The 1,098,364-nt window shown below is 43.3% G+C and overlaps 4 protein-coding genes and 1 long non-coding RNA gene across 21 annotated transcripts; 2 read left to right on the top strand and 3 right to left on the bottom strand.

Moving 5' to 3' along the window:
* Positions 1-13,279: 13,279 nt before the first annotated feature.
* Positions 13,280-677,884, bottom strand: CALN1 (calneuron 1). 12 transcript variants are annotated; one of them, XM_045389747.2, is made up of 7 exons: positions 677,783-677,884; positions 632,948-633,139; positions 507,555-507,679; positions 348,917-349,060; positions 265,759-265,871; positions 46,953-47,109; positions 13,280-21,731 (listed from the first exon to the last, which is right to left on the bottom strand). In XM_045389747.2, exons 2-7 carry the CDS (start codon positions 633,064-633,066, stop codon positions 21,604-21,606), a joined length of 786 nt encoding a protein of 261 aa, XP_045245682.1. In that variant the 5' UTR covers positions 633,067-633,139; positions 677,783-677,884; the 3' UTR covers positions 13,280-21,603. The 12 variants fall into 12 exon arrangements, with proteins under 12 accessions (XP_045245682.1, XP_045245685.1, XP_045245684.1 ...); XM_045389750.2 differs by lacking the exon at positions 632,948-633,139; XM_045389749.2 differs by lacking the exons at positions 632,948-633,139; positions 677,783-677,884 and adding an exon at positions 565,005-565,684.
* LOC123572469 (small ribosomal subunit protein eS28-like) lies at positions 179,934-180,335 on the top strand. The gene has a single exon (XM_074034854.1). It carries the CDS (start codon positions 180,040-180,042, stop codon positions 180,247-180,249), a length of 210 nt encoding a protein of 69 aa, XP_073890955.1. The 5' UTR covers positions 179,934-180,039; the 3' UTR covers positions 180,250-180,335.
* A 128,071-nt stretch (positions 677,885-805,955) lies between the features above and the next one.
* LOC102133005 (S-adenosyl-L-methionine-dependent tRNA 4-demethylwyosine synthase TYW1) lies at positions 805,956-1,060,136 on the bottom strand. 6 transcript variants are annotated; one of them, XM_005549423.4, is made up of 16 exons: positions 1,059,992-1,060,136; positions 1,058,732-1,058,862; positions 1,057,982-1,058,119; positions 1,047,683-1,047,784; positions 1,044,988-1,045,182; positions 1,040,322-1,040,612; positions 1,028,945-1,029,067; positions 1,008,713-1,008,830; positions 1,002,938-1,002,990; positions 979,552-979,670; positions 962,128-962,237; positions 946,816-946,993; positions 927,384-927,519; positions 862,463-862,573; positions 849,703-849,870; positions 805,956-807,157 (listed from the first exon to the last, which is right to left on the bottom strand). In XM_005549423.4, the coding sequence occupies exons 1-16, from the start codon at positions 1,059,993-1,059,995 to the stop codon at positions 806,936-806,938; spliced, it is 2,199 nt and encodes a 732-aa protein (XP_005549480.3). In that variant the 5' UTR covers positions 1,059,996-1,060,136; the 3' UTR covers positions 805,956-806,935. The 6 variants fall into 6 exon arrangements, 5 of the variants coding, with proteins under 5 accessions (XP_005549480.3, XP_065397906.1, XP_065397904.1 ...); XM_065541832.2 differs by lacking the exon at positions 805,956-807,157 and adding an exon at positions 813,487-813,796; XM_045389754.2 differs by lacking the exon at positions 805,956-807,157 and adding an exon at positions 841,294-841,411.
* Positions 1,060,137-1,061,378: 1,242 nt separating this feature from the next.
* On the top strand, positions 1,061,379-1,069,287 carry SBDS (SBDS ribosome maturation factor). The gene is made up of 5 exons (XM_005549424.4): positions 1,061,379-1,061,677; positions 1,062,626-1,062,755; positions 1,063,516-1,063,716; positions 1,065,963-1,066,127; positions 1,068,499-1,069,287. The coding sequence occupies exons 1-5, from the start codon at positions 1,061,550-1,061,552 to the stop codon at positions 1,068,625-1,068,627; spliced, it is 753 nt and encodes a 250-aa protein (XP_005549481.1). The 5' UTR covers positions 1,061,379-1,061,549; the 3' UTR covers positions 1,068,628-1,069,287.
* A 9,756-nt stretch (positions 1,069,288-1,079,043) lies between these two features.
* LOC141409842 (uncharacterized) lies at positions 1,079,044-1,080,289 on the bottom strand. Its single transcript, XR_012432334.1, has 2 exons — positions 1,080,168-1,080,289; positions 1,079,044-1,079,337 (listed from the first exon to the last, which is right to left on the bottom strand). It is a non-coding gene; the product is annotated as an uncharacterized lncRNA (long non-coding RNA).
* Positions 1,080,290-1,098,364: the final 18,075 nt, after the last annotated feature.

A 1,098,364-nucleotide genomic window follows, 5' to 3' on the forward strand; every position in this document is an offset into this window, starting at 1 on the left:
TCCTGACCTCGTGATCCGCCCGTCTCGACCTCCCAAAGTGCTGGGATTACAGGCTTGAGCCACCGCGCCCGGCCGGGTTTTATATTTTCTTATGTTTTCATGTTACTAGTTAGCTTTTTTAAATTTCAAGTTGAAGAATTCCCTTTAATATTATTTTGTAAGGCAGATAGAGTGGCAATTAACTTCCTCACCTTCAGTTTGTCTAGGAAAGTATCTCTGGGTATAGTATTCTTGGTTGACAGATTTTTTTTTTTTTCCTTTCAGCACTTTAAAATGTTATCCCACTCTCTCCAAGCCTGCAAGATTTCTGCTGAGAAATTGACTAATAGCCTTATGGAGGTTCTCCTTCTATGTGATCATTTGCTTTTCTCTTGCTGGCTACATTCAAAATTCTGTCTTTGACTTTTGGTAATTTAATTATTATGTGCCTCAGTAAATATTCTTTGTGTTGATATAGTTTGGCAGCTTTGAACTTCATGAGGCTGAATGTCTATATCCCTCTCAAGATTTGGGAAGTGTTCAGTCACTATTTCTTTAAATAAGTTTTCTGCCCCTACCTCTTCTTCTTAGGTTTCTGCAATATATATATTATATATATATATATATATTATATATATATATATTATATATTATATATATAATATATATATATTCTTATATATATATATTCTGCAATATATACAACTATATATATACTGCAATATATATATAGCTATATATATACTGTAATATGTAGCTCTCTCTATATATATGTTTGCTTGATGGTGTCTCTTAAATCTCATAGGCTTTCCTCATTCTTTTTTATTCTTTTTTTTCTTTTGTCATCTCTGACTGGATAATTTCAAATTATCTGGCTTTGAATTCATGGATTCTTTCTTTTACTTGGTGGAATCTGCTGTTGAAGTTCTCTATTGCATTTTTCATTTCTCCTATTGTATTCTTCTCCTCTAGATTTTGTGTTTGGTTCTCTTTAATAATTTTTCTTTGCTGAACTTATTTTGTTTATGTATTGATTTCCTGATTTCATTAAGTTGTTTATCTGTGTTCTTTTGTAGCTCACTGAGCCCTTTAAAACAATTATTTTAAATTCTTTGTCAGACAGTTTTGAGATATCCATTTCTATAGGCTCAGTTAATGGACTATTATTGAGTTTCTTTGGTGATGATTTCGTTCACTGATTTTTTCATGTTTCTTGAAGTCTTGCATTGCTGTATTCACATATGAAGAAGAAGTAACCTCATCCAGTCTTTAATGACTGGCTTTAGAAGAGAAAAACCTTCACCAGTCAGCCCGACTTGTAATTTGGGGGTCTCTCAGACATTTTCATTGATATACTCTAGTCCTCTTGCTGTCTCTTGAGGAGAAGGTCTTAGGATTGTATGCCTTCTTTCAATTATGCAAAGGCAGGCTGGGTGCTGAGAGTGTCCTGTTTATTTTTCCCTGGGCAGTTCTCAAAAGTATCCAAGGTTAAATGCCTTTTCGCAATCTAGCAGGGCTGAGACAGTTGTCTATCTGTGCTTGTGCATGACCTGCAGATGCTTGAGTGTGCTATCAGTGGGAATGCACTCAGGGTATCAGCTGTGGGAAAAGAAGGGTACATGAAATACTGGGTGAGTGCATGAGTTAGTTGGGGAAATCTCCAGGTGCTGTGTCCCAGCTATGTTCATGGGTGGGCCTCTTGCTGGAGAAAAATGTGAGGTAGTTAGCAGAAACAACAGCCTTTTGTTGAGTTCTGTGTCCCAGATGCTTTGAGCCCCTGTCTCTTATTATTGCTCTTATCTGGTCCCAGACTATTTGGCTGTGCCAATCCCCTTCATGTTCTGGATGAGACAAAAAAGAAGTGGACATCTTGGACAGCATCCCACATGGTTGGGGAAAACAGACACTCACTATGTTTTTGCTTTCCCCTGTGGGAGAAACTAGAGGCCAAGGAGTTCTTTGGCACTGAACTGTGCTGCCTTGGGGGTGTGGTGACGTGAGTAAAGTGAAATTGTTCTTCTTACCCTTTTCGGTGCATCTATTTTCAGTTTTTTTGCTCCAGTGAGGTGCTGGGACCTCTCTGCTGGACTCCCAGGCTCTCACAAATGGACTCTCATCTGTGGGTGGTTGTCAAAATCAGTGTTCCTGTGGGTGAATGAGAGCTGAAAACTCCTATTCTGCCATCGTGCTTGTGTCACTCCCCATCACCTTTTTTTTTTTTTTAAGACTTATTACTTTAGAGCAGTTTTAAGTTCACAGCAAAACTGAGTGAAAGGTACAAAGATTTTCTATTTATCCCCTGCCCTCACACATGCACAGAATTTCCCATTATCAACATCCCTAAAAGAGTGACATATTTCTTACACTTGATGAACTTACATGGACACATCATTATCACCCAAAGTCCATAGCGTATATGAGGATTCATTCTTGGTGTTGTATAATCTATGGTTTTGGATGTTTGCCCTAAAAATCCTCTATGCCTTCCCTATTCATTGCTATCTTCTCTTTAATTCCTGGCAACTACTGATCTTTTTATGGTTTCCATAGTTTTGCCTTGTTTTAGATTGTCATATAATTGCAATAATACAGTATATAGTCTTTCCAGTTTTGCTTCTTTCATTTACTATAGTAACATGCACGTGAGGTGTCTTCGTATCTTTTTATGGCTTGCTAACTCATTTTTTAAAATACTGAATAATATTCCATTGCCTGGATGTACCACAGTTTATTTATTCACTCACCTATTGAAGGAGATCGTGGCTGCTTCCATGTCTTTCCAACTATGAATGAAGCTGCTATAAACCCTCATATGCAGGTTTTTGAGTGGACATAAATTTACACCTCCTTTGGTTAAATTCGAAGAAACAAGATTCCTGAATCATATGGCAAGAGTATGTTTAGTTTTGTAAAAAACTGCCTAACTGCCTTCCAAAGTGATTGTACCATTTTTCATTCCTCCCAGCAATGAATGAAAATTTTTTTCCTTCACATTCTTGATGTTGTCAATATTCTGGATTGGAGCTATTCTTATAGGTTAGTGGTATCTCATTATTTTAATTTGCATTTCCATGATGACATACGATGTGAACATCTTTTCATATCCTTATTTTCCATCTGTATATTTGTTTTTGGGAGGTATCTTTTGAGGTATTTGTCTCTTTTTTAATTGGGTTGTTTGTTTTCTTATTGTTGCATTTAAAAATTCTTTGTATGCTTTGGATAATAGTCCTTTATTAAATGTCTTTTGCAAATATTTTCTTCTAGTCTGTGACTTCTTTCATTCTTTTGACAGTGCCTTTCACAGAGTATAAATTTTAATTTTAATGAAGTTCAGCTTATCATTTCTTTCTTTTATGGATTGTGCCTTTGATATTGTATGTAAAAAGTCACTGCTAAACCCAAGGTCATCTAGATTTTCTCATATGTTTTCTCCTTGAATTTTATAGTTTTGTCTTTCACATTTAGGCCTGTGATCCATTTGAAGTTAGTTTTTGTGAATAGTGTAAAGTCTGTGACTAGATTCTTTTTTGTTGTTTTTGCATGTAGGTGTCCTGTTGTTCTAGCACCACTTGCTGAAAGACTATTTTTTTCCTCCATGTTAATTGTTTTTGCTCCTTTTTAAAAGAAAGGTTGACTATATTTATGTGGGTCTATTTATGAGCTCTCTATTATGTTCTAGAAATCTATTTGTCTTTTTTTTAGTTAATACCATACAATCTTGATTATTGTAGCTAGGTACTGCCAGTCCTCCAACTTTTTCTCAATTCATAATGTGGTGGCCACTATGAGTTTTTTGCTTCTTCATAATAAATTGTAAAACCAGTTTGTCAACATCACAACATAATTGGCTGTGATTTTGATTGGAATTGCATTGATGCTATAGATCAAGTTGGGAAGAACTGACATCTTGACAGTATTTAATCTTTCTGTCTATGAACATGGAATGACTCTCCATTTATTTAGCTATTATTTGATTTCTTTCATTAGAGTTTTGTAGTTTTCCTCACATTGATCCTATACATACTTTGCTGTATATTATTTTGGGGGGTAATAATGAAAGTGGCATTGTGTTTTTAATACCAGTTTCCACTTGTTTATTGCTGGTATGTAGGAAAGTGATTGATATTTTGTATATTAATCTTGTATCCTGCACCCTTGCTATAATCATTTATTAGCTCCAAGAGTTGTTTTTGTCAGTTATTTCAGATTTTCTTCTTAGACTATCATGCCATCTGTGAATAAAGACAGTTTCATTTCTTTCTTACCAATCAGTATACCTTTTATTTCCTTTTTATGCTTTATTACATTAGGTACGATTTGTAGTATGATGTTGAAAAGCAGTGGTGGGAAGGGGTATCCTTGCCTTGTTCCTGATCTTAGTGGGAAAGCCTCATGTGTCTCATCAGTAAGTATGATGTTAGATGTAGGTGTTTTGTAGGTAGTATTTATCACATTGAGGAAATTCCTTTTTATTTCTAGTTTACTGAGAGTTTTTATGATCAATAGATATTGGATTTTGTCAAATGCTTTCTCTACATCTACTGATATAAACTTGTAATTTTCTTTTTTTAACATTTAGAATGTAGTTTATTTAAACACTATAAATAGCGCCTATAGTAAAAATATTTTATTTAATAATAATAAACTAGTTGTTACCAAATGGATTTTATTGCTATCTATGAAACTCGAACTAATAGTTATCGTAATGCTGCCTCCCCCAGACAAAAACCCCACATACTAAAAATAATTCATGTTGTGAGGCTGAGGATCTGGTGGATGTTGAGAAATTAGAAATGCTTTGACCACACTGGATCTCCTAATAGCTGGCCATGTACAGGAATAGGTCTTCATCTATAGGTGAAAGGTAATTCAATCTCCTGGTTTGATTTATTTTGTTTTATCATTATTGTTTTATAATTTAAACTTTTATTTTAGGTTCAGAAGGTACATGTGCCGGTTTGTTACATGGGTATATTTCATGAAGCTAATGTTTGGGGTATGAACGAGCTTATCACCCAGGTAGTGAGCATAGTACCCAATAGGTAGATTTTCAGCCGTGTCCCCCTCCAGTAGTCCCCAGTGTCTACTGTTCCCACATTTATCTCCATGTGTACCCAATGTTTTGGCTCCTACTTATAATTGAGAATACGTGGTATTTGGTTTTCTGTTCCTGCATTAATTCACTTAAGATGATGGCCTCCAGCTGCATCCATGTGGCTACAAAGGACATAATTTCATTCTTTAATGCAGCATAGTATTCCGTGATGTATATATATCACATTTTCTTTATCCAGTTCACCACTGACAGGCACCTAGGTTGATTCCATGTCTTTGCTATTGTGAATAGTGCTGTGATGAACATACGGGCGCAGATGTCTTTCTGGTAGAATGATTTATTTTCCTTTAGGTATACACCCAGTTATGGGATTGCTGGGTTGAATGGTAGTTCATTTTAAGTTATTTGAGAAATCTCCAAAGTGCTTTCCACAGTGGCTGAAGTAATTTACTTTCCCACCAATAGTGTATAAGAATTAGCTTTTCTCTGCAACCTTGCCAACATCTGTTTTATTTTAACTTTTTCTTCTTTAGAAAGTGATGTGATGGATTACATTAGCTGATTTTTCAAATACTGAGCCAGCTTTGCGTAACTTGGATAAATTCCACTTGATTGTGGTGTATAATTCTTTTTACACATTGGTGGATTACACTGGCTAATTATTTTGAGAATTTCTGCATCTATCTTCATGAAAGTTATGAGTTGGTCTTTTTGATTGTAATATCTTTGCTTTGTTTTGATATTAGGGTGATGCTGGTCCTATAGAATGAGTTAGGAAGTATTCCCTCTGCTTCTGCCTTCTGAAAGAGATGGCAGAGAATTGTTAGAATTTTTACCTTAAATATTGGTAGAACTAACCTGTAAACAAATCCATCTAAGTCTGGTCCATTTCCTCTATGCTGTTATTTTCACAGATTACACCTTTATATTTTATGTGCCCATTTAACATAGATTTATAATTCTTACTTTATGAGTTGTGTTTTTGATCAGACAGAAAAAAGAGTTACAAACAAAACATGCATTTATATTGACTTTAGTTTTGCTTGATATAAAATTCTTGGTTCACAGTGTTTTATTTCCTTTCAGCATGTTGAGTATGTCATCCTAACAGCTTTTGACCTTCTTGGTATTGATGAGAAATTAGCTGTTAGGCCCTAGGCTGTGTTCCTCAGATGAAGTCAAGGAAAGAATAGCGGATATCTCTAGGATAGAGGGCTTCTGATTTTCCAAAAACCACAGACATGGGCAGTAAAGGAAAGGAAAGGGCACTTACTATGTCAGAAAGGAAAGATGTAGGCTGTTCTATTTTAAGCTGGCTGTAGACTCCCCATTGGTTGTTGTAGCTTGGCAGAATTACTATGGTTCAGAAGGTAGCATTTAAGTTAATCATCCGTTGAATTTCTTTCTGGTTCTGTGGTTATCAGAAATTTTCTTCTAAACTTTTATCTTTGGTTTCCAGTGTTGAATTTTGTCCCTTTATTTGTACATCTTCAAGATCATTTTAATGGAAACATAGGAAAGAAAAATAATATATAATAATAATATAATGAAGCATTATATTTTAACTTCATTTAGTTATTTTGCAGACAGGGTTTTGCTCTGTCACTCAGGCTGGAGTGCAGTGGTACAATCACAGCTCATTGCAAGCCCTAACACCTGGGCTCAAGCAAACCTCCTGCCCAGTCTCCCAAATAACTGGAACTACAGGTGCACACCACCATGCCCAGCTAATTATAAAGAATTTGTTTTGCAGAGACGGAGCCTCACTATGTTGCGCAGGCTGGTCTTGAATTCCTAGCCTCAAACAATCCTCTCACCTTGGCTTTCCGTATTACAGGTATGAGCCACCATGCCCAACCTGCTTATACCTTCTTGAATGGCCTTTACACCACAAATAAATGATAAAGTAAGGAAGAGCACAGAGAAAATTACCACTGATGGAAAAATAGAAGATATTTCCTGAGAATAGCTGTCCCTCTTTGCTTCATGGAGTGGCAGGCAAGAACGGGCTTGTCAGGAAGAGCCAGGTTCTAATCCCTGTGGGTATATAAATCTCTGTGGTTCTGCTAAAATATATTTGGAAACTAATCAAGTTGTGTTGTGAGGCTCTCTCATATGTCTCATCAGTTTTTACACTAAAGGTTTCCGTCCTGACAAGTGAGTATAAACTGATTCTCAGGTATTTCAATATGGTGACAGGTGTTAATACGTAGTTACACTTGGAAAATAGCTCAATGCTGAGACACTCTCATAAAAATTCTGAAGCCTCCAAGCTTGCTGAGAGAAGGCTGGGGCAGTGGTTTTTCCAAAGTGATTCAACTGAAGACATTTTGCTTTTATTTTTATTTATTTTTTATTTCCTCCAGTAAAGGAGTTCAAAGCATATTTTATTCTGAAAGCCAAGCAAAGAAGATTCCCTCCATTGACATGGATATTTGATTTTATACTTCTCAGGCAAGATAAACTATTCTTTGCTTGGGGCTGATGCTAAAACTCTTGCCAACATTCTATTTGGGTTTAATAGGATAGATTACCTTAAAGTTTCCTAGAATCAAAATAAGCAACCAGCAGAGATTGCTGAAGACAGAGCTATAAGGTCTTCCAGAAATCTTAGAGAAAACTCAAGTTAAGGAGCAAAACCACATGAGTTCAACTTGGAGAGATTCTCTTGCCTCAGCCTCCCGAGTAGCTGAGATTAGAGGTGCCCGCCACCATGTCAAGCTAATTTTTGTATTTTTAGTAGAGATGGGGTTTCACCATGTTGGTGAAGCTGGTCTTGAACTCCTGACCTAGTGATCCACCTGCCTCGGTCTCCCAAAGTGCTGGAATTACAGGCATGAGCCATTGCACCCGGCCCCATATTCAGTTTTCTAGACTGGACACTTCATCCTCAGAGGAGAAGGCTAGTGGAGGGACCAGAGACTGGCACTGGAGAGACACCAACCAAGAAGAAGCCATTCCATGGGGTTATCGGTGCATAGAGGCTTATACAGAGGGAGGAGCAAATGCACAAACCATTCCATGTGGTTCCTGTACGTCAGAGGTTCAAATACATGGAGGGTCAAGTTGGGTCCTCTTTATTCCAGAAGGCTGGGAAGAGTTGAGGCTGAAGGAGACACATACTGAGCCCTTCTCTGGGACGGTGCACTCATGCCTGGTCTGACACTGCCTTCTGGAATGCTGGACTTTCTGCCCAAGACACCTGGGGAATAGCAGGGCTCTGCCAGCTGCCCCATCGAGGTTCACATATGCACAGGAGGCTCAGCATCTCCATCCCTCCACCTCTTGGGGAATCTTGCTGCTTTTCCTTTGCTTTTTGAGGCTGCTCTTTGTGTTTTCTTTTCTTTCTTTCTTTTTTTTTTTTTCTCTTTTTTCAGATGGGGCCTAGGTCTGTCACCTAAGCTGGAGGGCAGTGGTGTGATAGAAGCTCATTGCAGCGTCAAACTCCTGGGCTCAAGCAATTCTCCTGCCTCAGCCTCTCAGGTAGCGGGGACTATAAGGGTGTGCCAATACAACTTTATTTTAATTTTATTTTTTTGAGACGGAGTCTTGCTCTGTCCCCCAGGCTGGAGTGCAGTGGTGCAATCTCGGCTCACTGTAACCTCTACCTCCCAGGTTCAAGAGATTCTCCTGCCTCAACTTCCTGAGTAGCTGGGACTACAGGCATAAGCTACCATGGCTATTTTTTATTTTTTGAAGACAGGGTCTCACTATGTTGACCAGGCTGGTCTTGAACTCCTGACCTCAAGTAATTGTCCCACCTTGGCCTCCTAAAGTGTTGGGATTACAGGTGTGAGCCACCATGCCAGGCTATGCCTCCTTTCTTTTTCTTTTTCTTTTTCTTTTTTTTTTTGAGACGGAGTCTCGCTCTTTTTTTTTGAGACAGAGTCTCGCTCTGTAGGCTGGAGTGCAGTGGCATGATCTCGGCTCACTGCAAACTCCGCTTCCCAGGTTCACACCATTCTCCATTCAAATTCAGTAGGTTTGAGGTGAGCTCTAGACATCTTTACATGTATAAGGCACTTGGTGATTCTTATAATAATTGCAGTTATGTATTGATCTCAATGTCCATCACTCTGAAAAAGTGTTACTAAGACAATGGTCCCTAAACTTGAGGAGCATCAGAATTACCATGGACTTGTGGCTTTGGGCATCTCCAGAGTTTCTGATTGCATAGGCTGTGATGTGGCCTGAGAAGATTAATTTCTAACAAGTTCCAGGTTCTGCTTCCCTGGAAAGCACAAGAATCAGAAAGAGTAGGAGGAACTCACTGCCCTAGTTCTTTTTTTTTTTTTTTATGAGATGGAGTCTCACTTTGTTGCCCAGGCTGGAGTGCAGTGGCGAGATCTCGGCTCACTGCAAGCTCCGCCTCCTGGGTTCACGCCATTCTCCTGCCTCAGCCTCCAAGTAGCTGGGACTACAGGCGCCCGCCACCGCGCCCGGCTAATTTTTTGTATTTTTAGTTGAGACGGGGTTCTCTGTGCAGTTAGAATCTCCAGGTGAGCTTCTAAAATCCGTGAGGTCCAGGCTGCATCCCAGAACAATGAAGTCACCCAGAACAACGGAATATCTGGGGGTGAGGCTAAGACAATTCAGTATTTTATTTTATTTTACTTTACTTTATTTTATTTTATTTTATTTTATTTTATTTTATTTTATTTTATTTTATTTTATTGAAAGAGTCTTATTTCATTACCCAGGCTGGAGTGCAGTGCTGCAATCATAGCTCACTACAGCCTGGAACTCCTGGGCTCAGAGATCCTCCTGCCTCAGCCTACAGAGTAGCTGTGACTACAGGTGCATGCCTGTACATTTTTTTTTTTTTTTTGAGATGGAGTCTTGCTCTGTTGCCAGACTAGAGTGCAGTGGCGTGATCTCATCTCGCTACAACCTCCGCCTCCTGGGTTCAAGCAATTCTCCTGCCTCAGCCTCCTGAGTAGCTGGGACTACAGGCGCACGCCACCACGCTGGCTAATTTTTTTATTTTTAGGAGAGACAGGGTTTCACCATGTTGGCCAGGATGGTCTCGATCTCTTGACCTTGTGATCTGCCCGCCTTGGCCTCCCAAAGTGCTGGGATTACAGGTGTGAGCCACCGCACCTGGCCTACTATTTTAAAAACATTTTTGGAGGAAGGAGGAGGTCTTGCTGTATTGCCCAGGCTGATCTTGAACTCCTGGGCTCAAGAGATCTTCCCGTCTCAGCGTCCCAGAGTGCTGGGATTACAGGCATGAGGCAGTGCGCCTGGCCAACAGTGATCTTTTTTTAAAAAACTCCCCAGGCAACTGTATGTGTAAGCATGGTTGAGAACCACTGCCTGGAAGAGGTCTTTGAAGCTCAGCTAACTTCGAGATACCCCGAGAGCAGAGAAGAAAGATGGGGAAAGATTGAGAGGCCGAAGTCCCAAGAGCCAAAGTGGGACTATGAATCCCAGAGAATCAGAGACAGCATGTCATCTTAATGCGGCTCTGGAGATTCCTGGTGGTTGGTACCTGCGTCTTTCTTCTTGGTCCTAGGAAACTCAAAAATGAGAGCAGGGTTCTTGCCTGGTGCAGGCAGGCAGATCCGAGCACAGCTGCAGGACGGATTACCAAAGACCACTGAAGCCACAGGGGCCCTCTGGCCACACACTGACCTATGCTTGGGATCTGGAGCATTGCCCCAGGTGCAGAGCACCAGGAGCTACAGGTGTGTACTTAGGAGGCTGGAACATAGCTGTTTCCTCTGCTCAGGGCACTGCCTGGTGATGAAACCCAGGTGTCCTGGGCCGGGTATGGTGGCTCATGCCTGTAATCTCAGCACTTTGGGAGGCCGAGGTGGGTGGATCACCTGAGGTCAGGAGTTCAGGACCAGCCTGGACAATATGGCGAAACTCCGTCTCTACAAAAAACACAAAAATATTAGCCAGGCAGTGGTGGTGTGCACCTGAAATCCCAGCTACTGGGGAGGCTGAGGCACAAGAATCACTTGAACCCAGGAGGCAGAGGTTGCAGTGAGCCGAGATCACGCCACTTGCACTCCAGCCTGGGTGACAGAGCAAGACTCTGTATTTAAAAAAAAAAAAAAAGGGAAAAAAAAAAAGAAAGAAAGAAAAGGAAAAGAAACCCAGGCGTCCTGTATCATAAAACCAGGGAGTGCAAGACAGAACTTGGCCTCAGGTCTGCAGCAGTCAAGGTACTGATCCTTTGTCACTCAAAACAAAGCCCCTTGCTACAGGCAGACCTTCCAGATTCAGCAGAGCATCCACGCATTTCTAACCGCGAACATGGCTGAACCATAAACCTTTATGTGAAAGAAAAGCCTTTGAAGTTCATTTTGCTATGAAATCATGGAAAAATTTTGGCCGGGCATGGTGGCTCACATCTGTAATCCCCGCACTTTGGGAGGCCAAGGCAGGTGGATCACCTGAGGTCAGGAGTTCGAGACCAGTCTGACCAACATGGAGAAACCCCGTCTCTACTAAAAATACAAAATTAGCCAGGCATGGTGGCGCATGCCTGTTAACCCCAGCTGCTCGGGGGGCTGAGGGAGGAGAATCGCTTGAACCTGGGAGGTGGAGGTTGCAGTGAGCTGAGATTGCGCCCTTGTATTCCAGCCTGGGCAACATGACTGAAACGGTGTCTCAAAAAACAAAAAAGAAAAATTTCAGTGGGATTGAAAGGTAGGTTCACATCTTAAGGGAAAATTTTGTTTTACTTTGGACATTATCCAGTTGGGGCCCACATTGGACAATGAGTCTTTGGGGTTCATTGTCCTCAGCTCAGTGTGTCAGGACTCGGAGACACTGAGTTCTGTGGTCAGAGCTCTGGTGAGCAGTTTGTTATACAGGAAACTCCTGGGGTGAGTTGCCCGGAAAAAAAGAATATTCATAACTAGGTGCTAGATTATAATAACAAAAATGAAAAACGACAGATCAGAGAGGATAACCTCTAAGTATCATCTCGCTGGAATTTTCCAGAGGCCTCTTTAATGGGGTGAAAAGCATAAAGAAAAGTGTGCTTTGTGCCTGAAACATTCTATTTTTAGGATTTTTAAAACAATAACAGATGCTTAGTGAATTCACCTCATAAGCTACCCCTGAGAAGGTATATAAAATGGAGTATTTAAAACAGGGTGCCCGAGAGAATCCTGGAAGATCCAAAACCCAATTGGAAACTCAGTTTTTTTTGGCTAAAAACAAGGCATCTGGAAAAATGTGAGATAACATTTTTGAGAAGAGAAAAAAGTGTGAGATGCTCCATGGTTCTTGGAAACAGGAGGCCAAGTTCTGGTCCAAATTTGGGCAGTGAATCTGTAGTCCCAGCTAGCCAGGAGACTGAGGTGGGAAGATCACTGGAGCCCAGGAGTTTGACACCAGTCTGGGCAATAGAGTGAGACCCTGTCTCTGCCAAAATTAAAAATAAATATAAGCTGCGTGCTATGGGACGAGCCTGCAGTCCCAGCTATTCAGAAGGCCAAGGCAGGAGGATCACTTGAGCCCAGGAGTTCAAGACCAGCCTGGACAACATACTGAGACCCCATCTCTAAAAAAATTTTTTAAAATTAGCCATTCATCATGGTGCCCACCTGTAGTTTCAGCTACTCAGGAAGCCGAGGTGGGAGGATCTCTTGAACCCAGGTGTTTGAGGCTGCAGCGAGCTATGATTACTCCACTGTACTCCAGCCTGGGTGACCCTGTCTCTAAAAAAAGAAAAGAAAAGAAAAAGAAAGAAAAATAAAAAGAAAAAAAAGAAAAGAAAAGAAATTTTGGGCATGATCTCAGTTAGTGCCCTTAATCAAGTCACTTAACTTTTTCATACCCTGCGTTTCCTTATTTAAGGAAATAGGTGTCTTTTTCTATTTCTAAGAAGCTCAAATAACATTAAAACTTGCAAAAGCTAAAGTAAAAGCTATACAATGCCTTAAAGTAATGTTAAGAAGAATTTGGCAAACGGAATCCCAAAAGGATGACACCATTAGCTTGGGTGTCTGCAAAGTTTTTAAAATTATAATGTCTGCTCCCTAGCCAGAAGATGCTTCATAATTCTCACCATATGTTCCACAGTCCACTTACTTGCCCTAACGCCAGTCATCTCTCTTTAGCATCCCAGCAGACAGCGAGATCCCGCAGCAGCTTTCTCACCTGTGGCTTCTTGGTGATGCCAGGCTGTCATTGAACAGACTGGTTGCCCTTTGGGGTCCCAGGAATAAGTCTCCTGACCCATTTGCAAATCAAACCACACATAATGAATGGAATCTCTCGTCAAAAGAAAAAAAACTTTTATTTTTTCTATTGCATAAATAATGGTAAATTAGACTCTTTTTATACAGATTATATATTTACAGACAAGTTTGGTTAAAGAAAACATCTGGTAAATATGGCAGTTTTCCTTTATACACTAAGATAACATATTAATAATATATACTTCATTTGATTGGTAAGTTGCATGCTAAGTTAATTTATATTAATATGTACATTTTATATAAAGATTCTTTTTTGACTAGTCTGCTGACTTTCTCATCACTTAATAGCAGAAATCGTCAACTAATACTGAATGAGAGAAAATGGGATGCTAATGAGGTAAATGGGAAGATGGTGATTGATGAGCTCCATCTTAGTGGCTTATTCTGGATATGAGAGCTGCCAAGCTCCAATCGTCCTGGCCGTGATCAATCCCCAGCTGTGCTTCTATTTACACACAACATATTGGGGGCAATATACAAAATACAGTCATTTACTACTGTGCTTTGAGAGACAGCTCATGTCCCAAGTCTAATGACTGCTACAATCACAGCAACCCTCCTCCCCACCCAACAGATGACAGTTCACCAACCCAATGCCTGGACAGACTTTCTGAGTCTAATTTTTCTCCAAAGTCATTGTTTTTGGTTAGTCCTTGGAGAAATAGCTTCTTCCTGGAATCAGAACTGGGGAAGAAAATCAGACCCCACTAAGAAGCCACTCGAGGACCCCTGAAAGCTGATTTTGAGCTAAGAAAGAGAAAATATGCTTTAATTTTCCTTGGAGAGAGTTGAGAGGCACTGGCTTGTGCAACTCTCCACCAGGAGCTGAGAGGATCCTTTCTTGGCCAATCTAGGTCTTTCCCAGGGAGAACAACAGGGTTTGTTAGAAAAACAATTACTGGGATGTCAGTCTACTTTAGGAAGAGGGAAAAAGAAGGAGAATCTAGGGTTTTATGTTGCCTGGGGCAGAAGGGTTAGAGACTTGTGGATCCTGCAGTTGCTCTCTTCCTGCCCTCTCTCCCTGCTCATGGGTGGGCCACATCAAAAGCAGGCACCGCTCAGCACTCAGCATCCCTCATTAGCCGTTTACAGAAATATCGCAGGTGGCCTGTGCCCCGGGACTCTTAATCTAATTCCTCACAATCACCAGAGATCACGACCACCTTCTTTCTGCGGTATTAGGAATAATTACAAGCCACTATCAACATATGCTGGAAGTGCTGTTGTAGTGGCCAGAAAAAAAAAAAAAAAAAAAAAAAAAAAACAAGGAAAGAAAGAAATAACTGGAAATTGTGCTCTTTATTCAGTAGCTTTCAGTAAGGCTTTCTCAGATGGAGAAATACCCAACTCTTCTTGGAATCTGCCATTGTTTCCTCCAACTTCCTCCTGATTCACGTAGCCTTTGGGGAGGTGACTGACTCCCTTTATTTTCACACTTGCCAAGACAAAGACAGAAAGCTCATCTTTGATGCTCCCTCCAGTCAGCAAGTCCTTAGGGAATAAACAAAACCTCTTGCCTGCAAGATATGACACACTTGACATACACCAATTTGCATTGTTTCATTTACAGACAGCGGACACCAAAAGAGAGACTTTATCACAACTGCCTCTTGGGACTTGTGTTCAAAAAGGAGCTGCCAGTTCCTAGTGCAATTCATGGGGGAAATCCAGATCCTCTCAGTAGGGAGTATTCACTCCATCTTGTTTCAGACAAAACAGATGGGAGGGCTTGTCTGGTTGACTTTTCCTCTGGCTTTAGAGAAACCTGAAGTCAGGGAGGAATGTCACTCAACATAACCTAGATAGTGGGTGGAAGAGTCCTAACTCCTGGGCTTTCTCCAGCTGGTAGTACCAACCACAGTTTGAGTTCTTTCCTCTGCTCTCCTGGCCTCAGTTTAACAGGTCTGAGCGCCCTGGGAGAGGCATTCTGGGCTTGACAGATGTCAGCATCCTCCCAGGACTGGCGAGCTACCAGCCTGCTCTTGAAATCCACAGAGCCTGTCATGTGGATCAGACTGATGGGCAACCCCTTGACACTCAATGCTCTGCATGTTTCCAAAGTAGGCCAGCAATCCGGAGAAGAACTTCAGAGGACAGCATCTGCAGCCCTTTAAGAACTTTCTTTGTCTCTCTCAGGTCCAGGGATGGAGCAAAAATCACAGTTGCACCTTGCATTCCCTGGAATATTTCTTCCTAATTAGCCTGCTCTTCTATCCCACCGGAAAATTCCAGCCTCTGTATCCTTTCCACTTGGACAGTAACTTCTAACAGTGTGAGAAGCACTAGTTTGAAAGCCAACCCATCACACCTGAGGAAAAGAGATGGGTGAGTCTATGCCTGGCATGGGGGGTGTGCTCAACTGATGAACTACCCCAAGGTCAGGGTAAGGACAGGTGACTGGGCGAGCGTTTCCACTTTCAGAGGACTGTCTTGTGGGTGGGGCTGGAAAAACCTCATTCTTTGTGATATATTTCCAGTCAATGAAATGAAATTAATTTTGCCTTGGAGACATTTTGAACAATATCATCATGTCTCTCGAGACCCTATAAAGAGTCCCAAATGAATATGAAGGAGAAACCACAGCTGTCAAAGTGACCATATGCATTACCAATGACCATAGGATACTAAGAGAAATGCTTGGCTTGTTGGCATAATTGATCTCATTCCTCCAAACCAATCATACACTTTGGATATTTGTTCCCTCCAAATTTCATGTTGATCTCCAATGCTGGAGGTGGGGCCTGCTAGCAGGTATTTGGGACATAGGGACAGATTCCTCATGAATGACTCGGTGCCCTCCCCGTAGTAATGAGTGAATTCTCACTTTATTAGTTCATGCAGTTGCTGGTTGTTAAGGAGACTGGCACCTCCTCTCCTCTCTCTTGCTCCTGTTCTTGCCATGTGACGTGCCTGCTATCCCTTCACCTCCCACCATTAGTCAAAGCTTTCTGAGGCTTCACCAGAAGCCAAGTAGATGTTGATACCTTGTTCATACAGCCTGCAGAACCATGCACCAAATAAACCTCTTTTCTTTATAAATTACCCAGTGTTATAAATTATCCTTTATAGCAATGCAAAATGTACTAACATACACCTATTTATGCCAGGGCCAAAAAGGGCCAAAAAATTGAGGACAGTCCCCTGAGTGACTTAGTCAAAGCAAGTATGAAGTGAGGCTGAATAGTTGTGGCACTCAAATTATCATGGAGACAGAATCAGTAAGAGGCAGCCCTCATTCTCCTCTATGTTGCCATCACTTTAAATAATTTAAATGGAAAAGTCTTAGCTGGTGAATGCTTCTTTTTTTAACTTACTTTTTGAGATGAAGTTTTGCTCTGTTGCCGAGGTTGGGGTGCAGTGGCGCGATCTCGGCTCACTGCAGCCTCTGCCTCCAGGGTTCAAGTGATTCTCCTGCCTCAGCCCTCCAGAGTAGCTGGGATTACAGGTGCCCGACACCATGCTCGGCTAATTTTTGTTTTTTATTTTTTAGTAGAGATGGGGTTTCACCATGTTGGTCAGGCTGGTCTTGAACTCCTGGTCTCAAGTGATCCACCTGCCTAGGCCTCCCAAAGCGCTGGGATTACAGGTGTGAACCACCGCACCTGGCCCTTAATGCTTCTTTTCTATTTCAGACAGATTCTCCCCTTCTAGGGCAGTTGAGCAATCAGGTGTGGAGGGAAGATGGCTATGGTAAGGCCTTTAGGTTGCGGACTCTTAGCTCCATGGGGATCACTGAAGAGGCCAATGAGAATGTTCTGATTTGAGGTCTTTTAAGACAGATGTTCTTCAGGTCGCAGCTCTGCAGACCTCCTGGTTATACAACCAGGATGTGCGATGTGCTGAAGTCTAAAAGTTTAATCTCAGTTCATCTGTATCATCACGGTGATATAGGAAAAGGGGCCCTTCCTAGCAGGGGAATTCCAGACCCTCCCTGTATCTTGGTGACACGGTGAAAAATGTAATGACTAGGGCCTTTGGAGAAATAGTGTGGCAAAATGACCCAACAGGGGTTGAGACCTGCAGTTAGGAGGAGCAGAGCTTAGCGGCTTCTGCAAGGAAGGAGAGCAAGGACACAGTAAACATGGATCCCAGGACATGCGACCACACAAGGCCAGGTCAGCCCAAACCGGGGAGCTGTCCTGGGTGGTTGCACCCTTCATTTTCTGTCCATGCCCTCACAGGGCCTCAGGGAAACTGCTAGATTTAGGTGAAGAGCAATGTGCAAAACTGTCTTTGATTTATGACCTGAGTCTGGACTTAAGCCTTGTAGGAGGCATTTGGAATAAAAGGTAAATGTTTCCCTCTCAGTTCTGAAACATACCACTTTATGATTCTATGAATGGGAAGTTGGGAGGGGCATTACTGTCAAAAGCAGCTGTTCATTTTTCATAGGCTCTTTGGGATAACTGCAAGATCGTAGACCATTTGTCAAGTGAAATTTGAGACAGGGCAGGTATCGAAAAAGGAGACTCGTAAGACACATCTTGTTCTCTGCAAATAAAACACCCAGACATTTCTGAAACCACTGGGTTTGCCTAAGACCACATGTAAACCTCAGTTCACCAAAGTTCACACGTCTGGCTTGCGAGAGTGTGTCTCAACAGGCAAACCGTTACTTTTAAAGACTGGAGGCTTAAAATCTTGTTTGCCTTCCAAGATGATATTTCTGCCTGTTTACCTAGATTAAGGGGTCCTGGCTCTGGACCCTGGGAGAAGGGGCTGGGAGTAGGGATGGGGAGATACCAGAGCTTACAGGTAGCTCCTGTTCTCTTGAGTAAATAGAAGGACAAGTTCAAATGCAAGACAAAAAGGCAGAGAAACCACCCAGATTCTTTAAGGGTAATTGCCTCTCCCAGCAGGATACAGATGCAGAGAGTCAGGTTGCACTCAGGCTGAACTGGGAGTGTTCTTCAAGAAAATGTTCCCTATTTTTGTGTGCCTTGGCAAATTCAGGGTGGAATGCAAGGGTTGCCATGGTAATATCCCTCTTTTTTTTGTCAGATCAGTCACGTGGGACCCATGCACATTCTGGAAGCCACTGCTAATAGTTCCGATGCTACATTCTGTTTGGGGGCTTTGTTGGTATCTGGAACGGTGGGGCACAGCTTCTTTGGGGATCAAGGGAGTCAGGGTCCATTTCCCCTTCTCTCCCAAGGAAACTGCCTTCTTGATCATCACTTGTATTTTCTGGGGGGGTGGGTATCTGCTCTTGCAGCAAGAATGAGCCAACCTGCATTTGTCAATCCCTCAGTCTCCCCACAGTTGGGCAGCCAAGGTCACTGGTTCCTAAGTCTATTAGCTGGAGGACAGAGCGAGGGGTGGGCTCTTCCCTCTCAATTCCTGCAGAAGTCACCTCCAGCTGGGGCTACATGGCATCCCTTGGGAATGGGAGACCAGGACCTTCTGGAACCTTCAGCCATTAGCTTCATAGCCACCATGATGGGGACACTGACTGGCATGGGGCCCTGGCATAAAATTTGTGTGAATGGGGCTGGGAGTTGGCTGCCTGACAAAGAAGCCTTCCTTATACCCAAGACAAAACTGTCCAAGAAAAGCAATCAGGGTGCAAGTCACCGGGACAAACTCTGAGCTCCTGAAGTCTAAGGAATGCTGCTAGCTCAGGGCCGTCTCCACCCACTGTGTCCTGGGTGCCACGTGGGGGGTCACCACGGTGGGAAGTTAACTCCTAAGTTGTCAGAAAGAATTCCGCATCTTCCTTCTTGCCGTCTTTCTCTAGCAGTCCACAGAGGAATGCCTTCTCTTAGATTTTCTCCTGGGGAGGGTGGGCTTGCTTCCAGGTCACTGGGAGTGAGAAGAAGGGTCACTGTTAGGGAAGGAATCCTGCAGGCTTTGTAGAAAACAGGATGATGGCGCCTCTCCAGAACTCCTTTTCCTCCCTACTCCTGCACAGTGGCTAATCTCTCTGCTGATGAAATCTAACCCCCACCTCCTGAAGGGTCTCTGTTCTCCAGCGGGAGGCAGAAGAACTTGCAGAAAAGCCACCTTCGAAGAAGTACTCATTTTCTGCCCTGAAGACCAGCCTCAGCTGCGGCATTTCAGGCCCCTCTCATGGGGGAGGGGGCTTTGAAGAATCATCCCTGGGGTTTCTACCCAGTCTACTTAGGGTCCTGCACCCCTATCCCCAGGAGGACGTGGTTTGGTGGTTCAGGGGTCAGGGAAAGATAGGAAAGTATATCCCTTCAAGATCTGCTCTGCCCTCCCATCCAAATCCAGCTGGGAGAGGGCAAACTGCCCAGGGCAGATATTAAGGATGAGGTTGATCGATGTGTTAGTATTCTGCATTTGGACCTGTTCTAGTTCAGAATTCCAATCCTAAGGGGACAGTAGTGAGTCAGCCAATGGGAGCGACAGAAGGGGCAGGCATGCAGTGTGCAGGCAGCAGGGCAGGTAAGGGGGAAAGGCAGGTTGCTGCCTCCTTGGTCTGGCCTTGCTGGGCTGAACTCCAGGAAGTTTTACAGAGGGACCTGCAATCCCCCAGGCTCTTGGGAGCTTACATCTCCTCCCTCCTCTATACTATGGCTCAAACCCTAGTTTTACTTGTGCTCATCAGGAATATTCACACTCTCCCACAAAGGGAAAGTTTCTACAGCTGCCCCCAGGCTGTTGCCAGGAGCACTTGCAGAGGTGAATGAGAAAACTCTCATCGGAGACCTTGGGTGCTCCAAGTCTGAGAAGGCAGTAGGGAGGAAGCTGAGCGGGAAGACAGGGAGGGAGATCAGGAACACACAATGCACCAAAAACCCTACCCACTGCACTGAGACAAGAAAGCTTCTGGTGGCTCGATACTGGAAGAAAGTGGGGAAGCATGTAGGTTTAGGATGTAATCAAAAGAAGTAGGAGCAAGGTAATTCCATTACAAAATAAAGACCTGAGCTTGGAAAAGTACAAAGGGAACTATTACATCTAGAGATTACTGGCTAATCTGACTACACAAGCTTGAATTCGTAGTAGTGGCTGACATCTAGGAAAAGTCAGGAAATTACAGACTTGGAATGGAGTTGAAAACAGATCCTTGGTTCAGGTTCAGTTACCTTCCCCAACGAAAGTATTCTGCAGGCAGGAGTAAATTACCTGTTCTGTTGGCTAAACTCATAAACATCTTTTCCCCCCACCTCCTGAAAATAAGTCAGTTGCAGAATCTGAAGGCCAGAAGATCTTATGTAAAATACAGTTGTTTGATCTCTCCATCTTTCCATTTTGGATTGCATTTCTCTTTTTAGCTGGGGAAGACTAACTAACAAAGCAAACTCCAAGGTAAGGGAAAGGTAAGATGCACAAGGACCTTAACTTACAAAGGTCATCTGGCATAGAGACATGGTGGGTCTCCATGACTCCAGATGGCTGGGTGTGGGTGTCAAAACCTCACCACCAGTCTCAGTCCCCTCCCCCTCAACCTGCCTCACCCCTGCCCCAAAGAAGCAGGGATGAGTGTGGGAGGGAGGACAAGCTTATATTAGGTGTAAGCGATTAGGGAAGAATGACATCACACACGAAGAAGCCAAATATATATATCTGTCTATGTTATAGAGATGCCCACGATTACGCTTCTTTTTTTTTTCTCTAATGGCAGCACAGGCGGCAAAGCTGGGAGAAAGGCTCTCTGCAGGTTCCAAAATGCTGGTGCGGGATGGGCTCTAGGAACAGAAAGCCAAGTGCCAACGGAAACTGAGAGCACCCCAGCTCTACCAATGGCAGTCCTCTAGAAAAGGCAGTAAGAACGGAAGCGGTGAGGGGTGCAGCTAAAGACCGCCAGGGGCTGCACCTCACTTAATGGCTTTCCCCTCATGCCTTGGGGGGGTCTCCACTGGATGGAGGAAGGAAGCCAGGGTGGGATGGAAAGCCCTCTCTTCTGTGGCAACCCAGAAGTCAGCCTCTTGGAACTGAGGGTTGACCTCAGCAGAGAGTCTCCTGTTGACCCTTGGGTTGAAAGAATGGGGAGTGGAGGTGACTGTGTGTTCATGCCTCTCTCTTGCTCTCTCACCATTATACCTGGATGGCCGCTGGAATTCCGAGATGAAGATGAAGTTTTTCTCTAGAGTTATGACTGATGGTTGAAGCAGTAATTCGGAAATCCTGGCTATTTATTGCATTAGAAAACAAAACCATTAAAGCACTGAAGACAGCCCTTTAGTGTCCCTGCCAAGGAGATGAAGCTGAAGTGCAACCCCAGTTGCACTCAACCTTGGGTTCTTTACTGAACGGTTCCATCGTCCGCATCCATCCATAGTCCAAAGGTCCATGTCTGCTGTGTGGAGGAAGAGTCTGCCCGCAGGCATGCACATGCGCGGTGAGCTGCAACACAGTGTGGCTGGCGGGAGGCTGCTACTCCATGCCACTCCGGAGTATCTGGTTGGCTGCAATCAGCATGACGCTGATGATGAAGGCCATAGCAAAGGCGCATATGAGGCTCTTCCGGACGCAGGTCTGTCTGTTCTGCTTCTGGGAATGCACTGGTGGTGGGAGGAGCAGGTGTGGGAGGAAGGAAGAGGGGTTGGGAGAAGACAGAAGAGAGAAATAACACAGTGAGATAGGTTGCAACTCTTCCTCAACAGGCCAGCAGTGAGTCCTATAGGATGAGACTGGTCAAATCAAGTTGACAGGCACTTATGGGACTGTTACCATGGAGACTGCATAATATAAAACACCTTCTGGTGAAAGGTATGAAATGAGAAAACTTCTATAACAAGAACCACGATGGATGTGATGTTCAGCTTTCTGATAGAATAGAGCTAGAATGACTTTCAGAGCCAGGAAATATGGGACATTTCAGAGTCAGTTTCATAAAAGGCATCATCCGGTGATTGCTGTATCCATGTCTGCAGCCGATAGGAACAGAGCAGAAGTTCAGATGCTTCCCTACATCTCTGTGATCAGCTGAGTGCTACTTACCTTTCCTGGACGTTTTTTTGGGTTCTGCTAGTCAAATCACTGTAAGTGACTTCTTGCATTATTTCAGACACACACATAGTGGTTCTACGGTGGGGTCGTTGGACAAGCAGCGTCCCCATTGCTGAGAGCTTGACAGCTTTTTTGTTTTTTTTTTTTTTGAGACAGTGTATTGCTCTGTCTCCCAGGCTGGAGTGCGGTGGTACTATCGTAGCTCACTGCAGCCTTAACCTCCTGGGCTCAAGGTGTCCTCCCACTTCAGCCTCCTGAGTAGCTGGAACTACAAGTGTGCACCACTGTGCCTGACTAATTTTTTAAATTTTCATTTTTGTAGAGATGGGGTCTTGCTATGTTGCCCAGTACAATCTCAAACTCCCCTGGGCTCAAGCCACCCTCCTGCCTCTGCCTCCCAGAGTGTTGGGATTACAGGCATGAGCCACCATGCTTGGCCACTGAGAGGTTTTTGAAAATGCAGATTCTTGACTGGGTTTGGTGGCTCTCACGCCTGTAATCCCAGCACTTTGGGAGGCTGGGGTGGGCAGATCACCTGAGGTCAGGAGTTTGAGACCAGCCTGGTCGACATGGTGAAACCCTATCTCTACTAAAAATACAAAAATTAGCCAGGTATGGTGGCACACGCCTGTAATCCCAGCTACCTGGAAGGCTGAGGCAGGAGAATCACTTGAACCTGGGAGACAGAGGTTACAGTGAGCTGAGATCATGCTACTGCACTCCAGCCTGGGCGTCAGAGCAAGACTCTGTCTCAAAAAAACAGGCAGATTCTTGTCCAGCCCCCACCCCAGATCTGCTGAATCAGAGGCTCTGGGAGTGGGGGCCCCATCTGTGTTTAACAAGCCCTCCATTAGAGCTGGGATGCTGCTGACGTTGGGGAAGTGGGGATTGCGCAAGGCTGTGGTGAGCTATGGTCACACCACTGTATTCCAGCCTGGGCCACAGAGGGGTGAGACCCTGCAGAAGAGAGAGAGAGAGAGAGAGAGAGAGAAAGGAAGGAAGGAAGGAGAAAGAAAAAAGAAAGAGAAAGAGAAAGAAAAACAAAGAAAAAAGAAAGAGAAAGAAAGAAACAAAGAAAGAAAGAGAAAGAGAAAGAGAGAAAGAAACAAAGAAAGGAGAAAGAAAAAAAGAAAAAAAGAAGAAAGAAAGAGAAAGAAAGAGAGAAAAAAAGGAACACTCACTCCAGAGTTTTTCATTCAGTAGGCCCGGAGTAGGATGGAGTTGCTGGGGACAGGAGGGGTGTGTGTGTGTGTGTGTGTGTGTACGTGTGTGTACGTGTGTGTGTTGTTGGGGACATTAAATCAGGGGTGTTGAAGAAGATGGCTCTTTACATTCAGCTGTTAAAGAAGACTGCATAGCAAAAGAAAAAGGTCAAGGTTGTATCCACATGCCTTTAAAGAATGTAAAAATCACTCAAGCTCAAAAGGAGAAAGAGAGAGAGAGAGAAAGAAAGAAAGAAAGAAAGAAAGAAAGAAAGGAAGGAAGGAAGGAAGGGAGGGAGGGAGGGAGGGAAGAGAAAGAACAAAAGAAAGAAAGAAGAAAGAAATAAAGAAAGAGAAAGAAAGAGAAAGAGAGAAAGAAAAAGTAAGAAAAGAGAGAAAGAAAGAACAAAGAAAGAGAAAGTGAGAAAGAAAAAGAAAGAAAAGAGAGAAAGAAAGAACAAAGAAAGAAGAAATAAGGAAAGAAAGGAGAAAGAAAGAGAAAGAGAGAAATAAGAAAGAAGGAATGAAAGGAGAAAGAAAGAGAAGGAAAGAAAGAAGAAAGAAGAGAAAGAAGGAAAGAAAGGAGAAAGAGAAAGAAAGAGAAGGAAGGAAGAAAGAAAGAAGAAAAGAAAGAGAAAGAAAGAAATGAAAGAAAGGGAGGGAGGAGAAAGAACAAAAGAAAGAAGAAAGAAATAAAAATGAAAGAAAGAAAAAGAAAGAGAAAGAGAGAAAGAAAAAGAAAGAAAAGAAAGAAGAAGGAAAGTAGAAAGAGAGACAGAAAGAAGTAAAGAAAAAAGGAGAAAGAAAGAAAGAGAAAGAGAGAGAAAGAAAGAAGAAAGAAGGAAAGAAAGGAGAAAGAGAAAGAAGGAAAGAAAGGAGAAAGAAAGAGAAACAAAGAAAGAAGAAAGAAAGAAGAGAAAGAAGAAAGGAGAAAAAGAAAGAAGGAGGGAAGAAAGAAAGAAGACAAGAAAGAAAGAAAGAAAGAGAGAAAAAGAAAGAAAGAAAGAAAGGGAAGGAAGGAAGGAAGGAAGAGCGGGCTTTGATGAAGTGCATCGGGGATCCTAGGCATTGCATTACCTCAGGGAAACTAAGTGGATGTCAGAATGTCTTTCCCGTCTCCTTCTTTTCCTCTACACTTTCTCCCTTGCCCTCTGTCCTGCAGTGGTGCACGGTTCCCCAGTTAGCTGAGAGGACACATCTGTGCCCTGGAGGTCGGCAGGAAGCCACCTACTCCAGAGCAATTGGCTGAAACAGCAGCACCAGTGCCAGCTGAGAGTTTGATACAAATGAGATTCTCAGCCCTATTGCAGAATTACTGAATCAGACGAGGTTGGGAATTTGTGTTTTAATAAGCTCTCCAGGCAATTAAGCAATTGCTAGACACCCACTCTGGAGTTTTTTGATTCAGTAGGCCCGGAGTAGGATGGAGTTGCTGGAGACAGGAGGGGTGTGTGTGTGTGTGTGTGTGTGTGTGTGTGTGTGTGTGTTGTTGCTGACGTTAAATCAGGGGTGTTGAAGAAGATGGCTCTTTACATTCAGCTGTTAAAGAAGACTGCATAGCAAAAGAAAAAGGTCAAGGTTGTATCCACATGCCTTTAAAGAATGTAAAAATCACTCAAGCTCAAAAGGAGAAAGAGAGAGAGAGAGAAAGAAAGAAAGAAAGAAAGAAAGAAAGAAAGAAAGAAAGAAAGGAAGGAAGGGAGGGAGGGAGGGAGGGAAGAGAAAGAACAAAAGAAAGAAAGAAGAAAGAAATAAAGAAAGAGAAAGAAAGAGAAAGAGAGAAAGAAAAAGTAAGAAAAGAGAGAAAGAAAGAACAAAGAAAGAGAAAGTGAGAAAGAAAAAGAAAGAAAAGAGAGAAAGAAAGAACAAAGAAAGAAGAAATAAGGAAAGAAAGGAGAAAGAAAGAGAAAGAGAGAAATAAGAAAGAAGGAATGAAAGGAGAAAGAAAGAGAAGGAAAGAAAGAAGAAAGAAGAGAAAGAAGGAAAGAAAGGAGAAAGAGAAAGAAAGAGAAGGAAGGAAGAAAGAAAGAAGAAAAGAAAGAGAAAGAAAGAAATGAAAGAAAGGGAGGGAGGAGAAAGAACAAAAGAAAGAAGAAAGAAATAAAAATGAAAGAAAGAAAAAGAAAGAGAAAGAGAGAAAGAAAAAGAAAGAAAAGAAGAAGGAAAGTAGAAAGAGAGACAGAAAGAAGTAAAGAAAAAAGGAGAAAGAAAGAAAGAGAAAGAGAGAGAAAGAAAGAAGAAAGAAGGAAAGAAAGGAGAAAGAGAAAGAAGGAAAGAAAGGAGAAAGAAAGAGAAACAAAGAAAGAAGAAAGAAAGAAGAGAAAGAAGAAAGGAGAAAAAGAAAGAAGGAGGGAAGAAAGAAAGAAGACAAGAAAGAAAGAAAGAAAGAGAGAAAAAGAAAGAAAGAAAGAAAGGGAAGGAAGGAAGGAAGGAAGAGCGGGCTTTGATGAAGTGCATCGGGGATCCTAGGCATTGCATTACCTCAGGGAAACTAAGTGGATGTCAGAATGTCTTTCCCGTCTCCTTCTTTTCCTCTACACTTTCTCCCTTGCCCTCTGTCCTGCAGTGGTGCACGGTTCCCCAGTTAGCTGAGAGGACACATCTGTGCCCTGGAGGTCGGCAGGAAGCCACCTACTCCAGAGCAATTGGCTGAAACAGCAGCACCAGTGCCAGCTGAGAGTTTGATACAAATGAGATTCTCAGCCCTATTGCAGAATTACTGAATCAGACGAGGTTGGGAATTTGTGTTTTAATAAGCTCTCCAGGCAATTAAGCAATTGCTAGACACCCACTCTGGAGTTTTTTGATTCAGTAGGCCCGGAGTAGGATGGAGTTGCTGGAGACAGGAGGGGTGTGTGTGTGTGTGTGTGTGTGTGTGTGTGTGTGTGTTGTTGCTGACGTTAAATCAGGGGTGTTGAAGAAGATGGCTCTTTACATTCAGCTGTTAAAGAAGACTGCGTAGCAAAAGAAAAAGGTCAAGGTGGTATCCACATGCCTGTAAAGAATGTAAAAATCACTCAAGCTCAAATAGCTCTCTCCCTTGATGTTAGTGGCTCATCCAAATTCCTGGTAATATTAATAACAGGGAAGAAGTAGGAAGCTGGCCATATTTCCAAAGGCAAACAGAACTTTCTTCAAGAGAAAGGGTCCCAAGGGCTTGTCAAAGGATCTCTAAAAATGGCATTGATCTTTTTTATGGCTGCGTAGTATTCCGTGATGTTTATGTACCACATTTTCTTTATCCAATCTACCATTGATGGCCATTTAGGTTGATTTAGTGTCTTTGCTATTGTGAATAGTGGTGCAATGAACATACACATGCATGTGTCTTTATGGTAGAACAATTTATATTCCTCTGGATATATACCCAATGATCGGATTGCTGGATCGAACGGCAGTTCTGTTTCTAGCTCTTTGAGGAATCCTCACACTGCTTTCTACATCCTTTACAGGAACATTGATGGGGCTGGAGGCCACGATCCTTGGCAAACCAACACAGGAAGAGAAAATCAAATACCGTATGTTCTCACTTACAAGTGGGAGCTGAATGATGAGAATACATGGAGGCAAAGAGGGGAACCACAGACACTGGGGCCTACTTGAGGATGGAGGGTGGGAGGAGGGAGAGCAGCAGAAAAAAATCACTATTGGGTTCTAGGCTTAGTGCCTGGGTGGCGAAATAATCTGTACAACAAACGTCGGTGACACGAGTTTACCTATAGAACAAACTGCACATGTACCCCTGAACCTAAAATAAAAGTTAAAAAAATGGCATTGAGCAGGAAGGTGTCTCCAGAAAGCCAGGCTTCAAGAAAATGCACTTCAAACGCTGGGTGTGGTGGACAGAACTGCGACCTGGCACTAATTCATGCGTTTCTTGATAATTATTGAAGATTACAATGCATTTGCATTGTACCATATTTTTGTGTATTTATTTACTCTTGCTTCTTGCTGTCTATCATTTAGAAGTCTGTAATAGAAGACTATAGGTGAGCCTGGGACAAACTGTAAGTCTAAGGTCTGACTTACTGTGACCCAGCCGCAGCCCCCAGCCCCCTCACCAATGTGATGCTTGTGAATTCTTTCGCCATCGTCTCTTAGGTCTCATCTTGTTATCTTTATTCCTTCTGAATCCACTGATTCTGCTTCCCTGGGGTGATTTAAAGTATCTGCGGCTCAGCTTTCTTCTTGCCGAGTCAAGCTTCCACCTTTTGCTACTAAGAACAATGCTGTCTAGGTGTGGGTCTCAGAATCTTACAAGTTCTCACCTGGAGGAAGACAATATCCCTGGGGTAGAGATGGGCTTCATCCCATCAGTAGGCAAACGTACAAAGATGCCAAGTCCCAGGAAGGAAAAAGGAGGTGGCATTTAAGAAGGAAAGGGCCAAAGCAGAAAATAAGACGAGAATGTGGAAGTAGCATATCCCTAACGCTTTCTGGCTAATTTATTCTGAGCAGCTTCTTCGCCTGGAAATGTTTCTGAAGGCAGCCCTTTTCCATTCCATCTTGAGGGCCCGTGAAAGCTTTAGGAAGAGAAACATTGCATGACTGGCCTGAGGGAGGAAATTTTTGCTGAAGCCCTTCTTTGTGAAGGTCACCAGGAAACAAGGTTACCAGCAACAGGATTATCCCCCAGGAGAGGGGAGCTGCAACTTCCATCTAAAAATCCATCCAAGCAGTAGGAGGGGAGAGATAAGGACCGAGCAACTGCCTGGAGAATTTAGACCAATGTCCTATAAGCAGAGAGGAGCAGAGCCAGGTGCAGTGGCTCATGCCTGTAATCCCAGCACTTGGGGAGGCTGAGGTGGGCGGATCACCTGAGACCACGAGTTTGAGACCAGCTTGGCCAACATAGTGAAACCCTGTCTTGACTAAAAATACAGAAAAATAGCTGGGCATGGTGGTGGGCACCTGTAATCCCAGCTACTAGGGAGGCTGAGGCAGGAGAATTGCTTGAACCCAAGAGGCGGAGGATGCAGTGAGCCGAAATTGCGCCATTGCACTGCAGCCTGGGCAACAAGAGTGAAACTCCATCTCAAAAAAAAAAGCAGAGAGGAGCTTCTAGATCATTAGTGGATCGTGGCAGCTCTGAAATAGACCGTAGTCTGAGTCAGTACCCTGTGCTTTGATGAAAATCATCTTATACTGCATTCTGACATCATCATAAATTGTGTGGCTAAGCAAAGAGGAATGACTTTGGAGCCAGACCAATATCTGGATCATGATTCTCTGTGTGACCTTGAGCAAGTAAATTTCCCTAGGCCCCAATCTTCTCATCCATAAAATGGGATAATAAGATCTATCTTATTGGGCCGGGTGTGGTGGCTCACACCTGTAATCCCAGCACTTTGGGAGGCTGAAGCGGGTGGATCACGTGAGGTCAGGAGTTTGAGACCAGCCTGGCCAACATGGTGAAACCCCATCTCTACTAAAAATACAAAAAAAAAAAAAAAAAAGAAAAAAAAAGAATTAACCGAGCATAGTGTGGTGTGCCCGTAATCCCAGCTACTTGGGAGGCTGAGGCAGGAGAATCACTTGAACCCAGGAAGCAGAGGTTGATCGCGCCACTGCATTCCAGCCTGGGCGACAGAACAAGCCTCTGTCTAAAACAAACAAACAAACCCAAAAACAAACAAACAAAAGATCTATCTTCTTGTGGAGATTATGCATATAGGAAGAAACTGGAAAATTGTGCCTGATGAATGTGAGCTCCCTTGTATATGCCTTTTAAATGTTCCTATTTCCTAATTGAACACCAGCCTCAATGGGCTGGGTACCGTGTTAAGAGCTTTGTTGGTTCTATGTACAGAGGTCACAGAGCAGCAGATCTCATGTGCAATGGGTGTGTTGTCTTCATTTACTGCGTGAGGAGCCTGAATTCCAATAAGTGAAGTTCAAGGTCATTTGGGAAAGGGTAGATGTGGGATTTGAGCCAAGAGCTTACTGTAATACCCAGGTTCAAAACTTGTGTACAAATTCTTCTTGGTTTCCTGCATAGCAATAAACAGGTCCAAAGAAAATGCACTTCAAACGCCGGGTGTGATGGACAGAACACGGCACTAATTTATGTATTTCTTGGTAATTATTGAAGCTTATCATACATTTGCATTGTACTATATTTTTGCGTATTTATTTACACTAGCTGTCTATTATTTAGAAGTCTGTAATAGAAGACTATAGGTCAGTCTGGGAAAAACCGTGAGTCCAAGATCTGACTTCTTCCCCTAATTGCCGCTTAGGAGCCCTGGACAAGTGAAGGAACTTCTGCCAGCGTCAGTTTCTCTCTCTGTAAAAGGAGCTAATAATTGCTCTGCTCATCTCAAGAATTATTTCAAAGATCAATGAGCTAATCAAAGTGAAAGCTACATCCAACTATAAATTGCCAGAGAAATACAAGATTTCATTCTTGCATCCCCCGAGGACAGGAGGAAACCCCTGCTGGGTTTTCAGCCTATTCCCTGCAACCTACAGCACAAGGCTGAGACTACCTCAGATGCTCCCAATCTTTGTTTTCATCTCTTCCTTCATTAAGTCATTCAGAACTGCAGCTAGACTCACCTTTCCCTGCAGGCTTCCTGCAAAGGCCCCCGTTGATGGGAGAAGCCTGTTCCATCCTCTAAGCTCAGCACAGAAGACCACAGCTCACTCTTCCCCACTTCCCGGCTCTATTCCTAGACCACCCTCCTCCCCTTCCCTCCCCATGGCCACCTCTGTTCAGCCAAGCAGGTCTCTCGTTTTCTTCAGTGCAGATCAGTGGTGCCTTCTGATCTTGCCTCTTTTCCTTTTCTTTTCTTTTTTGAGATGGAGTTTTACTCTGTTGCCAGACTGGAGTGCAGTGGCACGATATTGGCTCACTGCAACCTCCAACTCCCTAGCGATTCTCCTGCCTCAGCCTCCCAAGTAGCAGGGAGGGGATTACAGGCACACACCACCACATTCAGCTAATTTTTGTATTTTTAGCAGAGACAGGGTTTCACCATGTTGGCCAGGATGGTCTCGATCTCTCGACCTTGTGATCTACCCGCCTCGGCCTCCCAAAGTGCTGGGATTACGGGCATGAACCATCATGCCCGACCATCTTCCCTCTTTTTCTCTGGGGCCCAGCCCAAACTTTTCTTTCCTCTGAGGTTTCTTCTGAACACCCTGCTCTATAAAAGGGCCTGCTCCTTGTATTTATTCGTTGTAATGATCTAGCTTTCAAGATTTATTTATTTTTAATCAAGATATAGTTCACATACCATAAAATTGGCCCTTGTTCGAAAATTATGTCCAATTCAGCAGCGTTTAACATATTCGCAAGATTGTGCAACCGTCACCACTACCTAATTCCAGAGCATTTTATCACCCTAAAAAGAAATCCCAGGCATCTTAACAGTCACTGCTCATTCCACTCGCTCTGCAGCCCCAGGCAAACGCTAATCTACTGTCTGTCTCTAGGGATTTGCCTACTCTCAATCTTTCAAATAAATAGGATCATACGGTAGGTGACCTTTTGTGTCTGACTTCTTTTAGCATAATTTTTCAAGGTTCCTCCAGCTGTATGTAGCATTTATCAGTACTTCATTCCTTTTTATGACCGGATAATCGTTTATTGTATGAATATATCACTCTTTGTTTATCTATTCATAAGCTATAAACATTTGGGTTCCTTTCACCTTTTGGTTACTATGAATCATGCTGCTATGAACATCCATACACATGTTTACATGTCAACATATGTCTTAAATTCTCTTGGGTGCAAACCTAGAAGTTGAATTACTGGGTTATATAGTCTCCCCTCCACTCCATTTTTTTTTTTTGAGATGGAGTCTCGCACTGTTGCCCGGGCTGGTGTGCAGTGGCGTGTTCTTGGCACACTGCAACCTCCACCTCCCGGACTCAAGTGATTCTCCTGCCTCAGGCTCCCGAGTAGCTGGGATTACAGTCTCCTGCCACCACGCCCGGCTAATTTTTTTGTATTTTTAGTACAGATGGGTTCTACTACATTGGCCAGGCTGATCTTGAACTCCTGACCTCATGATCCACTGGCCTTGGACTCCCAAAGTGCTGAGATTACAGGCGTGAGCTACTGCGTCCAGCCTATGTTTCTTTCTTTCTTTCTTTTTTTTTTTTTTGAGACGGAGTCTCACTCTATCGCCTAGCCTGGAGTGCAGTGGCACGATCTCAGGTCACTGCAAGCTCCACCTCCTGGGTTCACGCCATTCTCCTGCCTCAGCCTCCCGAGTAGCTGGGACTACAGGTGCCCGCCACCATGCCTGGCTAGTGTTTTTTTTGCATTTTTAGTAGAGACGGGGTTTCACTGTGTTAGCCAGGATGGTCTTGATCTCCTGACCTCGTGATCCACCCGCCTTGGCCTCCCAAAGTGCTGGGATTACAGGCTTGAGCCACCGCACCCGGCCTATGTTTCATTTTTTTAAGGAACTGACCTTTTTGTCTCTTACTGAATATATCATGCTGCTGGTGATCTTTTCTATCTTCCCACTAAATCTTGGGCTCTTTTTCAGCACAATACTTGGCACAGTGGAAGCTCCGAAAGTATTTGGGAATGAAATGTGAGCTGAGGAGGCTGCCGCAGGAGGACACAGAGGCAGAGTTTCCTGTTTTCCTGCAAGCTTGTTCACAGGCTCCATGCACGACAGACTGGTGGCTGCCTCAGCGAGACCTGGGTGTGCAAGCTCTAGCGACAGACTGCTGGAGTGTTGCTTTTCCTCTCTTATTTTAACAGCCATTCACACTGCTCCACTCGGCAAATGACAGGCAGTGGTTCTTGGCTTTTCTCCTGGAGACGGTCATCTGCAGAGACTCTGCCACTCATCAGCCCGTGGCCCTGGAGACAATAGGTTCATAATCCCTCTGGCTTCAATCTCCACGTTTGGGAGCTGCGCTGCACGTCTTCAGAGACACCGGCTTCCAAATGAGGCAAATCAGAGCCATGAAAATTCTGATTCCTTGCTCCGTGACAGACCAACAGAAGTCATATTATTTTTGGCAGGGAGCTGAGGGTGCAGGGAAGTTAAAAAACAAAACAGTAGCCATCCCAGCTCAGGTGATTCTTAGGATAACCAGAGCCACCAGGCCTAGGAGCTATTTTTGCTCTGCGATCCTTCCAGTTCTGATATTTTATGATTCTACAAAATTGGCTACTTATGCACCCTAAAACGGAACTAATTCAGAGCTTTTGAAAGAGAATTTTGTATACACCAGTGATATCAGAAATGCCCAGGCACCCAAACAAAACCCAAAGGAAGAGATGGAGGATGCGGCTTCTATGGAATAAGAGTGAGGTTGGTATGTTTCATGACGCTTTTCTTAAGAGGAAGATAAATCATGCTGACTTGTGGGGCTGGGAGCTGGTCTCTTCTCCCCTACAAAATCTCATGCCCCGTATCTCAGGTTTGCTAGACCCCAGACAGCTGTGTTTTGCTTTGAGGGTCCTACAATGGACTCTGGTGCAGTAGCCAGGCATTGTTTTTGTCTCTCTGGAAGCCCTACCCCTTGTTCTAATAACAAAATTCACCTTTTGTGCTTGGGACCTGCACCACTACATCTAGTGGAACTTAGTTCCTGACTTCACCTTTTCCACCATCACAAACCAGGTTGCCCGGGTGTCGTACCCAAAGATTGTTCTACAGTAGGCACCTGAGTTAAACAGGTTTGACTGGTGCTCCTTTTTGGATGAAGACAGATCCTGAGAGATAACATCTTGAGACCTTGTGAAGACAGAGTCTGCCCAAGAGTGGAGCTAACAGGGAGTTAAAAAGGACAGAGAGAGGGAGAGGCAGACAGCAGGCAAGAGAGAGAGAGACAGAGACACAGAGAGAGAGAGAGAGAGGAGAGAGATGTTGCTTGAACTCTTTGAGTCCAGGCCACCCAAAGTTCACGCGCTTGACTTCCCCCATTATTTGAGCCAGTGATTTTTTTTTTTTTTTTTTTTTTGAGATGGAGTCTTACTCTGTCGCCCAGGCTGGAGTGCAGTGGCATGATCTCGGCTCACTGCAAGCTCTGCCTCCCGGGTTCACGCCATTCTCCTGCCTCAGCCTCCCGAGCAGCTGGGATTACAGGCGCCCACCACACACCCGGCTAGTTTTTTGTATTTTTAGTAGAGACGGGGTTTCACTGTGTTAGCCAGGATGGTCTCGATCTCCTGACCTCATGATCCGCCCGCCTCGGCCTCCCAAAGTGCTGGGATTACAGGCGTGAGCCACTGCGCCTGGCCAAGCCAGTGATTTTTAGTTTAAAAGAATCTCAGTTGGCTTTCTTTTATTTGCAACTGAAACTATCTTTTATTTATTTATTTATTTTTAGAAACTGGGTTTCACTCTGTCGCCCAGGGGGAATGCAGTGGCATGATCATAGCTCACTGCAGCCTCGATTTCTTGGGCTCAAGGAATCCTCCTGTCTCAGTCTCCTGAGTAGCTGGGACTGCACCATGCTTAACTAATTTTTAAAAAAATTTTTTTGTAAACATGGGTCTCACTATGCTGCCCAGGCTGGTCTCAAACTCCTGGGCTCAAGTGATCCTTCCACCTTTGCCTCCCAAAGTGTTTGGATTACAGGTGTGAGCCACCATGCCTGGCCGATAAGAGTCTTTTTATTTTTATTTTCTTTTTCTGAGACGGAGTTTTGCTCTGTCACCCAGGCTTGAGTGCAGTGGTGTGATCTCGGCTCACTGCAACCTCTGCCTCCGGGGTTCAAGCAATTCTCCTGCCTCGGCCTCCCAAGTAGCTGGGATTACAGGCGCCCACCACCATGACCAACTAACTTTTTTTTTTCTTTGTATTTTTAGTAGAGATGGGATTTCACCATGTTGGCCAGGCTGGTCTTGAACTCCTGACCTCGTGATCCATCCGCCTCAGCCTCCCAAAGTGTTGGGATTACAGGGCCAAGAGTCTTGATGGATACTCTTGATATCCCCAATGTGGGTAGTGATTTGAGTCTAGGAATGAGTGTGTCAACAGCAAGACTCCCACCCCCTGCATTTGGTTCTTGCTTCATGAAGATGTGGCGCTCCAGCAGCAGCACATACTCAGCAATGTCTCCAGGTAAAAAAAATAACCAGAAGATAACTGAAGCTAGGAACTGGTTAGCCTTGTGTTTCATTCATTCACTTCCAGTGCTTACTAATGTGTTGAGTTTTGTACTGCATATTGTCATGGATGACGTTGTTTAATCCTCATAACAACTATATGAGGTAGATTGTATCATGATTCCCCTTTCACAGATGGAGAAAATGAGGTTCTCTATATTTACTCAAGTGCCTCACTCAAGTGAGTGCATGCTGGGGAAGGATTTTAAGCCAGGCTTGTCTCGGGTGCAGAGCTGGAGCTCTTAACCAGCTCTGTTTTAGTGTGTTTATACAAAACAGCTCTCTGGGTCTCTATTTTTTTTGTTGAGACAGAGTCTCGCTCTGTTGCCCAGGCTGGAGTGTAATGGTACGATCTCAGCTCACTGCAACCTCCGCCTCCTGGGTTCAAGTGATTCTCCTGCCTCAGCCTCCCAAGTAGCTGGGATTACAGGTGCCCGCCACTGCGCCCAGCTAATTTTTTTTTTTATTTTTGTATTTTTAGTAGAGACGAGGTTTCACCATGTTGGCCAGGCTGGTCTTGAACTCCTGACCTCAAGTGATCCACCCACCTCAACCTCCCAAAGTGCTGGGACAACAGGCATGAGCCACTGTGCCCAGCTGGGTCTCTATTTTGTGTTTCAGAATCTCATTGCTTCCTACAGGTTTCCTGCGAAGGGTCCCCAAACAGAAGAAAAATTCCTTTTTGTCTGAAGTTCCAAATCTCTTTGAAAACTGTCCTCTGTCTCACCACTGGCTACTGACCGCAGCTCCTTAACCTCCTATGTCTACCCAAGGAGAAAGGTTTTATTTCAGGAAATTCACCGCACAGGAGGACTGGGAACAGATGGCGTTGATGACATATTGTACCTTTTTCATTTAGATGGGCAGGAGAGAACCATCGTGCGCGGCCAGGTGATGGGGCAGCTCTCCCCATCCATGTGTGCACTTAATGGCCCGACAGGAACGCTGTGACTTCAGCGGGGAGGACTGCACTGGGAACCTTGGATTTGGCTGCAAAATTCCTTCTGACCTTCCACTGAGCCCAGAAGTTTCTGTATCTAAATATGACCATCATCATCCAGCCTTTTCATGGGATGGATGAGGAAAATAAGGCTCAGAGAGGTTAACCAACTTTCCCGGGGTCACACAGCTAGTTGGCACAGAATCCACACCTCTTCCCCAGGGGGCTTCCTGGGGCTGCCTGGCTTGTGTCACCATCCTTGCCACTTGTTTCTTTTGTCCATCATATGGAAGTGCTGAGTGATTCAGAGGAGCTCTGCCTTGTCTTTCACAGAAACTATTTATTCCCCAGTTGGTGATTTCGCTTTACTTGCCTCTCCCGTGCCTGTTGTCAGAATGTCTAGAAAAATCTGACAGCTGGTATTCCATTTAGGGACAACACTTGGGGGATGTGTCTTGATAGGGCGCACACACAGATCTTGCTGCGCTTCTACTCAACTTCCAAATATAATATGCTTTTGTCGGTGATGAAATGGAAAATGAGTATGGGTGATGAAACACCATTTTGTATGAAGACTTGGAAATGCCTAAGCCCACGTGAATGACCCAGGGTGACCAATGAAGACGCCAGGGCAGGGCATTGACAGGTAGACCCAGGTTACAATTCTTTTTCTTTTGTTTTGATTCAGCAATTAAAAAAAATTAGTATTTTAAGTTCCATGATACATATGCAGAATGTGCAGGTTTGTTACATAGGTAAACGTGTGCCATGGTGGTTTGCTGCACTTATCAACCCATTACCTAGGTATTAAGCCCCGCATGCATTAGCTATTTATCATGATGCTCTCCCTCCCATTGCCCCCTGACAGGCCCTGGTGTGTGATGTTCCCCTCCCTGTGTCCATCTGTTCTCATTGTTCAACTCCCACTTATAAGTGAGAACATGTGGTGTTTGGTTTGCTGTTCCTGTGTTAGTTTGCTGAGGATGATGGCTTCCAGCTTCATCTATGCCCCTGCAAAAGACATGATCTCATTCCTTTTTATGGCTGCATAGTATTCCATGGTGTATATGTACCACATTTTCTTTATCCAGTTGAAATTCTTTTCATAAGAACCTTGAGACAGGATCTCCCTCTGTCACTCAGGCTGGAATGAAGTGGCATGATTGTGGCTTACTGCAGCCTCAACCTCCCAGGCTCAAGTGATCCTCTCACCTCAGTCTCCTGAGTAGCTGGGACTACAGGTGCCTGCCACCACGCCTGGTTATCTATCTATCTATCTATCTATCTATCTATCTATCTATCTATCTAATCTGTCATTTATCTATTATCTATCATTTATCTATCATCTATTATCTATCTATCATCTATCTATCATCTATCTATGTATCTATCTATCTATCATCTATCTACCTATCAATTATCTATCTATCTATCTATCTATCATCTACCTGTCAATTATCTATCTATCTATCTATCTATCTATCTATCTATCTATCTATCTATCTATCTACCTACCTACCTACCTACCTACCTACCTACCTACCTATCTATCTAGACAGGGTTTTGCCAGGTTGCCCAGGTTGCAGGTTAAAATTCTTAGCCACTATTTGACTTGGGAAAAATGACTTCACTTTGTGGAGCCTCAGTTTCCTCATTTACACGAAAATGGCAACAGAACTTGTCTCTCAGGGCCATGCAGAGGGGTCAATGCAATGTGTTAATATTAGGTTGGTGCAAAAGTAATTGTGGTTTTTGCCATTAAAACTCTTGCCATTGCTGGGCATGGTGGCTCACGCCTGTAATCCCAGCACTTTGGGAGACTGAGGCAGGCAGATCACCTGAGGTCAGGAGTTTGAGACCAGCCTGGCCAACATGGTGAAACCCCGTCTCTACTAAAAATACAAAAATTAGCTGGGTGTGGTGGCGGGCGCCTGTAATCCCAGATACTCAGGAGGCGGAGGCATGAGAATTGCTTGAACCCAGGAGATTGAGGTTGCAGTGAATTGAGATCACACCACTTCACTCCAGCCTGGGCGACAGAGCAAGACTGTGTCTAAAAAAAAAAAAAAGAAAGAAAAAGAAAAAAATTGCCATTCCTTTTAATGGCAAAAATCGCAATTACTTGTGCACCAACCTAATAAATGACCAGCACTTGGCAGGCATGCGTGACAGTTCTCTTCCACCCTCTTCCTCCTGGACTGCATCCATATGGATTAAACAGTAAACATCCTGGAAGCAAGCATTATCAACCTTAATAGATAGTATAATGTGTCATGGGAATACTTAATAAGAATCTGGTGACCGGCAAATAGATGATTCAATCACAAAGACCACTGAATTCCATAGATGCCAGCAACTGGAACCAAATAATAAGATATAAATTCGTCTCAGTGTCATTGAGCTTATGATCTCTAAAATCGAGAATGTCTGGTGCCTAAAATGGGTGGAACTGAGGCAAAACATCTTTAAAAACTCCCTTATTCAGCATGAATGGTGAATAAGTACTTTCAGTAAACACATACTTAAATGTCCAACCTGTTATGCGGATATGGGCTTGGTAAGTTCTTTATTCAGAGTTGGGGTCTTGCTCTGCTGCCCAGGCTGAAGTGCATTGGTGAAATCATAGCTCACTGCAGCTTCGAACACCTGAGCTCAGGTGATCCCTCCACCTCATCCTCCCGAATAGCTGAGACTACAGGCATGCGCCACCATGCCTGGCTAATTTAAAAATTTTTCTTTTTGTAAGGAAGAGGTCTTGCTATGTTGCCAGGCTATGGTAATTTTTCCAAAAAATTAAGACACAAAGATTGACAAGTAACACAAAAGTATATCAAGCTGGGCACGGGGGCTCATGCCTGTAATCTCAGCAATTTGGGAGGCCGAGGATGGGAAATCACTTGAGGTCAGGAGTTTGAGACCAGCCTGGCCAACATGGTGAAATCTTGTCTGTACTAAAACACAGAAATTGGCTGGGCATGGTGGCACATGCCTGTAAGTCCAGCTACTCAGGAGCCTGAGGCAGGAGAATTGCTTGAACCCAGGAGATGGAGGTTGCAGTGAGCTGAGATCGCGCCACTGCATTCCAGCCTGGGTGACAGAGCAAGACCCTGTCTCAAAATAAAGGAAGGACGGAAGGAAAGGAAGGAAGGAAGGAAGGAAGGAAAAAAAGAGAGAAAGAAAAAAGTATATCAAGTATATTTTATCGTAATTAGGGGATTCAGAGATCTGAGAGACTGGGAGTGCATGAAAGTCATGCTTTTTTTTTTTTTAAATTTATTTATTATTATTATACTCTAAGTTGTAGGGTACATGTGCATAACGTGCAGGTTTGTTACATATGTATACTTGTGCCATGTTGGTGTGCTGCACCCATCAACTCGTCATTTACATCAGGTATAACTCCCAATGCAATCCCTCCCCCCTCCCCCCTCCCCATGATAGGCCCCGGTGTGTGATGTTCCCCTTCCTGAGTCCAAGTGATCTCATTGTTCAGTTCCCACCTATGAGTGAGAACATGCGGTGTTTGGTTTTCTGTTCTTGTGATAGTTTGCTAAGAATGATGGTTTCCAGCTGCATCCATGTCCCTACAAAGGACACAAACTCATCCTTTTTGATGGCTGCATAGTATTCCATGGTGTATATGTGCCACATTTTCTTAATCCAATCTGTCACTGATGGACATTTGGGTTGATTCCAAGTCTTTGCTATTGTGAATAGTGCTGCAATAAACATACGTGTGCATGTGTCTTTATAGCAGCATAATTTATAATCCTTTGGGTATATACCCAGTAATGGGATGGCTGGGTCATATGGTACATCTAGTTCTAGATCCTTGAGGAATCGCCATACTGTTTTCCATAATGGTTGAACTAGTTTACAATCCCACCAACAGTGTAAAAGTGTTCCTATTTCTCCACATCCTCTCCAGCACCTGTTGTTTCCTGACTTTTTAATGATCGCCATTCTAACTGCTGTAAGATGGTATCTCATTGTGGTTTTGATTTGCATTTCTCTGATGGCCAGTGATGATGAGCATTTTTTCATGTGTCTGTTGGCTGTATGAATGTCTTCTTTTGAGAAATGGGAAAGCCATGCTTTTAACCAAATATTCTCATGAGTCTGGGGACATATAAAGTTCCAATAGTATGTAATGCCAGAGAGTTCCTGAATCCAGAGGGGCAAAAGGAATTCATACGCACAAAGCACCCAGCACCACGGATGGAATGTGGTCAGCACCTAACTCAGTTTGAGTGATTTTCCATCTGGAAGCCGGGTGTGATTGATGGAAAGGTCGACAGCAGACCCCTGAGCTAAGGTCTTCTAGCCTCCTCCCTGCCTTCAAAAGGGTTTCTGTAGGGAACTCCTTTTGGTGCTCTAGGAAAATTAGTTCTATATGCAATGTGAGCCCCTCACACAGGGTTTTTGGAGAGGTCAGGAAGACTTCCCTTCTTTTTTTTGGACAGTCTTACTCTGTTGCCCAGGCGGGAATGCAGTGGCACGATCTCGGCTCACTGTAACCTCTGCCTCCCGGGTTCAAGCTATTCTCCTGCCTCCGCCTCCTGAGTAGCTGGGATTACAGGCACCTGCCACCACACCCAGCTAATTTTTGTATTTTTAGTAGAGACAGGGTTTTGCCGTGTTAGCCAGGCTGGCCTTGAACTCCTGACCTCAGGTGATCCTCCCACCTCAGCCTCCCAAAGTGCTGGGATTACAGGAAGGAACCACTGCACCCAGTCAGGCTTGCCCACTATCTAGCTTGGAGTTTCATCCCATTTCTTCTTGTCCCTTCCTTGGGAGACAATGAAAAAGTTGTTGCTTCCGTGTGACTGCAGGGTTCTCACACCACAAAGATAAGGCAGACTGGCTTATTGGAGGGGCTGTGTATTTGTGTATATGTGTGTGTGTGTGTTGTTTGTGTTGACCTAAAAATTAAACAAGTAAAGATAACAAAATCAAACCAAAACTAAAACCTTTCCCATCAAAAGTGCCACAATCTTTGGGGTCTTATCTTTTTCTTTATTCTTTATTCTTCCATTCATGTAGAAGGAATAGTCAATATTGCTGACTTAATGAAGACCATCTGAGCACCTTAGTAAAATTATCAGACCCAAAATTCAGACAAATGAAAAATAGAATCATTGCTATAACATGGGCCAGCCACCGTGGCTCACACCTATAATCTCAGTCCTTTGGGAGGCTGAGGTGGGATGATCACTTGAAGCCATGAGTTCAAGAACAGGCTGGGTGACACAGCAAGACCCTGTTTCTACAAAAGTAAAAAAATTAGCCTGGCATGGTGGCACACGACTGTAGTCCCAGCTACTCAGCAGGCTGAAGCAGGAGGACTGTGTGAACCTGTGAATTCCAGGCTCTAGTGAGCTGTGGTTGTGCCACTGCATTCCAGCCTGGGTGACAGAGCAGGACTCTCTTTATTTTATTTAAATAAATAAATAAATAGGCCGGGTGCGGTGGCTCATGCCTGTAATCCTAGCATTTTGGGAGGCCGAGGTGGGCAGATCACGAGGTCAGGAGATGAAGACCATTCTGGCTAACACGGTGAAACCCCGTCTCCACTAAAAATACAAAAAATTAGCTGGGCATGGTGGTGGACGCCTGTAGTCCCAGATACTCGGGAAGCTGAGGCAGGAGAATGGCGTGAACCGAGGAGGTGGAGCTTGCAGTGAGCCGAGATCACGCCACTGCACTCCAGCCTGGGTGACAGAGCGAAACTCTGTCTCAAAAATAAAACAAAAACAAAAACAAACAAACAAACAAACAAACAAACTGACTGGGTGCAGTGGCTCATGCCTGTATTTCCAGCACTTTGGGAGGCCAGGGTGGGAGGATCTCTTGATGTCAGGAGTTCGAGACCAACCTGGCCAACATGGCAAAACCACCGTCTCTACTAAAAATACAAAAATTAGCTGGGTGTGGTGGCACATTTCTGTAATCCCAGCACTTTGGGAGGCTGAGGTGGGAGGATCACTTGAGGTAAGGAGTTCAAGACCAGCCTGGCCAACATGGCAAAACCCCGTCTCTACTAAAAATACAAAAATTAGCAGGACGTGGTGGTACATGCCTGTAATCCCAGCTACTCAGAAGGCTGAGGCAGGAGAATCGCTTTAACCCAGGAGGCAGAGGTTGCAGTGAGCCAAGACCGTGCCATTGCACTGGGCAACAAGAGCAAAACTCCGTATCAAAAAAATATATAAATAAAATAAAAAATAAAAGGATGCTGATGGCATTTTCAAGTCCTCCTATTAATTTCGAATCGAGTCCTTGTCCCTTGTGCTGCCCGCAGCAGCATTTTGAAACCTTTTCCACGCTCCAGATCTCAATCCCACCTCCAACTCTGCTGAGCTCCCAGCCCTCTGATGTGGGATTCTTTAAATTCCATCTCTGCCACAAAATGTCTGTTTCTTTGCCCATCTCCCAGTTTCTGGTGAAGAGGCAGATGTGCTCTTCCACCTTCTGATGGCAAAGACCTTCCTAATTGGTGTGATTACCTGTTAGATCTAATGAGAGCAGCAGGAAAAAACTTCCTAGGGATGAGGGGTTAGCAAGAGTAGAGAAGACCTGAGTGGGTGCACTCTGGGGCAGAGGGAAGAGGCCCAGCCCATTCCTTTCCCTCTCATTGGCCGTGTGGGGTTGCAAGGAGGATTCAGTTTAATGACAGAAGAATTTCATCACTTGGAAGAAATAAAGGAAACCATCTTGACCCTTCACAGTTAGGTGCTAGATTGATCGAGACTTGGGATGGAGGGAGCAGACAGAGTGAGTCAGGGATCTGAGATTGAACCGTTCTGCCCCTATAAACCTTAGGAAATTAATCAAGGAAGAAGGGCAGGAGAGAAACAAAAATAAACCAAATTTGCCGCACACTCAGCGTTGATCATGAGGTCAGCTTCTTTTCCAACTCGCTTCCTCATAGGCATTTGTTGCCTATTGCCCCAGAATCACATAGACCCTATTATAAGATTATAGTTCTTTATAATGTAATGATTTATATTCCTTTGGGAATATACCTAGTAATGGGATTTCTGGGTTGAATGGTATTTCTGGTCCTAGATTTTTGAGGAATTGTCACACCATCTTCTGATAGATTGAATAAAGAAAATGTGGTACATATACACCATGGAATACTATGCAGCCATAACAAGGAACGAGATCATGTCCTTGCAGGGACATGGATGGAGCTGGAACCCATCATCCTCAGCAAACTAACACAGGAACAGAAAACCAAACACTGAATGTTCTCACTCATAAGTGGGAACTGAACAATGAGAACATATGTTGGGGGTGGGGGATGGGGAGGAGAGCATCAGGAAAAATAACTAATGCATGCTGGCTTAATGCCCAGGTAATGGGTTGATAGGTGCTGCAAACCACCATGGCACACATTTAAATGTAACAAACCTGCACATCCTGCACATGTACCCCAGAACTTAAAAAATTAAAATTAATGAAAAAGTAAGCGAGGCGTGCGCACACTACACACACATGATTATAGTTCCTCCCTTTTTTGAGACAGAGTTTTCACTCTTGTTGCCTAGGCTGGAGTGCAATGGCACGATGTTGGCTCACTACAACCTCCGCCTCTGGGGCTCAAGCAGTTCTCCTGTCTCAGCCTCCCAAGTAGCTGGGATTCCACGCACATGCCACCACGCCTGGCTAATTTTTGTATTTTTAGTAGAGATGGGGTTTCATCATATTGGTCAGGCTGGTCTCGAACTCCTGACCTCAGTTTATCCACCTGCCTTGGCCTCCCAAAGGGCTGGGATTACAGACGTGAGCCACTATAGTTACCCTTAATTGCCCTATTGATAACAACTTGAACAGTATAGAACATTAAGTTTTCCCTTTGAGATATTCTTTAGGTTCTGCATATCAATGAGACTACTGATGTCAGCTGGTCTGAAGGACCCCATAGGGAGCTGACTTACCAAAGAATGCAGTTTCCACATCCTGATGGTTTCATCAAATCAACAACCCCAATTTTTCAGTCTCTTGCCCTTCACAATCCCCTTAAAAACCCTAGCTCAACACTCCTCAAGGAATGGATTTGAGGGTTCCTCCTGTCTCCTTGCTCAGCTACCCTACTGTCATTAAACTGTTTCTCTGCTGCAAACCCTGCTGTCTCAGTGTATTGGTCTATTACTGAACAGTGGGCATAAGAACCTGGTGGTCCTGTAACAAGATGTCAGCAAGGGCATGGTTGACATAGCTGGATAAAAGGCATGCAGGTTAGGCTAAGGGCAAAAGAGGATAGGGAGGAGTTGACAGTTTGGGAGAGATGGGGAGGCCCCAAAGGGCTCAAGGCTGGGCAGAGGAGAGGGAGATTTAGGAGGTGGAAGTAATGCAACTGTGCAATCAGGTCTTGATAGAAGAAGGGAAAGGTTCAAAATGCCAACAGGCCCCTGTTTGTGGATATGGAAGCAATATGGAAGTGAAGGGTCTCAGGTGAGTCACAGGGTCTCAGACAAACTCCTCTAGTCCTAGGATGCTAAGCAGGCACACTCAGGGCTTCAATATTCTCTTCCTAGACACCTCTGCCCAAAATGCAATCAAGGAGGCTCTTTCTTGCATGTAGAAAGGCCTATGAGCATTAAATATATTCACCCATGACTTTGATCATGCTTGATTCTTAAAACTAAACATAAATCAATGAGCTTGTGTCTGGGGGACAAAAAACCCTGACATAATGTTTTAAAGAAGTTTCTCTGGGATAAAAATATGCAAAAGGGATTATGTAATGAAGGTCCCAGAGGTCATACAAGAATGTGCAAATTACAAAATAATAGCTTTTTAAAATGAAATAAGATAATGAATTTTAAACCACTTAGTGCAGTACCTGGACTAACAGGCTCACGCCTGTAATCCCAGCACTTTGGGAGGCTGAGGAGGGGGAATCACTTGAGGTCAGGAGTTCAAGACCAGCCTGGCCAACATGGTGAAACCCCGTCTCTACTAAAAATACAAAAATTAGTCTGAGCGTGGTGGCTCATGCCTGTAATCCCAGTATTTTGGGAGGCCGAGGCGGGTGGATCATGAGGTCAGGAGATTGTGACCATCCTGGCTAACATGGTGAAAATCTGTCTCTACTAAAAATACAAAAATTAGCCGGGCGTGGTGGCGGGCGCCTGTAGTCCCATCTACTCAGGAGGCTGAGGCAGGAAGATTGCTTGAACCCAGGAAGTAGAGGTTGCAGTGAGCCAAGATCGTGCTGCTGCACTCCAGCCTGGGTGACAGGTAAGATTCTGTCTCAAAAACAAACGAAACTAAACGAACAAAAATATTACCATAGTTATTGGTTAGGTGATGGTTAGGTACCTAACCATGGTTAGATAATACCATAATTATTACCATAATTATTATTATGTTTATTAAATATTATGGTAATAATTATTACCATAATGGTTAATTAACAATGTTAAGCCACTTAGTGCAGTACCTGGGCTAATAGTTATTAATGGCAATTAATAATGATAATAATTATTAGTATAGGCACTGCACTAAGTGGCTTAACATTATTAATTAACCATTATGGTAATAATTATTAATAAACATTAATAATTATTTTATAACAACCAATAGCATTATTAATAAACATAATTATTAATAATTGCATTATTATTGATAAATATTATAATTGCTATTAATGATCATTCATTATATAGTAATCATATTACATTAATTATAAATAAGCTATTGACAAATCATTAAAGGAAACCCAGCAAGGCTTCTGCTTGGTAGCCCCTTTGTCAGGCATTTATTTTATTAATGTATAAGGTTTTGAGAAATAAACAGGCCTTACTTAGAATTTAGATTATTTCCCAGTATAGCCTGACCTTTCCCAAATTACTAAGATCTATGACATTTCCCTGAACAAAACACTGATCCACCAACAAAGGCTGTTGTGGAAAATGAGATGATACCCAAAAATACCCTTCTCCACCCATCTCAAGAGTGCTCACTAGCAGTAGAGGGCTTGAGTCCCATATACTTTCATTGTGTGGGGCTCACATCATCTGTCAGCCCTGAGCGAGATGGATTGGGAAGGCCAGGTCTGCTGTTTTCCCGTTTCAGTTCCCAATCTCTTCCCTCCTCATCCCTCCTAACCCTCGCAAGACCCCTGCATGTCCTGCTGGAAATGGCCTTGGCTGTGACCACCCCATCCTAGCCTTATAAGATCAGTGTGACTCCCACTCCAAATACAGTTGTTGATGCTATCACCCCATTGTCACAGCAAGGAGACCAAGGCAGCTTCAGGACCACAGCTGGGTTTTGTTTGATGCACGTGGCATTTTTGCAGTGTTTGAATTTGAGTGACTCCGGAAGCGATCATCGCTTTCTGCTTTGCAGCAGTCTCCACTGCTCCCTCTCTCCCACTGTTTGCAACCTTGGAGTATAGGCCATCTCCTTTTCCCTCCTGTCGTGGCATTTAACGCTGGCTCCATGATGCAGCAGTTCAGCCAAGACAGGACTGTTGGGAGCCTGGGTTTGCATGGACAGTTCTGGTGCCTGGGACCAGCTCAGCCCCAAGCACACTAGCCTCACTCCATAGCCCTCACTGGCTCTAAGGGAGACAGCTACAAGACCAGGCAACCAAGTATATCCTTCTGGCGTCTATGTGACAGCTTCCAAACTATGTATACTGGCTTATTTAAATGTTAAAAAAAATAATAAAAGAGAAAACAATTTGACCTCCTTAAGAAATGTCAGCATTGAAGAGAAAAGTCGCTGACAGCCTGCTATATGTTTTAATGTAATTAAAAATTTTTTTCTATACATCAGGGCTATTAAAGCCACTCTGATTTTCAAAATTGAAAAGAAGGATTAAATCCTTTAGCTTCTCAGGAGTTCTCTACCGATTAGGAGATTCAGTAGGCTCTTTTTTTTTTCTTTAAATTTGCTTTCATGAATAAAAAAATATATAACCTTTCATGGGTCTCTTTTTTGGCCTCCAGAGAACCTTATTTCTTCTGTAACTACTTGGTTAAGTTCATGAGAGGACTCTGTCCCTGCTGGTTTTTTCTTTTTTTTCTTTTTTTTGGCCAGTGCATTTGGGAACATACAGGTCATCCATTCCTAAGAATTCTGCGAAGTAGGTGTAATCACCCTGATGTTTATAGATGGGGAAACACAGAGAAGGTCCATCCTTTGCCTGAGCTCACACAACGGACTCTACCCAAGTTTGCCGGACAGCCAAAATAGGCTCTTTACACCGCCCCATACAGCCACCACCAAGAAAAGGCAAACAGCACAAAACCACACATCCACTCACACACAGACCTCAGAGAGCCTTGAGAGAAAGGACAGGGTCAGGGGAGATTCTCCAAAAAATGCAGAATTTGGAGGAAAAAGGCAGAGAAAATGAAGCCCACCACATCTTAGCAAAAAAGATCTTTAACCTGTCCTGAATTTTTGGCTTCGGTACAAGGCCACATCAGCCCAGGAGCCTGTGTGTAAACACATTTTTCATATAGAGAATGTGGTGCATTGGCCTGTCCCGGACTGGGCAGGGGACGGCAGCAGGGGCACCTACCTCCTTCGAACTCTGTTTGGCAGTTCCCCGAGGTCTCATTCAGGCTCTCTTCCTCGTTGATGATGATGTTCTCAATGTCCTTCATCGTTAGGTGGTCTCGGAAGGCATGATAGAGAATGTGCTTCAACTCTTCCAGAGTTATCCTTTGCATGTCAAACTGTGGAGATAAAGAGTAGTGAGATGGTCAGAGCATGCGGAGATGGGAAGTCGGCTTGGGCCATGACAGGCAAGACCCACAGGCTGCTCTGCAGAAGCTTGTCTCAGCGTTTCAGGATATCAGGTGAACAGTTTTCCATCCTGTTCAGCTCCAAGTATACTCGTGAACTTGCAGGGACTTATTGGGATGGTAGAGAGTGGAACATATTCCCTTCACTTTAGATTCTTGGAGGAAAAAAAAAGCCACCCGCCGGTCTGGTTTCCCATTCACCCAATCATCTGCTGCCAACCCGGCGTATCTCGTGTACTTTAGAATGGTGAAACCATTCACATAATGCATACGTCTCTAAACATTTTATAATTTACCAATACTCTGGCAATTCCCATACTGGTTTAAGTATGTATCTTTTTTTTTTTTTTTTTGAGATGGAACCTTGCTCTGTCGCCCAGGCAGGAGTACAGTGGCGAGATCTCGGCTCACTACAACCTCCGCCTCCTGGGTTCAAGCAATTCTCCTGCCTCAGCCTCCCTAGTAGCTGGAATTACTGGCACCCGCCACCACACCCAGCCAATTTTTTTTGTATTTTTAGTAGAGACGAGGTTTCACCATGTTGGCCATGCTGGTTTTGAACTCCTGACCTCAAGTGATCCGGCCGCCTCGGCCTCCCAAAGTGCTAGGATTACAGGCCTGAGCCACCACACCTGGCCTAATTATGTATCTTTTTTTAAAAAAAATTAGAGACAGAGTCTTGCCCTGTCACCCAGGCTGGAGTCCAGTGGCGTGATCACTGCTCATTGCAGGCTTGAACTCCTGGGCTGAAGCCATTCTCCTGCCTCAGCCTCCCAAGTAGCTGGGATTACAGGCATGAGCCACTGTGCCTGTCTAATATTTATAATTTTTTTGTAGGGACAAGGTCTTGCTATGTTTCCCAGGCTGGTCTCAAACTCCTAGCCTAAAGTACTACTCCTGTCTTGGCCTCCTGAAAGTGCTGGGATTACAGGTGTAAGCCACTGTGCCTAGCCACGAATCTTGTTCTAACAAGATAAAAACACAAGTTCAAAGTCATGTTCATGAAGAAAAGCTGCTGAAGGAGAGGTGCAGAATTCCTGATTACATCCTGCCACTCCCCGAGAAAGGACTGTACTCTTCCACTCCATTTATATTAGGTTTGATAGTGTCACTTTCTTTCTTTCTTTTTTTTTTTTTTCCGAGACGGAGTCTCGCTCCCATCTTGCAGGCTGGAGTCCAGTGGCATGATCTCGGCTCACTGCAACCTCTACTTTCCAGGTTCAAGCAATTCTCCTTCCTCAGCCTCCCGAGTAGCTGGGATTACAGGTGTGCACCACCACACCCAGCTAATTTTTGTATTTTTAGTAGAGATGGGGTTTTGCCGTGTTGGCCAAACTGGTCTCGAACTCCTGACCTCAGATGATCCACCTGCCTCGGCCTCCCAAAGTGCTGGGATTACAGGCGTGGGCCACTGCGCCTGGCTGGTAGTGTCACTTTCTTGGCCAATGCAATGTGAGTAGAAGTCACATCTACCACATCTAATTCACAGCTTTATGAATCATTGTGTGGTTCTAACATTTGTTGTTTTCCTCTGCTATGAGAATTGCACGCCCCAGATAGGGGCTGTTCCTTCGGGCTGGGTCTCAGAATGAGGATAAAGTGGGGAACACCTGCAGCTGAATCACAATGGACAGCTCATGTCAGGAATACCCTGTGTTGTTATGAGCCGTTGAGATGTGGGGCTTGTTTGCTACCGCGGCGTAACTTAGACCGTTGTTGGTCTATGTCAAAAATAGAGAAATCGGTACATAAAACCAAGAGGCTACCATAACCAGAATTCTAGAATACAATGTACTGGTTCCAGAGCCAGGCAGTGAAAAATAAGAAAACCGTGACTGGAGGCTGGAAAGACAGAGATCCCTGTTATACAATAGCCAAACATTTGGTAAAACTGTTGCCTGTGATACCTTGGATGACAGGTAGATAATGAATTCAAGTTCTGTGGCTTTAGGTAAAAAGTCTGCGAAACAGAATGCCGTGACTCACGATTGAAATTAGTTGCATCCAACAGAGCACTGCAAGAAAGAGATGAGCTCGGGAAAGAATTGGTTGATTTGCAAACCAAAAATAAAAACAACCCAGAAATTCCTGGTGTTGCAGCATTGAAAGAAGCAATTGTTTCTTTTTTTCTCGTAATGATCTGTTATCTTCCTATCCCCACATTTCTCAAAGCCCCCTTTTCTATTGCTATTTCTTTTCTATTTCTAGTTCTATTTTTTTAGAGACAAGGTGTCGCTCTGTGGTCCAGGCTGATTTGCGGTGGTGTGATCATAGCTCACTGCAACTTCAAACTTCTGGGCTTAAGTGATCCTCCTGCCTCAGCCTCCTGAGTAGTTAGGACTACAGACATGCACCACCATGTCCAGCTATTTAATTTACTATTATTATTATTATTATTATTTGAGATGGAGTCTTGCTCTGTCACCCAGGCTGGAGTACAGTGGTGCAATCTTGGCTCACTGCAACCTCCACCTCCCAGGTTCAAGTGATCCTCCTGCCTCAGCCTCCCAAGAATTACAGGGATTACAGGCACACACCACCACACCCAGCTAATTTTTGTATTTTTAGTAGAGACAGGGTCTCGCTATGTTGCCCGCCTCAGACTCCCAAGAAACTGGGATTATAGATGTGTGACACCACACCTGGCTAATTTTTGTATTTTTGGTGGAGACAGGGTTTCACCATGTTGGCCAGGCTGGTCTCAGACTCTTGGCCTCAAGCAATACTCTGACTTCAGCCCCCGAAGTGCTGAGATTACAGGCGCTGCACCAGGAACAATTGTTTCTCATTTCCAACTAGTAAGAGATAAAATAAAGAAATGCTTTAAGTAATAATACAGCCCTATTAAATCAATGCCTCTTTAAAAAATCTCTGGATGTGTTAAGTGACTCTCCTAGGAAGCCTGTTATTAAGTTTAGAGAGAGGTATGTCTCAAAAATAATTGTGGATGTGTTTATTAGCATAAACTGATTGGAGCCAGATAAAAATATAACTAAGTCCTTGAGAGCTGTACTGGCCAAGAGCCAACACTCTTGGATTAAAAGACATATAACTGTTCTAAAACTTTAAAAGATCTTTGGGCTTCCCAACCTATGGGTCCAAGCGATTATGAGGATGAGCTACACGGGTCCCAGGAAGGGTGTACTGCCCAACGCCCTCATAGAATCAGTACAAGAACAGTGGAAAAGGACAGCTTCCCTGGGAATCTGGGAGAACAATGTCATCCAGGGTCACTTCTAGGAAGCAGAAGCATCTAATTGAAGGAAAACTCCTCACCCCAAGGTTTTTGTCCGCCAGGATTTCAGAATTGCTCTGAGCTTTTGACCGCTATGGGTATCCCCTGTTTTGCTTTCCAGATGGGAATGTTTTTGGTGGTTGGCTTGACCCCGGTCCACCACCTTATGTCATGTGTGTGTCTGTGCCGGGCGAGGGTGAGGGGTAATTTGTCTTTTTAGTTTTTATGCTTCCAGACCAAGGAGAGCCACATCCAGATTTGATGAGCATCATGAGATTCTAGAGCTTGAGTCTGGTGTTATAACTGGATGGGACTTTGGGGGTATCTCCCTTGGGGAGGGGAGGAGTATATTTTGCAGCTGAAGAGAGGCAAAATATTGATGAGCAAGAGTATGGACTGTAACACAGTCTATTATTTCCAACTATAATTGAGCCTTGAAAAACATGAGTTTGAACTGTGTAGGTCCACTCGTATGTGGATTTCCTTCTGCATCTGCCACTCCTGAGACAGCAAGACCAACCCCTCCTCTTCCTCCTCCTCCTCCTCCACCTGCTCAAGGTGAAGACCATGAGGATGAAGATCTTTATGATGATCCGTTTAACTTACTTCCTCCTCTTTATGATTTTCTTTTTTTTTTTTTTGCTTTTTTTTTTTTTGAGACGGAATCTTGCTCTGTCGCCCAGGCTGGTGTGCAGTGGCCGGATCTCAGCTCACTGCAAGCTCCACCTCCCGGGTTTACACCATTCTCCTGCCTCAGCCTCCCGAGTAGCTGGGACTACAGGCGCCTGCCACCTTGCCCGGCTAGTTTTTTGTATTTTTTAGTAGAGACGGGGTTTCACCGTGTTAGCCAGGATGGTCTCGATCTCCTGACCTCGTGATCCGCCCGCCTCGGCCTCCCAAAGTGCTGGGATTACAGGCTGGAGCCACCGCGCTCGGCCCTCTTTATGATTTTCATAATAGCTTTTTTCTTCTCCCTAGCTTACTTTATTGTAAGAATGCAGTGTATAATACATGTAACATACAACATATGTGTTAATCAGCTTTTTTTTTTTCTTTTTTTTTGAGACGGAGTCTTGCTCTGTCCCCCAGGCTCTGGAGTGCAGTGATGCAATCTCGGCTCACTGCAAGCTCCCTCTCCCGGGTTCACGCCGTTCTCCTGCGTCAGCCTCCCGAGTGGCTGGGACTACAGGCGCCCGCCACCACACCCGGCTAGTTTTTTGTATTTTTAGTAGAGATGGAGTTTCATCGAGTTAGCCAGGATGGTCTCTATCTCCTGACCTCGTGATCCACCCACCTCGGCCTCCCAGAGTGCTGGGATTACAGGCGTGAGGCACCGCGCCCGGCCTTGAGTTAATCAACTTTTTATATTATTGGTAAGGCTTCCAGTCAACAGTAGGCTATTAGCAATGAAGGTTTTGGGGATTCAAAAATTAAACTTGGATTTTTGACTGCACGTGGGTCAGTGCCCTCATCTCTGCTTTGCCTAAGGGCCTACTGTATTTGTTTCCCCTTGTAGGAGAGGATGATATCTCCTTGCCTGTTGATGTCAGGCTTTGGCCAATCAACTGAGAGCGAAAGTGATAGAAGAAAAGTATGATAGTCCAAGGAGAAGCTTCAAAGCCATTGTGTTTTCTGCCATTTCTCTTTCTCTTCTTTCACAAAACATTTACACCAAAGAGGGGCTGCTGCTTCATTCTAGGTTCTGGAATGACCTAGGAATTCAACCTGAGCAGATCCTCAACCAACCCAAAAAAGACGTGGGATCTGAGTGAGAAATACATGCTTGCTGCTAACTGCTAAGACTCTGTGGTTTCTGCAGTGTAACTGAGTCAGGGATGAACACAAAAATCAGTGTTTTCAGTTACTCTGGACCATGAGGAAGGAACATTTTAGACTTTTCCCTCCCTCCCTCCCTCCTTTCCTTCCTTCCTTCCTTCCTTCCTTCCTTCCTTCCTTCCTTCCTTTCTTCCTTCCTTCCTTCCATTCCCTTCCTCCTTCTTTCTTTCCCTCCCTCTCTCTCCCCCTCCCCCTTTCCTCCCCTCTCTCCCTCCCTCCCTCCCTCCCTCCCTTCCTTCCTTCCTTTTACTTTGTTGTTTCTTGCTTTGTCACCCAGGCTGGAGTGCAATAGCACGATCATAGCTTCCTGCAGCCTCAAACTCCTGGGCTTAAGCAATCTTCTAGCTGGAACTACAGGTGCGTGACACCAGACCTGGCTAATTTTTTATTTTATTTTATTTTATTTTTTCTTTATAGAGAGAGTCTTGCTATGTTGTCCAAGTTGGTCTCAAACTCCTGGCCCCAAGCCATCCTCCTGCCTTACTTGCTTGTTAAACAATTTGTACCTTGCTTTAACTATGTACCCCTGTTCTAACATTAAATTGGGGTACTGAATCTTGCTGTAAAATCTAAATGATTCAAGTTCAAAGCCATTTATACACTTCAGAGCAACTGAAGGAGAGATGTAAAGCGAACTTGTTTTCTGCATTAGAGTTTAACGATCCTAGACAGGAATTTTGACATACACTCAGGGAAAACTCATGGGAACCTGTCTCTTTATATTGGGTAAGGGAGCAAGGTATTGTTCATTTGGCTTTGGGGAGAAGCCTGGCAGAAAGCATGAAGAGGATGATTTACAGATGAGAACACCAAGACCCCCTGCCATGATCAGAGATGAAGAGTGGCAACATCAAGGTCAACAAGGCTCAGAAAATGAGTAATGCTTGAAGAGTGTGGTGCCTGGAAAACCTCTAACCTGTTGAGAGGTTGCTGTTGTTCAGAAATCAGGCCAAAAGATTGGCCAGGAGCAATGAGAAGATAAGGAAAGATACAGATTCTAAAATCTATAGTTCTGGGCCAGGCGTGGTGGCTCACGCCTGTAATCCCAGCACTTTAGGAGGCTGAGGTGGGCAGATCACGAGGTCAGGAGTTCAAGACTAGTCTGACCAACATGGGGAAATCCGTCTCTATTAAAAATACAAAAATTAGCTGGGTGTGGTGATGCGCGTCTGTAATCCCAGCTACTCAGGAGGCTGAGGCAGGAGAATTGCTTGAACCTGGGAGGCAGAGCTTGCAGTAAGCCGAGATTACACCATTGCATTCCAGCCTGGGCGACAGAGTGAGACTCTGTCTCAAAAGAAAAAAAAAAACAAAAAACCCAACAACTATAGTTTTGGAGATCTGGGTCATGTTTTAGTATTAGGGTAAATATTTAGTATTAGGACATCTAAACAAAATAAGTTGAGTAGCATTCCATGTATCTCCTATATTGTCAGCACCTGTCTTTCAAAAGTTTGAAAAAAATCACTGTAAAACAATGTGGGCCCCATTGTCAACAAGCCTTTCTTCCATGATTGTGAGTCCGTTTTACTTTTCAGTTTTTCTTCAATTTTGGAATGTTGTAGCTTTTTGGAAAGCTACAGACAGAAATTTTTCGTTACTATTAGTATGCAACTATGGACCCTAGTCCTGTAATTTTAAATTTCTTTACATCATTATTACATCCCATTTCTCCTTTGTACTTTTATTGGTTTCTCTCTTCTAGTTATGGTTTTCATCACCTTTTTCTCTCTTTTTTTTTTTTTTTGAGACGGAGTCTCGCTCTGTCCCCCAGGCTGGAGTGCAGTGGCGCAATCTCGGCTCACTGCAAGCTCCGCCTCCAGGGTTCACGCCATTCTCCTGCCTCAGCCTGCCAAGTAGCTGGGACTACAGGCACCTGCCACCACGCCCGGCTAATTTTTTATATTTTTTGTAGAGACGGGGTTTCACCGTGTCAGCCAGGATGGTCTCGATCTCCTGACCTTGTGATCCACCTGCCTCGGCCTCCCAAAGTGCTGGGATTACAGGCGTGAGCCACCACGCCTGGCCAACTTTTTCTCTTTTTAATGGATCATAGTTAGAGAAGAGAATGTGGCCTATACATCTGCTATTTTTGGAAACCTAACGAATTTTCCAGTATAGTAGAATCTCTGTGAGGTCAGTTATACAAATATATTTATTTATATTTATTTATTTATTTTTTATTTTTTATTTTTATTGTTTGAGATGGAGTTTCGCTCTGTCGCCCAGGCTGGAGTACAGCAGTGCAATCTTGGCTCACTACAACCTCCGCCTCCCGGGTTCATGCCATTCTCCTGCCTCAGTCTCCCGAGTAGCTGGGATTACAAGTGCCCACCACCATGCCCAGCTAATTTTTGTACTTTTAGTAGAGACGGGGTTTCACCATGTTGGCCAGGATGGTCTCGATCTCCTGAGCTTGTGATCCACCCACCTTGGCCTCTCAAAGTGCTGGGATTACAGGTGTGAACCACCGCGCCTGGCCATATTTATATTTATTAATTACATTATGTAAGCTTATAATTATAATCTTTTTCTATAAACTTACCTGTTTTTTTTTTTTTTTTTTTGGACGACTGGATGTGTCAAGGACCATGAGTAGCATATTGAAGTCTGTGAAGAAAACTTGTTCTCCATAAATTATTCTTATAGTTCAAATATTTGTTAAATGAGGCTATTCTTTAGTGCAAAAAGATTTATATAGTAATCCAACAAATGGTTATTGGGAATGACTCTGCCAGATGCTGTGATGGGAATACAAAAGCGAACAAGACATAAATCCTGTTCTTGAAACCAAGCAAATTAGGCATTTGAATTCCATGTGATACACGCTGTGGGAGGGAAACCAGGACGTCTTGGCACCACCTGGTGGGGGAAGGGGGATGGGTCAGAGGGGGCTTTCTGGAGAACATGGCTGCTATCAAAGACCTAAAGGAAAAAGAGGCTGACTTTGCCAGGTGAGGGAGGGGAGGGTGGGGAAAGGATAAGGAGGGAAGAGGAGAAGGTCAGGTACGGTAGGGGGCAGCCGTACCAAGGCGTAGAGTTGCAAAAGCTTGACATGTTCATTGACTGACAATGTGTTGAGTTATTCTGAGCTTTCGAGTAGCCAGGAGAAGGTGGGAAGGAATAAGGTGAGGGATACGGATGGGGCACTAGTCAGTAAAGGCCTTGTATGATATGGTGAAGAGCTTAATTGTTTTTTGTTTTTATTTTTACATTTTTATTCATTTTGTAGAGATGGGGTCTCACTACGTTGCCCAGGCTGGACTTGAATTCCTATGCTCAAGCGATCCTTGAGCTTCAACTTCCCAAAATGCTGAGATTACAGGCACTTGCCACCATGACAAGCTTATTTTATTTATTTATTTATTTATATATTTATTTATTTATTTTGAGTTGGAGTCTCACTCTGTTGCCCAGGCTGGAGTGCAGTGGCACGGTCTCAGCTTACTGCAACCTCCACCTCCCGGGTTGAAGTAATTCTCCTGCCTCAGCCTCCCGAGTAGTTGGCATTACAGGTGTGCACCACCATGTCTGGCTAATTTTTGTATTTTCAGTAGAGAAGGGGTTTCACCATATTGGCCAGGCTGGTCTCGAACTCCTGACCTCATGATCCACCCACCTTAGCCTCCCAAAGTGCTGGGATTACAGGCATGAGCCACAGCACCCAGCTGACCAGCTTATTTTTAAAAAATATTTTTGTAAAGACAGGGTCTTGCTATGGCGCCCAGGCTGGTCTCAGACTCCCAGGCTCAAGCAATCCTACTTCTTCAGCCTCCTGAGTAGCTGGGACTACAGACATGCACCACCACTTGTTTTTATGTATTTATTTTTATTGCGGTAAAATGTAATAACTAAAATTTTGAGATGGAGTCTTGCTCTGTCACCCAGGCTGGAGTGCAGTGGCAGGATCTCGGCTCACTGCAAGCTCCGCCTTCCGGGTTCACACCATTCTCCTGCCTCAGCCTCCCGAGTAGCTGGGACTACAGGTGCCCGCCACCACGCCTGGCTAATTTTTTTTGTATCCCTAGTACAGACGGGGTTTCACCATGTTAGCTAGGATGGAATCAATCTCCTGACCTCGTGATCTGCCCACCTCGGCCTCCCAAAGTACTGGGATTACAGGCGTGAGCCACCGCGCCCGGCCCTATTTTATATTTTTTTGAGACAGGCTTTCACTCTTGCTCCCCAGCTGGAGTGTAGTGGCATGATCTTGGCTCACTGCAACCTCCACTTTCCAGTTTCAAGTGATTCTCCTGCCTCAGCCTCCTGAGTAGCTGAGATTACAGGCATCTGTCACCACGTCCAGCTAATTCTTGTATTTTTAGTAGAGACAGGGTTTCACCATGTTGGCCAGGCTGGTCTCGAACTCCTGACCTCAAGTGATCTGCACGCCTTGGCCTCCCAAAGTGTTGGGACTGTAGGCATGAGCCACCATGCCCGGCCCATTTTATTCATTTTGAGTGTACAGTTCTGTGGCATTAAGTACTTTCACATTGTCATACAACCATCACCATTATTTCTCTCTAGAAGTCCTTTGTCTTCCCAGACTGAAACTTTGTACACTATTATTAATTATCATTAAACACTATCTCCCCATTCCTCCCTCACTACAAACCCAACAACCACCATTCTATTTTTTTTTCTCTGTGTCTTTGACTTTTTTAGGTACCTTATATAAGTGGAATCATTTGATATTTGTCTTTTTTTTTTTTGAGACAGAGTCTTGCTATGTCACCCAGGCTGGAGTGCAGTGGCGCAATCTCGGCTCACTGCAAGCTCCGCCTCCCGGGTTCATGCCATTCTCCTGCCTCAGCCTCCTGAGTAGCTGGGACTACAGGCGCCTACCACCATGCCCAGCTAATTTTTTGTATTTTTAGTAGAGACGGGGTTTCACCATGTTAGCCAGGATGGTCTCAATCTCCTGACCTCATGATGTGCCTGCCTTGGCCTCCCAAAGTGCTGGGATTACAAGTGTGAGCCACCGTGCCTGGCTGATATTTGTCTTTTTGTGATTGGTTTATTTCACTTAGATAACGCCCTCAAGGTTCATCCATGTTGTGTCATGTGTCAGAATTCCCTTCCCTTTTAAGGCTGGACCATTTTCTGTAAACCAAAAATAGAATTCTAAGCCCCACAACTGTGTGAATGGACCCCACTTCTCAGCCAAGGGCATTCCAAAGTTAACCTGAAAAATGACTTCAGGCTGTGATGGGAAGGAGGAATTGAACATGACTCATTATACCCTCCTCCCTTTTTGAATTCAGGCCCAAACATTAACCTTAATTAATGTTTCAATTAACTAACATTAAATAAAACAGAGTAAGACTGATAGAACAAGGAACACTTATAATCTATTCTCTCTGCAGCCTGCTACCTGGAGGCTTCCTCTGCATAATAAAACCTTGGTCTCTACAACCTCTTATCATAAGCCAGACATTCTTTTCTATTGATTCCAAGTCTTTAGATAATACCTCAACCAACTGCCAATCAGAACCCACCAATGACCGATCCACCTATGACCTGGAAGCTCCCCACCCACCAACCTCCAGTTGTCCCACCTTTTTGGACTGAACCACTATACATCTTATGTGTATTAATTGACATCTTACATCTCCTTAGAATATGTAAAACTCAGGTGTAGCCTGACCACCGTGGGCACATATTCGCAGGATCTCCTGAGGGCTGTGTCATAGGCCGTTGGTCATTAGTATTTGGCTTAGAATAAATATCTTCAAATATTGATCAGAGCCTGAGCCTTTCATTGGCCATTCCGTTGCATGGACATACCACATTCACAATAGACACAAAGTAGAAGCAGCCCAAGTGTCTGCTATGGATGTAGGTGTACAAGTATCTGTTCCAGTCACTACTTTTAACTCTTTGGGGTATATACCTAGAAGCAGAATTGCTGAATCATATGGTAATTCTATGTTTAATTTTTTCAGGAACAGGGCTTGGTTTTATCTTTTGGGTATCTTTGAGTTGTATTTTTATCCACTAAAACATTTTCATCAGAGAAATTACTTGATCAGGTTTGAGCTTGAGAAAAATTACCCTTTGCTGATACAAGGGTCCCAACAACCAGAGAGGAGGCTATTGAAGTAACAGATTCTGAGACTGAAGTAGGCTATGGAGATAGAGAGAATTCAAGAGCCATGTAAAAGAGAGGTTGATAAGACTTGATGTATCACTGTGTGTGGCGTGTGAAGGAGAATGGGCCATCCAGGAAGACACCTGGGTTTTACGTTCAGCTGAATGGATAGGCTTAGAAAGAAAGGCTACATGATAAATTTTGGATGCATTCTTTGAAGGTTCCTGAGGGACAGCCCAGTAGAACATCCTAGGAGGTAGTAGAATGTATAGATACAGGTTAATGATACATATTTAGCATTCATTTGCATACAGATGATAATAAAGTCATAAGAAAGATGACACCACTCGAGAAGAGTGTGTGGGGTATGAAAGCCCTGAGGGATGCATTCAGAGGACTTCAAGATGAACAGGTGGGTGGCCCTCATTACTGAATGCACAGTGTGACTTTTATCATCGTATTAGTCTGTTTTCATATTCTTCCAATGAAGACGTACCTGAGACTGGGTAATTTAAAGCAGAAGTTTAATGGACTCACAGTACCACATGGCTGGGGAGGGCTCACAGTCATGGTGGAAGGTGAAAGGTACGTCTTACATGGCAGCAGGCAAAAAAGAATGAGGACCAAGCAAAAGGGGGAAACCCCTTATAAAACCATCAGATCTCATGAAACTTATTCACAACCACCAGAACAGTATGGGGGAAACGGCCTCCATGATTCAATTATCTCCCACTGGGTCCCTCCTACAACACGTGGGAACTATGGGAGCTACAATTCAAGATGAGATTTGGGTGGGGACACAGACAAACCATACCAATCATTACACACAGTCTTTAAAAAATATTTTAGTGCTTTGTTAATGCCTTTTGGAAAAAAGTCTATTTTTATATCAGTACAGCTATGCTTATTTCCTTTGGTGTGAATTGTGCTAAATGTTTGTTTCTCCCCCCTTTTTTTTTTTTTTTTTTTGCTGTTGTTGGTTTTTTATTTTTTTAAATTTTTATTTATTTACTTATTTATTTATTTTGAGTCAGGGTCTCACTGTGTCACCCAGGCTGGAGTGCAGTGGTGTGAACATGGCTTGCTACAGCCTCGACCTCCTGGGCTCAAGCAATTCTCCCATCTCAGCCTCCTGAGTAGCTGGGACTACAACTAATTTTTGTATTTTTTGTAAAGATGGGGTCTGGCCATGTTGCCCAGGCTGGTCTTGAACTCTCGAGCTCAAGTGATCGGCCCGCCTCAACCTCCCAAAGTTCTGTGACCCCAGGTGTGAGCTACCACACGTGGCCTTTCTCTTGGTTTTTAAACTTTTTAATGTTATGTTTTAGAGGTATGTCTCTTACAAGGAGGCTAGAATTAGATTCTAAAGACATCTAATTTGAGATTCTTTGCTTTCCAATGGTAGAGTCTAATTCCATTTTTATGTATTGTAATAAACATATTTGGCTGTACTTTTGTTATTTTATTTCCTGCTTCTGGTTCTTTTGAGATGGCATTTCACTCTTGTTGCCCAGGCTGGAGTGCAATGACACGATCTCAGCTCACTGCAACCTCTGCCTCCCGGGTTCAAGAGATTCTCCAGCCTCGGCCTCCCAAGTAGCTGGGATTACAGGCGTGCGCCATCATCCTCCAGCCTCAGCCTCCCGAGTAGCTGGGATTACAGGCGTGCGCCATCATGCCCGGCTAATTTTGTATTTTTAGTAGAGATGGGGTTTCTCCATGTTGGTCAGGCTGGTCTCGAACTCCCGACCTCAGGGGATCTGCCCGCCTTGGCCTCCCAAAGTGCTGGGGTTACAGGTGTGAGTCACCGCACCCAGCCAGCTTCTGGTTCTTATGGTTTGTTTTCTCTTTTACATAAGAAACCTATGGATGTTTTAGTTTTGGTTATACTGCTGGACCTTTCTCCATTTGTGAAATGAATGACTTAAGCCACCGTTTCTTAAATTATCAGATTCAAGAAACTAAATTGCATCCTGTCATTTTTTCTTGTACGTAATAAGAAGATTCATAGACCCTTTATTTTCCTACCTCTTGCTGCATGCTTTTCAGTCTTTGTAAATTTAATTTGAGATTTATGATGACACATTTTCTACTATTTGTATCTTTTTCTAGAATAGTATTCGGTGTCTGCATTTAATTTTGTAACAAAATTTATAACAGTTCCCGCTACTTCATTATATTTAATTGATTCCAATGCTCGCTTCCATTTTTTAATAACTGTCCCTACCCCAAAAGCCTAATTGTCATCCAAATATCTGCTAGAGAACACTTAAAACTAGTTGACATGAAACATTTGTGAATATTACATTTTCTGCATTCTTAGAATTCTGATAATACCTTTCTCCCCTTCTCTCATGACAGACAATTTATTTGGACATAAAATTCGAGAATCATACAAATCTCCCCCACAAAGTTGTTGAAGCTTCTCCAGTTTCTTCTCTCTCTCTCTCTCCCTCTCTTCTTTTTTTTCTTTTTTTTTTTAGACAGGGTCTCACTCTGGCCCAGGCTGCAGTAGTAAGATCAGAGCTCACTGTAGCCTTGACCTCCTGGGTTAAAGCGATCCTCCTGCGTAGCTGGGATTACAGGTGTATGTCACCAGGCCTGGATAATTTTTTATATTTTTTGTAGAGATGGGGTGTATGAGTCTGTTCTTTCGCTGCAAATAAAGACATACCCGAGCCTGGGCAATTTATAAAGAAATAGAAGCTTGGGCCAGGGGCGGTGGCTCACGTCTGTAATCCCAGCACTTTGGGTGGCCAAGGCAGGCGGATCACGAGGTCAGGAGTTCAAGACTAGTCTGGCCAACATGGTGAAACCCCGTCTCTACCAAAAATACAAAAATTAGCCAGGTGTGGTGGTGTGCGCCTGTAGTCCCACCTACTTGGGAGACTGAGGCAGAAGAATCGCTTGAACCTGGGAGGCGAAGGTGGCAGTGAGCGGAGATTGCACCACAGGACTCCAACCTAGGTGACAGAGTGAGACTCCGTTTCCAAAAAAAAAAAAGAAAAAGAAAAGAGGCTTAATGGACTCGCAGTTCCACATGGCTGGAAAGGCCTCACAATCGTGGCAGAAGGCGAAGGAAGAACAGAGGGACTTCTTATGTGGTGGCGGGTAAGAGAGAACTTGTGCAAAGGGACTCCTCTTTATAAATCCATCAGATCTTGTGAGACTTATTCACTAGCATGAGACTAGTACAGGAAAGACCCGCCTTCATGATTCAATTACCTCCCATCAGCTCCCTCCCATGACAGGTGGGAATTGTGGGAGCTACAATTCAACATGAGATGTGGGTGGGGACACAGCCACACCATATCATGGGTGTCTCACTATGTTACCCAGGCTGATCTCGAACTCCTGGACTCAAGCAATCCTCCTGCCCAGGTGCCAGGCCCCTCTGTTGTTTAGAGCGGGGAAGGAGCCAAGAGGCTGGATAATGTATGCAGAATACATGTTTTCTGAATGACTAAACCTAATCTTCTATTTCCTTTGCAGCCCAGTCTTTCCTGCCTGTTTCCCCTTCCTCATTCAGTGTCCCCCCAAAATCCAGGAGAAGGCCAGGAGGAGCCCTCTCTGGAGCTGGACTTCTCACGTTCAGCCTCTCTACTGTGTCGCATGGAAAGAGCAGAGTAACTGAACTTGTTTTCCTGCTGTGATAGGAACCCCAGGGGTGCCTGAGTCCCCAGTGAAGTCTGAATTCCCGATAAGATGAAATGCCAGGCTGCCGAAAGGCCAGAGCTCGCTGCTGGCTGCTGGCTGCCTTGTGAGGCCTTTGCTCTATTTTTCGTCCCTGACTCATACAGGGACCTGCACAGCTGGGGGCCAACATCTTTCCTGCCCAGATTTGTGAGCGAGTCCAATCTCATGTCAGCTTTCACAGAAGGTCTGGAATGAGTTTGATGACAGTTCTTTCTCCTCTGGAGAAAAAGACAGGCGGGATAAACTCCAAAATATTTCACACCTCTATTCCTTTCTCTGCCTATCTGCAAAAGGCATTTTCCTGCCAAGAGAGAGCTGCCTGGACCATCAATGGGTCAGAACTTCTTAACCAGGGAGCAGAATTGGTTGCAGTTCACCACAATAGTAACTCCTGTTGTCTGGGGTATCCTGATGGGATCTTGACCAGCTAGAGTCCTACCTACACAGTTGAGTGATCTCACCCATTTATCTTGGTACACAGTATAAAAATACAGTTATGTTTTAAGTCTGCCTTGAGTGCTAACGTGACCAGGCCAACCGAGGTCGGTAGATCTGCATAACTTCCTTCCAGAGCCTTCTCCTTCCTCCTTGGTCCCCACACCGCAAACAATGCAGTCTCTTCTATCAAATAAGCAGACCGCCTTCCCAAAGGGTGAGTCCAACCATCTACCTCCTAGGGGGTCCAGATGTGAAGGGCAGGAGACGCCAATGCAACCAGAGAGACGTCTAGAGTCTGATTGGTATGGTTTGACTGTGTCCCCACCCAAATCTCATCTTGAATTGTAGCTCCCATCATTCCCATGTGTTGTAGGAGGAGCCCAGTGGGAAGATCACTGAATCATGGGGGCCGTTTCTCCCATACTGTTCTCGTGGTAGTGAATAAGTCTCACGAGATCTGACAGTTTTATAAGGGGTTTCCCCCTTTTGCTTAGCTCTCATTCTTTTTTGCCTGAATGCACAGAGTGTGGCTTTTATCATTGTATTAGTCTGTTTTCATGTTCTTCTAATGAAGACGTACCTGAGACTGGGTAATTATAAAGAAGAGGTTTAATGGGTTCACGGTTTCACATGGCTGGGAGGCCTCTGAGAATTTTCCCCATATGAGGAATTAAACAGCAGGACTGAAATGAAAGGTATCCTGAGACAGACAGACCCCTCCCTGCCAAGAAAAAAGAGACAGACATACCTTGGACAAGACTGCTTGGGAAGATGAGTAGTTTGGGCAAAGAAGTGGAAGACTGGTAAAGGTATTGAGAAAATGCAACATTTAAAGCAGAAAACAGGGCTGGGCGTAGTGGCTCACATCTATAATCCCATCACTTTGGGAGGCCGAGGCAGGCTGATCACTCGAGGTCAGGAGTTCGAGACCAGCCTGGCCAACATGGTGAAACCCTGTTTCCACTAAAAATACAAAAATTAGCCGGGAATGGTGGCAGGCGCCTGTGAGCTATTTGGGAGGCTCAGGCAGGAGAATCACTTGAACCTGAGTGGTGGAGGTTGCAGTGAACCAAGACAGTACCACTGCACTCCAGCCTAGGGGACAGAGCGAGACTCTGTTTCAAAAAAAAAAAAAAAAAAAAAAGGCAGAAAATAAACAACAAAAACCCCAAAACAGTAGGTGCCGGGCTATGGATAAATCCATTTGGACTCCTGCACATCTTTCCTCTTTTGTATGGGGAGACAGGAGGATAGAGAGAAAAGTGACTCCCTGCCTTCTTTGGCCCAGCAAGGAATCAGCTCAGGGGAGCAAGGGGATGGGGCCAGGGCACGTGACTAAGCCTCTGCAGTCTACTCCCAGAATGCACTGGCGGCTTAGAGAAAGATGAAAATGCCCAGTAACACCCAAACGAAGATTGAACACCTATTGACTCCCACAGTCTACAAGAAATTTTCCACTAACAGCAAGATCTATGGAGCAGACATGTGACTCAGACATCTTGGCTGACTTTGAAAAGCTTTGCTCTCTGAAAAAGAGCACAAGATCATTCTGAGTGAAGGCAGGAAGGTGCTTTGACCTGCCCTTGAATACCTCGGGCTGGGGTGCCCCCAGTCTCTGCTCCTGAAGTAGCTCTGACCCCAACTCTAGCCTCTTGTACCAGCAGTCCTCCCTCTGCTCCTCTTCAAAGGCAATCAACCATAGACCAGGTTGGAGGGGACCTTGACATAGCCTTGCTGCGTGCCTGCCCAGCATGGGATGAAGTGAGGTGTGAATCTGTTGTTCCCACCTCAGATCTCATTTCCTGCAGGTCTCGCCCAGTGTGCGGTTTCATCATTGCAACCTCTGCCTCCCAGGCTCTAGTGACCCCCAATCTCAGCCTTCCGAGTAGCTGGGACTGCAGGTGCATGCTGCCACCATGTCCACGTAATTTTTGCATTTTTTATAGAGACAGGTGGTCTTCCTATGTTGCCCAGGCTGGTCTCCAACTAGGTTGCTATGGTGCCTGGAGATGTCTATTTCTTATAAAGCACAGCCCTGAACACAAGTTAACATCAACAAGTGCTCAGATGAAGAAATTGATCTCTTACAGCCCGGAGGAAATGCCGGCCAGATGCACGTACGGATAGGGTGCAGCCAGAGTCGAGGTCACATCGACCATCTGTGGCTTTTGCCTTGTCACAGAGCCTGGGCTCTGTGGAAGATGGTGTTCCCCTACATCATGGGTGAAAGGGGGCTGCATTTCAACTTGGCGTATCACTTAAATGAAGACCTGTGAATACAGACAACTTGTCTGGGAGCTGAGCCCGTTGGTGGGTCCTCTGGCGGCAAATCCGAGAAGGGATGGCCACGGGACTGGGTTGTCTGGATGCCAAGTGTCTGGTCCCCACCTAGGCTGTGTCATGGCAGGTCAGAGAGGCTAGACGCAGGGAGAGCTTCCTCTGAGCCAGGAGCATGGCAGACGTGGTCTCATTTAAGTCTCACAGAGGAAGCAAAGGCTACATGATGCCCATTTTACAGATAAATGCATTGGAGCTCAAAGAGGTTAAATAACATAGGTAAAGATAAGAAATGAAAGAGTGAGGCCGGGCATGGTGGGCTCACGCCTGTAATCTCAGCACTTGGGGAGGCCGAGGTAGGCAGATCACTTGAGGTTGGGAGTTCGAGACCAGCCTGGCCAACATAGTGAAACCCCATCTCTACTAAAAATACAAAAAATTAGCTGTGCATGGTGGTGGGTGCCTGTAGTTCCAGCTACTCGGGAGGCTGAGGCAGGAGAATCACTTGAACCTGGGAGGAGGAGGTTGCAGTGAACTGAGATCACACCACTGAACTCCAGCCTGGGTGACACAGTGAGACTCCATCTTAAAAAATAAATAAAACATAAAAATAAATAAATAATAAATAAATAAATAAATACTTCCGGGAAAGTCACATTGAGAAGGTGACATTTGAGGAGGGACATAGAGGAGGCAAGGGTGGGTTCATGTGGATATTTGGGGGAAGGGCATTCCAGGTACAGGGACCAGCAAGAGCAAAGTCCATGAGGCTAGAGCCAGCTCTGTGTGCTGGGGCTGGAAGGGAGATGAAGGCATGTGTTTTCACAATGAATATGTATCACCGGGAGAGCCAGATAAACGTTTCTCCTTTTAAAATGGAGATAATCACCATGCTGAAGTGCATTTCCTCGGGTAAAATTATAGGTATGGTTTTGGAGGACAGGTCAAAGGAGAAGCCCATTAGTGGTTCTCTGCTCCCAATTTCTACCACTATCCTGATGGGAGCCTTGGCCCCAAATAATAATTCACTGGTGTCTCAGCCCTTCACGCTGGCTTGATCTGACCTGCTGGAGTGCAGAATGTGTGAGAACTCCAGAGAACAGAGTTCATTCTGCCCTCAAATAAATGGGTTTTGTGATAAGCCAACTGGTGGCCCCAAAGATATCCACATCCTAATCCCAAGAACGTACAAATGGGTGACTTTACATGGTAGAAGGGCCTTTACAGGTGCAAAGATTCACCTGGATTATGCGGATAGACCCTGTGAAAGGAAAATACCTTGGGACCCCAAAATTATTGAGCTAAAGGGAAAATTCAAGCTTGGAACTGGTCAGAGCAAATCTGCCTCCCATTCTATTTTGGAAAGACTTACCAGAAACTCAAAAGAATGCAACCATCTGTCTCTCACCTTCCGGTGACCTGGAAGCCCCATCCCGGCTTTGAGTTGTCCCCCGCTTTCTGAACAGAACCAATGAACTTCCTACATATATATACAAAATATACATATACATATATATTATATAAATATATATAATATATAACATATATACACTATATACTATATGTATATTTATATATATTTGTAATTTGGGGTTTTGTGTGTTTTTCTGAGATGGAGTCTCACTCTGTCACCCAGGCTAGCGTGCAGTGGCACGATCTCGGCTCATGGCAACCTTTGCCTTCAGGTTCAAGTGATTCTCCTGCCTCAGCCTCCCGAGTAGCTGGGATTACCGGCATGCACCACCACACCCAGCTAATTTTTGTATTTTTAGTAGAGACAGGGTTTCACCATGTTGGCCAGGCTGGTCTAGAACTCCTGACCTCAGGTGATCCTCCCGTCTCGGCCTCCCCAAGTGCTGGGATTACAGGTGTGAGCCACCGCTCCCGGCCACACATATTGATTGATATCTCACCTCCCTAAAGTGTATAAAACCAGGCTGTGCCCCAACCACCTTGGGCACATGTCAGGACTCCCTGAGGCTGTGTCACAGGTGCACGTTCTTAACCTTGGCAAAATAAACTTTCTAAATTAACTGAGACCTGTCTCAAATGTTCGGGGTTCACAACCCTAAATGTAATCACGTAAGACTAGGGGAGAAAGATTTCACTAAAGAGGAAAAGGCCCTGTGGGGAAGGAAGGAGGCCCTGGGAGAAACGAAGATGGGGCAAGCGGCCACCCGCCTTGTCACCAAAAGCCGCCAAAGGGCAAGGAAATGGATTCTTCCCTTGGAGCCTCCAGGAAGACACCTTGGTGTCAGCCCAAGGGAATTGATTACAGACTTCTGACCTCCAGAAATGTAGAATACATTCGTGTTGCTTTAAGCCACAAAGTGTATGGTAATTTTAGAAGAGCAACAGGGAATAAACAGAGATTTATTTTGGTTGTTGTCTGTAAAGTAAAGGGCTTTTATGTCAAGAGCTCACTCTGTCTGGAAGTAACTCATCATCAGAAGTCTGGACACAGGGTAGGCTGTGGTTTACTAGGGGTGGCCGCACAGCTATTGGACTGCCTGGTTCGGGCCCTGAGGGTAAGATGTGAATGCGCCTCTAGAGTAAAGTGGGAATCAGGCGGAGTTCTCAACAGGGAGCCCACTCTATTCAATACCTGGGAGCCGTTTGCAGTCTGCACTGTCTGGGGATGACGAAATGGGAAACAAACAAGGCAAAGGAAAAGTACTCATATCCTCACAGCACTCCTGAGAATAAACAACAGAGAAAATTCCCCATTGCATATCGAGGAGGATGTGCCAGTGTTCTCAAGTGGTTCATTTTATGTGAAACAGACAAGCATGTATTATAGATCTGAGCAAAGATGCAGACTTACTGAAGAAGCCATTGTCTGTCTGTCTGTCTCTCTCTCCGTCTTTTTCTATGTATGTATTTGTGCATGAGTAAGTTCCTTTTTTTTTTTTTTTTGAGATGGAGTTTCGCTCTTGTTGCCCAGGCTGGAATCCAATCGCACAATCTCAGCTTACTGCACCTCTGCCTCCCAGGTTCAAGTGATTCTCCTGCCTCAGCCTCCCGAGTAGCGGGGATTACAGGCGTAAGCCACCGTGCCAGCCATAAATTCTTTTTTTTTTTTTTTTTTGAGATGGAGTCTGGTTCTGTTGCCCAGGCTGGAGTGCAGTGGTACAATCTCAGCTCACTGCAACCTCCACCTCCCAGGTTCAAGTGATTCTCCTGCCTCAGCCTCCTGAATGGCTGGGATTACAGGTGCCTACCACCATGCCTGGCTAATTTTTGTATTTTTAGTAGAGATAGGGTTTCACTATGTTGTCCAGGCTGGTCTTGAACTCCTGACCTCAAGTGATCCACCAGCCTCGGCCTCCCAAAGTGTTGGCATTACAAGTGTGAGCCGCCATGCCTGGCCAATGAGTAAGTTCTTAGTAGGAACAAACTGAGAAAAAGTCCATGAACTTGGTTCTTGTTCAGATATCATCACATAGTGGCTGTGTGACTGAATGAAAGTTACTAAACTTCTCTGTTCCTTAGCTTCCCTGTGAAAAATAGAGATGATGTTACTTATAACATGTGGTTGTTATGTGGATAGAACTCTTTTTATTCCCAAATCACACGTCTTCCTTTTGCTGTGGCCCACACATAAAAAGTGAAGGAGAAACAGTCATTCAGTTTGTTACCACAGAGGTAAGAACTCATCCACACCCTGATTCCCCATCCAAAGCTCCTTTTTGTCACTTTTATTGGCAGCTGCAGCTGTCCCAGAAAAAGAAATGAATCAGCTAAGTCCTCTGCCTCCTCATGCACATAAATGCAGACCCTGAGTTAGGAGCTAATGGACTCATAATCCAGGATGGATTCTGCCACTAACTAGTTGCGTAGCCTGAGGCAGGTCATTTAATGACTTGGAATCTGTTTCCTAGTTCATTTAATAGATAATCCTAGTGATAAAAAGAATAGGGCCAGCCACAGTGGCTCAGTCCTGTAATCCCAGCACTTTGGAAAGCCAAGGCAGGTGGATCATGAGGTCAGGATTTCAAGATCAGTCTAACCAAGATGGTGAAACCCCATCTCTACTAAAAAAATACAAAAAAATTAGCTGGGCGCAGTGGCGTGCACCTGTAATCACAGCTATTCAGGAGGCTGAGGCAGCAGAATCGCTTAAACCCAGGAGGCAGACATTGCAGTGAGCCAAGATTGTCCCACTGCACTCCAGCCTGGGTGACAGAGCAAGACTCTGTTTCAAAATAATTAATTAATTAAAAGAATAATATAAATAGCAATAATATGATAAGAATAACCATAATAATGAAAATCCCTTTCCTTATCCACCTTATAAAGTGTTTTTGTGAAGATCAAATAAAGTAAGAGGCGGGGTGTTGTGGCTGGCATCTGTAAGCCCAGCACTTTGGGAGGAGGAGGTGGGCGGATCACTTGAGCTCAGGAGTTCCAGACCAGCCTGGGCAACCTGGCAAAACCCCATCTCTACAAAAGAATACCAAAATGAGCCAGGTGCAGTGTGGCGGCATGCGCCTGTAGTCACAGCTACTCGGGAAGCTGAGTCAGGAGAATCGCATGAGCCCTGGAGGTGGAGTTTGCAGTGAGCCGAGATCCCGCCATTGCACTCCAGTGTGGGTGAAGGGAGTGAAACCCTGTCTCAAAGAGAAAAAGTAAATAAACAAATAAGAAATGTAAATTTTCTTCCATAAAAAAATGCAAAGTAATAAAAATATAACACCTATTGTTGATAGGCCCGTTAATGATGTGATTGCCAATTTCATCTCTGTATTTAGGCTCAGAATGTCCATCTCTGCTCCAGGCGGGAGGCTGGCACTGCCCAGTTCATAATTCTCCCTGAGAACAGTGAAATGTAAGTTCCTCGTGGCTGCTTTTTTTTTTTTTTTTTCTCATTTAAAGAATGTCATGTAGGCTTTTAGGCTTCCCTGGACAGCTTCCATCTGGCATTCAGCAAAGCAAGAGGATGAGATGTCACTGCTATGACTTGTCTCATTCTGGACAGTTCCTTTTACCACACCAGTGACCCTAGGCAAGTAATTCTTATTGAGTATCTTCAGATAGAGAAGAAAGCCATTTCTGATGGGGGATTGAAGGGGAGGGAAAAGAGTCAAACAGCAACAAATTGCAATTTAAATAAGGAAATGCATATTTGTTTGTGCTGAGCACATGAATGAAGTGTGGATTTACCTTGATTCTGTGTGCAGGGACTGTGACTTTTGTAAATATGGGCACTTATTCAGAAACAAGGTCCCTAGAAGCCAAGGTGACCGCTGAAAACCCTTCAATGACTCTTAGTTCTTTCATCGAGTCCAAGTTCCAAAACACAGCTCCTAAGTGTTTCTTTGTTTGTTTTTTGAGATGGAGTCTCGCTCTGTCACCCAGGCTGAGTGCAGTGGCACAATCTCGGCTCACTGCAACCTCCGCTTCCCAGGCTTAAGCGGTCCTCCCACCTCAGCCTCCTGAGTAGCTGAGACTACAGGCATCTTACTCCGTCACCCAGGCTGCAGTACATTGGCTCGTACACAGCTCACGGCAGCCTCAAACTCCTGTGTTCAGGCAATCCTCCCAACTCAGCCTTTTGAGTAGCTGGGACCATGGGTGCACATCACCACGCCCAGCTAATTAAAAAAAAATTTGTCATAGGGACGAGGTCTCACTATGTTGTCCAGGCTGGTCTCAAACTCCTGGCTTCAAGGGATCCTCCTGCCTCGGTCTCCCAATGTGCTGGGATTACAGGCATGAGCCACTGTGCCCGGCCAAGACTTTGTTTTCATAACCAGCTCACAAACACGGCACTTGCCTAAGCCCCTGGCCTTTTGTTTTGGTAACTGATCACAAAGGCAACATGGCTGAGCTTATAATCCTCCGGTAACCAGATCACTAATATGGCACTTGGGTAAGTCACACTTCCTTCTGTCTGTCTTACCAAAGCATGCATAAGGCACGCGGTTAGGAATTACAACCCTCTGTTTTAGTAACCACAGGGAAACATGGAGGCACAGGGGTAAGTGGTAGAAATTTCTATTATATTTAGGAACCAGATCATAAACTTAGCCTGTGTTTAAGCCATAACCTCTCCCTTTTAATAAACAGATCACAAATATGGCAAGTGGCATTCGCTCTCAGATCACAAATTGAGCACACAGCTAAGCTGTGCAATGTGACGTTTATTAGACTCAATTATACATCCTGGCCTCATCTTTTTAAATTTATTTGTTGCTTATGAAATTTTAATTAGCTAAAGAAAAACAAACACTTTATAGAAACAAGGTAACGGAGGCCATAAAGCACATAAACCACCAGCCCCGTAGAATCACTTAAAAAGATAGGTAGAGATCACCTCTAGGAAGTCAGGGAGTCAAGGCAGAGAAAATTGTAGAAGAAACACACCAACCCCATTAGAGACGGCACCGTGAGGGCATCCGAGCAGCCATGGGGTAGACCGAGGACCTTTCCTTGTGAAGCTCTTTTGTCATGGTGGATCATCATATTCGGGGACAGCTGGGAGTTATAATTTGGAATATTGCAAAGCAAATATATACTTCTCTCACTTTGGGGTATATTCCTGCCCGTTGGTGTTAGGCTCGGCCAGGTGATTTGCTTTGGGTAATGAGGTGTTAGCAGTTGTGGAATGAACAGAGGCAATCGGTCATGACCTCTTGTACCAGACATTTCAATGAGAAAAACTTGCCTGCGTTTCTGCTGCCTGGGCCCTGAATGAGTACATGAGACAGAACTGAAGCAACTTTCTCTAGAAGCAGAGCCTCCCAGCTGAGCCCAGCCTGGATCAACCGGGTCTCTGCCCACCTGCGGATCCTGGAACATCAGGGTCAACGCTTCTGGTGATATGACTTAATTTGGGGGTGGCTGCAATCTCACTGTGCAACATTAACTGTTACCCTTGCAATTTCCAAGGGCAACAGTAACAACACGATGGGGGCAGGGAGCAGCTCCAGGGAAAAGGCTGCACAGGTGCACAGGTGGACCTGGATCTGAAGTGGAGGTCAGGTCCAATGAGTAAAAGGGAGGAAACGACCTCTCGTTTCTGCAGTGGTGCTGACCCAGGTTCCGTGGCTTTCACTTTCATAGAGAAACAGCCATGCAGAGATGAACCGCCCTTAAGGGACTTATCTGTATTCCATGCTGTCTGCACATTGAGGAACTGTTTCTGGTTCACTGAGACTCATTCTATTTTATGGCAAATTCTGCCACATTATTTCTCTCTCTCTCTCTCTCTCTCTCTCTCTCTCTCTCTCTCTCTCTTTTTCTGAGACAGAGTTCTGTTGCCAGGCTGGAGTGCAGTGGCAGATCTTGGCTCACTGCAACCTCCGCCTCCCAGGTTCAAGCGATTCTTGTGCCTCAGCCTCCCGAGTAGCTGGGACTACAGGCATGCACCACCACATCCAGCTAATTTTAGTATTTTTAGTAGAGATGGGGTTTCACTATGTTGGCCAGGCTGGTCTCAAACTCCCAACCTCAAGTAATCTGCCCACCTAGGCCTCCAAAAGTGCTGGGATTACAGGCATGAGCCACCGTGCCCAGTCAGAAAATGGTTATTTCTAAATAAGAGTCACTGGGCAGGCAAGGTGGCTCATGCCTGTAATCAGAGCACTTTGGGAGGCTGATGTGGACGAATCACTTAAGGTCAAGAGTTCGAGTTCCACCTGGCCAACATGGCGAAAACCCGTCTCTACTAAAATTACAAAAGTTAGCCGGGCATGGTAGCACAGACCTGTAATCCCAGCTACTCAGGAGGCTGAGGCACAAGAACCACTTAACTCCAGAAGGTGGAGGTTGCAGTGAGCCGAGATCACACCACTGTACTCCAGCCTGGGTGACAGAGTGAAACTCTGTCTCAAAAAAAAAGACAGGCTGGGTGAGGTGGCTCATGCCTGTAATCCCAGCACTTTGGGAGGCCAAGGTGGGCGGATCACAAGGTCAGGAGATCAAGGCCATCCTGGCTAACATGGTGAAACCCCATCTCTAGTAAAAATACAAAAAATTTAGCCAGGAGTGGTGGCCGGTACCTGTAGTCCCAGCTACTCGGGAGGTTGAGGCAGGAGAATGGCGTGAACCCGGGAGGTGGAGCTTGCAGTGAGCCAAGATCGCACCACTGCACTCCAGCCTGGGAGACAGAGCAAGACTGTGTCTCAAAAAAAAAAAAAAAAAAAAAAAAGCCACAAAGTTAGCTCTCCAGATCTGTTGGGCTTATTGTTAACCAGGTAACATAATTAATAGATGTCTAGCCTTAGACGTACGTACCTTGATGGCTGATGTATTTGAAATGCAAGAATAAAGAAAACATTGTGCAAATATCTTGCCATAAAACATGAGTTAACTATAAGGGAAGAAAAGCCTTCTGGGACAATCCTTGGATACAACAGAGAGAGACTCTAAGACACAATGGAGAGAAATCACTGAGTTTTTAGGAGAAAAGGCTTTTACTTAAGAATTTGACACCTGGTAAGGTTATGATTCATCTACATGGTAACAGAATATAAATCAGTTAGGTGAGAGCTCAAGAGCATAAAATCTACCACCCTTCCTAAAGAAATATTGAAAGTGCACATAGGCCCACTGAGACATGAATCAAAATAAGGGGTTCAAGAATGGGGGGAAAACAGGGTCTTAAGGGACTGTTTCTGAGAACTGAAACCATCCACATCTGAAATTTAATTTAAAATAAAGGCCGTAAACACGGCTATAGAACAAAATGGAAATGACGTGGTGATGGGTTGAAAGGGAAAACGTAATATGAAAAACCAATAATTTTACCATAATAAATTGGATCTAAATCCCATATTACATAAGCAAAGATCAAAACGCCAGAACAGGAGGGATGAAAAGGAGGGGGGTGGGGGAAGTACTAATTTGATTATTTAAAAGGGGGCAGAGTTCTTATTTAATTACACTGATTAGTAGATTTATGTTAAGTGGTAGTTGTGGTAACAGGCATACTTATCCTGTTTCAGATTTTAATGGACATGACTTTAGAGGCTGTATAAAATTGCCGTGTATTTTTCCAGATTTTGCTCTGTGGAAAAGAGTTCCAGGAAGTAAAGTGCTCTTCGAAAAAAGGAAAAACTCCTCCATGGTTAATATGAATGGAAATGCAGCATAGGATTTCCCCAACTGGAAATGAAAAAATGAAAAATGCCTGTTAGTGTAAATCTTTTTAAGCAGGCTTGTAGCTAAGAGATCGTTTTTTAAGTCTAGTGTTTGCCAGTAATTAAAGCAAGAAAATCTTTTCTCATGAACTACTGTGGTAAACATGTGGCACTGTCCTCTAACATCCATTCTGTCCCAGATGAGCATGTGACCCAATTTTGACCAAAGATTTTTGGTGCCTGATCGCCAAGAATCACTTAAATCCAGAAGGTGGAGGTTGCAGTGAGCCGAGATCACACCACTGTACTCCAGCCTGGGTGACAGAGTGAAACTCTGTCTCAAAAAAAAAAAAAAAGACAGGCTGGGCGAGGTGGCTCATGCCTGTAATCTTTGATGCCTGCTTTATAGACACAGGGTCTCGGTCTGTCCCCCAGGCTGGAGTGCAGTGGCGCAATCACAGCTAGAGCCCAGTCTCAGCCTCCTGAGTAGCTGGGGCTACAGGCATGTCCCACCACACCTGTGGTATGGTTTGACTGTGTCCCCATCCAATTCTCATCATGAATTATAGTTCCCACAATCCCCATGTGTTGTGGGAGGAACCCACTGGGAGGTAATTGAATCATGGGGGAGGTTACCCCCAGGCTGCTGTTCTGGTGATCGTGAGTGAGTTCTCAGGGAATCTGATGGTTTTATAAGGGGCTTTTCCCTCTTTTGCTTGGCACTTCTCTTTGCTGCTGCCATGTGAAGAAGGACATGTTTTCTTCTCCTTCTGCCATGATTGTAAGTTTCCTGAGGCCTCCGCAGCCATGCTGAACTGTGAGTCAATTCAACCTCTTTCCTTTATAAGTTACCCAGTCTTGGGTATGTCTTTGTTAGCAGCATGAGAACTATACAACCTGCCTGATTCTTAAAATTTTCTTTAGAGAGAGGGTCTAACCATGTTGCTTAGGCTGGTCTCAAACTCGCGGCATCAAGCATTCTTCCCACCTTGACCTCCTAAAGTGCTGGGATTACAGACATGAGCCACTGAACCTGGCCCATTTTATCATTCTTGAGAGAGACAGAAAGGGAGACCCGTAAAAGAGATACTCCCTCTTTAAACTCTAGGTATTGTCATGTCTAGATGCGATGTCTGCAACTGCTGCAACCATCTTGTAACCGTCATAAAAATGACACTTTTGGGCCAGGTGCTCACACCTGTAATCCCAGCACTTTGGGAGTTGAGGCAGGCAGATCACTTGAGGTCAGGAGTTCAAGACCAGCCTGGCCAACATGGTGAAACCTCGTCTCTACTATAAATACAAAAAGTAGCGGGGCATGGTGGCACATGCCTGTAATCCCAGCTAGTCAGGAGGCTGAGGCAGGGAATTCACTTGAACCCAGGAGGTGGTGGCTACAGTGAGCCAAGATCGCACCATTGCACTCCGGCCTGGGTGACAGAGTGAAACTAAGAAAATGATACTTTTCTGGTTATCACCGCTGTGTAACAACTTAACCATTTTATGGATTCTGTGGGTCAGGAAAAACTCAAATGCTGGACTGGATTATCTGAATGAAGCCTTGTTCATGGCGCCAGAGCCGGAAGGAGTCTGAGGCCAGAGGTGCCAACTCAGCCCCTCTCCATGGCCTCTCCAAATGACTCAGTTTCTTCATAGCATGGCAGTCTCAGGCTGGCTGGACTTCTTATGCCGGCATCTCAGGGCTCTAATTACAAATGATCCAGGATATAAGGCAGATACTGCATTCCCTTCCCTGACCTAGGATCACTCTTGCTGCGTTCTCTGGGTTACACAAAAGTCACGTGCCCACCCAGATTCAAAGAGTGGGAAGATGGACTCCTCTCTCTATGGAGGGCTGCCAGGTCACATGCACTGCCGTGGCTGTCTTAGGAGAATGCAATCTGCATGGAAGTCAGCACTAAGGCAGGGAGAGGGGGGCTCAAAGAATCTGGGTTACTGTTGGGCCACAGATTCAACCAACCCTGAAGTTTCCCTGACTCTGTTTTTCTGTTTTCTGAGATATTTTCCTATCCTTTGAGCCATTTAGAATTGGTGTGTTTCGTTTTTGTTTTTGACTTGTTGCAAAAGTGTTCTAACAGAAGCAAACAGGCCAGTGGCAGTGGTTCACACCTGTGATCCCAACACTTTGGGAGGCTGAAGTGGGAGGATTGCTTGAGCCCCAGGAGTTCAATGCTGCAATGAGTTATGGCTGCATCATGGCACTCCAGCCTGGGTGACATCACAAGACCCCTGTCTCCATAAAAAATTTAAAAATTAGCCAAGCACGGTGGTGTGCACCTGTAGTCCCAGCTACTTGGGAAGCTGAGTCGGGAGGATCGTTTGAGCCCAGGAAGTTAAAGCTGCAATGAGCCACGATTATACCACTGAACTCTAGCCTAGGTGACAGAGTAAGATGCTCTCTCTCTTAAAAAAAAAAAAAAAAAAAGAGAAAGAAAAAGGAAAAGAAGCAAACCCCTTATTAACATCCTGCAGGGCTAAGGTGTATGGAGGAAATTGTCCAGACAGTGCTTCTCTTTAGACATTAAAGTCAGAGAGACCTGTGACTGCACGGCTGGGCTCTCTTAGGCATTGATTGAACCTCTCAGAACAAAACCTCAGTTTCCTTATATATAAAATGGGGATAATACTACTAATGAATAGGACAGTTGTGAGGCTGAAATGAAGCAGCACTCATGAAATTTTTATTGTTGGCACAGAGGAAACAGTCAATAAATGGTAGCCTTCGTTAGCACTGTTTGACCGTGACTATTTCGTGGCAATATATGATAGCATTTTGGAGGGAAAACCACATTTTGGATATATCCTCTCTATATTTCACTAAGATATGCGTGTGTGTGTTTTAAGAATGTATTGAAGTCATTTTCCCTTCTTCTTTGAAAAAAAAAATACCCTTTTAAAGGCAAAGAGTCAGGGAAGCATCTGTCACAGAAGGATAGCCTAGAGCTCTTCACTGTCTTAGTGGAGACATATTGCAAACAACCGGAAATCCTTCCAACCTGAGTTAGGCAACAAAAAGGGGCTATGTTGGAAGGACAATAGGAGGTACCACAGAACCCTAGGAGAGGAGATGAAGGATGCAATGACGGTTCTCCAAGGGTAACAAGCGTAGCTGTATTCCATAGGATCATTGATTCAATGACAGTTCTCCGAGGGTAACAAAGGTGGGGTAACAAGGGTAGCTGTGTTCCATAGGATCATCGATTCAATGACAGTTCTCCAAGAGTAACAAGGGTAGCTGTGTTCCATAGGATCACTGATTCAGTGACTGCTCCAAGGGTAACAAGGGTAGCTGTGTTCCATAGGATCACTGATTCAATGACAGTTCTCCAAGAGTAACAAGGGTAGCTGTGTTCCATAGGATCACTGATTCAGTGACCGTTCTCCAAGGGTAACAAGGGTAGCTGTGTTCCATAGGATCACTGATTCAGTGACTGTTCTCCAAGGGTAACAAGGGTAGCTGTGTTCCATAGGATAATTGAAAGTAGAACGCACAACCCTCCCCAGACTCTCACCCCGGAAGGCAGGCTGCTGCCTCTCTGCCCTCCCTCTCTCTGGGACTGTAAGACCCTCAGCTCTTTCTTCTTCTGTGTTCATGTGGCAGGAAGGAGCCTGCATGACTGTATGATGGTTCCGTCCGTTCATGCCTGCAAAGACGGGATGGAATCATCATGGGCCAATTCCAACAAGATCAACAAATCTCAAAGCAGTTTGGAGATTTCTCAAAGAATTTAAAACAGAACTACCACTCAGACCAGCAATCTGATTTTTACTGGAGATCTACACAAAGGAAAATAAATCATTCTACCAAAGACACCCACACATGTATGTTCATTGTAGCACTATTCACAACACCAAAGACATGGAATCAACCTAGGTACCCATCGATGGTGGACTGGATAAAGAAAATGTGGTAGACATACACCGTGGAATACCATGCAGCCATAAAAAGAGTGCAATCATGGCCTCTGCAGCCACATGGATGCAGCTGGAGGTCATTATTTTAGGTGAATTAACACGGAAACAGAAAGCCAAACACTGCATGATTTCACTTAAGTGGGAGCTAAACATTGGGTCCATATGGATGTAAAAATGCCAACAATAAACACTAGGGACTACTAGATTAGGGACGGAGGGAGGGGAACAAGGGCTTAAAGACTAACTATTGAGTATTATATTCACCATTTGGGTGATGGGTTCAACAGATGCCCAAACCCCAGCATTGTATAATATATCCATGTAACAAACCTGTACATGTACCTCCTGAATCTAAAAAAAAAAAGACCAAAACAAATCTCCCAGCCCATCTTGGTCAAGTGTCCGTGTCAGTTTATTACAGGTTAGGAGAAAGAGATGAATGGCTCATATCTCACATAGGGAGACTGGAGATAGCTAGATACTAGGCAGCAATTCATGTGTCTGCCTCTGTCCCAAAAACAAAGTCTCGTCCCAAGAAAACTCTTTGACAAGCAGGATTCACCCAGTGTGACAATGGAGAATTGTGGCTTGAGTGTGAGTCCTCGAATGACTGAAGCAAGCAATACCATCCTGCCCTGTGGGCGCATACAAATGAGGACCCTGCTTTGTCCTGAGAGCTTACTCCGATTCCACTGGATGCTCCTCTCAAATTTCTCCCTGATGTTGATCGCTGCCGTTTTGTCTGAGTTCTCAGAGACAGAATCCATTCTCACCTAAGATCAAGGGATGAGTCTGAGCTATTGGGATTTTGCCCCTGTGGCTTAGCTGATTTCTTCCTGGGATTCTGGCAGCAGGGTTGGTGGCACAAGAGCAAGACATCCACGTTTATAGTCAATTCTGAATTAAGAAAACCTCAGCGCAGCCTGGAATCCAGCCAGAGAAATACACCGGTACATTAGCTTCTCCGCTTCCATTTGCAGTGTTCACTGATGCCTGCAAGCTGTGCTTGTTAGAGTACTTTGATAACATGGTAATACACTTAGTGAGGCAAAAATAAATAATATGGCCTCTTCGAGCTTGCCTGGCTTTGAACCCCATAATTATTAGTACTTCCGTAAGTAATTATCCCCAAAAGCTGACAGGTCCGTTCCTGTACCCTCAGCACTGCCTAACTTCAGGGTTATACCTCCTGTAACTATGTTTAGACTGTAACATAACTACATTAGACTGTCATATTGCATTTTATCCTAACAATACTCTAAATACTTTACTGTAAATTTGATTTACAAGGATTCTTGGAAAATCAGTGAAGGAAAATCCTAGACCTCCAGCGTCCCATGGTAGTGAGAGGCTGTTATTTCATTTTTTTTCTCTGCTAGGCATTAACTACTAAAGGAAGAAATGTGAGGATGGGTATCGGACGGTCTCAAAATAAGAAATGTAGGTGAAATACATAATTTATAGAGAAGCTGGATCTACCATAATTTCTACATCTTCTTATTCTCCCTAAGAAGACACTTCTCCTTTCCCCTCTTTAAATTTCTTTCCTATGAGTCCTGAAGACCTCTCAGAAGCTGGGCTGGCCCATGAATGCAATGGAGCACCATCTTGAATTCACAAATAAAGAACGAACCAGCCAACTACATCAATGCACTCATTGTGATTAAGAGTAAAAAATTGTAGGCCAGGCATGGGGCCTCATGCCTGTAATCCTAGCACCTTGGGAGGCTGAGGTGGGTGAATTGCTTGAGCTCAGGAGTTCAAGACCAGCCTAGGCAACATAGTGAGACCCTGTCTCTATAAAAATATTTTAGAAAACTAGCCAGGCACGATGGTGTGCACCTGGAGTCCCAGCTACTTAGGAGGCTGTAGCAGGAGGATTTCTTGAGCCCAGGAAATCGAGGCTGCAGTGAGCTATGATTGTACCACTGCACCCCAGCCTGGGTGACAGGGCAAGACACTGTCTATAAAAACCAACCAACCCACTATTCACAATAGCAAAGACTTGGAATCAACCCAAATGTCCATCAGTGACAGACTGGATTAAGAAAATGTGGCACATATACACCATGGAATGCTATGCAGCCATAAAAAAGGATGAGTTTGTGTCCTTTGTAGGGGCATGGATACAGCTGGAAATCATCATTCTCAGCAAACTATCGCAAGAACAGAAAACCAAACACCGCGTGTTCTCACTCATAGGTGGGAATTGAACAATGAGATCACCTGGACACGGGAAGGGGAACATCACACACCGGGGCCTATTATGGGGAGGGGGAAGGGGGGAGGGATGGCATTGGGAGTTATACCTGATGTAAATGACGAGTTGATGGGTGCTGACGAGTTAATGGGTGCAGCACACCAACATGGCACATATATACATATGTAACAAACCTGCACGTTGTGCACATGTACCTTAGAACTTAAAGTATAATAAAAAATAATAATAAAATAAAATAAAGAAAAAAATAAAAAATAAAAACCAACCAACCAAACAACTAAACAAACAAAGAAACAAACAAACAAAACCAAAGAGCTAAGCTAAACTCCTCATGGCAAAGCTAACCTTCAGTTTCCTCATTTGTAAAATGGGACTAGAAGGGATCTAATACATTATACTTACACCATACTTATTATGCTCATGGGCACGTATGAAGTATGCTAAATGCCAGCAGCCACAGGCCCTCTATAAATGTTAATTTCCTCCCCTGCGTCCTCTTTCTTCTCTGACAGCGACTGAAATCTGCACACAGATGGCGTTAGAGAATCCAGGAAAGTGTGCTTGCTTTCCTGGATTGCTATTTAAGGGAGGAGAAGTGGGGTAACAGCATCAGAGAAGCAGCTAAATGCACGTTACTCAGGAATTGCCCCCAGTGACTTTTTGGTTGATTTGATGCACTGGGCATTCTGGCATTTATAGAGATGGACCCTGGAGTTGGGACAGTCGTGTCACTTTTGCACAAGGAACACATTGCGGTATGATTTCCCTTTCTCCATAGAGCGGACTACAGAGAGAGGAGGGCTGATTGTCACAGGGTGGCAAAGCGATCTTTCTGAAGCCTCATTCTTGGGAATTCCTTTTATGATAGTGATCTATGTCATCCCTTCAGATGACCCTGCCATCACCCCAGCTGGTATTCGCTCCTCCCAGAAATAGCTTTGAGCAAGGCCCAATTTTTTCTGATTTAATCTTACCTGCCTCCTTTATAATGACTCAAAAATGTGTTGCTACAGGATAAAACCAAAGTTCTAAGTTTATGTGACACTCACCCTGGAAAAACAACAGCTTTATGCATAGCCAGTTTCTTGAGCATAAATTTGGCATCAAGCATTACAATATCCTTAAACAGATAAATAACAAATGGGGACGTAATTTAGTCATTTCAATTGGAACAAATTCCCAAAATATCTTCTTGTTATCACTTTGATGAATCAGACTCCAGAGTTCTTAGGGAACATATCACAATAACTAATTAAAGCTTTTAAGATGATGGAAAGGAATTAATATTAAATGGGTTGGACCAACAGAGGGAACTGTAACACTTAGTGGAAAGGGCGGAAGAGGAAAGGAAGAAATCCTGGCTAAACTAAGAAATGATTGTGAAATGGACTCACCCCTGAGACAAATGTCCAAACAGGGAAGAAATCGCATCTTCTACTGAATTCTGCCTTAACCTAAGGATCTGTAATTTATTGGAAACATCACATGTTTTAAGTTGAAAACAACATACTCCTCCATTGGAGTTCTTTAATGTCTTATTTTTAAAATTTTTAAATATTTTTTGAGACAGAATCTTGCTCTGTTTCCCAGGCTGGAGTACAGTGGCATGAACTTGGCTCACTGCAACCTCTGCCACCCGGGTTCAAGCAGTACCTCAGCCTCCTGACTAGCTGGGATTACAGGCATGTGCCACCACACCAGGCTAATTTTTGTATTTTTAGTACAGACAGGGTTTCACCATATTGGCCAGGCTGGCCTCGAACTCCTGACCTTAAGTGATCCTCCTGCCTCGGCCTCCCAAAGTGCTGGAATTACAGGTGTGAGCCACTGCACCTGGCAGAATGTGTCTTACCTGTTCAATTTCACCTGGTTCCTGTCTCTTGATAAAACAAACTAAGTCCGAAAAACAATGTCAGGTAAGAATTTCATATGGAACATCTATATTGACTAATTCCATTCATCTTTCCAGTTTGGTAAACACTCTGCCAGAAAGCAGGAACCGAGGAGGAGGCCTAGGCAGGGTTTCGTTCATGCCTGTGTTTAGTTTAGGTATGGTCTGTGTGTTTCAATAACTCACCCCACCTCCACTTCTAGAGGCTGGCTCTAAGGCCAACAGCTCCTGGAAGCTTGGCTTTGTGCATGGCCCAAGCCCTGGTCTCTCCTCTTCCACTTTGCCCTTTGCTGTTTGGCCTCATTGCAAGGGTCCTTACTTCCTGCTTTATGATTTTCTGCCTCTAGCCCTTTTCCCATAGCCCTGAACCCTAACGCAGAGGTTCGTCAGCATGGCTGGGGAACTTGTTAGAAACAGATGCACACAGGCCCTGTCCAGAGACTCTGGGGTGGCACCTAGCACCCTGAATCCAGGTGATTCTGGTCATCACTTCTAGGGCTGATCTGGGATTTCCTGCTGGGTTAAGATTAACACACTCAGCCAGGGGCGGTGGCTCATGCCTGTATCCCAGCACTTTGGGAGGCTGAGGCAGGCGGATGACTTGAGGTCAGGAGTTCGAGATCAGCCTGGCCAACATGGTGAAACCCGCTTTTACTAAAAATACAAAAATTAGCTGGTAAGGGGTGCACACCTGTAATCCCAGCTAGTTGGGAGGCTGAGGCAGGAGAATCACTTGAACCTGGGAGGCGGAGGCTGCAGTGAGCCGAGATTGCACTACTGCACTCCAGCCTGGGGGACAGAGCGAAACTCGGTCTCAAAAAAAAAAAAAAAAAAAAAAAGATTAACATTCTCCTCCTGGATTCCATCTTCTTCTGCCCACTCTGCATAATAAAGCCACACAGAAGGAGGGTTGAACATCCAGCACCTGGCTGACTGCAGCATTTAAGCTACACCAATGAAGAATCGCCCTGTGAGGCGAAACACGCTTCTCATTGAATATATATTGATGCCAAGGTTTGGGAAAGCTGAAACCCCTTAAGTGACGTAACTTTTGCAGTTCTGATTCTCTTATTTTACAGAGATCAGCAGAGACTTGGGAGATGCCAGGCAGAGGTTATGTCAGGCTAAGGCGCTGTCCACGGTCATGAAACAATGACACGGATTCTTCAGGAGGGAGAAAGGAGCCTGCAGTTTTCTGCTGAGCACCAAACACTGCTCCTTGGGAAGCTGTACTAGTCAGGCTCCCCAGAGAAACAGAACTAATAGGCTAAAAATATGTGTGTGTATGTGTGTGTGTGTGTGTGTGTGCACGCGCGTAGATACATACAGATATGTATATATATTAAGTTTTTTGTTTTCCCCCATTTACAGGGCTATTCTTTACTTCTCCAGAGTACCCCTCCTTCTATTGTGCAGAAATTTTCTGTGCAATATTCTGTGGGGTTTTATTTATCTACCTATCTACTTGGAGGCTGTATATATATATATATATATATATATAGACAGAGAGAGAGAGAGAGAGCCTACTAGGGACAGTAGTAAACAAAATTCATACATATATTTATATAAATATATACATCTATATACATATATGGGCAACATATACATAAATATGTGTATATACATATATTGTGTATAATATATACATATAATATACATATATACTATATATAATATACATATATACTATATATAATATACATATATACATATATACACACACATATATATATTGCTTATGTGATTATGGAGGCTAATAAGCCCCAAGATCCACAGGGTGAGGTGACAAGCTGGAGACCCAGGAGAGCTGATGGTGTAGTTCCAGCCCAAAGGGTGGCAGGCTCAAGACCAGGAAGAGCCCATGTTTCAGTCTCTTCTCTTGGTGAATTCCCTTTAAAGGGAGAGAAAGCCTGAAGGCAGGTGATATGGTATGGCTGTGTCCCCCACTCAAATCTCATCTTGAATTGTAGCTCCCATAATTCCCACGTGTTGTGGGAGGGACCTGGTGAGAGATAATTGAATCATGGGAGTGGTTTCCCCCATACTGTTCTTGTGGTAGTGAATAAGTCTCATGAGACCTGATGGTTATATAAAGGGGTTCCCGGTTGGGTGCAGTGGCTCACGCTTGTAATCCTAGCAGTTTGGGAAGCCAAGGTGGATGGATCACCTGAGGTCAGGAGTTCAAGACCAGCCTGGCCAACATGGCGAAAACCCATGTCTACTAAAAAACAAACAAACAAACAAAACAAAAATTAGCCAGGTGTGGTGGTGCATGCCTGTAATCCCAGCTACTCAGGTGACTGAGGCAGAAGAATCTCTTGAACCCAGGGGTGGGAGGTTGCAGTGAGCTGAGATCGCACCACTGCACGCCAGCCTGGTCAACAGAGTAAGACTCTGTCAAAAAGAAGAAGAAAGAGAGAAAGAAGAAAAAAGAAGAAGAAGAAAGAAGAAGAAAGAGGAAGGGTTTCCCTTTTTGCTTGGCTCTCTCATTCTGTCTTGCTACCACCATGTAAGAAGTGCCTTTTGTCTTCTGCCATGATTGTGAGGCCTCCCCAGCCATGTGGAACTGTGAGTCCATTAAATCTCTTTTTCTTTATAAATTACCCAGTCTTGGGTATGTCTTTATCAGCAGCATGAAGAGGGACTAACACAGCTGGAAAACACAGAGGTCCCAGTTGCAAGGCAGTCAGGCAGGTGGAGTTCTCTTTTGCCCAGGGAAGGGCCAGTCAGCCTTTGTGTTCTATCAGGCATTCCAGTGATTGCGTGAGGCCCACCCAGATTAGGAAGGACCAGCTGTGTTACTCAGTCTATTGATGTAAACATTAATCTCATCCAAAAACACCCTCACAGAAATACCCGCAATAGTGTTAGACTAAGTATCTGGGCACCCTGTGGTCTAGTCAAGGTAACACATAAAATTCACCATTGCAGAAGTGAAACTTGTGTCCCGAAAGCACCATGGGAGAATGTTACTTTGAGAATGTCCATTTTAAAGAATTATAAAGAACTGTTCAGACTGTGTCAGATTAGCCAGATGTGAGCAACACTCCCATAGTCAGAAGATGGGTTGATAAAGTATTCCCTTCAGAACTGCATCGCATCTGTGTTTGCTAATCAAATGTGATGCTCCCACCCATATTTATACCGAATGGCCCCTTCTGTTCAAGAACCAAGTTTAGAATTCTATTGACATCCAGAAGACCAAAGAGGAAGACCAAGAAGCACCAGCCATTCTGTGTGCTGGTATTTGTAAACTAGGGTAGACCTTTCTTCTTTGAAGGATAAACAGGAAAATAAAACCCCAAAGAATATTGCAAGGAAAATGTCTGCACTGTAAAAGAAGGGATACTCTGTAGATGTACAGAATAACACTAAAAAGGAGTTATTACAGAAAAAAAGCTTAAAAGCCATTTGTTTTGTGTTGTTAATGAAACACACACACACATACACAGAATATTACCTATGAAACAAGAGCTATGATAATTGAAGACTGGGATAGAATTTTTTCAAGTTGAGGAGAAAAGGGAATTCACCAAGAAAAGAAAAAAATTAATAATATTAAAACATAACAGAAAAAAAAATGACATTGAAAGTTACAAAGTCCAATATCGATGATGCTGAAACTCTAATTCAGGTTGCAGAAAACAAACTTGGAAAGCTCATCAATCAACTACTCAGTTTATCCTTGGGTTGTCCATCTTTTCTTTTAAATTTTTACTCCTTTTATATATTTTGCATGCTAATCCTTTGTTTATGATGAATGCTGCAAACATTTTCTCCTGGTCTGTAGCTTGTTTTTTAATTTTTTATGGCGGCTTTCCCCATGAGGGGGTTTTAAATTTGCATTTAGTCAAAGCTGTTTGTTTTTTCCTTCTGGCTATGGGTGCCTTAAGGTGTTTAACTCAATGGTATAAATATAGTCCACTCTCTATACATCTAACCATTTTAGAATTCTTACGTGTGTTTAATCTATGTGTGGCTTATTTTTATAAGTGCTGCTGGGTGAGCACATAGCTTTTTTACATCTCCAATTGATAGGCAGTTGCCCCAATTGTATTGAATATGCCACCCTTAACCCAAGTGATTTAGCATATAGACCCGGGCATATATATGGACTCCCGGTCCATTCCATTGATCTAGACTCTATTCTATTTATGGCTAGTACTGCACAGGTATATGTATGTCTTGATATTTGGTAACTCTTTGTTCTTTTTTTTCAATCTTGGATCTTCCTACCTATTTTTTTTTTTTTTTTTTTTTTGGTCACATACATTTTAGGATCAATTTAGCGATTCCATGAGAATCTTGTTAGGATTTGTTTAACTTTATTAGGAATCAGGGAAATGTAACTTAAAACTACAGGGTGTTATTTTTAATCTATCAACTTGGCAAAACATTCACATTTGATGGTATTGAGGATTGGAGAGAATTTAGTAAGAAAAGGTCTTCTATATCGTTATAGTAACTTCTTTTTTAAAGACAGGATGTCATTCAGTTGCCCAGGCTGGAGTACAGTGGTGCAATCATAGCTTACTGCATCCTTGAACTCCTAGGCTCAATGGATCCTCCCACCTCAGCCTCTCAAGTGGTTGGGGCTATAGGCACACACCATCATGCTTTGGTCATTGTTTTGTAGAGATGGGGTCTATGATGCCCAGGTTAGTCTCAGACTCCTAGCCTCAAACAATTCTCCCGCCCAGGCCTTCCAAAGCGCTGGGATTACAGGATTGAGTCATTGCATTCAGCCTGTACTAGCAACTTTTAAAGGTGATATGACAATGTCTATTAAAGCTGAAAATGTGCACGGCCTACAACTTGGCAATTCTGCTTCCTGGAATCTCTCCTAGAAAAATCCTCACACCTGTGTGCATGGAGGCAAGAACAGGCATGTTGCCTGAAGGATTCTTGTGAAGGGAAGTATTGGAATCAAGTGTCCATCATCAGAAAAACTAAGTAAAATATCCTTACACAGAATCTATGCCATATATCAAGAGATCTGAGTGCTTACTATACTGATATACTATTTTTGTTGTTGTTGTTGCTGTTGTTTTTGTTTTGGAGATGGAGCCTCGCTCTGTCACCCAGGCTGGAGTGCAGTGACGTGATCTCGGCCTCACTGCAACCTCCGTCTCCCAGGTTCAAGCGATTCTCCTGCCTCAGCCTCAAGAGTAGCTGGGATTACACGCACATACCACCATACCCAGCTAATTTTTGTATTTTTTTAGTACATGTTTTTTTTTGTGCTGTTGCCCATGCTGGTCTCGAACTCCTGACCTCAGATGATTCACCTGCCTTGGCCTCCCAAGCGTTGGGATTACAGGCATGGGCCACTGCACTGGCCTGACATTCTCTTCAGTGAAATGAAAAGCAAGAATGCTAAATGACTATGATATTACTTGTGGAAAAAGAAAAAAATCCAACAAAATAGTATATTTTTTGTAGGGGGAAGGTTATAGATTCTGGAAGGATCTATACTAAAGTAATAACAGTGGTTAGTTAGCTCTGTAAAGTTCAATATTTGGCAGGCAGGTAGTAGTAATGAGGTGAATGCACACAGAACAATACAATTAGCTTTTTTTTTTTTTTTTTTTTGAGACGGAGTCTCGCTCTGCTGCCCAGGCTGGAGTGCAGTGGCGCCATCTCGGCTCACTGCAAGCTTCGCCTCCTGGGTTCACGCCATTCTCCTGCCTCAGCCTCCGGAGGGGCTGGGACTACAGGTGCCCCTCGCCACGCCCGGCTAATTTTTTTTTTAATTTTTAGTAAGAGACGGGGTTTCACCATGTTAGCCAAAAAGGTCTCGATCTTCTGACCTCGTGATCCGCCTGCCTCTGCCTCCCAAAGTGCTGGGATTACAGGGGTGAGCCACTGTGCCCGGCCACAATTAGCTCTTAAAAGCATAGATTAGTGAACAAAATAACAGAATAAAATATATGTTATGAATTTTGTTTACTACTATCCCTAGGCAGAAAGCAGTGGTTGGCACATGGTGAATACTCAATACATATTTGATAAATGAATGAAAAACCAGAATACCATTTATGTACATTAAATATGCATGCAATATTGGCCTGGTGCAGTGGTTCATGCCTCCAATCCCAGAGCACTGGGAGACTAAGGCGGGAGGATTGCTTGAAGCCAGGAGGTCAAGCCCAGCCTGGGCAACACAGCCAGACCTCTTTTCTATAAAAATTAAAACATGGATTAGCTAGGCACGGTGGTGCACACCTGTAGTCCTAGCTGTTTGGTAGGCTAAGGTGTGAGGGTTGCATGAACCCAAGTTACAGTGAGCTGTGACTGCATCACTGCACCCAGCCTTGGCGACAGAGAGAGACCTTGTCTAAATACACACACACACACACACACACATCATACATATACAGCTGGGTGCAGTGGGAGGCCGAGATGACCACTTGAGGTTAGGAGTTCCAGATCAACTTGGTCAACATGGCGAAACCCCATCTCTACTAAAAAAAAAAACAAAAATTAGCCAGGCGTGGTGGCGGGTGCTTGTGATCCCAGCTATTCGAGAGGCTGAGGCACCAGAATTGCTTGAATCTAGGAGTCGGAGGTTGTATTGCGCTTTGATCATGTCACTGCACTCCAGCCTGGGAGACAGGCAAGGCCGTGTCTCAAAAAAGAAAAAAAAAAAAAATATATATATATATATACACACACACACACATATATATGAATATACACACACACACATATATATGTTCACTAAAAGCAAAAATGCAAATTTTGCACCAACAGCCACAAATTAAAATCCTTTGGATAATTGCCCCTAGGAATAGAGGTGGAATAGGAGTGGGAAACAGAGAGAAAAGGAAATAAACAAATGAGCAAACAAAGAAAGTAAGAGAAAGGCTTTGCATGGATCTAAGATGGCATCCTACCCTACATGGAGAAATATAATAGATGCAACTCTCTGTCCCTGATGCAGAAAAGTGCGCAAACAAACAAATGTGTCTGTGAACTGACAAGAAAAGAAGAAAACTCCAGAGGGCAGACATTAAGAACAAGCAGGAATCCAGTTAATTAAGGGAGACCTCAGAGCTGGCTTTTTTCCTGAGAGGATCTGCCCAAGCCTGGTGCCTGGAAGCTGTGGTTTAATGACCCTGCGGAACCCGAGGGACAGGAAGCAGAGTCTATGGACCACACAAGAGGAGGATCTAAATGAGGTTCTCCAAGAAGGCAGAATCCTCAGAGCCAGGTGGAATGGTTTCGATAGTCATCCATGTCATTAGAACATGATTAGTTCATTCCATTTTGTCATCGAACAGCATTTCATTGCATACATTTACCACAATTTTGTTTATCTGTTTTCTGGTTGATTGACATTTAGTTGTGTCTAGTTTGTGGCTATTATGATCAAGACTGCCATGAACAATCTTGTACACATCATTTTACGGACATATGTTTTCACTTCTCTTGGGAAAATACCTAGGAGAAGAATGTTTGGGTTGAAGAACAAATATGTGTTTAGCTTTATAAGAAACTGCTGACTGGGCACAGTGACTCACACCTGTAATCCTAGCACTTCTGGGAGCTAACTGGGGAAGATAGATTGAGCTCAAGAGTTTGAGGCCAGCCTGGGCATTATAGTGAGATCTCTTAAAAAAAAAAAAATTAAAACTTGGCTGGGTCTGGTGGCATGCGCCTGTAGTTCCAGCCATTCAGGAGGCTGAAGTGGGAGGATCCCTTGAGCTCAGGAGTTTGAGGCTGCAGTGAACCATGATTGTACCACTGCACTCCAGCCTGGGTGACAGAGCAAGAGACTCTGCCTCAAAAAAAAAAAAAAAAAGAATACAGAAACTGCCAAACAGTTTTCCAAAGTGATCGTAACATTTTACACTCCTTTCAGTAATGTCTGAGAATCTCATTTACTCCACATCCTTGCCAAATTTGGTATTTTCAGCCTTTTAAACTTAACTTTTTTTCTGGGCAAGAAGCAGGTAACTCATGGCTGTTTTAATTTGTAATTTATCTAAGACAAATGACATTGTACATCTTTATACTGATTGTGCTTATTAGCCATTTGTATATTTTCTCTTGTGAAATAACTAGATGTTGGGCACAATCTTTACAGGATTGTTTGCCTTTTTAGTATTGAATTGTGAGACTTTTAAAATATATTTAATATATTCTGCTTACAACTCTTTTCTCAGATAGATACGTTGAAAATATTATTTTCCTAATCTGTGCCTTGCCTGTTCCTGTTAAAGAGCTGAAGTTTAAACACTTATTATTATTATTTGCTTTGTTTTTGAGACAGTATCTCACTCTGTCACCCAGGCTGGAGTGCAGTGGTGCAGTCATAGCTCACTGCAGCTTCTAATTTCTGGGCTCAAGCGATCCTCCTGCCTGGGCCTCCCAAAGTGCTGGGATTAAAGGCATGAGCTACTACATTCAGTCGAAAAAGTTATTTTTAAAATTGGATTTTAAAATAAATTTGAAAATATTTTCTAAAATTTTATTTATATAATTGGCGATTAAAAATTGTATATATTATTTATGGTATCTAATGTGATGTTTTGATATATGTATACATTATGCAATGGCTAAATCAATCTATTTAACATATACATTATCTCATATGCTTATCAGTTTTTGTGATGAGAACATTTAAAATCTACTCTCAGCAATTTTGAAGTATACAATATATCTTTATTGAGAGTCATCACAATGTATGATAGATCTTTTGAAATTATTTTTCCTGTTTAACTGAAATCTTCTTGCATTTTGAAGTTTTAATTTTTTTTTTTTTTAGTTTGAGACAGGGTCTCACTCTGTCAGCCATGCTGGAGTGCAGTGGCACGATCTTGGCTCACTGCAACCTCTGCCTCCCGGACTCAAGCAATTCTCCTGCCTCAGCCTCCCGAGTAGCTGGGATTACAGGCGTGTGCCACCACACCCGGCTAATTTTTGTAATTTTAGTAGAGACGGGGTTTCACCATGTTGGCCAGGCTGGTCTCGAACTCCTGACCTCAGGTAATCCGCCTGCCTTGGCCTCCCAAAGTATTGGGATTACAGGAGTGAGCAACCGTGCACGGCCTGAAGTTTTAAATTTTGATTAAGTCCATGAGTCCATTTTATAATGGTTTGTGTTTTCATGTTCTGTCCAGGAAACCTTTGTCTACATACAATTGTGAAGATATTATGTTTTCTTCTACAATCCACATATTTCTAGGCTTTTGGGTCTATGATCAGTCTAAATTAATTTGTGTGTGCATGTAGGGTTTGAGGTAGAGGCCAAACAGATGGTAGAATTTTAACTTAAATTTGGATCTTGATATTTGCTTTAAAAAGTCTTTACAGGTCGGGCGTGGTGGCTCACGCCTGTAATTCCAGCACTTTGGGAGGCCGAGGTGGGCGGATCATGAGGTCAGGAGATCGAGACCATCCTGGCTAACAAGGTGAAACCCCGTCTCTACTAAAAATACAAAAATTAGCTGGGCATGGTGGCGGGCGCTTGTAGTCCCAGCTACTCGGGAGGCTGAGGCAGGAGAATGGCGTGAACCCAGGAGGCGGAGCTTGCAGTAAGCTGAGATTGTGCCACTGCATTCCAGCCTGGGCAACAGAGCAAGACTCCGTCTCAGAAAAAAAAAAAAAAAAGTCTTTACAAAACATGGGCTAGAAGAAGACACCCAAAACCTTGACAGTGTTTTTTTCTGAAAATGAATAGAGAGAAGGAAACAGGCCGGGCACAGTGGCTTGCGCCTGTAATCCCAGCACTGTGGGAGGCCAAGGCGGGAGGATCACCTGAGGTCAAGAGTTCAAGATCAGTCTGGCCAATATGGTGAAACCCGCCTTTACTAAAAATACAAAAATTAGCAGGGCATGGTGGCAGACGCCTGTAATCCCAGCTACTTGGTAGGCTGAGGCAGGAGAATCTCTTGAACCTGGGAGGCAGAGGTTGCAGTGGGCTGAGACCATGCCACTGCACTCTGGCCTGAGGAACAGAGCAAGACTCTGTCTCAAAAAATAATAAAGAAAGAAAGAAAGAAACCGAAATGGCATATAAAAGAGATATCAGTGAAATCAGTAATGTGCTATGTATTTTAAGAGGAAAGAACAGGTAGAAGCAATTATAGCAAGTTGGTGAAGCTTGTTCATTCTGCATTGTGGTTATATCCGTGTTTGTTGTAAAGACCCTGTTCTTTTTCCTATTTCAAATAATTTTCCTAAGTAAAACCAAGAAAAAGTGTACACTACAAAGTAGCAATAAAAAGTTACTTTGAAGATTGGCAGTTTTATGCTAGACAGTGCAATTAGAGGCAGTTGAAGTTGCCAAACTCTCTCGAAAGATCACAAAAATTTTCGGATTTGGAGAAGTCACGTAGCTGATTCATTCACTGTGAATGTCTGTCACTCAGTGGGTGATAACTGTCAGAAGCTTCGGGCTCATTTCCCAAGAAAAACTATATAATGTGAAGCCAAGTTTAATTCAATTAAACAAAGAAAATAAATCACGGCTTCCCTTAAACATTAAGAAGCAGAAAATCTCACAGTTCTTTGATACATCTCAAAATTATGCTGCAATTCAAAACGATGCTAACACTGTCTGGACAAGGGCTATGAATTGTGGAAAGCTCTGTGCTATTCTGAGGTTCTGTGTAAAGAACTGCCAATGGCTGAAAGTGATTTAGAACATGCTTCATACTAACTGTGAACACAGCTTAAACTCAAACTTTGAGCTAATAAAGAAGAAAGGGATATGGAATTGTATGCATCAATGCATGCTAAGGTGAATTGAAAATAAATATCCATTCTAGGGTCGTTCTCCAAGCGTGGTCGATGGGCTGGCAGCATCACCCGAGTGCTGATTATAGATGTAAACTTGCAGATCTCAAGCCTGACTTACTAAATCAAGGGGAGTAGCTCAGGAGTCCGTGTTTCGTGATGCTCTCCAGGGGATGCTTTGGCTGATGCTGGACAATGACTGCTCTAGTGGAAATGTGACATTCAGTTTTAGACACACAGCACCCAAACTTCCTTTCTACATTGGGCGATGCTTCACCTTAGGAGCCTTGGTAAGTATCCCCCACCTCAACTTAGAAGTCCCAAAGGCCATAAATGTCACCATCCCCCATGCAACTGAGATTTGGGCATGTGACCCAGGCTTGGCCATTCAAATGCAGCACCCCAGCCTTTCAATCTGGAGCCAGGGCTGCAAAGAAGCATTTTGGAGGTTCCGACTGACCCTAGGTAGCACCCAAAGTGTTGTGGTCCCGAGTAGGCACTCTCAGTCCTCCAGTGGCCGTGAGGGTCTTGCTGTAGCTGTTGGTGATGGCATTGGGACTGTGGTGCTGGCTACCCTACCTCACTTAATTTCCTATGCCTTCTCCAAGCCTGACCTACCAGCCTTCCTATCAACTCTGTGAACTACCCCAGTGCTTTAGAATACATTTCTTTTCAGCTTCAATTGGCCAGAGTTTATTTCTGTAGCGGGCATTAAGAGTCCTGACTACATGTGCGTTGAATGCAGTGCTTTTTCATCTATTTTATTTTGGTTTTGCTCCAAAGGCACTTTTTCAACTGATATGTGTGTGTGTGCACATTATATACACACACACATATATATACACTGAGACAGGGTCTCTATGTAGGTATGTATTTTGTATATATATATATATGTATATATTTGAGAGTTTCAAATATATATTTGAATATATTAAAGATATGCATGTATATATTTGAGAGTTTTCATATATATATTTGGAACTCTCAAATATATACATGCATATAAAAATATACAGAGTCCTTGCCTGGGGTGTTATACATGTAAATATACATATATATTTAAACTCCTGAGCTGTTCATTCTGCAATCCTTCATTAATTTTAATGTAAATATTTTGTATTTATATATTTTGAGACAGGGTCTTACTCTGTGGCCCAGGCTGGAGTGCAGTACAATCACAGCTCACTGGAGTCTTGACCTCCAGGGCGCAAGCAATCCTTCTGCCACAGCCTCTCCAGTAGCTGGGACTACAGGTGTGCACCACCACACCTGGTTAACATCTTTGATGTTATATTTTAGAGTCAAAGATATTTTTAGAATTTAAAAACATTACTTAAAATGTGTATGTATATATATGAACATATACATCTGGATGTGGAGGTCAAACATCTGGAAAAACAGATCATACTGTTTAACTGCTTCATTTTCCATTGTTCTGTATTTTTATATTTGTTTCCCAAGAATGTACATGTATGTCCAATTAAAAAATAGTAACTGTGGCCAGGTGTGGTGGCTCATGCCTATAATCCCAGCACTTTGCGAAGCTGAGGTGGGCAGATCACTCGAGGTCAGGAGTTCAAGACCAGGCTGGCCAATGTGGTGAAACCCCATCTCTACTAAAAATACAAAACTTAGCTGGGTTTGGTGGCGCATGCCTATAATCCCAGCTACTCAGGAGGCTGAGGTGGAAGTTTCGTTTCAACCTGGGAGGCGGAGGTTGCAGTGAGCTGAGATCGTGCCATTGCACTCCAGCCTGGGTGACACAGCGAGACTTTGTCTCAAAAATAAAATAAAATGAAATAATAATAACTGTAGACAACCTCATGACGTGTGTGTATGTGTGTGTGTGTGTGTGTGTGCGTGTGTGTGTGTTGTGCAAACTGTAAATCTGTCCAGGCCTAAGTGTAGAAACTATGTGTTATTCAAATGGACCATGCTTCTTTTAAAAAAGAATCAGAAATTCAAACACAGATGTAGGTCAAAAATATCTATCACAATTATTTGTAATTAATACAAAGGACATGAGTTAAATAATCTCACAAATGGGCTCAGTGAATTTTGGTGCCGCCATATTCTGGAATCTTATGTGGCTATTAAATATTAGATTTTTGAAGAAAGGTTCATTATGCATCTTCCTGCCTCTGGCACTGTCAAAGGAAATGCCATATTGCTCAGAGTTAAGAATTCAATATAGGGAATGTGTCAGACCCTTGTGAAATGGGAATTCACCCTGTAAGTCAAAGGAGTTTAAATGGAGGGGCTGGAAGTGCTGTCAGGGCTCTCACCCATTTTGGCTGAGAACTGCTGCCTTGGGCATTTCAAAGGATTGCTCCTTTAGAAAATCATCAGGGGAGGTTTACCCACATCCATCCTTCAACCTGTCTCCAGCCAACTGGCTGTCTCACAGACTCCTCTTCCCTCTCCTCCCCCTGTTCTCATGGTGGAGTTACCCACGCTCACTTAATCATGCCAGCGCTGAGGCTGCAGAGTTGGCATTGGCCAATCGCCCCAGGCAAGGGCTCTGTGATCCTTCATTAATTTTAGTGTAAATTAAATTGCTTAATTTACTCCTTCCATGGGAGAGGGCCCAAGGACCAAAGTATCTTAAACCAAGATGTCTGATGAAAATGTAAAACAATAATTAGAAAAGGAAAAAGGCATAATGAGAAATAGCTGAGTTCCTTATGGTTCAGAGACTCCAAAGAGCACATCACGTTCCTGGGAATGCTGTATGTTCTGTATTTCTATTATCCAGGAAGTGGGCCAAAGAATTGCAGAATCTTGACACTTAAGAAATCAGGCGATGATAAAAATGTTACAAAAGATGTGCAAAAGGCAAATAAATCTCAGGACCCCTGATATGGTTTGGCTGTGTCCCCACCCAAACGTTGCATTGTAGTTCCCATAATCCTCATGTGTCGTGGGAGGGACCCTGTGGGAGGTAATTGAATCATGGAGGTGGTTACCTCCATGCTGTTCTCATGATAGTGAGTTCTCATGAGATAGGATGGTTTTATAAGTGGCTTTCCCCCCACTTCACTCATTCTTCTCCTTCCTGCCGTCATGTGAAGAAGGACGTGCTTGCTTCAACTCCCGCCATGATTGTAAGTTTTCTGAGGCCTCTGCAGCCATGTTGAACCGTGAGTCAATTAAACCTCTTTCCTTTATTAGCAGTGTGAGAACAGACTAATGCAACCCCCAAATCACTAAGTAAAAGGGAAGAGTTGAGCTGGGAACTGTGTCAGGCAAACCTACCTCCCATTCTGTTCCTACGCAAGATAGCTACAAAGATTTAAAAAAAAAAAAAAAAAAAAAGCTGCAGACCTCCCTCACAATTTGCCCACAAGAAAATTCCTTATGGACAAAGGACCGACGGAACTCAAAGTCATCCTTCTGCTTATGTGGGACAAATATATATCTGATTGCTTCCCCTGCCCTATTATTTTACTAAGCCAGATCACGAGATAAGTGACTCTACCCTCCTCTCACATGTAAATTGTGTATTCAGTGAAAGGCTAATCAGAGACTCAAAAGAATGAATCTACCTATGACCTGGAAGCTCCCTCCCCGCCTCAAGTTGTCCTGCCTTTCTCGACCTAACCAATGTACATTTTACACATACTGATTGATGTCTTGTGTCTCCCTAAAACGTATAAAACCAAGCTATGCCCCGACCACTTTGGGCACATGTCATCATCAGGACCTGCTGAGGCTGTGTCACGGGCACATCCTTAACCTTGGCAAAATAAACTTCCTAAATTGACTGAGACCTGTCTCAGAATTTTGAGTTCACAGATGTAAACTGAACAAGTCCAGAGTAGAAGGGGTCCTCTGCTGGGTAATCATTTTTCTTTTTTTCTTTTTTCTTTTTTTGTTTTTTTCTTTGTTTGTTTGTTTTTGGAGACAGAGTTTTGCTCCATCTCCCAGGCTGGAGTGCAGTGGCATGATCTCAGCTCACTGCAACCTCCGCCTCCTGGGTTCAAGCAATTCTCAGGCCTCAGCCTCCCAAGCAGCTGGGATTACAGGCATGCACCAGCACATCTGGCTAACTTTTGTATTTTCAGTAGAGACGAAGTTTCATCATGTTGGCCAGGCTGGTCTCGAACTCCTGACCTCAAGCAATCTGCCTGCCTCAGCCTCCCAAAGTGCTGGGATTACAACCACTGTGGGGCATCATTTTTTATTTGTCCATTGACCTCCAGACACCAAGTCAGGCTAAGCCACACTTCACATTGATGTGTTTCTATCACTCCATGCCGTCTTTGAAAGGAACGTTTATGGGTTGTTCCTGTCAGAGGCCTCTAGGAACTTTGGTTTCTCCTTCAACCTCTAGTTCACATCATGACCCTTGGCTATATGAGTTTGAGACTGTAAGTGTGGACTCCTGTATCTAGGTAACTCCAAATTAATTTGATCTCCTCTCTCCTCTGCTCATTCCAAACTTGAAAGAATCTACAGCAATAAAGGATATCAAACCAGAAACTAAATAAAAAGTTGCCCTTCCTGGCAATGTGGCCCTGCTGCATGGTGTATGTGAATAAGCTGTAGGATGGAAAATCCATCCATTGTTAGTTTTTTTTTAACTGAGCCGATGCGGACACGGTGTCAGAGGTGTGTGAATCAGAGTGACTCCATCTTGAATAGGGGCTGGGTAAAATAAGGTTGAGACCTACTGGGCCACATTCCCAAGAGATTAGGTATTCTTAGCCTCTAGATGTTTATGATTAAGGGAACAGATTGAGAACATTTACTAAACAGACCCAGACTCAGGAATGTCCTGATATCCCGATATCTTGAGAACAGGAGCGTTCCTAGTCTTGCTTTAAAGATAATAATACCAATTTTTGCAAATATAGTAATTAAGAAAATTAACCCTTTATCACAAACCCTTGTAGTAGAGCACATCTCCCCATGATATTTTTGTTACCCTGTATAAACAAGCAGTACCTAGGGTGGGTGCATTCCTTTCAGGAAAGCCCTGCTCTGCCTTTATTGAGCATTCTTTATTTTTATTTTTAATTTTTTTGAGAAGGAGTCTCGCTCTGTCACCCAGGTTGGAGTGCAGTGGAGCGATCTCAGCTCACTGCAACCTCTGCCTCCCGGGTTCAAATGATTCTCCTGCCTCAGCCTCCCGAGTAGCCAGGACTATAGGCATGTGCCACCATGCCTGGCTAATTTTTGTATTTTTAGTAGAAATGGGGTTTCACCATGTTGGCCAGGCTGGTCTTGAACTCTTGACCTCGTGATCCTCCCACCTCGGCTTCCCAAAGTGCTGGGATTACAGGCATGAGCTACCACACCCCGCCTTGAGCATTCTTTTATTCTTTTACTTTCTTAATCAACTTTATTTCACTCTACCTCTATAAACTTGCCCTGAATTCTTTCTTGGGCGAGATCCAAGAACTCTCTCGGGGGCTGAATCAGGACCATTTTGCAGTAACAACAACACTAATAGTTACGACATGCCCCATAAAAAAAAGACATGACATTGTTACATAGCAATGGACCACCAGGTCAATGTCACATTGCAAGCCTTTAAGGCCACCTACCACTGCCAGGAGAGGTTGAAAGGGAAAGACAGAAAACGGGCAGCAAGGAAGAGTCTTCAGAGTAAACTTCCAGGGAGCACTCTGCCAAGGGTGATTAATGTCTGAATCCTCCCTGGGTGGTGCTCCTCTCACCAAAGCTACAGAGAGCATTTGCTGAGGGGACATGCTCTCTGTAGCTTTGGAGGGGACAGAGGATGATTCCACGGAGAACTCTCTGTGATCACAAGACCAACAATGACAAAGAGAACCTTCTAGTTAAAGTAGCCCACATTATTAACTCAACATGTGTGGATCTTCAAAGAGGACCATTTAGGTCAGATAGAGAGAGGCAGAACAAGGAAAGAAGAGAAGACACTCCTTCCTCATTTGCCCAAGAGATGCATGGAGACATGCACGCTTAACACTGAACCCTGAATGCATTTTGCATCTGTAAAGCAAACTGGTGGTGGTGGTGGTGGTGGTGGTGGGGTGTGTGTGTGTGTGTGTATGTGTGTGTGTTATGCTTATGCAAGTATAAGCTAACAGACAAATATTAATTGAGCATCTACTTCTTTGGGCACCAAACTGAGTATGCAAACAAGAGAGACACCTTCCCTGACTTCAAGAAATGTATTGCTCTACCCATGATGTGGAATTGGTCTCTTCACTTAATTTTCTTGTCCTGATAAAATCTCTTTTTTAATCCCTTCTGATGCTATTTATTATTTTTATTTTTTTTAATTTTTTTTTTGGAGACGGAGTCTCGCGCTGTTGCCCAGGCTGGAGTGCAGTGGCCGGATCTCAGCTCACTGCAAGCTCCGCCTCCTGGGTTTACGCCATTCTCCTGCCTCAGCCTCCTGAGTAACTGGGACTACAGGCGCCGCCACCTCGCCCGGCTAGTTTTGTATTTTTTTAGTAGAGACAGGGTTTCACCGTGTTCGCCAGGATGGTCTCGATCTCCTGACCTCGTGATCCACCCGCTTCGGCCTCCCAAAGTGCTGGGATTACAGGCTTGAGCCACCGCGCCCGGCCTTCTGATGCTATTTAATAGTGTCAGGGGAAACTCAGATTTGGACCCCACCCTCAGAAAGATCTCATAGGTTATCAAATCTGTGTTCAAGAGTAATGCCCAGGCAAGATGTGGTGGCTCACGCCTGTAGTCCCAACACTTTGGGTGGCCGAGGCAAGGGGATCCCTTGAGACCAAGAATTCAAGACCAGCATGGTAACATAGTGAGACCCTGTGTCTACAAAAAGAAAAAATTACAAAAATTAGCCCGGCATTGTGGTGTGCACGTGTAGTCCCAGCTACTTGGGAGGCTGAGGTGGGAGGATTGCTGGACCCTGAAAGGTTGAAGCTGCAGAGAGCCCAGATCACACCACTGCACTCCAGCCTGGGTGAAAGAGTGAAACTCTATCAAAAAAAAAAAAAAAAAAGAGAGAGAGAAAGAAATGTCTAAAAACATGTTGGTTGGGTTTCCTGCTTTAAAGACGTTACTTTAACCTGGTGTAGACGTTTTCAGGTCCTTTTCAGTCTCCTTAGAGAATTCCAGGGCTGCCTGTCTACTTAGATGAAAATCCTTGACCATCCAAGACAGGCAGAAGCAGGGAATGGGAAGCTTAACCTTAAGCTGCTAGCTTGTGAGCTGTGCCTGGTTCCTCAAAGGTTAGCAGCTAACTTTCTCTAAGATGTGGCCATCTGATCTCTCCTTGACCTTTTTGGGCTGGACAGAGAATCCTGAGCCTAATTCTCAGGAGCAACTAGCCTCTCATAAATCTGCAAAGGCACCTGCTGTAAGCAGCTTGTGACTCAAGGTTTAGTCCCCTTTGAAAAATCCAGGGTGTGGCAGAAATAAGATCAGCACATGCTGGAGACACTAGCATATGCTGTTAAGGCCCAAGAACGCTGATAGGGTTTGACTGTGTCCCTACCCAAATCTCATCTTGAATTGTAGCTCCCATAATTCCCATGTGTCATAGGAGGGACCCAGTGGGTGGTAAATCATGGAGGCAGGTCTTTCCTGTGCTGTTCTCGTGACAGTGAATAAATCTCACGAGATCTGATGGTTTTATAAAAGGGGCCCCTGCACACACCCTCTTGCCTGCTGCCATGTAAGACGTGAGTTTGCTTCTCCTTTGCCTTCTGCCATAATCGTGAGGCCTCCCCAGTCATGTGGAACTGTGAGTCTATTACACCTCTTTCCTTTATGAATTACCCAGTCTCGGGTATGTCTTTGTTAGCAGCATGAGAACAGCCTAATACACATGCTGAGTTAGAATGGATAGACAAAACTACTCCAGGTTCTAGATCTGTAATTGTAAAAAGATTCAAGCAATCTTGACAAACTCACATCTTTAGATACATTATCCTGACCAGGATTTAAATTCCCAGATTTTGTTCAATGTTTCTTCTAAGAAACGGACTATGGTTACTTATTATTCCAGTGGATCAGCTCAAGATGACAACCTACTAAAGGGCAGAAATTCAGGAGATAGGGAGCCCTCCAGTTCCAGCAAGTGGACAGAAAAGAGGAAATCTCATGTAATGACAAGATAATCCAAGTTAGTTGAATGTGGCAAGAACGACCTTCAATAGGGGAACTATTACGAAACAACAGCGGCTGGGCATGGTGGCTCACGCCTATAATCCCAGCCCTTTGGGAGGCCGAAGTGAGTGGATCACTTGAGGCCAGGAGTTTGAGACCAGCCTGAGCAACATAGGGAGATCCCTACATCTACAAAAATTGAAAAAATTAGCCAGGCATAGTGGTGAACACCTGTTTCTCAGCTACTTGGGAGGCTGAGGTGGGGAGATTGCTTGGGCCTGGGAGATGGAGGGTGCGGTGAGCCATGATCGCACCACTGCATTCCAGCCTGGGAAACTGAGTGAGACCCTCTCTCTCTCTGAGAAAAAAAGGCCAGGCGCAGTGGCTCACATCTGTAACCCCAGCACTTTGGGAGGCTGAGGCGGGTGGATCACCTGAGGTCAGGAGTTCAAGACCAGCCTGGCCAACATGGTGAAACACCGTCTCTACTAAAAATACAAAAATTAGCAGGGCATGGTGGCACATGCCTATAGTCCCAGCTACTCAGGAGGCTGAGTCAGGAGAATTGCTTGAACCTGGGAGGCAGAGGTTGCGGTGAGCCGAGATCATGCCACTGCACTCCAGCCTGGGCAACAGAACTAGACTCCATCTCAAAAAACAAAACAAACAAACAAACAAAAAACAAAACAAAAAAACAAAAAAGAAAGAAAGAAAGAAATAGTAACAAAACACCCACACAAGCAACTAGCTTGATGCCATAGAAAGCACACCGCAAAACAATGGAATTACTATTGGGAAGGCTCCATGCAGGAGTCTGTCGACACAACTGACTGTAAGATTAAGAATTATAAGGCCAGCAATCATGGCACCCGCAGCAATCCTCTAGCCTGTCTACATCTCTTCCCTGGGTTCTCATGAAGTCTGGGAAGTTGACATTCCATCCTGACTGATGAGTCCTCAATCTGTGTTTCCAGCTCTCTCTCTTTCTTGAGCTCCGTGCATGCATAGCTAACTGTGAATTCTCCACTGGATGTCTGCATCGAACAGGAATCTAAAAGTTATCACGGCCCAAGTTGAACGTTTTAATTCCACTTCTGCTAATTACTAAAGTCAAAGTCCTATTCCCCTATTCTCTGCAAAGCATCCAGTTAGCTTTGTTCTTTACAGATTCTCTATTGAGGTTAGTGATTTTTAGTGTTGAAATAAGATCCTCCCTCCCTGATTACAATTCTTCAAATAGCTTCTTATTGCAAATAGAAAAAAATATGTATGTTTCCTTCCCTCTCTGGTAGAATTTTGAGATAATCTCCAATTACCCACAGTCTTCTATAACCTCCTTCACTTGAGGATGGGATATCACTCCCATGATTAGCTTAAAAGTCAGTTGACTTTGAGTTGATGAAAATGGATAGTACACTGGGTGGGCTCGCCCTAATCAGGTGAAGTCTGTGACCCGGGCTCTGGTTGGCCTGGAAGAAAGCAAACGTGCACGCTGTGAAATGCCTGTGTGAACCACACAGCAAGGATCCATGGGCAGCCTCTAAGAGCTAAGAAGAGTTCCTGGCCCAGAGCTAGCACAAAACAGGGACTTCCATCCTGGAGCCACAGGAACTGAATTCTGACCGCAAATTAGAATGAACTTGGACTAGAATCCTGAGCTCCAAATAAGCATCCCAGTGTAGCTGACACCTTGACTGCAGCCTTCAAATAGCTTCCCAGGCAGAGGACCCACCTAAGCCTCCTGACCCATGGAGACTGAGAGATGATATATTTGTGTTGTTTTAAATCACTAAGTTTATGGCAATCTATTATACAACAATAGAAAATAAATGCACTGGCTGGGTGTGGTGGCTCATGCCTGTAATCCCAGAAATTTGGGAGGCTGAGGCAGGCAGATCACTTGAAGTCAGGAGTTTAAGACCAGCCTGGCTAACCTGGTGAAATTCTGTCTCTACAAAAAATATAAAAAGTAGCCAGACATGGTGGCACACACCTGTAGTACTAGTTACTCGGGAGGTTGAGGTGGGAGAATCTCTTGAGACTGGGAGGTGGATGTTGCAGTGAGCTGAGATCACGCCACTGTACTCCAGCCTGGATGACAGAGTGAGATCCTGTCTCAAAAAAAGAAAAAAATAGAAAAAAAAAAAAAAAAAGCAAGCAACACAGAAAGCAAGAAATAAAGCAAGCAAGCAAGAAAATAAATGCACCAATACATTTTGATTTTTGATATGGTTTGGCTCTGTGTCCCTGTCCAATTCTCATGGTGAATTATAATCCCCAGTGTTGGAGGTGGGGTCTGGAGGAGATGATTGGATCATGGGGGCGGTTTCTCACGGCTTAATATCATCCCTTTGGTGCTGCCCTGGCCAGAGTGAGTTATTGCAATATCCCATTGTTTAACAATGTGTGACACCACTCCCCTCTCTCTATTCCTCCAGCTCTGGCCACGTAAGAAGTGCCTGCTTCTCCTTCGCCTTCCGCCATTATTGTAAGTTTCCTGAGGCCTCCCCAGAAGGTGATGCCGCCATGCTTCCCATACAGCCTGCAGAACCATGAGCCAATGAAACCTCTTTTCTTTATAAATTACCCAGTCTCAGGTATTTCCTTATAGCAATGTGAGAACAGACTAATACAGTTCTCAAATCCTTATCTGGTTCTTCCCTGCCTCATTGGCTTTATTTGCTATTCATCTTCCCCTTCACTCATCATGGAGCATTAAAACATAGCTTTGTCAGAATGGCTGACCTTGGAGGGGGTTGTTAATAGGGAGGACACGTGGTGGCTTCTGGACTATTGGTAATATTTCACATGTCATCTAGGTACTGTTTAGTCAAGGGTATTGAGTTTATAGTTAAAATTCATTTAACTATACATTTGGGTTTGTGCATTTTTATTTATGTATTATACATTAGAGTCAATAAAAAGTTTAAAGTTAGTTTTGCAGAAAAATGTTTAATGATGTAACAAATGCTCATAAGTTAATATTTATGTGAAAAAAGTCAAATAAAAATGATCAATTTTAGAAAGAGTAGCAAATAAAACACAAAAGTATATGAATAGCAGCTTTCCGAGAAATGCAAAAATTGTTTAATATCATGCAATTTTTTTTCTTTTTTTTTTTCTTTTTTGAGGTGGAGTCTCACTCTGTAGCCCAGGCTGGAGGGCAGTGGCGTGATCTCGGCTCACTGCAAGCTCTACCTCCTGGGTTCACACCATTCTCCTACTTCAGCCTCCCAAGTAGCTGGGACTACAGGCACCTGCCACCATGCCCAGCTAATTTTTTTTGTATTTTTAGTAGAGACGGGGTTTCACCATGTTAGCCAGGATGGTCTCAATCTCCTAACCTCGTGATCCACCTGCATCAGCCTCCCAAAGTGCCGGGATTACAGGCGTGAGCCACCATGCCTGGCCAATATCAGGCAATTTTTATATGTTTATTATATATTACATATGCAATATTAATTATATATTATCTGTTCCATATGCTATATTATGTATATTATGCAATATACATATTATATATGTAATAAATCTTATAGACATTTCCCCATTTTTGCTACTTATTTTACATGGAACTGTAAAGTAAGTAGCATATGATCTATATGTTATTGGTAAAAAACATAGATATTGGAAAGAGATTTTATAAAATGCAATATTTGGTTTTGAATTGTAAGCCTTTTAGCAATAATAATGGAATGAATTGAGTACTCAACATGCTTGAGAACATTTAACTGAAACTACCGGTCAACATCCTACTAACCCTCAAACCTAGAGATGGTCTAGGTAAACTCAGGGATGATACAGGATGCTTTTCAACTTCGAAATAATTTAGCATGATTCTAGAATTTCAAACCAATATAGTAGAGGTATGAAGCAGGGGGAAAAAGGTTTGTTATTTGAAAAAGGAGAAAATTTGGCAGATAATTTGTCTACTAGAAAATTTGGCAGATAATTTGTCTACTAGAAAATCTAAGTGCGGTGGTTCACGCCTGTAATCCCAGCACTTTGGGAGGCCAAGGCGGGTGAATCACTTGAGGTCTGGAATTCGAGACCAGCCTGGCCAACATAGGGAAACCCCATCTCTACTAAAAATACAAAAAGTAGCCAGTGATGCTGGTGCATGCTTATAATCCCAGCTACTCAGGAGGCGGAGGCAGGGGGATCACTTGAATCTGGGAGGCAGAGGTTGCAGTGAGCCAAGGTCACACCACTGCACTCCAGCCTGGGTGACAGAGCGAGACTCCGTCTCAAAAAACAAACAAACAAAACAAAACAAAACAAAAAAAACACAACTAAGGACATTTACAGTAGCATTACTCAGATTGATAGAGTATGATCTGAAATGCAAATAAACATACAAAATCAACAGCTATCTTACACACCAGAAGGAGTCTGTCAAGAAACATGAGGGAAAAAAGAGGCCAGTCACAATAGCCTATAAACTACAAAATACATCAAAATGTCCTTAGGGGAATGAAAGGAACATCAACCTACCAGAATCTGACCACATGTGGGTTTGAATGCATTTGGTGGTGTGTTGTGGGAGAGATGGGGACTGTCTTTTTTTTTTTTTCAGGATGGAGTCTAGCTCTGTCTCCAGGCTGGAGTGCAGTGGCACAATCTCGGCTCATTGCAACCTCCACCTCCTGGGTTCAAGTGATTCTCCTGCCTCAGCCTCCTGAGTAGCTGGGATTACAGGCACGTGCCACCACGCCCAGCTAATTTTTGTATTTTTAGTAGAGACGGGGTTTCACCACGTTGGCCAGGATGGTCTCGATCTCCTGACTTCATGATCCGCCCGCCTTGGCCTCCCAAAGTGCTGGGATTGCAGGCGTGAGCCACCATGCCCAGCTGGGGAATGCCTCTTAGAATACTCCTTTTGTTCATTTGTTTGTTTGGTTTTCTTTTTAACCATCAAAGACCCACAGTATTTGTTGACAACTATGTCAGGGCTGTGAGAGTGAACAGAGCCACGCCAAAGGCAGGCTTGCTGGTTACAGGTAGCTGAAGGCGTCTCTGATTCAGCTTTTACTGATTTGTGAGGGCTATTTACATATTAAAAACAGTCCACTTATGTTTTTAAACATCTACAATAGACATTTCTCCTTTTTCATTATTTATTGTAATGTATGGTCTTTTCATGTATAAAAGTATTTTTTTTTGTTTTCAAATCTATTACCATTTATTTTTTGCTTTATTTATGCTTTCAAATATTTATGCTTACAAAGTCTATCCCCATCCTAGAATCAGTGTAAGTCGGAAGAGGGGGACTGTATTAGTCTATTCTCACATGGCTATAAAGAAATACCTGAGACTGGGTAATTTATAAAGAAAAGAGCTTTCATTGGCTCACAGTTCCTCAGGCTATATAGGAAGCAAGGAAGCGTCTGCTTCTGGGGAGGCCTCAGAAAGCTTCCAATCATGGCGGAAGGCAAAGGGCAAGTGAAATGTCTCACATGGCAGGAACAGCCAGAGGGGAGGAGGCGCGACACACTTTTTGTTTTGTTTTGTTTTTGAGATGGAGTTTCGCTCTGTCACCCAGGCTGGAGGGTAGTGGCGCGATCTCGGCCGACTGCAACCTCCGCCTCCCAGGTTCCAGCAATTCTCCTGCCTCAGCCTCCTAAGTAGCTGGGACTACAGACATCCGCCACCACGCCCGGCTAATTTTTGTATTTTTAGTAGAGATAGGGTTTCGCCATGTTAGCCAGGTTGGTCTCGAACTCCTGACCTCAGGTTATCCACCTGCCTCAGCCTCCCAAAGTGCTGGGATAAGAACTCATTCACTCACTATCTCAAGACTAGCACTAAGGAGATGGGGCTAAAGCATTCATAAAGGACCACCCCCATGATCCAATCACCTCCCCCCAGGCCCTATCTCCAACATCGGGGATGACAGTTCAATATGAGATTTGTACAGTATGAGAATTCAATATGAGGACACAGATTGAAACCATATCTGGGAAGGATCTGTTTGCCCTATTAATAGTAAAAGAGGATATAAAGTGATAAGAGTTCAATCACTGTGTTTGTAGCCTAAGAATAGAGGTTCCTGTTGAAATGTACGCTGACTCTAGGAAGGAGACCAGGAGAGGCTGGCTCAGCTGACCAAACTGTCATCTGACTCATTTCCTCTTAGCTTCCACGATCTCCTTTTTAAGAACAAATTGGGTGAAGTAGCTAAGTTCACTTTAACAACCTCAGTGAGTCACTCCCACAATGGGGGCAGGGATAGAGTGCTGCTCCTCTCCTAAAATGGGAGATGAGAAACTCTCCCATAAGGGTTTATTATATGTACAGCTGCTGGGGATCTGTATAGCAGAGAATACATTCGACTTTTTCAAGACCTGGGAAAAACATTCTTTTTTTTTTTTTTTTTTTTTGAGACAGAGTTTTTCTCTTGTTGCCCAAGCTGGAGGGCAATGGCGCAATCTCGGCTCATTGCAACCTCCGCCTCCCGGGTTCAAGCAATTCTCCTGCCTCAGCCTCCCGAGTAGCTAGGATTACAAGCGTGCACCACCATGCCTGGATAATTGTTTGTATTTTTAGTAGAAACAGGGTTTCACCACATTAGCCAGGCTGGTCTCGAACTCCTGACCTCAGGAGATCTGCCTGCCTCAGCCTCCTAAAGTGTTGGGATTATAGGTGTGAGCCACCGCGCCTGGCCAAACACTCCTTTAAATACTGGCTTATGGTCAGCTTTCAGCCTTGGTTTCTAATACTGTTATATTTGCCATTTGGTATTTCTTCATGTAAAATCTAACAGGTAATCTATATTTTTTAATGTGAATTTGAAGTCTAGAGTGGGCAAACGGTACTACTTTGCCACCCTCTTAACCTGGGACTAATTTCATTCTTGGAACATAATGTATATATGTGAATATGCATGAAGTAGTACGTTGTGCGCTCTACTCTTCAGGTTGATCGGGTTGTTTGAAGGAGAAAATGAAATCGTGTAATACAGTTGGAAGATGCCCCAGAAAGGTGAGTGAGACTGCAGGTTGCTGCAGGATCACATTTTGGGAGTAGAGCAGAGGGGTCGCCACCTCCTTGGAGTGGGCCTCAGCTTTGCAGACCAGATTCCTCAGGTTTCCTGGAATTACCAAAACCAAGACACCAACCCAGGTGGGCACTGATTAGCTCATAGCAGGAAATCCCCAATGTCAGTAGTTACCTCTGGGGAGAAAAGGAACGATGAGGAGTGGGGATGGGCTTTACCTGCACCTATAATATTTTATTTGTTAAGAAACAAAGAGTGGCGGACGCGGTGGCTCACGCCTGTAATTCCAACATTTTGGGAGTCCGAGGCGGGTGGATCACCTGAGGTCAGGAGTTCGACACCAACCTGGCCAACATGGTGAAACCCCGGCTCTACTAAGAATAAAGAAATTAGCTGGGCATGGTGGCGTGTGCTTGTAATCTCAGCTACTAGGGGGGCTGAGGCAGGAGAATTCCTTGAACCCAGGAGGTGGAGGTTGCAGTGAAGCAAGATGGCACCCTTGCACTCCAGCTGGGTAACAACAGAGAAACTCCATCTCAAAATAAATAAATAAATAAATAAATAAATAAAGGCGGGGGGGGGGCTCCAAAGCACATACGGCCACATGTGGGTTGTTTGTAAATTATTTTTTATACCTGTCTGTATGTTTGAAATGACTCATAACTGAAGATTAATTTTTAAGAGAAAAGACTAAAAAGAAAGACAATATATTACAATTAGTGGCTGTCTTTCAGTAGTAGAATTGTTTTTCCCTCCTTCCAAATTTTCAATATTTTCCAAAATTTTGATATTGAGTCTTTGTTACTTTTACAATTAGAACAACAAGCTCCATTTGAAATAGGCATATAACCAATCAACCGAGATCAGTAGAAACGTACTGAGGAGGAAAATGGATCAAGGATGACGCTGATAAAATGGCAAATGACGAAGCATAAAATGTGGTTAAGTCTCATTAATTTGTACTTTACTTATTCTGAATTAATTAGTGGGGAATTGGGTTGGGCCTTGCATGATTGGTGGAGAGAAAAGACTGCTTAGCCCTAGGTGGAATTCTATTTTTAATGCTTATTCTATTCTGGAGTTCCACCATACACTTCCTATAGGCAAGGGATGTGTTTTCTACGTATTCGGTTTCTCCTTCCATTCTGGGGATTTCTGGGCCCTCAACTGTCTGACAATACACACCTGTTAAAGGAACGATTAAGCAAAAAAAAAAAAAAGGTAAACAAAATTGCGGAGGAGGCAGGGAGATTCTCAATCTACTTAAGAGAGCAAATTCTTTTAACAGCTGTTAACTCATTAAGTGTGGAAATGTAAATATTGTAGCTAATTAAATACAGCTTTATGTATTCGTTTTAGCAAGACCCAGTGAATATCAATTATACAGGACAAATTTTTAATGAATAAAAGAGCTTTGAAAAAAACCTATGTTGGCCGGGCGCGGTGGCTCAAGCCTGTAATCCCAGCACTTTGGGAGGCTGAGACGGGCGGATCACAAGGTCAGGAAATCGAGACCATCCTGGCTAACATGGTGAAACCCCGTCTCTACTAAAAATACAAAAAACTAGCCGGGCGAGGTGGCGGGCGCCTGTAGTCCCAGCTATTCGGGAGGCTTAGGCAGGAGAATGGCGTGAACCCGGGAGGCGGAGCTTGCAGTGAGCTGAGATCCGGCCACTGCACTCCAGCCTGGGCGACAGAGCGAGACTCCATCTCAAAAAAAAAAAAAAAAAAAAAGAAAAAAACCTATGTTTTCGCTAACACTGGCTGACCTCTTTTTCCAATGACTGAATTATCATCAAGCCTCATTTCCCTGGTATCTGTAGCCTGTACGGCTTTCTCAAACAAAAACTGGACACAACCAGCCCTCCACCTACTCCGGACCTGCAACCACACAGCTGAATGTGACTGGCAAAAAGCATCAAGTTGCCATCTCCAGGCCGGGCACCATGGCTCATTCTTGTCATCCCAGTGCTTTGGGAGGCTGAGTCAGGAGGATCATTTGAGGCCAGGAGAGTTTGTGACCAGCCTGGACAACCTAGTGAGACCCCATCTCTACAAAAAATAAAAACTCCTCGCTGTTCCTGGACGGCCTCCTGCTTGCCCCCCACCCCCACCACCAGATGGCTCCTCCTCAGGACGTCCGCACCTTCTGTTCCCACTCCCAGAATGCTCTTCCATCATTTACTCTTCTCTGGTTTCCCATCGCTCACTCTCCTCTCTTATGTTTTTTCTCAAATATCACCTTTTCAGAGACATTCTCAGATTTATGTAAATGTCAGCTCCCCTGTTCCCCACATGGCCTGTTGTCCTTCCCAGATCTGCTTTTTACCATAGTACATTTCATCTTCTACCATAGTCTCAATCAGGACCATCCACAGAACTTTCTGCCATGATGGAAATGACCATTTTGTACTGTACAACATGGTAGCCACTAGCTACTAGGCACTTGAAAGTGGCGAACGCAATAAGAGAACTTAACTTTTCATATTATTTAGCTTTAATGAATTTAAGTTCAGTTTCAATAACCATACGTAGCTCAGGGTCACTGTGTTGGACATAGTAGGTCTGTCATTGATTTATCCCCCTGCTAATTTATTCAGAGGGTGGTTGGTTGCACATTTGATCTTCCTGAAAATAATACCGATGACTGACTTATCCCATCACTAGCATGCACCCTCCATGAGGGCAGATGCTTTTCCTGCACCTGACACATAGTAGGTGTTCAGTAAGTGAATCAATGCCCTTTACCTCAAGTTTATCATTTTAAGAGCCAAAGTTTGTTTTCATTCTAAGCATTTTCAGAAATTATTGTAAGCTCTGCAGAATCTGTCCTTATTTTAACTTAGTACCAGAATGTATTGTTTCCTTGCAATTTCAACGTCGCTTTTCTGTACATAACTTGTTATGTTGTAATAAATTGTGTCCTCAGAGACAGTTAATGGCATTTCTTCAATAACTGCACAGATTGCTGAGTTTTTATTGTCCACTAAATGACTGTTTATCATTAACTTTTTCTTGTGTCTGTCTCTACTATATGCTTTATTTACTTTTTTTTTTTTTTTGAGGTAGAGTCTCATTCTGTTGCCCAGGTTTGAGTGCAGTGGTGTGATCTCAGGTCACTGCAACCTCTGCCTCCGGGTTCAAGCGATTCTCCTACCTCAGCCTCCCGAGTAGCTGGGACTACAGGCATGTGCCACCATGCCCAGTTAATTTTAGTATTTTTAGTAGAGATGGGGTTTCACCATGTTGGCCAGGCTGACCTTGAACTCCTGAGCTCAAGTGATCCTCCTGCCTCAGCCTCCCAAAGTGCTGAGATTACAGGCGTGAGCCACGGCGCCTGGCTGTGCTTTATTATTTTTCAATGGAAATGACTGTGTAAGGTTTGAAGTACTTCCATTCTCCCACATAGTTAAATGCACAAAGTTCGTGACAATTTTTTCTTTTTTTTTGAGATGGAGTCTCACTCTGTCGCCCAGGCTGGAATGCAGTGGTGTGATCTCGGCTCACTGCAAGCTCTGCCTCCTGGATTCAAGTGATTCTCCTGCCTCAGCCTCTTGAGTAGCTGGGATTACAGGTACCCACCACCACACCCGGCTAATTTTTGTATTTTTAGTAGAGACAGGGTTTCACCATGTTGGCCAGCCAGGCAGGTCTTGAACTCCTGACCTCAGGTAACCCACCTGCCTCGGCCTCCCAAAGTGCTGAGATTACAGGTGTGAGTCACCACGTCCAGCTGACAATTTTTTTTTGTGGACACATTCATGGTCTGTTCAGAGAGACTGCTTGCCTATACATCATGAAAATAATCATGAAAATAATATCAGAAATAATAAAGAAGGCAGTCTTTATAAACTTATAACTTATCATAAACTTGTAACAATTTCCCTTTATAAATTGGACCACGAACATAAAAGGTTTGAAACCTAAAGCCATTGAGCTAGAAGTAAAACCCAGTGTTTTCCTCTGAGTCCAATGTTCTCATCTAACCCAGTTCTTCTCAAAGGTGTAGTCCATGAATCATTTCCTAAAAATCATCTGCTTTCAACTCAAAGTTGCTCAAGAAAAAAATAAAAATAAAAACAAAAAAATCACCTGCAGTGCTTGTTTAAAACGAGCTTCCCTGGGCAACCCACTAGACCTACATGGGCAGAATCTTGGGGCCAGGTCCCCAAAATCTGTAGTTTTAATGCACAGCAGAGTTTGAGACCCACTGGGTGTTAAGTTCACTTTCTGAAGAGAAGTATAATATTACCTTGAGCTTTTATTCTACAGGGGAAAAATGACACTATTTTTATTGGCTCCCAAATCATAAACTTATAACAACTATTCTGTTGCAAACCAAATGAGGATTTTAAGCCTTGATATATACATTCACCTAACCTGACCCTAAGTAGAGATAAGATCAGTAAAAAATGTATTTCAGTAATAGATTATAGGTCGAAAAATACTTCCAGATTTGGCCAGGTGCAGTGGCTCATGCCTGTAATCCCAGCACTTTGGGAGGCGGAGGCCGGTGGATCGCTTGAGGTCAGGAGTTTGAGAACAGCCCGGCCAACATGGTGACATCCCATCTCTACTAAAAATACAAAAATTAGCTAGGGTGGTGGGTGCCTGTAGTACCAGCTATTTGGAAGGCTGAAATATGAGAATTGCTTGAACCTGGGAGGTGGAGGTTGCAGTGAGCTGAGATCACACCACTGCACTCCAGCCTGGGTGACAGTGAGGTTCTGTCTCAAAAAAAAAAAGAAAAGAAAAAAGAAAAAAAAAAGAAAAAGAAATACTTCTAGATTCCTTCACTGTCTCTTAGGAACAGAAAGATTCATCCATCAAGTATTACGACCTAAGAGGATACCATTGCTACAATGTAGGGCTAATCACAGAAAATCTAAAAGCTGATTATTCTATGCGATAAAGAAGGTCATTTGCAGCAAAAGCAAATGCACGTGTCCTTTTGCTAGGTTCACATTCTTCATTCTCCAGTTTGGGTTCCAGAGCACGGAACGACTTGGTGATTTAAAGCCATAGTTGCTGTGTGGACTGGGACTGGCTTTGATATTAGTGTTGTGTATACTCACCAGCCACTACAGTAATTGGGTCTGGAACACAAGAGAACAACTCTATTTTTCTGTGATTCCCCAAGGCTAGTTCTGGCAAGAAGAGATTCTGGCAGAGCTTTTGTTTCTGCAGTGATTTCAGAGACTTCGAGTGAGACAAGACAGGTCTAGGGTAATCAAGGGTACAAAGGGGAGGCCAAGAAGAGAAACGGCCAGAGTGGGAACTCAGGAGCCGAGTCCGGCAGGGCGGGGCACATAGTTGGGAGGGCTTTGTGTGTCTTGGGGTGGGTAAAGGATCAGTAAAATGGCTGGGTACTGTGATTCATGCCTGTAATCCCAGCACTTTGGGAGGCCAAGGTGGGCAGATCACTTGAGGTCAAGAGTTCAAGACCAGCCTGGCCAACATGGCAAAACCCTAATTCTACTAAAAATACAAAAGTTAGCTGGGGTGTGGTGGTGCATGCCTGTAATCCCAGCTCCTCAGTGGGCTGAGGCACGAGAATCACTTGAGCCTGGGAGGCAGAGGTTCAGTGAGCTGAGATCATACCACTTCACTCCGGCCTGGGTAAAGGAGACTCTGTCTCAAAAAAAAAAAAAAAAAAAAAAAAAAAGAATCAGTAAGATGAGCTCCCTAGCGAATGGTGTCACCAGCTGTGTCAGCAGATGGGAAAATGCAAGGAGCCATGCAGGAGACCAGAGACCTGACAGAACTAGGACAAACAACCCTGAAGTGTGGGTCACGTCCAAATTTGCTACTAGGTACTAGAGATCAGTTTACAGGGAAACCTGGATTTCTAGGCAGGATCTGCAGTCCAGGAAAGCCCTGGGGTGAAGAGCAGTAAATCATTTTGCAGATTGGGCAAACACCGTAGAATGCCAAATTTGATGGCATTGTGTGTGCTAAACTGTGATATAATGAAGCCAGTAATTGAGGGTCTGGGTCACAGGACATACTCATCAATTATGAGTCTGTGGCAGGAAGTCATGGCAGGAAGCCAGACCCTAGGATCCTGATAGTGGGGACTGTGGTAGAATAACACGCCCCAGATCCTCTGCTCAGTCATCATCTACCATCAGGAGCTACGTATCTGGAGAACAGATAAATAAGAAGCCACCTGTAACTGTCTTTCTAAAGTGAAAAAGAGGTGGGGCAAGGGGGCCCAGCTAGGTTCTTATACTACATACTAGACAGACTCAAATTCCAGGAACTCCATATTGGTCTCTGTTATTGGGAGACTCCATGGGGAGAACGTGGTCTGTTGGCACTTTTGTTATTTCCTGCTCAGTCCACCATGGTGAGAAAAAGGTAGTGCTCCCAGACCACGGTCAGTAGCAAAGTGTCCCTGACCATGAGCACAGGCTCAAGGCCAGCAGTCAAGAGGAGACCTCATCCCAACCTGCATAGAAACCTGTTTATCAGATGAGAGGTTTGGAGCATTTGGCCAAGAAACCACACAAGTGACTCTCTCTGCTTCATGGTAGGTTAGGTTTTGACAGTTAACAGCGGGTGGGGGGTGGGGGGAAAAGAGTCTTGCTATGGTATGAAAATGGTTTGTCTCCACCAAAACTCATGTTAAAATTTGATTCCTAAAGTAATGCTGTTGAGAGGTAGTAGAATCTTTAAGAGATGTTTGGGTCACGAGGGTGCCATTGTGAAAGGCATATGCCACTCTTGTGACACTGGGTTCTTGTCGGAGTGAGCAAGTTCTTGCTCTTGCAGGATTGGATTAGTTGCCATGAGAGTGGGTTGTTATAAAGCAAGGTCACTCCTCGTGTTGGCCCTTTCACATGTACTCACTTGTACTTTTCCATCATGTTACAAAAGTTTGTGCCAGAAGCTGCCACCAAGCCTTTGGACTTCCCAGCCTCCAGAACCATAAGCTAAATAAATTTCTTTTCTTGATAAATTATCCAGTCTCAGCTATTCTGTTATAGCAACAGAAAACAGACTAGGACAAGTCTTTTTATAAAAAATTCCATAAATGAGGGTATAGAGCTAAGTTTTATTAATTCTTTGTGATACTTATTACAACAACCCTCTGTGCAAAGCATATACAATGATCTCTTACTTGGGAGAATGTGATTTAGAGAGGAATGACCCCTGGTGTCCTCCCCTGCACTCCAACTAACCTAAATGAATCTACATAACGTGTTTAGAAAAACACAGTAAAAGTTCAATACATGTTAGCCATTTTTCTTACCCAAAGTTGCCCAGGTTGCAAGTGGCAGAACAAATATTGGGACCCAAACTTCTCTGAGACAGAAACTCAGGCTCCAATCCACAACATTATTTCTGTTATCAATGATTACTTTTTATTTGTTGTTTGGCTTAGTTGGGATGGTGAAAGATGAAAGAGCTCCAATAATTAGGTGTGCAGGCATTTGTGTTTTAGCTTACCAGACTTATGTTGTCTTATACCCTAGCCTTGTAAGTTCAGATAACTTACCTAAGCAATCAATTAGAACTCTTGTATCTTTGGTTTTGTTTTTTAAAGAAAACTGATGAAAGACGAAAACTGATTGCGATAGTAATTTGTGTTTCTTCTTGCTACAGAATAACAGTAACACATTAAAGAAAAAAGAACCATATAAATATTAATAGATGCTGGAAAGACATTTGGTAAAAATCAACAGCCATTCCTAACAAAAATCTTAATTAAAATAGGGCTAGAAGGAAACCACTTAAATGTTTTGAAGACCACCAAGCCCAATAGTAAATGTTATTCTAAATGTTGAAAAAGTAAAGCTGTTTTGAATTGAGTCAGGAACTAGACCGGTGCATTTGCTTTTGCTATTAATTTTCCACATTGTTTGCAGGTTCTAGTGAATGCAGCAAAACAAAAGAGACTATAAACATAGAAAAAAGAAATAAAATTATCTTCTTATTAAAAATGTCACTGCAAAAAATTACAAACCACTTGAATAAATAAGATAATTTAATAAAGTGACTACATATAAGATAAATATTTAGTTTATGTGCTAGCTTTTTTCTTTAATCTGGTAATAAAAATCTAGGAATGGAATAGAGAAAGTACTTAATATAATGACCTCAAACTATACATTATTTATGAATACATTTGGCAAGAAAGTCAGAAGACCTTTATAAAAAAAACAATAAAATCAAATTTATGGAGAAATAAAAAGACATTTTGTATTCTCAGATATAAACACTTAATGTCACAAACATGCCAATTATCCTAATGTTAATATATAATTTATTGCAATGCCCCATTGGAACCACAGACTGTTTTAATGGAATGGAATTAATGTTCATTTGAAAGAACAAATAAATGCCCATGAATAGACAAGGAAGTCTGAAACAAAACACTGATGAGAGGCATTGATTTTATGAGTCAGTCAATATACAAGCATCTACTAGAAAGCCATTTTGCCATAGTGGTTGTCAAATGTCAGCATGCATCAGAATTTGCTGGGGGACTTGTTAAAATATGGCAGGCCAGGCCTCACCCAGAGTTTCTGTTTCAGTAGGTCTGGAGTGGAGCCCAAGATTTTGCATTTCTAACAAGTTCCCAGGTGATGCTGATGGTGGCTGCTGGGCTAAGGAATACTCTTTGGGAAGCATTACTATCACAAATCAATATAGAGTTGACCAAAAAGAAGACAAACCAGTAGAATAGACTAGGAAAGCCAGCAATTAACCTAATATAAGTAAGTATTTAAGAAATGACAAAGGATGTCCATGAGGTGCCATTGGGTAAGAAAGTAAGATGTATAAAAGTTTGTATAATGTGGGCCAGGCACGGTGGTGCACGCCTGTAATCCCAGCTACCCGGGAGGTGGAGGGAGGAGAATTGCTTGAACCCAGGAGGCAGAGGTTGCATGAGCTGAGATCACGCCACTGCACTCCAGCCTGGGTGACAGAGTGAGACCCCGTCTCAAAAAATAAATAAATAAATAAATAAGTATAATGTGGTCTCAAAGGAAATGCAAACTGAGTTTCTCATGGACCAGCTGGACCCTGTGAGACAGCTGGTACAGGGCTGTCTGAAGGACCATTGAAGAGGGAACAACAGACCAGACCCAGTGCAAAGGAGCTACAGGTATGACAGAATCCCTAGAAGCTGGAGGAGAAGGAAATGAATAGCTGAAATGGAAGTAGATTTTACCTGACATGAACACCACAGGAGAGTGATATTGACCAATGTAGAGTGTGGGAGGTCCTTGAAAACACAAAAATGCCCACGAAATGTGAGAAAGAGGTGTCTTTGACCATCTGCCAAGTCCACACAGCTGAGATACTAGATCATCACAATAGTAATGATTACAACTGTGCCAGTCAAAAGGAATGACCCCTGCTGTCCTTCCCTCAGGTCAAGCTCGAATTCCTGATGACCCAGAGACCACAGCTGTGCAGCTCCAAGAGGAGCAGAAGAACCAGGTGAGAAGAGAGAACCAAGTCAACCAAGACCCTTCTCACAACCTGGGTCAGGGATGGGGTGCTGGAACAGTGGCTTCCAATGGAACATGCCGTTTCGGCGATGGCACGTTAATGAGTGAACTGAGGACTTATGGGACCTGCAGTGACCAGAGCACAGAACATTTTTATTGTCTAAGAGTGAGTAGAAAAGTCTGCCTGTGTTTTTACCTGATGGCAGAGAAAGAATAAAATTAAGGGCATGGAGAGATAAAAACAGTTGCTTTATTGCAAGACTGTATTTCTTCAATTTAAGAGTTACATAAGATCATAACATATTTAAATGAATTGCCATTGAAAAACAATTGAGATGTGGTTTTTTTTTTCTCCCCATTAGAAGATGATTATCTCTGTCCTCTGAGTAGGGAACTCCAGATTTTGGGGGTTATTAACAGCCTAGATAGAATGATCTGGTACCCAGAAGATAAGCCCACTCACATCTCCCTCCAAAAGATTTTGTGCAAGAGGCCAAGGCTTGTTTAGAGTAGGGGAGATAAACTCTTGCTGAGAGTGGAAAGGCAGAAATGGTCTCCTGTGAGGTGGAGGCTTCCCTTCCAGAGGCTGAGAAAGCAGAGGTTGTGGGATTTCTGAAAGTCGTAGAGACCTGTTCCCTCCTGTTGCTACTTCCCCAGGTGGGCTGAGTGCAGGATAGCTGTCTGGCAGACCAGTCTTTTCTCAGGCTTAGAGACTAAATGGAAAAGATACTCTGAAGAGCTCCAGGGTCCAAGGGATGGCAGAGAGGAAAACTACCAGCATCTTTCTACAGCCAAGGGCAAGAGGGTAAACATGGCAACCTCCACAGAAGGACCGAAAGGACCCTCCTGGGCTCCAGGTACCACTCTGATTCTTACATGCCTCACAGAGATGCAAAGAGGCTCCTCAAACATGACTGAGAAGGAGTTTCTCACCACTGTGGTGAGGGAGATTGTGAGCTAGATTAACTCTGAATTAATAAGCCACTCTGGAACACAAAATATTTGGAGTATATCCATCTATGCTCTGGACAGACATCTATGTACTGTAAGCCAAATCCTTGAAAAAACAGAGGTTAGGCTGGGCATGGTGGCTCATGCCTGTAATCCCAGCAGCTTTCAGAGGCTGAGGCAGGAAGATCATTAAAGCTTGGGAGTTTGAGGCTACAGTAAGCTATGATTGTGCCACTACCCTCCAGCCTGGGTGATGGAGCATGATACTGTCTCGAAAAACAAAAACAAAAACAAAAATGGAGGTTAGAGACTTTCACATTCCCTAACAATTGCTCAAGGTTGATTAGTTTGATCCTTCAATTGAGCTCATCAACCTAAGGTGAAAGAGGGAAAGAAATTAACTTGACACAGTGCTAATTCTCCATGTGATAGCATTCTCCCAGGGTTGAAGCTCTGTCCTCTCCCAGCTTGCATTTCGCTTCAGGAAGACTATAATTACAACATCACTACTCTTGCATCAACTTTCCCTTGCTCTCTGTGGCTGTGTGTCGCAGACTGCCCTCGAAATCCAAGAATTGCCCAAGGCTTAGCCCACCTCTACAGGCTTCCTTCCCTTCCCCTCTCTTGCCTTTTCTCTCCCCCTTCTCTTTTCTTCTATGTTTAGGGGATCCTATCTGGTTCTATGTTGATGACCTTTGCATTTATTTCTTTAATCCAACCTCTCCCCCGAATTCTAGACATTTACATACAACTGTTCATGAAACATCTCCATTTGGGCATCTAAGGACCATTTCAAACTGAAGTTCAAAATATAATTCTTAAGCCCTCTCCCTCTTTAAAAATAGAAAAATCAATAAATTAAATAACTAACAGTAAAATCCCCAGACTCTTCCCTCTCTTCATATTTCAGTAATGGGAATTCCACAGTTGTTCAAGTTACTTGCTATTTGCTAGGAGTTATCTTCCCTACCTCTTTTCCTCGTGTTCCTTCCATCTAGTTGTGATGGTGAATACTGAGTGCCAACTTGACTGGACTGAAGAATGCAAAGTACTATTCCTGGCTGTGTCTGTGAGGATGTTGCCAAAGGAGATTAACATTTGAGTCAGTGGACTGGGAGAGGCAGACCCACCCTCCGTATGGGTGGACACCATCTAATCAGCTACCTGCATAGCTAGAATAAAACAGGTAGAAGAACATGGAAGGACTTGACTTGCTGAGTCTTCTAGCCTTCATCTTTCTCCCGTGCTGGATGCTTCCTGTCCTTGAACATCAGACTCCGAATTCTTCAGCTTTTGGACTCTTGACTTACACCAGTGATTTGCTAGGGGCTCTCCAGCCTTTTAGCCACAGACTGAAGGCTGCACTGTTGACTTCTCTACTTTTGAGGTTTTGAGACTGGGACTGGCTTCCTTGCTCCTCAGCTTACAGATGGCCTATTGTGGGACTTCACCTCGTGATCTTGTGGGTCAGTTCTCCTTAGTAAGCTCCCCTTCATGTATACATCTATCCTATTAGTTCTGTCCCTCTAGAGAACCCCAACATATACACTAGTTTATCAGCAAGTTCTATGGTCTTCATCTTTGAAACAGCCCAGTCCTGACACCTTCTCATTGCAATCAAATACACTTATTATTGACCTATTGTAATATTTGTGCATTTTTCCTCCATCACATGAAATACTATGAGGATAGTGAGATATATATCTATATCTATATATCTATATCAATCTATCCATCTATACACATATACACACATGCACACACATAAATTTTGTTTGTTCACTATTGTTTCATCAGTATCTAGAAGACTTTGTGGCACAAAATAGGTACTCAGAAGTATTTGGTGCTGTATGAATAACTGAATGAATAATTATTCATTATTCTAGCTTTGGAAGGCCTCGGTGGGAGGATCGCTTGAGGCCAGGAGTTTGAGACTAGTGTAAACAACATAATGAGATCCCATCTTTACCAAAACCAAAAATGGCTGGGGGTGTCTTCAGAGCCTCAGAACTCAGTAGCATTTTAAGTTCCTAAGTTGTAAGTCATTCTGTTTCTCTTCTTCCCATTTGTTGTTAGGAACATAATGAGCAGGAGGTAATAATGAACAGGAATAAGGAGTTAGGAACATAATGAGCAGGAAGTGTGGAGGAGAAGGGCAACTCCACCTTGCATGCTAATCCACCATATTGACTTATGGTTAACCCTGTTCCTGGAATGCCTCTAAGACTTCCCGTGTATCTACTGTTCCTTATGTAAGAGCAGGTGCTTACTGTAAATCCCGCACCTTAGGTCAAACAACCTTGATGTGATCGTATTTCAGTTACCTTACCCATCCCTTCTGAATTGTCCTTTCCCTGTGGTATATAATCCCTGGGTCTTGAGGGTATTGGCATGAGATTTACCACCTTGTTTCACTGCTGCCCAAGACACACACATGGCTTCTATTTATATGTTCCCCATTAAATGTTTCTTTCTGAGAAACTGGATATATAAGCCTCTTTCTTTCTTTCTTTCTTTTTTTTTTTTTTTGATAGAGTCTCGCTGTGTCGCCCAGGCTGGAGTGCAGTGGCGTGATCTTGGCTCACTGCAAGCTCTGCCTCCTGGGTTCACGCCATTCTCCTGCCTCAGCCTCCCGAGTAGCTGGGACTACAGGCGCCCACCACCATGCCCGGCTAATTCTTTTGTATTTTTAGTAGAGACGGGGTTTCACTGTGTTAGCCAGGAAGGGTCTTGATCTCCTGACCTCATGATCCACCCGCCTAGGCCTCCCAAAGTGCTGGGATTACAGGTGTGAGCCACCACACTTGGCCTTTTTCTTCTTTTCTTTTTGATGGAGTCTCTCTGTGGCCAGGCTGGAGTGCAGTGGCGCAATCTCGGCTCACTGCAATCTCCATCTCCTGAGTTCAAGTGATTCTCCTGCCTCAGCCAAGTAGCTGGGACTACAGGTGTGTGACACCATGCCCAGCTAATTTTTTGTATTTTTAATAAAGATGAGGTTTTACCATGTTGGCCAGGATAGTCTCAATCTCCTGACCTTGTAATCCGCCCACCTCAGCCTCCCAAAGTGCTGGGATTACAGGTGTGAGCCATTGCGTCCGGTGGCCTCTTTCGTTAGCCTGTCATATCAGCCTCTTTCGTTAGCCTCTCAGCTTCCCGGGACTTCTGGAGATGGGTTTGCATAGACCTGCCCATCTTGAAACATATACCTTAAGCAACTTCCACATGCAGTCATGGAGGAGGTCCAGAATCTTGGGGAGAATAAGCTGCCTGCTTCCCTTCCCTCCATCAAAACACTGAACAGGGCAGACACATCATCCTATCTGAATATTATGAAAATTAATGGAATGAGAAACCCAACAGGAGCCACAGGCCCTGAGGCTGGGGGGCGATGATCACTGAACCATGAGGTCACCATGTTCCAGCTTGGGCCAGATCGATCTCTCGGTGGTGGTGATGGTTTACACTGGGAAAGTCACCTTTTAAGAATAATACTGAGGACTAAACTCTGATTCTTTTAAATCTTGTACAAATTCCTAGTTAAGGGGTCTGGGGAGTCAGGTCCTACAAATCATAAATTCTCATCAGATGGGTTTTATTTAACCTTATATATTGTGACTTACTTTCCAACCTAACTCTGGTATAACATTATAAGACAAGGAATCAAAATATTTTACCCCGAAACATGTTTCTTTGCCCTATTTTGAAATGGTCCTGCAAAGTTCTTCTTTGTGTGGGGAAATCTGCATCTATAATAATCTCTATTAACATAGCTAGATATTTTTCTTCCAGACCCTTCCAATCCTAAAAAGGCTAAGATCTAAATAGGAAACTTTGTCATCTATTGTCTCTAAGGGCAGCCACTGTAAGACTTCAAAAGAAGTTTGGTCTCCACAATCTTTACCTTAACCGGAATATTCTCTTTCTATCAATCCCAGGTCTTTAGACAAACTCAACCAATTGTCGACCAGAAAAATGTTTAAATTCACCAATAGCCTGGAAGTCCCCCACCCCGTCCACTTTGAGTTGTCCTGCCTTTCTGGACCAAACCAATGCTATTTCTTTTTTTTTTTTTTTTTGAGATGGAGTCTCGCTCTGTCACCCAGGCTGGAGTGCAGTGGCGCGATCTCGGCTCACTGCAAGCTCCACCTCCCAGGTTCACGCCATTCTCCTGCCTCAGCCTCCAGAGTAGCTGGGACTACAGGCGCCCACCACCACGCCCGGCTAATTTTTTTTTTGTATTTTTAGTAGAGACGGGGTTTCACCGTGTTAGCCAGGATGGTCTCGATCTCCCGACCTCGTGATCCGCCTGCCTCAGCCTCCCAAAGTGCTGGGATTACAGGTGTGAGCCACTGCGCCCACCCACCAATGCCATTTCTTAAATGTATTTGATTGATGTCTCCTGCCCCTCTAAAATGTATAAAACAAAGCTGTACCCGGACTGCCTTGGGCACATGTTCTCAGGACCTCCTGAAGGCTGTGTTCACTCCTACTTGCCTCAGAATAAATCTCTTCAAATATTTTACAGAGTTTGACTCTTTTCATCCACAATAATTGTCTTTCTTTTGGGAGTGAGTTCTGTTGGGACAGAATGAGCAAACAGAGAAGTCCTGAGATTAGCACATAAACTACAAACCAAACAAACAAACAAGAGTGAGACACGCTGACCACGAGCACACAGATTTGCCAAATGTTTTTGACTATTACACATCCCCGGCTCTCTCTTCCTGTGGTTCTATTTTCATCCTTTCCTCTCTTTGGGGAGAAATTCACAGGAGCTTTGCAAACCTTGCTGTACAGCCTGCAAATCAGGAAGGAATCACAAAAGTAACAAATTCATTTCCGTAGTAACAGGCTCAGGACCATTCCGGCTGCCAGTACGATGAGTTGATTTAATTCCTTCCCAACAAACATATCCACAATTTTAACATGTGAATGGCAGAAAAAAGTTAATCTGAGGGGTCTAGACAAGATAGCTGGCTGAGAAATTCAGGGTGGATTCCAAGTCTCAGCAAAGAATCCAGCACACTGTTAACACAAATCCAAAAGAAAGTTGTAAGTTTTCTCTGCTTTGAAAGGAGTGATTCATCATTTCACAGTGACCTACAAAGCCCTTTCCCACCCCTCCCAAGGCGAACTTCTCCTTTGAAAGCTTCATTATTAAATCCAGCAGGGTCCTCAGGACAGCTCAAAGTCACAGCAGCCCAAGTTGGAATAGGCTGGCCTGAAGTGCCCTGGAAGGGAATTTTGGCAGATCCTGCCTTTCCCTTCAGTGTCCAGCGCTTCAACCACTGCCACGCCCCCTTAGCATGTCACGTCTTTGTGTTGAAAGGAATCAGGATAAGGCTTCACATGCTCTTTCATTCATGCAAGAAGTCTGCAGTCAATTATTGCAAGCCTTCTGGCTGGGTGCGGTGGCTCACACCTGTAATCCCAGCACTTTGGGAGGCCAAGATGGGCAGATCACCTGAGGTCAGGAGTTCGAGACCAGCCTGGCCAACATGATGAAATCCTGTCTCTACTAGAAATATAAAAATTAGCCAGGCTTGGTGGTGGGCGCCTGTAATCCCAGCTACTTGGGAGGCTGAGGCACAAGAATCACTTGAATCCGGGAGGCAGAGGTTGCAGTGAGCAGAGATCACACCACTGCACTCCAGCCTGGATGACAAAAGTGAGACTCCATCTCAAAAAAAAAAAAAAAAAATTATTGCATGCCTTCTGTGTTATGGGGTAGCTTTCTGCAATGAGGATCCAAGCTGAGAAATGGTGTCTGCTGCTGGAGAATTCATATTCTACTGGGGCACAGAGACATGTCCTGAAACCAAAAATTGTGGACGTAGCAAAATAGGATTAGGTACAAAGTGCCGTGAGAACTTAGGAGAGAGGGTGCCTGCCTTAGTTGAAGGAACTGTAAGCTGCATCGTAGAGGGTGAGTGAGATTTTGCTAAGGGAAAATTCTGAACGGAGGAAATTCTAAATAGTGTTGAGAATATGTGAAGGTGTAAGAAGGATGGCATGGTTGGGGAGCATCAAGGGATTTTATGTGGTGGGGTGGGGGTGTCAGGAGGAGATCTGTGAGGTTGGCAAGATGGATACAGTTCTGCTCATCAGGATCTTGAAACTCTACTCAAGTGTTTGGGCTAGATCTGTAAAGCCAAGTGCACCAGGCACACACCACGGATGGTTTTAGCTGGCAAGTCCACAATTACAATTTTGTTCTTGAGATGGAGTTTCACTCTTGTTGCCCAGGCTGGTGTGCAATGGTGTGATCTCGGCTCACCGCAACCTCCATTTCCTGGGTTCAAGCAATTCTCCTGCCTCAGCCTCCAGAGTAGCTGGGATTACACGCATGTGTCACCACGCCCGGCTCATTTTATATTTTTAGTAGAGATAGAGTTTCTCCATGTTGGTCAGGCTGGTCTCTAACGCCCCACCTCAGGTGATCCACTCACCTCGGCCTCCCAAAGTGCTGGGATTACAGGCATGAGTCACTATGCCCAGCCCATGATTATGTTTATAGTTTTGGAAAAGAGCTCTGCTAGCAAACGTGGGGGGAGGGAGATTAGAGCAGGGGGTCTCTGCAAAAGTCAAAGCAAGAGGTAATCAAGGTATGAACTGAGGCAGCCACAGTGCAGGAGAGAGGAGGCGATGTGAGTAAAACGCGCTCAGGGATTTAGAGTTAGCAGAGTCTGGCGAAGGCTGGAGATGGAGGGTGAGCAGGAGGACAGCAGGTGGACAAGGCTTACCTTGAAGTACACAGTGAATGCTGCTACCGTGAATGTGTGTGCGAAACGTGTTGCAGTAAGTGATGGCAGAGTGTGTGGTGTGGGCTTGGAAGGCATGATTCGTTCAACTTGGGACCCGTGGAGTTTGACGTGTCTGTAGGGCAACTGGTGGATATGTGCATTAAACTTGCAACCATGGCACTGAAGTATTGAAGTGAGGATCATAGGGAAGTCTGGGATAAAAGCATAGGCTGGAATAAGACCTCCCAGAGTTCAGGGGCAATGTAATATAAGAAAAGGGCTAAGGAGTAGGGTCTGGGGAACAAAAATGCTTAAGATGCTGGAAGAAGAAGAGAAGGCTGAGAAAGAACGGTCAAACAATTTTGGCTAACTGGGAACAAAAAGCATCTTAAAAACCAACGGGCTGCTAATGGGCATGGGTTTATTTTGGGGGGAGACAAAAATGTTCTAAAATTGACTGTAGGGATGAGTGCAGAACTCTATGAATATACTGAAAACTGCTGACTTGTGCACTAAAAATGGGGGATTGTATGGTTTGTGGATTGTATCTCAATGAAGCCATTATCAAGAGAAAGAGAGAGAGAGAGAGAGAGAGGCATTAAAAAAAACCAAAAAAACAAAAAAACAGTGAATACCTATGTCCAATACAGCCAAAGGTCAATAAAGAAAGGGCTGAAAAGTAGTCTTTGATGTTGCTAATTAGGATAGTAGTGTCGATCTCAGGGAAGGAGGCATCAATAAAGTGAAGGGGACAGAAACCATATGGCAATAGGTTGGGTGAGAAGGGAGTTAGTTGTTTCTAGGGTAGGTCAGTGGCTAACAAGTTTGCAGGCAGAGTTCGGAGCTGGTAGTGAGGAAGTGGAAAGGAGGTGGTGGCAAGAGGGGTGATGTGATGGGGCCCATTCCTACAGGAGAAAGGGGAGGAGGACAGGGGACCCAGAGCTTGGGGTGGGGTGCTTTGGGCAGAAGGAGACACCATGATGCCACTGAGTTCGACAAATGAGACAAAAGAATTAACAATGTTCACCTTCAATGTTCCCATTTGTTCATAATGTAGGAATCTAGGCCACTGCTGAGGAGGAGGGAAGCCGCAGTGTGGTTGGGAGATCAGGGAAGGTAGGAAAAACTTGGGGTACCAGCTACACACAATAGAGAAAGTACAGGCAGGGGACAGGTGCAGGAACTGCACCACAGTGCCCAGGACCCAGGTGCGATGTGAGATCAGGTGTCTTAGTTACTTCTGGCTGCTACAACAAAATATCATAAACTGGGTAGATTCTAAACAACTGACATTTACTTCTCACAGCTCTGGAGGCTGGGAAGTCCAAGACCAAGGCATCAGCAGATTTGGTGTGTGATGACCTGGTTCCTAGATGGCACCTTCTTCCTGCGTCCTCATGTGGTGGAAGGCAAGCTCCCTTGGGGCTCTTTTATTTATTTATTTTGAGAAACATAACATTTTAATAGATGAAATAAATACTCCAGCACATGCAAGGTAAAAACTTGATGCTGGGGGAAAAAATCACTCTGTAGTGTAAATTAGGAAATAGAACACATGCTCACAGTAGCTTCCCCCCATTTGCAAATCACTGGGGCTCTTTTATAAAAACACCAGTCTCATTCAAGAGGACTCCACCTTTGTGACCTAATCACCTCCCCAAAGTCCCCACCTCCAAATACCATGACCTTGGAGGTTAGGGTCTCCACCTATGAATAAGGGGGGGACACAGACATTCCGACTCCACACCATGGATTTGTGATTGTGTTGAAAAGAATTTGAGTCACTTGGCTGGGCACGGTGGCTCAAGCCTGTAATCCCAGCACTTTGAGAGGCTGAGGTGGGCAGATCACCTGAGGTCAGGAGTTCAAGACCAGCCTGGCCAACATGGAGAAACCCTATCTCTACTAAAAATACAAAACTTAGCCATGCATGGTAGCATGCGCCTGTAATCCTAGCTACTTGGGAGGCTAAGGCAGGAGAATCATTTGAACCTGGGAGGCAGAGGGTGCAGTGAGCCGAGATTGCACCACTGCACTCCAGCCTGGGTGACAGATCTAGACTCCATCTCCGAAAAAAAAAAAAAAGGAATTTGAGTCACTTTGGAGTGTAAATTCTCAGAGAAACACAACAGTGGTTGATTCTGAGGTTATTTGAGTTGAATCCCCTTCCATTCCCTGAATGAGAGGGATGAGAATGAGAACAGAACGTTTGTTTTTTTGGAGACAAGGTCTCACTATGTCACCCAGGCTGAAGTGCAGTGGTACAATCACAGCTCTCTGCAGCCTCAAACTCCTGGGCTCAGGCAATCCTCCTGCCTCAGCCTCCCAAGTAGCTGGGACTACAGGTGTGCTACTGCACCCAGCTGAGAACAGAATTTTTAGGAACAGAACCCAAGATGGGCACATCAGCCATGACAAATGGTGCCTTAGAAGTTGCTATGCTCTGGAGCCATTATTTGTTTATAAGGGGTGGGACTGGTCCATGTTCTGCCTTCTCCAACCAGATTGTGACATAGAACACTCACCTTCCCTTCCCTCCTTTCCACATGCTTCCTGAGCTTCTGATTCTCTCTCTCTCTCCATACTGTGTTCCTCCTTTATTCTAGCAATACTTTGTTAAAGTCTTTAAAGATCTTTCATTACAGTAGCAACACATGCTCATATAAAATAGAAACAATTATTATGAAGAAAAAAAATTATCCATAATATTTTATCCAGACATAACTACTGACAGTATTTGGTATATCTCTTTCCAATATCCTTCTATGCAGCTATACCCATATACCTACACCTACAGGCACCTATGTTTTAACATTGTAAGGTCAAATGTACAATTTTGTTTCCTAGCTTTTCTTTTTTTTGAGATGGTGTCTCATTCTGTTGCCCAGACTGGAGTGCAGTGGTGCAGTTATGGCTCACTGCAGCCTGAACCTCCCCAGGTTCAGATGATCCTCCCACTTCAGCCTCCTGAGTAGCTGAGACTACAGGCATGCACCACCATGCCCAGCTCATTTTTGTATGTTTGGTAGACACAGGGCTTTGCTATTTTGCTCAGGCTAGTTGCGAACTCCTGGGCTCAAGCAATCCACCCACTTCAGCCTCCCAAAGTGCTGGGATTACAGGTGTGAGCCACCATGCCTGGCCTTGTTTCCTAGCTTTCAACCTAAATGTCTACCCTTTAATAACCTTCTCCTAGTTATTAAATCTAATTGTAAACACAATTTTCATGGCTGTGTAATATTCCACATATAGATATACCATAACATAGGAACATTCTTGGGTTCTTAGTTTGTTTTGATTTTTATTTTATTAAAAATGCAACAAAAGTGAAGGAACTCTAATTTTTGTCCACAGATCTTGCTTCCTAGGAATGGAACTATTAGTTCAAGTCACCATAAATATTTTAAAGATTCTTTTTTTTTTTTTTTTTTTTTTTTTTGAGACGGAGTCTGGCTCTGTCGCCCGAGCTGGAGTGCAGTGGCCGGATCTCAGCTCACTGCAAGCTCCGCCCCCCGGGTTTTACGCCATTCTCCTGCCTCAGCCTCCCAAGTAGCTGGGACTACAGGCACCCACCGCCTCGCCCGGCTAGTTTTTTGTATTTTTTAGTAGAGAAGGGGTTTCACCGTGTTCGCCAGGATGGTCTCGATCTCCTGACCTCGTGATCCGCCTGTCTCGGCCTCCCAAAGTGCTGGGATTACAGGCTTGAGCCACCGCGCCCGGCTAATATTTTAAAGATTCTTGATACCTGCTTCCCAATTGCTTTTCAGAAGGCTCATTATTCTTCTGGACTTACTTGACACAAGTCACATCCAAGGCAGCCCTGTCCCAACTTCCACGGTGCTTTCTCCAGAAGTTGCCTAGCAAACTGGTTAAGATTAGGGACTCTGGAGCAAAATGATTTATCCTAGACTCCCACCTCTACCAAAGCTGTTTGTCTTTGGGGAAGCTACTTAGCTTCTTGGTGACTCCATTTTCCCATCAATAAAATGGGAGGGTAATGACAGTGCCTATTGCGTAGGGTTCTTAAGAGAACAAAAAGTATCAGAATTTATAAAGTGCTTTCCTAGCATATAACAAGTGCTATATGCCGGGAGTGATGGTTCACACCCGTAATCCCAGCACTTTGGGAAGCCGAGGTGGGCAGATCACTTGAAGTCAGGAGTTTGAGACCAGCCTGGCTAACATGGTGAAGCCCCATCTCTAGTAAAAATACAAAAATTAGCTGAGCGTGGTGGCTCACGCCTGTAATCCCAGCTACTCTGGAGGCTGAGGCAAAAGAAATGCTTGAACCCAGGAGGCAGGGGTTGCAGTGAACCAAGATTGCCCCACCACATTCCAGCCTGGGTGACAGAGTGAGACTCTGTTTCAAAAATAAATAAATAACAATAACAAGTGCTATATATGTGTCTATTAAATTAAATTGATTATGTAGACTAGAAGCTTGAGGTCAGAGACTATATCACGCCTATCTCAGGATTCAGAGCTCCCAGCTTGGTGACTGGCACACAGGTACTCAATAAATAAATGCTTATTGAAGATTGAAGTGCACAGAACCTTGGCCACATTGAATATTTTCATCACTATTTAATATTTGCTGATTTGATAGTCTGACATTGTATCTTGTGCTAATTTTTATTTCTTTTATCATGAATGAAGTTTGATAGATTTTTTAAAAATGATTATTGGCCATCTATTTTTCTGCTTTCATTCATCTGTTCTGGCTTCTTGCTTACTTAACTATTATGATTCTAGTATTTTTCTCAAAAAATAAAGATCCAGGGCTAAGCGCAGTGGCTCACGCCTATAATCCCAGCACTTTGGGAGGCCGAGGTGGGTGGATTACTTGAGACCGGGAGTTCGAGACCAGCCTTGGGCAACATGGTGAAACCCCATCTCTACTAAAAATGCAAAAATTAGCCAGGCATGATGGTGCCCACCTGTAACCCCCACTACTCAGGAGAATCGCTGGAGCCTGGGAGGCAGAGGTTTCAGTGAGCCGAGATCGTGCCATTGCATTCCTGGGCGACAGAGTGAGACTCCATTTCAAAAAAAAAAAAAATCCAAATTATTTTTTATAATTATTATAGGTATTTTTCCTGGTTTCTTGTGTGACTCGCAATTTCACGTATGCTGGGCTTTGACTGCAGAGTAAGCAGAGGGGCTTACAAAGCCCTTCTCATTCTTGAGAAATATCTACTTGTCTCCTTTCACGTTTTGTATGTTTTGAGTTTGCATGTTTCTGAGTTTTGTTAATTCTCGAACTATTAGTTAGGGAACTATGTCATTTTTTTTTTTTTTTTTTTTTTTGGAGACAAGTTTATTTTTGTCTCAATTTCCTAGCTTTTAGGAAGATTAAAATGATCATTGGCGTGTGATGTGCCCAAGTAAATTACAACTTGCAAGGCTTTGATATTGACTCTGAAAAGCCAATAAAAAGGTTCTGTTTAATAACTCCTTTTTTTTCATTTTCTTTTCCTGGTTCATTACTTTAGGATATCACTGTTAACAGCCCACATTTTCTCGATAAGCTATCTTATCCTGGTGGTTCACCACTGGGAAGATCCTGCATCCTCAGGGGACACTTAGCAATGTCTAGAGATATTTTTGATTGTTTACAACTTGGCTGGGCAAGGGTCGGGGGAGATCCTACTGGCATTTAGTGGGTAGAGGCCAGGGATGCTGTTAAACATCCTATGATGTACAAGAAGGCCTCCTACTACAAAGAACCGTCTGGCCCAAAATGTCAATGATGCTGAGGTGGAGAAACCCTATTTTAAACTGAAGAGTACAATCTAGTTGAAATAAGGTGTTTCTGGCCGGGCGTGGAGGCTCATGCCTGTAATCCCAGCACTTTGGGAGGCCAAGGCGAGTAGATCACTTGAGCCCAGGAGTTTGAGACCAGCCTGGCCAACATGGCAAAACCCTGTCTCTACTAAAAATAGAAAAATTAGCTGGGTGTGGTGGCGTGCACTTGTAATCCCAGCTACTTGGGAGGCTGAGGATGGAGATTCACTTGAACCTGAGAGGTAGAGGTTGCAGTGAGCTGAGATCGCATCGCTGCACTCTAGCCTGCGTGACAGAGCAAGTCTCCGTCTTGAATACAAAGAAGAAAAAAAAAAGAATAAAGTGCTTCTGCAAACTCTGAGGCTATTCTTGGAATGTCAAGAAGAAAATACTGTGAGATGAACCACTAAGGTTTCCTCTGAGCCTCTTTGATTCTGCTCATTGCAAGATTTAGTCCTCTCTGGGAACAGAGGAGCCGACATGAGGGCTAAGGAAATAATATTGGCCCAAAGATCATCTCTTAGGGATCCGTGTATGTTTTCTCTGTGAATCAGGCTTGTACTCTTTCCCATGACGCTGCCCAGCTAGACATCACACAAGCTGATAAAATCTCTCAGGATTTAAAAAGCTTGGCGAGACTAGTTTCTTATATTCTGTCACATTCTTCAGGACTCAAACTCCTATAGCTACTGAAACTGGGTTCTGATGCCTCGTGCCTGATATCCTAGCATAGCCAGAGCCCTACCTGTGGAGTACCCCTTACTGATTTTTAGTGCTTCCTTAGTCAGATCTGATGTCTTTATTTATAAACGGGTTTAATTCTGGACCTATTATACTGTTGATTTCACTGATTTCTATACTGTAACTTTATACTATGTTTTAATATGCCATTGGCCAACTATCACTTATTCCTTCCATCCTCACTCAACCAGAAAGACAGGATCTTGCTCTGTTGCCTAGGCTGGAGTGCAGTGGCATGATCACACCAACCAGGCTCTCACCTCAACTTTCTGAATAGCTGAGAGTACAGGCACATGCTACTATGCCTGGCTAATTTTTAGATATTTTCGGAGAGATGGAGTCTCACCATGTTGCCCAGGTTGGTCTCAAACTCCTGGCCTCAAGTGATCCTCCCACCTTGGCCTCCCAGAGTGGTGGGATTACAGGCATGAGCCACCGTACCCAGCTCAATCAATTATCTTCTTCATGGTCTCAAGTTTTTATTCTGTATTCCAGATGAGATTAGAATATATCTGTCATTTCAATAAAAGTTCCACTGGAATTTTGATTCAAAGCACAATGATCTATGCATTAATCTGAAGGAAATAAAAGAAAAACCGATATCTTTATTTATTTTACTTTCTGAGAGCATGGTCTATTTTTTCATTTAATCAACTCTTAGTTTAGTTTTCAGTAATTTAATTTATATCAATTCTGTATATTTCTTATTAAGGTTATTCCTGTGTGCTTCATATTCTTATTGTTACTAGAAATGACGTCTTTTTCCGTATTTCTGACTGGTTATTGATAAGAAAAACAGACTCTGTAATGTTTATGTTGCATTCAGCTACGTTGAATTTCATTTTCTTTTTTGGAGAAGGGGGCTTGCTCTATTGCCCAGTCTGGAGTGCCGTGGTGCAATCATGGCTCACTGCAACCTCTGCCTCCTGGGCTCAAGCCATCCTCCCATCTCTGCCTCCCCAGTAGCTGAGACCACAGGTGCACATCACCACTCCCAGCTAATATTTGTATTTTTTGTACAGATGAGGTTTTCCTATATTGCCCAGGCTGGTCTCAAACTCCTGGGCTCAAGCAATCCACCCTCCTTGACTTCCCAAAGGGTTGGGATTACAGACATGAACGACTGTGCCTGGCCTTGAATTTCATTTTCAATTTGTGTGTAAATTTGAGTGATTCTCTTGACAATTTTATCTCTTTTCTTTTCTGTTTTTGAGACAGAGTCTCGCTCTGTTGCTCAGGCTGGAGTGCAGTGACATGATAACTTTATCTCATTTTAATTGTTCCTCTTGTTTTGATTTCATAGAATTGTCTACAACTTTCAGAAAATGTTAAATAAGATGATTATAGTTCTCATTCATTCGACAAGAATGGCATGACTCATTTTGTTTCTGCTTTTGGTGGAAGCACCTCTTGTGCATCACCTTTGGCTGGGCTGACTTTCCCCCACTCCATGGTGAAATTTCCAATTCTCTATCATGGAGTCTAAATTCTGATACAAATACTACATTCATGCCAGGTGCCCAATAAAATTCTCTCTAAGAGTTATGGTAGAATGACAAGGTAATATACAGAAGAACAAAAACGACCTTTTAAGGAAGAAATCTGAGAAGAAAAATTGCACCTTCTAGAGATATACCTACTAAAGCATAGATTCCTTCTAGTCATTCATTAGAGTTTGTGCTTGACTCTAGCTGAGAATGGAAGTAATGTGGAAACATCACTTTTAATGGCAAAATCTGCAGTGACTTTTACATCAATCTAATAGTTCCATCCCATCATTACCTTAGATTCTAAACTAATAGGAGGGATGCTCCAAATGTCAATTGCTAAAAAACTTGGAACCACACTGGCCACAGAAATATCTTAATGTGCTTATTTCCTGAAAATAATGATCTCAGTAGGCTCCCTAAAATAGGAGTGGGCTGCCCTGTATAGCGCCTGCTGTGCCCAGAAGCCAACTGAATTCTACAAAGGGCACCAATTATTCTGAAAATGACACTCACCATACCTTTCCCTTTTAATAATATATGCCTTAATTTTTTTTAACAGTCCATTCATTTGCAATTGTTGCCCAGATGTGAGGAGGGATGTGACTTGATTGGTAATGTCACACTTTTTTTGCAGGGCACCAAGCCTCATACATAATACAAATATCTGACAATCCATGGCTACATAAACTCAACAACTGAGGGCTGATTTGTCACCAAATATCATCTCTCTTTACTAATTCAATGTGTCTCTAGAGAACTTCTTTCTTTCTTACAAGCTCAGCACTTCCTCATGTTTAATAAAAGATGAGATTTCCCCAAAAATAGCTGAGCAGGTTAAAATGGAATCAGGCTTACAAGTCCTGATGCAACAGTTCCCAAGTTCTCACTAAAACACTTGCGAAAGAACAAAAAACAATAAACACCAAAATTAGACGAGAATCTTACAGGAATTCACAATGAAAGGCCTGGGATGCTGGATTCACAGATAGGAGAGGAGGCCTTGTGTAGGTCCATCAAGCTTCCTGCTCTTGAGTATGAAAGGAAGGAGGACCAGGCTTTGAGAAACCCTCAGTGTGTCTGTCTCACATAGGACCTGGGAGCCTCAGACTGAACTAACAGCAAAGCTGGGCACACGTCTTTGTTTTGAGGCAGCCAGAGAATTCGTAGCTCCTCTCCACCTCCACTCTCATTTTAACTCCTTTCTCTGTCCATGCAGAGCTGCAGTTCCCTGATAGCGTTCTGCTCCCAAACAGAGGAGAATGGCGAGCTTCCTAGGAGGAGGGTTCTCTCCTGCAGAGCATTGCATGTGTGCCAAAGAGGAAAAAGAAGTGTGCTGTGGCAGAGGTTTTCCCTGTATTCTACATTTTTGTGTTTCAACCAGCCAGGAAATAAGGCTATGAGAAGACCCCCATCTCAGTCTAGCAGAACCTTATTGGAGGATCATTTGCTAAAAAGAAAACAAAACAAAAATCCCTGGAAACTTGCAAGCAGCCTCGAAATGTGTTCATCTACCAACAGAAGAGAAAGTTACTATGTTACTATGCCTGGCTAATTTTTAGATATTTTTGGAGAGATGGAGTCTCACCATGTTGCCCAGGTTGGTCTCAAACTCCTGGCCTCAAGTGATCCTCCCACCTCGGCCTGCACAAGGGACCTGCACAAGGCCTCTTGTAATATCTATGAGTCCAGCATCACAGGCCTTTTGTGGTGAATTCCTGTAAGATTCTCATTGAATTTTGGTGTTTACTGTTTTTTGTTATTTCAAAAGTATTTTAGTGAGAATTTGGGAACTGTTGCACCAGGACTTGTAAACATAATTCCATTTTAACCTGCTCAGCTATTTCTTGGAAATGTAATCTTTTATTAAACATTACTAAGTGCTAAGCTTGTAAGAGGGAAAGAAGGGAGATTCTACCAAAAGGCTGGTAGAAAGAACCAAGGACTTGCTATTTATCTGTTGGTAAACACCAGCTCAGCACACATTTCTTCCTGTCCAAGGATAAAAGAATAGAAAACAAAAATTTAACCTTGAGCCTCTGGAAAATTACTCTAATACAAGGTAATGGGAAGATAATTGTGACTGCTCAGATTAAATATACCATCTTTGAAATTTATTTCCTAATGAAAAGGAAGGAAATTGAGCATTTCCTTCTTATTAACAGGATGCGGAAAGATCCTGCACTGGGAAATGAGGGAGGGGCTGGGGGAAGATAATATCATCCCAGGTCTCAAAATATTTCTATTAGGGTTCAAATCTAGTATCCCACAAACAATAAAGAATAGTGTGGCCTATGAAGAGACAACACACTATGAGCCCAAACCAACAAAAACAACAGAGAACAGAAAAAGACTTGGAGGGACTTCCAATATTGAGGCTATCAGACACAGACTGTAAAGCAATGTGGTTTACAATGTTCATGGAAGAAAAAACCAAGTTTGAGAATGTTGCCAATCTAGCCAAGGAATAGTGTTGGGAAAAAAAAGAGAGAGAGAGAGAGAGAGAGAGAGAGAGAGAGAGAGAGAGAGAAAGTTGGCAATCAATTGGAAACTATCAGAAAGAACACAGGCATTGCAAATAAAAAGAAAACAGCAGTTGGATTACCTGAGGTCAGGAGTTCAAGACAATCTTGGCCAACATGGTGAAACCCTGTCTCTACTAAAAACACAAAAATTAGCTGGGCACGGTGGCACATGCCTGTAGTCCCAGCTACTTAGGAGGCTGAGGCAGGAGAATCGCTTGAACCCAGGAGGCAGAGGTTGCAGTGTGCCAAGATTGCACTACTGCACTCCAGCCTGGGGGAGAGAGTGAGACACTGTCTCAAAAAAAAAAAAAAAAAAAAAAAAAAAAAAAAAAAAAAAAAAAAAAAAAAGAAATGAAATGATAGAGCTGAAAAATAAAATAACCCAAAATTTAAAACTCAATAGTTGGGAGTAACAGCAGATTGGACATGGCTGATAAAAGGATTTAGGAACTGAAATGTAGGTCAAAAGGAATACTCCTGAATGATACAGGTAGAGGACAGAGAGTATAAGAGACATAAAGCACACTATGAGAAGATCTGACATAAAGTTTATTCCAGAGTTTCACAAGGAGAGGAGACAAAGAATGAGGCAGAAGCAATATGTGAGGGCTTACAGGCTAAAATATGCAAGCCATGGTTTGAAGAAGCCTGACAAAGCCCAAGGAAGACACATAAAATGAAATCCACAACTGGACACATCATAGTAAAACTGAAAAATGCAAAGACATAGCAAAAACCTCCAAAGGGGCTACAGCAAAAATAAGAAATTACCCTTAAAGAAGCAATAGAGAGACTGATGGCTGACAGATCGCTCTCAAGAAATAGCATCCAGATAGAGAAGACTCAACTGAACAAGAACAGATGCAAGAAGACATTGGAATAATATTATCTCATTTGAATGAGAAAGTGACTGCTTGCTTAGAAATGTATTCCAGAAATAAGGAGCATAACTTAGAAATTAGAAGACAAAATTACAGTTGCTGAACTGTATAGAATCATATATCCATAGAATCTAAGAGACTAAGGTTCAATAGGGTGAATAAAATTCAGCAAAACCCAATGGCTCCTATAAGCCAAAATACTAAAATCTAAAGAAGAAATTCCACTCACAACAAATACACAACTTCTCTCTCTCTCACTCTCCCTCCCAGGCCCCCTGCAGAGACACCTTCTTTTTTTTTTTTTTTTTTTTTTTTTTTTTTTTTTTGAGGCGGAGTCTGGCTCTCTTGCCCAGGCTGGAGTGCAGTGGCCGGATCTCAGCTCACTGCAAGCTCCGCCTCCTGGGTTCACGCCATTTTCCTGCCTCAGCCTCCCGAGTAGCTGGGACTACAGGCGCCCGCCACCTTGCCCGGCTAGTTTTTTGTATTTTTTTTAGTAGAGACGGGGTTTCATTGTGTTAGCCAGGATGGTCTCGATCTCCTGACCTCGTGATCCGCCCGTCTCGGCCTCCCAAAGTGCTGGGATTACAGGCTTGAGCCACCGCGCCCGGCCTCTTTTTTTTTTTTGATATGGAGTTTCACTCTTGTTGCCCAGGCTGGAGTGCAATGGCATGATCTCGGCTTACTGCAACCTCTGCCTCCTGGGTTCAAGCAATTCTCCTGCCTCAGCCTCCTGAATAGCTGGGATTACAGGCATGCGCCACCACGCCCAGCTAATTTTGTATTTTTAGTAGAGACAGAGTTTCTCCATGTTGGTCAGGCTGGTCTCGAACTCCCGACCTCAGGTGATCCGCCCACCTCGGCCTCCCAAAGTGCTGGGATTACAGGCGTGAGCCACCGTGCCCAGCTGAGACAACTTCTACAAAATCCCAAGAAATAATACTAACAAGAAATGTATGGGATGCTTAGGAAAAACAGCATCGCCACTCTGAAATTTATAAAGGAAAAATAAATATTTAGGTAGTCATTTCATGTTCCTGAATGGCAACAGCCTATATCTCAAAAGTCCTTAAAGTAATTTAATAAACATCTCGGTGATATTTGTTTTGGAATTAGAAAAAAAATCACCCTAAAGTTCATATGAATAAATAAACGGGAAAGAATAATGTGAGAGGGCCAGATCTCCAGATATTAAAGCATATAACATACTTCAGAATAACTGATACCATGTCGTAACAACAAAATGTCACCATATGGATGCATGGCATAGAATATGCCCATACATATATTAGGCACATTAAGACATTTGATTCTCTGGAAAAAAAAAAATCAGGTGAAATTCTTATCACATAAATAAATGTAAGTTCTAGAAGGATTGAAGAATTTAATGTTACTAAATCAAATTATAAGCCATAAAATTTAGAAGAATAGGTAACTCTTTAACTCATCACTATAAGGGCAAAACCTTTGTAATCATAAAACCCATGGAGTAAATAAAATAAGAACTTGCTAGACTTGTCCACTTTAAATTTTTTAAACTTTATCATGTCCAAAATAGGAGAATGAAGGTGAAAATACAAAGGAAAACTTGCAAAATAATATCCGTGATTGTGACAGACAAATTTTTAACCTCCTGAATATTATGGCTTTTATAGATCAATAAGAAAAGCAGTTAAGGTCCTAGAAAAAGAAAACGCAAATAACTATGGTTATTTTTTTTAAATGGCTAATTTAAGACAAAGATGTCCACTTTCACCACTCCTATTCAACACGGTACTGGAGGTCCTAGCCAGAGCAATCTAGCAAGAGCAAGAAAGACACTCAAACTGGAAAAGACAAAGTCAAATTATCTCTGTTTGCTGATGATATGATCTTATACCTAGAACACCCTAAAGACTCTACCAAAAGACTCCTAGATTTGATAAATGAATTCAGTAAAGTTTCAGGATACAGAGTCGATGTAGAAAAATTAGTAGTATTTCCATACACCAGTAACAATCAAGCTGAGAACCAAATCAAGAAGTCATCCCATTAAGGCAGGCAGTTAGTGAAGGAATGGGGCATGATTACTTGCAGGTGGCTAAGAGCAATATAAATGGGGCCAAATAGGTTAGCACAAGGACTCCAGTCCAAAACAGATGTTCCAGAAACAGGCTAGGGCAGATGTCTGTGGTCACCTGCGGTTGGCAGCTTCCTTGCTAAAGGAGGAATGACTGTTGGAGGGAAAGTCCCAAAGGTGAGCATGCATACTAGCAAAGGACTGTGTCCTTATGCTGAACTTTGCTCATTATAATAGTAAAAAAACACACCCCTGGGTGGAGATTTAAAATGCTAATGAGATACCCAATGTTTGTACTGGCATGTACAACAACTGTGCATGTGGGCCCAAGAGACCACCCACAACATGCTGAGCAACAATGCCCATTCCAGCCATGAATAATCATGTAAGACTCCCATAAAAGGACTTTCCCCAGTGCCAGTGAGCACTGTCTCATTCTTGAGCAGCACACTCTGACCCAGTTATCAGAGTGTACTTTTGCTTCGCAATAAACTTCTTTGCCTACTCTTACTCTGGACTTGCTCTCAAATTCTTTTGTGTGGTGAAGTCAAGACCCTGAACCAGTCCACTAACACTATAACTACAAAAATAATAACAAAAAGATACCTAGAAATGCATTTAACAAAGGAGATGGAAGATCCTTACAAGAAAAACACTAATAAAAGAAATTTTAGATAACACCAACAAATAGAAAAATAGTCTATGCTCATGGATCAAAAGAATCTGTATCATTAGAGTGCTGCCCAAAGCAATCTACAGATTCAACACAATCCCTATCAAAGTACTAATATCATTTTTCACAGAATTAAGAAAAAACAATCCTAAAATTCATATGGAACCAAAAACAAAAACAAAAAAAAAAAAAAAAAAAAAGAGAGCCAGAACAGCCAAAGCAATTCTAAGTAAAACAAACAAAGCTAAAGGCATCAACATTACCTAACTTCAAATTATAGTACAAGGCTGCAGTAACCAAAACAGAATGGTACTGGTATAAAAATAGATACATAGACCAATGGAACAAAATAGAGAACCCATAAATAAAGTAATATACCTAATGCCAACTGATCTTTGACAAAGTCAACAAAAACATACACTAGGGAAGGGACACCCCATTCAATAGGCGATTCTGGAAAAACTGGAGAGCCATATGCAGAAGAATGAAATAACCCCATCTCTCACCATATACAAAAATTAACTCAAGATAGATTAAAGACTTAAATATAAGACCAAAAACTATTTAAATATTAGAAGAAAACCTTCAAAAACCTCTTCTGGACATTGACTTTGGCAAAGAATTCATGACTAAGACCTCAAATGCAAATGCAACAAAAACAAAAACCAACAAATGGGACAATAGGACTTAATTATTACTAAAGAGCTTATGCACAGCAAAAGAAATAATCAACAGAGTGAAGAGGCAGCCTGAAGAGTGGGAGAAAATAACTGTATCCAACAAAGGCCTAATATCCAGAATCTACAGGAAGATAACAACAAGAAGATAACTCAACAAGAAGATAACAAGTAACCCTATTAAAAAGTTGGCAAAGGACATGAACAGGCTGAGGCAGGAGAATGGCGTGAACCCAGGAGGCAGAGCTTGCAGTGAGCCAAGATCGTGCCCCTGCACTCCAGCCTGGGTGACAGTGCGAGACTCCGTCTCAAAAAAAAAAAGATACATAAATGGCCAAAAAAATGTTCATCACTAATCATCGAGAAATGCAAATTATAACTACAATAAGATACCATGTTACACCAGAGTAGCTATTATTAGTAATAAATAATAACAGTAAAAAAAAAAAAACAGGTATTGGAAGAGGATATGAAGAAAAGCAAATAGACGGATAGATCAATGAAACAGAATAGAGAATCCAAAAATACAGCAACATACCTAAAGTCAATTGAGCTTTGACTGTTGGTGGGAATCTAAATTCATACAACCTTTACGGAAAACAGTATGGAGATTTATCAAATAACTAAAAATAGAACTACCATTCAATCCAGCAATCCTACTACTGGGTATCTACCCAAAGGAAAATAAATCATTATATCAAAAGATATGTATAAGTTACATTCTTGTACGTTTATTGCAGGTCTATTCACAATAACAAAAATGTGGAATTCATAAAGAAGTACTGCATAAAGAAAATGTGCTCTCTCTCTCTCTCTCTCTCTATACACACACACACACACACACACACACACACACACACACACACGCAGCCATAAAAAAGAATGAAATAATGTCTTTTACAGTCATATGGGTGGAACTGGAGGCCATTATCCTAAGTGAAATAACTCAGAAAGTCAAATACTACATATTCAAACTTATAAGTAAGAGCTAAATAGTGTATACACATGGACATACAGAGTAGTAGTCATTGGAAGCTTGGAAGGGTGGGAGGGTGAGGGGAAGGTGGGGGATGAAAAATTGCTTAATGGGTACAACATACACTCTTCAGGTGATTGCTACACTAAAAAGCTCCAACTTCACCACTATACAATAAAACTGCACTTTTACCCTCTAGATCTATAATAAAAAATAAAAAAGGGCTCACTTAAATGAGAAACCATTTTTTGAAATCATTCAATTGGCAAGATTTAAAATAAATTCTAGTGTTTAAAGTTGCAGGCAGCTGGACGCGGTGGCTCACGTCTGTAATCCCAGCACTTTGGGAGGCCGAGACCGGCGGATCACGAGGTCAGGAGATCGAGACCATCTTGGCTAATACGGTGAAACCCCGTCTCTACTAAAAATACAAAACAACTAGCTGGGTGTAGTGGCGGGCGCCTGTAGTCCCAGCTACTCGGGAGGCTGAGGCAGGAGACTGGCGTGAACCCAGGAGGTGGAGCTCACAGTGAGCCAAGATCGCGCCACTGCACTCCAGCCTGGGCGACTGAGCAAGACTCCATCTCAAAAAATAAATAAATAAATAAATAAATAAATAAATAAATAAAGTTGCAGGCATAACACTACCTAACTTCAAAAAAATACTATGAAGCTACAGTAAACAAAGCAGTATGGTATTGGCATAAAAACAGACACATAGACCCAAGGAACAGAATAAAAAGCCCAGAAATAAACCCACATATTTACAGCCAACTGATTTTTGACAAGGTGCCAAGAACACACGATGGAGAAAGAAGAGTCCCTACAATGAATGGTGTTGGGAAAACTGGATATCTAAATGCAGAAGAATGAAATTAGAACTTTATTTCATATCTTATACAAAAATCAACCCAAAATGGATTAGAGACTTAAATGTAAGACCCAAAACTATGAAATTACTACATGCAAACATAAGTGAAAAGCTTCATGACATTGGTCTGGGCAAAGACTTCAAAAGCACAGGCAACAAAAGCAAAAATAGACAAATGGGATTATATCAAACTAAAAAGTTTTACACAGGAGAGGAAACAACAGAATGAAGAGACAACCTACAGAATGGAGGAAAATATTTGCAAACTATGCATCTGATAAGGGGTTAATATCCAAAATATATAAGGAATTTAACTCAATTGGAAGAAAACAAATAACTGAATTCAAAAATAGGCAAAATACCTCAATAGATGATTTTTTTCAAAATAAGGCATACGAATAGCCAACAGGTATATGAAAAAATGCTCAACATCCCTTCTCATCAGGGACATGCAAATCAAAAGTGTAATGAGTTATCTTCTCACCCCAGTTAGAATGCCTATGATCAAAAGGACAAAAGATAACAAATGTTGGGAAGATGGGGAAAAAAAGGAAACCCTTATAAACTGTGGGAATGTACATTAGTGCAGCCATTATGATAAACATTATGGAGGTTCCTCAACAAAAAACAACAAAAAATACATCTACCCTAAGATCCAGCAATCCCACTACTGGGTACATGTCCAGAGGAAATGAAATCAGTACTCCCATGTTTGAAGAGAATCTGCACTCCCATGTTTGTTACAGTAGTATTCACAATTGCCAAAATGTAGAATTAATCTAAGTGTCTATCAAAGGATGAATGGATAAAGAAAATGTGGTATCTATTCCCAATAGAATACTATTCAGCCATGAAAAAGAATAAAATCTTGTTATTTGCAACAACATGGATGGAACTGGAGGACATTATGTTAAGGGAAATAAGCCAGGCATAGAAAGACAAATACCAAATAATCTCACTTACATGTGAAATCTAAAAAAGTTGATCTTATACGAGTTGGGAGTAGAATGGTGGTTATCAGAGACTGGGGTGGGTAGTGGGGAGAAGGGGATGGAGAGACACTGGTGAAAGAACACATAATTACAGTTAGAAAGGAGAAATAAACTCAAGAGCTCTATTGTACAGCAAGCTGACTATAGTCAGTGATGATAGATAGTATTCTCAAAAAATGCAGAGAGTGGACAAATGCATTCATCACAAAAATGATAACTATTTGAGGTCATGCATTGGTTAATTGGCTACATTTAATTATCCCACAATATATGCATACTTCAAAACATTATGTTGCACATGGTAAATACATACAATGTTACTTGCCACTTTTTTTAATGTAAAAATTTAAAAAGTTCACATTTCTGTGGAATGTGTAACAATATACATTTATGGTTTTGGCTTAGAATTTTATTTTGTTGTTTTTGTTCTTAATTTCTTTATTTCACTTATTTATTTATTGAGACGGAGTCTTGCTCTTTCTCCCAGGCTGGGTGCAATGACACGATCTCAGTTCACTGTAACCTCCGCCTCCCGGGTTCAAGCGATTCTCCTGCCTCAGCCTCCTGAGTAGCTGGGATTACAGGTGCCTGCGACCATGCCCAGCTAATTTTTGTATTTTCAGTAGAGACAGGGTTTTAGCATGTTGGCCAGGCTGGTCTTGAACTCCTGACTTCAGGTGATCAGCCTGCCTCTGGCTCCCAGCGTGCTAGGATTACAGGTGTGAGCCATCGTGCCTGGCCTATTTATTTATTTTTTAAAATTATATTTCAATAGCTTTTGGGGTACAAGTGGCTTTTTGTTACATGGATGAATTATACAGGGGTGAATTCTGAGACTTTAGTGTACCCATCACCTGAGTAGTGTACATTGTACCTAATGTGTAGCCTTTTTTTTTTTTTTAAATCTCTAGCCCCCCTTCTACCCTCTAAAGTCTCTAAAGTCCATTATATCACTCAACTCAGGATTACATTAACTTTTCTGCCTTGTGTCATAAATGTAGTCCAAAAAGATCAGGCCTTTTTGGACATCCTATGGAACATCTCATTGATCCTCTACATCAGTCGCATGCTGAGCTTACTGAGCTGGATAAGCAAGAAATAGATTAGTCATCTGGAAACCCTGGCCAGACATATGCACTCCATAGAGTGGGAGATAAACTCTGTAAAGATTCCAGGGCCTGACATGTCAGTAAAACGTTTAGGAATCCAGTCACCAGAGGTACCTGGAATATTTCCTCTAAAGTGAAAAACGCATCATTATAAAAAAAAAACAAAAAAACAAAAAAAAAACCTAGGGTTTAACACTGTGAAGTTGTATTAGTCTGTTCTCACACTGCTATAAAGATACTACCCAAGACTGGGTAATTTATAAAGGAAAGATATTTAATTGACTCACAGTTCCACATGGCTGGGGAGGCCTCAGGAAACTTACAATTATGGAGGAAGGTGAAGCAGAAGCACCTTCTTCACATAGTGGCAGGAGAGAGAAGAAGAAGCAAAAGAGGAACTTGCCAAACACTTATAAAACCATTCGATCTCATGAGAACGAACTCACTATCACAAGAACAGCATGGGGAAATTGACCCCATGATTGAGTCACCTCCCACCAAGTTCCTCCCTCAGTATCTGGGGATTACAATTCAAGATGAGATTTGGGTAGGGACACAAGCCTAACCATGTAATAAATGGACACTCCCAATCATTGCTGGAAGCAGTGTGCTTGGTGCCATCTTTCTGGCATGCTCTGGCGATCATTCCTATAAATGTGAGATGTTGTGGAATCTGGCAGCAGTTGTGCGGAACTTTCCATTTTCCAGACTTTGGGAAGTGCAATTTAGAGGTAGACCACGTATTTCCCAGGCCATGAGCCAGCAGGCAGTGAGGAGGAGCTTAGATATTGATCCAGAGACTCTGAATGGGTCGGGAGATGCAGACGGAATTCAGAATTCAGGGAGGAATACAGGAGTCACTAGAGTTGCAAAGTCCAGGGCAATAGGGACAGGTAAAAGTCAGGTCAGAAACCTTGGTTAGGAGCCAGGCAGAAAGCTTGGATGGGCTCATTCATTGACAAAAATGGAGCAGGCATGACAGACCAGGCACTGGGTATCACTGATAGTGATACCACTTGTTACTGATGGTGACAAGCTTGATGTAGTCCAGCACCAACAAGCTTATAGTGTAGCGGGGCAAATTGGACAACCAGATTTTAAAAACCAAGCAAATGAGCAAACTTCAACATAATGCAAGTTTTCCTGAGAATGATGAAGGAAATAGATCTGGCATCCAGACGGAGTTAGGATAGGGACCCTCATTTCCAGAACAAAACAGAAAGCAAGGAGGTAAGACTGGCAGCAGCCAAGGGTTGCAGTTGGGTTGCCCAGGTGGCAAATAGGTTTACGATGTCTGTTTTTGCAAAATTAATAACAAAAAGGCTGCATGTAATGTTCAGGTCTGCAGCTCTGTTTTACTTGCTACCTTTGTGCATCTGGGCATCTAGATGAGGAGGTTTCCCCACCCGGTTCAGGTGACAGAGGCAGGGGGCAGGGCCTGGTGCCATCCTGCCTTTTTGCAGCTTGCTTGCATCCACCCTGGGCCAGGCGCAGCTGACTGAGCAGCGGGGAGTCATTCTCTGGGTGTGGTTTATGTGTGCTTCCTCTGGCCTTTTCAGCTTTGGATAATTGAACATTTAAGTGATTGTTCCACTTCATAAAGTATGGTCCAGGGAGGCACTGTGCAAATTGCTAAATCAATTTACTTTTAAACAGAAATGAGGTTTCAACACACACACACACCCCCACAACTTAATGAAGGCTTGATGTGTTCCATCGCAAGGGTCTCCAGAATGCTGCACTGCTCTCCCTGTGAAGTCAATATGACATAGGCCTGGGCTGCAAACCAGAAGGACAAATTGGGGGCAATGTGCACAGCCGCATTATTTTTCTCGTTTGCAAAGGTCAGTGATTCTCCATGCATCAACTATGAAGCACACCACACAGTACCTCAGCATCAGCAGAATAAAGCTGTGAGTCAGAACCGGGTTTGGAGCTAGAAAAAGACCTGGACTCCAATTTCAGTCCTTCCCCTAGGTGAGTTTGGAGCAAATTATTTAACTTCTGGGGGCCCTCAAGTCTATTCGTGGTTTAAAAGTGATAATACCTACTTTGCTAGGTCTTGCTGAGAATTAAATGACTTTATAATAACAATAGTTGCCAACCTGTATGGAGTACTTATTATGTTCCAGGAACAATGCATACTGTCCTACCTGTGAATTCTCAGATGTAGATATCCTTAGGAGATGAAAACAATTCAGTTCCCATTATGCAGCTGGTATTTGTAACGTGCAGAGCACACACTTCCAGTTCTTCCACCAGTCTATAAAATGACTTGTCATGTGCTTATTTTGTATTCAAACGTGTTAGATTTGATGATATCCTGTCCCCAGGGACAAAGGATTAATAAAACATGTGTATGTGCATGCGTGTGTGTGCGTGTGGACGTGGGGTCAATGTTGAAACAACTGCTCTTTTGAATCAGAAATGTTTCATATACCAGATAATTGTGGATTTCAGGTCTAGCTTTCGGGTTATTGCTCCAGTCATTTTTACTTTGCTCTGTTACCCTTCAGATGAATGATTTTTTCTTTTTTTCTAGGCTTCTCACTTCATGCCTCCAGTGAACTCAGATCAAATCCTGTTTTCTCTGTCTGACCTCCTGAAACCTTTGGTGGCCTCCTTTGTCTCAGGCCTCCACCCAAAGTCATCCAATTTTTGGTCCTCGTCTCTCAAAAATCTGAACTCCAGGTACTGCAAAACTTGACTTTTCCCCTATGCTTATACCATATAATTCTTTTTAAAATCATGGGCTTTTAAAAAAATTTTGGAATTATTTTTCTTCCAATTTAGGCTCAGTTGCAAAACCTGGGGTTTGATCAAGGAAAGCTACTTTCAATGCAAAGTGAAGACAGAACATAAATCACAAAGTTAACATCGAAAGGTTTCTGAGAAGCCTGGAAAAAGATCAAACCTAAAGGTGACCCTGGAAGTCTGGCTGGGAATAGAAGATAAAAATTCCTTTCTTTAATTTCCAAAGTTTGCTGATTTATGAGAAAAGTAGATATCTTAAAAAGGACACAGAAATGCACCAAAAAAATAAACACAACAATGCATAACTAGCTGTTTTAATTCAAAACCTTCTCTCCTGTGCCTGACATGGTATCTCTACCATATCCTCCAAAAAGTAAGGACGAGCAAGGACTGAAGTGTCCTCCTTATTGTGAAAGGGAACTGAGGCAGAGGCTCCCACAGTGGTGAACCCACTAACAGCTTAACTTGGACAAAGCCAAGTCAATGCGTCCACCCCCAGTTCCAATGAGTCAATTTGGTCTGTTGATTCAGGGCAAATCAGGGTGTTCTTAACCTTCTATCTAGGGATGTCCTTTCAGGGATCCAGCAATGTCTAATTGGGCACTTCGATGTTTGTTCATGTTTCATTTCTGGAAATATAACCTTAATGACTTCTCTGTGACATTTTATTGATTGATTGATTGATTGACAGGCAGACAAAGTCTTGCTCTGTCACCCAGGCTGGAGTGCAGTGGTGCAGTCATAGCTCACTGCAGCCTCAACCTCCTAGGCTCAAGCGATCCTCCCACCCCAGCCTCCTGAGTAGCTGGGACAACAGGCAGGCACCAACACGCCCAGCTAATTTTTATTTTTTAGAGATAGGGTCTTGCTGTGTTGCCCAGGTTGGCCTTGAACTTCTAGGCTCAAGTGATCCTTTCACCCCTACGGAAGTGCTGGTATTACAGGCATGAGCCACTGTGCCCAGCCTGTATGACTTTTAATTTTGAGTTTCTCATTGTGGCAAGCCATCTTTATTTGTCAAACGTAATTTCCTTGAGATAAAATCAGATATGCAAGAATTCACATATGTTTCTCATGCAAGCACACCATTTGTTCCTCCTTATACAAACACTTACTGGTTAAAAAAAGCAGATTGCTAATAAAGGCTTTCTGTACTTCACATGGATTCCAATGGATTTGAAGCTAATGAGCCTTGGAATATTAGATTATTATCCAATAATAATATTCTAAGTCTGGGCATCTCAGATTGACACCATGAAATTAGGCAGACACTCATCTGAACAGGTCTGGTGTACAATGACAGGCCTCCACACCTTTTTGTCATATTTATGGTGTTTCAAGTTGCAAGGCAGATTTCTCCCCAAGTTACACAGGGGACATTTGTTACCACTTGGTTTCCATTCTCTGAATACTCTATAGAACACTGTACAAAGGGGATGCATTTGTCAGGACTGTTGAGTTATGCCATTAGTTCTAACTACCCCGAAGTCTCAGGTGATGATAAACGCTTAGAGACCCAGTGTATTAGTTAGTTCTCACATTGCTGCAAAGATACTTTATAAAGGTAATTTATAAAGGAAATAAGTTTAATGGTAATTTATAAAGGAAATAAGTTTAATGGACTCACAGTTCAGCATGGCTGGGGAGGCCTCCCAATCATGGTGTAAGGCAAAGGAGAAGTAAAGGCACGTCTTACAAGGCAGCAGGCAAGAGAGCTTGTGCAGGGGAACTCCCATTTATAAAACCATCAGATCTCACGAGACTTATTCACTATCACAAGAACAGTATGATTCAGTTATTTCCACCTGGTCCCACCCTTGACACATGGGAATTATTACAATTCAAGGTGAGATTTGGATGGGGACACAGCCAAACTGTATCACCCAGGATGACAGAGGTTCGACCATCTTATGATGCTGCCATGTCAACACCAGACCTGAGAGTTTGCCATAGTGGGGAAAGATATGGAGAACCACACAGCAGCTCTTAAAGGCTTCCATCCCCAAACCAACCCATATCACTTTTGCCCAAGTTTCATTAGCCAAATCAAGCCACACAGCTACATCTAACTTCCAAGGGTTGGGGAGGACATTCCTCTTATGTGCCAGAGGCCAGGAGATCAGGAAATACTGGTGAACACCAGTAACGTCCATGCACTGAACGTTTGTTGGTTCTGGCTGTCCTGCATCCACACTTAACAGACAGATGACCCAAGCTGGGCCAACTGCACCATCTCTCCAGGGTATCAAAGCCACTGAAGGCATGTTCATTTGCCTGCAATACCAAGAAACTAACTGGGTCTAGAGATGAAAGTCTCTCTAGAGACTTTTGTTCTTGAGTGGAGTTATGTAAGAACAGAGAAAAAAAGGGCTCACTCATTCTAGCAGATTCTAGCAGCCTCACCTTGCTAATACTGTCAGTAATTTCCTCGTCTAGTCCCCCTGAAGCTACCCTTGTTTCCTGCACCTTTTTTTCTCAGCTTGTTTCTTGAACTGTCCTATGAACCTGAGCACGACCAATACCCTCCCAATGTATTGCTTTTGTGCTTAGTGTAAGACTCAGTTTCTGTTATTTGCACCAAACATTTTCCCAAACAGACAGCAAAAGCCAAAAAGAAAATAAATGCCCAACAGAAGTGATTTGCTAGGTGCTCTGAGATATACACTCGGGTATGAACTTGGAGGAGGAGGTGGGAAAATTGGGTTCCTGTCTCAGGTCTGTCACCCATCTTGCTGTGTGAACTTCAACAAATCCCCAAATTCATCTGTAAAATGAAAGTCTGGGACTAGTTGATCTTCAAAGTCCTTACTGGCGCCAGCAGACAATGACTGTGCCATTTTGGGATTGCTGAAACAAGCACAAACCCTGTATTTTGGTAGCTGATTGAAACCCAAACCAAGCCCCACACTTTGACAAATAACCTGTCAAGTCTCCACATTGGCTGAGAATCACATTAGCCTAGGAAATCATGGATTGCTTATATTTTACATTTCAAATGTGCAGGGATCTTGGCATTGATCTGAGGGTATGCCATCACCCTGGGGATTCGTCTCAGCAGCAGCGCTGGTATTCAGTACAAGCAATCAGGCTCAGTACTCATCGGATGCCTATTTACTGTGTAGTACGTCCTTTAGTTTGTTTGAGAACAGTTGGGGTCTTTTATTTGCCCGTCAGCTTAGTACCCGAGAGGCAGAAGAACCTGACATTCCCAGAACATTGTGATGTATTAATATCAATAAAAGTAAATTATTATTATAAAACCTCAGCTCTCCATCTCTGATTAGAACTTCAGGAGCTGGGCAGAGAGAAAAATCTTAAGTATGTCTGTGCAGGTGGGTGTACAGATGAAAAATGAGATGACTTTCCCTGTGAATAAGTTTCACCTCTGATTAAAATTCTGCCTAGAATGAAAGGACGATGTGCTAAGATGTGAATGACTCACTAAATCAGAAGGGCCTCTCTGTACACATTTTTCTTCCTGCCTTTAGCTGCAATAAACTCTCTCTCACTCTTACATTGATAAAAATGGAGGTTTTCAGGATATCCTGCCCTGATAAAGTAACGATGAAGATGAGTTTCCATCAGAAGAATCGTGATCCTTGTCTTTCATACACATGAAGGGGCTTCACCAAATCCCAGAACACCACGGTCAGGGGAATTGCAGGGGTCATTGATTCCATAGGCTATGGTCAGGGGGCAGTCTCTGCTTGTGGATTATTTTTTTCCTCGCTGCAAAGCTCACTGGGTGAACAGGGCTCAATCCTAAGATCTGGGCCTCTTCACTCCAGGACTAACTAAGTAGGACCATGCTTTAAAGTGGACCTCAGTGAACGTTAGTCCTCTGGGTGAGATGAGAAGAGAAAGGCTTCAGTGGCCGGCCAAACAGAAGGGAGGTCCAGCTGCCTAGTGATTTCAGAAGATCCTGACAAGCTACGTCTTATGGAACCTGAGACTTTCTGCTGCGCCAGAGCCCTCTTCAGTTCCCTCAGCAAATTCTCATTGGTCCCAGTTGATGATAACAGACACAGTGCCCTGCCAAACCAAAGTTCCTGGCAATTGGAAGGTGTAGTTGCTCTAAGATCTCAAGTGTTTCCAAGGCAGTTTTCCTGTTGAACACAGTTGCAACTGTGATACTTGCAGCAATTTAAAACCACAGAAACCAGCCACACATGATGGTGCATGTTTGCGTTTAGTACCAGCAATGTGGCTTGGAACTTTTTTGTCTTTAATGCAAGGTAGGGAATTTTTAAAACAATCCACTGCTTCCAGCTTTGGCTCTTTCTCAGGTAGGACTCACCCGGCAGATATAACTGAGTTCCCGCTGAACTTGGCAGGAGAGAGCGAACCCAGGAATTTGGCAGGAAGTAAGTTATGTCTGCACAACCTAAGAAGCTACACATCCGACTCAGGATGCCATGGGTTTGGGGGTTGGGATTATTCTCCAGATCCCAGGAATCCATGTCCAATGATTCCGTTATGGCCTGAACTATCGATCTGGCAGCCCTGAGTTTGGTTTTCAGAATTCAGTTCCAGGGCATCCACTTGTAAAAACAATCCACAAATGAGATTGGCAGACTCAGCAGTTTCTGCCGCTACCGACTTGACGGACTGAGCCAGGGCTATGATTGAGCCAGAATTCCTTGGAGGGGAAGCTTGGGGTGCTAAGCTGATTGCAAAGCAGCACCCATCAAGCAGAGGCTGAGAAGAGCATCCAGGATAAGCACATGAAGGTGGCGAGCTGCGAGTGTTTATCTACTTAGTCAACTTTAACAGGCAAAGAACAAGACCAGGATGTGCATGATCCACTCGGGGTTACCTCGTCCCATCTGGTTGCAGCTGATAACTTTCACCAGAAAGAGGAAGAGTGAAAAGTAAAAAGAGAAATGAGGAGCTGACCAGGCCGGGGCATGGAAGGCGGCCTTCATCAATTCCAAATTCCAGCAGTAAGTCACTTCCACTGTGCATTAGGTGAGTTCTCTGCACTTTTCCACAGAAAGCCTTATAGCCATTCTTAGGATGGTATGAGCTGGCTTCTGAAACCTCCTTTAGTGGGGAATTCTTCAAAAGGTCAGAGAGGCAGCAACCCCCTGGGGATGACATTTCAGCCCAGGAGATCAACAGCGCTCACTGTAGGTACTAACTGTAGAATTCAGGGCCAGGCTTCTCTTTAAGTATAAGAAAGAAGGATGTTGGTGGCAAAAGCCTTCCCACTCCCATAGTACAATACAAGTTGCAAAAGGTTTTATTGTTTTTAAACATGTACTTAATATTTTAGAGACAGGCTCTCCCTCTGTTGCCCAGGCTGGAATGCAGTGGTGCAATCACAGCTCACTGCAGCCTCAAACTCCCGGGCTCAAGTGATCCTCCTGCCTCAGCCTCCTGAGTAGCTTGGACTACAGGCATGCACCATCACACCCAGCTAAGGGGTACAGCCCCTGGTATTCACAGGTGCTCTCCCATCCATGCACCAACCAGGTCTGACCCTGCTTAGCTTCTGAGATCAGAAAAGATCAGTCATGTTCACAGTGGTACATCTGTACATGCTACAAAAGGTTTAATACACATTATCCATTCGAGCTTCCTCACAAGCCTGTACAAGGGGTGGGTTAGGAATTATTGCCCCTGGTTTACGGATGACAGAAATGAAGGACTGAGGTTAAGCAGCCAGCCCAAGTTTATGAGCTAGTAAGCAGCAGAATTGAAATTCTTTAATTTTTCACACCATTTCTCCAAAAGCAAAGGTTTTGTTTTTTAACATTTAAATTCAAGGGTAAAAAACACAGGTTTGTTACATAGGTAAACTTGTGTCATGGGGGTCTGTTGTAAAGATTATTTCATCACCCAGATATTAAGCATGGTACCCACTAATTATTTTTCCTGATCCTCTCCCCTCCTCCCACCTTCCACCCTCCAAAAGGCCCCAGTGTGTATTGTTCCCCTCTATGTGTCCATGTGTTCTCATCATTTAGCTCCCACTTATAAGGAAGAACATGCAGTATTTGTTTTCTGTTCCTGCATTAGTTAGCTAAGGATAATGACCTCCAACTCCATCCTTGTCCTTGCAAAAGACATGATCTCATTCCTTTTAATGGCTGCATAGTATTCCATGGTGTATATGTACCACATTTTCTTTATCCAGTCTGTCATCGATGAACATTTAGATTGATTCTGTGTCTTGACCATTGTGAATAGTGCTGCAGTCAACATATTCATGCATGTGTCTTTATAATAGAATGATTTATATTCCTTTGGGTATATACCCAGTAATGGGATTGCTGGGTCGAATGATATGTCGATATGTCTGTCTTTAGGTCTTTGAGGAATCACCACACTGTCTTCCACAATGATTGAACTAATTTATATTCCCACCAAGTATAAATGTCCCTTTTACTATACAAACTTGCCAGCATCTGCTACTTTTTGGCTTTTTAGTAATAGCCATTCTGACTGGTTTGAGATGGTATCTCATTGTGGTTTTGATTTGCATTTCTCTAATGATCAGTGATGCTGAGCTTTTTTTTCCTATGATTGTTGGCCGCATGTATGTCTTCTCTTGAAAAGTGTCTGTTCGTGTCGTTTGCCCACTTTTTTAATTACGCATCTGACAAAAGTCTAATATCCAGTATCTATAAGGAACTTAAACAAGTTTACAAGAAAAAACTTAGTTTACAAGAAAAAAATAAAGTTTGCAAAATGTTTTTAACTCTTACTGAAGGATATACACCCTACAACTAAATAATGGTGGCAATAGGACGCTGGTACACAAACACTTCCTGTGTGTTACTTAAGGCAACGTCGCAAAGGGATTAGTCTCTACTGCCCTGGGTCTCTCCAGGTCAACGTTCAAGGAGGCTAAATTTTCTCCTTTTGCAACCTTAATTCTCTGTTACAGGCCTAATCTCACCCACTTAGGGGGCCAAGCTCTTCAGTGCAACAAAAGCCCAAGGGAGGATTAACTCTCAACCACACTTGTAATGACTGCCTTAGAAATGAGAAAAGCAATGAGGCCATCTCAGTGGGGCTTTCTTTTGAAGACAGGTGAACCAAGTAGGTTTCTGACAACCCCTTTCTTCTTTCTCACTTCTTCCTCTCAAAGCAATCACATTAGGCTCTGAAACCAAATGTCTAGGAATGAAGACATGGCCTGCTGGATGTCAAGCAACTATGTATTAAAATACCAATCTGGGCCAGGCACGGTAGCTCATGCCTGTAATCCCAGCACTTTGGGAGGCCAAGGCGGGCAGATCACAAGGTCAAGAGATGGAGACCCCTTCCCGAGTCCAGGTGATCTCATTGTTCAGTTCCCACCTATGAGTGAGAACATGTGGTGTTTGGTTTTCTGTTCTTGTGATAGTTTGCTAAGAATGATGGTTTCCAGCTGCATCCATGTCCCTACAAAGGACACGGGGCCTATCATGGGGAGGGGGGAGGGGGGAGGGATTGCATTGGGAGTTATACCTGATGTAAATGACGAGTTGATGGGTGCTGACGAGTTGATGGGTGCAGCACACCAACATGGCACAAGTATACATATGTAACAAACCTGCACATTATGCACATGTACCCTAGAACTTAAAGTATAATAATAATAATAAATTAATTAATTAAAAAAAAAAAAGAGAGATGGAGACCATCCTGGCCAGCATGGTGAAACCTTGCCTCTACTAAAAATACAAAAAAATTAGTTGCACATGGTGGTGCATGCCTGTAGTTCCCGCTACTCAGGAGGCTGAGGCAGGAGAATCGCTTGAACTGGGGAGGCGGAGGTTGCAGTGAGCCAAGATCAAGCCACTGCACCCCAGTCTGGCGACAGAGAAAGACTCTGTCTCAAAAAAAAAAAAGAAAAAAAACCCAAAAACCAAAAAACAAAACCAATCTGCCCGAGAGGTAGAGCCTGAGGATAAGAAACTACCTTTAGTGGACCCAGCTTGCAATTTCTTGAGAAAGAAAACCCATCCTTCCAACCCATCCTTCCAACTCCCAGGATTAGGGGGCACCACTGTCACTGCACATCTGCAGCAACATGTATCTAGTACCTAAAATGTCACAACTCCAGCCTCACCATTTCTGGAAATGAATTAAAGCAATAGGGCAATAAGACAATAGGATTCTTCCTCCCTGACCTGTCCCTCCACTTCTACCTCCAGCCCAGCAAATCTTAAAAGAGTGAATTTCCCTAGAAATCAATGGTAAGGATTATTTGTTTTTAATGTGGGATGCAACACTTCAGCCAAGCTTGGAGGTGGGTTCTAGAAACACAAAGGGATGTTCCCATCAAGCTTGCCTAGGACAGTAGTATAAGAAAGAGGATCTTGAGCATATACTAGTGATATAAACATATCTGTTAGTCAATCAAACATTCTTAGTCCAGGAAGAGAGAGATGACTTGGGAGGTAAAATGTAGACTCCTTCCTCATAGAAGATGGTGAATCAATCGCCTGAAACCAAGCAGAGGACAGGTTTGACACAAATGTGAATTTTTTTTAATGAAGAGAAGAGTCAGGCACAGAGTGGGCAGAGGAGAAGAAAGGCATCAGTGATTTTCTGGATAAAGAAAATGTGGTACATATACACCATAGAATACTATGCAGCCATAAAAAGGAATGAGATCATGTCCTTGGCCGGAACATGGATGGAGCCGGACGCCATTATCCTCAGCAAACTAATGCAGGAACAGAAAGCCAAATACCACATGTTCTCACTTATAAGTGGGAGCTGAACGATAAGAACACTTGGACACAGGGAGGGGAACAACACACACTGGGCACCTATGCTGGGGGAGGAGGGAGAACATCAGGAAGAATAGCTAATGGATGCTAGGATGATCTGTGCAGCAAACCACCATGGCACACGTTTACCTATGTAATGAACCTGCACATCCGCACATGTACCCTAGAACTTAAAAGTTGAAGAAGCAGAAAAAAAAAAAAAAAAAAAAAAAAAAAAAAAAAAAAAAAAGCCTTGCCATATAAATAGCATGGGTTCTGAACATCCATTGAGTTTCTTTCCCTGGGCCCACAGAGAGTCTTCTGACGTTGTAGCATCATGTTGTCTGAGGACAGCTGGGGTTTTTATCAGACTGTGAGGGCTTCCCACAGAGAGTCAGGGACAAAAGGTCCCATTTTCCACCTTATACCTCGCAGAGAAGACAAACACCAATCAACATATTTCCTCTAAAGACAGTGGATGTAACAGCCTAAGAAATGGTAATGAGCTAGTTGAGAAGGTGTTTTTCTGAGATGTGGAAACCTTCAGCTCAGAGCAGCAAAAGCACAGTGCTGCTTCTTCCAGGAGATTTCACTGGAATTGTCACATGGTCCAATGATACATTTGGAAATGCAATCAAAGGCTGAGGAACTTTCAGAAACCCCAGGATGAGGCAGGTTGCCAGAGGTTGGAGGGTGGTAGAAATAGGGAGATAGATGTGGGTCAAAAGATACAAATGTTCAGTTGCAAGATGAATATGTTCTAGAGATCTAATGTACAGAATGGCGATTATTGTTAATAACACTATTATATACTTGAAACTTGATGAGAGCAGATTGTAAGTATCCTTGCCCTACATGCATACAAAATGGTAACTATAAATGGTGATGAATATGCTAATTAATTGATTGCTGTATTAGTCCATTCTCACAGTGCTATAAAGAAATACCTGAGACTGGGTAATTTATAAATAAAAGAGGTTTAATTGACTCACAGTTCTGCATGGCTGGGGAGGCCTCAGGAAACTTACAATCATGGCAGAAGGCACCTCTTCACAGGGCGGCAGGAGAGAGAATGAGTGCAAGCGGTGGGGAGGAAATGCCAGATGCTTAAAAAACCATCGGATCATGAGACTCATTCATTTTTATGAGAACAACATAGGGATGATTCAATTACCTCCACCTGGTCCCTCCCTTGAATTGTGGGGATTATTAAAATTCAAGGTAAGATTTAGGTGGGGGACACAGAACCAAACCATATCAATTGTGATTATTCTTACACAAAGTATGTGCATATCAAATCATCACATTGTACACCTTGAATATGCACAATTTTTATTTGTTAACTATGTCTCAGTGAAACTGGAAAAAGAAAGAAACCTCAGATATGAAAATCCAGACTCAGGACCAAATGCATTTAGGGTCGAAGGTATGCATTATAAAATGATTCTCTTCAGTTTTTTATTTTGCTCCAGTTTCCTCAGCTATAAAATGTGGATAATAACCCCTGACTTGCCTAGAAGATAGGAATTGCATAAGGATCAAATTAAATCATGCACAAATGAGTGCTTTGTAAAACACAAATCTATACTTGCTTATCACCTTTCTTATGAACATTAAGACACTGTACACACACGTGTGTGCTGCCTGGCTGAATTATTTTTATGAGGACCTGAGAACAATGTGTCTCTTGCCATCTTTATCCACCTGAAGACTCTCAAAGAGTCATGAGGCAGGTTACTGATAAAATTGCTTCCTTTGAAACAATGCATCTGCGTGAATCAGGATTTCTCAATAATGAGCTGATCTAAGACTGAAATTCAGCAAATATGCTAACAGCTCTGGGCCTCAACTTATTCCAACGGTAAAATGGAAACAATAACTCAGCCCTTGTAGGGTTTCTGATGATTTAGGAGGTGGGGTATGTAGACTGCTTTCCTACTGGGAGAACTGAGGCATGCCAAGGTTTTTGCTTGTTTGTTTTTGCATACAAGCACAAGAATGAGAAAATCTGGAAGGAGAAATTGTTCTTCAAGTATTTCAATACTTGAAGACAGCGTGGGAAACAAAGACTCCCCCTTCACCTTCTCAGGCACAAAATGCATGTTCCCAGAAGGAAGAAAGTCAACCTAAACCACCCTAGACCAAGGACATTTGCTGAGAGTCACTAGGGAAAGGTCATTCCTACTGTCCACCAAATGCCTAATCGAGCCCTCAGCTCCTTGGAATTCTATCCATCTCTTAAAGCCATGTTCCAAGTCTTCCTTCTTTTGTGAGACACTCCCAGACTACTCATTTGGAATTTCCATTGTTTTCCTAGTTCTACTTTCTTTGGTTGCATTATAAAACACGCTTATAGTTTGCCATATTTTATTATTTGTGGGCATCTTGAATTGATCTTTTTAAGAGACTTTGGAGAGCAAGGAGCATGCATTTTTCATCTTTATGTCCCTTATACTGCTCCATAATGATGTCTGCTTTTGAATGAAATGTGTTTGAAATGCTCACCTCATCTTTCATTTAAAGCCAATTCTATACATAAGCAATGAGGGCTGTCTTTGCCATCACCACCTAATGTCCGATGCTGCCACGCTTCTTAACAGGCATCTTGTCTTCAGACTGGCCTCCCAGATTCATCATCTTTAAATGCCATTTTAAAATTCCTCATTCAAATTTCCCACTCAAAATCTTTTAAAGGCTTCACACTGCCTACGTGATAAGGTACAAACGTCAAAGCCTTGAATGTAAGACTCTCCACCAGCTGGCTCGAATCCAGCTATTTAAATTCATTTAACCCACACATTCCCAAAGTAGTGAGGCTGACTTCATTCATTCATTCATTCATTCATTCATTCATTCATTCAGCATGGACTGAATGTCCCAGTCATTTTGAGAGTCATTGTCTTAGGTGGTAGAGATATCTACAGAAAAAGACACAGTCCCTGATCTCAATGCAGTTATCATCCATGGGTTGGCAGGAAGTAAAGAGAATATTACAATTGTAAGTGATAAAAGCTATAGTAGAACAATGTGCAAGAGACACTGTGAGTATGGAAAAGGTGGGGCCCAAACTGGCCTAAGGGAGTCAGGGGAGGGTTAGTAAAAGAAGCAGCAAAGGAAGACTGGTTTTCCAGGAAGACACTATGGTAGAGTAAAGAGAGTGCATTTGAAACAGAGAGAAAATAATATGCCCCCGACACATACACACCCACACACAAAACCCTACAATGATGCTGTGAGAACCTGGCATAAAGTTACTAGTGGCTCAGGAGGACCTAGTTGAAGCTGAACTCAAACTAAAAGGGATTTCTTAGGTCTGTAAGTGGTATTTATTATCTAATGCCAATATTTCCCGACGTGTTCTGAGCCTGGTTCTGAGAGGCACGGTGAGTAGCTCACCATGAGGGAAAGAAAAAAAAGAGATCATTCTGTGGTCATAAAAAGTCTGCAGAGTAAACACATGCTTTTCTTCTTCTTGGGAAGGCACAATGTTCAAAAGCATATGAAAGCTTCTGCTAAGTCTTGCAATAAAACAAGTTGTTTAAAGTATCGCAGACAAGTTTATCCAAAAAGTATCATGCCACTATGTACTTCCTGCAGAATGAGATCCAAGGAAGACGGTTTTGGAAACACTGGTCTGTATCTGTACCCTGCTCTTTAGGTGTACCTGTACTGGCCTGTAAATAGTTTATGAAGGCACAGGCTTCAAGGACAAACACGCTTGCTTTTAAATCTTGTCTCCATCACTTGGTTACTGTTTGACCTGGGATGAATTTTTTTTTTTTTTTTTGAGATGGAGTCTCGCTCTGTCACCCAGGCTGGAGCATAGTGGCGCGATCTCAGCTCACTGCAAGCTCCACCTCTTGGATTCATGCCATTCTCTCACCTCAGCCTCCCGAGTAGCTGAAACTACAGGTGCCTGCCGCCACGCCCGGCTAATTTTTTGTATTTTTAGTAGAGATGGGGTTTCACCGTGTTAGCCAGGATAGTCTCGATCTCCTGACCTTATGATCCGCCTGCCTCGGCCTCCCAAAGTGCTGAGATTACAGGCATGAGCCACCGCTCCTGGATGACAAATTAGTTTTTTGATGGACAGTTTCCTCATCTGTAAAATGGGCATAATACATACTTTCTCCATGTATAGTTTTATTGAGCACATATGCCTGACACATACCTGATTAAAGAATTTCTCTTCATTATTAGCGGCAAACATACAAGCTGAACTAGGTGTAAGAACCTTGTGGCAATTTCTCAAGGATCTAGAACTAGAAATACCATTTGACCCAGCAATCCCATTACTGGTATATACCCAAAAGATTATAAATCATTCTACTATAAATACACATGCACATGTATGTTTATTGCGGCACTGTTCACAACAGCAAAGACTTGGAACCAACCCAAATGCCTATCAATGATAGACTGGATAAAGAAAATGTGGCACATATACACCATGGAATACTATGCAACCATAAAAAAGGATGAGTTCACGTCCTTTGCAGGGACATGGATGAAGCTGGAAACCATCATTCTAGCAAACTAACACAAGAACAGAAGACCAAACGCCACATGTTCTCACTCATAAATGGGAGTTGAACAATGAGAACACATGGACACAGGGAGGGATACGTCACACAGCAGGGCCTGTTGGGGAGTGGGGAGCTAGGGGAGGGAGAGCATTAGGAGAAATACCTAATGCAGATGACAGGTTGATGGGTGCAGCAAACCACCATGGCACGTGTATACCTATGTAACAAACCTGCATGTTCTGCACATGCACCACACCCCAGGACTTAAAGTATAATAATTAAAAAAAAAACCTTATAAGTAAGTTATACAGATTTGTTCCTCTTTTAGCATTCTAGTAGAATTTCTTTCCAATGGCTCAACAATGATTCTTATTTACTGATACTTAAACCTTAGCACAAAAGCATTCCCTGAAACATTGCAATTATATAAATGAGAAGAGAAAGAAGATGACAAAAAACAACCTTAATACATATATTTTCAGAATGGACTGATTTTCCTAAGTGAGGTGCTATAATATTCAGAATAACCCCAATGTCCCTTAGAGGTTGAAAAATAAACTATATAAAGAAGAAATATCTTCCATGTTAGGATTAAAATTAGGGCATTTAGTGTGTAAGAAATCTTAATCTGCAGATTTTTAAAAGTAGATGAGGAGGTGCTCTCTTCCATGTCTAGCCTGGGACACACAATCTGTCCTTGGTCCTTGGCTTTGAAAACCCTTTCTCACTGTACCACCGCACTGCCCCTCTGCTGCCATCCTACCCTCTTCCCAGACACATCCTGGCCAACTCAACTCAGCCATTATTTTCTTTGTAAAGTTGTCTTTGACTCCCCAAGTTAAGGCAGGTAACCTTTGGTTCCTATAGCCTCCTGTGCACATTTCCATTAGGCAACAATGAGTGCATTCTTACTGAGTGGCTGTTATCGCCAGGGGGCTGGAGATGCAATTGTTGGCCAAACAGAGGTGGGCCTGCCCTCAGGGAGCTTAGTGTCTGATGCAGGCAGCATACACCAAGCAGGTAAACAGGGGAGTCAGGTATGGTCACAAATGGAGACAAGCACTATGAGCAAATAAAAGAGATGTTATAATTGAAAGTTAAATGGATTCTCTTTTATTTATTTATCTTGTCTCTTCGGGAGGCTGTGAAGGATTTGAGTGTAATGTCTGGTTCACATTTGCATAACTTGGCAAGGCAATGTACCTGTATACATTGAGCATGCATTAACTGCCTCATGAATAAATGAAAGAATGAATTCAACAAGAAAGCTGAGACCCATAGGACTAGCCTACAGTGACAACTAGTTAGTGACAGTTTAAAGTGGGACAGTTTAAAGTCCCCTTCATTTAAAGTGGGAGTGCACTTGTAAATATATAAATATAAACATATATTTATATATTAACATATATTAATATATATTTTTATTTTAAATATATAATCATATTATTCATTATTTTATTTTATTATAATTATAATATATCTTTAATATAAATAATATAAATATAAATAATATATTAACACAAATTTATATTTATATATTAATATATAGTATACATAGTATACATTAACAATAAACATATATAATATGCATAATATATACATAATAAACATATATGATAAATATATTAATATAAATATATAAACGTGTGTATATTTGTATATAAGCATATACAATGTGTGCTTATAGATATATGATATACATATATAGATCTATGTATCTATGTATCCATCTATGTATCTAACTATACGATACGATACAATATGATACGATACAGCCAGCACATCCAAACAACCTCTTAATTTCCAGGTCTGAGAAATGGGTAATTTTGGGTACTCAAGAAAATTTATTTTTGGCCCAGCCCTGGCTGCTGTTCTTTGTGGGCAAACAAGTGAGTAGCTTCAAAGTGGACTTTATGCCACGCAACGTAGAGAAGGCGCCCTCTATGCCCATCTGTTCTTTCTGACAGAAAAAGCCTACAGCCAACCTCAGAACAATTACTTCTGTGCTCTGTTGACGCTTGCTTTTATTTGGCTGTCTGGTTCTGCCAGGCCCTATAAAAACACAGATATAATCAAGGGCTTCAAAGGAGAACTAGCTAGCTTGAAGGAAGAATGCATTTTATTTGGGAAATGGTGGCTCCCCTATGCACTTGTGATTAAAGGGGGAAGAAAACATTTGCGATTCATCCAATTCACCTCAATGGTATGTCATTCAAGCATAGGTCCAGACAGGAGTCTCACTCTATTATTCCAAATCTTTCATTAAACCAATTCCATCTGCAGCCTGCACTTTCCTGTTTTTCTGGTGCATTCTTGTGATTACCTAACTTAAATAAAGAGCTAGTTTATGGTTCTTCCTGGGTGCCAGGAAGATTTAGAGCAATGACCTGGATCACGGATAACATTCTCCTGTAATTTTCAGAATCTACAAAAAGTTAGAAAGTACACTTAAGGATGCTCACATCCTTCCTGGAGACAGCTAGACACAGATGCACTTGTTTTTAGAGTATTACAATAGACCACAGTGTCCCCTCCCTGTGGCCCCCACTAACATTTGATTTTTGAAATGTCACCCATGTTAGCACGGCCTTTGAAGGGTCTGCAACCATAAGTTTGCAGTTCAAGATTAGGATTTCAGGGATGGGCATGGTGGCTCACACCTGTAATCCCAGCACTTTGGAGGGCCAATGTGGGTGGATCACTTGAGGTCAGGAGTTCGAGACTATCCTGGCCAACATGGTGAAATCCCGTCTGTACTAAAAATACAAAAATTAGCCAGGCATGGTGGTGGCCACCTGTAACCCCAGCTACTCAGGAGGCTGAGGCAGGAGAATCGCTTGAACCCAAGAGGTGAGAGTTGCAGTGAGCCGAGATTGTGCCATTTCACTCTAGCCTGGGCAACAAGAGTGAAATTCCATCTCAAAAAAAAAAAAAAAAAGATAAGGATTTCAGGTCTGGAACCCACCTCTGCACTTCAGACCAGCCTTTCCAGATACAGAATATATTTCCTTGGTGAGAGGTATAAAATTAACCTTTAAAATTTTAATATAATACTTAATATATACAAAAGAATGTTTATATATTGCTTTCAAGGCCATGATGCATAATAAATGAAACACCTATGAACCCCTTATCCATCTGAGGAACCAGAACACACCCGATACTCTTGAAGTTATAGATGGGGTCTTTCCAATCCATACTATCTCAGATAAAATAATTTCTGAGGTTTGTATTCCTAATTCCTTGTTTTTAAATAGCTCTACCTTAATCTGTTTTTCTCTGTATTTTTTTTTTACTCTATCTGCCTTCACGATACCTCTTTACCTTTGGTTTTCAGTGGTTTGACTATGATGTCTATCTTCAAATAATACAGTGCTCATTACACGTAAGAATACTGAAAACAGTATTCTCCTGATTTTGTTCTCTCCAATCTGTTGTTCCATTGCTGTCAATCATTTAACTTTGACATATGCTACAAATACATTATGTCTTAAAACTATTAATTGCTTTAAATAATTCCTTTGAAGGATCAATCATTTTTAGGGTAAATCAATAGAAATTGATTTAAAATAAAATCAACCTTTAGATTTAAAATGAAATAAATTTGGCCGGGTGCAGTGGCTCACGCCTTTAATCCCGGCACTTTGGGAGGCTGAGATGGGCAGACTACTTGAGGTCAGGAGTTCAAGACCAGCCTGTCCAACATGGTGAAACCCTGTCTCTACTAAAAATACAAAAATTAGCTGGGCGTGGTGGCACATGCTTGTAATCCTAGCTACTCAGGAAGCTGAAGCAGGAGGATCGCTCAAACCTGGAAGGTGGAGGCTGCAGTGAGCTGAGATGGTGCCACTGTACTCCAGCCTGGGCAACAGAGTGAGACTCTGAGAAAGGAAAGGGAGGAGGGGGAGGGGAAGGGAGGAGAGGAGAATGGAAGGGAGGGGAGGGGAGGGGAGGGGAAGGGAGGGGGAAAGAAAGATTGATTTATATTGACTTGCTTTCGACTATTCCTAGAAATTCTCATTCTTTATGTAGATGTAAATTTCTCCCATTATGATAATTGTTCTGCTTTAAGAATGTCCTTCACTATTTTTTATAGTAAAGGTCTGCTGGTAATGTGTTCTCAAAGCCCCCCTCCTCCCATTTTTTGTTTGTTTTTTTGGTTGTTGTTTGATCTGGAGAGTCATTATTTGTCTTTAGTTTTAAAAATATTTTCTTTTAATTTTAAAAATAATTTCTTTAAAAAATATTTTCCTTTAATTTAAAAAATATAGACTTCTGGGTTGACAGATTGGGTTTGCACCAGTTACCCATTTATTGCCTCTCAGCTCTGAATGCATCTTCAAATACAGGCTGTGTGAGAAGCAGCGGAATCCCTTTGAGCATTTCTCCTTTGAAGTCAGTACAATGTTGAGCTTTCTCGGTAGAGGGTGCTGAAGCCAAACTGGAGAAAGAGGCGTTCTGCAACTCCTGGTGTCATCCAAGAGAGGCTAGTGGTGTAGTTTGTTGCTGTTGTTTGAAATGGAGTCTCTCTCTGTCACCCAGGCTGGAGTGCAATGGCGAGATCTCAGCTCCCGGGTTTAAGTGATTCTCCTGCCTCAGCCTCCCGAGTCGCTGGGATTATAGGCACCCGCCGCCACACCTGGCTAAGGCGATGTAGTTTTGAGGACAACTGTCACAACTCAGATCGTGGTCCCCCTGTGTCCTTGAAGCCTCCATTTGGCAATAATCTTTCTGCAGCCCTCTCAACACAGAAGCTAACTCCCCACATGCTCGGGCTCCCTAAGCAAGCTTCCTCCTCTCCCCAAACCCCCAACCGCCACAGCCTGCACACAGCTCCATGTGTTCCCGATAAGCATTTTGCAAGTCTCCAGACACCCAAGCTTGCCCCTTCAGCACTGAAAGCCTTTGGCCCCTGCCATCACCCAGATTCCCACTGTATGCTGCTTCACAGCTGGCACTCCAGAAAGTTACCTACTGTTTGCCCAGCAACTCCAGACCAGATCTTTTCTGGCCAAACCAATGAGCTTCTCCACTACCCAGTCATCGGAACATACCATCTCCAATAGGCCTATTGGATAGCAAACCTTATCCGTGCTTGTTCTGCTGATTAGACCCATTCTGTTACAGGGCTCTCTGATCATCTTGGATCTGTGATTTGATGTCTTACGTTATTTTTAGATAGTGCTCTGCTATTATCTCTTCAAGTAGGTTGTCTGTCCCTCTCTCTTTCTAATCCTTCTGGCATTCCAATTGTACACATTTCAGACTGTCTAATATTAGCATGTTGATCTTGGATGCTCTATTTTTTAAAAAAATTTATTCTTTTTACCTCTTTGTGTTGCATTCGGTCAATTTCTATTGATTCACCTTTAAGTTCATAAATTTTTTCCTTGGCCGTGTTAAGTCCACTGATAAGTCCATCAAAGTCATTTTTCATCTCTATCATTATATCTTTTATTTCTAAGATTTTCATTAGACTCTTTCTTATAGCTTCTCTCTGTTGAAATTCTCCACCATGCATATTGTCTACTTTTTCCATGACAGCCTTTAATCTATCAATCATAGTTATTTTAAATTTCCCGAGAGTTCCAACATCTTTGTCATCTTTGAGTCTGGTTCTGTTGATTACTTTGACTCCTGACAGTGAGTTGTTCTGTCTTGCATTTTTGTCTTGGAACTTTTTATTGTACATGAACACTGTGAGGTATGATAGTAGAGAATAAACAGTACTTTTGCTTGGTCTGCCAACATAAAGAAGAGTCTACTGGAATTGATCTGGGTTTAGATCACTGAAGGTATACCTTCAGTGTACCACAAGTCTCAAATTTCTTGTATGTGTTTTTTTTGAGACAGAGTCTCACTCTGTTGCCCAGGCTGGGGTGCACTGGTGCGATCTCGGCTCACTGCAACCTCTGCCTCCTAGACTCAAGTGATTCTCCTGCCTCAGCCTCCTGAGTAGCTGAGACTACAGGTGTGCCCCACCAAGCCTGGCTAATTTTTGTATTTTCAGTACAGATGGGGTTTCACCATGTTGGCCAGGCTGGTCTCGAACTACTGACCTCAGGTGATCCACCCGCCTCAGTCTCCCAAAGTGCTGGGATTACAAGCATGAGCCACCGCGCCCAGCCTCAAATGTTTTTAATGTAATCTAGTTCTTTGGATGGGGTATGTGTTGCATGAAAGCTGTTTCTAATATTCCTGTTTAACCCTTAGCTTTTGTCTTTCTCTGTGTGTCTGTACCTTAGAGAAGGTCCCTTTTTTATGCTCTTCCTCTTCTCTCAGTGATAGATTGCTACTGTTACTTGGTGCCTGCAGGTCTAGTAGTGGTGTATAGGAGGGGTCAGGTCTCTGTTTTCTTAGTCCAGCCTCGGTCCTAGGAAGGCCCTGTGTCCCTAAGTCTTGCAGATCGGGCTTTCTCTGTAATTCTGACCCTCCTCCTTGTAGCAGCCAAATGATGTCTTGAATCTTTGGTGGCCCTTGTGAATGGGAGAGTTTCTTGCTCTTTCCCCAGGGGTAGGAGATCTTTAATGGCCTGGGTCCAACCCTCTGGAATGGAAGACTCTTCCCTTTTCTTTCTGCTTCCTTACTGCAATGGTCTTTACCTGTATCCTAGTGACCACAAGGTTTGCTACCCTTCTCCAGCATCCTAAGCCTTTTGATCCTTAGAGGAACAACCTTGGTGAGAATCTGTGCTTTGCCACAGAAGTGACACTCATCTCCTCTCTGTCTTCCATGTGGAGGAAGGCTTTCTCTCACCTCCTGCCCTATCACCAATCTTTCTTGTGAGTGCACCACAGAGGTCCATGGAGAAGACCCTGTAAGTGGGTACAAGCGTATATTCTCACGCAAGTCCACCCCACGACTTTAGAAATTTGTTTAAAAATTTCACTGAATGATTCTCTCCCACTGTATGGCACCTGGCCTCTCTTCCTCTTTGGTCTCCCATAGATGACTCAATGGTTGTGTCCAATCTCTCCTTGGGAATGCCTGTCTTTCCATTGATTTCAGGCCACCCAATTGCCCTGGGGCTTCAATTCTCTGAGAGGTGCAAGAAAAGTTTGCCATTACTTTTAATGGCCAAAAAAAAAAAAAAAGGTGTGTACATGTTTTGTACAGACACAAGTTCTTCCCTGAATACTTTTGATCCATGGTTACTTGAATCCATGGATGCAGAATCTGTGGATACAGAGTGCCATTACTTTTAATGGCAAAAAACACAATTACTTTTGCACCAGTGTAATAGTTCACACACTGTATCTTTTGCTTAAAGTATACAAGTCAATGGTTTTTTGTATAGAGTTACGCCATCATCACAACAACAGATTCTATAACTGATCTTAGAACACTTTTATTGCCGCAAAAAAATATTCTAGGCCTGGCACGGCGGCTCACACCTATAATATCAACATTTTGGGAGGCCGAGGTGGGTGGATCACTTGAGGTCAGGAGCTCCAGACCAACCAACATGGCGAAATCCCATCTCTACTAAAAATACAAAAGAAAAGAAATATTCTTGATCTGCACCTTGATCTACCCCCCCACCCCGCTGCCCACGCAAACCCGCCAGCAACCCCTACTGCTCTCCCACCAGGGACCCACTCCCCTGCTTTCTGATTCAATGGATTCACCGATTTTGGATGTGTCATGTAAATGGAATCATATGATATGTGACCTTTTGTGTCTGGTTACTTCCACTTAGCATAATGTTTTATTCACATGGTAGCATGTACAAGAATTTCATTTTTAAAAATATTTATTCATTTTCCCAACTTTTAAGTTCAGGGGTACATGCGCAGGATGTGCAGGTTGGTTACACAGTTGAACATGTGCCATGGTGGTTTGCCTCACAGATCATCCCATCACCTAGATATTCAGCCCAGAATCCATTAGCTGTTCTTCCTGATGCCCTCCCTCTTCCCATTCCCCACCCTCTGACAGGCCCCAGTGTGTGTTGCTCCCCTTGATGGATCCATGTGTTCTCATCATTCAGCTCCTACTTACAAGTGAGAACATGCAGTATTGGTACTTGGTTTTCTGTTCTTATGTTAGTTTGCTGAGGATAATGGCTTCCAGCTCCATCCATGCCTCTGCAAAGGACATGATCTCATTCCTTTTTACGGCTGCATCGTATTCCATTGAATGTATGTACTACATGTTTTTTATCCAGTCTATCATTGATGGGCATGTAGGTTGATTCCATGTCCTTGCTATTGTGAATCATTTCTTTTTATTGATAAATAATATTCCATTGTATGGATATGCCACTTTTGTTTATCCATTCATCAGCTGAAGGACATCTGGGTTATGTCCACTTTTTGGCTATTGTGAACAACACAGCTATGAATTTCCTTGTAATACAGTTTTTGTGGATGTATGTTTTTATTTCTCAGTATCACCCAGGAGTGGAATTGATGGATTATACGGTAATTGTTCAGCTGTTTGAGGGATGCCAGACTGTCCTCCCAATTGGCTGCACAATTTGCATTCACAGCAGCAGTGGATGAGGGTTCCAATTTTTCCACATCCTTTCTAGTACGGTTGTCCCTCGGTATCTGCGAGGATTGGTTCCAGGACATCTCATGGATACCAAAATCCACGGATGCTCAAGTATCTTAAATAAAATGATGTCATATTTGCATATAACCTATGCACATGTTCCTGTATACTTTAAATCATCTCTAGATTACTTATAATACCTAATGCAATGTAAATGCTATATACATAGTTGTATTGTTTAGGGAATAGTGACTAAAGGAAAAAAATCTGCACATGTTCTGGACAGACTCAGTTTTTTTCCTGGAATATTTTTGATCTATAGTTATTTGAATCCACAGATGCAGAACCCACGGATACAGAGTGCCAACTGTACTTAACTGCTATCTGTCTTTTTCAATATAGCCATCCTAGCAGGATGGCGTGGTGACTCATTATGGCTTCGATTTGCATTTCCCTAAGGACATAATGTCGAACACCTTTTCATGTGATGACTGGCCTTTTGTATATCTTCTTCGGAAAAGTGTCTTTTTTAGATCGTTTGTCCATCCTTTCTGTGTGTTGCCTTTTTATCATTGAGTTGAAAGAGTTCTTTATACATTCGAGACACAAGTCCCTTATAAAGCTGTATGATTTGCAAATATATGCACCCCGTGGTGTGGGTTGTCTTTTTAGTTTCTTGATGGTGTCTCTTTTATTTTTAATACACTTTTTAATTTTGATGAAGCCCATTTTGCCTATTTTATCTTGGGTCCCTGGTGCTTTACGAACATTTGCTCGTGTATTTACTTCTAAGAGTTTTATCGTTTCAGATCTTGAATTTAGGTCTTTGATCCATTTTGAGTTAATTGTTGTGTTTGGTGTAACAAAGCGGTCCAACTCCGCTCTCTTGCGTGTGTATATTCTGGTGTCCCAGTTCCAGAAACTCTTCTGCGCTTCTCACATGCTGTTTTCTGGGTCTTGAAACTCCTTCCCTTCTCTTCTCCATCTTTAAAATGCTTAATTGCTTTTCAAGTTCAGCATAACCCATGCCAAAGTTTTCTCTGACCTCTTTGTCTAATTTAGATGTCCCTTTTTGTACTTTTATAACACTGTACATGCTTCTAGACGAGAGGTCTGCAAACTTTTTTTTCTGGCAAAGGGACAGATTACAAATATTTTAGGCTTTGTGTGCCAGAAGGATAAATCAAGGAAACTGTGAAGGTATTTAATAAGAGAGAAAACAAATGTCCAAAAATACCTGTATTGATGAAATTAAGAAATAATGATAGAGGTGTTTTTTTTTTTTTTTTTTTTTTTTTTGAAATGTGGGTGCATGAATGAGAAAAATTGAATTCTTTTTTTAGAGGGGATAACATTTTGCTTAATTGGGATTCAAAGTTAATTCTTCCTATAATCAAATTGGTAGCATATGTTCATCTGTGAAAACCATTCTTTTTGTTGTTGTTGTTTGAGATGGAGTTTCACTCTGTTAACCAGCCTGGAGTGCAGTGGAGCGATCTCAGCTCACTGCAACCTCCGTCTCCTGGCTTCAAGCGATTCTCTTGCCTTAGCCTCTGGAGTAGCTGGGATTACAGGCATGCACCACAACACTTGGCTAATTTTTGTATTTTTAGCAGAGACGAGGTTTCACCATGTTCCCCAGGCTGTTCTTGAACTCCTGAACTCAAGTGATCCACCTGCCTTGTCGTCCCAAAGTGCTGGAATTACAGGCGTGAGCCACCGCGCCCAGCCGAAAACCATTCTTAAGAATGGTTTTCTTGGGCCCTATGAAAATAGGTGGTGAGTCAGATTTGGCTGATGGACTGTAATTTCCTGACATGGTAGTAGATCAGTAGTTCTAACCCTTTTTTTCCAAAGCCGTTGCTACTGACGGATACAGTGTAATCCCAATCATAATTGTGGATGGTTAGATAGGGATTCTCTTTGAGGAGGGTGATGACGGGAGGCTTACGGTGGCAGGAATTATAGATTAGCTTAATCGATAATCATTCTTCTTATCTGTCTTCCCAAAGTATAGAGGAGCCCAAAACTCATTTCCTAAACTTCTTTGCAGCAAGGGGTCTGCCAGCCCTAGCACACTTTACATCAAAACTTGATTTGGAAGTGAGACACATGAGGAGAGAATCAGGGCACTTGGCATGCAGTTTGCCAGTGTGAATGATGACACTGCTGGTGTGATTCTGGATCTGGCAATTAGGGTGGTAGCTTCTGGATTTAGCAAATGGCTCCCTGAATCACCAGCTTCTCTGTTGTGCCACTGGAGGTAGCTGCCTTGGAGTCCCAGGTTGTCAGTGTGCTTTGGAGAGTGGTTCTGGGAAGCTAAGACTTTCCAACAATGCTGTGACCCGAGTCCCCTAATAAATGTTTCATTTATTTATTTCATTTCTCTGTCACCCAGGCTGGAGTACAGTGGCATGATCATAGCTCACTGCAACCCCCAACTCTTGTGCTCAAGCGATCTTCCCACCTCAACCTCCTGAGTAGCTGGGACTACAGGCACACACCACCACGCCCAGCTATTTTTCATAGAGATGAGGTCTCACTGTGTTGTCCAGGCTGGTCTTGAACTCTTGGCCTCAAGTGATCCTGCTGCCTCGACCTCTCAAAGTGCTGAGGTTAGAAGCATGAGTCATCATGCCTGGCGATAAAATATCTCAAACGATATTGACTTGAATCTTTTGTCTACAACCTGACTATAAGAAGTATATGTTAGAATCTAGAGAGCTTTGGGAAGATTTTTATTCTGATATGCTTCTCCCCATTCATAATCACTACTTTTGATAATTCCAGATATTGCACATGTCACATTGATGTAGGAGTTAAGAAGAAACTACTTAGGCAGATAGTGAGGGTACGGGAGTCCTTGGTAAGGTTGCCATTTTTAACAAAAAGCAGCCCCCAAATCATATTCTAACAAAGAGCAGCCTGCAAAATCGAGCTACAGACATAGACACACAAGCTAGAAGCTTGCATAGATGAATGCCATCAAGAAAAAAGCTACCTGGGACTAGGCATGTCCAAAATGGTGGCCCCATCTTCCCTCCTCTTTGCCAGCCACGTGTACCATAGGAAGACATGATGGCGCCAGTCAAGTGGGAAACTCATTTGCATAATAAGATTAGGGTGAGGTGGCCAGCCTTCCTGGCGTGGTATGTAAATGTCACACCTGATGGAACCAATCTGTGGGTCCTGTGTAAATCAGACACTGCCTCCTCAAGCCTGCTTACAAAATCTGGTGAACTCCGCTGCCGGCCGGTCTTCCTTTTGGGAAGCCCCTCTCACTAGATAGGGGAGCTGTTCTCTTTTCTCTTTCTTTTGCCTAATAAACCTCCGCTCCTAAACTCCTCATGCGTGTCCACGTCCTAAATTTTCTTGGCGCAAGATGATGAGCCCTGGGTGTTTACCCTAGACAACCACACCGCTTCAACATCATAAAAGAAATTGTTGCTTTGCTTAACAGCCATCAGGTCACAATTTTTTTGTGGGCAGGTGCTTTGTCTTAATACACCTCTGAATCCTTGGTGCCAGGCAGTCAGTAGAAGCTCAACAAAATGTGCATTTCTAGGTTTTTATGCTCTAGAATTAATTCTCTATATAAATCTTAGCTTATCTCCCAGTGAGAATGTAAGTTATTTTATGCAGAGAGACTTTAAAATAAGGTATTCTAAGTCACACAGTCCTGCTGTTAGGTTCAGAGCAGTATTGACAATTATTGGCCTTAGTAGGGTTTATCAACATCAGGGATTATCAACACCAGGGCCAGGCAGGTGATGTAAGTGAGTGACATGGGATGATTGCAACACAAAAGGGTTGGCAAGGATCAAGGAAACCCCAAATGTATGTCTGTGCAAAGGTAGCAGCTTCAGTCGGGGGCTGCCATATGGGAATGTAGGTTCACTCTTTACAGAACAGCCAATCTGAGTTTTTGCACTGAATCTCCATATTTGAAAATGCTGATATCAATTTTTTTAAAAAATGTGACTTGTATTTGCCAGACAAAAGAGGGTTGCAGGCTGGAACTGGCTCATGCTAAAATAGTTCTCCCGACACCTCAAAAGATTGTGAATTACCAAAGAAAGATAATATTCAATGAGAATTGTTCTTTCTTAGATCCTGTATCTGAAGGTGTCTGTTAAGTGGAATAGAGGAAACTGTGGAAGATTGTTAGTACTTACGGGATGTGTGAAGTCACTGGTATAGTCACTGATTATCTCAGTCTATTTTGCATTGTCTAAGGAATACCTGAGGCTGGGTCATTTATAAAGAAAAGAGGTTTACTTGGTTCACGGTTCTGCAGGATGTACAAGCAGGGTGCCTGCATCTACTTGGCTTCTGGTGAGACCTCAGGAAGCTTTTACTTATGGTAGAAGGCAAAGGGGGAACAGGTGTGCCACATGACAAGAGAGGGAGCAAGAGAGATACCAGGATCTTTTAAAGCAACCAGCTCTTGCATGAACTAACAGAACGAGAGCTCACTCATTACTACAGGAAGGGCACCAAGCCACTCATGAGGGATCTGCCCCCATGACCCAAACACCTCCCACCACCTCCAACACTGAGGGTTGTATTAGTCTGTTCTCATGTTGCCAATAAAGACATACCCAAGACTGGGTAATTCATAAAGAAAAAGAGGTTTAATGGACTCCCAGTTCCACATGGCTGGGGAGACCTTGCAATCATGGTGGAAGGCAAGGAGGAGCAAGTCACATCTTACATGGTGGCAGAGAAGGGAGAGAACTTGTACAGGGGAACTCCTGTTTATAAAACCATCACATCTTGTGGCACTTATTCACTAACACGAGAACAGCACAGGAAAGACCCGCCCCCATGATTCAACTACCTCCCACCTGGTCCCTCCCACAATACATGGGAATTATGGGAGCTAGAATTCAAGATGAGATTTGGGTGGGGAAACAGCCAAACCATATCAGGGTCACCTTTCCACATGAGATTTGGAGGGGACACACAGGATCTAGAGTAGATGAAAAAGCTTGAGGGGTCCAGGCCAAGGCAATGATGAGGATTTACTGAGGACCAACTAGACAGAAGGCTGCTAACATTGGTGTGAGTCTGACAAAGGAGTTGTGTCAGCTGTTCCCAGACCCGAGGGCGAGCAGGATACAGGATAGCAGTGAGTTAAACAAATCAAAGAAGGAAAAAGTGTTTCTGGCCCTAGAAAGGAAAAAGTGGGAAGTCTTTCTGCCAGGAATGAGACTGTCTGCAGAGTGAATCAGCAGTAGTAGATGGATTCATTAAAAGGCATCCCTCTCTGCTAGGCACAGTGTTTCACGCCTGTAACCTCAGCACTTTGGGAGGTCGAGGCGGGCGGATCACCTGAGGTCAGGCAGGCAGATCACCTGAGGTCAGGAGTTCGAGACCAGCCTGGCCAACATGGTGAAACCCTGTCTCTACTGAAAATACCAAATTCGCTGGGTGTGGTATCGCATACCTGTAATCCCAGCTACTCTGGAGGCTCAGGCAGGAGAATTGGTTGAACCCGGGAGGCAGAAGTTGCGGTGAGTAGAGATCATACCCTTGCACTCTAGCCTGGGCAACAAGAGCGAAACTCCATCTCAAAAAACAAAAACAAAAAACATCCCTTCTCCTGTAGGGGGCACTGCTTTTCATTTTCCATCTTTCAGCTGTGAGTGAAATGAAGATACGCATCTGCCCACCGGTAATTGAGGTTGTGGGATGCTTGACCACAAAACGCAATCTACAGGTTACATGTACCTTCTGCAGCTTTTGCTTTTAGCTAAAGCTTTTTTTGTAACCTCGTTTTGACAGTGCAGGCAAAGAGGGAGTGTTGACCTGTCAGTGTAATAGAAATTCCCAGGTGTGCTGGGTGAAGGTGGTGCAGAGCATTTGGGACGTTCTTAAAATAATACCCTGGAAGTTCTTCTCTGCATGACCAGAAGCCATGTCAGGACTCTAATGGCATCACCTGCTGAGTTAGAAAAAAGTTTCCAGAAACCACAGGTTTAATTTGATAATAAACAGCTTCTCAGGCCTCTTCGGCATGGCTGCACAAATCTGACTGCTTAAAAATAGATGAGTGTAGAGCCTTGCTTCACTCCTTGGGCATTGTACACCAAGCTGGAAGGGCCACTGATGATACTGGAACTGTCTTCTAGGTCCCTGGGAAACGCTGGGGGAGGTCAACATGGACACTGGGCTCTGGGGCATGAAGATTACATGTGTCCAGTATGGGGCTGCAGCAAAGGCTGGAAGGTGGGTATTTGGGTCTCGTCTGCTGAACCGCCCTTGTTTCTAAGGTATTCTTCCCCAACCCCTGTTATCTACCTTCCTGAAAGCTTTTTTCAATTTGACCCCCACTTTCAAACTCCATTAGTGATATGGTCTGGCTGTGTGTCCCCACTCAAATTTCATCTTGAATTGTAGCTCCCATAATTCCCATGTGTTGTGGGAGAGCCTGGAGGGAGACAATTTGAATCATGGAGGCGGTTTCCCCCAGACTGTTCTCATGGTAATGAATAAGTCTCACGAGATCTGATGGTTTTATCAGGGGTTTCTGCTTTTGTATCTCCCTCATTTTCTCTTGCTGCCACCATATAAGAAGAGCCTTTCACCTCCAGCCATGATTCGGAGGCCTCCTCAGCCATATGGAACTGTAACCCCAATTAAACCTCTTTTTCTTCCCAGTCTCAGGTATGTCTGTATCTGCAGCATTAAAATGGACTAATACAATTAGGCAGCTCTTTAAATACCTATCTTTCTAATCTATATATCAGACATAGGAAACCCTGTCTCTACTAAAAATACAAAAGTAGCCGGGCATGGTGGTGCATGCCTGTAATCCCAGCTACTCGGGAGGCTGAGACAGGAGAATTGCTTGAACCTGGGAAACAGAGGTTGCAGTGAGCTGAGATCGTACCATTGCACTCCAACCTGGGCAACAAGAGTGAAACTTCGTCTCAAAACAAAACAAAACAAAATAACAACAAAAAAACCCCATACATATTTATATGCGTATGTATCTACATATATACACACATATAAATATATATATGTGTATTTACATATACAGACACACATATAAATATGTACATATAATATATGTATATGCATGTAATATGTATAGATGCATAATTTCACGTGTAGATATGCAGGTATATATATATAAAACTTTCCCTGTGAACCAGACTGGAGTCCAGTGGTGCAATCATAGCTCAGTGAAGCCTCACATTCCTAGGCTCAAGGGATCCTCCCACCTCAGCCTCTTAAGCTGTTAGGCCTACAAGTGTGTACCATAACGTCCAGCTAATTTTAAAATGTTTTTGTAGAGACAGGGTCTCGCTGTGTTGCCAGACTGATCACAAACTCCTGGGCTCAAGCAATCCTCCCACCTCAGCCTCCCAAACTGATGGGATTACAGGCATGAGCCACGGAGCCTGTCAACTCTTTAAATATTTGAAGGCTATAGCCATACCTTCTTCCTACCTGGTCTAATTTTAAGGAAAAAAAAAAAAAATCTAGGTTCCATCACCCAGCACCCAAGTGAAATGCAGCCTGTGCTTTCACCAATCTGACTGCCCTTTTTCAGAACCACATCATTTTTATCTCTGTCTCTATTTATTCAATACAGATTTATGCAGCACTCAGGGAGGTCCCTTGGGAGGGTTAGGGAACGACTGAGGTTTTAGGCAACATCTGGGTTGGGGCTTGTAGAAAGAGAAAGAGTTTACCAGACAAAGAATGGGTAGTGTTCCCAAGAGTATTACAGAGATTTGCACAGAGATAATCAGGAAATATCATAGAGATGGGGGCTGCCTTCTTCCCTGGGGTAGAACCTTCATTCCATAGCCATCATTTCCAGATAGGGATACATAGCTGTGCCTACCCTGCCCTGAAAGAGAGTGAGAAAGCTGTGATACAATGACGACAGGAACATGTTTTGCTTATTTGGTGCTCTATTCCCAGTGACTGAAATCATACCTGGAACACAGAAGGTACTCAAAAAACACTGGGCAAATAAATCAACAAATGAATAAAGTGAAGTCAGTAAGAAAATCAGGGAAGGGTCCATTATTGGGGCTTCCAAGAGATTCCCATAATTACAGCCATAATGTGTGTCTGAGAGAGGTGGGGAAAGAAGAACCGAGAGGAGCATTACATTAAAGTACATAAGGCCGGGTGTGGTGGCTCAGCCTGTAATCCCAGCGCTCTGGGAGGCCGAGGCGGGTGGATCATGAGGTCAGGAGTTCAAGACAAGCCTGGCCAACACAGTGAAACCCTGTCTCTACTAAAAATACAAAAATTAGCCAGGCGTGGTGACGGACACCTGTAATCCCAGCTACTCGGGAGCCTGAGGCAGGAGAATCACTTGAAACCAGAAGGCAGAGGTTGCAGCGAGCCGAGATGGCGCCACTCCAGCCTGGGCGATAGAATGAAACTCTGTCTCAAAAAGCAAACAAACAAACGAACAAAAATACCATACACAGACCCCACAGACCCAATGAGAATAGAGAGAGCCATGGTGGGATAGCAGTAGGGGGCCATGAGGCTTGCAAGAGCAGGAGATGGACAAACATCTGCACTAAATCAATGCTTGTCAATGCTTTCATTGTCAATTCAATGCATTCAGTCATCAGGATGATTGAGTGAATGAACGAACGAATGAATGAATGAATCTAAAATGGAATGCTGGAAGAAAACAAGGCGCAAGGAAACCAAAGCTTTTCAGCAACGTTCTAATAAAAGAATAAGAGGGCAGACTAGTGACAGCATGCATTTGAAGCTTCTTGCAACACAAATGATAGGCAAGGGAAAATCAGGTCAGGAATTAGGAATATTAGGTCATATCTTTTGTGATACTGGATACTACTTAGTCCATGTTTAACATGTGCCAAAGGTGATGCTAGGTGTCAGGGATACAGCAGTGACCACAGTCTCAATACACTTAATGTTTATGGATGTGGCCGGGCGTGGTGGCTCATGCCTGTAATCCCAGCACTTTGGGAGGCCATGGTGGATGGATCACTCGATACTAGGAGTTCCAGACCAGCCTGGGCAACATGGTGAAACCCCATCTCTACTAAAAATACAAAAAAAAAAAAAAAAAAAATTAGCCAGGCATGGTGGTGGACATCTGTAATCCCAGCTACTTGGGAGACTGAGGCAGGAGAATGACTTGAACCTGGGAGGCAGAGGTTGCAGCGAGCCGAGATCTTGTCATCGCCCTCCAGCCTGGGCAATAGAGCAAGACACTGTCTCAAAAAAAAAAAAGTTTATGGATTGTAGTTATGATAATCCTGTCCACCCCACATTTCCTAGACAAGAAAATTAGGCAAGAAAAGGAGGTAATTTGCCTAAATACACTGCTCCGAAGTGTTGGAGCTGAGACTGGGATTCACACTGTGATCTGAGACACTCCCTTATATCAACTAAGACAGACCCTAACATTAAGGACGCAAAAGATACCTAGGGATAGAGGTCAGGGCCTGGCTGGCATGGCACATTTCTAAATTCCTCAGGCCACTAGGAAATCCATACTCTTGCCAAACTCCCTAACAATGGCAGCTACCAGGGAAATTATCAGCTGATTTACAACCCAAACCACTTCAACTCCAATGGACAGAGGATACGCCTTACAAACAACGTAGGCAACTGCGGACCTTGAGCCAGTTTCAGCCAGCTTATAGAGGCTGCACAAACACTTTGTGTCCTCTTAAACCTTTGTTGTTTTTGCTGTACTTCTGCAGTTTTTCCTCTCTTCAAGGGTATATCCCTTCGAGGGTCTCTACTGGAAACCTGGATATTCACCAGGGTTCCTCCTTTTTTCCAGGCTCTGATCTCCACTTTTTTTTCTCCTCAGCACTGTGAAACTGACAAAAATCTCTGATTAATTTTTTATCCTTTGAGCACCTGGAAACAAAGATGTATTAAACTTGTATTTTATAGTTTATGAGTTGGTGAATGCCTTGAGGTGGAATTTCATGCAATCTGTTTTTTTGGGATGGAGCCCTTCCCATTCAGGCTGACTTAGTAGCCATTAACTCCAATTCTGTAGACTCATCCCAGCCAGTACCACGATCTCAGTGCCACTGCTTTCTCTTCCACCGTTATACTCGTTATAGCAAATTTCCTGAGAGTAAAATGCTGTGGAAATCATCAGGCTTCCATCAATGCGCTCTTCTCTGACTTTTTGGACCCTCAAGTCTTAGTTGTCTTCTTTACTTCCCAATACCATGAAACAACCGTTTTGTTGTTAGCTATTCAGTTTTTATAGTTCTTCTTCTGTTTTTGTTTTTGTTTTTTTCCAGAGGGGGCCTCAATCTGTCACCCAGGCCAGGGTGGTGTAGTGGCACGATCTCAGCTCACTGCAACCTCCACCTCCAGGGCTCAAGCGATCTTCCCACCTCAGCCTCCCAAGTAGCTGAAACCACAGACAAGGACCACCACGCCTCACTAATTTTTTGTAATTTTGGTAGAGACAGGATTTTGCCATGGTGCAGTCTAGTCTCAAACTTCTGAGCCAGGCAATCCACCCGCCTCGGCCTCCCAAAGTGCTGGAATTACAGGCATGAGCCACCGCACCCAGCCTATAGTTCTTCTTTATAGAAGTTTAGTGCATATAAATTACTCCACTATATCCAGTCGATGTCTAAGGAAATTATTTTCCAAACAAGACTCCAAGGTTTAATAAACGCCCCCCAAAATCAGTGGATATAATTATATCAATATTATGAATTTCTGGCCAGGCATGGTGGCTCACGACTGTAATCTCAGCACTTTGGGGGCAGGTGGGCAGATCACCTGAGGTCAAGAGTTCAAAACCGGCCTGGCCAACATGGTGAAACCCTGTCTCTACTAAAAAATACAAAAATTAGCCCGGCGTGGTGGTGGGCACCTGTAACCAGCTACTTGGGAGGCTGAGGCAGGGAGAATTGCTTGAGCCCCAGAGGCAGAGGTTGCAGTGAGCCAAGATCACGTCACTGCACTCCAGCCTGCGTGACAGAGACTCTGTCTCAAAAAAAAAAAAAAAAAAAAGAAAAATTATGAACTTTTGTTCAACAAGGACACCATAATTGAAGTTAACTGATGGGAGGGAAGACTGAAAGGCAATATTTGAAACCTCTAAAACTGATAGTACCTAGATAACAAGACAGCAGACCCAGTATAAAAAATGAACAAAAGAGATGAATAAGAAATTCACAGAAAAGTAAACCCAAAGCCTCCAAGTTTATGAACAGAGGTTCAATTTCATTTGTGATTAGAGAAGTGCAAATGAAAAACAACAAAGGTATACCACTCGACAGCCATCAAATTGGTAAAAACTATAAAGTCAGATGAATGTTCATGAGAAATTAGAGAAGAAAGAATCTTCTGTGCTGCTGGGAAGAGGGTTAGCAACACCATGTCAGAAATCAGTCTAAAGAGCAGTGTGTGCTTTGTATGCCAGCAGTCTCATTCCAAATGATATATTCCACAGAAATTCACACAGGTATGTAAGGGGCCATGAGTGAGAATGTTTATTAGAATGTTTGGGGATTAGGGATTGGGAGACATTCTGTCTGCCCCTCGTTAGGGACATAACAGAGTCAACTGGGCCGGGCACGGTGGCTCACGCCTGTAATCCCAGCACTTCGGGAGGCCGAGGCGGGCAGATCATTTGAGGTCAGGAGTTCCAGACCAGCCTGGCCAACATGGTGAAACCCTGTGCCTACTAAAAATATGAAAAGTAGCCGGGCGTGGTGGTGCACACCTGTAGTCTCAGCTACACGGGAGGCTGAGGCAGGAGAATTGCTTGAACCCAGGAGGCCAAGGTTGTAGTGAGCCCAGATCGCATCACTGTACTCCAGCCTGGGAGACAGAGCAAGTCTCTGTCTCAGAAAAAAACCAAACAAAAAAACAAAACAAAACAAAACAAAAACAGTCAACTGACTCCGCCAGACTGCCATGCTGCCGTCATGGACACCAGCCATGTGCAGCCTATCAAGCTGGCCAGGGTCATCAAGGTCCTGCACGGGACCGGCTCTCAGGGACAGTGCACGCCGGTGCATGTGGAATTTATGGACAACATGAGCCGCTCCAGCATCCGCAATGTAAAAGGCCCCGTGTGCGATGGGGACGTGCTCACCCTGTTGGAGTCAGAGCGAGATGCCTGGAAGTTGCGCTGAGCTTGGCTGCTCACTGGGTCTTGGATGTGGGGTTTGACCATTTGACTCATGGGAATGGTGTGCCACGATCTGCTCCTTTATTTTATTTTTTGCCCGCCACACAGGAACTGAGATGTGCCTTTAAATAAAGCATTTGTGCTTCAAGTTAAAAAAAAAAAAAAGAGTGAGCTGAGATGGATGGATGTGATGGAATGCGCTGTGGCGATCAACTAGTGATATCTTTAGCAGGTGATTGGATCTTAAAAGCATAATGTAGAATGAAGAAAGTAAGATATAGAAGGATACCTGTAGTATGAAAGGAAAATATCTTGGGCCCCCAATATCAGTAAGGAAAACTAAAGATGGGAACTGCTTAGGGCAAACCTGCCTCCCATTCTATTCAAAGTCACCCCTCTGCCCACTTAAGATAGACGCATATCTGATTTGCTTCCTTTGGAAGGGCTAATCAGAAACTCAAAAGAATGTAACCATTTGTGTATCACCTGTCTGTGACCTGGAAGTCCCTTCCCCCATTCCAATCTTCTGCCTGTGATTCAAGTTGTCCCACCTTTCCAGACCGAACCAATGTACTCCTTACATATATTGATAGATGTCTCCTATCTCCCTAAATGGATAAAAGCAAGCTATGGCCCACCCACTTCGGGCACAGGTCAGCAGGACCTCCTGAGGCTGTGTCATGGGCGAGTCCTCAACCTTGGCAAAATAAACTTTCTAAATTTACTGAGACCTGTCTCACACTTTCTGGTTTCACAGTAGTTGCACGATAACATTCAAATATATTTTAAAACACACACACAAAATCACACACTATATTTAAAAATGCAGAGTAGATAGAGTACTGCAGAGTGATAGAGCTCAGGCTTTACGTATAGGGTGCCTGGATTCGAGTCCTCACGCTGACATATGCTAATGCGTGATCTTGGAAAAATTACTTCATGTATCCACGCCTCTGTTTCCTCTTCTGTTAAATGGGAACAACAAAAGAATTTTTCTTCCTTTTTTTGAGACAGGATCTTGCTCTGTCACCCAGGCTGGAGCACAGTGGCACGATATCAGCTCACGGCAACCTCTGCCTCTGGGGTTCAGGCGATTCTTGTGCCTCAGCCTCCTGAGTAGCTGGGACTACAGGCATGTGTCATCACACTGGCTAATTTTTTTATTTTTAATGGAGACGGGGCCTCACCATGTTGGCCGGGCTGGTCTCAAACTCATGAACTCAGGTGATCCACCCACCTCGGCCTCCCAAAGTGTTGGGATTCCAGGAGTGAGCCACCATGCCAAGCCAAAGCAGTGTTTCTCATAGTGCTGTTGGGAGGATGAAAGAAGACAATGCGTATAAAAGTGCTTGGAACAGGACCTTGGAAAATTAAATTGGGGTTGGCAATAATATTTATTTTCAAAGACACATATGTATAGGCAGGATGAAAATGGGGAGTGAGCATGGAGATAAAGAAAAAATAATAAAATAACTCAACAGGGTGCCTTTCATGGGCTTATGGTAAGGGTGTGCCCTGAATTGACAGGAATAATGAACTCAAGTTTTAGAACCTGACATTCCCCAAATCTGCAAGAATTAAGCCTAAAACAAACAGACCAAAGCCCCGGGTTATGAATCGAGTCACTGCTGAGCAGTGAGCTTTCGCCATCTTCCTTCTGAGAAGGAGCTCAGTGGTTATATGATGTTTTTGTGGTGTTAAACAATGCCGCTAAGCCGGGTGCAGTGGCTCACGCCTGTAATCCCAGCACTTTGGGAGGCCAAGGCAGGTGGATCACTTGAGTCCAGCAGTTCAGGATCAACCTGGGCAACATGATGGGACCCCATCTCTGTTTTAAAAAATAAAAAATAAGAACACATTGGCTGGGCGCAGTGGCTCACACCTGTAATCCCAGCACTTTGGGAGGCCGAGGCAGGTGGATCACCTGAGGTCAGGGATTTGAAACCAACCTGGCCAGCATAGTGAAGCCCTGTCTTTACTAAAAACGCAAAATTAGCCGGGCATGGTGGCACATGCCTATAATCCCAGCTACTTGGGAGGCTGAGGCAGGAGAATCGCTTGAACCTGGGAGGTAGAGGCTACAGCGAGCTGAAATCCCACCATTGCACTCCAGTCTGGGCAACAAGAGTAAAACTCCATCTCAAAAAAAAAAAAAATTCTGATTGAATTTATGTCATAATTTACCTATTGTGTCTAAGCTGTTCTTTAAAAAACTAATTGCCATCAAAATGCTTAATGATCAATTACTAATTATAAATTAGTGAGTTAATTAATAAGTCCCAAGTCAAGAATCTGTTATGTTTACAAACAATTGCTACCCTCTCTCTAATCTTTGAATTTGTGCTCATGAAGGAATTGGCTACCAATGTGGTATCAGTCTCCCAGCACCCTGGAAAAAGAGTGAGGAGGGAGGGGAAAACACATTTACGTCTTTCCCTAGAGGTGACTACACTGAAATCTAGCTAAGTGATATAGTTTGGGTGTTTGTGCCCTCCAAATCTCGTACTGAAATGTGATCCCCAGGACTGGAGGTGGGGTCTGGTGGGAGGGGCATGGGTCATAGGGGAGGATCCCTTACAAATGTCTTGAGGCCCTCCCCATGGTAATAAGTAGCTTCTCACTCTATTAGCTCACAGGAGATCTGGCTGTTTAAAAGAGCATGGCCTCTCTTTCCTGCTTTCTCTCTCACCCTGTCATGTACCTGCCCCCCTTCCCTTCCACCATGAATAAAAGCTTCCTGAGGCCTCACCAGAAGCCAATCAGATGTGGGCTCCATGCTTCTTATACAGCCTGCAGAACCATGAGCCAAATAAACCTCTTTTCTTTCTAAAAATTACCCAGTCTTGGATATTCCTTTATAGCAACACAAAATGGACTAAGACATTAAGTCAACAAGTTATACAAAATAACACAGTTAAGCACCAACACGAGGCACAACCTAATGAGAATGAAACAGGCATTGCAGAGTGCCAGTGCTCTGAAGCTGGGCTCCCCAGCCCCTGGGCCGTGGACCAGCACCAGTCTGTGGCCTGTCAGGAACCAGGCGACACAGCAGGGGGTGAGTGGCAGGTGAGCAAGCATTGCTGCCTGAACTCTCCCTCCTGTCAGATCTGCGGCAGCATTAGATTCTCACAGGTGCTCAAACCCTATTGCAAACTGCACGTGCGAGGGATCTAGGTCGAGGACTTCTTGTGAGAATCTAATGCCTGATGATCTGTCACAGTCTCTCATCATCACCAGATGAGACCATCAAGCTGCAGGAAAACAAGCTCAGGGCTTCCACTCATTCTACATGATGGTGCGTTATATAATTATTTCATTATATATTACAATGCAATAATAATAGAATCAAAGTACATAATAAACATAATGTGGTTGCATTATATGGAAACCATCCCTCCACATCGGTCTGTGGAAAAATTATCTTCCATAAAACTGGTCCCTGGTGTCCAAAAGGTTGGGGATCGCTGCTCTAGAGTTCAGAGAAGGTAGGGCAGAGACTCCTTGGGCAGGCTTCTGAAGGACTCCCCATGAACGGAATTCTGCTCAGCAGAGGCTTGGGGTGAGGGCCGCTGTAGGGATCGCATTTGGTGGAAGCTCAAATGCAGACTTTGTGGAGTAGCCAGGCAATTCGAGTTCCAAAAGGATTTTCGGAAATTGTGGACCTTAGAGAAATGGTAGATTTTGGGCTCGTTTTGTTTTCATTAGCTGAAGAAATAACAAGAAAAAAAAGTTCTTCTAAAGGAGGAAAATCAGAATATCTTCATACATTTCTATTTTTGTCTGTTTCCCAAGACCTTGAGTAACAAAATCTAATTCTTATAAAAATAATGACAATGATAAAGGTAGCCTGAATTTATGTTGCCTTACACCTAGAGGGTTCCTTTTTTTTTTTCTTTTCTTTTTCTTTTTCTTTTTTTTTTTTGAGACAAGGTCTTGCTCTGTCACCTAGGCTGGAGTGCAGTGATGCAATCATCGCTCAGTGCCGCTTTGGCCTCCTGGGCTCAAGTGATCCTCCTGCCTCAGCCTCTCGAGTAGCTAGGACTACAGGTGCACACCAACAGACTCAGCTAATTTCTTAAGAGACGAAGTCTTGCTATGTTGCCTAAGCTGGTCTTGAACTCCTGGTCTCAAGCAATCCTCCTGCATTGGCCTCCCAAAATGCTCGGATTATAGGTGTGAGCCACCGTGCCTAGACAGCCAAGAACGTTGCATCACATACATCATTTTCCCACATCTGTCATGAGGCAAGCATGACAAGGCCTTTTTTCCTCCGAGATGGAAAATAAGCTGTAAGGCATTGGATGGTACCTGACATGGTCTAGAATCAGGATTTCCTGACTTTGAATTCGGTGCCACGAGTGATGGCGAGGAAACTGCTGTTTTTCAGTCACCTGAAACCTTAGGTGAGTTGCTGTGTTCCGCAGGCTTGTCATGAACTCCTGGGCTCAAGCAATCCTCCCACCTTGACCCAAAGCGCTGGGATTATAGGCATGAACCACCATGCAGGAGACACATTTGGTGGGAATTGTGTTTTTGTTGTTGTTGTTGTTGTTTGTTTGTTTGTTTGTGACAGTCTTGCTCTGCCACCCAGGCTGGAATGCAGTGGCATGATTTCGGCTCACTGCAACCTCCGACTCCCAGGTTCAAGCCATTCCCATGCCTCAGCCTCCGAGTAGCTGGGATTACAGGCGCCCACCACCACGCCTGGCTAATTTTTGTATTTTTAGTAGAGACAGAGTTTCACCATGTTGCCTAGGCTGGTCTCAAACTCCTGACCTCAGGCGATCCACCCACCTCAGCCTCCCGAACCACTGAGATTACAGGCTTGAGCCACCATGCCCAGCCAATGGGAGTTTTTTGTACATTATCTCAGGCAATGCAACCACATCATGAACTAAGGCAATTTTACAGAAATGGACAGAAAATCAGAGGACATCTTTCAGTTTCAGTTAAAATCCAGTACAATGAAGATATGATACTGACAGTGAAAATGAGATCAGACATGGAAGCCGGAGACTCTCTCAACACACACTTTTCCTATGCTATGGTATGTCTTGAATTTCTGAAAATATCACTGGGCTTAAAAGTGAAGAAAATTATACTGGAGATTTTTTTTTTCTTCTAAAAATCTCTGCATAAATGGGTCACCTTGAAATACTGTTCTCATAATGCAGTTAGGATTTTTAAAAATTGCTGCCGGGCACGGTGGCTCACACCTATAATCGCAGCACTTTGGGAGCCCGAGATAGGTGGATCACCTGAGGTCAGGAGTTCGAGACCAGCCTGGTCAACATGGCGAAACCCTGTCTCTACTAAAAATACAAAATTAGCCGGTTGTGGGGGTGGGTTCCTGTAATCCAAGCTACTTGGGAGGCTGAGGCAGGAGCACTGCTTGAACCCAAGAGGCAGAGGCTGCAGTGAGCCAAGATCGGGCCACTGTACTCCAGCCTGGGCGAGAGAGAGAGAGGCTCCATCTCAAAAAATAAATAAATAAAATAAAATAAAAATTGCAAGATGTAAACCACTCCTAACCATTCCGATTTACCTCTTTTGTGACTTGTGATATTACCAGTATCTTGCTGTTGAAATGTCATTTGTTCTAAGGACCACTATTTAGACAAAGTTGGCTTTTCCCAATGACTCTTGGCAGTTTCTAGAACCCACTACTGCAGTCACTTTTTTTTTTAGAGAGAGACTTGCTCTGTCGCCCAGGCTATAGTGCAGTGTTGCAATCTCAGCTTACTGCAACCTCTGCCTCACGGGTTCAAGAGATTCTCCTGCCTCAGCTTCCCAAGTAGCTGGAATTACAGGCACACGCCACCACGCCCGGCTAAGTTTTGTATTTGTAGTAGAGATAGGGTTTCACCATATTGGCCAGGCTGGTCTTGAACTCCTGACCTCACACCTCAAGTGATCTACCTGTCTTGGCCTCCTAAAGTGCTGGAATTACAAGCTAGAGCCACTGCGCCTGGCTGACACATCTTATACTTTCTCTGCTCCCTCAGTACCTCTGAATCTCCCCATCCTCAGGTTTGGGCTAACGTAACCCCTCTTCTAACCCCTCTTCTAAGGAAGGGTACCTGGTCACCCACAGGATTCTTGTCTTCCTCTCTAGGACTGGTTCATAAGGAAGAAAGAAAGGGGTAGATAAGTGGATGAGTTTAACAGATCTATTCCCAAAGCAAAAAGACGCCTGAACCCATGAAAGGAAGGCCAAAGGAATTAGCAACAAAAGAGACTGGAAAAGCTGTATAAACAGCCACTTCTTTTTTTTTTTGAGACGGAGTCTCGTTCTGTCATCCAGGCTGGAGTGCAGTGGCGCGACCTCGGCTCACTGCAAGCTCCGCTTCCCGGGTTCACGCCATTCTCCTGCCTCAGCCTCCAGAGTAGCTGGGACTATAGGCGCCCGCCACCACGCCCGGCTAATTTTTTGTATTTTTAGTAGAGACGGGGTTTCACCATGTTAGCCAGGATGGTCTCGATCTCCTGACCTCGTGATCCGCCCACCTCAGCCTCCCAAAGTGCTGGGATTACAGGTGTGAGCCACTGCGCCCGGCCAACAGCCACTTCTTAAGAAAGATGTGAGGGCCGGGCGCAGTGGCTCACACCTGTAATCCAAGCACTTTGAGAGGCTGAGGCAGGCTGATCACTTGAGGTCAGGAGTTCGAGACCAGCCTGACCAACATGGTAAAGCCCCAAAAATACAAAAATTAGCTGGGTGTGCTGGCACGCACCTGTAATCCAAGCTACTCGGGAGGCTGAGGAAGGAGAATTGCTTGAACCCGGGAGGCAGAGGCTGCAGTGAGCTGGTTGCATTGCACTCCAACCTGGGCGACAGAGAAAGATTCTGTCTGAAGGAAAGGAAAGGAAAAGGAAAGGAAAGGGAAAAGGAAAAGGAAAAGAAAGATGTGGACGTGCTTTTTTCTTCTCTTTTCTGGGGAGCTGGGTATGTAGGAAGATCCACGGGGGGCAGTGCATTTTGGGGGTACTGATGCCCATATTTTGTTCAAGTGATAATTATGCTGCCAGACTTCTCATTGAAAGGGCGATGGTGCATGCAGGGAAAGAGTACCTTGAGCCAGCACCCCTGAGGAAGATGCCTGTATCATGAGGACTCAGCAGGCGGTCCGGGGAAGATGTGGATATCAGCAGAGAAGGAGCTGCCCTGCCACAAGGACTCTGTTCTGAGTGTGGGGAAGAGGACCACATAGTCTCTTCCCTTGCCCAGGCAGCAATGGCCCCTTTTTGATCAGCAAATCGAATCAGCAAATAAAAGCTGATTTGATGGGTCTTCCAAATGCTTAGTCTCTCTATTACTCCCACGACCCAAGGAAGCCATGGCTTTCTAAGAGAGAGTCATCATACATGTGACACTGAGTTCCATTAGAATTTGGTTTCAGGCTGGGTGTGACAGCTTATGCCTGTAATCCCAGCACTTTGGGAGGCTGAGGCAGGTGGATCACCTGAGGTCAGGAATTCCAGACAAGCCTGGCCAATATGGTGAGATCCCCATCTCTACTGAAAATAAAAAATTAGCCAGGCATGGTGGTGCGTGCCTGTAATCCTAGCTACTTGGGAGGCTGAGGCATGAGAATCACTTGAATCCAGGAGGTGGAGGTTGCAGTGAGCCAAGATCATGCCCACGCCACTGCACTTCAGCCTCGGTGACAGAGAGAGACTCTGTCTAAAACAAAAAAAAGAAATTTGTTTTCAGCCAGGTGCAGTGGCTCATGCCTGCAATCCCAATGTTTTGGAAGGCCGAGATGGGAGCGCTGCTTGAGCCCAGGAGGTCCAGGCTGCAGTGAGCTGTGACGGCACCACTACACTCCAGCCTGAGTGACACAGTAAGACCCTGTCTCTTCAAAAAAAAAAAGAATTAAAGAATTTGTTTTCCATGCTGCCAGTTTGTCATTATGACAGTGTGGTCTGGACTGAAGGACTGGTCATAAATATTGTGGACATTCAGAGGAAGGAAGTGAATCCCTGACAGGCTGTGAGGCAGGAGAACAGGGTTTGGAGACAGGGAACATAAGGACTTCCTAGAGCTAAATCAAATGGAAACACTTCAGCGATGGCAGGAAATATCCTCTCCATTTACATAGGGTGTACGTCGAGTAAATGACTGTAACTTTACTTCATCCTCTTCATTTACATAAGGCGTATACCAAGGAACCAATGGAAACATCAAGAGGGTTTTTGTTTGTTTGTTTGTTTGAGATGGAGTCTTGCTCTGTTGCCCAGCCTGGAGGGCAGTGGTGCGATCTTGGCTCACTGCAACCTCTCCCTCTGAGGTTCAAGGGATTCTCCTGCCTCAGCCTCCTGAGTAGCTGGGATTACAGGCATGCATCACTGTGCCTGGCTAATTTTTGTTTGTAGTAGAGATGAAGTTTCACCGTATTGGCCAGGCTGGTCTGGAACTCCCGACCTCAAGTGATTCACCCACCCCGGCCTCCCAAAGTGCTGGAATTACAGGTATGAGCCACCAAACCCAGCCTTAGAGGGTATATAAACCCTAAAAACTTCTGTAACAGGGCTCTTGAGCCCCTATGCCTGGCCCTGCTCCCAACCTGTGGAGTGTACTTTCATTTTTAATAAATCTCTGCTTTTGTTGCTTCATTCTTTGCCTGCTTTGTTTGTGCATTTTGTCCAATTCCTTGTTCGAGATGCCAAGAACCTGAACACCCTCCCCCGGTAACACCTGGAGAGCGAGCCCCTTATGGGAGGAGAATTGCTCGCAGTTGTTTCAGCCACAGCACAAGTGTGGGCAGGGTGCAAAGGGGTCTTCCATGTAATCTCTTCCAACTCCATCATTTTACAGGTGAGGAAACTGAGGCACAGGGACTCATTCAAGGTCACCCATAGATACCTGGAAGGGTTGAAGATAGGATCTAGGTCTCCGACAATCACTACCATGCATTTTTGGATACTGTAGAGTACTTGCCAAAAAACCTAGGCATCATCTTTGATTCTGTGTCTTCCTTCAACACGCCATCCCTATGACCAATCCAATCCAAAGAGTATATTTAGAGATGCTATAACAGACCAGACTCCTCACTGAGTTCTTGCAGAAGCTGGAAAAACTTATGTCTGTTATTAGTTTTTTTTGTTTTGTTTTGTTTTGTTTTTTTTGAGCTGGAGTACTGCTCTGTTGCCCAGGTGCAGGTCTGTAATTCTAGCTACTTAGGAGGCTGAGGCAAGAGAATCACTTGAACCCAGGAGGCGGAGGTTGCAGTGAGCCAAGATCATGCCACTGTACTCCAGCCTGGGTGACAGAACAGCACTCCATCTCAAAACAAAAACAAAAACAAAAACAAACAAACAAAACCCCCCAAAAAATCAACTAATAACAGAAATAAGGTTTTCCAGCTTCTGCGAGAACTCAGTGAAGAGTCTGGTCTGTTATAGCATCTCTAAATATACTTTTGGATTGGCAGATGTCACATACCCTACTAAGACAAAACTGACCACAGCCGGACCACGGTCCTCTTAAAGACTTGCAAGCATAGCCCAAATTGATCCTCTCCCCACCACTCTGGCCCAAATCAGCTCATGCTGGGTTACTCCCTGACCTGGAGTAGTCAAGTCTTTCTTTGGTCCCTAACACCCCCGATCCACCGAGCCACCCGAGTCAGACTTTGACACTGTAAATCCAGTCGGAACACACCTGTTTAAACTCAAAGCTGCTTCAGACCACACGGGAAATCACATCCAGACTCCTACCTGATCAGCCCTGCCCACTGTGCATCTGGCACCAGCCAGCCTCCCTCAGTCTGCTCCAGCCAGACTGGCTTTCTTTCTGCTCTGGGAACATGCCAAGCTGCTCCCACCTTAGGACTTTGTACCTGCTGTTCCTTCTGCACAGAACGCGATTCCCAGAGTTCTTCATAAAGCCGGCTCCACCTTGTCATTCCTTTCCTAGCCATTTCACCCTCTCTGAGAATCATTCCTAAGTAGGCCCCGTCTATCCCCCTGTTTTATTTCTAACATAACACTTATCCATAAATGGCATTTCCTTGTTTATTTGTTCATCTATTATCTGTTTCCCCCTCTGCCTCTCTCATTCACGGCCAGTGCCTGAAACCTGCTGGGCACACAGTAGGCTCTTAGTAAATATCAGTTTAATTACTCAGTCAAAAGATGACAGCCGTAGCTGTCTCTAGGGCACAACATCTTTTTCTTTTTGTATGGCATAAGGGATTTTGATCAAAGAGCTCTCTAGCACCATGTAGTCTCCAGAAAACACTCTCAGTAAAGAAATGCTTTTACTTCCACTAAAGAATAACAGAAACGGCTGGGCGCGTGGCTTATGCCTGTAATTCCAGCACTTTGGGAGGCTGAGGCAGCTGCATCACCTGAGGTCAGGAGTTCAAGACCACCCTGGCCAACACGGTGAACCCCGTCTCTACTAAAAATACAAAAATTAGCTGGGCATGATGGTGCGTGCCTGTAATCCCAGCTACTTGGGAGGCTGAGGCAAGAGAATCGCTTGAACCCAGGAGGCGGAGGTTGCAGTGAGCCGAGATCATGACCTGCACTCCAGCCTGGGCGACAGAGCAATATTCCATCTCCAAAAAAAAAGAAAAAAAAAAGAACACAAATAACAGAAACACGTTTTTCCAGCTTCTGCAAGAACTCAGTGAGGAGTCTGGTCTGTTATAGCATCTCTAAATATACTCTTTGGATTGGCAGATGTCACACACCCTACTAAAACAAAACTGATCACAGCCAGAGAAGCTGGTATCTGTGGCTCACTGGCTGGTTCCAATTGGCTCGCCCCTCGCCAGGATTTGAAATCAAAGTCTTTGACTTTGAAATGCATGCAAGTGACCTGCAGAATGGTGGATCTTCTTACGTCTTGGGCTTTTTCTGTGCTCTAGTTTGTCAAACTGCTGCCGCCTTTTTTTTTTCTATTCCCCTCCTGGGAGGCAGACCCAACGAATCCATCACTTGCCCAAACCAACAGATGCGGCTGCTGATGGTGGAGGGACACCCAGGCAGGACCACCCCAGGACGTGAGTGAGTCTGCTTTCTGGGACATCTTCAAGAGAAACAGTTGCTAGCTGAAGTATGAAAAATGAAGAGTCTGCCCCAGCAGCTTCCTTCTTGCATCTCTATCAAATCACTGATCTGTTGAATTGGATATGCCACCTGCAACTGCTAAATTGAAGATACCACAGGTCACCCGGCAGGATCTTCCTGAATCATGGAACTTTCTTGCTCAGGGTCCTCCCACTCTTGGCTCCACCCTGACGCCTCAACAGGGGCTCTGTGGCTCCCAGTCATCTCTTCCTTTGCCAAGTGCACCCCCCTCACCTCCTTGCCTGAGGAAGACGTTGGTATTAATATGATAATGACTCTACAGTTGGTCCAGGGAAGGCGTGCATGTCAGCAGAGAAGGAGCTGCTCTGCCACAAGGACTCGGCTCTGGGTGAGGGGAGGGGGCCCATATAGGCTTGTCCTTTGGCCAGGCAGCAATGCTCCCTTTTTGAGGCTAGTGGCAAATGCAAGCTGATTTGATGGGTCCTTCAAACGCTCAATCTCTGCATCACTTCCGTGACCCAAGGAAGCCATGGCTGCATTACTTCCATGACCCAAGAAAGCTAGTGTAGATCACTACACTAGCGATCTCAGCTCATTCCTGGACTACTACAGGTACAGCCGTACAGATGCCCCAGGTGCTGGGCTATTCCCCCTTGCACAATCTGCTAGATTCTTCTTTCTAAAACCAAGTCCCACCATGCTCTTGTCAGCTTGGCCCCTGTAGGATCCCTGCATCCTTCCTGCTTTCACATTCAAAGCTCATCAAGACCTGTCCAGCTTCTTCTAATCCCCAGAAAGTCTTCTTTGATTCCTCTAATGGGAGAAAGTGTCTTCCTCTTTAGCTTGTCATAAATGCCTTTTGCATGGCTTTCGTGACTCAGTCCTCTATAATTTATTTATTTTTTGTAGATAAGGTCTTGCCCTGTCATCCAGGTTAGAGTGTAGTGGTGTGACCATAGCTCACTGCAGCCTCAAACTCCTGGGCTCAAGCAATTCTCCTTCCTCAGCCTCCTGAGTAGCCGGGACTACAGGCATGCACCACTACACCCAGCTGATATTTTTAATTTTTTGCAGGAACGGGGTCTCGTTATGTTGCCCAGGGTGGTCTTGAACTCCTGGCTTCAAGCAAGACTTCCACTTCGGCCTCCCAAGTAGCTGGGACTACAGGCACGAGCCACCGCACCTGCCTCAGTCGTCCACACTTTATAATCTGTTGGTGCCCGTGGCTTCTCTTCTCCATCCTGTTCTTCATCTTAATATTTTCCACATAGCCTTGTTCCCTACACTATTTAAGTAGATGTGATCAACACACACTTGTGTTAAAAGAATTAATTTATCATCTTAAATGACCACTCCAGGCCACTAAAATTGCTGTATCATTGGCAGGATAAAGATATAGTTACCTCTTTTTCTCCTTTATATACTGTCAAAGCTTTGGAGAAAAGTCAATTTCCTGTTTTAATATATATATTCTCTTTCTGGTGTTTTCTGCATTCTAAGGTGCTTTCACGCCTATTACAGCATTTTATCTTCATAATAGCTCTTTTGAGATGTGTGCAAAACTGTTTTGAATGATTGTTGATAAAGTTTCCTGAGAAATAAACATTTACTGAGTGCAATTTATGTGTTAGGCATTGTGCTGGGAGTGGGGACCCAATGGCCGGCAGGGCTTTGCAGAGACTGACAAGTAGAGGATCAATTTCCATGTCATGGGGCAGATCCTCTGATGGGACTGGGCTGATGTTTCTACAGGGGAACATAGGAGGCACCTGACTCCTGGGGGGTGAGGGAGGCAGCTAGGAAATGTTTTCATAGACAGGGAGAGCTAGCCCGGCAAGGTGCGGTTGGTGGTTGGCGATGTGGACAAAAAAACATCATCTCAGTCTCTCAAAGAAAAGAGAACCTGAGAATCTGGCTTACTGGAACAACTGCAGTGAATTCACCATTGCTAGAGAATCAGGGGTAAAGGCTGGGCACGGTGGCCCACGCCTGTAATCCCAGCACTTTGGGAGGCTGAGGCGGGAGGACTGCTTGAGGCTAGGAATTTGAGGCCAATGTGGGCAACACAGCAAGACATCATCTCTATGGAAAATGTAAAAATGGGGCCAGGCGCTATGGCTCATGCCTGTAATCACAGTACTTTGGTAGGCCAAGGGGCCGATCATTTGAGGTCAGGAGTTCAAGACCAGCCTGGCTAACATCTTGAAACCCCATATCTACTAAAAATACAAAAAAATTGGCTGGTTGTGGTGACACATACCTGTACTCCCAGCTGCTAGGGAGGCTGAGGCAGGAGAATCATTTGAACCAGGGAGACAGAGGTTGCAGTGAGCCAAGATCGTGCCACTGCACTCCAGCCTAGGCAATAGAGTGAGACTCCATCTCAAAAACATAAAATTTAAAAAAAATTAAAAAATAAAAATAAAAATTAGCTGGGCATAGTGGTATGCATCTGTAGTCCCAGCTTCTCAGGAGGCTGAGGCAGGAGGATCGCATGAGCCTGGGAGGCCATGGCTGCAGTGAGCTGTGATCATGCCACTGTACTCCAGCTTGGGTGACAGAATAAGACCCTGTCTCAGACATTAAAAAGAAGATATGGATTGAGAATTGACTGTTGGATTTAGCAACATGGTGGTCATCAGTGACCTCCACTAGAGCTGTTTTATTTTATGGAATGGTAAGAATGAAAATCCAGACAGAGTAGATTCAGGAGTCAATGGGAGAAGAGAATTGGCAGCAGTGAGTATAGACTATTATTTGGGGTGTTGATTCAGAGCAGAGAAGAGGAGGGAATGAGGTTTAACTCTTCTTTACAGGGGAACAAAGAGTTTCATTTGATTATTATTATTATTATTATTAATTTTGCCCACATCTTACAAGGCATGCAATGTTGTTTTTTAGGATGAGGGTTGCCTAAGTATGTTTTTATCTGTATTAGTTCCTTCTCATACTGCTAATAAAGATATACCCAATCTAGGTAATTTGTAAAGGAAAGAGGTTTAATGGATTCACAGTCCCGCATGGCTGGGGAGACCCCACAATCGTGGCAGAAAACGAAGGAGAAGTAAAGGCACGTCTTACATGGTGGCAGGCAGGAGAGAGTGAGAGCCAAGTGGAAGGGGAAACCCCTAATAAAACCATCAGATCTCGTGAGATGTATTCACTACTATGAGAACAGTATGGAGGACACTGCCTCCATGATTCAGTGATCTCCCACCAGGTCCCTCCCACAACATGTGGGAATTATGGGAGCTACAATTCAAGATGAGATTTGGGTGGGGACACAGCCAAACTGTATCAGTATTCTAATGGGAATGACACAGTGGAGAGGATGAAAAGCTGATCAACTTTTTACATACATTCCATTATTTAAATCTCAAAATGCTCTTTGAGGTCAACATGACCCCTACTCCATAAGTGAGGACTGCAGGAATCAGTAAATTTAGAGATTCCATACTTAGTCAGTGGCACAGCAGGGGTTCAAATCCAGGTCTGTTGAACCCCAAAATGAGCGCTTTCCCCACTGGTCTAAGTGGAAAATAATACAGAACATGCTGCATTGCTTTCCTTAGATTAAAAAACGAATCAACATAGAGGTAATATAGGGCACAGACCATAAGTTTTGAGCATGCCCTGGCTCAATAAGCCCCTGATGTTCTGGAACTCAGGAGATCCATCCAGGAAGGAGTCAGATTCCAACGTGACCTGACAATGATGCACTTATTTCAGACCAAGCAGATGGACAACCTCCTCGGGGAGGAAAGTCAGAAGTAGAATGTACTCTAGGAGGGCTTGGGGGCTCAAGAGTGAAAAGCTATTCAGTCTGGCACCTGGGTGATACCTGGTGATTTCAGAGCTGGCAGTTTCACTGAAAGTCCCCAACTGAAATAGTATAGACTGGGCCATCTACACATGAATTTTTTTTTTTTTGAGATGGAGTCTCGCTCTGTCACCCAGGCTGGAGAGCGATGGTGCAATCTAGGCTCACTGCAACCTCTGCCTCCCGGGTTCAAGCAATTCTCCTGCCTCAGCCTCCTAAGTAGCTGGGATTACAGGCATGTGCCACCATGTCTGGCTGATTTTTGTATTTTGTATTATATATTTTGTATTTTATATTTGTATTTGTATTTTGTATTATAATTCTGTATTTTTAGTATCATCATGTTGGCCAGGCTGGTCTTGAATTCCTGACCTCAAGCGATCCTCACTCCTCAGCCTCCCAAAGTACTGGGATTATAGGCATGAACCACTGTGCCCAGACAGTTCTGGAATTTTAATAGCAGAAAGGAACTTTCTTTTGTTTCCTTTTGTGATGAGTGGGATGATTGAGGGCACATATATATGCTATAGGGGAGGACTTTGGAGACTGCAGATATGAGTGCCTGGAAATTTTACTATTGGGCATTATTTCAATTTAAAGTATTTTTTTAAAATTATTATTATTTTTGTTTTGATAACTTTTTTTTTTTAAACAGAGGTAGGGTCTTGCTATGTTGCCCAGGCTGATCTCAAACTCCTGGCCCCAAGTTATCCTCTAGCCTCAGCCTCCCAAAGTGCTGGGATTACAGGGGCTCACTGTGTCCAGTCCCAATTTAAAGTTTTGATTATATGTAGCAGTGTAGGTACACAGCAAGCCAGGAACATTTATATTTTATTTTATTATTTTATTTTATTTTTTGAGACAGAGTCTTACTCTGTCACCCAAGTTGGAGTGCAGTGGCACGATCTCAGTTCACTGCAATCTCTGCCTCCCAGCTTCAAGTGATTCTCCTGCCTCAGCCTCCTGAGAATCTGGAATTACAGGCACCCACCATCATGCCTGGCTAATTTTTGTATTTTTAGTGGGGGGAGGTTTTACCATGTTGGCCAGGCTGGTCAAACTCAAGACCTCAGGTGATCCACCCACCTTGGCCTCCCAAAGTGCTGGGATTACAGGTGTGAGCCACTGCACCCGGCCCTATACTTTATTTTTTTTTGATAGTCAATCCCTGCATCTCCGTTCCTGGGAGCTTTATGAATTGGTGGGGAGGTGGTGAGTAGCTTTGAAATTAATCATCTTGTTTCTATCTCAACCGAAGACATGGTCTGGACGCCAAAGTAATCAAGCAGCCACTCTTAGCTTTGATGGACTTTCATTTTCTTTCACTTTCATTTTCTGTGAAAGAATTTTGATTTACTTCTTTCAGAAAGATTGATAGGAGGTGGGTGGGACTGTGACTTTTTAATTCATGGTTAAATCTAATATTTTTCTTGACTGTAAGAATTTATCATTAATGATGCTGGAAAGACAAAAACATGGTGAAATCAGATACAAAAGCCTAAAAAGGAAAATAAAGAGGTTTAAAAAATAAAACAAAGACATTCTTTTTTGTAGTAAAAAACTCAGGGATGAAATATTTCACCCTGCAAAAAATCAAACCCCAAAAAAGACACCACTCTCAAACCTTGACACTGTTTCTCTTCCCCATTATGATCTGTCGCCTGTACTGATCACTGCAAACCTAAAATGCCTTCCTCAACTTATAAATGGCAAACCTCTTAAGGAAATTCAGTTCTCAGACAGATTAATGCAGTTTTCTGGTGAGTTAGACAGAAATGAAGTGAGTTGATTCTCTGGATTTTTTGTTGCGTTTTGTTTTTGAAGAAGGAGAAGAAACTAGGAGTGTTCTCATTTTAAGACTGAAAAATTTAGGCTGGGTGCTGCGGCTCACACCTCGCACTAAGAAAGTGCAAGTTTCTGCCAGGTGCAGTGGCTCACGCCTCTAATCCCAGCACTTTGGGAGGCCAAAGCAGGCAGATCACCTGAGGTCAGGAGTTCAAGACCAACCTGGCCAACATGATGAAACCCCATCTCTACTAAAAGCACAAAAATTAGCAGGGCGTGGTGGCACGCACCTGTAATTCCAGCTACTTGGGAGGCTGAGGCAGGAGAATCTCTTGAACCTGGGAGGCAGAGATTGCAGTGAGCCCAGATTGTGTGCCATTGCACCAGCCTGGGTGATAAGAGTGAAATTCCATCAAAAAAAAGAAAAAAAGAAAAAAAAGTGCAGTAATTACCAATCTCTTACATGATATATTCCATCATGGTGAAGTCTGAGATTTTAATGACTCCATCATCTTAATAGCATACATTGTACCCAATAGGTAGTTTTTCAAATCTCACCTCCCTCCCAACCTCTCCCTTTATGGAGTCCCCAGTATCTACTGTTCCCCTGTTTGTCAGGTTTCTTGCCCTGTTCTCATACTGGTCTTGTTAAAATGAGCTTATTATTAGTTTGATCCATTATCCAACTCAAGAGACTCTTGGCTTCCTCCAGTTCCCTATCTTCATTGTAGAGACACAACAGACAACTCAGGGAGGCCCCTTTGTGTAGTCTTCCTATCTGTCAAAGACCTTATTGGTCCTTGACAAAGCACCAACAGACTACCAAGTTTGCCCAGGCACATGTGGTGTATACAGTTCCGGGAGAAGGGGAAGCCCATTGTCTTTTCCTCAAAAGGACTTGCCCCTCCACCCATCTTAGGAAAGTTTTCCAAATATATAAAAATAACGAAGTCTGGATTCTCCAATCCTATGCTTGTGATCTCGAAGAAAGAACAGAACACACTTCTGGACAACTTGGCCAATCTTCAGAGCTGATCACAATGGTGCTAACCACATTATGTAGTCTCTTCCATTAGATTTCATGTTAGCTTGTCATTCAACACCAGGCAGAAAGGCAGCTCCTCCTGCACCGTGAGACCTGACCCGTCACTGCTACCTTAACAGACGGAGTCTCCCACCCAGCCTCACAATAGACATTGCCCAGAGTTCTTTCCTGACTGACAGATCAGACCCTCAGATCACTTTCCACCACGTTGTCTGACTTCTCCGAGTGGCCTTCCTTATGATGGGAGACCTGGCGTATCATCAGGCTTTCACATGCCTCTACTTTGGGTCACTTGTTAGTCATAAAAGATAGGCATAGGTTGCTCAATTAAAGCAAGAATGTTCTGGAAGCTGTGGTACTATCAGAGGCTAGGAGAGAAAGCAACCTGAATGGCTTGCCCCTCTCCTTTTCATCAGATTGAGTAGCAGCGAAGTGCCTGTCAAGGTAGGCAGTGATTGGTCAGGTCTCATGGTTGGGAGGAACTTCCTTTCTGCCAGGTCTTAAATGACAAGCTAACACGAAATCTAACATCCACATAATGTGGCCAGCACTGTTGGGATCTTTCTGAAGGTTGGACAAGTTGTCCAGAGGCGTGTTCTATTCTTTCTTGGAGATCACAAACATAGGACTGGAGAATCCAGACTTTGTTTTTTTTTTATATTTGGAAAACTTTCCTAAGATGGGTGGAGAGTCCTTCTGGGGAAAGGAAAATGGGTTTCCCCTTCTCCTAGGAACATCTACCAAACGACTATGCTCCTTTCCCGGAGGACAGAGCATGGGGGTATACCAGTTCTCCTGAGGAGTTTTAACATGATATAGATAGAAGAGACTTGGAGTTTAGGACATCTCTACATATTCCAGGGTTTTGACTTTTTACCTTTCCAGCTTTTTTTTTTTTTTAAGTGGGGGAAGGGTATGTGTGGTGAATACTTTCAGCAAAGGTGAGAGATGACCGTCACCCACTCCCAACTCCATCAGCACAAGAGGACCGTGGTCAGACTCCATGGTGCTCATAGGACCAGAATCCATTTCTAGTTGTAGTCTCTTTCAATTCCTGGGCAAATCAAGTGACGTCTCTTCAGAGTTGTATTCTTTAAAAAAAAAAAATGCATATTTAGGCTGGGTGCAGTGGCTCAGGCCTGTAATCCCAGCACTTTGGGAGGCCGAGGTGGGCAGATCACCTGAGATCAGGAGTTCGAGATCAGCCTGGTCAATGTGGTGAAACCCCGTATCTACTAAAAATACAAAAATTAGCTGGGTGTGGTGGCAGGCGCCTGCAATCCCAGCTACTCGGGAGGCTGAGACAGGAACCCAGGAGACAGAGGTTGCAGTGAGCCAAGATGGCGCCACTGCACTCCAGCCTGGGCAACAGAGAGAGATTCTGTCTAAAAAAAAAAAAAAAGAATAAGATAAAATAAATAATAAAATAAAAGCATATTTAGAGGATACAAATCCAGGTTTCTTATATGTATATACTGCATCATGAACCCAATGTCTGGACAGTCTACATTGCACCCAATAGGAAATTTTTCAAACCTCACCTCCATGCCAGTCTCCCTCTTTATGGAGTCCCCAATATCTATCATTCCCTCTGTACATCCATCCATACCCATTGTTTAGCTCTCATTTATAAGTGAGAACATGCAGTATTTGACTTTCTGTTTCTGAGCTATTTCACTGAGGTTAGTAGCTTCCGCTTCCATCCGTGTTGCTGCAGAAGATATGATTTCATTCTTTTTATGGCTGAGTAGTATTCCATGGCGTCTATGTGCCACATTTTCTCTATCCATTCCTCCATTGATGGATACGTAGGTTGATTCCATATCTTTGCTATTGTGAATAGTGCTGCAACAAACATATCAGTGCAAGTATCTTTTTGATATAATTATTTCTTTTCTGGTAGTGGGACTGCTGGATTGAATGGCAGTTCTAATTTTAGATCTTTGTTAATAGTTATATTCTTCCACTCTACCTCCATGCAGGTGCAAACTCCTACACCATTACCTGGTCGTGATATTAGGACTTTTTATTTTATTCTAATTTAATTTTTTTTTGAGACAGAGTCTCACTCTGTTGCCCAGGTGGGGCACAGTGGCTCAATCTCAGCTCACTGCAACTTCCACCTCCCAGGTTCAAGCGATTCTCGTGCCTCAGCCTCCTGAGTAGCTAGGATCACAGGCTTGTGCCACCACGCCCAGCTTAGTTTTGTATTTTTAGTAGAGATGGGTTTCACCATGTTGCGCAGGCTGGTCTTGACCCTCTTTCCTCAGGTAGATCTGTTCGCCTTGGCCTCCCAAAATGCTGGGATTACAGGTGTGATCCACTGCACCCAGCCTAAGACTTATTATTTTAAATGAATTTCACATAATCAGCAAAGTCACTACTCCTTGTCAGTTACTATTCATTGTCAGTCCAATAAGTAGTATAGATGTGGAATCACTGGACTGACAATGACAATAACACAAAAGGTACCTGAAAGATTACTTCTCATTCATTTATTCACAATGCCAGAAACTGTGCCAGATGCTGGGTATACAACAGTAAACAAGATAGACAAGGAATCAGAAACCGAGCTTACATCCCCACTTCTAAAGACAGATGTTTACATCTTAATAGAAAATTCCCTATCAAATGTATTTATACATAGAACCCAGTTCTGTTTCAATGTTAGCACGTGAGATCTAGCTGATGAAAATATTACCTGTATTTCCCCCTTGGGAGTCAGCCCCATAGACCAGTAATTACCAATCTCTTTTCTGCCATAAAACCCATGACAGATTACGTTCACATGTGTACTGTACTCCCATGGGTACTGTTACATGAAATTTGCAAACTTCTCTCTCTCATTATTAAACAAACAAAAAGGAGTAAGAAAATGTGTGCAGGCAATTATCCATTTGCTGTCTCCACAAGCCACTCCCTGCACCTCTCTGCCCTGGGCCCTTGGAAACTGATCCCTGTAGATTTCATCTCCTAGATAAACTTGCTGCTGGCTTCTGTTTGGGTTAGGCCAATTCAGACAATGGCAAGAAATCCAAGGGCAGCAGAAGAGAGAGGGCAAGGACCTCCTCCCCTGCGTACTTTCTGACAAAACTCTGCTACTCTGGCAGTAGCTATGTCTCTTCAAAGCCCATTTCCCGCTGAGCGGCACCTCTTCCAGCCCTCCTGAGGTTCCAGTAACCCTTTCCCTTCAGCCCTTGGAGTGGGAACATTTTCCAGCTATTGTAGCCTCAGGGAACCCGATCATATCTTGTTTGTTCCTTTCACCTGCCTACCCTATGTCCATCATCTCTTCATTTGTATCTGTGTGTTCCGTTTTCTCATAAAACAAGATGAAAGTGAATGAGAGGAAAGTTACTATAAGAATAACCTGGAGGCCAGGCACAGTAGCTCACACCTACAATCCCAGCATTTTGAGGCCAAAGCAGGAGGATCACTTGAGGCCAGGAGTTTGAGACCGGCCGGAGCCAACATAGCAAGATCCCATCGCTACAAAAAAGTTTTAAAAAATCAGTCACGCATCATAGCATGCACCTGTTGTTCCAGCTACTTGAGAGGCTGAGGCAGGAAGATCACTTGAACCCAGGAGTTTGAGGCTGCAGTGAGCTATGATGGCACCACTGTACTGCAGCCTGGGTGACAGAGCAAGACCCAGCCTCCAAGAAATTAATTAATGTGAGTAGAAGCCAGTTACTTGTAACAAATACCAATACTGAGTCCACGCTGGGAACTGCTGGCAGAAGCCATGCCGTATTGGAGCCCTCTGCATTTGCTACCATTTGAATGGACATTCTGGATTATATAAAGAGTGAATATTTCCCCTGATCTCAACCTTTCACACTGGTGAGCTCAGGGGGCTAGAAACTGTGAGACTGACTAAGAAAATTTCAAATTCCCCTAGAAACCTTTCACTCTCCAATACCTTTTAAAATTCCACTTTGGGTGCTGTGAGGAGAAGATTTCTCTTCCACATCTTTTCTACAAATTGCTGAAAGCTTTAAACCAGTTTTATCTGTAGTATGTCACAGCAATGTGGGTCTTTTTTCCTTCTAGTGCCTGGTCTGCCAGGAATTGCCAGGACAAAAAGAAAAAAGACAAACCCTGGTGAGATGAACAAAGTAACAAGGAAAAATGAAATCAGAAGAGATCAGCAGGATCTCATCAATTCAAAGCTTACTCAAATTCTAGTAACCTTGAAAGATTCAAGTATAATAAATTCTCATATAAGGATCTGAGGTTGGCCTTCAAATACTACAAAGAGGACAGGTTTAAACAAAAGTATCCAAGATTTGAAACTGGTATTTAAGTTTTGGAATCTCAATTACCAGGTAAGCCTGGATAGTTTACCCTTGCTAGTGTCACAAATGAGGGTCACCTGTACTAAACAGTAAGTTCTAAGAAACCGTATTATTATTATTATTTTGAGACAGAGTCTCGCTCTGTCACCCAGGCTGGAGTGCAGTGGCACAATCTCGGCTCACTGCAACCTCTGACTCCCTGGTTCAAGCGATTCTCCTGCCTCAGCCTCCAGAGTAGCTGGGATTACAGGCATGAGCCACCATGCCCAGCTGACTTTTGTATTTTTAGTAGAGACAGGGTTTCACCATGTTGGCCAGGATGGTCTTGATCTCCTGACCTCATGATCCGCTCACCTTGGCCTCCCAAAGTGCTGGGATTACAGGTGTGAGCCACCATGCCCAGCCCACACGGCTAATGTTTGTATTTTTAGTAGAGACGGGGTTTCACCATGTTGGCCAGGCTGGTCTTGAACTCCTGACCTCAAATGATCTGCCCACCTTGGCCTCCCAAAGTACTGGGATTACAGGCATGAGCCAATGTGCCCAGCCTAGGAAACTTTTTCTCTTCTTTTTTTCGTATCCTCTCTCCTTCATCTCCAAATTCCACTTTTTTTCCCCCTTACCCCCTTGGTCACCACTTTATATGTTTTATATGTAATATTGATACATACACTGTAATAATAGATTACACTTATGAGCACTTATTCTGTATTTTAAATGCTACACGTATATTAACTCATCGAACCTGGATAGCAGTGCAATGAGATTATCACCATTTTGCAAATGGGAAAACTGAGGCACAAAAATTAAGTAACTCACCTAACGTAAGAGGTAAATAGTGGGGCTGGGACTAGGACCTATGAAGTTTGGCTGAAGAATTCATGTTCTTATCCCCTCTGATACACTGCCCCCAAAATACGTGTTGTTTTCAACGTCCATGTATTTTAACATAAATGTCTCCTGCTATGACTCTCATTCTGTTTCTTTTTTGACTAAAGAGAACACTATTAAGGTTTATCCACATTACTATGTATGTACGTCTGGATTGTTGCTGAGTATGTCATGTTATACACTTTGGCCTACCCATTCCCCTAGGGATGGACACTGAAATGGGAGTGTTCCCTTATCCCCCCTCGCAGGATGTGCGACAGGGTTGTGGCTCACTTCTTTGGTGCCCTGCTGCTCAGACTCCTAAGGAAGCATGCAGATGGGCAGGTGCAGAGGTCGTGGGGAGTATTTCTGGGCTCCGATCCCATAGCAGTGACTAAGGGTGTGTGTTTGCAGCTCCTGAGGCCTCGGTGGGCATGTGTTACATTGTGCTGCAGATAGCTTGTGTTAATCAGCTCAATTAGACCCTCTGCCTTATCATAAGGACAGAGGGCTTTCTGTATCCTGGGTTCTTGCCCTAGTGTACTGGAAAAAGTGGATCACATGTGGGGCTTGGAGAATGAGTGTCAGGTTTTATTGAGTGGTGGAGATAGCTCTCAGCAAGATCATTAACTCTATTTTTGAAAGAACAACCGGCTGGGCGCAGTGGCTCATGCCGAGATTGCGCCACTGCACTCTAGCCTGGCAATAGGGTGAGATTGAGACTCTGTCTCAAAAAAAAAAAAAAAAAAAAAAAAAAAACCGAAAAAGAACAACCCTTTATTCCATTCCAAAGTATAGATATATTTAACTTATTGAACACTTCATTAAAAATGCATGCCTGTTTCCCTCTGTATAAATAAGTTTGGGCTTTGCAAGAAACGTTAGGAATGAGATGGGCTTTGGGTATGAGTCTTCCAATATTGATCAATGTCATGTTCTATCAGTCCATGAAGAAATCTGCAAGGAATAGATGGTTTCACTGAATTGGGTTGAGCTCAGAATCAGCACCTTAAAAACACTGCCACACTTTGAGTTAGGAGAGACTGTCTTTGAGGATTCAGGGGAAAATAAGAATGTTTTCCGGCTCACGTTTTATTATTTTCTTAATGATTATTATTATTTTTTGAGACGGAGTCTCACTCAGTTGCCCAGGCTGGAGTGCAGTGGGGTGCGATCTCGGTTCACTGCAAGCTCCGCCTTCCAGGTTCACACCATTCTCCTGCCTCAGCCTCCCAAGTAGCTGGGACTACACGTGCCCGCTGCCACGCCCAGATAATATTTTGCATTTTTAGTAGAGACAGGGTTTCACCGTGTTAGCCAGGATGGTCTCGATCTCCTGACCTCGTGATCCGCCTGCCTCAGCCTCCCAAAGTGCTGGGATTACAGGCGTGAGCCACCCCGCCTGACCTATTTTCTTAATTTTTAAGACAGGGTCTCACTCTGTTGCCCAGGCTGGAGTGCAGTGGTGCCACTGTAGCTCACTGTAGCCTCTACCTCTTGTGTTCAAGTCATCCTCCTGTCTTTTCCTTCCAAGTAGCTGAGAACACAGTCACATGCCACCCCACCCAGCTAAATGTTTTATTATTCCTTATAGAAACAGTGTCTCGTTATGTTGCCCAGGCTGGTCTCAAAGTCCTGGGCTCAGGTGATCCTCCTGCCTCAGCCTCTCGAAGTACTAGGATTACAGGTGTGAGCCACCATGCCCAGCCTCACTTTTTAAAAAGTATCCCTTTAATTGTTTAGATACCAAGATACTACTTTTGGAAAAGCACAATCCTTTGTGTGAGCCCTAGAAAGAAGGTGCCAACCTCCTATAAGGAAAACCAAAGCTTCCTTTCACTGGGAGAGGACATGATTTTATACTCACGAGCCAGGAGGAACTTTAATAGACATCTCATTCATTCTACAAACAAGGGCTTCAGAGCTGCTATTTGAAAAACAATGATAATAAACAAACATTAAATGCACTTAAATGGCTTATAGCTAACTTCCTATGTAGGGACTTACCTCATTTATTTAAAAGAGATCCATTTTTCCTAGGTTTTCTAGGCAATATCATTCAGGACATAGGCATGGGCAAGGACTTCATGTCTAAAACACCAAAGTCAATGGCAACAAAAGCCAAAATTGACAAATGGGATCTAATTAAACTAAAGAGCTTCTGCACAGCAAAAGAAACTACCATCAGAGTAAACAGGCAACCTATAGAATGGGAGAAAATTTTTGCAATCTATTCATCTGACAAAGGGCTAATATCCAGAACCTACAAAGAACTCAAACAAATTTACAAGAAAAAAACAAGCAACCCCATCAAAAAGTGGGCAAAGGATATGAACAGACACTTCTCAAAAGAAGACATTTATGCAGCCAACAGATACATGAAAAAATGCTCATCATCACTTGCCATCAGAGAAATGCAAATCAAAACCACAATGAGATACCATCTCACACCAGTTAGAATGGCAATCATAAAAAGTCAGGAAACAACAGGTGCTGGAGAGGATGTGGAGAAATAGGAACACTTTTACACTGTTGGTGGGACTGTAAACTAGTTCAACCATTGTGGAAGACAGTGTGGCAATTCCTCAAGGATCTAGAACTAGAAATACCATTTGACCCAGCCATCCCATTACTGGGGATATACCCAAAGGATTATAAATCATGCTGCTATAAAGACACATGCACATGTATGTTTATTGTGGCACTATTCACAATAGCAAAGACTTGGAATCAACCCAAATGTCCCTCAATGACAGACTGGATTAAGAAAATGTGGCACATATACACCATGGAATACTATGCAGCTATTAACAAGGATGAGTTCGTGTCCTTTGTAGGGACATGGATGCAGCTGGAAACCACCATTCTCAGCAAACTATCACAAGAACAGAAAACCAAACACCGCATGTTCTCACTCATAGGTGGGAATTGAACAATGAGATCACTTGGACACAGGAAGGGGAACATCACACACTGGGGCCTGTAGTGGGGTTGTGGGAGAGGGGAGGGAAAGCATTAGGAGATATACCTAAAGTAAATGATGAGTTAATGGGTGCAGCACACCAACATGGCACATGTATACATATGTAAGAAACCTGCAGGATGTGCACATGTACGCTAGAACATAAAGTATATATATATATATATATGTGTGTGTGTGTGTATATATATATAAGTTATTCCCTGAGAAAAACAAACAACAACAACAAAAAAGAGATCCATTTTTTTACTGATACAGTATATGCACAACCAAAAGATATATTGTTGAAAGTTCAAAGTTTTAGGCATATGGTAGTGACCACTTAAAATATTTCACAATTTAAAATTATTGCAGCTATGTTCTGGGGCATAAAAAGATGCCCCAGTGTCACTCAATTGAGTGATCTCTAAATAATTTACAAAGATGACTTAGTATTTAAAAGCCTACAGGATCTTGGCTGGGCACGGTGGCTCACACATGTAATCCCAGCACTTTGGGATTACAAGCCGAGGTGGGCAGATCACGAGGTCAGGAGATCGAGACCATCCTGGCTAACACGGTGAAACCCCATCTCTACTAAAAATACAAAAAATTAGCCGGGCGTGGTAGTGGGCACTTGTAGTCCCAGCTACTCGGGAGTCTGAGGCAGGAAAATGGCATGAACCTGGGAGGTGGAGCTTGCAGTGAGCTGAGATCGCACCACTGCACTCCAGCCTGGGCAACAGAGCGAGACTCCGTCTCAAACAAAACAAACAAACAAACAAACAAACAAACAACCGATCTTTCTTGGTCTTCTTCCTGCAGAAAAGGACAGTAGCAATGCTTCTTCGAGCTTTTCACTGTTGAAATATGGAGTTTTGCAAAACCATCAACACCACACTTCTGCCCTCCAAGGACAACCAGGGTGTATCATCTTGCATTCAATCTACACAATACTCAATAGAAAAATCAGCTGAGACAATTTCTATTTTGCAGGTTAACCTGAAGGATATGCAGTCTGTCTATGCTCCTGTGTAAGACCAGATAACAAAGAGTTCTGGTGCTCCTTGTAGTTTTGATCCGAACAATTTAACTCTTACAGTCAACTCTGTTGTCATAAAGCAAGCAGTCACGGATAATACAAATTAGTGTGACTATGTTGCCATAAAACTTGACTTGCAAAATAGGTGGCCAGCTGGACATGGCCTGTGAACCTTGGTCTGTGGAATCCTGCCCTAGGTCAATGGTTGATATGGTTTGGATTTGTGTCCCCACCCAAGTCTCATGTTCAATTGTAATCCTCAATGATGGAGGTGGGGTGGTGGGAAGTGGTTGGATCAGGGGGGCAGATTTCTTCTGAATGATTTAGCACCATCCTTCTGGTACTGTCCTCTTGATAGTGAGTGAGTTCTCACAAGATCTGGTTATTTAAAAGTGTGTGGCACCTCCCTCCTCTCTCTCTCCCTCCTGCTCCTGCTATGTAAGACGCACCTGCTTCCTCTTTGCCTTCTACCATTATTGTAAGTTTCCTGAGGCTTTTTCAGAAGCCTAGCAGATTCCAGCATCATGCTTCCCATAGAGCCTGCAGAATCATGAGCCAATTAAACCTCTCTTCTTTATACATTACCCAGCCTCAGGTATTTACAGCAATACAAGAACAGACTAATACCATGGTTCTTAATATTTTGGGGAGCAAGTGGTGGTCACTGACCCCTTTGAAAGCCTAAGGAAAATTATAGTTCTTCTCTTCCAAAAAATGTAAAGCTAGATTAATTTTTCATGCAACTTTGTAAGATGTAAATGTCCCAAGTGATGAGGCTTTCTCTAGACACTCTAAAATTCATCACTGCATTCTGTCAGGACAACAGAAAGATATGTCCTTGGTTCAACTTCCCCAGTAGAAGCTGTTTCTAGAATATTCTTTGCCATGATGCCATTGATTTTTATTGAGAACTGTTTAGGGAACATATCTTTGAAACCCATTCACTTGTTTATTCCAATAATGTAGTGGATAAACAGTTCAAAATGGAAACAACTTAAATATTAACCCTAAAACTATAAAATATATAGAAGAAAACAGAGGAAGCCTTGATCTAGACAAAGATTTCTTTTTTTTTTTTTTTTTTGAGACGGAGTCTTGCTCTGTCACCCAGGCTGGAGTGCAGTGGCCGGATGTTAGCTCACTGCAAGCTCTGCCTCCTGGATTTATGCCATTCTCCTGCCTCAGCCTCCCGAGTAGCTGGGACTACAGGCGCCCGCCACCTCGCCCGGCTAATTTTTTTGTATTTTTTAGTAGAGACGGGGTTTCACCGTGTTAGCCAGGATGGTCTCGATCTCCTGACCTCGTGATCCGCCCGTCTCGGCCTCCCAAAGTGCTGGGATTACAGGCTTGAGCCACCGCGCCCGGCCTAGACAAAGATTTCTTAGATAAGATGCATAAAGCATGAATAATGAAGGAGAAAAATGGCAAACTGAACTTCACAATAACTGAAAACTTCTATTTTCAAAAAATCACTGCTAAGATAATGAAAACACAAGATATAACACGCAGAAGACATCGCAAAACAAATACCTGTCAAAGAAACTTGACTAGGTGTGGTGACTCATGTCTGTAATCCTAGGGCTTTGGGAAGCCAAGTCAGGATGGCTTGAACTCAGGAGTTCCAGACCAGCCTGGGCAACAGAGCAAGACTTTGTCTCTACTAAAAATCAAACAAATTAACTGAGCTCAGTGGTGCATGTTAGGAGGCTGAGGTGGAAAAATTGCTTGAGCCCGAGTCAAGGCTGCAGTGACCCGTGATTGTGTCACTGCACTCCAGCCTGGGTGACAGAGTGAGACCCTGTCTCAAAAAAAAAAAAAAAAAAGAAAAAGAAAAATCTATGCCCAGAAAATAAATATAAAGAACTTTCAAACTCAATAATAAGAAAGCAATCAATACAATTTAAAAGGGGAAGATTTGAGCATACATATTACTAAAGAATTTACTGAAGTAAATGAAAAGAAAGCAAATACAAACCACAATGAGACACAACTGTAGACTTATTAAAGGGGCTAAAATTTAAAATAGAACAAAAAAAGCTGAGAATATCTATTGCTAGCAAAGATGTAAAGCAACTGGAACTCTCATATATTGCTGGTAGGAATTAAAAATGGTATCACCACTTTGGAAAACATTTTGGCATCTCCGTATAAAGTTAAACATACATTTCCCATTTTATTCAGTAATCCCACACCTAGGTATTTACTTGAGAGAAATGAAAATATATGCCCACACAAATGCCTGTACATGAATATTTATAGCGACTCTATTCATAGTTACTCCAAACTGGAAACAAGTCAAATGTCTACTAACTAGTGAAGGGATAAATGCACACGGTGTAAGCTATGGCAGGACATTGGCGTTCTCCTGAACAATAAAAATAAATAAATTCGTAACACACACATCCACACTGATGAATCTTGAAAGTATTATACTGAATGAAAAGAAGCCAGGCCAAAAGATTATATACTGTTTCATTCTATTTCTGTGGCCTTTTGAAAAATGCAAAACTATAAGAAGTGAGATCAGACCAGCAGTTCCTAAGGGTTGGGACTAGGGCTACTGACTCCAAAGGTACATGAGGCCTTCTTTGGGGTGATAGAAATATTTTCTTTTATTTTTGAGATGAAGTCTCGCTCTGTCCCCCAGCCTGGAGTGCAATGGTGCAATCTTGGCTCACTGCAACCTCCGCCTCCCGGTTTCCAGCAATTCTCTTGCCTCAGTCTCCCGAGAGGCTGGGATTACAGGTTTCACCATGCTGGCCAGGCTGGTATCGAACCCCTGACCTCAAGTGATCCACCCACCTCTGCCTCCCAAAGTGCTGGAATTACAGGTGTGAGCCACTGTGCTGGGACCCGGGGTGATGGAAATATTCTCTATCTTTAATGTAGTGCTAGTTACAGGAGTGCATACGTTTATCAAAATTCAAAGAACTGGCTGGCTGTGGTGGCTCACACCTGTAATCCCAGCACTTTGGGAAGCTGAGGTGAGAGGATTGCTTGAGTCCAGGAGTTCAAGACCAGCCGAGGCAACATAGCAAGACCACACCTCTACAATTTTTTTTTTTTTTTCCTGAGGCGGAGTCTCGCTGTGTCACCCAGGCTGGAGTGCAGTGGCACGATCTCGGCTCACTGCAAGCTCTGCCTCCTGGGTTCAAGCCATTCTCCTGCCACAGCCTCCCAAGTAGCTGGGACTACAGGTGCCAGCCACCACACCCGGCTAAGTTTTTGTATTTTTAGTAGAGATGGGGTTTCACCGTGTTAGCCAGGATGGTCTCGATCTCCTGACCTCATGATCCGCCCACCTTGGCCTCCCAAAGTGTTGGGATTACAGGCATGAGCCACCACACCCGGCTACAATTTTTTTTTTTTTAATTAGCCAGTTACAGTGGCACACACCTGTAGTCCCAGCTACTTGGGAGGCTAAGGCAGGGGGATTGCTTGAGCCCAGGAGGTTGAGGCTGCAGTGAGCTATGATTGGACCATTACATTCCAGTCTGGGTGACAGAGCAAACCTCTATCTCAAAAGTAAAAAAAAAAAAAAAAAAAGAAAGAAAGAAAAAGAAAAAAGAAAAAAAAAATCATAGAACTGCACACATAAAGGATGAATTTTGGAAATTATATCTCCAAATACTTCATTCAGTCTCCCCTCCATGTGGAGTCAAAGAGGAAACGTTTCAGCATCGGAAATGGTTATACAGCACTTCTCTTGAGCACTGGAGTTATTTTTATCTTTTGCAGCCTGTGAACCCTGTAACTAATTAGGGTTACCCTTTGCCTGGGCTCTTAGCAAGCAGGGCACTGGGAGTCTGACATGCATTCTGGATATTAACCTTCTCCTCAGCATCATCTTACTTGCCTACTTTCATTTGCCTTTTGTCCTGATTGCTTTCTGACAAACTGTTTTTATCTTAATGTGGTATAGATACTTGTCGGAGACTAAATATTTTTTTAATCAATGTACAGTGTACATAACTGAATGAATACATACATAAATAAATCATGATGGTGTCTCCTCCTGACACATATTAATAAACGTTCAAGCCATAAAAACATAATTCATTAAGGCTTACTATCATGCAGAATGTACCAAGCTTTATTCATTTTGGGATGTTTCTTTTTATGAGGAATAAGGATCTAAACATAGCATTATCAGAAAAAGGTAAACAGGATGGTACTTAGGGAACAGGGGAACAGGAAAGTTTATCCTGGAGAAGAGAAAGAGAAAGACAGTGAAAACATGATAGCTGTCTTTAAATATTTTATGAGTTGTCAGGTAGAAGTGAAGTAAATTAATTCTGACCTGTCCCATTGAATTAGATGTGGGGCCAATGGGTGCAGGCTATTGTAGGATCATTTGGAGAAATCCCTTTTTTTTTTTTTTTTGAGACAGGGTCTCAGTCTGTCACCCAGGCTGGAGCGCAGTGGTACGATCTAGGCTCACTGCAACCTCTGCCTCCTGGGCTCAAGTGATCCTCCCACCTCAGCCTTCCAAGTAGCTGAGATGACAGGTTCATGTCACCACCCCCAGCTAATTTTTTGATTTTTGGTAGAGACAGGGTCTCACCATCTTGCCTAGGCTGGTCTCGAACTCTTGGAATCAAGTGATCCTCCTGCCTCCACCTCCGAAAGTGCTGGGATTACAGGCATGAGCCACCACGCCTGGCCCAGGAACCCATTTCAAATGGGGCACAGAACAGATGCAATGTACTGTCCGAGAAAAGACAGAGTCTCTAGGCAGTGGTTGTCACTATACACAGGTTGGATAGTCACTTGAGAAGGCTCTCCTATAAAGATTGATTTAGATAAATGATTGCTTCCTTCCAATCCCAAGACTTAATAGTTATATAATCCTGTGAGAAAACAGTACCGTTCCAATATGAAACTAACTTATTTTGACTAAGCAAACACCCTTATTTTCTTACTTATCAACTTATGTTATCATATTAAGTTATATCACAATCCCGGCATATTTGAACAAGTAGCAATGAAAAGGCTATACCAAGAAGACGTTCTTATACTCATTTTAGGTTTTGGCCCTTAAGAAATCCAATGCAGAATTGCAACTAGGCTTTTTGGGACTTGTATTTGCAAAATATACCTTTTTTGTGCAGGCAGCTGCCCTTTTATGCCCTCCAGAAATAGGCAGGCAATACAACATTCTCTGAATGGAAGTTAAAGTGATTTCCCACTTACTCCCTGCGCTTTTAACACTTAGGCAATAAAGCTCATGACATTTTCAATAAGGAGCAAAGAAGGGAAGTGCTCCTTATTCACGAAAGGGCTCAAGTCATCACCATCCCAGCGTTTTCCTATTTGACAAGGCCCAGTTACTGCCAAATGGCAAGACGTACAATTTAAAAACCACTTCGATCGGCACCAGGGATCTGAGGCTGATAGGTTCAGCAAAATTGAGAGCCAATTTCAGGCTGGCTTGAACACCTAGATTCCAAGGCTGTGCGGGTTCACTCGGCATTCCCAGTAGAGGCAAGAAAGACCCTGAAGGCATGTTAGGTGTGATTATGACACTAGGAACTAGTAAAGGAAAGAGCAAAACCAGTACTGCAGTATGACTGAGAATTACAGACACACAGCTACAAAAGAGGACTGGTAAATAGGGAGTAATGAGTGTGTCTGCTGGAAGACACACTACAAAAGAGGCCGAAGAAAGGAGATGAGGCTGGGCGCGGTGGCTCACGCCTGTAATCCCAGCACTTTGGGAGGACAAGGCGGGCAAATCACCTGAGGTCAAGAGTTCAAGAGCAGCCTGCCCAACATGGTGAAACCCCGTCTCTACTAAAAATACAAAAAATTAGCTGGACATGGTGGCAGGTACCTGTAATCCCAGCTACTTGGGAGGCTGAGGCAGGAGAAATGCTTGAACCTGGGAGGCGGAGGTTGAAGTGAGCCAAGATTGTGCCACTGCACTCCAGCCTGGGCAACAAGAGTGAAATCACCTCAAAACAAAACAAAACAAAACAAAACGAATATTTACTGAGCCCCTTGTATGTGCTAAGTACGAAACTAAGTATTCTATATGCATTATCTCATTTGATTGTCACATCTGCAAGAAGCAAGGTCATATTATTATTCTCATTATACAGGGGAAGAAATACAGGGCCGCGTACGATGGCTCACACCTGTAATCTCACCATTTTGAGAGGCCAAGGCGGGTGGATCGCTTGAGCCCAGGTCTTTGAGAACAGCCTGGGCAACATGGTAAAACCCCGTCTCTACAAAAAAGTAAAAAATTAGCCAGGTATGGTAGCGTACACCTCTGGTCCCAGCTACTCAGGAGGCTGAGATGGGAGGATCACTAGAGCCCAGGAAGTTGAGACTACATTGGGCTGTGATTGCTCATAGCTCTATTCATAGTCACTCCACTTCAAACTGGAACCACTGCACTGCACTCCAGCCTGGGCAACAGAGTGAGACTCTGTCAAAAAAAAAAAAAAAAAAAAAAGAAAGAAAGAAAGAAAGAAAGAAAGAAAGAAAGAAAGAAAGAAAGAAAGAAAGAAATAAATACAGGCTCTGAGAGGTGATGCTATTTGCCCAAGTTCGACCCAACTAAAAAGAGGTGAATATGGACTTAGTACTCACAAATAGACCAGCAAATGAATCCACAATACCCTCCAGACATGTGGACCCTGATATGTTTAAATTTTCATCTGACCTGCCTGACAATTCCTGGGGCTCAGTGAGCCGAGATCATGCCACTGCACTCCAGCCAGGGCAACAGAGTAAGACTCTGTCTTAAGAAAAAGGAAAATATAATGTAGAAACCTTCAGCCTTCTAGGGGTTCACAGGTCCAAAGCTTAATGATGACATTCAATTCGTTCTGAACACCCCACAGGCCATTTCAATAGTGGGTGTTTGCATTTTGTTGCACGCTCAGAGAAAAGAAACTTCATGTATATCTGATTCAAAAATTGTGTTGGCCAAATGACATCTGGTTATAGAATGGTGGCCTTTGTGAGAAATGATCCTTTGGAAGTCTGATCCATTTTTTGTTTTAGTTTATATCTGAAAGGAGAATATTTTTGCCTTCTATGTTCATCTGCTAAGAGAGAGTGCAACACTTCCACACATGCAGAAGGAACAGACCTAAAGTGGGATAATTTGGCCAAAGGTGTGTCCTCTTTTCCTTTGGTATTTTGTCACAAGTGATAAATGATGTCAGACAAAGCTGTCAGATGAGATTTAGAAGGTGTACAGAGAGAGAGCAATCAATTTCCAACTTAGGAAATTTAATGGATTTTAATGAGCCACTCTCTGTTGATTACCATGCAGCTTTCGGCTTCGTGCGTGCTTCATTCACACGTGTGGTTGGCAGTGATTGATGAGCCGTTAAGCTCCCCTAATTTGATTCCTATATAGCAATCAAGGCTGTCTCAGCTGTAACCAAGAAAAGCTGATGTTGAGACCTGCAAGGCATGTGGGCAGAGTGTGATCTCTTGCGATCTTTTGTTTGTTCCCCAGATTTTGCAGCTTGGAACAGTCATCTGATGTTCACTCATGAAAAGAGGGACAGTTCTATCAACATTGAGCTCCAGGAATTGTCAGGCAGGTCAGAGAACTGTCCTCCAAAGCCCTCACATCATCCCCTAACTGGAGGGTGGGTTCTTTGAAGGCAAACGCTGATCTATTCCAGTTGATGGTCTCATAACAGCAACACAAGTAGGTGCTCTCTCTCTATTTTTGAAAAAATAATCTTGCACTGCATTTCCTGAAAATGGAACTCTGTTTTATTTTTGTTTTTTTTTCCCCCTTTTTTTAAGACAAAGTCTCACTCCAACTGGAGTGCAGTGGCATGATCTTGGCTCACTGCAACCTCTGCCTCCCAGGTTCAAGCGATTCTCCTGCCTCAACCTCTCGAGTAGCTGGGATTACATGTGTGCACCATCACGCCCGGCTAATTTTTGTATTTTTAGTAGAGATAGGGTTTTGCCATGTTGGCCAGGCTGGTCTCGAACTCCTGACCTCAGGTGTTCCACCCATCTCGGCCTCCCAAAGTGCTGGGATTAGAGGCGTGAACCACCTTGCCCAGCCTGAATTCTGGTTTGAGTATTCCTTGCTTCTGATGTTTGCACCATAGAAATAATGGCTAAGCCAGAAGATACGTATCTGCGAGCCAATATACAGCTGTCTCACTGCGTGGTGAGAGCAGAAATGCATCTTCTCCTTGCGGAAGATGAGGCTTTTAAACCCAGAGACGTGTTTATGAACTGTAAACCCTCATTAAGAATTTTAGATTTGGCACATTTAAGATGTATGATAATTTGATGAGGGGAGGGCCTAAGTCTTCGTCTCCATTATTACTGAAAATGAGCTCCCTGGGCAAACAAAGGGTAAATAAAATGACAGACCTTGTTTAAGTGACTTAAGTAAAAAAGAAAACTGCCAGAGACTTTGGCGTTTTAATTGAGGGTATAAAAGGATGCTCTAATTATCAATGGATCTCAGAGCTTCCATTTAAAAATACTTTTTAAAAGTAGCAGTTCCAATTACCTTCGATATACAAAAACGTGGGGATGAGCTGTAATAAAGCTGCATTTCTTCAAAATGCCTAAATAATGAGATTTAGGCATCTAAGCAGTCCAGGCTGGCCTTCAATGCATAGTCTGAATTGATGTAATTCAACCAAATATATGGTAAACAAAATGATGATCTTTATTAACTTGGATCATCCTTGCAATAAAGACGCAGCTTGGCCGGGCATGGTGGTTCACGCCTGTAATACCAGCACTTTGGGAGGCCAAGGCGAGGGGGATCATCTGAGGTCAGGAGTTCGAGACCAGCCTGGCCAACATGGCAAAACCCCTCTTTACTAAAACTACAAAACTTAGCTGGGCCTGGTGGTGCGCACCTGTGATCCCAGCTACTCAGGAGGCTGAGGCAGGAGAATTGCTTGAACCCGGGAGGCGGAAGTTGCAGTAAGCTGAGATCATGCCACTGCACTCCAGCTTGGGTGACAGAGCAAGACTCCATCTCAAAAAAAAAAAAAAACAGGAAAAAGAAAAAAAAAAAAAAAAACCACAGCTTATACTGCTATCTAGTCCTTTATAGAAAAGAATACACGGGCTAGGTGCCTGTTCCACCACCCCTTGGGATGTTTTCTTCTGCTACGATGCTTACCCATCATTCTGTCCTTGAAGGTTCTGGGCAGGATGCAGTGGACTCTAGTGACAATCTGTGACCTGGATGAATTGACAAGCATAAGTGGGCAGGTACCAGCAAGTTCTAGGGAACAAACCATCTGCAGAGACATCTGTGACTTGGAAAGTGCAGCCACAGATGTTCTTTTCCCCTGGCCCTGCTGTCAGTTGGAACAAACTTTCTGGCACTCTGGGAAGGAAGACGGTCACCACCTGGCCCACGGCTCTGCAGCTCCGGGGTTGGGCCAGTGCAATTCCGCTCGGATTAGTAATTAGGTTGGAAGCCAGCATAGGTTCCATTTGGGCAATAGTTCTGGGAGCTGAGATGAAGGCCCCTGAGATGTTTTGCTCTCTGTTCTCATTAACCTTCTGTCTGGGGAAAGAAGGTCCTGTCCTTATGCCAGGAACCCACAGCAGGGCGGCACATCAGTCACCAGATCCCGCCCAGCCAGCTGGGGCCTTCACCAAATCCAATTAGTCACAGGCTGTGTTTCTTCTCATCAGCAAGAAGGGTGCTGTGCAGGGATAGATACTCTGCTCTGGGCAAACCCATCCCAACAAACAATCCCAGAGACAGGTCCTGCAACAGAGGCACATTCAGGGAAGGATGTGAGCCCTGTGCTAGCTTCTTGTTCCACCAATTTGACATTCACTCCTCTGGTGGGTGGCATCCGTGTCCTCAGTCATAAAAAACAATAAAGTTTAAATCCAATGGCAGAATCAATATTTGTAGTCTCTATCCCATCCACCACCTCCCCTGTTAATTTTCCTGGCACAATCCACACCCGGTATCTTCCATGCGCTGCCTGGAACACACCTGTGCTCTTTTATTTTTTTTATTTTTATTTTTTTTAGAGAAAGGGTCTCGCTCTGTTGCCTGGGCTAGAGTGCAGTGGTGCAATCACAGCTCACTGCAGCCTCCAACTCCTGGGCTCAGGCAATCCTCCTGCCTCAGCCTCCACAGTAGCTGGGACTACAGACATGCACCACCACAACCAGCTAATTTTTTATTTTTATTTTTCTAGAGATAGGATCTTGCTTTGTGACCCAGGCTGGTCTTGATTTCTGGCCTCAAGCGATCCTCCTGCTTCAGCTTCTCAAAGCGCTCAGATGACATGCATGAGCCACCACACCTGGCCTCTTTTTTATTTAGTTTTTTAATGAGATCATACCAATAATTATTTTTAACCATGAAGACCCATGCCCTTAATCCTACCCCTAGTCACTAACTTTCACTCTCTTGCTCTTCCATCCTCTTTTCATGATAGCAGTTCCAGTACAAAACACATCAGGTTAGGTTGGTGCCAAAGGAATGGCGGCTTCTGCCATTACTTCTGATGGCAAAAAGTGCAATTACTTTTGCACCAACTTAATAGTATTACCAGCTATATTAAGGCTTTTAAAATTTGAGATCTCAAGTACACTCTAATTATGCCAGACTCTGGTCTCCACAAGAGACAATTTCCAACCACTCGCACCAGACTGAGAGAATTCTCAAGACAAATATTTATTTCCCGTCGCTGGTCTCGTGTCCACCATTGACTTTATTTGAACAATGATTTCGGTCAAGAACCAAAGAGCTTCAGAGGATACACTGGTGTAAAACACATGGGGGTAGATCACAAGGCTGGCCATCTGGTCATGGCAATGACTGAAAGGTGACGAATAACGTAACATTCCCAAGCAGGGTGGACTGAGAACCAGAGAGAAAGGCAAATATGGTAGCCGGATGTGACCTTCCAGGGGCCCTTCCTTTGTGGAGCTAGGTCATGGGGATGGTCTTGGACCACACATTCCCAGCACTGAGCTTGGCTCCTTCTCCCAGAGATTCTCCCTCCCCAAGTGCAGAAATAGCAGCAGCCTGTGTCCTGGAGCATAGACGGCCTCTACAGACTCCTGCATGGAACCGGAGCCTAGGTTCTGTCCAGAGACAGGAGTGCTGGGCACAGGGAGGGCTGAGATGTTCCCAGAGATGTGAAATGAACCAGGTCCTCCCTTTGATCCTTATCCTACTGAAAATGTGAGAGGCTGCGTGCAGTGACTCACACTGAAACTGTGCCCCCAAAGAGTTAAAAGAAACCAAAGGTGAATGGGAATTCTTGAGTCTGCAGGATGGCTAGTAGAAAAAGAAACAACTGGCTGAAACTCCCTCTGCTTATGAGATAAGAGAACTGACTGAAATCCATCGGAACCAAGATGGCTGGCTGGAGTCTGCACAGAAGGAGCCTGCTGATGTTACAACCTGAGTTTCCCCTGCCTGTTTCAGACTAACTCCCCCTGAAATTTGCACATGCAACCCGTAAGCTAACATGAAGAGATAACTGTGCATGCCCAAAGATGTTCCAGACCACCCCTTTCTTTCCACCAGTCACCTAATCTCAAAATCCACCCCAAACCTTTTCTAATAAAATACTGCCTTGAAGCAACACAAACGAATTTTATCTTGACACTTCTGTCTGCTTATGAGTTGATTTTCCATATAAAGCTTTTCTTTTCTAAAAAACCTGATGTCACAGAATTGGCTTCTAGTGCACTGGGCAGCAAGCCCCTCTTGCTTGATAACAATGCCTCTAATCCCAGTGCTTTGGGAGGCCAAGGGAGGAGTCTGAAACCAGCCTCGGCAACATAGCGAGACCCTATCTCTACCAAGAAAAAGAAAAAAATTAGCTGGCATAGCGGCGTGCACCTGTATGGTCCCAGGAACTTGGGAGGCTGAGGTGGGAGGATCACTTAAGCCAAGGAGTTCAAGGCTACAGTGAGCTTTGATGGCACCACTGCACTCCAGTCTGGGCAACACAGCAAGACCCTGCTTCAAAATTTTTAAGTAAATAAAAATGAAAACGTGAGCTTGACGAGAGTTCAGACCAGACAGTGTTGCACCTGCTTCCTCCCATCAGATTTTACAATCAGAGGGGCTGGTACCTGGAGTTCAGCCAGATAGGTCTGTCTCATGGGCTATGGACACCTGTTGGGAGCTTACCTGAGATGCATATGTCTCCACAGTGCTTACAAAAAGCAATGCAAAGAGCCAGATGCAGTGGCTCACGCCTGTAATCTCAGCACTTTGAGAGACCAAGGCGGGTGGATCACCTAAGGTCAGGAGTTCAAGACCAGCCTGGCCAACATGGTGAAACCCCATCACTACTAAAAATATAAAAATTAACCATGCGTGGGGGCGGGTGCCTGTAATCCCAGCAAGTCGGGAGGTTGAGGAAGGAGAATCACTTGAATCTGGGAAGCGGAGGTTGCAGTGAGCTGAGACTGCACCACTGCACTCCAGCCTGGGCAACAGAGTGAGACTCTGTCTCAAAAAAAAAAAAAAAAAAAAAAAAAAAAAAAAAAAGCAATGCAAAGAAAACCAAAATCATCCGTCCCTCTTCATGCCCACCAGCTCCTGAAGCAAAACCAGACTAACGCACATCTTAGCAGCTGCTAAAGATATGTATCCAAGCAAAGTGTAGGCTCAAGATCTACTTTCCTTTCTTACATCTGGAAGCTTCCCCACCATAAGAGTCTTGGTGGGAATTTGAGCTCCTGAGAATAAACTCTCAAACAAGTCAGCTTCTATGCCTAAGGATCGTCCAACCTGATGCATTCAATCGGGATGCTAAATCTTGAGCCAGTATTGCAAAACCTCAGGGACTCTAGAGAATTCTTTATCGTGCTGGCAGAAGGATAGTAGCAGCCTTAGCAATGAAGGCAAAGGCAGCGCCAGCTGTGGCTCCAGGTGTTGTCACAAGACTATTGCTGACAGGCCTTTGCCTGGCCCTACTGCCTCCCATCGTGCATAGAGAGAGAGACCAAGCTTCCCTGAGTTGATGGCAGTTTATTCCCAGAGTCATAGGCAACACTAGAGATCCATCCTCCATCTCTGGTGACTACTATGCTTTCACTATATCCTATCACTGTAATACATTTATGCACACAATGGAACTGCAGAAGAGACTTTATTGAGCAACTATTTGTTGGGAGACAATTCTCTGTGGATCTCTTACATTTCTGCATGTCTTATAAGCACAGGCACCAAATGCTTTTGTTCAGCACTGTCTTTTCAAGGATGTTTGCAGAGAGAACTGCCTTTGAAGATACAGTGTCTCCCTCCAGAGAAAGTGCAAATTTAATTACTGCCCAGTATGGTAGAGATGACGTGCCCCTCCAGGACTGAGGTCAGGCAAGCCTACTACCCCTTAGCTAAGGGGTCCTCCCCTATAATTTTATGCAGGTGACAATGTGTCCTGTGAGCATCACTCTATGGTAGTGGTCCCCAACTTTTGTGACACCAGGGACTGGTTTCATGGAAGACAATTTTTCCAAGGACCGGGGAGAGGGGATGGTTTGGGGGATGATTCAAGCACATTACACGTATTGTGCACTTTACTTCTATTATTATTAGATTGTAATATATAATGAAACAATTATGCATCTCATCATAGTGTAAAATCAGTGGGAGCCCTGGGCTTGTTTTCCTGTAACTAGACAGTCTCATCTGGGGGTGATGGGAGACAGTGACAGATCATCAGGTATTAGATTCTCATAAGGTGCGCACAACTTAGATCCTGCGCATGCGCAGTTCACAATAGGGTTTATGCTCCCATGAGAATCTAAGGCTGCCGCTGATCTGACAGGAGGCAGAGCTCAGGTGGGAATGTGAGTGATAGGGAACGGCTGTAAATACAGATGAATCTTGGCTGGCTCACCCGCCTCTCACCTCTTGCTGTGCAACCCGCTTCCTAACAGGTCATGGACCAGTATCGCTCCATGGCCCGGAGGTTGGGGACCCCTGCTCTATGGGAACTGGGGCTCAGGGGACCCACTAAACATAACGATACTCTGTCCACTGCTATGGCTTGAGGAATAAAGTTCTTTCTATAATTTAGGTGTCTCGTGTCTTCTGTTGGCATCCAGAAAAGCATGGCAAGTCACTGGTTAGTATGCAAGTAGTATAAAATCTCAGACACATCAGGATTCTTCTTCTTCTTTTTCTTTCTTTTTTTTTTTTTGAGACAGAGTCTCACTCTGTTGCCCAGGCTGGAGTACAGTGGTACGATCTCTGTTCACCGAAAACTGCACCTCCCAGGTTCAAGTGATTCTTCTGCCTCAGCCTCCCATGTAGCTGGGATTACAGTGTGCGCCACCACGTCTGGCTAATTTTTGTATTTTTAGTAGAGACAGGGTTTTGCCATGTTGGCCAGGCTGGTCTCAAACTCCTGACCTCAGGTGATTCTCCTGTCTTGGAATCTCAAAGTGCTGGGATTACAGATGTGAGCCACCACGCCCAGCCGACACATCAGAATTCTTGACACCACTTTACAATGGCATAGTGTTCCTCATAGGGATATACAAATGAAATACTTTAACTGGTTATCATCCTCAAATAACTCAGGATCTAGCAGCAGTGCACCAGTCCAGTGGGCAATAGAAGGGCCTGCTTTGAGTACCACTTCCACTCCCTCTGCAACATAAATAAGGGAAAGGAAAAACACTGTCTATCTAAAGAACAAAGTAATCATTTCTACGGGCCAAAAACGGAACCCAAATGTAATGCAGAAAATTGCCCTGAAACTGAAGGCCTGCTGACTTCCGGTACGGAAACAGACAGAGGTAGCAGGGCACTCCTCCCCTCCTGTGGAAAGAGGTCTAAAATTGCCCCCTACAAAATGAGACACCTGGGCTCAGCTCACTCCTTGAAAGCAGGTGCTGAGAGCAGGCTCCTCAATTCAGGAAAAGAGGCCACAGGGTTCTTTCTAACCCTGGGGCTGACATGGAGCTGATCTCAAGAGGGCCACAGGAAGCAGAAAAACCACACACCAGGACGCCGGCCACACTGTCCCTGGCTCCCTGGCTAAGACTACAGGAGTCTACAGTGGGAATGTGGACATTGGGAATCATTCACCGTGGTGCTATGAGATATATATATATATATATTTTTATTTATTTATTTATTGTGCTTTAAGTACTAGGGTACATGTGCACAACGTGCAGGTTTGTTACATATGTATACATGTGCCATGTTGGTGTGCTGCACCCATTAACTCATCATTTACATTATGTATATCTCCTAATGCTATCCCTCCCCCCTCCCCGCTCCCCACAATAGGCCTGGGTGTGTGATGTTCCCCTTCCTATGTCCAAGTGATCTCATTGTTCAATTCCCACCTATGAGTGAGAACATGTGGTGCTTGGTTTTCTGTTCTTGTGACAGTTTGCTGAGAACGATGGTGTCCAGCTGCATCCATGTCCCTACAAAGGACACAAACTCATCCTTTTTTATGGCTGCATAATATTCCATGGTGTATATGTGCCACATTTTCTTAATCCAGTCTATCACTGACGGACATTTGGGTTGATTCCAAGTCTTTGCTATTGTGAATAGTGCTGCAATAACATACGTGTGCATGTGTCTTTATAGCAGCATGATTTATAATCCTTTGGGTATATCCCCAGTAATGGGATGGCTGGCTCAAATGGTATTTCTAGTCCTAGATTATTGGTTTTTGTGTATGGTTCCTGGTTCGTAACTCCCTCAGCCCTCGTCACTGTCTTTCGTTATAATATTTAGTGTGCTAGATCTTAGGAACAAGTCTCAGGAGACAGAATCTCTCTGATTTTCCTCTGCCCTCCTTTTACCTGCCCAAAGGCAGGACTCTAATCTTCCCCTGCCTTTCTGATTGTGGGTCTTAAGACCCTTTCCAGAGAGGGTCCTCCCCTAAACCCTGGGGGACGAAATGCCGACATCATGAGGCATCCATAAAAACCCAAGAGGGGCTGGGCGTGGTGGTTCATGCCTGCAATCCCAGCACTTTGGGAGGCTGAGGCGGGAGGATCACCTGAGGTCGAGTTCGAAACCAGCATTGTGAAACCCCGCCTCTACTAAAAATACAAAAATCAGCCAGGCATGGTGCCACACACCTATAGTCATCCTCAGGAGGATGAGGCACGAGAATCACTTGAACCTGGGAGGCGGAGGAGGTTGCAGTGAGCAGAGATCACACAACTGCACTCCAGCTTGGGTGACACAACGACACCCTGTCTCAAAAAACAAACAAAACAAACAAACAAACAAAAAGAGGACAGGATTCAGTCTGGGGAACTTCTGGATCACTGAACACGTGGAAGTTTCTGGAGAGTGGAACTACCGACCTATCTCTAGGTAGATAGTGTCAGAATGGGATTGAAGGACACACGGCTTGTGTCTGTTGCTTGGTGTGGGAGGAAAAACCCCTGCGCATTTGGTCACAGAAGTCTTCTTCCGTGTTGACAGTTGTTGTGGTGGTCGTATGAGAGTCGAGGAAAAACACAGTTGAAGAGTTTTTCTGAAACACTCACCCTTTTCCTGCAAAGGGAAGCACGGCAGGCTCCCAGTTTATCCCAGCCAGCAGGCTGCCTGGCTTCCCTCGCCTTGCTTAGGTGTTTCTTGTCACTTTTTGGTTGACTTCTAGCTTTCTCTCTTGGGTGATCTATTCAATGTGTGATTATCGACTGGCTGTTTTGGTTCTTGTGAATGAGGTGAGTACCAGACACCTCTGGTCAGCCAATGTGAAGACCGTCTGTCTCCCTGCCTCTGTGATATTATCAAGGTCACCCAAAAAATCAAGAAAAAATGAAGGTGGCAGTGGCCACAGAGATGCTGAATAATTAATTCTGAATGTCATTAAAAAATTTTAAAAGATATTAAAATGCAAGGGTTGGCCAGGCACAGTGGCTCATGCCTGCAATCCCAGCAATTTGGGAGGCGGAGGTGGATGGATCACCTGAGGTTAGGAGTTCGAGACCAGCCTGGCCAACATGGCAAAACCCCATCTCTACTAAAAATACAAGATTAGCTGGGCATGGTGGCACATGCCTGTAATCCCAGCTACTCCAGAGGCTGAGGCAGGAGAATCACTTGAACCCGGGAGGCAGAGGTTGCAGTGAGTCGAGATCATGCTGTTGCACTCCAGCCTGGGCCACAGGAGTGAAACTGTGTCTCAAAACAAAACAAAACAAAACAAAACAAAAAAAAAATGCAAGGGTAACCTCTAAATTAACAGAAAATAATTTATAGCTTCCAAACCAAGGAAGTGAAATAGGAGTTAAGAAGAAATGATCTGGGCAGATAGTGAGGGTAAGGAAGTCCTCAGTAAGGTTTTCCTTTCAATGGAAAGCAGCCCCCAAATCATTTCCTTTTCTAACAGCAGCCTATAAAATTGAGCTGCAGACATAGAAAGGCAGGCCAGAAGCTTGCATGGGTGAATGCAGTTGTACCAGCAGGAAAGGGGCTACCTGGGACTAGGCATGTCCAACATGGCGGCTCTATCTTCCCTTCTCTTTGTCAACCACGTGTGCAGTAAGGAGCAGACAACCTGGTGCAGGCCAAGTGAAAGCCCATTTGCATAATGAGATTAGGGTGGGGCAGCCAGCTTCCCCTCACACTATGTAAACATCACACCTGGTCCAACCAATCTGAGGGCCCTATGTAAATCAGGCCCCACCTCCTCAAGCCTGTCTATAAAATCCAGTGCACTCTGCTGCCGGCTGGAGTCCCACTCAGGCACCCCTCTCCTCACGAAGAGCAAGCTATTCTCCTTTCTTTCTTTTGCCTATTAAACCTTCACTCACTCACTTCTTGTGTGTGTCTGTGTCCTTGATTTCCTCGGCCTGAGGCATGAACCTCAGGTATTTACCTCAGACAATGATGCCAATTCAGAAGGAAACAAAATGAGAAGAGGGTTAATTTACTCATAGATTGCATAAATAATGCAATCTATCCAATTATACAGAAAATGCAAAATAAGGATAGTACAAATGAGTCCAACAGTGTCTCTAATCACACATACACACACCCACACACGTGCACACACATACACACAGAGGAAGAAGATTAAACTTATTTCTTTAAAGACAAAGACTATCTGATTTTATGCTTTTTTTTTGTCCCTTTTTTGAGATGGAATTTCACTAGTGTTGCCCAGGCTAGAGTGCAATGGGGCGATCTTGGCTCACTGCAGCCTCTGCCTCCTGGGTTCAAGTGATTCTCCAGCCTCAGCCTCCCAAGTAGCTGGGATTACAGGCGCCCGCCACCATGCCTGGCCGAGTTTTGTATTTTTATAGTGACGGGGTTTTGCCATGTTGGCCAGACTGGTCTTGAACTCCTGACCTCAGGTGATCTGCCCACGTCAGCCTCCAAAAATGCTGGGATTACAGGCATAAGCCACTGCACCCGGTCAACTGGATGCTTTTAAATCCAGCTATATGCTACTTACAAAGACAAACCCAAGTAAAAACACACAGAAATGCTGAAAATAAATAGAATCAAACTATATTAAAGAGGAGACGTTAATAAATTATGACCTAAAAAACAGAGGAGATGATAACCATGCCAAAAGATAATAGTTTGTAAAGACTAATAACATAGATGGGCGTCTAGTTAATCTAAAAAAATTTATATAAACTCTTAAGTGTATATAATTAATCAAAAGAATATTCTCTTGCAAAGGAGGAAAGAAAAGATGATGGCTATCTAGCTGGTGAGGTTAATTCAGGCGAAACAGCATAGATCAGCCAAATAAACACTCTTTCTCTTTGCATAGTGGAGGGTGGAAGAGAGAGAGTGAGAGGGGGAACAGGCAGAAGTGTGAAATGACTGGGAGCCTTTGACTATTTAAATGAGAAGGCCAAGAGAGTAGTAGGAATACAGCCAAGTAGAATGAAATGCTTGATCAAGGTTGCAAGGTGTGTAAGCCACTCCTGGTTGCTCTAGAATCAGAATCCACTCATCTCATGAAATAAATGGTAATTTGAAGAGAGATGTAGTGGATCGTCCTTCAAAGTCACAATAACCAAAATAGCAAGAATGATGTCATCCAGGGGAAGAATCTGAGTGATGTATAGAAGGGTTAACTTGCCCCCACGCACTGCAGAGAACATTTCGATCATGCTGACTGGTTCCAGCCTCCAGTGACTCATGAACTTGTGGAGGTGCATACTTTCTCCCTCTTCAATCCTGCCCCACCATGTGAACATCACTGGAGGGGTACAGGAGACCCATGGCAGGGGCTGGTAACCTTCTGGAGGGATATGGGAGACCTATGGCAGGAGTTGGGTCTTGCCACACAAGGCCATCCCAGACCAGCTGTGGGGTAAATGCAGCTGACAGCAATAACTTTAGCATACCGTTAGAGTAACCTGTATGGCAAACACACCTGAGTGACTCTGGCTAAGCTTATGTAGGAAATGAACCACGGAGTTGCAGATTCACGGAATTACATATCCACACATGGTTGGCTGTTTTCCTCATTCATTACTGCCCAGATTCTTCTACTTGGGAAAGATGGAAGTTCTTTGTCTCTCCTGGGGATGTGGAAAGTTGGCTTGAGTTTGGAGCCGTCCAGGCGGACTGCAGCTTGAGTTATTATTTCTCTGCTTGCTACTGCCCAGGAGCACTGAGTTACTCCAAGTAGGAGTAGAACAATGAATCAAAACAAAGGAGGAAAAGACACCGCCAAATTGTAAAACTTGGCAAAGACGAAGAAAAGGCAAGCTACGAAAGAGAGAACCCAACTGGCCAATAAAGATGGGGAAATGGTCAGCCTCTCTGAGGTTAAAAGCAGAACAAATCAAAACAGCTATGAAATATCATTTCACACTCTGCGTATTGGCAAAGATTAAGTTACCAAGGATGCAGGTAAGTGGGAGCTTTTATAAGGTATTGCTGAGATTGTGCATTGAAACAAATCTATAAAAAGCAACGCAGCAGGCTGGGTGCAGTAGTTCATGCCTGTAATCCCAGTACTTTGGGAAGCCGAGGTGGAAGGACTGCACAAGCCCAGGAGTTCAAGACCAGCCTGGGCAACATAGCAAGACCCCATCTCTACTTTAAAAACAAAGAGAGAGCAACTTATCAATTCTTAATGGAACTAAAGATATGTATTCCCAGTAACACCGTCCTAAGGAAACTCATGCTGTACAGGTAGTTAAGATTTCTTTCTTCTTCTTCTTCTTCTTTGAGATGGAGTATTGCTCTGTTGCCCAGGCTGGAGTCCAGCAGCACGATCTCGGCTCACTGTAACCCCTGCCTCCCAGGTTCAAGCGATTCTCCTGCCTCAGCCTCCTGAGTAGCTGGGATTACAGGTGTGCACCACTATGCCCTGCTAATTTTTGTAGTTTTGGTAGAGACAGGATTTCTCTATGTTGGCCAGGCTGGTCTCAAACTCCCCATCTCAGATGATCCACCCACCTTGGCCTCCCAAAGTGCTGGGATTACAGGTGTGAGCCACTAGACTCGGCCAGTAGTTAAAATTTCAATAGCAGCACGACTTGTAATAATAAAAATTTGGGAGCAATCTAAATGATCCATGGTAGGAGACTGGATGTATCGATGATGGCATAATGAAATATTTTGCAGCATTTAAAATAGTCTATACTGACACACATCAACATGGATAAATCTTTTTTTTTTTTTTTTGAGACGGAGTCTTGCTTTGCACCTAGGCTGGAGTGCAGTGGCACTATCTCAGCTCACTGCAACCTCCTCCTCCCTGGTTCAAGCAATTCTCCTGCCTCAGTCTCCCGAGCAGTTTGGACTACAGGCATTTGCCACCTCGCCCAACTAATTTTTGTATTTTTAGTAGCGATGGGGTTTCACCACGTTGGTCAGGCTGGTCTCGAACTCCTGATCTCAGGTGATCCACCTGCCTTGGCCTCCCAAAGTGCAAGGATTACGGTGTGAGCCACTGCGCCTGGCCAGATAAATCTTAAAAAACATCTAGATGCTTAAAAATATAAAACCAGCTCATTGCAGTCTTACACCATTTAGATAAAATTATACAAGATATTCTCAACACGCACAGTGTGGGTGAACAGAAACTGGCTGAGCAGAATAAAGGTCCTGATCTTCAGCTGCAGACATCACCTTTCATTGATGCCTTTTATGTAAAGCACATTACTGTTTACACTACATACCTACATCGTAAAAACAGAAAAATGTGATTAGAAAAGATAACAGCCAATGTAGCCCAGTGGGAAAAAGAGAACTTAAAACCGGGAAGAAAGCTAAGAGGACACAGATGTACAATATGTCACTTCTTTAGAAATTCTGAAGCAAATACTGCATAGTTTAACATTTGTTCAGTACAGGTGATTTGTTATATAACATGGTGTTTCTTATATTTGCTCTGTACTTTGCTGTAGGAGTAAAATATTTAATTCTTAAAAGTCTTGTGGAGCCAGGCACGATGGCCCATGCCTGTAATCCCAGCACTTTGGGAGACTGAGGCGGGCAGATCACTTGAGACCAGGGATTTGAGACCAGCCTGGCCAACATAACGAAAACCCATCTGTATTAAAGTTACAAAAATTAGCCGGGTGGTAGTACACGCCTGTAATCCCAGCTACTCGGGAGGTGGAGGTAGGAGAATCACTTGAACCTGGGAGGCAGAGGTTGCAGTGAGCCGAGATCCGGCTACTGCACTCCAGCCTGGGTGACAGAGTGAGGCTTCGTGTCAAAAAAAAAAAAAAAATCTCCTCCACACGCAAGTCACAGGCCTGCCAGAGTTTTCACCTAGGGACAAAGTGACATTCCTCTGATAGGGTACATTTTAAAGGGGCAACAGAGGACAAAAATAAAAGTTGTGTTTTGATTATGTCACGAGTTGTGCTTATTCAGCGTCTGTGAACACGAGAAACCACCGGCTTCAGGACAGGGGCCCACGTGCTATTGCGTAAGTCCACGCGGGAGGCTGTGAGGACACGGGAGCAGGGTCCCCAGGGGCGGGCCAGGCAGTCTGCTTCCCCAGTGAGCCCTGACGACTAAGCAGCCTATGAACGCGTGATGGGGGCATTAGCTTCAGGGAGGAGAGCAGAAAGGGACGGGCCCATGGGCACAGGGAAGAGCCACCGGGCAAGTGTGGAGATGTGCTGGGACCATGAGTAATTTGGGAAGTCTCAGGGTAGGCTTGTGAAAGTGTTAACACAACGCCCGTGAGAGGGAACTGGGCTTAGGAGGCAGATCACAAAGGGTTTTGGAATTTGGACTGTCCTGAGGGAGAAGTGGAATCTTTGAAAGATTTTGAGCAGAGTCATGACCTTGAAGGATCGTCCAGTTCAGTCTCTTGCCTGCAGGCAGATAAATGTCTAAATCTTTCCGGATAGCAGGCTCGTCTCTTTTGTATTGTCTCTAAGGACAGCCTCTAGAGTCTCCGTCCTTTACCTTTTCTAGTGTTGGGCACATAGAGCTGGGAGTGGAGAAGGTGACTGGGCAGGGCAGGACAGATGGGGAAGAGAATGAGACCTCACTCCTGGAATCCAGCGGGTCTGGGGACACAGACTGGAGAGCAGTGGGGGAAGGGAGGCCGCGTCAGGCAGCAGGGCACAGCGTGCCCAGGTGTGACAACAGGCGTCAGCAAACAGTCTGCAACAGGAGACAATGTCTGATGACAATGACAAGGATGGCCGTCTTCATCATCATCATCATCATCACAGCAGACACTGATATCAGTACTTGTCATGTGTCAGGAAGTGTTTGATGCTTTACACAGTTACATTAACCCTAGGAGGTGGGTAAATCATATCCCCACTTTAAAGGTGAAGGAAATGAAGCAGAAATAAGGAGAAGGACTGTGCTTCCACAGCTTGTGAGGGGCAGGTCTGGCACTCAGAAGCAGCCAGTTGGCTCCAGCGTCTATGAGCCTAACCACAACACCATATTGTGTCTCCAAAGGTGTGTGCGCGTGCATCCTGCCAGGCAGAGACACTGCGGCAGCGGAGGCTCTCAGGAAGGCATAGTCAGTGCTCCTAGTCCACAGTCCACATGGAATAGACGCAGAGAGCATACTTGGTGGTTTCTTTCTACATCCTTTCTCAGACACATGGCTGAATTAGTGGAAACTCCTCCCAGATAAAGGCCTGTGGTTATCTTTTGTCTTCGGTTCACTGTCGGCACTATCTTTTTAATTTATTTCTGTGTGTATTCTTCTGGGAAATCAGCAGAAGTCTCTGCATACGAGGCGCTAATAGCAGGGCCCTAGCTATAAGAATGAGATCCAGGCACAGACCTCTGACCTGGGCCATCGACGACAGCTGGTTCACAAGAAGTCTGATGTTCGCCGTTTCCACGTAGAGCATTGGGAATAGGACGGAGGGGACTGGACACGCAGTGAGTGACAGTGTGTCCAGCATCTCAGATGTGGTCTCCCATTTCATCCTCACAATGACCTTGTCATGCAGACATTCCTATGAGAGCCGAGGAAGCAGAGGCGCAGAGGGGCACAGTAACAGGCTCACAGTCCCACAGCAAACAAGAGGCACAGCTGGGAATAAGATTATTTACCTCAAATCCCTGTGCTTTTTTCTATTACTCCTCACTGAGAATTTTGCAAGTATCAGCCAACTGCATGCTGGCCCAGAGTCAAACCAAATTTCCTTGCTAATTTCCCAGAAGAATACACAAAGAAATAAATAAAAAAGATAGTGCCGACTGTGAATTGTACAAAAGAGATGACTGGCCAGGCACAGCGGCTCACACCTCTACTCCCAACACTTTGGGAGGCTGAGGCAGGCAGATCACCTGAGGTCAGGAGTTCGAGAGGAGCCTGGCCAACATGGTGAAACCCCATCTCTACTAAAAACATAGAAATTAGCTGGGCATGGTGGCATGTACCTGTAGTCCCAGCTACTGTAGTCCCAGCTACTTGGGAGGCTGAGGCAGGAGAATTGCCTGAACCTGGGAGGTGGAGGTTTGCAGTGAGCGGAGGTCATACCACTGTACTCCAGCCTGGGTGACGGAGTAAGATTCCATCTATTAAAAAAAAAAAGATGATCACAAGGCCAATATCTGAGAGGAATTTCCACTAATTCAACTATGTGTCTAATTCAGCCATGTGTCTGCGAAACAATGTAGAAAGAAACCACCAACTACACTCTCTGAACCACAAGAAGACAAACAGCCCCATAGAAATTGGGAAACCAGGATAAATAGCCTTTGCACTTTGTGACAAACCCCAGGATAGTGGGAAAATGTGGATCCAGGGTGAGGGGCTGGAGGGGAGTTAACATAACACTTTTGAAAAGGTAATGAAGGAAAATAAACATCCTGATTACAGGAGAAAAACAACTCCAAAAATCACTGTTAGCAAACAAAGATGGTGCTTTAACACAGTTTAGTGTCTTAAAAAAAAAAATTCAGGCACACTCTAGAACAGAAGCAGGAGAAGAAATTGAAAAGGGGACGGAGCCGAAAGGGACTGAAATAAGACAGAAGAGGATGTTAGGAAAATAACGAAGAGCAAAATGAAAATTACGTTGTAGGTTGTGCAGGCTTTGAAACCAGGGTGACTCCATCTTGAAGAGGGGCTGGATAAAATGAGGCTGAGACCTACTGGGCTGCATTCCCAGGAGGTTAAGGTATTCTAAGTCACAGGATGAGATTGGAGTTTGGCACAAAATACATGTCACCAAGATGTTGCTGATAAAACAGGAAAGCCAGAAAGAAGCTGGTCAACACCCACTAAACCCAAAATGGCGATGAAAGTGACCCCTGGTCGTCCTCACTGCTCATCATATGCTAATTATCATAGATTAGCATATGCTAAACAACACTCCCACCAGCACCAGCACCATGACAGTTTACAAATGCCATGGCAATGTCATATGGCCTAAAAAGGGGAGGAACCCTCAGCTCCAGGAATTGCCCACCCCTTTCCTGGAAAACTCATGAATAATCCACCCCTCGTTTAGCATATCATCAAGAAATAACTATAAGAATACTCAGTCAAGCAGCCCATGTCACTGTTCTGCCTGTGGTGTAGCCTTTTTTTTATTCATTTACTTTCTTTTTTTTTTTTTCTTTCGCCCAGGCTGGAGTCCAGTGGCGTAATCTCGGCTCACTACAACCTCTGCCTCCCAGGTTCAAGCAATCCTCCTGCCTCAGCCTCCCGAGTAGCTGTGATTACAGGCATGCACCACCACACCCGGCTAAGTTTTGTATTTTTAGTAGAGATGGGGTTTCACCATGTTGGCCAGGCTGGTCTCAAACTCCTGACCTCAAGTGATCCACCAGTCTCGGCCTCCCAAAGTGATGGGATTACAGGCGTGAGCCACTGCACACAGTCTATTCCTTTACTTTCTTAATAACATTCTTTTACTTTGTTAATAAACTTGCTCTTACTTTAAGGACTCGCCCCAAATTCTTTCTTGTGCGAGGTCCAAGAACCCTCTCTTTGGGGTCTGGATCGGGACCCGTTTCTGGTAACAGTTTCATACAGCACAACATACACTCCAGAAATCAGGAGTATTAACGCAGAGGACCAACATTAGAACTTCTCTGAGTTCAGATGGAAAAGGTATGAAACAGTGAGAGAGAGAGGGGTCGACAAATATGAAGGAACAGAAGTAAGAATTCGATGTGCCACACAGGAGACAACCATAAGGCTGAATAAGAACAAAATGAGAGTATAAGCAAGAATTAAAAAAGAAAATTATAGGCCGGGCAAGGTGGCTCACACCCGTAATCCCAGCAATTTGGGAGGCCAAGGTGGGTGGATCATCTGTAGTCAGGAGTTTGAGACCAGCTTGGCCAACATGGTGAAACCCCGTCTCTACTAAAAATACAAAAATTAGCCAGGTGTGGTGGTGGGTGCCTGTAATCCCACCTACTCAGGAGGCTGTGACAGGAGAATCGCTTGAACCCATGAGGCAGAGGTTTCAATGAGCTAAGATCATCCTACTGCACTGCAGTCTGGGCAACAGAGTGAGATTCCATCTCAAAAAAAAAAAAAAAAAAAAAAGAATAACAGAAAACTGCACTGGATGGAAGACCTGTGCCTACATTTTAGAAGTGCTCTCTGAGATCCAGGCAAAGTAATAAAGATGAACCATTCTGACCAATCTATAACATGATTTTAAACAAATAAGAAAAAAAATCATAAGCACCAGGCAGGTTGTACAAAACAGATTCTCTACAAGGAATATAATCGAGCCACGTCCAAACTTATTTTCTACAAAGAACAAGAAAACAAGGGACAGATACTTAAAAGTATTTCCAGTGAGGCATTCTGCCTACAATTTTACTTAGAGGAAGGTTGTGGCTGGTGCCATTTGTGGCATGGCCAGAAGTCACTCACTTCCCCTCCTCCTTTCTTAAAAACAAAAACAAAAAACTGATTTGATTTGATAATAATGAGTTGCAAAAATAAGTAATTCCAAATCTAAGCTGTTGAAACTTTAAAATACTTTGACCCTTAAGGGTATGTGATTATGGGAACTGAGTCACATAAACAGGCAGCTATAACCTTTGTTTGTCTGATTCTAGATTATTCTTCTTCCTTACCTGTTAATACACTGTTTTAGAAATTGTAAATGATGAAAGCACACCAGGGAAGACCCTTCTCTGCTCACTGTTTATCTTCATTATAGATTAACTTCCCACTTACCTTTGTAAGACGAAGACATTGTGACTATCAGATTGTCTAAGATGGAATGTTAAATACACTTTTAAATTGGAAAGGAAATAAATACGAGCTGCATAGAAAAGAAAATAAACTGTAACTAACTAAATTGCTGTAGCTCATACACTAGCCTTGTATAAGAAAATGTTATAATTCTACTAAATTCCTTCGTTTGCTGCCTATATAAGCAAGACTTTAACATTTTTTTACTATTATTTTTCTTAGAGACAGAGCCTCATTGTTGCCCAGGCTGCGGTGCAGTGGTGCAATCATGGCTCACTGCAGCCTCAAACTCCTTGGTTTGAGCAATCCTCCCACCTCAGCCTCCTGAGTAGATGGGACTACAGGTGCACACCACCATGCCCAGCTAAGTTTTAATTTTTTTTTTTTTTTGGAGAGATGGGGTCCCCCTATGTTGCCCAGGCTGGTCTCAAACTCCTGGCTTCAAGCAATCCTCCAGCCTTGACCTTCCAAAGCAATGGGATTATACATGTAAGCCATCGCACCCCGCAAAGACCTTAACTTTTAACTTGAGAGCACTGACCCCATTTATCTGGAGTTTGTGTTTCCTGAATGGCTATTCTTAGCTTTGGGCTGCAATAAACTCTATACTTAATCATATTTTCTAAATCTCGTTACTTAAGGTTGACAGACTCTAGCTCCAAGGGTGGATAATAGCAGATCTAAGCCAATCATGCTATCGTGTGCCTCTTTTCCTATTTTCTCAGCCTCTCTTGCCGCCAGGAGTAGGCATACCATTCTGATCTTGCTGATGAAACTGACAGGGAAAAGCTGCTAGGAGATTTCTGAGAAAGAGTTCCCTTCACTCATAAGAAAGAGAACCACTGGAGAAAAAAGGATTTTTTTGCTACCACCCCCACCCCATTCCAAATATAGTTCTGGTGTCTGAGGCTGTAGCAGCCCTTTTGTAGCCAGAAGGCCACATGGATGAGGATGTACTTCCTACAGACTGAGGGTGTAAAGTGGAAGACCGAGGTGCACAGACCCAGGAAGACATCACCAGCCTCTGTTGCCACCTTGACCGCCCATTTTTGTTAGGTCTGTGTCTTTAGTATTTACGTCATTGTTGGGTTCTTTTTCAGATATAGGTAAGTGCCCACTTATATCTCTTAGTGGATGGTGTGTGCCCGTAGTCCTAGCTACTTGGGAGGCTGAGGTGGGAGGATCACTCAAGCCCAGGAGTTTGAGGCTGCAGTGAGCTATGAATGTACTGCTGCAATCCAGCCTGGGCAACAATGAGGTTCTGAGGATATAATTTTTTTTTTTTTTTTTTTTGAGGTGGAGTCTCACTCTGTCGCCCAGGCTGGAGTGCAGTGGCGTGATCTCAGCTCACTGCAACCTCTGCCTCCCGGGTTCAAGCGATTCTCCTGCCTCAGCCTCCTGGGTAGCTGGGATTACAGGCGTGTGCCACCACGCCCAGCTAATTTTTGTATTTTTAGTAGAGATGGGGTTTGGCCATGTTGGGCAGGCTGGTCTCCAACTCCTGGGCTCAAGTGATCCACCTGCCTTGGCCTCCCAAAGTGCTGGGATTACAGGCATGAGCCACTGCGCCCGGTCTGAGGATATAAATATTAACAGGAAAAGCACATCACACAAAAATTCCAATATCATCATTTTATCAATTGAGACATGATACGCTAAACAAAATTAAGCTTCTCAAATGAGGCCTTAATTAAACTAATGTACATTATGAACCTGCAAGAGATGAATTAATATGAAGCATTTTTACTACAAAAAATGTTGAATTTTAAGAGTGAAATTTAAATTTTGTGACCCCCAAACTCTATATTCAGTCTTATTTTAATTTTGTCAGTAAAGTTAATAGAATCATATTTTCAGATCTGCAAAGGCCTGAAAAAATATGTCTCTTGAGTAATACCCAACCCCTACTATGAAAATTTTTAAGAAATGTTTAAATTTTCAAAAATGTTATGAGATGAATTATAATTAAAATTCAGATATAAGAAATTTAAAGTACAAAGGAATGACAATGTAAGTAAAAACTGTTTACAGATAGTAAAATTGGGCCAGGTGCAGTGGCTCATGCCTGTAATCCCAGCACTTTGGGAGACTGAGGCAGGTGGATCAACTGAGGACAGGAGTTCAAGGCCAGCCTGGCCAACATGGCAAAACTCCGTCTCTACTAAAAATAAAAAATTAGCCGGGCATGGTGGTGGACACCTGTAATCCCAGCTACTCGGGAGGCTGAGGCAGGAGAATCACTTGAACCTCGGAGGCAGAGGTTGCTGTGAGGCGAGATCGTGCCACTGCACTCCAGCCTGGGTGACAGAGCGAGACTTCCTCTAAAAAAAAAAAAAAAAAAGAGAGAGAGATAGTAAAATTGAAGTGCTGTTGTTTGTCTGGAGTAATTAATGAGATTCATTGCCTCATGCCAAGGAAATTAAGGATACCAACACACCAGAGTGAGGTTAAGAACAGAAGTTTAATAGGAGAAAGAAAGAGGAGAGCCCGCTGTGCAGAGAGGGTTCCTGGAGAAAAATGGGTTGCCAGTTCTGTGTGAAATGCAGAAGGTTTCATAGAGGAGCTTGAGGAGGCAGTGTCTGATTTACATAGGGGACGAAAGATTGGTTGGACCAGGTGTGCCATTTGCATAGCTCACGAAGAAGCTGGCTGCCCCATCCTAATTTTTTATTATGCACATGGGTTCTCTACCTGGCCAGGGCCATGTTACCTGGTCCTTACTGTACACGTGATGAAGAGAGAAGGGAAGACGGAGCCTCCCTGCTGACCACACCTGGCTTCCAGGTAGCCCTCCATTATTAGCCCGCCGTCATTCACCTGTGCAAGCTTTAGCCTCCTTATTTATGTTTGCAGCTAGATTTTTTAGGCTGCTCTTTGTTAGAAGAGAAATTATTTTGGGGGTGCTTTTTGTTAAAAGGGAAGCCTTGCCTAGGATTCCTTTAGCCTCACTATCTGCCTAAGTAATTTCTTTCTAGCTCCTGTATCAAAATTAACTATTGTAAATATGATACAAAACTAAACACAAGGCCGCGCGTGGTGACTCACGCCTGTAATTCCAGTGCTTTGAGAGGCCGAGGTGGGTGAATCACCTGAGGTCAGGAGTTCGAGACCAGCCTGGCCAACATGGTGAAACCCCGTTTCTACTAAAAATACAAAAATCAGCCGGGTGTGGTGGTGGGCACCTGTAATTCCAGCTACTCAGGAGGCTGAGGCAGGAGAATCGCTTGAACTTAGGAGGCAGAGGTTGCAACGAGCCGAGATCACTTTACTGCACTCCAGCCTGGGCAACAAAAGCAAAACTCCATGTCAAAAAAACAAAAACAAAAACAAAAAACTAAACACAAAGACCAAAATATGATGGAAAAAGAACATTTAATGGTTAAAACTCAGCTACTCAGGAGGCTGAGGCAGGAGAATCGCTTGAATCCGGGAGGCGGAGGTTGCAGTGAGCCAAGATCGCGCCATAGTGCTCCAGCCTAGGCGACAGAGTAAGACTCCATCTCAAAAAAAAACAAAAAACAAAAAACAAAAAAAAACCTGTTTAATGATAATGGAACTTCTGATCCAGAGAAAATGGAAGATGGTGTGGACTCATTTCTCTCTGCTAAGTGCAACAATAAGCCGGAAATAATGTAAGAGGTAATCAAAGGACAGCTCCCAACGGTGCTAAGAGGGGGGAGAACTAGGCAAACTAGAAAGGAGTTTGAGGACCTGGCTCTGGAGGAACTAGACCCAACAAAAGAAGGCAATCAACAGCTGATGTGTGCTGTCCCCCACGTAACAACAGAAGGGAGCCCAAGTAGGCTCATTTTTTTCCAAGATTGAACTGAAGTCCCTCAGACAGCCCCAGACCAACCCCACATGATAGGCAAGGAGGATCTACTGGAACGCCACTAACAGTAAAAAGCTAAGGGAGGTGATTTCCTTCCCTGGCAGGCCTGAAATCTCCCTCTCCAACCAGAATATAACACGGCAGCCCCAGCAAGGTGGATCTCCACCAAAACAAACAGCCTGATCCTGTGGGTCAGAGCCTTTACACCCCACCCAGAGATCGGAGGCAACAGTATAGTGGACTCAACCACAAGTGCCTGGCCTGGGGAGTGCTCTCTGTACCCCACCACAGAGGAGAATCTCATCATAAAAGGCACTTGGCTTAGGAAGCCTCCTTGTTCCTGCCTGAGAATCTCCTCCCGCAGAGACTCACCTGCCATCTTGGCCTAAGAAAATCTTTTCTGCTCCGTCAAGCAGCACCAGGAGGAAGCAGTGGGACCCCAGCAGCCCTGTAGAAACCAGGCTGGCTAACACAGCACCATAAAGGTTCTGCAAACAAGTTCTCATTGCAACCGTGGTCTGCAAAAGTATACCAGAATCTAAACCTAAACGAGGTGACTAAACCTAAACATGACTAAACCTAAACAAGGTAACTGCCGGCTAAAATAAAAGATTTAAATAGAATCCAGAGTCCACTAAGCTACTAGATGAAGTATGTGCGATAATAATAGAAAATCACTCATCACATCAAGAACCAAGAAACTCACAACTTGAAAGAGAAAAGACACTTAACTGACATCAATAATGAGATGAATCAGACATTGAAATCATCCATAAAGGATTTTAAAGAAACCATCATGCCCCAGTGACTGTTGTTCCCCTCCCTGTGTCCATGTGTTCTCATTCTTCAGCTCCCACCTATAAGTGAGAACATGCAGTGTTTGGTTTTCTGATCCTGGGTTAGTTTGCTGAGGATGGTGGCTTCCAGCTCCATCTATGTCCCTGCAAAGGACATAATCTCATTCCTTTTTATGGCTGCATAGTATTCCATGGTGTATATGTACCACTTTCTTTATCTAGTCTGTCAGCGGGGTAAGGGGAAGGGAGAGCATCAGGATAAATAGCTAATGCATGCAGGGCTTAAAACCCTAGATGACGGGTTGATATAGCTACCATGGCACACGTTTACCTATGTAACAAACCTGCACTGTCCTACACATGTATCCTTAAAATAAAATTAAATTAAATTAAAAAAAGAAGGTCATCATGATGTTTCAACAATCAACTAAAAAGTCTACTGAAACAAATGAAACATAAGAAAATCTCAACAAGCAAATAAGAGTTATAAAAAAGAACAAGCTGGACTTGGTGGTTCAAGTAAATAGGAGTTATAAAAAAGAACCAGCTGGGCTTGGTGGTTCACATCTATAATCCCAGCACTTTGGGGAGGCCAAGGTGGGAGGATTGCTTGAGGCCAGGAGTTCAAGACCAGCCTGGAAAATACAGTAAGATTCTATTTCTACAAAAAAAAAAAAAAAGAAAGAAAGAAAAAGAAAAACAAAAAAAAATGTGTGTGTGCGTGTGTATATATATATGTATATGTATATGTATATGTATATTTAAATTAGCTGGTTGTGGTGGCATGCACTGATAGTCCCAGCTACTCACTCAAGTGACTGAGGCAGGAGGATGGCTTGAGCCCAGGATTTGGGGGTTGCAGTGAACTATGATTGCACCACTGCTCTCCAGCCTGGGCACTGCTCTCCAGCCTGGGCTACAGAGCAAGATCCTGTCCCTAAAAAAAAAAAAAAAAAAAAAAAAAAAAAAGAAGAAGAAGAAAGAAAGAATCAAATGGAACAAAATGGAAATTACAAAACTGAAAAAAATCAAAATGTACTGGATAGGAGAGTAGAGGACAGATGACAGATGTCAAAATCAGTGATTGTGAGGACAGATCAGTAAAATTCACTCATTATGAATACCAGAAAGAAAATAGACGAAATGGTATTTAACAGATCCTCAGGCGCAATTAAAAACTCCAATGCTCATCAGAGTCCCAGAAGGAGAAGAGCCACAAAATAGTGCTAAAGAGTATTCAAATAAGTAACAGCCAAAATTTTCCAAATTTGGTGAAAAACACAAACCAAAGATGTAACAAACTGATCAAACTTCATACAGAAAAAAATCCAAATAATCCCATGCAAAAACATGTTACAACTGAACTCCTGGTAACTAAAAACTCAGAAAAATTCTAGAAAGCATCCAGAAAGAAATGATGTATTACCTACAGGCAAAAAACAATTCAAATGACAACAATGTCCCCATCTGAAATCATAGAGGCCAGAAGTAAGTGGCACAACATTCTTCAAGTTCTGAAAAATAAAAAGAATTTTTATTTATGAATTTAAGTTTATTACTTATTTAGTTTTGAGATGCAGTTTCGCTCTTGTCCCCCTGGCTGGAGTGCAATGGCGTGATCTCAGCTCACTGCAAACTCTGCTTCCAGGGTTCAAGTGATTCAGCTGGAATTACAGGTGTGCACCACCATGCTCAGCCAATTTTTGTATTTTTAGTAAGGATGGAGTTTCACCATCTTGGTCAGGCTGGTCTCAAACTCCTGACCTCAGGTGATCCACTTGCCTCAGCCTCCCAAAGTGCTGGGATTATGGGCATGAGCCACAGGGCCCAGCCCATCTATGAATTTTACATGTGGCAAAATTATTCTCTAGAAATGAGGGGAAATAAAAACATTCTTGGATAAAGAAAAACAAAAAATTTACCATGATCAGATTTACCTTTAAAAACTGCCCTAAAAGAAGTTCTTCAAACAGAAAAGAAATGGGAAGAGAATCAAGCTTGGGGCATCAAGAAGGAGGAAGAAATAAGAGAAACGGTAGCAATCTGGGTACATACAATAGACTATCCTTCTCCTTCTAAGTTGTGTAAATTATATATAACGATTGAGACACAAATTATAACAACATCTTGTACTCAAGACAATGATATTTAAGAGCAGGGAAAGTAATGGTTCTAAAAGGAAACGCTGTTTTCATGTTCCACTTGAAGAGGCAAAATGTTGATACCAGTCAAGTGTGATGTCACAGAGCAAACAAAGAGATATACTCATTTTTTGGGGGACAGTCTCACTCTGTTCCCCAGGCTGGAATGCAGTGGCAAGATGTTGGCTCACTGCAACCTCCACCTCCCTGGTTCAAGCAATTGTCATGCCTCAGCCTCCTGAGTAGCGTACACCATCATGGCCAGCTAATTTTTGTATTTTTGGTAGAGACGAGGTTTCACCATATTGCACAGGCTGGTCTTGAGCTCCTGGACTCAAGCAATCACCTGCCTTGGTCTCCCACAGTGTTGGGATTACGGGTGTGAGTCACTGCACCCAGCCAAAAAGATATACTTTAAAATGTGATGAAAAATCAAGATGGCATCCTAAAAACTGTTCAAGTACCCTACACGAAAAGAAAAACAGAGGAACAAGAACCCGAGGGACCAAACAGAAAAAAATTAATAAAATGGTAGACTTACATAGACAATTTTAATAAAATGGTAGACTTACATAGATAATTAACTTAAATGTCAGTGGTCTAAGTACACCAATAAAAAACAGATTGGCGAAGTAGACAGAGACAAAATCCAATTTTATGCTGTTTACCAGAAAGTGACTTCAAATTCAACAACATAGGAAGGATGGAAAATTATATAACCTGAAGGTATTAATTTTAAGAAGCAACAGTGGCTACATTAATACCAATAAAGTCAACTTCAGAGCAAAGAAAATTACTATTTAATAGAAGCAAAGAGGGACATTATATAATAGTCAAAGGATCAATCCACCAGGATGATATGCAATCTTAAATACGGACACATCGAAAAGCTTCAAAATACATGAAGCAAAAACAGAGTTAACAGGAAAAACAGACAAATCCACAATTATAGTTGGAAACCTGAACAGCCTCCTCTCAGCAAAGGACAGAACTGCTAGAGAGAACCATCAGTATGTATACAGAGAACTACACAGCAGAATCAACCAGTAGGATCTAACTGATATACACAGAACACTACATCCAACAGCAGCATATGCAATTTTTTTTTTTTTTTTTTTTTTTTGAGTTGGAGTCTCACTCTGTCGCCCAGGCTGGAGCACAGTGGCACAATCTCGGCTCACTGCAACCTCCACCTCCTGGGTTCAAGTGACTCTCCTGCCTCAGCCTCCCAAGTAGCTGGGATTACAGGCATGCACCACCACGCCCTGCTAATTTTTCTATTTTTAGTAGAGACGGGTTTTGGCGTGTTGGCCAGGCTGGTCTCAAACTCCTGACCTCAAGTGATCCACCAGCCTCAGCCTCCCAAAGTGCTGGGATTACAGGCATGAGCCACTGTGCCCGGCCATATGCATTTTTTTTTTTTAAATGACTATGGAACATTCGCCAAGACAGATAACATAAAGGCTATAAAACAAACCACAAAGATATAAATAACTGAAATCACACAGAATATGTTATCTGGCTATACTGAAATGAAACTAGAAACTAGCAACAGAAAGACACCAGGAAAACCTCTAAATACCTGGAAAATTAACAACACGCTGCTAAACTCAAGGTTCAAAGAAGTCTCAAAGTAAATAAAATTACAGAGAACTGAAAGAAAGTAAGTGTGGAATGTCAATCAATAATCGAAGTTCCTATCTCAAGAAACTAAAAAAAGAACAATACATAACGAAAAACTACAAAGCAAGCAGAAAGAAGAAAATAGTAAGCTAAGAGCAGAAAACAATGAAATTGGATATAGAAAATAAGAGAGAAAAATCAATGAAACAAAAGCATATTTTTAAAAAAAAATTAATAAATTTGACACACCTCTAGCAAGAGTGACAGAAAACAGCCAGAGAAAACACAAATCACCAATATCAGAAACGAAACAGGTAATATTATTATATATCCTGCAACCATTAAAAAGAGAATAGGAGAATACTATGAATAACTTTACGCTCACAAATTCAACAACTTAGAAGAATTGGACCAATTCCTGGAAAACCACAAACCCCTAAAACAGACGAAATAGATAATTTGAATGATGCTACAACCATTAAAGAAATTGTTTTCATAATTTAAAAGCTTTTGAGAAAAAGAAAAAATCTCCAAGCCTAAATAGTTTCATTGGAAAATTCTACCATTTAAATATGAATTAAAAGCCATTTTATACCATCTCTCCCATAAACAGTTTTACACAACTCCCCACAAAATAAAAGAAATAGGAACACTTACTAATTCATTTTACAAGGCCTCACAACAAAACCAGACAGCACAAAACAAACAAACAAACAAATAAAACTGCAGACCGCATCTCTCATGAGCTTAGATGTGAGAATCCTAACAAAATACTAGCAAACTGAATCCAGTAATGTATAAAAAGAATCATGCACCATGACTGTTACAGTAGGTAGTCAGGCAGACATCAACAGGGCAGGAGAGGGTTCACCTCTCCCCCAGGAATGTCAGACGACCATCAGGTGATGGGCAGGTAGTTGTTAAGCTGTCTCTCTAAAATAGTAATTGGTCATAGCCAGCACCAGGGAAAGGCAGTCTCCCTATAGGTAGAAAACCTGAAACTGGTGATCAGTTTCTCAATAAGATCTCAGGAGTTGGGCAAATGGGCTCAAGTACATGCACTCAGTAACAGTAATTGGTTTCCCGAGCGGCAGGGAAAGGCAGTCTCTCAACAGGTAGAAAAACCCAAAACTGGTGATCAGCTTCTCAATAAGATCTCAGGAGTTGGGTGAATGGGCTCACGTATGTGCACTAATAGCAAAGTGGCAGAGTTTAACAGGTACATGACTTTCTAGGAACATCCAACTCAAAAAAGCATGAGTGCAACTCCAGTACACACACTGTATACACATGTGGCCTCTCCTAGGTGCTGGCAGGCCACTGTACATGTGGACAGCCCAACCCAAGGGAAGAATAAGGAGAGAAAGGACACAAGACCCCAGAAATATGCCACCATATAAAACCCTAAGTCAAAGGTCAAACCATGCACTTGAGAGCTCACACTGCCCACTTGGCCTTCTTCCAAGTGTACTTTACTTCCTTTTCTTCCTGTTCCAAAGCTGTTTAATAAACTTTCACTCCTGCCTTAAAATTTGCCTCAGTCTCTCACTCTGCCTTATGCCCCTTGGTTGAATTCTTTCTTCTGAGAAGGCAAGAATTGTGGTTGCCGCAGAGCCATACAGATTGGCCACTGGTAACATGACCAAGTCAGATTCATGTCAGGTGAACATGTCTGGTTCAACAACCCAAAATCAATCGAGTCGTGTTTAATATTTTAAACATCAATCAACATAATCCACCATATCAACAAACTAAGGAAGAAAATCATATAACCATACCAAGTGAAACAGAAAAAACATTTGACAAAATCCAACACCCATTCATGATAAAAACTTTCAGAAATTCAAGAGGAGAAGAATCAACTGAACTTGGTAAAGAACTACAAAAATTCTATAGCTAATGTGAAGGACTGAAAACACTGAATGCTTTCCCTATAAGATTGGGAATGAGCCAAGAATATTTACTCCCACCACTGCTAGTCAATATAATACGAATGCTCCTTGAGTTATGATGGGATTTGATCCTGATAAACCATTGTAAATTGCAAATATGGTTAAGTGGAAAATGCATTTAATACACCTAATATACTAAACATCCTGTTTAGCCTAACCTACCTTAAACATGCTCAGAACATTTATGTTAGCACACATTTGGACAAAAATCATCTAACACAAAGCCTGTTTTATAATAAAATGCTGACTATCTTATGTAATTTATTAAACACTATACTGAAAGTAAAAAACAAAGTAGATATATGGGTAACTGAAGTACAGTTTCTAGTGAATACATATCACTTTGCATCATCATAAAGTTGAAAAATTGTTAAGCTGAACCACCATAAGTCAGGGAATGTTTGTACCAGAACTGCTAGTCAGTTCAATAAGATAAGAAAAATAAAATAAAAGGAATACAGATTGGAAAAGAAGGAATTAAACTGTCTTTATTTGAAGATGACATCAACTTCGATGTAGAAAATCCCAAGAAATCTATAAAGGAATCCCGCCTAGAACAATTAAGTGAGATCGCAAGGTTGTAAGACATATTATATTCAGCCTTTAAAAAGAAGGAAATCCTGTCATCTGTGACAATAAGGATGAACTTGGAGGATGTTATGCTAAATGAAAAATAAACCAGGCAAGCACTTCATGATCTCACTTATATGTAGAATCTAAAAAAGTTGAAATCACAGAAACAGAGAATAAAATTACGGTTGTCAGGGACTGAGGAGTTGTGAGGTGGTGAGATAGTGATGAAAGGATACAAAATTTCAGTTATGCAGTAGGAGAAACAGTCTATTGTATATTTGAAATTCCTAAGAGATTAGATTTTAAATGATCTCAGTAAGTATGTGAAGTAATTGATATGTTAGCTTGATTTAGCCGTTCCACAATGTATACAGATATCAAAATATCATGTACACCATAAATCTATATAATTTTTATTTGCCTACCTGAAAAATTAATTTAAAAAATTTAAAAAGATTAACACAAAAAAATCACATTTCTATTTACTAACAATAAACATGTTACATTCACTCCAAAGAAGATGAAATACTTAGGTATACCCTTGTCAAGACAAGTATAGGATCTTTATTCTTAAAATTACAAAATGTGGATGAAAGAAATCAGTTACTTAATTAAAGGACACACATGTTGCTTTCATGAACTAGAACAGGTGCCCCCAATCCCCAGGCCATGGACCAGTACCAGATAGCAGGAGGTGAGCGATGCTTAGGAACTGGACTTCACAGTAGGAGATGAACGGCAGGCCAGTGAGAGAAGCTTAAGCTGTGTTTACAACCACTCTCCATTGCTTGCATTACCCCCTGAGTTCTGCCTCCTGTCAGATCAGCAGTGGCATTAGATTCTCACAGGACCGTGAACCCTATTGTGAATTGCACAAGCAAGGGATCTAGGTTGTGTGCTCCTTAGGAGAATGTAGTACCTGATGATCTGTCACTGTCTCCCATCACCCTTAGATAGGACCGTCTAGTTGCAGGAAAACAAGCTCAGGGCTCCCACTGATTCCAAATTATGGTGAGTTGTATAATTATTTCACTATACATTACAATGTAATAATAATAGAAATAAAGTGCATAATCAATGTAATGTGCTTAAATGATCCCAAAACCATCCCCCACCTTGGTCTATGGAAAAACTGTCTTCCACGAAACCAGTCTCTGGTGCCAAAAAGGTTGATGATGCTATCCCTAGACCGCTGGACTAGAAGACTCAACATAATAAAGATGACAGTTCTCCCAAGTTGACTTACAGATTTAACGCAATTCTTATCAATACACTGGTGAAATTTTAGTAGGCACAGACAAGCTTATTCTATAATTTATATGGAAATACACAGATCTTAGCAGAGCTAAAACAATCCTGACAGGAAAGAACAAAGTACAAGAAATCACTTACCTGATATTGTCTTATGATATAGTTACAGTAATCAAAATAGTGTAGAATTGGCAGCAGGACAGACACATGGATCAATGAAACAGAATAGAGAACCCAGAAATAGACCCACATAGATATACTCAATTGATTTTTGGCAAAGTCATCAAAGTAATTCAATGGAGAAAGGACAGCCCTTTCAACAAATGATGCTGGAGTAAGTGGATATTTGTAGGCAATAAAATGAATCTTGACCTAAAGGTGTAATAAGGTGTGAACCTTATCCAAAAATTAACTAAATTCTGGATCATGGACTTAAATGTAAAACATAAAAATATAATACTTTTAGAAGAAAAAAATAGGAGAAAATCTTCAGTATCCAGGGCTAGGCAGAGTTCTTAGACTTGACACCAAAATCACGGTCCACAGTGGGAAAAACTGAAAAGCTAGACCACATCAAAATTAAAAGCTTTTGTTCTTCTAAAGGTTATAAGAAGATAATGAAAAGATAAACACTTGCAGAAGACATTTGCAAACAATATATCTGATTAAGGAGTAGTATACAAAATATATAAAGACTTCTCAAAACTCAAGAGCAAAACAAAACAAAACAAAAAACAAAAACAACTAACCAATTAGAATATGGGCAAAAGACATCAACAGACATTTCACAGAAGAGGATATGCAGATGGTAAATGATCACTGTTAAAGATTAGCCATCAGAGAAATGCAAAATCACAGTTGAGACATCACTTCACACCTACCAGAATGGCTAAAATATAAAATAGTGACATACCAAAGCTGGTGAGAATACGGAAAAACTGAATCACTCATACATTGCTGGTGAAAATGTAAAATGTTACCATTGCTGTGGAAGAAAAAAATAGCAGTTTCTTATAAAACAAAACATGCAGTTATGATACCACCCTGCAAGGGCATCTGAGCTATTTTATCCTGGAAAAATGAAAACATGTTTACACAAAAACCTGCATACATATGGTAGTAGCAACTTTATTCATAAAAGCCAAAAGCTTGAGACAGCCTAGGTGTCCATCAACATGTGAATGGGTTAAATAAATTTCATACCATGAAATATTTCATTCTGTAAAATACTACTCAGCAATAACAACAAGCAAACTCCTTTTTTTTTTGAGACAGGGGCTTGCTCTTTCACCCAGGCTGGAGTTCAGTGGCGCGATCACGGCTCACTACAGCCTGGAACTTCCAGGCTGAAGCCACCTTCCCACCTCAGCTTCTCACATAGCTGGGACTACAGGTACATGCCAACATGCCCAGCTAACTTATGCATTTTTTATAGAGATGGGGTTTCCACCATGTTGCTCAGGCTAGTCTTGAACTCCTGGGCTCAAACAATCCTCCCACCTCAGCCTCCCAAGTGCGAGGCTTATGGGCATGAGCCACAATGCCTGGCCCAGAGCAAATTATTGATACAACAATTTGAATGAATCTCAAGCATATTATGATGGGGAAAAAAAGCCCACTCCAAAATTACATAGTATATGACTCCATTTATATACAATTTTTAAAATGGCAAAATTTTAGACTTAGAAAACCAAGCCCTTGTTGACAGAGTTAGGGGTGGGGTAGGGATGTGGGGATGTTGTCCTTAAAGGGCAGCAGAGGTGATAGAATTGTTCAATAGCTTCATTGTGGTGGTAGACACAGAAAGCTACACACGTGTGATAAAATTGTATAGAAGTCAACACACTTTCACATGTGAGTACAAGCAAAACTGGGGAACTCCGAAGACTATTAGCAGTTTGTATCACTATCAAAATCTCAGTTATGATATTGTATTATGGTTTTGGAAAATGTTACCATTAGGAGAAAATTGGGTGGAGTGTACATGGAATCTTTCTGAATGATTTCCTACAACTGCATGTGAATCTACAGCCATTTCAATAACTTAAAAAAATCAAGATTGCATAGTGCAAGATTAATTTAACAGACATTGGGAAGTAAATGAGGAATGTAAATATAAGCCAAATTTTCTTCCAAGAAAAGTAAGAGGTTAGTTTTTCCTTTGAACTTAATATTCAGACAAATATAATTTTAAATACATATTTCATGAAGGTAAAGAAAATCAGTAAAAGGCTTCTAACAAGAAGAGCTATTGTTCTATTTAATTTAGGAGATAAAATATACAAAACAATCAGTAGAGCAAAAGATGGAAAATAAAATAGCTTAAAAGCAAAAAGAATAATATGGGGCCAATGAACTGCGAACAAGCAACAGTTATAACAGGATTGGCAATGGATTAAACCACTCTATTAAAAGACAAATTCTCTCAGACCGGCTTATGAAAATGAATGTGACACCATGATTTTTATAAAGAGAGGGGCACCTAGCAGATTTTTTTAAAAGAAAAAGAATGAATGAAGTTATGCCCAGTCAAAACAAATCAAAAGAAAATGAGATTAGGTTAGTATTAATATTAGAAAAGGAGGATTCAAGACAGAAATAATGATTGGACCACAAATGCTATTTATAGGTATAAATGGTAATCATGGATGCATAATGGAAATGCCATATATTAATTTAATGAATAGGCTGTAATTCCAATATAAAGCTCATGTCTGTTCCTTACACACCATCTCAGCTCCTCCAACCCTAGTCCAAGCCATCCACATGCCTCCCAGACTCCTAAAATAACTTCATAACTTGGTCCCCATTTCCACTCTAGCCCGTACACTCCTTCACACAGCAACAAATGATGTACTTTGCATATAAATTAAATCAATCCACTCAAGTTCTTAAAACACTCCAATGAGTACTGCTTGTACAAGAAATCATATCCAAACTCCACACCTTGACGAGATGAGAGACAGTTCTTCCTCAAGTGTCAATTCACCCTTTCTTAACAGCAACGAAATCCCCAATTTTGAAAATTCTTGAACCAGAAGTGTTCAGAATAAAGATGACATTTCCCAGCTTCCCTTGCTGCCACGTATGGCCACGTGACTGACTTCCACCAACCATGTGACTGACATCTGGTGGGGAACATACATAGAAGTGATATTTGCAACTTCTTAAAGGACTTGTGGCCAGGTGAAGTGGCTCGCATCTGCAATCACAGCACTTTGGAACGCTGAAGTGGGCAGATCACCTGAGGTCAGGAGTTTAAGGCTAGCCTGGTCAACATAGAGAAACCCTGTCTCTACTAAAAATACAAAAATTAGCCGGGTATGGTGGCACACACCTGTAGTCCCAGATACTTGGCAGGCTGAAGCAGGAGAATTGCTTGAACCCAGGAGGCAGAGATTGCAATGAGCCTAGATCGCACCACTGCACTCTAGCCTGGACAAGAGAGTGAGACTCCGTCTCAAAACACAAAACAAAACGAACAAAACAACTTAATATTATCTGAAATTTCCTTATTCATTATTCATTTATTTAATGCCTTTCTCCTACCCCTTACACTAAAATGTAAATTCCATGAGCACGAGAGCCTTGTTTATTGATCACCACAACATCTGTGCTCTATCCAAGAGACTTTTAAAAATTATTTTATTAAACAACAATAGAGATGAGGTTTTGCTATGTTGCCCAAGCTAGTCTTGAACTCCTGGCCTCAAGCGATCCTATTGCCTGAGCCTCCCAAAGTGCTGGGATTACAGCCATGAGTCACTGGGCCCAATCTCAAAAGATTTTCAATAAGCCTCTGTTGAATGAATGAATCAATCAATCAAATAATGGCTGGCAATATCAAATACACACAGACACACACAAAGAGAAAGTGTCAGAAACAGAATTGAGACAAATGTTAATACTATCAGTCTAAGTCAGTGAGTAGATAAAAAATAAATGGGGACATTCATGATTTTAATGTAATTTTTAGTGGAAAGGAGTCATGGATCAATAGCTCTATTTCTTATACATTGTGCAAGCAGTCTATTCAATTACCATATTACATTTGCAGAAATCAAACACATATTGAGACACAATAAATGGATACAATAAGTAGTATGAAGAAGATATTATATATCTGATATTCTATGATTATTATGCAAAAACATGAGAAATCAATAACAAGTATTTAAACAAGGTATTTAGTAATATTCTCCCAAATAACTATTGAGTGAACAAAAATATTATCTACAATCATAGACCATATAATAAGGGATCACAATACATATAAAAATCTCCAGAATGGTGACAAAGCTATACTAAGAAGAAAATTCATATCTAAATTATTTCATTAATAAAAAGGAAAAAACTAAATAAAATAATTTACACAAATTATTATTATAAATGATAACAAATGATCAGAACAAGAAGAAAGCAAGAGAAAGAAAGAGAAAAACTGAAAATACCAGAATGAAAACAGAGAAAAAAGGATTATTCATTAAATAGAAGCATAGATTTTCCCCAAAATCACTAAAACAGAAAATCATCTGGCATATCAAATTAATAAAAAATGAGAAAAATAAAAATTATAATTAAGAGAAGCTAAAACAATGGTATGAGCATACTTTCAATTTTTTTTTTTTTTTTTTGAGACGGAGTTTCACTCTTTTGCCCAGGTTGGAGTGAGGCAGTGTGATCTTGGCTCACTGCAACCTCCGCCTCCTGGGTTCAAGTGATTCTCCTACCTCAGCCTCCTATGTAGCTGGGATTACAGATGCCTGCCACCACACCTGTCTGATTTTTGTTTTGTTTTTTTTTTTTTTTTTTTGAGACGGAGTCTTGCTCTGTCCCCAGGCTGGAGTGCAGTGGCCGGATCTCAGCTCACTGCAAGCTCTGCCTCCCGGGTTTAGGCCATTCTCCTGCCTCAGCCTCCCGAGTAGCTGGGACTACAGGCGCCCGCCACCTCGCCCGGCTAATTTTTTGTATTTTTTAGTAGAGACGGGGTTTCACCGTGTTAGCCAGGATGGTCTCGATCTCCTGACCTTGTGATCCGCCCGTCTCAGCCTCCCAAAGTGCTGGGATTACAGGCTTGAGCCACCGCGCCCAGCCGATTTTTGTATTTTTAGTGAAGACGGGGTTTCACCATTTGGCCAGGCTGGTCTCAAACTACTGACCTCAGGTGATCCACCCATCTCTGCCTCCCAGCATGCTAGGATTACAGGTGTGAGCCACTGCACCCGGCCTCAAATAAATTTCTAAACAATGTTATATGTAAGTAAATGCTAACAAACTAAGTAGTTTTGAGGAATTGGTAACCTGAAGATAATATTAACTTTTCAAAATAGACTGAAGAACAATTAACTTCTAATGTTTATCAAATAATCATCTCAAAAAAATGAAAACAAAACAAAAAAGCAGTTTATGAACTAGCAAGCCTAAAGTCAAAATTATAAATTGATTCCATACTGTATAGAATTAATTGTAGATCACAGAAAATAACAGAAAGCAAACAAATGAATTTTATCATGCTAGGTTAACTATGTTTCAAGACCTAACAACGATCCTTGTAGTTTTGTATAAACTATAGGGCACTTTTATTTATAAATATGAATGAAGAAAATAAAAATGGCAAATCAAATTCAAAACTTACATTACAAATTCAAATTGCATTAAGAAAATGGCCTACCATGACAACTAATATTAACTCTAAGAATACAAAAATGATTTAATAATAGGAAATTTATTGATTATCATATCATGTCCAAACAAGAATAATCACATGATCCTATTATGAGAGATTCAAAGGACATTTGAGAAAAAGCTATCATATATTCATGGTTTTAAAAAACTGTTGGTAAGTTAGATATGGTTTGGCTGTGTCCCCACCCAAATCTCATCTTGAATTGAAGCTCCCATCATTCCCACGTGTTGTGGGAGGGGCCATCCCAGGGGGAGATCATTGAATCATAGGGGTGGTTTCCCCCATACTGTTCTCATGATAGTGAACAAGTCTCCAAGAACTGATGGTTTTATAAGGGGTTTCTCTTTCCTTTGGCTCTCATTCTCTCTTGTCTGCCGCCATGTAAAACATGCCTTTCACCTTCTGCCACGATTGTGAGGCCTCCCCAGTCACGTGGAACTGTAAGTCCTTTAAACCTCTTTTACTTTATATATTACCCAGTCTCAGGAATGTCTTTATCAGCAGTGTGAAAACAGACTAATACAGTAAGAAAGAGGTTAATTTCCTAAAATCAACTATCACCCTTATGGTTTATTAGTAGTAAATAGTTTTCAGTCAATACAAATGGGATAAAATATACACTGCCAAAAAGAAGGAAACAAAATTGCTGCAATTTGTAGACAAAGTCATTGCAGGGATAAAGAACCTAAGAAAATCACTGGAAAAATCCATGACCACTGTTTGTGTTTTTCCAAAATTCATATACTGAAATCCTAACCCACATTGTGATGGTATTAGGAAGTGGGCCCTTTGGGAGGTGATTAGATCATGAAGGTAGAGACTCATAAAAAGGATTACTCCCTTCTCCCAAGGGATGAAGGGATAAAAGGACCCAAGGAAATCAGTTGATACTCTGCAATCTGGCAGAGGGCCTTCACCAGAACCTTCTAGAACTGTAAGCAATACATTTCTGTTGTTTATAAAAGCTACCTGGTCTGTAGTATTTAGTTATTGCAGCCTAAACCACCTAGACTCTTGCTAATGAGAGAATTCAGTAAGGTGGCCAGATGAAGCCCAAAATTCCAAAGCCATTTTTCACCATACTGACAAAAAGGGGTTAGAAACATTTAACGAAAAATTAAAATCAGGCGTGGTGGCTCACATCTGTAATCTCAGCACTTTGGGAGGCCGAGATGGGCTAATCACCTGCGTTCAGGAGTTCAAGACCAGCCTGACCAACATGGTGAAATTCCATCTCTACCAAAAATACAAAAATTAGCCAGCATATGGTGGTACGTGTCTGCAATCCCAGCTACTCAGGAAGCTGAGGCGGAAAAATCGCTTGAACCTGGGAGGCAGAGGTTGCAGTGAGCCAAGATTGTGTCACTGCACTCCAGCCACAAAGGAGACTTTGTCTCAAAAAAAAAAAAAAAAAGAAAAGAAAAGAAAAAGGAAAATTAGCCAGGCACAGTGGCTAATGCCTAATGCCTGTAATCCCAGCACTTTGGGAAGCTGAAGTGGGCGGATCATGGGGTCAAGAGATCAAGACCTTCCTGGCCAACACGGTGAAACCCTGTCTCTACTAAAAATACAAAAATTAGCTTGGCGTGGTGGCATGCACCTATAGTCTCAGCTACTTGGGAGGCTGAGGCAGGAGAATCGCCTGAACCCAGGAGGTGGAGGTTGCAGTGAGTTGAGATGGCGCCACTGCACTCCAGCCTGGCGACAGAGTGAGACTCCGGCAAAAAAAAAAAAAAAAAAGGAAAATTAAAATCCTATCCACCATGGCAAATATAGGAAAAAAACAAAAACAAACAAACAAAAAAACAGCAGTACCTCAACAAGACACTGTAGGGTCTGCTCCCCCATGTCTGGGAGGGGGTCAGGAGTGTGGGGATCAGGGCCCACTGACCAGAGAGTCAGGTGGCTGTAACCACCTCCCTGGTGTCTTGGCTGCACCCTTGAACCTCAGAACGCCATCTCGTGGGTCAAGAGCATTAGAGCCGTGGTCAGAGGCTCCTCCAGGACACCATCCCTGAAGCAAAGGAAGACCCTTGTTCCCTCTCCTGAACCTGCCTTTGGTTACTTCTTATTTGGGGTTTAAAGGGATTTACCTGACTGACCCCAGGAGGTCCCCATCAGCTTCCATGCCTGTCTCGCTCCTTTCTCTACTTCCTCTGAAATTTAACAAATTCAGGGCCAAGATTCTACTTCTGATAGCGTCCATCCTAATCATCTTTCCTTTCTCTCCTGTTTGCTTCATTTAGAGAGAGTCTCACTCTGACACCCAGGCTGGAGTGCAGTGGCACGATCCTAGCTCACTGCAGCCTCAAACTCCTGAGCTCAAGTGATCCTCCCACCTCAGCTTCCCAAGTAGCTGGGACCACAGGTATGCACCCCCCGACCCAGCTAATGTTTAGATTTTTTGTAGAGACAGGGTCTCTGTATGTTGCCCAGGCTGGTCTTGAACTCTTGAACTTAAGCAGTCCTCAGTCTCTCAAAGTGCTGGGATGACAGGCATGAGCCACCATACTCAGCCCATTTAGATAACTTTCAATGAAAATTCTGCACCTTCCTGGGTGTCTACAGTTCACATCATATCCTATGGGTTAAACACTTGAGGATAAGTAGATTGAATTACAAAATATATGTTTAAATATAATTTGGGAAGGGTCTACGGAATAGAGATATGAAACCACTGGTGCCAGGACCTTCCTGATGAAGTGACCAGTGATTTTTCTCCTCTCCCCACCTATAGCCGCTGGTCAGCTCATCTCAGCTACAGGCTGAAGTACCAGCCATGAGGATATTTTGAAGGGATTTTAAAAAATTACTTTTAATCGGCCGGGCACGGTGGCTCATACATATAATCCCAACACTTTGGGAGGCCGAGGCAGGCGGATCACGAGGTCCTCTTGAGACCATCCTGGCCAACATGGTGAAATCCCGTTTCTACAAAAAATACAAAAATTAGCTGGGTGTGGTGGTGGGCGCCTGTAGTCCCAGCTACTCAGGAGGCTGAGGCAGGAGAATCCCTTGACCCAAGAGGCGGAGGCTGCGGTGAGCCGAGATCATGCCACTGCACTCCAGCCTGGCAACAGAGCGAGACTCTGTCTCAAAACAAAACAAAACAAAACAAAAATTACATTTAATCAATTTATTTTTTGTGATCATAAAATCATTTCAGATTTTCTCCCAAAAGATGAGTTTTCAGCATACTAACTAGACATAAGGCTGATATGTGGAGAGCAGCATCTGTGACAGTCCTGCCTTGGGTCTCCTGCAGCCTCTGCAGCAGAGGGTCATACAGCGGCTTTAGGTGACAGCTGCCACTCAGTGGTCTCCAATGAGTTCTTTTCCTCCTGGCAGTTGGCAGCTGCATTAATTTTGATTTTAGGCTTTATTGATTGATTGATTGATTTTGAGAAAGAGTCCTGCTCCATCACCCAGGCTGGAGTGCAATGGCATGATCTTGGCTCACGGTAACCTCTGCCTCCTGGGTTCAAGCGATCCTCCTGTCTCAGGCTCCTGAGTTGCTTGGATTACAGGTGCACGCCACAACACTTGGCTAATTGTTTTTTTTTTTTTTTGTATTTTTAGTAGAGACGGGGTTTCACCTTATTGGTCAGGCTGGTTTCTAACTCCTGACCTCAGGTGATCCACCTGCCTCAGCCTCCCAAAGTACTGGGATTACAGGCATGAGTCACTGTGCCCAGCCAGCTTTTATACTCTCATATCAACTTTGTGCTCTGTTTACCGCAACCATGGGCATGTGAACTAGAAATGCTTTAAATTCCAATCACTTCTCTCCTTTTTGTTTTTGCCACTGAAAACAATTGTTGGATAATGTAATTTTGCTAATTTGAGATTTTTTTTTTTTTTTTTTTTTTTTTTTTTTTTTTGAGATAGGATCTGGCTGTCACCCAGGCTGGAGTGCAGTGACGTGATCATGGCTCACTGTAGCCTCAACCTCCTGGGCTCAAGTGATCCTCCTGCCTCAGCCTCCCCAGTAGTTGAGACCACAGGTGCATGTCACCACACCCAGCTAATTTTTTGACTTTTGGCAGAGACAGAGTCTCACCATGTCGCCTAGCCTCCTGTCAAACTCCTGGGCTCAAGTGATCCTCCTGCCTCAGCCTCTCAAAGTGTTGGAATTACAGACATGAGCTACCACGCCCAGACTAATTTGAGATTTTGTTAACTTTACTGAATAACAGAATAGACCATATAGCCTAATACAAACAAGTATAAAGAAAAAATTGCATTCACTTTTCTGCCAGTCAAAATAAGTACAATCAGAATTTTTTCCATTTTTTTCTCTCTGACTATAAATGGATGCATAATAGATGAATATAAATGGGCATATAATAGATGTAGGATGGTAATGTAATTACACTGTAAATTCCATCTCTATCTTGGCTTTTTCTTTTAGTATAAAGTGAAAATATTATTTCTAATAATTATATAATATTGTATCTTTATAATTGCATTTTCCTACATCTCTGACTGATTTTATATGATAGATTACTAAACATAGAATTACTTTAAATCACAGGGTTTGAACATATTTTAAATTATAGGGCTTTGAAAATTATGGCTAAGTATCACCAAATAGTTTTCTGAAAAGTTGTACAATTTACAAATTTACATTTCTACAAATAAACTGTAAATACATTTCTTTCTATTTACATTTCTATCAGTGTTATATGAGTTTGCCCCCTTTTTTATTTTTTATTTTTTTAGATGGAGTTTCACTCTGTTGCCCAGGCTGGAGAACAGTGGCTTGGTCTCGGCTCACTGCAGCCTCCGTCCCCCGGGCTCCAGCAATTCCCCTGCCTCAGCCTCCCAGGTAGCTGGAACTACAGGTGCGCGCCACCATGCCCAGCTAATTTTTGTATTTTTAGTAGAGACAGGGTTTCACCATGTTGGCCAGGCTGGTCTCAAACTCCTGACCTCAGGTGATCCGCCCACCTCAGACTCCCAAAGTGCTGGGATCACAGGTGTGAGCCACTGCACCCAACTGAGTTTGCCTATTTTATCTTGCTCTTGACAACTTTTGAGGATTACATGATTTAGTTTACATTCTGAGAAGACAACTGTTAACCAATCCCTATTTTAATTAACACTTCTAAGATTTCTGGTGAGGTCAAGCTGTTTTAATGTTTATTTCAAATGTCTATCAGTTGTCTATTTCTCTTTATCCCACTTACTGTCAAGAGGTTTCACATCGCTTTAGAAATGTTTTGTACATGTGCTTTATTCTATAAACTGCCATATTTATGCCAGTTTGTTAGCTTTTTTGTTTGTTTGCTTTTTGAGACAGGGTCTTGCTCTGTTGTCTAGTCTGGAGTGCAGTGGCATGATCGTGGCTCCCTGTAGCCTCGTCCTCCCAGGCTAAATTGATGCTCCCACCTCAGCCTCCCCAGTAGCTGGGACTACAGGCATGCAGCACCATGTCTGGCTAATTTTTGTATTTGTTTGTAGAGTCAGGGTCTTGCTTTGTGACCCAGGCTGGTCTCAAACTCCTGGGCTGAAGCGATCCTCCGCCTCAGCCTCCCAAAGTGCTGGGATTACAGGCGTGAGACACTGAGTCCAGCCTTTGTTATCTTTTTAAATATTCTTATAATTTAATAGTATAAGTTAGTAGTATTATTTGATTCTTCCATTGCTTCCAATGCTTAGAAAGTTATTTCTTACTTAGAAATTAGCTACACATTGATAGGTAATTTCTCTACCTTTTCAAAACAGTTTAAAATGATCGTGTTAAATAGACTGAAGATCAATTACACTTATGAATAAGGATAACTAAAAGAAACACCCAAATTACCAAACCTAGAAGGAAGCCAGGGTCAGAACCAGATCAGTAAACCTAACTCACTGCCCTGTCCTAAATGTCAGGCTCATTAAAATGCTGTAACTAAGTGGCTCTCAAACTCAAGTGAGCGTGGACATCACCCGGAGGGTTTATAGAAACAGACTGCTGGGCCACAGGCCTGGAGTTTCTGATTCAACAGGTCAGTATTGAATATTGAATTCAATAGGTGGGGCCCAGGAGTTTCCATTGCTTTTTTTTTTTTTTTTTTCTTTTTGAGACAGGGTCTTACTCTGTTGCCCAGGCTGGAGTGAAGTGGTGCAATCATGGCTCACTGCAGCCTCAACTGCCTGGATTCTGGCAATTTCCTCGCCTCAGCCTCCAGAATAACTGGAACTACAGGCATGTGCCACCACGCCAGGCTAATTTTTTTAGTATTATTTGTAGAGATGGAGTTTCGCTATGTCGCCCATACTGGTCTTGAACCCCTGTGCTCAAGAGAGCTTCCCACCTCGGCCTCCTAAAGTGCTGGGATTATAGGTGTGAGCCACTTGCCAGGACGGAATTCCCATTTCTAACAAGCTCCAGGTATTACTAATGTTGCTGGTCCAGGAACCACACTTTGAGAACCACTGTTGGCATGAATGTTTTCCATATTCCATTTTTCCACAGTTGGTAAGATCCCTATGGGGAGTGAAGGCTTGCTGTCAGTCTAGCAGGCCTTGATATGGGCAGCACTGCTGAAAACTATTAAGGTTCCATGAGATGATTAAGAATGGAAGAGAGGCCGGGCACGGTAGCTCATGCCTGTAATCCCAGCGCTTTGGGAGGCTGAGGTGGGCAGATCACCTGAGGTCAGGAGTTCCAGACCAGCGTGGCCAACAAGGTGAAACCCCATCTCTAATAAAAACACAAAAATCAGCTGGGCACGGTGGTGGGTGCCTTTAATCCCAGCTACTTGGGAGGTTGAGGCAGGAGAATTGCTTGAACCCGGGAAGTGGAGGTTGCAGCGAGCTGAGATTGTACCCCTGCACTCCAGCCTGGGCAACAGAGTGAGGATCTGTCTCAAACAAACAAAAAAAAAGTCACTGTCAGTGGTTGGATATATTTCCTTCCAGTCTTTTTACGCATAACAGATTTGGAGTCACATTGTATTGTAGCTTTTTGTATGTAACATTTCCTTCACATGTCACAACCATGAAATGCAAACGCTCTCAACTGTCCATGGGTCAAGAATTTTATTTATTTTATTATTATTTTTTGAAACAGAATCTTCCTTTGTTGACCAGGCAGGAGTGCAGTGGCATGATTATAGCTCACAACAGCCTCAACGCCCTGGCCTCAGGCATTCCTCCTGCCTCAGTCTCCCAAGTAGCTGAAACTACAGGTGTGTACCACCACGCCTGGCTAATTTTTAAATTTTTTGTACAGAAGGCGTGTTACTCATTACCTAGGCTGCTCTCAAACTCCTGCCTTAGCCTCCTTAAGGGCTGAGATTATAGGCATGAGCCACTGTGCCTGGCCTAAAGTCAATAATTTTTAAACCAAACCACCTGCCCATCTCTGCCATCACCCTGGGACCAGCTTATAAAATGTCCCAGACAAAGACCTGGGCCCTGGGCTGGGAAGAACTAGGTTTTGGATCAGAACCTGAGACAGAGATCAAGATTCCTGGACCAGGCTGGGCACGGTGGCTCATGCCTGTAATCCCAGCACTTTGGGAGGCCGAGATGAGTGGATCACTTGAGGCCAGGAGCTTGAGACCAGCCTGGCCAAAGTGGCAAAACCCCATGTTTACTAAAATTACGAAAAAAAAAAAAAAAAAAGTAGCTGGGTATGGTAGCACACACCTGTAGTCTCAGCTACTTGGGAGGCCGAAGCATGAGAATCACTTGAACCTGGGAGGTGGAGGCTGCAGTGAGCTGAGATGGTGCCACTGCACTCCAGCCTGGGCAATAGAGGGAGACTCTGTCTCAAAAATTTAAAAAAAAAAAAAAAAAAAAAAAAAGTCCAGGACCAAAGCAGAAATGGAAAGCCACAGGAGACATGTGACCACAGCAAGAACTGGGATGGAGAGATAAAAGGTAAAGCCTTTCCGGAAAAGGTTTCTGGGGAGCAGATGCAGGCGTTTTACTGCACCTGCTGCATACTCTCCCACCAGATGAGTGAGGATTGGACAGCAGCAGACCCGTGATTGATAACCAGGGAGGGGCAAAGCAAGTCAGCGTGGCAAACTGACTTTGATCCCTACCAAATCGAGGGGAGTGCCCTATGCACTATTAGGCTAGGGTAATTTACAATGTCTTGCACATTGCACACAGCTGTGGGATAAGCAAGCTATTCTAAAGACCAGCTTGCAGAATGGCTCGCTGGACTTCGTGTGTGCTCGGGAGTATTGCCCAAAAGTCCTGAGCATGCAGAAAGACCAGGGAGCTATTACGGGCTTCTTGTCTCCCGACCTTTAGCCCCGGACTCATTCCAACACGACCAGCACCATCCAGTGAGCAGATCTATTGGCTCACCAACTATGAATGTTTCATTTCTTAAAACAGAAACTCTAAATTAGTGAAGTCTTCATGAATAAGGTTTGATTGTGAATAAGATAAAAATGTGAGCAAAGGAACCCAGTTTTACATGAGATGTTTTCGGCATCACTCTGGCCAAGGTGTTCTTGAACCTCATGGTGGCAAAAGTAAGACATGCAAACAGCTCGGCTTTCCTCACCAAATGTAGGACTCATTTCTCTGTTTCTGCGGAGGGAAAAGAGTGTAACGGAAGTGTTGGCTGGCCCCTGGGACTGGCAGACCTGTTTAATCTCCCATGATCCTTTCATGTATGCTCGCTACAGCTTGCTGTCTGCAAACTCGCGGCAGAACACTGTTGCACGGGGCTTGAGGTCAAGGAGGAGAAAATGAAAAAGGCTGCTGGGGTGAATTCATGAAAACACGGTGATAAAATAGCAGAGCTCTTTCCTCTGCCACTTGGGGACATCTACTGTATCATAAGCCTCTTATTCTTGGATACAAGTAGGCACATGATGTGTGATGTAAATAAATAGTGGAAAAGCAGGGACCCTGAGGACCACACTTGACTTCTCGGCAGTTGCAATTAACCTGCAGCATTGAGCAGGAAGGCCACCCCCTAGTCCCGAGTCTCAGCCCCGCTCTGTCCCTTCTTCCCCTCCTCTCTGCCGTTCCCGTATACCATATCCTAAGGCTGACTCCAAACACAGCTTCACCTTTCCTCAGCAAATATATCACTGCAGTAACAGCAAACACACAGAAGCTTGATGGACAGAGACTAAGGACACAATCACAGCTTTACAAATTATTCACAGGAAAGTGGTTCTGAACAGGCTGGCAAGAGTCTCATACCTAGAGGGCTGAGCGTATCCCGGGAGGACTAGATACCCTGGGGCATGACTCTCAGACCATCCTCCCTGGGAAGGAAGCTGCATTCGTAGCCAACTGTATTCCCCCTTCACTGATAACCAATTTCCTGAAAAGAGCCAGGGGCTCATAAATTTGTGACTAGTGCCAACCAATAAACAGTTGTTTTTGCTGAATCCCATTTGATTTTATTCTACCCTTGGCAGTATAGGCTAGAACGCCAGTAAGGAAAGCACTGAAAAAAATTTAATTAATTAATTAATTTATGTATGTATTTATTTATTTTTGAGACAGGGTCTTGCTCTGTTACCCAGGCTGGAGTGACTGCTCGATCTCAGCTCACTGCAACCTCCACCTCCCAGGATCAGACAATTCTCATGCTTCAGCCTCCTGAGTAGCTGGGATTACAGGTGCTTGCCACCACATCCAGCTAATTTTTTTTTTCTTTTGTATTTTTTTCAGTAGAGATGAGGTTTCACCACGTTGGCCAGGCTGGTCTCAAACTCCTGGCCTCAAGTGATCCGCCCATCTCGGCCTTCCTAAGTGCTGGGATTACAGGCATAAGCCACTCTGTCCGACCTGGAGAAAGGATTTCATTAGGAAAAGGCACCTAGTGCTTGATAGGATTGCTTCTCAGTGATACAGAGAATAGCCTTGGTTATAGGTTTCCTCTAAGATAGGAAGAAACCAAAGCCTGGGGAAAATGGAAGGCTTGGGGCAGCAATGTCAGATCAGAAGTTGAAGTCCAATGACAGAATCTTTACCCTTTGTGGTAGCTGACCTCCACAGTGATCCACAACAGCTCCTGACTCCTGACATTCACCAGGAGGCTGTTCTCTCCCACACTGAATAGGGATGACCTGTGTAACCAAGACAATATTGTAGAAATGATGGTGTTCAACTTCCATAGCTAGGGCATCAAAGATATCATTGATCTTGCCTAGCACTGTCCTGGATCACTGGCTTTGAGGGAAACTGGCTGCCATGTCAGGAGGACACTCAAGCAGCACTGTGGTGAGGTCCGTGTAGTAGGGACCTGAGAGCTCCTGTCAACCACCAGCATTACCTTGCCAGCCAGGTGAGTGAGCCACCAGGAAGCACATCTTCTAGTCCAGTCAAGCCCACGACTGGTCACAGCTCCAGCCAGCATCTTGGCTGCAACTGAATTAGAGACTCTGAGCTAGAACCACCCAGTTTAGCCAGCTTTTCAAATTCCCAACCCACAGAAACTAAGTGAGATAGGAAATATTTGGTGTTATTTTCTGTCCCTAGATTTTGGTGTAATGTATTATGCAGCCATAGATCACAGATATATACCCTTCCAGAGGTAGTCTCATGTCTGTTTCCATGGGAAACTGACTTAGTTACGGAGGGGAAGCCTTGCTAGAGTCTAAGATCAATATCTTCTGCCTGGATATCTGGAGGTGAAAAGCTACCTTTCTTATTTATTTATTTATTTTTGAGACAGAGTCTCACTCTGTCACCCAGGATGGAGTCCAGTGGCACAGCCACAGCTCGCTGCAGCCTCAAACTCCTGGCCTCAAGCGATCCTCCTGCCTCAGCTCCAGAGTAGCTGGGACTACAGGTGCATACCACCATGCCCAACTAATTTTTCAACTTGCTTGTAGAGACAGGGTCTCACCGTGTTGGGAAAGCAACTTTTCTGCTTCTTTTTTTGTACATTATCTTCAATCACTTCAAGGAAGGAAACACACACATGTATATATATGTGCACACACATGTACATATATGGGCACACACACAGGCACACACTCAGCTTTCTTCTAAACCTGAAAAACTGCTCAAGCACTGGGAACCTGAACTCTTTTCCAGAAACAAGCCAATGCTGTAGACGTTTTAAATACCATTTTTTCACGCTGTCTCTGAAGGGGCAGGCAGTCACAGGGGGAAAAGGGGGAGGCTGATTACTGAGAATTGATGGATGTTTTTGTTCTCGCTTGCTAGTCGTAAAATTCTGAGCTGGGTGAGCACCAGCAGGAGAGGAAAGCCACAGCCACTAAGTCTGTGCCTTCCAGCACTGATTTAAATATTTCAAGATGGAATTTTCCCCTTTTACTCTCCTTTCTCCAACCTGTCTTTTCACCCTGAGTGTGGAAGAAAATCTTGTGTAAGACAAAAACACGGAGACTTTGTGAGCATTATAGCATGCCTGTATTAAGCTTCAGGCAGTCCATATATTGTAAGAGAAATAGTTCCTTGCAGTGCACATGCTCTACTGTGATGAACCTGGAAGACAAGAGGCCTCTGCTTAAGTGTAGATTAAGCAGCCATAGCTCCTTCCCATCCAGATGAGGGCCAGAAAGAAGAATGCTTAGAGCTTACAAGCCCTTGGAACATTCTCCTAGGCTGGAGTGGGCCCTAAGGATGGAGGTAAAGAGTAGAAAGCATTCAGGGGCTCAGGTGCCATGGCTCACTCCTGTAAACTCAGCACTTTAGGAGGCAAGGCAGGAGGATTGCTTGAGGCTATCAGTTTGAGACCAGCCTGGGCAACATAGCAAGATGCCATCTCTACCAAAAAACACAAAAAAACAGCAGGGTTTGGTGGCTTGCACCTGTGGTTCCAGCCACTTGGAAGGCTGAAGTGGGAGGATCACTTGAGCCCAGGAGTTCAAGGCTACAGTGAGCTATGGTTGCATCATTATACTCCAGCCTGGGTGACGGGATGAGACCCTGTCTTTAAAATACACAAAAGACAAACACACAAAAAGGCATTCAGGACAACAGATGGAGAATGAGAGAATGAAGGAGAAAGACCCAGGGGAGAAGCAACTCGCCAAGGCCCATCAGAGTAAACCTCCATGGGCCAAACGATGGCCAGGTGGGAAATGATGTTCCTTCATCTTCTGAACTCTGGGTCATTTCCTGTTTCCACCAGGGGACTCTACCTGTCTGTCCTTGCAAGTGGCAAGTCATAACTGAAGGTTCCATGAGCACTGCAATATTCTTCTTGCGTGGTGAGTCAGGTCCTGGAGATCTTCTGGATCCTAACATCAGTTCAGGGAGATGGCGTTTTCCTATCGGCAGTGGGGACTTCAAGAGCCCCTGTCTCACTCTCCCCTGACCCTGGATGTCCTCTCGGACCACGTCCCGTCTCTCTGCTCATCCTCATTTATGCGCTTTCCCTCCGTGAGCTCATCCTTGCCTACAATTTTACCCACCAGCTCTCATGAATCTCAATCCGGTGTTCATAGACTGATTTCAGCTGTGCATAGACTTCCTCCCTTTGCTTGGCCACTTGACCCTCACCTTCCACTCAGCACGTTCAATTGAGGATTCAACCCTACAAGACTTCTCTGTTGCTCCATGATCTGACCCCTGCCAATAACAGCAAGTTGGGAACTTTGGAGTCAGCCTCACCTCTTCCCTTTCTTCAGGCCCTAAATCCATTCTGCCAGTGGGTCCTGAGGTCTTGCCCTTCAAATGGTATCTTAGTCGTGGTCGATGACTTCCCCATGCCCACCCCTTTTCAAACTCTCATCACAGCAGGCCTGGAATGCCCTCTTTTCTTTCTTTGCATTTAATTCCACCCATATTTCAAGGTTCAAAGCAAGTGTCACATTCCCTAAATTCTTTTCTGACCCTTCAAGACCTTTCCTCCTTTCTTGCCCTTCCATTCATCTATTGAAACAAATAGTTATTGACGGCTTGCTGTGTACAGCATGCACCGAGTGAGCTACAACTCTGAAGCCCTGTGCTTCAAGGAGTTACAGTCTAGTGACCATCACACTAATTAATCACTTGTTTGTTTTCCCTTTCTTAATTGTGTTTCCCGAGCCAAATTATTATTTTTGTTTGTTTGAGACAGGGTCTTGCTCTGTTGCCCAGGCTAGAGTGCAGTGGTGTGATCATAGCTCACTGTAGCTTTGAACTCCTGGGCTCAAGCCATCTTCCTGCCTCAGCCTCAAGACTAGATGGGACTACAGGCATGCATCATCACATATGGTTAATTTTTAAAATTGCTTGTAGAGGCAGGATCTTGCTATGTTGCCCAGCCTGGTCTTGAACTCCTGGCCTCAAGCGATCCTCCTGCCTCAGCCTCCCAAAGTGCTGGAACTACAGGCATGAGCCACCAAATTCAGCTTCCCCAGTCAAATTCTTAAATAGCTAGGTCTGAGTCTCAAATGCCTTTTGTAAAACCCACAAAGACTGACAGATTATAGCATACATAAGTTCTTACTAAATACTTGTTGGTTCTATGCAATATGGGTACCTGAATAAGAGTAGAAAGACCTGTCAACTGCAACCCTTAGCTAGGTTAGAGAAATCTCTCAGCGAAGGGAAAAAACAGTATCAAGAAATTTTCAAAACACCATGCTGTGTCTGAATGGCGTTTTACGTATCTAACCAGTAATTTAATTTAATTTGACAGACAACGGACTTGATTCAAATTTTTTAAAATAATGATTGATAACCCACTCCCTAAATTTTATAATCATAAAATAATTGTCACATTTTAAGAGTAGAGAAGTAATATAAAAATGATTTCATTATACTTTAATAATTAGAATGTTAGATGTTTGGAATTTCCTAAGAGATTTTACAAGATAGAAATAGGAGCTAACTGAGAAGCACTGAATATACATTCTTAGACAAAACCATGCTCTCTCATTAAGTACAAGGATATTGATGGGATCCAAATGTACCAGGCAACCATGCCGTTCTCTCAGCAAAGATATCCCGGAACTGGGGTCAAAGACAGAACCGGTTCAGATAATATCCGTGTGCCCCTTTGCAGTGTCCCCAGGAAAAAGACTTTTGTGAATGAGCAGTAGAATAACTTCACTTTTCCCAAATGAAAAAAAAAAAAAATCCTATGAGAAAAAAATGGGAAGATATTTCACTCCTCCAAACCCTAAAAAAGTAATAGTTTTGATTCTTTGTTCGGGAACATATGTCGCTCAGCCCAGAAGAGATCTTCATGTGCCAAACAGAAGCTCAAGAATTCAGAGGCAAAAGTTACTCTCAGACATGTTTACTGTCAAACTCAGTCTGGGAAAAAAAAAAAAAATTCTTACTCACCTGCCAGAATATGCTGTCTATCGTGTTTCCAAGAAAACCATCGCGACCTTCTGAAGACACCAGTTTGGGGCCAAGGATGGTCATGAATTCATCAAAATCCACCTGGCCATCCCCTGCAAGGAGAAGATGTAAATATGAGTTGCAAACAAGCTGAACTTGACCTACTGTCCCCGAGGCAACAAACACCTCTATGCTTTTCTTCTTGGCGTGACCTCAGTCAGTGAAGAAGAGCTGGTAACCTTACTTAAAACTGTTCAATGTTCTTCAGTGACTGAAAGTACCACAAGAAACTGGCAATTATTAGTACATCCACGTATTCCTAAACATTTGACGGTATTTCTAGCTAAATGTCCAACCACCACTTCCCACTTAACACGGCTATACCTCACCCCTACTTCTCCTTTTACTCCGAATTGCCCAGTTGGACATGATGGAAGTGGCAGTTTCACCCCATCTCTTCCACCATCCTTGTCACCCACATATACATTTAGTCATCAAGCCTTCTTGATTCCACCTCTTAAGTATCTGTGGCTGCTGTGTCTTCCTCATTACTCAATGGCTAGTTCTCTTTTCAACAACGAAGGTGAGAAAATCCTTCCAAGATTTAATGTTCGTAGCTACAATTCTGTTATGAGCAGCATGGCTTTTACACTCTTACCTTCATAGCCTCTTCTATGCAGTTCTCAGTTTAATTCCCCCAAACCAAATCTGATCATGCTTTCCACATTTGAACAAACTTTTTTTTTTTTGTTTTTTGAGATGGTGTCTTGCTCTGTTGCCCAGGCTGGAGTGCAGTGGTGCAATCTCGGCTCACTGCAACCTCCACCTTCCAGGTTCAAGCGATTCTCATGCCTCAGCCTCTTGAGTAGCTGCGATTACAGGAGCGAGCCACTAAGCCCAACTAATTATTGTATTTTTAGTAGAAGATGGGGTTTCACCATGTTGCCCAGGCTGGCCTCTAACTCCTGACCTCAAGTGATCCACTTGCGTTGGCCTCCCAAAGTGCTGAGATTACAGGCATGAGCCACTGCACCTGGCCTGAACAGCACCTTTGATTGAAAATAGGGATACCACCTCAGCATAGCGTTCAAGCCTCACTATCTCTTTTGCATCCATTTGTCCCCAACCTTTGCATAAGATGCAAGTTCCTTCACACCTCTGCGTGCATGTGTATGCTGGTCCCTCCGTCCGAGATGCTTTCTCTCACTTGTCTCTCTGGTGAATATCTCTTTCTCTAAGACAGAGCTGAAATGCCATGTTCTCTTTTTGTTTTATTCCTGATCTCATTAGGCAGAACTGGTCGAACTTTTTTTCTCTCTCTCCTACTAACTCCATGTGTACCTACTGTAGAATTTAAAACCATGTAACCCGGCCAGGCACAGTGGCTCATGCCTGTAATCCCAGCACTTTGGAAGGCCGAGGTGGGTGGATCACCTGAGGTCAGGAGTTCGAGACCAGCCTGACCAACATGGTGAAATCCTGTCTCTACTAAAAGTACAAAATTAGCTGGGTGTGGTGGCCCACAACTGTAATCCCAGCTACTTGGGAGGCTGAGGCAGGAGAATCGCTTGAATCTGGGAGGCGGAGGTTGCAGTGAGCCAAGATCGCATCACTGCACTCCAGCCTGGGCAACAAGAGCGAGACTCCATCTCAAAAAATAATAATAATAAAACAATACCATAAAAGAAAACCTTATATCCCAGTCACTGATTTGCATGCCTATCTCACAAGTGAAAGATTGTGAGTTCTGCAAGGTCAAGGACTTGGTCTGAAACATCTTTGTATATGGAACACCAAAGCAGGCCTTCAGTATGTACTTGTACAACGAATGAATGATGTCTCTTGCTCATTCTTTCTTTGTTCAATTCAGCATCTGTTGGATCTTTCATGCTAGAGCTGACAGTAACCAGAAGGTGGACTTGAGCCAACTCAACAGACAAAAGCGAACCTGCAAGGCATTATTGGATCCTCCAGGAGTCATCAGTGTAGCATTCTGCACCCTTAGAACTGCTCAAAAGGGCAACTCCATCAAAAGTTCACCACATCCCTATCTTGGCTGCAGCCAGCACAGACAGCCAGGTGTCTGCACACAAGAGTTTGCCCGAATGCCCACACATAAATCAATGCCCTCTCAGAGTGCATTCACCTTCAAAGAATATTCATTCAAAACCTATCTCACCATGCCAAGCAGATGTGAGCATCAAGATGCCAATAATTCAGAACAGATTGTCCAGGAACAGATCCCAGCAGAGGTCAAACTTCCTAAAGGATTAGGGAGGCGTGGCAAGTCAATGGGAAAGGGAGGATTTAACCACCAAGTGACGAGGGGCCCTCAGTGGCCTCTGGAGAAGAAATCGATTTACCTCATCATTCAACAAGATACTTCTAAAATTTCACTCTTGCTGATAATCATAAGAAAGCGAATTCAAGCAACAATGAGTTACCATCTTGCCTTCAAAATTAGCAAATACTTCCAAAAGCACACTAGTCGACGCTGCCAGAAATACCAAGAGATCGCCTCTATAATGCATTCCTGGTATATTTGTCCCAGGTATAGACAGGAAGTACCAATCAAGATCCTGTAAAGTGCTGTTTCCTTTGGATCTAACAACTCACCTAAAAAAATAGAGGGGGGCTGGGTGAGGTGGCTCATGCCTGTAATCCCAGCACTTTGGGAGGCCGAGGTGGGCAGATCATTAGGTCAGGAGTTCGAGACCAGCCTGGCCAACATGGTGAAACGCTGTCTCTACTAAAAATACAAAAATTAGCTGGGCCTAGTGGCAGGCGACTGTAATCCCAGCTATTTGGGAGGCTGAGGCAAGAGAATCGCTGAACCCGGGAGGCAGAAGTTACAGTGAGCCGAGATAAGACCATCGCACTCCCACCTGGGCGACAGAGCAAGACTCCGTCTGGGGAAAAAAAAAATAGAGAGGGGGGTCTTGCTATGTTGCCCAGGCTGGTCTTGATCTCCTGGGTTCAAGTGATCCTCCATCCTCAGCCTCCCAAAGTGCTGGGATTACAGGCATGAGCCACCATACCTGACCTTAATAACTTCATTTTTAAAGAAAAAACAAAACAACATTATCTCGAATACAGAACAAGATATTTGCCTACAGATAGATACTCAACCAGTGTTTGTAAAAGTGAAAAGTAGAAAGCTAGAGGGAAAAGAGAATGGCCCAGTCTACTAGAATTTGACACCTCTGAAAGCTAACTCCATGTGGCTCCACGTCTTGGACAGACATGCTTGTTACACACGTGCAGGAACTCTCTGCTCAGCCCAAATCACCTCCCCTGGTTATAGGTGGGGCTGGATGACCAGTCTCAGACTAAATTATGCATTCTCAAGAGAGACAGTATCACCAACAATGGGGTTAAAATGGATTCTTAGGGAACAAAATAACATTAGCCAATGTTAGATATTACAAAGGCTTGTGGCTCTCCTAGGGCACAGTACATAATACACAGTGTATCTGTATAAAATTTCAAGGGGGTGGGACACTGGAAAAATGCCTATCTGAAAAGGCTCTTGGGTGGTGCTTATTTAAAGAAAGAAGAGGAAGGTTAAGAAGCACTGGACTAGCAGATGCCCCAAGTACTGTGGTTCTTTTTCCTAGGTACTCCCTCTGGAATGCGGGTCTATCAGCAGTGGGCATCATCCCACTATCTGCACCCACAGTGAGGTCCAACTGTTCATACAGGCTTAGAAGCTCAAGGACGTGGATCTAAATTTTTGCAAAGATGTCATGAGGGCCGGATGCGGTGGCTCATGCCTGTAATCCCAGCGCTTTGGGAAGTTGAGGAGGGTGGATCACTTAAGGCCAGGAGTTTGAGACCAGCTTGGGCAACATGGTGAAACCCATCTCTACTAAAAATACAAAAATTAGCCAGGTGTGGTGGTAGGCACCTGTAGTCCCAGCTACGTGGGATGCAGAGGCAGAAGAATCGCTTGAGCCTGGGAGGCGAGGGTTGCATTGAGCCAAGATGGCACCACTGCACTCCAGCCTGGGTGACAGAGTGAGACCCTGTCTCAAAACAAAACAAAAAAACAACAAAAAACAAATAAACAAACAAAAAAACACATGAGACCTGATCTAAGATATGTCCGCCAGGCTACTTAAGCTCCTGACCGTGATATAACGGGCACCATTCCCTCCCACTTGGGAATCTCACAGTTTACAGGATGTGGCAAAACCCATGCTTGCCAGCACCAGGAGAATGAGGCCGTCTTTGAACACTGCACCTTCAAGGTAGGAGAAGGAGCGAGACCACCCACCTCTCTGAAACCTTGCCTTAGGGTGCAGGGAGCGCAGCAGTTTGGAACTGGTGCATTTCACAGGTCCACATGGAGCTCTGGACCAAATCATCACAGCACCAGGCAGAGCTCACAGATGGTGCACTTGGCTGGGAACTACAGACCAAAAGCTGACAAGCAGAAACGATGCTTCTGAAACACATCCTGGTCCTGGCAAAGGGAGCAGCTCATTTGCTATTCCAAATTGTTGGCCAGAGAAGAAGCGACGGGGAAGGGCACTCAGGATCCTACGGGCAGGGCCAACTATGGCGTGGAGTACACGTGACTTGGCAGAAGAGGTCCAGATCATGGAAGTATTTGCTTCCAGTCATTTAGGAGAGGACATTTGGAATCCCAGATTGGTCGATACGTGTTTTTTGCTTGTGATACTGTGATTTATAATAAGAAATGCATATTGGCCAGTCACAGTGGCTCATGCCTGTAATCCCGACACTTTGGGAGGCCGAGACAGGTGGGTCACTTGAGGTCAGGAGTTTGAGACCAGCCTGGTCAACATGGTGAAACCCCGTGTCTACTAAAAATACAAAAATTAGCTGGGTGTGGTGGTGCACACCTGTCATCCCAGCTACTCAGGAGGCTGAGGCAGGAGAATCGCTTGAGTCTGGGAGGTGGAGGTTGCAGTGAGCTGAGGTCATGCCACTGGCCTCCAGCCCGGGTGAAAGCGCAACACTCCATCTCGAATACATACATATAGATAGACAGACAGATAATAGATATAGATATAGAAATCTTTGTCTCTGTTTCCTGGCACACAGTTCATAAAACACTTATAATTCTGTAAGTGATAGGGGTGCAAGGAGCATCTTTTGTTCTAATATTTGGTCTTTGACCCCAGTTCCTGGCCAGAACTCCTAAATGCTTTGGAACTTCCTGGGTGACAGGAATGTCTTTTATTCTAATGAAGCACTTCCTGGTGGGCTTCCAGTGGGAGATGATCACCAGAAACACCAAACCATGATTAGAACCTTGGAAATTTCAGCCCCATCTCCCCAACCTCCAGAGAGGAAAGATGAGCTGAAGATTGGGTTAATAATCAATCATGCCTACACGATGAAACCTCCATAAAGGTCCCTAATGTATGAGGTTCAGAGAGTTTTCAGGTTGGTGAACACACAGAGTTGCTGGGAGGATGGTGCTCCCAGAGAGGGCATGGAAGCTGCATGTACCACTCCTATTACCTTATGCCTCTCTGGCTTTCTCTGAGTTGTATTCTTTTCTAATAAATGGGTAATAATCAGTAAAGTGCTTTCCTGAATTCTGTGAACTGCTCCACTAAATGAATGAACCCAAGGAGGAAACCTGTGATTTGTGGTCAGAAGCACAGGTGGCCACGTGGACTTTGAAATGGTGTCCTAAGTGGGAGCAATCTTGTGGGACTGAGCCCTTGACCCGAGGGACCTAATGTAAATGGCAATTGTCTAAACAGGTGCTCCTCAAATAATGCCAACTTCAGGTAGATAGTAACAGATAGTAACAGAATTCAATTTAATTGTAGGACATCCAGTCCAGTGTTTGCAGATAACTGGGGAATTGCTTGGTGAGGGAGAAAAACCCACACTTTGGTCTATTTGGTCTTGAGCATGAGAGTATCGGGAAAACAGTCTTCTTTTCTTATACAATCTCTTTGTTACTCAATGAGGAAATGGGGGTTTCTCCAGGCCCACGGTTGGAGGAGTAATCAGGGTAGGTCTCCCATATCTCTAGCTGTCTCCTGATATTTCTCAGCTCTGGTTCCTAAGTATGTAAGGACACAGCACATTTTCTGCAGACCTTCAGTAAATGAAGACTCTTCCTTCTAATCCACAATTCTGTGCCAACCCTACTGGTAAACATGAAGTTTCTATTCCGATTTAGACTATGGAAATGACCTCTTTAGCAGATTTTAATTTAACAGACAAACAGGGCTGGGAATATGCCCCAAAAGTTATCAGCATTGTACCCAGAAGTCTGATCTGTATTCCCCCACAACCTCAGTCTCAGGGGAACGGAGACAAATAGAATCTCAGAGGCAGGTTTTACACTAAGTCCCTAAAAACCATTCCCAAGCTGCCAGGCTGAAGCAAGGTCCAGGAAACCTGATAATCATAATACTATCTAACATTTACTGGGCACACACAATGCAGTGGACATGGTTTTTTAAAATACCCACATATGATTTTTTTTTTTTTTTTTTTTTTTTTAGAGACAGGGTCTTGCTCTGCCACCTAGGCTGGAGGGCAGTGGCGCCATCATAGCTCACTGCAGCCCCAAACTCCTGGGCTCAAGCGATCCTCCTGCCTCAGCTTATGGAGTACCTGGAACCACAAGAGCATGCCAACACTCTTGGCCAATCTTTTAAAATTTTTTCAGAGACGAGGTCTTGCTATGTTGCCCAGGCTGGCCTCAAGCAATCTACCTGCCACAGCCTCCCAAAGTGCTGGGACCTCTGCTAACTCATTTACATCTTCCTGCTGCCCATTTGACAAATGAGAAAACTGAGGCCCAAAGAGGTTCAGTAGCTTGCAGAAACTTACGCAGGGAGTAGAGCCAAGATTCCAGCCCCAGCAGTCTGCCTGTGCTTTTTATGGCCTTTCAAAAGGTCACTCATTGACATGGTCTGTCTGGATCACTGTCTCCTGATCCCGGCTTTTCTTACCAAGGGAGTGCTACGGCACCAGGTACACAGAGTCAAACTGAAATCTAAATGGCTCCCTGTGGTCTAGCTCTTGCATCTCAGGTCAGCCACCAGAGGCTATTCTTCATCATTTCAGAGAGTGATAACAAGTAATAGGAACCACTTATTTAATACTTGCTATGTGCCAGGCACTGAGCTCAGGGCTTTACATGTATTACCTTGTTTAATTCTATGCCAACACTATAAATAGGTTCTCCCCTTCCACATTTTATCAATGAGAAAACTTAGAAAAGAAGAGGTTAAAAATAACTATATCAAAGCCATGCAGCTACCATGAGGCAGAGTGGGGGCTCAGCTCAGAACCATAATTGCTTTGTTTTTTGTTTTTCTAGAGACAGGATCTCACTCTCTCACTCAGAAGTGCAGTGGTGCAGTCATAGCTCACTGCAGCTTTGAACTCCTGGGTTCGAGTGATCCTCCCACCTCAGGCTCATGAGTAGCTAGGACCACCACTATTTGCCACCACGCCTGGCTAATTTTTTTTTTTTTTTGAAACAGAATCTCACTCTGTCATCCAGGCTGGAGTGCAATGGCACTATCTCGGCTGACCACAACCTCCACCTTCCGGGTTCAAGTGATTCTCCTGCCTCAGCCTCCTGAGTAGTTGGGATTATAGGCACCCGCCACCATGGCCGGCTCATTTTTATATTTTTAGTAGAGATGCGGTTTCACCATGTTGGCCAGGCTGGTCTCAAACTCCTGACCTCAGGTGATCCGCCTGCCTTGGCCTCCCAAAGTGCTGGGATTACAAGCGTGAGCCACTGCACCCGGCTCCTGACTAATTTTTAATTTTTTGTAGAGACAGGGTCTCACTATGTTGCCCAGGCTAGACTTGAACTCCTGGCCTCAAGTGATCCTCCCACCTCAGCTTCCCAAAGCACTGGGATTACGAGCGTGATCCACTGCACCCGATCAGAACCCTGGTATTAACCCCAATATTGTACTGCCTTCCCTTGACATCAGAGACCCCAGCTCTTGGTCCTGGCATAGGATCACAGGATCTCAAGCTCTTTTCAAAGCTTGAGAGTTATAGTGTGTTTTCCTATCTGGGCGTTTAGGAAGGAAGTTAGTGGGAAATTGGGAGAGATGGCTATCAAGGGCTTTAATGCAAATGGCAATTGTCTAAACAGATGCTCCTCAAATCTCCTCTTTGACTGCAGTCAGGATCTTAGTAATTCTCTATGGGTGCTCCATTGTCAGGGAGGGGATTCAGGTCTTTCACATAGAACCCTGCACACGTCTGAAACCTCCTCCACCGGAAAAGAACTGGTCTGATGAACAAAACCTGTCCAGGCCCTGCAGGGTCCCATCAAACTGCCATTACAGAATCACATAACCCCAAAAGACAAAGGTAACCCTCTTCCCAGATCTGCAATCTTTCATGGAATTCAGGAGGTTCTAAATGCAAAAACTTTGATTAACTTCTTTTATGACTCTTGAACAAGCAAGTAGCTGCAGAAAGAAAGAATGTAATTCACTCCGACCAGGCCTCATTTTCCCTTCTCCAGCTTCCAAATATCATGATCCACTTAGCAAGAAGCACAGAAAGCTAACCTGCCAAGGACTGCGTCTCGTGGTTTCCCACTGCTATGTGAGTCAAAGTAATGAACTTGAACTAGGGCAGGAAGCTGCAGGAGTGCCAGGACTGTACAACATTCATTAAGACCAACCAGGCGAAATTCTCACAAGGAGGTAAAATAATCCTAAAAAAAAAATCACTGCAAAATAAAAGGGAGGAGAGGAATATACAGGAAAAATCGGTGGGCTTCAAAGGGTAACAAGGAGACAAGAAAAAATGTCTATCTGAGACTCCATTCAAATTAGTTGACTAAATCCCCAAAGCATAAGGCACAGCTTAGCTTCCAGGGGCTTGCAATCCATTACCCAAGGCAGAATCAAGGGAGTGCTGTAATTGACCTCAAAGCATTGTGCTAAGGCAGGACAAAGTCAGGAACGCAGGGTCCAGAGAGGTCACTCTCCACGGTTTTGCAGTGAGCCTTTAAAAGAGGGAAGGATTCTAATGAACTGCAAAGGGAGATGAGCTGAGTGGCCTGAGCAAGGGTGAGGATGCTAGGAAGGAGGGAAGGTGACCGATCACCCTTCAAGCTGGATAGAGGATCCCCATAGGAAGACAGCAGGACCAGCTGGGCCCAGAAGGTTAAGGCAGGCTGAGGGGCTCATCTTCGACGCAGAGTCAGTAGGACCTGCCCAGGCTTGGGTATGAAAGCGCCAGACCTTTGCTCACCAAAGATCAATCTGGGGACAGTATGAAGGTTGGACTGGATGGGGCAGAGCTGACTGGGGAAGGGGTCTTAGTTAAGACAATAGGGAAGGCAGCCAGTGTGGAGGATGGGGATTGGAGAAGACTGGATACAAGAAAAGGGCATTTCAGATGGAACTGACGAGACATGGCAACTGACTGGAAGGGTAGGAAGAGCAGGAGGCAAGAGTGACGCTGAGGTGTCTGGTTTGCAACACCGAAGGGACAATGAAACTAATTAGGAATAACAAAGATGTCAGGAGGAGGACGTGCTGGGGAAATGCTGGTTTTGAGGTGCAGTCAGGGAGTCAGGGAGTGCCTGGTGTCAGGGAGTGCCTGACAGCTAAAAAATGTGGATTTAAAAGTCTCCAGGATGTGCCCAGGAACGGTGGCTCACGCCTTAATGTCAACACTTTGGGAGGCCGATCAGACAGATCACTTGAGGCTAGGAGTTGGAGGCCAGCCTGGTCAAGACGGCAAACCCCATCTCTACTAAAATACAAAAATTAGCCAGGCATGGTGGTGCATGCCTGTAATTCCAGCTACTCACAAGGCTAAGGCATGAGAATTGCTTGAACTTGGGAGGCGGAGATTGTGGTGAGCTGTGATCATGCCACTGCACTTCAGCCTGGGCAACAGAATGACAGAGTGAGATTCTGTCTCAAAAAAAAAAAAAAGTCTCCAGGATCTATGGGAAGATCTCTCAGATCTTCAAGATAGCTTCTCAAGTTGAAGAAGCAAGGTATAGAACTGTATTTTAGTATGCTACAATTTGGTTAAAAAAAAAAAACACAGGGAGGTCGGCCGGGCACGGTGGCTTACGCCTATAATCCCAGCACTTTGGGAGGCTGAGGTGGGTGGATCACGAGGTCAGGAGATCGAGACCATCCTGGCTAACAGGATGGTGAAACCCCGTCTCTACTAAAAATACAAAAAAATTAGCCAGGCGTGGTGGCGGGGGCCTGTATCCCAGCTACTGGGGAGGCTGAGGCAGGAGAATGGCGTGAGCCCAGGAGGCGGAGCTTGCAGTGAGCCAATATCACGCCACTGTACTCCAGCCTGAGCAACAGGGCCAGACTCCATCTCAAATTGCGCCACTGTATTCCAACCTGGGCGACAGGGCGAGACTCCCTCTCAAAACAAAAACAAACAAACAAAAAAACCAAACCAAACAAACAAACAAAAAAATGGGGAGGTCAAGGAGAATATATAGTCTGATTTCTCTGCATAAGTATTTATGTAAAAATATCCAGACACATACCCACTCCCCAAAAACTAATAATAGCAATTTATTCATCGGCACGTCTGGCAGGTGGGGCACAGGAATAGTAGAGCGTGTTCTCATGACAGCTCCTTTTCTTTTTTTCTTGTAGTAAAATAGACATAATAATATAAAATTAACTATCACAATTATTTTTAGGGGTACAGGTCTAGTATTAAATGCATTCATAATGTTGTGTAACCATTACCACCACCGTCCATCCTCTGAATCCTTTTCTTCTTGCAAAACTGAAACCCCCACCCATGAAACCATAGCTCCTCATTGCTCCTACCCTCCAGCCCCCGATGACCACCATTCTACTTTCTCTCTTGGATTTTGACTACTCCAACTATCTCATGCAAGTAGAATCATGTCTTTTTGGTGTCTGGCTTATTTCAAGTAGCATAAAGTCTTCAAGGTTCATCCATGTTGTAGCCTATGCCAGCATTTCCTTCCTTTTTTAGGCTAATAAGGAGGAACTTACTTCTGTCATTTTCCTATTTGTTTCCCATATGCCTTAAAGTTTTTAGTCCCTTATTTCCTGCATTGCTGTCTTCTTTTGTGTGTAGTTGATCTTTTTGTAGTGAAACATTTAAATTCCTTTCTCATCTCCTTTTTGTGTATATGTCTATTTTCTTTGTAGTTGCCATGGGGATTACATTTAATATACCAAAGTTATACACTCTAATTTGGATTTATACCAGCTTAACTGCAATAACATACAAAAATACTACTCCTTTACATTTCCATTCCCACTCCTTTCAATTGTTGATGTCACAAAATTACCTCTTTATACATTACATGGCCAAAACCATAAACTAGTAATTTTTGAAAATGCATTAGTCTTAAATTATGTAGAAAACAAAATGTAGAGTTAAAAACCAATGTTACAATAATATTAGCTTTTATAATTGCCCACATAATTGTACCTTTATTGTGATCTTTATTGCTTCGCACAGCTTCAAGTTACTGTCTAGTGTCCATAAATTTCAGCCTGAAGGACTCCCCTTAGCATCTGTTGCAGGGCAAATCTAGTCATAACAACCTCCCTCATATTTTGTTTATCTAAGAATGTCTTAATTTCTCCCTCACCTTTGAAGGACAGTTTTGCTAGATATTGGATTCTTGATTGACCGGGATGTTTTTTCTTTTATCATTTTGAATATATCAGCCCATTGCCTTCTTGCATCCAAAGTTTCTGGTGAGAAACACGCTGACAATCTTACTGACAATCTCATATGTGATGAGGTGCCTCTCTCTTACTGCTACAAAGATTCTCTCTTTGTCTTTGTCTTTTGAAAGTTTGATTATAATGTGTCTTGCTGTGGGACTCTTTGAGTTCATCTTACTTGGAGATTGTCAAGCTCCTTGAATGTTTATATTAATGTTTTTCATCAAATTGAGGAAGTTTACAACCATTCTTTCTTCAAATATTCCCTCTATCCCCTCCTCTATGATCTCTTCCTCCAGGACTCCCACAATAGGTCAATTGGCCCACATGATGGTATCCTACAGATTCCTTAGGTTTTGTTCATGTTCCTTCAATCTATTTTTTTCCAGTCTTGGTAATTTCCTTTGTCCTATCTTCAAGTTTACTGATTCTTCCTTCTGCCTGTTTGAACCCCTCTAGTGAATTTTTCATTTCCATTATTATACTTTTCGGCTTTAGAATTTCTCTTACGTTTCATTTTAGGTTTTCTGTCTCTTTACAGATATTTCAACTTACTTCAAAATTATTTTCTTGACTTTCTTAATGTCTTTCTTTATTCTTTGTGTAGTAGATCTGCCATCAGGTCTTTTTCAGGAACAGCTTCTGTTTATTTTTTTCCCTTTGAATGGGCCATTCTTTCTTGTTTCTTTTATGCTTTGTGATTTTGTTTTGCTGAAAACTGGATATGTTAATGTAACAAGTGGTATCTCTGGAAATCAGATTCTCCCTTCTCCCAAGGATTTATTTTTTGTTATTACTTTGTCATTTTTTATTTGTTTTGATTTACTTGTATTGTTTTAGTTTTTGTTTACTCTTTTGGTTGTCACCCTGGCTGGAGTGCAGTGGTGTGATCACAGCTCACTGTAACCTCAAACTCCTGGCCTCAAGCCATCCTCCCACCTCGGCCTCCCAAAGTGCTAGGAGCTAGGACTACAGGTGTGAGCCACCCTGCCTAGCCTTAAATATCTTTTCATAACTTTTGGTATTTGAACCATATCATTTATTAACTCTTCAAAAAATAAATAAAATGTAAAGACTAAATAATGAATTCAGTTGTTTGTATCCAGTCAGATGAACTCATCAAGGTTCAGAGGAAGCAAACACTGCATTGATCAGTGATCAAAACACAGATCCCTGATATTTGGAGGACAGGATGTTTTTATTTAACCTAGTTCTCGGAAACTGTGTGCAAGCTACTCCTGGAATTCATACACAGTTTCCTGAAGCACTAGTACAGGGTTGTAGGTGGGGAATGGGGAGCTGCCTTCACCACCCAAGCCTGAATATCTTGTCTCTATGCCAGTGATCAATCTGACTAAACTGAATGTCTTCTCAGGTCTTTTCTGTGCCTGTACCTTTCCCTGGGCCTGTGTAGTCACTTTCTAGTGTTCCTTGTAGAGGCAATTGCTTTTGAATGTCCTGCTACTTAATGTCTGGCTCCCCAAAGAGGGAAAATAAAAGTGGGGAAGTGGGGGGAGGGGGGTAGAGGGACAGGACACTGAACCTTAAAATCTCCTGAAAGCAACTTCAATCAGAGGGGGAGGGGCTTGCAACAGGGGGCCAGGTGCACCAGCAATGGCTTCCAGCCTCTTTGTCTGCACCTCTGTAATCAGAACCACTGATCAGTGATCAGAACACAGGTCCCTGGTATTTGGAGGACAGGATGTTTTTATTTAACCGAGTTCTCACAAATTGTGTGCACGCTGCTCCTGGAATGCATACACAGCTTCCTGGAACACAAGTACAGTGCTGTAGGTGAGGAATGGGGAGGTACTTTTACACCACCCCCAAGCCTTCTCCTGGAAGTTTCAAGCCTTCCATGGACTCCAGAATTCCCATTCCATCAGCATGGCAAAAACTGAAATTACTTTTGCATCAACCTAGCATCTATTTTTTTTTTCTTGTTTGAGATAGGGCCTTGCTCTGTCACCCAGGCTGGAGTGCAGTGGTGTGATCACAGCTCACTGTAACTTTGAACTCCTGACCTCAAGCCACCCTCCCACCTCGGCCTCCCAGAGTGCGAGTGTCAGAGGCGTTTGAACTAGAGCAACTCCATCTTGAATAGGAGCTGGGTAAAATAAGGCTGAAATCCTCTGTACTGCATTCCCAGAAGGTTAGGCATTCTAAGTCACAGGATGAGATAGGAGGTCAGCACAAGATACAGGTCATAAAGAACTTGCTCATAAAACAGATTGCTGTAAAGAAGCTGGCCAAAACCCACCAAAACCAAGATGGCAACGAGAGTGACCTCTGGTCCTCCTCACTGCTACACTCCCACCAGCACCATGACAGTTTACAAATGCCATGGCAACATCAAGAAGTTACCCTATATGGTCTAAAAGGGGGAGGCATAAATAATCCACCCCTGGTTTAGCATATCATCAAGAAATAATCATAAAAATGGGCAACCAGCAGCCCTCATGGCTGCTGTGTCTATGGAGTAGCCATTCTTTTATTCCTTTACTTTCCTAATAAACTTGCTTCCACTTTACTCTACGGACTCACCCCACAATCTTTCTTGCATGAGATCCAAGAACTGTCTCTTGGGGTCTGGATCAGGACCCCTTTCCTGTAACACTAGGAGCTAGAACTACAGGTGTGAGCCACCCTGCCTAACCTTAAATATCTTTTCATAATTTTTTATATTTGAACCATATGACTGTTCAAAACCATTTACCTGTTCAGAAAAGGTTCAGAACCATTTACTGTTCAAAAGGTAAATAAAATTTAAAAACTCAACAGTGAATTCAGTTGTTTGTATCCAGCCAGATGAACTCATCAAGAGCAAAGGAAGGAAAGGAGCAAGGCAGGAAAGAGAAGAGGACTATGAGGAGCAGCTGTGTAGGTGGCGTGTTGGATGAGCTAGACTCCACAGGGTGCAAGCAGAAACACTTTGCTCTTTCTCACAACTCCCTGTTCAAGCTTCCCTGTCTCAAATCCTTCCCTGAAGAGAGCACTGGGCTGTCCCATGGCTTTGTTATAGACTCTTAAGGAATCAAAAGTCATCCAGTAACTTTTAGATAATAAAAGATCCCGTGCAGGCTACTAACCACATAACCACAGACTTCCCTCCATTGAAAGAAAACACCTTCCCTCTTTTGACTTGGGCTTGACCCAGGCTAGTAAACCTAGAGTGAGGAAGAGGAATAGATCAAGGTCTCCCCCACCACCACCACTCTTATTGAGTCCACCTTCTTCCCCACTGTGCAGCTATGGTTTCTAGCCACACCATAGTTGGATAGACTTGGAAGAGTAAAGGAAAAGGGGGGCCCGGGCCTCTCCCACTTTGGGCTACTGAAAATGTCCTTCCAAACCTCTGGGCTTCTGAAGGTCTCTCCCTCCTCTGAGGCAATATTAGCACTCTAGGAGGTCCTCAAAACATCCCCAAGCAGGCTCCTCCATTGTCCCATGTATCATTGAGATGGCAGCTCTTCCAAAGGCAACCCTCTCCTGTTCTGCTTGGTTACTAAACTCAACAGCAGCTCCAGCCCCAGCCCGGGCCTTTAAACTTTTTGCAGATGGCTCAAACATAAGCTGCTGTATGCTTCATGCTGCAGCAATCAGAAGTCAATCTCTACAAATGGCGCTTAGGAAACATCTTTAGCTCAAATGGAATGAGAAAACACCCCTTCCCCACCCTGAGAATTCTTTTGCCTAATCCTTTAATGTCAACCTCTTAAAAAGTGTTAGGAAGCTGGGCATGGTTGTAATCCCATGCCCATGAATCCCTGGTTCATGCTTGTAATCCCAGCACTTTCGGAGGCTGGGGCAGAAGGATCACTTGAGCCCAGGAATGTTGTGCCTGGGCAACATAGTGAGAGCTCATCCCTACAAAAATTACAGTAAAAAAAAAAAAAAAAATAGCCAGCTGTGATAGTATGTGCTTTTAGTCCCAGCTACTCAGAAGGCTAAGACAGGAAGATGGCTTGACCCTGGGAAGTCATGGCTGTAGTGAGTTATGATCATGCCACTGCACCCCAGCCTGGGCAACAAAGCAAGACTGTCTCAAAAACTAAATTAATTGAATACAGTTGAATTAAATTTAAAAAGTGTTATGGACTGAATTGGGTCCCATCAAATTCATAGGTTAATTCCCAATATGGTTGTATTTGGAGACAGGGCCTTTAATGAAGAAATTAAGGTTAAATTGCCTCATAACTATGGAACCTTAATCCATATGCACATACGCACAGAGAAAATGTCCAAGTGAGGACACTGAGAAAACGTGGCCATGTGCAAACCATGGAGAGAGGCTTCAGTAGAAACCAACCCAACCAGCATCTTCAGGTTGGGCTTTCAGCCTTCAGAACTACCAAAAAATAAATAAATAAATAAATTTCTGTTGACGAAGCCACCAGGTCTGTGGTATCTTGCTGTAGCAGCCCAAGCACACTGATACACAAAGATGAGGAAGAACAATAGGAAAATGGCAGCAGAGCTGATGCCATCTTAGCTTGGGGGTGGTCTAGCATGTACTTCTAGGAGGAAAAGTTGGCATCTACTGTATTATTCTTCAGCTTTAGGGCCTGAAATTGAGGCAACAGAGTGCCCTTTTGATATCCTATTACACTCAATGTTAAGAGGCGGGAGATGAAGGACAATGGGAACAAAATAGTCTGAGAAGAGAACCAAGAGAAAGGCAGGTGCCTGAGAGATCAAGGGAGACCTCCAATCAAGGGCAGGTGGTTAGTCTCTAGTAATGTTCAATGCCACAGAGGGCCAAGTAGGATGAAGACCGAGAAAGGGACATTGTGGGGCTGATTACCGGAGTGAGGGGATCGGGGTGTGATATGTTTTGGCTGTGTCCCCAACCCAATTTTTTTTTTTTTTTTTTTTGAGACAGCATCTGGCTCTGTCACTTAGGCTGGAGTGCAGTGGTGCAATCTCGGCTCACTGCAACCTCTGCCTCCTGGGTTCAAGCAATTCTCCCATCTCAGCCTCCCAAGTAGCTGGGATTACAGGTGCACACCACCATACTCAGTTAATTTTTGTATTTTTAGTAGAGACAGGGTTTCACCATGTTGGCCAGGCTGGTCTCGAACTCCTGACCTCAGGTGATCTGCCCACCTCAGCCTCCCAAAGTGCTAGGATTACAGGTATGAGCCACCACACCTGGTGCAAACCTCATCTTGAATTGTAGCTCCCATAATTCCCACGTGTCATGGGAGGGACCCAGTGGGAGGCAATTGGATCATGGGGGTGGGTCTTTCCTGTGCTTTTCTCTAGACAGTGAATAAGTCTCATGAGATCTGACAGTTTGATAAAGGGGAATTCTCCTGCACATGGCCTCTCCTTCTTTGCCTGCCACCATGTAAGACGTGGCTTTGCTCCTCCTTGCCTTTTGCCATGATTGCGAGGCCTCCCCAGCCATGTGGAACTATGAGTCCATTAAACCTATTTCCTTTATAAATTATCTGGTCTCGGGTAAGTCTTTATTAGCAGCCTGAGAACGGACTAACACAGAATAGTAAGATGGCAAAAACCATGTTCTTGCCCTGACAGCAGCACCAGAATTTTTACAAAAGGGACTTAGGAGTAGCAACTTGGTTCAAAGGGGGCTGCAGGCTTTCAGACGGGTTATGCATTGGAGGTATCTCACGTTAGGTGGGTGGGCCATGTGTCGGAGGGACACCCAAGACCCATTACCATGTTCAACAGTTTGGTACAAGTCCTCCCAAGGCTGAGCATACAGTTGTATGTGTAGCTATAATTTATTACGAAGAAAGAATACAACACACAATCATCTAAAAGATCCAGAGTGTGGGGCAAAAATCTAGAGGAAACCAGACTCAAGATTTCAGAATCCTCTCCCAGTGGCATCCACAGGACAGGCATCACTCCCCTAACGACGAGTAGTGTCAATAGATGTGAAATGCTGCCCGCCAGGAAAGTTCACTAGAGAATAAATGTCCAGGGTTTTCACCGGGGGCTGGTCATGCTGGCACTCTCTGCCTGGCATGTACTCAAATTCAAGACTCAAACAGGGGCAGGAGCAGTGGATCACACGTATACTCCCAGCACTTTGGGAGGCTGAGGCTGCAGGATTGCTTGAGGCCAGCAGGTTGAGGCTGCAGTGAACTCTGACTGTGTCATTGCGCTCCAGCCTGGGCAACAGAGTGAGACTTTACCTCTTAAAAATAAATAAATAAGACTCCCAAAAGGAAAATGGTGCTTAGCATAAACCATATTGTTTGAACAAACAGGCCATGATGAACCACTCTTAAGAGTTTTAGGAATGGTGGGACCCCTCCAAAACTCCAATTTTCCAGAAAGCAGCTAAGGGCCAGCCTTGCAAATGTGCCATCCTAAGGATATCTTGCTAGGCCAACACTTCTGCACACACCCCCACTCTCGTTCTGAGTTCCTGAGTCATTGAGCCAAGGCCACAAAAATTTATAGAAATAAACATTTCGACCTAGAGCAGGAATAGATGCATGGCTTCTCGTGGTTCAGAGGCCCTAATATAGATCTTGCAGCTGCTGGTGACACAAGGTAGGGTCCTTCCAGATTTGGGATGTTTAACTCTGTGCAGTGCAAGGGTGCTGCTGTTATTCTGAAAGAACTAGCACAGTCTCGTCATTCTCGGCTTCTGTTCATGGAATTTTACATTCAGCAGGCTCTCCTAGTTCCTGAACTACCTTATCCCCACACAGCTGGTCAAAGTTAAATAAAGGTCTGGACAACCCAGAGAGGTTCATTGCCTTCACCAGTCCAGCACCCCCAGGAAGCCCATTTCCCAGGGGAGTGGAACAATAAGCACAAAGTTTTTATATGTATTACATAATGCAGAACAATAAAAATAGAAAAAAATGCTTTTATGTACACTTTAGATTAGAATGAAAAATATCAGTTAACCATAGCAGAGTAGGAAAATCAAGCCAGGCATGGTGGCTCATGCCTAGAATCCCAATAGTTTGGGAGGCTGACCCGGGAGGATAGCTTGAGGCCAGGAGTTTGAAACCAGCTTGGACAACATAGCCAGATCCCATCTTTACAAAAAATTTTAAAAACACTTAGCCAGGTGTGATGGTCCTATGCTTTGGTCCCAGCCACTCTGGAGGTCGAGGCAGAAGGATCGCTTGAGCCCAGGAGTTTGAGGCTGCAGTTGTCCAGTTTGGACAAGAGTGAGACCCTGTCTCTTAAATAAAAAAGAGGTAATGGGGTTGTATTAGTTCGTTTTCATGCTGCTGATAAAGACATACCTGACACTGGGCAATTTAAAAAAGAAAGAAGTTTAGTTGGACTTACAGTTCCACATGGCTGGGGAGGCCTCACAATCATGGCGGAAGGCAAAGGAGGAGCAAGTCACATGGATGGTAGCAGGCAAAGAGAGAGAGCTTGTGCAGGGGAACATCTCTTTTTAAAACCATCAGGTCTTGTAGACTTATTCACTATCACAAGAACAGCACGAGTAAGTCCCCCCACCCCCACCATGATTCAATTACCTCCCATCAGGTCCCTCCCACAACACGCGGGAGTTCAAGATGAGATTTGGGTGGGGACACAACCAAACCATATCAGGGGTGAATACAAGAGTTGGGGCAGCACTTCCTAGTGCTGCTATTGTCCCCTCTCTCTCCTCTCCTCCAAAGAGCAGAACAGCAGGAGCAAATCAGATGGGGTTGGCTCCTAGGATGTGCTAAAAGTTTGTGCTCAGAGCTGAAGCCCATTTCTGGTCGTGTTTCTCACCTATGTGGTAGGTTCATCCAGAGCCAGCCTCCTCAGAGTAGGACAAGCCACCTTACCCCTGTCTTCTTTTCTGCATGGGGAGATGGTGGCTGAGCAAGGCAGATATAAAGGGGAGCTTTATTTGCCATTCCAACTTCTCCTATACACATGCCTCCCTCAGGGATCCATATGGAAGAGAAAGTATCCAGGCAAGACAGAAAAAGGCCTCTCAATTGCATCAAACCTCACCTTCTATCTACTCCGATGGTTGCAGGGTATTTTTTAACCTTCAGAGAATAATTGCAGCTTAAATTTATTTATTTATTTATTTATTTATTTATTTTTTAGGCAGAGTCTTGTTCTGTCACCCAGGCTAGAGTGCCGTGGTACAATCACAGCTCACTGCAGGCTCAAACTACTGGGTTCAAGCGAACCTCCTGCTTCAAGTTCCTGAGTAGCCAGGACTACAGGTGTGCACCACCATGCCTGGCTAATTTTTTACTTATTTAATTATTTGAAGAGATGGGGTCTCGCTATGTTTCCCAGGCCGATCTCCAACTCTTGGCCTCAAGCAATCCTCCCACCTCAGCCTCCCAAAGCAATGGGATTAGAGGCGTGAACCACTGCACCCAGCCACAGCCTAAAACTTCTGATCTGAAATATGTTAGGTGTTTTGAGAATATGGATGCAATGACTGCAGAATAATCTTGACTTCAGGATTAAGAGGCACGGAGATACCAATTTCCGACGTTTTTGCTCAACTTCTCATGGAAGTCTCCATGAAACTAGAAAAAGACACAAAGTCACAGTGGTCCTAGAAGCTGAAGATAGTCATCCAGTTGAACGAATCTGGGGAACGTACACTCAGCATGGCTCCAGTGAAGCGGATGGAGAAGTGAAGCTGGTGGTCTCTGCAAGCACTACTAGAAAGCACCTGCCAGGAAAGGGTAGGAAGTGGCGTGAACAGCATACGCTGCCTGCCCCAAGCTGGGAGACCCAGGTCTGCAAAATCAAGGCACCCAGACAGCCAGCTCCTGACTATGTGTGCTTGGATTACCAGGAAGTCTGGCATCTTGTCCCCCTTCTGTTTTATCCATTTCCTCTCCCTTCTTGGTGCCTCTGTTTTGACCCTGAGTTGCAGGAACAACCCCAGCATATTACATGGGGAGAAGTTCCAGCACCAGAAAGTAATGCAGTGAGTGGGAGCCATAGGCTCCACAGGCTCCAGTTTTCTTCCTCCTTTTTCTTTAATTTTCTTTTCTTTTTTTTTTTTTTTTTTTTTTTGAGACAGGGTCTCTTTCTGTTGCCCAGGCTGGAGTGCAGTGACACAATCACAGCTGACTGCACTTCCAATTCTGAGGCTAAGGCAATTCTCCTGCCTCAGCCTCCCTGAGTAGCTGGGACTACAGGCACACACCACCATGCCTGATTCATTTTTAAATTTTTTTGTAGAGAGGCGGGATGTGGTGGCTCATGCCTGTAATCCCAACACTTTGGGAGGTGGAGGCGGGTGGATCACCTGAGGTCAGGAGTTTGAGACCAGCCTGGCCAACATGGTGAAACCCTGTCTCTACAAAAAATACAAAAATCAGCTAGGTGTGGTGGCAGGTGCCTGTAATCCTAGCTACTCTGGAGTCTGAGGCAGAAGAATCACTCGAACCTGGGAGGCAGAGGTTGAGTGAGCCGAGATCGTGCCATTGCACTCTAGTCTGGGCAACAGAGCGAGACTCCCTCTTAAAAAAAACAAAACAAAAAAAAGGATTGAAAACTAAGGCCAGGTGCAGTAGCTCACCCCTATAATCCTAGCACTTTGGGAGGCCGAGGCAGGAGAATTGGTTGAGCCCAAGAGTTTGAGACAAGCCTGGGCAATCTAGCAAAACCCTGTCTCTATAAGAAATACAAAAATTAGCTGGGCATGGTGGCATGCGCCTATAGTCACAGGTACTCATAAAGCTGAGGTGGGAGAATCACCGGAACCCGGGGAAGTCGAGGCTGCAGTGAGCCAAGATTGTGTCGCTGCACTCTAGCCTGGACAACAGAGTGAAACTGTCTCAGAATAAATAAAATAAAATAAAATAAAATAAAATAAAATAAAATTGAAAACTAGTGGGGAATCATAAGGTTTAATCCAGCAGAGAAGGCAAGCATTGCCCTTCAATGTACAAAGACAAAATTAACCCCTCCAAATTATTCACTATCAGAGAGAAGAAAGGGGAAGAAACACCTGCTTCATGTTAGATATGGCCAGTGAAAGCCTTCCACAAATAAGAGTCTGTATAGACATACTAAGATGAAATGAAAATACAAGAGGCTGAAACAGGAGTGGAAGGAGGCCGAGAGTCGTGGCTACCTGTAATTTCAGCACTTTGGGAGATTGAGGTGAGAGGCTGGGAGTCTGAGACCAGCCTGGACAACATAGCAAGATGTCATCTCTACAAAAGAAATAAAAAATTAGCTGAGTGTGGTGGTGAGCACCTGTAGTTCCAGCTACTTGGGAGGCTGAGGCACGAGGATTGCTTGAGCCCAGGACTTAAAGCCTGCAGTGAGCTATGATGGCACCACTGCACTGCAGTCAGAGTAACAGAGCAGAACCTTGTCTCAATAAGATGAAAGAGAAAAAAGAAAATAGAGTCTGGCTTCAGTGAGGAGGAAAAGCAAGAACAATAACAATGCACCAGCAAAGTCAAAGCCTACCTGGGATGCTTTGGCAGGAAACTGCAACTTCTAACTCACGTCAATAAATATTTACCCAAACCCCTGATGTGGCAGCCATCGTGCTCGGCCTTGGGGATACTGCAGTGAACAGGGGCCACGTGGATACTGTCTTCTAGGAAATTAGAGTTCAGCTGGGAGCACAGACAACCAAGGACTCACAAGGGTGTGTGTGTTAAAAAGGGGAAAATGCTGCAGAAGGAAAATGCAGGGAAATTGGATATTGTCTGGGGCAGTGGTCTCCACGATGTGAGCAAAGTAAGAGATGCTCATAAGCATCTATCACAGTGTGGGCACAGATATCGGAGGCTTCATTCATTCATATTGCTGCTTTTTTTTTTTTTTTTTTTTTTTTTTGTGAGACAGAGTCTTGCTCTGTTGCCCAGGCTGGAGTGCAGAGGCATGAACTTGGCTCACTGCAACCTCTGCATCCCAGGTTCAAGTGATTCTCCTGCCTCAACCTCCCACGTAGCTGGGACTACAGGTACGTGCCACCACACCTGGCTAATTTTTGTATTTTAGTAGAGACTGGGTTTCACCATGTTAGCCAGGCGGGGCTTGAACTCTTGAGCTCAAGTGATCCACCCGCCTCAGACTCCCAAAGTGCTGGGATTACAGGCGTGAGCCACCCCACCCAGCCCATATCTCTTTTTAATCATCGTTTTCAATTTCTGTTTTTGGGGTATGCGTTTTAAGGGCCACCATGTATGAGTAGAGTAGCGCCTGCAGGTGACTTGATAAGGAAAAAACAGGGACGGGGTAGGACACAGGAGCTGGGAAGGGCAGAAAGGGAAGCCACTGTGTAATGGAAAAGTTGAAATCTGCATGATATGAACTTTTTACTTATACACTTCAACTTCGTATACTCCTCATGTTGCTTAAAATAGCGTATTAGTATATTAATTTTATAGAGGTAAACATAAGTGCTTTTTGAAAAATATAATTTCTTTCCTTTTCATTCCCTCCCTCCCTCCCTCCCTCCCTTCCTTCCTTCCTCCCTCCCTCACTTCCCTCCTTTCTTCTCTGCCTCCCTTTTTCCTCCCTCCCTCCTTCTCTTCTTTCCTTCCTTTCTTCTCTGCCTCCCTCCTTACTTTCCTTCCTTCTTTCCTTCTCTGCCTTCTTTCCTCCCTTCCTTCCTTCCTCCCTTCTTTCCTCCTTCCTCCCTTCCTTCCTCTTCCTTTCTTCCTTCCTTCCTTCTCTCTCTTTCGACAGGGTCTCGCTGTGTTGCCCAGGCTGGAGTGCAGTGCCATGGTTATAGCACTCTGTAGCCTCAACCTTCTGGGCCCAAGCAATCTTCCCACTTCAGCCTCCCAAGTAGCTAGAACTACAGGCGCACACCACCATGCCCAGCTACTTTTATTTTATTAGTATTTTTGGTAGAGACAAGGTCTTGCTATGTTGTTCAGGCTGCTCTAGAACTTCCAGCTTCAACCAATCCTCCCACCTTGGCCTCCCAAAGTGCTGGGATTACCGGTGTGAGCCACCGCACCCAGTCAGAAAATATGATATCATATTATCTGGGGTAGGAAAAGAACAACTCCCATAGCAGAATAAATAGCAACAGCAGCAGCACAGATAATCATATCAATAACCTACAGCCCTGACCTAGTCTAGACAGGGAAAATAAAAAAGAAGTAAAATGATGAGAGAGAAAGATAACACATGAAACACAGAAATTGGAGACTTGAACTTTACGAGAGGGAAAGACACAAGGATCCGAGAATACTAGAAGGTATAGTAATGAGACAATTTTTCTGAGCTAAGAAAGGGAAGACTTTCACGTGCTATCAATCAATAGCAGATCAAATAAGCAAATACTAATAACATCACTCACCGTGATGAACTACAGGGCAAGCATATTGTTAAGCTATTTTACTTTATATGACAGCAATGAAAGGTAGGTATTATTTATTTATTTCGAGATGAAAGTTCTCTCTTGTTGCCCAAGCTGGAGTGCAGTGGCACTATCTTGGCTCACTGCAACCCCTGCCTCCTGGGTTCAAGCAATTCTCCTGCCTCAGCCTCCCAAGTAGCTGGGATTACAGGCATGTGCCACCACACCTGGCTATTTTTTGTATTTTTAGTAGAGATGGGATTTCACTATGTTGGTCAGGCTGGTCTTGAACTCCTGACCTCATGTAATCCACCTGCCTCAGCCTTCCAAAGTGCTAGGATTACAGGCGTTAGCCCCGGCGCCTACTCCTTTTTATTTTTTTATTTTTTATTTTTGAGATGGAGTCTCACTCTGTCACCCAGACTGGAGTGCAGGGCACAATCTCGGCTCACTGCAACCTCCGCCTCCCAAGTTCAAGTGATTCTCCTGCCTCAGCCTCCCGAGTAGCTGGGACTAGAGGCTTGTGCCACCACTCCTGGCTATACCTTCTTTGTGTGTGTGTGTGTATTTTTAGTAGAGACGGGGATTTCACCATGCTGGTCAGGCTGGTCTTGAACTCCCGACCACAAATGATCCGCCTGCCTCGGCCTCCCAAAGTGCTGGGATTTCAGGAGTGAGCCCCCTCACCCGGCCGAAAGTAGGTATTAATTGATGTTCCTGTTTTAATAAGGCATAAGGGAGGTTCAGATATTAGGTGACCTGTACAAGATTATGCCACTAATTGTAATAAAATTCAGATTTGAACCCTGATTTACCTTCACTCTAAAACATTCTTTTCTTCCCATTATGCCATGTTCTCTTTCAAGATAAGAATTTCAGCAGTACAATGGCAATTATTAGATTATTAGCTATACACATGGTAAAATAAGAGGTAATATACAGAATGCTGTAGGAAAAAAAGGCTATACCTCTTAAAACATTCATGAAACACTTATAAAAACAGGATTATACGCTAGATCACACAAAAAAACAACTAATTTTTCAAAGCTGAAATATACAAACCTCATTCTCCTACTCAAAACCAAATAAACTAGGATTTAATATTACAGTAAACATTCAAGCAGAGAGCCCTAGATCACTCTGAAATGGAAAGCACTCTCCTGATCAATGAAGAATACAAATGCAAGACAACAACTTTTAAAGAAAACGACAGTGAGAAAATTACATAACTCAAATATGTAGGTATTAATCAAAGTTATTCTCAGAGGTAATTCATAGCGTTAAGATAATTCCATTATTTTGGGCTGGGTTTGGTGGCTCACGCCTGTAATCCCAGCACTTTGGGAGGCCAAGGTGGGAGGAACATTTGAGGTCAGGAGTTCGAGACCAGCTGGGCCAACATGGTGAAACCTTGTTTCTACTAAAAAAATACAAAAATTAGCCAAGCAGGGTGTAATCTCAGCTACTTGGGAGGCTGAGACAGGAGAATCGCATGAACCCGGGAGGTGGAGGTTGCAGTGAGCCGAGATTGTGCCACTGCATCCCAGCCTGGGTGACAGAGCAAGACTCCACCACAATAAATAAATAAATAAATAAATAAATAATATTTTATTATTTGTAAAGAAAACTCTTTTAAAAATTTAGAAAACTTAGACACAAAGATAATGGGGTGATGATATAATTATGGGGATGGTAGAATTCGTTAATTAGGAACTTCACAAATAATATATATGCGTTTTATCAAAAAACAGAATTATTTGAGAAAACTATAAAATATATGAATGATTGACAAATCTAACCCAGAAAGAAGAAAATATAATTACAACTGAGAAAAGCTATGCAGCCACAAATATAGAAGAGATAAAATACTGTACTTTGTATAACTAAAAGCTAATCTATTTTAGATTTTTTGTGAAACCAATGACTTTATTTAAAAAAGATTCATTAGTATTGATTTAAGAAAATGCAGAAAAACAATGAAATCAGATTTCTAAAACTGATAAACTATTTTTTAAAAATACCTGAAAAGTTTCTCAAATTAGGAAAAACTATATCTGAGTTTTTTCCTGTTGTTAAGAAGTAGATACTCCTCATGTTAAATTAACTGTTCGGGGATGAAGAAAAAGTGGAAAAGTTAACATAACTCTCATACAAAAATACGCAAAAGAAAACCAACCAACACATCTCACATGCAAAAACCCTAAAGCTGGAACTGGAAAATCTAATTTAAAATATGCTCCAAACATAGCTGACCATGGCCAAGTACAGATCATTCCAGGACTTGAGTACAATTTAACACTAGAAAAATCAATCCATATATGAAATCAAATCAATAACATAATAAAAAGTTTGGTGATCTCTATGGAAGCTGCAAACAGTGCTGGGGAAAATATAAGATTCCTTCAGGACTTTTTAGAACGAGGACAAGAATAATCCGTTCTCGACAAAGTAAGAGTGATCTATCTCAAGGCAGAAGCATATTCTCCCACACCAGAGGAATTTCCATTAAAATAAGCAATGCCCCAAGGACGCTCGCTATCATTTTTATTCAATGTTGCTCGCCGTGTTCTGGCCAATATTATGACTTGAGATACAAGTGAGAAAGATGACTGAAGGAATTCGTGGGACAAGATGATCACTAGTCAGGGGATAGTATGATTGTCTATCTAGAAAAAAAGAAATGACTCCATTGTAATTCCGGGAGTTTACTAACAGTGGCTGGGTCCTGGACAAACATTTAAAAAAATCAATTGTTTTCTTGTGTGGCAGCAATAACCATTTAGAAAATGGAGCAAATGCGGAGTTTAGGGGCTGTGAGTATACAATAGCGAGAACTCCCGATCTGCTGTCCCGGCAAGTCGCCTCTGGAGTGGACGCCGGCCAGGGCAGGCAGGTCTCTGGAGGGAAAGTAGAGAGAGGATACAGAGGATCTACACCTTCCCCAGGAAGCTCCCCGAGGAAGGACCACACCTGTTTACTCCAGCAGGCTCTGGGGGGATTGGGGGCTTGGGGGTGATGATCTTGACCTCACTGACTACTGACTACCCAAAGAAAAACTGCTCTATAGCCCGTGTCTCCTGCTCCTGGGTGGGATGTTCCCTAAAGAGAGGGGGCTTCCTCCTTGACCTCAGGAAGGAGGCACCCTTGTTTCTGGTCAGGTGGACACAAAAACCACCGAACTTCCCCCAACCCGTTGGTGTGCCTTTGCCCTGACTTGGCAGAGAAGGCGGATGGAAATCTACAGCCAGGAAGAGAAATGACAACTCACTTCAGTCTCAGAAATGACAACTCACCCTGTCTCAGTGACCAGAGACAGGGTGACCCAATGAGCCTTCGAAGCACTTGGTTCCCACTGGCTACAACTAAAGAAAGAAGATGTCGGTAAGAACTTAGAGGGTGGCCAGGTGCAGTGGCTCACGCCTGTAATCCCAGCACTCTGGGAGGCTGAGGCGGGAGGATCACCTGAGGATAGGAGTTTGAGACCAGTCTGGCCAGTATGGTGAAACCCAGTCTCTACTAAAAACACAAAAATTAGCCAGATGTGGTGGTGGGCACCTGTAATCCCAGCCACTTGGGAGGCTGAGGCAGGAGAATCGTTTGAACCCGGGAGGTGGAGTTTGCAGTGAGCCAAGATCTTGCTACTGCGCTCCAGCCTGAGCAACAGAGAGAGACTCTATGTCAAAAAACAAACAAACAAAAGGAATATGTGCTCCCAAAGAGTGGAACCAGAGTACACCAAAGACTCCCAGAAACTAAAAAGCATGATTTTCAAATATGCAGATTCACAGACACTCTGAAATTACCAGCTGGTCTGCACAGAACAAAAACTCAGAGTATACACCCAGTAATGGGAGTGGTGGGTTGAATGGCAGTTCTGTTTGTAGCTCTTTGAGGAATGGCCACACTGCCTTCCACAAGGGTTGAACTAATTTACACTCTCGCCGGGCAGAGTGGCTCACGCCTGTAATCCCAGCACTTTGGGAGGCCAAAGCGGGCGGATCACAAGGTCAGGAGATTGAGACCATCCTGGCTAACACGGTGAAACCCCGTCTCTACTAAAAATACAAAAAAATTAGCTGGGCATGGTGGCGAGTGCCTGTAGTCCCAGCTACTTGGGAGGCTGAGGCAGGAGAATGGCGTGAACCCGGGAGGCGGAGCTTGCAGTGAGCCAAGATCGCACCACTGCACTCCAGCCTGGGTGACAGAGCGAGACTCCGTCTCAAAAAAAAAAAAAAAAAAAAAAGTTTACACTCTCACCAACAGCATAGGAGTGTTCCCTTTACTCCCCAACCTTACCAGCATCTGTCATTTTTTTTTTTTAGATCTACGTAGCAACTTCAGTTTTCTTTTGCAACCTTTATCAAAGTTTATTTATTTTTTTGATTTTATTTTTCTGTAAGTTATTGGGGTACAGGTGGTATTTGATTACATGAGTACGTTTTTTAGTGGAGATTTGTGAGATTATGGTGCACCCATCACCTCAGCAGTATACACTGCACCATATTTGTTGTCTTTTATCCCTTGCCCCCCTCCCACCTTTTTCACCAGGTCCCCAAAGTCCATCATATCATTCTTACGCCATTGTGTCCTCATAGCTTAGCTCTTACATATCGGTGAGAAGATACGATGTTTAGTTTTCCATTCCTGAGTTACTTCACTTAGAATAATAGTCTCTAATCTCGTCCAGGTCATTGCAAATGCTGCTAATTCATTCCTTTTTATGGTTGAGTAGTATTCCATCATATATACAGGTATATACCACATTTTCTTTATCCACTCTTTGATGGGCATTTGGGTTGGTGCCATGATTTTGCTATTGTGAATTGTGCTGCTATAAACATGCGTGTGCAAGTATCTTTTTCATATAATGACTTCTTTTCCTCTGGATAGATACCCAGTAGTGGGATTGCTGGATCAAATGGTAGTTCTACTTTTAGTTCTTTAAGGAATCTCCACACTGTTTTCCATAGTGGCTGTACCAGTTTACATTCCCACCAGCAGTGTAGTTATTTTTGACTTTTCATAACAGCCATTCTGACTGGTATGAGATGGTATCTCATTGTGGTTTTGATTTACATTTTTCTAATGGTCAGTGATACTGAGCTTTTTCTATATGCTTGTTGGCTGCATGTATGTACATATATATATATCATGGAATACTATGCAGCCATAAAAAAAGAATGAGATCATGGCTTTTGCAGGAACATGAATGGAGCTGGAAGCTATTATCCTTAGCAAACTAATGCAGGAATAGAAAACCAAATACTGCATGTTCTTACTTAAAAGTGGGAGCTAAATGATGAGAACACATGGACACAAAGAGGGGAACAACAGATGCTGGGGCCTACTCGAAGATGAAGGAGAGACAGTACCGCAAATAACTATTGGGTACTAGGTTTACTACATGGGTGACAAAATAATCTGTACAACAAACCCCTGTGATACGACTTTACCTATCATAACAAACCTGCACATGTACTCTGGAACCTAAAATAAAAATTAAACAAAACCAAACAGAAACCACAGAGCTAGAGACTGGGAGGTAAAAGCTGAGAGACCTGGAGACTAAGATCCCTGAGATCTAACCTGATGAGGACAGGAATTCCAAAGAAACAACGAAAGAACAGATGGAGGAGAAATGCTGTTTATGATCGCTGACATCCACGGAGCATTTTCTGTCTGCCAGGCATCATAGTACATGAGTTAACTCATTTAATCCTCACACCACACTAACGAGGTAGATATTATTATTATTTCATGTCCTAAAACAGGAAGTGGAAATCAGAAGATCTTATGCTCAGTTTGCACGGGCCAGGCCTGGGGCTGGGTGGGGCAGGGTGAGGTAGGGGTTCCGAATTTGGCAGTCGAACTGCAGGATCCATCATTTTAACCAGGCTGGTAAAGATTAACAGAGGCTGATTAAACAACAGAAAAAGTAACCCCAATGCAAATAAAGACATAAATAACCAGGAAATTAAAGCTTTAGAAAAGTTAAACATAAATATGGTAATGGGGTAATGACAGAATTAAGGGAATGGCAGAATTAGTTAATTGGGAAATACACAAATAGATATGGTCATCACCGTTGCAAAAAAAGAGGATTCTTTGAGAAAACTATAAAACATATGAATAATTAACAAATCTAATCTAGAAACATTCAAATAAAAATGCAACTGAGAAAAACTATGTAGCAACAAATACAGAGGAGATAACAATTGTGAAATACTGTCCTTTATATAACTGAAAGCAAATACATTTTAAAACTTTTGTGAAATGACTAATTTTATTGAAAAATTACTAGTTTATGACATTTAGCACTAAGCTCAGCGGCTCACACCTGTAATGCTAATGCTTTGGGGGGCCAAGGCAGGAGGATTGCTTGAGGCTAGGAGTTTGAAACCAGCCTAGGCAACATAGCAAGACCTCATTTCCACAAAAAATAAAAAAATAAAAAAAAGTAGCCAGTCTTGGTGGCACACACCCATAGTCCTAACTACTCAGGAGGCTGAGGCAGGAGGATTGCTTGAGCTCAGGAGCTGAGGCTGCAGTGAGCTATGATCGCACCACTGCAATCCAGCCTGGGCAACACAGCAAGACCCTGTCTCTATTTAAAAAAAAAAAATGACATTTAGGACCCATATGAAGAAATCTATACAACTTCAGTTAGATAGTTTTAAAGCCTTTAAAAGAAAACATAAAAGAATACCATGCATCCTGGGAGAAGGATTATTCTAACAATTTTTTTTCTTCCTAAATTAATGGATATGTTTAATGCAATTTCAGGAAAAATCCCTATGGAATTGTTTTGAAAATGTCCCAGTGAATTGGTCATTTGGAAGAATGAGCAGGAAAGAAAACCTCTAAAAGTAATTAAGGACCATAATGCTACATCAGTAATAAAATCTATTATAAAACTACAATAAAAAAATACTGATGAGGGCTGAGTAGGAGATAAAAAAACAAGACAATTCAGAAATAAGCCCTAGTAAATAAAGATAATAAACGGAAATAATCGAATGGAAAAAATGAGACTTAGTTAACAAATGGTGCTGAAAAGATAGGTTAAGAATTTGAAATGAAAAATTGATTTTATTCCTCACTTGGCATTTTACTCTAGAACACAAATTAGAGGATAAAAAATTAGAGAAATATATAGGTAAAATGAAGAAAATCTTATCTAAGCTTAAAATCAATAAAGGAATAACAAAAAAATAAAGATTCACAGACTTGCTAACATACTCTGCATGTTAAAAACATTAGAGACTAAATTAGATACTTAGCAATAATCTCAGAAAACTCTATGCGATGAATACGGCAAAAGAATAGCATTCTTCAAATATGAAGAAATTCATTGAAAGATGAATACTAAAAGATACAAACAGATAATCCACAAAAGACAAATACAAATATTAAACATGTAGAAAATGTTCAACTTCAATAATATGAAAATAAATGCAAATTAAAGCAATAATGAGCTAGCATGATCTATATCCTCAGTATGCAACGTTATTTCGTTTTTGTCATTGTTGTTTTGTTTGTTTTAAAAACAAGGTCCCACTCTGTCACCTTGGCCGGAGTGCAGTGGCGTGATTATAGATCATTACAGTCTCAAATTCCTGGCCTCAAGTGCCCCTCCTGCCTCAGCCTCCCCAGTAGCTGGGATTACAAGCACATGCCACCAAGCCCAGCTGTTTTTAAAAAATGTTTGTAGAGAAAAAAAAAAAAAAAAACTAGCCAGGCGTGGTGGTGGGTGCCTGTAGTCCCAGCTACTCGGAGGCTGAGGCGGGAGAATGGCGTGAACCCGGGAGGTGGAGCTTGCAGTGAGCCGAGATCGCGCCACTGCACTCCAGCCTGGGCGACAGAGCGAGACTCCGTCTCAAAAAAAAAAAAAAAAAAAATGTTTGTAGAGATGGGGTCTCACTGTGTTGCCCAGACTGGTCTTGAAGGCCTGGCCTGAAGTAATCCTCCCATTTTGGCCTCCCAAAATGCTGGTATTACAAGCTTGAGCCATGGAGCCTGGCCAGATTTTATTTTTAAGTGAAAATACTGAGAGTACACAGTTTGCTGAGTCTTCTCACTAATACTGATGGTAACAAACATGGGTATGGACTTTCTGGATACTAATTTGGCAATGGCATTTAGATAAAAGTTCCTTTTTTTTTTTTTTTGATTCAATAATTCCTTTTCTGGAATCTGTCCCGATGAAGTGTTCAGAAATTTGGACAAATATTTCTGCATCATGCTGTTTATCGTAACACTATTTGTAACAGTGAAAAATGGAAAAGAATAAGGAATATAAATAGGAAAAGAAAAATCAACCCACTGCCCAGAAATAACATATGTGCATTTTCTCCTCATTTTCTTCTAAGCAAATAAACAAAGTAATTAAAATTATGTTTTCCAGTCCTTTTTACTTGATATTGTATTGTGAAGATTACACATGTTATTAAAACTCTTTACAATAATGAGTGCAAAAGGCTTAGTGGGAAAAACAAAAACAAAAACAAAAAAACCTCTTCATAATAAAATTGGTTCTATGACATCTTACAGAAAGCCATATATTTCTCCATTGATCTCCTATTTTGGTGTGGTCTTATCGTTTCTGTATTGGCATGAAATATGTTTGTAATAGAACAGGAAGTTATTTCTCTTTTTCATGCCTTCGAGTGTCTACATGAAAGCGTTCTTGAGGGGTAATGGTTCTGGCAAGCAAATACGGCTGCTGAATGCTGATAATTTCCTCTATAGAACACGCAGCACAGTTTTCCAAGTTGTGCAGAAGTTAAGATGTCACTTGGCACCAACCCATATTATCCAGAATGTTATACAACCACCATCCGGATCATTTCATGCAAAATTAGAATTGTATAGAAAATTGCTCTTCTGGGGCCGCACCACTACACCACATATTAAATAATCACACCACATTAAATACCTGTATGTGCTACCAGTCTTATCCAGATAGACCCTGGATGATTTTAAGTGCAATTGTTTCACCTCTAGAAATTAACTCGCTTGAGTAAAAAGTGGGAGTAAATATTTCTTAGTGGCTGCTGGGGGTGGCTAGAAGCTGCAACAAGCTGGAATCTTTTTTTTTTTTTTTTTGAGATGGAGTCTCGCAGTGTCGCCCAGGCTGGAGTGCAGTGGCGTGATCTTGGCTCACTGCAACCTCCACCTCCCGGGTTCAAGAGATTCTCCTGCCTTAGCCTCCCAAGTAGCTAGGATTACAGGTGCCCACCACCTTACCCAGCTATTTTTTTGTATTTTTAGTAGAGACGGGGTTTCACCATGTTGGTCAGACTGGTCTCAAACTCCTGACCTCAGGTGATCTGCCCACCTCGGCCTCCCAAAGTGCTGGGATTACAGGCATGAGCAACCACACTCAGCCAACAAGCTGGAGTCTTTAGGGAACACCCAAGTGTGTCTGTCCACACCCTGGGCAGAGGGCCGAGGGGGCAGGACTTTGGAAGACGGTAAGCTCTGAACTGAAATAGTGGAGAAGAATAACTTCACAAGCTCTCTTTGAAAAGTATGCCTTTGCCCCTATAGATCATAGGCACAAGGGATGCTGAGTTGCAATGCAGTGCAAAAGGACAGTGACGCGCAAAAGAAGCCACAGCATTCTGCATTAAAAAAACAAAAGTCCAAAACGAAGAACGCTGTCTGGCTTTAAAACCCAGCTGTCAACAGGGGGAAGTGTAATCATTTTGACATGTTTCCATTTCGTTGAAGATTCAAGGTTTTAAACTTGGACTTAAACCTAAATGTTATGCTTCCTGGATTGTGAATATCCACTTTCAATTATATTTTTAAACTAAAACTTTAGAAATGGATTAAGCAGTTGAAAACTTCTGGGATTCACAAGAGATGTGCAGAACGGATTCCTTTTAAATGGTCACTTTCAAAAACCTTTATCAAGGAAAATGAACAAACCACTCTTAGGAACGTCATTCCATCTACGGTCTTCACAAATCTTTCTCCATTCATCTCTTTCCAAGCTCTAGACCTCCTAAAATAGATCAGAGGATTACTTTCTCCTGCCACTTACCTGGTCTTCATTAGCAATGGTATGATAGGGATGGTATACAAAAGGAATGCTCAAATGACAGCTGTAGGGATGAAGATTCCTTCAATAACCCATGTCAAGAAAATATGGGCAAACTGAACCAAACCCTGAGAATCCCTAATACTTAGGAACTCCCAATCCTCATTCTTGCCTTGGCAAAAGTTTTCTGAAAGAAAAAGCCAATATGTCAATACTTCAGGCTAAATTTAAAGGAAACTACTTGGAAATTACCTTGCTCTCAAATCTTATTAGAAGCACAATATTTCCAAAAGGAAATTGAACTATAATAGGTTTCAGAGCTTAGCTTTCAAGGTTGCAAATGATTGCCAATTGTGAACTCCGGGTACCCACAGCAAAAGACTCATGATAGCTGACATCCCAATTTTTGGTGAGTTCTTGTGGCATTCACTCGGTGTTTTACAATCCCAGTCCTCCCGTAATTTCATAACTTGGTTATAGTGACCTCATTTATGATAAAACATTCAACTAACTACTTAGGTTGAAAAAAACCTATGAAAAATTTCTAAGAGTTTCTGATGATGGATAGAGGAAGCAACACTGTACCCTGCTTCTTTCCACTGATGGCAGCTGTGGAACATGCAGAGAACGCATGGAACAGCTATTTGGAGATTCTGAGAAGTAAGTCGTAGTAGCAGGTGATTTGGAGAAGAAGATCTGAATTTAAAGTAACACCAAACCAGCAAAGAGTTTACTATACTTTTTCCTTGAGTACCCCCCCCCACCCCGCCCAGCTAGATGCAATGCTAAAGACTCCTGGCAGTGGGCATGGGTGTGGATCGTGAGAGCTCCAGGAAGCCTCCAGTTCTGGCTTGAGGGGTAGGAAAAGGGTCTGAAGGAGAACCTTTCCTTCTGATCAGGAAACCATTGTCTCGAGCAGGAACAAATGCCTGATGCCGTTTTCTCTTTCTGTTCTCTTGTAGCTGGATCAGGAAACTGATACAGCCAAGGAAAGTATGCATAAGAGTAGGACAAATAAAGCCTCAGCCTGCTGGACATAGGAATGAAAAGTAGAGTCCTAAAGAAATGGATAGTACCAAGGAGGTCTTGGAGAGTGAAGAGTTTGGCAAAGCTACCCCGTCATTTTGTGTATGAAATCCTGGGCTCACCTGTAAGTTGTTCATACCTGTCTAATCCTAAACAGCATGCCCTAGACTCTGAAAACTACAAAACATGTGAGATGGTTTGGACATTTGTCCCCTTCAAATCTCATGTTGGAATGTGACCCCCAATGTTGAACTTGGGGCCTGTGGGAGATGTTGGACCATGGTGATAGATCCTTTGTAAATGACTTGGTGCCCTACTCACCATGATGCGTGGTGGTGAGTCACGTAAGATCTGGCTGTTTAGAAGAGTCTGGGATCTCCCCCTTCTCTCTTGCTCCCTTCTCTTGGTTTGGGACACACCAGCTCTCCTTCCCTTCTGCCATGACTGAAAGCTTCCTGAGGCCTCACCAGAAGCCAAGCAGATGTGGTGCCATGCTTCTTGTACAGCCTACAGAACTGTGAGCCAAATAAATCTGTTTTCTTTATAAATTACTCAGTTTCAGGCATTTCTCCTTAGCAAGGCAAACTCCTCTATAGCAACAACTAACTCAGCGGAACAAAGTACTATACAACTCCCAGAATGGCCAATGAGCAGAAGAGATCTGAATAGCCTTGCAAAGCCCTGGAAAACTGAACAGACCACAATCCTAAGAAAGCTGGTCAGAATTTTCAGCCTACACCCAACCAACTCAATTTGCCTGCTTAAACAAAAACATCAACGTTCTCTGGAGGATTTAAAGAAGAGTCAGGGTATCACAACATAATATTCAAAATGTCCAGACTATAATACATGATTAATAAGCATATGAAGAAGCAGGAAATTTTGACCTGTATAAGAAAACACAATCACCAGATGCTACTGACACAGTTGTTGGAATTATCTGAAAAAGATGTTAATGAAACCGTTAACACTGTGTTCTTATTTATATAACTTATTTCTTTATTGAGGGGTCTTTATCTTTTTCTATCTTTCCACTCCTCTCATTTGCAAATCGTCTTGAGAGGAATGGGAAAATAGAAAGTCTTGACAAATAAATAAATGATATAAACAAGACTACAATGAAAATTTCAGAACTAAAACAAAAACAAAAACAAAAAAAAACCAGTAACAGCAAAGACGCTCGGCTCAATGTAGAAATGGAGGTGACAGAAGAGCTAGTGAATTTGAAGACAGATCAATAAAAGGTGTGAGTCTTTCTCCTCTTATTCTGTGATTAACGTTGCTACTATCAGAGTCACAAAAGGAGATAAGAAAGGCTGCGGAGAAGAAAAAATGTTTAAAGAAATAATAGCCAAAAACTTTCTAAATTTCTCAATAGAAATAAACCAACAGATTCACCAAGCCCTTAAAACCCCAAATGGGATAAATCTAAAATAATGAAATCCTCAGACATATGATAATCAAATTGCTGAAGAATAAAGACAAAGAAAAACATCTTGCAATCAGTTAGAAATAAATGACGCATTACCAACCGAAAGCAATGATTCCAATGATACAGATTTCTCATCATAAAACACTGAGACCAGAAGGAAGTGGAACAACATTGTTAAAGAGCCAAGAGATAAAAACCATCAACTCAGAATTCTACATCCAGTGGAAACAACCTTCAGGAATGCAGTCAAAATGGAGACATTTTCCAATGAAGAAAAGAAAAGGAATTCATTGTCAGCACACCTGCTCTAAAAAAAAATTTTAAAGGATGTTCTCCAGAAAGAAATAAAATGATACTAGGGCTGGTCACAGTGGCTCACGCCTGTGATCCCAGCACTTTGGCCAAGGTGGGTGGATCACTTGAGGTCCGGAGTTTGAGACCAGCCTGGCCAACATGGTGAAACCTCATCTCTACTAAAAAATACAAAAATTAGCTGGGTATGGTGGTGTATGCCTGTAGTCCCAGTTACTTGGGAGGCTGAGGCAGGAGAGAACCAGGGAGATGGAGGTTGCAGTGAGCCAAGATGGTGCCACTGCACTCAATCTGGGTGACAGAGTGAGACTCCATCTCAAAAAAAAAAGAAAAGAAAAAAGAAAAAGAAATAAAATGATACCAGAAAGGAACTTAGAACGTAAGAAATGGCAAATATATGGGTAAATATAAGATTATTCTTACCCTGTTTGGTTCTTTAAAAATGTTCTATGGTTGAAACCAAAATTATAACGTTGTCTGGTGTGGTTTTCAATGTAGGTTGATATAATATCTAAACCTTTAGCGAGAATGACAAAGGAAATGGATCGATTCTTCAGATAACACAAAATTCACCAACAAAGAGAGACACATCCTAAATAGTCCTATTAAAGACATTGCATTCATAGTTTAAAACTTTCCAAAAAAGAAATCTACAGGTCCAGACGGCTTCCTTGGCAAATTCTACCAAAACATTTAAAGAATTTTTTTCTTTATGGATAAATAATGCCAATTCTACACAATCCCTTCCAGAAAATAAAAGAGAGAGGAACACGTCTCAGTTTATTTGATAAAGCTAACATTGCCCTAATACCAAAACCAAAGACATTACAAAAACAAACAAACAAACAAAAAACACCTAGAGTCCAATATCTCTCATGAACTTAGACACAAAGACATAACATAAGGTTTGTTTTGGTGTCAAAACCTGATCAAAACAAGGATCAAGCTGTTCTTGAGCGGTATCTTGAATGTGTTGATCTGTACATGTGTATGAATCTACACATGTTAAAATTCACAGAATGGTACACCCCCAAATGTCAACTCTATATTAATTCAAAATTTAAATTTTTTTTTTTTTTGAGATGGAGTCTTGCTCTGTTGCCCAGGCTGGAGTGCAGTGGCCGGATCTCGGCTCACTGCAAGCTCCGCCTCCCAGGTTCACACCATTCTCCTGCCTCAGCCTCCCGAGTAGCTGGGACTACAGGCGCCCGCCACCTCGCCCGGCTAGTTTTTTTGTACTTTTTAGTAGAGACAGGGTTTCACCGTGTTCGCCAGGATGGTCTCGATCTCCTGACCTCGTGATCCGCCCGTCTCGGCCTCCCAAAGTGCTGGGATTACAGGCTTGAGCCACCGCGCCCGCCCCAAAATTTAAATTTTAAAAATAAAAATGTTTTAGGGCCATAACTCTCAGATTGCGTTAAGAAGCCAGTTTCAACATCTGCAAAGCCATACAATAATTTTTCAAGATGGTATGACATGCAATGTCATAAGTCTCTTGGGAAAGTTTTCCTGTCTCTTAAAAGGGGACAGCGCTGGCTTTGCATATTGTCCTGTGAAGATGTAATATGTAGCAGCTATCCTGTATCCACAAGGAGAAGCCAAGAGAACTGCAGAGTTGCTGAGCTAGATAGAGGCCTGGCATCTTGAGTGGCTACATTCACCAGCCAAGAGCTCATCTTATCTCCAGACTTGCCATGAGAGCCAACGAAACCAAATCATTTCATGTACTGGCAGTTGAAAAAAGCATAACTTGGATAGTATACCTGAATATATATTTGAATTACTTTATACAGGTTGAGTATCCCTAATCCTAAAGTCTGAAATCAGAAATGCTAAAAAATCTGAAACATTTTGAGTGACAACCTGACGTGGAAAGGAAATCCTCATTGGGGCATTCAGATTTTGGATTTTGGGATTATGGATGCCCAATCAGTAAGTATAAAGCAAATACTCTCAAATCCATCCCCCCGCCCCACAAAAAAAATTCAAAATCCGAAATACTTCTAGTCCCAGGAATTTCAGATAAGGAATACTCAACCTGCATAGCTTTTATGGATGAACTGGACATATGCCTTCTTGTAATAGCATTTTTAAAAACTTCTTTTTCTGGCCGGGCATGGTGGTTCATGCCTATAATCGCAGCACTTTGGGAGGCCAAGGCAGGAGGATCATCTGAGGTCAGGAGTTTGAGACCAGCCTGGCCAACATGGTGAAATCTCATCTCTATTAAAAACACAAAAATTAGTCGGGCGTGGTGGTATGCTCCTGTAATCCCAGCTACTCAGGAGGCTGAGGCAGAAGAATCACTTGAACCCAGGAGGCAGAAGTTGCAGTGAGCCAAGTTTGTGCCACTGCACTCCAGCCTGTGCGACAGAGTAAGATTCCATCCATCTCAAAAAAAAAAAAAAAAAAAAAAAAAAAAAAAAAAAAAAAAAAAAAAATTAATTAAAAATAAGTAAAAATAAAAATGAAAACTTGTTTTTCTCTATGAAGATTCTATAACCCCTCAAGGTGCAATTGAACTTTCTGAGGACAAAATTACTCAAAATCAATTACGGTAATGCAAAACTAATCACTTTTGGCAGGTACTTTTTGTTAGCCAGATGGACAATTCTAAACAGCTCTATTAGATTCGGTAACTGATCCAGTTAGGTGGGGAAGGGTTTTGTAGCCAGCAAATCCTGACAAGTTATCCTGATACAACCCCAGTAAAAATCATATATTTTGCAACAACTATTATTTTAACATAGACAGGGATCGTTGTTAAATCCTGACATAGAATCTTCTAACTCAAGGTCATTTCTTTCATGATCCGTGATGCAAGACTTCTAGCCTTCCAGATTTCTGATTTTGGGTTTTTGGATTAGGGATGCACAACCAGTAAGTATAATACAAATATTCCAAAATCCATCCCCCCATCAAAAATCCAAAATACTTCTGGTCCCAGGCATTTCAGATAAGGGATACTCAACCTGCATAGCTTTTATGGACGTTTGGTGCTTGCTCAGGCATTTAAGCTGATCCTGGGTTTCAAAAAAAAAAAAAAAAAATCTGAGCTCTGTTATTATGTGGCTCTAAGACCACTTCTGTGCAGAAACATAGCTGCAGTGCACTTGGGCACAAACAGACATCAGGCTGTCTGTAAAATATATTAATATTTAAAAATATTCATATATGTAAAATATATTTATATGTGTTAATATTGATATATGTAAAATATATTGATTTTTTAAAATATTAACATTAAAATATTAATATGTTAATGACCTTTGTCACCCAGACAATTGAAATCTCACAGAACATGGGCTACCTTTAAATCAACAACACACCATGGCCAGCAATCTCAACTATTAGTTTTACTGTTTGTTCATACTACAGCCCAATCTGTTGACTGCTGGAAGTTTCAGTAGCCACATAACTCTACTTTGCATCAAACTCTGCCTTCACAGTAGTGGCTTCCCCGACCCCCCCACACTCCCCCCCACCCCAGCTGGTCCCTGTTATAGTCTTGAGAGTCACCCCAGAAACAGATTCCTTCTTCTTTGCACGACAACCCTTCTAATATCAAGTGGCAACCTAAACTATTTAAAGACAACTACCATATCTTCACCTATTCTTCTCTGTAAAGCAAGCATTCCCAATCCCATCTCGGATTCATTACAGAACGTATTCTGGAGTCCCATCGAGATCCCAGTTCTTGCCTCCACATGTCGTCTGTGTGATCTCAAGGTGAGGAAAGCAGGACTGAACCCCACACTTCATGTGTGTGGAAGTCAGGAGTTCGAGACCAGCCTGGCCAATGTGGTGAAATCCCGTCTCTACTAAAAATACAAAAAATTAGCCAGGCGTGGAGGCGGGTGCCTGTAATCCCAGCTACTCAGGAGGCTGAGGCAGGAGAATCGCTTGAACCTGGGAGGCGGAGTTTGCAGTGAGCCGAGATTGCACCATTGCACTCCAACCTGGGCAACAAGAGTGAAACTCCATCTCAAAAAAAAAAAAAAAAAAAAAAACAGCAAGGATAGGAGGATAATTACTTATCCTGATGTGATGCAATATGTCTAACAGTGCAGCCTCCAAGTAAAATTTGCAAGGATAGGAGGATAATTACTTATCTTGATGTAATGCAATACGTCTAACAGTGCAGCCTCCAAGTAAAATCCGCATTGTTGATAGTCCCGTTATTCTGTGGATCCACATCTGAGCTCAAGCCCGTCACCTGCACCTGTGCTGGAAACCGGTCCCGCTCTTGTCACACTTTTCTCCTCGTTTTTGTATAGTTGGTTGTTTGGAAGCAAATGCAGGACCTTACAATTGTTTCTGCTAAATCTCATTGTGTTGGATTCGGCCTAATTGTCCCAGCCTGTCAAGACCTTCTCGGATCTTAATTCCATCAGGCACTGGCTTCAGGGAATCACTGCTAAAATTTTTCAACGCAATAAAGCGGGAGACAGAGCCCTGGGGCATGTTATACTGGGAGTCTTCCTTTGGGCATAATTATTCACCCAGTTCTAATTCTACCTAATTGCAGTAGTATCCAGCTCATAATTTTCTATCTTAACCACACACATACTAAATTCATCAATGTAAACTTGTCAAATGCTTTGGTGAAATCCAGATTCACTCTGTCTAAAACACTCATTTTCCTTATTTTCAGTACTTTTTTTTTTTTTCGATAAAAGTGGATGTTTCCGGGAACCAACTGTCCCTTTCTGCTTACTGCTTTACAACCAAATGCAACCATACCTGCTTCAATCTGCCTTTGCAAATGGCTACTATATGTATGATTTTTTTTTAAGAGACGGGGTGTCTTTCTGTCAGTCAGGCTGGAGTGCAGTGGCGCCATCACGGCTCACTGCAGCCTTGAACTCCTTGACTCAAGTGATCCTCCTGCCGCAGATCCTCCTGCCTCAGCCTCCGAGCAGCTGAGACTGCAGGCACGCACCACCAGGCCCAGCTACTTTATTTATTTATTTATTTATTTATTTATTTATTTATTTATTTATTTTGAGACAGAGTCTCACTCTGTTGCCCAAGCTGGAATACAGTGACACGACCTTGGCTCACTGCAACCTCTGCCTCCTGGGCTCAAGATACTCTCTCGCCTCAGCCTCCCTAGTAGCTGGGATCACAGGCATGTGCCACCATGCCCAGCTAATTTTTTAAAAATTTTAGTAGAGACAGGATTTTACCATGTTTCCCAGGATGGTTTTGAACTCCTGAGCTCAGGCAACCCACCCACCTCAGCCTTCCAAAGTACTGAGATTACAGGCATGAGCCACCGCACCCAGCCGGAACTATAATTCTCAGGTATTTACTCCCCAAGTAAGACGGGTCTGAAATCAGAGGAGAGGCTTCTTCCGTCTTTTGGTCAAGTGATGCAGAGATGGGAAGAGGCAGAAATTTAGGTAGAGCCTGACATCTACAGAGCCAAAATGGGTCTCTCCATACCTCTTCTTAGACACAAGGTCTCTCTCTTTCACCCAAGCTGGAGTGCAGTGGTGTGATCATGGCTCACTGCAGCCTCTACCTTCCAGGCTCAAGCTATCCTCCTGCTTCAGCCTCCAGAGCAACTGGGACTACAGGAGTTAATTACATGCCCAGTCAATTTTTTTCTATTATTATTTTTAATACAGATGTGGTCTTGCTATGTTGCCCAGGCTGGTTTCAAACTCCTGACCTCAAACGATCCTCCTGCCCCAGCCTCCAGAAGTGTTGGAATTACAGGCATAAGCCACCACTCTCAGCCACGCCATAATTTTTCTATGACTCTCTCAAGCCTCCAGAGCACTCTGGAAAGCGGTATCTTATAAAGAAAAATAAACAATTGTATCAGATATCTCTCAATAAAAGCGTATAGGGGAATCAGTCAATAAGTTACAATGAATCGCTTTGCTAAGGAGGAGTCCAGTGAGCTGACTGCTGATCCACCAAATGGCATGCCTCTGTCATGTACCTGGGCAGTGGCACTCAGTATGCTTGGGTCCCGGGTCCAGGAAGGGCTGACCTCAGACCACCTTCTGCTGTCTTCTTCATCTGCATTTAGTGGCAGATACAGACCAGGAAGGAGTCATAGACAAGCAAAGTCAGCTGATTCTACACTGCCTTGCAACTTTGCAGAATGTTTTAATTTTTCCAAAGTTATTCCCTCTGTCTCTGCTTCTGTGTACTTTGTATCTTAGTCATTATTTACAAGTCTGGCTTGCCTACCAGATAATGGGTAAACTAAACTAATTCAGTAATCTCATTATCACCAACCAATTTGCATCCACATGTTCATGCATAAATATCATCCTCAATTAAAGCTTAAATCATCAGTCTTGGCTAAAACGAACAACGATGGGGCAGGGTTGGGGGAGAGCAATTTCCCTACTTTTTAAATGCATGCACCTCCACCAGCAAAAGATTCAAAAATATACGTGACATTCATTTATTCGCAAATTATATACATACACTATTTACTCATCAAATATTAACAGAGATCAATTCTTCTTAATTTTAGATGAGAAATAGATATGAGAAGGTTCTAATATTTTCTTTTTATTCCCCAATGGATTTTTCCCGCAACCCTTTAACTACACACACACCACTTTGAATCCCAGTGGTATCAACCATGAGGAAGTTAAACAAATCCTGGATTGTAATCATGGCTTGTTGACCTAAACCAAGTCGTTCCTCCTCTTTGGGCCTCTTTTTTTGGGCCTCGTGTGTGTGTGTGTGTGTGTGTGTCTGTGTGTGTGTGTGTGTTTGACGGAGTCTTACTCTGTTACCCAAGCTGGAGTGCAGTGGCGCGATCTCAGCTCACTGCAACCTCCACTTCCTGGTTTCAAGCAATTCTCCTGCTTCAGCCTCTCAAGTAGCTGGGATAACAGATGCCCGCCACCATGCCCACCTAATTTTTTGGGGGGAGTTTTAGTAGACATGGGGTTTCACCACGTTAGCCAGGTTGGTCTCGAACTCCTGTCCTCAAGTGATCTGCCTGCCTCAGCCTCCCAAAGTGCTGGGATTACAGGTGTGAGCCACCACACTGGGTCTGGGCCTCATTTTGTATATATATATATTTTTTGTTGGATTAATAATACTCACTTAGCTACCTCACATAAGATGGTTAAAGAAAAAAATCTCCCAAATGGTTAAACCATCACATAGATGCAAAATAATGCTATTTTTATTATCGTGACTATCTTATTGATTGAAGACGGTGGAAAAGCTGGAGGAAACAGGTACACTGAAAACACCTGGAAGTAGATGTGGACTGATTCTAAGTTGCAGGAGAGTTCAGAACTGCTTTAGAGTACGATGAAAATTGTTTTCCCATCAAGAACAATTTGGCTGGTCAACCAGAGGGGCAGATGTCAGTGCACACAGAGAGCACAAGTGACGCTGCAGAGTGGCTGGAGACGTCCGTGTGGAATCACAGACTTCAGGAGAACCACTGCGACCGTCAGAACTCTGACCTCAGGATGAGCTGTCACAGCCAGGTAATGGGTCTCCGCTGCTCATGCAGACACCTGTCAGGGACCAACCTAATGGGACATTGTCCTCGGTGGATAGGTGTAATGAGGTGACATCTTGGATTAGTTTCCTGAGGCAGCTGTAGCCAAGTATGACCCACCTGGCAGCTGAAAAAAACAAAACACGACCTAAATGAATGATCTCACAGTTCTGGAGGCCAGAAGTCTGAAATTAGTATCACTGGGGCCAAATCAAAAGCACTCCCTCTGGAGGCTCTAGGGAGCATCCATTCCTTGCCTCTTCTGGTTTGTGGTGCCTCCAGTATCCTTTGGTTTGTGGCTACACTGCTCCAATCTCTGCTCCATCTTCACAAGGCCTTTTTTTCTCTGCATGTCAAATCTCCCTGTGCCTCCCTTGCAGAGGGATACATGTGATGGCAATTAGAACCCACCCTGATTATTCAGGATAATCTCCCCCCAAATCCTTAACTTACAAAGGATTGCAAAGACCTCTTTTCCAAATAAGGTAAAGTTTACAGGTTCAAAGAGGGAGAACGTGGTATCTTTGGGAGGCCATTTTTCAGCCTACCATACCCCTCCCAATCTCCCTCTATCCTGAGATACTAGGATTCTATGATTTATGCATAAGCAACAGTATTCGGTACAAATAAAGTAAGGTGTTACATAAGTGGCATAATGAGTGCAAAAGCAGTCAGAAAAGGGAGGGCGAGTGCAACTATGACCTCTTGGGTATGTCCCGAGGTCCTCACCAGGAGTGTCCCTTCCCAAGAACAACATCTGTCCCCAAACCCTATGGGGCACAGAAGAGAGACAGTCCCAGAACCTGACAGTCTCCAGGCAACTCCCTCTAGCCATGATCCATCCTATTCTCTCTTCTACCTGATATTTTCTAATTGCCTTAGGAAAAATCCTTGTCCCTGCAAAGAAAACAGCCTCTCTGTCAAAACTAGTTTGGTCAGTCAACTATAACAACACATATGAAAGGGAGGGCAGAGGAAGGCGAAATGCCTTTGGGAATGCAGAATCGTTATGGCATTCTCATCTTTCTCTCTCCCAAAATGTAAAAACTTGCACTAGAAGAAAACTTGGACTAGGTCCTCGCTTTTACATTGCTTCCTCAGGAGCCCGGGGCAAAATATATGAGGTATGTCCTGAGACAGAGAATTTGTCTAACTGCTGCAGGTCTATGAGGCTCTGCCTGGCCCAGCGTTCTGTTGGTTACAGAAACCTCAGAGACTCAGCTAGGTTCTCCTTCCTGATGGCAACCTCAAATATTAAATGTATTCCACCTGCTCTTCATAATTATTGGTGTTTCGTGATTCTGCTTGGATCCTTTTGGAAGTTATTTATTTCTCCTACTTCTTTCTTCTTCAAGGGATATGAAGAGTTCTCTGAGTTTATTGTGGCACTATGAATTAGGATTTAATTTTGTATCCAAAACTTCTCATTCAAGGCAAAAGGGACCACAAGGTATCAATTTCCAAATCCGACATATGATTCTGGGCCGATGCTCTATAGTTACATTATAGATTTTAATCTTGTCCCCCGTTAGACTTTGCCACTTCAGTCTGAAGGGACCAAACGTTGAGTTTTTATAAGGTCTCCTCCCCTGTCTATGATTCAATTTCTTAAGTCCTATTGAACATTTGGCTCATGAAGCCTGCTGTGAAATAAAATAGAAAAGCTTCCAATGCAAAGGCTTAATGGAGTTCACCCAGAAAGTCAAAACAAAACTGGATGGAGAAGATGGCAAAGCAGAGAGCACTAGGAATCCGTCTCCCCACCCGGACAACAACCACTCTGGCAGAATTTGTCCTGTGTGACTATTTTGAAACTCCAGGCTATTGAAGGCTTACAACTTCCAGGGGAAGGCTTGGCTGGTAAATTGCAGTTAATTTCCATCGATTTCAGCTCTTAGCACAGTAGCTGCTAGCCATCCCCTACTCCCAATCCCATGGCAGGGAGCTGTGCACATGTTCCTGGAGCAGCTTGCATGCATCTAGCAGGAATCAGATTGGGCAAAAAAAAAAACCACCCTGTCCTCCAAATAGAGGGGTCCTGTGCTCTGATCAGAGAGGTGCAGACAAAGAGGCAGGGGCCCCTGTTGCTACACCTCCACCCACTGTGTAAGCTCCACCCAACCCCCAACCCTGCCTTGCAGCAGAAATGATTTCCAGAGGATTTAGAGTCAGCACTATTTTACCCCCTTTCATTTTTCTCTTTCCCTCTTTTGGAAGTCAGATATCAAAGACAAAGATATTTAAAAACAATCATACATACAGGAGAAATAAGAAAAAAATAATCATGTATACACATGAAAAGGTGCAGGTTCAGAAAAGACCTGAGAAGATCTTACATTTACACCTCACACTGATCATTGGCCCAGAAATAGCCCATGACAATTAAAAACCAAAGAGAAACAATAACAAAAAAACCCAGCAAACGCTGGAGAACGGAGAGAATTGAATTTCCAGAGGTACTACATTATTAGATTCAAATGTCCAGTTTTCTAACAAAAAGTCACAAGACATGCAAAGAAACAGGAAAATATGGTCCATTCAAAGGAAAAAAAGAATAAATCAACAAACATTTTCTTTCAAAAAGACCTACTGGTAGAATTAATAGACAAATACTTTAAAACAACTGTCTTAAACATGCTCAAAGAAGGAAGACAGAGAGAAAGTCAAGAAAACAATGTATAAACAAGGTGGGTGATTTGAGCAGTCAGAAGAAAAAAAAATCAGTGAACTTGAAGCTAGCATAAAGGAAATGATCACTTCTTCAGAGCAGAAGGAAAAGAAGATTGAAGAAAAGCAAACAGAACATAAAGTATGTGTGGGACAACATCAAGTGAACCAACATACACATCATGGAAATCTGAGAAAGAGAAAGGGGTAGGGGAATATCTGAAGATGTAATGGCTGGCAACTCCTCCAATCTGATGAAAGATATTGATATCAACATCCAAGAAGCTCAGTGAACTTTATCTAAGATGAATTCAAAGAGACCTACATCAAGACATACTATAGTCAAACTTTCAAAAGACAAAGACAAAGAGAAAATCTTGAAAGTGGTGAGAGAGAAGTTAATTTCCCCACAAATTCCCCAATATGAGCATGAGCAGATTTCTCACCAAAAACTTCAGAGGCCAGAAGGCAGTGGGCTGATATAGCCAAAGTGCTGAAAGAAAAAAAGCCTGTCAGCTAAGAATCCAATACCCAGCAAAACTGTCCTTCAAAAGTGAGGGAGAAATTAAGACATTCCTAGATAATCAAAAGCTGAAGCAGTTTGTTATCACTAGACTTGCCCTGCAACAGATAGTGTAGGGAGTCCTTCAGGGTGAAATTTAAGGACACTAGACAGTAACTTGAAGCTATATGAAGAAATAAAGATCACAAAAAATGGTGCAATTATGTGGGCAATTATATAATCTAGTATTATGGTAACATTGGCTTGTAACTGTACATTTTGTTTTCTACACAATTTAAGAGGTTAATATATTTTTTAAAAACTATCAATTTATTATTTTGCCCATATAATATATAAAGAGGTATTTCTATGACATCAACAAGTAAAAGAAGTGGGGATGTAGTTATAAAGCAGGATTTTTTATATGCTATTGGAGTTAAGCTGGTATAAATCCAAATTAGAATGTATAACTTTAGTATATTAAATGTAATCCCCATGGTAACTACAAAGAAAATAGACATAAGATATATACAAAAGGGAAATGAGAAAGTAATTTAAATATTTCACTACAAAAAGATCACTACACGCAAAAGAAGAGAGCGATTCAGGAAATGATGGACAAAAAGCTTTAAGGTACATAGGAAACAAATAGGTGAATGACAGAAGTAATTACCTACTTACCAGTCAATCTAAAAGAAGGAAGGAAATTCTGACATGTGCTACAATATGGGAGAAACTTGAGGATTTTATAAGTGAAATAAGCCAGTCATAAAAAGACAAATATTGCATGATTCCATTTATATGAGATACTTATAGAGTAGTCAAATGCATAGAGACAGAAAGTGTCTATGGTTGACAGGAACTGGGGGAAAGGGAGAATGGGGAGTTGTTGCTTAATGAATACAGTTTCAATTTTCCAAGAAGAAAAACGTTACAAAAATGGACAGTAGTGGTACTTATTAAACAATATTTGCTTGCTTATTTCCACTGAACTATACACTTCAAAATGGTTACAATGGTAAAATTTATATTGTTTATTTTACACAATAAAAAAATGGAAAACAAAAACAGATGCAGCACCTCCGATAAGATCTACTTTCTTTCTGCTTTTCTGTGGCTTCAAAAACCCACAATTTCAGACTACAAGTGTGGTTATTAAACACCAGCCTGGAGAAGGAGGGGAGTGGAATAATTATCTGTGTGGAATTAGGGCTGCATTTAGTCCTTCCTTCCTTCCTTCCTTCCTTCCTTCCTTCCTTCCTTCCTTCCTTCCTTTCTCTCTTTTTCCCTCCTTCCTTCCTTCCTTCCTTCCTTCCTTCCTTCCTTCCTTCCTTCCTTCCTTCCTTCCTTCCTTCCTCCCTCCCACCCTCCCTGCCTCCATACCTTCCTTCTTGCCTTCTTTTCTTTTCCCTTCCCTTTCCCTTTCCTCTTCCCCTTCCCCTTCCCCTTCCTCTTCCCCTTCCCTTCCCTTTCTTTCCTTTTTGGGACAGGATCTCATTCTGTCACCTAGGCTGGAGTGCAGTGGCACAAACACTGCTCACTGCAGTCTCAGCTTCCTGGACTCAAGTTATCCTCTCACCTCAACCTCCTGGGTAGCTGGGACTACCTGTGTATGCCATCATGTCTGGCTAATTTTTTGATTTTTTTCTAGAAATTAGGTCTTGCCATGTTGTCCAGTTCAGTCTTGAATTCTCCAGCTCAAGCAATCCTCCTGCCTTGGCCTCACAAAGTGCTGGGATTACAGACAAAAGCCACCATGCCTGGCCTGGTACCTCTTTCAATAAATATCTGATCAGCACCTACTAGGTGCAAGGAATTGGTTAAGCACTGGGGAGAATCAAGTGTCAGGTCCCTGCCCTGAAGAAACTAACCATTGCAGAGCAGGTTAAAACTTGAACACAACTACTGTATTAGTCTTTCTAGATGAGACAGTCAAAACCAGCCTTTGGTTAACTGAGAAAGCGAACCAGTGAGGAGATATAAAAGATCATGCTGTGGGTTCAGAGAAGAAAAATATCATCACCCATGAACGAAAATGTTTCCAGAGAGAAGATGCAGTCTGATGTAGGTCTCAGAGGAAACACAGTGCCCTAGTCATAGGGGCAGGACCTCTCAGGGCCACCTCAATGACTCTTTGTGACCAGTTCCCCTCTGTCAATAACAGATTAGCAAATATACCTTTTTTTTTTTTTTTTTTTTGGAGACAGAGTCTCACTCTGTCAACCAGGCTGGAGCACAGTGGCACAATCTTGGCTCACTGCAACCTCTGCCTCCCAGGTTCAAGCGATTCTCCTGCCTCAGCCTCCCAAGCAGCTGGGATTACAGGTGCCCACCACCACTCCAGGCTAATTTTTGTATTTTTAGTAGAGATTAGTAGATTTTGTATTTTTAGTTTTGCCCAGGCTGGTTTCGAATTCCTGACCTTAGGTGATCCACCCACCTCGGCCTCCCAAATTGTTGGGATTACAGGAGTGAGCCACTGCACATGGCCCCAAATCTACCCCTTTTACAGGAAACCTGGCATCAGATTCAGTGCCCTGACAACCTACTTGCCACGCCCACAAACATTCACTTACTCCACTAATCAACAAATACTCATGAGATGTCCACCATGTGTAGGACATTAGGCTGGGAGCCTGGGGAGCCAAACATAAATCAGAGTAGATCATACCTCAAAGAAGTTAATAGTCTCACGAGGTAAGATCTATAAATAAACAGAAGTCAAAAATGTATTAATTAAACGGTATGAAAATGAAGAATGGAAGCGTTACTTCCAGCCACATTGGAGACCCAGGGGAGCTGATGGTGTCATTCCAGTCCAAAAGTCTCAGGACGGTTGAGGCCCAAGAAAAGCCAGTATTTCAGCTTGAGTCCAAAGTCAAGAAAAGACTGAGGTCCCAGCTCAAGCAATCAGGCAGGAGGAGCTCTCTCTAAGTCAGGGGACGGTCAGCCCTTTGTTCAATTCAGATCTTCAACTGATCAGATGAGGCCTACCCACTGGTGGGAAGATAATCTGCTTTACACAATCTACCTATTGAACTGTTAATCTCATCGGAAAGCACCCTCACAGCAATACCTAGAAGAATGTTTGACCAAATATCTGGGAACCCTGTGGCCCAGTCAAGTTGACACATAAGATTAATTGCCTCAAGCAGGAATAAAGACCATCAGGCCGAAAGTCAGAATGCAGAGGCTGGAACATCTCACCTTTTAGTTCAGCTGAAACAAAGTCTCTATCTTTAGAGAATTTTGGAGCTTACCTAGTTTACTGTAGTTTTCTGTCTACCGGTTGAGCCTGTGCCTTACTCTACAGCCTACCTTGAAAGGTGATATCTACAAAGAAAGCACTCAGTAAACATTTGGTGGAAAATTAGCGCTCCTCTTCCAGCCTGTGTTGACCAGCTTTGTCCCTGTCTTGGCCTGGGTGACAATGCTCAAGCCCAACCCTGGCCCTGCCCAGCTCCATCCCTGCACCAACGTATTCGGATTCCCTGTGACACTGGTGGCTTCTCACTGTCAAGTTTGCTCCTTTTGTCTGATAGTTGTATCCAGCCCCCTGTCCTATCTTCACAACCCTCAGGCTGTGGGAGGTTAGGTTTCAACAAATAGAGACATCTGGGTGTTAGGGGAAGCTAAATAGCAGAGAGAACAAACGTGCTGGGGAGGAAGGGTAAAAGTTCTCAAGGATCTGAGAGCAGATGTGTCTCTGGGGCACAGGGCATAGGTACTTATGGGCATGGGGGAGAGGGAATGTCAGGAGGAGAGGAAGGATAAAATCCAGCACAGATGAGGTCAATTCATTCATTCCATAAATACTTCTTGAGCACCTATGAAATGCCAAGCTCTGTTCTAGGCTAATAGAGAAGCAAACTCAGTGAAAATTTTCAGGGGTGCAAAGCTCACAGTGGCCGAGGACCTCATTTCAAAATGTGAAACTGCAACAGCTGAAAAGAGCTAATGCATGCTGGGCTTAATACCTAGATGATGGGTTATCAGGTGCAGGAAACAACCATGGCACACGTTTACTTAGGTAACAAACCTGCACATCCTGCACATGTACCCCGGCACTTAAAATATTAAAAATTAAAAAAAAAAAAAAAAAGCAGGCCGGGTGTGGTGGCTCACTCTTGTAATCCCAGCACTTTGGGAGGCCGAGGCGGACAGATCCCCTGAGGTCGGGAGTTCGAGACCAGCCTGACCAACATGGAGAAACCCCGTCTCTATTAAAATATGAAATTAGCCATGCATGGTGGCGCGTGCTTGTAATCCCAGTTACTCAGGAGGCTGAGGCAGGAGAATGGTGTGAACCCAAGAGGCGGAGCTTGCAGTGAGCCAAGATCGCGCCACTGCACTCCAGCCTGGGCAACAGAGCAAGACTCTGTCTCAAAAAAAAAAAAAAAAAAAAGGCAAAGACATTTCCTCCTGCTGCCTGTCCAGTTGAAACCCACTTCTCCAGAATGAAAGCAGCAGTGGGCAGTGGCTCCTCAGAGACTATCTCGTATCCCTTGGAAAATTCTCATTTGCAAATCTGAAACCAATTCCAGGTTGGGTGAAGGGAGCTTTGAGAAGGTTACTGGATTGGGCCAGCATACTAGACCAGCAAGTAACAGAAACAAGTTGAAAACACATCTTTCTAAGTGTCTCTGGTATCCTTTCTCTCTTTTTCTTTTATCCTTTTTTTTTCTTTGAGACAGAGTCTTGCTCTGTCACCCTGGCTGGAGTGTAGTGCTGCGGTCTCAGCTCACTGCAACCTCTGCCTCCCGGGTTCAAGTGATTCTCCTGCCTCAGCCTCCTGAATAGCTGGGATGACAGGCACACGCCATCACGCCCAGCTAATTTTCGTATTTTTAGTAGAGACAGGGTTTCTCCATGTTGGCCAGGCTGGTCTCAAACTTCTGACCTCAAGTGATCTGCCCGCCTCGGCCTCCCAAAGTGCTGAGATTACAGGCGTGAACAAACTGTGCCTGGCCTTTTTTTCTCTTTTTCTTTTCCCAACCCCTGTCTTTCTTCAAAGGAGTCTTGTTTTCCCTGGACAGATCTATAGGGATGTGTGTATATGTGTTTGCAAACCAGGATCTCACACAGATGGGGGTGTGTCCAAGGGGACAAATGACACTGGTGAAATAAGACCACATCCATGGTGTTTGCATTTGTTCATCGTGCTCCCAGGGACAGAGAGGCGGTCAGGAAACCAAAGCCGTCACTTTGCAGACTGCTTTCCAGCAAGATGCTTTCCTTCCTTTCTATGCCAGTCTGTAAGTGATAATTGTCACTTACAGACTGTTGGAAACATCGAGACTCCTCCTGCCCCCTGAAACTCTCCTCACCTGTCAAACGCTGAGAGAGGAGCACAAGGCATCTAGACAGTTTCCAAAATGAAGTTGTGCTGGGCCCACAGGTCTGTGTCTGGAAGGTAGAGTTACCATGGCAATCCCGGCTAATGACTAGGTATGTAAATGAGGGAAGAATCTATTCATCGTTTGCCAGTCGTTCTAAGTGTTTGCCCTTTTGGAAGCTTAGGGGAGTGAGGAGTGATGTGTTAGAAAAGCATATGCTTGGTAAAATTTTTGGATAAATGTTCGCTTTCAGAGCTCCCCATGAGAAATGGTTATATGGGGTGTTCTCCTCATAGAGTGGTTTACTCTGCAGCTACCCTGAGAAGGGAGCGAGGATTAACCAAAAACACATGCGACGATCCCACCTGTACTCTGGGTCCCTCTGGGAAAACTGCAGCCATCACTTCTATCACAAGCAGTGGATTCTGTGGCCTCTTGGGTAGTTGGAGTCTCAAGTAAGGCCTCAGAGACTCCCAAGCGGTCCCTGGCAGCAGATGAGCAGTATCTGACTTCTCCTCCCCTGATTCCTAATTAAAATGCCCATGAAAACCCATAAACAGACAAAAACTGGCAACAGTAACTGATACTGGAGACAAGCAAAAACTGGAGCCCAGATTCCCAGATTGTCGAGCAACTCCATTGCCCAGGAGAGGAACTGAGACGGGCCCCTCCGCCCTCTGAGTAAGAACACTGTCATGGAGGGCCGGGTGCAGGGGCTCATGCCTGTAATCTCCGCACTTTGGGAGGCCAAGGCAGGCAGATCACCTGAGGAGATGGAGACCAGCCTGACCAACATGGTGAAACCCCGCCTCTACTAAAAATACAAAAATTAGCTGGGTGTGGTGGTGGGTGCCTGTAATCCCAGCTACTTGGGAGGCTAAAGCAGGAGAATTGCTTGAACCTGGGAGATGGAGGTTGCCGAGATCACGCCATTGAACTCCAGCCTGGGTGATAAGAGTGAGATCCCGTCTCAAAAAACAAAACAAACCAACCAACAAAAAAGTTGCCAGGGAGACGAAGACGAGAAAGGAAGCTGCCCGCCTGTACTGAAAGTCAGTCCTGTTGAGCACTTATGCTTCACTCGGCTGCCGCAGTATCGCATTTTGAAATGAAGTCCTCAGCCACTGTGAGCTGTGCATCCTTGAAGAATTCACTGAGCTTGGTTCTCTATTAGCCTAGAACAGAGCCTGGTATTTCATAAGGACCTCATTTCAAAATGTGAAACTGCAGCAGCCAAGTGAAGCATAAGTTCTCAACAGGACTGACTTCCAATACAGACGGGCAGCTTCCTTTCTCATCTTCATCTCCCTGGCAGTTTTTTGTTTGTTTGTTTGTTTGTTTTGTTTTTTGAGACGGAGTCTCACTCTATCACCCAGGCTGGAGTTCAATGGCGTGATCTCGGCAGCCTTATGAAATGCCAGCTCTGTTCTAGGCTAATAGAAAACCAAGCTCAGTGAATTCTTCAAGGATGCAAAGCTCACAATGGCTGAGGACCTTCAAGGATGAAAAGTCAAGTAAAGCAAAAAGACATCATTGTTTCGATCATGCTGGAAGACCTCGGGCAATCGACTTAACTTCTCTGTGCTTCCATGTTCTCATCTGGAAAATGAGAACAATGAAAGAACCTACTTCCTAGGGTTACTGTGTGGATAACACCGAGTTAAGACAGGTAAGAGGAGTATATTCCCACTAGAATATAAACTCGTATAAAACCAAGCTGTTAATTTGGCCAGGTCTTCCTGACCTGCTTGCTTTTGGCCACTTGCTTTTTGTTATTTTTGTTACTTTTCCTTTTGGCATGTAGCTCATGGCCACACAGCTATTAGGTTGGTGCAAGAGCAATTGGTGTTTGCCATTTTGAAAGTAATGGCAAAAACCACAATTACTCTTGCACCAACCTAATAAATCCTGAAACTTAACGAAGGTTAAATGAAGACTGGCTACTTTATAGATAGCATTTCTAGGTCACCGTGGTCAGAGTCGCTTCTGTTGTTTTTTAGGAACTTGGGCCCGCTCCTGACCAGTTCAGACTCACTGAGACCACTGGCCCTTCAACTAGGCCTGTGCAAGTGCCCGAGAGGTTGTCTTTTTTCTTTTCTTTTCTTTTCTTTTTCGAGACGAGGCCTCACTCTGTCGCCCAAGCTGGAGTGCAGTGGCATGATCTTGGCTCACTGCAGTCTCCCCCTCCCGGGTTCAAATGATTCTCCTGCCTCAGCCTCCCAAGGAGCTGGGATTACATGGCATCTGCCACCACGCCCAGCTAATTTTTGTATTTTTAGTAGAGATGGGGTTTCGCCGTGTTGGCCAGGCTGGTCTCAAACTCCTAACCACATGTGTTCTGCCCTCCTCCGCCTCCAACAGTGCTAGGATTACAGGTGTGAGCCACCGCGCCTGGCCCAAGAGGTTGCCTTTGGATATCGGTGGGTGAAAAACCCCACCCTCAGATCATACTAATGCCACATTTTCTGTACACGTCCTATGGAACGCCATGAACCCAACTATACCTGTGCAGAATGAACCTGTTACTTCATTTTTTTCCCTACTGCTAATCACCTTTCCCTATGCCTTAAACCACCCCACTTGCCTAACTCACAAATAATCCCTTAGCCTTATCTCTGGGGAGGTGGATTTGAGAGCTGTTCTCCTGCCTCCTCGCTCAGTGCCCTTGCAAATAAATCTTTTCTCTTTTACAAAACCCGTGTCACAGGGATTGATTTACTGCGTGCTGGCAGAACAGACCTGGACCTGGCAGGTAACACACAGAGGCAGGGATTTTGTTTGTTTGTTTCATTTTGGATCTATGCCAAGTGCCTGGAATGGCACATAGAGGGTGTTCAATTAATGTCTGTGGAATGAACAAGCTGGTTGTTAATTGGGAATGTGGGGTGTAGAGGGTGGAAGCAGGATAAGAGAGTCCCTGGTGTACTGTGCCGTGGGGTATTAGATACAAAAGGAAAGCTGTCAGCACAAGAATGAGGAAGTGCCTGCTGAACAAGGCGTGCTAGGAGGGGTGGGTTTTCACACAGACTCCAGGCAGGGAGGCACCACGCACCCTGTATGCTCTGATGGGTCAGAGAACTGGGCAGAGGTATCTGGAATGGGAAAGATGCCCACTAAAATCAGCAAACCACTCTCTTACTAGCCCAGGGGGAGCTGATAGCTGTTCTCAGCAGGTTTGATATCATATTAGTGTGTGCATTACAGAGAAAGGATACAGGAGACAGGTGCGTTTTCAACTTGTCCCTGTTTGTTGCTGGTCTAGTATCCTGGCCCAATCCAGTGGCCTTCTCAAAGCCCCCTTCACCTAATCTGGAATTGTTTTCAGATTTGCAAATGAGAACTTTCTGAGGGACAGCTGAGGACAATGCGCCCACCCTCACTTTTGGCAATTGATCAGGTCAGGCCTGGTCATTTGTTCCTCATTTAAGGACTGATGCACAGCAGTGAGAGCGTCCTATCCGTAGGGTGTGTGAAGGATTTTGCTATGGAAAAAACCATCTTCAGAAACAGCATACTATTGACACAAACTGTACCATAGAAATCAAAAGAAACAGCAGAAAGGGTCTAGGTTATGTTAGCAGAAACTTCTAGAAAACATGAACTGTGAAACACAAGCCTAAAGAAACTAGGGGAAATTCAATTATGGTTAGAATTGCAGAAAGTCACAAGACCCCATCTCCTTCACCCCAACAATGAGAACAGTTGGCATAAGACACAAAATCATAGTTTTTTTGTTTTTGGTTTTTTTTTTTTTTTGGTTGGGTTTTTTTGGTGTATGTGGTTTTTTTTCCCTTTGAGACAGAGTTTTGCTCTGTTGCCCAAGTGCAATCATAGCTCACTGCGGCCTCCAACTCCTGGAATCAAGCAATCCTCTCGCCTCAACCTCCCAAGTAGCTGGGACTACCGGAGTACACCACCACGCCCAGCTAGTTTTTTAAATCTTCTTGTAGAGACGAGGTCTCACCATGTTGCCCAGGCTGGTCTCAAATTCCTAGGCTCAAGTGATCCTCCTGCCTCAGCCTCCTAAAGTGCTGGGATTACAGCTGTGAGCCCTGCTAAGAAACCTCCTGAGAACAGCTGTCAGCTCCTTCCTGGACTAGCCAGAACTTATCCAGATGTCTTCGTAATTGGAGTGGGTATCTCTCCTACCCCAGATACCTCTGCCCAGCCTCCTTTATCTTTCTAATCCATCAAAGAGCTAAGAAATAAAGAAATCTAAAAGAGATAAATTCTACAAAGTAATGAGGCCTTCCTAGGAGAGAAGAGGCTCCCAGAGGTTATCATTCAGAGTAGACATGGGCTTCAGGAGGAGGCTGCCTAACTTGGAACAAACTTTTTTTTTGTCTTTTGAGACAGAGTCTCACTCTGTTGCCCAGGCTGGAGGGCAGTGGTGCAATCTCGGCTCACTGCAACCTCCACCTCCTGGGTTCAAGAGATTCTCCAGCCTCAGCCTCCTGAGTAGCTGGGATTATAGGCATGTGCCAACAGGCCGGCTAATTTTTGTATTTTTAGTAGAGACAGAGTTTCACCGTGTTGGCCAGGCTGGTCTCGAACTCCTGACCTCAGGTGATCTGCCCACCTCACCCTCTCAGAGTGCTGGGATTACAGGCGTGAGCCACCGCGCCCAGCCGGAACAAACTTTTAACAGCTGCTGTGACAGATTCACATTCCAAAAAGCCCCAGCTGAAGAGCACGTTGCACCCGCCACTTCTTTAGTCCTTAGACCTTAACTGGGTGTAGGCAGTTAGTACGGCGAAGGTAGGATAGGGCAGGAAGCTGAGGGAAGTCCCTCTGAGACCCTCCCTCCATGGCTGAGGTCCCTTCTGCACCTGCTCTTTGAGGACTAGAAACAGAATGGAAGGAGACCTCCTGAAAACCCAGAAAACCAGGATGGAACTGGACAGAAAAAGACAGTAAGCAAAAAGTCAGCGTGGTTCAGAAAGCTTGGCAGCTCCACTATAAAGCATAAAGACATCTGCAGAGTCTTCCCATTGCTCCCATCACAAGCTCTGCAAAACAGAAAGTCCTGATGCTACCCTCGAAATCTTTGAAGTGGCTGTGAACCAACTTCAACTAAAGCTGTAACAGAACTCCTATCCAGCTCAACTACAGATTACATCGCGTGAAAGCCTGACTCTAGTGCCTGGCAGGAGGGTCCTGCTATTTGGTGCGTACATTTTATTTATCTTAGACTTGCGGGGTTTTTTTTTTTTACATGCAGTATCTGGCATTCAATCAGGAATTATGAGAAGATGCAAGAAAGCAGGCCAGGTGTGGTGGCTCATGCCTGTAATCCCAGCACTTTGAGAGGCTGAGGAGGGCAGATCACCTGAGGTCAGGAATTCGAGACCAGCCTGGCCAACATGGCAAAACCCTGTCTCTACTAAAAATACAAAAAATTAGCCAGGTGTGGTGGTAGGCGCCTATAATCCCAGCTACTTGGGAGACTGAGGTGGGAGAATCGCTTGAGCCTGGGAGACAGAGGTTGCAGTGAGCCAAGATCGCGCCCCTGCACTCCAGCCTGAGAAACAGACAGAGACTCTGTCTCAAAAAAAGATGCAAGAAAGTGTGACTGATACGCAAGAGAAAATTTCACAGAAGCAGACTTAAAAGATGGTCCAGATGTTGTAATGATCAGAATTTAAAATAAGTATGATAAATGTGCCAAAGGATCTCATGGTGAAATAGAAAATATGAACAAATTGGTGGTTTGAGCAGAGATATGGAAATTATTTCAAAAGAAATAGTGAGACCCCCATCTCTACAAAAATTGTGTTTAAAAATCAGCCAGGTGAGGTGGCATGTGCCTGTAATCCTAGAGTTTTGTAAGGCGGAGACAGGAGGATCACTTGAGCCCAGGAGTTTGAGGCTGCATCGAGCTATGATCATGCCACTGTACTTCAGCCTGGGCGGCTGAGCAAGACGTCATCTCTAAAAAAATAAAATAAAATAAAAATAAATGAAAATGCAAGGAATGAAAAAATACATACAGGCCAGACACAGTGGCTCATGCCTGTAATCCCAGCACTTTGAGAGGCCAAGGCAGGCAGTTCACGAGGTCAAGAGATTGAGACCATCCTGGCCAACATGGTGAAATCCCCTCTCTACTAAAAATACAAAAATTAGCTGGGCATGGTGGCTTGCGCCTGTAGTCCCAGCTACTTGGGAGGCTGAGGCAGGAGAATCACTTGAACCATGCCTAGGTACAGCACAGACTGCCAAAAACTTGCAAAAAAAGCTTAAAGACAGTCAATGGGAAAGACATACTACATAATAATCGCTGGGTGCGGTGGCTCACGCCTGTAATCCCAGCACTTTGGGAGACCAAGGTGGGTGGATCACTTGAGGTCTGGAGTTTGAGACCAGCCTGGCCAACATGGTGAAACGCCATCTCTACTAAAAATACAAAAATTAGCTGGGTGTGGTGGTGTGCATCTGTAGTCTCAGCTACTCAGGAGGCTGAGGCAGGAGAATCCTTTGAACTTGAGAGGCAGAGGTTGCAGTGGGCCAAGATCATGCCACTGCACTCCAGTCTGGGCAACAGAGTAAGACTCAGTCTAAAAAATAAATAAATAAATAAATAAAATTTAAAAAATCAAAAGACGTACTATATAATTAAAAATAACACTAAAAATATTTGTGAATGTCTCATCAGAACTAATGAAGGCCAGAAGATAAAATATCTTTATGTTACACAAAGAAAAATCTATTACCTAGAATCTTCCATCTGCACCTTAAGGTCTTCCATCTGCACCATAAGGGCAAAATAAAGACATTTTCTTTAAGAGATACATGGATACCCATGTTCATTCTACAGTTATTCACAATTTTGAAATTAACAAAATTTCGGGACCTATACTGCTTAACTTCAAGACTTAGCATAAAAGTACTATCTTCAAGACAGTGTGCTATTAGTGTACAAAAGAGAGCAAAGAGATCCAAAACACAGAATAGAGAATCCAAAAATGACCTGTACATTTATGGTCAATTGATGTCCAATCAAGCTTCTAAGTCAATTCAGTGAGGAAAGAAAAGTAGTTTTAACAGATTACACTGGCTGGGCGCAGTGGCTCACGCCTGTAATCCCAGCACTTTGGGAGGCCGAGGTGGGCGGATCACGAGGTCAGGAGATGGAGACCATCCTGGCTAACATGGTGAAACCCCATCTGTACTAAAAATGCAAAAAATTAGCTGGGCGTGGTGGCACATGCCTGTAGTCCCAGCTACTCAGGAGGCTGAGGCAGGAGAATCGCTTGAACCTGGGAGGCGGAGGTTGCAGTGAGCTAAAATCGCGCCACTGCACTCCAGCCTGGGTGACACAGCGAGACTCCGTCTCAAAAAAAAAAAAAAAAAAAAAAAAAAAAAAAAAAAAACAGATTACACTTACAATAACCAAAACTTTGTACAGGGCAAACCAAACCTCAACTTCTACCACACTCCACATAGGAAAACTAATTTCTCATGGCTCATAGACCTAAAAGTAAAAGCTAAAACCATAAACCTTCCAGAAAAAAATGTAGTAAAATTTTTTTTTCTTCTTTTTTTCTGGAATGCAGTGGGCTGATCTTGGCTCACTACAACCTCCACCTCCCGGGTTCAAGCAATTCTCCTGCCTCAGTCTCCCGAGTAGCTGGGATTACAGGCACCCACCAGTAGGCCCAGCTCATTGTTTTTTGTATTTTTAGTAGAGGTGAGGTTTCACCATGTTGGCCAGGCTGGTCTCAAACTTCTGACCTCAAGTGATCCACCCGCCTCGGCTTCCCAATGCGCTGGGATTACGATATTTTTATAACATTGATGCAGGCAGAGATTTTTTTCGACAGGAACCAAAGAGCACCGAACATGAAAGAAAAAAGTGATAAACTGGATTTAATCAAAGTTTCAAATGTCTGCTCATCAAAAGATACTACAGTAGTTCCCCCCTACCTGTGGTTTCACTTTCTGTGGCTTCAGTTACCCTTGGTTAACTGGTCAATGCGGTTGGAAAATATTAAATGGAAAATTCCAGATATAAACAATTCATAAGTCTCCAATTGCACACTGTTCTGAGTAGCGTGATAAAATCTCATGCTATCCCACTCCAACTTGCCAGAGACGTGAATCACTCCTTTGTCCAGCATATCCAAGCTGCCTATACTACCTGCCTGTTAGTCACTGCTGCCATCTACTTTTGACATTGTCATGGCTCCACAATGACCAGGATCACCTGAAGCACATGATCCTCTTTCTGACTTATGGTCAGAAGGTCAATAGCAGCCAAATGCTATGTCATTATGCCCATGCCATTCACCCCATCTCATCACAGCAGCATTTTATCATCTGACATGATCACAAGAAGAACATGGCCGCTCAAGCCTGTCATCCCAGTACTTTGGGAGGCTGAGGTGCGAGGATTGCTTGAGACCAGGAGTTTGAGACCAGCCTGGGCAACACTGCAAGACCCCATCTCTACAAATTTTTTAAAAATGTTTTACAAGGGAGAGTACAGTAGAATAAGATACATTGACAGAAAGGGAAATCACATTCACTTAAATTGTTTTAGAGTATATTGTTAAGATTGTTCTATTTTATCATTAGTTATTGTAATCTCTCACTGGACCTAATTTATAAATTTAACTTTATTGTAACTATGCATACGAAAAAGCATAGTATATACAGGGTTTGGTACTATGTACAGTTTGAGGCATCTACTGAAGGTCACAGGACGTATGTCCCTTGGATAAGGAGGGGTTATTATATTAAGAAATGAAATGTAAGCCACAGAATGGGAAAAATTATTTGTCAAGGGACTACTTGGGGTAATAGAAATGTTTTATACTTTGTATTGGAGTATGCGTTTTACTGCTGTTTATAATTGTCAAAATTCATCAAACTGAACTCAAGAGCTTTACATTTTAGAGTATTTGAATTACGTCTCACTTAAAAAGTAAAAAATCAGGTGGTGCAGGCTGAGATGAAAAGGAGGCTGAAGAAAACAAAGCAAAAATACAACAAACTAAAATAACTCCTAGCAGAATTAAAATCCACAATGTAAATCTTCCCTCCAAAAACTGACCTAATACCACTATTAATCAAGACAGTGATATAATTCTCTGGGTAAAAACAAATGTATAAGAAAAATCATCTGAAAGTCGGGTTAAGAAAAAAGAGATTAAACAAAAATATATAAAGTTAGAAATTGCAAAGATGGTGTATTTACAGAATTAAAAGGCACTAAAATATAAAAGAATGGCAAGTATACATTTATGTTAATACATTTGAAATCCAAAAGAAATTAGTGATTTCTGAAATGAATAGATAATTGGATTCACTAAAGAAAATGATCACTTGTGTAAATTAATGAACATGATATAAACTAAACATTGTTAAAGAATTGCCCTAAACTGTTTTAAGTTTTATGTGATTTCACAGAAATATGTGTTCAAATACTCAAAAATGGTTATTATGTAATCTTTTCCAGTGCAAAAAAGACGGAAAAGTCCCAAATATCCTATACATTTAGCCTAACTCTGGTATTAAAACTCTGAAAATGGAAAGAAAACGAAATGGATCAATTATTGTTATTATTATTATTTTCATTGAGAGGAGCCTCGCTCTGTAGCCCAGGCTGGAGTACAACGGCACGATCTCAGCTCACTGCAACTTCTACCTCCGGAGTTCAAGCAATTCTCCCACCTCTGCCTCCCAAGTAGCTGGGACTACAGGGGCACACCACCATGCCTGGCTACGTTGTAGTTTTAGGTAGAGATGAGGTTTCACCACATTGATCAGGCTGGTCTCAAACTCCTGACCTCAAGTGATCCGCCTGCCTCAGCCTCCCAAAGTGCTGGGATTATAGGGGTGAGCCTCTGTGGCCGGTCCAATTATTTTTATGGATATATTTGCAAAACCTAAATTAAAAAATAAAACAATAGTCAAACACAACAGGATATAGAGAGAGAAACTCAGCTAAAGAGAAGTAATCCATAAACTGCGGCAGTTTTTCGATTATTGTAAATCTACTTAAATAAGGGTCAAATAACAAAAGTCAAATAATAAAAAGACCTGATTTTATCACAAAGTCAAATAATAAAAACTACATGATTATCTCAATAGATGTCAAAAAGTTATTCAAAGTTGTTATTGATTTAAAAAGAAAAAAGGGGTAAACCACAAGTAAGATATTACCCTAACCATAATAAATAGTGTCCATCTCAGACAACAATCGATGTAAATTTCAAGTTTAAACTCAGAACTCTGGGGATCAGTATCATTAAAGTCAGAAACAAAAGAGTGTCTGAAATAACAGTTATTACTATTATTTTGATCCAAAAGTTCCACCCACTGAAATAAGGCAGAAATGAAAAATAAGAAGTACCTCTCATAGCACAGACACAAAACCTCAGGGAGCATTTTGTTACAAGAAACGCCTTTGGGAAGCCGAGGCGGGTGGATCAAGATGTCAGGAGTTTTCAACTAGACTGGCCAACATGGTGAAACCCTGTCTCTACCAAAAATACAAAACTTAGCTGGGCGTGGTGATGTGCTCCTGTAATCCCAGCTATTTGGGAGGCTGAGACAGCCACCACCAATCAATTGTCTGACTCAGCAACTGCCCAGCACTAAAACAGATCCACCAAAGAGTGTTAGAAAAGTATCTAGTTTATGTCCTCGACAACACTGAAAAGATGTCACAACCAGATTAGAAAAAGAACGAGAGAGAATTTCACAGAGAGGAGAAAGCATTGTTACAAAAATGAAATCCAGTGATCAGTAGACTAGTCACCGGAAAACCTCCAAGTAGTGAAGCAGAAAATATATGTATGAGAATATAAAAGGATGAGCAAAAACAGAGAGAAAGAACAGCTATGAGGGGTATTGGAAGGCCATAGCTCAGGATCTAAGCTGTGGATATGGCTAGTAAGAGAGATTGAAATACACGGAGCAAAAGCAGAAAACAAAAAAGGGTTGAACAAATGTTTTCCAGAAAGAAAACTCGGTCTAAAAATTGAGAGGGTAGGCTGGGCGTGATGGTATCCCAGCACTTTGGGAGGCAGAGACAGGAGGATCACTTGAAACTAGGAGTTTGGAAACAGCCTGGACAACACAGTGAGACTCCGCCTCTACAAAAAAAATGGAAAAGAATTGCCAGTTGTGGTTGCACGTGTTTGTAGTCCCAGCTACTCTGGAGGATGAGGCAGGAAGATCGCTTGAGCCCAGGAGTTTGAGGTTACAGTGAGCTTTGATTGCACCACTGCACTCTAGCCTGGGACACAGAGTTAGACCCTGTCTCTAAAAATAAATAAGTAAATAAATAAAAACTGAGAGTGTGAATCATATTCCAAGGAACCACAACAACAACACAAAACCAAGGACCACCACTACTAGAACACAGAGATGAATATGAACTGGTGACATTTTCAAACCTCCTGGAAAATGATTACATCCTACGCCAAATTAGATTACTCACAAGGAAGGAAAAACAGGTTATCACAAACTTAACAATATTTAAACCCTAACGATAATGAAGAAGCACTCATAGACCTTTAAAAGAAAAGGGTTATAGGCCGGGCGTGGTGGCTCACGCCTGTAATCCCAGCACTTAGGGAGGCCCAGGCAGGCGGATCACCTGAGGTCAGGAGTTGGAGACCAGCCTGGTCAACATGTTGAAACCCTGTCTCTACTAAGAATACAAAAATTAGCCAGGTGTGGTGACGTACGCCTGTAATCTGAGCCACTTGGGAGGTTGAGGAACAAGAATCACTTGAACCCAGGAGGTGAAGTTTGCAGTGAGCCAAGATCACACCACTGCACTCCAGCCTGGGAGACAGAGTGAGACTCCATCTCAAGAGAAAGAAAAAAGAAAAGAGAAGAGAAGAGAAAAAAGAAAAGCGAAAGAAAGGAGATAGAAGGAAGGGAAGGAAATGAAGGAAGGGAAGGAAGGGAAGGAAGGAAGAGAAGGAAGGGAAGGAAGGAAGAGAAGGAAGAGAAGGAAGGAAGGAGGTTATAGCTCAAGAATTTTATATCTAACCCAGTTGTTTATGTGTGTTAAGATATTCTCAGATTTGTGTGAATATGTGTGAAAGATATTCTCAGATTTATAAAACTAAGAGAATTAATGCTTAAAGTAAACTTCCTGAAAAAAAAAAAAAGAAATTTGGGAAAGTTTATGCCGGAACAAATATATATTAATTAAAAATAAGAAACAGAAAAAGAGTTAAGTATGGCTGGGAGTAAGCACTAAAGACAGTTAAATATACAGACAAGATAAATGTTTCTAATATTATTATAAAACTGATAATATATTATTTAAATTGAAAATAATAAAATTTATAAAAAATGGGAGGAACATATTTATAACCACCATATATTAAAATTAACAAAGAACAGAAAAGAGATAACATTTAATTTCTTATCTTCCATAAAAAAGGTATTACTCATTTGTAACTGATGTTAGCTGTTAGAGATAAGCTCACAAAAAACTTTACAGCCATCACTAAAGAGAGTAAAAGTAAGATATCTACCTTCCACACAGTTGAGTGGATAATATAAAAAACAAAAACACAACCATAGTCACAAACTAATAACTTCATAGTAGGTGCACAGGAGAACCCCCACAAAACAAAATGACAGAATTAAGACTCAGCCTTAATGTGAAATAAATATAAAAGACTAAGTGTACCAATAAAAAGGCTCTCAGAATAATTAAAAATTACAACACAATCATGTATATTGGGTAAAGGTTTCACCCCTAACAAAATCACAGAAAAAGGTAAGGCATCGTGTACCGTATTCTTGGAAGGAGAAGAAACTGCGTAATTGTGAATGGCCCCAGTGACCACTGCACATAATGATAAATGTTATACAAACACAAGCAAAAAGGTTATGTGGCAAAAATCAACAGGACTCAAAAGCATAACTCAAAAGCATTTAAAGAACATTTGCACTGATGAAAGGTGAAATCCACTATGAGGGCAGAGCGCTGAAAATTAAAATAAAAACCGTTGGAAGTAAATCCAGGAAGTAACATAGCATCAGTACATCACAATAATTTATCTTGGACAAAATAACCAAAAATAGGGCTACAGGGCACATGGGTAATGTGAAGATAACTTCTATGCACATACAAAAAGCCTTGTAGCATAGAGCCAATACCTTCACAAAAGTTCATCTTATTCTTGGTTACAGAGAAAAATCTTAGCAAATATCAGGTTATACTTACTTTGCACAATGCAATGAAAATAGAAAATTGGCTCACGCCTGTAATCCCAGCACTTTGGGAGGCTGAGGTGGGCAGATCGCTTGAGGACAGGAGCTCGAGACCAGCCCGGCCAACATGGTGAAACCCCGTGTCTACTAAAAAAAAATACAAAAATTAGCCAGATGTGGTGGTGTGTGCCTGTAATCCCAGCTACTTGGGAGACTGAGGCAGAAGAATTGCTTGAACCTGGGAGGCAAAGGTTGCAGTAAGCTGACATTGCGCCACTGCACTCCAGCCTGGGTGACAGAGCTCCATCCAAAAAAGAAACAAAAAAATTAAAATGTAAACTAGGAACTTCAAAATCCAGTGACTCAGAAATTAAATTGTAAGATAGTTTTCTATAAAATTTACAAAGAAAAGAAACAAAAAGAAAAGAAAAGAAAAGAGAAAAAAGAAAAGAGAAAGAAAGGAGATAGAAGGAAGGGAAGGAAGGGAAGGAAGGGAAGGAAATGAAGGAAGGGAAGGAAGGGAAGGAAGGAAGAGAAGGAAGGGAAGGAAGGAAGAGAAGGAAGAGAAGGAAGGAAGGAGGTTATAGCCCAATTTTAAAATACAATAAAACATTATAATGAAAACATCAAAACCATCTATCAAAATTTGAGAGATATCACTGAGGCTTTTCTCAGTGTCCAATTTCCCATCCTAGTTGCCTTAATTATTAAATAATAAAGAATTAAAATAAAATAAGTAATCTATTGAAGTAGCTAGAAATGGTAACAGATACACAACAAAAACCCACAAAAACATCAATTCCCTTATTTGCACTTTCATGTTTACAACAGCATTATTCACAATAGCTAAGATATGGAATCTATCCAAGTGTCCATCAATGGATGAATGAATTTTTAAAATGTGGCACATTTACGCAGTGGAATATTAGCCATAAAAGGAAGGAAATGCTTTTACTTACAACAACATGGGTTGAACTGGAGGACATTACGTTAAGTGGAATAAGCCAGATGCGGAAAGAAAATATCACATGTTCTTACTGATCTACAGGAGCTTAAAAAAACATACTGAACTCATGCAGAAAGAGAGTAGAATGATGGTTACAGGGGCTGGGATGGGTAGTGGGTGTGGGGGATAAAAGGAGACGGTTAATGGGTACAAAAATACAGTTATTTAGAAGGAATGAGACCTAGTGATCAGGAGCACAATAGGTGATTATTATTAACAGTAATTTATTGGCCGGGTGTAGTGGCTCATGCCTGTAATCCCAGCACTTTGGGAGGCAGAGGTGGGCGGATTACCTGAGGTCCAGAATTTGAGACCAGACTGGCCAACATGGTGAGACTCCATTTCGACTAAAAACACAAAACTTAGCCAGGCCTGCTGGTGCACACCTGTAATCCCTGCTACTTGGGAGGCTGAGGCAGGAGAATCGCTGGAACCAGTAGGCAGAGGTAGCAGTGAGCTGAGATCTCGCCATTGCACTCCAGCCTGGGCGACAGAGTGAGACTCCGTCTCAAACAGACAAACACACAGCCCAGTAATTTATTGCGTATTTCAAAATAACTAAGTGTGCAACTGCTATGTTCCTAACACGAAGAAATCATGAATGCTTTAGGTGATGGATACCTGAATTACCCCGATTTGATCATCACACATCGTATGCTTGTATCAAAATATCACATGTACCCCACAAATATGTATAACTAATATATATCCATAATAAATAAAAATTAAAAACTAGAAAAATTAATTCCCTATAATTAAGGGAAGTGAGGAATGAAAATAGAATAGTAAAATATGCCCTTATTGCTGGTCGGTACAGGTAGGGTCGCAAACTCCAAAGCCTATAGAGACCAAGCCAGTCCATCAAAACGGGAGTAGGCAGGCATAAAACACTAATGAATAATGGAGACTGTGGCAGATGCCCTACCCAGAGGGGATGGCCACTCAACTTCACCAAATTATTGCAATGAAGGAATGCAGGTCTAGTCTTGCCAAATTCTCCAATATTTTAACAGGAGGAATGTATATTTTTAATGTGAGATTTTCTGCTTTATAAAATGGTGTACAGGCCAAATATAACATGGCTATGAGCTGTATTTGGCTGGTAGGCCGCAAGTATGCAACTTCTGATTTAGACTATTGACTTCAGCTTGAACCAATTTCAATAATTTACATTTTTCCAGAAAAATCTCCATTTCATGTAGATATTTAAGTGCACTAATATGAAGCTGTATCAAGTATTCTTTTTAAAAATCTCCCATATTTACTTTTCACATCTAGTTTATTTTAGTGATAATGCTTTCCTTCTTAATTAAATATGCTTTGTGAATTTGTTTCTTTTCTTTTTCAAAGAATCAGTGCTTGGATCTGTTCATGAGATTGAAAGGTTTTTGGTTTTTAATTTTTAAATTTCCAAGTGGGTGGGATTCTTATTCAAACTTGTGTTATTAATTTCTGGTTTATTATATTGTAGTCAAAGAATGTGCCTATATTACTTGTTCTTTGGGATTTAATTAGTTTGCCTTTGTAGCCTAATACATAGTCATGTTTTACTTAATGTTCCAGAATCACTTAAAAAGAAAGCTATTCTCTTTTTAAGGGTATAAAATTTATATCTCTCTCTCACACACACACACACACACACACACTAATACACACACATTCCATGTCATTCAAATTGTGTTACTTCGTTTTGTCCACTTGATCAAATGGAAAGGCATGTGTAAAGTCTCCCATAATAATTGTGTTTCTCCCCTTTTCATGGTACTTCTAAGAACTTGCCCTGCGATAAAACTTTTGCAATGAATATGGTATTCTAGTAAAAAAAAAAAAAAAAAAAAAGGAGAAGCCTAACATTCTAAAGTTATCATTGGTGTTGTTCACCAAATATTTCCAGTTCATTCCCTCCAGGGCATAGAGTTGGGTTGTACTCCTCAACATCCTTTGATATTAGTCATGGCCATGTGACTTGCTTTAACCAGTGAAATGTGAATAGAAGTGACAAAACCCTTAAGAATCACTGTGTGATTCCTGGGTCTCTTTCCCCTGCCTTAGCGAACATGGAAGGAGAGACAGGCTGGAGTCTTTCTGCCAGAACTCTTGAGTGAGGATGACATGGAGAAAAGACCCAACCACCTCACAGTGAACACACAGTCTGAGTGACAGCTTTAATTTTGTGGTTTTAAGCCACTGCTATTTGGGGGTATATTTATTGCTGCAGCATAACTTAGCCTATCCTTACTGAAACGGATCTGAAAACAAAGTAGGCAGCCTGCAAAGGGGAAAAAATGGAGAACCAATCAATATATTTTAAAAATTGTTCCTCTCACATACTAGTTAAAGCAAAATGAATTGCCACTTTTCACCATCATGTTACTCGTGATTTTTAATAATTATAATACTCAATATTAGTTAAAACATTCTAAGACAGGCATTCTCATACATTCCTTTTGGTAAACATTGCCTAAGAAAATATTATTTAGCATGAAGAATTTTAGCAACTTCCTATATTTCACATAGTAATCTCACTTGTAGGAATCCAGCATGGTTTTTGCATTCAAGATGGCACCGTACATTCGTACCAGGGAGAAAACAAACTTCCAAAGTGAGATTCTGAGATTGGTTTGCTTGCCTTTAACCACTGACCTCCTTGCCCACTGAAAAGGGGATACGAGTATCTACCGCATGCATTAGCATTATGATTAATTAACTGTCATCTGTGGTTTCTTGGGATACGATAATTATTGAAAGTAAGGCTTTGGAAGACCTAAGTGGCTCCAAGGTTTGACCTTTATGGTAACGATGATGACTACCAGGACTGCCAGCTGGGATGGCTGCTTCTGAACACCCTTGTAAGAGCAAACAAGCTCAGACCTTTAGACTCTCAGCTCAAGTCACAGAGAACTAGCGTGCTTCTATGGAGGTCCTAAAATAATCTCTTATTTCTTATAACCCTTCAGGGAAGATGCCAAATGTAACTGTGCACTCTGTAGAATTATAGGTTGAAATCACAGACTCATCAAATCTCTTATGTGAAATTTCAGGTCCCGATGGAAAAGGAGTGGGACCTGAGATTCAGAACAGGAATTGTTAGGTGGGTTTAGAAAACTGATTCCCGAAGTCTCCCTTACGTCCTCTCTTACAGCTCAGAGAAGATCAACTCGAAGACCATGAAGACCTGTAATAAACACAGCTAAGGCAGTTGCCTTGATAGGGGATGCCTATTTCTTCAAGGTTTACCCCTACCAGGTTTCCTTGTCTCCAAGCCCATGGCTAGAATCAGACTGGCATATCCCAAGAGGGAACGTTCTAGGTCTGATGTGAATGAACAGAGAATTGCAATCAGCTTACGTCTGGGGAATAGGTGTAACAATGAACTCTAGGTGTTAAATCAAAGAAGACAGACTGTAAAATTGGATGAGGCTGCTCTTATTGGAATAGGCGCACATACCAGAATTTTTTTTTTTTTTAACTCTTGCAGCCCAGGCGGGAGTGCAATGGCGCGATCTCGGCTCACTGCAACCTCTGCCTTCCGAGTTCAAGTGATTCTCCTGCCTCAGCCTCCCGAGTAGCTGGGATTATTGGCACACACCACAATGCCCAGCTAATTTTGTATTTTTAGTAGAGACGAGGTTTCTCCATGTTGGTCAGGCTGGTCTCGAACTCCTGACCTCAGGTGATCCGCCCGCCTCAGTATCCCAAAGTGCTGGGATTACAGGTGTGAGCCACCATGCCTGGCCCAGAATTTTTTTTTAATATATTGGCTTGAATAGCTAGAAGTGACTCAAACAGTCTAGTTAGTCATCGGCTGAAACTTGAATTCAACATGGTCAATGTTAGTAAGATGGAGATGGCATACCTTTCTGGGCATGCTATAGAGGATGGACTTGCTTAGGGAGATAGGAACGTTGGAGAGGAAATGTCATGATCATCCAGTACCATTCCATGTCCCAAGCAAGTCTGAAGAATTCTCCCTTCACCAAAACAATGAGAAACCTAAAGACTGTCTTCAATTCACATCCTCTGCTCTCATACAAGGACATTTTGGGGAGTGGCTAGGGTCTTTTGCCCAACCAAAGGTAACCTCATGAGAACCCCATGTTTCTAGAGACTATTTTGGAAAGCAATTGGAAGCCAAAACGTTCACATATAGGTTTGAAATACCAAGGTATTTCAAGGGTGTGTGTGTGTGTATGTGTGTGTTCAGTTAAGAGTTTCAATGTCCTGTTGTCACCCTCAGTGACCTATATCCACTAAAATTACAAAAAGAGTACTATATCTAAAAGCTATCTGGTTAAGATCTTAGAGTCACATGGCTCTTACTAGTGGCATGACCTGTGCAAGTTTCTAGAAACCTCGGTACTTCATTTTTCTCATCCACAAAACGAGAATCATAATAGTTAAGTAAGTTAATAAATCAAGTGCTTAGAACAGTCTTTGGCCCATGATGAAAACTCTGCATGCATTAGCTAGTATTATTGTTATCCAGTGTTATCACTGGGGTCCTGGTGAGCATTACATAAGTGTTATTTATCATTAATTATCCAGTTAAAACTTGCTACAGTAAGATCAAAAGCATACAAGCCATAATTCACTAACACAGAGTGAAATACAAAAGAGTTTAATACCAATTATGCTTATTCACAAATGCAAGCATTTGCAGAGACATTTTTCTTTAGTTGTTCTTCACCAACACTAGTGGCTTTGTGAATTATGTCATTCGTAGACGTACAAATCTCCAGGCACTGAGTTCCCTGTAGGAGACTAGGGAGGGGCTTCACTCCCTAGAGAGACCCTCAAAAAAGGAAACATAATTGGGTTTGCTTTCCATCTGTCAAAGTGTGCCCCAGACTAGGGTATCTCCGACTTCAATGTGCATATGAAACATCTGGGAATCTCGGTAAAAGGAAAATTCTGGGCCAAGCATGGTAACTCACGCCTGTAACCCCAGCACTTAGGGAGGCCAAGGTGGGAGACTGCTTGAAGCCAGGAGTTCTACACCAGCCTGGGCAACATGGCAAAACTTCATTGCTACAAATAATAAAAAATAAAAATTAGCCAGGCGTGGTGACGACGCACGCCTGTAGTACCAGTGACGAGGGAGGAGGATGGCTTGAGCCCAGGAGACAAGGCTGCAGTGAGCTATGATGATACCACTGCATTCCAGCCTGGGCAACAGAGAGAGACCTTATCTCTAAAAGATAGATAGATGATAGAAAGAAAGAAAGAAAGAAAGAAAGAAAGAAAGAAAGAAAGAAAGAAAGAAAGAAAGAAAGAAAGAAAGAAAGAAAGATAGACAGACAAAAGAAAAATTCTGATTCAGCAAGTCAGGGGTAGGGCCTGAGATGGAGCATCTTAAACATGCTTCCAGGTGATGCTGACTCTGACTGTCCTCAGACCACACGTGGAGGAGGGAGGACACCAGGTCTCTGCACATGCAAGTACTTTGAGGGCCACCTGCATTCAGACAGGGGTGACTGAACCCCTAAGGACGGACTTTACTTCCTTCATCAGGTTCCCAAAGGAAAAACTCCTTATCACCTCACATTTACCTTCCACACAGACCTTCTTGCTCATGCAAATATCCGCAAGCTCGATGACTACTCTGTAGCCAAAGAGTTTTCTTTTAACCCAGGGTCCCCCCCGCCCAATTGTGTCAATGGACATATGGCTGCACGATAACCTGATGTGATGTTAAAGGATCAGGCTCATGGCCGGGCATGATGGCTCACACCTGTAATCCCAGTCCTTTGGGAGGCCGAGGCGGGAGGATCACTTGAGGCCAGGAGTTCAAGGCCAAGCTGACCAATATGGAGAAACCCCATCTCTACTAAAAATACAAAAATTAGCCAGGCATGGTGGCGTGCACCTGTAATTCCAGCTACTCGTAATCCCGGCACTTTGGGAGGCCAAGCAGGAGGATCACGTGAGGCCAGGAGTTCAAGGCCAACCTGGTCAACATGGAGAAACCTCGTCTCTACTAAAAATACCAAAATTAGCTGGGCATGGTGGCATGCACATGCAATTCCAGCTACTCGGGAGGCTGAGGCACAAGAATCCCTTGAGCCGGGGAGACAGAGGTTGCACAGTGGGCAGAGATTGTGCCACTGTACTCCAATCTGGGCAACAGAGCAAGACTCTGTCTCAAAAAAAAAAAAAAAAAAGCGGGGGGGGGGGGGGTGGGCTACAGGCTCCTGGGCTCTACGCTTGGGGATTCTGATTCTATCAATCTGTTTTATTTTTTTTTTCTTTTGTAGAGACAGAGTCTTGTGCTGTTGCCCAGGCTGAAGTACAATGATACAATCATATCTCACTGCAGCCTCTACCTCCCAGACTCAAGCAATCCTCCTTCCTCAGCCTCCTAAGTATCTGGGATCCTAGGTGCAAGTCACCACACCCAGCTATTTTGTGTGGTGTGTGTGTGTGAGTGTGTGTGGTGTGTGTGTGTGTCTTTTGGTAGAAACGGGAGTCTCACTGTGTTGTCCAGGCTGGTCTCGAACTCCTGGCCTCTCAAAGTGCTGGGACTGCAGACGTAAGCCACTGCACCTGGCCCTGTTTTTGGGTTTAACACACTCCCCATGTGCTTCTGATGTGTAATCAGGTTTGGGAACCTCTGCTTTAGGCTAAAATCTCCACCCGCTTTCCCCTTTCGCCAGGTAGTTCCACTTCCTGCAGTCTGTGGGTGAGCTTCTGGCCTCACGCACAGGAAAGAAGTGTGTGTTCTATCTCACCAAAGAGACCGAATGCAAGTTCTGGAGCATTCTGACCAGCACACTGACATGTCTGAAGGTGAAATGGAAATGAGCACTGCTTGGCATTATATATACTATATACCCTTTCTGTCTTCTACGAGATTGGAAATGAAAACAGAAAAGTCATATTAATGTGACTTATCAGCACAGGATAAATACTCTTAATGAATGGGCAATTGAAAAGGGGATGATGGGGACAGGAGGGCTGACATTGGGGACACCACCAATATCTTTCATGTGACTCAGGCCATGATTTTGTTCTTAGGCAGCTCAGCAGTTTGTCTCAAAACACACCATGAGTGAATCCTGCCAACCATAAAAATAAGAAAGTTCACACATAAGGGCCCGAAATAAATCCTTTTTAAATTTAACTGAACTGAATAAAATTCACCTATCCAGGCAGTGGCAAACCTTGAAAACAAATTACAACTAAGTTGAGAAATGAGAATGAATTTCCAAACTCCAACACACATGCTAGAATTGCATGATATTCTACATCTTTGAGGAACAGAAGGTAAATCAAGGAGGAAGAGGGCAAGATCTTCAACTGTTTGAAAGAAGGACCTTTGTTCTCCTCGCAGAGTAGAGGCGGGCGCGGGTTGGAAGAAGAGAGAATTGCATTAGGAAATGTGAGCGGGGCTAGTGCAAGGGCCCTTGCGCTGCTGAGAATGTTTCCTGGTTCGATTGTTTCAGGAAAGCATTTGCAAAGTTAGCTGGATTCACTCCAGATGACCCAGTAGTGTGGTTTTGAAAGTACTGAGAATGCAGAAATCAATTGAAGACATCCCTTAGGTCTTGAGGATACCAAGCCTTTATTCCCCAGTGAATGTTGCAGGAAGCTCTGGGATCAGCCAAACAGCTGCTTGTGCGGATCACAGAACTAAGGCGAACACATAGGGTGTAGCCCAGCCCACAGCGACTTCAAGAAGCCATTTTTCTCAACTTGCTTCTATAATTCAGCTTTGGCTGGGTGTGGTGGCTCATGCCTATAATCCCAGCACTTTGGGAAGCAGACGTAGGAGAATCACCTGAAGCTGGAAGTTCAAGACAGCCTGGGCAACAAAGTGAGACCCCCTGTGTCTACCAATAAAAATAAAAATAAAATAAACAGAATACAGCTTTGGAGACAATTTTTTGAGTGACTTTTGTTTTTCTTTTTCTTTTTTTGTTTTTGAGGCAGTCTCGCCGGGACACCCTGGCTGGAGTGCAATGGCATAATCTCGGCTCACTGCAACCTCTGACTCCCAGGTTCAAGCAATTCTCCCGCCTCAACCAGCTGAGCAGCTGGGATTACAGGAGCCCGCCACCACGCCCAGCTAATTTTTGTATTTTTAGTAGAGACGGGGTTTCACCATATTGGCCAGGCTGGTCTCAAACTCCTGACCTCAAGTGATCCACCTGCCTCGGCCTCACAAAGTGCTGGGATTACAGGCATGAGCCACCGTGCCAGGGCTTTGAGTGACTATTTTGTCAGCCAATCCAAGGATGATACATAACTAATATGATGCATAGGAAGAAAGTTGACCCCTGACATGCAAAGGACACCTTGGGAATTGGGCTTAAAGGGCTCAAGGAGCCTGGTGGAAAAGAACTGCAGGTTTCCAGAATCAGGGCTGATGGAGAGATCCTGGCCCCCAAAAATAGGCATCCAGGAAAGGCGGATCTTGGTCCTCAACTGGTGCTTGGTAAAAGTCACCTTAGCTGCAGAGGCTGATGGAAGAGAAATGGAACAGTGACCACAAGAGAACAAAGAACTGAGTTAAAGTTCCAAGAAATAACTTTTGCAGTGACGAGCCAAAGAGGAGACCCCAGGCACTAGGCAGAAGTTTGGGCTTTTTGTGTATTTAACTCTGAATAGTTCAGGCTGGGCCCAGTGGCTCACATCTGTAATCCTGGCTCTTTGCGACACTAAGGCGGGAGGATCCCTTGAGGCCAGGAACTTGAGAGCAACCTGGGCAACAGAGTGAGACTTCATCTCTGCAAAGAATAATAAAAAACTTAGCTGGGTGGGGCAGCCTGTAGTCCCAGTCATTTGGGAGGCTGACGTGGGAGGATAGCTTGAAACCAGGAGTTTGAGGCTGCACTGAGCAATTACTGCATACTGCTGCACTCCAGCTTGGGCAACAGAGCAAGACCCTGTCTCTACAAAAAATAAAATAAAATAAAATAACTCTGAGCAGTTCAGCCCATTTGGCACACACATGTGCATGCAGGCACACGCACACACAGACACACACACATACACACACAGCCAGTCCCACCACTGAGGGCAAACTGGCTACAGGCCAGGTGAGCAATCCCAGACCCTCCTGCCTGCCTTCCATTCTGTCCCCTGGAAATGTCTGGCTGGATCCGTGTCCAGGAAATCCAGGCGAGATCCCTAATCCAGGGAGATGACTGTTCCATGTGCAGCCGGCAAGGCACCCCCCTCCCAAGGAGTCACCTAATGAAAACCTCATGTGTCAACTTGGGTTGCACAGACAAACCCAGGCTAATTCCAGCCGGGCCTCGTGCCGAAGGTATGACCTCACTGTCGGGCAAAGCGGCAGGGACCCCAGAGAAAGAAAGATTGGTGTGTGGGCCAGACCTGCTTCTAATCACAGCCAGCTGGATGGATAGAGGCACCGTTGCCATCCCGCCTGCCCAATACCAGGGTGTACAGAACAGGAGGCATGATCATCCTATAGCAAAGAATCCTAAGCTTTGCCCCAAACACTCCTTTTTCTTTTTCTTTCTTTTTTTTTTTTTTTTTTGGCATCATCCACATACTAGGCTGGTGCGATTACTTTGCACCAACCTAATAAAAATCTCTGCCGTTCCACATGTTCCACACCAAAGAGAAACTTAATTAGGTAGGCTCGAATCTCCGGAGGATTCCCAGTTACAGAAGCGAGGAAGGAAGGATATAATTAGAACCTAATTTTTTTTTTTTTTTTCTTAACAGAACAGCTCAAAAGGTCCCACTAAGAGAAGGACAACTAAATGCAGTCATTCCATCCATATCCAGAACCTGGTACCTGAGAAGTTTCACTCATTGGCAAAGTGAAATTGGCAAAATACCTTCAAGACATGCACTTCAACCTCAGACTGGGCATTTTTCATTTAGCTCTTTTCACACTTAGGGATTGTATAAATTTTGTGGCGGCAATGCCTGTAGCCTACACTGCTGCGTATTTTCATGGATTTTGTACTAAATCTTTTGTAGGCAACAAAACAAAACTTCAAGGAAGCTGAGCTTCAAAAATAAATAAATGCACTTTTACCTGATGGGTCACCGTGAAATAGTTGATGACTTGGGTTTTTGTTAAAGGAATGAATAGAAATCCGCTGTGAGATTTGCTCAGAAGTTCTGCTTTCAGCGTTGGTAGCTGAGTATGATGAGTTGCAAATAAATTGGTGAAACTTGAAGTCTCTTAAATCGCATCCCAGATGCCTGAGCCCTGATGAGCTCTTTGAACAATATCATCACATAAAGCCCTAAGGGACTCCAAGCTCTCATGAAATCAGGGAAAATTTGCAGTAATCTAAAAATTTCCCCACAAGCTGGGGTCCAATGAAAGAATATACAAACAAGCATGAACTTGGGGCTGAAGACGCTTAAATCTTTTTTTATTTTTTTTGTTTTTGGGGTTTGTTTAGAGACAAGGGTCTAGCTCTATTACCCAGGTGGGAGTACAGTGGCGTAATTATAGCTTACCACAGTCTTGAACTCCTAGGCTCTAGCAATCCTCCTGCATCAGCCTCAACAATCCTCCTGCCTCAGTCTCCCAGCTAGCTGGGATTACGGATGTGCACCACTATGCCCAGCTATTTTTTTCTATTTTTGCAGAGACGGGTTTTCACTATGCTGCCCAGACTGGTCTCAAATTCCTGGCCTTAAGCAGTCATCCTACCTTGGCCTCCCAAAGTGCTGGGATTACAAAATGTGAGCCACGGTACCCAGCAAGATACTTAAATCTTATAGGAATAACTCTCCCACAATTATAGGAATAACTTCCAGACATAACTAGGAATAACACTACAAGAAAAATAAGCCCTTCCTGTGTGTAAAGAAGTTGCTAATTGCTAATTCCATTCACATTTAGTCGATTTGACTAGGATTTTTGTTTGTTCGTTTGTTTCTTTAGACGGGGTCTTGCCTTGTCGCCCAGGCTGGAGTGTAGTGGCGCAATCTCAGCTCACTGCAATCTCTGCCTCCTGGGTTCAAGCGATTCTCGTGCCTTAGCCTCCTGAGTAGCTGAGATTACAGGCACGTGCAACCATACCTGGCTAATTGTTTTGTATTTTTAGTAGAGACGGAATTTCACCATGTCGGTGAGGCTGGTCTTGAACTCCTGACCTCAGATGATCTGCCCGCCTCAGCCTCCGATTACAGGTGCGATTGACTAGGTTTTATTACAAGAGTTGTGTGAGCAGAATCAAAGACCCAAAGCCTTCTTAGTTCCAGAAACAGAGGTACAGGTTAAGACTTTTCTCATTTTAAGGAGGAAACTTGTTTTCCTCTAAATGTATCTCTGAGATAATGATGGAAGTCACTGGAAGTAAGATCTTGCTGGAAAAGGTGTGCTTTGCTCCAGCTTTTCAGAAATATCTCTAAAATATAAAGCAAGGTCGAATCAGGCCTACAAAGACATGGTGAGTCACCAGCAATCAGAATTGGGAGAACAAGCTGGGAACCACTCATACAACTGAATACCCTGGATAAAACATCTCTATCCTGAACCAGAAAATAAATGTCTACAGCTGCACTTGGCGGTTGGCCCTAGGGTCCATTCACCATATGGTCACCCTTATTATCATCCTCCCAACAAGTCCAGCAAGATAACAGGCGAGAACCATGCTCTTGCAACTAGCCTGCAGGCCGAGCAAACATCTCCTTATCATAACCTTGGTCTGTTCTTCCAAAGAGACTTCCTGCCCATCTCCTCTGTCCTTGCTTCTTGGTGTATATCTCATGCTCAACCCAGGGATGCCAAAAGCCCAATCCTCTGGTGCCCAATGCCTAGAATTAAGCTGCTTTTCAGAGGGGAACGGTGTGTGTTAACAAAACAAAACAAAGAGGCCTCCTTCCTAGACCTTTATCTAAGGCAAGATCTAGCTGGTTTGGGATAAAACTTAGGGTTCTAGAGTAGGGAAGAACCTTAAAGATGATCAAATCTAGTCATTTTTCAAAGCTTATTTTATTTTATTTTACTTTATTTTTGAGATGGAGTTTTGCTCTGTCACCCAGGTTGGAGTACAATGGCACAATCTCGGCTCACCGCAACCTCCGCCTCCTGGGTTCAAGGGATTCTCCTGCCTCAGCCTCCTGAGTAGCTGGGATTACAGACATGTGCCACCATGCCCGGCTAATTTTGTATTTTTGTTAGAGACAGGGTTTCTCTATGTTGATCAGGCTGGTCTTGAACTCCCGACCTCAGGTGATCTGCCCGCCTCGGCCTCCCAAAGTGCTAGGATACAGGTGTGAGCCACTGTGCCCAGCCCATTTCTCAGAGCTTTTTAAACATTATGAGGGCTGGGTGCGATGGCTCACACCTGTAATCCCAGCACTTTGGGAGGCTGAGGCGGGTGGATCACTTGAGCTCAGGAATTCGAGACCAGCCTGGCCAACATGGTGAAACCCCATCTCTACTAAAATACAAAAATTAGCCAGGCATGGCAGCGCACGTCTGTAACCCCAGCTACTCAGGAGGCTGAGGCAGGAGAATCGCTTCAATCTGGGAGATGGAGGTTGCAGTGAGCCAAGATCATGCCACTGAATTCCAGCCTGGGCATAAGACAGAGTGAGACTCTGTCACAAATTAAAGAAACACTACAAGGTTCTATTTTTTCCAGCGAGGTTGTATGCGGAAACTCAGTAAATAGAAAACAGACATAAAACAAGCTGTTTTGTTCATACAGTGGAATAGGAATATGGCCATCAAAAGAAATGAAGTCATGATAAATGCTACCACACAGGTGAACCTTGGAAACACTATAGTAAGTGCGAGAAGCTACTCACAAAGGAAGGCAAATTACATGATTCCATTTATAGAAAATGTCCAGCAGAAGCAACCACAGAGACGGAAAGTAGAGAAGTGCTTGCGTAGGGCTTGGGGAAATACAGGGATTGAGAGGTGACGGCTAAGAGGTGCAAGGTTTTGTCCGGATGCAGTGGCTCACACCTGTAATTCCAGCACTTTGGGAGGCCAAGGCGGGCGGATCACATTGTCAAGAGATCGAGACCATCCTGGCCACCATGGTGAAACCCCATCTCTACTAAAAATACAAAAATTAGCTGGGTGTGGTGGTAGGTGCCTGTAGTCCCAGCTACCCAGGAGGCTGAGGCAGGAGAACCGCTTAAACCCGGGAGGCGCAGGTTGCAGTGAGCAGAGATGGCGCCACTGCACTCCAGCCTGGTGACAGAGTGAGACTCCGTCAAAAAAAAAAAAAAAAGTGAGATGCAAGGTTTCTTTTTGGAGCAATGAAAATGTTCTAAAATCGACTGTGGCATGTGTTGCACAAATCTGTGCATCTAGCCTGGCCTGGCTGGCCTGGCAGAACCCCTACATGCTCCTCCTGGATGAGCCCACCAATCACCTGGATATTGAGACCATCGATGCCCTGGCAGACGCCATCAATGAGTTTGAGGGTGGTATGAAGCCAGTCAGTTCTGACTTTGGACTCATTCACCAAGTGAGGTCCTGGCCGGGTGTGAGGCACAGCAGAGAGTGTCTAGGTGGTTGGGTGGAGCAGTCATGGCGTATGAAGGGGCATAGTACTTGCTTACTGAATTAAGACAAGGGGCTCAGGGTGTAGACACAGGTGGCGAGGACCAGATCTTATGGCTCTGCCTATGGGGCTACTTTGAAAGCCTTAACTGAAACACTTCATGTCTTCAGTAGCTACTTGGAGATATTAACCAACTTGGGATTACTGAGCCAAATGGGGCAGAGAGTTGGGTAGAAAACAGGGTGCTTTTGCTACTGGTCCCAAGATCCTTCAATCCAAAAACATGATTCTACTAAGAAGGGTGTGGACTAGATAGGGGACTGCCACAGTCATCAGAGAATAAGCTGCAGGTCATTTCTCGGAAGCTTTGGAGAAGATGGAAGTTGGGTAAAAAAGAAAAAAAAAAAAAGGAGGCTAAGAGGGAAGCCTCTGAACAGATCTGGACAATGGGAACGTCCAGACCGAAGGACGTGACAATGGGAATGACACAGTAGCTCCAGCTCAGAAGGCTCCAAAGCCTGCGGGTTATGGTGTCCTTGGGACAGACCATCCCAAAGAACTTAGAGGCAAGGAGGCAGTCTGCAGACATCGGCGTGCGGGGTAGGGCGGGAAGATAATGCAGTTTTCTTCCTAGAAGCCCCTTCCATCAGTCTGCTGGGCAGGAATGGGGACAGTGACTGGCCCAGGATTAAGTCTAGGATTTGTTTTCCAGGTTGCACAGGAAATGCGGGTCTGTGGGAAGCAGAGACACTGACTGGCCTGGAGACATCCTGGCCAACAGAGAACACCTCAAGTCGAAGCTGGTACATGGGAATCCCCAGCTCACCATAAGGACGCACAACATGTGAGCCCTCTGGTCTTGGGTTAGGACCTCTGTCTGGAGACCAACAGCTGCTTCCCACTGACCAGTCTCTCGGACAACATAGAGAAGTGGTTGCCTAGGGCTTGCGGGGACAGGGGGATTGGGAGGTGATGGCTAAGAGACGTGAGAATCCTTTTTGGAGTGATGAAGGTGTTATTTTATTTTCCTTCAACTTTTATTTTAAGTTCCGGGGTCTGTGTGCAGGATGTGCAGGTTTGTTACATAGGTAAACGTGTGCTGTGGTGGTTTGCTGCACAGATCAACCCATCACCTTGGTATTAAGCCCAGCACCCATTAGCTATTCTTCCTGATGCTCTCCCTCCCCACCCCCAACAGGCCCCAGTGTGTGTTGTTCCCCACTATGTTCTCATCATTCAACTCCCACTTATAAGTGAGGAAAAGCACAGGTATCTTGGAACCTAAAATAATATACAATTTAGGCCAGGCACGCTGGCTCACACCTGTAATCCCAGCACTTTGGGAGGCCAAGGTGAGATCAGGAGATCAAGACCATCCTGGCCAACATGGTGAAACTCCATCTCTACTAAAAACACAAAAATTAGTCAGTTGTGGTGGCGGGCACCTGTAGTCCCAGCTACTCTGGAGGCTGAGGCAGGAGAATCGCTTGAACCCGGGAGGTGGAGGTTGCAGTGAGTCGAGACTGTGTCACTGCAATCCAGCCTGGGCGACAGAGCGAGACTCCATCTCAAAAATAAATAAATAAATAAAATACAATTAAAAATAAAAATTAAATTAAAATAAGATAAAAATGTTAAAATAGACTTGTCATGAGAAAAGAAAAAAGGTGAGAACATGTGGTGCTTGGCTTTCTGTACCTGTGTTAGTTTGCTGAGGATAATGGCTTCCAACTAAAATCCGTTGTGGCATTGGTTTTACAAAGCTGTGACTCTCCTCTGGCTACACTAGGACTACACTCCCGCAGTGCGGCAGCACTGCTCCCACGGCCCCTCCCCTGCCCCTCCACCTGCGTTAGCTGCACTCTTAACTACAGCGGGACAGTTACCTGTCTGTTTCATATCCTCCTTCCAGTTACATTTGTCCATGTCTGGACTTTACTGGCTGTTCCCTGCAGCCTGTTGCTGGTGAACTTTTCCTGCCTGTGATGCAGCCAGAAACACTGAGGATTAGCCCAAGAGCCCAAGCCCAGGCTCTAGCCCATGCAGGAGCTTAGGATTCTTGTTTGAGGGGTTTTGGTGATGTTGGAGGAAGATCCCGCCATCTCCATTCCTTTTTGCTTCTAGCTTGGAGCTCTGGACCAAGACCAGTTTTTAAATAATTCCTCAACAATGTAACTTTTAGATCTGCGTGACATCTACAAAGCATCCAATAAAGAAAGAGGACACAAACAAAAAAAAAAACCCTGTGCATCCACTAAGCACCCCTGAATTGTACACTTTAAATGTGTGAATATTAGAGTGTGTGAATTCTATCTCAATAAAGCTGTTATTTAGAAGAGGAGGAGGAAGAAGAGGGGGAGGGAGAAGAAGAAGAAGAAGAGGAAGAGGAAGAAGAAGGAGGAGGAGGAAGGGGAGGAGGGAGGAGGAATGGGGAGGGAGAGGAAGATGGGGAGGGGGAGAGGGATGGGGAGGGGGGAGGGGAGGAGAAGGAGGAGAAGGGAAATAAGAAGGTGCTATAACTGCTCCACCAGCCAGGCTTCTTTCCTTGCCCCATCCTATAGTGGCCCTAAAACAATCTCTACAGGGCCCTAGAACTCTATGGAAAGTTACCAAAAAAGCCTGTTCTAGTCCAGGTTTCTGTTTCTCAAATGTAAACCGAGTCTTTGGAATTAAAAGTGCGAGGCCCTGCATAAATCCGACGTCTCACTGATGAGACCAGGGCACGTCTCAGGGGAGAAGCTGCTTGTACGGGTCTTACCGTCCATGTCCAAGCGCTGCATGATGATGGCCAGCTCCACCTCACTTGGCATGTACCCCAAAGAGCGCATGGCCATGCCCAGCTCCTGCTTGGAGATGAAGCCGTTCCCATCCCGGTCCAGAACCCGAAAGGCCTCTCGGATTTCTACAATGGAAAAGCAAAGAAAGTCCAGTGGTCACATGGTTGGCTTTATTGCACTGCAGTCATTGGTGATTGTCTACCGAGAACTCCTAACTGCTTTACAAACAGTGATTTGTTAAAACTCTTTAATCAGATAAAAGGGAAGACAGAAGAAGAACATAAGAAAAGAAACAAAGAAAAGAAAAAGGAAAGAGAAAAAAGGAAATGGAAGGGAGGAGAGGAGAAGAGAAAATGAGAAAGAAGAGAAAGAAAAGGAAAGGGAGAAAGGGAGAGAGAAAAAGAGAAAGGTGGAAGGGAGAGTGGAAGAGAAGAATGGAGGGAGGAAAAAAGAGAAAGGAAAAGAAAGGAATGGAGGGAGGGGGAAAAAGGGAAGAAGGGAGGGAGAAAGGAAGGAAGAAAGCAAGGGAGGGAGGGAGGAAGGAGGGAAGTAAGGAGGAAGGAAGGAAGGAAAAAGGAAAGAAGAAAGAAAAAGAAAGGGAGGGAGGAGGGACGGAAGGAAGGCAGTCAGACAAAAGAAGGAAAAAAGAAAAAGAAAGGAGGAAAGGAAGAAAAGAAAGAAAAAGAAAAGAAAGAAAAAGAAAAAGAAAGAAAGAAAAAAAAGAAAATGAAAAGGAAGGAAGGAAGTAGGGAAGGAAGGAAGGAGGGGAGGGGAGGGGGAGGGGAGGAGGGGGAAGGGGAGGAGGGGGAGGGGGGAGGGGAGGAGGGGGAGAGGAGATGGGGGAGGGGAGGAGGGGGAGGGGAGGAGGGGGATAGGAAATGGGGGAGGGGAGGAAGGAAGAAAGGAGACAGCTGGACCTGAGCATCCTCCAACTCTGTAGGAGGCACACGATTAGATGGTGGTCCCAGCAGAGAATCATGTTAACCAAGGACACTTTCTGAGCAAAGGTGAGGATTTGGTTTCAGCTGTGAGGAGAAAGCTGCCTCTTAACTGCAGTCCTCAGGAGGAAAGGAGAATGCAGTTCCCCTCTGCAGGCATATTTCAGATCCCTGCAGCTGTAGGAGCTGTGCAGAAAGCTCTTTCAGCCTCATAGGAGGAGAAGGGTTAAGTATCCTGCTGTTTGTATCTCATTCTCCTAATTTACAGGTGTTTTGTAGCTATAAACAACCTCAGATCAATAAGAGCATCATGAAAACTCAAAAGAGGCCTTTAATCACTTTGTCCCTGGGCTAGCAGAGAACTCGACTCTGCTGTCAGTAAGGGCTGTTTCACCTGGCAGACAATCTCCCCTCCTCTTCCCCTAAACCAGAGTTGCTCTAAATTCCACCCAAAGTCCCCTTCTCCAGAGCCACTGCAGCTGTCAGTCCTGGATTGGATGTACAACACAAGGAACTGGAGGTCACAGTGTGAAGATGAAAGGTTCATTAATTGTTTCTGAGCACACCAGACCTAGAGCAGCTTTGACTTTTCATCAATAAACGAAGTGCAAGCCCAGACATGTCAGCTGTCATTATTCACCATGCCACGCAACTAGTATTGACTTTCTATCATGTGAGAAGCACAGTATTAATAAATACTGAGAAATAAAAATGATCCACCAGGCATTGGGGTTCTCCCACTCAGCCTGACTCCACTCAGGATGGTAAGATGCATGCAGAAACTTTCTATCGCTCTTCAAATGCATACAAGCCCCTTGACTCTGACTCATTTACTTATTACCTCACTGAATATCTCGCCATGCCCTGGCATGGTCATTACCACAAACTTGGTGACTTAAGACAACAGAAATCTATTCTTTCATAGTCTGGAGGCCAGAATTCCAAAATCAGCAACATTAGATCACAATCCTGATGTCAGCAGAGCTGTGCTCCCCGTGAAGGCTCTAAGGGAAAATCTATTTGTCTCTTCCAGCTGCCAGAGGCTCCAGCATTCCTTGGCTTGTAGCCCCATCACTCCAATCTCCACCTTCTCCTCTTCTGTCTATAAATCTCCCTCTGCCCTGCTCTTATAAGGACACTTGTGTTTGCTTTTAGGGACCACTCAGATAATCCAAGATAATCTCCCCATCTCAAGATTCTTAACTTCATCACATCTTCAAAGACTTTTCTGTAAGGTAACATTTATAAATCTCAGAGATTAGGATTTGAAATCTTTGGAGGCTGCTTTTCAGATTGCCACACTATTGCTTCCAGTGTTTTTGCCCGAAACATCTTCCCTTTTTCTTTCCTTGCCCAAAATTATATCCATCCTTCAAGGTCAAGTGTGGATGCTAAAGTGACTCCATCTTGGATGCTAATCTGCCCTGTTGACTTCTGATAAACTCTAATTCTGGGAATGCCTTTTCTATTTTATCTACGGTTCCTTGTGTAAGACCGTGTACTTACCATACATCCTGCCCTTAGGCAGACTCCTGCCTCTCCCTACAATTGTCCTACACATTCCTTCCCTATGGTATGTAAGTCCTGGGTCTGGTAGGTGATAGGCCAGGGGGATCCACCATCTTGTCTCACCAACCCGCAAGACACAGGCATAGGGTAAGTCCCTATTAAATGTTTCTTTCTGAGAAGCTAGACATGCCAGCCTCTTTCTTCAGCCTCTCAGCTTCCTCGGACTTTGGGAGTAAGTTTTCATGGACTTGCCCACTGCCAAACACCAAAGCAGGGGTCATGGATTCCACAAAACTGTCTTTGCTCACCATAGCCAAGTTATCTCCCTTTCTGCTGACTGTTCACAGCAGGTCATTCATTCCTTTCTTGTGACATCCGGCATACTCCATCTAGAAATACTACAGTTGGCTTCTTTTCTGAGCAGTAAGCACCTCCTACCCTTCTTTCATCTTAATGCGTTCCCTGCCCACACTGTAGGAGGCGCTAGACAGATAGCTGTTCAACGGATGATGAGTCTGAATGGATAAGAATCATATATTAGTAGTAAATTCATTATCAATACTAATGCAGCATGTTGAATTCTTTCTGTGATGAACTGTGGGCTCCAGCAGAGAGGAGACCAGCCTGTGCACCAGGACCCTAGGCTTCCAGCCAGGCGTATTAGCTAATTAGGTCTGCGGCCAAACCCTGGAGGCCTCAGTTTGTTCATGCGTAAAATGAGCTGTGCTGGCTGCAAGGATCCCCCAGGTCCTCCAGCCCTTCTTTCTATGAATCTGTGGACATCGTTAAAGTGGTTAAGCGAAGAACAGGAAGCCTGTGTTCTCTTACATACCCTATTAATCTGCTATTCAACACCTCCTCCCCTTTCTTTCCATCAATGGTATAGAAACAAATTTTAGTCCAACCCAAATTCTGAATCAAGGCATTTGTCTGCATTTTGAGCTTTTCCCATCAATGAAATATGCTCAAGGTGACCTAGAACAGCCATATGTTTTCCTACCAAGTCTCGACGGGTCTGGAAGGAGCTTGGAGCCACTGCTCAGTTTGAGGTCATGGCGCACTGTGCTCAAGGACACTGGAGTGGAGGACATAGCCTCATGTGGCCTGAGCTCGGATCCCAATTGCCAAGGATGGGAAGATGCAGAGACCAGGCCTCCCAAAGTGAGAGTCAGCCCATGAGGCAGCCAGCACCAGCGCTGCCCTTCAAGCTGGTGCAGGCTTCCCCCTCAGCCTCAATTTCCCCATCAGAAAAATTGGGCTAGGTCTGATCTCCTTCCAGCCCCTATAGCAGGGTTTTACATGGGAGCCAGGACATACGAGACAACAGTAGGAAATGTCAGAGGATGGCAAGGTCTGCGGCTACAGTCACTGGATAGCCAGTTGTAAGTTAGCCTTGCTCTTAGTTCTCTGGACCGCTCCTTCCCAAGGCATCTCCCCTTCCCTTTCCTTCTGACTCAATCCTGAACTCGCTGGGCTGCTGATATGGCTGGACAGGGTGGGTTCCTTTCATTGGCAGGCCTTGCTCCTGCGGTCTCCCTGTATGCCCTAGACCTTACGGGTGAACATCAACCTACATCCTTACACTGGACGACACCCCACCGGGCCCTAGCTGGTGGTGTTTGAGAACATGGCCTGGAAATGAGGACCTGGACAGCTGAGCCTTTGGACTTCCAGGTTGCCCCACCTTTGGGGCTACTGGATTTAGCAAGTCACACTATAGATGGAGGTCACTCCAGAACTTCCCTCCGCTAAAGGGACCTGCTCCTTTGAAGCCTTGAATGCCTACGGCTTACTCTGTAGTCTGGAGCAAGGCTGGCCTCTTCCAACCAAGCCCAGGACAGGGCAGGCCACACATCAGCTCAGGCTTCTATTTTCTGTGGCATGCAGGTAAGTAAGACAAATCTGTCCTTCTTTATTCTCTATTTGCATAGGGAGCTCCTGGCTCCCAGGTAGAGAACTCGTGTGTGTGTCTGTGTGCGTGTGTGTGTGTGTCTGTCTGTCTGTCTGCAGAAGCAGACAAACCTCACTAACTTTTTTTTTTTTTTTTCAAAATAGCAGAAAGAGGAAAAAAAATACAAAACTAGAAATCCATAATAGGCACCTCTAGAGATTTAATGTTTCTAGGGTAAGGAAAGCCCAGGCGAACCAGAGGCTTATTAGAAGGAAATGGGTCTTGCAGTCTGGGAGAGACATGTGATGTGTGCCTCATTTTATTTTTAATAGCAGAACAGGGTGTGAAAAATATGCCCATAAAACCCGCGGACACATTGGAACAGGCAGGATCCCTCTGGCTCTAGGAGGACGGCTCCCAGCATTGAGTGGGCTTTGGCCACTTTCCCATCCTTGGGAACTGGGGACCACAGATCAAGTTTTCAAGAACAGCCAGTAATGTTGCGTGCTTTTCACTGAAACGTACTCCTTTTCTTTGGGCCAAAGTCTCTGGTGCTTCAGGGCTACGTGAGCATGCTGTATCTTTGGTCTTTAATTAAATTTTACTCCTCCATCTCATGCAACACGTGCACGTTAGACAGTAGTATGCCAATTTTAGCCACCTCCAAGACGTCTTTGTGGGCCACAGAAGTGCTGTCTGCAATGGTGATAGGAACCCGTCCAACTGTCATTGTGTGCTGTATGAAAGGACACGTGGCAAGACGCATCATCTCAAAGAAGGACTCCAGTCTCCACACGCATATGGAGTCGCCAGAATCGAAGTCGGCGTTCCCACAGGGATCTGAGCCCCTCCTCCCTAAAGGAAAGCAGAGAATCTTGAGCCAAGCAAGGACTTGGAAAGAAATAATCCTGTTATTCAGCCCAAGAGATTTACTTCTCATTATGCTGGGAACTTTTTTTTTTTTTTTTTCCTGAGACAGTCTTGCTCTGTTGCCCAGGCTGAAGTGCAGTGGTGCCATGATAGCTCACCGCAGCCTTGAGCTCCTGGACTCAAGGGATCTTCCTGCCTTGGCCTCTTGAGTACACACCACTATGCTTGACTAATTTTTTATTTTTAATTTTTTTGTAGAGACAGGGTCTCACTGTATTGCCCAGGCTGGTCTTGAACTCCCAGCCTCAAGCAATCCTTCTGCCTCAGCCTCCCAAAGCGCTGGGATTACAGGCATGAGCTGGTAACTCTTTTTTCTTTCTTTCTTTCTTTCTTTTTTTGTTGGAGATATGATCTCGCTGTGTCACCCAGGCTGGAGTGCAGTGGCATGAGCTCGGCTCACTGCAACCTCTGCCTCCCTGGTTCAAGTGATTTTCCTGCCTCAGCCTCATGAGTAGCTGAGATTACAGACACTCACCACCATCATGGCTAATTTTTGTAGTTTCAGTAGAGACGGGGTTTCACTATGTCAGCCAGGCTGGTCTCGAACTCCTGACCTCAGGTGATCCACCTGCCTCAGCCTCCCAAAGTGCTGGGATAACAGGCACGAGCCACTGTGCCAGGCTTTCTTTTTTCTTTAAAAAAAAAAAAAAAAATGTCTGCATTGAGACCTAGCGCCCTCTGACAATCAGGCCTCAGCTCCACGATGCTTCCTAATGACACAGCCCATTCCAGGCAGGAACAACGGCAAAAGCACAGCTACCGCGGGGCGCAGACTCATTTCTCAGGCAACAGATAAAGTCCAGACAGCAGCCAGCATCGATATTAGCTGGCTGATGTTTGGCTTTGAAGAATCAGGTGAAATTTACAGTACTAATTTGCCACCTCACACTGGTAATGAAGACAACAGTTTTTCCTATCTCAGTACGTGCACGATGCAAAAGCTGCTTGTTCTCCACAGAAATATATCTTCAGGAAGATTGTGGGTCTTCACTGCATGAAGTGATGGCTCTACTAACAAAGAAGATGCTTTGTGAGGATACATGGCACTGAGACATTGCAAGACTGGAGAAAGATGCGGTTCAGCAAGGCTAGGCAAGACAATTATTTAAAAGCAATGGAAATGCACCAGAAAATGTAAGATATAAAACTAGAGTTATTTATGCAAAGAAAGAAATTGGGCAGAGACTGAGCCTATGACAAAGAGATTTAGAAGGGGTTTTCACCTTCTCGAAGAAAGGTAAAAAATGAATAATTACAGATGATTAATAAGCCATTCATTCTGCAAAGAGTTGCTATTTAGTTATATGTCAGTTGCTGTGCTAGGATAGATAAGTAGCAAAAGAAACTTTCCAGGCTGCAAGAAATCTGTATTACAGTTGAAGAGACAGAGAGGTGACCAGATGTTCATAAGCAAGAATGACAAGTGCTATAATCCAAGTCTGCACAAAATCCCACGGAAGTCATGTGGAAGGGACAACTCTGAGGAAGGGTTGTTGGGGTTATGCTTGAATCTTTTAAATCTCAAGTCTATCAAGAGAAGGGCAAACGGGCAGGGGTGGGAAAATGCGGCAAGACACGAGCATGTCTACAATTCTGGCTGCCTGGTGGGTGGAGAAACCGGAAACACTGAGAAATGAGAGTGGAGAATTGCACTAGGGTGATGCTATACTTTGGATGTTTCCACTGTTGAAATTTGATCTCCACTGTTGGAAGTGGAGCCTAATAGGAGGCCTGTGAGCCACGGGGGCAGATCCTTCATGAATAGATCAATACCATCTCTGGGAGGAGCGGGAGGGGTCGCATGAGTCCTCAATTAGTTCCTGCAAGAGTTGGTTAAAAGAACCTGGCACCTCCCTCTCTCTCTCTTGCTTCCTCTCTTACTATGGGATCTTTGCATACACTGGCTCCCCTTTGCCTTTCTCCATGGGTGGAAGCATCCTGAGGTCCTCACCAGCACTCGAGCAATTGCTGGTGCCATGCTTCTTATACAGGCTGCAAAATCATGAGCCAAATAAGCCTCTTTTCTATATAAAGTATCTAGCTTCAGGTATTCCTTTATAGCAATGCAAAACAGACTAAGACAGGCAGTATTGCAACAGGCCTTCAGAGTCATCTGGGCTCCACCCTGCAGGCCAGGGGTTGGCAAAGGATGGCCTGTAGCCAAGCCTAGCTCACCACCTTTTTTCACAAATAAAGTTTTATCGGAACACAACCATGCTCATTTGTTTCTATATGTCTCCACCGGTTGTCTATTATCTCCTGATTTTGTGCTACACCAGCAGGATGGAATAATTGTGATAGGAACTGTGTGGCCCACAAACACTAAAATATTTATACTCTGGACTTCTCTTTTTAAAGTGTGTGACCCTTTCATGTAGGCCACAGGGAGCTCCCAGTGGTTTTAAAATATATGTTTTTAAGGGTGAGATTTTTAGACTAAGAGCTCAGGCATCAGGGCGGCTACTGCTGGAGTAACAAGAGATAAGAAGCTGTCACAGAGTCTGAGGGGAAGATGATGAGCTCAGAGCTAAGCCAGCATGGTGGCAGAGGACACTATGGAAAGAAGGGCTTGAGAGACTTTTCAGAGAGAGAGTGGATGGTGCTCAGGGAGAGCTCAGATGTCAGAGTCTGGGAGAGGGACGATTTGAAAGACAACGCTGGAGGGCCGGGCACAGCGGCTCACGCCTGTAATCCCAGCATTTTGGGAGGCTGAGGCGGGTGGATCACTTGAGGTCAGGAGTTTGAGACCAGCTTGGCCAACATGGTAAAACCTAAGAAAGAAGTACAGTAAAAGTAAAAATGAAAGTAAAATAAAAGTAAAAGTAAAGACAAGACAAGAAAAGAAAAGAGAAGGAAAGGATAGAAAAGGACAGGAGAGGAGAGGAGAGAGGAGAGGAGAGGAGAGGAGAGGAGAAGAGAAGAGAGGAGAGGAGAGAGGAGATAAGAGGAGAGGAGAGAACACTGTAGTTTATGTGACAGCATTAACAACACACAGTTCAGGAGGGACTGCAGGCTGTCTTGGAGGGAGGAGCAGTTTGGCCACACTGAGGACAGGTGTCTGACTGATACCCTGGTGGTTGCTTCTAGTGAGCAGCTGCAAATATTTGACAAGAGTTTGGAGACAGGTGATGCTGAAAATATGACAAGAATGGAAAACGGGGATAGAATGATGATCACTGCATAGAAAATGCTGGTTTAATCCCAGGGAGGGCTTTGGTGTGAATGAGTTCTAATTTAATTATAACCTATCAGTCTGCAAATATGACCAATTGACTTCAGTAGTTAGGAGACACAGAGGTGAAAGGGACAGAGCTCTGAAGGCAGAAGGAAGTGTGCTAGAAAAAGGAGATTGGGGCCGGGCACGGCGGCTCATGCCTGTAATCCCCGCACTTTGGGAGGCTGAGGCGGGCACATCACCTGAGGTCAGGAGTTCAACACCAGCCTGGCCAACATGGCAAAACCCCATGTCTACTGAAAATACAAAAATTTGCTGCGCATAGTGGTACATGCCTGTAATCCCAGCTACTCGGGAGGCTGAGACAGGAGAATCACTTGAACCTGGGAGGCAGGGGTTGTAGTGAGCCAAGATCGCACCATTGCACTCCAGCCTGAGCGACAAGAGAAAAAGGAGGCTGGGCATGCAACAGGAGCTCAGAAGCGTTCCCATTTTTAGTAATGTGGGACATTTTGGACATTACATTATATATGGTCATTATACTACATATATAGTATTATGTGTATAGTATAATATATATAGTATAATATAAATATATGGTATAATGTCCATAATGTCCTACATTATTATATACTGCATAGTATATATTATACATAATATACAATTATATAGGATATATTAATGTATAGTGCATAATATATACTATATAATATACAGTGTATAATAATAACATGGGACACAGAAACAAGCCACTTAGATGGAAGGGTAGATACACTGCTGCTTTGTATAATTCACTTTTTTTTAGCATCATCATCTCCACCGGGAATTTTTTTTTTTTTTTTTTTTTACTTTTTCATGGAAAGATCTATTTTAATTTATTTTTTAATATTTTTAATTGAGGTCAAAAATATAATTTACCATCTTTACCACTGTTAAGTGTTCAGTTCACTGATGATAAATACATTATACATATACATTATTTATTTATTTATTTATTTTTTGAGACAGAGTGACTGCCGTACAGGCTGGAGTGCAGTGGCGCCATCTTGGCTCACTCCAACCTCCATCTCCTGGCTTCAAGCAATTCTCGCGCCTCAGCCTCCCAAGTAGCTGGGATTACAGGTCTGTGCCACCGCACCAGGCTGATTTTTGTGTTTTTAGTAGAGCCGGGTTTCGCCATGTTGGCCAGGCTGGTCTCAAACTCCTGGCCTCGTGACCTGCCTGCCTCAGCCTCCCAAAGTGCTGGGATTACAGGCGTGAGCCACCGTGCCCGGCCATATACATTCTTTTTTATTTCCATCCCCCACCTTCTCTCCCCTCCTTCCTTACTTCTGGTAACCAGCAACCTACTCTCTATTTTCATGAGATTTTCTTTTTTTAGCTCCCATATATGAATGAGAACATGCAATATTTTTCTGTCTGTGCTTTACTTATTTCACTTAACATAATGACCTCCAGTTCCATCCATGGTGCTCAAAATGACAGGATCTCATTCTCTTTTATGGCTGAATAATAGTCCATTGTGTATATGGACTACAACCTGGTTTTTATTTTTCGGGGCACATTTTAAAAAGGGATTATGACTCCTTAGGTGATTTGTTATTTGAGATATGACTGCATCCATTTCAATAAATAGTCTTTGAACGTGCCTCTATTCCAGGCTCAGACTTGAGAAGAAGGCTCAAGTGAGACATGGCAGAGGCACGCCTGAGCCGAGCCCAGTCCTGAAGACACTTCCCGCTTTTGTTTGCTGAAATGGAATCTTATTTCCCAAAGCATTTTAGGCAGTTTCAAGGACTTCAATGAGACTAGCCTGGACAACATAGCAAGACCCTGTCCCTGTTTTTTAAAAAAGGCTTAAATTTTACCTAAGGGAAAAACACGCACAGGAGTTGGAGGAGAGAAAGATGAAGTCGAAATCTGTGAGGAAACACACAGGGAGGAGGTGAGACTCGGAGGCTGAGAGAGGCTGAGGCTTGGAGGAAGCATGGCGGAGAGGCCCTTCAAAGAGGGCACAACAGGGTAGGGAAGCAGAAGGAGACTGAGTTGGAGCTCTGGGATTCTGCTGGGTGGCGCCCTGCAAAAGGGCACAGCTAGCACTAGTGGCCAGCCATACTTCCAAGTTAGCTGCAGGTATTAATCTGGAACTAGTCACTGCATCTGTGCTGTAAGATGAGAATCCAGCGTTGAACAGGACTCCTGTAAATCTGTAAATTCTCCAGCCCAGATTCACGTTGGCCAGCTACCACCCAGCTGTTGACCAAAAGAGCCAAACTCTGTGAAATATTTAAAGAGGTTTATTGTGAGCCAATATGAATGATCACGGCTGGGGTACAGTCTCAAGAGGTCCTGCGAAAGTGCCCAAGGTGGTCAAGTTATAGTTAATTTTATAATTTTAGGGAGATAGAAATTATAAGCAAAGACATAAATCAATACATGGAAGGGGAACAGTGGGGGTACTGACAGGTCATAGGAGGATTCAAAGATTTTTGAGGCTGAGTGCAGTGACTCATGCCTGTAATCCTAGCACTTCGGGAGGCCAAGACAGGAGGATCATTTGAGACCAGCAATTCAAGACTAACCTGGGCAACATAGTGAGACCCCATCTCTACAAAAAATTAAAAACCAAATTAACCAGGAGTATTGGCGCATACCTGTAGTCCCAGCTACTAAGGAGGGATGGGAGGATTGCTTGAACCCAAGAGTTTGAAGCTAAAGTGAGCTATAATCATGCCACACCTAAGAAGTCAGAAGAAAGGAATGCTCGAGTTAAAATAAGGGGATTGTGGAAGCCAAGGTTTTTGTTAAGTAGATGAAGTCTCATAGGTGGCAGCCCTCAGAGAGCATGTGATGCTATACCCATCAGGCTGGATTTGGTATTTTATTACCTTAAGATACTGTTTGGTCAGTCTTACAATCTGCATTTTAATCTTAATGCAGGTCAGTTATGCCTAAACTCTGACAGGGAGGGGACATAACAAGGTGTGTCTGACCTCCCTTCCCATCATGGCCAGAATTCAGTTTTTCAGAGTGCTCTGGGGTCCCCTTGGCCCAAACTGGGGTCTGTTCAGTTGGTTGGGGGCCTAGGATTTTATTTTTGGTTTACATTGCTTAAGAATGAGTCACTGTTGCCAGGCATGGTGGCTCCCACCTGTAATCTCAGCACTTTGGCAGGCCAAGCTGGGCAGATAACCTGAGGTCAGGAGTTTGAGACCAGCCCGACCAACATGGTAAAACTCCATCTTTACTGAAAATACAAAAATTAGCTGAGCGCCAGTAATCCCAGATACTCAGGAGGTTAAGGCAGGAGAATTGCTTGAACCCAGGAGGCGGAGGTTGCAGTGAGCTGAGGTCGCACCACTGTACTCCAGCAACAGTGCAACACGCAGTCTCAAAAAAAAAAAAAAAAAAAGAAAAGAAAAAAAAGAATCACTGTTGACCCTGGGAACAGGCAGGAGGCAGTGTTGGGGAAAAACGTGCACAGGCCCAGTGCTCAGGGCTAGTGGGGCACTGATAGGATGAACCTACTGTGCATCTCAGATGTCCCCGCATGCCACACTCCTGGCCTTTCTCATTACCTCATGGCCAAAACCACATTTTTTAATTAAAATGTGAATCTGACTCCTTCCCTAGCTGTCATTCTGAAAGAAGGGCATTTTTGTAACTTATTAAGTGGTGAAATTATACCAACAAAGACTATCTCAGGTTATGAAAAATAATTTCTTTCGTGGCCAAAATCACATCTTTAATTGAAAAATTAAGTCAACTACTTCTCTATCTAGCATTCTGAAAGCAGAGCATTTTGGTAACTTTATGAGATGGTGAAATTCTACTGACTAACTAAAGAATCCCAGGTCATGAAAAGTAATTCCTTTCTTCAGCTAGAATGGCACAAGATAGTCAGAAAGCTAGGGGCATTTCTAAGGGTTTAAGAACTAGAGCATAAAGTTAATCTGTCCCCAAACGTTACACCTGGACAGATTAAGCTGAATCGATTTTAGCATGCCAGATAGGTTAAAACTAATGGAAAATTCCCCAACAGTGAAAGAACAAAGCAAATTAGAACAGAAACAAACAAGGAAGCCCAGCCCGGCCAGAGATACTGAATGCTCCAGGCAGGGCCGAAAGGAAAATGAGTGGATGAGATTTAAATATGTATGAGAGTGATAATCACTGGAGGGTCTCCATACAAAATGACAAATGAGAAAATTCTCAGGGCTGACCCCTCTGGGCAGATGACGAGTGAAGTCAGAAGGAAGGGATCTCACATTGCTGGAACACATCAGTTCCATTTGTCTGGAGTGGTTCTAGACTCCACTGCTAGGTCATCAACAGCTGCAACTCCAGAGGATCAGTAAGGCAACTGCTCCTCCAAAAAAGCTTGAAAAACTGTTCAGAATGGGTTTTAAAAGTCAAAAGACATATTTCAAGCAGTATCTATGTTGTGATCTTATTTTAATAAAATAAAAATGATACATATTTTGGAAGACTGCAAGAACGGACCTCAAAATATTAACAGTGAATTTTCTGTGTGGTGAGATTACAGCTGATGTTTATTTTCTTTGCTCATCGGTATTTTAAAAGTCTCTGTTATAAACTTGCTGTATTAGTCCATTTTTACACTGCTGATAAAGACATACCCAAAACTGTGCAGTTTACAAAAGAAAGAGGTTTAATGGACTTACAGTTCCACATGGCTGGGGAAGCCTCGCAATCATGGTAGAAGGTGAAAAGCATGTCTTACATGGTGGCAGAAAACAGAAGAGCGAGGACTTGTGCAGGGAAACTGTCCATTTAAGAACCATCAGATCTCACGAGACATATTAACTATCACAAGAACAGCACAGAAAAGACCTGACCCCATAATTCATTAACCTCCCAGTGGGTCCCTCCCATAACATGTGGGAATTCAAGATGAGATTTGAGTGAGGACAAAACCAAACCATATCACTTGCATTATATGTTAAAAGAAAGGAAAAAAAAAAAAAAAAAACAGAGCTAACCCTACATAGAATATTGTATTAGTCTGTTTTCACACTGCTGATAAAGACATACCTGAAACTGGGTAATTTATAAAGGAAAAGAGGTTTAATGAACTCACAGATCCACATGGCTGGGCAGGCCTTACAGTCATGGTGGAAGGGGAAAGGCATGTCTTACATGGTGGCGGCAGGCAAGAGAGAACTTGTGTAGGGAAACTCCCCTTTATAAAGCCATAAAATCTTGTAAGACTTGTTCACTACCACAAGAACAGCGTGGGAAAGACTCATCCCTATGATTCAATTACTTCTCACTGGGTCCCTCCCATGACACGTGGGAATTGTGGGAGCTAAAATTCAAGATGAGATTTGGGTGAGGACACAGCCAAATCATATGAGATAGGCTACATTTTCCAGATTACACATAACTTTTAAAAAATAATTTCAACTTTTACTTTAGATTCAGAGGGGCACATGTGCAGGTTCATTCCATGGGTATATTGTGCGATGCTGAGGTTTGGGGCAAGAATGACGCTGTCACCCAGGTAGAGAGCATAGTGACTAATAGGTAGTTTTTCAGCCCTTGCCTCCCTAGTAGTCCCCAGGGTCTATTGTTCCCATCTTTATGTCCAACACATGTTTTTTAATGAAAAAATGTCCCCAAAATGTATATAGAAAAAAAAATTATTTATATTTCATTGTCAGCAATAACCATTACTAACATATTAGCACATTTCATTCTATACTTTTTAATATGCAAACGTTCTTAATTCAACTAGGATCATGCTCTCTCTATAGCTTTATATCTTTTTTTCACTTAACATACTCAATTTTCAATCTTCCATATTGGTAATTAGTCTGCAAAACACCATTTTTAATGGTTGATTTAGTATTCCATCCTATGGCCATAGCAAAACTGATTTCACCAAACTCCTATTGTGCGATAGTTAGATAATTTCCAATTTTACATAATGTTGCAATGGAAATCTTTGTACACAAATTGTCATGTATTTTCATGGCCATTTCCTAAAGATGACTTCCTGGGAATGGAATAACTGGTCCAAGGGCAAGAACACTTTTCAGGCACTTAATACACATTGCCAAGTTGCCCTCAAAAAGGCAGTATCAATTACACCACCCTCTGCTTCCCATCAATTTCAGGCACAGAAATACAGTCCCCTTGGAAATACACCTTTCATCCAGCTATCTCTTAGGTTTTAGTTCTTGACGTTCAAGATCCATAGGATTTCAAGCCTACACTTCAAGGAAAAGGAGGTAATTCAGATTATGTCTAAAAAAGGCCTGCAGGGTGATTGTGGGATGGTGAGTGAACCCCACATGCAGCACAGGGCCTGGCCCTAAGGAGGTCCCCAAGAAAGACACATGAGCATCTGAATCCAGGTGAGGGGGCCAGGACTCACTGAGGGGAAAAGGGCTCCCCTGAAAAGGGAGAAGGAGAGGTTTGAGTGGGGAGAAAGCTACTGTCCTAACTCGAGAGCCAGGACTGTTTTAGGGGTGGAATGCTTTATATAATATAATATATATATTATATATTATTTATCTATATTATATATAATTATCAATTATATATTATCTATATGTCTATATGATATATAATTGATATATATGAATTATATATAATTATATAATCTGTAATATATCTACATTATATAATTATATATTATCTATTATATATCTATATTATATATACTTGATATATAAATTATACGTTACATAATTATGTATTATATAGTATAAATATATAAATTATATATTATATAATTATGTATTCTATACAATATAGATATATAAATTGTATATTATACAATTATGTGTTATATATAATGTAGATATATAAATTATATATTGTACAATTATGTATTATATACAATATAGATATATAATTATGTCATATATAATATACGAAAATCAAAAATCAACACAGACATGAGTCCCTCAGCTTCCTCCTGGACTCTAAGCCAGGTCACTGTCTTTTTACAGGAAATATGACATGATTTGCATGTGTGTGCACACGTGTTCTGCAATAGTTGGCCTGTGATTTGCTTAGGATTACATTTCTGGGTAGACAGAATTATCTATCTACCCAGAAACATGTTTGATTATTATAGACATCAAATGTTTATTATAATAAAAATGTTTTGATTATTATAAAGGTTTTATCATAATTATTATAAACAAGTATATTATAATAAATATGTGTTTTGATTATTATAAACATGGTTGATTATAACATGTTTATTATAATTATAATATATATTATATAATTACATATTCATTATAAATTATATATAATATATATTATATTACATGTAATATATAATAGTTTGTTCTACAAAAAGATCGACCTTTTCCCACCTTCCAGCAAACTCCACAGTGTCAGGCGAGAAGCCTGGCACCCCCTCCACAAAATAGTCATTTGTCACACGGCCACAGGCATCTTCTCAGGGAAAATTAGGCCAACTGCCTGCCGAAGTCAGACAGTAGAAACTGCATCATTTGGCAATATTGGATGTGTCTGCAAGTGGCAAATTGAGTGGAATGTATCCGTGAACAACATGGTAATAATCAATACAGTTAATTTGTCATTAGATCAGACTGTTCCTAAGCTACAAATGTTAATATCCCGAGATTAGAGACTCCCTGGCAGCTGAGGAAACAAAATCATTTTGTGGATTTAGCATAGAGATGCAGGCCAGAAGAACAAAATCCAAGTTCCAGAAAGAAACCAGAGAAAAAGTGAATGGAGAGAAGGGAGAAGTTCCCTCAGGAATGGCACCACCTCCCCTGCCCCCAGGGTCTTGGGAATCCTTTCAAGAAGCTAAATTTAGCTGGGCAGGTGGCTCACACCTGTAATCCCAGTGCTTTGGGAGGCCGAGGTGCAAGGATGACTTGAGGCCAGGAGTTTGAGATTAGCCAGGGCAACATAGCCAGATCCCATTTCTATGAGAAATTTAAAACATTAGTTGTGCATGGTGGCACATGCCTATAGTCCAAGCTACTGGGGAGACTGAGGTGGGAGGATCACTGGAACCCAGAAGTTAGAGGCTGCAGTGAACTGTGATCATTGCCACTGCACTCCAGGCTGGATGACAGAGCAAGACCCTGTCTCTAAGAAACAAACAAACAAAGCTAAGTTTATCTTTGGATCATTCAATTCAACTCAATTCAACAAATATTTCTTAGGCACCTACTATATGTCAGGCAGCAATCTAGGTGCTAGGACCAAGTCCCAGGAGACCAAGGTATAAATAGCAACAAGACATCTAAGCGGTGCTGAAGAAAATAATTGTTCAATGATACTTGTAAAGCACACTAAGGCAGCCTCTAACCAGCACCACTGCAATAGCTATATTGACCACGGCAATGGGATTTTGCTATGGGGGAGAGAGACTGGGCTCAACTCTGAATACTGCATGGCCAAGGGGGAATTCAGAGCCGGGGAGTGGGCTGCAGGTCCCGGCTATTTACCACTGTTGCAGTGACCCCGACAGAACGAGAGGACAGTGATGGTCACACATTCGCTTGACTTCTCACGCCTAATTCATCCATCTTGTAGCGTCTTAGACCAAGACAGCTCAGATGCCTACAACAGGGTCCAAAGACTTTTAGCTGCCTGCTAGAAGTGAGCAGAAAACTTTCTGCTTGTGTAGCTCAGCCCATGAAACAAAAAATTCTCCTAAAGCCATCTGTCAATTAACTCATGGCACTGAAGCGTGGAACAAAATGACAAATGGTGGGAGTTGGAGGAACTGGTTCTAATCGAAACAAGAATTCCTCTTCTGTTGTGTGATTTTTTTCCCATTTTAACTCGTATCAACTTTGTCCTTCCTGTCGTCGTATGCAAGGGCACACTTAAACACCGAGCAATGTCTTGTTTCTAATTTTCTTGCAAATACGAGAGGCCCTGGAGTCACTATCTGTAAAAAGGTAGCCAGAGAGAATGCGAGACCACTTGAGGGTAAATCGTGGAAAGGATTGAGACTGGCTCAGGGAAGCTCAGGGGAAGCCCAGGGAACCGCTCCCCTCTGTAGCTCATCAAATCCCTGCACACCAGCACTCGCATTTGTTCTCTGCCGCATTATTTCTCAGTCCATTTGGTCTTCCTGATAATTGATAAAGGGCTGGCTATGAAGGAAATTGTTCTCCACTGCAGGGTGCATAAATATCCCATTATCAATAGGAAGCAATTTACTTGCTTAAAATTGCCAACTCTCTCATTTTGTTTTAACACGCTGTTTCTCTATCGAAATAAGTCTACACCTTTGAAAAGGCTATCTCCAAAGCCTCACACTGGCTCTGGCTTGAAAAATAAATCTGAAATCAGCTGAGGCAGAATGACCTCATCCCAGCCCTCTGATATTAAAAGGGCAGCTCAGAAATGTGGAAAAATTGCTCTAGGAATTCCATCTGCCAGAAATGTAATCCTAAGCAAGATACAGGAGAGTTAGCTAACTATTTCAGAACACACGTGCACACGCACACACAAATCATTCCATATTTCCCCTAAAGAGACAGTGACCTGGCTCAGAGTCCAGGAGGAAGCTGAGGGACTCATGTCCGTGTGGATTTGGGGATTCTGAAGGTAAATAGTGTGGTAAAGGTAACATTGCAATTTATTGGAGAAAACAAGAATTACTCAATACGTAGACTACAATGAACAGTTAAGAACTTGGAAAAAATTAAGTTACAACTGTGCATCACACCATAGACCCAAATTCACTTTTGGAAAATTAAAAAGCAGAGGGAATTAAAACGATAATAATTAGATGACACTTCAGAGGCCAAGGGGGGAGAATCACTTAGAGGCCAGGAGTTTGAGACCAGCCTGGGTAACACAGCCAGACCCTGTTTCTATAAAAAACTTTAAAAATTAACTGGGCGTACTACAGGCACATAACTGCGTGCCTTTGCATCCTCATAGCTTAACTCACACTTATAAGTGAGAACATATGATATTTGGTTTTCCATTCCTGAGTTGCTTCACTTAGAATACTGGTCTCCGACTCCATCCAATTTGCTGCAAAGGCCGTTATTTCATTCTCTTTTATGACTGGGAGGGTGTGAGGGGTTGAGGGATGAAAGAATATAATACATATTGGGTGAAATGTACACTGCTTGGGTGACAGGTGCACCAAAATCTCAGAAACCACCCATAAAGAATTAAATCACCACTAAAGAATTTGTCCATGTAACCCAAAACCACCTGTTCCCCAAGAACTATTGAAATAAATATATAAATAAAAATTTTTTTAAAAATCGTAACCTGTTCCTTGGGACTCCAAGGGTAAAAACCCAAAGGACAGTACCATTCTATCCAGCAATCATTCCATCCAGTAGATTGCTGGATGGAATGGTACCATTTAAATACAGAGGTTAGGGCACAGAGGGGATATTTGAGCAAAGACTTGAGGTAAGGGTGGTAGCCATGGGATGTCTAGAGAAGAGTGTTCCAGACAGAGGAAACAGTCAGTGCTAAATCCCTAGGTGGATGTGTGCCCGATGTGTTGGAGGAACAGCAAGGATACTGAGTCACTGAGTAGGGGTGAAGTGAGTGGGGCAGGAAGAGAAAAATAGGTGAGAAGACCCAAGAGGGAATGGGTGGGAAGGCAGATTATGCATATTTTGTGTTTTTACTGTGAATGAGGTGGGAGCTCTGGCAGGTTACAGAGCAGAGGAGTCACGGGATCTGACTTGTGTATTTAAAAGATGCCTCTGGCTACTGGAATATCCTGAGAGCAGAGAGAAGCTGCTTCTGTGGTCCAGGGGACAGAGGATGACAGCAGTGGAGGAGGGAAAAGTGGTCAACATATGCATGTGTTTTAAGGTAAAGCCAGCAGGGTGTTCTGAAAACTGGGGTGTGGGATGAAAGAAAAGGAGGGACGTCAGGAAGGCTCCAAGGTTTCTGACTCCAGCAACTGGAAGAAAAATCCAGAAGGCTTGTTTGATGATGTGCCTGGTATGGTGTAGGGTGATGGCAACATTAGCACTGTGCTGGTGGGAGTGTAAATTGGTACAATTGAACAGTAAGTAGCAAGAGCCCTCAAAAATACAGACCTTGTTTGATCAGAGCAAATCTTAAATGGACATTTTTGAGATAACTAGAGAAATTTAATTAAGAGAAGTATGCCAATTTAAGCTACAGAGACAGACTGATGTGATTATAAATGAAATGATATGATATCTGGGTTTTCTTCACAATATTCCTGGAAAAAAAATGGTGGGGGCAGGAGTGATCGATGAAATATAATTCATAAAATGTTGAAAATTGTTGAAACTCAGTCTTTGGGTATGTTTGACAATATTGGTAATAAAAATATTTCTTAAGTGTGCATACCCTGCACCCAGCAATTCCATTGTAGGAATTTATCCTAAAAAATAAGAGATATATATTAAGAGATATTTATTACAGCCTCATTTGTAATAATGAAAATAGGAAACCACAAGCAATAGGTGATCAGCTAAATGAATAATATGAAGTCATTTAGTTGAATATAGTATTAAGTTTAGAAATTGGTCTGTATGCGTGCAGAAATTTAGTATATAACAAGAGTGACACTTCAAATAATGAGGAAAGATGAATCCAAAAAATAATGTGGGGACAACTAAGTAGATATCTGGAAAAAAATAAAAATGAAACTGTACTCCACAATTTATACCAAAATACATCCCAAAATAATCAAAGATTAAGTGCATTAAAACAAACTTATAATTGTTATTACAAAAACATGAGAATTTTAAAATAATTTTAAGAGTGAATAAGGGAGGAAACAAGAACCAAAAGCCATAAAATAAAAGACCAATAAGTTCTATATAAATCCCAAAACGGGCCAGGCGCAGTGACTCACGCCTGTAATCCCAGCACTTTGGAATGCCGAGGTGGGTGGATCACCTGAGGTCAGGAGTTCGAGACCAGCCTGCCCAACATGGCGAAGCCCCACCTCTACTAAAAATACAAAAAATTAGCCGGATGTGGTGGTGGACATCTGTAATCCCAGCTACTCAGGAGGCTGAGGCAGGAGAATCACTTGAACGCAGGAGGCAGAGGTTGCAGTGAGCCGAGATCGGGCCACTGAGCAACAAGAGCGAAACTCTGTCTCAAAAACAAAAAATTAATTAATTAATTAATTAATTATTTTTAAAAAATGTTTTTCAGGGCAAAAATCAGGATAAGCTAAGTGAAAAATCAAAAACAAAGTAAAAGTGTTTGCAATTTTTATTACAAAAGAGGAGCTAATTTCCCTCACATTAAAAAATTTATATATACAGGATCAATAAGAAAAAAGGCCAACAAGCCAAAATAAAAATGTTGAAAGAACAAGAGCAGATAGTTCCCAAGGCCAGGATTACAAATGGCTTTTAAACATATAACACCAAGTTCAGCCCAACTCATAATCAGAGAAATGCAAATTAAAAGTACATTTGTATACTTACATTTCACCTAGGAGGCAGATAAAGATCAAATGGTTTGATAGCACACAGTGTGGATAAGACTGTGTGAAAACAGGCCCTCTCAAACATTAGTGCTGGGAGTGTGTGTTACTATAAACTCTTTGATTTATAATTTGGCAATTCATACTGGTTATAAATGCATACTTTAACTCAATGATTCCACCTCTAGAAATGTATTCTTCAGGCATACACACACATAGAATAATGTATGAACCAGGCAGTGGTTGTAATACCGTGTGGTGTGTGTGTGTGTTATAGATAGACAGATACATTTTAAAGATCATATTTAATGATACTAAGGAATTATTGTTACACTTGTTAGGAGTGATATTAGTTTTGTGGGGTTTCTTAAGTCCTCATATTTTTGGAGATATATGCTAAAATAATTACAGATGAAATGATATAATGTCTGGGATTTGCTTTTAAATAATATAGGAAGAAGGAGGATTGGTAAATGGAAGTGTAAATAAAAATGCTTGGTTCAAGTTAAAGCTCAGTGATGGCCCCCTTAGCACTCATGACACTCAAATTTTCCATAACAAAACCTCAAATATTAAAAAGCTCCGAATCAACTCAAATAGCCATTAATAGAAAAGTTAAATAAACTATGATACACCCAAACAGTGGAAGAGTATTGCTATGGTTTGGACATGGTTTACAATTTGTCTCCTCCAAACCTCACGTTGAAATTTTATACCCAATGTGTCAATATTGGAAGGTGGAGTCTGGTGGGAGGGGTCTGAGTCATGAGGGCAGATCCCTCATGAACAGACTAATGCCCTCCCTCAGGGGTGAGTGAGTTCTTGCTTTATTAGTTCCCTCAACAGCTGGTTGTTAAAAAGAACCTGGCATCAACCCCCACCAGGCTTCCTCTCTCACCGTGATATCTTTGCACACATCCGCTCCCCTTCTGCTTCTTGCCCTGATTTGACACAGCCTGAGGCTCTCACCAGAGGCAGATGCCCAATTTTGAACTTTACAGCCACCAGAATCATGAGCCATATAAACCCGTTTTCTTTATAAGCTACCCAGTCTCAGGTATTTTGCTATAGCCACACAAAATGGACTAAGACAAGTATATAGCTGTTAAAAGACTAAGCTTATTTTATATCCTGATGTGGAATGACCTGCAAGATGTATTGTTAAATGAAGAAGCCAGATGCAAACAGTGTGCATTCAAATGTTTACCATTTACTTATGAAAAAAAGAAGAAAGACTAGACCAATGTGCTTGTAAGATGCATCAGTGATATAGTGGGGAGCATAGCTGCCTTCCAATGTGCTTGTAAATATTAGATTGGTGCAAAAGTAATTGTGGTTTTTGCCATTAAAAGTACGGGCAAAACCACAATTGCTTTTGCACCAACCTAACGTGTAGAGTTTGTCTGGATAATACATAAGAAACAGATATTCCTGGTTGCCTCTGCAGGGGGATACCAGGTGATGGTGATAAAATGGAAGAGGGATAGGTGTTATGAGGGACACTTTCAGTATATGCTTTTCTACCTGTTGAAATGTGTACCATTATCTATCCAAACAAGTAAAATTTGTGATTGTAAAAATACATACTAAATCATTAACAGTGGTTATTGCTGAAGGATGGGATTGTGGGTGATTCTTATTATTTTCCCAATATTCTACAAAGAATGTATTTTTTCTTAGGTAATTTGAATAAACGGAAGGTTATTTTTGAAAAGGCAAAAATCAGGAAATGACTTAATCAAAGAGCTTATCTCAATCAGCAAACAGAAGGTAACCCACTAATTCCCAGTTACAGGACATTGCCACAGCCCTCTTCTTCGAGAATCATACTTCTTGGTGTACTAAGCACCCATGGGTCATCAGAGATGGCACAGGGTAAGGACATGATACTGAGTGAGATCTGTTTCTGCCCTTAAAGCACTCATGAAGGGGCAGAGTGGAGAGAGAGGCAGAGAAGCCAGCAGGCCATTACAGCACGAGGAGATAAGTGCTATAATATCCACAACTGAAGAAATCTGAAGAGGGAGGTGGGAGGGGGTCATGGGAGGAAACTGATTTTTCAGCAGGGATGTACATGATCCTTAAAGATGAATGGTAATTGGATTCAAGATGCTCTATGGTGATGATTCCGTTTAGTGTCAATGATAAAATGGCAGACTCCATTTGTTAATTGACCTCCCCTGATGATTCAGCACTGAAACGATGCCTAATAATTTGCATGGTCCTCCAGTGGGGAGCTGAGCTAAATTTACCTATCGCTGCTCCTCATGCTTTTAAACTTTTACCAGATATCAGAACAAAAACCTTGCTCCATTCCCAGATTTCAGTTACTATTCTAAGTGAATTCAATACCCGAACTGCTTCTCTAACAGCTTTACCTCCACTCCATTCAAGAAACCTGACACATGTGCAAATTCTGGATCTTGCCCTGACCTAACATTGTTCACACTCTAACATTTTTAACTCTAAAATTTCACTCTCATTCCATGACCTCATATTTGCCCAACTCTGCCACTCCCATCATCTGCTCATCAACAATCCAAGACTGACTCTTCAGCATTTCTCTGGATTGTCAGCCTTCATTGACCCTTCCCACTCAACCCAACTAGTGAAGTTGCCTGGAACCACTCTCTTTCCAAAACCCCATCTCTGTTACCTCCCAGCTCTCTGTGACTCTGTTCTGCACCTCTAAGGAGTCTTTCCACTCCTGTGGCCAGACACAATTCTTCACCCATCCCACATTATTGTCGTTCAAGATCTGCATTATCCTCTTCAAGCCCTCAATCCCACTTCCCAAATCCATCCCCAAACTCTCAGTGAATAATGAAGTCCTCCAGTGGCTCAATGTACATGCAATATATATTTATCGATATACACAAATAACTCAATCCACACAAATACATATTGATCAATATAGCTCTATAGATGCTCAACTTATAAGGTTGTGTCTCAGCAAACCCATTATAAGTTGAAAACATCGCAAGTCCAAAATGCATTTAATACACCTAACCTACTGAACATCATCGCTTAGTCTAGCCTCTCTTAAACATGCTTAGAACACTTCCATCAGCCTACCGTTGGGCAAAACCATCTAACATAAAGCCAATTTTATGATAAAGGGTTGAATGTCTCATGTAATTTCTTGAATATTGTACTGAAAGTGAAAAACAGAATAGTTCTATGGGTACTCAAAGTATGGTTTCTACTGTATGTGTGTTGCTTTCACACCATCATAGTCAAAAATTCATAAGTCAAGCCATCGGGGACCATTTGAAGTTAGTTTTCATCACTACAGAACATTCCATCTCCAGTTAATTGATATATAGGTTGCTGAAAAAAATTATATGAAGGATGCCACCACAATAAATATATGTTTGCATCTTGCATAGGCAGTGTTTCTCTCCAGCAGCTGCACAGCCAGTCTACCGGGTGGGGGCCCAGAAAAAATTATGTCAACATATGCTGAATTTGCACTTGTGTGCTACTGGAGTGTGTTAACTCCATTTCTGACAATATTGTATGTCCTTGGCTAATGAAGTGAGTGTATTAGCATGCGAGAGGGTTCTCTCCAAGACAATGTTGCCCATCAGAAAAGTTAAAGTGGGAGTCCCCAGCCCCCAGGCTACAGACCAATTTCGGTCTGTGGCCTGTTAGGAACTGGGCTGCAGAGCAGGAGATGAGCAGTGGGCTAGTGAGCATTACTGCCTGAGCTCCATCTCCTAACAGATCAGCAGCAGCATCAGATTCTCATAGGAACGGGAACCCTGTTGTCAACCGCACATGCTAAGGATCTAGGTTGGGCACTCCTTATGAGAATCTGAAGCCTGATGATCTGAGGTGGAACAGTTTCATTCTGAAACCATCCACCCCCAACTATCCATGGAAAAAATGCTCTTCCATGACACCGGACCCTGGTGCCAAAAAGGGTGAGGACCACTGAGTTCAAGCATTAAGTTCATTTGATGGACACTACACAATGACTAGAAATAATGCTTAGACTCCTAATGACATGAGAAATGTTCATAATTTATTGTCAAGTGGGAAATATAGAGTCATGTGACCATCATTTTGAATGATGAGATTATGCCAAAAGGATTTAAGAACCAGCTTGAAGAGGCCACTACTATATTAAAATAAACAATAACAGCAGTAGCTTATAATCTGTTGAATAAAATAGGAATTGAAGAGTCCATACAATATAAATGAATGAATGAGGATAAGAAAAGGCTCGTACAGAATAATGACAAAAAGTGTTGCAAAGATGATGGACTTAGAAAAACCACTGTATGATTATCATATGGTTACATATGGTAACCACTTTAGTAATAATTGATTCAGGCAAAAATCACTAATGGATGCTAAACCTAGTGGGTAAAAGTTTGATGATTATGGATATTCACACAGTTTCAAAGTATTTTCCCACTGAATACTAATTACAAAGGGGGAAAGAGCCACTTTAGAGTGGAAAAGCCTGACAGACTCCACCTGAATTCAACGATCAAAGTCAACATGACCAGTAATGGGTCAAATCACCCCTACATATCTCCTGATTGGGTGCCAGGACAAGGATACATCATTATCACTTCTGTGATATTTCTGCAAAAGCTGCATAACTTAATATAACTATGAAGGAACATCAGACAAATCCACAATGAGGAATACGTTACAAAATAACTGGCTTGTAACCTTAAAAACTATCCAAGTGGTGAAAATGAAAAGCTAAATGCTATGGTTTGAGTATGTTCTCTTCAAAATTCTTCAAAATTCATGTTGAAACTTAATCCCTATTGTAGTGGTATTAAAAGGTATTAAAAGGCCTTTGGGGAAGCGGTTAAGTGATGAGGGCTCTGCCCTCATGAATGGATTAGTGCCTCCTGAGAAGGCTGGAGGGACCTAGCTTAGGCCCTTTTTGCTCTTCTGTTCTTCTGCCCTGTGAGGACATGGCATTCCTTCCCTCCACAGAATGCAGCAACAGGGCGCCATCTTGGAAGCAGAGAACAGCCCTTGCCAGAAACCATTCCTGCTGGCACCCTGATCTTAGACTTCTCGGCTTCTAGAATTGTGGGAAATACATTTCTGTTCTTTATAAATTACCCAGTAATCCAAGGTATTTTGTTATAGCAGCTCCAGTAGATGGAGACACTAAACAAAACACAAAACCTAAGGAACCTTTTCAGATTGGAGAAAACAGAAGGGACACCACAGATGGATGCTAAATTCAGACATGCCTCAAAGATATTGCAGGTTTGGTTCTGGACTACCACAATAAAGCAAGTCACACCAATTTATTGGTTTCCCAGTGCATATAAAAGTTAAATTTACATTATTACTTTTGTCTATTATGTATGCAGTAGCATTATATCTTTTAAAATGTACTGACTTTTATTTAAACATATTTTATTGCTAAACTATATAAACAATCATCTGAGCATTCAGCAGTTCATAATCTTTTACTGGTAGAAGGTCTTGTCTAAATGCTGATGGCTGCTGACTGATCAAGGTGGTGGCTGCTGAAAGTTGAGGTGCCTGTGGCAATTTCTTAAAATAAGACAACAATGAATTTGGCTGCATAGATGGACTCTTCATTTCATAAAAATTTAATCTGTAGCATGCAATGCTGTTTGACAGCATTTTACCCAAGTAGAACTTATTTCAGAATTGGAGTCAATCCTCTTAAGCCTTGCCACTGTTTTATTATGTAAAGGATATGCTGATGGAATATTCTGCAATGTTCACAATGCCATTTCAACAATGTTTACAAAGCATCTTCACCAGGAGTAGATTCTATTTCAAGAAACTACTTTCTTAGCTCATCCATAAGAAGCAACTCTGCATCCATTCAAGTTTGATCATGAGATTGCAGAAATTCAGTTCCATCTTTAGGATCCACTTTTAACTCTCCTTCCCTTGCTATTTCTACCACATCTGCAGTGACTTCCTCCACTGAAGTCTTGAACCTCTCAACATTATCCATGAGGGCCGGAATCTACTTCTTCCAAATTCCTTTTAATGTTGATATTTTGGCCTCCTTCCATGAATCACAAATGTTCTTAATGGTATCGAGAATAGTGAATCCTTTCCAGAAGGTTTTAAATTTACTTTGTCCAGATCTATCAGAGGAATCACTACGTACAGCAGCTATAGCCTTAATTTCATACACGTTTCTTAAATAATAAGACTTGAAAGTTTAAAGTTTAACTCCTTGATCTATGGGCTGCAGAATGGGTGTTGTGTTAGAATGCATGAAAACAACATTGATCTCCTTGTACATCTCCATCAGAGCTCTTGGGTAACCAGGTGCATTGTCAATAGCAGGAATATTTTGAAAGGAGTCTTTTCTTCTGAGCAGTATTTCTCAACAGTGAGCTTAAAATATTCAATAAACCATGCTATAAACAGATGTGTTGTCATCCAGGCTTTGTTGTTTCATGTCTAGAGCATCAGCAGAATAGATTTACCATCATTGTGAAGGTCCTTAAGATTTGCGGGATGATAAATGAACACTGGCTTCAGCTTACAGTCACCAGCTGGATTGGCCCCTCACAAGAGTCAATCTATCCTTTGAAGCTTTGAAGCCAGGCATTGACTTCTCCTCCCCAGCTATGAAAGTCCTAGATGGCATCTTATTCCAACAGACGGTTGTTTTAGGCTGGGCGCAGTGGCTCATGCCTGTAATCCCAGCACTTTGGGAGGCTGAGATGGGCGGATCACCTGATGTCAGGATTTTGAGACCAGCCTAGCTAACAAGGTGAAACCCCATCTCTACTAAAACTACAAAAATAAGCCAGGCATGGTGGTAGGTACCTGTAATCCCAGCTACTCGGGAGGCTGAGGCAGGAAGAATTGCTTGAACTCAGAAGGTGGAGGTTACAGTGAGCCAAGATCGCACCACTGCACTCCAGCCTGGGTGACAAAGCAAGACTCTGTCTCAAAAAAAAAAAAAAAAGGCTGGTTTTTTTCTGCACAGAAAAAAATCTATTGTTGAGTTGAATGTAGTCACCTTCATCAATTTTATTAACTGGATCTTCATGATAACTTGCTGCAGCCTCTACATGAGCACTTGTTGCTTCACCTTGTGCTTTTACATTATGTAGATGACTTCTTAAACCTCATGAACCAACCTTTGCTAGCATCAAATGTTTTTTTCTGCAGCTTCCTTGCCTCTCTCAGCCTTTATAGAACTGAAAAGAGTTGAAGCCTTGCTCACTCTGGATTAGGTTTTGGCTTAAAGTAATGTTGTGGATATTTAGGGTCGATCCAGAACCCTAAAACTTTCTGCATATGAGCAATAAGGCTGCTTTGTTTTCTTATCATTTATGTGTCCTCCGGAGTGCCACTTTTAATTTCTTTCAAGAACTTTTCCTTTGCATTCAAAACTTGGCTAACTCTTTGGCTCAGGAGGCTAGCTTTCAGCTTATCTCAGCTTCTGTCATGCCTTGCTCGCTATGCTTAATCATTTCCAGTTTGTAATTTAAAGTGAGAGACATGAGACCCTTCCTTTCACCTGAACACTTAGAGGCCATTGTAACATTACTAATTGGCCTAATTTTGATGCTGTTTCTCAGGGAATAGGGATCCCCAAGGAGAGGGAGAGAGATAGGGAAGGGCTGCTCAGTGGAGCAGTGAGAACACACACAACATTTATTAAGTTCACCATTTTATATAGATGTAGTTTGTGGCCTCAAAATAATCACAATAGTAACATCAAAGATCACTGATCACAATGTAAGAATTAAAGAAAGGAAAGAAACATGAAATGTGGCTCAACAGTTAAGGACAGGTTTATTTTAGAGAAAACAAACCTGAGAGGGGCTTCTGGCCAAGTTATTTCAGAGAGCCCTTCTCTCTTACAGACTAAGGATATTTAAGGGTTTTGGAAAGTGGGGCTTGTCATAGGTTCAGAATGTTTCTATGTGAATGAAAGTTTATTGCAGGGTTGGACCGTCTCTGGTCGGAGAAGAGGCTATCTCAGGGTTGGTATGTTTCTGGTCAGAGAGGGGTTTATCTTTGGGTTGGAATGTTTCTGGTTATGCTGACATTAGCCATTAGGCTGATGCTCTGGGGCTGGATTTAGCTGGGTTTTAATCAAAGAGAACTTTGGTGGTGTTTGTTCAAGATGGTGACGCTCCTGCTCTGTAACACAGATCGTCCTAACTGATATAATAATGAAAAAGATTGAATAATTTGTAGGGGAATCACCAAAATGTGACCCAGAGGCACAAAGTGAGCACATGCTCTTGCAAAAATGATGCTGACAGACTTGCCCAACCATGGGGTTGCCACAAACTTTTAATTTGTAAAAAAATATATATATATTATATTATATATTATATAATATATTACATATATAATATATATATCTGCAAGGTGCAAGGTGCAATAAAGTGAAGTATAAGACGTGGTATGCCAGTATGATCCTGGATTGAATGATTTAGCTGTAAAAGAAGTTATTTGGATAACTGGGGAAATTTGAATAGAGTCTGTGGATTAGGTGGTGGTATATGATATTAGTTTTCTTATTCTGATGGTTATAGTATGCTTATGCTGTAGCATCTTTGTGAAAAATATACTGTAGCATATTCAACAGTGGAGGACAGCACATCTGCTGCTTACTGTACAAAAGTTTAGAAAAAGAACAAATTTTAGTATAAATGATATAAATATAGCATATATCAAATAGATTTGAGAGAGAGAGAAAGAGAGAATGATACAGAAATGTGCTCAAATGTCTACAATCAGGAAATCTGGGTGAAAGATATATAGGATTTCTTTGTACTGTTCATGCAACTTTCTGCTATTTTTGAAATTATTTAAAGTAAAATAGTAAAACCAAAATAGACGATGTGATGGCAACTTAATTATATCCGTGTGGTGAAATATTACACACATTCAAAAACCACATTTAGTAAATGACATCAGCAAATACGTTTTCTTAAGAAATCAATATATAAAACTATATGTGTAATATGGCTTAACCTATGAAAACATGTGCCTAAGGAAAAAAGACATAAAGGAAATAAATGACATGTAAAGATGGAATTATCATCAAGTGGTGATAATTCTAGATGATCATGGGAAGTTCTTGGTGGTGGCTTTATTTTTATTTTGGATTTTTTCTTTTTTTTTAATAAACGTCTCCAGGTATCTGGCTCTTTTGAGAAGAACAAAATGTTATTCTACAAAATGAAACCAACAATGAGTAAACTGAAGGCTTGACTACAAGTGTTCTCTCCATGCTGGGGAGCATTTTATTGATGCCATCTGAAGCCTCAGAGTGGAAATCCTGTTTCACAAAATTCAAAGCTTCTGCTCTTACACCTGATTCCTTGGGAGACTCTTTTCTCCTACTTGTATTAACCAATTCAGCTGTGAGGAGCAAAGGAGCTGGGGACTATGCCCTTAGCTGGGCTCTGAAGGTGCATATTTTAGCACCGGCTGAGAACTGAGTTAGCTAATCTTCAAAGAGGCTGCCTACCATCCCATTCAACAACATAAAAAGCAATTTGTTTAGGGGGAGAAAAGCCATTTCAACATGAAAATTGGTTTCACGACAATATGCCTGATAAAACAGCACATGAAGGAACCACTGGCTGGCCTCTCTCCCCTGGGTCCCCCCAGCCCCCACCCTTACCCTTTCTTTCGGAACTGTCACCATAATGGAAAAGGAAGTTCTCTCAATGGAAAAACATGCTGGAACACATTTTACCTCTGGAATAATGGACCAGGACTGCCCACACGTTCTATGAAAAACAAAATATTTGGTCATTCTGCTCCTTCTACCTGAATGCGTTCTAAAGATTGCAATGCCATCATCTAGAGTTCAACCTCAAAAATTCATCCTTGACTCCTCCCCTTCTTGTCGACGGTACCTCCAGCATCCAGAGTGGTGTGTCAAAGACATCACGTCTAATCATGCTTCGCTTCAGCTTCAAATTTCTCACTGGCTCCCATTCACTCATTCATTCAACAAGCAGGTATAGGGCTGCTATTCCACACCAGGCCAGAGCCCATGGATATGGGGCAAGGTCAGATCCATCCCCTCTTTGATGTCCCAGGCCCTTCCAGAACTGGGCCATGTACATCTTCTTCTAAGCACCTCAGCCCCACGCCTACCATCTTCTAAGCACCTTGGCCACGCCCACCCTCTTCTACCCCCCCCAGCCACGCCCACCCTCTTCTGCCCACCTCCATCATGCCCACCCTGGGTCTTCTACCCACCTCAGCCACACCTACCCTCTTCTAAGCACCTCAGCCACGCCCACCCTCTTCTACTAACTTCAGCCACACCCACCCTCTTCTACCTACCTCAGCCATGCCCACCCTCATCTAAGCACCTTGGCCATGACCACCCCTCAGCCATGCCCCCCCTCCTCTACCCACATCGGCCATGCCCTCTTCTTAGCACCTCAGTCAAGTCCACCCTCTTCTAAGCCTCTCAGCCACGCCCACCTTCTTCTAAGTACCTTGGCCACGCCCATCCTCTTCTAAGCACCTCGGCCACGTCCACCCTCTAGGCACCTCAGTGCTCTGCCCCTCCTTAACCCACCCTACAGAGCTGATGGCTGTATTTGGAGAAGGTCTTCACTTTCAGGACTATATACTATGTTACTACTTCCCTTCTCTCTCGTTGCAAATGACAAACACCTTTTTATTCGTTCAGATTTACCGAGTCTGGTCTCCTACTAAGCCCTCTTTAGGAAGAGGGAGAAGAGGCCCCTCTTCTCTGTAATCTCGTTGGAATATTTCACCACTGCTGGGGGAGGTCAGGAAAGCATGCTCAGAAGTAGAAGATTCTGTAATCTCAGCAATTTGGGAGGCTGAGGTGGGAGGACTGCTTCAGGCCAGGAGTTTGAAACCAGCTTGGGCAACAAAGCAAGACCCTGTCTCTGCAATAAATTTAAAAATTAGCTGGGAGTAGTGCTGAACACCTGTAGTCCCAGCTACTAGGGAGACTGAGGTGGGAGGATCGCTTGAGCCCAGGAGTTCAAGGCTGCAGTGAGTTATGACTGCACCACTGCACTCCAGCCTGGGTGACGGAGTGAGATCTAGTCTCAAACTAAGAAAGAAGAGAGAGGGGGAAGAAAAAGAGAGAGGGGGAAGGGAGGGAGAGAGGGAGGGAGAGAGGGAGGGAGACAGGGAGGGAAGGAAGGAAGGAAGGAAGGAAGGAAGGAAGGAAGGAAGGAAGGAAGGAAGGAAGGAAGGGAGGGAGGGAGGGAGGGAGGGAGGGAGGGAGGGAGGGAGGGCTTCAACTCCTAGAAAGACAAAATCATGACCTAGGGCCACACAAACTGCTTCTTTTACTAGGGAGGGAAGAAAAATTTAAAAAAAGAGAGATGGGGGCCTACTACAGGATTGTTGACACCTTGTCCAGCACCACGCAAAATGCCTTGGCCAAGACTAACTTGAACTTGAACTTGAAAACTCTCCAAGCTTGCCATCTACATGCCTGACGACTGGCCCAGAAGAATTCATTTGCCATCAGTGAAGGATTGGCCAAACGCGCTTGATGAAAAATCCTCAAATATCCCAAATTAGCCTCTGAAGCTCTGGATTATAGAAGCAGAAGGTAAACTCGTATGGGTCCCGTGTGGAGGAGACCAGTGTGCTAGCAATGTCCCTACACACCACTCTTGTTTGCAAAGGGCACTGAACTCCCGAGATGTAAATGGCCTGAGAAACCTTTACCCACTTTCGCCCTGATATAACCACAGAGGGCCTCTGTTATAGACTGATTGTGTCCCCCTCTACTAAAACTCAGATGTTGAAGTCCTAACCTCCAGGTAGGGCTTTTAAGGAGGTTATGGGGTTAACTAGGGTCATAGGGTAAGGCTTAATCCAGTAAGGCTGGGGTCCTTATAAGAAGAGGAAGAGAACCAGGCCCAGTGTCTTATGCCTATAATCCCAATGCTTTGGGAGGCTGAGAAGAGAGGAGGATTACTTGAGTCCAGGAGTTTGAGACCAACTCAACATAATGAGGGCAACATAATGAGATCCCATCTCTACAATTTTTTTTTTAAATTAGCTGGTGGTGTGTGCTTTTAGTCCCAGCTACTTGAGAGGCTGAGGTGGGAGGATTGCTTGAGCCCAGGAGTTGGAGGCTGCAGGGAGCTATGATCGCACCACTGTACTCCAGTTTGGACAACAGGACATGATCATGTCTCTAAAGAAAATAATGATAATTAATTAATTTTTAAAAAGAAAAGGAAGAAACACCAGGGTTCTCACTCTCTCTCTGTGCATTCCCAGAGGGAAGGACATTTGAGGGCACAGTGAGAAATTGACCATCTGCAAGCCAGAAAGAGAGGCTTCACCAGAAACCAATCTTGCAACACCTTGGACTTCCAGCCTCCAGAACAGTTAGAAAATATGTGTTGTTTAACGAGGTCAGGAGATGGAGACCATCCTGGCTAACACGGTGAAACACCATCTCTACTAAAAATACAAAAAATGAGCCAGGTGTGGTGGCGGGCGCCTGTAATCCCAGCTATTTGGGAGGCTGAGGAAGGAGAATGGCGTGAACCTGGGAGGCAGAGCTTGCAGTGAGCTGAGATCGCACCACTGCACTCCAGCCTGGGCGACAGAGTAAGACTCTGTCTTAAACAAAGAGAAAAAAGAAAAAGAAAATGTGTGTTGTTTAAGCCACCCATTCTGTGATACTTCATTATGGCAGCCTGAGCAGACGAACAGAGTTTCATTTGGGGTTCAAAAAGTGAGTGATCCTATTTGGCCAGACAGAGACCCTTTGTACTAGGGAGGGCTGGAATGCCAACCTAGGGGCAATATATTAGTTTCCCATTTCTGCTGTAACAAATTACCCTAACTCTATGGCTTAAAAACCACACAAATTTATTATCCTATAGCTCTGGATGTCAGAGGGCCAAAGTGAGTCTTACGGGGCTAAAGTCAAGGTGGTAGCCAGGATGGTTCCCTCTGGAAGCTCAGCAAATAATCCATTCCTTGCCTCTTCCAGCTTCCAGACACCAACCACGGCTCCCTCCTCCACCTTCAATGCCAGCTGAATAGCATTTTCTCCTCTCTCTAACCTCCTGCCTTGCTCTTGCAAGGACCCTTGTGGCTACATTAACCTACTCAGATGCTCCAGGAGAATCTCTTAATCACTTCTGCAAACTCCCTTTTGCCACATAAGGTAACATATTCAGAGGTTCCAAGGTTAGGACATGAACATCTTTGCAGAGGCCATCATTCAGCTAACACAGGCAACTAGTGGTCCAAAGTCACCCACTGAGATTCTCCAGAAGAGGACAAACCAAGGAGAACCTGGAAGGCCATCGGGGTCCAGCAATGGGCTTCCACGTTTAAGCAAAAAGAATGGCATGGGCTTACCAAATAATGGAAGATTGTTTTCCTAAGGAAACCAAGGAACAGAAGGATTATAGGCAAAACCGCTTGGATAGGACAGGACCAGCTGCTCAGAGAGGACTCCTGAATACAGAACGCTGGGAAGAGCCCCCTGTATCTTCAGATCATGATGCCAAGAGGCACTCTCCAGCAGCATCTTCCCAAATGTGGACAGCCTGATGGCGAGTAGGCAGTTGGGCCCACAACACTAGGACCCAAGCCACAAAGCTTGGCTAATGCTCACACTAACTGGCCCGGAGGCAAGACTCCATCACTGTCTCTGCGCCTGGAAGCCAGCACAGAGCCATCCCTCGGGGAAGGGCCCCATGAGTCCCCATGTCACCACCGTAGCCACCTACAGGCAGAGCTTGGTGCAGCTCAGGTTGGGCATCCAAACACATTGGGCCATGCTCACCACCATCCAGACCTGAGTGCCCTACTGGGACAAAGTGTTCTGTTTGTATCATGATCTCCTCATTCTGAGGGACGGACCTCCCGTGGTGGGAGTGCTCTGGGGGAAAGAGACGCAGAAGCCACCAGTTCCTTCTAAGCTGCTTCAGGATGATGGGGCTGAACATCACAATCCCACCTGCAAAAACCTCAGAGGCACAGACTTCAAATCACAAAGCACTTCACGCACTTGTAAGTCTCTGTGAGTGGTGATGCTGGGTGTTAAGGGGATGCCAAAATTATTACCAAGATATAACCTCTGCCTACAGAGAGCTGTAATCCCCATGGATGAGACAGAGGTTCACGAAATGACACAAACACCAGTCAAACTGATGGAAGTATAAAAGAATGTACTGATTATTAACAAATACCAGCAGAATGTACAAACAAATCGGTTGAGCCCATCTGTCCTAGTGGGAGATCTTGATTGATGACAGGGGAACTACTAGTCAGAGCTCATTCATTCATTCATTCATTCACCTATTTGGCAAATATTTGTTGAATGTGTTGCATGCCAAGTACTGCACACAACAAAGATATGCAAAGATGAAGAAGACATGGTCCATGTCCTCAAAAACTCCTGATCTAGGAAGACAGACAAGTACCTTAAAATACATTGGCTGGGTGCAGCGGCTCACACCTGTAATCCCAGCACTTTAAGAGGCCAAGACAGGAGGAGCACTTGAACCCAAGAGTTTGAGACCAACCTGTGCTATGGGGGGACTCAGGGGCTTCTAACAATGCCTAGTGAGAGAAAGGTCTGGAAAGTTTCCCAAAGAAGGTGACATTTCCACTGAAATGTGCTTCCAGAGAAGGACTTAATCACGTAAAGTGAGAAACGAAAAGTTTTAGGCAGACAGAGGGGAAAAAAAACACAGGGTATTTTTGAAAAACTGAAGAAAGTTCCAGAAAACTGGAGAAGAGAGGAAGAAGGACAAGTGGAAATGGAGGGACAGACAATTTCAATTGGCTTTCCAATTTCCAGAAGATACAAATTCACCTCAGGGGCAAAGGAAACTATTTGAAAGTTTGTTGGTTTGTTTTTGAAAGAGTTTCGCTCTTGTTACCCAGGCTGGAGTGCAGTGGTATGATCTCAGTTCATTGCAACCTCTGCCTCCCCTGTTCAAGAGATTCTCCTGCCTCAGCCTCCAGAGTAGCTGGGGTTACAGGCGCCTGATACCATGCCCGGCTAATTTTTTGTATTTTTAGTAGAGACAGGGTTTCACAATGTTGGCCAGGCTGGTCTCGAACTCCTGAGCTTACTTAGGTGATCCACCCACCTCGGCCTCCCAAAGTGCTGGGATTACAGGTGTGAGCCACTGCACCCAGCCCATTTGAAGGTTTTAAGAGAGGATTCACAGAATCAGATTTACATTTCACTCATTCGGCCAGCCAAGACCTATTTAGTAAATACCTTTGATGTGAGAGGCCCTGCTCTAGGGGATAAAAGCAGGAACAGAACAGACAAGGTCCCTTCCTTTGTGTAGTTTACATTATCGTAAGAGACGCTGACAATAAACAACTAAGCACATAAATTAATACGATAATTAAACACTTTGAAAACATCCCCCTGGCAGCAGCAATGCGGGGAGAATGGATTGAAAGGAAGCAAGACCAGAAACAAGGAGAAAGAGTAGGAGGCCCTGGCCGTAGTCCAGGCAGGAGATGAGTTGGCATGAGGCAGATCATATTGAATACCTCCTCCAAAATACTCCTTCCCCACTCCACCTCTCCAGCCCAACCTTCATCCTGGCCAGCAGAACCTGCTTCCCACACCAACAGCTGAAAATGCCAGAGACTCACTTTCACTGCCTCGTTTAGCTACAGCCTAAACAAGTGACCCAATCATGGCCACTGAGACCTGAGAGTAAGGCTACAGAGGGGCCTCGTGGGTAGGTTTCCCTTCCCCGTAAAGAGTGACACAGCAAGATGCGTCCCTCTTCTTTGCTCGATGTGTTTGTATCTGCAAGTTGTGCTGAGAACTGTTGCAGGCATCTTGTGACTCTAAGGACTGAGGCATTAAGGGTAGCGGAGTGAGTAGTTTGAAAGTACCTGAGTCTTGATGCCATTCTTGACTCACTGAATCAGCCCTGTAGCTGCCCTATCTCTTACCTCTTATTACGTGAGATTTATTTATTTGTTTATTTATTTATGTATTTATTTTATTTATTTATTTATTTATTTATTTATTTATTTATTTATTTTTGAGATGGAGCCTGTTGCCCAGGCTCAAGTGCACTGGTGCAATCTCAGTTCAACCACAACCTCCGCCTCCTAGGTTCAAGCAATTCTCCTGCCTCAGCCTCCTGAGTAGCTGGGATTACAGGCATGAGCCACCACACCCGGCTAATTTTTGTATTTTTAGTAGAGATGGGGTTTCTCCATGTCGGCCAGGCTGGTCTCAAACTCCCGACCTCAGATTTCTACCCGCCTCAGCCTCCCAAAGTGCTGGGATTACACGCATGAGCCACTGAGCCTGGCTGTTATTATGTGAGATTTTTAAAGAAACAAACAAAAAGCCTCTCACTGATGAAGCCACTTTTGGTTTGGTATTCTGTTTATTGCAATCAAAAATCGCTTCAGTGATATGCTGTGCAATGCTAGGACACTTGCGATAGAGATTTAAAGAACTAGAGCCTGGGCAATATAGCAAGACCCCATCTCAAAAACATTTTTTAAAAATTAGCCAGGCATGTGGTACGTGCCTGCAGTCCAGCTACTTGGGAGGCTGAGGCAGGGAGGATCACTTGAACCCAGGAGGCTGAGGCTGCAGAGAACTATGACCACGCCACTGTATTCCAGCCTGGGCAACAGAATGAGACCCTGTCTCTGAAATAAAATAACATAGCCAGGCATAGTGGGTTATGCCTGTAATCCCAGCATTTTGGGAGGTCAAGGCAGGTAGATCACCTGAGGTCAGGAGTTCGAGAACAACGTGGCCAACATGGTGAAACCCCGCTTTTACTAAAAATACAAAAATTAGCTGGACATGGTGGTGGGCACCTGTGATCCCAGTTACTAGGGAGGCTGAGGCAGGAGGATGGCTTGAATCTGGGAGGCAAAAGTTGCAGTGAACCAAGATCACACCACCGCACTCCAGCCTGGGTGGCAGAGTGAGACTTCATTTTTAAAAAATAAAATAAAAAGTGGGTAGGTGCAAAAACTATTTAGAAAGAAGAATTGACAGAGTGGAGTGATTGTCACTGAAGGTGAAAGAAATAGATATCTCTGAAGTCTGTGACCAGCAGCCCAACAGATAGACCATTTATCACTGTGTCAGGGAACACAGAAAGAAGAGCAGACGTGGACAACTTGGAGGTTCCCTTGCGACTTCCAAAGTGAAAGCAGGTGAGAACAGACAGAAAGGCAAGGGCTGGTCTGGGCAACCAACCCAAACAAGTCCAACTGGCATTTCCCTATCCCGTGGGTCTGCACATTAGGTTACGTGGTAACACAGAGAATAACATGGTTATTTTACTGAGATGCTAAGGAGAGATTAGGTCACCATAAAATATGACTCCCTGATGAGTTCTCATGATGGTCACAGGAAGGAAGAGACATTCGTCACAATCATCAGCAGTAAAAAAACACTTTATTTTCTTTTAAGTTGTTTGTTTGTTTGTTTTTTACAGAGTCTTGCTCTGCCGCCCAGGCTGGAGTGCAGTGGTACGATCTGGTGCCACTGCAACCTCCGCCTCCCGAGTTCAAGCGATTCTCCTGCCTCAGCCTCCTGAGTAGCTGGGATTACAGGCATGCGCCGCCATGCCCAGCTAACTTTTGTATTTTTAGTAGTAGAGATGGGGTTTCACCATGTTGGCCAGGCTGGTCTCAAACTCTTGACCTCTAATGATCTGCCCACCTCGACCCCTCAAAGTGCTGGGATTACAGGCATGAGCCACCATGCCTAGCCAGAACACTTTATTTTTATGCAACACTAGAGTAAGCCTCTGACGCTTAATAGTTGCACAATATGGACATTTGTGGATCCATTGCAACCCAGATAAATAACAGTGGGTTCATGAATTCAAAGCTCTGCTATAATAAGCAGCTACTTATTATCTCAGCTTATCTTAGAATCTCAGCTCCCTCCAGCCTGAGATTCTGAGGCCTGGGAGGGGCACGCTACTGATGGCAAGACCCTGCATGGAGAAAAGTTACCAGCACCATGGCTGCTGCAGCACTGTCCCCAAGCTAGCCCTGCAACCATTCCCAACATCTTCCTTCCATACTTGATAGAAAGCTAGAAGAAGTCTAGCCTCCTTTGTTTGAAGGGATAACCATGGAACTCAATCTTGGTCAATGAAACCTAACCAAGTTAAACAGAAGCTGGCAGGGAGCTTCTGGGATACCTTGTGCTTTTCTGATGAAAAGGGCAGACAGAGCTGGGTCCCTCCGTGTCTCTTCTCCCTCCCCTTTCTACAGAGTCAGGTGACCATGGCAGGAGCTTCAACAGCCATTTTGTGACCGTGAGGAAAAAAGCAAACAAACTAACTCAATAAATAAAAGGATGACATAAGGAGGATTCCCCGCCTTCACTTGGGAAATCTCAAGGGAACCTCCAAATTGTCCACATCTGTCCTTCTTTCTGTATTCCCCGACACAGTGATTACTGGTCTACCTGTTGAGCTGGTTGTCAGGGACTTCAGAAATACCTATCTCTTTCACCTTCGGTGATAATCACCCAGTCCTGTCAATTCTCCTTTCTAAAGAAGAATACGGTGGAGAAGGATGGAAATAGGCCTAAATGGTGTCATGAATCAGCTTAATCCAAGGTAGTGACTTTCTGCCTCAGATTTCTCATATAAAACAATGACAAAAAAAAATTATATTTGCTTAAGGCACTTGATTTGTTTACTTACAGCTAAATATATCCTAAATTATCTAGAATTTGGTACCTAAAATGGTGGCTGGAGGCAACAGACCCTAAAATGTGGAACTCTCTGCTTGAAGGAGGTAGAATGCTGGGCAAAGAAGACTCAGCTATTCTGAGCTAGAAAGTTGGCGGTTCTTGTACCGCACGTTCTCACTTGTAAGTGGGAGCCAAATGATGAGAACACAGGGACCCATGGAGGAGAGCAACACACACTGGGGCCTGTAGGGGGCAGTGGCGGGTGGGAAGAGGGAGAGCATCAGGAAGAATAGCCAATGGATGCTGGGCTTAATATCTAGGTGCAGCAAACCACCATAACACACGCTCACCTATGCAACAAACCTGCATATCCTGCACATGTAGCCCAGAGCTTCAAACAAAACTTGAAGAAAAAAAGAAAAAAAGTTGGTGATTCTTGTAATGTCACGGAGACAAATCTAGGAAGTGGAATGATATAATATTATATATATATTTTATATGCATATTAGGATTTTGGTATAGGTCAGTTCCTTCTAGAAGTTTTCAACAACATTCTATAAGACAGAAACACTTAGACTAGAGGTAACTGATGTTATAGCAGAGAAAGAATAAATTACGTCTTTGCTACTAGAGGCTCTCTCTGCCTTCCACTTGGAAATAAAATTCACTGAGAGTCACATAATCTATTACCTTGAGCTTTAAGAGCCAATTTCTGTGCCCTAAGTTAAATATATAAAAACAGTTGGCAGAAGGTATTGGTTTCAGTAAGGGCAGAGTAGCTTTTATCATACTAATCCTCCTACAGATAACAGCAATAAATTCTGAACAAAATATGGAAAATAAATATTTGAAGGCATAGGATGGTGGCCAAAAGCAGATAGAAAGTGAAGGGGATCAGAATCTTCGGGGTTTAAAAAAAAGAGGATATATGGGCCAGGCATGGTGGCTCACAGCCGTGGTCCTGGCACTTTGGGAGGCCAAGGTGGGCAGATCACTTGAGGACAGGAGTTCGAGATCTGCCTGGGCAACATGGTGAAATCCCGTCTCTACTAAAAATACAAAAAAAAAAAAAATTAGCCAGTTATGGTGGTGCATGCCGGTAATCCCAGCTACTCAGGAGGCTGAGGCAAGAGAATCACTTGAGGCTGGGAGGCAGAGATTGATTGCAGTGAGCCAAGAACACGCCACTATACACCACCTTGGGCAACAGAACAAGACTCTGTCTCAAAACAAAAAAACAAACAAACAAATAAACAAAGAGGATACATACATGTTTATATGGCTTTTCTTCTGAAGGTACTCCTCCGTCTGTGTGAGTCATGAGGTGGTTCGAACTTAAGGATAACTTAAAGTCTTAATGGATCAAGGTGTCAGATACAAAGTTTGGGGCTGCCAGAAGAGTTAAAAATAGAAAGGAAATATTCCAGAAAGGAGAGAGCTGCACAGGGCAAAGCCTTTCAAATCCACAGCTGACCTCTGAACTGCTCAGGCACAGGAGCACAAAAGGACAGAATTGCCAGAATGCTGAAAGTGCTGAGCAGAGATTTCAGCTGCCGCCCTCCATAGAGGCTGGAGAGACAGAGCATGGAGTTCAAATCTTGTCAAATTACAGAGATTGGTAAAACGTTTGGAATTTCCATTGAAACTAGAAGGGCTAGTCCCTTGAAATTAAAACTAAGTCCCAAAACTGAGGGGTTCATTCTGGCATGAAGGACAAAATTGAAAAATGCCATAAAAGAGCATAAAAACAAATTTCTATAAAGTCAAGGTGATTGAACAATAATTTAACTGCTTTTGAGAATAAAAACATTATTCAAGAAAAAGAGCATAATTAAGATTCTTTACAAGGCATTATCCACAATGCACTACAACAAAAAAATTTATTGGAGATGAGAAAAAAAAAAAAAAAAACAGAAAAACATGTCACATAGTGGAAAACACAGTCAATAGAAACAGACCCCAAGATAACCCAATATTGAAACTGGCAGATAAGTACTTTAAAAGAGCAATTAAAATGAACTTCAAAGACTCAGAGGAAAATATGTCCTAGTGAGTGACTAGATGGAGAACCTCTGCCAGGAAACAAAAACTATTACAATGAACCAAATAAAAATTCTAGAACTAAAGAGTATGATATCAGTAATGTAAAGTTCACTAGATGGGCTTAACAGAAGATTAGAGATGGCAGAAGAATCAATGAATTTGAAGACAGATGAATAGAAATCATCCAATCTGAAGAACAGAAAGAAAAAGATACAGAAAAATACTGATGGAGATTCAGTGACCTGTGAGACGATGAGAGATTTAACATATCTGTAATGAAAATCCAGAAGGGGAGACAACATAAAACAAGAAATATTTGAATATGTAACAAGTGAAGATTTCCCAGGCTTCCTGATGAATCCATGATCAGACTACCACAAACAAGATAAAGGTAAAAAGAAAGAAGAAAGAAGGAAAAAAATGTAAAGAAAGGAGATAAAAGATCAAGAAAGAAGAAACCTGTACACATCAAAGAGAGAGAAAAAATGGGGTAGGATGGGCTTCTAATTCAACATGACTGGTATCCTTTTAAGAAGATGGCCATACAGACCGGGCGCAGTGGCTCACTCCTGCAATCCCAGCACTTAGGGAGGCCGAGTCGGGCAGGTCACCCGAGGTGAGGAGTTCGAGACCAGCTTGGTCAACATGGCAAAACCTCGTCTCTACTAAAAATGCAAAAAATTAGCCAGGCATGGTGGCACATGCCTATAATCCTAGCCGCTCTAGAGGCTGGGACAGGAGAATCACTTGAACCTGGGAGCCAAGATCGCACCATTACACTCCAGCCAGGGTGACAAGAGCAAAACTCCATCTCAAAATATAAAAATTAAAAAAAGAAGATGGCCATATGAAGACAGAGACACATACGAAGAATGCCACGTGATAATAAGGGCAGAAATCAGAATTCTACTCTCATAGGCCAATGAGCGGCAAAGATTGCTGGAAACCACTAGAAGACAGAAAGAGGCAAGAAACGGCTCTCCCTACAGGTGTCAGAGGGACCACAGCCCAGCTGACACCTTCATTCCAAACACCCATCCTTTAGCACTATGAGGAAATAAATTAACACTGTTTTAAGCCACTCAGTTCATAGTACACTTTGTGATGGCAGCCCAGAAACATGGTTACATGAGTATATACATTTTTTGTTTATTTGTTTCAGAGATAGGGTCTCCCTCTGTCACCCAGGCTGGAGGGCAGTGGCATGATCATAGTTCACTGTAACCTTGAATTTCTCCTCCCACCTCAGCCTCCTAACTAGCTAGGAATACAGGTGCATACCACCACACCTGGCTAATTTTTTAATTCGGGGTTTATTTAGGGTTTTTATTTGTTTTTTTTTGTAGAGACAGAGTCTCGCTATGTTGCCCAAACTGACCTCAGACTCCTGGCGTCAAGGGATCCTCCTGCCTGAGTCTTCCAAAGTCCTGGGATTACAGGCATAGGCCACTGCACCCAGCCAAGTATATACTTTTAAGTGGTTGAATAGGCATATACATTTACCAAATTCATCAAATTGTGCGTCAAAGCCCTACGCATTTCACTGTTTCTAAATTGTAAATGTTATAGTATAAACAAGGAAGCAGATGTTTTGTCAAGATATAAGGTTAAAGACCCTGGTAGCAAAGAACAAGTTCAGCATGGTATCTGCCCACCAGAACCCAGAACCTACTGTTTCAAATTTCTTCAAGGCAACTGCCCATACATTTAGGTGTAAGAAGGATGGCAGAAACTAGAAGTGGCAGCCAGGCATGGTGACTCGCTTCTGTAATCTCAGCACTTTGAGAGGCCAAGGCAGGCAGATCACTTGAGGTCACAAGTTTGAGACCAGCCTGGCCAACATGGTGAAACTGCGTTCCTACTAAAAATACAATAAATTAGCCAGGCATGGTGGCGCACGCCTCTAATCCCAGCACCCTAGATACTCAGGAGGCTCAGACAGGAGAATTGCTTAAACCCAGGAAGCAGAGGATGCAGCATGTCGAGATCATGCCACTGCACTCCAGCCTGGCCAACAGAGTCAAACTCTGTCTCCAACAAAAAAAAGAAAAAGAGAAAAAAGAAAAAAAAAAAAAAAGAAAAGAAAAGAAACCAAAAATGGGAAGGGAAAAAAATTATCAAATTTTAAAAATGGAGCCTAAATAATATCTTCATCCATGGTAGTAGCATTTAAAATTGCCCAGAAATAAATAAAACTTAAGCCATGAGGACTGTCTCCTTGAGGAAGGTTGAGCGTATACTAGATAAAATGCAGGGAAGAAGGAAATGAATTGTGTGTGTAATGCCAGGTAGCCGGGTTAAACAACTTACATGCATTGCATTGCATTTTATCAATTCAGATGGCAACCCTTGAACCATGATGTTGCCAAGAAACCGCACCCATAGGCATGTTAGGATCAACCAAGTATGTGAGGCTGCTACCCAAATTGTGTAACAGACCTGGTGGCTGACCCAGCAATTTTCCGAACCTCCTTCTCCTTTCTCATGCTTTGCTGCAGACGCTAGAAAACTAAACATTCACTGTTCCAGCCTCACCTGCAGTGAGCACTGGCCATATATTACAGTCCTGGCTAAGAAAAACATTAGAAGAAAGGTTGTATTTTCAGACAAAGAGCGTCTCAGGAGGTGAAGGTCTTTTGCCCTGGTCTTTTCTTTGATGCCTGAGATGCTTGTGTGATGCCTAGAGGCAAGGAAGCCCTCCTGACACCATGAAACCAATAAACATGAGGACCGAAATCCACAGCTATCTGTGGTAGCACAGAAAGCTGGAAAGAGCCTGAATACCTGAGGATATCAACGTATTGCTGTGTCTGCCATGACCTGTCCACTTTCAGGTTTCCATTTTGTTATTTCTATTTTTTGAGACAGGTTCTCGCTGTTATCCAAGTTGGAGTACAGTGGCATGATCATAGCTCACTGCAGCCTCTAACTCCTAGGCGCAAGCAATCCTCCCACTTCAGCCTCTGGAGTATCTGGGACTACAAGTATGAGCCACCACGCCTATCCCGGTCTTGCCGTGTCTTGCAACAGTGTTTCCCGGGCTGGTCTTGAACTCCTGGTCTCCTATGAGCCACCATGCCTATCACAGTCTTGCATGTATCTTGCAACGGTGTTGCCCAGGTTGGTCTTGAACTCCTGGTCTCAAGTGATCCTTCCACCTTAGCCCCCCAAAGTGCTGGGATCACAGGCATGAGCCAACACACCCAGGTGAAATTTCTTAAGTAAGCAATCATTGTCTTTGTGACAAGCCACTATTCATCCATATTTCTATTACTTGCTACAAAATGCATTCCTAATTGATAAAACTAACAACTATATCCCTCCTACCTAAAAGTCCTAACAAACAATAGCAAAAGATGGGAAACAGAGTGGAGTGGCAAACAGATTATGTAAATGTACGAAGCATTCTTCAAAGGCTGTGAATGGATCAGAGTTTACTTGTTGGCTACCTCTAGCATCAAAATACCAAGGTAGGCCAGGTGTGGCGGTGGCTCACGCCAGTAATCCCAGCACTTTGGGAGGCCGAGGTGAGTGGATCATTTGATGCCAGGAGTTCAAGACCAGCTTGGGCAACATGGTGAAACCCCATCTCTACTACAAATACAAAAATTAACCTGGCGTGGTGGTGGCATGCACCTGTAGCCTCAGCTACTTTGGAAGCTGAGGAATTAGAATTGCTTGAACTGGGAAGGTGAAGGTTGCAGTGAGCCGAGATCATGCCACTGTACTCCAGCCTGGGTGACAGAGCAACACCTATCTCAAAGAAAAAAAAAAAGAAAGAAAAGACCAAGGTAAAAATAAAGCAGTTAATAATAAAAGAAGGAGAAGAAGTAAAATAAGAATTGTTAACATTTATTGATGTTAACATTTATTGATGGCTTTCTAGGTTCTAAGTAATTGACATGCATTGTGTTACTAATTCAGATGGAAACCCTTGGACCACGATGCTGCTGAGAAACAACAGCAGTAGGCATGCTGGGTCAACCAAGTATGTGGGGCTGCTACCCAGTTGTGTAATGCGAAAATAGTAGTAGACTGAGAATCAGTAGACTAACATTCTACTTTCTTTTTGTTTGTTTGTTTGTTTTTTCTTTTTTCTTTTTTTTTTTTTTTTTTTTTTTGAGACAGAGTCTTTCTCTGTCACTCAGCTTGGCATACAGTGGTGCAATCTTGGCTCACTGCAACCTCTGCCTCCCGGGTTCAAGCAATTATCCTGCCTCAGCCTCCCCAGTAGCTGGGACCACAGGGGCCCGCCACCATGTTTTTGTTTGTTTGTTTGTTTGTTTGTTTGTCTTCTTTCATTTTTTTCTTGAGACGGAATCTCGCTCTGTCGCCCAGGCTGGAGTGCAGTGGCACCATCTCAGCTCACTGCAACCTCCACCTCCCAGTTCAAGGGATTTTCCTGCCTCAGCCTCCTGAGTAACTGGGATTACAGGCATGCATCACCACGCCCAGCTAATTTTTTGCATTTTTAGTAGAGACAGGGTTTCACCATGTTGGCCAGGCTGGTCCTGAACTCCTGACCTCAAGTGATCCACCCTCCTCAGCCTCCCAATGTGCTGGGATTACAGGCATGAGCCACCGTGCCTGGCTGCATCCTAGTTTTCACACTGCTAGTCACATGCTCTGTGAATCCAAAGAATCATTTAATATCTCTGAGATGGTTTTTCTTCCCTTAAAGGCAGACGTTGGATAAAATTATTTGTAGGGTGCACTTGACATCGAACATCCTAATTTCCAACCTATTTAGTTTGGCTGAAGTAATTTGGCTGGATTTGTAACAATTCATGGAGTATTTATGAAACATCACAGTCATGTCAAGAGAGCGACAGCAATTGTTTATCCCAGGCTCCAAAGACTTGGCGGAAATAGTCAAAGCAGGATACAGAAGATAGAATTCTGTTAATAAAGATAACTCCCTAAGCACTCTCAACAAGCTTATACAGTAGCTGTGAACTTAACAAAGGAATTATTGCCTGGGCAAGATGTGAATTGTTGTCAAATTTATGCAATCTATGTTAATGGCCAGAAACTATGTTTAACTGGCTCAGGGATACAGTGATGGCTTGTTTTGGGTTTTCTCTAATAGAAAAATTTCCCTTCAAAATTATTTCTCCCCTGAAGCTAGCATTAAAATTCATTTACATTTTCTCAACACATACTTATTTTTGCAAAGAAGCAAAAAAAATACATAAAATAAACAACTTGGGAAGAGGATCTTAGCTTGAAATATTCACATAGACAATTCAAAGATCTATAATCTGTAGGGTGGAGAATCAAAGGTTGATTATTTGTGAACTAGACTGTGAATAAATTTTTTAAAAGTTATTCAAGACGCAGAAAATTGCATGGATACATATTTATGTTTGGCATCAGTAGTAAAATTATATTTTCTAATGAATCTACAGCTCAGGGCTTTAAAATGTGGATCTTTTAAAATGCACCAAGCAAAGTTCCAAGCATTACAAGAAATGTTTTATTTATAATGTTTGTGTGAAGCTAGACATGGCACCCATCTGTCTCTTCCAATATATTTTCACAACTGGATTTATAGACTGCAACTAAAAAAGTAAAAGAGACAGTGTTCTGACTCCTGTGTAGTCTAATTCAGTCTATTATCATAATTTGATTTGTTATAAGCTGTCAATACAATATGCCACACTACCCTTCCTCTTCCAGTTTCATGGCAGTAAGTTTTGTGTCCCCTTTCTGAGAAATACTTCAAGGATGCCTGCTTATTCTTTTTTTCTTCTTCCTCTTCTTTTTTTTTTTTTTTTTTTTTTTTTTTGAGACGGAGTTTCACTCTTGTCGCCCAGGCTGGAGTGCAGTGACGACATTGCAGCCCACTGCAACCTCCGCCTCCCAGATTCAAGCGATTCTCCTGCCTCAGCCTCCCGAGTAGCTGGGATTATAGATGCCCCCGACCAGGCCCAGCTAATTTTTGTATTTTTAGTACAGACAGGATTTTACCATGTTGACCAGGCTGGTCTGGAACTCCTGACCTCAGGTGATCTGCCCGCCTCGGCCTCCCAAAGTGCTGGGACTTCAGGCATGAGCCACCACACCTAGCCCTATTTCTTTCTTTATCGCCTTCTTCCCCACATTTATGCATACTTGATGTGGCAGGAGATAAATAAGTATTGAATGAAGGCCCAGAACTCTCATTGTACCATATGAAAAGAACTTAAAAGAGAAAAAAAAAATGCTCCAAAAAAGTAAAATTTTTCATGCACTCTCCTTGGCCCTCACTTGTCTCTTGTTTTTATCTGTTTGCTTTGTTAGTTTTTATGGTTTTGTCTTTGGTTTGGAGACAGTCTCACTCTATCACCCAGGCTGGAGTACAGTGGTATGATCACACCTCACTGTAGCCTCGAGCTCCTGGGCTCAAGTGATTCTCCTGTCTCAGCTTCCCAAGTAGCTAGCACTACAGGTGCATGCCACCACACCCAGCTCATCTCTTAATTTTTTTTTTTTTTTTAGATACAGAGTCTTTCTATGTTGCCCAGGCTGGTCTTGAACTCCTAACTTCAGGTGATTTTTTTGCCTCAGCCTCTCAAAGTGCTGGGGTTACAGGCTTGAGCCACCATGCAGCCTTGCCTCTTGCTTATATCCTCATTCTCCCTCTAATTCTTTAATTTTTATTGTTATTTTCTTTTTCTTTTTTCTTTTTCTTTTTCTTTTTTCCCAAGACAAAGTCTCGCTGTGTCACCCAGTCTGGAGTACAATGGCGCGATCTCAGTTCACTGCAACTTCCACCTATCGGGTTCAAGCAATTCTTTCTGCCTCAGCCTCCCTAGTAGCTAGGATTATAGGTGCCCTGCACCACACCCAGCTAGTTTTTGTATTTTTTTTTACTAGAGACAGGGTTTTGCCCTGTTGGCCAGGCTGGTCTTGAACTCCTGACCTCAGGTGATCCACCTGCCTCGGCCTCCCAAAGTGCTGGGATTACAGGTGTGAGACACTGCAGCCGGCCAATTTTTATTGTTAGTTTCTTAGAGACAGGATCACACTCTGTCACCCAGGCTGGAGTACAATGGTGCACAATTATAGCTCACTGTAGCTTAGAACTCCTAGGCTCAAGCATCCTCCCTCCCAAGTAACTAGGACATGCCTCAGCTAATTTTTTTTTTTCTTTTTACATTTTGTAGAGACAGGATCTCGCTGTGTTGTCCAGGCTGATCTCGAGCTCCTAGCCTCACGTGATCCTGCTCAATCCTTCGAGCAGCTGGGACTACAGGTGTGTACTATCATGCCTGGCTACCCCTCTAACTCTTTCTTTTGCTGGCATTTAGTTCTACTCTCTTGTCTATTTATGGCCTTAATGACTCTAATGCTACTTTAGAAAGCATTTCCTATTCACGTTTAGCAATCACCATTCAGTCTTCGATCGTGACAAGGTCCTCTATAAGCCAACCAGATGAGCAGCACCCGCAACAACTTGCAAAACAATCTTGAAAAAGATAAAAAAGAAGTGAATGACCATTTTTACATAACTTGGTTAAAGTCGCAGGAATTTCAAGCTGGATGTTAGGGCGAGTGGCATTCCCCCTACCTTCTTCCAGAGAACAGAGAACATCAGGCACACACATAAAGAGAGTCCTACATCCTAAGCTCCGAGATGGGTGTTCCTGAGTCATTCTCTGCCTAATTTAAGTCATCTGTCACTGTCATGTCTTTATCAAGGTTTCAAAACAACTAAGAAACCAGATTTTTTCAGGAAAATCTTTCAGAGAGAGAGACGAGTTATTTGGTATATTCTACCAAAGATTTGAGATGAACTGAATTAAGCACTAGAAACTCATACTTGTGGGGACTTTGAAATAGGATGCTGAACAACGAATATGATTTCACAGAGTCAGCCAGGCATGGTGGCTCACGCCTGTAATTCCAGCAGTTTGGGAGGCCAAGGCGGGTGGATCGCACGAGTCCAGGAGTTTAAGACCAGCATGGGCAACATAGCAAGAGTCTGTCTTACAAAATATACAAAAACTAGCTGGGCATGGTGGTGTATGCCTGTAGTCCCAACTACTCCGGGGGCTGAGGTGGGAGGATAGCTTGAGCCCTTGAGAGTTCAAAGTTGCAGTGAGCTAGATTGCACCACTGTACGCCAGCCTGGTGACAGAGTGAGATCCAGTCTCAAAACAAACAAAAAGATTTCACAGAGTCAAAATTAGCTATTGGCCGGTTTGAACTTTTCACCCCTAAAAGATAAGCTGACTTCCAATCAAATCCAACTTGAATGTCAAGGAATTGGATGCTAACTAGAGCTCTACGCCTCCAAATAATCAAAGTCTTTTAAAATACATTCCTAAAATGTGTAGCCAGGCGTGGTGGCACACACCTATAATTCCAGTGACTTGAGAGGCTCAGAGAGGAGGACTGCTTGAGGCAGGAGTTTGAGACCAGCCTGGCCAACATAGTGAGACCCCAATTTTCTTAAAAAATAAAAATAAAAAATTCTTAAAATGCATGGTGACTGATATAGAGATGATTTGTAATAAATGGCTGACAAATGAACAAATAAATCAATGAAGGAAAAACATCTGAAAACCTGTATTATTTAGCCTTGTATGTTCTCAGTACAAATTTGTTGACCTGCAAAAAAGAGGCCCACATCCAGGACTAAAATGTCAAGTAGGAGAGGAGAGAAAAAAAATAGGCTTTTGAAGATCTACTTTGTACTAGGTCCTGTTAATTTATTTTTAGTTTGAAAATAATACTGGGGGATCCTCCTCATTTTACGTATTATTATATTTATTTTAGTGATCAGTAAACTAAGGATCAGAGTGTTTAAATATTGAAATAGTAATAATGTTGACCATTTACACACACACACAGGTCCACACGCACACCCATCTTTGATTCTTACAACCTTTCAAGGAATGTGTCGTCATCCCATTTTAAAGGCAAAGAAACTGGGGTCCAGAAAGATCACAGCCCATGTAGTGATAAATAGCAGAGCCAAAACCATACTGAGAATTGATGAAAGCAGGAAACATCCCAGCAGCATCTCTATCCGCTGGTCCTTTTGCAATTATCCCTCTTTGCCATTGCCACAAACAGGTTCATCAGCAAAAGAGTAATCCGCCAGGGAACAGACCCATGGGGTCCAGCCTGATTGTGACTAAGTAAGGGCCATGGAACCTGTGGAAAAGTTGAACCAGAGTCTGAGTTTTTAACAGTCATTGTTCAGACTCCCTGTCCACCTCTTAGTTTTCAAGGCTTTCCACGAGTAAAAACGAAGTCATCCTTGCCTAAGAAGATGTCATAACGATGCATGAGATGTCTACCAGGGAAGTGCTTTGATACCTTCTCAATCACATTCAGACCATTTGTCCCTCCTTCACAGCAACCAGTGATGGAGAAGACTTAGGGCCAGAAGCCTCACTAGTCAGTCTTACACAGCCCTGGTGCTTTGTGTTCAAGAGTGAAATGGACCAAAAAGCAGACAAAGCAATTATAAGAAAACTCCAGACCAATAACTCTAGTGAACAAAGATGCCAAAATCCTTATCACAGTATTAGCAAATTAAACCAGTGATCTACAGAAACTTATTAAAAGGTATATAATACATCATGACTAAGTAAGGTTTATTCCAGGAATGCAAGCCTGGTTCAACATTTTTTTAAAGAGATAATTCACTATTTCAACTGAATGAAGCAGAAAATACTTATGACTATTTCAATGACTGCAGAAAAAAGTAATTGACAAAATTTAACAACTATTCATGATAAAATCACTCAGCAAATTAGAAATAGTGGGTAATTTCCTCAGTCTGATAAAATCTGTTATATATGAAAGACCTATATATCACATCATCCTTGACAGTGAAAGACTGAAGACTTCCCCCCAAAACTGGGGACAAAGATGCCCACTGTTACCATTTCTATTTACCACTGTACTGTAGGTCTTAGCCATTGCGGTAAGGCAAGAAAAAAAGAGGTAAATATCTTTTTTAAAAAAGAACTTAAAATAAGTAAAATGATCCCTTATTTGCAGATGAATGTTTGTATAGAAATTTACAAGATATCTACAAAACAATTTCTAAAAGGAATAAATAAATTTCACAAGGTCATAGGATACAAGGTTTATATGAAAAAAATCACTGTATTTCTATATAGGAGCATAACAAAATGAAGCTATAAAAATCAATTCCATCTTCAGTAGTATTAAAAAAAGAAAAATAAAGTACATATGAAGAAAACTAATCAAAAGTTATACAAAATCTCGAAGTTGAAAGTTATAATTTAACATTATTTGGGCCTTAAGGAAGACCTAAATGAATATATATATATATATCATGTTTATGGGTTAAAATATTCCATATTGTTAAGAGATTAATTTCTCCAATTGATTATAGAGTTAATGCAATTACTATCAAAATTTAACCAGACTTATGCAGACATTGACAATTTGGATTCTAAAATTTACATACAAAGGCTAAATGCTATAAAAAGCCAAAGCAATGTTTTTAAAAGAACAAAGTTAAAGGACTTAACTGCAGCGGATCTCAAGACTTATTTTGAAAGCCCAGTCAAAAGGATAGACTTCTAGATAATGGAACAGAATATAGAGTCAAGAAATAGAGACACATATACATGGATATTTTACAAAGGTGCTAAGGTAAATCAGTGGCAAAAGAAAGGTAGTTTTGTTTTGTTTGTTTTTAATAAATGATGCTGGAATGCCTAAATAACCACAAGAAAAAATAAACAACAATTTTCTCATCTTGTACATAAAAATGAACTCAAAATTGATAATATACCTAAATAGAAAAACAAAAACTGTAAAACGTCGGAAGCAAAAGAGAAATCTCTGTGACCATGAAATAAAGATTATCTAGATAGCACACAAAAAGCATGAATCACAACATGAAATATTGATACATCTAACTTTATAAAAAATAAAAATGGTCTTTAAAGGCCACTGTTGAGAAAATAAAAAGGCAAACCACAGACTGGGAGAATGTATTTGCAACATGCATGCAAACAAAGGACTTATATCTAGTATATGTAAAGAACTTATATAGCTAAAAAATACAAGAGGCTTCAAAAATGAAGAAATACAAACAGCCAATAAACACAGGAAAGGATACACATCATTAGCCACTAGGAAAAGACAAATAAAAACACAATTATATACCACCACAGTTCAGTAGAATGGTTAAAATTAGACATAGTATCAGGATTGGCAAGGATGTGGAGCAACTGGAAGTCTCATACACCAATGGTGGGAACGTAAAATGGTACAACTACTTTGAAACACAGTTTGGCAATTTCTTAAAAAGTCAAATATCCATCTCTCATGCAACCCACCCATTCCACTCTTAGCTATTTACCCAAGAGAAATGGAAACATATGTCTACAAAAACACTCGTATAAAAACATTCAAAGAAGCTTTATTACATTTTTGACTATTATAAATCACATCAAACTTCACAGCAAACTTCATCTGAGGATAGAGAACAATTTCCTATTATTTATAATAGTCAAAAACTAGCTAAACAACAAACACAAACGTCCATCAACAGGTGGATGGATAAACTGTGGAATATTCACACAACAGAATACCACCCAACAATAAAAAACAAACTACAAATACATAACAACACAGATGAATCTCAAAATAATATGCTAAGAGAAAGAAGCCAGACACAAGAGTATATATTGTATTATCACATTTCTATAAAATTCTATAAAATTCTATAAAAACAAAAACTGAACTGTAGTGATAGAATGCAGATCAGTTTGGGACAGGGAGGTGAGAGCATGGAGGAAGGGATGACTTGCAAGGACCATCATGGAATTTTGGGGTGTGATGTAAATCTTTGGTCTCTTTATTGGGTGGCAGTATTATTGGTATACACTTAGTCAAAACTCAACGAACTGCACACTTTAAATATGTGCAGTGTATTGTATGTAAGCTATACTTCAATATCATTTTTTTTTTGAGATGGGGTCTCACTCTATTGCCCAGGCTGGAGTGCAGTGGCACAATCTCGGCTCACTGCAAGCTCCGCCTCCCGGGTTCACACCATTCTCCTGCCTCAGCCTCCCAAGTAGCTGGGACTACAGGCACCTGCCACCATGCTCAGCTAATTCTTTGTATTTTTAGTAGAGATGAGGTTTCACCATGTTAGCCAGGATGGTCTCAATTTCCTGACCTCGTGATCCGCCCACCTCAGCCTCCCAAAGTGCTGGGATTACAGGAGTGAGCCAAATCATTTTTTAAAATAAGAATAAACCAGAGCAAATTCAGAATACAGTAAGTGGGGTGGGAAAGCATGCAATCTGAGACACGAGTGAAGATTCTTGAGGAGCATCATGACTGTCCTCAGATGTCCATCAGATACAAGAGTCAGCTTCTGGACAACCTCATTGCAAGAACCAGGATAGACTGGTGGAATTTGGAGACAGCAAACTTCATCTGAGGACAGAGAACAATTTCCTAACCAGGAAGAATAATCCACAGCTAAAACTGGCTGCCATGCTGGAGAGGGTGTTCCTTGGTACTGGAGGTATTCATGGAGAAGTAGGCAGACCAGGGCTTTGGAGGAACTTTGTGAGAACAAACACCACCACTTTTAAGTTCCAGCTCCCTTTCTAACCTCAAGCATTTCAAGGAAATCACTTCTCTTCTAATAACAAGCAGTCTGAAATAACAGACAATAAATCAGAAATAAAACAGCTCAGGCACAGACGAAGAGGGGAAAGTGTCTTAGGTAACCACCAAACTTCACAATCATACAATGGGCCCCAGTAAAATAGTGGGCCCTAATAAGCATATTCCTTTCCCTTTAAGTGCACTAAAATAAAAAAAACTAAAAGCAAACTCAGAGGGTATGCCTGCAACTGCAAAAAAAATGTATGGGAACAGACACAAAACTCCCCCTCCCAGATAAGCAAGACAAAGAGACACAGAAACGTTCTGAGCCTGTGATAAGCTCTTCCACCCTGAACTCTTAAAAACTCTTAGTCTGTAAGAGAGAGCACCTCCGACCTAGCTTGGCCCGAAGCTCCTCTCAGGGTTATTCTCCAAAATAAACCTGTCTTTGACTGTTAAGCCACTTTTCGTGTTTCTTTCCTCTTTCTTCTTTCTTTAATTCTTACAGGCAGACCAGGGATTTGGAGGAACTTTGTGAGAAAGGTGGAGACCAACCCATAAGGCCTCTTCCAACCTGAAGATGCTAGAATTCTGCAAGACTAGGCATTCTCTGCTGTTTGCTGTTGGCATATGATAGAGTTTGGACGTTTGTCCCCTCCAAATCTCTTGCTGAAATATGATTCCCAGTATTGGAGGTGAGGCCTGCTTGGAGGTGTTTGGGTCATGGGGGCGGATCCCTCATGAATGTCCTAGTGCTGGCCTTCATAGTGAGACCTGGTTATTGAAAACTCTGTGGCACCTCCTCCCTCTCTCTCTTTCTCCCACTCTCACCATGTGACATGCTGGCTCCTCATCACCTTCCCACCATGATTGGAAGCTTCCTGAGGCCTCACCAGAAGCAGATGCAGGCATCACACTTCATGTACAGCCTGCAGAACCATAAGCCAATTAAACTTCTTTATAAATTACCCAACTTCAGGTCTTTCTTCCTAGTGATGCAGGAACAGCCTACTACAGCAGAGGAAAGCCCAAAGTTCAATAGAGTCTCCCTTTCCCAGACAATTTTCTCTAAAGAAAATTAAAATGTCAGGATGGAAATGAAGAGGAATTTTCCACCCTGTCTATTTGGTGCCAGATCCCCTTCTTTCTGTTGGCCCAAGAACACTTACACTGAAGATGGATGATTTTGAGGCTTGCTCCCTTCCAAAAGCTCATCTTGTAATGACTAATTAGTCTGAAGTTAGCACAAACAGTAGCGGCTGAGTGGAAACACCTATTGTAATTTCTGGTGTGCTGGCTCCCAAAGCCATCCTCGTATGATATCTAACTCAAAGCCTTCGTCTCCTGCCGAAATGGTGAGGAGGAGCGATGCGTGGGTGTAATCCTTAAGCGTGATCACAAACCAGTTGAGCTACAAGAGCTCATTCACTCATTCATGTGTGTATTCATTCAATGAGCACATGAGCATTCTGATGCACCAGAACACCCTGCTTTGACTGTGTGGCCCCTTCTCACTGTTATTTCAAGTGCTTACCCTGACTTAGAGAAGAGGACACTTGGAGGAGGAGACAGACTTAAGGAAGGTAAACAGAAATAAGACATCCCAGGCTATGTCATGTCTCTTAAGCAGGCCTGGCCAGAGGATCAATGTGAGACTGATCAACAGCTCAGGGTTTTTGTTATTAATTTTTGATTATTCTCAAAGAGCTCAGGGTTCTTATTTTCTACACCAAGTTTTATATTAAAATAGGACATTTGGGCGGGGCAGTGTGGTTCATGCCTGTAATCCCCGCACTTGAGGAGGCTGAGAAGGGTGGATCACTTGAAGTCAGGAGTTCGAGACCAGCCTGGCCAACATAGTGAAACCTCATCTCTACCAAAAATACAAAAATTAACTGGGCGTGGTGATGCATGACTGTAATCCCAGCTACTTGGGAGGCTGAGGCAGGAGGATCACTTGAACCTGGGAGGCAGAGGCTGCAGTGAGCTGAGATTGCACCACTTCACTCCAGCCTGGGTGACAGAGGAAGACTCTATTTCAAAAAAAAAAAAAAAGACATTTGGTGGAGATTTGGCCCTTCTGAAGAGTCATTCTGCAGGGCTCCAGGGACCATGGCAACCAAGCTATTTGCTCTTTCTTATTTCTCTTCTAGCATTCTCCTTTGTAACAGGTTCATGTCCCTTAGCACCTCCACCCAGTGCTGATCCAGGGCAACAAAAAAGAACTCACTCTGGTCCAACCACCTGTTTTCCAGCCAAGGGCTCTTGCTCAGAGAGCCAAGGCAGAAGCTCCCATTTGGTAGAAGTTGAATCTAAGGCTTTTTATTATCATTAATCTAACCTGCCCCAATTTGAAAGGATGAGGAAGGTGTGTTTGCATTTAGCTCAAATCACATCCTGAAAAACGGGAAAAAGATTCGTAAGCAATTCAGAGGGAGAATAAGGCCCAGTGTGTATTGCACAAAGGAATGAAACTCGGAACAACAGTGTTGTCAGAAACAGGAAGGAAGACTTCTTCTTCCCACAAATCTAGATGAGACTGATTCAGCATGGAGAATTATTTCAGCTTGACATTAAAAGGAAATTCTGAGAAAGAAAAGGCAATGGGAAGTGTGACTGTTGGGAAAGGCTGCACTTGTGCAAGAGGTCAAATTGAGTAACATCCCATACATAATCACTGGGATTGCTAACTTAAAAATGGGTTCTTTGGGTCGGGAGCGGTGGCTCATGCCTGTAATCCCAACGCTTTGGGAGGCCCAGGTGGGCAGATCACGAGATCAGGAGTTCGAGACCAGTCTGACCAACATGGTGAAACCCCATCTCTACTAAAAATACAAAAATTAGCCAGGCGTGGTGGCGCACACCTGTAATCCCAGCTACTCAGGAGGCTGACACAGGAGAATCGCTTGAACGCGGGAGGCGGAGGTTGCAGTGAGTCGAGATTGTACTACTGTACTCCAGCCCGGGCGACAAAGCGAGACTCTGTGTCAAAAAAAAAAAAAAAAAAAGAAGAAGAAGAAGAGGTTCTTTGACAAAGTCCCGCTTTATTTTTCACTTGGGTAATATGTTGATGCGTATTGCAGATGTCTATTTCAATTAGGGACTATAAACGTCATTTTGTCAGATTTAGACTCCATTGAAAAATAAACAGCAAATTTTGAAATGCTTTGTTCTTGTATTTTATATGAAGTTTATTTGATAAAGTCTGAAGTCTGGGTTTTCCATGTTTTCAATATTTTTGGTCTTTAGGCATCACGGCTTACTTTAAAAGCTAACCCCCAAATAATATTTGGTTTCCTTTATAAGTGAGATATTAAATGAAAACTGGTGATTTTTTTGGACTAAAATTAGCAAAGGTAAAACTTAGATATTTTCTCACGTGCAAGCAAGTTTTTAGTTGAACTCATATCTCACACTAATTGGGTGAAAAGTCGATCTGAATTAGAGAAACTTTAAATTCAGTATTATGACTTTCAAGGGCATTCAGTAACAAAAGGAAGTAGATAAGAAAAACATTCTATTTATACATCTAACCAGGACAGCTCTGAGAGGCTAAATAAGTTTCACGGGTAATTAACATCATTTGCATGAGGACTAATATGCTTGAGATTAAAAGTTCTTTTTTAAATGTCATACAATTTTTTTGACTGTTCCCATCGTGACTTAAGAGTAATGGCTGGCGCTGGCGAATACATCTGTCCCCAAAGACCAAACAGGTTAAGGCAAGTGTCACCAAACACTTAGGTCTGCCCCAGAGTTTCCATCAGCCAAAACCAGCAAGTTTTCTCTGATGAAGAATCTTGTCTCATTATACACTGGTAGACTATTTAACTTATCATCATGAAAATTAAAACTGAAGAAGAAAATAAGTAAATAAATATGAATATATGCATGTGTGTAATATATATGTATAACTTTATATATCCACATAATTTTCAAACTTGCTCAAAATGACAGAAAATAATGAAATGAATCAACACATAACCATAACTCAGATTCAACAATTAGCAATATTTTACCACATTTGCTTCATCTTTTCCCCCTTTCTTGCTAAAATATTTTAAAGCACTTCTCAGACATCATGTCATTTCACCCCTACGCACTGCAATGCACGCCTATTAAAAAAAAATACAAACATTTTCTTAAGTAAAAAACTTATATACTGACTCATATTAACAAAAGACATAATAATTCTCAGGATGAAAAAAACTCATCCGACACTCATCCATGATCCCACCTCCCCAATTGTCTCACAAAGGTCATTTTACATGATCTGTTCGCATCAGGATACAAACAAGGCACACATGCTGCTTGTCTCTAATGCGCTCCACCCTCCCTGGCTTCTCATTCTTTTCAAGTCATTGACTTGTTGCAGAAACCATGTCAGCTGTCCTGAAGACTGTCCCACATTCCGGAAGCCCTTGTGGTATCATTTAGTTTGTTCCTCTGTCTCTCATATTTCCTGTAAATGGAAGTTGGCCCTAGAGCTTTGAATAGATTCATATTCAGCTTTTCCTGAAGACAACTTCATATGGATGCTGTGAGCTTCAGGTTGTACTACACTGGGACTCCACCCTACCTGATATGCCAACTGTAGTGACAACCAGCAGGTTCAGGGGGTGACAGCCCTAAGTGTGCATTGTCAAGTTCTCCATAAACCTCTCATCTCATGGTTTCTTTCATCACAGTGCCTTGCTTGATGCAAACACCGTATTTCATTCTTGGTAGCAAACTGGTGATTTCCAAGTACAATACCTTCTTCCACAATTATTCATTGACATCTTCATAAAGAAGGTGTCCTTTTTTTTTTTTTTATCAACTTGGGCTACTTGGTTACTGTTACTTGGGCTATGTGAAATATTGTTTATGCTTTTTTTCCTTTTTTTTTTTTTTAGAGACAGGATCTCACAGTGTGGGTCATGCTGGAGTGCAGTGGCACCATCATAGCTCACTGCAATCTCAAACTCCCAGGCTCAAGTGATCCTCCAGCCTCAGCCTCCCACGTAGCTGAAGGCTACCACCTACCCCCTACCACGACTGGATTGTTTATGCTTTTTAAGTGCCAATCTTTGGAGTAAAGATTTGGTACCCAGCCAGGCATGGTGGCTCACGCCTATAATCCCAGCACTTTGGGAGGCCAAGGGGGGCGATCACCTGAGGTCAGGCATTCAAGATCAGCCTGGCCAACATGGTGAAACCCCATCTCTTCTAAAAATACAAAAATTAGCCAGACGTGGTGCAGGTGCCTGTAATCCCAGCTACTTGGGAGGCAGGGGCAGGAGACTCACTTGAACCCGGGAGGCAGAGGTTGCAGTGAGCCAAGATCAAGTCATTGCACTCCAGCCTAGGTGACACAGTGAAACTCCATCTCCAAAAAAAAAAGTTTGGTACCATATAAGCTTTTACCCCTACCATATTAAAGTACCATGGAAATAAGTCTATATATGTATGTGTTGGTAGAAACACATTGGAATACATATATAGTATATAAAATGTACATCATAAACATATAGTTTATGGTATATATTACAAATACACAGTATATAAAATATGTAAAATGTTTATGTATGTTTATATATTTTCAATGTGTTGCTACCTGTTGCATTTGTCATTTCTTTTACTGCTTCAATTATTCCATTTTGGGCAGTGGATGTCCTTTCAGCAGCCTCCAGTTCTTAGGTAACCTATTAGTTTTTGGACTTAGCACACACTGCCTAGCTCATAGTAAGGACTTCCATAACTTTTATTTATGTTATGTTATGTTATGTTATGTTATCTTATCTTATCTTATTTTATTTTATTTTATGACAGAGTCTTGCTCTGTCGCCCAGGCTAGAGTGCAATGGCATAGTCTTGGCTTACTGCAACCTCTGCCTCCTGGGTTCAAGAGATTCTCCTGCCTCAGCCTCCCCAGTAGCTAGGATTACAGGTGTGCACCACCACATCCGGCTAATTTTTGTATTTTTAGTAGAGATGGGGTTTCGCCGTACTGGCCAGGCTGGTCTCAAACTCCTGACCTCGTGATCCACCCACCTTGACCTCCCAAAGTGCTAGGATTATAGGCATGAGCCATCGCACCCAGCCGACTTCCATAACTTTTATCTATGACTGTATGAAAGCAAACTTATTTCCACATAACAATGACCATAAGAACACAAGTATTCAGCCTATTCAACATGTCTCTATCACGAGAATGTATTAGGTTCATATTATGTACCAGCACCATCCAAAGTGACTGGATTACAAAGACAGGTATAGCATGTTCAGTTCTTACGGGATTACAGACTCGAGCAGCTGTTTATAAACATAGCATTCTAGTGCACCTGCACTTCAGGTGAGAAGTTGGTCATGAATCATTTATAGCTTGCCTTAGAGAAGAGTAGGGATAATTGCAAATGACAGGCCTCTTCAAGAAATAAATGAGAAGAGATTCAAGGTGAGCCCTAGAATGCCACTGGTCTCAATGTGTCTCAATATGCAGAAAACCAGGGAGCAGACGCAGCTGGATCGCTCAGCATTGCACATGGCAGTGTGTCCTATATCTGTGCATCATTGATCAAGTGTGTCATGCTCTGAAAAAAAAAGCTGGTCTAGGAAGAGCAATGTGTTACCAGACAACTATAACACAGTGGGATGTGTTCTCACAATGCCATCAGAATAGCGATGAGCATGTGGTCTAAAAAATCTGTAGGAAAGGAAATATCAGTTGGGCTTTTAAAAAATGACTGAAATTTATTTTTCCAGATGCAGTGGTTCAAACCTGTAATCCAACCACTTTAGGAGGCCGAGGAGGGCAGATTACTCGAGGCCAGGAGTTCGAGACCAGCCTGGGCAACATGGTGAAACCCTGTCTCTACAAAAAATACAAAAATTAGTTAGACGTGGTGGCGCACACCTGTAGTCCCAGCTACTTGGGAGGTTGAGGCGGGAGAACAGCTTGAACCTGGGAGGTGGAGGATGCAGTGAGCCAAGATTGTGCCACTGCACTCCAGCCTGAACTAAAGAGTGAGACTCTGTCTCCAACAAAACAAAAAATGAAAAAAAAAAAAAATGACGAAAATTCTACCAATGTTGTAAAAACAAACAAACAAAAAAAAAACAGAAAAGACGTTCTAGATAGGAAGACCAGCTTCTGCAAAGGCACAAAGTTGTGACAATTATATGGACAACAGTGACAGGTTTTGTGTGGCCAGAAGACAGAGTATGCTCGAGAGGTAGCAGAGGAAGGTTTAACGGGACCAGGTGGTGAAGGCATTGAATGCTATGAAAAGGAGTCTATGTGTTATCATTACACTGAAGGGAACCATCCAGTTGTCAAGCAAGAGTAATATGGTCAGCTCTATGGGGTTTTTTGTTTGCTTTTGGGGTGTTCGTTGTTTGTTTTTGAGACAGAGCCTCACTCTATCACCCAGGCTGGAGTGCAGTGGCACGATCTCGGCTCACTGCAACCTCCACCTCACTGGTTCAAGCGATTTTCATGCCTCAGTCTCCCAAGTAGCTGGGATTACAGGCGTGCGCCACCACGCCCAGCTAATTTTTTGTGTTTTTAGTAGAGACGGGGTTTCACCACGTTGGCCAGGCTGGAGATCTATGTTTTTTAAAAGATAACACAAGAAGGCAAGGAGGGGGAGAGGGTAGATGGACCAAAAGAGAGAAAAAGTCAAAACAAAAAGATGAGTTAGAAATCTACAGTGGCCCAGATGAAAAATTATGAGGGTCTAGAAGTATCCCTTAAATCTGCCAGGTAGAAAAAAAGGAGGCAGAAATTCATTCGAGAAGCTTTTCACAGGTGAAATTTACAGGACTTGGTGACTGCCAAAATGCGAGAAGTCATGAAGAAGAGGAATGAAGGATGACTCTGAGCTTTCTGAGTGTAAACAGGAAGTCGCTGAAATGCAATTCCATTTGCTAACTAGCCAAATCACAGTGCAAATTGATTAAGAATTAATACGTGACGGAGTGTATTTGCAAAACAGACAAGTTGCAAAAGACATCTCAGAGAAATAAACTCATCAGGATTTCCATTTTAAAAACACATGCAGGGCAACTCACATTTATAGCCTCTCCATTTTTAAATGTTAATGTTCTCTGGGAAGTAAATTATGAACGTCCAGTATGCCAGGATGCCGTCCTTAGCGTCAAAGATGAGTCCCAAATTTGAGGTATAGGTTGCCTAGCAACCAAAGTCCCCTCGAGCAGAGAAAAACTGACTTTTTTTTTTTCTAGTAAAGTCCCTTCATGGATCCAAAGCAGGAGGACGGGGAAATGATCATTAAAAATTGACCTTATGACAACGGTTCAGTTACGAAAATTGAATTTACTCGACCAGCAGGGGGCATCCCACCTTCTCCAAGAACCTTTCTAAAGTTCTCCATACAGGTCACTGGCTAGCAAATGCTCATCTCTCCCTCCTCTAAACTCTTACTTCACTGGGATAACCCTGGAGGCACAGCCTGGCATGAAGGTTAATTTTTCAATCGTCGTCTTCAAATACATTGACATATCCGGAGCCATTATGTTTTACGTCATTTATTGACTGTGGCCCCGGACGGCCTAAGTTGGAATCCTGACTCTAGCCCTTACTACCTCTGTGGCCTTGAGCAATTGTGTAATGCCTCCATGCCTCAGTTTCCCCACCTTTAAATGCAGACAGTAATACTACCCTCTCTTATGTTGTGGGCATTCTGTGTGTGATACACGAGTTTATATTTTCATATTTATTATTTATGAGTTTATGTTTTTATGTGTTTAATTTATGGCATGTGAGCAATATAGGAGTTAACATAGGTTAACGTAGTTAAGGTGTTTGACACAGTTCTGGCACATAGGAAGCACTCAGCAGTGGCTGACTCTGATTAGTATTACATCATGTTACCTTGTGTCCTCTGCTGTAGCTGGGAAGGTAAACACATAGCATTTATTGTAAAAGTGATGGGTGATTTTCTGGTTCTTTTTCCACCGCTTCCTACTTTAATGTTCCACTTTGCAGGAAAACACTCGAATTTATCTCAGAGCTCCAAACGGGCCTCAGGAATCATCTGAGTATTCTGCAGATACTTAGGGAGGAATCAGCCCACCCAAGACATCTTTTTTTTTTTTTAGGGATAGCCTTACTCTGTCACCCAGGCTGGAATGCAGTGGTGCAATCATAGCTCACTGCAGCCTTGAACTCCTGGGCTCAAGTGATCCCCCATCTCAGCCTCTTGAGTAGCTGGGACTACAGGTGCACATCACCAAGCCCGGCTAATATTTATTTATTTATTTTGTAGAGATGAAGGTCTCACTGTGTTGTCCAGGCTGGTCTCAAATTCCTGGGCTCAAGCTATCATCCCGCCTTGGCCTCCCAAAGTGCTGGGATTACAGGCTTGAGCCACCACACCGAGCTGAGGCATCTCTGTTTAATGAGAGTGAGAAGTTTGCAATTTGTGTGCAGTTGGCTTGAAAGTCCTTCCTCTGGGCCAATCAGCTCACCCAAAGAGTCCAAGCATAGACTTTTATCTCTGGAAAAACGTACATGGGAAAGAGATCCCATCTCTTTCCCATGTACATCCCATGAAAGGAAGGAGCATTTGCTGGGAGATGCTGAAGACAGCCTTAAGAAGAAAGGAAAAGAAAAAGAGGAATGAGCTTATTAACAAACAGGTAGGTGGAGAAAACCCAGAGATAGAGCTGAAAACACAGATTGCTCAGGCAGCTTTCCTGGACAGGCCCTGGGATTCCCAGAGGAAGGCAGAGAACTTCGCTTCTCAAGGCCAGCAAACCAGGTTGCGGTAAGCAGAGTAACGGCCCTCCAAAGATGTCCGTGTCTATGAATACATCACCTTACATAACAAATGGGACTTTGCAGGTGTGTGATCAAGTTAAGGATTTTGAGATAGAGGGTGATATGGTTTGGCTCTGTGTACCCACCCAAATCTCATCTTGAATTGTACTCCCATAATTCCCCCCTGTTGTGGGAGGGACCTGGTGGGAGATAATTGAATCATAGGGGCGGTTTCCCCACGCTGTTCTTGTGGTAGTGAATAAGTCTCACAAGACCTGATGGTTTTATCAGCGGTTCCCGCTTTTGCATCTTCCTCATTCTCTCTTTGCCTGCTGCCAAGCACGGAAGACATGACTTGCTCCTCTTTGCCTTCCCCCAAGATTGCGAGGCTTTCCCAGCCATGTGGAACTGTAAGTTCAATTAAACCTCTTTCTTTTGTAAATTGCCCAGTCTCAGGTGTGTCTTTATCAGCAGCGTGAAAACAAACTAATGCGGAGGGATTATCCTGAATTATCTGGGTGGGTGCAATGTCATTACAAGAGTCCCTACTGAAAGGAAGGCAGGAGGGTCAGAGAAGGAGAGGTGAGGGCCGAGGCATAGCCACAGTGATGCACGGCCACGAGCCATGGAGTGCTAGTCACCTCCAAAAGCAGGAGAAGGCAAGGAAAGGATTCTCTACTAGAGCTTCCAGAGGGAATGCAGCCCTGCTGCCCCACCCATCACTTCTGACCTTCAGAACTAGAAGATAATGAATTCCTGTTGTTTTAAGCCACTCAAATGGTGATTGTGGTTACAGCAGCAGTAGGAACCGAAAGGACAGGTGGGAAAAGGGAGGAGTCTGGGAGAAAATCCACGTGCACTCGCTCGGGTAGGTAAGGAGAAGACAGCAAGAGTGGAAGTGGCAAAGCAAACAAATTAGTGCCTATATCAGCATTTTCTTTTAAATGTTTGTAAATTGTAGATTCAGGGGTACATGTGCAGGTTTGTTACCTGATGATATCACATGATGCTGAGATTTGGTGTACAATTGAACCCCTTACCCAAGTAGTGAACACAGGAGCTGACAGGTAGTTTTTCAGCCCTTGCCTCCTTCCTCCTTCCTCACTCTGGTAGTCTCCAGTGTCCCCATCTTTATGTCCATGAGTACCCAATGTTTAGCTCTTGCAAGTGAGAACATCCAGTATTTGGTTTTCTGTTTCTGTGTTACTTAGGATAACGGCCTCCAGGTGCATTTGTGTGGCTGCAAAGGACGTGATTTTGTCCTTTTTTGTAGTTGCGTAGTATTCTATGGTGTACATGTACCACCTTTTCTTTTTGCAGTCCACCACTGATGGACACCTGTGTTGATTCTCTGACTTTGCTATTGTGAATAGTGCTGCAATAAACGTATGAGTGCAGGGTTTTTGTTTTTTGTTGTCGTTGTTTTTTGTTTTTGTTTTTTTGTTTTTTTTGATAGAATGATTTCTTTTCCTTTGGGTTATATCAGCATTTTCTAAACTGTTCTATAAAGTGATATTATGAGTCCCCAGAAAGGGACAGGGCAAGTAGGGGAGTTCGGAAGAAGATGAAAGTGGAACCAATTTGACAATTTGAGACTGATGAGAATTTGGTAAAAGAATGTGATTGCTTTAGCCACTTAAAAGTTGCAAGAAGGGTATTATCATTATTATTATTGTAACCATTACTATTATTATGACTCTTCTGTGTTTTGTGGGAAAAAATTGTGAGATTGAAAATGGATGAAAAAGATTCCTGGGTGTCTTGTCTGACACCTTTTTCCAGGTTATCTCAGCCTTTCATCCTATTACATAATCTGTAAGTGGTAGAAAACCACTAAGAATGCAAGGAATTCTTGTCCATAGAGATGTAGATTAGTAGCATCTGGTGGAATGCAATCACTGTCTAGGACAGATGATCTAAGACAGGTGCAGGTCCGTAGCCTGTTAGGAACCGGGCCACACAGCAGGAGGTGAAGGAACATTACCTCCTGAGCTCTGCCTTCTGTAAGATCAGTGGTGGCATTAGATTCTCATAGGAGCATAAGCCACATGCAAGGGATCTAGGTTGTGTGCTCCTTATGAGAATCTAATGCCTAATGATCTGAGGTGGAATAGTTTTATCCCAAAACCATCCCCACCCCAAGTCTATGGAAAAATTGTCTTCCACGAAACTGGTCCCTGCTGCCAAAAAAGTTTGGGGACTGCTGGTCTAGGTGACAGACCCATTTTGCATCCACTTGTAAATCAATTTCAGCATTCACTCTTTTCAGGGATACCTGTGGTTCTTGGACTTTTCCTTGGAACAAGTCATATCACCTTACTGGCTCTCTCAGTGAATGCCTTATATAAAATGTGTGATATATGTTCATCCTATATCTGTATGGGAATCACGATTTCTCATTTTCAAAAATTTATTCTGCAGGAATTGCAAATCAAAACCACAATGCAATACCACCTCACTCCCTCAAGAATGGCCATTATCAAAAACTCAAAAAAAAAAAATCGATGTTGGTGAGGATGCTGTGAAAAGGGAACACTTCTGCACCGCTGGTGGAAATGTAAACTAGTACGGCCACTATGGAAAACAGTGTGGAGATTTCTTAAGGAACTCAAAGTAGAACTATCATTTGATCCAGCAATCTCACTACTGGGTATCTACCCAGAGGAAAGAAGTCATTATACAAAAAGGATACTGGTACACACATGTTTATAGCAGCACGATTTGCAATTACAAAAATGTGGAACCAGCCCAAATGCCCATCAATCAACGAGTGGATAAAGAAACTGACATATGATGGAATACTACTCAGCCATAAAAAGGAATGAACTAATAGCATTTGCAGCAACATGGATGGAACTGGAGACTACTAGTCTAAGTGAAGTAACTCAGGATGGGAAACCAAACATCATATGTTCTCACTCATAAGTGGGAGCTAAGCTATGAGGATGCAAAGGCATAAGAATGATACAGTAAACTCTGGGGACTTGGGGGAAAAGGTGGGAGGGGGGTGAGGAATAAAAGATTACAAAGTGGGTTCAGTGTACACGTCTCAGGTGATGGGTGCACCAAAATCCCACAGATCACCACTAAAGAACTTCCTCATGTAACCAAATACCATCCATTCCCCAAAAACGTATGGAAATAGAACATTTAAAAATAATAATCATATAAATTAAAAAGCAAAAAAAAAAAAAAACCCCATCATGCAATATTGTATTAGGATAGAGCTGTTGTGTAGCTAATACAGCCTGAAGGTGTGTGTGTCAGTCCTTCTCCCATCTTCTCGGGAGCTGACTCAGGTACCACAGTGATGCAGCAAGACCAGGTATCCCCAGAGTTATCTCCAGGCCCCCACTCCCTACCACCACCACACACACACACAAAGCTCGCCCCATCTTGGTCTAGGAGGAACAACTAAGCATTCCTCCTACCAGGACTCTCCCTGCCTTCAGAACTGTGGCTCCTCCAGTGAGGAAAAAGAAAAGAGAGAAGCAGAAAGAACTAACCTTTAGATGCTGCTACCCAAAATCAGAGCCAAAATTAAGAGAATCTTAAACCCCCGATATTGTCCACGTTAAAGGCATACATGAGCTTCAGAAAGGGTGAACATCGCTGAGAATCGTCGTGGATTATCATGATGGAAATTGACATGCTTATGGGTGTTCTGTCCTTTGGGGTTGATGTCAGGGAGCCAAGTGGTTGTACTATTTCTGCTGTGTGTCAGAATTTCTAAAGTAATATTTGTGTATTGATGGGAGAGTGAACTGTTTTTGCTTCACTCCTACTTTTACAGAAACGGATTTTGTTTCTGAAGCAACAAAACATTTGGTCTCTGGTGTCAAAGAGGACTTTATTATATTAGAATTATAAAGCTTAATTGGGAATAAGTGTTGGACATTATTAAATCAAGTTACTACAGGCCAGGCATGGTGACTCATGCTTGTAATCCCAGAACTTTGGGAGGCCAAGGCAGGTGGATCTCTTGAGGCCATGAGTTCAAGACCAGTCTGGCCATTGTGGTGAAACCCCATCTCTACTAAAGATATAAAAATGAGTATGGTGGCCTGCACCTATAATCCCAGCTACTCTGGAGGCTGAAGCAGGAGAATCCCTTGAACCTGGAAGGCAGAGGTCGCAGAGAGCCAAGATCCTGCCACTGCACTCCAATCTGGGTGACAGTGCCAGACTTCGTCTCAAAAAAAAAAAAAAAAAAAATTACTATGTACGGAGATGATTTTTCATCTTTTCCTTAAACTAGTCATACGATGTACCATGGTAATGAATTCTTTCCCTAGCTTCTCTACTGGGGCGTGGGATACAATACTTTGAATGCATATAGCCAAATTCTGTCTGCTAGTAGATTATTTTAGACTTTTGTGCCTATATCAGCATTTTTTACTGTCCAGCAAGATGTTAGTATATACCGATTTTTTAAAAAGGGCTTATTCTCCAACTTGAAAAGTAAATGGTGGGTAAACAAACAAACAAACAAAACAAAACAAAAAAATGGCTGGATGCCATGGCTCACGCCTATAATCCCAGCACTTTGGGAGGCCGAGGTGGGCAGATCACCTGAGGTCAGGAGTTAGAGATCAGCCTGGCCAACATGGCAAAACCCTGTCTCTCTTAAAAACACAAAAATTAGCTGGGCACGGTGGCACATCCAGCTACTCAGGAGGCTGAGCCAGGAGAATCGCTTGAACCCAGGAGGCACAGGTTGCAGTGAGCTGAGCCAAGATTGCGCCACTGCACTCTAGCCTGGGTGACAGAGCAAGACTCTGTCTCAAAAAACAACAACAACAACGAAAACACTTCAGCAGGTCTCTGCTACATGAACACTGAGAAGCTGTAACCACTGGTGTGCATTGTAAATCTCAAGATGAGGGAAGTGACAGCAGCATTTCCCACACTTATTTGACTACAGGCCTTTCCCCCCGGCACATCTAGTCACATTTTCCAGCGCACCATTCTGCAAATCACCAGTTTCCAAATGCTAGTTAATGAAAAACTGAGTCTTGTTTATTTCTGAAATACCTTGATTGAGGTTTGAGTTCAAGATCATGATTGCCTGGTAGAACAAATTTAATACATTACAGTGTCCATGTTTCAGAACAATTATTTTTTTAATGCAAGAGTTCTTTGTACCTAGAATATTTGAAAGACGTAGCTGTCATTTTATCCCATGCCTCCTGGGAGAGGTTAGCATCGGATACATTTTGTAAATTCTTTCTCAGTCCCAACTTGCTCTGCCCTACTCAAGTGCCTACATCTGTACATTGATTTATTTTTTTCTTTCAGTTAAAAAATGTGTTTCTTTATTTAAAGCTCAAAACCTGATTAGCATTCAATGGTATGTTTTCATGTTTACATTTCCTTCATGGCTATTATCAAATACACATTCCCATTTCTAATTCTGTTACATCTTTGGCATTCATTCATTGACCAAGAAACTCAAAGCGACTATTGCACAGCAGGAACCAGGAATGAAACATGGCCAAGACATAGTTACTGCTTTTGTGCAAGTCATGGTCTAGTGTGAGAGACAGATGCATCAACAAATAATTACAATCTGCTGTAATGAAGGATGGAACAAAGTCACGCAAGCAGGCTGGGAAGACAAGAAGAATGCGATTGACAGCCTAGAGGAACTGGCAACTTCAAAGCCTTTGGATCCTACAAGATGAATAGAGAACCATATAGCAATTTAGGTGGAAGCTACAGACTGTGCAAGAGGAAAGAGGAATGAAGAATGGCAGAGGAGGCCAGGCACGGTGGCTTAACGCCTGTAATTGCCGCACTTTGGGAGGCCGCCGCGGGTAGATCACTTGAGGTCAGGAGTGCGAGACCAGCCTGGCCAACACAGTGAAAGCCAGTCTCTAGTAAAAATACAAAAGTTAGCTGGGTGTGGTGGCGCATGCCTATAATCTCAACTACACGGGAGGCTGACGCAGGAGAATCGCGGGTATCCGGGAGGCAGAGGTGAGACTCTGTCTCAAAACACAAAACAAAACAAAACAAAAAACGGCAGAGGAGGAAAGGAGAAAGACTATGCAGCGAGAACATGGAACGGAGGAAAGCAGGACGTGAGGCTGGTCAAATCAGGTTGAACCACAGGTTTGAGTCTGTGTGAAGTTCCCAGGGCTGCCATCACAAATTCCTGCAGACCTAGTGGCTTAAAACAACACAAGTTCATTATCCGACCGTTCTAGAAGTCAAAGTCTGAAATGGGTTTCGTTATCTGGCTGTTCTAGAAGTTGAAGTCGGAAGTGGGTTTCACTGGATGAAATTAAGGTGTCAGCAGAGCCGCATGCTCTCTGCTAGGCAAGCACCTGTTTCCTTGCCTTTTCTGTTAAGTTGATGCAAAAGTAACTGCATTTTTTTGCCATTACCTTTAATGGCAAAAACCACAGTTACTTTTGCACCAATCTGAGAGCTTCCAGAGTGCACCTGAATTCCTCGGTGTATGGCCCCTTCCTCCACATTCAAAGCCAGTCGTGTTGCATCTTCTCTTTCCTCTGACCTCTGCAGAAGCTCGAACATCATAGAGTGTATTTACATAAACCTAGATGGTCTAGCCCACTACACGTCTAGGCTACAGAGTATATGCTATTGCTCCTAGGGTACAAACCTATACAACATGTTACTGGACTGAATACTGTAGGCACCTGTAACACAATGGTAAGCGTCTGTGTATTTCTGCTTCCATCATCACGTTTCCTTCTCTCACTCTGACCCTCCTGCCTCGGTCTTAGAAGACTTGTCAAAACAGAGTATTATATTCACAGGTTCTGTTCTGAGAATTAGGACGTGGGAATCTGTGGATAGGGGTGGGCATTGTTCTGTCAATCTGTCTAGAGTCTGGGTTTTATACCGCAGGCAATAAGGAACAGTGAAAGATGTTTACGCAGGAAAGTTATCACAATAGATGGTGATAGGGAACTCTGACAGGAATGCAGAGAACAGCCTGGAGCAAGGGCAGACTGGTGGTTTTAGGATCTGCTAAAATACCCTGGGCAACATAGGGAGACCCCATTTCTACCAAAAACTTTTTAAAAAATTTCGCCAGGGCCAGGAACAGTGACTCACACCTGTAATCACAGCACTCTGGGATGCTGAGGCAGGCGGATCACTTGAGGTGAGGAGTTCGAGACCAGTCTGGCCAACATGGCGAAATCCCATCTCTGCTAAAAATACAAAAATTAGCCGGGAGTGGTTAGCACATGCCTGTAGTCCCAGCTACTCGGAAGGCTAAAGCAGGAGAATCACTTGAACACAGGAAGCAGAGGTTGCAGTGAGTCAGGATTGTGCCACTGCACTCCAGCCTGGGTGACAGAGTAAAACTCCATCTCAAAAAAAAAAAAATAGCCAGGTGCGGTGGTACATAACTATGGTCCCAGCTACTTGGGTGGTCCCAGCTACTTGGGAGGCTGAGGTGGGAGGATTGTTTAAGCCTGGGAGATTGAGGCTGCAGTGAGCCATGATTGTACCACTGCACTCCAGCCTGGGCAACAGAGAGAGGTAGAAGAAGACTCAGATATTTCTGTAGAAAATTAAGCCATTATCCAAGCTTGAAAATAACAAAGAATTCACTAGGGAACCCATCAGGTCCAGATGCCATTGTAGGAAGACACAGACATGCATCACTTAACAATGGGGACATGTCCTGAGAAATGTGTCATTAGGGGATTTTGTGGTCATGCAAATATCATAGTCTACTTACAGAAACCTAGATGGCCTAGCCCACTACACATCTACGCTAGATGGTATGTGCTGTTGCTCCTAGGTTACAAACCTGTTCAACATGCTACTGTACTGAATACAGTAGGCAATTGTAGCACAGTGGTAAGCATCTATGTATCTCAATACATCTAAATAGACAAAAGGTTCAGTACAAATATTTTATCAATCAATGAGTGGATAAAGAAATTGTCTATACTATTCAGCCATAAAAAGGAACAAAATAATGGCATTTGCAGCAACCTGGATGGAACTGGAGACCATTATTCTAAGTGAAGTGACTCAGAGAGGGAAAATGATACATTGTATGTTCTTTCTCATAAGTTAAAGCTAAGCTATGAGGATGCAAAGGCATAAGAATAATACAATAGACTGAGGACTTGGGGAAAAGGGTAGGAGAGGGTGAGAGATGAAAGACTACACACTGGGTACAGTGTACACTGCTCAGGTGATGGGTGCACCAAAATCTCAGAAATCACCACTAAAGAACTTACTCATCTAACCAAAACCCACCTGTTCCCCGAAAACCTATTGAAATAAATAAAAAGTATTATAATCTTGCCGAATCACTATTGTTTATGCAGTCTATCCCTAACTAAAATGTCATTATGCAGTGTATGACGGCATCTCTTTGACTAGGTAGATGGCCATGCCATTAACCAAGGCTAAAACTCAGTGGGGCGTGGTAGCTCATGCCTACAATCCCAGCACTTCAGGAGGCCGAGGCGGTGGATCATCTGAGGCCAGGAGGTCGAGGTCAGCCTGGCCAACATGGTGAAACCTTGTCTCTACTAAAAATACAAAAATTAGCCAGGTGTGGTGGTGCGTGCCTGTAATCCCAGCTACTCGGGAGGCTGAGGCAGGAGAATCACTTGAGCCTGGGACAGGGGAGGTTGCAGTAAGCCAGGATTTCACCATTGCACTCTAGCCTTGGCGACAGAGTAAGACCCTGTCTCAAACAAAAACAAAAACAAACCAGGTTGGGGCAGGAGGGGATCTTCTAACTGGCCTCTTGCCTCTTTTTTTTTTTTTTTTTTTTTTTTTTTTGACAGAGTCTTGCTCTGTCGCCAGGCTGCAGTACAGTGGCACAATCTTGGCTCACTGCAACCTCTGCCTCCTGGGTTCAAGTGATTCTCCTGCCTCAGCCTCCCAAGTAGCTGGGATTACAGGTGCCAGCCACCACACCCAGCTAATTTTTGTATTTTTAGTAGAGACAGGATTTGACCATGTTGGCTAGGATGGTCTCAATCTCCTGACCTCGTGATGCACCCGCCTCAGCCTCGCAAAGTGCTGGGATTACAGGCATGAGCCTCTTGCCTTTTATTCCTCCCCTCTATTGTGTCCTCCACAATTCTCCCTCACTCTACCATGGTCCCATATGGTTTAGGTTAAGGTCAACTCCTCATTGTAACTTACAAGACACTTTATGGTCTGACCCCTCCCCCTGTCTCCAGCTATATTCCTTGCCACTCATCCCATCCGCAATCCTCAACATCAGGCAGGTCGAGTCACTTCACAGTTCCTGTTATGTGAAGCAGCACATTGCCAAGGGCCTTCATGCCTCAGCTCAGACTGACACCACTGCCTGTGTAATATCTGTGCATACACACTCATCTTTTGAGCCCTTGCTCCTCTGCGCATTCTTTGATGTCCCTACCAGACAGAATAACCACTGTCTTCTCCTCCCAGTGAACAGGTATGGGCTTCCATTATCTAAATTCAGGCACATATTTCAGTGCATAACTTTCCCACAGCTGGAAAATAAGTATTCTGAAGTCAATAACAATCTCTCTCTCTCTTTTTTTGTTTTAAGAAACTAGATCTTGCTGTGCCACCCTGGCTGGAGTGCGTGATGCAGTAATAGTTCACTGTAGCCTCGACTTCCTTTGCTCAAGCTATCCTCCTGCCTCAGCCTCCAGAGTAGCTGGGACTACAGGCAAGTGCTACCATTCCTGGCTAATTTTAAAAAATTTTTGTAGGGATGGGGTCTCGCTATGTTGTCCACATTGCTCTCTAACTCCTGACCTCAGGCGATCCTCCCAACTTAGCCTCCCAAAGCACTGGGATTACAGGCATGAGCCATTGTGCCCAGTCAAGAACAATACTTTATTCATCAACCCATTCTTGGTGGCTAACACAGCACTTAACATTTTCTAGCTTCTAAATAAATGTTTGGTGAAGGAATTAATCAATCAGTGGAGAAAGATGAAAAATAAAACAAAGTCACTAGAAGTTACAAGGTGTCATATTTAGTTCAAGAATTGAAAAACGATAAACAAAATATTGGTATATCTATTCAACGGAATATGATTCAGTCATAAAAAGAAATGAAGTACTGATACATGCTACAACATGAAGGAAACTTGAAAACATTACACTCAATGAAAGAATATTTGATATTATTCCATTTATATGAAATTGTCCAAAATAAGCAAACAGAGAGAGACAGAAAGTAGATTTGTGGCTGCCTAGGGTTGGAGATATGGGGAGACTGGAGGAGTGAATGCTACAGGGTATTAAGTTTCTTTTTCTTTTCTTTTCTTTTTGTTTTAGACAGGGTCTTGCTTTGTCAGCCAGGCTGCAGTGGAGTGCAGTGGTGAGATCTCGGCTCACCGTGACCTCTGCCTCCTGGGCTCAAGCGGTTCTCCTGTCTTAGCCCCCCCAGGTAGCTGAGACTACAGGCGCACACCGCCATGCCTGGGTAGTAATTTTTTTGTATTTTTGATAGAGATGCGGTTTCGCCATGTTGCCCGGGCTGGTCTCAAACTCCTGAGCTCAAGCAACCCACCCTCTTCCCCTCCCAAAGTAAACTAGAATTACAGGCATAAGCCACCGCTCCTGCCCTTGAGTTTCTTTATGGAGCAATAAAAATGTTCTGAAAGTGATTACACTGATTACACTGACGGACACACAGCTACGCGATTGTACAAAAAGTCATGGGATTGCACACATTAAGTGGGTGAATTGTACAGTATGTGAACAGCTCAATCAAGCTGTTACCCAAAAAGAAAAAGACGTCATATTTAGATTCAAATATAATTCTCTAACGAAGAAAAAGAAAGAACTAGAGGAGCACACTGGGAGACAGGCCCAACTCACGGTGGACATTCATCCAAGGCAGCATGAAGAAATCGGAATGCAAATATGTGTTCACATATATTAAATTCTTCCTGTGTGCTCGCCACTATATCAAACACCTTACCTATGTAATTATTTCATCCCCATGAGTTACGTATTCTTATTCCTATTTACCGAGGAGAAAACGGAGTCATTTGCTCAGCAGCACACAGTTAGTATCATGAAACCAGGACATGAACCGAAGATAACTAGCTCCAAATCTACACTCTTGACCTCTTGGTTTTGCTTATGAAATTGGAGGGTACGTTAAGATTTTTCCTTTCTTGTTTCTTTAAATGAGGGACAGTCTTTGAAAAGCTCTCTAGAGGAATGAGTTTATTTTCTTTAAGAATGGATGCACTTAAAACTATGAAATTTTACCTCTGGGTAATTTTGAGTAAATTTGGCCAGAAGTCATTTGGATTGCCCTAATTTTGTATTGCTTATATAATTTGTTTTCCTATATTTAATTTCCTGTTGTTTGGTTTTCATTGTGAAATGGAAGGTTTGTTTTTTTTTGGAGACTGGAGACGAAGTCTCATTGTCGCCCAGACTGGAGTGCAGTGGCACAATCTCTGGCTCACTGCAACCTCTGCCTCCCAAATTCAAGCGATTCTCCTGCCTCAGCCTCCTGAGTAGCTGGGATTACAGGGGAACACCACCACACATGGCTAATTTTTGTATTTTTTGCAGAGACGGGGTTTTGCCATGTTTATCAGGCTGGTCTCGAACTCCTGACCTTGTGATCCACCCGCCTTGGCCTCCCAAAGTGCTGGGATTACAGTCGTGAGCCACTGCACCTGGCCGGTTTGCTTCTTTAGACTTGTGTTACATTATGGCCAAAGAATGTGGCCTGACTGGACATAGTGGCTCATGCCTGTAATCGAGCACTTTGGGAGGCTGAGGCAGGAGGATCACTTGAAGCCAGGAGTTCGAGACCTGCCTGGTCAACAATGCGAGACCTTGTCTCTGCAAAAAAAAAAGTAAACAAATAAAGATAGAAAATTAGCCTGGCAAGATGGTGCACACCTGTAGTTTTGGCTGCCCGGGAGGCTGAGGCAGGAGGATCACCCAGGACTTCAGCACTGCAGTGAGGTATGATCATGCCACTGCCCTCCAGCCTGGACAATACAGGAAGACCCTGTCTCCGAAAAACAGATACATAAAAATTAAAAATAAATAAAAATCAATGTAAAAAAGAACGTGGCCTGCAGAATTTCTTCATTGAGGGATTTAAGACACTTTTCTTCGTGGTCTAATGTAGAATCAGGTTTTGTAAAACTTCAGAACTCCTGAAAAAAAGGTTCATTCCCTCTTTGGAGGGGAAGTGCCTAGCGCTCCCTGATATATTAAATATAAGACTTTCATAAAAGGAAATTCCAGTCTCTTCTTAAATGATTTTAAAAATAGAATGGCCTTCTCAATAGTAGATGTTTAATGCAAGCAACATGCTTAGAAGGTAGAGGAGGAAGAATACATCTGAGTAATTCAAAAGGCCAGAAGGAGCTCAGTCATTTGTAATCAGATATTTCAATACTTGCAAGGCTTTTACTTTGGCATGATGAATGGCCATAAAAAAATATAAACCTTCATGTAAAAAACGTTGGCTTCTTCTGCTTTTTACATAATCAATTTGACATTTGAATTTTGGCAAAGGATTGCAGGTACCTTGCTTTATTTATTACCTGAGATTAGATAAAAACATCACTGTTATCAAGCCATACCAGGTTTCTTCCTCAAATAATGTGCAGTTTTTCAAGTAAGGATCACTTTGTCCTGACATCAAAGTCTTCCAAACAGGATTTCCAAGTATATTACACATAGAAGCCATTCTCCTCCCTCCCTTCCCTTTCCCGTCTGCTATAACCACCCCCAACCCTTTAAAATAACCCACTCCCAGCAATTCTACCTTCTACCGACTGTGATATCTATAGCATGGGACCAACCTCGAAAAGAAAAAGGGATTACTAAAGGATTCATCATCAAAACTGGGCCAGAAAAGAGAAGCGCTCTCAGGCACCAACTCTGTCACTTTGCACTCTAGATGATCAATACTGAAAGGCAGACGGGTACTCTAGGACCACAGGCTTGCTTTCATTTGGGATGGGAAGATTTTTAACACTGGGGAAAGGCTAAGAGGGCTACAGCTGGAGAAAGGCACTGAGGAGGTCATCAAGCTCTCACTAATCCCTACAGTTATCTCTGTGCTCTCAAAGGCACCCCCTGAAAGGATCTGTCCAGAACCATCTGAAGAATGAGTAGAGGTTTAAAATGGTAAATTCTGGCTGGGCGCAGTGGCTCATGCCTGCAATCCCAGCACTTTGGGAGGCAGAGGCGGGCAGATCACTTGAGGTCAGGAGTTCGAGATTAGCTTGGCCAACATGGTGAAAGCCCATCTCTACTAAAAATACAAAAACTAGCTAGCTGGGCATGGTGGTGGGCGCCTGTAATCCAAGCTACTCGGGAGGCTGAAGCAGGAGAATTGTTTGAACCTGAGAGGCGAAGGTTGCAGTGAGCTAAGATTGCACCACCACACTCCAGCCTGGACGATAGAGCAAGACCCTGTCTCAAACAACACAACAATAAATAAACAAACAAACAAATCCTAATGCCCACTCTCCCAGTTTCCCATGAAAGGCTAAAATCCAAAAATACAGAAACTCAGCTCTCTCTCCAAAACTAAGCCAATGGTCAAACCACAGCCTAAATCTAGAAGGAATTGGCCAAGCACAGCGGCTCACATCTATAATTCCAGTGCTTTGGCAGGCTGAGCTGGGGCGCACTGCTTGAGACCAGGAGTTCAAGACCAGCTTGAGCAACATAGTGAGACCCCATCTCTACAATTAAAAAGTTAGCACAGGCCGGGCGCGGTGGCTCAAGCCTGTAATCCCAGCACTTTGGGAGGCCGAGACGGGCGGATCACGAGGTCAGGAGATCGAGACCATCCTGGCTAACACGGTGAAACCCTGTCTCTACTAAAAAAATACAAAAAACTAGCTGGGCGAGGTGGCGGGCGCCTGTAGTCCCAGCTACTCGGGAGGCTGAGGCAGGAGAATGGCGTAAAAACCCAGGAGGCGGAGCTTGCAGTGAGCTGAGATCCGGCCACTGCACTCCAGCCCGGGTGACACAGCGAGACTCCATCTCAAAAAAAAAAAAAAAAAAAAAAAGTTAGCACAGTGGTACCTGCCTATAAGCCCAGCTATTCAGGAGGCTGAGGCAGAAGGATCACTTGAGCCCAGGAGTTTGAGCCTGGGCAACATGGCAAGATGCTATCTCTACAAAATATTTTCAAAAGTAGCCAGGCGCAGTGGCACAAAACCTGTAGTCCTAGCTACTTGGGAGGATCTCTTGAGCCCGGGAGGTCAAGATCACAGCCGCAGTGAGCTATGATTGCGCCACTGCACTCCAGCCTGGGAGACAGAGTCCCAACAAACAAAACAACAACAACAACAAAATCCACAGCTGAGCCAATGGTCAAACTACAGCCTAACTCTAGATGGAATCCCTATACCGCAGCCCAAACTATAAGGCTTGTCCTGGTTCTACCTCATGAAACAATGACAGGCAGCCTGCAAGGTTAGCTGAATTCTCAGGCGACCTCTACTATGTCCCCCTAAGTCTTCATATAATAAGAAATGAACTTTGCATCTTGTATGGCACTTTGCAATTCCCCTTATCCTACCCCCTCTCCACTATATCTCACCTTTCTTCATAAATGTTGATGTCCCGACAAATCAACTCAAAAAAGCCAAATTAATATGAAATTGGGAGGAGTGGAGAGAGTGACAGTGACACATTTTTGAGACAGCATGTATGGTGACATGATGGTTAAGAGCCCAGTCTCTGAAGTCGGACAGCCAGGGGCAAATCCCAGCATTATCACCTACTGGCTGTGCAACGATGGGCAAATACCTTAACCTCTCCAAGCCTCCTTCCTCTCTGTGAACTAGAAATGTTAATAGTGCCTACCTCATATTTTAAGACACATGAAGTCCTTGGAAGAATGCTTAACCATAGTGAGCACTCAGTTTATTATTTCTAGGTTTCAAGCACCTTACAAATAGTGTCTCGTATTATCTCATTTAATCATCCCAAAGATGCTTTGAGCTCCACTGTATGGATGAACAAACTGAGACTTACAGTAGCTCCATAACTAGCTCAAGGAAATGGAGCTGGTGGGGCGGAGCCGGGGCTTGAGCTGAGATCTGCCATCAAAGCCCAGGTTCTACCAGCGTACCATGCTATGCCCCTGAGGGATGCAGTCTCCATGAGTAAAAAAACTACACACGGAGAATAAGAAAACACCAACGCTGGCGGCAGCAAACACTGATGATGGCTGTTTTTCAAGTGCTCTGTTGGTTTAAAGCAAGGAAGAACCAGACAGTGGGAAAAGAACAGGATGTCACATGGCAAAGCTGTAGCTATATTATACACTGGGCTTGTGAATTTGTTTCTCCCTGAGGAAAGCAATTTGGAGATTTCTCAAAGAGCTAAAATTACAATTATCATTCCATCCAGCAATCCCATTACTGGGATATACCCAAAGGAAAATAAATCATTCTACCAAAAAGACACCTGTTACTCACATGTTTATTGCAGCACGATTCACAATAGCAAAGACACGGAATCAACCTAGGTGCCCATCAACAGTGGATTGGATAATATGATATATATACACCATGAAATACTATGCAGCTGTAAAGAAGAATGAAATCATGTCCTTTGCAGCAACATGGAAGCAGCTGGAGGCCATTATCCTAAGTGAATGGACTCAGGAACAAAAAATCAAATGCTGCATATTCTCACTTATAAGTGAGAAGTAAACATTAGGTACTCACAGACACAAAGATGGGAACAAGAGATACTAGAGACTACTGGAGGAGTTGGGGGAAGGGTTGAAAAACTATCTATTGTGCCGGGCACGGCGGCTCACGTCTGCAGTCCCAGCACTTTGAGAGGCTGAGGCGGGTGGATCATTTGGGGTCAGACATTCAAGACCAGCCTGGCCAACATGGTGAAACCCCGTCTCTACTTAAAATACAAAACTTAGCCAGGCGTGGTGGTGCGCACCCGTAATCTCCAGCTACTCGGGATGCTGAGGCAGGAGAATCGCTTGAACCTAGGAGGTGAAGGCTGCAGTGAGCCAAGATTGTGCCACTGCACTATAGCCTGGGTGACAGAGTGAGACTCCATTTCAAAAAAAGAAAAAAGAGAAAAAGAAAAAAAAAAGAAAAACTATTTATTGGGTACTATGCTCACTACTTGGATGACAGATCAATCGTACCCCAAACCTCAGCATCATTTAATATATCCATATAACAAGCATACCCATGTATCCCCTTGAATCTGATTTAAAAAAAAAAAAAAAAAGGCAGTAACTGTAGTAAGTGAAAGCCAGCTAGAACCTGGAACCTAAATTTGAAACATTATCCATCAAACTTCCCTCTAGCCTTAGAAGTGGAACTCACCACACATCACCCAAGAGGACAGAAGACGCAGCCTGGAGCAACCCACATCCCTATCTGTTGGCAAGAGCTACGTCCGGACAAACCTTGCTTTGAAATAAAGTGGGAAACCGACAAGGAGATGCCTAAAACCCTTTCAGAACCATATCCCAAAGTCTCAAGGGGAGGAGCAGGCCTCAAAACAATTCAAGGACATGTGGGCTTCATGAAATGGGAGTAAAAATCTGTAGTGAGAGAACCTCCTAAAGGAAAAATGAAATGGAAAGAGATGAAAAGGGATATATGTAACATAACATTTGCAAGAAATCAAAAAGCACTTAAATATCCACATGGAGATATTTATCAGCAAGACCGATACCACAGGAAAATCAAATCAGCGATATTAAGAATACACCTGAGAAGTTCTCCAAGAATGTAGAGGAAAAGGATAAAGGAATGAAAGTAATGAGAATGATAGCTCTGTGAAACGCAATTGTAAAACTCCAATATAAATATAATAAATTTTTCAGAATAGAGTAGAACAAAAACAACAAACTAATGAAAAAAAGAAATAGAAAACATCTTTTCTTGACCTTTAGAAAAATCATGTTCTATAAAAAGAGATCCTCACATAGACATATCCTGGCAGAATATATATTGAAATGCTGGAAAACTTTAAACCATATCAGGATCTGAGAAAAGTACTTAGAACTGAATGAAAATCAGACTGACCCTGGCTTTTCCCTGCGATAGAAAGTTCAGGAAAACACCAGAATACTATCTACACAGTTAAGGGGAAGGGTTAGAAAACCAAGGAGTAACCAGAGATTTTGGAAACACACTTGTGTAGTCTGACATCTGTGAAAATAACATGCTTGGCTGTTTTTGCTTTGAGAGTACATACACCAGTAAGCAGCTTAAGAAAAATATCACCTAAGTTCAACCATTATGGAAGACAGGGTGGCGATTCCTCAAGGATCTAGAACCAGAAATACTATTTGATCCAGCTATCCCATTACTAAGTATATACCCAAAGGATTATAAATCATTTTACCATAAAGACACATGCACACACACATATGTTTATTGCAGCACTATTTACAACAGCAAAGACTTGGAGCCAACCCAAATGCCCATCGATGACAGACTTTTGGATAAAGAAAATGTGGCACATACACGCCATGGAATACTATGCAGCTATAAAAAAGAATAAGTTCATGTCCTTTGCAGGGACATGGATAAAGCTGGAAATTATCATTCTCAGCAAACTAACACAGGAACAGAAAACCAAACACCACACGTTCTCACTCATAAGTGGGAGTTGAACAATGAGAACACATGGACATAGGAAGGGGAACATCACACACCCTGTTGCGGGGTGGGGGGCAAGGGAAGGGAGAGCATTAGGACAAATACCTAATGCATGTGGGGCTTAAAACCTAGATGATGGGTTGATAGGTGCAGCAAACCACCATGGCACATATATACCTATGTAACAAACCTGTACGTTCTGCACATGTATCCCAGAACTTAAAGCACAATTAACAAAAAAACACCTTACATTTATGCCAAACAATGAGTAGGTCACAGTCATGCTATTTGTGGGTTTTCCTTAAAAAATTTAATCCCCAAACTCCGGCGGGTTTAGGGTGGGTTAAGGACTGTGAGGATGTTTCTGGGAACCTACAATACTTCTCTTGATAATTCCCCTTCTCCCTGGTTTCTGTCAACTCCCAGAAACCAGGAACTGTGCTCCCTGGATCACATCCTGACTACTACAGTCCACACCAAGTTTTCCAACCAGTTAAAACAATCTCTGGTGCTTCTCTGTTTCACAAAAGTTAGCAAGTGCTAAATTATATACACTGCTGGGTGCTGTATGAAAATTAATACAAAGAACCTCCTTCCCAAACAGGGCAACATCATTTAAAAGCTGCCTTTGTTGCCAAGTAATTTGAGGTCTGATTTTTCTGTTTCTTTATTATTTAATAACTTTTTTTTTTCTAAGTCCAAAAGTAATACTAACTCAATGCAGAAGATACAGAAAAGCACCAAGGGGTAAAATACACCCATTATCCTAAAGTAAAACATTGTTAACTTTCGTTATGTTCTTGCAGCATTTCCCATGCATAGCCTTCATATAGGAGGCCTCTTTTTTTGGGGGCGGGAAGGGGACGGAGTCTCACTCTGTCGCCCAGGCCGGAGTGCAGTGGCACGATCTCAGCTCACTGCAAGCTCCGCCTCCTAGGTCCACGCCATCCTCCTGCCTCAGCCTCCCGAGCAGCTGGGACTACAGGTGCCCGCCACCATGCCTGGCTAATTGTGTGTGTGTGTGTGTGTGTGTGTGTGTGTGTATTTTTATTAGAGACGGGGTTTCACCATGTTAACCAGGATGGTCTCCATCTCCTGACCTCGGGATCCGCCCACCTTGGCCTCCCAAAGTGCTGGGATTACAGGCTTGAGCCACCGCGCCCTGCCAAGGCCAAGAGGACTCTTTTTTTAATGTTAACTGTATTCAACTATACGGTTTGTTGTTGCCTTTGTTCATAATGTAACAAATTCCCATGTGAAAAAAAAATCTTCAACAATATTATTTTCAATGGCTATACTGCATTCCATTCCATGAATAATTGACTCATAATTAACACAACCAACCCCTGATCATTGGATAATTATTTTTAACATTATAGAAATTATACTACACATTATACAATATACTATGTAATGTGGCAATTAAAAACTTAGTTCACAAGGTAAAATTTCCTGAGATCAAATCGCTTTTCCACCATTTATTAGTCATGCAGTGTTGAGTAAATTAAACCATCTGTGCCTGTTTCCTCATGAGCATAATGGGAATTACAACAGTACTTAACTCACAGAGCTGTGTGGATTAAATGAATTATACGTGTAAAGGCTTTAGAACGCTCCTTTAGAACGTTTCCTAATACTATATGTGACTTGCAATTGCATGATTTGCTGCTTCTACTCTTTGATATTTTGCCAAAATCATTTTCATCTTAGTCAGTGCCTTATTCTATAAGCTTACCTTTTTTTGTATTTTGCTCTTTTGTTTTAGAGTCTGTTTCCCTTTATCGTGTTTATTCTTTTATGGTAAACAGCATATATTTAGCTTGTTTCCAGTTCTTTGCTACAGTGTGGAATGAGCATCTTTCTACATGTGGTTTTTTAAACTAATACAATTATTTTAAATATAAAATTCTTAAAAATGAAAGCGACTCCCAAGGCAATTCACATTTTTCAACTGCTATACATATTGTCTAAATTCCATACCAGAAAATTCTACAATTTTATAATCCCAACAATAAAAAATGAAAATGCCCATTTTCACACAGCATTGCCAACACTGGATATCTACTTTTTCTGCCCAACTCTGCTAAGATAGTGGATAGAAATTGACATTTTGTTACTTTATTTTCAATTTCTATTACTAAAAGTTGGCGATTCTTCTCCATAGGCTTATTGATCAATCTGATTTTTTTTCCTTTTGTGCAAAACCTGTTCACATTCTTTCCCCAGTTTTTATTTTTGTTTTTATTTTTGTTTTTGTTTTGTTTTGTTTTTGAGACAGTCTTGCTCTGTCACCCAGGCTGGAGTGCAGTGGTGTGATCTCAGCTCACTGCAACCTCCGCCTCCCAGGCTCAAGCATCTTCTGCCTCAGCCTCCCTAGTAGCTGGGATTACAGGCATGTACCACCACACATGGCTAATTTTTTGTATTTTTAGTAGAGACAGGGTTTCACCATGTTAACCAGGCTGGTCTCTAACTCCTGACCTCAAGTTGATCCACCCACCTCGGCCTTTCAAACTGCTGGGATTACAGGCATGAGCCACCACACCCAGCCTTTCCCCAGTTTCTGTCAGAAGTATTTTTCTCCCGACTGAAAAAACAAACAAGACAAAAAAAAACTTAATATATTCAGGATAAACATTTATAATATATAGGAAATATTTTATCTCAATTTGTCAGACTTGTTTGTTTTTTTTAACGCTTTAAATTTTATAACATCAAATTTACCAATTTTTCCTTTATACCTTATGACTTCGGGGTTAAACTTGAAAAAGAATTCCCAAATTCAAGTTTATGTGTATTTAACCTACAGTGCAATCTCTAACAGTTATTTGTGATTTCATATTATGTATTTAACTCCTTAATCCAAATCAAATTAATTTTATGCTTTAGCATAAGGAAAGAACCCAACAATTTTCCTTCCAAATATTAATAAATTTTCCCAACATGTTTACTGAATCTTCTCCTCGCTGATTTTGGATTTTTGCTACATACTAGCCAAATAAACTCAAATACATCACCAGCTTCTCTACTATCCTTTACTGGTCTCCCTGCTTTAATAGCAGCACCACTTTTCATTATTAGAGTTTTTAAAGTGAATCCTCATATCTGGAAGATCAAGGGCTCACTCACCATTTTGTTTTTGTTTTTTGAATAACTTAATTGGCTCTTCACAGCCATTTATTCTTCAGAGGAATTTTAGAATCATTTTGTCACATTCCCCAAAAAATGTCTGGTAGGAATTTTGTTATTGTTATATTTGAAATGCAGCATCTGTCATTGGATTTGTTTTGGCCTCATCTTCGAAAATACAAATGATCCCTCTGTTGGATCTTTGCTGTCTGTTCTCTGTACTTATGATGTCTCAAATAACTTTTAGTTTCTTGTCCTCATCCTATACATTCTAGAGTTTCTCTCAAACTCCTCTTCCTTATGACTGCATAGATTCACTGTAATATTACTTCTGCCTCTTACTACTTCTAATACTACATGTGACTTGCAATTGCATGATTTGCCTCTTCTACTCTGAAATTTTGCCAAATTCATTTCATCTTAGTGCCTTATCCTATAAGCCTATCTTTTTTTGTATTTTGCTCTTTTGTTTTAGAGTCTGTTTCCCTTTATTGTGTTTATTCTTTTATTTATTTCTTTTCTTGTTTCATTTCCTAAAATCCCTTAAGACTAGAACAGAGGCAGGCTAAAATTTGTTCCTGTTTTCAAAGAAAAAAATCTTTTTTTAACTATGCCCTTTCTTTACTTCTTGAGGAATATGTTTATCTCCTTTCACACTGCAGATTTGTTTGTATATCCCATATTGAAGATTTGGTTTTTCCTGCTTATTCAGCCTTTAATAAGAATGGATTTATCCCTTGATGAGATTTGTCCCACCTGGCCACCTGGAAGCTGGGACAGCTGCAACATGGGAATCTTGTTGAATGAGCTAGGTCCCTGTATTTTTATAAGAACCAAAGACTAGTAATCTTCCCAAATATAGACATTATCTGTCACTGAGCTCCTCTTTCTATCTTTGCTGTAAAGCTGTTGAAACAGTCTCTATATCATCTCTATCTAACATCAATATAAATGATAAAATATCAACTATTACAATTTGCCAAAAAGAAAAAGATGCTAATGAACTACTCAAAATGCTGGTAAAATCTGCATTTCATGCCATGACTAGCAAGGGCTCATTTGAGCTGGTCTTTCTACATTTATGCCTCCTCCCACTCTCTCCCCGATTCACTACTCTCCAACCACTACGGCCCTCTGTCTCTTTGTCGGGGTGAGGGAAAAACTTATTCTTACCTTGAGCTTTGGGTTGAAGGGAATGCTCTGCCTCTGGATATTCCAGTGGCAAACAACTTTTTATTTTTCAAGTATCCCTTCAAATGTCCCTCCCTTGAACACTCTCATTGGCCAACTCCTATGTGGTTCCCAACCTGCCAGCCTGTTTTATTTGCTTGAGAGCACTTACAAGTAGTGAAATTCAGCTAGTTTGTTTATTTAGTAGTAGTAGTAGTAGTAGTAGTAGTAGTAGTAGTAGTAGTAGTAGTAGTATTTGAGACGGAGTCTCGCTCTGTCGCCCAGGCTGGAGTGCAGTAGCGCAATCTTGGCTCACTGCAAGCTCCGCCTCCTAGTAGTGCTGGGATTACAGGCATGAGCCACCGCACCTGTCCTGTTTACTTTCTTATATGAGTGTCTCCCCCTACCAAAAATATAAGCCTTGTAAGAAGGACATTCTCTGTCTTTACATTGCTATAACCCCATAATTTAGAAGAGTTTCGTATAATTAACAGACACACAATGCATGTCTGTTACGTGGATAATGATTATATACGACAGGTGGAACTCTGGGCGACTTTTATTTCCTCTTGTTATTTTTCTTTATTCTTCATACTTTACAATGCATATATATTACTTTTATAGTAAAAAATACATTTTAAGACAAAAAATCTATACAATTTTATCTATAGCATTGGTTTTCAAAGTTTTTAGCAGCAAATCTTCTTTACAAAATCTTTGTGAAACTCCAGTATAGCAGACATAAAGGCAGTATTTTCTTATCAATGTATCGTTAAACTCAGATTATGACAGTTGCCTCTTATACAATCAACCCATAAAACAAAGAGGCTTTTTAAATGAAAAGTTTACATTTTAAATTGAGAAATAGGGAGGAAAGTTGTTATTTAATAAAAGCCTCAGATGGCATTCACTTATTTTAATTTAGCTGTTTAATATTGAGGAAGATCCTGATTCATATAGACGGGTAGGTGCAAATGTAGCAGTTTTAATAAGTCACCTGGTTTTACAATATTCTTACACTGAATAGGATTTATAAGAGAACAGTTATTTTTAAGTTTACACAGTTGCAAGTTAACCAAGCTACACAAATTTTCACACTGGTGGTTTCTAATAAGTTTGGTTTCTAATACATTTGGGTGTCATTTTTATCATAGCTCTAAATAGAACAGAATGTATTTAAAATACTAAATATGAATAAAACACTTGCACGACCACTCAGGCATGTCCATGGGAAACTGCAGTTCCGCGGATGATATTTTGAAAACCACAGGGACATGCCTGCAACTGCAACAGTTTAACACGAGGCAGAGAAAAAGAGTCAAAAAATATACCAATATGTTAACGGTGGTTCCACCTGGGTGGCAGAATGCCTGGAGACTTTTATTCCCTCTTTTTGCTTTTCTGTATTTTCCAGGGATTTTTAAAAATGGGTGTATATTAATTTGTAATGGGAAAACAACTATTTTTTTAAAAGCCAGCAAGCCATGTTTGATACACAGGAATGTCACAAACGATGTTGAGCTAAAGAGGTCAGACACAATAGACCATTTTGTTCCTTTTACCTAAAATGCAAAAGCAGGAGAAGGGAATACAGTGTTAGAAGTAAAGGTAGTGGCTGCTCTCCAGGAAGGCTGGGATTTGAAAGACATCACCACTTCCAGGGCTCAGAAATTCTGGTCATGTTCTGTTTCTTTCTTTCTTCCTCCCTCCCTCCCTTTCCTTCCTTTCCCTGCTTCCTTCCTTCCTTCCTTCCTTCCTTCCGTCCTTCCTTCTTTCCTTCCCTCCCTCTTTTCTCCTTCCCTCCTTCCTTCCATCCTGTCCTCTCTCCTTCCATCCTGTCCTCTCTCCTTCCTTCCCTCCTTTCTTGCGTCATTTCTCTCTTCCTTTTTTATTCCTTCCTTCTCTCCCTCTTTCATTCCTTCTCCCCTTCTCCCTTGACTTCTTCCTTCCCTCCTTCCCTCTTTCCTTCCCTCCTTCCTTCCCTCCTTCTCTCCTTCCTTCCTTCCATCCTTTCTTCCTCCCTTCCTCCCTTCCCTTCTCCCTTCCTTTCTTCTCTGCTTCCTTGCTTTTTTCCCTTCCCTTTCTTCCTTCCCTCCCTCTCTCTGCCCTCCCTTCCTCCCTCTCTCACTCCCTTTCTCTTTGCAAACAATCAATCAATGGTTTTTAGTATGTTCACAGACATATGCATCACTACAGTCAATATTAGAACATTTTCACCACCTCAAAAAAAAAGAAAACAAAAAATCCTCTACACTTTGGCTATCAGGCTCTTTATTCCCCAGCCCTAAGCAGCCATTACTCTACCAGCCATCTGTATAGACTTGTCTATTCTGGGCAGTTCATAGAAATGGAATCCTACATGGCCTTTTGTCTCTGGATTCTCTCTCAAGCAAGCACGTTTTCAAGGCTCAGGTTCTGTTTCTTGACCTAAGGGCTGGTCACCCCACTTGGTGAAAATTCTCTGAGCTGTACAATATCCTTGATATACTTTTCTGTACCAATGGGATACTTCAATCAAAAGTTCTAGAGAATAAAAATTAAAACAAAGTCAAAAGAAGGTGTTCCAGCAGCGTCCCCCGCAGCCCTCATTTCTGAAGGTAGTCTCCCTTCTCTACCCTTCCAGGTTCTTCCCAGGCTTCCCACCACCTATCCCCTTTCGTCCTACTGAGAAGGACAACTGCAGGGACACATAGTTTGCTTTTCTCATCTTCTTCTCTCTCCTCCTTCCAACCGTCCACCTCCCATCTCCTACCAGGCTGCTAGGGCTTCTCCAGAACGGCCTCCCCTTGGGGTGTGCCTGCAGTTCCATTTTTCCTGTTCTTCCCCACCCCAGCCTAATCAAGCTTCTCTTTGGTGTACTCCATCCCTTGGGAGTGCTGGTGAATGTGAAGAATAAATTATTTTATGCTAAGATTTTGTGCTGTCAGAGTAATCTTTCTGAAGTGAAAATTTACGCTGGGTGTGGTGGTTCACACCTGTAATGCCAGCACTTTGGGAGGCTGTATTGGTTTGTTTTCATACTGCTATAAAGAACTGCCCAAGACTGGTAATTTATAAAGGAAACAGGTTTCATTGCCTCACAGTTCAGCATGACTGGGGAGGCCTCAGGAAACTTACAATCATAGGAGAAGGCAAAGGGGGAGCAGGCACCTTATTCACAAGGAGGCAGGAAGGAGAGTGAACACAGAAGGAACTACCAGACACTTACAAAACCAGCAGATCTCATAAGAACTCACTATCACAAGAAAGGTATGGAGGAAACCACCCTCGTGATTCATTATTTAATACCTCCACCTGGTCTCTCCCTTCGCACGTGGGGATTATGGGGATTACGATTCAAGATGAGATTTTGGGTAGGGACACAGCCAAACCATATCAGATGCTGAGGTGGGAGGATCCCTTGAGCCCAGGAGGTCAAGACCAGCCTGGGCAAGATGATGAGCCCTTGTCTCTACAAAAAAAAATAAATAATTTTTTTAATTAGCTGGGCTGGGTGGTACATGCTTGTGGTCCCAGCTACTTGGGAGGCTGAGGCAGGAGGATACCTTAGCCCAGGAGTTCAAGGCTGTAGTGAGCTGTGATAGCACCATTGCATTCCAGCCTAGGTGACAAAGCAAGACCCTGTCTCTAAAAAAATAAACAAAATGAAGTGAAATTAAGATTTTATTGTGACACCCCTAATGAAATCATTCAAAGGGTTCGTATTGCCAACAAAATTAACTTAGGCTCCCTGTAGCCTAATTCTCCAGGCTGGCCCCAACCTGACCCTTTCCCACCTCTCCAGACCTCAGTCTCTGCATCTCTTTTCCCTTCCTCTCCAGGCTCCAGAGAAGCTGGGCCAGGTAGAGTTGCTCAGACCCATTACTCTGTTGCACACACCATTGCTTTTGCTGTAACTCCTCCTTCTGCCTAAAACACTTTTCCCGCCCATTCCCTTCCTATTAACTATGTGTGACTCAGCTAAAATACATACTGCTGACTCTCAGATGGAGCCCCATTTTGCCTTTTATTTCAGCAAGAAAGGAGAGACCACATGCAAAGCATCTCTCCTGTGTCTCCTGACTTTGGGCCAATGAACTGACTCCTACCGTAGTTCAGTGTACCCATCCGTAAAACGATGACGATCCAAGAAACGACTCGATAGATCTGTAGCAAGAATTAAATTAGATAACACACCTACAGCACGAGAAACAAGGCCCGGTACATCACAAATGTTCGATGAATGTTAGCTATCACTGCAAAATATCATTGTATCTTCTTGTTTCTATTGACGGTCCCTGCTGCTAAAATAGGAGTCCGTGAGCTCTGGCTTATTCATCTAACTTGTCGGCAGATGAGGTGACAGCCCGTGATGGGGTCAGGCCAGGGTTTGAATTAACATTCTTCCACCTATTAGCTGGGCCAGTTTCTCCATCTCTCAAATGGAAATATGACAGTGTTGTGCAGAGGATTAAAGATGATGATGATAGAGAGCTTTTGGCATGTTTTCTGGCCCGCATTAAACTGTTTCATATAAGACTTAAGACCTGACTCGTAATAGATGCTTGACAAATAACTTTTTTTGTGGCTCCTGGATATCTGATTATTTTGTACTTCAAATCCATGTTTCCTTTGCTTTTAAATACCAGAGAAGGGCCGGGCACAATGGCTCACGCCTGTAATCCCAGCACTTTGGGAGGCCGAGGCGGGCGGATCACGAGGTCAGGAGATGGAGATTATCCTGGCTAACACGGTGAAACTCCATCTCTACTAAAAACACAAAAAATTAGCCAGGCGTGGTGGCAGGTGCCTATAATCCCAGCTACTCGGAAGGCTGAGGCAGGGGAATCACCTGAACCCGGGAGGTGGAGGTTGCAGTGAGCCGAGATCGCGCCACTGCACTCCAGCCTGGGCAACAGAGCAAGATTCCATCTCAAAAAAAAAAAAAAAAAAAATACCAGAGAGGGGATGAATCTACCCAATAGATATGACACGGGAGAACTGAAGGGCTATGACTAAGAAGTGCCCCAGCCCCCATTGAAACTATTCCAAAATATCTTCTTCATCTTCAGTCATGCATGGGGGATACCATAGAAAAAGACCTATCTTATTATTCAGATATTTCCAGGCCTGGCATAGTAGCTCTCGCCTGTAATCCCAGTGCTTTAGGAGGCTGACAGGAGGAGTGCTTGAGGCCAGGAACTCAAGACCAGTTGGGATAGCAAAGTGAGATTCCATCATTACAAAGAATGAAAAATGAGCCAGGCCTGGTGGTACACACCTGTAGTCCCAGCTACTCAGGAAGCTGAGGCTGGAGGATCACTTGAGCCCAAGAGTTGGCGGCCGCAGTGAGTTACAATTGTACCACTGCACTCCAGCCTGGGCAACACAGCAAGACTCTCACTCCTAAGAAAAATAAAAATTTTTTTAAAAAGGTGTTTCTAAATAACCAATGTATCAACCAGTCAACAGTAATGATGCAAAATACCTTAACTGTTTGTGGGTTGCCTTCCACATGGAGAAAATCCTTGAGAGAAACTTTTGATTGTGGAGTCAACAAAACAAAAACGCTCGAGAAAGCCTCGTCCTCAGGACCCTCCTTGCTGTGGGCTCTGCCCGATTTCACAGGGCTTGTGATCAACCTGCTGATGAATTTCTGCTCAGAATGAAAATCACTCTGAAGACATGGGTCCGTTCTGGTAGTTACGCTGCTACCACTAAGAGGCATTCCATCCTGCCTCTTATAATTGTTAACGCATCGTGTGTCCTAATTAAAAATAACCAAACATTTGTCCAGACTTTATCCTTGTTCTCCACTCTAGCAAGATGTCCAGGACGGTCCACTCTGGCCTCAAAGTCGGAGAGAGCAAGTGGCAGTTCTCGGACATCACGGAATTTTCTGAGTTACCTGCTATGTGTCTTAACCTGGGTTCCCTAAACAAAGAAGCCTCGGGCAAAACTTTATGGGTCAAAGAAGGCAAATCTACAGAAGCAGAAAATAGATTAGTGGTTGCCTGGGGCTGGGAGTGAGAACGGGAAATGACTGCAAATGGGCTTAAGGAGTGTTTTGGGGTGATGGAAATCTACTCAAATTGGATTTCGGTAAGGGTTGCGCATTGCTGTAGATTTTATGGTATGTAAATTACACTTAATAAATTACACTTCAATAAAGCTGTTGGGGGGAAGAAAAGCATATGAGCTAATGTTTATTTGGGGAATAGCATTGCAGAAAGGCAAAAGTGATGGTAAAGGGTTGAGTTGGGGACAGGGGGATGGCAGCTCTGAGAAGTGTTGCCACAAGGCTCTGTGACCAGCTGTGTCTACTCAACAATGCACTCCACTCCAGCGCTGTGTGCTCCAAACAGGGAGGGAGAAGGATGCACCCACCACCCACAGTTCCCCCTGCATTGTTGGGTTATGCATGAGCCCAGAGAGAGAGCCCTGTAGCTTCTTGAATTTCAGGGGCAATCTTAAAGTGAGAGACCAGGGCTACGAGGCAAAGGCGCTGTTGTGATATTTGCTCAGCAAGCTGAGGGTGGAGGAGAGGCCCCTGCAGTGAGCCCTTGGTCTAGGCAGAGGGTACCCAACACAATAGCCACAGGAGGAGCACAGGCCTCGCTAGCTCCACCCCAGCAAGTGCACGAATCTGGGCAGATGACCCAGCTCAACCCCCTCCGCTATGCAATGAACGATCCACAAAGTTTTGTGCTAAGGTGTTTAGCACCATAACTATTGACTAGTTAATGTGCTACCTTCTTTATAAATATTTGGGTATTAGGCAAGGCACGGTGGCTCATGCCTGTAATCCCAGCACTTTGGGAGGCTTAGGCAGATGGATTGCCTGAGATCAGGAGTTTGAGACCAGCCTGGCCAACATGGTGAAACCCCGTCTCTACTAAAAATACAAGAATTAGCTGGGTGTAGTGGCACATGCCTGTAGTTCCAGCTACTTGGGAGGCTGAGGCAGCAGAATCACTTCAACCAGAGAGGCGGAGGTTGCAGTGAGCCAAGATCACGCCACTGCACTCCAGCCTGGGCGACAGAGCAAGACAAGAAAGAAAGAAAAGAAAGAAAGAAGGAAGAAAGGAAAGGAAAGGAAAAAGAAAGAAAGAAAGAGAAAGAGAGAAAGAAAGAAAGAGAGAAGGAAGGAAGGAAGGAAGGAAAGAAGGAAGGAAGGAAGGAAGAAAGGAAGAAAGGAAGAAAGGAAGAAAGAAAGAAAGAAAGAAAGAAAGAAAGAAAGAAAGAAAGAAAGAAAGAAAGAAAGAAAGAAAGAAAGAAAGAAAGAAAGAAAGAAAGAAAAAGAAAGAAAGAGAAAGAAAAATATTTGCATATTAAGATAGGTCTTTTGAGGACTTTGAGGCTGCAGTGAGCTATGATTGCACCACTGCACTCCAGCCTGGGTGACAGAGCGAGATCTTGTCTCAAGAAAAAGAAAAAAAAAAATAGGTCTTCTACATCAGGGGTCCCCAACCACTAGGCAGTGGCCTATTAGGAGCCGGGTCGCACAGCAGGAGGTGAGTGACGGGTGCACATGTGAAGCTTCATCTGTATTTACAGTCACTCCCCGTCGCTCGCATTCCCACTGAGCTCCGCCTCCTGTCAGATCAGCAGCGGCATTAGATTCTCACAGAAGCACAAATCCTATGGTGAACTGTGCATAGGAGGGATCTAGGTTGTGTGCTCCTTATTACAATCCAATGCCTGATGGTCTGTCACTGTCTCCCATCACCCCCAGATGGGACCGTCTAGTTGCAGGAAAACAAGCTCAGGACTCCCACTCATTCTACATTATGGTGAGTTATACAATTATTTCATTATCTACTACAATGTAATAATAATAGAAATAAAGTGCTAAATAAATGGAATGCACATGAATCATCCCAAAACCATCCCGCATCCCCCACTGCTCCGTGGGAAAAAAGTGTCTTCCATGAAACCAGTCCCTGGTGCCAAAAAGGCTGGGGACCACTGGTCTACATGCTAACATCAATGCATGATTGAAGATGAGGATTGCAGATGTGGCTACATCAACACACCATGTCACCTCTCCAGAAGCCTGACCCAGGCAGAGATGCAAACTTGCGTCACCACCTCTGTTGAATATTAAAGACAAAGGAGAGGCCAGGCGCAGTGGCTCACGCCTGTAATCCCAGAACTTTGGGAGGCTGAGGCGGGCGGATCACCTGAGGTCAGGAGTTCGAGACCAGCCTAGCCAACATGGTGAAACCCCATCTCTACCAAAAATACAAAAATTAGCCTGGTGTGGTGGCACACACCTTTAATCCCAGCTACTCGGGAGGCTGAGGCAGGAGAATGGCTTGAATCCAGGAGGCGGAGGTTGCAGTGAGCCGAGATCATGCCACTGCACTCCAGCCTAGGTGACAAGAGTGAAACTCAGTCTCAAAAAAAAAAAAAAAAAGAAGACAAAGGAGAAAAAAGGCAGTGAAGCCCCAATTTTAATCATTTCTATCCCATAATACTGCAAAAGACCTGAAATCAAGACAGCCCCACACAGAGCTACTGCCTTCGTACAGCAGCTGTGGATGGACCCAGCCAGGATCTCCCTGCAAAAAAGAATTCCCTGCCATACGAGGTCTTCCGGATTCACTTAGTGTTGAGCCACAGCCACGCCCTCCCCGGGCAGTCCCCAGCCAGTGACTGGGCTGGCCATGGGACTTGGTCCTGGCCATTTCTACCCAACACAGGGTTCCTCTAATGGTCAGTCTTTGCTGCAGAGGTGAGCACGGGTCGGACCAAGACTGTCATATCTACATGGGAGTCTGAGACTCCTCCTGTTCGGTTCTACTTCCAGGCCTTTCAATTTCACAGCCATTATTATAATACTTCCTCCCTCCCCACCAATAAACCTTGCACACTTGATCTCAACATGTGCCTCTAGAAAGACCCAAATAACAAACTCGTTGACCTTAAATATCACTGGGGCTGGGCGGGGTAGCTCACAGCTATAATCTTAACGCATTAAGAGGCTGAGGGGGGAGGATTGCTTGTGGCCAGGAGTTCGAAACCAGCTTGGGCAATACAGTGAGACCTGACTCTACAAAAAAAAAATTTTTTTTAACATAACTGGGAGTAGTAGTATGCACCTGTAGTCCTAAATACTCGGGAGGCCTAAGCAGGAGGATCGCTGGAGCCCAGGTGTTTGAGCTATGATTGCACCACTGCACTCCAGCCTGGATGACACAAGACCCTATGTCTAAAAATAAACACTAAAGATAAATAAATACATATAATTTTCACAGGTCTGGGGATTAGGAGGTGGCATCTTTGGAGAAGCCATAATTCTGCATATCATCGGGCGCATCTGAAGCAGAAAGTACCCTGACCCTAGGGAGGGGGAGAAGAGTCGGCATGGGGCCAGTGGCCCTCTAAGCTCTTGTCACTTTCTGTCCCCTTCACCTGCCTTCTCGCTCCTGAGGTCTAGATGTAGAGATCAGTTATTGGACCAGACGTACCTCTGATCCCAAAATAAAGCAGGGGACAGTGCAGCTGACTGGTACCCTGAGCTCTTTCTCCAAAAGAGGCAACTTCACAGCATTGTTTTTTGGTGGGGGAGACAGGGTCTTGCTCTGTCAGCCAGGCTGGAGTGCAGTAGCACAATCGTGGCTCACAGCAGACTCAACTTATCCACCTGAAGTGATCCTCCTGCCTCAGCCTCCTGAGTAGTTGGGAGTACAGGCACACGCCACCATATCCACTGACATATTTTTTTTTAAAGAGACGGGGTCTTGCTATGTTGCCCAGACAGGTCTCAAACTCCTGGGCTCAGATGATCCTCCCACCTCCCAAAATGCTGGGATTACAGGTGTAAGCCATTACATCCGGCCTTCACCATTTTTAAGCCCATGTGTGAATGTGACAGGATGTTAGAGGCAATAGAGAGAATGTAAGAAAAGATTAAGGAAAGGGCCTTTTTGGGGGTTTGCTTCCCCACGGACCAAGGTGCAGGCGCTATACCACCCCCAAACTCCCCCTAAAGGGCTCTACTCTCTGTTGGGGGACGTAGCTAAATGGACAAGAGAGTTCCTGGAGACAGAGCATACCCCAGCCACTCCCCTGTCCCAGGCAGCACAGCCCTGTGACCCAGTGAGTAACAGGACTCAGGAGTCTCGGGTGGAGGCAGGTCTGGGCCTGGGCATCTTGCCTCTCGGAGTATGACTAACACCAGCCCCAAACATTATTGTAGAGAACAACTCTATAAAGCGCTGGTCCACACCAATAAACCTCTCTCCCTGGTCCTGACATCACTGATTCTATAGCAACCAGTTCCTCTTCAAAGAGCAAAATGTGGGAGACTGAAAAACACAGTCAAAACTGAAGACACTAAGTCGTGCCAGATGAAGAAATGGGCCAGAAAGCTACATCGGAGTTCAGAGGTCGTCATCAGAGAAGGTCTAGGGGAAGAAGGAGGATTTCACAGGCATCTGTAGGGTCCAAACCAGAAAGACCCAACTGACAAACTTGGTGACCTTAAATATCACTGGGGCTGGGCGTGGTGGCTCACACTTATAATCCTAATGCTATGGGAGGCTGAGGCAGGAGGACTGCTTGAGGCCAGGAGTTCGAGATCAGCTTGGGCAATATAGTGAGACCACCCACCTCTACGAAAAAAAATTTTTTTAAATAACTGTGCAAGCCAGGCGCAGGGGCTCATGCTTGTAATCCCAGCACTTTGAGAGGATGAGGCGGGTGGATCACAAGGTCAGGAGATCAAGACCATCCTGGCTAACGTGGTGAAACCTCATCTCTACTAAAAATACAAAAATTATCCGGGCATGATGGCATGCACCTGTAGTCCCAGCTATTCAGGAAGCTAAGGCAGGAGAATCACTTGAACCCAGGAGGAGGAGGTTGCAGTGAGCTGAGATCACGCCACTGCACTCCAGCCTGGGCAACAGCGCAACACTCAGTCTCAAAAAATAAAATAAAATGACTGTGCATTGTTGCTTTGGTATCCCAAAGAAATAATGAAGAGCCCAGCTCAGTAGCCTGTTGTTATTGTGATTTGCTGGTTTTTCTGTTGTGTGGGGTGAGGAATTGAGTGAGAATCCCTAACCTGACCATGTAGAGGACACCATACTTGAAGAAGTTTCCAAAAGCGAAACATCACTTTGCTTTAGTGTACAATGTCTAAGTAAACATAATTGTCCTTCAAAGAAGAGAAAACCATTAATCCACTCAAGGGGAACCCTGGGAGAGTAGGGACTGGGTGATCATTAAGTCCCTCTTATGGACATTAATGAATATGACCCTATAAAACAATGACTGGTAAAGCACTATGTCCAACATCGATTTTCCTCTGCAGGAGAAGTGTCTCATTATCCATTCTATAGCACTTGGGCTACCTTCATCTAATCTGATCTGGCCCACAGGTAAAAAGTCATGGAGTTCAGGAAGGGGATGGGTAGGGGAGATGCAAATTGTGTAGTCCCAAGAGCAACAGAGTGCAGGGAACTGCAGATGCCGTGAGAAGCACACCCCTGAAATAGTAAACTGCAACCTATCTGAATTACCCCACTCGACTCTGACAACTAACGACATGCGTTTTTGGGGAATATGTATTCATTAAATAAGCACTCAGCCATTCTATTTCTCAATTACCTCTAGTGACCCTAAGATATGACCATGAGCACAGAAGAGGAAAAATTCCTCCCTAGCAACAGCCAGCTGTAACTGAGTCAAATACCCTTCATTTTTTCTTCATTTTCTTAAGAGACAGGGTCTTGCTCTGTCGCCCAAGGCTGGAGTGCAGTGGCGTGATCATAACTCACTGTAACCTTGAAATCCTGGGCTAAAGTGATCCTCCAACTTCAGCCTAAGGAGCAGCTAGGACTACAGGTGCATTCCACCACAACTGGCCAATTTTTCTTTTTCTTTTTTGTAGAGATGGGATCTTGCTCTATTGCCCAGGCTGATCTCAAACTCCTGGCCTCAAGTGATCCTCCTGCCTCAGCCTCCCAAAGTGCTGGGATTGCAGGCATGAGCCACTGCACCTGGTGAGACGCTGTTCATTTAAGAGTCAACTGAACTTCAGAATCCAAGGTGCAACACACAGTACTCCCTGATACAATTTCCCATTAAAATCCATGAAGATACACATGCATGCACATACACATACACACATACATATACAAGCACACACACAGGCACACATACAAGCACACACACACATGCACACATGCAATGCACACACGCACACACATACATGCAGGCACACACACACATGCACACACGCACACACGCACACTCACACACAGAGGCAGTAGAATAGGAAACTGCATATAATAGGATTTCCTATGCGAATGGGAGACATTTCAGTGGCTGAACTGTCAATAGGCTCAGTTCGAGAGAGAAAATCCTAGAATGAACAAGAGCTACCTTCTAAACCAGAACTGCATCGATGATATCAAAGGATGCAGAAAAACGCATTGATTAGCCTCCTCATAAAAAAAAATTCCACCTCACTAGTAGTTAAAGTAAAACAAAACTCCAGTCTTATTTGAAGCCACTAAATTGGCAACAATTTCTAAAACTATAAACATGATGTTGACAAAAGGGTGGTGAAAGGGGAGGTTTTGTTGGTTTTTTTTTTTTCACACACGGTTAGTAGGAGTGGAAACAGAACTGACCTATCAGGGAAGCAATTGGACAATCTGTAATAAGAGCCCTGAAAACATAGAGACACAATGCCCCAGTGTTTTCACTTGCACAAGTCTTGGCTTTTTTTTTTTTTTTTTTTTTTGAGACAAAGTATCTTTCTGTTGCCCAGGCTGGAGTGCAGTGTCCTGATCTCGGCTCACTGCAATCTCCATCTCCCGTCTCCTGGGTTCAAGCAACTCTCCTGCCTCAGCCTCCACAGTAGTTGGGATTACAGGCACCCGCCATCACGCCTGGCTAATTTTTTTGTGTTAGGTCGCAGCTTTAAAAAACAATCACAAAGACAAGCAAAGATTTGTTTTTCCATAGTTCACTACAGCGCTACTTAGGACCGGGAAAAACTGGAAATAAAGCTGAGTGGCTGAGGCTGGGCACAGTGGCTCATGCCTGTAATCGCAGTACTTTGGAAGGCAAGGAGGGCAGATCAGCTGAGGTCAGGAGTTCGAGACCTGCCTGGCCAACATGGTGAAACCCCATCTCTACTAAAAATACAAAAAAATTAGCCTAGTGTGGTGGCGTGTCTCTGTAATCCCAGCTACTCGGGAGGCTGAGGCAGGAGAATCGCTTGAACCCGGGAGGCGGAGGTTGCAGTGAGCCAAGATTGCACCGGTGTACTCCAGCCTGGGGAACAGAGCAAGACTCTATCTACAAAAAAAGAAAAAAAAAAGGCTGAGTGGCTGACAACAGGAGAAAGACTAAGTAAATGAAGGGGAAGATGTTTCTCCAGGAGCTGGTGTTTTCAGAGTGAGTTCTCCTCCACTTAGACCTGCCATTAACCCGTGCCTGCCCCACTAAGCAGAACCTGACCCAAATCATCTTCCTGCGTCTTCTGCTCAGTCCTGCAGCGAGTCCAACCAGGACAAGGAGTTTATTTTCTGAACATAATAGGAATTATGTAACCTGGAGCGAAATATCCAAGGAGAAATGAAGATAGGAGAGAACATAAGGAAGTGGGCTATTGAGTTGGCCAATACTTTTTATTTATTTAAGATTTCTACCTTTATGTCCTTCCCAAAGCCTAGATTTCCCCCTGCAAGATAAACCCACAAAAAAGGAGAACAGAAAATCACAATGGAAGTGGGGAAGGGAGAAAAGGGAAAGAAAAACAGTTGCCACCGGCTGCCAGACAGGAATTTAATTATTATAACCGAGGATTGAATTCAGCAATACAATTCATGACAGCTTCAGCAACACAGGAAACGCTTGGGTTATAAAGTCCTTATTGTCTAATTGTTAAAAAACAGAAGAATAGGTCTGTTGGAGAGATTGATTATTATCCAGTATGGAAATAAAATAGTGATTTCATGCTTCTGTCATACATGGTTTTATTTTTTGTTTTGTTGAGACAGGGTCTTGCTCTGTTGCCCAGGCTGGAGTGCAGTGGCGCGATCATAGCTCACTGCAGCCTCAGATTCCTAGACTCAAGCAGCCTTCTGCCTCAGCCTCCTGAGTAGATGGGAATACAGGTGCACACCACTTGCCCTGCTAATTTTTTAAAACTTTTTGTTGAGATGTGGTTTAGCTATGTTACCCATGCTAATTTCAAACTCCTGGCCTCAGGTGATCCTTCCACCTCAGAGACAGAAACGCAATGAGCCAAGCACTGTCTGAGCCTCCTCTGACATGAGGACTCATGCCTTGTACCTTCTTAGTGTTCATGTATCTCTTCTATTAAACAGAAAGTCCTCAGAGGGTAGGAACTGTCTGAGTGCCCTTCTCATCCCTGTGCCTTCTCTCTCTCTCTTTTTTTTTTGGTGGGGGGATGCAGTCTCGCTCTGTCACCCAGGCTGGAGTGCAGTGGTGTGATCTCGGCTCATGCAACCTCCGCCTCCTGGGTTCAACTGATTTTCCTGCCTCAACCTCTCAAGTAGCTGGGACTACAGCCACACACCACCACACCCGGCTAATTTTTGTATTTTTTTTTTGTTATACTTTATGTTCTAGGGTACATGTGCACAACATGCAGGTTTGTTACATATGTATACATGTGCCATGTTGATGTCCTGCACCCATTAACTCGTCATTTACATTAGGTATATCTCCTAATGCTATCCCTCCCCCTGCGACAATAGGACCCGGTGTGTGATGATCCCCTTCCTGTGTCCAAGTGATCTTTCTATTTTTAGTACAGATGGGGTTTCACCATGTTGGCCAGGCTGATCTCGAACTCCTGACCTCAAGTGATCTGCCCACCTTGGCCTCCCAAGGTACTGGGATTACAGGCATGAGCCACCGCGCCCAGCTCCCTGTGCCTTCTCAATCCCATCCTACACCTCCTGCCTAAAAGCACAGTTGAGGAACTCCAGGCACATACTGGTCCTCAATGCAAGTTTGTTCCAAGTTAAAATGGAACCTCGTTACTGCTCCTGAGACAACATCTCTCGACTTCCCACGAGGTGCTAATAGAGAAACAATCAAAGACCAAGGTTCCCAGCTGGGTGTGGCGGCTCACGCCTATAATCCCAGCACTTTGGGAGGTGGAGGCAGGCAGACTACCTGAGGTCAGGAGTTTGAGACCAGCCTGGCCAACATGGTAAAACCTCACCTCAACTAAAAATACAAAAATTAGCCAGATGTGGTGGCAGGTGCCTGTAATCCCAGCTACTTGGGAGGCTGAGGCATGAGAATCACTTGAACCAGGGAGATGGAGGTTGCAGTGAACTGAGATCACACCACTGCACTCCAGCCTGAGCAACAAAGCAAAACTCCATCTCAAAAAACAACAACAACAACAAAAAACAAAGACCAAGGCTCCTAGGAAACAGGAATTTCTGCTTCCTTCATGTCAGGTAGACATAGATTGAAAGACAGAGCTGGGGCACAATGGTGCCAGAATGACAAACAGGACCTCCATTAGGGTCACTTCCACCAAACTCTCCCTAATGACACCTTCATCTCCACCCCTCCCCACATTTGCCACAGTGAGGAACCATTACCACCTGATATGGTTTGGCTCTGTCCCCACCCAAATCTCATCTTGAATTGTACTTCCCACAATTCCCATATGTCGTGGGAGGGACCCAGTGGGAGGTAATTGAATCATGGGGGCGAGTCTTTCCCATGCTGTTCTCATGAAACTGAATAAGTCTCGGGAGATCTGATGGTTTTATAAATGGGAGTTCCCCTGCACAAGCTCTTTTTTCTTTGCCTGCCACCATGTAACATGTGCCTTTCCCCTTCTGCTATGATTGTGAGGCCTCCCCAGCCACATGGAACTGGGAGTCTATTAAACCTTTTTCTTTATAAATGACCCAGTCTCATGTATGTCTTTATCAGCAGCGTGAGAGCAGATTGATATACCACCGTACCCAAAAAACTGCCAAGCAGGCCTTTCTGAAGAATAATGCTTCATTACCAAAGTGCAAAGGAAACTTTTTGTTTGGCTGGTTATCTGTCTGTGTGTAGACTTTATGCCCATTCCTATGCTTCTGCTTCATCAGAGACTCTGAATCAAGATGTTAGACATGCAGCCAGGCCCTCAGATTAGGAAATGCTCCCCCAGGTAATGCTGTAGTGCCCTTCACTTAAGAAGCTATGCTCTAGCACAGGGGTGCTGTATTAGTCCATTCCAGTATTGCTATAAAGAAATAACCTGACACTTTGGGAGGCTGAGGTGGGTGGATCATGAGGTCAGGAGCTCAAGACCAGCCTGGCCAACATGTGAAACCCCATCTCTACTAAAACTACAAAAATTAGCTAAGCATGGTGGCACACGCCTGTAATCCCAGCAACTCGGAAGGCTGAGGCAGAGAATTGCTTAAAACCTGGAGGTGAAGGTTGCAGTGAGCCGAGATCGTGCCACTGCACTCCAGCCTGGGTGACAGAGCGAGACTTCATCTCAAAAAAAGAAATAAAAAGAAAAGAAAAAAAAAAAGAAAGAAATACCTGGGGCTAGATAATCTATAAAGAAAAGAGTAAAGTTTAGGCCAGGCACGGTGGCTCATGCCTGTAATCCCAGCACTTTGGGAGGCCAAGACAGGCAGATCATTTGGGCTCAGGTGTTTGAGACCAGCCTGGCCAACATGGTGAAACCCCGTCTCTACTAAAAATGCAAAAATCAGCCAGATGTGGTGGCACAAGCCTGTAGTCCCAGCTACTTGGGAGGCTGAGGCAGGAGAATCGCTTAAACCTGGGAGGCAGAAATTGCAGTGAGCCGAGACCACGCCCCTGCACTCCAATCTGGGTAACAGAGCAAGACTCCATCTCAAAAAAAAAAAAAAAAAAGAAAGAAAGAAAAGAAAGAAAGAAAAGAGAAAGGAAAGAAGGTTTAATTGGCTGGCAATACAAGAAGCGCGATGCTGGCATCTGCTTGGCTTCTGGGCTGGCCTCAGGAAACTTGCAATCATGGCAGAAGGTAAAGGGGAAAGCTGTTATGTCACATGGCAAAACCAGGAGCAAGAGAAAGGGGAGGTACCACACACTTTTAAACTACCAGATCTCACGAGGACTTACTCACTGTCATAAGGACAGTACCAAGGAGGATGATGCTAAACCATTCACAAGAAGTTTGCCCCCATGATCCAATCACGTCCCACCAGGGCGCCCTCCAACACTGGGGATTACAACTGAACATGAGATTTGGGTGGGGGACACAGATCCAAACCCTATCAGGTGCCTCGTTTGGAAGCGTCAGTGCTGGTTTCTCACCCACCTCTCAGGATCTTGCTTGACACAAGAGACCCCCATGGCCAGAAATCACAGGGTAAAAAGAAAAGGAGAAGGCCAGGTGTGGTGGCTCATACCTGTAATCCCAGTGCTTTAGGAGGCCAAAAGTGCAAGGACTGCTTAAGCCCAGGAGTTCAAGACCAGCCTGAGCAACATAGTGAGATCCCATCACGATCAAAAAATATGCAAATTAATCAGACATGGTGGCATGCACCTGTAGTCCCAGCTACTCAAGAGGTTGAGGCAGCAGGATCGCTTGAGCCCAGGAGTTAGAGGCTGCAGTGAGCTATGATTGCACCACTGCAATCCAGTCTGGGCGACAAAGCAAGACCTTGTCTCTAAAGAACAATGGAAAAAGAAAATGAGAGGGTAGCCCCTGCTTAGGGTGAGCTACAGGCTCCCGGTAAAGCAGTTGGCTCACTGCTCAAAATAGAATTAGAATGATGGGCTTTCCTTGCTGCTATTTATTTAATGGGCTGCAGTCAGGCAGAGGAGAAGAGGAGTTCCCATTCTCCTGACAACAGAGCTGAGCTTAATCTGAAATTGAGGCTGGAGCTGGGCACATTGGAGAAATAAAATCTCCCAGGAGAATTAAAATCTGAAGGAATGACTTCTAAGTCACTGGAGGAGGGAGAATACAAAGGAAACATCATCTCTAAACCAAAAACAGGGCCAAACCAGCATGAGGAAACCGTGCTCCTTCAACTTGTAACTAGTAGGGAAGGTGATTCGTTTTTGGATGGATATTGCTTACGGGTAAAAAAGGAACCAAGTGACTTCTCTCAATGCTAGTGAACTGCAGGAAGACCCAGCAGCCACTGCTTAAAAAGAGCAAGACATTCCCTGCACTTCCCCTGAACTTGGTCTCTCATAGGCCTGATGTGGTCCCTCAAAGGCCCCCACAAAAGGAAGTCATTACCAGGTAAAGCAGAACTACCATTTGATCCAGCAAAAAAATAAATAAATAAATTGTTCTACCCAATTATTCTACTGAAAAGCCACGCGCATTCACATGTTTGTTGCAGCACTATTCACGGTAGCAAGCACATGAAATCCACACAGATGCCTATCAACAGTGGATTGGATGAAGAAAATGTAGTGCATAGACACCACGGAATACTATGCAGCCATAAAAAAGACGGAAGTCGTGTCCTCTGCAGCAACATGCAAGCAGCTGGAGGCTATCAACCTAAGCAAGTTAATGCAGAAACAGAAAACCAAATGCTGCATGTTCTGACGTCTACATGGAGCTTCAGTACCGGGTACACACAGACATAAGGATGGAAACAAAAGATACTGAGGACTACTAGAGGGAGGGTGTAGGGAGAAGGGCAAGGACTGAAAAACTACCTACTGGGTGCTATGCTCATTAGCTGGGTGACAGGATCAATTGTACCCCAATATCACACAATATACCCTTGCAATATATACTCATCATCACACAATATACCCTTGTAACAAACCGGCACATGTACCCCCTTGAATCTAAAACAAAAGTTGAAATTATTTTTTAAATTAAAAAATAAAATCTTCTAGGGAATTAAAATTGGAAGAAGTGATTTTTTCAATCACTAGAGGAGGTAAAACGCAAAGGAAACATCATCTGTATACCAAAGACGGTGCAAAGCCAGCACAAGGAAATAGCGTTCCTTCAGTTTCTAAGTCATATGGAAGACAAATTTTTGGGGGGACGGATATTACAGGGTCAAAAAAGAAACAAGTGACTTCTTTTAATGCTGTTACTCATGTTCAGAATTAAAACCCAATGAACTAAATAAGACCCAGCTTTGCTGTTTAAAAAGAGCAGGATATGGCTGGGAATGGTGGCTCACCTGTAATCTCAGCACTTTGGGGGGCCAAGGCAGGTGGATCACTTTAGATCAGGAGTTCGAGACCAGCCTCGCCAACAAGGTGTAACCTGTCTTTACTAAAAATACAAAATTAGCCGGGCGTGGTGGCTGGCGCCCGTAATCCCAGCTACTCGGGAGACTGAGACACGAGAATCGCTTGAACCCAGGAGGCACAGGTTGCAGTGAGCCGAGATTGCGCCACTGTACTCCAGCCTGGGCAACACAGCCAGACCCTGTCAAAAAGCAAACAAACAAAAAGAGCAGGATAAGGCCGGGCGCGGTGGCTCACGCCTGTAATCCCAGTACTTTGGGAGGCCGAGGCGGGTGGATCACGAGGTCAAGAGATCGAGGCCATCCTGGCTAACACGGTGAAATCCCGTCTCTAGTAAAAATCCAAAAAACTAGCCGGGCGAGGTGGCGGGCGCCTGTAGTCCCAGCTACTCGGGAGGCTGAGGCAGGAGAATGGCGTGAACCCGGGAGGCAGAGCTTGCGGCAAGCAGAGATCATACCACTGCACTCCAGCCTGGGCGACAGAGTGAGCCTCCGTCTCAAAAAAAAAAAAAAAAAAAAAAAGAGCAGGATATTCCAGCATTTTCTATGCACTTGGTCTCTTATAGGCCCAATGTGGTGCCTCACAGGGCCCCGGGAACGAAGTTGTTTTACCAAAAGAGGCCGGGCCGGGCTTTCACGTCTCTTTCTCGGGGAAGCTTCCTTCACCGAGCACCAGGTTCTGAGACAGCAGCACAGACCTTAGCAGGGTGTCTTCCTGTGTGTCCCCAATTCTGTAAGCACCCTGCTTCGGTTCTTTTTCCAACTGACTCGATCCTTAGGTGCCAATTACCATTCCCCGGCATGGGGGTGGGGCAACGACACCCCAAAAAGGGCCATTTACAAAGAAGTGAGCAGGGCTTTCCGCCGTGTTGGTCAAGCTTCAAAAGGAGCGGCCAGTCGGGAAAAGAGGTCATTTTCAGTTTTCTGTGCCAAAGACAAGCGGCTGGACGGGAAGATCAGACAGAGCTCGGTCTCTGAAGATTGATAATTCCACGTGTATTCTATTTTAAAGCGAAGCCCTCGGCGCTACCTTGATGATTTTGTAGAATTTACACTGAAAGGGCATAAAATGTCACACCATCTTGTGTGTTCCTCACTTCCATGTGCTCTTTGCAAGAAAATCAAACTCGGCTGTTTCTGAGCTCCTAGCGAGTACCCACAATGTCTGAGGCTTGCAATTTCAACTGTGCATATCTTCTGCAAGGCAAAAGGGTGCAGGGAAAGAAATAGCAGCGGATCAGGCCTGTAATCCCGGCACTTTGGGAGGCCGAGGCGGGTGGATCATGAGGTCAAGAGATCAATACCATCCTGGCCAACATGGTGAAACTCCATCTCTACTAAAAATACAAAAAGTAGCCAGGTGTGGTGGCGCATGTCTGTAGTCCCAGCTACTAGGGAGGATGAGGCGGGACAATCACTTGAACCCGGGAGGCAGGGGTTGCAGTGAGCCGAGATTGCGCCACTGCACTCCAGCCTGGCGACAGAGCGAGACTCTATCCAAAAAAAAAAATTAGCCGGGCATGGTGGTGCACGCTACTAAGAAGGCTGAGGTAGGAGAATCGCTTAAACCCGGGAGATGGAGGTTGCAGTGAGCTAAGATCACACCATTGCACTCCAACCTGGGTGACAAGAGTGAAACTCCGTCTCAAAATAATTTTAAAAGGAAAGAAAGAAATAGCAATGGAAAACTGCTCATGCCACCGAGATGCTTCTCTGAACCATGATTTCCCCAACTGTAAAATGAGGCTAACTCTGCCTACCTGGCAGGGGTGACATCATGACCCAATGCATAGTCTAGCCCATAGGAGTCCTTTCTCTTCCCCTCTTTGGGCCTCAGTTTCCTCACCTATAAAGCTGCAAGGAAGGGGCAAGAAAGTAGGCAACTTCATAAGATGACCCAGCTTTAATACCTTATATCGTTAGGACTTCCTCTAAGACATATCACTGAAGGTCAGCTTTCACTATCCCAGTGCTTTCGAGGGTTACATGGACAGGATGAAAGTTATGATCCCCAAACACATCTTCCTCCACTGTAGAGATAAGAAAGAAGGCTGACATTATCCTAGGCAAACTAATGCAGAAACAAAATCAAATACCGCACGTTCTCATTTACAGATGGGAGCATTGGGTTCACATGGACAGGAAAATGGGAACCATAAGGCCAGCCACGGTGGCTCACACCTGTAATTCCAGCACTTTGGGAGGCCAAGGCGGGCAGATTCCTTGAGGTCAGGAGTTCAAGACCAGCCTGGCCAACATGGTGACACCCATCTCTACTGAAAAAAAAAAAAAAAAAAAAAAAACATTAGCCAGGCCTGATGGCGCATGTCTGTAGTTCCGGCTACCTGGGAGGTGAGGCAGGAGAATCACTTGAACCCAGAAGACGGAGACTGCAGTGAGCTGAGATTGCACCACTGCACTCCAGCCTAGGCCACAGAGCGAGACTCCATCTCAAAAAAAAAAAAAAAAAAAGACATTGGGGAACCAGGGATGGAGGGCAAGGGTTGAAAACTTACCTGTTGGGTACTGTGCTTGCTACCTGAGTGACAGGTTCAATCATATCCCAAACTTCAGCATCATGCAGTATACCTTTGTAACAAATCTGCACAGGCACGCTCTGAATCTAAAATTAAAAGCTTAAAAAAAAAAAAAAAAAAGAGGGCAGCCAGGAGTGGTGGCCCACATCTATAATCTCAGCACTTTGAGAGACCAAGGTAGGCAGATCACTAGAGGTCAGGAGTTCGAGACCAGCCTGGCCAACATGGCAAAACCCTGTCTCTACTAAAAATACAAAAATTAGCTGAGAATGGTGGTGGGCACCTGTAATCCCAACTACTCAGCAGGCTGAGGCAGGAGAATTGCTTGAACCTGGGAGGTAAAGATTGCAGTGAGCCAAGACGGTACCAGTACACTCAGGCCTGGGTGACAGAGAAAGACTCTGTCTCAAAAAAAAAACAAACACAAAGATGGGAACAGCAGACATTGGGTTGTGGGGGGCGGGCAAAGGTTGAAAAACTACCCGTTGGGTACTATGCTCACTACTATGCTCACTACCTGAGTGACAGGTTCAATCACATCCCAAACCTCAACATCATGCAATACACCTTTGCAACAAATCTGCACAAGTACTCTCTGAACCTAAAATAAAAAGTAAAAAAAAAAAAGCGGGAATCACTTGAACCCAGGCGGCGGGGGTTGCAGTGAGCCGAGATTGCGCCACTGCACTCTGAATCGTTGTGCAGATGAGAAGTAGAGGCACCAGAAAGCCAGAGAGCTTTCCCCGGGCTGCACTGTGGACACCATCCCGAAAGTCTTCCGCCAGCTAGTAAGTACTCTGTCCCAGGACCCTCACCTTCTCCGAGTGACTTCCAGTTCCACCATCCCTACTCTCATTTCTGCTAAGCTCCTCCAATGTCAGATTTCAGGTTCACGGCAAAGCAGAAGGGTTCTGAACAGGTATGGAAATATCGAACCAAGCCCTGCTGTCTGTGCCTATCAACGCGGCTCTTCTTTCTCTGTCATGGGAACTTCCATCCACACAGCTGCTTAATGGGGACGGGGCTTGTCAGTGAGATGCCTGTGATCCCAATGTCTGTTTCTCTCATCTAATTAGTTTGGTCAAAGACAGAACGCAGTGTTTCCAGGGACTAGCAGGCTTACCTTAATCTTCCCTTCACCCAACATTCTGTCCTCTGCGTGCCTAGAATGCGTGTAACTCCACTCCTGAGCTTAGCATATCACATAACAATTAGTTTAAATGTCTGGCTTCCCCACTGGGTTGAGAGCTTCTCGCCGGGTCTCTCTGGGGTGATAAAATGTGTTCTAAAACTGAATTATGGCGATGTGCACACAGCTCCATAAGATTATGAAACATCATTGAACTGCACACTTAATGCAGGTAATTTGATGGTATACAAACAATACTTCGATAAACGTTATTTTTAAAAATACTCCAGCATTCATTGGTGCATGGCTGTGGGCAAATTACTCTCTGAGCCTCAGTTTCCTCATCTGTAAACTGGGACAATAATAACTGATGTTCAGTTGTCACGAGGTTTAAATAAAGGTGATGATAGAGAGAAGATGCTTAATGCAGGGCCTGGAATATAGCAAGCACTCCACAAGTGTTGGCTGTCTTATTTCTTTTCTTTCTTTTTCCTCTTCCTTTCCTTTCCTTTCCTTTTCTATTTCTTTCTTTCCTCCTTTTTTGAGACAGGGTCTTGCTCTGTAGTCCAGGCTGCAGTGCACTGGTGCGATCATAGCTCACTGCAGCCTCAACCTCCTGGGTTTACATGATCCTCCCACCTCAGTCTCCTGAGGAGCTGGGACTACAGGCACATGCCACCATCCCTGGCAATTTTTTTTTATTTGTAGAGATGTTGTGGGGGATCTCACGATGTTGTCCAGGCTGGTCTTGAACTCCTGAGCTCAAGTGATCCTCCTGAAGTGCTAGAATTACAGGTATGGGCCACTACATCCAGCCCATGTGTTATTATTATTATTTGTCCAGCACTAAAGATACAATCAGGGAAAAAGGAAAAACTAACATGGAAGAAAGGCTGGGTGCTGTGGGAGGCAGAAAGCCTTTCCAAAGATGACCATGTCCTGGTCACCAGAACCTGTGAATCTGTTACCTCGGATGACAAAGGGACTTTGCATATGTGATTAAAAAGAGATCTTGAGATGGGGGTATTATCCTGTTTTATCTGGGTGAACCCCATGTAATCACAAAGGTTCTTAAAAAGATGAAAGGGGAAGGCCAGGCACAGTGGCTCACGTCTATAGTCCCAGCACTTGGGAGGCTGAGGCCAGAGGATCACTTACCATTTGACCCAGCAATCCTATTACTGGGTGTGTACCCAAAGGATTAAAAATCGTTCTACTATGAAGACATATGCACATGTATGTTTAGTTCAGCACTATTTACAATGTGAAAGACTTGGAACCAACCCAAATGCTCATCAATGATAAACTGGATAAAGAAAATATGGCACATATACACCATGGAATACTATGCAGCCATAAAGAAGAATGCATTTATGTGCTTTGCAGGGACACAGATGAAGCTGGAAACCATTATTCTCAGCAAACTAACACAGGAACAGAAAACCAAACACCACATCTTCTCACTCATAAGTGGGAGTTGAACAAGGAGAACACATGGACACAGGGAGGGGAACATCACACACCGGGGCCTGTCGGGAGTTTAGGGGGCAAGGGAAAGAAGAGCATTAGGACAAATACCTAATGCATGTGGGGCTTAAAATCTAGATGGCAGGTTGATAGGTGCAGCAAACCACCATGGCACACGTATACCTGTGTAACAAACCTGCACGTTCTGCACATGTATATTTTAAGTAAAATTTTAAAAATATTTTTAAAAAAGATCAGCCTGGGCAACATGGCAAAACTCTAAAATAGATACCAAAAAAAAAAAAAATTATCTGGGTGTGGTAGCACACACCTGTAGTTCCACCTACTTAGGAGGCTAAAGTGGGAGGATCACCTGAGCCCAGGTAGGTCAAGGCTGCAGTGAGCCATGATTACACCATTGCACCCCAGACTGGGCAAAAGAATGAGGCCCTGTCTTGAGAAAAAAAAAAAAAATGGTGGAATAGGACAGTAGGAGAGTCAGAGACAGAGATCTGAAGATGCTCCACTGCTGCCTTTGAAGATGGAAGAGGGGATATGAGCTAAGGAATGCAGGCAGCCTCTATAGAAGATGGACAAAGCAAGGAAACAGATTCTCCCCCAGCATCTCCAAAGGAACGTAGCCCTGATAATATCCCAATTTTATCCCAGTAAGACGCATTTCAAACTCCGACCTCCAGAACTGAAAGATAATAAATTCGTATTCTGTTAAGCGCTAAGTTAGCGATAATTGGTTACAGCAACTATAGAAAGCGAACATAGGCACAGTCGTTTCCCATCACCCACAGCGTCACTTTCTGCAGTTGCAGTTACCTGAGTTCAACTACATTCCAAAAATATCAGATGGAAAATTCCAGAAATAAAAAAATTCATCAGTTTTCATGTGCATGCCATTCCAAGGAGCGTGATGAAACCTTATACCATCCCAAACTACCCCGCCTGGGGACATGAATCGTGCCTTTGTGTAGCCTAGCCACACTGTCTACACTGCCAGACTGTCAGTCACTCAGTAGCTGACTCAGCTATCAGATCGACTGTTGCAGTACCTGCTATTTTTTTATTTTATTTTAGGTTCTGGGGTACGTGTGCAGGATGTGCAGGTTTGTTACACAAGTAAACATGTGCCATGGTGGTTTGCTGCATCCATCAACCCATCACTTAGATATTAAGCCCAACAGGCATTAGCTATTTTTCCTAATGCTCTCCCTCCCCCAATGCCCCTGTCCAACAGGCCCCAGTGTGTGTTGTTCCCCTTCCTGTGTCCATGTGTTCTCATTGTTCAGCTTCCACTTATAAGTGAGAGCATGCAGTGTTTGGTTTTCTGTTCCTGTGTTAGATTGCTGAGGATAACGACTTCCAGCTCCATCCATGTCTCTGCAAAGGACATGATCTCATTCTTTTTTATGGCCGCATAGTATTCCATGGTACATGAACCCACATTTTCTTTATCTAGTCTATTATGGATGGGCATTTGGGTTGATTCCGTGTCTTTGCTATTGTGAATAGTGCTGCAATGAACATACACGTGCATGTATCTTTGTAATAGAATGATATTTTATTATTAGTTATTGTTGTTAGTCTCTTACTGTGCCTAATTTATAAATGAAATGACTTTCTCGTAGGTAGGTACCTATAGGAAAAGACGTACTATGTACAGAGTTCAGTGCTATGTGCGATTTCAGGCATCTACTGAGGGCTTTGGAACCCCTCCCTTGCTGATAACCCCTCCCTTACTGTACCACGCTGTGGAACGCCTGGACTGTCAGGGTAAGAGTAGACTTTAAGGAAAAGAGTGATCAACTAGAGCTATATTTTTATAAAATTAATTTGTTTAGTAGCATGTAAGTTGCACTGGGGGGCAGGAGGGAGGCAGCAAGTGTCAGAAAAGACACCGTTGTCTTGGACAAGACAGCACATTGACAACGAGCCTGACAGGTGTGAAATGTGTGTTGGGATATTGGATGCATAAAACATACACGACTTGGAGATCTCCTGCAGGCTGGGGTTAAAGGAGTAGGGTCACAGAAGACAAAAGGCTGGCTCATGGGAATCCCAGGGACATCATTCTAGTGGTCAGAAGAAACTGCTTCAGCAGGGGGAGCAGAGAGGAGGTAGAAGCACGCATCAGCTCCAGCAAGGGGTTTAGATTTGGGGCCAAGAGCTTAGAATTGCAGTCAGAACTAAAGATACCATTGTAGAACCCTGAGGGGAGAGGCAAAAGCCAAAAGTAACCAGGGTCCAGGAAGGAGACAACTAATCGAATGACTGCATTGTACATGATAGTACTGTTTACAATAGCCAAGCGTTAGAGAAAAACAAAAATCCAAAAAAGAGGAGATGGTTAAATAAGTCATGGTAACTTCATGCAACGGACTTGTAGAAAGCTTTCAAAAAACAAATTTTTTAGATTTATTTTTTGAGACATAGTCTCACTCTGTCGCCCAGGTTGGAGTGCAGTGGCGCAATCTTGGCTCACTGCATCCCCCGCTTCCTGGGTTCAAGCGATTGTCCTGCCTCACCCTCCCAAGTAGCTGAGATTACAGGCAGGCGCCACCAGGCCCGGTTAATTTTGTATTTTTAGTAGAGACGGGGTTTCACCATGTTGGCCAGGCTGGTCTCGAACTCCTGGCCTCAGGGGATTCGCCCGCCTCGGCCTCCCAAAGTGCTGGGATTACAGGCATGAACCACCACATCTGACTTAAAAAATATTTTTTAAAGAACAGTTAATGGTTTAGAAAACACATGATATATTGAAAATTTTTAATACAACATAAAAAGCCAAATTTCTTTAAAAGACTGGAAGGAAACAACAGACTTTAACACTATCTATATTGGATATAGTGATGATAGTGACACTTTCTTCTTCATAATTTGCTATTTTTTTAATTTAGCATAAATTAGCATGCTTAGTATGTAACATGTTTAGCATGTTTCCATAACATGGAAACACGGTTTTCAATACTGTATATGCATATAATTTTATTGTACCTGTTTAAAAGCTTTGGCTTTATTAAGTTCTTTCTCTGATTGTTGATGAAAAAGTTTAGTTCATTTATTTTGGACACAAGCAACTGTTTTTCATCACTGCTTTTACTGCTTGACTTCTTGATACAATAAAGATCATTCTGTAAAAAGGATAAAAAAGAAGGCACTGTGGAGAAAGGCATGGAGGAGATCATTTGAGTAACGGACCCATTGCGGGGCTGGAAGATGGAAAAAAAGCAAGCCCAAGAACAGAATAAGAGCCAACGGAGAAGACGGTCTCGAGGAGTCGCCTGTGACCCTCACTGGGATGGAGAGTTAAGGGGCTAGGAGGAGAAGAGAAGGCAGTGTTCACAAAGAGAGGAGATGTTTCCTTTCAAGAGCTAGAAAAGGCTGGGTGCAATGGCTCATGCCTGGAATCCCAATAACTCAGGAGGCCAAGGCAGGAGGGTCACTTGAAGCCAGGAGTTTGAGACCAGCATGGGCAACACAGTGAGACCCCACTTCTAAAAAGAAAACAGAAACATTAGCCAGGAGTGGTGGTGAGCACTTACAGTGTCAGCTACTTGGGGGGCTGAGGCAGGAGGATCGTTTGAGCCCAGCAGTTGGAGGCTGTGGTGAGCTATGGTCACACCAGTGGGCAATACAGCAAGGCCCTTTCTTTTAAAAACTCAATGAGGCCGGGCATGGTGGCTCACACCTGTAATCTCAGCACTTTGAAAGGTCGAGGCAGGCGGATCACCTGAGGTCAGGAGTTCGAGACCAGCCTGGGCAACATGGCAAAACCACATTTCCACTAAAAATACAAAAATTAGCCGGGCACAGTGGCGCACAACTGTAGTGCCAGCTATTCGGGAGGCTGAGACAGGAGAATCGCTTGAGCCTGGGAGGCAGAGGCTGCAGTGAGTCGAGATCCCGCCATTGCACTCCAGCTTGGGCAACAGAGCAAGATGTTGTCTCAAAAATAAATAAACAAATAAACTAAATTAAGTTAGAAAAAGATAGAAAGAAAGAGGGAACATAATAATAGAAAGAGACACTGATATTTACAAGGAAACAGTAAGGTTGAGAAGAGTTTGCCATGGACAGTTTCAATCTTTTACCACAAAGATAGGCAGTTAGCAGGGAATTACAAGGTAAAGCAGGATTAGAACCTTACAGACCTTACAGAGCACAGAGAAAAGCTGCGATCTCTGCTTTGGATATCAACAAGAGAAGACAAGAAACTTCCCCGGGAGCCCAGCCAAGATTAGACTCTGCCTAGATTCCTCCAGCCAGCAAACTACCTCCCACAGTCTAGCACGTATGAGGCCATTAGTCAGGGTGGCCTCTGACATCTCCTGAATGTTGATGGCTTTGTTATTTGAAGTCCACTTGCCTTTTTATTTTTTATTTTTATTTTTTTTTTGAGATGGAGTCTCGCTCTGTCACCCAGGCTGGAATGCCATGGCACACTCTCGGCTCACGGCAACCTCTGCCTCCCAGGTTCAAGTGATTCTCCTACCTCAGCCTGTAGCTGGGATTACAGGTGTGTGCCACCACACCAGCTAATTTTTGTATTTTAGTAGAGATGGGGTTTTACTATGTTGGCCAGGCTAGTCTCGAACTCCAGACCGCAAGTGATCCACCTGCCTCGGCCTCCCAAAGTGGTGGGATTACAGGCGTGAGCCACCATGTCCGGGTATGAAGTCCACTTGTCTTATCTTCCTAACTTCTGGAGAACAGAGGCCATTTCTAATTTAATTTTGTATATGCTCCAGATGCTGGATCTCAGGAGATACCCACTAAGTACTTAATTATGGGTGGAAAGCAACGGAAGAGAAGCAGTAACAGCAAATGCTTCTGGTTGCTATTGCTAAAATTTCCCAACATACTGGTTAAAACTTGCTTTAAAGAAACACAACAGATAAAAACTTATAAAACAGGCCTGGCGCAGTGGCTCATGCCTGTAATCCCAGCACTCTGGGAGGCCAAGGTGAGAGAATCACTTCTGGAAGTTCAAAAGTTTGAGACCACCCTAGGCAATATAGCAAGACCTTGTCTCTGAAAAATAAAAATAAAAATTAGCCACGCATGGTAGCGTGCTCCTGTAGTCCCTGCTGCCAGGGAGGCTGAGGTGGGAGGATCACTTGAGCCCAGGAGTTGGAGGCCATGGTGAGCTATGATCACATCACCGCACTCCAACCGGGGTGGCACAGTGAAACTCTGTCTCAAAAATAAATAAATACATAAATAAATAAATAAATAAATAAGAAAAGTAAATTAATAATTTTTCAAAAAGTTCAAGCAGATCAATTACAGTGTGTCCACGTCTTATAGAATTCCTTTAAATCCTGCGTTAGCATTGTCCTAGGTGCATTTGAAAAAGAATTTGCTACAGGGAAATCTACACTGAAGGCAACTCCTAAAGCAATAGCTCCACAGTGTAAAAATCATTTAACATTAGCACAGACAGGCTTGCAAATGAAATCCTTCACAGCCGCAGCAGCAAGAGTCCCACACACTGTGCTGTGAAGCAGAGAAGGATGTCAAAGCAGCCCTTGTTGATTAGACTGTAAAGGGCTCAGAATTTCACTCCGGGAACCTGGCACATTTCTAAACATGTGGGAAAACTCACCAGCATCCCCCATCCCCGCTCCCCTAACCTTGGACTCCATGACATCTCTCCCTCTGCTGTCTTACGTTGTTATTAAGCCTGTCAATCAAATCTCTGCCCCATCACCCCTTGGCCATGTAACCCTGGAAGGCCAAGTTACAATCACTATCCCTCTGATTCTCGCCTACCCAGTACCCGATCCTTATACACCTCTACTTGCACCCTCTGCAAAGCAAACATCCCAAGCTCCAAGGTAGCATAGAACTGCTGCCTGACCAAGAACCAGCCCTGGAGTCCAAATAACCTGATTTCACATCCTGGGTCAGGCACAGTGGCTCACACCTGGAATCCCAGCTCTTAGGAAGGCAGAGGCGGGAGGATAGTTTGAGCCCAGGAGTTCGAGACCTGCCTGGGCAATACAACGAGAACCCATTCTCCACAAAAAGCAAGCAAGAAAGAAAAAGAACCTGATTGCACATTCCAGCCCCATTTCTTACAAGCTGCAAACCCTCAGAAAAATCACCTAATCATTGGGATAGTGGCCATCCCAACCTTGAAAGGTTGTTATGTACACAGTGTCTCTCACTTACGTCAAGGCTCATTGAGGTTGGGAATTATCATTAAGTGCTTAAGGAAGAGTTGCTTTGGCTTATATGGCTGAAAGAGAACATATAAAATACTCAAAGTCAAAATTCTCAGTGTTCAAAGCCAATCATCAAGCCCACCCGCCCTCCGAATTAACTGCAGAAGAAACCAATGAAATGGAATGGCTCTACTGACAACACTCAATATGGAGGCTCAAATATGTTGATTAAACCAGGAAATCAGTGAGAAAAACCTGCCCATAGAGATAGTAGCAAAGCCACAACAAGAAACTCAAGTCCTGCCATTCATCGGCATGCATGAAAAAGTTCAGGGTTGCAGAATATTTTTCCTCTTGCATCGTGGTGGAAAACGCCAGTCTCATCGCAAAAATCAAATTATCCCTAAAATATGTGATAATTAATGGTTGGATTATCTGAACCAAATGATGTCCCAGAGCAAACTGTGCTAACTGTTGGGAGGAGGAAATAAAGGTGTCATTGGTTTTCAGCTTTAATGACATAGTACAGGTACTTGTAACTATCTGTCACATGGAAAAGACTCAAGACATGTTCGTTATTATTATTTCATAAGCAATGTTCACGGTTTTTGTCCAAGGGATAGATTTGTGTCCTAGGACACCTCCCCATACTGGGAGTCTGCAGAATTTAATTGATGTGTTGAAGGAGCCTGCAGTGGGGGGTGAAGTCTGACTTAGCTGGGGAATTTTTTTTTTTTTTTTTTCTGAGATGGAGTTTCCTTCTTGTTGCCCAGGTTGGAAAGCAATGGTGCAATCTCGGCTCACTGCAACCTCCACCTCCCGTGTTCAAACGATTCTCCTGCCTCAGCCTCCCGAGTAGCTGAGATTACAGGCGTGCGCCACCATGCCCGGCTAATTTTGTATTTTTAGTAGAGACGGGGTTTCACCATGTTGGCCAGGCTGGTCTCAAACTCCTGACCTCAGGTGATCCGTCCACCTCGGCCTCCCAAAGTGCTGGGATTACAGGCGTGAGCCACCGCACCCAGCCCTGGGGAATTCTTATTACACTGGTAAGAGAAGATCAAATGGATTTAAGGTATCACTAAAATGGAACATCACAAACATCTGCTGCTCTGAATCCCACCTCCCTGGCCAGAAGCTGAAATTGGGAGGTCTTTATTCCAGATAAGGGAGACAGGGAGAAAGGACAGGACCAAAGAAGCAGACTGCACCTATCACTGAGCAGAGGACTAGAGAGAGCAGCAGACCAGGAGAGGCAGAAACAGGCATAGAAGCCACAGCGAGGACCAGGCGACAGAAGCAGAAAAATGCATTAGACCAAGGAGAGTCTTCGCTGCCTGTTAGAGCATTTCAGATGGGCTTTTTTAGGTTCTTGGGGCTGAGTCCTGGGAGGGCTGGTTTCACTCAAGAACCACCAGCCCTTAACTGGGTCCTCCCTCTCTTAGGAGTTCCCCAAAACGACCGACACAAAAGCAAGACAGAGAGGAACGCTTCCTTCTTCTAGATCCTTCAGAAATTGAGTTTCTCTGGCTACTCACGAGGAAATCTATAAGGTGAGATTGCAGACATCAAGAGAATGAGGAATGTTTAACAAGGAGTGCCCCAGAAATGTTACCATGAAAAATGGAAGTGCCTGCAACATCAGGGCTCTTTCTGCCTGGCATTGTTGGCAGCAAACGCATAAAGGACAAGGCTTTTGCCAAGTTGATGTGTGAATCTAGCATCTTAAAGGACTCCAAGAACAGAGGTGGCATTCAGAAGCTTGTGAAAGGAACGACCCACAAAAGAAGGAAGCCCTACAGAAGACAGCTGTTTCACCAAAGCTCCAGGTGAGAGCTAATTGTTTACGGTCTGCAGGTGTTGACCTTGGGAAACTGAAATTGTTGCTCAGGAATAATACTCTTAAATGAAAAATTCACAAAAGGAAATCAGTATTTTATGATAGTTATAAGAGCACATCAAAGTTGAGTTTTAATATTTCCATTTCTTTTATTTTTAAATTTTAAGTGGAGTCTGCTCCATCCAGAGAAACAAATGTCTACGAGAATAAGTTGCAAAGAGACTGAGCTGCTGGCTTTATTCCCTAGAAATGTATTCCCTAGAAATTCATGGTATAATGAATTTATTTCCTAGAAATTTATTGAATGAATTATTTATTTAATAAGTATAATTTATTATTTAATGAATTTTTTATTTAATGAATTTATTCCCTAGCAACACTGAATTCCCTGGAAATTCATGGTATAATGAGTGTCTGATATGGTTTTGTTGTGTCCCCACCCAAATCTCATCTTGAACTGTAGTTCTTGTAATCCCTACGTGTCATGGGAGGGACCCAGTGGGAGGTAATTGAATCATGGGGGAGGTTAGCTCCATGTTGTTCTCAAGATAGTCAGTGAGTTCTCACAAGTTCTGATGTTTTTTTAAGGGGCTTTTCCCCTCTTTGCTCTGCACCTCTATTTGCTGCCGCCATGTGAAGAAGGACATGTTTGCTTCCCCTTCCACCATGATTGTAAATTTCCTGAGACCTCCCCAGCCCTGTAGAACTGTAAGTCAATTAAACCTCTTTCCTTTGTAAATTACCCAGTCTCCAGTATGTCTTTATTAGCAGCATGAAAACAGGCTAATACAGTGTGATAGGAAAAAAAAAAAAAGATACACAGACCCCTCACGATCAGACATCCCCCCACTAATGCGGACAAGGCTAGGAAGCAGGAGACAGGGCCCTCAGACTCTTGCCCCACACTGAACAGCCTAAGTCTTCACACTTATCTGTACCTTTACAGCCAGTAAGATGTTGCACTCTGTGATTTCTAAAATACCTCCTGGTGCTTTCTATTCAAAGATTCTGTGATGGCTGGGAACAGTGGCTCACGCCTGTAATCCCAACAATTTGGGAGGCCAAGACAGGAGGATCACTAGGGCCCAGGAACTTGAGACGAGCCTGGGATGCACACCAAGACCCCACCTTTCCCAAAAAAAAATAAAATAAAATAGCCAGGAGTGGTGGCATGTCCTTGTATTCTCAGCTACTCGGGAGGTTGAAGCAGGAGGATCACTTGAGCTCAGGTGTGAGGCTATAATCAGCTATGATCGCACCACTGCACTCCAGCCTGGACAACAGAACAAGAGCTTGTCCCTAAAAAAAGTGAATAAATAAACCAAAGATTCTATGACGCTCTGCTCTCTTAGCTTCCAAACCCTCTTGACGTGCAGGGATTTTTGTTTGTTTGTTTCTATTGTATTCTGCACACCTGACACAGTAGAAATACCAGCATATAATAAAAGTTTAGTATACTCCTGTATTTAAATGTAAACAGCAAAATCTTTCTAAATTCTCTGGGTATAACTTTTCTAAGGTGTTAATTTCCTAAATCCCCAAGGTGCATATAGGTTTGTAGATCAAGTTAACTCAATAGAATAACATGGATGCTAAAGAAAAAAAAAATGTGGCTTTTCTAATGACACAGAATGCCCAGTCTTGGCCAGGTAGCTCCTAGAGGTGGCCTCGATCCCAATAGGGTTCAGAAGAGAGAATGTGCACCACTTAGTACACATTGCACAGCTTCAAGTGTGCATTGCCCTAATTAAAACCAACGGAACCACTGTCAAAGTGCCCCTCCTCCTGAAGGTAGGATCGTCTTGTACATTGCAGGCCAGCAGAGACAGAGAAGTGCAAACTGAAGCCAAAGGTAGAAGGGCTTGAGGATTTCTATTCGACCATGCTGAAACCAAGCTTTAAGTTTAAATATGAGTGACATTCTTACAACCAGCTCATTTTGCTGTGTAAATAACTAAACAATCCTGGAGTGAATCCTAGCCTCAAGTTCTAGCTGTAATAACTTGAGACTAATGTTTTTAGCAGAGACTCCAGGAGTGCGGGGGTTACTTCGGGAAGTTTCATAGGATCCGCTAGTCCTACAGTTCTCGAAACACTTGGGGAAATTTCTTTTTTTTTTTTTTTTTAATAAAGATGGGGTCTTGCTTTTTTAGCCCAAGCTGGAGCATAGTAGAGCGATCACAGCTCACTACACCCTTGAATTCCTGGGCTCAAGCTATCCTCCCACCTCAGCCTTCTGAGTATCTGGGATTATAAGGACATGCCACCATGCCAGGCTAGTGTTTTAACTTTTTGTAGACTTGCAGTCTTGCTCTGTTGTCCAGGCTGATCTTGAACTCTGGACCTCAAGCAATTCTCCAGCCTTGGCCTCCCAAAGGTTACAGGTATGAGCTGCTGCGCCTGGGGAACATTGCTGAATAGCTTCCAAAGCCAGTGTCTAAGGAACACAGATCAACTTGTTACTGCGTGTTCATACAAACATTATTGCCAGCTTGATCAATCAACTGCTCCACATGATTTGACTCTAAACTGCCATTCTCTGTTGCTAAAACTACCCTCATCTTTAGAAGAGAGAGATTCGTTGCTGGTGAGTTTATTCCTGAGGATGTCTTAAGGGCCTATAGTCAGCTAGCAAAGAAATCAAGTCATTCACTGAGTGTGGGCAGCTTTCTTGGAGAAAGAATCACTAATGTGTAGGGTCCATCACTTCCACTGGTCTGAACTGTTTCTGAGTGACCTGTACAAACCAGAGTGTATCATGCTTTCCTGCTGTTCTCTCTACCTGGAAGGCCAGTCCCATGCCTGTTTACACTGGACAAATATTTGGTCTTTTAAAAGCATTATTGGGCCTTCTGGAACCTTCCTTGAGTGCTCCCGGCCACCTCCTCTAAAAGCATTACTTACTCCCCACATTATCTGAGTCTATATCTGCCCCTCTCAACAGACTGGAGTGGAATCAAACTATCTTTGAACCATTTTGATTCCAATCTAGCATTTACTACATTCTCCGGCACACGGTAGATTCTTAGTTAATATTTGCTGAATTTGAATAGTTTAGTTCAAGTAAGCTGGCTTGAGAATCCCTCATGCTAGAGTCTGCTTTGCACAGTGAAAGTATTCACCATTCACCAGGCATTCATTGGGCACTAAACTTATGCCAGCCATGGACTAGGGGAAGGGAGAGTCATTTCTTGGTGTCTTTTCTCAGTCTTGTGCATTGCATTTTTGGAGTGTCTTTATTTTGTTCTGTTTTTAATAATTTTCAAAAGTCAAGAACGGTATGAGCACATCCTGTTTTCCCCCCACACATTTACTTAAACAAAAAAGGTTCAGGCCGGGCGCAGTGGCTCACGCCTGTAATCCCAGCACTTTGGGAGGCCAAGGCGGGCAGATCACCTGAGGTCAGGAGTTCGAGACCAGCCTGATGCACATAGAGAAACCCCGTCTCTACTAAAAATACAAAATTAGCTGGCACGGTGGCGCATGCCTGTAATCCCAGCTACTCGGGAGGCTGAGGCAGGAGAATCACTTGAATCCAGGAGGCAGAGGTTGCGGTGAGCCGAGATCACACCATTGTACTCCAGCCTGGGCAACAGGAGTGAAACTTCGTTTCAAAAAAAAAAAAGAAAAAAAGGTTCAAATATATCTGACACAACACACTCATGTCTAAAACAACAGATACCATAACTCAGCCCTCAGCCGTGCCTCTTTAGTTTGTCTCCAAACAAAAGCCGCCCATGCTATCTAAAAAGTATAGGCCACTGGGATGAAAGTTTATGTATTTAAAATCTCTCTCTCTCTCTCTCTTTTTAACCATTTAAGCTTTTGAGTATACAGTTCAGTGGCATTAAGTGCATTCTCATTATTGGGCAACCACCACCATCCATCCTCAGGACTTTTTCATTATCCCAAAGTGAAACTCTACCTATTAAATTACTCTGTACTTGTTAAACAACCCTATTCCTCCTCCTCTGAGTCCCTGGCGACCACCCTTCTACTTTCTATGAATTTAGCTATTCCAGGGACCTCAAAGAAATAGAGTCATACAGTATTTTTGCTTTTGTGTCTGGCTTATTTCACTTACCATGCTATCTTCAAGGTGCACCCACACCGTACTGTGTGTCAGAATTTCCTTCCTTTTTAAGGCTGAATAATATTCCATTCCATGGATATACCACATTCTTTCCACCTTTTGGCTATTATGAATAATGCTGCTATGGACAGAGATGTGCATATATCTTTCTGAGTCCCTGCTTTCCATCCTTTGAGGCATAGGCATGAAATTGATGGATAATATGGTAACTTTATGTTTAGGTTTTAAAATCTTAAATTATTTTTAACCTTTGGGAGAAAGAACAACTCATTATTTTTTGTACACAGTTGGGAAAATAAAATCCACTCTAGTGGAAGATTTGGAAATGTCAGATTTTTACCTATTCATGAACAATTCAAAAATAGTAAATGATCATACCTTTAGGGACTTCTAAAAGCATTGGCTAAATATGGTTGAAATATTAAAATTAAGGCCAAGTGTAGTGGCTCACACCTGTAATCCTAACACTTTAGGAGGCTGAGGTGGGCAGATCACTTGAGGTCAGGAGTTAGAGACCAGCCTGTCCAACATGGTAAAACCCCATTTCTGCTAAAAATACAAAAATTATATGAGCATGGTGGCATGCGCCTGTAATCCCAGCTACTCAGGAGGCTGAGGCAGAAGAATTGCTTCAACCTGGGGGGCAGAGGTTGCAGTAAGCCAATATCACACCACTGCACTTCGGCCTGGGTGACAGCGCAAGACTCCAACTTAAAAATAAAATTAAAATTAAAAAAATAAAAATTAACTGGCTTTCAATTATTTCCAGAAAAATGATACTAAAGTTAGCAAAGACATTTGATATTAATAGATATGAAGGTAGATATTCCCAAAACCCAATTTCACTCAATGATCTGAGCCTAACCAGTAATCCAGATAAAGGAAAATAATGTGGACTGAATGTGTGAAGCCCTAATTCCCAATGTGATGATATTTGGAAGTAGACCTTTGAGAGGTAATTAAGTTTAGATGAGGTCATGAGGGAGGAGCCCCCATGATGGTATCAGTGCCCTTATTAGGAGAAGAAAGGACTGAGTTCTCTCTCTTTCCACATGAGTACACAGCAAGAAGGCGGCCATCTGCAAACCAGGAAGAGAGCCCTCAAGAAGAACTGAATCAGCAGCCATCTTTATTCCAGAGTTCCTAGCCCTTCAGAACTACGAAAAACAAACTTTTGTTATTTAAGTCAACCAATTGATGGCATTTCTATAGCAGCCCAAACTGACTATGATAAGAAGTAATCTTGATTTCATTTTCCTACTCCCAACTGTCTAACGTCTGTTCGTTTTTAAAATCAGTGAGCTTTTTTTTTTTTAATTTATTTATTATTATTATACTTTAAGTTCTAGGGTACATGTGCATAATGTGCAGGTTTGTTACATATATATACTTGTGCCATGTTGGTGTGCTGCACCCATCAACTCGTCAGCACCCATCAACTCGTCATTTACATCAGGTATAACTCCCAGTGCAATCCCTCCCCCCTCCCCCCTCCCCATGATAGGCCCCGGTGTGTGATGTTCCCCTTCCTGAGTCCAAGTGATCTCATTGTTCAGTTCCCACCTATGAGTGAGAACATGCGGTGTTTGGTTTTCTGTTCTTGTGATAGTTTGCTAAGAATGATGGTTTCCAGCTGCATCCATGTCCCTCAAGGATCTAGAACTAGATGTACCATATGACCCAGGCATCCCATTTCTGGGTATATACCCAAAGAATTATAAATTATGCTGCTATAAAGACACATGCACACGTATGTTTATTGCGGCACTATTCACAATAGCAAAGACTTGGAATCAACCCAAATGTCCATCAGTGACAGATTGGATTAAGAAAATGTGGCACATATACACCATGGAATACTATCAGTGAGCTTCTTTCGGTACTAAGTGCTGACCCTAGCAAACCTTAGCTGCATCTGGGGATGCAGTGTTGGGGACTCAGAGAAACAGCTCCAGGCACAGGAAGGCAGAAAGAGCACATGAATCAGCGCTCACCCCTCCTCCGCCCCTGCCCCCAGCACTCACTGTCAGGACTTAGTGGTTCTCCTGGCTGGCGTGAGTGACCTTAGACAGAACCCCTGGCCCTTCTGAGCCAATCAAGCTGCTAGACTGATCTAATGAGATTCTGTATGTGGACAACAAAGTGGGCCATAGAACTGTGAGTCCTCACTGGCCCGAAGGAAAGAACTCATTCTACCTAAGTGAATTTCTCTGCCTAACTGAAGTCCGGAGACAAAGTCCAGTTTGAATGGAAATATTGCTGAGACATATGGCATACCTCTATTCCTTCTTTTTAGTCTTTATTTGCTAGCTCAAGGTCACCATGAATGCCGACTGTTCTACCTCTATCTACTGTACAATAGTCTTTCTAAGAGCTACTGTCAAGTCTGTATATTGAATTCTCCCATCCTGTTGAATGGAATGAGGACTTTTCTGAAGGCTAAATCTCCTTGTTCAAGACCATACACATAGAAGGTGCAGTGCATGGCCTGACCCTGCAAGGAACTCCAGAAAAGAACCTAAAGTTATGTTTTTGAAGAAATCTCTGATTTTCGGCACACAGACCTCGACTTTTTCATGACTGCATTCACAGTGCCTGGCATATAGTAGATGTTCAGTAAACCTTTACTAGATTCCAATAAAATGATAGGGTAAAGATCCCTCAAACTCTGATTATTTCAGAATTCTGGGTATTTGGTTTCAATTATTTCAATGCAAAGCTATTCAACAAGTCCATAAATACCATATTAAGTCCCTACAATGCATAAGACTGTTGTAAACAGGATTCAAAAAGAAGCATGTTCCCGCTCTCTAGGATATAATCCAGTAGAGGAACTAAAATACAAAAAAAGAAAAAAGAAAAGCTCTACAATTTATTATTGGGATATAAATGAGGAATAAGCCAAGTTAAAGCATAGAGAATGAATTCCTCTTTTTTAAAAAATCAGCTTTCTCAGGTTGAAAAGAATGAATTTCATCTAGCTGTAGGGTGATTTTAGAAGGTTCCATAAAGGATGTGGCAATTAAAATGGGGGTTGAGTAGGAACTCAGCAGGTGAAGAACAAGCAGAAAGGGCTTCCCAGACAGAGAAAATATATTTATAAGTAGCTTGCAGGCAGAAAAATTTGGTTTTATGGCACTATCAATGGATAGAAAGAATGACTATTCCCTTTCTCAACGCCATAGTTAGCAATAACTTACATAACTTGGTGCTTAACTTCAGAGAGAGAGGAAAAGCAAATTCCAATTACCTAAATTGTACCAAATACTAAGACGTCGCTACCCTCTGACTCCCTCTGACTTTTATTCCAGCTCCTCTAGTCGTGGTGTGGAGAGATGGGTGACATCACCCGGCATCCTACATTTCACACGAGGAAAACAGAACAGGACATTATTCAGCATCCTCATCACCTTGCTCCATCCCAAAACATCATCGGTGATGAGTTCTCTTGGAGGAAAATACTCAAGTGAGGTGATGTAAACAGAGCAATCCCCGCTTGAGGTGCTATGTGGGGTTTTCCCTCCTCCCTCTGAACTGTTCAAGCTTTCATGCATCCTCTGTGCAGGCAGCCCAGCCCAACCCTGGTAAGGACAATATCATCTTAGCCACCAATTCCTAGGCACCAGCAACATGCTGACTTCTCCTGCAGCCCTATGTGCAGTACTGTATTGTGACTCATTTTAAAGCTGTGTAAAGTGGGGCCAGGCACAGTGGCTCATGCCTATAATCCCAGCACTTTGGGAGGCTGAGGCGGGCAGAGCACCTGAGGTCAGTAGTTCGAGACCAGCCTGACCAACATGGTGAAATCCCCGTCTCTACTAAAAATACAAAATGAGCCAGGTGTGCTGGTGGGCACCTGTAATCCCAGCTACTCAGGAGGTTAAAGCATGAGAATCACTTGACCTGGGAGGCAGAGGTTGCAGTGAGCCAAGATTGCAGCACTGCACCTCAGCCTGGGCAACAAGAATGAAACTCTGTCTCTAAATAAATAAATAAATAAATAAAGTTGAGTAAAGCAAGATCAGAGACAGAATTTACTTCCCAGACATCACACCACTGGCTAGAGTCCAAGCTGGGATTTTCATCTAGGTGTCTGTGACTCCAAAGCCCGTGGTCTTTCTTTGCTAGGCTGACGCCTCAGCAAAACCCAAAAGACCAGTTCTTCTTTCAACAGCGACTGTGCACCAGTGTTCTTCTAGCCACCGTTTCTAGATGTGTTTCTGTTCTACCAGCAAAGAAATGCAGCTGGTCACAAGCTCTCACTGCCCTGGCAGCAATGCTTATACTGCAAGGCGTTCTCCACATTTTTGAATTAAAAAAGGGTCACTATGAAACAAAACACAGACCTAAGATGTACCCAGCCTCCTTTCTTTTCTCCCTATGGGATTCCCTCTCTCTTCTCTAGTTCCAGAGTGCCCTCTTATCTAACAAAAGTAATTTCCAGACACTTTATTATGGTAACATCTTTCCAGTTCCATTTCCTGTCTGGGTCTTGGGATGAAGGAATCAACTCCTTATGCAATGGGACCTCTGGACCGTCAAACCCTTACCTCAGAAACATTCCCTTTCCTCTCTCAGAGAGACCTGAGGTTTCTTTCTTTGGCAGAGGATAAAAGCTCTCATTTCAAATTTAGGGACTGGCCTTAAAACGCTGACACCATTGTGAGGGGTGAGGGCTCCTGCAGACAGCTCTGGACTGACTCCAATTCAGAAGACTCGGGCTCTGCGGTCAAAGTGACACACCATGGCTTGGCAATGTCCCTTGAAGAGTGGTGTCCTCCCTGGGAAGCCCCAGAAGCTGCCCTGTCCTGCCCCCAGTGTCATTTGCCAGGCTAACTTTCAGTGACTCAGTAATTCCACGATCAAAACTCATCCAAGGTATACATTACTATTACCAGATTCTCTTTTGAGAGAATGTTTTGATAAGAAAGTGATGAAAAAAAGGAGAATAATACTAAATGCCTCAAAGTGGACAGAAGAGAAAAAGACAGAAAAAAAGACATAGAATAAGGACACGGTCCTTTGACCAACTTTTTGTTTTGCCCAGGACTATCCGATGCCCCATCCTCACAGTTAGGCCAATGATCCTCATTCCTACCAGAACAATTTTTTTTCTTTTTTTTGAAACAGAGTTTTGCTCTTGTTGCCCAGGCTGGAGTACAATGGCACAATCTTGGCTCACCACAACCTCCGCCTCCCAGGTTCAACCGGTTCTCATGCCTCAGCCTCCCAAGTAGCTGGAATTACAGGCATGCACCACCACGCCCAGCTAATTTTATATTTTTAGTAGAGACAGGGTATATTTTAGTAGAGACAGGATTTCTCCATGTTGGTCAGGCTAGTCTCGAACTCCCGATCTCAGGTGATCTGCCCGCCTCGGCCTCCCAAAGTGCTGGGATTACAGGTATGAGCCACTGCACCCGACCAGCCCTACCAGAACAATTTCTATATAATCATAGACAGCCCAGTGTATGCCCTGTGGCCATCTTCTTCTACTCACCCTATCCCCACCCAGATAGTCACGGAGAAAGCCACAAGGTATTTCATGAACTTTGTAGGTCCTTGGGCTGGCAAGGGTTTTCAACAGGCCATTTCTTTTATTTTCATTTTTTTTTTTTTTTTGAGATGGAGTCTTGCTCTGTCACCCAGGCTGGAGTGCAGTAGCGCAATCTCGGCTCACTACAAGCTCCACCTCCCGGTTCACACCATTCTCCTGCCTCAGCCTCCGGAGTAACTGGAACTACAGGCGCCCGCCACCATGCCCGACTTAATTTTTTGTATTTTTAGTACAGACAAGGTTTCACCATGTTAGCCAGGATGGTCTCGATCTCCTGACCGCGTGATCCACCCAGCTCGGCCTCCCAAAGTGCTGGGATTACAGGTGTGAGCCACTGTGCCCGGCCTCAATAGACCATTTTCTTATTAAAGATAAATTATGATTATCATGCCCACTTTACAGAAGTGGTAACATAGTCAGTCCCCTGGCAGACATCTGTGTTTGTTTCCTGTGGTTGCTGCAACCAATGATCACAAAGTTAGTGGCTTAGAACTATACAAATTTGGCCAAGCCACATGGTGACTCATGCCTGGATTCCCAACACTTTGAGAAGCCAAGGCAGCAGGATCGCTAGAGGCCTGGAGTTGGAGACGACCAGCCTGGGCAATATAGCCAAGACCACATCTCTACAAAACATTTAGAAATTAGCCAGGTATGGTAGGTAATGCATACCTGTAGTCCCAGCTACTTGGGAGGCTGAGACAGGAGGATGGCTTGAGCCGGGAGTTCCAGGTTGCAGTGAGCTACAATCACACTACTGCACTCCAGCCTGAGCAACAGAGTGAGGCTTTGTCTTTAAACAACAATAAAGAAAAACACAAATGTATTATCTTATAGTTCTGGAAGTCAGAAGTCCTGAAGTCAAGATACTGGGAAGGCTGTATTCCTTCTGCAGGCTCTAGTGGATAATTTATTTGCTTTTTTTTTTTTTTTTTTTTTTTTTGAGATGGAGTTTCGCTCTTGTCACCCAGACTAGAGTGCAATGGCACGATCTTGGCTCACTGCAACTTCCACCTCCCGGGTTCAAGCAATTCTCCTGCCTCAGCCTCCCAAGTAGCTGGGATTACAGGTGCCTGCCACCACACCCAGTTAATTTTTGTATTTTTAGTAGCAATGGGGTTTCACCATGTTGGCCCAGCTGGTCTAGAACTCCACCCACCTTGGCCTCCCAAAGTGCTGGAATTACAGTTGTGAACCACCACGACCGGCCTCTTTGCCTTTTCTCACTTCCAGAGGTTGCCTTCATTCCTTGGCTCATGGCCCCTTCCACCATCTTCAAAGTCAGCAATGCAGCAACTTCCAGCTAATCGCTCTCTCTCTCTCTCTCCCCTTCTTTCTCTCTTCCTTTCTCTCTCTTCTTCCATCATCACATGGCTTTCTGACTCTGACCCTCCAGCCTCCCTCTAACAAGGACATTTATCGTTACATTATTATTCCCACCCAGGTAACCCCAAATAATCTATCTCAACATCCTAATGTAGTCACATCTGCATTTACTTTTTGCCATACAAAGTAACATATTCACAAGTGTCAGGAATTAGGACATGCACATCTTTAGGAGGATATCTTTGGGGGCACGTCTTTCGGGGGACATTGTTCAGCCAACCACAGCATCTATTAAATCTCTATCTAAATTTTTTTTTCAAACATATAATCTCAATCCCATTTTGAGAATCAGGATAGTCTATAATCGATCATGTTTTGTTGCTATGGGAAACATTTCAGAAGGACATTTTAAGTTCTAGAACGTTCCAAAATATAAGAGAAAGGCTTAAAAGAAGTTTATTTTTAATCAAGAAGACAAAAGGAAAGTGAGGCAAATTAATTTTAAAAATCACATAAGCAGTGATGGATCACGAATTCCTTCATTAAAGAAACACTGAAAAACCACATGGGTTGTGCTAAAAAGCAACTAGACATCACAGAGTTCCGACTGACCTGATTAGACACAGACATGCAGATTCATCATTCTGCCCTGAGTGAGGACAAGCTCAGGCCACCCCTGCCTGACTCAGTATCATGATGGAAAAAATTACAGATTCACCAGCCCCTCCACTCCAGCCATGAGCAACAGAGGTGTCATCTTCCTGTACAAAGCACCGGACAGCTGCCCATACACAGCTCATGAAACCATCATCGCAAGACCACCAGGAAGCCAGGGAAGCATTTCCACCCTCCTGTGTCGGGTCAAGAAATCAAGGCTCAAGGAAGTCAAGAGATTTGCCCAAGATCACATGGTTAATGGCTGGTGGAGGCAGGACTAGCCCAGGCAAGAAGGCACACTTTTCCCCCAGATCTATCCACAGGATCTTCAACAAGAAATAGACCTTCAGCAGGGCACAGTGGCTCATGCCTGTAATCCCAGCACTTTGGGAGGCTGAGGCAGATCACTTGAGGTCAGGAGTTTGAGACCAGCCTTGCCAACATGGCAAAACCCTGTCTCTACAAAAAAATACAAAAATTAGCTGGGTGTGGTGGTGGGTGCCTGTAATTCCAATTACTTGGGAGGCTGAGGCAGGCAGATCACTTGAGGTCAGGAGTTTGAGACCAGCCTTGCCAATGTGGCTAAACCCTGTCTCTACAAAAAATACAAAAATTAGCTGGGTGGAGTGGCAGGCTACTGTAATCCCAGCTACTCAGGAGGCTGAGGCAGGCAGATCACTTGAGGTCAGGAGATCGAGACCAGCCTTGCCAACATGGCAAAACGCTGTCTCTACAAAAAATACAAAAATTAGCTGGGTGTGGTGGCAGGCATCTGTAATCCCAGCTACTTGGGAGGCTGAGGCAGGAGAATCACTTGAACCCGGGAGGTGGAGGTTGCAGTGAGCTGAGATCACACCACTGCACTCCTGCCTGGGTGACAGAGTGAGACCCTGTCTTAAAACAAACCAAAAAAAAAAGAAAAACAGACCCTCAGTGAACCATGCTGATCCTGCTATAACCTCTCCTTTAACTCAAATGGGCTTTTTCATAATTCCACAATTCCCTGCAGTCTTCATTCCAAATCTTTACTATCCGTCTTCACCCAACACCACTCTTTCTCAGACCGTCTCTCCCCAAACGTATTTGAAAAATTCGATCTTAATGCAGTGTTCATCTTTTCTTGCCACTGGCTCTTCCCCTTAAAAAATAAGCCTGGCATCCAAATAAGATGATTAGGAGAGGCTGAACTGTGAGAGGTTCAAACAAGGAGCCTGGAAATCAGACAGCCTGGGTGGGCCACCTGGCTTTGCCTTGCTAGCTGTGTGGCCTTGAGGCAGTAACAACCTCTCTGTGCCTCAGCATTCTCATCTGGAAATCAGAATAATGACAGCATAGGACCTGGCAGAGCAGTTGTGAATACTGAATGAGAGTGATGTCAGGCACATGAATAGCCTTGGCTCTTGTACACGTAACGTACTCTTAACCACTCGCATGTGGTACAGACTCATTTTGGGGGCCATCTGACATAGAGTTCAGATGTTTGTCCCCTCCAAATCGCATGTTGAAATGTGATCCCCCTGGATTAAGAAAATGCGGCACATATACACCATGGAATATATGCAGCCATAAAAAAGGATGAGTTTGTGTCCTTTGTAGGGACATGGATGCAGCTGGAAACCATCATTCTCAGCAAACTATCGCAAGAACAGAAAACCAAATACCGCATGCTCTCACCCATAGGTGGGAATTGAACAATGAGATCACTTGAGCACAGGAAGGGGAGCATCACACACCGGGGCCTATTGTGGGGAGTGGGGAGGGGGAGGGATAGCATTAGGAGATATACCTAATGTAAATGATGAGTTAATAGGTGCAGCACACCAACATGGCACATGTATATATATATATGTAACAAACCTGCACGTTGTGCACATGTACCCTAGAACTTAAAGTATAATTTAAAAAAAGAAAAGAAAAGAAAAGAAATGTGATCCCTGGTGTTGGAGGGTAGGTCTGGTGGGAAGTGTTTGGGTCATGGGGCGGATCCCTCATGAATGGTTTGGTGCCCTCCCAGCGGTAATGAGTGAGTTCTTGCTCTATTAGTTCACGTGGGAGCTGGTTGTTTAAAAGAGGCTGGCATCTTGCTTACTCTCCCTCTTGCGATGTGATGCCCACTCCCCTTTCTCTTCCCACCATGAGTAAAAGCTCCCTGAGGCCTCACCAGAAGTCAAGCAGATGCAGGTACCACACTCGTACAGCCTGCAGAACCGTGAGCCACATAAACCTCTTTTCTTTGTAAATTACCCAGTCTCAGGTATCCCTATATAGCAATGCAAAACGATCTCATACACTATCCTTTTCCATCCTCTATGAGGTTAAGGGCCTGGCTTTCCTTTATCCTTGGCTGTTGGGCAGGGTCTCTCCGGTCACCCCAGTGTTCCCCCTGCTCCATCCTACTAAAGACATAGAGACCAGACCAATCCTCTTGGAGCTAAGGCTGCATCATTTCAAGCTCAGAAATCTTCCAAGATCCCCCGGCTACCTCCCTACTACAGTCCCACCTTTTGACCTGGTCCCCTAAGTCCCCAGACCTAACCAGCCCTTCAATCCTGCTTCTGATGTGCCCACCTCTCACCTTCTACTCTGGTCAAAGCCCAACAGCCTCCAAGGCCCAGCACACACCAAATTTCCACATCACAGGATTTTTTTCATTCTGCCCTTTATTATACTATCTATCCCAATTGTTCTCTTCCTTCAGGGCCCATCTCAAGTGCCTCCCTCTGCTGGAAGGCTTGTCTGAGCAGTTACACCAGGACATTCTTTCTCTTTCCTCTGAACTACTTTTTTCCCCCTTTTTTCTAGAAACAGAGTGTTGCTCTGTTGCCCAGATCAGAGTGCAGTGGTGTGATCATAGCTCACTGCAGCCTCAACCTCCCTGGGCTTAAGCGATCCTCCCACCTCAGCCTTCCAAGTAGCTAAGACTATAGGTACACATCACCATGCCCAGCTCATTCTGTTTATTTTTTGTAGCGACAAGGCCTCACTCTGTTGTCCAGGCTAGTCTCAAACTTCTGAGCTCAAGCAATCCTCCTGCCTCAGCCTCCCAAAGTGCAAGGATTACAGGCCACCATGCCATAGCTTACTTTCTGTAGTGTTTATGGCATCTAATAGATTATGTGAATATGGGTGAGTTATGGTGATGGAAAGGTTCTATATATTAACTGTATCAACGTCAATATCCTAGTTGTAATATAGTACCATAGATTTGCAAGACATTACCACTGGGGGACACTGGACAAAGGGTATAGGCACCTTCCTGCATTATCTCTTACAATTGCATGTGATTCTACACACATTTCACGATTGGAAGTTTAATTTTAAAAATATAGATTAATAATTATTCATAATTAATTGATCAATAATTAAGGTTATTCAGCACCCAATTTTGTCACACAACACACAAGATATTTTAGTTATGTAAATCTTAATGCTTCCCCAAAGTCCAGACTCAGTTTTGTAATGGCCTATTCGGAATCTCCACCTGGATAGCTAATAAGTATTGGACTCAACACGTTCAATACTGAGTTCCTGGACTTTCTTTCTCCCCTCTCAGTTAATCTCACCTCTATTCTTCTAGTTGATTGAGCCAGCAATCTTGCTAGTCATCCCTCACTTCTCTCTTCCTCTTATACTCCACACCTACCCCATCAGCAAATCTTGGTAAGTCCACCTTTGAAACAGATCCAGAATCTGTCCAGGCATATTGACTCAGGCCTATATTCCCAGCACTTAGGGAGGCCAAGGCAGGCGGATCGCTTGAGCTCAGGAGTTTAAGACCAACCTGGGCAACATGTCAAGACCTCCTCTCTACTAAAAGTACAATAAAAAATTAGCCATGTGTGGTGGTGCATGCCTGTGGTCCCAGCTACTACTCAAGAGGCTGAAGTGGGAGGACTGCTTGAGCCTAGGGTGGGTGGAGGTTGCAGTGAGCTGTGATCACACCACTGCGCTCCAGCCTGGATGACAGAGCAAGACCTTGGCTCAAAAAAAAAAAAAAAAAAGAAAGAGAGAAAGAGGAAAGAAGGAGGGAGGAAGGGAGGAAGGGAAGGAGGGAGATCCAGAATCCCACTGATCCTTCCAACCTCCAGGGCCACCACCCTAGTCCCAGCCACCACTATATCTCATCTAGATTATTACAAAGCCTCCACGCTACTCCTACTCCTGTTCCTGCTTATTTTATTTTCTGTAATTCTTACAATATAATATACTATGCCTCCTGCCACAAGAGCAGAAGCTCTATGGGAGTTCTACTTTGCTTATTGCTGCACCCTGGAGCTTAAAACAGTGCCTGAAACACTGTAGGCACTCAATCAACATTTGTGAATGAATGAGCAAATCAATGAATATTATGCCTTCGGTATTTAAAAAACTTCACAAAGTTACTTATTATTATTGTCCCATTTTTACAAGTGGGGAAATTGAGGTTCAGAGAAAGTCAAGGCTCTGGAATGGATGAGAGCTGAAGTTCCCCTATTCTGAGACTGACATTCCATCCACCCTGTTCTACCTGGACTTAGTCTCTTGGCTGGGTCCTCACAGACTGGACCTGTGTCTGATTGATCATTTTGGTTTTCAGCATCTGGAGGTACTGCTTAGATATTGCAGAGATGCAATTAAAAACTTGAAGAATGAATGCAAATTTTTGATCATGTTATGAAAATGTACCAAATTCAGTTATGAGTTTATTTCTCATTTATTTATGACCTCTATGGAACTGGTGCCTTCATCCTTACAACTTTCTTCTGTGAGTCAAGGTGTGATTCTAAGATAACAATTCCCGTTTGTGTTAGTTTGTTTTAAGGACTGCTATAAAGACATACCTGAGACTGGGTAATTTGTAAAGGTGCTTTGACTCACAGTTCTGCATGGCTGAGGAGGCCTCAGGAAACTTACAATCACGGCTGAAGTTGAAAGGGAAACAAGTACATCTTACCATGGTGAAGCAGGAGAAGCAGAGCATGTGCAGGAGAAACTGTCATTTACAAAACCATCAGATCTCATGAGAACTCACTATCATAAGAACAGCATGGCGGAACCACCCCCATGATCCAGTCATCTCCCACCAGGTCTCTGCCTGGACATGCGGGGATTACAATTCAAGATGAGATTTGGGTGGAGATACAAAGCCAAACCATATCCCCTCTTTTTTTTTCAGACAAAGTCTCACTCTGTTGCCCAGGCTGGAGTGCAGTAGCGCGATCTCAGTTCACTGCAACCTCCGCCTCCCAGGTTCAAGTGATTCTCCTGCCTATGCCTCCAGAGTAGCTGGGAGTACAGCGGTTCGCCACCACGCCTGGCTAATTTTTATATTTTTAATAGAGATGGGGTTTCACCATGTTGGCTAGGCTGGCCTCGAACTCCTGGCCTCAAGTGATCTGCCCGCCTCAGCCTCCCAAAGTGCTGAGATTACAGGCATGAGCAACTGTGCCCAGCCTCATATCCCCATTTTACTGGGAGGCAAACTGAGGCTCCATTTCTGCTCTTCTTGGTGGCTCTGACCATTGGGTAGCACTACCTGTCAGCAAACTAGACCAACTACTGTACAGAATACACAAGAACCTTTCTCAGTGCTGTGCTGTCTTTCTTGTGCAGTGCCCTATAGAATCTTGTGATGAAGTCTGTCCCATTGGATTTCCTTAGGCTGGCAATGAACAATCTTATAGCTGCCTTCTCTACAGATGCCCTGGTTTTGTTGCACAGAATTTGCTCAGGACTGCATCGAATTTGGGGAGAATGCAGAGAACATGATTGTTTGAGTGTACTTGATTTGTCTCTGCCTGGTAATTTGTTAAGGCCATGAAGGAACAACGTGATGCATGAGTCCCCTGCCTGGATCCATCGTCGGCTGTCCCCACTCATCAGCCTCCCAAGTGACTTGTAGCTATCTCAAGCACACACACAGAGCCACTGTCTCTACGAAGACAAATGTGTTTTACTGTGAGGGGGCAATGCTTTAGGGAAAAAAACACATTATAATCAAAAACAGTGATCAGAGGCTCAGAGGGTACTTCCTCGCTCTGTTTTGTTTGTTTGTTTTGTTTTTTTGCTGAGGGGACAGAATCTGTTTATGAGCTCTCAGTCATAACACGCAGCACAAGTGAACCTGAAGCCATTAGCACATACCTTGACGTCTTAGCTCACTTAAATAAATATTCTTTTTTTTTTTTTTTTTCCTGACACAAAGTCTTTCTTGCCCTGTCGCCCAGATTGGAGTGCAGTGGTGCCACCGTGGCTTACTGCAACCTCTGCCTCCCAGATTCAACCAATTCGCCTGCCTCAGCCTCCCAAGTAGCTGGGATTAAGGGCTTGCATCACCATGCCTGGCCAATTATTTATTTGTTTGTTTGTTTGTTTATTTATTGTATTTTTAGTAGAGATGGGGTTTCACCATGTTGGCCAGGCTGGTCTTGAACCCTTGACCTCGTGATCCACCCGCTTTGGCCTCCCAAAGTGCTGGAATTACAGGCATAAGCCACCATGCCTGGCCTTTCTTTACTTTTCTTTTTTTGAGAAGGAATCTCTCTCTGTCACCCAAGCTGGAGTGCAGTGGCACGATCTCAGCTCACTGCAACCTCTGCCTCCTGGGTTCAAGCGATTCTCATGCTTCAACTTCCCCAGTAGCTGGAGTTATGGGTGCCCACCACCACACCCTGCTAATTCTGTTTGTTTGTTTATATTTTTAGTAGAGACAGGGTTTCACCATGTTAGCAAGGCTGGTCTCGAACTCCTGATCTCATGATTCGCCTCAGCCTCCCAAAGTGCTGGGATTATAGGGGTAATCTACCACACCCAGACTTTTTTTCCTTTTTTTCTGAGCCTGTCACCCAGGCTTGGGTGCAGTGGCATGATCTCAGCTCACTGCAACCTCTGCTTCCTGGGTTCAAGCAATTCTCATACTTCAGCTTCCCAAGTAGCTGGGACTACAGGTGCCCCTACCACACTTGGCTAATATTTTTATATTTTTAGTAGAAACAGGGTTTTGCCATGTAGGCCAGGCTGGTCTCGAACTCCTGACCTCAAGTGACCCGCCAGCCTCAGCCTCAGCCTCCCAAAGTGCTGGGATTACAGGTGCGAGCTGCCATGCCCAGTCTAGTACACTTAAATAATTTTTTTTTTTTTTTTGAGACAAAGTCTCACTCTGTCACCCAGGCTGGAGTGCAGTCGTGCGATCTCGGCTCACTGCAACCTCCATCTCCCGGGTTCAAGCCATTCTCCTGCCTCACCTCCTGAGTAGCTGCGATTACAGATGCACGCCACCATGCCTGGCCAATTTTTGTATTTTTAGTAGAGACGGGGTTTCACCATGTTGGTCAGGCTGGTCTCAAACTCCTGACCTCATGATCCACCCGCCTCGGCCTCCCAAGGTGCTGGGATTACAAGCATGAGCCACCGCGCCTGGCCTAAATAAATATTCTTTAAGGAGAGATATACTGAAGTGATGGGCACTTTTTAAGATTTCACAACTTGTGGGGACATTATTAGTGTCCTGTTAGATGGCGGGTTTTGTTGCTCTTATCATTCAAGAAATTTCATCTCGAAGAATTCTTGCCTGGCATGACACAGTGGCTCACACCTATAATCCCAGCTCTTTAGGAGACCTATGTGGGAGGGTCGCTTGAGGTCAGGAGTCTGAGACAAGCCTGAGCAATAGAGTTAGACCTCATCTCTACAAAAAGTATTAAAAATTAGCCGGGCGAGGTGGTGGGTGCCTGTGGTCCCAGCTACTCGGGAGGCTGAGGCAGGAGAATGGTGTGAACCTGGGAGGCGGGGGTTACAGTGAGCTGGGATCGTGCCACTGCACTCCAGCCTGGGCAACAGAGTAAGACTCTGTCTCAAAAAAAAAAAAAAAGGCTGGGCGCGGTGGCTCAAGCCTGTAATCCCAGCACTTTGGGAGGCCGAGACGGGCGGATCACGAGGTCAGGAGATCGAGACCATCCTGGCTAACACGGTGAAACCCCGTCTCTACTAAAAAATACAAAAAACTAGCCGGGCGAGGTGGCGGGCGCCTGTAGTCCCAGCTACTCGGGAGGCTGAGGCAGGAGAATGGCGTAAACCCGGGAGGCGGAGCTTGCAGTGAGCCGAGATCGCACCACTGCACTCCAGCCTGGGTGACAGAGCCAGACTCCGTCTCAAAAAAAAAAAAAGGATCCATGTAACCAAAACCCACCTGTACCTGAAAAACTAATGAAATGAAATTTTTTTTAAAAAAACTTGCCCAAGAACACAGAGATCATAAACAATACATCCAGTATTTGACCCAAATTCAGTCTGATTTCACAATCCCTGGAATTTGCTCCTTCACCGGCAAGAAGGCAAGCTCCTTATCCACGGGGCAGCCCAAATTATATGCAGGCAATCTTTGATTTCCTGCAGTCTCTTTATGATTCCATTTAGCAGAGGAAACTGCAGCATATTTCTATGATACCCTGAAAAAGAGATTTGTGTGGCCAGGAGCCAGAGTGAGCTTCCTTTAAAATCGGAGACAGCTACTGGGTTTAGACCAGTTTCTTATTCAAACAAGTAGTTTGAAAGAGGAGAACTCCATCAATCAATAACCCAAGGCCACTGTCAATCAATAAACCAGAATAATTGAGCACAAATAGGTGACTTTTTGAACTCAACGTGTTCATCTTTCTGATAGGGGATTTTGGCTTTGAGAATACTATGGAAAACTAGGGGACTAAGCATGGCATGTTAAACACAGCCAAAAGATATGAAGAAGCCAGCCAGGTGCGGTGGCTCACGCCTATAATCGCAGCACTTTGAGAGGCTGAGGTTGGCAGATCACCCGAAGTGAGGAGTTCAAGACCAGCCTGGCCAACATGGTGAAACCCTGTCTCTACTAAAAATACAAAAATTAGCTGGGTGTGGTGGTGGGCGCCTATAATCCCAGCACTTTGGGAGGCTGAGACACGCAGATCACCCAAGGTCAGGAGTTCGAGACCAGCCTGGGCAATATGGCGAAACCCTGTCTCTACTAAAAATTTAAAAAAAAAAAAAAAATTAGCCAGGCACAGTGGCACACACCTATGAATAATTCCAGTTACTAGGGAGGCTGAGGCAGGAGAATTGCTTGAACCTGAGAGACGGAAGTTGCAGTGAGCTGAGATCACATCACTGCACTCCAGACTGGGCAACAGAGCGAAACTCCATTTCAATTTAAAATATATATACATCAAAAATAGATATGAAGAAGTTTAGCTGGAGAAGCAGTGACTCCCAGTTCTCCAGCCACCACTGACCAGCTTGTGATCAAGCATGATTAAGACTGCTGGGTCTTGGGGATGGGTCTTTGGCTGTCTTCCCATTATCATCACTTCAGTATAATGAAGACCCCAATATCTGTATATCTGGGATAAAGACTTTGAGTCCGAGAAATCAACATGCAAGAACCCACCGGACATCTCCAGTAAGATGACCTTCAGTTCTCATCACCATCCCACCCTCTCCAGACTCCCTGTCCCTGGTCTCAGTGGCTGTCACCACCTGCACCTCATTACCTAGTTAAGTGGCCACACACCTCACCCCCACATCCATATCTCATCAAGATGCATTACAGTAGAGACAATTTAACATGGTAGTTAGTTAAGAGCATGGGCTTTGGAGTCCGATTAAGCTGAGCGGAAATCTCACTCCCATGAGTTGTGTGACTCAGTATGTGTGACTCGGGCAACTGACTTAATCCCTTTCACATTAATTTCCCTCATCTGTATAATGGAGACACCAATGTCTCCCAGTTATTGCAAACATCAAATGGAATAACATAAACACAGCAAGGGTCTGTATTGTTAAATTCCCATGCCAACTTCTCCCCAACTCATTGCTCCTTCCTCAGTCTAAGCCCTTTCCTTTCTCCCCTAACTATGCAACAGGGCTTCTGGTTGTTGCCCCAGCCTCAAGGCCCACTTCTCTCAAATCCATTCTGCAAACCACAACCAATGCAACCTTTTAAAATGCAAAAAGGATCTCATCCGCAAGCATCAATATACCTTGTCCAGTCTTCCCACCAAAAGCAAAACAGTCCAGTGCTTTGGGAAGCCAAGGTGAAAGGACAGCTTGAAGCCTTGGGTTTGAGGCCAGCCTGGACAACATAGTGAGATCCCATCTCTACAAAAAATGTAAAAATTAGCCGAGTGTGATGGCACACACCTATAGTTCTAGAGGCCAGGAATTTGAGGCTGCAGTGAACTATGATTGCACCACTGCACTCCAGCCTGGGAGACAGAGCAAAACCCTGTCTCTGGAAAAAATAAAATAAATACAAAGCAAAACAGAGCAAAAGCCCTGTGTAGTGATAAGAATAAGAGAAGTCTAGTTCATGGAGTGTGGATTAGCAATTGATGTTTCCCTTTTTGTTGAACTCCTTTTACAAACTCCTTTTGTTGAACTCCATATGACAAAACTTACAGATCTGTCTTCGCTCCAGAAAAAAAAAAAATCATCACTACTCATAAACACACACAAGATTGTTAAGCTCCACAGGGGCACAGACCCCAGGTTAAAAACTTCAGACTTAAGCTGCTGGGCTGATCAACCACAGTCATGGAAGATTCAAAATTTGAAACAACATTTTTCTTAACTTGCATACTGGGGATCTTCAAAATCTGGCAAGAGGCTTCAGCAGCAGCTCAGGGCACTTTTCCCAGAAAGAGTGGCACCTCTGAAGGGATCTTAAAGGGGGTAGCATCAAACCACGATCAATCATGAACCGGAAACTCTCAGAAGTTTTACACCCCCAATAGGTGCTGGCTAAGCCATTGCACTTACTATCTGAGGAGCCCCCCACACAGGTGTAAAGAACACTTAAGTTCTCAGGTGTGTCTCCATAACACCCTGTTCCCCACTTCCCCCCCACCACAGCACCAGATGGCAGAGAAACCAAGCTCTCCAAAGTCCCCTACAAATTACGCAGGGGTACCAGACCAAAAATTGTATGATCTATCATCCCTACGGTGCTTCTAGGCTCAGAGATGTTAAATCGTCCCCCAGATAGTTGAGGTCTGCAACATACCCCGAGGCTCATTTCACTGGATGCGAGCAGAGTAACAGCAGCAAAGCCCACACCAACTGGCACCAGCTTAAAAATGATCAGTAGGCTGGGCGCAGTGGCTCACGCCTGTAATCCCAGCACTTTGAGAGGCCGAGGTGGGCAGATCACCTGAGGTCAGGAGTTCGAGACCAGCTTGGCCAACATGGTGAAACCCAACTCTACTAAAAATACAAAAATTCACCGGGCGTGGTGGCACGCACCTGTAATCTCAGCTACTCTGGAGGCTGAGGCAGGAGAATTGCTTGAACCTGGGAGGCAGATGTTGCAGCGAGCCGAGATCACGCGACTGCACTCCAGCCTGGGTGACAGAGCGAGACTCTGTTTCAAAAAACCAAAAACGAGAACAAAAACACAAAAAAACTAGCCGTACATGTGAGCATGTAAATGGTGGCACACTGCTGAGGCCAGCATCACCTGCAGTCCTGAAACCATTTATTTTAGCAACTTTTTTTTATTCTTAGGGTATCACTCTGTTGCCAAGGCTGGAGTACAGTGGCTGGAGTGCGATCATAGCTCACTACAGCCTCAACATCCTAGGCTCAAGCGATCCTTCTGCCTCAGCATCCCAAATAGCTGGGACTACAGGTATGCACATCACGCTTGGATAATTTTTTCAATAATTTTTTGTAGACATGGGATCTTCCTATGTTGCCCAGCAAGTCTCAAATTCCTGGGCTCAAGCAATCCTCCTGCCTCGGCCTCCAGAAGTGCCGGGATAAAGGCATGAGTCACCGCACCCAGGCTATTTTAGCAGCTTTACAGGAAACAACAATAACACAATACTTTTTTCACCATCACCATAAATCTTCAGTGTAACAAACAAACTCTTTCTTCCTTTTTTTTTTTTTTTTTTTTGAGAAGGAGTCTCACTCTGTTGCCCAGGCTGGAGTGCAGTGGCGCAATCTCGGCTCACTGCAAGCTCTGCCTCCTGGGTTCACACCATTCTCCTGCCTCAGCCTCCCGAGTAGCTGGGACTACAGGCGCCCACCACCACGCCCGGCTAATTTTTTGTATTTTTAGTAGAGACGGGGTTTCACCGTGTTAGCCAGGATGGTCTCCATCTCCTGACCTCGTGATCCACCCGTCTCGGCCTCCCAAAGTGCTGAGATTACAGGCGTGAGCCACCGAGCCCAGCCACAAACTCTTAATATTGAAGTTGATGAGTAGAGTTTGGAAGCACCATTGAAACAAAAATGGCCTTGTATTTTAACCAGATGAGGTTAGGGAAACCGCAAGAGGAGTGAGAATAGTCAGGGAAAAGGAACACTCCTGAATATAGCGATGCTAACATCCATCACCAGCAAGATGGATGGTTGGGCTCTTCCATTTCAGAAAGCTTCGCTCTTCAAACACCACCTCCTGCTTTAGAGAGGAAGGCAGAGAAATATTTCCGTGTGTTGAACTCAAAGAGCCTCCAGTGTCCCCTTCCATAGAGGAGTGAGTGCTGGTCAACCAGCCTTGATTTCAGCCTCCCCATCTCCCATCACCACCGCAGCTCCAACCCAGGGAATAAGTATTGCGGGACACATCCATTAACTTTAAAAGGAGATCTATGGACACATTCCCTCCTGATCCTTGGAAGCCTCACACGGAGGATTTGGAAGGCCTGGATTTGCAGCCATCTGCACTGTTTCCCACGTCAAAACCCAGGTCTTAGAGGATCCTTGGCCTTTTTTGTTTCTTTTTTCTTTTTAGATTCAGGGGGTAACCTGTGCAGGTTAGTTACATGGATATATTGCATGATGCTGAGGTTTGGGCTTTGATGGAACCCATCACCCAAATAGTTAACCTAGTACTATTCAAATAGGTAGTTTTTCAATGCGCCCTTTTCCTCTCTCCTCTGTTTTGAAGTCCCCGGCATCTATTGTTTCCATTATTATGTCCACGTGTACCCAATGTTTATGTCTCACTTACAAGTGAAAACACGGAGTATTGGTTTTCTGTTTCTGCATTAATTCGCTTAGGATAATGGCCTCCAGCAGCATCCATGTTGCTGCAAAGGACATGATTTTACTCTTTTTTATGGCTGCATAGTATTCCATATGTAGTATATGTACTACATATATGTATATGTACTACATTTTCTTTAAGAGGATCCTGGTTCTATCCCTCAGGAGAATTCAAGGTTTGGAAACTATTATTGGTTCCTCTTCCCTCTCCTCTCACTGGCAATTTAGTCTCTCACCTCCAAACCAGTGAGGACAGCCATTGGGATACAAAGTGCTGAAGTCGAGATGGGGGAGTAGGAAAGGTATCCTTGTGCGCTTAGAGCTAAGACACAAAGAATCACAATGGGTTGACCAGATTCTTCCATTTATTGACAGGCCTCTCCAGTTAGAGGCATTCACATTGTGAAGTGGGCCTGTCCTGGCAGAACAATTGGCACTGGACCCTGTCCAGTGTTTTGCTTCTCCTCTAAAGAGCTACTACTTGTCCCAGTGTTGGGATGGTGGTCCTTTGCCTGGGTTTGTTCCATCAAAATAATAAGCATCATCATAACAATAACAACAATTTACTATTCCTGCTATTGTTCCCATACGGTGTGTATTTGGCATGCAGTACGTGCCCAATAGATAGGAACAATAGTAGGAATAGTAATTCCTCACTTTGCATGTATTACCTCTTATTATCCCTATAAAGTATATACTATTATCCACATGGTACAGGTGAGAAAATCAAAACTTGTGGGGTGGTGAAGTAGGTCAAATGCCATGCATCTTCAACCATGCTTTTAATTTATTTTTTTTATTTTTTTTATTTTTTTTTTAAGCAGGGACTCACTCTTTCATCCAGGCTAGAGTTCAATGACATGATCAGGGTTCTCTGCAGCCTCAAATTCCTGGGCTCTCACAATCCTTCTCCCTCAGCTTCCTGAGTAACTGGGACTATAGGTACCCACCACCATACCTGGGTAACTTTTTAACTTTTTGTACAGGCTGGTTGCCCAGCCTGTGCTATGTTGCCCACTATATTGCCCAGGCTGGTCTTGAACTCCCGGCCTCAAACAATCCTCCCTCCTCCGCCTCCCACAGTGTTGGGATTACAGGCGCCAGCCACCACGCCCAGCCTAATGAGCTCATTTTTTGACAAAGTTCTCTTATCAGAGGAACTAGTGTTCATTTATTCAACAAGTATTTTTGAGCAGTCACTACATGCCTATCATTTCACTATGTTTGTTCCCAGGGATGAACGTGATATATTTAGGCACTGCCTTAAGGATGAAACAAATTCTCCCCAAATTAATGTCGTCCTGCAGGCTTCAAGGGTCTAGGCCATCCAGCCTTCCCTGTTCACTCCCCTTTTACCTTGCTGAACTGCTTTGCATAAATATTAAGTGAAATTGATGGGAGGCCATTGGTTTGGACTGAGCTCCTGCACACAGCCCAATAAACCAAACCAAACCAAAATGGAGTTCCTCGTGCTAAAAGTTCCACACGACCAAGCCAAAACTAAGTGGTTTATATGACCTTCAGAGAAGTCAGGAGACTGAGAGCTGGTAGCCAAATCCCTAAGCAAGCCGTTTTAGCCAGCATGAGAAGGAAGTCCCTCTGCTCTAACCTTTACAAGGAAAGTCACTCTGAAACAATCAATCTGCTTTTTTTGTTTTCTGGTTCTGCTTTCCTCAGCCCTTTTCTGTCTATAAAACCAAACTTCTCTGCTCAGCTCATAAGAACACTCACTTTATAGAATGAAGTGTTGCCCAATTCCAGAATTGCATATAAAAACCAGTTAAGATCTTTGAACAAAATATATCTTCAAAAAAGGAAAAACCTCCAACGCTTTAAAATTACAGATCTGTCTGTAGATCCTAATCTGCTACAACACTTCCTCCTCAAAAAGAATAAGCAGGATAATCTTTTTTTTTTTTTTTTTTTTTTTTTTTTTTTTGAGACAGGGTCTCACTCTGTTGCCCTGGCTGGAGTGCAGTGGCGCAATCATAGCTCGCTGCAGTCTGGAACCTGGAACTCTTGGGCTCAAGCAATTCTCCGGTCTCAGCCTCCTGAGTATCCAGGACCATAGGCATGCACCACCACACCTGGCTAATTTTTTTGTTGTTGTTGTTATTAACAGCTTTTAAGTTTAGGGGTACACATGCAGGTTTGTTCCATAGGTAAACTTGTGTCATAGGGGTTTGCTGTACAGATTATTTTGTCACCCAGGTATTAAGCCTACTACTCATTAGTTATTTTTTCCTGATCCTCTCCCTCCTCCTACCTGCCCTACACCATCTGACAGGCCCCAGTGTGTGCTGTTCCCCTCTATGTGACCATGTGTTCTCATCATTTAGCTCCGGATTACAAGTGAGAACATGCAGCATTTGGTTTCCTGTTCCTGCGTTAGTTTGCTAAGGATAACAGCCTTCAGCTCCATCCATGTAACTACTGGCTAATTTTTGTGGTATTTGTAGAGACAGGGTTTGTCATGTTGCCCGGGTTAGTCTCGAACTCCTGGCCTCAAGTTATCCTCCTGCCTCACCTCCCAAAGTGCTAGGATTACAGGCATGAGCCACCATGCCCAAGCTAAACCAGGAAGTGTTTGAGTCATTTGTTATACAGTAATATGGCAATACAGACCTGGATGTAAATTCCACACTCTTCCTGCTTAAGAAGTAAATATTAATGACCATGTTGATAGAGCAAATTTGTATTTTAAATGGGTGTGTCCTAACTCATCACCTGCAATGAGTGGAGCAAAATTTAGATGCCCTGGATGCCACTGTGAAGAGAGAAGACCAGTGAGTCACTGCTGCTAGGACATGTTGCTAATATCACATTCTTGAGTAGTCACAGGGAACAGCTGAACCTGCTGCTGGCCAATTACTGCAAGGAGAAACAGCTCAGTGTCAGTGAAGCCAACGTCGGAAAGATGGGTTTTGGCAAACTCCCTTCAGCATCCAGATGGATAATGTTGAACAACTCTACTCAACAGGTTAACTCATTTAGTTATCTGGGGAAGCATGATGGGGCTTAATTACCTTACTAGATCTATTATGATGCATTTCTGTTGAGAGTGAAAGATTCCCCAGGAACAAGATAAAGGTGATTTTATGATTGAGATAAACACTTGGTTACTCCTGTTCCTCAACTAGCTCAAGTCAAGGTTATGCTTTAAGATGCAGCAAGTTCTTTTGCATAACAAGATACCACCCTCTGCTTGCTATCTCATGCAGGGTTCCTAGAAATAAGAACCCAGGAAACATTTTCTAAAGCTAGTATTTAGATCACCTGTTGGGAAGGCTTTCTAAACTACAATGGCTGGGCACAGTGGTTCATACCTGTAATCCCAGCGTTTTGGGAGGCCAAGGAGGGAGGATCATTTGAGCCTAGGAGTTCCAGACCAGCCTGGGAAACACAGTGAGACCCTATATCTCCAAAAATAAAAAACAAAACAGAATTAGCCAGGTGTAGTGGCACGCACCTCTGCTCCCAGCTACTTGAGAGGCTGCAGTGGGAGGATCACTTGAAACTGAGAGGTTAAAGCTGCAGTGAGCAGTGATGGCACCAGTGCAGTCCAGCCTGGACAACAGACTAAGATCCTATCTCAGAAAAAAAAAAAAAAAAAAAGCCACACACACACAAAACTAAACTACAATGCACCCCTATCTCCTTGCATCTAGAAAGTCTAGTATGAGCACCTCTTTCCTCATTGAGAATCGCCACCATGATAGGTTACTATCACTAGAAGAAATATGTATTGAAAAAGTCCACAGAAATTTGATAGTGAGATAAGGTTGAAAGCCACCAATGTGTCTGAAATAATATAAAATACCTGTATATTAGATAATCTGAATATGCGGCAAAGAGTTCCTGTTTAAAATATAATTGAGAAAACCATTCTTCCAATAGACACTTTAAGGCCATCATTGGAATCAGGTAACTGGTGTTTAACTTTTTGCCTGAACCAATTGGAAGTTTGCAGCTAATGTCATGCACATTCCGAGCCAATGTGTTTCTTTAAGGGGCTGCCATATTTTTTTTTCTTTCTCCTTGTGTGTGGATTTCTACTTTCTATTTCTATTCTGACAGCCTTTGCAGTTGTGTTTTTCTTTTATCTTATGATGTCTCGATCGCTTTTGGAAACAGGCAGAATATAAATTACAAATTAACAGCACGAAGCTGGCGGGGAAGGTAGGTGCTCGGGTTTCTTTCTTGGTCACAGCTATCAAAATGCATTTTCAGAACAACATGCGGGAAACTACTAGAAGACTTAGCAAGTGTCCCTTTAAGGAATGGGCCCTTGGAAGCAGCTACCCTCAGAGAAATCCCTGCTCTCCCCTGCTAACAAAGCCTCACAACTCTCCACAGAAGATTTTTCTCTCGAGGCTCAAAGGCAGGTCAAGCCTCCAGGAGGAAGGTACCCAGGTAGATAAAAGATGTAAGTTGTAAAGCTAATTCCCAGCTCAGGGCAGAGCTCTATATCTGACACTCCCCCTCTTATTGGGATGATGATGTGGTTCATGCATTGCGTAGGTTTTAGGCTTCCTCTGGAGGAGAGAACTTTGAGCCATCAGATAAGAGTTGCGAGCTTCTCTTCTTGTAACAGGAATGTTTCTGCCTCCTTCAAACCCCCTCTTAGAAAGCCTGTAGAGAGAAGTGTCTCCAAAAAAGGCAAGTTGAGTTTGCCTCTGGGATCCTGAAATCAACCGGCAAAAGCAGGGGAGAAAACAGTAGGGGATGGGGGGACCTTCATTACAAGAAAACGTAGGATGGACCAGATGGGTGGCGGGTGGAGAGGGCCCTCCAGAGCTTACTGCACAGAAACCAGCCCCCCTCCTGGCATAAAATCATGCTCATGGCCAGCCTTTCCTGGGCTGCAGGGCACCTCCCCTCTCAGTAAGGAGCACTCTGGGCTCACACAGAACTTTAAAAATATCTCTCCACCCACTGAAATTTGATTAATCAGCCAAGTGCTCACCCATGTGTCACAGTGGTGGCAGAGATGCATGTGATGGTGATGTGACGGGTACAAGGGAAGCACACAGGGTCTCATCTCACAGGGAGCAGGATTCAGTACATAAAAATGAATGGCTCTTAGGTTCAACAGATGCTGGTTATGTGACCTTGGACAAGGTTATTTAACTTCTGGATTTTTCACATTTGCAAAAATGTAGTTAATAACAGTACCTGGGCCGGGTGTGTTGGCTCACATCTGTAATCCCAGCACTTTGGCAGGCTGAGGAAGGAGGATTGGTCGAGGCCAGGAGTTTGAGATCAGCCTGGGCAACACAGCAAGACCTTGTCTTTGCTAAAAATTTAAAAATTAGCTAGGCGTGGTGTTGTGCACCTGTAGTCTCAGCTACTCAGGAGGCTGAGAGGGGAGGCTTGCTTGAGCCCAGAAGTTTGAGGCTGCAGTGAGCTATGATCATGCCACTGCACTCCAGCCTGGGCAACAGAATGACAGCCTGTCTTTAAAATTTTAAAAATAAATAAATACAAATTACAATAATAGTACATGCATAATAAGATGATTGAAAGGGTTAAATGAGTTAATGCACATAAAGCACTTTGAACAATGCCTAGCACATAGCAAGCACTCAATAAGCTTTAAATATGATTATTATGATGATGACAACAGTGACAATATTGAAACTAAAAAGTTGAATGAATAGGTAGGGATTTCCCAGGCAGACAAAGAATATGTCTGGCCCAAGCAGCTTAAACAAAAGCGGAGGAGGAGGGAGCCCAAGGTAGCAGGGGACCGTGTGGAGGGTAAGCAGGGAGTTGAAGCAGACCAAAAAAAGAAGGGATTCAGCCACACAGGACTTCATGCACTTTGTCACCAAGTCTAGATACCGGTAACATGGCTGTAGGCTGTGGAGAGCTATTTAAGAATGATAAGCAGAAGCAAAATGTTAAAAGGTAAAGTGCTATAATGGTTGACAATTTTAACTAATTCAGATGAACAAAATAAAATTAAATTAATTGTAACAGGCTGAGCATGGTGGCTCATGCCTATAATCCCAACACTTTGGGAGGACAAGGCAGGCAGATCCCTTGAGCCCAGGAGTTCAAGACCAGCATGGGCAACATGGCAAACCCTGTCTCTACAAAAAATACAAAAATTATTCAGGCATGGTGATGTGCACCTGTAGTCCCAGCTACTCAGGAGGCTGAGGCAGGAGAATCACTTGAGCCCAGAAGGAGGAGGATAAAGTAAGCTGGAGCTGTACTCCAGCCTGGGCAACAGAGGGAGACCCTGCCTCACACACACATACACACACACGCACGCGCGCACAAAACTGTAACAGACTTCTGGGTATGACAAAGAAACGTGCGCAAGAATAACCCTCCCACCATGTGCCATAAGCCAGGCACAATAAAACTGAACCAAGTATATGAGGCAACTGTTTCAGGCAAATAACAACAGGCAGCACAAGATTACAATTGCAAGGAGAAGGGAAATTCACATGGTGAGCCCTATGCTTACCCTGGCTCTCTGCCTGGGGACAATTTCCCAACCGTAATTCATGTAGTAGCTGCAGGAACTAGAATCTGCAGGGTAGGACAGCAGAGAGAAGAACACTATGCAAAGAATGAACATCAGAAGCCCGTGTGTGGGTTCCCCATGAACATTTGGTTGAAACCTATGTTATCCAGATGCAAGGTGAGATTAAATAAGACTTACCAGGAAGCAGCTGCTATGAGGTAGAAAACAAACACTATAACTGAAGCAGCAGATAGTGGAAAAACCTCATTAGTACTGCAGGCATCCAGCTAAGACACTAGAAAGACCACCTCTTAAGAGATGGTTAGTTTCCACTGATTTGCCCTAACAGAGCATAAAAATAAATCTACACAAGTTCAACGTGGTCAGCCAGTAATTGAATTACCTACTACAACAAAAATTAGTACTCTTCAGAGAAAGATAACAGAACATGTAGTCACTCTAATATAGGATTCACAATGTTCAGTGTATAGTCAAATATTCACAGGCATGCAAAGAAACAAGAAAATCTGACCACAGTATTTTTAAAAAGTCCATAAAAACCAATCCCAGGATGGCCTAGAGCCTTGGTGTTGGATTTAGCACACAGAACTTTAAAGAGCTACTATAAACATAGGAAAGTATATTCAAAGAATTAAAGAAAACTATTGTTTTAATGATTAAACAGATGGGGTATCTCACCAAAGAAATGGAAACTGTAAAAAAGAACCAAATAAAAATTCCAGATTTGAAAAAAAATTGTGTGTGTTTCCATGTGTGTGTGTGTGTGTGTGTGTGTGTGTCTGTGTGTGTGTTGAGAGAGAGAAAAAAAAAAAAAAACTAAATGCTGAAAAATGTTAAAAAGTAAGCCAGGCACAATGCTTCATGCCTACAATCCCAACTACTTGGGAGGCTGAGGCAGGAGGATCACTTGAGCCCAGGAGATCAAGACTGCAGTGAGCTTTGATGGCACCACTGAACTCACCAGGGTGACAATGCGAGACCCTGCCTGAAAAACCTAAATAAATAAATTCTAAAAAATAATAAATAAGTGAAGGATATACAAATACTCACTGTACTTTCCAAAAACCTCTGTGGATTTGAATTTTTTAAAACTAAAGAGATATTAAAAAAATATATATATGTATATATATACAAAAAAAGAAGATAAAAGTTATAAGCCAAGGCTGGGTGTGGTGGCTCATGCCTATAATCCCAGCACTTTGGGAGAATGAGGTGGGAGGATTACATTAGCCCTGGAGTTCAAGACCAGCCTGGGCAACATAGTGAGACCCCATCTCTAAAAAAAAATTTTTTTTTAATTTAGCAGGTGTGGTGACCCACACCTGTAGTCCCATCTATTTGGGAGGCTGAGGCAGGAGGATCGCTTGAGATCAGGAGGTCGATGCTACAGTGAGCCATGTTTGTGCCTCTGCACGCCAGCCTGGGCAACAGAGCAAGACACTGTCTTATAAAACAAACAAAACAAGAAGTTCTAAGCCAAGGAACAACCTAACTAGGTGTGCATTTGAGTAGCATCCCTCCAACGATATCGAACTGAACTGACATGTAGGTGGATCACAGATGAAACCCAACAAGATCAGTTCTAGTGAATGCTGTTGTCTAGGAAGTGGAAACCTGACCTGAGGCAATACCAGTGTGATCAGAGAGGAAGGAAGAGTTATACAATATGTAGAGAGGTCAAGATATGTGGGGCTCACAATTGTATGTAAGGACCAAGAGATAACAAAGATGATTCCCAGATGACTGCTGTGGCTGACTGGCAATATAATTTCCTGGGAAAAATCCCAGACAAGGGGCAGTTTTCAAGAATAAAGAAAATCCATTTTGGCTTTAGATATTTGGAGTTTAAGGGACTTGTGAGACACCTGCACAGGACTACAGGTACTAGGTCTAAAATCCAAGAGAGAAGCAGGACTGGAGATAATAGATCTTGAGGTCATCAGCATGTAGATGCCCAGGCAGACGGCAACAAAAACCAACCCCAGGAGACAAGAGTGTGCCTCATATTTCTTTAATCTTTTTTAAAAATTTCAAATCTATAGAGGTTTAGGAATGCATGGCAAATATCTGTTTTCCATTCTTTTTTTAAAAAATTATTTTTGTTTTCTTTTTTCTGAGGGAGTGCAGTAGCACGATCATAGCTCACTACAGCCTTACTTCCTTGGCTCAAGCAATCCTCCCTCCTCGACCTCGTGAGTAGTTAGGATTATAAGCATGAGCCACTGTGCCTGCCTTTTTAAAAAAAAAAAAAAAAAAAACCTTTTTCAGCAGGCAGGGGATGAGCGGTACACAATGAATGCGGAGATGACAAATACGTAGAAACAAGGAAGGAGGGGATCTAGGTAATGACATGAGTACCAAGGCAGTGATGGACTGCAAAAACAAAGGTGTGAACAACAGTGCCAGAGGCTGAAGAAAGTCCTGAATAAACATTAAAAGTCATCTAGACCAGTCATGGTGGTTCACGCCTATAATCCCAGCACTTTGGAGGCTGAAGTAGGCAGATAACCTGAGGTCAGGAATTCAAAACTAGCCTGGCCAACATGGTGAAACCCCGTTTCTACTAAAAATACAAAATTTAGCTGGGCATGATGGCAGGCGCCTGTAACCCCAGCTACTTGGGAGGCTGAGGCAGAAGAATCGCTTGAACCCAGGAGGCAGAGGTTGCAGTGAGCTGAGATCATGCCACTGCACTCCACCCTGGGTGACACAGCGAGATTCTGTCAAAAATTTTTTTTTTAAAAAGTCATCTAGAGGAGGCAAATAGGGGCTCCTAGAGAAAACTGAGCTGCAGGAGAGCAGTGACTCTGGAATAGTCGAAGTGACACTGGTCAACTACTAAAATGGAACCCCAGGTTCCAAGGATGGCAGTCTGGTATGTCTGTTCCCATACTCAAATGAAAATACCCCCTACAATACGCAGAAGAGTGTATCAGTATAAATATTAAGTTTGAGGCCAGCTGTGTTGGCTCATGCCTGTAATTTCAGCACTTTGGGAGGCCGAGGCAAGTGGACCACCTGAGGTCAGAAGTTCGAGACCAGCCTGGCCAACATGGCAAAACTCCATCTCTACTAAAAATACAATAATTAGCTGGGTGTGGTGGTGCACGCCTGTAGTACCAGCTACTTGGGAGGCTAGAGTCAGAGAATCGCTTGAACCCAGGAGGTGGAGGTTGCAGTGAGCCAAGAGCACACCACTGCACTCCAACCTGGGCGACAGAGCCAGACTCTGTCTCAAGAAAAAGAGAAAAAAAGAAGGAAGGAAGGAGGAATGGAGGAAAGGGAGAGGGTGGGGGGGAGAGAGAGAGAGAGAAAGAGAGAGAGAGAAAGAAAGAGAAATATTAATTTTGAGACATGCACACATGTGAGAGGCTGAGAATTTTTGCTAATTGCCCCACCAATGAAATTGGAGAGACACCATTTCCACCCACACTTGGAACTACAGTGGCACATAAGGAAGGAAGACTGACTCACCACAATACATTGACAGCAAATCATGCAGTCACTCCCTACTTCACAGCAGCTGTTTTCCATGGGAGTCTATTCCTCAACCCAAGCCCACTTCAGCAGCACCCTTTTTTAAGCTCATTTCGGGAACACAACTTAACTGCAGCCATGGGTTGGTATGTCGCATCCTGGGTTATCTATACAGCACAGGTGAAAGCCAAAATATTCCTAGGATGACTGAATGTACAAGAGTAGTTTGGAGAGAAGGAGAGAAGGAGAGGGGAAGAACAAACAACAGAGATGGGGAATTCTGTAGCATAGGGAGCAAAGACAGCAGGAAAGACCATTGAGACCCCCGCCTCTGCCCAGAGCCATGGGCTACATGAATGTCTTCTGGAAACTGGAGACGGCATGCATATCAATCTCTCACCAGACTAAGGATAAAAAGGGGAGGCCAGGCGCAGTGGCTCACACCTGTAATCCCAGCACTTTGGGAGGCCAAGGCAGGTGGATCACGAGGTCAGGAGTTCGAGACCAGCCTGACTAACATGGTGAAACCCCATCTCTACTAAAAAATACAAAAATTAGCTGGGCGTGGTGGCACGCACCTGTAATCCCAGCTACTCAGGAGGCTGAGGCAGGAGAATCGCTTGAACCCAGGAGGCGGAGGTTGCAGTGAACCAAGATTGCACCATCGCACTCCAGCCTGGGCGACAGAGCGAGACTCCGTTTCAAAAAAAAAAAAGGCGGGGTGGGGGTGGGGAATATTATCTCAGGTTTGGGATAAAGTGAAGAAGGCAAGATTCTTTTTTTTTTTTTTTCCCCCTAGAGACAGGGTCTTTCTTTGTCACCAAGGCTCAAGTGCAAGTGCAGTGGTACAATCATAGCCCACAGTAGCCTCAAACTCCTGGGCTCAGGCAATCCTCAGCCTCCCAAGTGGCAGGGACTATAGGCATGCACCACCACATCCAGCTAATTTTTTGTAGAGACAGGGTCTCCCTATGTTGCCCAGGCTGGTCTCCAACTCCTGGCCTCACGTGATCTTCCTGCCTCAGCCTCCCAAAGTGCTGGGATTACAGGCATGAGCCACTGTGCCTGGCCAAAGCTAGACTCTTTATACACCTTGTTTACTGACAAATACTGAGCCTACAAAAAAAGTCATAGTGTTGAGTTACAAAACGCAATAGAAAAAAGCAATATAAATTATACACAAAAAAATTTCATGCAAAAGAAAGGTACTGTCATCTGGAAGACTTGGAGAAAAAGACTTTTATTATGAATATATATATAAATAATTTATGACCGGAAACAGAAGAGATTTTCACAAACTGGAAGATGGCTAATAGCTATTTCCTAATACAAACTGGAAACAACCCAAATGTCCATTGAGAATAAAATAGGAAAATAAATTAAGATATATTTATATACAATGGAAATTATATATTAAAGGAAACAGGTAAACTTCAGATAGAGGTGAATTTAGTTTAAGATTAAGATAGCATTACAAGGCCAAGCACAGAGGCTCCCAACTGTAATTCCAGCACTTTGGGAGGCCAAGGTGGGTGGATCACTTGAGGTCAGGAGTTCAATACCAGCCTGGCCAACCTGGTGAAACCCTGTCGCTACTAAAAATACAAAAATTAGTCAGGTGTGGCGGTACATGCCTGTAATCCCAGCTACTTGGGGGGCTGAGGCAGGAGAATAGCTTGAACCTGGGAGATGGAGGTTGCAGTGAGCAAAGATCGTGCCACTGCACTCCAGCTTGGGTGACAGAGTGAGACTCTGTTGTCTCAAAAAAAAAAAAAAAAAAGCATCATGAGATTATTCAATAAATAGCATTAAGAAAACTATTCAACAATCACACTGCATATATCTAATAGAATTCCTTATAATGCACTCTAAAAGTATAAGATGTTGCTAATAAATCTGGTATATGCATAAACTTCCTGGATAGATGTAAGCTCCTTGGAAAGAGGCAATGAATATTATGCTTATTTGATTTTCCTCTACTACCTAGAAGGCATTTCCTCCTCCACCTACTAAACATCCTTTTAACGAATGAATAAAAATGGATGAATGAATGAATGACTCTCCATCAATCCACCTTCAGTGAGTTTGGTTGGGTGATTCCCAACTTTGATCATTTTGATTCAGCTTTGCATGTTTCCCTCCTGAGCTTTGTTTAAAGAGAAGAAATAGAAACTTTCCAGAAGGGAACTGCAGTTGAAAATGACCTGCATGGCAAGTGGTCCTTTTCATGCCTGTTTTCAGAGGATAACCATTCATGAAGTGCATGCCTTTGGCCCTTACACTGGAGGAAAGGGATTTTCCATCATTGGTGATAAACACGAACAGGTGGGGAAAGTGTAGCCATTCACAAGCAGAAGGCTGCAGTGACTACAGGGTGGAGAGGTAGAGAGCAGATAAGGATAGCACCCAACTAATGCCTATGCTCAAGGCGGCCAGACCACAAAGGATGCTGCGATGTTCATCAGTGTCCAACACATCAACCTCCCAGCGCAGCACCACCTGTCTTCTGAGGGTAAATGAGTGCCCCCAACCAGCAGAACTTTAGGGTCACCATGCCATGAAGCAGCCTGAGAGAACAGCAAGCAAACTGCCCTGGAAACTGACTTCCCCAAGACCAATCTATAGTCATCTGAATTGATTCAAGCCAGTTGGTTTCCAGACCCTGCGTGCCTGCTCTAAACTCCAAACACATCTGCACTGTACTGCCCAGAGCCCCGAGATACTTGTAATAAACCAGGAGCAGTCATAACTCAGTGTTCACCTTGGCAAAAACTAAATAAATAAGTGGAATGAATCTTCCGTCAGAAAATAAATGGCCCTTCCCCAGGTTGAGAGCCTGGATTACCCTCCTGAAGGACAAACACAGCATCTTCACCCAGCCAATCTCAGGCCTTTACAAAGCCCCCACTTCACTCAATAAAATACCCCAAGGTTGCCAATGCTCAGGCTGCCAGCCTGGGCTTGCAGGGTTCTTAGAATTACTCCTACTAATCTACATACTGAAAAAGTACATTTCAGTCCTTCTCAAGCTGCCTTTGCCTGATTAAAATAGCAAGTTTATATGCTTTTCTGTTTGGCCAAGAAAGTGGAGGGCAATTTCAGCAGGGCACCCAAGTAGGGAGAGGAGGATTGAAATCCAGCCAGCAGCCCTCTTGAAAAGCCATGCACCTCCACAGTGGCCCTGAACAGTTGCCTTAGCAGAGATTGAATTTAACAGTGAAAAAAAGCCATTGCGCTGAGAAGTCACAGAGAAATCATCTCCTAATCATTCATGGCAAAGTTGGGAAGCAGGAAGTGGGGAGAATATGGGAAGCCATGTTCCATATTCCAAAATCCAAATGGAGATTTCCAAACTCCATTTGGTTAGTGATTTTTAACCTCTTAAAGAATTCTCCAAAACATATAGATAGCGTTACCCAGTTCTCAGCCAGGGCCACTCAGTGGGTCCTGCATGCATGGGGGACTCCCAGTCCCTCCTGCTAACTGATGACTGAGCCTCAGGGATCTACTCAAATAAACACAAGCAAACATCCACCCCACATTAATGCACCACCTGCCCTAATATCCATTCACATTGAAGACTCCCATAGGTAGGAAAAGCCAGGGCCTCACTTCACCTCCCAAACACACCTCCTATGAGCTGAATGTTTGGGTCCCCCCAAAATGCATATGTGGAAACCTAATCAACAACGTGATGTCATTAAGAAATGAGGTCTTTCAGGAGGTGATTAGGAGGGAAAAGCCCTCATGAATGGGATTAGTGCCTGCTATGGTTTGAATGTCCCTTCCAAATCTCACATTGACATTTAATTGGCATTGACAGTGCTAAGAGGTGAGATGGTTAAGATGTGATTAGACTATGAAAGATCTGTCCTCATGAATGGATTAATGTCATTATCTCAGGGGGAAGTTCATTATCCAGAGCATGGATTATTATAAAAGTGAGTTTAGTCCTCTCTGGCTTTCTTGTTCTTACCCTCTCTAGCCTTTCTACCTTCTGTCACGGGATGAAACAGCATGAAGGCCCTCACAAGATACCGGTGCTATGCACTTGGACTTCCCAGTCTTCAGAACCATCAGCCAAATATACTTCTTTTCTGTATAAATTACCCAGAACGTACTATGTTGTTATAGCAACACAAAGCAGACTAAGACAGTGCCCTTATATACTCAAGGCCCAAAAGAACTTATTCACTCTCTCCACCATCTGAGGACATAGCAAGAAGGTGACATCTATGAATCAGAAAGTGGCCCTCCCCAGACATCAAATCTACTGGCACCTTGATCTTAGACTTCCAAGCCTCCCAAACTGCGAAAAATAAATTTCTGTTCTTTATGAGCCACCTAGTCTATGGTGTCTTGTTAAAGCAGCCTGAACAGACCAAGATACCACCCAAGGGCAACCTCAGCCTGATCTGCGGTTGCCTTTATGGGCTCACTCTGGAGGAGGTCAGAGCTCAATTTCCCACTTCTGTGTCCTATATCAGCATACCTTTTGCTCAACTGAAGACCAGAAGATGTAAGGGTCCCTGATCTCCTCTCAGACCACCAGTCTTTGTCCAGACCACACTAAGCAGCTGCTATCCCTAGGAATCTTGACTCTGCCCCCATCACTACACTTCTTCAAACATCCCCCAGACTCTCCTTGGACCCAGCCTACCAGGGCCACATCCTCTGCTGCCTCCCTCCTCATTTATGTAAATAAGCAAGCATTTAAATAAGCACACAAGCAAAATGATGACAGAAAGAGAAGCTATTCAATGGCCTCTCCCCTTCACCTCCCTCACCTCCTGCCTGTTGTGAAGCAAGTTTGGCTTCACTGCCTCAGAGTTAAATGTCCTCCACCTGCCTTCTGGGAGAAATGAGGCTCCCTAATGTGCACATACAAAGCACATTGATTTGAACCATTACACTTAAAAGCAAATATGTGGGCCATCTGGGGTAATTTTTACTTCTCTACTTGAGAAAGTAAATTTAAACCTTGTGCTTTAAAATGGTATTATTACAAGCAACAAAGTATTCAAAAACACTGGGGAAAACTGATTCTGGTTTGACCTCAGCAGATGCAGTACCTAGGTAAAAACATCAGGCTAAATCAACCTAATTCTCTATTCCAGGAAGAAAAAAAAAAAAAAAAAACTTGTTTTTCCTATTTTTAATTTTTTTTAATTAGAGGATTGGTTTATCCAAGATACACTGAGACACAGTCCTAGGATGAATTTAGTCGTCACGTTCCCAGGTTTATGTCCATCCCTAACTCCTGCCTTGAGCAGTTAGGGCTGTACTGTGTTACAAAGAAACAGAGGCAATTAAAATAATTGCTATCCATTGCCACCTAGACAGAGCTTCCAGATGATTCCGATTCAGGCAGGATTCAAAGCACCATGGCCAGAAGTCAAGAGACAGCCATTAACAGGGCTTAAACCTCCCCTGCAGATGGACTCTATTGTTGGAGACAACATAGAAACAAGACAATTCCATTGGTGATAAAGACTCCGGAAATTGGAAAACACATTTTAAGAGAGGTGAAGGCTATCCCCCTAGTCAATATCCAAGAAAACCGAAATATCCACCATAGATTGTTCAGGCTATCAGATCTGTCCCACACACACACACAAAAGTCACTTGGGTAAAATTTTGTCTCTGAACTCTTTCCCATCACGCCATGGTTACACTTGGCCACAACTGCCAAAGAGTAGCCAAAGTCCAGGGCATTCAATTGAGCTTCAGAATAGCCACAAACACCTCCCTGGGAGGGGGGACAACCCCCCAAACAGGGTAGGCTCCTTACCATCGAGCTCCTCCACGGAGATATTAGCCAGCTGTTCGCTGTCACTGCCAGCAGAGAGTGATCGGTTGAGGTAATTCCCCTTGTACAACAAGCCAGCGGTCACATGGTGGAACGGCATCTTTTCCCTGCCCAAAAGAGAACAGGGGAGGGGAAAAGAAAGACATCATCATTCATTCTTCCTTTCCTTTCTTAAAGGACCATCTGATTTTCAGATGGCTGGTGTCATTGTAAAAATAACAATATTTCTAGTGGGAAAGTCAGGATATTTCCAGGGTCCCAATGACCTGAGCAATTTCCAAAGGAACTCAGGTTCTTCCCATTTCTTCACTGTGCATCTTACTTCATTTTCCCCATTTAATTATGAATTTGAACCATGTTGTCCTTGTTAATCATGGCACACCACATTACCATGAAACTATCTCTTTATGCAAATGGCAACACCCTTGACTCCTTTCCTTGGCCTGATAAATTCTCACTTGATGCTTGTAAGAAAGGACTGAGAATCCCAGAAGTGTTGGCATGCCCAGGGACTACATGTCTTGGCTGTGATCAAGCAGAGATCCAAGTGTCTCATTTCTCCCAGATAATACAGACGTTGCACTCACACAGCACTCAAAACAGGTAGGAAATGCCCAAGCTCTAAGTAAGTACATGCAATGGTCTGCATCTCAAGAAGCAGCTGCCAAGCCTGGTTAAGATGCAGATGCTGCTTACATGAGTGGTGTGTGAGCACACACATTCTAAAATGCTAATCACACACATTCTGAAATGCTAATCACACCTGCCCTGCTGCAAAGGGGCGTGGCAGCCTTCAGGTGTCCCACAATGAAGCTGCTTCCAGCACTCTCACACAAATTTAAAGCATCCTTTTAGACCAATAGAAAAAAGCTCCTGCACCCAGATGGTCATCAGTGGGGCTTAGAAGTTTCCACTAATGCAAGACTGACTGGAGGGTCAAGGCTATGAAAAAAGAGATGTGAGATAAAAGGACAGCAAAGACAATGGAAGAGAATGGAAGAACAAGCAAAGACAAGAAAGAGGAAAGGCAGCTGGGAAGATGATCATCTCTAAAGCAGAAAGAGCACAGCTCCTGGCCCAACTTGTCCAATGATGCTCTCCATGACTTTGAACAAGATGCCAAATGCTTCATATTCTGCTTCCCCATCTAGCAAGGGGGATTAAGAGTATGGATAAACCTCTGAGCAGAATTAGGGCCAACAGGCAGGAAGCACAGGGAGTCAATCACAAGGAGTGGGTAGAGAACACCTTTGTATCAGAGCTTCTGGAAGGTAAACTGGGCAGCACTCAACCTGTGAAACCCCTGAAAATTAAAAGGTTTAACCAGGAGCACAAAGCCAGTTAGTGACAGAAGTTGTTCTAGAACTCCAGCATCCTACATGCTATTTCCATTAAGCAGCCCCAGCTAAGCGCCAGACATTTCCACCCGGATGTCAAACCCTCATTTCAAACTCAAAACGTCTAAAATTGAATTAATTATCTTCCTACAAAGTAGGCTACACTTCCTGGTTTCTCTATTTCTATCAAAGGTGCTTTTTGCTCATCACAACAACTGGGACAACTCTCCCAAATGCTCGGGGCCCCAAAAAGTAAAACAGACACATGGCTGAGGCAAGAACCAACTGTCAGCTTGCAACCCATCCCTTCGCCCTTAACTCTTTCCATGGCTAACAACATGTACATCCACAGGACAATCGCAAATGGCATGATACTGATTACAAAGGGCACATGCATTTGCCAATTATAAGGGGTACATCTTCAGCTAGTTACAAGTCAGATGTTCCCAAATCTATCCTTATATTTAAACAGAATACAAGAATCTTTCTCTGGAAGAACACTTTGATGACCACCTCCTTTCTTCTCCAAGTTAATTTTCAGACGAAAAAGCTTTAAAAGGGAAAATCGCATATATGAATTAAGACTACTCTATCTTTTCCTTAAGGCCAATCCTGATTTCTTGGGACTGTGTGTCATGGTCATTTGAGTATGGACTGATACCCACTGCCATAATGTGAATGTCTCCCCCAAATTTTATGTGTCAGAAACTTAATCCCCAATGCTACAGTGTCGAGAGGTGGGACCTCTGAGAGGTGAGTAGGTCATGAGGGCAGAATGAATGCTGTTATTGCAGGTGTAGGTTACCTATCACAGGAGTGAGTTCCTGATAAAGGGATGAGTTCAGTTGGCTGCAGTGGCTCATGCCTGTAATCCCAGCACTTTAGGAGACCTAGGCAGGTAGATCACCTGAGGTCAGAAGTTCGAGACCAGCCTAGCCAACATGGTGAAACCCCATCTCTACCAAAAATACAAAAAATTAGCTGGGCGTGGTAGTGCACACCTGTAATCCCAGCTACTCGGGAGGCTGAGGCAGAAGAACTGCTTGAACCCAGGAAGCAGAGGTTGCAGTGAGCTGAAACCGCACCATTGCTCTCCAGCCTGGGCAACAAGAGTGTCTCAAAAAAAAAAAAAAAAAAAAATGAATTCAGCCTCTTTCCCTTCTCTGTCTCTTTCATTCTCTAATAACACTCATGCTCTCTTCCTCTTGTGCTACAGGACAACACAGCAAGAAGCCCCCTGAAAGATGGAGGACTCTTGCCCTTGGACTTCCCAGCCTGCAGAGCTGTAAGAAACAAATCTTTGCTCTTTGTAAACAACCCAGTCTCAGGTACTCTGTTATAGCAGCACAAAACAGACTGAGACATTCATGGTCCAGAAAATGAGATGTCAACCCTGGCTAACACTTCTTGTGTGATTTCAACTTCACCCTCAGCACCAGTCCTACATGCAGTGAGCCTCACCAGCTGTTATCTTAACATGTTTAAGTCTTCATAAACATGGGAAGACACCTGCTCTGATATTATCTAATTTGTTAGCTAAGCCTCACTAGATGAGCCTCACCAGCTGCTATCTTAACCAATGTTTAAGTCTTCAGAAGCATGGAAAGACACCTGCTGTGTTCTTATCTAATTTGCTACCTGGAACAAGACCCACTAAGGTCGGTACAAAAAGCATTCCTTCCATTCCACCATGCATCACTCTAGTTTCTCAGCATTTTATAAATATCTTCCTATTGTCACCTTTTACCTGGTTGTCTGCAGCTTTGGATTCGTTACACAAAATTTTACAGTCATAATAAGGATGTTATATTCAAGCAAACATACCCAACCCACGCCCCAGTTCAGCCACAGAATAAATGTTGAGTACTTTGCAAAGAAAACTGGTCACAACTGAATCCCACTTGATACACCAACATAATTTGCTTCTGAAAAAAAAAAGGCAGCTTACAAAATTAGGTACACATTCAGTTCATTTAGTCTCTGAATTCAAAAAGCTCAAAGTCTAGTGGGAAAGAAAACGTGCAATTGAACCATCCATATAGATATATAAAGTCATGTTCAAGAAAGGGAAGAACATTATCCTAAATAAGCTAAAAACAGCTGCTGCGATTAAGGACTAAATTTCACTCCAAGCTGCCTAGGGAAACCCAAGCTTTAAGATTCTCTCATTGGCTAAGGGGAGAGAAATATATAAGTTCAAGCAAAGACAAATCTTGTCCTGAAACTAAAACCTGAAGACGGATCCTTCTATACAGGGCAACAAACAAAAATAAATAAATATTTGCAACAGCAGTTTCACTCATTGTGAAATATTTAAGCGACTGTCATGAAAACAATCTTTCTGTATTTTATGTAAGCCAGTGATATGGTCTGACTGAATGTGACCCCCAATAATTCATACACTGGAACCTAAGACTCTAATGTGATAGTATTAAGAGATGGAGCCTTTAGAAGCTGATTAGGTCCATGAGCATTCCTCCCCTCATGGATGGGATTAATACCATTATAAAAGGGCTGGAAGGAACTAGCAAGGCCCTTTTGTCTTTCTGCCTTCCACCATGTGAAAATGCAGCAACAAAGCAGCATATTGGAAGCCAAGAGCAGCCCTCGCCAGAGGCAAAATCTATAGGTGTCTTGATCTTGGACTTCCCAACTTCTAGAACTGTAGGAAATGAATTTCTGTTGTTTATAAATTAGCTAATCTAAGGTATTTGTTACAGCAGTAGAAACTAAGACAGGCAGAGTGGTTTCATGGTTAAGAACTGGCTGGGTGCAGTGGCTCATGCCTGTAATCCCAGCACTTTGGGAGGTGAAGGCAGCAGTTGGAAACCAGCCTAGACAACATGGTGAAACCCCATCTTTACTAAAAATACAAATATTAGCCAGGTGCGGTGGCAGGTGCCTGTAATCCCAGCTACTTGGGAGGCTGAGGTATAAGGATCACTTGAACCCGGGAGTGGAGGTTGCAATGAGCTGAGATTGTGTCACCACACTCCAGCCTGGGTCATAGAGGGAAACTCCACCTCCAAAAAAAAAAAAAACCCAGCACTTTCTAGTCAAAAACAGTGTTAGATTTTAATCCTACCTCTGCCCTTATTAGCTAGGTAAATAAGTTGCTTGACCTCTGTCAGCCTGTCTCCTCTTCTGTAAAACTAGGGTTTTAATACATACTGAAGAGAACAGTACTGTTGTAAATATTAAATAAGATAAACAGCCAGGCATGGTGGCTCACATCTGTAATCCCAGCACTTTGGGAGGCCAAGGTGGGAGGATCACTTGATGTCAAGATTTCCAGACCAGCCTAGACAACAGAGCAAGACCCTGTCTCTACCCAGACAAAAATAATAATAATAATAATTAAGTAATTAATTAATTAGCTGGGCACAGTGGTACACACATGCAGTCATAGCTACTTGGGAGGCTGAAGTGGGAGGATCATTTGGGTACAGTAATTTGAGACTTCAGGGAGCTATGATCACAGCACTGTACTCCAGCCTGAGTAACAGAGCAAGACTCTGACTCTAAAAAGATACGATACGGAAAGCACTGTACTTAGCACCAGGCATCTGCTCAGTGAGTATCACCAGTAATTATTTGCTAAGGATTATATGAAGCAGGATGCAGGGGCAACAAGAAGTCATGGACGAATTAGATTGATGCCTGGATTACATACTGGATTACAAAGGAGGGTCAGTGAGACCTGACAAAGGGCAAGCTTCAGGGAGAGGCTGGCATGTAAACCACTGTGCTGAGGGATCAGGTGTGAGCAGCAAAGCACCAGCGGGTTCCAGTGCTGAATGGTGTCAGCAAGCTCTGGCAGTATCATGCAGAAGGGGCTACTTGAATGGAAACTGCCAGAGCCAAAGAAGAGTCCATTTTCTGGGTGCCAGGAAGGCTGGCTAAATGGTCATATCAAAGAAAAGATATTGAGAGGTTAAAACCAAAAGGGATGGTTCCTGTTAATGGGGTCAAGGAACTGGTACATTTCTTGACAGAGTAATATACTAAGGAGGCCATGTATGGTGGCTAACACCTGTAATCTCAGCATTTTGGGAGGCTGATGCTGGAAGATCACTTGAGGCTAGGAGTTCAAGACTAGTCTGGGCAATATGGTAAGACTGTATCTCTAGAAAAAAATTTGAAAAATTAGTCAAGCATGGTGGTGTATGCCTGTAGTCCCTGCTACTCAGTAGGCTGAGATATGAAGATCACTTGAGCCCAGGAGCTTGAGGCTGCAGTGAACTATGATCTTGCCACTGCCCCCCAGCCTGGGCAACAGAGGGAGACCTTGTCTATAAAAAAATTAATTAAATAACTAAAGAGTGTCATTCACATTAACTTGAAATGATGCCCTTTTGTGATGGTCAATTTTATGTGTCAACTTGACTGGGCCATGGGTTGCCCAGATATTTGGTTGAACATTATTCTGGAAGTGTCTGTGAGGGTGTTGCTGGATTAGGTTAACTTTTGAACTGGTAGCCTGAGTAAAGCAGATTCTCCTCTCCAGTGTGGGTGGGTCTCATCCAGTAATGAATAGAATGAATAGGCTTACATGGAATGAACACACTGAGTAAGAAAGAATTTGTTCTTCAAACTGTCTTCAAGCTGGGACATCCGTCTTATTCTGCCCTTGAACTCAGACTTGGACTGGAGCATTTCACTATCTGATTCTCAGGTCTTCAAACCAGACTAGAACTATACCATCAGCTCTCTTGGGTCTTCAGCTTGCTGACAGCTGACTGTGGAATTTTCAGAGTCTGTAGCTGCATGAGCTAATTCCTTACAATAAATCTCTTTAAAGTGATACACATAGATAGATAGATAGATAGATAGATAGATAGATAGATAGATAGATAGATAGATAGAAAAATAGAGATACATGATAGATGATTGATGGATGATTGATAGATAGAAAAATAGAGATACGTGATAGATGATTGATGGATGATAGATAGATAGATAGATAGATAGATAGATAGATAGATAGATAGATTCTGTATCTTTGGAGAACCCACATTAATATACCTTCTTTTTTTTTTCCTCTACAGTACCAAAGACCCAGGCACATTGCAGGAGGGTAGTATATTATTCTGAGCAAAGCCCTGAGTGTTCTGCAGGGCTTCTAAAGCAGTACTACTCAAAGTGTGGTCTATAGACCACTGCCAATTGCACACCATTTGTTGCTGGTCTGCAGTGAGATAAGTACAAGAATTGAGAGAAAGCATTGAAATACCAATTTAGAGCATTGCCCCAATTTCTAAGCACATGACCAGTGGACTTGATTTTTGTATATTTTCGCTTCTTTTATTTTTCCTGGTAATTCTTTCTTACTGTACTTTTTTAAAGTATCAGTCTACACAAGACTGAAACTAAAAAAAAAAAAAAATTAAAACTGGTCCTTCCTCACAAATAGTTTGAGAAGCACAGCTCTAAAGTATTTAATTTACGTTGTATAGATTTGTGATAATGAACCACAGAGAAAGGAAGAAAACCACTTGGAGAAATGCATCTTAACTTGTCCCTGAAACTTTTTCAAAGAGCTTAAGACTTCTTAAAAGTCTTAGATGGACTTCTGAAAGAAGTTGAAAGACTTCAGTTGATTCCTGAGCTCTCTATAGGGTGCTGGAGAAGTACATGGCATCTCTTGCAGACTTGACGGCAATCCATGTCCTACAATTACCAGACATACAAGGGGCAATATTGATCTTGCATGCTAAAGGTTAAAGAGCCTAACCAGCCCTGATAGAGCCTTTGCCAAATTCCTGTAAAAACAACCATGAAAGCACACCAAAATAGTGATATTCTCAACGACACCAACGCCAGGGTATGGAAGAAGCTTCCATAAAATCAGTACAGTTAGGATTAGAATAACGAATAATCAGTGGTGCAGCCTTGAAGTCAGAGAGGGAATAATAGAGTCAGATAGTACAGGGATAAGAAGAGATTTTTATCTACCCAAATTCTCTTCTATTTCAGGGACTTAGGGATGACCAATGAGAACAGCAGGCAATCACCCTTCTGACTGTGTTGGAATTGCTTTATTCAAGCAGCCAAGGTCAAATCCCACCACTGACCTTTCCGCCACTGTGAAGCAACAACCTTTTTCCTCTAGCTACTCATGGATCATAACTCCCAGTATGCAAGGTGGCTAGAAATGGAAGGTCTGAGACATGAACCCTGTACATGAAGATGAGAAATTGGCTGCAAGGCACAGGTGTTGGTGAGAAGTACCCCAGGAGTAACGACCTATGGGGATCATGATTTTTCAAGCATTGCTTCAGAAAGGAAAAAAACTGCAGAAGGCCTCGAATAACCCAGAAATATATATCTCCTCCTCTCAGTTCAAGAGCTACGTGGTGGGGACAAGAAGATCTCATCTTACTCCAGCAAAGATGCTCTCGACAAAGGCCAGCTAGACCCTGGACATTTGGCTAAGCGCTTATAAAACAGTTTTATTCCCTTGCTAAAATCCTGCAGGGGCATGCCAGTTGGCAAACACTGGGTTTGGACAGATCTCAAATCAGACAAGAATGAGTAAGCAAAAACACTAACGTAGTAGTTCTGTGTAAAAATTCTGCATCATTAGAGAAGGAAGAACTTTCAAGAAGAAGTAGAGCAAAAGCCTATTGGCAACAATGATATAATACAAGAAAGGACAATTTTACAAACTTTCTGTTTTATGCCCTAAACTTTTCAGCAAGATGTCTATGACATAGGGATGCAAATTCATAAAGAAATATCAGAGTGAGAAGAAGAGATGTCAAGACAAAAAGAAAAGGCAATAAGCTGAGAGGTAAGCCAGTTTGGAAAAGGTGCAGACATTTGCAAACAAAGGAGAAATCCAAAAACAGTAACAGAATGAAAATCTGCATTAATGGCAATGAAGAATATTTCAAAGAAACAGAAATTTTAGCACATACCATAATGCACCCATGTACCCACCACCCAGATTTAATGATATTTTGCCTTCTTTGCTTAGATTTTTTTTTAAAGAGATAACATACTACACTGAAACCCTTACCACCTACTCTATTCCTTCACTTCCCTCCCTCCACAGTGACAACTCTATTCTGGAGATGGAACATATCCTTCCTGTCCATGCTTTTAAATTTGTCCACATTTTGATGTAACTATATAGAATATATTGTATTATTGCTGTGTCTATCTTTAAATTTACGTAAATGATATTACACCTTCCATACGCTTTTGCAACCTGCATGGTTCACTCTATATTGGCTTTCTGGGATCTATCTAAATCCATACACATACACCTAGTTAATTAATTTTTAACTGCTCAACAGTTTTCCATTGTACAAATACCCAATTGTATAAATTACACAATTGATGGAAAAGTGTGCTGCAATGAATATCCCCATGTGTCTCTTCATAGTTCTCTGAACTGCATACCTAAATAAAATACTACCTGCTTGTTGAGTATGCAAATCTTTACCTTTATTTGATTTAGTGAAATTGCACTCCAAAGTGATTGGGTTATTTAATAGTATATAATAGTTATTTATTGATATATAATAAATTACCCCTGAACTTTGTGGCTTAAAATAAATATTTATTAGCTCAGGTTCTGTGGGTCAGATTCAGGAGCTGCTTAGCTGGGTGGTTCTGGCTCAAGGAGTCTTCTCTGATTGCAGTCAAGACACTGACTGGGGCCACCATCATCAGAAGGCCTGACCGGGGCTGGAGGATCCATTTCCAAGATGGCGCACTCACATAGCTCTTTGTTCATGTAAGTTGGGAGCACTCACATGGTTGCCAACATGATGCCACTAAACATGGATTTGGAAAGAGATGTTCACAAAAGGTCTCACTTTCTTGTGGGTCTCTCCATAGGGGAGCTGGATCACCCCAAGCAAGTGATCAAAGAGACAGGGTCAGGGACTCTTATGACTTGGTCTTGGAAATCACACACCGTCACTTCTGCCACATTATTTTCATTAGAACTGTGTCACTGAATACAGCCAACACTTAGGGGGAAAGGAATTAGACTCCACCTTTTGAAAAATGGAGTATCAGAGAATGTTTAGATGTGTTTTAAAACCACCTTAGTGATTGTGACAATTTACAGATCCACCATTAGTCTAGGAGTGTGTCAATTTCCCCGATAGCCTTGCCAAAACTTGGTATTAGCAGACTGTTTCATTTTTAATTGGATTTCCTTGACTGCTAGCTTAAGCATCTTTTTGTATGGCTTTTGCCCATTCAATTTCTTCTGCTACAAGTGTGCTTTTCATCTTTATGTATTGGATTGTTTATAATTTTTGCACTGCTTTGTCCTTCTATGTTATTGTCCAGTGTCTAATTTCAATCTTATTTTTAACTCCTTTTCCCCCAAAATTAGTCAGTATTATTGTTTCTTACAACCGATGCTTATCTAAACTTTTCCACAAGTTTGCCAATTTTCTGCTCATCACTCGTTCTTGCAGGCTACTCTTTCCTTCCAGATTCAATTTATTTTTCAGTGACGTGTAAATGTAAATAAGGGGCTATAAATGGCAAGCTTTCTAAGTCTTTGTCTTAAAAAGTCTTTATTTCAACTTCATTTGAATTACAAAGGTTAACCTAGTAGAGAATTATAAATTAATGATTTCCTTAGCACTTAGAAAATGTTTTGTTTCTGATGAGAAATCTATAGGTATACTTGCTGTTCACCTATTCATACTCATTCTGGACAATTCTAAGTCATTATGTTTTCAGATATAGGCACTCTCCAAATCTCTTCATTTTCTTTTTCATAAGCTCTTATTAGATGTACGTTAGACCTCTCTGTTCAAGCTAGATTCTCTTGACTGGTTCACCCAAAAGCTATTCATAGTTCATCTGACCAAGGAAGCTGGGAAGCCAATAACTATTTTCCAGACTCTCTTGCTACTAAGGTTCAGGATGAAAGTTAGTTCTAATATTCAAAAGCTCTTACACAAAATTTGCAATATAGACATGAGGTGAAGGCAGCGGTATACTGGTAAATGTTTAGCACTCGCTCTCAAAAAGAAGCACTCTTGATGTGTAGCGTTTTCCATTTTCATGGTGTAAATATTCCCACAAGGGCCAATTCCAAGCTCCCAACATGTGCCACTAAACATGGATTTGGAAAGAGATGTATAGCAGTATACCAGCATACCGCCACGCAGCATCTCCGCCACACACACACACACACACACACACACACACTAGACTACATTAACCACAAAATCACAAATAATAGTAAAATGTAGCAAAACGATTAGGAAGTGATGAATTTTAAATATTTATTACCTTGATTTTTTAATTTATTTCATGGTAAGTTTATATTCCATTTTTAAGAATGAACACATAGGCTGAGTGTGGTGGCTCACACCTGTAATCCCAGCACTTTGGGATGCCAAGGTGGGAGCCAGGAGTTCAAGACCAGACTGGGCAACATAGCAAAACCTCATCTCTACAAAAAATAAAACAATTAGCCGGGCATGGTGGTATGTGCCTGTAGTCCTAGCTACTCGGGAGGCTGAGGTAGGAGGATTGCTTGAGCCCAGAAGTTTAAGGCTGCAGTGAGCTAAGATTAAACCTCTGTACTCCAGCCTGGGTAACAGAGAATGAGACCCTGTCTCAAAAAAAAAAAAAAAAAAAAGAAAAAGATGCATTTAAAAATCACCTCACAAAATCCTTCAGAATGTAAAAGTGGGTTCTCACAAGCCAGTATGAGCTGGCTCCAGCATGTCACTGTCTCCTTGCCATGTTGTGACTTTCTACAGAAAAGAAGACATAAAAACATGACATTTTCCTGCAGCAACATTCCATTGTTCACACTCCAGTTTCTTGGCTGTGGCAAAGCAGCTATGGGGGTGGTAGCAATGGCTTCTGAGTCCCCAGATCACAGCTCTAGGGGACCATTCTCCAAATGTTGGGAAGTCAAGAGAATGTTGCAGGGACAACATACTGCAGTGGCAGCCTCAGTGGTAGTAACTCTCCTGGAGAGTTGGCTTTGAATTATTCTGGAAGTCATGCTGGACAACCACCTAAAATCCGCTCCTTCAACCCTTGAACAATTATGCAAGCATCAAATCCCTCATATTAAATCCCTGCCTGCTTAAAATACCCAGAGTGGTTACTGGTTCTTGAACTAAATCTTGACTGATACCTCATAGTATTGACCATGTTCCTTAAACTCTTCTAATTGTTCACATTTTTACCTCTCTGTGTATCTCAGAAGTAATCTCCTCAAATTATTTGCAAATTTACAATTTCTCTTTTCAGTTTTTACTGAATTGTGGTTGAACCTGTCTACTGAATTTTTTATTTAAATGACTATATTTTCCATTTCCAAAAGTTTACTTTGGTTCTTTTATAAACACACCTCTTATTTTTCACTGAGTATGAATCTTTCATTATGATTCTTATACTTTCTTTCACCTTTTAACCATTTTTTTTTATTTTTTTTTTTGAGACAGAGTCTCGCTCTGTCACCCAGGCTGGAGTGCAGTGGTGCAATGTGAGCTCACTGCAAGCTCCGCCTCCCAGATTCAAGCAATTCTCCTGCTTCAGCATCCCAAGTAGCTAAGATTACAGATGTGCACCACCATGCCTGGCTAATTTTTGTATTTTTAGTAGAGACAGGATTTCACCATGTTGTCCAGGCTGGTCTCGAACTCCTGCCTCAAGTGATCTGCCCACCTTAGCATCCCAAAGTGCTGGGATTACAGGTGTGAGCCACCGCGCCTGGCCCTTTTAACCATTTCTAACTGACTTATTTCATATTTTTCTTCAGAATATCATTCTATAATTTCCATTTCTGAAGGCACTAATCCTCTTTTTGTACTACCCTGATTTTCCTAGGTGACAAACTGTTTCCCAGTGCGGCCTGTCATTTGTTGAGGGGAGGAACCCCAGTAGCCTTTACAACAGGTGACGCTTTCCCATTGGAGTTCCAAGTTCACAGAGATCCCCGTCCATCACACAGGGCGTCTCACCAGTTTGGAAGCAGTAATTAGATAAATTCCCTAACTTAGAAGCCTGCACCACACAGGTAGTGTACATTTGGACAGCGCATCCCCTGGAACACTGGCTTAGAGTTTTGATTTGTCACTGTAGCATATGTCTTTGGCAGCCATTGCTCTGGGAAGAAATAAGCATCACTGCTACTTTGCTGGGCCAGTGGTGAGACTGAATCTAGCTCCCACTTGTAAGTGAAAACTGTAACCTCCACCTCCCAGATTCAAATGATTCTCTTGCCTCAGCCTCCCAAGTTGCTGGGATGACAGGCATGCACTACCATGCCTGGCTAATTTTTGTATTTTTAGTAGAGACAGAATTTCACCATGTTGGCCAGGCTGGTCTTGAACTCCTGACCTCAAGTGATCCACCTGCCTTGGCCTCCCAAAGTGCTGGGATTACAGGCATGAGCCACCGTGCCCGACCACGTGTTGAAATTCTTATTGCCAATGTGACAGTATTAGCAGATGGGGCCACTGCACTCCAGCCTGGGCAACAGAGCAATACTTATGACTTTTGGGGAAACACAAACATTTCATCCATGAATAGTAAGTTGCTATTAGGTTGTGTGAGAGTAATAGCAGTTATTGCCATTACTCTTGCACCAACCATTACTCTTTGCCATTACTCTTAATGGCAAAAACCGCAATTACTCTTGCACCAACCTAATAAAACAGAATATGTGGCTTAAACAACAAACATTTGTTTCTGATGGTTCTCAAGCCTGGAAGGCCAAAATCAGGGTGCCAGCTTGATCAAATTCTTGATGAAGACCCTCTTCCTGGTCTATAGGTGGCCCTCACTGTGTCCCCATGAGGTGGATGGCAAAGAGAGCTCTGGTCTCTTTGTCCCCTTATAAGGGGACATTCATGAGGATTCCACCTCATTAGCGAACGAGGCCTCCACCTCCCGCTCATTAGCAGATAGGGCCTTTGAGAGATGAGTGGCTCACTATATCATGACCTAATCCCTCTCAAGGGCCCTATCTGCTAATACCATCACATTGGCAATAAGAATTTCAACATATGGTCGGGTGCGGTGGCTCGTGTCTGTAATCCCAGCACTTTGGGAGGCCAAGGCAGGTGGATCACTTGTGGTCAGGAGTTCGAGACCAGCCTGGCCAACATGGTGAAATTATGTCTCTACTAAAAATACAAAAATTAGCCGGGCATGATGGTGCATGCCTGTCATCCCAGCTACTTGGGGGGCTGAGGCAGGAGAATCACTTGAACCCGGGAGGTGGAGGTTACAGTGACCCACAATCGCGCCCCTACACTCCAGCTTGGGCAACAGAGCAATACACCATCTCAAAAAAAGAAAAAAAAATTCAACATATGACTTTTGGGGAAACATAAATATTTAGTCCATGAATTCCAGGGGGCTGGGAAACCGGAGTCTCATTTCTTGTTTCCTGCCTGTGCCATTCCAAGACCACATCTTTTGTCTCTGCATGAACATTAAAACCCCATCACCAGAGCTTTCTGGGTGGCAGGGAGGTTCCTGCTGTTGAGTGGTACCCACTCCTATGCTTATCTCCCTGGGCTCTGAGTTTCCCCTTCCTTCCTTTCTTTCCAAACTAACTGATTTTATTCATCAGAGCTTAGCCAGGAAAACAGAGCCTATATCAGGCCGTTCAACAGGAGGATTTAAAACAGCCATCTACTAAGTTGTTGGAAGGGTGGAAAAGCCAAACAGAGATACTTAGCAGAGATTAGAGATGGCAGCAACGTATTCCCACCCCCAACCTAGAAGGACGTAGGGAGAGGGTGGTACTATCAGAGCCTCAAAGTTGAGTTTCCCAAAAGGATCTAGCACCGTGGTAGGGGCTGCCCAATAGGAACTCAAAGGAGAGATGGAAAGGCTTTGCTCTGCCAAGATTCAAAGCAAGAACCACTGAAAAGACATAGCCACTGCTGGAGACATTCGTCAAAAGCAGATCGAGATGGGGAAAATACCCCAGCCTATCTCTTTTTCCCGCCTTTTCATTTCCTGCTGGTGCCTCCCTTTGGCCAAATCAGTCAGCAGCCTATTGCCAGGGAATCTGGAAATGTAGTTTGCAAACATCAAGCCCTACCATGCCCAGTAGGAGAAAAAGGCAGATAAATCCATAAGAAAGCAGGCAGATGACCAGCACAGTGACACGTTTAATTTTATTACTATTTTATTCTGCATTTCTATGTTGATAGCAGAAAAAGCACCCATGTTAGCTTAAGACACTGACAGAGGTAGATCTCCAGGTGACAATTTCGAACTTCAAGGATAAGGAGAAATGCTCCAAGCATTCAGGTAGAAAATACAGGTTACCGGTCAGGCACAGTGGCTCATACCTGTAATCCCAGCACTTTGGGAGGCCAAGGCAGGCAGATCCCTTGAGATCTGGAGTTTGAGACCAGCCTGGCCAACATGGCAAAACCCCATCTCTACTTAAAAATACAAAAATTAGCCAGGCATCATGGTGTGCACCTGTAATCCTAGCTACTCGGGAGGCTGAGGCAGGAGGATCACTTGAACCTGGGAGGTGGAGGCTGCAGTGAGCCGAGACCACACCACTGCACTCCAGCCTAGGCGACAGAGCACCTCACAAAAAAACAAAATGAGATTCAGTTTCCTTCAGAGTAATAACGGCTTCTGAAGGTTCCTCTAGAAGCAGCCACAAATCTCCACCTCCTGCCACCTTGAAAGGATCACTTAAAATAAGTAGAGAAGTTTACGAAGTAAATCATGAGGCAATATTTTAAATCAAATGTAACAGGAAATAAAGTTCTCACTTCAAACAATTCATACTAAAAAACACTGAAGTACAGTGAAGTACAAGTGAAGGATGATGGTCATTTTATGTTTGAGGGTAAAATTCAAAATGATAGCATATGAGTCATAAACTTCTATGTACCGTATCATAGCACTGTAAAGTAAAAATGATTTAAATATAAAGAAAAACTGGCTGGGCACAGTGGCTCACACCCATAATCTCCACACTTTGGGAGGTTGAGGCAGGAGGATAACTTGAGGCCAGGAGTTCCAAACCAGCCTGGGCAACACGGCAAAACCTCATCTCTATGAAAAATTTAGAAATAGCCTGGCATGGTGGTGCGCACCTGTAGCCTCAGCTACTTGGGAGACTGAGGTGGGAGGATCGTTTGAGCCCAGGAAGTCAAGGCTGCAGTGAGCATGATGTTGCCACTGCACTCCAGCCGGGACGACAAAGCAAGACTCTGTCTCTAAAAAAGTAATATATACATACATACATACATACATACATACATACATACATACGTACATACTTTTTAAAAATTGTTGAAGTTGGCCGGGCGCGGTGGCTTAAGCCTGTAATCCCAGCACTTTGGGAGGCCGAGACGGGTGGATCACGAGGTCAGGAGATCGAGACCATCCTGGCTAACACGGTGAAACCTCGTCTCTACTAAAAAATACAAAAAACTAGCCGGGCGAGGTGGCGGGCGCCTGTAGTCCCAGCTACTCGGGAGGCTGAGGCAGGAGAATGGCGTGAACCCGGGAGGCGGAGCTTGCAGTGAGCTGAGATCCCGCCACTGCACTACAGCCTGGGCGGCAGAGCCAGGCTCCCTCTCAAAAAAAAAAAATTGTTGAAGTCTTTAAAGACACCCTCTAAGCCTCTGATAAATTACCTGGATAAAAAATAGAAACAAAAAGGATATGAAGAAAAGTGAGTATTGTGCTATGAAGGCTAATTTAATGTGTGCATTTGTGTGTGTGTGTCCCCCAGAGATCCGTCAAATTATCAGATATAAGACCACAGAGCAAACTTCAGCATAGGTATTTCAAAAGTTGGTCTACCAGAGTTGAATATAAGTAGAGACAATAATAAAAGTCAATACTTTCCGTGTATACTGCTCGGGTGATGCGTGCACCCAAATCTCACAAATCACCACTAAAGAATTTATGTAACCAAACACCACCTCTTCCCTAAAAACCTATGGAAATAAAAAAAAATTTAAAAATAAAATAGAAGCTAAAATTGAAAATTTTATTACATTCCCCAAAATATCTCCTAGGTCAATGTTTAAATTAAAGTTATAATTACAGGCTATCTTTAAAGTAAAGAAAATGGCAACAACACTTATTATTTAAAATAACAAAAATAATACTTATTTTTAAAAATCAGAGTGTAGCAAAGGAGCATTCAGAAAGAAAGTTTTATTTAAACGTTCTCTTTATCTTAAAGAGGAAAAAAACTAAGTCCTCAATGCTAACTTCTTAGTTAAAAAATAACAACAAAATAAATTAAGAAAATGGAAAAAAACAGGAAATAATGAAAGCAGTGAATTAGAAAACAGATAACTTGAAAGAGCTAGTTCTCCAAAACAAAAGCAATAAACAACAAATCTCTGACAAGTTTATTAAAACAAATATAGAAAGCATAAATAGATAACATCCTGAAATATAGGAATTCTACATGCAACTCCAAACTAATAAATTTTAAAACACTAGTTAAATGAATAACTTTGCTCTCAAGATACAGAAATTGAATTTTTTTTCTTTTTTCGCAAAAACAAGATGATTTAATATTATTCACAGTTATTGAAAACCTTGACATAACACTTTGTTATACAGTGATTTGAAGATCTGGTTTTGGATTGAGCTTATTTCCAGACTTTACTTTCATGTCTGCCATAACCAAAAATACACCTCCGTAAGAGACACAGATTCGAATGGAAGAAAAATGTCATTGGCAGTATTTACGAAGTCATAATATTCATTCTTCAATTCCATCTGACAAGCATGCCAAGGTTTTTGCTGACATTTGGCTGGTAAAGTTTCATCTTCCCTAACGTCAACGGATGATTTTGCAAACTGAAAGCAGTTGCATGTTCATATTTTTAACAAATGAGTCTGAAACTCCCTTGATCTCTTCATTTGGAAGTTTCTCACACAGCTGACAAAGTTTTGTTTCCAGATTTTTGAACTTTACGGAGTAGAGTTTGTAGATAATGCACTCACCATCATTTTTTTTTTAAGCTACAAAATCACATAATAGTTGAAACATTTCCAAAAACATCTATTTTAAAAAATGTTCTTTCCATAGCATAAGGTTCCTTTGAGAAGCAGTGATTTCCTCAATCTTTGTTAAAATGTCATCTTTAACTGTGTATGGCCAACAACATCCTGCCATCTCAGAAAAGACCAGAAAATGTGGATCATTTGACTGTTTATGACAAAAAGCATGCCACTCTTATTTGTGTTTGACAATTCTTTTGAGAACTTTGCCCCAAAATAAGATGCACACTTTACTGTGGCACAAAAGCCACCTGCAGCCGTCTTCCATCTCATTTCAAAGATGTAGGCCAGTGAGAGTCAATAGAGATTTCCATCTTAAATTGTCTTTTGGAAGTTTGTTCGTCATTTTGACCAACTTCTGTCCAATCTGATGAACTCCTCAGTGTTCTAACTCATAGAGTAACTAATGAAGGCTCCTTTTGCAAGCAAAGGAAATGTCAACTTGATCACTGTCCGGGGGTCTACTTGGGCCTGCTAGATCAGCATGATCAAAAGCTGAGGTTTCTTGGTAGGTGTTTTATAAAGCGTCTTGCCCATTATCTATTAGTCTAGTTGAAGCAAATTAATATAATCTGTCAATTCCTGATATGGTTTGGCTGCAACCCCACCCAAATCTCATCTTGAATTCCCACATGTTGTGGGAGGGATCTGGTGGGAGGTGACTGAATTATGGGGGCGAGTCCTTCCTGCACTGTTCTTGTGATAGTGAATGAGTCTCAAGAGATCTGATGGTTTAAAAAAAAAAAAAAAAAAAAAAAGGACAGGGTGGGAGGAGTTTCCCTGCACAAACCCTCTTTTTGCCTGCCGCCATCCATGTAAGACGTGACTTGCTCCTCCTTGCTTTCCTCCATGATTGTGAGTCCTCCCCAGCCATGTGGAACTGTAAGTCCAATTAAACCTCTTTCTTTTGCACATTGCCCAGTCTCAGATATGTCTTTATCAGCAGCTTGAAAACGGACTAACACAATCCCCCTAACCAGGCACTTGTGTCACAAGTCACTGGAAAGCACCACTGTCAATACCTCCCAGTGTGAGACGCTCTCCTTTTCCTAAACACTTCACACCAGACCAGAGGGCACATGGGCAATTGAAGGCGCCAGTGTCATTCTCTACTGCAGATAATCAGTAAAGTATAATTTCCTCCTTTTATTCTTACATCCCAAAAAATCACCTTACATGCCCTCCCCTTTGAAAATCAGGCAGAGACATTACCATGAAACAAGGAAAAAGACAAGAAGCCCATTATGTCTACTATTAAATAACACTATCCCTGAAATTCTACTTAATGCAGTGAGACATGAACAAAATAAGAGACTATTTAAGAGGAGAAAACTAAAAAATAAAAATGAAAAGCCTAGAGTGAAATACATGTAAATACTTAACTCATCTTTCATAGTTAAGAGACACTCAGAGTTTAAGTAAAACAAAAGAAATTACAAAGGAAAAGATGAATAGCCTTGCCAGTATAAAAATATAAACTTCTAAACATTATAAACAGCATAAATAAAGGTAATAGGAAAACAGGGAACTCAAAGACTCTATGATCAGATAATTCACAAAACTGGAAACACAAAGAATAAAGTATGCAAAAACAATAGTTGATCTCACAAGTAACCAAAGAAATACAATTTTTTAAAAGATGCTCTTTTCTGCTTATTTTTTACCAAAAATAAAGGAGGGGGGAGTGAGACTGAGGTTGTGCTGTGTTGCCCAGACTGGTTTCAAACTCCTGGGTTCAAGGGATCCTCCTGCCTCGACCTCCCAAAGTGCTAGAATTACAGGCCTGAGCCACCATGCCTGACCATGTTATCTGCTTTTTCAATGGGGGATGGTTTTTGTTTCAAGTTTTTGTTTTGTTTTGTTTTATTTTTGCTGTTTTTTTTCTGAGACAGAGTCTTGCTCTGTCGCCCAGGCTGGAGTGCAGTGGCACGATCTCGGCTCACTGCAATCTCCGCCTCCCAGGTTCACGCCATTCTCCTGTCTCAGCCTCTGAAGTAGCTGGGATTACAGGCGCACGCCACCATGCCCAGCTAATTTTTTGTATTTTCAGTAGAGACAGGGTTTCTCCATGTTGGCCAGGCTGATCTTGAACTCCTGACCTCATGATCTGCCCACCTCGGCCTCCCAAAATGCTGGAATGACTGGTGTGAGCCACTGCGCCCAGCCCTGTTTCAAGTTGTTTTTGACATGCTGGTGAGAATGTAATGGGACTGATACTTCACAGTAATTGAAACAACAGTTCAGAGGAAATAATTTGGCCATTTTGCATCACAAGTCTGAAAAAAATAGTTCTGGCTCTTTGATCCTGTAATTCTATTTTTTTTTTAATCTGTCCTCAGATGTAGCCAAAGATTTGTGTACCAAGAAAAGGCATTGCATTGTATTTTTAATGACCAAAAAAAAAAAAAAAAAAAAAAGATGATGAAAACAAGAAAAAAAGAACAGCTAAAAATACAGCAATCAATAAGCAAAGTACATACATATAAGAGTATGTTGTGGATCAATGAGGCTTACTAAAATTTTAATGACGTCCAAAAATCTTTATAATATACCACTAACTCTAAAAAGTATTTCAAGTGAGTAAAATGAACACATTTCTCTCTCCTAAAATTCCATTACAGTCATGATGTAGGGAACAAAATGGAATAAATGCATAAACACAGATGTATATTATTTTTAAGTATAAATTGTATTTGTTTAATTATATTTATAGCCGGGCATGGTGGCTAATGCCTGTAATCCCAGCACTTTGGGAGGTCAAGGCGGGGGCGGATCACGTGAGGTCAGGAGTTTGAGACCAGCCTGGCCAACATGGTGAAACCCCATCTCTACCAAAAATACAAAAATTAGCTGGGCATGGTGGCACGCGCCTGTAATCCCAGCTACTCGGGAGGCTGAGGCAGGAGGATCGTTTGAACCCGGGAGGTGGGAGGTTGGAGGTTGCAGTGAACCGAGATCATGCCATTGCACTCCAGCCTGGATGACAGAGTGAGACTCTGTCTCAAATAAATGAATAAATAAATAAATACATGTGCATACAATATCAGGGAAAGACCATCATCGGCCCAAAAACTTTAGCAGATCCCTGGAGGGCAGGATGAATTCATCCATCTTTACAGATGTAATTGGGCAGAGGGAAGCCAGGCTGAAAAAGCAGGCAAACTGGAAAGAAAGTGGTGGAGGGAGAAGCTCTGAGAGCCCACAGAGAGTAGTCTCAGTCGGCAGGTGCTAGGATCTGGACTGGAGACAGGGTGGACCAGGGGTGACTAATTTAAGTCCTTCATTTGGATCAGCTTGCTGGGTTTCCCACCCCTAGAAAAAGATCCTCTTAAAAGCAAGCAGGCCAAGCATCGTGGCTCACACCTGTAATCCCAACACTTTGGGAGACCGAGGCAGGTGTATCACTTGAGGTCAGGAGTTCAAGACCAGCCTAGCCAACATGGTGAAACCCTGTCTCTACTAAAAATACAAAAATTAGCCTGGCACAGTGACACGTGCCTGTAGTCCCAACTACTCGGGAGACTGAGGCAGGAGAATCACCCTAACCCAGGAGGCGGAGGTTGCAGTGAGCTGAGATCACACCACTGTACTCCAGCCTGGGCGACAGAGCAAAGACTCTGTCTCTCATAAAAAAAAAAAAAAAAAAAAAAAAAAAAGCAAGCAGTGATCTGCCTGAGAAGATCTGAGGTTGATCCCCCAGGACAAGGCCTTCCTCCCCTGGCATTTACATGGGGCATCCTGTTCACCCCTTCCCAGTCTCGAACCCTAAAATGAAGCCTGCTGGTCAGCATGCTCCACTGCTATAAAAGGGTTTGCAGCCATTGGTCCCATTCAGGGAGAGAGGCTGCTTCTAAAACCTGCCTCTTATCACAGCCCGTCCCGTTCAGAAACGCAGGAACGGCAATGACCAAACAAGGACTGCCAGACACTTGAAGAAAACCAGCATCACCCACAGCAGGACAGAAAAGGTGACCCTAGTCACAACAAGGATGATTCTGGAAAAAAGAAGAGACCTTGGAAGAATTTTAATGTAATGCTTCAGGGAGAGCTGAGAGGCTGCTTTAAAAAAAAAAAAGTCTCAGATGAGGAATTTAAGAGAGTTTAAAAAACTGATGAAATAAGAAAGCAAATTCAAACTGTATACACAGCAAATTATTGCAGATGCATTTCAGAACAAGAGAACAGAGACCACGGAGAGGAAACAGTAGAAGAGAAATTCCCAGAACGGATGAGATGAAGGTTGAAACTGAAAATGCCTGTCAGCTGCTATATGGGATAAATTAAAAGACTCACAAGGAGCCAAAACCTCATAAAATTTCAGAACATCAGAATTCAAGAAAGCACTCAAAGCCCTAGAGGAAAGGACGGACAACGTTCTAATGAAGGTGATCATGCTGACATTAAACCACACGTCAGCATCATCAGACACGAGATGACAGTGGAGCAAGCGGCCTGAACCTCACAGGAAAAATTAATTTACACCCAGTCAAAATCCAATCAAGATAGGGGCTTAGAAAGTTTACAATTTGGCTGGGTGTGGTGGCAAAGGCCCGTAATCCCAGTACTTTGGGAGGCGCAGGCATTCCAGAACAGCCAGCATACCAAGTCCCCATCTCTACAAAAAAATACGAAAACAGGCCGAGCGCAGTGGCTCATACCTGTCATCTCAGCGCTTTGGGAGGCTGAGGTGGGTGGATCACTTGAGGTCAGGAGTTCAAGACCAGCCTGGCCAACATGGTAAAACTCCATCTCTACGAAAAATACAAAAAATTAGCCAGGCATGATGGTGAGCACCTGTAGTCCCAGCTACTTGGGAGACGGAGGCACGAGAATTGCTTGAGCCCAGGAGGCGGCAGATGTTGCAGTGAGCCGAGATCGCGCCACTGCACTCCAGCCTTAGAGACAGAGTGAGACTCAGTCTCAAAAAAAAAAAAAAAGAAAAGAATCTGGGCCTCGTGCCATGCGTCTGTAGTACCAGCTATCAGAGAGACTGAGGCAGAAGGATCCCTTGAGCCCAGGGTTTCAAGAATGCAGTGAGCTATGATTGTGCCATTGCACTCTAACCTGGAGACAGAGCGAGACCTTGTCTCAAAAATAATAAATAAAAGGAAGTTTACAATTCATAGACATCACCTAAAAAGAATCACTCAGTGAATTATTTCAGCAACATGCAAAAGGAATCCAAGAAATGAGAGAAAATGAGATCCAATTCATGAGATGGATTCTAACAATGGGTGAGAGCCCAGAAGACCACGGTGGGAGCAGGTGTTGTAAATCAGTGCCAAGGAGGACCAGTGAGTTAAAGAAATTGCATACCAGGCGGGCAGATCACCTGAGGTCGGGAGTTCGAGACCAGCCTGACCAACATGGAGAAACCCCGTCTCTACTGAAAATACAAGCCAGGCATGGTGGCACATGCCTGTAATCCCAGCTATTTGGGAGGCTGAGGCAGGAGAATCACTTGAACCCGGGAGGCAGAAACTGCATACACTTAGTGAGAAGGAGAAGCCAGCATCAATATCAAATATCAAATAAATACAATGAGAGTGGGCTCACCCTCCCTCCTTCAGTCTTCTTTCCAATTTATTTATTATTTTCTCCTATAAATGTTACCGCACTAGGTGGGGTGTACTGGCTCACATCTGTAATCCCAATACTTTGAGAGGCTGATGAGGCAGGAGGATCCCTTGAGCCCAGGAGTTTGAGACTACAGTGAGCTATGATCATGCCACTGTACTCCCACCTGGGCGACAGAGCAAGACCCTGTCTGGAGAAAACAAAAAGTAAATGTTATGGGATTAATTATATAATATTTGTTTCTGCAGTGAGTAATATTTATATAATCATAGTAATCATATTCACAAAATCTTTGGTTTTGAATTTGAAATTAATAGGAGAATCATGGAAATTTCATACAGAGAACAAATGTAAGTGCCTGTCACTCTATGAGTCAGTAATACAGAAGACAAGTTGCAAAAAAGAAGAAAGAAATGAAGAGGTGCTAAGCCCTCCCCTCAAACCACCATCTTTCAGACTGGGAGGTCCAAAGGTATGGTTTCAAGTTAATAAAGAAAGGCTTAAGCTTATGAGCGAAAGCAATAAAGCTATTCAATTCAGATTGGAAAAATTAAAAATGTGATTGGCAGAGCCTGGGATGGGAAAGGGGAAACACTCCACGTTCTTCCTGTCTTTCAAAGGAGAGGATGGGGAGATCCCATTTCAAGCGGATGCTCAAAACCACGTAAGGTCGGGCACAGTGGCTCATGCCTGTAATCCCCGTACTTTGGGAGGCCAAAGTGTTCGGGGGCCAGGGGGAAGAGGGGATTGCTTGAGCCCAGGAGTTTCAGGTCAGCCCGGGCAACAATAGCAAGACCTCATCTCTACAAAATTAAAAGGAATTAAAAAAAAAAAAAAAAGTAAGCACTTTACTTGGAGTGATTTCATCCACCAGAATCACTGGGATGAAAAATGGCTTAAAATGCTTGCCTCTGACATGGAGGGTCCAGCTACCAGCGTCTCTTTTACGTGTATCTACTTATATTGCTTTTTATTATCCTATTCTTATATTACTTTTATTAAGTCAGGCCAGAAAATCCTATGTAGGGCATAATCACAACTATATAAATATAATGACCTGGCCTACCTAGCCACATACATGTATATTTATATAGATATATAAAGTTCTTCAAAGGATATAAACTGAAATGTAAATACTAGTTATTGCTGAGTGATGAATTTACTGTCATTGTATACTTAGTTGTTTAAACTCTCCACACTTAGTGCCATGGGTCTATTTCATTTTTACAGCTAGAGAGAAATTAAAATGATTTTACAAATGAAAGAGCCTGGCTGGAATTTCCTCCATGTGGGAGTAAGTCCCCAGGAAGCCCTCAGACAAGACCAAGGCTGTCTCATGGCCACGGCTGGAGTGACCTGCAACCTCGCATGTGAGCTGCTATCTGCAGCTCAGGCCTCCAAAAAGAGAAAGCCTGGGCCGGAGCCCTTTAAGGACCCATGTTAACAACCGGCTGTGTCAGCCAGGACAGACATGTGCCTGCCATCCCAATTTTGATTTTGATTGGGACTGGCCCCCAGAGAATTGCCGAGACTTGCAAACCTTCAGGTAATTAGATGAACGCTCCTGCTCGAAGAAATTCTACACCAGTCTCACAAGGATGCCGGCGCTGGCCTGCCAACAGGAATGCTTTTGGCAGATGATTTCGAGCTGTTCTTTCCGAAAGTAATTACACAAAAAGTTCCACTGCTTGTTAAGGCTCCTCCTTAAGGCTGTTTTGATCTCTTTTAATTAATAAGTTGAATATGGAAGGATTTAATTGTGATGAATTTCTATGTAACTTCCTTCAAGATCCCCATGTAAAGTGGCCTGCTAAGTCCACCACACATTTCTAGCTGCTCAGACACCTGTATCAAACTGAGAGCTTTCTGCAAAGTTTGGGAGAATCCTGTTGGCTGAGGCCTCTCCCAAGGCAGTGAGAGGTCAGGGATTATTCAATCTACAGGAAATAACTGCACAATGTACCCAACATTGATTGTTGAGAGTTCTCTAGAACAGCACTTTTAAGACTTCAGTAGCTTAGTTTGCTCAGGTTACCATAACAAAAGACTACAGACTGTGTGGCTTAAACAACAGAAATTAATTTTCTCATTGCCTGAAGGCTGGAAGTCTAAGATCAAGAGGTCAACATGGTCAGGTTCTGATGAGGGCTCTCTTCCTGGCTTACAAACGGCCACCTTCTTGCTGTGTCCTCACATGGCAGGGGAGAGACAGAAAGAGGGAGAGAGAGCAAGCTCTCTGGTATCTCTATTTGTAAGGGCACTAAATTCCATCATGAGGGCCCCACCTTCATGACATCATCTAAACCTAATTACCTCCTGAGGACTAAAGTTACCTTGCCCAAATTCCTATCTAAGGGGTCTAGGGAGGGAGTCATGCCCTACAAACCATAAATACTCATCAGATGGGTTTTATTTAACCTTGAATATCATGACTTACTTTCCAACCTGACACTGGCATAACATTACAAGACAAGGAAGAAAATCAAAAAAATTTATCCCAAAACATGTTTCTTTGCCATATTTTGAAATGGTCCTGCAGAGCTGTCCTTTGTGGGGAAAATGTGCATCTGTAAAGAATGTCTATTCACATAGCTAGATCTTTTTCTTCCAGGCCTTCCCAATCCTGAAGAGATTAAATAAGAGTCTAGCACTTTTTTAAAGGTCTAAATAGAAAGCATTTGTCATCTATCTATCTGTCTCTAAGGGCAGCCACTATAAGACTTCAGAAGAACCTTGGTCTCCACAATCTTTTATCTTAACCTAAACATTTCCTTTCTATGGATCCCAGGTCTTTAAGACAAACTCAACCGTCAATCAGAAGATGTTTAAATTTATGGTGTACCTGGTTTCTCCAGTTGCCCACCTGGCCTTCCCATCTGTGCCTTCCTTCTTTTCTTTCCCTAATGTTCTAAAGCTTTTAAATAAACTTTCATTCCTGCTCTGAAAGAAAGAAAGAAAGAAAGAAAGAAAGAAAGAAAGAAAGAAAGAAAGAAAGAAAGAAAGAAAGAAAGAAAGAAAGAAAGAAAGAAAGAAAAGAAAAGAAAGAAAGAGCAAGCAAGAAAGAAAGGATGTTTAAATTTACCTATAGCCTGGAAGCCCCCACTTTGAGTTACCCCATCTTTCTGGACCAAACTATTGTATTTCTTAAATGTATTTGATTGATGTCTCATCCCTCCCTAAAATGAATAAAACTAAGCTGTGTCCCGACTGCTGCGGGCACCTGTTCTCAGGACCTCCTGAGGGCTGTGTCTCGGGCCATGGTCACTCCAGTTGGCTCAGAATAAATCTCTTCAGGTATTTTACAGAGTCTGACTCTTTTCGTTGACACTCCCAAAACCCCATCTCCAGATAGCATCACATAGAGGAGAGGTGGAGCTTCAAAATGTGAATTTGGGGTTGGGGGACACAGTTCAGTCGACAGCACTAACCAGGTTGACAGCAAATATGATTGAAGACAGACAAAGTCAAGCAGGGGCCCTAGTCAGGCTTCTGTTTTTGGTTTTTGCTCTTTGTAAATTTTTTTAAAACTCAAATTAGCCCTATCTCAGCAGAAGAGGCTTTTAAGAGATTCATGCAGAAAGGTACAGGACCTCTGGAGATTAGCTTCATTTTGGCCAATTAACATAAAATGAATAGCATGTAAATTAGATTCATTCAATCCATCATTCAGGTGGAAAGCGTTTGAAACTTACTTGTTATTTTTGAGTTGACAGCATGAGAATGTTTGGAAATAAGACTACAGCACTGAGGACAAAGATTGCATGACTTTTTCCTGAGGTTTCTTCTCATTCTGCCATAAAACCGAGGGCATGCCCTACAAAGGCTGAAGCTCGTCTGGCCGCAAGAGAGGTCAGTTCATTCATTCAGTCGCTCGTGCGGTGGGCATTTAATGCATCTAATGGGCTGTGATCCCCGGATGGTATCACAGCAGAAGTCACAACCTGTGTCCTCGCAAAGCTTGCAGAATAGCTGTGATATGATATTATCTGGGCAATGTGACTGCCTGAGAACTAGGCATATTCAAAGAGAACAGAGTGGGGACTAGAAGCAACCTCCTGGCTGAGCCTCTGGTGCAGGTGCCGTGGGGAGGTGATGCTGGGCACAGACTTCCCAATGCAGACCCAGACACCAGTGCCCTGCAGACAGCAGCCGGCAACAGGGATGTCACCAGTAGGACACAAGATCATCCCAACAGCCCGGCAAAGGACAATGAATGAAAGACGGCTGTTGCCTCAGGACATTTGCTGGCAAGAGGAGGGTCCCAGCTGACAGGAGAAGCAAAAGGCAGAGACAAAAAAAATGAACACAACCTAACCCAAGAAGGTGAGTTCACCAGAAGGACATTTCATGAGTCCTCTCACTCACTAACCTTCACAAAGACACAGTGATGGACAGAAGTCTGCTACAAGAAATCAGAGCTTTTCTTTGCTCAAGATGTAAAATAAAACGACAGAAATCCACAAAGTAGGGCTGGGTGCAGTGGCTCACACCTGTAATCCCAGGACTTTGGGAGGCCAAGGCAGGTGGATCGCTTGAGGTCAGGAGTTTGAGGCCATCCTGGCCAACATGGCAAAACCCCATCTCTACTAAAAATACAAAAATTAGCCAGGCATGGTGGTGCATACCTGTAATGCAGAAAGATCATTTGAACCAGGGAGGAGGAGGTTGCAGTGGGCTGAGATCATACCACTGCACTCCAGCCTGGGCCACAGAGTGAGACTCTGTCTCAGAGATAAAGAAAAGAAAAGGAAAGAGGAGGAGGAGGAGAAGGAAGAGGGAGGCAAGGAGGGAGGGAGGGAGAGAGGGAGGGAGGGAGGGAGGGAGGAAGAAAGAAAGGAAGGAAGGAAGGAAGGAAGGGAGGGAGGGAGGGAGGGAGGGAGGGAGGGAGGGAGGGAGGGAGGGAGGGAAGAAGGAAGGAAGGAAGGAAGGAAGGAAGGAAGGAAGGAAGGAAGGAAGGAAGGAAGGAAGGAAGGAAGGGGAAATCCACAAAGTACCACCAAACCTCGAGCTGCTTGGATGCAATGCCCTCCCAGTGTCAAGCCCAACGTCAGATATAGAAGGAATATTTGAAAATGTTTGCTGAATGCACGAATGAATGAAGGAATTAATGATATGAAGGATCCTGTCCCCCTGAGAACTGCAATGAAAACACTGCAGATGACATAAAATGATCAGTCCCCCAGAGTTACCATCCTCCCATGTCCTTCTGGTGAACTCGCCCTCTTGGGTTAGGTTGTGTTCATTTTTTTTTTTTTTTTTTTTTTGTCTCTGCCTTTTGCTTCTCCTGTCAGTTGGGACCTTCCTCTTTGTTCCTTCCTGGAACAAAATACAACCTTGAAGTTGGTGGGGGCAGAAAAATAAAAACTTGGGTGAAGAACTTTCATGGAGTCACAATGATTCTAGAAGCTTCCCTGGGGATCATTCCCATCTGGCATGTATGCAAGTACCAAAGGAAAATTTTGCATGAAATTTCATGCAACTAACTCATGCATGAAAATGGTAAACATTTTTAGAGGGCTCACTATGTGCTAGGCAATTCTAGGCAATGTTAAGTAGTGTCTCAGTTACAGCTTATCCCCATTTTATAGATGGGGAAATGGAGCATAGGCCAATTAAATAACTGGTTCAAAACTGCAGTTAGTAAGTAGACCAGGCAGTTTAGCTCCAGAGGCAACAGCTTGCACAACATCTATAGCCTGCCTTTTTCATTTTCTCACCTAAGCCAGGAACCTGGAGGGAGGCTCTACGGGAGGAAAACTATTCAGAACTCATCCTGAGCCAGATGGAGAAGACACAACTAAAGGCATTCATTTATCCTAGAAATCCATGCTGGTCCTATTCATCTTTCTGAAGTCACATTCTGAAGCAGGACCACCACTCTTTGAAACATACACATCAGTCTGTGTGCAAATAAATCCACTGGCACCCAAGAAGGGACTCAAAAGGGTCCCAAGGAACTCGGGAATGGACCCGTCTCTTCTGATGTCCCGTGCAAGATCCTGTGGCCTGGAAACACAGCCCTAGCAGGTGTCAAAGGTGCCACAGAAAAGAATAGGGGAGGGGGGCTCACATGGGTTACAAGGGACTCAAGGAACGGCAATGTGCATGACCAAGGGAGGGAAGCCACCTTCAAGAGCCCTTGGCGGAGGGCATGGGAGGGAAGCTGATGAATCAGAAGTGGCAAGCAGGGAAGGGCAGGGAGAGGCAAAACAAGCACAAGCGCAAGGTCCCCCGCTATGCACTGTCGTCTCCTGTCCCACAGCCGGCCAAGAAACACAGCACTGGACCGCTTCCCACACTCTGCTCCAAGCCAAAGAGGTCCAAAAGCCAACCTCATTTAGTCATCTTCTCTCTACTCTCTCCTGAGATGACCTTCCTTCATCACCAGGTCCAGGGAGATTTGCTGACTTTGAATGAGAAACTTTACCTGTGCTTCCCGCTTCAAGGCTATCCAGGGCCAGGGGCAAGCCTGGACAAACTCCGATGCCCTCCAAGAGGCTCCTGCCAGCACGCTCTTCCCTAAGCACTGCGCCCTGTCACATCAGTCTGCCAGCATCCCCCAGGGATGCTCCCACACTGCTCTCCATGTCTTCAGTCTCTGACTACTCGTGGCTACCAGCTGACTGTTATAACGTCCTGCTCACGGACTTGCTCAGGAAGGAGGCTTTCTGCAACGCTTAGGTCTCTAGATACACAACAAGAGGCAGCCTAGTAGATTTGCCTGGTTTTCAAGCCAAACAGCCCCCGGACCCAGTCCTGGCTCTGAAAAACCCTAGACGGTGCAATGCTTCTCCGTCTTGGTTTTGCCTTGGATCAAATGGGAGTTGTAAGGTATCTACCTCATTGAGCCATTGTGAGGGTTAATCGAAATGATCCAGAAGATACTTATCACAGAGGCGGGTATGTGGTAAGAAGATAATGCATCCAGCTCTTGGCATTCGACCTACTACCCAGTAACAATGACTGCTTAATAACAACGGCAATGGCCTAGATGCAGCAGTGCTAATGTCAGTAGACAAGAAACAAAGGGCAGAACAAAAGGAATCTTGGCTTCCATGGTTATAATATTGACATCACCCTAGTGCCATTTAGACAACACTTTGGGTAGTGCCAGCTCTCAGCCATGTGCTGGCATGGTGTGGCGGTGGACATCTGATGCATCTGGTGACATCTACATCAAAACACAAGAGCAGGCCAGGCATGGTGGCTCATGCCTATAATTCCAGCACTTTGGGAGGCTGAGACGAGTGGATCACCTGAGGCCAGGAGTTCGAGACCAGCCTGGCCAACATGGTGAAACCCTATCTCTACTAAATATACAAAATTAGTCGGGCATGGTGGTGGGCATCTGTAATCACAGCAACTTGGGAGGCTGAGGCAGGAGAATCGCTTGAACCCGGGAGGTGGAGGTTGCAGTGAGCCAAGATCACCCCACTGCACTCCAGCCTGGCGACAGAACAAGACTCCGTCTCAAAAAAAAAAAAAAAGGAGAAAATGTATATATACAGTGGATCTTTAAACATGACATTGAACGGCACGGGTCTGCTTATGCATGGATTTTTTTCAAAAGTTACAGCAAGTGTGCCTTTCTCTCCTGCCTCCCCTCCCACCTCCTCCCCCTCTTCCGACTCTGCCACCCCTTGGGGAACAAGACCAAACTCTCCTCCTCCTCTTCCTCCTCGTCTTCAGTCTACTTGATGCAAATAGGATGAGGATGAAGACCTCTATGATGACCCAATTCCATTTAATGAATAGTAATAAATAGATTTTCTTTTCTATATGGTTTCCCTAATAACATTTTCTTTTACTAATAACATTTCATTTACTTTACTGTGAGAACACAATACGTAATATATGAAATATACAAAATATGTGTTAATTGCCTGTTTATATTATTGGTAAGGCTTCCAGTCATCAGTAGGCTATTAGTAGTTAAGTTCTGGGGGGAGTCAAAAGTTATGCGAATTTTTTACTGTGCAGAAGGTCAGTACTCCAACCTTGCATTGTCAAAGAATCAACTGTATTTCTTTTTTTTTTCCTTTTTTTTTTTTTTTTTTTTGAGACAAGGTCTCACTCTGTTGCCCCAGGCTAGAGTCCAGTGGCTTGATCTCAGCTCACTGCAGCCTCGACCTCCCAGGCTCAAGCAATCCTCCCACCTTAGCCTCCCAAGTAGCTGGGACTACAGGCACATGCCACCACACCCGGCTAATTTTTTTTTTTTTTTTAAGAGATGGGGTTTTGTATCAAACTCCTGAGCTCAAGCGATCCTCCTACCTCAGCCTCCCAAAGTGCTGAGATTACAGCCATGAGCCACCACCGCACCTGGCCATTACCTGTATTTCAAGCAGAGTAAAGTGATCTGTGAAGGGTTTGAATGCCATAGCAAGGCTCAGACTTTGAAGAAAAACAGGAATGATCCAAAGAAACATGAAAGATCCAAGAAATGAGCATAGAAAAGTGATGGGAAAGAAGGAAGAGGAAAACAACAGTGGCTTCCAAGACCCAGCAGCAGAAGCGACCTGCCACAGGTGCCATTTCCAGCTGTGTAAGATTCACGTCCCCAGGGGATACTGTCGACATTTCTGGACATTGCTAAAAGCCACCTGCCCTAGACTACAAGAAGCATTCTGGTTTCAACAAGTCACTCCCAGGCTGGGCTCAGTGGCTCACACCTGTAATCCCAACACTTTGGGAGGCTGAGGCCAGAGTATCACTTGAGGTCAGGAGTTCAAGACCAGCCCGGCCAACGTGGTGAAACCCCGTCTCTACTAAAAATACAAAAATTAGCAGGGTGTGGTGGTGCATATCTGTAATCCCAGCAACTCGGGAGGCTGGGGCAGGAGAATCGCTTGAACCCAGCAGGCAGAGATTGCAGTGAGTCGAGATCATGCCATTGCAATCCAGCCTAGACAACAGGTGAGACTTCATCAAAAAAAAAAAAAAAAAGCAAGTCACTTCCCTGTAATATTTTGGATTTTGTTGTTCACCCCATGTTATAACTATAAGCCATGTGCCCCAGGACAGACAGTGCTGTGCCACTTTGCAGTTGAGGGGACAGAAAATTGGGTTGCAGGTGAGCCATGTATACCAAGAGATCCTCGTGCTAGGAGATACTTTTTCTTTTGCAAATACAAAATGTAACTTTGGAAAAGACGCCTCAGGTTTAGAAAATTCAGAAAGGACAAGTAAGTCAAAGAAAGAAGGACAAGGGCATCATTTAAAAGGAAAACAAACAGTTATGACAAGTTGAAAGATTTGGGACAACTGGAAAAATAGTGACCATAAAGATCATGATTATTTTCCTATTGAAAAAAAATATGGATAATTTTAAAATAGAAGAGAGAATAAGGGAACATTTGCCCTATCATAATTTTTTTTTCTTTTTTTGAAATACAGTCTCATTCTCTCTCCCAGACTGGAGTGCAGTGGTGTAATCTCGGCTCTGCAACCTCCACCTCCCAGATTCTAATGATTCTCCTGCCTCAGCCTCCCAAGTACCTGGGACTACAGGCATGCGCCACCACACCTGGCTAATTTTTGTGTTTTTAGTAGACACAGGGTTTCACCATGTTGGCCAGGTTGGTGTCGAACTCCTGACCTCAGGTGATGGCCCACCTCAGACTCCCAAAGTGCTGGGATTACAGGCACGAGCCACTGCACCCAGCCAATCATAAACTTTAAAGTTACTAAAATTAAACCAGGGTGGCACTGGCAAAAGAATGGATGGGAGAATGGAGAAGAAACAAGATTGAGAGGTCAACCCAGATGAGTAAGGTAATTTGGCACATAACAAAAATGGCATTTCTAAATCAGTGGATGGATTATTTAGTAAGCACTATTGGGAAAAATGAAAAACATTTGGAAACAAATAACAGTAAAGTTATATCCCTATATCCTACCATAGCCAAATGAATACTAGTTGTATTAAGAAAAAAAATTCTTTGAGACAGAGTATCACTGTGTCACCCGGGCTGAATTGGAGTGATACAATCTCAGCTCACTACAACCTATGGCTCCTGGGCTCAAGCGACAGCTCCCAATTCAGCCTCCAGAGTAGATGGGACTACTAGTGCACACCACCACGCCTGGCTCATTTTTTTGTATTTTTTATAGAGATGGGGTCTCACTGTGTTGCCCAGGCTGGTCTCAAACTCCTGGGCTTAAGTGATCCTCCCACCTTGGCCTCCTAAAGTGCTGGGATTACATGTGTGAGGCACTGTGCCCATCCTGGATTAAAACATTTAATGATGGGACTATAGGCTAATAATTGGCAAACTGAACTCATTCATTTTCCCCTCTCTTTCCCCAAACACTGCTAAAATAAGAACAAAGAATGGAGAGGCAAGGGAGATGCTCTCCTGTAAACCACAAGGAAACAGAGGAAGGGAAGGGAGATTTCAAAGGAGCTGTGGAAGGCACGATGAAGAGGGAATGGTAACCACAGGGTGTGACAAATTCTATTCCTACTGTGGGTCTACACCAGGAATGAGCCAGACAACAGACTTCAGATCCTGAGAGCCACAGGGGACACAGGGAGTAGCTGATGGCACAGGAGGCCGGGGTCAGAGGCAGACAGACAGAGCCCCGTCCCTCACCCAAGGAGTCAGCACACTGCCCCTATGCCTGTGTTCCTGGAAGCCTGCAGGCCAGCCTCGACAGCAACAAGAGGACACACCAGGCCCAGCACAGGGCTGGAGTGAGGTGTCGACTGAGGGTAAGGAGGGGGAGCCAGTCTGTGCACAGAATCAAGGGTCCTCTGCCACCTTCCCCTGCCCTGATGGCGGAATTCCAGCAGCCCAGCCTACGCCTGATTCCTGCTTTCCAGCACACCTTCTCAGGGCAGCAAGGGACAGCCACTTTGTGTAAAATACTATTCAATTTCTAAGCTGTGTGCAATACACTATGTTAACATATATACATATATATATATATATATTTTTTTTTTTTTTTTTTTTTTTTGAGACGGTGTCTCATTCTGTTACCCAGGCTGGAGTGCAACGGCACAATTTTGGCTCACTGCAATCTCTGCCTCCCGGGTTCAAGTGATTCTCCTACCTCAGCCTCCCAAGTAGCTTGAAATTCAGGTGCCCGCCACCAAGACTGGCTAATTTTTGTATTTTTAGTAGAGACAAGGTTTCACCATATTGGCCAGGCTCGAACTCTTGACCTCCAGTGATCCGCCCACCTTGGCCGCCCAAAGTGCTGGGATTACAGGTGTGAGTCATCGCGCCCGGCCATATTTTTTAATTTTTAAAAGAACACACAGGTAAATATTTGTGTAATCTCAGGGATGGGGAGGGATCTTCTAAACATGATTCCAAAACTTAAATATGTAAAAAGAAATAATAAAACATTTTGTTTAAAAAAAAAAAAAAAAACTCGCCAGGTGCGGTGACTCACGCCTGTAATCCCAGCACTTTGGGAGGCCGAGGCAGGCGGATCACGAGGTCAGGAGATCAAGACCATCCTGGCCAACACCGTGAAACCTCGTCTCTACTAAAAACACGAAAAATTAGCCAGGAGTGGTGGCAGGCACCTCGTAGTCCCAGCTACTCGAAAGGCTGAGGCAGGAGAATCACTTGAACCTGGAAGGTGGAGGTTGCAGTGAGCTGAAATCACACCACTGCACTCCAGCCTGGACAACAGCAAGACTCCGTCTCAAAAAAATAAAAAAATTTAAAAACTCTAGGCTTGGCACAGTGGCTCACTCCTGTAATCCCAGCACTTGGGGAGGCCAAGTCTAGAGGATCGCTTGAGGCCGAAGTTCAAGACCAGCCTGGGCAACACAGTGAGACCCATCTCTAAAAAATTTTTTTAAAAATTAATTCGCTGGACATGATGGCACACACCTGTGGTCCCAGCTACTTGGCAGGCTGAGGCAGGAGGATCACTTAATTAAGCCCGGGAGTTCAACGTAGCAGTGAGCTATGATCGCACCACTGTACCCCAGCCTAGGGGTGACAGAGTGAGACCCTGTAACTATAAAAATAATTTTTAATAATAAACACTAAGTTAAAAGTAATACTAAAGAAAGGGACAAAGAGCAAACATAGAAAATTTTGCAACAGGTAATAAAGGCTACTATTCTTTCCACTACAATTCTATAATAAAGGCTACTATTCTTTCCACTACAATTCTTTAAAAAACATTTTTAATAAAACCTTGATCAATAAACAGACATAAAACATCAATGTGCAATTCACAAAAGGAAAAATCAAACAGCCAGTAAGTATATGAAAACAAAACGTATGTGCTCGCTTACAACCTCAAAAATCCAAGCAAAGACAATAACACAAAACCATTTTAACGGTCAAATTTTGAAAAACAGAGGCCGAGGCAGGAAGATCACTTGAGCCTGGGAGTTCGGGACCAGCCTGGAAAACATAGCAAGATCCTGTCTCTACAAAAATAAAAAATTAGATAGTGTGGTGGGGGATGCCTGCAGTCCCAGCTACCCGGGAGGCTGAGAAGGCAGGATTGCTTCAGCCCAGGAGTTCGAGGCTGCCGTGAGCCATGACCACACCACTGTACTCCAGCCCATGTGACACAGTGAGACCCTGTCTCTAAAACAAAAAATTTCAAAAAACAACACCAATAGCAGACATTGGTGAGGATGTATAGAAATAAGTCCTCTTTTCATTGCTGCTAGAAGTGAAAATAGGAAAAAGCTTGAAGAAAGGTCTCCAAATTGTAGACCTGATAATTCCTCTTCTAAGAATTTGTCCGGCCAGGTGTGAATCATGCCTGTAATTATCCCAGAACTTTGGGAGGCTGAGGCAGGAGGATCACTTGAGGTCAAGAGTTCAAAACCAGCCTGACCAACATGGTGAAACCCCGTCTCTACTAAAAAAAAATACAAAAACTGGCAGGCACTTGTAATTCCAGCTCCTCAGGAGGCTGAGGCGGGAGAATCACTTGAACCTGGGAGGTGGAGTTTGCAGTGAGCTGAGACCACACCACTGCACTCCAGCCTGGGTGACAGATTATGTCAAAAAAAAAAAAAAAAAAAAAAAAACAGAATTTGTCCTTAAAAAAATACTTACACATGCGCCATGTTTTTCAATAGTGAAATCGAAAACAACACATGGCACCCCCATTTGTGGACTATGATGAATTCATTTAAAATGCTGAATGGCAAAAATCGCAATTACTTTTGCACCAACTTAATAATATAGAAACATTCACAGGATATTAAGTGAAAAAACAGTTCATATAGGAATGGATGCTGCAACCCCTTCAGATAATAAAGAAGGGAATACAGAGTAAAGACATACGACATCCATACAAATGCAGACTCTGGGACATTTTAGCCTGAAACTGTTATCAGTGATTATCTCTGGGGTCAGTGGGATTACGAGTGAATTTAATTTTCTTCTATTTGCTTATCTTTAAAAGTTTAACCACAAATCTTTTACTTATGCACTTAAAAGAATATTTTAGGCTGGGGGCAGTGGCTCGTGCCTGAAACACCAGCATTTTGGGAGGCCGAGATGGGAAGATGGGAGGATCGCTTGAGACCAGGAGTTCACGACCATCCTATACAACAGCATAGTGAGACTCTGTTTCTACCAAAAATTTAGAAATCAGCTGGGCATGATGTCACGTGCGTGTAGTCCCAGCTATTCTGGAGGCTGAAGCAGGAGGATCACTTGAGCCCAGGAGTTCAAGGCTGCGGTGAATTATGATGGCACCACTGCACTCCAGCTTGGGTGACAGAGCAAGACTCTGCCTCTCAAAAGAAAAAGAAACAAAGGAAAGGAAAGAATAAAAAGGAAAGGAAAGGAAGAAAGAAGGAAGGAAGGGAGGAAGGAATGGAAGGAGGAATGGAGGGAGGGAGGGACGGAGGGAGGGAAGGAAGGAAGGAAGGAAGGAAGGAAGGAAAGAGAGAAAGAAGAAAGAGAGACAGAAAGAAGAAAAGAAGGAAGGGAAGGGAGAGAGAAAGAAAAAAAAAGAAAAGAAAAAGGAAGGAAGGAAGGAGAGAAGGAAGAGAGGGAGGGGGGAGGGAGGAGAGGAGAGGGAGGGAGGAAGGGAGGGATGGGGAGGGAAGAGAGAAAGAAGAAAAGAAAAAGAAGGCAGGAAGGCAGGAAGGCAGGAAGGCAGGAAGGCAGGAAGGCAGGAAGGCAGGAAGGAAGGAAGGAAGGAAGGAAGGAAGGAAGGAAGGAAGGAAGGAAGAGCAAAAACAAGACAGCAGCAGTTTTCTCCTGGGGAAATCCCTGTTAGGCTGGTGAGTCTTAGAAGCCATCACCCCACAGGAGGATTTATTCCTAAACATTTCTGCAAACGAACGCTGAGAGGATCTAGCGTTGCAGTTTGGTACCACAACTGTTCCCACAACTCTGTCTGCTCTGCCGGGCCGGCCCACCAGAGAACCGATGGCAGCCAGCATCTGGCAGGATGGGACAGCTGGGCTGCAAACGCTGGAGATGGAACTGTGACCACAGGGCGAACTGGGCAGCTGCCACTCAGAGAAAACCTGTGTTGCACCTGGACAGACCTGGCCTAGGAAGTCCCCACAAGACTCAGAAAGGAGTGTGAGGCTGAGAGGAAAGAAAGGACTGAGGTTAGGGATTTGAGGGGAGCATTACTTCTAGCCTTTCCAGGAAAAAGGACTCAATGCCTCCCTCCAAGAGACACCAGCAGTGACACTGGCCCCAGAATTGGAGGCTCCAGCCCCGGTAAACAGAGGGAATCCAAAGAACATCCTTGCAACGGGTGAAAAAGGAAAGGCATGCATGCACTGGAAGTACAGAAAAAAAGAATGTCAAACTTTAGAACAGCCCACACTAGGAAAAATATTTCACTCTGTGCAATAGATCAAATTCTACTTCCCAGTGATTCGCAAAACAGTATGGGACCTGAGTGCTATTTCTGATTGAGCTTCTACGACTGCTCACAGGGACCCTTATTCTCTGGTCTCACCTCCCTCTGTCAATAACCTGATCCGGAAACACTCAAATTCATAAGGAGCATCCCTATTTCAAAGGACCCTACAGTGAATTATTTGGTTTCAATGCAAATGACACTCAAGTCTTTTATATTATTATTATCATACTTTATGTTCTAGGGTACATGTGCACAACATGCAGGTTTGTTACATATGTATACATGTGCCATGTTGGTGTGCTGCACCCATTAACTTGTCATTTACATTAGGTATGTCTCCTAATGCTATCCCTCTGGTGTGTGATGTTCCCCTTCCTGTGTCCAAGTGTTCTCATTTTTCAATTCCCACCTATGAGTGAGAATATACGGTGTTTGGTTTTCTGTTCTTGCAATAGTTTGCTGAGAATGGTGGTTTCCAGCTGCATCCATGTCCCTACAAAGGACATGAACTCATCCTTTTTTATGGCTGCATAGTATTCCATGGTGTATATGTGCCACATTTTCTTAATCCAGTCTGTCATTGATGGACATTTGGGTTGGTTCCAAGTCTTTGCTATTGGGAATAGTGCCACAATAAACATACGTGTGCATGTGTCTTTATAGCAGCATGATTTATAATCCTTTGGGTATATATCCAGTAATGGGATGGCTGGGTCAAATGGTATTTCTAGTTCTAGATTCCTTCTCAAGTCTTATACATCTGTTCAGATATTCTTAAAGGGCCCCTTTAAGAAACACCTTGATCTTACGTTATTTTCTCTTCTGCTAATTCTCCGAATTTGAGGGACTGAAAGACGTCGCTTATTTAACACACTTCCATTCTTCTCCTACTACCAACCTCTCCATTAGTGTCTCAACTATTATCTCTCTCTTACACTGGAGCAAAAAAATCACAGAGCAAGGGACAGAAGACCAGGATTCCTTGCAGGGAGAACCACCTTGCAAATTAATACAAGCTTATTCTTTCCACATTGGTGTCCAGGAGTTATGATAACGGAGGGCCACATGTACGGCTAGCTCTCCACTGTATAGTTAATCCTCCAATTAAACTTCAGTTTTCCTTTGAGACAGTGTCTTGCTCTATTACCCAGGCTGGAGTGCAGTGGTGCGATCATAGCTCACTGCAGCCTCAAACTCCTGGGTTCAAACACTCCTCCTGCCTCAGTCTCCTGAGTAGCTGGAACTATAGGCATGCACCACCATGCTTAGTTAATTTTATTTTTTATTTATTTATTTGTTATTTATTGTGCAGACAGGGTCTCACTATGTTGCCCAGACTGGTCTCAAATTCTTGGGCTCAAGTAATCCCTCCACCTCAGCCTCTGGAGTAGCTGGGACTTCAGGCATGTGTCAGAATGGCTACTATTAAAAAGTCAAAAGAAAAAAAAAAACAGATGTTGGCAAGGATTGGAGAAAAGGAATGTTTATACACTATTTGTGGGAATGTAAATTAGTACAACCTCTATAGAAAACTATATGGAGATTTCTCAAAGAACTGAAAATAGAACTACATTTGATCTAGCAATTCCACTACTGGGTATCTACCCAAAGAAAAAGAAATCATTTTATCAAAAAGAGATCTGCACCCATATGTTTATCAAAGAGCTATTCACAATAGCAAAAATAAAGAATCAACTTAAGTGTCCATCAGTGGAGGACTGGATAAAGAAAATGTGGTATAGACATATGTATACTCTATTAGTTCATTTTCACACTGCTGATAAACACATATCCGAGACTGTACAATTTACAAAAGAGGTCAGGAGCTCAAGACCAGCCTGGCCAACATGGCAAAACCCCATCTCTACTAAAAATACAAAAATTTCCCAGGCATGGTGACATGCACCTGTAATCCCAGCTACTCGGGAGCCTGAGGCAGGAGAATTGCTTGAACCCGGGAGGCAGAGGTTGCGTGAGCCAAGCAATGGACTCACAGTTCCACATGGCTAGGGAGGCCTCACAATTATGGCTGTGGGCGAGAAGGAGCAAGTCACATCTTACGTGAATGGCGGCAGGCAGAGAGAGCTTGTTCAGGGAAACTCCCTCTTTTAAAACCAGGATATCTCGTGAGACTTATTCGCTATCATGAGAACAGCACGGGAAAGAGTCAATTACCCCATGATTCAATTACCTCCCACTGGGTCCATCCCACAACATGTGGGAATTCAAGATGAGATTTGGGTGGGGACAGAGCCAAACCATATCATATACACGTCTACACAATGGAATACTACTTAGCCATGAAAAAGAATGCAGCAGCACCAGAAATGGAGCAGGAGCCCATTATCTTTAAGCGAAATAAGTCAGAAAACTATTTGGTTTCCAAGCTATGTGCAATATACTATGTTAACAAATACATATATTTTTTAATTTTTACAAGAACACAGAGGTAAATCTGTGGTCAGGCTGGGGTGAGGTGTCCACTGAAGGCAAGGCAGGTGGGCCTTGGGAGCTAAATAATGTGTACACACGGACATAGAGAGTGGGAACATAGACACTGGAGACTCAGAAAGGTAGGAGGATGGGAGGGGATGAGAGATGAGAAATTACTTAATGGATACAATGTACACTATTCGGGTGATAGTTACACTAACAGCCCAGACTTCACCACTAGGCACAGCCTGGCCAACATGGTGAAACCCAGACTCTACTAAAAATACAAAAACAAATTAGCTGGGTGTGAGACAGGAGAATCACTTGAACCCAGGAGGCAGAGGTTGCAGTGAGCTGAGATCGCACCATTGCACTCCAGCCTGGGCAACGGACAGAGATGACACAGCGAGACTCCGTCTCATAAAAAGAACAAAGAGTGGACTGTGGTCCTCTAAAAATCAGGCTGTAATACCAGGCAAGCAGGAAGACAGGGAGGGCCAAGATCAAGTCAAGCTGCTGACCAGGGCAGCGAGCAAGGCCTAGACCCCAGCCTATGACCTTGCAAAAGGGTAGAGCAATCCAGTACCATTCAGGCAAGGGTAGTCCCAGGAAATCCAGGCCAGTGAGTCGAGCCTGAAGTGCGGGAGGACTTGGGGAGCTCTGTTCCCCAGGTGCACATGCTCCAGGAGTGGCTCTTATTGGGGAAGCAAGAATGAGGTAACGAGTTTCAGGATGGAATCAGCGAAGTGCCACGGTCCTGAGACCTAGGACGACATAAAGAAGTACTCTGCAGACACTTGTACAACAACTTCAGCAATCAGAATTACAGAGGCAGCTGGAAGTGGTGGCTCATGCCTGTAATCCCAACACTTTGGGAGGCTGAGGCAACCAGATCAATTGAGGTCAGGAGTTCAAGACCAGCCTGGCCAACATGGCGAAACCCCATCTCTACTAAAAATACAAAAATTACCCATGCACCTGTAATCCCAGCTACTCGGGAGCCTGAGGCAGAAGAATTGCTTGAACCTGGGAGGCGGAGGTTGCAGTGAGCCGAGATCATGCCACTGCACTCTAGCCTGGGCGACAAAGCAAAACTCCATCTCAAAAAAAAAAAAAGAAAAAAAAGAATCACAGAGGCAGCCTAACCTAGCAGGTTAAGAGCATGGCTTTTAAAGTCATGAGTCCAACCTCACTAGTCCATAGCTGTGTGACTTTCAGCCAGGTACTTAACTTCTCTGGGGTTAGGTGTCCTCATCCATAAAAATGTTATTGAAAGGATTAAATGAGTTAACCTGTGCCAAGTGCTTAGAAAGCAGCACTTATATAACCATTAGCTGTAATTATGCTGCCTCAATCTTTATGCTCACTTTCAGGTGCCCCCTAAGACTTCACCTATTCAATTTAAACACTTGATCTTCTGGGACAAAATGCACACACCCTGAAAAAGCACCATCTATTTGAGTCCTTGAGTTTCGCATTTATTGTCTTCATCTCAAGGCAGCTCACAAAGCACAAAGAGCCGGGCAGGAAACCGTCCCTGTCGACACTGACATGCTGAGACAGGTGACTTGGGTTGAGAAGGCAGGCAAAAAGGATCCAATGAAATAAACTTATTACTCATCACGCGCTGAGCACATCACGGCTGGCTGGTAAATGCTGAGAGCGTCAATTATGAACTATTCTTACGAGCTGAACATATTCACCACAACACCAAGAAATCTATAGGTTGCAAGCATTCTCTATGGTTTCAACGACAGAAGACAATATTTTGGGAGAAAATGGTAAACGTAATTGTTTTGCGTGAAGTGGGGCAGCCTACGTCGGCGTCCCACCTGGAAGCAAGCTGTTGAACATCTGTCAAGGTGTCAACTCCAACTGTAGAAGCAAAGAACTTCATCAAGCTTCTGTGGAGTTAACTAAAGTTGGTGAGGTGCCTGGAGGGAGGGGACGGAAAATCGCAGGTGTAACTAACTGTGACATTGCCAGAGTCACAGGTGCCTTTAACGTGACTATACCCACAGTCTTTCTGGATAGCTCTGTCTCCTGATTCTCCCGTACCAAGAACAGCACAAAGCGTCATCTCTCTTGGCATCTCCCTGCCGCGTCTGTCCTCCTGAGCAGCCCTGTCCTAACGGTCTGTGACTCTAAACAAATCACCCTAGGTCCCAGCTTCTTCCACCACCAAACATAGTGGTTTAGACCAGCGGTCCCCAACATTTTTGGCACCAACGACCAGTTTTGTGGAAGAAGACAATTTTTCCATGGACGGGGGAACAGGAGGGGATGGTTTTGGGATGATTCAAGCACATTCCATTTATCGTGCACTTTAGTTCTATTATTACTAGATTGTAATACATAATAAATAATTCTACAACTCATCATCATGTAGAATCAGTGGGAGTCCTGAGCTTATTTTTCTGCAACTAGACAGTCCCATCTGGGGGTGATGGGAGACAGCGACAGATCATCAGGCATTAGACTCTCATAAGGAGCCCACGACCTAGATCCCACGCATGCGCTGTTCACAATAGGGTTCCTATGCAAATAGGGTTCCTATGCAAATCTAACACTGCCGCTGATCTGACAGGAGGCAGAGCTCAGGTGGCAATGTGCAAGATGGGGAGCGACTGTAAATACAGATGAAACGTCACTCCCTTGCCCACCTCTCACCTCCTGTTCGCTCCCTGGCCCACCTCTCACCTCCTGTTCGCTCCCTGGCCCACCTCTCACCTCTGGCTGTATAGCCTGGTGCCTAACAGGCCATGGACCAGTCAGTATCCATCCACTGCCAAGGGGTTGGAGATCCCTTGTTTAGAGTAGATAATTCCTAAGTTCCTTTCCATTTCTCCAAGCCTCCAATTCTGACTCTAATTCTGACCAGGAGTGAAATAAGCCAGGCACAGAAAGACACACTTTGCATGTTCCCACCTATTTGTGGGAGCTGAAAATTAAAACAATTGAACTCATGGAGATAGAGAGTAGAAGAATGGTTTCCAGAGGCTGGGAAGGGTAGTGGGGGAATGTGGGAGATGTGGGGATGGTTAATGGGTACAAACAAATAGAAAGAATGAATAAGACCTAGTACTTACTAGCATAACAGGGTAACTGCAGTCAAAAATAATTTAATTTTAAATTTAAAAATAACTAAAAGGGTGTAATTGGATTGTTCATAACACAAGGGATAAATGCTTGAGGGGATGGATAGCCCACTGACCCTGACGTCATTATTACATACTGCATGCCTGTATCAAAATATCTCATGTACCCTATAAATATGTACCCACAAAAATAAAAATTTTTTTTAAATAAATAAATACCCTGGTGGAGTGGGAACAGAAAAAGGAGAGGAGAGGAAAGGTGAGATGAGGGGAGGAGAGGGAGGGGAGGGAAGGGGAGGGGAGGAGAGGGGGGGAGGGGAGGAGGGGGGAGGGGAGGGGGAGGGGAGGGGAGAGGGGAGGGGAGAGGGGAGGGGAGAGGGGAGGGCAGAGGCAGAGGGGAGAAGGGAAGGCAGGCAAATAAACAAATTTGTAATTCAAACCACAAAAAAAAAAAAAAAAAAAAAATCCTGACCAGGGACAGGAGAATGTGCTAAATCTTGAAGGATAAGTGAGTTTCATCCTGACAACTGGTTCTGAGAAGGACCCTGTAGAGAGGACTCGGAGGGTGCTATGAGCCTTTGCAGTGAGTCTGTCTTGGTCTGAGGGGTGGGAAAGGCAGGGTCCTCAGTCCTTTGTTCTCTAACCCTGCCCTGGATGAACCCATGCTGCCAGGCATCTCATGAAAAGGCAGTGATTCCGGAAGCCCTTCATGTGAAGCTAAGGACATCAGGAAAACGCTTCTCTGAACTAGCATCTTAGTATTCCCACTGGGGTCCACCCAATAGCAGTGGCGGCTGCAGCTTGTTAGAAATGCCTGCTCCATGGACAATTGCCTGAGGTCAGGAGTTTGAGACCAGCCTGGCCAACATGGTGAAATCCCGCCTCTACTAAAAATATTTTAAAAATCAGCTGAGCACGGTGGCGGGCGCCCGTAATCCCAACTACTTGGGAGGCCAAGGCAGGGGAATAGCTTGAACCTGGGAGGTGGAGGTTGCAGTGAGGCAAGATCACGCCACTGCACTCCAGCCTGGGTGACAGAGCGAGACTCCATCTCAAAAAAATAATAATAATAAAGAAAGAAAGAAAAGAGAAAAAGAAAAAGAAAAAAAGAAAGAAAAGAGATATCTTCCCCGAACTCAACTATCATAATTTGCAGTTTAGGCTGAGCACAGTGGCTCATGCCACATGTAATCCCGGCACTTTGGGAGGCTGAGGTGAGCGGACTGCTTGAGTCCAAAACTTTGAGACCAGCCTGAGAAACATAGTGAAACCCCATCTCTACAAAAAACACAAAAATTATCCGTGTGCCGTGGCACACATCTATAGTCCCAGCTACTTGGGAGGCTGAGGCAGGAGGATCACTTAAGCCCAGGAGGTTGAGGCTGTGCCACTGCACTCCAGCCTGGGTGACAGAGCAAGACTCTGGGTTGTTTTGTTTTTTTTTTTTTTAAATGCAGTTCAACAAGATCCCCTGGTTGGCACATCCCTTGGAGAAATGGTGTGCGAGAGCCCTGCTTCTCAAAGTTGGCTGTATAGTGGAATCACCACCGCCTCCCAGGCCCCAGGAGATTCCTGGGATGTGATTAGAGCACTGGAACTTTTTAAAGCCTCCCCAGAGAATTTTAATGTGCAGCAAAGTTTGAGGACCACTGAATTAAAATCTCTGCTTCAGTGAGCTGAGATCCGGCCACTGCACTCCAGCCTGGGCGACAGAGCGAGACTCCGTCTCAAAAAAATAAAAATAAATAAATAAATAAAAATAAAAATAAAATCTCTGCTTCAGATTCTAGCACTCAAATCCAAGATCTGGAGGGATTTCACCTCCTCCAGAAAGGTCTGTTTCCTGAAAAAGCATCACTGATAACCGCCCTTTTCCAAGACCACAGCAGGGTCATCCCATCTCTGGAGTTATCATTTACGATGGGGTCACTGTCCCAACCATGCCCTCCTAATATTATTCCACAGTAACCTCCAAAAGCTTTCCCTAGGAGTGGAAAGCTCACTTTCAGCTCTGGCTCTCTCTTTTTCCCTCCTCTTTAATGATGTGAATTTTTTTTTTTTTTTTTTTTTTTTTTTTTTTTTTTTCTCCTCGAGACAGTCTCACTCTGTTGCCTAGCCTGGAGTGCAATGGGGCAATCACAACTCACTGCAACCTCTGCCTCCTGGGTTCAAGTGATTCTCCTGCCTCAGCCTCCCGAGTAGCTGGAACTACAGATGCATACCACCACACCCGGCTAACTTTTATATTTTTTTGGTAGAGACAGGGTTTCACCATGTTGGCCAGGCTGGTCTTGAACTCTTGACCTCAAGTGATCCACCCGCTCCCAAAGAGCTAGGATTACAGGCATGAGCCGCTGCTCCCAGTCTCAATGTGATTTTTCCCTGTTGCCTACTGCCCTCTGAGGATTCCAAGGAGTTCTGGCTGGGTTTTTGGAAGCTCAACAGAAGCATTTATCTCTTTGGGTGTCGAGATTAGAGAATTTCAGTGTTTATTTAAAGATTGCTGGGTGCAGTCGCTCCTACCGATAATCCCGGCACTTTGGGAGGCCAAGGCAGGAGGATTGCTTAAGGCCAGGAGTTCGAGACCAGCCTGAGCAACATGGTGAAACCCTGTCTCTACAAAAAAATTAAGAATTAGCTGGGCTTGTTGGCTAACTTTGGTCTCAGCTACTCAGGAAGCTGAGGTGGGAGGATCATTTGAGCCCAGGAAGCTGAGGCTGCAGCGAGCCATGATTGTGACTGTGCACTTCAGCCTGGGTGACAGAAACTCTGTCTCTGAATAAATAAATGAAAATAATGCTGTCCGGGTGCAGTGGCTCATGCCTGTAATCCCAGCACTTTGGGAGGCCGAGGTGGGTGGATCACCTGAGGTCAAGCGTTTGAGACCAGCCTGGCCAACATAGGGAAACCCTGTCTCCACTAAAAACACAAAACTGAGCCCGGTGTGGTGGTGAGCACCGGTAATCCCAGCTACTTGGGAGGCTGAGGCACAAGAATCGCTTGAACCCGGGAGGCAGAGGTTGCAGTGAGCCGAGATCACACCATTGCACGCCAGCCTGGGCAACGAGAGCAAAACTCCATCTCAAAAATAAATAAATAAAACAAGAGCAAAACTCTGTCTCAAAAATAAATAAAATAAAATAAAAACAATACAGGAACCAAGTCAGTTAGTTGCCTAGGTAACTAACTTGAGGCTTGGGTCTTGGCAGGAAAAGAAAACCATCCATCTGAGCTGAGGGCAGATGATCTATTGGTGACCTGCTACCACCAAGTGAGCCATGGAGGGAACGGATTGATGGCAACCCACAAAACAGGCTTAAAATGCAATAACCTCGCAGAGATCTCTCTGCCGCTTGACATCTGGGCAAAAAATGTAATTGAACTGTTTTTTGGAGGGCTTTTGTGGGAGACAGGGTCTTGTTCTGTCACCCAGGCTAGAATGCAGTGGCGCAATCTTGGCTCACTGCAACCTCTACCACTGCAACCTCCACCTCCTGGGTTCAAGCGATTCTCCTGCTCAGCCTCCTGAGTGGCTGGAATTACTGGCGCCCACCACCACGCCTGGCTAAATTTTGTATTTTTTAGTAGAGACATGGTTTCGCCATGTTGGCCAGGCTGGTCTCGAACTCCTGGCCTCACGTGGTCTGCCTGCCTGGGCCTCCCAAAGTGCTGGGATTACAGGCGTGAGCCATCGTGCCCGGCCTTGATTTAACTATTGAAAATGGTTTCACAAACTCAGATCCTGATCGTCCTTGCACAACAGTTGTTTGTCTTGGATAGGCACAGAGAGGATGGAGGCTTTAGCTAGTGGGTTACATACCTCTGGGTTTCCAAGTACTAAACCGTGACCCTGTGCAACATCTCTGTGGCCTGGCTACATCTCTGTTTCTTCATCTGTAGAATGGGAGAAATAAAATAGACGACACCTACTAAGCACTAAGCTAGTTTGTCTGCTGAGATGGAATATGTGTTTATGTGTATGCAGATAAAATGAATCATCAACCACAGATCAGATTAAAAAGCAGAGCAACTGGTTTTCCGAAGCAGCAGTAGGAACGCTGGAGGCTGAGACGCCACATCAGTGTTCGGTACAGATGTTTGAGGTTTTCTTACCAGGCTATAAAAATGTTTACACAGTAATTAGGCCTGTTATCAGTACACAAACAGATTACACTTTACAGAATGAATGAACGGTTCAAAAACCCTCTCGGTTTTCATGAGGTTCGGAGCATTTTCCTAATTCTTGGGTTTACGAAAATAAATTCGGTTTCCAATAACACGGAGCCACGGCTGAGTGTAGGGGAAAGGGATCTGGGGTGTAAAATGAACTCTGACAGCGCACATGTCACTCAATCTCTCTGACTGAGTCTCCCCATCTGTAAAAGCTAACCAAGATTCCTCTCCTCCTTTAATTCCACGGTTCTATTACTTTGCAGTCAATGTCTTCTAAACACGTATTCATTCTCTTCACCACAAAAGGATATGTTTAATTAATGACTTTTTTTAAGGTAGTAATTCTGCTGAATCACATAATGAGACTCCGATCCAACACTATTCAGTCATATTGCGAATGAGTTTGTGGCAGCTAATTCCTGACACTGAAGCCCCCAAGCCCAGTCTATAGGATGAGACCACAAGGTCGACTTGGGCTTTATGTGGATGTCCAGCTCTTCCAGAACACATCAATGGTTCTGAGTAACACTTGATTGAGGCTGGGTGCAGTGGCTCACGCCTGTAATCCCAGCACTTTGGGAGGCTGAGGCGGGAGAATCACTTGAGGTAAGGAGTTCGAGACAAGCCTGGCCAGTATGGTGAAACCCCGTCTCTACTAAAAATAAAAAATTAGTCAGGTGTGGTGTCACACGCCTGTAGTCCCAGCTACTCAGGAGGCTGAGGCAGGAGAATCGCTCGAACCCAGCAGGCAGAGGTTGCAGTGAGCCAAGATCACGCCACTGCACTCCAGCCTGGGCAACAGAGCAAGACTCTGTCTCCAAAATAAATAAATAAATACATACATAAATAAATAAACACTTCATTGAATGTTTTTCTTTTCCTGTTTTCAAGGAATAATACTTAGTTGTAACAAATATGACACCAAAATAATTAGCCAAGCTGTTGAATTTGCACTTCTAAATTTTCCTATTGCCTAACTTTTGATAACGAAAAAGTGCAAGCAATTTGTAATCGTGATACAAACTTTTGGGATCCAATACGAAAGCAGTAATGTTTAAATGTTCAGAAATGAGCTTTTGATGAATATTTAATTGCTCTATTAAGTATAAATTATGCTTTCAGTAACACTCTGAATACTAAAAAGGCAAGGTTCGGTTCTTCCTAGCTATGTGTTCAAATTTCCCAGTAATTTGTTTCAAAAGGGTGGAAAAAGGTCATCTTGGTTTCAATCTCTATGAGAAGGAACTTGGAGAGTAATTTAGAAGTAAGGTGACTTCTTACAGCAATATCCCAAATTCAACAAAATGTAGATGTATGTATTTGAAAGGCATAGAAAAAAATCTAACAATATATGTACTTGAAATGTGAATGGTATTGAGAATGAGAGTGAAGAAAGATGGCTTCCATGTTCTCTGTAACATTTCTGTATAGCTTTTAATTTCTTTTTTAAAAAGAATGTTTAATTTCATCACTAAAAAATGTCTTAAGCACAAAACAGAGCCACTCATTGGGCACCTTTGTCAAAACAAGTGATATAGTTTGGCTGTGTCCCCACCCAAATCTCATCTCGAATTGCAATAATCCCCACGTGTCAAGGGTGGGGCCAGGTGGAGATAACTGAATCATGGGGGCGGTTTCCCCCACACTGTTCTCATGGTAGTGAATAAGTCTCACGAGATTTCATGGTTTTATAAATGGGAGCTCCCCCACACAAGCTCTTTCCTGCCATCGTGGAAGACATCCTCTTGCTCTCCCTTCATCTTCCGCCATGATTGGGAGGCCTCCCAGCCATGTGGTACTGTGAGTGCACTAAACCTCTTTCCTTTATAAATCACCCAGTCTCAGGTATGTCTTTATTAGCAGTGTAAGAACAGACTAATACAATGAGCATCCTATCTTCTGTCCCAACCAGGACCGTGGGTTTTTGAGATTAAAATTCCCAAAATAAGATGGTAGGGGAAAGTCTTTAGTAGATTACAGTCTCCCAACACTCTATTCAAGGCACTGGTGATCATCGGTGTCTACATTTTATTTATTTACTTTTTTTGAGACAGAGTCTCGCTCTGTCACCTAGGCTGGAGTACAGTGGCATAATCTTAGCTCACTGCAACCTCCGCCTCCTGGGTTCAAGCAATTCTCCTGCCTCAGCCTTCCAAGGAGCTGGGATTACAGGCACCCACCACCACGCCCGGCTAGTTTTTTATATTTTTAGTAAAGACAGGGTTTCGCCAGGCTGGCCAGGCTAGTCTTGAACTCCTGACCTCAGCTGATCCAACCATCTCGGCCTCCCAAAGTGCTGGGATTACAGGCGTGAGCCACTGCGCCCGGCCTGGTGTCTACATTTTAAAACAAATATTTTTCCGATTATAAAAGAAATGTGTGTTCATTTGCAAAACCATAAAATCATTCATAATGCCAACAGCTTTGGACAAGCATTGTTAACATTTTTGGTCCATTTATTTCCATTGTTCTTCTGTACCACGTTTTTAAACAAAACTGAAATCATACTATGATTGCAGTTTTGTTTGTATCCACACTTAACTGGTACATTAGAAATCACCAAATTAAGGTCACCAAAGCATTTTCTCTCCATCTGTTACGCCTAAACACTACATTTTATTTTACATTCTGATGGATAAAGACTCACTTTATTGTACCACGGTAGTGCAGGCAGAATGGACAGCTGGAGACAGGATGATCTTTGGAAAATATAGACTAAGTCATATCACTCACCTGTTTAAAACCCCTCCGTGGCTTCTACTGAACTCAGTATCAAACCCAAACTCCACAGGATGACCCTATATGAGCTAGCCCCCATCTCTCTGAACTCATCTCCCGCCACACCAGTCTCCTTCCTTCTCCTCTAAATGAGCCCAGTTCATTCCTGCTTTGAGACTTTTGCACTGGCTGTTCCCACACCCTGGAAGTTCTTCCACAGATATTTCCCCACCTTATCTCTTCATGTCATTCTGGTGTCAGTCTAAATAGAGCTCATCATTGAGATCTTTCGTGGTTGGGCTCGATGGCTCATGCCCGTAATCCCAGCACTTTGGGAGGCCGATGCAGGTGGATCACTTGAGGTCAGGAGTTCGAGACCAGCCTGGCCAACATGATGAGACCCCATCTCTACTAAAAATACAAAAATTAGCTGGGCATGGTGCCACACACCTGTAATTCCAGCTATTCAGGAGACTGAGGCAGGAGAATCGCTTGAACCCAGGAGGCGGAGCTCGCAGTGAGCCGAGATCACGCCACTGCACTCCAGCCCGGGTGACAGAGCAAGACTCCATCTCAAAAAATAAATAAATAAAAATACAAAAATTAGTTCGGGCGCAGTGGCTTATGCCTGTAATCCCAGAACTTTGGGAGGCTGAGGCAGGCGGACCACCTGAGGTCAGGAGTTCAAGACCATACTGGCCAACATGGTGAAACCCCGTCTCTACTAAAAATACAAAAATTAGCTGGACGTGCGGGTGCCTGTAATCCCAGCTACTCGGGAGGCTGAGGCAGGAGAATCGCTTGAACCTGGGAGGCGGAGGTTGCAGTGAGTTGCGATCATGCCACTGTACTCCAGCCTGGATGACACAGTGAGACTCCGTCTCAAAAAATAATAATAATAATACAAAAATTAGCTGGGTGTGGTGGTACGTGCCTGTAATCCTAGCTGCCCTGGAGACTGAGGCAGAAGGATCACTTGAATGCGGGAGGCAGAGGCTGCAGTGAGCCAAGATTGCACCACTGCACTCCAGCCTGGGCAACAAAGCAAGACTATCTCAAAAAATAAAAAAAAGAGAGAGAGACCTTTGTTGGCCATCCAATCTGAAGTAGCCCTTGCATCTGTCTCAATTATATCCTCCAATTTTATTTCTATATTTTTTATTGTGTCTTACACCACTAGACTATAAGGGTACCATCTCTGTCTGATGAATTCATCATTTTCCCCAGTACCTGAACCAGAGATGCTCAATACATACTGGTTGGATGAATGAAAGCATTTTCAAAGAATCCAGATTTGTGGTGCGTGAGATAAAGTAACCTACTTAAATAGGTCTTATTCACAGCAGCACAGTCCCTTAATGAGGCTTGTTAAAATAGATTGTCACCCTCTCCAATAACCTGGTCATGGAGAGCTGCCCACAGCCCTGCCAGTGGGAAAGCAAACCAGTTATTTAGTCTTGTTCAGACTTCAGTTCTGCTTCTCTACCCTGTTACCTAAACCAGAAACCCAGTGGTGACACCTTCCCTTTCTCCCACTTCCCTAGCAATTAGTAAGTCCTGCCAATTTTCCCTCTTATGGAAGACAAGCTCAACATCACTGTCTTTTAGCAGAATCATTCCAGTTTCCTTTCAGAAAACACTCTCTCCCGGCCGGGCGCAGTGGCTCACGCCTGTAATCCCAGCACTTTGGGAGGCCGAGGCAGGTAGATTACCTGAAGTCAGGAGTTCGAGACCAGCCTGGCCAAATGGTGAAACCCCATCTCTACTAAAAATACAAAAATTAGCCGGGCATGGTGGCAGGAGCCCAAAATCCCAGCTACTCGGGAGGCAGAGTCTGCAGTGAGCCGAGATCGCACCACTGTACTGCAGCCTGGGCAACAGAGTGAGGCTCCATCAAAAAAAAAAAGAAAATGAAAGAAAGAAAAGAAAACAATCTGTCCCAATCTCAGTGACTTCTCAGAAACCTACCCCTAGATATAGGAACCCAAAACTATGCCAATCGGATATGTCCTCTGAGCATCCTGAATGCAGCAGAATGATACAATAACAATAATGGAGGGCAGGTGAGCCCAAAATTGGGGCTTAGCCTGGGAGGGTTCTTGGCTTTGCCCAGGAAAGAATTCAAGGGCAAGCCAGGGGTGTGAGACAGCAACTTCTTTTTTCTAATAGTCACAGAATATCTATTTATTTATTTACTTATTCTTTTTTTTTTCCAACTTGTACCTTTTTTTTTTTCCAACTTTTATCTTAAGTTCAGGGGTACATGTGCAGGTTTGTTACATAGGTAAATGTGTATGTACCATGGTCATTTTCTGCACAGATCATCCCATCACCCAGGTATTAAGCCTAGAATCCATCAGCTATTCTTCCTGATGTTCTCCCTCCTCGCACCCTCCACCCTCTAACAGGCCCCAGTGTGTGTTTGTGTGTGTGCGTGTGTGTGTCCCCATGTGTCCGTATGTTCTCATCACTTAGCTTTCACTTATAAGTGAGAACATGTGGTATTTGATTTTCAGTTCCTGCGTTTGCTAAGGATAATGGCCTCCAGCTCCATCCATGTCCCTGAAAAGGCCATGATCTCATTCCTTTTTATGGCTGCATAGTATTCCATGGTGTATATGTACCACATTTTCTTTAGCCAATCTATCATTGATGGGCATGTAGGATGATTCCATGTCTTTGCTATTGTCAATGGGAGACAGCAACTTTTATTGAAGCAGCAGTGTACAGCAGCAGCAGAGATACTCCTTGTACAGCAGGGCTATTCCCTAGGCAGTATGTGCAGGGTAGCACCCCAGTGCTGCAGTCTTATTTATACCCAGTTTTAGTCATATCCAAATTAAGGACAGTTTATGCAGAAATTTCTAGAAATAGGGTGGTAACTTCTGGGTGGTTGGGTCATTGCCATGGAAAGGGGTAATAACTTCCAGTTGCTGCCATGGCAATGGTAAACTGACATAGCGCATGTGTGGGTGTGTCTTATGGAGAGCTGCTTGCCCCCCAGCCTTGTTTTAGCTGGTCCTCAATTTGGTCCAGCTAATTGGACCAAATTGAGCCCCACCTCTAGAGTTGAGTCTCACCTCCTACCTCAATAATAACAGAAAAGGTTGGTGATCATTTACTTCCATAGCATCTGCTGGAAGAGACCATAAGTCAATTCCTGCCACTGAGATCCCCTGCACTGCCTAATTCCTGTCTATTCCGTGCCTGATTCTTTAGGGATGCTCTTAATCCTGTGAGTTTCCATCAATATTTCTGAGGCAATCTTTGTTGACGTTGTTAGCCAGACTTAGTTTCTGTTGCTTGCAACCCAAGGATCCTAGCTGACAATTCTCCTGTTTGCTGAATCCATCCCATCTTCTCCATCCTCCCCACCATGGCCTCATCAGCCTTGCCTGGCTTTCAGAGCCAGCCTCCTCCCTGGTATCCATGTTTCTGGTCTTCTCAGTGCCAAATTCATTCACCACGAAGTCTCCAGCCAAAAGTGACCACGCCACCCTAATGGAGAAATGCTGAGTCCCTGGTCCTGACCAAAGGCCCCCATCTATCATCTGGTCATTTCTTTTGTACCTCCCTGTCTCAATCTTTAAGCACCAAGAACTCCAAACTACCAGCTGCTTCCTCATATTCTCCACATGTGTTCTAATATCTCATCCTTTCCCACCCTTTCCTCTGCACCAGAATACCCATGAAAAGCTAACCACGTCCTAATCATCCTGTAAACTCAGCTCAGACATCACCTCCACCCTTGCCTAGCTACCATCCACCTCTGCTCACAAATGTGCAACCCTAACACATGGTCTGCCCTCCCCACTAATCTGTGAATTTTTTGATGACAGGCACTGTGTCATCTTCATCTATCTGTACCACATACTAGGCACTGAATAAATGCTTGTTGAATGTTAAATGATTAAAAACATAATTCACATTGAAAAACCCTAGGTTGGATGCAACACTAGTGTTTTCCTTTTTCTCCTTCCGAACCACATTTGGAATTATCCTCAAATTGAGCGTTCTGAGAAATCTGCCAATGCTCTGCTAATCTTGAAGGATGGTTTCATAGCTTAGGAGTCAGAACTCACACTGTTTTAACAAGCATCAGAGGCTGTTGCTGGTTGCACTGCCTAATGGTTCTCAATCGTGAAAGGACATTTCAGACACTCTGACTACACCAGCTGAAACCCCAAGTGAAGGGCTAAGGTGCCACTCAGCCTATACCAACATGAGTACAGAAAGGGAATATGAAAAAAAAAAAAAAAAAAAAAAAGCTTATCATCAATCATCAAACCAGTACAGGCACACGTGACAAGGGAAGGGCTTGCTGTGGGATTCTCCTTCCTCCCCAAACCAACTGCACAAGACACAGCTCCTCCTGTGCCTTAGTTTCCTCACCAGGAATGAGGAATGAGATGCCGACCTAGATTCATTCAACGAACATAGACAGGGCACCCACTCTGTGTCTGACTCTAAACAAATTACTGCAGGTCAAAGATTCCCAAAATACTTTTCCTATCCTAAGGAAGCAGTGTGGAAAGTGCCACACACATAGGATCGAATCCCGGCCTGTTAGCCTCAAACCGTAACGCTGCTTCTGACCTGCAAGCTTCACAGCCCCAGGAAAAGTGATTTCAATTCCCTTCGCAGCAGTTTCCAAACAGGAAAAATGAGGATGACATGAGCTCAAAGGTGTGAAAGGGTCTGGCACACAAGTAGGGTCTCAGAAATCTGAATTAAGAGGGTCTCCGAAGGCTTTAAACGTCCAAAGTTCTATCAATCGGAATTTCTCTCGTAATGAGAACTAGTGCCCCCTTCTGACAACCAGCGAGCACTGCATAGGCTGTCAGTATAAGAATGTGATAAAAGACACCACCGCACACACCACAACAGGAGGAAGGGCCTGCCACAGATACCCCACCTTGGCTGGTGACCCTCCCAAGGCCAGTTGCTATGAAAAAGAAATGTATAAATGAGATCCTTGCCCTGCCCAATATTTATGGAGGGATCTGAAGCTACCCACTGGGGAGATAAATGTAAAATTCAAAAGTGATGGGTTCTCATCCACCCCCCACCCTGTATCCCCCTCCCCTTACAGAGGAAAGGGCATCACGTGTGTCGGTCAAGTCTTGCCCATCCCTTTCTCAACAGAACCAGCTGAATTAAATTATTTTCTTGCCAAAAAGCCCTTATCCTGCACCCTAGCCGAAGGCCTGATTACTGGCAATAGTTGCTTTCAGAGTTCAGGGAAAGGTGACATCTTGGTGAACAATTCTAAGAGGATTTAGCTCTCCTCCAATAAAATATCATGAGGATTGGATTTCCAAAGAGTTTTGTTTTCATTACTCCACTTGGATACACCCAGTAACCAACTTCACTGTCGTAGAACAGCTTCTCAGTAAACAGCTCCATGCAGCTATTGCCATGAAAAACCCACACGTCTGCAGTGAAGTCAAAAAACAGAGCCACTCCACTGGTCTTCCACCAGGGCAGGCTGCTCTGGAAACACAGCGCAGGGCATCCTTGGGGCTTTGGTAGAAGACCCCACTGATTGCCTGAGGAACTAGCAAAGTTATGCAGTTCCTGGAGCCCAGGAATGAATCCTAAACTGGGCGTGGTGACAGAACCACAAGGCTGAGAGGTCTGAGGTGACACCTGGACATCAGTACAGGTAGCAGATAAAAATCAAGACTCCACATTCTTCTTCTTCTAACACCTCCTCCCACCCCACAAAAATGAAATAAAACCACGAACAAGCCAAGGAGGAGAGCTGGAATCAGGCTCCTAGGAAAAACACGTCCTGTTCTAGCCTCAAGACAATTTCACACCAAATGGCTTTAAATTCCTTTCCAAAGCTTTGATGCCCGAATTGAAAAATAATTTCCCTTTTTGAGCAAAAGTCAGCAGTTAAAGAAGCAGAACCTGAAAATCCTAGGAGCTCATGAGTTCTCCTATGTGCACAAATGTTGCGTGTGTCTGAACACGCAGCGCAGAAATCTACCCATTCTCTCTGGGAAGGTCATCCCAACTCTGTCGCAGAGGCTACTGTGGGTCACTCTAGAATATAGTTATTATCACCACTAAACAGACTTCCCAGCCACACACAGCCGGCGCTAAGCTGCTATTCCCTGAGCCCAAGAAACTCTCCTTTTTTTGCAGAAAACCGGCTCAGGGCCTGGGGATGGCTGGCGCCCCAGTCTTGGCACTCAGGGAACTGCAGGCACCGCTTCACCCGGGAGCTAAGGGCTTCGACCCAAATGGAAGAAAGGCGCCTTCCTCACACAAGCCTTGTCCAAGAAAAAAGAGCAGTGGGAAACCATGGTGGGGTGGTGGCCCGGGCGCACGTGGCCCAAGGCTAGGACGCAAACTGATCCCCTCGGTGCACGCTCTGTATCCCCAGCCCGTCGGGATGGGGTGTCCCCCGCTCGCCCTCTCCCCGAGGGCGGCCCAGAACTACCTGCTGCTGCCTAGGAGCCCTCGGACCAAGTCTCGGGAAGTTCACTCCGCGTTGCGCTAGTCCGGAGAGACTGGGAACCCGGGTAAACCCAGACTGTCCGGGGAAGACGGAGCCCGCCCCTGCCTGGGCGCCAGACCCATCCAGCTGCTTGGAGCTCAGGGACTAGGTACCAGCCGGACTGCAGAGGCCTCTCTGGTTACCCCTTGCACCCCGGCGCCCCCAGACTCGGGGTAGGTGGCGGCAAGGAGCGTGCGTCCAGGAAGGCAAGCAGTCAGCGCTGGGGGCCGGACGTAGAGAGAACCCTGCCTCCCGTCTCCCCCGATCGCCATGACTCCGGCTTCCCGAAGAGACCTGGTTGCCGCCGGGCGTTCCCACCTGGGCTGCGGTGCGGCTCCGGGTCCCCTGCCCTCCCTCCCCACCGCCCGGGAGCCTTCGGCCGCGGGCGCGCTGCCTGGTGGCCACTGGCGCCTGGGGGCTACAGGAGCGGTTCCCAGCCTCCAGTCCGCACAGTGCCGGGACAGCAGAGTGCGCCGCGGCCCTTCCCTAGCCCCACGCCCCCAGGCAAGCAGCCAGAGCCAGCTCCACGGAGGGCAAGGTGGCCGGGGCAGCCCCCAGCCCGCCGGGTGGGTGCCCCAGTGCCGGAGCCAACAGGTACGGGAGGCGTTGTCTGCCAATCGCCCGCCCACTCCGAACACGGGGGCTCGCGACAGCCCGGGGGTTTGGACACCCTGGAGAGGGGCGAGGACCGAGGGAAGAGGAGAAGAGAGGGAGCGCGCGGGTGAGCTGGGGAGCCGGCGGCTGCACTCACCTCTCGCTGGGCCGGGGCCCCGCAGCCCGGCAGCCGAGGCGCCTCCGCACCGCGCGGGGGGCTTCCTCCGAGGCCCGCAGGGAGGGGGCGGCGCGGAATGGAGGCGCCAAGCGGGCAGCGCTTAGCCTCTCGCTCACACCCCCAGCCGGCAGCCGCGTCCCCGCGCCGGCATCCTCGCTGCCGCCGGCTCCCTCGGCGCCCCCGGGCCGCTCCCCACGCGCGCGCCGAGACCGGCACGAGCCCCCTCGTCGACTCGGAGCGCGATCTGGGCGCGTGCCTCCCTGTCCTTGTCCTCTGCTCCCGTCTGGGGACGTGTGCCCCGCACCCCCTGCACCGCGCGCTCTTCTACCCCTCCCGCTCCCGCTGGCCGCGCGGGTTCAGCCCATGTGCGCGGCTGCCTCGCTGCGCCCCGGAGCCCAGTGGCCGAGGCCCCGCCGGAGTTGCGCGCCCTAGAAACTCCATGCAGCTCCGGCCTCCTCCCCAGCTCCTCCCCTGCGGGTCCCCCGGGGCCTTGCGGCCGCCAGCAGCACAGTCCACGCTCTGCCGGCGCCCGCGTTCAGGAGCCGGGCTTCTGGGCTCGCCTTGGCCGCCTGCGCCCCGGCTCCTCCGAGGGTCGGGGAGCCCCCACCCCCACCCTCCGCCTCTCCAATGGCTCCCTCGGTTTCTAGGCAGCGCAACCTGAGGAACGCCTCGGCGCGCGCGCACTCACACTCGCGCGCACACACACACACACGCACGCACATGCACGGCACACACAGGCAGACACGCGGGGGGCGAGCAGGCGCTTGGCAGACGGTGCTCCTTCCTTCCCTTCCCAAAGAGGCTGCCCACGTTAACTCTGGCAAACTGCTGCTCCTCGGAACAGGACAACTCACCCTAGCGCCCGCCGCCTTCACTACTTCATCCCAGGTGCACACACCCTAGGGCCACGATTACACCTGAGCCCAGGGAGAAGGCGGGGCGCCGAGGTGGAGGGGCCGATGGCTGAAACTGCGGGGGCCAGCATTCCGCGTGACCGCCCGTGGCGACATCCAGGGAGGCACGGCTGCCGCGGGGCATCGCCCACCCACCTGGGATCCCACTCCTCCAGGGCCTGAGAACATGTGGCGTGGCCCCCACTTCTTCCAAGGTCATAGGACGGATCCGATGGGAGGGAGAGGGCGCTTGGGCACAGGTGTGAGCTACAAATTCGCAGACTGCCTGCAACCTGCCCATGCGCTGACCTCTGCTGAGTCTCTGACCAGACAGACCCTTCTCTCCCCTGCCCCGGGTCTCAAGGGCAACGCATTTGCTTGGAGTCAGCAGTCACCTTTCCTAGTCCCCACCTGTCTGCCTCCCAGGAGCTGACAGAATACACGGTGCAACCAAGGTTTGTCTTGGCAAGAAAAAGAAGAATCAAAGCACCAAGGTGGGGCTCAGACTGTCCCGTAGACAGATTAGATGCTTCCCAGTTCCTTTTTGCTGCCCCCAAGGTTGTGCCAATAAAGAAGGAACAACAAACCTGGCTGAAGCAGGCTAGTCCTTCCTTACAGCACCCTCCTTTCTCGGGTCCCCAGTTTCTTGTCCCCTCTTGGTGGCAGAAAGACTGCTCACCAGCTCAGATGCCTCCAATTCCCAGAACCAGAGAAAAGATACATGTGCAAATCCTCACACCAATCAGGAACAAAAGCAGGCAATGCTGCTCCAAGCCTCTCATCCAAACAGCTCAGCAGTCACCTCTCCACTGTTTGGTTCAACTGTCAGGGAAGTTTGGGCATTTTTTTTTTTTCTCTGCTAGCCAGCAGCACAATCAGGGTCGTGTGTGTGTATGTGTGTGTGTGGTGTGTGTGTGTGTGTGTCGCCTGGGCATGGTTTCAGAGTCCCTGAAGCACTTGTGGGTGCCACGCCTTTGGCATTTAGCATTTGCTAACCTATATTATTACTGTCTTGTACGGACCCTACTTCCCTAGTAATCTTTTCAAAGTATGTTTTTATTTGTTATTCTTATAGGTACATGGTAGGTGTACATATTTATGGGGTACATGAGAGGTTTTGATACAGGCATGCAATGTGAAATAAGCTCATCATGGGGACCAGGGTACTATTCCCTCATTTATCCTTTGAGTTACAAACAATCCAATTACACTCTTTAAGTTATCATAAAATATACAAGTTATTGACTATAGTCACCATGTTGTGCTACCGAATAACAGGTCTTATTCATTCTTTCTTTTTTTTAACGCATTAACCATCCCTACGTACCCAACCCTCTCAACCCCCACCCAGCCCCCCTACCCTTCCCAACCTCTGGTAATCATTCATAGATTCTCTGTCCATGAGCTCAATTGTTTTGATTTTTAGATCCCATAAATAAGTGAAAACATGTGATGTCTGTCTTTCTGTGCCTGGCTTATTTTACTTAACATAATGATCTCCACTTCCATCCATGTAGTTACAAATGACTGGATCTCATTCTTTTGTATGGCTGAATAGTGCTCCATTGTGTACATGTCCCACATTTTCTTTATCCATCTGTTGATGGACACCTGGCTTGCTTCCAAATCTTAACTATTGTAAACAGTGCTGCAACAAACATCAGAATGCAGATACCTCTTCGATATACTAATTTCTTCTTTTGGGGGTATATACTCAGCAGTGGGATTGCTGTATCATATGCTCCCTAGCAATCTTAGAACTGAGATGTAACAGGCACCATTCTCAGGGACTTGCTGGGTACCCGTCCCCTACCCCAGCATGAAAACACAGAAAAATCTTGAGTTCCTTCAAAGAAACTCCAGGCACCCAGCTAGCCCTGAGAAGTAAACCAGCAACTTGATAAGCAAGAAGGTAATTTTAGCTTAAAACAATAGCCAAGGAAGTTAGAGTCAGGAAATGTTTTTGTTCCCTGTATCAGTCTGTTCTCGTGCTGCTAATAAAGACATACCTAAGACTGGTTAATTTACAAAGGAAAAAGGTTTAATGGACTCACAGTTCCACATGGCTGGGGAGACCTCACAATCATGGCAGAAGGTAAAGGATGAAGCAAAGGCACATCTTACATGGCAGCAAGCAAGAGAGCTTGTGCAGGGGAACTCCCATTGATAAAACCATCAGATCTCATGAGACTTATTCACTATCATGAGAACAGTATGGGGGACACCTGCACCCATGATTCAATTACCTCTCACTGGATCCCTCCCATGACACATGGGAGTTATGGGAGCTACAAAATGAGATTTTTTACAAGTCAAGGAGAAGTGACTGCTAAGCTGTTTGGATGAGAGGCTTAGAGAATCACTGCCTGCTTTTGTTGCTGACTGGTGTGAGAATTTTCATATGTATCTTTTCTCTGGTTGTGGGAATTGGAGGCATCTGAGCTGGTAACCAGTCTTTCTGCCACCAAGAGGGGACAAGAAACTGGGGACCCAGGAAAGGAGAGTGCTATAAGGAAGGACTAGCCTGCTTCAGCCAGGTTTGTTGTTCCTTCTTTGTTGGCACAACCTTGGGGGCGGCAAAAAGGAACAGTCAAACCATATCATTCCCTATAGAATCTAAACATGACATCTTAGTGTATGTCCTTGAGTTGTTTTTCAGAAACCTGGACCCCCATTAAACTGATCGACTAGCACATAGACCTCGAATAAGAGGGAACTGAGGACTAAACTCTAACTGTGGTTCTTGTTCTAAATTTCTTCCTGAAGGGTCTGGAGGAAGCCACACCTACGGGCCAGAATGAACATTCTTTTCTGCACACCCCATATTTTTAGATAAAGCTTTACCTCCTTAACTAATCACAAATCAGAAAACCTTTGAACTCACCTATGACATCTGTAGAGATAGGATCTCCCTATGTTGCCCAGGCTGGTCTCAAACTCCTGGCCTCAAGTAATTCTTCCACCCCCACCTTCCAAAGTATTGGGATTACTAGTCCCAGTGTGAGCCCATGTGGGCCTCTGCTCCCAGACGTCTGCTTTTTTAAGTCAAACCAAATGTCGAGCTTTCATGGATTGATTTATGGCTTTGCCTGTAGCCTCTGCCTCCCACCTTTAAAAATCCTTCCCTGTAAGTCAACTGGGTGGTTAGGACTTAAGCATGAATGAGCTGCCTGATTCCTCTTGGTTGGTGCCCTGCAAATAAATGCCTCCCTTTCTCCTGCTGCAAAACCTTGATGTGGACAGCTGGTCTTTCTGTGCCGGGTGAGCAGCCCCTGTTATAACATGCTTGAGCCACTGGCTGAGTTTCATATACCTAGTTCAGAGATGTGCATAGAAGGTGATATGATTTGGCTCTGTGTCCCCTCCCAAATCACATCTTCAATTTTATTCCCGTAATTCCCACGTGTCGTGGGAGGGACCTAGTGGGAGATAATTGAATCATGGAGGCGGTTTCTCCCATACTGTTTTGGTGGTAGTGAATAAGTCTCGCGAGATCTGATGGTTTTTCACTTGGCTCTCTCACTCTGTCTCTTGTCTCCGCCATGTGAGATGTGCCTGTGCCTTTGGCTTTCCACCATGATTATGAGGCCTCCCCAGCCATGTGGAAATGTAAGTCCATTAAATTTCTTTCTTTTGTAAATTGCCCAGTCTCAAGTATGTCTTTATCAGCAATGTGAAAACGAATTAATACAGAAGGTATTATACTACAAGAGTTTCCACAATGGGTCACAGGCAGATGAATAGAGTTGACAGGGTCTCCATAAGATCTTTCCCTTTGATCCCTTAGTTTGGATGAATGCTGCATCATCTAACAATCTGTTGCCTCTGTAAGCAATTATTTTGTCACTTTCTAGATGGCAACCAGGTCACCAAAATGCCTTGATAGGGCAAAGCATGGTGGCTGAAGCCTGTAATCCCAGCACTTTGGGAGGCCGAGGCGGGTGGATCACTTGAGGTCAGGAGTTCGAGACCAGCCTGGCCAACACGGTGAAACCCCATCTCTACTAAAAATACAAAAATTAGCCAGGCATGGTGATGGGTGCCTGGAGGCTGAGGCATGAGAATCGCTTGAACCTGGGAGGCAGAGGTTGCAGAGAGCCGAGATCGCACCATTGCACTCCAGTCTGGGCAACAGAGCAAGACTCAGTCTCAAAAAGCGAAAAAAAGAAAGAAAAAAAAAAACAGACAAACAAATGCCTTGGTAAGTGTAGATACACACATGAAGTTCCTGGTAAAATGTGGGGGCCTCCCACATAACCAGAGTCGGAAACATCTGGCCAAAGCTCTCATTCTGCCCTCCCTTGCTGCCTGTGTAAATTTGGGCAAGTTGTTTATTCTCTCTAAATCTCATCGCCCTCATCTATAAAATGGGGATAATTAGAGTATCTATTCCACAAGGTTGTTGAGAAAATTAAATGTGATTATGTGAATAGCAGTTCACTCAGTTTACCTGGCTCCAGGCGTAGAGTAAGCTTTCAATAAATGTTGGCAGTTGTTACAAGTGAATAGTCAACACAAACACATAACAAAGACCTTACTTTGGGAGGAAAAAAAAATCAAGGATCTCTTGCCTTAGGACACTAAGTTCAGCAAGCCTCAGAACTAGAGAAGGCTAGGCAGTAGCTCACACTCGTAATACAGATACTTTGGAAGGTCCAGGTGGGAGGATTACTTGAGGTTGGGAGTTTGAGACCAGCCTGGGCAACACAGGGAGACGCCATCTCTACAAAAAATGATTTGCAAAAGTAGCCAGGTGTGATGGCATATGCCTGTAGTCCTAGCTACTCAGGAGGCTAAGGCAGAGGATCCCTTGAGCCCAGGAGTTCAAGATTACAGTGAACTGTGGTCACACCACTGCACTCCAGCTTGGTGAAAGAGCAAGACTTTGTCTCAAAAAAAAAAAAAAAAAATCAGAAACACAAAGAACTAGAGAAGCTGGATGGCAGACTTCTGCAGTTTCTTGGTCCTCCCCAGCTATGACCATTTTGAGACTTCCATGTTAAGGTGGTTGCAGGTTTACAGGCCCTGGCACTTTTGCTCCAACTTTTATTCAATATATGTTGTCAAAATGTGTCAGCTCCTTCCTATGAAAATACCAAAGAAAATCTTTTACCAATTACCGGGATGGAGGCTAAACTCAACATGAAACAAAATGAACAGGAAGGACTTCTCCCTATCGTGCATTTGTAGCTGGATTTAGCATAAGTTCTCTCTCTAACCTAGAATAGTACAGCCCTCCAGGAAACAGCGAGGAGTCAATTTCAACTTCCTTCTACCACCTGCCTCTAGCTTTGGGATTCAGAGTTACACAAATCAGACACTGAGACAAGTGCTACCTTACCAGTGATAATCCTCTCGTAAATATCCCCTTCCCTTATCTTCTTTCATTTTACCATCAATAAATACATCTACTTCAAGTGCCCAAGACACCCAAGGGTAGAGGGTGATGAAAAGATTCATTGCACTCTGAATAGAAATAGGTAGAAGTAGAAAAAAAAAATCATTCGAGAAATATAGGTTGGAGGGTAAAATTGTTCAGGTCTTCTGTCAAAGTACGGAATCCAGGACTTACTAAATTCTTTACAACACACATTCTCTCCTGTGTGGCTAGGGGTTTGCCACAAACCTTGCAGTGGTTTGCTTTGCAGTAATCGGTAACCAGGACAACATTTGGTGTCTGGAAGGAGTGTGCTACTGTAACAAAAACTTAAAATACTGGCTTTAGGATTGAGCAACGGGAAAAAGCTATAATTTCCTCCAAAGAGTATTAATGAGAGTTGCAAGGACCTTTGGAAAACTCTTGGAGGAAACATGAAGGGCACAGAAAGTGCTTATTGGAAGCTGGAGAAAAGAACCCCTGAGTCACGTACCGGGAGAACAGTTAGCAAAACTGCTACCTGTCAATGGTTGGCTGGGTGTGGTGGTTCACACCTGTAATCCCAGCACTTTGGGAGGCCGACACGAGTGAATCACTTGAGGTCAGGAGTTTCAGACTAGCCTGGCCAACATGGTGAAACTCCATTTCTACTATAAATACAAAAAATTAGCCAAGCGTGGTGGTGCATGCCTGTAATCCCAGCTACTCGGAAGGCTGAGTCAGGAGAATTGCCTGAACCCGGGAGGCAGAGGTTGCAGTGAGCTGCGATCAGCCACTGCACTCCAGCATGGGTGACAGAGCAAGATTCTGTCTCAAAAAAAAAAAAAAAAAAAAAAAAAAAATCAATATAACCAATGCAAGGATACCTAAGGACCTCATGGATCTGACTAGGGTGATTTCCAAGTGGAAAAATAGAAAATGCCAACTGGATTTTTCCAGATGCCTATGAGAAAAGGTAAGCAGAGACAGGTTAATTGAAGAAGAAGCTATTCCAGATTTTTAGTAGAACTGAGATGGAATAGCAAGGAACCAGAGTTCGCTGAGTTAGAAAGGATTACTGTTTCTCTGCTGGGTTAGAAAGAACTACTGTTTCTCACTGTGGCGTCTCCAGGCAAAACCTTTCAAATCTGGGGCAGCAAAATCTGGTTTCTGGGAAAGATGGACTCAAGAATGGGGCTGTACGATCCTTTGTTAAGGCCTCAGACATATTTAAGGGGATGCCCAAAAGGGCTTCTACATGTCTTAAAGACACTGTGCCTCACTCAGCAGCTTTGCAGGAGCCTAAAGATAAAGAAAGGTCTATTTTTTTTTATTTTTAAATTTTATTTATTTATTTATTTATTTAGAGACAGAGTTTCACTCTGTTGTCCAGGCTTGAGTGCAGTGGCATGATTTCAGAGAGGAAAAGAGAGACAGGGAGAAAAAGAGAGGTTCCAGGCCTGTCTACAGCGATTCAAGCCCCTGCTGTGAGCGTCTTCCCCGAGGAGGCTACAGATTCTGCTGGGCAGAGACAAGCCACCCCCGCCATGCGCGCTCTGAATTCCCAATCCACAGAACCTCAAGAGGCAGTCGTACATTTTTGTGTTAAGTAACTTCGTTTTGGGATGAATTTTTGTTATGTAGCAATAAATAACCAGAAAAATTTAATTTACTAAATTAGAAAGATGTCAAAAAATATGTTGTAAAGTGAAAAAACTTAATGGCAAAATAACATGTATGGTGCCACTTTTGAAAAAGAAAACTTTGTATATGGGATCCATGTACACATATGTGCACCAAATGTAATTCCAATGCTTTCTGTTAACTAACTCTGGAGAACCAGTATTGAGGGGATAAACATATATATATTTATTTATAGATGAATATATGTTTACATATTTTATTTATATAAATAAATTTAAATATATATTTATATTTATATTTTAATTTATATAAATATATACTTTTATTTATGTATATAAATGTTCATACATTTTTATTTATATATGCTTATTATATAAATGGCTTTTTATAAATGGAATATAAATGGCTTTTTGCTTTTTTGAAAATATTTTCAAAACGTATATTAGCCAGCCAACAAAATGGAATTGAGGTTAAATATTACATATAAAAATATATATAAGTATATATAATATAGCATATATTTATAAAATATATAACTATTTAAATAGCATATATTTATATAATATATAAATTTATATATAAACATATATTTATATATTCATATATAAATTATTTTATGTGGTATTTATATTTATATATAAATAATATCTTATATGATATATAATGGCACATGTTACATAATATATATTACATGTACTGTTATGTTCATGCATAATATATGTTATATATAATTATATCATACATATTATATAATTATATATCATACATAGTATATTATAATTATATATTATACAATATTACATAATATATGTATTAGATACTATTATTTAATGCCAAAAGTAAAGAACATCTTAGAGATCTTCAGAGCATCACAGGCGTAGAAGGAAAAGGAAACCTTGGAAAGTGGAGGCATCATTGTGCTCCATTGTCCCCTTAAAGGCATTCATTCACCTGTGTTTGAAACTGCACATGGTGAACAGTTAAAAAAAAAAAAAAAGGCAAGAGAAGGAAAGAAAGAGAGAAAGAAAGAAGAAAGAGGAAGGAGGGAAAGAAAAGAAAGGAAGGGAAAAGAAAAGCAAGGAAAGGGAAGGGAAGGGAAGGAAAGGAAAGGAAAAAGAGAAGAAGGAAGGAAGGAGAAGAGAAGAGGAAAGGAAGGAAGGAAGAAGGAGAGAAAGAAAGAAGAGAAAGAAAGGAAAGAAAAGGAAAGGAAAAAAAGGAAGGAGGGAAAGAAAGAGAAAGACAAAAAGAAAGAAAGACAGAAGAAAGAGGGAAGGGAAGGCAAGGGAGAGAGAGAGAGGGAGGGAGAGAAAGAGGGAGGAAGGGGAGGGGAGGGGAGGGGAGGGGAGGGGAAGGGGAAACCAAGCAGCAGGAAGGAGAATTCTTGGGAAATTGGGAGTCTATAACCTCCCTAGGACGAGGGACACTCATAAACACCCCAGGGTTTCAGTTGAAGCTTTTGAAATACTACATGCATTAAGATTAAGGGCAAACCAAAAGCGTTTGGAGAATCAAGTTCAGCCTTAAATTATCTCAATAATTGATTAGCCAAAAATGATCTTTATGTACCCTAAATGCCTGCCAGATGAAAAAGTTAAATCTCTCTGAGGAGAGAGAACAAATATATAGTCACTATAATTTCTTAAATATAACATGTGGCATTTAATCAAAAATCAACAGGCATGTCCAGAAAAAGAACCAAATTAAGAAAAAATAAAGAGAAACAACAGACAATAGGAAAACCAAACATAGGAAATTCAGACACTGGATTTATATAAAACAGACATTAAAACAGTTGTATAGATGTTTAAGAAAATGAATGACAAGATAAAGAAATTCACCACTAAAGAGCTAAAGTCTATTTACTTATTCTTAATTTCTTTCTAATTCAATAATTGAACTTTTACTTTTTATTAATGTGATCCATAATTGTTAAAGGTCAAATGGTAATTTGTTATGCAGAAGTAGAATTTAAAAACAAACATCAAACAGTTCTAAAAGGTCAATTGTGCAAAATGGTGTTCTCTTTTCCCTCCTCCTCCATTCTTTTTTCCCAAAGATAACTACTTTCAACTAGTCCATTACCTCTTTGGATAGTTATATCCATATTTCTAAATAAGTGGTTTTTTAAAAATATTTATTTTCTTTTCCAATTAAAACACCTAACTGAAGGATGAAGATGTAATACTCTTACTTGTTTCTCCAATCCACGCACATACATTCTGTCCTGATTCTCCCATATATAATGTTTAATTTGATCTCTATTCAGTTAAATTTTATTTATTATTTATTTATTTGAGACGATATCTCACTCTGTCACCCAGGCTGGAGTCCAGTGGCACGGTCTCGGCTCACTGCAACCTCTGCCTCCCAGGTTCAAGCAATTCTCCTGCCTCAGCCTCCCAAGTAGCTGGGGTTACAGGTGCCCACCACCACACCTGGCTAATTTTTTTGTATTTTTAGTAGAGATGGGGCTTCACCATGTTGGACAGGCTGGTCTCGAACTCCTGACCTCAAGTGATCCACCCGCCTTGGCCTCCCAAAGTGGGGGATTACAGGTGTGAGTCACCGCACCCTGCCAAAATTTGTTTATTTTTAACACAGAATAAAGTAGTAATTCTGGAACCCATCAAAAAATAAATAAAATGCACTCAATAGATGTGGTTAAAGCAAACTGGACACAGTAGAAGAGATTAGTGAACTTCAAATAGGTCAGTAAAAAATATCCTGCTAATGTGTGAGGTGAAGAAAAAGGTGGGAATGGAGAAAAGAGAATAAGAGAATTAAAGCAAAGTGAATCGTCAAATATATAACTCAAGTCTGAAAAGGAAAGGGGAGAAAGAGTGAGGTGGGTGAGATGCTGGCTGAGAATTTTCCAAAACCAATAAAGACATGAAGCCACAGATTCAGGAAGTCCTATAAACTCCAAATAGGATATGTACAATGAAATCCACATGAAAGCAGTCATCATTACATTTCTAAAACCTAAAGACAATTTTTTTTTCTTTTTTTTCTTTTTTTTTTTTGAGACGGAGTTTCGCTCTTGTTGCCCAGGCTGGAGTACAGTGGCGTGATCTCAGCTCACTGCAGCCTCCACCTCCTGGGTTCAAGCAATTCTCCTGCCTCAGCCTCCTGCGTAGCTGGGATTACAGGCATGCACCACCATGTCTGGCTAATTTTTTTTATTTATAGTAGAAACGGAGTTTCACCATGTTGGTCAGGCTGGTCTCGAACTCCCGACCTCAGATGATCCTCCCGCCTCGGCCTCCCAAAGTGCTGGGATTACAGGCATGAGCCACCACACCCGGCCAAGACACAATATTAAAAGCAGCCAGGCCCCTTCTCCTTCACACACACATACACCTTGCAAAGGAACAATTCACCTGACAGACGACTTGTTAACAAACGTAATAAAAGCCAGTACAACTTACAATCATTGGTATCATCTTTGGTGCACTAAAAGAAAATAGCTATCCACTAAATTCTGAACGCAGTGAACATGCCCACTAAAAAGAAAAGGAGCAATTTCTGCTTCTATGTTACTAGGTTAGTGCAAAAGTAATTGCAGATTTTACCACTGAGAGTGATGGCGGTAGGGCAAGGTGGCTCATGCCTATAATCCCAGCACTTTGGAAGGCCAAGGAGGGTGGATCATTTGAGAGGTCAGGAGTTCGAGGCCAGCCTGGCCAACATAGTGATACCCTGTCTCTATTAAAAATGCAAAAATGGCCCGGGAGTGGTGGCAGGTGCCTGTAATCCCAGCTACTTGGAAGGCTGAGGCAAGAAAATTGCTTGAATCCAGGAGGCCAAAGTTGCAGTGAGCTGAGATCACTCCAGCCTGGGTAACAGAGAGACATTCTGTCTCAAAGAAAAAAAAGAAAGTAATGGCAAAAACCTCAATTACATTTGCACCGACATAATAAGTTAGTTTTCTTCCCACTATTAACAATTAGAAACTAAACAAATGTACAAATTAAGTGTTTTCTGTAATTGGACAACAGATAGTACAGGGCTGTGATCCATGTAAGAAAAGGAAAAAATTATGTGTGTCCTGCAACTGCCCAGCTTTCTACCTGGAGATAGTTTCCGTATCACTGTAGAGGAAAAGGAAGCCAAACAGAACACAGGGGTCTCACTAACTTGAGGGATCAGAGTTCATGAAGGCTTAGGTAGCTAAATTTTGGGGGGCAGAGAACTGGAGAGGAGAAGGCTACACAGATAAAAAGGTGGAAATTTTTCCTGGCTAACACGGTGAAACCCCGTCTCTACTAAAAAATACAAAAAACTAGCCGGGCGAGGTGGCAGGCGCCTGTAGTCCCAGCTACTCGGGAGGCTGAGGCAGGAGAATGGTGTAAACTCGGGCGGCGGAGCTTGCAGTGAGCTGAGATCCGGCCACTGCACTCCAGCTTGGGCGACAGAGCGAGACTCCGTCTCAAAAAAAAAAAAAAAAAAAAAGGTGGAAATTTTTCGTAAGGATTTAAGTTCCTAGATGACAACTAAGATGTGCATAAGAAGACAAATTCCATGCCGCTAGGCAGAGAGCAGTTAGTGGAGAGTTGTAAGTCGAACAATTTCTAGATGTAAGAAAGAACTGGAAAATGGGCAAGTTCTGATGATCCTGAGTGAGAAAATGCATTGAACACCCAGTGGGTACAATAGAGTCCATAAGTGAATTGCACCTTCCTGGTAGCAGGAACAAACTAGCTCTAGAATAACAGCTATTGTAAGACTCGACCTAACAAAGCTTAAAAGCAAACATCAAATGGATCAAAGTGACTCCCAAGTTACTAATCAAATGCCTAGCAAAGAAACTTCAAAACTTTTCAAAGGACAAAAACAAAATTCAGAAACTCAACAACACAACACCCACAGTGTCCATGGAAACAGAAGGAAAAATAACAATGGTGATGGAATCTGCAGAAAGGGGCTTTCGAGCAGCTATTAGAAATATTTTCAAGGATTTAAAGGAAATTGTGAACAATAAAGGAAGGCATGCAATCTAAAAAAAGAAGCAAATAAAATTGTAGTGCTGAAAAAATGTATATTTAATGTGAAAAAGCTATTTGAGGGCTTAACACAACATTGGGTATTGTAGAAAAATAAGTGAGTTTGAAAAAAATAGCAACTGAAGCAGAGAAAGAATGCTGGCTGAAAAAAATCTTAAAATCCTTGATGGCAGGTGGGACAATATCAAGTTACCTAACATATGTTCGATTTTAATACCTAAAGCGAGATAAAAAGAGAGAGACTGTGTGTGTGTGTGTGTGTGTGTGTGTGTGTGTGTGTGTGTGTTAGGAAGGTTAAACAGAAAAAAGGATTTGAATAAATAGTGGCTAATATTGCGCAATTTGATAAAAGCCTAAAATACAGCTCCACATGACACAATTTACTACAAGAAAGATAAATACAAAAAGTACACACCAAAGTATCTTATAATCAAATTGCTGTAAACCATGATAAAGAAAAAAACTTTAAAGTATCCAGAAGAAAAAAACATTATATCAGGAGAACAAAGAGAAGACGTAATACTAACTTCTTTTAAGAAACAATACAAGCCAAAAGACAATGGAATAACATTTTTAATGTGCTGAAATTGAAAGCAAAAACAAAAATACCGAGAATTGTCACTGTGGTTTTGATTTGCATGTCTCTAACAATTAGTGATGCTGAGCATATTTTCAAATGCTTATTGGCCATGTATATGTCTTCTTTTGAAAACTGCCTGTTCGTGTCCTTTGCACACTTTGTTATGGGGTTGTTTGCTTTTGGCTTGTTAATTTAAGCGCCTTATAGATTCCGGATATTAGCCCTTTGATAGGTGCATATGTTACAAATGTTTTCTCCCATCTGTCGGTCATCTGTTTACTTTGTTAGCTTCTTTTCCTTTGCAGATGCTCTTTAGTTGAATTAGGTCCCATGTGTCAATATTTGTTTTGGTTATCATTGCTTTTGGCATCTTTGTCATGAAATCTTTGTCAAGACCTATGTCCAGAATGGTATCTTCTTGGTTTCCTTCAAGAGTTTTTATACGCCTATAAACCCTTTAGGTTTTATGTTTAAGCCTTCAATCCATCTAGAATTGATTTTTGCCTATGTTAAAAGGAAGGGGTCCAGTTTCAATCTTCTGTGTTGGCTAGCCAGTTATGCCAGTAACATTTACTGAAAAGGGAATCCTTCCACTGTGGAAAGCAGTGTGGAGATTACTCAAAGAACTTAGAACAGAATAAGCACTTTACCCAGCAATCCACTGGGTATATACCCAAAGGAATATGAATTGGTCTACCATAAAGTCCTGTGCATACATATGTTCATCACAGCACTATTCACAATAGTAAAGGCATGGGATGAACCTAAGTACTCAGCAATGGTAGACTGGAGAAAGAAAACGTGGCACATACACACCATAGAATACTACGCACTCATAAAAAAGAATGTGATCATGTCTTTTGCAGCAACAGGGATAGAGCTGGAGGCCATTATCCTAAGCAATTTAACGCAGAACAGAAAACCAAATACTGCATGTTTTCACTTATAACATTGAGTACACATGGACACAAGGAAGAGAACAACAGACACCAGGGCTTATTTGAGAGTGGAGCAGGAGGAGGGTGAGGATCAGAAAACTACCTATCAGATACTATGCTTATTACCTGAGTAATGAAATAATCTGTACACTAAATCCCTGCAAGACTCAATTTACCTATATAACAAACTGGCACATGTACCCCGAAACGAAAGTAAAAGTTTAAAGAAAAAGAAAATACCGAGAATTTCCTAATCAGCAAAAATAGTCTCTAAATTTAAAGGTGATGGCTGGACGAGGTGGCTCATACCTGTAATCCCAGTACTTTGGGAGGCCAAGGTGGGTGGATCATCTAAGGTCAGGAGTTCAAGACTAGCCTGACCAGCATGGTGAAACCCTGTCTCTACTAAAAATACAAAAATTAGCCAGGCGTGGTGGTGGACACCTGTAATCCCAGCTACTTGGGAGGCTGAAGCAGGAGAATCACTTGAACCCGGGAGGTGGAGGTTGCAGTGAGCCGAATCATGCCATTGCACCACTGCACTGGGTGACAAAGTGAGACTCTGTCTCAAAATAAATAAATAAATAAATAAATACAAATTAATTTTTTAATTTTAAAAAATAAAGGTGAAATAAAGAGTTTTTCAGATAAACAAACAGTAAAATAATTTATAGGCCAGGCACAGGGGTTCTTGCCTGTAATCCTAGCCCTTTGGAAGGCCAAGGCAGGAGGATCACTTGAGCCCGGGAGTTCAAGACCAGCCTTGGCAACCTAGCAAGACTCTGTCTCTATTCAAGAATTTATAGCCATCAGACTGAAGTAAATGACAGCAGAAATTTAGGAATGATAAGTCCTGGGAATGGAAAATATGTGAATAAAAATAAAAAGTTTGTCATTATTTTTAACTTTCTTTAACAGGTAGTTTACTGATTAAGACAAAAATATTACCCAATGCATTTATGGGATTTATAAGACATGTATAAGTAAAACATGTATGACAGCTATAGCACAAAGAGAGTAAGGAAATGGAAATATACTATTAAAAGGTAGTCAATTTATCCACGACGTGGTATAATACCATTTGATATCAGACTGTTACATTTGAAGGTGCACACTGTAAATCCCAGAACACAAAGAGATATTGCAAATAAGTCAATAGAGGAGAGTAAATACAGTATTTGAAAAATAATCAATACCAAAAGAAGTCATGAAAAAGGAAAAAGCAACAAAGAACACATGAAACAAAAAGAAATAGCAAGATGGTACATTTAAACCTAAATGTATTGTGAACTGCATTTAAAGAGTGCGGAACCATTACCAAATTTTGAATTTATAGAGCACTGTATTAACATAATCTTTTCAAGTGCACTTGGAATGTTCATAAAAGATAGGCTGTATCTTGTGCCACAGAATAATTCTCAGTACTTTAGTATTTTAGGCCAGGTGTGGTGGCTCATGCCTGCAATCCCAGCACTCTGGGAAGCCAAGGTGGGCAGATCGCTTGAGATCAGGCAGGAGAATCGCTGGAACCCAGGAGGCGGAGCTTGCAGTGAGCCGCGATTGCACCAGGGCACTCCAGCCTGGGTGACAGAGCAAGATTCCATCTCAAAAAAAAAAACAAAACACACTTTGAGATTTTAAAGTTATCCCATCTCTACTAAAAATACAAAAATTAGCCGGGTGTGGTGGCACATGCCTGTAGTCCCAGCTACTTGGGAGGCTGAGGCAGGAGAACGGTTTGAACCTGTGAAGCAAAGCTGGCAGTGAGCCGCGATCATGCCATTGCATTCCAGCCTGGGCGACAGAATGAGACTCCATCTCAAAAAAAAAAAAAAACAAACAAACAAAAACAACACCCACTTTGAGATTTTAAAGTTATCCAAATCATACCGGAAACATTCTATGACCACAATGGAATTAAAAATTAAATTAGAAATCAATAATAAGAAGATACCTTAAATTTCCCCAAGTAATTTTACAAGTAAAAAACAGTTTCGCATAATGCGTATGTCAAAGAATAATCACAAATGAAGTTTAAAAATATTTTGAACTAAATGAAATGAAAGCACAATGTATTGAAATTTGTGAGATCAGCTGAAACAGTGCTTACAAGGAAAATTACAGCTTAAAATGTTTACTTTACAAAAAGATGAAAGGTTTAAAGCCAATGTTTTAAGATTCTAACTTAAAAAGCTAAAAAGAGAAGAGCAAATTAAATTGGAAAAAAAAAAAACAGAAGAAAGGAAAAAGGATAGGAAAAATCAAATTAAAAAATGGACAGAAAAATGAATTAAAATGTCATAAAATTAATAAATCTGTAGCTAACTTGATTTGAAAATATGGCAAAAACACAAAGTACCAAGATCAGGAATCACTATAGATACTAACCATATAAAAAAGAATAACAAGCGAATATTATAAAACAATGTTATGACAAAAAATGGACAATTTAAACAAAAGATAATTTTTTTTCTTTTTTTTTTTGAGATGGAGTCTCACTCTGTCACCCAGGCTGGGGTGCAGTGGCGCGATCTCGGCTCACTGCAAGCTCCGCCTCCCGGGTTCACGCCATTCTCCTGCCTCAGCCTCCGGAGTAGCTGGGACTACAGGCGCCCGTCACCTCGCCCGGCTAATTTTTTGTATTTTTTAGTAGAGACGGGGTTTCACCGTGTTAGCCAGGATGGTCTCGATCTCCTGACCTTGTGATCCGCCCGCCTCGGCCTCCCAAAGTGCTGGGATTACAGGCGTGAGCCACTGCGCCCGGCTGAAAAATTTTTTTAAAAAACACAAATTACCAAAATAGACCCAAGGAGATATAAAAATCTGAATATTCCTGTATCTTTTAAATAAATTGAATTCATAATTAACCTCCTATGCCCTCAAAACATAAACAAATTCCTCTGTGCCCAGATGGTTTCTCTGGTGATTTCTAACATTTAATGAAGAGCTAATACCAATCTCATAAAACGTTTTCATAAAATAGAGAGTGGGCACACAGCTCAACTCATTTTATGAGGCTACTGTCTCTCTTATCAAAATTAAATACAGGCAATACCAAAGCAGAAAATGAAAATAAACGCAAAAAAAGCCTTAACATACATTAGCAAACTAAATCCAGCAATATATAAAAAGGATAAGACGGCCGGGGGCGGTGGCTCACGCCTGTAATCCCAGCACTTTGGGAGGCCGAGGTGGGTGGATCACGAGGTCAGGAGATCAAGACCATCCTGGCTAACACGGTGAAACCCCGTCTCTACTAAAAATACAAAAAAATTAGCTGTGCGTGGCGGCGGGTGCCTGTAGTCCCAGCTACTCGGGAGGATGAGGCAGGAGAATGGCGTGAACCTGGGAGGTGGAGCTTGCAGTGAGCCCAGTTGGCGCCACTGCACTCCAGCCTGGGCAAAAGAGTGAGATTCCGTCTCAAAAAAAAAACAAAAAAGGATAAGACATCTTGACAAGGTGGAGTGTTTTTAAGTCACACAAAGTTAGTCTAAATCTTAAATTCTAAAAGATGAATCAGTATAATTTATCCTATTTATAGAAGAAAAAAATTACAATCATCCTAATGCATTCATGAAGAGTATTTGACAAAATGCAACTCCTATTCTCCATGAAAACTTGGAAAACTAGGAACAAAAGGGAACTTTTTCATCCTGCTAAGGGGTACTAAAAAACCTACAGCTAACGTCACACAAAATGGTTAAAAACTGAATGCTTTCCCTGTGAAATCAGGAAAAGGGCTTCTATTGAACATTTGTTGGAGGACTCGGCCATGAAATAAGTCAATAAAAAGACAGAAAATGCATACAGATTGGTAAGTAAGAAGTAAAATTGTTTCCACTGAAAAGCAACATGATTGTGTACATTTAAAAAGAGAGTATTTGAATGAAAAAGTGACCTTAACAAGGTCACAGAATACAAGATCAATGCCAACAATAAACAACTGAAAAAAGAAATTTTAAAAACACTTCCATTCAGGCCCGGCGTGGCGGCTCATGCCTGTAATCCCAGCACTTTGGGAGGCCAAAGTGGGCAGATCGCCTCAAGTCAGGAGTTCGAGACCAGCCTAGCCAACATGGTGAAACCCTGTCTCTACTAAAAATACAAAAATTAGCTGGGTGTGGTGGTAGACCCCTGTAATCCCAGCTACTTGGGGGAGGCTGAGGCAAGAGAATCTCTTCAACCCAAGAGGCAGAGGTTGCAGTGAACTGAGATCGTGCCACTGCACTCCAGCCTGGGTGACAGAGTGAGACTCCATCTCAAACAAAAAAAAAAAAGGTCCTATTCACAATAATACCAATAACATGAAATATTAGGGATATGTTTAACAAAATAAGTGTAAGTTCTATATACTAAAAACCTCAAAACACTGCTAAGAGAGATTAAAGAAGACCAAAAAATAAATGGAGATCTCTACCATGTTAATGGATCAGAGGTTTGATAATTTTAAGATGTCAGTTCTCTCCAAATTGATCTACAGGTTCAGCATCATCCCAATCCATATCCTAACAAGCTGTTTTGCAAAATTTGACAAGCTGGTTTAAAAATTTATATATGTATGCAAAGGACATAGAATAGCCAAAACAAATTTTTCAGAGAAGAAAGTTGGAAAGACTTTCTTTCCAACTGCTTTCAAGACTTAACTATAGAGCTAATCAAGAGAGTGTGGTTTTGGCACAAGGATATATAGAGCAAAGGAACAGAACTGATTAGGAATACATTCATATGCATGTGACCAATTAGTTTTCCACAAAGGTGCCAAATTAATTCAAATTAATTAATTTAATGAGGATAGTCTTTTCATCCAATCGTGCTGGAATAACTGGATATTCACGTGGAAATAAATGACCTTTGATACTTTATTTACCCTATAGGCAAAGATTAACTCAGAATGGATCGTAGTCCTAAATATAAAAGTTACAGCCACAAAATTTCTAAAGAAAACCCAGGAGAAAATTTTTGAGAACTTGAGTAAGCAAAAATTTCTTTTCTTTTTTTTCTTTGTTTTTTTGTTTTAATTTCCCTTGAGACAGGATCTCGCTCTGTTGCCAAGCTGGAGTGCAGTGGCACAATCACAGCTCACTGCATCCTCCACCTCCCGGGCTCAAGCCATCCTCTCACCTCAGCGCCGGAATAGCTGGAAGTACAGGCTCGCGCCACCATGCCCGGCTAATTTTTGTATTTTTTATGGAGACAGAGTCTCACCATTTGCCCAGGCTGGTCTCAAACTCCTGTGCTCAAGTGATTGGCCCACCTCCGCCTCCCAAAGTGCTGGGATTACAGGCGTGAGCCACCATGCCCAGCCAAAAATTGCTTAACGAGGATACAAAAGCCACAAATCGGCCGGCCGCTGTGGCTCATGGACGCAAGGAGTTCAAGACCAGCCTAGCCAACATGGTGAAATCATCTCTACTAAAAATACAAAAATTAGCCGGGCATGGTGGTGCGTGCCTGTACTCCCAGCTACTCGGGAGGCTGAGGCAGGAGAATCGCTTGAACCCAGGAGGCAGAGGTGGCAGTGAGGCGGGATTACACAACTGCACTCTAGCCTGGGCAACAGAGCAAGACTCTCAAAAACAAAATGAAACAAAAACAAAACAAAACAGAAAGCACAAGTCATAAAGGAAAAATTTGATCATTTTGATTTCACAAATTTTAAATCTTATGCCCTGAAAATTTCATTTTTGAAAACATGAATAGACAAGTCACAGATAAGGAAAAATTATTCATAATACATATCCATTATTTCATTATTATGAAATCCTAGAACAGAAAAAGACAATCTATGGTGACAGAAAGTAAATCGGTGGATTCCTGGGGCTGAGTGGTTGACTCCATCAGAGTACAAGGGAATAGTTTAGGTTGAAGGAAATGTTTATGTCTTAATTATGGTGATGGTTACAAAGGTTTATACATTTTGTCAAAACTCATCAAAGTGTACATTTTAAATGGGTGCATTTTATTATATGTAAATTATCCTCAATAAAGTTGATTTGAAAAGAAGAAAGTGAAGCCTTAAAAAAAAATTATGGTTGTACAAAGGGATGATAAATGTTTGAGGTGATTGATTTTCTAGTTACCTGATTTGATCATTACACATTGTATACATCTATCGAAATATTACACTGTACCCCATAAATATGCACAATTATTATGTGTTCATTTAAAATGATAATTTAAAAATTAGATTAAAGATTGTGCTTAAAATTTTCTAAAAAGAAAGAATTGCTATAGTGAGCTATTCAGACGGAAAAAAATATGGTTTCAAATGGAGGAACAGAGATGGAAGACTGGAAAGTAGATAAATGTAGATAAATCTGAGTAACTATCATATTTTAATCTAATAATAAATGTTAATAATGTTTGGTAGGTTCTTAAATCTACTAAGAAATAAAATACATGAGAACAATTGCACAAAAGGTAAGAAAGGGGTAAACGGAGTAAAAGTGTTCTAAGGTCCTTGCAACTTTAGATACAACTTGCATTAAAGTGATAAATGTACTCATTTAGGATATATATCGGTGGGTCAAGGATACACGTTGCAGTCCCTAGGGATATCACTAAAAGAATAATAAAAGAATGTAAACTAACAAGGAGGACTAAAATTGTATAAAAAGTGCCAATCTCCCTGGAAGATAGAACATTTCAAAAATTGGATACACCTAATAATATAGGCTCAAAATATATAAAGCCAAACTTACAAATTAAAAACAATTATTATTATTGTGCATTATTAGCTCAATCTGATTGACACAGTAAGTAATCAAAGAACTAGAAGAACATAAATTACAATGTAAGAGAAGAAAATCAAAATATAATAGCTAAAAACTGTAAATTAGGAAAATGAGCATATTATTTAGTCTGGGCATGTTGAAACAGATCTGATTAAACATAGCCGCTGCAGGGGGAGTGAGAAAGCTTAGAGCATTATATTAGTGTTTGGCAACATATGTCTTCCTCTAAAACCAACACTTCTAAGCTTTGGTGTTTTGTTTTGTTTTGTTTTGTTTTGTTTTGTTTTGTTTTGTTTTTAATTCAGGGGAAGAAGTGGAGACTTCCAGGAAAGATGACAGTGTAAGTGGACATTTTTAAAACCTCCTCCCTAAAACCTACAAAAACCAACAAAGGAACTAATGATTAAAATGAAAACCAAACTGAAACTTAGAGACAGCCTTAACCTTGCCCTACAAATGCCAAAGAATACTTGCCAGATACAACACAACTTGAACCAAAATGAAATGTGATGCTGGCATTTGACCACAATTCCTGCGCTTCGGAACCAACGCAGTGCTGTGGGCCCAAGAGCCTTGCTAATGCATCCCCCAGCCCAAGCTGAGATCTGGAGATGTGGCTGGGCCTCAGAATGAGAAAGCTTCCTCCTGCACCACAGATCAGTGCCAGTGGAGAGGCCTCGTGGGACCAGGTACTGCCCGTGTTGGTGAGTCCCACCTTTTTCATGGTGAAACAAAGGGATTCGATTGGAAATAAAGCAAATTTCTTATCAAAGAAGAAAATTAAAGGTAGAGGAAAGTGTGTGCTGATACTACCCCCACTCCATCCCTAATCAAATCTCAGGGCTGCCTTGATCTTAGCTGTATACCATGAGCATCATGCATGAGGTTTTTGAATGCTTTTAAATATACAAATGAGACTCCCGTCAAACCAATGGAATTAGAATCTACAGAAGTGAGGCCCAGGCAACAGCAGTTGAAAAAACTCCCCATTTTGAGATAACATGGTTAGCCTAATCAATAGGCAAAATTTAAAAATATTTATAACCCAATGTTGGCAGAGGTATAAAGAAATAAGCATGTTTATAGGAATTCTGAAGAAAATGATCATGGCAGAAAACTTCTTTTTCTTTTATATATATATGTGTTTACATATATGTGTGTATATATGTGTGTATATGTGTGTATATATGTGTGTATGTGTGTATATATGTGTGTATATGTGTATATGTGTGTGTATATGTGTATATATGTGTGTGTATATGTGTGTATATGTGTATATATGTGTGTATATGTGTGTGTATATGTGTGTATGTGTGTATATATGTATATATATATGTATATATGTGTGTGTGTATGTGTGTGTGTGTGTATATATATATATGATTTTTTTTTTTTTTGAGACGGAGTCCCCAGATCCCAGGCTCAAGCGATTCTCTTGCCTCAGCCTCCTGAGTAGCTAGGATTACAGGCACGCACCACCATGCCTGGCTAATTTTTTTTGTATTTTTAGTAGAGACAGGGTTTCGTATTTTTTTAAGAGGCAGAATCTCACTGTCTCCCAGGCTGGAGTGCAGTGGTGCAATCATAACTCACTGCAGCCTCAAACTCCTGGGCTCAAGCGATCCTCCCACCTCAGCATCCCAAAGTGCTGGGGTTATAGGTGTGCACCACCATGCCCAGCTAATTTTTTAATCTTTTTCTAGAGACAGTGTCTCACTATGTTGCCCAGGCTCGTCTCAAACTCCTTGCCTCACATGATCCTTGAGCCTTGGCCTCCCAAAGTGCTGGGATTATAGGTGTGAGCCACTACTACCATGCCTAGCCTTGAATTACAAATTTTCACGTGGAGTGATATCCACTAGTGGAACACTCTGGATCTCTCTGTATTTCCTTGCTCACTTCTCTGATTAGTAAATGGAGAAAGGAAAAGGACTGGAATATACAATCCTCTTGTTCTCTCTCCTCGGCTCTCCCTGCCCACAGGGAGCACTGTCTTGACTTTGACCTTGCACTTAGCCATCACTCCCTGTGGCTGGCCAGGTGGTACTAATTCTGGGTGCAATATACCAGAGCAGGCATTGTGATCCCCGTCAAACTGACCCCAACTTTGGAGAGAGAAGAAAAGCGCAATTGGTCAATTCCCCTCAAGCCAATGGGGCAAAGTCAACGAAGATAGACGTAAAAATAACATTGGCGGCCAGGCACGCTGGCTCACACCTGTAATTCCAGCACTTTGGGAGGCAGAGGCAAGCATATCACGAGGTTAGGAGTTCGAGACCAGCCTGGCCAACATGGTGAAATCCCGTCTCTACTAAAAATACAAAAATTAGCTGGACATGGTGGCAGGCGCCTATAACGCCTGTAATCCCAGCTACTCGGGAGGCTGAGGCAGGAGAATTGTTTAAACCCAGGAGGCAGAGGTTGCAGTGAGATGGTATCACTGCACTCCAGCCTGGGTGACAGGGTGAGACTCTATCTCAAAAAAAAAAAAAAAAATTACATTGGCTGCTACCGACGCCACAAACCTGCCACCTCATCACAGTGCAGCCTGTTTTTTATTTTCCCATGAAGAGGCCCTGCATCTCTTCCTGCCAAAGGCCAGACCCTCTGCTGTGCTTTGTAGGATCCCATTCCTCCCCATTTTCTAGGAACCCTGCACTAGATCTCATACCTTTTATCTGTAGATTTTAGTTTGCTAATCAACATAATACCCTCTATTTTCGAAGCCAGACCATGTCAGAGTCATTCTTGGCACCTTCCTCCTCCCTGACGGCGTTCTCAATCCATCTCTGAGTCCCATCAGATGGTTCAATATTCCAACGTGAAAAACAATATTCAATAACACATCTCCCTCCCTGTTTCGTCTTCCAGATCCTCCTCTTTTCTCCTACAAGGCAAGCATTGTAACTTTCTTGCGTTTCTTTCCAGAGACATTTTACATATATCTGCTGCTTCTTTATACAAATGCTAACACAATGTACACATTGTTCTCTACCTTTCTTTTTCACTTGACAGGGTACTATTTTTAGGTCACATGTACATATAGTGAGGTACAGGATATGCGGACACCACGTGCTTCCTGATACGACACATTGAGAAGATGACAACATCATGTATGTACTATTCCTGACAAAAACGAATAACTTGATTCCAGTCATGAGAAAACCTCATACAAACTCAATCAAGTGGAGGAACCTTCTGAAAGTTGACCTGGATTCTGCAAAAACGTGAATGTCCCAAAATACATAAAAAGAAGCTAAGAAATTCTTACGGCTTAAAGACCTGGCAATGAAACAGAATGTCCAACTCATGGTTAAATCTTGGTTTTAAAACAAACTATAAAGCACATTACTGCAACAAACTGGGAAATTTGATTTTGGCCTGCATTTACTGTATTAGTGTTAAGCTTCCTGGATATAAGGATATTGTGGTCACGTAGGAAAATGTAATTGTCTTTGGGAAATATGTGCTAAATATTTAATGGTGAAGTCTGTTGTGATGTTTTCCGTTTATTTCCACCTAATACTCAAATGGTTCAAGAAAGAGGAGAAAGGAAAAGAAGAAACAAATGTGCAGGATATATGGCTGTTTTTGGTACTATTTTTACGATTTGTCTCTAGTTTTGAAATTTTTTTATTTAAAAAAATCAGAGAAAGAATGAAGACATCATGCATGTTTATAGACGCACAGAAAAAACTAGGTTTCATAAAAGCCAAACCGGCAACATTGGATGTCAATCACCTTGGGGATGTCAATCACCTTGGTGGAATGAAACGATGGCATTAGATAGATAAATGAATACTGTAGCACTTTTTTTTTTCTATTTTTCTTTCTTTTTCTTTTTTCTTTTTTTTTTTTTTTGAGACAGAATCTCCCTCTGTCACCCAGGCTGAAGTGCAATGGCGTCATCTTGGCTCACTGCAACCTCCACCTCCCAGATTCAAGCAATTCTCCTGCCTCAGCTTCCTGAGTAGCTGGGATTACAGACACGCACCACCACACCTGGTTAATTTCTGTATTTTTTTATTAGTGACAGGGTTTCGTCATGTTGGCCAGGCTGGTCTCAAACTCCTGACCTCAAGTGATCTGCCTGCCTTGGGCTCCCAAAGTGCTGGGATTACAGGTGTGAGCCACCGTGCCCAGCCTAACATTGCTTATTCTATTTCATTCTGCCTTGTTGGCATTTGTTGCAATGAAAATGTACTACTTTTCATTTTTTGTACCAAAAAAAAAATAATAAGCTTACATTTTATAATTTAAATTCTCCACAGGTTATTCATGCACAAATCAAGATGAACCATCAAATATCTCCAAATATCCCCAACTCTCCAGCCCCATGCCTGGAGACCCCTAGATTTCCCCAGATCCAACGGCCAAGCCTCCAGAGCCTTGGTCCCTGGAGCTGGATGCTAAGTATTTTGAATACCACCTACTATAAAATCCATTACTAAGTAAAATTGATGTTAAATAAAAATGAATTCAGACCAGGCGTGATGATGTGCACCTGTAGTCCCAGCTACTCAGGAGGCTGAGGCAGGAGGATCGCTTGAACCCAGGAGTTCGAGGCTACAGTGAGCTATGATGGCACCACTGCACTCCAGCCTGGGTGACACAGCAAGATCCTGTCTCTAAAAAACAAACAAACAAAGAATTCATCTTTAACTCCAGAGATTAATTTGTACATGTAAATGTTTTATAAAAGTTTATCATAGTTTCATACACTGGACCAGATGATACCACATTTACATGTGCATCATCACATCATCTACCAGAAGTTTACCAGGTTACCACACTCTGCACTCAGGAAATGCCAACTGAGTAGTGGGGAGAACGAGGAGAACGAAGTAAAAAGAATTCAAAGGAATAATCTATTTTGTGATCTTTCAGAGCAAAGGTTCAGTAGAAACTGTTTGATTCCAAGGTGTCTAAGTGAAAAACATCAGCTTAAGCATGTAAAGTTATAAATTAGTGGAAATTATACATGTAGTATCCATTACAAATCACCAAAGAGAAAAAAGATTTTAAGATCATATGACACATTTTTTTCTTATGCAGTTTTATTCTTAGATTAATTTCTTAATGCGAGTTCTAGATACATATACTCAGAACAGGATAAAAACAGGAGAGAAAATTTCCTCATTACCTTGGTAAAGAGCATGTACTGTGTAACTATAGTGCCATTTCTTCCTTGGACAGGTTTCTGTCATTAACAGAATACAACATGTGACAGTTTCTTAAGTATGTTAATTTTGAGGTATGGTCCAAATGAATAAAATATCCACGTCCAGGACTGGCACAATTAAAGATGTTCACAGCTGCGTTCATTGCTAACTGTGGAAGTGTTATGGATCTTATGTCTGTATCTTATGTCCACCAATTTGATGACTTTTGACAAGTGATACGCCTACATGGACACCTCCCAGTGAAGACAGAGAAGATTTCCACCATCTACAGTCACAAGAGTTCCATAGCTTACATATTTCTCAAGTCTGTTGACTTCTCTCCATGGCCAAGGGACCACTCTAAGTCTCTGTCCTTTCTCTACCAGCTTCTCTGGTGGCTTACTAAGCATCACGCTAGGAGGGTGATCTTCTCAAAGCCTCATCTGGTCTGGGTACCACTCTCTCTATAAAATACACTTCCTTCACTTCCTTTTGCTCTCCAGGTAAAGATGCAAGTTCTTTCATGGATAATGATTCTCCATGGTGGCCTGGTTCCAGGGACCTCTCATCTCACACTGTTTTTTTACTGTGAGTTCTCTCTGCCCCTCCACACACCTGGCTGTCATTCTGTCCTGCCTGTGTGCCCAGTCCCTGCCACCCCCAGGATATTCCTCTGTGTCCCATTGTCCTGGGGACTCTCCCCCTCCTGCAGCCTTTCTTCCTTTCTTCAAGGAAGAAATCATACTCACCTTTTTGATCCCAGCCCAGCCATCACCTCCTCGGGCCAGCATCCATTTCCTGGTGTCTGCCCCGAGCAGCTCATATACATTTACCATATTGTGGTAAATGAAGCGGACTTCTAATGAGCAGAGCCCTGGTTCTGTGTCTGCCCAGGCACCTGTGCCGTCACAGGCCAGCAGCCTGGCCCAGATATTACTTCATTGCAGGCAATTATAGGCAAGGTAGAAGCACCTGGATGTTCTTTTTTTAATTTAAGTTCAGGGGGTACATGTGAAGATTTGTTATACAGGCAAACTTACATCATGGGGGTTTGTCATACAGATTATTTCATCACGCAGGTATCAAGCCTAGTCCCCATTAGTTATTTTCCTGATCCTCTCCCTCCTCCCACCCTCCACCCTCTGATAGGCCCCAGTGTGTTGTTCCCTTCTGTGAGATTATATGACACATTATTTTATTTTATTTTATTATTTTATTTTTGAGACGGAGTCTTGCTCTGTCACCCAGGCTGGAGTGCAGTGGCACGATCTTGGCTCACTGCAACCTCCACCTCCCGGGTTCAAGTGATTCTCCTGCCTCGGCCTCCCAAGTAGCTGAGATTACAGGCAGGCACCACCATGCCCGGCTAATTTTTGTATTTTTAGTAGGGAAGGGGTTTTGCCATGTTGGCCAGGCTGGTCTCAAACCCCTGACCTCAGGTGATCTGCCTGCCTTGGCCTCCCAAAGTGTTGGGATTACAGGCATGAGCCATTGTACCCGACCTAATTTTAAAAAGACAAATAAACATAAACTTACTTTTTTTACAGAAAAAAGTATCAGTCTAGGTTTTATACTTAATAGACACAAAACGTTGAAAGTAAAAGTATTGACAGCAGGCATTCATTGGTGAGAATATGCATTAGCTAAATGTCTGTAACAGGCTACTTGTAACATATGGTGAAAAAAAAAAAAAATTTGAGATGGAGTCTTGCTCTGTCACCCAGGCTGGAGTGCAGTGGTGCAATCTTGGCTCACTGCAACCCCTGCCTCCTGGGTTCAAGCGATTCGCCATTCTCCTGCCTCAGCCTCACAAGTAGCTGGGATTACAGGCAGGCACCACCATGCGCCCAGCTAATTTTCGTATTTTCAGTAGAGAAGGGTTTTCACCATGTTAGCCAGGCTGTTCTCAAACCCCTGACCTCAGGTGATCTGCCTTGCCTCAGCCTCCCAAAGTGTTGGGATTACAGGCGTGAGCCATGGCATCTGGCACAAAATGTTTTTTTAATTCAAAATTGCAGTAAAAAAAATAAATAAATGCTTGATCTATAATGGAGAAAATTTGAAAATCTTCTAAGGGACATGGAAGGACACTTAAATAGAAGAAAACTTCAGTAGAAAAGCATACCTCATTACCAGAAAAGAAAAGACCTTTGTAAAGATATCAAATCGCTCAATTAATTTCAAAATTCTAGGCAATCACAACAGATATCCCAGTGAGATTTCGATTAGAATTTGCTCAAACAATTCTAAAACTTGTCTGTAAGATTCAATATTTACAGAGTCAAAATAATTAATGGGGAAGAACTACCTTTACCTGAGCTCAAAGACACCATAAATCTACAGCAATTATGACTATAGATGTATCTATAATTGTCATACTAATTCTGGAGAAGAAATAAAAATAATGTTTATGATTTAGTATTTTGTCTCTATACCTCCCTTTGAAATGTAAGCTTCATAAGGAAAGGAGTTTTTTCTCTCTCTCTTTTTTAACTAATACAGCACAAATTCTTAGAAAAGTACCTGGCAAAGTATTTGTTGAGTAAATGGATGAACAAAACACAAGGTTATATTCCCAGTACAGAAATAGACACACATAGATTCTCAGGAATTCTGAATATTGATAAAGTGTATTTCAAATTAGAAAAGAAACAACAGTGATAGGTAAGTGAGGTATGGGTGTGTTAACTTAGCTTGATTTAATCCTCCCACATTGTATTCATATATCAAAACATCACACTGTGCCCCATAGATGTATAAAATTATGATTTGTTATTCAAAAGTAATATTGGTATTTGAGATCAGCCTGGTCAATATAGTGAAACCTCGTCTCTACTAAAAATACAAAAATTAGCAGGGTGTGGTGGCTCACACCTGCAATCCCAGCATTTTGGGAGGCCGAGGCACGCGGATGACCTGAGGTCAGGAGTTCAAACTGCCTGGCCAACATGGTGACACCCCGTCTCTACTAAAAATACAAAAATTAGCCAGGCCTGGTGGCTCATGCCTGTAATCCCAGCTACTTGGGAGGCTGAGGCAGGAGAATCACCTGAACCCAGGGGGTTCAGCAAGACTCCATCTTGCCACTGCACACCAGCCTGGGTGACAGAGTCAGACCTTGTCTCAAAAAAAAGAAAAAAAAAAAAAAGAATTATATCTTCAGTGTATATAGAACTTATAAATCAGTGGGAAAAACAACAATAAAATAACTAGCAAAGTACATAAAATGAGAAATACATTTTCTAAAACATGTTTATTTGATTTATTTGTTTTTTGAATAGGGTCTCGCTCTGTCACCCAGGCTGGAGTGCAGTGGTGTAACCTCAACCTCCTGGGCTCAAGTGATCCTCCCACCTTCGACTCCTATGCAGCTGGGACTATAGATGCATGCCATCCCTCCTCTGCAAATTTTTTAATTTTTTTGTAGACACAGGGTCATTCTATGTTGCCCAGGCTGGTCCCAACTTCTGAGCCCAAGGGATCATCCCACACTGGCCTCCCAAAGTGCTGGGATTACAGATGTGAGCCACTATGCGTGACCTAAAAAGTGTGTAAGATCACAAATAATCAAAGAAACATTATCTAATGCAAAGATGTGAAATTATTCTACAGTACTGGCAACGCTTAAAAATACAGGGAAAATCCAGTGTGAGTGAGAGTACATGAAAATGTGCCCTCTTGCTCAGTTGGTGAAATTCTAAATTATACTTTATCATTTCAAGAAGAAAATTAGACAAGTATCAAAATTTTAAATGCACATGGGCATACCCTTGGATTCCCTAAATCCAATTCTAAGTATTTATCCTAAAAGGATAATCAATCAATTGCATAAAGACATGTTCATAAGGATGTGGAATAAAGCATTGCTCATAATATGAAAAATGAGAAGCACAGGAAATGTCTATTGATGAGTGACTAAATAAAGTATGGTACATTCCTATAATGAACACTATTTTTTATCTTTTTTATTTTTTAATTTAATTTTTTATTTTATTTTATTTTATTTACTTCTGAGACGGAGTCCCACTCTGTCGCCCAGGCTAGAGTGCAGTGGTGCCATCTTGGCTCACTGCAACCTCCACCTCCCAGGTTCAAGTGATTCTCCTGCCTCAGCCTCCCAAATAGCTGGGATTACAGGCGCACACCACCATGCTAATTTTTACATTTTTAGTAGAGATGGGGTTTCCCCATGTTGGCCAGGCTGGTCTCAAACTCTTGACCTCAGGTGATCCACCTGCCTCAGCCTCCCAAAGTGCTGGGATTACAGGCATGAGCTACAGTGCCTGATCTATTTTTTTTTTTCTTTTCAAAAATTTCAATAGCTATTGGGGTACAAGTGGTTTTTGGCTGCATGGATGAATTCTGCAGTGGTGAATTCTGAGGTTTTAGTGCACCGGTCATCTGAGCCATGTACATTGTAGCTAATATGTAGCTTTTTAGCCCTGGCCCCCCTTCCACTCTCCCACTTCTGAGTCTCTAAAGTTCACATATAATGAATATTATTAATTGACATGGAAAAGTCTCGCTTGTTTAATGACTAAAGCAAGTTTCAAAATAGTGTGTCCACTATGATAACTATTCAAAGTTGCATCTAAATTGCATGTATATGACCTGACAGTTTCTTTCTCAGGAATGCAACCAACAAAAAAAGGTATTGATATGCTCACAAAAGACATGCACTAGAATATTTACAGCAGCACTATACAGAATAGCCCCAAGCTGGAAACCACACAAAAGCCCATCAACAATAAAATGGATAAATAAATTATGATATAGTCACACAAATGGGAAAGAATATACCACAACAATAGTGAATAAATGACAACCTCCTACAACCAGATGGATGAACCTCATAAATATAATGTTGAGTCAAAGAAGGCAGATAGGGCAGAAAGCATGCTTCATGATTATATTTTAACAAAATTTAAAAAAAAAAGGCAAAAGTAACCTATGTCATGAGAAGTCAGGATACTAGTTAACTTGGATTGGTGGAAGCAGGTTGGGACTAGAAGCAGATACAAAGATAGCATCTGGGGTCACACCTGTAATCCAAACACTTTGGGAGGCTGAGGCAGGAGGATTGCTTGAGGCCAGAAGTTCGAGATTAACCTGGGCAACATAGCGAGGCCCTGTCTCTACAAAAATAAAAAATCAGCTGGGCCTGTTAGCATGCACCTGTACTCCTAGCTACTCACTCGGAAGGCTGAGGTGGGACGATTGCTTCAGCCCAGGAATTTGAGACCAGCCTGGGCAACAAAGTGAGCTCCCGTCTCTACAAAAATTAATTTAAAAATTAACTGGGCATTGTGGTGCATGCCTGTGGTTCCAACTACTTGGGACGCTGAGACGGGAGGATGGCTTGGGCACAGTATTTCAAGGTTACAGAAGCCTATGATTGCGCCGCTGCACTCCAGCCTGGGTGGCAGACTGAGATTCTGTTTCTACAAATAAAAATAAAAATTAGCCAGGTATGGTGGCACACGCCTGTAGTCCCAGCTATTCAGAAGGCTGAGGCAGGAGGATCGCTTGAACCCAGGATTTCAAGGCTGGAAGAAGCTCCACTGCACTCCAGCCCAGGTGACAGAGCGAGACCTTGTCTCTTAAGAATATACATATAGGCCGGGTGTGGTGGCTCACACCTGTAATCCCAACACTTTGGGAGTCCCGAGGCAGGCAGATCACAAGGTCAGGAGATCGAGACCATCCGGGCTAACATGGTAAAACCCTGTCTCTACTAAAAATACAAAAAATTAGCCGGGCGTGGTGGCAGGTGCCTGTAGTCCCAGCTACTCAGGAGGCTGAGGCAGGAGAATGGCGTGAACCCGGGAGGCGGAGCTCGCAGTGAGCCAAGATTGTGCCACTGCACTCCAGCCTGGGCAACAGAGTGAGACTCTGTCTCAAAAATATATTTATATATATATTTATATGTGTATGTGTGTATATATATATGTGTGTATATATATCTATGTGTGTGTATATATATGTGTATCTATATCTATCTGTGTATATATATCTATGTGTATATATATCTATGTGTGTATATATATCTATGTGTGTGTGTGTATATATATATCTAGGATGCTAGTAATGTTCTGTTAACTGTTAACTGATTGAGTGCTGGTAACGTAGATATATTCAGTTTGTGGAAAGCTGTACACTTGTGATTTGTGCACTTTTTACATATATACACGAAGGGTATGCGTGCACAGAAAGCCAGAAAGCACGTAAGATGGCAGGAAGGATGTCGGCAGAAATCTTAATAGTGGTGCTATATAGAAATGGGATTCTGCATGACTTTGGCTTCTTTTTGTGTGCTTGTATCATTCAAATGTTCCCAACTGAGTACGTGATAATGGTAACTTTATATACAAGAAAATACAAAGAAAGAGTGAAAATAAGTCTACTGAGCATTCGACTCAAGAAATTAGAAAAATCATCAAAAATGAAAAAGTAGAATGAATAAAGTAATAAAGATATGAGCTACAAAACCATCAGATCATACGGAGGTTGTCTGAAAGTGACTGATACACTTTCTCCCAAATGACCATTAAAGAACTCATGAATTTATACAAGAAGACAAAGTGAAAAATGACACTTCAGCCATAAGCCAAAGCCAAAGTCCTAGGGAAATTTCTGCTGATTTCACCATCACAGAGAATGGTTTGAAACCTCCCTCTTTTTTTTTTTTTTTTTTTTTTTGAGATGGAATCCCGCTCTGTTGCCCAGGCTTGAGTGCAGTGGTGCCATCTCAGTTCACTGCAACCTCCACCTACCGGATTCAAGCGATTCTCCTGACTCAGCCTCCTGAGTAGCTGGGATTACAGGAGCCCACCACCACACCAAGTTAGTTTTTGTATTTTTAGTAGAGACGTGTTGGCCAGGCTGCTCTCAAACTCCTGACCTCAAGTGCCCACCTCTGCCTCCTAAAGTTCTGTGATTACAGGTATGAGCCACTGCGCCCAGCCTGAAAACTCATTTTAAAAACAGATGTATTGAAGTCTTATTGACACACAATAAGGTTCATGTAAAGTGTACAATTTGTAAGCTGATAAGTTTTATACCTGTATACACCTGTGAAACCATCACCAATCAAGATGGTAAACACGTACATTACCCAAAATGTTATATATATATATATGTATGTATTTTTTGTTTGTTTGTTTTTGAGATGGAGTTTCGCTCTTGTTGCCCAGGCTGGAGTGCAATGGCAATCCCTGCTCACCTCAGCCTCCGCCTCCCAGGTTCAAGCAATTCTCCTGCCTTGGCCTCCCGGTAGCTGGGATTACAGGAATGCGCCACCACACCTAGCTAACTTTGTATTTTTAGTAGAGATGGAGTTTCTCCATGTTGGTCAGGCTGGTCTTGAACTAGACCTCAGGTGATCCGTCCACCTCGGCCTCCCAAAGTGCTGGGATTACAGACGTAATCCCTCCCTTCTACTTCCTCATTCTCTCCTTTCACTCATAGGAATTACCATAGTTTGCATTTTCTAGAACTTTATAGAACTGTGCTATATGTACTTTTGTTGTCTGGCTTCTTTATCTCAGCATAATTATTCTGAAATTCATCCATGTTGTGACTAACAATGGTTTTCTGAGTCGTATTCCATTGTATGAATACACCACAATTTGTTAATCCACTAACCTGTTGATGGCCATTTAGCATGCTTTCAGTTTCTGACTATCACAAATAAAGCTGCAATTAGTAGTCACGTTTGAGTCTTTCCATGACTATATGCTTTTATTTATTTTGGTTAAATACCTAGAAGTGTAATGTACATCATACAAAAAATGTATGTGTATTATTTTTAAAACTGCCAAACACTGTTATACAAACTAGTTGTACCATTTTACATTCCCACCAGTCATGCATGAGCGTTCCAGTGACTCTTCGTTTTCACCAACACTTGGCATAGTCATTTTAACTTTAGATGTTTTAATAGGTATTTAATGACGTCTCATTGTAGTTCTCATTTGCATTTCCCTAATGATCAATGATGTTGAATATCTTCTCAGATGCTTATTTGCCATCTGTATATCTTTTTTGCCGTATGTATTTTACCTATTTTTTGGTCTTCTCCTCATGTCTTTTACCCATCTTTAAATTGGTAGTCTGTTTCCTTATTATTAAATTTCAAGAGCTCTTCATATGTTTTACACATAAGTCCTTTATAAGATATGCGATTGACTTTTGGTTTGAGGCGGATCACAAGGTCAGGAGATGGAGACCATCCTGGCTAACACAGTAAAACCCCGTCTCTATTGAAAATACAAAAAATTAGCCAGGCAGAGTGGCACACGCCTGTTCCCAGCTACCTGGGAGGCTGAAGCAGGAGAATGGCATGAACCCGGGAGGCAGAGCTTGCAGTGAGCCGAGATGACGCCACTGCACTCCAGCTTGGGTGACAGAGCAAGACTCTGTCTCAAAAAAAAAAAAAAAAAAGGTAAAATTAAGATATGCGATTGACAAATATTTTTTCTGAGTCCATGGCTTGTCTTTTCATTCTCTTAACAGTGTCTTTCAAAGGGAGAGCTCTTGGCTGGGCATGGGCTCACGCCTGTAATCCCAGCACTTTGGGAGGCCGAGGTGACAGATTACTTGAGGTCAGGAGTTTGAGACCAGCCAGGCCAACATGGTGAAACCCCATCTCCACTAAATATACAAAAAAAAAAAAAAGCTGGGTGTGGTGGCATGTGCCTGTGATTCCAGCCACTCGAGAGGCTGAGGCATGAGAATCACTTGAACCTGGGAGGTGGAGGTTGCAGTGAGCCAAGATCACCCCACAGAACTCCAGCCTTGGCGACAGAGCGAAATTCAGTCTCACAAACAAAACAAAACAAAACAAAACAAAACAAAAACAAAGAGAAAGCTCTTAATTTTGATAAAGTCTGGTATATTATTTTGTTCTCTTATTAATAATGCTTTTGATGTCCTATTTTTAAAATATGTGCCTAACCTAGGGTTGCAAAGGTTTTCTTCTGTATTTCCTACCAGAACTTTTAGGATATCAGGCTTTACATTTAAGTCTATGATCCATTTTGAATTAAGTTTTATGAGATGTAAGGATTGAAGTATGTATGTTTGCATGTGTGCATATGGCATGATCTGGCTGTGTCCCTACCCAAATCTCATCTTGAATTGTAGTTCCCATAATCCCCTAAACGTGTTGTGGAAGGGACCAGGTGGGAGGTAATTAAATCGTGGGAGCACTTACCCTGATGCTGTTCCCATGATAGTGAGTGAGTTCTCATGAGATCTGATGGTTTTATAAAGATTCTCCCCCTTTTGCTTGGCACTTCTCCTTCATGCCATCATGTGAAGAAGGACGTGTTTGCTTCCCCTTCCACAATGATTATAAGTTTCCTGAGGCCTCTCCAGCCATGTGGAACTGGGAGTCAGTTAACCTCTTTCCTTTATAAATTACCCAGTCTTGGGCAGTTCTTTATGGCAGCATGAGAATGGACTAAAGTAGCATGTATATATGCATATATGTGTATGTATTATGCATGCATGTATTCCATACAGATAACTAGTAGTTTCACCACATTTCACTGATAAAACTATGCTTTCTCCACTGAATTGCCTTTGCATCTTAGTCCAGGAATCAATTCAGTAGGCTTCCATTTCTGGGTAAGATAAAGTAAGCATGCATGACCCTTGCTCTCCCCATGAATGCAGCGATAAAATCAGGGCAGAATGCATGGAGCAGCTATTCAAGGACTCTGAACATATACACTAACAGGCAGATTGGGAAAGAAGATGAAAATTCACTAAACAACCACACTGGTAGAGAGTTTACCATTTCCTTCTTCTGGCATTTCTGGGATTGAATTCAATGCCGCCTGAAAGTTGAATGTAGGTATTAGCAAAACAGGGAAGGCTCCAGGAGACACCTCTCATTCTGGCTTGATGAATGGATACATGGTTTCCTAATACTCAGAATGTGAAAATCCCCTATGATTATTTCTTTCTTTTCCTTTTCTTTACCGTCTTTCACCTCAGCCCCCAAATAATTCATGACAGCAGAAGCAGTCATGGCGGTGGGGACAGTAGGAGCCTCAAACTCTGAGGAAAGAGAGCCTTACTCTCCAATAAGATAATATGTGGTCCCAAAAGGATGGGAAAAACTTCTGTTGCTTTTCCTGTTTCTGTCCTCTGTTTGCTTGGCCCCAACACAACTGTAGTTGCAGAAAGCATGCAGCAGATTGGGGTTAACTAAAGCTGCAACTTTATAGCTGGGGGGCCAACAAAGGGATTACCAAGAAAAGGGAAAGTACTGATAAGATCATGGATAGGGAAAAGTTCGCTGAAGTAACTACTTTGAGTTGTTTATAAATATTTGGGCTCAATTTCATATGAGTATATTGATCCAATCCTAAAGTACATCTATAGACTTTGAGAACTGAACAATGGAGTAGACAATAGCTTTGGTGCCAAACTAGTCACTGGTGTCACACACAGGGGACAGATCTGAATAGCAATGCAAAAGCTTTGGAAACTTAACTGAAATTGGAACCATAACCAATATAAAATTGGTCAGAGCTTGAGTCCTGGATCCAACCAGACTGATCGCCTACTAAAATAAAACCAAAAATTTCTACCTTATCCAATGTGTAAACATGAGCCTGAATCACAAAACAAAATATTCAAAATGTCAAGGATACAACTCTAAATTCCCAAAATGCAACAAACCAAGAAAATCCAAAAATGTTTGGGTGAAGGTAACCAACACATCCCCAGGGTGCCAAAATGACAGGGATGTTGGAATTATCTGGCAAATTATCTGGCAAAAAGGTAGCTACCAGAAAATGCTCCAAGAAACAATGGAAAACACTTTTGAAAAGAACAGAAAAACAGAAAGTCTCAGCAAAGAAGTAGAAGATACGAAGAATGACCCTGTGGAAATTTTAGAACTTAAAAATACAATAACCAAAATTTTAAAAACACACTTAACCAGCTTTGCGTGACATAACCAAAGAAAGAGCCAGAGAATCTGAAGATAGACCTATAGAAATCATGCAATCTGAGCAACACAGAGAAAAAAGAAAGTTTGGGGGAAAAAATGTGCACAGAGCCTCAGGGACCTGTGGAAAAATTCCAATATTATCTGTGTAATTAGAGTCCCAAAGGACAGAAAAAAATATATATGCTGCAGAAAAAATATTTTAAGACATGATGGTTGAAAACTTTTCAAATTTTGTAAAATGCAGACTCTCTCCAAATTAAAATAGTCTGACTTAGGATTTTTTGACTTTACAATGGTGCAAAATCAATCATCAATAGAAACCATACTTTCAGTACCCATACAACCATTTTGTTTTTCACTTTCAGGACAGTATTCAATAAACTACATGACATATTCAACACTTTATTACAAAATAGGCTTGTGTTAGGTGATTTTTCCCAACTATAGGCTAATGTAAGTGTTCTGAAGATGTTTTAGGTAAGCTAGGCTAAGTTACGATGCTTGATAGGTTAGGTATATGAAATGCATTTTCAACCTAAAGATCCTTTCAACTTAGGGTTGGTTTATCAGGATGTAACTCCATCATAAGTCAAGGGGCATCTGTATGTAAATCTATGGATTCGGTAAGCTCATAGAATCAGAAACAGAGGAAGTCCCAAGAAACTCACATGAAGACACACCATAAACTGATGAGAAGTAAGATAAAGAAAAACATCTTGAAAGTAAACAGAGAAAAATGATGCATTGCTTGTAGAAAAGCAGTGATTCACATAACGGTGGATTTCTCACGTGGAATCATGAAGGCCAGATGGAAGTGGAAAAATATTTTGAAAGTGCGGAAAGGAAAGAATGCTAAACCAAGAATTCTATATCCAGTGGAAATACCCTTCAGGAATGAAGGTGAAATAAAGACATTCTCACATGCAAGAAAACAAAGAGAATTTCTTGCCAATGGATCTGCTCTCAAACAGTTGCTAAATGAGGTTTTTCAGACAGAAAGTGAATGACGCAGAAAGGAAACCTGAAACCCTGGAGAATGAAGAAAAATGACATAAAAGGAAATATCCAGGTGAGTGTAATACACTATTCTTCTATTGAAATGTTTAGCAGGCCGGGGGCAGTGGCTCACACCTATAATCCCAGCACTTTGGGAGGCCAAGGCAGACAGATCACCTGAGGTCAGGAGTTCAAGCCCAGCCTGGCCAACATGGCAAAACCCCATCTCTACTAAAAATACAAAAGTTAACTGGGTGTGGTGGTGGGTGCCTGTAACCTCAGCTACTTGGGAGGATGAGGTAGGAGAATAGCTTAAACCTGGGAGGCAGAGGTTGTAGTGAGCCACGATTGTGCCACTGCACTCCAGCCTGGGTGACAGAGAGAGACTCTGTCTCAACAAAAAAAAAAAAAGAAAGAAAAAAGAAAGAAAGAAAAAGAAAAAAGAAAACTAGAAATACAAAGGCACTTTCTCAACCTTAGAAAGGACATCTGCACCAAAACTTCAAACAAACTTAAAGCTAGCATCATTTTAATGATGAAAGATGGGTGCTTTACCTCTAAGATCAGGAACAAGGAAATGGTATCCCCTTTCCAATTATATCCAAAGTTGTTCTGGAGATTCAAGCCAGCGCAATGAATTTTCTCATGTATCACCTTCTCCCAAGCATGAGGTTATTTAATGTTTTGTTTGAAATTATTATCACATATTTTGCTCAGATGAAGACCTGTAAATAGCTCAACCTCTGAATTTCAATTTTACCTGAATACTACTGGGATCATCTGTAAACACTGTGATTCTTATAAATTCAAGCAATTTTTACATATAAATATGGATCTAATTTTCCATGTATGTTAAAAAATCTATCAATAAAATTATTTATACTTATAAAAACTTAAAAAATGTAAAAAAGGCATCCAGATTGGAAAAAAAAAAAGATTGTCTTTATTTACAGATGACATGGTAGTTGTGTTAATTTGTTATTTCTGCATAAAAAATTACCACCATCAGTGGCTTAAACACCCATTGTCTCGCAGTTTCCGTAGGGCAAAAGTCTTGGTGTGGCCCAGCTGGGTCCTTTTCTCAGGGTCTCAAAAGGCTGAAATAAAAATGTTCAGTGAGCTCTATTCTCATCTGGAGGCTAGACCAGAGAAAAGAATCTGCTTTCAATGTGGTGGCTCACACCTGTAATCCCAGCACTTTTGGAGGCCAAGGCAGGAAGATTGCTTGAGCCCAGGAGTTTGAGAACAGCCTGGGCAACATAGTAAGACCCTGGCTGTGCAAAAAAATCAAACAGATTAGTCGAGTGTGGTGGTGCACACCTGTAGTCCCAGCTACTCGGGAGGCTGAGGTGGGAGGATTACTTGAGCTCTGGAGGTCAAGGGTACAGTGAGCTGTGACTGGGCCACTGTATTCCAGCCTGGCAAAACAGCAAAACCCCACCTCCAAGAAAAAAAAAAGGAAAGGGAAAAAATAAAAGAATCTGCTTTCAAAGCATAACATAAAATTAAGCATATATAAAAATATAGACTTTAAACATTTTGAGACAGGGTCTTACTTTATTACCCAGGCTGGTCTTGAACTCCTGGCCTCAAGCAATCCTTCTGCTTTGGCCTCCCAAAGCACTGGGATTACAGGCATGAGTCACTGTGCCTGTTCTAAAATATATAATTTTACTTATTTTAAAGTATATAATTCAGTGTTTGTTAGTATATTTACCATGTTGTATAACTATTACAATTATCTAATACTAGAACATTTCCACCACTCCAAATGGAAATCCCATTCTTCCCATTTTCCCCTTCTCCCCATCCCAGGGAAACCACTTATCTACATTTCATCTTGATGGATTTGCCTATTCTGGATATATCTTATAATTGGAATCATACCACATACAGCCTTCTGTGTCCAGTTTCTTTGCCTAGCATAATGTTTTTAAGGTTTAGCCAAGTATGTATTTTGTTCCTTTAGTTGGCTGGTCAATATCCACTTTATGGATATACCATCTTTTGTTTATCCATTCATCAGTTGATGGACATTTGGGTTGTATTCAATTTTTAACTATTGTCAATAATTCTGCTACAAGCATTTATATACAAGTTTTTGTGTGAACATGTGTTTTCAATTCTTTTGTGTATATATCTAGGAGTAGAATTGCTGGATCCTATGGTAACTCTATGTTTACCCTTTGAGGAATGTCAAACTGTTTTCCAAAATGACTTAACATTTTACACTACAACGCAAAAGGTTTACAATGTCTCCACATCCTTTCTGACACTTCTTGGTGCTGTTGTTATCACCATCCTAGTGGGTTTTGATCTTATTGTGGTTTTGACTTGTATTTCTCTAATGACTGATGATTTTGAGCATCTTTCATGTGCTTATTGACCACTTGTGTATCTTCTTTGGAGAAATATCTACTCTCATTAAATCTGTCCATTTTTAATTTAGTTGTTTGTCTTTTTGTTGTTGAATTTTGCAAGTTCTTTATATTCTCTACATTACACCATTATACCATACTTTATTTGCAAATATTTTATCCTATTCTGTGGGTTATCTTTTCACTTTCTTAATGGTGTCATTTGATTCACATAAGTTTTGGATTTTGATGAAATCCAGTTTATCTATTTCTTATATTTATTGCTTGGACTTTCTAATTCACATTTAGGAAATTGCTGCCTAACCCAAGTCATGAGATTTACACCTGTTTCCCTCTAACAATTTTATAACTTTAGCTCTGGCATTTGAAGTTAAATTTTGTATATGTTATGAGGTAGGTATCCAACTTTCTGGGGTTTTTTTTGCATGTGGACATTCAGTTTCTCAACATTATTTGTTGAAAAGACTGTTCTTCCCTCCATTAAATGACCTTGGCACCCTTGTCGAAAATCAATTGACCAAAATGTATAGGTTTTCTTTTTGGACTCTCAATTCTATTCCATAGCATGTATTTTTATACTTATGCCAGTGCCACACTGTTTTGACTACTGTAGCCTTGTAGTAAGTTTTGAAATCAGAAAGTGAGTCCTCCAACATTTTTCTCCTTTTTAAGATTGTTTGTCTAGTCATGGTTCCTTGAATTTCTATATGAATATTAAGATTAGCTTGCTTATTTTTGCACAAAGGCAGTTAGAATTTTGACAGCAGTTGCACTGAGTCTGCAGATCAGTTTGGGGAATCTTATCTTCAGTTTTTTTAGACGTATTTTCCTTTAGCTTTTAAAACATTTTATACATAGCTGATTAAAGTCTTTGTCTAGTAAGTTCACCATCTGGGCTTTCTCAAAGGTAATTTCTGTTGATTGCTTTTTTACTCTGTGGGTAATATGGGCCACATTTTCCTCTGTGTGTGTGTGTGTGTGTGTGTGTGTGTGTGTGTGTGTGTTTGCATGTATTGTAATTTTTTATTGAATGCTGAACATTTTTACTATTATAAAAGAATAATTATGGAAATTAGATACCCCTTGCCTATGGTTTGTTGTTGATGCTTAGTTTAGTTATTGTTTGTTTAACAACTTCTCTGAACTAATTTTGTGAAGTCTGTATTATTTGCCATATGTGGGCATTGACATCTTTGTTCGGTTAGCTTAGTGGTCAGCTAATGACTGGACTGAGATTTCCTTAAACTTATGAAACCCCAAATTTCCCAGTCTTTCCAGAAGAGCTCTGTAAGTTTCTCCAACACTCAGCCAAGCAGTTGACAAGTGTGACATAGTCTTTACTTTCTACATGCCTAGAAGCTGAAGGTCAGCCAGAGGTGAGCACTTAGGGCCTCCTCAGATCCTTCCTGGGCATATTCACAGCTCTGGGAATGAATGTTAACTTCTAAATTCCCAGGAATATGTTAGAGCTTTTCAAAACCTCCCCTTCCCCCCAAAGCATTTTATTTCCCAGCCATTCCTCCTAAACTTTTTGATTAGTCTGTTGTTTGCTTCAACTGTTATTCAACTGTAACCCATTGGCTTAAGCAGCAGGAACTAAGTCATTTGCCTGCAAATGTTTTCATCTAACAACCCCTGGTAGTGGCTTCAGCACTGGGTGATTTCCAAGTTAGATGAGAAAAAGTCAAACCTTTTGAGCTTTTTCAAGGGAGTCATCAGACAAGCTAAAACAAATACTTACAATTTTTTGTGAATGAGGTTTATCCTATTACCAGTACTGGACATGTGGGCTATCATTTCAAAGCTATCACTTATCTGGGGAGCAGAGAATAGGGAAAGTTAACATCCCACAAAGCTTGTTATTCTCACCAAAATGCAGCTATTTTTCTTGAATAAGTGCTTCCTGGGTTGCTGCAAGCTTTTGACTAGTTTCCAGAGTTCCAACAAATTGATTCTGACCTTTTTTTTCAGGATTTTTAAATTGCTTTTATGGAAACACAGAATTTAGAGCTCCCGATCTGCCATTTTCACTGATGTCACTCTCTAGTTAATCACTTCAAGTAGAAGGCAAAAATCTTACCAGCACATAAGTCCTTTTATTCTGTTCTTTTATATTGTAGTTGTCTTATATACTACTTCCATATACCTTAGAATCTCCATTAGGTAATGTTATAATTTTTACTTCCATCTGCCAAACATGGTTTTTTTTGTTTTTGCTTTTGTTTTTTGAGATGGAATCTCAAAATACAAATACAAAAATCTGTTTTTGTATTTTTAGCAGAGACGGAGTTTCACCACGTCGGCCAGGCTGGTCTTGATCTCCTGACCTCAAGTGATCTGCCTGCCTCCGCCTCCCAAAGTGCTGCAGTTACAGGCATGAGCCACTGTGCCTGGCCTGTATTCCTAGTTTTCTGAAAGTTTTTCTTTTTGAGTCAGGAATGAATGCTGGATTTTGTCAAATGCTTTTCCAGCATCTAACAAGATGATCATGTGGGTTTTCTTAGTCTGTTATGGTGAATTATGTTGTTTGATTTTAGAATGTTAAACCAACTTTCCATTTCTGAGATAAACTTTCACTTGGTTGTGTTGGACTATCCTTTTTATACAATACTTTTTCATTGGTCAAAATTTTGTAAAGAATATTTGCGGCTGTGTTCATAAGTTTTTGTATTTTTTTTAGAGACAGAGTCTCTAAAAACAAACTGGATTACAGTGGTGTGATCATAGCTCACTGCAACCTCCAACTCCTGGGCTCAAATGATCCTCCCACCACAGCCTCCCAAAGTGCTGGGATTAGAGGTGTGAAGCACTACACCTGGTCAGTTTATTCTTATTTTCTCTGATAATACAATAATTTTTAAAGGATACATTAAAGGGTTAAACCCTAAGTAAAATACATCCAATTAATGGCAACGGTATTAGCTAACAGTTATAGGGTGCACACCAGACACCAGATGAAACACTCTTCATGAACTATCTCAATTAATACAACAGATATACCAGAAAAATCACTCAACCTCTATAAGCAGCACTACACTATTCATTACATCGTTTCAAAATTCCAAGTGACTACAGCTGGCAATTTCAAGCAATTATCAGCCATTCCCTGGTCACAGTGTTCATGACCCAGGTCAAATTTCACCTTGAAAACTCTTGCAAACACAAAAATGTCCAACAGAGACAGGACACTCTCAATGAGGAGTTCTCTTCACACTACTTGAAAGCATTCCTTATTTACTACACGTTTCTCATTCATATCAGTTATGTTTTAGCATTCTATCTATCTGTCTAATCTATCCAACCGTCCACCCCCAGCAGCTGTGTAGCTGATCTGTCTCTTAATACAACTCTGATGTTAAGACTCAAAGCCTGCAGGGACCTGAAAATGACACGGCCACCACATTTTTGGAGACTGCTGGCATCACGTGCAACCTTCTCCCACTCACTCAAATTCACACAACTTCTTTCTGTTTCAGTTCACTACAACTCTTACCATGGAAGAAACCAAGTATGCCTGTCGGTCTATGCTATTGAAGGAGAAGTGTTATAAATAGGGTATTTGCTACTGAAACATAATATGTGAAGAGCAGTGTAGATAGTTAGAAACAGTGCACATTGTTTTTTATTAATTTGATGAATTCTCCAACAGAGTTAGAAAATCCAATAGTCAGAAAAAGAGAAGATCCCACTTAGGTTCCACAGCCCCATGCCAGCTGGATACCAGTCAAACCCCACAAATTAGCAAATGCCAAGCTTTGATGAAAATGAAAAGTAAACATGGGGCCTACAAGAAGATACTGCAACATGTAGGGAGGAAAACCATTGTCCCAAGTCTCAGAGAAAGAGCCTATTCCATCTTAAGAAACAGAAGTAGGCTGGGTGCGGTGGCTCACACCTATAATCCCAACACTCTGGGAGGATCGTTTGAAGCCAGGAGTTCCAGACCCACCTGGGTAACATAGCAAGACCCTGTCTCTACAAAAAGTATAAAAATTAGGCGGGCATGGTGGTGCGCATCTGTAGTTCCAAATGCTCAGGAGGCTGAGGCAGAAGGATCTCTTGAGCCCATGACTTCTCATTTACCTGGGAGGTGACTGTGTCGTTTTCAGTTCCCTGCGAGCTTCATGTCCTAGCATCAGAGTCATATTAAGAGACAAACCAGCTAGACAGCTGCTTGGGGAGGGGATGGATGGATGGATGGATGGATGGATGGATGGATGGATGGGATGGATGGGATGGATGGATGGATGGATGGATGGATGGATGGAATGGATGGACGGACGGACGGACGGACGGACGGACAGACGGATGGATGGATGGATGGATGGATGGATGGATGGATGGATGGAATGGATGGACGGACGGACGGACGGACGGACGGACGGACGGATGGATGGATGGATGGATGGATGGATTAGATAGATAGATAGATAGATAGATAGATAGACAGACAGACAGACAGACAGACAGACAGACAGCGCTAAAGTTCGCTTCAGCCCTGAGCCTCACCCAAGGCTGCAGTGAACTATGATAAGGCCACGGCACTCCAGCCTCGGCAACAGAGCAAGACCCTGTCTCAAGAAGAAAAGAAACAAGTAAATTTTAGAAACCCTGTTGATGGGGTCACCCTAAAAGGATGCAGGAAGACATGGTCTTTGTGAGACTGGGGCAGATCGCTGCAAAGAGAGCACAGCATAGTGACAGAGAAGCCACAAACAAGAAAATAAGGAGAGAGGAATGAAACATTCAGCAGCAGAATAAAAATGCACATCAGAGGCAATAAAGACTCAATGTTTTCCTGAAAAATAGTTTTGATGTAAGAGAAAAACTAGAAGAGCTCTCCCAGAATGCAGGCGGAAAGCACAAAGATATAAACACGTTGATACATGTGTATTAAATTATGCAAAGAATGAAGATGCAACCTAAGAATTATAGGTGTTCCTTGCTTTTACACTGTTGGTGAGAGTGTAAATTCATTCAACCATTGTGGAAGACAGTGTGGCGATTCCTCAAGGATAGAGAACCAGAAATACCATTTGACCCAGCAATCCTATTACTAGGTATATACCCAAAGGATTATAAATCATTCTACTATAAAGATACATGCACACGTATGTTTACTGCAGCACTATTCACATTAGCGAAGAGGTGGAACCAACCCAAATGCCCAGGAATGATGGACTGGATAAAGAAAATGTGGCACATATATACCACGAATACTATGCAGCCATGAAAAACAATGAGTTCATGTCCTTTGCAGGGGTATGGTTGAGCTGGAAGCCATCATTCTCAGCAAACTAACACAGGAACAGAAAACCAAACACCCCGTGTTCTCACTTACAAGTGGGAGCTAAATAATGAGAAAACATGGAAACAGGGAGGGGAACATCACACGTCGGGGCCTGTCAGGGGGATGGGGGCAAGGGGAGGGAGAGCATTAGGACAAATAGCTAGATAACGGGTGGATAGGTGCAGCAAACCACCATGGCACACGTATACCTATGTAACAAACCTGCGCATTCTGCACATGTATCCCAGAACTTAAAGTAAAATTTAAAAAAAAAAAAAAGAATTATAGGTGTTCCAAGAAGTAAGCCAAACCCATAGGAGAGAGACAATCATCAGAAAAATGCAAACCTTAAGTTTCTTTTCTGAACTGATTAAAAAGTATGAAGTTCAAAGTGGATCACAACTTCCTGCCGAAATTGATGATAAGAGACTTACAGGTAAATAAGTGCTAGTAACATTTTTTAACATTATGGGTGGGGGGGAAAAGAATCACTGCAATGTACAAGCAAAACAAAACAGAAATGCAAGCCCCTTGGATGGACCCTAAGAGGAATCAAAGCTGCAAGTGTTGGAAACAAGTCCTTCAGCTGATGGGAGCATTGTCCCTGGGCATTTCTAGCTGTGGCCCGGGGAGATCAACAATAGGAATTTTTCTGTCAGTACAAGATGTTCATGGTAGAGGACCGTCTTAATGATGAACAATGAGAAAGGGAGAAAAATGACAGCCATCAGGCAAGAAGTTAAGAGAATCTGGGCGCACAGACATGTGAGAAACACCTCTGCAGAGTCTGGGAGGCTTAAGTTTCCAAAGAGTGAGTGACAGACTGTCAGAAAAATGCTTCCTGGTGACTGTTATTAGAAGCGCATTTTTTTTATTTCAATTTTTTTTTTAGATTCAGGGGGTACATGTGCAGGTTTGTGACATGGGTATATTGTGTAATGCTGAGGTTTGGGGTACAATTTTATCCATCACCCGGGTAGTCAGCAGAGTACTCCACAGGTAGTTTCTCAACCCTTCCCCACCTCCCTCCCTTCCTCCTCTAGTAGTCCCCAGTGTCTGTTGTTTCAGTCTTTATGTACACGTGTACTCAATGTGTAGCTCCCACTTATAAATGAGAACATGCAGTATTTGGGTATCTGTTTCTGCGTTAGTTCGCTTAGGATGATAGTCTCCAGCTGCACCCATGTTGCTGCAAAGGACAGGATTTCTTTTTTTTTTTTTTTTTTCTTTGAGATGGAGTCTCACTCTATTGCCAGGCTGGAGTGCAGTGGTGTGATCTTGGCTCACTGCAACCTCCACCTCCTGGGTTCAAGCGATTCTCCTGCCTCCACCTCCCAAGTAGCTGGGACTACAGGTGCACGCCACTACACTTGGCTAATTTTTGTATTTTTAGTAGAGACGGGGTTTCACCATATTGGCCAGGATGGTCTCCATCTCTTGACCTCATGATCCACCCACCTCGGCCTCCCAAAGTACTGGGATTACAGGCATGAGCCGCCGTGCCCAGCCAGGATTTCATTCTTTTTAATGGCTGCATAGTATTCCATGGTGTATGTGCATATTTTCTTTATCCAAATCCATCATTGATGAGCAGCTAGGTTGATTCCATATCTTTGCTATTGTGAATAGTACTGCAGTGTATAAGGGTGCATGTGTCTTTTTGGCAGAACAATTTATTTTCCCTTGGGTCTATATTCTGTAATGAGACTGCTGGGTGAAAGGACACTTCTGCTTTTAGTTCTTTGAGAAATCTCCAACCTGCTTTCCACGGTGGTTGAGCTAATTTACATTCCCACCAACAGAGTATGAGCCTTCCCTTTTCTCTGCAGCCTCATCAACATCTGTTATTTTCTGACTTTTTAACTAGTGTGAGGTGGTATCTCATTGTGGTTTTGATTTGCCTCTCTCTGATGGTTAGTGATGTTGAGCATTTTTTCATGTTTGTTGGCTGCCTGCACGTCTAGAATGTGACACCCGGAGAGCAGGCCCTATGGGATGCCGTCTTCACTTCTGTCCCCAGCAGCTGGTGCAGATGGTCCTTGTATAACTGCAAGTATAGGACCCCATCCTACCTCCAAGGAATTGTTCTGGGAAGGGACAGAGCAGGGAGTCTTTACAATGAGGAGAAGAAAAGTCCTGTCTGAACATTTGTTCCTGCCCAGTAGAGAATAAGCAATGATTTCACAACTTATTTTCCAATCCATAGTGCAGCTAAGGGTGGGGACACAGAGGAGTTGGCCCTGTTGTCCCATTAGCATCACAATAATCCCTTTTTAAAATTTTACTTTAAGTTCTGGGATACATGTCCAGAACATGCAGGTTTGTTACATAGGGATACATGTTGACCCAGCATCCCATTATTGGGTATATACCCAAAGGATTATAAATCATTCTACTATAAAGACACATGCACACATATGTTTACTGCAGCACTATTTACAATAGCAAAGACTTGGAACCAACCCAAATGCCCATCAATACTAATCCCCATTTCTTATGCCTAATTGCATTCCTGGATATGACTTGGAAGAAGAAGGAGGCAAAATGCTTTCTCCATTATGGGCAGGGGACATTTTTGCAGATTATGTAGCCTTTAATAAAATAGTTTTTTCCATTATGTGGACTCATACAAAACTGTCTCTGAGAAGTATAATTTTTCCTTGGGAGGTGAGTGAATGTCTGCAACTGTGTGCATATTCTCTCCAAGATCTATTCCTGGGGGATCAGAAGACCACAGAGAGAATAAAAAACGTATGTTGATTTCAACAAATGCTGCTGGAACAACTGAATGATCATACAAAAAGAAATGAACCTTAAAAAGAAGAAAGAAGAAGAGAGGAAGAAAATGAACCTAAATATAGAACTTACACCTTTTTATTAATTTGGGTTAATGAAAATTAATTCAAAATGGGGCTTGGTGTTGTGTGCCTGTAGTCCCAGCTACTCAAGAGGTTGATGGGGGAGGATTGCTTGAGCCTGGGAGTTCGAAGCTGCAGTATGCTATGTTGCACCTGTGATCAGCTACTGCACTCTAGCCTGGGCAACATAGTGAGACCCCATCTCAAGAAAACAAAATGGATCACAGGCCTTAATGTAAAACACAAAACTATAAAACTTCTAGAAGAATACATAGGAGAAACTAGAGGTGACCTTGTGTTTGGTGGTGAGCTTTCAGATAAAACACCAAAAGCATGATCCATAAAAGAAAAAAATTGCTAGTTTGGACATTATTAATATTTTAAAACACACTTTTAAGAGAATGAAAAGATGAACCACAGATTGGGAGGAGAAAAATATTTGAAGAATGCATATCTGATAAAGGACTTGTAGTCAAAATATACCAAGAAGTGGTAAAACTCAACAATAAAAAAAAACAAAGAATCTCATGGGAAAAGTAGTCAAAAGATTTGAATGTACTCCTCAGCAAAGAAAAATATACAGACGCCAAATAAACATATGAAAAGATGCTCAACATCATTCATCACAGAGAATTACAAATTAATACAATGAGGTACCACTACACACCTATAAGAATGACTAGAGCATGTTTTAAAAGACAGTAATAACTGCTAGCAAAAACATGAAGCAACAGGAACTTTCTTCCTTGATGATGGGAATACAAAATGGTATAGTCACTTTGGGAGATAATTTAGAAGTTTCTTACAAGGCTAAACATAATCTTATCACATGATTCAGCAATCATGATCTCAGGTATTTACTCAACTAATTTGAAAACATTATGTCCACACAAAAATCTACATGCAAATGTTTATAGCAGCTTTATTCAGAATCACAGAAAAGTGGAAGCAATTACAGTGTCCTTTAATAAGTGAATGGATAATAAGCCAACTGTGGTACATCTATAACATGGAATATTACTCAGCTATAAAAAGAAAAGCCATATTGATACGGTTTGGCTTCATGTCCCCACCCAAATCTCATCTTGAATTCTCATCCCCAGGTGTCAAAGGAAAATGGAATATTATTCAGTTATAAAAAAAGAAATGCCATATTGATATGATTTGGCTTCATGTCCCCACCCAAATCTCATCTCGAATTCTCATCCCCAGGTATCAAAGGAAAATGGAATATTATTCTGTTATAAAAAAAGAAATACCATATTGATATGGTTTGGCTCTGTGTCCCCACCCAAATCTCATCGGAATTCTTATCCCCAGGCATCAAGGAAGGAACTTGGTGGGGGTGATTGAATCATGGGAGTGGTTACCTCTGTGCTGTTCTTGTGATCGTGACTGAGTTCTCACGAGATCTAATGGTTTAAAAGTGTGTGGCAGTTTCCCCATCATACACTCTCTCTCCTGCTGCCATGTGAAGAAGGTCCTTGCTTCCCCTTCACCTTCCACCATGCCTGGAAGTTTCCTGAGGCCTCCCTGACCATGCAGAACTGTGAGTCAATTTAACCTTTTTTATTTATACATTACCCAGTCTTGGGTAGTTTTTTATAGCAGTGTAAAAACAACTAATACAAATTATCAAACCACAAAGACATGGGTTAATCTTAAATGCAGATATATAAGTGAGAGAAGCCAGTTTGAAAAGGCTACCCACTGTATGCTTCCAATCGCACAATATTCTGGAAAAGGCAAAACTCTCAGGGATAAAGGGAAGGGATGAAGAGGTGAAGCAGAGAGCATTTTTCAGGGCAGTGAAACTATTTTGTATGGAACTGTAACTGTGGATACATGACAATACGTATTTGTCAAAACCCGTTGAACTTTGGCACAAAGAATGAATCTTAATGCATGAAAATTTTAAAAAATGATCTAGGAGGTCCATGGAATCCCAGGATGGAATACAGAATGTGACAAATCAATCTGTATTACAAATGGCATGACACAAACTCACTGAAGGGGTGAGGAGAAAAGTGCTGACCTAAGTAACTTTGGAAATGGCTGGATTCTAGAAAACTCACTGCAAAGGAACTATACATAAACGTTTTAGTTGATAAGGCTGTTTCCTATGGGTGAACGGGTTAACAATTCTGATATTACTTGTAAACTAGACCTAAGCAATTAAGCAAATAAATGGTGGATGGTAGGAGCCAGATTGCAGTATTGAAGTGGGGGTTTCCAATAAACAAGAGGAGAATTCTAGGATGACCATGTAATAATGGATTACAGCTGGAGACATCAGTGTAGACCTATGTGTTGTTGTTTTTTAGAGATGGAGTATCACTCTTTCACCCAATCTGGAGAACAGTGGTGTAATCACAGCTCACTGCAACCTTGAACTCCTGGGTTCAAGAGATCCTCTTACCTCAGGATTCTGAGTAGCTGGGGCTACAGGGGCATGCCACCACACCTAGCTAATTAAAACAAAAAAATTTAAGGAGTCTTGTCACCTTGCCCTGGCTCGCCTTAACCCCATGTTTAACTTAATATAGATACAGATGGTTACATATAGAAGTATAGATATGTGTACATACATGGGTTAGTATATATACATATATTCCATTATTCTGTCAGCTGAGGGGACCTAGAAATAACAATGCCCCAGTAGCAATACACAAGATGAGCCTGGAGCATCTTTTAGTGCCAGAAAGTAAGAAAATTCTCAAAACACAGGGGGCAACAGTTCCCAATGGCCAAGGGTACGACGATTTGAGCAATAAAAGAAAAAAGTTGTATTGGGTCATAACCCAAAGTATAAAATAAATATCCATGAGTCCATACTTATGAAAATACATGATCAAACTAAGGAAGGAAGGGAGGGAGGGAAGAAAGGAAGGAAGAAGGAAGGTAGGAAGGAGGGAGGGAAGGAGGGAAGGAAGGAAGAAGCAAAGGAGGGAAGAAGGGAAGGAAGGAAGAAGGGAAGGAAGGAAGGAAGGAAGGAAGGAAGGAAGGAAGGAAGGAAGGAAGGAAGGAAGGAAGGAAGGAAGGAAGGGAAGGAATCTCCCATACGGAAGAATTCCAAATAATTTATAGGTAATCTGACCTCATGGGGCAGGAGCATAACTCCTGTTTCTTAAGTGTAGTCTGTGAAGTGACTTTCTCCCAAAGGATACAGTATGGAAGGAGGAAAAAGTTGTAACTTCACAGCAGAGAAAGCTGACAAACACACACTCCCTCCACCGGGTGATCAAGGTCAACATCAACCATGATAGTCATGTTGATAGTGTAAGCCTTTAATACGATGTGATGAAAATGGCCCTTCCCCTCTGTGATCTTCCTCCCCTAAACCCATCACCCCAGTCTAATCATGAGAAAACCGTCAGATGAATCCCAACTGAGAGACAGTCTACAATATACCTACCCAATACTTTTCAAAGCTGTCAGGGTCATCAAAAATAAAAGTCTGAGAAACTGTCACAGCCAAGGGGAACTAAGGAGACAGGACAAGTAAATGCACCCTTGCCAGGCACAGGAGGACAAATACCGCATGATCTCACCCACATGTCATCTGAAAAGGTTGATCTCATAGAAGTTAAGAGTAGAATAGTGGTTACCAGGGGCTGGGGAGAACTGGGGGATGGGGATAGGGAGAGGCTGGTCAGTCGGTACAAAGTCACAGTGAGGTGAGAGGAATAAGTTCTGTGTTCTATTGCGCTGTAGGGTGACTGTAGTTAACAATAGTATGTTGTATATTTCCAAAGAGTTATTCGGTTGGTGCAAAAGTAATTGTGGGTTTCGCCATTGACTTTTAACGGTGAAACGCACAATTCCTTTTGCACCAACCTAGTAGAAGAAAGGATTTTTTAAAATGTTCTTCCCACAAAGAAATGATCAACGTTTGAAGTGATGAACATGCTAATTACCCTGATTTGATCAATACACAATCCACAAATGTGTCACATTACACTGTAACCCATAAAAATGACAGTTATTAAGCCCATTAAAAAAATAATTTTTTTTTTTTTTTTTTTAAGGCAGAGTCTCACTCTGTCACCCAGGTTGGAGTGCAGTGGCGCAATCTCGGCTCACTGCAAGCTCCGCCTCCTGTGTTCATGCTATTCTCCTGCTTCAGCCTCCTGAGTAGCTGGGACTACAGGCGCCCGCCACCACATCCGGCTAATTCTTTGTATTTTTAGTAGAGACGGGGTTTCATCGTATTAGCCAGGATAGTCTCGATCTCCTGACCTCGTGATCCATCCGCCTCGGCCTCCCAATGTGCAGGGATTACAGGTGTGAGCCACTGCACCCGGCAATAAAAATTTTTAAAACGGGGCACATCCTTCCATCTTCCCAAGAGATACTTCCTACCTCCTGTCCCGCCTGGACATGGTCTCAGGAGTCTTGGAGAGCAAGGAAAAATGCAAAAAAAGAAACAAACAAACAAACAAAGGTACCGTTATATCCTACAATGAGATCAAAGGACATTAAGTAAAAACTCAATGAAATTTGCATAAATCATGAGCCTTAATGAATAACAATGTATCAAAGTAGTTCATTAACCGCAGCACATGTACCATACTTAAATAAAATGCTAATGGGCGATACCAGGTGTTGGGGATATGGGCACTCTGTGCTATCTTTGCAATGTTTCTGCAAATCCAAAACTGTTCTAAAAAAATAAAGTTTATTTTTAAAAAATTAAATCTCATATTGTCTCCCCCATCTGTGCCCTCTCCCTAAAAGATGGCCTAAAAATGTGTAGAGAAAGAGAGAGCATCGTGGTTTATGCATCCTGCGTGCTGATCCCACATACGTGACCACAGACACTTGTTGGTCTCCAGGGGGGATGTGTCTTACCATGCAGTCGCAGGTGTGCCCTGGCTGGCCTCCAATCCTGATGTTCAGAACTGGGGCATTTGGGCTCCTTCGAGTTGGTGCAATGCTTTCAGGATTCCTGGTATCTGCCCTGAGTGTTTGCGCGTCCTCTCAGCTCTGTTTTGCTGCAGATCGCTGGGTCTCTATTTTGCCCTCTCTCTAGACCTGGCCCAACAGGCTAAGTCCATCCTCTGTTCTGGAAACACCCTGGCATCCAGCGCCTCCTTCAGTTACCACACAGCCATTGAGTGAGACTCAGGAAAGCTACCTTGTTGCGCTCTCTATTCATTTAACTAGACTTGCAAGCAGCATTTTGAGCAGGTGCTCTGTCCAGTGGGCTCCCAAGGTCTCCAGGGAAGGGCAAGGCAGGAGCCCCTGTCCCTGGTACTCACATCAAACACCCCCTGGGGACTAATCCAAGAGAGAAGGATGCAAGAATCCTAGTTTTCCTGTCTCTTTCTCCTTTTGCCCTTCTCTTCTCCAACTTTTGATCAGATAATAGAAGATTCCTTTACTTCTGTTTCATAGCTTCCTTCTTTCTGGCTCCATCCTCAAAATTAAGCTTTAAAAGTGTCCAAGGCATCTTCTTTACACTAGGAAAAGAATTCAAAAATCTGAGTCTTCCCTGTTAGACTTCAATTTTGCAAGCTTTCACTGCCCACGAAGCATGGTTTTAAAGTGTAATGTCTCCTTAAGAAGTCAAATGACTGTTGTCTTGCCCCGGGGTAAAAAGTCTCTTGACTTAAGCTCAGTTGCAATCAAATACCAATGGGCCAGGCTTGGTGGCTCATGCCTGTAATCCCAGCACTTTGGGAGGCTGAGATGGGTGGATCACCTGAGGTCAGCAGTTCAAAACCAGCCTGGCCAACATGGTGAAACCCTGTCTCTACTAAAAATACAAAATTAGCTGAGCATGGTGGTGCATGCTGGTAATCCCAGCTACTCAGGAGGCTGAGGCAGGAGAATCCCTTGAACCCGGGAGGCAGAGGTTGCAGTGACCCAAGATCACGCCATTGCAGCCATTACACTCCAGCCTAGGCAACAAGAGCAAAATCCCATTTAAAAAAAAAAAAAGAAAGAAAAGAAAAAGGAGAATTAACAAGCACTAATTTGATATTTGCCAAAATAGTATTCCCATGGCCTACTGCTTGGGTAGTATGATGAATTCTATGGGCTGGCTGGCTGGGAGACCAGGTTGGCTAAGGAGGGGTGGGAACTTTGCCCTGGGAAGACCTGAAAAAAGAAACACTGGCTCTAAGAAATACGAGGGATTTGGACCGGGCACGGTGGCTCACCCCTGTAATCCCAGCTCTTTGGGAGGCCAAGGTGGGTGAATCATGAGGTCAGGAGTTTGACACCATCCTGGCCAACGTCGTGAAACCCCATCTCTACTAAAAATTCAAAAAAATTAGCTGGGCATGGTGGCAGGCACCTGTAATCCCAGCTACTCAGGAGGCTGAGGCAGGAGAATCTCTTGAACCTGGGAGGCAGAGGTTGCAGTGAGCTGAGATCACGCCACTGCACTCCAGCCCAGGCGACAGTGTGAGACTCCGTTTCAAAAAAAAAGAGCGATAGAAAGAAGAGAGATTGGCTGCCCTGAGGCAGTGAAACATGGCTGAAAAACTCACCAGCCAGGGTGCCCAAGAATAGAATTCAAGAGGTCCACAAATTTGGATGGGAAAGAATATACCTTTATTTCCATTATCCTATAAATGAAATCCAGCATTTTCTTCAATTAGGAATGCAAGCCACAAGGCACCGCAGAGTTAGCAATGCCTGTGATTGTGCCACTAATATTTTCCTATCATGTTCCCATTGTCCCAATTACTTTGAAATGTTGTTTATGCTTACCATAACAGCACTTCAAAATCATGATTATTTTATCCACCAATAGCCCTTATTATTTAATGCATCAACAAAGAAGCACATGTGTTATTATATCAACACATTTGTTCTGCTTAATATTTTTGATACCATACTTATGTATAATATATTTCCTTTGTTGTTACCTCAAGTATTCTATTTTATGCATTTAGAAACATAATTCACAGGCCTCAACAGACTGCCAAAGAGATCCATGCATCAAAAGTACCCTTAAAATATATTTTTTCTGACTCTTAAGATTTCTTTGTACATTGTAATTTTTCCTGACATTGAAATTCTCCAGTTACTCCCAAGTCTTCAGTAAAACCTGATTTATATACATCTGCTGTGTGTTAACGGGGTTGTGGAGAATTGAGAGAGGATGGAGTAAAACAAATTTCACCCTCCCTACCCACCTCCCAACCCCAGAGGCTGGTGACTTGGTAGCAGCCGCATATTGAAAGAAGATGATAGATCCAGAGTCCCAGATGTAGACCCAAAGTGAAGCTGCAGAGGGCTAAGATGGTACCAAGCCCAGACAGGTTAGGAAAATGTTAAGAGATAAACACTCTTCAAACCTAATAATGAGCAGAGGTATCCACAGGATCCTCAGATCGCTGGAAGGCATCTTATGTTGACTTCCCCTAAAATCCTACTTTTCCATTTCACCCAGCAAGAAACCAGAAGATCCCAAAGAGGTGCATTGCTAGGAGCAGGTAGCAAAAGGATCCAGCATGATGAAGGAGTGTAGTCGTTTTAAAACATGGTCCCTGATATAGCTTGTCTGTGTCCCCACCCAAATATCATCTTGAATTGTAGCTCCCGTAATTCCCACACGCTGCAGGAGAGACCCAGTGGGAGATAACTGAACCACGGAGGGGATTTCCCTCATATTGTTCTTGTGGTAGTGAGTAAGTCTCATGAGATCTGATGGTTTTATAAATGGGAGTTCCCCTGCACAAGTTTTTTTTTTTTTCGTTTTTTGGTTTTTTTGGGTTTTTTGGTTTTTTTTTTTTTATTTTTTTGCCTGCCACCACGTAAGGCATGCGTTTCACCTTCTGCCATGATTGTGAGCTGCCCCCGCCCAGCCACATGGAACTGTGAGTCCATGAAACCTCTTTTGCTGTATAAATTACCCAGTCTCAGATATGTCTTTTATCAGCAGCGTGAAAACAGACTAATGCAGTCCCCAAATTCATTCAGCCTCCTTCTGTTAAGATGTGGTATCTACGCCTCCACTCCCTGAATCTAGGAGGATTTGCACTGCTTTGACCCCTAGAGTATGGCAGAAGCACTGCTCGCAAGGTTAAGTCCTAAAAGGCCAACCAGGTTCCATCTGTTTCTCTTGGAAGGCTCACTGAGATGCTCCCTTTTAGGATGCTCTTCTTACAACCCAGATACCAAGCTGTCAGAACGCAAGCCACATGGCAAAGCCATATGTAGATGCTCCCAGCTGAGCTAGTCCTTCAGCCATCCCATCCTAGGCACCTGACAAGGAAGTGACCAAATAACGTCAGCCCCCAACCATCTGTGTTTTTCCAACAGAGGCATCAGACATCCCGGAGCAGACGAAAGCTGTCTCTACTGAATTCCTGACCCCAAGATTCCACAAGCGCAGGATGGTTGTTGGTTTATCCCCCTGAGTTTGGGGCAGTTTATTATGAAGCAGTAGTAACCAGACTAAGAGGAGATGAGAAGTTCAGGAAGAAGAGGCTCCTGTGACGGCTACATGGTTCATGGATGGAGAGCTGAACGGTGCTCTAATGGGAGAGACCGGGGAAGGGGCACATAGCAAAACAGGACTGAGGGCCAACTTGTGTCTCTCCAGTGCCCTTTGCACTGTGATGAGTAGAAATGACTTGTACCCAGAGTAGTACTGTTTCATACTGTCTTCTGCTAACAGCAAGACTATTTAGGGCATGAACTCTATTGACTAATCTTCTCCCCTACCCCACTTTCTCAATAGGAGCGAAATCCTCAAATTAAAATTTGGTACAGGTCAATTGTAGTGGCACATGCCTGTAATCCCAGCACTTTGGGAAGCCCAGGTGGGAGGATCGCTTGAGGTCAGGAGAGTTCAAGACCAGCCTGGGCAACATAGCAAGACCCTGTCTCTTAAAAAAAATTTAATTAGCCAGGCATGTTGGCATGTACCTGCTGTCCCAGCTACTTGGGAGGCTGAGGTGGAAGAATTGTTTGAACCCAGAAGTTCAAGGCTGCAACGAGCTATGATCTCACCACGACACTCCAGCCTGGGCAATACAGCAAGACCCATCTCTTAAAAAAAAATTAGTACAAACACCAGGAGTGTGTTAGGTGAATTCAGTCTCTCTCAGTGATTCCAAATTTGTCCATGAAAGGGCTTCTAATGAAGGAGAATTACAGGGTCATAGCCCAAAACAGCCCAGACACAAGCAAGAACCATCTTTAAAGTCCAATATTTTTGTCTTAAAAACTAACATTCTACACCATAACATATGAAGTATGTTTTTAACAGTAAAGTGTCTTAAATTACCTGTGATGAGGTAAGAAGGACATTGCATGAACATGTACTCTGTTTATCATCAGAGGTCAGAGGTACTCTGTCCCACAGCTGGGTTCCCCCAGGCAAATGCCAAAAGAATAAGTATACAGAATTCTGATGTGCCAAAGCCCTTTTGAAGGAGTCAGGTGCCTAGGGCTTAGCCATTTAGTCTATTGACCATAGAGCTGTTTTCTTTTTCTATTTTGAGACAGAGTCTCACTCTGTCACCCAGGCTGCAGTGCAGTGGCACAAACTCAACTCACTGCAATCTCCACCTCCCGGGCTCAAGGGATCCTTCTGCCTCAGCCTCCTGAGTAGCTAGGATTACAGGCGTGGGCCACCGTACCTGGCCTCGGAGCACTCTTAAAATATTTATCAGCATTGATGTTAATCATCAAGTTGTGGCATGTTTTGTTAAAAGAATCACATAGGAAGTAAACGGATCCTGAGCGAACAGAAGATTTCCAAGACATTAGGTCAGCAAATCTCCAGGAAGATGAAAAAGTGATCAAAATTTCTTAGCTAAGATCATTGGTGATATGTACGGTGGCGTGCAGAATTTACACTTTGGGCATATAGAATTTTTTTCATCATGACGACATTTCTCTTGATCCTGCACCCTCTCACTTCCTCAGGGACATATGACTCCATTAATGATCACCCTCAAGCACTTCCTTTCTGTTGCCTCCTTCCCCTCCACTCTGGTGTCCTCGTCCTCAAAAGCCCTTCCCTTAGGTGAATTGGTACCCTAAGTCTGGAGAGCAATTTGGCAAAACCTAGCAGAAGAAAAAAATGTACACATTTTGACCCAGATGTTTCACTTCTAGAAAATGTATCTTTAGTTATGCTTGCACAAGTTCATAAGGATAAATGTTGCTCATACACAGATGCTCTTTGAAGCATTGCCTATGAGAACAAAAACAGAGCATGACCTGAACAGACATCATTACAGGACTGGTCCAGTACATTGCAGTACAATAGAAAAGGATGCTGGTAATAAACTGTTGAGTGAAAAAAAGTTGCATACCATTGACTTTTTTTGAGACAGTGTCTCACCATGTTGCCCAGGCTGAACTGCAGCGGTGCAATCATAGCTCACTGCAGCCTTAAATTCCTGTGATCAAGCAATCCTCCCACCTCAGCCTGCTGAGTAGCTGAGACTACAAGGGTACCACCATGCCTGATTCTTTTACTTTATTTTATTTTCTGTAGAGATGGAGTCTCACTAGATTGCCCAGGCTGGTCTCAAACTCCTGGACTCAAGCGATCCTCCCACCTCAGTCTCCCAAAGTGCTGGGATTACAGGCGTGAGCCACAGTGCCCAGCCTACATTCTATTCTTGTCTTATAAGTAATGAATGGTATACATGGGAACTCCACACCTGTGCTCATGCATGTGTGTGTGTGTCACTTGATGTGCCCCTAGGCACACCCTGGGCTTGCAAGTATCTTAACACATAAATTCTATGGTGAGTAGTAACGCATCTCCCCCATGAACCTGTAAACTGCAAGAGGAAAGGGACTATTCATCTTTTTACCCCCAACATGCAGCACAGCGCCTGGCACACCAATGGCACCTGAATTAATGAGGGTGTGAGCATTCATGGGCACCAGGATATGTCAGTTATCTATTATTTGCATTGATCTAAGAACTAGGTATGTCTCCAGGAGAGAAAATAAACACTTAATGGATGGCTTCCAGGCTTTAGCAAACACATACACACACACAAACATACACACACACACACTCACTCACATCCAGGATTCCAGGCTCAAATTGTATTTGGAAAAACTGAGATAAACAAAGATAAACCATTTTCTTGACTGTAGGGCATCACTAAGATTTTAATTTGCATTGATATTCTCCAAGAGGCAGATATAGTATGGAGCATCATCCAAATTTTACTGACCATGAAGCACCTTCAGAGGAATATTTATTTACATTGATGTTCTGAGGATCATTCATCTGTAACATGCTGCATTAGAAGAATCACAAAGGAAGTCAATGGATCCCGGGTGAAAGTCGGATTGTGAAGAGGTGGGGTACGAGAATCTCCAGGAGGGCAAAAGAGTGATGAAAAGTTTCTCAGGTAAGATCATTTGAAACTCCCATTGGATGGCGGAAACTGAGAAGGAAAAGATTTGGTCAATGGAACAAGAGTGAGCAAAGCATGCTTGAGCTGACAGCAGGGTGACAAAAATCCTCGCCCTGGGGACTTCCGAGACCCTGGCAGGGATGTCAGGGAAGGAGCCCAGCGATCAGAATTCCAGGTGCTTCCTACAAAGTTTCTGATTTAGGAGGTAGGGCCTCCAAATATATATATATATAATATATATTATATATTATATATTATAATATATTATATATATAAAACAAAGACTCCAGGCAGAAACGTCTTCAACTCCCTGTCCACCCAACTGTCACCTTTTCTACATTCAGCTCTGTCTTTGCCACTCCCTGCCCATTATAGTAGAGGACAGTCCTTTCCCAAGTGTGTGTGTGTGTGTGTGTGTATGTGTATATATATATATATATATTTTTTTTTTTTTTTTAACTCACCAGATACATTTTGATGTTGAGCTAAATTTTGAACTGGCCATTGCTTGGCATCACTCTTTCTGCTCTGACACTAGCTCTTGTTCCCTTTAGAAACTGATCAGTAAGCTGGTGGGAGCAGAGGCCACATTACATGAGGCAAGATTAAGAAGGAATCAAGGCCGGGCATGGTGGCTCAAGCCTGTAATCCTAGGACTTGGGAGGCTGAGGCGGGCAGATCACTTGAGGTCAGGAGTTCAAGACCAGCCTGGTCAACATGGTGAAACCCTGTCTCTCCTAAAAAAACAAACATTAGCTCGGTTTGGTAGCAGGCACCTGTAATCCCAGCTACTCGGGATGCTGAGGCAGAAGAATCGCTTGGATCTGGAAGACAGAGGTTGCATGAGCCAAGACCATGCCACTGCACTCCAGCTTGAGTGATAGAGGGAGACTTTTTCTCAAAAAAAAAAAAAAAGGAGGAAACGAAAAGTGGGGAAATAGAGCAATGTATGCAATTTTTCTTGGGGGAAGAAATAAGACATTGGTGAATAGGATGGAGGAGCTATCATTGATGAAATAAGGTCCCTGAAGACAGTGCGGCAGGGAAGAGATATTCCAGCACATGTGGCAGGTGGTCCTTGGACTTGGGAAAGGACCATCCTCTACTATCATGGACAGGGAGTGGCAAAGACAGAGCTGAATGTAGAAAAGGTGACAGTTAGGTGGACAGGGAGTTGAGGACGTTTCTGCCTGGAGTCTTTGTTTCAATTGTGAGTGAGGAGGTGACACCATTCTTAAGACAAGTGAGTCGGGGTTGAAATAGTCATGGAGACCTGATCACTAGAACCATGACTCACACTGAGGACCTCATTGAGGTTGAAGGTTAGAAGTATATAGGATCATTTATCTGTGTCCCATATCCTTGTAGAATCTTTTAGTAGTAGTAGTAGCAGTAGGAGGAGGAGTAGTAAGACAGGGTCTTTCTGTGTTGCCCAGGCTGGAGTGCAGTGGCACGATTATAGTTCACTGCAGCCTCCAACTCTTGGGCTCAAGCAATCCTCCCCCCTCAGCCTCCCAAGTGGCCAGGACTACAGGCATGCACCACCGTGCCCGGTTAAGGTTTTTTTTAGTTTTGCAGAGATGGGGTTCTCACTATGTTGCCCAGGCTGGTCTTGAGCTCCAAGGCTCAAGCAATCCTCCTGCCTCAGCCGTCCAAAGTGCTGGGATTACAAGCCTAAGCCATCATACTCAACCCGTGTAGGATTTTCCCCTGGAGCACTCCACATACTGAAGCAGACGTAACAATGGAAAACAGCTGTCAAGGAGGATGCCACAGAGAGGCAGGTTGCAGTGTGAGCACCTACCCAGAGGGTCCACATTCTAGAGAATGACGAGATCAAGGTTGAGGCCATAGGAGTGAAAGTCAACAGGAAAGAAGGTCACAAGAGTTGAAGTTGAGGCAACAAGAGGTGAGAATGTTGCCTGGTCATCCCCATGCTCATTCATCTCCCCGGTATGATCACAACTTGCGGTAGATATAAGAATGAACAAGCTGCTAGGGAATTCCAGGAGTGAATGGGTGACTAGAAGAAAAGCAGGTGATAGCAACGAGGGAGAGGGAGGCAGGGAATGTGCTCCTCAATGAAGCAGAGATTTTTACACAATGGTTAGGAACAAGCATATGAAAGTCTACCAGTAGCCTCAAGTGAAGAATCTCACTGCTCCTCTTGGGGGTCTTGGAGGGCACCCACTCTCCCAAATACATACACACACACACCTTGCTCCAACCAAAGTGGGTCCTCTTTCTGAGTATTGGCATTCCCCATAAGACTTATTTTAGAAAAGCTTTTACGAGCAAAACAAAAAACCATTAAACACCATTGATCATGCCTAACCCTTCCATTATAAGCCAAGGATGAGCTTGATGAAGGTATCCACTGCTGCATCCTGCTAGCGTACCACGTGAGGTATACTTTCCCCTAAGACACAGCTCCTGGATGATGCATCCTTTTAGGGCCGATGAGTTCAGCACCGCTGAAGTCCAGAAGAGCCAAGCATTGTAGGGAAGAAGGACCATTGGCCAGAGAAGGGCCATGATGGAAGTCCTCGGACACCTGTTAGGGACAGGGAAGAGATGCAAGAAGAGGAGAAGTAAAGATGGCAAGCAAGGAGGAGTCCAGCTGATGATTCCAATCTAGCAAGGAAGAGCAGCTCAGCATCCAGGCAACAAAGGCTGAGTTCTTTCAGCCTCTCACTGTGCGTGACCTTCCGTCACAAGGAAGTTTACAGGTCTTGTTTATGTGTAGACTTTTTTATAAGCTATTCAGAGCAGGGGTGGGAGGGAGAACTAGAGAGAAAAGTTCCCTTTGAATTTCCATTGCTTTCAGAGTCAGCAATTTAATGAGTCATGCATTCTAAATCCTTGCTTTGTCTACACGTTTTCATTTCAAAATACGAAAAAACACTTTGTTTGGAACATGAGATATTTTTAGATCATATATCAATAGTGCACATCCATTTCTCCCCATATGAATAAAAAAGCTTCCTTTGGATTGGGCTGGAGCCGCACCACAGTGGTGGGGTTGTTTACTTAGCTGTCATTTGTGGAAGCTACCTGGGCATCACTCTAATTCCTGGAGTCTGTCTTCTAGGTGACATCATGGATGAGTCAGCTCTAGACCTGGTCCAAAGAGCTCCAGATCTCAAAGTCTGGACAAAAAGTAAAGAAGTGAAGGATTTCACTGCTCCTCTTAGGGATCTTGGGAGACACCCCATTATCCCAAATATGTACACACACACCTTGCTCCAACAAAAGTGGGTCCTTTTTCTGAGTATTAGCATTCCCCACATGACTTATTTTAGAAAAGTTTCTATAAACAAAACAAAACAAAAATTAAACACCATTGATCACACCCAACTCTTCCATTATAAGCCAAAGATGAGCTCAAGACCATACAGTGACTTGAGGGAGGCACCCACTGCTTCCTTCTGCTAAAGTGTCCTTTCAGACCTCCTTGCCAAGGAGTCACCTTGACAGGCTAGAAAAAAGGTCAGGGCTTCCTTGCTTCACTCCCTTGTGAGACCTTTGAGAGAAAGGAGAAGAGAAGGAGGTCACCATCTACAGGTCACCTCCTCCAGATGCATTGACAGAAGCATGTTGACACCTTAGCAAAGACATGAGTGGACAATCAAGGATCTTCTGCAGTGATGTAGGCTGACAAATGGGGGGACAACGGACTGCAAGGAAGGCTGGCTGTGGGAAGGGTGGGGTCCTACCTCTCCAGTCCCCAGCCGGTTCTGTCTAACCTATTGCCTTTTTTTTTTTTTTTTTTTTTTTTGAGACAAAGTCTCTCTCTGTCACCAGGCTGGAGTGCAGTGGCATGATCTCAGCTCACTGCAATGTCTGCCTCCTGGGTTCAAGCGATTCTCCTGCCTCAGCCTCCCAAGTAGCTGCAACTATAGGCACACACCACAATGCCCAGCTAATTTTTGTATTTTTAGTAGAGATAGAGCTTCACCATGTTGGCCAGGATGGTCTCAATCTCTTGACCTCATGATCCACCCACCTCGGCCTCCCAAAGTGCTGGGATTACAGAAGTGAGCCACTGCGCCTGGCGTAACCTATTGCTTTTGTTCCACAAGTCACAGTTCATCATTTTGGGTCTTGTAGGGATTACCTTCTTGAAAAGTTCCAACTTAAAGCCTTAATAGCAAATACCTTCCCAGCACTTCATGGAGCATCAATTAACTCCAAGAATAAGAAATACATATAATAGCTCAAGGAACTGGTATGATATAGTTTGGATATTTGTCCCCTCCAAATCTCATGTTGGAATATGATCCCCAGTGTTGGAGATGGGGCCTAGTGGGAGGGGTTTGGGTCATGCACGCGAATGCCTCATGAATGCCTCAGCACCCTCCCTGTGATAATGAGTGAATTCTCACTCTATTAGTTCATGCAAGAGCTGGTTGTTTAAAAGAGCCTGCCTCTCTCTTGTTCCCTCTCTCTCCATGTGACATTCCTGCTCCCACTTTGCCTTCCACTATGATTGGAACCTTCCTGAGGCCCTCAACAGAAGCAGATTAGGCCATGCTTCTTGTCCAGTCTGCAGAACCATGAGCCTAATAAACCTCTTTTTTAATCAATTGCCCAATCTCAGGTATTCCTTTATAGCAGCACAAAATGGACTAATACATGGGGGTGAGGAGGCACCCCAGTTCTCCAGTCACTCCCCCTCCCCATCTTCTGTCCGCCCATTTAGAGTAGCAGCAGCTGCATTCATACATCTGACCCTCTTCTCTTGGGCACTATTGATTTGATCAGGAATGGACAGCAATGGGCTTGTTTCCCAGGGGATTTGGAATTGAGACCACACTGATTCCTCCATTTGATCACTGTTAAATGGGTAGCTATTTGACATGAATCATTTTCACATGGACAGAGAAACGCAAGAGACTTAGCTTTCTCAGATTTTCCACATCCTTCTAGGTCTTTGATGATGAGCTAAATTTTGAACTGGCCATTGCTTGGCATCGTTCCTTCTGCTCTGACACTAGCTCTCGTTCCCTCCAGAATCTGATCAGTAAACTGATGGGAGCAGAGGCTACATTACATGAGGTGAGATTAAGAAGGAATCAAGGCCGGGTACGGTGGCTTAAGCCTGTAATCCTAGCACTTTGGGAGGCCAAAGCAGGTGTATCACTTGAGGTCAGGAGTTTGAGACCAGCCTGGTCAACATGGTGAAACCCCGTCTCTACTAAAAATACAAAAATGAGCTGGGTTTGGTGGCAGCCACCTGTAATCCCAGAGCTGCACCTCTGGACTTGGATTTCACGAGACCCACCCTCTGCCCACTCCCATGGAAATATCCCTAGCATGTTTCCCTTTTCATTCCTGAGAACTCTCCTGGCCTTCTGTCCCTTGCAACCAATATGGCTCTGGGAGATGTGAAAGTGATCTGGAGACAGAAGACGAGACACATCAAGGAGGCTCCTCTCTGCTTTCTAACTTCGCCTGCCCTGCCCACGCTGTGCATAACTGCTCAGGCCACCACAGCTAGGAAGTAGTGGTGGCTCTTTGAGCATGCTTTGGGGTCAGAGGAGGCCCCTGGTGCCCCTGTTTTTGCTAAGGTGTCAACATTCTTCTTTCAGTGCACCTGGAGAAGATGACCTGTAGATGGGGACTGCCTTCTCTTTTACTCCTTTCTCTCAAAGGTCTCACAATACCCAGGCTGTGCTTTATCTGAAGGAGGTTGCCAGCCAGAGAACTGAAGGGCAAGAGGTGATGCGCTCTGAGAGATGACATTACTGCTGAACCTAATGGGAGAACACGTTCCAGATAAGACATGTTCCCACTCCCCTCCACGTCCAACTCCCTAGAGCCAAGATCTTGACCACAGATCTCCCTCCTCTGGCCCCACCTAATCTGCTGCTTTTTGGCTCTCTCCCTCTCAGCCCACTACACAAAGAAATCTTTGGGGAATGTGTGGGTACATGCCCAAGGATGGAATAACAAAAACAAAAGCATGTTCATTGTGCGTGTGTGTGTGTGTGTGTGCACGTGCATGCAAATGTGTGATGGGAACAGCCAGAGGTGTAGAGACCCTTAGCCCCAGGCCCTAAAGGGAGTTTATGTTCAACTCCAAAAGAGAAGCACATGCCTTGGGAGAAACTGACTCCTTGGGTCATCGCTGTCCCCTAGAGACAGGTGACACTAAACTGCCTAATTCATGCTGCTCACAACTCTGGCCAAAAAATGCCAAGTTCCCAAAATGCAGGATAAAATGGGGAAACATTTTTAATGTGACAATGTGTTGAGCAAAAAGATTTCTTTTCTGTTTGCTGTGTGATATCCTCAGATCTACAGAGGCAGGCAAATATCCCTTTCCTCCGTCCCACCAACTGTACTTGTCACTCAAGGCAGCCCTCCTAGGACTTACAGAAATGTTTCTCTGACTCAGTTCTTACCTCCTTTTTTCAACATGCCCCACCCCTTTCCCAGGGGAAGTGTTCACCGTCCTTTCATTTATCCTAGGCTGGTGAAAGTCCAACCACGCCTGCCTTTGGTGGGGGGTCCTCTCCTGGAAGGGATGAGCTGAGATGGGGAGACCATCCCAAAATGTTCTCTGACTCTAGCCAGCCTTCCTTGCTCTGAGCGTGCCCTTCAGCATTTGTCATTTCCAGCTTTACGCTGTCCTATTCTAGATCCTTCCTCAGAGGCTGAGAGAGTGGCTCCCCCAGTTGGTCAGCGTTCCCTTGGCCAGGGGTCTCATCAGCTCCCGCCCTTGGCGTCTCAAATGTCAAGCTGTGTTGGAGAAGGTTCTGAACAAAGTCTTGCAGCATCCTGTTCCTGGATCCTACAGTCTGGCCCCCTGCTCATGGGAGAAATTGCTGAACACCAGGAGCTGTAGTCACCATAAATACATCCACTTCCTTTTCTTCCCCATAAGCCTATCTCTAAACTAACTGCCCCCACCATATACGCTTTCAGCCGCCACTGAAAGCTGGTGGCTAGAGCTGGAGATCCCATTCTGAACAGCCTTAGGAAGAGAATTTCAGAATGTACCCATTTATAGGACTCACCACAGACCGATTCCTTGATGCCAGCATCACACAGACCAAAACTGCGTTCTATACCAAACCACAACCAGAGTTGCAACTCCTCTTGAGTTTGTACAGCCGAGGGTCTCCGAGGAAAAGAAAAAGAGTAAGATAAACAAAACCCATGGAGGCCTGTGGCTTGGTAGCATAGAAAACTCTTTACCCCGAACTGACCGCATCAATGACCAGAGAGACACAGGGTAGCCTAGTGGTTAGGAACATAATTTTTTTTTTTTTAGCGGTGGGAGGAGGGGTGGAATTCAGAGAGACTTGGGTAGGAATCCCAGGTTTGCCTTTGGCTGTGTCATCTCAGTCAAGCTGCCTAATGTTTGTGTTACTTTCCTCCTGTCAAAGCGAGACTAACAACATCCTTATGAAATTATTTGAGAATTGATTGAAATTGTCGATGCAAAGCTTCCATTTTTATGCTAGTGCATAGTCCACACTCTGTAAGTTGTATTTGTCATTGTTCACCTGAAAACAAGCATGTCTCTCCCCAAGAGTCGGTTTGCAAACCCGTCCCTTCGTCCCATCCACACATCTCAAATAGGCTCAAGAAAGGGGATAGAATCTCTGTACCCAGCCGGGACAGCTCTCCCAGGTGTTCAGTTCATAGATTCTCCTCTCCAACCTAGACACGCAGCAGCGGCAAAGGTTCCTGGACCCCGCACCACCCCCTACCTGAGGGCTGCCAAACAATCTAGATCCTGGGGTTTGGGGGAAGAAGACTTGCCAGGTGGGGAAGTCGGGGGCCTGGCTCCTCGGCGGCTCCTCTCCCCGTCCGAGGGCTCCTCCGTCCCCCTTTTTCTCATTCTCGGGCTTCCCCTCTCCGGGTTGCTCTGGCAGCCGCATCGGGGGTCCAGGGCGATGTTCTCAGAGAGATTTAGGAGCACATCAAAGGAACGTCAGCGAAGGCACTGAGACTCTGAAAGGAGTTGACAGAAACTTACAGCCTGCACAGTGCTGGGCGATTATTTTTCTCAAAGCCGGCCGCCTAAATAATTCACACCCTCCCTTCCGTGTTTACACAGGACAATGGTAGAAACACAATCCTGGCACAAGAAATATAATTACAGTTGTGACAGATGTTTAGTTATTAATAAGGCCTCAATGTCACCAGAGGGTAATGCACAACAAGCCAATAATGGGCTTTTGGAGCCAACCTTAATATTTACAGGTATTTTTCCATTCGTACTCACATGGGCATTGCTGGAGTATGAGCAGTGTGGAGAGATCTATAGCCGCCAACGTGATTGCAACTTGCAAGGAAGCAAAGCACCTCGCCAGCATCATTTGTTTCCTTGCTGCTGACACCAGGAAATCCACAGAAACAAAATGAGGGACTGAGCTGGAAATCACCGTCTAACGGTGAAGGACTCTTGCCAAGTCTCCCAAACTTGGTGATGCTGTCACAATCCCAGGGCAATATCCTCCTAACTTCCTTAAAGCAAAGAGCATCCAAGACGGCATCCCGTTACCAGCTCCAGTGCAGACTTGCAGCCCACGCATACGGAATCTCTACGTCCACTTGATGTCACCAAGTGGCAACATCCTCTTTCTATCTCTCTCTCTCTCTCTCTCTGATATCCAGTTACCGCCTACTTGTCCCTTACAACTCAGCTCAGCTGTCACCTCTTCTGAAAAGCTGTCCTTGACCTGGCCCTCTCCCTTGGTTGAGTTAAGGCACCCCTCATCTCTGCCTACTTCTACTGTCATTTGTCTACAACCTCCATCCCCTCCTCCCAACACTGTGTTGAGAAAAACCCCAGGCTAGATGCACACTGTGTGGCATTTAAGCCCAGGCAGGAACAACCTTAAAGTAACTGGTGCTCAATAAACATGTATTGAACACACATTTAATCAATGTCAGTTCTTTTTGGTTCCATTGAAGTTAAAAACAAACAGTAATGAAGACCAACAAAGACTCTCTAGAGATGTGAAGTTCAGAGAGTGTAACTGGAAGACGTTGGTGACGAAACCAACAAAGCCCTGGCCACCATGGATCAGGGACCTATCTGAGAAAGCTGTGCTCATAAGGATGTCTGCACGTTGCAGCAGGCAATGGCTTCTCGCAGCCACACACAGATGAGTCTCCATTTCTCATTGCTTGGCCCCTGAACATTGCATCCTGGGAAGAGTCCCTCTGCCCTCTTTCTGCTCTCTCAATTCCGGCGAGAGGTGCATGCCCACGCCTGGGAAGCGGTCTCCTGTCAAAGTCAGATTTTAGGAGATCAGGCTCAGAAAATGACTGTAGAAAGCAGGAAGAAGGCTTGAAGAGCTGTATGTGGATGGTGGACATTATTGTTGTAGATCATTGTTGTAAATCTGCACACACACTACCCACTGAAAATTAGCCTCATTTGGCTCGAATGAAACAGGCTCAGCCCAAGGCCCTGTGCGTAACTCATCAGCCACTGGGGTGAATGAATGAAGGACAGACACATAAACCAGGGGTGAATGAATGAAGGACAGACACATAAACCAACTGGATGCTTTGTAATTTCCACCTGGACCAGAAACCCTCGTGTCCTTAGCTCAGATCTGGACCAGATGGTGTCTGGGTGCCCCTGACCTCTGAGGTCTCTGGTTCCCCAAGGTTGTGGGATAGAGTTGAGCCCTCCATCCCACAGGAATGATGAGATAGGACAGGAAGGGTGTTATGTCCTGTGACTGGGCTGGAACTTCCCAAGGGCTGAGATCTCAAAGATACCTTAAAGAGAGTAAGTGTCTCAAAGCAAGAAGCCATGTCTCACCAAACAGCACGTGTGCAATGCATCCACGTAACAGCACTTGGCCTCAAACACACACATGCACACACTGGTCTTCAGATGCGTGCTCACAGATCAGCCTTGTAACATTCATAGCCTAGAGGTGATCTTAGACCCACCTAGCATGGCTGGGGAGGCCTCAGGAAACTTACAATTATGGCAGAAGGCAAAGGGGAAACAGGCATGTCTTCACTCGCCTGTTTCCTGAGACATATGCCCAGGAGCACTCACCCCCACACCCACATGGCTCCCACGCAACTTCACACAGCTGCACACTCTGTCCCCATCAGCACGCACCCGTACGCCGCTCACTTACACATGCCTATGACTCATATATTCACACACACTACAACACCCACTTCCCCACACACGCTGCACATGCTGAAACTCTTGGAGACTTCTCTAGTTAGCTCGTTAAGTTAAACAGGAGAAACAAGTGTGTCATTACAGTAGAAACGCAAAAAAAAAAAAAAATGACATTTTATTTTCAGATATGCTTTTAGTTGCCATGGCAGTCCCAGCACCATGGAAGTTGTGATTGGTGGTAAATGCATATTTCAAAAAGCAGTAATTAGCTCCCCATATGCAAAAACTTCTGAATATGTTGAGTCCCTTCTCTTGTCAGGTACCTCCCAAGGCAGTGTGGACATCAGAGCAAGGCACCCAGATGAGAACACCAGGAGCTCTCTGCAAGGATGTTCCAGGCTGATGGTCACCAGGCTTCTGAGCCCAATACATTTAATGACTTGGAACCTGCCCACAGCTCAACAGGCGCACGGCACTGAAGGTGTCAGCTCCCTGTAAGGAACAATGGCTCCTGCTGCTCAGCTGGCCTCTGGTGCCCTCACTGCGTCACTCGGGATGTGCCAGAAAAACACAAAGCCAGGGGACCCAAAATGGAGCTGGCTCCTGCAGTCAGAAGCCATCTCTCCAGAATTCCCCTCTCCCAGTCACAGCTGCCTGCTGGCATAACAACGGGGGAAGCCAAACCGCCCTGCACAAGCCGGACTGACCACCCTTGGCCAACTAATGAAGCACCCCATGTTGGCATCTGCAGAGAAGACAGACCTCCATCTTTCCATTTAACTGGAAGCTTCTCCAAGACACAGGCACCTCCTGAGTCCTCACAGCCTTATGCATCTTGGGACCCAAGGTGCATTTCCCAATGAGCTTCCTTGTCCCCAAATTAACTGGCTACCTCATTTCCTGATGTGATTCCTAAGGACGATTAATTTCCAGAATTTGTCCTCTAAAGTCCATTTGCTAATTGCCTTTACAATCACCATCTGAAAGGTCAGCCGGGAGGAGCTGGATTTTTGAGCCTCAGTCTTGAAGTTAGAGCTTTGGGCTAATTCCTAGACCCACATGAGGGTCCTTATCAGCCTTTTTTTTTGTTTTATTGTTTTTTGGGGTTTTTTTTTTTGAGACAGAGTCTTGTTCTGTCTCCCAGGCTGGAGTGCAGTGGTGTGATCCCTGCTCACTGCAGCCTCTGCCTCCCAGGTTCAAGCCATTCTCCACCTCAGCCTCCTGAGTAACTGGGATTACAGGTGCACACCACCAGACCTGGCTAATTTTTGTATTTTCAGTAGAGACGGGTTTCGCCATGTTGGCCAGACTGGTCTCGAACTTCTGACCTCAAGTGATCCACCTGCCTCAGCCTCCCAAAGTGCTGGGATTACAGACATGAGCCACCAGCCCCTTGTCAGCTTTTCATTCCAATAGGTGACCTACCCACTTCCTTTAGCACTGAAAATGTCCCTGGAACACTGGCCACTCTTTTAGGGCTCAGACCAGTAGGAGGCACTCTTACCCACCCAAAAAGTGATGCAGCCCTGGGTCTACCCTTTGAGTGCTCCATCACCTGCGTCACTTTTACCAACCCATAATATGCAGAGAATGGTGGAGTGATGCTGTTAAGAACATCGCTAATCAAATTAGACCATGCATTCCAAATCCTGGCTGTGCCACTTAGGGGCTGTGTGACCTTGGGAAAGTGACTTAACCTCTCTGGGCTTCAGTTTCCTGATCTGCAAAATGAACCTGATAATAACACCTACCTTTTAAAGTTATTGTAAAGTGTTAGGCACAGAGCAGGTGCTACATATGCTAGCTACCTGATATGGTTTGGATTTGTGTCCCCACCCAAATCTCATGTCAAATTGTAATCCCCAATGTTGGAGATGGGGCCTGGTAAGAGGTGAGTGGATCACCGGGGTGGATTTTGCCCACTTTCATGCTGTTCTTGTGATAGAGTTCTCATGAGATCTGGTTGTTAAAAAGTGTGAGGTGCTTCCCTCCTCTCTTTTCCTCATGCTCTGGCCACGTGAATACATGCCTGTTTCCCCTTGGCCTTCCACCCAATTGTAAGTTTCCTGAGGCCTCCCCAGCCATACTTCCTGTATAGCCTGCGGAACTGTGAGCCCATTAAACCCCTTTTCTTTGTAAGTTACCCACTCTCAGGGATTTCTTTATAGCAGTGCAGTAAGCAACAGACTAATACACTATCATTAGTGTATTTTTTTTCTTTTTGCACTAATAGATAGTGACTGAGCTCCTTCTCTGCTCAGATGGGCGCTGGACTGGATACACAGCGGGATGGAGGTGGGACATACAGAAGTGAATCCACCACAGATGTAGCCTCACAGAGCTCGGAGTCAAGCTGAGAACTCAGACACAAACACACGGAACAGGGGAAGATTGGCCCTGCTCCTTCAGTCTGAAGGATCGGTTTGTTCCTGAGGGTATCCAAGAAGGCAGACTTTGATTCTCCCCTTCTGAGGCACTAGGTATGCAGATGTGCACTGTGTGGCATTTAGGCCCAGGCAGGGGCATCCTTAAAATAATTGGTGTTCAATAAACATGTATTGAACACACATTTAATCAATGTTAATTCCCTTTGGTTCCATATTGACGTTAAAAACAAACTGTAGGCCTGGCATGGCGCCTCACATCTATAATCCCAGCACTTTGGGAGGCCAAGAGGGGTGGATCACCCACGGTCAGGAGTTTGAGCCCAGACTAGCCAACATGGTGAAACTCCATGTCTATTAAAAAGAAACAAAAACAAAAATTAGCAGTGCATGGTGGCTCACGCTTGTAGTCCCCAGCTACTCAGGAGGGTAAGGCACGAGAGAGAATCACTTGAACCCGGGAGGTGCAGGTTGCAGTGAGCCGAGATCACGCCACTGCACTCCAGCCCGGGCAACAGAGTGAGACTCAGTCTCAGAAAAAAATTAAAACACACACACACACACAGATAATAAAGACAAAGACTCTCTAGAGATGTGAAGATCAGAGAGTGTAACTGGAATATGTTGGTGATGTTGGTGACAAAACCAACAAGGCCCTGGCCATCATGGATAAATAATTTTTTGTATAAATTTATAGGATACAAGTGCAATTTTGTTACATGCAAAGATTGCATAGTGGTCATGAAAAGACATACAAATTACCACCAATTATTTTCTTTTTTTTTTTTTTTTTTTTTTGAGACAGGGTTGCACTCGGCCACCCAGGTTGGAGTGCAGTGGCGCAATCATAGCTCTCTGCAGCCTCGACCTCCCAGGCTCAAGTTATCCTCCCACCTCCAGCCCCCTGAGTAGCTGGGACTACAGGCGGGCCCCACCTCCAGCCCTCTGAGTAGCTGGGACTACAGGCGGGCACCATCACTCCTAGCTAATTTTTGTATTTTTTGTAGAGATGCAGTTTCACCGTGTTTCCCAGGTTGGTCTCAAACTCCTGGGCTCAAGCAATCTACCCACCTCAGCCTCCCAGAGTGCTGGGATGGCAGGTGTGAGCCACCACACCTAGGCCCAAGTATACTTTTTTGGGGTGGGGGCTGGGGGGTGGCGGTGGAATGGAGTCTTGCTCTGTGGCCCGGACTAGAGTGCAGTGGCATGATCTCAGCTCACTGCAACCTCCGCCTCCCGGGTTCAAGCAATTCTCCTGACTCAGCCTCCTGAGGAACTGGGATTACAGGCGCCCGCCACCGCTCCCGGCTAATTTTTGCATTTTTAGTAGAGACAGGGTTTCACCATCTTGGCTAGGCTGGTCTCGAACTCCTAACCTCGTGATCTACCTGCCTCGGCCTCCCAAAGTGCTGGGATTACAGGCATGAGCCACCACACCCAGCCCAGTATACTCTTAAATGGATCTCTGTGCTTGTAATCCACACACCAGATTGGTGGCTGAAGGCCACAGAGGCTGAAATGATGAGGTCGGCCAGTCCACTTAGACTGTATCCATGTACCTCCCTTCCTCAGAGGCTGGCACAGGGTATACTCTTAAATCGATCTCTGTGCCAGCCTCTGAGGAAGGGAGGCGTATTTCAGCCTCTGTGGCCTTCAGCAACCAAACTGGTACATGGGTTACAAGCAGACTGAGCACACCAAAGTCCTTCATGGATTTGATCCCTTCTGAAGTGTCTAAAATTCCAATCACTGGGAGCAAGATTGAGCTGAAAATCTAATATTTGTGAATGGAGGAGGATGAGCCTGTGTTGTTTATGGGCATAAATAATTCATAAGCATGGGTTAAATGATTTTATTTAGTCTCTGGGAGCCCCATGGAACAGTGGTTCCCAGGCTGTTACTCGAAGACCCAGTTCAAAGAATCACCAAGGAACGTTCCCTACCTTTTAACCACGTTGGGCATCAAGTTAAGAGTCTTTCGCATCTTGTGGTCTCTGCTAGGTTTTACGATTGTTGAGGGCCACATTATAATCATAATTTTTTCAATGCTTGATAATGGTTTCGCCCGTGGTCCTTTCCTCTAAAACCCTGCAAAGACGCACCACATTTAACACACAAGAAGAATTTATTTTTGTTATAAATGAACATAATTCTTTTTTGAAGATACCTTTTGGACGAAATGTTGCATGGTGCAGGTCATGCCATATGGTGTGTAATGAGGTACGAGTTGCTGACAAAAAAGAGGATGGGGGCAGAGTGTGAGCTCCAGCCTGCCCCAAAGCTAAGCCCTGCATTTGCTGGAACATGGGAGCCTGGAGCTCTTAAATATGTAAGAAAGGTTGTCACATCTACTCAACTGCTTATGAGCAATGAAGTCTCATCACTGCACTTGTGTTTACTGACTCTGCAGAGGTGACTGTTGGCCATCATTTTGAATATCTTAATACTAAGATGTATTCAAAAGTACAAAAAAGAAATCTAAAACCGCTGATGCAGGATGTAGAAAATGTCCATGGAATTCCTTGAAAGATGCAAAAGCGAAATCCTTCTATGTGATGTAAAATGAAAACTTGTTTTCTCCCTATCTCTGTCCAAAACCAATTAGATATCATCATGCAAATAAAATACATACACAGTCAAAGCCAAAATTCTAAGCCGACATCTGAAAACTGAAATTAGCTTTTCAAATCACCTCCGTACAATTCTACTGCAGGTGAGACTTCTCAGGAGCCCTAACGTCCCTTCGGTCCTGGCTTAGACTGACATAAGCAAAACATACTAAACCCTGGTTCTTCAAAGTGAAAACCAAGACCTATGAATGGCTCACAACAATAAAATTAACATTGAAAATCAGAATAAAATAGGGAACTATATATATTTCCTGAACATAAATACATACACCTCCACATCAGCTCACAAGCCAGCACCCTACTTTCCAGGAAGCACTAGAAACTTTATTGCTAAACTCAGAAAAAATACAAGGATGTTCACTATCTCTGCTACTATTAACACCGTACTGTAGGCATTAACCAACATGATTAGACAAGCAATTAGAGGCATAAGATGGGAAAAGAAATAAAGTTATTTGAAAGTGATATGATTATATGTCTGGAAAATCCAAAAGAATTCATGAAAAAACTATTACAAATAATAGGTGAATTTAGTAAAGCAATAGAATGTAAGACCAGCATACAGAACTTAATAGGAGATGTGTAGAAGCAATACTGAGTTAGAAGATAATGTATGAGCAGACCCTATTTATAATAGCAAACATATATAAATCAAAAGTTTTACAGATTTGAAAAAAATTGTATCAAAAGGAAAAAGCAAAGCAATTCCTTAAAATAGAAAATGAACTGGAACATACAAACACAACTGTATTTCAAGTTAATGGTTTAACTACAGAGAAAATTGTTTTTTTCAAGTTACTTTAAAACATAATATTTTGACTGAGCTTTCCAACTGAGACATAGTCTCAGGACAAAAAGAACCACAAAGAAATCATACATAAGAGATTCATGTAACATCATTAGGAATCAAGATTTTCTATGTTAGAGAAAAGAGCTGTAAATATAACAATTTTAAGGTTAAGTAAAAACTCTGAAATCTAGTCTGAATAAAAATATCAGTGTGAACTCATAATTTATTTTTGTCTTTAAAAAAATATGGACATGTCAGTTTTGTCACTGAAAAGACGTCAAGGTAATAAAACTCAGGCAATGAGCACCCAAATTATAGTCTCTAAATACCACTTCCAGCTAAGTAACCAGTTCCATGGGAGGAAATACGAAAAGTCTTGTCAGGCCTAAAAGTGGATAAGCTCTCAATGATGCCAAATGACAGAGAAACCGGAAGACATATGCAATGACCAAATATGGTACAACTCATTATCCTGAAAACTGATATGAATGTAATTGCTAAGGCATAAAGTAATTACTCTTTTAAAAGTAATAAGAAAAGAACCAAACAACTGTCCTGCCTTTTCTATACAGATTATATTACAGGATAACCAAATAGTTGATGAAGCAATTCTCTTTTAGAGAGGAATCATAAACCAATAAAGAAAAAATCATAGATTAGAATGCCACCATAATCTGGAGCTTGTCTCCAGACTGTGAAAGTACCCAGATTCTGGCTCCCAACCTGGCCCAGCCGCAACCCAGCCGTCACCTGCACGCAGCTGAGCCCACCGTGCCCTTCAGTTTCTGTGCCCACCTGTGTGTGGAATTTATTCCTTCTGGTGGGTTCTTGGTCTCGCTGACTTCAAGAATAAAGCCATGGACCTCGCGGTGAGTGTTACAGCTCTTAAAGGTGGCGCGTCTGGAGTTGTTTGTTCCTCCTGCTGGGTTCCTGATCTTGCTGACTTCAAGAACTAAGCCACAGACCCTCGTGGTGAGTGTTATAGGTGGAGCGGACCCAAAGAGTGAGCAGCAGTAAGATTTATTATGAAGCGTGAAAGAACAACACATCCACACAGTGGAAGGAGCCCCTGGTGAGTTGCCCCTGTGGGGGGGCGGGTCGCCAGCTTTTATTCCCTTATTTGGCCCCACCCATGTCCTGCTGATTGGTCCATTTTACAGAGTGCTGATTGGTGCATTTACAATCCTCTAGCTAGACACAGAGCACCGATTAGTGCATTTACAATCCTCTAGCTAGACCGAAAATTCTCCAAGTCCCCACCGACCCAGAAGCCCAGCTGGCTTCGCCTCTCACACCCAGGCGCAGCTGCCAGAGGAGCAGCCCCAGCTCTTGTCCCCTCACCATGCCCCCATAAACCTGCTTTGGGAAAAACAAACTGGAACAATAAAAATGCCCCACATTCCAAATCAAGCCCTTGTCAAAGTCCCTTGTCTTCAGCCCAGGAAGTTCCTAGAAGCAGTCAAGCCACAGGACAGAGAAATATCTGGTGGCCCAGCTCTCCCTGGAGAATCCATCTCCCACCTCCAAAAGGAAGCACCCAGACCATGGAGGCCACAGCCCCAGGCCTGACTTTCCTGGTAGGATAATATTGAGGGTCACCATCTTTCTCCTGGGGCAGCTGGTCTAGCTCTGAGAAGGTTCTCTGATGGCTGTGCTGGCTCACTCTAAACCCACCTAGAGTAGGCCAGTGGCTGGTGGCCACCTTCAGACCTGGGCTCACCCCAGGGGTTTGCACTGATGGGTGCCCTGGCAGAGATCTGTTAGACACATGCATGCACACACACTCTTACACATATGCTCACTTACACACTTACACATACACTCATCCGTACACACCGACACTTGTGCCCACCCACTCACACACACACTCATACACACATATACACTCACACACACCACACATACACACTTATATTCACATACACCTCACTCACACTTATGCACACACACACCACATGTACACACACATATTCATAAACACACTATCATACACTAACATCCACACATACACTTACATACACTCATCTACACACACCCACGAACATACACCCCCATACAAGCACACCACACATGCACATTCTTACACACATGTATACTCACATAGACTCATATAGCACACATGGACACACACATGTGCGTACTCACACCACACATGCTCACATAAGCACACAAACTCACACATACACACACACAGATACACTCATAAACACACACACATATGCACACTAACATATGCACACACTCATACACATATACACTTACACTTACTACACATACACATACAGACTCACAGTTATGCACAGTCACACACACAGTGCATAAACATGCACACACACTCATACACATATACATTCACACTCACACTACAGATACACATATACACTCACACTTATGCACACTCACATGCACAGCACATATGCACACACTCATACACGTAACAAACACACACACTACACATACACACATACACACCACTCACAAACATTCCCACTTATGCATTCATGTGCATGGCATGTACACACACACAAACATGCACACACATCCACACACATCACACACACTTGCATATATATACACACATACATGCATACACATACACTCTTACATACATACACACACACCACACTCTCACACACGCACCCTCACATATACTCCCCCTTCCTTCTGTTTCTATGATGTCTGATGTCTCCAAGGCTTTCTGTTGTTGAGTCCCCTGCTACAATTAAAATACTCCTGAGAGCAATTAAGCTTTGGCAGCTAATAACTTAATTACCCACTAATACCGTATCTTCCCATCACTCTCGCCAAGCAGGAGCAGTGAGGTATGAGGCGGATTCACTCATTGGAGGCAGGCTGTGGGAAGATCCAGGATCCTGGAGTTTGGCGGGAAGCTCAAGAAACTCATGGTGGAGCCAGAGGCCCATGGGCCTCCTTGAGTCCTGGGGCCGAATCCTTCATTCCGTGCACCCACTACAGTGCAGTGTCCTTAACCAGGGCTCAAAATCATCTACTCACATGAAGAGTGACCTACAAAAGAGACTGACCTCATCAACCCCTGGTTCACAATTGGGTGGAGTGAGACAGAGAGGCTGAGTGGCTTCCTAGGGTCACACGGCTTCTCTTGCAGGCCAGAGGCCTTCTTGATGCCAGACCAGGGGCTCCTGGAATGGGTGGTGGCAAGACCCTCACGCCAGCCTCCCTGAACTCACTCCCCACTCCACCTTAACACTAGCATGGCGGCACAGAACTTCCCAGAGACATTACAGAACGGTAGAGATTGGAAGTCCAGTGTTGACCCCCAATCTGGATAATTCAAGCAAATATTTGAAGGAAAGATGTCCTGAATTTGCCGTAAGCTGTATTTCTCCCGGGACGACTGAGAAGCAGTATCTGTAGATGGGGGAACATGAGCTGTGTACCGGTCTCTGTTGCCAAGTTGATCCATTTCATGGCAATGGTTTCTTTCCATTTTTGTGACATGCTTGGATGACCCGAGACACCCATTGGTCATTTAATTTCCCTTCCCAGCCCCCAAATATACATCTTGAATTCCAGATATGCTATGGAGTGAATTGTATCCCTCATCCAAATCCCTACATTGAAGCCCTCAAACACAATGTGACTATAGCTGAAGATAGGGGTTAGGGGAGGTCATTTTAAATGAGGTTTTAAGGGTGAGACCCTAATCCAATTGGACTGTGGCTTTATAAGAAGAGGAAGAGAGGGATCTCTGTCTCTGCCATGTGAGGACACAGCAAGAAGGCAGCTGTCTGCAAGCCAGGAAAGGAGTCCTCCCTAGAACCTGACTATGCTGGCACTTTGATCTTGGACTTCCAGCCTCCAGAGCTGTGAGAAAATAACAGCTGTTAAGCTATAGTTTAAGCTCCCCACCCACCAGTCTATGGTATTTTGTTATGGCAGCCTGAGCAGACTACTACAAAGTACCTAGATCTTTCTCCCTGTGGGAGCACCGGGGTCTAATTCATACTATTGTGTCATCCACTCCAGATGCACCTGTGTTTTTTCCTTCTTATAAAACAGGGAAGGCCAGCTCAAATGCCTACAGGGACTGGCAGTCATGCCAAGAGGCAAAGACCACGAGGAAATAGCTCCCTTTGTGCAAAGCACTAGCCACGACTCATCACCCATCCATTGTTGCTATGAGTGAGTATGGCCCGGCATTGCCAGATGTCATGATTTAAAGAGGAGCTGGAAATCCAGATTGTTAATAAATCAGCTGATTTTTCAAATGCTGGCAACGACTTCAAAGTTTCAAAACACTTTGGGAGAAAACCATAACAAAGACACAAGTAAACAACAAGAAACAACAACAAACCTGTTTGTGGGCTGAACCGGGCCTGCGAGCCACCAACTCACGATCTCAGTTTAGTCAGTCCTCCTGGGAAAATGCTGGAAGCCTGAGTGGTGACTAAGACAGCAGGGTCCCAGGCAGTGGGCAGAGGCCCGTGAGGGTACGGGGCGTGCGGGGGGCATAGAACCACCCTACTGGACAGTGACTCCGCCAGCAGGTACCACCAGGCTCCTTCACCTAGGGCTTCTCTTGGCCAGTGCCCACCCAGGTGCCTGAGTCTGATCTGTTCCCAGGGGCCAGGATCCCACATCTAGAGGCAGCACAAAAACAAACAGCCCCAGCCTGGGCTCCATTTCCTTTGAGGTTGCAGGTCTGCTTCTGAAGCTGACTACCAAGGCTTGTACTGTTCCCTTCGCCCTACCCTTGACATTTTCCAATCTCCACCTGTGATGTTGAGGTAGGAGGCAGGACTTGACCCTAGACCAGACTGAAGACTGGCTAAAACAGGGAAGAAGGACTGGAAGCACCTCTCCGTAAGACATGCCCCCCAGCGCCATGACAGTTTACCATTGCCATGGCAACACCCAGAAGTTACCACCCCTCTTCTAAAAATTTCTGAATAGCCTTCCGCTTAATTTTCATATAATTAGAAGTGAGTATAAATATGACTGCAGCACTGTCCCTGAGCTGCTGCTCTCCACACACTGCCTACGAGGTAGCCCTGCTCTGCAGGAGCAGTCACAGAGCTGTAACGCTGCTGCCTCAATAAAGCTGTTTTCTTCTGCCACTGGCTCACCCTGGAATTGTTTCCTGAGTGAAGCCAAGAACCTGGCTGGGCACGGTGGCTCACGCCTGTAATCCCAGCACTTTGTGAGGCTGAGGCAGGTGGATCACCTGAGGTCAGGAGTTCGAGACCAGCTTGGCCAACATGGTGAAACCCTGTCCCTACTAAAAATACAAAACTCAGCTGAGCATGGTGGTGTGTGCCTATAGTCCCCGCTACTCAAGAGGCTGAGGCAAGAGAATCACTTGAACCTGGGAAGCAGAGGTTGCAGTGAGCCAAGATTGCGTCATTGTATTCCAGCCTGGGCGGCAAAGTGAGACTCCGTCTCAAAAAAAAACAAACAACAAAAAGAACCTTCCCGGGCTTCACCCCAATTTGGGGACCCACCTCTCCTGCATCAGTGTCAGCATCTGTCAGCTGAGGGTTGAACTGGGCTGGGCTGGGCTGGGCTGGGCCAGGAGGCAGAGAAGTGCAGGGCACAAAGAGGCCACAGAGAGCTGAGGCCAAGTCTTTGGTCCAGGGCAAGTCAGTGGGGAAAGGCATGCTTAGCCAAGGCATGCTTCAGGTCTCCAGGTCAGCTGCCAGATGGAGGCTCAGCTTCCCTGGGATTCCCATAGAGCCTGAGTCTTCATCCAGGCCCAGAAAGCTGGAGATATGCTCAATGAGTGCAGTCAGAGGGCGGTCCCAGCTGGGATCTGGAAGCCAAGGATAAAAAGACAACAAGGGTTTGAGAAGCACCACTGCTGTTTGGTGTCCTCGCCTCCCGAGGGAGGACATGAGTGAGATGCCCCGTGCAATGGGATTGGCAGAGACCCCAGGCAGACCCCTGACTGCTCAGAAGATTGCAGTCTCTGGCCATCAGCCCGCCAAAAACATCCTACCTCCCCCACTCTGCCTTTGCATCCCAAATGACACAAAGATTAGCACCAGCCAACAAAATCAGGTTGCAGGAACCACAACCAGTTTGTGTGGATTCGCCCGAACCAGGGTGGGAGGAAGTAAATTAGAACCTAAACCAAAGGTGACAAAGAAATCAATTGCAAGCCTGGGGTGGCTTTCTACTTCTGTCCCGGCTGCTGTGGGGTCTTGCCACATAGTTCTTGGTTACCAGCCAGCATGCTTCACCAGCACTGGTTCCTAAGGTGACTATTCAATCATGCATTGTGTGTTTGAATGTATTCATTATATTTTAATATGATTATATTCAATCCAATAGACTGAAACCGATTTGTCCGGATGTATAATTATTTTCTAAATGCTTATAATTCTTGGCGGCAGAGTTGGCAGAGGCTTTGAGAAAGAAGAGGAGTCCATTAGCTCTTGATGTTCATTAGTCATGGTTGTAGGAGCCTCATCAGTGGGTTCAAGGTAATCTGCGCTGCCCTGGGACACCCTGGCCTTAAACACGATCACAGGGACCTTGTGTTTTGAGCCCCACGCAGGGACTCACTGGGTCCCTAAGTTTCACCTGGAGCTCCTCCCTCTGCTGAGCTGTTTTTCCCTGTTCCTCTTTTTGTTTGTTTGTTTTAAGGGTTTTAAAATTTCCAACTTTAATTTAGATTCAGAAGGTACATGTGCCAGTTGGTTAAATGGATATATTGTGTGATGCTGAGGTTTGGGGTAAAAACATTCTGGTCACCCAGGTAGCAAGCATAGTACCAATAGGTAGTGTTTCAACCTTTACCCCCCTCCCTCTCTTCCCTCTCCAGTAGCCCCAGTCTCTGTTGTTCCCATCTTGATGTTCACATGTACCCAATGTGTCTCTCCCACTTATAAGTGACAACATGCAGTATTTGGTTTTCTGTTCCTGCATCAATCCGCTTAGGATAATGGCCTCCAACTGCATCTATGTTGTTGCAAAGGACGTGATCTCATTCTTTTTGATGACTGTGTAGTATTCCACAGTGTATATTGACCACATTTTCTTTATCCAATCCACCACTGATGGGCACCTACATTGATTCCATGTCTTTGCTCTTGTGAATAATGCTGCAATGAACATACAAGTGCAGGTGTCTTTTTGGCAGAACAAATTATTTTCCTTTGGGTTTGGGAAGGGGCTCTGCCCAGGGTGACTGTCACACTGCACCCTCCAGGACTCTGGAAGACAGTAGTCCCCAGATTTACCACAGTATCCGCAGCACCTCAGCCATATATTCACCACTTGCGGACAGTCGTCCTCTGTAGCTTCCCCTCCGGCTCACATAGGGCTCCTGGAGTTTACCAGAGCTTTCCACAGAGACTTTCAGTCCTTTGCTCAGCCCCACCTGGATGGGTCTCCCTGTAGTTCAAGCTCTTATGTCACTGGATGATGTGGCTTACACCTATAACCCCAGCTCTTGGGAGGGCAAGGTGGGAAGATTGCTTGAGGCCAGGAGTTTGAGGCCAGCCTGGGCAACATGGCGAGACCCTGCCTCTACAAAAAAATATTTTTAAAAGTCAGCCAGGCATGGTAGTGCATGCCTGTTATCCCAGCTACTTGGGAGGCTGCAGCAGGATGATTGCTTGAGCCCAAGAGGTCGAGGCTGCAGTGAAATATGATCATGCCACTGCACTCCAGCCTGGGTGACAAAGCAAGACTCCAAGTAATCACTTTGTTTTTCAGTTTGGCAGACCTCTACCCATTGAAAAGCCTAGAAGTAGATCCCCAGAAACACCAAGCAGCCAAGAAGATGGATGCCCATCCCAGTGGGTGCAAAGTTGAGCTGGACAACACATGAATGCCATGCTGACGATGCCCTACCACTGCTCAAAGCATCACAGTTCTCACCCTCCTGCTTCAAAATTCCATGATGCACACGATAATTGTGCAAATGGTCTAAAATGGATTGTGATCACCACAGCCCATTTTAGACCATTTTCATCATTCCCAAAAGGAACCTCATATCCTTTGGCAGTCATTCCCTAGTCCTTCCTTGGGAAGGAAGATTCCTCAGATCTTCCTTCTTTGGTAACCCATGGAATCTTGGGGCAGGGCATTTGGCTGCCATATTTTCCTCAGGATTCATGTCTGGATCAGCTCAGGTAATCCTCTACGGCTGGGTTTGAGAGGCACTAGTTTGCCCTTCTTGGCTTTGACTGCATGAATACTGGTGTCCCAGAAACCCCACTTTCCCCAGCTGGCCTTGGAGTCATCCTGATACAGAACAGCTGGGCTCCCGGCAAAACCCCACTCTCCAGTCTGGAACCTCGGCCCTAAGTTGAAACAACTGGCCCAATTTTCCTGCCCAAATGATTGCCTTACTGGCCTGCCACGCCCCTATCCTGTGCCCATAAAAAGAAAAAGAGCAACCCAAGTGGCTGACCAGCAAGGACACAAGTGGCTGAGCAGTGAACAGAGAAGCAGCAACTGAGCATTGGAGATGCAGGTACACGTAGCTAACTTCAGACATGTGGTTTTGGAGGGGAGCCCAGCCAGATATGGCTGAGCTTCAGGGAAAAGATCACCGTCTCCCCACACCATCCCCTTTCCAGCTCCCCCTCCACCAAGAGCCACTTTCACTGCTCGATAAAGTCTTCTGCATTCATCATCTTTCAAACAGTTCATGTGACCTGATTCTTCCTGGACACTGAACAAGAAGCCGGATGTCAAAAAGCACAGGTGCAGAAGGCTGTCACCCTGACCCTTCATGGAGTCGTTAACACTTAGCCGTCCACAGTCTGCAGGCTGAGTGAAACGAGCCACTCCAGTTCCTGCCCACAAAGGGGGTCAAGGTCAAGGGAACAATCTCATTTCAATCCCAGGGATCTGCCTTCATTTCCAGCATTCCCAAAGTGGGTATGCAGGTTAGGCACTCACTTTAACCCTAACCCTAACTCCCACCCTAACACTCACCCTTGGGTTGTATGAAGACATGACTAGAAAGAAATTTGGGAAAAGAAAGACAGAGGTAGCCATACTGGTAATATTGAGGCACGATCTAATACGGCCCACCTTGCCTTGGCTGGAGCCCATCATGAAATAACTACATGACCTGGTTCTAAACCCCACAGGCAATACCGCCTCTTGCAACCCCAACCATGTGCAGATTTTGCTGAGTAGATGCTGGCTGGGAGGCTTCACTCACTTCAGAGTGAAATCTGAATCCAGGGCTCCCCTTAAGGAGGGAAGCAGGGCTACACAGAGAGGGAGAGGAGCTGGCATTCACCTGGGCACCTGGTTCAGGTCATGAGAAATCACCTTTTCAAAAAATTCCCCCAAAGGCAACAGTGCCTCTACAGAAGACCAGTTTACCAGGCCTGCTCCAGGCTGATCTGGATGCATCTGGGTTTTTTTATGTTTTGTTTTGTTTTTGAGGCGGAGTCTCGCTCCATCATCCAGGCTGGAGTGCAGTAGCATGATCCTGACTCACTGCAAGCTCCACCTCCCAGGTTCACGCCATTCTCCTGCCTCAGCCTCCTGAGCAGCTGGGACTACAGGCGCCTGCCACCACACCCGGTCAATTTTTTGTATTTTTCGTACAGACGGGGTTTCACTGTGTTAGCCAGGATGGTCTCGATCTCCTGACCTTGTGATCTGCCCGTCTCGGCCTCCCAAAGTGCTGGGATTACAGGCGTAAGCCACTGTGCCCGGCCCAGATTCCTTTTTTTAAAATATTATTCTATTTCAATGGTTTTTAGTGTACAGGTGGTTTTTGGTTATATGGATGGGTTCTCTAGTGGTGATTCTTGAGATTTAGTGCACACATCACACACTGTACCCAAGATTTTGTCTTTTATCCCTCACTCCACTCCCAACCTCTCCCCACCCCAAGTCCCCACAGTTCATTAGATGGCTCTGTATGTTTTTTCTATCCTCATAACTTAGCAATGAGTGAAGTAACTCAAGAATGGAAAATCAAAAGAAGCATTCTTATTCTTCATCCTTAATGTAAATCCTCACCTTTTCCAAATTGTTTTTCTCTCTTCATTGCCCTTTCTGCTTTTAACATCTTATCTTCTTGGCTTTATCTTTTACATGAACTCTCATGGTGTCATTTTGTCTTTATTTTATAACATTCATCATATTTCAGATTATATGATTTCATTTTATCCCACTTTTTTTTTTTTTTTTTTTTTTTTTTGAGATGAAGTCTTGCTGTGTCACCCAGGCTGGTGTGCAGTGGCACAGTCTTGGCTCACTGCAACCTCTGCCTCACGAGTTCAAGCAATTCTCCTGCCTCAGCCTCCTCCCAAGTAGCTGGGACTACAGGCAAATGCCACCACACCCACCTAATTTTTTTGCAATTTGTAGTAGAGACAGGGTTTCACTATGTTGGCCGAGTTGGTCTCAATCTCCTGACCTCATGATCTGCCAGCCTTGGTCTCCCAATATCCCACTTATTAATGAGAATATATGGCATTTTGTTTTCCATTCCTGAGTTACTTCACTTAGGATAATGGCCTCCAGTTCCATCCAACTTGCTGCAGAAGACATTATTTCGTTCCTTTTCATGACTGAGTAGTATTCCATGGTGTATATATACCACATTTTCTTTATCCGTTGTGGATCGACTGGCACTTAGGCTGGTTCCACATCTTGCAATTGTGAATTGTGCTGCTATAAACATACATCTGCAAGTGTCCTTTTCATCTAAGGACTTCTTTTCTTTTGGGTAAATACCCAGTAGTGGGATTGCTGGATCGAGTGGCAAATCTACTTTTAGCTCTTTAAGGAATCTCCATACTGTTTTCCATATTGGTTGTACTAGTTTACATTCCCGCCGGCAGTGTAGAAGTGTTCCCTTTTCACCACATCAACCACATCAACGCCAACGTCTATTGTTTTTGACTTTTTAATTATGACCATTGTTGCAGGAGTAAGGTGGTATCACATTGTGGTTTTGATTTGCATTTCCCCGATGATTAGAGATGTTGAGATTCTTGAGTAACCACAAGTTTATCTTGATAAAATCTTTTCAAGGTAGCAGCAGCAGCTGATAAAGCTGCAGGGTGCCCAGCATCCTTTAATTCTTCTTGCTGAGTGACACCAACCTCTGCAGAGGGGAGGCTTAGTTTAGGACACTCTAAGAACCAGTTACAAAGCCACTTCCCTCGTCCTCTGCAAATGCTTCCAGCTGACTTCTTAAAATATTCCCTCCCACGGAGATTCTATTTATATAAATTATCATTTACCTGTTTCATTCTTATTCTTCATCCTTCATGTGAATCCTCACCTTTTCCTGTTTCTCTCTCTCTTTGTCAACCTTTCTGCTTTTAACGTCTTATCTTCTTGGCTTTTGAACTCTCATGGTGTCATTTTGTCTTTATGTTATCAGATTCATCTTATTTCAGATTAAAAGATTTCATTTTGGCTGGGCACGTCGGCTCACACCTGTGATCCCAGCACTTTGGGAGGCTGAGGCAGGCGGATCACTTGAGGTCAGCAGTTTGAGACCAGCCTGGCTAACATGGCGAAACCTCATCTCTAGTAAAAATACAAAAATTAGCAGGCGTGATCCCAGCTACTCAGGGGCTAAGACATGAGAATCACTTGAACCCGGGAGGTAGAGGTTGCAGTGAGCCAAGATCACGCCGCACTCCAGCCTGGGCAACAGAATGAGATTCCATCTAAAAAAAAAAAAAAAAAAAAAAGAAAATATTTCATTTTATCTTATCATTTCATCTTACCAATTTCACCTAATCTTAATTTTTACTGGATGGAATTATTCAGAACTTATACTATTGTATTTTCCTTTTGTCTTTATTCCTTCTGTTTTTCTTTCAATTTCAAGTTTTAATTTTCCTACTTTCTACAAGTCCTGTATCACTGGACAAATGTGCTTCTTTTATTTCCCTTCTTTCATCTTTCCTTTTTTATTTTGCTTTTCTGAGTAGCACAGAAAGCCTAGCCCCAGGACAGGGACCAGCAGAGGGGCAGGGCAGGAGGTTTTCCTCCTTCACAGCTGTCCTTAAAGCTGTGTCTCCTCCAAATAGACCTCCAGACCATCCAAGGCTGGCTTTCCAGATAACCTCACCCCCAGGAGACCCAGAGATACCAGCCCTGGGACAAGGCAGTAACAATTACCTTGCTACATGTAACACACCTGCTCTAAGAAAAGGGCCTGGCATCTGATGCCCCACACCATCTGGGCATATTCAAAGAAGATAATCCAGCCTCTCTGGAAAATACATGCATCTGGCCAGGCATGGTGGCTCACACCTGTAATCCCAGCCACTTAGGAGGCTGAGGAGGGAGGATGGCTTGAGCCCAGGAGGTGGAGGCTGCGGTGAGCTGTGATCATGCCACTGCACTCCAGCCTGGGTGACAGAGCAAGACCTTGTCTCAACAAAAAAGAGAGAGAGAGAAAGAAAGAGAAAAGAAAAGAAAGAAGGAAGGGAGGGAGGAAGGGGGGAGAAGGAAGGAAGGAAGGAAGGAAGGAAGGAAGGAAGGAAGGAAGGAAGGAAGGAGGGAAGGAAGGAGAGAGAGAGAAAAAGAGAAAGAAAAAGAAAGAAAGAAAGAAAAGGAAGGAAGGAAGGAGAGAGAGAGAGAAAGAGAGAGAAAAAGAAAGGAAAGAAAGAAAGAGAGAGAGAGAAAGGAAGGGAGGAAGGGAGAAAGGAAGAATGGAAAAGAAAGAAAGGAAGGAAGGAAGGGAGAAAGGAAGAAGGGAAAAGAAAGAAAGGAAGGAAGGAAGGAAAGAAAGAAAAGAAAGGAAAGAGTGAAGGAAGGAAGGAAGGAGAAAGAAAGAAAGAGAGAGAAAAAGAAAGAAAGAAAGAAAAAGAAAGAAAGAAAGAAAGAAAGAAAGAAAGAAAGAAAGAAAGAAAGAAAGAAAGAAAGAAAGAAAGAAAGAAAGAAAGAAAGAGAGAGAGAAAGAAAGAGAGAAAGAAAAGAAGAAAATACATGCACCTGAATTTGTACCTCCTGCCATCTTGGGGCAGGGACCCAGGCTTCCTATCCCTTAGCAGGAGCCAGAGAGCCCCAAAGAGCCCCCTGGGAAAGGCAAGAGAGAGAGGCCAGCCTTGCCCTCAGTCACCAGTGTCCGGTTCTCAATGGAGCCCCCTTGTTTTGTTGGATAGGAAGATTCTTCCCCCAGGCAGCCCTCCAGGCTTCCTTCCTCCATCAGCAAGTGATGAGGCCTTCCAGTTACTTCCAATCCAATCCTAAGGCAGAGGACTGGCTTCAGTTGAGTCATAACATCTGCGGCTTTTACATTTAAATTTTTTTTTTTTTTTTTTTTTTGAGACGGAGTCTAGCTCTGTTGCCCAGGCTGAAGTGCAGTGGCCGGATCTCAGCTCACTGCAAGCCCCGCCTCCCGGGTTCACGCCATTCTCCTGCCTCAGCCTCCCGAGTAGCTGGGAGTACAGGCGCCCGCCACCTCGCCCGGCTAATTTTTTTTTGTATTTTAGTAGAGACGGGGTTTCACCGTGTTAGCCAGGATGGTCTCGATCTCCTGAACTCGTGATCCGCCCGTCTCGGCCTCCCAAAGTGCTGGGATTACAGGCTTGAGCCACCGCGCCCGGCCGACATTTTAAAATTTTAAAGTTAAATTTTAACTTTCTAGAATTGGGGACTAAAATGTGTAGTGCCCTAACCTAATGGCACTTTTGGGTTGTAAAAATGAATTTTAGGCGCACTAAACCCACCCAGCATTTCAGGACCATCTCATCTCCCAAACCATGCACCTTGCAAAAATATGAATCTGGTGTAAAACAAGATTGTTTATTTCCATCCTTTCAATTTTCTTTCTTAATTTATTTTTATTTTTCTAGAGAACGGGTCTCACTGTGTTACCTAAGCTGGAATACAGTGGTGTGATCGTAGCTCACTGCAGCCTCAAACGCCTGACCTCGGGAGATCCTTCCACCTCAGCCTCCCCAGTAGCAGGGACTACAGATGCACGCCACCATTCCTGTATAATTTTTTTGTTTTTTTGTAGGGATGGGATTTTGCTATGTTGACCAGACTGGTCTTTAACCCCTAGCCCCAAAAGATCCTCTTGCCTCAACCTCCTGAGTAGCTTCCTTTTTTATTTTCTACCTTGATAAGTTGGGGCCTATCCTAGATGAATGGCAAGATTCACAGGACTCACTCAGGCGGCTCTAAGACTGGGCCCATCTCTAAGGTTTCTCTCCTGAGCCTGAGGATGCTACACAGTGATACAATCAATCCACAAGCTCTAGGACTCGTTGGCACGGTTTCCACCATTGGCATCCATGTTGCTAAAGGACCTAAGGACCTCAGAGAGGGGTAGGGTTTGCTTTTGCAGGAGTGGGGGTTGTTTTTTGAGACAGAGTCTCACTCTCTTGCCCAGGCTGGAGTGCAATGGCTCACTGCAACCTCTACCTTCCTGGTTCAAGCTATTCTCCTGCCTCAGCCTCCCAAGTACCTGGGATTACAGGCACGTGCCACCACACCCAGCTAATTTTTGTACCTTTAGTAGAGACAAGGTTTCACCATGTTGGCCAGGCTGGTCTCGAACTCCTGACCTCAAGTGATCCACCCGCCTCAGCCTTCCAAAGTGCAGGGATTACAGGCATGAGCCACTGCACCCGGCCTCCTGCCCAGTTACTACCAGGAGCCCTCCAGCCCCATGTACCCATGGCTGAGGCCATGCTCCGAATCAGTGCCACGCCTCATTACTCATGAGTTCCAGTACAGCTCCAGCCCATCCACGACTGTTTGAATCTATTCCCATCCTGAAGAGTTGGCCATTCTTAATTATGGAAAGTAGTATACCTCATCGTTTCTATTGCAGCTAATGTTGATTGACAGCTCCTTATTTCCGCATTCTGTTGAGCATCCAACAGGTCATTCACTCATTACCATCTCATCTGAGTCTCGCAGCCACACTGTGAAGTAGGAGTTGTTTGTATTCCTGCTAATGGATGACGTTAAGGGGGCTATAAAGCTTGCAGAATTTGACTTCGCAAATTCTTAAGATTGCAGATTTGAATCCAGGCCTCTCTGTACACAGAGTCCCACGTCTAAGCTGCCACTCTGTCCCTTAGGGAGATGGCTACCTTTGGCTTTGGGAAAGAGATTCCAATAATTACAACCAAAATCCCCCTCACCCCAGGGTGCCCTCGGAGGGAGCCAAAGACATAAGGAGCCACAGCTAAGAGGAAGCAGAATGCCTCAGGGTGAAGGTGAGCTGCTGCCTCTGATTGGGGGGTATCTCTGATGGGGTATGCTGGCACCCAAGCTTAGGCCAAGAAACCAGGAGGGATTTCTGCCACTGTCTTCCGGAAAGTGAAGAATGCATTGTCCAGACTTGAGTCCGCTTACCCCAGGGACTGTGTGGATGAGCCTCACCTGGCTGAAGGACCAGAAGAAGGTGAGGGGCCCAGGCCCAGCCCAGCCCAAGGCAGCTGGCCCATCTAATGCCTTCAAGTGCTCTACTGATATGGTTTGGCTGTGTGTCTCCATCCAAATCTCATCTTGAATTGTAATCCCTAGGTGTTGAGGGAGAGACCTGGTAGGAGGTGATTGGATGATGGGGGCAATTTCTCCCATGCTGCTCTCATGATCATGAGAGTTCTCACAAGATCTGATGGTTTTATAAGTATTTAGAAGTTCCTCCTTTGTTCACTCTTCTCCTTCCTGCTGCCATGTGAAGAAGGACATGCTTGCTTCCCCTTCCTCCATGATTGTAAGTTTCCTGAGGCCTCCTCAGCTATATGGAACTGTGAGTCAATTCAACCTCTTTCCTTTATAAATTACACAGCTCGGGCATTATCTTTAAACCAGTGTGAAAATGAACTAATATATCTACTGTAGCTGAAACACTGTGAGCCTGAATATCTCAGGCCAGGCGCCACGAAATTGATGGACAGGGCCAGGCAGGGCTGTTCTGCTGTAACCACTGGGCTCTATTTAGCCTCCTGAGGAGTGGTCTCTTAGGAAGCACTTCTATCAACCTGACTTGAGTCTTTGGTTCTGGGGACAGTGACCAGCTATGGCTTGTATTGACCGCTCATGTTTTCTGTTCATACAGACTCAATAGTGCATGGAGATGCTCATTGCCCATGGTGGGCCTGCCTGTGTGGTGGCATTCTTACCCAAGCCCCTGTCCTCCCCCTCCCACAGGAGCCCCCCATTGGCCTTCCTGCCTATTCTCTGCAGAATCAGAGCAATCTTTATTTTTAAAGTGATGAGGTCTCACTCTGTCACCCAGGCTACAGTGCAGTGGTATGATCATGGCTCACTGAGCTTCAACTTCCTGGGCTCAAGGGATCCTCCCACCTCAGCCTCCCAAGTAGCTGGAATGGTAGGCATACATCACCATGCCTGGATAATTTTTAAAAATTATTTGTAGAGATGGGGCCTTGCCAGGCTGGTCTCAAACTCCCGGCCTCAAGCCATCCTCCCACCTTGGCCTTCCAAAGTGCTGGGATTACAGGTGTGAGCCACCTCACCCAGCCACTACCCTGCCCTTTGAGAACCAAAAGAAGAAACCAAATTTTCCTGAGCTCAACTAGGGCCATTTCCTCAATCCCTTCATCAGCAAGGAGCTGGTTATTGGGCTGTCCAGGCCTCTCAAGCAGCACAGAAATTAGATGAGGGCATTTTCCTGCTGCTCCACTCTGTGCGGAGTTGGATGATGTTTACTGTTTGCAGAGAGAGATACTCTGTAGGCACCTTAGGATGGAGGGGACCTGGTTCCAATGTCCTTTCGTTTTTTTCTTTAGAAACAGGGTCTTGCTCTGTCATCCAGGGTGGCATAATCATTGCTCCTGAGTAGTTGGGACTACAGGTGCACACCACCAAGTATGGCACTTTTTTTTTTTGTAGAGACAGGGTCTTGAACTTCTGGCCTCAAGCAATCCTCCCACCTCGGCCTCCCAAAGTGCTGGGTTTACAGGCAGAAGTCACAGCGCTGGGCCGCAGAGTGATCTTTTGAATGAGCAAAACAGATCATATCACTGTCTTGCTTAAAGTCCTCTCAGTGATAGATCATTCTATGTAGAATAAAATCTCAATGACTGTTGCATGGTCCAGCTGCTGCCTGCATCTCTGCCTTCCTTCTCTCTTGTCCCCACTGCCTAACCCTTGCCTCTCCAGCAGCCTAGGTCTTTCTTGCCTGAACATTTTTACATCTGATATTCCCTCTGGGGTGCTCCTGCCCGACCACACAAATGTGGCTTTCCCATGTCATCCCAGCCTCAGCTCAATGTCCCTTCTGCACTCATTTGAAGTGACCCTCCGCAGACACACTCCAGACACTCCCTGTCATGCTGTTTTCCATCATAGCATTGATCACTGTGGGGAATGATCATATCTGTTCACTTACTTCCTTGCTAAGTTTTAGAGTTCTTCTCATAATCACATAGTAGCTCATATTTGACCAGCTCTCCTACAAATAATAACCATAAATTTTGGACAATATACAAAAGACAATGCTCAAGAGGCACTGGGAAGTGGCCCAAAGCAGGAAGAAACTGAAAGGGGGGTGATTTTTGGAAGTGAGAAAGGCACAGATTGATTTTTTGGATTTGATTTGATTTGATTTGATTTTAGACACAGTCTTGCTCTGTGGTCCAGGCTGGAGCGCAGTGGCCTGGTCTCAGCTCACTGCAGCCTCGACCTCCTGGGCTCAAGTGATCCTCCTGCCTCAGCCTCCCAAGCAGCTGGAACTACAGACACATGCCACCACGTCCAGCTAATTTTTGTATTTTTTGTAGAGACAGGGTATCACCATGTTGCCCAGGCTGGTCTCAAACTCCAGGATTCAAGTAATCCACCCACGCTGGCTTCCCAAAGTGCTGAGATTACAGGTGTGAGCCACCATGCCTGGCCCCAAATTTTCAGTTTTTATTGCTTTCACCTGCAGACAGTCCCCAGTCAGCACTGCTGCTGGCATGAGGCCAGAAACCTGAAGTCTTACTATCAAAAAATCAGAAGAGACTTTTCAGGATGACACCAGCAGCTAGAAAACTAGAAGGATGGCCAGGCATGGTGACTCATGCCTGTAATACCAGCACTTTGAGAGGCCAAGGCAGGCAGATTGCTTGAGTCCAGGAGTTCAAGACCAGCCTGGCCAACATGGTGAAACCCCATCTGTTAAAAAAAAAAAAAAAAAAAAAAAAGCTAGAGGGACCTATCAGAAAAGAAAGAATCACACAGGGAGAACCCAAATTTTGAGAGTGGCTCTATCAAACCTTTGGTTGATCCCGTAACTACACATACACACAAGACAGACTCCAAGAGGCCCAACTCAGCCTAAGAGAAGCAAATAGACATTCAGCTGCTGTCCAGCCAGGCTAACTTCCTATTAAAACAAAAACTGACAAAAAAATCAATATTCTTCAGATGTGCCCAACAGAACCCAGAGACTACTCAACAGATCATTCACAAAGTCCAGGGTAGAATGCAAAATTACTGGACATACCCATAAGCAGGATAATAGAATCCATCTTCAAGAGGAAAGTCAATCAATGGACACCAACCTCAAGTGGATTTGGATATTGACATTAGCTCGAGGTCCTAAAAGAAAATATTTGCTAAGTTTTCATTATTTGTGTTTCACCCCTAGACTATGAGTCCCGTCAGAGCAGGAATCTTACTGGTTTTGTTCCTTGCAATATCTCCAGCACCTAGAATAGCAAATGGCTTGTAGAAAATATCCCCCCAAAATGAATGTGGCGTAACGTGGGATTTTCCCCTCATTTTCTACCTTTTGGACTTGAGACCCCTCCTAGACTAATGGAATGCTGACAGAGAACCAAATCATCACCATTCTCTTTTCAACGGAGGTCATTCATGGTTTTATGGTCATGAATTACTAGTAGCTGTTGTAGACAAGTGGCTTTGATCTGAGATTAGTGCCAAAAAGAAAGTATGTACAATAGCTATTCTGAAACTCAATGTCATCATAAAAAAAAAAAACTTTCACATTCTTCATGATTTAACTCCCTTAGAATATTTCTATATATTACATAAATATATATAATTATTATATGAAATTACATATGTGTGTGTGTGTGTGTGTGTGTGTATATATGAGATGGAGTTTCACTCTGTCACCCAGGCTGGAGTGCAATGGCATGATCTCGGCTCACTTCAACCTCTGCCCCACCGGGTTCAAGTGATTCTCCTGCCTCTGCCTCCCGAGTAGCTGGGATTACAGGCACCTGCCACCACACCCAGCTAATTCTTTGTCCTTTTAGTAGAGACGGGGTTTCACCTTGTTGGCCAGGCTGGTCTCAAACTCCTGATCTCAGGTGATCCGCCCACCTTGGTCTCCCAAAGTGCTGAGATTACAGGTGTGAGCCACCGCCTGGCCTGTAATTATGTATTTTAACAAATATATGTAATTATTACAGATTTATATATAATCATATATTTATAGATAATGTATATACATAATCATATATTTATAGATTATATATTTACATATAATTATAAATTTATAGATAGTATATATTTATCTATAATAATAATACATTTGTATCTATAATTACACATATTTTTAACAGATATAATAATTTTATATATATATAAATTCTAAGACCTAGGTATTTAATTTGTGGTCAATTTATAACAGAATACACCAGGAAATTATGATGTTTAAGGTTAAACATAAAATTTTACAGGGAGGTTGATTACTGAGGTGGCTGTTTAGGTCACCTGCTTTAAGTGTTTTCTGGATGAACGTTTTTCTGCCATGGTCAAAGTTTGGGATGTTGTTACACCCTTTGCCTGGACTTCACATGGGACCCCAAATATTCCCCTCAAGGGGCTTCTCAGCCTGCTCACACACAGGTGAATGTCAGTATTTAACTCCCTGTAGGGCGCATGCGCTGACCAATCAAAATGGAGGTGAGCTAAGGACCAACCAATCAGAAGTGACACTGGCTCTAATGAACCGGTCTGGCTGTAAATGCGCTCTGCACGGTATCTTGTTCCGGACGGTGTCCTGGTCACCTGTTCCCTGTTCCTAAGAGGATTTCAGTGCCACCTCCGGCTCTACCAACTGTTAAAGCATATGGGGTTGCACTCAACCAGCAGCCCAGGGCAACTGCCCTCCAAGTTTTTGTCAAGGAGAATTATCTCAAAATTCCTTGCACAGTGCTCACAGTGTTGGGAAAATAACTACCCATGGGGTGAAGCCAGGCTATTTTTTTTTTTTTTTTTTTTGAGATGGAATCTCGGCTCACTGTAACCTCCGCCTCCCAGATTCAAGCGAGTCTCCCGCCTCAGTCTCTCGAGTAGCTGGGATTACAGGCCTGTGCCACCATACCCGGCTAATTTTTGTATTTTCAGTAAAGACGGGGTTTCATCATACTGGCCAGGCTGGTCTCGAACTCCTGACCTCAAATGATCTACCCGCCTCAGCCTCCCAAAGTGCTGGGATTACAGGCATAAGCCACTGAGCCGGGCAACAATCTATTTTTCTTAAACACTGATAAAGCTATTATTAGTAGTGGGGGCCCCTTTTCTTCAGGAAAAATATTATGAGGAACTCCAATATGAAAATTACAAAAAACTGAGGGTTTGGGGGGAACAGAACCCTCCTGATCTCTGCACCCCCATCCTTTGCCATTCCCCCAGCACACACGCACACATGTACACCCACATGCGCACACGCACACACAACTTAACACTGCAGCAGCCTCTGTCGCCACTCTGTGGACGCACTTGCCATAGAGAATGATTTGGAGGGAAGGCAGCCCACCATAGGTAATCTAAGCTCTAAATCAGATTAAGTCAGGTTCAGTGGCTCATGCCTATAACCCCAGCACTTTGGGAGGCCAAGGCTGGAAGATCGTTCGAGGCCAGGAGTTCGAGACCAGCCTGGGTAGCATAGTGAGAGAGACCTCGTCTCTACAGAATATTTAAAAATTAACGAGTGTGGTCGTGCATGCCTGTAGTCCCAGCTACCTAGTAGGCTGAGGTCAGAGGATCTTCGGAGTCCAGGAGTTCAAGGCTGCAGGGAGCCATGATCCTCCTATTACACTACTCCAGCCGGGGCAAGAGAGTGAGACCTCATCCCCCCCCCCAAAAAAAAAAAAAAAACTAAGTCAGACTATCAGAGAATGTTTTGGGACAGCTCTACCTCCCTAACCATCTCCCAATCTTGAGGAATATTACAAGAGGAGGCAGCCAGTCCTATTAAACTCCTTGTTATAATGAACTGTGAGACCGTTCAGGACACTATTACTACATTATACCATGTCTTCCCTTTGAGGATTGATATGATTTGACTGTGTCCCCACCCAAATCTCATCTTGAATTGTAGCTCCCATAATCCTCATGCATCATGGGAGGGACCCAGTGGGAGGTAACTGAATCATGGGGGTGGGTTTTCCTGTGCTGTTCTGGTGATAATAAGCGAGTCTCATGAGACCTGATGGTTTTATAAAGGGCAGTTCCCCTGCCTACACTCTCTTGCCTGCCACTATGTAAGACGTGCCTTTGTTTCTCCTTTGTCTTCCACCATGGTTGTGAAGCCTTCCCAGCCAAGTGGAACCGTGAGTCCATTAAACCTCTTTTTCGTTTTCTTTTTTTTTGAGATGGAGTCTCGCTCTGTCGCCCAGACTGGAGTGCAGTGGCCGGATCTCAGCTCACTGCAAGCTCCACCTCCCGGGTTTCCGCCATTCTCCTGTCTCAGCCTCCCGAGTAGCTGGGACTACAGGCGCCCGCCACCTCACCCAGCTAGTTTTTTTGTATTTTTTAGTAGAGACGGGGTTTCACCGTGTTAGCCAGGATGGTCTCGATCTCCTGACCTCATGGTCCGCCTGTCTTGGCCTCCCAAAGTGCTGGGATTACAGGCTTGAGCCACCGCGCCCGGCCTAAACCTCTTTTTATTTATAAATTATCCAGCCTTGGGTACGTCTTTATTAGCAGCATGAGAACAGACTAATACAAGGACCCATGGGCAATATTTCTCTCTGCCTCCAGGAACAGAAATAGCCATGCCTCTCCTGAGCAGCTGGCTTGCTTTCATCACACAGATGCTGGGTCTGTAACAAGGGACTGTTTCCCTCTCTGTGTTGGCTGAAAGAAAGCTCAGGGTCACCCCAGACTTTTGCCTCCAGTAAATGCACAGGATCTGATGTCACGAATTTTGTGTCCTAACCTCATTCCTGGCTCCATCCTTGCCTTCCGGCCCGCTTTTCCCTTCTCTTGTTTTCGTTGTCTATTTATTTTTTCATTTAATTTTGTCCTGTAATTGGATACTCATCTTTGCAAATCGCCTTGCATCCTTTCTGGAACAAAGTGGAGAGTATATAAATGGATCCTAAATGTTGGGTTTCTGCAGTGCACCAGGGCTCTCTGAAGTTGACTACTTCATGACATGCTTCAGCAAGCACCAGCTCTCACATCAGCAATTTCACTGTCTTTTAAAACCAGGAAATCACTCTGCCTGGGCAAGGAGACGGTGCTGGTAAACTAACTAGATTTCGCTGCATTACATATTCATGTAATCACGTTATCTTCTAGATACCACATCAAGGGGAGGCGGGAAAAGAACAAGGCCATAGCTCTGTTTGAATCCAAACATTTGTTACTCTTTCTACACACCCCATGGACTATCTTTAGGCTCAAGGGCAAAAAAAAGGGAAGATTCAGAGTGTTGGACGATCTCATTGGAGCTCAGGTGTCTTAAATTTCTGCTGGTATAATTCCATTTTCCTCTGAATCAGTGACTACAAGGGGGAAAGGAACCTGCCCCTTGAAGTAGTCTTTGAGATATTGATCTCCCTCCAGCAGCCCCCTGACCAGGTAGCAGCCTAAAGTATCCCAGGGACAGAAAAATAGATTAACCGCTCTCCAAACGAGAGAACACATCCACAAGACGGCAGGAATTCAACCACGTGCTGTCCTCTGAACTCTTAGTACGCATCAGCTGTGCTATATAAACAGGAACAAAAAAGAAACTAGTTAGGAGAAAACTTCTCCCACAGGGGACTAAAAAACCCAACACTTCTCCCATACTGGCCCTGAGTTTTTCAGTTCACCGTGGATCCCACAGATTATGCCAAGGCTGGGAGCCGCCCCAGGATCAGGAAGCAATGCCCTGCTACCCCATCCTGGGTGCTTGAGGCTCCCAGAAAACCCCAAGAGAAACATCTGAGCACAGTGGCAGAGACTCCAGAAAACTCTCAGCTTTCTGCTTCCCTACTGCTTCTAAGCAGAAGCGTCTCAGGCTTCAAGTGAATTTACAACGTAGCTGGGTCTCAGGGTAGCAAGAAGGACCCAGGGCTAGTAAACCAATGCGGATGCTGCTATCAACTCAAAGGTAGGTCTTATGGGATCTGATTCAAAATGTACATTGGAGGCGAGGCACAGTGGATCACACCTGCAATCCCAGAGCTTTGGGAGGCCAGGGTCACTTGAGGCCAGGAGTTCCAGACCAGCCTGGGCAACATAACGAGGCCCCATTTCTGCAAATAATAATAATTAGCCAGGCGTGGTGGTGGCACACACCTGTAGTCTCAGCTACTCGGGAAGCTGAGGCAGAGGATCACTTAAGCCCAGGAGTTCAAAGCTGCAGTGAGCTATGATCATGCCACTGCCCTCCAGCCTGGGTGAAAAAGTGAGATCCTGTTCCTGAAAGAAAAAAAAAAAAAAAAACTGTATATTGGATTTGCACAAATCACTTCCTGCTTTCTAGTCCACTCTCTTCCAAGGAAGAGTGCTTAAAGTTAACAAATAGGAAAATAACATTTCAATTTTTTTAGGATAAAAATAATTTACAGGCCAGGTGCAGTGGCTCATCCCTGTAATTCCAGCACTTTGGGAGGCCGAGGCGAGTGGATCACCTGAGATCAGGAGTTTGAGACCAGCCTGGTCAACGTGGTGAAATCCCGTCTCTACTAAAATACAAAAAAAAAAAAAAAAAAAAAATAGCTGGGCCTGCTGGCAGGCGCCTGTAACCCCAGCTACTCGGGAGGCTGAAGCAAGAGAATCGCTTAAACCCAGGAGGCAGAGGTTGCAGTGAGCCGAGATCGTGCCACTGCACTCCAGTCTGGCGACAGTGCGAGACTCCATCTAAATAATAATAATAATAATAATAATAATAATTTACAAAGAGTGGTAGAATTAGTTACTGGAAAGATCTTTGCAGGAGGAGAGGCAGTAAGGTGAGCTCTCTTAGCTATAAGACCATGGAGGGCTCCCGTCCTCCTAAGGACTAAGGACTAAAAGCATCTCTCTCTGTCTCTGAAAATGAGTAAACGTCATCCTCCAACTCCCCACAGAGCAGAACAGCAGGAAAAACTTTCTTGCTGCATTTCTGCACTTCATAGGAGGCCTGGACAGTCAATAACCAGTTACTTGCTGATGAAGCAATCTAGAAATGGCCCTAGTTGAGCTAAGGAAAATTTGGCTTCTTCTTTGGATTTTCAAAAGGCAGGGTAGGGGTCATACATGGTGGCTCACACCTGTAATCCCAGCACTTTGGGAGGCCCAGGTGGAAGGATTACTTGAGGCTAGGGGTGTGAGACCAGCCTGAGCAACATAGCAAGACACTGTATCTACAAAAAAAAAAAAAGTTAAAAAAAAAATTAGCTGGATTTGGTGGCACATGCCTGTAGTCCTAGCTATTCAGAAGGCTGAGGTGGGAGGATCACTTGAGCCTAGGAATTCGAGGCTGCAGTGAGCAGTGATTGCAGCATTGCACTTCAGCCTGGGCAACAGAGCCAGATCCAGTCTCTAAGGAAAAAAAAAAAAGAAAAGAAAAGAAAGGAAAGGAAAAGAGAAAAGAAAAGAGAAGTAGGAAACAGGCCAGCAGAGAGAGCACAAGAGAATGTGGTGGAAGCTTGTCTACAACAGCTTTCCTGGGCTCGAACATTCCGCCTGAAGACTAGAGAGGGTGAGTAACTGAGCCTTCTAAGTGTAAACACTGGAGAAACACAAGGCCCCATTCATCCACGCCTCCCTCAGCCTGCCGCTGGGGCCTCCTGGAAGTGGACAGATGGATTTCCTTCCCCTGGGACCACAGTTACAGCCCTGGAGAGCCTCAGGCAGCACAGGAGAGAGGCAGCGGCCAACACGGAGAGGCCAGTAGCGCTCCGTGAATTTGTGAATGTGCTTTCCCATTTAGGGCTCTCTGGAGAATTCCAGGAACCAACCCTCAGCCTCCGTTTGACAGAGCCACTTTTCATCTTCCCTGGCTTCGGCACAAGCGAATGCACACAGACGAAAATCAGTTAATAACTATGCGCATTTTCTAATAAATTTTAACAATTTAAGAGTGCAGTACAGCTTTATTATAGTTTTTATTTCACTACCACTAATTCAGCTCGTAATAACCTGCCAGAGACACAGAATTCACTTGACATACACTCTGAGTGCCAAGATAATGGAATAAGCTCAAGAGAAACCTTGAGTCTCACCCAACTGGGCGTTCCCTATTCCCTTGGGGAGTGACAAAGGGGTGCTGGCCTCAGAGTGGCTGCAAGGGAAATGTGAGCTATGAGATGCCCCCCAGCCTGGGTCTGAATGGCCAGCTTCCCAGTGATTCCCTTTCCATGGAAGGCAGAAAGATGTAAAAGCACAGACTGTGCTGTATTTAATGACAGCCAGGTTCTTGGGATTAGTTGCAGGGCTCAGCCTGCTACACTGCTGACTGATATGGTTCGACTGTGTCCCCACCCAAGTCTCATCTTGAATTGTAGCTCCCATAATCCCCACGTGTCGTGGGAGGGACCCCATGGGAGGTAGTTGAATCATGGAGGTGGTTTCCCCCATACTGTTCTCATGATAGTGACTAACTCTCACGAAGTCAGATGGTTTTTATAAGGGGGAATTTCCCTGCACAAATTCTCTCTTGTCTGCCACCATGTAAGATGTGCCTTGTACCTTTCAGCTTCCATGATTGTGAGGCCTCTCCAGCCATGTGGAACTGTGAGTCCATTAAACGCCTTTTTCTTTGTAAATTACCCAGTCTCGGGTATGTCTTTACCAGCAACGTGAGAACAGACTAATACAACTGCATTCCTTAAGCCTCTTGGTGACTAGAAGGTGAAATGGTGTTGATCTTCTTGGGCCTGGCAGCTGGCCAACCACACCTCATTCAGGCCTGACCCAAGGGAAATGAGATCAGATCAGAGAAGATGCTTGCTTCTAGGAACCCCTGTCTAGTTTTTCTCACTCCCTTCCTGCCTGCTCTGCGCACACCCCCTCTTAAATAATGTTCTGCAAGTGTGGGTCCAAACAAGCAGCCTCAGAGTCACCTGGGAAAGCTGTTGATGCTGCAAATTCTCACCTTCTTCCCAGCCCTACTGAATCAGAAATTCAGAAGGGGTGAGGCCCAAAAAAATCTGTCTTGAAAAAACCTCTAGATGAGCCTGGGCGACATGCGAGGCCTCGTCTCTACAGAAAACAAAAAATTAGCCAAGCATGGTGGCACACGCCTGTAGTCCCAGCTGCTTGGGAGGCTAAGCAGGGAGGCTTGCGCCGCTTGAGCCAAGGAGGTCAAGTCTGCAGTGAGCTGTGACTGCATCAGTGCACTCCAGCCTGGTGATCGGATGAGACCCTGTCTCAAAAAAAAAAAAAGAAAAAAGAAACCCTCTAGATGATGATTTTGGTGCTTGCTGAAATTTTAGAAACACTCAAGTTTTAGAGATTAGGAGAGAGAGATTTGAAAATGCCTGGAAATAGGGAGTTCTGGAAATACAGTCAAGTAGTCTGGCAATCTGGGGTTTAGCTCTGCTGTTCTCTCTACCTTGCCAGGAAATCATGGGCCTCAGTTTTTTCATTTGGAAAATAAGAACACAGGTTGGACACTCACGAAGGCCCCTGGCAGTCCTGACATTCTGGGACTGATGACTGAAATAAAGTTGACAGATTACAGACAGTGTCCCTTTCACTAGAGAGAAGCCTGAGTGGGTCAATCCTAGGAGATCCTAAGGGGTTCGGTTGCTAAGGGCTGTTTTAGCTTCAAAACAAAGGAGAACAATGGCAAGGAGAAGGGTCTGTCACCAGGAAAAGTTAAAGAAGGTGAGAAACCCAGTTGTGTGGAGTATGTGTGTGTGTGTGTGTGTGTGTGTCTACAGCATGCAAATTTATCTAGGTTTTTGCTTGCTTTAACTATCTTTTCTCTCCATTTTATCTTTTGCCTTTCTTTCTTTTCTTTCTCTTTCTTTCCTTTTTTCTTTCCTTCCTCCCTCCCTCCCTCTCTCTTTCCTTCCTCCTTCCCACCCTTCCTTCCTTTCTTTCCTTCCTTCTTTCCTTCTTTCTTTCCTTCCTCTCTCCCTCCCTCCCTTCCTTCTTTCCTTCCTACCTTCCTTCCTTCTTTCCTTCCTCCCTCCCTCCCTTCCATTCTCCCTTCCTTCTTTCCTTCTTTTCTTCCTTCCTTCTTTCTTTCCTCCTTCCCTCCCTGCCTCCCTTCCTTCCTCCTCTCTCCCTCCCTCCCTCTGTTCCTTCCTTTTTTCCTTCCTTCCTTCCTTCCTTCCTTCCTTCTTTCCCCCGTCCCTTCTCTTTCTTTCTTTTTGAGATAGAGTCTCACTCTGTTGTCCAGGTTGGAGTGCAGTGGTGCAATCATGGCTCACGGCAGCCTTGATGCCTAAGCTCCAATGATCCTCCCACCTCAGCCTCCCAAGCATCTGGTTCTATAGGTGTGCAACCACCACACCCAGCTAATTTGTTTTTCTTTTTATTTTTTGTAGAGATGAGGTCTCGCTATGGTGCCAGGCTATTCTAAACTCCTGACCTCAAGCAATCCTCCTACCTCAGCCTCCTGAGTAGCTGGTTCTCCAAGCATGCACCACTATCCCTGGCTAATTATTTTTATTTTTGTTTTTTTGTAGAGATGGAGTCTCGCTATGTTGCCCAGGCTGGCCTTGAACTCGTAGGCTCAAGCCATCCTCCCACCTCAGCCTCCCAGAGTGTTGAGATTACAAAAGTGAGCCACGGCGCCCAGCCTTGCCTGTATTTCTTGACTACCTGTTTCTCCAAAAACACGATTAAGTCTCTCTCATTCTATTGAGAAATAAACAAAATCCTTCCTTATGTTTTGCAAGGTCTTCTACCTGCCATCTTTTCTCTCCTTCGCATGAGAATAGACCATCTTAAAATAGTAGCCGCCACGTAGAGACATCACAGCAAATTTCTTATTACTTCCTTGACCTCCTCCCTCAATCTGGCTTCTACCTCCATCACTCCAGGAACCTGGCTGGCTGCCTCCTACTTTCTAACTCCGACGGACACTTCCAGGCCTTATGTTGCTTCATCTCACTGGCATTTAACACTCCATCCTCTCCAGATTCTACCTTCTGACTGCTCCTGGTTGGGCTTCAAGTGATGCCAAATAGCTGCCACTCTTCGCCTTAGTTTATAAGTTTATATTTTATGTTTCATGACACACACATAAATTTGCATGCTATCCAAAGTATGTTATGGAAATAGACAAGGTATAGGCCACCTAACTTTTCAGCATTCCTTAAATGGAAACTCAGAAGAAAATACAGTTGACCCTCGAACGCTGTGGGGGTTAGGGGTGCTGCTCCCCTTGCCCCATGCAGTTGAAAATCTGCATACAACTCTTTCTTTTTTTGTGGAGACAGTGTATCACTCTGTTGCTAAGGCTGGAGTGCAGTGGCGCCATCATAGCTCACTGCAGCCTCCTGGGCTCAAGTGATCCTCCTTCCTTAGCCTCCCAAGTAGCTGTAACTACAGGCACATACCATCATAACTAGTTAATTTTTAAAATTATTTCCAGAAATAATTTAAATTATTTTACAAGCCCAGGCTGGTATCAAACCCCTGAGCTCATACAATCCTCCTACCTCAGCCTCCCAAAGTCTTGGGATTATAGGCGTGAGCCAGTATGCCCAGTCACATATGACTTTTGAATCTCCAAAAACTTGACTGCTAATAGCCTACTGTTGACCAGAAGGCTTATTGATAACATAAACAGTTGATTAACACATATGTTGTGTGTTAGATATAATGTATTCAGTATTCTTACAATAAAGTAAGCTAAAGAAGAGGAAATGTTATTAAAATATCATGAAGAAGAAAAAATATATTGACTATTCATTAAATGGAAGTGGATCATCATAAAGGTCTTTATCCTTGTCGTTTATTCTTTTTTTTTTTTTTTGAGATGGAGTCTCGCTTTGTCGCCCAGGCTGGAGTGCAATGGCGCAATCTCAGCTCACTGCAACCTCTGCCTCCCGGGTTCAAGCAATTCTCTGCCTCAACCTCCTAAGTAGCTGGGATTACAGGCGCCCAACACCATGCCTGGCTAATTTTTTTGTATTTGTAGTAGAGACCGGGTTTCACCATCTTGGCCGGGCTGGTCATGAACTCCTGACCTCATGATCCACCCGCCTCGGCCTCCCAAAGTGCTGGGATTACAGGTGTGAGCCACTGCGCCAGGCCTTTCCTTGTCTTTTTCACATTGTGGAGGCTTAGGAGGAGGAAGAAAAAGAGGGTTTGGTCTTCCTGTCTCAGGGGTGGTAGAGGCAGAAGGACATCCATGTATAAGTGGCCTCTTACAGTTCAAACCCAAATTGCTCAAGGATCAACTGTATGATTTTAGAATTAAATGCCAGAAAGCTTTGGTTTTCCTTAAGGAACCATATCATCTCACGGACAACAAAACTCAGAATGCAATTCCCAAAATAGTTTAAAACAGACAAATGGTTAATGTCAGTCCCTGGAGAGAACACCAACTGGAAATGATCATGGGGGTGGCGCTGGGGTGCAGACCATGTCCTGTTTCTTGGTCTGGGTCCTGGTTAGGTAGCACCCAGCATACCCAAAACCCCAATATGTATTGACCCATACAATTATGATCTGAGAGCATTGGTAAATTTTTTTAAGAAATTCCCATTTTCAGGCCGGGCGCGGTGGCTCAAGCCTGTAATCCCAGCACTTGGGAGGCCAAGGCGGATGGATCACAAGGTCAGGAGTTCGAGACCAGCCTGGCCAATATGCTGAAACCCCGTCTCTGCTAAAAATACAAAAATTAGCCAGGAGTGGTGGCGGACGCCTGTAGTCCCAGCTACTCGGGAGGCTGAGACAGGAGAATTGCTTGAACCCGGGAGGCGGAGGTTGTAGTGAGCCGAGATCGGGCCACTGCACTCCAGCCTGGGAGATAGCGAGACTCTGTCTCAAAAAAAAAAAAAAAAAGAAAAAAAGAAATTCCCATTTTCTCTTTTCTGACCAGAAAGTTCTGATCAGATTAGCAGCTCAATTATATTCTTATACAGTTTTATGACCAGTCAGGCGCAGGGGCTCATGCCCGTAATCTCAGTACTTTGGGAGGCCAAAGTGGGAGGATCACTCGGGGCCAGAAGTTTAAGACCAGCCTGGACAACACAGTAAGACTTTGTCTCTCAAAATTAAAATAAAATAGAATCTGGCCAGGCACAGTGGCTCAAGCCTGTAATCTCAGCACTTTGGAAGGCTGAGGCAGGTGGATCACTTGAGGCTAGGAGTTCAAGATCAGCCTGGTCAATATGAGGAAATCCCATCTCTACTAAAAATACAAAACTCAGCTGGGTGTGGTGGCTTTTGCCTGTAATCCCAGCTACTCCAGAGGCTGAAACAGGAGAATCGCTTGAACCCGGGAGGCAGAGGTTGCAGTGAGCTGAGATCACACCCCTGCACTCCAGCCTCAGCAACAGAGCGAGACTCTGTCTCAAAAACAAACAATAATAATAATAAAATAGAATCTTATGACCTTTATTTCTGCATTCTGTTTTTCGTCCTGATCTTGCTCCTCTGTTCTAAATCGTATTTTAGAATACAAATACAAACATTTTTGGTACAAAATTTTTTATGTTTAGTTTATGATCATATATTTTATATTTCATTATATATACGTGTCAAAAATGCTATCCAAAATGCTTTATGGAAGTAGACAAGGTGTAAATAAATATTCTTTCAAGTAGGGTAAAATCTGTCTTTTGTTTCCATATTCTTTACTCCTGGTATGCAGCAGTTGTTTGATTAATGCTGAAAGAAATAAAAGTTTATCTGTGAAGAAAAAGAGAACAAGAGAGCAAAAGCTAAAGGAGTCGGTAGGAGCTAAGGGAAGGTTTTTTCTGAGATGAGAAAGATCTGAGCAGACCTACAGGGAGGTGGGAAGAAGCCAGGAGAAAGGAACAAGTTAAAAACTGGGAGAATGAGGGCCGGGCATGGTGACTCATGCCTGTAATCCCAGCACTTTGAGTGGCTGAGACAGGAGGATCACCTGAGGTCAGGAGTTCGAGACCAGCCTGGCTAACAGGGTGAAACCCCATCTCTACTACAAATATAAAAATTAGTCGGGCACGGCAGCATACACCTGTAATCCCAGCTACTTGGGAGGTTGAAGCAGGAGAATATCTTGAACCCCGGGAGGTGGAGTTTGCAGTGGGCCAAGATTGCACCATTGCACTTCAGCCTGAGCAACAGAGCGAAACTCCATCTCAAAAAAACAAACAAAAAAAATATTTGGGAGAACGAGCTATGAGTCTTGGTCCCAGGAGAGACGAGGATGTAGAATGTACAAACAGGGCGAATCGTCTTGAAGGAGAAAGAAGGAAGACACCTCCTTCTCAATCTCCGGGTTTGGTTTCTGGTCATCTTTTTAACCTGTAAATAGCCGTGATGCCTCAGAACTCAGTTCTTCGTCTCTTCCATCTCCCGATGATCTCATCTGAGATGGCTTTAAATACCATCTGTACTCTGATTCCCAAGGCTGTCTCCAGCCCAAATCTCTCCCGTGAACCCAGGACTGCCCACTCAACATCTCCACCGGGAACCTCAACAGACGTCTCCAATTTAACATGAGAAACACCCGACTCCTGCTCTCCTCCCAAACCTGCTCCACCCACAGCTGTCCCTGTCTCAGGCCAAGGAAGCTTGAGTCATCCTCGACTCATCTCACACAACTCTCCAACCCATCAACACATCCCATTGCCTCCATCCTGAAAAAAAAAAACAAGAAGTTCAGAATCCTAGCATTTGGCAGACCTCCACTGGTACCCCACTGGCCAGCCACCATCACCTCTCGCCTGGATTAAATGTTCACCTCCTGGATGATCTTCCTGCTCCCGCCTTGCCCACCCACAGTCTTTCCTCAACACAGCAGTGAGGAGGATCATTTAAAAATGTTTCTCCTCTGCTCAGAGCCCAGCGCTGGCTCCCGCCTCACTCAAAGCAAAAGCCAAAGTTCTTACAACGCCTCCGAGAGTTTTCATTCTTCTGCCACCTTTATTTATTTAGGATTGCATTTTATTTAGGATTGCACTTTATGTAGGGTTGCAATTATTTAGGATTGCACTTTATGTAGGGTTGTAATTATTTAGGATTGCACTTTACGTAGGGTTGCACTTATTTAGAATTGTACTTTATTTAGGGTTGCACTTATTTAGGATTGCATTTTATTTAGGGTTGCACTTATTTAGGATTAAACTTTATTAAGGATTGCACTTAGGATTGAGCATTATTAAGGGTTGCACACACACACACACGCCTGTCTCGGGACCTCATCCTCCTCCTCAGCTGTATTTCTCTCCAAAGCGTGTGTCACCGTCTGATGTGCTCCGTACAATTTACCTTTCGTGGCTTATTTTTTTATTTTTATTTTATTTTATTTTTTTTGTCATATTCACTGCCTGCAAGTTCCGCAAGAGCAGGGGATTTTGTGTGCTGTGTTCACCGCCACATCCCCGGTGCGTAGGACACAGCTTGGCAAAGGATCGATGCTCAGTGCGTATTTGTTCAATTCAATTTCCCCAGGTAATTCCGTTGCTTAAAATCCTTCAGTGACTCCATCTCCTTCAAAATGAAGTCCCCGCCTTTCACGCACCCAGGGTCCTTTAGGATCTAACCTCTGTCTCCTCTCCAGCTTCTTCTTTTATCACATTGCCTCCCATAATGGTTAGACAGATTTGCTGCCGCTCCCTCAAGTGTTCCTTTCACCTCTGTTCTTTGCGTGTGTAATTTCTTCAGCCTAGGATGATACTTCATAGCCACCTCTGTCGGGACTCAGTTTGGGGATCATCACTCAAAAGAAGCTCTCCCAAGGCCAAGATCATCATCCTCCCATGATCCACTGGACTCGTGCCCCTTGTAGCCTATGACACACACTATTTACCTCCCATCCCTTTACTTGAGAATAGGGGGCAGCCAATCTCACGTGGGTTCCTCCAACCCCTAGCTAGAGAGACCCTCTGCGAATGTGAGGTGGTGGTGGTGGTATTCACTATGACGATGATGATGATCTTTGATCAATTTTTTTTGTTTTGAGACAGAGTTTCTCTCTTGTTGCCCAGGCTGGAGTGCAGTGGTGCGATCTCGGCTCACTGCAACCTCCGGGAGGTGGAGGCTGCAGTGAGCAGAGATCATGCCATTGCACTCCAGTCTGGGTGACAGAGTGAGACTCCGTCTCAAAAACTAAATAATTAAATTTTTTAAAAATTGTTAAATCAATGGCTCTCCCCGGTAGGTACTAAGTGTCTCCACACAAATCAACTTACTCTTTTTTAATGGATTGATACATTGATAGACTCGTTCTACACCCCAGAGTAGCAGTTGAAGCTCCTCTTTCCATTCACAGCAGTTCTCCCCTTTCAGAATCTCTTCTCTTCTTCAAAGCATGAAAAAGAGGAAGTAGCACATGAAGAGGGAAGGCTGCTAGCAATCAGAATGGCTCCCGGGGCACTTCTGGAGTCCGCAGGCACCCGGTACAGGTTCCAGTGCAGGAGACAATTTTTTTTTTAGTACAGTTCAAATTTCCCCACAAATAGATCTATCTTAATCCAAATTTATTACAGTTATGAGGCTCTTTGATCTAACTGACTCAGCTGTATTTCTTAAGTAAACTGAGTGAGAATTGGTTTTGCTTAGTCATTAAAAACCACCTATGTTGAAAGTTACGTGTCCACAGACTGGCATGTATTCATTCAATAAACTTTTATGTTGCTTCCGCACCATGCCAGTCCCTGTGCTAGCTTTTGAGAGAGACAGAGTGACAGGGAGGAGGCCATCCCTGCCCTCAGAAAAGGCACAGTGCAGCAGTCAGTACAGGGGTCACTGAAACTATTTAAATGGTCCAATCCTTTGTGTTAATGTTGATTTAATTCAAGGCAGATGCAATTGAAAGAAGAGATGCTCCTTTATACCAGCTACTTACACAGACTTTAGCTAAATGACTCCATTTAATCCTGACAATGCTACCATATTACAGACAGAGAAACTGACGTGCAATGAGATTCACCAGCAGCCCAGGCTACCTGCTCTTGTGTGGTGAAGCTGAGACTCCAATGAAGGTCTGTCGGTCCCGAAAGGGCATGCCTTTCCCACCACCCTGTAAGCTAAGAGCCCACCACGGCCATTAAAGAAATGTCAACAGACCACAGAACTACACAAAGTTGCCAAATCTAAGCAAACTCCCCTGGGACCTGTTTACAGCTTCTTGAAACCAGCAGCCATCAGTGAATTAAACACACACACACACACACACACACACACACACACACACACACACACACCCCATTAAGTTGAAAAGAAAATTTGACACAAAGAAACAGTCTACTTAATTAGTTATTGTTAATAGACCCCAGCTGGTACAAAAACACAGTTAGTGACATCTATTTCAAGCCTCTTTTGGCTTCCCTTAGAAAGTAAAAGAAGGGTGTTGACCTTTGGGCCACCAGGCAACAGAGGAAGAGGTGCCTATAGCTGTGTGGATGAACCTTCTCCACTGAATGGTCTGTGACCTCAAGGAACTCACCCGGCTAACCATGGCCTCAGTCCGCTTCTATCCTCAGTTCCAGGAGAGAATCTGACCCTCACAGACCAGCTGACAGCACGACTTTTAAAAAGGACCTCGGCCAGGCGCGGTGGCTCACGCCTGTAATCCCAGCATTTTGGGAGGCTGAGACGGGTGGATCACGAGGTCAGGAGATCGAGACCATCCTGGCTAACACGGTGAAACCCCGTCTCTACTAAAAATACAAAAAAATTAGCCAGGCGTGGTGGCGAGCGCCTGTAGTCCCAGCTACTGGGGAAGCTGAGGCGGGAGAATGGCATGAACCCAGGAGACGGAGCTTGCAGTGAGCTAAGATCTGGCCACTGCACTCCAGCCTGGACGACAGAGACACTCCATCTCAAAAAAAAAAAAAAAAAAACAGAAGGACCTCAAACCTCCAACACCACCCTCCCGGAAGCCTCCTCCCTTTAACCAGCGTGACCAAGGCCTCCATAACTGAGTTTCTGATTACATGAAACATCTCTCCCAGGGTTACTTCTTCAGAATCTTTAAATCAACCACACAGATCCACCGATGGGCATGGGGATAAGAATTCTTTCCATCAAGAGCTTCACTCATAAGCTCTGAATGGTCTCTCCTAAACCAGAGAGTTTCTGCCACAGCGGAGAGTTTGATGATTCTGATCTTACAAAATGCATTGCACCTCCAGTGTCTGGGAAGCAGACAGGCTGACTTCCGGGACATTCACCCTGAGAAAGTGCCCATCCTTGGCTGGGGGATTGCAAAGGGATTTAGCTGCAAACGCGGTAACTACCGTTCATGGAAACGGTTCAGGACTCTGCAGGCAATCACTTTGGGGGAAAATCCCTACTCACGTGAGCTGTGTTTTGGCTCAGATTCCTCTCAAGACTTGAACGGGGATGTTAACCATTCAGCATGTTTTAAAGCCCCTGGAAAATTCAGTACAAGCACTTTGCCTCCCAAGCTCCTCTCCCAGGTGGGGAATTGGAAGTCCTTAGAAGCGCTGCTCCCAAGTCACACGAACCCATGCCCCTGGGACCCCCAGAGACGACTGTCACTCAGGCCAATGAAAATGCCTCCCTCTGCCCAAGTCTGACTTTCAGGGATGTCTGCGAAGTCGTGTCAAGCTGATGGAAAGGAAATCTTTCCTTTGGGTATGACTCGGGAAGAGCATTTCACCCAGAAGGCACCCCGTGAGGGTCAAAAACAAATCAATGAAAGATTTGCAGATAGATGTTCTCTGAGCCCATGTACAATTTACACAATGCAACGTACAAAGAAGAAAAATCTACTCCTTCTCTCTGCCAGGCTAGAGCAGATTCCTGAATCAAAACAACTCTTTGCCACAGAACCTGAGACTCGGCTAGAAGTGAGTTTCCTCAAAAGGCACAAGGGACAGAGTTAGGAATTCCTGAAATCACACAGCAAGCATTTGAAAAGAGAGTAAAGAGGAGGGGAGAATGAGGGCAGGGGCGGGGAGGGGGGACAGGTGTCGGCAAGATGTTCCTCCGGGACGATTTACAGGGAGAAAGTTGTATGGAATGAGTTTTCCAATAACATGGGAGCGCAGCCACACAGCCATGTTCCAACTGAGTGGCAGGGCATGGATTTGATAGGCAAGTCAAGTCAGGGTTATGCCCTTTTCATTATCTCCAAGGGGAAGGGACCCGGCCAGGAGGAAATGGTTTTGCATGAGCCAGAGCTGAAAGAGGCATGTCTCCCCACTCCTCCAAACCACTTTGACAGCTGGGTGAAGCCAGGGCCAAAACAAACACGCCAGGAGCCACCGCCACCTCCAGATCTCCCTACCCCTCCCCTTCCTCCGAAACCCATCAAAACTTGATTCTGTCTCAACTAAACACAAGCTAGGAAATTGGAGAGGAGGAAGAGGGGAAGAGGAGAAGCAGAAAGGGGAAAGCAGGCAGCATCCATGCAGTCAGTTATATCATTGATTTAGAGCTACACAAGCTTCAGAGTGTCATCGGCAAGGGTCATACCTCCTGCTGATCTCGGGGGAAATTCTCCAAGATCCATGGCTGGGAGTTAAGGAGAATCTCTAAGCCATCAGGAAGGAGCAGGGCGCTGCAGCTCCTCAGAATGATGGACCGGGGCGAGCTTTAATTAACAGGGTCTGATGCCTCTTCTTTTTTGGTAACTGAGCAGATTTAAAGGGCTAGAGTCCCAATTTGAAGGGTGCCAGTGCTGCTGCCGTGTCTGCTCTGGCTGCTGCTTCGGCTGCTGGGAAAGCTTCCTGCAGCCCTGTCACTCCAGCAAAAAAACGGGGCTGAGAAGGTGGAAAGTGCAGCCAGAACCACCAGAGTCTCTCGGGCTGCATGGTTTGAATCGGAACCACAGGGCTGTGGACCCAGGCACTGCCTACCTTAGCAAGAACCAAGGTCCTGCTCGCTGTCTTCCAGACCGAGGGAAAAAGCTGGGCTCCGTGGAAGCAGGGGGCATCAGTGACACCCTCTTCAGACAAGGGGCTGCACGGGACACTGCCTGGGGAAAGTGGGAAACCTGGTCTGTACTGTGTGCTCCCCTCCTGAGAGCACTGCCACTTATGTAAGCTGCATGCACACACGCCTGCCCGTTATACATACATACCCACCCATGCATGCACACACACCTGCCCATGTACACACACACCTGTCATGCACACACACGCCTGCCTATTATACATACATACCCACCCATGCATGCACATACCCCTGCCCATGCACAAACATGACTGCCCATACATGTACACATACCTGCCCATGTACACACACATGCCTGCCCATGTATATGCATACACATTCCTATGTACACACATACCCACCCGTGTACACACACATTCCTGCCCATGCACACACACATGCCTGCCCATGCCACACACACACGCCTGCCCATGTACACAAATACACACACGCCTGCCCATGTACACACATACACACACGCTTGCCCACATACACACACATGCCTGCCCAGGTACACACATGCCTGCTCATGCACACACACACGCCTGCCCATACCACACACACACACCTGCCCCGGTACACACGTGTCTGTCCGTACACACATAGATGCCCGTTCATGCACACACACACACATCTGCCCATGCACACATACCTACTTGCCCACTTTCCAGACTTGTGCCCGCAGCCAGCTAGATACCCTGCCCCTAAGCCTGCATATTACAGGCAGATCACCAAGAGAAATAGTTGTGACACAGAGCATGGCCAGGAGAGGAACAGAGAAAGGTAGCCACAGGAATGAGGGGAAGAGCAAACCCACGCTGGGGATTCCCAGCATCTCCGGCTGCCTTTGATAGAGCACGAATCTGTGTTAAGGACAGTTCCTGTGTCAGGGATAGAAGGCCAGCCTCAGAGACCCCCTTCCCATGCCACCTCTTTTCACTTGTCCCTGCTTGAGCAGCTGCTGGTCCCTTTGTGAGCCTGTCTTGGCTAAGACCACGCCTCATCCCACAATAGCTCATTGCACTTGGCATCCCATACTATGGAGTCGGTTTTTCGGTGATATTTCTTTAGTCAATATGGTGGCACTTGCATGATCTTTTTTTTTTTTTTTGACATGGAGTCTCACTCTGTTGCCTGGGCTGCAGTGCTGTGGCGTGGTCTCGGCTCACTGCAACCTCCACCTCCCGAGTTCAAGCAGTGCTCCTGCCTCAGCCTCCCAAGGAGCTGGGACTACAGGTGCGTGCCACCACGCCCAGTTAATTTTTTGTATTTTTGCTAGAGACGGGGTTTCACCATGTTGGCCAGGCTGGTCTTGAACTCCTGACCTCATGATCTGCCCGCCTCGGCCTCCCAAAGTGCTGGGATTACAGGCATGAGCCACCGCGCCCGGCCGCATGATCTTTCTAATACCATTTCCCCCTCATAAGCATGCAAAATAAATCCAGCCAATTGGTGCTCAGAACCCAGAGGTCTCCAGGGTACATGCCTCGGAGTGAGTGTCGGGGTGTCCAGGAGGGAGCTGGGCTGTGGTGTCAGAGTGAACCCCAGATCCCATCTCAGCTCTACTAAGAGCATGCATTGGACCCCCTTCCCCTTTTGAGCCCGGGTTTATAATTTAAAAATTAGACAGGGTTGAACTAAGCCAGTAATGCTCTTAACAGAAAGGGAAAGGAAGGAAAGGGATATATGGACTTTTAGAAAGCTCGTCAATTATCTCAGCCCCAAGATTGACCAAATCTTCTTGGCAGATGGGGACGGCGCACTGCAGACGACATGCCCTAAAAATCTTGAGAAAATCTGTGCAGGATCATCTGTAAGGACCTCAGAGTCAGTGAGGATGCAGCGGGATGGCCACAATCTCCCAGATCCCAGTCACTCCTCTGAGAAATGGATCCTGCACTGGGCCAGCTCCGACTGGCAATGTCACAAAGAGTGGGCTTTCAGCAAAATCCCTGAGCCCCCTCCAGCAAACCTCCCTCTGTGCCCACTTTACCCCTGCCTGGCTCACACCGTCAGATGCCCACAGCCCTCACCCCTACTAGCCGCAAAATCTTTTTCAGCAAAGAAACTGCTGTCAGGCCAGGCGCGGTGGCTCACACCTGTAATCCCAGCACTTTGGGAGGCCAAGGCCAGCGGATCACAAGGTCAGGAGATCGAGACCATCCTGACTAACACGGTGAAACCCCATATCTACTAAAAAAACAAAAAAATTAGCCAGGCGTGGTGGTGGGCACCTGTAGTCCCAGCTACTTGGGAGGCTGAGGCAGGAGAATGGCATGAACCTCAGAGGTAGAGCTTGCAGTGAGCCGAGATCGCGCCACTGCACTCCAGCCTGGGCGATAGAGCAACACTCCGTCTCAAAAATAAATAAATAAATAAATCAAAAGAATCTGCTGTCAGCAATTTAGGCTGGACACTGTGGCTCACAGCTGTAATCCCAACACTTTGGGAGGCTGAGGAGGGAGGATCACTTGGAGCCAGGAGTTTGAGGCCAGGTTGGGCAACATAGCAAGATCCCATCTTTACAAAAAAGTTAAAAGCTAGCTGAACCTGTTTGTGCAGGCCTATAGTCTCAGCTACTTGGGAGGCTAAGGCAGGAGGATCGCTTGATCCCAGGAGTTCAAGGTTACCATGAGCCATGATGGTGCCACTGTACTCTAGCCTGGGCAACAGAGTAAGCTCTTGTCTTTAAAAATAAAAATAAAGAATCTGCCATCACTCATTCAGACATCAGTCACGTGCAATTTCTTGTCCTCCATCTTCTGAGTAGATTTGCATATTGCCTCTTCTCTTCCCCTTAAAGAAAAGTGAGGGAAATGATGAGGTTGTAAGTGGGGGATGTACACCTGGCATAAACAGTGTCCACAGACTCACAATCCCAGAGCCTCCCAACCTCCAGCACCCAGTGGGGCATCTCCAAATAAAGTGGACTCAGGTCAACAGAGGATGGCACAGCACAGATGGCCAACAAGGACTACATGATGAGGAATTGTCTGGAAGGGAGTTCCAAACACTATTCCTACTATGTCTTCCTCAAATCTTTGGGTCTCTTTCTGCTTTTTCATTAACAAAATCAAGCCCCAGCAAGGCATGGCGGCTCACGCCTGTAATCTCAGCACTTTGGGAGGCTGAGGCAGGCAGATCATTTGAGGCCAAGAGTTTGAGACCAGCCTGGGCAACATGGTGAAAACTCATCTCTACTAAAAATACAAAAATTAGCCGGGCATGGTGGTGCATGCCTGTAATCCCAGATACTTGGGAGGCTGAGGCAGAAATCACACCACTGCACTCCAGCCTGGGCTACAGAGTGAGACTCTGTTTCAAAATAAAAATGAAAATAAAAATAAAATATAGCTCTAATTTCTTTTGAGATTGGAGGATACTTACATGGGGCAGGAGCAGTGGCCTCAACTCTGCCGTTTCTCCAGTCCCTTAGAATTCTCTCAATCATGTCCCCATAGTTGCCACCATGACGGCCTGGTGGAAGTTCTGTGCCCAAGGATGTTGCAGTTCACATCTTCCCCCAGCTTTCTCCATAGTTCCTCAGAACAGAACTCAGACCACGCAGAAGGAGGAGGAGGAGGAGAAGAAAGGAGAAGGAGAAGAAGAAGATAGAGAAGGAGAAGGAGAAGGTGGAGGAGGAGGAGCAGGAGGAGAAGGAGGAGGAGGAGGAGAAGAAGAGGAAGAAGAAGAAGAAGAAGAAGAAGAAGAAGAAGAAGAAGAAGAAGAAGAAGAAGAAGAAGAAGAAGAAGAAGAAGAAGAAGAGAAGGAGGAGGAAGAGGAGGAGGAGGAAGAGGAGGAGGAGGAGAGGAGAGGAGAGGGAAGGGGGAAGAGGAAGGGGGAAGAGAGAGAGAAAGAAAGAAAGAGAGAGAGAGAGGAAGGAAGGAAGGAAGGAGAAGAAAGAGGAGGAGGAAGAAGAGAAAAAGAAGAAGAAAAGAAAGAAGAAGGAGGAGGAGGAGTGGGGGAAGGGGGAGTAGGAGGAGGAGTTGGGGAAGGGGAGGAGGAGGAGGAGGAGAAGAAAAAACTGTAGCTGGTAACCTGCCCAAGACAAGAATTCAACTCTCCTGGGGCCCCTACGGTCCTGTGGGTTGGTAAGATGTCCACAGCATCCACCACCAGGGAGTACCCTCATGTCTACCCTGACCTCTCAACTGCCAAACAGGAGAAACCAAAACCCAGAGAGAAAGGCGGTCCCTCAGCTCCTGCCTACGGTTCACCACTGGCACCCCTTTGGCCCACAAGATGATCTGCCCTGTCCCCGGTGACTGACAAGTCATGGACAAATGAGAAACTCTACCTTGTTTATTTTTGGCACATCCTTGTGTTATGTATTTGTCATTTATTACACCAAATTAACCTATCAAGAAGAAAAAATATTCCAAATCTAATTTTAGATGTGGTGAATTAAGAAAAATGTCAGGGGCAACTAAGAAACTGTATTTTGGGGTTGGGCGCAGTGGCTCATGCCTGTAATCCCTCATCTCAGCACTTCGGGAGGCTGAGAGGGGAAGATTATTTGAGCCTAAGAGTTTAAGGCCAGCCTGGGCAACAAAGTGATATCCCCATCTCTATTTACAATACATTTTTTAAAGGAAAAGAAACTTCACTTTGGGAGAATTGAATGGAATGCCAGCACAGCAAAGGACTATGGATAATTTGCATATTACCATTCTGCTTGTTGTCTGGTTATGTTAGGTGCGTTAGGTAAATATTAATATGTTTTATGAATATTTTGGAACTTGGATGGGGGAGGTTATTAGAGAACTGGAGGGCTTTAATTCAGCTCTCAACTCACTCCTTGTGGGGTCTCTGCTCTGATCTCATTCCCATCTGCAGGAGTGGTACAGTTTGGATATCTGTCCCCTTCAAATCTCGTGTTGAAATGTGACCCCCAATGTTAGAGATGGGGCCTGGAGTAAGGTGTTTGGGTTATGGGGGTGGACCCCTCGTGGATGGCTTGGTGCCCTCCTTGCAATAATGAGTGGATTCTCACTCTATTCGTTAACAAGAGATTTGATTGTTAAAAAAGAGCCTGGCACCTTCCTTCCTCCTCCTTCTCTCTCTCTTCCTCCCTCTCACCACTTGATGCCTGCTCCCGCTTCACCTTCTGCCATGAGTAGAAGCTTCCTGACACCTCACCAGAAGATGTTTGTGCCATGTTTCTTACACAGTCTGTGGAACTGTGAGCCAAATAAACCTCTTTTCTTTATAAATGACCCAGCCTCAGATATTCCTTTACAGCAATGCAAAACAGACTAATTCAAGGAGCTTAACTTTATTGAACCTCTAAGAGATAAGCTTATCAGAATAGAATCCAGGAGGCCTAATGTCTGTTTAAGGTGGGAGTGATTTTTGTGGAGCTTCAAAATTGGCCTGTATGTAAATCTGGTTTTGTGTTGATTACTTCCCATTGCCCCTTAGCTCCAGGATACCACAGAGATTCTGCAATAGGGGGGCCAGGTTCCCCAGACCACAATTACGAGTGCTCCTACCTGCTGGTTTCCTGTTAGATTCAGCCAAAGGAGGACTCAGGAGATGGGAAGGCAAGGAGGAAGGAAAGCAGCAGAAAGTTTACTCAAGCCTCCAGCAAGCTTTGGTGCTGCTAATGCCAGCCTCACTGCACCCCTCAGAGGTCCAGCCCTTCCTAAGCCAGGCAAACCACATCTTCCTTTTCTTTCCCCCAGCCCTAGTGGTAGTAGTAATGCAGGGCAAGTGAACCCCAGAATTGGGGCTTAGGCTGGGAAGTTTCTCAGCTTCACTGAGGAAAGAATTCAAGAGCAAGCTGATGGCAGAAGAAAACAGCTTTATTGAGGGGGCAGTGGTATAGCTCCGTGGCTGCTCCTGCAGAGCAGGGCTACCCCACAGACAGTGTGTGGAGAGTAGCAGCTCAGGGGCAATGCAGCAGTCATATTTATATACACTTTTAATTACATGCAAATTAAAGGGTAGACTATTCAGAAGTTTCTAGAAAAGGGGTAGTAACTTCTGGGTCATTGCTCTGGAAAGGGGTGGTAACTTCTGGATGCTGCCATGGCAATGATAAACGGTCATGGTGCTAGTGGGCATGTCTTACGGAAAAATGATTCAGGTGCCTCTTCCCTGTTTCAGTCAGTCTTCAATCTGGTCCACAGTCAAGTCCCACCTCCTATCTCATTAGCTACTCTTGCAATTACAAATCTCTGGGTTTTTTCAGCTTTCCAGTTCCTGTGCAACTAATCATCTGTATGAAATGCCATCTGTTTGAAACATCTCATGTGGATTTTGTTTTCCTGACCGGACAAAAATTTTCCTTGGAGATCCCAGATCGGAGTGTTTTCATAGCCGTGGTCCAGCCCTAATCAGAACAGCCGGGCACAGACAATGCATGTTACAGTATAAATGTCAACATGGAACCATGAAAGGAATTATAAGAGAGAGTGAAGTTTTAAGATCAATCCTTAAGTTGGAGCCCGTTGGCACGTCCTTGTATCACATATTTGTCATTTATTAAACCACATTAGCATATCAAGAAAAAACAATATTCCAAGTCTAATTTTAGATGTAGTGAATTCACAACCAAAAAAAAATATTCATGGACAACTAAGAAACTTTGCTTCGGGAGAATTAAATGGAATACCAGCACAGCTTATTACCTAACTGTGTTAGGTGTGTTAGGTAAATGTCCGTACGTTTTACTAATATTTTTAGAACTTGGTTAGTGTAGGTTGTTAAGGAATTGGAAGGCCTTAATTCAGCTCTCAATTCATCGTCTGTGGGATTTCTGCTCTGAGAACCACGCAAAGAATAGAGGAGGCCCAGGCAGTGCCTGGAGAAGCTGCCCTAGGCTAGGAGGCCTAAGAGATGACTCTGGTGTCTCCACTGGGAGGAGGGAGAGACCACCAGGGGTGATGAGACCTGGAGAGCAGGCCTGATCAGACACCCACCAGACACAGAGAGAGAGGGCAGCTGAAAGAGGCCAGCTTCAAGTAATGAACGCCCTGTCCCAAGTGGGACAGTCCCACTGGGCTGTCTGCCAAAAGACAGGAAGATCAACAAAATGACCGGCTGTGAATGGCAATGAACTTTCTGACCACAGACACCAGACCCTGCCACTAATCCAGGTCCCAGTTCAGGTCAGGGATTCACAAGTTCTCCTCCTTATAGAAAGCGATTGGCAGAAAGGCAAAAGCCCAGAGAACGAAACAGAAGTATTCCTTCATTACAGGAAGGAGCAAAAATGTGGGGAGAGGAAGAAAAGCGTCTTTGCAACACTTCAGATCATCGTCCTACCTCTCTGCACTCTTCCAGCACACCACATCAAATGTGATTTATTTGTGCTGTCTTAGAAATCCGGTCCTCAGCTGTCTCCTCCTCTGCTTTCCCACTGCTGCTGGCTTCAGTTAAGCCCTATTGATCTCTTCTCTGGTCTCTCTCTCTCTCTTTTTTTTTTTTTTTTTTTTTTTGAGATGGAGTTTCACTCTTACTGCTCAGGCCGGAGTGCAATGGCACGATATCGGCTCACCGCAACCTCCACCTCCCGAGTTCAAGCGATTCTCCTGCCTCAGCCTCCCGAGTAGCTGGGATTACAGGCATGCGCCACCATGCCTGGCTAATTTTGTATTTTTGGTAGAGACGGGGTTTCTCCATGTTGGTCAGGCCAGTCTCAAACTCCCGACCTCAGGTGATCCGCCCGCCTAGGCCTCCCAAAGTGCTGGGATTATAGGCGTGAGCCACCACCCGGCCTCTGCTCTCTTACAAGAAATATCTGGCTGGGCGTGGTGGAGTGCACCTGTAGTCCCAGCTACTCTGAAGGCCAAGGCGGGAAGATCACTTGAGCCCAGGAGTTTGAAGCTGCAGTGAGCTATGATCGCCACCACTGTGCTCCAGCCTGGGCAACAGAGCAAGACCCTGTTTCTAAAAACAAAATATATATATGTATGTGTGTGTGTGCATATATATGTGTGTGTGTGTATATGTGTGTGTGTATATGTGTATATGTGTGTATATATAATACATAAGCATATATTACATATATATATTTTTTTTTTCCTCAATGAATCCCTTACCTCCATTCATTCACAAATCATAACCCACATCCTATGACTCAGTGACAAACGAGGGAGATAAAGCCCTCTTGGAGCTCAGGAGCTGGCGGGAAAGATAAACTTCAAACAATTGCAAAGGAGCACGAGTGTCTAAAGCAAGAAATGTACAGTACAGCCCCTGGTTCTCATCGTGAGGACTGAGTTACTCCGGGGACGTGGACGAGGCTCCTGAGATGGGTGTTGGTGACACTGGAACCTGGAAGATAATAGGTGTTGATGAGGTGATGGAGGAGAGATTGCTCCTGACCAACAGAATGGGCTCCAAGACTCCCAGGCTCCAAGCAAGGAGGAAAACCCACATCGATCAAGGGGAGAGACCAGTCAAGGTCAGGCAGGAGAAGTAAGCAAGAGATAGTCATGAGGCTATGAACTTGACAGTGAGGGAGAGGGGAAGCCACTACAGGGTTAAGTCATCTTAACATGATGAGGTCATGCCTGTAATCCCAGCACTTTGGGAGGCTGAGGCGGGCAGATCATGAGGTCAAGAGATCGAGACCATCCTGGCCAACATGGTGAAACCCCGTCTCTACTAAAAATACAAAAATTATCTGGGCGTGGTGGCACGTGCCTGTAGTCCCAGCTACTTGGGAGACTGAGGCAAGAGAGTCGCTTGAACTTGGGAGGCAGAGGTTGCAGTGAGCCGAGATCGCGCCACTGCACTCCAGCCTGGTGATAAAGTGACACTCAGTCTCAAAAAAAAGAGACATGTACCATTATAAACGAGCTATGGCTGGGCTCATTCACTCACACCTATAATCCCAGCACTTTGAGGGGTCGAGGTGGGAGGATTACTTGAGGCCAGGAGTTCTAGACCAGCCTAGACAACATAGTAAGACCCTGTCTCTACAAAAATTTAAAAATAAATAAATAAATAATCCAGGCATAGTGGTGCATGCCTGTCATCCCAGCTACTCAGAAGGCTGAGGCAAGAGGCTTGCTAGAGCCCAGAAGTTCAAGGCTGCAGTGAGCTATGATTGCATCACTGCACTCGAGCCTGTGAGACAGAATGAGACCCTATTTCTAAAATAATAATAAATATATAAAAGATCCCTCAGCCAGGCATGGTGGCTTATGCCTCTAGTCCCAGCACTTTGGCTCAAGTGATCCTCCCACCTCAGCCTCCTGAGTAGCTGAGACTACAGGTATGCACCACCACGTCTGGATAATGTTTGTATTTTTTGTAGAGATAGGGTTTTGTCATGTTGCCCAGGCTGGTCTCAAATTCCTGGGCTCAAGCAATCTTCCCCACCTTGGCCTCCCAAAATGCTGGGGTTACAGGCATGAGCCACTGCACCCAGCCACCTTCCTATTCTTAGTGCCTGGCACAGAATGGCCTCACAACAAATTCTTATTAAAATGAAAATTGGTTATATATATTTAATATACTTATATATTTAATATATAATATATTTTATTTAATATATTATATAATAAACAATATATTATATTTAATATATGAATAATATTTAATATATGATATATAATATATTTATATATACATATATATTTGTTTTGGTTTTTTTAGGGGTTTTTTTGTTTTTTTGTTTTGTTTTGTTTTGAGATAGAGTCTTACTCTGTCGCCCAGGCTGGAGTGCAGTGGCACAATCTCAGCTCACTACAACCTCCGTTTCCTGGGTTCAAGCGATTCTCCTGCCTCAGCCTCCCGAGTAGCTGGAATTACAGGCACGTGCCACCACTCCTAGCCAAATTTTGTATTTTTAGTAGAGATGGGTTTTCACCATGTTGGCCAGGCTGGTCTCAAACTCCTGACCTCAGGTGATCTGCCTGCCTTGGCCTTCCAAAGTGCTGGGATTACAGGCATGAGCCGCTATGCCTGGTCATATATTTCTATATTAACATGTGAAGTGAGCTTAGCTCCCTGGTGTAAAATGCGTGATTTCTCAACTTCACACCTGTGAAATTCTAATAAAATGTCAACAACCTGTAGCCACTAAAGGCCTATAATCCAAGGACAGTCTGTCCAATAAATAAATAGTTGTTTTATTTGTTAGAGTAATACACAAGTTACGATTTATTCATTTTTCTCATTTTCCTGACATTGCCAAAATTTTCTAGAGTTGTTTCACTGCATCTCTGCCTGCAGAAGCAAGCTAAGCTGAGCATGGTGGTGCAGGCCTTATAGTCCTAGCTATTCAGGAGGCTGAGGCAGGAGGATCACTTGAGCCCAGGAAGTTGAGGCTGCAGTGAGCTATGATGGTGCCTCTGCATTCCAGCCTGGGCAACAGGGTGAAATGCTGTGTCAAAAAAAAAGAAAATAAAAGGAGGCTAGACCAACCTAAATGTGGAAATAAAATGCCTCAGATGCAACTAGCCCTTCACTCATGCTCAAGAGTTGCTACATCAAAGGAAATGTGTATTTCCCAATTTAAAGAAATGACAACCCAACATGACACGACTTCCATGTGTATGGAATACAGGCGTGCAAGATACCAAGCCACCAGCTTCTGATAGCACCAACGTCCAGTCTCCAACCTATAGCCTTCTCTCATTGTATGAGTCCATTTTGCATTGCTGTTAATATAAAGGCATACTTGGGGCTGGGTAATTTACAAAGAAAGGGAGTTTATTTGGTTCACGGTTCTGCAGGCTGTATAAGAAGCATGGAGCCAACATCTGCATCTGGGAAGGCCTCAGGAAGCTTCCATTCATGGCGGAAGGAAAAGGGGAGCCGGCATCACATGGCAAGAGAGGGAGGCCCTTTAAACCAGACCCTTTAAACAACCACATCTCATATGAACTAACAGAGTGAAATTTCACTCATTACCATGGGGACAGCACCAAGCCACCCATGAGGGATCCACCCCCATGACCCACACACTTCCCACCAGGCCCCACCTCCAACACCGGGGATCACATTTCAGCATGAGATTTGGAGGGGACAAACATCCAAACGATGTCACTAATGAAGGTGGAAAGACATCCACTTCATTCTACAGGTAGGAAAATGGAGACGAAAATGAAGTCCTTGGCCGGGCGCGGCGGCTCACACCTGTAATCCCAGCACTTTTGGAGGCTGAGGCGGGTGGATCACCTGAGGTCAGGAGTTTGAGACCAGTCTGGCCAACATGGCAAAACCCCGTCTCTACTAAAAATACAAAAATTAGCGGGGTGCGGTGACAGGCGCCTGTAGTCCCAGCTGCTCAGGAGGCTGAGGCACAAGAATCGCTTGAACCCTGGAAGTGGAGGTTGCAGTGAGCCGAGATCACACGACTGCACTCCAGCCTGGGCAATAGAGTGAGACTCGGTCTCAAATAAAAGAAAATGAAGTCCTTACCGCCCCATGAGATTTCTGCGAATGCATGGGATAAATTGTATGTATCTCGAGTGAAGTCTCCCCTTGAGCACCAGGTCTAATTTCCTGTTGCTCAGTCCTTGTGTCCCATTCTCTGACCTATTGTGATCAGCTCTGTGGCCACATTACTCAGTGGATGTGGCTTTGGGAGGTGCCCCCTATAGAGGTTTTGCTTCCCCCCATGGCAGGACAGAGGGCTTTTCCTTCTTGAATTACCCTGAGTCTGGGTTCACCTCCATGGCTCTGAAGTTCAAGGTTTCGAAGGATTTGCAAATAGCAGAAACAGCACGTTCCAACAATCCCTGATTCATTTCTCTCTCTCCAGCTTCCCCTCTCCTTCCTCCTTCCTTCTCTCCATCCCATTCCCTAGGCTGGAAGATGGCACACCTATGCTGTAGAATGTCTCATGAGGGGGCATGACAGATTGGAAGCATGAACAGGACCCGTGAAGGATACAACAGTCAAAAAGTAACACATCAATGAGACTGTGGGGAAAAAGGAACAATTATACACTGTTGGTGGAAATGCAAAATAGTTCAGCCCCGGTGGAAAACAGCATGGAGATTTCTCAAAGAACTAAAACAGAACTACCACCAAACCAATCCCATTGCTGGCTGTCTACCCTGGAAAATAAATTGTTCTACTAAAAGGACACCTGTGTTTATACGTTCATTGCGCCACTATGCAGCATAGCAAAGACATGGAATCAACCCAGTTGCCCATGAATGGTGAATTGGATAAAGAAAATGTGTTATATATACACCATGGAATACAACACAGCCATAAAAAAGAATGAAATCATGTCCTTTGCAGCCACATGGATGCAGCTGGAGGCCATTATCCCAAGCAAGTTAACACAGAAACAGACAACCAAAAACCACATGTTCTCACTTGTAAGTGGGACCTAAAAAGTGGGTTCATGTGGACACAAAGATGGGAATAATGGACCCTGGGGACTAAAGAGGGGAGCAGTTTGCTGCTCTAGCAACAAACCTGCACATGTATCCCTGCATCTAAAATTAAAATTCATATGGGTTGGGCGTGGTGGCTCATGCCTGTAATCCCAGCACTTTGGAAGGCCGAGGTGGGTGGATCACCTGAAGCCAGGAGTTCGAGACCAGCCTGGCCAACATGGTGAAACCCATCTCTACTAAAAATACAAAATATTATCCTGGCATGGTGGTGCACGCCTGTAGTCCCAGCTACTCGGGAGGCTGAGGCAGGAGAATCGCTTGAACCTAGGAGGCGGAGGTTGTAGTGAGCCGAGATCATGCCACTGCACTCCAGCCTGGGTGACAGAGTAAAACTCCATCTCATAAAAACTAATAATAATAATAAATAAAAAACTTTCTTTCTTTCTTTCTTTCTTTCTCTTTCTCTCTTTCTTTCTTTCTTTCTTTCCTTCCTTCCTTCCTTTCTTTCTCTCTCTCTCTCTCTCTTTCTTTCTTTCTTTCTTTCGAGATAGAGTTCCACTCTGTCACCCAGGCTGGAGTACAGTGGCACAATCTCGGCTCACTGCAACCTCCGCCTCCCAGATTTAAGCGATTCTCCTGCCTCATCCTCCCAAGTAGCTGGGACTACAGGCAGCACGACCACGCCAGGATAATTTTTTGTATTTTTAGTAGAGATGGGTTTCACCATGTCGGCCAGGCTGGTCTCGAACTCCTGGCCTCAAGTGATCAGCCAAACTCGGCCTCCCAATGTGCTGGGATTACAGGCGTGAGCCACCGTGCCCAGCCTGTTTTTCATATTTTAAAAACTGTCATTCATGAGATCTATTCCGAGAGCACAAAAGCCTTGGGACTCAGAAACCTCTCTCTAAATCCAAACAGGGGTGTGGGCTGTGTAGACGCTGTGTAGACACTGCTCACCATCTGGCACAGCAGCGCAGGGAAGCCAAGAGGGATCCCCAGGTGAATTTCCCGGAGGTGATGAGTGGCTCACAAGCAGCTTGATGGATGGCCTTGCTCTAGCCACTTGACCTTGGGCTCTAGCACAGCTGGCTGCACCATCTCAGCCTCTCTGAGCAGAGCCAGGGTCCTCTGGAGACACATGTTGTAAGCAGCAATGTCATTTCCCTAAATCAGGCCACTGTCACTTGGCAAGGCCATTGACCAACACTCGAAGGCCCCACTTTCTCTCTTATTTCAAAGCCCAAGGAGATGCCAAACCCAACAATAGTGTCACTGACTTCTGAGAAAACAATACAGTCAGACAAGCCTGTGGGTGCAAACACAAGCTGAGTCTTTTATGAGGTGAATTGAGGCCATGTCCACAGCCTAGACATCCCAGGTACCCCAGCTTCATACACAGAAAAGCCCACTGTGAAGAGAGAGCTGTGATCAAGCTGTAAGGTTTGGAAAAATTTGAGTACTGAGCAAAGTCAGGGTGTGAACAGCCACCAGCCGTCCCTGCAACATGGCTCCTTCTGGTCAAGGGATGGGATCCTGCAGGGAGGCTTAAGCAGAGACCAGGGGTGGGGGCTGCACTCACTCCTGCCCCAATCCCCAATCTACAATGCCCCTTATGTAGTCCACACCAACTCAGCCACTTGTCGTAATCCACTCTCAGTTGGGTCATAGTCCTTGTTAACTTACATGCAACTTACATACAACTATGCATGCTCATCATAGAAAATTAGAAAACATGACGGGCAATCTTTTGACACGCCACCATCCGGGGATTACTATTGTTAACATTTATTTCGATCAATTGCCAATAAGAGCCCAGCAAAAGCTTCGTTTTACTCCCTGCTGCCTATTCCTTTACACAACCGTGATCATCACCGCCATTCTGGTGACTCTCTGAGCTCCAAGCCTCTCTCGCAGAGTCTAGCCTGGTGCACCCTGCCTGAAGAGCTAGCAGTGTGCTCAGCATCTCCTTGGAGGCTGAGATCAGTCCCCTCGTTTGCCTTTTCAGGCTTCAGAAGTCGCACATTTTTAGAAACTAAAGACCATTCAGAGCCAACTACAATTTCTTCCAACCACTCAGCGATCCCTAAGAATCCAGTTCAAAGGGGAGTGAGGGAGGTCACTATAATGTTAAAGAGAACTAAAGGACGAAAAAAAATGAAAGGGGCCGGGCGCAGTGGCTCACGCCTGTAATCCCAACACTTTGGGAGGCTGAGGTGGGCGGATCACCTGAGGTTGGGAGTTTGAGACCAGCCTGACCAACCTGGAGAAACCCCATCTCTAGGAAAAATACAAAAGTAGCCGGGCATGGTGGCGTGTGCCTGTAATCCCAGCTACTCGGGAGGCTGAGGCAGGAGAATCACTTGAACCCGGGAGGTGAATGTTGCAGTGAGCCGAGATCATGCCATTGCACTCCAGCCTGGGCAACAAGAGCGAAACTCTGCCTCAAATAAATAAATGGACCTGGGATTGCTGAATCTGAATTGACTGAGAACGGGACAGGTCTCATCTCTTACCAAGACCCTACCTAGCTGTTAGTTACAGCAAATTGTCCCTCCAACCTCCACTAGCCCAGGGTGGTTTGTGCAGAAAGAGTAAATCCTCATACGGTCCGCTTCCACCCATCTGTTTTCTCATTTTCTATGATGAGCACGCATAATTATATGTAAGTTGCATGTAAGTTAACAAGGACTATAACACAAGAGAGAGATACCAGGACACTGAAAATGTGATGAGACCCAAAGTACAGAAAGACGGCAACGTCAGAGCTCTAAGGCTCTTTGTGTAGCCATGAATCGGTAGGTGTCTCTTTATTGGGTACTTTATGACATTAGACTTAGGGACACAGCTAAAAGCCAGGGCAAAGCAGGACTAATATTATTTGCAAAATAATAAAAAGACCATTCTTATTTTGCATATTAGGTCATATTTCTTACCAAAGTTTTTCTGTAGCAGAGTAAACAATGATCACGTCACTGCACTCCAGCCTGAGTGACAGAGCAAGACCTTGTCTTTAAAAAATAATAAAGTTTGGTGGCTCATGCCTGTAATCCCAGCACTTTGGGAGGCCGAGGTGAGTGGATCACCTGAGGTCGGGAGTTCGAGACCAGCTAGCCAACATGGTGAACCCCCATCTCTACTAAAAATACAAAAATTAGCCAGGCATGGTGGTGGGCACCTGTACTCCTGGCTACTCGGGAGGCTGAGGCAGGAGAATCACTTGGACCCAGGAGGCAGAGGTTACAGTGAGCCAAGATGGTGCCATTGCACTCCAGCCTGGGCAACAAGAGTGAAACTGTCTCAAAAAAAATTAATAAATAAAAATTAAAAATTAAAAAATAATAAAGTTTTTCTGCAACATTCATAGTGGTGCTCCCTGAAGCTGTGCAACATGGCAGCTCTGAATATTTGAAGAAATAGCTTTCTTCATTAATGTGGAATTTAGAATACACTGTATCTGAGATACAGTATGGATCCTGAGATGTGTGTGTGTCTATGAACACACATTCATACTGAAGTACACCGGCCCCCACAAGATTAGGTAGTTACCTTCTACATCAGCAGTCCCCAACCTTTTTGGCACCAGGGACCGGTTTCATGGAAGACAGTTTTTCCATGGATGGGGTGGAGGGAGGTTTCAGGATGATTCAGCACATTCCATTGATGGAGGTTTCAGGATGATTCAGCACATTCCATTGATTGTACACTTTGTTTCTATTATCATTACATTGTAATATATAATGAAATAATTATACAACTCACCGCAATGTTGAATCATGGGAACCCTGAGCTTGTTTTCCTGCAGCTAGATGTCCTATCTGGGGATCCTGGGAGACAGTGACAGATCATCAGGCATTAGATTCTCATAAGGAGCGAGCAACCTAGATCCCTCGCATGCACAGTTCACAGTAGGGTTCCCGCTCCTATGAGAATCTAATGCCGCTGCTGATCTGACAGGAGGTGGAGCTCAGGTGGGAATGCGAGTGATGGGGAGTAGCTGTAAATACAGATGAAGCTTTGCCCACTCACCCGCTGCTCACCTCCTGCTGTGTGTCCTGGTTCCTAACAGGCCATGGACTGGTACCAGTCCATGGTCTGACGGAGAAAACCCAAATTCAGCTCCTCAGGTAGATGTCAAAGATCTTGGACTTGGAGAGCAAAACTCCTTCCTGGGACTTTAAATGCCACAGCCTACCCCAGACTGTCCTATGGGAACTTTCATTGGTGCTATCCGGGTGGGGAATTCAGACTTTGGGAAGGTTTTGCTGAGGGAGGGACAAGGAGTTTGCAGGACAAGACTAGCCCCGAGGGTAGAGGACAGATTTTCCTTCCAAAGGGGTGGATACTGGCCTTTAGACAGCTCTAGAAGAAGGTAGTCTCCAGAGGAAGCTTGACCTTGAGTAATAGGGTAGCAATACACACAAAAAATGAGAGCAAGTCCATGGTGGACCTCTGCAAGGGTTTAAACACTTTTTGTGATTTTTCCCTAGCACTTTGGTGACTGTCAGATGGAGCATATGGAGTTTTTTTGGGTTTTTTTTGTGTTTTTGGTTTTTTTGAGATGTAGTCTTGCTCTGTTGCCCAGGCTGGAGCGCAGTGGTGCGATCTCAGCTCACTGCAACCTCCGCCTCCCAGGTTCAAGCGATTCTCCTGCCTCAGCCTTCCGAGTAGCTGGCATTACAGGCATGCGCCACCATACCCGGATAATTTTTGTATTTTTAGTAGAGAGGGGGTTGTGCCATGTTGGCCAGGCTGGTCTTGAACTCTTGATCTCAGGTGATCCACCCACCTTGGCCTCCCAAAGTGCTAGGATTACAGGTGTGAGCCACCGCACCTAGCCAAGCATATGGTTTTAGTGATCCCCTCTTGTGAGTGGAAAATTAACTCAAATTGTGTTTTTCCTCTGCTCTCACACCACAGCAACTATCAGCTTAGAAGACTCCCATGACCAAATGTGTGGGTTTTTTCCCCCAGCAATAAGCCAGCAACCAGTCCTGCAGCCTATGCCAGCTGACTGTCCTCTAGTTCAATTCCAACACTATCTACCTGGAGATAGTATCACATGCCGCAGGCTAAGGTCTCAGTTCCCAAGACTGCCTGGCTCATAGACATCAGCCACAAGTCCAGGCCTATGAAACTTCTGACCAACTGGCTTCAAGTTGGGGCGTCTGCAGTTCCCTCCTCAGGTGAGATTAATTTGCTGGAGTGGCTCACAGAGTGCAGGGAAACACTTTCTAACAGTTATCGGTTTATGATCAAGGATATTGCAAAGGATACAGACAAAGAAATGTGTAGGGTGAGGTTGCGGGGAAGGGGACGGAGCTTCCATGCCCTCCCCGGACACACCACCCTTCAGCAACCTCTCCACGTTCAGCTATCCGGAAGCCCTCTTAACCCTGTCCTCTTGGGGTTTTATGGAGGTTCCATTATGTAGTCATAATTGATTAAACCACTGGCCACTGGTGATCAACTTGCTCTTCAGCCCCTCTCCCCTCTTTGGAGGTTGAGGGGTGAGGCTGGAAGTCCCAACCCTCTAATCCATCCTCGATCTTGGAAGCTACCTAGAGGACATCAGTCAGCTCATTAGTTTACAAAAAGACATTGCTTTAAGGCCAGGTTCGGTGGCTCACGCCTGTATTCCCAGCACTTTGGGAGGCTGAGGCTGGCAGATCACTTTAGGTCAGGAGTTCAAGACCAGCCTGGCCAACATAACAAAGTCCCATCTCTACTAAAAATACAAAAATTAGCCCAGTGTGGTGGCACACGCCTGTAATCCCAGCTACTAGGGAGGCGGAGGCAGGAGAATTGCTTGAGTCCAGGAGGTGGAGGTTGCACTGAGCCAAGATTGCGCCACTGCACTCCAGCCTGGATGACAGAGTGAGACTTCATGAAAGAAAGAAAGAAAGAAAAGAAGGAAGGAAGGAAGGAAGGAAGGAAGGAAGGAAGGAAGGAAGGAAGGAAGGAAGGATGGGAGGGAGGGAGGGAGGGAGGGAGGGAGGAAGGAAGGAAGGAAGGAAGGAAGGAAGGAAGGATGGGAGGGAGGGAGGGAGGGAGGGAGGGAGGAAGGAAGGAAGGAAGGAAGGAAGGAAGGAAGGAAGGAAGGAAGGAAGGAAGGAAGGATGGGAGGGAGGGAGGGAGGGAGGAAGGAAGGAAGGAAGGAAGGAAGGAAGGAAGGATGGGAGGGAGGGAGGGAGGGAGGGAGGGAGGAAGGAAGGAAGGAAGGAAGGAAGGAAGGAAGGAAGGAAGGAAGGAAGGAAGGAAGGGAGAGAGAAAGAAAAAAAGAGGCATCGCTTTGGAGTTTCTTCGGACTTTAGTAGTTGTATGCCAGGAAACAGGTCAAAGACCAAATATATGTTTCACTACATCATACCTTCACTGTGGTCCTTTTATTTAATTTAATTAATTTATTTATTTATTTGAGACAGAGTCTCGCTCTGTCACCCAGGCTGGAGTGCAATGGTGCAATTGTAGCTCACTGGAGCCTCAAACTCCTAGGTTGCTCAAGCCATACCTCCTGCTTCAACCTCCTGAGTAGCTGGGACTACAGGTGTGCACTACCATGCCCAGCTTATTTCTCTATTTTTTTTGTAGAGCCAGCGTCTCACCATGTTGCCCAGGCTAGTCTCAAACTCCTGGGCTCCCACAATCTTCCCACCTCAACCTTCCAAACTGCTAGAATCACAGGCATGAGCCACCGCAACCGGCTTGTCCCTGTATCTTTAGTCAAAGCTGGTGTGCATCGCCTGGTGGGAACGACTGATGAGGTCGAGCGGTAAGGAGAAAATCCCATAGTACTGTCGAGGAGGTTGCAGTCCAAATGGGCTGTGGGGACAATGACCAGCACTAAAAGGAGTGCAGCTCACAGCAGGACTGGACAGCAGGGAGAAGCTTGCCCCACGCATGTTCACCTGTCAGGTGGGAGATTCGGGGGCAGATGTGAGATGCGTTCCCCTTTTCCCCAGAATTCTAGAGAACAGTGTCTCTGGAAGAGGAGAGATTTACACATGGGTTACAACCCTGGGTTCAACCGTGATTGTGCTACTGCCTGCCCAAACTTGCCAGGAACATCCTTTCCTCTAGCCAGACCACACCGCCTCCACCAGAAAGTCTTCTCCTCTCTCGACTGCCCGGATTCTACCATCCACGTAGTTCTGCTCAAGTCCCGTGTCTTCCATCAATGAACATTACTCTAGCAACAATCACGTGTACTGTTCAGCACCTGGTACATGCACTAGGTGAGGTGCATTTAATTATCACCTCCATGCTGTGGGGTTAGGTACTATAATCTCTGTTTTTCAGGTGTGGAAACTGAGGCTCACAGAGCCAGAATTGTTGCATTTTTATTTATTTATTTACTGAGACAGGGTCTTGCTCTGTTGCCCAGGCTGGGGTGCAGTGGCACAATCTTGGCTCACTGCAACCTCCACCTCCAGGGTTCAAGTGATTCTCCTGCCTCATCCTCCCCAGTAGCTGGGATTACAGGTGCCTACCACCATGCCCAGCTAATTTTTGTATTTTCAGTACGTTTGTATTTTTAGTGAGGTTTTACCAGGTACTTTTCGTAGAGATGGGGTTTCACCAGGCTGGTATCAAACTCCTGACCTCAAGTGATCCACCCACCTCGGCCTCCCAAAGTGTTGGGATTATAAGTATCAGCCACCGCACCCTGCCTGGTTTGCATTTTGAATATCTGCATTTTTCTGGGAGTTCAGGAAGCACCATCCACATAACACAGTGGTACTCCCCCCAGCATTGGAGTTTTGCAACGTGGAGATCTGCCTATTTTATTTTATTTTATTTTATTTTATTTTATTGAGTCAGTGTCTCACTGTGTCTCCCAGATTGGAGTGCAGCAGTGCAATCACAGCCCACTGCAACTTCAAACTCCTGAGCTCAAGCAACTCTTCCACCTTAACTTCCCATGTGGCTGAGACCACAGGCAAGCACCACCACTGCTGGCAAATTTTTTAATTTTTTTTTTATAGATGGGGTCTTGCTCTGTTGCCCAGTCTGGTCTCAAACTCCTGGTCTTAAGCAATCCTCCCACCTCAGCTTCCCAAAGTGTGGAGATTACAAGCATGAGCCACCTTTCCTGGCCTGGCCCGGCTATTTAAAGGAATGGGTTTCTTAGAAGCAGGAGGATTACTGGAAGCCAGGAGTTCAAGATCAGCCTGAACAACAAAGTGAGAGAAGGAAGAAAGGAAGGAGGGAAGGAAGGAAGGAAGGAAGGAAGGAAGGAAGGAAGGAAGGAAGGAAGGAAGGAAGGAAGGAAGGAAGGAAGGAGGGAGGGAGGGAGGGAGGGAGGGAGGGAGGGAGGGAGGGAGGGAGGGAAGGAAGGTAGGAAGGAAGGAAGGAAGGAGGGATGGAGGGAGGGAGGGAAAAGAGAGAGAGAAAGAAAGGAGAGAAAGAGAGAAAGAAAGAGGCAGAGAAAGAGAGAGAGAAGGAAAGAAAGAAAGAAAGAAAGAAAGAAAGAAAGAAAGAAAGAAAGAAAGAAAGAAAGAAAGAAAGAAAGAGAAGAGATTTTAATTAACTGAGCATGGTGGCATGCACCCATAGCCCCAGCTACTCAAGAGGCTGAGGCAGGAGGATTGCTCCAGCACAGGAGTTCAAGGCTGCAGTGAGCTATGGCGGTGCCACTGCACTCCAGCCTGGGTAACAAAGCAAAACCCTGTCTCTTAAAAAGAAAAGGGTTTCTCCCTTCGTGTGGAACTAGACCGCACTGTCTCTGAGTATCGATACTGACCTGACTTCAAAACCTGTGTTAATCTTTTCTTCAATGCCTCTGGATAATAAAAATTCGTATTCCAATGGTGCCCAAATGTCCATATTAGCCACCTGCATCCCAGGGGAACCCGCTGCTAGCTCCTCCCTTCGTGCCAATCCCACACATCCCTCTTCTCCCTGTTCCATGTGGTCAAGGTCTCACCAAGCCCTGCAGTTAACCCTTTCTTAGAGTTGCTAAACCCACCTGAGATCATTCATTGAACCTGGAAGAGCAAAGCCCATTGCAGACTCTAAAATTAACAGCTGCCCCAAGTAACAGTGACTGGAGCAGCTCCAGCTTTGGGAAGTTAGTAAGGTTAGAGCAATATTCCCAACCACAGGAGGAACCAGCGCTGATAAGTTGGCTAATGGGTATCACTTGGATCCCTCAGTTTTAGTCCTGGGGACAGATGCCATCCATAGCAAAGGTGTCAAAACCAGAAACCACCAGTGCCTTTTGTCCCGGAATGGGACCCGACCCAACCTAAGAATCTCCCAGAGAGAAATCAGAGGCAGTGCCACCTATGTCGACCCTCATGGCACTCCAAGAACATCCATTTCCTCTTGATGTCTCCAACTGTACCCAGACCCCGCCTCGGGGTCCCAGAGGAACACCCTCTGGTATGTTCAGTCCAGCTCAAACTTCAGAGTCCAGGTCACCAAGCCCAGATGTCCTGGACACAGCACAGGACGATATCTCAGCACAGGACCAGACAGAGGCATCTCTGGTCTCTCCAGAACTTGAGAAAGAGGAAAGGATTCAGAGGTCAGGGCACAGGTGGACACACTCCTGGATAACTTTACTTGCTCTTCATGGCTCTGGGCAGACATCACCTCATCCGAGAAGTCCTCCTTCATGCCCAAGGTTAGCTCCCTGTGATCTCAAAGCATCATGCACCTCCCATACATATTTATCACCAGATTGTAAGTTTCCAGTGCTCTGTCTGCTCCCAAATGCATGCTAGGTTGTGCGCTTTTGAGCTTCTGTGCTCTGTCTTCCTTGCCCCTATAGTAGGCTCTAGCAGTGACCTGCATCTGCCAATATCCTGGATACCCTCAACTCCAAACTAGGGCTTTAAGACGTGACTTGTGTGTGTTTGTATCAGGGCTAACATCTTTCCACTCAAACCCACCCCTGATTGCTGCAGCCAGGAGAAATGAGCAATGGAAATTGACCACGGAGCTCTCCAAGGCCAGACCAATAGAAAAGGGTTTTAAAATGTCACAGCCAAACTCGGGAAAGAGACAAGACACTCTTCCATCATCATAAAGTCCCAACATTATGCTAGCAGGGAGACATGAATCGTATACATGGATCATTGAGGTCTGTGGGTAGGAGATTAACAATTGCAGTATAAAATGCCTGGTTTGTTGTTTAAAACAGTTTGGAATGATAAAGAGAAACAGAAAGGAAAATCAAGCTGCCACCCAGAGTGTGGAATCCCCACCCTTCTCTCCTCAGTCTTCCAGGCTCCAGGTCTCCCCTGACTCTGTGTGACAATAAAATGAATGGGGACACCGATACGGAAGAGGGTGTGGGATACCCCCACCACAAGATAATCCTGGACCAGGGAAAGGAGAAGAGCAAACCAGAGGAGAACAAAGATGAGAAACAGGATCCAAGGGGAAGATCTGGCCAGCCAAGAGAATATATGCTTCTGCTAGTGGATACCCTAAAGCTCTGCAGAGAGAGGCCCGTGCTTGGAAGGATGCAAGAGTTTGAGCTGTTTAGGTGGAGGTCACAACGTTCCACCTCCATTACCCATTCCACCTCCACGGCGCATTCCAGCTCCACGGCCCATTCCAGCTGCATTGCCCATTCCAGCTGCATTGCCCATTCCGCCTCCATGGCCCATTCCACCTCCATTGCCCATTCCAGCTCTGTATAGTTTAGATTCTACCACAGGGACCTAAACAGGAGAACAGACCCTACAGAACTTCCTGGAGATGTGTGTGGGGTGTGTGGGTGTGTGTGCGTGGTGTGTGTGTGTGTTTACACAGATGTGAACAGAAAATTACCTGGCAAAGAGAAGGAACTGGTCCTCCCTTCCCAGGTCACTAGCAGGCACCCAAGACAACTGTGGCAGTAAGTAGACCCCTGGAGAAAGACCCCCATCCGCAGTCTAGTGTGTCAGGGGAACCAAGAGATCATCAGGTGTTTACAACACAGAGGAGTTGAAAATGCTTTGTAGGGTCACCAGGCGCAGCGGCTCACACCTATAATCCCAGCACTTTGGGAGGCTGAGGAGGACTAATCACCTAAGGTCAGGAGTTCGAGACAGCCTGGCCAACATGGTGAAACCCCGTCTCTACTAAAAATACAAAAAGTAGCCAGCATGGTGGTGGGCACCTGTAATCCCAGCTACGCGGGAGGCTGAGGCAGGAGAATTGCTTGAATCCAGGAGGCAGAGGTTGCAGTGAGCTAAGTTCGTGCCACTGCACTCCAGCCTGGGCAATAGAGTGAGACTCGGGAAGGAAAAAAGAGAGAAAGAGAGAAGGAAGGGAGGAAGGGAGGAAGGAAGGCAGGGAGGGAGGGAGGGAGGAAGGGAAGGGAAGGGAAGGGAAGGGAAGGGAAGGGAGGAAGGGAGGAAGGGAGGAAGGGAGGAAGGAAGGAAGGAAGGAAGGAAGGAAGGAAGGAAGGAAGGAAGGAAGGAAGGAAGGAAGGAAGGAAGAAAATGATATGTAGGAAGTGAAGGATGTTTTGAGGGCAGAGGAAGGGCACTTAGGGCATAGGAGGGCTTCCTGGAGGAGGTGATGTCAGTGTTGAGCTCTGAGGATCAAAGAGAAGTTAATCAGAAGCCTGTTCCTGGACTAACACCCTCCATCACCCCCAGAGAACAGTGGCAGGCCCTGCTGCAGGTCTAAGATACAAGGAGACCAGCACTGGGTCACGCATACCTCAGATGTGTCCAAGACAACCTATGACCAATATGAGTCCGCAGAGCTCTCAGGCCGTCTCGTTTACCTGTGTTCCTGGGCAGTTCCAAGCCCTTTCCCTGGAGCTGCCAAAGAGGTCCCCAGTCCTGCTGGTGGGGCTGAGAAGGCGGTTTGCAGTGTCCACACGGCAGGGGGTCCCACGCCAGAGCAGCCCTGCCCCATCCTTGGAGCCCACTGAAGGCCTGCCAGACCCCAGCTAGGCTGTCACTCAGGCTATACGAGGAAGAAGAGTGTTGTGAGCTCCCTGGAGCTCGGCCAGGACTCCCGGTCCAGCCAGCCAGGTGGAGGAGGAGCCCGAGAGAGCCCTGTAAAACCTCCAAGATTGGATTAACTCCCAGGGGGCCGTGGAGGCAGCTGGCTGGTGGCAGTCTCTAGGTCCATGGCAGAGCCCCACCCAGGCTGGTGGGGGTCCACCTCCTTCACTCTAGCCCTCTGGAATGCTCTGGTTAACTATGACTTGCTACTTCAATCAGAGCTGGCCATCCATATGCCTGACCCAACTCCCGCCCCAGCAACACACCCTCAGTAGAGTCCTCTGCTATACAACTATTGTCTTGCTTGGATCTTTTTTAAAAATATATTTTTATGAAGCTAAAATTCACATGATGAAATTGACCGTCTTAGAGTGAACAACTCAGTGCATTTAGTACATCCATCTCTACCTGGTTGCAAAACATTGCATCGCCACAAAACGAAACCCTCGACCCATAACCCTCTACCCCTAGCTCCAGCAACCGTCAATTTGTATTATATCTCTATGGATTTACCTATATTCTGGATATCTCTATGAATTTACCTATATTCTGGATATCTCTATGGATTTACCTATATTCTGGATATTTCTTGTAAATTGAATCATATAGTATGTTTTGTGCATACTTCTTTCACCTAGCATGTTTTCAAGGTCCATCCATATTGTTGCATGTATCAGTACTTCATTCCTTTTTATGATCCCATAATAGTCCATTGCATGTAAATATCACAATTTGTTTATCCATTCTTCCATTGATGGACATTTGAGTTACGTCTACCTTTTAGCCATTGTGAACAGTACTGCTATGAATGTTTCTGTACATGTATTTATTTGAGTACTTGTTTTCAGTTCTCTGTGATGTATTCCTAAGAGGGGAATTGCTAGATCATATGGTAATTCTATGTTCAACTTTTTTTTTTTTTTTTTTTTGAGACGGGGTCTCACTCTGTCACACAGGCTGGAGTGTGGTGGTATGATCTCAGCTCACTGCATCCTCCACCTCCTGGGCTCAAGCAATCCTCCCACATCAGCCTCCTGAGTAGGCGGAACTACAGGCATGTGCCAACACTCCCGGTTAATTTTTGTATTTTTTGTAGAGTTGGAGTTTCGCTATGTTGCCCGGACTAGTCTCAAACTATCCTGAGCTTAAGTGATCCACCAGCCTCAGCCTCCCAAGTGCTGGGAATACAGGCATGAACCATCCTGCCTGGCCTGTGTTCAACTTTTTGAGGCACAACCAACTGTTTTCCACAGTGGTTGAACCATTTTCCACTTCCACCAGCAATGTACAATGGGTTCCAATTTCTCTACATTCTTGCCAACACTTAAAATTTTTTTAAGAGCCACCATAGTGGCTATGAAGTCATATCTCATTGGGGTTTTCATTTGCATTTCGTTAGTGACTAATGACATTGAGCATCTGTTCATGTGCTTGTTGACAACTGTTACGTCTTCTTTGGGGAAATGCCAGTTCAAATCCTTTGCCCATTTTTAAATTCAGTTGTCTTTTTGTTGTTGAGTTGTAAGAGTTTTTTTAAATATATTCTGTATACTACACTCTTATCAGATATATGATTTGCAATTTTTTCCCCATTTTGTGGGTTGCCTTTTCACTTCCTTGACAATGACCTTCAACGCCCAAAGGTTTTTAACTTTGATAAAGTTGAATGTTTCTATTTTTCTTGTGTTACATGTGCTTTTGGTGTCATATCTAAGGACCCACTGGTTCATGAAACCCTGGTCATTAATATTCACCCCTGTGTTTTCTTCTAAGGGTTTAATGGGGTTTAGCTCTTATGCTTAGGTCTTAAATCCATTTGGAGTTTTTTGTTTGTTTGTTTAACATAATACGGGGTAGGTATATAACTTCATTCTTTTTTATATGAATATTCAGTTGTCCCAGCACCATTTGTTAAAAAGACTGTCCTTTCCCTATTTCATGGTCATGGAACCCTTGTCAAAAATCAGTTGGCCATAGATATATAGGTTTATTTTATTTTATTTTATTTTATTATTTTATTTTTGAGACAAGGTCTCACTCTGTTACCCAGGCTGGAGTGCAGTGGTGTGATCTCGGCTCACTGCAACCTCCACCTCCTGAGTTCAAGCAATTTTCGTGCCTCAGCCTCCCAAGTACCTGGGAGTACAGGCACACGCCACCACACCCAGCTCATTGTTTTGTATTTGTAGTAGAGACAGAGTTTCACCATGTTGGCCAGGATGGTCTCGAACTCCTGATCTCAAATGATCCACCCATGTCAGCCTCCCAAAGTGCTAATTACAGGCGTGAGCCACCGCGCCCAGCCGGTTTATTTCTGAACGCTCAATTCTATCCCATTGATAAAACTATCCATCCTATGCCAATACCACACTGTTTCGATTAGTATAGCTTTATAGTAAATTGTGAAATCATTTTCCTCACTCTTAGGTGACTTGAGTCAGTTCTCCTTTTCCTAACTGGATGCCACATAAGCAGCCTCCTAAATTTCAGCTGTCCCTTGAAATTGTGGCTTCACGTCCTGATTCTAAAGTCAACATAGAAGGGGAGATGGGGCAGTATAGAGCCTGCAGCGCCAGTATAGCATTACTCCCTTCAGTTTCCCACAAAAGGCGGGGGCATAACACAGTGAAAAGAACATAGGCACGTGTGAGACACCAGACATGTGACTGAACCATTTTACATTCCCACCAGCCATGTACAATGCTCTGAACACGGTAGGCGACTCTGAAGCCTACCAACTATATCGTCTTGGGCAACTTATCCTCTCTAACCCCTCAGCTTTGTCATTTGCAAAATGGGTTATTGTGAGAATTACACATGTGCAATAATGTGCATAGAGCCCAGATGAAGTCAGGTGTGGTGGCTCATACCTGTAATCCCAGCTACTCAAGATGCTGAGGCAGGAGGATCACGTGAGTCCAGGGGTTCAACACCAGCCTGGACAAGATAGCAAGACCCCCGACTCTAAAAAAAATGTTAAAGCCTGGATGTATCCCAGTAACGTACATCTGGCCAACAAATAGCATAAAATGGCACGGTGAGATGATCATGGAAATGTGTGATTATCCTGACTACTCCAAGATCAGAAATATAGCTCCCCTAGAAATGTGTGAAACGGGGATAGATTTCTTGTTTTTCATCAGTCACAGGCATATGCCGACCTAAGCCAGGCAGTTGAAGAGACAATTTGTCTTTTCTATGTCCTTACTTTCTTTGCAGTAAAATGAGTTCCTTGGTAAAATATAAAATTAAAATTAAACAATAAAATAAAATAATAAAATGTGTCATCTGTTATGTGGGATACCATAAAGACCAACAAAGCTTTCTCCAAGTCCACAAATAGTGTTGTTGGCAGAACACGTGAGCAGGGGAAGCAAACCCATATCAGGAATTAGTATATTTCAGTGACAGCCAGTCACTGTCTTCTCCCTGATAGAAGGGGGAAATTCTCCCAACATAGATTAGGTGGCCAGAGAAGCTAAGTGTTAACAAGCAAGACAGTTGTCCGCCACATGTGGCATTATAATGAGATCCTTTTTTTTGTTTGGTTTTGTTTTATTTTTTTAATTAATTAATTTTTTTGAGGCAGAGCCTTGCTCTGTGGCCCATGCTGGAGTGTAGTGGCGTGATCTTGGCTCACTGCAGCCTTAAACTTCTGGATTAAGCAATCCTCCTGCCTCAGCCTCCCAAGTAGCTAGAATTACAGGCAAGCACCACCACACTGGCTAATATTTTTATTATTTGCAGAGATGTGGTCTTGCTATCTTGCCCAGGCTGGTCTCAACATAATCAATCATCCGGCATTTCTGTTAAAGGAACAGTCAAGTTGGAGCTTATAGGGTTTCCTAACTGGCCGCCAGAATTCCTTTTCATGAGGCATTTCTAGATGCTTAAGGATACCCCTAGTTTGAGACAGGTGTATTTCACTGGGATCTCCTTTGGGGAGAAGACACGTGAAGGGCCTGAAACCCATTGGTCTTGCCTGGTGAATGGCCTGAACCAGGTGCTAAAGAGAGGCTACACAGCGTCAGTGGGTCCTCAGCCATGCACCTCCCCTGGGGGAACACACTGTCTCTGTCTCTGGGCACAGGCTGCTCTGTGCTGGTGCTGGAGGCAGGTTGTCTCTGCACCACCCTCATCAAAGTGGTGTCCATGGGGTTCTTGCCTCTGTGGGTCACTTGCTTCCAAACTGAAATATATGCAGGTCCATGGGACTGGGCAGAGCCTCGATCACATGCCTGCCTTCAGCTGCAAGGGTGATGGAGAGAGCTTATTCCTGAGCTTTATTTTGGGGAGGAGCTGGCCCATCAAACGGGAAATTCTCCCGACATAGGTTAGGTGATCAGAGGAGCTAAGTGTTAACAAGCAAGACAGTCGTCCACCACGTGGGGCGTCACAATGGGGTCCTACTTTTTTTTTTTTTTTTTTTTTTGAGGCAGAATCTTGCTCTGTGGCCCAGGCTGGGGTGTAGTGGCGTGATCTTGGCTCACTGCAGCCTTGAACTCCTGGGTCAAGCAATCCTCCTGCCTTAGTCTCCCAAGTATCTGGAACTATAGGCAACCACCATGACACTGGCTAATTTTTTTTGTTTTGTAGAGATGGGATCTTGCTATGTTGCCCAGGCTAGTCTCAAACCCCTAGTCTCAAGAAATCCTCCCACCTCGGCCTCCCAAAGTGCTGGGATTACAGATGTGAGACACTGTGCCCAGCCAGTGAGGTCCTATGAAGGCCTGGTGAACAGAATGCTGCTCCTCTGCTTCCAAATCCACCACAGTGAAGGCAAGAACATGGATATTCAAAAGGGAGAGTGCCACTTTGTCAGCCATAGTCACCAAAACCTTCCCATCCGCAGCATCTCCGTTCTTGAGCCTGGCATTTGCAAGGCAATACATCCTTGTTGAGCAAGTGGATGAAATCATGGTCAGAGACAATGTAGACACACCTTAGTCGCCCCCGGCACAATATCTGCCATGCCTGGGATCGAGCCCCGTGACCCCAACATGTTCCCAACACGTCCCAACACTTCTCATTCTCACCTGCCCCAACTCATTGGCCAGATCTGAAAGGTGGAGCTTTTGCTGTGTTTCCAGTTCTACAATGAAAGGTTTATCTCGAGGCCTGGCCCAGTGGCTCACACCTGTAATCCCAGCACTTTGAGACACCAAGGTGGGAGGATCTCCTGAGGTCAGGAGTTCGAGACCAGTCTGACCAACATGGCGAACCCCTGTCTCTACTAAAACTACAAAATTAGCTGGGCATGGTGGCGGATACCTGTAGTCTCAGCTACTCGAGAGGCTGAGGCAGGAGAATTGCTTGAATCCAGGAGGCAGAGGTTGCAGTGAGCCTAGATCGCACCACTACTCTCTAGCCCGAGCAACAGAGGGAGAGACTCCATCAAAAAAGAAAAAAGAAAGGTGTGTCACTCAGCCCAAACACCTTGCTATCCCTCCCACAAGGGACAGAGCCTGCTCACTTTATCCCTTGGACATTGGCCAGGAATTGGCTTAAGTTCTTCCTTCAACGGATTTACATCTAGAAGTATAGGGCAAGGGGCGGGAGGCAGATATGCTTCTGCCGCTAGTCTAATCTTGAAATGACCTGCTGCAGAGAAGCCCTCCTTCCTGTACCATCTACTGGGCCAGTGTCCACGCTGGCCCCAACCAAACACCACGTGCCTGTGCTTAGTTGGGTCAGTTCCCGTTTTTGAGGCTGTGCAACCTGTTCTTTTTGGTTTTTTTTAAGAGACAGGGATCTCACTATGTTGCTCAGGCTGGTCTCGAACTCCTGGATTCAAGCAATCCACCCACTTCAGCCTCCCAAAGTGCTGGGATTATAAACATGAGCCACCGCGCCCGGCCCAGCCTGTTCTTGCTACTCTTCACCCTCAACCAAAGCTGCCGAGGTCTCAGGGTGCCCATCTGAGCTGTGATACTCCCTTTAATCCTCATGACAATCTTTCCATCTCAGGTTCCCCTCATCCCCTCCCAGCTTTGCTTCCCAAGCCTGAGACTGAAATGAAAAAAATCACTCCAGTCTTTCCAGTTTCATAACTCGCTCTTCAACAGAGATTTTTGGCTGATAGCACTATCGAAGTATAATTTTCAGAAAGTTAATAACATGGTTCTCATGTAAATGTAAAATGAACACATGCCAAAGATTTATTTAACTTAGTAATGAAATAATTAAGAGAGTTGGGTAAAGCAGTTTCAAAAGTGAGTAAGTAAAGCTGGTTCAAAAACCATTTGAGGGCTGAGCACAGTGGCTCACACCTGTAACCCCAGCACTTTGGGAGGCCAAAGCGGGCGAATCACCTGAGATCAGGAATTCGAGACCAGCCTGGCCAACATGGTGAAACCCCATCTCTACTAAAAATACAAAAAATTAGCCAGGCATGGTGGCAGGCACCTGTAATCCCAGCTACTCGGGAGGCTGGGAGAATCACTTGAACCCAGAAGGCAGAGTTTGCAGTGAGCCGAGATCACACCACTGCCCTCCAGCCTGGGCAACAAAGCAAGACTCCGTCTCAAAAAAAAAAAAAAAAAAAAAGGTGCGTAAGTAAAGTTGATTCAAAAAGCATTTGAGGAACTGAGTATTTATAGGTTTTTGTTAAAACAAAGTTGCTAGGTTGGATACAAAACTAGTTAGTGTCCTTACAGGCCAATAAGATCATAACATTTGGAAGTATCACTTCTATCAGACAGAAATCAATTGCATTTCCAGCAGGAAAACATCCATCAAGTTAACATGTAACTCCACAATGGCTAGGCTTTTAATCAATAGTGAGTTAAACAAAGGAACACTCCTCTATATTTAAATAATCCAGGGGACCTTATTAAGCAATGCTCTAGTGTGGCATTGAAAGAAGACATTGTTCTTTCTCTGTCTTATTTCTTACTTTGTATTCACTCCTCGGAGGGGTAGTGAAACCAAGCTCTCAGGGAAATGTCGCTAAGAGATGGACCTGCATGCAGGGTTTAAAATCCTGCAGAGAACAGGTGCAGAGGCTCACACCTGTCATCCCAGCACTTTGGGAGGCTGAGGTGGGAGGATTGCTTGAACCCAAGAGTCCAAGACCAGCCTGGGCAACATAGTCAAGGCCTGTCTCAACACGAAATACAAAAATTAACCAGGTATGATGGTAATCCCTGTGATTCCAGCTACTCAGGACGCTGAGGCCAGAGGATCGCTTGAGCTGGGAAGGTTGAGGATGCAGTGAGCCGTGACTGCACCACTGTACTCCAGTCTGGGTGACAGAGCGAGACCCTGTCTCAAAAACAAAAAAACAAAAACAACAACAAAAAAAAACCCTGGCAGGGACCCTTCCTTGCTCCCTAAAACGACAAAATCCAACTCTTGGGTGGGACATACAAAGCCCTGTATGAGTTGAGACCTTCTCCTGCCTCTTGCCACTTCCGCACATGTGCCCAGCACGTGGGTCTGTGCAGTCTCTAAACACACTGGCCTCCTCCATCATTGACTTTGCCCAGGCTTCATTATCCCCCGAACCTGAAACACCCTCCCCACAATTGTTCATCTGGATTACTTCTGTTCTCACTTCATGACACGCCCCAGGCAGTACTTTGTCTCCCCTAAGCCTGGGGAATCAAACCCTCCCAAGACAGTATCTAACATAGCAATTATGGCATTCTTCCCAATGACTGGGTTCTTAACATGCACTGGGCTTTGTCCTGAACCATGTATGGGTCTTATCCAGTGGAAATCTTTCAGCAAAGACTGGACAAAGATAACATTATCCCATTTTCCATATAAAGAAAGTGAAGTGACCGGGGGCTGTGGCTCAAGCCTGTAATCCCAGCACTTTGGGAGGCCGAGGCGGGCAGATCACAAGGTCAGGAGATTGAGACCATCCTGGCTAACACTGTGAAACTCCGTCTGTACTAAAAATAAAAAAAATTAGCCAGGAGTGGTGGCACACGCCTGTAGTCCCAGCTATTCAGGAGACTGAGGCAGGAGAATCACTTGAACCTGGGAGGTTGAGGTTGCAGTGAGCTGAGATCGTGTCACTGTACTCCAGCCTAGACGACAGAGTGAGACTCTGTCTCGAAAGAAAGAAAGAAGGAAAGAAAGAAAGAAAGAAAGAAAGAAAGAAAGAAAGAAAGAAAGAAAGAAAGAAAGAAAGAAAGAAAGAAAGAAAGAAAGAAAGAAAGAAAGAAAGAAAGAAAGAAAGAAAGAAGGGAGGGAGGGAGGGAGGGAGGGAGGGAGGGAGGGAGGGAGGGAGGGAGAGAGGGAGGAAGGAAGGAAGGAAGGAAGGAGAAAGAAGAAAGAAAGAGAAAGAGAGAAAGAGAGAGAGAGAAAGAAAGAAAGAAAGAAAGAAAGAAAGAAAGAAAGAAAGAAAGAAAGAAAGAAAGAAAGAAAGAAAGAAAGAAAGAAAGAAAAATAGACATTCAGAGAAATGAAGTTGCTTTCCAAAAATCACACAGCCAGAAAGTGGCCGAGGCAGAACTACAACACAGATCTTTCTGATGCATACCTTTATTTGTTCCTCTACCCTAGAGTGATTTACTTTTCACACTGCTCTGTGCAGATTTTCATGAGTCCCCTGAGAAAATGAATTTTGTGGCATATGCCTTTTGCACAAATTGCTCAAGATCATCTGAAAATTTAGACAAGTTTGGCTCCAATGAAGAAATATTAGGGATGTTTTAGAAGAGCATTGCCCAAACCTCATCTTTAATTGTAGCTCCCATAATTGCCATGTGTCATGGGAGGAACCCGGTGGGAGGTAATTGAATCATAGGGGTGGGTCTTTCTTGTGCTGTTCTCCTGTTAGTGAATAAGTCTCACGAGATCTGATGGTTTTATAAAAGGGAGTTCCCCTGCACTCTCTCTCTCTTTTTTTTTTTTTTTTTTTTTTTTGAGACTGAGTCTCACCCTTTCACCCAGGCTGGAGTGTAGTGGCGCAATCTCACCTCACTGCAACCTCTGCCTCCCAGGTTCAAGTAATTCTCCTGCCTCAGCCTCCCAAGTAGCTGGGATTACAGGCATGCACCACCACACCCAGTGAATTTTTGCATTTTTAGTAGAGACAGGGATTCATCATGTTGGCCAAGCCAGTCTCAAACTCCGGACCTCGTGATCTGCCTGCCTCGGCCTCCCAAAGTGCTGGGATTACATGCCGCCATGTAAGATGTGCCTTTGCTTCTCCTTTGCCTTCCTTTACTTTCTGCCATGATTGTGAGGCCTTCCCAGTCATGCTAAACTGTGAGTCCATTAAACCTCTTTCCTTTATAAATTACCCAGTCTTGGGTATGTCTTTATTAGCAGCATGAGAACAGACTAATACAAGCATTTAATGTGTAAATGGTTGATAACCCCTGGGAATTCTGGGGTGACCTCCATTGGCAAAGCCTAGCCTACGAGCATAGTGCAGTGATGTGAATCACTTCCTGACTGAGACCTCTCAGGGCCTCCAAAATAGTGGAATTCTACTGGACATGCCCACATCATATCTCAGCCCAAGCCTGCTAGCATCCTGGGGCCTTTGCACAACCAACCCCATCAGCCTTCAAATGCTATCAGCCTATACATTCAGGGGTGCTTTTCCAGCTTCTGTTCAAACTGTGCATTCATTCATGCATTCCACACAATGATACGGAACACCTACCATGCCTACCATGTGCCAGGCACTGTACAAGGTGCTGGAGGGGGCAGAGGTTAACAAATCAGACAGGGACAGAGTCCCCTGCTGGAGATTGTGTTCTATTGCAGGGAAAAAGCAACTGAGGAAACACATGCATAAATGTGAAACCAGTGTTAGAGAAAATGCTATAAAGAAAATATGCATCGCAGTGGCTCACACCTGTAATCCCAGCACTTTGGGAGGCCAAGCGGGCGGATCATTTGAGGTCAGGAGTTTCGGACCAGCCTGGCCCACATGGCGAAACACTGTGTCTACCAAAAGTACAAAAATTAGCTGGGTGTGGTGGTGCACACCTGTAATTCCAGCTACTTAGGAGGTTGAGGCAGGAGAACTGCATGAACCCAGGTGGCGGAGGTTGCAGTGAGCTGAGATCATGCCACTTCACTCCAGTCTGAGTGACAGAGCAAGACTCTGTCTCAACAAGAAAGGAAGGAAGGAAGGAAGGAAGGAAGGAAGGAAGGAAGGAAGGAAGGAAGGAAGGAAGGAAGGAAGGAAGGAAGGAAGGAAGGAAGGAAGGACAGGAGGAAGGGAGGGAGGGAGGGAGGGATCGACGGAGGGAGGGAGGGAGGGAGGGAGGGAGGAAGGATGCATGTCCTGAGAACATGAAAGAGAAAGGAGCTATTGAGCTGAGATCTGATGAGTAGAATTGTATTAGGGGAGCAAAGAATGAGTTGAAGGTGAGGGACAGAGAGGAGGCATGTGAGGCCCCCAGTACACAGCAGAGTTAAAGGAGTTCTGATATTGCTCGGGGCTGCCACCTTCTCCTTACCCCTTTTTTAATTTCTGTTGTTTTTTTGTTCTTGTTTTTGAGACTCTGTCACTCAGGCTGGAGTGCAGTGGCAGGATCATAGCTCACTACAGCCTTGAACTCCGGGGCTCAAGCAGTTCTCCTACCTCAGCCTCCTGAGTAGCTGGGGCTACAGAAGAGGAACATCACATTCAGCTAACTTTTTGTTGTTGTTGTTGTAGAAACTGGGTCTTGCTTTCTTGCCCAGGCTGGTCTTGAACTCCTGGCTTCAAGCAATACTCCCACTTTGGCTTCCCAAAGTGCTAAGTCTACAGGCACGTGCCACCATGCCTGGATAATTTTTTCATTTTATTTTGCAGAGACGAGGTCTCACTGTGTTCCCTAGGCTGGTCTCGAACTCCTAGCCTCAAGGACTCCTCCTGCCTCAGCCTCTCCTTCTCTTTTCATTGCCTTGCCAAGAGTCACCTTTGTGTCCACTGGTTTCTCCCAGGAATACTTGCCTTTATTCTCCAAAATCTCCTCTATCTAACCTCCTTTGTTTCAGTTGCATTCATATCATGCTTTTCTGACATCCCTACCTTACCCATTATTGACTAAGATGCATTAAGACAGGGACCATGTGGTATTCATCTTCATATCTTCAGAGCCTAGCACGTTGCCTGGATCAGAATAAGCATGTAATAAATGAATGAATGAAAATGGGTGATGACGCCAGGGCCATTAGCTCCTGCCTGTAATTCCAATACTTTGGGAGGCTGAGTAGGGAGGATTGCTTGAGGCTAGAAGTTCAGGACAAGTGGGCAATGTAGCAAGACATATATATATATTTTTTTTTTTTTTTCTTAATTAGATGGGTGTGGTGGCATGTTCCTGTAGTCCCAGCTACTTGGGAGCCTGAAACAGGAGGATTCTTTGACCCCAGGAGGTCGAGGCTGCAGTAAGCTATGATCACACCATTGTAATCCAGCCTGGGTGACCAGGACATGCCACAAACATCCCAGTCTTCCTGGAATATTCATCCCAACAAGGATAGGAAGCCCAGAGAAGGCCCCTGAGATCTCAGGGCCTAGTTAGGGGTGTCAGTCTGTAAATGATTGCTTCCCCTGCTGCCTCCATGTCCTGACACCCTGTATATGCAGAAATGAACTGTGAGTGTATCATAAATAACCGGGTACCCAAAATAAAGTCAACATTTGCAAACAATGTAATTAAAATAATAAATTATAGGGCGTATATTATAGTTTTAATTTGCATGTCCCTAAAAACTAATGTATTGATTGTTTCTTCACAGGTTTATTTGCCATGCATATGAATCACTTCTTTTTTTTTTTTTTTTTTTTTTTTTTTTGAGACGAAGTCTTGCTCTGTCGCCAAGGCTGGAGTGCATTGGCGAGATCTCAGCTCATTGCAACCTCTGTCTCCCGGGTTCAAGTGATTCTCCTGCCTCAGCCTCCCAAGTAGCTGGGACTACAGGCACGCACCACCACCCCCAGCTATTTTTTGTATTTTTAGTAGAGATGGGGTTTCACCGTGTTAGCCAGGCTGGTCTCAATCTCCCGACCTCACAATTCACCCACCTCAGCCTCCCAAAATGCTGGGATTACAGGCATGAGACACCTCACCAGGCCCATGAACCACTTCTTGGTTGAAGTGTGTGTACATATATTTTATCTATTTTAATGGGTTGTTTGTTTTCTTATTATCAAGTTTGGAAAGTTCTTTATATATTCTGGATTCAAGACTTCTTTAATATGATTTACAAGTTATTTCCCACAAATATATTCCTATGCCTTGTCTTTTCATTCCCTTAACAGTATCCTATAGACAGATGAATTTTTTTATTTTGTTGAACTCTAATTTGTCTATTTATAGTTTTTTGTTTGTTTGTTTCTTTGTTTTTTATTTTTGAGACGGAGTCTGGCTCTGTAGGCCAGGCTGGAATGCAGTGGCGCCATCTCGGCTCACTGCAAGCTCTGCCTCCCGGGTTCACGCCATTCTCCTGCCTCAGCCTCCCGAGTAACTGGGACTACAGGCACCTGCCACCACACCCGGCTAATTTTTTGTATTTTTAGTAGAGACGGGGTTTCACTGTGTTAGCCACCGCCCCCAGCCTATTTGTAGTTTTTTTAATCACATTTTTTGTTTTTAAGAAATTTTGCTTAACATAAGGTCACAAAGGTTTTCTTTTACGTTTTCTTCTAGATACGTTATAGTTTTAGGTTTTACATATGGATATTCAATTGTTATAGTACAATTTTTTTTTTTTTTTTTTTTTTTTTTTTACATGGAGTCTCGCTCTGTCACCCAGGCTGGAGTGCAGTGGCGTGATCTTGGCTCACTACAACCTCCATCTCCCAGTTCAAGCAATTCTCCTACCTCAGCCTCCCAAGTAGCTAGGACTACAGGCACATGCCACCATGCCCAGTTAATTTTTGTATTTTTGTAGAGACAGAGTTTCGTCATGTTGGCCAGGCTGGTCCGGAACTCCCGACCTCAGGTGATTCACCCACCTTGGCTTCCCAAAGTGCTGGAATAACAGGCATGAGCCACTGAGCCCAGCCTCCAGCACAGTTTATTGAATAGACTAGCCTCTCTCCACTCAATTGATTCTGTATCTTTGTTGAAAATTAATTGCCCATGTAAGTGTGGGTATATTTCTGAACTTTCTATTCCATTCCGTTGACACTTTTGTCTACTTTTATGCCAATAATACCTTAGCTTAACTGCTGTAGCTTTATAGTAATTCTTGAAATCAGGCAGCATTAATTTTCCAATTTTATGTTTTTCCTTCCAGTATGGATGCCTTTCATTTCTTGCTCTTACTTTTTGGTACCGGCTGAGAATCTCCAGTGCAATATTAAATAGAATGGTGAGAGTGTTCCTTAAGGGGAAACAGATGTTCTTTATCAGACTGAGAACATTACCTTCTATTCCTAATTTTCTGAGAGTACTTGTCAGGAATCGATGATGGATTTTGATAAATGTTTTACTGTGTCTATTGAGCGTGGATTACATTGACTGATTTTCAAATATTAAACTAACCTTTCATTCTTGGGATAAATGTTTTTAATGTTTCACCTTCTTTATACATATATATTGTTAGATTTGATTTCCTGAAGAGTTGTTTAGAATTTTTGCATCTATATCTATGCGGGATATTGGACTATTGCTTTTTTGTTCTTTTTCTTATCATGTCTTTGTCTTGTTTTGGTGTTAATGAGTGGGGAAATATTGTCTCCCTTTCCATTTTCTAGGAGAGTTTGTGTGGTATTGGTATTTTGTCTTCATTAATTCAGAATTCAGTAGAATTCAGAATTCATCATCTGAATCAGTAGAATTCAGAAAATTCTGGAATTTTCTTTCTGTGAATGTTTTAAACTACAAATTGAATTTCTTCACTAGACATAGGGCTTTTCAGATTATTGATTTCTTTTTAAGTGAACTTTGATAGCTTACGTCTTCCAAAGAATTTGCCTGTTTCATTTACATTGTCAAATTCATTGGCCAAGAAAAATTGTTCATCATATTTTTTATAATTCACTTACTGTATATGGAATCTCTAATGATGTCACCTCTGTCATTCCTGATATTGGTAATGTGTGTCCTGATAAATCTGGCTAGATGTCTATCAATTTTACTTATCTTTTTTTTTGTTGTTTTTTGAGAGTCTCACTCTGTTGCCTGGCCTGGAGTACAGTGGTGTGATCTCAGTTCACTTCCCGGGTTCAAGCGATTCTCCTGCCTCAGCCTCCTGAGTAGCTGGAATTACAGGCGTGGGCCACCAGGCACAGCTAATTTTTGTTTTTTTAGTAGAGATGGGTTTTGCCATGTTGTCCAGGCCGGTGTCAAACTCCTGACCTCAAGTGATCTGCCTGCGTCGGCCTCGCACAGTGCTGGGATTACAGGCTGAAGCCACCGTGCCCGGCCTAATTTTTGTATTTTTAGTAGAGACAGGGTTTCTTCATGTTGGCCTGGCTGGCCTGGAACTCCTGAACTCAAAGCAATCTGCCAGCCTAGGCCTCCCAAAGTGCTGGGATTGCAAGTGTGAACCACCGTGCCCAGGTGACTTCACCAATCTTATTAAAGAACAAACTTTTGATTTTATTGATACTCTGTATTGTTTTTCTGTTTTCTATTTTGCTGATTTTTCATTCTGATCTTATTATTCCTATTTTTAAAAACTCATTTTGGGTTTATCTTGCTCTTCATTTTCTAGTGTCTCAAGGTGGAAGCTTAGGTAATTTAAGAACTTTCTTCTCTAATATACTTATTAGTGCTGTTAGTGTTTCTCTAAATACTGCTTTCATGGCATGCAACACATTCTGATGTGTTGTATTTTGATTTTCATTCAATTCTAAGTGCTTTCTAATTTCAATTTTGATTTCTTCTTTAACCCGTGGGTTTTTTAAAAGTGTGTTATTTGATTTCCATGTATTTGGGAATTTTCAGGAAGCCTTCCTGTTATTGATTTAGAATTTAACTTGATGTCTAATTTAATTTCATTTTGGTCATAGGACTTTTTTATTATTTGTATACTTTGACATTTGAGACTTGTATGTTCTATAAATATCATTTAGATCAACTTGGTTGATAGTGTTTTTCACATCTTTATTATCTTAGATTTTCTGTCTACTTGTTTTCTCAAATATTGACATAGAGGTATTAAAATATTCAATTATAATTGTGAATCTGTGTATTTCTCCTTGCAGTTACATCAGTTTCTGCTTTCAGGTATTTCAAAGCTCTGTTATTAGGAACATAAACATTTAGAATTATTGATTAATCAATATCTTGATTATTGTGAAATGGACTTTTTTAATCTCTGGAAATATTCTTGATTCTGAAATCTACTTAGTTTGATATTAATAGAGCCATCCAACTTCATTTTCAGTAGTGTTAACATCATTTGCTTCTGATCTATTTAGATTTGTATATTTAAAGTGTGATTCTCATAGGCGATATGTAAAGGGTTCTTGCTTTTTTATCCAAACTGAAATTCTTTGCCTTTTTATTAGAGTGTTTAGACCATTTCTGTTTAGTGTAGTTATGATATAATTAGGTCTAAGCCTATCATGCTAGTATTTGTTTTCTATTTGTTCCATCTGTTCCTTGGTCACTTTTTCCTCTGTTTCTAGCTTCTTTTGAATGAATTGAATTTTCTTATTTTTTTTATTTTTATTTTTTATTTATTTATTTATTTATTTTTATTTTTATTTTTTTTTTTGAGGTGGAGTCTCGCTCTGTCGCCCAGGCTGGAGTGCAGTGGCGTGATCTCGACTCACTGCAAGCTCTGCCCCCTGGGTTCATGCCATTCTCCTGCCTCAGCCTCCCCAGTAGCTGGGACTACAGGCGCCTTCCACCTCGCCCTGCTAATTTTTTGTATTTTTAGTAGAGATGGGGTTTCACCGTGTTAGCCAGGATGGTCTCGATCTCCTGACCTCATGATCCGCCCACCTCAGCCTCCCAAAGTGCTGGGATTACAAGTGTGAGCCACCGCGCCCAGCCTGAATTCTTTCTTTTATTCCATTTAATCCCCCTTTGTTGGCTTTTTTTTTTTTTTTTTTTGCTATTTTAGTGACTGATCGGGGTTTATAGAATATATCTTTATGACAGTCTACCTTCAAATGATATTATACCATTTGATATATAAGAACATTATAATAGTACTCTTCAATTTCTCTACTCCTAACCTTTGCACTATTGTTGTCATATACTTCACTTTTCCATATGTTATACATCCAATACTCCATTATTCATATTTTTGCATAAAAAGTCAGTATCTTTTAAAGAGATTTAAATAATAAAAAGAATATATCTTTACTTATGTAGTTACCATTCCCAGTACTCTTCATTCCTTTGTGTAAATCTGTATTTCCTTCTGGTCTCATTTTCTTTCTTCCTGAAAATATTTCTTAAACACTTCATTTATTGCAGATATGCTTTTTGATTAATTCTTTCAATTTTCTGTCTCCAAAGAACTCTTTCTTTCACTTTCATTTTTGAAAGATATTCTTGCTGAACATTGACTTCTAGTGGAAAGGGTTTGTTTGTATACTTGTTTAATATTTTAGAGATGTTCCATTGTCCTCTCACTTACTTTGTTCCTTACAAGAACTTCACTGTCATTCTTATTTTGTTTCTTTTATATATAACATGTCTGTTTTTCCTCTGGCTGTTTTTAAGATTTTTTTTTCTTTATCACTGGTTTTGAGTAGTTTGATTATGATATGCTTTGGTGTCATTTTTATTTTACCCAATGTTTTTTGTGGGGTTTTTCTGTTTTTGTTGTTTGTTGTTGCTTTTTGTTTCTTAATTTTTTTTTCTTTTTTTTTTTTTTTTTTTTGAGACAAAGTCTTGCTCTGTCACCCAAGCTGGAGTGCAGTGGTGTGATCTCAGCTCACTGCAACCTCCGTCTCCCAGGTTCAAGTGATTCTCCTGTCTCAGCCTCCCAAGTAGCTGGGACTACAGGCACCCACCACCATGCTTGGCTAATTTTTGTATTTTTAGTAGAGATGGAGTTTCGCCATGTTGGCCAGGCTGGTCTTGAACTCCTGAACTCAGGTGATCCGCCTGCCTTGGCCTCCCCAAGTGCTGGGATTACAGGCGTGAGCCACCACACCAGACCCTCCCCTGATGCTTCTTGTGCCTTGGGTTTATTGAGATTCTTAGATCTGTGAGTTTACAGTTTTCATCAAATTTCTAAATTTTCAGCCATTATTTTTTCAAATATTTTTCTGCAATCCCTTCTCTCCATTGCAGACTCCAGTTACACATTTATTCAGTTACTTGAAGTTGTCTAAACAATTCACTGATACTCTCTTCCTTGTTTTCTCTCTTTTCTCTCAGTGGTTCATTTTGGATAATTATCTTCAAGTTCACTAATCTTTTATTCTGAAATGTTTAATTTGTTATTAACATTTTCCTGTCTATTGTCTCAGACATTGTGGGTTTCATTTCTGAAAGTTTGGTTTAAATTTTTTTTTGAGACAGAGTCTCGCCCTGTTGCCCAGGCTGGCATGCAATGACGCAATCTTAGCTCACTGCAAATTTTTTATTACAGTCCCCATGTCTCTTCTTCACTTTTGAATATATGTAATACAATTACAATACTTGTTTTAACATCCTATCTGTTCATTCTGACACCATCGTCAGTTCTGGGGTGGTTTTTACAATTGATTTTTCTTCTCATCATGAGTCATATTTTTCTGCATCTTTGCATGCCTGGTAATCTTAGATTGGATGTGAGTTCACATTGCGAATTTTACCTTGTTGGATGCTGGCTATTTTTAAATTTTTATAAGTATTCTTGATTTTTTTTTTTTCTGAGACACAACTATTTAGAAATAGTTTATCCATTTGGGTCTTGATTTTAAGGTTTTTTTACGTGAGGCAAGAGCTGTGATTAATCTAGAGTTAATTATTCTCCTGTTGAGGAAAGACCTGTGAACTCTACCTTCTGTCCCACGAATTGTGAGGTTTTCTATTCTGGCTGGTGGGAACAGACACTATTCCCAGTCCTGTGTGTGTGTCAAGCATCATGACCGCTAATCCTTTCAGGTGATTCTCCCGCCTTGAGTAGTTTCCCGACTTCCGTACACTAATCGATATCCAGCTGAATAGCTGAGGGTCGCCCTCTGGTAACTCAGGATTCCTCTGTGCGGCTTGCTTCTGTCTGTTGCTTAGTCCTTTGAATTCCAGCCACCTTCATCTCCCCGGAATGCCAGCTATCTCTTCTCAACTCGAGAAGGCTTCCTGGCTCTGCTTGGGTTTCCCATTCCCACAGCACTGCCTGGATACTCTCAGGGGAGTAAGCTGAGCAATTGTAGGGCCTGTCTCATTTCTTTTTCATTTCATTTCATCTCTTAGGGATAATGGTCCGTTCTTCTCTGATATCCAGCATTTTGAAACTGTTTTTTATTGTTTTTTACATATTTTGTCTTTTTGTGTGTGTCCAAGCCTATCTGTGAAATCTGATCTCTGTTCTTTTATCTCGACCAAAAGTGAAAGCTCTACACTTTCTTGAATGGGAGGGAAATAGGCGGCCTTATACTTGTCTTGGCAGACAGACAAATAATGCACAACCTCTGTTTTTTTTTTTGTTGTTTTGTTTTGTTTTGTTTTGATATACTATCAATAGTTGGAATTTTGGGCAACATAGTGAGGCCTTATCTCTAAAAAAATTTTTTTTTAATTACCTAGGCATGGTAGTATGTTCCTGCAGTCCTAGCTTCTTGGGAGGCTGAAGAGGGAAGATGGGTTGAGCCCAGGAGATTAAGGCTGCAGTGGCTATGATTGCACCACTGTACCCCAGCCTGGGCAACAGAGCAAGACCCTAAGTATTAACTCAAGGACTAATACCATGCCGGGGATGGTGGCTCACACCTATAATCCCAATACTTTGGGAGGCCAAAGTGGGAGGATCACTTGAGCACAAGTGTTTAAGGTCAGCCTGGGCAACATAGCAAGACCCTGTCTCTACAAAAAAAATTTTTTTAATCACAGGATTTAGAAAGTTTTTGCTATTTTAATTTAATCATTTTTTAAATCCAGGCATAAATTTCATTTTAAAGTAAGGAATTGAGGGAAGAAAGTTTAAGTGGCGATGTCTACATACACATTTGTGCATAAGCTAGATTGATCTGTGGCCATTCCGCTTAAGAGAAAGTTAACTGTGGCTGGGCATGGTGACTCACGCCTGTAATCCCAGCACTTTGGGAGGCCTAGGCGGGTGGGTCACCTGAGGTCAGGAGTTTGAAACCAGCCTGGCCAACATGGTGAAACCCCGTCTCTATTAAAAATACAAAAATTAGCCGGGCGTGGTGGCACACACCTATAATCCCAGCTACTCGGGAGGCTGAGGCAGGAGAATCACTTGAATCTGGGAGTCGAGGCTGCAGCAAGTCGAGATCGCACCACTGCCCTCCAGCCAGTTTGCAACAAGAGCTAAACTCTGTCTCAAGAAAAAGAAAAAAAAGTTAACTGTTACTGGACTAAATGTGGATATACAGTCATGTGTTGCTTAACAATAAGCATATGTTCTTTTTTATTTTTATTTTTGGAGACGGAGTCTCACTCTGTTGCCATTGTTAGGCTATTTCGTCATTATATGAATATCACAGAACGTACTTACAGATACCTAGATGATATAGCCTGCTACACACCTAGGCTAGATGATACAGCCTATTGCTCCAAGCTACAAACCTGTACAGCATGTGACTGTACTGAATACTGCTGGCAAAGGTAAAACAATAAGTATGTATGTATCTAAACATATCTAAGCATAGAAAAGGTATAGTAAAAATACAATATTATACTCTTATGGGACCACCGTTGTATACGTAGTTCATCATTGACAGAAAAGTCATTATGCAACATGTGACTTAATAAAATTCTCAATATAAGGGCTGTAGTAATAACACATATAAACCTGTAAATCGTCTATATTCTACCCCTTTTTACAATACAGTAACTTTTTTGTTTGTTTGATGGAGCCTTGTTCTGTCGCCCAGGCTGGAGTACAGTGGCGCAATCTCGGCTCACTGCAACTTCCATCTCCTGGGTTCAAGCGATTCTCCTGCCTCAGCCTCCCAAGTAGCTGGGATTACAGGTGTGCACCACCACGCCTGGCTAATTTTTTATATTTTTGGTAGAGACTGAGTTTCACCATGTTGGCCAGGCTGGTCTCGAACTCCTGACCTCAAGTGATCTGCCTGCCTTGGCCTCCCAAAGTGCTAGGATTATAGGAGTGAGCCACCGCGCCCAGACACAATACAAGATTTAGTCATACTACCTCTTCACTTGTATGTAGGTCTAAAAATAAAAGCGTTTTTGAAAAATTTAAAGTTTTAAAATTTTCTATTAAAATCATTTATATTTTCTCCAATTTCTTCCTTCATTCATTCAACAAATATTCACTGATTACCTACTATGTGATAGCTAGTAGATTTCCTTATAAAACGTCAAATTTAATTGTTTTCATCAGGTACTTTAGTCATAAAGTTACAGAATGCAACTGGAGCAACATTTATTTTACTTCCATACAAAATTTTAAGGGACTCAGAATCTAGCCACGTTCACGGGAGTATTCTCATTATGTATCATGTGTGTATCATGCTTTATAATCATCATCGATGTGGATGTATCTCTCCTTCCTCTTCTTTCTTTCTGGAGATAGGGTCTTGTTCTCTTGCCCTGGCTGGAGTAGAGTGGTGTGATCATAGCTCACTGCAGCCTTGAACTCTTTGAGCTCAAGTGATCTCCTGCCTCAGCCTCCTGTCTCCTTCATCTTTGATATGGGTGAGGGATGAGCAAGGATCTATGGGGCTAGACAGTTGGGGAGAATGATGTGAAAATAGACAAGGTGAGTAGACCTCAGAAGAGGACCAAAATAGGGGGTTGTAAAAGTTTAACACATGTGAAAAAGACTGGGACAGGAAGCTGCTTGTGGGTGTTGAGACCGAGAAAGAAAACTCCCTAGCTGGGGAATGAGAAAATAGAGAGGTGACCAGGTGCAGTGGTTCACGCCTGTAATCCCATCACTTTGGGAGGCCGAGATGGGTGGGTCACCTGACGTCAGGAGTTTGAGACCAGACTAGCCAACATGGTGAAACCCCGTCTCTACTGAAAAGACAAAAATTAGCCAGGTGTGGTGGCAGGTGCCTATAATCCCAGCTACTTGGGAGGCTGAGGCAGGAGAATCGCTTGAACCCAGGAGACAGAGGTTGCAGTGAGCCGAGATCGCCCCACTGCACTCCAGCCTGGGCAACAAGATCGAGACTCTGTCTGAAAGAGAGAGAGAGAGAGAAAGAAAGAAAGAAAGAGAGAGACAGAGAGAGAAAGAGAAAGAGAGAAAGAAAGAAGAATGAGAGAAAAAAAGAAAGAAGAAAAGAGAGAGAAAGAAAGGAGAGAGAAAGGAAAGAAAGAAGAAAGAAGAAAAGAGAGAAAGGAGAGAGAGACAGAAAGAAAAAGAAAAAGAAAGAAAGAAAGAAAGAAAGAAAGAAAGAAAGAGAAAGAGAGAGAGAGAGAAAGAAAGAAAGAAAAAGAAAGAAAAGAAAGAAAGAGAAAGAAAAAAGGAAGGAAGGAAGGAAGGAAGGAAGGAAGGAAGGAAGGAAGGAAGGAAGGAAGGAAGGAAGGAAGGAAGGAAGGAAGGAAAGAAGGAAGGAAGGAAGAAAGAAAATAGAGAGGTGCCTCGAGAGCAGTTGTAACCTAAGCTCAAGGACAAATACCATGCCGGGCATGGTGGCTCACACCTATGATCCTGGGAGGCCAAGGTGAATCACTTGAGCCCAGGTGTTAAAGACCAGCCTGGGAGGATAACTTGAGCCCAAGTGTTTAAGACTAGCCTGGACAACATAACAAGACCCTATCTCTACAAAAAAAAAAAAAAAAAAAAAATTTTTTTTTAATTAGCCAGGCATGGTAGCACATGCCTGTAGTTTCAGCTACTTGGGAGGCTGAGGCAGGAGGATTGCCTGAGCCCAGGAAGTTGAGGCTGGAGTGAGCCATGATTGCACCACTGCACTCCAGCCTGGGCAAATAGAGCAAGACCCTGTCTCAAAAGGATAAAAAAAAATAAAAATAAGAATAATTTTTTAAAAGGACTAATACTTTGGGAATTGCTAGAGGTTTGGGGGCCTAAAGTTCAGTCTCCGTTTCTTTCAAAAAAGAATAATTTTTTAAAAGGACTAATACTTTGGGAATTGCTAGAGGTTTGGGGGCCTAAAGTTCACTCTCCCTTTCTTTCTGATTTCACTACCATCAGAGTGAACAGGCAACCTACAGAATGGGAGAAAATTTTTGCAATCTACTCATCTGACAAAGGGCTAATATCCAGAACCTACAAAGAACTCAAACAAATTTACAAGAAAAAAACAAACAATCCCACCAAAAAGTGGGCAAGGGACATGAACAGACATTTCTCAAAAGAAGACATGCATACAGCCAACAGACACATGAAAAAATGCTCGTCATCACTGGCCATCAGAGAAATGCAAATCAAAACCACAATGAGATACCATCTCACACCAGTTAGAATGGCAATCATTAAAAAGTCAGTAAACAACAGGTGCTGGAGAGGATGTGGAGAAATAGGAACACTTTTACACTGTTGGTGGGATTGTAAACAAGTTCAACCATTATGGAAAACAGTAAGGCGATTCCTCAAGGATCTAGAACTAGAAGTACCATATGACCCAGCCATCCCATTACTGGGTATATACCCAAAGGATTATAAATCATGCTGCTATAAAGAGACATGCACACGTGTGTTCACTGCAGCACTATTCCCAATAGCAAAGACTTGGAATCAACCCAAATGTCCATCAGTGACAGACTGGATTAAGAAAATGTGGCACATATACACCATGAAATACTATACAGCCATAAAAAAGGATGAGTTTGTGTCCTTTGTAGGGACATGGATGCAGCTGGAAACCATCATTCTCAGCAAACTATCGCAAGAACAGAAAACCAAACACCGCATGTTCTCACTCATAGGTGGGAACTGAACAATGAGATCACCTGGACTCGGGAAGGGGAACATCACACACCGGGGCCTATTATGGGGAGGGGGGAGGGAGGAGGGATTGCATTGGGTGTTATACCTGATGTAAAGGACGAGTTGATGGGTGCTGACGAGATGATGGGTGCAGCACAGCAACATGGCACAAGTATACATACGTAACAAACCTGCACGTTATGCACATGTACCCTAGAACTTAAAGTATAATAATAAAAAAAAGAAAAAAAATGAAAACAAAATTCCAGCTGATAAGAGAACACACAGTGAGTGGCCAAATGGATACCAGAGAATCATTCTTACTAATGGGCCAGAGAGTACCTACTAACCCCAAAGAGTAGGGCTCTCTGCTAAACTATATTGGAACATGTGCCTTGGACCAGATACCTGATGTGTCTCCTGTTACCCTGCCAGCTTCAGGAAGAATCACAGGCCTGCCCCATGTACCCAGTCACTTTGTTTTTAGATATAGGATCTCACTCTGTTGCCCAGGCTGGGGTACAGTGGTGCGATCATAACTCACAGCAACCCTCTTTAATCTCCTGGGATCATCCCCCCTCTTCAGTCTCCCAAGAAGCTAGGACTATAGCACATAACACCATGCCCAGGTAATCTTTTTATTTTTTGTAGAGATAGGGTCTCACTATGTTGCCCAGGCTTCCAGTTACTTCTTAAAAACCGATCCTTATTCTGACCCAGGTGAGCTTACTCATGGAAGCTGGAAACATAGGAGAGCCTATGGACTCCTTGTCGACCATGAGACAGTCAAGATAGATACAGTAGAATATTTTTTTCTTCTAAACTCAATCCCCAGTTATGCGGTTCAAGGATTATTGGGCCTTGTGAGTCCATCAGCCAACCCTCCAACCATGTGAACAAGTATTGAAACCATGGGAACAGAAGTGAAACTTTCCTCTCCAATACTCCTTCACCAGGCCACAGATTTAGAAGGCATCTCCTCTTTGGAAACAGGCAGAACAAGGAAAAATCATTCTCCCTTGACCAAAAAGAATCACGATAGCTTTTCTGAATTCAATTCAACATATACTTGCTGAGTACCTGTGATCCCAGCCCTCCTGGCACGGTCTTATCTGTAAATATCCTTAGCAGAAGTAAGAGAGCGGAATTGGAGCTGTTTTTATCTTTTACTTACATTTTCTTGGTACGATTTTTCTGGTAGCTTAAGTATGATGTCCTATGAATGTGAGGGATCAAGCCCAGGACAGTCTAATCTTGAGAAAGAGTGTCACTCTATTAAAATGAATCCCATTGAGCTTGTTCACCAACTGGAACCGCAGAACTCAATGTTGCTTCTTGACTGTTTGCCTCAAGAGGAACCTCTTGAAAGAGCCTTTATTTGATGTTCCTAAAAGCTGGAAGCAGCAAAAAGAAAGGGGTGGGTATGAAGGTAGGCTATTGCACCCTCTAAAGCCAAGCCTTTGTATGAAGATAAGAAGGAAAGACACCATGGTGGAGGGGGTGGGTCCCATGGTAGCCCCAACCTTCAGCCCCCTGTGACCAGGCAAGAGACAGTTGTTGCACTGTCTTCGTCATAGCAGAGTCTAGCTGCACTCAAAGCCTTCCTTATCACTCCCCAGTTCCAGGGACATGTACCCCAATGTCTTTCTCATACATTTCAGGTACCAGGAAGTCCACATATGGCTGGATCTTCAAAGGAGGCCAAGTTTCCTGGCTCCTAGCCAGGGCTCTCTAGACAGCCTCGTGGAGACCATTCCAGATAAAGATTAGTCTCTTTGGTGTCTTTGCTGTTTTAGGCAAAGGAATTGCAAGTAAAGCTTGAAGAGATTAAGGCTAAAGAAATAAGTGGAAAGAAATAGAGACCATGGCTTCTCCTTGACAAATAGAGGAAGACCTTCCACATCAGTAGAGTTCAGAAGAGTCCTCCAGAAATGGTTCTCTATAGTGTGAATTTCTGTATCGGTCTAACCCCCAAGGGCTCAGGGATTCTGGCAAGTAGAAGACCTCTAGAAAATGCTTATACAGTATGATCTCAATTATGCAATTATAAAACAAAACAAAATAAACAAACAAAAAAAAACTGTGTGGACAAAAAGACTGGCCGAAAATACTATAAAATGTTGAGAGAGGGTTACGTAGAGCAATGACTCTGCAGTCAGGCAGACACCGATTTTCATCTCAACTCTGCCATTTACCTGCTGTGCTGCCGTGGCCATGTTGTCTAACTTCTCTGAACCTCAATTTCCTCCTTTACAGTAAGAATAATAGCACCTACCTCAAAGCGTTTGATACGGTTTAGCTCTGTGTCCCTGTCAGGCCTCAGAGCCCAAGCCAAGCCATCGCATCCCCTGTGACTTGCACATATAGGCCCAGATGGCCTGAAGTAACTGAAGAATCACAAAAGAAGTGCAAATGCCCTGCCTCGCCTTAACTGATGACATTCCACCACAAAAGAAGTGAAAATGGCCGGTCCTTGCCTTAAGCAATATTATCTTGTGAAATTCCTTCTCCTGGCTCATCCTGGCTCAAAAAGCTCCCCCACTGAGCACCTTGTGACCCCCACTCCTGCCCACCAGAGAACAACCCCCCTTTAACTGTAATTTTCCTTTACCTACCCAAATCCTATAAAACGGCCCCACCCTTATCTCCCTTCGCTGACTCTCTTTTCGGACTCAGCCCGCCTGCACCCAGGTGATTAAAAAGCTTTATTGCTCACACAAGGCCTGTTTGGTGGTCTCTTCACACGGACGCGCATGACAGTCCCCACCGAAATCTCACGTTGAATTGTGATCTTCAGTGTTGGAGGAAGGGCCTGGTAGGAGGTGACTGGCTTGTGAGGGTGGATTTCCCCCTTGCTGTTCTCGCGATAGTGAGTGAGTTCTCACGAGATCTGGTTGTTTTAAAGTGTGTAGTACTTCACCTTTGCACTCTCTCTCCTGTCTCCATGTAAAGATGTGCTTGCTTCTCCTTCACCCTTTCACCATGATTGTAAGCTTCCTGTGGCCTCCCAGCCATGCTTACTGTACAGCTTGCAGAACTGTAAGTCAATTAAAGCTCTTTTCTTCATAAATTATTTAGTCTCAGGTAGTTCTTTAGGCAGTGTGAGAATGGACTAATACAGTGTTGTTGTGAAAATTGCATTATATAACATATGTAATGCCTAGTGCTTAAAACAATGCTCAAAAATTGGTGCTTGCCCAGGTGCAGTGGGTCATGTCTGTAATTCCAGCACTTTGGGAGACTGAGGCAGGAAGATCAGTTGAGGCCAGGCCTTCGAGACCAACCTGGGCAACATAGCAAGACCTTGTTTCTGCAAAAAGTTTTAGAAAAATAGCCAGGTATGATGGTGTGCCCCTCTAGTCCTAACTACTCAAGAAGCTGAGGCAGGAGAATCGCCAGAGGTTGGGGATGTAGTGAGCTATGATTGCACCACAGCACCCCAGCCTGGGCAACATGGCAAGACCCTGTTTCAAAAAGAAAAAAAAAAAATGATGTTCTGCAGCCTGACAAGAGTTCTTTTCTTTCAGGTTCATTGCATGAGGCGCTTCACAGGGGCCTTCAGGACTGCTGTGTGCAAATAAAGGCCATTTCTTCAGGAGCAGCCTCTGCCCTGGGGAAGTTAGCTGCAATGGGGAGGTAGTGGGGAAACGAAACTCCATGGAGTAGAGAGGAAGGCCGCCGCTCACAGCTGCACTTTATCCCCTCATGAAGCGACCAGAGGCCCTGAAGCAACACACCAACGGTCATCTTTTGCACGAGGAGCAAACCCTGAGACACTGTTCCAAACAGCAAGGCAATTCAAGGTGCCATAAGTTATGTCCTCTTGTTGCAAATATTACATAACAGGTAGAATTTTCCCTTTAACTAAGATATGGGGCAAACTACGGAGGCCAAACGAGGGACTCTGGCTCTCAAAGGTCGCTGCTCCAGTGCCCTCATCATGCTCCCAATCTCATCTCTACCCTCGGGCTCAAAGAATCAGGCACCTAGGCTGGGCCACAGCTTTGCAAATTACGACTACTGCAAACAACAGAGGCAGCTGACAGGTAAGACATAAACAGAAATTGCCACCTTGGCCTTCACCGGGTGAACTACATTTGTTCTCAAGCGTGTAGGCCAATAGCTCATGGAATTTAGAACTGAGAATGAACTCAAAGGTCTAAGCCGTGGTTTCCCTGTAAGACTCAATCCATTAACATACTCAAGGTCAGAGATTTAGTGGCGCAATCTTGGTCAATTCAACTAGCAAATCCAGGTCTAGAAGCCAAGCCTCCCAACTGCCAGCCAAAGATGCTTCCTCTAAAGATGGATTTTGCTTTGTCCCACATTGCTGGGTTGATCGGTTCCACCCTTTGGGAGGTGCTTACTACAGGGGCTGTTGTGCGAGTTGGAGGAAGGCAGATCTTGGACGCAAGTTGAGTGAGAATTGGAAGCAAGGCCTTGCCACCTGTGTCGTCCTGCGGCTGCTGTTTCTCACAGCCACAAGCGATCACAGACTGCCAGCAGGGCTGTGGGGGTACCATGCCAATCTCTGGGTCAGCTCTCATGGCTCTAATAGTTGGACCAGTGATTAGAATGAAACTACACACTCTTATCTGGACCTGGTCATTATCTGTGAATGGGGACAACAGATGAGCCCCTGGCAGCTCCATGGCAACGATCAGAAAATCCACTGGCTGCCGAGCACCAGAACAGTCATGTTCATACAATGCATCCCTGCTGGCACATGCTATCCAGAACGTATGGACAATGGTATGTTCGATCCTCAGAAAATCATCATCTCCATCACAGATGACTAACACAGTTGCAGAGACTAAATCACAAGGACAAAAAGATAAATGTAAAACTGTAGCTGAACACGAGTATTCTTTTTTACAGCTTTGAGATAGAATTCACCCATTGAAAGTATGCAGTCCAGTGGTTTTTAGGATACTCACAGAATTTGGCACTATCACCACAACCTAATTTTAAAACATTTTCATCACCCCCAAAAGAAACTCCACACCCTTTAGCTGATATTCCCCAGTCTCCCGCCATCTCCCCAGGTCTCCCACCATCTCTAGGCAACCACTGATCTCTGTCTTTATAGATTAGCTTATTCCAGACATTTCACAGAAATGGTATCATACAATATGTGGTCTTTTATGACTGGCCTCTTTCATTTAGCATAATGTTTTCAAGGTTTGTCCATGTGATCAATTATTCTTTTTTGTTGTTGTTCTTTTGAGACAAAGACTTACTCTGTCACCCAGGCTGGAGTGCAATGGCACAATCTAGGCTCACTGCAGCCTCCACCTCCCAAGTTCAAGTGATTCTCCTGACTCAGCCTCCGGAGTAGCTGGGACTACAGACATGCACCACCACTTCCAGCTAATTTTGTATTTTTAGTAGAGACGGGGCTTCACTGTGTTGGCCAGGCTGGTCTCAAACTCCCGACCTCAGGTGATCCACCCACCTGGGCCTCCCAAATTGCTGAGATTACAAGAATGAGCCACCACACCCGGCCCGATTAATTATTCTTATCATAATTCTTACAGCGTATTTTCTAGATTTTTGAACTCCTTCTGAAATGTCCTCAAACATTTTGGTTACTATTGGAAATCAGAAGGAAAACAAATTCTATTTACCCAAGCTTTTAGTGTGCTAGTACAAGTGGCATTGTGTTATTGCTAAGATAAGGTCAATCAATTTATTTATCTGTATCAACAGCCACTAAATACTTGGCTTAAAAAATACTTAGTTGTGCTTTGTGGATGTAGTTTTCTCATGATGTGTAAGTCTAGGGCTTGTGGCAAGAAGCAATTATTCCCAAAATAACACACTTTGGAAGACTGGTACAGGAGAATCGCTTGAGGCTAGGAGTTCCAGACCAGCCTGGGCAACATACAGAGACCCCGTCTCTACAAAAAAAAAAAAAAAAAATGTAAAAATAAGCTGGGCGTGGTGGCGCATGCCTGTAAGCTCAGCTACTCAGGAGGCTGACGCAGGAGAATCGCTAAGACCAGGGTTTCAAGGCTGCAGTGAGCCATGATTGTGCCACTGAACTCCAGCCTGGGTAACACAGCGAGACCTTGACTCTAAAAATCAGAGCCCCGTGGAACTTGGAACAACTCTCTATTTCACCTGATGAATGTTCATGCATTCGGGGATGCACAACACTGCCCTCTGCTGGACAGTGTTCCAGGAAGACTAAAAAAGTCAGAAGAACGCAAAGTGGCACCAAAGGGCCAGAGGACCTGCTAGCAAGCTTACTTTTATTTGTTCACTAATCAAAGAACATTTAAAGGGCACCCACGCCGTGCCAGGCACTGTCCTGGTAGTAACCCAAAGACAGGCAGTGAGTCTTGTCCTCCAAGTGCTCCTTAGAGGAGACGTTCTTTTTGACGCAAGCTGGGACACCTCCCCACCTGCAGGAATTCCCTGGACCTGAACATTCCCCAGAACACATGTCTCGGGTAGCACATCAAAGGCAACACAGGCCGGGTGCAGTGGCCCATGCCTCTAGTCCCAGCACCTTGGGAGGCCAAGGCTGATTGCTTTATGCCACTCTGGGCAATACAGTGAGACCCTATCTCTATTTAAAAAAAAAAAAAAAAAAAAAGATGGTTTTAATTACCCAGGCATAGCTGGGCACACCTGTAGTCCCAGCTACTCAGGAAGCTGAGGAGGGAGGATCGCTGGAGCTGAGGAGTTCGAGGCTGCAGTGAGCTATGATTGCGCCACTGCACTGCAGCCTGGGGGACAGAGAAAGACCCTGTCTCAAAAGTAGTAATAATAAGATTGTTCCTCTCCATGTGGTCCTCCCCAAGGGCAGTGTGAGTGTCCTTATGGCATGATGGCTGGCTTCCCCAAAATAACACCTGTAAGCTGCAATGCCTGGATGATCTGGTCTTGGAAATCACCCCCTATTACTTCCACTTTATTCTATGGGCCACACAGCCTGCTCAATTCAATGAGGGAGGGACCCACACAACAGCATGAATTCTAGGAGGTAAGAATCATTGGGGGCCATCTTGGAGTCTGACCACCACATGATGATTCCATTTTTCGTCCATTTTCCATTTCCTTCTGAAGGTCAAAATCCAGATTCCTAACTGTTGTTTGAATCCGCCCTTTAAATTTCTGTCAGGTGTTCATCCAATCTCTACCCAAATCCTCCCTGGGCAGGAGCCCAAGGTCCTCCAGCTCTGACTGGTCTGTCCTCAGATGGCACTGACTCTTGGAGATCTCCTACGCAGGCTGGGTCAGTTCCTCCCCATGTGAGTCCTTCAGTTAGTTAAAAATAGCAACCACGGTCCTTCCATCAATGTTGACTGAGACCTACTCCTCACCCACCCCAGTGTGCTAGCTGCTAGGGACATTGCAGGGAATAAGGCACAGTCTTTGTCCCAAGAGCTCATTTTGGTTTGGCATCCCTTGCTCCATTCAAGCAGGTCCATGCCACATCCCATGAGCAAAAGACCCCTAAGCCTGACCTCAGAAAAAACACCTCTCTGTTAGTCAAGGCTCTTCTGGTAGCAAATAACAGGAAACAAAACTCAAACGGCCTCAAGAACACAGAGAAGTGTGGACAAACGGTGGGCTGTAAAGTTGCTTGGAATCTGAGGCAAAAATTATTGCTTCTGAAATATAACTGAAAAGATGTGAAGCTGATGGATAGAAAGCCACAGAATTTTTAATATTGCTCTGATATCTAGCATCCTTTCTGAACTTTTATTTTAATTAAAACTGCTTCTATAGATTATTTCAGATTTGTATATCATGGGCAAATAATTCCATTTCTGTTTATTCCATTCCAATTAGTTTTTGTTTTCGGTTTTTTTGTTTTGTTTTGTTTTGTTTTGTTTTTGATGGAGTCTTGCTCTGTTGCCCAGGCTAAGGTGCAGTGGCACAATATTGGCTCACTGCATCCTGCACCTCCCAGGTTCAAGAGATTCTCCTGCCTCAGTCTCCCAAGTAGCTGGGACTACAGGTGTGCACCCCCGTGCCCGGCTAATTTTTTGTATTTTTATTAGAAACGGGGTTTCGCCATGTTGACCAGGTTGATCTTGAACCCCTGACCTCAGGTGATCCACCTGCCTAGGCCTCCCAAAGTGCTGGGATTACAGCCATGAGCCACCACGCCCAGCCTCATTCCAATTATTAAACCTTTTCCTTTTTGCTTATTTTTGCACTTGTTAAGACTTCGAGTATAATGGAGAATGGAAGTAATGATGGTACACATCACTACTTTATTTTTAAATGCTTTTTACTTCTAGCTCTGATAATGGCAGGATAGTTTGTATCAGAAAAAAAACACCTGTTGATAACAACTGTAAACTATTGGCAAAATATTAAAACAACCATATCATGTCCTTGGAGAGTAGCCAAAACCAGGCAGAAATTCGGGAACTATAAGCCTTGGAAAAAGGGAAGTACACGATGTGAGATTCAAGTTTAACCAGCTTTTCTTCTGAAGTCACTCCTCAATTTGTTTGGGGCTTAGGGACTAGAATTCAATCAAAAAACAAACAGTTGGGTTGGGTGTGGTGGCTCATGCCTGTAATCCCAGCACTTTGGGACACCGAAGTGAAAGGATTGTTTAAGACCTGGGCAACAAAGCAAGACCTCATCTCTACAAAAAAATTTTAAAATTAGCCAGGTGTGGTGGTGTACACCTGTAGTCCCAGCAACTTGAGAGGCTGAGGTGGAAGGATTCCTTAAGCCTAGGAAGTTGAGGCTGCAGTAAGCTGTGATCACACCACTGTATTTCAGCCTGGGCAACAGAGCAAGACTTATTAAGCTAAAGTTTTATTAGGGCTTATAGTCTTATTAAGCCAAAGAGTCATAGGTGAGAATTTGGAGCTGCCAGAGAACTGGAACTGAGAAACAAGGAATGTGGAAAATGAAGGAGCCACAAAATCCTTATATAAGTACGCTCTCAAATCCTTGGCTGAATTTTAACGTCTGTGCATGGAGGAAAGATTCCAATGAGCCCAGAGGAAAGGAATAGCTGAAAGGGAAAAAAAGCTGAGCAGAGATTTTAGCAGCTGCTCAGTGCTATTTATAGAATGACAGACTTGGCCAGGCATGGTGGCTCATGCCTGTAATCCTAGCACTTTGGGAGGCCGAGGCGGGTGGATCACCTGAGGTCAGGAGTTCAAGCCTGGACAACATGGCAAAACCTCATCTCTACTAAAAATGTAAAAACTAGCCAGGCATAGTGGCACACACCTGTAATCCCACCTACTTGGGAGGCTGAGGCAGGAGAATCGCTTGAACCCGGGAGGCAGAGGTTGCAGTGAGCTGAGATCACACCACTGCACTCCAGCCTGGGTGACAGAGCAAGAACCCGTCTCAAAAAAAGAAAAAAAGAAAAAAAAAGAAAAAGAAGGAATGACAAACTTTAGAGTTAAAATCTCACCAACTTAAAGGGGATTAATAAATACTTCAAGATTTTTAATGACTCCTCAAAGGGCCATGCCCTGAGATTAGGAAGCACATGCTAGGGTTAAGAGCTACACCCTAGAAATGAGCAAAATCAAAATAGACCCATGAAACAAAGCTTTCAACTAAACCTCTGGGTGATCTGCCAGTGGGTATACTAGATCTGCTAGAAGAGAATTTAACACTCTTCAGAGGAAGATAACAGAATGCAGAGTCTCTACAATGTATCATCTACAAGGTTGTTACACAATTTAAAAATTACCAGACACATGAAGAAATTACAAAATCTGAGGACTAATAAATAGAGGGAAAAAAGCAGTTAATAAATAGTATTCCCACAGCAACCCAGGTGTTGGTATTAAGAGAAAGGACTTTAAGATCATTGATAACTATATGTTAAAGTTTTAAAGAAGAGAAATTGGATGTAATGGATAAAGAGGCAGAGAATCTCAGAAAAGATGTGGAAACTCAAAAAGTACCAAGAAGAAATCTTAGAACTGAAAAAAACAATATGAGAAATTTTTAAACACCATTACACAAGATTTGTAGAAAATTGGATATGGAGGAGGGGGGAAGAAAAGTTATTGATTTAAAGACAGATAAATAGATAAATTATCCAAAATTAATCCAATGTATAAAAAAAGGTGAAAGCCTCAGTATCAAGTAATACCAAATAGATCCATAATACTAAACCTCCTAATGTGTATTTGCCATCTCAGGAGGAGGGAATAGAATTGAGAATTTTTGAAATTTCAAGAAATATTGTCCAAAATTTCTCCAAATTTGGTTATAAACATCAAATCCTATTTATAAGAGGTTTAACAGGCCTCCAAAAAAATAATTTTAAAAAAAACCTTATACCTAGCCACATCATGAATAAAAACCAAAACTAAATAGAAAATCTCAAAAGCAGTCAGGCAAAAAAGACACATTACATACAAGGAAACAATAATAACAATAACAGCTAACTTTGTACTCAATAAACAGAGCCTGGAAGACAAGGAAATTACATCTTTAAAGTATAAAAAGCAAAATCTGTCAACTTAGAAGTCTATGTCCAGTAAAACTATTCTTCAAAAATGAATGCAAAGAAAACAAGACATTTTTAGATAAATTCAGTTGAGATCTTTTTTTGCCAGCAGATCTTCATCACAATAAGTGCTAAAAGAAATTTTTCAGGCTGAAGGGAAATAATATTATTTGGAAAAGGAATACTACAAATTATTAATTAATGATTGATTCATGAGCTTTGCTTTCATCACAAATACAAAATATTATTGTGAACTCATTCCTCATTATGATAAATAAATAAAGCAATAATTTGGGTACTATTTTTGAATGTTTTAATATAAATGTTCTTATGAATTATTCATATACTTATTTTGCAAAATATCAATTTAAGATAAATTGACTCATACACAGACTCATATGCAAATAATTGTTCCTTGGAAAAAGGAACAATACTATTACAAAAAGGAATGCGTAGTATTGGAGATGGTTAATATTTGGGCAAATATAAAAGAATAATTGTCTATAAGGAATAATTTTTTTTTTTTGAGACAGAGTCTCAAAAAAAACTCCTGACCTCAAGTGATCCACCCGCCTCAGCCTCCCACAGTGCTGGAATTGCAGGCACGAGCCACCATACCTGGCCAGCTAAAAGAAATCTTTTAGGCTAAAGAGGAATAGTATTATTTGGAAAAGGAACACTATAAATTATTAATTAATAATTGATTGATTCATGAGTTTTTCTATAAATTATTCATATCATTATTTTGCAAAAAATCAGTTTAAGATAAACTGACTCACATGCAGACTCATACGCAAATAATTGTTCCTTGGAAAAAGGAACAATACTATTACAAAAAGGAATGAGTAGTATTGGAGATGGTTAATATTTTGGCAAATATAAAAGAATCTATAAAAAATTATTTTTTAAGAATTTGCCATTAATTAAGATTTTTGCTGCATACTTCCAGCTAAAACTTTCCTTTCTTTCTTTTCTTTCTCTTTCTTTCTTTCTTTATCTTTTTTTTTGAGACAGCATCTTGCTCCGTTGCCCAGGCTGAAGTACAGTGGCACAATCTTGGCTCGCTGCAACCGCTGCCTCCTAGGCTCAAGCAATTCTCCTGCCTCACCCTCCCTAGTAGCTGGGATTACAGGCGTGCACCGCCACGCTGGGCTAATTTTTGTATTTTTAGTAGAGAGGGGTTTCACCATGTTGGCCAGGCTGATCTTGAACTCCTGACTTCAGGCCATTTGCCTGCCCCAGCCTCCCAAAGTGCTGGGATTACAGCCATGAGCCACCATGCCCGGCCTCAGCTAAAACTTTCTACGTCTCTCTTTTGTGGGCCTCAAGAACTTCTGTTCTTTCCTTTTCTTTTTTGAGACAGAGTCTCACTCTGTCGCCCAGGCTAGAGTACAGTGTCGTGATCTCAGCTCACTACAACCTCTGCCTCCCAGGTTCAAGCAATTCTCCTGCCTCAGCCTCCCAAGTAGGTGGGACTGCAGGCATGCACCACCACACTGGGCTAATTTTTGTATTTTTAGTAGAGACGGGGTTTCACCGTATTGGCCAGGCTGGTCTCAAACTCCTGACCTCAAGTGATCCACCCACCTCAGCTTCCCAAAGCGCTGGGATTACAGGCGTAAGCCACTACGCCTGGCTTGCTCTTTCCTTCTTTATCGTTCCCTCTCCGCTGCTTATATAACCTGTCCAATTCCCGTGATTACTGAATTCATTTATTTTATTTAATAAGTAACATTTTGTTTTTTAAAATCTAAAAAAAGGCCTAAAACTAATATGAAAACATAGACTCATAATTCTGAGTGATGAGGCATTGATGTTATTATCTTATTCTTTGTGCATTTCTATTTTTAATTTATTTTTGTTTACAATGTACAGTTACTTCCATTCCAGATTCACTGTGTATGAATCAATTTATCTTAAATTGATTTTTTGCAGAATAATTATATGAATAATGTATAAGAATGTTTACATAAAATCATTCAAAAGATCAATATCTAAATTGTTGAATTATTGATTTACCATAATAAGGAATTAGTTAATAATAAAATTTTGCATTCGTAATGAGAATAAAACTCATTCATTAAGAAATTTTTCCAGGATTCTTCTCTTTTGTTGCCTGAAGACAATTCTGTCCTTCCTCTCTTCCCACATCTTCCAAGAAGAGCTTTAGTGATACAAAATCAGGAGAATGGGTAAAAAGACACCAGAATTGTCGATAAAACACTCAGATAAGTTGGGGTAACATGTGAATAATAATTTCAAAGATGAGTGGCTTCAGAGTAGCTAGACATGTAAGAAAACCACAGAGGAGTCTAGGTGTGGTGGTTCAAGCTTGTAATCCTAGCACTTTGAGAGGCCAAGGTGGAAGGATCGCTTGAGACCAGGAGTTCAAAACCAGCCTGGGCAACAGAGTGAGGCCATATCTCTATTTAAAAAAAAAAAAAAAAAAAAAAACAGACGATGAAAAAGAACAAGGTGAAGAAGAAAGAGGAAGAGGAAGAAGAAGAAAAAAAGAGGAAGGAGGAGGAGAAAAAGAAGGAGGAGGAGGAAGAAGGAAGGAGGGAGGGAGGGAGGGAGGGAAGGAAGGAAGGAAGGAAGGAAGGAAGGAAGGAAGGAAGGAAGGAAGGAAGGAAGGAAGGAAGGAAGGAAGAGAGGGAGGAAGGGAGACAGGGAGGGAGGGAGAGAGGGAGGGAGGGAAGAAAACCACAAAGGAGAAGAAACAACATTCTAAGAACCATGGCTAGGAGTTATGAATTGAATGGATTATAATATTCTTGGCTGGGCGCAGTGATTCATGCCTGTAATCCCAGCGCTGTGGGAGGCCGAGGCGGGCGGATCACGAGGTCACGAGTTAGAGACCAGCCTGACCAACATGGTGAAACCCCGTTTCTACTAAAAATATAAAAATTAGTCAGGCAAGGTGGCGGGCGCCTGTAGTCCTAGCTACTCTGGAGGCTGCGGTGGGAGAATTGCTTGAAATTGGGAGGTGGAGATTGCAGTGAGCCGAGATCGCGCCACTGCACTCCAGCCTGGGCAACAGAGCAAGACTTCCTCTCAAAAATAATAGTAATAATATACACACACACACACACACATATATATATTATTTAAATGATCTAAGAACATTAGAATGACTTTTTAATTATTATTGTGTCTTTGCCAGTGCTAAGGGCCTCAAGATTTATTTGAGTTACATGTTCATAAGTGACTGAAATTTATTTTCCTGCTGCAGCATTAGAAGAAATCTTAAAACTTAAGGAAGGATGAGGTGAGAATATTACATTTTGCTGAATTGCTTGTGGGATGGGGAGGAATTATTTCATTTAAATACAGTGATGGTAGAAAGGATTGGCTTTAAAATCTTCAGAATTTTTTAACTGAATTCTGAAAATGTAATTTCTTAAACATCTGGGCACTTTGACCTGTCTTTCCAACTGTGACATCTTCTCCACCTTCACTAAAATATATATTTTTATATATATATATAATGTATATTATATATAAATATAATTCAGAAACCTTACCATGTCTCTATTAACTACTGTTACAGGCATTTAAAAATTTAAAATAGATTTCCCCATCTGCCATTCTCACAAAGTAATCACTTTCACCATATTTTAGCTTTGCAGGTACAAGTATTTACCTTCGCATTATAGAATTTTCTATTTATACTACTATTTCTTGATTTTTCAGTTTTAGGTATTAACTATTGACTTCCTAATATGGAAGATGAAGATTCGACTTTCTTATACCCCTTCCCTCATCCTCCCAATATAGTTATAATTTTTGGTTAAATCCATATTCAGTGCTTATGTAAATATTCATGGCTGAGTGGCACACTAGTAAAACAATTTCCCTCTTATATGGCATTTTATTTTCCTTGGAGATCATAATTGTCTAATTTTTTCCTTTGCTTGTTTTCTATAACCGTAAAAAAAAAAACAACTGTAGGCCGGGTGTGGTGGCGCACATCTGTAACCCCAGCACTTTGGGAAGCCAAAGGAGGCAGATTGCCTGAGGTCAGGAGTTCGAGACCAGCCTGGCCAACGTGGCAAAACCCGGTCCCCACCAAAAATACAAAAATTAGCCAGGCATGGTGGCCTGCACCTATAATCCCAGTTATTCAGGAGGCTGAGGCAGGAGAATCACTTGAACCTGGGAAGCAGTGGTTGCAGTAAGCCGAGATCATGCCACTGCACTCCAGCCTAGGCGACAGAGTGAGACTCCTCTCAAAAAAAAAAAAAAATCAAAAAATGTATATAATTGTAAACCTCTGGCTATGAGTTGGTCTACGTGTCAAATGGGGACAGGGGCTGGGACACTGGCGCTATTCAGGATGACCATTTTTACTTAATTCCCCTGTTTCCATTGCAGTGCCCTGATCCTCACCTGTGTCCAGTGTTCCTAAGTCAAACTCCATGTAGGTTAAGCCCTGCAGAGAGGACTCCTTCAATGCTGTGCCATCAGGGGCAGTCACTGAGGTTGTGGGGCTCTTGGAGGTATTTGGGGATCCAATTGCTTCTCACAGGATTTCCACCAATCCTATTTTGCACTCGAGCTATCTCACATTTTCAGAAATACCTGCAGCGTTCCGGGGTTCAGACACGCAGCTCAGCTTGCCTTTCGCTTTTCCCTTCTGCAAGCTTGAGTTTCTCTTGTCTCCAATTTGCTATTCATCCCATGTCTATTTCCTTCTTATTTCCAGCTTCCCAAGTTTTGGTTTCTAGCCTAAGTTTTCCTGAAAACTGAGGAAGCCAGTACCGGTAACCTCTGAGTCTGTTTTCCTAATCTATTAGACGAAACAGCCATGTTCGCCTCTCCAGAACCTGGACTCGAATCCCAAAGCATCCTTGGTTTATATACATCCTTGCAGCCTCTGTTTGCTACAGAGATCTCCGAGGGCGCTCTGGCCAGAGAGGAGGATGTGCAGGAAATGCTAATGCTTCCCCTAGACCGTCAGTCAAAGCGAGAATGCCTCGGTTTTTTAATGGCTCCCAGGGAATTTCACAGAAACATAGTTTGTTCATCTTTTTTATGACTGCCCCTATTTTCAAGAGCTGTAGCAACAAATCGCCCATAGAGGGGTGTGGGTTGCAGGAAGGGAGAGAGAGGAAAATAGCGAAAAGAAAAGAGAACAAGACAAACGGCTCTATCCCGACTTTCATGCACATCCCCCTGTCCCGAAGTTGGGAGACTCACATCAGAGTGACCACAGTGGAGGCTCAGGCTAAGAATCCCGCCGCGTGAAGGTTAAGATGACAAAGGCAAACGGATTGCTGTGCCCGGCTTCATAGGCAATAAATCCCATGTGTCTTTCATCCTTCCCACCCTCTCCCCGGTGAGTCTATTTCCATGATGAAATACCATTCCACAAGCCCAGCTGGCTGATGGATTATGAAACCTACAAGACTAGCTCCGGTGAGCCCTTTGAAGTGGATTGAAACACGGGCTTTGTAAAAATGGATGTCATCCAGGCTCCCTGTTTCAAGGTTGGCAGCATAATTTTCTTTCTTAAGTGTAGGTCTCTACTTGGTACTGCAGATGGCTTTACCTCGGTCTGAACATGAATTACCGGCTCCCTCCAGGGTAACTCACAGCTCTCTTATATCCTCTGCCTCTTCCCACACACACAGGGGTGTGGGGAGAGGCTGGCCCCATAGCCCTGAAGTCATGGAAGGAAAGGGAGCGCCAGGCTATTCACTCCAGGCCATCCCAACCTGGAAATTCAGGGAAAAGTCTCACAAAGCTTTTGAAAACGGAAAAGAATAATAAAGAGGTAGTAGTTCGGAGCTGAGAATGGGGATGAAGGCCAATGCCTTCCAGATCTGTGGTCTTCTGGGGCATTAGAAGTCAGTATTCTGGGCCGGGCGCAGTGGTTCACGCCTATAATCCCGGCACTTTGGGAGGCCAAGGCGGGTGGATCACCTGAGGTCAAGAGTTTGAGACCAGCCTGACCAACATGGCAAAACCCTGTCTCTACTAAAAATACAAAATTAGCCAGGCGCAGTGGTGCATGCCTGTAATCACAGCTACTGGGGAGGCTGAGGCAGGAGAATCGCTTGAACCTGGGAGGTGGAGGTTGCAGTGAGCTGAGATTGCTCCATTGCCCTCCAGCCTGGGCAACAAGAGTAAAACTCCATCTCAATTAAAAAAAAAAAAAAAAAAAAGTATTATGGCTGGGTGTGGTGGCTCACGCCTGTAATTCCAGCACTTTGGGAGGCTGAGGCAAAAGGAATATTTGAGGTCAGGAGTTCAAGACCAGCCTGGATAACATACCAAGACCCCATCTCTATTTTTTAAAAATGTTTTAATTAGTTGGGCGTGGTAGCTTGCATCTGTAGTCCCAGCTGCTCGGAAGGCTGAACCAACCGGGAGGATGGCTTGAGCCTGAGAGTTGCAGGCTGCAGTGAGCTATGATCATGCTACTGCACTTCAACCTGGGCAACAGAGTGAGACCCTGTCTTACTAGTTACCAGTCTCTGCTGATGGCTGTGTAAGGATCCTAGAGCCGTGAGGGTGGCCTCCCCTCAATCAGCCACTCTGGGGCTCCCTCCCTTCCCCGGGCTGCCCTCTAGAGGTCTCCCTGGGAGCCAGAGGTATCACAGGCAAAGCTAGAGAAACAGAAAGAGGCTGGCATGAAGTTAACCTCAGTTCTGTCAAGATCCCCCAGAATGAGTTCAACCTGTACCAAGCTAACAGTGCACCGAAAGCCTCTGAGATACACCCCTTCCTTCTTCCCAAAAACACATCCAGGATTCTTAGCACAAGACGGTGCCTCAGTACCACATTCCAAGAGATTCTGTCTTTCCCATGTGTCCACCAGGAAATGATTTAAAATTGCATTAAACTGGACGGTCTTGGTGGCTTACATCTGTAATCCCAGCAATTTGAGAGGCTCAGGCAGGAAGACTGCTTGAGTCCAGGATTTCGAGACAGCTTGGGAAACATAGCAAGACCCTGTCTCTACAAAAAAATAAAAATAGAAGAATAAAACAAAAAAAAAATTGCATTAAACCATTGCTCAGAATCACCACAATTTTTGTTTGTTTGTTTAAAAAATCAACTTACAACTAATTGATGGGAGTGCAAAAAAAAAGAGAAGACAAGCTTCATACTGTTAATCTAAGAAAAACTGCAAATATAGCCAGGCACGGTGGCTCACGCCTGTAACCCCAGCACTTTGGGAGGCTGAGCCAGAAGGACTATTTGAGGTCAGGAGTTCACGAATAACCTAGCCAACATGGCAAAACCCCGTCACTACTAAAAATACAAAACAATTAGCCAGTCTTGGTGGCTCACACCTGTAATCCCAGCTACTTGGGAGGCTGAGACAGGAGAATTGCTTGCACCGGGGAGGCAGAGGTTGCAGTGAGCCGAGATCATGCCACTGAACTCCAGTCTGGGAGACAGAGTGAGATTCCATCTCAAAAAAAAAAAAAAAAAAAGCAAATATAGCCAATAGCCAGCTGCATGAACAGTGTATCCAGGTGCAGTTCTCCAAAACACAGCATGTGCCAATGGCAATGGCAATCTCTCACTGATGGAGCTAAAGGCTAAACCTCAGAGTCATCAGGATTGAGGTGTGCCCTGGACACGTCTCACCTGTTTAATGGCATTGGATAAGTGGACAAAAAAATAAGTACAGTATAGAAGAAATGAGAAGCATAATAATTGAAAGGACACAGGCCTCATGAATATGCATTGAACTTTATGCCTAACGACTGAAAACTGGTCGTCTCAAGCACCATGGGAAATTCACAGGAATTGATCATATTTTAGGTCACAAGGAAAATATCCATAAATGACAGTAAATTTCATGTGGCAAAATAAGCATCTCAAAACAGCCAGGAACCCAGTACAAAACGAAAACTATGAAGGGAACCTGGCTCGGGGGCTCATGCCTGTAATCCCAGCACTTTGGAAGGCCGAAGCATGCAGATCGCTTGAGGCCAGGAGTTCAAGATCAGCCTGGGCAACACAAAAAGACCTCGTCTCTACAATAAAAAAAATTGCCACATGTGGCAGCATGTGCCTGTAGTCCCAGCTACTCGAAAGGCTGAGGCAGGAGGATCCCTTGAGCACAGGAGGTTGAGGCTGGAGTGAGCTATGATTCTACTTGCAGCACTGCACTCCAACTTGGACAGTAGAGGAAGACTGTCTCCCAACAAAAAACCCCTGAGAGACAACTAGTCCTATTAAATAATACTACAAAGCTTTGATAATTAAAATAGTGTGGTATTGGTACATGAATAGACAGGTCAACGGAATAGAATAGAACATCCAGAAACAGATTCAAGTACGTATGGGATTGTATTTTGTTTACTCTTTTTATTTTTTTTAAAGACTCTGTCACCTAGGCTGGAGTGCACTGGCATGATCTCAGCTCACCACAACCTCCGTCTCCCGGGTTCAAATGAGAGGCTCATGCCTCAGCCTCCCAGTTAGCTGCATGCCACCAATCCTGGCTTATTTTTTTGGATTTTTAGTAGAGACAGGGTTTCACCATGTTGACCAGGCTGATCTCAAATTCCTGGCCTTAAGTGGTCTGCCCACCTCGGCCTCCAAAGTGCTAGGATTGCGGGCTTGAGCCACCATACCCGGCCAGGAATTTTAGTGTGTGATAAAGGTGACCTCTCAAATCACTGGGACAAAAATGAACTTTTAAAATTAATTGTGCTAGAACAAGTGGTTAGCTACTTTTAAAAAGATAGCATTAGATCCACACTTCACACCATTTACAAAAATAAATTTCCAACCGATCAGAGATTTAGTTTTAACCTGTCTAGCTCCATTTAAAAAGCTTGTGGATATATTTCATTGGGATTGCACTGAATTCACAAATTTGTGAGTGCGTATACATATATATCCATGTTAAGAAAGTGTTCAGGCTGGCCGGGCGCGGTGGCTCACGCCTGTAATCCCAGCACTTTGGGAGGCCGAGACGGGCGGATCACGAGGTCAGGAGATCAAGACCATCCTGGCTAACACGGTGAAATCCGTCTCTACTAAAAAACTACAAAAAATTAGCCAGATGCGGTAGCGGGTGCCTGTAGTCCCACGGGAGGCTGAGGCAGGAGAATGGCGTGAACTAGGGAGGCGGAGCTTGCAGTGAGCCGAGAATAGGCCACTGCACTCCAGCCTGGGCGACAGAGCGAGACTCTGTCTCAAAAAAAAAAAAAAAAAAAAAAGGAAGTGTTCAGGCCAGGTACAGTGGCTCAAACCTACAATCCCAGCACATTAGGCGGTCGAGGCAGGAAGATCCCTTGAGCCCAGGAGTTTGAGACCAACCTGGGCAACATAGTGAGACCCAGTCTCTACAAAAAACTTTTTAAAATTAGCTGGGCATGATGGCACACACCTGTTGTCCCAGCTACTTGAAGGGCTGAGGTGGGAGGATCACTTGAGCCCAGGAGGTTGAGGCTGCAATAAGCCATAATTGCATTACTACACTCCAGCCTGAGCAGTAGAGCAAGACCCTGTCTCGAAAAAAAAAAAAAAAGCATCCATCAGTTTCTATTTTCTTGAGTGTATTTATTAGGAAAACCTGTTAAATGTTGTTGAAATTCCAGCACCTTTGAAGACAGTCATATGATATTTTCCCTTCTATTTCTCAATGTGGAGTATTTCATGTGGATTTTAAATATTGCATTTATATTCAGTTTTTGACTACAAATTCCTGGAATCTGTATTCAAATTTGCATTCCTGGAATAAATCATGCTTGGTCATGATGTATCATTTTCTTAACGTGGTTATTTTATGGAAAGTATTTAACTAAATATTCGTAAGTGATACAGGTATATAATTTTCTTATTTGTACTGTCTTTAGCACGTTTTGGTGTCAATGTTATACTTGCTTCATAAGATTAATTAGAAAAGTGAAGGGTAAAAAAGACAAATGACAAATGTGTTACCTAAATGCATCTTTCTCTTTCTAGAATGCCTCATAGAAGGGTATTAACTTCCTGGATGGCCTTGTTAGATGTGAAATGCATCTCATGTTTTTAATTCTCTCATTCCTCCCTTTTCTTGGCAGACCATTTTAGTTCTATGTTCTTATTACATCTCCTCTAGTTTCTCTGATGATATTAATTAGAATTATATAATTTCTTCTTGCACTCAATTATTTATTTCTTCTGGGTTTTCATGTTCTATTTATTCATTTTGATCCCTGTCTTTTACGATACTGATTTTCTTCAAATATGTGGAGATTCTTAATAGTCATTAGCATTTATAAGAAAGGATTGGGTTGCTTGAACAAGGAAGCTGATCTCACTTCTCCAGGCATTGGTTGCACCAATCTATAAGTAAAAAGAAGGCCTTGAGCAAAGTGATATTGTTCCACTTACTTCCTAAAAAGTTCACTGGGATTGCTCTGCAGAAAAGTCCATTTCCAGGACAAAGATAAAAAATGAAAACCAGGTACCATTCTGACATACATGTTCTTTTCATGTTTTGTTTTGCTGTTTTGAGATGGACTCTTGCTCTATCACCCAGGCTGGAGCGCAGTGGCACGATTTTGGCTCACTGCAATCTCTGCCTCCCAGATTCAAGCAATTCTCCTGCCTCAGCCTCCCAAATAGCTGGGATTACAGGCATCCGCCACCACGCCTGGCGGTGGGGTTTCACCATGTTGGCCAGGCTGGTCTCGAACTCCTGACCTCAGGTGATCCGCCCACATCGGCCTCCCAAAGTGCTGTGATTACAGACGTGAACCACCGTGCCTGGCCTTATCCAGTCTATCATTGATGGTCATTTGTGTTGATTCCATGTCTTTGCTATTGTGAATACCCAGTAAGGGGATAGCTGGGTAATTTCACATTCTTGAAAAACCCTTTCCAAGTGTTTTGTGATCTGCTCTGCTCTGGACTGGTTTCCCTCCCACCTTGATGCACCGTTGTCAATGTGGGACCTCCCGGAACCCTCTTCCGCAGAGCCTCTTCTCCTCTGGGATCCTGTTTCCTGGGTCCCATAGCTTCCTGCTTCTTGATTTTCTCCCTTATTTTGTTGAAATGCATTCTCTTAAAGAGGCACCTTAAAAGAGGGTGAATGAGCCTGTACTTTTAAAACGTTGCAGCCAGGTGCAGTGGCTCATGCCTGTAATCCCAGCACTTTGGGAGGCCGAGGCGGGAGGATCACGAGGTCAGGAGATCGAGACCATCCTGGCCAACATGGTGAAACCCGTCTCTACTAAAATACACAAAAAAATTAGCTGAGCATGGTGGCACACGCCTGTAGTACCAGCTACTCAGGAGGCTGAGGCAGGGGAATTGCTTGAAGCCGGGAGATGGAGGTTGCAGTGACCTGAGATCGTGCCACCGCACTCCAGCCTGGCGACAGAATGAGACTCCGTCTCAAAAAAAAGAAAAGAAAAGAAAAGTTGCATATCTGAAAATATATTTATTCTCCTCTCACTTTAATTGGCTGCTTATGAAAAGCATGATCACCATTTTACAGTGTTGTGGAAGTTATGACTCATGCAAAAAGGCTTGACACAGGTGCGGTGGCTCACGCCTGTAATCCCAGCACTTTGGAAGGCCGAGGCGGGCAGCTCACTTGAGGCTAGGCGTTCAAGACCAGCCTGGCCAACATGGTGAAACCCTGTCTCTGCTTAAAATACAAAAAATGAGTTGGGTGAGGTGGCGGATGCCTGTAATCCTAGCTACTCGGGAGTCTGAGGTGAGAGAATTGCTTGAACCTGGGAGGTGGAGATTGCAGTGAGACAAGATCACACCACTGCACTCCAGCCTGGGCGACAGAGCAAGACTCCATCTAAAGGTAAGTAAATAAATAAATAAATAAATAAATAAATAAAGCAAGCAAGCTTGACACAGATTCAAAATATATAACAGGAGTAGATAAAACAATAAATAGTTGCACGTATTATTACATATCTTTAACCCATTTCCCGTCTGCCCCAATAATGCTACATGGAGTGACTTGCACTTATTTTTTTTCTAAATGGGGAATGGATTAAATTCCATTGAAACACTCTTTAGAAATTAAAAATAACAAAATTCTGTCATTTGTGGCACCGTGGATGAGCTTGGAGGACGTTGTGTTAAGTGAAATAAGCCAGGCACAGAAAGACAAATACTGCATGGTCTCACTCCTGTGTGGAAGCTAAAATATTTGATCTCATAAAGTAAAGAGTATAACAGGGGTTACTAGAGGCTAGAAAGGGTGGGAGGAAGGAGGGATGGCCAAAGGTTGGTTAATGGATGTGAAAGTACAGCGAAATAGGAGGAATAAGTGTTCTACAGCCCTATGGGTGACTATAATTATTTTATTTTATTTTATTTTAGTTTAGTTTAGTTTAGTTTAGTTTAGTTTAGTTTAGTTTAGTTTTGAGACGGGGTCTGATTCTGTCACCCAGGCTGGAGAGCAGTGGTGCAATCTCGGCTCACTGCAGCCTCAACCTCCTGGGCTCAAGCGATCCTCCCGCCTCAGACTCCCAAGTAGCTAGGACCACAGGCATATGCCACCACATCCAGCTAATCGTTTGTATTTTTTTGTAGAGATGGGGTTGCCCAGGCTAGTCTCAAACTCCTGAGCTCAGGCAATCCGCCCACCTCAGCCTCCCAAAGTGCTGGGATTACAGGCATGAGCCATATTGCCCAGCCAGGTGACTATAATTAAATTACTTATTGTATATTTTCCATAACACTATTTATTGTATATTTTCAAATAGCTTGAAGAGTGGATTTTGAATGTTCCCAACACCAAGAAATGCTAACTCTTTGAGGCGACGGACATGCTAATTACCCTGATTTGAGCATTATACATTGTATGCATATATTGAAACGCTACCCAGTGCCCTATAAATAAATTCAGTTATGTATCAATTTTTTAATTTTGTTTAAAGTCCAAGTATGTCAAAATAAATCTTGCTACAAAATTCTGTTGGGAGTTATGGACTGAATTGTGTTCCCCCAAAATCCATATGTTGAAGCTCTAACTCCCAATGTGACTTTATTTAGAGATCGAGCCTTTAAGGAGGTAATTAAGATTAAGGGAGGTTATGTAAGAATGAAGCCTAATCTCACAGGGCTGGTGCCCTTATAAAAAGAGGAAGCGGGCTGGGCGCAGTGGCTCACGCCTGTAATCCCAACACTTCGAGAGGCTGAGGCAGGCAGATCACAAGGTCAGGAGTTCAAAACCAGCCTGGCCAGCATGGTGAAACCCCATCTCTACTAAAAATACAAAAAATCAGCCAAGCATTGTGGTGCATGCCTGTAGTCTCAGCTACTCGGGAGGATGAAGCAGGAGAATTGCTTGAACCCAGCAGGCAGAGGTTGCAGCAAACGGAGATCACACCACTATACTACAGCCTGAGCAACAGAGTGAGACTCCGTCTCAAAAAAAAAATAAAAAAGAGGAAGAGGCCACGCATGGTGGCTCATGCCTGTAATCCCAGCACTTTGGGAGGCTGAGACGGGAGGATCGCTAGAACCCAGAAGTTCCAGACCAGCCTGGGCAACATAGCAAGACCCCCACTCTATGGAAAAAAAAAATAGCTGGGCATGGTGGCACACCCCTGTGGTCACAGCTGCTCAGGAGGCTGAGGCAGGAGCATCACTTGAGCTCAGGAGTTGGAGGCTGCCATGAGCTATGATCATGTCACTGCACTCCAGCCTGGGCAACAGGGCAAGATCCTGTGTCAAAAAAAAAAAAAAAAAGAGGTAGAGACACCAGATCTCCCTCTCTCTCTCTCTCCACTCACAGACAAAAGGCCATATGGAGACACAGTGAGAAAGTCACCTTTGCAAGTCAAGGAAAGAAGCCTGGGGAGAAACTAATCTAGTGCGCCCCTTGATCTTGGACTTCCAGCCTTCAGAACTTTGAGAAAACAAATGTCTATTGTTTAAGTCATCGAGTCTGTGCTATGTTATTATGCAGCCCAAGCAAACTAATACAGGAAGAATTTTCACTTTTCAGTGGCACTGTTCTATTTTCTCCCAGTAACCACTTTTACTATAGAAAAATCCACAGTCCATTTTTTGTTTTGTTTTTTTTTTTCTCTCTCTCTCTCTCTCTGAAAACCTCTAGGATCTTATTTTTACCTTCCCACATTACAAAATTTCACAGTGAAAGGCTGGCCTTCCCTACCCACCCATCTAAAATGGCCACTCCCTTCCTGCCATTTTTTAGCTCATTTTCCTGCTTAATTGTACTTTTTTTGTTGTTTTTGTCATTGTTGTTGTTTCTTGTTTTTGAAATGAAGTCTCACTCTGTGGCCCAGGCTGGTGTGCAGTGGCACGATCTCAACTCACTGCAACCTCCGCCTCCTGGGTTCAAGCGATTCTCCTGCCTCAGCCTCCCGAGTAGCTGGAATTAGAGGCACCCACCATCACACCCAGTTAATTTTTGTATTTTTAGTAGAGATGGGGTTTCACCATATTGGCCAGGCTGGTCTCGAACTCCTGACCTCAAGTGATTTGCCCGCCTCAGCCTCCGAAAGTGCTGGAATTAGAGGTGTGAGCCACCGCACCCGGCCTAATTTTATCTCGTTGAGTTTTGTCTCTTTGGCTAGTCTGAGTTTTCATGAGGGTGAGGACTTTGGTCGGCTTTTTGGCTGCTGTATTTCCGCAGCTGAACCAATGCCTGCTACAGAGCCAGGGCTCAGTGAACACCTGTAGCTAGAGGAATAGACGAAGGGTGATGGCGTGGGTCTATTTCCCCTCATATCTTCAGTTATGGAAAATGTTCTGGAATTGTTTCTTTTATGATACACACCCTTATTTTTCTCTGTGCTTTATCTCTAGAACTTCCACTGTTTGCTTGTTTGTTTGGAGACTGAGTCTCACCCAGGCTGGAGTGCAGTGGCACAATCTTGGCTCACTGTGATCTCCATTTCCCAGGTTCAAGTGATTCTCCTGCCTCAGCCTCTCGAGTAGCTGGGACTACAGGCATGCGCCACCACACCTGGCTAATTTTTGTATTTTTAGTAGAGACGGGGTTTTACCATGACAGCCAGGCTGGTCTCGAACTCCCGACCTCAGATGATCCACCCTCCCCGGCCTCCCAAAGTGCTGGGATTCAAGCAGGAGCCACCGCACCTGGCCCTAACTTCCATTGTTTGAATGCTGGCCCTCTTCAAGTCATTCTTGAATTTTCTTACCTTTTCTCTCTTATTTTCCATCTCTTTTTGCTGGACTTTATGGGAAATTTCTTCCATTTTATCTTCCCAACATTCTATTGAGTTTTATATTTCTTCTATGAGGCTTTTAATTTATTTCTTCTATCACGCTTTTAATTTTCCAGGAGGTCCTTTCTGTTCTATGAGTGTGCCTGTTTTTATTTAAGAGCATCCTGTTTTGTTCTTTTTTATGAACGTATTATTCTCTCTTCTTTCTCCGAGATTATTAATGATTGTTTGTTTCAAAAAGTTGTATTTTCCCTGAGTTATCTCTGTTTCCTGCCAGGTGGGTTTTCTGTTTGTTCGCATCATAATTTTTCATGTTACAGCATTTTCTTACCCATCCGACTTTCCTTGATTTTCTAGTCATGTTTAGAAGTTAGGGGCTAAGAAGCCATCTGAAATCTATTAACCCGGCCGGGCGCAGTGGCTCACTCCTGTAATCCCAGCACTTTGGGAGCCCGAGGCAGGTGGATCACGAGGTCAGGAGTTCAAGACCAGCCTGGCCAAGATGGTGTAAACCCCGTCTCTACTAAAAGTACAAAAATTAGCCAGGTGCCATGGTGGGTGCCTATAATCCCAGCTACTCGGGAGGCTGAGGCAGGAGAATCACTTGAACCCGGGGGAAGGAGGTTGCAGTGAGCCGAGATCGCACCACTGCACTTCAGCCTGGGCAAGAGAGTGAGACTCTGTCTCAAAAAAAAAAAAAAAAAAAAAAAATCTATTAACCCAGACCTTGAATGGAAGGTGGTCTGACTGGGTCATTTCACTGGAAATATCCTTTTGGAAAGACCCTTAAGTCTTTTTCCTGGGCTGGTCGGGATCATTGGCAGCAGGTTGTCTGCAATAGTTTAGAAACAAAAGAAGACTGGGGTGGATCACTGCTCTTAGAACATAAATGCGAGGCCAGGCGCGGTGGCTCCTGCCTGTAATCCCAGCACTTTGGGAGGCTGAGGCGGGCAGATCACCTGAGGTCAGGAGTTTGAGACCAGTCTAGCCAATATGGCAAAACCCCATCTCTACCAAAAATACAAAAAATTAGCTGGGCGAGGTGGTGGGCGCCTGTAATCCCAGCTACTTGGGAGGCTGAAGCAGAACTGCTTAAACCTGGGAGGTGGAGGTTGCAATGAACCAAGATCGCACCACTGCACTCCAGCCTGGGTGACAGAGTGAGACTCCATCTCAAAATAAATTAATTAATTAAAATTAAAAATAAAAGAACTTAAATGCTTGTTTTCTTTCTTTTCTTTTCTTTCTTTCTTTTTTTTTTTTTAGATAGAGTTTTGCTCTTTAGCTCAGCCTGGAGTTCAGTAGCGCCATCTCAGCTCACTGCAACCTCCACCTCCTGGGTTCAAGAAATTCTCCTGCCTCAGCCTCCCGAGTAGCTGGGATTACAGGCAAGAACCACCATGCCCAACTAATTTTTGTATTTTTAGTAGAGACGGGGTTTCTCCATGTTGGGCAGGCTGGTCTCGAACTCCTGACCTCATGATCCACCCACCTCGGCCTCCCAAGGTGCTGGGATTACAGGTGTGAGCCACCATGCCCAGCCTGCTTGTTTTATTTCTATACAGCTCACCTGCCTTCAGATGGGCTAATGTCCTCCACCCTCCACAACTTACACCCACTTTTCAGGTAGTGCACCGCTAGCGTTCTATGGGGTGGAGGAAGGAAGTTGTGAGATGTGCAGAGTGGGAGTCAGGAGCTGAGTGTCCACTGACTTTACAATTTTTTTAATTGTAATTTTGACATAATTTTAAACTTCATATGGAATTTGCTAAAGTAAGTAGTGGATATTGACAAATTATAATTGTGATATGGTTTGGCAGTGCCCCCAACCAAATCTCACCTTGAATTGCAGCTCCCATAATTCCCACATGTTGTGGGAGAAACCCAGTGGGAGATAATTTAATCATGGGGGCAGTTTCCCCTATACAGTTCTCATGGTAGTAAGTCTCACAAGAGCTCATGGTTTTATAAGGGGATTCCCCTTCCACTTGGCTCTCATTCTCTCTTGTCTGCCGCCATGTAAGACATACGTTTTGCCTTTCGCCATGATTGTGAGGCCTCCCCAGCCATGTGGAACTGTGAGTCCATTAAGCCTCTTTTTCTTTATAAATTACCCAGGTTCTGGTATGTCTTTATCAGCAGCCTGAAAATGGACTAAGACAAATTGTTTATATTTATGGGGTACAAAATGATACTGTGACAGTTGAATATCATATGGAATAATTAAATCAAGCTAATCAATATATCCATCACCTGAAATACTTATCATTTATTCCTCTTGTCTAAGACTTCGAAGCCTTTGACCATCCTCACCCTATTCTCCCCACTCCTATCTCTGGTAACCACCATTCTGTTCAATTGTTTTAGATTCCACATATAAGAGAGAACATACAGTATTTGTCTTTCTGTGCCTGGCTGATTTCATTTAGCATAATGTCCTCCAAGTTCATCCATGTTGTCACAAATAACAAGATCTCCTTCCTTTTCAAGGCTGAATGGTACTCCACCGTGAATATACATCACATTTCCTTTATTCATTCATCAGTTGATAGACACCTAGGTTGAGTCCATATTGTGGCGGCTGTGAATTGTGTGGCATTGAACATGGAGGTGCAGATATCTCTTCAACATATTGATTTCAATTCCTCTGGATATATTCCCAGAAGTAGGATTGCTGGATCATATGGTAATTCTATTTTTAATTTTTTGAGAAACCGCTATACTGTTTTCCATAATGGTTACATTAATTTACATTCTCACCAACAATGTACTAGCGTTCCCTTTTCTCCACATCCTCACCAACACTTGTTAAACTTCATCTTTTGGTTTTTTTTTTTTTAAGATGGAATTTCACTCTTGTCGCCCAAGCTGGAGTGCAATGGTGCAATCCCAACTCACTGCAACCTCTGCCTTCTGGGTACAAGCGATTCTCCTGCCTCAGCCTCCTGAGTAGGTGGGATTACAGGTGTGTGCCAACACACCTGGCTAATTTTTTGTATTTTTTAGTATAAATGGGGTTTTGTCATGTTGGCCAGGCTGGTCTTAAACTCCCAACCTCAGGTGATCTGCCCATCTCGGCCTCCCAAAGTGCTAGGATTACAGGTGTGAGCCACCATGCCCAGCCAAATTTCATCTTTTACATAATAGCCATTCTAATAAGTGTGAGGTGATACCTCATTGGGGTTTTAATGTGCATTTCCCTAGTGATTAGTGATGTTGAGCATTTTTTCATATCTGTTGGCCATTCACATGTCTTCTTTTGAGAAATGGCCTTTGCTCATTTTTTAAAAAGGTTATTTGTTTTCTTATGAGTTGTTTGAGTTCTTTATATATTTTAGATTATATTTTAGATAATAACCTCTTATCAGATATATGACTTGCAAATATGTTCTCCCATTTAGTAGGTCGTCTCTTTGCTCTGTTGTTTCTTTTGCTGTGCAGAAGCCTTTTCGTTTGTAAACTACACTTTTTAGTTTGTAAGCTTTTTAGTTTATAACCCCATTTGTCTACTTTCGGTTTTGTAACCTGAACTTTTGAGGTCAAATCTAAAAACTCACTGCCCAGACCAGTGTCATGGAGTTTTTCCCCTCTTGATGTGAAAGTTTAGATTATTGGTTTGAAATCTTTCACCTTTTCTGATATAACATTTCCTGCTATGAATTTCCTTCTTCACTCTGCATGTATATTCACAAACGCTAATATATCATATTTTCATTATTCATTCAGTTCAAAATATTTTCCAATTTCTCTTTCCAATTTTCTTATTTGACCTGTGGATTATTTAGAAACATGTTAGTTTCCAGATATTTGGAGTTTTCTATATATCTTTCTGTAATTTCTGATTTAATTCCAATTTCATCAGATGCTATACGTTTAATGACTTACATCTTTTTTGAACATATTGAATCTTCTGGCCCAGAATATGGTCTATCCTGAAAAGGACATGATTTTTCTGTTGTTAGATGGAATGCTCAATAAATGTCAATTAAATCAAGTTGATTGATAATGTTGAGTTCTTCTACACTCTTAACTGATTTTCTGTCTACTTGTTTTTTCAGTTAGGTTATTGAAATATTCAACTATAATTGTGGCTATAGTCATTTCTGCTTGTGTTGCTGTTAGCATTTGCTTTGTATATCTGGAAGCTCTCACTCTTTCTTTCTTTCTTTCTTTTTTTTTTTTGACATAGAGTCTCTCTCTGTTGCCCAGGCTGGAGTGCAGTGGCACAATCTCGACTCACTGCAACCTCCGCCTCCCAGGGTCAAGCAATTCTCCTGCCTCAGCCTCCTGAGTAGCCGGGATTACATGTGCCACCATGTCCAGCCAATTTTTGTATTTTTAGTACAGACAGGGTTTCACCGTGTTGGCCAGGCTGGTCTTGAACTCCCGATCTCAAGCTATTCGCCCACCTCGGCCTCCCAAAGTGCTGGAATTACAGGCGTGAGCCACCGCGCCCGGCCTAGAAGCTCTCTTTCTAGATGCATAAATATTTAGGATTGGTGTATCCTCCTAAATAATTGAACTCTTTATCATTATGAAATGACCTTTTTCCTCTCTGGTAATATTCTTTGCTCTGAATCTACTTTGTTTGATATAAATAGAGCTACTACAGCTTTTTCTTTAAAGTTAGAATTGTCATGGTATATTTCTTTTCTCAGTCTGTCACCCAGGCTGGAGTGCAATGGCGCGATCTTGGCTCACCGCAACCTCCGCCTCCCAGGTTAAAGCGATTCTCCTGCCTCAGTCTCCTGAGTAGCTGAGATTACAGGCATGCACCACCACACCCAGGTAATTTTTTTGTATTTTTAGTAGAGATGGGGTTTCACCATGTTGGCCAGGCTGGTCTCAAACTCCTGACTTCAAGTGATCTGCCCACCTCAGCCTCCCAAAGTGCTGGGATTACAGGCGTGAGCCACCATGCCTGGCCTATATGGGCAAAACCTTCTAAGTATAAATAATGAAAGGAAGTAGAAGTAAAACATTAGAAGACTGATTTTTTTTGTTTTTAATAAAGTTCCTATTTTGGAATAATTTTAGATTTTCATAAAAGTTGCAGAGAGTTCCCCTATGCCCCTCACCCATTCCCCTCAATGTTATCATCTTACATTACCATGGTAACTTCATCAAAACTGAGAAAACTGAGAAATCAACATTAGTATGTTACTATTAACTAAATTCCACACTTTATTCCAATTTACCCAGATTTGTTGCTAATGCCCCTTTCTATTCAAGATCTAATGTATTGAACCCAAGACATATTGCATTTAGAAGAGTTATATTTCGACTGTATAAAAATTATTTAATTACTTATTTGAAAATGCAAAAACAAAGTAGGGGCTGGGCGTGGTGGCTCATGCCTGTAATCCCAGTACTTTGGGAGGCCAAGGCAGGTGGATCAACTGAGGTCAGGAGTTCGAGACCACTCTGGCAAACATGGCAAAATCCCGTCTCTACTAAAAATACAAAAATTAGCCGGGTGTGGTGGCACATGCCTGTAACCCCAGCTACTTGGGAGGCTGAGACAGAAGAATCGCTTGAACTTGGGAGGCGGAGGTTGCAGTGAGCCGAGATTGCACCACTGCACTCCAGCCTGGGCAACAGAGCGAGACTCTGTCTCAAAAAAATAAATAAATAAAAATAAGAAACTAACAAACTGACAAAAAAAATAATAATAATAATTCTAGGGAATGTAAAAATCAACAGCCTAAATCAATTAGTTCTTAAAAATCAATATGTAAAATGCTAATCCACCCAGAGAAAAATAGGCAAAGGACATGAATGGATGATAACTCAAAACATAAGAAATTTTATTAATGGACTAATGGACATAAAGAACTTTGGACCTTTACTAGTTATCAAAGATTTATTTAACCTATCTCACCGGCAATGATTTTAAAAATAATACTAGTCAGATGTCATTAGACAGGTCCCCTCATACGCTGATGGGGAGAGTATGTTACACAACTGTTCTGAAAAGCCTTAAAAATGCAGCTTCTTGCACCCCTAATCCATGTCTAATGCATGTCAGATTTCTTGGCATGTTTTTGTTTTTGTTGTTGTTGTTGTTGTTGTTGTTGTTGTTTTCAAGACAGGGTCTCGCTCTGTTGCCTAGGCTGGAGTGCAGTGGCGGCCATCTCAGCTTACTGCAACACCCGCCTCACGGGTTCAAGTGATTCTCCTGCCTCAGCCTCCTGAGTAGCTGGGATTATAGGTGCACACCACCATACCTGGTTAATTTTTGTATTTTTAGTAGAGACGGGGTTTTACCATGTTGGCCAGGCTGGTCTTGAACTCCTGACCTCAGGTGATCTGCCTGCTTCGGCCTCCCAAAATGCTGAGATTACAGGCATGAGCCACCGTGCCTGGCCCTTGGCATGTATTAAAATTCAGATTCCCAGGCTCCACCACCCAGAGATTCACCTTTGGTAGATGTGAGATGAGGCTCTGGAGTTTGGTCATATTCAGGAATTAATCAGAATGTTGAGCAAAAGTGGCTGAGCACACGGCCACCAATCATCCATGTGACACCCCAACTTTCTTGCCTGTTTCTACAGCCACTGGGGACACACCACTAGTGCCTCCATCTCCCCTTGTTGTTCGGCTTCCCCAGATTAAAAGAGAACACAGGAAGGAAAGAGAACATGAAAAGAAAAGAGAAAATGGGAAATTTACATTTAAAAGAGAAAAGTCAGAAATAATCTAGATATTCACCAACAGGCAGATGTTAGATATATTTTATATATATCTCGTGTAGTCATCAAAAATAGGTTTTGAAAGAATGTCTGCTGGCATAAAAAATGTCATAATAAATTTAAGTGGAAAATATAGACTAAAAGTTATGATTCCAATCTTTTAACAGTTAAGAAGTATATGTTTGTGTAGGCATAGAAACTCTAAGCATAGTTATCTCAAGGTAATTGAATTTACTGACGTTTTTGCATTTTTCCATATCGCCTAAACATTCTACAGAAATATGACTTTAAAAACACTGAATATTTCCTTTTAACAAGTTCTCATTTCTGCATAACTTCCATGTGGCTTTTGGGACTGGAAATATGTTTTTCTGGTTCAGTATCACGCTTTCGGTCCCAATGTTCCTGTCTTTGGGGAGCCTGCCTGCTGTGCAAATGATTAAGTACATAGATTTTATTTTGAACCAAAAGGAAAATGTTTTTGAAAGTTCTTAGGAGATCAATCCAGAAGAACTGAACTAATTCTCCAACGAAGAGACTTCAGGGACCATCCGTGTTCAGTGGGCTCTTTCTCTCTTTCTTTCTCCCGTGTCTCAGTCTTGGAACTAAGCTCAAAGGCAAGCCTGGCAGAGTAACCAGTTGACTTGTTTGGTGAGGAAAAGAATAAGAAGTGTCAAGGACACCCAGGGAATGGCAGGGAGGAATTTTTCGGAGCAATGAACAAGAGGAAGCAGGAACATGACCTCAGCGGGCCATCTGAGGACAGCGACTGTCCCAGGAACGGGGCTGGGCTGGACTCAGTCTTTATGACAACCTGGAAAAGAGATTTTGCTGTACGTCACTTAAAGAGACATAAAGAGCCTTAAAGACACACAAAGAGCCTTTACAGGACAATGCAGGCAGTGACTGTAAAACCTACACTCCATATTTAAGGAAGCTTCTGTGTATATGTAGTAATAGTTGTTGGTTCTTTACATCAGTGTTTCTCAAGGTGGCCTGCGGACCACTTTGAGAAATCAGTCAGGTATAATGATGCATGCCTGTAGTCCCAGCTACTCAGGAGCAGGAGAAGCTACTGAAGCAGGAGAACCTCTTGAACCCAGGAGTTGGAGGTTGCAGTGAGCCAATCGTGCCACTGCACTCCAGCCTGGGGGAGAGAGAGACTCAGTCTTAAAAAAAAAAAAAAAAAAAAAAAAAAAAAAAGGCCGGGCGCGGTGGCTCACGCCTATAATCCCAGCACGTTGGGAGGCCAAGGATCACGAGGTCAGGAGTTCGAGACCAGCCTGGCCAACAGGTGAAACACCATCTCTACTAAAAATACAAAAAATTTGCCAGGCATGGCGGCGGGTGCCTGAATCCCAGCTACACGGGAGGCTGAGGCAGGAGAATCTCTTGAACCCGAGAGGCGGAGGTTACAGTGAGCTGAGATCGTGCCAGTGCACTCCAGCCTGGGCAACAAGAAAGAATGAAACCCTGTCTCAAAAAAAAAAAAAAAAAAAAGGGAAAGAGAATCTTCTGGTGGTGCTTGTTCAAAATGCCAAACTCCAGAGCCTCATCCCACATCTACCAAAGGTGAATCTCCAGGTGGTGGAGCCTGGGAATCTGAATTTTAATACACGCCAAGAAATCTGACATGCATTAGACACCACGAATCGTTTCTCCATATTCTGCTATTACTCATCAATAGAGGAAAATAGGCAAAGCTAATCAGATATGTAGAGAATTTTACTTTTTCATGCATCACTCAGGACAAATGTATAGTCGCTACCAGATGTCAGGCAATGAGTCTCGTTCTATGAGGTCACACTGTAGGAGAAAATTACATATCTGCTCATAGTTTGGAGCCATTAGCTTTGCTTGGGGAAGTTGTATTGGTGAAGATGTATTCAGCTGCAAGTTATGGAATATCCAACCAAAAGCAGCTTTAAATTACAGATATTTAATTGTCTATTAAATTAAAAATTACAGCTGGAGAGAGTTCTGGATACGGCCAGCAGATCAACAGCAAGGCTCTAGCCTCTTCCTACCACCCTGCTTGCCATCCTCAGCAAGCTGCCGGAGTGGAGAAGATGTCACCTCCTTGGTCCTAGACATAGTATTTCTTTGAATTCAGCCTGAAGACACATTGGCACTTTTTTCTTTTTTCTTTTTTGGCAGCTACATCAACTGCAACTCATTTGGAGTCAACTAGTACTCTTAGTTTTTTTTTCACATGTTGCCGCTAAGCCACTTCCCACTGACGTGTCTTTTGCACAGATTTTGCCTTACTTTGCTGTGTTGTTTTTGAGAACAATTTCCCTTGCGTGGTAACTTTGCAGAAAGGGAATCGCTCTCCTGCAAAGGTGCACAAGCTACAATCTAGTACTTACGGCAATCCGTCCTGTTCAGCCACAAGGCTTGGTTCTCAAGCACCCGATCATGCCACAAAGGAGGAAGTGCTTCTTCAGCGATGAGCTCTTACGCGGCAAATCCTGTAGATAATAATCCCAGCCTCCTGATTACGCCAGGGCAAGGGCTGATTCCCATTCCCCCCAAACACACATCTCAAGCTGGTAGGATGGGGCTGAACCCAAGATTCTGTCATGTCACATGGTTATTTTACCTTCTGACTAATACAGTGCTTGTTGGGACCTAATGCTTTTCTTTTTTTTTCTTTCTTTTTTTTTTTTTTTTGAGACAGAGTCTCACTCTGTTCCCCAGGCTGGAGTGCAGTGGCATGATCTCAGCTCACTGCAACCTCTGCCTCCCAGGTTCAAGCAATTCTCCTGCCTCAGCCTCCCACGTAGCTGGGACTACAGGCGGCACCACCACACCAGGCTAATTTTTGTATTTTTGGTAGAGATAGGGTTTTGCTGTGTTGGCCGGGCTGGTCTCGAACTCCTGACCTCAGGTGATCCACGTGCCTCAGCCTCCCAGAGTGCTGGGATTATAGGCATAAGCCACCACCCATAGCCCCTAATGTTTTTCTTATCATGCAGCTTCAAAGTCCCTCAGCTTGACAGTGTGAGGAGATGAAGGCAAACCAGCGTACAGGAAAGGAGAGAGCTACACAGAGAGAACCCCAGAGAGCCTGATGTGGTTTGGCTGCGTCCCCACCCAAATCATCTTGAATTGTAGCTCCCGTAATTCCCATGTTTGTGGGAGGGACCCCGTGGGAGGTAATTGGATCATGGGGGCGGGTCTTTCCCTGCGCTGTTCTCGTGATAGTGAATAAGTCTCATGAGATCTGATGGTTTGTTCCCCTTTACAAGCTCTCTTGCCTGTCACCCCATAACACATGGCTTTGCTCCTCCTTCACCTTCTGCCATGATTGTGGAACTGCGAGTCAATTAAACTTCTTTCCTTTATAAATGACCCAACCTTGGGTATGTCTTTATTAGCAGCGTGAGAACAGACTAATACAGAACCAAAGAAAATCTCCCTGGAGAATTCACCCAAATATTGATTAGTGCATCAGCGTGATGAAAAGTGCCTAAGGCCAGGGGAAAAAAAGCTGTCTGAAAAAATTAGATTGAGCAGTGCCCAGCACTAACACAGGGCCTGGAAGGATGTCTGTTCCCACTAATCAGGATGGAAAAAATTCATAATGCTTGAGGCACTGGGTAGAGTTTTAGGACAGGTCTTATCCTACACCACTCTGGTTCCACCTAAGAAATCTTTGTGTTTTTTTGGAAACAGAGTCTCACTCTGTCACCCAGGCTGAACTGCAGTGGCACAATCTTGGACCACTGCAACCTCAGCCTCCCAGGTTCAAGCAATTCTCTTGCCTCAGCCTCCCGAGTAGCTGAGATTACAGACTCCTGCCACCACACCTGGCTAATTTTTGGGGTTTTTTGTTTGTTTGTTTTTTGGTGAGTTTTTTTTTTGTTTGGTTTTTATGTTTTGTTTTGCTTTGTTTGAGACAGAGTCTCACTCTGTTGCCAGGCTGAAGTGCAGGGGTGCTATCTCGGCTCACTGCAACCTCCTCCTCCCGAGTTCAAGCAATTCCCCTGCCTCAGCCTCCCGAGTAGCTGGGACTACAGGTGCGCACCACCATGCTCAGCTAATTTTTGTATTTTTAGTAGAGACAGGGTTTCACCATGTTGGCCAGGATGGTCTCAATCTCTTGACCTCATGATCTGCCTGCCTCGGCCTCCCAAAGTGCTGGGATTACTGGCGTGGGCCACTGTGCCCAGCCCCACCTAACAAATCTTAAATGCAAGGATCAAAATGTTTCCAAGTTACTTAACTGTATTACACAAGAAATGTCATGAATATAGGATTACAAAAAATTCGGCATTCTGGCCAGGCGCGGTGGCTCACGCCTGTAATCTCAGCACTTTGGGAGGCCAAGGCGGGCAGATCACGAGGTCGGGAGATTAAGACCATCCTGGCTAACACGGTGAAACCCCGTCTCTACTAAAAATACAAAAAATTAGCCGGGCGTGGTGGCGGGCGCCTGTATTCCCAGTTACTCAGGAAGCTGAGGCCGGAGAACGGCATGAACCTGGGAGACGGAGCTTGCAGTGAGCCAAGATCATGCCACTGTACTCCAGCCTGGGTGACAGAGCGAGACTCCGTTTCAAAAAAAAAAAAAGAAAGAAAGAAAATCTGGCATTCAATAAGATAAAATGTACAATATCTTGCAGCCAATCAAAGAATAGAAAGCTTGCAAAGAAGCAGGAAAGCAGAACCCATCATGAGAAGAAAAATCAATCAATTGAAAATGACCCAGAACTGACAAATATATTCAAATTAGCAGATGGGGACATTAAAATATTTATTATAATTATATTCTTTGTTGTTGTTGTTGTTGTTGTTGTTTCTGAGACAGAGTCTTGCTCTGTCTACCAGGCTGGAGTGCAGTGGCACGATCTCAGCTCACTGTAGCCTCCACCTCTCAGGTTCAAGCAATTCTCCCGCCTCAGCCTCCTAAGTAGCTGGGACTACAGGCACCCCACCACACCCAGCTAATTTTTCTATTTTTAGTAGGGAAGGGGTTTTGCCATGTTGGCCAGGCTGGTCTCAAACTTCTGGTCCCAAGTGATCCGCCTGCTTTGGCCTCCCAAAGTGCTGAGATTACAGGCAAGAGCCACCATGCCTGACCTTTTTTCCTTTTTTTGAGACAGAGTCTCACTCTGTCACCCAGGCTGGAGTGCAGTGGCATGATCATGGCTCACTGCAACTTCCACCTCCCTGGGCTCAAGCAATCCTCACACCTCAGCCCCACAAGTAGCTGGGACTACAGTGGGACTACAGGTACATGCCACCACGCCTGGTTATTTTTTTGTATTATTTTGTAGACGCAGAGGTCTCGCCCCATTACCCACGCTGGTTTTGAACTCCTGGTCTCAAGTGATCCACCTGTCTGAGCCTCCCAAAGTGCTGGGATTACAGGCATGAGCCACCATGCCCAACCTATATTCTTTAAGTTCAAAATGATAAGTAGAGACCTGGGAGATATTTTTTTAAGACTCTAGAGATGAAAACTACAGTGTCTAAGATGAAAAATACAATGGATGAGATTAATGGCAGATTAAACATGGCAGAAGAAAAGAGCAGTACATACACTCGAAGATTTAGCAAGAGAAATTATCCAAAATAAAACACACACATATATATATATATATATAATTTTTTTTTTTTTTTTTTTTTTTTTTTTTTTTTTTTGAGACGGAGTCTCGCTCTGTCGCCCAGGCTGGAGTGCAGTGGCCGGATCTCAGCTCACTGCAAGCTCCACCTCCCGGGTTCACGCCATTCTCCTGCCTCAGCCTCCCGAGTAGCTGGGACTACAGGCGCCCGCCACCTCGCCCGGCTAGTTTTTCGTATTTTTTAGTAGAGACGGGGTTTCACCGTGTTAGCCAGGATGGTCTCGATCTCCTGACCTCGTGATCCGCCCGTCTCGGCCTCCCAAAGTGCTGGGATTACAGGCGTGAGCCACCGCGCCCGGCAAAACACACAGATTTTTAAAAAAAGAATTTTAAAAAGCTAAAAGAGGCCGGGTATGGTGGCTCACACCTGTAATCCCAGCAGTTTGGGTGGCCGAGGCAGGTGGATCACCTGAGGTCAGGAGACTGAGACCAGCCTGCCCAACATGGAGAAACCCCGTCTCTACTAAAAATACAAAAATTATCTGGGCATGGTGGTGTGCACCTGTAATCCCAGCTACTTGGGAGGCTGAGGCTGGAGAATCGCTTGAACCCAGGAGGCAGAGGTTGCAGTGAGCCGAGATCGCACCACTGTACTCCAGCCTGGGTGACAGAGCGAAACTCCATCTCAAAAATACAAAGACAAAAAAACACCTGAAAACAATGTATTGTGAAGTTTATAGCATATGTAAAAGTAAAGTATAGGGCAGCAACAACATCAAAGTTGAGGGAGGAGAAATGAAAGTACACTATTGGAAGGTTCTTATCCTCTATGTGAAGTTGTATAATGTCGCTTGATGTATTCAATAAACCCTGAAGCAACCACTAAAACTTTGTTAAAGTGTTAGAGCTAATGAGTCAATGAAGGAGGCTAAAATAGGATTATTCAAAAATACTCATTAGGCCGAAAGAAGGCAGAAAAAATGGGGGAAAAGAAAAAGGAACAAAGAGTGGATAAGACAAACAGACAACACATAGCAACAGGATAGATTTAAACTTGACTAAATTATCACATGAAATGTAAATTGCTCTAAGCCAGGTGTGGTGGTTCATGCCTGTAATTCCAGCATTTTGGGAGGCCAAGGCGGGCAGATCGCTTGAGGTCAGGAGTCCAAGACCAGCCTGGGAAACATGGTGAAACCCTGTCTCTACTAAAAATACAAAAATTAGCTGGGTGTGGTAGTGCATGCCTGTAATCGCAGCTACTCAGGTGACTGAGGTGGGAGAGTAGCTTGAACCAGGAAGGCAGAGGTTGCAGTGAGCCAAGATTGCACCACTGCACTCCAACCTGGACCACAGAGCAAGACTACATCTCAAAAAAAAAAAAAAAAAAAAGTAGTATCTCAACAGGCAGAAGTAGTTAGATTGGTTAAAAAAAATCAAAACCTAGAAAAACAAATCAAGACTTAATGATATGCTGCTGTTAAACTATACTTATATATGAATAAATGAAGAGATACACATTTTTTAAATAAGCAATTTGAAAATGTTGTATCATATAACAGTAGCAAAAAAATCTAAAATGGCTCTGTTAATATTGGCAAAGTAGATTTCAGAGAGAAGATTACCAATTAATATCGGCAAAGTAGATTTCAGAGTGAAGATTACCAATTAATATCAGCAAAGTAGATTTCAGAGCAAAGATTACCAATTAATATTGGCAAACTAAATTTCAGAGCGAAGATTACCAAGAAGGTCACATTATGATAAAAAGATCAATTCAGCAAGAGGACATAGCAAAAGTAATGGTGCTTTTTGCCTTTGAAAATAATAGCAAAACCCACAACCCGCAATTATTTTTGCACCAACCTATAAGACTTTCGGGGGCTATTAGGACGGAATGAATGTATCTCGCAAACGTGTTCCCTAATATGATATTGGGGCCTTTGGGAAATGATCACTTACTGACTCACCAGAGTAACTTCCAGTTCTGCAGGCTCCGTTCATGGCAAGTGCCCTAGATGGGTGTACCATTTCTATCTTTTTTCCTTTCTTTCTTTTTTGAGACCAGGTCTCACTCTGTCACCCAGGCTGAGTACAGTGACATAATCCTGGCTCACTGCAGCCTCAACCTCCCAGGCTCAAGTGATCCTCCCGCCTCAGCCTCCTCAGTAGCTGGGACTACAGGTATGCACACACATGCCCAGCTAATTTTTTAATTTTTTGGTAGAGACAAGGTCTCACTGTGTTGCCTACACTGGTCTTAAACTCCTGAGTCTCCCAAAGTGCTGGGATTACAAGCATGAGCCACCATGTCTGGCCCATTTTAATCTTTTATACCGTATTTTTACTGGACAGTTTCTGTTTTGTTTTTTTGTTTTTCTGTTCTGTTTTGTTTTTGTTTTTGTTTTGAGATGGAGTTTTGCTCTTGTTGCCCAAGCTGGAGTGCAGTGGCGCAATCTTGGCTCGCTGCAACCTCCGCCTCCCAAGTCCAAGCAATTCTCCTGCCTCAGCCTCCGGAGTAGCTGGGACTATAGGTGTGCGCCACCGTGTCCGGTTAATTTTGTATTTTTAGTAGAGACGGGGTTTCACCATGCTGGTCAGGCTGCTCTCAAATTCCTGACCTCAAATGATCCACCCTCCTTGCCTCCCAAAATGCTGGGATTACAGGCATGAGCCACTGTGCCCAGCCAACATTTTCTATCTTTAGATAGATTTAGATACACAAATACTTACCATTGTGTTACAACTGCCTCCGGTATTCAGTACAGTCACATGCTGTACAGGTTTGTAACCTAGGAGCGAGAGGCTGTACCACGCAGCCTGGGTGCGTAGTGTGCCATACATCCTATCTAGGTTTGTATAAGTGCACTCTATGATGTTTGCACAGTGATGAAATCGCCTAATGACCCATCTCCCAGAACATAATCGTGCTGTTAAGTGATGCATGATTCTATTCAATGTGCTGAATACCTATTTCCAAACCATTTCATAAAACTGGGATATAATTAACCCTCATCACACTGCCTTCCTTTAGAAATCTGGGAAGTTCTTTTGGCAAAGATGTACCTGCCCCTCAACCAGGCCCAGGCGCCTGCGGAGCCTACAACAGGAATTGCTACCCCTACCCCAGGCGAAAGTACAGTAAGACACTCTTTCCAAATTTATCATGAGAAACCAAGTAAACCACCATCCTATGCCCAACCCAGGCCCCTGTTCTACATGGAAGAGACAGGAATATTCACTCAGATTTATGAGAAAAGCATCCCGCACATCTCAGGATGGTCAAACCTCCATGATTGCTATGACTCTTGAATGACACCTCCCCCTGGGAAAACAGACAAGAGGAAATGGATTGAAATTCATCATAGGCCCGGCATGGTGGCTCACACCTGTAATCCCAGTACTTTGGGAGGCCAAGGCGGGAGGATCACTTGAGGTCAGGAGTTCAAAACCACCCTGCCCAACACTGGGAAATCCCATCTCTACTAAAATTACAAAAATTAGCTAGGCATGATGGTGCATGCCTGTAATCCCAGCTACTCGGGAGGCTGAGGCAGGAGAACCAACTGAACCCAGAAGGCAGAGGTTGCAGTGAGCCCAGATGGCGCCATTGCACTCCAGCCTGGACGACAGAGTGAGACTATGTCTCCAAAAAAAAAAAGAAATAGAAAAGTTGATCATAAACAGGAACACAATTCTCTTGGTTTTCCTTTAGAAATAACTCGATGCCTTTCAATTAATTTATGGAGTCCATCTATTTATGACAAAATAGAGGAGGCTCTCTCTCAAGGGTGTGCTTTGGTTTCTGTGCAGAAAGGAGAGAGACCAAATCCCTGATTAATGTTTTCACATTTTGTTCTGTGGCAATGATGAGACGAAGAGATTCAGAGGGCTGTCAGGACTCAAATCAGAAAAACATAAAATAATTCTAGGGCATGTTATTCCATCTAATTTCTATTTGTACCTGAATGGACATGGAACATTTTATCAGCCTTGGAGAATGGAACCATCAGAGGAAGTTTCCAGAATCAGAGAGAGAAGTGAGTGGCTGCCCAAGTCTAAGGGTGGCCGTGGAAGGGCACTCCTAGACTGGGGGCTTCTCCTCCCATGGTCCACAAGGACGTCATGACAGCTGGGGCAGCGAGCTGGCCGGCCACCGGGGAGGCTGGCATAGGCATGCTGTACCAACACCTCTGTGCATGGGCTTCTTGGGGGCCCCCTAAGGCTCACGATCAAAGGACCCTCTCCTCGGCTCTGTCTAGCACGTCAGTTCAGTGCAAATCTGCCACGCAAGTTTGACTTTTTTGTGTTTTGGAGGTTTTTGCTTTTTGTTTTTTGTTTCTTTTTGAGACAGAATCATGCTCTGTCACCCACACTGGAGTGCACCAGCGTGATCATGGCTCACTGCAGCTTCAACCTCCCAAACACAAATGATCCTCCCACTGCATCCTCCCGAGTAGCTTGGACCACAAACACGTGCCTGGCTTTTTTTTTTTTTTTTTTTTTTTTTTTATTTAGGAGATGGGGTCTCACTATGTTGCCCAGTCTGGTCTCAAATTCCTGGGCTCAAGTAATCCTCTGTCCTTGGCCTTCTACTGAGATTACAGGTGTGAGCCACCGCACCAGGCCGAGAATTCTGCCTTGCAGAAGAGTACTGCAGGCAGGTGCGATGGAAGTTCAGCCCTACCTGCTAGAATGGGACCTCCCCTGCCATTTTCTTTCCGTTTTTTTTGTTTGTTTGTTTTTTGTTTTTTGGGTTTTTTTTGAGGCAGAATCTCGCTCTGTTGCCCAGGCTGGAGTGCAGGGGTGTGATCTTGGCTCACTGCAACCTCCGCCTCCCAGGTTCAAGCAATTCCTCCTGCCTCAGCCTCCCAAGTAGCTGGGATTACAGGCACCTGCCACCACCCCCAGCTAATTTTTGTATTCTTAGTAGAGACAGGATTTCACCGAGTTTGCCAAGTTGGTCTCAAACTCTTGACCTCAGGTGATCTGCCTGCCTCAGCCTCCCAAAGTGCTGGGATTACAGGCGTGAGCCACCGTGCCTGGCCCTGGCACCCACTTTCTTTGGGGTTTGTTTTCCAACCCTCTCCTCCTGCTCCAGCTGCTGGTGAGAGCCTGGCTGAAAACGCATGACCTTCAGTGCACAACCTCCAGGCCTCTGTCCTCTGAGGCTTCCGTCCTCAGCTGTGTGTGCCCTTTGCCTCGTGGGGCCTGCTCAGATGCTGGGGAGTGGCCCAGCTCTGGCACCGCCACACCTGCAGACTCCTGGGGGCCAGCCTTGGGTCTGCTTCTGGCTTCTCTCCCCAGCTGCACGCCCATGTCACAGAGCCCCTCCTGTGGTGCCTCAAAGCCAAGCTTACAAGAACAGGATGCACGTGCAATGGCACAGGCACAAGTTACTTCAACCATCGGAATCAGGTGCAGGTATGGAAAGTTATAAGACCATTGATTTCCACAGCCCAGGACTGAATCTTCCTTCTTAGTTATTTATTTGTTTTTGAGAGGAAGTCTCACTCTGTCGCCCAGGCTGGAGTGCAGTGGCGCAATCTCGGCTCACAGCAACCTCCACCTCCAGGGTTCAAGTGATTCTCCTGCCTCAGCCTCCTGAGTAGCTGGGATTACAGGTGCCCGCCACCATGCCCGGCTCATTTTTGTATTTTTAGTAGAGACGGAGTTTCGCCATGTCGGCCAGGCTGCTCTCAAACTCCTGACCTCATGTGATCCACCTGCCTCGGACTCCCAAAGCGCTGGGATTATAGACGAGAGCCACCACACCCAGCCTGCATCTTCTCTTTTAAAATATCCAGGTATATCTCTTTAGTGAAACAAAAGCAATAACCAAAACCAAGGCTTCCATGTAAGAAGGGAAGAATGAGAGTTGCCAGCCCCTGGCAGAGACGTGGACTGTTTGCACTGGTTTCAATTCAACAACCTCAGAGCACACGTGATTCACCAGAATGCTGGGGGCTGACCAGGTGCTGTGGCTGATGCCTGTAATCCCAACACTTTGGGAGGCTGAGGTGGGAGGATCATTTGAGGCCGAGAGTTCAAGGCCAGCCTGGGTTAACAAAGCGAGACCCCATGTCTACAAAAACCGTAAAATAAAACATAAATTAGCCAGGGGTAGTGGTGTGCACCTGTAGTCGCAGCCACCTGGAAGGCTGAGGCAGGAGGATTGCTTGAGCCCAGGAGTTGGAGGTTGCGGTTAACCATGATTGCGCCACAGCACTCCAGCCTGGGTGACAGAGTGAGATCCTGTCTTTACAAAATTTTTTAAATAACTTTTGCTGGGTTGTGGTGTCTGTCATGTCTCCTAATATGCCATTGGCCACAGTAAGTCAAAAAGTCATCCCTTACACCAATGGGATGAGAATACACCACTGCCCTAGGGGAAGCAGCAGGGATGGCACAAGTTATTAGTCCAGAGAGGGGCAGTGAATATTTGGGAAAAATTTTCTACACTACTGCACCCCGGGCACGGCGGCTCACGCCTGTAATCCCAGCTCTTTGGGAGGCTGAGGCAGGAGGCTCACCTGAGGTCAGGAGTTTGAGACCAGCCTGGCCAACGTGGCAAAACCTCATCTCTACTAAAAATATAAAAATTAGCCAGGCCTGATGGTGAGCGCCTGTAAACCCAGCTGCCCAGGAGGCTGAGGCAGGAGAATTGCTGGAACCTGGGAGGCAAAGGCTGCAATGAGCCAAGATCACACACCACTCCACTCCAACTTGGGCAACACAGTGAAACTCCATCTCAAAAAAACAAATAAATAAATAGCCAGGTATGGTGGAGCACCCCTGTAATCCCAGCTACTCAGGAGGCTGAGGCAAGAGAATCACTTGAATCCGGGAGGCAGAGATTGCAGTGAGCTGAGATTGCACCACTGCACTCCAGCCTGGGTGACAGAGTGAGACCCCGTCTCAAAAAAATAAAAATAAAAATAAGATACACTACTGCAGATCCCAGGGAGCCTTAGACGTTTGAAACGGGGGCCCTGGTCTGCTGACATCACATCACAGACAAAAATATCAAAGATACAAAAATATTTTGAATCCGCGGGAAGAAAGCTGTGATGTAGATATTATGACTCATTCCTAAATGTTCTCGTGGCAGATTAGTATACCTTAAAAGGATAAATCAATCCTGCTCCAACTCAGAAAACCATTTAGGGCCTTTCAAAACCAAATAGGTGCCAAGGCATTTTGAAAGAGGCCATTAGTGAGAGACGTGGCAAGTTACCTCTGACTTGTTAAAAAAGCAAATGATTTTATAAACGAGCTCATTACGAAGTATTCATGAGATATTAGAGCTCTGAGAACTGGCTGAATAGGAGGGAAAGGAGGATAATTAGGGCAGTTAGAAATCTGTTATTTTGGGAGTTTGCCAAAGGAAATAATTCCTACATTCGTTCTTGGGCAGATAGTTATGATGGCTTTGCAGAGGGCCTGAGTGCACAAATCTGGCACTGGCAAAAAAAAAAAAAAAAAAAAAGGTGGTGAGGACACCGTCTCTGACTCAGAGACTCACATCTGGGTCGAGGAGGGGAGCAAATATTTATGCCAATAAACGGCAATACCACGTGCTATGATAATACTAGAAATATGGGCCAGGTGCAGTGGCTCATGCCTTTAATCCCACCTCTTTGGGAGGCCAAGGTGGGAGGATCGGTTGAGGCCAGGAGTCCAGACCAGCCTGGGCAACACAGCAAGGCCCCCATCTCTACAAAAACCTAAAAACATTAGCTGGGCATGGTGGTGTTCACCTGCAGTCCCAGTTACTTGGGAGGCTGAGGTGGGAGGATCGCCTGAGCCCAGGAATTGGAGGCTGCAGTGAGCTGTGATCGCACCACTGCACTCCAGCCTGGGTGACAGAGTGAGATCTTTTCTCCATTAAAAAAAAAAAGGCCAGGCGTGGTGGCTCTTGCCTGTAATCCCAGCACTTTGGGAGGCCAAGACAGGTGGATCACGAAGTCAGGAGATCGAGACCATCCTGGCCAACATAGTGAAACCCCGTCTCTACTAAAAACACAAAAAATTTATCAGGGCACAGTGGTGCGCCACTATAATCCCAGCTACTCGGGAGGCTGAGGCAGGAGAATTGCTTGAACCTGGGAGGCGGAGGTTGCAGTGAACCGAGATCACCCCACTGCCCTCCAGCCTGGGCCACAGAGCGAGACTCCATCTAAAAAAAAAAAAAAAAAGAGCGGGTCAGTCTGGCTGCAGGGAGGGTGTGGGAGGCTGTGGGAGGCTGAATATAATCCCCGCAAACACCTAGGTCCTAATGCTGGAATGCTGCCTTACATTGCTGCCTTACATTGCCAAAGGGGTTTTGCAGATGTGTGTACATCAGGGATCTTGAGATGGAGCGATCATCCTGGATTATCTGGCTGGGCCCAAAGTGTCCTTATGAGAGGGAGGCAGACAGAGATTCGATGACAGAAGAGGAAGAAGCTGACGTGACCGTGCACGCAGAGAGAGATCTGAAGACCGATCTGGCTGGTTGGCTGTGAGGACAGAGGACAGGGCCCAGCATTAAGGAGCGCAGCTCTAGAAACCAGAAAGACAAAGAAGTTGATTCTACTCCAGAGCCTCCAGAAGCAGCATGGCCCTGAAATACCTTGGTTTGGGCCCCGGGAAACCACTTCCAACTTCTGACCTTCAGAAGGGTAAGAGGATAAATTTGTGTGGGGGGTGTGTGTGTGTGTGTTTTGTTGTTTTTTTTTTTTGAGACAGTCACTCACTCCGTCACCCAGGCTGGAGTGCAGTGGCGCGATCTCGGCTCACTGCAACCTCCGCCTCCCAGATTCAAGTGATTCTCCTGCCTCAGCCTCCCAAGTAGCTGGGATTACAGGCACGCACCACCACGCCTGGCTAATTTTTGTATTTTTAGTAGAGATGGGGTTTCACCATGTTGGCCAGGCTGGTCTCAAACTCCTGACCTCAGGTGATCCACCCACCTCAGCCTCCCAAAGTGCTGGAATTACAGGCATGAGACACTGAGCCTGGCCAAATGTTTGTTTTGTTTTGTTTTTGTTTGTTTTTTGTCTTTTGTTTGAGACGGAGTTTCGCTCTTGTCACCCAGGCTTAGAGTGCAATGGCGAGATCTCGTATCACCACAACCTCTGCCTCCCAGGTTCAAGCGATTCTCCTGCCTCAGCCTCCTGAGTAGCTGGGATTACAGGTGCCCATCACCATACCTAGCTAATTTTTGTATTTTTAGTAGAGATGGGGTTTCACTACGTTGGCCAGGCTGGCCTCCGACTCCTGGCCTCAGGCGATCTGCCCACGTCAACCTCCCAATGTGCTGGGATTATAGGCATGAGCCATCGCGCCCAGCCAAAAACATGGCTTTTTATCTACTTTGGATTGCATCCTTTTACATGTCTATTTTGGTGAATGTTTTAGCGTGCACTAGTAAAAACTTGATGCATATGATGTGTAAATACACATATATGTCCTTGGGAATGCCTCCTAGAATTTGTTTGTTTTGTGATGGGGTGCACGATCAATAAACATGCAGAGGCAGGAAGAGCAACAGCAAGGCCTGCCGAGACCCAGACAGAGGAGCGGAGGGCTTGACCTGCAGGTGTGGCGGCAGCTGTCACAGACAAGGTTACCCGATCAGATCTGCTGAGCGTGAAGAGCCCGTGGGCTTCTACAGCAGCTGGATAAACAGGTTTGTGGTTCAGATGGGAAACTGGGGCTGGGAATATCCATTTGAGAGTGATCAGGGCCGAGTGCCGAGGCTCACACCAGTAATTCACAACACTTTGGGAGGCCGAGGAGGGCAGATCACTTGAGGTCAGGAATGAGCACCCTGGCCAACATGGTGTAACACCATTTCTACTAAAATACAAATACGAAAACACAAACATTAGCCAGGTGTGGTGGTGCACACCTGTAATCCCAGCTACTCGGGAGGCTGAGGCCCGAGAATTGCTCAAACCCAGGAGGTGGAGGCTGCAGTGACCTGAGCTCACGCCACTGCAGTCCAGCCTGGGTGACAGTGCAAGTCTCCCTCTCAAAAAAAAAAAAAAAAAAGGGATAAACGCTACATCCATTATAAACGCACCCTTTATTTTATTTGTAGGCATGTTTGTGTCTGTTTCTCTGTGTGTCTATATAGCATTTTCTTATTTTCCAATAAATTAAATGAAGACTTATTAGCTTTAGTAAACAGAGCACAAACAAATGAGTGTGCAGGGATGAGAGGCTGTTTTAATGAAAAAGATTTTTGTCCTTCCCTTCGTCCCCCCTCTGCCCACTGCAGCCAGCACTGAGCTTCTACCTCCCAGGGTCATCTTTGTAATATGGTGAATGACATCAGTGCCCCTTCTTCCTGGAACAATAGGCTGTCTTGGAGGGGACGCAGGGAAGAGGGGGACAGGATGCAATGGCCAAAGAAATGGCCAGTTTGAGATTCTGAGTCATGAATTGTCATAATTAGAAGGCAGACAGAGTGTGTGACTGTTGCTGTATTTGCTGCCCATTCTCTGTAAAAAGCTTTGGGAATTAAAATAATAGGCTTTTAAAAGAAGCACCACGCAGGGCTTTACTTAATGGCCTGCACACGGAGCATTCATCGCAGACAGACCCAGACAGACCCAGACAGACCAGTGGTCAGATTCAAATGTCAGCTCCGGCACTGGACCCCACCCCTCAACCAGGGCAAAGGAGCAAGTAGGGAACCCTCATTATTCACTAGAACAGGCTAGGAAAGAGTCCCCGGGAATCTGCCTGCAAGGGTTAAGGAATTAGGGTGACCTATTGAAGAAGTACAGCTTTGCAATGACAACGTAAATCACTTGGCCGGGCGCGGTGGCTCACGCCTGGAATCCCAGCTCTTTGGGAGGCCGAGGCGGGCGGATCACTTGAGGTCAGGAGTTCGAGATCAGCCTGGCCAACACGGCAAAATCCCGTCTCTACTAAAAATACAAAAATTAGCCTGGCGTGTTGGTGTGAGCCTGTAATCCCAGCTACTCAGGAGGCTGAGGTGGGAGGATCGTTTGAACCCGGGAAGCAGAGCAAGATCACACCACTGCAATCCAGCCTGGACGACAGAGCGAGATTCCATCTCAAAAGAGTCCCAGGGAATCTATAAAGTAAAAGTAAATTGTGTGGTCAATGCATTGGCTCATGCCTGTAATCCCAGTGCTTTGGGAGGCCAAGGTTAGAGGATCGACTGAGGCCAGGAGTTCAAGACCAGCCTGGGCAACACAGCAAGACCTCAGCTCTACCAAAAGAAAAAAAGTCAATTACTCAAGGACAATTACAAAGTACCCAATCCTAACCATCCATCTGTGACAGCAGGGCCTGGCAAAGACAAGGCCTTGGCAGGAGGTGGGAAGGCTCAGGAAGGACAGAAACTGGCTGAGGGAAGGGAAATTTCCTACTCTGCAAATCAGACTTCTCCGTGACATCGGGAGGTCCCAGTGGGGTCAGCCACACTCAGCATTCTTCATCTGCAAGAGCCTGCCCTGGCTCAGCTTATCATAAGATCAGCATTTCGTATTTGGATATCCTGAGAAGACGAAGAAAAAGAAGGCAGGCTGGAGGGCAGGGGTGGGGGTAATGTCAAACCTTCCTGCCTCTCAGGCCCACATACAAATCCCCACTAAACAATCCAAGTCCTTTGTTGGGCCCTGAGGTTGATCTTGCCAACCCAGTTTTCTAAGGAGTCACGCTGGGTGACCCATCTCCTCTTGGACCCAGGGGACTTCCCCCCAGGGCATTAAAAAGTGCAAGTGAGGCCGGTGCAGTGGCTCACACCTGTAATCCCAGCACTTTGGGAGGCCGAGGTGGGTGGATCACCTGAGGTCAGGAGTTCAAGACCAGCCTGGCCAATATGGTGAAACCCCATCTCTGCTAAAAATACAAAATTAGCCAGACATGGTGGCGCATGCCCGTAATCCCAGCTACTCGGGAGGCTGTGGCAGGAGAATCGCTCGAACCCGGGAGGCGGAGGTTGCGGTGAGCCGAGATCGCACCATTGCACTCCAGCCTGGGCAACAAGAGTGAAACTCAAAACAAAACAAGAAAAATCTCAAAGACAAAGAAAAAAAAATTGCAAGTGAGCTCCACCTCTGAGCTGCCTCCCTGCCTTCCCACCAACTTTCCATACCTGTCACTTCTAGAATGTACCTTTGGAAGAAGAAAGAATAGAAGGGGCTGTCTTCTTGTCTTCTCGTTGGTCTAAAACGTCCTTGCCCACCGAAGCTGAGTCTCCCCCTCCTCCTGTCAGCCAAAGCCTGATTCTGCTCAGGCACCAGGCAGAGTTCCAAACAACTTCCAGGTGGAGGATTTCTTGGGCTCAGGAATTCAGATCAGCCTGGGCACCATAGTGAGACTCCATCTCTACAAAAGATAAAAACTGAGCCCGGCGTGGCAGCACACACCCGTGGTCCCAGCTACTTGGGGGGCTGAAGTGGGAGGATCATTTGAGCCCAGGAAGTCAAGGCTGCAGTGAATGAGCTAGGATCACGCCACTGCACTCCAACGTGGGCAACAGAGTGAGATCCTGTTGGGGAAAAAAACACACACAAAAACAAAACAAAAAAACACAACGGAGCCTGCAGTGTTGCTGACATTTCTTTCTTTCTTTTCTTTTTTTTTTTTTTTTTTTTTTTTTGAGATGGAGTTTCACTCTTTTGCCCAGGCTGGAGTACAGTGGCACCATCTTGGCTCACTGCAACCTCTATCTTCCAGTTTCAAGCAATTCTCTTGTCTCAGCCTCCTGAGTAGCTGGGATTACAGGTGCCTACCACCACGCCCAGCTAATTTTTGTATTTTTAGTAGAGACGGGGTTTCTCCATGTTGACCAGGCTGGTCTCCAGCTCCTGACCTCATGATCTGCCCACCTCAGTCTCCCACAGTGCTGTGATTACAGGCATGAGCCACCGCACCCGGCCCGTTGCTGACATTTCTAAACAGCAAAACAAATGCAGAACCACCACCTCAGACTGGTTACCATGTGAGAGGGTTCGATGTCTTTTGCGCTTAAGCCACTGTTGACGTGGGGTTGTTACTTGTAGCCAAATGCAGATGCCAAGACCTTTGTGGTCTCCATCGGTGTCAACTCGTCAGTGAGGGGTGCACTCACTGGGTCCCCAGGCTGACAGTTCCACCTGTGCCTCCTGGATCAGCCCGATTTAAGAAGCAGGTGACAGCAGGTCTCAGCGTTGGAGAGCCCCGACATTTAGGTCCGTGTACCGGGTTCACAGTAAGGCAAACATTGGCACATCAGCGCTCAGGAGCAGAGAAAGATATATTCGATTTGGCCAAAGCAAGAGGGCAGGAGACCTGAACTCTCACATCCGACTGCCTTTGAACATAACTGGGGACTTTCATGAGTGAGGTGGACCTACGGGAGGTGACATCCCCAGTGATCAACACTGTCTGCACCCCTCAGTCAATCAAACTTCTGGATGCCATCAGGGAGGTCTGCATGACCTAAAGATCACTGTTCTTTAAAAGAAAGACAAGTTCATTAATCATGCATGCAGCCCCTGGGGGTCAGGATATAAAATTTTTCAAAGATTAGTGACTCCCCTCTACCGAAATGACTGAAATGAATTATGCATAAAGAAAGAAAAGGACAAAGAAAAAGGAAAATAAATAAAACAAACACCGTTTTTTTTTTTTTTTTTTTTTTTTTTCTTTTGACACGGAGTTTCGCTCTTGTTGCCCAGGCTAGAATGCAATGGTGTGATCTTGGCTCACTACAACCTCCACCTCCTAGGTTCAAGCAATTCTCCTGTCTCAGCCTCCTGAGTAGCTGGGATTACAGGCATCCACCACCAGGCCCGGCTAATTTTTGTATTTTTAGTAGAGACGGGGTTTCACCATGTTGGTCAGGCTGGTCTCGAACTCCTGGCCTCAGGTGATCAGCCTGCCTCAGCCTCCCAAAGTGCTGGGATTACCAGGTGTGAGCCACTGCGCCCGGCCACGTTATGATTTTTATAATACAGGCTCGGTTGCAACAGGACTCAGACTCTGGAATGGCATTGGGAGGAACCGGACATCGTGGCAAGGTTGGCTGAGTCTGCAGGCAGGGATAGCACCCTAGGACTTGGGGTTCCAAATAGAACATTAGTGAGAGGTTGCCAGGGTGGCCCAAAGACATCCTGGCCTGAAGTCTCAATTAGTTTCCTGAATCCACATAGCAAGGTAGAAACATCTGCTGACCCAGGAAGTGGGGAGACTCAGGCCCTTTTCTATTTTTTTTTTTTTTCCTTTTGAGACAGAGTCTCGCTCTGTTGCCCAGGCTGGAGTGCAATGGTGCGATCTTGGCTCACTGTGACCTCCACCTCCCAGATTCAAGCAATTCTCCTGCCTCAGCCTCCCGAGTAGCTGGGACTACAGGTGTGCACCGCCACGCCTGGCTAATTTTTTGTAGAGACGGGTTTTCACTGTAACCAGGATAGTCTCGATCTCCTGACCTCGTGATCTGCCTGCCTTGGCCTCCCGAAGCGCTGGGATTACAGATGTCAGCCACCACTTCCAGCCGACTCAGGCCCTTTTCTATGGAGCTAGCCAGGGACCAATGGGACAGCCCCCAAGGCAGCCCCTAGCAGGTATACAGGCAATAAGAATGTTGTGGAAGTGGCAGCCCACCCCATGGATGGCATGGGGTCAGTCTCTGTATCTGAGGCACACACTGATGCATGTTGTGACTTGAAGTGTCTCAGGAGCCCACTCCACCCCTAAGAAGTGACCCACATGGGTCAGTGCAGCGGCTCATGCCTGTAGTCCCAACACTCTGGGAGACTGAGGCAAGAGGATCACTGTAGGTCAGGAGATCAAGACCAGCCTGGACAGCATAGCAAGACTTCATTTCTATGAAAAATGTTTAAAATTAGCCTGGCATGGTAGCACACACGTGTAGTCTCAGCTACTCAGGAGGCCAAGGTGGGAGAATTGCTTGAGCTTTTCTCAAGTTTGAGGTCACAATAGCTTAAAATCACACACACCACTGCACTCCAGTCTAGGAGACAGACCAAAACCCGGGGAGGGGAGGGGAGGGGAGGGGGAAGGGAAGGGAAGGGAAGGGAGGGGAGGGGAGGGGAGGGGAGGGGAGGGGAAGGGAAGGGGGAAGGGAAGGGGGAAGGGAAGGGAGGGGAGGGGAGGGGAAGGGAAGGGGGGAGGGGAGGGGAGGGGGGAGGGGAGGGGAGGGAAGGGGGAGGGGAGGGAAGGGGGAGGGAAGGGAAGAGAAGGGGGAGGGAAGGGAAGGGAAGGAGGAGGGAAGGGGGAGAGAAGGGAAGGGAAGGGAAGGAAAGGAAAGGGAAGGGAAGGGGGAGGGAAGGGGAGGGAAGGGAAGGGAAGGGAAGGAAAGGAAAGGGAAGGGAAGGGGGAGGGAAGGGGAGGGAAGGGAAGGGGGAGGGAAGGGGGAGGGAAAAGAAGGGAAGGAGGAGGGAAGGGAAGGGGGAGGGAAAGGAAGGGAAGGAGGAGGGAAGGGGGAAAGAAGGAAGGAAGGAGGGAGGGAAGGAAGAAAGGAAGGAAGCAGGGAGGGAGGGAGGGAGGAAGGAAGGAAAGAAGGAAAAAAAAAAGGAGTGTCCCTAACCTGAAATTCCAGCACTAACAAATTATTTGATATTAGGCAGTGGTCTCTTTCTGTGTCCCCTTTAAACTCTAAGTCCCACAAGGGAGCAGCACAATGAGCGTTCCTTTCCCTTGGAAGATCTGGGTGGAAGAGAAGTCACCAGAAAGCTAGAGGGAAAAGATAGGGCAAGGTCCCCAGACCTTTTCTGGAAAGGACCACGTGGTCTCTGGCCCGCTCTTCACTCTCTGCCATCACAGCATGAAAATAACCGCAGACGATTCACAGATAAATGAGTGTGGCAGGGTTCCAATAAGTCTTTGGTTATAGACGCTGAAATCAATTTCATGTGATTTTTACATGTCAGGAAATATTATATTTCTAATTTTTTTCCAAACATTTAAACATGTAAAAGCAATCCTTAGCTCACAGTCTCAAGGAAATAGGTTGCAGGATGAATCTGAATCAGAGATGATAATTTACCAAATCCCTAGGATAGAAACAGGCCTGTAATCCCAACACTTTGAAAGGCTGAGGTGGGAGGATCACTTGAGACCAGGAGTTTAAGACCAGCCATCGAGATCTCATCTGTAGAAAAAAAATTAACAATTAAAATTAGCTAGGCATGATGACCTGTGCCCAGCTACTTGGAAGGCTGAGGCAGGAGGATTGCTTGAGCCCAGGAGGTCAAAGCTTCAGTGAGCTATGATTGCGCCACTGCACTCCAGCCTGGCTAATGGAACAAGACACTGTCTCTATTAAAAAAAAAAAAAAAAAAAAAAAAAAAAAAGAAGGGCCGGGCGCAGTGGCTCACACCTATAATCCCAGCACTTTGGGAGGCCGAGGCGGGTGGATCACGAGGTCAGGAGATGGAGACCATCCTGGCTAACACTGTGAAACCCCGTCTCTACTAAAAATACAAAAAAATTAGCTGGGTATGGTGGCGGGCACCTGTACTCCCAGCTACTCAGGAGGCTGAGGCAGGAGAATGGCATGAACCCGGGAGGCGGAGCTTGCAGTGAGCCGAGATCGCACTCCAGCCTGGGCGACAGAGCGAGACTCCATCTCAAAAAAAAAAAAAAAGAAGAAGAAAGAGAGAGAGAGAAAAGAAGGAAGAAAGAAAAGGGAGGGAGGGAGGGAGAAAGAAAGGAAGGAAGGAAGGAAGGAAGGAAGGAAGGAAGGAAGGAAGGAAGGAAGGAAGGAAGGAAGGAAGGAAAGAAGGAAGGAAGGAAATGTGGAGTAGAATGATCATTTATCTAATACTAGGATAATTTTTTTTTTTTTTGAGATGGAGTCTTGCTCTGTTGCCAGGCTGGAGTGCAGTGGCATGATCTTGGCTCACTGCAACCTTCACCTCCCGGGTTCAAGTGATTCCCCTGCCTCAGCCTCCCGAGTAGCTGGGACTACAAGCTGAGGCCACCATGCCTGGCTAATTTTTTTGTATTTTAGCAGAGATGAGGTTTCACCATGTTGGACAGGATGGTCTCGATCTCCTGACCTCATGATCCCCCTACCTCGGCCTCCCAAAGTGCTGGGATTACAGGCATGAGTGATAATAGGATAATCTTATTATGGGGGCATAGACTCTTGGCTTCCTAAAGTTTCACTAAAAATCATTGACTTGAGGCAGTTGATTAACAGGAGAAAAGACACACAGATTTATTTCATGTGTATACAGGAGAGCCTTCAAAAGGAAGACCCAACCTCCCAAGGAGTTACAGAAACTGAAATACCATCCTCAGGCCACAGTAGAAAATGCAGACTAAGCCAGGCGTGGTGGCTCACGCCTGTAATCCCAGCACTTTGGGAGGCCAAGGCAGGTGGATCACTGAGGTCCCGAGTTCAAGACCAGCCTGGCCAACATGGTGAAACCCCATCTCTACTAAAAATACAAAAATTAGCTGGGCGTGGTAATCTCAGCAGGTGCCTGTAATCCCAGCTACTCAGGAGGCTGAGGCAGGAGAATTGCTTGAACCTGGGAGGTGGAGGTTGCAGTGAGCCAAGATAGCACCACTGTACTCTAGCCTCGGCAACAGAGCAAGACGCCATCTCAAAAAAAAAAAAAAAAAAATACACACGCAAATTTTCCCCAAAAGACAGCTTTGCAAGGTCCCTACATCTCCCCCCACAACCTTTTTTAGAGACAGAGTCTTGCTGTGCTGCCCAGGCTGCAGTGCTGTGGCACGATTGTCACTCACTGCAGCCTTAAACTCCTGGGCTCAAGTGATCCTCCCACCTCAGCCTTCCAAGCAGCTGGGACCACAGGCACATGATACCACACCCAGCTAATTTTTGAATTTTCTTTTTTTTTTTTTTGAGGTGGAGTCTCGCTCTGTTGCCCAGGCTGGAGTGCAGTGGTGCAATCTCGGCTCACTACAAGCTCCGCCTCCCTGGTTCACGCCATTCTACTGCCTCAGCCTCCCGAGTAGCTGGGACTACAGGTGCCCGCCAACACGCCCGGCTAATTTTTTTTTGTATTTCTAGTAGAGACGGGGTTTCACCGTGTTAGCCAGGATGGTCTCAATCTCCTGACCTCGTGATCCGCCTGCCTCGGCCTCCCAAAGTGCTGGGATTACAGGCGTGAGCCACCGCGCCCGGCCTGAATTTTCTTTTTTAATAGAGATGGGATCTCACTTTTTGCCCAGGCTGGTGTTGAACTCCTGGCCTCAAATGATCCTCCTCCCACCTTGGCCTCCCAAAGTGCTGGGATTACAAGTGACAGCCACTGTGCCCAGCCCAAGGCTACTTCTGTTTACTGGCCAAACAGCAACCATTTCAAAATATGTGAAAAATGTATATTTTGGGGTAAAACATGTTCATTTCCTTCACTGTTAAAGGCTCTGAAAAGCCCCAGCTGGGGTTGGCTGCCTGGGGAAGGAAACTCATGAATCCCACAGAGGTGGGAGAGGCGCTGATTGTGCCGGGCCTCGGTGCTCTGGCTCTGAGTCAGCTACTTAATGAGCTCCCTCGAGCTGACCCCGAGCACAGCAGGAAGGTGTGAACACTCCCTCCCAAGACAGTGAAAAGGTGGAGGGAGTTTTGTCACCTGCTGCAGGCTCCAGCTGCTCCCAGGGGTAATGGCCTAGGCGGTATTCACACCCCCACGTAGCTGTGGGCAGGAAACTCACAGCCAGGCTGCTGGGACCAGGCTTGAAGTGAAAGGAAGCCAGAGGGATGTCTTTGGAGAGATGAGAAGAGACACACTAAAGCAGAATTCGCAAGGAATTATTTTCTTCCTCCTTCCAGACTCAGCAGGATGGAGGGAAAGTCTCACTGCAGACAGGGACACAGTCAGATGATGTGGTAGCCAGGCACAGACAGCTTTTGCAGATGAAGAGCTATTACATTAGTCAAGACTTTATTGCAGGTGAGAAAACCCACTTCCAATAAACCCAAGTGAAAGAGAAGGTGATTTGTGGTTCCCATAACTGGCGTGTATAGGGGCAAAGCTGTGCTCTGGAATGACTGAGACCTCACTGGATGTGGGGTCCATCTCCACATCAGCCTCCACACACAGTCAGTGTGGACAAAAAGAGTCACATTGTAAAATATTTGAAGAGATTTATTCTGAACCAAATATGAGTGACCATGGCCCATGATACAGCCTCAGGAGATTCTGAGACAAGTGCTCAAGGTGTTAGGCAGCAGCTTGACTTTATACATGTTAGGGACACACAAGACATCAGTCAATACATGCAAAGTGTACATTGGTTCAACCTGGAAACGTGGGACAGCCTGAAGCAGGGGAAGCTGGGGAAGCAGGGGTGGGATTCGAGGTCATAGGTGGATTCAAAGATTTTCTGATGGGCAATTGGTTGAAACTGTTAAGTTACTATCTAAAGACCGGGTATCAATAGAAGGGAGATCTTTGATTTTTCCCAATACTGAACACAGACAAGGAGCTGTAGAGACCAAGGATCTTACTATGTAGATGAAGCCTCCCAGTAGCAGGCCTCAGAGAGAACAGATTGTAAATGTTTCTTATCAGACTTAAAAAGGTGCCAGAGGCCAAGTGCAGTGGCTCGTGTCTGTAATCCCAGAACTTTGGGAGGCCGAGGCAGGCAGATCACAAGGTCAAGAGATTGAGACCATCCTGGCCAACATGGTGAAAACTCATCTCTACTAAAAATACAAAAATGAGCTGGGTGTGATGGCACATGCCTGTAGTCCCAGCTACTCAGGAGGCTGAGGCAGGAGAATTGCTTGAACCCGGGAGGTAGAGGTTGCAGTGAGCCAAGATTGTGCCACTGCACTCCAGCCTGTCAACAGAGAGAGACTCCATCTCAAAAAAAAAAAAAAAAAAAAAAAAAAGGTGCCAGACTCTTAGTTAATTCTCTCCTGGATCAGGGAAAAGAAAGGGAAGGGGATTCTCTACAGAATGTAGATTTTCCCCACAAGAGACAGCTTCGCAGGGCCGTTTCAAAATATGTCAAAGAAAAATATTTTACAGTAAAATACTTCAATTTCTTTCGGGACCTGCTCTGTGTCATGTGATGCTATACTAGAATCATGTTGTAATGTGATATCTTACTGCTCCAAAAAGTCTGTTTTGTCAGTCTTAAGATCTGTTTTAATGGTTCATGCACGTCAGCTTTGTCGGAATTTCAAAGGGCTGAGAGTATAATGAGGTATGCCCACTTCTATCAAGACCTGAACTAGATTTTCATTTCATTACTTTGGAATGCCCTTTGCCAAGGGCTGGTGGGGGAGGGTGGTCCATCAGTCAGTTGGGGGGCTTAGAATTTTATTTTTGGTTTATAGCAGGGATAAGGGAATAGGCAGTTCTGACCTTTCATCCTTACGTTGTGTGTTCAAAGAGGAAATAAAGCCCTTTTTTCAGCGTGATTTGCAGAAATCCAGATAAGTCCTCCAGTTGGTGCAGCATGGATCCTGCTCACATCCAGACCATCACCATATCCAGGGGACAGCTATAGCAGCTGACCCAAGTCACAGTGATGTGGCCAATCTCAGGGCCAGGACACGGTAGAGAGGCTGAGTCCCCCAGCTTCAGGGAGTGAGTATATCCCACAAAAGGGGACACCACTGTAGGCTGAACAAAACAAATGCCCCGCACAGCACCCCATCCCTCCCACTGTAGTTCTGAAGGACATGACTGCACTTCAAATGAAGAATCCCCGAGTGGAATGAGCACAACATCTCCACTACTCTAAGAACAGCCAAAACAGGCAGTGAAGCTCAGCTTTCAGTTGAGTGTTGCATTCATTCAGAGTGGGCATGCTGATGGAGATGGGAGAAAACTCAAAAGTGGGTGGCGGTTATTGTCAAAAACAAAAGGCATTTTTAAAACTCTGGATATGCTCTTTCTACCCCTAGGCTTTAAATGGCCTTTCCTGTCCTCTTCATCTAGGAATCTCCTATGTGTCTGTTAAGACACTGCTCAAGGCCCAGTTCAGTGGCTCACACCTGTAATCCCAGCACTCTGGGAAGTCAAGGTGAGCAGATCACCTGAGGTCAGGTGTTCAAGACCAGCCTGGCCAACATGGCGGAGAATCACTTGAGCCTGGAATGCCAAGGTTGAAGTAAGACAAGATCACACCACTGCACTCCAGTGTGGGTGATAGAGCAAGACTGTCTCCAAAAAAAAAAAAGACATTGCCCAACCGTTACCTCCTCTTTGAAGCCTGCCTTGGTTCTCCAAGACAAAGTTGGTGTCTCATTGCTGCTCCAGATTCCAAGAGTAGTTTGCATTTACTTCACTGGTGTTTTTTGTTTGTTTGTTTGTTTGTTTGAGAGAGGGTCTCACTCTGTGAGTGAGGCTGGAGTGCAGCGGCACCATCTCAGCTCACTGCGACCTCCACCTCCTGAATTCAAGCAATCCTCATGCCTCAGCCTCCTGAGTAGCTGGGGTTACAGGCACACAACACCACATCCAGCTAATTTTTGTATTTTTAGTACAAATGGAGTTTTACCATGTTGGCCAGGCTGGTCTCGAACACCTGACCTCAAGTGATCTGCCTGTCTCAGCCTCCCAGAGTGCTGGGATTACAGGCATGAGCCACCACGCCTGGCCTCTTCACTGGCTTTTAATCTCTGGCTCATGGGTACTGCCTCTCTCCTGGATACTTCACTATGCGAAGTTTTTCTTCCAGCACCCCGAGCAGAAACCTAACCCTCAGCAGGTGTTCCTGACCAGTTTGGTGGATGGTTAAGCTACACAGCAAGGTGTATATTTTCTGTGACAGATGGTGTTATTTGTCTCCTAACAGAACCCACCTCCCATCATAGAGGCTGTAAATTCCACCAACTTCTGCTCCCAGCCTCCCTTGCAAATGGAGGTTGACAAGGGACTCATTTATGGTTAATATGATTTAAGGAGTTTCCAAGGGGCTTCTCCCCCTCCTTGATATAAAGAGCACCTCAAAAGAGAGAAACTTTCTTGCCTGTCCTCTTCCTTCCTGTCTCTGAACACAACTGTGAGAGAATGTGATGCCTGGAGCTGCAGCAGTGATCTTGAGACCATGAGGCAACAGCTGTGGCGGCCATCTTGGGACCATGAGGCAACAGCTGTGGCGGCCTTCTTGGGACCATGGGGCAACAGCTGTGGCGGCCTTCTTGGGACCATGGGGCAACAGCTGTGGCGGCCGTCTTGGGACCATGAGGCAACAGCTGTGGCGGCCTTCTTGGGACCATGAGGCAACAGCTGTGGCGGCCATCCTGAGACCATGAGGCAACAGCCTGGAGACAAAAGCCAACATGTTCAAAATGATGCAGTGGAAAGATTGGAAGTGGGTCTTTGATTATTCATCCTTATATTCAAGGTGGGTAACATACTTCCATATCACTTCAAAGAGAAAGTAGAAACCTCTGTTGTTTAAAGGCATTTTTAGTTAGCAATTCCATTACTGGAACCAGAGAGCATGCTAACTGACATATGCTTTCTCACCCATGGCAGCAGTTAGGGACTCCACAGTACAAACATATTTTCCCATCTAGCACCAGTTTAGAAAATGGAGGGCCAAAAACCACCTCAAAAATTAAAATTATGGCCAAGAGCAGTGACTCATGCCTGTAATCCCAGCACTTTGGGAGGCCAAGTCAGGTGGATAACTTCTGATAAGGAGTTCAAGACCAGCCTGGCCAACATAGTGAAACCTTGTCTGTACTAAAAATACAAAAATTAGCCAGGCACAGTGGTGCGGTCTGTAATCCCAGCTACTCAGGAGGTTGAAGTAGAAGAATTGTTTGAACCCAGGAGACAGAGATTGCAGTGAGCTGAGATCATGCCATTGCACTTGAGCCTGGGCAATAAAGTGAGCTATGATCATGTTTCAAATATATATATATATATATATATTAAAATTATGGGCCATGTGTTATGGCTCATACATGTAATCCCAATGCTTTTGGAGGCTGAGGCAGGAAGATTGCTTGAGGCTAGGAGTTTGAGACCAGCATAGGCAACACAAGACCCTGTCTCTACCAAAAAATATTTAATAATTTAAAAAATTAAAATTATGAAGGTATTGTCCTTGTTTTGTTTTCAGCTATCAATTTATTTGAAGTTAAACACAAAGTAAATAATAATCTTCTGTGGTTTGAGCATAAACTCAAAGATCAGACCTCCTGGTTGGTCACCTGAGTACATGTCTAAGTCACCTATATTCAGTCTTTCCCCTCATGTTTTTGTTTTCTTTTGTTTTGTTTTTTGAGATGGGGTCTCACTCTGTTGCCCAGGTTGGAGTGCAGTGGCATGATCTCAGCTCACTGCAACCTCCACCTCCCAGGTTCAAGCAATTCTCCTGTCTCGGCCTCCCGAGTAGCTGGGATTACAGGCACCTGCCACCACGCCTAGCTAATTTTTGTATTTTTAGTACAGATGGGGTTTCGCCATGTTGGCCAGGCTGGTCTCGAACTCCTGAGCTCAAGCGATCCACATGCCTCAGCCTCCCAAAGTGCTGGGATTACAGGCATGAGCCGCATGACCTCCCCTAATGTTTGTGAAGCATCATGCCCCTCCCCAACCCTCTGACCCTGAAGATGGCACCATGAATAAGGATGCTGTACCACAAGGGTAATATTTCACTCAGTAATTTATCCAAAGGCTATGAATTATGTAAATATGCTGAAAAGCTATGTGCTGCGTTGCCCTAGGTGAAAAAAAAAAAAAAAAATCAAGGCAAACATGTATTTTAACCATCAAGCCAACGCAATAATCCGAATGTTAATTGCAAATCACAACTCAAAAGTTTGAGTTCAGAAGCTGAGTAGGAGCTGGTCAGGTGGATGGAGGTAGGGATGGGTATTAGAGACTGAAACAGCGAGCGGTGGGGAACAGCCAAATGTTCCCAAGCTGATAAACTGTTCCACAGGACTCAGGAGTGAAATGTGTCAGAACAAGAGGTTGGAGCATGTGGGGCCAGCTGACACGCTGAGGAGTTTGCACTTGCCCATGGACTTGAAGGAGACATTGGAGGGTTTAGGTGGAAGAGACAAGGTCAAATACGCATTTTAAAAGCCAGGTGCAGTGGTGCACACCTTTAATACGAGCACTGTGGGAGGCCAAGGCAGGAGGACCACTTGAGGCAGGACTTCAAGACCAGCCTGGACAACACAGAGAGACCCCATTTCTACAAAAAAATTTGGCTCACGCCTGTAATCCCAGCACTTTGGGAGGCCAAGGTGGGTGGATCAGGAGGTCAGGAGTTCAAGACCAACATGGTGAAACCCCGTTTCTACTAAAAATACAAAAATTATCTGGGCCTGGTGGTGCACACCTGTAATTCCAGCTACTCAGGAGGCTGAGGCAGGAGAATTGCTTGAACCTGGGAGGTGGAGCTTGCAATGAGCCAGTCGCCCCACTGCACCCCAGCCTGGGTGATAGAGTGAGACTCTGTCTCAAAACAAACAAAAAAATTAGTTAAGCATGGTGGTATGTGCCTGTAGTCTTTGTTACTCTGGAGGCTGAGATGGGAGGATCGCTTGAGCTCAGGAGTTTGAGGCTACCATGAGCTATGATCGCACTTCTGAAAGCCAGACTGGGTGGCAGACCCAGTTTCTAAAAAAAGAAAAACCAAAACCACACATTTGTGCATTCTCGAGTCATCACTCTGGAAGCTCTTTGGTGGCCGGACAGAAAAGAGGGAGATGGTATTTGTGTTTAGTCATAGAGTTATACTTTGTTTTGGGATTTTGTTGTTGTTGTTGTTGTTGTTGTTGTTGTTTGAAACAGGATCTTGCTCTGTCACCCAGGCTGGAGTACAGTGACACAATCACAGCTCACTGTAGCCTCAAACTCCTGGGCTCAAGTGATCCTCCCACCTCCACCTCCTGAGTGTCTGGGACTACAGGCATGTGCCACCATACCTTGCTAACTTTTTAACTTTTTGTGGAGACAGGGTTTTCCATGTTGCCCAGGCTGGTCTCAAACTCCTGGTCTCTAATGATCCTCCCGCCTTGGCCTCCCAAAGTGCTGGGACTACAGGCATGAGCCATTGCGCCTGGCTAAGTTATAGTTCTCACCAGTGTCTGCCATTTAAACCCTGAATCTAAAGGGTGTGGGTCATGCACAGTGCCCAACATATAGGAAGGAGGAAGGGCTCAGTACATAGCCTCCGTTATTATTTCTATGACTATGTGTCCACCACCACCTTCTGCAGAATGATGACTAGATAAAACATATCAACTAGAGGAGTAACTCAGCTGATACTGCAACCTCCACCTCCTGGATGTAAGTGATTCTCCTGCCTCAGCCTCCTGAGTACCTGGGATTACAGGCACCCGTCACGATGCCCAGTTTGTTTTTTGTATTTTTGTAGAGATAGGGTTTCACCACGTTGGCCAGGCTGGTCTCGAATTCCTGGCAAGTAATCCACCCACCTTAGCCTCCCAAAGTAGTGGGATTACAGGCGTGAGCCACGGTGCCTGGCCGACTGATACTGTTTCTGTCAGCAACACCTAACACCACCAACCCCAATGACATGCCACACACGCTTGCTAACAACCTGCTACGGCAGCCTTTCAACTGCGTCTTCATGCTCCATGTAGGTCCCCTGTCTTTCACCACTCCACATTCTACCTGATTCACTAGCGCCTCACTTTTCATACTGAACCCCAGCTCTCCTCACCCTAACACTGGGAGTCAGAAGCTGGCTGCGTTATAGAGGAGGTGCTGTCTTCTTGTCCCTTGGGTAGGGTCTAGGTCAAAGATAAGTCATAGGACCCCAAGTCCCTAGGAAGAAATGTTTCAGGGGCCATGGGGGCCTTTCACCAGGAATTACCATTCAATGTGTGGCAAACAAATGGTGAGAGTGGACCATCCTGTGGCCCTGCAGACATCACAAATCGATCACTGCACTCTTTCCTGCTAAACCAGATGTGCCTGAATGTCCTCAACATAGTGCCCAGGCAATCATTATTAACAGGTCTAAGCGAGCACATGCTTTTTAGGGGCCTGTCTTAGTCTGTTTATGTTGCCGTCACAGGATACTTGAGACTGAGTGATTTATGATGAATAGAAATTTATTTTCTTGTTCTAGAGGCTGGGAAGTCCAAGATCAAGGTGCTGGCAACTTGCCAGGGCCTTCTTGCTGTGTCACCACATCCATGGCTGAAGGTAGAAGGGTCAAGAGAGGGTGAGAAGCTGGGTGCGATGGTTCACGCCTGTAATCCCAAAACTTTGGGAGGTCAAGGTGGATGGATTACTTGGGCTCAGGAGTTCAAGACCAGCCTGGGCAATATAGTGAAACTCTGTCTCCACCAAAAATACAAAAAAAAAAATTAGCCAGGCATGATGGTGTGCAACTGTAGTCCCAGCTACTCAGGAGGCTGAGGTGGGAGGATCACTTGAGCCCGGGAGGAGGAGGCTTCAGTGAGCCGAGATTGCACCAATGCACTCCAGCCTGGGTGACAGAGTGAGACCCCATCTCAAAAAAAAAAAAAAAAAAAAAAACATAGAGAAGGAGAGAGGGTGAGAGAGAGAAAGTAAAAGGGAGCTGAACTCGCCCTTTTATAACAAACCCACTCTAGTGATAACAACATCAATCCATTCACTCCACCTTCATGGCCGAATTGTCACAGGACAAACTCCAAAACTGGGGTTCATCTTGGAAGGCCACATGGATTTTTGGCTTTGTGCAGGAAGGAATTCAAGAGCGAGCCGATGAAGCGAAGTGAAAGCAAGTTTATTAAGAAAGTAAAGGAAGAAAAGGGTGGCTACTCCATAGGCAGAGCAGCCCTGAGGGCTTTGGTTGCCCATTTTTATGGTTATTTCTTGATCGTAGGCTGAACAAGGGGTGGATTATTCATGAGTTTTCCAGGAAAGAGGCAGGGAATTCCCAGAACGGAGAGTTTCTCTCACTTTCAGACCATATAGGATAACTTTTGGATGTTCCTATGGCATTTGTAAATTCTCATGGCACTGGTGGGGCTTTCCTTTGGTATGCTAATATATTATAATTAGTGTATAAAGAGCAGCGAGGATGACCAGAAGTTGCTATCATCGCTATCTTGGTTTTGGTTGGCCTTTTTTTTTTTTTTTTTTCCGAGACAAGATCTTGCTTGCTCTGTCGCCCAGGCTGGAGTGTGGTGATGTAACTATAGATCACTACAGCCTAGACCACCTGGGCTCAAGCAATCCTCCTGCCTCGGCCTCCCAAGTAGCTGGGACTTCAGGCACACCCGGCAAATTTTTTGTATTTTTAGTAGAGGTGAGGTCTTGCTATGTTGCCCGGGCTGGTCTTGAACTTCTGAGCTCAAGCAGTCCTCCAAGTTTGGCCTCCCAAAGTGCGGGGATTACAGGCATGAGCCACCGTACCTGGTCTTGGCAAGCTTCTTTACTGCACCCTGTTTTATCAGCAGTCTTTGTGATCTGTGTCTTGTGAAACCAGTCCTGGCGAACTCGTATCTCATAGTCACGTCTCATTAGGCCCACCTACCAATACTGTTGCACTGGGGGTTAAGTTCCCGTCGCATGCTCTTTGGGGGATACTTTTTTTTTTTTCCCAAGACGGAGTCTTGCTGTGACATCCAGGCTGGAGAGCAATGGCACAACCTCGGATCACTGCAAACTCTGCCTCCCGTTTTCAAGTGATTCTCCTGCCTCAGCCTCCTGAGTAGCTGGGACTACAGACATTCACCACCAAGCCCAGCTAATTTTTGTATTTTTAATAGAGATGGGGTTTCACCATGTTGGCCAGGCTGGTCTCGAACTCCTGAGCTCAGGTGATCCGCCTGCCTCGGCCTCCCAGTGCTTGGATTCCAGGCATGAACTGCCGCGCCTGGCCTGGGGGATACTTTGAAACCATAGCAGGGCTCTTATCCCCTATGCTCATGTTTTCCTGCTCCACTGCTCTGGAGTGAGTTAGATTATGCTGACACTCCTGGGCCCTCCTCTCTATCCCCTGCTTAAGGGAGGAAGGGGTTTCATAGTGGTGAGACTGGCATTTCCTAATCCCCTCCTGATACGGTTTGAATCTGTGTCCCCACCCACATCTCATGTTGAAATGTAATCCCTGATGCTGGAGGTGGGTCCTGGTGGGAGGTGATTGGATCACAGGGGTAGTTTCTCATGGTTTAGTACCATCCCCACTTGGTACTATATAGTAAGTTCTCACAAGATGTGATTGTTTAAAAGTGTGAGGCACCTCCCCTGTCTCTCTTCCTCCTGCTCCTGCCATGTAAGACGTGCCTCTCCTTCCTCTTCGCCTTCTGCCACAATTGTAAGTTTCCTGAGGCCTCCTCAGCCATGCTTCCTATACAGTCTGCAGAACCAGGAGTCAATTAAACCTCTTCCCTTTAAAAATTACCCAGTCTCAGGTATTTCTTTATAGCAACGTGAGAAGAGACTAATACACTACCTGAGTAAGGGTTAATGTGTTGGGAGACAGCCCAAGCCCTCTAACTTACTAAGTCACAGGCACAAAGGAACTGCAGGCTTCTCCCTGCAGATGAGTAGAGTGACCCTCTCTCTTCCACCAGCACACACACAGATCTTGCAGGGGAAGGGAGGCCCCTAGTTGATTGAAAAAACTACTTAGACTTTTCAACAGTGCAAGCTATTTCATCCAACTTCTCCTAAGCCAATAATCAGAGTATAAATTTCTAGTAGTCCTTAGTAAGAGACAATTAATTAGCTACCCAATTAATTAGCTTCCTCAATAAGGGGGGAGGCAAAGACATTAACGGAGGCTTCAGTGTCTTTGATAAGTGTTTGCAAGTAGAGGAAGCCCAGAGAATTGCAGAACGTTTGCCTGCTGCGATTTTTTTTTTTTTTACAGAGATGCACTGTCTTTGTTCCCCCAGAAATGGGCCATTTCCCTGGCAGTCAGATGCATCCCTGCCTGCCTTAAACGAAGGTCTGTGATCACCTTCTCTAACATCAAGGCCAGAGTTCCTGAAATCAATGAGAAATTCTAAACACACCAGGATGCCTTCCAAACAGGCGGGCTTTTTGTTCTCCAGAAAATGCAATGAATTTAAAACATTGTACCAAACATCTTCAAAACCTAGTCATGAAAGTAACATGCTTTATTACATTAAATGAAATTAAATCAGTAGGGGGAAAATGCGCTAAGCAGGCTAATGGCCAACATGATTAGTCACCGCTAACTTGCATGAAATCAGTAGTAACCAAGAGGAGTTCATCAATTTACACTGGAATAAAAATTGAGGGAAGAACCCAGCATACTGGAAGAACAACGAAAAAGATTAAATAATCTTTTAGCTGGGAAAAATATGTTGCTTTGAATATTTTGAGTATATTTTAACTTCAACGATACGCTGAATTCCAATTTCAGGATATTATTTAAGGAAAAGCTTAGAAGTGTATTCCACAAAGAATTAAGAAACACATGTCCTCATAACTTTTATTATGTTCTTTTGATTAAATAATACATATTCATTCCTATATGCTCCTTCATATTACAAATGATTTTTACATCATGAAGATGATGCTATTCTATGGTTTGTATTCTAGCTTTCAAACAGCATTATACTTCATAAACATCTTCTGTGACTAAAACTTCTCCAAAAACTTTCACTGGCTGCTGGCGTTCCACTAAAAGTGTCATCAACGACCCCATCAAAGGATATTTGTCTGTCATCCTCCCAGAATTCACTTCTCATTGGCATCTGGTCCTGTCAATTTAATTTTATTTTTATTTTTATTTTTTGAGATGGAGTCTTGCTCTGTCACCCAGGCTGGAGTGCAGTGGCATGATCTCACCTCACTGCAACCTCCGCCTCCCAGGCTCAAGCGATTCTCCTGCCTCAGTCTCCAAAGTAGCAGGGACTACAGGTGTGTGCCACCACCTCCAGCTAATTTTTTGTATTTTTAGCAGAGACAGGGTTTCACCATGTTAGCTAGGCCAGGCTCAAACTCCTGGCCTCACGTGATCTGCCTGCCTCAGCCTCCTGAAGTGCTGGGATAACAGATACGAGCCACCGAGCCTGGCTGATTAGTCTTTTCTTGATACACTCTTCCCAGTGGATTTCTGTGACTCCACGGCCTGGTGTCTCTCCTAAAACTGCCTTTTCAAAAAAATTATAACAGTAAGAAAATTACGACAGTGAAAGATTGGATCTCACTAATCCCCATCTTGCCTTTAACATCCAAACCGCCTTTAATCATATCTGGGCTTGGGCCAAGCAAACTTTGGGAGACATTTAGTTTATAGTTTAAATGATTATATCCCTTCTCCAAAACTCAACCGCCTTCATAAAACTAATGAGAGACCACCAGGCTAGGAGGATGAGAAGAGCCTGAATTCTGCTGAGATGTAGACATCAACGATTACCAGCCATTATTCCAGAGGTCACAAGATTTGCAACCCCCCGATAACTCCTGCAGGTAACATCACTATTACAGAAACTAAGATTGGTCTTTTGAGATAAGGTTTCAGGTTTGTGCATTTCTGACAACCAATGGCTCCACTTGGACCTGCCAAACTCCCTCTGGCCCCACCCAGAAGTGGACTCGGCAGACAAGGACCACTTTTCACACCCCTAGGATTGCATCCCCAACCAATTAGCAGCACCCCTACCCTAGACCCCTGCCCACCAAATTATCATTACCTCTGAATTTTCAGGGAGACCAAGTTGAGCAACAATAAAACTCGTCTCTCATTCAGCTGGCTGTATGTAAAGTAAGCTCTTTCTCTATTGCAATTACCCTGTCTTGGTAAGTCAGCTCTATCTGGACAGCTAGCAAAATGAATTCACTGCACACGGTTACACTCTCATCTCTACCCCCTGTAGACTCTCCTCCTCTGTTGGAGTTCATCAAGGCTGGGTCTCTCCTGTTATTTTATCCTCTCTCCTTAGGTGATCTCAGCCATCCTCCAGGCTTCGATTATAGCTTACAGGATCGTGATTCACACATTTCAGTTTCCACCCCAGGCCCCTCCAGACATGTCCATCTGCCTGCTGTGTTGACTTTTCCCTTGGGAGTCTTGAGGCAGCTCCAAGCTTACTGACCAGAAATGAACTCAAGCTCTCCGCCTAGCCTGGTCCTCTTCCAGGATCAGCCAGCCTGGAAGACGGCACTGTCATCCACCCTGTTCTCAGGCCTGCCACCCAGGAGTCATCCTTAGCCCCATCTAATTGTCAGAGGTATTTGAACCACAGCAACTCCATCTTGAGTAGGGGATGGGTAAAATGAGGCTGAAACCTGCTGGGCTGCATTCCCAGACAGCCAAGGCATTCTTAGCCACAGGATGAGACAGGAGGTCGGCACAAGATACAGGTCATAAAGACCTTGCTGATAAACAGTTTGCAGTAGAGAAGCCGGCCAAAATCCACTAAAACCAAGAGGGCAACGAGAGTGACCTTTGGTTGTCTTCCCTGCTACACTCCCACCAGTGCCATGACAGTTTACAAATGCCATGGCAACATCAGGAAGTTACCCTATATGGTCTAAAAAGGGCGGGCATGAATAATCTACCCCTTGTTTAGCACCTCATGAAGAAATAACCATAAAATGGGCAACCAGCAGCCCTCAGGGATGCTCTGTCTGTGGAGTAGCCGTTCTTTCGTTCTTTTACTCTCTTAATAAACTTGCTTTCACTTTACTCTATGGACTCGCCCTGAATTCTTTCTTGTGCAAGATCCAACAAGCCTCTCTTGGGTTCTGGATTGGGACCCCTTTCCTGTAACATAATCAATTTGGTGGCAAATGCATGAAGTGTTATCTTCGAGGTCTCTCAAAGCCATCCACTGTTCTCCATGCAGGAGAGTGTCACCAGGGCTGGCACAGATGGTTGCGCACTGCAGAAAGGCCACCACCCAAGCCATTACCTCTCACCTGTTCATGAAAATACCAACTCATCTCCTTCCCTTTTGGCCTCTCCAAGCCATTTTCCAACCCACAGCTAAAATGATCTCATTAAAATGCAAATCTAATCATGTTGTTCCTTTGCATAATTGCTCTGAGGGCGCAAGGTCTGGCCTCCGTCTCCCTGAGTCATCACCCATTATGTGTCCCTGGTGTCCCCGTGTGGCCTGGCTCTTTCCTTCATTTTCCGCATCATCCTTCAGCTCCAGCCACTGTGGCCTTCCTGCAGCTGCCCAGGTGTGCCGCGCTCCAGTATTAGTCCATGTTCATGCTGCTGATAAAGACATACCCGAGACTGGGTCATTTATAAAGAAAACGAAGTTTAATGGATTCACAGTTCCACGTGGCTGGGGAGGCCTCACAATCATAGGGGAAGGCAAAAGGTATGTTTTACATGGCGGCAGACAAGAGAGACAGTGAGAGCCAAGCAAAAGGGGAAACCCCTTTTAAAACCATTGGATCTTGTGAGACTTATTCACTACCATGAGGACAGTGTGGGAGAAACAGCCCCCATGAGTCAATTGCCTCCCGCTGGGTTCCTCCCTAAACTTGTGGGAATTATGGGAGATGAGATTTGGGTGGGGACACACCCAAACCATATCAGCTGGGTGTGGTAGTGTGCACCTGTAGTCCCAGGTACTTGGGAGGCTAAGGCAGGAGAATTGCTTAAACCCAGGAGGTGGAGGTTACAGGGAGCCAAGATCATGCCACTGCACTCCAGCCTAGGCGGCAGAGTGAGACTGCGACTCAAAAAAAAAAATGGTTTGGTGAGCTAGGGATAAGGGTAGCCGGGCAGTGGGTGCTTGCTGCCAGTGGTGGGGTGAGAGATGAAATCCTAGGGAGCTGAAGCTATCCTCCTGTGCTGAGTCACTTCTGGGTGTGGCCACAGGAGCAGGAGGCAGGTCCACACAGAGCCAGGTGTTGAAAAGATATCTCAAAGGCCAATCTTAGGTTCTACAATAATGATGTTACCTGCAGGAGTAATTGGAGAAATTGCGTATCTTGTGACCTCCAGAACAACAGCTGGCAATTGTTTATATTTACAGATAGTAGAAATCAGGCTTCTCTGTCCTCCTTGCCTGCTGGTCTCTCATTAGCTTTACGAAGGCAGTTGAGTTTGGGGAAGAGCTATTATCATTTAAACTATAAACTAAAAGTCTCCCAAAGTTGGCCTAGTCTAATCCCAAGAATAATTAAGGCAGCTTGAAGGCTAAAGTCAAGAGGGGGGTTGGCTAGATCAGATCTCCCCTGCTGCCATAATTTTCTCTCTGATATAATTTTTGCAAAGGTGGTTTCAATTTGATGAATAAAATATTCTTTTAATTTGCATTTCCTTGGAAAAAGTGAACATTTCATATTTTGTAGCCATCTGTATGTCCTCACTGGTAACACTTTATGTCCCATGTCCTTTGTTCGTTCAGCCAGTCAAGTCTTAACATTTTTAAAATTCAGCTATATGAGGTTTTTGAAGATCTGTCTATCACACTTCATACAAATTATTTCTCCCAGTCTTTGCCTTTTGAGTTTATGTGATGTTTGATATATCAGATGGTTAAACATATTCTACAGTTAAGGATTTTTCGACCTTTCTTTTATGAGTTCTTACATGATGGTTCTGAAAGTGTGGTCTCTGGGGCTAGCAGCATTAGCAGCATCTAATGAAACTACCTTTGCAAAATTATGACTGAGACAGTGAAAGAGATCCAACTTAACTGACGCCATCTTGCTTCTAACCTCCAAGCTCTCCTTGTTCATTCCTGGGCGTAGGCTGAACTAACCTTGGGAGAAACTTAGTTTATAGCTTAAACAAAGACGGTAACAGCCCTTTCCCAAAGGCAGAACACTTCTTGCCTGGGGACTAGAATGCCTTTGTAGGACTAACATTAACCACAACATTAGATATTATGGTTTAGGAGCCATGCAGCTGGAGGCTACAAGATTCTGACCCTCCCTAAATTGCTCCTAAGGTCAGCGCTCGAGATATTTTGTAGACCCTGCATTTGATGGATCACTTGGCCCCACCCAGATCAATAAACTGGCTCATCTGATCTTGTGGTACCCACCCAGGAACTGAGAGCACAACAAGACAGCTCCAACTCCCTATGATTTCATCTCTGACCAGTCAGCATTCCTGGCTCACTGGCTTCTCCCCAATCCCACAAGTTGTCCTTAAAAACTCTGCTCCCCAAATGCTCTGGGAGACTGATTTAATAATAAAACTCCAGTCTCCCGCACAGCCGGCTCTGTGTGAATTACTCTTTCTCTATTGCAATTCCCCTGTCTTGATTAATTGGCTCTGTCTAGGCAGTGGGCAAGGTGAACTCCTTAGATGGTTACACTAGGAGTCTTTTAGAAATGCAAATTCTACTCACTGAAGAACTACAATATCAGGATATCAGACACTCTGGGGCTGACCCCAGTCATCTGTATTAACAAGTGCTGCAGGAGATTCTGATGCCAAGGAAAGTTGTGGAAGCCACTAGTCAAGAAACAGCTTCCTTATGTAAGCCTTCTTCTGAGCATTTTGTTTCTCCTGATTTCGTTTTGGTATGTAATAGAACTCAATGATGCTTTTCTCCCAAACCCCCACTGATTTAGGGTGCTTCCTTTATCCTAAGTTTTATAAACATTCAGAGTTGCCTCTGTGCTTTCATTCTTTTTTAAAAGCTTGAGATAAAATTCACATACCATAAGATTCACCCATTTAAAGTATACAACATTTCGGGGAGCTGGGCATGGTGGCTCATGCCTGTGAATCCCAGCACTTTGGGAGGCTAAGAAGGGTGGATCACTTGACGTCAGGAGTTCAAGACCAGCCTGGCCAACATGGTGAAACCCTGCCTCTACTAAAAATACAAAAATTAGCCAGGTGTGGTGGCGCACGCCTATAGTCCCAGTTACTCAGGAGGCTGAGTCATGAGAATCGTCTGCACTCGGGAGGTGGGGGTTGTAGTGAGCCAGATTGTGCCACTCCACTCCAGCCTCAGTGACAGAGCCATACTCTATCTCAAAAAAAAAAAAAAAAAGTGTACACAACAGTTTGGGGACTTTCAGTATATTCAGACTTGTGCCAACATCACAGTGCTCCCACATTCTAATTTTAGTCATTTGCATCTTTTCTTTTGTTCCTGGGAGTCTAACTAGAGGGTTGCCAATTTTGTTGATCTTTTCAAAGAATGAACTTACTATAATTTCACCGATTTTTCTCTATTGTTTCCTTCTCTGTATTTATTTCCACTCTAATGTTTATTATTTTCTTCATTTTGTTTGCTTTGGGTTTCGTTTGCTCTTCTTTCTCTAGTTTCTTAAGGTAGAATGTTAGGTTATTGATTTGAGATATATCTTCTTTTCAGTGTAGGCATTAACTAGAAATATCCCTCTAAGCACTGATTTAGTAGTATTCCATAAATTGTGGTGTTTTTATTTTCATCCATCTTAAAGTATTTCCTAATTTCCCTGGATGATCTGTTTTTTGACCCATTGATTATTTAAGATTTTTAAAAATGTTTACATATTTGTGAATTTCTTACATTTTTTTCTGTCGTTGATTTCTAATTTCATCCCATTGGTTGCAGAACATAACTTGTATATTTTCAGTCCTTTTTAATTTACTGAGACTTATTTTATAGTCTAACATATAGTCTATTCTGGAATGTTCCATGTGCCCTTGAGAATAATGTATTGCTACGTGGAGTGTTCTGTTATGCCTATTAGGTGGAGTTAGTTTATAGTGTTGACCAAATCTTCCATTTCTTGCTGGTCTTCTGACCAGTCCTCCTATCTATTATTGGAAGTGGGGGATGTAAGTCTGTATTATTGTGGCCTTTCTTGTATACATTCTATCAGATTTTGCTTTATATATTTTGGGGCTCTATTTTTACATGCATGTATGTTTATAATCATTGTCTCTTTCTAGTAAATTGGTCCTCTTATCATTATAAAATGTCCTTTGTTTTTAGTAGCAATTTTATCTTAAAGTCTCTACATATTTTTTTCACGCTTGTAATCCCTGCACTTCGGGAGCCCAAGGCGGGTGGATAACGAGGTCAGGAGTTTGAGACCAGCCTGGCCAAGATGGTGAAACCCTGTCTCTACTAAAAATACAAAAATTGGCCGGGCATGGTGGCGTGCATCTGTAATCCCAGCTACTTGGGAGGCTGAGGCAGGAGAACTGCTTGAACCTGGGAGACAGTGGCTGCAGTGAACTGAGATCGTGCCACTGCACTCTAGCCTGGGTGACAGAATGAGACTCCATCTCAAAAAAAAAAAAAAAAAAAAAGTCTCTACATATTTTTAATATTGCTATAGCCACTCCAGCTCTCTTTTGGTTACTGCTTTCATGGGATATTTTTCCCTCCTTTAACTTTCCACCTATTTGCCTTTGAATCTGAAGTGTATCTCTTATAGACAGCATATAGTTGGATTTTTAAACCATTTTATCATCTTTTTAAAATTTTAGATTCAGTGGGTACATGTGCAGGTTTGTTACAGGGGTATAGAGCACGACGCTCAGGTTTGAGGCATGATTAAACCCATCACCCAAGTAGTGAGCATAGTACTCAACAGGTTTGTTTTCAACCATTGCTCCCCTTCCTCCCTCCCCCATTTTGTAGTCCCCAGGGTCTATTGTCCCCATATTTATGTCCATGTGTACCAGTGAAAACAATGCAGTAATTGGTTTTCTGTCTCTGTATCAGCTCACTGAGTAATGGCCCCCAGCTTCATTCATGTTGCTGCAAAGGACATGATTCCATTCTGTTTTTATGGCTATGGGGTATTCCATGGTATATATGTACCACATTTTCTTTTTTTTCAGACGGAGTCTTGTCCTGTTGCCCAGGCTGGAGTGCAGTGCTGCAATCTCGGCTCACTGCAAGCTCTGCCTCCCGAGTTCACGCCATTCTCCTGCCTCAGCCTCCCGAGTAGCTGGGACTATAGGCATCCACCACCACGCCCAACTAATTTTTTGTACTTTTAGTAGAGACGAGGTTGCACCGTGTTAGCCAGGATGGTCTCGATCTCCTGACCTTGTGATCCACCCACCTCAGCCTCCCTAAGTGCTGGGATTACAGGCGTGAACCACCACGCCTGGCCTTTTTTATTTTTTTTTTGAGACGGATTTTTGCTCTTGTCGCCCAGGCTGGAGTGCAGTGGCATGATCTCAGCCCACTGCAACCTCCCCCTCCCGGGTCCAAGCGATTTTCTGCCTCAGCCTCCTGAGTAGCTAGGATTACAGGCATCCACCACCATGCCCGGCGAATTTTTGTATTTTTAGTAGAGACAGAGTTTTACCATGTTGGCCAGGTGGCCTTGAACTCCTGACCTCAGGTGATCTACCTGCCTCAGCCTCCCAAAGTGCTGGGATTACAGACATGAGCCACCGTGCCTGGCCATCACATTTTCTTTATCCAATCCACTGTTAATGGGCATCTAGGCTAATTCCACGTGGTTTGTAATAGTGCCGCAATGAACACAGTTAATCCATTCTTTCATCTCTATCTTTTGATTGGGGTGCTTAATCCATCCACATGTACAGTTACCTATAAAGTAGAAGTAATGTCTGCAATTTTTACTATTTCTTTTTTTTTTGATGTCTTATGATTATGCTGTTCTATTCCTCCACTGCTGTCATCTTTTGTATTCAACAGATATTTTCCATTGTATCTTTTAAAATTGTTATTTCCTTTACCGTATATATTGTAAATGTATTCTCTTAGTGGTTAGCCTGGGAATTACAATCAGCATCTTAAAACAATCTCTTCTGGATTCATATCCACTTAATTTCAATAGTGGCAGTCAAGAGTCACTCCAATACACCTTTTATTCTCTCCTCACTCCCTTGTGCTATTATAATCATACAAATTACATCTCTATATATTATAAGCCCATCAACACAGTTTTATAATTATTGCTTTAGGCAGCTGTCCTTTAAAACAGAAAAGTTACAAATAAAACTGTTTATATTGTCTTTCATCATACTTACATAGTTATGCTTACTTCTGCTCTTTATTTCTTCATCTGAATGCAAGCTAATGTCTGGTGTTCTGGCTGGGCACGGTGGCTCATGCCTGTAATCCCAGCACTCTGGGAAGCCGAGAGGTGGATCACCTGAGGTCCGGAGTTTGAGACCAGCCTGGCCAACATGCTGAAACCCCATCTCTACTAAAAATACAAAAATTAGCCAGGTGTGGTTGCAGGCGCCTGTAATCCCAGCTACTCGGGAGGCTGAGGCAGGAGAATCGCTTGAACCCAGCAGACAGAAGTTGCAGTGAGTCGAGATCAGACCACTGCACTCCAGCCTGGGTGACAGAGCGAGACTCTGTCTCAAAGAAGAAAAAAAAAAAAAAAAGTGTGGTGTCCTTATTAAAGCCTGAAAAAAATCCGTTTAGTACTTCTTTGGGGAAGGTCTGCTACTGACAAATTCTTTGTTTATCTGGCAATGTCTTCATTTCTCTATTAATTCTGAAAAAGGGTTTAACTAGATAGAAAATTTTTGGCTAACCATCTATTTATTCCTATCTTCTGGCCTCCATGTTTTCTGCTGAGAAGCCAGCTGCTAATTTTACTGAAGTTCAGTGGTTTATTTCGATAGATCATTTTCAGTTTGTGGTGAAATTCCGGTTGATTGTCAGAATTCTCAAATTGGTTTATTTTAGTTGTATGGCACATATTTTCATTGTTTTAGAGGGAGAGAGAGTTCACTGAGGTCCCCACTCTGCCTTTTTGGAACCGATCTTGTTTCATTTTAATGATTTAGGCAGCACATTTTAACATCTTATAAACCAACTTTCACTTCATAGTTATTCTTTTCCGAAAATTTCTTAACTATTGTCTGTTCGGCTAATTTTTCAGTTGAATGTTAGAATCATTTGCTTAAGCTCCAAAAAGAAATTCTGATAGAATTTGGGATGTTATTTTGCAAACAAATCACCTTCTTAGAACATTCAGGTTTCCCATTAGCTCCCTTTTTTTTTTTTTTTTTTTGAGATGGAGTCTCACTCTGTCCCCCAGACTGGGGTGCAGTGGCGCGATCTCGATCTCGGCTCACTGCAAGCTCTGCCTCCCGGGTTCACGCCATTCTCCTGCCTCAGCCTCCCAAGTAGCTGGGACTACAGGCACCCACCACCATGCCCAGCTAATTTTTTGTATTTTTAGTAGAGATGGGGTTTCACTGTGTTAACCAGGATGGTCTCGATCTCCTGACCTCGTGATTCACCCGCCTCAGCCTCCCAAAGTGCGGAGATTACACGCGTGAGCCGCCGCACCTGGCCTCGCTCCCATTTTTATATTGTTCAGCAAACTTACTGAATGTTTTCACGTAGATTGCATTGTATTTTCCTTAGACATTTCAAATGTTCTGTTGTGACTGTGAACTGGGTTTAATGTGCTGTTACTTTAAATATGAATCAATACATCAGTATTTCCTGGGATGAAAGAAAAATACTCATTTAGGTACCTAAAGTTAATGGAATCAGAGGCCAGGCACGGTGGCTCACGCCTGTAATCCCAGCACTTTGGGAGGCTGAGGCGGGCAGATCACAAGGTCAGGAGATCAAGACCATCCTGGCTAACATGGTGAAACCCCGTCTCTACTAAAAATACAAAAAATTAGCCAGGCGTGGTAGTGGACGCCTGTAGTCCCAGCTACTCGGGAGGCTGAGGTAGGAGAATCACTTCAACCTGGAGGTGGAGGCTGCAGTGAGCCGAGTTGCACCACTGCACTCCAGCCTGGGCAACAGAGTGAAACCCCCTCTCAAAAAAAAGACTTGGTGACTTCAAGAAAGATAACAGTTCTGTGCTACTTTGTCACTACCCCATCTCTTGACTTAATTTTATATATATATTTGGTATTTAGTATCTGTCCCCAGTACCTGGCACAGAGCTTTTGAAAACAATTAGCATACACAGATAGCCTCTTCAATCTCCAGGTGAATTTAGGATGAACTATATATGACATGGTGCTGTAAATTCTTCTACTTGTGGACTATTTTGGTGACCATCTTTCTGTCTCTGCAGTCTCTTAAGCAGACTGACTATGATGCATGTCACATTCAAGTTTGATTGTGTAATAAAACAGTTTTCTTTCTGTTAAAAAAAAAAAAAAAAGAAAGAAAGAAACCCTTGCAATCTCCTGACTGACAGGGATGCTGGATGTATCTTTTATCCTCATATTTGCTTTTTGACCCAGCTCCTGCCATCGAGCTCCAAATCTCTTGGAATGTCCTAGGTTACAGGAGCATCTTTTGTTCTAATGAAGTGGGCTTGCTCCTGGTGCGCTCCTGGATGGAGGCTGGCCACCAGAAGGACCAACATGATTAGAAGATCGGAACTTTCAGTCCCACCCCCAATCTGCCGGGATGCCTACATGATGAAGCTTCTGTAACAACCACTAACTATGGCACAAGGGAGCTTCCAGAGTGGTAAATACGTCAACATGCTGGGAGGGTGGCACAACTCAACTCCCCAGGGACAGAAGCTTCTGTGCCCAGGATCTTCCCAGACCTCGCCCTCTGTATCTTTTCATCTGCCTGTTCATTTGTATCCTTTAACATATCCTAATAAGCTAGGCGCGGTGGCTCAAGGCTGTAATCCCAGCACTTTGGGAGGCTGACGTAGGCGGATCACTTGAGGTCACGAGTTCAAGACCAGCCTGACCAACATGGTGAAATCCTGTCTGTACTAAAAATACAAAAATTAGCCAGGCATGGTGGCTCATGCCTGTAATCCCAGCTACTTGGGAGGCTGAGGCACATGAATCGCTTGAACTCAGGAGGCAGAGGTTGTAGTGAGCTGAGATTGTACCACTGCATTCCGGCGTGGGCAATGGAGGAAGACTGTCTTAAAAAAAATCCTAATAAATCAGCAATAGTAAGTGAATTGTTTTCTTGGGTTGTTGGCTACTCTAGCAAATTACTGAACCTAAGAATGGGGTTCCTCTGACTTACAGAGGAAGAACCTCTGATTTATGCCCATGTCAGACAGAAGCTGTGGGTAACCTGGGGACCCTCTACCTGCAACTGGTGTGTGAAGTGAGGCGCAGTCTTGTGGGACTGAGCCTTTTTTTTTTTTTTTTTTTTTTGAGATGGAGTCCTGCTCTGTCACCCAGGCTGGAGTGCAGTGGTGCAATCTCAGTTCACTGCAACCTCCGCCTCTCAAGTTCAAGCCATTCTCCTGCCTCAGCCTCCTGAGTAGCTGGGATTACAGGTGCCCACCACTACATCCGGCAAATTTTGGTAATTTTAGTAGAGATGGGGTTTCACCATGTTGGTCAGGCTGGTCTCCAACTCCTGACCTCAGGTAATCTGCCTGCCTCGGCCTCCCAAAGTGCTGGGATTACAGGCGTGAGCCAGGGTGCCCAGCCTTGGGACTGAGCTCTTAATTCATGGAGTCTTTGTTAATTCATTAGCATCAGAATTGAACTGAACAGCAGGATGCCCGGCTGGTGTCAGAGAATTGATTGGTATAGGAAAAAGCCCCACAAATTTGGTGTCAGAAGTGAAGGACTGACTGGTGTGAGTATAGAGAGAAAAACGATTGGTTTTTCCTGTATTTACTGATCCATGTAACAATACAGAAAAGTATTTTGATTCTACCATTTAGAAATAAGTATGGTGGGGCTGGGCGCAGTGACTCACAGCTGTAATCCCAGCACTTTGGGAGGCTGAAGTGGGCAGATCACAAGGTCAGGAGTTTGAGACCAGCCTGGCCAATATGGTGAAACCCCATCTCTACTAAAACTACAAAAATTAGCCGGGCGTGGTAGCAGGCGCCTATAATCCCAGCTACTCAGGAGGTTGAGGCAGGAGAATCGCTTGAATCCAGGAGGCGGAGGTTGCAGTGAGCTGAGATCACACCATTGCGCTCCGGCCTGGGTGACAGAGTGAGACTCCATCTCAAAAAAGAAAAAAAAAAAGAGAGAGAGAGAGAGAAATAAGTGTGGTGGCTGGGTCTGGTGGCTCATGCCCGTAATCCTAGCCACTATGGGAGGATGAGGCGGGAGGATCTCTCGAGCTCAGTAGTTCAAGACCAGCCTGGGCAACATAGTGAGACCCTGTGTCTACAAAAAACATCAAAACAATGTAGCTAAGTTTGGTGTGTGCCTGCAGTCCCAGCTACCCAGGAGGCTAAGGTAGGAGGACTGTCTGGGCTCAGGAGATTGAAGCTGCAGTGAGCCATGATTGTGCTACTGTACTCCAGCTTCAGCAACAAAGCAAGACTCTGTTGCAAAAAAAAAAAAAAAAAAAAGTGCCCAGTTTTCAACTGGGTAGGTAGATTATATATCTATGAATTTTAATTCGGCATAGAGGATAGAGTTACAAAAGGTGGGTCTAACAGGGTTTAGAACTGCAGGGCTGGCCGGGCACGGTGGCTCATGCCTGTAATCCTAGCACTCTGGGAGGCCGAGACAGGAGGATCACCTGAGGTCAGGAGTTCAAGACCAGCCTGGCCAACATGGTGAAATCCCATCTCTACTAAAAATACAAAAATTAACCAGGCGTGGTGGTGCATGCCTATAATCCCAGCTATTCGGGAGGCTCAGGTAGGAGAATCACTGGAACCCAGGAGGCAGAGGTGACAGCGAGCCAAGATTACACCATTGCATTCCAGCCTGGGTGACAGCGAGACTCAGTCTCAAAATAAATAAAAAATAAATAAATTAATTAAATAACTGAAAGAGTATAATTGGATTAGTTTTCGAACAAAGGATAAATGCTTGCGGGGATGGAGACCCCATTCTCCATGATGTGCTTATTACTCATTGCATGCTTGTATGAAAACATCTCACGTACCCCATAAATATATGCACCTACTATGTACCCACAAAAATTAGAATAAAAATTCAAAAAAAGAAAACTCATGCTGTAAGTCTTTACAAAAGATTATTTTACTAATTCAATTTTTGCATAAAAGACTGTTAAAAGAACTTGCTAACTTGAAAACAATTTTGAGTATTTATGATCCTTCCAATTTGAAAACGGCTGAACCTGAAAGAACAGATTGTGCAAAGCAGCGAGGGCCACAGGAGCGAAAGACGACGGAGACCCGCCATCTGGTCGTGATATGAGGCCCGGACAGTGACTTCCTAAACAAAAACAAATGATCCTCTTCAGTCCAAAGTGTGTTGGTGAGACTAATGACTCCCTGCCCTCACATGGCCACTCCTCTTATAGCAGACAGCTTCGCTCCGCTGCAGCCCTGCGGTCTGCGGTAATTTACACGGGAATGAGATGAGATCTAGCAGTTTTAGATCCGAGGCAATTTTGTGAAGGGTTGGTAATAAGCCAAAACTCAGTCTATGCAGTATTTAAAAATAATTGAGAGTTGTGACAACTTCGATTCTTTTCAGGAGGTGCTGTCTTAAGATAGAGGAAAGGGATCAAGCTCTTATCTTAGAAGGCGCAGACGCGTTTAGCTCAGGGTAGTGGAATTCAATGCTAAGTGGCTGCTCCGTGAAATCCAAGGGCCCAGTAAGAGGAAGAAGCCCAGAGATTTCTGCCTTGTCTGACACTCTTGGGACTGGCATTCTGGCAGCTCTTACAAGTCATAATACAAAACGATCAGTTAAATTCTAATAATGACCGTGTAGTTCCTCCCCAAAATAATTTTCCTCTTAGAAGTAAAATCAGGAAAGGGGCTGAGTTCTGAAAAGAAACACTGGGGCTATGGCCCAGGCCCCCTGAGTGTGGATGCTGTCCCCGTGTCCCCGTGTTTACTGCCTTATCATCTCCTTTGTGTGAAAGTATAATTTATGTAATTCGTCCTTGGAAGAATCACAGTGGTGTTCAAGAAACTTTTGAGGCCATCCAAGTTTTTGTCCTTCAGTACCTTGAAATCAGATAATCTCAACATCCAGAAATAGCCTTTGATTTGTTCTTTCTCTGATGTCTTGTGTCCTTGGGATCAAAGCCTCTTTCATTGGCACCAAATAATGCCCAGTGAGGAGTTCTGGCCATATAATCCTTTGCGCTGAACGTTTTTGATCCACCACTATCTTCATATTCCTGGATGAGCTCCTGGAAGCGGTTATAATCGATCCACGTCCACCATTCACCACCAATTTTAAACTGGAAAGAAAAAAATGTGTCAAGTCAAGACAGAAGTAAAAAATCCCTAGGAAAAAAAATGAATGCTTTTAAAAATCATGAACAAGTCTGATCTTTTCTATCACATCAAAAAAAAAACAAAAACAAACACAAAAAAACCTCTTTCATGGTCCAGACATGACTTCCTATCAAAGCAAGATGAGCTACAACCACAGGAGAGCTTCCTTTACCTTGGGCCTGCAGTCTTGCTGGGCCCCGAAGACAAGTCAAGTTTATCTCGAGCAGTCAAGAAGTCACGCTGACACAGGGTTAAATGTTTCGGTGTTACCATGTGGCTAATTCCAACTCACTCTAATTCCTGCTGTTGCCGCTTATGATCGGTTACAAATTTTCAAGGCTGTGTTAACAGCACCTCGTGGAATCCTTTTTAGACTCAACTTGGCTTGAGGTATTAGTGAAGGTTTTATCAATAACTTCTAATTCAAAAATGCTAACTAAATGACTCAAACTAGCTTTTCTGGCCTAACATGGATACGATATCTCATTAGTGGAAAGCCTGAAGAATTTCAGTTCAGTAAGAGTACAAAATCCAATTTGTACTCTCTTAAGAAAATTGCTTCTCAAAAGTCACGGTGGAATAATGACCTGGAATGAAGAAAACAGAAAGCTGAAGAGGCTCATAAGGAAATACTAATTGAACTGTGAAGGCTTTTAATTCAAAGCATTTGTTTGGCATTCATTTGTGTAAATGTATTAACTAATACGCTGATACCTGACTCAAAAACAGACAAGTACTTGTCATGCCACTGTCTTTTAAAAAACTCTGACTGACGGCCGGGCACGGTGGCTCATGCTTGTCATCCCAGCACTTTGAAAGGCCGAGGCGGGTGGATCACCTGAGGTCAGGAGTTCAAGACTAGCCTGGCCAACATGGTAAAACCCCATCTCTACTAAAAATACAAAACTTAGCCGGGCGTCGTGGTGTGTGCTTATAATCCCAGCTACTTAGGAGGCTGAGGCAGGAGAATCGCTTGAACCCGGGAGGTGGAGGTTACAGTGAGCCAAGACCATGCCACTGCACTCTAGCCTCAGTGACAAGAGTGAAACTTCGTCTCAAAAATAAAAATAAAAAAACTCCAACTAACCAAATGAACTAAGGAACAATTTCCTGTTCTAGCCACAAAAAAAAAAAAAAAAAAAAAGAAAAGAAAATATATAGGCTCCTGAATTTAGAATATTAAAATATGCTGAATTTAAATGACATCTGATTTTTTTACCCACTAGCTAAGAGCTTTCTAGGGGGAAAATGCTGACTGCGTGGAAAAGTTTAATTACTCTAAGAATTAGAAGTTTTCTTGTAATAAGACCATTCTTGGAAATGATGCCTCAAGGGCTCTGTGAACTCTGCAACCCACGATGTAAAATTTATATCTCACCATCATTTTCTCTCCCGAGACAGACTGTCCCTGAAGTGTTGTCTATTGTTGTGGAAGCAATCACTGTCATTCCCAGGCACTGAGCCTCAAAAATCGCAGAGTCAAAGGTGACCTCCTTTTCCCTGGCCCCTCACAGCTCCATCGATTCTCCCTGGGCAGCACTTTTGCTGCCAGTGGCGTGACTTGGTCACGCAGGCCCTTCCTCTGGGCCACGGCCACCGTCTTCCAGCTGACTGACTTTCTGATTCCAGCTGTGGCTTCTCTCAACTTCCCATAGACGGCCTGAGACTGTGCCGACAGCAGAAATGATTCCCATGATCCTGAATGTAAAGTCTGAGTATCAAATCTGCATCTCTTCATGAGCTGTGGCCCTCTCAGGTGACACCCATGCTGTTCCCTCTGTCTAACTCACATGTCCTTCGTCCTTTGCTCTGGGAAGTCTTCCTAAATCCTGTTAGTTCGGTTGCAGTGAGATAGTTCCCGTGTTAGACAGTTTCTGTCAGTTTTCCGGCCACAGGACCTCACTGTCCTGAATGTCCACAGACACTATAATGGCCCCTGCATTTTCCTCCTGCATTCCACCCCACCATACCTGCTGGCTCTGTGAATATATGAACTTAACAACAACATATGCCGTCTCCCAGGACGTGCGAGGGCCCAGCCCTTCTTCCTCACCTCTTAACAAAGCTAGAAAAGCATAGAAAGAATCAAAATTCCACCCTTTCTACTAACATCTTGAGACACGATGGGATTTTGCTGCTACTGGCTCCACAGAGTGGAAGGGACTGCTTCACTGTGTATTCGTGACAGAGGCACGACACTCACCCTTGACCGAGCCTGGGGTGACTGACATGACATTAACATGTAATTCAACATGTATGACAGTCAAATGAGGCCAAAAATGATGATCCATCCATCAACATGGGCCAACTGGGCCAACTATGGACCTGGCCTAGTCACATACATTTCGAAAATTATTAATACAACATAGCATGTATAGTAAGTGAGGTTATGTACAAGGCACTTGGGGAATACAGGGACATGTGCGATAAATCACACAAGCTTGGTCCTGTAGAGGAGTCTTTTTAGGGATCCCAGTGTTGCTTGCTGAAAGAAAGAGATGATCATACTCTCTTCTTCCCTATTTGTGTCCCTTTGGTGTTTCGATTTCTAGGTCTGAAGTCTGACCCCTCTGGTTCATAATCCTGATGCTCCTTCACCCTCAAACTCTAACATGATCATTTGCCATGGGTGTTCTAAGAGAAAGGATTAGTTTGAGCAATACAATAGGCAATTTTTTTTTTAACCATACCTACAGTCAAAAATATACTTTATATCTCGATCTAGTACACGCAAATATACACACACAAGCTGGGAATACAACTTTCACAAAACTGCAGGCAATGCATTTCATACTGCTGGCTGCAACTCACAAAACCAACTTCCTAACTTCTAATGCAGTTTGAAAACTTCTGCACTAAAAGATCTGGTTTCTTTTGACTCTAAAACTCTACTCTGGTTTAAAATGGAAGAAATCTCAGTTGCACAGGTAGGACAACTGTAAGCTAAAATCTGACAACTTACTGCCCTGATTCCCAAAGGCTAAAAAAACTAACTGGAAGACCAAGTAAATGCTGGACAAAGCAGGAGTATTAGCTCAGGCTGCTGTAACAAAATGCCATAGTGTGGGTGGCTGAAACAACAGAAAATTCTTTTCTCACAGTTCTGCAGGCTGGAATTCCAAGGTTCTGGCTAACTCAGTTTCTGGTGAGGGCTCTCTTCCTGTCTTTGCAGGCGGCTGCCTTCTTGCTCTGTCCCACATGGCCTTTCCTTGGTACATGTACATGGAAAGTGAGTGAGCAAGTGACTTGAGCCTTCTCATGTCTCTTCTTCTTCTTCTTCTTCTTTTTTTTTTAAGAGATAGGTTCTCACTCTAACACCCAGGCTGGAGTGCAGTGGTGCAACTATAGCACACTAGAGCCTCAATCATGTGGGCTCAAGCCATCCTCCCACCTCAGCCTCCTGAGTAGCTGAGACTACAGGTACATGTCACCATGCCCAGCTAATTTTAAAATTTTCTGTAGAGAAAGGGTCTAGCTATTTTGCCCAGGCTGCTCTTGAACCCCTGGCCTCAAGTGATCGTCCCACCTTGATTTCCCAAAATGCTAGGATCACAGGGGTGAGCTACCGCACCCAGCCCTGATGTCTCTTCTTATAAAGACACTGATCCTATCAGATCAAGGCTTACCCTTATAACCTCATTTAATCCCAGTTGCTTCCTTTGAAACCCCATCTCCAAATACAGCCGCACTGGGAGTTAGGACCTCAACCTATGAATCTGGGAGGGGGGCCACAAACATTCAGTCCTTAAGAGTAAGTTATTCTGAAATGAATGGAGCCACTAGACCCAAAAGACAAAACTGAACCACATGTGTCTCCTCTCAGGGGCAATCTGAGACGAATCATACTGAATAATCACAGCTCAGAAAAAATCAAAGTGTTCCATGTAAAAGGCAGAAGCTGAAAGAGCAAAATTTGGTATGATTGACACACAAACAGCGCTGAGAGACAGCTGCATAAACAGAGGCATGAAACCCCAAATTGTAAAATCTGAGGTTAAGTATCCTGAGACATGAGGTCACCCTGCTAAAAGAATCCCTCAAATCCGACAGTAAGGGAAGAACGGAATCTATGCAGAATTACAAATAAACTCAAAAGGTCATAGATGATCTTAAAAACACATAAGCACAATAAGGTACAGCCTGACTTAATATAAAGCCAGGCTACTAAGGGTCTGTGGCCTTGCTGGTTAGATGAGGCATCGCAGGTTCCCACTCTCTGCGAGAACCAAACTGCTGTACAAAGGGTCTCGTTCTCCTTATGTTCTCATCTTTCACAAAGGGAGAATTTCACTAAACAACAATAACAGCATAGGTTCTCTGTTAGTGTAAATGTTTAAAAAGATTCTATTAAAGATGGTAGATTAACCGCATGCATTTGCTATTACTTCCTCTTGAAACCCCACTAAAATGACAGTAAGAACATTTTAAAAAGACATATAACATAAAAATAAAGCTATCGGGAGAGGAGAAAACAGTGCTGGACTTTTAGAAGCTGAAAAGATGATGGGTGAGCAAACTGGTTTAGCAGACCCAAGAGAGCTGAATCCTAAGCTAACAAATAGAGAAATCCAAGATTCAGCCCAATTTATGCTTTAGAATTCCTCAAAGGCTCAGAAACTGGCTGCACCAGTCCCCCCGTCAGGAAGCATGGATTGAGGAGGTACCAAACCCACTCCCCACCAAAAACCCAAAGGCAGGTTTATATTCTGTTTAAGACATGATTAGAATCTCAAGTTCCTGACCTCCCTGCACATATTCACAGCTGAGCACCTACCCACTCCATGCCCTGACAGACGCTTGGAGGTTTCTTCTCAGAAGACAATTCAGAAGGGATCTATGGTCTGTGGGACCATATAGGAGGTATAGCTGAGGGCAGGGCTGCCGTAATAAAACTATTCCCTTTCCGTTTCTGGACCACCGGGGACCACTGCAAGCTGCAGAAAATGAGAAGATCCTACTGACCAGCCCAAGAAGACAGATTGCAAGATACTGAGGTTGGGATTCCCTAAGGATATGACCCGGTAGATCACGCCAAGATAGAGTCAAGCCCATACTCGTAGGGTGCTCTTTATTTATTATTATTTTTATTTATTTATTTTTGAGATGGAGTCTTGCTCCATCGCCCAGGCTGGAGTGCAATGGCACAATCTCGGCTTCACTGCAACCTCCGCCTCTCTGCTTCAAGCAATTCTCCTGCACCAGCCTCCCAAGTAGCTGGGATTATAGGCGTGCACCACCATGCCTGGCTAATTTTTGTATTTTTTGAAGAGATGGGGTTTCGCCATGTTGGCCAGGCTGGTCTTTAGTCTCCCACTCTCAAATACAAGCATATAACCAATGACCATCAGCCACCTCAGAAAAACTTCTAACATGATAGAGGGATAAAAATAAAAACAGGCCGGGAGTGGTGGCTCACGCCTGTAATCCCAGCACATTGGGAGGCCCAGGCGGGCAGATCACCTGAGGTCAGGAGTTCGAGACCAGCCTGGCCAATACGATGAAACCCTATCTCTACTAAAAATACAAAAAACAGCCGAGTGCAGTTGCAGGCGCCTGTAATCCCAGCTACTTGGGAGGCTGAGGCAGGAGAATCACTTGAACCCAGGAGGTGGAGGTTGTAGTGAGCTGAGATCACGCCATTGCACTCTAGCCTAGGTGACAGAGCAAGACTCCGTCTCAAAAAATAAACAAACAAAAAGAAAAACATAAACTCAGCCTATGCAGGGAGAAAATGACACAAACAAAAACCAACTAAACTGAAACAACTATTATTAATATCCTTAAAGAAATGAAAGAAAATACTGCATCCATTTTAAAACTATGCTATAAAAGGAACATTAAAATAATTTTTTTTTTTTTTTTTTTTTGAGATGGAGTCTCGCTCTGTCGCCCAGGCTGGGGTGCAGTGGCCAGATCTCAGCTCACTGCAAGCTTCGCCTCCCGGGTTTAGCCATTCTCCTGCCTCAGCCTCCCGAGTAGCTGGGACTACAGGCGCCCACCACTTCGCCCGGCTAGTTTTTTGTATTTTTTAGTAGAGACGGGGTTTCACCGTGTTAGCCAGGATGGTCTCGATCTCCTGACCTCGTGATTCGCCCGTCTCGGCCTCCCAAAGTGCTAGGATTACAGGCTTGAGCCACCGCGCCCGGCCTTAAAATAATTTTTAAAAGACCATAGATTTTTAAAATATGGGAGCATAAATGAAGGACTCACAAGAAAGTTAAGAAACAAAATTAAGAACATTTTCTAGAGTGTAGAGCAAAAAAGAAAAATAGAACATAGGAAAGAAAAGGTGTTTTAATTTAATTTTTATTTTTATTATGTTTTTTAAGATAGAGTCTCACTCTGTCACCCAGGCTGGAGTGCAATGGCGTGATCTCAGCTCACTGCAACCTCTGTATCCCAGGTACAAGAGATTCTCCTGCCTCGGCCTCCAGGGTAGCTGAGACTACAGGCATGTGCCACCATGCCTGGCTAATTTTTTGTATTTTTAGTGGAGATGGGGTTTCACCACATTGGCCAGGGTGGTCTTGAACTCCTGACCTCAGGTGATTCACCTGCTTGGCCTCCCAAAGTGCTGGGATTATAGGCGTGAGCCACTGCACCTGGCAGAAAAGATTTAAAAAAAAATATTAAAGAACTAGTTCATAAGATCCAATTTAAAACTTTTCTTTTTAGTAGTTCTAGACAGAAAGGAGAAAAAAAAATAGAAGAGAGGATATATTCATTGAAATAATTCTGGAAATGTTAAGAAGTGAAGGACATGAGTTTCCACATTAAAGGTGTCTACAATGGATAAAACCAGACACACCGTCTGAGGCACATTACAGTGAAATTTCAAAACAATGGAGACAAAGAGAAAATCTAATGAGAAACACATGGTCATACACAGAGGATTAAGAATCTGAATGCCTTTTGAGTTCTCAATTACTACAAGGAAAGCTGAAAGACAGTAGGTCCAACCTCAAAGGGGGAATAGTTTCCAGCCAAGAATTCTATATCCAAATCAAGCGTGTAGGGAGAATGAAAACACGTTTAAACATTTAAGGCCTCGAAAAGTTGTACTTTTCACATACCAGTTTCTTAGGAATCTCCTAGAAGTTGCATTTCCTGTAAATGAAGGAGTAACTTTAGGAAACATGGGATCCCAGAAACATTTCACTCAAGACAGAGCTGGTGATCCCAGGAAAACAGCTGTGAACTAGGTGGTAGAGAGTGAACTGTCCAAGGTAGGTAGATAAGAAAGTGTCCCTGCAGAGACTTCTTCAAAAAGAGGAACCTGATAGCAAATCCAACAAATCTGAAAGTCTGAGAGGCAAGATATTTGAGATGGCAGAGAGTTGTTAGCAAAAGAACACAGAAATCTAGATGAAGAAAATAATAAAAGTTAACCAAAGGTGGCGCTGGAAACAAATAGCAATTGCAGGAGATGGCATGGCTTGGCCGTGAACAGTGTTCACATGGTTATAATAAAGCAAAAAACCAATCATCTAAATAAAAATCTGGTATGTGTATGATAGGAGGGTGGGGGAATGGGAAAGGATGTTCCAGGAGGAGGCAGAAGCAAGCTCGAGCCTCATCTTCCACGGTACACAGTAAAGAGATAAGAAGTGGCCAGGCATGGTGGCTCATACCTGTAATTGCACTTTGGGAGGCTGAGGTGGGTGGATCATTTGAGGTCAGGAGTTCAAGAACAGCCTGGCCAACAAGGTGAAACACCGTCTCTACTAAAAATATAAAAACTGGCCAGGTGTGGTGGTGGGCTCCTGTAGTCCCAGCTACTCGGGAGGCGGAAGCAGGAGAACTGGTTGAACCTAGGAGGCGGAGGTTGCAGTGAGCTGAGATTGCACCACTGCACTCCATCCAGCCTGGGGGACAGAGCGAGACTCCGCCTCAAAAAAAAAAAAAAAAAAAAAAAAGAGAGATAATAAGCAAAATGGTGAACTGGGGGTGCAGGGGCGAGCAGCTATGTATGCTATTTAGAGATATAGAGATAAATACCAAATGAATCACCTAGAAAATCTGAAAGTTTTTTTGCTTGAGAGGGGGAAATGGAGGTGTGTTTGTGTTTGAGGAAGGTACAAGGAACTGCTGTTTTTTTTTGTTTTTAATAAACTTGGACTTTTAAACTGTCCACATAGAATTTTGACAAAACTAAAAATAAGGTTTAAAATAGTGGTGACTGTATCCATCCAAGAAAGGAAAAAGCACATCAACAACCTCAGCCAAAAAATGTAGGGCAGAGGAAAGGAGAGGACTAGCAGGCAAACAGTAGTGACGAATCCTTGTGAAGTGTCCTACTGGGTACTAGGTGCTATGTTTGGTTCTCTATCTTGTGTAATCCACATAACAAACATGTTGTAGTTACATTCCTATCTTTAGAATGAGAGCAAAAGTCCAAAAAAAGCTAGGTGATAGATGTGCTTAGGACATATCCTCAGGAAGTAGAAGGGCCAAGATTCAAATTGGAAGGTGTTAAAGAGACGTGGCCATTACATGATCCCATGCTACTGGTAGCTTTCAAACTGGAAAATGACAGAACTAATAGTCATGTCTTTCAAATATTTCTCAAGGAAACTGCAGAGAGAGGATTTTTGTTTTGTTTTGTTTTAGAGACAGGGTCTTCCTCTGTCGCCCAGACCGGAGTGCAGTGGTGCAATCATAGCTCACTGCAGCCTCAACTTCTTGGGCTCAAGGATCCTCCCTCCTCAGTCTCTGGAATAGCTGAGACTACAGGTGCATGACACCATATCTGGCTAATTTGTTAATGTTTTGTCGAGAGACAGTCTTGCTATGCAGCCCAGGATGGTTTTGAACTCCAGGGCTCAAGCAATTCTCTTACTTCAGCCTCTTGAAGTGCAGGGAGTACAGATGTGAGTCACCTCACCTGGCCGAGAGTTGGTTTCATTTTTTGTTTTATTTTGTTTTACCCCTGGACTTATTTGTGTGCAATATCTTTAAGTTAACTCCCTTTGTTTAACTTATCTAAAACTTACAGAAAACAGTGTATATTCCAAATTCTTTTTTTTTTTTGGGGGGGGGGGTGAGGGGGACGGAGTCTCACTCTGTTGTCTAGGCTAGAGTGCAGTGGCACAACCTCAGCTCACTGCAACCTCTTCCTCCCAGGTTCAAGAGATTCTCCTGTCTCAGCCTCTGGAGTAGCTGGCACGCATCACCAAGCCCGGCTAATTTTTGCGTTTTTAGTAGAGACGGGGTTTCGCCATGTTGGCCTGGCTGGTCTCGAACTCCTGACCTCAGGTGATCCGCCCACCTCGGCCTCCCAAAGTGCTAGGATTACAGGCATCAGCCACCACACCCAGCCTATATCCCAAATTCTTAAGGTACTTCAACTTCTCTGGGCATTCAGTCTAAACAATGAGCGCACTGAGAAGCCTACTGTCTGTTAATTATTTCTCTACTCAAGTACAGCACAAGAGAGGCCTTAGGCAAACAAGGGGAGCCAAAAGCTTTTTATGCAGACCTCTAGTCAGTGTGCTCTGCCTTTGATCTGTTTGATTTTATTTACAAGCTTCCATCTCTTCTCAGAAAATAATAACTAAAAAAATAAAACTGCCACAGTGAAGGATATTCTCCTCCCATTACATGAACTAGTTCCTAACAGTTACAGGCAACAGGTTGCAGATGAAGAACCCATCAGTTTCCCTTGTAACTTCTCCATAAACTCATCTATATGGGAGATCCAGTCACCTCAAACTCAAAATGTCACAAACAAAAAATCTGTATCATTTGGCTGGCTCCCAGTCACTGTCTCAAACCAGGTTCTGCTGAAAGTTGTTCCAGCTTTTGTTATAAATACTGCAGAGTCACTGAAAAAGTTCTAATCATACAAAGGTCTCATAGTTCTATACATTCAAGAGTTGAAATAAGAAGGAAATCCTATATCTGAGCTGAAAAAAAGAGCACCCCACAAGCTATTTATTAGCATCAACATTGGAGGCAGTTTGTGTGACTATTCCTCCATGTAACACTATACCAGTCTTTATTTAAAAAGCAAATAGTCAGAACCTTTACAAAAAAGCCTTTATTAAGAAACTGCTTGATATGGTTTGGCTCTGTCCCCACCCAAATCTCATCTTGAATTGTAGTTCCCACCATTCCCATGTGTTGTAGGAGGGACCAGGTGGGAGGTAATTGAATCATGAGGGTGGGCCTTTCCTGTGCTGTTCTTGAGACAGTGAATAAATCTCACAAGATCTGATGGTTTTATGAAGGGGAGTTTCCCTACACAAGTTCTCTTCTCTTGTCTGCCACCACGTGAGACGTGCCTTTCACCTTCCGCCATGAATGTGACGGCATCCCAGCCACGTGAACTGTGAGTCCATTCAACCTCTTTTTTCTTATAAATTACCCAGTCTGGGGTATGTCTTTACCAGCGGCATGAGAACAGACTAATACACGGCTATAGGCAAGGCATAATTCTAGATGCTTTTTATACTTCACTTCATTTAGCCATCACAATCACTCCAGAAAACAGAGCTACTCCCATATTGCAGTTAAGAATGAGAAATGGTGAAATGAGGATGGGAAAACACATACACCAGTGCAAAGTTCAGGGGCCCCCAAGACCACCTCCAGATTTAACGGTTCGCTAGAAGGACCCCCAGAACTCTCTGAAAGCTGTTATATTCATGTATGTTTTATTATAGCATAAGGACACACATTAATGCTAACTGAGGGAACAGGCACGTGGGACCGAGTCTAGGAGAATTGCATGCTTGGAACTTCCAGTTGTCCTACCGCAGAGGGGTTATAGACACAGCTAACTTCTCCCAGCAGGGATGTGTGATGATATGCATAGAGTGCTGCCAACCTTGGAAATGCACCTGAGTCTTGGTGTCCAAAGATTTTACTGCGGCTCAGTCACCTAGACACGGTTGATTGCCACATGTCTGACCTTAATTTCCAGCCCCTCCAGAGGTTGAGCCAATAACTGCATGGCCCAAAGCCCCAACCATATGAAATCATTTGGTTGGCAGAGAATATCTGGTGTGGGGGCTGGGCATGGTGGCTCATGCCTGTAATCTCAGCACTTTGGGCAGCTGAGGTGGGAGGATCACCTGAGGTCAGGAGTTTGAGACCAGCCTGGCCAACATGGTGAAACCCCGTCTCTACTAAAAATGCAAAAATTAGCTGGATGTGGAGGTGCACACCTGTAATCCCAGCTACTTACGAGGCTGAGGCAGGAGAATCGCTTGAATCTGGGAGGTGGAGGTTGCTGTGAGCAGAGATCATGCCACTGCACTCCAGCATGGGCAACAGAGTGAGACGCCATCTCAAAAACAACAACAACAACAACAACAAAAAAGAGAGTATCTGGTGTGGCCCAAGGCCTATAAATAAACAAAGGTGCTCTTATCAGGCAGGACATTCCAAGGGCTTAGAGATTACCTCCTAAAAGCTGAGGGCAAGGTCAGTCCTTTGTTTGGGTAAAATTTATCTATCCGCACAATCAGATTTCAAAGGCCATATATAATAGACAAAAATGGAATAAAACAAAAATAAAAAAGAGCACTAATGCAAAACGAATCATTCATATTATTTTCATTTCTACACTCAAGGGCTTTTATGTGATCTTAGTGTCAATTATTATTTTCTAGATGGGTCTTCCAAACATACAATCACACTTACAAGCCAAACAGCAGGGGAAGTACTAGTGAAAGGAAAGAAGAGCGGCTGCCGGACCTTCTCACAACTCAAAATTAATGTTAACTGCATGGGAGTAGAGGAAGTCCAGGGGTAGTCTGAGGGAGAAGTGATTTTGGAATACTGAGGGGTGACTTTTAGACTACAAAAAAAGAGTGTTACTGTAACTGCCCAGTGGGTTCACCTTGCCCACTGCCTAGACAGAGCCAATTTATCAAGACAGGGGAATTGCAATGGAAAAACAGTAATTCACACAGAGCCAGCTATGCGGGAGGCTGGAGTTTTATGATTACTCAAATCGGTGTCCCTGAGCATTCAGGGAGCAGAGTTTTTAAGGACAACTTGGTGGGTGGGGGGAAGCCAGTGAGCCAGGAGTGCTGATTGGTCAGAGATGAAATCACAGGGAATTGACGATGTCCTCTTGAGCTGAGTCAGTTCCTGGGTGGGGGCCACAAGATCAGATGAGCCAGTTTATCCAGCTGGGTGGTGCCAGCTGATCCATCAGCAAGGTCTGCAAAATTTCTCAAGCGCTGATCTCAGGGACAGTTTAGGGAGGGTCAGAATCTTGTAGCCTCCAGCTGCATGGCTCTTAAACACTAACTTCTAATTGTGTGGCTAATTTCTTAGTCTTACAAAGGCCATCTGGTCCCTAGGCAAGAAGGAGGTTTGTTTTAGGAAAGGGCTGTTACATCTTTGTTTTAAATTATAAACTATAAATTATAAACTAAGTTTACAATTATAAACTATAAATTATAAACTAAGTTCCTCCCAAAGTTAGTTCAGTCTACGCCCAAGTATGAACAAGGACAGCTTAGAGGCTAGAAGCAAGATGGAGTTGGTTAGGTGAGATCTCTTTCATTGTCGCAGTCATAATTTTCAATGGTGGTTTCATTACAGTGGTATCTTTTGAACTTCCCAGATTTATTGAAATTTGTTCTTGCTGGTTGTAGCTACAACTGTATAGTTTCTTCTTTGGGTAAGAAGAGGTAGAGATCACAAGGGCAGAGTTGAGATCACCTGCAATGATGGAATGCTGACAGTTGTTGCCACCCTCTTCTGAGTTTACTGGTAATAAGTAGGATTCACATGGTAACAGTTGCCTGTGGAACCGTTTTGAGAGACAAAACTATAACCAAAAGATTACATTCTCGATATATCCAAGTGCAATTCTAAAAGTTTATCTGGAAACTCATTTTCTGAAGTTTCAAAATTAATCTCCAATTTTGTTGGAGTGGAACTAAATCCTCTGAGCAGTGTTACCAAAATGCCAATTTCCTCTGATATTTCTCTAAAAGCAACTGCTGCTGGGAGCAATCAGGCCTCTGATGAGGGTAAGTTCCACATGTACCACAGTCACTAGGTTTTGCTAAGACAACACTGCACAAAACCTAAATGGAGATACGCAAGTCCCTTCTTATTCCAAGATAGGAGGGTATGGGGGAGGTGATAGCTCTTCTTCCCCTGCCTTTACAGACTACAAGTTTTATATCTCCAAGAAGGAGGTCCCTGTGATCAGTGCCTAATTATCTACAGGATCTTAATTATGGCCAGACTCTCAGAGCTAATGATCATGGAGATCAAGGAGACTGCTGTTGGCTATGCCGGGACAGGGACTCTGTCTCTTGTTTCCAAAGGACATTTCACCTTCCCTACCTTGTCTGTACAATGTACTTGTTCAAAGTAGGCTTTGTATTTTGAAACACTTGGGAATTCTAGCTGTGTCCTATTTGCCCCTGGACAAGACTTGTACTTTTTTTTTTTTTGAGACGGAGTCTTGCTCTGTCGCCCAGGCTGGAGTACAGTGGCGCAATCTCGGCTTACTGCAACCTCCGCCTCCTGGGTTCAAGTGATTCTCCTGCCTCAGCCTCCCAAGTAGTTAGAATTACAGGCACATGCCACCATGCCCACCTAATTTTTATATTTTTAGTAAAGATGGGGTTTTGCCATGTTGGCCAGGCTGGTCTTGAACCCCTGACCTGAGGTGATCCACCCGCCTCAGCCTCCCAAAGTGCTGGAATTACAGGCGTGAGCCACTGCACCCGGCTAGACTTGTAGTCTTTTAAGCCTCAGTTTCCTCCTTTGGAATATGAGAAAAATTAGTATGTATGATCCAACAGACTTTTGTAAGAATTAAATGAATTACAGCATGTGTAGTGCTTACCACAGTAACCTTAATAAATGTTACTGGTTGCTGAATTTATCAGCAGACTCCGAAACTAAGGAAAGACACCAGACATTTTTTTTGTGGTGATGAAAGACACTAGAAGATAATGAAATAATTACGTAGGAAGGCAACAGAGGAATATCTTCAAAGTGCTAACAGGAAATACCTCGATTTAGAGTTTCTACTCTGATGATCTATTATTCAAGAAAGTGCAATAAAGATGTTTTGGGGAGAAAAAAGAAGGCTAAGTTTACCACTGAGTTCAGTAAGAAGGAAACCGCACCAGCAGCAACAGCTGGGAGTGCCAGAAACAAAGGTGAACTGAGAAAGTGGTATTTACAAGGACACATCTAAACAAGTATCGGCTGAGCACGGTGGCTCACGCCTGTAATCCCAGCATGTTGGGAGGCCAAGGTGGGCGGATCACTTGAGGTCAGGAGTTCAAGACCAGCCTGACCAACATAGTGAAACCCCATCTCTACTAAAAATACAAAATTAGCCAGGTGTGGTGGTGTACACCTGTAATCTTGGCTACTTGGGAGGCTGAGGCAGGAGAATCCCTTGAACCCAGGAGGCGGAAGTTGCAGTGAGCCAAGATTGCACCACTGCATTCTAGCCTGGGTAACCAGAGTGAAACTCTGTCTCAAAATTAAATAAATAAACACACACACATGTATCAACTTGTTTAAAAGGAAACTTGTAGGAAAAAGCACAGGAAAGTCCTTGTGTTGTTCTGAAGGAGAATAGCAAAGTGAATTGACTTAAGAATTCAACTAAGTATAAATTTTAAAAATATCCAGGTAGAGGATTCTGGGAAGATGCTGGAGTAGAAAGCACTAGGAATACTTTACCCCAACCAGACAAAAATTACACTGGCAGAATTTGTCTGATGTAACTATTTTGGAACTCTGGAGTCTATTGAACGCTTGTAACATTCAGGAGAAGGCTTGACAGTAAATTGCAGTTATTTTCAGTCAATCTCCGCTCTTAGCTCCAAAGCCGCTACCAGTCCCCAACGACTCAGCCCCACGGCAGGCAGCTGTGTCCATGTTATGGGAGCAGCTTGCATGCAGCTTCTAAGAGCCAGGATAGGCAATAAGAACACTATCTTCAAAATATTAAGGATCTGTGTTCTTGTCATGGAAGGGTGGAATAGAGGTAGCCAGTCATGGTGCCAAGCCCCTCCCCGTCTAGCTTAAGTGACTTCCTGGGGATTTCAACGGCCAGTGCTTCCCCCATCCCTACTCTTTCACTTTTCTCTTTCCCCTCTTTGGGAGACATACATTAAAGACTAAGAAATTAAAAAATAAACATATTTATAGGGAAATTATAGTCACCATGGATGCCCAGGGAAAGGTGCAGTCTTCAAAGAGACCTGAAAAGACCTTAAGTTCATACCTCGGGCTGATCCTTGGCACAGAGGTAGCCTTCGATAATCAAACAAAACAAAACAAAACTCCAGAAAACACTGAGAGAGGCAAAGAATCTGATTCCCATGGTGGCCACATGATAAGATACAAATATTCAGTTTTCAGCAATAAAATCACAAGGCACACAAAGAAACAGTAAAGTATGGCCCATTCAAAAGAAAACTACAAATCCAACAGAAACTGACCCTGAAAAAGGGTAGATGGCAGATCCACTAGAAACAGACTTTAAAACAGCCATCTTAAAGATGCTCTAAAAACCACAGGAATATGTGGGGAAAGTCAAGCAAAGGATATATAAACAAAATAGAAATATCAATAGGCATCGAAAACCTAAAAAGAAACCAAAAAGAAATTCTGGAACTAAAAAGTATAAAAACTGAAATGAAAAAATTCATCAGAAGAATTCAAAGGCATATTTCTACAGGCAGAAGGATTAGTGAACTTGAAAACAGGACAATGGAAATGATCACATCTGAATAACAGAAAAGAAAAAAAAAGAAGAAAAGTGAACAGAGATTAAGGGACCGCGAACACTATCAAGTGAACTGACATCTGCACATGGCAATCTCAGAAGGAGAGAGACAGAAGACGACAGAGAGTATGCGTGAAGAAATAATGGTCAAAAATTTCCTTAAATTTAATGAAAAGTATAAATATAAACATTGACACACATATAAAAAAGAAACACACCAAGACACATTATAATCAAACTGTAAAAAGTCAAAGACAGAGAATCCTGAAAGCAGCAAGAGAGCACTGACTTGTCACACACACAGGGGATACTCAATAAGGTCACAGAAGATTTCTAATCAGATATTTTGGAGTTCAGAAGGCTAATATGTTTAAAGTGCTAAAAGAAAAAAAATGTCAACCAGGAATCCTATGCTGGCAAAACATGCGGTAAGAAATAAGACATTTTCAAATAAACAAAAGCTGAGGGAGTTCATTACCCCACTAGACCTGCCCTATAAGAAATGCTAAATGGTGTCCTGCAGGTTGAAATGAAAGGACACTATACAGTAATTTGAAGCTACATGAAGAAGTAAAGATTATAGTAAAGGTAAATATATAGGCAAATATAAAATTGATCATTATAGCTTTGTTTTGTAACTCTATTTTTTTTTTCTTTTCTTTTTATTTTTTTGAGATGGAGTCTCACTCTGTTGCCCAGACTGGAGTGTAGTGGTGCGATCTCAGCTCACTGCAGCTTCCACCTCCCAGGTTCCAGCAATTCTCGTGCCTCAGCCTCCTGAGTAGCTGGGATTACAGGTGCCCGCCACAATGCCTAGAGAATTTTTGTATTTTTAGTAGAGATGGGATTTCGCCATTTAGCCAGGCTGGTCTCGAACTCCTGACCTCGGGTGATCTGCCCACCTCGGCCTCCCAAAGTGCGGGGATTACAGGTGTGAGCCACCACGCCCAGCCTCTATGTTTTGTTTTCTATGTTAACATGCTAACGTGTTAAAAAAAAAAAAAAAAAAAAGGCAAGTATTAGTTTATGTTTTGGGGCACACAATGTATCAAAAAGGTGTTATTTTGTGACATCAGAAACTGAAATGGGTGGGGACAGAGCTATAAAGGAACATAGTTTTTGTGTGCTGTTGAAGTTAAGCTGGTATAAATTAAAATCAGAGTATTAATACTTTAGAATGTTAAATGCAATGTCCATTGTAAGCACAAGGAGAATAGCTACAGCGTCTACATGAAAGGAAATGAAAAGGTAATTTAAATGTTTCACTGAAAAGAATCAACTCAACACAAAAGAAGACAGTATTCAGAAAATGAGAGACAAAAAAGCTGTAAGGCATATGAGAAACAACAAAATGACAGAAGTAAATCCCTCCATATCAGTCATTACTTTTGATGCATATTAATTAAACCCTCCCATCCAAAGACAGAGATTGGTAGAATAAACAAAAAGATATGATCGCACTCTATGCTATCTACAATAGACTTGCTTTGGACCCAAAGATACAAGTGGATTGAAAGGGAAAGGATGGAAAAAGGTATTCCATGCAAAGAGTAACCCAAAGACAGCAGGAATGGCTCTATTAATATCAAAGAAAATAAGACTTTGAATCAAAAAGGTTATGAAACAAAGAAAAATATTACATATTGATAAAAGGTTCAACAGAGCAAGAACATGTAACTATTATAAACATGTAAGCACCTCATAACAGATAATCAACATATACAAAGCAGATATTGATATAATTGAAAGGATAAATGACAATTCTACAACAATACTTACAGACTTCAATACCTCATTCTCATTCATAGATACAACAACCAGAGAAAGATAAGCAAGAAAATAAAGTACTTGGCCAGGCGCGGTGGCTTACACCTGTAATCCCAGCACTTTGGGAGGCTGAGGCAGGTGGATCACCTGAGGTCCCGAGTTTGAGACCAGCCTGACCAACATTACCAGCCTGACCAAACCCATCTCTACTAAAAATACAAAATTAGCTTGGCATGGTGGCACATGCCTGTAATCCCAGCTACTCGGGAGGCTGAGGCAGGAGAATCGCTTGAACCTGGGAGGTGGAGGTTGCGGTGAGCCGAGATCGTGCCATTGCACTCCAGTCTGGGCAACAAGAGTGAAACTCTGTCAAAAAGGGAGGGAAGGAGGGAGGGAGTGAAGGGAGGGAGGGAGGAGGGAGGGAGGGCACTTGAAGAGCACAATAAGCCAACTAGATTTAACAGGCTCACAGAACACTGTATCTAACAACAACAGAATACACATCCTTTCCAAGTACACATAGGACATTTTCCAGGAAAGACCATAAGTTAGGCTACCAATTAGGCCTAGATTCAAAAACATAGATATCATACAAAGCATATTCTCCAAGAACAATGGGATGAGGTTAAAAATCAACAAATGAATGAAACTAAAAAATTCACAAGTTTGTAGAGGTTAAGCAACACATCCCTAAATATTACCAATGGATCACAGAAGAAATCACAATGAAAATTTAAAAATACAGACTAATCAAAATGAAACCACCACATATCAAAACGTATGGGACACAGTGAAAGCAATGCTAAGGTAAAAGCTTATAGCTATAAACACTGAAGAAGACCTCAATTTAACAACCTAACTTCAAAACTTCAGGAACTAAAAACAGGACAAACTGAACCAAAAGCTAGCAGAAGGAAATAATAGAGATTAGAGCAGAGATCAACAAAATAGAGAATAGCAAAAAAAAAAAAAAAAAAAAAACCCACAAAACCCAAAGCTGGTTCTTTTAAAAGATCAACAAAATTGACAAACCTTTAGCTGGATGAATTTTTAAAAAGAGATAAATAAGACTCGAATTACCAAAATCAGAAATGATTTTGCTACCAATTCTACATTTAAAAAAACTGTAAGACTGTACTATAAACAATGGTACGCCAACAAATGGATAATCTAGATGAAATAGACAAATTCCTAGAAACATGAAATCTACTAATACTAAGTTACAAAGAAACAGAAAATCTGATTAGACTCATAACTATTACGGAGATTAAATCAGTAATTTAAGATCTCCCTACAAAGAACAGCCCTGGACCTGATGGATTCACTTGTGAATTCTACGAAACATTTAAAAGAGAACTAACACCAATGTTTCTCAAACTTTTCCAAAACACTTAAGAGGAGAGAATACTTTCAACTCTTTCAGTGAGGTCAGCATTATCCTGATACCAAGCCAGACAAAGATTGTACTGGAAGAAAACTGCACATGAGTATCACTTTGGAATACTGACACAAAAATCCTCCAAACACCAGCAAGCCAAATTCAGCAGCATATTAAAAGAATTTTACACCACGGACAGGTGGGATTTATCCCTGGAATGCAAGGATGGATCCATGTAATATAACCACATTAACAGAATGAAGGGCAAAAACCACATGATCATCTCAATTAAAGCAGGAAAGGCATCTGACAAAACTCAACACCCTTTTGCATTTTTCATGATAAAAACACTCAACAAAGAAGGAATAGCTGGAAACTACCTTAACATAATAAAAGCCACATATGAAAAAACCTACAGTGAATATCATACTCAATAGTAAAACACTGAAAGCTTTTCCTCTAAAATAGAACAAGGCAAAGACGACCATCTTTACTACTTTCGTTCAAAATAATAGTGGAAGTTCTCACCAGAGCAATTAGGTAAGAAGAAGAAATAAATACAAGGTATCCAAATTGGAGAGGAAAAAGTAAAATAATTTTTGTTTGTAAATGACATGATGTTATATGCAGAAAATTATAAAGATTCAACCAAAAAACTGTTTAAACTAATAAAGGAATTCAGCAAAGTAGCAGGATACAAAGTTAGTATGCAAAAATCAGCTGCATTTCCACATACTAATAATGAACAATCTGAAAAGAAAAAAAAACAAAAACAAAAACAAGTTCAGATACAATAGCCACCATAGTGAGTGGTGGCTCATGCCTGTAATCCCAACACTTTGGAAGTCTGAGGTAGGCAGATTGCTTTAGCTCAGGAGTTTGAGGCAAGTCTGGTCAACGTGGCAAAACCCTGTCTCTATAAAAAATACAAAAATTAGCCAGGTGTGATGGCATGCACTTGTAGTCCCAGCTACTCAGGAGGCTGAGGTAGGAGGATCTCTTGAGTCTGAGAAGTGGAAGTAGCACCAAGCTGGGACCATGCCACTGCACTACAGCCTGAGCAACAGAGCGAGACTCCATCTCAAAAATTAAATAAATAAATTAAAATTAAAATTAAAAAATACAATAGCATCAAAAATAATAAAATACTTTAAATTTAACCAAAGAGATGAAAGACTTGTACAATGAAAAGTATAAAACATTGCTGAAAGAAAGTAAAGAACACATAAATAAATAGAAATACATCCCATGTTCATGGATTGAAAGACTTTATATTAAGATGTCAACACTGGCCGGGCATGGTAGCTCACACCTGTAACCCCAGCATTTTGGGAGGCCAAGGTGGGGAGATCACCTAAGGTCAGGAGTTTGAGACCAGATGGCCAACATGGTGAAATCCCATCTCTACTAAAAATACAAAAATTAGCCAGGCATGGTGGTGGGCACCTGTAATCCCAGCTACGTGGGAGGCTGAGGCAGGAGAATCACTTGAACCTGGGAGGTGGAGGTTGCAGTGAGCCAAGATTGCATCATTGCACTACAGCCTGGGCAACAAGAGCAAAAATCTCTGTCTCAAAAAACCAAAATAAAACAGATGTCAACACTACCCAAAGTTATCTACATATTCAATACAATATCTATCAAAATAGCAAAAACTTGTTTTTGTAGAAATAGAAATCTATCCTAAAATTCATATGGATTCTTATGGGACCCTTAACAGCCAAAACAATCTTGAAAAAGAACATAAAACTGGAGGACTCACACTCCCTGATTTCAAAACTTACAACAAAGCTATAATAATCAAAACAGTGTGATACCGGCATAAAGACAGACATGTAGGACAATGGAATAGAGAGCCCAGAAATAAACCCTAACAAATATAGTCAAATTATCTTTGATGAGGGTGCCAAGACCATTCAATGGGGAACAGACAGTGTCCATAACAAATGGTGTTGGAAAAACACTACATGCAAAGCAATGAAGCTGCACCCTTATCTAATACCATATGCAAAAATTAACTTAAAATGGATCAAAGACCTAAACATAAGACTTAAAACTATAAGACTCTTAGAAGGAAACATATGGCAAAAGCTTCATGACACTGCATATAGCAATGATTTCTTGGGTATGGAGAACAGGCAAGAAAAGAAAGATTAGACAAATTGGACTTTATGAAAAATTTTAAAAGGTGTGCATCAAAAGGCAGTATCAACAGAGTAAAAAGGCAACTCAGAAAATGGGGAAAAATTTGCAAATGATGTATCTGGTAAGGGATAATACCCAAAATATATAAAGAATGCCTAAAACTCAACAACAACAACAACAACCCAATTCTTTTCCAAAGAAGATATAGAAATGGACAAGAAGGATAGAAAAAAAGTGCTCAGCATAGCTTATTAGGCAAATGTAAGTCAAAACTATAATAAGAACACAAAGTAATGATAAAATTATCCACACACCAAGCCACATAACCAGTCTCAAAAAATACTCCAGATAAATATAAAGTAGACCACTATATATGAATAAAATGCAATAAAATTCAAATCAAAATAATGAAAAATATTCATATGACAGATAAAAAAATACTTCTAAATAATTCATGGATTCGATAAGAAATCATGATGTAAACTGTAACAAACTTAGATCTCAATGACAAGAAAACTGCCATAGGGCAAAATTTGTGGGCTGCAGCTAAAGTAGTACTTAAAAGGAAAGTTATGGCCTCAAATGCCCATGTTAGCTTAGAAAAAAAGAGGTAAAGTAAAATATTATGAGCAAAGTAATCAATTCAAGATAGAAAAATAACAGAGTCATTTCAAAGAAAGTAGGAAGGAAAGAAACAAAAACAAAAAGCATTCTAGTGAAATAGCAAACAAGAGATACAAGCAAAAATTCCAAATGCTGGTTCTTTGTAAACACACTGAAATAGACATACCTCATCTGTGGCAGTACCACCCTGAACGCACCTGATCTCGGCTGAACCAGACACACCTCTGGGCAAGACAATTAAGAAAAGATGAGATGAGACCAATAGTGACATGATAGGATTACAGATTTGGTTGAAATTTTTTATCATAGAGAAAATCATAAGTAATTTTTGCCAAAATTTTGAAAACTTAGATGAAATGCACAATATTCTAGAAAAATACACATTACCAAAAAATGATGCGAGGATAAAAACTTGCATCATGTTATAACCATTAGAGAAAAAAAAATTACCTATAGAAGGCAGCAGCCCTAGATGGCTTCAAAGAATAAGCAGCTTCAGGGAAAAGAAAGAAAGAAAATACTCCCTATCTCCTATTATGAGGTGAATATTACTTTAAGTCCAAGGTAGACAAGGACAGTACAGAAAGGAAAAAGTACATATTAACCTCACTTACGAGGACAGATGCAAACATGATGGTTAATACTGAGTGTCAACTTTGATTGGATTGAGGGATACAAAGTATTAATCCTGGGTGTGTCTGTGTGGGTGTTGCCAAAAGAGATTAACATTTGAGTCAGTGGGCTGGGGAAGGCAGACCCACCCTTAATGTGGTGGGCACAATTTAATCAGTTTCCAGCAAATATAAAGCAGGCAGAAAAACATGAAAAGGAGAGACTGGCCTAGCCTCCCAGCCTACATCTCTCTCCCATGTGGGATGCTTCCTGCCCTCGAACACTGGACTCCAAGTGCTTCAGGTTTGGGACTCAAACTGGCTCTCCTTGCTCCTCAGCTTGCAGACAGCTTATTGTGGGACCTTGTGATCGTATAAGTTAATATTTAATAAATTCCCCTATTAGTTCTGTCCCTCTAAGAGAACCCTAATACACAGACCAACTAAAATATTACACAACAAAACCCAAAATACGTACGAAAAGTTGTACAGAAAAGGGAGAGGTGGCCGGGCGCGGTGGCTCACGCCTGTAATCCCAGCACTTTGGGAGGCTGAGGCGGGTGGATCAGGAGGTCAGGAGTTTGAGGCCAGCCTGACCAACATGGTGAAACCCCGTCTCTACTAAGAATACAAAAATCAGCCAGGCGTTGTGGTGTGCGCCTGTAATCCCAGCTACTCGGGAGGCTGAGGCAGGAGAACTGCTTGAATCCGGGAGGTGGATGTTGCAGTGAGCCAAGATTGCGCCACTGCACTCCAGCTTGGGTGACAGAGCGAGACTGTCTCAAAACAAACAAACAAACAAACAAACAAAAAAACGAAAAGAGAGAGGTGACAAGAAGAGCAGAGGTGTTTTGAGGCCAGAGCTCTCAATGAGGCTGAAAAGCAGGTTTATGTAGAACTTTTAAAAAGTAAATGAACTGGAAAAAACATGAAGAAAAATTCATTTTGTCCAGTAATGGCTTTAGTAAGTTTAACAGCCTGAGGAGTTATTACAAGTAACAGTGGGCTACTTAATTGGATCAAAGGGCTGTTAAGAGTTAAACTAGGTTAATTTTATCTTGAGAATTTGGCACTTGTGACTGATTCAAGTGGGGGTTGGTGCTTGAGCTAATCTGGGGCTACAGCAGGTGATCTGAAAAATTAAAATGCAAAGGAAGCCCAGAGAAGAAAGAGGAAGGGATAAAGAGGTGGAGGAAGACAGACAGACAGGTGGAGGTGAGAAGTGGCCTGATAGCTTCCTGGTTCCTTTTCCTAGATGGGTTCATTGGTGAATCCTACCAAACATTGAAGAAAGGAGTAACACCGATTCTCTGCAATATCTTCCTGAAAATAGAAACAGAGGAAACACTTCCTAACCCATTCTATGAGACTGGCATTACCCTGATACCAAAATGAGATAAAGATACTACAAGAAAGGAAAACCACAGAACAATAACTGTCATAAACACAGATGTAAAATCAATAAAATGTTAGCAAATCAAATCCAACAATGTATCCAAAGAATTATATGCCATGACCAAGTGGGACTTATTCCAGGTATGGAAGGCTGGTTCAACATTCAAAACTCAATTAATGTAATCCATCTATCAATAGGCTAAAGAAAAAAAAAATCACATGATCTTATCAATAGTTGCAGAAAATCAATTTGACAAAATTGTAACTGATTTATGATTTAAAACCCTCAGCAAACTAGAAACAGAAGGGAACTTTCCCAACCTAATAAACAATATATACCGAAAAGCCTTCTGTTAACATCATACTTAATGGTGAGAAACCAGATATTCCACATTAAGATCTTAAAAGACAAGGATGTCCCCTCTCACCATTCCTATTCAAGATTATACTGGAAGTCCTAGCTAATATAATAGACAAGAAAAGGAAATAAAAGATATACAGATTAGGAAGGAAGAAATAAAACTCTCTGTATACAGGTGACGTGATTATACACGTAGAAGATCCCAAAGAATCAATGAAAAACAAAGCCCTCTAGGAACTAGCAAGTGATTATGGCAAGGTTGTAAGATACAAAGTTAATATATATAAAATTAATTGCTTTCTTATATACTAGCAAGGAACAACTGGAATTTGAAATTCAAAACAATCGTGTTTACATTAGCATCAAAAAATTGAAATACAAATCTAACAAAACATATTCAGGATATACATATGTAGAAAACAAAGTCCAATTAAAAAAAAAAATCAGGCATATTTCAGTAAATGGAAGGATATTCCATGTTCATGGATTAGAAGACTCAATACAGTTGTCAGTTTTTCCCAACTGGGTTTGTAGATCCAGGTCAATCTCAATCAAAATCCTAGAGAGTGATTTTGTAGACATTGACAAACTGATTCTGAAGTTTATATGGAAAGGGAAAAGATCTAGAATAGCTAACATAATAGCAAAGAAGAACAAGTTAAAAGAGTGACACTACTCAACTTCAAAACTTACTATACAGCTACAGAAATCAAGACTGCATGGCGTTGGGGAAAGAACAGACACATAGATCAAGGCAACGGAATAGAAAGGCCAGAAATAGATTCACACAAACACATTCAACTCATCTTTGACAAAGGAGCAAAGGTAATTTAATGAAGAAATGATAGCCTATTCAACAAATGGTACTTTAACAATTGGATGTCCACAGCAAGAAAGATAAATCTAGATACAGATCTAGCTTATCTCTTTCAAAATGGATCGTAGACTTAACCATAAAACATAAAACTTCTAGAAAATAGCATGGGAGGAAATCTAGGTGACCTTGAATGTGGTAATGAATTTTCAGATATACCACCAAAAGTGGGATCCATGACAAAAAATTAGTCAGCTGGACTTTATTAAAATTGAAAACGTTTGCTCTGAGAAGGGCATAATTAAGAGAATGAAGAGTCAAACCATAGACTAAGAGAAAATACTTTCAAAATACGTATCTGCTAAACAAAATTGCATCCAAAATATATAAAGAACTCTTAAACTCAGCCATAAGAAAATAACCAACTACCAGCCTAGACAACAAAATGAAACCCTGTCTCAACTAAAAATAAGCCAGGCACAGTGGCATGAACCTGTAGTCCCAGCTACTTAAGAGACTGAGGCGGGAGGATCCCCTGAGCCCAGGAATTCGAGACTGCAGTGAGCCATGACTGTGTCATGGCAGCCTGGGTGACAAGTGAGACCTTGTTTCTTAAAAAAGAAAAAAGGGCCGGGCATGGTGGCTCACGTTGTAATCCCAGCACTTTGGGAGGCTGAGGCGGGCAGATCACCTGAGGTCAGGAGTTCGAGAACAGCCAGGCTAACATGGTGAAAAGCTGTTTCTACTAAAAATACAAAAAATTAGCCGGGTGTGGTGGCAGGCACCTGTAATCCCAGCTACTTGGGAGGCTGAGGCAGGAGAATCATTTGAACCAGGGGACAGAGGTTGCAGTGAGCTGAGATCGCGCCATTGCACTCCAGCTTGGGCAACAAGAGCGAAACTCTGTCTCAAAAAGTAAAATTAAATTAAATTTTAAAAAACCCAATCCAATTAAAAAATGGGCACAAGATCTGAGCAGACACATCATAATACAAGATACACAGATGGCAAATAAGCATATGAAAAGATGCTCATCATTATTTGTCATCAGGAAATTTCAAATTAAAGCAATAGCAATATACCACTACAAATATATTAGAATAGCTAAACCTCAAAAAAAAAAATCTGATATACATCAAATTCTGGCAAGGATGGACAGCAACAGGAACAGCCATTCATCAATGGTGGGAATGCAAAATGGCACAGCTACTTTGGAAGACAGTTTTTTTCACAACACTTAACATAATCCTACCATATGATCTAGCAATTGCACTTAGATATTTACCCAACTAGTTTGAAAACATATTCACACAAAAACCTGTGCATTAATGTTTATAGCAGCTTTGTTCATAATTGTCCCAAACCGGAAGCAACCAAGACGTCCTTCAACAGGTGAACGAATAATGGTCCATCCACGCAATGGAGTTTTTTCGCAAAAAAAAAAAAAAAAAAAAAAAAAAAAAAAAAAAAAAAAAAGCTATCAAGCCAGGAAAAGGCATGAAAGAATTGCTTAAAAAAAAAAAAAAAAAAAGAAAGAAGCCAGTTTGATAAAACTACATAGTATTAATATATAATTCCCATTCTATGACCTTTGGAAAAGACACAACTGTAAGTACAGAACAATAATCAGTGGCTGCCAGGAGTTCCAAGTTTGGCAGGAGGGATCCAAAGAGGAAATGCGGGGGCGTTTTTTAGGGCAGAAAATTATTCTAAGTGATACTGTCATGGTAAATGTATGACATTATGCACTTGTCAAAATCTATAGAATTTTATAGCTGAAATACTGAATCTTAATGTATGCAAATTTTTTAAAATGCAGAAGTTAGGAGATCCCAGGAAGGAGTGAAGACTGTGATAAGAGAATGGAATTCTATTACAAATGTATGAAATAATCTCACTGAAGGGCATAGAGGGGGAAAGACGCTGACCTAAGTCATTTTGGAAACGGGTGGAGTCTGCAAGACTAGAGGCAAAAGGAACTGCACATAGCGCTCTGCTCCAGGGTTAATAACTCCAATGCCGCTATATACACTGCAGTCGAATAGTGAAGTAAATGGATGGCTGGGAGTGGGAGCCAGGTCTCTCACTGTTGGGCTGGGAATTTACAGATGAGCAAGGCGAGGAGGCTAGAATGATCCAAGGGGACATGGATTAGAGACATCAGTGTGTTCACTTGAATACAGGTATAGACAGAAATATAGAAATGTGGATACACACATGTATTTCTCTGCTCTGTCAGCTGAGAGGGCCTAAAAAGACAGCCCAACAATGAGCATACCCTCCCCAGAGCTTGACTTCAAATACCATTCTCCAGTAAACCATGGCTGAGGCAGGAAATACAGATGCTCCTCAACTTACAATGGGGTTATATCCTGATAAACCCATAATAAGTCAAAAACACGTGGCTGACTGAGAGCTGCGGCTCACTGCTGGCGCCGAGCATGGCAGCATAAGTGCAGTTTCCACTGAATTTGTATCGCTTTCATGCTATCATAAAGTCAAAAGACTGTAAGTTGAACCACTGTAAGTTGGGACCATCTGTGTGTGAGATAATCCTGGAGAATCTTGTAGTGCCAGAAAGTAAAAAAGTACTCAACACACACACATGCATGCACGTTGATGGGGGTATGGCAAAGTAACACAGGAGCCAACTGAAAGAGATCCAAATGGCCAAAGCTGGGACAATTTGATCAACAAAAGAAATAAGGTAGTACTGGATTATAACCCCAGGTAAAAAATAAATATTCATGCATTCACACTGATATAGACACACAGACAGACAGGCAGGCAGACCCAGACAGATAGATGATGTATGAATGGATAGATGATACAAGGTGGATGGATGGATGGATGGATAGATGGATGAATAGACAGAGAGAGATTAGCTGGATAGATAGACACGGACAGATGATGGATGGATGGATGGATGGATGGATGGATGGATGGATGGATGGATGGATGGATGGATGGGATGGATGGATGGATGGATGGATGGATGGATGGATGGATGGGATGGATGGGATGGATGGGATGGATGGATGGATGGATGGATGGATGGACAGACGGACGGTAGGCAAACAGATGACAGATGACTGATAGATGGATGGACAGATAGATGATGGATGGATGGATGGATGGATGGATGGATGGATTGATGGATGGATGGACAGACATATAGGCAGATGATGGATGGATGGACGGTAGACGAACAGATTATACATGATTGAGAGATGGATGGACAGACAGATGATGGATGGGTGGATGGACGGACAGATAGATGAAGGATGGATGGATGGATGAATGGACGGATGACAGATAACGGATGGATGCACAGATGGATGGAGAGACAGAGATAGTGATATAGATATATGACTGACCACGTTAATAAATGAGGGAGAAGGGACAAACCTTCAGTATGGAAGAATTCCAAATAACTTACATAGATACTCTGCCCTCAAGGACGGGAAGCCTAACACTGTGCCTCTTGGATACAGACCACACACAGTGATTTCCTCCCAAAGAGCACAGTATGAAAAGCAGGAGTGGAGGGAGTAATTTGACAGTGGAGAAACCTGACAAATACTGCCTCAGTTGGTGGATCGAGGTCAGCACTGTTAGTCATAAGCCATGATGACAGTAGCTGCGTGCCTTTGATATAATGTGATGGAAATGGCACTTCATCTCGGTGATCTTCCTCCTAAACATTCATAACCCAAGTCTTATGAGAAAAACGTCAGACAAATTTCAATAATAGGGCATTCCACAAAATCCCTCGAGTACTCCTCAAAGCTATCAAGGTCATCAAAAATAAGGAAAGTCTGAGAACTGCCATGGCCAAGAGAAGCCTAAAGAGAATTGACAACTAAATATAATGGGATCCTAGAACAGAAAAAGGACATTAGGTAAAACCTAAGGAAATCTAAATAAACTGTGGACTTCAGTTAACAATCATAAATCAACATTGGCTCACTAATTGTAACACACCAATGTAAGATGCTAATAGGGCGAATCTAGGGTATATGGGAACTCTCTATAATACAGTCTCAATTTTTCTGTAAATCAAAAAACTTCTGTAAAACATAAAGTCTATTGAAAATAATAGTAATAACTGGCCGGGTGCAGTGCTTACGCTTGTGATCCCAGCAATTTGAGAGGCCAAGGCAGGTGGATCACTTGAGGTCAGGTGTTCAAGACCAGACTAGCTAACATGGTGAAACCCAGTCTCTACTAAAAATACAAAATTAGCCGGGCATGGTGGCGCGCGCTTGTAATCCCAGCTACTCAGGCAGCTGAGGCAGGAGAATCACTTGAACCTGGGAGATGGAGGTTGCAGCGAGCTGAGATCGTGCCACTGCACTCCAACCTGCGTGACAGAGCAAGACTCTATCTCAAAAAATAATTTTAAAAAAATTTTTACAAAAAGAATGAAGCTTTGAAACACTGCTATGTGGATTCCGCAAGCCATATATATCACTTATCACTTGGCTTCCACTGGCTGTGACCTACTATACTAGGATATTGCCAATATGTGGAGGGAATTTCAATGTTTCTGTACTAACATTATCAAAGCTTGTTGGATTCTCATGGTCTAATTAATTTCTAGACTGATAGGACCAAGGTTACATTTAAGCTGGCTAGGCTGAAAGCCCAGAAACAGCTGAGTGCACCACTTTGTCCCAGCCACCCCCTCCAAAGCACAGAGGCCCACCCTCCCCTGTAGGCAACTGTGGTCATCTCCTTGTCCCTCTAGCTCAACCCTGAAACTAAAATGTGTAGGCTCATTTACCTGAATGTGAGTGGGATCTGTCTTTCCACTGCTCAAAGCCAAGGTCATTGAGCTTTCTGCACCTATTATGTTGGTGCAAAAGTAATTGCGGTCTTTGCCACTGAAAGTCATACTTACTATCGTAGCCACTAAGTAGCCTGCCTCTTATCAAATGCAGAAGCCCCGCTATCTAGACTCTGAACATCATATCTACATAATACAACTCAGAAGGCTACTAAAATAAATCATCCATTTTCAAAAATATTTCACTACAATTAAGCAATGATTTGCACGTGGCATAGAATATGACAATGACAATATCACTGCACTGCAAACGATCACGAAGTATTACACGTATGAATAGGGTAATAGAGATCATAAGACACTCTCCAGAGGCTATATCATGTTGTAAAAATCTTACATATTTAATGCAGGATCTTTAAAGGTCATGTAAATGTAAATATCCAACTGATGTCTGGGATCCCTCTAGAATGTTGTAGGTTTTTTTAAAAGAATCACTTTACATTTTGGATTATATGGTATCATGAATCAGATGGTATGTTGTTTTATTTTATATTATTTAGAAAAGGTCTGGCTCTGTTGCCCAGGCTGGGGGCACAATCTGTGCTCACTGCAACCTCCAGGAGAATCCTGAGGCAGGAGAATCACTTGAACCTGGGAAGCAGAGGTTGCAGTGAGCTGAGATTATGCTATTGCACTCCAGCATGGGAGACAGAACAAGACTCCATCTCAAAAAAAAAAAAAAAAGCAAACAAAATTTGTGAAGTGGATAAAGAAATGTCACAACTGGGGAATTTTCAATGTTCTGCTTTGTAACAATATTCTTATTTCTGCTAGCCAATTTAACTATAATCAAAAAAGTACAGTACAGTAGATAGGGATGACTTTCACCAAGCATGGATGGCATCAGTTTCCTGCTGCAGAAAAAGGAAGGTATAGTGAATGAGAAAAGGTCGCTGGATTTAACAATTAGCGGTCACTGATGACATATAAAATAGCAAACTCAGCCCAGTAAATATTTACTGAATAAATGAAGGAGTGAATGAATGATAAGGAAGAAGGTCGGTAGTTACCAAAACTAGCAAAGAAGACGGAACAAAGTTTCTGATTCCAGAAGGGAAGACAATGAGAAAGGAAAGCAGCTAAAGGAAAGGGGTCTATTGATCTGCTAAGCACACCGAGAATCTGGTATGTACCAGGTACTCCAGAAAGTACTGGGAATGACAGTCCTGGTGTTCTAGTAACTCACAGCTTTCTAGAGGAGGCATCCTTGTTATATGTGCATATCGATCTGACAGAAGTAGTCTCAAAGGAAGAGAAGTTTGTTTTACAATTTTTAAAGAGCAGAACTACACAACACAAGGTGAACTGGGGTGGGTAGGGAAAGGAGGGCATTTCTGGCCAAAGAAATACCTTGAGCAAATGCACAGAAGAAAGAAGGAATATGGCAGTACCATTTAAAAGCCCAGGGATGGGGCATGAAATGAAATGAAAAAGGACCTGATTGTGAAGGCCATTACAAATCCAATAAAATGATTAGATGTTTCTCTTGCATGTTATGTGAGATGTCACATGTTCCAAAATGTAGAGAAACAATAAGCTTGGAATGAACAGCATAAACAAGGAGGATGTTGAATAGCTGATATCTGCTCTTGGTTATGTATGGATTGTATGATGATTTTAGTGGATTCTTCTAGTCTTTAGGGTTTGTTTTGCTCCTTTTCTGCTTCTTTCCTTTGTCTTTTAGTTACATCTCTGCTTCATTTTATTTATTTATTTATTTATTTATTTATTTATTTATTTATTCATTCATTTATTCATTTTTTGAGACAGAGTCTCACTCTGTCGCCCAGTGGCACAATCTTGGCTCACTGCAACCTCCACCTCCCAGGTTCAAGCAATTTTTCTGCCTCAGCCTCCTGAGTAGTTGGGATTACAGGTGCCAATCACCACATCCAGCTAAGTTTTGTATTTTTAGTGAAGCCAGGGTTTCATCATGTTGGCCAGGCTGATCTCGAACTCCTGACCTTAGGTGATCTGCCTGCCTCGGCCTCCCAAAGTGCTGGGATTATAGGCGTGAGCCACCGTGCCCGGCTACATCTCTGCTTTTAAACACTAGTATCCGTAGAGTAAATTGCTAGCCTACTTATTAAATGGGATCTGATGAGATCTGATTAGGATTAGGAAAAGATGTTTTCACATAAGTGTCAGGAAATTCTTTCCAGTAACACTGCAACAGCAGCCATACAACCTGAACTGGACAACACTTTTCAATCAAATAAAGAAAAGGAGTTCACCTGGAAATAACCTACCAATATCAAAGAGTCCCATCTGGATTGGCATTACTGTTCACTAGCGAGATGCGAACCCCAACTCTACAGTGGTATAATGTCTGGTTCTGGACAAGATGGGGTAGACGTACCTCTCCCTATTCTGCCTGCTAAGTGCAGCTAAAAATAAAGAATATTATATATAAGGCAAGCAAAAAGATTCTCAAAGGTAGAGATAAGAAGGCACACTGGCTAGGGGCCTTGGCATCTGAGGAACAACATAGTGGTGAGTTTTTTGAGTTTTATTTTTGGCTCGGATATCCTGGACTGGGCTGCAAGCCAGAAACACCAATGGCTGTGGACAATTATTGGATTAAAAAAAAAAACAAAGAGTCCCAAGTAAAGGCTGCTTTCTTAGGACAGCAGGAACAGGGCAGCCTAGTAAGACAGAAGGCTTTTAGACAATAACTACCCTAGGCCATGAGAAAAACTGGCCTCATTCCCATCCAGTCAGCAAATGCTGAGTGGGGAACTCAGACTCCCACCTTCACCTGGCTGTAACGAGGTACCCCTCTCGACTCCTGCTACCAGGGAGGTATCAGAGAAGGTGAGTGGGGAATCCTGTCCTCCTCCTCTAATGTCATACAGACTATACAGGAAGCCTGGACTTTCACTCTACCTAGCAGTAACAAGGCACCTCTCCCCCACACACTCGAGTGGTGTCAGAAGAAGCTTAGTGGAGAACCAGGACTTCTACCACCACCCAGCAGCAATAAGGGCCCCCCACCTCCATCCTATAATGTCAGTGGAGTCTAAGGGGGGAACAGTCACAAGATGGCTCTCCCTTCCTCATCAGAAGGGTATCACAGGAGGCTGACAGGAGCCAGAACTTCTGCCCTCACTTGGAAGTAACAAGGCACCCTTCCTACAGTACGTCAATAGAAGCTGAGAGGGCAACTGGACTTTTACCTCTCCCTGGAAGTAAGGAGGTGACACCCTCTCAGCCATCCCCATAGTGCAGTGTCAAAGGAGGCCGGCTAAGGCAGAAGATTTATTAATAAATAAGATCCAGAGTCTCCTAACATAACACCCAAAATGTCTGGGAAACAACTGAAAATCACTTATCATACCAAGAAACAGGAAAATCTCAATTTGAATGAGAAAAGACAATCAAAACATGCCAACATGGTATGTGTTGGAATTATCTCATTAAGATTTTAAAGTAGCCATCATAAATGTGCTTCAATGAGCAATTAAAAACAGACACAAGAAACAGAAAGTTGGCTGGATGTGGTGGCTCATGCCTGTAATCCCAGGGAGGTCGAGGTGGGTGGATCACTGGAAGCCAGGAGTTCAAGACCAGCCTGGCCAACATGGTGAAACCCCATCTCTAACAAAAATTTAAAAATTAGCTGGGCATGGTGGTATGGCTCCATGTAATCCCAGCTATTCAGGAGGCTGAGGCAGGAAAATCACTTGAACTCGGGAGGCAGAGGTTGCAGTGAGCCGAAATTGTGCCATTGGATTCCAGCCTGGATGACAGAGTGAGATTCTGTTTCTCAAAAAAACAAAAAAGAAGAAGAAATAAAACAAAAGAGAAGGGAAGAGAAGAGAGACGAGAGACGGAAGGAAGGAAGGAGAAATAGTTAAATAGAAATAGGAAAATAATCAAATGGAAATTTTAGAACTGAAAAATATAATAACTAAAATAATAAATGGTTCAACAGAATAGAAGAGTAAAAAGACAGAATGAATCAATCTAAAGTTAGAACAAGAGTCTAAAAAAACAGACTAAAAGAGAAACAAAGCCTCAGATACCTGTGGGACCATAACAAAAAAAATCTAACATTTGTATCATTAGAGATGTAAAGAGAGAAGAGAAATCAGATGAGGCTGAAAAAAGTATCTAGAGAACAACTAGAAACTTCCCCAATTTGTAAAGGGCATATACCTGCAGATTCAAGAAGCTGAGCACGCCTCCAAAACAAAAGAAACCCAGGCCAAGGCAACCTGTAATCAAACTTCTGAAAACTAAAGACCTGAATATTTTTAAAAATCTTGAAAGCAGGGAGAGAGAAACACCTTACCTAAAGGAGAAAAACAACTAAATGACAAAGGATTTTTCATCAGATACCAGAGAAGCCAGAAGGAAAGAAAAGAACTGTCAATCCAGAATACTTTACCTACCAAAAATATCCTTCAGGAACGGAGAGGAAACCAAGACAGTGGCAGATGAAGGAAAACTAAGAGGACTGGTTGCTATCACACTGGCTCTAAGAGAATTGCTAAAGGAAGTTCTTCAAACAGATGGGGAAGATTCCAAAGGAAACTTGGACCATCTGGAAGAAAGAAAGAACAACAGAAGGAGTAAGAACATGAGTAAATACAATAAACTCTTCTTCTCTTGAGTTTTCTAAGTTATCTTTGATAGTTGAAGCAAAAATTGTAATAGGATGCCATGTGATTTTCACTGTAGGTGCAGGAAACATCTAAGACATTGTAAGTAAGGGAGGGAAAAGAGATTTAATAGAGGTAAAGTTTCCACATTTCACTCAAACTGCTAACATGTTGACACTAGTAGACTGTGATATATTATATATGCATAATGTAATATGTAAATCAACCACTAAAAAGTCTATACGAGGAGACGCACTCAACAACAGTGCAGAGAAATAAAAATGGAATTCTAAAATAGATTGGCAGAGTAGACTAAAAAAGTATGACAACTGTATGTTGCCTATAAGAAACTCACTTCGAATATAATGATACAGGCAGGTTGAAAGGCAAAGGACAGAAAAACATATGCCATGCAAACATTGATCAAAAGAAAGCTGAAATGGCTCTATTATTGTCAGATAGAGTAAACTTCTGTTTATATATCCTTCTTCCAATGAGAAAATTACAGAGATGGAGAGGAGATTAGTGGTCGCCAGAGGCTAGGGATAGTTGGTATTGGACTACAAAGGAAGTGTGAGAAAGATCTTTGTGGTGATAGAACAGTTTTCTATCTGGGTCGTGGTGATGGCTACATAAATCTACACATAAAACAGCATAGAACTAAACACACACATGTGAGTGCATTTAAAATTGATGAAATCTGAATAAGGTCAATGGGTTGTATTAATGTCTATTTCCTGATTTTGATAACATACTATGATCATGTAAGATGTTATCACTGGGAAAAACTACGTGAAGGGTACCTGAGACCTTTCCGTACCATTTTGCAGCTTCCTATGAATCTATAATTGTTTTAAAGTAAAGACTTGGTATTCAGTTTTCTTTTGTGGCTGTCTTGGTACAACAATAGGAGAGTAGTCCTTCATTCAACATGACTGCAGCAGCTTGCACTCTCTTTCAGAAGTCCCGGGATTATTAGTAGAAATTGAGGCTGGGCACAGTGGCTCATGTCTGTAATCCCAGCACTTTGGGAGGCCGAGGTAGGAGGGTGCTTGAGCCCAGGAGTTTGACAGCAGCCTGGCCAACACAGTGGGAACCCATCTCAATAAAAAAATTTAAAAATTATCTGGGCATGGTGGCTCACGCCTATAGTCCCAGCTACTCCTCGAGAGGCTGAAGCAGGAGGACTGCTTGAGCCTGGGAGGTTGAGGTTGCAATGAGCCATGTTCACGCCACTGCACTCCAGCCTGGGTGACAGAGTGAGATGAGATCCCGTCTCCAAAATAAAAAAATAAATTGAGCAATCTTCTGAGAAAGCAGAGAATGATAAACAGGTATTTGATGATTTGGACCTCTCTGGTTTCAGATCACCTGACTCAGCTCAGGAGCTTAAAGAAAGGGCCAATGGACCAGGCCTGAGAAGTGACTATTTCCTAAGAAGTGGTACCATATTTTCATCTTTCGCTAGACACTAGTATAAGAATAGAGAGGCCATGGCTGAAAAATGACAAGATCTGCATACTCTGATACCAGAAAAAGGAAAAGAAGCGCCAGAAAACACATAATTGGAAGGAATCTAAATGAGCCTTGTTTTACTTTTTGGATGGGTTTCTGTAGTATTTCCTCATGGCCATGGTTCCCAAGCAGTGGGAGCACAGTACTCACTGGGACACTGCAAGGCATTCCATCAACTACCAGCTTGAGAGAGTTCCTAGTTTCAACATTAGGCTGTGTCACATTTCTTTCGACAATGTCATAACAAAGAGAACTGCTAGGTATTTCTTTTGACCTACAGGTCTTGTGAAAAAGCTATTGAGGCACTAGAGCACTATGAATGTGCAAGTTGGAAACCTCCACGTTAGGGTATCCGTGGTGTTTAAGTAATTAATTTCAAAGCATTTTGGATGGTCACCTGGACCATCTGTCTCACTCTGGGCATTCTAAGGACAACTTCTCATAATCTGGACTCCATAATGTGGTATCTATATCTTTGCTGGAATTTCTTCCTGACATCGCAGAGTCAATCCATTCACTCTCTACCTACATGAAAAATAAATATGCAAGTAACATCATCTCCGTGGAAGACACCTTCACAATCACCTGTTTCCCAGGTTAGAGGCCAGGGAGTCATGCCTGAACCTGCACACTCATTAATGGTCCTCATTTAATACTTTGCCAGGTCTACCACTCACTATTCTCACTCATCACAGCCTTTGCCTCAGACCCCCATTTCACCCTCAGATTGCTGGACCTGAGGGTTATAACAGGTTTGTTGTTGTTGTTGTTTTAGATATGGAGGAGGGTCTCACTATGTTGTCCAGGCTGAGCTAGAACTCCTGGACTCAAGTGAGTCTCCTGCCTCAGCCTCCTGAGTAGCTGAGACTACAGGCACATGACACCACAGCTGGCTATCACAACAGTGTTTTAACTGGTTTCTCTGTCTTACAGCTTTTCAATCCATCCCCTGTAATGCTGCCAATTTTTTCTGAAACACAAATCTTGATTGTGGCACTTCCCTACCTAAAGCTCTCCAGTGCCTCCCCATGCCCTTTAGGGAAAATGACATTTAGGATGCCATTCAATGCTATCTGTGATCTTAACCCTACCTAATAATCTCCTTCCCCTGCAACCCTTCTCTTGACCTTCAGCCATCCCAAACTACTTGTGGTTCTCAATGTGCCATGTCTCCGTGCATCTCCTTGGACTTCTGCTTGTACTGCTTCTGCTCAAATGTTTTTCCTACCTCAGCCATCATTTAAGATCCAGGTAAATGGCTCCTCCTCTGTGAAGCCTCTCCTGATGGGACCAAGTAGTCCTCAGAATGCACTCATTGAGCTCCATTCCATTCTTCCATCATAGCTCTGATTACATTCTCAGCACTTTTTTTTTTAAGATATTTGTCTTTTTCTGTTAGACCATTCTTGAAGGCAGGAACTGATATGGTTTGACTGTGTCCCCACCCAAATCTCACCTTGAATGGTAGTTCCCGTAATCCCCACGTGTTGTGGGAAGGACCTGGTGTGAGATAACTGAATCATGTGGTGGTTTCCCCCATACTGTTCTTGTGGTAGTCAGTAAGTCTCATGAGATCTGATGGTTTTATAAGGAGTTTCCTCTTTCGCTTGGTGCTCTTTTCTCTCTTGTCTGCCAACATCTAAGAGATGTGCCTTCCACCATGATTGTGAGGCCTCCCCAGCCATGTGGAACTGAGAGTCCATTAAACCTCTTTTCCTTTATAAATTACCCAGTCTCAGGTATGTCTTTATCAGCAGCGTGAAAACGGACAAATATAGGGACCACTGTTTACTCATCTTTGTAATCTTAGAGTACCCAGTCCTCTGTATTCTCAGAACACCCATGTGCCTGACACACATGGGTATTCAACAAACTTTATAGAGAATAATGAGGGTCTATCTCAGATTCTTTCCTCTGTCCTGGTGCACACTTGGTGCCATGTCTGGTTGTGCACTGATCACACTGATTTTCAGTCGTTTTCCCCACTAAACCGCGAGCTCCTTGTGGGTAGGGGAAGACCCATAAAAGCAGCAGTAACAACTATTTATTAACTGCCTATTTCACTTCAGGTTCCCTTCTAAGTTCTTTCTTTCTACTTTTTCCTTCCTTCTTTCCTTCCATCCTCCCTCCCGCTCTTCTCTTCTTCTCTTTCTCTCTCTCTCTCTTTCTTTCTTGATGGAGTCTCACTCTGTCGCCCAGGCTGGAATCCTTCTAGGTACTTTAAATATGTTATTTTTAATCTTGATAATGGCCTTGAAAGCAATACTATTAGTATCAATTTTGAATAAGGATATGAGGGATTTAATTAGAGAGAACGGAGAGACAGAGAAAGAGGAACAGGGAGTATAGAAGAGTGGTTTAAAATCAGTACAGTTCCAGTAACCCACTGGAACAAAAAATAGAATTCCTGAGTCCATACTGATAAATAAATAAATGGGAAGCAAGGGAGGGCTTTTGTTTATAGTAGAATGCTGAAGGTAAATGTGGAAGGAGTGGTACAGTTACAAAAATCAATATTTTACAATCAATAAAACATTTTATCAGGCAGGAACCATCAATAAGTGCTAAATCTATGGGGAAATTTTGGTAAGAAGTGAGATACTGCATTGTCTTATGGTACCTTTTCATAGATAGCTTATTAGGTGCAAAGGAGAGAAACAGAAGAACTGGGTAAAAGTTGTTGGCTGAACAAAATCATCACCACTAATGAGGGAGACATGGACACCAGGTACCAAGTGTGACACTCTGAAAAGGACACACCACCAATGCAGTATTCCATCTGAGGATGTACAACTTCAATCTAGCCACAAGGAAAAATCAGGCAAATATAAAACAAAAAACATTTCCTTTTTTTTTGAGATAGTCTCGCTCTGTTGCCCAGACTCAACTGCAATGGCATAATCACGGCACACTGCAGCCTTGACCTCCTGGGCTCAGATGATCCTTCCACCTTAGCCCCCTAAGTAGCTGGGACTACAGGTTCGTGCCATCACGCCTAGGAAATTTTTCTGTTTTTCAATAGTGATGGGGTCTCACTATATTGCCCAGAGTGGTCTTGAACTCCTGGGGTCAAGGGATCCACCTGCCTCAGCCTCCCAAAGTTCTAGGATTACAGGTGTAAGCCACTGCACCTCACCAAGAAATATTTCTATTAAAAGAAAGGGAAGGGGGGAAACTGTATTCTTTCAAAATAGCAACATCATAAAAGACAAAGGAAGACTGTGGAATTGTTCCAAATTGAAGGTGACTACAGAGACATGAGAAGAAAATGTAGTATCTGCCTAAATTAGGGATTGGGTAACTGTGGCTGGTAGGCCCAATCTGGCCACATTTAGCTCACAAACCTGTTTTAAGGACAGTCTTTGCATTTTTAAGAGATTGTAAAATGAGTAAACAAGCAAAGAATGTCTGACAGAGACTATATGTGCCTTGCAAACCTCAAATATTTACTTTATATAAAAATTAAAATATTTACTTTATATCTTTTTTTTTTTTTGAGATGGAGTCTCACCCTGTCGCCCAGGCTGGAGTACAGTTGCCCAGGCTCGACTCACTGCAACCTCCACCTCCCGGGTTCAAGCGATTCTCCTGCCTCAGCTTCCTGAGTACCTGAGATTACAGGCCCCTGCCACCACACCCAGCTAATTTTAGTATTTTTATTAGAGATGGGGTTTCGCTATGTTGGCCAGGCTGGTCTCGAACTCCTGACCTCAAGTGATCTGCCCGCCTCAGCCTTCCTCCCAAAGTGCTGGGATTACAGGCATGAGCCACCACACCCGGCTCATATTTTCTTTATAAACAAAGTTTGCTGACTCCTGCAGAGTAGATCTTGAACTGGAAGGGGAAGTGCTATAAAGGACATTACAAGTTGAACTGACAAAATGTGAATATGGATAGTAAAGTCATGTATCAGTTTACAGTTTTGAAGTTGATAACTGTATTGTGGTTATAAGAGACAATATTCCTAGTCTTAAGAAATTCACACTGAAACATTTAGGGCAAAGGACCATGACCAATGCAACATTTCCTCAAATGGCTCAGAAAAGACAGATGTGTGCATGTGTATGCTGGGGGACTGGGGGCGGGGGGCGGGGGTGCGGAAGGGAGGGAGAGAGAGGGAGAGAGAACAAGAGCACGAGAGAGAGCAAGAGAACAAGCAAATGGCAGAAAAATGGTAACAGGTGATTTTGCAAATCTGTGTCCTTTGTTCTATTTTTATCATCGTACTTTTTTGTAAATTTGAAATAATTTCCAAGTTTAAAACAAAAGAAAAAGAAAGAAGGAAGGAAAGAAGGGAATACAGGCTCTGGAGTCAGATGCCAGGGCTTAAATCCCATTTCTCCTCCTTACTGGCTGTTTCATCTTGGGCAAGTTACTGAACCCCTTGAGGTGTCAATTTCTCATCCATAAGACAGAGGTCAGGCTGGGCGTGGTGGCCCATGCCTGTAATCCCAGCACTTTGGGAGACTGAGACAGGCGTATCACTTGGGGTCAGGAGTTCGAGACCAGCCTGGCTAACATGGTGAAACACCATTTCTACTGAAAATACAAAAATTAGCCAGTGTGGTGGCTCACACATGTAGTCCCAGCTACTCAGGAGGCTAAGGCAGGAGAAGCGCTTGAAGCGGGGAGGCAGAGGTTCCAGTGAGCCAAGGTTGCATCGCTGCACTCCAGCCTGTGCAACAGAGCAAGATTCCATCTTTAAAAAAAAAAACAAAAACAAAAAACAACAGAGGTCTCGATAGTACCTACCTTACAGGGATGCTGTGAGGATTTAAAAATACACTTGACAGTGTCTGTCACATATTAAGCATTTGCCAAATTAGGTGGTTTTATAAAAATAACAATAACTGAAGCAGCAATAACTGAATCATGCTATGAGCTAGGTGCTGTGTTAAGTGTTTCATAGCAATGGCCTTGGCTAGCAATATGCCCATTTTCCAGATGAAAAGCTAAAAAGAGATAAGGGCCAAGATTAAAGCCCTCTAATCAATCTGACTCCACATGTAATCTCTTCTCATTCATCACACTACAGAAAGAGGAAAGAACTTGCACAAAGTCACCTAGTTAACAAGTGGTGGTGTAAGATTTGTGCCAAGTCTACTTTGCAATTAACCCTGTGGCTTTCCATTCTTCATGTCTGAGCACTGAGTCCCTTGCTGCACAGCCTGGTGTCCAGAACTCAGCAGGCACTCAATAAACACTCAAAGAACTGAATTGGCTTGAATGAGACGGTTGCTATCGATTTCATCTATCCTCATGGGAATAGAGAAGAAATCTTACAGACTGAAGTAAAGTATTAGACTAAAATTAAATTGTCCTGTTTTAAATGTTCCTTTGAATACTGCCAATGGTTTCGAAAGATGCCCTGTAGTATACAAAAGATCAATGGACTAGAGGGAGAGAAGGCTGTGATTCTAGTTTGACACAGCCATTTAAGCCAGTCTCTTCACCGTTCAGACCTCAGTTTCCATATGGTAAAACTGAGAGGGTTAAATCACATATTTCAAACACCTCAGGAGAGATCTGATCCTAGGCTTGACTTCATTTCTAGAAATAATCTTCTAAATACAACATACAGAACGCAATCACAGGTAACAAGGCACGGGAGAAGACAAGGCAACATGAATGAGAACCTGCAGAAATGACAGACAACAGACACACGGCCACAGAAACTTTAGACATTGGAATTATCAGATGCAAACCATAAAACAACTCACTTCCAGTACTCAAGAAGATAAAACCCAAGCTTGAAAACTTCAGCAGGGAAATAGAAATTATACAAAATAGCATTTTTGAAATAAACAAACCAAGCAGAAATTACACAATTAAAAAACATGAAATCTAAAGTTAAGAAATTAATGGTTGAATTTAATAGCACAGGAGACACAGCTGAAGCAAAACTTAGTGAACTGGAATATGAATCAATAGAAACTACCCAAAATGAAACATGGAGAGATGGAGAGACAAAAGCAAAAAAATACAAATGAGAAGGCAAGAGATACAAAAAACTAAATATAGTGACGTCTAACATATGTTTAATTGGAGTCCCAGAGGAGAAAATATAATGAGAAAGAATATATATTTAAAGAAATAAAGACTAAGAAATTTTCCAGAACTTCTCCAGAAAATTAACAAATTATTTCAGTGGCCCACCTCTATCAAGAACTGGATTTTTCCTTTGCTAGGAGTTATTTACTTAAGAAAGATACTAGATTCATGTACTTGTTCTATCTAATAAAAGGACTAAAGGGGGAAAATGGAAATAGTGTTATAAACTAAAATCCCAAACAAAATTCTCCAGATGCCAAGATTCAAGCAATCTAAAATTTGATAGATACCTCAATATTGCTTCTGACAGCTAGAAACTCATATGGGGACTATTTACTATTTTAGCTTTTCCCTGTCATTCCAGGAAAGGACTAGACGTTATCACAAGGATATTTTGCTTTGTTTTGTTAGCATGCACCTTCTAAAAACTGCAAACCAGAAAGTACTTCAAGATGTCGAGAGGAGGGCTAAACAAGAAGCAATTTCACACAGAAAAGGGTTTATGAGCCCAGCAGACAGAATTTAGTGCTTTCTTATTTTTGTTTTAGGAAAGGTAGTAAACAAGCAAATAATACGTATAACAATGTAAGAGGAAAATAAAGAGAGAAGAGAAGGAAAGAACAGCAGGGTCGGGGAACAGAAGAATCCATGTTTGAGTTATTCTTACCTTTTTGTGTGCTATCAGGAGGCAATTAGAGTGTTCGTGTTCACATGCAATTTCATAGTCAGGGATCAGATCCACCAGCTCGCGGACAAACTGTACCACTTCCTCATGCCAGGGCACATGCGCCATGGTAAGACTGCTTGCTGAACTTTCTCCGCAGTAGGTAACACCCTGTGGAAACAGTATAACCATCAGAGATGACTACAGACCTACCTGCATGTCATAGAAGAAGACTTTCAGAGCCAGAAAGCCTTCTTGAGGTCATCCAATGCAATCCAGTCCGCATTTTACAGTGAAGGAAGTGAACATAGAGACGATAAAATCTGCTTAGGAGACCATACAAGTAGCTACTGACAAAGACAGCAGGCCGATGCTCTCGCTACTCGATGACATTGCTGGGGCTTAAGTACCTGTGCTTTCTACAGTTGTCACAATCTATGCTGTCTGGTCACAATAATGTATTTTAATCAACAGCATGTTTTTTGATTCAGATTCATCTGTGCACTATAACTGAGGAATTCTGAAGGGGTTATCACCCCTTAGGATAATAATGGGGACACAGTGGACACTCACAAAAATTCACTGACCAAGTAATTGATACACTGGGAAAATAAGCTGAGCTTCCATTTTCTAGTATAATTGAGATTGAAACTGGCAAACTTTTTCCTTAAAGTGCCAGGTAAGGATCCCTTTAAAATTATTATTATTATTATTATTATTTTGAGACAGAGTCTTGCTCTGTCGCCCAGGCTGGAGTGTAGTGGCGCGATCTCGGTTCACCACAACCTCCACCTCCTGGGTTCAAGAGTCTCGTGCCTCAGCCTTCCGAGTAGCTGGGATTACAGGCGCCTGCCACCACGCCTGGCTAATTTTTGTACTTTTAGTAGAGATGGGGTTTTGCCACGTTGACCAGGCTGGTCTTGAATTCCTGGCCTCAAGCAATCTACCTGCCCCAGCCTCCCAAAAGTGCTGGGATCACAGGTGTGAGCCACTACACCTGGCCTAAAATTATTCTTTAAGGAATTCATTTTGTAATGCACTTTGAATGTGGTTGTATAGACAATCATGTCAAAAGGGAAATATATTTGTGTATGCACCTATATACCTTTACACACAACTACATACACACATGTATTTGACCAACATAGAAATTCTTCTTAAGTACAACTGCAGAAAGATAAACTGTCTAACTCTTGGACTCTCTAACAGCCCAGGCATACAAGAGCCCAAAATTTCATAACTAAATTCTCTATTTGGTAAATTACATAATGGTAAATGATTACTTTTCTAATAATAAAAGATTTATCTTATTTCTTGAGATAAATCTTAACTCTGTGAGCTCTTCAAATACTCACAAATCAAACTTTTCTCAACAACTTGTTTGAATATCCCAGAAATGATTCTGCTAAGTGGGGAATAACTGGGGGGGACTGGGAGAAAGGCATGTGCACCCCTCATACACATTCTCTCTCACACACACACAGAAACACATACCAATACATACAAAGACAGGACTCACACACACATACCACAGACAATTTGGATAATGCAGAATGACACATTTTATTTTATTTTATTTTATTTTATTTTATTTTATTTTGGATACAAGAGTCTCATTCTTGTTGCCCAGGCTGGAGTGCAGTGGTGTGATCTCAGCTCACTGCAGCCTCCACCTCCTGGGTTGAAGCGATTCTCCTGACTTAGCCTCCCAAGTAGCTGGGAATACAGGCACGTGCCACCATGCCCAGCTAATTTTTGTATTTTTAGTAGAGATGGGGTTTCGCCATGTTGGCCAGGGCTGGTCTTGAACTCCTGACCTCAAGTGATCTGCCCATCTCGGCCTCCCGTGTGCTGGGATTACAGGCGTGAGCCACCGTGCCTGGCCAACACTGAATTTTTAAAAACCAACAAATGACCAGAGTGACCCTGACCCTGATGGCAGAGCTGGGACCTGGATGAAGATTCACATGAGCTTTGCCAAACACTCGACTCAAGACAGCTGTTCAGAAAGATTACTGGTGCACTAAACTGAGATGGCCTTTGTGGAATATAAACCACAGCCACCCCGCATAATTACAATAAACAAGAGAATCTTCTCAGCTTGCCCAGTGATTTAGAAGATTCATTAAACAGAGTTGGAGCTGAAACTGTGCCCTAAAGAGTTAAAGAAACCAACGACTAACAGAAATTCTTGTGTTTGCAGGATGGCAGTATAAGAAAATAAACAACTTGCTAAAATGCTGAAACTCCCTCTGCTTGTGAGATTAAAAAAAAAACTGGCTGAAATTGGTTGGAACCAACATGGCCAATGGAGTCTGAGTAGAAAGAGCTTGCTGACGTCACAGCCCAAATTTCCAACACATTTCATACTAACTCTGCCTGAATTTGCATATATAATCCATGAGGAAGCATGATGAAATAGACAACTGCGCGTGTCCAAGGACTTTTCAGATCTCCCCTTTCCTTCCACTAATCACTTACTAATCTGAGAATCCATCTCGTGATAAAATCACTGCCTTAAAGCCTGCACAGGAAGACAAATTTGAGCTGGACTTAGTGTCTCTTTATTAGCTGACTTGCAATAAAAAAGTTTTTTTTTCCCCCTCAAAAACCCTATGTCAATTAGTATTGGCTTCCAGAGCATCAGGCAGTGAGCCCCTTTTGCTCAGTAACAGAGCTTAAGGTGAAGAAAAAAAGGCAAATAATGACATGGTTCAAGCAATCATTATGAAAGCATGGCTGAAAAACTGCTAGCCTTACCCAAGTGCATAAAAAACATGAAAATGATTTATTGATAAGCCAAATTAGTCATAAAAGTGTACTCTACCTCAATTTAAATACTGCTTATATGTGGATTACACAAACCACCATGTATGCAGTAGCTACTTCAAAGGACTTCCTTTTTAATATTTAAAAAGTTAGTTCACTGAATCACAGAGTTGTTAGATAAGATCTTGTCTTCGTGGGAACAGCTTTTGAAAATATTTTAATATTTTATTACACAGCAAAAATAGCCATGAAACACTGAGGGGAGATTTAGTTTGGGAATGGAATGAGAGAATGCCTGCTGTGGTTCATTATCATGACTCCACCATTCCTTACGACTCTATGATGCTTTATGGTATTTTCACATAACATTTCTCATTTTAGCCAGATAAAACCCTTTGAGGAGGCTAGGCACAGTGGCTCATGCCTGTAATCCCAGTTCTTTGGGAGGCTGAGGCGGGCAGACCACTTGAAGTCAGGAATTCGAGACCAGCCTTATCAACATGGTGAAACCCCGTCTCTATTAAAAATACAAAAATTGGCTGGGCACGGTGGTGCTCACCTGTAATCCCAGCTACTTGGGAGGCTGAGGCAGGACAATCGCTCGAACCTGGGAGGCGGAGATTACAGTGAGCTGAGATCGCGCCTCTGCACTCCAGCCCGGGCAACAGAGCGAGACTCTGTTTCAAAACAAAACAAAACAAAACCCAAACAACGACAACAACAAAATCCTCTGAGGGAAGCAGTCCTGGGTACTTCCTGAGTCAATCACAGAGCCAGAGCCTGCACTGTGACAGAAATGCTCTGGGCAGAAAATGGTCTTGGTGACTTAGAGTGGGGGTCACCTCAGGGACCCCGAGCTCTCACTTAGTTAGGCGCCCAATGGCTCTGTCTGGTGTTCTCTCTGCTGTGACTGCCCCACTTCATCCTACCCTCTAGTCTACTGATGGCTTGTCCTGACTTTATTCCTGAGCACAGAATTATCTAAAAAACTTTCTCTTCATATCACAGCTGTCTGCCACCTTCTCACCCACTCTCACCCTCACCCCCAACTCCATTTATCAGAAGCAGCAAGTTTTTCGCCCAAAACTCTGAATAAAGAACAGTCTGAAGAAAACAGATGGGTACAGCGTGGTGATGGAAAAGCCAAGTCACTCACGCCAGAATCTGCAGGCTGAGGAGTGACAAGCAGACCCCAAGAATGTTCGTGAAGAACAGGACCATTTATACATCTTTGGAGTCTGCAGTGAAAAGCATAACCCACACTTTTACAACCTGGTGGCTTTCAGACCCACCCACTGCCCTAGGAGATGGGGGCTGCTATACTGTGGATATCTGAGCCTTCAAACCTCATGCTGAAATGTGATCCCCAGTGTTGGGGGTGGAACCCAATGGGAGGTGTTCGGGTCACAAGGGCAGTGTCCATCTGTCTGTCTCTCTGTCTGTCCATCTGTCTCTTTCTCTGCCTTCTGCCATGATTGAAAGCGGCCTGTGGCCCTCACCACAAGCAGCTGCTGGCACCAGGCTTCTTGCAGAGCCTGCAGAACCATGAGCCAATAAACCTCCTTTCTTTAGAAATTACACAGCCTCAGGTATTCTTTTATAGCGATGCAAACAGACTAAGACGGGGCCATAAAGTCCTCCTCACTGGCTGCTTGGAGAGTTTGCCTTGGGATTCATGGTCTGTGGGAAGAGCAGTATTACGCTGGTTTGACTATTTGATATCCTAATTAAACCAACTGGGTGTCAAAAGACTCCTGATACTGTTTTTGTTCCCCATAGTTTGATGAGAAAAGAAATAATGACTTTATGATTTTTTTCTCCCACAATATACCCCAAATACTTCATTCCTTTATCCTAAAAATGCTTCAATAACTCCCCTTTAAACCAGCCCAAGCTTCTCACCACGGCACGAGGCCTTCCTCACCTGCCTCTGTAGCTTGCGCTAACAATGGACCATCAGCCATTCAAGCCCCTGTCTTTTGGCCATATGCACAAGTAACTCTAGAGCTGGACTGCCCACTCAGCATCCTGTCTGCACCTGGCTAAAACGACCCATCAATTTTTTTAACCTCCATTCAGGAACCTCTACGCTATCTGACCCTGATCTTATCACATCCTGTGCAGTTATCTTTTACCAGGTAACTGGTACAACAAAGCGTCAAAACTCAGCCCTTCAAGGGCAGGGACTGTGTCTTGTTCCTCTTGGTACCCCAAATCAATCTATGCTAAATGAATGAAAAATCGAGTCAGACATTCTCCTATGACATTAAACTCCATAACTCTTTTCTAATCTGATACAAAATTTCATTCGCATTACTCAGGAGTTTTCTACTCAGTAACAGTTGTGAGCCAGCTGATAAACGCTGGTTAGGGACTGCTACGTACAAGAAAAAGTGACTGTATTCCTCACCTTTGTGGGAGAGAGTGAGGCTATGCTAAGACAATCATTTTGCAGGGTGCATTCTGCAAGGATTGAGCATTCCACACAGCTAGGGGGCTAACAGTAAGTAGTTTTAAACGATTTGACAACAAATAATTACAGAGCACTTCCTAGTCTCAAGGTGTAATGCTAGGCAGAGAACACACAGACAGTATTTCATTTACAAATGGATTGTATTACAAAAGTTTTCAGCAAGACAGATGGTTGTAACAGGAAACCTTTTCACAAGCAAGCAAGTAAATAATGACAAGGAAGATTCTCAGGCTAGCAAATAAAGGCCTCTTTAAGCCTAATGAAGCTAAGATACATGCTAATTTACAAGGAATATAGCAGAAAAATATTTTACAAGAGTGGTAAAGAAAGAAAAGAGGAAATCGATATGATAAAGAAATAGCCTCTATTGATTTCGTTTAAATAAATGTGCTTAATGGAGAGTGATCTAAAAACTTAACTGAATCTGGGCATACATTACCCCATTGAATTCTCAAAACAAACTTATTAAAGAGACATTCTTATTCTAATTTTAATATTGACAGAATTTAGGCTCAAAGAGGATGAATAACCTGTCTTAGGCTACACTGGCACATTTTAGGTAGGTATCAAAACTGGGCACTGCCTCTCGCCCCACGAGACTCCAGTAAGTGCAGACTATGGGAGACCCCAGATCTGACATGCACACACGCACATGCACAAACACAACACACACACATGCACACAAACACCACACACATGCACACACAACACACACGCACATGCACGAGCACAACACACACACATATATGCACACACATAACACATACAACAATGCACAAACATGCACACACACAAAACACACACACACACCACACACACATGTACACACCACACACACACACACACACACACGCGCGCATCAGGGAGGAAAGATGCCGAGGGCATGCCTGGCCATGACGCCACTCCCGCATTTACAATCGCCCTTCCTGACCCAAGGGTGTTCATGCTACCATTTCTATGACCAAAGTTAAGATGATTTTTCCTTTGACTCACACATGAGAAACTGCACACAGGGTAGATAGAAAAAGGAAGGCAGAGTTTCCTAAATTCAATTAGGTTAGTGCTACAAGCAAAATGAGAAAAAGAAGTTGAATAGGGAGACATACACATGTCAGAAACCTTCCTCAAACTGGATTTAGGAATTTGTCAACAGTTCAGCACAGTACTCTGAATGCACACACACACACGTATGTGTGTGTTTCAATTTTAAAGTCAAAGAACTTAATAACAAAAAGATAAGCAACTCAACTGAAATACAAAGGGTATGAACAGCATTGTGTCTGCGTCTGCAGGGAGCTTGAGGCATATCCATGAATCCAGGGCCAATTTGTATTATTGATTTTACATCTTGGGAGCATTTATATGACCTTGAGGTACTATAATATTAAATTTGAATTCCAAGGCTGTTTGAGGGTAGGGCCCTGGAGAGAATTTTCCTTTTTACCAAGAGCACGGGTATGGAACAAACATTCCAAGTGTTACTGTGTCCATGGGTAAGTTTTTCCCTAATCCATCCTTTCACTGAAGGTGAAAGGGCCTAGTCTTCTGTCCTTTAAACCCAAGTCCTGTCTACGGGGACCATGGAGTACTTTCAGAATGGTTTCTTTTCTTCTAGCTCCAAGAGTGTCTCCCTTACGGCCATGACAGATATGCACCTTCCCAAACGTATGGTTTTCATAACAGATTCACTTCTAAGTGTTTATCCTTAGAGAGGTTTGAGGTTATAGCCTACCATATTGCTAGTTTTTGGTTTTTTTTTTGAGACAGAGTCTCACTCTGTCGCCCAGGCTGGAGTGCAGTGGTGCGATCTCCACTCACTGCAAGCTCCGCCTCTCAGGTTCACGCCATTCTCCTGCCTCAACCTTCCAAGTAGCCGGGACTACAGGTGCCCGCCACCGCGCCCGGCTAATTTTTGTATTTTCAGTAGAGCGGGGTTTCACCGTGTTAGCCAGGGTGATCTCGATCTCCCGACCTCGTGATCCGCCCATCTCGGCCTCCCAAAGTGCTGGGATTACAGGTGTGAGCCACCGCGCCCGGCCTTATATTGCTAGTTCTTATCAAATGTTTTATGGAGAGGCCTTATTATTGTTGTTGTTATTTATCTATCTATCTATCTATCTATCTATCTATCTATCTATCTATCTATCTATTTATTTATTTTGAGACAGAGTCTTGCTCTTTTGACCAGGCTGGAGTACAGTGGCATGATCTCAGCTCACTGCAGCATCTGCCTCCTGGGTTCAAGTGATTCTCATGCCTCAGCCTCCCGAATAGCTGGGATTATAGGCACCCGCCACCATGCCCAGCTAATTTTTGTGTTTTTAGTACAGACAGGGTTTCACCATGTGGCCAGGCTGGTCTCGAACTCCTGACCTCAAGTGATCCACCTGCCTCAGCCTCCCAAAGTGCTGGGATTACAGGCATGAGCCACTAGGCCCAGGTAATAATTTTTAAAACTCCTCTATTTTAGAAAATTTTAACTTTAATTAATAAGACAACAACAACAAAAAGATGTCTTTCCAGACATTCTGTAGTTTAACCCTATTGAACAGGAAAAGCATGCCTTCTCCATTTACTTATTCCATTTGTCTTTTGAATTACAAACCAATGCATGCTCATTGCAATAATCCACACAATATATAATTACAAAATGTAAAATTAATAAACCTTCCCCCTTCTCTCAAATAGATAACTGTTAACAATCTCACATATATCCTTCCATACTTTTCTTACATAAATACATCTGAACATACAACATTGAAAATGCAATCAACGATTTAAAATAAAAATTAAAATAAAAAAAGAAAATGGAATTGCATAATAAATATTATTCTAGAATTTGTTTTGCCTCTTAGTAGCAGTATGCTATATTCTGTAAACATCCTTTTGCCACTACAGCATCAAAGGAAGACATCTCATTAACTTGCTAGACGAATGACAGGTAAGTTAACAAAGCATGAGACTAACCCTCTAGTGACCAGGCATTTCACATTCATTGCAGGACCCTTCTCCCTGGGGTCTTCTATGAAAGATCTGACATGACTGAATGTGCCTCCCTCTGATGTAACATGAACTGTTATTTATTACATTATATTTTATCATCAAAAATTTAATTTTAAGCCAGGCACGGTGGCTCACGCCTGTAATCCCAACACTCTGGGAGACCAAGGCAGGCGGATCATCTGAGCTCAGGAGTTCAAGACCAGCCTGGGCAACATGACAAGACCCTGTCTCTACAAAAAGTACAAAAATTGGCCAAGCATGGTGGTGTACACCTGTAATCCCAGCTATTTGGGTGGCAGAGGCATGAGAATTGCTTGAACGTGGGAGGCAGAGGTTGCAGTGAACCGAGATTGTGCCACTGTGCTCCAGCCTGGGAGACAGAGTTAGACCCTGTCTCAAAAAAAAAAAAATTAATTTTGGTTATACATTTCTCCAAGAGTTTTCAATTATAAGATCTCTCAGAGTAGGTCATTTTACTTTTATAGATTTTTGCCTATTTTCAATAAAACATTCATTTCCCAAATAGCACATACATATAAAATTTTTCATCTCCAGTGCTTTAACAAGGCCTATCACATGGAGAGATCTCAAAAATATTGTTGAATGCAAGGACAAAATAAAATGGAAAATTTGAAAGAAAACTTTGTTGTTAATAGCATCTTAGCTAGGCTGGGTGCAGTGGCTCATGTCTATAATCCCAGCACTTTGGGAGGCTAACATAGGAGGACTGCTTGAGGCCAGGAGTTCAAGACCAGCCTGGGCAACACTGTGAGACCCCATTTCTATAAATACAAAAATGTTTTAAATTAGCCAGGCGTCGTGGTGTGCATCTGTCATCCAGCTACTTGGGAGGCTGAGGTGGGAGGATCACTTGAGCCCAGGAGCTGTAGGCTGCTGTGAGCCATGATTGCACCACTGTACTCCAGCCTGGGCAACTGAGCAAGACTGTCTCAGAAAAACGAAACAAAACACATCTCAGCTATAGACAGAAGGCTTTATCTATTTCCTAATGATGTTCATAGTTTGGTGAACCAAGTAATATCCACCAGAGAATTATACTATTTAAAGAAAGCTGTCTTTCTTTAAAAAATACTTCTTTAAAATTATGCTATTTAAAGAAAGCTGTCTTTCTTTAAAAAATAATGCTGGCTGATTTTTTTTTCAGATTTAAAATACCTGTTCTTTATAGAAAAACATGACTACAAAAGTAAGAAAGGAGAGGGGAGAGGCGGGGCAGGGGGGAAGAAAGGAGGGAAATGAAAAAAGGGGAGATCCAGCCAAGCTGCTTTATTATAATAGAGGTTTTACTGCAACATAATTTGAGGCAGCATTCTTTAATAGCTAAATCGTAAACTGAAACACCACTAATCTCTGATGTTGGCAAGGTTTGCTTAAGCTGACGCGTATTTTCAGGGGCAGTTTGTATCTTTGCATCATTAGAGCTCTTGCCAAGAGTAGCCTTTTGAAATTAAGAGCAATTTCGAGTGTCTTCAGCCTGACCAGAGATAAAATGTTACATACTCAGACAGGAGTATTTCATCTGTTCCCATCTCCCCACACCTCTAGAGCAACACCAAAAGCTAAACTCACCAAAAGACAGCTGTAAAACCTCTGATATGACACAGAGAGCGTTCAGTTTCAAAGCCATAAACGGAAATGAGCAGAGCTGGCTTTCCCAGACAGGGTACATTTTCTCATCACTTCTCTTGTCTTGTGGACTCTTAGTTGCCCAAAAAAGCCATTACTTCCAATCATTATTTCTAGTCCTATTTTATCCCTGAAATTTTGAGCTTATAAAACCTACGATCTATTTAAACTTCTACTCAGATATTTAAAAGATATCTCAAATTTAACGTAGCCAACAGGGAGCTCAAAATTTCTCCCCAAATATGTCCCCTTTTCCCTCCTGGTTTCCTGTATCTCAGCAAACAGTTTCACCATCCACGCAATGGCTTAAGCCAAAAACCCAGGTGCTATTCTTGATTCTTTTTTCTTTCAGCTCATACCTATAATCTAGCAAACAGTTTCATTTGTTCTGCTTCCAAAACGAATCCTAAATGCACCCACTGCTCTCCAGCCCTAGTCCCACTGACCTTCCCCAAACCATCTCTTGCTTGGACTAACCACTCACTTCGTGACTGTTCTGCCTACTCTACTGCCCTCTATAACCAAGCCATGCTGCAACAGTGGGTGATCTTTTAAAATCACAAATCAGATTGCATCTCTCCCCAGCTTCACGCCCTTTCGTAGTGCACCTATATTTAAAAAGCTTACCATCAAACTTAGTTTAAAATCCAATCCCCTATCTTTGCTTGAAAGGCCTCCTAAAAGCTGCCCCAGCCCACTGCTCTGATTCATCCTGTGCCACTGCCAACCTCAGCTGCTCTACTAGGATAGCACAGGACCTTCGTGGACTAGCACCACCTGCCCGGAATGCCCTTACCCCAGGCTTTTGCTGACCACTTACATATCAGTTTTTAAAATATCATCTCAGGCCGGGCGCGGTGGCTCAAGCCTGTAATCCCAGCACTTTGGGAGGCCGAGACGGGTGGATCATGAGGTCAGGAGATCGAGACCATCCTAGCTAACACAGTGAAACCCCGTCTCTACTAAAAAATACAAAAAAAAAACTAGCCGGGCGATGTGGCGGACGTCTGTAGTCCCAGCTACTCGGGAGGCTGAGGCAGGAGAATGGCGTGAACCCGGGAGGCGGAGCTTGCAGTGAGCTGAGATCCAGCCACTGAACTCCAGGCTGGGCGACAGAGCAAGACTCCGTCGCAAAAAAAAAAAAAAAAAGTCATCTCAGGCCCAGCACGCTAGCTCTAATCCCTGTAATCTCAGCACTAATCCCTGTAATCTCAGCACTTCGGGAGGCTGAGGTGGGTGGATCATTCAAGGTCAGGAATTCGAGACCAGCCTGGGCAACATGGTGAAACCCCGTCTCTATTAAAAATAGAAAACTTATCCAGGTGTGGTAGTGGGCAGCTGTAGCACCACCTACTTGGGAGGCTGAGGGAGGAGAATCGCTTGAACCTGGGAGGCAGAGGTTGCAGTGAGCCAAGATCGTGCCACTGTACTCCAGCCTGGGTGACAGAGCAAGACTCCATCTCAAAAAACAATAAAATAAAATAAAATAAAATAAAATAAAATGTCATCTCAGAAAAGCTTCTCTAAAACAGTCAACCACCATATCTAGTAAAATAATATATGCATTTACCCTTTGACCCAGCAATACACTCATAGGTATCTATCCCAAAGAAACACTTGCAAAAATATGAGAGGCAAGCAGACATTATGTGACTCCTGATTGGAGTATACAAGACCACCAGTGAAATATTCCTGAAATATAAAACAAACCCACACACACATGTACTCCTGAATGTAATCAATCTTCTCTTGATCTAACTATAGGCACCGATCCACAGGAAATACAGGAAGCACAGGAACATGCAATCAACAGAATCTAAAATATAAACATAGGGCATCAGCCAAGATGCATGATCCATTTTATACAGCAAAGTGATTTCTAAGAGGATAAAAAAACCCATGGAAGAGGAAATGAAAATTTTTGGGTATGAGCCCAGCACTTTGAATAACTGTTTGAAAAGAATACACATCAGCCAGGCACAGTGGTTCACACCTATAATCCCAGCACTTTGAGAGGCCGAGCCAGGAGGGTCGCTTGAGGCCAGGAGTTTGAGACCAAACTGGGCAAAACAGTGAGACCTTCTCTTTACAAAAAAATAAAAATGAGCCAGGCACAGTGGTGTGCACCTCTAGTCCCAGCTACTCAGGAGGCTGAGGCAGGAGGATTGCTGGAGCCCAAGAGTTGGAGGCTGCAGTGAGCTACAATCACAGCACTGTACTCCCGCCTGGGTGACAGAGCAAGTCCCTGTCTCAAAATAAATAAAATAAAAATAACACAACATAACATAACATAAAAATGAAATAAAATAAGCATAGATATCTTTTAGGAATATATGCTGAAACAATTGTGGGTAAATGATTTAATTTTGGTGGTTTGCTTTAAAATAATCTGGGCTAAGAGCAGAGAAAATGGGTAAAGGTATAATTGAAACAACTCTGGATCCTGACTTGATCATTTTTGAAGGTGAGTGATGGGTGGATGGGGGTTCATTAGACCAATCTCTCTACTTCCGTATATGTCTGAAATAAAAGTTTATGTAAAAGCCAACCAATTACTCACCACCACACTATTTTATTTCTCAGCATGTTCATGTCACTACATGGTTTTTAATGACTCATTTTGTGTCGACTGTCCATCCTCCCACTAAAACACTTGCTTTATAAGAGCAAGAGCTTGGTCTTCTTGACAGCTATTATCCCTAAGGCCTAGAACAATGCCAGGTTCTTGATGAATACCGACCATGAAATGAATACATCAATAAAATTCCTGGGACCTCTAGAGTTTTACAAGGTGTTAACTCCACCATGGCCAACAAAGCACCACGATTCTTTGTCACTCCACCATGGCCACCAGAGTGAGCAGGGGCTTACCTTCACTTCAATGAAGTCAGGATTCCCCAGAAACACGAGCTGCGCGTAGGCCTGGAGCTCATCCACGTTCCATGCTTTCACGAGCGTCAGTCTGTAGACAGTTCGTTGTTGCTAAAACAAAGGAAAAGACAACTTTGTTGTTATCTTGGTGGACGTCATCTCTTAACCTAGAGGGTTTCTCAAGCTTTTTCAACCCAGAGAACCCAGGATGGGCAAAACTCATCATGAACTTTTGTAAACTGAAGCTGTATTTTGAGGAAAGATGAAACAAAAATAAACACTATGATTCTAACATACCTTATGGAAGGCACAAGCGATACTGACATATATATTCTCTCCCCCACAGCACTTAAGGCTATGCCAGGCACCCAAAGGTTTCTTGACACAGACACACTGAACTACATTTAGTAAGGAATGATAAACTGACCAAACAGTGTTGGGCTACAAAAAATTAATTCAAATATCCTCTAGGCCTTCAGGTAATAATCACCCAAGTTGTTAGTGACAAGAATTGTTAATAAGTCCTGTCTTCTTTCCTACTCTCTCATTATTTAATGATCTCTTGGCATTTCTTACTGGCAGAAAAGGCACATGGATGGATTGTCAATGTTGCCATTTGTGTGCCATATAACCACAAGAGGGACTGGCTTGCTTTCTTTTCTTCTTTATTTTTTTAGAGCAGGGTCTCGCTCTGTGGTCCAGGCTGGAGCGCAGTGGTACAATCTTAAGTCACCACAGCCTCAATCTCCTGGACTCAAGTGATCCTCCTGCCTCAGCTTCCCAAGCAGCTGGGACTATAGGCACATGTCATCATGCCTGGCTAAGCTTAAAAAATTTTTTAGAGATGGGGTTTTGCTATGTTATCCAGGCTGGTCTCGAACTCTTGGCCTTAAGTGATGCTCATGCCTGAGGCTTCCAAAGGGCTGGGATTACAGGCGTACACCATTGTGTCAAGCTAGATTTCTGAAAATGTAATTAGACAATAGGCATTAAAGCCTTTAAAAAGCTTACACCCTGACTTTGTAGCTCCCTTTTAGAACCCAAAACAAATGATTAAAAATTCAAAGACATTAAAAAATCTCAGGACAATTTTTTTTTTTTTTTTTTTTTTGAGTCAGAGTCTCGCTGGAGCCCAGGCTGGAGTGCAGTGGCCGATCTCGGCTCACTGCAAGTTTCACCTCCCGGTCCACGCCATTCTCCTGCCTCAGCCTCCCGAGTAGCTGGGACTACAGGCGCCTGCCACCTCGCCCAGCTAGTTTTTTTGCATTTTTTAGTAGAGACAGGGTTTCACCGTGTTAGCCAGGATGGTCTCAATCTCCCGACCTCGTGATCCGCCCGTCTCGGCCTCCCAAAGTGCTGGGATTACAGGCTTGAGCCACCGCGCCCGGCCGACAACATTATTAATAATGGCTTAAGACCGGGCATGATGGCTCATGCCTATAATCCCAGCATTTTGGGAGGCCGAGGTGGGGGGATCACCTGAGGTAAGGAGTTTGAGACCAGCCTGGCCAACATGGTGAAACCCCATCTCTACTAAAAATACAAAAATGAGCCAAGCGTGGCGACACGCACCTGTAATCCCAGCTACTTGGGAAGCTGAGGCAGGAGAATCGTTTGAGCCTGGGAGGTGGAGGTTGCAGTGAGCTGAGATTACGGCCACTGCACTGAGACAGAGCAAGACCCTGTCTCAAAATAAATAAATAAATAAATAAATAAATAAATAAATAAATAAATAAATAAAAATAATAATAAGAATGGCTTAAAATCTAAAGTGAGACCCACCCCTTGGGTAGGTGCAGGACCTGTGACTTGCCTGTAACCAACAGACTATAGCAAAGGTGATGGGATGTATGTGGTTCTATGTACATGATTACACACATCTGTAGCAAATGCCCAGGTAACATCCAGGCTACCAACCCTCAAACCACACCTTAAGTAGCAATGCTCAAAATACTCAAGAAAAAAAAAAAAAAGTAAAGTGAAAGGGATGCACAAAATGATACCAATCTTACTACTTTAGTCTATGTTTGAAAACTTCTAACATTTATAAAAAAGAAGAAACACTTGAAATCTTCATTGAAGAAAACTAACAGATCGTTAATAAGGAATATTAGGCAGCCACACCAGAAATTCATGTTTTCTAAGCATATTTACTCATATGTGTAAAGTTCCTTCTAAAATGCAGTATATCATGCAAGGAAAGACAGAAATCTTCCAGATTCCCTCTACATGCTTGTAATTCTTCCAATGCCAAAAGCTAACAAAAATAGTAGAAAACTGCAGACCAATCTCACTCATACGTACGTATGTAAAACTGTTATAGAAATTTCAGCAAGTAAAATTCAGCATTCTGCTAAACATTCCGAGAATGCAAAAACAATTCAATATTAGGCTATACAGTAATACAATTCATTATACTAGTAGTTCAACACAGAAAAACCACACAATCATCTTCATAGATACCCAAAGGTATTTGATATAGTTTAAAAGCCATCCCTGCTTTTAAAACAAAATAGAATGAGCAAATCAAATGCCACTTGGTAAATTCAGTAATTAAAAAAACACATCCTTAACATTAAAAAAAAAAAAATCCACAACATTCTCCAGTCAATAGTCAACACTATTCTTACTGGCTAAATAAACAGAGGGGCTGGGCGTGGTGGCTCACGCTTGTAATCCTAGCACTTTGGGAGGTCAAGGTGGGTGGCTCACTTGAGGTCAGGAGTTCGAGGCCAGACTGGCCAACGTGGTGAAACCTCATCTCTACTAAAAAACACAAAAATTAACTGGGCATGGTGGCAGGCACCTGTAATCCCAGCTACTTGGGAGGCTGAGGCAAGAGAATTGCTTGAACCCAGGAGGTGGAGATTGCAATGAGCCAAGATTGTGCCACTGCACTCTAGCCTGGGCAACACAGTGAGACTCTGTCTCAAATAAATAAATAAATAAATAAATAAATAAATAAATAAATAAAGAGATGCATTTCTATTTAGCTGGACTAACAGAAGAATTTCTACTCTTTCTTAAAAAAACACCTTTCTACAAGTTATGATCAAAGCAACAAGGCCAGGATAAGAATTACCGGAGGATATACAAAAAATAATTAATTATAAATAATATAACTGGTTTCTTGGAAACCTAAGAGAATCAACTAAAAATGAGACTAGGCCAGTTACCAAATAAAAATATAAAAACCAACAGCTTTCCAAGCATACAGCAGTGAGTTAAATATGGACACTGGGGTCAGAATGAATCCCAACCCATGTACTAGATATCGTTACCTCTCTGTTCTTAGTTTCTGCCTGAATGTAGCATTTAGCACGTGGAATCTAGAACCAAGCTTGGCAGCAGTGTATCATACCAAGTATTAGCTATTATATGCCAGCAATCAGCAATTACAAAATTCAAGAGAAACCATATTCTACTTATAATTATAAAATACATCTATAAAATGGCTAGTGATTCAGCTGGGTGCAGTGGTTCATGCCTGTAATCCCAGCACATTGGAAAGCCAAGATTGGAGGATTACTTGAGGCCAGGAATTCGAGACCAGCCTGGGCAACATAAAGAGACCCCATCACTACAAAAAAATACAATAGCCGGGGATGGCTGAAGCAGGAAGATTGCTTGAGCTTGGAAGGCAGAGGTTGCAGTGAGCCATGATCACACCAACGCACTCCAGCCTGGGTGACAGAGCAAGACCCTGTCTCAAAAAAAAAAAAAAAAATATATATATATAGATAGATAGATAGATAGATAGATAGATAGATAGATAGATAAAATATAAATGTCTAACGATTAAATTATGAAATAGCATGCAGGACAGTGAATAAAATAAACTTTTCTAAGAGATCTAAACAAAAACTCATCTACATGGAGAGCCATGATGGATTTATAAATATAATGTAATTCCAATGAGAGTTTACAATTCATCTGAACAAATAAACTGGCAACGGTAACCATAAAAATAATAGCAGGAGTTTGCAATTACTCAGCCCTTACTATGTGCCAGCTGCTGTTATAAAGTACTTTGTAGCTTGGCAAAGATTCCAATATTTGTCTAATCTTTACAACAAATCTCACAAAATAGATTATCTTCACTTTACACATACGAAGGTGAGGCTCACAGCTGTTAAGTAAATTGCCTGAAGTTATACAGCTGGAGAGCAGCAAAGCTGGGGTGTGAACCCAAGCAGTAGCGAGGTGGGAGACTGGCAGGACTTGTTTTCTGGTCACAACCCTGCTGACCAAAACAGGTCCAGACAGGATGAAGTGAAGAAACCAGCAGGAACCAGCAGATGGCCACTAGGGTGATCCCAAGACAGCCTTCTTGTTCATTAGCATAAGACACCCCCACCAGGGCCATGATAGTTTACAGATGCCATGCAACAACCCAGAAGTTACTGAATAACACACCCCTTTATTTGCATTGGTCTGCCCCTTAATTTGCATGTAACTGAAGCGCATTTATATGCATATAAATACAGTTGCCAAGAGCCCATACAATGCCCATTCTGGGTGTACTGCCTATGAGTTAGCCCTGCTCTGCAAGGAGCTGTACCCTTCAATAAAAGATTCCCATCTAATGCCACAGGCTTGCCCTTCAATTCTTTCCTGGATGAAGCCAAAAACCCTCCCATGCTAAGCCCCAGTTTTGGGGCTCACCTGTCATTGCAACAGTAGGAACCAGAACAGGCTCTCACTTTGCTAAATCTTTTAAAACTGTGAAATGAAACATACAAAGAGAAATGTACACAAAACACAAATGTATAACTCCAGGGATTATCACAAAATGCTCATCACCCAGACACCATTCTGCTCCTCCCAGTCACTATCTACTCCCTTTACCTGACTGATATCTAATATTCTGACTTTAACATGATAGTCTAGTTTTTGCCTGTGTTCAGAATTTATGTCAGTGGAATCATACATTATGTTGTGTCTGGCATCTATCACTCCACACTGTAAACACATGAAAAAAAATTCACCCATGTTGCTGCATGTTTAGGTTTGCTCATTTTCATTATCTAGTATTGGGTTGCATGAATATACAACAAGATATTCAATCATTCCCTAGACATTTGGATTATTTCCAGGTTTTAGCTATTGTAAAACAATGCAGCTATCTCTTTGAATGCCAGAGTTTAGTTTTGCCTGTTTAAGGAAATTACATAAAATGCTACTGTGACATACATTCCTTTGTGTCTGGCTTCTTTCACTGAATTTGATGTTTGCGAGATTCATTCATGCTGTTCTATGTCACTGGAGCTCCAGTGGCCCAGTAGAGTGCGTGGTACTTATGTGTAACCACAGATACATCTTTATGGCCACATTGTATGAATATACTACTAGTGAACGATTTTAACCCCCTACTTTGGGTTTCTTAAAAAATACTGCTGCCCTGAGCGCTACTGTACTCATCTCTCTCTCCCCGACCTCCTTTTTTTTTTCCTGGCTTGAGATAGGGTCTCGCTCCATCACTCAGGCTGGAGTGCAGTGGCATAAGCACAGCTCACGGCAGCCTCAACCTTTCAGGCTCAAGGGATCCTCTTGTCTCAGCCTCCTGAGTAGCTGAGACTACAGGCACATGTTGCTGCTCCTAGCTTTTATTTTTATTTTTTGTAGAGACAGGCTCTCACTTTGTTGCCCAGGCTGTTCTCAAACTCTTGGGCTCAAGCAATCCTCCCAAAGTGCTAGGATTACAGGCATGAGCCATCGTGCCTGGCTGTACCTGTCTCTTGATGCACAAGAACACACATTTTCTAGGATCTACCTAAATATGGAAATGCTGGTCATGGGATATGAATACATTCCACCTTAGCAGATATTGGCAATCTGATTGCCAAAGTCATTTTGCCACACTTTCATTCATATTGTACCAGAGTTTTGGTTGGTTATCTTCAACAACACTTAGCGTTGCTAGTTTTCACCACTTTCGCATTGTTTTGCCTTGCATCCGCCTGTGATATAAGCAAGCTGAGTTCATATGTTTTCTGGCCATCTGTATCTCTGCTTTTGTGAAGTACTGGTTCAAATGTCTTGAATATTTCTCTACTGGAATATCTGTCTTTTTTTCCAACTGATTTTCAATAAATTATTTGCATTTTCTGGAAAGAAAAGCTCTGTTATAAATGTATTAGAAATAATTTCATCCACTTTACGGCTTCCTTTTTTTCACAATGTCTTCTGATCAATAAGAATTCCTAATTGTCATACATTTCCACTTTCTTTTCTTATTAGCGTTTCTTTCATATCAGGGTTTCTTGTGTCTCTTTAAAGGATCATTCCATGCTATCAAGAGCACGAAGAAAAGCTCTTACATTTTTTTCTAGAAGTTTTATCATATTGCCACTCACATTTGTGTCAAAAATCCACCACAACTGACTTTTGCATGTGGTGTTGCGAGGTTAAACTTATTTAACATATGGATAGTCCACTGCAATAAATATGATAGAATCATTGTCTATGCATGTGAGGGTCTGCTTCTGGTTTTTTCTATTCTGTTCCACTGATCTGTTTCTCATTGTCTCAATATCTCACTTTTAATTACTGTTGCTTTATACTAAGACTTGATATCCAATAGAGATGGTTCTCAACCAGGAGCGATTCCGCACCGCAGGGGACAATTAGCAACACCTTGAGAACATTTTTTGGTTTTCACAAATGGGGGCTGCTACTGACATCTAGTGGGTAAAGGCCAGGGCTGCTGCTAAATATCCTACAATGCATGGGACAGTCTCCCCAGTCCTTTTCCTAAAAAGAACTATCCAGTCTAAAATGTCAATGGTGCCAACATTGAAAAGCCCTACAGTGGGGCACGTTCTCTTATGTCATCCTTCTGAAAGAGTATCTTGGCTCTTCCTGGCCCTTTGCATATCCATGTACATTTTAGAATCAGCTTATTAATTTCCACAAACATATACAACCCTTTATATGATTTTGCTTGATATGGCATTGAATCTATAAGCCAGTGTTGTTCAATAAAAATATAAGTTCACAGGTGAAATTTTTTTTTTAATGTATTTTAACTTAACATATCCCCAAAATTATCAACTCAAGAAGCAATCACTATTTAAATATTGGGATACCTGACATTCTTTTTACCAGACTAAGTCTTTGAATTCCATCGCTTCCCGGCCTTTTGGCTAAGATCAAGTGTAGTCTTTGAATTCCAATGCATGGCACGGCTCAATTCAGGGCAGCCACGTTTCAAGTACTCAATGGACACATGTAACTAGTGTCTACCATAACTAAATATAACCGATGTATGGAGAAATGATACTTTTACAACCCTGAATCTGCCAAAATAATTACCTTTATTTAGGTCCTTTAAAATTTCTCTCAATAATATTTTGTTTTCAATACAAAAGTCAAAAACTTCTTTCCATAGATTTATTCCTACAAGTAATATACTTGTGATGCTTTGTTATGGTAGTATCTTTTCTATTTTTCCTCTTTTAACTAATATTTAACTGATATTTTAATAACTGGTATACAGAAATATAACTGATTTTTGTAAGCTGACCGTGTATATAGCAGTCTTGTAAAATACATTTATTAAAGTGAATAATTACAAATTTTGGAAGGGATTGTATATGTACATATTTATTTACTAAAAATGACATCTTCCTTTCCAATCCTCTTTTTACCCTTTTTCTTGTCTTTTACCACCAGCCAGGACTTTGATTCCATGTTAAATGGAAGTGGTGATAAAGACAGTGGGTACGCTTGTCTTATTCTGCACAGTAAGGTTTTAAACATTTGCTCATGAAATATGACTTTTATGGGTAAACATCTTTATCAGATTAGGAAGTTTCCTTCTAATCTTCATTTGCTGTAAGATTTTAACCATAAATAGATATTGATTTCTGTCAAATTATTTTTATGCATCTATTAAGCTTATCCTACCATATTTCTTTTTATTATGACATTATAAATAGGTTGCTTTTTACATATTAAACAAAACTTGCATTCTTAGAAGAAAGCTAATTTTTCATGGTTTTATAGACTGCTGTCTTTAGTTTGTTGATCTTTTCTTTAAAATAGTTGCTTCTATGCTTCTGAGTAAAAATCACTTTTGTCTTATTCTTCTTAGAATTTAGTAAAAAGATTATTCTGAACTGGCCAGATGCGGTGGCTTATGCCTGTAATCCCAGCACTTTGGGAGGCTGAGGCAAGCGGATCCCCTGAGGTTGGGTGTTCGAGACCAGCCTGACCAACATGGAGAAACCCTGTCTCTACTAGAAATACAAAATTAGCCAGGCATGGTGGCGCATGCCTATAGTCCCAGCTACTTGGGAGGCTGAGGCACAAGAATCACTTGAGCCTGGGAGGCGGAGGTCGTGGTGGGCCTAGATCACGCCATCACACTCCAGCCTGGGCAACAAGAATGAAATTCCATCTCAAAAAAAAAAAAAAAAAAAAAAAGGGTTATTCTGAACTAATAAAATAAGATGGAGAGCGCTACTATTCCTCTCTGGAATAGCTGTGTAGGGTTGGTGTTAGTTCTCCTGATGACTGGTATCATCAAGAACTGATATAATTCAATGGTGAAACCATCTGGGCCTGGAGTTTCCTTTGGACGAGGTTTTATAAAAAAGCAATTTACTTAACAAGTATAAATCCATGTAGATCATTTCATCTAGTATTAATTTTCTTAAGTTTCATTTTCTAGGAATTTGTATATTTCATCTAAATTCCCAAATTAATTGGCATAAAGTAATTCAAAATATCCTCTTATCTTTTTAATGTCTATAGGATCTATAGTGATGTTTCATTTTCATTTCTAACATTACTTATTTGTATCATCTCTCATTTTATTAACTAGACTTGCCAGGTAATCATCAGTTTTGTAAGATTTTTTGAATAACCAACTTTTGCTTTTTTATAATCCTATTTTATGAATGTTTTTTATTTCCTTAACTTCTGCTCTTTTTATTTCCTTCCAAGTACTTACTCTATGTTTAATTTACTGCTCTTTTCTTTTTTAAAAAAAACATTGTTGGTACCAATTAACTTCTTAATATATGCATTTATCTTACTGATTTTTATCCTATTTCCTATACTAAATAGGCATTCTGTCTTCTTCAAAACATTTTTTTCTCCTTCACTCTGGAAAAATATTTTCATCAGGAACAGACTTCTAGATTGGCAGCTCTTGGCAAATTTCAGCCCTTTGAAGCTCCATGGTTTGCGCTTTCATTTCTGTTGTGCAATCAAGTACTGGCCTATTGTTGCTCTTTTGAAAGTAATCTCTCTTTATCTCTGCCTGCTTTTAAAAATTTCATAAAATGTTTTTATTTATCCTGTTTGGGTTTCTTACGTTTTCCTGTATTGCCCCAAATTTCTATAATAAATGAGTAAAAATTTCATAATGGGGGAAAAAACAACATGCAGAAATGTTAATCTGATAGCCAGCATAATGGTAAGTTCAGAATATCCCAAGAACATAGGGGAAGGGGGTCCTAATGTGACAAATGTCCCAAAGAGTCTAACTATAGACATCTTGCTTATCAAACAAAAGACAAGACCAGCACTATGCAATAGAGCTTCTCACAATTCTCCACTACAATACTCCTAGAAAACCCATTTGCCATTTGTATGTAAGCAAACAGAATGGGTTGTTTGTCTGCAACCCATCTGTAGGTAAGGCTGATTCAACATTTGAAAATGAGTTAATGTAATCCATCACATCAACAAGATAAGGAAGGAAAATCACATGATTATATCAATAGATGCCAAAAAGCATAAAACAACATTCACCACCCATTCATAATAAAAACTCTCAGCAAACTAGAAAGAGAGGAAAATTTTCTCAACTTAATAAGGATATCTACAAAAAACCTACAGCTAACATCATACTTAATGGCAAGAACCTGGAAGCTTTCCCACCAATATCAGGAACAAAGCAAGGATGTCTTCTCTCACCACTGCTTTTCAACATGGTACCAGAAGTCTTAATCAATGCAGTAAGACAAGACAGGGGAATACAAGGAAAACATATTTGGAAGAAAGAAATAAAACTGTCTATGTTTAGAGATAACATGATTATTTATGTAGAAAATCCACTAATCAATCTTAACAACCAGATGTTGTGTCCCGCTTGACTGATGCATTAGGAAACAGTACAGCAACAATTATTAAGTATTCTTGCCAAAAACTGAATACATCGTCAATCGAGCCTTTAGTTGTAACTACCATTTTACAGGAATTACAAAGAAACATAGACTATATTAAAAGATACCAAAAGGACTCAATCAGCCAAATTCGGGATGTTGCAAATTCTAATGACAAATAACCCACCTTCTTCCACAAATAAGTGGCACACAAGAAAGGGAAACAGGATTGGAGCAATCACATTACAAGAAGTATAAACAAACTACAATGTGAGAGTCTTGTTTGGATATTACTCTGAGAAAAAAAGTTGTAAAAACACATTCTTTTGGAAACTATCAGAGAAAATGAGCCACACTTGAATTTTCAGGAAATGCATTAAGATGCATTGTTAATTGTATTAGGAGTGATAATGGTATTGTGTTTATATTTTGTTTTTAATCTTTTTTAAATTTTTTGTTTTTTGAGACAGGGTTTCACTCTGTCACTCAGGCTGGAGTGCACTGGTGCATCACCATCCCCGGTTAATTTTTTTTTACTTTGTGTAGAAATAGGGTCTCATTATGTTGCCCAGGCAGGTCTTGAACTCCTGGACTCAAGTGATCCTCCTACCTTGAACTCCCAAAGTGCTGGGATTATAGGTGTGAGCCACCACATCCAGCTTGTTGGTTTTTAAAAAATCCTTCAGCTGGAAGAAGAGACACAGGAAAGACTGAAGAGAAAATTTGTGGTTAAATCATGAATAATGACTGTATGAAACAAGAATGGTAAGGTTTTAGCTGGGCACAGTGGCTCATGCCTATAACCCCAGCACTCTGGGAGGCCGAGGTGAGCGGATCACCTGAAATCAAGAGTTCAAGACCAGTCTGGCCAACATGGTGAAACCCAGTTTCCACTAAAAATACAAAAAAATTAGCCAGGCGTGGTGGTGCGCATCTGTAATCCCAGCTATTTGGGAGGTTAAGGGAGGAGAATCAATTGAACTCAGGAGGCGAAGCTTGCAGTGAGCTGAGATTGGGCTGCTCCACTCAAGCCTGGGCAACAACACAGTGAGACTCCATCTCAAAAAAGAAAAAAGAAAAAAAAAAAGAATGGTAAGGTCTTGAGGGGTTCAAAAAATATGTAAAAGTAAAATGTACAACAAAAATAGCTTAAATGTTGGGAGGGAGTTAATGGAGTTAAGTAATCTAAGTATTATTACATACAAAATGATATAAATGCTAATTTACATTGACTTTAATAAGTCAAGAATGTCTGCTTCAATCACTAGAGCAACAGCTAAAAGAACAATAATAGAAAAATAAATATTAAAAACAAACAGAATGGAAAACTTATAATAAAATTCCTCAGTCAAAAACAAAAGAAAGCAAAAAAAATAGAGAAAAAGACAGCTAAAAAGAGAGGAAAAATAATGCAAATAGATGCTAAATTTAAATTTAAATGTCAATTATTGTATTTCATGCAAACAGATAAACACTCAAAAAGATAAAGATTTTCCAAAAGTTTAAAAAAACAAACCCAATTACTTGTTATTAAAAAGTCCTTCAGATGGAAGCAGAGACATACAAAAGAATAGAGAGAAAACTTTTGGGTAAATCATGAATACTGACTGCATGAAACAAAAATGGTAATGTCTTGTGGAGATATAACTTAAATATAAAGATACAAAAAAGGTTGAAAATAAAAACAAAAAGAAAAAAGTTGTACTACGCAAACACTGACCATAAAAAAATACTAGTGTTGCTTTACTAGTATTAGACAAACAGACTTTAAGATGAGAAGGTGAGAAGGGCATTATAAAAGGGCCAATCCACCAAAAATATGTTAACAATTCTTAACTAGTATAACAATGTACTAGCACCTAACAATATAGCATCAATATGAAGTAACAATTGACATAACTAAAACAAGAAATGAACATAGCCATAGTCACAATGGCACATCTGTAAACATCTCTCTCGGTAACCAATAATATAAGACAAAAGAACTTTCTCAGTAACTAACAATTGAAGACAAAGGAGTAACAGCACAGGACACATGAACGACGTGATTAACTTAACTCTCCTCCAGGACCTAGCAAAAGAAGAGTAAATTAAACCAACAGTTAGGGTTAGGAAAGAAAAACAAAGGCTAGAACAGAGGTGAAAGAAATAGAGAACAGAAAAATTACTGGGGAGAACAAAGAAACCACAGGTATGTTCTATGAAAAGATCAACTAAACGGACCTTTAGCTGAACTAAGAAAAAGAAGACAGAGATAACTAAAATCAGAAATGAAAGTGGAGATAAATACTACTAACCTCACACAAATAAAAGGAATTATGAGAAAATACTATGAACAACTATATAACAAAAAAAGTAGACAACCTAAATTAAACGGACAAATTCTTGGAAATATGTTAATTACCAAAAATGACTCAAGGAGAAATGGACAATCAGAACAGACCTACAAGTCAAGAGATTGAACAATCAAAAAAAACTCCCAACAAATAAAAGCTTAAGAGCAGATGGTTTCATTGCCAAACATTTCAAGAAGAATATTCTCAAACTCTTCCAAAAAAAAATAGAAGAGGAAACACTTCACACCTCCTTCTCGGAGGCCAGCATTATCTTCATAACAAACCAGAAAAAGACATCACCAGAAAAGAAAACTATAATCCAATCCCTTATGATGTAGAAATTCTCAGCAGAATACTACCAAACCAAACCCAACATCATATTAAAATATTTTACATTATTACCAAGTGGGATTTATTCTAGGAATGAAAAAAAGTCACATACTACCCGAATCCATTTATATGAAATTTCCAGAACAGATATATCCATAGAAACAGAAAACAGATTGGTGGTTATAAGGGACTTTAACCGTTTATGGAGGTATGGGGCGTAACTGCTTAATGGGTATAGGATTTTATGTTGGAGTAATAAAAACGTTTAGGAACTAGATAAAGGTGATAATCACACAAGACTGTAAATGTATGAAATGCCACTTAATTGTTCATGTTAAAACAGTTCATTTTATGTTACTTGAATGCTACCTCAATAAAAATTTTTACATCTCTGTTAAAATTCCAGCTGTCTGTCTTGTAGGCTTTAAAAGCTGATCCCCAAATGCATATGGAAATGCATAGGAACCCAGAAAGCCAAAATAATTTCAAAAAGAAGAAAGTTAGAAGATTCAAACACTGTGATTTCAAAATGTACTCAAAGCTATGTTAATCAAGATTGTGTGGTACCACCATAAGGATAAAAGTGCAGATCAACAGAACTGGACAGTCCACAAATAAAACCCATACACTTACGGCCAGTTGATTTTGACAAGGGTACAAAGACAATTCAATGGGGAAAAAATAGTCTTTTCAACACATGGTACTGAGACAACTAGTTATTCACAGGCAAATGAACATCTCACATTGTCCACAAAAATTAACTCAAAACTGCCCAAAGAGCTAAAACAATAAAACTCTCGGAAGAAAACATAAGGTAAATCTTTGTCACCTTGCATTAGGCAATTAAATATGACACCAAAAACATAAGCAACAGAAGGAGGCAAAAAAGATACCCTGGACTTTTTCCTAGTTAAAACTTTTTGTGCTTCAAGTTGGCAGCTTCTGAAAAAGTTAAATATAGAATTACTATATGACCCAGCAAGTTTACTCGTAAGTGTATACCTGAGAGAACTGAAACATATATTCACACTAAAACCTATACATGAATATTCCCAATAGTATTACTCATAACAGCCAAAAGCTGGAAACAATGCCAACATCCATCAGCTGAAGAATGGATAAAGAAAATGTAGTATATATCCATCCAAGAGAATAGTATTCAGCAAAAAAGATGAAGTTCTAGGCCAGGCACAGTGGCTCACACCTGTAATCCCAGCACTTTGGGAGGCCGAGGCAGGTGGACCACGAGGTCAGGAGTTCGAGACCAGCCTGGCCAATATGATGAAACTCTAATAAAAATACAAAAATTAGCTGGGTGTGGTGGAGGGTGCCTATAGTCCCAGCTACTCAGGAGGCAGGAGAATCACTTGAACCCGGGAGACAGAAGTTGCAGTGAGCCGAGATCACGCCACTGCACTCCAGACTGGGGAACAGAGCGAGACTCCGTCTCAAAAAAAAAAAAAAAAAAAAAAAAAAAAAGATGAAGTTCTGATTCATGCTATATAACATGCACTAACTTGGAAAACATTATACTAACTGTAAGAAGCAAGACACTATTGGAAGTTCTGAAATGAGATAATCCACATGGTCATACTGTTTTGTAAATAAACTAAAAGTCACTGAATTATATACTTTAAAAAGGAATTTTTATGCTATGTAAATTATTTCTTAATTTTAAAATGGAAAGGATGAATATCTATAATTTAATATATGTAAGATGTTAAAAAGTAAACAATAATATAAATATAAGAAAAAAGGAAATAAAAGAACAGAAATTAATAGAAAAAATGCCATAAAATAAGGATGGCAAGTATTCCAAAAATTACTTACAGAAAAATTTAATGAGAGTGACAAATTAATGGAAAGAATAAGAAATAGGCCAGCCACAGTGCTCATGCCTGTAATCCCAGCAGTTTGGGAGGCCGAGGTAGGCAGAGCACCAAAGGTCAGGAGTTTGAGACCAGCCTGACCAACATTGTGAAACCTTGTCTTTACTAAAAATACAAAAATTAACCAGGCATGGTGTTGCACGCCTGTAGTCCCAGCTACTCGGGAGGCTGAGGCAGAAGAACCGCTTGAACCTGGGAGGCCGAGGTGGCAGTGAGCCAAGATCACAACATTGCACTCCAGCCTGGGCAACAGAGCCAGACTCCATCTTAAAAGAAAAAAAGAAAAAAAAAGAATAAGAAATAAAAATATGCATACTATTACTAAGAATGAAGAGGGGGACAACAGTACGGGTCCTACAGAAAGTATAGAGATGACAGAATATTATGGGCAGTTACACAAAGTCATTTTGAAATTTTAAATGAAATGTACAAAGTCCTAAAGAAAATACAACTTAATAAAATTGATAAACAGAAAATCTAAATAGTCCTATAATTATTATGGTGTTTGATCTGAAATATTAAATTCTTCCAGAGAAAAGAAAAAGAGGGCCTATCCTCTTACTCATTTTATGAAGTCAGCATAATACTGATATTAAAACTTAAAATCATTAAAAGAAAGAAAATGACAGTTCGCATCTCTCTTGAACAGAAATGGAAACATCTTTTAAATAGTAATATACAAAAGAATCCCATGATACATAAAAAAGATAATGCATAGTGACCAAGATGAGTTTATTGTATGAATAGAATTTGGTTTGTTTTTGAAAATCAATGCAATTCACCATATTAGCAGAATAAAGGAAATCGTATAATCTCAATAGATGCAAAAAAAGATATGATGAAAACCCAATAGCCATTGATAATAGTCACATAAAGCTAGGAATAAAAGGAAATCTCTTCAGTATGGTGGAGTTTTACAAAAAAAAAAAAAAAAAAACAGTAGGCAGGGGGCTGGGGTCACACCTATAATCCCAACACTTTGGGAGGCCGAGGTGCGTAGATCACAAGGTCAGGAGTTCGAGACCAGCCTGGCCAAGATGGTGAAACCTGTCTCTACTAAAAATACAAAAATGAGCTAGGCGTGGTGGTGAGCACCTGTAATCCCAGCTACTCGGGAGGCTGAGGCGGGAGAATCGCTTGAACCCAGGAGACAGAGGTTGCAGTGAACTGAGATCGCGCTACTGCACTCCAGCCTGGGCGACAGAGACTCCATCTCAATCAATCAATAAATATAAATAAATTAAAAAAAATAAAAACAGACCCAAACATGTAAGGATACTTAATTTATGACAAAACTGACACCGTAGAACAGGGCAGGGAAGGATTGTTTTTTTTAAAAATAAATAGCATTGAGTCAAATGGATACCTATTGTAGGGGGAAAAAAAGTCCCCACTTTAATGACTTTAAAAAAATTATAGACTTTAAAATGCAAAAGTAAGGAAAAACAACACAATATCTAGGAAATTACATAAGAAACTGTCTTCATGACTTTCTTAACCAGGATAAAATGCACTCACCAGATAAGGACACTTGATAAACGGACTACATTGAAATTGGCTACTTCTTATCAAAAGTCATGAGGCAATGGAAAGAGAAGACATAGAGCAAAAAGGGACATTTACTCCTATCTAGAATACATTTAAAAATCCTATAAACCAATAAAAAAAAGACAATGCAAAAGAAACATTGACCAAAGCCTTGAATGTTCTTACATGGCCTTGAGATTGTCTGGCACTATCCACTAATGATGACTGAATGCAGCACACCCAATGAGGCAGCACTTCCACTCCCAGATACATAGTGAACATCAGTTACTCCACGTGTGTATCAAAAAACATGTACAGAAAGGTTATTATGCAATTATTCATCATAGCCCCAAACAGGATGCAATGTGAATATCCTTCAATAGGAGAAGGAATAAATCGTGGCATACTCATATATTGACATAAAGCAATGAAAATGGATGAATTACAGCTGCACACATCATGAATGAATCTAACAAACAGACATAAAGAAAAAACACATATATCCACAAAAGAATTTAAACTGTGAGGATTCCACAACGTTCAAAACCAGGCAAAGCTACCTTATGGTGTTAGCAATCAAAATATCAATTATTTTTAGAGAGGGGAGGGGCTCATGGCCAGGAGAGAACTCTGAAGGTGCTATTAACATTCTATTTCTTGAGCTATTTGCTGGCTGTGTTCATTTTGTAGTAATTCATCCAGCAGTTCATGTAAGATCTGTGCTCTTTTCTGTGTGTATGGTATACTTTAATTAAAAAGCCTATATAAAAATTATATACAGACTATAGGCATGTGCCACTGCACCATGTATATATTATTATATATAATAATATATATTATTTTATTATATTATATTTATTATATTATATTATATTAGTTTTATTATATTTATTATGTTATAAATTTATATTATAAATATTTTGTATTTTAATATATTATTATATTAAAATATATTTATTAATTAATAAATATTATATTATATTATAAATTTTATATAAAATTTATTATATTATATATTATATTATAAATTATAAATATTAGATTTATATTATAAGTATTATATAATATATATTATATATATAACGTATTGGGAGGAGGCATTCAAATTTTTTAGTCTTTTTGTTTTTTGTTGAGAGACAGGGTTACGATCTGTCACACAGGCTGGAGTGCAGTGGCACAATCACAGCTCACTGTACCTGGAAGTCAAACTCCCAGGATCCTCAAAAGATTCTACCTCAGCCTCCTGAGGAGCTGGGATTACAGGTGCACACCACCATGTCCAGCTTATTTTTTTATTTTTAATTTTTTTGTAGAGATGGGGTGTCGCTATATTGCCAGGCTGCTCTCAAACTCCTGGCCTCAAGCGATCTGCCCACCTTGGCCTCCCAAAGTGTTGGGATTACAGGCATAAGCCACTGTGCCTGGCCTAAAAAGTCTTTATTTTATTTTTGAGACAGGGTCTCACTCTGTCGCCTAGGTTGGAGTGCAGTGCACGATCTTGGTTTACTGCAGCCTTCACCTCCCTGGCTCAAGTGATCCTCCTGCCTCAGCCCCCCAACTAGCTGGGACTACAGGTGTGTCCAACCGCACCTGGTTAATTTTTATAATTTTTTTTGTAGTAACGAGGTTTTGCTATGTTGCCCAGGCTGGTCTCAAATACCTGAGCTAAAGTGATCTGCCTGCCTTGGCCTCCCAGAGTGCTGGGATTACAGGTATGAGCCACCACACCTGGCCCTAAAAAGTCTTTATATGTTGTATACAGAAGTATTCACGGATAAAATGATATTATGTCTGTTATTAGATTTTAAATATTCCAATGCCTTCCCTACCACCCAAACTGGGAAGACAGACAAAGCCAGAACTCCAGAATGCTAACGGTTGTCAAAGCTAAGATGATGGTTACAAGGAATTGGTTATATTATTGTCTCTCCTCTTGAGTACTATAAAAATCCACAATAAAAAGTTTAAAAATATATAGTCATGAGTTAGAGTTCTGTTGCTTCTAATTAGGCAGCTTTCAGTGCTACATAGACTGGATGAGGTTATTATAACCGAGGACTACAGCTCTTAATTTCAATGATTTATCTTGACAGTTGCAATTCAAGACATACTCTAGTTGAGGCTGTGTCAAAACAAGATAAAATGGTCTCCTAAAATATGGTACTGACTTACTAGTAATCAAAGAAATGCAAATTGAAGCAGTAATGAGGTACTATTTGGGCTTAACAAATTGGCAAAGATTTTTTTTTTAACAGCAATATTCAGTGCTGCCTAGAGTTTAGCACGACAGGCGTATTTGTTCATTGATGGTGGGAGTGTAATTCAGTACCAACGTTTAGAAAAGTAACATGGCAAGATGATTAAAGAATCTGAAGAATATTCAAATCTGTTGACCTAGTAATTGCATTTCTAAAAATGTAGCTTATGGACATGACAAAAATTATGAAGACTGATGAATAAGCATGCTTATTCTCGCTTTATAATAATGAGACATGACAAACTCCAGATGACGACAAGAGGTACAATCCCTAGGAATGGCTAGATGATTTATGATATCATCCTTTAGCTCACACTATTTCAGAACAATGGTCACGAACCCCAACATATCTGAGGAACATCCTCCTAACAATAGCAGGGTTCAATCTAGATGTGACTCTCAGAAAGAGAGGGAAACTTTCTTTTTGTACCTCGTTCCCATCGAGAATAACTGTTTTAGAGGAGTATTTGTTGACAAGCAGTAACTTTTTTTTTCTTTTTTTGAGACAGTTTTGCTCTGTTGCCCAGGCTGGAATGCAATGGTGCCATCATAGCTCACTGCAGCCTCGACTTCCCAGGCTCAAGTCATCCTCTCACCTCAGCCTCCCGAGTAGCTGGAACTACAGGCACATGCCATCACATCCAGCTAATTTTTTTGTGTATTTTTTAATAGAGATGTTTTGCTATGTTGCCCAGCCTGGTCTCGAACTCCTGACCTCAAGCGAACCACCTGCCTCAGCCTCCCAAAGTGCTGGGATTACAGGTGTGAGCCACTGCTCCTGGCTTTAAGGGGTAATTTTTAATGTTACAATGATGAATTTTTTAAAAGCTGAAAACAAAATTATACATGCAGTACAGCATTAATAATATATCTACACCCAAAAAATAAGGCTTAGAAGGAAATACAACAAAAGTTTTGAGATCAGAAAACATGTATACACACACACTTTTTAACAGTATTGATTCTGAAGATGAGATTGGTTGGGTTTAACAATCTCTTGATATGCCTGATCTCTGCTATCCATTATAGTAGATACTTAAAACTTTCCTGCTCGGCCAGGCACGGTGGCTTACGCCTATCTATAATCCCAGCACTTTGGGGGACCGAGGTGGGCGGATCAACTGAGGTCAGGAGTTCGAGACCAGCCTGGCCAACATGGTGAAACCCCATCTCTACTAAAAATACAAAAATTAGCTGGGCATGGTGGCACATGCCTATAATCCCAGCTACTCGGGAGGCTGAGGTATGAGAATCACTTGAATCCAGGAGGCAGAGGTTGCAGAGAGCTGAGATCGCACCACTGCACTCCGGCCTGAGCGACACAGTGAGACTCTGTCTCAGGAAAAAAACAAAACAAAACAAAACAAATCCTCTTGCTTAAAGATCAGAAATTTGGTAGAGAGTAGAAAGACTTGCCTTGAGCTCAGTAGAACCTAAGAAGACAGTGACATCAACTGAAACGTAAGACAGTGTGGCCAGAGTTTGAAGAGTCATGTACTCTACAGGTTACTTACAACAGGAAACAGAAAAACAGAGCTTGACATCCACCCAGTAACTTGGTTAGTGTGCAGGAAGATATCACCTGTGTGAAGGAGTAAGCGGAGGGTGAAACCACAAGAAGATATGAGTGCAAGAAAGCAGAGAAGTGCAAGATGCACAAAGAAGAGGCTCAGGGCACTGGCAGCAGAATGTGAAAAAGAGGGCGTGTAAGCCAAGTAACCATGTAACGGCAGAAATAAAATTCCCACAAGAGGCTACAAACATTTAAAAAGAAGTAGTATTTACACTTTGGGAAAATCAAATGAGTAGTATGGAGCAGTGTTTCTTCATCCTTTGGAGGTTGGGAGAAATTAGAAGGGGGTGTTTATTGACATTTTGAACAGGACGGTCCATAGTATGAAAATGACCTGTGCCCTGAGAACCAGAACACGGAAATTTACAACATGGGAACTGTATGGAAAAGGACAAAGAAATGAGAATACTCAAAGAAAGAATGACTAGTAAGGAATACAAGATGAAAAGAGCTGAAGACAAAATAGCTGAAAGAGAATAAATAAATGGTAAGGTTTCTAGAGAAAGAAAGATGCAACTATAAAATCCTAAGGGCTACTCTATATACTTTCCATCTGGGAGAAAAGCTTTCTGAAAAAATCTAAAACCACCCCCACAAGATGAACAACAGAGGTGCCTTATCTACAGAAGAGTAAACAGAAGTCAGAGAAACAATGTCATAAAAATCAATCAGCAGAAGATCATGTTATTGCCTAAACCAGGATGTCATCGCAGACTCCCATGACTTCAAGCAACCTACTGACTTGGTTGGATGTCCGAGGATACTGACAAAAGTAAAATCTCTAGCGATGTTCCTGCACACAAAGTCTATCCATCACTCCTGCAGCAAATACAAATGAAGAGAAACAATTGGACCCCATGTGTGCAGAAGACAGGGTATGAGAAGGATATTTAAGACAGCCAAACTATGCTTCACAAAATGACTGAGACAAAGTAAATTTTAAAGGAATATAGAGCAGCCCCAAACTATATATCTCTAAAATCAAAGCTCTAGAGCAGGTCTATTTCTCCAGAAATATTACTTGTACCAATCTACAAGTTCCCAAAGTCCCAAATATTATAGTAAATACTCGCTTCCTGGGGAATTAATCATTCAAATGCAAGAACTCTACAGTCCAGGGATGTTCGGAATGGTCCTTTTTTTTTTTTTGGAGACAGAGTCTTGCTCTGTTGCCCAGGCTGGAGTGCAGTGGCGCAATCTCGGCTCACTGTAAGCTCTGCCTCCCGTGTTCATGCCATCTTCCTGCCTCAGCCTCCTGAGTAGCTGGGACTACAGGCGCCCACCACCATGCCCGGCTAATTTTTTTTTTTTTTTTTGTACTAATAGAGACGGGGTTTCACTGTGTTAGCCAGGATGGTCTCAATCTCCCGACCTTGTGATCCGCCCATCTCGGTCTCCCAAAGTGCTGGGATTATAGGCGTGTGAGCCACCGCGCCTGGCCCAGAATGTTTTTAACCCATCAGTTAACCTCCCTGTGCTGAAGTTTGGTCTTGCAAAACAACAAAAACAAAAACCAGACTCATTAGAAGGTGACTCAGTCCGTGAAGTAAGCCTATGAAGTTTCCTCCCTGGAAAGCTTATTAGTGACAAGATGTGCCTGGAGGTACAGCATTCTACTTTATGTCTGACACATAAGAAAGTGAATCTGGAATGACAGGAAGATGAGCCCAGAAAGAAGAGTAGACCATACTTATTATACAAACATTAGGATACCAAAAATTAAGCCTTCCATCCAAAATCCTTCTTTATCTAATGTGCATTATTTATTAAATAACATATATATATAATGGACATATGGTCAAATAAGAGCTATAAATTCATCTCCTGAGCCATCCCCACTGCAACATAGATAAAAAATGAAAATCAAATAAAGCTAGTTAAAACATACAATGAAACAACCTCCTGGCCAGGAACTGGACCTAGCTGCCTGTTAGAGCACACATGCACGCAAAAATAACACCTACTCAAGATGAGCCTGCAAACCAGAATTCCAAAAGATCCATGGTAATCTAACATTTCAGAAAGAGAGCCAACCTAATCTACAATTAGAACATAAGCTTTAGTGAAAGAAAATTAAAGTGACAGGACAGGCAACTTTAAAATAACCAGAAGACATGGCTTCATAAAGATGGCAACTTTTCCAAATTAACCTACAAATTCAATGCATTCTAATCAATATCCCAAAGTTGTACGTGTGTGAAAACAAAAACTGATTCTAAAATAAATATGAAAATGTAATTAAAGGCTAAGAACAGGCAAGACCATTTTGGGAAAAAAATTTTTTGAAGAACATAACATGTCTTTTATGCTAGAAAACAAGGCTTACTATAAAGCTATGCTAAACTTAGTGAGGTAATGTGACAAGAGAGAAAAACTAACCAATGTAACACAGTAGAAAGCTCAGAAATAGATCCATGCACATATGGAAACTTAGTTATGAGAGGCAACCATTACAAATCATGGAGGTAGAAAATGAATTATCCAACAAATGATGCTGGTTCAATCATTTATCCATTTGGGTAAGGTGAAATATCCCTGTGTCTTATCATACCTTAAAAAAGAAATAGAGAGGCCGGGCGCAGTGGTTCACACCTGTAATCCCAACACTTTGGGAGGGCAAGGTGGGCGGACCACTTGAGGTCAGTAGTTCAAAACCAGCCCAGTCAACATGGTGAAACCCTGTCTCTACCAAAAATACAAAAATTAGCTGGGCATGGTGGCGGGCACCTGTAATCCCAGCTACTCAGGAGGCTGAGGCAGGAGAATTGCTTGAACCCGGGAGGCAGAGGCGGCAGTGAGCCAAAATCATGTCACTGAACTCCAGCCTGGGCAACAGAGTGACACTCCAACTCAAAAAAATTAAAAAATTAAAAAATATATAGATAAATATGTGTATATATATGTATATGTATACACATACCTTAAGTCCTTAAGTCCTTAATAAAACATGTTTGCAAGTCATAAAAAATCACAAATATTTCAAAAGAAAAAACTGGCAAAGAACCAAAACAGATACTTAAAAAAAAATAGAAATGGTTAATAAAAATATCATAAATTATTTCAATATCACAAATAATTAAACACATATTAAAACAATAGACACATGTAATAAAAATATTCAGAGTTGCAATGTTCATGATAGACACAAATTAGAAACAATTTTAATTAATTATTTAAGAGATAGGGTCTTGCTCTGTGGCTCAGGCTGGAGTGCAGTGGTGCAATCACAGTTCACTGCAGCCTCAGCCTCCTGGGCTCAAGAGATTCTCCCATCTCAGCCTCCCCATAAGACTACAGGCACTAGCCACCACCTCTGGCTCAACTTAAAAATTTTTGTGACATTGTTACAATGGAATTCTTCAAAGCAATGAAAAAAGTTAACTATTACTACATACAACCTGGCTAAATGACAGACATAACGCTACTAAAGAAGCTACACAAAATAAAAGAGTATATTGAATGATTCAGAATAGTGGCTACCTTTGGAAGTGGGGGATGACAGGGAATGAACAGGAAAAATGCTTTTGGGGTGCTAGTTATACCAGTCAATTGACCTTATAGAAAGTCATCAAGCTGTACACTTTTTATATACCTTAGTGATATAGTATACTGTAAAACATTAACATTAAAAATCAGACTTATATATGTTACTGTTTATAAAGCTGATAATGATGACATATTAACATCTGGAATTGTACTTCATCACGTAAGAATGTGCAAAAATGACAAGACCACGAGATACAATCTTACTAAAGGGCAAATTTGGAAATATCTGTTAAACCTTTTTAACTGCAGCCTCCTATCCCTGTAATTTCCCTTCCGGAATTTAATGATCAGAAATATGTGCAAAGGTGTATATAAATTTTTGCAGTGCTATTTAATAGCAGACGGGTTAAGAAAATCATGACAAAACCAATTAATAAATAACTATGCAGCAATTTAAACTTGAGGTAATATAATACTTAGACAAAGGATCATGATGTATTACTAAGTGAAAAAAATCAGTAACCGAAGCCTTCATTTTAGAAAAGTAGAAAAAGAAGAGCAATTTAAGCTAAAGCAAGCAGAGGAAAAGAAATGATAAAAGTCATAGCAGAAATCAATAAAATCAGTAAGAGAAAACCAAAAGAGAATAATCAACAAAATAAAAATTTGGTTCTGGAAAAAATTAAATTAAATTAACAAAGTTCTAGCCAGGCTAACCAAGAAAAATGGAGAGAAGACACAAATTACCAATGCCAAAAATGAAAAGAGGGATCATAACTACTGATCTCATGGACAATTAAATAAAGAGAATACTGCAGACACCACACCTGCAAATTTGATAACATACATAAAATGAACAGATTCCTTGAAGACAAATTACCAAAACACACACAAGAAAAAAACCTGAATAGGCCTATCTATGTTAAAGAAAATGAATCGAGAATTAATAACCTTCCACAACAGCGAACACCCGGCCCAGATGGGTACATAGATGAATTCTACCAAACATTTAAGAAAGAAATGATACCAATACACCACAATCTCTTCCAGGAAATAAAAGCAGAGTGAACACTTCCCAGTTCATTCTATGAGGTTAGGATTGCCCTAATACGAAAACCAGATAAAGGCATTTCTTCAAAAGGGAAATTAGAGAACAGTTTCTCTCATGAACACAGACAGAAAAATCCTCAACAAAGTATTAGCAATTGAATCTAATAGTGTATAAAAATAATAATATACCTGCTGACCAGCTAGGATTTATTCCAGGTATGCAAGGCTGGTTCAACATTCAAAATTCACTCAATATCATCCATTGCCAGGTTAGTACAGAAAAATCATATGATCGTATCAATTGACAATGAAAAGCATTTGACAAAAGCCAACATCTATTCCTGATAAAATTCTCGGCAGGCCAGGCGCAGTGGCTCACGCCTGTTAATTCCAGCACTGTGGGAGGCCGAGGCGGGTGGATCACAAGGTCAGGAGTTTGAGACCAGCCTGACCAACATAGCTGAACCCTGTCTGTATTAAAAATACAAAAATTAGCCGGGCATGGTGGCACGCACCTGTAATCCCAGCTACTCAGGAGGCTGAGGCAGGAGAATCACTTGAACTCAGGAGGTGGAGGCTGCAGTGAGCTGAGAGCATGCCACTGCCCTCCAGCCTGGGTGACAGACCGAGACTCCATCACAAAAAATAAAAATAAAAAATAAAAAATAAAAGAAAATTCTCAGCAAACAAGGAATTAAGGGTAACTTCCCCAACATAATAAAGAATATCTAGAGAAAACCTACAGCTAATAGCAAACTTAATAGTGGGAAACTGCATACTTTCCCCCTAAAACATAACAGTCTTTACTAATCAAAATCACACAACTTCATAACACAAAGAATGAGCCTTAATATATACAAATTTTATTACAGCTCTCTGGTCTTCCACCCCAAAACACATAAGCACAATTTAATCATAAGAAAAGTATCAGAAAAATCCTAATCAGGGACATTCTACAAAATACCAGTCCTGCTCAAAACTGTCAAGGTATCAAAGACAAGGGAAGTCTGAGAAACTGTCCAGCCCAGAGAAGCCTAAGGAAATTAGTCCATTAAATATAAGGTGCTATCCTGAATGGGATCCTGGAATATAAAAGGGGCATCCCTTCGGCCAAACCTAAAGAAATCTAAATAAAAGTATGAATCTTATGTATTAATATTGGTCATAGGCCGGGTACGGTGGCTCACACCTAGAATCCCAGTACTGTGGGAGGTCGAGGGGGTGGATCACCTGCAGACAGGAGTTCAAGACCAGCCTGGCCAATACGGTGGAACCCCGTCTCTACTGAAAATCAAACATTGCCAGGCGTAGTGGTTGATACCTGCAATCCCAGCTACTCGGGAGGCTGAGGCAGGAGAATTGCTTGAACCCAAAGGGCAGAGGTTGCAGTGGGCTGAGATGGTGCCATTGCACTCCAGCCTGGGCGACAAAGCAAGACTCCATCTCAAAACATAAACAACAAAAAATACTGGTTCATAAATTGTAACAAATGTACCATAGTAATGTAACATGTTAATAATAACAGAAACGGTGTGTGCTGGGAAAGGGGGTGTGCATGGGAATTCTGTACTATCTTTGTAATTTTTCTGTAAATCTAAAACTGTCCCAGGAGATGTCATCAAGATGGTTGACTAGAGGCGCTTGGTACTCACCTCCTCCACAAAGAAGGACCAGAATAGCAAGTAGATAACCACACCTCGAAAAGAGCATCTAAGAGACAATATGGGATTTTTGGCAGGGAAGTGACTGGGAATGTCTAAGGCACAGAAGGAGAGGGGAAAGGTAAGTAAGAGGTCCCCACTGGCCCGCATCCCCACCACCGACACCTGCAGCCCTACCCCGAGAAGAGTCCCTCAGCCCTCACAAGTCCTAAGCCTGGTACAGGAGGCTTTCTGGAATCCACATGACTAACCGTTCCAGAGAGAGAATTCACACTGGGTCCCACTCACACCAGGAACCCCAAGCAACTACATCACAGCACCGTATTGAGCTCAACCCCCACCAGACTGCACCCTGCCCTGGAGCCCAATAGCCCCTGCACCTCAACATCCCTGGAGCCCTGCTGGCATCCCCCATGTTCTTCCAGAAGGCTGTAGCAGCACAACGCCAGTCGGACCCAATGATGTGGCCAGGTCCCCCAGCACTCTAGTCCACCCCATGTCCTACACCTTGGGAAACAGATGGCCAACACACGAGGATGACTACTCCCAGGACAAAAAGAGCCAAAACATGTGCTCTCCAAAGCCTGGCAGCTACCTGCCTAGGGCCACAGTCACCAGTAGCAACCCCTCCCTGCCAGTGGCAGGGCTGCCAAAGTACCTGCACACACCTTCAGGTGCCCTGAAAACGTGGTTTCTCCGGGCATGAAGACATGTCTGCCTATCCGCACACACTGTCCAGGAGCCTGGGGATCAGCCCACTCCACCTGTCACCGCCCACTGTCACCACCTGCGTGTCCCAGGGGCCTGAGGATTGGCCCATTGCCACTACTGATACAGCCAGCGCCATGGCACACTGTCTGGGGCCTAAGACTCCACACACCCAGCTCACAAATGCCACCACTACTGCACAAGCATGCCACCTGGAGGCCCAAAGACTGGCCCGACCACGACCCCACGGCCACCACTGGCATCTGTGTCCGCCACCCAGGGCCATGCTGCCACCACCACTGACTGGTGCCTTACAACTGATCAGGCTGGTATCCCCTTCCCAGCAAAGCCTTACCACAGCCTCCACTAACAACCACAGCCTAAGCCACCGAGAGGAACTCTCAGACACCACTGACATTGATTACAATAAAAAAGTCATTAAAAGACTCCACTGCTGGGCGGGCGCGGTGGCTCACGCCTGTAATCCCAGCACTTTGGGAGGCCAAGGCAGGCGGATCACGAGGTCAGGAGATCGAGACCATCCTGGCTAACACGGTGAAACCCCATCTCTACTAAAACTACAAAAAATTAGCCGGGCGTGGTGGAGCATGCCTGTAGTCCCAGCTACTCGGGAGGCTGAGGCAGGAGAATGGTGTGAACCCGGGAGGTGGAGCTTGCAGTGAGCCCGATCGCACCACTGCACTCCAGCCTCGGCGACAGAGCGAGACTCCGTCTCAAAAAAAAAAAAAAAAAAAAAAAAAAAAAGACTCCACTGCTGCGCCCACCCAGAACCACTACCCAACCAACACTATAAATATATCGACAGGAAAAAGTCTTTCTGTATGAAAGCTAATCCATAAAATTGGAAGAAGTGACCATTAAACCAGGTGTAAGATATCAATGAAAAGGACATGAGAACCATGGGGAAGCGAGAAAGCATGCTACCTCTTGTGGTAGTCCATTTGCACTACTATAAAAGAATACTTAGCCGAGCGCAGTGGCTCACACCTGTAATCCCAGCACTTTGGGAAGCTGAGGTGGGTGGATCGCTTGAGGTCAGGCATTCAAGACCAGCCTGGCCAATATGGTAAAAACCTATCTCTACTAAAAATACAAAAATTAGCCAGGCAAGGTGGCACACAACTGCAATCCCAGCTCCTCAGGAGGCTGAGGCATGGGAATCGCTTGAACCTGTGAGGCGGAGGCTGCAGTGAGCTGAGATCAAGATTGTGCCACTGCACTCCAGCCTGGGTGACAGAGCAACTCTGTCTCAAAAGAAAAAAGAATACCTAAAGATGGGTAATTTAAAAGGAAAGAGGTTTAATTAGCTCACAGTTCTGCACGGTGTACAGGAAGCATGGTACTGCCACCTGCTTCTGGTGAGGCCTCAGAAAGCATACATTCATGGTGAAAGGTGAAGGGGGAGCAGGGGCACCACATGGTGAGAGTGGGAGCAAGAGCGAAGGAGGAGAAAGGTGCCACACACTTTTACACAACCAGGTCTTGCAAGAATTCACTATTAAAAGGACAGCACCAACTCATTCCTGAGGGATCTGTCTCCATGACCTAAACACCTTCTACCAGGCCCCACCTCCAACGTTGGGGACGACATTTTAAAATGAGATTTGGAGGGGACAAATATCCAAACTGTATCTCCTCCAAAGGAAAAGCATAATTCTCCAGTAAAAGATGTCAAAGAAAATGAAATTTATGAAATGCCTGAAAAGAATTCAATATAATGATGTTGGGGAAACTCAGTGGACCACAACACTGATAAACAATACAAAGAAACAGATATCCAAAAATAGAACCAAATCAGAAATCTTGGAACAGAAGAATTCGATGAATAAAATAAAAAATAAAATCAAGAGCTTCAACAAGAGATTAGAGTGGAAGAAAGAACTTCTGAATTTGAAGACAAGTCTTTTGAAACAACTCAGATTAAAAAAAAAAGAGAGAGTTTAAAAGGATGTAGAAAGCCTATGTCACATATGGGACACCATAAAGCCAACATATATTTGAATTTCAGGAGTTCCGGAAAAAGAGCAAATGGGCAAAGACATACAAAACCTATTTAATAAAATAATAGTTGAAAATTTCTCCAAGTCTTGAGGGAGAGATATAGACAACCAGCTATAGCAGGTTCAAAGATCCCCATATATATTCGATCCAAAAAGGTCTTCTCTACGGTACACTATAGCCAAGCTGTCAAAAGTGAAAGAGAATTCTAAAAACAGCAAGATCATGCCACTGCACTCCAGCCTGGGAGACAGAGGGAGACTCTGTCTCAAAGAAAATGAAATAAATAAATAAATAAAAATAAAAATAAAAATACTGGTGAATATGTGTAAGAGGCAAGTTGAGTTCAAAATATGGAAACAGAACCAAGGTGTGCAAACAGGGTAGCAGGGTGAGGGAGGACACAATGATATGCTCAATCAAGATTGTCAAAAGAAGAGGGGAAGACACCAGCAAAGAAGAAACAAAAATAAGAGCAAAATCTTCTAAAACCCCAAAGGAGAGAGTTTCAAGAGGAAACTGATTCTGAGCAAGGTGAAATAGCACTGCATTCAGGAGGATGAACTAGGATGCCGTCGCAGATAGGGCAATTCACGAGTAAAGTCTTAGCCGAGCAGTTTCCGAGTATCCTAATGGTGAGTCTAATCCAGGGGTCAGCTAATTTTTTCTATAAATAACATATAAACATAGTAAATATTTTAGGCTTTGAGAACCAAACGGTCTCTGTGGCAGCTACCCCACTCTGCCAGTGTGGCAGGAAAGCACCACAGACAATATGTAAACCAGAACAATGGCAACCAGGCGTGGCAGCTCACGCCTACAATCCCAGCACCTTAATTAAGAGGCCAAGGTGAGAAGACAACCTGAGCTAGGAGTTCGAGACTTGTCTGCACAACATAGCGAGACTTCATCTCTACTAAAATTAAATTTTAAAAATTAGCCAGGTGTGATGGTGCATGCCTGTGGTCCCAGCTACTGAGGAGGCTGAGGTGGGAAGATCACTTGAGCCCAGGAGGTCGAGGCTGCAGTGAGCTGTGATTGGGCCATTGCACTCTAGCCTGGTCAAAAGAGCAAGTCTCTGTCTCAAAAAAAAAAAAAAAAAAAAAAAAAGGCAGCAGCAGCATGGCTGTGTTCCAATAAAACTTTATTTACAAAAACAAGTCACACCAGATTTGGGCCCTGAGCTGCAGTTTCCCAACCCCTCACCAGTCTCTATCATTTCTGTTGAGAAATAACTACCTTCAGATTCTGCCATCAGACACAATAATTCTTGTTTGAACACCAGTTTCCTGTTTGCAAAATCTTGCTACTTCTTGTAAATATATTCCTCTATGTATTTTCCTTAACTGTAAAGATTTAAATGAAAATACGTTAGAATTCTGAATCACTCCTAATGGAGACATTAGGAAAAAGAAAGACCTACGTATTGGTAAGAGAGAAAGGCATATAAAATAAAAGGTAGAGCAGTAGAAGGTTCTGGATTACACTCACAAGTAAGAATTAAAAGACAAAACAAACCCAGACCTTAAAAATGCACTTTAGAATTAGGTTCTAATGGGTGAGCCAGGCGCAGTGGCTCATGCCTGTAATCCCAGCACTTTGGGAGGCTGAGGCGGGTGGATCACCCGAGGTCAGGAGTTCGAGACCAGCCTGGCCAACATGAAACCCCATCTCTACTAAAAATACAAAAAATTAGCCAGGCGTGGTGGCACGTGCCTGTAATCCCAGCTACTAAGGAGGCTGAGGCAGGAGAATTGCTTGAACCCGGGGGGCGGAGGTTGCAGTGAGCCAAGATCTCACCACTGCACTCCAGCCTGAGCATCAGAGTAAGACTCTGTCTCAAAAAAAAAAAAAGAAGAAGAAGAAGAATCTACTGGGAGGAAAAGAATCAGCTGAATTAGAGCAGCTCTGCTGAATTCTAGGGAGGTCTGGTGTAAAGTTACCATGGGTGCACTACAGGTATCTAATGTGTTAGAAAGTAAGTTTGAAATAGGATACATTAAATAGATTAAATAAAATTTACCCACAGGTTTTTAATTTCAAGCATGAAATTCTCAATGGACCCTGAAAGTCAACAACTCAGTCACGGGTCAGACAGTGGGGGGAAAAAAAAGGCAAGGCCTTTTTTTACTATGCACAAACACAGGACAAAACAAATTTACAGAACAAAACAAATCTATAATTATCACGTGGATACTGTAGGAGAATCTGAAATTTTAGTTGCAAGAAAGAAACAGAAAAGTAGAAATCCACTGAATAGTACCCATTACTAATTAAAGATGTATAAAATGTTACTAATATTCTCTATTCAACATTATTTCCTTGGTCCTTTTACCAAATGAACATAATATTTAGAAGGGTTTTCACCGATTTGCTACAATTCCCACTTTGATCTAAATTTTGCTTTAAAGAGCTTAATTCTTCAAACTTGACTTCACCTATCACACAGATGTTGTAGGATATAATCTTTGTGTTTGATAATGAAATGACTGTATTCAAAATACATCTCCACTGAGATGGGCACGGGGTAGTTTTCTTGTTTTGTGCTTTGTTTTGTTTTCCTGATCTGAGAATGACACCGAAGATGGTAGGTTTGTGTTTGTGGACTGTACTTCTCTACTTGCCTATTTCCCTTTCAGAGATTATGAGGAAGTTCTAGAAAACTAGGCAGTCTCTAGCTTTCCTCTAATCACAGTTCTCAGTCCTACCACACCTAGAAAATGGCAACCAGGAGTCTAAAAAGATATAATCTTTGTGTTTGATAATGAAATGACTGTATTCAAAACACATCTCCACTGAGATGGGCACGTGGTAGTTTTCTTGTTTTGTGCTTTGTTTTGTTTTCCTGATCTGAGAATGACACCAAAGATGGTAGGTTTGTGTTTGTGGACTGTACTTCTCTACTTGCCTATTTCCCTTTCAGAGATTATGAGGAAGTTCTAGAAAACTAGGCAGTCTCTAGCTTTCCTCTAATCACAGTTCTCAGTCCTACCACACCTAGAAAATGGCAACCAGGAGTCTAAAAAGAATTACTGCCTTTACCCTAGGAGGAATGCTCATGTCATAATGGGTTATAAATAGACAAATGGACCTACAACCTGGGAATTCTCCAGTGTTTTTCGGGGTTTACCAGGTATTTTCAAAGAACATAAAGGCAAAAGATGGTAATTTGCTTTCATGAGCCAGGAAAAGAAAAGAAGGGAAATGTGCTTTATGGTGATATAAATCGTTAAACAGTTAGCTTGGACCAGGTGGGGTCTCCCCACATCTTGTGATGTGGTTCACGTGTTAGGAGGAGAAATGAATGATGATATATTCCTTCAGGTTTTTAATATAGATAGATAGATATTTTTTTTCCTTTTTTGACAAGCTCCAAAGCTAGAAAAATATCACATCAGAAAGATTCTAAAACTGGTAGAGAAAAAGCTAACAAACTCTAAGAGCTGCTCAAATTTTATTTACATGATTTTTAACATTTCTAACAGACAAAACACATTTTTCCCCCCAGTATGTGGCTGGATGAAGGGAAGATGCAAATGGCTTAATATAAATGGTATTTATTTCAGTCCAATATCTCAGACTATGAATGAATTAATGGCATTTTTTTTATTACTATGAAGGTGGCAAATGAGTTTTTGCCATGTATATGAGTTTCTTATGGATCCACATCAGAAGAGCAAGCCATCTTCACTGCCATAAATCAAATAGAACCCATATAGTTTCTATTATCTTCATTTCCCAAATGCACTAATAAAGGTTTTCAAATGTCAACTTGACAAAGTGCTTCCTTCTTTCTAGTTTCAATGAGCAAAAGAAATTAGCTTCTGATCATTCTTTTTAATTTCCCTTTCCTGTACATTCTTTTTTTCATAAATCAAACACAATGATTCTCATAAAAAGGTTCAACTCTAATCTCCAAAATGGCAATAGCTAGGCTAAAAATTTTTAAACAGGCCGTGAGATGAGTGACAGTGAATGATTCTATTTAGAGGAAATTAAGGAGGATGAAATCTAGCTGGTCGGGGGAGGGAAATGCCGCTGGTCTCTTAGTTAAGGGGAGGGGGGCGGGGGGAGGGGGCGCGATGACTTCTTTGTTACCTGTTTGTGGCAATGGGTCACAATCATTTTAAATCCCAAACTACTTTTGATAAACGTGAAAATGTTCCTTCAATGCTATTTGAAATTTCAAAGTAAATATAATTAAAAACAAATTGAAAGCAATGGTTATTTTTTAAAATGTCAGTTCAAACACCTGGGTGCTCTTGGAGTGACCCCTCCCCCAATTCTCTGCCAGGTGAAAATCCATGATCTATGTGACCCAGAACAAAGAAAAATCACTTTCAAGTAAACCTTGTTAAGTGACCTTAATTCCAACTCAGAGTCTCGGACTCACGTTAATTTTTTTTTTTTTTTTTTTTTTTTGTAATCTTATGACAATCTGTTGAACAAGTACAAACCATTTACACATGTCACAATAACTCACGAATCCTGAGAAACGGGTGAAATCATTATTCTAGAAATTAGAAATAAAACATATCTCTACTAAGATATATAAAGATCAACTCTATTACATCCTCTTCTCTACCTACGTGTCCATGTTCAAGTCTCCCCACTCCCCGCAGACCAATAACCTTCCCCTCAATGCCCCTCCACAAACCCCAAAGCCTTCTGTGACCCTTCCTCCAAAGATGACCATCTGTTCTCTTTCTTGCCAAACATTGTGACAATCTGCCGTCCATCTCCACCAAACCATTGAGATTACTTTGGTAAGAGGAATCAATAATCTCCGATTTGTCAAATATTTGGGTTTCTTTTTTTTTTTTTTTCCAAATTAATTTATTTTTCCTTTTATCTTGATTCTTTCCTTCTTCCTAATTTCCATAGGCTTATTTTGCCATTTCTTAGATTTAATGCTTAGCTTACTGAGCTAACTAGTAGATGACTAGTTAGTTGCCCACCAATCCCTATTCACCCCTTTGTCCTTGTAAGCAGAGTACCTTTCAGACATAAAAAAGAACAAGATCATGTCCTTTGCAGGCACATGGATGGAGCTGGAGGCCATTATCCTCAGCAAACTAACACAGGGACGGAAAACCAAATACCACATGCTCTCACTTATAAGTGGGAGCTAAATGATGAGAACACATGGACACATAGAAGGGAACAACACACACTCAGGCCTATCACAGAGTGGAGAGTGGGAGGAAGGAAGAGGATCAGGAAAAAAACAAATGGCTACCAGGCTTAATACCTGGATGATTAAATAATCTGTACAACGAACTCCCACGACACAAGTTTATCTATGAAACCAACGTGCATGTACACCTTTGAACTTAAAAGTTTAAAAAAAAAAATGCAGAGCATGCGCGAGCTATTTGGTCACAGCAATATATGATCTGTAGGGGACTGCTTCTAGGAACCTCACAGATGCCAAAATCCATGGATGCTCCAGTTTCTTGTATAAAATGATGTCATATTTGCATTTAACCTATGCACATTCTCCAATATACTTTAAGTAATCTCTAGATTACTTACAATAACTAATACAATGTAAATGCTAGGTAGTCTTTACACTGTATTTTTTTATTGTTGTATTGTTATTTTTTCTGAATATTTTCAATGTGTGGTTGGTTGAATCTTCAAGGACACAACCTGTGGATACAGAGGGCCGACTCTGCTCTGCTAAAAGAACCTATTTCCCAGTCTTCCTCTGGCAAGGGGTGGCTAAGACACCTAGTTCTGGCTAACAAGATGTAAGTGGAAGAGTTATGCAAATCATTTTAAAAGAAAGAAGATATGCCCTTCTTGCACCCATCTTTGTACTGTCTACTCAAAATGAAGGCTGGAATGCCAACATGATGGCTGGAGCTCTAGCACCCCACTATGAACCAGGAAGTAAACTGGTAAGTAAATGAAAGTCATTTGTTGTATGTCAAAGAAGACAGGAATCGGAGTCTCTGAAGCCACTGTATCAACCTCTGGTTCACCTACATTCAGGCTTCTGTGACATTAGAAGAGAAGATATCTCTAACTTGATTAACCCACTCACTATTTGGGGATGTTATATGCAGTTGATCTGAATTCCGAGTGATACAACTCACGTTTGTGAATACTGTTATATAATATTCTTATTTTCACTATCTTACAAGTATCTATAATTATAGTTTTGATTCCTTTTCACTTAATGAAAATTAAAAGTGACTCTTCTGAATTATCAAGTGGTTGGGCTTTGTTTACACTTTCGTTGGTCTTGCTCCATTGTGTTCAGTGGCAGTAGCCTATGTTATATTTTTGTTTATTTTTTTGTCTCTCCTATCAGAAAACAGGAGCCTTATCTGCCTATTCGCTTGTCCTCAGAAGTTAGAAGAATCTTTACCAGATATTAAGCACTCAATAAATGTCTGTTGAGCGAATGAATACAGTTTGGACAGTTTGGATCTTTTTAACATTTGTTTATGGTATAGTATATTAAATGTTACGCAAACATAAGAAGGCATCATAAAAATGAAAATACAAGGGAAAATGGATAAGTGTTGGAGGAAGGCAATCTATCATTATGAAGAAATAGAGCAAGATTCTATCACAGGATGGGAAACTACGTATGTTACAAAGGAGATAAAGTTATGCACATAGAATGATTATAACTATGAACCCCAAACTTAAACTAATATCTAAATAAGTACCATAAAAATAATAAAAAAGAACAAAGGCCAGGCGTGGTGGTTCACGCCTATAATCCCAGTACTTTGGGAGGTAGAGGTGGGCAGATCACTTGAGCTCAGGAGTTCAAGACCAGCCTGGGCAACGTGGCAAAACTCTATCTCTAAAAAAAATAAATAAATAAAATAAAAATTTAGCTGAGCATGGTGGCACGCACCTGTAGTCCCAGCTCTTTGGGAGGCTGAGGTGGGAGGATTGCTTAAGCCCAGGAGGCAGAGGTTGCAGTGAGCTGTGATTGCGCAACTGTACTCCAGCCTGGGCAACAGAGCAAAATCCTGTCTCAAAAAAACCCCAAACAAACCAAACATTAAAATGATCAGCTAAATACTATAAATTTGAAAAATGCTACTTGAAATACAGTGGGCAGCAGGAAGGCATTCAGAAAAAAATGACCATAGGAAATATATACCCAATACATTTAAAGAACCATCATATCACTGGCTGATCTAAGATGACGAAACGATAGTAACACAGGCATCTCCTAGTTGAGAACACCAACCTGTTCCTAAAATTTATTATACATAAAAATGCTAAATTAAGCATATTTCACAATTTTTTTTTTTTTTTTTTTTTTGAGGCGGAGTCTCGCTCTGTCGCCCAGGCTGGAGTGCAGTGGCGCGATCTCGGCTCACTGCAAGCTCCGCCTCCCGGGTTCCCGCCATTCTCCTGCCTCAGCCTCCCGAGTAGCTGGGACTACAGGCGCCGCCACCACGCCCGGCTAATTTTTTTGTATTTTTAGTGGAGACGGGGTTTCATTGTGTTAGCCAGGATGGTCTCGATCTCCTGACCTCGTGATCCGCCCGTCTCGGCCTCCCAAAGTGCTGGGATTACAGGCTTGAGCCACCGCGCCCGGCCATTTCACAATATTTTAATTGGGAAAAATTAAAATGTATTACACATCAACTCAAAATCTCCAGTTTTTAAAAATGAAACTAAAACAGGGCAAAATGCCCATATATACAATAACCATTGTATGGGTCTGTAAAATACGTAAAAGACTGCTGACAACTGAAAACAAAAACACAAGACTCACATCAACTGCTCGGGATGTGAAAGTGGCCTCTCTCAGTGCCAGTGGCCAGGTCCAGCAAGAAGCAAATTAGTAGGCCTTTCAAATCACCCACATCTGACTCTCATCATCGACTGACTGTATTTGGAGCTGGCATTCTGGATTTTTCCTACATATGGTTTCGTTTAAAATGCTATATTGGTTTTTGGAAATAAATATAAATGTTGCCTTTGTAAATATCAATTAAAAACATTGTATTGAAAGACTGCTGTGCTGTAGGAAGTTTGGATATTAAAAACAAAGAGGAGGCCAGGCGCAGTGGCTCACGCCTGCAATCTCAGCACTTTGGGAGGCCGAGCTGGGCAGATTGCTTCAGCTCAGAGTTCGAGACAAGGCTGGGCAAAATGGCGAACCCCCATCTCTGTAAAACATACAAAAATTAGCCAGGCGTGGTGACACACACCTGTAGTCCCAGCTAATCGGAAGGCTGAGGCAGGAGGATCGCTTGAGCCAGAAGGTGGAGGCTGCAGTGAGCTGAGATCATGCCACTGCACTCCAGGGGTGACAGAGCAAGACTCCAGCTCAAAAAAACAAAACCAAAGAGATGTTGTACTGGAAAACCAGCAACCTACAAAGAGGTGACCCACAGGGTATGCCTGTGTTTGGAAGAGATGTCTGTTCCTATGCTCTTCAGACAATCTGATGATATATGAATCGAGTCAAAGGGTAGAGAAAATTCTATTCCCTTATGGCTAGCCAGATCTTTAAAACCATTTTTCTTATTTTTTAGGTAGTTGTGTGTCACGACTATTCAAGCCATAATTTACTCAAGGCTGACCTTAATACACAGCTGGCATCACATAAAAGATACTTTCTCAAATGAAAAAAGTCTTTAAGTCACCCTCCCATGACACACACTACTCATGCACTTGGTCATCTAGGCCTCTGAGTCCTAGAAATGTCTACTGAATTAATGATCCACTGCTACATTAATGACCTATATAAAATTTCATCAAACTTTCAAAGCTAAAATACAAATTGTTTTTCTGTAATGTTATCATAGATTCTGTTTGTTTTCAGTGGAAATTGGAAAACATGAGAAAATGTCATCCATGACTCAATACTTACACACTATTATAAATGTTTTTGTTCAACTGTTTTTAAGTCAAAAAATTAGCTAATTCGCATATACATCAAAAAATGCTTTCTCAGCCTCTGTCAAATGATTATTTGAATGTTTTTAGAATCACAGAATTATTTTAACAGCCTTTTAAAAGCTCTCTCGGTGTGCTAGGCACTATTAGCTTGTGGACAGCTAGATCATTAAGACCACTTCTCATTTCTGGAGTAGCGTAGATTTGTTTTTTAACATGAAGGCTGAGAAAACTCCTTCTCAACACCCCAGCTGATCCATGGTCATTCCACTCCCCACCAGACCCCACGCTCTTGGATTCTGGTGGAACTGAACTGCTCCACAGGCCACACGTGCTTTCCCAAATTGCCAAGCTCTGCCTCCTTCCGCAAATGGTAAGGCTCTTTAGTAATCAGTGGTGGCTCTTAAGGAACACAGAGCAGGGCGACTGGGGGTCAGAGTGGAGGGAAAGCTTGCTTCTAACTCCCTATCAGTCTGTGACATCTTACGTTTATACCAGATGAATAAAGTATGCATTAAATAACACTGGGTTTTAAGTCTCAGTTCCGCTATCACTTCTTGCAGAATGCCTTTTCTGATGTCAGCATCGCTCCTCATGCTCCGTGTAGCCCAGCACTTGTCACCAAGTCCTGAAACTATTTGTCTCCCACACAAACAATTCCTCTATGGCAAAGACCACATCTTAGTTGTAACTATATCCCCCTGCCTAGCATAGAACTTGAAATATACTATGCTCAAAGCAAGAGTTGTTGGAAATGATTATAGTATAAACAAAGTCTCCAAAATATTGACAGTCATTTATACACAAAAATTATTCAAAGACGCAAACAACCGCTATTTAATTCGAAACTTTTTTTTTTTTTTTTTTTTTTTTTAAGACGGAGTTTTGCTCTTGTTGCTCCAGGCTGTAGTGCAATAGCGCTATCTCAGCTCACTCCAACTTCCGCCTCCCGGGTTCAAGAGATTCTCCTGCCCCAGACTCCCAAGTAGCTAAGATTACAGGTGCCTGCCACCACGTCTGGCTAATTTTTTGTGTTTTTAGTAGAGATGGGGTTTCACCATGTTGACCAGGCTGGTCTTGAACTCCTGACCTCAGGTGATCCACCCACCTCAGCCTCCCAAAATGTTGGGATTACAGGCGTGAGCCACTGCACATGGCCTAATTCTGAACTAATTTTATTAATAATACCACTGGCTGGCCAGGCGCAGTGGCTCATGCCTATAATCCCAGCACTTTGGGAAGCCAAGGTGGGCAGATCACTTGAGGCCAAGAGTTCAAGACTAGCCTGGCCAACATGACGAAACCCTGCCTCTTAAAAAAAAAAAAATCAGCCAGGTATGGTGGCATGGTGGCTTGTGCCTGTAGTCTCAGCTACTTGGGAAGCCGAGGCAGGAGAATTTCTTGAACCTGGGAGGCAGAGGCTGCAGTGAGCTGAGATCATGCCACTGTACTCCAGTCTGGGTGACAGAGCAAGGCTCTGTCTTGAAAAAAAAAAATAATAATAAATAAATAAAATAAAATAATAATAATAGCACTGGGTGGGTGGCTCACATCTGTAATCACAGTGCCCTGGGAGGACAAGGTGGGAAAAGCACTTGAGGCCAGGAGCGGAGACCAGCCTATGCAACACAGTGAGACCCCATTTCTACAAAAAAAATAAGTAAATAAAGATTAGCTGGGCATGGTGGCACATGCCTGTAGTCTCAGCAACTCGGGCAGCTGAGGTTGGAGGACTGCTTGAGCCCAGGGGTTCAAGGCTGCTGCGAACCATGATTGTGCCACTGCACTCCAGCCTGGGAGACAGAACGAATCCCTGTCTCTAAATAATAATAGCACTGACATTATTGAGCCCATGTACCAAGCAATGTATTCAGAGTTTTCATGTGTTCTCTTTTTTTTTTTTTTAGACTGAGTTTCACTCGTCGCCCAGGCTGGAATGCAATGGCACTATCTTGGTTCACTGCAACCTCCACCTCCCGGGTGCAAACAATTCTCCTGCCTCAGCCTCCCGAGTAGCTGGGATTACAGGCGCCTACCACCATGCCCAGCTAATTTTGTATTTTTAGTAGAGAGGGGGTTTCCCCATGTTGGTCAGGCTGGTCTCGAACCCCTGAACTCAAGTGATCCACCCGCCTTGGCCTCCCAAAGTGCTGTGATTAGAGGTGTGAGCCACCACGCCTGGCCTCACGTGTTACCATTTAATTCCAATTAGGAAGTATTCTTAACCCTACTTTACAGTGAGGAAGCAAAGACTTCACAAAGGTTCAGTGGTTTGGCCAAGGTTGCACAGCTATTATAGTGCCCTGGGAGTCAAACACTCGCACTCTGCTCGCTTTCTGAGGAGTAGAAAGACCCCCATGGGCTTCCAGTGAAATATTTTGACTAGACAAACACGAACTCTAAAAATGTCTGAACACTTCCAAAAGGTGGTGGAATAAATGGAACATGAAAGGAAACACTCAGTGCTTTTCAGTAGCCATTGTACCAAATGGTGCTCAAACAACATATTAAAGTTGAGCAATTACTAGTGTAAGACTTGGAAAATTACTTTGTGTGTTGGTTAGAATATTTAGGGAAAAAAATTTACATGATGTATTTTTATCTTTATGATGGCCTCTTATGTTTGCATAAAGCTTAATATTCCAGTCTGTAAATAAATGTTAAAAAGAACTAAACTGCACCAACTGTATTGATTCAACAAATATTTATTGAGTGTTTAATATCTGGCAAAGATTCTTCTAGTTTCTGCGGACCAGTGACTAAGGCCGACAAGGGCCCTGTTCTCTACTCAGAGAGACAGAAAATAAATGAATAAACACTTATAGCTATTTTTCCCCAGAAAAATAACCTACAAAATAGAAAATACTAGCTTTCTAGGTTATTAATCCTTAGAAAAATGATCTTCTTGGGGCAGCTTCTGACAGCTGTCCTTTTTAAAAATAAGTAACACTCAGAAAAGGTACAAGAAGAATACAGCCAAAGGTCTCCCTCCACCCCCAGACACTTGGGTCAAAACCGATTCAATATGTGGTTGAATCATAACTTATTTAACTGGCTCCTGACTGATGGATAGTTTGCTTCTAATCTTCTGCTATTATAAATAATGTCACAATGAATAATCTTGTATATATTTTTCTTCACATGAATGTATGTCTCAGGGTAAATTACTAGATATGAACTGTTCACTCAAAGTGTACATTTTTTATTTTAATAGGTACCATAAAAGTGACCTTCAAAGATGAGGCTGAAGCAATTTATAGTCTCATCAGAGGTGTATGACAGTACTTACTTCCTCACTAATATTTTTATCTATATTTAAGGGCTGTGTGGATTTCATTAAAGGATTTGTTTCTTTTCCTTATTTTTCTATTTTCTTATTTTCTATTGGTTTATAGGTCTTTATTTAATGATTGGCAGTAGCATTTTCAGTATGTTTAGGACATTTTAGTACCAACTTTATTCACTTTATTAACTTTAATTTCTTTTAAAAATTGTATTTAGAAAGCCTTTTTTTGGCTTGGCACGGTGGCTCACATCTGTAATCCCAGCATTTTGGGAGGCCAAGGCGGGCAGATCACGAGGTCAGGAGATCGAGACCATCCTGGCTAACACAGTTGAAACCCCGTCTCTACTAAAAATACAAAAAAAAAAAAAAAAAAAAACAACAACAACAACAAAAAAAAAACTGGCTGGGCATGGTGGCATGTGCCTGTAGTCCCAGCTACTCGGGAGGCTGAGGCAGAAGAATGGCGTGAACCCGGGACACGGAGCTTGCAGTGAGCTGAGATTGCTCCACTGCACTCCAGCCTGGGTGGCAGAGCGAGACTCCGTCTCAAAAAAAAAAAAAAAAAAGCCCTTTTTTTTTTTTTTTTTTAAGAAATTCCAATCTCAAAACACACCAATATGTAGGTGAGAAAAATTCAAGGGCAGAATAGGAGGCTAGATAAATATTTTATAAAGTCTAAAGGCAAAGAACAAGGTGATACGGTTTGGCTGGGTCCCCACCCAAATCTCATCTTGAATTCCACATGGTGGGCAGCAGGGAACCTGGTAGGAGGTAACTGAATCATGGGGCAAGTGTTTCCCATGCTGTTCTCGTGATAGTGAGTAAGTCTCATGAGAGCTGATGGTTTGAAAAAGTGGGGTTCCCCTGCACAAGTTCTCTCATTTTTTTGCCTGCCGCCATCCATGTAAGAAGTGACTTGCTCCTCCTTGCCTTCCACCATTATTGTGAGGCTTCTCCAGCCATGTGAAACTGTAAGTCCAATTAAACCTCTTTGTTTTCTGAATTGCTCAGTCTCGGGTGTGTCTTCATCAGCAGCATGAAAATGGACTAATACCCAAGGGATTCTGTTCCTCTTACATTAACAGAGCATGAAGCAAAATGATGATTCACAAAAAAGATAATTTTAAGAGGGAAATGAAACCACTTTTTAAAATACGGTGATCATTACAGTTTGAGGACCTGAATTTATTTGGACACACACACACACACACCTGTATATAGAGGTATGTAATATGCAATTAGCCTTCTGTATTTCTGGGTTCCTTCAGCATATGCAGATTCAACCAACTGCAAATAGAAAGGACAGTACTCAAGGGATGTGGGAACCTCGAATAGAGAGGGCCAACTTTTCATATCTGTGGGTTCTGCAGGGTGAACTGCAGGACAGTAACTGCTGTAGATTCTGGTATCCACGGGGGTCCTGGAACCAATCCCCTGCAGATACTGAGAGACAACACTATATATGTACATATATACACATACGTGTGCATGTATATGTATGTGTGCATACACATGCGTGTACATATTGTTTCAAGGATTACAAATATTTGCTCTATTTTAGAAACTCAAAATTTAAAAAGATCCACAAATAGGCTGGGCGTGATGGCTCACGCCTGTAATCCCAGCACTTTGGGAGACCAAGGCGGGTGGATCTCTTGAGGTCAGGAGTTGGAGACCAGTCTGGCCAACATAGTGAAACCCCATCTCTACTAAAAATATGAAAACTAGGTGGGTGTAGCAGCGGACAGCTATAGTCCCAGTTACTTGGAGGCTGAGGCAGGAGAACTGCTTGAACCCAAGAGGTGGAGGCTGCAGTGAGCCGAGATCAGCCATTGTACTCCAGCCTGGGTGACAGAGCAAGACTCTGTCTAAATAAAATAAAAAGATACACAAATAACTACAGGTTTTGAAGTAAGGCATTAGAGAAGTTTACTACATATATTTGTATCAAAACTCTTTTCAGATCAGTATAGACATCTGCACTCCCAATGTTTATTGCAGCACTAGTCACAATGGCCAAGATTTGGAAGCAACCTAAGTATACAACGGCAGATGAATGGATAAAGAAAATGTGGTATTCATATACAATGGAGTACTATTTACCCATAAAAAAGAATGAGGTCTTGTTATCTGCAACATGGATGGAACTGGAGGTCATTATGCTAAGTGATAAGCTAGGCACAGAAAGGCAAACATCGCGTGTTCTCACTTAATTGTGGGACTGAAAAATCAAAACAATTGAACTCATGGAGACAGACAGTAGAAGGATGGTTACCAGAGGCTGGGAAGGGTAGTAGGGGTGTTGGGAAGAAGGTGGGATGGTTAATGGGCACAAAAAAATAGAAAAAATAAATAATACCTAGTATTTGATAGCACAACAGGTTGACTATATAGTCAAACATAATTTAATTGTACATTTAAAAGTCACTAAAGGAGTATAATTGGATTGTTTGTAACACAAAGGATAAATGCTTGAGGGGACAGATACCACATTTTCTATGATGATGTAATGATTACATATTATATGCTTGTATCAAAGCAGCTCAGGTACCTTATAAATATATACACCTACTATGTGCCCACAAAACTTAAATTTAAAAACAAAACTCTTTTAGAACCTTCTTACTGCATGGAGTTATTTATTTTTTTAAAAAATAAGGTAATTTCTAGTCTTGAGAATAAACATTCGAAGCAGAGAAACCGGGAGGGCTACCGGTTCAATACCCCCCATTCTCTGTTGGGCATCATACAGATGGCTTGCTAGGACACTGCCTAGGCTTCATAGGGGATGGAACCCCTCGCTCCCCTCTGTGAAGTGTGGACTGTCGGCAAAGCAAGCCCTTAGCCACAAGGAGGTAGCTGGCCAGCCCATTCTCAGAGAGTCACTTCAAGCATTAACAAGAGCACAAGGCCTAGTCCAGATCAGCAGCAACCTCCCAGGTTTCTTAGTCCAAAAGTCTTTTTCAGTACCCTGGGATCAAGAGGAAGAGGTGCATGGTGTGAGAGTGTGGGCCTCTCTCTGCTGCTAAGACGAGGTTGTTTTCGGCAGTGCCTGTGATGCCTCCTTAGAGAAACACTCACTAAGCACCACACAGATGAGGAAACCAGGCCCTTCAGACAGGATGTCTGATGCAGGGTGTCTTCATAGATTCCTCCTATAGATTCCACCTCAAAGATTTTTTTTTAATTAGGTCTTAATCCACACCTTCATACACACCAATCTTTCCACATAGCGAAGCTGTAATGCTCAGCCACGCAGACCAAGTCACCCAACCACGCCTCCCAGAGGCCTTGTTTAAACTGGCCACATAGTGTTAAATCATTCCACTCCAACTAAGGTTGATTCCTGTGCTTAAAAGCATTCCACCCAATGGAATTGTTTCCTGTTAGGTAGGCTGTCAAATGTAATCTTTTAAAAGCATAGTTTCAAATTTTCCTTTTCTCTCTCTATCTTTTTTTTTTTTTTTAAAGAGATGGGGTCTTGCCATGTTGCCCAGGCTAGTCTCAAACTCCTGGGCTCAAGAGTTCCTCAACCTCCCAAAGTGCTGGGATTACAAGTGTGAGCCACCATGCCTGGCTTAAAATTTTCTATATTTGTCTTTAGAAAGGGATTTCTAGCCTTAGAATAAAAAGAGCACCAAAAAATAAGGGATGACTTGCAAGTAAGTGGGAATTACAAGGACCTGCTTAGAATAACTTTTAGTTCTAGCATCTTTCTTTCTAGAAAGTGCTGGAGGAAGGAGTTTGCTTGAAACAACCGATTCCCAACCAAAAATCCTGTAGGAAAATAACAAAACAAACGCCAGGCATGGTGGCTCACGTCTGTAATCCCGGCACTTTGGGAGGCCAGGGTGGGTGGATCACCTGAGGATAGGAGTTTTGAGACCAGCCTGGCCAACATGGTGAAACCCCGTCTCTACTAAAAATACAAAAATTAGCCAGATGTGGTGGCTCATGCCTATAATCCCAGCTACTCAAGAGGCTGAGGCAGGAGAATTGCTTGAACCCAGGAAGTGGAGGTTGCAGTGAGATTGTGCCACTGCACTCCAGCCTGGGCGACAGAGCGAAATTCTGTCTCAAAAAAAGAAAACAGGAAAACTTGTTATTTTTTCCAATCACTAAGTCAACTGGAAAAGGACAACTACACATTATTAGTTTTGACAGTCAATGGTTTTAGGATTTTTATGTTGCCCTCACTAATACAGTGATGTCAGTATATATACTCACACACACACACACACACACGCACACACTCTCTAAACATATGGTATGTGGATCTATGCTTCATCAAATTACAAATACTACTCCACAGTCATCATAGTTCATCAGCTAGCACTTTAAATGTCACATTATTAATTACGATGATTAAATACAAAACAATTTTCTTCTCATGTGAAAAAAAGCCAATTTATAATAGAAGAGATTATTCAGATCAGATGAAATCTTCCTCTAGTACTAACAATATCTTGGCAATAGATCATTACAGAATTACATAATTGTAATAGTTTCATATACTAACCCATGAAAATCTTAACATCACACTACATAACATGGAAAGGTACTGTGGTGTTCTGGTTCAAAGAATAAATAAGAAAAGGAAAAATGATAACTTTAGGTAGCAGGACTAACTTCTATGTTCTGGAAACAGTTATGGTTAACAAACTGAAGCACTTTGAGGCTAAACAGAAGTTCAAATACCAGTTTGATTTTAGTGGCTGGTATTCAGGTTCCCAGACATGATCACCTCCACCTTGGGCTATGTAAAATAAACAAGTGTTAAAAGATAATAAAAGTATACCATGAAGCCAAACAGCTCTGTGACCTTCAATTTCCTCATCTGTAAAGTAAGGTGAACCGTATCTACACCTCATATAAAAGGTATGAAGACAAAGTGATACATACTCAGGACTAGCAGTACCAGAATTTAGTAAGATGGTAAGTAACATTTAACAGATGTTAGCTATTAGAGCTATGATTATTAAATAAAAGAACTTATGATAAGAATGTTCTCTGCAGGACCAAATGTCTGCTGTACACTATATTTAGTTCTATAATGAAACACAACAGAGTCTCAACAGCAAACCCTGAGTGGCACAGTGACTGGCTTCCCGGGGCAGACATCAGGAACTGGTAGGGCTGCCGTAACTAGGCAGGGTGGATTTGCTGGCCAAGTACTGGAAGAGCAGCAGCCGTGGGAGTGGGCACATCCTTTATTTACAGAGAAACCCAGTTAGTTGGATGCTTCAGCATAAACTATAAAGGCTTAAAAAAAAAAAAAACTTTTGGCTGGACGTGGTGGCTCACGCCTATAATCTCAGCACTTTGGGAGGCCGAGGCGGTGGGCTGCTTGAGGCCAGGAGTTCAAGACCAGCCTGGCCAACATGGGGAAACCCCTTCTCTACTAAAATACAAAAAAATAGCCAGTGTGGTGGCATGTGCCTGTAATCTCAGATACTTGGGAAGTTGAGGTGGGAGGATCATTTGAACCCAGCAGGCGGAGGTTACATTGAGCTGAGATCATGCCACTGTACTCCAGCCTGGGTGACAGAGTGAGACACTGTCTCAAAAAAAAAAAAAAAAAAAAAAAAAAAAACTGTTTCAACATATTTAAAAAGAAACTTGGCCGGGCGCGGTGGCTCAAGCCTGTAATCCCAGCACTTTGGGAGGCCGAGATGGGCGGATCACGAGGTCAGGAGATCGAGACCATCCTGGCTAACACGGTGAAACCCCGTCTCTACTAAGAAATACAAAAACTAGCCGGGCGAGGTGGCGGGCGCCTGTAGTCCCAGCTACTCGGGAGGCTGAGGCCGGAGAATGGCGTGAACCCAGGAGGCGGAGCTTGCAGTGAGCTGAGATCCGGCCACTGCACTCCAGCCTGGGCTACAGAGCGAGACTCCGTCTCAAAAAAAAAAAAAAAAAAAAAAAAAAAAAAAAAAAAAAAAAAAAAAAGAAACTTGGTTGGGGTGATGAAAATGTTCTGGAATTAGGTAGTGATTTCACAAGCTTGTGAATATACTAAAAATCATACTTTAGAAGGGTGAACTTTCTCTCTCTCTGTATGTACATATGCATGTATTCATTCATTCATTCATTCATTCATTCATTCATTCATTCATTTGAAACAGGGGGTCACTGTGTCATCTAGGCTGGAGGGCAGTGACACAGTCATAGCTCACTGCAGCCTCGGCCTCTTGAGCTCAACGGATCCTCCCACCTCCGCCTCCTAAGTAGCTAGGACTACAAGAATGCATTAGCACACCTGGTTGATTTTTTATTTTTATTTTTTGGTAGAGAAAGGGTTTTGCTATGTTGCTCATGGTGGTCTCAAACTCCTAGGTTGGAGCAGTCCTCCCACCTTGGCCTCCCAAAGTGCTGGGATTACAGGCTTGAGCCACCACATATCCTGAACTTTATGATATGTAAATTATACCTCAATTATTTTTAAAAAAAAAAAAATGGGCATGGAACATTGTCTCCTGATTTCCAGGATTCTGAGTTTTTATACAGTTGGGGGAGGTTGGGAGTGCTTGGCAGAATGAAGAATGGCTACCTGTATCTTGACAGCTTCCTCTTCCTGGTCTAGCAGAAACCTTTTCTGCTTTTCCCTGGGTTCTCTGACAAGGTGAAGACATGCACCTTGCTAAGTAAGGTTCACAGAGTTGTTTGGATACATGGTATCCTTTTATTTATCTTTTTTTTTTTTCTTTTTCTTTTTTGAGACAGAGTCTCACTTTGTAACCCAGGCTGGAGTGCAATAGTGTAGTGTGATCTTGGCTCACTGCAACCTCTGTCTCCCGGGTAAGTGATTCTCCTGCCTCAGCCTCCTGAGTAGCTGGGATTACAGGTGCCTGCTACCATGCTTGGCTAATTTTTGTATTTTTAGTAGAGACAGGGTTTCACCATGTTGGCCAGGCTAGTCTCAAACTCCTGACCTCAAGTGATCCACCCACCTTGGCCTTCAAAAGTGCTGTGATTACAGGTGTGAGCCACCGTGCCCGGCCAATCCCAGCACTTTTGAAAGCCAAGGTGGGAGGATCACTTGAGGCCAGGAGTTTAAGACCAGCTGGGCAACATAGTGAGACTCCATCTGTGTAAGTTAAAGAATCAAAAAAATTAGCCAGGCATGGTGGTGCACGCCTGTAGTCCCAGCTTCTTGGGGAACTGAGGTGGGAAGATCGCTTGAGCCCAGGAGGTTGAGACTGCAATGAGCCATGATGGCACCACAGCACTCCAGTCTGCCAACAGAGCAAGACCCTGTCTCAAAAAATAAATAAAATAAAATCGACAACTAACAAGACCAAGTATTCGTGAGGATAGAAAATAGAAATTTAATGCAGTAGTCTCCTAAGTATAATCATGTAGGACAGGGTTCGGCGACAAAAATCTAATCAAGTTCAAGTTTAAGATGTACATATTCTATGATCCAGCAACTTCCAACCACAGGTTAGTTCCAAAAGAAATTATTGCACATGTGCACAAAGAGACACTTTCAACAATGTTCACTGCAGAGTTAGAAACTGTGAAACAATCCAAATGCCCATCTGTAGGAGGATGAATTTCTCCTACATCAGGGAATATTTGCAGGATAGAATGCTACATAGCAGTTACAAAGTCTCAAAGGCTAAATATAACAATATGAATACCTCACAAGCATAATTTCAAACAAAAGAAAAACAGGTTGCAGGGAGGAAGAAATTAGGGAGGCTAGTATTTAATGAATAGGAAGTTTCATAGTTTGGGGGGAAGAATGGGGAGATGAAACAGTTCTGGAGATGGATGGTGGTAATAGTTGCACATAATATGAATGTGCATGATTCCACTGAACTGTATACCTTAAAATGGTAAAAAGGTAATTTTTTATTTTAAAAAAATGGTCAAAAATTAAATCAAATTGCATAAGGATACATATAGGGTTACGTTATCATATAAAGTTTAAAAATATGGAAAACACTATGCTCTATTACTTATGGAGTTATACATAAGAGTGAGGTATAAATATGGGATGACAGGCCAGGAGCAGTGGCTCACATCTGTAATCCCAGGACTTTGGGAGGCCAAAGCAAGAGGATCACTTGACGCCAGGAGTTCAAGACCAACCTGAGCAACACAGTGAGACCACATCTTTACAAAATGCAAAAATTAGCCGGGCGCAATGATGCACACCTATTGTCTCTAGCTACTTGGGAGGCTGAGGTGGGAGGACTGCTCGAGTCCAGGAGTTCAAGGCTCTGGTGAGCCATGATCATACCACGGCACTCCAGCCTGGGCAACAGAGCAAGACACTGTGTGATGGTTAACACTGAATGTCAACTTGATTGTAATAAAGGATGCAAAGTATTGTTCCTGGGTGTGTCTGTGAGGGTGTTGCCAAAGGAGATTAACATTTGAGTCAGTGAACTGGGAAAGGCAGACCCACCCTCAATCTGGGTGGGCACCCCCTAATTAGCTGCCAGCGCAGCCGGAATAAAAGCAGGCAGAAGAACATGGAAAAACCAGACTGGCTGAGCCTTCTGGCCTTCATCTTTCTCCCGTGCTGGATGCTTCCTGCCCTCGAACATCAAATTCCAAGTTCTTCAGCTTTTGGACTCTTGGACTTATACCAGTGGTTTGCCAGGGGTCCTCAGGCCTTTTGGCCACAGACTGAAGGCTGCATTGTCAGCTTCCCTGCTTCTGAGGTTTTGGGACTTGGACTGGCTTCCTGGCACCACAGCTTGCAGACGGCCTATTGTGGGACTTCACCTTGTGACAGTGCGAGTCAATTCTCCTAATAAACTCCCCTTCATATATACATCTATCGTATTAGCTCTGTCCCTCTAGAGAACCCTCACGAATACAATATGGAATGATAAACACCAAATATGAAATACTGAAGACAACATGGAATGATAAACACCAATTACAGGATACTGATTCCCTCTGGAAGAAAAGGAAGGAAAAGAAGTATGATAGAAATGAGGTCCACAAAGCCCGCAAATGAATTTGTAATATTTATTTCTTAAGCTAGACTACAGTTATAGCGGTACTTACTATCTTATTCACTGTATCTTTTCATATGTATAAAATACTTAATCACATATACAAAAATGATAATAGAGGGCATCATTTTGTAAAATTCAAACAAAATTACTTCCTATAATGTTTCTAGGTGTTTTTGTCTAGACCCTATAAGGTAGGCACTGTTATTTACCCCATTTCACAGGTGAGAAAAGTGAGTCTCTTGCCCAAAATGACACACATAATAGGTGGCAGAGCCAGTATCCAAACCTTGGTAGCCTTGTTTCAGAGACCCAAGCTTTCAATTACCAAACCAAGCAGATTGTTGGGAAATAACAGAATATACACCAAGAGGAGAGCAGATAAATGCAATTTGCTCATTGACCAAATACTTATGTGGCAATCACGTGTCAGTCACCGTGTTAAGGGCTTTGAATACTACAGTGAACAAAAAGGCGTAACACACATTGTGCCTTCCCTAGGGGACCTTTCAATTCACAGGAAGGACAATTACATAAGCAGTCACACCAACCCCTGCTGTCCTGGGTGGTAAAAGAAAGCACAAGTACCCTTCACCCAGAAGTGCCAAATGCTGACTGTGGGAGGGGAGGGAAGGAGTTAGGAAAGGCTGCCAAAGATAAGACTTGTCAGGCTATTTGTTAAAAATCCATACAAAAAAAAAATATTATCCAGACAGTAAGAACAGTGTTGGAGAGTTATATTTACTTCTTTTTTTTTTTTTTTTTTTTTGAGACAGAGTCTCACTCTGTCACCCAGGGTAGAGTGCAGTGGCACGTTCTCTGCTCACTGCAAGCTCCGCCTCCCGGGTTCACGCCATTCTCCTGCCTCAGCCTCCCGAGTAGCTGGGACTACAGGCGCCCCCCACCAAGCCCGGCTAATTTTTTGTATTTTTAGTAGAAACGGGATTTCACTGTGTTAGCCAGGATGGTCTCGATCTCCTGACCTCGTGATCTCCCAAAGTGCTGGGATTACAGGCGTGAGCCACCGTGCCCGGCTGTTTGTTTTTGGAGATGGAGTCTCTCTGTTTCCTAAGCTGAAGTGCAGTGACGCAATCTCGGCTCACTGCAACCTACACCTCTCGGGTTCAGGTGATTCTCCTGCCTCAGCCTCCCTAGTAGCTAGGATTACAGGCACCTGCCACCACACCCGGCTGATTTTTGTATTTGTAGTGGAGATGGGGTTTCACTGTGTTGGCCAGGCTGGTCTCGAACCCCTGACCTCAGGTGATCCATCTGCCTCAGCCTCCCAAAGTGCTGGGATTAGAGGCATGAGTCACCATGCACAGCCTATAATTACTTCTATAGAGAAATATGACACTCTGTTAAGAAAAAAAAAAGTAGAAATCAACACACAGAGCATCTTCTGGGAATGGAATAGCACATATATCAAGTTTCAATACATAGTAATGATAGCTTATCAAATCTGTACTTTAAAGATGGTTCATTCAATAAATGGTACTTGGGAACTACATAAAAATGAATGCTAAGTTATATCCCAACTGGATTAAAGAGTTGAGATTTAAACAACTGGGCTAGGACAGAACCAGAAAATAAACATAAATATTTTTACATCCTAAGGGTCTAAGCATGACACTAAAAGCAGAATTCATAAAGACAAAAATTACTAGGTCTTAAAGAAAAAAGCTGTGAGACTTATACTATCAGATGTTAAAACTTAAAATTAACCCCCACGAGCCTTCCAGTTTCCAATGCAGCAAGAAAGTTGCTTGGAAGTCATCACTGTGTCTTAACAAGTAAAAAGCTGAACAAATTGAAAAATCAACAACTGTTCTTAGATCCATCAGAGAAGTGAGGTCACATGGCAAACCTGTTGTCCCCATAATTGGAGGGAAAAACAGGCAGGCACAGAGAATCACAACTTACAGGAGCAGAAACCTCCACAGAGACCAGGACCAACAGGGAAACTGAACTGTAATTGACAAAGTGCTGGAGGCTCAGTGTGGACAAGCCTGACACAAAAGTCCCAGACAGACCCAGTCATTAGGGGCCCTATGCTTTTGTGAGTTTTACCTACTGGAGCTCTGCCAGATTCTCACAGTGCATATACAGGGGGAAATCCCTTGTGCTTCCAGTAAGGGGAGGGAAACAGGAACCATTTGACATGTGCCAGAGCATTCTGTTGATAACCAAGTCGGCTCTCAGGAGAAACGATTTAACCAGAACCTAACTTGCTTGGTTTTGTCAGAGCCTAACTAACCAAGTGGAAGAGAAATACTCAACTCCAGCCAGCACCAGCCTTCCATGTAAGAAAAGGGAAATAGCCAACTGTAGTACACTCTAGCCAACCTGTCCTGCTTCGGGGGGAAAAAAACTGAGAAGTATTTGTGAAGTTCACAGTCCAGGGGTACAGCCTCACTAAAAGACTGAGACCTAGGCTGGGCATGGTGGCTCACACCTGTAATCCCAGCACTTTGGGAGGCCGAGGCAGTGGATCATTTGAGGTTAGGAGTTCAAGACTAGCCTGGCCAACATGGTGAAACCCCGTCTCTACTAAAAATACAAAAATTAGTGGAGCATGGTGGCGGGTGCCTGAAATCCCAGCTACTTGGGAGGCTGAGGCAGGAGAATTGCTTGAACCTGGGAGGCAGAAGTTGCAGTGAGCCGAGATCGTGCCACCACACTCCAGCCTGAGTGACAGAGCAAGACTCTGTCTCAAAAAAAAACAAAATAAAACAAAACAAAAAACACTGAGACCTAATCATAAGACTATAGAATGCTTCCCCTCCCCATATACCATACCATTACGTTATTAAAGGTCTAGTGAGAGCAGTTCCTTTTACCTAGGATATCATATTCAGCTAACAAGAAAAGTTACAAGGCATACTAAAAGGCAAAAAGCAAAGCTTAAAGAGACAGCATAAGCATCCAAACCAGATGCAAAGAGCTCCAGTGGATAAAGTACACAGCACACAAGAACAGATGGACAATGTAAACAGAGATGGAAATCCTAAGAAAGAACCAAACCAAAATGCTGGAGCTCTAAAACACTCTGATTTTGGAAATGAAGAACGGCCTTGAGACTGGACATGGCTGAGGAAGGAATCTCTGAGTTTAAGGATTCTCAACAGAAACTCTAAAACCGAAAAGCAAAATGAAAAAAGACTGAAATAAACCAGAATGGAATATCCAGGGGCTGTGGGATAACTACAAAGGGTGTAATGTATGTGTAACAGGAATACCAGAAGGAAAAGAAAAAGAGAAAAGAACAAAAGTAATATTTGAAAGAATAATGACTCAAGATTTCCCCATGTTAATGTCAGGCCCCAAACCACAGTCAGGAGGCTCCCAGAACACGAAGTAGGATAAATGCCAGAAAAACTACAGATAAGCATGTAAGTTTCAAACCATAGAAAATCAAATATTTAACAAATTCCAGAAAGAAGACAGAGGGAAAAAAGCCTTACATATAGAAAAGGAAAGAATGATTTCAACTTCTATCCAGAAACCATGCAAGCAAGGAGATGGCAGGGTGAAATATTTAAAGTACTGAAAGAAAAAATCACCACCTAGTATGTGCACACTATGAAACTGTCCTTCAGAACGGAAGGAGAAATACTTTTTCAGACAACCAGAAACTGGGGGAATTTGTTGCCAGTAGATCTTCCTTGAAAGAAATGGGTTTTTTTTGTTTGTTTGTTTGTTTGTTTTTGAGACGCAGTCTCACTGTCTCCCAGGCTGGATTGCAGTGGTGCGATCTCAGCTCACTGCAAGGTCCCCTCCCGGGTTCACGCCATTCTGCTGCCTCAGCCTCCCAAGTAGCTGGGACTACAGGCACCCGCCACCACGCCCGGCTAACTTTTTGAATTTTTAGTAGAGACAGGGTTTCATCATGTTAGCCGATATGGTCTCGATCTCCTGACCTCGTGATCCACACGCTTCGGCCTCCCAAAGTGCTGGGATTACAGGCGTGAGCCACCGCGCCCAGCCGAAAGAAATGTTGAAAAAAGTTCTTCAGAGAAAAGGAAAATGATATAGGTCAGAAACTCAGATCTAAGAAGAGAAAGGAAGAACATCAGACAAGGAGTAAAATAAAAATGTTTATTTTTCTTATTCTTAATTCAACTAACAGATAGCAATTTGCCCAAAATAATAAAATAGCAACAATATATTGATTATGCATGCTTATGTATAAGTAAAATGAATGATGGCAATGATGTAAGGACAGGAGGGAAGAATCAGGATTATTTTGTTATTATAAGGAGGCCAGGCACGGTGGGTCAAGCCTATAATCCCAGCACGTTGGGAGGCCAAGGCAGGCGGATCACTTGAGGTCACGAGTTCAAGACCAGCCTGGCCAACATGGTGAAATCCTGTCTCTACTAAAAATAAAAAAAATTAGCCAGGTGTAATGGCAGGCGCCTGTAATCCCCGCTACTTGGGAGGCTGGCATAGGCGAATTGCTTGAACCCGGGAGGCGGAGGTTGCAGTGAGCTGAGATCAGGCCACTGAACTCCAGCCTGGCTGACAGAGTAAGACTTGGTCTCGAAGAAGAAAAAAAAAAAAAAGATTACTTTGTTATTATAAGGTACTTGCCCTACTCAGGAAGCAACATAGTGTTCTTTGAAAATGGACTTCAATTACTGGTAGACCTATATTACAAACGCTAGGGAAAACACTAAAAAAGTAACAAGTGAAGTATGATTAATATGCTAAGAAAGGAGAGAAAATGGAATCATATTTAACATACTCAAAACCACGAAAGAAAAAGTATGCAATACAAAAACAGAAACAGAGAACAAGACCAACAAACAGAAAAGATTAACAAATATAGTAGATGTTGATATCAAATTCCCTGAAATGTATGTGATACTGTTGCGAGAACAGACAAATAAACCAAAGAAACAGAACAGAGCCCAGAAAAAGACTCACACAAATATAGTCAACTGATCTTTCGCAAAAGAGAAAAAAGTAATACAATGGGGAAAAGATAATTTTTTTCAACAAACAGTGCTGAAACTGGAAATTCACATGCAAAAAAAAAAAAAAAAAGAATCTAGACGAACACCTTATACCTCTCACAAAAATTAACTCTAAGTGTATTACAAAACTAAATGTGAAAGGCAAAACTTTAAGAGTTCTAGAAGATAACACAGGAGAAAGTCTAGATGACCTTGGATTTGGTAATAACTTTTTAGATAGCAAACTAAAGGCGTGACCCGTGAGAGAAAAAATTGGTAAGTATTAAACATTTCTGCTCTTCAAAAGACACTGCCAAGACATGAAAAGACAAGCTACAGACTGACAGAAAATATTTGCAAAAGACATATTTGATAAAGGACTCCAAAATATACAAAGAACTCTTAAATCTCAACAATAAGAAAATGAACAACCTAATTAAAAACGGGCCAAAGACCATAACAGACATCTCATCAAAGACATACGAATGGCAAATAAGTGTATGAAAAAATGTTCCACATCACCTGTCATCAGGAAAATGCAAAACAAAGGCCGGGCGCGGTGGCTCAAGCCTGTAATCCCAGCACTTTGGGAGGCCAAGACGGGTGGATCACAAGGTCAGGAGATCGAGACCATCCTGGCTAACACGGTGAAACCCCATCTCTACTAAAAAATACAAAAAACTAGCCGGGCGAGGTGGCGGGCGCCTGTAGTCCCAGCTACTCGGGAGGCTGAGGCAGGAGAATGGTGTGAACCCGGGAGGCGGAGCTTGCAGTGAGCTGAGATCTGGCCACTGCACTCCAGCCTGGGCAACAGAGTCTCAAAAAAAAAAAAAGAAAATGCAAAACAAAACAGCAATGACAGAAACTCTCATCCATTGCTGGTGGGAATACAAAATGGTATAGCCACTTTGGAAGACAGTTTGGCAGTTTCTCAAAAAACTAAGCAATACTCTTATGAAACTACCCAGCAACTACACGCTTTGGTATTTACTCCAAGGAGTTGAAAATTTACATCCAAACACAAACTTGCACACTGATGTTTATAGCAGCTGTGTTCAAAACTGCCAAAACTTGCAAGCACCCAAGATGTCCTTCAGTAGGTGAATAAACTGTGGTGCAGCCAGACAATGGAATATTGTTTAGCTCTAAAAAGAGATGAGCTATCCATGTGAAAACACATGGAAGGAACCTTAAATGCATATTGCTAAGTGAAAGAAGCAAATCTGAAAAGGCTGCAAATGGTATGATTCCAACTATATGACATTCTGGAAAAGGCAAAACTACGCAGACAGTAAAAAGATCCATGGTTGCCAGGGATAGGGGAGGGAGAGATAAACAGAGTACAGGAGATTCTTAGGGCAGTGAAACTACCCCATATGACACTGTAATGGTGGATACATGTCACTATATATTTGTCCACACCCACAGAATGTACAACCACAACGAACCGTAAGTAAAATGCAGACTATGGCTGATAATGATGGATCCGTATATGTTCATCAGTTATAATAAATGTGCCACTCTTGTGGGTGATATTGATAAGGAGGTATCTATGCATGCATGGAATAGGGGGGATACGGAAAATCTCTGGACCTTCTGCTCAATTTTGTTTTGAGTCTAAAACTGCTCTAAACTATAAAGTCCATTAAAAAAAAAAATTCAGATCCTCTACCTTATGCAATACCCTCCAATTTCAGATGATTCACAGACCAAATTGAAAAATAGTAATAACAACACTTCTGAAAGAGGAAAACATAAGAAACTATCTTCATGACCTTGGGGTGGGCAAAGATTTCACAAATAGGACAGGAAAAGCACTAAACATAATACTTTTTAAAAAGTGATAAACTAGACTTGGTTAAAATGAAGAGCTCTGTTTATCAAGCAATATTAAGAGTTTAAACTGGCAAAGACAGGCCAGGCGCAGTGTCTCACACCTGTAATCCCAGCACTTTGGGAGGCTAAGGCGGGTGGATCACTTGAAGTCAGGAGTTCGAGACCAGCCTGACCAAACTGGTAAAACCCCATCTCTACTAAAAATACAGAATTAGCTGGGCATGGTGGTGCACGCCTATAATCCCAGTTACTTGGGAGCTGAGGCAGGAGAATCGCTTGAACCCAGGAGGCGGAGGATGCAGTGAGCAAAGATCACGCCATTGCACTCCAACCTGGGCAACAAGAGTGAAACTCCACCTCAAAACAATAACATAAAATAAAATAAAATAAAATAAAATAAAATAAAATAAAATAAAATAAATAAATAAACTGGTAAAGACAGACTGGGAGACGATATATGCAGTACCTGTATCTGGACTTGTATTCAGAACAACTATTACTTGCAAAATCATGGAGGAATCTCAGAACACAATGTTGAGTGTTATTATACTATTATAATTGAGTTATTATAATATTATAATGTTGAAAAATCCGACACAAAGGCATAAACAATCATTTCATTTATATAAAGTTCAAAAACAGGCAAAACAAAAATAAATTTAAAAGTTCAATAATAGGCAAAATTAATCTACAATAAAAGTTGGCATAGTTGTTCATAATATATAAACTATATAAAAATATAGTTGAAGGCCAGCCACAGTGGCTCATGCCTGTAATCCCAGTATTTTGGGAGGCCAAGGTAGGAGGATCAGTATTTTGGGAGGCCAAGGTAGGAGGATCACTTGAAACCAGGGATTCAATACCAGCCTAGGCAACAAACAAGACCCCATCTCTCAAAAAAAAATTTTAGCCAGGTATGCTGGAGCACATCTGTATCCCAATTACTAGGGAGGCTGATGCAGGAGGATTGCTTGAGCCCAGGAGTTCAAGACCAGCCTGGGCAACAAAAGAAGACTACCATCTCTATAAAAATAATTAGTAACATATATATAGTTGCAAAAATATGTACAACATGATTTCAATTTTATAAGTGAAATATAGACACATATATATGAACATGCATAAAAACCATAGAAGATGTAATGCAATATAGTAACTGTTTACCTTTGAATTCTGGTAAAGTATGAGTCATTTTCTTCAATATTTATTTTCTAAATGTAAAGTTTTTAGTAGATACGCTATGCAATTCTTTAAGCTGATGAAAGGAAATGCTTTGACTTCTTTATTATTAGTAAGTCAGTATTCACTACATTCAGATCGATTATTCACTCTTCCCATTTCCATCCTTCCCATTCATCCCTCTATACAATGGCTTCGACACAAAACACTGCACCATACTTTCTTTTTGACATAGTAATTAAAGACCAACTGGTAAAGCTATTTTCCTTTTTGTCGTACCTTTATTTCGTAATCTTTCTGGAAACTCACTGTTTCCTTGAGTTGCAAGGAATTGAACCAATATCTTTATCAAATTCTTCCCAGACTCACTCTCTATGTGCTCTTCATGTTGAAAGCTTCAACACTTTTGTTCCCGCAGGCTCCCTCTTTGCCTTCTTTAGGCACTTCCTGGGTCATCCCACCTGCTTCCTTGCCTTTAACTACAATCTGTTGCTAAAGAGATGACTTTCAGATCTACACTCAGTATTCCTTCCCCGGTGTTCTCCTGAGTCTCCAAACCCATAGAAACTATTATCCACTAGACGTTACCTGATGCCTCAACACGAACCTAAGATGCAATACACTTACATTTCCCTAAAACAATATTAGGTAAAAGTCAGGTCTAGGGGGAACCAGTTTACTAAGGAATTATCCCAGCTTGCAGACACTGGCTTTAGACAACACATTTGCACAAATCAAGCACAGCAGTCTTGTCTGATTTCAGAAATGACTGAAAGCAGAATAACATTTTAGCTAAGCAGAGCAAGGTAAAATGGCATTAAATCCAAGTTGAATGGAATCAGCCCTGGGGGATCTATGCCTGTGGATAGGGGTCCCATGGTTTACATGAAAGTTAAAGCCTTCAAAAAGGTGGTAACAAACAGATATCCTGATTAGCCAGATGGGTTAAGGCTCAAGAATAGACTTTGGTATCGATGATGAGAGGTGGAAATAAACAAAATAGGTCAATAAGAAGGGAAACTTGTCAGAACCATGGAAGGCAGACAAGCTCATCCTAAAGGAAAGGAAAGAAGAAGATATATTTCATTGACTACAAGAAACTCTAGGATAAAGGCCATGCCATGATTTAATGTACCATTATCTTATGCTTCCCCTTTGTGAAAGTCTCAATGCCACCAATTAAATATAACTTGTCATCTCTGGCAGCATTCAGTTTTAAAAATGTTCAAAAATGTTCAAAAAGTGACTGCAACTCGGGAGTAGCTGAGACTTTGTCCTCAGTGTGCTAAGGACAGAAAATCTGACTGTCAGGTCTCTAGGATGGGAAGAAGGATGCCGGGACATCACACACTCCTGCTGCTCCCTACTACGGTCCAACAAGCAGGAAACTCAGCAGGATGAATGACTACACTCTCTTTAATATGACAATCAGAGAGAAGTGTTAATGACAAGGAAAAATACTTATGACACGATGTTAAACAAAAACAAAAGTAACATATAAGATGGAATTATTTGCAAAAAAGCATGCCCTCCCCCGGAGGATTAAGTAGAAGTACTTCAAATGTTAATTACTATGTTAAGGTCCCGGAATTATAGGTAATTTCTTTCCTTGCTTCTTTATATTTCTCTTTACTTCCCCCAAATTTCTACAAGCAGCACATAATATTTTTATAACCCGATACAAGGTCAAATATGAAATGTTTGTTTTTTAATTAGCAAATTGTGGGCCACATACATAAACTGGTTTATTTAAATATTAGATAGAGGGCTCTCTCATTAATGTACAATAAGCCCTTCATACCAATGGAACAACCATTATTCAAATCATGATATCAGGTCAGAGTATCCTAACATCATCTGTAGAGAGAGAGCCAATGGTCACTGTAACGTAAGAAATTATGTTGGTCATTTTTCTTTTTAAATATGAGGTTTCAAGAATGTCAGTGCTATTACTTAAACAGAGAAAAGAATTAAACAGTTCAACTTACTACCGGATCTTGACCCTGACATAATCATAGTCCACGAGAGACACATCTGGTCACATTGCTGATAAAAGTTTACTGCTAAAAGCTGGCAGTGTTTTCTTGTATAAGATATATTTCTCTTTTTTTTAAAAAAAAAAAAAAGACTGTTTGACAAGTAGCTATCACGGACGGAAATTGAAGCTAACACATTTTTTACTCTGGTATCTTGATGGAATTGGTTTTTAGCCCACATACTCAAGTACCAATATATTTCTCTCCTCATACTGAAAAGGAACATTTTGACAAAGGATAAAGATCTAGAAATGTAAACATTATACTTGCCAAGAGTTAAAAACAAAATATGCTACCTTCTACTTTGAGTAGTACTAGATCAGAAATGGGCTGAAAATCTTGGGACAAATCAAAATTTTTTGTTTATAAAGTTTAAGAAATTCTTTTCAAATGACTTTCCTTGCTCAGGCATAGTAAAAGCCTAATCAAATAACAGAAGACAACAGTATGGATGTTCTAATTAAAATATCTGATATAACACTTTTATTTATAGTAATCTGATATCATTTGAGTTTTTATTTTTTATTGTAATATATTTATTTTGAGACAGAGTCTCGCTCTTGTTGCCTAGGCTGGAGTACAGTGGTGCGATCTTGGCTCACTACAACCTCCACCTCCTGGGTTGAAGCAATTCTCCTGCCTCAGCCTCCCGAGTAGCTGGGATTACAGGTACCTGCCACCATGCCTGGCTAATTGTTTTTTGTATTTTTAGTAGAGATGGGTTTTCACCATGTTGGCCAGGCTGGTCTTGAACTCCTGACCTCAAGTGATCTGCCCACCTCAGCCTCCCAAAGTGCTGGGATTACAGGTGTGAGCCACCGCGCTGAGCCAGCATTTGAGTTTTTATATGTTTGACCCTAGCTGATACATATAACTACAAAATAAATGTTTTAAGTGCCAAAATCTTTCTTAATAGCATCTACTATGTCTTATAAGATCAGCCATTCAGAAGGAAATAACAGCTTGAGTCAATTTAAAGGAAAATTTTTAAGAGCAGCATCCTGCCACAGATCTTCTCTTACAAGGCAACAAAAACAATGCAAGACCAAGAAACAACAACTCTAATTGCTACAAAATGCTCAGAAAGCAATTGCCCTAATGTGTGGGAAGTTTAAATTGCCCAAGGAAACATTCCAACAAGAATTACATAGAGATAATAATGACTTCTATTTAAGATGCTCCTGGGTTGAAATTATTTTCTAACTTTAAGTTACTGCATTACTATCATAAGCAAACCCAGAGTAATTACAAGTGAATTCGCCACCCAAAGGCTAGTTACTTCAAGGTAAGAATTCAGTTTGTGGAACATTTTGACCAAAGAAAGGAAGTAAACTATTAAGCTATTGTATCAATGTTTCCTTGTCATCTTCCACATTCTAAGAACACAGTCTAGATAACAATCTCAGATGGGCCTGACTTAGCCAGCTCCTGCTGTTTACTCCCATTTAAATCCATTCTAATTTTTATGCTATGTAAATCCAAGACAGCTTAGAAACCAAAGTAAGGCCTTTTTGCATTTCTTAAATAACATCAGTATTAATAACCAAAAAGGGCATGGATTTAACTTCTCGAGCATAAAACAGCAAAAGAAACCCACAAAGATTTAATCAGCTGGACAACTGGTAAAACACATATGGTACTTTACAAATCTCTGTTGGGTTTCCACCCATTCATTCTTTTAAGAAACAAGCTGGGCACAGTGGCTCACACCTGTAATCCCCGCACTTTGGGAGGCTGAGGCAGGCGGATCACTTGAGGTCAGGAGTTTGAGAGCAGCCTGGCCAACATGGCGAAACCCCATCTCTGCAAAAAATACAAAAATTAGCCAGGCATGGTGGTATGCAGCTGTAATCCTAGCTACTGGGGAGGCTGAGGCACAAGAATCGCTTGAACCCGGGAGGCAGAGGTTGCAGTGAACCGAGATCGTGCCACTGCACTCCAGGCTGGGCAACAGAATGAGACTCCGTCTCAAAAAAAAAAAAAAAAAAAGAAGGAAAAAAAAAAAGAAACATTTATCAGGCCTGGAGCAGTGGCTCATGCCTATAATCCCAACACTTCCAAGGCAGGAAGATTGCCTGATGCCAGGAGTTTCAGAGTCTCTACAAAAAAAAAATAAAATAAAATAAAAAAATTAACTAGGCATAGCAGTATGTGCCTATGGTCCCAGATACTTGGGAGGCTGAGGCAGGAGGATCATCTGGGCCCAGGAGTTGGAGGCTGCAGTGAGCTATGATGGTGCCACTGTGTTCCAGCTTTGGTGACCCAGTCTCCAAGAAAAAAAATGGAAGCGTTTATCAAATACCTTAAAGTGTACTATGCTAGATATTGTGCAGAATTCAGACGTAAGTAAGGGATCCAGCTCAGGAAAGAGCAGCTAAGACAAAACAGAAGAAAAACAGTGTTTTTTAATAGATATAAAACTTAGGAAGGGAAAAGGGAGCAGCTAATTATAATCAGAAAAGACTTTGCAGTAGAGGTAATAACAAAACTGTGTCTAGGAGGTGCACAGAATTTCTACAAGTCAAAGAAGGGAAAGAAAGAACATTCCTTCCAAAATCTGGGGAGACAGTAATCGAAGACTCAGAACGGAGAAGGTGGTGGGCACATGTGCAGAAATGGCAAGGTAAGCAGGGAAGCATGGCCCTCCTGGGGAATACGGTGAAAAATGAGTCAGAAAATGTACATCAAGGCCAGACAGTGATGGGTTAGGAATGTCAAAGTAAGCACTGGGCACAGGAGAGAAAGGCAAGTTTTCTGGGACAGTGACTCCCATATCTGGCTGTATACCAAATGACACCTGGGACGTCTAACAAGCAGATTCTCAGATGCCATGAGGACCAGGAAACTGTCATTTTTTTAAAGCTCCTGGGGTGATTATCATTATCAGTCAGATGTCAAGAGTGCACAAAGAATGCTTAGAAAAGTAACAGGAAGAAAGCAAGGAAGGAAGGAAGGAAGGAAGGAGGATTAATGGAAAAGCAGAACCGGAAGGTTATTTTTGGTGAAAAAGAAAAGGAAGGTAAGTATGCCATATGAAAATACATAAGAAAGGCCAAATGTTTGCAGAAAATGACATTCAATGTGAACGTTCTGAGGCTACTGATGGCTTAGGAAATTTGGTCCTAGAAATTCAGGAAAATTAACTTCATATTTAAACATATACTATTTGCAGAAACTTTTTTTTTTTTTTTTTTTTTTTTTAAGATGGGGGTCTCACTGTCGCCCACGCTGGAGTGCAGTGGCGCAATCTCGGCTCACTACAGCCTCTGCCTCCCAGGCTCAAGCGATTGATTCTCCCACCTTAGTCTCCTGAGTAGCTGGGACCACAGGTAATTTTTGTATTTTGTCTTTTGGTAGAGACAGGGTTTTGCCATCTTGCCCAGACTGGTCTTGAACTCCTGACCTCAAGCGATCTGCGCACCTTGGCCTTCCAAAGTGCTGGGATTACAGGTGTGAGCTACCACACCCAGCCTGCAGACGCCTCTTTTAAGGTGGCTATGTACCGTCGGCCCTCCATATCTGTGGGTTCCATTTCCACACATTCAACCAAACCATGGATGAAAAATATTTGGGAAAAGTAAAACAATTAAAAATCACACAAACATTTAAAATGCAGTATAACAACTACTTACATGGCGTTTACATTGTACTACATATTATAAGTAATCTAGAGATGATTTAAAGTATACAGGATGAGTGTAGGTTATGTGCAAATACGATGCCATTTTTATTATTTATTTATTTATTTATTTATTTATTTATTTATTTATTTTTTGAGACAGAGTCTCACTCTGTCACCCAGGCTGCAGTGCAGTGACATGATCTTGGCTCACTGCAGCCTCCACCTCCCAGGTTCAGGCAATTCTCCTGCCTCAGCCTCCCAAATAGCTGGGATAACAGGTTAATGCCAACACAACTGGCTAATTTTTTGGTATTTCTAGTAGAGATGGGGTCTGACCATGTTGGCCAGGCTGGTCTTGAACTCCTGACCTCAAGTGATCTGCCTGCCTCGCCCTCCCAAAGTCCTAGGTTTGCAGGCGTGAACCACCACGCTCGGCCTATGCCATTTTATATAAACTTGAGCATCTGTGGATTTTGGTACCCATGGGGAGTCCTACAACCAATCTTCCATAGACTCTGGGTTGGGTATCTATGGGGAATTGGTTCCAGGACCAATTGTTATTAATTAACTTTGGGAGTATATATAACTCTCTCCCTAAATGAATGAAAAACAAATGACACATACAAAGCAATAGTGCTACAAACTTAAGAGGAACTCAATAATTATTTATCAAATAGTAAATGTTCAAAATTCCTTGAAGAAGGAAGTCTTTAAAAAGTTGAAAGGTATATTTCATCATTTTTTTTTTTTTTTTTTTTAATTTATTTATTTTTTTGAGACGGAGTCTTGCTCTGTAGCCCGGGCTGGAGTGCAGTGGCCAGATCTCAGCTCACTGCAAGCTCCGCCTCCCGGGTTTGCGCCATTCTCCTGCCTCAGCCTCCGGAGTAGCTGGGACTACAGGCGCCCGCCACCTCGCCCGGCTAGTTTTTTGTATTTTTAGTAGAAACGGGTTTTCACCGTGTTAGCCAGGATGGTCTCGATCTCCTGACCTCGTGATCCGCCCGTCTCGGCCTCCCAAAGTGCTGGGATTACAGGCTTGAGCCACCGCGCCCGGCTTCATCATTTTTTTATTTTAAAGAGAAAAGAGGAAAAAGTACCTCTGTTCTTTTCTTCCATCTTTCCTTCTTTCTTTCGTTTTAACTTCAGTACACACCTGAGGGTTGTTTATTTATTTTTAAGATGTCATAATTCTTACCTTGGCTGCCAAGGCTTTTAAACTGTCAAGGAATCTCTGCCAGAAATCCTTGAAGAGTGGGCGGTCGATTTTCTTCAGGCTCTCTTTGGTACTGGCATCCACACTGACATACAGCTGAGTAACTGGCTTGAGGTTCCTTAGTAATTTAAAAAAAAAAGAAAGAAAAATTATTCCTCTATCAGGCTTTCCATGATATAAAACTTGCAATCTGTAATAGACGTGGGGATTAAACACTTCACTGGGTCTAGAGACTTCTACTTCCCCCAAAAGACTGAACTAATCATTTTAATCATGTGACAAAATGGGATGGCCTCTGGTTATTTTTTAAATCACTGGAAACCATCCCGAATACATTGAAAATATTGAATTACTTACAATTGGTCCTTCTTCAAATACTGTTTGAATGGAAAACAAACAAAATGTGATCTAACTTCAGGTCTGACAGCATCAGCCCAGCACAATTAGAGGGGTTCTCTGATATGACTTCCCCACCCACACACTCTGCCAGCCACATGGGGTCTGTGCTGCTGGGCCACTTCCCTCCGTCAATTCACTGATGGAAGTCTTCTAAGGAACAAGAAGCAATCCCAAGAGCTCAGGCCTTATTCGAAGGACATAGAGTCACACCTATGCTTCTGTAAGTGGGAATGGGTTTCATGTCAAGCCTTGGGTGGGCAAACAAGGACCTATTTGGGGAACTTTAAGTAGTGCAGACCCAGGACAGTAGCAACCTCATACTTACACAGGAGCACAGCCCAGAAGAAGAGAAGAAAAAAATGCATTCTTATTTTCCTTGCCTTTACAATCAGTTTCCATGAATACCATTCATTCTACACTTCTCTCAAATTCACTGCATTTCATAATTTCTTTCCTACCTACTAGATTTCTAGTAGGTCCTTCTTCTAGTAGGTCTTTTTCCCCTGGCCCAATCCCCAGACAGGGTCTCATTGTCATCCAGGCTGGAGCAAAGTGGCGCAATCACAGCTCACCACAGTCTCAACCTCCCAGGCTCAAGTGACCCTCTTATCTCAGTGTCTCGAGTAGCTGGGACCACACGCATGCGCCACCACACCCAGCTAATTTTTTAAATTTTTTTTTGTAGAGACAGGGGTCCCACTAGGTTACCCAGGGTAGTCTGGAACTCCTGGGCTCAAGCGATGCACCCACCTCAGCCTCCCAGAGTGTTAGAATTAGAGGTGTGAGCTACTGCACCCGACCCTACTAGATTTCTTTCAAGTAATACATTAAACCTAGACTATACTTTTTCTTTTCTTTCTTTTTTTTTTTTTTTTTTTGTGAGATGGAGTCTCACTCTGTCATCCAGGCTAGAGTACAGTGGTGTAATCTCAGCTCACTGCAACCTCTGTCTCCCGAGTTCAAGTGATTCTCCTGCCTCAGCCTCCTAAGTAGCTGGGATTACAGTCGCACCCTGCCACATCCGGCTAATTTTTGTATTTTTAGTAGAGACGGGGTTTCACTATGTTGGCCAGGCTGGTCTTGAACTCTTGACCTCAGGTGATCCACCCACCTTGGCCTCCCAAAGTGCTGGGATTACAGGCGTGAGCTACTGTGCCCGGCCTAGACTGTACTTTTTCTAAAGCCTCTCCCCTTCTCTCTTCATATGGGTCTCATAATTCATTCTCTTCAGTAAATTTAGAACTAGAAGAAAGAAATTCCCCCTTAATAATCTTCTGATCAAATTCTCCCAATATTCTTTTTCTATAAGGGTTCTACAATTTATTCCACATTTTTACCTAGAAGTTTTATACATTTTTTGTTTCAAAGTCCATGCATTTTTAAAAAATGAAAATATCATTCACATGCCATACAATTCACCACTTTAAAATGGTTTATGTGCTTTATATATGTATCAGTAGCAGCCTTATCAATCTTTGAGTGTAAGACCTTGAAGAGCAAGAATCCTATTTTTCTTTTTATCCAGCCACACAGGCAGACATTAAAGCTACTTTTTAGGAGATATTGTTGATTTCAGCAGACAGAATTTTTAAGGGAATATAGGCCAAACAGATGCTTACAATGATGTGGCTTAGTGACATATAGAAAAATCACAAGTGTCTAGACTTCTATTTGCTTCTGTTAAAAGTGGAGAGGCTCTGACCAAATGTAGGACAGAGGTGATTAAGATCCTGGCAGGCTCTCATTGCTTTAATGCCTCTGCAATACCGACATACTAAGGGAATCCTTCAAAGTTCAGGTAATGTGTCACTACTGAGCAAAGCACATTAATTACTGAAAATGTAAAACAAACGCATCAGTAATAACAGCATTCTGTCTCATCACCCCTTTGCTGAGTGCCCCTTTAATAAAAGACAAGCTATGCTTCCTTAACTGGACTTTTATTTAAAAAAAAAAAAAAAAAAAGGACTGTCTTTTTTTTTTTTTTTTTTTTTTTTGAGACGGAGTCTCACGCTGTTGCCCAGGCTGGAGTGCAGTGGCGCGATCTCGGCTCACTGCAAGCTCCGCCTCCTGGGTTCACGCCATTCTCCTGCCTCAGCCTCCTGAGTAGCTAGGACTACAGGCGCCCGCCACCGCGCCCGGCTAATTTTTTGTATTTTTAGTAGAGACGGGGTTTCACTGTGGTCTCGATCTCCTGACCTTGTGATCCGCCCGCCTCGGCCTCCCAAAGTGCTGGGATTACAGGCTTGAGCCACCGCGCCCGGCCAGGACTGTCTTAATGGCTACTGCTGGCTATCATCATCTGATACTGACAGGACTTTGTCAAAAGCTTCCTGATGCAAAATGAGAACTGCCCTGACCTTTTTACTATGCTTCCATAACTACTTAAGCTTATAAACAGTACATTCCAAAGGCCATACTCCTTTTACAAAACTCTATCATTTACAAAATAGGAAGCCCTGGACACTGACACTACCACTAAGGAATTCTAGTCAATACTATATGTCTGAGATGCTATACTCAGGGAAGTCTCTAGATGTCTTGTCAAGGAGCAGAGGAAGAATGGAGAAGAGGAAAAGGTCCCCAGGAATTATAGAGCTCATTTCTAAGGGGCTCAAAATTAGCAAAGAGGCCTTTGGAGATATATATTTTCTGAGCTTTAGGGATCTTGTTTCTGCCTAGCACTGGTCTCTATTCACCTAGAAGAGACAATGAGGCTCCCAGTAGGGTCACTTATCTGTCTCTATTCTATACAGAGATAACAAATGTTCCCAAAAAGCAAAAGTCTTACATCATCAAAATCATCATAATAATAATTCCTGCATCTGAGAATCTCACAGCACTGCTGGGAGTAATTAAAAAGGATATCCTCTGCTCTCCCAAAAAGAGACAATATTGAAGATAGACAACCTTAAGCCCAGTCCTCTGTAAAAATGCTCAAGGATTCGTGATGTGAGTATTGTAAGAACCCTTTATCTTAATATTAAATCTCTGAGTGAAGAATTATCACATATAAAACTGTGCTGACGAACATAAAAATCTCCCTCCCATGTTGCCTTTCTGTAGAGATTATCAGGCCTCATTCTACCTTCCAAGGCTCTGAGACTTGGAAGGTAGAATGAGGCCTGACAATATCTGCAGGAAAAAATAAAATAAAAAAGGAGAGAGATTATGTTTGTAAGAAATCCAAGTAAACAGTGACTCTGAAGCTCCTCCTTGGGATAAAAAAATAACCCGAGTGACCCAAACATGCAATGATATTAAAACCTAAAACTCTAAGACAATCTGGGGCTGTCAGATCAAGCCAAATAGCTCAGGAGGAAGAGAGGAGGAGGGTGAAGGAGAAGGAGAGAATGATTTAGCACTCACCAAGCTGGCACACTGTGCCGTGTGCTTTATCCTTCTTGATCAGTTCACTGAATCCTCACAATAAAACGACCACGAAGTCGCTACTTATGCCCACGTTAGAGACGATGAAGCTGAGGTTCAAGAGGTTAAGTAACGTGTGCAACAATCTATAAAGAATAAGCGTCAAGCCGGGTGCGGTGGCTCATGCCTGTAATCCCAATACTTTGGGAGGCTGAGGCAGGAGGATCACCTGAGGTCAGGAGTTTGAGACCAGCCTGGCCAACATGGTGAAACCCCATCTCTACTAAAAAATACAAAAATTAGCCGGGCATGGTGGCGGGCGCCTGTAATCCCAGCTACTCAGGAGGCTGAGGCACAAGAATCGCTTAAACCTAGGAGACAGAGGTTGCAGTGAGCCGAGATCACGCCACTATACTCCAGCCTGGGTAACAGAGCAGGACTCCATCTCAAAAAAAAAAAAAAAGAAAGAAAGAAAGAAAAGAAAAGAAAAACAGTAAGCATTAAGGAGATTCAAGTTCAGAGATGACTCCAGGGCCTTTCTCCTAACCCTGCCCATTATGGCAAAATCCACAGTGTGGCTCAGTGTTCAAGTCACAGCGGTTACATGTAACAAGCAGTATTCCGTAAATGAAAAATCCAAGAGAATACGGATGATCTGTGAAATGCAGATTATGACTGCAAAGTCCTAAGAGAAGCCAAAACAAGAAGTCCTTGAGAAGAAATTCTGAACTTAATTCCTTTCAGGGGCCTATGCACTTCACTCAACATTTGTCTATGAACTGGACACTGAGGCCAAGAGGCTCAGCCCTCAATATTTACATTCTGGAGGGAACAGAAGATGGATGCGAGTCCCATCACACAGCGCCATGACTAAGGTGGGGAAAATGCAGTGGGAATAAATGGAGGAGTGAGTTGATTTTGCTTGGCAAAATCATACAAAAGATGTAACAAGGTCAAAGTCAAAGCTGATCTCTGAAGGACACAGAGTTCATCAGGAAGAGAATGAGATCATTTCCAGGGATGTCCAAAGAAGAAATGCAAAGGCCTGCAGCTGTGAGTTGCCGCAGGATAAAGGAATCACAAACTATTCCCCGTGGCTCTAACATGGCAAATGGAATTGGGGGATGCCTGCAGCCACGTCTCATGTCCTGCCAGGGTTAGGTTTGGTTTACTGAAGTTTTATGTAGCCAGTGACACAATCAGATCAGTGCTGATGAAAGTCACGTGGCTCCAGTGTGATGGATGGATTAAAAAGCCAGCACAGCGCACCGTTCTGCATCTGGCTCCCCCGTGCTTCCCATTTATCCCCAATCCAACAACCTCTTAACCACAATTTAAAACTCCGAAAAGCTCTAATAACCAAAAGGTTGCTTTTCTAAGTTTGGAGACAAACTTAGTTGAAAGTGAAATCTGACTTACAAGGCTGTTTGTATTCTTCATTTTTCTTTTCTTTCTCTTTTTTAAAGACAGTCTTGCTCTGTCACCCAGGCTGGAGTGCAGAGGCACGATCTCAGCTCACAACAACCTCCACCTCCTGAGTTCAAGCGATTCTCCTACCTCAGCCTCCTCAGTAGCTGGTTTTACAGGCACAGACCACCACACCTGCCTACTTTTTGTATTTTTAGTGGAGACGGGGTTACGCCATGTTGGCCAGGCTGGTCTTAAACTCCTGGCCTCAGGTGATCTGCCTGCATCGGCCTCCCAAAGTGCTGGGATTACAGGCATAAGCCATGGTGCCTGGGTAATTTTTCCATTTCTGTGACTAAGCATACTTTATTGTAGAACTAATTACATGTGTGTGGCGCTAGGGTGCTGGAGATGTTCCATAAAATACAGTGGATATACTGTATTGTCTTTCTAAAATTCTGAAACACTTTTGGGCACAAGGGATAAAAGATTGTGAACTTGTAGAAATCATTCCATATCAATACATAAAGAGTGCACTTTTTTTTTTTTTTTTTTTTTTTTGAGACAGAGTCTCGCTCTGTCACCCAGGCTGGAGTGCAATGGCACAATCTCGGCCCACTGCAATCTCTGCCTCTCAGGTTCAAGTGATTCTCCTGCCTCAGCCTCCGAAGTAGCTGGGAATATAGGCACCCACCACCACGCCCAGCTAATTTTTTGTATTTTTAGTAGAAACAGCATTTTGCCATGTTAGCCAGGCTGGTCTTGAACCGACTTCAGGTTATCCGCCTGCCTTGGCCTCCCAAAGTGCTGGAATTACAGGCGTGAGCCACCGCGCCCAGACTTTTCTTTGATTTTCTAACAACTACAGATAAAGAACGCACTTTATGATTTCTCTTTGATATTCTGGTTATTTAACAGTGTGTTGTTTAATTTCCACATATTTGCGAATTTCCCAAATTCTAGTTTGTGAAGTCCTTGGTCATTATTTGTCCAAATATTCTTTCTTCTCACTTCTCTCTCTCCTGTCCTTCTGGAATTCCCTTAATAAATATGTTGGCATGCCTGAAGGTGCCCCATGGGTCTCTGAGAGACTTTAGTGATAGTCTATCTGATGAGTCATCATTTTCATACTTTTGTTTCTTTGAAAATGCTTTTCTGGCCAGGCGTGGTGGCTCACGCCTGTAATCCCACCACTTTGGGAGGCCGAGGGGGGTGGATCACTTGAGGTCAGGAGTTCAAGACCATCCTGGCCAACATGGTGAAACCCCGTCTCTTCTAAAAATATAAAAATTAGCCAGGCATGGTGCCCCATGCCTGTAATCCCAGCTACTTGGGAGGCTGAGACAGGAGAATTGCTTGAACCCAGGAGGCGGAGGTTGCAGTGAGCCAAGATTGCGCCATTGCTCTCTAGCCTGGGTGACAGAGCAAGACTCCACCTCGAAAAAAAAAAAAAAAAGAAAAAGAAAATGCTTTCCTGTAGTTCTTTGAACACACTTAAAATAGCCAATGTCAAATCTTTGTCTAGTAAGTCCAACATCTAGGCTTCTTGTAGACGGATTCTATTCTCTGTTTTCTTTCATGTGTATAGGCCACATTCTTGTTTCTTTGTATATCTTGTGGGTTTCTTTAAAGTAAACACTAGACATTTCCTTTTTATTTGTTTATTTTTTGAGACAAGGTCTCACTCTGTCCCCCAGGCTAGAGTGTAGTGGCACGATCATGGCTCACTGCAATCTTGAACTCCTGAGCTCAAGCAACCCTCCTGACTCAGCATCCTCAGTAGCTGGGACTACAGGCATGCACCAAAACATTTGGCTAATGTTTTAATTTTTGGTAGAGACAGGGTCTCACTATGTTGCCCAGGCCAGTCTCAAACTCCTGGCTTCAAACAATCCTCCCATCCCAGCCTCTCGAAGTGCTGAGATGACAGACATGAGCCACAGCGCCTGGCCATTATTTTAAATAACGTTAGTGGCAACTCTGGAAATCAGATACATCTCAACCCAGGTTTGTTTGGTTTGGTTGGTTACCTGGTTTTGGGCATATTGTTTTGTTTGTTTCTTGGTTTTCTCTTTTGCTGTTTGTTGTTGCTGAAATAATTTGGCAAATTCAATATTCATTGTTGTGTTTGGCCACTGAAGTCTCTGGTTAGCTTAGTGGTCAGCTTATGAATGGACAGAAATATCCTTAAATGCTTCCAACTGGTAAGCCTCCTAGCGTTTGTCGAGGGGCTCTGTAATTTTCCCTTCATCACCCAGGCAGGCAGTTTGCAACTCTGCCTTGGTTTTCGCTGCCTGCTTACTCAGGAAGAACCAAGGGCACAGGGCCTTCTCAATTCTTCTCCAGCATGCCTACAGCCCTGATCGTGTAAGTGGTATTGGAGATTCCCAGGAATATGATGGAGCTTTTCAAAGTCCTCTATGACATCTCATGGCCCAGCTTTTCCTTTTACATTTATTGGTGAGCTGCTTGTTTGCCCTAGCTGTTAATGCCACTTGAGGCAGCTTTGTGAAGTTAAACAATCGTCCGTAATGGTTTAGGAGAAACATCCAGACAAAGGCTTTTCGCACCAGACAAACTTGAATCACTTCAAGTAAAGACAACCCCTGTGAGAGAAAGTTTCCAGGTTTGCCATACAAGTCATATATAATGACAATTTCCTAGGAATGACACTTTGAAGGAGTTCCCACTCTGTTTTGCCCCCTCCCACAGCTGCCGGGCTACTGGTTTTTACTGTGGTTGTGAGCTACTGGTTTTCTTTTTTGTTTTCTTTTAAAATGGAGTCTTGCTCTATCCCCTAGGCTGCAGTGCAATGGTGTGATCTCGGCTCACTGCAACTTCTGCCTCCTGAGTTCAAGTGATTCTCCCGCCTCAGCCTCCCGAGTAGCTGGGCTTACAGGTGCCCGCCACCACACCCGGCTAAATTTTTGTATTTCAGTTGAGACAGGGTTTCACCACGTAGGTTAAGCTGGACTTGAACTCCTGACCTCAAATGATCCGCCTGCCTCAGCCTTCCAAAGTGCTGGGATTACAGGCCTGATCCACTGCACCCGGCCAAGCTACTGGTTTTCAAGGCTAGGGAAAGTGAGAATGGAATAGAACAAGTTAATATCACAAAGCTCATTTTTCTTACTGAAATGCAGCCATTTTTTTGTGAATATATGCTCCTTACATTGTTGCATACCTTTGGTTAATTTCCACAGGTAAGAAAAAGTCACTTGTGACCATTTTTGCCAGTATTCTCATTGTTTTCATGGAGAAACAGGATTTTTAAGGTCTGTGCTTTGCTATTTCTGCTGACATCCAACCCACATATTTTGTTTTCTTATCTATCAATCATTCATCAATATATTTTCTATTTCCACTGTACCTTCTTTTTGACCCATAAGTAAATAAGAAGTGTGTTGCTTAAATTCCAGAATATTCTAATTATCTCTTGGTATTTAATTCCATTGTGTTCAGATATCACACTCTATACAATTTCAACCCTGTTTTGAAATGTCTACAATGTTCAGCAAATGGCCATTTGGTAATTTTTCTGTGAACAAGTTCTGTGCTCTTGAAAAGAAACTGTATTCAGGCCAGACGTGGTGGCTTATGTCTACAATCCCAGCACTTTGGGAGGCCAAGGCTGGCATATCAGCTGAGGTCAGGAGTTCAAGACCAGCCTGGCCAACATGGTGAAACCCCATTTCCCTCAAAAAATAAAAAAATTAGCCGGTGTGGTGGCGTGCGCCAGTAGTCCCAGCTACTGGGGATGGTGAGGTGGGAGAATCACTTGAACTCGAGAGGCAGAGGCTGCAGTGAGCTGAGATCGCACCACTGCACTCCAGGCTGGGTGACAGGGTGAGACCCTGTCTCAAAAAAAAAAAAAAAAAAGAAAAGAAAAAGAAAAAATCTGTATTCCAAAGTTTCTGGTTGGAATGCTCTATTTCTGTGATATAGGTTAAATCTGTTAATTCCATTGCTCAAATCTTCAATACTCCTACTAATTTTGATTTATCACTTTCAGAGAAATCAGTTAAAAATCTATTATTTCTCCCCCTTTGTAGTCTGTCAATGTTGAGACTATATTATTCAGTGTTAAAAAGTTTGAGTTGTTATATGATTTTATGTTTCTGGTGGGTTTAACGTTTTATTATTAAGAAATGTCCATCTTGTCCAGGTGCAGTAGCTCATTCCTGTGATCCCAGCACTCTGGGAGGCCAAGGTAGGCAGGTCACTTGAAGTCAGGCATTGGAGACCAGCCTGGCCAACATGGTGAAACCGTCTCTACTAAAAATACAAAAATTAGCTGGGCATGGTGGTGCATGCCTGTAATCCCAGATACTCGGGAGGCTGAGGCACGAGAATTGCTTGAACCTGGGAGGTGGAGGTTGCAGTGAGCCGAGATTGTACCACTGCACTCAGCATGGGAGAGAGAACGAGACTCCATCTTAAAAAAAAAAAAAAAAAGTCCATCTTGGCCAGTCATGGTGGCTCCCACCTGTAATCCCAGCACTTTGGGAGGCCAGGGTGGAAGGATCACTTGAGCGTAGGAGTTCAAGACCAGCCTAGCCAATATAATGAGACTTTGTCTCTGAAGAAAAAAAAAAAAAAAGTCAATCTTACCTCAAGTAATTAATGGGTTTTGCCTTAAAGTATATTTTGACCAACATTACTTAGCCTGCCTTTCCAAAGGTGAAACTTCTGTGTTTCATGTCTTATCTCACATACTCGCAATGCCACCATAAGGTAGTCATTATTATTATCATCATTTTACAAATGTGGAAAGCGGGCACTGAAAAGTTATCCTCCAATGTCAGAAAGACACTAGGAGATCCAGTCAAGATTCAAATCTAGATCTTTTCCAGACAGAGCCAAAGCTTTTTGCCACCTCTCTGCACTTTCTCTCTCTCTCTCTTTAGCCCATGCAGACAGGCATGTTTCAGAAAAGTATTCCACAAATTCAAAGACAGGAGAGAAAATTAGATTTTAAACTTCATATGTTTAGTGCAAACAAGATAGGCTGGGGGCGCGGAACTTCCATTGAAAGACTCAGGCAGTATTTACTTCTATTGAAAGAAACTTCTATTGAAAGAATCAGGCGGTATTCAATCTTCATTTCATTGTAGCTGTTTTCTGGAACCATTTTGAGCTAACACATACAAGAAAACTGCACGTTTATTAAACTTCACTCATCTCTTCAAACATATACTATGCATCTAATATGCAAAGAGACATCCAGTTTATGGAGGTTCTCTAAAAGATGTGGTGAACGCCTCAGCAAAAACTAAAGAAAACAAAACACAAAGCAAACAAAATAACAGAAACACAGAAGCAGCAGAGAAAAGAGAATAAAGTTCCTACAGTTTCAAGAAAAAGGTGTTTGAAAAAGGTGTTCAAAAGTAAACGTACACAGGGATGAAATTTGGAAGCAGGAGGTGAGTCTGAGAAGTTAATCATGTCATAGTTAAATGCTGAGCACAGCTCTGTCTTCTTATGATAAACCTGCCAGCAGCTAAAAAGCTTTAGATTTACAGTGCTCACCAAAAAAGAGCTATGAGATTCTAATGTAAATTTTAAAATAATATAAAATAGATGATTATGATACAAAACAATTAACGTGGACTAAATATGAAGCGAGGAGTTCGTGAGTCTACAAATGACTACAGATTTGACTCTGAACTCTGGCACACTCATGAAGTGGGAGACACTGTTACAGGATTCAAATGTCCACAAGGTAAGAACAAACCAGTTCTCTGAGGTTCCTCAGAGGGAAGAAGCTGTTCAGTGTTGCGCAACATCCTCCTCAACAACTTCCTTGCCTTACAACGCGATGCCATACAGAGATCTGCTTTCACCAAGGTGTCGTCAGCATCACCGCGTGGAGCGATGTATAAGAAATGATTCCATGGAGTCTTCTATGGCAGCAGTAACATCAGCTATGATGAACCTCTCTGACTGCAAAGCTGAATGAACAGATGGTACCACGGTACCCTGGAACAAAGTTCTAAACTCACATGTCTACAGGGACCAACGAAATAATGTGAGTCGAGCAAGTCACTTTTAAGAGGGAAAAAAATTCTTTGTGTATCAAAATGCAGATTGCATATGAAACACACATGAATATTCTCTCCTTACTCAAAAGTGCTTTGTGCACCGAAATGCAGACTGCATATGAAATACACAAGAATAGTCTCTCCAGCCAGGTGCAGTGGCTCACGCCTCTAATCCCAGCACTTTGGGAGGCCAAGGTGGGCAGATCACCTGAAGTCGGGTGTTTGAGACCAGCCTGACCAACATGGAGAAACCCCGTTTCTACTAAAAATACAAAATCAGCTGGGCTTGGTAGCAAATGCCTGTAATCCCAGTTACTCGGAAGGCTGAGGCAGGAGAACCACTTGAACCCGGGAAGTGGAGGATGTGGTAAGCCGAGATCGCACCATTGTACTTCAGCCTGGGCAACAAGGGCGAAACTCCGTCTCCAAAAAATAAAAATAAAAAAAAAAGAATATTCTCTCCTCACTCAAACGTTCTTTGTGCATCAAAATGCAGATTGCCTATGAAACACACAAGAATACTCTCTCCTTAAAGTGATATGCTTTCTTCCATTTTTCTGGGACTATGTGGCCTCTCAGTCTTCCTTTCACTATTTCACTTTTTTAGAAATCGTGACAGGAATTTCTCTGCTATAAGAAAATCAACCGTGCAATTCCTCTGACAAGTGGCAGATGACACTCAGCCTCAGGGCTGAAGAAACAGCAAGACGGGAGGAGTATGGGAAACTGAAAACCACAGGGCTTCCTGGAAAAGATAACTACTCCTTGGCTCTTGACAACTTTTGCCAGATCATCTTTTCAAAGTCAAAAGTCCAGATTTTATGTAAAACCTCTTGATTTTTCAATGTTGGCTCCAAAAAAAAAAAAAGTGGTAAATAGGTGTAGGAAAAGCAAAACCTACTTCTTATCAACTGAGGGTTTGAGACCTCTGGGCTTAAGGAGACAATTGATTGTATATCATCTGGGCTATTCACATAATTATAATCATCAACTGAGTTCCTGAAGAATACTGAGCCCCAGTAAGTTCAAGGTTATACTCCTTGACAAGTGTGGTCTGTTGTGCTGTATGTACACTGCAAATATGGCCATCGACTCCTCCTGTCCCAGTACCCAAGTGCCCCTGCCCTGTAGATCTGGGTGCCTTCTCATTGACTTGAAGCTCTGCCGCGTGACTTGCTTTGGTCCGTGGGAAGTGAGCAAATGTGATACAAGCAAAGGCTTGAAAGATGCTCGTGCATTGGAGCTTGCCCCACTCACTGCTCTTTGAAACCCGGCCACGCTGTGATAAAGTGTGGCACAGCTGCTGGGGGATGAGAGGCCACGTGAATAGCAGCCCCTGGGTCCCAGGCCAGCCCATCGTCAATCAGCCAGCCCTGGCAGATCCACTCAGTGAACAACACTGAGACCAGCAAAAGACTTCCAGGTTGATCTGCAGAGTTATGAGCTAAATAAATGATTGTTTGTTAGTTTGAGGTGAGTGATTGCAGCAAAAGAGAACTGACACATGTTAAAATATATCAGTACTTTCCTATCAAGAAATGGCTTTTTTCTTGTCTAATCACCACCAGGCCTATTAACACGAAGTGTGTTACACATTCTTGTCACTTTTATTAACCTCTGACAAACAAAAGCATAAAGCTACTCAGAGAGCAAAAACTTTCTCATTTGCCTAAGGCGTTTGCTTCTATACAGCAACCACAACCAATATCTGGCTCTCCCAAAACTCCTGGAGGACCACTCATTGTGAAAACTACTCTCAGGGACAGAACTGTCAGTAAAGAGTCTGATATAATTAGGCTCTGTCTGTCCCCACTCAAATCTCATGTTGAATTCGTAACCCTCAATATTGGAGGAGGGGCCTGGTGGGAGGTGGTTGGGTGATGGGGACTTCCCCCTTGCTGTTCTTGTGATAATGAGTGAGTTCTCACAAGATCTGGTTGTTTAAAAGTGTGTAACACTTCCCTTTCCCCTTCATTCTCTTCCTCCTGCTGTGTGAAGATGTGCCTGCTTTTCCCTTTGCCTTCCACCATGTTTGTAAGTTTCCTGAGGCCTCCCCTGCCATGCTTCCGGTACAACCCGCAGAACTGTGAGTCAATTAAACCTCTTTTCTTCACAAATTACCCAGTCTCAGTTAGTTCCTTATAGCAATGCGAGAACAGACTAATACACAGTCATATGCTTTGGAGCTAGAAGGAAGACTGAAACCCTTTTAGGGAAAGGTTTAGTACCCCGAAAAAGCCACTAGTCTTAATATAATACAGACAATTGACAAAGTCTAGATTCCCCTCAAAAGATACCAGAGTACAGGTGGTATTGCAGTTACTTAGAAAAAAAAAAATTCTAATTAAAAAAATAAAAAATAAATAGGCCACCAAACCACCCGGAGAACAGTATTACTTCCTAGTGTGTGTGTAAGGTCAAAAGTCCCTCCCAGGTTTAAAATAAATCTACCGACTGTCAAGCTGCCCTTCTTGTTTCTCTCCTCTTTCTTTAATTCTTACAGTGTGCTCAAAGATGAAATGGCTGCAAGAGGCTCAGCAAATAGCTGAACTGTATGAGCTGACTTGCTGTATAGAATTAGCATTATCGACATTAAAGGAAACTTCCAAAATACATGGCCTCTGTGTTCTATTAGTTAATCTACAGCCTTATTTTTCTGCAAGAAACTAAGACACCAGAGACAACTGGTATTTTGATTCCTCCTATTCACAGAAATAAGTAAGATTATCTCCTCTTAGAAAACTTTTTCTTTCTGTTTTCTCTTGGGATATGGGGGTTGGCAGGGAGCATCCTTAGTTTAATTCAGAGAGGCCTCAAGTCCTGAAAGTATTACTTTAAAAGTAAAGGCTATCTGAAGACTATCTTGTTTCACTACTCTACAGTCCAGAGTATTTGAAACTTGTGGTTTTATGACACATCATAGTATCTAGCATGGCAATTCTCATCATTCTGTTTTTGAAGTTTTTTCTAGATAATTCAAATCTTTCATTGGGAAATGTGGGGGTAGGAGGGTCGTCTTATACTTAGGACCTCCTAACATTTGGACATACATTATTCCCAAGCCAAGAGGACTGCTCTGTTTCAGAAAAAGGTAAGCTGAAAGATTATGTCCTCAAACCATGTATACCAGACTCGCATTATCAGAAATTATTCCCATATCCTAGCAGTAATCTGTAGACCTCAGACTTGCTTTTGTTCTTCTCTTTCGAGATGGGTATTTCAATGGATAACAAAGATATGCCCACTTTTTGAGATCTGAATCTAGAATGGCTACTTTCTGCATATTCCCTATTATGTCAGGGAAGGACATACCCTAAAAGATGCAACACAGTTTGCATGCCTGCTCCCTGAAGCACAGCACCCTTCGTAATAGGAGCTTCAAGGATGCTTTAAAAATCCAAAAGTGTAGGCCAGGCGCGGTGGCTCAAGCCTGTAATCCCAGCACTTTGGGAGGCCGAGGCGGGCGGATCACGAGGTCAGGAGATCGAGACCATCCTGGCTAACCCAGTGAAACCCCGTCTCTACTAAAAAATACAAAAAACTAGCCGAGCGAGGTGGTGGGCGCCTGTAGTCCCAGCTACTCGGGAGGCTGAGCCAGGAGAATGGCGTAAACCCGGGAGGTGGAGCTTGCAGTGAGCTGAGATCCGGCCACTGCACTCCAGCCTGGGCGACAGAGCGAGACTCTGTCTCAAAAAAAAAAAAAAGAAAAAATCCAAAAGCGTGACTGTGCGCAGTGGCTCACACCTGTAAATTCCAGCACTTTGGGAGGCTGAGGCAGGCAGATCACGAGGTCAGGAGATCGAGACCATCCTGGCTAACACAGTGAAACCCCCGTCTCTACTAAAAATACAAAAAATTAGCTGGGCATGGTAGCGGGTGCCTGTAGTCCCAGCTACTTGGGAGGCTGAGGCAAGAGAATCACTTGAACCCTGGAGGCAGAGCTTGCAGTGAGCCGAGATCGTGCCACTGCACTCTAACCTGGGCAACACAACGAGACTCCATTTCAAAAAAAAAAAAAATCCAAAAGCGCAACCTCTATTTCCTAAGCATTCGTTCTTTCTTTCTTGATGATTCCTGATAGAGTAAACCCATCCACTTTTTAAACTCTCATTTTCAGGATCGGAGAAGTCTGCTACTCTTCCTATTACCCCAATCCTGCCACCTCACTTCTTCCTTTTTGTCTCCCTCCTCATTTGCCAGTCAGGTTTAGTAAATGACGAAATATTTCTTTGGAATCATATGCCGTCCTATCTCTTTTGTTTGTTGAAGATGGCAATCGAGGCTAGTATGAACATCTTGTGGCATTCCATGATCCCTCTGCAGGCCTGAGAAGACTCACCAGCAAGAGAGGGAAAGAGAGACTCAACAACATCTACCAAATGTGCCCAACATTTTGCTGGATGTTTTCAGGTAAATATCTTATATCATACTCTATAATTTTCCTCAATCCATGATGGCATTCACAGACAACTCCATTCATGATCAAACAATGAATTTTCTCTGGTTATCATTTTGCAAAAAAGTACTACATCCTACCACTAACAGATTCCATTCTTTTTGAGGGATGTATGCCTTTAATTTAAGACAGACTCCCTTTTTTTATGCATATACCCCAAACATCACTCTATCCCAATGTCCCCCGCATGAGCCATGTGAAAATTCAGGGATTTAAAATCCAACTAAAGTTTAAAAACAGAAACAGCAACCCTATGTAAAATAGACACATTGACTTCTTAAAAACTTTTTAACTTCACCTTTTTATACAGCTTCAAAAAGTAATAGCTTAGCTATCTTTATGATAATACACTGATTTTCATATTATTGCCTGGTAGCTAATAATTTTAATCAACTCTTCGATTTCCTATGACATTACATTTCAGGCTAGGTTTGGTGGTTCACACCTGTAATCCCAGCATTTTGGGAGGCCGAGGTGGGTGTATCACTTGAGGTCAGGAGTTTGAGACCAGCCTGACCAACATGGTGAAACCCCGTCTCTTAGCTGGTGAGGTAGCATGCGCCGGTAGTCCCAGCTACTGAGATGACTGAGGCAGGAGAATCGCTTGAACCTGGGAGGCGGAGGTTGCAGTGAGCCAAGATTGTGCCTCTGCACTCCAGCCTGGGCGACAAAGCTAGACTTTGTCTCAAAAATAAATAAATAAATATTTCAAGCTGACTGTGTGTGTGTGAGTGTATGTGATCAATCTTTCTAGAAATAACCATGGTCTTCATTTTTTGCAAATATTTTCACCTTTTTGTCACATCTTTGACAGAGCAGGAGCACCGTCATGTCAGACAAACCCTCCCACTTTAAGTTCCAGCTCCCTTTCTAGCTTCAGGCATTTCAAGGAAATCACTTCCAACTAGAAGCAGCCAGAAACAGCAGACAGTAAAAACAGATAAGATCCCTGGGGCACAGAGGGAGGTGGGGGGAAAGTCTCTTGGGTAACTGCCAAACTTCACCCTCATACACTGGGCCCCAGTAAAAGAGTGGGCCTTAATAAGCACGTTCCTTTCCCTTCAGGTGCAGTAAGGTAGGGAAGCTAAAAGCTGACTCGAGGGTACGCCTGCAGCTGCAGAGAGAGGTATGGGAACAGACACACACCTCTCCCTCCCAGATAAGCACAACAAAGAGGCACAGAAGCAGTCCAGGCCTCTGATAAACTCTCGCACCCTGAATCCTTCAAAACTCTTAGTCTGTAACAGTGTGGCTTCTGACCTAGCTCAGTAAGAAGTCCCTCCCAGGTTCAAAATAAACCTGTTAACTGTTAAGCCGCCCTTCGTGTTTCTCTCTTCTTTCTTTAATTCTTACAACCTTACTTTATTGGCCAGTGTTTAGGAAACAAACTTGAATTCAAAAAGATGGTTTTTTTTTCCTGTTTCCCCAATATTTCACTACCCATGTACTGAGCACCTACAGTGCACCAGGCAAAAAATGGCACCAAGATACATAAGCAGAGGTCTTGACCTCAAGGAACTTGCAGTCTAATGGGGGAAAACACCAATAAATAACAGACAAGTAAAACTGAATAATACTTTTGGTGCTACAGCATGTGCCTAGTCCCAGTATGACACAAAAACAGGTCATTTCCCCAGAGGCCCCAGGAGATGCCTTTGACCATCTGAAACTAGGCCTCATAATTCCTAAGCCTCATAAAATTTAGAAAGCTTGGCCATCATGAAACTTAAACCCCAGATGGCCACGGATAGCCCCCCGATGTTCCCAGAACCCAAACAGAAAGACAATTCCGGGAAATAGCCTCATGGGGTCCCACCCTGATAACCTCATGGGGCCCCACCCTGATAGCCTCATGAGGTCCCACCCTGATAACCTCATGGGGTCCTACCCTGACTCAATGTCCCCGATGTTCCCGGAATCAGCAATTCCAGGAAAGAACCTCCTAAGGTCCCGCCCCAACCAATCAGAACAAGATACCTTGCTCAGGCCATAGACAGACCCAATTACCACGCCCCTAAAGCTTTGTTTGAATTTCACGCCCTAAGATGTGTTTGAACTTGTGTTTGCCTATATAAACAACCTGTAACAAGCACTCGGGGTCCCAGGGCCAACTTAGAGCTTGGGACCCTAGCGCGCTAGTAATAAATAACTCTCTGCTGTGAATCTCGTGTCGGTGATCCTTCGCGGCGACCCCTGCCCAGGAGGGAATCGACAGTTCGGTTCCAACACATCCCTATCAGGAGAGCCCTCCCTTTAAGTTGTCCAACCCAACCTCATCATCCTACCACCTGAACCTGACCCTTCCTTACAAGAGCCCTCTGCTATTATGGGGCCTCATAATCCTAGCAATCAACACGGCTGGAACCCTCAGTGTAATTACCTAGTCCTCTTCTCCGCTAGCCTCTCAGAGCCAAACAAGCAGTTTGCCAATCGTACCTAGCAATCATTCAACAGCATCTTTTTTTTTTTGAGTCGGAGTTTCGCTCTTGTTGCCCAGGCTGGAGTGCAATGGTGCAATCTCGGCTCACTGAAACCTCCGCCTCCTAGGTTCAAGCGATTCTCCTGCCTCAGCCTCCCGAGTAGCTGGGATTACAGGTATGCACCATCATGCCCAGCTAATTTTGTATTTTTAGTAGAGATGGGGTTTCTCCATGTTGGTCAGGCTGGTCTTGAACCTCAACCTCAGGTGATCCACCCGCCTCAGTCTCCCAAAGTGCTGGAATTACAGGCATGAGCCACCACACCCGGCTTAACAGCATCTTTTTTAAGACTCCCTCATTCCCACTGACTTGCTTCCACCCTTATAACTTTGACCTAAGCAAACATCATAATCTCCTATCTAGGTTCCTGCTGCTTCTTGTCTCCCCCATTGTATACCACGCCAGTAGACTGCTCTGCAAGAAGCAAGATCGTTCGAAAGGACCACATTTGAAGTCCTAGACCATCTAATCCCAACTTTCCCAACTTGACTTCCACCTGCCCCTCTCGCACACTCTGTGGTCTAAATAAACTACACTTACATAATGGTTATCACAAATACCACAACTCCATGTCTTTCTCAGGAAGTTCCTTTTTAACAACAATATAGTTTCCTACCTTCTCAAGTACTATTCCCAGACATAAAGATAAAAATTAGGCCAGGCGCAGTGGCTCACACCTCTAATCCCAGCACTCTGGGAGGCTGAGGCAGGAGGATCACTTGAGGTCAGGAGTTCGAGAACAGTTTGGCCAACATGGTGAAAGCCCATCACTATTAAAAAAATAAATAAATAAAAAATAAAAAATTAGCTGGGCATGGTGCCAGGCGCCTGTAGACCCAGCTACTCAGGAGGCTGAGACAGGAGAATCACCTGAACCTGGGAGGCGGAGGTGGCAGTGAGCCATGATCCCGCCACTGCACTCCAGCCTGGGAGACAGAGTGAGACTCCGACTCAAAAAAAAAAAACAATTAAATGACAGCTTCTCTGGAAAGTTTTACCCTGCCTCTCCCATTTGGAAAAAAAAAATTCATTCTCTTTTGAATTCCCCTAGCGACGTATCTGTGCCTCTAGTCTTTTTACTAATGTTTGTCCCTAGTAGAACAGATTTTGAAAAGCAGGACCATCTTTACCTCCCAAAGCCCGACATTTGTATGTTGTAAGTAATCAATAAATCCTATTTGATTGCATTAATGCCTATTAGTTTTACTTTGCAGTGAAACATAGATTCACGCAGCATCTCTCCGATAGGCTGGAGAACTCACCTGATTTCCGCAGGAAATTGTGCATTTGTGACCAGGAAGCTGGAGATTTTACACTGGTGGAGCAGCTTCAAAAACCTGTTGATCTCTGGGTACATTATTGGTTCTCCCACGAGGGACAATGCACAGTGCTTTACTGTCATTCCTTCTTCAAAGCGCTCTGCTTTGACGCCCGGTACTCCTGCAGAATACAGTGAGAAGGACTCAGCTACACAGCGCACAGATACAGGATGTGACTTACATTTTTCTTAATGATGCTTTGATTTTATAGAGCAAATTCATTTTTGATACCAAAGAATACAAAACAAAGGCCAAAGGACAGGGTGGGACTAGAATTACTAAATCAGAAAAATCAGTCAGTAACCTCATTCTTAGTTTTGGTACCAGTTAAACTACATCAATATAAGCAGGCAAAACTAGCTTTGTTAGCTAATTATTTGGGATGCAGAATAAGTCCCTTTGCATAATTTGCTTAGCTTTGTATTCTCTCATGTTGATCTAAGAAAATGAACTCAGTATATCTGCATAAGAATAAGCCTCTTCTAGACCAATCATTCCTCAAGCTGGGAAAGTAAATGTAGTTGATCCAAAACTGTATAGGAGAGAAAAAGAAGAGACCTAATCATTCTTATCTTTGGCTTCATACTGGAATACTTCAGATTTCATACTGGAATCACCTGAGGAGCTTCAAAAAATACTGCCACAGGCCAGGTGCGGTAGCTCACACTTGTAATCCCAGCATTTTGGGAGGCCAAGGCAGGAGAATTGCTTGAGCCCAGGAGTTCAAAACTAGCCTGGGCAATATAGTGAGACCTTGTCTCTACTGAAAATTAAAAAAAAAAAAAAAGTAGCTGGGCGTGGTGGCACACACCTTTGGTCCCAACTACTTGTGAGGCTGAGGTGGGAGGATCCCTTGAATCTGGGAGATTGAGGCTGCAGTGAACCACAATCGTGCCACTACACTCCAGCCTGGATGACAGAGCAAGGCCCTGTCTCAAAAAACAAAAATAGGCCAGGTGCAGTGGCTCACACCTGTAATGCCAGCACTTTGGGAGGCCAAGGTGGGTGGATCACTTGAAGTCAGGAGTTCGAGACCACCCTGGCAACATGGTGAAACCCTGTCTACTAAAAATGCAAAAATTAGCTGGGCGTGGTGGCGGGCACCTGTAATCCCAGCCACTCGAGAGGCTGAGACAGGAAATCTCTTAAACCCAGGAGGCAGAGGCTGCAGTGAGAGGAGATGGTGTCACTGCACTCCAGCCTGGGCAACAGAGTGAGACTCCGTCTCAAAAAAAAAAAATACTGCCACCTAGGTCCACCTCCAAAGAGTCTGTTTCATCAGAGTGGGTGCAAGCCTGGGCAATGAGTTTTGTTAAAGCTTCTCAGATGATTGTTACGTATAGCCAAGGCTAAAAGCCACTGCATGAAACCAGAGGGCCCCAAACCTGTCTGCCCGTTAGAAATCACCTTGGAATCTTAAAATTCCCACAATCCAGGCTACAGGTCAGATCAACTGAACGTCAATCTCTGGCAGAGGGGTGTAGGCAATTCATAGTTTCCGAAGCGCCCCAGGTTATTCCAATGTGCAGACAAGTTAGGTAGCCACTGGCATACACTACTCATTCTAGTTGGACACTGGAATTACCCAAAAAACGTTTAAGAATCCCAATGTCCAGGCCGTATCCCAAACACATTAAATCACAGTCTTTGGGGAGGGGCCTCGGGCATCAGGATTTCTAAAGGGCTCTCCGTGTGATTCCAGCATGCAGCTTGGTTTGACAGGCACTACTCTTGACTCAATGTAGAAGGCATTAAGAGATACGCTGTCCTAAAAGTCCTTCAGTCTAACAGAGAACGTGAAAGACTTGTGTAAATAGGCAAAAATACATATCCTAAGAACACATGGACACATAGAGGGGAATGACACACACTGGGGCCTATCAGAGGATGGAGGGTGGGAGGAGGGAGAGGATCAGGAAAAATAACTAATGGGTACTAGGCTTAATACCTGGGTGATGAAATAATCTGTACAGCAAACCCCCATGACACAAGTTTACCTACAGAACAAACCTGCACTTGTACCCCTGAAATTAAGAGTTGAAAAAAACAAAGAAAAAATATATATCTCCTTGACTCCTGATAGTTCTAAATCAATTATTTCTAGGTTCCTTTTGAAGAATATATTCTCTCTGCAGGATAAGGATTCCTCATGGAGCCTGGGCCTGGGGGAGAAGCATGTTCATGTGTCTTCTCTGACTCTCATTGACCATCTTTGAAATATAACTTTCTTAGCAGCAAACAGTAAGTACCTTGAAGAATTTTTGTTGGGATTAAATGAGATAATGCACGTAAAGGCCTTAGCGGAGTGTCTGGCACACAAGAAACGTTCATTAAGGATTTGCTATTACCACCTTTATCCTGGTTTATGAAACTGATTCGATCCCAGTCACTGTCACCTTAACAACAATAACAAAGAACGTGGGCGAAATAAAGTTAAATTTCACTGCTCAGTTGTGCCATAGTTTTCTGAAAGTGATTTTATTTTACCATTCCGCCAGGCCCTGATTGACTTCACTAGGGATAGCACCACCTGTGAGGGGCCGGCAAAGAGATTCAGAGCCAGTGAACAAGACATAGGGGCTGTTGTTGTTATTGTTGTTGAGACAGAGTCTCACACTGTTGCCCAGGCAAGAGTGCGATGGCGCAATCTCAGCTCACTGCAACCTCTGCCTCCCGGGTTCAAGCGATTTTCCTGCCTCAGCATCCCCAGTAGCTGGGATTACAGGTGCACACCATCAAGCCCGGCTAATTTTCTTTTTTTTTTTTTCGTAGAGACGAGGTTTCACTATGTTGGCCAGACTGGTCTCAAACTCTTGACCTCGTGATCCGCCCACCTCAGCCTCCCAAAGTGCTGGGATTACAGGCGTGAGCCACCACACCCGGCCAAGACGTAGGGTTTATTGAAAGGACTCACAAACAGGGCAGTCCAGTGGCAGTGGGCTGGGCAGGAGAACCACAATTGCTTGTAAAAAAGCATGCAGTTTGGCTGGGCACGGCAGCTCATGCCTGTAATCCTAGCACTTTGGGAGGCCGAGGCCAGTGGATCACTTGAGGTCAGGAGTTCAAGACCAGCTTGGCCAACATGGCAAAACCCCATCTCTACTAAAAACATAAAAATTAGCCAGGCATGATGATGCACACCTGTAGTCCCAGCTACTCAGGACACTGAGGCAGAAGAATCGCTTGAACCCGGGAGGTAGAGGTTGCAGTGAGCCGAGATTGCACCACTGCACTCTAGCCTGGGCGACAGAGCAAGACCCTGTCTGAAAAAAAAAAAAAAAATCATGTAGTTTATACAGCATTTCACTTAGTACCCCCTGGCCCCACTAGCAATCCCCACCAGGCACCACTTTATGTAACCCAAAACAAAGGGCTTTGATCCCCTGCATGACCTGCATTCCACAGGAAGGGCTAGGGATTCAGATGTTCCTCATAGATAGAAAATGAGGTTCTCTCATTCTGTTGCCCAAATAAAACCTTCACAGAAAAAAACAAAGAGAATGAATCCCCAGGTTGGCCACTCCTGGATCTCCTAGTTCAGAGCTCAGAACACATACTCTTCTTAGAACATACAGTCATTCTCCAGGTATGTTTAAGTTAAGGTATTGGTGTCAGGTGTGCTTGACACACACACACACACACACACACATACATTCTTTCTTTCTCCCATACCTTAGAAATAAGAAAGTGTGGCCGGGCGCGGTGGCTCAAGCCTGTAATCCCAGCACTTTGGGAGGCCGAGACGGGCGGATCACGAGGTCAGGAGATCGAGACCATCCTGGCTAACACGGTGAAACCCCGTCTCTACTAAAAAATACAAAAAAGTAGCCGGGTGAGGTGGCGGGCGCCTGTAGTCCCAGCTACTCGGGAGGCTGAGGCAGGAGAATGGCGTAAACCTGGGAGGCGGAGCTTGCAGTGAGCTGAGATCCGGCCACTGCACCCCAGCCTGGGCGGCAGAGCAAGACTCCGTCTCAAAAAAAAAAAAAAAAAAAAAAAAAAAAAAAAGAAATAAGAAAGTGTAAGTAATGTGAAAAACACACTCAACATCACTAATAATCATTTGCAGAGAAATGCAAAATTACAATTACAATGGGATATCATCTTATACTAATCAGAATGGCTATTACTAAAAAGTAAAACAACACATATTGGCGTGGACGCAGAGAAAAGAGAACGCTTACACACTGTTGGTGGGGATGTAAATTAGGTCAACCTCTTTGGAGAGATTTCTCAAAGAACTAAAAACAGAACTACCATTCAACCCGGCGATCCCATTACCAGGTATCTATCCAAAGGAAAAGGAATCATTATATTAAAAAAACACCTGTACCCACTCGTATGTTGATCGCAGCACTATTCACAATAGCTGAAAGTCATGAAACCAACCTAAGTGTCCATCAATGGTTGACTGGATAAAGAAAATATGGTACATATACACCCTGGAATACTATACAGCCACAAAAATGAACAAAATCATGTCCTTTACAGGAACATGGATGAAGCTGGAGGCCATCATCCTAGGTGAACTAAAAAAACAGAACATCAAATATCACACGTTGCCACTTTTAAGCGGGAGCTAACCAATGGGTACACATGGACCTAAAGATGGAAATAATAGACACTAGAGACTCCAAAAGAGGATGGGACGGGGTGAGAGTTGAAAAACTGCCCAACAGGTACAATGTTCACTATTTGAGTAATGGGTATGCAAGAAGCCCAATTCCCATGGTACACAATACACTGATGTAAAGAACATGCACATGTACCCCTAATACAAAATAATAAATAAAATAAAAGAGAAAGTGCAAGTAAATACCCAAGAGATCAAAGCAACAGACTACAGACCAAAATGAAAACAATCTAAGCATGACAGGTGATGCCTTCTTTTATGACTGTCTAACTGCAACTGTAAGAATGTATTTCATGTCAGTATTTTTGGATGGATGAATAATTTTTTAGGTTATTGAAATCTAAGATCTTAACTCAAGTAAAACAAGGTTTTTAAATAAAATTTGATCCTTAAGCTCATTCTATGTTGCCAAGACAACTCAGCATTAAGCATAACATTTGCTTTTGGAAAAAGCATATCATTAACTATAATCCCCCCTCCATGAGCAGATGAGTAGAAAGGCAGGTTGAACCTGAACTCCAAAACCAACCTAAAACTCAGAAAGTGAAAGGAGTATCGGTTAGGCCCTGGCCCCTGGGATTCAGATGCACTGGGTTCACACTCGAGCTCTACCGTGAAGCTAGTTTTATATCCTTGGTCAAACCTCTCTCACCCTCTCCAAGCCCATTCCCTAATCTTTAAAATGGAGATTTTACACATACACATACAGCTATTATAACAATTAAATGAAACAGGCCGGGTGCAGTGGCTCAAGCCTGTAATCCCAGCACTTTGGGAGGCCGAGGTGGGCGGATCACGAGGTCAGGAGATCGAGACCATCCTGGCTAACACGGTGAAACCCCGTCTCTACTAAAAAAATACAAAAAAAAAAAAAAACTAGCCAGGCGAGGTGGCAGGCACCTGTGGTCCCAGCTACTCAGGAGGCTGAGGCAGGAGAATGGCGTAAACCCGGGAGGCGGAGTTGCAGTGAGCTGAGATTCGGCCACTGCACTCCAGCCTGGGCGACAGAGCGAGACTCCGTCTCAAAAAAAAAAAAAAAAAAAAACAATTAAATGAAATAAGCTACATGAAATACTTAATGGGGTGCCAGGCCCAGCACATAATCATTCAAAACGTGCTGGCTACAAATGTTTTCATTTTGTGAACTGAAAAATAAATTCAATTATTATTATTTTTCTTTGGACAGAGTCTCCCTCTGTCGCCCAGGCTGGAGTGCAGTGATGTTATCAAGCTGACTGCAGCCTCAATCTCCTGGGTTCAGGTGATCCTCCCACCTCCGCCTCCTTAGTTGCTGGGACCACAGGCATGTGCCACCACACTCGGCTTCTTTTTTTTTAATTTTTGGTAAAGATGAAGTTTTCGGCCGGACGTGGTGGCTCACGCCTGTAATCCCAGCACTTTGGGAGGCTGAGGTGGGCGGATCATGAGGTCAGGGGTTCGAGACCAGCCTGACCAACGTGGTGAAACTCCCTCTCTACTAAAAATATTAAAAAATTAGCCGGGCGTGGTGGCAGGTGCCTGTAATTCCAGCTACTCAGGTGGCCAGGCCAGGAAAATCACTCGAACCCAGGAGGCGGAGGTTGTAGTGAGCCAAGATCTCACCATTGTACTCCAGCCGCCAGATTCTGTTTCCAAAAAAAAAAAAAAAAAAAAAAAGGTGATAAAAGAAAAGAAAGAGCAGGGCAATGAAGATGTGGGGTGCCAAGAAGAAAAAGAGGCAGGTGCCCTGTCAATCAGACTGGTCAGGATAAGTCTTGCTGAAAAGGGGAGTGTAGTTGGAGGAGGTGAGGGAGTGGGCCAAGAGTGCAAAGAGGGAAGAAAAGAGAACATTATAGTCAGAGGAAAGACGCCAAGGTGGGAGCCTGCCTGATTATGTCTAGGGAACCTGAGTCACATGGGTAGCCAATGCAGGATTTTGAGAAAAAGGTGGCATAAACTAATTTTTGTTTTAAGTAGATCGCATCAGGTTCTCCACTGAGAACAGAGGGGCAAGGAGCGAGGATAATCTGCCAACAGACTATAATATAATACAAAAAGGAAATGGTGGCTTGGACCAAGGTGGTGACGGTAAAGGTGGCATGATAGTGGAGGTGGCAAAGTCAATCAGCTGACTCGACTTTGAAGGTATCGTCAAGAGGGATTTTCAAATGGACTGGATGTAGGGTATGAGAGAGTGAGAGGGCTCAATGATTTCTACAAAATGTTCGGCCCGAGCAACATGGCTGCCATCCACTCAGACAAAGCAAGCCTTGGGGATAACAGAACAGGGAAGAGGGCCATGGACTGAGTCCTACGACACTCACAGTTCTGGGGAGAGGAAGAGGGATCGACAAAGGGCACTACCACAGAGCAGCCAGGGAGGACAGGAGGAAACCTAGAAGCAGAGACACCAATGCCATCCTTTCCAGAAAACTACAAATAAAAATATCATAATCATATTCCCCCATTTCGACAATCACAAAAACAAACAAAATACAAGACAAAAGAATTATTTGTCTTTTAAAGTAATGGATTCTTAGATGTTCAAGTTATCCTGACTCTCTCACAAGTAAGGGATGGAGAAGCATATGTAAAACACTGGTTCTCTCCTTCATAAGAGCATGTTTCTATTTCTTGCTCTCTGCCAGAGGCTGTTATACTGGTCCTCCCAAAAACAAGGCCTCAAGGACTCCATTTCATGTCTTCTTGCACTGTCTTCAAGGAAATATGACAGAAATTGAAACAGCCTCTAAATTCTTTTTTTATTTTTTTTTAATTATACTTTAAGTTCTAGGGTACATGTGTACAACGTGCAGGTTTGTTACATACGTATACATGTGCCATGTTGGTGTGTTGCACCCATTAACTCGTCATTTACATTAGGTATATCTTTTAATGCTATCCCTCCCCCCCGCCCACCCCACGACAGGCCCTGGTGTGTGATGTTTCCCACCCTGTGTCCAAGTGTTGTCGTTGTTCAATTCCCACCTATGACTGAGAACATGCAGTGTTTGGTTTTCTGTTCTTGCAATAGTTTGCTCAGAATGACGGTTTCCAGCTTCATCTATGTCCCTACAAAGGACATGAATTCATCCTTTTTTATGGCTGCATAGTATTCCATGGTGTATATGTGCCACATTTTCTTAATCCAGTCTATCATTGATGGACATGTGGGTTGATTCCAAGTCTTTGCTATTGTGAATAGTGCCACAATAAACATACGTGTGCATGTGTCTTTATACCAGCATGATTTATAATCCTTTGGGTATATACCCAGTAATGGGATGGCTGGGTCAAATGGTATTTCTAGTACTAGATCCTTGAGGAATTGCCACACTGTCTTCCACAATGGTTGAACTAGTTTACACTCCCACCAACAGTGTAAAAGTGTTCCTATTTCTCCACACCCTCTCCAGCACCTGTTGTTTACTGACTTTTTAATGATCGTCATTCTAACTGGTGTGAGACGGTATCACATTGCGGTTTTGATTTGCATTTCTCTGATAACAGCCTCTAAATTTCTAATGGAAAGGGTTCCTGGAGAAGAAAGAAACAGTCCACATGAGACACAGGACATTTTAACAGCAAATCTATAGTGCTGTTTCCCATTATCTCACACTCATACACACACACACGCACGCATGCACACGCATGCACATGCACATACACACGATCTGTTCTCTTCATGGTGCCCAAATCTTAACCCTTTCACAACTAAACTCTGCTTTGTTATTCTAGTTATTTGGTTTTTTTGGTTAAGCAAGTTTTCTGACATTTTTCTTTTTCTGAACAGCTTCCTGATCTTGGATAATCACAATTACAGTCAGCAGATTAACTAACAAACGTACTTCATCTCATTGAAAGATGACAAAGCCAGAACTTAAGATTCTAAAAATTTTCATCCTAATGTCATAGCGATAAACCAAATAACACACAAACACAATGTAATGCTCGGTATCTTCCTATTTCTTAAGTTTGGGCCGATCAGAAATAAAACATTCTCTTCTTTCTTCTCATAACAATGCAGTTCCTGGCCAAAAATCTTCCCAATGACCCGTCCTGACTAAAAGTCATAAATAATACCTGTCTGATATAGATACTCCACTTGAGGTTTCTCATAAATAAGTTTCAGAAAACGATTAACAGGTGTTGTTCTCTTCCCCACCTCTACATTTTCTTTATGATGTGTATGTTAGCATACCTAGTTTGTGAAAACCATCTGTTGGAGATCTTTTATTTCTTGCAGTACTTCGCTTCTAGCGTAAAGTATAGATAAAAACACCTAGCAATAAATGATGTCTTTTTCACTTTTGCAGCTTTAGTACCGAGGACGTTCCTGACAAAGACGGCGTAATCACTTGATGTTTGCTGAACGGGTGGAAAACTGAGCTAAAGAAACCTCTGTCCGATTTTCTGGGAACTATTTCTCCCTGCCATGGTAGTACTTAGAAGGGGGCAGGCAGCATTTTGAATAGACACTGAGTGGCACTGAAATTCTGACCCACTTTTAATCAATGTAAAGTTAATTTTGTATGTATATAAAAGGAAAGCTAATAACGGTCAGGAAAAGAAAGATATTTTTATAACTCAGTGAAATAACTGAAAAGACAATGACTACCCTCAGAATTAAGAACACAAAAGAGAAGCATCGAAAACATCAGGAATGATCTTCCAAAGCTGCTCAGGACTGGCCACTTAGCTCCAGTTGGGGAACTCAGACAACAAGCAACAGTCCCCACAGCCAGTTCCACCTTACACACAATTGAACCAGACCCAGGACAGACAGCAGGTGTTCTTTGTCATAGGGTGGGAACTCACACTAGAAAGCAAAGGACTCTCCAAGCCAGAGTGAGGGAAATAATTAATGAGCTAAGAGTGGACCTCCAAAAAGAGGCCAAAGTAGAGATACCGGGAATATCATGAACTACGAAGGAAATGCCTTCAAGCCTTTGAAAATAGCCTATAATTGCCAATTTATACAAGAATTCTGTTCCTAAGCATTTCTGTTTAAGCCTGAAATTTGTATTCCCATAGATACAGTATTATTAAAATGAAAATTAAGGCCAGGTGCAGTGGTTCACACCTATAATCCCAGCACTTTGGGAGGCTGAGGCTGAAGGATTGCTTGAGCCCAGGAGTTCGAGATCAGACTGGGCAACATAGTGAGACCCCCATATCTACAAAAATGTTTTTAAAAATATTAGCTGAGTTTGGTAGTATGTGCCTGTAATCCCAGCTATCTGAGAGGCTGAGACGGGAGGATTGCTTGAGCCCAGGAGGTCGAGGCTGCAGTGAGCTATGATCATGCCATTGCATTCCAGCCTGGGCAACAGAACAAGACCCTATCCCTTCAGGGTCTTTTTCAGTTGAAATTACCTGTTGCCAAGAGAACCGAAAATACAAGCAATATTCTGAAGTACTAAATTTCTATAATGCTGTCAAAGTTATCATTTTAAAAGAAATCACATAACATTTTTTTCTTTGAAGTGTTACAGACTACCACCAGTTTTCCAGACGGGCTCTGGATTCTTACAAATTATACACTTTACCCTTTACTAATTAGGGTTTTTTTTTTTCTTTGCTATTATAATTTTACAGCAAGATTTACTATGACTATCATAGCATTAAGATGGATTTTCAAAAACAATGGCTTGTTTAACCTAACCTGGAACACAGAAAAAAGCATTAAACAAAACCAGGGCCCAAAAATCGCAAATTAAGTGATCTCTCATTCACTGTGAAAATGTAAAACAAATGAGAGCCAGGCACGGTGGCTCATGCCTATAATCCCAGCACTTTGGGAGGGCCAGCCAGAAGGATTACTTGAGCCCAGGAGTTCAAGACCAGCCTGGGCAATATTAGGTGGAACCCATCTCTATTAAAAATTTTAAAATTAGCTGAAGCGTGGTAGCATGCACCTGTAGTTCCAGCTACTTGAGGTGGGAGGACCACTTGAGCCCAAGAGGCAGAGGTTGCAGTGAGTCAAGATTGTGCCACTGCACTCCAGCTTGGGCGACAGAGTGAGACCCTGTCTCCAAGTAAATAAATAAAGTAAAATAAAATAAAAATAAAACAAATGAGGCTCTCTTATGCCTATGTGCTGACCTGTCTACACCCTTCGCACCTTCAAACATGCACCTGTTTTCTGCTAGCTTCAAGAAAAACTGCTTTGCTAACCTGAAGAGCATCAGTGCACAAATATCAACCCGTTCCACTCTGAAAACCCTTCCAGCAAATTTGTTGCTGATTAAATACACCAACGTTTTGCTGACATGGTAACATGTTAACAAGTCAATCCATTCAGATATGAAAAAAAAAAAAAATCCTTTGTAGGAATTACCAGGGTAAAATAGATACTATATAAATACCATTTTAAAGAGTGAAATTGGTGGCAGTTGTTGAATTTCTGGGGATCATTCCTTCTGTCTTATGCATTCTAATGCCTACTCAGGATTCACACATCCATAGACATGCTCTAGTCTTTCTCTCTGCTATCCTGCATCCTATCATCCCTCAAAAGAATCTAAATTTTTTTTTCAATTTTTTTTTTTTTTTTTTGAGACAGTCTCGCTCTGTTGCCCAGGCTGGAGTGCAGTGGCACGATCTTGGCTCACTGCAAGCTCCACCTCCTGGGTTCACACCATTCTCCTGCCTCAGCCTCCAGAGTAGCTGGGACTACAGGTGCCTGCCACCACGCCTGGCTAATTTTTTTGTATTTTTAGTAGAGACGGGGTTTCACCGTGTTAGCCAGGATGGTCTCAATCTCCTGATCTCGTGATCCGCCCGCCTCAGCCTCCCAAAGTCTTGGGATTACAGGCGTGAGCCACCGAGCCCAGCCGAGAATCTAAATTTTAAAACTCTTTTTGTTTTCCTTGCATCTTAAGAATCCATAGACAAACCATTTGCTGATTAACGTAAGTCTAAGGTCACTACTGGACACCCCTTTCTGCACAGGACAAGTCCCTCAACAGCCCTGGCAGACGATGAAAAACACGTGCTCACAGAACTCACCTAACACATTTTATTAACATCAACAAAGTCTACCTTATGGTTTATTCATTACATATTTCCATTTAAAGTGCATTTGCAAAAACACTCCTGTCAGAAAAATTACTATCAAAACTCAGATCGTCATTCTGTATGACGGACATCTCAGCACACAGAAACGAAGGTGTCTACTCCTCAGGGCAGGGCTGATTCCTCCTCACACAAACTGCCCAAGACACAGTTCATTCAAGGAGACTCCAGGATGTCCAGGAAACACACATCCTCAGTCATCATCCCATTAGCTCCTTAAGCACTAACTCAAAAATCAACTTCATATAAAAATAAAAGTACTGGCATTTCCTGCTTCTGATATTACTATCTGTGATGGTTAATTTTATGTGTCAACCTGTCTGGGTCACAGCGTCCAGATATTTGTTCAGCCATTATTCCGGATGTTTCTGTGGAGGTGTTTGTTGGATGAGATTAACATTTAAATTGCTGGGCTTTCAGTAAAGTAGATTGCCCGTCATAATGTGGATGGACCTCATCCAATCACTTGAAGGCTTTAATATAAAAAGATTGACCTGTTCCAAGCAAGAAGGAATTCTGCCAGGAGAATGCCTTTGAACTTGAACTCCCACTCTTCTCTGAGTCTCCAACCTGCCAGTCAACCCATGAAATGTTGAACTCACCAAGCCTCCACAAATTCGTGAGCCAACTCCTAAAAATGAACAAATGAATCTCAATCTCAGTCTCTGTTTCTGTCTCTCCCTTCACACACGCACACACATACATACACATACACATACACATACACACACACCCATTGGTTCTGTTTTGCTGGAGAACCCTAACACACTCTCCAAAGCAAAATAAGACTTTGCCTTGAAATTTATTAAAAAGACATATAGCTTACTTGAAGATCGACAACCAATTATTAACTAAACCAACAATGAGTTAGGAAAAGCCAGTCAAATTCCAGATGTGGGGCTTACTAGTTCTTTACCAATAGTTTCATTTAATTTTCCAAAACACTGGTAACAGACACTGCTTTATCCAATATGAGAATGTAATTTGTACCCCTACATCCCGCCATCGAAAAATGCTTGAAACTAAAAATCAAGATGAGAAATTAAAATAATCATTAGCATCTTTGTAAATGTACAAAAAAAAGTCAGTCCACACACAAATATACACAAATATGCACAGGTCAACTTTCCCTAGAAAATTCATAAAGCATAAAAGTATAATTATTGATTTTTTTTTTTTTTTTTGAGATGGAGTCTGGCTTTGTCACCCAGGCTGCAGTCCAGTGATGTGTGAACTCAGCTCACTGCAACCTCTGCCTCCTGGGTTCGAGCGATTCTCCTGCCTCAGCCTCCCAAGTAGCTGGGATTAAAAGGCGCACACCACCATGCCTGGCTAATTTCTGTTCTCAAACTCCTGACCTCAGGTGATCCACCTACCTCAGCCTCTCAAAGTCCTGGGATTACAGGCATGAGGCACCGCACCTGGCCTATTGACTAATTATCTTTTACAAATTACTATTGATCTTGAACCATTATTTGCATGACTCTTCTCCATTTCTCATAAGAATGAGAAATAAGTATGAGCCCATTTTTCATACTGCTATAAAGAACTGCCCAAGATGGGGTAATTTATAAAGGAAAGAGGTTTAATTGACTCACAGTTCAGCATGGCTGGGGAGGCCTCAGGAAATTTACAATCACAGCAGAAGGCAAAGGGGAAGCAAGGCACCTTCTTCCCAAGGCAGCAAGAAAGAGAAGTGCAGAGCGAAGGGGGAAGAGCCCCTCATAAAACCATCAGATCTCGTGAGAACTCACTATCGCGAGAACACCATGGGGGAAATGGCCCTCATGTTTCAATTACCTCCACCTGGTCTCTCTCGACACAGAGGGATTATGGGGATTATGGACATTAGAATTCAAGATGAGATTTGGGTGAGGGGGACAAAGCCTAACCACATCAAGAGGTAAGGAGTATTATAATATTATGAATGACTGGCCAGAACAGACCAAATTTCCTTACATGAAAGAATCACCTGATCTTCAGAATGCTAATTACTGAGGTTTCTAAAGACTCCCATATGTGCTATTAATACCATAAGAGCGCCTATATTAAAATAGCCTTGGCTGGGACTATTTTTTAATGGTTGCATACAATAGGAAAGAATACAGGAGAGAAGGAATCACCAGTGGTAGGCAGAGACCAGAGCATACAGATTCAACAGGGAACCTAACAAATTCCAATTCATCACCTACAGCTGTAGATTTATGAAACCATCACATGTACAGTAGTGATTCTCAAAGTGTGGTCCCCAGTTCAACAACATCAATGCCAACCAGAAACCTGTTAGAAATGCACATTCTCGGGTGGCTCACACCTGTAATCCCAGCACTCTGGGAGGCCAAAGCAGGCGGATGGCTTGAGTCCAGGAGTTCAAGACCAGCCTGAGCAACATGGCTAGACCCCATTTTTACAAAAAATTAGCCAGGCGTGGTAGCCTGCGCCTGTAGCCCCAGCTATTCAGGAGGCGAGGCTGAGGTGGGAGGATCATCTGAGCCCAGGAAGTGAAGGTTGCAATGAACCAAGGTGGCACCACCACACTCCAGCCTGGGCGACAGAGTGAGATCCTGTCCAAAAAATAAAAGAAAGAAAGAAAAAAGGCATACTCTTGGGCTTACTGACCCAATCCCTGGGAAAGGAAACCAACAATCTGTGTTTTAACAAGCTCTCCAGATGATTCCGATGCATGATAAAGTTTGAGAACCAGTGATCTCCAGTGAAGTCCAATATTTGTTAATATGAGACAGAATTAAATTAGGAAATTCAAAAAACAGAGTGGCTGATTTTTACCACATCACTATGGATTATATGGAAGAAACTATTTACATTATCCCTCCTTTCTTTAATAAGGCATTCATTCAAAAATGTTTTCCCATCACTAACTAACATTATTGAAGATTTTCCACTAACCTAAAATTTCCAATCCATTCAAAAGGCTGCTCAGCTCAGCAAGACAGAACAATAGCAAAAGGTTTCTAGGAAGGTTGATGGTACATTCCCACGGAAAGCTTTCAAGCTGAATGTAGCATATTATAAGTTGCTAAACTTTATTTATGTATTTATTTACGTATTTTTGAGAGGAGTTTTGCTGTTGTAGCCCAGGTTGGAGTGCAGTGGCTCAATCTCGGCTCACTGCAACCTCTGCCTCCCGGGTTCAAGCAATTCTCCTGCCTCGGCCTCCCAAGTAGTTGGGATTACAGGCACCCGCCATCATGCCCAGCTAATTTTTGTATTTTTAGTAGAGATAGGGTTTCACCATGTTAGCCAGGCTGGTCTCAAACTCTTGACCTCAGGTGATCCGCCCGCACACCTTGGCCTCCCAAAGTGCTGGGATTACAGGTGTGAGCCATCACACCCGGCCAAGTCGCTACACTTTAAATTTTTAGTTCTTCCATCATATGGGATGTAAAAGCTAAAAAGGCAAAATATATGTATTTCCACAAAGTTTTCACTTCCTTATAGGAAAATTTGCCAGTGGGGACAAAATCCTACCAAACAGGCAATTCTTCTGCCAACCTGGCTCAGACTATTAACAGGCATGCGCACTCCTCTGTAGAGGGAAAAGAAAATACCTTTAAACTGCTTAATCATGTTCTGATGGTTTTCGACGGCTTCCTTCAAGATCATTTCAGGCTGGTCCATCTTCCACCGCCATTCAGTGCCCACAGGGTTGGTGTGGTGCCTAGGAACAAGATGCAAAGTTCTAAAGGACCCTTCTGTAATAAGATCTGAGCTAGTCATTTACAATGAAGTCATCCCATTTTTTAAAATTACAAAATCAGGACTGGTTTCCTCCTAAGAGTTCAACCATGTACAGTAGTATTTTCCAACTTATTTTAAATCATGACACCTAACAGAGAGGGGTGAATAAAGAAATCATTCAACTCTTCCCAGAGATGTTGGGCACCTAATTGACTCAACTCTGGTTATAGATTGACAGAACACTCTCTGCTGCTTTAACCATGTTAACTATGGACGTACGCAAACAAGGCAAACTGTCACCACCATGTTACTGTCACCTACGTCAACACTTCATAAAGTGAGTGAGGACAGCTGGAACGCTTGCTTGGAAATCACACTGACAGGGCCTGAGAATGAGTTTCTCTTGATGCAGGCCTGGGGAAAGGACAAGAACCTCCACCTGGGATCCAAGCAGCTAGAACGCGATGCCATTTTGAGACCAAAACCACTGCTAGAGTGTATCCTGCCCTGGGAGCCAAAGCCCCTGTATCTCCATATTTTTGACGTCCCACCGTCATCACTCCACGGCCATACAAAAGATGACAATGCCACAACCCAAGCTATACCTAGCGGTACAACCATACCCAAGCACCTGAGCCCACGCAGAACCCTGTAATCCAAAAAAAAAAAACAGGCAGCAAAGCCCAGAAAGGAGACCACCACCAAGACAGACACAATGGCAGAGCCCAAGCACCAGCTCCCCAGTGTCCACCACTGCCAACCATCTCACCCTCCCGACAGGTAGAACCACCGTGGGCCTCACAGGCCCCTCAGGGCCCAAGGACCATCCTGCCCAGAAACCAGCACCACTGAAGACACTACCCCCATAAGCAGCGGAGCTGCCAGAAATAGCACAAGCTCCCCTAGGGTCTAAGGACCAGCAAGACCAGCAATACTGCCCCTAGCAAAGCCATGCCACTGCCTCCACAAACACTCACAGTCCAGGCCAATGAGGCATTCACCACAAGAACCACAGGCACCAATTATGGCCAAAGAAATCACATGGAGACTACACTACTGTCCCCGTCTAGAAGACAAGTCAAAGCACCCCACTCAACCAACACTATAAAATACTTCTCCAGGAAAGTCTTTCCCTGTGAAAACTACTCCATAAAAGTGGAAGAGGTGACTGTTATACCCGATGTGCAGATATCAAGTAGGAAAAAACAAAAACATGAAATAGCAAGAAAACACGACACTTGATAATTCTCCAGTAACAGACCTGAAAGAAAGGAAAATCTAGGCCTGTAATAGAATTTAAAATAATGATCTTAAGGAAACTCAGAGACATACAAGAGAATACACATAGACAATTCAATGAAATCAGGAAAAGAATTCATGAGCTAAATGAGAAATTCAACAGGTATAGATATCACAAAAAAAAAGAGCCAAACAGAAAACTGGAAGCTGAAGAATTCGATGAATGAAATAAATATAACTGAGAGCTTCAACAACATACAAGATCAAGGAGAACAAAGAGTGTCTGAACTTGAAGACAGGACTTTTGAAATGACCCAGTCAGACCAAAAAACAAAAAAACAAAAAGAAGGAAGTAGAAGAAATAAAGAAGAAAAGGAGAAAGAAGAAAGAAGGAGGAGGAGGAGAAGAGAAGAAGAAGGAGAAAAATAAAGAAGAAAAGAAGAAGAAGGGAGAAGGAAGAAAGGACAGAGGAGAGAGAAGGAGGAAGAGCAGGAGGAGGAGGAGCAGCAGGAGGCGTAGGAAAAAAACCTACAGGAAAGATGGGACACCATTACATGAATAAATGTTTGCATTTAGGAATTCCAGATGGAGAACAGGTGGGAAAAGACATGAAAAAGTAAATAGGTTTTAATGAACTAGCAGCTAAAAACTTCCCACATTTGGGGAGAGATATGGACATTCAGATCAAGCAAGCTAAAAATTCCTCAAATGGATTGAATGCCCAAAAAAAAAAAAGCCTCCTTGAGACACATTACAGTCAAACTGTCAAAAGACAATGACAAAGAGAATTCTAAAAACAGCAATTGAAAAGCATCATGTCACATATAAGGAAACCTCCATAAGAATAACAGCAGATTTATCAGCAGAAACCTCACAAACCAGGAGAAAATGGAATGATATATTCTAAGGGCTGGAAAGAAAAAAAAAAAAAGACCACCAAGCAAAGCTATCCTCTGGAAATGAAGGAGAAATAAAGCCTGTCCCAGACAAGCGAAAACTGAGGAAATTCATCACCACTAGACTGGCCTTACAAGAAAAGCTTAGGGAATCCTATACCAGGAAGTGAAAGTGATAATTACCATCATGAAAACACACAAAAGTATAAACTCACTGGTAGGGCAAATATACAAATGAGAAAAATAAACAAGGATTCAAATGTTACCACTATGGAAGACCACGAAACTGCAAAAATAAACAGTAAGAGAGTAAAAAAGCAAAAACAACATACAAAACAACATGAGTAAGTCATCATCTACATGAATAACCTTGAATGTATATGGATTAAAGTCCCCTGTTAAAAGATATAAACTGGCTGAATGAATTAAAAAAAAAAAAAAAAAAAAAAAAAACCCAACTATTTGTTGCCTATAAGAAACTCACTTCACCTGTAAAGATATACACAGACTGAAAGTGAATGGGATGGAAAAATATAAACCACACCAACCAAAAGCAGCCAGGTGCGGTGTCTCACGCCTATAATCCCAGCACTTTAGGAGGCCAAGGCGGGCGGATCACGAGGTCAGAAGTTCGAGACCAGCCTTGCCAACGTGGTGAAACCCCATCTCTACTACAAATACAAAAATTAGCCGGCCTGGTGGCAGGCGCCTGTAATCCCAGCTACTCAGGAGGCTGAGGCAGGAGAATCGCTTGAGAACCTCAGAGGCGGCAGTTGCAGTGAGCCAAGATCACCCCACTGCACTCCAGCCTTGGCAACAGAGCAGGTCTCCATCTCAAAAAAAAAAAAAAAACCAGCAAGGGTAGCTATCCTTATATAAGATAAAATAGACTTTAAGTCAGAAAATGTAAAATGAGACCAAGAAAAAGGTCATTGTATAATGATAAAGGAATCACTGCAGCAAAAGGATCAACAACTGTAAATATTTATGAACCCAACACTGGAGCAGTGAAATATAAAGCAAACATTATGAGATCTAATGGAAGACAGACTCTACTACCATAACAGTTGGGGGCATCGACATCACACTCTCGGCATTGGACAGATCACCTAGACAGAAAATCAATAAAGAAACACCAGATTGGCCGGGCGCGGTGGCTCACGCCTGTAATCCCAGCACTTTGGAAGGCCGAGGCGGGCGGATCACAAGGTCAGGAGATCGAGACCATGGTGAAACCCCGTCTCTACTAAAAATAGAAAAAAATTAGCCGGGCGCAGTGGCGGGCGCCTGTAGTCCCAGCTACTCGGGAGGCTGAGGCCGGAGAATGGCGTGAACCCGGGAGGTGGAGCTTGCAGTGAGCCGAGATTGCGCCACTGCACTCCAGCCTGGGTGACAGAGCGAGACTCCGTCTCAAAAAAAAAAAAAAAAAAGAAACACCAGATTTAAACCATAGGCCAAACTGTCCTAACGGACACTGACAAAATATTTCATACTAGACCATATTTTAGGCCACAAAACTAGTCTCAAAAATCCTATCAAATATCTTTTTGGACAATGGAATAAAACAAGAAATCAGTCACATAAGGAACTTTGGAACCTATACAAAGTAATGGAAACCGAATAGCACACTCTTGAACAGCCAATTAGTCAACGAAGAAAGCAAGAAGAAAATTTAAAAATGTATTCAAACAAATGAAAGCAGAAGCAAACGTCAAAACTTAAGGGACAGAGCAAAAGCAGTACTAAGAGCGAAGTTTATAATAATAAACAACTACATCAAAAATGTAGAATGATTTCAAATATCAATCTAACAGTGCACTTCAGGGAACTAGAAAAGCAAAAACAAAACAAACCAAACCCAAAATTACTAGAACAGAAAAAAATAATAATCAGAGCAAAAAATAAATGAAATTGAGACTAAAAAAACACAAAACTCAACAAAACAGAAAGTCTGTTGAAAAGATAAACATCGACAAACCATTAGACTAACCGAGAAAAAAAGAGAAGCGCCAAATAAATACAATCAGAAACAAAAAAAGAGACATTACTACTGATAGGAATACAAAGAATCATTAAAGACTATGATAACCAACTGTACACAAACAAATTGGAAAACCTAGAGGAAATGTAGAAATTCCTGTACACACACAACCTACCAAGAACAAACCAGGAAGAAAGAGAAAACCTCAACCGATCATTAACAAGAATACATCAATAATAAAAAGTCTTCCAACAAAGAAAAGTACACGGCCAGATGGCTTCCCTGATAAATTCCACCAAAAAAAAAAACCACACACACACACAAACACACACACATACATACAACATACACACACACACACACACACACACACCTAACACTAATATTTTTCAAAACTATTTCAAAAAATTAAGGGGGAAGAAATCCTTAGAAACTCATCATTACATGAGGCCAGTATGACTCTGAAAACAAAACAAGACAAAAACACAACAAAAAAGAAAATAGCATGCCAATATCCCTGATAAAGGTATAAAAATCCTCGGCCAGGTGAGGTGGCTCACGCCTGTAATCCCAGCATTTTGGGAGGCCGAGGTGGGCGGATCACGAGGTCAGGAGATCGAGACCATCCTGAATAACACAGTGAAACCCTGCCTCTACTAAAAATACAAAAAAATTAGCCATGTGCGGTGGCAGGCGCCTGTAGTCCCAGCTACTTGGGAGGCTGAGGCAGGAGAATAGCGTGAACCCTGGAGGTGGAGCTTGCAGTGAGCTGAGATGCGCCACTGCACTCCAGCCTGGGCAACAGAGCGAGACTCCGTCTCCAAAAAAAAAAAAAAAATCCTCAACAAAAATATTAGCAAACAGAATCCAACAGCACATTAAAAAGATGATACACCACAATCAAGCGGGATTGTCCCCAAAGATACAAGCATTGTATGCACAAATCAATAAATGTGATATATCACCTCAACAAAATCGACAAAATCCATATGATCATCTCAATGGATGCAAAAAACAAAAGCCTTTGATAAAATTCAGCATCCCTTCATAATAAAAATTCTCAACAAAATAGGTATAGATGGAATGTACTTCAACACAATAAAGGCCATAGACAACAAACCCATAACTAACATTATACTGAAGAGGAAAAAAGTAGAAAGCTTTTCCACTAAGGACTGGCAGAAGACAAAGATACCCAGTGTCACTACTCTTATTCAACATAGCACTGGAAGTCTTACCCAGAGCAATAAGGCAAGAAAAAGAAATAATGGACATCCAAATTGGAAAAAAGGAAGTTAAATTGTCCTGGTTTGCATAAGACACAGTCTATATAAGACTGTGTCTTGTAAAGACAAAACCTAGGTTTTTCTTTTCTTATAAAGAAAAACCTAGAAACTACACCAAAAAACTCTTAGAACTGACGAATGTAGTAAAGTTGCAGGATACAAAATCAACACAAAAATCAGTAGCGTTTCCCTAAACCAATAATACACTATCTGAAAGGCAAATCAAGAAAGCAATTCCACTTAGAATAGCCACACACAAAAAAATACTTAGAATTGAATCTGGTCAAGAAGGCAAAAGATCTCCGCAATGAAAATTGCATATCAGGCCGGGTGTGATGGCTCACGCTTGTAATCCCAGCACTTTGGGAGGCCGAGGCGGGCGGATCATGAGGTCAGGAGATCGAGACCATCCTGGCTAACACGGTGAAACCCCGTCTCTACTAAAAAAATACAAAAAATTAGCCGGGCGTTCTGGCAGGTGCCTGTAATCCCAGCTACTCAGGAGGCTGAGGCAGAGGAATTACTTGAACCCATGAGGCAGGGGTTGCAGTGAGCCGAGATCATGCCACTGCACTCCAGCCTGGGTAACAGAGACTCCGTCTCAAAAAAAAAAAAAAAGAAAGAAAAGAAAATTGCATATCACTGAGGAAAGAAATTGAAGAGAGCACACACAAAAAAATGGAAAGACATCCCATGTCCATGGGTTGGAAGAATAAATATAGTTAAAGTTATCATACCACCCAAAGCAATTTACAGATTCGATGCAATCCCTATCAAAACACCAAAGACATTTTTCACAGAAATAGAAAACAATTCTAAAAATCACATGGAACCACTAAAATCCCCAAATAGCCAAAGAAATCCCACGCAGAATGAACACAGCTCAAGGCATCACAGTACATGACTTCAAAATATACTATAGCCGGGCATGGTGGCTCACGCCTGTAACCCCAGCACTTTGGGAGGCTGAGGCGGGCGGATCACAAAGTCAGGAGTTCAAGACCAGCCTGGCCAACATAGTGAAACCGAATCTCTACTAAAAATACAAAAAATTAGCCAGGAGTGGTGGCAGGCACCCGTAATCCCAGCTACTCGGGAAGCTGAGGCAGGAAAATCACTTGAACCAGGCAGGTGGAGGTTGCAGTGAGCTGAGATCACACCATTGCACTCTAGCCCAGGCAACAGTACGAGACTCCATCTCAAAAAACAAACAAACAAACAAAAAACTATAAACCTATTGTAACCAAAGCAGCATGGTATTGATATAAGAACAGACACATAGACTCATAGAACAAAACAGAGAATCCAGAAATAAATACAAATATTTACAGGAAATCAACTTTCAACAAAGGCGCCAAGGTCATATAATGGGGAAAGACAATATACAAAAATCAACTCAAAACAGATTACCTACATAAACCTGAAACTGTGAAATTACATACTGTGAAAACAGAGGAAACACTTTAGGACACTGGTCTGGGCAATGATTTTATGAATAAAACTTCAAAATTACAGGCAACAAAAGTAAAAACAAATAGACAAATAGGATGATATCAAACTAAAAAGCTGCTGCACTGCAAAGGAAACAATCAACAGGGTGAAGAGATAACCTGCAGAAGGACAGAAAATATTTCCAAACCATTCATCGAACAAGGGATTAATATCCAGAATTTACAAAAACTTCCAACACCCAACAGCAAAAAAAAAAAAAAAAACCCACAAATAATCTGATTTTTAAAAGGGCGAATGATGTAAATACACATTTCTCAGAAGAACGTATACAAGTGGCCAACAGATACATTTTTAAATGCTCAACATCTAATCATCAGAGAAATGCAAATCAAAAACACAATGAGATTCCATCTCACCCAAGTCAGAATGACTATTATTGAATAATAACAAATGCTGACAAGGATGTGGAGAAAGGGAACTCTTATACACTGTTATTGGCAACGCAAACTACTACAGTCATTATGGAAAGTGATATGGAGATTCCTCAAAAAACTAAAACTAGAACTTCCATATGATCCAGCAACCCCACTATTGAATATATATGCAAAAGAAAGGAAATCAATATGTTGAAGAGATATATGCACTCTCGTGCTTATTGCACTATTCACAATCACCAAGATATGGAACCAACCTAAGTGTCCATAAGCAGATAAATGGATAAAGGAAATGTAATATACATTCACAATGGGATATTATTTAGTCCTATAAAAAAGAATGAGGCTTAATCACAGCACTTTGGGAGGCTGAGGCCAGTGGATTACTTGAGGTCAGGGGTTTGAGGCCAGCCTGGTCAACTTGGTGAAACCCCATCTCTGCTGAAAACATAAAAAATTAGCCATGTGTAGTGGCACAAGCCTGTAATCCCAGTTATTCAGGAGGCTGAGGCAGGAGAATCACTTGAACCTGGGAGATGGAGGTTGCAGTGGGCCAAAACTGTGTCACTGCACTCCAGCCTAGGCAACAGTGAAACTCTGCCAAAAAAAAAAAAAAAGCCAAGCGCAGTGGCTCAAGCCTGTCATACCAGCACTTTGGAAGGCTGAGTGAGGTGGATCACCTGAGGTCAGGAGTTCAAGATCAGCCTGACCAACCAGGCAAAACCCCATCTCTACTAAAAATACAAAAATTATCCAGGTGTGGTGGTATGTGTCTGTAATCCCAGCTACTTGGGAGGCTGAGGCACAAGAATCGCTCGAACCTGGGAGGCAGAGATTGCACTGAGCTGAGATCATGCCACTGCACTCCAGCATGGGCAAAAGAGCGAGACTCTTTTCTTAAAAAAAAAAAAAAAAAAAAAAAAATCACAAAGCATATAATTCTTCTATTTAAGGTTTATAAATCATTGGCTTTTAGTATATTCAGAGTTGTGCGTTGTTAGAAATGCTTGCTCCCCAGTGCTGCAAAAAAATAGCAATTGAACATAAATTTAATTTTCTCAGGCCATCTTTTTACTTTCTGCAGAAAGGGTACACTTGCCAGCAGTTTTGCCACGAGAGTACACCAAACAAAGGAGACAGGGTCATTTATAACCTGACACGTCCATCCTACTGCTCTTACCAGTTTCCCGTTCCACTGGAACGGGACCTCAGATTCTGTTTTTGTCCCATTGTCTAGAAACTTACAACTTTTCAAAAGAGGCAAAGGCAGAGGAGAACAAAGGAAGGAGGAAGTAACTTGTGGAATGCTCAGAAAGGTAAAAACACCTCCAAATAAGGAAGAGGAACAGGCTATGACCTAATGCTTGCTTGGACCAGCATAAGCATGCCAGGGAAAATATTTAGGCTAAATTGTGAGAGCTAAGAACACAAAGTGCACGGATTTATCACAGTTAGCAGATCTTTAAGAATGTTAGCACAGGTCTTTGAATAAATTTTGCTTCTAAGAGAAGTTACTATTTATTCTTAATTAGACGGGAGGAAAGTCTCTTTGAAGAGCTTCTACTTCACTTTTTACATGCATCTATCACCAAAATCAATTTTAAACATTTTGTCATTCCCAAAAAGAAACCCTATCCCCTTGGGTATCACTCCTCAATCCCCATATTCCCTTCGGCTCTAGGCAACCACTAATCTACTTTCTGTCTCTACAGATTTGTCTATTCCAGGCAATGCACAGAAATGCAATCTTACTATAGATGCAGTCTGTTGTGATTGGCTTCTTTCTCTCAGTGTATGTTCAACATTAATCCATGCTGTAGCAAGTATCAGGACTTAATTTCTTTTTAGTGCCAGATGACATTCCTTGGAATGGATACACCACATGTTGTTTCTCTGTTCATCAGTTAATGGACATCTGGAGCATTTCTACTTTTTGGATATTATGAATATCTTTTCATGTGTTTACTGGTCATCTGTACATCTTCTTTGGAGAACTGTCTATCAAGACTTTTTGGGTTATTTCTTCAAGACAGATATAACTCTTTCCTCCACCCTGCCCCCACTTCACAAGTAACCCATGAGCAAGGAAAACAGACAAAACTCTTCATTCAAAATTTCAAAGAATAAAACTTTCAAATAAAAATTTTAAAAACAGAAATAATAGATACACAATGGTGAATGTGTGATATCTATACATACATAAAAATACCCAATATGTCCTTCTGAAAATTGGTGGAATAGTATTTTATCTATCCGTAACAGTCTACTTCACATATAATCAAAATGAAGTAAAAATTTCATTTTGAAAAAATCACATCTGCGTACATCATGTTGTAGTTCAAAAACATGGTCATCGGCCAGGCCTGGTGGCTCACACCTGTAATCCCAGCTATTAAAAATACAAAAATCAGGCCGGGCGCGGTGGCTCAAGCCTGTAATCCCAGCACTTTGGGAGGCCGAGACGGGCGGATCACTAGGTCAGGAGATCGAGACCATCCTGGCGAACACGGTGAAACCCCGTCTCTACTAAAAAATACAAAAAACTAGCCGGGCGAGGCGGCAGGCGCCTGTAGTCCCAGCTACTCGGGAGCCTGAGGCAGGAGAATGGCGTAAACCCGGGGGGCGGAGCTTGCAGTGAGCTGAGATCCGGCCACTGCACTCCAGCCCGGGCGACAGAGCCAGACTCCGTCTCAAAAAAAAAAAAAAAAAAATACAAAAATCAGCCAGCGTGGTGGCACATGTCTGTAGTTCCAGCCACTTGGAAGGCTGAGGCAGGATAATCGCTTGAACCCAGGAGACAGAGGTTGCAGTGAGCCGAAATCACGCCATTGCGCTCCAGCCTGGGTGACAGAGCGAGGCTGTGTCTCAAAAGAATTTAAAAAACCCCACTGTCATATACAGAATCTCACTCAAGCAATTAAGCCTTACAGCAACCCTGTAAGGAAGGTACTGTTGTTTTATTTTACAGTTGAGAAACTGAGGCTCAGAAGTTATTTTAAGAATCTGCTAAAAGGACAATAATAAAAGCATTTATGTAACATTTAAATCAATTTTTAAGGAATCTTTTCTGACATTCTTGTTATATATTTCATTGAAACAGATGGCAAATTCTAATTTTAAAATCTCGTATATTAGTCCTTCTTTACCAGAAGCCATTGTAAATGAAATATCTCCATTTACTTAGATCTTCCTAAAAATCTCATTAAGGAATGTGTTAATCATACTGTTTGCTTTCCAAAACTCTGGGTAAATGTACTGCTCAAGAAACTGAAAGACTGTGTTGTTGGCTATGAACAGGAAATGAAGATTGAGGAGCACTACCCATTAGATCCTGTTATTTCTTTTGAATTTTGACCTGGAGAAAACCAACTATCTATGCCAACAATCTTAAGAGATTAGGTTTTATAGTTCGTGTAAACTGTGAAACAAGAACAACTAGGACACAAAATACTTGATTATTTGTCCTATAACCTAAGTATAATGTGATCCCAATACTTCAGTCCACATAATCATATGGCTAACATACTTTTGTCTTGCAAGCGCTCACCCTATAATATTTCAAACTCTGTAAACACATACTCTATTCCTAAAAAGTGGTGTTTTAGTCACATTTTATTTCTTTTTTCTTTTTTTTTTTATTTTTTGAGATGGAGTCTCACACTGTTGCCCAAACTGGAATGCAGTGGTGCAATCTCTGCTCACTGCAACCTCTGCCTCCTGGGTTCAAGCAATTCTCCTGCCTCAGCCTCCCAAGTGGCCGGGATTACAGGCACCCGCCACCACATCCGGCTAATTTTTTGTATTTTTTTTTAGTAGAGACAGGGTTTCCCTCTGTTGGCCAGGCTGGTCTTCAACTCCTGACCTCGTGATCCGCCTGCCTCGGCCTCCCAAAGTGCCAGGATTACAGGAATGAGCCACTTTGCCCGGCCTGGTCACATTCTATTTCAGTGCTGCCATGTTCCAGCAATACCCTTCACTGAAATAGTAACTGCAGACCATGGCACACAGGTTATTTTAACCTCAGCACAATTGGCATTTTGGACTAGATAATCCTTTGTTGTGGAGCGCTGTCCTACGCATCAGGGAATGTTTAGCAACATCCCTGGCCTCTACCCACCAGATACCAGTAGCACTCTCCTTGGTTCTAACGATAAAAAATACCTTAAGACATTGTCAAATGTTCCAAGTCTCTGTATGGGACAAGAAATAGCAATTTTGCCCCCAGTTGAGAACCAGTGATTTAACAGAATGACCTAAGAGATACCTTTAGTGTTTTGGTTTTCGTTTGTTTGTTTTTACCACATCCCTAGATAACTAAAAGAGGAAATACATGTAAAAGAACCAGCTGGTATGGTAGCCCACGCCTATAATCTCAGCACTTTGGGAGGCTAAGAGGGGAGGATTGCTTGAGGCCAACAGTTCGAGACCAGCTTGAGAAACATAGCGAGACACTGTCTCTACCAAAAATAATAATAATAATAATAATAATAAATTGTATAGGCATTGTGGCACAAGCCTGTAGCTGGAGTTACTCAAGTGGCTGAGGCAGGAGGCTTGCATGAGCCCATGGGTTCAGCGTTCCAGTGAGCTATGATTGCACCACTGTACTCCAGCCTGGGTGACAGGGCTTAATATGGGATAATGGAATTGTGGCTATATTATTTTTTAACAGAACTTATTATTTACATTTTACATGATCTGTCAATTGAAGTATGTACAGATAAAACAATATGGCTAGGATTTGTATCAAAATAGGTAAATGAAATGATTATCCATATGATGATAAATATTCACAGAGGTTCAATATACTATTCTCTCTCTGCTTATGTTAAAAAAACTCTATAATAAGAATTTTTTTTAAGTGGATAGAGAGGGGTCAGGCGTGGTGGCTCACTCCTGTAATCTCAGCACTTTGGGAGGCCAACATGGGAAGATCACGAGGTCAGGAGTTCAAGACCAGCCTGGCCAACATGGTGAAACCCTGTCTCTAGTAAAAGATACAAAATATCAGCCGGGTGTGGTGGTAAGCACCTGTAATCCCAGCTACTCAGGAGGCTGCGGCAGGAGAATGGCGTGAACCCAGGAGGCGGAGGTTGTGGTGAGCCAAGATTGTGCCATTGCACTCTAGGCTGGGCAACAGAGTGAGACTCCATCTCAAAAAAAAAAGGAGTGGGTGCAGGGGTTGAGGGGCTAACACAGGTCTCAGTAGGTACATGAACAACTTGCTGTTAAGTCAAAAAATTATCGTTGAGGCAAACAATACACAACTGAATGCCTGGGAAGAAAAGCTAGGCACCAAAGCTAATGTGGTGAATTGGAGTACTGAAAAGCACCTGCACGCGCCTGGGATTTAGAAAGGCACACTGGACAGGATACATGCTAAGAAGCGGCCTAGGAAGACTCTAAACTTTCACCTCTGCCTGATCTTTAGGCTCAGCACAAGCAGGAAGCAAAGGCTGAGGCAGAGTTGTAAATGGCCTGGCTAAACATTAAGAGTGTTCCAGGCCGGGTATGGTGGCTCAAGTCTGTAATCCCATCACTTTGGGAGGCCAAGGTTGGTAGATCACTTGAGGCTAGGAGTTCGAGACCAGTCTGGCTAACACAGTGAAACCCCATCTCTACTAACAATACAAAAAATTAGCCGGGCATAGTGGCAAGTGTCTGTAGTCCCAGCTACTTGGGAGGCTGAGGCAGAAGAATGGCGTGAACCCGGGAGGCGGAGCTTGCAGTGAGCCGAGATCATGCCACTGTACTCCAGTACGGGCAACAGAGCGAGACTCCGTCTCAAAAAAAAAAAAAAATTAGCCAGATGTGGTGGCGCACACCTGTAATCCTAGCTACTCAGGAGGCTGAGGCATGAGAATTGCTTGAACCCAGGAGGTAGAGGTTGCAGTGGGCTGAGATTCCACCACGGCACTACAGCCTGGGTGACAGAGCAAGACCCTGTCTCAAAAGGGAAAAAAAAAAAGAGAGAGAAAGATTGTTTCAAGACAGAGTCAATCTGCAAAGACTCACAGAAACTTTTTTTCTTTTTTTTCCATTTCTTTTCTTTGGCTCCATGAGCTCAAGGAAATATCTGTCAAATCATTAGCTGACCCTTGAGCCTAAGACACAAACTTTAGAGATAATGTAAAACAAAGAATAAAGTCTTTAAAAATATAGTTTAGAAAACTCACTAAACAAACAAAACCCAGAGCAAGCAATAAAAAACAAACCCTGAAGAGTGAGAAAAATCTGACCTTCAGAGTTAACACATTCTAATAATCAAAATATGCAGTTTTCAACAAAACATTTCTTTCCATACAAACCATACAAAAAGTGTGACCCATTCCCAGCAGATATTAGCAAAAACTCTCCGTGAGTAAGCATAAACATCAGACCAACTCAAAAAAGACTTTAAGCCAACTATCTTAAACATGCTTAAAGAGCCAATGGAAACTATGGACAAAGAGATGAAGGAAACCAAGAAAACAATGTCTAAACAAATCCAGAATATCAATGAAGACATACAAATGATAAGAAGGAACCAAATAGAAGATGCAAAAGAATAATAACTGAAATGAAGACTTCCCTAGAGGGTTTCAACAGAAGATTTGAACACGCAAAAGAAAAAATTCAGTGAAGTGGAAGACAAATCAATTTGGAATTATCTTGTCTAAGGAGAAAAAAAAAGTGTGAAGAAAATTGAACAGAGCCTTAGGACACCATCAAATTGAAAAGAGCTGGAGGCCGGGCGCGGTGGCTCAAGCCTGTAATCCCTGCACTTTGGGAGGCCGAGACGGGCGGATCACGAAGTCAGGAAATCGAGACCATCCTGGCTAACATGGTGAAACCCCGTCTCTACTAAAAAATACAAAAAACTAGCTGGGCGCGGTGGCGGGCGCCTGTAGTCCCGGCTACTCGGGAGGCTGAGGCAGGAGAATGGTGTAAACCTGGGAGGCGAAAATTGCAGTGAGCTGAGATCCGGCCACTGCACTCCAGCCTGGGTGACACAGTGAGACTCCGTCTCAAAAAAAGAAAAAAAAAAAAAAAAAGCTGGAGGACACCATCAAGCATACCAACATAGGCATAATAAAAGTTCCAGAAGGAGAGAAAAAGGAACAGAAAGAACATGTGAAGAAATACTTATTGAAAAATTCCCAAATTTGGTAGAAGACATGAATTTACAGAACTAAGAAACTCAACAAACTCTAAGTAGTACAAACACAAAGAGATACATACCAAGGTATGGTATAATCAGACTGTTGGAAGAATAAGACAAAGAAAGAAACTTGAAAGAAGCAAGAGAGAAGGCACTCATCACATATCCTTAGTAAAATTAACAGCCAATTTCTCAGCAGAATCCATGGAGGCCAGAAGGCAGTAGAAGAGCATATTTAAAATGTTACAAGAAAAAAACTATCAGTCTAGATTTCTATATCTAGAAAAAAATTCTTCAAAACTGAAGGAGACATTAAGACACTGACAATAAAGGCTGAGGGAGTGCACTGCTAACAGACCTGCCTTACCATAAATGCTAAAGGGAGTTCTTCAGACAAAAATGAAAGGACACTAAACAGACTCATATCATACAAATATACAAAGAACAACATAAAGATAAAACACATAGGTAAATACAAAAGTCACCATTGTTGTATTTTTGGATTTTTATTTGTGTTTGTTTTTCGTTTGTTTGTTTTGAGACAGGGTCTTGCTCTGCCACCCAGGCTGGAGTGCAGTGGCACAATTAAGGCTCATTGCAACCTCCAGCTCCCAGACTTATGATCACCCCCACCTCATCCTTCTGGAGTAGCTGGGACCTCATACATGCACCACCATGCCTGGCTAATTTTTGCATGTTTTGTAGAAACGAGGTTTCGTCATGTTACCCAGACTGGTCTTGAACCCCTGGGCTCAAGTGCTCCACCCACCTTGGCATCCCAAGGTGCTAGGATTATAGGCATAAGCCACTGCACCCGGCCAGTATTTTTGGATTGTAACTCCTCTAGTTTTTCTCTTGATGGTGTAAAAGACAAATGTATAAAACAGCAATTATAAATCTATGTTAATGGGCATATAGTAGATAAAGTTGCAATTTGTGACAATGACATACAGGAGGCGGGACAGAGCTGTCTATGAGCAAAGTTTTTGACCACTATTGAGTCAAATAATATCAACTCAAAATAGTGTCACCAATTCAAAATAGTCAATCCCATTAATCACTGATTTCATACATGTAACATTGTCTACTTGCTAAAATTTATTTGTAACCCCCAAATAATCATAAAATAACCCCCAAATCAAATTATTATAAGTGTTTATAATAATCAAAATAACATTTTTAAGAATAACTTTGGAAAAAAGAGAATTATAACTCTTGTGTCAATATGGAGATAAATTAAGAGATGACACTGACTAGAAAGTATCAAATCATTTTGGTTGCTAAAGGGAGAAATAATGAGAATCTGAAACATAATCAATAGAATTAAATAAGCAAATGGATATAGTGAGTTTGAGAAAAAGAGAAGAAATGTCCAGCCTGGGCCATTAGATAGCTAATAGTGCCATTACCCAAAACAGAACAAGTTAACAGAAGCCTAATAAATTCCATGATAAATATATTAAGCTTGAAATGACTGTGGATGATCCAAGTGAAGGTATGCAACAGGAAATTGGATATGGAGAATGAAAACTCAGAAAAGAGACTGAGACTGGAGATAAAGTATTTAAAGATGTCAAACTACAGGTAAATGAAGCCATGGAAATGGTTTATGTCTCCTACCATCATCACACAGAGTCATAAAAGACGGCCGAAGGACAGAAGCAGAAAGAAGAGCTAACAGAGGAAACTGAAAAGAAACTAACAAGGGTGGGTGGGGTACTAGAAGAGACTGGTGTCTCTGAATCTAACAGAAGGGGTGGCCCTTCCCCTTCTTTCCTAGCATGCTTCACTGGAGTTCAACTAAGATAAGAATTAAGTAGCTTCTATTAGATCTGATAGTAAGGAAGTCATTAGTGACCACGACAAAATGAACCGCCATGGAGACATGAGTTGGCATAGAGAACTAGGAGTTGAAGAGTAAGCAGTTTTAAGTGAAGCAAAGAAATGCGTTAGTATGCTAGGTGCGGTGGCTCATGCTTGTAATCCCAGCACTTTGGGAGGCCGAGGCAGGCGGATCACCTGAGGTCAGGAGTTCAAGACCAGCCTGGCCAACATGGTGAAACTCCATCTCTACTAAAAATACAAAAATTAGCTGGGCATGGTGGTGTGCACCTGTAGTCCCAACTACTTGGCAGGCTGAGGCAGGAGAATCACTTGAACCCGGGAGGCAGAGGTTGCAGTGAGTTGAGATGATGCCATTGCACTCCACCCTGGGCAACGAGCTAAACGTCATCTCAAAAAAAAAAGAAAAGAAAAAGAAATGAGTTAGTAGCAAGCACCACCACCCCCAAAAAAAAGAGAGACAGAATTGTGCAATTTAGCCATTTTCTTTCACTTAAACTATTCCCAATTGCTGTAAAAGACTCACTCTGCATACAATGGGCTGTAACCAGCTGAAACACAACATTCACTGCTTGTATTTCCAGTAAGATAAACTGAAAAGCCTCCAATAACAAGACACCCAAGCTGATACCTTAGCATAAAACTAGTCATAGATAGAAAAAAAAGAAAACAATGTAGGAGAGCAAGATAAACAGAAAGCACAAAAGGACAGAATAAAAATAAACTTTTATCAATAATGTATCACTGTTTATCGATAATCACTATAAATAAGACAAACTAAACTCACCAGTTAAAAAAGACAAATTGTACGAATGGATGTTTACAAATCCAGCAATTCCTCAGTGTTTGTCCAAGAGAAATAAAAATATTTGTCTACAAAATTTTTAGACACTAACATTCACACTTAAAAAGATTAATCACCAAGACAGCAGAGCTCTTAGGTGAGTCTGAGTGTGAGCTGGGCAGATTGATTACCACAGCTCATTACATATTCGATCACCATGATCATTCATTTTTACTTACCGCCAACAGAAGACACATTTATTAGCACACGCCAAGCTCGGGGTGGTTTCCATGCAGCGATGGCTCTCAATTCCATAGAAGGTGTGTTTGTAACAACCTCCTCTCCCTCGAAGCATCGACTATGACAAGTAAACAAATCACAATTTGAATAAAATCATCAATGCACAGAAACAAACCACCAAGGCATCATTTTTAAGAGAAACCATGTGTTTCGTAACCATAAATACTCCTACTGGTATCTGCATGACGCAGGAAATTAGCATTGGAGCATTTTAGTGTTTTGGCAGTGCCTTGGGTTTTTACTAAAGCCCAATGAAATAAACCTATGATTCATTAACTCTGAAAACTCTATAGGGAGAACCACTAATGCTTTCATTTTCAAATCCATCAGACTCCTTCAAATAATATTAGTACAATAATATATAATGCTAAGAAACAGATAAAACAGACTCCTAAAAAACGGGGGCTGTCTGCATATGCAAGCGTATCCCTGCTCTGAATAAAGAAGGATGGGTACGGGAGAACAATCCTGGAGTGTGGTTCTTTTGTTTGTTTTGTTTTGAGACAGGGTCTTGCTCTGTTCCTCAGGCTGGAGTGCAGTGATGCAATCATAGCTCCCTGCAACCTCCAGCTCCTGGGTTCAAGCAATCCTCCCGCCTCAGACTCTCAAGTAGCTGGGACTATGGCTGTGAGCCACCATGCCTGGTTATTTTTTAATTTTTTGTAGAGCTGAGGTCTCACTATGTTGCCCAGGCTGGTCTTGAACTCCTGGTCTCAAGCGATCCTCCCACCTCAGCCTCTCCAAATGCTAAGATTACAGTTGTGAGTAAGCCACTGTGCCCAGCCCTGGAGTATACATATTTGAGACATTGTGGGGGCAAGCAGCAGGTATGTAAGAAATAGATTATTATTCCCATTTCCAAAAAAATCACCATTTGATGCAAGGGATAAAAACATATATCATGAGTCATATAAGTTGGTACATGTAGTAAGAAGGTAATCTAAAGAAATATCTAGATCAACTAGGGTTGGAATCAAGATAATATCAAGCTTTAAAAGATAAAATCAGATCTGTCCAGAGCTCTGTGTAAGACCAGCTTGATTTCAGTACAAGTGAAAGCAGTGAAGCCTGGGAGGAGGTTATGTGAGAGAGGTAATGATGACTTTCTCCTAAGATCAGTGGAACTGGTAGGTTACCGAAGAAGTGAAATCAATGTCATTCCCCACTGAGGGGCACACCAGAGGAAGTCATCCAAAATAACTGATTTTGAGGCCAAGTGACTGAAATAACATGGAATTAACAATACCAGCAACGAACAAGGAGAAGGAAAGTGGAGACATGAATGAGTAGCCTTTACACATGTATGATGTGTGTCAGTGTACTACTTTTTTTTTTTTTTCTTTTGAGACAAAGCCTCACTCTGTTGCCTAGGCTGGAGTGCAGTAGTGTGATCTGGACTCACTGCACCCTCCGCCTCCCAATTCAAGTGGTTCTCCTGCCTCAGCCTCCTGAGTAGCTGAGATTACAGGCATGCGGCACCACGCCCAGTTAATACTGGTATTTTTCGTAGATGCAGGGTTTTACCATATTGGTCAGGCAGGTCTTGAACTCCTGATCTCAAGTGATCTGCCCGCCTCGACCTCCCAAAGTACTGTTATTAATATAAGCCTGTCCACAATGAAAGAACATTACATAAAATTCTACTAGCTTAATTACTGTCAGTTGACCATGAATACTTTTAACCACTTTTTGTTCTGACTTTTAAAAAAAAAAAAAAGTTTCCTTGTCCATCTCAGTACTGCATTTGGAAAAAAAGGAGTGAAGGGAAAATACTGTTCATACTGTTCAAGATACCTGTGCCTACACACCTCTTCCAAGTTCCTAATAAAATGTACAAGGCAGCAAACAAAACATTCAAATCTTGCAAATAGCACTGAAAACCCAGTGTCCAACAAATGCCAGAGTCACAGATAATTTCCACAAAATCTCATGCCACTAGAGAAACAAAGCTGAATAACTGTACATTTCAATCACTTAATTAAGAAGTTAATACACTTTGTTCTGAACTGTCCTGTGCTGCCCTGTCCCATTCAGATTGAAGTCCTAACCCTCAATGCAATGCAAAGGCATGTGGATATAGGCTCTTTAATGAGGTATTTAAAGTTAAGTGAGGTCATGTGAGTGGGACCCAAATCTGACAGAACTACCGTCCTTCTAAGAACAGGAAGAGAGACCAGAGATCTCTCTGCCCGTGCACAGGGGACAGATAATGTAAGGACTAGAGCCCATAAGATGGAAGAGCAACCAAGGTAGCTTCACCAAAGGATCAGTGAGAGCTTCCCAGAGGTGTGCCGTCCAAATCCAATACTGAAGGACTAAAAGGATTTTTCAAAAGGACTCTGTAAGACACAGGCATAGAAGCACGTGAGAAGAGGATGGAATGTTTTTCGTTTTAAAAAATGATTTCCCCAAATGTTTAAGTCTGTGATCCATTTTGAATTAATTTTTATATAAGGTGTGAGGTTTAAGACACTTTTTTGGAATTTGTTGGGGGGAGCAGTATTTGGGTCTTTTATTCTTTTCTGCTGGTTTTGGCCTATGGATATCTAATTGCTCCAGCAGCATTTGTTGAAAATTTCACCATGGAACTTGATATGGTTTGGCTGTGTCCCCACCCAAACCTCAACTTGAACTGTATTTCCCAGAATTCTCACATGTTGTGGGAGAGACCTGGGGAGGAAACTGAATCACAGGGGCCAGTCTTTCCTGTACTATTCTTGTGGTAGTGAATTAAGTCTCACAAGATCCGATGGGTGCCTTGTACATGGAGACAGGGTTTCACCATGTTGGCCAGGCTGGTCTTGAACTCCTGACCTCAAGTGATCCACCTGCCTCAGCCTCCTAAAGTGCCAGGACTACACGCGTGAGCCACGACACTCGGCACAGATTGGGTAAGTTCTATTGTTCTGTCCTGTTCACCAATCATTCTATTGATCTGTTAAGGTCACTGATTCTATTTTGTCATCTCCATTTGACTACTGGGCCCATCAATCACAGTATTTCTCTTACTATACTTCTCAGCTTTAGAATTCCCTCTTGGTTCTTTTATAACTGCTATTTCTTTGCTCAGGTTTCTTTTTCATTTGTTTCAAGACAATTTGTAACTGATGGCTGAAGCATTTTTATGACAGCTACTTTAAAATCCTTGTCAGTTAATTCCATCGTTTGATTTCTCTGGTGTTGCTGTCAGCTGATTATCCTTATTCAAGGTATGATTTTCTTGTTTCTTGGTATGGCAAGAGATGTTTTTGTTGTATCTGAGACATTCTGTCTATTATGTTGGAAATTCTAGACCCTGGTTCATTCATGCTTTTATTTTAGTACATTATTTCAATTTAGCATGCAGGTCCTGGCCTACTTCTTCTGCGTGCTATGGTTCCAATGGGCAGTTTAATTTTCAGAGCCTTTGCAGTGTAATTTTTCTTAGACTCCCACTGGTCCCTGCTGGAGCTGTCTGAGGGAGAGGGAGGGACTCCTCCAGACTGTCCCACTGGGAGTCTCTCAGTGGAGAAGGAGAAAGTCAGGCCAGCTGACTTCCAAGGTCAGGCTGCTTTTGTGGCAGCTTGTCTGACCTATGCCCTCTGGCAGCCCCAGTATCTCTGGGTAGAGAGGGAAGTCTCAGACCCACAAGGACAAAGAGGGTCCCCCAGCTGGGCCACTTGTGGTGGTGGGGTCCCTCTTGCTGGTGCCACCCAGCCAACATCATATCTCTTGGTGGGGGGAGAGAGTCTCAGGCCCAGCAGGGATCGACAGCATTTCACAGGCCAGGCCACTTGAGGGGGCTGCAGGCTGGGGAGAAGGATCATGTCTCTCTAATTAACATATAGTGACAGAAAGGAAATCAGTGGTTTACAGGAAGTAAAGAGAAATTTGGATTATAAAGAAGAACAAGGACATTTTTGTATTTTGGAAATACAAAACATTTTGTATTGAAGAAATATTATCTTAACTATGGTGATAGCTTCACGGGCATATACATGTATAAAACTTTATCTGGCAGAGCAGGGTGGCTCATGCCTGTAATCCCAACATTTGGGAGCCTGAGGCAGGTGGATTACTTGAGGTGAAGAGTTCGAGACCACTGTGGCCAATATGGTGAAACCCTGTCTCTAATAAAAATACAAAAATTAGCTGGGCATGGTGGCAGGAGCGTGTAATCCCAGCTACTTGGGAGGCTGAGGCAGGAGAATCTCTTGAACCTAGGAGACAAAGCACCACTGCACTCCAGCCTGGGCGACAAAATGAGACTCCATCTCAAAAAAAAAAAAACTCATCAACTTGTACACTTTAAATATGTACAATTTCTCATATGTCAATTATACAGCAATAAAACTGAAAACATTTTAAAATTTAAAAATAAGACACAGGAGTCCGCTGAAAAATTTCCCACCAGCCAAAGTGTGAAAATTTGATGATCAAAACGGAAAATAACTATAATGGATGGAGTTGATGAAAATGCATCATTACATTCAAAACCAAGGGAAAAAGTCACCATTTGAAGTGGCAAGTAAAACAACTCCTACTTTGAAAATTGGTAGTTTAAGAGAAAACAAATCAGGCATTTATCATGCCATATCAGTAGGAACTGTATTTCAGAGTAACTAAATATTCTTGGTTGATTAAAAAAAAAGAAAGAAAAGCTCTCCTTTACAGAATAATGCCAGCTAGTAAATGCAGAATAAATGACAGAATTAAAAAATGCTTTTACAAACTCTAATTACATATTATTTCAGGGAAGTATTAATATTATCAACTTGTGGGATTTTTTTTTTTAAGACAAACATTCGCTTAATGGTTGACAGAAAACTAGATGTTATCTTAACGCCAAAATAATGTTCTAAAGACATAGAAGAAAGGAAGCAGTAGAGTATCATTACCGTGTTTCAACTGTCAGTATTAGCATCACAAATAGTGGGCTGACCAGCAAAAAGACCATGACTCGCTGAAGGCTCAGATGATCATTAGCAATTTTTTTTTTTTTTTGAGACAGAGTCTTGCTCTGTCGCCCAGCCTGGAGTGCAGTGGCGCAATCTTGGCTCAATGCAACCTCTGCCGCCCGGGTTCAAGTGATTCTCCTGCCTCAGCCTCCCGAGCAGCTGGGATGACAGGTGTGTGCCATCACGCCTGGCTAATTTTTGTATTTTTAGTAGAGACGAGGTTTCAGCATCTTGGCCAAGATTGTCTTGAACTCCTGACCTCATGATCCACCCGACTCAGCCTCCCAAAGTGCTGGGATTACAGGCGTGAGCCACTGCACCCAGCCCAATCATTAGCAATTTTAGAAATAAAGTACATTTTAATTAGTTATGATTTTTTAAAATTACATTTTGTTTTAGATATAATGCTATTGCATACTTAACAGACTACGGTATAGTGTAAACATGACTTTTATAAGCAATGGGAAACCAAAACATTTGTGTGGCCTCGCTTTACTGTGACGTTTGCTTCATTGCAGTGGTCTGGAATGAAACCTGAAATACGTCCAAGGTAAGCCTGTCATGTGCTGGCATGCTAGCCCTACCTCAATAAGGGTTATTTCCCTCTCTTAATCACATATAAACAAGTCTGTCTTGAAAGTCTTGTAAAAAATAATAATAATAATAACCGCTAGTCCCTTTACTTCTATTGTTTGTTTTGGTTTTGGTTTTGGTTTTGAGACAGAGTCTCGCTCTGTTGCCCAGGCTAGAGTACAGTGGCGCAATCTCGGCTCACTGCAACCTCCGCCTCCCAGGTTCAAGCGATTCTTCTGCCTCAGCCTCCTGAGTGGCTGGGACTACAGGTGCCCACCACCATGCCCGGCTAATTTTTGTATTTTTAATAGAGATGGGGTTTTACCATATTGGCCAGGCTGGTCTCGAACTCCTGACTTCCAGATCTGCCCACCTCGGCCTCCCAAAGTGCTGGGATTACAGGCGTGAGCCACTGTACCAGGCCTGTTTTTTGTTTGTTTTTTTTTTTTGTTTGAGACAGAGTCTTGCTCTGTCGCCCAGGATGAAGTACAATGACACAATTTCAGCTCACTGCAACCTCCACCTCCCAGGTTCAAGCAATTTTCGTGCCTCAGCCCCCCAAGTAGCCGGGACTACAGGCACATGCCACCATGTCTGGCTGATTTTTATATTTTTTGAAGAGATGGGGTTTCATCATGTTGGCCAGGCTGGTCTCCAACTCCTGACCTCAGGCAATCCACTTGCCTCGGACTCCCCAAGTGCTGGGACTTCAGGTGTGAGCCACTGCAGTCAGCCATTTTACCTCTGTTAAAGCTAAACTTATCTATTATAAGAAGGTGCAAGTAGCTAACTGCTTCCTGGCACCTTCTAATGTAGTAGTGCCAGACTATGTTTGTACAGAAATACATAATATTTAATACAAAGGACTTCCCTTTTTCTCTCATTATCTTATAGTTTGGACAAAACACATATTATATTATCCATAAATTTACTTTAACAATATTATAGAGTATGGTATAAACAAAAGGCACTGAGTCTGATATTACTGAAAATCAATGGATTGGAAAGAAGAAACTTGGGATATGAGAAGTATTAAAAATAAATAAAATAAAATAAAATGACAGGGTTTAGCATATTGTTAACAAGAGTAGATGGAATAACAGAAGTGTCATCTGGCTGGGCACAGTGGCTCACACCTGTAATCTCAGCACTTAGAGAGGTCAAGGCAGGTGGATCACTTGAGTGCAGGAGTTCAAGACCAGCCTGGGCAACATAAGGAGACCCTGTCTCTACAGAAAAATTTTAAAACTAGCCAAGCATCGTGGTGCGCACCTATTGTCCCAGCTACTCAGGAGGCTGAGTTGGGAGGATCACTTGGCCCAGGGAAGTCAAGGCTGCAGTGAGCCCTGACTGCATCACTGCACTCCAGCCTGGCCGGGCGTGGTGGCTCATGCCTGTAACCCCAGCACTTCGGGAGGCGAAAGGGGGCAGATCATGAGACTCCAGGAGTTCAAGACCAGCCTGGGAGACATGGTGAAACCCCATCTCTATAAAAAATACCAATGTTAGCCAGGCGTGGTGGTGCGTACCTATAATCACAGCTACTCCAGGTGGATCACTTAAGCCTGGGAAGCTGAGGCTGCAGTGAGCCGAGATCGTGCCACTGCATTCCAGCCTGGGCGACAGAAGGAGCCTGTCTCAAATTTAAAAAGAAGGGAAGTGTCGTCTGTCAGAATATTCCTGCCCCTTAGGATAAAGCCAGAGGAAAAGGAGTGAAAAACAGGAAGAAGAGTTTCTCGAATATCCACAAATAATAGCAACAGGCCTGTGGAGCAGATTGTACTAAAAAGATTCAACAGAGAAATCTGGAGAATGTTATTCTGACAACAGCAGCAGCTAAGAATCAGGTTCTTTATTAGGAAGGCCCACCAAGGTAAATGAAGTATCAAGCACAGATCAGGTATGGATTGTGAAAATGGGCAGGGGCAGTCCCGGAGAAAAATGAAGACAAAGGGATGTTTCCTGCAAAGCCCAAGTGGGCACAATGGAAAAGGCCGGCACAGGGAGAGGCGGGGCTCATGCTGGAAGGGGCATGTAGAAATGGAGAGTGAAACATAGTCAGCAGAAGGGATCGTAGGTATGAACCCAGGATAGAAATGTTTAAGAACTGTAATAAAGAATGTAAAAAGTCAAGCATGGTTGGAGAAGAAAAGTTGGTTTAATTAGAACTACCAGTTTGTTATTATTTTATTTATTTAGTTATTTATTTTTTTCGAGAAGAAGCCTGACTCTGTCGCCCAGGCTGGAGTGCAGTAGCACAATCTCAGCTCACTGCAACCTTCGCCTCCTGGGTTCAAGTGATTCTCCTGCCTCAGCCTCCCAAGTAGCTGGGATTACAGGCATGCGCCACCACGCCCAGTTATTTTTTTTTTAAAGTAGTGACAGGATTTCACCACGTTGGTCAGGCTGGTCTCAAACTCTTGACCTCAGGTGATCTGCCTGCCTCGGCCTCCCAAAGTGTTGGGATTACAGGCATGAGCCACGACACCCAGCTGTGTCAGATTTGAGCTAACCAATAACAGTAAAGAGACTGAGTTTTGTATGGGGAATCTTTCTAGGGCAGAACAGGCTGAGAAAAGGTCTGGCAGACAGGACTGGAGATGCTACATCACCAGGAACTAAGTTACTGGTGGCCTGTGGTCACTCAGCTCCTGGAGATACAGTACAAACAGTGGCAAGAGATGCAAATCAGGTACCTGATAAAGAGCCCTTATCCAGAATATATAAAGAACTTTTACAATCCAACAATAGACACATAATCCAATGTAAAAATGGGCCAAGGATTTGAAGAGATATTTCTCTAAGGAAGATATACAAACGTCCAAATCGCAAATGAAAAGATGCTCAACATCACTGGTCGTCAGGAAAATGCACCTCTAAGAGATACCACCTGACACGCCCTAGGATGGCAATAATCAAAAAAATGAACAATAATAAATGCTGGCAAGGCTGAGGAGAAATCGGAACCCTCATAGACACAGGTAGGAAATGAATGAAAACATCTCCATGCGAAAATGTGTACATATAATAATGTCGGCCAGGCACGGTGGGTCATGCCTATAATTCCAGCACTCTGGGAGGCTGAGGTGGGCAGATCACCTGAGGTTGGAGTTCGAGACCAGCCTGATCGACATGGTGAAACCCTGTCTCTACTAAAAACACAAAAATGAGGCATGGTGGCACGCGCCTGTAATCCCAGCTACTGAGGAGGCTGAGGCAGGAGAATTGCTTGAACCTGGGAGGTGGAGGTTGCAGTGAGCCGAGATCGCACCACTGCACTCTAGCCTGGGTGACAAAGTGAGACTCCATCTAGGGGGAAAAAAAAAAAAAAAAAGAAATGCAAAGAATTAAGAAGAGTGGAAGTGATCTTGGCTATAAAAAAAAAAAAACAGAATGGAGAACTTATACTACATAATTTCAGACTGACAACAAAAGCTCACATAATCAAGACAATGTGGTATTGGCACAGGAAAGACAAATATATCAGTGGCACAGAATTTGGAGAGACCAGAAATAGGCCTGCCCGTATGATGGACTGACTGTCTACAATGGCCTAGAAAGTAATTCAATGGAGAAAGGAAAGTACGAAATTATCAGAACCAACATGGAATTACTTATGTTAAGCAAGCCCTGACAAAGCTGGGGAAGGTCATGAAGAAAGGGCTCTCATGCTTGTATGCCTGATAACAAAAAAGATTCTACAAAAGCCACAACCTTGAACAAAGGCCATCACAACCTTACACAGAAATACATCTGTTAAGACATCAGCCCGACAACTGCCTGCCCAACCTTCGACAGTATCACTCTTGTTCTTGATCTTTGTAGCCAAGAATAATGACTTCAAAACAATTCTGTAACACTCCTCATTTTTTCCTTTAAAGCTGGGTGTAGGCCAGGCGTGGTGGCTCATGCCAGTACTTTGGGCGGCCGAGGTGAGTGGATCAGCTGAGGTCAGGAGTTCGAGACCAGCCTGGCCAACATGGTGAAACCCCATCTCTACTAAAAATACCAAAAAATTCACCAGTTGTGGTGGCGTGTGCCTGTAAACCCAGCTACTAGGAAGTCTGAGGCAGGAGAATCCCTTAAACTCGGGAAGCGGAGGTTGCAGTGAGCCGAGATTGTGCCACTGCACTCCAGCCTGGGTGACAGAGCGAGACTCTCTAACAAAAACAAAACAAACAAAAAAAGCAGGGTATAGTGGGTACAATAGTTCCAGCTATTTGAGGGGCCAAGGCAGGAGGATCACTTTAACTCAGGAGTTCAAGTGCAGCCAGGAGAAAATAACAAGACCTGTCTCTTAAAAAAAAAAAAAAAAAAAAAAAAAAAAACAACCATTGTCTTCCTGAAAATGGACCTAATTTATTACGTTCCCACTGCTATGTTCTATTCCCAAATAAACATTTTTTTCTCTTAGAAAAAAGGCCTCTCTCTGTTTGTTATCTGGTTCACATAATTGGTGTCAGAAACAGGACCTGAAAAGGCACTGTAAGAATTGGTGATTCTTGGCACCACTACAGCACTCACTTGACCCCTTGAGCTCGCCACCACCATGATTCTCCTTTTCTGTCCTGGTGTGTCTTCTCTCAGTCTGAGTCTCCTTCCTTTTAGGAGAGGCTTTTTTACTTTATTTGGAACGTGGTTTGGATAAGGCCACCTTAATAATGAATCACACATCCCTCTTGGGATGATTGATAGACTTTTTACCTTTTCTGGAAAGTATTTTCTAGTATAAAGAAAAGCGTCTTTCTGGATTAAGTACTCTTGGTTTCTACAAAATTGACATTCTCTCTGGGAGGCATGACTTCTCTGGTTTGTGTACCCCATTTAATATCTCATTTGATATGCATGCCTAGTAAACGTTTTTGAACACTCTTATCTTGGATTCTTTTCATTTGATTTGACTCTTTTCCCAGGCTTGTTTCTGAAAACTTTCTGAGACCAAAATAAATGTTCTGGATAGTGGGCACAGAATGGCTAATTAAAAGCCACTAGGCGGCGAGGTGCGGTGGCTCATGCCTATAATCCCAGCACCATGCGAGGCCAAGGCAGGCAGATCACTTGAGCTCAGGAGTTCAAGACCAGCCTGAGCAACATGGCAAAACCTCGTATCTACCAAAAAATACAAACAATTAGCCAGGCGTGGTGGCACGCACACCTGTAGTCCCAACTACTCGGGAGGCTCAGGTGGGAAGATCGCTTGAGCCCGGGAGGTGGAGGCTGCAGTGAGGTGAGATTGCACCACTGTAATCCAGCCTGGGTGACAGAGTGAGACTCCATCTCAAAATTTTAAAAAAGCTACTAGGGTGGTTGCCACCATCTAAAACACTAGTCTGAATTCCTCATGGGATTTATAGAATTTTCTTTGCTCTTGAGAGATTAATAAGAAATGGAATAAGATTCTCAAACATTTAGGCATGCTAGGTTTTCTGGGACTATAGAAGGCTATATATTATGGCCCATTCTTCTGCACATTTTTCAACTGATGGGCACATTGCAAGGAAAATTCAGAGCACTAAGGGTCATTATTCAAAAAGACCTGCAACTATAGAGTTAACATGTTGAGTCTTCTAACTCACTATCTCTCTATTTGTTTTTCTGCCTACTTTAAATCTGCTGACTTTTCTACTGGTGTTGAGATGAAACGCACTGCTTATGGCATTCCAGCCAAGATATTTTTAAAAAGAGAGAGAGAGAGAGAAGTCTTTTAAAGGGCTTTCAAATTAATGACTTTATGAATTACAACAGCTCCATGGTAACCAACAACTTTGACACCTTTTAGAAATATAAATTTAGGTTTGCCTAACTAGCAACTGTGTATGGTGATGAAACACTTAATTGAAAAATCAATCTCTAAAAGAAAAAGAACTAGATAGATGTTTATAATGCTAGGCACTCAAGTCAAACAGGTCAAAATCTTGAGCTTAGAGCAATAATAAAAGGTATGTCTGTCCAGCATATACACACAAAAAAAAATCTTGCTTTTTCCGGCACGCAGAGGCAAAAAGAAAAAGCCAAAACAAAAAACAAACCAAAAAAACCTGCTAAAGTTCTTCCCTGCCTACATTTGCTAATTAAGCAAACCAGACAGGCAAACAAAAGATAGATATGTTACTAATTCAAGGCTACCTGGAGATTTTATTTTACTTATACAATTCAACCTGTCCTAGCTATTATGTAAACATCGAACTTTTAACCCTAAACTCATCTGAAACTACAAAAAAGTGGCAGGGGTTGGGGGATGGTTTCAAAGATGCTTTAAAAATCAAAGTGCCATGAAAACTGCTGTACCCAAAATTTTGGCCCACGGCCTTCATTATTAGATTAGCTATTGAGGCAAATAAAGTTTAGACATATGAACAGGTTCCAGTTTTGCCAGAAATATAATCTGGATCCGACTGTCTTATAAACCAGTGAGTTTGTATTACAATCTCATGATGAAAATTCAAAAATGAAAACTATAAGATCTTTATTTGTGTGCATATTTATGTGTTTATATGTATGTGCATGTATTTTATGTTGTGTCTACATTGTATAACTGGGCATAGTTAGTTGGCAAGAAGTCCCTTAAAGAGAAAGGAGTGCTCACATAAAATATATAGTAATTAACCCAAATGCCTTTCAGTTCACATGACTTATGTAAATCTCTAATCAATAAGTTGGTTTTAAAGTTATTGGTAAGATAAAAATTAAAATATCTTCAAATTTGTCAGCATGCATCTTTGCCTAGGTTTACTGCTCAGACAGTTTATATTTGTCTCTATTAGACATTTTAAGACATCACGGTTTCACAACAAGGTTATAAAACTATAAACCCAGCCTACAACAGAATGATCTTCGTTTGTGTAATGTTTTGATAAATAAGACTAATTTATCACTGTTGGTTGAAAAAAAAAAACAGGTTTATATCCTGACTTATTGGACACCTGATATTCACAAGCTATAAAAATGATTAACAGGGAAATAACTTGAAATGACATTTAGCTTTGTCTAATATCTCAATTCTCATGAATAATCTAGGTAAACTGTTAATAAATAAATTACATCAATGTAAATGGGATAAATGCTTCTAAATGAATTTTTCAAGTAATTTGAAATCTTAAAGTTATGTTCAATCAAATAATAAATACTAATTAAATGTCTGGGTCATTTCCAACTAAGATTTTTAAAATTATGTTACAGGGAAAGAAACTTCTAAAAATTATAAAATGGTTCTCATCTATAAAACAGTTATAAGTGAAAAACAATTCAAGATCTTGCTTTCTAGGTTTTCACTAAAAGTAAAGGTTAAGAACAGTTTAAAATTCTAATGAATATGTAGAATTCTATATATAAAATGTGCCTAAAACATATAAGGTATTTTTTAATAAGAAAAAAGTATAAGATAGGCATAAAAATGTGTTCCTTACTGAGAAAAGAATGATTTAGAGTCAGACACAGTAGCTCATACAAGGGAGACTGAGGTAGAAGGATCACTTGAGGCCAGGAGTTTGAGGCTGCAGCAAGCACTCCAGTCTGGCTGACAGAGTGAGACCTTCTCTCGGAAAAAAAGAAAAAATTAACATTTTTTTTATTTAAAAATTTTTTAAAGAATAATTTTATCTAACTTAGAGGTTATTTAAAGGTTATTTCAAAATATGGATATGGAAAGAAATAGAATACCAAAAGAGAGAGATGTGAAAAAAGTTATGGATACGAAGATATATTTTTTAAGGAAGGTTACAAAGAAAAGAATAACTTTGTATGAGAAAGAATCTCATGTGATAAGCTTTTGTTCTAAACTAAAATGACTGCTTATTTAAGATAAGGAAGTGCAGGACAAAGCAGAAAGTCCAAGCACATCAACAATGATCCAAGAAAAGTCATGATCAGGTTCATGAAAAGACAATTTATAAAAGGAATTTTGCACGTGATTAAGTTGGCTATAATTAAAAGAGATTGTTTATGTTTAGTCTTTCTAAAAACTTATCTATGATGCTAAAAATACACTAATACAAAAATTTTAAAATTTGGTTACCTATATTAAAACAACATGGTTTACCTAAAGTATTTGTTTTTAATAACATTGCAAGAGGTTTTGATTTTTAATTCTGAAATCTGTTTAACACTCATCTCCTAAACTATTTCTATTTCTTCCTGAGATCTAATTAATTTTCCTACTCTCAGGTTGGAGATGTAATGTTTTTCATTTCACTTCTTCAGGAAAAGTTCTTTCTTTTTGAAGTTTCTCAAATTTGTATCAGAAGTTCAACCTTTGCTGTACCTCACTGCAAATGATTTGCAGGTCATACATCATTGCCTTCTGTTCTTTCTTCTCTTAAAAAGGTATATCTTTTTGCTTGGCTAGGGTGATAACTCTCTCCTTCAACCTTTTTGTCAACTCCTGTTAACTTTTTTTTTCCTAGTTCTAACTCTGCTATTATGGCCTGACACTAACATGTTTATTTTAAAAGCCTAGAAAGCAATGTTTTCCTTCAGTATAATTTGATTCTGTACTCTTGGCTTTTCTTGATATGTCTGAATTATTCCCTGTACTGAGGAAACTTCCCATGCTGTTACTAAGAGTCATGCATTCCCCTACTCAAGGTACTAGGGTGTTTTTTGTTTTTTGTTTTTCTTTTTAGACAGCGTCTCACTCTGTCACCCAGGCTGGAGTGCAGTGGTGTGATCCCGGCTCACTGCAACCTCTGCCTCCCTGGTTCAAGCAATTCTCCTGCCTCAGCCTCCTGAGTAGCTGGGACTACAGGCACACACCACCATGCCTGGCTAATTTTTTATTTTTAGTAGAGATAGCATTTCACCATGTCGGCCAGGCTGGTCTTGAACTCTTGACCTCATGTGATCCACCTGCCTCAGCCTCCCAAAGTGCTGAGATTACACGCGTGAGCCACCACACCCAGTCACAAGGTATTAGTTTTCTTTTACATTCCTCTATACACTCATGACCCTCAATATGCTCTTTCTATTTCTGATTAAATTCAAGTACACTTCTAATCAGGTTTGACTTCCAAGTTACCTAAATGGGTTTCCCACAAAGACAGGCAATCACAATACAAAAGGTTTTTCTTTGCATTTTTAGTAACTGGCCTTTAAAAAAAAAAAAAAAAAAAAAGATTTTATGCTTTATCAAGATAATCTCCTATGCTGTCTTTATTAGATTTTCGATTACTTGGGAAAACTGAGCTTTACAGGGTTAAGGTTTTTCTTTTCTTCTTTTTTTTTTTTTTGTTTTTTTGAGATGGAGTCTTGCTCTTGTTGCCGAGGCTAGAGTGCAGTGACGCGGTCTCGGCTCACTGCAACCTCTGCCTCGGCTCACTGCAACCTCTGCCTCCTGGGTTCAAGCGATTCTCCTGCCTCAGCCTCCTGAGTAACTGGGATTACAGGCACCCACCACCACACCCGGCTAATTTCTTGTATTTTTAGTAGAGATGGGGTTTCACCATGTTGGTCAGGCTGGTCTCAAACTCCTGACCTTGTGATCCACCTGCCTCGGCCTCCCAACGTGCTGAGATTACAGGCGTGAGCCACCGCGCCAGGCCAGGTTAAGGTTTTTCTATCCATGTAAATTTCCATATTGCTTTTGAAGTCTTTTAATTATCACTCTGATTAAATGAGTAACTACTATTTATGAGTGACCTGTGATTCTGTTTTGATCACGTGTTTTGAACCTTTTGGCACCTCTGGCAGGTTTCCACAGAATCAAAATCCAAAATTCTTTCTGACCTAAAATTAACTTTATGATTGTCCAGTTATGCCCCTGAAAAGCTTCAAGTAATGTATGTCACATCTTACAGAGATATTAAATGATTCATCTTTTTTGAAACATTATACGGAATACATGGACAAATAAGTAATATTAGCTCTTCTTTTAGTTATTTTTGTGGGTATGTTATTCATATAAATATTCTAAAAAGTATATAAATTCATTAAAATATAATATGTTATCAGTCATAATTGATTTCTTTTTAAAGTTGTATTTGTATGGATATGTTATTAATGTGAATATTCTAAAGATTATATGAAATGTATAGAAGTCTGATGGCCCTATGATCCAGGTTGTTATCTTAAAACACTGCATGTAAGAAATAAATACATTCCTTATCAATTGGGAAATTTCATCGGATCTTAACCATGGCTTTCCTAAGTTGTTGTTGTCAACCACTGTTACTGTTCTGAATTATTCTCTGAAAACATCTGCAATCAGCTACATTCCAAAACTGCTTTTTACGGAAATGACTTTAACAAGTACTCTTTTTTTTTTTTTGAGACGGAGTCTCGCTCTGTTGCCCAGGCTGGAGTGCAGTGGCGCGACCTCGGCTCACTGCAACCTCACCTCCCGGGTTCAAGTGATTCTTCTGCCTCAGCCTCCCAAGTAGCTGGGACTACAGGCACACGCCACCACGCCCAGCTAGTTTTTGTATTTTTAGTAGAGATGGGGTTTCACCAAATTGGCCAGGCTGGTCTCAAACTCCTAACCTCGTGATCCGCCCGCCTCGGTTCCCCAAAGTGCTGGGATTACAGGGGTAAGCCACCGCACCCAGCCCAACAAGTATTCTTGAACACATTTCTGATAACTTTAAGATCAATGGACTAAATGACAACTTCCAGAACTCTAATATATCAAAGAAACTGATTGGTGCATAAAACTGTCAATGGCCAACCTCGTAGTACAATGGTACTGCATCTGACTCCATAAAATTGCTAATCAAGATCAAGCAAAATAAAATTTAATGACTTCAAATTAAGTAATTGATGACAATAATGTGTTTGTGACTTTTCATTTTTGGTTCTTTACTTAAATATTTTGTCTAACAGATTTAAGACATTTTTCTTGCATAAGCTATCTATAATATATATAATATATATTATAGACATATATAACATAGGTCTATTATATATATATTTTATATATAATAGATTCTTTTTATATATATATATATAGTATTTGGTAAAGTATACTTTTGTGAACAAAGATGGAACCATTTGCTTTTCCTCCCTATTGGATTCCTCCCAAAATTCACAAACGATTTGTATTCTTATTTTTATTTATACAAATTCAATAAAAATCTGCTCTCAAGCAGGATACAGCTGGAAATATACACACTGGTTATATACCAGCAAGGCTTTGACTGAAATGTCTTATTTGAAAATGTGCATTGAATGCCTGGCTTCCAGAGTTCCCAGACTTGCAATGAGTCAGTAAAAATTGTCACTTCCTGGAAGGCCCAAGATCCTTAAGATTGTATGTAAGATGCCCTGGTTTGGCTTCCTAGCTCAGGAGGTTCTTAAATCTGAGATTCCTGTGTGATCAACGTGGGAGGAAAAAGTTATGTCTCCATAGAAAAACTATAATATACCTATTCTTATTATAGATTGTAGCCCTGTGCATTGTTTTAAAGTTCTTGTTATCTACGTGTAGACTGGACTAGATCTTGAATTCTTCTAATTTCCTCCAATACTTGGTCACAATTCTCCAGCTGGCTTATAAAGCTTTATTAGCTGAAACTAGATAATTTTTTTTTGAGACAGAGTCTCACTCTGTCGACCTGTCTGGAGTGCAGTGGTGCAATCATGATTCACTGTAGCCTCTACCTCCCGGGTTCAAGTGATTCTCGTGCCTCAGCCTCCCGAGTAGCTGGGACTACAGGCACACACCACCACACCCATCTAACTTTTGTATTTTTAGTAGAGACAGGGTTTCACAATGTGGGCCAGGCTGGTCTTGAACTCCTGACCTCAAGTGATCTGCCAGCCTTGGCCTCCCAAAGTGCTGGGATTTCAGGTGTGACCAACTGACGCCCGGCTGAAACTAGATAAATTTTAAGAAACAAGCCTCATGTCTGATTTATGAACCACAAAAAATGTTCACCCAACTGCCCAATGTCATGACCAAAGATATTCAAACTACAAACCAGAAGAAAAAGTTGCTATTTTCACAGTGTAAATAGCTTTCTCCAGGAGGTTAGAATAAGACTTCATACCATAATGAGACTTTTACCCCTCTTAATGCTACTCTGCTCACTTGGCAGACTAATAGTGTAACTGAAATTTTATAATCAATAGCCTCTGCTGGTAACTTAACAAAACCTAACTTAAAGAAATATTTTGGTATCGATTCATTAAACAAGAAAATGTCTGTGCAATTTCTCATATTACAAGCTGTACCTGGATAAATTCCTCTGGGAAAGCTGAAACCCATATACATAAAACAATACAGGCCATAAGGTTACAGCAGGTCTCACCTAATTCCCTATGGTGATTTGACTTATTCAATTGGTTTTCTTTAAGCCTAGATTTACAACTCAAAGCCATTATGCAAACTGACGTTGTCATGTTACTATTAAGTTTACCTTTTATTTTCCCTTTTTAAACTTTTAATCTGGGCCAGGCACGGCGGCTCACGCCTATAATCCCACCTTTGGGAGGCTGAAGCGGGTGGATTACTTGAGGTCAGGAGTTCGAGACCAGCCTGGCCAAGATGGCAAAATCCTGTCTCTACTGAAAATATAAAAATTAGTTGGGAGTGGTGACCGTTGCCTGTAATCTCAGCCACTCCAGAGGCTGAGGCAAGAGAATCACTTGAACACGGGAGGCAGAGGTTGCCGTGAGCCAAGATCACACCACAGTACTCCAGCCTGGGAGACAGAGTGAGATTCAGTCTCAAAAAAAAAAAAAAAACTTAACTACAGGGCCGGGAGCGGTGGCTCACACCTGTAATCCCAGAACTTTGGGAGGCCAAGGCAGGTGGATCACTTGAGATCAAGAGTTCGAGACCAGCCTGGCCAACATGGTGAAACCCTATCTTTACTAAAAATACAAAAATTACCCAGGCGTGGTGGTGCACGCCTGTAATCCCAGCTACTCGGGAGGCTGAAGCAGGAGAACTGCTTGAACCCAGGAGGCGGAGGTCGCAGGGAGCCGAGATCACACCACTGCACTCCAGCCTGGGTGACAGAGCAAGACTTTGTCTCAAAAGAATAAACAAACAAAAATAAGTACAGGATGAATGATCAGTCATGCTTTCTGAGAAAGATCCTGATCAAAAGGAAGAAATGTAAAAGTTGTCAAAATCAAAATGGAGTTACCAATATTAAGAAAAGCAGAGGCAGGGAAGACCATGAGGAGAGTTATCTTGTATGCCTGGTAATAAAAAAGATTCTACAAAAACCACAACTTTGCTCAAAGGCTACCACAACCTTACACAGAAAAATGCTTATCTGCCAAAGTCATCTGCCCAGCAACTGCCAGCCTACCCTCGGACTGCCATCACCCTTGTTATTGATCTTTGCAGCCAAGGATAATTATTTCAAAACAATTACATAATCCTCCTCATTTTTTCCTTTAAAAATCTTCGTCTTTGGCCAGGCGCGGTGGCTCACACCTGTAATCCCAGCACTTTGGGAGACCAAGGCGGGTGGATCACGAGGTCAGAAGATCGAGACCATCCTGGCTAACAAGGTGAAACCCAGTTTCTACTAAAAATACAAAAAAAAAATTAGCCAGGCGCCTGTAGTCCCAGCTACGTGGGAGGCTGAGGCAGGAGAATGGTGTGAACCTGGGAGGTGGAGCCTGCAGTGAGCCGAGATCACACCGCTGCACTCCAGCCTGGTGACAGAGTGAGACCTTGTCTAAAAAAACAAAAAATAAAAAAAAAAAAACAGTGTCTTCATTAACTTATAATAACTCATAAAAAATTAAAAATTAAACTTTGTCTTCCTGTACCTCCCCGAAAACACAGTTTACTGTGGCTTGCATATTCCCATTGCAATGCTCTATTCCAAAATAACCATTATTTTCTTCTAGAGAGCCCTTCTCTGTTTGTTATTTAGATTGACAAGTCTTCAACAAATGGTGCCAAAACAACTGCATATCCATACTGGCTGAGGTGGGATAAATCTTGACCTTTACCTCACACCATTCATAAAAATTAATTCAAGACGAATCACAGGCCCAAACATAAAAGTTAAAACTACACACAGGGCCAGGCGAGGTGGCTCATGCCTATAATCCCAGCACTTTCAGAGGCCAAGGCAAGCAGATCGCTTAAGTCCAAGAGTTCAAAACTAGCATAGGCAACATGACGAAACCCTGTCTCTACAAAAAATACAAAAAAATTTTTTGCTGGGCATGGTGGCATGCCACTTGGGAGGCTGAGGTGGGAGGATGGCTTCAGTCCAGGAGGTGGGAAGCTGCAGCAAACCAAGATTGCACCACTACACTGTAGCCTGGATGACAGAGCAAGATGCTACCTCAAAAGAATAAACAATTTTTTAAAAATTGGCTTCTTCCACACAGGGTGCTTAGGAGAAATCCGCCTAAGCAAATCTGTCTGCCCTCTCAGTCACTGAGCCCCTGATGAGCTCCTGCCACCGCTCTAGGAATACACACATTGAAGTCTGGGGACAATATATTTATCTAACTTCTGTATCAAAATTAAAGACCTGCTATGGCAGTGAAAAAAGAAACTGAATTTATCATTTTCAACTAAAGAAAAATGACAGACAAAAATCGAACCTGTACGCGGGGCGCGGTGGCTCACACCTGTAATCCCAGCACTTTGGGAGGCCGAAGCGGGAGGATCACGAGGTCAGGAGATCAAGATCATCCTGGCTAACACTGTGAAACTCCGTCTCTACTAAAAATACAAAAAATTAGCCAGGTGTGGTGGCGGACACCCGTAGTCCCAGCTACTCGGGAGACTGAGGCAGGAGAATGGCGTGAACCCAGGAGGCGGAGCTTGCAGTGAGCCGAGATCGCACCACTGGACTCCAGCCTGGGCTACAGAGCGAGACTCCATCTCAAAAAAAAAAAAAAAAAAAGAAAAGAAAACAAAACAAAACAAAAAAATCAAACCTGTGGTGCAGGACAGGATCCTGTGCCCTATACGATTTCTCTGATTCTTATGGGTTTTTACACCATTAACACTTTTAATACTACCTTATTTTACTATTTTTCTTCTCTACCTATTATTTTATTTTTTTTTTCTTTGAGACGGAGTCTCGCTCTGTCACCCAGGCTGCAGTGCAGTGGCGCGATCTCGGCTCACTGCAAGCTCCGCCTCCTGGGTTCCCGCCATTCTCCTGCCTCAGCCTCCCGAGTAGCTGGGACTACAGGTGCCCGCCACCTCGCCCGGCTAATTTTTTTGTATTTTCAGTAGAGATGGCGTTTCACCGTGTTAGCCAGGATGGTCTCGATCTCCTGACCTCGTGATCCTCCCGCCTCGGCCTCCCAAAGAGCTGGGATTACAGGCGGGAGCCACCGCGCCCGTACCTATTATTTTCTTACACATTTATAAGAGAAAGAACGTATTAAAAGAAGCCTACTCTCGTAATTTATGGGATGATGCAAAGAACACGGAGGCAACTCTGTGGGATGGGCATACAGCAGTTTGGCATGGTAAGCAGGGATGCTTTCATCTCTGTGTTGCCGTTCACGTGTATGCATTGGAACTGTGTTACCATGCCATTTCATTGACTGAGAAGATACTGAAAAATATAACGGAAGTGATATTTACTATTCCCTGTTATCTGTTTGCATGCATTGTGCATATGTAAGTGTCTTCCTTAAAATGAATTTCCCACAGAGATTAGTTTCTATTAAACAAAGAGCCAAGCAGCACTGAAGATTGTAAGCTGACATGTGAAAATGTATATTTAACACATCTAAAAGAGTAAGAGACTAATTTATTAAAACTATAAAAAACTGCTTTAAAAAAATTAAAACTACGAAGCTTCTAGAAGAAAATCTAGAATATCTTTGTGACCTTATGGTTGGCAAAAATTTCTTAAAATACAAAAAACCCTAACCATAAAAGAAAAAATATGATGTAGTGAACTGTATCCAAATTAAAATTTTCAAAAGATACCTTTATGGAAATAGAAAAGCCACAGTCTAGAGAAATATTCACAGTGCACATTCGACAAAAGATTCACATCCACAACATATAAAGAACTTCTAGAAATCAATAATATAGAGTCAAATAACCCAGTTTGAACAAAGATGTGAACAGACATTTCACAAGTATAAACAGCCAATATGCACAACACAAGATGTTCCTGGTTGGGCATGGTGGCTCATACCTGTAATCTCAGCACTTTGGGAGGCTGAGGCAGGTGGATCACTTGAGGTCAGGAGTTTGAGACCAGCCTGACCAACGTAGTGAAACCCCGTCTCTACTAAAAATACAAAAATACAAATATTAGCTGGGCATATTGGCACACACTTGTAATCCCAGCTATTCAAGAGGCTGAGACAGGAGAATCACTTGAACCCGGAAGGTACAGTGATCCAAGATCGCACCACTGCACTCCAGCCTGGGTGACAGAGCGAGACTCTGTCTCAAAAAACAAACAAAAAAAAGTTCCTACCCATCAACCATCGCCAGCAAAATGTAAATTAAAACCACAATGAGGGTCGGGTGTGGTGGCTCACACCTGTAATCCCAGCACTTTGGGAAGCCAAGGTGGGCGGATCATGAGGTCAGGAGATCGAGACCATCCTGGCTAACATGGTGAAACCCCATCTCTAATAAAAATACAAAAATTAGCTGGGTGGGTACTCGGGAGGCTGAGGCAGGAGAATTACCTGAACCCTGGAGGTGGAGGGTGCAGTGAGCCGAGATTGCACCACTGTACTCCAGGCTGGCAACAGAGGGAGACTCCACCTCAAAAAAAAAAAAAAAAAAGCAAAAAAAAAAAAACCACAATGAAGTACCATTTCACAACCATGAAAATGCCTAAAATTAAAAGACAATACCATAGGATGGTGAGAATGTGTAACAAATGGAACTTTAATAAATTGCTGAGCAAGTATAAAGTAGTACAACCACACTGACAACAGTTTGGGAGTTTCTTCTAAAGTTAAATATATACCGACTTTGTGACTTAACAATTGCACTTCTAGGCATTTACCCAAGGAAAACTGAAATTCACATTCACCAAGTCTTGTGAAGAATGCTCACAGTACTTTTTTTCATAATAGCCAAAAACTAAAAACAGACCAAATGTCTATTTACGGATTTTTAAAAACTGGTATATTCATATAATGGCATACTACTGAGCAATAAAAGTGAATGAACTACTGATACATGTTACATGATACGACACTGATGCATCTCAAAAATATGTTGAGTTTAAGAAGACAGTTGCAAAAGACTCCACATTACATGATTCCACTCTTAGGAAATTCTTTATCTTTTTTTTTTTTTTTTTTTGAGACGGAGTCTCACTCTTATCACCCAGGCTGGAGTGCAGTGGCGTGATCTGGGCTCACTGCAACCCCCACCTCCCAGGTTCAAGCGATTCTCCTGCCTCAGCCTCCCGAATAGCCGGGATTACAGACGCCCACCACCACATCTAATTTTGGTGTTTTTAGTAGAAACAGGGTTTCACCATTTTGGTCAGGCTGCTCTCGAACTCCTGACCTCAAATGATACGTGCACCTGGTCTCCCAAAGTGCCGGGATTATAGGCGTGAGCCACTGCACCTGGCCACTCTTATGAAATTCTAAAAAAGCAAAACTAAATAACAATAATAGCAATTAGGACAATAATTCCCTAGGGAAAGGGAGTTATTGACTGGAAATGGGCACAATAAATTCATTGGGGTGGGGATAACAGCTTATATCTTAATTGGAGTTGGTGAATATAGGGTCTACCATCTATCAGAATTTGCTGAACTCATTTTAAAAAATCATTTAAAAATCTGTGCATATTAAATGTAAATTGTACCTCTAAATAGTAAATTTATTGACAGTGTATAAAAATAGCTATTTAAAAGTTGCATATAATAGACATACTTAATAAAAACAAAAAAAATACCTTTGTCCACCTGCAAAGCTTCACCCCAGAGTGGCTCCCAATCAACTGATAACCTGAGTGGAAAAGCAGGGAACACAAAGTTGGACTGATCCAAAGTGTCATATCAAAAAGTGACATTAAAATTTAGCAAATTTTTTTTTTTTGCTAAATTATTGCAGTCAACCAACCCATGGCAGAAAACAAGATTTAATTCAGCAAGATGAGAAAACAATTTAAAATGTATATGTATCTAATAACATAGACTCAAAATACATAAAGAAATGATCTTTCTTTTTTTTTTTAAAGACAGTCCCACTCTGTCGTCCAGGCTGGAGTGCAGTGTTGCAATCTCAACTCATTGCAACCTCTGCCTCCTGGGTTTAATCGGTTCTCATGCCTCAGCCTCCTGCATAATTGGGACTACAGTTGTGCTTCACCCTGCCAGGATAATTTGTTTGTATTTTCAGTAGAAATGGGGTTTCACCATGTTGGCAAGGCTGGTCTCAAACTCCTGTCCTCAAGTGATCCATCTATCTCCACCTCCCAAAGTGCTGGGATTACAGGCATGAGCCACCGCACCCAATCAAGAAACAATAAATTAATCCAAAAATTATATGAGGAGATTTTAACCTCTCTGTATCTAACAGATCTCATAGGTAAAAACTCAGTAAAACTCTAAAAGATGTAAGCAACACAACACATAAACTGGACTAAAAATACACAGAGCCCTGCACTCACCAACTACAGAATTTACATTCTTTTCATGGACCAGTGAAACATTTATAAAAATGAACGGCATGCTGGGCCATAAAACAAAAGTAATAATATATTTCAAATGAATGAATGGGGAGCTATCATCAGTAATCTTTGAAAGAAGATGAAGAACCAGGTGTCAATGGGAGATTAAAACAAAGTAATGTTGACCCAAAGACAGAAAAATCAAATTCTAGGAACTACATCTGAAATGTGAATTCTCAGTAGCCGTACAACCTATCATTTCACATTTTTGAGCTACATAGGACATGAAAAGCATGGAAAAAGCCAGGCCAAAGTAATCTCATTTCCTTTTTAAACAAACTAGTAGTACAAACAAGTAGTACATTCTGATTTCAGAAAGCATTCAATACCGTTTCTCATGAGGCTTCAGGTAATAAGCCACAATTATCATGAGTCGCTCACACAAAAAGACTCTTGCAGGCAAATAAGGCAAATGGAGAAATACAGTCTGGATGATAGCATAAGTGGATCAGTGGCTGGTTAAACATCCATATTCACACTGTGATGATTATTGGAGCAATGTCAATTTGGATTACAAGTCTCCAGTGGCGACATTTACAGGGCTTTGTCTTTTATCCTCTTCTACATTTATGTAAACACCTTGCATATAAATAAACAAAGGACTGCTTATGTACTCGAAGGTGGAACTGAGTCCAATTGAATAACTAATCTCTGATACCAAATATGCATTTAAAAGATCCCCAGAGGAAATTCTAGTTCTTCTCTTGGAATTCCATATTATATTGTTCATACTATCATAGAAATCATCCTCTACAACATTAACTCTTTGTATTTTTCTCTCCCAAGATACATAGGTTTCTATAAATTTTGCATTTAGGTAAAGAAAAAAACTGTACATTACAGGATGGAGAGATCTGTAGTTGACCACAGCACAAATATAAGCCAACAGTGTACAACTGCTGAAAATCATTGTGTGGAATTCTGCTTCTAGCCAAGATGGAGTAACAGAGAGGATTTACAATCCTACCTGAAATACCAAAAAATGGACAAAATATATGAAACAACAGATTTCAGAACATGAGACATCAGGCAACAAAAGATGGTGATTCCATAGAGATAGGAAAAAATTAAGGTGAGCCCTCCCGTTACCTCGGCTTACTGTCTGGAAACCTTCTAGGCCATGTAGCAAAGAGAGACTACCCAAGCGAAGCCCAGTGGACTCTTGAGTTTGGAAAATGGAACAGATGACAAAGGTGGCTACAGTTTGCAGGATTGAAAGCTAGAGAGATGAAACCTATGAAGAGACTCCAAGAGTCTACAGGGGATTTCTCTCAAGTATTTGCCCAAGTACTATTTAGCACATTCAGAAGAGAAACACTACTCAAGGATGGGAAAGAACCATTTCTGGAAGACTAGACATTTAGAGAAGAAACAATTACAGAACTTGAAGACACAGTGATAGAAACTATCCCAAATGGGATGGGTGTGGTGGCTCACGCCTGTAATCCCAGCACTTTGGGAGGCGGAGGCAGGTGGATCACCTGAGGTCAGGAGTTCAAGAACAGCCTGACCAATATGGTGAAACCCTGCCTCTATTAAAAATTCAAAAATTAGCCAGGCATGGTGGCACATGCCTGTAATACCAGCTACTAGGGAGGCTGAAGCAGGAGAATCGCTTGAACTCTGGAGGAGGAGGATGCGGTGAGCTGAGATCATACCACTGCACTCCAGACTGGGCAACAAAAGCGAAAGTCCATCTCAAAAAAAAAAACAAAAAAAAAGAAACTATCCCAAATGAAAAGAGGGAGAGAGGAAGGGAAGGACTGGGGTAATGCCTGATGCTTACAGCAGGCTGAGAATTGTAACTGTTTCTGACAGTCAGACTATAAATCTAAAGATGCACAAGGCATTAGGTAGACTACATAGAAGCGTTTTGCCTCAATAGTGAGGAATAATTAGCCCTATACTGAGCCGGCTCTTGTCTCATCATCTAAGAAGCTATAAAAGTAAGATATAAAGCTCAAATTATTTCCAAGTAACTTAACCTCATCCCAGAAAAAAAAAAACAAAAAACTGTTTATAAGAGTGTTTATATAAAAATATCCAGGCCAGGTGCGGTGGCTCACGCCTGTAATCCCGACACTTTGGGAGGCCAAGGTGGGCAGATCAGGAGGTTAGGAGATCAAGACCATCCTGGCTAACAAGGTAAAATCCCATCTTTACTAAAAATACGAAAAATTAGCCAGGCGTGGTGGTGGGCGCCCAGTTACTCAGGAGGCTGAGGCAGGAGAATCACTTGAGGCAGGAGAAGCGCTTGAATCCAGGAGGCAGAGGTTGCAGTGAGCCAAGATCGCGCCACTGCACTCTGGCCTGGGCGACAGAGTGAGACTCCGTCTCAAAAATACATAAATAAATAATAAAAATAAAAATATCCAGTACCTAATAAGGTAAAATTAGGTCCGACATCCAATCAAAGATATGAAGCATGCAAACAGATAGGAAAACATGACCAATGAGGAAAAAAAATCCATCAACCAAAGCTGATCCAGAAATGACAAAGACATTAGCGGATTAGGACAATAAAACAGTTATAACTGTATTCTACAGGCTCAAAAAGGTAATAGATATGGAAAATATAAAAAGCCCCAAACTGAACTTCTAGAAATGAAAACTACAATGTCTAAGTTGAAAACTATATTAAATAGGATTAATGGAAGATGAGACATTACAGAAGATTACTGAACTTGAAAACATAGCAATAGAAACTATCCAAAATGAAAAGTGAGACAGAAGAAAGAATTTTTTTTAAATGAATAGAACATGAATGAGTTGTAGATCAAATTCAAGCAGGCTATTATTACACATATAATTGTAGTCTTCTAGGAAGCAAGTGGGTGAAGGGGGGAATATTTGAAGAAATAATGGCCAGAATTTGTCCAAATTTCATGAAGACCATAAATCCACAAAACCCAAATAAAAAAAACACGAAGAAAACTACACTGAGGCACATTATAATGAAAATGCTCAAAATCAGCATTAAGAGAAAATCTTCCAAGTAGCAGGGGGTTGGGAGAAGGAGGATCCTATTTAAAGGAACAAACAAAAGGATGACTGATTGCTGAACTCTAATCAGAAGCAATGTGAGCAAGAGGACAGTGGAGTAACATCCGTAAAGTACTGAAAGAAAAAACTGCTGTCAACCTACAATTCTATATTCAGCAAAAAATTACTAAACTTGAAGACACAGTGATAGAAAATGAAGGCCAAGTAAAGCCATTTTCAAATATATGAAAGCTGAAAGAACTCATCACCAACAAACCTGCACTATAAGAGATGTTTAAAAAGTCCTTGGAGTTGCCACAGGTAAATTTAAATGAGAGAAAAAAAAAAAAAAAAAAACACAAGTAGTCCTTCAGGCAGATGGAAAAGGATACCAGACGGAACACAGATCTACATGAATAGAACATGGCAACTACATGAGTACCGAAAATGGTAACTATATAAGTAAATATATGAGATTCTAAGATTGTAAATATATAAATCTTTAGTACATAATAGATGCTTTGATTGAATTAAACATAAAAATAGATATTTTTGTTGAAGAAAAAATAATAATAAAGTGTAGGCTTTAGAGGATACATAAAACACTCAGTGTGCTGGTTTATACCTGTAGTCTCAGCTGTGCAGGGGGCTGAGGCAGGAGGATTCCTTGAGCCCAGGAGTTCAAGGCTATAGTGAGCAATGGTCATACCACTGCACTCTAGCCTAGGCAAAAGAGCAAGACCCTACTCAACTAAAAAACAAAAGTAAAAGTAAAATGTGTGATAAAAATTACATACAGGTTAAGAAAGAAATAATGGAAGTATAGTATTGTAAGGTTCTTCTACACATTAAGTGAGATAACATCACTCAAAGATATACTATGAAGTGATAAAGTAAAGTGTAGGCCAGGTGCAGTGGTTCACACCTGTAATCCCAGCACTTTGGGAGGCTGAGGCAGCAGATCACTTGAGGCCAGGAGTTCAAGACCAGCATGGCCAACATGGCGAAAAAATTAGCTGGGCATGGTGGCATAGTCTCTAGTTCCAGTTGCTCAGGAGGCTGAGACAGGAGAATCACTTGAACCCAGCAGGCAGAGGTTGCAGTGAGCCAAGATCATGCCACTTCACCCCAGACTGGGTGAAAGAGACTCTGTCTCCAAAAAAAAAAAAAAAAAAAAAAAGAGGAATAGTGTAAAACCTTGAGCAACTATTAGCAAAAATGTTATTGCTAGTAAGCAAAAAAATATAAAATAGAGTCATTTTTAAAAATTGAATTAATTTGAAAGAACACAGAAAAACAGGAAAAGGGAAATCAAAAAGCAGATGAAATAGAAAATAGCAAGATAAATTTAAATCTATAATGAAATCACATTAATATAATCTACCCTAATTAAAATATAGACAAAGATATTAAAATACAAATATATATATATATATATTTCTCTAGTGCACCAGACTGACGGTTCCTTGAAGAAGATACAGTTTCCTGTGTTTCTCTGCATTGTCAGACTGTCACATAAAAGGTCTCTCATAAATACAGAGGGGAAGTGGGGAGGGGGAAGGAGGAAAGGAGGTAGGTCTACTGATTCCCATTTTACTACTGTTTCTTCCACAGGAAACTAGTATTATTACTCACTCATGCAACTATAACCTCCTTAGTAAGGTAAGACCACAAAAATCCAGATACGACGACTCTACATAAAACACTTCTAATTAACCCCGTCTCATATCATATGAGCTTTTCTATGCATTTTTAATAGCTTTCCCAATGACAGCACTTTTGATCTGTGAACTTGACCCACACTAATAGTAATATCCCAATAAACTAAGCAAAAAGGTAACTCACTGGTCCAGGCAGCCAACAGAAGCGATCCGCAGAAATAAGAAGGTGAATCTTTAGCCTGCTATATCTGCCGCTATGAACAGCTGCTGAGCTAACTAGACAGAGACTTCATTCTAGGTATTACATTAGAATGCCTAAGACTATAGTCATATAACAATTCTTGAAGATTTTCACCTTGTTTAGTAAGGGCTTCTCGGAGAGCAGGAGTTATCATAGCTCTTCTTTCACCATCTTCATTCCTCCCCATGTTCCTGAACAAACCAGACTTCTCTTCCTGCTGTTCCTTTTCTCTCTGCATTAAAATAAAAAAGAATGAAATCCAGAATTGGCAATGTGCAATGTAAATAACAGCACAATCATGAACACCTAGCATCAGAAAAAAGGTCCATTATGAGGCCGGGCACGGTGGCTCACGCCTGTAATCCCAGCATTTTGGGAGGCCAAGGCAGGCCAATGAGCTGAGGTCAGGAGATTGAGACCAGCCCTGCCAACATGGCAAAACCCCATCTCTACTAAAAATACAAAAATTAGCTGGGGATGGTGGCTCACACCTGTAATCCCAGCTACTCAGGAGGCTGAGGCAGGAGAATCACTTGAACCCGGAAGGTGAAAGTTGCAGTGAGCCGAGATCACACCACCACACTCCAGCCTAAGCAACAGAGAAAGACTCCATCTCAAAAAATAAATAATTATAAATAATTTTTAAATTTTTTTTTTAAAAAGGGCTGTTATGAACCATGGCCCACAAAACCCATCCTCTCCAAAGTGAACACACTCACAATGAGACAATAATCTAAAGACATGCCAAGATGCTCTTGTTTAAAGTAACTATATACTCAAACATACACACCCAAAAACCATAAATCTACAATTCACTTATCTAAGTGTCAAACATTTTCAGCAATCTGAGTACAGATAGCTGCCTAACTTCAGCAAGTTGCTTATTTTCTCTGAATTTCCATTTCCTCACCTGAAAAGGGAAAAAAATAACAATAGCAATAGAGAAGAAATATGTTGAAGGTTAAATGAAATAAAATCACAGCACAACCCCTGATGTATAATAGGCGTTCAATAAATTATAGCTGCTGCTGGTATTACATCTCTAAACCCCCAAAACAAGTGAAAAAAGTACTCGAAGGTACCCTGAGAGCCATCAGCTCAGAGACCAAGTCACCCCACTACCACCAACAGCCTTCCCAATGGCTCCTTCTCCTTTATTTTATTTTTTGAAACGGAGTCTCACTTTGTCACCCAGGCCAGAGTGCAGGGGCACGACCTTGGCTCACTGCAACCACCGCCTCCCAGGTTCAAGCAATTCTCATGCCTCAGCCTCCCGAGTAGCTGGGACTACAGGCGTGCACCACCATGCCCGGCTAATTTTTTTGTATTTTTAGTAAAGACAGGGTTTCGCCATGTTGGCCAGGCTGGTCTGAAACTCCTGGCCAATGTCCGCTTCTAGAAGATCCCATGCAGGATATTTTTCTTCAGTGATAGAAAAAGAAACACTTAAGAAATCCAAAGGATAATATAAAATTGATTGTGTTTCATGTTGACTTTGGCCACCAGGAAATTTCACCAGCACACCTTTGATTACTGTTACAAAACCTTGCACCATTCTGGTCTTCTATTCATTGTAATTGGCTTGATATGACAAGATGACCCTCATTCCGTCTTTCTTTTTTTTTTTTTTTTTTGAGACGGAGTCTCACTCTGTCGCCCAGGCTGGAGTGCAGTGGCGCGATCTCAGCTCACTGCAAGCTCCGCCTCCTGGGTTCACGCCATTCTCCTGCCTCAGCCTCCCGAGGAGCTGGGACTACAGGCGCCCGCCACCTCGCCTGGCTAGATTTTTGTATTTTTTAGTAGAGACGGGGTTTCACCAGGTTAGCCAGGATGGTCTCGATCTCCTGACCTCGTGATCCGCCCGTCTCGGCCTCCCAAAGTGCTGGGATTACAGGCTTGAGCCTCCGCGCCCGGCCCATTCCGTCTTTCAATTGATTTCTTCCTCTCTTTTTAAACGTTTATTTGTGTATATTTTAAAATATATCTCCCTATCTTTTTGGGAATGGTAGAGTGCTAAATAATAATTTCAGAGACAACACACAAGATCTGTGTTAGACTTTAGGGGAGATACTCATCAAATCTTACTGACAGCTGCAGAAATTCACAATAACTCATTTTGGCAGTGGTCCTACCACTAAGCCCCAGACCACCCCTGGTGCCTATTTTAAATGTCCAGCCATCCAGCCCCCAGGTGAATAAGTGAATGGACTCACCGTAACACCTCTTCTACTTTAACGTGAGAATATCTCACAGATGAGATCTCAGATCTGCTTCAAACTAAAACAGAAGGGGGTATACAAAGGGTACTTGGGGGAGGATGGCCCGTAAGTTGCTGGTTGATGAGGCCAGGCAATAGGTAATAAGAATTCACTATATCACTCTGTGTACTTCTGAGAACATTCAATGTTCCCCATACATAAAATGTAAAACAAGATTAAAATTTTTAACACTTGGCCGGGCACATCGGCTCACACCTGTAACCCCAGTACTATGGGAGGCCGAGGCAGGGGGAATCACCTGAGGTCAGGAGTTCGAGACCAGCCTGGCCAACATGGTAAAACCCCGTCCCTACTAAAAATACAAAAATTAGCCAGGCATGGTGGCGGGCACCTATAATCGCAGCTACTAGGGAGGCTGAGACAAGAGAATCGCTTGAACCCAGGAGGCGGAGGTTTCAGTGAGCCAAGATTGCATCACTGCACTCCAGTCTGGGCGACAGAGAGAGACTCTGCCTCAAAAAAAAAAAAAAAAAAATTAACACTCACAGAAAGTAAATGAAATTTGGAGTCAATATCTCTACATTCTCTGTTACTTCAGGGACATGCTCTGAAATAGGAAATCAGTGAAAAAAGTACTTTAGAGAATCAAATGTACCAAATGAGAAAAAAAAAAAAAAAAAGCCACATTAAGTCCTATCTGTCCTAAAAGTCAGCATTCCAAATTACTAAATATAATCAAAATGCAAGGCAAATGAACATTTTGGCTTCCAGTAATAGAGTTCTTAATTACACATTACTGGATGGAGCTGAAAAAATTCATAAACAAACATCAATCATTTGTTCTTCCAATAAATGTAATTAGTTTAATGCTAGGCCTTTTATACAAATAAAAAGGCTCCAGTTATTATTTTGTTAAGATAGTTTAAAATAGAAGGAATCCTTTGCCTTTTGTTTTCCGAAATGAGGCCTCCCTACGTTGCCCAGGCTGGTCTCAAACTCCTGGGCTCAAGTGATCCTCCCGCCTCAGCTACCCAAGTAGTTTGTTTTGTTTTTTTAATCTAAAAGCAAAAGTGTGAGCTTGATAAAGAAGTCTTGTGGTGAAGCAAAACGAACAAATCTCAACCTTGAAAGCATTTAAATTCTCTGAAGCAATTCTATAGCAAGTCTCTATAATTCCTCCACAAATCATGCAAAAAATTGATGAGAGATGGCAGTATTTGCCCTCAAAAGCCTCTGTCACCACAAAACATCACGGCTTATTTGCTTAACCCAAAGGCCAAATAAATCCAAAATTGGACCCAGGCCCATGACACTGGCCTCTGACCACTGTGCCCAAAGCTCCACAGATATCCTCTTGGGGTTTTTTGTTTTGTTTTGTTTTGTTTTGTTTTTTGTTTTTTTGAGACAGAGTCTCGCTCTGCCGCCCAGGCTGGAGTGCAGTGGCGTGATCTTGGCTCACTGCAAGCTCCGCCTCCCGGGTTCACGCCATTCTCCTGCCTCAGCCTCCCGAGTAGCTGGGACTACAGGCGCCCGCCACCTCGCCCGGCTAGTTTTTTTGTATTTTTTTAGTAGAGACGGGGTTTCACTGTGTCAGCCAGGATGGTCTCGATCTCCTGACCTCGTGATCCGCCCGTCTCGGCCTCCCAAAGTGCTGGGATTACAGGCTTGAGCCACCGCGCCCGGCCTTCTCTTGGGGTTTTAAACAGAGACTTCTGGCCCCTACAAAATGAACAGACTCCAAAGGACGGCCATGGAATACTGTCCCTGTCCCTTCACTAGAGAAAGTATCTATTATAAAATGTGAGTGTTGCAACCCCAGAGTCAGTCATAAGGGCTATGATTAAACGTCTTGAGCACTCAGGACAAACAAAATTCATCATTCCTTCCCTCTAAGGCAGCTCAATCCTATCTTCCATATGCAGTAGTAACTTCGCTTCTGAAAAGAAATGTAATGGTTTATAATACTCCGCAAGGGAGTTTAATGCACCATTCAAATTCTAACTCTAATCTGCTAGGTGCAGACACTGTTTACTCTCTGCCCAGAATATAACAATACAACAACCCATATAGTTTTGTGTATTTATTCATTTATAGTTGTTACATGACCTAAATAGAAATAAGTAAGATCCCAGAATCAGCCAACCTTGATTTCTTCCTCTCCTGTACCATCCCATTTAAAGATGAGTGGCCAAATTCTGTAACCACATAACCAGCCCAATCTGGTTCAATTACATGTAGTAAACTTGTAAGCTGTATTTCAGTTGCCATGAACCCCCAGGTTGTAGGTCAGGTAACTCGAGCACAGATGAACCCAGTGTGCCCAATGTGTGACACCAGAGGCAATCAGAACTAAAAAGTCAACCACAGGCAGAACCAAAGGGCTAGGATCAGGGAAAAGAGAGAATTAAGAAGCAAGCCTCGGCATCACCTCAGGGCATGCGCCAATCAGATCATGCCTTGGCATCGCCTCACGGCATGCTCCAATCAAATCACACCTCCTGGCATCACTTTGTTGCAAGATCCAATCAGATCACACTTCACTAATTATACTGCCTCATGGTAATCCTTCTGCCTATAACATCTGCTCCAGTCTCCAGCTCAGGGAGACAGATTTGAGTGTTTCTTCCTATCTCCTTGCCAGTCGACTCCCAATAAAGCCTTTCTTTTTTCCAAAGCCAGTGCCATGGTATTGGTTTCTATTTACATCCAGCAGTAAGCCCATTGCCCAGTAAAACAGTTCTAGGGTTTCATTTCCTAACATAACTGTTCTCTCCACCTACAATGCCACCGTTCTTGTCCATGGCCTTGATTTCTCCTAAGGGACGACAGCAAAAGCCAAACTAAACGGTCTCCCTGTCTCCAACCTCCACTTCCATTCCTCCCATCTCCCATACCCATCACACTTGCCTTGAAACAAAACTCATGTCCTAGCCAAGCTGCAGTGGCCTGACATGCAAACAGGAAAGCCAATTATAAGCCAACTTCCTAAGCACTTATGAAAATCGCAACGAATACACAAAACGTTCTTTACAAACTGACAGGACTACATGAATCTTATAGAGTAATAGGAATAAAGCAGTGGTACTAATGTTTTTTGTTTGTTTGTTTTTGTTTTAAATATCATACAATACTGGTTGGGTGCAGTGGCTCATGCCTGTAAACCCAGGACTTTGGGAGACCGAGGCAGGAAGATTTGGTTGAGCCAAGAAGTTGGACCAGCCTGGGCGACAGAGTGAGATCCCAGCTCTACAAAAAAAACAAATTTTTTTTTTTTTTTTTTTTTTGAGACGGTGTCTCACTCTGTCTCCCAGGCTGGAGTGCAGCAGCGTGATCTCAGCTCACCACAAGCTCCGCCTCCTGGGTTCACACCATTCTCCTGCCTCAGCCTCCCCAGTAGTTGAGACTACAGGTGCCCGCCCCCACACCCAGTTAATTTTTTTGTATTTTTTTTTTAGTAGAGACGGGGTTTCACCGTGTTAGCCAGGATGGTCTCGATCTCCTGACCTCGTGATTCACCTGCCTCGGCCTCCCAAAGAGCTGGGATTACAGGTGTGAGCCACTGCGGCTGGCAAATTTTTTTTAATTAGCCAGGTGTGGTGGCACGTGCCTGTCATCCGAGCTACTTGGGAGGCTGAGGTGGCAGAATCACTTGAGCCCAGGAGTTCAAGGCTGCGGTGAGCTATGATCACAGCACTGCACTCCAGCCTGGGTTACAAAGCAAGACCCTGTCTCTAAAAGTAAAAAAATTTTTTTTTAAATCATACAATACTACTTAATTCATTTTGATACCATCGTCCCAGAAACCACAGTACCACCCGATTTTGCCTACGATAAAAACAAGGCAAAAAACTGATGTGCTAAAGACTTTAAAATGCTATATAGTTGGAAACTGACAAACAGGAGTTTTACGAGAAACAAGCTTTTTTACCAAAACATACATTTCTCCCAGGAAAGAGTCTTTCTGATTGTTTGATCCTTTTTTTTTACCATCATGTGATTCCTTTTCTTATCAATCTTCTAGAAAAGGTTGGCTAGGCTGGGAGTGGTGGCTCATATTCGCAATCCTAGCACTTTGGGAGGCGGAGGTGGGTGGATCACCTGAGGTCAGGAGTTTGAGATCACCCTGGCCAACATGGTGAAACCCCATCCCTACTAAAAATACAAAAATCAGCCGGGTGTGGTGGCAAAGGCCTGTAATTTCAGCTACTGGGGAGGCTGAGGCACGAGAATCACTTGAATCCGGGAGGCAGAGGTTGCAACGAGCCGAGATGGCACCACTGCACTCCAGCCTGGGCAACAGACTCTGTCTCAAATAAAAGATTGGCTATAGAATGCCCAAATTCTCTAGAGGTCATTTTTCTAGACAGTCAAGCTGGCTAGGCCTGGAGCCATGCCCGCACAAGGTGGGCATTCAGAAAATGTTGGTTGAATAAATGAAGAAATGCCTCCAAACTATCAGACAGCTATTTCTAGACCTGGAAATTTAGACCACACTTCTTTCAGTAACTAATTCTAAACCTGGTAACTTTCAATATTAAAAACTCAGGTCGGACGTGGTGGTTCACGCCTGTAATCCCAGCACTTTGGGAGGCTAAGGCGGGCAGATCACTTGGGGCTCAGAAGTTCAAGACCAGCCTGTCCAACATGATGAAACCCCACCTCAACTAAAAATACAAAAATCAGCCAGGTGTGGTGACATGCGCTTGTGGTCCCAGCTACTCGGAAGGCTGAGGCAGAAGAATCACTTGAACCTGGGAGGCGGAGGTTGCAGTGAGCTGAGATCACACCTGGGCAACAAAGCAAGACTCCATCTCAAAAAAGAAAAAGAAAAAAAAAAAAAAACTCTTCTTTATGTTTAATTATACATGAAGTAGAGTTTTAATATTAATCTAAACTAATAAAATTAATTATATCACTGAAAAAGAGTCACAGTAAAAAAAAATTAATATTTAATAACTTCTGCTGTAATTTAACCCCACATTTAGAATCCTATTTCTTTAATAAATGAATCTCCAACATATCACTCACTGGTCATGGTTCAGTTTTAAAATGACCAATTTTCACCATTACTCAAAGATTTTGTATATACTGGATTCTAAAAATGCCTTTTGAACTTGTGGAAAAGCAGTGTGTCCAAGCGTGTGAAGAGCTTTACTCTGACACAGTAATTCTATTTTGGATAACCTACCTTAACAAGATAACGTGGGGACTCATTGTTAAGTGCTCCTAGCTACAGAGACCATGGTGAGTCCAGACGGTTTAAGGGCAGCATATTGGGCTTGAAAGCATATCACCTCCTGTCTCTAGGTGAAGTAAACACTCCAAAGCCTTAAAAATAATTCTGAAACTAGCTTCCTGTTATTCCACTGCAATACCAATAGAACTTTATAATCAGAACTGGACATACTGAGATCCTTCTGCAATTTAAATAGCTGGTAAATTGAAATGTTTCTCCAGTGAGTAACCGTCAGGCATTTGCCATTTATTTCCAAAATTAATGATGCTGATGTTAGTGTTTGTCTGCTTAGCCAGAACATTGCTGTGGGGAGCATTTAGCAACATTTATTTACTACAGGAAAAAAAAAAAAAATAAGTAGCAATAGGCTTTACATTTACAAATCACAACATAAGAGAAAGAGAAAATAAACAATATAAAAATTATCAGGCTCCTCCTGACTCGTGGTTCTCTAAACACTACAACTTCTCTTCTGAGAAACACTTTTCCCTGGGGAGGCAGCCAAGAGGAGTGACACAGACAGATGGAGTCCAGGCTTGAGCCCGTCAATTTACCAGCCACCTGACGATCAACAAATTGCTTAACCTAAGCCTCAGTTGCTTATCTGTGAAATGCTAAATTGCAGATAATAATAGTATGATTATCTCAAGGTCACTGTGAGGATTGAGTGAGATAATCTAGTCTGTATTTTGATTTCTCCTTTTTTCCTTTATTTTTTGAGACAGGGTTGTCTCAGGCTATTGCCTAGGCTAGAGTACAGAGGCACAATCTCGGCTCACTGAAACCTCCTTCTCTCAGGTTCAAGAGATTCTCCTGCCTCAGCCTCCCGAGTAGCTGGGATTACAGGCGTGTGCCACCACATCCAGCTAACTTTTGTATTTTTAGTAGAAATGAGGTTTCACCATGTTTGCCAGGCTGATGTTGAACTCCAGACCTCAGGTGATCCACCAGCCTCAGCCTCCCAAAGTGCTGGGATTACAGGCATAAACCACTGCACCCAGCCTCCTAGTATTTTAAACCTACACTGGAACTCTCCTCTCTCCCCACACCCCCTAACCCATTCTCCTATTCAATCAAGTCACATTGCCTCCCACTGCCTCCCACTGCCTTCAGGAGAAAGCTCAGCCCTCCACTGCAGGACTTGAGAAGCCCCTAGGATCCTACCCCATCTTCCTTCTCTATGTCACAGCTCCACACATCCCTATCCCTACTCAACTCTAGGCACACCAAACTGTTTAGGGTTTCCCAAACATGCCACCCCTAACACCCCATTCCCCCGACATCTCCATCTGTCTCCCTAACATTCCAGTGTTTCAAAGTTTAGTGCTCTAGTTCTTAGAAACTACTTTCATCCTTCAAATTATCTTCAGTCCTAGAAGTCTTAGATATTACTACAAAGGGAGGGAAGTAGAATACCATGGTGGTGTTTTGGTAGGACCAAATCTATCCTATTTGAAGACATATTCTTATATAAGTTAATATTATATTCTAATTATTAACTATTATAGTTAATATATTCTAATTACATTGGAATAATAGTTAATATTATATTCTAATTTTAATTATATATATTATACTAATATATAATTATATTAGAATAATTAGTTAATATTATATTCTAATTCTAATTGTATATTATACTAATAATATATAATTATATTAGAATAATTAGTTAATATGTTCTAATTCTAATTATATAATTATTATATAATTCTAATATGATTATATACTTGCTATATAATTAATTCTAATATGATTATATAATGGTTATATAATTAATTCTAATATAATTATATAATTGTTATACAATTAATTCTAATATAATTATATAATTGTTATACAATTAATTCTAAAATGATTATATATTAATTCTAATAGAATTAGAATATAATTAGAATTAAAATATAGTATTATTATATAAAAAATATATTAACTACTATACAAGAAAATACAATGTGGCTGGATTAACTGTTTTAATCTACATAAGAACTTTACAAGGCAGATACTATTATATCCCACATTACAAATGAGAAAATGGAAGCACAGAGGGGTAAAATAATTTGTCCACATACACAAGCTGAGACATATGACTCCATGAAAGTTAGTATTACTCAAAAACCAGTCTTAAAATGACAGTGCTTCAGCCCAACTCTTAAGCACTGGCACATACTACTTCCCCCAACAGTAACAACTAAGGCAATTTCATGTGGTGTGTCATGGATGATCATGTGGAAAGCACTCAGAGAATACATGTGAACCAGCCCCAAAGAAAATGCCAGAAAAAGCCAGCCTCAGTGGCTCACACCTGTAATCCCAGCGCTTTGGGAGGCTGAGGCAGGTGGATCACCTGAGGTCAGAAGTTCAAGACCAGCCTGGCCAACATGGCGAGGCGCTGTCTCTACTGAAAATACAAAAATTAGCCAGGCGTGGTGGCAGGCGCTTATAATCCCAGTTACTCAGGAGGCTGAGGCAAAAGAATTGCGTGAACCCGGGAGGTGGGGGGTTGCCGTGAGACGATATTTGGCCACTGCACTCCAGCCTAGGCGACACAGCGAGACTGTCAAAAAAAAAGAAAGAAAAAAAAGAAAAAAGAAAATGCCAGAAAAAGAAAAGGAAAAGAAAAGCCAAACAGTAAAACCTCCATTGCCAAGTTTAGTATCCCATATCCCATATAAATCGAAAACAAGATCTATTTGAACACACTGCTGTAACCTAACAATCCTGAAAAACGAAAACTGACAGCTTATTTTCGTGTCATACTAAAGTTGGAAAAAAATAGGTACTTTTCCCAAAGATCTGATGATTTTATGAGAGATTTTTATGAGAAAGCTGAAATATCACAAACCAGCTGCTTAAAGCTCATAAAGCCCAAATTCATTACATTTCAAAAAATAATGTACATGGATGTCCGAAACCTTCATTAATGTTTTCTCCAGTGCCCTCTAATGGCCATAAGATGACAAAGCAAAGAAAAATACATACCCATAAATTACCCCAAACTCTTCACCCACTATAAACAAAGTTTTTAATTTTTTTTTTTTTTTTTTTTTTTTTGAGATAGGATCTCGCTCTATCACCCAGGCTTGAGTGCAGTAGCATGATCTTGGCTCACTACAACCTCCACCTCCCAGGCTCAAGCGATCCTCCCACCTCAGCCTCCCAGTAGCTGGGATTACAGGCATGCACCATCACACCCAGCTAATTTTTGTATTTTTTGTAGAGACAGGGTTTCGTCATGTTGCCCAGGCTGGTCTCAAACTCCTGAGCTCAAGCGATCCACCTACCTAGGCTTCCCAAAGTGCTGGGATTACAGGCATGAGCCACTGCACCCAGCTAAACAAAGCTTTTAAATAAAGCTTAACCTGGCAGAAAATACAAAAATCTCTAAATTAGCTATCTCATGCATCATTTTAAGACAATTCCACCGATGAAAATTACTCAGATTTTTAATGAAGAGTCATAACATTACACATTCACTTTGACCCACCATATCAATATGGGGAATGTGTAAATGTAGGAAAACATTCATACATCTTTCAAAAGTAAGAAAAGTCTCAGACCAGTGTTAATTATAAGAGCAGAAAACTTGAAAGCACATCAAATGACCAACTCTAAGAAAATGTATAAGCAAATTTAAAACATCTAAGCAAGGCCAGGACTGGTGGCTCATGCCTGTCATCCTAGCACTTTGGGAGGCCGAGGCGGTGGATCACTTGAGGTCAGGAGTTCAAAATCACCCTGGCCAACATGGTGAAAACTCCATCTCTACAAAAAATACAAAAATTAGGCAGGCATGGTGGCACATGCCTGTAATCCCAGCTACTCGGGAGGCTGGGATGGGAGAAATGCTTGAACCCAGGAGGCGGAGGTTGCAGTGAGCCGAGATCGCACCACTGCACTCCAACCTGGGCGACGCAGCGAGACTCCATTTCAAAAAAAAAAAATTGGCTGGGCGCGGTGGCTCACACCTGTAATCCCAGCATTTTGGGAGGCTGAGGCAGGTGGATCATGAGGTCAAGGGATCGAGACCATCCTGGCTAATACGGTGAAACCCCGTCTCCACTAAAAAATACCAAAAAATTAGCCAGGCATGGTTGCAGGCGCCTGTAATCCCAGTTACTTGGGAGACTGAGGCAGGAGAATGGCGTGAACCCGGGAGGCGGAGCTTGCAGTGAGCTGAGATTGCACCACCGCACTCCAGCCTGAGTGACAGAGCAAGACTCCATCTCAAAACAAACAAACAAACAAACAAAATTATACTGACCAGAGGACAGTGGGAGCCTCGGACTTAAGAACAATAGAACCAGTCGGGCACAGTGACTCACACCTGTAATCCCAGCACTTTGGGAGGCCGAGGAGGGCCTATCACAAGATCAGGAGATCAAGACCATCTTGGCTAACACGGTGAAACCCCATCTCTACTAAAAGCACAAAACCTTAGGGGGTGTGTGGTGGCGTGCACCTGTAGTCCCAGCTGCTTGGGAGGCTGAGGCAGGAGAATAGCTCAAACCTGAAAGGTGGAGGTTGCAGCGAGTGAGACAGCGGCACCGCACTCCAGTCTGGGCGACAGAGTGAAACTCCATCTCAAAAAAAAAAAAAGCAAGACTCCATCCCAAAAAAAAAAAAAAGAAAGAAAGAAATGTTTCACAGGAAAAGAAAAAAGGCAAATGAACAATAAACACAAAATGCATCCAATCTCACTCACAATTTTAAAAATGCAAATTAACACAAAGCTACTATTTTTCAGATTGGCAAGATTTGAAAGACTGATAACACCTCGGATATAGAGAAACAGGTACTCTCAATTCTCTTCTACAATGGAAGCAGAAGGGAAACTTTTTGCAACTTTTACAAGGCAATTTGGAAATATCAAAACTACGAATTCCCTTTGATGCCAGAATTTCAATTTTAGGAATTTACTCTTCAGATAAGTTTATATCAGCCATAAAAAAAAATATGAGCAAGAGTATCCATTACAAAAATGAGAAAACACCTCAATGTTAATGAACAAGAGCCAAATAAATTGTGGGACATCATAACGAACTACCTTAAAATGAACCTTACATTGAATTCATCTAATATGACAGGACCAGAAAACTGTCACGTTAAAGGGAAAGAAAAGCAGTCTGCAGACCAGGAGTACAAAATGATCCCATTTGTGTAGCCAAAAAACAAAATTATAACAAAACATAAATGTGTTTATAAAGGGCAATAAAATACCTGGAAGAATATTGTGAAAACTGTGGTTACTATGAAAAGCGGATCCAGGAAAAACAGGAACAGAGGACTGCTGTCTGTGAAATTTTTAAACACATGTAAACAGGGTTTTAAATTAAAGGAGGCCAGGCGCGGTGGCTCATGACTGTAATCCCAGCACTTTGGGAGGCCAAGGCAGGTGGATCACTTGAGGCCAGGAGTTTGACATCAGCCTGGACAACATGGCAAAACCCCATCTGTACTAAAAAAAATACAAAAAATAGCCAGGTGTGGTGGCACACGTCTGTAATTCCAGCTACTTGGGAGGTTGAGGCAGGAGAATCACTTGAACCCAGAAGGAGAAGGTTGCAGTGAGCTGAGATTGCATCACTGCACTCCGGCCTGGGCAACAGAGCAAGACTCCATCTCAAAAAAAAACAAAAAATAAAAATTAATTAATTAATTAAATGATACTACAAAGAGAAGATCAGATCAAGTTAAAATCTCTCAAAGAAATATCTAAGAAACAGTTTTACAACATTAAAAATGGCTCCCGCAGCCGGGTGCAGCGGCCCACGCCTGTAATCCCAGCACTTTGGGAGGCCGAGGCAGGCAGATCATGAGGTCAGGAGTTCAAGACTAGCCTGGCCAAGATGGTGAAACCCCGTCTCTACTAAAAATACAAAAATTAGCCGGGCATAGTGGCAGCTGCCTGTAATCCCAGCTTATCAGGAGGCTGAGGCAGAGAACTGCTTGAACCCCGGAGGCGGAGGTTGCACTGAGCCAAGATCATGCCACTGCACTCTAGCCTTGGTGACAGAGCAAGACTCCATCTCAAAAAAAAAAAAAAAAAAAGGCTCCCCCAGATCATGGAGATGAAAGAGTAGAGAATGGAGGTAATGAGACAGGGTTTTCGAAGATTTCTCTGGAGAATGTTGGTAAGGTACTTTTCTCTCAAAAGGAGAGAGGCTGCAGGGAGCTGTCAGCCTCTTATCTCTAGCCCCACAAGAAAAGTGCCAATCCCAGCCTCTCAAAGAAGTTGCTCTGTATCCCCCGCCCTCAGAGGATTACAGATTGAGGTATGGCTGCCGCCCAGGAAATTTAGAAGCAAACAGATCAGCTACTTGCATTAGCAAGTGAGCACTACTGCTGGGTAGGAATTGGCCTGTCCCCTCCAAATAAAGAACTCAGGAGTGTTCCCCTGACAGCAGGATGGGGACGAGGGAGATCTCAGATCCTGACCCATTGGTCAAGTAAAGCAGAGAGCAGGTGACAGATTTCAAAAGAGAAGCCAGAGAGGCAGGGCACAGAGGAGGGACTAAGCAGCCATCAGTATACTTCTTGGCCAGGCACGGTGGCTCACACCTGGAATCCCAACACTTTGGGAGGCTCAGGCAGGCGGATCACCTAAGGTCAGGAGTTCAAGGCCAGCCTGGCCAACATGGTGAAACTCCGTCTCTACTAAAAATACAAAAATTAGCCAGGCGTGGTGGTGCACACCTGTAATAGCAGCTACTCAAGAGGCTTACACAGGAGAATCGCTTGAACCTGGGAGGCAGAGGTTGCAGTGAGCTGAGATTGTGCCACTGCACCCCAGCCTGGATGAGACAGTAAGATTCTATCTCAAAAAAAAAAAAACAAAGGTATACTTCCGGGAAGTATAGAAAAGGTATACTGCCAGGAAATGGGCTCAAAAAATAAGGAAAAAGAAAAAGAAGTACACCTCTCAGCTTCTCAGAGTACATTTTGCTCAGGGCAAGGGACCTGCCAGGGAGATGGTCATAGCAAGTATCTCCTAAGAAGCCATGAAAACATTCCCTGGAAAGAGAGTCAACTCAAAACACATGACTAGGAGAGAGAGCACAAAGACATCTATGACAGCAGTGATCAAGTAAGAACTTTCACTTTTCCTTTTTTTTTTTTGAGACAGGGTCTAACTCCCGTCATCCAGACTAGAGTGCAGTGACACGATCTCAGCTCACTGCAACCTCTGCCTCCCAGGCTCAAGCGATTCTCCTGCCTCAGCCTCCTGAGTAGCTGGGGTTACAGGCGCATCACACCTGGCTGATTTTTGCTTTTGTATTTTTGGTAGAGACTGGGTTTCGCTATGTTGCCCAGGCTGGTCTCAAACTCCTGAGCTCAAGTGATCCATCCGTCTCGGCCTCCCAAAGTGCTGGGATTACATGCGTGATTCAGCACGTCCAGATTACTTCTCTTTATCTGTCCTGCCTCCCTGCAGCTGCTCCCAAACCCTATGGAGATCCAAAACAGCAGCTAACAAATACGCTGGGTGACAGAGTGAGACCCTGTCTCCAAAAATAAAAAATAAACCAAAAAACCCACTGCAAATTTCCCAAAATGTCCAAACAATGGTCTTTTCTCTTTGATCGAAGACTAAAATTTACAAAATGCATTTGGGGTCTCTTTTCATTGTCTTTTTTTTTTTTTTTTTTTTTTTTTTTTGAGACGGAGTCTCACGCTGTTGCCCAGGCTGGAGTGCAGTGGCGCGATCTCGGCTCACTGCAAGCTCCGCCTCCCGGGTTCCCGCCATTCTCCTGCCTCAGCCTCCTGAGTAGCTGGGACTACAGGCGCCCGCCACCGCTCCCGGCTAATTTTTTGTATTTTTAGTAGAGACGGGGTTTCACTGTGGTCTCAATCTCCTGACCTTGTGATCCGCCCGCCTCGGCCTCCCAAAGTGCTGGGATTACAGGCTTGAGCCACCGCGCCCGGCCGTCTCTTTTTTTTTTGAGACAGTCTCGCTCTGTCGCCCAGGCTGGAGTGCACTGGCACAATCTTGGCTCACTGCAAGCTCCGCCTCCTGGGTTCACGCCATTCTCCCGCCTCAGACTCCAGAGTAACTGGGACTACATGCACCTGCCACCACGCCCAGCTAATTTTTTCAATTTTTAGTAGAGATGCGGTTTCACAGTTAGCCAGGTTAGCCAGGATGGTCTTGATCTCCTGACCTCATGATCCACCTGCCTCAGCCTCCCAAACTGCTGGGATTACAGGCGTGAGCCACATTGTCTCTTTTAATCCTAGAATGGTGATCGCCTCACCATGTTTTTTTGTTGTTATTGTTTATGACATTGACATTTACAGAATCTAAAAGGCTTGTGGCAAATACTGGATTTGTCTGATTGTTTCCCCATGATAAGATTCAAGCCAAACATTTTTTGATGCAAAACTACACAGATGATGATGTGTGTGTGTCTTGCTATATACATCATATCAGGAGGAACTTGAGTCCAATTTTATCAGAAACGATGATGCTAAATGTGGTTGCTTAGTATAGGTGGGAATCCCCTGATCTCTCCATTTGTAATCAGAGGGATTAGTTTCTAATCCCTCTGAAATTAGAAACTAATATATGGGGGGTTTTCCCCACTCATTCCTCATTTCTAGTTGGTTTAGTTTGTGGGATGGTATTTTGAGACATTGAATATCTATTCCCCAAAGACATTTCACACAATCGTTGCTTAAATCAACTTGTTTTGTTTTGTTTTGTTTTTGAGAAGGAATCTTGCTCTGTTGCCCAGGCTGGAGTGCAATGGTACAATCTCAGCTCACTGCAACCTCCGCCTTCCAGGTTCGAGTGACTCTCCTCCCTCAGCCTCCCCAGTAGCTGGGACTACAGGTGTGTGCCACCACGCCTGGCTAATTTTTGTATTTTTAGTAGAGATGGGGGTTTCACCATGTTGGCCAGGCTGGTCTCGAACTCCTGACCACAGGTGATCCGCCCACCTCAGCCTCCCAAAGTACTGGGATTACAGGTGTGAGCCACCGCACCCGGCTGACTAATTTCTTTTTTTATTTGATGTAATATAATCTATTATGTTCATTAATCTTTTTGAAGCTCAAATTGTTCCAAGTTTGGCCTGTAAGAAACCCTTTGAGTTGGTTCCTATGTCTTTTTGGCAGGTCTCCATAAGTCTCTGAGGCCCCACTTGTTCAATAAGATGTTCCAGGGCTCATCTGTTACCCTTCTTTCGCCAGTCCTGAAACAAGCCCTTTATTATAAGGAACGGTATTCAGAAAAACAAGATCTGAGTGCTTAATACATTCATTATTTCTGGGTCTGTGGCACAATAAAGAATATATCTGGGCCAGGCACGGTACAATGGTGCAATCTCAACTCACTGCAACTCCACCTCCCGGGTTCAAGCGATTCTCCTGCCTCAGCCTCCTGAGTAGCTGGGATTACAGGCACGTACCACTACGCCCAGCTAATTTTTGTATTTTTTTTTAGTAGCGAGGGGTTTCACCATGTTGGTTAGGCTGGTCTTGAACTCCTGACCTCAGGTGATCTGCCTGCCTCAAACTCCCAAAGTGCTGGGATTACAGGGATGAGCCACCACACCTGGCCACATATATCTGGTCTTTGACCCTGGTTCTTGATACATAGCTTTAGAAAACCTTGGCATTTCCTAAGTAACAGATTCAGGATGAAGGCTGATCACCAGAAAGAAATCACGTGATTAGAGGATTAGAATTTAGGGCCAGCCTGACCTTTGAGGAAAAGAAGTTCACTGGAGATTGAGCTTAATCAACTACCAAATGATTTAACCAGTCGTGCTTGCATGATGGGACACCAACAAAAACCCTGGACACTGAAGCTCAGTGGGGCTTCCTGGTTGAGGAACACACTGATGTGCCTGGATTCCCAGAGGAGAGGACACAGAAGCTCCATGTCTCTTCCTCATGCCCATTCCCTAGACCTTGCCCAAGAGTATGTCTTCCATTTGACCGTTTCTGATCTGTGGCCTTTATAATAAAACTGCAACCTAGATCAGCCTGGGCAACATGGCGAGACCTTGTCTCTACAAAAAAATTTAAAATGTTCTTGGCGTGTTGGTGCATGTCTGTAGTCCCAGCTACTCGGGAGGCCAAGATGGGAGGATCCCTTGAGCCCAGGATTTCAAGGTTGCAGTGAGCCATGATCACAACACTGTACTTCAGCCTGGATGAAGGAGTGAGACCCTGTCTCAAAAACGTCAAAAAACAAAAACCAAACCAGCAATCTTAAGTATAGAGCTTTCGGGGAATTCTGTGAGTCATTCCGGCAAAAGAGTAGGTAGCTGTGAGACTTCCAGCTGGTATCTGAAGTCAGGGCAGTCTTCTATAGGACTGTGCCCTAAACCTATGCAGTCAGACACTAACTCTGGGTAAGACATATCAGAATTGAACTGAACTACAAGGTACCCATTTGGTGCCAGAGAATCGATGTCAGAACATGCAAAGTCCTTTCAGTGAACATAGCTAGAAAATACTATTTATATATATATATGCACACACACACACACATATATATGCATATTTAAACTAAGTTTGCAAATATAAGTGCACATTTTTTAAAATCTTAAGTCCATATCAGCCTCCAAATCAAATCCAACACCACTTGGAAATCACAGTAATGCATATCAATCCACCATAGTGTTATTCAGAGCCACACAACAACATTCCATTGTGTGGATACACCACGCCTTTTTCAACCAGTACTGGACACAATTGTTTGCTATGTATGCTGCAATGCGTAAGCCTGTGGAAATACTGTTTTGCATTAATGAAGCTGTATCTTTAAGGCAAATTCATACAACTGGGCCTGCTGGATAATGGATAAATGCCTATGTGACTTTGGTAAAAACTGCCAAAAGCCCTTCCATACAGGCTAGACCATCCTGGACTCCCACCTGCAAGGTATGAGTGCCTGTTTACTCACAGCCTCGCCTAACTGAGTATGTCATCCAGCTTTTGAGTTTTGGTTATTATATTCTGAAAGGTGAGAAATGTTTATCAGTGTAGTTTTCATTTGTATTTCTCTTATTACAAGTAAAGTTAAGCATCTTTTCATGTTTAAATCTCTTTGTAGAGTCGTTTCTGAGAAATTCTTATTCATGTGTTTTGTCAACCTTTTCTACTATATTTTTCGTCAGCTGGAATTATAGGCATGCACCACCACACCCAGTTAATTTTGTATTTTCAGTAAAGACAGGTTTTCATCATGTTGGTCAGGCTGGTCTCGAACTCCTGACCTCAAGTGATCCACCTGCCTCAGCCTTTCAAAGTATTGGGATTACAGGTGTGAGCCACAGCAACTGGCCAGGTCTGCCTTTTTTTTGAGACGGAGTCTCACTCTGTTGCCCAGGCTTGAGTGCAGTGGCATGATCTCAGCTCACTGCAACCTCTGCCGCCAGGGTTCAAGAGATTCTCATGCCTCAGCCTCCCAAGTAGCTGGGACTACAGGCATGCGCCACGTATGTCCGGCTAATTTTTTTTGTATTTTTTAGTAGAGATGGGGTTTTACCATGTTGGTCAGGCTGGTCTCGAGCTCCTGACCTCAAGTGATCCACCTGCCTCGGCCTCCCAAAGTGCTGGTATTACAAGCATGAGCCACCACACCCGGCCAGGTCTGCCTTTTTTGTTTGTTTGTTTGTTTTTGAGACAGATTCTTGCTCTGTCACCCAGGCCAGAGTGCAGTGGCGCAATCTCGGCTCTCTACAAGCTCCACCTCCGGAATTCACACCATTCTCTTGCCTCAGCCTCCCGAGTAGCTGGGACTAAAGGCACCTGCCACTGCGCCCAGCTAATTTTCTGTATTTTTAGTAGAGATGGGGTTTCACTGTATTAGCCAGGATGGTCTCAATCTCCTGACCTCGTGATGTGCCTGCCTCGGCCACCACAAAGTGCTGGGATTACAGGCGTGAGCCACCGTGCCTGCAGGTCTGCCTTTTTTTAAGAGTTCATTGTATAGTAAAAAGATAAACACCTTGTCTGAGATATAAAGGGCAAATAGTTTCTCCTGTTTTGCCTTTTGATTTTCCTTATGGCCAGGTAAAATACTTTAAAGTCATTCATAAATTTAATGTTTTTTATTGCTTCTAGATTTTGAATCATATAGAAAAGCGTGAGCCACCGCACCCGGCTGACTAATTTCTTTTTTTATTTGATGTAATATAATCTATTATGTTCATTAATCTTTTTGAAGCATGAAATCCTACTGCATCGTACATTCTCACATTCATCTAGTCATCTAGTCACTGAAACAGTCACATCCCAGACTGATATTTCCTGGATTCCTAGGGGCCCCACTCACGCTGATCTCCACACCCACAGACCAGGCTGCCATCCTTAAGCCCCAACACCACTTAGTCTATACAGCAGAGAAGCAAATTAACACTGGAGTTTCACTTGGAAACTCAACCATAATAAATCCTATCATGTTGTTCATCTTCAAACAGCCCTGAATAAAATCTCTCTGACCATCTACACCAAGCGTGTCCAAACCACAGCCCACTGGCCCAACACAAATTTATAAACTTTTTTAAAACATTGTAAGATTTTTTTTTTTGCAATTTTTTTTTAAGCTCATCAGCTATCATTAGTGTATTTTATGTGTTGCCCAAGACAATTTTTCTACCAGTGTGGCCCAGGAAAGCCAAAAGATTGGACGCCCCTGATCCACACTGTCCTCAGTCCTTGTTCTCAAATCTGCTTATCCTCTGATGAGCTGACTTTCACAGGGCTGAGATGTTCACCATGCTCATGAAAAATGGCAAAAAAAAATTATAAAACCCTCAAGACAGAAGCTAGAGAAATGAAACTCTTCTTGTGAGCTCAGATGGGCTACATAGCAATAAATACCAAATGTTAACCAACTGCGGGAGCCAAGTGCAACATTTCCCAAAGTAATGGTACCTTTTCTTTCTTCACATGATCCATAATTTTGCCCAAATCTTCAACATCAACAATGGAATTTAGGCTCTGACGGTCCTCACCACCAAACTCTTCTTCACTGGAGCTCTCAAAGGGCTCTTCCTCCTGGAAGAGAAATGCTTCAGAAACAGTGTTCAAAGGGGCAAAGGCAAAGTTCTCTTACACTCCCTCCCACACTAAGAATTCACTAGGTCTCTAAATTCTTGTTTGTTTTTTTTTGAGACACGGTCTCGCTCTGTCACCCAGGCTGGAGTGCAGTGGCATGATCTCGGCTCACTGCAACCTCCGCCTCTTGGGTTCAAGTGATTCTCCTGCCTCAGCCTCCCAAGTAGCTAGGATCACAGGTGCCCACCACCACACCTGGCTAATTTTTGTATTTTTAGTAGAGACAGGGTTTCATCATGTTGGCCAGGCTGGTCTCGAACCCCTGACCTCAGGTAATCCACCCACCTCAGCCTCCCAAAGTGCTGAGATTACAGGCGTGAGCCACAGCGCCCGGCTATCTATAAATTCTTAATTTAAAAATAAAATCTAGGCTAGGTATGGTGGCTCACCCAGCTCTTCGTGAGGCTAAGAGGGGAGGTCTGCTTGAGGTCAGGAGTTTGAAACCAGCCTGGGCAACACAGCAAGACCACATTGCTACAAAAAATGTACACAATTAAGACAGATGTGGTAGCACATGTCTATAGTCCCAATTACTTAGGAGACTGATGCAGAAGCGTCACTTGAAGCCAGGAGTTCAAGACCAGCCTGGGCAACATAGTGACACCCTCATCTCTACAAAACAACAACAATGAAGAAATAAATCTTAAGTCTTTAGCATCAGACTTATAACTATGAAAGCGCATGATGGAGTGAGAACAACTAACACTTCACCTGCCCTCCCACGTCACAATGACGTGAGCTGGGCTCAGGGGAATGAGACACATGCCAAGCAGAAGTAGAGGAAATGTGACATCACTGGGGAGACACATTTGCGGAGTATCTACTACGTCCCCAGCACAATGTTCATATACCCATTCATTTCATCCTCAACTATTTATGATGTAGATAGGTTCAACATCATCTCATAGATGAGGAAATTAAAGCTAGAGAAGTTAAGAAATCTCGGCTAATACGTGGCAGCCTTCATCCCTTTCTCCAACGGAGGATAAGGCAGAATCAAACAATAGAGAGATTTTGTTTGTTTGTTTTGTTGTTGTTGTTTTGAGTCTCGCTCTGTCACCCAGGCTGGAGTGCAGTGGCATGATCTTGGCTCACTGCAACCTCTACCTCCTGGGTTCAAGCAATTGTCATGCCTCAGTCTCCAGAGTAGCTGGGACTGCAGGCATGCACCATCACACCCGGCTAATTTTTATATTTTTAGTAGAGATGGGATTTCACCATGTTGGCCAGGCTGGTCTCAGACTCCTGACCTCAGGTGATCTGCCCGCCTCAGCCTCCCAAATTGCTGGGGTTACAAATGTGAGCCACCGTGCCCAGCTGATAAAGAGATTTTTAAGAGGTGAAGTAGTTGTTTGTTTTCAACAGCAGGTACTTTCTGAGTAACTCAAGGGTCACTTTAAAATTAAAAGAAACAGGCCGGGCACGGGGACTCATGCCTGTAATCCCAGCACTTTGGGAGGCCAAGGCAGATGGATCACCTGAGGTCAAGAGTTCGAGACCTGCTGACCAACATGGTGAAACCCTGTCTCTACTAAAAATACAAAAATTAGCTGGGTGTGGTGGCATGCATCTGTAGTCCCAGCTACTCCAGAGGCTGAGACAGGAGAATTGCTTTAACCTAGGAAGTGGAGGTTGCAGTGAGCCAAGATCACAACACTGCACTCCAGCCTTGGCAACAGAGCGAACAAAAAAAAAGAAAACAATTAAATTAAAAGAAACAAAATGTCAATAACCTTCATATACAGGCCAATATGCCCCACAGCATAGCAGAGAGATATCATATAATCAGATGCTGCTGATCAAGTGTTCAATACAAAATAAAACAGCCCCCCTTAGACAAGGTCACTCCTTATGCTGCGCCAGATGATAGGATTACCATGGACAATCTAACCCTCTTCTACTACAAACCAAGCCTGAGACTACAGAAGCAGCACTGTGGGTGGCTCCCTGGTATCTCTTTTGCTTTGTCAATAAATGAATAGTCTTCTCTGCCTTGCTTCCAGATGACAAAATAAACTGTTCCCAGAAATAAGTGTATGGATGTGTTCTTTAATTTAGCCCAGCTTCAACAGAAAATCTCTGCCAGTTAACTCCACCCTGATGTCCCAGCCTCATGACCAAGCTGTCAAGGAGAGTCAAGTATACCACCTGAAACATACTTTCTAACGATTAGTCCATTTTTAGATCTTCTAGTCCAGTGTTTTCCAATCAGTTTGTCTAAATATATAAGAATACCTTCAGTATTAGGATCTCCTGATGTACTCATTTTCCTAGAATTGCAATAAGTTCCGTATTGCCCATGTGTCCTGTGCTCCTACCTCATCATTTCCAATACATTTCAGAATCTTACACACAGAAGAGACATCAGGGGTCATCTGGTCCAATCTCCCCAGATTATCCTGGACAAGAAGTCAGTATAACTTTTGCTGTAAAACACCAAATTGTAAGTATTTCTGACCTTGTGGGACATACAATCCTGTCTTAACTACGCAAATCTGCCCCTCTAACACTAAAGCAGCTATGACAACACATAAATGAGCATGGCTATTCTCCCAAAACCTGTATTTTAAAAAATTAAAAAACAAGCTGGGTGCACTGGCTCACACTTGTAATCCCAACAGTTTGGGAGGCCAAGGCAGGAGGATTGCTTGAGTTCAAGAGTTTGAGACCAGTCTGGGCAATACAGTGGGACCCCATCTCTACAAAAAAGAAAAAAACTTGGCTGGGCATGGTGGTGCACACCTGTAGGCCCAGCTACTCAGGAGGCTGAGATAGGAGGATTGCTTGAGCCCAGGAATTAGAGGCTACAGTGAGCTGTGCACTAACTACTGCACTCCAGACTGGGGGACAGACTGGCCCCTGTTTCAAAACACAACAGGCAATAGGCTGCATCTGGCCAGTGAGCCTGTTTGCTGATCCCTGTCCTAGACTTTCCTTGATAACTTCTCCTTAGACTCGAGTTTCTGATGGAAAGACTCATGTCGAGAATTTACTTTTTCCAAAAGGAACCTATTTCATCTTCACATAAAATCAGATCAAAACTGCTATTAACTTGGCTCTGTGACCTTGGGAAACTTCAAAAGTTCTCGTGAACACTGAATATACTCATGGTAGCCAGTAGTGCTAGAAAATTAATGCAACACATTCCCCTGGCCCCCACAAAGATTGCAATCCAGTAAGAGACATACAGATGCTACATTTAAAGGGGCTTTAATGAGAGGGTTTAGGAATATGAAAAGGAGCCACGATACCTGAGTCATATGTGAAGGGTAAGTAAACAGGCCTGGCCAGGGAAAGACATGTGGGTATGCTGTTGGAAGGGGATGGGCAAAGTCAACCGAGGCAAGCACCACGAGGCATTTAGCTACTGTCCGCCACTCAGAAAGTACCAGCAGATGGAGAATAAAGCATACGACATGGGGAGAAAATGTAGCAGAGAAAGATGTGGTCCGGACTGCAAAGGATCTTGCCTGCCCTGGAAAGAGAGAACGAGAAGCGTCTAACATGGTCTGAACAGAGAAATAACACAAACCTGCATTTCAATAGCTCACTCAACTGGGAAGACAGAAGGTAATTTAAGGGAAACAAGACTACAGACAAGGATAAATCTGAACAATGTACGACAATCCCCTTGGGAAGAAAAGATGCTGGCCTGAACTAAAGAGTAACAGGTGAGCAGAAGGTTGGATATTCAAACTTATTTGGCAAAAAAAAATTTTTTTTTTTTGGAGACCACAGTCTCACTGTCGCCCAGGCTGGAGTGCAGGGGCGCGATCTCAGCTCACCACAACCTCCGCCTCCCAGGTTCAAGCAATTCTCCTGCTTCAGCCTCCCGAGTAGCTGGGATTACAGGTGCCCGCCACCATGCCCAGCTAATTTTTGTATTTTTAATAAAGACAGAGTTTCACAGTGTTGGTAAGGCTGGTCTCGAATTCCCAACCTTGTGATCCGCCCGCCTCGAACTCCCAAAGTGCTGGGATTACAGGTATGAGCCACCACGCCCGGCCTTGACAAATATTTTTAGCACCAAGGAGACCACATGGCTAGAGGTTGGAGAGGAAGACAGAGAATAGTAGGATGACAATGGAGAAATTCAAGAGTCAGATTAGGTGCTAAGGTCACACTAAGAAATGAAGTTTTTATGAAAGCAGCAATGAAAAATCACTTTTAAACAAGAGGGTAACATGATCTGATTTGTACTTTTAAGATTACTTGGCCGGGCGCAGTGGCTCACACCTGCAATCCCAGCAACTTTGGGAGGCCGAGGCGGGTGGATCGCGAGGTCAGGAGATTGAGACTATCCTGGCTAACATGGTGAAACCCGGTCTCTACTAAAAATACAAAAAATTAGCCAGGCATGGTGGCAGGCGCCTGTAGTCTCAGCTACTCGGGAGGCTAAGGCAGGAGAATGGTGTGAACCCAGGAGGCGGAGCTTGCAGTGAGCCGAGATCGCACCACTGTACTCCAGCCTGGGCGACAGAGCGAGACTCTGCCTTAAAAAAAAAAAAAAAAAAAAAAAAATTACTCTGAGGCCGGGTGTGGCGGGTCACGACTGTAATCACTTTGGAAAGCCAAGGCAGGTAGATTGCTTAAGCCCAAGAGTTTGAGATCAGCCTGGACAACAGAGTGAAACCCTGTCTCTACAAAATATACAAAAATTAGCCAGGCACAGTGGTGTGCACCTGTAGTCCCAGCTACTCAGGAGGCTGACGCAGGAGGATGGCTTGAGCCCAGGAGGTTGCTGCAGTGAGCCAAGAGTGTGCCACTATACTCCAGCCTGGGAACGACCCTGTTCCCCACCCCGCATGCCCCAAAAAAGTCTACTCTGAATGATAGATGGAGAAGAGATAGGAGGACAAAATATGTGGCTGCTACAGTAGTCTGGTCAAGCAATATGGCTTGAACTTGCACGTTAGCAGTAGAGATGGAGGTAATTGGATGGATGTGAAATATTTTAAGCCAGAGGTTTGCAAACTACAGCCAAATCCAGGCAGCCTTGGGCCAGATCTCAACATGACAATTCATTTACATGTCCCCTATGGCTGTTTTCTTGACACAATGGCAGACTTGACAGTTTCAACAAAAACCATGTGGCCCACAAAGCTGAAAATATTGACTAACCGGCCCTTCATAGAAAGTTTGCTGACCTCTGTTTTGGACAAAGAAGAAACCAGACTTACTGAGGAATTCAGTACAGGAATGAGGCAAAGGAAAGAATCAAGCACAGCTCTTAGGTTTCTTTTTAAGCCACTGAGATGGTGGGAGTGTTTCCTGAGATGGGAAACACGACAGTGGAACAGAACAGAAGGGTGGAGATAAAGAGCTCCATTTTGGATTTGTGAAGCATCAGATACACAAGAATAAATTTTTAAAAGGCATACATGAGAAGAGAATTCAGGGTTGACCCTGGATCTGGAAGTACAAATGTGGGAATAACTGGCACGTGGACGATGTTTGAAGTCGTAAAACTGGATGAGATCACCCAGGAAGACAGTGTCAGCGCATAATCCAGCACCAAACCTGAATCACTCCAACATGCAGAGGCTGTATAAAGAAAAGGAAAAGACCCCAAGTAAAAAAGGAGAAACTCTATGACAATGACGTCATGAAAGTCAGGAAGATAGATTCAAAGGAGGAATCAGCTATGACAAATGCTGCTGAGAAGTCAATTAAAATAAAGACAGAAATTTCCATGAGACGCATAGATCTAAAAGGTGAGACACAAAACATTTTTTTTTTTTTTTGAGATGCGGTTTTCGCTCGTTACCCAGGCTATACTGCAGTACCACGATCTCGGCTCACTGCAACCTCCACCTCCCAGGTTCAAGCAATTCTCCTGCCTCAGCCTCCCGAGTAGCTGGGATTACAGGCGCCTGCCATCACACCCAGTTAAATTTTTTTTGTATTTTCAGTAGAGACAGGGTTTCACCATGTTAGCCAGGCTGGTCTTGAACTCCTGACTTCAGGTGATCTGCCCGCCTCGGCCTCCCAAAGTGCTGGGATTACAGGTGTGAGCCACTATGCCCAGACCCTTTTTAAAATTAGAGACAGTGTCTCACTATGTTGCCCAGACTGGTCTCTAATTCCTGGCCTCAAGTAATCCTCCCACCTTGGCCTTGGAAAGCACTGGGATTGGGATTACAGGGGTGAGCCACTGCACCTAGCCAAAATATAGTTTAAAGGGTTTATTTGCGCTAAAATGAGGGCAGTTGCCTCAGGCACACTTTGCAGTTGAAGGGACTGCTCCATTAGCTTTTGTTACAACCAGGTTTTTTGTTTTTGTTTTTTTTTTGAGACTTCCTTGCTCTGTCGCCCAGGCTGGAGTGCAGTGGCCGGATCTTGGCTCACTGTAAGCTCCGCCTCCCGGGTTCACGCCATTCTCCTGCCCCACCCTCCCGAGCAGCTGGGACTACAGGTACCCGCCACTTCGCCCGGCTAGTTTTTTTTTTTTTTGTATTTTTAATAGAGACGGGGTTTCACCGTGTTAGCCAGGATGGTCTCGATCTCCTGACCTCATGATCCGCACGTCTCGGCCTTCCAAAGTGCTGGGATTACAGGCGTGAGCCACTGCACCTGGCCAACAAGCAGGTTTTTAAAAGCAAAGGGAACAAGGAGTGGTCAATACCAAGTTATTGGACAGAAATTCTCATTGCTTTACAGAGATAACATTGATTAGTGATTAGCTATGCACTGTTGAATGATAGGATATGAGGTATGGTGTGAAATGCATATAGCATTTTATGTCTACCTGGAGGCAGTCAGTCTAAAGCCCACAGAGCAGATGGCTTCAAGAGACAATTATTTAGCTCAACAGGAAGTGATATGACAGATGTTTCATTCCAATTTCATTTCAGTCCAAGCTATGACTGAATTGAAATTGGAATGAAACATCAATTTCAATTCAGATTACGGGTCCCATAATTTAAAGAGCTTGCAGCCAGTGTGGAGGCTCGTAATCCCAACACTTTGGGAGGCCAAGGTGGGAGGATCGCTGGAGGCCAGGAGTTCAAGATCAGCCTGGGCAAAATAGTGAGACCCTGTCTCTCCAAAAACAAAAATTAAAAGTAGACAGGATGGTGGCGCAGGACTGTAAGTCCCTGCTACTCAGGAGGCTGAGGCAGGAGGATCACTCGAGCTCAGAAGTTCAAAGCTGCAGTGAGCTATGATCACTCCACGACACTCTGGCCTGGGCAACAAAGCAAGACCCTGTATAAAATAACATAATAAAATAAAAAGCTTTCATCTCTTAAATAAAATCTATTTTCCTTTTGTAAATCCCCCTCAGGCTTGATGACATGAAGTCCCCTGGGTGTAGAAAAGAGCAGTTCAGGGGGAGAGAAAGCCAAACTGGAGTAGCTGAGAGTTGACAGAGGCTTCTGTTCCCAGCCATATGACAGACAGCACACTTTCAACAACTCTCCTGCAGAAAACAACAAAAACTAAATAAGGTAATTTTTTTTTTGGGGGGGACAGAGTCTCGCTCTACCGCCCAGGCTGGAGTACAGTGGTGCAATCTCGGCTCACTGCAACCTCCACCCCCCCAGTTCAAGGATTCTCCTGTCTCAGCCTCTGGAGTAGCTGGGACTACCAGTGCCACCACACCCAGCTAATTTTTGTACTTTTAGTGGAGAGAGGGTTTTACTATTTGGCCAGGTTGGTCTCGAACTCCTGACCTCAAGTGATCTGCCCACCTCAGCCTCCCAAAGTGCTGGGATTACAGGTGTGAGCCACCACACCCAGCCAAGGTAATAATTTTTAAAGCACAATTTTAAGTGCCTCACTGAGTTGGCAAAAATGTAAGGAATCCAGAGAGGGCAAATATAACCTGGGAGCTAAGCAAGAGACAGAGCTAAGAGGTATCTGCTAAACTCTGGAGACGCCTCTCTATTTTTTCAGTTTTTGGGGTTTTTTTTGTTTTTTCTTTAAACAAAGTCTCACTCTGTCACCCAGGCTGGGGTGCAGTGGCACCATCTCGACTCACTGCAACCTTCACCTCCCAGGTTCAAGTGATTCTCCTGCCTCAGTCTCCTGAGTAGCTGGGATTACAGGTGTGAGCCACCACGCCTGGCTAATTTTTTTGTATTTTAGTAGAGACGGGGTTTCACCACATTGGCCAGGCTGGTCTCAGACTCCTGACCTCAGGTGATCTGCCCACCTTGGCCTCCCAAAATGCTGGGAGTACAGCCGTCAGCCACCGCACCCAACCTGTTTTTTGTTTTTTAAGTTTGTTTAAACAAATATAATTCTGGGGTGTCTTTATAAATTTATGGGAACAATCTAGTAGAGAAAAGAAATGAATGATACAGGAGAAGAGAAGCAATCAATGAAGGAACCCAGTCCTTGATTCCGCAGCATGGACAGATGTAGTCTGGGACAGGAACCAGACAGTTGGTCTTCTGAGCCAGGAGAGGTAGTGAAGATCTGGAAATGGGCTGGGGAGACACTGAGAGAGCTCCCCTCTGATGGCTTCAGATGGGAGCTGAGGGAAGGGGTCGGGAGGAAATGCGTACGGAGCAGTCATCTTGGAGAGTAAGAAGAGGAATTTGCAAGGAAAGTTGTGAGACTGTAGGGCACTTCTGAGTCTACACTTTAGCCTGTGGTCATGAATCTGTAGTCAAACAATCAGCAGCAGGCATGGGGAAGGCTGATGTGAAGGGGGTGGTTTCAGGCTGGGTTGGGTTTTGGCCAATCGGGTTAGAAGAGTCAGTGAGAGGTAAAGCAATTGAAAAGGTTAAGGCTTGCCACAGTGGCTCACGACTGTAATCCCAGTACTTTGGGAGGCCAAGGTAGGTGGATCACCTGAGATCAGGAGTTTGAGACCAGCCTGGCCAACATGGCAAAACCCTGTCTCTACTAAAAATACAAAAATTACCTGGGCATGGTGGCACACACCTGTAATCCCAGTTACTTGGGAGGCTGAAGCAGGAGAATCCTTGAACCCAGGAGGCAGAGGTTGCAGTGAGCTGAGATTGCGCCACTTCACTCCAGCCTGGGAGACAAAGCAAGACTCCATCTCAAACAAAAGGGAAAAAAAAATTGAAGAGGTTTATAACAGAGTGAGGATAAAACTCAAAATGGGGTTTAAGGAGGGAAATGAAGTAAGCAGTTTCTACTACTCAATAAAAATGTATAGGTTCAGATGGGATTCTTTTTTTTTTTTTTTGAGATGGAGTCTTGCTCTGTCACCCAGTGCAGTGGTGTGATCTCGGCTCACTGCAAACTCCATCTCTCAGGTTCAAGCGATTCTCCTGCCTCAGCCTCCCGAGTAGCTGGGATTACAGGCGCCCGCCACCACGCCCAGCTAATTTTTGTATTTTTAGTAGAGACAGGGTTTCACCATGTTGGCCAGGCTGGTCTTGACTTCCTGACCTCATGATCTACCCGCCTCATCCTCCCAAAGTGCTGGGATTACAGGCATGAGCCACCGCACCCGGCCGGATCAAAAGAATTTTAAAGGCCAGGCACAGTTGCTCATGCCTATGATTCCAGCATTTTGGGAGGCCAGGCCAAGTGGATGGCTTGAGCCCAAGTGTTCGAAAAACCAGCCTAGGCAACATGGTGAAACTCTATCTCTGCAAAAAAAAATAGACAAATTAGCTAGGTGTAGTGGCACATGCCTATAATCCCAGCTATTTGGGAGGCTAAAGTGGGAGGATCACCACTGCCTGGGGAGGTCGAGGCTGCAGTGAGCCATGATCACACCGTTGTACTCCAGACTGGGGGTGACACAGTGAGACCCTGTCTCAAAAAAAAAAAAATAAAAGGAATGCTGTTAAAGTAGAGGCCACAGAATGAGGTCATAGTAAGCATGAGAGGAACTTGGATTTCAGATGTGCCAATGTAAGGGAGAGACCAGGGTCAGTGGAAAAATGGTTGCTGGAGGTGTGTAGGCCAGAAAACTGCAGGCCAGGGTGTTAAACAGATCATCCACAACGATGCCACAGCCTCAAAGAATAATGGTAGGAACAGGGGTGGAGAGAGAAACAATGAGTCAGAACATAAAGTTGCTGCTGAATTACACAACTGACCAGGTGGCCTAAAGATAACAGCTGTGAAGATGACAGGAGTGTTACAGCCTGAAGACAGGAGCTTCAAAGGAATTGGGGTATTTAAAGAAAGAAGCAAGAGAAATGCTCAGAATGTGAGGGAAAAAGAACAGAATCTAGGATGACTTGCAGCCTTCAGTTTGAGTAACTAATGGAGTCATTGAAGTCAGGAGGTATGTGTGATCTGGGGATAATGAGACGTGAGCTCAGGCTGGGACAAATTTAACTTCTCTGTGGCTCCATTTTGCAACCTGCAAAATGTGGTAAAAATCTACTTGACTCTAACAATGCAAGGATTAAAGAAGAGATTTTGGTTGTGGTTTTTTTTTTTTTTTTTTGGAGACCGAGTCTCACTCTGTCGCCCAGGCTGGAGTGCAGTCGCATGATCTCAGATCACTGCAACCTCCACCTCCCGGGTTCAAGCGATTCTTGTGCCTCAGCATCCGAGTAGCTGGGATTACAGGTGCCCATCACCACGCCCAGCTAATTTTTGTCTTTTTAGTAGAGATGGGGTTTCACCATGTTGGCCAGAATGGTCTCAAACCCCTGACTTCAAGTGATCCACCCACCTTGGCCTCCCAAAAGTGCTGGGATTACAAGTGTGAGCCACTGTGCCTGGCCTAAAGAAGAGACTCTGGAAAGCATCTAGTACGATATGGCTTAATTTCTAAGGCCTCACTCTGTCTCTGAAACACCACCACATGAGTTTCACACCCTCCTTCTTTCTTTGCTATTGTTCCTATCTTTGTTTTTGAGGTAGGGTCTCACTCTGTTGCCCAGGCTGGAGGGCAGTGGCATGATCACAGCTCACTGCAGCCTCAAATTCCTGGGCTCAGGCGATCCTCCCAACTCCACCTCCTACGTAGCTGAGACAACAGGCGTGCACCACCATGCCTTCCTAAACATAAAATTATCGTGGTAAAGATAGGGTCTTGCTATGTTGCCCAGGCTGGTCCTGAACTCCTGGACTCAAGCAATACTCCCACCTTGGCCTCCCGAAGTGTGAGGATTACAAGTGCAAGCCACTGCACTCAGCAGATCTTCCTTCTAACCAGAAGCCAACGAGGTAGTTTATTGAGGAAGAGGTCAAGCTCAAGATCTCCAAGCAGAGGGGAAAGCATCGAGAGATGGACACACAGGCAGTATACCTCAGTGTCTTTGTGATGCAATTCATCCTGCTCGTGAGATCCTTCCTCCCTCTCCTCTGAGCCATGTTGGTGAGATTCACATTTGCCTTTCTTGCAGTGGCCACCACAGGACTTCTTTCTCTCCCCTTTCTGAAGTGCCTGCAGCTGGGAGATGAACTTGGTCTTCCACGCTCTGAAGTCCGCCTCAATGCTGCCATGCTTGCTTTTAACCACGTCGCAGTCGCCCTCCCCTCGACTCATCACACGATGTGCGCCAAGCATCCAGAGCCACTTGTCAACATTTTTGCCAACCTGCGAGGAAAAGACAGGCTAAAAGCACTGTTCTCTAAATCAGGGTTTTCCAGACTGCTCTGCAAAAGCCCAAAGTCCTTCTGGGGCCCCTGGTCACGGGCTGCTGCTGAGGAAGAGGAAATTGCTTGGCACAATGACCTTCAAGCCTTCAAGTTCCAGCCTTGACCCAGAAGAGCTGCATTTTACGTATTCTACTTTTCTGCATTCAATTTTTTGTTAATCAAAAGGACAAACAAATCCCCTTTATCAAATGAAGGGTTAATGACTAAAACAAAAATTTGAAACCTACCATTCTATATCATATTAAGAACAAAACAGGAGTTAACAAAATAAATGAGTTCCAAAAATGTAACAAAGTCTATGGGGCCTAAGCTGATTCAGTTATAAAATGAAAATGTAATCAATTTGGCAAGATTCGTGATTTCCTAAACTCAGTAATTTATTTCACTGTGATATGAAGCAATTAAGCTGAGGAACAGAGGTTATCAGAGGCACAGTTAAGAGCTCAAAAACTTAATCAGCTTCCTCGGTGGCAAGGCATTAAACAAAATATTTACGTATCTAGACCAGGTGCAGTGTCTCACGTCTGTAATCCCAGCACTCTGGGAGGCTGAGGCAGGCAGACTGCTTGAGGCCTTGAGGCCAGGAGTTCAAAACCAGCCTGGCCAACATGGTGAGACCCCCGTCTCTACTAAAAATACAAAAATTAGTGGGGCGTGGTGGCACACGCATGTAATTCAGGCTACTTGGAAGGCCGAGGCATGAGAATTCCTTGAACCCAGGAGGCAGAGATTACGATGAGCCGAGACTGTGCCATTGTACTCCAGTCTGGGCAAGAAAGTGACTCTGTCTCAACAAAAAAAAAAATTTACATATCTGAATTTGCCCATTCATAATCTAATTTCTTTGAAAATATGGAGATAGGCCAGGTGCAGTGGCTCACGCCTATAATTCCAGCACTTCGGGAGACTGGGGTGAGAAGCATGCTCAAGCCCGAGTTCAACAACCAGCCTGGGCACCAAAGGAAAACCCAGCCTCTACAAAAAATACGAAAACTAGCTGGATGTGGTGGGCGCCTGTGGTCCCAACTACTCTGTAGGCTAAGGTGGGAGGATCACCTGAGCCCAGGGAGGTCGAGGCTGCAGCAAGCTATGATCATGCCACTGAACTCCAACCTAGGCAGCACAGTGAGATCCTGGCTCAAAAAACACATAATCAAAAATGTTTTTAATGAAAATATGGGGCAAAATCTACATTGTGACACAATAGAATGAAAACAGCTTTTTTTTTTTTTTTTTGAGACAGAGTCTCCCTCTGTCGCCCAAGCTGGAGTGCAGTGGCGCGATCTCGGCTCACTACAAGCTCCGCCTCCCGGGTTAACGCCATTCTCCTGCCTCAGCCTCCTGAGTAGCTGGGACTACAGGCGCCCGCCACCACGCCCGGCTAATTTTTTGTATTTTTAGTAGAGACGGGGTTTCACTGTGGTCTCGATCTCCTGACCTTGTGATCCGCCCGCCTCGGCTTCCCAAAGTGCTGGGATTACAGGCGTGAGCCACTGCGCCCAGCCTTTATTTTTATTTATTTTTTTTGAGACGGAGTTTCACTCATTACCCAGGCTGGAGTGCAATGGTACGACCTCGGCTCACTGCAACCTCCACCTCCCGGGTTCAAGTGATTCTCCTGCCTCAGCCTCCCAAGTAGCTGGGATTACAGGCACGCACCACCATGCCCGGCTAATTTTGTATTTTTAGTAGAGATGGGGGTCTCTCCATGTTGGTCAGGCTGGGGTCGAACTCCCGACCTCAGGTGATCCGCCCGCCTCTGCCTCCCAAAGTGCTGGGATTACAGGTGTGAGCCACTGCGCCTAGCCGAAAACAGCTTTTAAAGAAAACTTCCCACCTCCACCGTCACTCATACTCCACCAGAGACAGACAGCCAGGCAGGGCTCGTCCCTAGGAAGAGGTACACAATGCAAATGACCAAGAAACTGAGAGGCTCCATCGTTTCATTGTTTTCAAGTGTAAAGAACAGGATGCAAAAGGAGCCAAGTTAATTTCATTTAGAAAAATAGCCCAGGGGCCAGGCGCGGTGGCTCAAGCCTGTAATCCCAGCACTTTGGGAGGCCGAGACAGGCGGATCAGGAGGTCGGGAGATCGAGACCATCCTGGCTAACACGGTGAAACCTCGTCTCTACTAAAAAAATACAAAAAACTAGCCGGGCGAGGTGGTGGGCGCCTGTAGTCCCAGCTACTCGGGAGGCTGAGGCAGGAGAATGGCGTGAACCCGGGAGGCGGAGCTTGCAGTGAGCTGAGATCCAGCCACTGCACTCCAGCCTGGGCGACAGAGCGAGACTCCGTCTCAAAAAAAAAAAAAAAAAAAAAAAAAAAATAGCCCAGGAAAACTACCCAAAAATTTTAATGTTTTATTACATAAAGGGCAATGAATGTTTTTTTCTCCACTTCCCTTGAAAAATTCATGATTGTTTTAAACTGAGTTCAGGCTGGACATGCTCACGCCTGTAATCCCAGCAATGTGGGAGGCCAAGTTGGGTAGGACTGCTTGAGGCAGGAGTTTGAACCAAGCCTGGGCAACACAGTGAGAGACCCTAATCTCTACAAAAAGTTAAAACATTAGCAAGGGGTGGTGGTACACGCTTATAGTTCCAGCTACTAGGGAGGCTGACTTCGAGGATCCCTCGAGCCTAGGACTTCAAGATTCAGAGAATTCTGATCAGGTCACTGCATTCCAGCCTAGGCGACAAAGCAAGACCCTGTCTTAAAAAAAATAAAAATAGCCGGGCGTGGTGGCTCACGCCTGTAATCCCAGCACTTTAGGAGGCCGAGGCGGGTGGATCACGAGGTCAGGAGATCGAGACCATCCTGCCTAACACAGTGAAATCCCGTCTCTACCAAAAATACAAAAAAAAATTAGCCGAGCGTGGTGGTGGGCGCCTGTAGTCCCAGCTACTTGGGAGGCTGAGGCAGGAGAATGGCGTGAACCCTGGAGGCGGAGCCTGCAGTGAGCCGAGATCGCGCCACTGCACTCCAGCCTGGGCGACAGAGCGAGACTCCGTCTCAAAACAAATAAATAAATAAAAATAAAAATAATTTTAAAAAAAAATTTTTTAAAGAGTTCTCCTGCATTAAGAGCTTGGGCAGGCCAGGCATGGTGACTCACAACTGTAATCCCAGCACTTTGGGAGGCCAAGATGAGTGGATCACCTGAGGTCAGGAGTTCAAGACCAGCCTGGCCAACATGGTGAAACTCTGTCTCTACCAAAAATACAAAAAAATTACCAGGGCATAGTGGTGGGTGCCTATAATCCCAGCTACTCAGGAGGCTGACGCAGAAGAACTGCTTGAATCTGGGAGGTGGAAGTTGCAGTTAGCCAAGATCACGCCACTGCACTCCAGCCTGGGTGGCAGCGTGAGACTCCATCTCATAAAAAAAGAGCTTGGGCAATAAAGGTCACTCAACAACAGAAAAGGCAGTTGAGCAAATCCAAAGACTCAGTAATCTTCCATCTACAAGGTCCTGCCTGGGGACCATGGGTCCAGCCCACTAAAACACTAAACAATATGAGGAATACTCATTCATTTTATTCAACAAAAATGTATTGAGAATCTACTGTATGCCAAGTTTGAATATGTATGTATAGCAATATCCAGTTATAAAGAATAAAAGAGGGCCGGGCACAGTGGCTCACACCTGTAATCCCAGCACTTTGGGAGGTCAAGGCGGGTGGATCACCTGAGGTTAGGCGTTCAAGACCAGCCTGGCCAACATGAAGAAACCCCGTCTCTACTAAAAATACAAAAATTAGTTGGGCATGATGGCAGGTGCCTATAATCCCAGCTACTCAGGAGGCTGAGAAATGAGAATTGCTTGAACCCAGGAGGCAGAGGTTGCCATGAACCAAGACCACACCACTGCACTCCAGCTGGGGAATAGAGCGAGACTCTGTCTCAAAAAAAAAAAAAAATAGAATAACAGAAGAGGCTGGGTGCAGTGGCTCACGCCTGCCTGGCCAACATGGTGAAACCCCGTCTCTATTAAAAATACAAAAACGAGACAAGCATGATGGCACATCACTGTAATCCCAGCTACTCAGGAGGCTGAGGCAGGAGAATCGCTTGAACCCGGGAGGTGGAAGTCGTAGTGAGCTGAGATGGCGTCACTGCACTCCAGCCTGGGCGACAGAGCAAAACTCTGTCTCAATCGATCAATAAATAAAATAACAGAAGAAACGTATTTATTTATAGCTACCAAAGTCTGTGGATTATTTCACGTGTGTGTGTGTGTGTGTGTGTGTGTGTGTGTGTGTGTGTGTGTATCTACAGGGAGAATTTATTTCTATAACTCAATATAGACCTACCTTGTTGAAGTGGCTGGCATAGGCAGAATTTCCCAGGCCAAACACCGCATATCTCATACCCTTCAGGTAACTTTTGCCAAATCGAAAATCACTGGACGCTTCCTCTAACCATTTGCAGAACCACTCTGCACTTTCGGTTGGTCGGCCATCAGTATATGTCGCAACCAGGAACACACAGACATTTTTACTAGTCACCTAACCAAGAAAGTAATTGTTTCAGTAGAATATTCGAGGCATAAATTATCTCAATGAAGAAAAATCCTTTGAAAAAATGCATACTCATCTCTAAGAACAAAGGGCTTGCTGCCTTTTTGGTTTTTTTTTTTTTTTGAGACAGAGTCTCGCTTTGTCACACAGGCTAGAGTGCAGTGGCGTGATCTCAGCTCACTGCAACCTCCACCTCCCGAGTTTAAGCAATTCTCATGCCTCAGCCTCCCAAGTAGCTGGGACTACAGGCGTGCACCACCACGGCTAATTTTTCTATTTTCAATAGAGATGAGGTTTCACCATGTTGCCCAGGCTGCCCTATATGCCTGAGCTCAAGCGATCCACCAGCCCTGACCTCTCAACTTGCTGGGATTATAGGCAAGAGCCACCATGCCTGGCCTCTATTTTTTTAAAGAAAGTTTTAGTGGAACACAGTCACGCTCATTCATTTACGTATTATCTATGGCTGTTTTGTGCCTCAGTGACAAAACTGAGTAGCTGCCCGGCCCACAAAGGTGAAGATACTTACTACCTGGCCCTTTACATGAAAGTTTGTCAACCCCAACTCCATGTGCTGCTTCTTTTTTTTTTTAGATGGAGATTTGCTTTTGTCACCCAAGTTGGAGGGCAATGGCACAATCTCGGCTCACTGCAACCTCCGCCTCCCAGGTTCAAGTAATTCTCCTGCCTCAGCCTCCCAAGTAGCTGGGATTACAGGCACCCACCACCATGCCCAGCTAATTTTTGTATTTTTAGTAGAGACGTGATTTCACCACGTTAGCCAGGCTGGTCTCGAACTCTTGACCTCAGGTGATCCGCCCACCTCAGTCTCCCAAAGTGCTGGGATTACAGGCGTGAGCCACCACGCCCAGCCTCTAACTGCTTCTCTGACTCTACCTGCATCAGCGTCGCCAGGAGCACTGTTCAAGCTCCACAGTGCGGCTAGGCTAAGTCCTGAGATTCTGCATTTCTGGCAAGTTCACAGGAGATGCTGATGCTGCTGGCTCAGGGGCCACATTTTGAGAACCACTGCTGTAGGGTGAAATCCCCTAACTGGGCATGACTGGAGAAAGGGGAGAAATATTTTTCAGATGAAGAAATTAAATCCTCATAGATATTAAGTAATAGGCCCGGGCACAGTAGCTGATGCCTGTAATCCCAGTACTACGGGAGGCCAAGGCAAATAAATCATCTGATGTCAGGAGTTCGAGACCAGCCTGGCCAACATGGTGAAACCCCGACTTTACTAAAAATATAAAAATTAGCCAGGAGTGGTGGTGGGCACCTGTAATTCCAGCTACTCAGGAGGCTGAGGCAGGAAAATCACTTGAACCCTGAAGATGGAGGTTGCAGTGAGCCAAGATCACACCAGTGCACTCCAGCCTGGGCAACAAGAGCGAAACTCCATTAAAAAAAAAAAAAAGATCTTAACTAACACATTGAGGTCACACAGCTAATAAGAGACTTCTCTGATTCCAAAACCCATACTCTTTCTGCTCTTGACCTTTTGGTTGGATTGCCCATGGTCTACAAGCATAACACACTGCCATCAATAACAACCCTTCCTTGATTAAGAGATTCAAAACAGGGGTGAGGGCTGTATATATCTATATTATATATCTATAATCCTAGTACTTTGGGAGACTAAGGCCAGGAGTTGGAGACCTGCCTGGGCAACATAGTGAGACCGTATCTCTATAAAAAAATCTTTTAAAATTAGCTGGGCATGGCAGCACATGCCTGTAGTCTCAGCTACTTTAGGAAGCTGAGGAAGGAGGATCACTTGAGCCTGGGAGGCTGAAATTGCACCACTGCACTCCAGAGCCTGGGTGAGAGAGTGAGAGCCTGTCTCAATAAAATAAATTTTTAAAAAATAAAAATAGTAGGGGCCAGGCACAGTGGCTTACACCTGTAATCCCAGCACTTTGGGAGGCCGAGGTGGGCGGATCACTTGAGGCCAGGAGTTTGAGACCAGCCTGGCCAACATGGTGAAACCTTGTCTCCAGCAAAAAATAAAAATAAATAAATAAATAAAATTAGCTGGGCATGGTGGTGCATGCCTGTAAATCCCAGCTACTTGGGAGGCTGACGCAGGAGAATCACTTGAACCTGGAGGTGGACATTGCACTGAACTAAAATTGCACCACTGCACTCCAGCCTGGGCGACATAGTGAGACTCCATCTCAAAAAAAAAAAAAGAAAATTGTGGGAAGGAGTGAACTTCCAACCACCCAAGCTTTCTCACCTCTAGCCCTGCCCCAGGAGAATTTAACAAACCTGAAGGACAAGCCCCACACATGAGAATCAGTGAACCTCACTCCACATTCAATGCTCTGATTCACATTGGAATTCAACTAACTGAAATCCCTTAGCATGAAAATTAAATTTACTCTGAAGATTCTAGTTACCTAATTAAATTTATTCTGAAGACTGCAGGTCAGTTAAATTTGAGAGTTCTGATTGAAGAAAAAATAAGACAATTACCAACCTCTTCTATCAGATGATCATCCGGATCATATTCTTTTAGATTAATAATTGCCACAGGTAGATCCAAGGACATAACTGCTTCAGCAAGAACTGTTGCAAATCCCTAATAGGACAAAAAAAATATCAAATAAAGTCTTCAACGAGCCAAATACAGCCCTCATTTACCCCTGTTGGCACAAGAATGTGGCAGTCCTCATGAAAAATGTCTTCAGTGACTGATATGTATCTTCATGAACACAAATTCTATCCTCAGCCTTACTATTTTCTTGGGTACTATTACAGAGATCATTCGTGTTGTTCTCATCCGATCAGGGTTTACATAGGACTGAATCTAATTTGGCTTTGGATGATCAATCTGCCTTGCCCTACTAGATTAAACTTATCAGCCAGGCAAGATGGCTCATGCCTGTAATCCCAGCGCTTTGGGAGGCTGAGGTGGGAGGATCACTTGAGGCCAAGCCTGGGCAGCAAAGTGAGACCTCATCTCTATAAAAAATTTAAAAATTAGCCAGGTGTGATGGCACATACCTGTAGTCCCAGCTACTCAAGAGGCTGAGACGGGAAGATCCCCTGAGCCCAGGGGTTAGAGGAAACAGTGAGCTATGATCACACCAATGCACTCTAGCCTGGGCCACTGACTGAGATCCTGTCTCATAAAGAAAATATATTAAAAAGAATAAACACAGAGAAGTGCAAAAAGAAATAGTGAAGAATGGGCTGCGCACAGTGGCTCACACCTGTAATCCCAGTACTTTGGGAGGCCAAGGCGGGCAGACCACTTGAGGTCAGGAATTCGAGACTAGCCTGAACATGGTAAAACCAGTCTCTACTAAAAATACAAAATTAGCCAGGCATGGTGGCACACACCTGTAATCTCAGCTACTCGGGAGGCTGAGGCAGGAGAATCACTTGAATCCAGGAGGTAGAGGCTGCAGTGAGCCAAGATTGCACTCCAGCCTGGGCAACAAAACTCCATCTCCAAAAAAATAAATAAATAAAATAAAAGAAATAGTGAAGAGTGAAAAGAATGGGAAACATGAAAAGAAGCTGGTTGACAGACAGGAAAAAGCCCTAGGGAAGAGTTCACAGGGCTGCCAGAACCCCAGAGAAGCTCTGGGCTCCGAGCAGCCACTGCAACAAAAGATGGCATGAATGTCTTTTGTATGCTAATGAGATGACTTATTGGAGTGAGGCCTCAGGTAGCTTCAGGATGGAGGCTGGTTGCCAGAGAAACTGAGAGAGGTTAAACTCAACACCTCCTACCCCGGCCCCAACAGGGAACACTAGGGAGAGAAGAGGAACTGGAGATTGAGCTTAATCACCAAGGCCAATAATTTAATCAATCGTGCCCATGTAATGGAGCCTCCAAGAAAAACCCCTGAAACAATGGGGATTGTGTTGGTGAACATACCAATGTTCCGGGGGGGAAGACTCGGCCAGAGATGGCCTGGAAGCCCTGCTCAACCCCCACCCCTCCATAGCCGGCCCTGTGCAGCTCTTCCATTCGGCCGTTCCTGAGTTGCATCCTTTATAATAAACTAGTAAACATAAGTCAAGCAACTTCCTGAGGTCTGTGAGTCATCCTACAGAACCTCAGGAGGCAGTGGTGCAGAACCCTAAATTTAAAGCCAGGACTTGTGACTGGTGTCTGAAGTAGGGGCAGTCTCGTGGGCTAATGGTAACTCCCAATAGTAAGCATGAGAACTGGTATAGAAAAAGGACAGGTTGGCCGGGCGTGGTGGCTCACATGCCTGTAATCCCAGCACTTTGGGAAACTGAGGTGGACAGATCACTTGAGATCAGGAGTTCGAGACCAGCCTGACCAACACAGTGAAACCCCGTCTCTACTAAAAATACAAAAATTAGCTGGGCATGGTGGTGGGCACCTGTAATCCCAGCTACTCGGGCGGCTGAGGGAGGAGAATTGCTTGAACCCAGAAGGCGGAGGTTGTGGTGAGCCGAGATCATGCCACTGCACACCAGCCTGGACAACAGAGCGAGACTCCGTCTCAAAAGAAAAAAGAAAAAAAGAAAAAGAAAAAAGGTATTTGGGGGTCAGAAAACACTACTGCAGCAGGCCTCAAGAACTGATATGGTTTGGATATTCATCCCCTCCAAATATCATAAACATGTAATCTCCAATGTTGGAGGTGAGCTCGAACAGGAGGTGTCTGGGTCATAGGGATGGGTCCCTCATGAGTGGCTTTGTGACCAGTGGAGGGTCTTGACTAGGAGCTGTCCAGGTTCTTCGCAGGTTGAACAAATAATTGAAAAAAATGCACAAGCAAAGCAACAAAAGAACAAAGCAACAAAAACACAGATTTATTGATGGGAAGGTACACTCTACAGAGAGGAAGCAGGCTTGAGCAAGTGGCTCAGGAGGTCCAGTTGTAATGTTCCTTGGGTTTTTATTAAGCTAGAAGAATTTGGTAACACCCCCAGTACCCTTTGGAGGCTTCCAATTGGTTACACCCTGTGAAAATGAAGAATTGGCTCGTGGCCAATCAGAGGTTGAAGTAGAGGTGTGGCCCGTGGCCAATCAGAGGCTGAAGTGGAGTTACACCCTATGCAAATAAAGAATTGGTCCACAGCCAATCAGAGGCTAAAGCTTTCCTTTCAGTTTAATTCAAGGAAGTCAGCCACAGGTTGGCCTTAGGCTCTCGCTCTCCAGACTCTACTCTCATACCTCAGCTTGCTGCCCTCCCCTTGGCGTGTTGAGTTCTTGCCCTATTAGTTCATAGCTGTCTGTTAAAAAAAAAAGCCTCACATCTCTCCCTACTCTTTCGTTCCCTCTCTTACCACGTGGTACCTGTTCCTCCATGGGTGGAAACTTCCTGAAGCTTTATCAGAAGCCAAGTGGATGTTGGCACCATGCTTGTCCAGTCTGCAGAACCCTGAACCAAATAAACCTCTTTTCTTTATAAATTACAGTATTAGTCCATTCTTGTATTGCTATAAAAAAATACTTGGCTGGGCATGGGGGCTCATGTCTGTAATCCCAGCACTTTGGGAGGCCGAGGAGGGCAGATCACTTGAGGTCAGGAGTTCAAGACCAGCCTGGGCAACATGGTGGAACCCATCTCTACCAAAAATACAAAAAATTAGCTGGGCATGGTGGCAGGTACCTGTGGTCCAGCTACTTGGGAGGCTGAGGTGGAAGGATCGCTTGAGCCTGGGAGGCAGAGGTTGCAGTGAGCCGAGATCACGCCACTGTACTCCAGCCTGGGCAACTGAGCAAGACTCCATCTCAAAAAAAAAAAAAGAAAAGAAAAAAGAAATACCTGAGACTGGGAAATTTATTAAAAAAAAAAAAAAAAAAAAAAAAGAGGTTTAGGGCCAGGCACGGTGTCTCACACCTATAATCCCAGCACTTTGGGAGGCCAAGGTGTGTGGATCACGAGGTCAGGAGATCAAGACCATCCTGGCTAACCTGGTGAAATCCCATCTCTACTAAAAACACAAAAAATTAGCCGGGTGTGGTGGCAGGCGCCTGTGATCCCAGCTACTCAGGAGGCTGAGGTAGGAGAATACCATGAAACCGGGAGGCGGAGCTTGCAGTGAGCTGAGATGGCGCCACTGCATTCCAGGCTGGGTGACAGAGCAAGACTCCGTCTCAAAAAAAAAAAAAAAAAAAAAAAAAAAAAAAAAGCCGGGCGCGGTGGCTCAAGCCTGTAATCCCAGCACTTTGGGAGGCCGAGGTGGGCGGATCACAAGGTCAGGAGATCGAGACCACAGTGAAACCCCGTCTCTACTAAAAATACAAAAAAATTAGCCGGGCGCGGTGGCGGGCGCCTGTAGTCCCAGCTACTCAGGAGGCTGAGGCAGGAGAATGGCGGGAACCCGGGAGGCGGAGCTTGCAGTGAGCCGAGATCGCGCCACTGCACTCCAGCCTGGGCAACAGCGTGAGACTCCGTCTCAAAAAAAAAATAAAAAAATAAAAAATAAAAAAAAAAAGAGAGGTTTAATTGGCTCACAGTTCTGCAGACTGTACAGGAAGTGTAATGGCATCTGCTTCTGAGGAAGCCTCAGGGAGACTCCAATCTTGGTGGAAGGCAAAGGGGGAGCAGGCACATGACATGGCAGGAGCAAGAAAGAGAAGGAGGAGGTGCCACCCACTTTTAAACAGCCAGATCTCATGAGAACTCACTGTAGTGAGGACAGTACATGGTAGATGGTGCTAAACCACTCAAGCGAAATCCGCCCCCAAGATCCAAGCACCTGCCACCAGGCCCCACCTCCAACACTGGGAACTACGATTCGACGTAAGATCTGGTGGGGACACAGACCCAAACCATATCAATTACCCAGTGCAGGTATTCCTTTAGGGCAATGCAAAACAGACTAACACAAGGATAAGGTGAGATTTGAGCCAAAGCTGAAGGAACTGGGAGAACTATGAGGTTATCCCAGGCGGCAGGAACAGTGAAGCGCAAAGGCCCGAAGGAGGTTACTAAGACTGAAAAAAGGGGACCAAGGAGATGGGGTAAGAGAGTTAACAAAGAGCCACAAGCATAGGATCTCTGGGCCACTGTGAGGGCTTTGGCATTGACTCTTGAACGAAGCGGTCAGTGCGGGGTTTTAAGCAGAGGGATGATGTGATTTCACCCAAGTTTTCAGTCACTGAGGTTGCTGAGTTGAGAGTATACTGGAGTCAGAAGAGGGCCGAATGGTACTGAATCAGAGAGACTGTCTTAGTTCATTTTGCTATAAAGGAGTACCTGAGACTGGGTAATCTATGTTTTTTCTTTTATTTTTTTTTTTTGAGACAAGGTCTCACTCTGTCGCCCAGGCTGGAATGCAGTGGCACAGTCATGGCTCACTGCAGTCTTGACCTCCAGGGCTCAAGCAATCCTCCCACCTCAGCCGCCTGAGTAGCTAGGACTACAGGCACACACCACCATGCCCAGCTAATTTTTGAATTTTTTGTAGAGATAGAGTTTTGTCATGTTGCACAGGCTGGTCTCAAACTCCTGGGCTCAAGTGATCCACCTGCCTTGGCCTCCCAAGGTGCTGGGATTATAGGCGTGAGGCACTGTGCCTAGCCCAATCTGTTTTAAAAAGGTTTATTTAATGCAGAGAACCCCAGTGAGATATTACATAAGATGGCCATTGCCAAGACACATAATCATCAGATTCTCCAAGGTCGAAATGAAAGAAAAAATGTGAAAGGCAGCTAGAGAGAAGAGCCAGGTCAGTTACATAGGGAATCCCATCAGGGTAACAGTGAACCTTTCAGCAGAAACCCTACAATCCAGAAGAGATGGGGGCCTATATTCAGCGTTCTTAAAGAAAAGAAATTTCAGGCAGGGCATGGTGGCTCACATCTGTAATCCCATCACTTTGGGGGGCCGATACGGCTGAATCACCTGAGGTCAGGAGTTAGAGACCAGCCTGACAAACGTGATGAAACCTCTTCTCTTCTAAAAATGCAAAAATTAGCCAGACGTGGTGGCGTGCACCTGTAGCCTCAGCTACTCGGGAGGCTGAGGCAGGAGAATCACTTGAACCCGGGAGGCGAAGGTTGCAGTGAGCTGAGATCACACAACTGCACTCCAGCCTGGGTGACAGAGACTCTGTCTCAAAAAAGAAAACAAGAAATTTCAACCAAGAATTTCATATCCAGCCAAATTAAGCTTCATGAGCAAAGGAGAAACAAGATCCTTTTAGGCAAACAAATGCTATGGGAATTTATTACAACCAGACCTGCATCACAGGAGTCCTTAATGAAATGCTAAATACGTAAAGGAAAAACTGTTATGGGCCACCATAAAAAGGTTTATTTGTTTCAGAATTCTGATATCTGAAAAAGTTCAAGATTGGACATCTACATCTGGTGAGGGCTCCAGGCTGCTTCTACTCCTGGCAGAGTAGAAGTGAAAGGGAGCTGGTGAGCACAAAGATCACATAGCAAGAGAGGAAACAAAGAGTGAAGGAGAGGTTCCAGGCTCTTCTTATCAATAAGCTCTCTTGGGAACTAAGCAAGCAAGAACGTGGCCGGGCGCGGTGGCTCAAGCCTGTAATCCCAGCACTTTGGGAGGCCGAGACGGGCAGATCACAAGGCCAGGAGATCGAGACCATCCTGGCGAACACGGTGAAACCCTGTCTCTACTGAAAAAATACAAAAAACTAGCCGGGTGAGGTGGCGGGCGCCTGTGGTCCCAGCTACTCAGGAGGCTGAGGAAGGAGAATGGCGTAAACCTGGGAGGCGGAGCTTGCAGTGAGCTGAGATCCCGCCCCTGCACTCCAGCCTGGGCGACTCTGTCTCAAAAAAGAAAAAAAGAAAGCAAGAACTCACTCACCCCTTCCCCCAGGGATTCATCTATTCAGGAGGGATCTGCCCCCAGGACCCAAACACCTCCCATTTTAGGCCGATCACCAACACTAGGGATCAAATTTCAACATGAGTTTTGGGGGAACAAACAACAAATTATAGCAGAAATCAATGGTGAGATGACTGTCCTAATCCAGACAAAATATCACGGCAGTGTCAAAGCTGTCAGAATCAACAACATGGAGTTACTTAGGTTAAAAAATCCCTGACAATAAGAGCTAGGGAAGACAAAGAATTCGCAAACTTAGATTGCTTTTTTTTTTTTTTTTGAGTTTTTGAGACAAGGTTTCACTCTGTCCCCCAGACAGGAGTGCAGTGGCACGATCTTGGCTCACTGCAACCTCCACCTCCTGGGTTCAAGTGATTCTCCTGCCTTAGCTTCAAAAGCAGGAGAAAGAGCAGCAGCAAAAAAACTTAGCAAATATATCCGGAAGAGAAAAAGAAATTCAAGTAGCAACATTCTTAAATTTGGACAAGATACTACAAAAACTGAACAAAAAGCAAAAAAGTATTTTTGCAAATAAAAATATAATAGCTGAAATAAAACATTTAAGAGAAGGTTTAGAATGCAAATCCGAGGCCGGGCGCAGTGGCTCACGCCTATGATCCCAGCCCTTTGGGAGGTGGGCAGATCAGGTCAGGAGATCGAGACCATCCTGACTAACACGGTGAAACCCCATCTCCACTAAAAATACAAAAAACTAGTTGGGCGTGGTGGCAGGTGCCTATAGTCCCAACTACTCTGCAGGCTGAGGCAGGAGAATGGCGTGAACCCAGGAGGCAGAGGTTGCAGTGAGCCGAGATCATTCGCCTGCACTCCAGCCTGGGTGACAGAGCAAGACTCCGTCTCAAAAAAAAAAAAAGAATGGAAATCCGAGAACCCAGGATTAAAAAACAAAGTTACAGCCAGGTACAGTGGCTAATGCCTGTAATCACAGCACTTTCAGAGGCTGAGGCAGGCAAACTAACTGAGGTTAGGAGTTCGGGACCAACCTGGCCAACATGATGAAACCCCCACTCTACTAAAAACACAAACAATTAGCCAGGAGTGGTGGCAGGTGCCTGTAATCCCAGCTACGTGGGAGGCTGAGGCAGGAGAATCGCTTGAACCCAGGAGGCGGAGGTTGCAGTGAACTGAGATGGCGCCACTGCACTCCAGCCTGGGCAACAAGTGAAAAACTCTGTCTCAAAAAAAAAGAACAAAGAATAAAAGGTTTGTCTGGGCATGGTGGCTCACGCCTGTGATCCCAGCACTTTGGGAGGCCAAAGCGGGCGGACTAGGAGGTCAGGAGATTGAGACCATCCTGGCTAACACGGTGAAACCCCGTCCCACTAAAAATACAAAAAATTAGCTGGGCGTGGTGGCAGGTGCCTGTAGTCCCAGCTACTCGGGAGGCTGAGGCAGGAGAATGGCGTGAACCCGGGAGGCGGAGCTTGCAGCGAGCCGAGATCACGCCACTGCATTCCAGCCTGGCAACAGAGCGAGACTCTATCTCAAAAAAAAAAATAATAATCAATAAAAAATAAATACATAAAATAAAAATAAATTCAGATGGCGCAGCTTTAAGATGGAAGATGGCTATCTACCCCAAAATCAACTATGATATGGACAGCAACATCAAGCCACTGAAACTTGAGGGCTGTTTGTATAAACTAATTAATATAAGGAGTCAATAAGTTTTGTGTAATGTTGATAAGTCTAGAAACACAGCATAAGCATCAGAGGAACTAAAAAGAGAAATAGTTAAAAGGTTTCTGGAGAGTACATTTCATTATGAACTTTCTGTACACCTGGATTTGTTACCATCTGCAAGTATTCATTTGATCGTTTTGATCTTTTTTTAAAAAAGGTAAAAACATGCATAAAGAGGCTCTGAATAAGGTTTTTCATGAGTAACATAAAAAGGACTTTGCTTTGGCCGCTCAGACACCTTTTTGCTTTTTTCACATTTCCCACCTCCATTGCTTAAGGTTTAACTTAACAAGTGACCTTCGACTATAAAATGAAGCAAAGTATCTGCACTGAAGTAGTGAAAACCTAAGTACTATTCTGCACAACTTCCACAAGAGGGCAGCAGAACCCTCTGAAGTAGTCTACAAAAATAACAGACCTTGATTTTTCCTTTAATTTATTTTCATGCTAGCCTTCCTTAAAATCTTTTCCTAGAAAGCACTAACTAGCTGTGACCTGGCTAGGCTTGGTGGCTCATGCCTATAATCTCAGCCCTTTGAGGGCCAAGGTGGGTGAATATCTTGAAGCCAGGAATTCAAGACCAGCCTGAACAAGATTGCAAGACCTTGTCTCTACAAAAAAAATAAATACATTTTTTGGCTGGGAGCAGTGCCTCACGCCTGTAATCTCAGCACTTTAGGAGGCTGAGGCGGGCAGATCACCTGAGATCAGGAGTTCGACAGCAGCCTGGCCAATATGGTGAAACCTTGTCTCTACTAAAAATATAAAAATTAACCAGGCGTGATGGCAGGCACCTGTAATCCCAGCTACTCAGGAGACTGAGGCAGGAGAATTGCTCGAACCCAGGAAGCGGAGGCTGTAGTGAGCCGAGATCACACCACTGCACTCCAGGCTGGAGGACAGAGTGAGACACCATCTCAAAAATAAAATAAAATAAAATAATTTTTTAAATAGCTGTGACATTGTAACACAGAAACAGGTAGCATCTAGATATAATTAGAGAATGGGGCCAGGCACAGTGGCTCATGACTGTAATCCCAACACTTTGGGAGGCCAAGGCGGGCAGACTACTTGAGGCCAAGAGTTTAAGACCAGCCTGGGAAACATGGCAAAACCCCATCTCTACAAAAAATACAAAAATTAGCTGGGTATGGTGGCGTGCACCTATAGTCCCAGATACTCAGGAAGCTGAGGTGGGAGGATGCCTTAAGCCCAAGAGGCAGAGGTTGCAGTGAGCCGAGATGGCACAACTGCACTCCAGCCTGGGCAACAGAGCGAGGCCCTGTCTCCAAAAAAAAAAAAAAAAGCAAAAAGGAGAAATCAAAGTACATACCAGATAATCTCACTCAATCCTCACAGTGACCCTGAGATAACCATACTATTATCATCTGTAATTTATTATTTCACAGATAAGCAACTGAAGCTGAGATGGCAACACAGCCAGATCCTGTTCTCCCCCAAAACAAGAGAGAGAATGGGAAGCATCTTTCAACTAGATATCTGCTGTATCTACTTTAGTGTCTACCTTTAACACTTTTAGCACTATTCGAAATCAAAACAAGTTTCATTACATAGATGTGTGATGTGAGGCCAGGTGCAGTGGCTCACGTCTGTAATCTCAGCACTTTGGGAGGCCAAGGCAGGCAGATCAACTGAGCCCAGGAGCTTGAGACCAGCCTAGCCAACATGGTGAAACCCCCATCTCTACTAAAAATACAAAAATTAGCCAGGCGTGGTAGCGGGCACCTATAATTCCCAGCTAATCAGGAGGCTGAGGCAGGAGAATCGCTTGAGGTGGAGGTGGAGGTTGCAATGAGCCGAGATCGTGCCACTGCACTCCAGCCTGGGGGACAGAGATAGACTCTGTCTCGAAAAAAAAATAATAATAAATAAACATAGATGTGTGATGTGAAAGTCAGGACCATATTGGAACTATTGGTGCCATCCTTTTTTCCCTATTCCCTACTTCCATACCCATGGGCATCAATAATGGACTCACAACTTTCTCTATCCTGCTGAGGCAGAAGCAAGCTTCAGAACAAAGACCCCTCAAGACAGTGACTACCAGACACCACCAATCAGCTCTAATGGGGCACAGGAGAGGAAACCCACCTACCATTGCAGAAAGGAAAAACATTTGAGGGGAAAAGGTTGGGAGAAAGAATAAAGAGGGTTAGATGACCAATTCAGTTCACTGCTAAAGGACAGTTCACTGCTAAAGGGATTTTCTTAAAATGTCAGGAAACCAAAGGAAAAGCATCATATAAAGTTTTTACCTTTGCTGTACCAGTCTGAGAACCATAAAAAATCTTCACTCCAGACACAAAGATGTCTTTCTCTTGAAGGGAGACATAACCATTTGTCATCAAATCCTGAGGTGCTCTTGGAACAGATTTTTCCTGTAAGCTCCTGTCCTGAAAGACAAATAATTACACAAAATCCATCAAGTCTAAATCATTTCCCAACTTCAGCAGGGATGAAAATTAGCACAGATACTGAGACACTTTATTTTTCTCTTAATCTGACACACTAAATTTTTCTCTTAATCTTTCTGGTTGTATTCCTCAAATATTAGCCCGCTTGGTATAATAAGGTCCTTTAATAGGCAGGACTCACATTTTTAAGGCTCATGATTTCCATTCCCTCCAAGAAAAAACTTTACATACTCTTATCCTATAAAGTATTTTAGTAGAATAATAGTAGGAACTTATTTTCTGATCCTTAATGAATGGAAAGGCAAGAGAGGACTAGTGACCCTTAAAGGTATAAAACAAATTTGTTTTTCATATAAAAGGTTCATTTTTCATTACAAAAAATCTTCCTGTATCTTAAAAATGAGACACAGAAAAAGTAAATAACTTAATCCAAGATAACTTAGTCTCCAAAAACTTAGAGAAGAAATTTATTTTAGGCATTTCATTAAAATATCTAAAGACCAAACCACAAAAGTAATTAAAGGTTCCTTTTAGTGTTTAAATCCTCTATAAAATCTGATGCCTAAATATTAAAAAAAAAACTCCACTTACCTGCGTCTTGCTGACAATCTGGAGACAAATCCAAAGGCTAATGCTAACAGCAAAGCCCAGATAAATGTAAAACCTGTTTATCCATAATGATATTAAAGGTGAGGAGAGGTCCCATGTATCCACAGAAGGATCTAAATTTAAAATGACACACACAGGTAATTTCGTTTAAAGCTATATATACAAAGATATCCATCCCGATTTTAAGAAGAAAATAAAACCAACCTTACATTCAACAACTCAGCTAAGAAATCTAATTTAAAAATCAACTGTTGGCCGGGCGCGGTGGCTCATGCCTGTAATCCTAGCACTTTGGGTGGCTGAGGCGGGCAAATCACCTAAGGTCAGGAGTTCCAGACCAACCTGGCCAACATGGTGAAATCCCAGCCCCTACTAAAAATACAAAAATTAGCCGGGTGTGGTGGCGCGCGCCTGTAATCCCAGCTACGCGGGAGGCTGAGGCAGGAGAACTGCTTGAACCCGTGAGGCAGAGGTTGCAGTAAGCCGAGATCGCGCCACCGCACTCCAGCCTAGGCGACAGACCAAGGCTCCATCTCGGGGGGAAAAAAATCAACTGTAATAAAAATAACACACTATGTAGTAACGTGATAAAATTATCATACTGTTAATACTAACTCAAAGATAAAACAATATAAAATTGTATCTTCACTTCGAAATGAGCATTTAGAAGCAAGAGTAGGGAACATAAAGTAAAAATACTTCATGTGAAATTGGGTTAATTTTGTTTTGTTGTGCTTGCTCCATAAAAAAAAGCTAAAGTAGTAACAGTACTCTTTTTACTAATTGTACTTTCAAAGGCTCATGGTTAAACTTGTAAAAGATTCTCAAGTAACTGACCGTACGCCTTTTTTTTTTTTTTTTTTTTTTTGAGAGAGATATGCAGGGACCTGGCCTCAAACGTTCAACCTAGGAGCAATTTCAAAAGTCGAAGCCTGAAATTTAGGCTTTACAGGTGCAAAAGTCCTAATACACGTGGGTAAAGTGGGAGGAGTACTTTTCTGTTTTCACTGAGGGTTGGAAACGTAGTTTCCTTCTAAACTAACCCCCTAGCCTCAAAAAGCAAAAGCCAGGTCAAAACCAGGGATCAGTCTTCCTTGCTCTCAGCGGCGGCTATCCGGTGCTGTCAAGTCCAACAGTCTCCGAAGGAAGGGCACCGAGGACGCCACTCCGCCTGGAGAGGGTCTCAGTAAAACGTTTACCTCTCCTGCCGCCCCAGGGTCCTTGCCCGCCGGGTGCCCTTACCCATCCTCCTCAGAGCCGACAGGAGACTAGGATCTCGGACCTGGATAACCCGATGGTTCGCATTGGTACCGCGAGACGCACCGAGCTACCTCGCAGCGTTAGCGGCGTACCGGGTGCCTGAGGAGCTGGGGGCAGCCATGACACTGGCGGGCCGGTCCTGATTGGCTCAGAGGGCGAAGAGGTGGGCCCAGAGCAAAGCCCAGAGCTCTGGGAAAGGAAGCCAGTGTCCGGTGCGCTCTCGGCCCTGCTCCGATTGGCTCAGAGGGGAAAGAGGGCGTACCCAGAAATAAGCACCACCCAGAGTTCCGGGCGATGATGCCGGAGCGCTTCCGCCTCCGTTTGGATTGGCTCAGACTGGGAAAAGGTGGGTCCAGAGAGAAATGATTGGCATGGGAAAATAAAGAGGGGAAAGGAGTGGGAAGGGAGGGAAACGCTGTGTGGACCTGTTTGGATTTCGGTTGGAATAAACTGACTGCAGAAAGGCATTATTTTTGGGAAACCCCAGGATGGACTCGCTATTAGATGATATTAAGGAATTGTAGTTAATCTCGTCGCGTGTATCTGTTAAGGGCTATAGGCTGAAGTATTTAATGCTGAAACCATATGATGGTTTCTTTAAAGTACCCCCAACCGGCCGGGCGCGGTGACTCAAAGCTGTAATCCCAGCACTTTGGGAGGCCGAAGCGGGAGTATCGCTTGAGCCCAGGAGTTCGAGACCAGCCTGAGCAACATAGTGAGACCTCATCTGTACAAATTTTTTAAAATTATTTATTTAATTAAATCAGCTTGGCGTGGCCGCTCACACCTGTAGTCCCAGCTACTTGGGAAGCTAACGCTGGAAGATAGCTCGAGCCCAGGAGGTCGAAGCTGCAGTGGGGCCATGACCCTGCCACTGCACTCCAGCCTGGGTGACAGAGTGAGACTGATTTTAAGAAAAAAAAAAAAAGTGTAAATAAAAAAGCAACAAAAAAATGAAAAAAGAAGAATAAAACAAGAATGTAACATGTTAATTATTTGTTGAAGCGGGGTGATGGGTACATGGAAGGTTCATTACACATTTTTGTCTACATTTTATGTTAAAATATTTCTATTATAAAAGGGTGAGTAAATAAAAATATTTATTATAAAATAATTGTAGTATAAAAAATATTTTTATTATAAAGTGGGTCTGCCCCTTGAATTCCGCGGAACGAGGTGGTGCCAACGCTGTGTTTCAACCCGGCCACTAAACATCTGCGAGCATCCTGTCAGAGCTCTCAGCTCATTGGCGAAAGTAAATTACGTCAAACAAAAGCACCTCCCTTTTTGGGCGTGGAAAGATGGCGTAAAAAGCCACAATGCGCAGGCGTCGTCGCTCACTTTTCGCCTCCCGGCTTCCGCCCCACCTGACGTCTGCGCAATAAGGTTGCCGGGCGCACAGTGGCGGCCGCCTGAAGCTACTGAGTCGCGGCGCCGCGCACTTGCGGTTGGGTCAGTGCCGCGCGCCGCTGGTGGCCTTCAGGCTGGTCGGTGCGGGTCCGCCCCGGTTCGCCGGCTCCTAGGTCTTTGAACAGCCGCGATGTCGATCTTCACCCCCACCAACCAGATCCGCCTAACCAATGTGGCCGTGGTACGGATGAAGCGCGCCGGGAAGCGCTTCGAAATCGCCTGCTACAAAAACAAGGTCGTCGGCTGGCGGAGCGGCGTGTGAGTAGCCCCCTCCCTCGGGCCTGGGCCTGGGCCGTCACCTCCGAGGCGGCCTGTCTCTGCCCAAGTCTAGTTAATGGGCGAAGCTGAGGTCTTGGCCGGGGAGGAAATGGAACATTCCTGCTGTCAGCATGAGACGTCGCAGTCCGAGCTTGGCTCCTAAGCCAAGGGGTTCTTTCTTTATTTGGTTGGTTCGGATTGGGTTGTTGGTTTGGGATTTTGTTTTGTTGGTGTCATAATAGCTGCAGCCAAGAAATCTCATAATTGTGGTCCTTTTCCCAGAATGATAGCTGAGAACCTAGTCTTCCGAATACTGTCATAGTTGTGGATACATCTGGTGTCTCAGTAGCCCTAGCAGTTTGAAGTGCGTAGTGTCTTCACTGCTGCCATCTAGGGATTGGCATTCCGTGGCAGCAGCTGTCCGCACCCCACCCCACCCCGCCCCACCCCACCCTTAGGGTTTCTTACGTCCTCCCATGACATTTTTCTCCAGTGAGCAAATGGTAAGGCAAATACGATTCTGAGTTTTGAAAATGTTCCCTCAGGCCGATGCGGGCAGATCACTTGAGGCCAGGAGTTCGAGGCCAGCCTGGCCAACATGAAACCCCGTCTCTACTAAAAATACAAAATGAGCCGGTGTGGTGGCGCATGCCTGTAATCCCAGCTACTTGGGAGGCTGAGGCAGGAGAATCACTTCAACCCGGAGGCGGAGGTTGCAGTGAGCCAAGATCGCGCCATTGCACTCCAGCCTGGGTGAAAACAGCGAAATTCCGTCTCGGGGTGGGGGTGGGCGGGGAAGAAAAAGAAAACGTGCCCTCGACACTAAAGGTCATCAGGGGGATTTGTTGTGTCTTGCCGTTCATGTTGTTGCCATCTCGTATTTAAATGTAAATGCGTGTCCAAGTTTCAAGTATATTCACGTAGGACTTTCTCTCCTGCCCTCACAAGGGAAAAAGACCTTGACGAAGTTCTGCAGACCCACTCAGTGTTTGTAAATGTTTCTAAAGGTCAGGTTGCCAAGAAGGAAGATCTCATCAGTGCGTTTGGAACAGATGACCAAACTGAAATCTGTAAGCAGGTGGGTAACAACTACAGCATAGCTAACCCTAATAGCCATTTATAACGTACTTGAAGGTATGTTAAACATTAAAGGCCGTTTTTTTGGAGGAAAGACTAACAAAGCAATAATGTGAGCTGCACAGTGTCACTTATAATAAAGAACTTGGTGGTTTTGTTTGTTTGTTTTTTGGGTTTTTTTGCCACAACCTCCTGAAATCAAATTTTCTACTAAATTACCTCATTTTTCTATAAATTACCTCATTTATAGAATGTGGTATACCTGAAAACTGAATTTGTTTTCAAGTATTTCATCTTTCAGACCCTTTTTCTTTGGAGACAGAGTCTTGCTCTGTTGCCCAGGCTGGAGTGCAGTGCACTCCACTGCACTCAGCTCACTGCAACCTCTGCCTCCTGGGTTCAAGTGATTCTCATGCCTCAGCCGCCCGGGTAGCTGGGATTACAGGTGCCCACCACCGTGCCTGGCTAATTTTTGGATTTTTAATAGAGATGGGGTTTCACCATGTTGACCAGTTTGGTCTCAAGCTCCTGACCTCAGGTGATCCGCCCGCCTTAGCCACCCAAAGTGCTGGGATCTCACTGCGCCCAGCCAAAAGATTCTTGCATCTTTTGGGCAAAGCTCAAACCATTACTTACATATTAATAGCTGGAGAGGATGCAATTTAATTTTCTCCCCAGCTACGCATTTTTTGTGGCTAGTTAACAAATAGTGTGTGATAGAGAAAGACAGTGATTTCTTAAATGTGTTGGCATTTTTTTAGATTTTGACTAAAGGAGAAGTTCAAGTATCAGATAAAGAAAGACACACACAACTGGAGCAGATGTTTAGGGACATTGCAACCATTGTGGCAGACAAATGTGTGAATCCTGAAACAAAGAGACCGTACACCGTGATCCTTATTGAGAGAGCCATGAAGGACATCCACTATTCAGTGAAAACCAACAAAAGTACAAAACAGCAGGTGAGTGGTTTCTCATGTTATCAAAACACAGCCATGGAAATCAGTTTTCTTTGAAGAAATCATTAAAATAACGGGTCTGGGGCCAGGCATGATGGTTCACGCCTGTAATCCTAGCACTGTGGGAGCCAAGATGGGAGGATTGCTTGAGGCCTGGAAACAGCCTGGGAAACATAGGGACATACGCCCCATCTCTCTCTCTCTCTTTTTTTTTTTTTTTTTTGAGAGAGAGTCGCGCTCTGTTGCCCAGGCTGGAGTGCAGTGGCACGATCTCAGCTCGCTACAATCTCTGCCTCCCGGGTTCAAGCGAGTCTCCTGCCTTAGCCTCCCGAGTAGCTGGGATTACAGGCATGCGCCACCACACCTGGGTAATTTTGTATTTTTAGTAAAGACAAGGTTTCACCATGTTGGCCAGACTGGTCTTGAATTCCTGACCTCAGGTGATCCATCTGCCTCGGCCTCCCAAAGTTCTGGGATTACAGGCGTCAACTACGGTACCATACCTCTAATTTATTTAATATAAAAAATTAAATTTTAAAAAATGGGTCTGCGTGGAAGCAAGTGGGTAGAAGGTTTGGGGAAGAGATGGAGGAAAAGGACAGGGTCATAAAGATAGGTAATATTTTTTTTTTCAAGTAAACAGAAATATGTATGTAGGACTTTCTTCTCCTATCCAAATCAAACTTAAAGACAAAACTTGAATTTTTAAAGGGTCATTTTAACACCTCTTTTTGAATTTTTAATTTATATATAATTCACATACCGTAAATTTCACACTCGTAAAGTGTGTACACTTTTAAGTGGTATATTAACAAAGTTTGGAGACCTTCCCTGCTACCTGGTTTGAGAACATTTTCATCACCACAAAAAGAAAGTCAGTATCCACTAGTAGCCATCTGCATTTCCCCCCACAGGCCCCTCCCAACCACTAATCTCCTCTCCTTATGGACTTGTCAATTCTGGACATTTCATATAAATGGAATCATACAATATATGACCTTTTCATGGTTCATACATGTTGTAACCTGGATCAGCATGTCATTTCTTTTTTATGACGCATTAATAGCCCACTGTGTGGAAAAAACACACGTTTTATTCATTCATTTCTCAGTTGATAGACATTGGGTTGCTTTCACTTGTGAGCTATGATGAAGAATGCTGCTATGAAATTTGTTGCATGTTTTTGTGTAGACATACGTTTTCATTTCTGTATACCTGCCAAAACAGCCGCACCATGTTACATTACCACCATCAGTGTTTACAAGTCCCAGTGTCGCCACATCCTCGGTCATGCTTGTCATTGTCTACCTTTTTGATGATAGCCATCCTGGTGGTATCTTGTTGTGGTTTTGATTTGCATTTCCTTAGTATTGATTTGAGCATATTTCCATGCGCTTATTGATGCTTCATCTGTCCGCTTTTGGGAAATCTCTGTTCAGGTTCTTTGCCCCCCCCCCTTTTTTTTTTTTCTTTTTTTTTTTTTGAGAGGGAGTCTCGCTCTGTCGCCCAGGCTGGAGTGCAGTGGCGCGATCTCGGCTCACTGCAAGTTCCGCCTCCCGGGTTCACGCCATTCTCCTGCCTCAGCCTCCTGAGTAGCTGGGACTACAGGCGCCCGCCACCACACCCGGCTAATTTTTTGTATTTTTAGAGATGGGTTTCACCGTGGTCTCGATCTCCTGACCTTGTGATCCGCCCGCCTTGGCCTAGGTTCTTTGCCTTTTTTTTTTTTTTTTTTTTTGTGGAGATGGAGTCTCACTCTGTCACCCTGGCTAGAGTGCAGTGGCACGATCTCGGCTCATTGCAAACTCTGCCTCCTGGGTTCAAGCAATTCTTCTGCTTCAGCCTCTTGTGTAGCTGGGATTACAGGCGTGCGCCACCACACCTGGCTAATTTTTTTTTTTTTTTTTTTTTTTTTTGTATTTTTAGTAGAGACAGGGTTTCACCATGTTGGCCAGGCTGGTCTCGAATTCCTGACCTCGTGATGCACCCGCTTCGGCCTCCCAAAGTGCTAGGATTACAGGCATGAACCACTGCACCCAGCCTTCACCCTCTTGATAGTTTTTTGAAACACAAAACCTTTTCCTCTTGATAAGTCCAATTTCTCTATTTTTTTTAATGGTCACTTATGTTCTTAATATTATACCTAAGAAACCATTACCTAATCCAACTACATGGAAACTACTTTGTTTTTGAAAGCCTTATTAAATAATATAGTAAAAGAAGTTACACTCTCGATTTTGTCTTGGTAGGCTTTGGAAGTGATAAAGCAGCTAAAAGAGAAAATGAAGATAGAACGTGCTCACATGAGGCTTCGCTTCATCCTGCCAGTGAATGAAGGCAAGAAGCTGAAAGAAAAGCTCAAGCCACTGATCAAGGTCATAGAAAGTGAAGATTATGGCCAACAGTTAGAAATCGTAAGAGTCAAGTATTTTCTTTGCTTCACATTACCTAAATAGTGTATTCTCTAGTAATAAATTTGTAGCAAACATTTAGACGTTGTAAACAGTCAGATATTTTCATAAGACTAAAGGTTGGTCAGCCTTGTTTACTACAAAACATTTATTTTTTTCCCAGCATTTCTTTTTCTCCTACATTATGCGTAGTATTTTAGATACATTATTTTAGCAAATTTAGCAACCATTTAAAGTAAGCCACTTAAAAATCGCTATTTTTAGTGGAAGGTTAATAACTCCAATTACCTTAAAAATTTTGCAACAATTAGTACAAAGCACACTATGGAAATTTCAGAGGTAGCTCAATTGCGTGCTTTACTCTGGTGCCGATCATAATCCTAAAAGACATAATCCGAAATGCCACAATCCCAGTGTTGAAATAACAAAAAAGTCAAAATCCCTAAAGTCCAAAGCCTGAACTTCTAAAATCTTGAAAATTACAGTTCCAAAAGATTGAATCCTGGCTGGGCGCGGTGGCTCATGCCTGTAATCCCAGCACTTTGGGAGGCTGAGGCAGGTGGATCACCTGAGGTCAGGAGTTTGAGACCAGCCTGACCAATATGGAGAAACCCTGTCTCTACTAAAAATAGAGAATAATCAGGCGTGGTGGCACATGCCTGTAATCCCAGCTACTCGGGAGGCTGAGGCAGGAGAATCGCTTGAACCTGGGAGACAGAGGTTGCAGTGAGCCAAGATTGCGCCATTGCTCTGTAGCCTGGGCAACAAGAGCGAAACTCCATCTCAAAAAAAAAAAAAAAGATTGAATCCTGAATGATGAAATTCTGAAAGCTGAATTCTGGCAAAAGGATTAGCACTCTTTCAGTTGTATGCAGGATAGTCGCGTCTGCTTAATTGCATCATATTAGGCAAAGCTAGGACCTTGTTATTGTCTTCATTTGGAAATTAACAATGGTTTAAAGAGATGTGTCTTGGTGCCAGGTTGATGAGGGGCGCAATTGTGGATGTAATTTTAGGTGTCAACTTGACTGGAAAGGAATCCCTAGAAGCCTGATAAAGCATTATTTGGGGTGTGTCTATGAGAGTGTTTCCAGAGGATATTAGTGTGTGAACCTGATGACACTAAACACAGAACATTTTGAAGAAGCAGTGAAACCATTAGGTCCTTATGACCTCACCCCTTAGCTTCAAACACAGTGTAAATTCAGCTGTCTATAAATTCATGTTTTCAGGGCTTTGCAGCTTTTCTATTTATTTATATTTTATTTTATTTTATTTTATTTTTTTGAGACAGAGTTTCACTCTTGTTGCCCAGGCTAGAGAGCAATGGCGTGATCTCAGCTCACTGCAACCTCTGTCTCCAGGGTTCAAGCGATTCTCCTGCCTCAGCCTCCTGAGTAGCTGGAATTACAGGCATGCGCCACCACGCCCAGCTAATTTTGTATTTTTTAGTAGAGATGGGGTCTCTCCATGTTGGTCAGGCTGGTCTTGAACTGCCGACCTCAGGTGATCCGCCCACCTTGGCCTCCCAAAGTGCTGGGATTACAGGCGTGAGGCACCACGCCCAGTCTGCAGCTTCCTTTTAAAAGTAAATTGAGTATGTGAGTATCCACTGTAGATGTGAATTAACCCATCTGACACTACTCGAAGTTCTAAACTCTTTGCAAAACTGTACGCATGGGCCAGGTGCAGTGGCTTATGCCTGTAATCCCAGCACTTTGGGAGGCCGAGGCGAGCAGATAACCTGAGGCCAGGAGTTCAAGACCGGCCTGGCCAACATGGCGAAACGAAAAATACAAAAAATTAGCCAGGTATGGTGGCAGGCACCTGTAATGCCAGCTTCTTGGGAGGCTGAGGCAGGAGAATCACTTGAACCCGGGAGGCAGAGGCTGCAGTGAGCTGAGATCGCACCACTGCACTCCAGCCTGGGGGACAAGAGCAAAACTCTATCTCAAAAAAATGAATGAATAAATAAACGTACACATGGTCTCTAAATAAGTCTTCACATTGCTTTTTCTCCTTCCTACGTGGAGGTGACTTTATTGAGCTATAAAATGTAATGCTAAATTTTAGTATGAGAAGAATGAGAGTTTTCTAGTTTGTCCCTTCCATTTACAGCTGAAGAATCAGAGTAAGTGTTTAAACATAGGGATTAATGCTTTGTCACAGGGGCCTCCATGGCTACTCAAGGGCAGAGGCTGAATTGGAACCCAGTGTGCTGCCCTACCCATTGTCTTACCTATTGCACCATAGAACTGTGCTATTATTAGAGATCTCTGGAAAGCCTTGTGTTTACCTTAAAGGAAGTTAAAGCTGAGTTTCTTCTGTGTATTGCTTGTCCTCACGTGGTAAACTGCTACATTAAATGTTTCAGGTATGTCTGATTGACCCGGGCTGCTTCCGAGAAATTGATGAGCTAATAAAAAAGGAAACCAAAGGCAAAGGTTCTTTGGAAGTACTCAATTTGAAAGATGTGGAAGAAGGAGATGAGAAATTTGAATGACACCCATCAATCTCTTCACCTCTAAAAACACTAAAGGGTTTTTGTTTCCGACAGCACTGTTTCATGTCTGTGATCTGCCAAATACTTGCTCAAACTATTTGACATTTTCTATCTTTGTGTTAAGAGTGGACAAGGCAAGGCTTTCCTACATAAGTATAATAATGTGGAAATGATTAGGTTTTAATTATAAACGGGAGTCTAAATCCTAAAGCAAAATTGAAACTCCAAGATGCAAAGTCCAGAGTGGCATTTTGCTACTCTGTTTCATGCCTTGACAACTTTCCAAAATGAAAGTTATTTGAGGCAACTCTTGTGAGTGAAAAGTTATTTGTACAGTAGAGTAAGATTATTAGGGATATGTCTATACAACAAAAGGGGGAGTCTTTCCTAAAAAAGAAAACATATGATGCTTCATTTCTACTTAATGGAACTTACGTTATGAGGGTCATTATGCTTGGATGATGTTCCTGATTATCTGAGAAACAGATCTAGAAAAACTGTGCCGGACTTAAATAATTTTCATTGAACATACTGCCATAACTTAGATTATTCTTCGTTAAAAAATAAAAGTCACTTATTTCTAATTCTTAAAATTTATAATATATATTAATATAGCTAAAATTGTGTGTATTCAATAAAACCACTCTTATTTTTATTAAACTATGGCTTGTGTTTCTAGACAACTTCCTAACTCCCTTTCTTTTCTCTGTCTGTGTCTGTGGTAGGGTTAGGGAGTTATTAAGAGAACTCAATAAGTCAATATGAAGAGTGCTTAGAACAGGGCCTGTTCTTGTAAATACCTGAAAAATTTTTGCTAACACTTGGGATGTAACTGAAGAATTATTGTAGTATTTAAACACGTAAATGGACAAGGTGCAAGCTTTTAAAAATCTACTTCAAGGCCAGGGGAGGTGACTCACACCTGTAATCCCAGTACTTTGGGAGGCTGAGGCAGGCGGATCACCTGAGGTCAGGAGTTTGAGACCAGCCTGGCCAACATGGTGAAACCCCATCTCTACTAAAAATACAAAAATTAGCCAGGCATGGTGGTGCACACCTGTAGTCCCAGCTACTTGGGAGGCTGAAGCAAGAGAATCGCTTGAACCCAGGAGGCAGAGGTTGCAATGAGCTGAGAACATGCCACTGCACTGCAGCCTGGGTGAGAGTGAAACTCAGTCTCCGAAAAAAAAAATCTATTTCAAAAGAGATATATTCTAGAAGATAAATTAGATTCACTCAAACATACAGATGTATTTCTGGACGGCAGTTTTTATTTTAACTGAAAACAGACTTCTCGACTTGAAAAGGTACTGATTGGTTTATAAGCACACAGAACTCCCTGCTAATACAAACTCAGAAATGTCCCTTTAGTTTAAAATAACTACAATTGAGATTATGAAGTCAAAATTTTTTATTATAATATTAACAAAATATATTTTTGTTTGATAACATGAGAATGAGCCCTTTTTCTGTTAATGCTAAAGCTGGGCTGCTGTTTTGATACAGGTATTTGTTCAATATATCAATAGCTCTATCTTAGTAGGAAAATATAAACATTTATTATAACATTTCCTTAAGATTTTCTGGGGCCAGACACAGTGGCTCACACCGGTAATCCCAGCACTTTGGGAGGCCAATGCGGACGAATCACTTGACCTTGGGAGTTCGAGACCAGCCTGGGCAACAGGGTGAAACCCTGTCTCTACCAAATATACAAAAAATTAGGCATGGTGGTGTGCACCTGGTCCCAGCTACTTGGAAGGCTGAGGTGGGAGGATCACTTGAGCCCCGGAGGCAGAGGTTGCAGTGAGCTAAAATCACACCCCGGCACTACAGCCTGGGCAACAGAGCCAGACCCCATCTCAAAGATTTTCTGATTCTGAATATTCATTTTTTCTAAAAAGCTGTAACTTCAAGAAATGTCAAATGTAGATCACATCTGAGTCATCATTTAAACTTATTTTTTAAATTTTATACTAATTTCATTATCAAAGAACTTAACATTTTTGGTTCATGATCATCTTCCCAGTACCACAGCCATAATGGATTATTTTAAGGATTGATTTATTTGACTTTTTCAATGCAAGCTGATGGTGTGTGCATTTGGTCACAATGACATTTCAGACTTAGGCCTCTTCTTTTAGCACAGTTCTTTTCCGTGAAGCTTGCCTTGTACCCCATACACAATAACTTGCTCCAGTTGCTGGAACCCAGTACTCTACTTAAATTCCTTCATAGGTCTGGATTTATTCAACCTTGTATTAGAGCTGTTTAATTATCTGCCTTCATGCTAGACTGTGAACTCCTTAAGGGCAAGAGTAGCAATGTGTGTGTATCCCACCATGCTTTGGACCTAGTAGATGTGGAGTAAATGTCTGAAATAATAAACGTATGTGGGACAGGCACAGTGGCTCACGCCTATAATCCCAGCACTTTGGGAGGCCCAGGTGGGCAGATCACCTGAGGTCAGGAGTTCAAGACCAGCCTGGCCAAAATGGCGAAACCCAGTCTCTATTAAAAATATAAAAATTAGCTGGCTGTGGTGGCTCATGCCTGTAATACCAGGACTTTGGGAGGCTGAGGCAGGCAGATCACGAGGTCAAGAGATCGAAACCATCCTGGCCAATATGCTGAAACCCCATCTCTAGTAAAAATACAAAAATTAGCTGGGCACAGTGGCACGTGCCTGTAGTCCCAGCTACTTGGGAGACTGAGGGGCAGGAGAATCGCTTGAACCCAGGAGGCGGAGATTGCAGTGAGCCAGGATCCTGCCACTGCACTCCAGCCTGGCGGTAGAGCAAGACTCCGTCTAAAATAAATAAATAAATAAATAAATTTTAAAAAGCCATGCATGGTGGCACGTGCCTGTAATCGGGAGGCTGAGGCAGGAGAATCTCATGAACCTGGGAGGCAGAGGTTGCAGTGAGCTGAGACCCAGCCACTGCACTCCAGCCTGGGCAACAGAGCAAGACTCCATCTCTAAATAAATAAATAGCCACATGTGGTGGCTCACACCTGTAATCCCAACACTTTGGGAGGCTGAGGCGGGCAGATCACAAGGTCAGGAGTTCGAGACCAGCCTGGTTAACATACTGAAACCCCGTCTCTACTAAAAATACAAAAATTAGCTGGGTGTGGTGGCACATGCTTATAATCCCAGCTACACAGGAGGCTGAGGCAGGATAATCACTTGAACCAGTAGGTGGAGATTGCAGTGAGCCAAGATCGCACCACTGCACTCCAGCCTAGGCAACAGATAGAGACTTCATCTCAAAAAAATAAATACATAAATAAATAAATAGATTTAAAAATAAATAGGCCAGGCACGGTGGCTCACACCTGTAATCCCAACACTTTGGGAAGACAAGGCGGGTGGATCACAAGGTCAGAAGTTCGAGACCAGTCCGACCACCATGGTGAAACCCCGTCTCTACTAAAAATACAAAAATTAGCTGGGCGTGGTGGCGCGTGCCTGTAATCCCAGCTACTCAGGAGGCCGAGGCAGGAGAATCACTTGAACCTGGGAGGCGGAGGTTGCAGTAAACTGAGATCGTGCCACTGCACTCCAGCCTAGGCGACAGAGTGAGACTCCGTCTCAAAAAAAAAAAAAAGTAAATAAAATAAATAAACATGCTATCTCAATGAGGGCCCAAGTCATCAGAAGGAGGATGAGTGATGAAGAATTTGTTCAGTGACCTTTGTTCAAGTCCATCATGAAAGCTGGGATAGAGTTTTTGTCAGGTCAGCCAGAGCTTTCCACTGTTCATACTGTAAACAACCACACACATGAGTTTAACCTGCATGCTACCCTCAAGCCCATGTCGTGAGATGCCCAATGATTCGGGTGGTAATTAGGTTCCTCATTACCAATTTTGTTTATGACCCTTACATCACTGGCATTCGAGGTATTGACCATTTGAAAATGCTTTTCTGCTGAACGAGGGAACTGGTTGTGGACACATAGTTTGCCATTAACGAGTTTAAAGAGCTAGGATGATGAAGGCCATTGACTTTTATGCTGATTTTCATCTCTGCATGTATTTACCCAAGACGATACCTTCAACATTAATATTCCAGGCCGGGTACTGTGGCTCACACCTTTAATTCCAGCACTTTTGGAGGCTGAGGTGGGTGGATCACCTGAGGTCAGGAGTTCAAGACCAGCCTGGCCAACATGGTGAAACCCCGTCTCTACTAAAAATACAAAACTTAGCTGGGCGTGGTGGCGCATGTCTGTAGTCCCAGCTACTCAGGAGGTTGAGGCAGGAGAATTGCTTGAGCCCAGGAGGCGAAGGTTGCAGTGAGCCAAGATCGCACCACTGCATTACAGCCTGGGTGACAGAGTGACACTCCGTCTCAAAACAATAACAAAATAAACAGCTAGGATGATGAAGGCCATTGACTTTTATGCTGATTTTCATCTCTGCATGTATTTACCCAAGACGATACCTTCAAAATTAATATTCCAAATACAATTTTATAGTATCAACAGTTCTGACCTTAAAAAAGTATAATCCTGAGCCAAATCTTTATCAGCTTGGATATTCCAGCTTCTACCCAAGAACTATGTCACAACACTCTGAGCATACATGGTTGAATTGCCCAGGGCCTCTTCCAAATACTCCAGGAAATTCATCAGTTTCACCAACTTCCTAATTGAGTCTGCAGATTCTTGGTTTTCCCCTGGAAGAGAATGAATATAAACGGGATGTGGAGCCAGGCGTGGTGGCTCACGCCTCCAATACCAGCATTTTGGGAGGAGGAGGGAGGCGGCTCACTTGAGATCAGGAGTTCGAGACCAGCCTGACCAACATGGAAAAACCCCACCTCTACTAAATATACAAAAATTGGCCAGGTGTGTCAGCGCATGCCTGTAATCCCAGCTACTCAATTGGCAGAGGCAGGAGAATCGCTGGAACCCAAGAGGCAGAGATTGCAGTGAGCTAGGATCGTGCCACTGTACTCCAGCCTGGGCGACAGAGCGAGACTCCTCTCAAAAATAATAAAAATTAATAATGAAAGAGGAAGGCAGAACTGGTTCAGAGAGATCCAAATGGAAGGGGCAGGTAAGATTCCAAGCGTGAGAGGTACTCCACCCACCATTGCTGGTGGTGGATAGGAGAGAATCCAGCTGTGAGCCCAAGAATGCAGGCAGCCTCCTCTGGATGCTGGGAAAACCCCTCAGATGACAACCAGCAAGAATATGGGGGCCTAAAAGGAACTAAATTCTGTCTCAAAAACCGGGATGTGTAGGAAAATAGGTATCCTCTTGGAGCCTGCAGGCTCACCACAACCTCTACCTCCTGGGTTCAAGCGATTCTCCCACCTCAGCCTTCTGAGTAGCTGGAACCACAGGCACACACCACCACACCTGGCTAATTTTTTGTAATTTTTTTTTTTTTTTTTTTTTTGAGACGGAGTTTTGCTCTTGTTGCCCAGGCTGGAGTGCAATGGCGCGATCGTGGCTCACTGCAACCTCCACCTCCCGGGTTCAAGCAATTCTCCTGTCTCAGCCTCCCGAGTAGCTGGGTTAAAAGGCATGTACCACCCACGCCTGGCTAATTTTGTATTTTTAGTAGAGATGGGGTTTCTCCATGTTGGCCAAGCTGGTCTCGAACTCCCGACCTCAGGTGATCTGCCCGCTGCAGCCTCCCAAAATGCTGGGATTACAGGTGTGAGCCACCGTGCCCGGCCAATTTTTTTGTAATTTTAATAGAGACAGGGTTTCGTCATGTTGCCCAGTAAACTATAGTTTATGGATATTTCAATACGATGAGAAAGGAATGAGGAATTTTGCTAAATGACATCTGTATACTTGGCTATATGTCTCACAAAGTTAGACTCCTAGAATGATGTAGAGAAAATTATATTTTGGCTGGCGCAGTGGCTCATACCTATAGTCCTAGCACTTTGGGAGGCCAAGGCAGGTGAATCACCTGAGCTCAGGAGTTTGAGACTAGCCTGGCCAACATGGTAAAAACCCATATCTACTAAAAATACAAAAATTATACAACCAGGCGAGGTGGCTCACGCCTGTAATCCTAGCACTTTGGGAGGCCGAGGTGGGCAGATCACGAGGTCAGGGAGATCGAGACCATCCTGGCCAACACGCTGAAATCCCGTCTCTATTAAAAATACAAAAAATTAGCTGGGCGTGGTGGCGGGCGCCTGTAGTCCCAGCTACTCGCAAGACTAAGGTAGGCGAATCGCTTGACAGGGAGGCAGAGGTTACAATGAGCTGAGATCACCCAACTGCACTCCAGCCTGGGTGACAGAGCGAGACACTGACTCAAAAAAAAAAGCCAGGCCTGGTGGCGGCCACCTGTAATCCCAGCTGCTCAGGATGCTGAGGCTGGAGAATCTCTTGAACCCAGGAGGCAGAGGTTGCAGTGAGCCAAGATCCTGCCACTACACTCCAGCCTGGGCGACAAGAGCAAACTCTGTCTCAAAAAAAAAAAAAAAAATATATATATATATATATACACACACACACACACACACACACACACACACACACACACATATTTTACTGGTTTACTGGTTTACGCCTGTAATCCCAACATTTTGGGAGGCCAAGGCGGCCGGATTGCGATGTTAGGAGATGGAGACCATCCTAGCTAACGCGGTGAAACCTCATCTCTACTAAAAATACAAAAAATTAGCCAGGCACAGTGGCACGTGCCTGTAGTCCCAGCTACTTAGGAGGCTGAGGCAAGAGAATCGCTTGAACCCGGGAGGCAGAGGTTGCAGTGAGCTGAGATCGAGCCACTGCACTCCAGCTTGAGCCTGGGCGACAGAACGAGACTCCGTCTCAAAAACAAACAAACAAAAAGAATTAACTGCCTGTAGTCCCAGCTACTAGATAGGCTGAGGTAGGAGGATTGCTTGAGCCTGAGAGGTCGAGGATGCAGTGAGCCATGATCAGGCCACTGCACTCAGCCTAGGCAACACAGTGAGACCCTGTCTCAAAAAAAGTTTAAAGATATTATGGCTCAGCTGGGCACGGTGGCTCATGCCTGTAATCCCAGCACTTTGGGATGCCAAAGCTGGTTGATTACTTAAAGTCAGGAGTTCAATATCAGCCTGGGCAACATGATAAATCCCTGTCTCTACTAAAAATGCAAAAAATAAAAATAAATAAAATAAATAAAAATTATCTGGGCGTGGTGGCACGCACCTGTAATCCCAGCTACTCAGGAGGCTGAGGCAGGAGAATCTCTTGAGCCCGGGAGACGGAGGATACAGTGAGCTGAGATTGTGCCATTGCACTCCAGCCTAGGTGACAGAGTATAAGACTCTGTCTCAAAAAAAAAAAAAAAAAAAAAAAAATCACGTCTAGAGAAAATATGTGCAACAGGTAAGACAGGTAAAATGCCAATAAGTTAGGACCAACCAAGAAAAAGGTCTAATATTCACTCCTGAGCACGGGGAAAATTGATACACTAATTTAAAAATAAATGCAAAATAGGATATTCAACTTCTCTCAGAGAAATGCTAAATGATGAGAAATCATTTTCTACCCATCATATTGAAGAAAAGGTGAAAGATTAATTGTGATATTGGCGAGGATATGAGGGAACAGGCATTTTCATGCATTTACTGATGGAAGTATAACTGGCTCCAACCTTTCAGGAAAGTAATTTGGTGGTATCTTCTTTTTTTATTTTTTTCTTTTTCTTTTTTTTTTTTTTTTTTTTGTGATGGAGTCTCCCTTTGTCGCCCAGGCTGGAGTACAGTGGCATGATCTTGGCTCACTGCAAACTCTGCCTCCTGGGTTCAAGCGATTCTCCTGCCTCAGCCTCCCCAAGTAGCTGGGATTACAGGTGTGTGCTACCACACCCAGATAATTTTTTTCACCATGTTGGCCAGGCTGGTCTCAAACTCTGTTTTTTGTTTGTTTGTTTGTTTTGTTTTGTTTTTTAAATGAAGTCTAGCTCTGTCACCCAGGCTGGAGTGCAGTGGCATGATCTCAGCTCACTGCAACCTCCACCTCCCGGGTTCAAGCAATTCTCGTGCCTTAGCCTCCCCAGTAGCTGGGATTACAGGCACCCGCCAGCATGCCCAGCTAATTTTAGTATTTTTAGTAGAGACAGGGTTTCATTGTGTTGACCAGGTTGGTCTCGATCTCCTGACCTCATGATCTGCCTGCCTCGGCCTCCCAAAGTGCTGGGATTACAAGCATGAGCCATCATGCCTGGCCAGGTCTCAAACTCTTGACCTCGGGAGATCCACCTGTCTCGGCCTCCCCAAGTGCTGGGATTACGCACCTGGTCTGGTGGTATCTTAAAATTTTTAAATATGCGCACTTTTTTTTTTTTTTTTTTTTTTTTGAGGAGGAGGGTCTTGCTCTGTCACCCAGGCTAGAGTGCAGTAGCAAGATCACTGCTCACTGTAGCCTCAACCTCCTGGGCTCAAGTGATCCTCCCGCCTCAGCCTCCTGAGTACCTGGGACTGCAGGTAGGTACCACCATACCTGGATAATTTTTTTAAATTTTTCATAGATACAGAGCCTTGCTATGTTGCTCAGGCTGGTCTCGAACTCCTGGCCTCAAGCAATCCTACCACCCCGACCTCCCAAAGCACTGAGATTATAGGCATGAACCACTGCACCTGGCCATGTGCATCATTTGATACAGCAATTGATTGCTCTTTAGGCGTCTATCTGCCAGAAATAAAATTACCTAAATTCTAAGGATATGTGTACAATGTTATTTTCTGCTTGTATTAGTGAAAACTGAAAATGACCACCAATAGCAAATACAGGCTGAGTATCACTTATTCCAAATGCTTGGGAAAGAAGTATTTGAATTTCAGGTATTTTTTCAGATTTTGGCGTATTTGCATGCCTAATTCAAAAATTCAAAAATCAAAATGCTCAGGGACCATTTCCTTTGGGCATTATGTTTCTAATTTGGGGGTTTTTCGGATTAGGGATGCTCAACCTGTAGTTAACCAAATTGTAACATCTTACTGTGCTTTTTTTTTTTTTTTTTTTTTTTTTTTTGAGATGGAGTCTAGCCCTGTTGCCCAGGTTGGAGTACAGTGGTGCAATCTCAGCTCACTGCAACCTCCAACTCCAGGATTCAAGCGATTTTACTGCCTTGGCCTTCTGAGTAGCAGGGACTACAGGCGTGCACCACCATGCCCGGCTAATTTTTGTATTTTTAATAAAGACAGGGTTTCTCTATTTTGGCCAGGTTGGTTTTGAACTCCTGACCTCAGGTGATCCGCCCATCTCAGCCTCCCAAAAGTGCTGGGATTACAGGCGTGGGCAACTGCACCCAGCCTATTATGGAATATTAAGTATAGTTTTACAAATGAGACGTCTTCCTGTATGTCCTATAGCGACGTCCATGGTAGTAAGTGGAGGAGGGGTAGAGGTGGAAGAGGGAATAAAACTATGGAGGAATGTATTATGGTGTGATCCCATTTCTGTAACTTTTTTGGAGGAAAAACCCTGAATATGCGTGTACAGGTTTATATATGGTTGAAAGAGCATAGAAAAAATCTGTGGAAAAATACACACATAACCTACACAAGCGCATTACAACCAGCATGATTCGTTTTGAAATAAAGTTTTCAGCCAGTCACGGTGACTCACGCCTGCAATCTCAGCACTTTGGGAGGCAGAGGTAGGCGGATCACCTGAGGTCAGGAGTTTGAGACCAGCCTGGCCAACGTGGTGAAACCCCATCTCTACTGATAATACAAAAATTAGGCCGGGCACAGTGGCTCACTCTTATGATTCCATCATTCTGGGATGCCAAGGCTGGTGGATCGCTTGAGGTGATCCACTAAAATACAAAAAATTAGCTGGATGTGGTGGTGGGCACCTGTAATCCCAGGTACTCAGGAGGCTGAGGCAGGATAATGACCTGAACCCAGGAGGTGGAGGTTGCAGTGAGCCAAGATTGCGCCATTGCACTCCAGCCTGGGTGACAAGAAGGAAACAGCGAAATCTGTCTCCAAAAAAAAAAAAATAATAATAATATAAAAATCAGCTGGGCATGGTGGTGGGCACCTGTAATCCCAGATACTCAGGAGGCTGAGGCAGGAGAATCGCTTCAGCCTGAAAGGCAGAGGTTGCAGTGAGTCGAGATCGCACCACTGCACTCCAATCTGGGTGACAAGTGAGACTCTGTCTCCAAATAAATAAATAAATAAAGTTTTCAAAAGCATATGCAAATACTAATGTAATAAGCTTTCTGGAAAATGTAAAGTGAAATTGCATTTTCTCATTTCAGCTTCACTTTCAAAGACCTTTTCTGCCCTGCCCTTTAGAAATTGTGAGAGGCTTCCCTGGGTCTTGGAAGTTGAGATCTTGAACTTTTTCCCTAGCATGACCAGTGCTGTTGCCAAAATGCCAGGGGTTTGGTGTAGGTCCTGCTGTTTGCTGCACAGAAAGCCAATCAGTAGTGCCAGGGTTTAAAAGCTTTAATTGGGTGCTCCAGCCAAGGAGATGGGAGATCAGTTTCAAATTCGTCTCCCTGACCAATTAAAATTAGGGGTTTACATAGGAAGGAAGAAATATAACTACATGCAGGAAAACAGGAATTAGGGAGGGGTAAGGAAGAGGAGTTGGTCAACAGGCAGCAGTGGTCCCTTAGGCCATTATGACGGAGGAGGGGTCTGGCATCTCATTGTCCAAATGCAGTTATCTGGTAAGTTGCAGTTCCTTGATACCATCTGGGAGCCCTGATGGTTGATTTCCTGAGAAAGGAACTCAGATAAGACAAATGTCACTTTCTCAAATTTCAAGACTGGAAAGGTCAATTTGTTTTTGTTTTTGCTTTTGCTTTTGTTTTATCTTGTTTTGTTTTGTTTTGAGACAGGGTCTCACTATGTTGCCCAGGCTGAAGTGCAGTGACTATTCACAGGCATGATGCCACTACTCATCAGCACAGAAGTTTTGACCTGCTCAGTCTCCAACCTGAACTGGTCCCCCACTCCCAGGAAGTTGATGCTAAACTTAGTGCAGACACCTGATTGGCAGAGCGCACTACAGCCCAGAACTCCTGGGCTCAAGTGATCCTCCCGCCTCAGCCTCCGAAGTAGCTGGGAATACAGGCACACTCTACCACACCAGGCTAGAAGGGTCAATTTCTCTGTTTATTCAAAAGAAACCACACACATCTGCTCTAGGAACAATTGAGTCAGTTTCAGTACCTACCTCAACAGGTGACATAGGCTCTGTTGTGAGAAGGGAAAGCCCAGGAAAAAATTGCAGATTACTTGTTTCAAGCTGTCTTATACTTATCTCAGGCACTAGGAGGCATTTGCCTTTAACAGCTATTTAGGAGAGTTTGCAAGGAAGTGATGAGATTTAAAAGGAAAGGCAGAAGAGATGGAGAGTGGATGGAAAACACCCAATAAAGAGAGGCTGGCTGGGCGCGCTGGCTCATGCCTATAATCCCAGCACTTTGGGAGGCTGAGGCAGGCAGATCACCCAAGATCAGGAGTTTGAGGCCAGCCTGGCCAAAGTGGTGAAATCCCTTCTCTACTAAAAATACAAAAACTTAGCTGAAAGTGGTGGTGGGTACCTGTAATTCCGGCTACTCGGGAGGCTGAGGCAGGAGAATCATGCGAATCTGGGAGGCACAGGTTGCAGTGAGCTGAGATCGCACCACTGCACTCCAGCCTGAGCGACAGAGTGAGATTCTGTCGAGAGAGAGAGAGAGAGAGAGTGAAAGAGAGAGAGAGAGAATAGGAGTGTTTTGAGCAGAGCAGTTACTTCTTGCTGCAGTTCCCTTTCCCCAGAACAGTCAAAATGTGCTGGCCCTTACTTTTCTTCACGTCCGTCTCCTCCTAGGCTGGGATCCAGCAGCCCAAGGACTTGGTGCTACTAAAATAACTGCCCCATTTTTTTTTGTCCTTGAATTTCATGGCATGGATCGCAGATTTCAGCTTTGAATCTTTGAATGTTTTGAATGTTTCAGCTTTCAAATGTTTTGCTTTTCTCCAAATAGTCTAGGCTATAGTGAACCATAGAAGGGCAAATGAGCAAGCCATCATCCCCAAACATTTCTAAATCAATCCATTTTCCATCATGACTCAGTACATGTGTACATCTGTAACGGAGTGCAGTGGTGCAATCATAGCTGTCTGCAGCCTAGAACTCTTAGGTTCAATCCCTCCTCCTGCCTCAGCCCCAGAGTTACTAGAACTACAGGCTTGTGCCACCACGCCTGGCTATTTTAATTTTTTGTAGGGACAGGATCTTGCTATGTTGCCCAAACTTAATCTTCTATTTTGTTTGTTTGTTTGTTTGTTTGTTTGAGACACAGTCTCACTCTGTTGCGCAGGCTGGAATGCAGTGAGGTGATCTCTCCTCACTGCAATCTCCGCCTCCCAGGTTCACGTCATTCTCCTGCCTCAGCCTCCAGAGTAGCTGGGACTACAGGTGCCACCACCACGCCCGGCTAATATTTTTGTATTTTTAGTAGAGACGGGGTTTCACTGTGTAAGCCAGGACAGTCTCGATTTCCTGACCTCATGATCTGCCCGCCTCGGCCTCCCAAAGTGCTGGAATTACAGGCATGAGCCACCACGCCCGGCCACGCTCAGCTAATTTTTTTTGTATTTTTAGTAGAGACCGGGTTTCATCATATTGGCCACGCTGGTCTCAAACCCGTGAACCCAGGTGATCCACTCACCTCAGCCTCCCAAAGTGCTAGGATTACAGGTGTGAGCTATGGCGCACGGCCTTAATCTACTTTTTTGTAGTAATAATTAGATGCTTAATTCTCTTTTTTTTTTTTTTTTTTTTTTTGAGACAGAGTCTCGCTCTGTCGCCCAGGCTGGAGTGCAGTGGCCGGATCTCAGCTCACTGCAAGCTCCGCCTCCCGGGTTCACGCCATTCTCCTGCCTCAGCCTCCCGAGTAGCTGGGACTACAGGTGCCCGCCACCTCGCCCGGCTAGTTTTTTTGTAGATGCTTAATTCTCTAAGTAAAAATTAAGTCCGGCCGGGCACAGTGGCTCACGCCTGTAATCCCAGCACTTTGGGAGGCCGAGGTGGGTGGATCACGAGGTCAGGAGATCGAGACCATCCTGGCTAACACGGTGAAACCCCATCCCTACTAAAAATAGAAAAAATTAGCCAGGCATGGTGGCGGGGCCTGCAGTCCCAGCTACTGGGGAGGCTGAGGCAGGAGAATGGCGTGAACCTGGGAGGCGGAGCTTGCAATGAGCTGAGATCGGGCCACTGCACTCCAGCCTCCAATTCCAAGGTTTGCAAGGCATACTAAGTATACCCAAACATCTTCAGAGAAACTATTCTGGGTAATTTCTTTACCATATTTTGCCCAAACACAGTAATGAATATAGCTGAATATTCCCTGCATGTTTTGCTAATTTCCTACTTTACATCAGTATACAGAACATGGCAACTGTGTGTCTCAAGTGGTTTTCAGACATCATCTTATTTACCCTAACTGTCTGCAAAGTAGACCTGGTATTATGCATCTTTCACAGATGGAGAATTTGAAGTTAAATAAGGGCCCAGGTGCACAATTACATTTCAGGGCCCAGAATTTAGATACAAATGTTGGCCTTAAGACAGTGCTGCTTTATTTTTAGAACACTAATTCAGTAAATAAAACAGTAGACATGGGCTTATGATTCATTCACCTTATTTGTAAAAAGAAGAACTTAATAACCTCAGCTTCTTTGTCAAGTGGTTTAGTAAGTCACATAAAGAGAAAAGGAAAGTGCTGAGCGCAGTGGCTCATGCTTGTAATCCCAACACTTGGGAGGCGGAGGCAGGCATATTACTTGAGGTCAGGAGTTCAAGACCAGCCTGGCCAACATGGTGAAACACCGTCTCTACTAAAAATACAAACATTAGCCGGGTGTGGTGGCGGGCGCCTGTAATCCCAGCTACTCCGGAGGCTGAGGCAGGAGAATCACTTGAACCTGAGAGGTGGATATTGCAGTGAGCCAAGATTGTGCGACTGCACTCCAGTCTCGGTAACAGAACAAGAATCGGTCTCAATTTTAAAAATTAATTTAAAAAAAAAAGGAAAGGAAGCAGGGAAAAATTAAATGAGACTGTAAAGGTTACTTAAAAATAGCCCAAACATTTTAACAAAAGAAGTTTTGAGGCCAGGTGTAGGTGGCTCAGGCCTGTAATCCCAGCACTTTGGGAGGTCAAGGCGGGCAGATCACCTGAGGTTGGGAATTTGAGACCAGCCTTACCAACATGGAGAAACGCCGTCTCTACTAAAAATACAATATTAGCTGGGCATGGTGGCGCACGCCTGTAATTCCAGCTACTCGGGAGGCTGAGGCAGGAGAATTGCTTCAACCCGAGAGGCAGAGGTTGCAGTGAGCTGAGATCACACCATTGCACTCCAGCCTGGGCCACAAGAGTGAAACTCCATCTCAAAAAAAAAAAAGCTTTGAAAGCAGGGGAGGGAGAGAAATATTTCATTACCATTTATTGCAGAGAAGCTCTCCACCAGGCTGCCACATGTGGTTGCACAGGCTGAGCACTGCACAACTTCCACAGCTGCCACACCCCATCTACTCCTGCAATGCAGTGGCCCAGCTATATCAAGATAGCTTTTTATGGCAGGATCGGGCATTTTCTGTATTGAAACCATTTTTTTTTTTTTTTTTTTTTTGATGACAGAGTCTCACTCAGTCGCCCAGGCTGGAGTGCAGTGGCGCGATCTTGGCTCACTGCAAGCTCTGCCTCCTGGGTTCACGCCATTCTCCTGCCTCAGCCTCCGGAGTAGGTGGGACTACAGGCGCCTGCCACTATGCCCAGCTAATTTTTTTGTATTTTTAGTAGAGACAGGATTTCACCCTTTTAGCCAAAATGGTCTCGATCTCCTGACCTCGTGACCTGCCCATCTCGACCTCCCAAAGTGCTGTGATTACAGGCATCAGCCACCGTGCCCGGTCATTGAAATCATTTTTTTTTTAAATAAAACGGGGTCTTACAATGTTTCCCAGGTTATTCTCAACCTCCTGGGCTCAAGCGATCCTCCTGACTTGGCCTCCCAAAGTCTTGGGATTACAGGCGTGAGCCACCATACCCAACCGATTGAAACACTTTTTTTTTTTTTTAATTAAGCATTAAAGTACTTTGCATTAGAAAGAAAGAAGAGCGGCCTGGTGCGGTGGCTCACGCCTGTAATCCCAGCACTTTGGGAGGCCGAGGCGGGCGGATCATGAGGTCAGGAGATCGAGACCATCCTGGCTAATACAGTGAAACCCCGTCTCTACTAAAAATACAAAAAAATTAGCTGGGCGTAGTGGCGGGCGCCTGTTGTCCCAGCTACTACTCGGGAGGCTGAGGCAGGAGAATGGCGTGAACCCAGGAGGCGGAGCTTGCAGTGAGCCGAGATCGTGCCACTGCACTCCAGCCTGGGCGACAGAGTGAGACTCCGAGAAAGAAAGGAAGGAAAGGAAGGAAAGAGTGAAAGAAAGAGCAGAAGGAAGGAAGGACGGACGGACGGAGGGAGGGAGGGAGGGAAGGAAGGAAGGAAGGAAGGAAGGAAGGAAGGAAGGAAAAATCTTATTTATAAAGGCAAACATAGGGCCGGGTGTAGTGGCTCACGCCTGTAATCACAGCACTTTGGGAAGCCAAGGTGGGTGGATCACCTGAGGTCAGGAGTTCGAGACCAGCCTGGCTAACATGGTGAAACCCCATCTCTACTAAAAATACAAAAATTAGCGTGGCGTGGTGGAACATGCATGTAATCCCAGCTACTCAGGAGGCTGAGGCAGGAGAATCGCTTGAACCCGGGAGGCGGAGGCTGCAGTGAGCCAGGATCGCGCCACTGCACTCCAGCCTGGGTGACAAAGACGCCGTCTCAAAAATAAATAAATACATAAATAATAAAGGCAAACAGAACTTTGTATTACAATTATTCCCCCCACCCACCTTAATTCTAAAATAGCATGTTTTGGACAAAGACTCCAATCTAAGTAATTAAATCGACATGAAGAAATAGAGAAAAATTGAACTGTCTGCATTAGGAAGTTTATACAATAAGCATGTATTGATCGCCTGCTAGGTGTGAGGCATTGCATTAGGGGATGTATTCGTGACTTTGGCTTCTTCTAGTTCAGTAGTTCTCAAAGTGGGGATACACCATTAGGATCGCCTGCCACAGCCTCCCAAAGTGCTGGGATTACAGGCGTGAGCCACCGCGCCTGTAGCTGCACTAGACCAATCTGGTTCAACTTTTATGTAACAAAGTTGTTAGTTTATCAGTTGCCTGGGACCCCCAGATTATGTAACCTGAGCATGCCCAGACGAACCAAGCCTGCAACCACAGGGGTAACCTAAGTGCTAGGATGGGGGCATGGGGACTGAATTAAGAAGCAGACACAGCCCACCAGGATCCAGGATCCAATCAGATTGAGCCCTGGCGTCACCCCCACTGCAACATCCAGTCAGATCACACCTCCTGGCATCACCTGACTACATGATCCAATCATATCATGACTCATTACCCTAGGCTTATAAAAGCCAACCCAGCCCCATCCTCCAAGCGGCACTGTTTTGGGAGCTGTCCCCAGTTTTTCTTGCACGTAATAAAATTCTCTAGATAAATTCTCCTTCGTTGTGGTCATTGGGCCGTCATCCACCAAGCGACTGAATTCATCCATTGCATAGGTAACAAGGACTTGTTAAAAATGCAAAATCTTGTTCGGGCGCGGTGGCTGACGCCTGTAATCCCAGAACTTTGTGAGGCCGAGGCAGGCAGATAACCTGAGGTCAAGAATTCGAGTCCAGCCTGGCCAACATGGCGGAACCCCATCTCTACTATAAATACAAAAATTAGCCAGGCGTGGTGGCACACGCCAGTAATCACAGCTACTCATGAGGCTGAGGCAGGAGAACTGCTTGAACCCGGGAGGCGGGGGTTGCAGTGAGCCGAGATCGCGCCATTGCACTCCAGCCTGGGTGACAGAGTGGGACTCCGACTCAACAACAACAACAAAGCAAAATCTTAAAACCTCATTCCAAACCTAATCAATCAGAGACGGAGCCCAGCAATTTTTAAACTCAATAAACTGTAAATTTATAAATCAATAAATTCTCCAAGTGACTCTGATGCACGCCAAAATTTCAGATTCACTATTCTAGTTTGTAGATCACAGGTAAGAACAGACATTTAGACAGTTCAGAGCTGGGGGCGTAGGGAGGAACACAACAGAAATGCCGAGAGATAAACGCACACAAGACTTCAGCCCAGCAAGATCTGCCACAGATTTTCTCAAACCCTGGTGGTCCTTTTGGTGAGCTGGGGTGTTTCAGAGGGCTATGGCCATAGATGTGATGGCCGTCTTGAGAGGCTGACAGAGACTTTAAAAGAAAGTATCAGACAGATTTGTTTTAAAGCGTTATGGAAGTGGGAATAGCCCAGAGGTGTTTGTTCGTTTGTTTTTGAGACAGAGTTTCACTCTTGTTGCCCATGCTGGAGTGCAGCGGTGCCATCTCGGCTCAGCACAACCTCTGCCTCCCGGGTTCGAATGATTCTCCTGTCTCAGCCTCCTGAGTAGCTGGGATTACAGGCACCCGCCACCACGCCTGGCTAATTTTGTATTTTCAGTAGAGACAGGGTTTCTCAATTTGGTCAGGCTGGTCTCAAACTCCTGACCTCAGGTGATCCGCCCACCTCAGCCTCTCAAAGTGCTGGGATTACAGGCGCGAGTCACTGTGCCTGGCCTGCTTAGTGTTTTGGTTTTTTGGTTTTTTTTTTCTGAGACGGAGTCTTGCCCTGTTGCCCAGGCTGGAGTAGTCTCGCTCTGTCGCCCAGGCTAGAGTGCAGTGGTGTGATCTATGCTCACTGCAACCTCTGCCTCCCAGGTTCAAGTGATTCTCTCGCCTCAGCCTCCTGAGTAGCTGGGATTACAGGCGCCTGCCACCACACCCGGCTAATTTTTGTGTTTTTAGTAGAGACGGTGTTTCACCATGTTGCGCAGGCTGGTCTCGAACTCCTGACCTAAAGTGATATGCCCACCTCGGCCTCCCAAACAGCTGGGATTGCAGGTGTGAGCCACCGCGGCCGACCAGTCCAGAGTCTATTTGAAACAGATTTGGAAAGACAGGAATTTAAATCTTACTACTTGTGTAAAGTTGGTATGCAGCAGGCACATTTTAGGGTGTCTGCCCAGCCCACGATTCTTCCATTCCTTCTCTAGAACCTCTATCTCTCAACACAAGGGGGAAGAAAGAGAGAGAGAGACAGAGAGACTTATGCAACCACACAAAACGAATAACTTTTGCTAAGAAGATACGATTGTCTCTCTAAGAAGTTTAGAATTTTGTCTTTGTCTTTGCAAAAGATTCAGCTCAAGTTCGTTTGTGTAACTCATACCAGAAAGCCTTTGCTAAGACATGTGAGCAATTTATCTAATCTCACTAAACTTCAATGTATTTGTGGAAGGAGGCTGCTTATAGATACTTCATCCACTGGTGAAGAGCTAAGTGAGATAATGTGCATACATACTTAGGGCAATGTCCAGCACCATTAAAGTTACCATTTCAAGTCACAGGAGTGAGTTCTCTATTGCCCTGGGCTGTGGTAATCAACTGTGTGTTCCGGGTCAAAAGGCCTGAGGTGGCTCCCTGGAACATGGCCCAGTCTCCACTCGAGTCTACTAACCTGAAGGCTGGGCAAACACAGATTACTTGCTCTGACTGAAAAGTTTGGCAAGAAAATGGTAACCAGGTTGCCTTTCAGTGATTTCAATATTTGAAGATGGCTGGGTCCACTGGCTCACACCTATAATCCAAACACTTTGAGAGGCCAAGGCAGGAAGATCGCTTGAGTCCAGGAGTTCAAGACCAGCCTGGGTAATAGAGCGAGACCTGGTCTCTTAAGTAAATAAATAAATAATCTGCAGGCCGGGCACGGTGACTCACACCTGTAATCCTAGCACTTTGGGAGGATGAGGCAGGCAGATCACGAGGTCAGGAGATCAAGACCATCCTGGCTAATACAGTGAAAACCCATCTCCACTAAAAATACAAAAAATTAGCTGGGCGTGGTGGCAGGCACCTGTAGTCCCGGCTACTTGGGAGGCTGAAGCAGGAGAATGGCGTGAACCTGGGAGGTGGAGCTTGCAGTGAGCCGAGATCGTGCCACTGCACTCCAGACTAGGTGACAGAGTGAGACTCCATCTCAAAAAAAATAAAAAAGAAAAGAAAAAATCTGAATATAATGTGAAAACTTCTTTCGTAAGATTATTCTCCCTGGGTCTTTTAATTTTTTTTTTTTTTTTTTTTTTTTGGGAGACAGTCTCACTCTGTCACCCAGGCTGGAGTGCAGTGGTGCGATCTCAGCTCACTGCCACCCATGCCCAGCAGTTTTAGGGGTATTTTTGTGTTGAGATGCTGATATGGTTTGGATTTGTGTCTCCGCCCAAATCTAATGTTGAATTGTAATCCCCAGTGTTGGAGAAGGGGCCTGGTGGTAGGTGATTAGATCATGGGGGCAGATTTCCCTCTTGCTGTTCCCATGATGGTGAGTGAGTTCTCACGAGATCTCGTTAAAAGTGGGTGGCACCAGCCGGGCACGGTGGCTTACACCTGTAATCCCAGCACTTTGGGAGGCTAACGCGGGTGGATCATCTGAGGTCAGGAGTTCAAGACCAGCCTGAACAACATGGTGAAACCCCGTCTCTACTAAAAATACAAAAATGGTCGGGCATGGTGGCTCACGCCTGTAATCCCAGCACTTTGGGAGGCCGAGGCAAGTGGATCACGAGGTCGGGAGATCAAGACCATCCTGGCTAACATGGGGCAACTCCATCTCTACTAAAAATACACACACACAAAAAAAAATTAGCTGGGCGTGGTGGTGCATGCCTATAATCCCAGCTACTTAGGAGGCTGAGGCAGGAGAATCACTTGAACCTGGGAGGTGGAAGTTACAGTGAGCCGAGATCTTGCCATTGCACTCCAGCTTGGGCAAGAGAGTGAGACTCCATCTCAAAACAAAACCAAAAAAAGTATGTGGCACCTCCCCCTTCACTCTCTTCTTCCTACTCCAGCCATGTAGACGTGCCTCCTTCCTGTTCGCCTTCCACCATGATTGTAAGCTTCCTGAGGCCTCCCCAGCCATGTTTCCTGTACAGCCTGTGGAACCGTGAACCAATTTAGCTTCTTTTCTTTATAATTTACTCAGTCTCAGGTAGCTCTTTATAGCAATGCAAGAATGGACTGATACACATGCCATGTTTGTACCCATGCCGTTGTGCCAGCCCAAGACTGCCACAGGGCTGGCCAGTCCCAAACACCCTCCACGGCCGGCTCCAGCCAGGCAGCTTTGGGCTGGCCTTACAGGACCAGAACTCAATACATAACTAGCTGACTGCTCCCCGCAACCTCTGGCAGGGCTGGGCAGCCACGACCTCACTCCCCTGCCCTAACTCCAAGGTACTGGTATTACCAGTGGGGGCTCAAAACTGCAGCTGGGTGAGCTCCAAGCCCTCTGCATCCTTCAGCAGGAAGGTCATAAGAAGTGGAAAATGCAACATTTGGGCACGAAGGCAGAAGTGCCTGTTCTCACCTAGGTCCATGGGGATGCAGCCTTAGCAGGCACTCGCCTTTCTCTACCCAGCACCTGCCCTCCTCCAGTATCACAGGACTGAGGTAGGAAGGGCATGAATAGGACAGGGGCAGGGCTTGTAAACACAGCTCTGTTCCTGCCTCTGCCAAACTGTTTTGCAGTTTTGACTCGCAAAAACTGTCCCACGCACACACCTGATTCCCTGCATGGACTGAGTGTGAGGTAGGCAGGCTGACTCTAACCACCCTTCCTCCAATTACAGAAAACAATGACCATCTACGGGCTTCACATATCTTAATTCATTTAATCTTCACAAGAACACTAGGTAGTAAGTGCTATTATTATCCCTATTTTTACAGATGATGAAATGGAGGCATACAGAGTACAAATGAAATTTGTAGCTAGGCGCGGTGGCTCACTCCCGTAGTCCCAGCACTTTGGGAGGCCGGGGCGCTTGGATCACGTGGGTCAAGAGACCGGCCTGCCCAATATGGTGAAACCCCATCTCTACTAAAAGTACAAAAATTAGCCGGGCATGGTGGCAGGCGCCTGTAATCCTAGCCTCTTGGGAGGCTGAGGCAGGAGAATGCTTGAACCTAGAAGGCGGAGATTGTAGTGAGCTGAGACCATGCCATTGTATTCCAGCCTGGGCAACGAGCGAAACTCCGTCTCAAAAAAAAAAAAAAAAAAAGAAGAAGAAAAGAAATGTGTGGCGGGGGGCGGTGGCTCACGCCTGTAATTCCACCATTTAGAGAGGTGGAGGCAGGAGGATAATTTGAACACAGGAGTTCGAGACCAGCCTGGGTAACACAGTGAGACCCCCAAATCTATTTTTTTTTTAAAGAAATTTGCCCAAAACTACCCAAAGAAGCGTCAGTGCCAGATTTTGAACCCAGGCAAGCCAGCTCCTAATGCTAAACCCAACCTGCTAAGCACAGGTTATCCTGCCTCCCAGTAAGCCACTCCCTGTCCATGACTCAGACATAAGTAAACCAGGAACTGGCTACCAAGGAGAAAAGCACCATCATTTGCTCTAAATAAGGTATGCATGTTTCAGGTTTATAGAATTGGGGCTTAAGATACACAAAGATGGGGTGGGCACAGTGGCTCACGCCTGTAATCCCAGCACTTTGGGAGGCTGAGGCAGGAGGATCACTTGAGCCCAGGACTTCAAGACCAGCATGGGTGACATCATGAGACCCTGTTTCTAAAAAAAGAAAAAAAATAAAAGCCAGGTGTGGTGACACTCACCTGTAGTCCCAGTTACTTGGGAGGCTGAGGCAGGAGGATCACTTGAGCTCAGCAGATCAAGGCTACAGTGAGCTATGACTGAGCCACTGCACTCCAGCCTGAGTGACTAAGACCTTGTCTCAAAAAAAGAAGAGGCTAGTGTCTCAAAAATAGAAGAGGCTCATGCCTGTAATCCCAGCACTTTGGGAGGCCGAGGCAGGCAAATCACCTGAGGTCAGGAGTTTGAGAGCAGCCTGGACAACGTGGTGAAACCCTGTCTCTACTAAAAATACAAAAAGCAGCTGGACATGGTGGCACACACCTGTAATCCCAGCTACTTGGGAGGCTGAGGCAGGAGAATCAGTTGAACCCGGGAGGCGGAGGTTGCAGTGAGCTGAGATCATGCCACTGCACTCCAGCCTGGAGGCTCTGTCTCAAAAAAAGAAAAGATACACGAAGATGGTCCGGGCATAGTGGCTCACACTTATAATCCCAGTGGTTTGGGAGGCCAAGGCAGGAAGATTGCTTGGAACCAGGAGTTCAAGACCAACCTGGCCAACATAGCAAGACCCCATCTCTAAAATAAAAATTATAAAATAAAATAAATGGGACACATGAAAATAGGCTGGGTGGAGTGGCTCACAGCTATAATCCCTGTGTTTTGGGAGGCCAAGGTGAGAGGATCACTTGAGGCCAGGAGTTTGAGGCTGCAGTGAGCTATGATCACACCACTACACTCCAGCCTGGGTAACAGAGCAAGTCCCTGTCTCTAAAAAAAAAAAGAAAAGAAAAAAGAAAAAGAAAAATTACCCGAAGATGTACTCTGGAAGGTCCCAGCTAAGAAACACATACGCGTTCACATGCACACACACACACACACACTCACACAGGCACAAAAATACTTCATCCATTTGTTGCTGACACTCAGATCCTGGCCAGACCCACCTCCAGGATTTTCTTTGCCTGGCTTGCTTTGCTTAGACTTTTGACATCTCTCATTTTTCCAGAATCCAACCCAGGCCAAGATCTCTAATGTCACTGTCACTGAAAGTTGCATATCCCACATCCTCTAGATATCACACACTTCTGGCCAACCTCTTGGTTTCCCACTGTGTATTTTTGGCTTATTCTTTCCAATTCACGCCACTCATGAATCATCCAACACAGGTCGCACATCTCATCCAATCCACGGCATGGCTGTGTTGTGCCACCAACTTTGTGGGTGGCATTTCTTATACCCCAGAGTATAGGCTATCATTATGTATCTAGGTATGACAAAAATGTACATGACAGTGGTTACAATCAGTTACTCCCTCTTCTAGTTCCCATGGCATTCTGTGATTTACGTGTGTGTAGGTGTATGTGTGTGTGTGGGTGTGTGTGTGTGGGTGTGGTGGGGGGGGGCGGGGATGCATGCAGTAAACAAGATGGAAATAAGAGAAGTATACCATTTGTCTCCCAGCATCAATGGCTGCCTGGGTGGAACCTGGGCTTCGTTTTTTTTTTTTTTTTGAGGCAGGGTCTTGCTCTGTGGCCCAGGCTGGAGTGCAGTGGCGTGATCTCAGCTCACTGCAACCTCTGCCTACTGGATTCAAGCGATTCTCCTGCCTCAGCCTCCCAAGCAGCTGGGATTACAGGCATGTGCCATCACGCCCGGCTAATTTTTGCATTTTTTTGTAAATATGGGGTTTTCCCATGTTGGCCAGGCTGGTCTCGAACTCCTGGCCTCAAGTGATCCTCCTGCCTCGGCCTCCCAAAGTGCTAGGATTATAGGCGGAAGCCACCGCGCCCGACCCTGGGCTTCTTGAGTGTCAAATGGACATCCTTAGGGCAGGTTCATCCTCTGGATTCATTCCCTCTCCCTCCAGGACGGCTAGGAAGAGACCAGTCCCTCCTCAGCCGCCATCAGCATCTTGAGGTGCAGGGCAGTCAGGTCAATCCTGAGGAAGAGGCACAGCCCTCAGCTGGTGGACCTGGCCCACGGGGGCAGGGAATGATAGCTGCCCTAAGTGCCCAGGGTGGGTTGAAAGTCAAAGGCTGAGGCAATGAGGAACCGCTCTGTCTTGGGCAGGATGCTAGAACCGTGGTGGGTGATGCCACCCCCTTGAGATCCCTTTGGAAATTTGGGGGTTTTCTGATCATCACAATAATATAATAGCAACCTGTGGCCAGGCGCAGTGTCTCACGCCTGTAATCCCAGCACTTTGGGAGGCTGAGGGAGGTGGATTGCTTGAGCCCAGAAGTTCAGGACCAGCCTAGGCAACATAGCAAGACAAAAAAAAAGAAAAAAGAAAACAAACTAGCTGGGCATGGTGGTGTACGCCTGTGGTCCCAGCTACTCGGGAGGCTGGGGCAGGAGGATCACTTTAGCTGGGGAAGTTGAGGCTGCAGTGAGCTATGATCATGCCACTGTACTCCAGCCTGGGCAACAGAGTGAGGCTCTATCTAAAAAATAATATTAATAATAGCAACCCACTCCTGGGTTACAGACACAGACTCTGCAAAGATCCATCTCAAGTTCCACAGGACTCCAGTGTCTTATTCAACATTCACACAGATGAAAAATGTTCATCCTCATTTGAGCCCTGAACCGAACTCTATTTTGCAGAAAGGATTTTTTGCACAGTCTTAACATACACTGCATTTTCCAGCAATGAAACTAAATTGAAGCAAAGTGTATTTTGGGGCCAGGCATGGTGGCTCATGCCTGTAATCCCAGCACTTTGGGAGGCTGAGGTGGGTGGATCACCTGAGGTCAGGAGTTCAAAACCACCCTGGCCAACATGATGAAACCCTGACTCTACTAAAAATAAAAAAAAATTTAAAACCCCAAATATATAGCCAGGCATGGTGGCAGGTGCTGTAATCCCAGCTACTCGGGAGGCTGAGGTGGGAGAATTGCTTGAACCGGGGAGGCAGAGGTTGCAGTGAGCTGAGATCGCGCCACTGCACTCCAGCTTGGGAGACAAGAATGACCTCTGCCTCCTGGACTCAAGCAATTCTCCTGCCTCAGCCTACCAAGTAGCTGGGATTACAGGCATGCCCCACCAAGCCTGGCTATTTTTTGTATCTTTGGTAGAGACAGATTTTCGCCATGTTGGCCAAGCTGGTCTCAAACTCCCGACCTCAGATGATCCACCAACCTCAGCCTCCCAAAGTGTTGGGTTTACAGGAGTGAGCCACCGCGCCTGGTCTTTTTTTCTTTTTTGGGACAGGGTCTTGCTCTGTCACCCAGCCTTGGGTGCAGTGGGGTGATCATAGCTCAGTGGTCTCCAGTGCCCAGGCTGCACAGCAGGAGGTGAACAGCGGGCAAGCGAGTGAAGCTGCACCTGTATTTACAGCCACTTCCCATTGATCGCATTCCCACCTGAGCTCCACCCCCTGTCAGATCACTGGCAGCATTAGGTTCTCTTTTTTTTTTTTTTTTTGACTCTGTCGCCCAGGCTGGAGTGTAGTGGCGCGATCTCGGCTCACTCCGGGAGGCAAGCTCCGCCTCCCGGGTTCACGCCATTCTCCTGCCTCAGCCTCCCGAGTAGCTGGGACTGAAGGCGCCCGCCACCGCGCCCGGCTAACTTTTTGTATTTTTAGTAGAGACGGGGTTTCACCGTGGTCTCGATCTCCTGACCTTGTGATCCGCCCGCCTCGGCCTCCCAAAGTGCTGGGATCACAGGCGTGAGCCACCGCGCCCGGCCAGCATTAGGTTCTCATAAGAGCACCTATTATGAACTGCACATTGGAGGGATCTAGATTGTGTGGTCCTTATGAGAATCTAATGCCTGATGATCTAGGTGGAACAATTTCATCCCAAAACCACCCCCTACTACCCCCCATCCATGGAAAAACTGTCTTCCACAAAACCAGTCCCTGGTGCCAAAAAGATAGCTCACTGTAGCCTCAAACTGCTGGACTCAAGCAATCCTCCCACCTCAACCTCCAAGTAGCTGGGACTACAGGCATATGCCACCACACCCAGTTAATTTTTGTATTTTTTGTGGAGATAGGGTCTTGCTATGTTGCCCAAGCTGGGATGATATCTTTTGATTTTTTTTTTTTTTTTTTTTTTTTTTTTTGAGACAGAGTCTCGCTCTGTCACCAGACTGGAGTGCAGTGGCGTGATCTTGGCTCACTGCAACCTTCACCTCCTGGCCTTAAGTGATTCTCCTGCCTCAGCCTCCAGAGTAGCTGGGACTATAGGCGTGCACCACCACCACCCAGCTAATTTTTGTATTTTCAGTAGAGATGGCGTTTCACCATGTTGGCCAGGATGGTCTCAATCTCTTGACCTCATGACCTGCCTCGGCCTCTGAAAGTGCTGGGATTACAGACATGAGCCACTGCACCTGGCCCAAATTTTTTTTAACTTTCAAGGTCAAGGGTACAGGTTTTTTAGAGATTCTGCCTCTAAAAAAAAATTACAATAAAAATCTTAGCTATATATGGTGGTGCCTGGATGTAATCTCAGCTACTTGGAAGGCTGAGGCAGGAAGACTGCTTGAGGCTGGGAGGTTGAGGCTGCAGTGAGCTATGATCGTGCCACTGGAGTGAGCTATGATCGTGCCACTCACTGCACTCCAGCCTGGGCAACAGAATGAAACGCTATCTCGAAAAATAAGTAAATAAACATTCACTGTGTGCCACCCACTGTGTTAACGTGCTGAATCCCCCACCACATTAAAGAGAGTCCCACCATCCTTGTTTTACAGATGAGGGAACTGAGACACAAGAGGCTCAGCCACGGCCAGACGAGTGGCTCACGTCTGCAATCCCAGCACTTTGGGAGGCCGAGGCAGGTGGATCACCTGAGGTCAGGAGTTCGAGACCAGCCTGGCCATCACAGTGAAACCCTGTCTCTACTGAAAATATAAAAATTAGCCGGGCGTGGTGGCGGGCGCCTGTAATCTCAGCTGCTCGGTGGGAGGCTGAGGCAGGAGAACTTCTGGAACCTGGGAGGAGGTCGCAGTGAGCCGAGATTGCGCCACTGCACTCCAGCCTGGGCAACAGAACAAGACTACATCTCAAAAACAAAACAAAAGGCTCAGCCACTTGGCAACAGTTACAGGCATGTAGGAGTCAGGGTCTAAGCTCACACCCAGCATGCTGTGCTTCAGCTCTGGGAGTGCCCTTCTTGCACCATCTCTGGAGGAGTGTCTCCCTGTGAGGCCTCTTGCTGACCACCCCCTGGGGTCCCTGTGGCAGCAGCCTGGGGGAATCCTGTCCTCAGATGGGGAGACACGTCCCTACAGGACTTCTAGTCTCCACTTAGCAATGACCCAGGACACCTGAGCATGGCTTCTGTGCACCAGGAGCACAGCCTGCCGCCTCCACATGGAGTCCCTGGGTCTAGAACTCCCCATATTCGTCTACAAATGGCGCCTCTTTCAAGATGTCTTTTTTTTTTTTTTTTTTTTTTTCAGGCAAGGTCTGTTCTGTCACCCAGGCAGAGTACAGAGTACAGTGTTGTGATCTTGGCTTACTGCAACCTCCGCCTCCTGGGTTCAAGTGATTCTCCTGCCTCAGCCTCCCAAGTAGCTGGGATTACAGGCATGAGCCATCACGCTGAGCTAATTGTTGTATTTGTAGTAGAGACAGGGTTTCGCCATGTTGATCAGGCAGGTCTCGAACTCCTGACCTCAGGTGATCCTCCCACCTCGGCCTCCCAAAATGCTGGGATGATAGGCGTGAGCGACCGCGCCCGGCCCCAAGACGCCTTCTGTGAGCACCTCAGCTGAAGTGTCATGTCCATCCTCTCTATCCTGCTCCTCTCCGTCTCCCCACGATCGGCCATCAGATGTTGTATTTGTTTCCTTACGACTAGAAGGTAAGTGCCAAGAGGGCAAGCACTGTCTGGGAACTGTTGTATACCCAGCTCTTAGAACAGCAACCGGCAATAAGAGGATCCCGGGAAATGTTTGTTATTAAATGAGCAAGAGTTCAGAGGCACCAGGTGTGGTGGTGAACGCCTGTAATCCCAGCACTTTGGGGAGGCCGAGGTAGGAGAATCGTTTGAGCACAGGAGTTCAAGACCAGCCTGGGAAATATAGCAAGACCCTGTCTCTACAAAAAATGTAAAAAATTATCCAGGCATGGTGATGTGCACCTGTGGTCCCAGCTGCTCGAGAGGCAGAGGCGGGAGGATTGCTTAAACCCAGCAGTTCAAGGTTACAGTGAGCCATGAATGAACCACTACATTCCAGCCTCCTGGGTGACAGAGTGAGGCCCTGTCTCAAAAAAAGAAAGAAGAGGAGGGAGAGAGAGAGAGAGACAGAGTCAGAGAGAGAGAGAGAGAGAGAGAGAAGGAAAGAAAGAAAAGAAAAAAGAATTTGGAGAAAAGAGGCTGAATGTCAACAGCAAAACTCAACCCCTGCTTCTTTCCCCTTGGATGTAGCATGATTTACTGCCAAGTCTTCTGGCAATTTTTTTTTTTTTTTTTTTGAGACAGGGTCTCACCCTGTCGCCCAGGAGGCTCGAGTGCCGGAGTGTGATCATAACTCAGTGCAGCCTTGACTTCCCAGGTTCAAGTGGTCCTCCCTCTTCAGCCTCCCAAGTAGCTGGGACTACAGTCACGTGCCACCACCATGCCTGGCTGATTTTTGTATTTTTCGCAAAGCCGGGGTTGCCCACGGTGGTCTCAAACTCCTTAGCTCAAGCGATCCTCCCGCCTTGGCCTCCCCAAGTGCTGGGACTCCAGGTGTGAGCACCGTGGCCAGCCTCTTCTTGCAATTTTTCAAACCACCCTAGTTCCCCCATCATCAACAACTAGCGTGATATGTGAAGTGTGCGTGGTCTTCATAGGTGGAAAGAATGTGGGCTCCCAAATGGGTAGGGATACACTCATTTTATTTTTTTGAGACAAAGTCTTGCTCTGTTTCCCAGGCTGGGGTGCAGTGGCGCGATCTCAGCTCACTGCAACCTCTGCCTCCTGGGTTCAAGTGATTCTCCTGCCTCAGCCTCCCGAGTAGCTGGGACTACAGGCGCCCGCCACCATGCCCAGCTAATTTTTATATTTTCATCAGTAAAGACAGGGTTTCACTATGTTGGCCAGTCTGGTCTTGAACTCCAGGCAAGGATATGTTCCTTTGAGACAGCAACTGAGTTCACAATAACCTCGAGTAGACTCTGGAGTGCTATAGTCTGTGCGTTCATTCCACTTTTGGGGGAATCCTTGCACGTCTGTGAGTCTGAGGGAACTGTAAGCACAGGGGGCCCACCGGGAAAATGAAATGGTTTTAAAGCAAAACCTCTGATCTGACTTGAGAACCTGGCACGTATCAGGTTTTACCAGGCTAAGACAGCAGAGAGATGTGAGCTGTTCTTCTCCAAGGCATATTCTGTACTGAGATGGGAGGTGAATCATCACACACACATTGAATATATGAGTCCAAGGAGAGAGCACAGGCAATAACACCACGCTCCAAGCAGTTTGCCTGTTACAGGCAGGAGGCAGGGAGAGGTGGAGGTGGAAGGAACAAAGAGCTCATTGAGTATCACCTTCCTCAACCATGAGACTGACCTCGCGACCCCAGCACCTGCTGGGGAGGGAGGGGAAGGGGCACGGAGCCTCTAGCTGCTGGAAAGGGGAAGGATTTGTATTAGTGAACACTAATCTCCCTTTAGCTATGGAAACTGTGGAGGATGCACTGTCTTGCCAAAGGAGGTCTAGAGCCGGCCAGAGCTCTGCAACAGGAGACCACAGAGCGGGTGGGGCACCTGTGGTTGGGCATACAGGCTTAGTGCACGCTGAGGGCTTATGTCACCGAGGGGGTGTCCTGGAACTCCTACGTCTATTCAATGCTCCCCGCTGGTCTGTATTTATTATTTACTTCCTTGGGGCAGGATTAGGGTCAGGCCTGCAAGCACTTGTTGGTCCAGCAAGCTACAGGAGACTTTGTACCCTCGGGGGAAGACGCATGTGCTTGGTGAGGCTGCCTTCATCGGAACAATGACCACCCCTTGTCCAAATGACAGGCGACATTTCA

Source organism: Macaca fascicularis, chromosome 3 (assembly GCF_037993035.2).
Source record: "Macaca fascicularis isolate 582-1 chromosome 3, T2T-MFA8v1.1".
NCBI lineage: Eukaryota > Metazoa > Chordata > Mammalia > Primates > Cercopithecidae > Macaca > Macaca fascicularis.

Excerpts from the sequence above, each read along its gene's own strand:
- LOC123572469 (XM_074034854.1), top strand. The coding sequence starts at position 180,040 with ATGGACACCAGCCATGTGCAGCCTATCAAGCTGGCCAGGGTCATCAAG.
- CALN1 (XM_045389747.2), bottom strand. The coding sequence starts at position 633,066 with ATGCGGCTGCCAGAGCAACCCGGAGAGGGGAAGCCCGAGAATGAGAAA. Across the intron at positions 349,061-507,554 it reads CTCCGTGGAGGAGCTCGATG|AAATCCGAGAGGCCTTTCGG; the intron begins GTAAGGAGCCTA and ends TTTCCATTGTAG. Across the intron at positions 265,872-348,916 it reads GCAGCGCTTGGACATGGACG|GGGATGGCCAGGTGGATTTT; the intron begins GTAAGACCCGTA and ends TTCTCCTTGCAG.
- LOC102133005 (XM_005549423.4), bottom strand. Across the intron at positions 1,058,120-1,058,731 it reads AGATTGTCAGCAAGACGCAG|GACAGGAGCTTACAGGAAAA; the intron begins GTAAGTGGAGTT and ends TTTGTCTTTCAG. Across the intron at positions 1,029,068-1,040,321 it reads TGCATCACAAAGACACTGAG|GAGGAAGAGCCCTTTGAGAG; the intron begins GTATACTGCCTG and ends TTTCTCTTCCAG.
- SBDS (XM_005549424.4), top strand. The coding sequence starts at position 1,061,550 with ATGTCGATCTTCACCCCCACCAACCAGATCCGCCTAACCAATGTGGCC. Across the intron at positions 1,063,717-1,065,962 it reads ACAAAAGTACAAAACAGCAG|GCTTTGGAAGTGATAAAGCA; the intron begins GTGAGTGGTTTC and ends TTGTCTTGGTAG. Across the intron at positions 1,066,128-1,068,498 it reads ATGGCCAACAGTTAGAAATC|GTATGTCTGATTGACCCGGG; the intron begins GTAAGAGTCAAG and ends TAAATGTTTCAG.